This window comes from Pleurodeles waltl, chromosome 1_1 (assembly GCF_031143425.1).
Source record: "Pleurodeles waltl isolate 20211129_DDA chromosome 1_1, aPleWal1.hap1.20221129, whole genome shotgun sequence".
NCBI lineage: Eukaryota > Metazoa > Chordata > Amphibia > Caudata > Salamandridae > Pleurodeles > Pleurodeles waltl.
The window spans coordinates 67566854-68622620 of record NC_090436.1 but is presented as its reverse complement, the minus strand read 5'-3'; the positions used below and the strand labels follow the sequence as shown (position 1 = coordinate 68622620).

Genomic DNA, 1055767 nt, shown 5'->3' with positions numbered 1-1055767 from the left:
ACCTGTAGCATGACCGCACTGTGGTTTTGGTTTCACTCATATAATTAGTATCTTTCACATTTCCACCTTGGTTCTTTATCTCTTTGACAACCTCTAGAGCCTCATTTACAAGCCCTTTGAGCCACCACTGCGTCATTTTTTTAATGCTGTGGTGGCGCTAGCAGTGCACTACACAGCTCCATATTCACACCCTGACACATTGGGCCCAATGCATCAGTTTGTAATGCCTTGCATCACATTATACCTGTACCAGGTATAATATATGCAGAGTAGGCGTTCCCACGGAAAAAGCCACACAGATCTGACACAGTGAAATTTACAACATTTCACTGCGTTATTCTGCGACTTCACTGTGTCAACATTTTACTACCTGCTCAGAGCAGGCGTCAAATTGACACAGGGTTTTTTCATATGGGAGGCTCCTCGCATTGCTGGAGTTGTGTCAGTTTAACAATGCTACTCCAGCAATCCGTGAGTTTAGCGCCAACAGATGCCTCAGAATGTTTGACGCATCTGTGAAAACATGCGCCAAGGAGCTCTGTATTGTAAATACAGCATCGTTAGGGGATGTGCGGGAAGCACAAGAAATCTGACGCATCAATGGCAATGCCTCAGATTCTTATAAATGAGGCCCTTAGTTTTCTCTTTACTAAGGCAACCATTTCTGAATCACTGTCCACCTCTGCTACCACCGAGCTATTTTTATCATCCAACTTTTGCATCTCCTTCATGCTTTTATTTGATTCTTCAACTATATTAGCTATCTTGATAGCTTCTTTCAAAGTCAGGTCACTGGCTGCTCAAAGTCGCTCTTGCATCTTTTTGTTATTATATTGAATGATAAGTTGATCTCTAATCAACTCCTCTGACATGGGCCCAAACTTACACTTCGAAGCCAGCTCTCTCAAACTAGCCACAACTTTATACACAGTTTCATTTGGCTTTTGTGGCTAGGTATAGAATTTATGGCATTGCGTGACAATGTTCACTGTTCTGCACCATCTTGTTCTCGTACTTGTGCTAAATACTTAAAGACATGTTGACCTTCAGTGCCCAGACATCCTATCAATGAGGCTTTCTTTCTGATAGGTGGAAAATTAGTGGCCCTTAAAGCCACTAAATAATTATCAAACGTTTTCACCCAATCTTCCCAGTTAATGGGTGGATTGTCTTGCTGCATCAAGGATGAAGCTGACACCACCATTGATTGATTAATGCGAAATCTGAAAAAGTGCCATGAAAAGTATAATAGCTGGTTTAAAAAAACTGGAGAAAGTGCAGTGGTGGGAGGATGAGGTAGGTGGCACTGTGGGGCTGCTTCCACTCCTTCACAAATGAGCAACTTTCTGAAACACTAGGAATTAAAATTGTATACAACACAATGTGAGCAAGCTATGCATCACCATTTCAATACAGATGAAGAAATAAAGTGGAGGTATGACAATTCTTATTATAACTGCTGCAGTAACTTTTGCTGGAACATCAGGTCTGGTAGGGGCGGCTCCTCTGCAATTTTGAAAGGAGCGTCGTCCCACCTGTTAAGAGCCAGTAGCTGAAAAATAAAACAATATTTTACTATTGTTTTATTTTTCAGCTGCTGGCTCAGCCAGCATGTCAAGGGAGGGGTGGGGCTGGGCTATGGGAGGGGGAGGAGGAGTGGAGTGCACTAACTGCGCATGTCAGTTTGGCTGGTCTTCTTGGGCCAGCCAAACTAACATGCACACTTAGTTTTCTCCAACCCTATATTGCACAGCTGGGTTGGCGAAACCAAACAGGCTCTAGTGCACTGTCTGAGCGGCAGACCAAGCTGCTCAGACCAATCCTGACACTGTTCTCTGGCTAGGTATAGAATGAGAGCAGCACCAGGATTACATGGGGAGCCTGTGCTGGTGTCCCAGGGACTGCTGGAATACCAACACCATCGAGGGAAGAGGACTGAGGCGGCTGGCGGCGGCAGCAGCAAAGATAAGCAAAAACAAAAAAAAAAAAATTATTTCCCACGTCCCCTCAACCCCCTCCTCCCATTGAGATTTGCAGCAGCAGTGGGTTTGATGTGTTTGACTGCTAGACTGCCAGTATTTATATACTGGCAATATTTAAATATGACAGCCCGCAGATCTGTCCCAAATCAGTACAGCAGCGCTGTTACTCGCTTCAGGAACCTGCACTTGACCGCACACGGAAAGCCAGCTCGCTTTGAAGCTGACTCGCACTGTCAGCTCTTGAGGCGTGAGTCGTTGAGGCCGCGCTTCACTGTGACGCTTGTGCAGTCTTTAAGGTCGAGCTATGCCAAATAATATATATGATGAGAGAAAAGAAAAAAAAAAGTAAGAAAAACAGGCCTACCGCACAAGTAAGGTTCAGCGTCGACACAGGATTTGGTTCTTCTCTGGAGAACATCGATGTTCAACTTGCTAATGGGTGCCTGGTTGAACCCGTAATCGACGTCAGAAATGTTGTATTGGGTTCCATAATAAAGATGAAGGAGCAGAAAAAAAGTGACGCAAACTAGTACAGAATGTTTTTTCTATTATGTACTTTCCAGCTCAAAATTTGTTTTGTGCTGGAAATTGACGAAAAGTAGTGCAAAGTAATGCGAGGTGCTGCTTTGCATTACTTTGCGTCAAGGGGGAGTTACATGGGCGTCCCCATGCAACCACCCACCTTTTTTTACTCAAAACCTTATCTACCAAAAGCGTGAGATAGGGTTTAGCATAGTAATTAACGCCTTTTAAAACCAGATGTTAAAAGAAAATATGTAATTTCTCCTTTCTTTTCCTACTTGGCATGCATGCTGCGCTCTGCAGCACACATACAAAGTAGGAACAGTTTTAGAAGTTGTCTAGGCCTAGTATTTTGTACTGGAAGGCTAACCTTCCAGTACAAAACCTATGCCAGACCCTCGCACACATCCTTGCACTAGAGCACAGACGTGTCTGAAATCAGCGCCAGTGCGAGGGAAAGGGGAGGAGCGAGCCATATCTCTGCAGATAGGGTGCCCTGTTGCTCCCTCCTTCTCGCGCAACGCAGGCACCGTTTTTTTTGCTTCTGCGCTGCGTTGCCAGGAAGGATGGTAAATCTGCCCGAAGTCTTCTGTAATAAATGGTTCCTTTATGTACCAGAGATATCAATACTGTGTCTGACAGGCCAGTCCTCAACTGCTCACCCAGTAAACCCAACAACCATTGAACCCTCGTACGTCATAAACCTCCCCTCTTACCTAGTAACATTCTCACTGCTGTGGGATGCTGCACAGTTGCACAATTGCCGAATACACCATATAAGAGGTGGCCATAAGCAAACAGAGTACAACTCAAGCCATCCACCGACCCATTTCTACTGTGGGAAGATGGTCTAAAAAGTGGCACATTACTTTTTCCTTTTTTTGGTGGTCTGACAATCATGTAGAGCAGCAGTCAGACTGCATATTCATCACAGGCTATTGGTCCAGTTCAAGACACTTGTCTCAAGAGCAGTAAACACCTATGCACAAGGTATGCATCAGCTTGTGTCCAGCACATTGATTAGCATGATAATTCAGTGACAAAGTGATTGTTTAATTTAAATATAGGGGGTTTGATTGAAAATCTAGTTACACTGGCAACTATAAAATTATCTGTGACGTGGTGGGTGGTACATTTTCTGCACGACCTCTTTTCCCCACAGCATTAACTTCATTTATCAGGAGTTTATAGAAAGGAAGCAATGGTTCTAAAAGTATTGACCATCTGACACAGGATTTGTATGAATTTTATTGATTTTTTCCAAAGTATGGAACAGCTGAGGGCGTTTCAGCAAGATAAAAGCCTTACTGTACAGTCTGTCCTACCCTTTAGAGTTACACTTGCTGTCCAGATCTCACTGAGGAAAACAAATAAGTGATGGATGGAATGCATTAATTAATCTCAGCTACTGGGAAATGCTCAGGACACATTTCAGTCCCTCATTTGTTGCCTATTATGCCACCTCATAAAGGAACCAACCATATGAGAATCAGCCATGGTACTTCTCCAGTATAATCAGTCTAGCCTGAACTGACAGATGCTGTCTCCTCTGAATGAGATCACAAGCTACTCAGACTGGCTTGGGCCTAATTACATCTCATCAGTGAGGTACAGGCTGGTTCCTGTGAGATGCTGAGCACAGGACCCATGCCTGGGCATACCCATGGCACTGACTGTGTTGTATTGAGGAAAATAAATTATTAGTTGGTGGAATACTTGAATTAACTTCAGCCGCTAGGGATTAATAGAAGCTGCATTCCAACCCATAGTTTTTTGCTTATGCCGCCAACTCAGACAAGACCGGTCCATATGCAAAATAGCCTTGGTTCTCCTCCAATAGGAATAGTCCAGCCTGACCTGCGCAGCCAGTTCCCATCCGAACACAAGCAATCAGAAGCCAGTTTCAACCTCGTTAGGCCTCAACAGTGACAGTTAACCAGAAGAACGGTCACCCACGCCCCCGTCAGCAGTAGACTGGACTACGGCAACGCACTCTACGCGGGAACAACGGACAAGCTCCAGAGAAAACTTCAGCGCATTCAGAACGCCTCAGCACGACTCATCCTTAACCTCCCTTGCCACGAACACATCTCAGCCCACCTCAGAGACCTCCACTGGCTCCCCGTCAACAAAAGGATCATCTTCAAACTCCTGATCCATGCTCACAAGGCTCTCCACGACGCAGGACCTGCCTACCTCAATGAGTGTCTCAACTTCCACATCCCGACGGTAGCTCCGCCAACCTCGCCACCATCCCCCGCGTCCACCGTACCACAGCTGGCGGCAGATCCTTCTCCCACCTCGCTGACAAAACCTGGAACTCCCTCCCCATCAATCTACGTCTGACCCAGGACCTCCTGACCTTCAGGAAGCGTCTCAAGACGTGGCTCACCCCACCAGCGGCTTGAGACCCTACCGGGTAAGAGGCGTGCCTAACAAATTACTGATTGATTGATTGTTACAGACAGCGTGGTATCCACATCCGGGCAAACCTATCTCACTTAGAGCATTGCACTGAGGAAAACAAAAAATGTCAAATCCCTTTACTGAATTTAGTGACACGTACACACATTCACACATGCATGCACACACACAATCATTATCACACACTCACAAACACAGACATGCACAATTATCATCACAATCATGATGTTCCCCCTGCCTCGACGAATAACTTAAATATTGATTGACTGGCAGTGGTTCTTATTGTGGAAAGGATGTTTACTATAATGAGGATTACATGTGTTGCAACATGAGTGCATCCCGTTGCGAGCTGCACACATGAAAAGTGACTCATAGCATAGACTTGGTGTGTCACATGTTGCCTGTTGCTTACGGAAGCATTTTGCTGCATCATGACGAATTGGGTTGGAATATGACACTGATGCCTCTGGTTTTCTGAAAATTACAATTAGTTTAGTTTAGTTTTAGTTTTTATGCATTTATAATGCGCGTAGCTACCCTACGGCATCCCAGCGCTGAAGGTACAGGAAAGTTCCAGAAGAAAACAGGGAGGACAGGCTAGTGACTAAAGAGAATGGTTTTCAAACTCTTCCTGAAAAGAAATTCAGAGGGTTCATGGCGGAGCTCAAGAGGTAGGGCATTCCAGAGATGAGCAGCCTTGATAATAAAGGAGTTTCCACCCCATGATCTATTGACGCGGGGTATATTAATCTGCCGGGCAAAAGAAGATCTGAGGTGTCTCGAAGGAGCGTGAATGGAAACGTGTTTTCTGAGGAAAGATGGACCTTTGTTATGTGTGGCTCTGTGGGTGATGGACATGGATTTAAAATGTATGCGCTGTTTGACCGGCAGCCAATGGAGTGCACAAGAGCCGGCTTGGCAGATAGATGTCTGGGGCAGTTCATAAGGAGCCTAGTTGCCGTGTTGTGTACAATCTGCAGCTTCCTTACTACGTATTCCGGGGAACTAAGATAAAGAGAATTCCCATAATCCAGGTGGGAAAGAACCAGTGCCTGGACCAGGATCCTTCTGGACGAGGCGGGAAGAAGATTGAGAATCTTCCTGAGAGATCTAATAAGACCAAAACAAACAGAGGAAATTTTCTTAGCTTGTAGTTCCATCGTGAGACGGGAGTCCAGTACAAGACCTAGGATTTTTACCTGTCCTTCAGGAGGAGGGAGACTGGTGAAGGCCTCTGAGTAACATGTTAAAGGGGAAGCAGGAGAGCCATTGCCTAAAATGAGTACTTCAGATTTGCCATCATTAAATTTGAGTTTGGATTGAATCATCAAGTCGCCGATATCCCTCATATAGCCAGCTAGATTGACGGAGGGAGAGTTCCCAGTACTGGAGAGGGAAACCACTAATTGAGTATCATCAGCGTAGGTGACCAGTGAAAGATTGTAGGGAGTAACTACTTTAGCCAAGGAGGATAGGTGATATTAAAAAGAGTTGGACTTAAAGAGGAACCCTGAGGGACTCCACAAGTTAGAGGAACGATACCTGAAAGAAAGGAGCGATCCAGAACTTGGAAGGTTCTTCCTGTGAGGAAGGAAGAAAACCAGGAGAGCGCTAGGCCTCCCACGCCTGCCTTGGAGAGTCTGTCGCAGAGAAGAGAGTGGTCAACCGTATCAAAGGCTGCTCTAAGATCCAGAAGAATAATGGCTGCATGTCCTCCCTGGTCTATTAGTTGACGGGCATATTCGGTCACCATTAGAAGCGCAGACTCAGTGCTGTGTTGTGCTCTAAAACCCATTTGAGTGGGATGAAGGAGCATATTACTCTCCAGATAGTTCATCAGTTGTAGATTTACATGTTTCTCCAGTATCTTGGCTAGGATGGGGAGAAGAGCAATGGGTCTGTAGTTATCCAGGACAGAGGGGTCAAGTTTAGGCTTTTTAAGAAGGGGTTTTACAATGGCGTGTTTAAGAGATTGAGGGAAGAGGCCCGAGATAAGGGAATTATTAAGTATTCTAGTGAAAGGGGAGATAATAATGTCTGTGGCTTTTACCAGAATAGCCTGAGGGGCAGGGTCCAAAGGGGAGCCAGATTTAATAGTACTAAGTAATTTAAGGGTTTGCACATCTGTGAGCGGTAAGAACATAGTTAGTGAAGGCCCAGCCGGTAGGGGATTCACTGCCAGCTCATCAGATGACTTCTGGGAGGAGGACAACGAAAAATCAGTATAAATCTTCGTAACCTTGTCCTGGAAATGAGCTGCTAGAGAGTTACTATGTATAACAGAAGCTTCCATTGGAGAGGCCGGCAGAAGAATAATAGTAGGAAGCTCTTTAAAAATCTGGAATATTTCCTTCTGAGAATTGGAGGGGTTCTCTATTCTCCTGCTATAATAGCTAGTTTGAGCTGCCTTAATGTTCTGATGATAATTTCTGATGGCTTGCTTGTAGCTTTCTTTGGCTAGAGAGCTGTAGTCCTTTCTCCAAGTCCTTTCTAATTTTTTTACAGTTTGTTCCAAGTTCTAATAGTGAGGGAGAGTACCATGGCTTAGATTTATGGTAGGGTTTTTTTTTATTCTTAGTTTGGTGGGCAGTACTAGATCCAGAGTGGTAGAGATCCAGCTGTCGAAACGTTCCGGAGTATTCAAGGGAGAATCACCGCGGAACACGGTGGAAGCACAAAGTGCGGTGTGCCAAAGATTGGGTAGCAATTTTGACCAGGTGCGACCCGAGGTGGTTAGCTTAGGCTGGAAGTCTCTTGGAACATCATAGGGGAAGTTAAATGAAAGGAGAATATGATCAGTCCATAATAAAGGCAGTGATGAAGAGATGGCAAAATCTGATATATTGCTGAAAAGAAAGTCTAGGGTATGGCCTTTCACGTGAGTAGGGCCCATGAAAAATTGGGTCATGTCTAACGCATTATAAAGACCTGAGGGCATATTTACGAGCTCCTTGTGCTGCCCTAGTGTAATTTTTTTATGCTAAGGCAGCTTTCAGGAGGCCCCCACCGGACGCCATATTTACAAAGTGGTGCAATGCGTGCATTGTGCCATTTTGTAACCCCTTGGGCCACATTATACCTGCGCCAGGTATAATGTATGCAAAGCGGGTGTTCTCCCATAGGGAGGCCCAGAAAAATGGGGAAGTGAAATGTAAAAGATTTCACTGCATCGTTCCATTATTTTTAACGCCTGCCAAATGTCAGACGTTAAAGTGATGTCCATGCTATTTGCTATGGGCCTAATTTTTGGTGCTAATCCAGCAATGCTCCATATTAGCGTCAAAAATGTTGACGCTATTGTGCTAACGTGCGCCATGGTTCTCTGTATAGTAAATACAGCGCCACCATTGTGACATTAGGGGGCGAAAGGCAACGCAAGGAAAGTGGGGCATCAGAGCTGATGCGCAAATCCTTGTAAATATGTCCTGTGGGTTGTAGAAAGCACTAAATCTAGGGCAAAATCCACCAGCTGAATTTCTTCACTATACAGATAATATGACGAAGAACTTTAGTGGATTTCCCCACCAATTTCACATTTCCTCCAGGAATCAGAGGACTCAGAGTTACAACTCATCTTTAAATGAGGCTTAACATGTCTTGGTGGTTTTAAATTAGTAAATGTCTCTAGCAGCAATGCTAAGAAGGCGACGGCCTATAGTTGGTGTAAACTGGCTGTAGATGCGAGATTCAAAAGTGTTCTCTCTACTAACCAAGTAACCTCTGTAGATTACCGTCCAGGAAAGGACAAGTTCACTTTTGGGGGAAGAAGTGGCTCTCATTTGGATGCTCTGTTGAGTCCTGTAGTTTTAAAGAAGAGGGGCATTGAGCATGATTTGCTGTGAATTTTGAAGCACCATTTTTTAATAGAAAAAGGCCCCAAAAAGTGCAGTCAATGAGAGAATGAAAACGACCTCTTCATATCCCATGGCCTGGTTGATGACCTGGGAATGTTGAGTGGCTCTCTAGGTTGAAGTAGTATTTTAACAGCATCCTCAGCTGACCTTCCTAGCATGTTAGTTGCCAGAAATCTGCATCCTCCCTTCTTACTTCCATTGGTACATTCCCAATTGGAGGTAGTTGGGTGTTTCTCTCTGCTTCAGAGCAGATCTGTGCTGGGCTGAAGTACATGACAGGTCTCCATGCTCCTATAAACACGGCAGACTTCTTGCAGTGCAGCCAATCTCCTCCGAGCTCCTATAAACACATGCAAGGGGACGCTTCCTATAAACCTGCACAGCAGTACACCTCATGGTCCCTGAGGGTGCGCCTAATGGACCTTCTTCAGGCGCTAGTAAAGGCCTGTAACTGGCCCCTCAGGGACCCTACACTGGAACACAGTGCATCTATGGAGGGCTGTGAAATACATGAAGCAGAGGTTGCCTCTGGGCTCTCTGTAAACACCTAGAGCAGAGTTTCCACGTTTCCCCAGTGACCCTATAAACAAACGTGTGTTCTGATGAAGCCGGAGAGCATTGGGGTGTCCAAGAGCGAAATGTATACTTTCCAGCTCGCCTGCTTTTCCCTCCTAATGGAACAAAGAAATTATTTTACCTAAATATTATCAAATTGACGGTGTTACGCAGACGCATGAGATGTCAACATGAGCCCAAATCACTGTAATACCAGGGGTCTGATTTTAAGAAAAGTGGTGCAGCACCCAGTGCAGAGCCACTTTCCTTGCGCCCCTTAGCGCCCCCCCTACCGCCACCATATGTGCGTCATGTTTCAAATATGGCGCACCATGGCGCAGGGTAGGGGGCAATAGCTTCAGAATTCCTGAGGCTATTGATGTACTCTGCAGGAGTAGCATCTAAATTGTGGTGCTACTCTTGCAGAGTACACAGGGGCCCATTGTATTCAATGGTGCGCACCCTTTTAACCCCTGCTCTGAGCAGGCGTTAAACGTCCTGAAAAAAATGGCGCAAGGAAATCTTTTAAATTTCCTTGCAACATTTTTTCGGCCCCTCTAATGGGGGAGCACCCCCCCCTTGCATACATTATGCCTGGCGAAAGCATAATGTGGGGCAAGGGTTTACAAAGCCACGTTAGCGCCGCCTTAGCATAAAAAAAAAGACGCTCTGGCGCCGTTAAGGTGGACTAGGGCCTCTTAAATCAGACCCCTGGTATTTTGGGTGCTTTTCCATGTTTTAATGATCTTGGTGGTAATTAGCGGAGAAAAACATGAGCAAATGTTTCTACTAATTTTGTGCTTTATTGTACTTTGCACTCTGTATTGGGCAGGAATTTACAACCAGTTGTAAGTTACTGGTAGCTGGCTGTGCAAAAAAAGACAGAGCAGATGCAATAGGTTCTTAGCTTGTAATGGGAGAAAGTGCTAGAGTGGTATTGCTATTTCCATCCATTTTAGCCCTTAGGGCTACCCCTCTAGATTCTAGACTTTTCATTGGCCAATGGCCTCGTTCTGTGTGGAGAGCAAGAAGAAAACCTGATTGCTTAGGGTAATGCTGTAGAAGAGAGGTACAAAATACTTACTGGCTCAAAAAATAGGCCGGATGACCTCAATCTCTTACCACTGGCATGGAACTGAAGATCAGCCTAACTCGGTAACCTTTTTTATTTGATTGTATACATGTAGATCAATCCACAAAATGCTAATATTTCACTACACAAAAAAAGTCCAAGTGGCGAAACAGGTGTCAGCTGCCTATTCTTTGACGCTGTGCTACACATTTAAGGACTATGGAGAATGTTGGAGAATAAAATCAATCTTTACTCACCTTTACTTTGGAATACATTATTGGTGAATACATATGGCCATATTTGCAAGAAGCTTGCGCCGCCACTGCGTCCCTTTTTTTGACACAGAGGCGGTGCAATCAGGGCTCCACACTGCCCCATGTTTATAAACGCATTGGGCCAAATGTGTGAGTTTGTAGAGGTTATACCTGTACCAGCGATAATGTATGCAGGGTAGGTGTTCCCAAGTTAACAGCCACGCTGAACTGACGCGGTGAAATTGAAAATTTTTTACTGCGTCACTCTACAACGTGACTGCATCAAAATCCTTATGCCTCTTCAAGCCATGAGTAAGGATTGATGCACGGCTTTTAACATGGGGCCCGCTTCTGTGTTCTGATGCATTGCTGGAGTTGCGTCAGTTTTACTGTGCAACTCCAGCAATGACTCCCTTTAGCGGCAACAGATGCATCAGAATTTCTGACGCATCCATGAAAACTTGCGCCATGTGCAATACAGAGCATCCATGGCGCCATTAGGGCATTTGCGGCAGGCATAAGGAACCTGACGCATCAATGCTGATGCATCAGAGTCTAGTAAATATGGCCAAATTGTTTTGGACATTTAGGGCCAGATGTATCAAGCGTTTTTGCATTCGCAAACGGTGCGAATCGCAAAAATCAGTCGTTTGTGAATGCAAAAATGCCTTTTGCGATGTATCAAAGGCATTCGCAGAGTGAAAATAAGGTTTCGCAAAAATTGCGTTTTTTAGCGAATGCAGTGTGGTTTTGCGTGTCGCAATCTGCGTTTTGCAAATAGCGACATGAAATTCCAAATCGCAATTTGCACCTCGCAAATTGTGAGCTAGAATTGCGACTCTCAAGTAGCGATTCTGTAAATCATGACGCTATTTGCGAAACGCAGATTGTGACACGTAAAACCACATCACAATGCGATGCATCACAAATTCGCAAATTGCGATTATTCGCAGAATGGCGTTTTGCACATGCAATTCACCACGAATTGAAACCAGGTGGTGGTGGTAACCAGGTGCAAACTATAAAAAGAGGCACAGAATGACTCAGCCACTTTTCCACAATGGCTGCACTCTACGTGATGGCGAGAAGAATGACGATCTTGGCAGGTTTGAGGAGAGGGAGGAGGAGACAGGTACGCATTTTTAGGGTGCGCATAACCCTTTTTGACCAGACTGAGGAGGAGATTTATGAGAAGAACAGGTTGAGCTCGGCCATGATATTTGACCTCATAGCTGAGCCTCAACCCATGCCGCAGCGCACAACACGCAGGACCAATAGCATACCCACCCATGTGCAGGTATTATGCTCCCTGCACCTACTTGCCTCAGGAAGCTATCAAGGGGTCATAGCAGCAGCTGGAGGAGTATCACAGAGTACCCTCTCTAGATTTTTCAATGCATTTCTCAATGCCATGCTTAGCAGAATACACCAGCACATCAGATTCCCCCACACCTCACAGGAATTACAGCACACTAAGATCACATTCTACCAGACAGCACAGTTCCCACATGTCCTAGGTGCCATAGTTGCAATCTGTCCACCATCGGCCACAGAGTATGTTTACCGCAACCGTAAAAACCAACATTCAATGAACATACAGGTGATATGCAATGGCTCCATCATTAGGGATCTCGTCGCCAGGTACTAAGGGAGCACACATGATCCATACATATTCCGCCACAGCGGAATTCACACAAGACTGCTAGCTGGGGAATTTGGTGAAGGCTATCTATTAGGTAAATAGCCACTTTACAATGTTGCATTGATGTCGGTGTGGCGTCAGATGGCACAAGTACTCATTTTACTCTCTGTTTCTTCTAGGAGACAGTGCCTACGCAGTGCGAACCTATATGATGATGCCCTACCTGAACCCTGCAACACCAGCAGAGCGGAGGTTCAATTCAGCACACAGGGCAACCCGCAATGTGGTGGAGCGCACTTTCGGGCTGCTGAAGAGCCGCTTCAGGTGCATACATAAGAGTGGAGATGCACTACAGTACAGCCCAGAGATAACATGTAAAATAGTGGCCAAATGTGCGATCTTGCACAATATAGCAACCCCTAGGGGCATACCAGTGGAATTAACGGAGCCAGACTCAGATGAGGATGATGATCCCATAGCACCCCTTCACCCTGCAGACAGGACCAGTGCAGCAGAGGGCAGACAGAGGCGTGCAGACATCACACGCAACCATTTCTGAAGTAAGTAATGAACACACAACCTCAATAATATGTATTCCGGTAGTCAGCATCTTTATTACCTTGACCTCAGGTAACTGATGTGTCAATAGGACATAGCTATGCACTATAGGCAGACATGAGCGATTAACAGTGTCACACTATTAACTTCATTGTATAACTGTATTGCTACATGTGAAGGTAGTCCCCTGTAGCCCTCAATGTCACTTCTTACGTTCACGCATTCCACTTGAGTGTGCAGTTCCCTCGCTGGCACCTCCTGTAGCGGGGTCAAAGGCAGTACTGTGTCTGGCACTCTGACGCCTAGGATCCATCACAGGAACTGTTAGACTGCTGAGGCTAGAGGACTCCTCACTATCCCCAACACCCAGTTCGCTGGTTGTAGTACTGCGTGCTGTCTGCATTGCATCCGGAACGTTGGTTATTTGCACCAATGCCTGTGCAACGTCCCGACTGCAATGTGCCGTCTCTACCTGTGCGGCCACAGCACGCCGTGATATCAAGGCAGTTGAATTTGTGAGCCGATTGACAGACCTGCAGAACCCATTGCACATTCCCATGAATTGGTGATGGCACCTGCAATGGTTGATACGTTCATGCTTCATCTCAGTGCAGAGTTCCTTTATGGCGTTTGTCAACTTCTTAGTGTTTTCAGCAGCTTTTTGCTGGCCCTCATGCAGAGACTCCAATTGCTTGTGCAGTACTCCCATATTGTCATTATGAGACTCCAACTGCCTGTGCACTGCACCCATGTTATGATCAATTGCCACCAACTGCCTGTGCATTAACCTCATGTGTTTGCATTGCAGGCGCTGCACTTTCAGCATGGACGCTTCTAGGCTGCCAAATATTGATGGGCCCTCTCCTTCATCTGTACACTGTCTGCCTGCTTCGTGACGCCTCCTGAGGGGAGTTGACTGACGCTGGGGCAGGGATTGCTGTCTTCCTGTGGATGTAGCTTCTGGGGGTGGTGTGTGGACTACATCCAGCATTTCATCTGAGTCCATGTTCAACTCTGGGAGAGGTAACACCCTTGCCCTGCGCCTAGTTGGTGCAATACTCAATGACTCACTGGTGTTCGAGTCGGACTGTGGCTGTGTTTCAACATTGTATCACTGTGAGCTGTGTGTGTTGTTCCTCTGTGTGGCTGTACACGTACTTGCTATCTATGTGTTATTTGCAGGCTAGGGTTGTGGACTACCACCCATAAGGCATTGGTGCGTTGTATGTAAGATGTGGCTTGGACTACTTATCACATTGCATTGCACTGATAGCTATTTTCTAAGGGGCATTTGTACATGCACATATGGGAATACACATCATTATTGTCCTTACCTTTGCTGGTGCTGGGTGTGCCTGAGGTGTCAATGTCAGTGACAACACTGACAGCTTCTGGGATCAGTGTGGACTCCACCATGTCCTCCAGTGGTGGGTGGGTGGGTGGTCCTCCTCCGGTGCTCCTTGCCTCCTGTAGCCTGCTGGCTACCCTTTCTTTGGCACGGGAACGCAGGTGATACCACCTCTTGCGTATCCCCTCCACAGAGCGCTGCGCAGTACCCACTGCGCATATTTTTGTCTGGATTTCCAACCAGAGTTTCCTTTTCTCACTTTCTGGCCCTGTAGTGAGCTCTTTCCAAACAGTCTGTCATGGTTCCTGACAATCTCTTCAAGTAGCACCTCCAGTTCCTGCTCACTGAATTTGATCTTGCGCTTTCTGTCTCCCTTGTCCTTCTCCTTCCCATCATTGGCCATGGTGCAGTTTGATCCTGGCAGGCTCACTAAGCTGGCTCCCTGGTGCTGGGCTGTATCTCCCTGCCTGCTGCTGTGGGTGTGTCTCCTGGAAACAGCATGGGCTGACTCACTTCCTGGTTGTGATGTCATCAGGCTGTTCTGGTTTGCCGTTTTCGCAATTTGCGATTTTCAGATACCGAATCGCTATTTATTTTGCGATTCGGTATTTGGATCTCGCAAAATTGCGTTAGGGAATTTTAAGAAATCGCTATTTCCGACTCGCAATTTTGATACATCCCATTTTGCATGTCGAAAATAGCGATTTCCTAAAATTTGCTATTTGCGATCTACAAACCGAAATCTTGATACATCTGGCCCTTAGTGCTTTGGTACTTTTTTTTAAGAAGTTTACCATTCTGGGAATTTGTTCTAAGACAGTTACATCTCCATTGGTGGCAGGGTGATTGTACCATGATAGCACCAATTGATGGATAGTCATAACCATAGCAGAACACTATATCCCCTGACTTTGGCCACATATGAATGTGCAAACATCACAGCATAGCCATTTCACTTCAGTTTAACATCAGCCAGGCTCATGTCAAAGCATGGCCTGTGCCACTGGGATTTGTCACATCCATGGGTATTTCTGAAAGAGCTAGTTAAAGAGGTGGAGCTGTGAAGCCTGCCGGGTAGCTTGTAGGATCAGTGCAAAGGTTATGAAGAAGCTGTGGTCAAATGAAGAGAAGGAAGCCCAGCTAGTACACTCCAAAGACATAGAACAATTGAGTTGTCCATTACCAAGAAGACACCAATCTGTAGACCGGTGCTGTGAAGGGAAGGCATTGAGAAAGACTGCTCGTTCTTGGCACAGTCAGCATATCCTCCATGCTCAGCATTGCTAGTGAGGTGGGCAGAATAACCCAACATAGTTCAGAGCAAAGGAGCACAATACAAAAAAAATTGTTACACCATTTAAAACCTACTTTGTAGGATAAAGATATGGATTTATTACCGAAAGTCATAGTTTTGAAGGCAGGGTTCTATCCCATCTGAGCAGCACTTTTTTTGAAATTCTTCAAGGCCTTGCATAAAAGGTTTTCTCACTTTACTAATGTTAAGAAACTAAACATGATTTGGTTGCAGAATAACTATGAACATTGACCTTGGTTGAGTTTAGAAGATGTTTTCAAGTATTCTAGAATATTTCAGAACCAGGATAAGGCTGTGGGGACTGGTGTTTTTGATCCTTTCTCTGTGTTTGAGGATATCTGAATAGACAGCTGGTGGGACACTTGCAATTAGGAATACTATTTTGTGTTGAAATGTCTGCTTTGAAAAGACATAGGTCCTTTGCCCCAGCTGATAAGTGGTTGAGAACAATCCCACTTTCATTTCCAGGAATTCACAACTCTGTAAAAAATATTGAACCTTTGTGTAATTTGTCATGGCTGCCATGTGTTTTGATCTGTGTGAAACTGATGAGGGGAACTTGTGAGTGTATCATGTGGAGTCTGGAGTCTTTTGGGTTTAAGCAACATTGGTTAGTGAAGGTGGTTGAAAGTGTTTTTGACTTGTCGGGCAGAACAGTACCCCTCGATCACAAGAGGGCTGGTGTTCCCACATTCATATTTTTAAGGTGGAAGGAAGCAGGGCCCAATTTTATCAGCCATAAAATCCGACTAGTAAAATTATGAGTGGATCTGGTTGCAAGAACTTCCTAACCATCATTCGCTGACCCTTGCCTGACTCATGCCTACAGCAGAGGAGAGTATAGGGTGCTTCTCTTACCAGCTCAGAGCATCTCCTGCCCCAACACCATTTGCACTACCACCTTCTATCACCTCCCTGGCCCAGGACCCCCAGCTCCCAATTACCACCTGCTTATAGACACTTATAAGTAAGAGCAAATTTTACTTCTCATTCCAAGGATACGACAGCCAAATTAAATATTCGTAGGAGCCCTAAAAAGGCAACCAGACACCTCAGAAATTTTGGACCTTTTTTTCTTAGTACAAAATATACTACCTGACACCAAAAGGGCCACAGTCATGAGTAACTTCCAACACCAAACACTCACACCTCTTTCCAATTTCCAACACCAGATTCAATTAGAGTTGTCACCTCTATGTGCCTTATGGGTTCTAAACAAACATGTTAAACACATAAGAATAGGGCCCATGATGAATGATGGCATGGCACTGCCAGAGGAACCGCCGGGTTACATTAACTTTAGTAGTTTGGACTCTTACAGGCAGAAACTATGACGGGTACAATCAGGTAGTCGGCCTTGTAAGGTGGCTGTTGATCAAGGGTAGAATCTTCACTTTGGGGGTCTGGAGTATCATGTTGTACAGCTGCACGTGTGACCTCTGAGTAAATCCAGGAATGTTCAAGGTAAGTCTAAGAGGACTTGATCAGTCTCAGGTTTTTAGGACTATCAATGGCCAGGTCAACAATTTGTATTTAAATTGTGCAGAAATTGTGGATATCCGGAAATTATGGCATGGATTGGCTTGACCTTCACAATGTTGGATACTTCTGTTGTACTTACATGGTTTAGTGAGACCACCTCTAGCATGTTTCACAACTTTTCCTTTTCAGGGTGTTATGGGTGATCCATACTCAAAATATAAGTCTTCAGCTTTATCTAATATTATTTTAGGCTAGGTCTTCTTTGATGTTGCATCCACTTATTTGTCTGAAGCAACTCCTTATGTGTATGGTGGCTCCTGATGCTTGAGGTTCATGGAATGCCTCTGCTTGTGGATGCTTACCCACCCCTTACAATGTTTCTCCTTCCTCTCATGGATATGGTGCATGTCTCTTGGGGTCGCCTTATGTAGGCAGGGGCTGAAGGGTGGGTGGAGCTGACATGGCTCCATGCCATTAGCAAAGGCTCAAAGCTGAGGTATCACCTTGCTGCTTGGGAGAAGAGCTGGCTAGAAACAGTGGATACACCCTCATAGACTACAACTCACAGATGGAATATTTAGATTTTCTTAACTCACATTCTACGCACACAGTAACAGCAGGCCCAACTGGTATAATAAAAAATTATAGTCCCCTTCTCTGGTTCTAAACATGTGTTACTCAGGTGTTTTCCTTATTTATGATTCTTGGTTTCTCCCAAAAGTCTATCCCTCTTGTCTTCTAATTTTATTCATGATATATGTTGCACTGGATGGTCTTAATATCTTCTTCATTAAATTATGGTGAATTCTATGGGGTAATTGTATCATGCAAAATTAGAACTAAAACATTTGAAATAAATAAAATAAAAAAATCAGGTTATTCCCATAACATTAACTGCCTTGTGACCAATTAAGATTGGATGTCATAACAAAAACTGAAACTTAGCCTTTGGATTTTCCCTAGCTACATCTGGTTGAAACTACAACACATACCAGATATTGATGGATTCACTGTGATTTAGGCACTAGTTTGTAGAATAAAATTCTTATTTTGTGGCTCAAAGCTGTCTCAAAACCTGGATTCAAATAACTCTTGTCCTTTGGTCAACAGCCGCTTCAATGGCCAGGTGCACTTCGAGAAGAAGCTAACTTTGTTCTCTTCTCCAGAGGAAATAATCCATTTCAGCCTGAATAATATACCATAATTTAATTTATTCACTTTGATCTCATTGTCTATTGGATATCACTCAGAGTCCCTTGCTGAAAAACATCCCTGTAATTTTGTTTCCTTGCCTCCACACAAAAGGCTCCATAATCCATGTAGTTTGTCTGGAGCCAGGACAGGGAAGGCAGGATACCTGGGGACTTCGGAGGGAAACCTCTAGAAGCTTAACCCACTTCAAATTCAGAAATGGGTACAAATACTGGACCTCCGACACCAACTCTTCAGTACACTTCTGGACCTGTGGATTCTTTGCCAGGAAGAAGGACAGCTGTGCTGCTGAAAGGACTGCCATTCATCAATCAATCAAGTATTTGTAAAACACAGCTTGTCACCCGCAAGGGTATCCAGGCACTTGAACTAGGTCTCATTTGAAGAGCCAGGTCCTGAGCCTCTTCCTGAATTCGGTCAACTAGGGGGAGGTGCGGAGGGTGTTCCAGGCCTTGGTGGTGAGATGGGAGAAGAAGCGATCTCCGATGCAGCAGCGGCGTGTGCGAGGGATCTGTGCGAGGGCTAAGTGTGCAGAGCAGAAGTTCCTGCTGGGGCAGTGGAAGTGCAGACGCCGGTTCAGGTGGGTGGGTCCTTGGTTGTGGAGGGCTTTGTAGGTGTGGGTCAGGAGCTTGAAATGGCATCTCTTCTGGGCCGGAAGCCAGTAGAGGTCTTTCAGGTGTTGGGTGATGTGGGTTTTCTTTGGCAGGTTGAGGATCAGCCTGGCAGCTGTGTTCTGTATTGATTGGAGCCTTTGCATGAGTTTAGTGATGGTGCCTGCATAGAGTGTGTTGACGTAGTCCAGTCGCTGGTTATGAGGGCATGCGTTACTGTATTTCTTGTTTTGATGGGGAGCCACTTGAAGATTTTGTGGCGCATGTGCAGTGTGTGGAAGCAGGCTGTGGAGACAGCATTGACCTGATGTCTCATGGAGAGTTCACTGCCCAGTATGATGCTGAGGATGCAGGAATGGTCTTTTGGCATGGGGGTGGGCTCCAGTGGACCCGAGGAATCATTCTAGAGGGTGGTTTGTTTGCTGAAGATGAGAACTTGCATCTTGTCTGTGTTAAGCTTTGAGCAGTTGTTCTTCATCCATGCTGAGACGTTCTTTGTGCAGTTGTGGAAGTTCATCTTAGTTGAGGTGGGATCAGCAGAGAGCAATAGGACTGGCTGTGTGTCGTCAGCGTAGGAGATGATGTTGATGTTGTGCGATCTGACAATGTCAGCAAGTGGTGTCATGTAGGTGTTGAAGAGTGTAAGGCTGAGGGACGAGCCCTGGGGAACGCCGCAGATGATGTGAATCGGGGTAGGCAGACTTTCTTGGTGCACCCTGTGAGGAAGGATGCCATCCATCTGAGCGCGTCATTAGTTATTCCACTCTGGCATGGGAGGGTGATGAGTGTGTGGTAGGAAACCGGCCAAAGGCGGTGGAGAGGTCAAGCAGAATAAGGATGATGGATTCTTCTCTATCGAGTAGGGCAAGGATGTTGTCTGTTGCAGCGATCAGAGCTGGTTTGTACTGTAGTTGTTTCTGAATCCTGGTTTGGAAGGGTCTAGTAGGTTGTTTCTCTCCAGCTGTTTGGTGAGTTGAAGGCTTATGGCCTTCTCCAGGACTTTGGTGGGGAATGGGAGCAACAAGATGGGTTGGTAGTTCTGGTCTGTCAGCTGGACTGCTGTCCTGCTGGACTATTGCTTTGCTGGACTGCTGCCTTACTGTGCTGACCTGCTGCCTGCTGCCCTCTTGCGTAGGTGAGAAAGACTGGACCTGCATATGTTGAACACAGGACTCCGAAGTGACTCCAAGGACTAGTTGTCTAGCCTTCTGATTAAAGCATCATGAAGCCAGCACCTGGACTCTGGCATCCTGCCCTGCCAAGTGGTGCCACCCCAGTCCTTGTCTCTTGGAAGGTGGCCTAAAAGTGCTCTGTCAGCCTGTCTGTGGATCAAGCAGAACCAACACATCATTTCTGCTGTGCGTGCACTCCCAAGCAAAAAAGAGCCATCACATCTGCTGTGTGGGTTCTTCCGGTGTAAGGACTCCACATCGACCGCGCAAACCACATCAGAACCATCGCTGTGCAAAGCTTCACCTATCTAGGCCCTCGCATTCCAAATCTCTCATCAATTGCAGACTCAACAATAATGTAGGTTCTTGCATCACAGCCTCACAGAACCAATACATTTCCCTGACTGCGTGACTCATCCTCAATGGTGGACTTCTCATCGCAAGTCTTTGTAGATGGGATCCTCGATAATGATGCGGGACCTCGCATTGCAGACTCGCAAGTCCTTAGAACCAATACATCACCTCTGCTGCGCAACACATCCTCGGCGTGGGACAATACAGTGCTCCGCAACCAGGATTTAAGGTACTCTGCAGCAGGCCTAACTGGGTCCCTGTAGCCGGCCCGCACTCCATCACCGTTGTACTGAAATTGTGACTTTGTCCCAGTCTGGTGCAACCAGAGCACCACAGTTTGCACTTTGTGCTTTTTGGCACAATTTTCACTGAAATCTTTAAGCCTGAACATCCCAGGGTCTACTGGATTTGTGTTCTGGTCCAGTTGTATTTATTAAAAATTGCTCAGTTTTTCTAAACTAGTGTGGGATCCCTTTGTGGTACGTTTTTCACTGTGTTACTGTCTGAAGGTTTGCACAAATACTCTACACATTGCCTCTGATGTAATCCTGACTGCTGTGTGCCAAGCTACCTGAGGGTTGAGCAAAGGTTAATTTAGGGTTTGCTTGTGATTTCACAAGGATTCTGGTTACTGCTTGAGTAAGGCTTCACCACCCTCAGCCAGAAACCCAATTTCTTAGACGCTCCCACCCACACACCATTGTGTATTATCCTTTATCCACAAGTTCAGGTCCGGTTGCCTAGCACCCCTGGACAGGTTCAACCCTTATCCTTTCACAGATGCGAAAGGTGTCTCTTTGATTTAAATTTTCTGGGATACATTTTGTTTTAAATATTAAAATAGACGTCAGGTGCCCTAACACTACTTTTATTCAATTGAGTTGCCCTAGATAGGGTTAAGAGCATACAGTGAGATGTATGTCCCACATCTGAATGGCTTGGCATGTTTCAGCGAATTCCCAAGTGCCCCTAAGGATCAGCCAGCTTTCTTCAGCAAGAATGAAGTATCCCTATAGATTAGGCTCTCTTGGAGTCATGCACCCTTACACACTTGTGCATTTGTTCCAAATATATAATTCACACACATACAAATCAACACTTTGGTTGACTGTGTTCAGGCAATTCCCAGCACCTATTACATTTAAAGGAGTCTGATGTTCCATAGAATGTGATTGAGTGAACCCCCATTGCCACACTTATGCAGGTAGTGCAGAGACGATGTAGGTGGAGTCCAGTGACCCCATGGAGTAAGCGTGACAATAGAGCCCACAAGGGGAACTTCCCCATTTGGACTGAAAAAACAAAAAAACAGGAGGGCCGATGAACTTCAGAGGTACCTCTTTTAGTTGACTGAATCTATAATTAGTCTCAGGAAGGTTAGATGACCCTCGAAAAAACTTCCCATGCCCTCTTCCTTTTAAATGGGTTATTGGATGAGGACTAAGAATGATTTGCCTATGCTTAGTCAAGGGCATTGTGAGCAACAATCAGAGGGCTGAAATGCCACCCAAGCAATCAGCAGTCCATCATTTTGTTGTTTATTTAGTTTTAATGAAAATTCAAAAAGTGAAAAAAACGTGGTTTCTGTGCATTTAAGACACATCCTTATTTAAAATAATGTGATATTATCATTAACACGTCACATCAAAACGCTTGGTGCTAATTTTGCATCTTACAAGTTTTAGGGCTGAAAACCTGCAGCAAGGGGTAGGGCCAGCTCTCAAGTTATATTCACAATCCTTGTCAAAATGAGCCACAAATGCACTAAATAAACCCGTGCTATAAACCTGTGCTTAATTCTCTGGTAGCTTGGAACAAAAGCAGTCAGGCTTAACTTAGAGGCAATGAGTAAAGTATTTATGCGCTACTTAAACAGTAATAAAGTGAAAACATACACAAGAAGAATCTCAATTCAACTGAGAAAAAAGAGAATATTTTAACGAATAAAATTACACCAAAACAACAAAACCCAATATGTACAACTGGAGCAAAAACTGCCAACCGTGGTTATTTGGTAGCACTAAATCGAGCAAAGTCAAAAGTTAAGTCCAACTGGGATGTATTGCAGGTTGGATGCAGGGACCAGGTTCATCCTGGTGGAAAGTTCATCTTCACACTTAGAAACATGTTTGGAGAAAAGTCTTTGTCTACAGGGGGTCGTTGGCTGGTAGAGCTGAAAGTTAAATCCAAAGTCGAGCTTGTCAAAGGTAGGTTGCTGTGGTCTTTGTCCTCTGTTGAAACTTGGCATTGGCAGGAACAAGAGGGTGGTAGTTGTTAATGTGAATAGCTGTTCAAGGATCAGAATTTCATGCTGGTGGGAAACGTAGGGCAATCGTCGAAGGGAAGTGCTCTGTGTCGGTGAAGTCTGTGTCTGGCAACTTCTTGTTAGCAGATGGATGCAGCTTCTGTGCTGGCTTCGGGGCAGTCCAGTTGCGAAGAGACTGGGGAAGGTTGTTGTTAGTGCAAAGAGCCCTGCAGAAGGCATCCAGCCAGATGACTCGACTGGCGATTTATCAGTTTTGGCTGTTGTTTCTGCAGCATCCTGGAATGAGCCCCTGTTTCTTTTGAGAAAAGGGAGGAGTTCATGAAAAGTTTTTAAATGTCCAGTTTTGCAGATTTTAGATAGAGATAATACACTCTAACACCGGCCAAGTTTAAGGACCTGTAGGACACTTCCTAGGGGTTAAGCAGCAGAGATCAGTGGCAGGATCCAGAGAAGTTATAGTTGGAACTAGTCACCAGGAAAAGCAGGAAGTTGCAAAATATGGTTTCTGGAAGCTTGTTGTATGTATCCCTTTAGCTCACATAGGAGGTCAGCCAACTGACCCTTGGGTTCACTTCTAGGGTCCAGGGTTCAAGATAAGAAGGTTCAGTCCTCCTTCAGGTTTCAGACAACAGGATAGTCCTTCCTCTGAGTCTCCACAGGTCCAGGAGTGCTTTGATTTCAGGTTCTGAGAGTGCCACTTTTATACCTAGTGCCAGCCTGCGGGTGACTTCTTAGTCTACCCCTAAAACTGGTTCTGGTCAGTTCTTCCTTTGTCCCTGGGTTTGATTCCAGTCTGTCTAGGGCAGGTATCCGCAGGTGTGACCTTCATTTGCTAGTGATAGGGTAGGAATCTTCTGAAGCCAGGAAGTGGCTGGGTAGAAGCCCCCAGGACATCATGCTCAGGAGAGGAACAAACTTCCCCACTCCCAATACCCTTTTGTCCAGTGTCTGGAAGGAATACGTATCACACCACAGGAGAGTCGAACACAGTGTTATGACCGTGGTCATTGGTAGAAAGGCACATTTGGTTTAGGTCAGAAACATGTAAACTTTCTAAACGTGGCATTTTCAAAATAGTAATTTAAAATCTGACTTTACCATTAAAGAGAGTTTTAAATTACAATTAAAGCGATAGGAAGAAACAGTTTTGTAGCTACTCCCATGATCATTTATTGATCACTTATTGATTGATTTATGAATTGATTGTTTATTAAAAGTAATAAAGTAAACCATTGTTAATCTATGGGAAAGCAAGCCTTGCAGTAGGAAAAAACAACTTTGGGGTTCTTTCACAGCCAGGACAAGTAAATCCTAGATACACATGTTGTACTTTTTAAATATCATGCACCTGACCCTACAAACCAGTGAATCAATTGTCATTTTGCATTTGCCTGAGCCTCAGGAAAGCATCAGTATTCATCCAAGGCACAGAAAATGAATCTTCTGTGCAGCTTCCAGGCACTAAATACGGTACGTGAGCTGAGTTGATGCAGTTGTGAGATCTTTTGATCCTAAAAAATACACTTCAAACTAAAATGACTCTTACCACTTCTTAGGCTAAGCAGTGATGCATACCTACAGGTTATATGACAGCTTTGTGGCACATTTATACTGTCTTCAATACTGGCTTCTGATGTTTACCTTTTGTATTTAGGAGCATAGAGGATGAAGTACTTTTAAGGGTTAAATATAAAAAAACAGATCGAAATCTAATCAGCTGGAACCAACTTAAATAAATACCAGTGGACTCCAGAATGTGATTTGCATTAGTGGAGCTACCCAAAAGAAGAGGTGACCCGTCAGGGATTTTTCCTATCTGAGCACATAGGTAGAAATCATGTAAGCAGGTTTTGAGGATAGGAGGCTTGAGCGTTAAATAATAACTAATGCTTGTGCTTTGAAAATATTCATTTATTTACCTATCTATTTATTAATTTGTGTACCTATGTATTTTAATCTTTGGCAGTTCTCTATAGCCAGGGTCACTGGAATTTTGCGGCATGAGAGCAAGGATTATTCAGCAGGGTTGAATAAATTATGCAGCAAGAAAAGGCAAATTATGCTGCATAGTACGGCACTTTTTTTATAATCTTACTGCATTATTTTGAAGTTTTAACCCATGGTATTACCGTCTGTTTCACCTCATTAGTACCAGTTTAACAACCAAATAGAGAACTAAGCACCTGAAAAGATGACCAATTCACCTTTGCGAAGGGCCTAGTAAATTTTAGTTGGTTTGAGCTAGAAACTATTTTTGTTAAAATCTGCAGATTATTCAGCAGGTGATGAGGGATAGATTATGTGGCAGATGCGACAGATGCACCAACTGTATGATTATGTGAAAAAAGTCAGGACCACAGAATTGCATACAAGACTTGCCCAGGCAAGACTAGAAGTTGTCAGAGTTCTTACTCAAGAGATATTTCTCAGCCCATGGTAGGGCTACAGGGGTTACAGCAGTAACTATAACATTCCATCACACTACATGTCATTAAACAGGTGCCTTCTCACACCCCCAGCACTTACCTATGACTGGTCCTTCAACATGGCAAGCGTTTTGGACCCCTCTCAAAGTGTGTGATGCTCCGTGCCTCGTTCTTCAGCTCTGTCTCTCTCTCTCACCGCTTTCACTGTTGCTCAACTCTATCTTCTGGTATTTTTCATTGCGATTTGTTTTTATCTTGTTTCTGTTTTCTGCCTCTATATTTCTCCTCTTTCTAGTCTTGTCTGTTTGCCTTGTTAAATGCCTCTGGTTTTCTGCCATCTCACTGCTTTTGCGCCTTTATTGATCTATTTTACTCTCTTACTGCCCATTTTCAATCCTCACCACTCCTCTCTATGCCCACTCATACTTGTGACTCTCATCGTTCTCCCTTTTAACTTTTTTTCTCACTTTTACTCATTTCTCTTCATAAGCTGTTATTGCTTTTCTCACAGTTTTTGCTACTCTGGTGCCCATTTCAGTCTTTTCCCCTTTTTTCTGTGTCTTTTTCGCTCTTCTCACTTCTTATGGTCTCCATGTGTACCCCTTACCTTTTCCCAGTCACTGCTGGTGGCGGGCAAAGTGGCAAGGCGGGGGCAGAGGGGAAACAAAAGACAAAAAATAAATAATAAAAAAATAAACTTATCTCGATCCCGCCGCATCGCTGCACCTCCACTCTTCAAGTCTCCACTGCAGGCACATGCTCCAAGCCTGCCCGGCAACCTATCCTAATACTGCTCTCATGCTGCTGGCTACATCACACACAATGGTTCTTCTCTTTGATACTTAAATATTGATAATAAATAACGCACATTGGCAAATAAATGTACAACAGAATGGGCAGCAAAAGGGGGGCTTCTCTCTCATAGAGTTGCAAAAAATAATTTAATCTGATTAGAGACATACAAAATCAGTTCCGTGTTCGACAGAGAAGGGTCCCACTAACTTGAACCCATGACATATAGTGACATTCATAAACCAAACACATAACACAAGACATAACAGGTTTCAGACAAATGGACATAAACAACTCTACAAAAAGGAGGAAACAATGTACATTGCAGCCTCAAAACATGGGGCAATTTAGAGTGCGTCATAGCTCAGTTGACGTTTTGACCCTCTGTGTAATATGGGGTCTAATCAGGACAAAGTAATTAGTGAGGGGACACCATTGAAATGAAATTCACCAAGTGTGTATCTCAAAGTGATAATAGAACTATAAACACAGGGGTGAACTATATACAGCTTCTTTCAAATAGAAACTTATATTACATTAGGCTTAAGCAATCTCCAGACAAATAATCTCCAAAAAGTATGACCAACTCCAGATACAACTTACCCCTGTATCGCTTGGACAGACCGAGTGGGAGATGACTTATCAAGGTTACAACTTACAATAATACTGTCGCTAGGTCTGCGAATTTCAGGTAGTGCTTATTGTGTTTGATGCGCAACATGATACCTAGCAAGCAAACCAGCGGACTTGGGGGGATCTGGACCTCCACGATATCCGATATCAGTTCCATTACCGGGTTCCATTCGCACCGCAGCGGGAGACACTCCCAGACCCTATGGATGAATGATGCACCATTTAAGTTACATCTAGGACATTTGGGTTGTGTCGCAGGAAATGTCCTGCTGAGGCGATGTGGGGTGAGATAAGTCTGGTGCACTTAATGAAATTGTGTGTATTTCAGACGTGCATTTGTTGAACTTGCTCAAGAGCCATGCTGCATTGCCGGGGTGTGAGTGTCATGGACAGGGAATCTTCCCAGCGCTCCCTACTCCATGATGGGGGGGCCCTCCTGCCCTTGTATAATGCTGTGTATAAAGTTGAAATTGCCTTACGGCCCAGACCATAGTTTAGTATACATTGGAGTCCCAGGTGTATTCGTGGGTCCCCCAGTCCCTGAGGCCAGATGCTTGCGATTCCTGCCCTGACTGCCGAGCAACATAAAAAATGGCCAGCTCCTATGTCATACTGAGCACATATATCGGGAAAAGAGAGCAGGGCACCCTCCTGATACAATGCGCCCAATTGGGACAGTCCAGCATCCCGTTACGGCGCTGAGTCATATATTTCTAGGAGCTTGTGTAGGACTAGTAGGTTCCATAGAGGAATCTGGGGTGCATATGTGTGTAGGACAAGTTTGGCATAGATGTAGCATTTCCATGTTTGTTTGGCAATTTTCAAGAGTATATTCCCACCTCCCCTTGGTTTATCCAGAGAAAAAAGCCATCTCAGGAGGTCTGTGTTCCCTTGGAGCGCCTTCACCATTCTACCCTCCTCTGACGCCGCACCTATCAGCCACTTGATTGGCCACTGGAGTCGTGCTGCTGTGAAGTACAGTTCAAGATCAGGGACCCCCAAGCTCCCCTCCAAGCTAGGGTGCTGAAAAACCAAAAAGATGCCCTTTTCTGTGCCTGACCCCATATAAGTCTTGACATTAGCCACGTAAGGCGGCAAAGAAGGATGTCAGCAGAAGCACCGGTATGGTTGTGAAGAAATATAATAATCTTGGGAGGACCAACATCTTAGCAATCAATGCCCTCCCCATGGGTGACAGCGGTAAATGCACCCAAAATTGTAGGGATCGGCTTATGGATGCCAAAACTTTCCCGTGGTTACCATCTAAAAGATTCTTGGCAGTGTGATATACATTCAGTCCTAGATATTGGAAGGTGTCGAAAGCTCATGGTAGGCAGTCAACCGCCAGTAAGTGGCGTTAGGCTTGCTCGACCCTCCAAAGCAGAAATATGCAGGACTTGCCCCAATTAATTTTGAGGCCTGTTAAATTGCCAAAGTGCACAAGTATATCATATAAGTGTGCTAATGTCGAGGCATGGTTTCATATATAAATAGGAACATCATCTACATATAAGGAGACAATATGCCAGGCAGTTCCCACCCCTAGTCTGGCCCTTTCTTGCATAGTATGGCAGCAAGAGGCTCTGTGGCTAAGGCAAACATCACTGGTGACAAAGAGCAACCCTGCTGAGTACCTCGTTCTATAATAAAGGAGCGTGACATACATTGGCCTGTCTGGACCCAAGCCTTTGGATTAGTGTACAATAGCTTAACCCATTGCTGGAAGTTGGAGTCCATACCAAAAGCTTGTAGCACTTGAAGTAGGTAGCTCCAATTAATCATATCAAATGCCTTTTCAAAATCTAAGGTCACCGCAACTGGGATATCGGGTTCCGCTTCTGAGGCATCAACGATATGGCACAGACTTCTGATGTTGAAATGTGTGGCTCTACCCGATATGAAGCCGTTCTGATCCAAATTAATTAAGGTTTGCAGCAGAGGGAGTAGCGTATTAGCAAGGACTTTACTCAGTATTTTATAATCTATATTCAACATGGAGAGTGGCCTGTAAGAACCCACCTCCATAGGGTCTCTGTCTGGTTTTGGTAGTACAATAATTAGGGCTTCTCTGAGTGAAGTGGGGAGAGTGCCGCGTTCGTGTGCCTCCTTATAAACTTCTAAAAGGTGTGGGGCGAGGGCGTCGTTATACATTGCGTAAAATTCGACCGGGAACCCATCAGTGTCCAGTGTCTTACGGTGCACCATCTGTCAGGTAGCTGTCATAATTTCCTCTAATTGAAGGGGTTGTTCCAGTTGTAGATTTAAAGTGAGAAGCGATCTCTCCCAAAGGTAGTCCTGTATGAGCTGTAAGGGCGCATCCCCAGGAGATGAATATAACTCTTCATAGTATTTAGTAAACACATCATTAATATCTATCTGAGTGTTTTTAACATCCCCATTATGGTTCCGGATGGCCCCTATCAGTGTTTTGGGAACCTCCGTCCGCAACAGCCACGCCAGCACCCTGCCAAGTTTGTCACCGTCTGAGTGCCGGCGAGCCATCAAGACTTTATAGTCCAGGTCACTCAACCGTTGGTGGTCCTCCCAGTTTCAGCGACACAATGATGCCAATCTCTATCTGCCCTGAGGTGACGTGACCGATTTCCGCTCTGTAGCGTGGAGAAGTGTCTCCAGCCCCAGCATGGTGCCATTGCTTAAAGTGTTTTGTGCCGTGAATACCCGCTGTACCTGGCAGGGGAGGAAATGATCTATCCCAGTCCGTGTTCTTCATACAATTAAAGTCCCCACCCTGAATCCCTGATACTAGTGGCATTAAGAGTGTGGTAAATGTCAGAGAGTCCAGGACAGTAGCTTGTGGTGTATTTAGTGCATATACAGATATTAAGTAAAATGGGCATCCATCTAGGTTACCCTCAGCTGCCACATAGCGGCCCTCGGCATCAACCAAAACTCTTTCCTTCACAAAAGGGACCTCAGAAGCAACCCAGATAAGGACCCCTTGTGCATAAGCGGAATATCCCGTGCCATATATTTGCCCACCCCATCTTCTACTCACTTTATCTAGTTCACTCTTAGTGAGGTGAGTTTCCTGTAAACAGGCCATATGTATGTGTCGTCGCCTAAGGTGTGCGAAAATTCTATACCTTCTGGCTGGAGTAGCTATGCCCCTAACATTCCATGTAAGCACATTGTAGATAGTAGCCATAAGTATCAGGTAAATGTGTCCATATTCAGTCGGTCACTGATCCCCCCTGTATCGTACCCTCCCCCCAACAACCGCCGTCACTAGCAGGATCTCCAGACAGTGTAAAACAAACCAAAGAACTAAAAAAGTGAAGAACTCCCATTCCCCAGGGCTGAGTGTGAAACAACCTCATGCTACCCTTTAACAAACTAAGTAACAAGTGCACAGCAGATACTTGCATTCCGATCATGCCCTTACGGGAAAGTTCAACAGGGGAGGCGTGTCCAATTAAGAGTATCTTGTGGGTGCAGCGTGAGCTCTCTCGGATTTTACTATGGTGAGCCACCGAGTCTTTTGCTCCCAATGGCTGACATCCAAATCAATGTGAGGTCCCTCGGAAAAGGTACTTTCCTGGCACCTGTTCAAGTGCAGCCAAAAAGGATATTATCCTTATAGATCATCTGCAGAGCGAGGTGTAACCTGTGGGCCCATGTGGGAAAGTACAGTGGAAGAGGATGAACCACCTGTGTCCGCTCGGGTCTGCTCGGTGTGTAGCGATGAGTAGGGATTGGCACTACAAAGTGATGCTTCCTTGACTGCTTGTGCTTGAGCTGCTTCCCTCTGATCTTTACTTGGCTTTGACCTGAGTGTTTTCCTTTTCCGAATCTTAGGCATAAGCCAAAGTATGTTCTCTGTGATCTCTCCCAGGGCTCCTGCTAGGTTTTTAGCGTGTAGCCAAATCCAGACGTCTTCTGGAGAGTGAAAAATATGGTTCTTATCACCATCAGTCACACAGAGCTTTGCTGGGCATATTTCAAATTTACTTTGCGTAGCCGTTGCAGGCCGTTTGGAGCTTTGTCTAGGAGATTGGAGGGCGTTCGTGTCTCATGTGCCTCCATCGGCAGTGTCTTGATGGAACTGGTCTTCCCCATCAGGTGGCAGGAGAAATAGTAGATTATCCAGCCCATCAGTCAGCCCCTTTGGGGAGGGACAACGAGGGGGGAAACAGTGATGCAACACCCCAGGTCTTTAAAGATCGGTAGCGACATCGCCCCCAGCGTGGAAGGAGAGGCTCTCCGATGCACCCCTGGGGCAGCCACCTGGGTCTTCTTGGTGTCTCTTCTACCCCTGGCGGTAGACATTCAGTGGCTCCGGCTTCACTGTCAGTACCGCACCGCACTGCGGCCAACTTACGCCCGGGCCTGCTCGAGCACAGCAGGTAAGTGTGTCTCCAGGCACCGGGGGTGTGGGGGTGAACCGTCAGTGGCCGCTGACTGTTCAGTGGCACTCTCAAGCAAACTGGGAGCCTATGCCTTCTGTCTCTATCCCAGCAACGCAGCTCGGGTCAGTAGAACTTGACAACATACCAACTCCCACCACTTACTCCAAGAGCCTTAGTATTGTCATTGACAATCATCTCACCATGACCATCCAAGTCAATACCTTAACCACCTCCTGTTCCTACACCTTAAATATACTGTAGAACATTTTCAAATTCCTCCCCACCAGCACCTGCAGAACTATTGTCACAGCCCACATCACAAGTGAACTAAACTACTGAACTACTAAGCTGGAATGAACACACAACTGACCAGGCGCCTTTAAACTATACAGATCTCAGCAGCAAGGATCACACTCACCAAAGCACATCGCACACATACCCCATTAGGGATCTCCACTGGCTTCCCATACACAAATGAGCTCTTTTCAAACTCCTCATACACACCTTCAAGAAATTACACAACACCGATTCAGCGTATCTCAGCAACTGCATAACATTCCTCAAACCCATCAGACACCTCTGCTCAGCCTTACTCCTAGATGCAGAAATCCCCAGCATACACAGATCTGAATCCTGTGGACGGGCCTTCTCCTACATCACTCCTAAGGCCTGGAACGAGCTACCACTGCACATCACATTTGCCTCTTTCACATCACATTTGCCCCTTCATTCTTGATTTCCGCAAGAAGCTGAAGACATGGCTTTTCGAATAGGTCCCACCAGCCTAGCCCCAGGCCAGACCGGGTTTACCACTACTTAAGTGCTAGGCTACCCTCCCATATGATAGAGTGCTTTACAAATACACATAACATAACATTCTGACACACATTTGCATCATATTTGATACATTGAGATTGTTAGACTTAGCAGTATTAAAATGTGCCACCCGGTTATGGTATACATTCTACAAGGTAGGAGTCTTTATGGGGTGCTCTTTAGTGGGACCAGGCTCTGTGGTTTAGGGATATCTAAGTGCTGCGCTAAAGTAGTTGGGCCCATATTTATGGGGAAATGACGGAGCACGGCGCTGCACCAAAATTGGCAGTGCTGCGCTCCGTCATTTTCACAATGCAGGGATGTGCTGTATTTAAGTGAATACGGCGCACCCCTGTGCTGTCCCCTGCGCTGGTGCTAAATTTACCTGCCAGCACCAATGCAGGCATCCTTGCACCATCATGCAAGGATGTCAGTTGTTGAGGGGTATGATTGTTTATGTGCAGAAAGGTGTCCCTTCCCGCACATAAACAATCACTAATGGCGCTTTGGCACTTCTGTGTGTGCTGCAGATGCAGCACATAGAGAAGTGCCAAAGCATCATTTTTAAATGATTGTGTATGTGCAGGCAGGAACACCTTCCCGCACATAAACAATCATTTCTGGCTTTTGCTCTTTCTATGCGTGCTGCTCAATGCAGCATGCATAGTAAAAGGCAAAAATGAGGAGGAATAAAAGCATTCCTCCTCATTGTGCCTCGCTAACGCCACCCCTAGGGGTGGCATTAGATTTTGGCGCTGCCTCAGGTTTACGAAATCTTGTAAATCTGAGGCAGTGTCAAAATGAAGTGTGTGTTGCTGTGGCACCCATTGCACACCCCTCTGATGAAGATAACTGTGACGGAGGGGCCCATATTTACAAGGAGGTGTAATACTGCAAAAAGTGGCGTTACACCTCCTTGTAAATACACACGAGAAGCTATCAAATGGGTTTCGGTTTCTAGATGGAGGGAAAACCCCCTCTCGGAAGCCGTGAAATATACATCCTACTCTCTGTGCACTTGCTTTGGTCGGCCAGATCGCTGGCTGGGCATTTTCACATCACTTTTTCTACATTTGTGACAAAGGTCCTTACCTCCCTAGGGTCACTTAAATGTGTCATAGCATGCCTTAATCTCGCCAAAGATTCAAGGACTTAGTACAATAAAAAATGCACACATCTTTCATGTAAATTCTTTAAAATCTATGCAATTGACATTGTCACATAACTGAGTTTCTCCAAAATCTGCATGCTTTTTCTGGGGGGAGTGTGACGGTGCGTGCTGGTACTCCTGAGATTCTTGTGTGGATGTGAAATGGGCATCATCTAAAGCTCTTCAGGGGGCATCAGACTGCTGAATCAGAGTTATCCCTTTTGCACCATCGCCATATTGCATGGTCTTCATTCCTCACAAGCAAACATATAAGAAATCAAACAATCGATCATCGATATGGTGGGTGCAGGATGGCCACAACAGTCACACTTCGAGGTTCAGATTCTAAAAAAACATGAAAATGAGTGCCCATGTTATACTGTATACTGTAGAGTGTGTGTTCATGTCTGTATATCGTTGTGCATATGGGTGTGTATGTGTGCGTGCTTGCAACATCAGGACATACTACGAAATTCTAAGAAGAGGCAGATGTTGTGAAGAATTCAAAAGCTTAATTAGCCCCCATAATTCTATAGTTTCCACCAGCCACTCTAGCCTGAATACATAGACATAAATTATTGCAATATTTCCATTGCAACAATCATAGAGCTACGTACGCCTCAGAGACCTGCAGTATATCATCCTGTCGTGCAATAAGAAAAAACCTGTCCATGCCATAGGCGAATGCATCATGGGCAACACACATCCTTCACCCACTCCTGCCAGACCCAAGGAGTGATGAAAAACCCATTCACACTTTCATGTGATTGATGGCCTGATGAAATACACTCGGCAATCTTGCTTACCGGATGATGCAAATCACCTGCCAGTACTTAATTCAGATGCACCATCCAATTACACAACCCATAAAATCTGCCGTAAACACTGGTCCTACAAACGCTAGAGACACCATAAAATGCTTCTTACCCTCAACCTCTTCACATGTCAACGAGGACCATCAAGTATTAAAACTGCAGACATCACTATACTATCCCGAGCTTAAATTTAAAATTTTGCTAAGGCACACGCACCATCTAAAAATACCATGGCCCATATTTATACTTTTTTTAGTGACATATTTGCGTCACTTTTTGACGCAAATGCGGCGCAAAAAAAAGTATAAATATGGTCCCATATTTACCAAAAGTGCAAGTGCTTCATTCCAATGACATAGTTTACATTTCATAAAAAGAGGTTTTAAAATCCAACAACGAACCTTATAAAAATGAAGACAATCTAATAAAAAATGGACATTAACATTTCGAAACCTTAACCCACACCTGCAAATATTTTCCATGACTAAGAGTGCAGTGAAGTTTTCCGGCCTTTGGTACCGGACATTCAGTGCAGTCCAAAATTTTAATAATAGTAAATGAAGCTGCATGTCTGGGAAAGTGAATATGTATGGGAACACCCTCTGCTTTTCCTAAGATTCCAACATATAGGGGGTAATTTTGACCCTGGCGGTACGGGACCGCCAGGGCTAAAACGACGGAAGCACCGCCAACAGGCGCCACTTTTGCCCCGGCGGTGTTAATACGCCTGGGCAGCGCTGCTTGCAGCGCTGCCCAGGGGATTACGAGTCCCCACCGCCAGCCTTTTTCTGGCGGTTTGCACCGCCAGGAAAAGGCTGGCAGAACGGGGAGTCGTGGGGCCCCTGGGGGCCCCTGCACTGCCCATGCCACTGGCATGGGCAGTGCAGGGGCCCCCTGACAGGGCCCCATGCAGCTTTTCACTGTCTGCTATGCAGACAGTGAAAAGCGCGACGGGTGCAACTGCCCCCGTCGCACGGCCGCAACACCGCCGGCTCCATTTGGAGCCGGCTCCTATGTTGTGGCCGTGATCCCCGCTGGACTGGCGGGCGGAAACCAGGTTTCCGCCCGCCGGCCCAGCGGGGATCTCCAAATGGCCGCAGCGAGGGTGCGGCCCCATTGGCGGCCGCATGGCGGTCAGATCTTGGTGGGCGGCTGATGCCGCCCGTCAAGGTCGTAATGACCCCCATAGTTGCCTGAGGCCTTCCCCCTCACATATTCCACATGCACTCTTCTATAAGCCTCTTTTGGTTCACTTATCGAAAGATGAGAAGCCTCAGACAACTAAACTGTCTCAATGCGAGAATTTCCCTAGTCTGTTTTTGACTTGCCCCGCCCATTTAAGCTCACTCCATACAATTTTGTTGGCACATACCTTCCAGACCTCCGAGGACCAGAGTTTATCCCAAAATCGCAGGGATGATATGTAGGCCAAGTAATTCCAGACCGGCAGATCCCCCTCCAATTGCTGGGATCATGGCACCTTTTGGGAAGTCTAACAATTTCTTCAAACACTTGGCCTTGAACTTCACCCATTTTGCCTCCATGCTTAGGGTCAGTGAATTCAGCCCCATATAAGCATTGAGCAGGTACTATTGCCTTGTAAGCAGTTCAAAGGGGATGCCACGAAGGGCCTCCAATGCTGTTCTTGAAAAGTCATAATCCTTCCATTGTTGAGGCCACCCGCACCTCCATTGACTCTTTATGTAGAGTCCAGTACAATTTCTTAGTAAACAGCATACCTAAATACCTATGTGAGGTTACCGCCTCCTCTCTCCTAGTCCCCAGATACCATTTGAATGGTTTCAAATTGTTTCCAGTGGCTATTATTTTGTGTTTTTTCCATGTTTGTTATCTTCGCAATAACTGCTAAATCTGAGTTTATTATCTTCACAATATCTGCTAAATCGAGTCAATTTACGCTGTAAGCCTATTGGGGTTAAGTCCAAAGTAGCCAAATCATCTGCATAAAAGAGGCATGAAAAGTGCCTACCCCCAATTTTTGGAGAAAAAGAGTTAGTAAATGCAAGGGCTTCTGGGAGGTCAGCAAGAAACAGGGAAAACAGCATAGGTGCCAAAGCACATCCCTGCCTTAGGCCTTTTTCTAAGGGTATTTTTTTTTCTATAGGACCCTGTTTAGTTCAAGTTCTACCAGGGCCCAATTCTGAGAGTGCAATTCCTGAAGGATTGCAAGTAAGCTGGAGGGTATTTTCAGTTGCTGCAACTTGTCCCATAGGATACTTCGATCAACCAAGTCGAAGGCCGAACTAAAGTCGACGAAACAACAGTACAAATTTCCTGAAGTTTCGGTCGCCTTTTGCCCCCTGGCTCACAGGGTGAAACAATGTTCAACCGTAGAGTGCCCTTGCTCGAAGCCACCTTGCTCCAAAGGGATTCTGTCATTGCACTTAATCCAATTCTTCAGAGAAATGAGGACTACCTTTGAGTACAATTTAGCGCCCACATCGTGAAGGCTTATCAACTGAAAATTACTGAGGACATCCGTCTTCCTTTTTTTGTGAATCAGTTTAATTATTGTACCCTTCCAGCTCGGCTGGAATACACCAATCTTTGTAATTTCTACAAAGACTTTAGAAAAGAAGGCTTCCCCTCTGCTTTGGTTAAGTTTAGGGAAGATTTCAGTTTAGCTATAGCCTGTACCGAAAAAGAGTCGAAAAAACCGTCTTTCGTTTGAGGCCAATTATCTCTCACAATTGACACACTCGCCTTATAGATGTTACTTAGGTAGATAACCCAAGCATGTTCTGGGACTATGCACCTTAGGGGGAAGTTCAAATTACTGCACATCCTCTGAACAAAGCTTCCAGGAATTAATCATATCTTTACTCTGGAGGGTACTAATCATACGTTTCTAGTTAGATTGATAAAAAGCCTACTTTTTAGCACTAATCATGGCCCCACACTCCTTCTTCATGATTATGTAACTCTTTCTTCCACTGGAGTTCACCTTAAAGCGCCAAATGCTCCCTGCTTTCCTCAACTTCCTCCTGGCAATTAAGCACTCGTTGTCAAACCACTAGTGTTGTAGGGGCCATGAAGGATTATCCTTTTTAGCCTCCCGGTTACATATCCTGACAAAAGGGGTCAGCTGCTTTAATGCCTCTTTTATAATGACTGAGTACTATTCTAAGATTTTTGACCCTGATACCTCCCCAAGGTTCAAATCATTAACCATGTGGCAATGCATCAATTGGGACATATATATTTCATCAATTCTGGTTGCTAAGCGCTTAGGGCAGGCTACTTCCATCGGTATCAAACATTCTCTTTGGTAGGGAGCTTCAAACAGGGTTGTTTTCAAGCCCCAATGATCACTACCTCTTATTCTTTATACCTGAAAGCTCATGCAGATATCAAAAAACCACGCCTGTATAAACATATGGTCCATTGGGAAGGATTCCTTCCCATACTGAAAGGGTAAGAGGCCCAGGACTGGTTATACGTGATCATGTGCACCCACACATGTGTATCCATGGGAGGACGATTCCTGACATGCGCAGCCCAAGAACTGCGCTTAGGTAGCCTGGAGCAGAAGGGACCATAAGGAATGGGTGGTGACCTGGAGTAGGCCCTGTGAGATAAGTGTACACATGTGAAGGATAGTCAGGATGCTTTACTGTCTTGACGGTAATGACACTTCATTATATAGCAATGGTAAAGGCTGTCCTAGGGCCTCTGTTCCCTAGGGTCCATAGAGTCCAGAGTTGCACCAATGTTCACTGTAACTTGTATGAAAAGACCAATGCAGTAGGTTTCAAAAGCATATTTGGACAGCTGATGGGTCATCCAGGAACGTAATCTTTCTCTGACTTAGCTCAGGATTTACGGACAGTTACTGCTCTGTCCAGCTGCAGGAGCAGAACCTTTCATCAATCAGCCAGCTGTTATTCCGTGCCAGGGTAAAGTGGGGGTCCACAGAAGTCAAAAGGTTGGGAACCACTGATTTAGACCACAAAGATTTAAGACATGATCTTCGCACTTAGAGGGCGCAGTGCTACCACACCGAAACACACGTTCCAGCTGGGTCTAGGCTTGAAAACATATTGAAACCCTTGAGGGGTCATCTCCAAGTTCCCTTAGACTGAGGGTGGGGACATTTGGTAACATGTGGTCTGAGAGGCCCAGCTCCTCCTTCCTGACATTCCTGCCAGGGCCTCTCCCAGAAATTCCTCTAAGGAGCCCCTCCTAGCTGAGGGGCCTGAGGGAAGCAATGGGCTTACAACCTGTACTCAGGACCCCCAAAGTGACTCCATGGGCTAAGTCTCTTGTAACCTACACCTGGACTCTGCAACTGTGAGTCCTACCCTGCCCGTTGGTGCCACCTCATTCCTGGATCCTTGAAAGTGGGCCTGAAGGTGCTCTGCCAGGCTCTCTGCTGTGAAGCACAATCTTGAGCAGAATCGATGTGTTGCTTCTGCCAAGTGGACTCTCCATTTGCAGGGACTCCACAGGGCCCTTGTAGCCCACAGCTACATCGAAACTACTACTTGGTGATACATCCTCGACGCAGCCCCTTTCATCACAAATCCCTAATCGATTGCAGCATGGACTATGATACGAACTCCACATTACAGCTTTGCAGCTCCTCGAAACTAAAGCATTGACCTGACTGCGCAATGCATCCTCAGTGCTGGACTTTGCTTCACAAGCCCCTCATCGACGGATCGTAGATGATGATGCAGGACATCACATTGCAGCTCCACAACTTCTCTAAACTGATTCATCACATTGGCTGAGTGACGCATCTTCGATGCAATAACTCGTAACACTCCACAACCACGATTTAAGGTACTCTTCTTCAGCAGGTCTAACTGGGTCGCTGCAGCTCTGCCTGCGATCCATCTTAGTCAGCCTTGTGACTTTGTCCCGGTCCAGTGCAACAAGATAGCCGCAGCTGGCACTGTGTAAATTTTGTGTAGATTTTGGTGCTATTTTCACTGAAATCTTTTCTACTGATTGGATTTTTGATGTTTTGGTCTTGTTTTATTTGTTAAAAATTACTCAATTTTTCTAATCTTGTGTGGGATCCTTTTTATGTTGTGCTTTCACTTTATACACTGTTTGAAGTAGTGCACAAATACTGTGCCAAGCTACCAGGGAATTTAGCACAGGTTAATGTAGGGTTGCCCTGTGTCTCACCCTAACAAGAATTGTGGTTGCTACTTGAAAAAGGTTTCACCTCGCCACCCACCACCCCCAAACACTAACCCAATTCATTACAAGGAAGGTGTCACCATTTCCCCACTTTTTGAATGTATATCTTGCTTATTTGTTGGTGGTTTATCTGGAGTGTTTACAGTGGATTAAAAGAGATGGTCATGTAGAGATTAAATAATAAGGGAGTCATTATGACCCCGGCGGTCGGTGCAATAGTGGACGTATTACCGCCAACAGGCTGGAGGAACATACCTCGACTATTATGACATTGGCGTTTGGCCAAAGCCAAAGCGCCAAATTAACACACCAACCGCCACAACGGTACAGTCTCCAGCCCGGTGGCTGTCACTAGGCCGCCCATGGCATTTTGACCCCGCCCACCACCATGGTTTCCGTGGTTTCTGTACCACCACAGGAACCATGGTGTTAGGCACTATCAGTGCCAGGGAATTCCTTCCCTGGCACTGAAAGGGGTCTCCCCCGCCCCCTCCCCCTCCCCAGAGTCCTCATCCACCCACCACCTCCCTCTCCCGATCACCCCCACAGATACACACATACACGCACATATATATACACCCATACACACACGCATACACACATTCACCCAGGCATGCATACATTCATACACACTCACAGCAACACTCACGAACATACACATGCAATCACACAACAGAACATGCACATACACACACACACCCACTCATGCACACACGCATTACACACACATGCACGCATTCAAACACAGTCACACACACACCCACACATGCACACAACACCCCCCACTCCCCTCTCCTGTCGGAGAACCCGACTTACCTGCCAGCAGCAGCGTCCTCCAGCAAAACACCACCACACCGTATCATGGGACATGATACAGTAGGCGGTGTTTTGCTGGCGTGGTGCTGCTGCTGGCAGCAGCACCACCTTACCGCCATCCCCAGCCTTCTGGCGGAATTCCAGCTACGGTCATAATTCGATGGACGGTCGTAGCCACGGCGACGGTACCTTGGTGGCCATCACCGTGGCGGTAGATGGCATTCGCCGCCAATGTCATAATGAGGTTCTAAGAGTTTAAAGGTGGTAGCCGTTTTCAGGTGGTGGTGGCCTAAGGAGATAATTTCTCCTTTTGCTTGCTTTTTGTGTCCAGATTTGAGATTTGGGGAACAGTGGTGCACTCAGTGACCACCGCATGTACTTCTGTGTAAAAGGCCGCTTTTTTGGCATAGGTGCACAATCACAAACAAAAACCTGGCCTTTGCCTCACAAAGCTAAAACCTCACTAAACATGCACTTATCCTATCTCCTGCACCCCTCTCCCCTAAAGTACCCTACCTCTCCCAATCATTTTGTAATGCAATTTTACCCCAAGTTGCTCTATACTCAGCCCAACCATAACAGCACTTTAAGATTGTAAACCTGTAAACCACTGAATGAATAACATTTGAAACCAACCTTTATAGCCTGCCCCATCTGGGTTTGCTCCTATGTACCACTGTCTTTCCAGCCTGCCCTGCCCCCAATCCCAACCATGAAATGTGCACAATGAGGATAACTTGTCCTCCACCCGTCACCCAGAAAAGGCCCTAAGTGACTTCTTTTGCCCCCCAGTACCTGCCCTTTATTAGACCTTCAGTGGTGCTTGTAGTGTCTCTTTCACTTGCAGTAAGTAGCGTCCCAAGCCCATGAAGGACAAATGTACTGCATCGTCCCTAAATAATTCTTTATCCTCAAACTTAATTTCCCCAAGCTGTAGTCTACCAATCCAATTTTCTCTGCAAAATAATGTAATCTCTTTATTCAATTTTCATTGCACCTTCTCAATAGGCGCTGGCTGAATAGCCCCATGCCACGCTCTCCTAAGCATGAACACTGTCCATATGATATGGCAACCATGCCACTGAGCTTGAATATCCGTTAAATCCTGCTTCATAAGTTTAATAAGCTTTCTCATTAGTTTGTTCAAGCAAGAAATTAACTCTCGCCACAACATGCCCCCTTTACCATGCCATTGCAAGTGGTATAGTCTGCTGTCAAACCCCAGATGTATACTGAAATTGTCTCTCAGCCCTCTTAATGAAAGAATGCGCCACAATCTAGATATTCAAGGCCTCTGTTTTTGGGCCCACCACTGAACCTGTAATAAACAACACAAAACAATTTTGGTGGGGCAACCAGTTCACAAATCATTACCCATTCCTCTAACATATCTCTGGAAACAAGCTGACACCCATCTGCCCGTTTGCATAATTTGATCTCTGCCCCATCCCTGCTGTCCTGCTTCCGTGGCCAGGCCTGTCCAAAAAGAGTGCATACCGAATTTGGACGCATCCTTCCCTACTGGCCTCAGGGCTTTGCACAGTATGGCCATGAGTTGAAAGACTGTCACTTGTTTCTCATGCCTGTGTACAAAACCCCCCAAATCAACCCCATGACCAACAGCTTGAAGTTGTCAATCTAAATGAACTGGGCAGAGTCTCACCTCTGGGTAGTGATGCAAACGAACCAATACACCCTTATCTTGTTGGTCAGTTTTGGACCTATGCAGCCCCAGTTGCACACCCTGACTTGTGAAATGGACACCCCACCAAGTCATACCTGCACTTCCCTTGTTTCCCAGCAACCCAGACAGCCTAAATGCCCCGAAAAACATCCAGGACATAAATATACTGAATATTAATTTTTCTTCTGCATTGTAGCACACCTCAAGGAGGACACCTATTAGCTTACCCAGCTGCGCTACAGAGATATGTTCCATCTTCTGATCACCCGCTCCTGACTTTCTTGCCCTTCCCTCCAGTATTCTCTTGCCCAGTTCCCCCGCTGAAGGGGAGTATCCCCAAAACAGTTCCCCCATGAAAGAAATATATCCCAATTTCCCGAGAATGGTGACTCTGGACTGCCCCCTCCCAATAAGTGAAAGTATGTATTGGACGACATCCTCTGTTCTTGCTCATGCCTGCTGACTGCATCACGCCCGCAATCCAGAAACTCCGACCATGCCTGTGCATATGCCGATCTGGTGGAGACCGCTAATAATTTCAAAACCAGTTGTAACATCTGTTGTCTCCTATCTTCCACATCTCTATAGGCCTCTGTGTGCTGATGGGGTCTGTCAGTAATGGGGTTTCTGGCTGACTACGGTATGCACCTAAGCCAGGCAGAACCCATCCACTCTAGTCAGGACCAGGGAGGTGCACGACCAAGATAACCCCTGCTCACCCCCTTGGTAGCCTGGCACGAGCAGTCAGGCCTGTCCCAGAGGCAATGTGTAAAGCGATTGCACAACACACACAACACACGTGACACACTATCCGCACCACAAAGGAAACAAAACACCAAGTTGAAAGAAATACCTGCCAATTTCCGAGAATGGTGACTCTGGACTGTCCTCTCCCAATAAATGAGTATGTATTGGGTGACTTCCTCTATTCTTGCCCATGCCTGCTGCCTGCGTTGCGCCCCGCAACACAGAAACTCAGACCATGCCTGTGCATATGTCGATCTGGTGGAGACCACTAATGAATTCAAAACCAGCTGTAACATCCGCTGTCTCCTATTTTCCACAGCTCTATTGGCGTCTGTGTCCTGATGGGATCTGCATCCGTGTCCAGACCATCGAATCTCCTCTACCTTGAATGAAACAAAGCGTCTGCAATATCATTTTCCACACCTGGCAAGCACAAAATGCAACATCATGTCTGAGGCTACCCAGGACAAACACAATTTAAAAACTTGGAGATCCCTAGCAGACTTATGATTAATCACCTGTACCACCGCAATATAGTCAATTCGGAAGATGACTTTCTTATGTGTCAGCTGCAAACCCCACAAAGTCAGTGCTACCACCACTGGCAACAGTTCCAAAAAAGCGATGCTGCTGCCACCGTTTCCCCACTCTGGGCTCCAATCCACAGAGCACCACTTCTCCTTCCAGTAGATGCCAAAGCCACGCCCTTCTGCTGCATCTGTGAAAATCTGCGTATCCCACTCCAGATACTGCCATGTGGACAACGGAATCCCATTAAAGGTTTCCAAAAAGAAATGTCACAACCTCATATCTTCCTTCACTCTGACCGACAAGCAAACATGGCAGAGAGGTAAGTATTTTCCACCTAATCGTCTACAAAAGGCTCGACCTGCTGGGACCTCCCCGCATGTGAACTTCAAGTGGCCGAGCAACATCTGAACCTACTTGACTGTTACCTTCTGCTTGGCAGCATGCCATCAATTAATAACAGCATTGCTATTTTCTTGTCCCTGGGCAGCCGTGCTCTCATGGATACAGAATCTATCTCAATGCCAAGAAATGCCAGTTGATGGGAGGGACCGTCATTTTCTCTGGTGCCGCTATCAGCCATGGTTGCATGGAATCTATCCAGCAAGTCATGGCATTCCATAGACCTTGGCTTACCAACAAGAAGAAGTCATCCAGATAATGTGTGATCTGAGCATGACCCGTAATGTAAGTAAACAGCCACTGCAAGAAGGTGATAAAGCACTCGAACAGTACACAACATATAGAACATACCATGGGTAGGGCCTTGTTCACAAACCAATGCCCTTCTATTTTCAGACTGATAGTTCAAAGTCGGGAGAGTGACCGGCAACAAGCGGAAAGCCGACTTGATGTCACTCTTTGCTATAAATGCCCCCGCTCCAAGCTGTTCCACCATTTGCAATGCCGCATCGACAGACGAGTAAGACACTGCCACAAGGTCATCTGGAATGACGTCATTTATTGAAGAACCCTCCGGAAAAGATAAATGGTGGATTACCCAAAATTGTCCTTTCTCCTTTTTGGGGACTACGCCAATCGGTGAGACAATCAGGTGATCCAATGGCCATTTTGTGAAGGGGACTGCAATTCTTCCTTCCCAAATCTCCTTGTTTAATTTCTTGCTCACTATGTGTATGTGTTTATTAGCACATTTAAAATGTGTCGCCTACCTGCAAGCTCTAGGACCCTGATACCCCAACTCGAAGCCCCTTCGAAAACTGTCCCACAACAATGTAGCATCATCTTCCCTGTAATAGAAGCCCAGCCAGAACAGAAGTCTGTCAATATCAATTGAAGTAGGAGTCCTTTCCTTCCAGTATTGTGACCACCCCGTCCCCCTCTGAAATTGCTGGCCTGACCTGACTGGTGGTTACTAGCCCCGCTCTGCATTGAAGGCCACTGCTCCGACATCCCGCCACTCAAGTTGTTCACCCCAAAGCAGTTGACCAAAGCATGTCTTACTCCACATTTGGAGCATTCATGACGGAACATGCAGCATTGTCTAGCAAGAGCCCCTTTTTTGAAGTCCCAGCAAGCTCCGATTTGGGGTGCGGCATTGCTGGACGGCTGAGACTGAGATTTCACAGCTGACCCCACCCCTCTCCAAGTGGGACGACCTTGAAAGCGCTGGTATACTATAGGCAAACCACTGGCAGCAAAGACAGCTTTGCTGAATTTTGCTGGTCCCATGGATTGCATCCAAAGGTCCATATCAATTTCACCCCACAGTGACTCCAGATCGGCCATAATACATGCCCTGAATTTCTTGTCATACTGGACCCAAGCTTAACCACCATAATTGATGTACACCTTACGTATAACGTCCATATATTTAAACAACTTGATTGACCATTCCCGATACCTCCCGCAATATACGCCGGCATAAATAAGAATTATTGCAATCCAATTTTCAATCGTAACTGGCACCTTAGGCCTCTTAACCAGTTCATACTCTTCCTCTTTTTACCCCTCTTTCGCTCACAACTCTCTGTGAAGTAGGTTGAACATTTCAATGCACTATCCCTTCCAAATCCTCTCCTTCGTGGACATCATTAAATGGGCCCCTAAAGGCTTGTAAGTACCCATGTAGGGCAACTTCTTCACTTTAAGTTCTTTACTCTCCAACAGCTCTTTCTGAACTTGTCCCTCCCGTGTCCCCGCACCTGAGGCCATCGCTACATGTCCCTTATGAAATCTACCCCGTTCCCATCTCCCGCCCCTTGCTCTTCTGTGCCCACTCCAGTGTCCAGCATGTATACATCTTTCCGTAAGCTGGCTTCCTCGCGCACGGCCTCCACACCACCAGACACCTTTACACTATGGGGGTCATTACGATCTTGCCGCCCGCCAAGATCTGACCGCGATGCGGCCGCCAATGCGGCCGCACCCCCGCCGCGGCCATTTGGAGATCCCCGCTGGGCCGGCGGGCGGAAACCTGGTTAACGCCCGCCAGCCCAGCGGGGATCACGGCCGCAACATAGGAGCCGGCTCCAAATGGAGCCGGCGGTGTTGCGGCCGTGCGACGGGTGCAGTTGCACCAGTCGCGCTTTTCACTGTCAGACATAGCAGACAGTGAAAAGCTGCATGGGGCCCTGTCAGGGGCCCGGCGACTCCCCGCTCCGCCAGCCTTTTCCTGGCGGTGCAAACCGACAGAAAAAGGCTGGCGGTCGGGGACTCGTAATCCCCTGCGCAGCGCTGCCCAGGCGGATTATCACCGCCGGGGCAAAAGTGGCGGTATACCGCCGGTCCCGGCGGTGCGACCGCGGCGCTTCCGCCGCGGTCGTAATACGCCTGGAAGCACCGCCAGCCTGTTGGCGGTGCTTCCGTCGTTTTAGCCCTGGCGGTCCCTTACCGCCAGGGTCAAAATGACCCCCTATGTGTCTTCGAGCAAGTGGGCTTACCTGGCGTCAAGGCCGATGCCAGCTCATGAGCCTGTCACTTTGCTGGCTGCCTTTGCTTCGAAGTGATCTCACAGTGGTGGTTTGCAAAACAAGAATGCTTATGCTGCAAAAACATAGGGTATAACAGCAAGAGATGCCCCCCTCCTACCTGCTCCAGATGCCCACCATTGCTCTTCCATATATTGTTCATCCTCCTCTCTTTCTTCTCCTTCCTCTAAACTATCTTCATCATAGTCCAATAAAGTTTCCTCTGTCTCTTCATACTCACCTGCCGGTGAGGAACTCGCACGCGCTTTAACCTGCGCTGTTGGTCCCGGGCATACCAGATTGTTGCCGTCTGTGTTGAGGTGAGAGGCCTCTCATGACTTCCCATGTTGCTCCTGTGGTGCAGGACGCATCGTCCTATGTGCAGTGATGTCAGAGGGTGCCGTGTGCCCTCCATCCCATGGCCACAATGCCACTTGTCCCTTGGCGCATTTCAGCTGGCTACCAAGGGTCTCGTTTTCACTTCCTCCCAGGGCCATGGAGTCGAACTATGCTTCTTCGAATCCACCACGTCCAGAGATGACCCCTCCTGTGCAGACGAGAAATTGTCCAGCGTGCTGGTCAAGTCTACCACCTGGCCATAAGCCCCTTTCACTAAATATCATTGTTCCATGTCTCTCCCTGTGACTCCCTGTCCAGAGACTCTTCCTCTCCTTCAAAACTCTGCCTGACATCACTTGTCCTCTTGCCTACACCTTGTTGGTTGTTTGGGCTCCATATATGGCAACTCTACCTTGTCTTCCTCACTCTGCACCTCCTCTTCGCTCCATTCTAACTGCGCCACGTCAATGGCCAAGGAACCCGTAGTAGCCTGGCCTTGCTGATGCCCTGACACTTTTTCATGCCCTCCCTCCTGACAACCCCCAAAATGCCATTCATTATCTGGCATCCCGCTACATTAGTTACACCACTGCCCCTTGCTTCCTTTCCCGCCTCTGTTCCATCCAAGGTGCCTCATAAGACTCCTGTGAGTCAATGTCATCACTTGTCTCCTCACTTACTTGTCCAACTTCCTCACTTCTGGCGCTGTATGCATTGTCTATTTCCACTGATGCAGATGTAGGCTGGCTTTCAAAAGCCATGTTCCCTGCCTCTTCTCCCAGCCCCCTGGTGCCTACACTCTGACCACCTGTAAGGGCATACTCTTGGCAGCTCTCAAAGAGCTAATGTATGACCTCCCTCCTGCCCCACCCTTTCCTGCTCATGGCGCACGCACTCACAGCAGCGCTGCAAGAAGCCTCCACACGCGTGGACATTCTTCTGCTCAGAAGTTGTCAGTGCTCATTCATCGTGTTGCCGCCAGGCCTCCCTCAGCTGCCAACACTATGCGGCTCATTTTTTTGGGCACCATGCCCTCTCCCTCAACAGATAGCCCCCCTGCGGAACACTACTAGCAACCCGCGGGCTGTCCTCCATGATATACAGTGGCCCGCACACTTACAACTTCCAGCTCCCGACGTGATGTAAGCACCAGCAAGCAAGCCCATACTGCAGCCGCCACTCCACCGACTGCCCTATGTGGTGGCCGACCACCGTCCTGAGCTATGTTGCAGGGCGCTAGATTGAAGTGGCTGCCTCACCACTTGCTGGACCTTATCTTCAGGCCTGGTAAGAACTCTGCAGTAACTACTGGAGTGGAAATATTCTGGAAATATTTTATACACTGTGCAAACACCCGTACCGACCTATTGACAGGAAAACAAAAGCTAGAGCCTATGAACAGCCGCCGTGTCACCAGGTATAAAATGGTGATCAGCCCTAAAATGGCAGGCTCTTTATCTTGACCTTCCCAGGTAGCCCAAAGAGCCCAAAGGAAGCCCATGCAACACAGGACTGCACCATTGCACAATTTCTCCAGGGAGGAGACCTCCCCTCGATCTGGTCCCCCCCTTAAATCCCCATTGTTATTGCAGTGTAGTGTTTTACTGTTTCGGGCTTAGTGTCCTTAAAGCCTTAATGCTTTTTCTCAGATATTTTACTGGATTTTTTCACAATCTCACTGATGTGCCAGACAACATTTAGGGGCTTCTGGAAGGCTCGCCTTCACCTTCTTAACTGCCTTCTGCCCTGTCTTTAGTTTCATGAACTTTTGGCTGGGGTAATTGCCGCCTAGGGCTTTTTGTGTATGAGACATTTTCAATTTTATTTTAATCTATTTTTATCAGTTTCCATGTTGCTGTGATGGTATTTTTTGATCTCAATAAATTGAATTAATTGTTTTTACATTCTCACTGTTGATTCACTGGTGGAATATCAGATAGTGGATGGCTTTGTTTTTCCTTCATTCTTCATCCCCTTTTGCCATGTTCTTGCACACCATTTTGTGAAACCAGTGTGTGTTTGATAGGCCACCATTTTGTCTTTGTTCTCCACAACTTCTTCATTGCCAAGCTACGTGCTCATCCACTGTTTTGTGGAACCAGTGTGGTTATGATAGATGGCCATTGTGTCTATTTTTCCAATTCCTTGTTCATTTCCAAGCCATGTGCTCTTCCACAATTGTGTGAAACCAGTGTGCATCCATTAGGCAGCCATTTTCTCTTTGTCCTCCATGCCTTATGTTTTCTTGCCATCTACTCATCATTGGGAAACCTGTGATATGGCCAATGTGCCTATGTTCTCCATGCCTTTCTTGCTCAGACAAGCAGTTGTCCACCGCTCTGTAAAAGCAGTGTTTGTGTGACACTGTTGATAATTAATCATGTCTGCCACAATTTAAAGCTTTCTGCTGGGAGCACTGTATGATATGGCCCTTTAGGACCTCACAGACATTTTTGCAAATTTTTCCTTTTTATGTTTATTTTTCCTGTTATTGTGTTTGTAGTCTTCTTGTAATCTATGTAGTACTTTGTTAGGATTTGTAATTAATTAAATTGTTTTCTCAGCCTCTTAATAGTTCTGATGGGGACTGCATACACCCTGGATGGTCACCAGGTATTATTTACATTTTTTAGACTTTTTTTGTATTTTCTGCCAAGTTAATTGGCCCCACTGGGACTTAGTTATTATTTTTAATTCGTTTAAATGATTTTTCTTCGCCTCCCACAGAAGGCTCAAATTGGCACTGATGGAACACCAGATATGATATCCAATGTTTTACATTTGTTTAACATTGTCTGTCAAGTTAATTGGGCCTGTGAGGCATTGGTTATATTTTTAATTAATTGAATTGATTTTTGCCAGCCTCCCCTGACATTCTTATGGGTCCTTTGAGCACTGAAGTGACACTAGAAATGTATTATCACTGTGTCTTTAACATAGGCCTCTGTGGGTCGTATAAATGTTTCATCTTATGTCAAACTTATTGTATCATGTCAGCATCAATACAATATTTATTGCTAAAAAACACTCCCTAAAGGTTCCATTGATCTTTCTAAAAGTAGTGCCTGGTCTAGCAATTAGTTTATGCATGGGTGATACTATTATACGTTATGATGACTTCTATTGCATTCATTAGAATGGCCACGTTTGTCTGTATTCCTTCTTATTTTTTATTGTCTACAAGTACAGGAGTCCAAGCCAAGTCTGTGAATTAGCTGTCATCGCAGTCCAGATATGTTTCTGCTAAGTTGCTAACAAATGAGAAATTAAAGAGATGGCAAACTAGAAACAGACGCTTCCACAAAAGAGACATTTCAGGTGGAGATGTATGTGGCCACCACTAGAAAGAGTGCTAGCATCCACTCCTCTTAATTGTTTTGGCCAAGGGGAGCAACACGGTGTACCTGCTGCACCCTTTTCTGGGAAGGAAGACATCAGGACTGCTCCTGAAACAAGGACGTTACTACCACCAAAACTAAAGCTGATGTCTCTCAGTGCTGCAGTGACACCAGTCAGTATTGAGACCAAAGAGTCCAAAATGGAGTGGAATTATCCCAGCAAATCAAAACAGTTTGAAGACGGGATGTTGTGCCTCCTCCTACATTGCAAAAAGAACAGATGATGGACGGAATGCTGAACAATGTTAAACATTCACCCCCAGTCACAGATCAGGGTCTAAATCCATCATTTATTTAGTCACCACACCATTCCAGTTTGGACCCAGCCACATGAAAACCAGCCTTGACCCTGCTCCCCATGGGAACAGTCCTCCCCATGGGAACAGTCCAGCCCAAACTGCCATGCCAGGTCTTCCCTGAACTGGAAAACAAGCATCCTGGGACTGGTTTCAGGGCATCAGCCAGGCTAGTTTGAATCCGGTGGCAATGCGAGCATGGGACCCAAGCCCAGGCTTACCCTTTCCACTTGGGGAAACAAATACACAAAGAACAGATGATGGACGGAATGCTAAATAATATCAAACATTCACCCCCAGTAACAGATCTGGGCCTAAATCCATTGTTTTTTTGCTTGCCACCCCATTCCAGTTTGGACCTAGCCATACTCAAATCAGTGTTGACTCTGCTCCCTATGGAAAAGTCTTGCCCGAACTGCTGGAAAACAAGCATCCTGGGACCGGTTTTGGGGTATTACTCTGTATCAGCCAAGCTAGCTTGGCTTGGTCCCAAAACTGGTCCCAGGATGCTTATTTTCCGGTCCAGCGATGACCTGGTCTGGCGGTTCGGGCAGGACTGTTCCCATAGGATGAAATGAAAAATGTTTATTTGAAAAAAACGCCTTCAAGAATGTCCTAAACTGTATACCTATCACTCCCTGGGAAATTCTAAGAAAAAATATATAGGGAGAGAATATGAATGCAAGCCCAGATTCACTATCAAAATGTTAGTTCGTATTTACTAAGCAACACAATGGACGAAGAGCATGGCCCCACGTGACTTGGTAAAGAAAATGTAACACAACACACCCGCTTGTGCTGGGTTGCATTACGCTGTGCCTTGGAGGCCTTCCATGAGTGGAGCATGGGCATTCCTGTGCATCCACTCATGGATTTTGGTGCATTCCCAGAAATACTAAATATAGTCAACCTGGGAATAGGTAAAAATGCTCACAGCTTCCCCAATGAGGCTTCTTACTTCCTCTTTCTATGTGTGATCGTTCCTGCATCATGCATAGAAAGAGCACATTGGCTTGTAAGATGATTTTTGTGCAGGAAGGTATGCATTGCTGCACAAAAACAATCTTGCCATAATGAAGGCGCCCTTGCACAATGATACAAGGGTGCCTTGGCACTAGGGAATGTATGATGGAACAACAAAAGGCCTTTGCCACGCATGCCTTTACAATATGCATGTGTGGGAATGGCATGGGTGAGTCTAGCATGCGACCCACCACCTGCCCCAAGGCCCAGAAGTAACCCACCCCTAATACTAAAACTACACGACCCCCCACCCCTAAAACAAAACTTCCACCGGATACCTCCCTCCCACCCTGAGCCCTAAACCCTTTCCTGTCCTCCCCCACCCACCCGTAAAAACAAAACTATCCCGATCCCCCACCCCAAAAACCAAACTACCTGCCCCTCCACACCCCACCCCAAAAACAAAACTACCCCAACCCCCACCCTAAAAACAAAACTACAAAGACCCTCCCACCTCCAAAAAACAAACTACCCGACCCCACCCCTAAAAACCAAAGTACCCCGATCCCCCACCCCCAAAAACCAAACTACCCCCACCCCGAAAACCTAACTACCTCGCCCACACCCCAAAAACAAAAGTACCCGACCACCCACCTCCCAAAATAAAACTACGCCGGCCCTCCCACCCTCAAAAAACAAACTACCCCAACTCCCCACCCCCAAAAACCAAAGTACCCCGATCTCCCACCCACAAAAACCAAACTACCCCAACCCCCCTAAAAACAGAACTACCCCAAACCCCCACCCCCTAAAAACAGAATTAACCCAATCCCCCACCCCTAAAAACAGAACTGCCCCGATCCCCCAGCCCCTAAAAACCAGCACTACCCCAATCCCCCACCACCACCCCTAGAAAAAAAAAAACTATCCCAACTCCCCCACCTCTGCCCCAAGCCCTTAATCTACCCCCACTCCTAAAAACTACCCCCCAATCCTGCCCCTGCCCCAGCCCCACTTACCTGACCGCATCCTCTCCTGATGCACTTTACCTTTTTCTCTGTCTTAACCACGCATGTGTGTTGTTCAGCACATGCGTGGTTACGGCAGGGAAAAAGGGAGTCGTTCACACAAGCGTGATTCAACTTGCATTAATATCATAATTGTTGTTCCGGAGTCGTCGTTCTGAACGTTTTCCTGGCTAAGCAGCCACAGGTGCACCGGTGCAGGGAGTGAGCTGAAGAGTGAAATATCTTACTAGACAAGGGAGCATATTTATGGGAGCTACGCGTCATGCTTGCAACACGCAACGTGGTACATGCATGACACAAACCTCTAAGTCTGGAGTAATGCAGTGCTGTGCAGCTCGCTGTATTGCATTACTCTGAGCAAGGGAGGCATTGTATGGGCATTGCATGGGTGCTTCCACACAACTCCTATGGTTTTTGATGCATTCCCAGGCTTACTGAACCTGGCAAACCTGGGAATGCGCCAAAAAGGAGAGGTTTAATCAGAAGAAATGTCTTTATTTCTCCTTGTTACTTCCTCTTTCTATGTGTACTGCACACATAGAAAGAGGAAAAACCCTTTCCTGCATAAAAACAATCTTGTATGAAGCACAGGCACCCTTGCACCGTGGTGCAAGGGTGCATGCATTGGCACTAGCAACCCATTATGCGCCAGCTCAGGGGCAAAGGACAGGAATGCGCATTATGCATTAAATACAGCACATTCGTGCCCTTTCCCAGGCATGAAGTGCATCGCAGCCGGCGACTTGCTGTGCTGCACTATGCCACTTTGCCATAAATTGGGCCCCAGGTATTTTTCAGCTCTCTCTCCCCTTCACGCATTGCAGCACAGCAACTTTGCTTGCTACCCTGCATCTTGGGAACTTCTGATAAATATGCCTCTAGTTTCTTTTGAAAGATTGCATGGAAAAGCAAGAGATAAAGGTTTTTTTTTTTTTGTTGAGTGGAAAAAAACAAGGAACAAGGGGAGGGACATAGAATCAGGTTGAACTAAAAGTAAAAAGCAGTGAAAGTAATCTTGCAAAGGTTTTAGTGAATATTTGTATTTCTTCTTTTGAAAAAGGTCAGTTCTCAGTGGGAATGAGAATCCCTGACATTCAGCTTGAAGTGAAGTCCTGCTAAGACTTGACAATTATTAATTTTGTGTACACAGGGCAGGAATAAGGAAGTGCTATTTATGAGTACAGATGCAGAACGTAGTACTTTGGTAGCCTACACCATAAAGGTATCAGGTTTGTGTTAGGTTGCGGGCAGCGCACCAGTGAGGGAATCTAACAATTGTTGTAGAGTAAGGAGAGTAGTCATATGCACGAAGTATAAGTCTGAGCCATGGAAAATTTGGCAGACAAGGTATGGTGCTAACAATAGAGGTTAGGGGAAGACACACAGATTAACACCACAAGAAGCCAGAGCTATTTAATAGAAGGTACTGCAGGTAACTACTAATCCAGAGGGGGTTTACAGTAGAGCTCCACCTTTCATTTACTCCAGTATACCATTTCTTTAATGTTGACTTAATATCGGAATACCAAGATTATTGTCAGTTGTATCTGTGTGAGAAATTGGGTTATTTGTGTGTGTCAGAGAAATTGAGTTACTATTCGAGTGGAAGAAGAGTAGAAGCCCCACTCAAATAAAAACACAATCCTTGTCAGGGTGAACCACAAATGTCACTAAATAAACCTGTGCTTCCTTCTCTGGTAGCTCGGTACAAACACACTCAGGCTTACCCTAGAAGTAATGTTAAAAGTACTGATGCAGCACTCAAACAGTAATGAAGTGAAAGCAAAACGCAAGAAAAAATCCAATTCATAATAATAGAGTTAATTTTAATAAATAAAAGGACATCAAAATGACAAAATCCTATCAGTAGAAACAGAGTTCTGAATTTTTTTAATGTTTCAGGTGAAATAGAGCCATATAGCACAAACTGTCAAATGTGGTTATCAGGTTGCACTGGACCAGGTCAAAGTCATACATTCAGGTCAACCGAGGGGAGACCAGGTCAGATACAGGAACCAGGTCCGTCTCACTGAAGAGTTTACCTCCTCTGAGTTCAAGTCCAGGCATGGAGCTGGGGCCAAGCTTTGCATTGGCGGTCGATGCGAGGAGATAGTTCTTGTTGTGATGCATCACCGACAGTTGCTGTTTGGTCCAAAGAGTCGGTCATCGCTGGAGCTTTGACAAGGACTGTTGCCATCAGCACTGGACATCGGAGCTAACACAAAGAACAGGTCGTCACTGGAGTTTTGCGTCGGTGGGCATCATGGAGAACGCGAGGAGTCTGTTTATGGTTGCAAAGAGCCCAAAATCTTCTGGCTGTTTACCTGAAGCTCAAGACTTGTAGTTTTGGGGCAGAAAGAGTACTCTCTGATGCCAGCCAAGAGTCCGGGATCTGGCAAGGCACCTCTTGGGGATCAGGGCTCAATTTCAGCAGAGGCAAGAAACAGGATTCAGGATGGTCCAGTCGGCGCTGGTGAGCTAGGCAGCTGCAGGTCAGGCCTCTGGAAGCTTGTTTTATCTCTGTACTTCAAACATGAGGTCAGACAACTGACCCTTGGAGCCACTTCTTGGGAGCTTGGTTTCAAGGCAAGCATGCCCAATCTTTCTTCTTCAGAGAGCAGGGCAGTCCTTCTTCTGAATTTCTTCCACTGGTCCAGGAGTGTTCTGGTGAGAGGTTCTAAAGGTGCCACATTTACACTTGGTATCAGCCTTTGTGTGGGGGAAATCCCTGGCCTACTACTAAACTGGTTCTGGTCAGTTATTCCCCTTCCTTCGAGGTTGGCTCCAAACTGTCTAGAGCATCAAAGATAAGGGCAGACCTAATGTTGGGTTCCTTTGTGTGTGCTGCAGGCAAGGCCCTTTGAAGTGTAATCCTGGCAGGGCACAAGTCCTCCCTAGCCATCCTGTCAGGAAAACCCACTCTCTCTACACACAGGCCCTTTTGTCCCCATGTGGAAGATATACAACACCTGCAACAGGAGAGCCATTCATAGTCATGTGAACCAGGATACTGACAGAAAACCACATTTGGTTTAGGCACTAAAATTCCAACTTTCTATAAAGTGGCATTTTCAGATTAATACCTTAACATCTGACTATACAATTAAAGACCATTTAAAATTACAAAGCAAAAGTGTGGAAGAAGCATTTGTCTCTCTGTTGCCAAACTGAAGTTACCACTTACTAAGTATAACAAGGTAACTCAGTGTTAATCCATGAATCCTTTGGAAAGTCATTCTTTTCGCAATGAAAAAACAACTTAAGAAGTTTGTCACTCTTCTGGTAGGACATGTAAAACTTAAACCCACATGTCCTACTTTTTAAATGCCATGCATCCTTCTCTAAGAGTGGTTAGGGCCTACCTCAGGGGTGATTTCAAAGTACTAAAAAGGAAGACTAAGGCCTTCAGGCCTGGCAAAAGGAGTATTTTGCCAGGTCGAAATGGCAGTTTGAAACTGCACCCTAGGCTGTGGTGACAGAGATGAGAAATGAGAGCTACTTTAGTGGGTGGCACAATGGGTGTTGCAGGAACTAGTGTATGTATGTATATGTAATATGTGATTCATTCACACGTAAGACGAAGTATGCCATATGTATTAATGTGTGACTGTGGATTGTGAAATGTGGGGAGTATGTCCTACAGGTCCATAAGAGAATTTTGCAGCACCCCAGGGCAGCAAAGAATAAGGATGGGTCTTATTCTGTAGGCAGGCATGTCAATGAGTACCATGGGGGTGAAACCAGGTGATTACATTATTTTGTAATTGATGCGGCTCCAAGGAATCCCAGAGGTGACTACCAGGAGTAATGGCTTGGGCAAATTGAGAGCAGATATATCATCAATTTAGATACAAAATCACCAAATGATTTAAACACCAAGGAGAAATTATATTCATTTTTGCAATGAAGATATGCGGCTAAGGCTCGGGTAGAACGCTGATCAGATGAGTATTTTAAGGAGTGGAGGTCAATGGTTTGGGGCTTTGAGTTGATTAGGCTTTAATACTACGAAATGTATGGCTTAGGTAGGTTATTGCACAAAATGTTGTAAGGCTAGATGAGGGATGGGTAGGATCCAGGAAGAAATAGAAATGTGAAGTATAAACATCGATGATAAATGTTCATTGGTGTACGATTTATTCGAATATTCGGATATGCCCACTTGATTATGTTTGTGATACAATCATTACACTGTCCCCACGATATGTGGTAGTGAAGACAAATCAACTCCGACTTTCGTTATTTATTTAGAGTTATTGCCCACTTGGGCGCAATCATGATTGTAATCAAATTAGTACGGTGTCCCCATGATATTCACTAGTGAGGACAAACCAACTCTGACTCGTTTTATTTATTTAGAGTTATTGTTCATTCAAATTTTTGTTTCAGTTCAAATTTCAATTGGTTTAGATGTGACCAGGATCCACTGGTTACTTTATGTTCATTAAATTAAAATAATTAAGAAAATGTATTAGGAACTTATGAAAAAAGATGTATGTCAAAAGTCTTTCTTCACTAATGATGATCATGTGAACGTTATAAAATTCAAACAAAGAGGGCGTAGCACCTATGTGAACAAGGTCATGTGGGTGACCTAAATATGGTATGGTGAACATTGCTCTGAAGGAACAATAAATATTTGTGAGGTGATTTGGTGTCCACGTCTGGTCCTTGGTGGATGATTACAGTAACAAGTGGTGGAAATATAGGGACTCCCTTTCTAGCTTAGGGTGGATGGCATTGTGCTACTCCTATGCTTAAAAACTTTGCTAGAAAAGCAAACATTTGAGGTCATCAAATTTAGAGTGTTGCTGTTGTTGTAGGGTACTCTACGCTAGAGTTGCTCTCCATGTAAACTTGGATAACCCAGAGTTATGTGTCACTCTAAGCCTGAAAGGGTATTGCTTTGACTCATACTGGATGCTCCCTTGTGTCTGAACAAACGTAAACGTTTCTGAAGAGCTATAATGATAGAGAAACATGGTTATGGGGTGCTTTTGCTCATTCCAGGTTAGCTTGGATGGTATCTTACCAATTCAAAGCTGTAGTACTGTGCCTGGAATGGTGAAAGAATGTAGTCGTTTTACAGCTCAGCGTGGATGGCACTGTGCTAATTCTATGCTTAAAGACTTTGCTGTGTAAATGGCAAGAGACTTTGGGGGTTATTCCAACTTTGGAGGAGTGTTAATCCGTCCCAAAAGTGACGGTAAAGTGACGGATATACCACCAGCCGTATTACGAGTTCCATAGGATATAATGGACTCGTAATACGGCTGGTGGTAAATCCGTCACTTTTCCGTCACTTTTGGGACGGATTAACACCTCTTCCAAAGTTGGAATAACCCCCTTTGTTCCTTTCTAGCTTGGCGTGGGTGGCATTGTGCGAATCCTATGCTTAAAAAACCTTGCTAGAAAGGCAGACATTTGAAGTGAGCAAATTTAGAGTGCTGCTGGTCTATACTTAAGCTGCTCTTCACCTAAACTTGGAAACTACCCAGAGTTCTCTCTTATTTTTGCATAATTTATGAGTCACTCCAAACCTGAAAGTGTACTGTTTTGATAGATATATATGTGTGTGCGTATAGATAGATAGATAGATAGATAGATAGATAGATAGATAGATAGATAGATAGATAGATAGATAGATAGATAGATAGATTAAAGAAAATTAGAAATTTACTGTAAAAAACAAAGGTCAAAGTAACGTTATAGTTAGGTGGATATGTCAGTGACAACATTAATGCTTTCAAATACAAAATAACACAGAAAATCACCAGTTAGTAGAGCTAACTATAATTTGTGCCCGCCATGCACTGCTTATGACCTCACATATTACATCACTCATGTCATGTTCTATGACATCATTTATGACATCACTCATAATCTTTTGTCGCACGCAGCATGGGGTAGGCTGCAGGGCCTGGCTTCTCCACTGTTGATCAACCAGATTGAAGAATTCATCTGAATCTTTCTACCAATGGCTACAAGGGCTCAGTTGATATGCATCATAGTTGATGTTGCCATTAGCTTTAAGGTGTGTGAACGTATAACACTAGAGTATTCCTCTTTCCAGGGACTTAAAGCATCATGCATCTTTTTTGTTCCATGTGTTTTCTATTTGCAAGAGAGATAGATGGGATCCTCTGCTGTACCCCTGTCCTCTCATCTCCATTGTATACCTCAGCAACGCGTGTTCCTGCTGTACTCTTGTCCTCTCCCCCCTCTGTGTATACCTGAGCAATCTGAGTTCCTGCTGTACTCCTGTCCTCTACTCTCCCTTGTATACCTGACCAGTTTGTGTGCCTGCTGTACTCCTGTCCTCTCCTCTCCCATGTATACCTGAGCAATCCGTTTTCCTGCTGTACTCCTGTCCTCTCTCCCTCCATGTATACCTGAGCAATCCGTGTTCCTGCTGTACTCCTGTCCTATCCACCTCCGTGTACACCTGAGCAATCCGTGTACCTCCTGTACTCCAGTCCTCTCCTCTCCCCTCCCTTGTATACCTGAGCAATCTGTGTACCTGCTGTACTCCTGTCCTCTCCCCCTCCGTGTATACCTGAGCAATCCGTGTTCAGGCTGTACTCCTGTCCTCTCCCCTTCCGTGTATACCTGAGCAATCTGTGTACCTGCTGTACTCCTGTCCTCTCCCCCTCCGTGTATACCTGAGCAATCCGTGTTCCTGCTGTACTCCTGTCCTCTCCCCCTCCGTGTATACCTGAGCAATCTGTGTTCCTGCTGTACTCTTGTCCTCTCCCCCTCCATGTATACCTGAGCAATCCGTGTGCCTGCAGTACTCCTGTCCTCTCCTCTCCCTTGTATACCTGAGCAATGCTTGTTCCTGCTGTACTCCTGTCCTCCCCCCCTCCGTGTATACATGAGCAATCCGTGTACCTGCTGTACTCCTGTCCTCTACCCCTCCGTGTATACCTGAGCAATCTGTGTACCTGTTGTACTCCTGCCCTCTCCTCTCCCTTGTATATCTGAGCAATCCGTGTACCTACTGTACTCCTGACCTCTCCCCCTCCGTGTATACCTGAGCAATGTGTGATCCTGCTGTACTCCTGTCCTCTCCCCCTCCCTTTTTACCTGAGCAATCCGTGTTCCTGCTGTACTCTTGTCCTCTACCCCTCTGTGTATACCGGAGCAATCCGTGTTCCTGCTGTACTCCTGTCCTCTCATCTCCTGTGTATACCTGAGCAATCCGTGTTCCTACTGTACTCTTGTCCTCTCCCCCTCCGTGTATACCAGAGCAATCCGTGTGCCTGCTGTACTCCTGTCCTCTCCTCTCCCTTGTATAGCTGAGCAATGCGTGTTTCTGCTGTACTCCTGTCCTCTACCCCTCCGTGTATACCTGAGCAATCCGTGTACCTGCTGTACTCCTGTCCTCTCCCTCTCCGTTTATACCTGAGCAATCAGTATACCTGCGGTACTCCTGTCCTCTCCTCTCCCTTGTATACCTGAGCAATCTGTGTTCCTGATATACTCCTGTCCTCTCCCCCTCCGTGTATACCTGAGCAATCTGTGTGCCTGAAGTACTCCTGTCCTCTCCTCTCCAGTGTATTCCTGAGCAATCCGCGTACCTGCTGTACTCCTGACCTCTCCCCCTCCGTGTATGCCTGAGCAATGAGTATTCCTGCTGTACTTCTGTCCTCTCCCCCTCCCTTTTTACCTGAGCAATCCGTGTTCCTGCTGTACTCTTGTCCTCTCCCCCTCCGTGTATAGCTGAGCAATCCGTATTCCTGCTGTAATCCTGTCCTCTCCCCCTCTGTGTATACCTGAGCAATCTGTGTGCCTGCTGTACTCCAGTCCTCTCGTCTCCTGTGTATACTTGAGCAATCCGTGTACCTGCTGAACTCCTGTCCTCTCCCCCCGTGTATACCTGAGCAATCCGTATTCCTGCTGTACTCCTGTCCTCTCCCCCTCTGAGTATACCTGAGCAATCTGTGTGCCTGCTGTACTCCTGTCCTCTCCTCTCCTGTGTATACTTGAGCAATCCGTGTACCTGCTGAACTCCTGTCCTCTCCCCCCGTGTATACCTGAGCAATCTGTGTTCCTGCTGTACTCCTGTTCTCTCCCCCTTCGTGTATACCTGAGCAATCCGTGTACGTGCTGTACTCCTGTCCTCTCCTCTACCTTGTATATCTGAGCAATCCATGTTCCCGATGTACTCCTGTCCTCTCCCCCTCCTTGTATACCTGAGCAATCTATGTGCTGTGTACCTGCTGTACACCTGACCTGTCCCCCTCCCTGTATACCTGAGCAATGCGTGTTCCTGCTGTACTCCTGTCCTCTCCCCCTCTGTGTATACCTGAGCAATCCGTGTACCTGCTGTACACCTGACCTCTCCCCCTCCATGTATACCTGAGCAATGCGTGTTCCTGCTGTACTCCAGTCCTCTCCCCCTCCGTGTATACCTGAGCAATCCGTGTGCCTGCTGTACTCCTGTCCTCTCCTCTCCCGTGTATACCTGACCAATCCGTGTACCTGCTGTACTCCTGTCCTCTCCCCCTCTGTGTATACCTGAGCAATCTGTGTTCCTGTTGTACCGTGTATACCTGAGCAATCCATGTACCTGCTGTACTCCTGTCCTCGCCTCTCCCTTGTATACCTGAGCAATCCGTGTAGCTGCTGTACTCCTGTCCTCTCCCCCTCCGTGTATACCTGAGCAATCCATGTACCTGCTGTACTCCTGTCCTCTCCCCCTCCATGCATACCTGAGCAATCCGTGTTCCTGCTGTACTCTTGTCCTCTCCCCCTCCGTGTATACCTGAGCAATCCATGTACCTCCTGTACTCCTGTCCTCTCCCCCTCCGTGTATACCTGAGCAATCCGTCTGCCTGCTGTACTCCTGTCCTCTCCTCTCCCTTGTATACCTGAGCAATGCGTGTTCCTGCTGCACTCCTGTCCTCTCCCCCTCCATGTATACCTGAGCAATCCGTGTACCTGCTGTACTCCTGTCCTCTCCCCCTCCATGTATACCTGAGCAATCCGTGTACCTGCTATACTCCTGTCCTCTCCTCTCCCTTGTATACCAGAGCAATCCGTGTTCCTGATGTACTCCTGTCCTCTCCCCCTCTGTGTATACCTGAGCAATCTGTGATCCTGCTGTACTCCTGTCCTCTCCCCCTCCGTGTATACCTGAGCAATCCGTGTTCCTGCTGTACTCCTGTCCTCTCCCCCTCCGTGTGTACCTGAGCAATCTGTGTACCTGCTGTACTCCAGTCCTCTCCCCCTCCGTGTATGCCTGAGCAATCCGTGTGCCTGCTGTACTCCTTTCCTCTCTCCCTCCGTGTACACCTGAGCAATCCGTGTACCTGCTGTTCTCCTGTCCTCTCCCCCTCCGTGTATACCTGAGCAATCCGTGTGCCTACTGTACTCCTGTCCTCTCCTCTCCCGTGTATACTTGAGCAATCCGTGTACCTGCTGTACTCCTGTCCTCTTCCCCTCTGTGTATACCTGAGCAATCTGTGTTCCTGTTGTACATCTGTCCTCTCCCCCTCCGTGTATACCTGAGCAATCCATGTACCTGTTGTACTCCTGTCCTCTCCTCTCCCTTGTATACCTGAGCAATCCGTGTACCTGCTGTACTCCTGTCCTCTCCCCCTCCATGTATACCTGAGCAATCTGTGTTCCTGCTGTACTCTTCTCCTCTCCCCCTCCGTGTATACCGGAGAAATCCGTGTGCCTGCTGTACTCCTGTCCTCTCCTCTCCCTTGTATACCTGAGCAATCCGTGTTCCTGCTGCACTCCTGTTCTCTCCCCCTCCGTGTATACCTGAGCAATCCGTGTACCTGCTGTTCTCCTGTCCTCTCCCCCTCCATGTATACCTGAGCAATCCGTGTACCTGCTGCGCTCCTATCCTCTCCTCTCCCTAGTATACCTGAGCAATCCATGTACCTGCTGTACTCCTATCCTCTCCCCCTCTGTCTATACCTGAGCAATCCGTGTGCCTGCTGTACTCCTGTCCGCTCCCCCTCTGTGTATACCTGTGCAATCTGTGTACCTCCTGTACTCCTGTCCTCTCCTCTCCCTTGTTTACCTGAGCAATTTGTGTTCCTGATGTACTCCTGTCCTCTCCCCCTCCGTGTATACCTGAGCAATCTGTGAGCCTCCTGTACTCCTGTCCTCTCCTCTCCCGTGTATACCTGAGCAATCCGTGTACCTGCTGTACTCCTGTCCTTTCCCCCTGTGTATACCTGAGCAATCCGTGAACCTGCTGTACTCCTGTCCTCTCCTCTCCCTTGTATACCTGAGCAATCTGTGTTCCTGATGTACTCCTGTCCTCTCCCCCTCCGTGTGTACCTGAGCAATCCACGTGTCTGCTGTACTCCTGTCCTCTCCTCTCCCGTGTATACCTGAGCAATCCGTGTACCTGCTGTACTCCTGTCCTCTCCCCCTCCATGTATACCTGAGCAATCCCTGTTCCTGCTGTACTCCTGTCCTCTCCCCCTCCGTGTATACCTGAACAATCCGTGTACCTGATGTACTCCTGTCCTCTCCCCCTCCGTGTAAACCTGAGAAATCTGTGTACCTGCTGTACTCCTGTTCTCTCACCCTCTGTGTATACCTGAGCAATCCGTGTGCTTGCTGTACTCCTGTCCTCTCCTCTCCCTTGTATACCTGAGCAATCCGTGTTTCTGATGTACTCCTGACCTCTCCCCCTCCATATATACCTAAACAATGCGTGCTCCTGCTGTACTCTTGTCCTCTCCCCCTCCGTGTATACCTGAGAAATCCGTGTACCTGCTGTACTCCTGTCCTCTCCCCTCCGTGTATACCTGAGCAATCTGTGTGCCTGCTCTACTCCTGTCCTCTCCCCCTCCGTGTATACATGAGCAATCTGTGTACCTGCTGTACTCCTGTCCTCTCCTCTCCTGTGTATACCTGAGCAATCCGTGTACCTGCTGTACTCCTGTCCGCTCCCCCTCCGAGTATACCTGAGCATTCCGTGTACCTGCTGTACTCCTGTCCTCTCCCCCTCCGTGTATACCTGAGCAATACGTGTTCCTGCTGTACTGTTGTCCTTTTCCCCTCCGTGTATACCTTAGCGATCCGTGTGCCTTCTGTACTCCTGTCCTCTCCCCCTCCGTGTATACCTGAGCAATCTGTGTTCCTGCTGTACTCTTGGCCTTTCCCCTCCGTGTATACCTTAGCAATCCGTGTGCCTGCTGTACTCCTGTCCTCTCCCCCTCCGTGTATACCTGAGCAATCTGTGTTCCTGCTGTACTCCTGTCCTCTCCCCCTCCGTGTATACCTGAGCAGTCTGCGTTCCTGATGTACTCCTGTCCTCTCCCCCTCCGTGTATACCTGAGCAATCTGTGTACCTGCTGTACTCCTATCCTCTCCTCTCCCTTGTATACTTGAGCAATCCGTGTTCCTGCTCTAATCCTGTCCTCTACCTCTCCTTGTATACTGCAATCCATGTACCTGCTTTTCTCCTGCTGTACTCTTGTCTTCTCCCCCTCCGTGTATACCTGAGCAATCCGTGTTCCTGTTGTACACCTGTCCTCTCCCCCTCCGTGTATACCTGAGCAATCCGTGTACTTGCTGTACTCCTGGCCTCTCCTCTCCCTTGTATACCTGAGCAATCCGTGTTCCTGCTGTACTCCTATCCTCTCCTCTCCCGTGTATACCTGAGCAATGCGTGTTCCTGCTGTACTCCTGTCCTCTCCTCTCCCGTGTATACCTGAGCAATCCGTGTTCCTGCTGTACTCCTGTCCTCTCCTCTCCCGTGGATACCTGAGCAATCTGTGTTCCTGCTGTACTCCTGTCCTCTCCCCCTCCGTGTATACCTGAGCAATCTGTGTACCTGCTGTACTCCAGTCCTCTCCCCCTCCGTGTATGCCTGAGCAATCCGTGTGCCTGCTGTACTCCTTTCCTCTCTCCCTCCGTGTATACCTGAGCAATCCGTGTACCTGCTGTTCTCCTGTCCTCTCCCCCTCCGTGTATACCTGAGCAATCCGTGTGCCTACTGTACTCCTGTCCTCTCCTCTCCCGTGAATACTTGAGCAATCCGTGTACCTGCTGTACTCCTGTCCTCTTCCCCTCTGTGTATACCTGAGCAATCTGTGTTCCTGTTGTACGTCTGTCCTCTCCCCCTCCGTGTATACCTTAGCAATCCATGTACCTGTTGTACTCCTGTCCTCCCCTCTCCCTTGTATACCTGAGCAATCCGTGTACCTGCTGTACTCCTGTCCTCTCCCCCTCCATGTATACCTGAGCAATCTGTGTTCCTGCTGTACTCTTGTCCTCTCCCCCTCCGTGTATACCGGAGCAATCCGTGTGCCTGCTGTACTCCTGTCCTCTCCTCTCCCTTGTATACCTGAGCAATGCGTGTTCCTGCTGCACTCCTGTCCTCTCCCCCTCCGTGTATACCTGAGCAATCCGTGTTCCTGCTGCACTCCTGTCCTCTCCCCCTCCGTGTATACCTGAGCAATCCGTGTACCTGCTGTTCTCCTGTCCTCTCCCCCTCCATGTATTCCTGAGCAATCCGTGTACCTGCTGCGCTCCTATCCTCTCCTCTCCCTTGTATACCTGAGCAATCCATGTACCTGCTGTACTCCTATCCTCTCCCCCTCCGTCTATACCTGAGCAATCAGTGTGCCTGCTGTACTCCTGTCCGCTCCCCCTCTGTGTATACCTGTGCAATCCGTGTACCTGCTGTACTCCTGTCCTCTCCTCTCCCTTGTTTACCTGAGCAATTTGTGTTTCTGATGTACTCCTGTCCTCTCCCCCTCCGTGTATACCTGAGCAATCTGTGTGCCTCCTGTACTCCTGTCCTCTCCTCTCCTGTGTATACCTGAGCAATCTATGTACCTGCTGTACTCCTGTCCTTTCCCCCTGTGTATACCTGAGCAATCCGTGAACCTGCTGTACTCCTGTCCTCTCCTCTCCCTTGTATACCTGAGCAATCTGTGTTCCTGATGTACTCCTGTCCTCTCCCCCTCCGTGTGTACCTGAGCAATCCATGTGTCTGCTGTACTCCTGTCCTCTCCTCTCCCGTGTATACCTGAGCAATCCGTGTACCTGCTGTACTCCTGTCCTCTCCCCCTCCATGTATACCTGAGCAATCCCTGTTCCTGCTGTACTCCTGTCCTCTCCCCCTCCGTGTATACCTGAGCAATCCCTGTTCCTGCTGTACTCCTGTCCTCTCCCCCTCCGTGTATACCTGAACAATCCGTGTACCTGATGTACTCCTGTCCTCTCCCCCTCAGTGTAAACCTGAGAAATCTGTGTACCTGCTGTACTCCTGTTCTCTCACCCTCTGTGTATACCTGAGCAATCCGTGTGCTTGCTGTACTCCTGTCCTCTCCTCTCCCTTGTATACCTGAGCAATCCGTGTTCCTGATGTACTCCTGACCTCTCCCCCTCCATATATACCTAAACAATGCGTGCTCCTGCTGTACTCTTGTCCTCTCCCCCTCCGTGTATACCTGAGAAATCCGTGTACCTGCTGTACTCCTGTCCTCTCCCCTCCGTGTATACCTGAGCAATCCGTGTGCCTGCTCTACTCCTGTCCTCTCCCCCTCCGTGTATACATGAGCAATCCGTGTACCTGCTGTACTCCTGTCCTCTCCTCTCCTGTGTATACCTGAGCAATCCGTGTACCTGCTGTACTCCTGTCCGCTCCCCCTCCGAGTATACCTGAGCATTCCGTGTACCTGCTGTACTCCTGTCCTCTCCCCCTCCGTGTATACCTGAGCAATACGTGTTCCTGCTGTACTGTTGTCCTTTTCCCCTCCGTGTATACCTTAGCAATCCGTGTGCCTTCTGTACTCCTGTCCTCTCCCCCTCCGTGTATACCTGAGCAATCTGTGTTCCTGCTGTACTCTTGGCCTTTCCCCTCCGTGTATACCTTAGCAATCCGTGTGCCTGCTGTACTCCTGTCCTCTCCCCCTCCGTGTATACCTGAGCAATCTGTGTTCCTGCTGTACTCCTGTCCTCTCCCCCTCCGTGTATACCTGAGCAGTCTGCGTTCCTGATGTACTCCTGTCCTCTCCCCCTCCGTGTATACCTGAGCAATCTGTGTACCTGCTGTACTCCTATCCTCTCCTCTCCCTTGTATACTTGAGCAATCCGTGTTCCTGCTCTAATCCTGTCCTCTACCTCTCCTTGTATACTGCAATCCATGTACCTGCTTTTCTCCTGCTGTACTCTTGTCTTCTCCCCCTCCGTGTATACCTGAGCAATCCGTGTTCCTGTTGTACACCTGTCCTCTCCCCCTCCGTGTATACCTGAGCAATCCGTGTACTTGCTGTACTCCTGGCCTCTCCTCTCCCTTGTATACCTGAGCAATCCGTGTTCCTGCTGTACTCCTATCCTCTCCTCTCCCGTGTATACCTGAGCAATGCGTGTTCCTGCTGTACTCCTGTCCTCTCCTCTCCCGTGTATACCTGAGCAATCCGTGTTCCTGCTGTACTCCTGTCCTCTCCTCTCCCGTGGATACCTGAGCAATCTGTGTTCCTGCTGTACTCCTGTCCTCTCCCCCTCCGTGTATACCTGAGCAATCTGTGTACCTGCTGTACTCCAGTCCTCTCCCCCTCCGTGTATGCCTGAGCAATCCGTGTGCCTGCTGTACTCCTTTCCTCTCTCCCTCCGTGTATACCTGAGCAATCCGTGTACCTGCTGTTCTCCTGTCCTCTCCCCCTCCGTGTATACCTGAGCAATCCGTGTGCCTACTGTACTCCTGTCCTCTCCTCTCCCGTGAATACTTGAGCAATCCGTGTACCTGCTGTACTCCTGTCCTCTTCCCCTCTGTGTATACCTGAGCAATCTGTGTTCCTGTTGTACGTCTGTCCTCTCCCCCTCCGTGTATACCTTAGCAATCCATGTACCTGTTGTACTCCTGTCCTCCCCTCTCCCTTGTATACCTGAGCAATCCGTGTACCTGCTGTACTCCTGTCCTCTCCCCCTCCATGTATACCTGAGCAATCTGTGTTCCTGCTGTACTCTTGTCCTCTCCCCCTCCGTGTATACCGGAGCAATCCGTGTGCCTGCTGTACTCCTGTCCTCTCCTCTCCCTTGTATACCTGAGCAATGCGTGTTCCTGCTGCACTCCTGTCCTCTCCCCCTCCGTGTATACCTGAGCAATCCGTGTTCCTGCTGCACTCCTGTCCTCTCCCCCTCCGTGTATACCTGAGCAATCCGTGTACCTGCTGTTCTCCTGTCCTCTCCCCCTCCATGTATACCTGAGCAATCCGTGTACCTGCTGCGCTCCTATCCTCTCCTCTCCCTTGTATACCTGAGCAATCCATGTACCTGCTGTACTCCTATCCTCTCCCCCTCCGTCTATACCTGAGCAATCAGTGTGCCTGCTGTACTCCTGTCCGCTCCCCCTCTGTGTATACCTGTGCAATCCGTGTACCTGCTGTACTCCTGTCCTCTCCTCTCCCTTGTTTACCTGAGCAATTTGTGTTTCTGATGTACTCCTGTCCTCTCCCCCTCCGTGTATACCTGAGCAATCTGTGTGCCTCCTGTACTCCTGTCCTCTCCTCTCCTGTGTATACCTGAGCAATCTATGTACCTGCTGTACTCCTGTCCTTTCCCCCTGTGTATACCTGAGCAATCCGTGAACCTGCTGTACTCCTGTCCTCTCCTCTCCCTTGTATACCTGAGCAATCTGTGTTCCTGATGTACTCCTGTCCTCTCCCCCTCCGTGTGTACCTGAGCAATCCATGTGTCTGCTGTACTCCTGTCCTCTCCTCTCCCGTGTATACCTGAGCAATCCGTGTACCTGCTGTACTCCTGTCCTCTCCCCCTCCATGTATACCTGAGCAATCCCTGTTCCTGCTGTACTCCTGTCCTCTCCCCCTCCGTGTATACCTGAACAATCCGTGTACGTGATGTACTCCTGTCCTCTCCCCCTCCGTGTAAACCTGAGAAATCCGTGTACCTGCTGTACTCCTGTTCTCTCACCCTCTGTGTATACCTGAGCAATCCGTGTGCTTGCTGTACTCCTGTCCTCTCCTCTCCCTTGTATACCTGAGCAATCCGTGTTCCTGATGTACTCCTGACCTCTCCCCCTCCATATATACCTGAACAATGCGTGCTCCTGCTGTACTCTTGTCCTCTCCCCCTCCGTGTATACCTGAGAAATCCGTGTACCTGCTGTACTCCTGTCCTCTCCCGCTCCGTGTATACCTGAGCAATCCGTGTGCCTGCTCTACTCCTGTCCTCTCCCCCTCCGTGTATACATGAGCAATCCGTGTACCTGCTGTACTCCTGTCCTCTCCTCTCCTGTGTATACCTGAGCAATCCGTGTACCTGCTGTACTCCTGTCCGCTCCCCCTCCAAGTATACCTGAGCATTCCGTGTACCTGCTGTACTCCTGTCCTCTCCCCCTCCGTGTATACCTGAGCAAGACGTGTTCCTGCTGTACTCCTGTCCTTTTCCCCTCCGTGTATACCTTAGCAATCCGTGTGCCTTCTGTACTCCTGTCCTCTCCCCCTCCGTGTATACCTGAGCAATCCGTGTTCCTGCTGTACTCTTGGCCTTTCCCCTCCGTGTATACCTTAGCAATCCGTGTGCCTGCTGTACTCCTGTCCTCTCCCCCTCCGTGTATACCTGAGCAATCTGTGTTCCTGCTGTACTCCTGTCCTCTCCCCCTCCGTGTATACCTGAGCAGTCTGTGTTCCTGATGTACTCCTGTCCTCTCCCCCTCCGTGTATACCTGAGCAATCTGTGTACCTGCTGTACTCCTATCCTCTCCTCTCCCTTGTATACTTGAGCAATCCGTGTTCCTGCTCTAATCCTGTCCTCTACCTCTCCTTGTATACTGCAATCCATGTACCTGCTTTTCTCCTGCTGTACTCTTGTCTTCTCCCCCTCCGTGTATACCTGAGCAATCCGTGTTCCTGTTGTACACCTGTCCTCTCCCCCTCCGTGTATACCTGAGCAATCCGTGTACTTGCTGTACTCCTGGCCTCTCCTCTCCCTTGTATATCTGAGCAATCCGTGTTCCTGTTGTACTCCTGTTCCCTCCTCTCCCGTGTATACCTGACCAATCCGTGTTCCTGTTGTACACCTGTCCTCTCCCCCTCCGTGTATACCTGAGCAATCCGTGTTCCTGCTGTACTCCTGTCCTCTCCTCTCCCGTGTATACATGAGCAATGCGTGTTCCTGCTGTACTCCTGTCCTCTCCTCTCCCGTGTACAGGGAGTGCAGAATTATTAGGCAAATTAGTATTTTGACCACATCATCCTCTTTATGCATGTTGTCTTACTCCAAGCTGTATAGGCTCGAAAGCCTACTACCAATTAAGCATATTAGGTGATGTGCATCTCTGTAATGAGAAGGGGTGTGGTCTAATGACATCAACACCCTATATCAGGTGTGCATAATTATTAGGCAACTTCCTTTCCTTTGGCAAAATGGGTCAAAAGAAGGACTTGACAGGCTCAGAAAAGTCAAAAATAGTGAGATATCTTGCAGAGGAATGCAGCACTCTTAAAATTGCAAAGCTTCTGAAGCGTGATCATCGAACAATCAAGCGTTTCATTCAAAATAGTCAACAGGGTCGCAAGAAGCGTGTGGAAAAACCAAGGCGCAAAATAACTGCCCATGAACTGAGAAAAGTCAAGCGTGCAGCTGCCACGATGCCACTTGCCACCAGTTTGGCCATATTTCAGAGCTGCAACATCACTGGAGTGCCCAAAAGCACAAGGTGTGCAATACTCAGAGACATGGCCAAGGTAAGAAAGGCTGAAAGACGACCACCACTGAACAAGACACACAAGCTGAAACGTCAAGACTGGGCCAAGAAATATCTCAAGACTGATTTTTCTAAGGTTTTATGGACTGATGAAATGAGAGTGAGTCTTGATGGGCCAGATGGATGGGCCCGTGGCTGGATTGGTAAAGGGCAGAGAGCTCCAGTCCGACTCAGACGCCAGCAAGGTGGAGGTGGAGTACTGGTTCGGGCTGGTATCATCAAAGATGAGCTTGTGGGGCCTTTTCGGGTTGAGGATGGAGTCAAGCTCAACTCCCAGTCCTACTGCCAGTTCCTGGAAGACACCTTCTTCAAGCAGTGGTACAGGAAGAAGTCTGCATCCTTCAAGAAAAACATGATTTTCATGCAGGACAATGCTCCATCACACGCGTCCAAGTACTCCACAGCGTGGCTGGCAAGAAAGGGTATAAAAGAAGGAAATCTAATGACATGGCCTCCTTGTTCACCTGATCTGAACCCCATTGAGAACCTGTGGTCCATCATCAAATGTGAGATTTACAAGGAGGGAAAACAGTACACCTCTCTGAACAGTGTCTGGGAGGCTGTGGTTGCTGCTGCACGCAATGTTGATGGTGAACAGATCAAAACACTGACAGAATCCATGGATGGCAGGCTTTTGAGTGTCCTTGCAAAGAAAGGTGGCTATATTGGTCACTGATTTGTTTTTGTTTTGTTTTTGAATGTCAGAAATGTATATTTGTGAATGTTGAGATGTTATATTGGTTTCACTGGTAATGATAAATAATTGAAATGGGTATATATTTTTTTTTGTTAAGTTGCCTAATAATTATGCACAGTGATAGTCACCTGCACACACAGATATCCCCCTAACATAGCTAAAACTAAAAACAAACTAAAAACTACTTCCAAAAATATTCAGCTTTGATATTAATAAGTTTTTTGGGTTCATTGAGAACATGGTTGTTGTTCAATAATAAAATTAATCCTCAAAAATACAACTTGCCTAATAATTCTGCACTCCCTGTATACCTGAGCAATCCGTGTTCCTGCTGTACTCCTGTCCTCTCCTCTCCCGTGTATACCTGAGCAATCCGTGTTCCTGTTGTACAACTGTCCTCTCCCCCTCCGTGTATACCTGAGCAATCCGTGTTCCTGCTGTACTCCTATCCTCTCCTCTCCCATGTATACCTGAGCAATGCGTGTTCCTGCTGTACTCCTGTCCTCTCCTCTCCCGTGTATACCTGAGCAATCCGTGTTCCTGCTGTACTCCTGTCCTCTCCTCTCCCGTGTATACCTGAGCAATCTGTGTTCCTGCTGTATTCCTGTTCTCTCCCCCTCCGTGCATGCCTGAGCAATCTGTGTTCCTGCTGTACTCCTGTCCTCTCCCCCTCCGTGTATACCTGAGCAATCCGTGTACTTGCTGTACTCCTGTCCTCTCCTCTCCCTTGTATACCTGAGCAATCAGTGTTCCTGATGTACTCCTGTCCTCTCCTCCTCCGTGTATACCTGAGCAATCCGTGTACCTGCTCTACTCCTGTCCTCTCCGCCTTGGACTGAGCTCAAGGTAATTTACCCAGTGTTAATCCTCTGAGGTATACTCCACTTTTGACCCCTGCATTTTCACAGGGCGTCATTGTATTCCGAAGCTGGACTGAACTCAATAAACACTGAAGGTAGCATAAATAAACAGACTCGTCGTGTGCCCGCCCCGTGCCTCACTCTGGGCCTGCCGCCCTCAGTCCCTTCCTCTCCGCCGAGAACCTGCTGTCAGTGCTTCATCAGCGTGACGTAGATGCAGAATCCCCTCACCCATTGGTGTATTCGCCACACACATCCTCTGTCCCACCCAAGACCTCTCACCTCTCCCCGGGATATGACTGCCACGCCGAGTTAAATAATGCTGATATATTCAAGTTTGGGTATCAAACCTGCCGTTTATTCCACAAAGGGAGTATAATAAACTGTCAAAGAAAGAAACTATGCAGATATATCGTGTGGATTGTATCTTGAGCCTGTGTCTTGTCTGAACAGCACTCCCAAGGCCGCCTTAAAACTCGTTCCAGTTGTGTGTTTTTGTCACTAGTAAACTATGTTTGAATATATGCATTAGCCACATCACTTTTGCTAATGGTTATGCACGTCATCACGTCATTGCTACTTATGCATAACGTGCACTCAGGGACTGCTTTTGGGAGGTGAGACTGGCCGACTTTGGGGGAGGGATCAATGATCTCAGGGGGCCCTGTGTTTAGCAATAACTTAAGATATGATAGCACCTGCTGCAGAGTTCCTTGTGCATCCAGCTTTCAGGCAGTAATAAAAATGTCAAGATAACGTTTATGATTAATGTTCGTGCTTGAGAGAGAGAGAGGTTAGATGTTTTGTCCCGTGGCAGTTTTAACTCGCCATAAAGTAGCGCAGAAGGTTAACATTCCTGCTGCAAAGAACAGATCTGTATTTTATGTTGCTGGCAGAGTTAGTAGCAAATCCAGCCCATAATATCACCAACAAATGAAATGCATGTGAGAGATGGGGCTATAGAGAGATGAGGGGCACCTTTGAAGGGTGGTAGTGAGGGAATCCGAGGAGGTGGGCATGAGGATCTGGGCGCCAAAAGGGTTTGTCGGGCGCCACTAGCGCTAATACCGGCCCCGTGTGCATACCTTTCTAGTACTGAAATTCATTAGCAAGTGTGTTTATTTTCATAACCCTACCTGTTTGCAATACAAACATGAGACGCAAAAAAACACCCACATTGTAAGTCGCTGTGGCTTTAGGAATCATGGGCATTGCGCGCCTGCTTAGCGTACACATTTCTCCGGGAGTAAAGCCAAATTACATCCAAGTCTTGATTAATGCAGGCGTTTGGGTCAGTCACACTCAATGAGAGTTTCACTATATAGCACCCCCACCTATCCTCAGAAGGATCCCTAAAACATCACAATCAGTCTTGGGCCTTCTATGTCATTGTCAACACAAATGAGCTAAGGAACAATGGAATGGAATGCAACCTGGATACATTTGCCGTTGGAAGTAATTTTGTGACTCTGTCCATCTGTATGTGGCATACCAAAGGGGAAAGGGTGTCAGGAAAGGGGTTCAGAAAGTCTGTGGGAGGTCGGCTTTGGCTCGGATTCTGTAATACCCTCATCTCCCCTCCAAAATAGATGCACAAACATGATATCTCACTCAGACTTGCCGAACAAGGCAAAGTGATCTCTGTCTCCGCCCACATGGAGGACCCATTGTGGGACTGTCAGTGTCTGCCTGGCTGCGACTTCAGAGCCCTGGGAATGGCGTGTCATTGTCTGTCTGAAGGCTCTTCCCATGGCACCCGCACAAAAGATGGCCACTTAACCGTAATCTGACCCAATTCATAATAATTCTCGCCTTCATCACAGCTAGTCTGCGCGTAGCGCCCTGAGCGCAGGAGGCTGGGATTTAGGTCACGAGGCGCCTGGAAGGGCGGAGGCCAGGTCAGAGGCGGACATGGAACACCTGACCCTCCCAGCGTATTCAATGCGAGCAGCAGCTCCCATGGTGGGGAGCCCTGGGGCAGGACCTCTTCGGCACAACTCCTTAACTGGGAGAGCTGGCATGTGTACACCCTTTCACCTCCAGAGGTGCACTTTAAGAGTACCTCGTAGGAAGTGGGGACTTTTGTTACACCGATCACTGTTGTGTGTGTGTATTAGTGTTTCAAAACCAAAGGTCCCTTTGTGTGCATCATTACATTGAAAATAGACAGATGGAATGAATAGTGTGTTTTCTATCCTAGGCATTCCCCAGCTTCAGTTGCATGTGTTAAGAAATACACGAAAATGCTGAACACGCATGATTCATATGACCACGTTTGGTTGATATTATTTCGTGCTCCAGTGTAATAATCAAGTCTGCGAGAATATATTTGCAATGCATTATCTAAATGCTGACTGACTCATTTTTACATTAGCTTGTTATTTATTTCTGTGAGTTTCCAGAAAGCGGATAACTACGTGTTTTACTTTTGTTGATATCAAATACACAGTCTTGTGGAATGAAAACAATTGTAATGGCATCAGGCCACCTTTTGCCATATAAGAGCTCCTAACAACAATGAGATTCTATCACAAATGTTGAGCACAAAAGGTGAAGGGCAAAGGCGAGTCTTCATGTCAGGCAACCCTAGGACCAGTTGTACACCTCATCTCTGGTTCCTATTGGAGGCTACCAGAACAGAAGACATTTAGGGTTTGCATGCTAAGTTAACAGCGTAGCCAGTTTCGTGAGAGGAGAATTGCAGGCCTTGCTAAATTCTTGAACTTAAAATGTATGAGGATTAGGGGTGGGCGGAACTTGCAGAATTACAGAAAAGCTCTACGAGATTCCTTGGAGTTCCCCCAGTGGTCGGAATTCGGACCTACAGGACTGCTCGCCCTGATTTATAGTGCCTGGTGCTTCTTCCGCACTGTAAGAGCAGCACGAACGGCACCAGGTGGCACACCAGAGGGCACTGCTTCTTCCTGCCGCTTGAATAGGGTTTCTACTTTCTACTCAAGCAGCAGCTTTCGCAACGCGAACAGTCGTGATCAGCCCTGACCCCCCGCCCACATTGAACAATTTCGCTGGGAGGCTTTTTAGCAACTCAATATCATGCCAGGGATGCAAATTATCACTTGTACTCCCCAACATAAAGTGTGCAAGCCACACGCAAGGAAAAACTCCACCACACGGTTGTTGGTGGAGTTATGACAGAGTCCACATTCCAAGTAGAACACGGAGTGGGCAAAACTCTGTGAACTCTGTCGATGGAGCAGGATTTACTATCTTTGAAAATGTTAATAGCTTTTATTTTCTTCTTTGCTAGAATTCTAAAATAAGGTTAGCGCTTAGAAGTAGCAGAAAGAGGGTAGGATTGCTGTGCATTAATCACAGCAGTCATATTGGAAGGGTATCTATTATTCACTTTTCTGGTAACTGTTGCTGCTGCCATATCATGTCTTCATCTTGGATTTGTATCCTGTGCACTAGACTAAGATTTTAATTTTAAATTAAATATTTAAAAATGTATCTGTTGTTTTCTAGAGTTTAATGAGTGTGTAATCCTTGAGTAAAGAAGGATTAGTATTCCACTGATTGTCTCTATAACATTTGATTGATCATTCCCTAGAACACATCTTGCTCAGTGGTTTATGTAATGGTTCTGGTACAATTGTTTTTCTGATTTGGGTTGGCACATTGATTAAGTCTTTAGTGCCAATAGGTCTTGAAGATCTACTTCTGTGTTTCTTGAAACATCTAGGAAACGTGTCACAGAGAATAATGTCAATTTTCATACTTTTACCTTCAATATAATCCAGTCCAGCTTCACTGTTAGTCTGTGTCATTTTCTTTACTAATGTTTTCTTCAGTCGCTTTTGCACTTTCTGTGACTTAAACTTTTCTAAAGCCTAGTAAAAAAACTTGCCTGTGCCCTTAAACTTCCATGAAGGATTATGGCTATTCCGGGGGCTGAATTCATCCCCACATTGAGATGTCACAATCTCCAGGTTGTACTTAGGAAGTGCAAACTAGTATCAGCCTAGGCATCTGTTGGTACACGTGTTGAGAAGTAGGATCCGTTGGCTAGGGGAAATATAAAGCCTGTTAAGACTAAAAGAAATCCTCAAGATTGTACACTAGCAAAAAAGTATTAGTGAACTGCTTCCTTTATATTGCACTGGGTTTGCAGTGATACTCAAAGTATGGCAGGGGGCATGTCAACAGCAGCACTGAGCTACTGCTTACTTTTAAGAGCACTAACAATTAGAAAGCTGTTATATAAATGGGCAAGTATTTATTTACCGATTACATGAAGTTAAAGAATGGAAGTACCTAAAGTGTCTTGCTCCAACTATCTTCAAGAACACCTGCATTTAAAAAAACATCTGCTACAAACATACAATTTTGATAAAGGCTCTTCAAAATAAAATAAAAAGTGTTTTTTATTAACATGCAGAAGCGTTGCAACTTTGTAAACCTCCTGGTCAGCATCTGTTGCCCTTCCCGATGCAGCTCCTCCTGCTGCTGCCGCTGTCTCTGCTTTGGACGAACTGAGAGCCTGCCTGACTTTCAGTTCGAGACCCACCTCCACCCACATGCTCATGCCTGTGCCTCATCCCTGGTGGCTTAGTGGCCATCTGCAAGTATCTTCTGTTTCTCTTTACTCCTGCCTTTACTTCTGTTTTTTATGTCTGTTTCTTTTTCTATCTCTTTTCCATTTTTCTTCCTCTTGTCTGTTTTTCTCTCCTATGTTTTTCTCCACGCTGCCCTTGTGACCCCTGCACTCCCACCCTCACCCCACAAAGCGCTTTTCCCACTCTCCCGCCTCCCAGCTGACCTGACCGGACCTCCAGCCTCCCTCCCCTTCTTAACGGCGGCCACAGTGCGACCATGCCACTGGCACCGTCCGCACCTGGACTGCACCCAGCGCCACGGACCCTGGTTCTCTCCACATCCTCTGCATCGACGCCAGCACTCTACTTCATTTAGTTCCAAGGTTATCATAGCGCTGATAGGAATTTGAGAAGGCAGTTATGCGTGAATCTGCCAGAGGTTGGCTGTAGGTACTTCCACTCTTGAATAAAATCAATTTATTAATCCAAGGAGATGTCTTTGTAAAATTGGTGATGAGCACTAAACCTACAAGTTTCAATGGACCGTATCGAGTGACGGGTGGATACACGCTAGTGCTGCCCTTAGCTAATGAGCTGGCATTCTCGTGTTCACATCGTTATGCCAGAATTGCAACTGGAAAGATTTACTTTACAAGAACAAGAGAAAAACTTTGGGTGACATATGTTTTGAATTTATAGTGGAGGCATGTTATACACAAAGCTACCGTTACATGTGCGAGCCGTGATCAAGTCAGCAAGCTGGTGCGACACCGCGTGCAGAGAGCAATGCATTGTGAGCATCAAGCAGCTCATGTTTATCGCGAGCAGAGAACAGCGCGCATTAAACCCAGTGAAAAACAGTTGCGCATTAGAGACAGCGCAGGTAAATTTTGTGCAGGTCAGAAGTAACATACCTGTCAGACTACAATCATATGCAGGAACGACAGAGGGATACCGATAAAAGAGCAAGTGAAGAAGGACTAACTCTGAAATCCTCTGTAAACTTCTCCCAATGAAATGTCACAGTAAGTGAAGAAGGACTAACTCAGAGGCACGTCATAGAAATAATAGCTAAAAAAAAGACAAAAAGACAGTCTCAACTACAGCAATTAGAAAACAGTGACTACTTTTGTTGTATTAGTTTATTTATTTCTAAAAAAAAATACCACTTTGGAATTATTTACAAAAATGTTATAAATCATGTGTTCCCAAACATTAATATTTGTAGAATACTATAGAACATGGATATGCAATCAATTACACCTCCTCCCAAGTTTTTACAGAATCCATGGCATCCAATAAGGTCATGGGAAGATTGGAGAGAAGCTTTTAAAACATATTTGGAAGCTGTAGGAGGTAAAGTATTCAATTCTAAACGGAAATTAGCAATTTTAAGACACAGTTTGGGTGTGGAAGGAAGGAAAGTTTTGAAAACGTTACCTATCCAACTGAACAACGAAAACAATTAGGAAGATGAATTACCAGAACAGAATGAGGCATTGGAGGATGGATATGGGAGATTAATGAAAGCCCGAGAGGACAATTTTGGAGAAAAAAAACTAGCATTGTAGTACAATGTTTTTTTCGAGGGCACAACAGTCTGGGGAAAGTGTGGAACAGTATATATCGGTTTTAAGAATGTTAGCAAGCACATGTACGTTTAAAGAGTTGCAAGATGAAATAGTGAGGGATCAAGTTATTAATAGAACTAATTATATTAAGATGCAAGAAAAACTTTTAGGGTTAAAGAACATGTCACTTGACAAATCTATAATGATAGCTAGGCGTATGGAGAATACTTCCAGGTATGTGAAGGAGTTGAATGTGGAACAGACAAAGGATAATATTAAAACAGACAATATCCCTTTAGTACAGAGAACAGAGAAGCCACCTGATTCACTCAAAGGCAATGTGGTCACCAGACCATCACTTAGAGGACAATCTTCCAAACCCCAGAGTTATCGATGTGGAAGCACTAGGCATTTAGCTGAGTCATATACTTGTTCTGCCATTAAGGCCAGATGTGTTAAGTGTAAGAAAAATTGACATTTTTCTAGGATGTGTAGACAAAGAATGCGCAGCGATAACATGAATGTGAATACTGTACAGGATGCGGCAGGAAGTTTGAGTTCAGGTTTGGACTCAAATTCTTCAGACGGCATTGAAGTAGAAATATTGGTAGTGAATGATAAGAGCCACCAAGACGACTTCGTTGGGAATGTGAAGTGGATTATCATCCCCCTGAGTGTTGGTTAAAGGTGAATGGCAAAGAGATGCACATGTGGGAAGATTCATGTCCTACCTAAACTATCATTAACCAGGAAATGTGGGAAGGAACATTTACTGCTGATTTAGTTACACCTGATGTTCAACTTGAAGGTTCCTCTGGAGTCAGAATAACTTTACTCATAGTTTTCAAGGCCAATTTAGAGAATAAAGAACGAGTGGCTGAAGCTAACGTGTATGTGGAGGAAAATGGGAGAGCACTATAAGTGTGGAAAGAGCAAAGAAATGTAGGCATAGACTTAGATCCTGATCATCCTGACCAAGTACTACTGATGGGGAATAAGGACATTTCAGAAGAAGAAGCGTAGAGTAATAGATTCCCCAACCTCTTTTCAAATCATTTGGGATTTTTGGAAAAATGTGAACATAGATAGTGTTGAAGAAGAATAGCATTCCTAAAGCACACACGTTAGGAATGTGCCTTTGGCATTGAGGGGTCAATTGAAAGAAGAACTAGACCGATTGTGTAATGCGGGGTAATCAAATCTATAGAATCATCTGAGTGGTTAAGTCCAGTGGTTTTGGCAACTAAGGCTAATGGTAAACTCAGAATAGAATGTGTGTTGACTTAAGGGACCTAAATGAATGCATATGAGTAGACAGACATCCTATTCCATGCATAAATTAAATGTTTATGAACATAAGCGATGCTAAGTATTTTTCCTCGTTAGATCTTTCCAGTGTTTATCATCAAGTGAAACTACATGCGGAGTCTTAAATCATTTATCACTCCTGAGGGTGCTTTTCAGTTTGTACACATACCGTTTGGTTTAGCTTCTACGTCTGCAGTGTTCCAGCTTGTAATGCAAAACATTTTGTCAAGTATAACCGATGTTTTGTATTTCCAAGATTATATTTTGGTGTGGGGATCTGACAAAACAAGACACAATGAAGTGTTATATACAGTATTATAAAAACTTGAAAAGGCTGGTTTGACTGTGAGCAAGTATAAGTGTAAGTTTTGTGTGCAGGAAGTGGAATATCTTGGGCATACTTTATCTAGCGAGGGAATTCAGCCTAAGCTAAAATTGGTGGAAGCTATTGAGAAGGCACCTCCACCAACGAATATGGAACAACTTCGATCTTTTTTAGGTTTAGCTGAGCATTATTTGAAATTTGTGGAACGTTTTTCTGACAGAGTGCATGCATTGCGTGTTTTGCTGAAGAAAGGAGTACGTTATGACTGGACTAAAGATTGTCAAACTGCTTTTGAAGATTTCAAAAAAGCCATTATTGAAGCTGTTGTTTTGAAACCTTTTAATCCTCAAAATAAGACGATTGTTGTAACTGATGCAAGAACGTATGGATTGGGGGTAGTATTAATGCAGCGGAGTGGCACTCAAGAGAGGGTAGTTGCTTTTGTGTCACATACTTTAAAGGGAGCAGAGGGAACATACTCTACCATTGAAAAAGAAGCTTTGGCTTGTTGGTGGGGTGTTCAACACTTTAGAATGTATGTTTGGGGCATACCATTTGAACTACAGTCAGATCATAAGTCTTTATTAGATTTGTTTTCCACAAAAGGAGCGGCTAGAGCAACTCCCAGAATTGCTAAGTGGTTATTCCATTTGCAGGAGTATAATTTCAATGTCAACTATGTTCCTGGTACAAAAAACATGAATGCAGATTGTTGTTCACGCTTACCCTTACAGAGTGAATGGAAACCAGAAAATTAGGAGGAATGGTTAGTAGTAAGGAGGTGTCTAAAGGGGCAATTTCACAACTGGAATTGCAACAGGCTGTGTCCAAGGACAGAGTTTTAAAATTGATTATGCCAAACATATTGTATTCAAAAGTCAACAAGGAAGAATGGCTGGAGTTACGTGATTATTCTAAAATATGGTCTGAGTTATCTATAGAGAATTATATTATCAGAAGAAGTGAAAGGTTGGTGGTTCCTAGCAAGTTAAGTTTGAGGCTCATGAGACTTATACATGAAGGGCATGGTGGTATATCTGCCATGAAGAGAAGGGCAAGGATGGATTTCTAGTGGCCAGGTATGGACCGAGAAATAGAAAGGTTTGTGAGGAATTGTTGTGCGTGTGCATACAGTGACAAGTCTCATGTCACAGTTGATACTCCTATTAAAGCTACTAAGTTTCCATCAAGGGCAATGGGACGAGTAGGGATTGACATTTGTGGTCCATTCCATGCTAAGGGGCTTGAAAGCAAGTATGCTGTAGTACTTATAGATTACCGTTCTAAGTGGCCTGAAATAGCGTTTACTAAGGAAATAAGATCTCTAGAAATAATATCAATTTATGATGAAGTGTTTAGAAGGGAAGGCTATCCAGAATGGCTGGTGTCGGATAATGGGACTCAGTTTGGGGCAGATGAGTTTCAGAAATATCTCCAAGATCATGGTATCAACCATCATAAGACAGCTGTATACAATCCACGAGAAAATGGTCTTGTTGAGTGTTTTAATAGGGTGTTAAAGGAATGTGTGCAATTGACCATGGGATTGGAAGTAAACTGCAAAAACGAGGTCATAAACATGTTATGGAGTTATCGCAACACACCTCACACAGCTACTAATGAAACACCGTTTAGTTTATTGAGAGGTATAGAAGCATGCACCAAGATTACACCTGCCTTGATGGAATGAATGCATACCTTGCGTGTAGATGGTGACAAACTTAAGAGGCGAGTAAATGAATATCTGGATAAATATGTGGCCAGAGAGAATAGAAGATTACGGAAAGATGTTCCCAAAATTCAAGAATGGAATTGGGTAAGAACCCGGAGTGATGGTAAATTGGCCAATTTCTCAAAGAGTTGAGAAGGTTAAGGGAAACAATGTCTGGCTGAAAGATGGGAAGAAATGGAATATGAGGACAATGACCAAGTCCGGTAAGGTTGAGTGTACCTGCTGGTACAAGAAATTGGGGAAAAATTAAAGCAGACATGAGAATCCTCAGATACCCATGAGTAGTGTGGGTAAAAGAGTGATAAAAAACAGTCAAATTTGATGACTATGAGATTTAACTACATTAAGGGACATTGGGCATTTTAAGTATTGCCATGCATAATATTCATGCTCCCTTTCCCAGCCAAGGTAACGGAAAAAGCTGTCAACCAGCAACTTACTGAATTCCTCGAGACACACCGTATCCTAGATCCATCTTAGCCTGGATTCAGAAGCAACCACAACACTGAAACCGCACTCTTAGCAGCCACCGATGACATACGCATCATACTGGACCATGGAGGCATGGCCGCACTCATCCTCCTCGACCTCTCCTCCGCATTTGACACCGTCTCCCACTCCACCCTCTGCGACAGACTGCAAGATGCCAGCATCAGAAACAAAGCCCTGAATTGGATCAAGACACCTGCTGCGGAGTGCCCCAAGGATCTTTACTCAGCCCGACGCTTACAAACATCCACATGGCCCCGCTTGCCAAGATCACCAAACAACACGAGCTAAACATAGTCCCCTACACCTACGACACCCAACTGATCCTCTCGATGCCTGAGAACTCTGCTCAAGCCAAGAGGAATTTCCACAACAGGATAAGAGCAGTTGCTGCCTAGATGGGGACCAGCTGCCTCTAGCTTAACTCGGACAAGACAGAGATCCTTGTGATCGGCTCCACCCCCTCTGCCTGGTACGAGCCCTGGTGGCCCACCACTCTGGGTAATGCCCCCATTGACCATACGCGCAACCTGGGCATCATCCTGGACTCCTCTCTATCGAAGAACCGCCAAGTCAACGCCGTCTCTTCATCTTGCTTCCACACCCTCCGACTCCTGTGGAAGATTTTCAAATGGATTCCTCCCAACACGAAGAAGACAGTCACCCATGCACTCATCACTAGCAAACTGGACTACGGCAATGCACTCAAAGCTGGCATCACCAAGAAACTTCAATCAAGACTAGAAAGAGTCCAGAATACAGCAGCCAGACTCATCCTGGACATCCCCGACACAGCAGCATCTCCTCCCACCTCAGAGACCTTAACAGGCTCCCTGTCAACAAGCACATCATATACAAACTCTTGATCCACACCTACAAGGCACTGCACAACACAGGACCAGCATACCTCAACCACCGCCTCACCTTCTACATACCCAACAGATGTCTCTATTCCTCCCAGTTTGCCCTAGCAGCCATCCCCAAGACCTGGAAAAGTACAGCAGAAGAAAGACCTTTCTCCAACTAAGCTGCCCGGACATGGAATGCACTGCCTCTCAAGTTCAGGCATACCCCATCTCTAAAGCAGTTCAGGAAGGACCTCAAGACCTGGCTCTTCGACTGAGCAGCGCCTTGAGACCCTATGGGTGATTAGCCGTGCTCTACAAATCCTGATTGATTGATTGATTGATAATGTCAGTGCATTATGAAGTATGTTTTTTAAAGGTTATGGTTTTCAAACATGAATTTAGAAACATGCTTCCTTCTACCCTGACATCAATGCTAATAGTGATCAAAGAGGCAAGTCCGTTGTCATGTGGATCCCTCTGAGTGGCCTGCGTGTTAATATACATGGACAATGCTGGAAATGGCCTTTTCAGGCAGGGTTTGCCTTGTCATTTTGGCTTCTGACCTCCTGTTTTTGATCCTGTGCTGAATTTCATTTTTGTTGGCTTTAGGACTCTGGTCACGTTATCCCTGCTGACTAGTGCTAAAGTGCAAGTGCTCTCTGTCTAAACGGCATTGGTAATTAGTTTATCCATGATTAGCATATTTGATTTATTAGTACGTCCCTAGTATAGTGCACCATGTGTGCCAGGGCCAGAAATCAAATGCTACTAGTGGGTTTGCAGCACTTATTGCGACACCGTAACCCTGTAACTGCAGCGTCTATGTGGGTGTGTGGGCAGTTTCGACCTGGCACATGCACCCACTTGCCAGCTCCAAACCTTCCCTTTTACAACATGTAAAAGTCACCCCTAAGGTAGGCCCAAGGCAGCCCCATGGACAATGTGCAGTATAAATAAAAAGTAGGACATGTACTGGTGTGTTTTACATGTTATGATAGTAAAATACTGCTAAATTATTTTTTCACTATTGCAAGAACAATCTCTCCAATATAGTGATATGGGGATTGCCTTCAAATATCTTTTCAGTGTAATTTCCCATTGGGAGCAGATGGAGGTATGAAGTTTGGGGTCTTTTAAAAATACATCTTTTGATGAAGTTAGTTTTTAAATTTCAAGTTTGAAAATGCCATTTTTAGAAAGTAGATATTGTCTTGCTTAACCATTCTGTGCCTCTGCCTGGCTGTGGAATACATGTTTGGGTCAGGATGATAGATGGGCTGTTTGTGAATTCACTCTAGAAAGACACACAAAGGAAGCTGAGGTGCGCCCAGCATATCCTGAAGGGTCTTGCTGAGCTAGAGTGGTGGGCGGAGCTGACACTTGCACCTGAATATGGTTGTGCCTGTCCTTACACAAATCAGTCTCCACCTCCCTGGAGTGTGCCTGGGGGCAGGGCAGGAAAGGCAGGGTCTTTGTGCCCTACAAAAGCTGTTCTTTGAAGTTTTCCTACTTCAAAGGCAGAAATTGGTATATGTACTGGACGTCTAATCCTACAAAGTTAGAATACTTCTGGACTGAGGTCATTCTGCCAGGAAGAAGAGCTGAATGCCATAGGAGCGACAGACTCTCTGCCTGTTGCTTTGTTGTGCTGGCCAGTTGCTTGCTGCTTCTGTGCTGGGAATGAAATGACTGGACTTTGCTTTCTACATCCTGCTTTCCAAGGTTTTCCAAGAACTTGAACTGAGCTTGACTCCTGTTAAGAAGACTCAGAGAATATCAAAGACTTCACCTACCAGTGCCTGGGTTCTTCTGCTATGAGTCCTGACTTGCCAAATGGTGCCAGGTCCAGTCCCTGGGCTCTTGGAAGTGTAAGCTGGAAACCTGAAGGAGAAAATCCACACACTGACACACTGTGGCAGAAAAATCAATGCAGCATCTGTCTCAGAGCTGGAGAATAGACACAGGGCATGTCCCGTGGCTGGAGAATTGATGCAGGGACTGTGTACCCGCTGCTCCATCAACACAGCATGTCTGGATTTTCCACACATCGTCCCAGAGGTGTCAGTTCCTCATCGACCCCACACCGCAGTAAAGAATCGAGGCTGCATGTCTGGAAATCAATGCATCGCCTTTCCTGCGAGGAAAAAATTTACGCATCACCTCCACTGCCAGTAAGGAACTGATGCATCGCCTCTCCTGCAAGGAAAGAATCGATGCATCACCCCCCTGCCCAGTAAGGAACCAAAAGATTGCTTTGCTTTTCGATGTCTCAGCCTGCATCATCTTTGTTTTTGACACATCCCAGGCACTTTGTGTTAAAAAGATACAACCGTTGATTCCTTTGGATTAAGATTCATTGAAACCTTTAAAAAGTGATATCTTTACTTGTGCATATTGGATTTGTGTCATTTTGTTCTTGTTTTATTCAGATAAATATTGGCTATTTTTCTAAACTGATGTGGAGTACTTTTGTGGTGTGTCCACTGTGTTACTGTATGTGTGTGTACAATTACTTTAAACATTCCCTCTGAGATAAGCCTGACTGTTCGTGCCAAGCTACCAACAGGGTGAGCAGGGGTTATCTTAGCTGTGTGGCTCTGTTACCCTGACTAGAGTAAGGGTCCCTACTTGGACAGGTGTGCAAGCCACTGCCAACTAGAGATCAAATTTCTAACAGACAACATTATAGCTTATTAAATAAATCACAAGACATTTGGACAGTGCACATCCTGAAGTCACATAGTTTGAGGTCCTATTACATGTCTTAATGAAGAAAAAGGAGGCAAAGTGAAATAGACAAATTGCCTAAGATCACATAGTTTGGTCAGGTTGGAAAGCTGAATTTATCCCAGGTTTTTTTGTTTCACATGGTGCAATTCAGCCACTAGAAGTACATGCTTTGCTTCCCCTATGCCCACCTTACACCCAATTGCCCCTGACCACAAGCCTGCTGGCATCAATGCTGCCCTCGGTCACACTATAGACCAAAGTTTTGGCCTCTGGGAAAATATTTGCGAGTGTCCATGCAGTTAGTTTATTAAAATCAGGCCTATTGGTTTAGAAATTTCTTGTTGTTTGTGGGAATAATAACTCTACGTTACCCAAATAGGCTGGTTGAGCTGCACACATTGGTAAAGGTCAGTACCAATGTTAACGATGATGGCACCTGGATACCACAGCACCTCACCAAGGGTGAGAAGTCCACCTTGCACTATGTAGCATCCGTTTTTAACAGAGGAGCTCGAAGACAGATTGTTTGGAAAGGGCAATGTTTTGACAGTACTTGACACATTAGAAGGGGCTGACTTGCTGGCTGTTGGTGAAGGCATTCTCTTTCTTAAATTACTTCTTGCCAAGCTATAACAAAACACCTTGTTCTGGAAATTGGGTTCTGAAGACCCTCTTTGTGAGAGGGAAGTTAACACAGCCCTCCTCAGTTGTTTTCATGCAGTTTCAGTGTTTCCTGCTTGTGAACATGTAGAACCAGCCCCTCCTTGTCTACTGTTAGAAGGCACTGTGGTGATGGCGTGGGAGAGAGATACCTACCTGAGTAATGTGCCAGTCATCACATGGACCTGTATCCTCTAGTGGGGTGTATATTTTTGAAAGGCTTGTGCCGCTGTTGCAACAGTTTTAGTGATGCAACTGCGGTGCAAACTTTTCAATTATATCTATGAGGCCACGCAAACCCTCTTTGCATGGCTTTAAATGGCCTCATAGATATGGAGTAAGGCAAGGCAGCACAAATTGCTGCATTTAATTACTCTGTGTTAGAGAGGTGTTCCATGGGCTTTGAACTGGGTGTTCCCATGCAACACCCATGGATTTTGACGCATCCCCAGATTTACAAGAGACTGTAAACCCAAGGGTGCACCAAAACCTTACGCCTCCCCAGGGGAGGCGCAACGAGGAGAGATGTCTTCATCCTCTTTTTTCCTCTTTCTATGTGTGCTGCATTCTGCAGCACACATAGAAATGGCAAAAGCCTCCCATGATTGTTTTTGTGCAGGAAGGCCCACACAGAACATACCTTCAGAACAATTGGCAAGCCAATCTAGGAAATGATCACACTGATGCCGACTGATCTGAGATTCTGGAATCTCATGAATCTACATTAAATTGCTTGAAGACTGCTGTTGGTCGCCACAGAAACTACAAACTTCCTTTTTTTATGCAAATTCGGTGCAAAACTAACTCCATATTTATACTTTGGCGCTAGACCTGTCCAGCGCCAAATTTATGGAGTTAAAGTCATTTTTTGGACGTGGAAACTTACTTTGCGTCAATGAGATGCAAAGTAGGCGTTCCTGTGCAAAAAATGACACTAAGGCCTTAGCGCCTTATTTATCCTCCCGTGCAAAAATCATGCACGGGAGGAAGGAGGGGTCAAAAAATAGTGCAAAGCTTGCTTTGCACCATTTTTTAACGCCTGGGTCAGGGCAGGTGTTAGCGGACCTGTGGGCCTATTTCCATGGTGCAACACCATTGAATAAGCCCACAGGTGCCCTCCCCAGGCCCCAAGGACACCCCCACCCGCACCAGAGGACAGCAGAGGATGGGAGACCCCATCCCAGGTAAGTATAGGTAAGTATATTTAGTTTTAAGGTGCAATTGGGCCCCCCCACATGGCACTGTGTGGAATGGCCATGCCCAAGGGGCCCTTGTCCCCTGTACTGGCCATTGGGGTGGTGGACATGACTCCTGTCTTTTCTAAGACAGGAATCATGTGGTATGGATGGGTTTGCATCAGAAAATGACTCTAGGCAGGTTAGAGTATTTTTTTTTTTTTACTCTAACCTGCCTAACGCCATTTTTTGATGCAAAACCCCCTTCTTCCATACCACCAGCCCCACCCGACTAACGTCATGTTTTTTATGCTAGCCTACCCTTTGCACCCGCTTGCACAATTCCATAAATATGGTGCACAGAAATGGTGCAAACCGGTGCTAAACTTTTTGGTGCAAAACTGTTAGTTCAGTTTTGCACCAAAAAGTATAAATCATGGCCTTAGCTACTTGATCAAGGCCTGAGTTCCCACACGTATTATAGGTTCATCTCGATGCCGACTGTACTTCGATTTCTGGCCTTTGACCGATCTTAACAGTATTGTATGTTTGATGAGCCGGCTGTTATCCACTCTGCTGATACCTGTGCATGGACAGTCTATAAGCAAAATAAAGTGGGCTCACACATTCATCAGTAAAGAGACGGTATAAAAAATAAATGCCATCATACTGACGTCGAAAAGTAATCACTGATTTGGGGAATAGTCCCATTTGCTATTTACAATTCTATTTGTAATCACCCCCCAAAAAAAGTGTGCGGAAACCCACTTAACCAGACACCTTGATAATATACCCTTGCGCCTGGAAGTCTTAAACAGGAGCTGCCAAGCGACCCCCTGTCAAGTGCGATACCTTGAAGACAGTCCTATCTTTTTATGCCACAACGCTTTGTGTAATATGATTGAGCTAATACTTACAAAGTTAAAAGTGAAACTACAAGTCCCAGAATGCAATGTTACTTAATAATCTAGGACTGGCTGAATATGTCACGCATGCCAGTGGGTCAAAAACAGCAAATGTCCCTTTTTTATGTCCTCAAAAGACAACTGAACAAGCAGTGAAGGATTGGGCAACGTGTAACTGGCTTAACACCGAGACCAACAGAGGGCGGTATAACCAATGGGATGCTTCTTTTTACTTTAATTCTCTCTAATTGTCGGACGCCTGGCCCAGGGCGCGGGAGAGTGAGCCACCCGCCCTCCCCATCTCTCGCAGGCAGCACTGGCTCTCGGATGCTGCTCTCAGCCGGGCCGGAGGGAGGGGCAGGCCAGAGCCATGCTAAGAGGCTCCTCAGGCCTCATGTTTAATTCAGGCCTCGCCAGGGCTGGCTATTGATTTGTAAATGGACACCCTTGTGTGCTTAGCGGCCTGCGAGCTTTGTTTAAACTGTGCAGAGAAGGCGCGCCTTTGCATGGCCAGTGTTAGAAATCTGTCCTGAAATAAGCAAAGGCTTTTCATGGATAATTCCCTTTAAATTGGAGACAAGCGGGATCCAATTGAAGCGGCCTGTGTGACCGGCCGCGGGGCTTGGCACGTCTCCTGCCGCAGAAGGGGCTTTGACAGCTTGGCATAGCCTGCAGTGGTCCAGCCACCTGCCTCGCAGGGGCAGCACGCCCTTTCTACTGGTTTCTTGGGTGAACACTGGCATAGATACATTGCAGAGTGGGAGGAGCTGTGACCTTGCGGCAGAAGATGCCGATTTTGGTAGCAGGGACCAGGTTCAAATCCCGGCCTCAGAGTTTAATTCCACATCCTGTGATTATGGGAACATCACTTAAACTGCTTGTGCCTGAAATTGTGAAATGCAGTGTAAGAACTGGATTTGTGCAACCCGTTTAATGTGCACAAGCTTGTAGAGTGCCTCCCATTCCCTCAAGTAATGTACAGCGCCTTGTTGCTTCTTAGCTAGGTATGTGCTATATTAATACCAAGACATACAGTGCTTTAATACCACAGTGGGGATTAGGAGCTATGTTTAAAAGACACACACATACAGAGAGCACACCTGCCTTTGATGAGTCAGCTGTTAAGAGAGCACACCTGCCTTTGATGAGCGGCTGTTACAGAGACCACGCCAGACTGTGATGAGCAGCCTGTTACAGAGACCACACCAGACTTTGATGAGCAGCATGTTACAGAGACCACACCAGACTGTGATGAGCAGCCTGTTACAGAGACCACACCAGACTGTGATGAGCAGCCTGTTACAGAGACCACACCAGACTTTGATGAGCTGGCTGTTACAGAGACCACACCAGACTTTGATGAGCCGGCTGTTACAGAGAGCGCATCTGCCTTTGATGAGCGACTGTCACAGAGAGCACACCTACCTTTGAGGAGCGCTTGTTACAGAGAGGTGACCTGCCTTTCATGCGCCGGCTGTTACAGGGAACACTCCTGTCATTAATGAGCTGACTGTTACAGAGAGCACACCCGTCCTTGATGAGCTGGCTGTTACTGAAAGCACACCTGTCTTTCATAAACTGGCTGTTACAGACAGCTAATCTCCAGCGACGGCTCCTCCATTAGGGTGTAGGAGCATTGCCGCTCCCCTTCTCCCACCAGCAGCGGCAGTTGCAAAATATTACAAAGAAAAGGATAATGAATGATGTTTATTATCCATTTCTTTGAAAGGGGAGGAGCCACGGGGATGGCGAGCAGTGAGCACTGCGCATGTATGTTTGGTCGGCTGTCTCGGCCTTCCAAATACACATGCGCACAGGGCTATCTCCAGCCCAGCAACACAGTTGCTGGGCTGGAGAGAGCCTGTACAGGCTCCCAGTCTGCCTGGGAGTGCCTGGCTGGGCGCTCCCAGCCAATCCTGACGCTGCTAAGAGCAGCATCAGGATTGGCCACAGGGCAGGCTGGGAGCCTGTGCCTGCGTGCAACAGAGGAGCGGCATGACGGAGGAGGTACGTTTTTTTCTTAATTTTAATTTTTATTCCCCTCCCCCGTGTGCCACCCCGCCCTTCTCCACCCCGTGAACCGCCACTGCTAATCTCCCTTTGATGACCTGGCTGTTACAGAGAGCACACCTGCCTTTGATGAGCTGGCTGTTACAGAGAGGTAACCTAGCTTCATGAGCGGGCTGTTACAGAGAGCACTCCTATCTTTGAAGAGCATGCTGTTATAGAGAGCTCACTTCGCTTTGATGAACTGGCTGCTACAGACAGCTAATATGCCTTTGATGAGCTGGCTGTTATAGAGAGTTAACCTGCCTTTATGAGTGGGCTGTTACAGAGAGCACACCCGCCTTTGATGAACTGGCTGTTACAGAGAACACATCTAACTTTAATGAGCCGGCTGTTACAGAGAGCACGCCTGCCCTTGATGAGCCGGCTGTTACCGAGACCACATCTACCTTTAATGAACTGGCTGTTACAGAGAGCTCACCTGCCTCTGATGAGCCGGCTGTTACAGAGAGCACACTTGCCTTTGGTGAGCCAGCTGTGATAGAAAGCACATCTATCTTTGATGAGCTGGCTATTACAGAGAGCTAACCTGCCTTTGATGAGCCGGCTGTTACAGAGAGCATACCTGCCTTTGATGAGCCGGCTGTTACAGAGAGCACACCTGCCTTTGATGATCCGACTGTTACAGAGACTACACCCACATTTTATGAGCCGGCTGTTACAGAGAGCACACCAGCCTTTGATGAGCGCCTGTTACAGAGAGCAGACCTACCTCTGATGAGCTGGCTGCTACAGAGACTACACCCACATTTGATGAGCCGGCTGTTACAGAGACCACACCTCCCTCTGATGAGCCAGCTGTTACAGAGAGCACACCTGCCTTTGATGAGCCGGCTGTTACAGAGAGCACACCTGCCTCTGATGACCCGGCTGTTACAGAGAGCACACCTCCCTCTGATGAGCCGGCTGTTACAAAGAGCACACCTGCCTTTGATGAGCCGGCTGTTACAGAGAGCACACCTGCCTTTGATGAGCCGGCTGTTACAGAGAGCACACCTGCCTCTGATGAGCCGGCTGTTACAGAGAGCACACCTCCCTCTGATGAACCGGCTGTTACAGAGAGCACACCTCCCGCTGATGAGCCGCTGTTACAGACAGCACACCTCCCTCTGATGATCCGGCTGTTACAAAGAGCACACCTGCCTTTGATGAGGCGGCTGTTACAGAGAGCACATCTGCCTGTGATGAGCCGGCTGTTACAGAGAGCACACCTGCCTGTGATGAGCCGGCTGTTACAGAGAGCACACCTCCCTCTGATGAGCCGGCTGTTACAGAGAGCACACCTCCCTCTGATGAGCCGGCTGTTACAGAGAGCACACCTGCCTTTGATTAGCCAGCTGTTACAGAGAGCACACCTGCCTTTGATGAGCTGGCTGTTACAGAGAGCATACCTGCCTTTGATGAGCCGGCTGTTACAGAGACCACACCTCCCTCTGATGAGCCGGCTGTTACAGAGAGCACACCTGCCTTTGATGAGCCGGCTGTTACAGAGAGCACACCTGCCTTTGATGAGCCGGCTGTTACAGAGAGCATACCTGCCTTTGATGAGCCGGCTGTTACAGAGACCACACCTCCCTCTGATGAACCGGCTGTTACAGAGAGCACACCTGCCTTTGATGAGCCGGCTGTTACAGAGAGCACACCTCCCTCTGATGAGCCGGCTGTTACAGAGACCACACTTGCCTCTGATGAGCCGGCTGTTACAGAGAGCACACCTCCCTCTGATGAGCCGGCTGTTACAAAGAGCACACCTGCCTTTGATGAGCCAGCTGTTACAGAGAGCACACCTCCCTCTGATGAACCGGCTGTTACAGAGAGCACACCTCCCGCTGATGAGCCGCTGTTACAGAGAGCACACCTCCCTCTGATGATCCGGCTGTTACAAAGAGCACACCTGCCTTTGATGAGCCGGCTGTTACAGAGAGCACACCTGCCTGTGATGAGCCGGCTGTTACAGAGAGCACACCTGCCTGTGATGAGCCGGCTGTTACAGAGAGCACACTTCCCTCTGATAAGCCGGCTGTTACAGAGAGCACACCTCCCTCTGATGAGCCGGCTGTTACAGAGAGCACACCTGCCTTTGATTAGCCAGCTGTTACAGAGAGCACACCTGCCTTTGATGAGCCGGCTGTTACAGAGAGCATACCTGCCTCTGATGAGCCGGCTGTTACAGAGACCACACCTCCCTCTGATGAGCCGGCTGTTACAGAGAGCACACCTGCCTTTGATGAGCCGGCTGTTACAGAGAGCACACCTGCCTTTGATGAGCCGGCTGTTACAGAGAGCATACCTGCCTTTGATGACCCGGCTGTTACAGAGACCACACCTCCCTCTGATGGACCGGCTGTTACAGAGAGCACACCTGCCTTTGATGAGCCGGCTGTTACAGAGAGCACACCTCCCTCTGATGAGCCGGCTGTTACAGAGACCACACTTGCCTCTGATGAGCCGGCTGTTACAGAGAGCACACCTCCCTCTGATGAGCCAGCTGTTACAGAGAGCACACCTGTGTCTGATGAGCCGCTGTTACAGAGAGCACACCTGCCTTTGATGAGCCGGCTGTTACAGAGAGCATACCTGCCTTTGATGAGCCAGCTGTTACAGAGAGCACACCTGCCTTTAACGAGCTGGCTGTTATAGAGAGCACACCTGTGTCTGATGAGCTGGCTGTTACAGAGACCACACCTCCCTCTGATGAGCCGCTGTTACAGAGACCACACCTCCCTCTGATGAGCCGGCTGTTACAGAGAGCACACCTGCCTTTGATGAGCCGGCTGTTACAGAGAGCACACCTGCCTTTGATGAGCCGGCAAGACAGCTCCGCCAGATCATCCTGCCATAGTTAGTGAATTGAGGACAGTGCTTTGAAATGGTAAAAGTAGCATGAAGTGCTATATATAAAAAATGTTAGTGCACTGGGCAAGAGTGACCATGGTATTTTTTGAGAGTTGTGTGATTAGTTACCTTGGAAAGGTTTGGAGCATTGAGGAAATAACGATGACTCAGTTCCAGTTGACCAGTTACAAACGCTTTCTGTGATGTAAGTTGCAATATATGTCCCACAGGCATCAGTGGGCCATTTATTACAGTGAAATAAAAATAGCCACAGAAACCTCGCACCTAATAACCACTTCTAAAGGAAATTGTTTTCTAGTGAATATTTCTCCACATTAATTCATTACAGGTACTGATTCCTGTATGACACAACTGGCTCAACTGCAAACCATTTGTAACTCAACAATTTAAATGACTATCAAAGGTAATAATTCGTTTTTTTTATGTCTGTGCAGTCTCCACAGTGTCAGCTCCACAGGAAATGTACTTATGCAGGTGCCTTTTGAGGAAATATATTACCAACTGATAATTGGAATGAACAGGAAGGTTTGGTACTTTACAATATGTCCCATGTAGTTAAGGGCTGCTGTCCAAGATGAATACCAAACATGTAACTACAACCCTTATTTACTCGCTGACATGGAAAAGTGCATGTAGGTCTCTGCATCGCGTTTACGTGCCTCATAGGAAGTGGATAGTCTGGAAACACAGCATTCAAGCTGAGATGAAATGGTTTGCTTGGAAGAAAGGTTTTGTCCTTCCATCTAGTGCCACCAAGGCCTTGGTCTGGCTGTCAAAAAACACAAAATGCAATGCAAGGAATGTTTGCAAATAGTATAAATCACTGGTAATCACTCAGGTCAGCATTCCACCCTATGCTTTAATGTCCACTGTGTCATTCTTCACTGGGATCCACCTTATACAAATCAGCACTGACCCTTCTGTTCGTGGGAACAGTCCATTGTGAAGAGCTGGCTGAGCAGGGTTTAAAACCAACCTATCTGCCAACTTCTCTGCTTAAGTGACTGAATAGAAGTGTCACTCATGATTTGTTTTCTTGCATCAAAACCAATACCTGGGCAGGAGGTTTAAATGAGGTGGCACCACGCGTTCCTACTTTTGCTTTGTAGCCCCCTCCATGAGACATGCTGTGCTGTGCCTCAGCAGATAAGATAGCTCAGTGTTTTAGCGCCTGTTGAAGAGCTGCGTGTGCAGACTTTGTGAGGCCAATGAGAATCAATCATGTTCATAAATAGCAATGAGATTTTACAACTCAAGTACAAAGCAATAACAGACAATATAATCGCTCAGTTTGCCCTTGACTGCCAATTCAATCCGCAGTAATAGTTAGGGTCCCGCCTCCCACTCCAACTCCCCTGTACCATTCTGCAAGTACATAATTTGCTATAGCAGTAGTTCACTGTTGTGTACACCAGGATCCATGGTAATGTATTTCCACTGACTACTCCACCCATCCATCCCAAAAGGCCACTCAGGGTGGATCCCTCCCACCGCCGTTCCCGGTTAGTTCTTGTGTATGTTCAGTGTGTGCATTGTCCTGGGATTGTGGCCCCCTTACATTCCCCTTTTCCGTTTCAATCTGCATGGCTTCCAGCATGGTTGCCCAAACCTCTAAAATAGCACAACTATTCTTATGGTTTACACTGTATGAAAAAGCCTATTCAATTATTTCATTTTTCTATTTTTAGGATCAAATGCACAACCTCTCCGTCCTTGTTGTAATCTCTCTTTGGGCTTTTAACCACAGCCATATCACACCTGTCACTTTCATTGGTTCGTTGGCTTGCTTTTTAAAATTTGCTTGATTTCATTAGTGAAAGGCATGCATACATCATGCCTTTTCCGGTGTTTAGCCCTCCTTGAGCGCACAGGCCAACTACTGAAAACATACGAGGCTCCATGTTTTCAGCCTGGTTTCTGCACTACTTTATTTGTTTATTTTCCACGCACCGTGATCGCAGTGGGTTTTACATAGCGCAATGACGCTCATTTTTGTTTTTCAATTTATGTGTCAAGAAAAGTCTGGTTAGGAGCTTACAACGCTAATAGGTCTAACTGGAGCAAATGCGAGACCCGTTGCATTGCAAATACTTGTTTTCCTTTGCAACCTAAAAACGTTCCTAATGCAGGAACACTTTTTAATGACCCTCCTTCCACTGTTCCGTGACCCATAATGAACTTAGATTCAACTTCTGGTAGGAAACCTCAGTTATTAGTCTTGTCCTGACCCAGAATGTCATAGTTGTACTACTGACTTGGAGTGATTATTTTTAATCTGCTGTTAACCTTCTGTCCAATTACTGCCCCACTTTGAGCTTACTGTGCAAAGCATCAGTAAAAGGTTCTTTATTTGCCATTGTGCTTTACGTGACACAAATATGCCAAAGCTAATTCTCAGGTAAGTGTTTGTCCCTTAATATCATTCATCCTGGTGAAGACCTCAAAAAATAATTTATGAAGTTGAAACGTCATCAACACTATAAGGTCTGGGCTCATTCATTGTCTGAAATAACCATGTAATCATTGAATTGTATACTCATTCCCATGGTCTTGGCTGTACGTTGTTGTGCACATATATATATATATATTCACTTCCACACACCTTTTCACTGTGTAATCACTTGGGCCGTTGTGCTTCTCTTTTTGATCATGATGTGAATTGCCCTCATCTATTGAATTCCATATTCTTTCTTCAGGCTGGACCTTCATCTTTACACGATTACATTGATTTGCTGCGTAATTTATTTGCTCAAAATGTGTTATGAATATCTTTTTGAAGAAATTAGACCCTAGTGAGGCATGTTTTAGCATGCAACTGCAACCCCTGGCAGGGCAGACATTGTCCTTTATCTTTTGTGAGGTAATAAAATAAATACCATTGCGTGGTAAGGAAAAGGCAAACAAGAAAACGCAAATGCCTGTTACTCGGGGAGTTTAGAAACAGTATAAACTGTGTTAAAAAGTGTTGCACAAAAAACAAGTAGCTCTTCTTTTGTGATGTGTAATACTCAGTTGTCCAAAATCATTAGTATTATTCATCCTGAAAGTTTGTCCCTGGCTCTTTTATGCCCTTTCTTGTTTAGTTGTTATGAATGTTATCACCTGGCGACTGTGTCTAGGTGAAAATTCACTTCACCAACCACAAATGGTTTCTTCTTAGTCTTCTTGCAGCAAGTGGATTAAGGCAAAGTATTATAAAACAAATGTTAAACCAATAGGCACATTTAAACTATAATAACCAGTTCCATCATTCATCTGCAATAATCTGGAAGGTCCTCTATCATTCAAAAGTTACTCAAAGACTATGTGGGTGATTACAACCTCGGCGGTCTGCATGGCAGACCGCCGAGGTTGCGGGCGCCAGAATACCGCCATTGCTGGCGGTATGGCTGGCTCCCTATTTTGACATTTCCACTGGGCCAGCGGACGGTAACAGAGTTACCGTCCGCTGGCCCAGCGGAAAAGTCACATCAACATTGCCGCCGGCTCGCAATTGAGCCGGCGGCAATGCTGATGTGCAGCGGGCGCAGTAGCACCCGTCGTGCATTTCACTGCCCGAAATTCGGGCAGTGAAATGCGCGACGGGGCTCTGCCTGGGGGCCCCTGCACTGCCCATGCCAAGTGCATGGGCAGTGCAGGGGCCCCCAGGGGCCCCTAAGTCCCCTTACCGCCAGCCTCTTCCTGGCGGTGCAAAGCGCCAGAAACAGGCTGGCGGTAGGGGAGTCATAATCCCCAGGGCAGCGCTGCTTGCAGCGCTGCCCTGGCGGATTATCACCGCCGGGGCTAAAATGGCGGTATACCGCCGGGGCTAAAATGGCGGTATACCGCCGGCCCCGGCGGTGCGACCGCGGCGCTACCTCCACGGTCCAAATACGCCGGGAGGCACCGCCAGCCTGTTGGCGGTGCTCCCGTCGTTTTGGCCCTGGCAGTCAAAGACCGCCAGGGTCACAATGACCCCCTATATGCGCGAAACGCAGTCCAGTAAAGACCACTTGTAACTAGCTAACTGGAATTTCAGCTATGAAGATCTTGTCAATTCTCAACAACTCTAATCAATGCATACCTATATCTTAACGCCTCGACCCATCAAACTTTGTGTGTAGCTGACACACAGACTCCAGCATGAGACTGAGAAGGCCAGGCCTAACAAAATTGCACATTTGCCTGCCAGTGGTGGCTGCCACTGAAGAGGGGCAGCGGGACAGGACAGGGTGCGAATGGCCAGTGGGGTGGTTGGGGGTTAAAAACTAAAAATATTTAAAAAAACAAAAAAAACACTTACCTTCGAGGGGAGACACGTTTGTCTCCCGTCTGTCCTCTTCCTCTTCCCGGCTGCACAGGATCCCAGCCAATCACGTCGCTGCTGACAGCAGCGTCGTGATTAGTCTGAATGGCCTGCTCCGCCACTCAGGCTGACAATGGGAGCCTGTGCATGTTCTGTAGCTGGCTGTGCTATACAGTTGGGTAGAGAACATGCAAAATGTGCATGTCTTTTTGGCCAGCTGACCTCGCCCTACAAGGAAAAATAAAATGATAATAATGTAATGTAAGTTATTATAATTTTAATTATCCTTTTTGGGAAAATCAGTGAGGCGACGCTCCTCTGCCTTAGCGGAGGAGCTGCCGTATTTCATGCTCAAGGAAGAGTGCAGGACAACGCCATGTCTACGAAGAAATGCTGCTGCCTTCCCAGGTGCTGGCACACTTTCTGGCTGCTTTGTGCCACGTATAAAACTTTGCACTGTAGTGTAACCGTGTGTGCATGAGTTTAGCATAGGTTTTGTACTGAAAAGATATTCTTTCAAAACAAAACACTATCTTAGACTGACATTAAACCTTTTCTCACTTTATATGTGTGCCATACAGTGTAGGAAATATGAAAATTGGTAAAATTTGTATAAGTTAAAGCTTTTCTCCCATGTTGCGCCTGCCTCAAGCAGGGGTATTTTTTGGTGCAAATCCCTGTCTGTTGCTGTTAGAAGCTATGGCTTTGCATCAAAAACCATTAGTGGTATTTTGGGAAAGTGAATGTACCACCCATATGACGCCCCCTTGACACAAAAAAGTGCAAAATAATGCATAGGCCTACTTTTCATCACTTTTAGATACATTTCCAGCTAAAAATGGGTTGTGCCCTGGAAAGTATTTCCCAAATCAGTAACTTGCATTGGTTTGCACTAATTGTATTAAGTTTGCACCGGCAGGAAGTGTTGATAAATGTGGCCCAGCAGGTGCTCTTGTTATCCAAATTTCACCAGTGTTTTATTTTGTGGAAGAAGCTGTAGATTATATGTTCTGCAAAAAGGATATTTAAGAAACCGAGGTTTGGCAGGAAGAGGTTTCTCAGTTCTTCCTCTGTCCCTCTGAAATTCTTTCCCAATCCATCTTCGATTTACGGCAAAATTGTTAAAGTTCTGGAAAAACTTCAAAACCTACTTTGTTTCCACCTCCACTTTAAGTTACTCAGCAAGCCCCAGGGTCAGCTGTTTACACTAACAAGTGTGCTGTACAAGTGTTGTGTAACAATCACATTAACACAGGGTAGCGTAACAACACATATCATAGCAATTTGCTACTTGCTATAATAGCGGCTCGAAAAATTAAATTTTTGCTGAAAGCAAACGAGCGAGGCAAGAAAATGCTGAAAAATATTGACCGTATTTGCTTCAAAAACCGAATATTTTGGTTTGCCTGCTCTTCCTGCAGCAGGTGATTTGGAAGGTCAATAAAAACTCTCTTTCCTGAAAGGTCGCCTGAAAATCACTTTTCAATAAATGGTGGCGGTCGGTTCCCACAAATAATAAAGACATGCTCCCATGGGATGCCAAGGGATGCTTTATTCTGGTGTACGGAACGCACGCACGCTGGGAGCATCCAGTGATCGGTGCCAGTGGGTGCACCTCCCCCAGCTGCAGCTAGGGGGCGCTGCCCTCCCTCAGCCGGCCCGGCCTGTCACGTGCTCCCGACGCGTGTGCGGGTTTAAAGCGCTCAGTCCCCTCCAGCCCGGGCAGTCAGTGCGAAGCCGGGCTGCCGCGGAGGGAGGTGCTGCCGCTGGCCCAGGAGCCTGGACACGCCTGGGGATAAATAGATCTTCACTGGGGACTGGATCTGTGGTGGGCCTGGGAGAGGCAGGAGGAGCCGCGGGTACAGGGGCCGAGCACGGTGAGTACACTGCCAGTGCACACACCCGTCCGGGAGCCGAGCGCACGGGTGTGCACACCGGCCCGCAGCGGATGCTGTGATGGTGTGCGCACGGAGGATGCTGTCTGTGTGCGCTACGGGGGTGCACTAGGGTGCCCCCTGGTACCCAGGGGATGCTGTGTGCACACACCCGTCCTGAAGCTGAGCCACACGGGTGTGCACGAGGATGCTGTGATAGTGTGCGCACGGGGATGCTGTCTGTGTGCGCCACGGGTGCGCACTAGGGTGCCCCATGGTAGCCAGGGGATGCTGTGTGCACACACCCGTCCTGGAGCTGAGGACACGGGTGTGCACGAGGATGCTGTGATAGTGTGCGCACAGAGGATGCTGTCTGTGTGCGCTACAGGGGTGCACTAGGGTGCCCCCTGGTACCCAGGGAATGTTTTCTACATACACCCGTCCTTGAGCTCAGGGGCACGAGGATGCTGTGATAGCGTGCGCCCGGGGGATGCTGTCTGTGAGCGCCACGAGTGTGCACTAGGGTGCCCTCTGGTACCCAGGGGATGCTGTGTGCACACACCCGTCCTGGAGCTGAGCACAGGAACACTGGTTGTGCACAGGCAGAATGTTGTCAGTTTGTACACAGGATGTTGTGTATGCACACATTGATGAACTGGAGTTGTGTGCACTCCACGGGCGGTAACTGTGTGAACATGTGTGCCCTACGGTTGTGTTCACTGCGAATACTACACGTGAAGCTGATTCGCATACATGGTTGAGGCTGTCAGTTTTGCCAAAGGATCTAGTATTGTTTATGCCCACTTAGTGTGCACATAAAATGCTACATGTATACACAAAGTGTTGAGGTTGGCTCATACGTGAACATATGTGATGTTGAGTGCATTAAAAGAGGATGGTGTATATGTCTAGAAATATGATGCGGCGCTTGCAATCCTGTGCACACACGCATTTGCATGTATGTGCCGTTAATTTACGTACATAGTGGGTGTCGCATGTGGGAGGGGACACCCAGCGCTACACTTTTGCACACAACGGTGTACGCTGACGGTGTACGTGTGGATGATGGTTTCTAGCTGCACACCCAAGGAATTCTGTAGTTTTGTGCACTTTGATTTTGTTGCATGTGTCCGTGGTGAAGTGCTTGAGAGACACTTTTGTGCATAACTGAGGTGATATGTTTACGCACCGAAGTCGCTGCGTGTGCATAAAGTAGTGCACATGCCCACCTAGGTATTGCTGGCTGGTATTTAAGATGCACGTGCCAGGAGCGTGGGGTGGGACTATATTCACATAGGCGGATTTGTCTTTGTGCAATGGTGATGGCTGAACGTAGAGGCGTGCGGCTGTGTGCACAACGACCCCTCGGAATGTTTGTGCACAGAGGACAGGTGGGAGCACAGCCAATGTAGATGGTGTGCACACCGAGTTGACTGCGTTGTGTACAGGTGGGACACCGGTTCCACATGCACACGTGTGAGTATGTTCTTTAGTGCAGACAGTAGACCCTCTCGCCTTAAGGCGCTGTTCTCGTGCACTTTGAGGACAAAAAAGGAGATGATATCCTAGCAGATCGAATTGATTACCTCTTGGTACACGCGGAAGTGGACCTAAAAGTGTTGTGCCCGCGCGCATGTAAGGAGCTGGTGTACACACACTCGAGAACATACGATGATGCCCCAGGTTAGTTCGTTAACTTTGTATATGTAATCGGAAAGGGAAACGCCTGTTGGTACCTGCGTGTATCCAACTAACAGCTCACGGCCTGCCGACCCTGGGAAGGCTCCGTGTTCCATGCAGACCCCGAGGATCCCTGTTCCATGCAGACCCCGGGGAAGCTGTCTGTTCCACGCAAACCCTGGGGAGGCTCCCTGTTCTATGTAGACCCCGTGGAAGCTGTCTGTTCCACGCAAACCCTGGGGAGGCTCCCTGTTCCATGCAGACCCCGGGGAGGCTCCATGTTCTGTGTAGACCCCGGGGAGGATCCCTGGTCCACGCAAACCCTGGGAAGGCTCCCTGTTCGATGCAGACCCTAGGGAGGTCCCCTGTTACATGCAGACCCTGGGGAGGCCCCCTGTTCCATGCAGACCCCGGGGAGGCTGTCTGTTCCATGCAAAACCTGGGAAGGCTCCCTGTTCCATGCAGACCCTGGGGAGGCCCCCTGTTCCACTCAAACCCCGAGGAGGCTCCGAGTTCTATGCAGACTCCGGGGATGCTGTCTGTCTGTTCCACGCAAACCCTGGGGAGGCTCACTGTTCTATGCAGACCCCGGGGAGGCTGTCTGTTCCACGCAAACCCTGGGGAGGCTCCCTGGTCCACGCAAAAACCCTGGGGAGGCTCCCTGTTCCATGCAGACCCTGGGGAGGCTCCCTGTTCCATGCAGACCCTGGGGAGGCTCCCTGTACCATGCAGACCCTGGGGAGGCTCCTGTTCCATGCAGACCCCGAGGAGGCTGTCTGTTCCACGCAAACCCTGGGAAGGCTCCCTGTTCCATGCAGACCCTGGGGAGGCTCCCTGTTCCATGCAGACCCTGGGGAGGCTCCCTGTTCCATGCAGACCCTGGGGAGGCTCCCTGTTCCATGCAGACCCCGGGGAGGCTGTCTGTTCCACGCAAACCCTGGGAAGGCTCCCTGTTCCACGCAAACTCTGGGAAGGCTCCCAGTTCTATGCAGACCCTGGGGAGGCTCCATGTTCTATGCAGACACCGGGAAGCTTTCTGTTCCACTCAAACACTGGGGAGGCTCCGAGTTCCATGCAGACCCCGGGGAAGCTGTCTGGTCCATGCAGACCCTGGGGCTCCCTGTTCCATGCAGACCCCGGGGAAGCTGTCTGGTCCATGCAGACCCAGGTGCTCCCTGTTCCACGCAAACCCTGGGGAAGATCCCAGTTCCACGCAAACCCTGGGAGGCTCTCTGCCCAACGCACACACTGGGGAGTCTGCCTGTTCCATGCAGATTCTGAGGAGGCACCCTGGGGGGACTGACTGTTCCATGCAAGCACTGGGGAGGCTGCCTGTTGCATGCAGACAGTGGTGGAGCTGTCTGTCCCACGAAGACCCTGCGGGGCTGCCTGTTCCACGCAGACCCTGGGGAGGCTGCCTGTTCCATGCAAGCACTGGAGAGGCTGTCTGTTCCATGGGGACCCTGGGGAGGCTGCCTGTCCCATGCGGACCGTGGAGGGGGAGGGTGGGTGCTGCCTGTTCCATGCAGACCATGGAGCTGCCTGTTCCACGCAGACCCTGTGGAGGCTGCCTCTCCCACGCAGACCCTGTGGAGGCTGCCTGTCCCACGCATACCATGGGAAGGCTGCCTGTCCCATGATGACCCTGCTGAGGTTGCCTGTCCCATGAAGAGACACGGGAGGCTGTCTATTCCATGCATACAAGACACAGGGAAAGTTGCCTGTTCCATGTAGACTCTGGAGAGGTTGCTTATTTCATGCATGCCATGTGGAGGCTGCCTATTCTATGCAGACCCTGGGGCAGCCTGTCCCACGCAGATCCTGGGGAGGCTGCCTGTCCCACGCAGACACTGTGGGGGCTGCGTGTCTCATGCCGACCCTGCGGTGCTGCCTGTCCCACGCAAACCCTGTGGAGGCTGCCTGTTCCACGCAGACACTGTGGAGGGTGCCTGTTCCACGCAGGCACTGTAGAGTGTGCCTGTTCCACGCAGGCACTGTGGAGGGTGCCTGTTCCACACAGACAGACCTTCCCCGTGAAGTTTCCATTATAAGGTATTTGTTTAACAAAATCGCAGAGCTTCTTTGCTAGTTTCTTTAACGCCGCCTTAAAGTAAACATAAGAGGTAAGGTTGATCAAATTCAAGAGAGGCCACGAGCCCGGGAGAGGGGTGTAATATCTCTAGAAGATCGGGGGTGCACCCTCCATGGATGCTTCACGGGGGGGTTTTCATGTCACGGCACTGTGTTGCATGAATGCTGGGTTCTCGGTAAGACGCCGGCATCTAGCGCTGTTTTCTTATTGTGTCAATGAGGCGCACTCACGCTGTTTACCAATCATTAATCCCCGTTCCCATCCTGTAAGTATCTGTTCATCAGAGTTCAGACCCCAGTGCTGTCTGATTTGGTTTGCTGTCACTTTGAATGTCCGAGGGTTTGAACAGAGCATCCATCCGGGTTCCGTTTGGATTAAAGCCATTTTAGTGAATTAGGTTCCCTCTGCTTTCTCCTAACTATATTTGTTCTTTCTACTCCCCAATTCGCCCCATGTGATAGTTGCACATCTCCGGTTATTTCTGCCTTTAATTGAACTTTAAACGTCATGTTAAAATGGTTACATGTATAAACTGTGGAGTCTCTCCACAAGTTTAGTTCAAGTTTGCTTTACAGAAAAAAGTGGACTAAGACGACATGTTGTGTAGTTTGTAAAGTGTGCCTTACCCTTTGATTAGACTGCATTTGTGCGCTTAAGTTTACATGACTGTGCGTGCGCGCGCGTGGTGGTGTGCACGTGCCTGCCCCATCCCAGTGTGTGCACGACTGACCAGGTCGAGGGAGCCAATTCATCAATGGGCAAGGAAGGGGAGCCTTTTCAATAGCTTGTCGAATTGTTTAAAAGTGCGGCCATTCTGTTTTCTCGGCGACGCCTCACCCCTCGCCCTCAAAGAGAACATCTCTTTCAATTTCACAGGCCTTTAAAGGGACAATGCCTGGGGGGAGGGAGAGCCCGCGGGGAAGAAGTGAACTTTTATCAGACTGCACAATAACCGAGGGCCTTGCACTATTTAACCAGGTGCCTGATGAATACGTACAGGGCACTTTTTATCTGTCCACCGCATAAATCACGTTGTTTAACAATCTGCCTCCTCTGCAAGACGGGCTGCCTGGTAAATTGGAGCGACATTGCACTATCACTCTGTCCATCTGCCTGGTCCACGGGAGGGACTTTGCACTATTGGCCAAGGGGCCCGAAACTGTGATGGACTTTGCACTTTGATAAGCTGATAAGTAAGAGGGACTTTGCACTGTTTCACAAGCCGCTTGAAAAAATGTAAAGGAGTTTGTACTTTCTATGTGCTCGGTAATAGGACCGTTGCACTGTTTCCGAAGGTGGCCTTAAAAATGGGAAGACCTTTGTATTATCTATCTGCCTGACAAGTAAGACTTTTTGCACCATTTCACAAGTGGTTTGAAAAATTGTGCACTTTGCACTTTCCATATATGTGCCCGATAACAGGGTATTTGCACTATCTCCCAAAATGACCTGGAAAACTTGAAGGAATTTTGTACTTTCCATCTTGTTCTACGCACTATTTCCCAAAATGGCCTGAAAAATTGAAGAACTTTATATTTTCTATTTATCTGCCTGGTTAGTAAGAGGTTCTTCGTGCCATTTCCGAAGTGACCTTAAAATGCGAAGAACTGTGTGTTTTCTCTCTGTGTGCCTGATATGTAACTAAACTGTTTTAGCATTTCAAAATCGAACAGCTTCTAAACACGGACGCGGCCTTCTGTTTTTTAAGCACTGTTTGTTTACTTACATGGACTTTGAAATTCACAACAGGTTAATTTATACCTTCGAGAAATGGTATGTCATCAGCGTGTGTATTTTTCTGATCACCATTTAATAAGCTATCGTGTTTTAAGAAGTTATGGGAAAGTTACACAGTATATCTTGCGTTTTCATCTTTTCTATTTGTTGGCTTTTCTCTCAGTCAGTTTAGTTCTCCAAAACTAAAATGTCAGAAATCTACTTTCTAACATTATTACTATTTTTTTGTTATTCATATTCCCCTGAAGCTGAGTCGACGTGACTTTACACTCTGCATGACCTTTTGTGATTTTTTTTTAATTATATTTTTTTCGAAGAAGTCGAAAATGTGTCTATGATGCTGTTGTGTTGAATAGTGAAGAGATTAGGTACATATCAGCTCTGAAAACTTTGTATCATCAATAAAGGTTGCCAAAGCTAGTGCAGTGATTGGGCTGGTCTTGCTGACGAATCAAGTAGATAAAATCCATTTATGTATTCATGTTACCAAACACGTATAGAATTAATCTCCACTGAAATTCATTTTATGTAAATTACTCTCATACTAATTCCTTGTGAACATTTTAAGTTTCCTGCTGGGTTTCTTTATTTAGCTGGAATGACGAGCCCTACCCCGAAAATATTGCTGCTGATATGAAATTTTATTTTATTTCTGACGAGCCAGTCTTTCTAGATGGTATTTGCTCTAACTGCTGTCAAGGCGCTGCGCTTTTTGGTGAGTTTTGATATTGTTCGTGGAAAGGGTGACCTTTGACACTTACGCTTTCTAGCAGCTCTGAGCAAGCGATACTCAAAAGCCGTTTTTGCACAGATTATGGCTACTTCCCCGGCAGCTGTCCGGTGATCTGAGATGCGCTCACTCTCGCACTTTTTGGGGTTCGGTTTCGAGGCGGTTCGGCGCCTAGAAACTGCTTCCGAAGTTTTGTGCATACGGAAAACTTTTTTTGTGTTTCAATTCGAATGGTAAGGCGGATGTAGGCTCGGACTCGCAGTAAAGGCTTCACTCCGGCCTCCGAAGGGCTTGTTTTGTAGGACACGTCGAATTTCTCGACGTGTCCCACAAACCCCAGTGACTCTGGGGGCGCGCCGCGTGCGTGTGTGGCAGAATGACTCCTGGGGGTCTTTGCTAAATCACGGAGCGCATTCCAGCTTTCGTAAGATTTCTGATGCACAAAGAGCGAGGAAACCTCCGTGTTTGTCCTAAACTTGCACTGTTTAGGTAAAAAAAAAAATCACGAATATTCACTCTGACAAGGAAGAGTGCCTGGCTTGTGTATAATTTATCATGGTCAGCCCAGTAATGGAAACAAATGTTGCTGCTGAATAAATTATCTGCGCTCAGAAGTCGGTGCCGCGTGCACCAGGCCCAGGGTCTGGATGAAACGAGTCTTGGCCAAGTTTTCCGGAGCCGATGTGTGCTAGTGGCATCGGCATGCGTTGTTGCAGAGGGAGAGAGAGAGTGGAAGAGACGGAAAAGCCCCTCAGAAGCTGCCGCGAAGCTCCCTTTGACCTCAGACAGCCCCAAACGAAAAGTTTCTCTTGGGGGCCTGATCGAGGCTCACGGTGTCCAGCCCCGAGCGGAGGCAGCCTCGGCAGGGCACCACCCGGTCCCACTGTCGAGGCTCTTTGTATCCAGCCAGGGGGAGTCAGCCTCCGCAGGGCCCTCAGCCAGTCCCACTTAGGAGGCCCATGTGTTGGCCCCTGTGGACAGCCTCGCAGGGACCCAGCCAGTCCCACTTAGGAGGCCCATGTGTTGGCCCCTGTGGACAGCCTCGCAGGGACCCAGCCAGTCCCACTTAGGAGGCCCATGTGTTGGCCCCTGTGGACATAGCCTCCGCAGGGCACCCAGACAGTCTCACTGTTGAGGCCCATTGTGTCCGGTCCCGTGGAGGCAGCCTTGGCAGGGACCCAGCCAGTCCCACTTAGGAGGCCCATGTGTTGGCCCCTGTGGACACAGCCTCCGCAGGGCACCCAGCCAGTGCCACTGTTGAGGCCCATTGTGTCCGGTCCCGTGGAGGCAGCCTCAACAGGGCCCCCACCCAGCCCCACAGTCGAGCCTCATTGTGTCCAGCCCGGGGGAGGCAGCCTCAGCAGGGACCCAGCCAGTCCCACTTTGGAGGCCCATGTGTTGGCCCCTGTGGAGGCAGCCGAGGCCCATGTGTTGGGCCCTGTGGAGGCAGCCTCGCAGGGCACCCACCCAGTCCCACTGTCGAGGCTCTTTGTGTCCGGCCCTGTGTAGAGGCAGCCCACCCAGCCCCACAGTCGAGGCTCATTGTATCCAGCCAGGGGGAGTCAGCCTCCGCAGGGCCCTCAGCCAGTCCCACTTAGGAGGCCCATGTGTTGGCCCCTGTGGACACAGCCTCCGCAGGGCACCCAGCCAGTGCCACTGTTGAGGCCCATTGTGTCCGGTCCCGTGGAGGCAGCCTCAACAGGGCCCCCACCCAGCCCCACAGTCGAGGCTCATTGTATCCAGCCAGGGGGAGTCAGCCTCCGCAGGGCCCTCAGCCAGTCCCACTTAGGAGGCCCATGTGTTGGCCCCTGTGGACAGCCTCGCAGGGACCCAGCCAGTCCCACTTAGGAGGCCCATGTGTTGGCCCCTGTGGACAGCCTCGCAGGGACCCAGCCAGTCCCACTTAGGAGGCCCATGTGTTGGCCCCTGTGGACAGCCTCGCAGGGACCCAGCCAGTCCCACTTAGGAGGCCAATGTGTTGGCCCCTGTGGACAGCCTCGCAGGGACCCAGCCAGTCCCACTTAGGAGGCCAATGTGTTGGCCCCTGTGGACATAGCCTCCGCAGGGCACCCAGACAGTCCCACTGTTGAGGCCCATTGTGTCCGGTCCCGTGGAGGCAGCCTTGGCAGGGACCCAGCCAGTCCCACTTAGGAGGCCCATGTGTTGGCCCCTGTGGACACAGCCTCCGCAGGGCACCCAGCCAGTGCCACTGTTGAGGCCCATTGTGTCCGGTCCCGTGGAGGCAGCCTCAACAGGGCCCCCACCCAGCCCCACAGTCGAGCCTCATTGTGTCCAGCCCGGGGGAGGCAGCCTCAGCAGGGACCCAGCCAGTCCCACTTTGGAGGCCCATGTGTTGGCCCCTGTGGAGGCAGCCGAGGCCCATGTGTTGGGCCCTGTGGAGGCAGCCTCGCAGGGCACCCACCCAGTCCCACTGTTTCTGGGTGCCGAGGGTGGAAGGCTGTGCACATATGAATGTGCGAAGGTGCAGTTCCTCCCTCATTACAGGTGATCTGGTAATCAGACGTACACTCAGGCCCTTAATGAGAGTGATCTGGTAATCAGACGTACACTGAGGCCCTTAATAAGAGTGATCTGGTAATCAGACGTACACTCAGGCCCTTAATAAGAGTGATCTGGTAATCAGACGTACACTGAGGCCCTTAATAAGAGTGATCTGGTAATCAGACGTACACTGAGGCCCTTAATGAGAGTGATCTGGTAATCAGACGTACACTGAGGCCCTTAATGAGAGTGATCTGGTAATCAGACGTACACTCAGGCCCTTAATGAGAGTGATCTGGTAATCAGACGTACACTCAGGCCCTTAATGAGAGTGATCTGGTAATCAGACGTACACTCAGGCCCTTAATAAGAGTGATCTGGTAATCAGACGTACACTCAGGCCCTTAATGAGAGTGATCTGGTAATCAGACGTACACTGAGGCCCTTAATAAGAGTGATCTGGTAATCAGACGTACACTGAGGCCCTTAATGAGAGTGATCTGGTAATCAGACGTACACTGAGGCCCTTAATGAGAGTGATCTGGTAATCAGACGTACACTGAGGCCCTTAATGAGAGTGATCTGGTAATCAGACGTACACTGAGGCCCTTAATGAGAGTGATCTGGTAATCAGACGTACACTGAGGCCCTTAATGAGAGTGATCTGGTAATCAAACCTAATTAAATCCTATTGCCACACATTTCGCCATTAAGTAGGCCACCCGTAATGAGTGCTTAGTGAGTTCTTATGCATTAATGGAGTGTGAGCACAGCAATGGTATAGCGCCTTTACATGGGACTGTGGAACTCTGGACACCCCGGTCGAGACCACTGTTAGTCTGTAGCCGGCGTGAACTGGTCTAGGCTCAGTGTTGCACAGCACGTAGCTGTGCAGTATAGGTCCTTTCCTCACGCGTGGTTCTGAACCCCGAGAAGTTCTATGGAGGCAGACATTTTCATACTGTATATCGGAATGTAGAACCCCTCTTTCTATTGGTGGATAGTCCTGTAGATGGAGACCTTTCCTCCTGCCCAAAAGATTGCTAGCCCCCTTTGGATGGAGACCATTCCCACTGCCCATTAGATTGATTGGTCCTCTTTAAATAGAAACCATTCCTACTGCCCATTGGATTGGTTGGCCCCCTTTAGATGAAAACCATTCCTACTGCCCATGAGATTGCTTGCCCCCTTTAAATAGAAACAATTCCCACTGCCCATTAAATTGATTGGTCCCCTTTAGATGGAGACCATTCCTACTGCCCATAAGATTGTTTGCCCCCTTTAAATAGAAACCATTCCTACTGCCCATAGGATTGGTTGGCCCCCTTTAGATGGAGACCATTCCTACTGCCCATAAGATTGCTTGCCCCCTTTAAATGGAAACCATTCCTACTGTCCATAGGATTGCTTGCATCCTTTTTAGTTAGACACCTTTCCTACTGCCCACTGGATTGTTTGCCCCCTTTTAAATGGCGACAGTTGCTACTGCCCATTGGACTGCATGTCCACCCTTAGATGGAGATTGTTTCCTATTGCACATTGGACTGTTTTACCCCCTTTAGATGGAGACTGTTCCTACTGCCCACATAATTACTTGCCCCCTTTAATGGAGACCATTCCTACTGCCCATAAGATTACTTGCCCCCATAAATGGAAACCCTTCCTACTGCCCATTGGATTGCTTGGCTCCCTTTAGACGGAAACCATTCCTACTGCCCATAGGATTGCTTGCATCCCTTTTAGTTAGAGACCTTTTCTACTATTCCCCTTTGGATTGCTTTCCCCCTTTCAATGGAAACCGTTCCTACTGCCTAAAAGATTGTTTGGCCTTCTTTAGATGGAAACCGTTCCTACTGCCCCTAGGATTGCTTCCTTTTTTAAATGGAGACCAATCCTACTGCCCATAGGATTGCTTTCCCTCCTTTAGATAGAGACCTTTCCTACTGTCTATTGGATTGTTTGCCCCCTTTTACATGTAGACAGTTGCTACTGCCCATTGGACTGCACGTCCCCCCTTTAGATGGAGATTGTTCTTATTCTCATTGGAATGCGCACTTCCCTTTTCTAAAGTTCAGTGGAGGGAAACTGTTCCAAACTGCCCATTGGAATGCATGCTCTCCTCCTCCAATGGTGGGAAGATCTACAAGCAAAGACTGCCAACTGGAAAGCATAGCGGCTGCACCGAGAATTGAGGGTACCATGCCATTACAAGTATAGAAGCCCCACTGAGAAGTATTGGCAGTGTCCTATTAAAAGCATGGCAGTCGCACTGAGGATTGGAAGTACCTTGCAGGTACAAATATATGGGATGAGCTGGTAATGTCTTTTCGAAAGTATGGACGCTCCAGTGAGAAGTGCTGGTACTGTCCATTTCAAAGGATTACAGAGCGGCAGAAAGTGCGGGTATACATCTATTAAAGGTACAGCAGCCCAGTTGGGAAGTGTTAGTGTTCTCATTTTCTAAGAATATAAGCCCTGTTTTGAAGCGCCAGTACTGATCTGTTCAAAGTAGACAGGCACTGCTGTGAAGCCCTGGCCTGTCCTGTTCAAAGCTTAGAAGCCAGCTGAAAGTTGCAGGTCTTTGGCTGTTAAAAGTAAAAGAGCCCCGATGAAAGTGCTAGTAATGGCTTTTACTAACTACAGTAGGCCAGTTAGGAAGGGTTGGCATTACCCAGTTTATGACAGCGCCTCCCCAGTTGGGGAGGTGCTGCGTTTAGGACCCGGGACCACCGCGGCCCCCGGCCTCATGCGCCCATCCAGCATTGCTGAGGGGTGACTTCCGCCCCGCCCGTCTCATGAGACGGGCGGGGCGGAAGCGTTTGTCGCGGGAATCAGGGGGTGGCGCGCACAATGCTTGTCACTTCCGGCCCGTGCCGCATCCCTGAGGGGGTATTTCACCTTTCTGGTGGATGCGGCACGGGCGGTTGGGCGTGGACTGGTGCATTCACCCACCCTCCCATCCCTTAGATATAGGCTGTAGGTTGAGTGTAGTTTGCGTGACAGAAGATACTAAATGCACCCTAAACAACTGAGGGGTACTCAAATCAGGGTACTGAGGATAACAACAAAGATAACAACGAGGGTAGGATCCTGCAGGCCTGAACCAACTGACGGATGTACACACCAGCTTGGGCGCTAGGGTGCCCAGGTTGTTGGGGTGATGAATTGGGCTCCTGACCACACCGTTGCACCCCCACGGCGGACTGGTGTTGGGGGGGGACCTGGAGCACGAGGAATAAGGTACAGTTAGGTTTTGGAGCTGACCCCCCCCCACCAGGGATACAGGTGAAGTATGGCTCACCTGTGTGGTCCAACGGTGGTTGGGGACGCGGCCGGATCCTTGGTTCAAATATTGACTAATGACTTTGATTTACAGGGTGTGCGTTTTTGTGACCTTTTTGTTTATGAGTTATGATGTGATTCAACTAATCCTGCACAGTGTGTGTAATCTTAATAAAATTCTCCCAATGCTAAAAGACACTAGGACTCTGTCGGTTGGCGTTTGGCGGGTGTTGGGGTGGAGGCCTACTGGGGGCATCCGGGTCCTAAAGCATGGTAGGACTGCTGACAACTTTTGGCACTGTCCTATTCAAAGTATAGCAGCACTGCAGACTGATGCTAGTACTGTCCTATTAAACTAGAAGCAGCCCCACTGAGTACTGCAGAACCTTTCTTGTTCATCATCCCTACCGAGATGTTGGCACTTTCCTCTTTACCATACAGCAGCCCTACTGACAGCTGTTGCTTTAGTCCTGCTGAAAGTACAGCAGCCAGGCTGAGAAGTTATTGCAATGTCCTGTTTAAAATGTTAGATAATTAATGAGAACCATTTGCATTTTCCTGTTCAATGTATGGCACACCTGCTGAAAGTGCTGAAAATACAGCTGCTTTTGAAAGCAGACGGTTCGACAAGTATTGCATAGTGTGGAAAGATGCTGCATAAATGAACAGTTTGTTCCAGTAATTGGATCCCCTATAACAATATGAATTATTAGATTTGGAAAAAGAAACTTAGACAAAATCAATTTCGTATCTGAGCGTACTGTGAATTGACATTGTCAAGAAGACAGTCTCCTTAACTGGTTCTCCTCCTACCTTTCTAGCCAATACCAGTTTGCTCACATGGGCACCTCCAGGTTCCAAAAGACCCCTTTCACCTGCAGAGTCCCCCAGGTTTCACACAGTCTCTTGTCATCTTCAACTTCAAGGTGGTTCCTCTTGGTGCTCTATTCCCGGATAAGAACACTGAGATTCACCAGTATGCTGGTGACACACAGCTCTGCTTCAGATATTCCACAGCTCAAACACAGTCTGCATATCATCGAGAAGATAAAGAAACCAAAGTGGAAAAATACAGTAGTTGGTCACTGCTCTGAATCTGAAAAGGAGGGAGAAAAGGGCAGAAGTGACCAGTAGTGAGCAAGAATTTTTAAAGGACACTGCAACCAACAAATGAAATTGCTTTAAGCCATAATAAGTATACTAAAAGCATACACGAGGTTGAACACTTACGCTAGACCTAAACATTACATTCTGAAAAACCCAAGATGATTTAAAATTACTAACCACTTTAATGAGACCCACTGTATTTGTATATTTGTGGTATCTCTTTTGTTCTTTCACAATCCAGGGTGTTGCAGGGTGCAAATAGAATGCATTACCTTTTACGCAAAGCAATTAATCTGCTGCTTAGTTCACTTTTTAACGTCTTAGGTTTGATCACAGTGTGCTCAAGGATTAAAATGTGTGAGATGATTCTCAAAGGTAGTTATGTGCATGTGAACTAGCACTCAAGAAGTACTACCTTACATAGCGGTTATCTGGTCATGCGAGACTGGGTCAAATTCACAGTTCAGGCTATTCGCAATGGAGTTGCGGCCTTATATAGGGACCAGGTTGATCCTGCTGAAAGAGTTACCTTCCAAAGTCTATTGCAAAACATCCAGTTCACAGTAGAGGCTGGGAGGAGCAGGGTGAACTTCACAGATGGTCACCGCTGGTGCAGATCTTGCATTACCGGTCACCACTGGTGGTCACTATAGCGAGAAAATTAATGTTCACTGGAGCATTGTTTTGATGGTTGGCATGGGCAGAAAGATCTTGGCACAAACAGGCCCATTCACGGTCGCAAAGAGCCAACATTTCATAATGTCTTCCTTTCTTCCAGGATGGAGCTCAAATTATGCCACAAAAGGGCCATGACCTGTAGGGCACCTCTTGGGGATCAGGAACTCACTTCAGCAGAGGCCATATGGACTCGAGCAGTTCCAGTTGCACGTCCAGTCGCAGGTCTAGGCAGCAGGTCAGATAGGCAGCTGCAGGGAGGCCTCGAGCTTGTTGTGTCCCTATAGCTCAAAACGGGAGGTCATTCAGCTGACTCTTGGAGTCACTTCAGCCTGGGATGAGGGGGCAGTTAAAGCTTTGCTTCTCAGCCAGCAGGGCAGACCTCAAGTGTAGTAGGGTAGCAGGGCAATGTTCTGTAATATCCACAGGTCCATAAATCTACTGAAGAGTGAGTCTGAGGGTCCCCTTTTTATACCTGGTGCCCACTATGAAGTGAAAGAAGGCCCTGGAGTTTCCCCCTACAACGTTGTCTGGAATGTCCCTTTTCCCTGCCCAGGTCCCAGTCTGTCTGGGAGCACGATAGGCAAGTCTGAAGTCCTTTGTGTGTGAAATGAGTCAGTACCTTGAAGTGCAAGTGTGGTAGGTCACAGCTTCGCCACCCGTCCTGCCAGAGATGGCCCATTCTGAAAACACCTAGATCCTCTATTGTGATACTGTCTGGGAGGAATACACAAAAATCATCTGACAGCTATACCTAGTCATGTGACCCAGGAAAAAGGCTGCAGGCACCAAGTGGTGAGGACAACAAAATACCTGCTTTCTAAAAGTGACATTTTCACCATTGTGATTTAAAATCCAACTGTACCATTTACAACTCCACACACATACTGCAATGGCATGCCTGAGACTGGGTTAAAGGGCTACTTATGTTGGTGGCACAATAAGTGCTGCAGGCCCACTAGAAGCATTTAATTTAAATGCCCTGGGTACATGTAGTACCAGTTTATTAGGGATTGTCAAGTTAATTAAGTGTGCCAATTGGATGTATGCCAATTTTACCATGTTTAAAGTGAGCACAACCACTTTAACTTTGGTTATCAGTGGTAAAGTGCACAGAGACCTAAAAGCCAACAAAACAGGTTCAGAAAACAGGAGGGGTGAAGGCACAACGTTTGGGGATGACCCTACAGAGAGGGCCATGTCAAACGTACCCCAAATGTGCATTTATGAAGTGGCCTGTGAGTTTTGGTAACATGAGCATCAAATTACCCTCAAGGCCACCATTGCTATCACATCGTTGTTGCCTCTTTCACTTCCAGGTTCTTAGACCCATCATTATGAGTCACAAGTGTGCATAAGTGAATTATATTAAGGATATATTCGTTGCTATTTCAGGGCACCACTTTTGAGAGGGACGTGGAAGGTAGAACATAAAGATTAAGTTATTTGCTGCAGCTCACACAATTCCCTTAAGGATGGAGCTACTACCAGTTACCTGACTGAGGACAGTATTGCTAAGAGTTTTGTGTCTGTGGTAATTGAATCAGGCAGCGGTAAAGCTGTTGGCAGCATTGTGATTTGTTGTGCAGAATTATATCCAGTGAAATAACACAGTAACAATATAAAAATATATAATATGGTGCTAATATCAAACACTCCGCTGTTTACTGCAGGCAAATCAAAATGTTCCTGACAGTTTTTACCACCAAGAAATGTATATGTTGTAGACACACATCTATATGCGTGGTACAGTTGACACCATTTGAGGTGCGGCGTGCGGGGAAATAAAATAAAATAATAGAAAAAAATAAACACTTACCTCAATTCCGCGTTACGCTGCTCCGTTCCTCTGTCGTCGCTCCAGGCTGCAGGCACAGACTCCCAGCCTTCCCCGCGGCCAATCCTGACGCTGATCAGAGCAGCACCAGTATTGACTGGGAGCGCCCCGCCAAGGCGCTCCCAGGCAGACTGGGAGCCTGTGCAGGCTCTCTCCAGCCTGGCACTAAAGCCCTGTGCGCATGTGTGTTTGTCCGGCCCGAGACGGCCAGCCAAACATACATGCGCAGTGAGGGGAGTGCTCTGTGCACTCCCCTCAGGGCTCGTCACCCCCAATGCCCCGGCCCTTTTAATACAAAATGATAATAAACATAGTTTATTATTGTTTTGTATTAAAAGGTTTGCAGCTGCCGCTGCTGGTGGGAGGGCAACGCTCTTCCGCCCTAGCGGAGGAGACACGCCTGGTTAGCACAGCTGACAAATTCCAATACCTCTGACACAAAACGATTTATTAGACTGGTAATACCACTGGAAAATGTTAATACTGCAGACACAAATCTGTTTATTAACCAGGCAATGTTATTGGTAAATGTTAATACCACCCACACAGATCTGTTTATTAGACAGGCAATGTCACTGTAAAATGTTTGCACCGCTGACACAAATCTGTTTATTCAACTGGTAATACCACTGGAAAATGTTAATACCGCCAACACAAATCTGCTTATTAGCCAGGCAATGTTACTGGTAAATGTTAATACCACCCACAATATGTTTATTAGACAGGCAATGTCACTGGAAAATGTTTGCACCGCTGACACAAATCTGCATATTAGACAGACATATCACTGAAAAAGGTAATACCGCTGACACAAATCTGTTTATTAGGCAATACCACTGGGAAACGTTAATACTGCCTACACAAATCTGTTTATTAAACAGGCAATACCACTGGAACATTGGAAAATGTTAATAACGCCTACATAGAACTGTTTATTAGACAGGCAATACCAATGGAAAATGTTAACACTTCCAACACAAAACTGTTTATTAGACAGGCAATACTATTGGAAAATGTTAATACCACCAACATAAATCTGTTTATTAGACAGGCAATGTCACTAGAAAAAGTTAAAGCCACCTTCACAAATCTGTTTATTATACAGGCAATGTCACTAGAACAAGTTAATGCCACCTTCACAAATCTGTTTATTAGACAGACAATGTCACTTGAAAATGTTCGCACTGCCGACTGAAACCTGTTTATTAGACAGGCAACACCACTGGAAAATGTTAATACCGCCGACACAAATCTGTTTATTGGACTGTCAATACCACTGTAAAATGTTAATACCGCCGACACAAATCTGTTTATTGGACTGTCAATACCACTGTAAAATGTTAATACCGCCGACACAAATCTGTTTATTAGACTGTCAATACCACTGTAAAATGTTAATACTGACAACACAAATCTGTTCATTGGACAGTCAGTACTAGTGGAAAATGTTGATATCGCCGCCACAAATCTATTGGACAGTCAATACCACTATAAAATGTTGATACCGCCGCCACAAATCTATTGGACAGGCAATACCACTGTAAAATGTTAATACCACCAATTTAAAACTGTTCATTAGACAACCAATGACACTGGAAAACGCTAGTACTGCTGACACAAATCTCATACTAGACAGGAAGTACCACTGGAAAATGTTAATACCGTCAACATAAAACTGTTTATTAGACAGGCAATACCACTGAAAAATGTTAATATCGCCGACACAAATCTATTGATGTGAGAGCGCCAGTTTTGCCGACGGATTCCAGTACCGATCATATAATCCTGTTTAAATGGCCCAAAGTGCCCCTGCTCCGGAGTTTGCCCTCATCGGGGTGGGTCGGGGGTTGAATGGGGGAGGTCGAGGTTCCGTGACTTATTAACAGTCCCACGGACACAGGCCTGCTTACATGGCCCGAGAGCGCCCCTGCTCAGGAGCGTGGCCTCTCAGTGGGCTCCAGGGCCCTGGGAGGAGCCGTCACGCGTTTATTGACCGTCTTCCCGGAAGGCTGGAGGCCGGAAAGCGAAGGGACCAGCTCCCCCCTGCAGCTGCTCCTCGCAAGGAGGCCCAGAGCGCTCCGAGGAGCAGGGTTTTTCACGGTATCATTTTTACGCTATTAATCAGGATGTCCCGATGACAGGAAGCAGGGATGCGCTTATCCCCCTTGTACGCCGTCATCTTTCTTCCGGCGAGATTACAAAACAACACGGAATGCAGATATAACCACTGGCGGGGTTATCGTTCCTCAACTCATATATTTCATGTCAATCACGGTTCCCCAACCACCCATGTGGTGATAAAATTCCTGATTTGGCCAAGATCACACGGTCTGTGGAAACAGGGATCATAATCCATAGGTCTTGAATGCAAACACAGAAAAAAACAGCATGTGTCAAGAGGAAGCCTGCTTTGTGGGAAGTGTATTGTTTGTAGTGACAGTCTCTATAGAACTTGCAGACGGGTTGGGTTGGGCATGAGAAGTTTTGGGCAGAGCCGTCAAGCAGGACCAAAAAATGGAGGGTTTAAAAATGTATACATTTCCTATTTTAATTCCCCTAGGATTCTTTAGTGGCCGAACAAACATGGCTGAACAGTCTGACACCAAAAAAGTGCATTTGCTTGTTTGGTATAGTTTTTTTCAATATCTTTTGAGAAACTAGTTTTTGAAAAGTGTTTCTACAACCCTCAGAGAGAGGCATCCGTACTCTTCCTCACTCATTGGGTTTGTGGATCATTTGTGGGCACAGAATCCTGTTGGACGAGGCCCTCTTTTTCGCCTGTCATACTTTTCGGGCTCACAAATCCAAACCCTTGCCTGTGGACACGGAGCTCTATGATTGGCTGGCCTCATCTTGAAGAAAAATGTGGCCAATCCCCACTTCACATGGGCCAGAGGCCATGGGCAGCAGCCTTTGCTGTCCAGGATAGGTTGGATGCAGGCTTTGTGGCCAACCCCTGCTGCACAACCCTGAAGGCACCACAGGGCTTCTTGGATGCAGGCAATTGCTGCATGTGGTATATGATCAAAAACCTCAAAAAATCACAGAAAGCAGCACCACCGTTAATCTGAAGTTATGATTAGCTTTGGTTACACCTCCATAAAGTATGTTAAAATCAACACTTTCACAAAGAACACATTCCCTTAAAAAGCACAGCTAAATTGCAGATATGGTTATGAATTAAAACTGAAAAACCACTGAAATTCACAAATTATACTCAGACCGATATCTTTGAATGTGCATAGTGTGACCAGAAGTGTGGCATGTGGCAGCAAACTTATAAGGGCATACCTGAGTTAGAGAGCATTCAGGAGTCTGGATTATTCGGATGGCTTAGAGCCAAAATTCCTGTATGAAATTTGCATTTTCAGTTTGAAAATACAGTGCCTGTAATAGTGTAGACTGAGTCACAGTGGACAGTAGAATTAGGACAGATAAACAAAAGCCATAGAATTAGTATGGCTCTAGACACTGTTATTGACTGAGGAATGGGCAGCCCGGATGGGTCTGAACCTCCTTCCCTAAAAAGGTTACAGTTAGTTACCTAGAGAACCTAACTCAAGAAAATCTTACTAGCAAAGGGACAGATTGCCATGATGTGGGGACCAGGACCCCCCAACACTTCAGCATCTTGGACACCACTACTCAGCCAAGGTAATTTCACCCATTGAATTAGCTGCAAATGAGCAAAAACAGTTCTCACATTAATCCAAATCTTCAAGTTTGAAACATTCAAACTAAATTTGTGCACCCTTAGTGTAACCTGTCCGACCTCCTTCTCATCTAACCTCTACCTTACGATAGGCATGTGAACCACCAACAATAATGGCCTCTCTGGACTCAGGTTCTTAATATCCATGGAAGAAAGGTTGTACCTTCTCAGCATTTGCCCAAGACTTTGCTGAAAGATGCACCCATTGCAGAACCAAGTCTCAGAGTGCAGGGCCTTCAGGAAAACCCAGAACACTTGGACCTTCTTCTAAGTCTTACCAGCAATGGATATCTTCTGGTTCGCCTTAGCAATGCAGCACCTAGACACACAATCCATTGGTAAGGGATAGAATCAAGTCATTTTCCATTCATGAATATGTAAATTAATTGTGTTTCTATTGTTTACATGCCCAACCACAAATGTGTGTGGTATTTATTGAGGACCTGTAGGAAAATGTTTAAATTTCTTCCCTTTTTAGCTCAAAGGCTCATTGTCCAGGCTCTGATACTGTTTCGCCTGTACTATGGGAATGTTTTATTGTTTAGCTCTCCATTCTACGTCTTAAAGAGATTGCAGATGGCACAAAATGCTGCCGCCCGCCTTTTAATGGGTACCCGAGACACCACTGTGCCAAAGCTGCTCTGGTTACCCTTCACTGGCTCCCCATCAAACGGCGTATACATTTTTAAGCTGCCTGCTATGTCCACCGGGCACTTCATAATAGGGGCCGGCCTTTCTTAGGCGAATTAAAACCCCTTATATCCCCCAGAGATCACTTAGATCCTCTTCCTTGATTAATACATTTTGGGCCAATAAGGTAAGATGGGGAGGCAGGTCTTTTGCCTTCAAAGCAGGGCACCTATGGAATTCTCTACCTCTGGAGCTTCGAGTCGAGAACTCGGAACTTCAGTTTCGTAAAAAGCTTAAGACTTTTTACTTCTCCTTACAGTTTGTCAGCTTTGTCTGTTTAACAGCCTTGCATCAGCGCTGGGAGGCCTTTGGGTAGCCATGCGCTCTATAAATCTCTAATTCTAATTCTAGAGGGTTTAAAAGAGCATCTTGACCAGTGGCCACCTTCTCCAAGACACTACTTGGCAGCTTTCCCACCAACCAATCCCCTGTTATTTCTTTTATCAAAGACAGCCTTGTGAAATGCAGTGTCCCAGTTGTAGTCACCCATTTGGTATCCCCTCTTGGGATGGATATATTTCTTCTGTAAGAGCTGATCTAGACCAAATCAAATGTAGTGAATTGTTTTCTGAAGCAGTAACCAAGTTGGATTACTACAAATCAAACTGATTAATGTTTAGCAAGCCCCTCTCAGTCGTTGTGGCCTAATAGCCCCTGCAGATCTCTCCATCTTGTCTTTCTCCAACCTATGCCTGCTCAGGACCATAAACTTCAAACAAAATATACCAGAATAGACATCCCAGTGCAGTCACTAGCTAAATGGACTATGATCATGAGAAATACCATAAAGGGGCCAGCTGAGCTGCTACAAGCTGCGAGCTGACTGAAAACGACAAACTGTTCGTGTATATCACACACTTCTTAATCCATCGCGCTACGCTCAATAACATGATAACTGCACCTTGGTGATCCTCACAGGAAACATTTCCGACACAGGATGAAAACAAAGACAACACATTTCCAACCACACACACACCACGCTGTAGCACGCTACCCATGTAGGCAAGTGCTTCAGCATCCCGCAGAGGCAGAGAAGGGTCTGTTTCAATGCAATACTGTGCTGTAGATTACTTCTTGGAGCAGTAATGGACTATTCTTTTCAGATAGTGAACAGCTCACCCTTGCCTAATACTGTGTTTTTCTCAGCAGTAACTTGTGTTGAGCACACCCTGCAAACTTACTCACCTGTACTAGGCCCCAGCTTTGTCATTTAGTGGTACTGACGTGAATAGGAGATCGATTTCCGAGAATCGTGCATGGGGGACCCATATTTAGAATCTGATTTTCTCGGTCTATGGTTTGCATCTTTGCAAACAGACCAGTCCTCCTCGTCTGCCACGGTGTGACTGGCTCCCATCCCTCCACGCGTGGGCGCCCTCTGCACCCCACAGCCCATCTCCGTGCATGTATATGGGAGGAGAAGAAGGGACCAGACACTCTGGGCCCATGATATTTTAAAAACATTGCCGAGATAAAATACTTTTTAGAAGATAAGCTTAAGGCATGTTGACTGTTGGTCTTCTAGTGTGCGATCAATGCTTTGTTAGTCAGCATTGATTTGCCTTTCTTAAGAAAATGAGTCCTTGTACAATTGATTGAAGTGTTTGAAACTATGATGACAAAAAATAATAATCCGAAGTGAACAAAAGATCTTGGCCAGCTCTGACACTGCCTTCAGGACTCCACTGTAGGCACAGAGCCGGAAGGAGAGCTAAAAACAGCCCGGCAAACACATCCATATCAGTGTCATGTTGCATCAAGGGAGTCAGACTTGCTCCTGTCTGGGACGTGAGCCTGTGGTATATGCTAAGATTCTGTAGGTTAATTTTGCAGGACACTCTTCCAAATAACAAATATATTGGATAAAAAGCCATAAGTTTTACATGACATCAGTCAATCTGGCCCAAAATATTCCTTTGAGGGGTCGTATCGCGTCATATGGGTTTATCCTTTATCCATATGACCTATCGAGCCCTGGTTCGATTACATGTGCTAAGAATCCCTCCCAGTTCCTTCAGATGGACACTTGCTTCCATCTAGACCCACCCTAGGCACTGGTAACACAGGCTTCGATTTGGAAAGAGTCACCCAGAGCTATCCTCGGCACGATGAGGTCTAAACTTCCATGGCAGGATGGGCGGTTCGCTCCACCTAGGACAGGAGAAGGTGCATCTCCAGGGTACATGCACCTATTTTCAAGAAGACACCTTTCTTTTAAGCCTCCATGTGATGGTATCATGTACTTTGCATCAATATACTCCAGCCCTGCTGAGGTCATGTAGGGGAAGCATCACATGTTCCAGAATCACATACCCCAGCCTGGCTATGGTCAGGTGCAGGGAGCATCACGCCCTCCACTTTCACTTGCTCCAGTCTGGCTATGGTCGATATTGGAGCATCACACACTCCAAATTCACATACTCCAGCCCTGCTGTAGTCGGGTGTGGGAAGCATCATACGTTCTAGAATCACATACGCCAACCTGGCTATGGTCAGATGCAGGGAGCATCACGCCCTTCACTTTCTCTTGCTCCAGTCTGGCTATGGTCGATATTGGAGCTTCACGCACTCCAAATTCACATACTCCAGCCCTGCTGTAGTCGGGTGTGGGAAGCATCATACGTTCTAGAATCACATACGCCAACCTGGCTATGGTCAGATGCAGGGAGCATCACGCCCTTCACTTTCTCTTGCTCCAGTCTGGCTATGGTCGATATTGGAGCATCACGCACTCCAAATTCACATACTCCAACCCAGCTGAGATCATGTAGGGGTAGCATCACACGCTCCAGAATCACATACCCCAGCCTGGCTATGGTCAGTTGTAGGGAGCATCACGCCATCCAGTTTCCCTTGCTCCAGTATGGCTATGGTCGATATTGGAGCATCACGCACTCCAAGTTCACATACTCCAGCCCTGCTGAGATCATGTAGGGGAATCATCACATGTTCCAGAATTACATACCCCAGCCTGGCTATAGTCAGGTGGAGGGAGCATCATGCCATCCAGATTCTGATACTCCAACCATGCTGTAGTCGTGTGAGAGAAGCATCAAGCACTCTGGATTCCCATACTCCAGCCTGGGTATGGTCGATATTGGAGCATCACGCACTCCAAATTCACATACTCCAGCCCTGGGAAACATCACACAATTTGAATCCATATACTCCAGCCCTGCTGTGGTTGCAGAAGGGAAGCATTATCCATTCCAGATCCATATACTGCAGCTGGGGTCATGTGAGCAAAGCATCACACAACAGTGGCGTAACAAAGGCCTCCCACAACCCCTGAAGAGTCCCCGATCACCGGCAGGCCCCCTCAGCACAATACCTGGGTGTGAGAGCTCCTGAGTGAGTTTGGAGAGGGGCCCTCCATGCCCTTGCCAGGAGGACCCTCACGTTTTGTTACACCACTGCATCACACACTCCAGATCCCCATGCACCAGCCGTGCTGTGGTCAGAAAATGGGAGCATTACACACTTCAGATCCACATACTCTGCTCTGGTCATGTGAGAGGAGCACCAAACACTCCATATTGCCATACTCCAACTTTGCTGTGGTAGCGTCAGAGGAGCATCAACCACTCAGGATTCCATATTCCAGTTTGGCTATGGTCAGTGCGGAGAGCATAACACGTGCCAAATTCACATACTCCATCCATTTCTGTACTCTCGCTCTGAGGTGAGAAGATGAGGGGAGCATTACACACTCCAGATCCACATACTTCAGCTCTGATGTGGTGTGGGTAGGAAAGCATCACCTACTCTAGATCTCCATACACCAGCCGTGCCGTGGTCACATGAGCGGAGAATCATGCACCCTGTATCCCCATCCTCCACCCTGTTGTGGTAGGGTGTGGGAAGCATCACACAAGACACCAGTCCTGCTGTGGTCATGTGTGTCCCCACAATCCAGTCCTGCTGTGGTCATGTGTATCCCCACAATCCAGTCCTGCTGTGGTCATGTGTGTCCCCACAATCCAGTCCTGCTGTGGTCACAGTCCTGCTGTGGTCATGTGTGTCCCCACAATCCAGTCCTGCTGTGGTCATGTGTGTCCCCACAATCCAGCCCTGCTGTGGTGAAAAGGGGAGCTGTTGTCCATGTATTTTCTGCTGCAGTGGAACCATTCTCCATGAGGGATTAATACTCTGAACCTTCTGATACTTTTCTCTTCAGTGCCTTGAAGCAAATACTTTTATTATACTCCTTGAAGTGCGGTGACGTGTCTTAATGAATGTGAGTCGGTTTGCACCAGTTCTAAATCTACTCCTTTCCCAGGATCCTAGCGTCATTCACTGACTCTGCCTCTTCTCTTGGTAAGTAAAGCGCTTTCACCTGTTCTGCTAACCACTGGCGGGCCCAAGCGCTGGGAGTTTTCTGTGGTTTGGCCTTTCCTAAAACGTGTCCTTTGTCATTAATTTTGCTCACGAAATTAGTAATGTTGAAACTCTGGGCCTAGGCGGTGTAAGTGAGACTTGGCTACTTAGCTTCTAAGCGCTAGTTTACAGGAGGCCTGTTGGGCCAGCATTACCTTGTTCGGCCTGGGCTGGTGCATCAGCTCGAAGGGGTTTGGGGCAGTTTTAGTCTCCTTTTCCAGTGAGATTCGAAGGCACCACAGTGGATAAAAACACTCTATAAATGTGGTAAAACAAGGCATGAATTCGACTATTTTAACATACTTCATTTTAGCCTAACCCATCATAACTTAATTTAGCATAACATAGAATTTACCTAACTAACCTCAAGTAAACCAAACTTAACTTATTTTGTTTTTAATAAAGCGTGATAGTAAAAATCTCCTGTTTCTTTCCCTCCTTAAAGCTGTGTGTCGTCCCTGTGAGTTCCACTTGCTGGCAACCACTGTTTAGCCTTCCCGCTCCAGTACCATGGCATTATAGGCCCTGGCCAGGGAGAGGTTAAGCCCCGTTGATACACCGAGGGTGCAATCCCCAGTCCAGTTAATTTACAAGGGCTTCCCTTCATCGGGATCTTTTGTCCAGTAGATTAAATCCCTTGTATTCATGGCGAGATTACTGCTAATTGGTTCGCCTTGGACAGAAGGCGCGCTCGGGCTACCAGAACAAGGCCGCACTCCCAGAAGTTCACTATAAACTTTGAGGTTTTCCCCTTCCTTGTTCAAAGCCCTCTCGGGCCCCCTCCTCCCGTTTCCTATTAGTCTGATTAATGCAGCAAAATGCTATCATTGAAATCTGCAACCGATTTCAGCCCAGAGACAGAAACAAGAAAGGAGCATAAGTGGGGCTGTGATTACCCGCCCTTGATATATTTAATCACGTCCAATTATGACATTATCAAGTTAAATTAGGAAGCAAAAAGATTATTGCCCTGCTGGCCTCTTTTTATTATTAAATTAGCAGGAGAAGGCCAAGGGAACCGAGAGAGCGGGAAAGGGGGCGGTCTTGGCCCCGCTTTCAAGAAGGAGCGGTCCTGGAACCAACAAGCGACGCGGCTTCCCTCCGGTGTGGAGTGAGTCTGGAGTCTGTTGCTAGTTTGTTGGGTGTTGTGCAGCCTTATGGTTTTTATTGCAAACAGTCAGTCACTGTGGAAAGTCTGCGGGAGGTGGGAGGGGTGCAGCGTATCTGAAGTAGGCCATGGCAAGGAATGGCTAGTCGATACTCGCCCCCGCCACACTAGGCCGCTCATTTATAAACGAAACCCCTAAGCCCCAGTCAGGAAACAATGATTGGCCCTGCACTAGGGAGGAGAGGCTTATCAGATTTGTAGAAGGTGTTGGGTTGATGGGAAGTCAATGCACATCCCACCACCGTAGGCCGACTGATTAGTGTGTGTCCCACCACCGTAGGCTACTTGGTTATTGTGCGTCACACCATTGTAGTCTTCTTGGTTATTTGGTTACTGCACGCCCCACTACCGTAGGCCACTTGGTTATTGTGCCTCACATCACCCTAGGGCGGTTGATTATTGGGCATCACACCACCCTAGGCCACTTGGTTACTGTGCGGCACACCACTGTAGGTTGCTTGATTATTCTGCATCACGCCATCATAGTCGGCTTGGTTATTTGGTTACTGTACGTCCCACACCGTAGGCTGCTTGGTTATTGTGCATCACACCACCTTAGGTCATTTGGTTCTTGTGCGCCATACCACTGTAGGTTGCTTGGTTATCACACAAGTCCCTAAATCCCCACCAGGATGCAGAGATTTACACCTTAAGGTCAATCATATTTGGAGAATATGTTGAAGATATATGGTAATGCAGAGAGTTTTCAGACAACTTTAGTCCACCGGAGTCCATCTAGGCCCAAATCAAGATGACAGAGTACCAGAGGACCCACATTCTACAAACCCATGCAGAAGTGTGGTGCTTCTCGTGCCAGTTACTTAGTGCAGGTAAAAATAGCTTAGCACACGCAGAGTCGATTAGAGAAATCAATGAAGATGTATTGAGGTGTTTTTCCCATTAGCCAGGCCTGCATTCATTCCTTTTGCCCATTAGGAAAGAGCACACTCCCTGTAGCTTCCAAAGCTGGCCCAGGTCTGTGTCTACTCTTCCATCCCACCTTCTCTCTTTGGATAACCTGTGGTTTTTATGGCTCTTTTTGAGAAGTTAACTCTTTTATGGCCACCTACAGCGCTAAAGGAAGTAACTTTTCACTGTCCTAGCTCTACGGTCCTACCCCGCTAATACTTAGAGACCATGCTCATTTTGGGCTGCTCCGAAACATCTTTCTGGACCTCTCTGCCTATGGAATAAGCATGACCACTTCACTAAGTAAGAATTACTGCATGTAGTGAATTACACGTATGCTGAGATCTGTGCTCGGCTGGCAACAATTACAGCTGCATTTCATATACTGCTGGTGGTAACTCATCCAGCAGGACGCATATAGACATACAGATAGAAGCTTAATTCTGCAGGAGTGAGAACTGACCACTGGACATAAAACAATAGCGCCAACCAAGAAGTGTATCTGAATTTCAGGAATAGGTTTAGGGCCCTTCTAGGGCAAACACTTCTCTGTTTCAGTGGAATAACTTATGCTTATTGTTGTATTTTATTGCATTATAGCATTTGTATAGGGCTTCCAACCCCTCTGTTGGACAATGAAGCCCTCATCCACATGCTATCCTGTCTGGGTATGTGGTTGGACGTGTGTCGTCTTTGCTTTGAGCCTGTGTGGGAAGTGGTTCTATGTTGTGCGTGATGGCGGCCAAGGTGCGGGTACCGCGTTATGGGATACAGCGCTTAGAGGTGTGACAGATGGGGAAGTGTAAGGGATACACGCTATGTCTGCACGTGCTACAGAAGCTATACTAACAGAGAACAAAACTATTATTGTTGGTCATGTGGTCTTTAGGGCCTGGTTAAGTGGTTAAGTCACATCACTTATGCAGAAGGTAAAACATGACTCCCATTTTGATGCAATCCTAGTTGAACAATCAATCCTGAGAGGGCCCTGTTACTCCAAGGAGTAATCGTGGACGTCATTTAGGGGTCACCAGGGGTTGCATCTGCGACCCCTGACTTTCTTTTGCGACCCAGGGCCTCAGAGGTGGCAAAATCAGTGCAGAAACACATAGGTAGTTTGTTCTTGGTGCTTACAGACGTGGGCTGGGGCTCCATTATGTTTTCTCTCATTTGTTTTATTACACTAATAGTGAATAATGTTCCATTATTCACTATTAGTGTAATAAAAATGGAGCACAATTAGCTGGAATATGACCTTCCCTGGCAGCTGCGGTAAGTAAAAAAATGCTTTTAAATGAATGTTGTGTGCGTGCCTGTGGGTTAGTGTGTTTACATGGGTGTGTGTGTGTGTATTTGTGAACACGTGTATATGTAAGCATGTGTGTGCTAGTGAAATTGAAGCTCAAAGGGCATGTGACGTCACTTCCGCTACCCCTGGTGAATTGAGGTTCGTGGGAGTAATGACTGTGCAATAAATGTTTTGATGCGCAGTGCAGCTACACCATACCTGTACTCCCTCCTCGTGCGTGCACTATATATCTGCATTTATACATCTTCTGCCCGAGCAATGGACGAGGCAAGCAGAAAGCAGATTGTTACCGTAAGGCCAGTAGAAACAAGGGTGAGTGTACCCAAAACAAGGGATTACATGAATCATCACAAGGTCAGGAAAGATTGTGCAAGTGAGATACCAACAAGAGATGTCGAAGAGCTGCAGAACGTCCGCCTGTCCTCCTAGGACAGGGTTCTGCAAAGTCGGTCCGGAGAGCCGGGTCTATGCCAGATTTTTAGCATATCCACATTTAGAAAAATGTAGATTTCTGAAACATCTTTTTTCTAAATATGGATATGCTAAAAATCTGGCATGGACCCGGCTCTCCAGGACCGACATTGCAGAACTCTGTCCTAGGAGGTCATTTCACAACTTCTTGTTATTCCTCATTTACTGGAAGGACTGACCTCTGCTTCCTGGGCTGGCTTGAAGCTCAGTGCCAGCTGCTTCTATATTCCAGCCCAGTCGGTGGGATAAGGGGCAAGGTGTGGTATACTAGCCAGCCTAGGGTTAAGGGTTAGAATTGTGTAATTTACGGGTGATGCAAGAAAGGGTGAAATGGCTGAAGTTGGGCTGAGGGTTAATGTTTCTGAAGCTGCTTACAGCTTTACTATTTCTAAGTCAAGCTCGAAGCCATTTATTTTGTGAGATAGATTCCATATATTTTCCCTGTAATCTATCTGGCTAGTGATGACTGGTCCTCCAGCCCAGTAGATTTTATGTCCAGGGGCTATCTTCTTCTGCTTTAATGGAGGTTATATACCACATGAAATAAATATCATTTACTGCCGATGATATTGTTACTGTCGCTTCCATATTTAGTCCCAGTAAAAGGGACACAGTAGTAATACTGCAGCTCAAAATAATCTATCTTCCTCAGGAAGAAATTGTAAGAGACTGTAAGGTAAAACGACTGGGCTGCATCCCGCCCTTGTCATGTGTCATGTCAAAAGCAAAGCCCTTTGCTGGAAGAATGTATGACAAAGACATGCAAAGAACAACCCTCTCTGCAACTCCAAATCAGAGAAATAGCAAAGCCCAGCGCCTTGCTCATTCAGGCACAAAGAGACACACTACACAAGCAAAATACACCGAACACACCGCACGCACACATGCACCACACACATGCAACAGCACACACAAACTCATACTGCACACACAGCTGACATACACTACACATATACATCCCACAGACATCCACCACAAAACCACACTCACCCCCACATACAAATATCATATGCACAGCCCACATGCACCACACACCCCACAGACATTCATCACACAACCACACCACACGCCCAGCAAGTGCATGCACACAAACTCTCCCACATACACCACACACATACCCACAGACATCCACCACAAAACCACACCACACACACAAACACGCATACTGTAAGCACAGCCCACATACACCACACACATATATCCCACAGATATCCACCGCAAAACCACACCACACACAGAAACACAAATACTGTACACGCAGCCCACATGCATCACACACCCCACAGATATTCATCACACAACCACACGCACACCAGGTGCATGCACATAAACTCTCCCACAGACACAAACACATAACAAGCATACACACATCTTGCAAGATTAAACACAATGAGGCAGCATGCTATCTTAAAACAAATCCATCAGGATACATTTTACGAAATAGACACTCATTGCTACGCAGAAGAGGCACAATATTTTTGCTTTGCCACATCTTTATGAAAAAAGTGACAATTGTAACAATGTATGTCGCACGTACTAACAGGAATAAAGTGGTGCTACTTAAGATATATCTTGCACGAAATTGTCTTCACCTGCGAAATATAAATTTGAAGAAAAATGCTGAAAACATTTTCAATCTAGGCAGGGTTGGATTATTGTGAAAATGACCCCACTATTCATTAAAATCTATCCCACAATTCAGAGGAAACATGACTGGCGAAACTAAAATAGGAAACTACACAAAGAACAAATCAGGAACTTCACCAAACCTCTCCAGTGGAACAAAACAATTTAGCACACTCTTAACTCACAGGCTATGATCCAGTCAAGGAAGAAGCCTAGAGTCTAGTGAAAAGTTACCCCCTAGTCATCTAAGCTTTCCAGATGGCAGATGTGTGATACACATATTCTGGGAACATGAAATAATGAAGGCCTCCCATCGGGAAGCTCACAGACACACCAGTCTCTGGGGCTGAAGTTGGGCCTCCTGTTCTGAGGCTGCTATCCTGAAGGTAGTCAAACATCAGAAAGTCTAGGTATCTTTCCACATGTGGGTTTCTGGTGACACCTCCTCTCCTGAGGTTGGTATACTGAATGCAGCCATTCATGATAAAGCTTAGGTAGCTTCCCAAATGTGGGTTCATGGTGGAATCTCCTGTCCTGTGGCCGCTTTCCTGAAAGCATTCAAACACGAGAAAGTCTAGGTACCTTCCTACATGTTGGTTGCTGGTGACACCTCCTGTCCTGAGTTTGCTGTGTTAAATGCAGCCATACACGAGAAAGGTTAGGTAGCTTCCCATGCGTAGGTTCCTGGTGGCATCTCCTGTCCTGAGGCTGCTGTCCTGTAGGCAGTCAAACACGAGAAAGTCTACATAGCTTCCCACATGTCAGTTCCTGGTGGCACCTTCTGTCCTGAGGCTGCTATCCTGACTGCAGCGACACACAAGAAAGTCTAGGTAGCTTTCTACACTTGGGTTTCTCGTGGCACCTCTTGTCCTGAGGCTGCTGTCCTGATGGCAGTAAAACGTGAGAAAGTCTAGGTAGTTTTTCTATGCATTAGTACCTGGAGGTACGTCCTATCCTGAGGATGCTATCCTGTTGGCAGTCACACACGGGGAAGTCTAAGTCTTTCTTCACGTTGGTTCCTGGTGGTTCCTTCCGTCCCGAGGGTGCTATCCTGATGGCAGTCACACACAAGGAAGTCTAGGAAGCCTTTCTGTGCATCAGTTCCTGGTGGACCCTCCGGCACTGAGCCAGCTGTCCTGGCAGAGACCAAGGGTTTATAGTGTGATTGGAAACTAGGACTCAATGCAGAACCAACGAGCTTGGCACAGATAGCTCCCCTCCATGTGAGTGGGTAAATAGCACAGAGGGCTGAAGGATCTGTCCCTCAGAGAGGCTATTCTTATGTGTTTAATCATTTGGTCTACTGTTAACCAAGACCTTTTGATGTTACTAAAATGTTATGTATAATACACTTTTCTATAGGGGCTTTAAGCAAGCCTTGTGCATCTGTTGCTTTGTATATTGTGTCATATACATTTTTCTACCCTCAGCAGCATATAGCTTAGGGCAGTGGGTCAGCCATTTCCAGTCACTGGCTAACTTCACTGCGGGCAATGGCATTCACCCCTTTCACACTGAGCACACCCAAACACAAAGTAGTTCCCTTCAGTGTCAAGTATTACTATTACAGTGTGTGTTTTTTTTAAACTTAAAAATATTTTTACTTTCATCTAAAAAAAAAATTGTATCGGTGAGGGCAGGGCAGCTCCCTCAACAATAAAGGCTTACAAAAAAATGACAAAATAAAAGAAGCATTGACAGTGTCAAAAGACTGATAATCAACACCAGGCATATTAGTATTGTCAAGGTAGTCTCTATTTGTGGCAATTTTTTTTTATCTAAATCAACTAAATTCTTCAAGCGTAGTTATCCTTCAGATAAACTTTAAAATCTTGCACTCTGAGAGCTCTTCCATTTTACCAGTTTAGATTATTGTTTCCTTTTCTGAGTTTATCTTCACACTAGACACATTTACTGGAAAGTTATAGATCCATTCAGTAGTCCACTCATTCATTATTGTATTTATCCATGACATGAGCTCCTGCGAAGGTTATTTTCCCAAGAAGGCGGAATAGTCCACAAATAGTAATTGAAAGATTATTAATTCCAGAAAAAACTGGCACCTCGATTATATATCTGAGACATACCCCTCCTATGTAGGCACTCGCCTCTATGCTTCAGAAAACATTTCTCTGCAGCCCCAACATATAACCACACTAAGAGCATCATTTACAAGGCCTCTGCATCACTGTTGCGTCATTTGTTTTGCTGCAGTGGTAGCGCTCCACTGCTCCAAATTTACAAACTGACACATTCGGCCCAATGCGTCAGTTTGTAAACCCTTGCGTTACTTTATACCTGTGCCAGGTATAGTGTATGCAGAGTAGGCGTTCCCATGGGAAAAGCCACGCAGAAATGACAGAGTGAAATTTACAACATTTCACTGCGTCATTATGCGACTCCACTGCATATGAATTTTACCACCGGTTCAGAGCAGGTGTAAAATTGACGCGGGGCTTTTCTCTATGGGGTCCCCCTGACATTGCTAGAGTAGCATCATTTTTTTATGCTAGCCCAGCAAATGCGTGAGTTTAGCGCTAACGGATGAGTCAGAATTTCTGACGCATCTGTGAAAATGTGCATCATGGAGCTCTGTATTGTAAATACAGCTCATCCGTAGCGTCATTAGGGGATCGTAGAGCGGGGCAAGAAATCTGGCTTATGCGTCAGATTCATATAAATGAGGCCCTAGGAGACCCTTCCGTCACCCGTTTCTGAAGAAGGCTTACTTTCACTCCATGGGCATAAATGATGAACGTATGATGAAAGTCGGAGTCGGAGTCGGGCCATTTGTGTAGTAACCTTTGAGCTAGAGCTTACAACTAGTGTGACCAGATATTGAGAACAAAAAAACGGGACATTTTGCAAAAATAGAAGAAGGACTACAATTTTACGTCAACGGAGAACCCCTGAATGACAGCTCTCATCAACTTAAGAACAAGGAAGAGGCACTAGGAAAAGAAATAATAAGTAATTTTGAAAATCAGCATCATACCTGTTAATTACATTGATTACTTATAGCATCTGCTAACTACCACACCTTTAGAACATCAAAAAAAGTGCCTTTCACTGTTTTCAGTCGCTTCCCTCTAAAAACCGGGACATAAGCCAAATTTGCCAAAATCTGCCAGGAAAAGCAAGTGAAAAACCGGGACTGTCCCGACAAATCCGGGACGCATGGACAGCCTACACAACGCAGTTCTAAGCAGCAGGGGCTGAACCTGCTGAGCTACTTGACACAGCGATGGCCATGAGACAGCTCCTGCCTGGGAATCGTTTGGAAATGTTGGCGACTGTTAGGCACATTTAGCCCCACCCAACCTCAGCCTTTGTGAGCTCCGTTCCCACTCCGCCACAGGCTCCGAATTTCACCGGTTCTGGCAGCTCTGCTCTCTGTGGCTGTTGTACCGACGGCGGCCGCGAGAGGGCGTCATTGCAGTGGTACGGACCTGCCTCGTTCCATGCTTTACCTGCGAGCCTCGGGTGCACTTCTGGGAAGTCGAGGCACTTTTAGTAATGCACGCACTGGGCAGGCACTGAACGAACCCTGCCTGTCCTAAGCCGCTTCCCAGCAGGTGATGAGAGGATGTCCCAGGTGCCCTCAGTAGGCTTTTCACGAGGCATTCATCACACGCTCTGTCTGACGATTGTAACATGCTCCGTCTCGGGCGGCAGGGGTGTGCGGAAACCGACATCTGCACAGTTTGTATGACGCCTTGACAGGACTGTGGTGACAAGGGTGTCTGCCGTCTCGTGTACAGGCTTGGTTCTCTGCCCAGACTATGAAGGCCGCGCTGTGTGCGCTGTGTCTCTGCTGTGCCCAGTCTCTGCAGGATGTGCTGTGTTGCTGTGTCTTACATGTCTGCCCTGTGCCGTCTGTGCTGCTGCACTATGCGTGCTGTGTCTTAAACGTCTGTCCTGCGCCCGGTCTCTGCAGGCTGTGCTATGCATGCTGTGTCTTAGACGTTTCTGCTGTTCCCAGTCTCTAGAGGCTGTGTTATTTTGCTGTGTCTTAGATGGCTGTCCTGTGCCAGCCTGAGCAGCTGCACTATGCATTATGTGTCTGAGATGTCTGCCCTGTGCCCAGTCTGTGCAGCTGCACTATGCGTACTGTGTCTTAGATGTCTGCCCTGTGCCCAGTCTGTGCAGCTGCACTATGCATGCTGTGTCTTAGATGTCTGTCCTGCGCCCGGTCGCTGCAGGCTCTGCTATGTATGCTGTGTCTTAGATGTTTCTACTGTTCCCAGTCTTTAGAGGCTGTGCTATGTTTCTGTGTCTTAGATGTCTGTGCTGTGCCAGGTTTCTACAGGCTGTGCTATGTTGCTGTGTCTCAGATGTCTGTCCTGCGCCCAGCCTGAGCAGCTGCACTATGCATGATGTGTCTTAGATGCCTGTCCTGTGCCTGGTCTCATCTGTGCTATGCATGCTGTGTCTTAGATGTCTGTCCTGTGCCCAGTTTCTGCTGGCTGTGCTGTGTTGTTACGTCTTAGATGTCTCTGCTGTGCCCAGTGTCCGCAGGCTGTGTTGCAATGTCTTAGATGTCTGCCCTGTGCCCAGTCTGTGCAGCTGCACTATGCACGCTGTCTTAGATGTCTGTCCTGCGACGCGTCTCTGGAGGATGTGCTATGTTGCTGTGTCTAAGATGTCTGTCCTATTCCCGGTCTATGTTGCTGTGTTTTAGATGCTTTCCCTGTGCCCATGTTTGTGCAGCTGTACTATGCGTGCTGTGTCTTAGATGTCTGTCCTGCGACCGGTCTGTGCAGGCTGTGCTATGTTGCTATGTTTTAGGTGTCTGAGCTGTGCTCAGTCTGTGCAGCTGCACTATACGTGCTGTGTCTTAGATGTCTCTGCTGTGCCCAGTCTCTGCAGGCTGTGCTGTGTTGCTACGTCTTAGATGTCTGTATTTCGTCCGGTTTCTGAAGGCGATGCTATTGTGGCTAGATGTCTGTACTCCACCCAGTCTCCTAAGGCTGCACTACGAATGCTGTGTGTTAGATGCCTGTACTGCATACTACTCATGCTCTGCCTTAGGTGTCTGTTTTGTTGACTGTCTCTGAAGCCTGCATTGTGCATTCTGTGTCTTAGATGTCTATATTGTGCACAGTTTCAGAAGGCTGCTATATGTGTGCTGTGTCTTAGATGTCTGCACCCTGTCCAGTCTATAAGTGGTGCACTGTGCGTTCTATGTCTCAGATGTCTGTACCACATTCAATGTCTGACAGCTGGACCATACATGACGTATCTTAGATGTCTGTTCTGCTTTGACTTTCTGAAGCCTGAGCCATACATGCAGTGTCTTAAATGTCTGTTATGTGTTCAGTGTCTGAATCCTGTGGCATGCGTGCTGTGTTTTACATATCTGTACCGTGGCCAGTCTCAGATGTCTGTACTAGGTCTCTCCCTGATAGTTCAGCTATGCTCCGTCTTTGCTGGTAGTAGCATGTTGTACCTCGGATACCTGAAGCATGTTCTGTCACAGAAGTCTGTACCATGACGTGTCTCATAAGCCTCTAATATACGTTTCCTCTTGTAGTTGTACCATGACTTACCTCTGAATCCTGTAACCTGCTCTGCCTCAGATGTCTGCACGGTGCCTTGTGTCAGATGCCTGTAACATGCTCTGCCTCAGATGTCTGCACGTTGCCTTGTGTCATATGCCTGTAACATGCTCTGTCTCAGAAGTCTGCACCGTGCATTGTCTCAGATGCCTGTTACATGCTCTGTCTCAGAAGTCTGCATCGTGCATTGTCTCAGATGCCTGTCACATGCTCTATCTCAGAAGTCTGCACCGTGCCTCCTCTCAGGTGCCTGTAACATGTTCTAGCTCAGGGAGATGTAACATTGACTGATTCAGATGCCTCTTAATATGCTATGCCTCAAACTGCCCTGTCATACTTTGTAGCAAATACCTGTAACATGCTCTACCTCAGATATCTGCACCGTGCCCTGACTTACATGTCTGTAACATTGACTGCCTTAGATGCCTGTAACATGCTCTGACCCAGATGTCTTCCCTGTGCCTTGTCTTAGACGCCTCTAGCATGTCCTATGTTAGGGGGGTGTAACATTAATTCAAATACCTGTAACATGCTCTACCTCAGATATCTGCACCGTGCCCTGACTCAGATGTCTGTAACATGCACAGTCTCATGTCTTCTCAGATGCCGCTAACGTGTCCTCTATCCGGGGGTGTAACATTGACTGCCTTAGATGCCTGTAACATGCTCTGTCCCAGATGTCTTCCCTGTGTCTTGTCTTAGATGCCTCTAGCATGTCCTGTGTTAGGGGGATGTAACATTAATTCCAATGCCTGTAATATGCTATGCCTCAGATTGCCCTGCCATGTCTTGCCTCAGATGCCTGTAACATGCACTTTCTCGGTGTTTGTAGCGTGCCTTGTCTCGGATGACTCTAACATGTTCTGTCCCAGGGGGATGTAACATTGACTGGGTCAGCTGCCTGCAATGTGCTATGCCTCAGAGGGCCCTACCATGTCTTGTCTCAGATGCCTGTAACATGCTCTGTCTCAGATGTCTTAACCATGCCTTGTCTCAGATGCCTGTAACATGCACTGTCTCGGGTGTCTGTACCGTGCCTTGTCTCAGATGACTCTAACATGTTCCGTCTCAGGGGGATGGAACATTGACTGATCCAGATGGCTGTAATATGCTGTGCCTCAGAAGGCTCTGTCATGTCTTGTCTCAGATGCCTTAACATGCTCTGTCTCAGATGTCTTCACCGTGCCTTGTCTTAGATGCCTGTAATATGCTCTTTCTCAGGTGTCTGTAACATGATCTGCCTCAGATGCCCGTATTATACACTGACTTGGTTGGCTGTGACATGTTTTTTTTTCTCAGATGGTCATACTTATCCCAGTCTGAAAAGGCTGAACTATGCATTGCCTCAGATGTCTGTACTATCCTACATTCCAGGGAACTGCAGCAGAACTTTCATGAGAGCACTACACCAACTCTGTCTGCAGTCACATACTCTGGCTAGGAAGGTTTCAGGGTTCTCATTCTCAAAACATTCTTACACTCTGTGTCCCAGGTAGTGTAACGCAGTGTGCACGATACCCTGAATGTGTGTAAAATGATCACCTCGAATGGTTACTAGTGGTCTCACCACTGCATCTGCAATCATGTCCTACTTGCATTGTAAGCTTCTCTCCGAGTATAGTGTCAGATGACTATAGTAAACTTATATTAAACTCTATTTTTGATGGCTGCAAGTTGTGAAGTGTTAGTGCTTTCCCCCAGTAACAGGCAGGGCTGTAAATTCGTGGGGGGTCTGTTTGAGGTGTATACATCCCCATAAATGTATTATATAGTAAAAGGTTGGGTACAGGTGATCTAAGTCGGTTATGGTGAGATCATTGTCGTGTTTATCGGTATATTTAGAGACACATGCGAAAATCACACACACTCTTGTTTTTGTTGTAAGGATCTTAAACATTGTTATTTGGCAAAATATTGAGTTTTAAGTACCTCAGAATCCACACTCCTCTCCTTCCTACAGCTCCGTGAACCCAACTCTTGCCCTGCTCGTCTTAGAATGTATTTTAACCAGCCTGGTTGTTGGGAAATCTCAAGCTCACGCCCCCCTAATCTTGCTGACCAAGCCACGCCCCTGGCAGTGCTTAATTTGTGCTTGTTTCCGGTGCTGAGCACTGGCCGGCGCTTATTCTTCTATCTCAAGCTTTTGCTGCGAGCAAAAGACACATATGGGGAAGACGGAGGAAGAGAAAAACGAAAAAGCGTCACAATGGGAGAAAGCAGAAAGCTACAAGAGTGAGTTTAAGGGGCAGGGAGTGGCTGTAAATGAATTAAAGGGGCCCGTGATGGCTTCAGGATTACGCTGCCTCAATATTCGGTGCTCGCACATTTAATAGCAGCAGCCGAGTGTTTAGGTCGAGGGCTTGGGGCACCGGCACGTTTTTATTTACAAACTAAGCGTTGGCCCCTGGTAATAGGCAGTGTCTCTTGCCTGTGAAAGCTCCACTGCAGATGTTTAAAGGCCCAGTCCGCTCCCGAGAGTTGTAATAGCCTGTCTCAGAGAGTTACTAGCCTCTTCTGTGAGCCCTTTCTGTCCTGAGTGAAATGGGATGTGTGTCCAGTGTCTACACCCGGCTTCTCTCTTTTGCTCTACATGTCAGGTGTTATTTTCCCTTTCTAACAGGTTGTTGCTCTCCTTTGTCTTTGATGGCTCTAAGCCCCGCCCCCATTCACTCCTGGAGTTTTCCATCACATGAAACTGAAAAAACAAAATAATCGTTTTAAGGCTTGCAGCATTATGTATTTTAATTCGGTTTTTAGATCGTTTATTTTAATTCAAGTCTAATTACCATGCAATAGAAGCAAGTTAATTTGTAAACAATTTATAATAATGTAGCACATAGTAGTTGTTTCCGGGTTACATTTCAAACAACTTTCTTTTTCCCGAGCTTTAAGAATGGAGATTTCCATACTGCTTATACACCTGCATTGCAATTACCTTGATATCCACTGCAAGAAAAAACAAGTTACAGGAGAAAACAGCAGCCAGCTGGAGCGTTCACTTATCGGGTGGCATGTTGGTTCCTGTTGGGCTGGAAATCCATTATCGATACCTTAGTCAATTCTAGTGCATCAGCTATTTGTAGTTTTTTCAAGATTCTATTCATCTACATTTTCAAATTCGCCTTTTCCGACTGTCGCAGTGACAGGCCCAACTCTCCAAGTATCTTTTTCAAAGGTATATTTTTTATACCTGCTCTCAGGTGGTGATGGCACCTCGACCCTTACAGAAAGTTGCCTAAGCATCCTCACTCAATATATGTAATGCCAGACTAGACAAGCTTGCTGTAGGGCTGACTTTACTTCGGTTCTGAGGTATAATTGTCCAATGCTGTTTTCCTTCGTGGTGCTGTTCCTATGGCAAGTCCCCTCTTTTGTGATTAGGGCTCATGGTTAATTTCACTATATCTGAGTGCAATTATTATGCAAGATGTCTTCTATTCCCATTAGTTCCCCTCCCCCTACTATCCTCATCGATTTATTTTTAGGCAGAGGCTAAGTTATTGGTTTTGTCAGAATTGTCTTTCAGTTGGTCTTTCTAAGTTTTTCACAACTACATATTTTTACATATTTTTATTGTGTTTAGTTCTGTTTAGGTCTGGCGAATTGACCTTCAAAAAAAGCATTCTGTATATATATATATATATGTATATATATACATATATATATATGTATATATATATATATATATATATATATATATATATATATGATATTTTTATAGGCTGGCCATAAGGCAGTGGAACGCTGCACATAGTCAAAACAAGCATAAACTCAATGAATAATATGAGACAAAGCTGGGTTGTGGACGATTTATGTAGTAAGATGTTGTGTTCTTTAACGGGGAGTTTCCATCTCTTTATCCAAAATTGGAGCATCGCTGGGGCGGTCCTGAAGCATACAGAGATGTTGTTCAAGATCCTGGGTGCCTAAATCGCAAAGGCCTGTTGTTTTGTGTTTTACACTTCTTAGTCTGCAGTCTAAAGGTGTTCACTACAGGTGTGCTGAGAACCACCAGAAATGGTGAGTGTGTTTGCTTGTCGTGATGGCTTTATGAATGATGCACCTGGTTTTGAAGAGGATGTTGGCTGACAAGGGGAACCAGTGGAGGTCTATCAAGTTTGGAAGATGTGATCATATCTCTTCAGGCCCTGAATAAGATGTGCTGTGGCATGTAGGATGCCTATAATGGATGCCATTCTGCCCCAAGTACGTTTTACTTTGTTCCTTATAGGAGGTGAACTGTTGCCTTAAGAATGTTAGGTAATGCACCTATCCCCAATAAACAATTCCCAAAAAAGACATTGGTTCTTGATTATAAACCAGTCTTCTGTAGGTTGGTGCCATGAAACCCATCACTGCCGTAGTCCTTCAAGAAGTAGCCGTATCTTTAAACCATCTTTAATGAACTATGCAGAGTCAACCACGATGAAACAGGCTAGTGGCACAATTTCACTTTGTAAGAATTGTGGGCTCCACCCTCGTCCAGATCCCAGTTTCATTCTCATGCAACAGACTAATGGAGCAAGTTAAAAAGAATGCTTGCCTTAGAACAGTTGTGGGAATTACAAGAGTTCTACTTCTTGAGGGCACCAGGCCATACCTAAGATACCTTTGGGAAAATGATTCTCGAACACATTTTGGATTTAAGCAGATCTTGCACCACAAGTCCTAGCCATGGTAAATAAGCAGTAGCCACATTCAGGGGTCAGGGCAACCCTACCTTAATTCTGAATTTGTGGGTCTCTGGCAAGATGGCTATATTGAGGTTGTTCATTTGTCCTACGTTTACAGACTTGTCTGAAGGAAATGGACACTCCAACTTTAAGACCCCAGTAAGAATTTGTGAGTTTCATCTGAAGGTACTGGCGCAAGTACAAAGGTTGAACCACTCGGAAGCCTACCAGGAGCCACCACCACAAACCTCAGCTAATCAGTACAGCCCCAACTGTTTAAAATTTATAACATCAAAAACAATGGAAAGAAACTCTTCCAGGGTTCACCGTCCAGCCAGAGAATTCACTCTCCAGTGTCTGGCTTTACTGCATTGCTAGTGAGCTCCCTCAGCAATTTATTTTTCTTAGTTCTCATCTGAGTTTCCTAGTGGATAGCCAAGGTACACTTGTGCATCCATCCCAAGGGATTGTTTCACTCAGCCTTCCTTTCTCAGACTTTTATCTTCATTAAATGTAGGGCGGAAATTGTTGTGTAGGACTTTGTCTGGGGGTAGCAGGCAACGCACACTCATTGTCTTGTGAATTAACAATTCCTGTCTTGTAGATCTACTCGTGTATTATTTATTACAGCTAAGATTTAAGAAGCCCCACTGAAAATTCTTATCTGGTGATCTTAATGTGATATATTAGAAAATATTAAATTGTAATTTGTTTCAGGTCTATTGATCGAGGAATTTTACCGTGGCTAATAATTGTGGCATATTTTATCTACTCATGGTGGAGCTCTTAGGCCTGGCTTGACAGTATGCCCGTCTGCAAAATATATTATTACCAATTCTTTAAAATAAACGTAGAGTGGGCTTTAACTTCTCGCAGATCAGTACTTTTCTCTTACATCATGGTACTGGCAGCGTGGTGTATCGTTGCACCTTTTGTGTAGTCTTTGCATTACAATGCATGAGGTACTATTTAATAGTTCAAAAGTAAATTGAATCAATGCACACTGAGGGCCAGATTTAATGGAAAATGATGGTGTGCAACGTTGCGCCAATTTTGACAGCGTCGTGCACCGTCATTTTCAAAAGGCAGGAATGCGCCGTATTTACTAGACAACGGTGCACCCTGTGTTTCCCCCTGTGCCGGCACTAAATTTGCTGCAGTGAGCCAACACAGCCACCCTTGCACCGTAGTGAAAGGATGCCAACAATTAAGGGGCATATTGTTTTTGTGCAGAAAGGAACAAAAACAATCTTAAATGGTGATTTGCTCTATGTGTGTTGCAGAATGCAGCACACATAGAAAGAGCAAAAAAAGAGGGGAAATGAATGCATTTCTCCTTGTTGCACAATGCTGATGCCACAGCTGGGGTGGCATTAGATTTTGAGGCTGCCTCAGGTTTACAAAAACCCATAGATCTGAGGCAGAGTCAAAATGCTATGGGTGTTGCTGTGGCATGCCCACAGCAACACCCATTGCACGCCCCTTCCACGCAAAGTGCTGCATGTGAAGGGGACGTACTTACAAGGTGGCGCCACCGTAGCGTCACAAAAAGTGGTGCTCTGTTGGCGCTAGGGGCTCTTAAATATGCCCCTAAGTCCTTTATTTCACAGATGCATTGTATACAAAAACAATAATTTATAGTTTTGTTTTTACACTGCAGCTGGTTTCATTTTAATGTTTTAGTCAGGATGCAAAATGAGAACAAGACCTATTGGCGTTTCCACTGATTCTTTGTATTGGTTTCGCGGTGGTCTGAGAGTTTGCTGAACGATAGCATCTGTATCATTCTGTGCCATGTACTGATACCTTTAGATGCAAGAAAGCAGGCCACAGGCAGAATGGGTTCTTGAAAATCATCAGCAAATAGTCTCAAATATTGATACAGTCATGATTGGTATATTTGGAAAAAAGATAAAGAAATTAAGCATTTTGCATACTGCATGAGCTGTATAGGCACAGGCTTAAGGTGCATAGCGGCTACCAGAGATTCAAGGTTTCAAGGCACTCTCATGCATTTACAGGGCATATCTTGGAATGGGTGTTGAAAAGTTACCAAAAGAGAATGCAGATCAAAGAAAATGATGCACATATATAATGCAAGATGTGGATGTAAGGAAAGACGAGCAGACCATGAACAGGGATTTCCGCACTTTTTGAAGGCTCCACACTTATGCAGCAAGCACTTATTTATAGATTTCTGAACAAAATTGCCTTCTCTGTTCATGTCTAATTCCATTAGATGGCACCAGATGCGGGATCTGCTGTGTTTCTACATTCCCTGCATGACATTTAGATCAAACTTAGAAATACATAGTCTCATATCAAGGGCCCTGCTTCAGTTTGTTGACCCTGGCCTCCCAAAACCCTCAGTATGCCTGGAATGCACTGAAAGTCTCTATCTGTATTGGCTCGCTGTGCACTACTCTGTGTCTCACTTAAACAAACTACTCAGGGCCAGTTATTTCCACTTCTTGCCTTGTACTAAAATGTACTGTCGCCTTAGAATCACGCTGTTCTACATGTATTGGTACAGAAATCTAACATAACTTGGTTTGAAATCCATGGATTGAAATATCATAGGCTCTGTTTCTTTATGAACAGAATGCATCTGGCAGACATTATTCACTATGGGGCCTACACCAGGCTCTTCATCTTCCAGTGTCCTGCTTAGTACCAAGCCCATAGTACCAAACTGTTTGACTTCCAACCACTCCTATTTCTACTACAAACAGAGAATTCTCAACTGGAAGGTCTTGCAAAGTGAAGAACAAGGGCCAGATGTAGCAAAGGTTTTTACCCATTCTGTGTCTATGGGAAAAAGTGTTCGTACATATGGCCCCAAGTGATAAAGTTAATATTTCCAACAGTGAGAAAGAACACCTCACTCTCAGTAAGACCTGCTAGATTGGGTCATGCTTCTCAAGTCCTAGCTTGTTTTATCCAGAAAAGACTACAGCATTGGGACAGAGATCCCATCATTGTAGTAACTGGCGTGAGAAATCTGACCGCAGGAATAAGAATACTGAAAAAAACCCTTGTTAGAAAATAGTGACTTGACATGTGATAAAGGCACACAACCAGAAGCTGACATGTCTCAAGAAAAAATATGGTGGTTATGGGTAAAAGTTAGCACCAAAAGTCAGTCAAAGACACTAGGTCAATAGTCTAGCAGAACCCCATACAAAGATGGAGACCCTAGGCAGAAGCGTCCATCTGTAAATGCTTTGAGAGAACATTTAACTAGAATACAAAGAAGGTGCCTTCCTCATCCTAATGTGGAGACCGGTTGTTGTTTCAAGAATAAAACTAGTTGGTTTTCAGGCACACGAATGATTGGTGAAGGACACTATGGGCCATAGGTACGAACACATTTTCCCATTGACACAGAATGGGTAAAACCCTTTGATACATCTGGCCCTATATTTGGAATTATTAGAACTATAATCTGATTTGCCTCATTTTGGAAAGCTTTATCAGTCCAAGAGAAGATTGGAATATGTACATTTCTGAATGCTTATTTCAGTGCTGCTTAGCTATTAATAACTAATCTCCGACTGCAGGGGGCTGGGCTGGTAGGCTGCTGCTGTGTAGAAAGGTAAACATTATTGATCAGGAGCTTACACTTTATCCTTGACACCCAGTGACATTGATTACCCATCACTCTGTGCTTGACAGAGCATGCAAGCTTTGTCAGCCAGAGCCAATATCATCTTCAGACAACCTGCCTCAGATTTACTGCAAGCAGAAGATGACGTGTGGAGTAAAATGTATAGTTAAAAAAAGTAGAATTAAATTACCAACTGAAAACAATAAACACATGAGCTGAACTATGTGGGATCAAGTGGATGATCACACAAATTTTCCGTCCATAAGAAACATCAGGAGGCATATTTATACCTGTTTTGCACCGAATTTACGTCTTTTTTTATGCAAATTTGGTGAAAAACGAACTCTATATATATACTTTGGTGCTAGATCCGTCTAGCGCCAAATTTATGGAGTTAAAGTCATTTTGTGGACGTGGAAATCTACATTGCGTCAATGAGATGCAAAGTAGGCGTTCCCGTGCAAAAAACAACTCTATTGCCTTAGCACTATATTTATCCCCCCTGCTAAAATCACGCACAGGGGGGAGGAGGTGTCAAATAATGGTGCAAAGCTTGCTTTGCACTATTATTTAATGCCTTGGTCAGGGCAGGCATTAGGGGACCTGTGGACCTATTTCCATGGTGCCACCCCAGGCCCTAAAGACACCCTGACCCACACCAGAGGGACAAAGGAGGATGGGGAACCCCATCCCAGGTAAGTATAGGTGAGTACAGGTAAGTATTATTTTTTTTTTAAAGTGCCATTGGGGGCCCTGAAATGCCCCCCCCCCCCCCCCCCCCCCCCCACACATGGTACTGGGACCCTTGACACCTGTGCTGGCCATTGGGGTGGTGGGTATGACTTCTATCTTTTCTAAGACAGGAGTCTTGTTGTATGGGTGGTTTTGCGTCAGAAAATGACGCTAGGCTGGTTAGAGTCTTTTTTTTTACTTTAACCTTCCTAACATCATTTTTTGGTGCAAAACCCCCTTCTTCCATACCTCCAGCCCGGCTAACCTCATTTTTTTTTCAGGCTAGTCTGCCCTTTGCACCGGCTTGCACCATTCCATAAATATGGTGCCTGGATGGTGCTCCGAAATGGTGCAAGCCGGTGCTAACCTTTTTGGTGCAAAACTGCATTGGTGCAGTTTCAGGGCCCAGATGTTTCTGTAGTGCAAATACATACCTGCATGTGGCTCACAAGAAGTAATTTGCAATAATGCATTGGACAATGCTGGGAAAGAACAGCTACTGTGGACTGAGTGCCAAGTTCTGCTTGTAGATTAATGTTGTTGTCAAAGGGCATAGAAATAGAAAACAGACCACAACATCAAGGGTTTGCTGCAGGTCTGACAGAGCACGGTTTAAAAGGCAGCCGCCCTAAAGACATGGATGGCCTGAATTGCCGAATTGCCTGAGCTGGGATTTTTTAAAACCAGGGGTGATACTGGGAGCCCACCTGCTTCTGTTTACTTCAAACGGTAATGCCAAAGGCGGTTTAAACAAGCATGAAAAGAAAAGATATTCATAGCCAAAAATATAATAAAACACACAATTATTTGTTTGTTTCCATAGATATTTCTCATGTGCTATTTTTTAACGCACCACACAACGGAAGTAGAATAAACGTCAATGCCTAACACAGCATAAGAGTGAATGCAAAGTATCCTAACTCGGGGTAGATTCTTCAGAAACTGACCACTTTTTTTTATGACAATAGAGAGAAGGTGTCTGCGCTCATATTTTCAATTTAATTGCTGACGCACATGCTCCAGTATTTGTTTCTGCTTTAACGTCTTTGATGACAATGCTTTTACGCATCAAAGCTTTGATTAAATCATTCCAGCAGTTCTCCTTTTAGACAAAAGATGTTAGAATATTATTATTGTGTTAATATGATTTCTGGAAAAGAGGATTACATTACTGACCACTGCTGAAATTTGAAAAGCTATGGGTAAATCAGTATCTTTATTCTAAGTGCACCGTATTGCGGCTCACTATCAGACAGCGTATTTATTTCAGCAACATATAGCAGCAAATAACCCAACGCGTTTTGGAGCCTCCGTTACTTTCTCACGGGTACAATTCGTTTACAATTCAGTGACATTTGTAAAGCAATCTTGAATGTAATGACAAACATAAATGACGGACAACCACATACTCATATCGTTTCAGAAAGTGTGTTGGCCATATTGGAAAGTTTCTAATTTTATAGAGAGTCAACTAACACAGCAATATATAAAGTGTAAAATACAAAAATACTTAAATTCACTATAACTTCTCTCACAAAATAAATGAATTAAATTTTATATATATATATATATATATATTTTTTTTTTTTTTTTTGCTGGAGGTCACAAGGAGGTAGTTATAGTTAGGACCATGTTTCCATACAAAAAGTACAAAAGGCATTTTTGACTTGCCTGTATCTTTGTATCTGCAACAATGTCTCAATGGGTATAAGTCCTAACCCAATGGTAAAGGACCTCAAAAAATAAAGTTAACACAGGGAAGTATGCATATTCAAATTAATGTTTATGTTATTACTTAGACAGCCAAAAAAAGCAACCACAATTCTCATAGCCAATTTGTGTAAGTGAACACAAGGTGCTTGTAAATATTATGCCGGTGATCGGTGCTAATGAAACACAGAAATTGTATATACAAAATATAGACATATAAATACACAAAACAGCAGATGGGCTAGCATTGTAAAATACAACTTACGTATAGGTGGAAAAGAATGACTTGATACATAATTCATACATTCTTGATTGACAGCAAAAGCCCCATTACCCTATGTAACAACCAACGGTTCGACCCTTATCAAAGTGTCATCATCAGGACAAAAAAGGTGAGAACATAGTGCTGAAAAAGGGAAACAGACAGGATCCATTAGAAAAAGGGAAAACAGAAACATGGTTCAAAGTAGATAGCGCAAAGTGCCTCAGTTAATGATATACCTTCAAAGAATCAACGTAATATATAATCAAAAAAGCTCCAATCAAGAGCTATAAAGTCTAGATAATGGAGAACATCACTGGGGATGCCAGCGTATAGTTAGAAAAGAAGGTCCTATTGAGTTGAGAAAGAGAAAGAAGAATCCATTTTTATTCCCATCACCACTAAATTGATTCAACTTAACTCAGCCGTATGCAGGATGTAAGGGGAAAAAAGATAAAAAAATAAGACAAGGGGCCAAGGTAGAATCACCATGACCCCTTAGCTCTGGTTCTGGGGTCCCAGAAGGACCCCCTAGAGCAAAAAACACGTTAACATTTTTGTTTGCCGCAATTTCACAACGAAGGTGGGCCAGGTCCTGGGGGCTTTGACATTTTGAATGCAGGGGGGCCACCAGCCCTGGGAACCACCACCTCCATGGGATTTTAAACAGATATAATGCAGGGGGTATACCCCCCCTCAGCCTTGGGGACCACCTCCTCCCCAGGGCGCTAAACAACTACAGTGCGGGGAGCTGCACATCCCACCCGCAGCCCAAGGGACCGCCACCACCCCGGAGATAGCTTACGTTGGAGTAGGGGTTGTGTGCCCCCCGCTTGTGGGGCCAATAATGCCCCTGTGGACTGCCCCCTCCAGGGTCACCTCCTGCTATGTCCCGGGGTGCCCACCACAGGACATAGCTGTGTGCTTGGTTGGAGCTTGCAGCTCCCATCAAGCAAGAGTAAACAAAGTCCGCTTTCTGACAGTGGGAGGTGTCAAACAGCTTCCGCTGGCAGAAAGCAGAGTTTTCATCTGTTTCCCTGCAGGCAAATATGCGTGCAGGAAAACAGATGAAAACATTGTTCCTGCAAGCAGGTAGCTGCTACTTAAAGCAGCTCCCTGCTTGTGGAAGCAATGCTGGCTCCCACAAGATGTAGAGAGCCAGCTAGGGCCTCAGGGCTAAGAGGCTCGCCCCTTCGGTCCTGTCACTCTCTCTTTCTCTTCACCATCCCATAATGGAATGGAGAGAGAGAAGGAAAGATTGTCATTGCGATGGCCTCTCCATGCAATGACTTCACAGAGCCAGACTAGCAGCATGTTTGGCCCAAATGTTATAGTTACGTTTGGATGCAGAGCAGAACTTAGTCACTTCTGGCCTAATGGTCAAGGTTTTGTGCTGTCACTCAGTAAGCTGAAGGTTCAAATCCTGCTTGGCAGTGTGTTTGTTTATTTACTAGTGTTTAGACTGTTAAACCTTCCTAGTGATGGAACATTTATGTTTCTTTCCAATCATGTGTGTGGGTTGACTGTCATAGGTATGCCTGGAAGCCTCAAAGTAAGGATTCACCTATGGCCTAAAGGTTAAGGTTACAGACCCTCACACTAAAAGTTGAGGGTTCTACTCTAGTTGTGCCCGTGGTCATTTTCGTTCTTCAATTTCTTTTAAACTTCAAAAGCTTAAGGTTCATACTGAAAGGTGATCTCATTCTTTTTAATTGACAAATACATTTTTCTTTTCAATTTGTCCAGAAATGTCTTTTTCTAAGTACATCATTCATCTAAGCCTAAAAAACTCTCTATCTCTCTCCCTCGCACTCTCTTTATCTCTCTTTCAAACTCTTTCTCCCACTCACACACACTCAGACCTTTGCGCACCCAGTCACAGATCCACTCAGCCATTCACACACCCACTCACAGACCCACTCAGACCCTTGTGCACCCACTCACAGCCACACTTAGACCCTCATGCACCCATCCACAGACCCGCTCAGACACTCAGGCATTCACTCACAGACCCACTCAGACACACACACACACACTCACAGACCCACTGAAAACCTCACACACCCACTCACAGACCCACACATACACTGACACACCTACTCACATACCCAGACACTCTCACAGCCACTCCCACACCCAGATACACCCTGTCACACCTATTCTCACACCCAGAGACACAGGCCGTGGCCAACTCCCACTGCTCACGGCCAAAGGCAATGCACAGCATGTAGTTGGGTCGTTGGGGGGTTGGCCACAGCGTCTGACCACAGCCCAGGCCTTGAGGCCAAAGGCCACGTGTGGCGCAGGTTTGGGTGATCATAGGGATTGGCTGCAGGCCATGCGTCCGTTTATAGGGTCTTGCCACAGGGCCTGGTCGCAGGCTGTGCACAGCACAGGGTTGAGTTATAGGGGTTGGCCACAGGGCCTGGCCGGAGGCTGTGCACAGCATGAGGTTGGGTTGTTATAGAGGTTGGCTGCAGGACCTGCCTGAAGGCTAGGCCCTGCGGCTAACCGCTGCTGCACACGGCCATAGTTTAACGCATAGTTTTACCTTAAAAACAAATAGAAAGTCATTGGAAAAAAAAACAAAGGATACCCAGATTTTATAGTTAGGAGATAAAATTAAAAAAAACATAGCAATTCACTTAAAAAAACAAAGGTTACAGGGATGTTATCGTTAGGATCACATTTTAAATGTACAAAATCATAGAAATGTACCTGTTATACTTACAGTTATTTCAAGTAACTATAACTGGAGCCCTAGGGTAACTATAACTCACGCCTTTGCCATGCACTGCTAAGTATCCCACAAATTACAGCACTCATGACATGACATCTTTGATAACATCATTGATAATGTCACTGTAACATCCGCAGTAAAATTATTGATCAGATAAATGTGCATGGCGGGGGCGCGAGTTATGGTTTTAGCCCAACATAAAAACTTGGGCAAATGTCAAAGTTTTGCCTCCACAACTGTTAACATCTTTTAAAAATTCATTCTAAAATGGAGGTAGTATACACATCTTTAACAATTAAATCTGAACATCTCTTCAACGTGTTCATTAAGCAAATAAAATTCATCTTTGCCTGATTGCTCATCAACGTGATACCCTAATAGAGTTTTAGAGTGATGAACAGTAGGACCAGAGGGTATTATTACGAAACACCTGAATGATGTTTTTTTTTAAGTGATTGAACGCGCATGTAAATTGCAATGGAAACAATTAAACTTCATCCCTCTCTTTCTCCCTATGGCTTAGCTCCATTCAGATTTAAATCCAGTTTTTCCAAGCCAGAGGCGTGGCACAGGCAAATATTGCAGGAAATAAATATTGATTATGGAGTGCTCATTTAGCTCCAGTGAAGGTCAGAAGAGGTGTCATGTGCCCTGCTTGGCTCTGTATGCATATAGTGTCTCTTTGTGGCTGACGAGGCGCACGTAGGCCCCCCCTGCCTGCCACGTCCAGTACCTGCCAGTCGCACCACATTAGTTAGATTGTTATAAGCGAGCCTGCCCCCCAGCATCACCCTCCAGCCTTGAGTACCGCTTACTCGAAGAGGTGGAATCACCTGGACACTAATGATGCATGCGGGGGGGAAGGCCGTAGAAGGAGGAAGCAGAGGACGGAGTCACATCATGTGTTCTGGAACTATGGGAAGAAAACAGTAACTATGGGAAGAAACCAGAGAATAATCACATAATGGATGTCACCAAGAAGATGCCTACAGCCATTCAGCTGTCCAAGTGGAAAACAGTAAACACATAGCGCGTGCTAATGGGGCGCCCTCTTCTGGAGTTTGAGGACCTAATGGTTTCTTTTTATGTGCGGAGTTCTCTGCCTCGACTGCGTAAAGTAACTAATAAGTCATAGTTTCTGAATTAAAAAAACAAAAACGTAAAGTGACACAGAAGCGAAAGTTTACCTTTGTGAATCAGACCCTCAGTGTCTGTTGAAACTGGGGCGGGGGGATGAGATTTCGGTCCCTTTACTGATTGAAGCGATATCTGTGGAGACCACACCTATTCTATTCTTACATCACAAGTTTTGTCTTCAAAACCTGTTGCAACTTGCACACCATTCTCACACCCAGTTACACAGATCTCTCTGTAGCAGTGACAAAATGGCTGCCAGAAAGCTGGTCTCACATTGTGTGTGCCCGGCATGACCTGGTGCCAGATGCTGTCAGAACACCAAAAGTCCACGACTACTCTTTCTCAGTTTCTGCACCTTTAGCCAATGGGTTTTCTTTTTAGCAGATTTTAATAATTTTATTGAACCAAAGGTATAACACGCTGTTGATACACTAGAAGAACAAAGCCATGCTATTGTAAGATTTGTACTCTGTGTTCAAATGGGATCACATCCAACCCGAAGACCCGAAAACTAATGGCACAGTTGCATTGCATCGCCTGAGCAGTTTCTGCTTTCTACGCTGCCATAATCTGTCGGCCTTGAGTGTTTCTGAAAAAAAAAAACTTTTTCTTGATTAGAAAAAGTGTGCTAAGTGAACTGACAATTGACCACTTTCTCCTTCTAACTTCATTTTGTGTTTCTTCAGTGAATATTGAGGGAGATGTGTGAAGTTGAGCCACTATTAAGCTGTTCAGTCCAAAAAGAACTACAGTGAGAGATATAAAGATATATAGGGATGAAATTACGCTATGTGCAATCTCATGCTGTGCTTGCTTGGTCTGCTCTATGTAGCTAAAGCCGATAGGAGACATGCACACAGGTGCGCACGTGCACACACACACACACACGCACACTCTCTTCCTCTCTCTCTCACACACACACACTCACTCAAACACACACAAGGCAAAACATCCAGCATCAACATAAATCAGAACTGATATGTCCTATAGTGGGCTATCAAGTTGCCAAAAAGCATTTGCCACCACGACACACCAAACAAGCAGAAATAGGCCCAGACCATCCCATTACTCTGTAAAAAGGACATGTTAAACACCTTACAAATGCATAAGTAAATGGTAAAGGCCCACTTTTCCCAGAACATGCTCCAAGAGCGCATTGAACATGGCACCACCACCCAACCAGCAGGGAAGTTGCTTAGTCAGTGAGATTCGAGGGATGTGAATTGCAAATTTCCCAACTAAAAAAAGCAGTGGGCTGCAGGGGGAAGGGGTAAATGGCTAATGTTTGTGATGGACTGTTTCCATTGTGATCAGATCAGTTCTGATTTGCATTAGGTTGCCCTCTGTCTAGAGTGGCACAATAAGTGGAAAATTATGGGTTGGAATGCAACCCAGAGAGTTTGGCACTGGTTAGACTATTTGCAGGCATTCACTATGTTCACATACAACACCTTGGCCTTGAGTCCCTGCGATCACTTATTTTAAATATATTTTCTCTGCATGCACTCTTTTTTGTCTCTGCTAAAAGAAACCTTGAAGATAGAGTTGTCAAACCAGTGCATGTAGGCAGGGGTCCATGTTCCAGTCCTCGCCTTTTACAGATCATTTTATCAAGTCACAAATAGCACCATGTATTAAGCCTGAGATGTAAGCAGAAGTGGGTGTGCTCACAAATTAATAGGGTGAGCCGAGCCGGAGCCGAGCCAAAGGTTTGGCTGTAAGAGCCCATGAATTAGCCAAGCCGTGAAAGCATTTGGCATGTATATTAAGCAACAAACATAATGTAATAATGTGAAACAGTCTCTTCTAAATTCCAAAAAGTTTATTTCTTTAATGTGTGGAAGCATTTTACCCTAGTACATCAGATGATATCACTGCATAGACAGACATTTATTAAAAGTGATAGTTTTTTAACATGAACTTAGAAAGGTTTATGGCTCGCCCCCAACAACAATGCATTAGTGAGCTAAGAGGCAAGTCACTAGTCATGTAAACCCTACGTGACCTAGATTCTTATTATAGATGGAGCAGCATTATATTCTATTGTATTGAATATAAGAGGTGCTTGCGCAACGCACATCCTGAACTCAAGTTTTTAAAAGTGCTCTTGCATGATAATAAAGGAAATCAAGACTATGTGATATAAAATATTTGCCTAGTATCACACAGTTTGGACAAGCAGAAAAGCCTGAATTGATTCCAGGTTATCTGGTTTCACATTTTGAAATTCAGCCACAATATGTATACTAGGGGTGGGCGGAAATCATGGAGTTTCACTTCTGCAGAGTTGCATAAAAAACCCAGGATATTCCGCGGGGCTCCCCAAGTGGGTGGAATTAGGCATATTGCTCTGCTTGCACAGATTTTTAGCATCGGGAGCTTCTTCCACACTGAAAAATCAGCTCAAACAGCACCACCTGGCGTACCAGAGGCACTGCTTCTTTCTGTCACTCAAGTAGATTTTCTACTCGAGCAGCAGCTTTCTTAATGCAAACGGTTTCAACCTGCAGCGACCACCCTAATTGAGAAATGGTTGGTGAGCCGCGCAAGAGAAAACTCTGCCATGCCGCGGTTGGTGGAGTTTTACCAAAGCTCCACACACCAAGCGGAATTCAGAGTGGGCAAAACTACGCAAACTCTGCTGGTGGAGCTGAATTTTTCACCCATCCCTAATGTATATGTCTGTCACTCCATTGTTTTACATCAGAAGTCTCTGTTTTAGTAGACCCAGTTCTAGCCCCTCAGTCCCAACTACATCATCAAGAATGCATTTATTTGGGAGTTGTCACATCCCAAATGCCCCCCTAGAAGCTACGCCCCGGCCAATCATATAAGTACTCAGAACATACCATCAAGAGATGACTAAGATTCTGGTCTGCTTTGGAGACCTGGAAATTGTGCCCTGAGGCACCCTTAGATAGCCAACAGGTCTAAGAAGGCATGCTAATGGTAGACTCAACTTCCAATAACCTAATGTATCAATTTAATACGCTATCATACAGTTTGTAAGATATGGAGCTCAGTGGTTATAGATTAATTCAATAGATTACATAACCATATTGGGTGTTCCCATTTGCAATATAAACTATTTAAGACATGTTCAGTTTTCGAGCTGGTATTTACTTTTGCTCAATTTCCATTCTCGTATTCTCATTTAAATTTGAAAAAATAGCCAATAAGTTTCTCACCTTGTTTTTTTTACTATCCTTAAAAAGGAATTAGACCTAAAACCTGTCATACCATCACACCGGAGGCTTCCAAAGCTTTGTCACCATTTGTGGTCATGTTCAGATGAGGTGTTCTATGGTAGATTGATCTCTGGCTGGCTGTTAGATTGGATATTTTACCATCGCATTTCTGCATATGTACATACACATATATAACTATATGCCAAAGATTTCTGAGACCACATTAAGGTGGAATGTAGCATTTCACAAAAACACAAATAAAGCAGTGAACCAATTAATACAATCTAAATCCAGGCATTAGAGATGAACAGTGGCTAAAACATTTGCACCCATTTTAGCCCTAGCTTTTATTAGAAAAATAGGGCCAGATGTACTTAGACATTTCGCAATGGCAAATCCTGCGATTTGCAAAATCACAGGGTTTGTAACTGCAGAATAACTTCTTGTTATGGGAGTCAGAAAAGCCTTTCCATCTCACAAAGTGAGTTAGTGACCCATCCCATTTTGTAGTTAGGAAGCATGGAACAATAATTGTATCTGCAAACCACTGATCAGTAAACATCACCTCCAAGCATATGGTAACATATGTCCCTTGAGATGCCACCTCCTTTGTACACCTGACACTGAGTTCAATAAGACTTGCTCTGTTTTTCACTTAGCATTTCATACCAGCACTTGCTAGGGGGTAACTCACATAAAATTAACAACAATGGTTGAATATTTCACGCAAAAAGGCCCATTCATACCACCAAACATTAAATCAGGTGCAACTATACACCCAATGACTTGCAAAAACTATTTTCACTGTAGCTTTTTGTCGTACGTTAACACTGGGGACTAACCGAACTACATCAGAAATGGGTGAAGTTGCTTGATATTTCAAGGAAAGAAAACCCATGGACTTAAGTTTTTAAAGGGAAACTATTTATGTGCAAATAAGCACATTACCGAAATGCATCACTGTTGTGAATGTATATAGACAACACTAAACTTATAAAACAATACACCAATAATACCATATTACATGTTGTTTCATATATTACTTTCACTGCTTGCACGAAAATGGATGCATGTGTGCCACAAATGTATATTTTTTTATTTTATCATAATTCGCTATGATTTATTATTCGCTTTTAGTGTTTGCTCCTGTCTAACACATACTATTATTATTGTGAGTTACAGGACATGTGTGGCTGATTTCTGTATTTGTCCAGTATAATATTTTTAAGATATTCCTATTTTAAAGAAAACATTATGAATAATACAAACATCAAACCATAATGGATGTGCCACATAGTGAAATGTAAAATAACATATTACTGAACTACATTTACTTGGAGCAGCAGATAAAAAGCTCTGCTTCTGAAACTAACTAAATGACAAAAAATTGCCAGGCACCACATATTGAAGTCATCAGCGCCTTAATGGATTTTCACAGTGCTGAGGACAATGGCTTCACCTTAAGGCCAGTGACTCTACAGTGCAGTTAATGAATTTATAACGACATACAAAAGCATAAATGGTCACATTACATGAGATAAAAAAATCTTTCCAGCACAAACTCCATCAGAAAACACAGACAACCTGGTTGTGTGCCTGCCCAGAAAGCCCGAAGTGCTGCAATTCACTCTGAATAATTCATAACTCACATGCTCCCAATGGAATAGGAAAAACTCAGAGTTAAAAACATATGCTGTGGTAACTTTGATTTAAAAGTGGTAAAAGTTATGATGGATGAAAGTTTGGAACTGCAAAAGATCAGAAGGAACTTCGATCAGCATGCACTCATTCTCAATCATTCTTTTTAAAAGCGTATTGTACATATGTAGCGCAGAGAGTTGTACATTACATGAGGAGTTGGGAGACAATCGTAGATCAGGTACATCGAGTGGAGATCACACGAATACATTTTAAACACATTTAGGTACAGGGAGATTAAGTGATTTTGCCCAGAATCACACTGTGTTGAGTCTAGCGCTGCAGCCAGGATTAAAGCCTTGGTCACAGTGTTCCAGAGGTGGCATCATGCACCGCTAGCCACACCTCCTTCGATAACACTGCAGAGGATGAAATGTACAAATGAAAACAATGTCACTTTCCTGCTTGGTGTATACCATGGCTGTGTAATTATATGTTGCTCAGAAGTCAAAAGGTCTAACTGTAGCTCGACATTAGCTTTTCATGAAATGTGAAGTTGGCCTACTTAGCAGGAACTTGTGTTCATGGGATGGAAATACCAATCATTAACTTTATTAAACAAATGGAGAGATAACATTTTAAATAAACCCATCACAAAGTCAAACCCCGAAATTTAAATAAAACAACGTTGCTACATAACTGAATGATGATTTGAAAAACGATTTTTGTTTACAATTATTGATTCTTCCAAAATATAGCAGTTTACGTTTTGAAAATCGGAATCTTCCACATAATAACACACTTTTCTGTGAATTAGGAGATTTTGAGGATTTCAAGTGTACTTCTCAATTTGATGTTTATGTTCAAAATATGAAATATTGACGCAGCCTAGTGGTGTTGATTGTTTCGGGCAGCGCAAGAATTTGGCTCCATCTGTGAGAATCAGTCGCCCAGTTATAGAAAATAACTTTTCTCCCCCTTATAAATTGTAGGTTGCGTAATAGCAAATAGTTAGATTGGTCTAGTCAAAGGGCTTCAAACCCAACAAATCAAGAAATTCATGCAGACAATACTGATTCAACCATATTCAAACTGATCTCCTCTTATTCAAGTTCAAGTTGTGCAGTGTACACGAAGTAAGAGTTCTTAAAGGTTTTAGAAATAAGATATGGTAAAATTGAGTTATAACATGAATTAATTATTGATAATAGTAGTTGCATGACATGGAAATAAAATCATGAGTCACAAAGGCCAGTATTAATTCTAAGCGGATTAAAAGCACAATAATATACCTGTTTCATTAGAGCTTTAGAGTCAGAAATGTATGGACCTGTTAATGTCTCCATGTTGGTGATCTTGGAAAAAACTATTTTTGAAAAAATGTTGTGGCTGACTATTATCACATTATATATGGAACCGGGTTTAAAAAAATATTGAATCCTTTGGGCAGTTAATGCCAATATTACTCTAGGCTCATATGTGGTGCACTCATGAGATTAAGCGGTTCCTGGATGCTTTAAGTGATGTCTTTATTGCAAGAGGTGGCAGTAATCTAAGATGGTTCAGTTGGTGTTTATTTACAGTACAAATGTATGGTCACCTCTGAAATGACGTCTGTTGGAATGTAACAAGTAAAATCTGCACATAAGTAGCTGGGATGAAACGTTTGATTTGAACAGAGCAAAGAAGGGTAGGTTAATCAAGACCTTTCTATCATTCAGGCTTGTGTGCGTTTTTTAACACTTTGGGGCTCATTACGAGTGTGGCTGTCTATAGACATTACAACCATTACAACCATGAACGATCCCGGCGGTCTGCTGGTGACAGAGGTCCCAATCCGCCAATCTGCAAGCAGCGCTGCCCTGGGGATTGCGACCTCGTTTTCCGCCAGTGGTTTTATGGTGGTGCACCGCCATGAAAAGGCTGACAGAGAACAGGTGCAGGGGGCCACAGGGTGATCCCTACACTGCCTGTGCACTTGGCATGGACAGTTCAGGGGCCCCCCGGCAAGTGCCATCACAATGTTCACTGTCTGCTTTGTAAGTAGTGAGCATAGAGAGGGTGCTGGTGCACCCTGCAGGTGACAGCATTGCACCAGCTCGATTACAAGCCAGAGACAATGCTGTAGCCTGTTTTCCGCTAGGCGAGCGGGCGGAAACTTAAGTTTACGCCTGCCGACCTAGCAGGAAACCCATAATAGCTCCAACAGGTAGGTCGCCGCGTAGGCAACGGCCACCCTGTCAGGAGGATGGCGGACAGAGTTTTCCATCCTCCAAACTCGTAATCAACCCATATGTGTTCTTGTACTTGTCGAACCACAAGTAATAAATGCCTTATATATTACATTTCATGCCTGTTACCAAAATCATCTTTTACTCGGTCATTGGGATCACCTGTGGGCCAATATAAATGCACTTGTTATTGTCTAATAGATAGGTATAATTCCCGTTTTCCCAGTATAAAGGAAAACTGATACAGGTGGTGATTGCAAATGTTTTGAAACCCAATAATACTGAGCTACTGGGTAGGTTTAGAATCTGTAAAACTAGTACTTAAAAATAAATTACCTTTACCCTCTCTAGACTTTTGTTTTCAGCTTGGAATATTCACCTTAGATAAATTAATTTGGCTTGTAACTCTAGATTAGCTGTATGATTGTTATATTAAACTATTTTCTGACCTGGAATCACTTACCTTTTTGCACAGGGTTTAGTGTTTTATATGTTTATTCTTTATTGAAATGTGATGTCACCCTTTGGCAGAAGGTCTTTGGAATTTGCTAATAGCTACAGTATTTATTTATTTCTTAATATCTTAGCAATGCAGTTAATATAATGTTCTATGTATTGTGTGTTTTATTGATTAGATTGTCTGAAATAAACATTTTGAATACATTGCAGCAGCTCACATTAATATGTTTTCGTAGGAGGTAGTGGGGGGTTGTCCAACATAAAAAAGAAATCTTTAACAGGGTTTAAATACAGGACATTATGGTAAAGATAGACATTGTCACATGACACTCAAAACATTTTTCTTATCACTCAAAATCGAGTTCCGCCTCACAATGAATAAGTTTGTAAATCAATTTACATTAACAATATGATTTGATTTGAAGCCTCAAAATGACGTCAAGCTCCATGTTTCAAGCAGTTGTGATTCTGGTTGAGTGGTATCTGGACCTGTAGTCTAGTTGGCCACTAGCTTTGTAATGATTCTGTATAGGGCAGTTTTTGAGAAGTCCAGCTGACTTGTGGGTTGAGCCTCACTACTTACACAATACAATTATTGATTTGAATGTTTTTGGATTCTGTCATCCATCCTGTAATAATGCTACATTTTAGGGACGACTGGAAACCATCCTGTATGTTACATCAGTGAAGATTGAGAGTCCAAATTCAACACAACTACATTTCTTCTACTTTTTAGAAAACTGTTACCCTTGACAAATATGAACTTTTTCTACAATTGATAAGTTTGTTTTCTTGTTAATAACAAAACATTTCAACTATTTTATGTAACGCTAATGAAAATATTTGGCACTGTTATATTAATCTGTCAACTCTCATAACTGACTTCTTCCTGGCACGTCTGCCATGCACCAGCTCCATTAGTGTCCTGTGTACACCATCTCGTGCACTTATCGTGCTATACCCTCCGTCGGGCAGGATATAGAGCACTACCATTAAGAGTTAACTCAGAGTTAATCACATTTGGAACACTAATGAAAGAGATGTTGCTGAAGATGTGTTCTTACTGGCATTGCTCTGTGCCAACCCGCTTTGAGTCAGCCATTTCTTCACGTTATGCTGATTACATAAATGTGTTTCATCACTTGATCGTATTCTTCAACAACCTGGCTGTAGCTTTACATCTGGCTCAAGAGAACTTCTATTTATTACACTATGCTGTAAAATTGCTAACATATAGGTAGTTCAGGATAGTGGGTACAAAATTGTATAGCGCTGAAGACTAAATTATCCACAAATATAACAAAATGGTATAATTTGAATAATTAGTTGTTTTTAGAACAACAAATTTACAAGGAAATTGATACTAATATTTACAATAGTTGTAGTGTTTGGGTAAGCTTTTGCCACCATTAGTAAGGAAAATATTGACCCACTTCCTTTCTTTTTAGAGTCACGTGGTTAAATGGTAATTAAGTGGTCAACATCGAAAAAATATTTTTTTCCAAATATTTAAGGGCATGTGGTCCAAACTTAACTGCTGGCAAAACTGCTGGAAAAAAGGCATCACATTGTTTAGGCCTTGAGGGTCCAAATATGTTTGAAAATATGAAGGTGTGGCCACAAGTTTAAACAAAAAGGAAACATGTATCCATAAATTTGACAAACATAATTTCCCACAAAAATCTCTACAATTAAAAAAATATATCATGTTGGTAAGTGGATTCAAAGAGAAGGCAAATCGGTTGAGGAGTATGACACTTTTACACTCAAATTAGCCTCCACGTGTAAATTTGGAGATGCATTGAATGGACATATTTGAGACCGTTCATGCTACCTTTTCAAAACTACATTGTAAGACAAGAAGTGTGGTTTAAGGATAATCCGACGTTATTTGAGGCGCCAAACAGAACGTTCTTAGGTCTGTGCGGGTGAATAAACTTGCTGGCAATATAGAAACTGTAGGCACCAAATCTAAAATTATTATCAAACCAAAGCACTCACAGGTTTTAAAGTGTTTATTTTGGGTGTGGCAACCTAGGGTACATGACAGACCACAAAGATTGCTATGTAATCAAATTCATGTAAAAACTATGTGGCGAAAGAGTGTAGTAGGCTAAATGTTGGGTGAGCACAAAGGGAACTAACAAAGTGTATGAAGCAACTACTGATGGTGGGGGGATTTTATTGCAAATCACCAAAAAAGTTTATTAAGTCATGGGTGTGTAGTGTGAACATCCCTCTGATTTGGTCTCGTTGAATGTGATCGAGACCTGGATGATGATCGATTCTAGTGCTTGTCTCACTTTCAAATCTGTCAAGAGTTCTGAAAATAAGGGATAGTGACAAGAAAGCTGATGTAAGACCCTATAATTATGGGGTTAATCCTATAAAATGGGTGTTTACTTTGATGTAAAAAAATAATGCTCAGAAGTAACAAAACTGAAGGGAAAGTTTATGTCCCAGTTGTGGGAGATTCTGTTTTGAGTTGTCCTAATGACAAACATGTGTTTATTCTAAATGCCTCTCTTCAAGTTCAAGTCAGCACCTTTCTAGACATGGAAAACAAGTTGGTCAATGAGCTGTCAGAAGTTTTCATTTGGAAAGTAGGTGGTTTAAAGGGATATGCATCACATTGAATGCACTGGTTTAGTTAAAGCTAATTTGAATTATTTATGTGCAAGTGAATCATTCAACAAGACAAAACCAGTGACTGGTTGGCATCTGTTGTAGTAGTGCGAATTGTGAGGATGGTATTAGGCTGTGTGTTGACATTTGAGACAAACAAGTGTTGTTGATGATACATGTCCTATGCCTAACATTGCCAAATGGTAAGTTTGCTGACTGAAGCTAAGTATTTTACCACCATTGAATTCACGTCACTATATCTGCAGGTCAAACTCAGTGAGGAGTCAATGATCTCACTTTGTTTTTTAAGTTCACATTCTGTTGTAATCGCATGACATTTGGTTTATCTTCTGCACCCAAAGTGTTTCAAAGATGAATGACCACGATTTTGGGAACTAATCCTGGGGTAATGTTCTTCTAGCTTGACATTTGCTTTTTGGGACTATCAGATTATTAAAAGAACATGCTCTTATGCTAAAGGTGTGGACATGTAAATTTGGTTATCAGGAAATATATTGACAATGCCATACCATAATGGATAAAGCAGTGTCCCATGGCTGATTTGATCAAAGCCACACAGGACATGTCAAACCCAACTAAATATGAGAAAGTACAAACATTCCATGGAAAGGCTGAATTTTATTGCCTATGTATGCCAGAATTTGTCATTAAGACTTTTTCCATCTGAGTGCTTCATACCAAAGGAATCAAATTTGTTTGGAATGAGGGGTGAGAAAGATATTCAGGACATTAAGAAGGATCTGGGAGCTCATAACCTACAGAGTTGTGTGCCCTGGTTACCTTACTCTATTAGGCAATGATGTCAGTGTGAAAGGGCTAGGGGCAGTGTTGAGACACAGGCATGAAGATGAAGAGGTCACTGTTGCATTTGCATCAAAATTGACCACAGAAAAACAATCATTGGCTATATTTGGGGCCATAAGGAAATATTTTGAAAAAAGGGTTTGGATTCCATATCCTCATGGATTTGCAAGTGGATTGTAGCCTTACAGCATTCACATTTTTCAGCCAAATACATCCCAAGCATTACCAATAGAGTTGCTAATTGTCTTTCTATATTAGGAAGAGATGGATGTGATACTATGCATTGAAAGAGGATGATGTGTGGTGGTTAGAAGATGAGGTTTTGGTCTGTATCATTACTGATGAGTATATTTCAGAAGAGGAATAGTTACAAGAGTTGAGCAAAGATATTGTGTTTTGGGAGATTCACGGGAAATGTTTTGAAAGTAAAGACTGAATGGGTGTTTGTAGTACACAAGGAAAGTCATTCAGTAGAGTCTGATGTGACTTGTCAGTCCTAATGCGTTTAGTTGCAGAGGATTGAGGTTGATACCTCCAAAATGCTTGAGAACATGTTTATTTGAGAAAGACTAGGGAGCGATTGAGATGTAACTCTTGGTTTCCAAGAATAGATTGTCAGATTTAATAAAGAGTGCAAGAATGTGTGGAGTTGTTAGAAATAGGGTCTCTAGTTGACAGTCGGTTTGCACCCTGTCCAAGAAGGGACCCTCACTCTACTCAGGATAAGGGAGATACCCGCTCAGATAACCCCTGCTCACCCCCTTGGTAGCTTGGCACGAGCAGTCAGGCTTATCTCAGAAGCAATGTGTAAAGCATTTGCAGATAACATACAGTAATAAATGAAAACACTATAAAGGACACCACACCAGTTTTAGAAAAATAGCCAATATTTATCTGTGTAAAACAAGACCAAAATGATAAAAATTCTAAATACAGTGTTAAAGATATGAATTTTTCAAAATGTACTCAAAAATACAGTTCCTTGAAGTCAATAGCTCCACCTGGGACTATCGCAGCATCTTGATCAACAAACCAACAGTTCAGGCTGGCCACGGTGTCGCAGGCAGGCTACGATGTCGGGGAGACCAGTAAACAGTACCTTTGGAATTGCAGGGTGTTGTGATCCTCGCAGTGAGTTCCAGAGAGCGGCGTCACTGGTGTCGCGGTGTCGGTTCCAGAGTCGGTGCGGGGGTCGCCGGGCCCTTGAAGTCACACGCATCGCAGATCGAACTCCGGACTGATGAAGTCAGGAGCGCTGGCGTGGATTAAGTTGGGGCTGCGGTGCAAAGCGGGACAATGCGATGTGCGGTGTCCATAGGTCACTGTGCAGGCAGTGGCTCGGTAACGGCATTCAGTGGCATCGGTGAGACCAGGGCTGCGCTGTGAAGTGGGGCAGTGGGGCGGTGGGGCGGTGGGACGTGCGCTGTCACTAGGTCACGGTGCGGGCAGCGTCGTCGTCATTTCTGAATCGCTGTCATCTGTAGGCCGTAGCCGGCGTTGCGGGATGGGTTGGTGCTTTGTGACCCTCACGAGCGGTGTCCACAGACCACTGTGCAGGCAGTGATGCCTGGTGACGACACTGGAGTCGATGGTGCTGGCGTCGGTAGACCAGAGCTGCGGTGCGGGACTGGACGGTACTTCGTGTACCTCACGAGCGGTGTCCACAGGCCACAGTCCAGGCAGCGGTGCCAGTGTCAGCAGGAGCGGTGTCGTCGGGGATGCCCAGGCTGCGGTGTGAGCAGGCGGTGCCAGAGTGCGGGGCCCACAGGTCGCAGTGCGAGCAGCGGCATGGTGAAGTCGCCCGATGACAGCGTCGGTGAGACCAGAGTCGTGGTGCGAAGCGGGGCAGTGTGGCTCTGTGTGGTGTCAGCAGGTCACTGTGCAGGTCAGCGGTGTCGTTGACGGTGTCATGGTGGTTTTTCTCCTTGAACAGCACAAAATACACAGTTCCCAGTGCTATATGAAGAGGAAACTGAAGTCTTTGATACCCCTGAGACAACAGGAGGCAAGCTCTACTCCAAGCACTTGTAGAACTTTCTCAAACAGGACACACAGCAAAGTTCACCCTTTGAACTGTTTTCAGTCAGAAGCAGCAACTGCAGGCCAGACCAGCAAGGCAACACAGCAAAGGGACAGTACTCGTCGTCCTGCTCTTCAGCTCTTCTCCTGGGCAGAGGTTCCTCTTGATTCAGAAAGATTCTAAAAGTCTGGGATTTGGATCCACTACTTATACCCAGTTCTGCCTTTGAAGTAGGCATACTTCAAAGGGAAGTCTTTGTCGTTCATAAGATCCTGCTTTGCCCAGACCTGGCCCCAGACACACTCCACAGGTTCAGAGACTGCATTGTGTGAGGGCAGGCACAGCCCTTTCAGGTGTAAGTGACCACTCCTTCCTCCACTCTAGTCCAGATGGCTCATCAGGCTATGCAGGCTACACCCCAGCTCCCTTTGTGTCACTGTCTAGAGGAGAGGTGTGAACAGCTCAGCTGTCAAACTGACCCAGACGGGGAATCCACAAACAGGCAGAGTCACAGAATGGTTTAAGCAAGAAAATGCCTACTTTTCTAAAAGTGGCATTTTCAAACTCACAATCTAAAAACCAACTTCACTAAAAGATATATTTTTAAATTGTGAGTTCAGAGGCCCCAAACTCCATATTTCTATCTGCCCTCAAAGGGAATCTGCACTTTAAAGTTATTTAAAGGCAGCCCCATGTTAACCTACAAGGGACATAGACCTTGCAACAGTGAAACCGGAATTTGGCAGTATTTGACTGTTAAGAAATGTAGAACACCCCAGTACATGTCCTACCTTTTAAATACACCGCACCATGCTCATGGGGCTACCTAGCCTCCTTCCTTAGGGGTACCTTACATGTACCAAGAGGGAAGGTTTGGGCCTGGTAAGTGGGTACAGTTGCCAGGTCCAATTGGCAGTTTAAAACGGCACACACAGACACTGCAGTGGCAGGTCTGAGCCATGTTACAGGGCTACTAATGTGGGTGGCACAACCAGTGTTGCAGGTCAACTAGCAGCATTTAATTTACAGGCCCTGGGCACCTCTTGTGCACTTACTAGTAAATCAAATATGCCAATCGGGAATAAACCAATCAACAATACAATTTACACAGAGAGCATATGCACTTTAGCACTGATTAGCAGTGGTAAAGTGCCTGAAGTCCTAAAGCCCACAAAAACTGGTCAGAAAAATTAGGAGGAAGGAGGCAAAATGATTGGGGATGACCCTGCAAAAAAGGGCCAGGTGCAACAAAAGTGTAATCAGAGGAACAAGATTAGGAAAGTTAGAACCCCCTCCAGTGGTGAACAGAAAATTGTTAAAAGTTCCATGGCTGAGGCTTCCTACGTTTTTACAGGTTCCTTGTATTGGTAGATATGTGTTCAAGATTGTCTCAATTGTACATATTAATTAAAAGTGGTTAACAAAGGGTTTGTTTTTTGTTTTCTAGAGGATAGTTTCCACAGACAGAGTAATACCAAAGTCATTCTCACAGATAATAGAATCCAAATGACTTCTAAAGAAACAGAAGCTTTCCTTAAATAAAGGCAACGTGTGCATAAGACATACTCTCTCTAAGGCACATGGCAAAGGTGAAAAAACTTAAAAGTTATATAAATAACTAATGAAACTAACCTGCTGTAATTGTAAGCTGAAACATATATATATGCAGGAAAAGGGTGGATGTTATATACTTAGATTTGATGTGGTCATTTGGCATTGTGACAAAAGGCCACTTTTTATGCTATTTGAAAAAGAATATAAAATCATGCACACAACCAAATTGGAAAATTTCTGCCATGAATGGCCATCAATTCAAAGCATTTCAGATTATTTGGCAGGTAATATAGTGGTGGGAAATTATATAGAAAGGAAAAATGAAGAGAACAGCTGGTTAGAAGGGTTTAATATGGAAATGTACCCTATGTGTACTGGAACTCTATGTAGCTTTTGCGGCTTGCCCAAATGACCTCAACCAATTTTAAACAGCATCCATTTTTACCTGTTATTCACTGTATGTTGGCTAGGTGAGGGAAACAATGGCCAAAGAACCCACAAGACAATACATCAAGTGCTATGCACAGTAAGAAAAGCAAGGGGTCCATTAAGCTGTTGTAATAGGGCCAGATTAGTCAAAATGTAGAACGTCATGTTCGATTGTTGGAATTGCAGATAAAAAGGGAGATTTGTGTACTAAAACAAAGCTTAAATATTGGATGCAAATTTAGTTAATTTTTTTTTAATTCTTAAATGAGCAGTTTAACCTGCCATGGTAATTATTTTTTTGATGAAGGATGAGAGAGGACTCAGTATCGTTTAGAAGTGTGTGAGTGGGTGGGTTGCAATCCATATGCATACCCCTTTATCTACAGAGCACATGGATAAAGGGCGAGAAGTATAAACTGCTATCACTGTCATAAGGGTGGAATTTGTCTCAAGCTCTATACCTAACTGCTATTTTCACTCAGTGGTGCCTTCTATTTTTATGTTGTGGCTTGACAGTACGGCTGTTGCCAGACAATTACGCAAGCATCCCTAGAGAGGGGCTTTGGCTCCACCCACATGTTGGGAGCCAGGAGTACGTGTTTTGATTGGTCATAAGTTGTGTGCTTCCTCAAAAAATTGTACTTGCCCTTCATGCATCTGTGATCGTTTTGTTTCTTTATCCAGCAACCTAAGCTTAAACCTTCAGACCCACACACATAACATTGAATGTGATTACAGTGTCCTATATATAAATATAATTTATGTTGTTGTTCTCTGGCAGCAGGATGAGAGGAAGTTGCTCATTAACCTACATGGATTTTTACTTCTGGCGTGATGGTGCAACTGTCACCTGACCTTTCAACCTACAGCAATATTATTCTGCAGTTCTTTGCTTTCTCACAAATGCATTTATATTTCCATGCTTTTTACATGTAATGCTTCACGTTACTATGCAAAATAGCTTGAAAGCCATACCTATTGGCATTGCCAATGCTTGCCCTCCTTACTAGTTTCACAGAGATTATTACAGCATATTTATTATCCACTGAAGTTTGAGAGATGGGAAAAAAGTTAAACTGGGCTAACATTAGGGCCTTCACAGTGAACATGGTGGTCTGGACCTTCATGCCGGCGGTGGTGATAATTGCCGCCAAAGGCATGGCGGTCCAGACCGCCATATTACGAATGTGGCTGAACCACCACGGTTGAAACGCCGCCACCGCCAGGCTCCCGCCACCAGGCAGCCTGGCGGTGGTGGCGTTTCAGATACAACAGGGCTGTGCTGCAAGCTGCGCTGCCCTCCGGATAATGAGTCAAAGTCCACCAGCCTTTCCCTGGCGCTTTACACTGCCAGGGAAAGGCTGGCGGAATGAGTGACGCGAGGCCCCCCCTGGGTGCCCCTGCATTGCCCATGCACTTGGCATGGGCAGTGCAGGGGCATCCAGGCACAGCCCCATCGCGCATTTCACTGCCCGAATTACAGGCAATGAAATGTGTGACAGGTGCTGCTGCACCCGCCGCACTGCCACATTGCGTGTGTGGCATCAATGTTCAGTCCCTTTTTCCAGCTGGGCCGGCGGGCGGAAACACTGTTTCCGCCCGGAGGCCCAGCTGGATGTCCATTATGTGGCCGCAGTGGGGTTCTTCACGCTGGCGGTCTTCTGTCGACCGTCAGCGCAGAGCCGAAATCGTAATGACCACCCTGGTCTTTAAATAAAACCATTTGTTATGGGACTGTCTTATACATGGACTGGCACAGCTAATGAGTACGACATTGACTGGAAGTATTTTGGCTTTGTCAATACATATTTTGGTTTGTCATGGTTTCTCTGGAACTTTTCTGTTGGGAGAGCTGCTACCTCCTCACCGATATAAAGCTATAGTTGGCCAAATTTAAAACTATGTTTGGTCCCAAAAAGCACGTATTTCTAAACTACTCCTAGCCTCTGAATGGAACTACTTTGTGTGTTGATGTCCTACTTTTGAAAGCAAAATGCAGTCACTTCCACTGAAGTTTAAAAAATGGCTCAAGTGGGCCTATGCACTATGTAGTTGTTGGCCAAAGAAAAATGTGAATGACAGTAACAGATCAATGGATGCCCATAAAAGGAAGTCAAATATATATAATTTTAGCAAAATCAAAAAGGTACTGGCTAATACCAAACACACTGTTGTGGTTTTAAATACAGGCCCTTAAGCAAGCCCTGGGCCCTTAGAAAAGCCGACCAAGATTGCAACAGACATTTACAAATGTTTTGTCCTTCTGAGTAAAAGCTATTGACTATTATCTGGTCCCTCTTGTAGTACTCATTTCTGTGGATGGTTATTTTGTCCCTAATAAATCTCAAATGGGTGATTTCATTTGCATGGTGTGTTGGCTGAAATACCTACATAGTACAGAAGGAGACACCTTGGAAAAGAGGCTATTGAGGATGTATTATCTATGGGCTGAGAGGCTTCATGGCCACAACATGTCCTCTGACAATGCTCTTTGGGTAGAGACGCAAAGATCCCACAGTGGCCCCATAGGAACCCTTCATGAGAGTGAGTTCATAGATAGAATGCTCCATTGAGCTTCCTGTCTGTTCCAAATACAGGCCACCAGTGCGCCCACAGAGATGCTAAGTGTGACAGGAGCTCCGCTGTCGTGTCTCAGAATGTGTAGCCCGCACCCTCTGAACCTGGGTACCAAGGCACCCATCAGGGTGATGGTAGTCCGTCACCATCAATGGGAGATCTTCAGGACTTTCTCTTGGAACCCATCTTTTCTTACTAGATCTTTAGAGCACATGCGCTTCCTTAGGGAGTCAATGTGGGTGCGCACTGACACAAACCGGGGCTGTACGCCTGTTTTTTTAACCCTCGCCTGGGACTTCAGAACAGCACCTTTCTTTAATAGCAATGGCAACTCCAGCATAAAAAGTACTACTTAATCCTTTTCGAGACACATTTACATTCATGTTTGCTAATTAGGCATTTTCCTGAAATGGTAGAATAAGTTATTTGACCTGGCATTAGCAGGAGTCAAAATGTGTTGTGGCTGATAGTCGTTGTCATTGCTATAGGGCAGAGGTCTTCAAACTGGGGGGCGGGCCCCCCTTGGGGGGCCTTAAGTGATCCCAGGGGGGGCGCCAAACTCTGGCCAAAATAAATATTATACAGATAACATGCCTTTGTTTTAAGCAGAAGCATGTTATTGCAGTTTTAAAAAGGTAACAGTACTTAACTGCAATGTTTAAATAGGTTTAGACCTATTTAAACATTGCCATCTTTCTAAAATAATTGTGAAAAATTCTGAAGGGGGGCCCAATGATTTTTATTTTTCAACTGGGGGTCGCGGAATTGAAGACCACTGCTATAGGGGATGTACATTCCAAACTTAGGGCCTCATTTTGATGTTGGTGGACGGTGTGGCGTACGGTTGACTCTGTCACAACGGTAACGGATATCCTGTCAACCAAAATCTAAATTACATCAGATATAATGGGATTTAGATTTCAGGGATGGGATATTCATCACCGTTGTGATGGAGGAACAATATCTAAATCAGGCCCTTAACTTTTAAGATACACAGTCGTAAGTTTTATTGTATTTCGGTGACAGTTTGCTTAATCAAAGTGCCTTGGTTTTATGGCTATTAAAAAGGCTGAGGACATGTGTGTTAAAAATATAATTAAATTTGGCACTGCAAATCTTTGGACGATCTGAGTTATACTGCCATAATCATGTTTCGATGCACTAGGAAAGAAAGTCCCCACTTCCAAACTTTGATCTTAAAGTTTTATGTTTTTTTAAGAAAGGTATGTGCAAAGTGTTGCAATTTAGAGGGTTTAGAGAACAAGTTTAGGATTTTTTGTTTGCTCTTTTACCTATTTTAATCTGCCTTAAACTGGTTCTTGTGCTGTAGAGCACGAGCCTAAGAAAGAGAATTTACACCTATATCTGTGCCTTAACGAATGTTAAGTTGTGCATGTTTGTGTAAGGTTAGGACGTTTTAAATGACTGCTTACCCAAACAAAAATATTCCAATAGATGTCACCAATTCCCTTTCATATCTTGCGAATTTTAAAATTATTTTTGCACTTCACCCCGTTTTCATTCAATGTACAGCTGAATAATTTTGGTTTTTCCAAACCTTCTGCAGAAAGCATTTGAATTTCTTGGTGAATGCCTTTCAGTTTACTCCTCCGTGGGTGTTTACTACTCTGACATTTACTTTTTTTTTTACATTTACACACTTCTTATCTGTTCTGATGCTATACTTGTGTAAACTATAAGTGTCAGCTTAAATATTTTTTATACACTCTGCATATGTAACATTGGCGTTTCTGGCGTTGTGCCTCTCATGCAGGTGCAATTTACTCATACAGAAATGATGTCTTTTGTGAAACAAAAAAAAGGTTTCCGAGAGGACCCGATGTCTTTAGTTCAGTCTGAAGTATGATCAGTGATGCTGAAAGTCGGAGACTGAGTGCGGAGGGACAGGCTATCTGCGAGAGCATCCAAGTTGCAAGGAAGTCTAAACAGTGGGCCTATCTGGTCCACCGGGGCATGCACGCACAGTGGGTGGTTAATGAACCTGTATTGTCGCTTGATTGATTGCTGCTGGCCCATGCAGAGTGTGGTAGTCAGTCTCATTCTTCGTGGGCCCCTGGCGACCGGAGCTTTGGTGGCTTCGTGTCCTCACTAAGAGGAAGCGCCCGGTTCCCATGCAGACAATGAAGGCCCATGCTGGGACCAGCTTTGTTAACCGGAATAACACTTGAAAACTGTTCTAAGTTGGAATCTTGTCCAGCAGGGCTGTGTGTCCCTGGGTGGCATCAAGCATTTGTGAGGGCAAGCCTTGTCATGGTGCTGTACAAAATCTCATATGGATATCCCGTTCCTCAGCGTGCCATGATATTTTACGTTGGCCTTCGAGGAGCTGTAGGTCATAGTCGTGTCTAATCTAAGGTGGAGTAACCATGCACAAAGATCCAGGTTCAGAGGTTTATGTCTGGTGTCCAGAAATAGAGCTCCCGCATATTGCAGTGTCTAGGATCGACCAACACAAGAAACGCATCAACACAACTGTCAAAGAGTTTTTTGCCTCTCCAGTGGCAGATTGGCAAGTGAGCTATCTGCTTGCATGACTCTCACCTAAGCAAAACCCTAGATACTGAAATACTGGTGTTTTAGGGGAATGTGGCTAGGCCAAGAGATCATTATGTTTGTGCTGTGAAGTGTTAGTCATCAGCATACTGGGATCAGGGTCACAGCTGGATTTAGAGTTGGGTACCTCCCTTTCTTCTCTTGTAGAGCATGGCACACACACATATACCCAGCTGGTATACGCATACGCGGACTTCTGATGTCATCACCCTGTTATTCCATGGGGTGAGCGTAAAGTAGCCTTTTTCAACACTATATCAAGCCACTTTTATATTTTATGATTAGGAAATGGGTTGTGTCGGTGAGCTTCCCTGGTGCTGATGAATAGACACCAGATAGTACGGCATGCCACAGGGAGTATGTATTCTATGTAAAGTTGTTGATGCTGGCTTTTCAGGCCAATTCTGCCTGAATGGTGATGCTTTCCTGTGAAGTTTCAGTGCTCGCTAGTGGTGAGTTTGAAGATTTTTAACACTGTCTATCCCAGGAGCAGGCTATTTGCAAATTTAGCTTTTTACACTTAACATAATTCGAAATAGTTTGAGATTCAACAAAACCATGCCAAGGCAGGAGTATTACAAAGGGTTTCCAGCACTTGTACCATTCTCTTACTTTGTGCACTGTTTTAAGACTCTAGTGTTTTACTATGTGGCTACTGGTCTTTCAGGACATGACCACCTATAACTTTTGCTACTTTTAGTTGCTAACTATTTGCATCCGTTTTCACTCCGTTGAGTTAGTCGCATTGCAGAGACCTTGGCCCATATTTATACTTTTTTAGAGCCGCAATTGTGTCATTTTTTAACGCAAAAGCGGTGTAAACTTACAAAATACAATTATATTTCGTGCGTTTGTGCTGCTTTTGCGCCAAAAAGTGATGTGCTACTTTTGCAAAATCAGGTCCCACGTGTTTTATGAAAAAATTACTTAAATATATAATGTATCCATGGGGATAGTATCTAGAACATACCTTCCTTTGATGTCATGGGGCGAGAACTATGTGTGATGTATCTTCACTGCTACTGTAGTTTGGTTGAAGTAGTCCATTGTCCGTGTTATTCTCTTACCAAATTAGCCCTCTCGTTGGATAGGTTGACCTCAGAATGACTCCGTCTTGCAAACATTTTCACTTTTAGCAAGTTTGATGTTTTTTTTTTTTTATTTTTTTTTATGCAAGATTTGTTTATTGTATTTTTAACAATAACATCAATAATAACAGAGGTGTGCCTTGAAGGCAATCAAGCAAGGTTACAGAGAGTGTAACAAGAAACAGCCACGAACCCCAGCAGGTGCCTTTGTCTGTTTTTCTTTTGTGCTTTTAAAAAAAAAAATTTACTCATCTGTTTATGACCGTTTAGGCCATCCCCCTCTAAGTTAGCTTGTAATTAGGTAAGATATATTTATAATTGAACACATTCCTTCAATTCCATGATGTCTCTGTTCTCAGATATAATAAAACTGCACTTTTAAGCATTCGTGTTCAAAGAAAAGAAGAATTTAATGTGTTAACGACTCAAGGTATACTTCAGTGTACCTGTAGGCAAAGTTTTTTTTTTATTTAAATAAGTATTGCTGTTCTCTTAGGTGAGGTGACACACATGCACCAATGAAATTGTGATGATTCACTTGCCTGGAGTTGGAACCTTTTAAGAGTTTATTCACATCACCCTTTTTTGTCGAACTGCATTTTAAATTATTTATTTTTAGGATTCAGTTCATATTCTGCTGCTTGACGTTGGCTGGTATTTGTCAGGTTCTAGACGAGATAATTGGTGTGGGAGCTCCAGGTCACAGTTAGTTACAAAGATACTCTCTATTTTATAATGTAAAACTTAATCGGCTTAAATATTCCAAATAACGTTTTTTTTTACTGCAGCCCCAAACAGTGGTGCTCATTATCCATCACAGAGCGTCTTTCTCCTATTGCTTGTTGGTTGGAAAAGCTTGAAAGCAAAGATTGGCAGTTTATGGTCTGGAACCATGCACAATTTTCCTGATATCTATATCAGAGTAATGTGTATGTATAATGCATCTAAATGGAATACTGACATTGTCAGCAGTTATGTTGAGTTTTGGTCTCATAGGTCTCTCTAACCAAATTTTATTGTCTATTTAGTATTTCGCATTTACAGGTTGTAAAGCAGATTGCTTTCCTTGAGGTTGTGATTATGAGACTTGTAAAAAAAAAAAAAAACATTAAATGCCCATAGAACATGAATGACAATGTCCTCCCAGAGGATATTACTTAATAAAATACAAATAAATATTGTCCAGTCTAATTGATTATGCCTGGACCGCCTGACCTGCTGCGGTTCTGTAAAGATCATGGCAGCTGGGTGCCATTTAAACTCTAGACTCCTACAATTACTATCTCTCTAAGGCTCTCCACAGAAACTCTTAGAGGTTTTGATAAGCTTGTATGAGAAAGCTCAATAATTAAAGGTTAATTTTTAACCAAGACACATGTACAAATTGGTATATACTTTCCCCCCCTTAACGATGCTCTAATTATAACACCCTTGTTCTATTCAGCCATTCTTGATATCCCTATCGCATCCTTCCTGGTCTTAGGTGGCTGACTGTTGATGACATGAGCATTGAATGCACGCAAAGATTATGCAGATGGAAAGTCTTCCTACTGAAGGGATTGGGATTAAGGAGGAATGAGAGGGGTTTAGAAAGTGTCATGGGAGGAGTTTAAAAAGGGATATCTCACACACAAAATAATAAGCCAGTTGCATTACTCTGGGGGTGGAGACATGTAACGTAGACTTTTGTAGTAAGTTTACACTTGGAGTTTGTGAATAATGATATTAGTAAATTTACCACAGAGTATAAATTTACTCAGAAGTGTAACCTTTGTGAATCAGGTGTGGAGTATATATTCACTGAACCCTCAACTCTTCCTGCTTTTGAATGGATCTTGCCCATTTCTGTGCACTGATTTATACAGTTTGTTCACTTTCTGCCTAATCGGTGTGTGTATAATGAGAGAGATGCCTGCAGAAGTGCAGATACTCACGAAAAGACAAATGGGCAGTATGACAAACTTACTGCTGCAGCACTCACACATGAAACTGAAACCATTTTTAGGGCTCTGCATTATAGTTGGTGCTTAATTGCATGTTCCTGTATGGCAAGCCTTAGATGGTTTTGAGAAACTGTAATTATGAAGCTGGGGTATTGTAAAGGTGAGTAATTTTACATTTTGGTAAAGTTGCAAAATGTATCAGTTTTGTAAAAGTTAGACTTGCAGACAACATTTCCTGCAAAAATAGTAGCTCAAAAGAGGTTTTTTTTTCTGCAAAGAATTCTTATCATAACAATTTTTGTTAAAAATATTTTTTCTTATGTTTAGGATTTTCTTGCTGGATTTTTTAGCAACTGATTTACAAACATTTTCTAATATAACTTTTTGTACACGTCAACAATATTGCAATTACTTTGTGTCAAGCGAACAAAAGTTAAAACAGAAAAAAACTCAGCCAACTAAATCCAAAATGTAGTACTTTTTAAGGTGGATATTTTTTCATACAACCTTCAAAACTAGAGAAAGGACAATTCACATACCCACAGTTACTCCAGAAATTATGTTGTGTTGTTGAAGAAAGGCATTGCAAACTTTGATGACTTTGACACCTACTGAATGGATCTTTTGTCTTCCATCCCCTGGTTTTTAAAATGTTCTTAAAGGATCATGATATAATGGCACGTACTGTTCACAACAGACGGTTTTCAATTGGGTGCATGATGGTAAAGGGTGGTGATCAACTTAATTTAAGACTACGTTTATGTGTTTGTACAGAATTCCAGTCCGTCAAAAACATGGAGAGCTGCTTTTGGGGGATTAAAAGTGGATTTGGAAAAATCTAAGAGATCTGAAGTACTGGAATCAATACAGAATGTAATGAAGGCTCAGCACAGTGTGTATATAGCTCCACCCGCTCATTATACATTTTTCATCTCACCTACATTATCAGTGATGCTCATGTTAGTGAGCAAACCTATACAGTATGTGCTTTAAATGCTAGAGCAGAGCAAACATTATATCTCCATTGCATTCTTCTTAGACCCTGAGCTGGTGGCACCCAGTTATATATTTGGGGTCAAACATGAAGAATACTGAGATCATGAACCACTCTCTCAGGATAATGAAAAAGTGGATTGCCAGTAGAGTTCTAAAAGTTAACATTTCTAAGATAGTATCTGTGCAGAAGGATCTTCATTTCTGTTCCATTTTTGTTTTTTTATCTGGCAATAGATTATGTTATTTAAACCATAAAACATTTTTCCAAATCTTTAATGTTTTCTCTTGGAGTCTGATTTAAATTGAAAACTGCATGTCAGTAACATTAAGAGACTTGGCTACGGTCACATTTTTGTCTGAAAAAGATTCTATTGCTAGTAATTGAATCATATTGTCCTCATTGGTCTCCCACGTTTAATCTTTGTTTTTCTGAAAACATTTCTAGCCGGGGCCAATCTGAAGTTTGATTACTTCAGCAAGGCTCATCCTAATCCGATTTATCATGGTTAAGGATGAGAGGACAAAGTACTAAACCAGTTCACCTCTCCTTCACTTACCTGGAGATAAATAAAGTATCTTGGTTGACTTCAGTTGGAAGAGATGTTAAGCAACCCTTTATGCAGCGATGCATGACATTCTCTTGCCACCGAGTTCAGAACTGCTTTGTCGTTTTATTTCTATACAATAATTTGCATTGAATTATGCCACCAAATATGTACATTTTGATTTTTTTCATATAAACCTTTTTCTTTGTGTTTTCTTTTTTTAATATGTGTGTGTGTTTTGCTAGGAAATCATAAGTCAAAAATATTAATACAACCAAAACACTGAAGTTCCCCCCTCGATGAGGGGCCAGGCCATACAATGTGGATGAGAGGTCATGACATTGCAGCATTCAAACGTGGTGCATGATGTCAGAGTTCTTTATCCTTGAAGTTATTGTGCCCAGAGGCTACAATTCACAGCTCAAAAGATAACGATGTAAGCAATTTAAAATATGTTAATCTTTTCATCCTAAAATGTCACAGATGTAACAGTTGACACAATGTAAATACTGGTATGGGTTGGTTCTTGTTTGAATGACATATCTGATTTGTTGTCAGAATGATCGCCTTCCTGTACGAGGCGATTTAGAGAGTGTCCCAGCAAAGCTGTTTTTATTTGAATGGTAGGCTTTCATGTCATGGCCGTATCTCCTCACTTCCTCCAAACACTCAATTATAGACTTGCTAAATCTCGGAATTTTCCTATTGTTGAAAATTTGGTCTTCAAATTAAAGATCTTCACAACTTTTAAATTACTCCGGAAAAGTGGCCAGTTGTCCTGTCCCGTGATTCAATATTAGGAAGACCAATGCGCACAGTTTATGTAACAAACTATATTTCAAATTTATGAATAATATCAATGGAAATCTGCAAAATCATAAATATATTATATTTTAAATTTTCAATTCTCTTGATATTTAGGGATATTTGTCATTGACATTGTCTTGACATTTAGGTTACAATTAGATCCATCTGTGACCTTCTAACCTACCAATGTGTTGGTGTGATTTCCTGTCTAAGACATTGCCCTTGAAAATCCTTGCAATTAGTTGCAAGAGGTGTGAGAGTGTTTATTAAAACCACATGTCTGGTATTCATCTGAACCCATCACAGCTGGAGCTCGCTTTCATGTCAATTTCTGAACTCTGGGAATACAATTAGCTTGAAAAAAAGAGTTTTTTTCAGTTGTTCACTTTGATAGCGAGATGTTGTTCCATCTGATTTGGCGTACCAGCATAAGAATCAACTAACGTAACACAACAACAGCTGCAGCTGTAAGTGAAAATGCACAGAGTGGGTGATCAATCTGTCCGTAATGATGCTCCTTACAAAACTCTGAGATACGTTAGATTGGATCAGCTCCACCACCGAAAAAAGTAGATTTTTGGAATAGTCTCCTGCCACAAACAGCTACACTAATAACAACTAAAAGTCTTCTCTTTTTGCTCTGGAGCACATGCGTGGAAACTGGATTGCTTTGCCCCGCCGTTGTTTAGTGCCCAGCACAATTTTTCGGCGCCACATATGATCGGAAAATCGCTTTTCTCAGAGTTTCACGATGTGCCGGGTTTGGTCCCCTTCCATTTGGGCACTGTTCTGTACCCGCCCCTTACCGAGTCACCTCCACCAATGGTTGGCCTCCAGCAGCCAGCACCGGGTTTAGTTTAAGGATTTTTGAGTCTTGCCCAGTCGGCCATCATCATCCTCCTTCTAGGTCCAATGGACGTAATTGTTCTTTTTTGCCTTTTTACGATGTTCCGCTGTACCTTTCCATGCAATTAGGAACCACTCCAGGTACAGCACTCTACTCTGGACCAATTTACAGATACTTGAGATGTTTGGCTGCTTTTCATCCATTTTTTGTGGTGCGCCTTGGACCGGGTGGGAGGCGAGGAGGAGGAGAAACTGAAGAAACAGCGTCACAGTGACGAAGACGGTACTGGAAAAAGAACTGTTTATGTGCTTTGGAAACATAACAAACCAAACATCGACACAGAAAATGGATGGCGTGCTTATTAAGAGCGAAGAAGCTGTTTTATTGCAGCTTTGGGCAGAACCCATGCTATGAGCATCCAGTGGGTTCTGAGATCAAAAGAAGCTATTGAGCCTCCAAACTGGTGTCAAATCAGGTGAAAACTTCATGGCCAACTTCCATGTGTATGCATCAGAGGTGCTGTAATGGGGAAGTTGAACCCTCAGGATGGAAAGATGCTGAGGTTGTGAATGATCCTTAACCCGCTAATTACGGGATGCAAACATTTTCACGCCTTCATTTAAACAGCATGGGGTGACAAAAAAGCTAAAACGGCTGGTGTTAATGGCTGCTGCTAATCAGGTACAGCCGGTTCTTTCAGATTACAAAGTGATATCATCTGGCACTGGGCGTGCAAAGACTGTTTCACTTTTTTGAATGATGTGCCTCATAAATGACCATTTTTTCAATTTAGGTATTTCTATTCAGCAAATTGGACTTACTATTTCACGTAAAGTGGCCTGGTGATGACTGGCTATTAAAGCTGAATGGAATTTGGACACTGAAACAATAAGCAAATGTTAAATAATCAAATTTATAGGTTAAATAGCAGAAAGAGTTAACCTGTAGTTCACAGATTTGATGGTAGATGAGACTAGAAGAACATGTCTGTCACATTGAGGGAGCTTAGACCTAAGTGTTTACATAATTGATAACTTTATTTAATTAGTTTCTGGAGCAAATAGTTCTGAAGAGATGGGAATTATCTGATAAAGGTTTACTATGAAAATACATCAGAGAGAAGGAGGCTGGCAAAACACTGGCTATTGTTAATCATCAGTAGCAAATGAATGCTACACTTGAGAGAGAAATATCTTTTAAAAATCCACTGTCGCCAGCAGCATGGTTTAAGTGGATGGTGGCAGTCAAATCTGTCACATTTAGTTGGATTCAATAATATGGTCAGTTGATCCAGGAAAACCATGGAACTGGGCTTCTTGGAGTTTGTAATATCTATGACCCAGCTGTAAACTACTTGTAGATTGGACTTGCCAGAAAGAGCTGGTGAGAAGACAGAATTCTTTAAACATTGATGAGTCAAAGTATATTTGATGTTGTAGAGGGGTTGAGAAGGAGTGCATGCCTCAATATAGGTAATGCTTAAACAGTAATGCTGTTTATTCCTCAAATTGACTATTAGAGATTTGAGACACTCTAACTAGGTGCTAACTAATAATTTATGCAGATGGTCATTCATTTGGTATGGCAAAATCCTGTAAAGTGAAGCCAGGAAATGAATTACATACTAGGGGCCAGAGAACAATACTGTAGCACTGAGTACCTCCCAACATCATGTAATATCTAAATAGGTTGCTGAAGAAATGTTGTGATCTCCAGATGCTTAGATGTGGACAGGCAGCAGATAATCAATAAGAAAATTAATTTGTCACCAAATGACTAAACACAATAAAAGTCTGACTACTGTGCCAATCTCTGGATGCCTGTATTGTCATATTTTAAAGATATATAAAAAGGATGGCAGTCCTTTTCACATCAACTGCACCAAAAATCCTATAGGTTGATTGCAATGGATTAATTTGCAAAGTTTGGATGAAAGACGATATACTTTATGATCACTCATGTACCCACCTAGTTACTCCAAGTCACTTCCCTCTTCTGTGTAACCAGCTACTGCCACCCTCTAGAATCCATATGTGAGGTCTCATAACTCCCAATATTGCTTAAAGGCTGTATCTTGTATGAAGCAATGTCAAACCGCTCAAGTATCTTTAGTGGTCCATCAAAAATATTTAACATAAAAATACAGTGGAAGAAAACAAATCTCATGGTTATCTGACCTCCAAGGCCCCTCTGTCCTGTTGACAAACAAATACCGAGCAGCAGAAAATGTCAAGATATAAAATAACATGTACTACAGTTCTCATCTTGCTACTTTCAAAAAATTGTATCCGTTTGAAAACAAATTTTGTTTTATGTAATGAGGGTCTGATGATGTATAAAAGCAATTCAATCTTGGTTTTTGTACTTTATCATCATGTCACCCTTTTATCTTTTGACTATAATACACAGTTTCAAGTTGTGTATCCCCTATAAGCAAAAATTCACTTGATTATAATACAAAATGTTAAGTTGTGTATCTTCACTAAACACAAATTCAGATAGAGTGAGATATATAGAGAAGGATAGAAAGGAGAGAGAAGAGGAGAAAGGCAGACTGAGATTATTGCTTTTTTGGACTTGAGAAAAAATAGTAATTTGAACGAGACAACCTCTACTTTCAGAGATTAAAAGGGACATTTTTTATAGTGGTATAAAACCTTTATGAGGTTGTCAGTGTAATGAGTAATCATAGACAAACACTCAGGTTGGGAGACACCTATATTTTAAATAATTAATTTTGCTATCCATAACAAAAGTGTTCCTTTAGGAAGATGGAATGTAAAGTAATTATATTTGTACTTCTCATACTTTTGCAAGCTTCCCTTTCCCATGGACTTATGGTACGCCTCACTGACCAGGTTCAATATGTTTAAAACATGCCTGGTATTCTTGATGTCCATTCTGAGGACCCACAACCAAGAAGTTGTGCAGTGACAACAAAAACTGGTTTGCATACAGTTGGTTCCCTTCAGGACGCAGACTGTCTAAAGGTGGCTGTATTGAATTCTATTTAGAAGAAATCCTGGTGCTCAAGATTCATCCATCCATTTCCATTGTCATATCTACAAAAAGACTACATTCCCAACTGAGGGTGGCCTCATCTAAGGAAAGCCTGTTTAATATATTTCGAGACCTAGAAATTTGTTCTTCAACATTAGCCAATTCTTCTAAGTAAATCATTGTTGATTGAAGACCTACCCCTCTTCTTTGCTGACATGTGTTGGTTTACTTGGAGGTTCCATTTACTCTCTTGGGACAAATCCAGGACAATGAAGGCTCATAATTGGATTAGAAGACAACATTTATCTCACTAGAAACAAATTTTCATTTGTTGAAAACTTAGTTTGTTCAGACAGGGGAAATTCATATAGCTTCCTAATTGGGTGATGTTATCCATCTTGCTTGATGCTTGTTTGAATTTCCAGATTGAGGTGACTTCATGTTCAAAGTAGGTTATTAATTGTGAAACATGGTTTTGTTGCCTGATATTTGGGATTGGACGAAACTTTACTTCATGAAACCATGCTGTTTCATAAGGGAGGCATGTACTCCACCTTTCATGATATATGTGTGCATTCTAGGGTGGATTAAGGATCTGGTTTAGAGTTAGGCAGATGGGTTACTCCTTCACAAACATGACGGATAATCTGTCCGCCTAATTACAATTTTCATAGGATATAATGGAATAGTAATACGGCAGATGGGATATCCATCATGTTTGTGACAAAATAACTCCATCCGCCAAACTCTAAATCAGGCCCTAAGTCTATGAACAATGCATTCATTTGGGATACACATTCTATATCATGGGTCAAACGTTTTGATAACTTACTTTGATCTATTAGATTAGGTCTATGTTGGATCATTAAGCGATGTATTCCAGACTATTTGCACTTCTCTTTTTGGATGAGTTAATAAACATTACATTCTCTTATTTAGTATTCTTGTTTTTCTTGATAGGTATATTTTGGCGTTGCTGAAAAATGATTATAATAAATTAATATTGACACACCCAGTTCCATGATTGTGGATGTAATCTACCCTGTGGGAAATAAACCAACAGGGTTCCCTGAAAACTACCCAATGATATTGGAACAGGGCAGAGAAGGCAAAATACAAAAAAGAAAACAAAAAATCAACTCCAAATAAGTCATTTTTTTCAAACACAATCTGTTATATAATAACACATAAATCAAAAGCATTAATTCACTTGCACTTCTTTTCTGTTATTACAAAATCACAGAAATATAAATAATTCAATATTGAATAATAGTTCTAAAAAGAACCCTTCCCCCCAAAAAAGAAAGGTATTAAAAATAATTAGCATTCATACTTACAGTCGTAGTCGCCAAACATAACAACCTTGCCTCATGCACTGTTGAAACCTCATATTACAACACCCCTAGGACATTAATATCTTACCAAAGATAAGCCAAGGGTATTCACAATAAGTAATTTGGACAACTAGGTTACATTCAAGGTATTTCTTATATGTAACAAAATCAATTGGTTGACCAACTTCATCATTAGATCCTGTTGTTTCAAATACAATAATGTGATTCTGTGCAACACAACAACATAATGCTAATGGAGTCAACAGATTGCAATCTTCTTTGGAGCAATAGTACTAGTCTGAACCAGAGGAGTTGATGTACAGGTGCCAAAGCACGTTTCAGTGCAAGGCGGCAAGGTGACCGTGCACCTTTATCAGGGCACAAGCAAATAAACCAACCCATAGATAAAATCCAATCCAGGGAAGAAGGGGTCTTTGTCTCAGAATTCATTATCAATATATCGCTCAAATGGAGCTTATGATTCCAGAAGCTAAAAAACTAGTGCAGGGAAATTACCCTGGGTGCGGGTCCATCCCACGAATAATGAGCCATGGGCTCAGTAGGGGATAAGGTAAACACCTTATACTGATAACATGCAGGGCCTCACCCAAATAGATCCTAATAATAGAGTGTGCAGGTAATCTTCCTGGTACCACACCGCGGACCAACACGAGGATACTCCAAATAAATTATCTATCCCTCCAATGCAGTATTCTTTGGAATAAATAAACGGGTTCCAACAAATGCTCTCACCTCCCTCAAAAAAGCATGTGACACATCTTTGTATTGGTTGATTAGACAAGTCCAAAGTCCCAACAGGCTCATTGGTGGGAAGCAATCTTCAACATTCTTCATACACTTGCATTCCCTGTGAACTTTATCTACTCTATTGTGGAGGTCAATGATGTAGTGAGGCCTGTGACTAAAAGATATACTCTACCTCTCTACATTGATTCACACAGGTTCTCTTTAGTTGACATTTCAATGGAGTCCACTAGGAAGAATTGGGGCTGGAAAATATACTCAAACATGCATGCCAAAATAGTGTTCATGAAAATGATGATCTTCTGCTGCTTGAATGGAGGATGGCAACGCATTGGGATAGAGGCTCTGCTCCTACAGTCTCATTCCTGATAAAAGCCTGTGGTCTGTAGGGACGCACTGACACATATGCAACATTACTGCTCCTCCCATCTAGACCTAGGGTTGCCGTAGACAATGTCTACATTTTACGATTTAGCTCAGGGGTGGCAACTTACATTCTAGCAAGCTTCTAATTAGTAGGTTGCTTAGTGTTGATTTGTATTCCTATGTCAGTGGCTGAAAATGCTTAAAAACAAAACCATAAAAAAGATGCTTACTACATGTCCGGCTTTTCGCAAATGAAGTGGATCCATGATCTCTGAAGACTTTAGAAATGAAAACTAAACTCTAACTTGGTTGAAGTCTGCAAGCGTTGTTTAAGGGCTCGTTGCACTGAACTTGGATTGAGCTGTGTACGATCGTGACTAGGAGGTGTACTCTGTTTTGCTTGGCGGTAGGTTGTATTTCTTGACAACAGAGGCTTGTAGTTTAGAGAGCTACTCACCTTTACTTGACACGTATTGGCATTGTTTGGAGGTACAATCCTTTTACTTGATGAGACCACTAGGCGATTGGGAGATGTACGCTACCTGGCTGGACATGTCTTTTTACATAAAACTCTGTTGACTTTATTGAAAGTCGATCCATATTTTCACTGGTTATACTCATATGACCTGGAAAGAGAGTCAACATCTTTGGGAAGGCTTAAAGGATTCTCAGTGGATAATTCCCCTGTATTATAAGGAAACATCATTTCCTGCAAGCTTCAGTCACTTGACTTGGATGCATTGTTGCAGCTGATGATAGTGAGACTCCTGGAAGGCCCCACGTGGACCATCCAGTTATGGGTATGGTATGTTTAGATGGAAGCTCGTTCTGTTTCAAGGGGAGTCAGAGAAGGTTGACACTTCTCTGTTGATGTAATTTTTAATGGACATGGAAGGGGGTTAGATTCTTGTTCACACTACTTACCAAGGCCCTGATTTATACTTTTTGACGCAAACCTGCGCTAGTGCAGCTTTGCGTCAAACAGTTTACCGACGGCTAACACCATTCCTTGACACCAGTCGGGCGTCATATTTAAGGAATTACACTAGCAGGCCCTATGGCCTGGTTAGCGTCAAAATAAAATACGCTAACCGGGCGGGGGAGGCTTAGGGAAAACTGGGGGTTGTGCATCAAAGAATGGCGCTAGTCAGGTTAGAGTCAAAAATATTGACTCTAACCTGACTAGCGTCATTTTTTGACGCACAACCCCCATGGACATGACTTCTATCTCAGCAAAGACAGGGGTCATGCCCCCCTGCCCAGTGGCCATTCCTAGGGGACTTATGTCCCCTGGGAATGGCCATTGGGCCCAGTGCGATGTAGGGGGGCCCATGTTAGGCCCCCCATGGCACTTAGATAAAAAAATAGTAATAATTACCTGGACTTACCTTGGATGGGTCCCCCCATCCTTGGGTGTCCTCCAGGGGTGGATGGAGATGGCAGGGGGTGTCCCTGGGTGAAGGGAAGGGCACCTGTGGACTGCTTCCATGGTCAGAGACCATGGAAATTAGCCCACAGGTCCTCTGACGCTGCCCTGACCCAGGCGTTAAGTAATGGCACTAAACAGCCTTAGCCCCATTATTTAAGGCCCTCCTTCTCCCGTGCGTCATTTTTGCACGGGAGGATAAATAAGGCGTAAATGCGTTAGAGTCATTTTTTGCCTGGGAACGCCTACCTTGCATCTCATTGACGTAAGGTAGGTTTCTACGGTAAAAAAATGACGTTAACTCCTATATTTTGACGCTATAAAGGTCTAGCGTCAAAATATAAATATGGAGTTAAGTTTGCACTGACTTTGCGTAAAAAAATGATGTAAATCCGGCACAAACAGAGTATAAATATCTCCCTTAGTTGGTAGATGGAATTAATTTTGCTACGTAGAGCAGTCATTCATGGCAAATATTTGATGTATTCCCAGGCCTAGGCAGTGAGGCTGACTTGAGCATACCATAAAACAGCACAGTTACCATTTTTAAAATATGATATGTAATACATCACGATACATAACAAATTATTATATATAACATAATGTATAAATGTATATCTTAAAATGATGTTGCATGTTTTTATTTTATTTTTCTACTGGTGTGTTCATTGCAAGAGATCTCAGCAGCAGCAGTAATTCATTTTTCAGCAGGTTGTACACCCAGCAGCCATGGCAGGGTCTGCAAGAGATTTCTCACTTCCCACTGTGCGCAAAAGGCGGAAACAAACGTGTGCCTGCTACAAAGCTGGACTTGACTGTGGAGCTGTGGAGAGGGGGTTGTATTAAGGAAGCGTGGGAAGTCTGGCTCGAGGGTCAGCTCTCGTTTCCTACTGGAAATAATTATAGAGCTGCATCCCCCTGAATTAAGCTCTTGTGACCTTTCTGCCGAGGGCAGTCTAGAGTGAGTGCTAGTTTCCTCCATGGGACAATATTGCACTCAGCCTCACGCCCATGCAGGGATGCTTGTGATGTGGAAGGAGGCGGCCAGTCGCTGTCACTGGTCCCTGCAAGACTCCATTATCCATGGACCTTGAGGCCACGGGCCATTTTGGCAGTGGTGCAGACGCGCTACCCGTTTGACTGCGCGGTTGCTAAATTGTTCCGTTTGATTTTTCCAAGACTGTTCATTATAGAACCGCCTCTGTCATGACCTCCCTATAACTATTGTCACCAAATGCAGCCACAAGTCTTTATTTTAATTTTATTTTTTATAGCTCAATGGCTTATAGTCTGTCATAACCAGTTCTCGCCCTAGGCCAGTGGTTCCCAACCTTTTGACTTCTGTGGACCCCCACATTATCATTACTGGAACCCGGGGACCCCCACTGTATCATGATTGGAATCCCGGGACCCCTCCACTGAGTCATTACTGAAAGCTGGGGACCTTATCGTTTAATATTATTTAATTTTTTAAGCAGTTGCGGACCCCCTGAGGAGGCTTCGCGGACCCCCCGGGTCCCCTGACCACAGAATGCAAACCACTGCCCTAGGCATTACATTGCGTAGCATCCATGGGACTCGGTGCACCTTCCCAAACTTGGCCAGGTAGACGCAGTTTGCTCAATTCTCCCATCAGGGTTGTGCTGCCCCCCTGAAAAAACAGATATGAGACAATGAAAGCTAATGACATCATAAGGCTCATCCTGTGATGTTAATACTTTTATCAGTTTTTACCATGTTTTAGAATTCCAAAGACTTACGCGTGGCAATATGCCCAAAAGGTTGATTTTTCAAGTGCATGTTGGCTTCAGTAAATGTTATATACTGAAATCACTGACATATGAAGCCTCATGAAATACAGCAAGGTTGACATTCTTTCCATCCCTTGCATACGCTTTCCATCCCCACAAACACACCATTATGAATCAGGCGGTCACTAGACCGCCAGGCTCGCGGATGGCAGTTGGACTACCGCCAGTGCAGCGTTCTGAGCACCATATTTAGACCCTGGCAGTTGGGCCGCGGTGGGACCACTAGCACCGCCAGCAGCACCAGGATCAGGGATCCCGGCGGTCTGGCGGTAGGTGGTGCTCCTAATCCGCCAGGGCAGCACTGCAAGCAGCGCTACCCTGGGGGTTATGACCTCGTTCTACGCCAGTCATTTCATGGCAGTAGCATCGCCATGAAAAGGCTGGTGGAGAACTGGTACAGGTGGCCCCAGGGGGGCCTTGCATTGCCCATGCGCTTTGCAGACAGTGAACATTGTGAGGGTGCTGGTGCACCCTGCATCCTACAGCATTGCTGCCGGCTCGAAAACGAGCCAGAGACAATGTTGTAGGCTGTTTCCCACTAAACTCAGGTTTCCGCCCGCCGACTAGCGGGGAACTCTTAGTGGGCCCGGCGAGGAGGTAGCCAGTATGGCAGCAGCCTCCCTGTCGGAAGTTCGTCGGATGGTGTATACCGCCCGCCGAACTCATCATCAGACCCTATATGTGCGGCAATGACAATTAAACTTGTTCAATAGATAAATAATTACACATTGAAGGGTGTGCTGAACATTTTCCAAGACCAATGCCCTGAACATTCATGCTTGAACCACTAATCCTACACTACCTACTATGAAAACCTCTCTCCCTAGCAGATATTCTTCAACACTAAGTGAAATATTCAGACAGAAAAACAATCCAGAATTCCTCATTCTGTGAATAAGGATTTTATCTTCCTGGCCTCAGGGTCATCTTTTGTCTATTTAAGTAACAATGGGGTGTTCAAAAGTCTTTTGGCCCAGATTGTCTCTGTTGGATGAATGTTCCTCTTTCCTGCTGGTGTGATCTCTTGTGTAAACAATTGTATTTGTGTTCTAGTGGTCCTTTATGGAAGCTTCCGTTTACTAGGGGGAGATAAGCAGTAATGATTGCTTTTAAAGTGCAGTATATTAGATACACCGGTGGTTCTTTCCATCTTCATATTCTGTGAAAATTCAGAATATATTTAGTTGTTTATCACAATACAACAACATAGTTGTTATCAATGATTGGTCTATGAGAAGGTTTTTCTCTTGAGTTTCAGGAGTAAGCCAGGAATAGTACTAGCTTACTCCTGCATTTCAGGAGTCCTACAAACGTAAGCCACAGCAAAGCATTTGTGAAACAGGCCTTGTTAGGTCGAGCATAGCAGTGGGCAAGCGCTGCTTTTCTGATGTGTTGGTATGTATCTTGGCTTTTAACCACGCCCACCGCACACCCATCACTATCACTCGTTCGTGGGCCTGCCTTTCAAAAATCCTTTGTTTTAGTTGGTAACTGCTTTACTTTACGTTTGTCCCTCCTTAGGGCGGTTTTGTTACCGCCTTGGCCATCTATCCTGTTGCATGGATAATTGCACTTTTGTCAATAACTTTGACTGCAAGCAAACTTCTTTTTCCTTTTGTCTCTCTCTTTGCGCTCACGGCGGCACTTTGAATCGGCTCGCTTATGTCAACTGTGTTATTTTTTATTTTTAGTTTGTGTTGCAAGAAAAGTCCAGTTAGGAATTTACAACGCTAATAGCTCTAACGCGAGCAAACTCGAGACCCATTACATTACAAATGCTTGTATTTTTAAATGTTGTTGTGTTCACACTGCACAATATTTCGCGTATCAGAAATAGTCAATGACACCCTTTCTTCTTCAGGGAGTCATACGTGAAGAAACTGCACTGACTTGTGCAGTAGAGTTAATTTTGTTTAATTTCAAACAACACCTTTTATGAAAACTATAGAAGGGTTGGCCTGAAATTCACAGTTATTTTGCTCGGTCAAGAGAGCATTGACTTGTCAGATGGTAGTTTGAACCTATTTTAAGTTTTGTCCTGCAGCATGAAACATAGAACAAAAAACACAAGGAGATGTAAAGGGTAAACAGTGCAAATATGATTTAATTATGTAAGTACCACATGGTATTGAAGAAGGAGAGGATATTTGTCCCAGGACTTAGTTAATTCCTTTCAACGTATTATCAACCTGACATGCCAGAAACCTGGCTCTAATCCTGGCTTCAGCATTTGCCCCAAAATTGTATAATTTAGGGCATACCTTTATGACCTTGCAGTGTATCAAGTTAAAAATGTATGTAGTGTAAAGCAAAACTGCATTGTGTTAAATAAACTATACTGGATGGCACTACACCAGTTGCATGCCGTCCACTCTCCCCATCAATATATCGCTTCTGAAACCTGGTTTTAACAGGAGGCAATACTCATTATAAACTTCTACGTGCAACACATCATGCGTGAGAAGCTAGGTTCTAGTTTTTCATTAGATCAAGTACCTGAAACAAACGAAAATCCCCAAAAAGTTGGGGATAAGGAAAACAATGGAAAGTGCAGTAAGAGGTGTTTTAAGAGATAGTGTGTATAGAGATGAGACAATTTAATATAGAATGACTAAGAGCCTAGAGATTTCAGGTCAAAAGTATAAAGAAGCATAATTAAAAAGGAGAAAACGATTTCTTCAACATAAGAAATACTACTATGGCAGTTTAGGTCAGATAAGAAATATTTAGGCCCATATTTATACTATTTTTAGCGCCGCACATGCGTCATTTTTTTACGCAAAAGCGGCGTAAACTTGCAAAATACAATTGTAGTTTGTAAGTTTGCGCTGTTTTTTCGTCAAAAAGTGGCGCTAAAAAAGTATAAATATGGGCCTTAATCTCAGAGAATATCAAGATATCAAGAAACTTTAGCAGAAAATGTATCACTTTACTATGAGAAAACTTCTTATGTTAAGGGGCCAAAAGATCATTATAGCACAGTGTCAACCATAAGAAAAATTAAGAACATTACAGTATTTACTTGTTTTGTATACTGCACCACATGAAGAATCATGAGGTCCCTACCCACAGCACAAACTTAAATTTAAAATCAAGATATGCGTATTAACGGTGAGTCTCTATAACCTTAGGTTTCACACCCCACAGTAATCATCTCATTCCAATTCAATTTAGAGACTAATGAGGTATGAAGAGTGGACAGTTAACAAATCAAACATATCATATGTAAGTAAAGATGGATGCTCAAATTAGAATGGCGGTAGACTCACAACTGACGACTGATAGTAGCCAATGGTTGGACGGAGCATAGAAAAAGTAATTATGGAAAATTTTCTTTTGTTGGGTATATATGTGCTAAGACTGTTTATTATCAAAAGGGGGGGAATTCAACTTAGATGAAAGCATCAGGTACAGTATCAACTGAAGTGCTGATCCATTACAAGAAGGCCTAAGTAGTTGGGAAGCTTTGTTTAATTACAGTTTTCATCTTTAGTCTGAAATGCCAGGTCCGCGCCACAAAATAGTTGTTTTAAATTGAAATGTTGCTTTCATTATTTTATTTTACTTTTTCTACTTTTGTAAATTGTTTTTTCCTCTTTAGTTCTAGTTGTCTTTCGCCTCTTTATATTTTTTTGTTTACTCATTAGTTCTGGTTCTTTTTTTTCATTTTATCTTTGGTTTCCTTCCTGCATTTTTTTCTTCTAAATGTCACTTTTTAGGTCTCATCTAAAGATAGCTTTTCCTTTCTGGTGTCGAAAGACCTTTTGTGGATCAAACCAAAACTTATAGTAGACATAAACTTATTTTCTTTTTATCCATTGGACTTCTTGTCACTCTCCTCCTCATTCACAGAATTTACTACTTCTGTTTTTGTTTGTCGCTCCATTGGAGCATAGCTTCTTCAACATCTTTTTTATTGGATGACTTACATCAATTCACTGCTCACATCCGGAGAATTATATTTTTATTTTAGCCTTAGGACTCCATGAGAGTATATGTGTTTTCTTGTTTTCTGCCTTGGAAAATTATTTTCCCCTCAAATATCACATCCCGTCCTGTGAGCTGTGTGTTGTTCCCGCCTCCCCATCTTGTTCATTGGTTGTTTTTTAATACTTCCCTACCCTGCTTTCTGTTTTTTAAATTTAAGTTCTCCTTTGATGCCCCACCCACTCCTCGTTGCTCTCCCATATTCACTTCTCCCCCACCTGTTCCCCTCACCTTTTCGGTCGCCCCCCCATCAGAGTCCTTAAATAATAATATTTATTTTCACTCTTTTGGAGAGCCTGGCAGCTGCCGTTTGCTACTCGGCCACTGCTTTTTTTTAATAAGCTATTTCAGGCACCTTTACATTTTAATGATCTGGCTTAAAAGGGCAGTTGTTGCCAGACAATTAAGTGATCATCACTATAGAGGGGCTTTGACCGCTCCTACATGTTGGGAGCCAGGAGTACATGTTTTGATTGGGCAGAGGCTGTGTGCTTCCACAAAACACTGCTTGCCGTCCAGGCAGCTGTGATAATTTTGTTTATTTATCCAGCTGCCTAAGCATGAACTTTCAGAGTTATAAACATGACATTGGAATGGTATTAAAGCATCCTAGATAACTAGATAATTTGTTTGTTTTTTCTTTGGCAGTAGGACATATGGGAAGAGGGCACTTATTAACTTACTTGGATGTTTACTTCTGACTTGACAGTCACCTTTTAACCTACATCAATATTATTTTACAGTTCTTTGTCTCCACAAAAATACATATCTCTTCCCATGCTATTTATGTGTAATGCTTCATATTACCATGCAATATTCCTTTAAAGCCAGACCTATTGGCCTTCCCCGTGCTTGTTTATTTCATTTGCTGCTCCAAGTGCTGTCTGTCATCTTGCAAACATAAAATGGTTGTTATGTCATGTGCACATGTGCATGGTGATGTGCGCGCATACTTAGATCATCATCATGAACTGACAAATCATCATGATGAACATGTACACATCATTCAATTTTTTTCTTAAATTACTTCTTATTTGTTTATTTCTGTTCCGAATTACTTAGGACCTGATTTAGATCTCGTTGGAGGGGTATACTCTGTCACAAAGTGACGGATATCCCATCAGCCGTATTATGATCTCATTCTATCCTATGGGGATTGTATCACGGAGGACGGGATATCCGTCACATTTGTGACAGAGTATTCCCTCCGCTAAGATCTAAATCAGGCCCTTAACCTCTTACATTTATACTCCTTTTAATTACTCCCTTCTTAAAGTAATCATCTTTCCTTCTTTTCATTGCTCATTCCTTCCATTCTCCTTTACTTCTTTCCTATTTCACATATTTAATTATTTCTTCCCTTGCTCGTATGTTTTTATTCCCTACTTGCTTCCTTTCCTCATCTTTTATTTATCTTGTTGATCCTTCCCTTCTCCTTACTTCTTTTCTTTTTTTATTCTTTTGACCTTCTATTCCGTTCTTCAATCTCTCCATTCTTCTTTCCCCTTTCATCCTCTTTCCTTCTTGCATTGCTTTTGGGTCTTCCTTATTTCTTATACCTTTTCCCAGTATTCATTTTGCCCTTCTGTTTCCTGGCCTCTACTTATATATAACTTACTTCAATACTTATATCGTTCTTGTTTTATTTTTTTGTCTCTCCCTAGCTTTCTTCTTCTCTGCCTTCTTGCCACCTTGTTCCCCTGCTTCATCCTATTGATTACTTTGTTATCATCTTCTTTTCTTCTACGTCTACTTTCATTTTTTTCTTCTTAACTTTCTGTCTTTCATTTGACCTCACTTCCTCTTTGTTTCTCACCTTACTTGAATTTGTTCTTACTTTTCCTTCTCACATCTTTCCAATCTCTTTTCTTTTACTCTTTGCTTTGATCCTTGCTCTATCTTGATTTTCAGTTTCTGTTGCACTTTTACCGTCTCTCATTTTATTATCTCTCGCTCTGGCTTTTGCATTAGAGGTGAAAGCAGCTTTGGTGAAGAGGGACTTTAAAAAGCTAATGTTTCCTTCACAATTTTTTTTTCTCTGTGGGGGTGGGAATGAGGTTTATCACCTCTGTGGAACTGGATCCTGCAGTCTATCCAGAAAGTTTGTTCTGCCAGGAGATTTACAGCCCCGTCTCCTCTGACACTCAGCAGTTCAAATGGTCCACCGGGACCGGAAGTATATAAATCTTGTGAGGTAACTCAGCGAACACAGCTCCTTTTCCCTGCTGGTCCCTTCATACAGCAAGCATGCAGTTCTTAGCATTTCTTTCAAATATCTTTTTTTCTTTTTCCTGAAATCACTCGGGCCTTACACGTCTGGTCATAGGGTCGACTCAGGTCCCTTTGTTCATCCTATAAGGGTGAACTGCAGCCTTGCCTCACTTCCTGCTTTTGAGTGCAGCTCAGTAGGTGAAAGGGCAGAGAGGTGAGGGAATAAAAAAATAATTAAAAAAAAAAAGTACCTGTTCCCGTCGCCGCCTGCCGCCTGACTCCTCTGCTCTTCTTCTGGTGTCCCTGTGTTCACTGGGACACCAGCACAGGCTCCCCGGCAATTCTGGTGCTGCTCTCATGCTAAACATAGCATGAGAGCAGCCTTTGGATTGGTCTGAGTGGCTTGGACTGCCGCTCAGACAGTGCTTTGGAGCCTGTGCAGGAGAAATCTAAGGGTGCATGTGTGTTTGACCAGCACACACATGTTCACTTAGAAGTGCACAGACTCCAATCCCCCTCCCTTCTTCCCCCTCCCATGGCCCAGCCCCGCCCCTCCCTTCACATGCTGCTGGCTGAGCCATGAGCTAAAAAATAAAACAATAATGATATATTGGTTTATCTTTCAGCTCCTGGCTTAGCTAGGTGGACGACGCTCCTTCGCCATTTCGAAGGAGCCACCCCTGTGCAGTGCACACGGGCAGACCCGTGCACAAGAGCCCTGGGCAGGTTGGTGCACAAGAGGACTTAAACGGCACCTTTTGCTGCCTACGGCTCTGGGCTGAATTCAGACCAGGGCCGACCCAGCGAAAGATGCCATTTCAGGCCTCTTGTGCGCAAGTGTGCACATACGAAACATTTAAAAAACAAGGGCTCACCTGGACCCTTGTTGCCAACGGCCTGGCGCTCTGCCTCCCTCTGTCCCCTGCTCCCAGGCATGCCAACAACTCCATTAGCTACGCCAGCGGAGTGGATCTCGCCGCGCACCCCTAGTGCTGGCAGGGTGAGAGATGAGTTCATGCATTAGGTTGCCAGTGGTGAAGGGTTTGAAGGATCTGAAGGTTTGCTCTTCACTCTTGGGTCGAACTCTGTTTGTTGGTAGGATACAGATGAGGGTGATAGGGATGGTGAGGTAGGCAGTCCAGGAGTATGGTGGTTATCAATGGGCTACTGGTGATGTTGAAAAGGCGAGGTCAAGGATATGACCTTTGCAGCGTTTTGGCTGGGTGAAATGTTGAGTATGTCAATCAGTTTGAGGAGGATATCTCGTTTATTTAAGCTTGTGAAGTCTAGGAGGTTGAAGTCACCTCACAGGGTAGTTAGTGTGTGTGCTTTGGATGGATGGAGTGGTGAGGAAGTCTGAGAATTCAGCAGTGGAATCCTTGTTCTGCCCCGGAGGCCTATAAATGAGGTGGAAGTGGCCATCTGATTTACAGAGGTGGGAATTGATATGTCAGTAATTCCATGGAGTTGAGTGTCCCTTGCTTGCCTAGAGTGCAGGACCAGGAGGACATATGGGTGACAAGTAGACCTCCTCCCTTCTTTTGTTCTGCGGTCCATGTGATGGATAGTGTAGACTGTGGGAAGAAGGACATCTAAGGTGTGTGGGGGGGTAAATCATGTTTCTATGATGTAGGGCGCATCAAATTTGTGGTAGGTAACGAGGTGCGTGAGATCTCGGGTACTGCAGAGCAAGTTTTAATTAGCGTGAAAATGGAATTTGTGTTCTGTAGTTTTAAGGTGTATAGTATTGAGAAGGACATGTACAAGGTTGGAGTTATGTGATGAGAGGACGCTACATGAGTGTTCGTGTCATCTTGGCCTCAGTGTAATTGTGGGGATTGCCAGTGAGCAGCACTGGTTGAGGCACATCACTATTCCATAGGTTGTAAGTTTCAGTGGTTCAAGTCCACAACTATTCCTGCCACTGACAGGTCAAACCAGGCAATGCCCTAGTCTGTGGCTGCCCTTGGCTGGGGTGCCCGGGTGGTGGGACGCCCTGGAGAGTTGGCTTGACAAAAAAAAAGGCAGGAAGTGATGTAATTTCATGCAAATGGATAACGGCAAAGTATCTGACACCCAGAGGGCACTGTGATGAGGTGGCTTTTATCTTATCTGTGGAAAACCAATGCAGATAAAGTGCCAATTATCAATTGCTTTCTTCTGAATCCAATTGGCATATGTGATCTCATCTAGCTATGCATGGTATATAGACCACAGATGAAAAGGTGAATAAATAAGAGACAATCCACAAATAAACTAGAAATATTATCTTAATCTAACAGACACCATTAGCCAGCTAATAAAAACATATATATTTACATTAGACAAATATTCAAAGATGCAACCGAAAGGCACTTTATTGAAATGGTACAATAGTGAGAGGGCCCGATATTAGGATGTACAGGTGATGCACCCTCCTGCCAGGTATTAAGAGGCACTATACTGAGAGGGTCTTCTACCAGAGGTACTGAAGGAACACTGTAGCGAAGGGGCACTGTAAGGAGGTACTGGAGCTCTGTTGCAAAGATGGCATTTTAATGAGATGTACTGAAGCAGGGTAGTACTGAGCGATCTGAATATTAATACTAATGACGTGTATTGTGTAGCACATCATAGTGCAGATGTCTCGGTCTTTGACATTGATGTTACTGAAGAGACACTTTAATGAGAGGGCAGTCTGCTGAGAGGCACTGGATGGGCACTGAACTCGGAGGGCACTCTGATGAAAATAGTGAAGAAACAGTGAGAGGTACAAAAGGGATGCTGTTCTGATGGAGCACTCAGTTGAGTCACCGAGGTCTGTAATCACAGTGTGCAATACTGAGAGTCACTGAGGGCTGCACTCACAGTGTGTTATAAAGAATGTCACTGAGGGCTGTATTCGCAGTGTGCTAAACTGACTGTTACTGAGGGCAGCACTCATAGTGTGCAATAATGAGTGTCACTGAGGGCTGCACTCACAGTGTGCAATAATGGGAGTCACTGAGGGCAGCGCTCACAGTGTGCAATAATGAGTGTCACTGAGGGCAACACTCACAGTGTGCAATAATGAGTGTCACTGAGGGCTGCACTCATAGGTTGCAATAATGGGAGTCACTAAGGACTGCACTCCCCGTGTGCTATACTGTGAGTCACTGAGGGCTGTACTCGCCCTTTGCCATGATGAGAGTCACTGAGGGCTGCACTCACACTGTGTTATACAGAATCTCACTGAGGGCTATGTTCGCAGTGTGATAAACTGACTGTTACTGAGGGCAGCACTCCCAGTGTTCTATAATGAGAGTCACTGATGACTGTATTCGCAGTGCGCTACACTGAGTGTTACTGAGGGCTGCACTCCCAGTGTTCTATAATGAGAGTCACTGAGGACTGTATTCGCAGTGTGCTACACTGAGTGTCACTCAGCTCCCCCCAGCTCCCATTCGCCCCCACCTGACCCCTCCCCCCCCTCCTACCTCATATGGCGGCCGCTGCCCGACAGTGGTAGCGACCCTTGACCCAAGGGTAGGTCGCTCCCCCTGCCGCTGCAGCTCCTCCAGGTTCCTGATTTCCTGAGTTCCTGAGACCCACCTCACAGTAAGTACCCTCCCTCCCAGCCCCTCGCTCTGCCCCGCGCTACTCACCCTCTCTCCTGCTTCTTTTCTTCTTTTCTTCTTCTCTGTTCTTCTGTTCTTCCTCCTCGCTCCTCGGCTGTAATCTTCTTCTGTACTCTTCTTTCCCACGTCTTCACTCTACTTCTCTTCTTCCTCATCTTCTTCTGTGGTCTTCTGCCCTCTGTTCTTCGTTTTCTGTATCTTCTTCTGTGTTCTTCTGTGTTCTTCTGTGTTCTTCCGGTCTTCCTTTCTTCTCTCCTTCCGGTCTTCTGATCTTCCTTTCTTCTCTCCTTCCGGTCTTCTGTTCTTCTGTTCTTCTGTTCTTCTGTTCTTCTTGTCTTCTTGTCTTCTTGTCTTCTTGTCTTCTGTTCTTCTTGTCTTCTGACTTCGGCTCTTCTGCCTCCTCCGTCCTCTTCTCCCCGCGCCTGCCCTCCTGCTCCTGCCTCATCCCCCTCCCCCACTCGCATCCCCCTCTCTATCTCCCCTATCTAACCCGTTCACTATCTACCTCCCTCACTCCTCCTATCTACCTATCTCTCTATCTCTCTATCCCACTATCTAACTCCCTCACTCTCCACCTCCTCCTATCTTCCTATCTCTCTATCTATTTCCCTATCTATCGATTTCCCTATCTATCTATTTTCTCTATCTATTTCTCTATCTCTCCCCCCCTCCCTCACCCCCTCTATTACCTATCTTCCTATCCTCTCACTCTACCTCTCACCCTCACCCACCTCTACAACCCCCCCTCCCCTATCTTCTCAACCCTACTCCTATCTTTCTCCCTTATCTCCTAAACCTCCTAACACTCACCCCCCTCCACCCTTAAACCCCCCTCCCCCAGCTCTTCTCACTCTACCTGTCCCCCCCTCCCTCGTGCTTTCCCGCCGCGACCTCCTGCACGCCCCCGCCCCCCAGCTCCCATTCGCTCCCACCTGACCCCTCCCCCCCCTACCTCATATGGCGGCTGCTGCGCGACTGCGCAGCGGGCGCGCCGCTGGCGCGCCGGAGGCGCGCCAGATGCAAGCCCGTCTGCACCCGTCCGCGCCTGTCCCGCGCCCAGCGCCACGACCTCTGGTCCCCACCTCTCCCAAGCCCCGCTGACCCGCTACGACCCCACCACCCTCCACGCCCTCAACCCAGGACGCTCCAACACTTGCTTCCAAGCTCACCCCAAACGCACCCATGGACCCTTCGCCTGCAACTCCTGCAAACGCACCTTCCACCACGCAACAACCACGACCACAAGCCCACGCGCCATCAACCACCTCAAGTGCATCCTAGTCAACGCTCGCTCCGTCCACAAACACGCCGTTGAACTCTGGGACTTCCTGGACTCCATAGCACCGGACGTCGCCTTCATCACGGAGACCTGGATGAACGCCTCCTCGGCCCCTGACATCGCCACTGCCATCCCCGAAGGCTACAAGATCTCCAGAAAAGACCGCACCAACCAGGTAGGAGGAGGTATCGCCATCGTCTTCAAAGACTCCATCAGCGTCACCACCTCCACCGAAGACACCCCTCTCGCCGCTGAACACCTGCATTTTCAGATTCGCACCGATCCGAGGACCACCCTCAGAGGATCCCTCATCTACCGTCCTCCTGGCCCACGCGCCCCTTTCAGCGACGCCATCTACGACTTCATCTCCCCGCACGCCCTCGCCTCGCTGGACTACATCCTCCTAGGTGACCTCAACTTCCATCTGGAACAAAACAACGACCCCAACACCACCACCCTGCTCGACAACCTCGCCAACCTCGTCCTCAAACAACTGGTGAACACCGCCACCCACATCGCCGGACACACGCTTGACCCCATCTTCTCCGCCAGCAAACACGTCTTCTTCAGCCACGCCTCCGCCCTACACTGGACCGACCACAGCTGCGTCCACTTCACATTCCGACGCGAGACCCGCCACCTCCGCACCCAACCCATCCCTCGTCAACAGTGGAACAAGATCCCCGAAGAGCAACTCTTCTCCGCACTCGCCGCCAACCAACCCACCCTCACCACCGACCCCAACGACGCAGCCCTCAACCTCACAAACTGGATCTCCAACTGCGCAGACATCCTTGCTCCCCTCAAACGCACGCATCGACAGACCAACACCAAAAAACCTCTCTGGTTCTCTGACACCCTCAAAGAATCAAAGAAAACTTGTCGCACCCTTGAGAAAGCCTGGCGCAAGGACCGCACCGCTGACAACATGACCGCCCTCAAGAACGCTACCCGCGAACACCACCACCTGATCCGCGCCGCCAAAAGGAACTTTTTCACCGACAGACTGGACAAAAACAGACACAACAGCAGAGAACTCTTCAGCATCGTCAAGGAGTTCTCCAACCCCAGCGCCAACGCCAACGCCGTCACGCCCTCACAGGATCTGTGCGAATCCCTCGCCACTTTCTTCCATCGCAAGATTAGCGACCTCCACGACAGCTTCGGACACCAGACCCAACCAAACACCACCGAACCGGCATCCACGGCCATCACCCTCAACAACTGGTCCCACATCAACACGGAAGAAACCAAATCCATCATGAACTCTATCCACTCCGGCGCCCCTTCGGACCCCTGCCCGCACTTCATCTTTAACAAAGCCGACGACATCATCGCCCCGCACCTCCAGACCGTCATCAACTCTTCTTTTTCCTCTGCTACCTTCCCCGAATGCTGGAAACACGCCGAAGTCAACGCCCTACTAAATAAACCTACGGCTGACCCGAGCGACCTGAAAAACTTCCGCCCCATCTCTCTTCTGCCTTTCCCAGCCAAAGTAATAGAGAAGACCGTCAACAAACAGCTGACCACCTTCCTGGAAGACAACAACCTGCTCGACCCCTCACAAACCGGATTCCGAACCAACCACAGCACTGAAACCGCCCTCATCTCAGTCACTGACGACATCAGAACCCTGATGGACAACGGTGAAACAGTCGCCCTCATTCTGCTCGACCTCTCGGCTGCCTTTGACACCGTCTGTCACCGCACCCTAATCACCCGCCTCCGCTCCACCGGAATCCAAGGCCAGGCCCTGGACTGGATCGCCTCCTTCCTCTCAAACCGTTCCCAAAGAGTTTACCTCCCTCTGTTTCGCTCAGAACCCACCGAGATCATCTGCGCCGTACCCCAAGGCTCATCACTCAGCCCGACACTCTTCAATGTCTACATGAGCCCCCTCTCCAACATCGTACGCAAGCACGACATCATCATCACCTCCTACGCCGACGACACCCAACTTATACTCTCCCTCACCAAGGACCCCGCCAGCGCCAAGACCAACCTACAAGAGGGTATGAAGGACGTCGCAGATTGGATGAGGCTCAGCCGCCTAAAGCTGAACTCTGAAAAAACGGAAGTCCTCATCCTCGGCAACACCCCGTCCGCCTGGGACGACTCCTGGTGGCCCACGGCCCTCGGCACCGCACCGACCCCCACAGACCACGCCCGCAACCTCGGCTTCATCTTGGACCCTCTTCTCACCATGACCAAGCAAGTCAACGCTGTGTCCTCCGCCTGCTTCCTCACCCTCCGCATGCTCCGCAAGATCTTCCGCTGGATCCCCGCCGACACCAGAAAAACCGTGACCCATGCCCTCGTCACGAGCCGCCTGGACTACGGCAACACCCTCTATGCCGGGACCACAGCCAAACTCCAAAATCGCCTGCAACGCATTCAAAACGCCTCGGCCCGCCTCATCCTCGACATACCCCGCAGCAGCCACATCACCGCACACCTGAGACACCTGCACTGGCTCCCAGTCAGCAAAAGGATCACCTTCCGACTTCTCACCCACGCACACAAAGCCCTCCACGACAAGGGACCGGAATACCTCAACAGACGCCTCAGCTTCTACGTCCCCACCCGCCTCCTCCGCTCCTCTGGCCTCGCACTCGCTGCTGTCCCTCGCATCCGCCGCTCCACAGCGGGTGGGAGATCTTTCTCCTTCCTGGCGGCCAAGACCTGGAACTCCCTCCCCACCAGCCTCAGGACCACTCCGCTTTCCGGAGACTCCTAAAGACCTGGCTGTTCGAGCAGCGATAACCCCCCCTTTTTCCCCTAGCGCCTTGAGACCCGCACAGGTGAGTAGAGCGCTTTATAAATGTTAATGATTTGATTTGATTTGATTTGATTTGAGGGCTGCACTCACAGTGTGCAATAATGAGTGTCACTGAGGGCTGCACTTACAGTGTGCAATAATGAGCGTCACTGATGGCTGTACTCACACTGTGGTACTGAGTATCACTGAGGGCTGGACTCACATTGTGTTATAATGAGAGTCACTGAGGGTTGCACTCACAGTGTGCCATACTGGGAAGTGAAGAAGATACTGAGAAAGTACTTTATATAATTATAAAGTGAGATTACTGAGCGGGCAGTGTACTGGGAGACGTGAACGGGCACCATACTGAGTGGGCACTCCTCTGAGAGGTATTAAAGGCACTCCGTACGCATCGTGCCCTCCAACAAGGTGTATGAAGGGGGGGTGGTGATAATGTGACGTCACTGAAGTGAGAGCTACCTAAGTCATTTTCAGAAGGACATTACTGAGAGGTACTCAAAGGATGCAATACTTCGGGAAAGCACTGTACTGAGAAGTACTGAAGAGCACAGTACTGCAAAGAGAGGTACTACATAGTCAAAGAAATAAAAGATATGCTGATTAGGTAGGCATACAGTCATTAATGACACATTAAAATAAAGCCCCATGTGCATGGAAGCGCCTATGGATGAGGGCAAGATGAAAACAATGTGCTACTATGAGCCCTAAATTTAGTAGTAGGATTGGTTGGTTCAAGCTTTTTAGAGTCGAGCACGCAAGCTCTCTGCCCCCGTTTTAATCTCTCTTTAGGCTATTAACCACGCCCATCACTTTTGTTGGTTCGTGGGCATGCCTTTTAAAATTCGCTTCATTTCATTAGTGAAAGGCATGCATGCGTCATGCCTTTTCTGGTGTTTAGCCCTTCTCAAGTGCACCGGCGAACTACTGAAAACATATGAGGCTCGATGTTTTCAGCATGGTTTCTGGACTACTTTTTCTTTTTATTTCCTACACAGCGCAGTCTCGCTGAGCAGGAGTCGAGTGCTTTGCATGACATCGACCCTGTTACATGGATAATTGCATAACTGCCGATAGGTTTGACTGCGAGCAAACTTTTTTTTCCTTTTGTGTCTCTCCTTCGCGCTCATGCTCATGGCGTGGCTCTTTGAATCGTCTCACTTATGTACAACTGTATTACTTTTCATTTTCAATTTATGTGGCAAGAAAAATCCGGATAGGACTTTACTACGCTAATAGCCCTAAGTTGAGCAAATGCGAGACCCATTGTATTGCAAGTGCTTTTTGGGATTGTAGGTTATAGAACAGAACCACTAAAAGGGAGGTCCTCCCCCTATCCGTTTGTGCCCCCGTAGAACCACCCCAGAAACACATACTGCTAGATTCTACCTCCTAAATATGTCAATATTGTAGAGAACATCCAGAGTCAAACTGAAAATATGACCCTGAAAATACCATAAAATGTTAAGGGATGGAACAGAGCTAATTATTTTCCTGTGTTTGAGCAAAAATAAAACAGTCCACCATATGGGTGATTATAACTTATCCTCCTGGCTTTTTATGGCTTAGTTATGGTGGGCGTTTTAAGAAAAAGGTTTGTTTTTGTGTATTGTCTGTTTTAACCTATGTGTGCTCGGGTGACATTTTTCACACCTTTCTGTTCTGCAACACTTAATCAGCTATCCTGGGCTTTTAGCTCTGCTCTCCCAGCCAAAAGACATCAGAAGAATTTGCAATGCAGATGGGTCGCTTAAAGTGCTTTCACTGTTCAACCCCAGGAGCAGAGGTGGGGTGCTGGGAAAAGGGGGAGGGTGGAGGGGAGAAGCCATTAACTCTCCAGTGAAGCACTGTTGAAAACTAAAACTTGCAGAAAATTGGAAAATTGCTGTACAGAGCAGCTCCTCGCTGCAGCAAAGCTACCTAAAATGTGAGGAATCTGCAGGAGGGTGTGCTAATAATTAGGGTCTGCATTTGAGGAATCCCTAAGGGGGGCTGAGAGGCGGGGGCATAGTTTTAGCACTGCAAACCATATGGAAGTCCAGCCAATGAATCAGAGGCCGCAGGGAAGCAGAAGGGCTGGGGGAAAAAAGGCTGTTTGCAAAGGGTTAACGTGACCTTCCTGACAATTATTATGCGTGCATGTATTTTCTTATTTTTATATTTAATATGGAAACATGCACTATCACTGGTCCTTAAGGCAAAGGGGGAATTGCGGTAACTGCTGCAATTAAAGTTGTACATTTCACTTATTTTTAACTCCACTCTTTCCTTTAAACCTGATTTTTTTAATGTGTCCCTTCAAGTACAGTATATATTTCATAGGAAAGTAATTTGCACACAACCGTACATAAGGCGATCGTGAAAATGTGAAACAGGCTATGAGGCTGTTCGTCACTGGAAAATTAGTGGTAACTGAAACAGGCCCGCACGTTCTTTCAAATGCTAATATTTGTGTTCAAAACATCAAATGTGAACGTTTATATATAGAACTGATATTCCATAGATAGACATACCCTTAATAAAGTGAATAAATGCATGAAAATTAAAGACCCCAGTCCAATTGAGCCTACTGCAATTTTAATAGGAGAAACGTCTGTGCAGGTTTATTAGGCAAGGTGATGGATTAATTTACAATCCAAGGGCAGGCAGCCATAATAAAACCTAAGCTGATTGCCTGGCTGTTTAGCCAACAGGTACCAGGAATACACATCACCAGATACCTAATGTTGGTGATTCACCCAGCATCAGGACCACATAGTCCAAGTAAAGGCTCCTGTGTAGGGCACAATGATGTCACGCAAGTCCTCAGTTGATCAGTCTTACATCTGCCCTTAGAAGTAACGGGGCACTGTTGCTTTCACCCCAGGGCTACACCATTAGGACTCCCAGAACAATGGGATAAAATTATCCTTTGGGCTCCATTTTGTGACTACTTTCTTCACTAAGATCCTTTGAGTTGCCCTGTAACTCCACTAGTGATGCAGAAAATTAAACACCAAACATAAAAACATTTCCATTCCTTCAATCATCACAAACACATCGATAAGGGTACATTGTAGGGTTGGTGTCAATGGAACGACAAGCTCCCAAGTGACATGAGTGGAAGGAGAGGAATATCTGGATTCCTCGCAGCCCTGTATGGGGAGGGTGGGAGAGAGGTGTGGACCCTGGGGGGGGGGGGGGATGCTGATTTTGTTTGGAAGTTAAGAGCTCCAGAACGTAGTTCAAAACCTCTGGTTGCATGGGAATGCCCTTGTATAACCAATGGTACAATCCCTTGATGCAAAGTGGTGCATTGATCTACTTTGCATTACTTTAGCCAACATTCCGATCATGGTTGGCACTGGAAACAGAGTCATATCGCAACACTTTATGCTGGTTTCCGTCACTTATATGATGCACACTGGGTGCATATTATTAGTAAATCTGGACCTTTGTTTGTAAATAGTATTTTTTTTTTATAACCAAATTTTATTGTTTTAGAAAAAGGTACAGGTAAAATATACAAGTAACTTACAAACCTTGGTCTATTTGACACCGACTGGACAGTTAATTCTGATCTAACATTTGTGTGTTCGAGACATCTATGAGGAGTCGCCTCACCACAGTTTGCCAGTACAGAGAGGGAGAGAGGAGCATGTGTATACATTTGGTCTGAACCCCTTTAGTTTAGCAGTCCCACCCATTTCCCCCATATTCTCTCATACTTATGAGGGCATCCCCTTGATTCATACACCACTTTTTCTTGGGCTGCACACCAGTCCACCCCCCTTTTCCATTTCTGAAGGGAGGGACCTTTGGCGGTCTTCCAAGCGGCTGCTATATCTCTCTTTGCAACCGCAGTCGCTGTTCCGACCAATGTCTTATCTGTTCTAGATCCCTCCATGTCATTTATCACCCCCAGTAGTATCGTTTTGGGGGTCAGTACCTGTGATGATCCCAAGGCATTGTTCAGCTCGTGATTTATTCCCTCCCAGAACCTCTGAATCACGGGGCAGGACCATATCATATGAAAGAAGTCAGCTTTGTCTTCCTTGCATCGCGGGCATTGACTAGAACCGAGGGCACCCATCTTGTACAGTCTATCTGGAGACAGATATGCTTTGTGTAAGAAATAGAATTGTGTCACCCTCAACCTCGTCGACACCACCAGCGTCCGGGGGGCCATCAGTGCCTCCGTCCAGTCTTCCTCTTCTATTTGTAAATAGTATTTAATTGGAAAACTGAGTAATTAGATTGGAAATTCAGGCACATAGAGGGTCATTCTGACCCTGGTGGGCGGCGGACGCCGCCCGCCTGGCGGGAACTGCCAAATGGCCGCTCCGCGGTCAGAAGACCGCGGAGGCCATTCTGACTTTCCCGCTGGGCCGGCGGGCGCCCGCCGGCCCAGAGGTAAAGGCCCTGCAACACAGAGGTCGGCTCCGAATGGAGCCGGCGGTGTTGCAGGGGTGCGACGGGTGCAGTTGCACCCATCGTGATTTTCACTGTCTGCAATGCAGACAGTGAAAATCTCCCTGGGGCCCTGTTAGGGGGCCCCTGCACTGCCCATGCCAGTGGCATGGGCAGTGCTGGGGCCCCCAGGGGCCCCACAACACCCGTTCCCGCCATCCTGTTCCTGGCGGTAACAACCGCCAGGAACAGGATGGCGGGAAGGGGGTCGGAATCTCCATGGCGGAGCTGCTTGCAGCACCGCCATGGAGGTTCTGCCCAAGCAGGGGAAATCCGGCGGGAAACCGCCGGATTCCATTTTCTGACCGCGGCTTTAACGCCGCGGTCAGAATGGGCAATGAAGCACCGCCAGCCTGTTGGCGGTGCTTCCGTTGCCCCCGGCCCTGGCGGTCTTGTACCGCCAGGGTCGGAATGAGGCCCATAATGGAAAGTTCGGGACCTCAGAAAGTGGGAGCCTCTAGTTGGAGATTTTGGTGCTCTCACTGACAGAACAAGAGTTCATTGGGAGATCTGGTATCTATTTGGATGTACCAAGTCTGTGCTTAGAAGTTTGTAACCAGTTTACAATTGGTAGTTAACAGTCTTAGGGGGTTATTACAACTTTGGAGCAGGTGTTAATCCGTCCCAAAAGTGACGGTAAAGTGACGGATATACCACCAGCCGTATTACGAGTCCATTATATCCTATGGAACTCGTAATACGGCTGGTGGTATATCCGTCACTTTACCGTCACTTTTGGGACGGATTAACACCTCCTCCAAAGTTGTAATATCCCCAATGGTGTCTTATTTAGAGTTTGGAGGTCGAGTTACTCTGGCACAAACGTGACGGATATCCCTTCCGCTGTATTACGATCCCATTATATCCCATGGGAATCGTAATAACAAATGTGACGGATATCCTGTCTGCCGTATTATGATCCCATTATATCCTATGTGAATTGTCTGCGGCGGATGGGATATCCATCATGTTTGAGATGGAGTAACTCATCTACCAAACCTTAAACCAAGCCCTTAGAGTGGAAGTTTGAGAGCTCAGTGCTTTACAAAGATATTTTAAAGTTTGCCAACTCCTGAGTGGGGAACTGGACCATTTACACAGTTCCAGAGACACAGAGGGAAATACAAGTAACAGAGAACAGGTGGGCGTTGTGAAGGAAATATCTGTTGATGTATGTTTACAAACGTATGGGAGGACAATAGACAATAAAAGAAAGGCTTACAAATAGCAGTAAGTGATGTGGTATGGTGTGGTAACAGCAGAAACAAGAAAGGGTCTGGTGCTGCTGCAGTAGGGTGTACGTAGATGGACTAGACTGGCCTGTTTTCTGAAAATCACCATATGATATCTTACAGTATGCTGTCCATGAGGATAACGGTTAAACTCTAGATGCCAGGATTCTGCTTTGGAATTGCAGGTTTGTGTACTAGTCCCCCTCTTTCCTCTCTTCCACTGTGTTAAGTGACCACCATTTTTGAATAATGGACCATATTGACACACTCCTTTTGGGTCTCCAATAGGGTTGCCAGCTGACCGGTTTTCTACCTGCATTGGTATTTTGATGTCCCCCTGGTAAAAAAATAAGCAAAAACACCTAAAGCCTGTATTTTTAGCTCTAATCTGTACATACTTCAAACAGCAAATATAAATAGAACTCACTTTAAAATGTGTTTTAGAGCTGTTGTAATCATCCCTGGTTAATAATTAAATGAAACAAAAGAAAAGAGGTAAGGTTACAAATAAATAAATACAATTTTGTTTAAAGGTCCTATTTATTATCATGCCAGGGCCTTTGCAGACTCTTAACGCAACAACGAGTACCTGGTATTTTTCTCTTGGAAAGGTGGCAACCCTAGTCTTCAAGCAGTAACAATGCTACTTAGTGCCGGTGTAAGTGCGGGCATATATTCTGAGGAATGAGAGCATGGGGGATGAGTGCAGCCTCGTGGGATTTGTAGTTCTTCTGTACAGGACTATTCCATTAAAGCCAGCAGCCTTTATTGTCAGGCAGTTGACAGTCTTCTAATGGCTTCTCTATCAATGTCAAAGTTAGTGTTATCTCAAAGCAGTCTCTGTTGTAATTTAATGATTGGAGCACCAACCTCACACCATCAGGGTAAGGCTGCCTGCCTTCTTAAAAGTTCCTTTGTCTTTAAGATGTCAATATCCCAGGAAAGGGGTGCACATTCCTTTCCCATGGTGCCTCAAAACATGTATTTGTCTCCTGTTTCTCATGCACAGAGCACAAGGTGGCTGTGTGTGAAAGCCTCTTCACACCTAGGCATATCCAGCATTGGTGCTTGCTTGGACACAAATTTCCATTTCCAACACTCTTGACACTCACGCTCTTTGATCTGATCACACACCAATTTATTCCAGAAGTGAGCCAGACACCCTTGATCCTGGAGAACCCCCAACCCCAGAGGATCGTGGGTATTCATTTCAGCTTCAGTCTCCTTCTTGGAGAACTTGGAGGGCAGTATTGCCTAAATATGAAAATAAAACACCTCTCCTTTCTTCCCAAACAGTTTACTGAGCCACCTGCCCAAACTCCCCAGCAGCCCTTTCTCTGAAGTTTCAGGCAGAAATGGACACATGCCCATCTGATCTATTTGAGCTGCTATAGGTGGTAAATAGATCTATCTCGAGCAACATATGATTTGCGGGGGCAATTGGGGAAAAAGCACATCACCACACATATCACTGTAACCTCAGTTAATATCTTCAATTCACTAGTCAAATTGGGGTGCACGAGTAAAAGGGGGTCAATCATCACTCTCCCCATCGGGGGATTACAACTAGTGATATCCTCCTTAGAAATTTCAAAATCTACTACTCAGCACTCCCTCAACAGTAACAAAACTTCCACAGGTCTCTTGGTATGAAGACCGGATGTGAGTATCGGGTTGATTTAATTCAGGCAAAGTGTATACCGGTCCATCGATCCAGTGTAGCCACAACATCTTCTTCAATCTTTGTCAAAAAAACTTATTTTTTTCAACATTGTTTGCAGCCTGTGAAACAAACGCTTGCAGCCAACGTGTTTTGTTCACCTAGAACTTCTTCAGGGCTTAGGTAGACACACATCCATCTATATTACTTGACGGTTATAAGCATTGTTTTTTTGCAATTGTGAGGCCATGCAATGCATCCTAGGACAAATGTGATTAAATATTTGTAAATTTGCCCGCTGCAATAGATTGTTGAGTTCAATATATTTATAAGGTTGTGTTCTGGAAGCTTATCTCTTTTCATAAGGCAAGGGGTGATGGTCCGTGTAAATGGGTGTTGCCTCTGTGTTAGGCATGACATCATCATTGTGGATAAATATTTAGCAATTCAGTCTGTTGAATGTGCTGTGCACACTGACAGTGAGGCAGCTTTCCGGTCCTAATCGGCCAATGTTCAGAGCTGACCTGATCACACAAAGGACAAATCTTCGGAGTTTGGGGCACTGAGTGACTTTGAGATGTAAAATGTTCTGTAAGGTAATGATGAACTAATCGCTGATCTTGCATTTTGCAGTTTTTGAAACAGAATGATCTTCCGCCTAGATTTTGGTGTATTAATGACAACTTTGAAGAGGGGTAGTGTCTTTTAGGCACACGGGCGCTGGGGGTAGGGGTGCAAGGATGCTGCAACACCTCCAAGATTACAATGCTCTAGTTCAGAAGATGAATGAGCATTAAAGATGCCTTTAAATGTTGTTCTATCATCACTTCTGCTGTGCATTCAAAGACAGAGGTCAAATGTCAGGCTATGTTTTCTAGCAAATTGCTGCTTAGTCATATAACATGGAGATTCATGTTTACTTTTCTTTCTCCAACTGAAAAGTTAGAAGATTTTGTAAGGTGAACTATCAGATAATCTTGCATTTAAGTATTTTAATTAGAAACAACTTTTTAACTGTCATTATTTTATTTCTTGAATTGTGTATTTTGGTTGAGGTGAACAGAACAAATTTGAACGTTATTAAAAGTTTGTATGACAACAAGCTGAGCATGTGCTTGAAAGACTTGTGTGCGGGAGGTAGGAGGGCTCTGACGCATGGCGCATCGATGCTAATTGGACTGCCCATTATCCTGTACATACCATGGGTTGATGGAGGGGTCAAAGGTTGAGTTGGAATGCCAGCGGCTCTAGTTTAAATCCTTTCCTCAAATGCTCAACGGCCGATTTCTCGTCTCACACAGGCGGGTTTCTGTGTCACGAGACCGTCTGAAGACAAATTGAGATGAAGGCTCAGAGGGCATTGGTTGCCGTGCTAGCGGAATGCGCGTGGAGCGGCCTGCCCTTAGAAGTTATTGATTTGAGCTCTAGTAATGGGAATCAGAAGAAACCTTCAGAGCCACTGGCTAAATGTCATTTAACACTGTCAGATCTGAGTCAGATTAGCTCCTTGGAACTATATGTCACTATAAGCGCTCTCCCATCCCAGGCCGGCCGGGCGGGGGTAGCGGGGAGGTGGCGATGAGGGAGGGTTGATGAAATGTGTATCTTGTTAGAAGAGTACCTTGAGGCAATATTACGTCTATTATTGTATTAAGTCAAGAAGCCATTTATGCACTGTAAATTAGGTATAAATTGATGCTTCGTGATAGGTGCTGAATAGCCCCCAGTCATAGACTTCAGGCTGCGGAAAAACACAGTTGAAGAAGTTCCAAGGGAACAATTGCTGTTCATTGACCTTGACCGCTAGGTGAGAAAAATGCCTCTACTTAAGTTGTGCTTAGGTTGAGCTAGGCCTTCTCGTGCTCAGGCTCTTTCTCTCTCTCCTCCTCTTCCCCTCTCTGTTTTCCTTCTCAGATGTCATTCTTTTCACTGTAAGTCTCTACCTAGCTCTCTTTATAATTCTCTGCTTGTTCTATTACTTACCCTTTATGCTTCCCTCATCTCTCTTGTTGCCTTACTAATCTGTCTATCTTGTGCACTCTCTTCTTTATCATTACCTTTCTCCTCTCCCAATCTATTTTATTTATTATTTTTTTGTAGGACTTTCTAAGACATTGGCGTAGATGCAAGATGGAGACTTCTATGTATATCAGTGCAGATGCTACAAAAGAAACTCACACGTATGTTCCAATCAAATTCATTCAAAAGTCTGGTCATCAAATTAGGGAGCACTCAAAGAGTGCACACCAAAATAAAAACAAAATGGCAACTCATTCACCACAACACTGATTTCATGTGAACTGTATTCTAAACAATGACCATTGGTTGAAAAACACTTCAAAATACAGACGTTCTTAGTGTAAACATGGTGCAAGTTACAGTGGTGAACAAATAGTACAGTGCAGAAACTAAAGGCCTGATTTAGAGTATGGCCGATGAGTTTACTCTAAATGTGACTGATATCCCGTCAGCCGTATTACGATTCCATTATATCCTATGGAAATCGTAATCAAATGTTTGTGATGGAGTAACCCATCCACCAAACTCTAAATCAGGTGATAAATCTTAGTCGCAAGGACACATATGAATTATAATCCAGACATCACACATTGTGTCCCCTTGTCATCTTTTTGAATCTGACGTCAACTAAACTGGAAGTAGAAACATCTAACTCTGACCTGCCTAATGAATAATGGATTGGAAATTTGACGAGAAAAATCCAATATATCTGGCTCTCAACATATTTCAATATGGTATTCCAGCAGGCCTCTCCCTTCCTCTGTAATCAGAATGGACCATCTGGTACACACAAGGAATGCACGGATAAAGGGAACTGGGAACCATGGAAATTGGCACTATGAAATATCTCTTGAAATGGACTGTCTGGGAGGTGATGTGACTCATTGGCTACCTTGGAACTTGCAAAACTAGGTTTGAATCCCTGCTTTGGCTCAGAATCCTATGATTCTGGGTAAATCACTTAATCACCCTATGCCAAAATAGAAACTGTGGAACATAGTCTGATTCTGATGCAGAGCACTGTAATGCCCTTGGGCCACGTTTGTGCTTTAAAAAACTGAAAAAAGAAAAAAAACTGATGAGACGATTCAAGCAACCATTCTGTGGGATATAATTCAACTACTCTCCCTGCCTAGAGCATAAAACAGACGAACCTATTAGTGCACAAACTCTAGGATTAGCAGCAAACAATACCTGCCTAAAACACCAATAAATCACTCAACCAACACTTCAGAAATACAGTAATGACTCCATCTATTGGGTCCATAGTGGTAAGATGTGGCTACATGGTCAAATCAGATTAGGCTTAGGCGCAGGGTCACAAGACCAATACACCACTATGAGGCATCATGGTGACACAACCCAAACGCCATATCTACCCCATACAGGTTTAGAGGGCAGGTGGTCAAATCCACCACCCACATCACACATCCGCATTGGGTCAAGGGCTTGTCTACAGCCATATCTCCAGTCTGTGGTTAACACACAACTGCAGACAAACTGGATATCAAAGTGCTAAGGCACCAAGTGATTGGCAAATGAACACTATATAAAAACTGCCTCACATAACATAGCCTCTCTTTCTTATTTCTCCATTCTCACTGGAATTCCTGTCACTTTTTCCCATTTCTCATTGACTTCCAATCCATACCAATCCTCGACATCAGAACATACATGCACAACCCTGCAGCAGGAATGTTAGTTGCTGTGTGGGTTTTGCAAGGGTCCAGTTCATTCCATTCACAATTCTGCAAGAATTCTACCAGTTTTGCTAGTATGTAAAGGGTTTTATGGTGCATAAATGAGTATAGTTATACATTGTCACTGTCACCCAGTGGGAGCATCTACGAAAGCCCTTGCAAGGTTGGTTAACCGACCCAAAGGGACATGCAGAGTCATATAATTTCACAGATGGAAATTTGGGATCTCACTGATGAGACCCTAATATGTAGCACCGGCTCCTCTGCTATGGCGGAGAAGCATTGCCCCCCACCAGCAGCAGCAGCTGCAAACTTGAAAAATAAAACAGTAATAAACTATGTTTATTATTGTTTTATTTTTCGAGGGCGGGCCATAGGGATGACAGGCACCAGGGGGAGTGGTAGGCGTACTCCTCTCATTGCGCATGTGTGTTTGGCCAGCTGTCATAGGATGGCCAAACAGACATGTGCACTGAGCTGTCCGCAACCCAGCATCGTGTTGACGGGTTGGAAAGAGCAGGCACAGGCTCCCAATCAGCCTGGGAGCGCGCATCGAGAGAGCTTAGGCCAATCCTGATGCTGCTGTCATGCTGCCAGAAGCATGAGAGCAGCATTAGGATTGGCCGCAGGGAAGGCTCGGAGCCTGTGCCTTCAGCGAGTGACCCAAAAGAGCGGCAAACTGGCGGCAATGTGGCAGGCAAGGTTTTTTTTGTATGTCTCTTTTGTTTTCTACCCATTCCCCCTCCCACCCCGCCACTTTGCACTGACTATAGCTGCCACTGCTCATATGGGGTGGGATCTCCGAATTGTCAGTTCTGATGCATTCACTATTTCTCAGCATGAGTAGAAGGCAGTATTAGCTTAATAATGTCAGAGGCCCAGGGAACAACATATTGTGAGGGCCCCTGTTTGGAACAACTTTGAATTTTATTACCCATTTTCTGCAAATTCAAAACCTATGATAGCAAACAAAATTAAATTGTATCTTAAAGGTTGAGATAGAGATAAGGACAAAAGTAAAACAGCAAAAAAGTTAACTTTCCCAGTGGTTTCTCAGAAGATGGGGACCCAGGGCTATGGCCCTCTTTGCCCACGCCTTAAAGGATGTCTGGCAAAAGAGAGAAGGAGTCCATTAAGCTTTTTTCCTGTTTTATGCCACCCAACCAGTATGACAGACTTGTGGCCAGCAGCGACAGTAATGGACAAAAGAGCAAATTTGAACAAGTGTACCCGCAGTCAGAAAGAAGACAAAGGGGGTGATTCGAAGTCTGGCGGGCGGCGGAGGCCGCCCGCCAGACTTCCCCCTCCAAAATACCGCTCCGCGGTCGGAAGACCGCTGAGGGTATTCTGGGTTTTGCACTGGGCTGGCGGGCGACCGCCAAAAGGCCGCCCGCCAGCCCAGTGCAAAACTACCTTCCCACGAGGACGCCGGCTCCGAATGGAAGGTGCGATGGGTGCAGTGGCACCCGTCGCGAATTTCACTGTCTGCAGTGCAGACAGTGAAATTCTTTGTGGGGCCCTCTTACGGGGCACTGCAGGGGCCCCCAGGGGCCCCACGACAACCCATACCGCCATCCTGTTCCTGGCGGGCTGTCAGAATCCCCATGGCGGCGCAGCGAGCTGCGCCGCCATGGAGGATTCAAATGGGCAGCGGAAAACCGGCGGGAGACCGCCGGTTTTCCACTTCTGACCGCGGTCAAACCGCCGCGGTCAGAATGCCCAGCGGGGCACCGCCAGCCTGTTGGCGGTGCCCCCGTCATTTTAGCCCTGGCGGTCTTGGACCGCCAGGGTTAGAATGACCCCCAAAGTCTTTCTTCAATGTCGATGAATAGGACTCAAACTAAAATTATGCTGACGTCTCTATGAGTGCATGTGCTGCTCTGAAGCAGAATGTCCTGCCTTCCGAAATGGCAGCAATTTGAAATGTTTTAAAGGATTGGCCTACTTTCTGAGGCTTCAGCTAAGGGTCATTCATGTATGTGGAGAAGTATTTAGTTACTCAGCTAGAAGAAAATTTACAAGAGATTCCCTATAAATACTGAACAATGGAATGTCTTGGGGGTAGTTCTGTAATCTTGCAAGGTATTGCCATTATTCTCTTGGTAGTGAACAATACATAGAATTTAAACTCTAGTGCAAAAGAAAATGTTACATGCAGTGGTAAAGCTTTGCTTGCAGAGCCTTGGCTAGTTTCCTATATTTATGGTTACAAACTATAAACCTCAGCAGACCTTCACATAAACAAGCATTTGCAATGTAATTGGTCTCACGTTTGCTCGACATAGAGCTATTAGTGTTGTAAGTTCCTAACTGGACTTTTCTTGCCACATAAATTGAAAATGAAAAGTAAAACAGTTGACATAAGCAAGCCGATTCAAAGCGCCATGGCTGCCATGAGCATGAGTGCGAGGAGAGACAAAAAAAGGAAAAAGAAGTTTGCTTGCACTCAAACGTATGGACAAATGTGCAATTATCTATGTAACAGGGTTGATGGCCAAGGCGGTAACAAAACTGCCCCAAGGACGGACAAACGTAAAGCATTTACCAATGATAACAAAGGATTTTTGATAGGCAAGCCCATGAACGAGTGATAGTGATGGGCGTGTGGTGGGCGTGGCTCAAAGCCCACAGATAGATTACAACAGGCCAGAGTGCTTGCGCGCTCAACCTAAAAAGGCACCGGTAGGGAGTCAGCCTCGTTGTAAGAAGGCCTACTTGCTGCAACAGATGCTGAGTGCTTTTGAGTGCATTTAAAGGAGTATCTGGCACGTGCTAGGAGGTCCATATTAGTTTGCTATATTAACTGGAGGCAAGCAGGACTGGGAAAAGAATTTAGATTCCCAGCTCTGGCTGTCCTGCCTACTCTGGGGCTGCAGAAATTAGGAGCGCTGCCACTGTGAAGGATGTAAAAACGCCAGGGTCAGAGCAGAAGTAGCATACCTAGACCGGAAGGAAGAAGGAGATACTGCCCTATGACAGAGTACTGGAGATGTGAGGGAGTGAGAGCGGTCTGCCCAAAAAGGGCATTTATAAGCACCCCCACAGCCAGACGGTCCTCAGAACAGCCTCAAACTACCACTGGGTAGATATATTTGCATCATGAAACAGTATTGTTGCTAGGCTCACAGAATGCAAGTACAGAATTATTTATGTCATATGAGGACCAGGTTCTCACTAGTAATCCACAAACAGGTCACACTCGTGCAGAAAAACACTCTGAAATCTGCCTCAACAAATAACACAGAAACTAATCACTACCCCTCTCACAATATCCAAGTCCTATAAAAGATGCAAGCATTCCTAGTCACATGCAATTTGAGACTGGGCCAGGGCAGAATTTTAATTCCGCAAGTGAAACTGGAGAATTTTGTGGATTCCACTTTACTCTTGTCATGTGCAGTTTTCGCAAAAAAACGCCATTAGCTGCATGGTAGAATTTGTTTTCCCCATTTGAGCAATGCAGTGGCAACTGGGACAACACGAGCCTTCGGAATGGAATCTGGCAGGTGAGATTTGGCATCACCTATTGCAATTTCTAGTCGCTAACAGTACTTCCCCTGAGATTTTCCTAGCAAGCGGTCACGGTCAGAGGCTTTCTTTCTGAGTCGATTTTCTACTCAAGCAGCAGCAAACTCAACTCGAAAATAGTGTGGTGCCATTCGTATTGATTCTCCAGCATGAAATGAGCTACTGGTGCTAAAATCAGAGCACGAGCAGCGCAACATGCATTATCCGACCGTAGGCGGAATGACGCAGAATCTCGAAGAGCTTTCAGGTACCTTCCCATGATTCAGCTGAGGGAAATTGTGCAAGTTCTGCCTAGACCTATTTGAGAGAACCACAGCCTCTTCAACCAACTGCAGTCCACTTTTCACTCATGCATAGAATGTGGGCAAGACATACCAGCTTATTTCACTGGTTTTCTGCAGGGTTGCACAACAAAGCAAAGTCAGCCCTGGGAAAAAATGTCAAACTAGCCACACTCTGCCGGATACAGCAACTAGAAATGGGCAATAGAGATGTGGTTGGGGTTGGTCGTCCACCCAACTCTAAAAGCAACCCACTAGCCTGCAGCCGACCAGGTAAATGGCAGAGTAGCACAATGGCCCATCCAGCCCTAGTTTTCTCTGAGATATTGTCACTGTAGACAAAAGAACTCATGCTGCTGCCATTCCTAAACAGCTGAAGTTGGATATCTGTTGGCTGACCTTACTTTTAAAGTTAGGCCTCTTTTGGTTCAACTTCCTATGGTTCTTTTGTGGATTCCCTCTGGATCTGCATTCTTTTCAAATTCCATCTTTTCATTTTGAAAGCCATCAGTGACCACAAAATACATTTTACTCATGCACTCAGGATACATCTCTTCATAGGGATCCACAAAAATAAAAAAGTCCGTACCACACCCAAGAAAGTGGCCTGCCTAGGTGACTCGTGGATCCCTTTCACCTTCCTGAAAATAACTAGCTCCTAATATGAAGTGTTGTTGTTCAACAATAAACACCATCAACCACCATCTAATTTTTCTTCTCAATTTTAAGTTGTTCAGTAACTCTTTCCTGCAAGGTCTGTGGGCCTCAGCTGAAATATTTCACATGACACCATCAGGCCAGTTGTCAGCTGATGAGGCCACCCCTGAAGGGTTTCAGACCCCCTGCACCTACCACGACCCACCAAAACCTCAGTCCTCAATGTCATCCCACGAGGTTACCAGCAATTGGGGGAGGGCGGGCGCAGGAAGCAGGAAAAGAGAAGAAGGCAGAGGGCAAAAAACCGAGATCTGCCTCTACAGCCTGCGTCTTGGTTAGTCCAGTAGAGGCCAAGGGTGCGTAAAACACATAGGTAGCTACACAGCACCATCTTGACCAGAGAGTATTTAGGGTGTTGTGTGCATGTTCAGGAAAAAGGGGGTAATCAGAGAAGGTTCAGCAATCCACACGGTAAGATATGCCGGCGAGAGATGCTGCCAAAATGGCAAGAATGGAATTTGGTGACTTAAGTAGGCGTGGGAAGAATATTAATTATGTTGGCGAAATTTAGATTTTCCATAATTTTTTTAAAGCAAAATATTAGCAGCAAAATGTGTTGCAGAGAGACAAATTTACCTCGCATCCAGTATCTTGTGGGACTTTTGGTGAAGTATGTACTCTATTTCACGAGATTAAGCAACACATCGAAAAAAAGAAATTGCAATGGAAGATTAATTTTGTATACATTTCATGATATTTTGTAATAATTTGCAAGAAAAAAATTGAGCTATTTTGCATTCCCCTAGACAGAAGCACTTGCCATGTAACTACTTCTGTACGAGGATTGAGGTGGAAGAGCAGTGAACGTCAACAACCTGAGCAGAAACTACATAATATTTAAAGGCCCAAAGTACACCTATTCCTGTTTGGCTGATCGAGGCTAAAAAGTTGAGCTTGGGTTTGTATCTCAAGCTTCTCTCATGCCCCTGAAGGCTCCCAAAGGTGGACAATGTCCAGTCAAGTGAATTTTAATGCCCATGGATCAAGACCTGGCTAGACTGGCACCTCACATACGCAAGGACGAAGGATATAACACTTCATAGGTTGCTACCTTGATAGAACAAGAGTGAACCCGCTATTCTCGTCTTACCCCTTTGTCCGTGCTCTTCCAAACAAGCTGAATATTTTTTCTTAGGTCCATGAGACCACTGTTATTTCTAGTTGAAAGGAGGAGACAGTCTCCTGCTCTCTAGATTTTCTTCCCAGATGACTTTAACTGTCATTATCAGTATGAAATGAATTTTCAGAATAAAAAAGGAGACGATGTGGTGACAGGAGATGTTCCATGCTTCCATTGTTTCATGTAGGACAACAGCATAGCTCAGGATTGGTAAACTTCATACTGTTCAATACCTAGCCTAACTTTTTGGGATAGAGCTCACAAGTGCTCCGTCCCTGTTGTAATCTCTCTCTGGGCTTTTAACCACACCCATGTCATGCTCCCCACTCATTGGTTCATGGGCTTGCCTTTTCAAATCCACTTGATTTAATTTGTGAAAGGCATGCATACGTCATGCCTTTTCCGGTGCTTAGCCCTCCTCAAGCGCACAGGCCAAGTACTGAAAACATACGAGGCTCAATGTTTTCAGCTTGGTTTCTGCACTACTTTATCTTTTTATTTTCCATGCAGCACGATCATCCTGGGTTTTACATAGCGCGATTGTGCTCTTTTTTTGGTTTTCAATTTATGTGGCCTGAAAAGTCCGGTTAGGAGTTTACAACACTAATAGCTCTAACTCGAGCAAATGCGAGACCCATTGCATTTCAAATGCTTGTTTTTGACCTGGGTGCCTTGAGAAAAACAGCTTTAACATATGTATCCACAGGTTAACTTTCTTTCTAACCTCCTCTGCCTGGCCTCATTCCACTGTCCCTTCCGGTCTCTCCTCCTCTCACCTCTAGCAACAGGCATTTGAGTCTAATAATAGTGGCCAAACAGGCATCATTTCCTCTTACAGAGAACTCCTGAATAAGCATCTCTGAAAGATGGCTGCGGCCAACAAGGTGTGCTGTTTGAGTCTGCTGGGCACTGCAGCTCACACCTGCCCTGCGACAGAGGAGTCTTGGTACATCCAAGAACTTTGGCTTTAGGGCTCTGTAAGAACATTTTTAGGAAAAACTCAAACGCCCTCCTGACACCTTGGGGCTGGTGGCAATGTTTTGTGCTAGTTTCCCTGGGTGTTTGTTCCCTATATGTTGACTTTTACTGTTGCAGAGACATCACCCACAATCTCATACGAAGAAACCTTTGAGGTGTCAGTATTTCCAGACACTGCTGATTGGGGGCGTGTTGGTGAATAATGAATGCACTGTGTAGTTAGGTGTTTGCCGTAGACAACTGATGTGATCTACATGTAATGAGCCTGAATTCTAGCAAGGTCGCTTCATCCGTCCAAGATCGATAAAGAAAATAAATTATATTAAATACAGTGCTTAGAGGCCGCACACAGAGATGCATAATGAGCTGCATGAAAACGTATGTCAACTGTGGCAGCGCTGGCCTTTTGTCCCAGTTTGAGCCGCCTGCCTAGGCGAACGTGGAAGATGGCAGAGCTGCACAGGGGCCTGCCTGGCGGACCAAGCAGGCACACTGGGCGCGGTGGCGGCATCATCTCTCTCAGCGAGGGCCTGTAGGCGGAAGATGTGGAGCCATTAACATTTTAAATTTAGCAGGAAAAGGAGCGAGTGATCTCAGCGCTTGGAGCAACACCCTATGGCCAGCAGATGATAGGCAGCTTCAGACATGGGCACCGCGCGAGGCCCCGCGTGCCCAGGCGTGATTAGAATGTGTAAATATTCCTCTCGCGCTCCAGCCAAAGTCACAGAGGGAGCTGCTGTTCTCAAACTAGATCTCTGCTGTGCTTGTCCTTTTATATACTATCATTTCATGTTATGATACTGTTTGCAGTCATTTCCTCCAGAAAACTGCTCATCATTCGTCTTCCAACGTGTCCTGCTTAAAAAAAATGTTAATCAGACCCCTTGTACCAAAGGACGAAGTGAATCGGTTTCAGTCAAAGAGTTTCGTGAGGGCTTTAGCTATTTGGGGTGATTTACAATCATTTTTGTAAGATTTGGGCTCACCAATTATACATTACATGGAGGTTTGAGGAGGGATGTTGTCACCTGGGGTGATGGTTTGTGTCCGTTTTCGTGAGATATGGGCTCACCTACTTTGTCACGGAGATTTGAAGATGGATGTTGCAATTTTGGGTGATTTGTCTGTGTTTTAGTGAGTTTTGGGCTCACCTGCTTTGTCACGGAGATTTGAAGATGGATGTTGCAATTTTGGGTGATTTGTCTGTGTATTAGATTTGGGCTCATCTATGGTGTCACGGTGATCTCAAGATGGATGTTGTAATTTGGGATGAATTGTCTGTGTTTTAGTGAGATTTGGGCTCACCTACCATGTTACGGAGACTTAAAGATGCAAGTTGTAATTTGGGGTGATTTTCTGTGTATTAGTGAGATTTGGGCTCACTTACTGTGTCACGTAGGTTTAAAGATGGACGTTGTAACTTGGGATGACTTGTCTATTTTTAGTGAGATTTAGGCTCACCTACTGTGTCACGGAGATTTGAAGATGGATGTTGTAATTTGGGGTGATTTTTTCTGTGTTTTAGTGAGAATTTAGCTCATCTATTGTGTCACAGAGATTTGAAGATGGATGTTGTAATTTGGGGTGATTTGTCTGTGTTTTAGTGAGATTTGGGATCACTAACTGTGCCACAGAGATTTGAAGATGGTTGTTGTAATTTGGAGTATTTGTCTGCATTTTAGTAAGATTTGGGCTCACCTACCATGTTACGGAGATTTGAAGATGGACGTTGTAATTTGGGGTGTTTTGTCAGTTTTTAGTGAGATTTAGGCTCACCTACTGTGTCACAGAGATTTGAAGATCAATGTTGTAATTTGGGATGATTTGTCTGTGTTTTATTGAGATTTGGGCTCACCTATTGTGTCACGGAGATTTGAAAATGGAGGTTGTAATTTGGGGTGATTTGTCTGTGTTTTATTGAGATTTGGGCTCACCTATTGTGTCACGGAGATTTGAAAATGGAGGTTGTAATTTGGGGTGATTTGTCTGTGTTTTATTGAGATTTGGGCTCACCTATTGTGTCACGGATATTTGAAAATGGAGGTTGTAATTTGGAGTGATTTGCTAGATATTAGTGAAATTTGGGCTCACCTACTGTGTCACATAGATTTGAAGAGGGGTGTTGTAATTTTGGGTGATTTTCTGTGTTTTAGTGAGATTTGGGCTCACCTATCATGTTACAGAGATTTAAAGATGGATGTTGTCACTTGGGGTGATTTGCTGTGTATTAGTGAGATTCGGGCTCACCTACTATGTTATGGAGATTTGAAGATGGATGTTATAATTTGGGGTGATTTTCTGTGTATTAGTGAGAATTGGGCTCACCTGCTGTGTCACGGATATTTGAAGAGGGATATTGTAATTTGTGGTCCGTTGTGTAACTTATAGTGAGATCAGGGTTCAAAGTTTGTGTCGGGCAGGTGCCTGACTTACCAAGGATGCTTATATGAGGTCATTAATATGGTCCCACTCAATATTCAAACCTTGTGGAGGATGCTCTGTCTGCGCTGATGACAAAGTGCCTTCTTTTGAGTCTGAGAAGTTCTACTATAACGTCTTATTAAGAAAGCTGAGGATCAGGTGTTCGGGCTCAGAAAAGACCAAGAGGACCTCAGAATAGACTAAGAAGTATCTGGGAGGGCCCTGGTCTCAACAGGGGAGCCTCCTGTGCTGGGCAGTGAAAGGATAGGATGTCTATTGACTCTCAAGATGCTTCAAACTCAACGTCTTCAAGAAAGAGCTTGCTCTGTACGCAGAAGGAAGGAAATGGAGGAGGGATAAGGTGTCAAGACCGGAAGACTGTCTGGCAAGCCAGGCTGAAATCTGCTGCGTAGGCACTCCTGCTGTGCTATTTGTGTCTGCTGCAGAAAGGCTTCTCTGTAGGGCATTCAGAATTAACTTTGTCTCATTGATTTTTGGTGTCAACGGAGGGATTGCCATCAGTGCATGCATGTGGTGGAGGGGCGATGTTGTGGTAGAGAGAGACCGTGAGAGCTGCAGGAGAAAGGGGTGGATGGAGTCAGTACAAACTGAAAGTGCAGCTTGGAGCAGGGTATTTGGGGTACCCAGACATTGACTCTGCATCAAAAGAGTTAATGTTACGAGAGGTGGATTTGGCAGAGGACCTGGTAGGTAGTATGTGTATGCTTAAAGGGCTTGACGGAAAAGGGAACCTGATCTATAAAACAAAAAAATAAAAATAAAAAGGCAAATGCTTTGAAGCGCAAGGTAATAGCATCATTTATTATTTTTGTATAGTGATTGTTACCATTGGTACATTTCAAAGTGCTAAACTGTGCCAAATCTGCATTAGTGGCAGGTTGGTGGGGGTGTGGGTGCTACTTTGAAAATACTAAAATAATTCATGTGAATGTGTTATTGTTACCCAAGAGACCAGGACAGATTAATCTGCGACTGTCTTGCGTACTGACTCAGCTCCACTCCTGATGATGAGGGTCCTCCCACAATCCGCGACCCGTGGGATGGCCATGGTGATGTGTTGCCCCCAATTGTTATTGGTAACATGATCCAAAGGTGGGAGGTGGCCAGGTTCACAGCGCCTCCTTTGTCAACACGCAGCACTAGGTTCATGCTTTCGGATGTATGGAGAGCGAAAAAACTGGAGGGGAGACAATAACAATGATGATGATGATGATAATAATAATAATAATAATACGGGTGACAGTAGGAATAATAATGTTAATAATAATAATAATAAAAATTGTGACAATAGCAGTAATGATAATAATACTGCTGACAACAGGAATAATAATGATAATATTATGACTAATGATACTGGTGATAATAATACTACTACCACTACTACTACTACTACTACTACTACTACTAATAATAATAATAATAATTACAATAATAATAATAATAATAACACTGGTGACAAAAGCAATAATTATAATAATACTGCCAACAACAGTAATAATAATGATAATAATATGAATAATGATACTGGCAATAATAATAATAATAATAATAATACCGATGAGAACAGGAATAATAACAATAAGGATAATAATACTGGTGACAACAGGAATAATAATAATAATAATAATAATAATGATAATAATATGGATAATAATAATGATACTGGTGCCAGTAGGAATAATAATAATAACAAAGGTGACAAAAGCAATAATGATAATATTACTGCTGACAACAGGAATAATAGTGATAATAATATTATGAATGATATTAATAATAATAATTGCTGTTACTTCTCTGGACATCCTGTGTCCCTGCACGTACTGACTGCTTCTTTCACTTGTCTCGCTATTAGTATTGACAGCATCGGGGTTGAGGAGGGAATGTGCTACCTAAGGAAGCTTGAATAGCTGCCTTGTGCGCTCGTGCATGTAATGCAAAGCTCATATTTCCAAATGTGTATTGTTCTGTTATTCATAATTGCTTAGTGGACCTAAACCTTACATCCTTCGCAGTGAGGGTGCACATGTATCGTGTTCAGAGGTGGAAGTGTTCTAGTTGCAACTTACTGGCCTCACCGGCCAAACAATTAATAAAGAAAATACCAATAAAATGGGGAAAAAAGCGAATGAATGCTGCAGAAATATTTAAAAAGCATGAATTGCCCTAACGCCGGAGGTGTACGTGGGTAGGTTTTGTTCCAGATGGAAGGGAGCAGAGAAGCGTTTGTTCAGAAGGTTGACGAGAGCCTGCCCGGACTCTCTGACTCCACCGAACATCTGGCGACGAGGACGCACAGCCAGAGAGTCATTAGCCTCCGAGTTCGATTCATAGCCATCCTCTTCTGGGAGGCTGATTGTGTGCACGTGCTCTCGCGTTGTCCCGGGACAATCGCGTGCCGCTGCCGGCTTCCCGGGGTTTGTGGTACCTCTGGTCTCTGGAGTTTTGGCCACTGCCTTTGTTACCCCTGGTCTTGGGAGTCATGGCCACTGATATCACTACCCCGCTCACAGGAGTCATGGCCATTTCCCTCGTTACCTGGTGTCTCAGGAGTTGCAGCCACTGCCTTTGTTACCCATAGTCTCGGGAGTCCTAGCCACTGCCTTTGTTACCCCTGGTCTTGGGAGTCATGGCCACGGCCGTCGTCACTCCTTGCCTGGCAATCATGAGGTCTGCAGAATGAACAGAAAGTGCACATGGCTCCGTTCCCTCAGTAGCAAAGCGAAAGCTCTTGAGAACCTAAGGGTTGGGCAGGTGTCATTCCTGTGATGTCAGCGGGGTCAAAGGGTACATGATGTCAGTTCTGCTGCATTCAGCTACTTTGGCTACTCAAAGTCCCTTCACCCTTTACCAGGAGGTATACCCGTGCATGTACCCTCTCCCGCACGCCACAAGGCCCCACAGCTTGAGGTGTAGGTCAGTCCATGCTGAAGGCAGCTCCCGGGCTGGCAAGAGAAGCAGCAGATGTGACGGGCAGCCATCGTGGGACCGCAGATCACGAGCCGACCTCACAATGGCCGCCTTCCCAGCTGTCGTAGGGTACAAACGGTGGCTCAGAAGAGGGCCTAGAAAGTGATGCAAATGAGGACTTTGATGTGCCATTGTCGCCTTGCCATGAATGCTACATTTTTCAAGCAGGACGGAGCAGCACTGCTCGGGGTTTGGACAAAAGAACAATGAGGCCGCGTTACCCACCGACGCATGAAAGTGTGGAATCACTCCCTTGGCACAGGCGCAGGCTGCCTTCTGCCAGAGATTTGTTGCTTTAAATGGTACAACTGTCGTTTGTGTTGGTGGAAGGGGCGCACTGAGGGAAATAACACCTCGCATCTGTTCAAAGGTGCCAGACGCAGGTTGGGAAGCAGTGGGTGAGAATGAGTACTTGTGCTAAATTACCCAATCGGAGTACGAAATGCTGCACTTCCGGCATGAGGGGACATATGGCAAATGGAGCGAGGGATCCTGCGCGGGAAAACTATCCATCAATTAGCAGCGAGCCAGGAGGACGCACGTGACCTCGAGGGGCGGGACTAGCGGAGGATGCAGGGCTGTCTCTTCTGACGCCATCTCCCTGGCCCCTGTTAATGCCTGCTCTGCGGCAGAGCCTCCATGAAGAGGTTAGATGCGTGGTATGTGTGACCTCCGCGCACCGGGTCCCGGTGTGTCTAACAAGGTCAAATGTGGTGTCTCACAGCTGAGACCAGGACATAAATCATTCCTGGCTTCTCCTGCGCCCTGGGGAGGCAGAAGGCTAAGCACTCGTGGCCCTGAAGCGTCGACTTCCTATTAGAAAGGGCAATTTGTACAGCAGCCAGCCACTGCTACCTGCATGCAGCAAGCCTGCCTATGGATCCGTTCAAACTCTGCAGCTCTCTCTTGTTCATTAATTTACTTCTGTTTACGTGTCCCTTGGCGTGAAGCCGTAAAATGGCAGAACAGAGGTGTAGGAGACCCATGGAGAGTGCGAACAGAGGCCAGAGTAAATTAAACTACAGAAATTGTTGGGGAGGCCTCAGAAAAGTGGTAGTTTAGCTACTAAGTTGTTCAAACAATGATTCTTGCAGTGACCAGTCGGATGGGCTGTCCATAAGTAGGTACCACAGATAGAGATGGTAAGGCGTGAATTGGCCTCTTACTGATGCATTGACTAGACCGCTCCAGTTGAAGAATGGGTAGTTGAGTGGGACGGGAAAGATGCCTGCGGAAACTAACTGAGATAACACGTATCTGATTTTCACAAGTGACATCACGCATCATTTGCTCAGGCTACCCCCTCCACTTTGGAAAGCGACCTAGCAAGCCGCACAAAAATGAGGGGTGGGAATTACCAACACCTCCATGGTGTCTTAATTATATACAGTCATCTTTTACACTTAGACTTGAATAATGTGACATAACACGAAGTCAGATTGAATCAGATCATGTATTACGAGTGGGCATATAGTCATCTCTCAAGGATAAACTACGTGGACACAAGATGTTTGTCAACCTGGCCCGATTAATACAACATGGTCTTGCCTTTTAGGGTATACAGTCTTATTCAACCGGGGGACGGATGACACTATCAGGGAAAACTGACTAATATTCAATATGTTATGTTACATTGGTAGTTTTTTTTTCTGGGCCAGTGAGGGTGTGCAAGGTGTACACACATCTCCAAGGGGTGCAGTTAAATACTCATTTGGCATCTGATGTTCAAAATGGAGGGAAGCAGAGAGCTGTCAATCACACAACTTTATTCCTCTGCGTGTACCTGTGAAGTCCAACATTCTAAACCAAGCTTTCATTACACTCTATCCTAGCGTTTACGTCACACGTCACACTGCTACGGAGCCCATTCCAAGTCAAAATGGTTCCGTCCTAAAACTTGCAAGTCACTAAAACAGCAGAAATAAGTAATTCGTGGGCCCTGCTGAACTGAACACACAGGGCTCAGTGATTTTAAAACACAGGAAATCATGGTCTGAGTGACAGATTGATTATGTCATCTGGAGAGCGGGCCACCAGCCAATGAGGCACTGAGGGCCTGCACACAAGGCACTATGAACTAAAAACAATGTAAACCAGGTCTTGCAGGTATCTTTGTAGAAAGGAGAAGATATCACCATGCCTTGTCCCACTGGGCATGGAACCAGCATCCGTGTTCTGTTCACTCTTCCCTAGAAGCCCATCATCCATGTCTACAAAGAAGGACACATGCTGGCAGTGGATTCCTATTGGACCAGGCCTGGGCACCTGCACTGCCCTAGCGACGAATGAGGAGAATGCTACATTCAGATGACTGTGTCAGGTGTGCCACACTAAATGTTAGAGCGACCCACTATTGAAACATGTGAGAACACAACAGACAGTCCCTCCTGGTGACTTTAGTGCCAAGATAAAGCTTTTTTTACCAGCATATTTCCTTTGCTGAGAGTGAAAATGCACAGGTAACTGAAAGTAGCAAAGTCATTTCCAGTATAATAATGAAGATGAAGGTGGTAAAAGGCCTGATATGCACAAACAGAATGAAACAATGGTAATAACAAAATAAAAAGAAAACAAATATGCATATATTAGTTTAAATGATTCCTACAGAGGAATGCAAAGTCACCATTTTCATAAATGTAAATATATACTTGCAAATGAATGGTAATTTCTCTCTTTGTTAGAATAGGGCATCGCAGTTCCACCCACACTGCAAAGCAAAGCAAAGCAGGGCCCCTTGCTCAACAGTTTGAAGTCACCCTGCACTAAACAAGCCAGTGGGACTCGTAAAATACAGACATAAAACAAGCATTGGCAAATCCAATAGGTACTTATGTGCAAGATCTATCAGCTTTGACAATGTTTTTTTTCTATCCATGTTAGACAACCTGGCAGCTGAAAGCAACAACAAAAAATAGAAAAAAGAAAAAGTGGTAGGTATGCTGTGTTCAAAACTGGACATTGTGTAGCACTTTTTTTCTTTACTTTCAGCTATGTTCTACAGCAGCCATGCCACATATGAGAGAGCTGACTGGCTTTGTCAGTGTTTTCTTTTTTTGGCCATGTGGCGGGACGGGAGAGGCGAGCAAAGTGAGACAGGGTGAGGGTGGCATGGATGGAACAAAATGACAGACAGTGGGAGAAAGGAGGAATGGGCAAGCAATACGAGGGACGGAAGCATGCAAGACCATGAATGTCAGAGGAGTGAGGGAGCAAGCCAGACCTCAGACTGAGGGAGAAGAGTGACAGGACACGCAAGGGTGTGGACCAGGGGAGATAGCCTGCAAACACATGCACTCTTACGGAGTGAAATAAAGAAAGTAAAAAATATGAAACTCCCCGTAAGCATTTGGCTGTTGACAGAATACTGTACTTGGTCCATGCCCCACAGAACATACAAACACAGAAAAGAAAGTGAGTGCAAGGGGCGCAGAGCAATGAAAAGCAAGGCCATGAGAGTGACGTCGAAGTACAGTAAGTACTGGCTGGGCTAAAAGCTCTTTTTAGTTTAAAAAAATATATTTACAAGAGGTCCATGGAATAACTCACTAATGTGTTTTACCACCTTTTAACTCTTAATTCACTTAGGGCCAGGTGTACGTACTTAAGATTCACTAAAAATGCTCGCAATTTGTCCACTGACTTTTAGCGAATCCAATGGTATTTTGGCAATCTACCTATGTACTAAGTGATAAAAATCACAGTAGGTTGCTATTTAACTTATCTTTTAATGAGGTAGGTTGCCAATTGTGACCCACTATAATTCGCAGCCATCCCAAGGATGGTGACCTGCTGGGGGCAGCAGGCCACCCTGTGTGTGATTGCTTTAAATAAAACAATTTTTCTTAAATGCAGCCCATTTTCCTTAAAGGAAAACAGATGTGTTTACAAACAAGGGAAACTTTTGTGAATGGTTTACCACTTCTTTTGAGGTGTCAGTAAAACATTAATGTTTCTTTTGAAACTGCATATCGGTTGCAAAACATTAATAAAAACAATAAGGAATCTCTATTTGGAAGGGAAACCCTTCCCTTCCAAATAGTGATGCTTTATGAGTTCCTAAACCCATTTAGCAATTTAGTGAAACATTGCCAAGTCACCAAGGGGGCTTATACATTCGAAAACCACTTTTTCTTGCTGTATCGCAGGGTTTGTGACAAAAAAATGCAATAACACATCTGGCCCTAAGTGCTTTTTTCTGGGAGGAAATGTGACTTAGACAAATTACATTTATTTTTGTCCTGAATTTGCATCTCAGATCAGATGGCATTTTAGGCAACACGAACAGCAGCAAAAATAAAAAGACCTTTATTATGCAGATTGGTTTACTTTTTATAACAATATTAAACACATTGGGGGTTATTCTAACTTTGGAAGAGGTGTTAATCCGTCCCAAAAGTGACGGAAAAGTGACAGATTTACCACCAGCCCTATTACGAGTCCATTATATCCTATGGAACTCGTAATACGGCTGGTGGTATATCCGTCACTTTCCCGTCACTTTTGGGACGGATTAACACTCCTCCAAAGTTAGAATAACCCCCATTGTATTGGGCTGATGGAAGCTGACCAGATCAGGGTTTGACATTTGTGTGGGCTTGCTTTCAACAAGCAGCTGAGAAAACTGTTTTCAGAATTAGCGGTAAACCCAATCATCTGTCTAGATTTGATAAACAATGGTCCATATTTATACTTTTTTGGTGCCACATGTGCATCATTTTTTGACCAGCGCAAACTTACAAAATGCAATAATATTTTGTAAGTTTGTGCCGCTTTTGTGTAAAAAATGACGCAAATGCAGCGCAAAAAAAGTATAAATATGAGCCCATGTATCAAAACCTTTGCATGTTACCTCATTTGCAGGCCTAGCAGTTTGCCAGAGCTTCCAATCTCTGGTAGGCAACAGAGCCAGACTAGCCATGCTTCAGCCAAGCACTTCCCTCGTGGGCTGGAGTCCTTGGAGCCCGCCTTTTAAGAGCCCAGGGCCGCTCATGGTGCTGTCACTTTCTCCAGCTTCCTGAGGTTATTTGCAGCAGATATGGGGAGGCTTCAAGAGAGGAAACAAGAGTGGAGAAGGAAGAGAGTAAGCAATCAGAGAGGAGAAGAGAGAGGCTAGAAGGAGAGAGAATGGATTGATAGAAAGAGAGAGATTGTGCGAGGAGATGAAGGGAGCGGAGCTGGTTTGGGTTTTGCCAGTGCTGTTTTGATAGGCAGAGCAGCCAATCACACATTGAGGGCCACGTTTTGAAAAGCTGATGCTTTCAATGAGCTTGATGTACGCTGATTGTAGCTGCGGGTGACGTGCCTCCGGTGCCATTACTGTGCGCTGACTGATTGCACTTAGCAAGGTGGCAGCTGCGCGTCTCAGGACGGCGCATGATTTTCTACACCATCCTGAGGCAATCGTGCAAAGAAGGGTCTGATTGCGAGGATTTGCATAACAGATGGAAATGGCTCCAGTTGCTGTAAATGTCTGCGTTTTAGTATCTTAGTTATCATTTAATTCCTTAGTTTGTATTGCCAACAGTGAACATTCTTGCATTGCCTTTTAACCAGACCATAGCCTTTCTCGTACACGTTCAGTTCACAGCACAGGTGATGGAGGGATGCCATATAGTCCCCTGTAGTCTGGGAGATGCTCTCAGCCTCCCTGTCTAGAACATCCATGTGAACCCTCCATGTGTGGTACAGAAACTCCTCTTCAAACTGCTCTTTTCCCACAACACAGCATTCCTTTGAGTCGCGTCCTCAGGTCTCACATATACGCACACACATACACACACACACGTGTTCAGGTCCACACATGTACAGATCAAAAATTGACTTAGTGACCACAAACAACACTGTTCGACATTTTGAGTCAGGGAATGGATAGTAGCCTAAAGCTTTGGAATCAAAGAGCACTTCTTATTGGAAGCCCTCCAGCATCTTAAAATAGAGACTAATCCTCTTGATCAATGCTCCTTCACTTGCAATGTATTGTTTTAATGTGTTTTAAATCCTTTAGAAGTCTTGAGAAAATACTCTCCAGCTCTATGTGGTGTTCTGCTTGCCTGCTATTGAACTGGTTGTTGTTGACAATTCAGTACATTACTTGGGGAGCATTCGCTCACCGACGCGGGTCGCGAGCCTGTTATAGCATGGACCAATTATTGTGAAGCTCTTAAAACACAGGCAGTGGGTTACTCACAGGTGCATTGAGCTCCTGAAGTCAATCAATGATCTAGGCATTGAAGCGATGGCCGATGAGAAACAAACTGATTGAGCTTAAATGAGGTTGGCCACGCTTGGAGTGAACTCTGCTGATTTCTGACTGGCTGGCTATTAGCAGCAGGTATTGATCCCCCGCTCCACGCGCACTCATACCTCCACTTTTTCATTTGGGCTAATGTATGACTAGGTTTACTGCTGACATTTAGAGGCAATTTGGCAGGATCTGCAGTTACCTGACATTTGAAACTGCAGGGCCCTTATCTGTTTCCAAAGGCGTTCCATTATGCAAGCGCGCACCACCGCGTGGGTGCTCTAGTACCGGCCCAGAATGCCAGGTCCCCAGGGCGGCCAGGAGGGCACTGCAATGCTGACTTCTGCCAAGGGGGTTGCCAAGATGGCCGTGCAGAGGTCCAGGTGCTGACTCATGTCTCTGGGGTCACCCGGGAGGCCACGCGGGCTCCTCAGTACTGACTCCTGTCGACGGAGGTAACAAGATGACCTCACAGTAGGGTGACCAGATTTTGAGGAGCAAAAACCGGGACAGGCCAGACATAAAAGAAGAACTAAAGAAATTATGCTCACTTTTATATCTGTCCTGTCCTGTTTTTTTACGTAGCTTTGTGAATGTGTGCCTATACGTACGTGTGTGTGTGTATACGCATACACACACACATATATACACACACACACACACACATCTATAAGACTACATATATAAAATTAGCTATGGCTTGACCTCCCACCCTGCACCCCCAACCCGCCCCCACTCAGTCTCTCTGGTGGGAGCAGACAAGGGACTTTGTTGCCTGATAGTAACAGATAAATTACTTTAATTATTTCATAGTTTGTAGGCCTCTTTAATATATGCTTTCCTTAATAATCTGACCTTTGTCCCAAAAAACAGGCATTTATTTAATAATCTGACCCTTGATCCAAAAACCGGGACATTTATTTAAACTTAAGGGAATCGTCGGGACATCGGGACAGTCCTTTATTTAATAATCTGACCTTTGTCCCAAAAACCGGGACATTTATTTAAAATTAAGGGAATCGTCGGGATATCGGGACAGTCCTCTAAAAACCGGGACTGTCAGGGGAAATCCGGGACGTCTGGTCACCCTATCTCACAGGCACTACAGGTTTCAGTTCCTGTCACTGGAGTCATTCGGGTAGCCATGTGGCCACTCCAAGTGCTGGCTTCTGTTGTTGGGGTTGTCGAGAGGACACTCCAGTGAGAGTCTTGTCGGCGGAGTCACCAAGATGACTGCACAGGCAGTACAGGTTTCGACTCTTGTCACTGGAGTCATCCAGGTGGCCACTTGGCACTCTAGATGCAGGCTTCTGTCGCTGGGGTCACCTGGGGTGGCTGCATGGGCACACCAGGTGCTGTCTCATGTTGCCAGGGTCCCCAGCGTGTCCACAGAAGCAATTCAGTGCCGGCTACTGGTACCGTGTTTACCGACGTGGCTGCGTGGACAGTCCAGCCATTGGCTTTGGTCACTGGGATTACAGACATGGCTGTGTGGGCACTCTAGGTTGCGTGGGCACTCCGGGTGCTGGCTTTGGTCACTGGGATGGCTGCTTGAGTATATGCAATCAGGGGCTGGGGAAATGGATCTGTGTGTACTTCGAAGTCCAGTCATTGTCTCTGTGGTCATACTGTGGAATTTGTAAACATTAACCCAGCATATAATGCAGTATCCCTTGCTGTGGATCAAAAACCAATACCATGAGGATAACATTGAATAATTGGGGTCACACCTCTCCTTGACTCCTGTTAGGTGACCCCCTCCTCCATTCTCTGTAAAGCATCTGTGACAGATGTCACAAACCCATAGTGGCCAAGCCACTGTTTACTTGCTGCTGTTACTACAATTGCAAAGCCCATGTGAGTGGCATTGTACCATGTAACACAATTCAACTACTACTGGGTGTCTACATAACAGTTTATTGGGATTGTCGAACAGTAGATGCCCGGATGAAACTCAGGGAGTATTAGTTTGCATGACAGAACTGTATATAATCCCCCTAGTCTTTGTTTTTTACCCCATCAGGTCTGTCTTCAGTACTTTACTATAAAATGATAGTTACAGCACACAGCCCTCCCTTCATGAAGACAAGCCATCACCCTGATGCCATCACTTCACTGTGCCTCCTAACATTGAACTGTTGACATGAAATAAGGTCAGCAGTAGTGGGGCTTTGAGGGGAGAGGCTCGGGGGTACTCCTGCGATGGGGGGTGAGTGGCTAGGCGAAGCTAAGCCCAGTTAGAGTCAACCTGTCTGAGGCACTGCTCAGGCCAGGAAGGGATCCCAGGGTGGGAGGTTGCAGGGACTAGAGAAGGAGAGCAGGATACAGGAAGAGGGGTACAGGGAGCGCAGAAGAGCCTCAGACCAAGTCTTAGCACAGCACATCCAAGACGCTTCATCGTCCCTTTGGCGTCACTCCCAAATCACAAGTAATGGTTAGTTAAACCCTCATGACTGCTGGATGACTGCAAGAAGCGGCAGCTCCTCTGTTAAGGCGGAGAACGGTCGCCCCCACTGCTTTGTGCAGTTAAGAAAAAGGATGAATAAATGCTAATAACACAACAATAGTATCATTTATTTTTCCTCTGGGAGCCAGGTTAGGGCAGGGTGGGGCTGAGCTGGGCTGGAGGAGGAGTGATGGGTGCACCATAAGTGCACATGACCATTTGATTGGCCGTAGACGGCCGGCCAGTCAGACATGCGCACTTAGCATTTTTCTGTGTGGCTGTATTGCACAACCAGGAGGAGAAAGTGCACTGGGTCCCACTTCCGGTCGGATCACCAAAGCAGGCTGCTCAGACCAATCACAATGCTGCTGTCATGCTGGTGACAGCAGCATCGTGAATGAAAAGGAGTTTTGAAGCATGTGTGCTTCCGGGAATCAGGGGAAGAGAAGAGGACGAAGGAGAGATGGAACTGTCTCTCCCGATGTGAAGGTTTAGTGTTTTTTTATTTAAATTTTTTATACCCCCGCCACCCCCGTTGAGAAGAAGCCACCACTGACTGCAGGTTTCTACAATTTATACTGTTAGTCATGGAGAGCAGTCCATATTCTCTTAAAAGATGTCTATAACATATAACAAGAATGCAGGAGTGAGGAGAAGCAGAAGAATACGATGCAAAATTGTTCACGCACTTTAGTGCATTGCTGTTGATATATCTGATGCCAGGGTCCACAACACCGGCAGGATGCGTGTTTGAGGGTTTCTTTGAGGATGGGTGGGAGACGATGGTGGAGGAAGGCACTGGAATATGGGAGTGGTGTATAGGGGCCTTGGGGGAGTGAGATGGTGTCCAGTGTGTAAGCTAATGAAGTACTCTGGAGGGAGTTGGTTTGGGCTACATAAGGGTGCAGTCCCATGCACTGACAAGAGTTGCTTAGAGCGCTTTATTCTAAACTCAGAGCTAGCAAGCCTGTTGTTTAAATGTTGACGTGTGTAAGTAACAAAAGAGGTTGCATTGGTACCGGTGGTGAAGTAAAGGACGTTTTCTAGGAGTACAACATTGTGGAAAAGTCGATCAACAACTATAACAGTAGCCCCACTTCCAAGGGATTTAGGTGCTGATGAGTACTTTTCACGTGATTGCAAAATGGACCCTGGGGTATCAGGCAGAGGAGATGGATGGACGTCTTGTCCGTGTTGAGCTCAGCAGTGCTTAATTTGAGCCGGTGATTGCTGGTGAGGGCAACTGGCACTCATTTTTGGGGACCAGAACTTTTATTTTCTGCATCAGACATTTGCCAAGAGCAGGGGAGGGAAAAACAGACAAAGCAGAAAGACGGACAAAGGGAAAAACTTCACAAAGGGAGAAAGCAGGAAGCTGTAAAAGTGACATAAAGGGACAGGGAGGGTCTGGCAGTGGATTAAAGAGCCCTTAAGTGAATTTAAGACTAGCAGCCTTGGTATTCAGCCTATTAATCATCTGTGCGCTTCTGAGCAGAGATGTGGGCACCAGCACCCCATCTTTAACAGATTAAGCATTAGAGCTCAGTGAACAGTCTTCATATTTATCCCGTCCACTTAGACCTTCCATTATATGGGAGCAATTAATAATGGCAGATCTATGGTAACCTACACATCCAACTGGACTATAGCACTGTTGTTTTTTAACCCATAGGCCCAGATTTAGGAGGGCGTAGTGCCTCCTTGTGCCACATTAACATACTTTTTTATGACGCTAATGAGACCCAACGAGGTCAAATTTGCCGTGCCATAGTTGCAAAGTGGCGCAATGCATGCATTGCGCCACTTTGTAAGCCCTTGCGCCACATTATGCCTCCTCTAGACATAATGTATGCAAGGGGGCGTTCTCCTGTTAGGGGGACCGCACAAATGGCGCAGTGGAATCTAAGAGATTCCACTGTACCATTTTTAGCAGCTATTTCTAATGCCCTCACAGGGGTTAAAAGGGGGCACACCATTGTTTTAAATGGGCCCCTATGTACTCTGTAGGATTAACACCAAAATGATGGTGCAAATCCTGCACAGTACATCAATAGTGTCAAGAATTTTGACGCTATTGCCCCTACCCTACGCCATGGTGCGCCTTATGTTAGATACGGCGCACTCATGGTGGCGGTAAGGGAGCGCAAGAAAAGTGGCGCTTCATTGGATGCAGCGCCACTTTTCTTAAATTCGGCCTATGGAGGCTTCTTTGTCCAATGCTGTACAGTGCTGTGAAGTGGCCTAGGTGATGGGTGCTAGTATACACAATTCTAATTACATAAATAAATACATAAATAGTCAGATATTGTGATTTCTAATGTGTTAGGTTGTATCTTTTCTAAACCTTCACACCAAGGCCCATGAATGAGGCGCTGACCTATCAGCCAAGCTACCTGGAGCCTCAAAAAGGCTTTTTACACGCCCAGATTTCAATGTCACTCAAAGTACCAGGGATTCTGATAATACTTCATCTTACTTCAGAATCTGGACCAAAGTCAGTGGCTGCCATCTGCCGAAACAGGAAGAAACCCCAGATTGGAACTTCGTATGTAAAGGCTGTGAAATGTGTCCTACAGAGTTTAACTCAGTCACGCCTTCCTGGATATTCAAAGGTAACTTGTCCTAGACTGAGGTATTCTCACATAACAGCTGTCGAAATGTTATTACCTTTCTTGTCCCAGCTGTGACTGGACAAAGCCATTGCTACATTAATGGTGTCACCTCGAGATGCTGTACACTTACCGTGCTATGACATATTGGTGTGCACTGAGTGGCAGGAAAGGCAGAATATTCTTTATCTGTAGATAAAAAACTTCATCTCTTACAAGTGCTGTCTTTAAAGGGCACATTAGCAGAGTAGTTTAGCTTCTGCTGCTTAAAAATGACATCACATGAAAACCCAAGTGATTCCTTCATGGATGCTGCGATGATGGACGCCGCCACTTGGTAAAGAGTCCGGGAAGCGGAGAGTACCATCTGTATGATGGAGCACAAATAGGAATGAGGTAAATTAGCCCAAGACCCATTGCAACCACAAACCTCTGCTGGTATCAGTCCTGCTCCAGTGGTCACTGAGACTCGAAGACTTACCTCGTGTCAGTGAGACGCAATGGCATTAGGTCTCCACAGCTGCGGATGTCGCAGCTCGTGCAAGGCCCGTGTGGAGAGTGTCAGGCTTCGGAACATGTCCCGCACCTGCTGTTGCAGTGACAGACTCAATGGACGGTGACATTCCTGTGGCCATGGGTCGCTCGGATCTTGGCAGTGCGTGAAGGTCGTGGATGGTCTGGGTTTCCTTGGGCTGATGCCAACCTAAATATAACCTGGGACGGGCTATTGGCTTTCAACCTCAATGGGAAGTGCATGTGTCGCCCGGGCAACGCTGGTGGTTATTGAGTTGTTGGGATGACAGATGGTCTGTGCTTGGAAAAAACAGACTTGCAGGCCAAGGGAGGTCTGGAGTAATCATGGCTGAATGGTTGAGTGTCTACTGGTGGATTAACGAAGAAGGAGGTGGAATGAGGAGCAGAGACTCCGCAGGCTTGGTACTCGGCACCCAGACCTTCGATAGCACCGGCCGGGAGCTTCAGAACAAAACTGTGGACCCCGCACTACTACTACTTATTATAATTATTATTATTATTGCTATTAATATCATTACTATTAGTAGTATTATTAGCATACTTATTTGTGTGATAAACAAATTATCATTCTTTTTATTATTATTGTTGTTATTGTTATTATTGTTATTATTAGTAGTAGTGTTGTTATTGTTATTTGTTATTATTTTTAATATTATTGTTATTATTACTATTATTTAGTAGTATCAGTAGTATTAATAACTATTATTATTAACTATTATTGACAATATTATTATTATTACTATTAACTACGATCATTGTTATTATCATTATTATTATTATTATTATTATTATTTTTAGACACTGCACTGCATGTAGATTACCCTATTTTAAAAGCAATGATGTTTCTCTCTGGAATCAAATCCATGCCCTTAAAGTAGAAAACAACCCTGTGGCCAATTCCAGGCCAATCCACCCCCTCTTCCTGCCCCTTCCACCTGCCCTCCCTCCCGCCTCCCCTTCTCTTGCTCCGTGTAACTCTGGTCCCGCCAGACTAGTTTTCACTGCACATGGTGTCCCCCCTACTTTGAAATCTAGGGCCTCTTTTACTAAGTTTTGGTGCAGCAATGCAAGCATTTTTTCTGCACTGCCCTGCGTCAAAACAATAGTGCAGGAATGCCCCTGAGTTGGCTTAGGAATCTGACGCATTCCCAGACTTGTAAATCTGGGGATGCGTCAGATTCCGTTGGATTCCATGGCACAGCAGCACCCATGGAAAGCCCCTTTCACGCAGTGTTATGCGTGAAAGGGGTCCAAATTTACAAGGCCATGAAAAAGCCACCAAGGTGGCTTCGAGTGGCCTTGTAAATATGGGCCGGCACACTGCGCCACCGGAGCCCACTAGGCCCCCCGCCTTCTCCCCCCTCCCCCCCTCAGCGCCTTGAGACCCTCACAGTGGTACAGTAGTGCACTTTACAAATCCCTGATTGATTGATTGATTGAAATGAGGCCCCGATCTTCTTTCCAAGCACTCGTTCAGGGAGGGGAGTGAGACCGCGCTGCTGTCTGCCGGTGACTTGTATGTTGTTTACTGTCATTTGCAGATCACCCGAGGCATTCTGTCCGAAAACAGCCAGCTTCCCTTGTAGTGTAACTGTGTGTTTTCTTTTTACAGACAGACTGCGATTCTTCAGAGGCAAAGGCCCCTTGTCATTTTTTGCATCACCTTAAATACTCTTGTTTCTTTCTGTTCATCACAACGTATTAAATATAGATGTCTTTATCAAACCGAAGCTTCTATTTGTCAAAGCTGCACACAACTTCCCGTTCATTCAGCACGCTGTAGAATACAGATGCAGGCTTCTTTCAGTATTGAAATGCAGTTTTTTTTGCAGTGCCAAGTGAGCGGATTGCAGGGAGAGGGGTGTTGAGGCCCTGGCTGGGTTCTGACTGTGCTATGTTTTGTCTTCTTCCACCAGGTGTCTGCTTGTGTCTGCATCAGCAGCTCCCATTGGTTCAGTGGTGGATGCCATCCGTTAGAGCAGCAATCATAGGCCATGCCAGAGCCTCACCAGTGCTTGTGCGCCTTAGTATTACGGTGGCATGCATGCTCAGTGGGTAGTTGGCACATACGTTTGTAACAAAGGGACCTGAATTACAGACTGCCTGTGCTTCATTAAGACCCCAATTTCAAGTTCTAGAAATCTGTTTTGAGGCCTTCAGGTGGGCAGCTGTCACAAGTGCAGTCTATTGCACCCGTGACGCGCGGTAAGGCAGGTATTCTATTGCCGCCATCTTTATTCTAAGCAAGGATATTCAAATTAGACGGCAAATTGATGCTGTGTTTTACCCAACTCAACATGGGCTGCCTGGCCTGTTGCAATATGTTGTTTGCCAACTTCCATTAGCACTATGTCGAAGTTTCAACAATTCTGGACCTAAGGAGTACTCAGTTCTTCAATTCCCGTTCTACTAGACATCCCCAAAGAGCAATTTCTAGCTTTGTGACTCACGTGCTTCCATTTTTCTTTCCATGTTGTTACTTTTTTCTTGCAGCTCCTTCGTGGTTAAATTCACTAACAAGTTCCTGCTTGAATACGTTCCTGCGCCACCTGGGGTTAAGCGCAACATACGGCTGCAAAACTTAGTCCTGTTGCACCAGAATTTACACTTAGCATCCTTTGACATTTAGGAGCCTCAGATTCCTCGTTGGGGCTTGCCAGTCTCCCAGTGGGCATTAAAAACTGCCCTCTCTCGCCACATAACTTGACCCTACAGAAGCTATCTGCACCCTCTCAGACCTCACAGTCAGCCATCACCTGTGACACTCGACAGGCAGATCAGGTAGACCGCAAAAATCTGCAATGATAGCAGAAAATTTTTTTTTGACACATTTGCCTTAGGCTTCATCATACGTGACCACATCCGGCCCTGATAATAAAGTACTATCTTGGTGGAGTTGACCTCTATGCAGCACAATCTAGAGATCCACATCTTCAGTGGATCACTTGGGTATACCAGCATTCAGTGTGCTCTATGTTGTTCATTCAACTCTCCTCTCTGCTACCACCTCACCGATACTGGTCGCGCCTTGAGTGGCTAAGGTAAATCAGGACACTACAGTTCACCGTGGTCCACCTTCGTCTTCCTCCTGCATTTCGTCCTCCGAGTCGCAGCTGAGCAGATGTCACAGAACCGCAAAGCTGCAGGCACCAGTCAGTGGACCTCAACTTTGAAGTGTGGTGAAGATCTGCATGTGCGGAATGATCGCGTCACCAGGCCAAGGTTCAGGGTGGCTTGAAGTTCTAGATCAGTGTTCCCCAACCCCCGGGCCGCGGACCGGTGCCGATCCGTGGATCAATCGGCACCGGGCCGCCCCACTGTGGCGGGCGGTAAATGTTTGATCATTTTTCCGTGGCCCGCTTGTCACACAATGGGACAAGCGGGCCACGGAAAAATTATCAAACATTTACCGGTCCGCGGCGGTAAAAAGGTTGGACAACACTGTTCTAGATGATAAAGGACGCCCTAGAAGGGTCAATGATGGAGAAGTGAGAGACACTGGAGGGCAAGGTGTGCAAGAGGCAACTGAGAAGTGCTGTATGAAAGGGCAAAACTGGCAGAAGATGGAAAATGTTGGCACAAGACAGGAAAGAGAGCTTGTTACGGCAATGAGTGGGGCAAGGAGAGGTTAGCAGAGAATGGTGAGGCGTGCCACGGGGGGCAGGGATTACGCAACACTGCAAAGGGTTGAAAAGAGTGGCAGAAGCACATCAGGTGTGGTTCAAGAGTGCACATGTCTAACAGGGAGACCTGAAGCATGCCCAGTGTGGCTCAGGAGTGCACATGTCTCATAGGGAGCCCTGTTTGCAATGACCTTAAGGCACTGTTGGTTCTCTGTTGGGTGGAAGGGAAGGCGCGTGGGGGTGGGGGAAGGCTGCGGGTCACACAGAGTTAAGCAGACGTTGATAGAAAAACAGGAAGAAGGCTAATGCGAGACTGCTTTAATTATCCAGCATCCATTATTAATCCCGCGAAATTGCTGGAAGCGAGCTCTGTAATGTGAAGGCTGATGGAGAGTTTCGATAGACAATTTAGCTCTCGTCAGTCTCTTATTAGCTCCCTTGGCTCCAGCCGTCATTGAACTAGAGCCTCATTTTCCTTCATGTCATCTCCTCTCCACTGTCTGTGGCAGGCTTGTGCGCCCCTCCACCGCTCTCTCTACCTTGATGTGGAGCACGCTCCCTCCCCACCCGCCTGGTGCCCAACAGCGGACCAGCCAATGGGGAACAAACAAAATTTCCAGGCATCATCTCTATAGGTCTGCAGGCCTCTATGCGCGCCCCACCCCCCCACGCCACTCATTGTGTGTTTCCTGGTTGTGTACAAGACAAGATCTATCATACACAATTGTAAGGAAGAGAGGGAGGGCCATGGACAGATGAAGTAATAGCAGCAGTCCAATGATGCTCACTCAGAAAAGTACTTAGATGGACTCTGCTGCCTGCAAATTACCCCGCCCGAGATCCTGTTTAGTGGCTGTAATGGAATTTCATCTTTCATAAGTGCACTGATGTGTTCGCAAGGAGGAAGATTCCAGATAAAAGACTTGGAGTCTGATAATAGCCGTCATTCACAAATACATTCTTTTTTTTTCTGAATAGTTGCTCTGACTACGCCAGTTCCGCTGACTATCAATGATCTTGCCAACTTGCCTTCAGTTGGAGGACACATCCTCTGAAGGGGTTTGCTCAAGATGCGGGCTCTGAAGGCCGAATGAAGGAACCCAGTCTCATTTTATTTATTGTTATGCGAAGATCGGCATTAACAAGTGGTCTGATTTAGATGATTATTGTTAAGTCCTAGAGATGGTGCAGCTCCTTCGGTGCTTAATTTGTAAATCAAATAGAAAGAAGTGCCGGGCCATGAGTTTCTGAGAGGAAGGCCTTACCTGCAGCTGAAAAGCATCCAAAGCTTCCTACCTCCTTTACAGGCTGCCTACCAACCTCAAGACAGACATTGACACAGGCAAAGAATAGTCCTACTTTTATGTTCCTTTGTAGTTTATGGAACGGGAGGAAGAGCTACCAGTAGTCTAAGGAGGTGAAAGATCATTGTACTGACTGTCCTCCTTCTACTTCTTTAGGAACAAAAAGCAGAAATATTTTGCTTTTGCCTCTTCTTAGGCAGATATCAGTTCAGAAGTTGCAAAGTTTTTGTGTTCCCAGAAATAGTTTCCGACCGGAAATTACCAGCACAAATACATTCGCCAATGCTCCAATATCAATCTTATCTTATAAGAGCCAAGAATAAACCATTTATTGGAGTCCGCATGCAGTTTGGTCTTCCTCCAGAATGAATCTATGGCCTGCCTCCTACAACAGGGTTGCGGATATCAATAGTGACATACTTGAATATCGAAAACAATTGCCCAAAGACACAAGATCCCTTGCTTCCATACTTAAATGGGCTATTCAGTTGAAATAAATAAGAAAAGGAAAGTCTAAGAAAGTTAGACACAGGAAGTGAAACATGTCTTTCCTTACTCTCTATTTGGGTGCCGAGTCACAGACTCAAGAAAGCACATCTTGTTTTCTTGTAAAATTGTCTACCTCCTCTTGCAAAGCATGTTCCTGAAGGGAGGCAGGCAGAACTGCTGGGAAATTGGAAGACAGCAGGCCAGTGAATCGGAAGAGTGGGTAGTCAGGAAGGAGTTGGTTATCTTAAGTGCCACGTGGCTGCCTCCTTACTAGCCCTGTCTATTTTAAAGACTGTTGCCCAAACTTTTGTGAAACACAACTAATGGAAAAATTGTTTGCTCTGTAAAAGGAGTGACATTTTGCCACATCTCAGAAGTGGCAATGAGATTTGAGGAAAGCTGGTGTCCCAGTTATGACAGCTCCAAAGTTAGTCAATTTCGGTCACCTTACCTTAGCATTGACTGCGGTAAAGCCTGGAACTTAAAATCGGATCGGTACTTCTGGGATTGTGGACTTACTAACACTTTCTTGAACAAATCTTAGGTTGGCTGGGGCATCCATCTACACTCGCAGAACTAGCAGCTGGATAAAGAGGCTGGCTGGATTGGAGCAACATAGAATACAATTGTTTCTTATGACTATCCTATTGCATTGTATATTTATTTAACCACACATGTGCTTAAATAATGATTGTGGTGGCCTTTCTGAAAAATAGGCTTGTGCTTATAGACAGACATTTACGCACAGAAATCATATCAGTATAAGGTAGACAAATACTTGTAGGTATGTACACAAAGAAATCCCCCGACACAAAACAGAGGACCTCTCATAGAGTATGGCAGACAGTCGGCTGGTCTGCTAGAAAAGTAGAGGGATGGTCTTCACTGACTTGGTGGAGGGTCACCAACCATACCTAGAGGTCTCCGCTAGGGAGCCAGCGATCTCTGTGCCTTCAGCAAAGCCACCGCCGTGGTCGCTCCGATGAAGTCACTGTATTTTGGCTGAGATGGTTTCAAGTTTAAAGCACCCACTCAGTAGGGTGACCAAGCGTCCCGGATTTGCAAGGACAGGCCCGGTTTTTCACCAGCTGTCCCAGCAGATTTTGGGAAATTTAGCTTTAGTCCCGGTTTTTAGTGAGGGTCTACTGAAAACGGTGGGAGGTGCCTTTTTATGTTTTTCAAATCCTGAGATAGTTAGAACCTGTTATAAGAAAGCAAATTAATTAACAGGCATAATACTGGCTTTAAGAATTGCATTTTATTTACACTCTTAGTGCCTCGTCTTTAATTCTACACTGATGACTGCTGTCATTCTGTGCGCTCAGATGAAATAAAATTGTAGCCCTTCTTCTATTTTAGTGAACTGTCCTGTTTTTTGTCATTAAAATTCGGGTCACCCTCAGTCGCGGCTCGCAGGTGTTAATGGGGGTGGGGTGGTGGCGGGGGGGAGATAATATAAATAAAATTTAAAGAAAAAAAATAAACTTACCTGTACGCACTGCTGCGCCGCTCACGCTCCTCTGCTGGCTGCAAGCATAGGCTCCCAGCCTGCTCTGCAGCCAATCCTGATGCTGCTCAAAGCAGCGTCAGGATTGGCTGGGAGTGCCCAGCCGGGGTGCTCCCAGGCAGACTGAGAGCCTGTGCAGGCTCTCTCCAGCCCAGCAACAGTGTTGCTGGGCTACTGTTGCTGGGCTGGAGAGAGCCCTGTGCGCGGGGACGACCGGCCAAACACACATGCACTCTGAGGGCGAGTGCTGAGCACTCCCCCTCACACTTGTCACCCCGTGGCCCCACCCCTTTACAAGGAAACAATAACAAAAACTGTTTGTTATCGTTTCCTTGTAAAGGTTTTGCAGCTGCCACTGCTGGTGGAGAGCGACGCTCCTCCACCCTCATGGAGGAGTCGCCTCTGGTCACCCTACTACTCAGCAAAGCTTTTTGTTTTTAGAAAAACAAAAAAGAAATGTCTCTGACATGCTAGAGGTTTTCTCCCAGCACGTGGGGGCCATTTCTTTGGTTTCTTGCATAAGACCGCTAAGCAGACCCGAAGGAATGATTGCCCCCTCAATAGGCCCGGTCGTCAGAAACATGGCACTTCCCTGACTGTAACTAGAGCGAGAAAACAACAAATTTAGCAGAGGGGACACCTGTTGCTTAGTTAAATACGAACCTCATATGCACAACTCTGTATGAGGACCCGTGATTCCTGCTTAGCTATCACCAACACATTTCCTTTAGTCCTTTTCTACTATATTCAGTCTGTGGGGGTCATTATGAGTTTGGCAGACGGAAAATGCCATCCACCTAACTCTCGTGGTCAGGTTACCGCCAGTGCTGTCCCCTTCCCACAGGCCCCATAAGTGTTTCCCACTGGGGCAGCGAGCGGAATCAGAGTTCCTGCCCAAAGAGATCATAATTGAGCTGGTGCCAATGGTGTAGTGAGTAGGGTGCACCAGCACCCGTCACAATTTTCACTGTCTGCAAAGCAGAGAGATCGCGACAGGGCTGGCCAGGGGGGACTGGCATCCCATGCCAAGTGCAAGGGCAGTGCAGGAGGCCCCCTCGGGCACCCTGCACCCCGTCTCCACCAGCCTTTACATAACGGGGCTACCGCCATGTAATCGCCAGCAGAGAAGGGACTCGAGCTGTCCTGGTGAATTAGGACCGCCAGCACAGCCAGACCGCCGAAAAGCTGTGATCTGGCAGCGTGATCGCCACGGTCATAATATGGCTGCCAGACCACCACATTGGCGGTGGTCCAACGGCCACCACGACCCTGGCGGTCTCAAGACTGCCAGGGTCGTAATGATGTCCTGCTCAGTCAACTATGCACTCTCCAAAGAAGTTGCAAAGCAACATGTTAATTTGTATAAAGAAGGAAAAAGTGGATACATATGTATACATCACTTATATGATTGACTTGAAAGGAGTTAAAGGGTGATCCATGGGTTCTTTCTGTTCTGTTTGCATTGCATTCCTCTTAAAGGGCGCTGCGATGCGGAAGAGGTAGTGACCCAGAGCAGTGTGCACCATCACATTTCTAACCACAACTGTTGCCCGGTCCTGCCACATTGTATAGTGGCAGAAAGGGGCTTATCTGTGACAAGTTTATATCAAGAAGCAGGCCGTAAAAACACTGTGAGTTCCCTCTGTCGGAGTCATACATTTAAAAAATGAATGATGCGTGCTTGCACACCCCTGAGGCATATTTGTAGAGCGCACATTCACTCCTAAAAGGGTTTCTTAGCACTATTACACCAGAATAGATGTGTTTTTACTCAGGTCAATATTGCTTAATTCATGAAACTTTGGTGGAGAAAAAACAGAGCAGACTCTTTGAAACTTGACCTTCAAGGTGCATGTTTGGTGCATTAGCCCACTCAGCCACCGGAGCCAGCTGAAACATATTTGTTTGTTTGTACTTGGACGATATAAGTTATTATTATCCGACTTTGCTGCCTTACAATATTTTAACTAGAGGTAGTAAACATATTAAAGTTGGACCAAGTTTACACATTTTTCGCTGCTCACAAAGATGACAGTTTCCCAACTGCACTTGCATGAAATGTTTTCTGCGCATGAAAAAGAGCTTTTATTAGAGTTTCTTTTTTAGAGTTTGTAAGAAACTTCCCCCTTTAAAAATGGTCTATTTGCTACGTTTCGGTTAGCAAAATCATTTTAGCTGATGTTTTCTCCTGGTATCTGGCTTTATTTAAGTGGGTCGGAAGATTGCAAAATTTATTAAACAAATCACAAATCTGCAGAGTGCAAATCTCTGCACCTTTCCTATCTCTTAATTTTGACTTGTCTTCAAGTAATAAAAATATATTTCTGAAGCAGGGATATGACCCAGAGCTATCTAACCAGATAAAGAAAAATTCAGTAATGTAAAAGTACACCCTGTCCTTATTCCTCCTGCAGATGATGAAAGCTGTGGACTCAAGGCAAATGTATAAGGCATGTAATTAATGTATGACTTAGCTCCTGTCACCAGTGTGTGTTTTCACAACTGTACAGGTGACACTGATTTCAATAGGGCTGTGAGCATAATGCAAGATTTTTAGAGTTCAAGATTATGCTTCACAGAAAGTTCCCCTTAATTGGAATTCTAATAGATTTGGAAAGTTTTTTACTTATATCAAATCGTTTTTTTGCTACAAAGTCTTTCACTTCAAGATTCAGATAAACAGGGATATTTTACGCGGAGACCCTTGCACTGTTGAGCCAATGAAGATATGAGAACTATTGAAGATGGCTTCTCTGGGCATGGCATATTCACAGGTAACTTATATGTGTTTGGGATTTTGCCCTCTAGGTGGGACTGGCCTGCATCGCAGATGAAGTAGCGGGGTTGATGGCGATATTTCATCCAGCAGTGGCAGTAGTCTGTCGAGGCGCAACAGCAGCCATGACACTTACCGCTTCTGTTTATGGTCTATCCTCCCCTGCACCCCATGCTTTTAACCATTGACGAATGCAAGGTACATACCCAAACATATGTGTAAGAGAAAAAACATTGAACATAGAAGAACCGGAGGACACCACTGGCTTTCAGACCCTAATCTCTGACTGTTTCCCTGCTTAGTGGTTGACACAACCAGGGTAGAACACATGCTTGGCATCCTACACGTTTTATTCGCACTTTCTATCCTCCTGAAGATACCCAAGGGGAAGGATTTAAGACTCTGTCAGTGTTTGGTAGAAGATCAGCGCGAGGGAGGGAAAAAGTATGCATTTCTTTCACCTAAGAACTTTAGGTTTTGCTGTTCTGTACATGTGGAACTGTTTAAGCGAAAATAGAAACTTTCTCAATGCGGCAATATCTCAATTTGCACCATAAATTTACAAAATTATCTATTGTATCTTTTCTCATGTCTGTCAATTGTTGCAACACATTTTTGCTCAAATCAGCTCTCCCATGAGGTAGTTACTTGTTCAGCATACGTGTAAATAAAACAAGACATTACACTAGCTAAGGGTGGCCAGGTAATTACCATACAGAAAAGATTACAGTACTGGCATGGTCAAACCCCCTTTCTGTTCAAACATTCACTCGACCGTCGATTCACAAAGTGGCGCGTACTGTTATCCAAAGACATGCGTAGCACATGTCGGGGGGTAGATTTGAGCTACACGCTTGATTCCAACACAAGAGTAACTAGGGGGGTCTGTACACACCTGTTACCCCAGGGTAATTCTCATATGGTACTTCCACCATTGTTCAGCTTCTATCACAAGAGCTCATAGCCTGAGCTCAGCTCACATGTAGACATGTGGAAGTAATCTCAGCAACAGTGAATGGCCCTCGCCTTCCAGCCAGGGATGCTGAGAAACATACATCATTTTTGACAAGAGCGATTTTGGGGCAGTAAAGGACGTAGTCATCATCCTACAGCTGGACTATGGGAAATCCCTCGCTGGATACAAGTCTTAGACTCTACTGTTACACACAAAGTGCTGCCTGCAGGTGTGTCTGAGGGAATTGCGTTCTTGCAGTAGGTACGAGCTCGGCGCACCTTCAGGATTGACCGTAATGTCATTCATACCTTGAGTTCATATCTTTAGGCTCATAGTCCCAAAGCTGACCCGAAACTTTATGCCCCTACCATGGATAATTATTATAGAGCTGGCTGGTACCCAACATCTCTGTTCTACACTGTGTCCATCCAATCATTATATTAAACCCACCCAGAAACCAGTGCCTGCAGAGCCCTCGAGCTCCGGGCCCTGAGCATTTGGTAGCCATTACTAGCCGGAAGATGACCTCTCTGTTCGGATTTAAAGAGGCTTTAACAGCCCACCTGCTTAGATTTCCAATTGGAAACACAATGTATCCCCTCTGGTTTCACACAAGAGCTGTTACAGAGAAGTTTATCTAAAAATAATTTCAGTTTCCTGTTTGCACAATAGTTCTGGCTGCACAATTTAAGAGGTTTTGTGCAGGCACTTAGAAACACAACATGGTTTGCAAGAACCTGATATTTTAGAGGGAAATCATGCTATATATTTGCTTAAGAGCAGTTCACTGGCTAATTTAGTGATCCTCCAGAGATAGCATCCCTACAAACCTTGCTTGTGTCCCCCTCTGGAGCCACATCAGTGAGGTCAGTTGAGTCTACTGTGTTAGAGGTGGCAGAGCGATAGACCAGTTAGATCTAGTGGTCTACATCAACACGAGAAATCAACCAAACTTGGCATCTCTTGAAAGAAACCTGGACAAGCCTCTTTGCAGTCTTGTAGATGCCTCAATAATGAGCTCTCCTTTATTTTCTTCCATGGAAGGCAACATTTTCTCCTTGGACCAGACATGAATGCATACTAAACTATCAAGAGCTGACCCGGTGCGAGAAGACTTCATTGAAAAGGTTTGACTTTGAAAGCTCTAGTGCTATGAAGGGGCCCTCTGCCTCAGGCCAGTGCTTTACAAACAAATAAAAAACAATGGGCCTGATTTAGAGTTTGGGGGGGGGTTACTCTGTCGCAAACCTGACAGATATCCCATCTGCCGTATTTCGATGTCCATAGGCTATAGTGGAATTGTAATGTGGCCGACATGATATCCGTGACGTTTTGTGAAGGAGTAACCCCCTTCTCCAAACTCTAAGTCAGGCCCTATATGTGTAAGCCCATCAACCTTTCTTACATTTGACTCCCCAACGTGGCAGTGGTTGGTTTGTAGCCCTCATGGCTTGCCTGATGTGTTCGGAATTTTGGTTTGTGGTTCTACGTTTTTACTTGCTCGGAATCTGCACTTGATGCTTGAGGTGGATAGCGGACACTCGTTGACAGAGGTCCGGAGACATCACTCCTTTCCGGCTGGTTCCTCAGCCTTCTCAGTTTTTAGACAGTTCCGAGAGGGGCGTGTTACTCCCTCCTCCTCCAGGCATACAGAGGTGATTCCAGCGCATGCCTTTTGTGTAAACACAATGAGAATGACAGGGGGTGTTTGGGGTGTTACACCCCCTCCCCCAGTAAATGTATTTTCTGGTAAATAGTTGGGTACAGATGATTTCAGTCAGGTATGGTGGGTACCTGTCGGATTGACTGGGGTGAAAGACACGATGATCAAAGAACCTCGCAAGCAACCGTGTTGCAATTTAGAGACCTCCATTCACACATCAATGGGGACATCAAAAGAAAGGACAGTCAGAGTGAATCTCAGCCCGAAAAGATCACTTTGGGACATTTATTAGGAAAAGCTGGTAGAGCACAAGATTCTACCCAAGAGATGCGGGTACCCACAGGCTCAGATAAGCCAACAAAAAAAAGTACCTTGAATTTGATTTTGGCTTCTAGCCAATTAAGAGATGTAAGTCAAGGCAACAGTGTATCTCATTTTCTTAACCTAACAATATATGTTCTAATGAGTGGTTCTTAGACTTTTGACTTCTGTTGACCCCTACTTTATCATTACTGGAGCCCGGGGACCCCCAATGAATCTTTATTGGAATGCCGGGAACCCCCCACTGAGTCATAAGTGAAAGCTGGGGACCTAATCTGTTAATATTATTTAATTTTCTAAGCGGTCGTGGACCTCCTGAGGAGGATTTGGGGACCTCCATGGGTCCCCGGACCACAGGTTGGGAACCACTGTTCTAATGTATTTGCATTTGCTTACTTCGATGCTCGAACTCAGAGCCCTGAATGCATGTATCTATACTAATTTGTACCTAAGGAAAGAGGCTACCGACTCCATCGATTGGTTATGAGGAATTGGGAGCTAAGTTTTCTAGGATGTGTACGTTGAAATAGACAGTTCTGATGTTCACCTAAAGTCCTTAAGTTGGATAAGCACGGTTAAGCAATGCTGTGTACGTGGAAAAAATGGTCAATATTCAAGCAGGAAAAGATATTAAATGGAAAATAATCTCATTTCATGCCCAACATTAGAATATCCTGCTCAGGTGTATTCACAGCAACCGGCAATAATAGAGACCTTTTGTTGTGAGAGTTTGACAGACCACGTTACAAGACTCTTAAATAAATACAATAATTGAGTGTCATGACTCCAGCATCTACCAGAGGACAGTATCTATTTTATTAATTCTGCCTTTCACTGGTGCCTTCTATTCCACACACAATAGCTCGCTGATGGCAAAATTGGCCTGGTGTCGCCACTGGAGCAATCAGCGACAGAGAAGACCTTGAATCCCGCTCCATCAACGCAGACTTTCTCGTTTACCCAATCACGTATGTCTGGGCAGGATGTGACCTGACGGATGGTGCTGTGGCGTGCCAGCTCTGGGATGCTGTGCTTAAATATTTCAGAAAGCCAAGCTCATGACAGGCATGACAAATTGCAGAAGCGCCTGCGGTGGACTGAACAAGCGCGTCAGTTCCATCCGCCAGATTCTGGGGCCACCCTTTAATTATTTCACGTCACTTCGCAGATCAGCGCCTCTTACCTCCTGATGGCGAGATGGGTGCAGACACGTCTCCTGCTGTCTTCGCCTTCGCCGCCATCAATAAGCAAGATGGCACCTGATATGCGGCTACTACCACAGGGCCTGTTGTGATTCCAGCATCACTTATGATCAACTCAGTATGAGGTAGTTGAGGGATGGAGTAAAAATATGCAGGAATGTGTGCGGTTGTAGAATAACCAATTACATGTCCACGGTTGTTACTGAAGAAAAGTGTACTTTCATCACACAGGCATGGACAGGGTGCGTAACTTGCACAAAAAACGCTGGAAATCAGCCAGGGAGGGATGTTTTTGGAGCTTGTTGGCAGGGCATAATCAGCTTTTCGTTGTCTGTAGCTCAGTAGATGACTCCTTTGACATTTCAGATCCTTTCTTCTAGCGGGTGGTTGGTGAAAGTCATTCCACATCACAAACTCTCATGGTCAGCCAATGTCAGGTGATAGCTTATTATTCACAGTTCCAGACTTACCTGTTATTATGTGTTTGACAATAGTGCTGGCAGAAAGAGAATTGTAATACTCAATGCTAGTATTTAGGAGGTCCCCATAAGATACACTTTGCACTTTCTTGTTTTTTATCACATTTTTCAACGTTTCAACATGGCGGGTTAGTTTCTCTCGCGGTAGTGTGTTTGCAGCTCGGGCACCGCCCCTACTCACTTTCAGTGGCTGGATTTGTTTATCCCTCGGATTTCTACTACTAAGATTGCAGTTTCCCTTGCAAAGAATTTGTTGAAAAGTTACAAAATATTACAAAGGTCTTCAAATTAGGGGATGTCCTTTCACACTGGAGCAATGCCTTGGCTGCAGTTAGCAATGTTTGAGTGTAGGTCAGTAGAGCAGTCTAAATGGTGTCATATTCTGTATAAAGTAAAGGTCTTTCTCTGGAATACGCCCCAAACAAACACATGTATGCGCTGTTAATTGGCTGCTTTATATCTTTCAACAGACCTCCTGCTTTGCACCTGTAGTTTGCAACATATTGCTTGCTGGAACAGTTTCCGTCTTTTGCCACTGGCGGCAGTGTGGTACTCCATAGGGATGGGAAAAAGCGGTGACAATCTACTCCATAAACTCTATGGTGTCTCAGCTTAGATTCTTAGAAAGTTGTCTATCATAGAGCTCACATGATTCTCACTGTGCTGTCCATTCAGGACAAGACTCTGAAGTGGCTGCAAGGAAACATTACCGTGCTCAACCAACATAAATTAAAAGAATAAATACAAGAGCAATCTGACAACAAACCTGTTGTGGAGTTTATGGAACACCCCCAGTGATCCCAGACTTCTTGGTCTGCCAACAGGTATTGACACACTTACTTTCTAGATGAGATCTGAGTGACACCATTTTGACTTGCAACATGTAATTTTATAGTGACACAACAGTCAGGCACTACAATTCATCAGGTTCTGCTTACAAGAACCACAACAGAACCACAACATTCCTCAGTAAGTATTGGCAAAGCCAATAGGTCTTGCCTTGTTCTCCTATTGGCTTTCTCAATGAGTTTTGCTGCATGCATAATTTTGCTGACTTGTACATGTAACACCACACATAGGCATGCCTATGGAATGACTTGTCGCCATGTTCTCAAATGGGAGCAGTGGGTGGGCTCTGAGCCCACTCTGTATTTTTGGTCGGTCCACAGAAGCCTTCCTCAACTAGACCGCTAAAAGCTGCTTGGTAGGCGCGGCCTAAAACAAGTATAGTTATACAGATCTGGAATGATAGATGGATTCTGCTTACAATCTGACATGCGCATTCTGTTTGCGTATAACCATAACTCATTGTTGTTATCTTGCACAGGGCATCACGCTCCTGGTGTATGGGTCACATCAATGATGACAGCGGTAATCACATCAAGAGTGCTCCTGGAACAGTGATGCGGGACAGACATGACCTTCCGCGGTCCCTAGTGTGCTAAAAATATGCTCAGACATGCACACTGCATACAGATGGCGAGATACAGTCACCTAGAACAAACTACGACGCGTGCAAATAATGGGGGCTAGGATGTGCCCTCTCCTTCTGTGCTGTATCAATATTAGGCTTGGGCGAAATTTAAATTATGCTAGCGCAATTTGCATAATTTCTAATATTTTGTATTACGAAATTCCTAAAATGTTGCTATAATGCGACATTGCATGATTGCACTGCTGTTTGAGGCAAAATGATATTGCAGGCGTACAGGAACAAAGTGAACAACCATGACTTGAGGGGCTATTGTTAATGACAATTGTGTTTTTCACACTACTTTTTTTTTTTTTACTTGGAATGTATCCTTTCATCAAACATTGCCATGAGAAGGCACTAAAATATAGTGCTAAATGATGGATTTCTATTTTGTGTAATCGTATAAAATTTCTCAAAATGTTTCCAAAATTTCACGCAATTATGGGAAAGCAAATTATTTTTCACGCCTGTACTCAGTATCATTTACAATAGCGGCAACAAAGGGACTGATTACGACCTTGGCGGATGGGCTACTCCATCACAAAAGTGACGGACATGCCGTTCGCCGTATTACAAGTTCCATTATATCCTATGGAACTTGTAAAACGGCGGGTGGGAAATCCATTTATGATGGAGTAGCCCATCCGCCAAGGTCGTAATCAGGCTCAAAGTGTCTAGTTGTGTATGCCTCACTTAAAACTGGTGTTCACTCTGTTTTCAAGTGCCTTCGGTTTTGCCACATGCAGACTACAAGGCACAGTGACGTAAAGTGGTCCACCCCGAGTATGTTCAAGTGGAGAATCTAACATAAGAACCAAGAGCCCCTGGTTGTAGTGTTCACAACTGTACTAGTTAACCTGCTCTGACTTCTGAGGCAGCTTTTATTTGGTGCTTTGCCGAGGAGACTACATTGTTGCTAAAGTGCAGCTAACAATGCCATGTTGTATTTTAAGTTATGTTGTTATGGTATGATATGTTATGTTCAGGGCAACTGGTATTAACGTGGTAATGAACGAACCAAATATGCAGGGAAGTTAACAAGAATATATAGCAAGAAAAGGATAACTATATGCTAGAATGCAGCACAATCTGTGACAGTACATTTCATTATTTTTTTTAATTTTAACAACTGTTAATATGATGGTAGCAAATGTATACCCCATTAGTATCAGTTTAAGAGCAGAATGCAGCAATCAGCTACTAAAAAGTAACCAGTTCTCCTTTGCAAAGAGTCTGTACTTTGCCTACCCACATTTTTTGTAGTTTTAATAGACTTTTGATCTGCTTGAACAGATTACAGACATGAGACACATCACATGTTCATGTGTCACAAAACTACATACGCGTAAAAACAAAAAAAGGACCACGACAGTTGCCAAGGCAGAATAGAATGAACAAGTTTATAATGCACATCTGTTTGCAACATAGTCAAATAAGTGACCCGAGATCTGTTCGAACTTGTCCTTGGCATCTGGCGGTTTCCAGTAGTTTCCCTTCATTGCACCCTGTCTACAACCAGTAGACAAGAGACTTGAAAAGTGGCAAGCAATAAACTCAGCTTCTTGGGAATGTCTCTGCTGCCATCTGTAGTTATTCAACTTTGCATCCCTTAAGGACATCATCTTCCAATCATGCTCAGAGTAATACTCAGTGGGAAAGGATTAGCCTTGATTCCTTGCACAGGACACACCAAGGACTGTATGGATTAATTTGTGTCTCTGTTGCATCAACCACCAGCAGGCGCAGAACCTATCCAGTTTTCCTACTGGACTTAGAAAAAGTAGGGATTGGGCCTTCCTTGAAAAAAGCATTTTAGTTTTTTTATTTTATTTGCCGAAACATAACAAAAAGGAAAATTACTAAAAGCCTCCAAAACTGACATTGTTTTCAATAAAAGATTGCTCATCTAGGTGACAGCCACTACCTAAAACATAATAATATATAAGATATGGGCAATATTTACTAAGATTTTGCACTGGCACTAGCATGGCACAGAGATGGAAAGCACTGCAAGATGGCAGATGCGATTTGTAATCTGATGCAAAAGTAATTTTTGCTTTCTTCACAACACAAAATCACTTTTGCTCCAGTTGTGTTAATGGGGACTGATCACCACATACACGCATAGGATTTGACGCCAAGCTCAATTTACTAAGATAGCCAAACCAGGTTCTACACCTATCGGAACAGACACAAACTAGAGGGAATTTGTTGATTCGCACAGCACAGACTCCCCTCCGGAACATGGTGCCAGGCTGTGCATCACACAAGGCTGCCTGTCTGTGTGCCTGTTCAGCAGATGACACTATACTTTTCTTTCTTTTCGCTCAACAAACAGTGCCCATTTTAATGCTGCGCTGTGTGAAATCTTAGTAAAGCTGGGCCTATTGTTGGACTTGAGACGTACGATCCTATTTGGGACGAGACTGAGGCTCAGGTACAAATGCATATGTTCTCATGCATGTTACTCATTAAGCAAATGTCACCAACAAACAACATAGACTTAAAAAGAAGAAATTAGGTGATATGATGTGATAAACACACAACAATATCTGATTGGATGGTGGTGTTGACCAATGAACTGTGTGTATGGGACTTTAGTGCCCGAGATGCCTGCTAGAAGGCGTGAACAAGTTGCTTACGCATCTCTTAGTGAGGAAACATTCTCTTTCCCCCCAATAATCAGTTAGTATAGAATTAGAGCTACTGTCTATATGGAGGTTTGTACATGATGATGTGGGAACAATGTGTTAGTCCACTATTAGGAAAGTAGCTGCTATGTTGGATGTAAGTGGGATGTTGTGTCTAACATGGACTGTTGGTTGTGTTTATGTTCATTCAGTGTGGACTCTAACACATTTGTCTGCGCTACTTAAAAAATACATGTATAGGATAGATGCTTAGAATCACTTTACACTAGGAACCGAAGGGGCTTCATTCAGACCTTAGGCATTAGATGATAATATTGCCCATTGGTCCAAAGATATGGTTACTTTAAGATATAGGAGGTGCAATCGTGAGGCGTGGTGTGGTACCAATGTCTTACATCTGAATTTATTACCTTCAGGTCACAGGATGATGTAGGACTTTTGAGACTCCAGCAGAAGGCATAGAACCTGTGCATAAATAGGTGAAACATACATTTATATATTGCACAGTGGTTCAGGAGAACTTAGCGGTGACTGTGACAAAATGCTATTGACTATAGAGGTGATGAGTGTGACATTACTAGGCATTAATGCTCGGTGCGCTGAATGTTACTCAGTAAAATCCAGGTCATGATCATGAGCCGCTCGACGCAAGATGTCAGAAATGGCTGGGTACTGGAGGAGATACTTTTTTGAAAGTGGACATAGAGACTGCAAACCTTATAACTTGCAATTTTGAGGTTTTGAGGGTCAGGGATAACAATTTTGTGAGTCATGAGGTATTAAGACAGTGTGGAGGTTGAGATTATTATATTATATTACATTATAGTATATTATACTATATTATATCATATCATATTATATTATATCATACTCCATATTAAAATACGTTCTATAATACTGAAATGCTGTGAAGTGTTAGTAACTAGTATAAGGGCCCCTATTACACTGATGACATCCATTAGTTGACTACAATAAGATGCCTGTTTGTGGTATATTATGTTAAAGTTTTAAAGTATATTATGACATTTTGTGTAATGTTGTGTTGCGTTACAATGTCTTGTGTAATGTGTTATTATGTGATATAAGATGGAATTGGTATAGTGCTAAAACCACTCTGGCGCATCCACGTGCCTTTATCTTTTGAGTTTTTGCCTTGTCGGAACATTTGGTCTTGGGGTGTAGCTGCATCGCTATTCTCACGGTCTGCTTTACCTTCGCCCGCAGCCTGAAGAAGGATTATCACACGCAAGAAGGATCCGGATGGCGGTCTCGGGGCTCTTCTGAACATCTGGATCGGTGGGGAGGTAAGACAAATTTTGGTTCCTTCTTAACTCTCAGTAATTAATGTTTCTGACTTCTCTGCGGCGGTGAGCTTTGTAGGTGTGGAAAACAGATGTGGCCCGCTCACATCAAAGCAAAATTGACTTTGTGACAGGCCGGGTCACTTCCGCCTCACCTGTTTCTGTTTTCTTTGAACTGGAGATGGAATTGTTAGAGGAGATGGCTACAGTGATGTAAAGGGGTTGCTAAATGTTCCAGTGTGTAGCCCCCTGATTGGGCCTCTGCGAAAGTTTGGAAGAAGAGATGTTGGAGACCCTTGGTCAAGTTGTCCTCACACGCTTTGGTTGTCTTCTGTTGATTTCGCTTGTGAAGTGTGCATTGCATTAGGTGCTCCCGAAGGAGTGGTGTCTGGGTTTCATGACATGTAGATCACTGTTAATACAAATACATTTTTCCTTAATGCACCATTAGAGGCTGGACGGTTGCAATGGACCATACTGCTTTCATCTGCTAGCAAATAGGTCCTGTGGCGGTGTGGTATCAGAACATCTGTCAGAATAACATCTGACATAAATATTTCCTAACAAACATTAAGTCCGACATATGTTCTACACAAACATCAACCCATTGGAATTAATAGTAGACAATCTACACCAATGGGAGGATAGTTTTGTAAATGATATTTACAACACAATATGTACGCCATACCATATTCCTGTGGATGAGCATTCCTTGGGAGGGGATCCTGTTGAGGTTGCTTGATCAGGTGTGGACACAAGTTTTTTCCTTTTCTGAAAATGGATTAGTCCTTGAGGTGTAGGTCCTGATTTATGAAGTTGGTGGGGCTTATGTTATTGTGGTTCCTGGTGTTTGAGGTTGTTTGCTTTGAGAGCTATTTTTCTGTTCTGCGTGTCGTACTTAATTCATCCTATCACAGAGCCACTGGTGCGTGTTCTTTCAAAGTGTTACAACCTTAGAAAATCAGAAACTCTGACAGGCTCATTCTATTGCTTGTCTAATTTATTTGTTCATTTGTCTGCGCCATACTGTTTTGTTATTGGTGGGAATGTTACCCAACATAACCAGCATCTCCAGGTGTGTACAGCATCTGCAGGTGTGTACACATCTCCAGGTGCGTACAGCATCTCCAGCTGTGTACACATCTCCAGATGCGTACAGCATCCACAGGTGCGAACAGCGTCCGCAGGTGTGTACAGCATCTCCAGGTCTGTACAGCATCCGCATGTGCGAACAGCATCTGCAGGTGTGTACAGCAACTCCAGCTGTGTGCACATCTCCAGATGCGTACAGCATCCACAGGCGTGTACAGCATCTCCAGGTGTGTACACATCTCCAGGTGCGTACAGCATCTCCAGGTGTGTACAGCATCTCCAGGTGTGTACACATCTCCAGGTGCGTACAGCATCTCCAGGTGTGTACACCATCTCCAGTTGTGTACAGCATCCGCAGGTGTGTATAATTTTGTACCCAGGTCCCTATTTCCTCCTGTTGCAGAATGCCAGGCAGGGGTGGCACAATTGCTAAAAAATATATTTTCATATAGCTTTTTTGCTGTGTCTAAGCACTGTAATGTTACTAAATAGATCGGCCTCGGTAACATGGATGTGTAGATGGCTCAGCTGGCGTTGCCAGGATAGCGACGTGTGATCGCCCGTGCCCACACTAAAGATCTAAAGACAGAATGAAAAATATATATTTTTAGGAGGGGCACCAGTCCGTTGACATGAAGGTGCAAGTTAGGAGGGGTATTTTTGACTACTCCTCTTGGTGAGTGACATATTTCCAGTGCCTAATTTGTAAATAAAAACGTGGTGGTGCCCAAAGCTCTCCTCTGAAACACACGGTTGTTACAATTAAATGTGCAAGCACAGCGCACTCGGGCATCTGCAATCCATTTACAGCCACTCCCTGCCCCTTCAGCTCACACTTTCAGCTTTCTGCTTTCTTCCTTTGTGACTCTTTTTAGTTTTTCTCTTCCTCTGTTTTTCCCATAAGAGTCTTTTGCTCACAATAAATGCTTGAAGCAGAAAAATAAAGTGCTGGTGCCCCGTAACGGAAACCACCGGCTCAAATTAAGCACTACATATCTCTTATGTCTGGAAATTCTGACCCATCTGAAAGGAGTGCTTTCGCTCATTGTGCGCTCCTCCGTGGACTCTACCAGGATTTTGTAACCTTCAATAACCTTTGATTCTCTCAATTATCTTTCTCCGGGTGAAAGCAATATAACCACTAGACTTTTGAAACCTCTTTATTGGTCTGATCAGTGCTGTTTAAAATCACTGTCCTGATCTTCTGAAGTAAGGAACTGACCACTAATACTGCTAACTGCAGGATGCGATGAAAAAAAAGCATTTTTTAAATCTTGAATTTTCTGTGTTGTCGAGGTTGTTCATCCTTGCAGGGATGCACTATGGGGGGAGCCCCTGCTCAGCTTTAGCCCTACCCATCTAACCCTCCGGCACAGAGGCCCATGTCTGGCTAGCTCCATCACCTGCTAGTGATGAAGGCAGGCGGTACTAGGTGCTGAACACCTTCACGGGTGGACTTGGCCTATCAAGTACATTTGTGCCTCTTTTGAGCTGGTGGTTGCAGGTGGGGCCCACCGGCACTGAGTTTTGAGGACTAGCACTTATTTTTCCTTATCCGACTTGGATCGAGAGCAATAGAGGGAGAACAGAAACAGAGAAAAGGATGAGGGAGAGAAAGACAGAAAAACAGTGACTAAGGGAGAAAGCAGGGATGAAAAGTAACCTGCAAGAGTGAGATTAAAAGAGTGAGTGTCTGCTGGTGGATTAAAGAGGCGTGAGGTGGAATCGAGCTTACGCAGCCTTAGTACTCAGCACCCTGAACTTCGATAGCACCTACGGAGGACTTCTGAACAAGACTTTGGACCCCAACACGTCTTCTTTTACAAATTAAGCCCTGAAGCGAGTGTGCAATATATCTGAGGTATTGGCTGCAAGTCCACAGAACATTGTATCTGCTGTAGGGTAGGCCAAGAACGTAACTTTACTTACTCAGTCTGCCTAGAACAGCAGCTTGAGTTTCTTTCTTCCTTCTCCACGAGCCTAAACCAGTCTGGCCGTAGCTAGATGCTAATTAACTTAGTTAATGAGCTAATATAGTGAGTGTGCCCATAACAGTATCAATGCCACCCACAGCTGAATTACAGCACCTCTTCATCGATGTTGCATGTATATTTATATTGTAATGGCATAAACCAATTATCTGTGTAATTCTGTTAATTTCCCTGACTACTGTAGAATTAGGAAGCTGTACCTAGTTTTCAGGTCAGGGCTGTCAGAACAAACTGTGTTGTCCCAGGCTTGGTTCATATTTTGCACTCTGTTTTGTCCTACTCCAGATCTGCGGTGAACATAGCATAACATAACATAACATAACACATATCATACCATACAGTAACATAACATAGCACAGCATAACATAGCATAACATAGCATAACATAAAATATCATAGAATAGCATAGCATACCATAACATACTGTAACATACCATAACATACAATCACATACCATAACATAGCATACTATAAATAGCATAACACAACGTAACACAATATGTAACATAACATACCATACAGTAACATAACATAATATAGCATAGCACAGCATAACATAACATACAGTAGCATAGCATATTGTAACATAACATAGCATAACATAGACTAACATAGCATACCATAACATAACATGTTGTAACATAACATAGCATCACATACCATAACATAGCATACTACAACATAGAAAAACATAACGTGACATAATAGGTATCATACCATACCATACTATACAGTAACATAGCATAGCACAACACAACATAACATACCATAGTATAGTATACTGTAACATAACATAGCATACCGTAACATAGCGTAGCATAACATAGCATAGGATAACATAACAGACCATCACATTCCATAACATAGCATAGAACAGCATAACATAACATGCCAAGACATAACACATTATAACATACCATACCCGACTGTACCATACCATATGTACCATAAAATAGCATAACATAACAACATAACGTAGCATAGCATACGTAACATAACATATCATAACATACCATAGTATAGCAATGTATAGCATACCATAGTACAGCATAGCATAACATAACATAGCTTAACATGACATGATCTGACAGGACGTACTTGTAAAGAACATGATCCCCTGGGGATGCTTTGATTCTGAGCATCAGTTGTTTCCTGAAGACCCCCTGTGGTTTCCAGAAAGATCCCTGCAACAATTGCTACCGCTCTGGCTCCATGACTGTCGCGGAGCCACAGGTTTGAGGGGAGGATGCTGTATGCCGCCATGACAGCAGTAAGCGGACCCATCACTTCTGTAACATTACTGGCTGATAGGCTTAGAACCTCCCACAATGGAGCGCGGTTCCCACGGAGACACACAGCAGGCCATTAGTGGACTCAGGCGCTGGCGTTTTGGCAAACAGGTTCACAGTCCCAGCACGGCCGCTGTTCGGTGTGGATTTAAATTGAATTCACTCAGTTTCACCTGAATTAGACCTCCTGCGGCTCTGAGACTGTCCGAGCGTTGTGGGGACAGGAATGTGAGAACAGTTCTGCACAGACCCTGGACCCACCGATGAAGGGCACACTCTGTTATTTATCACATGCACCAAGCAGTGCTTAATTTGTAAAAAAAAAAAAAAAAATGGCAGTGCTTAATCTGTAAAAAATCAGTGCCAGGGTTCTCGTCAGAAGGCCACCGCAGCTTGCGCCACGTATTGTCACTGTCAGCGCTTCAAACGGACAAAACTACACAACTCCTACCCATCACATGAGTTTGACCATCCAAGCTGTTTGAGGCCCACAAAGCTATGAGAATGACTTGGTGGGGGCATGTGTTAGTTGTTTATACTCTGTATTGAATTAGTAAACAACTGTTCTTCTGCTCATCGTTAAATTACAAAAACAGCGCCACCATGTGGCAGCTGTCAAGCCCTGGAGTTGGAAATTGAGTGCCGGTGCCGAGCACCAGAAACCACCTGGTCAAATTAAGCACTGGCACCAAGGCCTGTCCAAGGCCGTCAAAACATGGCTGCCTGTATATCTGTTAAGCAGCCCCAAGTCATGCAGCTGGCGTTAGCCAGTTGTGTCATTTTAACCTGCAGCTCTTTATTGATTGTTTGGTGATGTATGAGTCCATACCTGCAGTGTTTAAAAATAAAAAAATACAAAAAGAGTGGATTGGGGCCACTTGGCTAACAGGGAGGTACAGCACTGAATTTACCTCTGCATGGGCGGTTGGATGGTTTCTACCTCTCAGCAAGGAGATGCTATCACGCAACTAAAAGATACAATGGACACTGAGGAAAGATTTACTTTAAAATAATTTTTTTATGCTCTTCATAACACAGACTTAAATGCAAATAAATACAGGTGCTCATATTACTCACGTAATGCGACCAAATCGAAATGATGAAAAGCAGAGTTGGCTTCATTGGGACTCATGACCTACACATCACAGAGGCTAACACTTAACCGACAGAGTCATCTACTGGTTGCATCTTTATTTAGTTATCTATTTATGCATTTTTATAAAGTGTTCCTCAGCTGGAGGATTGAGTTGCTGCTGTATTGTCCCTGAATAGGTTTGTGCCCAGACAGGTCTTCCTAGCATCTTGCTTGCACCACATAAAATACACACACACTCTTTAAACCTGTTTGACTAAGTATATTTACCCATGGTTCTAATTATGTATCGTATGTACATATATGTGTGCATATGTGTGTGTATTCATGTGTGTTTGTATGTTTGTGTATGTATATATATATATATATATACATATATATATATATATATATATATATGTATGTGTATATGTCGTTTCTGTGCTTGGCATGTTCGTGGGTCATTGCATGGCTCCTGGGTGGGTTGTTATACTAGATATCTATGAATCCCTGCTCTCATCTTATCACACTTATCTACCCATCATCATATGTCATGTCTCTATCAAACTATCCTCCATTCCCACTCTGACTCATCCCAAATCCTTTCTACTACTTTCATCTCCTAAATAACTCTGCCTAAGCTCTTCCCTCCTCTTCCACATCTAACTCACCAAACCTCACTCTACTACCATGACCTACCACACAACCCTACTAAATTCTCCAGCATTTATCTCGCCCTGCTACTATGCTCTCCCTAACCCTTCCACAGACTCTTCCCTCCTCCATCCACCCTTTACTCATCCCAAGCCTTTGGGTTGAGTAAATGAGGGATATACTCCCAATTAACACTTCTGGATTTCTTTCCTCCTCCACCCCTCCATTACTCCTGTCAATCTAACTAACAAACTCTCATATCCGCAGCTCAAATTAACTCATAATAATAGTAAAACTGTACTCATATTTCCCGATACTAATCCATCACTAATTCTTGTTGGGTTCCAGAGTAGCGTGCTACTCGCCGAAAAGTGCTTCGACGCCTCGTCAGGGGTAGTAAGCGCTATATAAATACTATTACAATACAATACAATACAATAAATAACTTGAGGGAGAAGCGATAGAGCTCAGGTGCTTGTTAAGTGTTTAGTTTTAAATTCAGTTTGAACTTTATCCTGATTTCCAAGGGGAGACACTGTGGCCATCCCTTTGAAAAGGGTGAAATATTGTCTTATATTTTTGTGCCAAATGTGAGTTATGTCGCTGGACGGTGAACAGCTAGCTCTGAGTGGAGTTAAAGACAACATTGGGGTGTCTGTCATGATAGAGTTCCCATAATGCACCGTGGCAGACGTCACTGAGTTGGAGAAATGGTTTGAGATTCCTAATGGCTGGCTGCATGGCTCTGGGTTCAACCCGTCAAGTCATGTGCAGTTGAGAATTGACCCATATGTCCAAATACTTGAACCCATTGGCCAGAGAGGAGATCGAGCCAACGATGTGAAGTTCTGCAAGCGGTCTGCTACATTGTGAGTCTTGAGTTCGTTGTACTAGAAAGAATAGTGGATTCTCTTGACCACTTCCGGTTTTGTTGGCTTGAGAGGCATTTTTTCATTGTAGAAAAGCCTGGATTGGAGGGATCATTAAAAAGATGTGTCTGTCACGTGCATGTGGGTGTCTGCTTCCTCCATCCAGATTCCAAGCGGTTCCTGAAACAGACAGAACCTCAGAGGTACTGGAATCCACTCTGGGGAACCCTATACAGTATGTGGCATTTACTCTGTTACCTCCTGTATGCAGCAGTACATGCTCGGTGGTACATTGTATGTCAGGGTGTACTCTGTTACGCACCTGTACATGCTCCGCGATACATTGTATGTCAGGGTGTACTATGTTACACACCTGTACATGCTCCTCGATACATTGTATGTCAGGGTGTACTCTGTTACCTCCTGAAAGTACCTGTACATGCTCGGTGGTACATTGCATGTCAGGGTGCACTCTGTGACCTCCTGTATGCACTAGTACATGCTCGGTGGTACATTGCATGTCAGGGTGCACTCTGGGACACACTATATGCATTAGTACATGCTCTGTGATACATTGTTTGTCAGGGTGTACTCTGTAACCTCCTGTATGTACTAGTACATGCCCGGTGTTACATTGCATTTCAGGGTGCACTCTGTGACCTCCTGTATGCACTAGTACATGCTCGGTGGTACATTGCATGTCAGGCTGCACTCTGTGACCTCCTGTATGCACTAGTACATGCTCGGTGGTACATTGTATGTCAGGGTGTATGCACTCTGTGACCTCCTGTATGCACTAGTACATGCTCGGTGGTACATTGTATGTCAGGGTGCACTAGTACATGCTCGGTGGTACATTGCATGTCAGGGTGCACTAGTACATGCTCGGTGGTACATTATATGTCAGGGTGTAATCTGGGACTCACTATATGCATTAGTACATGCTCGGTGGTACATTATATGTCAGGGTGCACTAGTACATGCTCGGTGGTACATTGCATGTCAAGGTGCACTAGTACATGCTCGGTGGTACATTATATGTCAGGGTGTACTCTGGGACTCACTATATGCATTAGTACATTCTCTTTGATACATTGTATGTCAGGGTGCACGCTGTTACCTCCTGTATGCACTAGTACATGCTCGGTTGTACATTATATGTCAGGGTGTACTCTGGGACTCACTATATGCATTAGTACATGCTCTGTGATACATTGTATGTTAGGGTGCACGCTGTTACCTCCTGTATGCACTAGTACATGCTCGGTGGTACATTATATGTCAGGGTGTATGCACTCTGTGACATCCTGTATGCACTAGTACATGCTCGGTGGTACATTATATGTCAGGGTGTACTCTGGGACTCACTATATGCATTAGTACATGCTCTGTGATACATTGTATGTCAGGGCGCACGCTGTTACCTCCTGTATGCACTAGTACATGCTCGGTGGTACATTATATGTCAGGGTGTATGCACTCTGTGACCTCCTGTATGCACTAGTACATGCTCGGTGGTACATTGTATGTCAGGGTGCACTCTGTGATCTTCTGTATGCACTAGGACATGCTCGGTGGTACATTGCATGTCAGGGTGCACTCTGTGACCTCCTGTATGCACTAGTCCATACTTGTGGTACATTGCGTGTCAGGGTGCACTCTGTGACCCGCTGTATGCACTAGTACATGCTCGGTGGTACATTGTATTTCAGGGTGTACTCTGGGACTCACTATATGCATTAGTACATGCTCTGTGATACATTGTATGTCAGGGTGCACGCTGTTACCTCCTGTATGCACTAGTACATGCTCGGTGGTACATTGCATGTCAGGGTGTATGCACTCTGTGACCCGCTATGTGCACTAGTGGCTGCTTGCTGACACACACTATGCCAAGTTGTCTTCTCTGACTGCTGTTCGCCCACTGATGCACGCTGTCTGATACATTAACTGTCATGTCTTTCCTGTATCCCATTGTATGAACCGGTACATGTCCAAGGATACATTTTTTTCTGTGACAATATTTATCCCCAGTGTATGTTCTCTGATAATTTTTGGTCCAGTTGTTTTCTATGGCTCTCTGTGTGACCTTGTCCAGGCTCAGTGATACGTGGTATTTCAGGCTGTGTTTTTATTACTCATTATAACAAGCTTTCATTGAACTTATCGTCGCACGAAGTCCAGGACCGAATATCCATCTGTGACTCATCTGTTAGGCTCTGTAAGGATGCTCTCTGTAGTCCATTGATACCACAGTGTATCAATAGGTACACCTGTCCTCGGGTGTACTCAGTGACACAGTGTATCTATCTTACGATTTGAGACCGGTCATCCACTGTACGTCAGAATGTGCTCTGTGACACATGACATGTGAGGAAATACACTTCAACAGCCTGCAAGGATGTGCGTAACCTCCGTGGTACATAATAATATTGTATATGATCTGTTTCAAGTCTGCATGTGCTCTGTGACCCACTGCTTGTCAGAAACATGTCAGGAAGTCCTCTGTAATAAATGTTATGCCTCAAAGTGCTCTAAGACCAACAGCATTCATGGATGTACCCTGCACTCTATTGCATGCCATGATATGTTTGTGATATGTTTGATGCCTGCATGTACTCTGTGACCCACTGTATGTCAGGGTGTGTTCTGTGACACATGGAGTGTCAGGAAGTCCTCTGTAATAAATGTTATGCTTCAAAGTGTTCCAAAACCTACAGCATTCCAGGATATACCCTGAACTCTGTTGTATATCATGATATTTTTTGTGATATATTTGACGTCTGCATGTGCTCTGTGACCCACTGCTTGTCAGACACGTCAGGAAGTCCTCTGTAATAAATTATATGCCTCTAAGTGTTCTAAAACCAACAGCATTCCAGGATATACCCTGAACTCCGTTGTATATCATGATGTGTTTTGTGATATATTTGACGTCTGCATGTGCTCTGTGACCCATTGTATGTCAGGATGTGCTCTGTGACAGATTGAGGGTCAGGAAGTCCTCTGTAATAAATGTAATGCCTCAAAGTGCTCTAAGAGCAACAGCATTCCAGGATGTACCCTGCACTCTATTGTATGTCATGATATGTGTTGATGTCTGCATGTGCTCTGTGACCCATTGTATATCAGGATGTGCTCTGTGACAGATGGAGGCTCAGGAAATCCTCTGTAATAAATTATGACTCAAAGTGCTCTAAGACCAACAGCATTCCAGGATTTACCCTGCACTGTATTGCATGTCATGATATGAGTTGACGTCTGCTTGTCCATTGTATGTCAGGATGCGCTCTGTGACAGATGGAGGCTCAGGAAATCCTCTGTAATAAATGTTATGACTCAAAGTGTTCTAAAACCAACAGAATTTCAGGATGTACCATGCACTCTATTGCATGTGTTGACGTCTGCTTGTCCATTGTGTGTCAGGATGTGCTCTGTGACACATGGAGGATCAGGAAGTCATCTGTAATAAATGTTATGCCTCAAAGTGCTCTAAAAACAACAGCTTTCCAGGATGTACCCTGCACTCTATTGCATGTCATGATATGTGTTGATGTCTGTATGTGCTCTGCGACCCATTGTCAGGATGTACTTTGTGACAGATGGAGGCTCATGAAATCCTCTGTGATAAATGATTACTCAAAGTGCTCTAAGACCAACAGTATTCCAGGATGTGCCATGCACTCTATTGCATGTCATGATATGTGTTGATGTCTGCATGTGCTCTGTGACCCATTGTATGTCAGGATGTACTCTGTGACAGATGGAGGCTCAGGAAATCCTCTGTAATAAATGATGACTCAAAGTGCTCTAAGACCAACAGCATTCCAGGATGTACCATGCACTCTATTGCATGTCATGATATGAGTTGACGTCTGCTTGTCCATTGTGTGTCAGGATGCGCTCTGTGACACATGGAGGGTCAGGAAGTCATCTGTAATAAATGTTATGCCTCAAAGTGCTCTGAAACCAACAGCAAGCCAAGATCTATTTTATTGCATATCGTGGCATGTTCTGTGACATGCTCAATGTCTGAATGTTTTCTGTGTCCTATTGACATGTAGGTTCTCTGTGCATGTCAGGGTGTGCTATGTGACCCACTTCATGTCACAAGATGTTTTGTGACTCAGGATGTGCCCTGTAGCCCATTAAATACTGGAATATTTTCAGTTACCTATTGTGTGTCAGGAACTTGTCGGAGAACCATTACTGTCTGTAAACTTTTCAAGTTCTTTTGACGGCGGGTTGCTGTAATTTAAGAAAAGGTCACCTGAATAGACAGCGCATAAATACATAAATTAATCACACTTCAGCAACACATAAGCATGTTTTTTTTCCGAGACTGACACAAAATGCCACCAGGCGTGCATTGGAAGCCATGGGAAGTATGCACAACAATCAGGGCACTGGCGCGCGCTTCCTGAGCTTCTGGTGTATAAACCCTAACATTTGAATAATGGTATGAAAATGCCTGATTAGCCCGCGTGCGCTGTCGCTTCTCCGAGGCGTTCTCCCTGGTTAGGATGCCTTCAAAGTGTTCTGCGTGGTGTGCGCACATAATCATGTTGTTGGTGGTGCAAGTAAGCAAAGGCCGAGAACTCTCTCCTTTTGTGAGTGGCAGGTCAGGGTCAAAGGAAGACCAGCTTCACGGACAAGTGATGGAGATTTGGGAAAATTGTGGATCGAATCTTTGTCTTCCTTCCACCATCCTGTATCTGGAATCATGGACATGGGCCACCTTTTCATCCAAAGGAGGACGGGCATTCTCTGTTGGGGGTCATCAGCTGCAGAACACCTTAGCCATCAAATCTCCAGGAAACATCTCTAATCCAGACAGGTTCAGGGTCCTGTAATTCTCACCCCTACACATATAGACATCAGCTTCCCCAGCAGAGAGGGCGGCACTAACCGGACATTTATTTACAAGTTTCATGGTTCAGATATTCAAGCAATCAATTGATTTTATTGTAAATTGTGTGAGTAGGTGTCTGGGTGGCTGAAGCGATTAGTTCAGAGCCATTTGACTGTAGGTAGGAGCTCATGGCCTTCCGCAGGTAGCTAGACAACATGGAATCATAAAATGGGGGTTCACCAAGATTTGGGTGCAAAATGTAAACAATTTGTTTTAATCCCACCTTGATTGACTCACCTTCTTATCACTGTAGTTTCTGTAAATGGACATCATATAGTGCCACGAAGCTGTAGGACTAGGGCATCAGGAGCTATAGAAAGAAATACACTATGTTCAATGTGGTAAAAGTCTGCAGCCATACTATGGTCGAGGGAGGCCGTCACTTTTGGTGGTCTCCCTACAGTGGTAAATGACTATCTGAGCGTGGATTAACAGAGCACAGTTGGGGCGCATTTTTGGGGTCAACAATTTCACCTCATTGGAGGGTTTTTATCTCTAGTAGGGTAACCACTTCTTTCCGGGTCATTACTGATACTGCTTCATGGGCTAAATCTTTGTGCGACTTAATGCTTTCTGGGTGTTGTAGCCTTGGTCTGCTTCCAATGAATTAATCATTTTAGCACACCTGAAAATAATAATTTGTGGGTGAAAAGGTGAGGACTGAAGACAGTGTCCGTAATGACCTGGAATGAGGTGGTCACCCTAATCAAGAAAAACTTAATCTCAACTTAATTTCCTTCTGGGACACTACCTTGTCCTATGTATGTATCAATTTAAATTGGGCCCTTCGGTGCAACCTTGGGCCCGTGATTGGCCGCAAGGTTGGATGATCACAGTTCCACATTGGTGCTTTAATATTTGAAATGCAGGTTAGTATACCTACCAATCATTTGTAAAGTACAGCTGAGATTACTCTCTATGGATGAACCTTGTGAGACACCGAGGGTCCTCCGATGTCATTGCCCAGTGGAGGGCCCAAAATCAGTCTTAATGGAGTTGTGAGGGCTTGAAATTCTAGGTAGGACAACCCTTTCAGAACACTTTTCAAGACTTTCTTGCATGGTCATTTGCTGAAGGGTTTGAGAGCTGAGGAAGTACATGGAAATGACACAAACATGGATATTTCTTACCTATGGTTATGGTTTTAAGCTGAGTACCTTGCTTGCTTTTTTCCAACCATTTATCCTGCGTAGATGATCAGTCAATCAATCCGATATTTGTATAGCGCAGTTTATTACCCGGGGGTCTCAAGGCGCTGTTGGGGGGACACGGATCAATCGAATAGCCAGGTCTTGAGGTCCTTCCTGAACTGAGCCAGCGAGGAAGACAGCCTTAATCAGATGGAGTAACAGGTCTTCATTTTTTTTCTTCCAGCTCAAGTTGTATTTCAAAATCAGGGACTCTGAGTTCTCCCATGGTTCTTATTCTTGGCTTTGACGTCTCAGCAGCTGTGAGTGGGTTGATCACTCTCCCTTCAAACACAGATAGGAAGAACATCTCACAATGGTCTCAGATCATGCTTGATTGTGGGTTACGGCTTGGGGAAGGTTAGGACTAAGGTTACCACAAGGCTCAGGACTAGGATTAGGATTAGCGATGGAGTTATGGATAAAATCCTACCAAACAATTTACTGAGTCTACACAATGCGGTTAAACGTGAGCACGGATGGTCGCTCTCTCATAGTAACAAGGCCAGGGTATGGATGTTCAGGTGGGTAAGGCTGTGATGCCAGGGGCAAAGAACAAAGTATACAACATGGATGTTTGTGTTTTGGTGGAAAATGGTGTGGGTGGTATAAATCCTCAGGCACATTCGCCTCTTCCCTCGAAAGAGACTAAGGGCCAGATGTACCAAAGGATTTTACCCATTCTGTGTCTATGGGAAAAAGCCCTAAGACACTGCACAGCAGGTCAGCTCAGGTGATGCTCCTGGACAACGCTTGAGGCCCCACATGGCCTTCAGCACCTGGTTCAAGCACTTCCTGCACACAGGCGCTGTTAGGACTCTTCTGCAGCTAAACAACGTTTTATACCGTTTCATTAGGAGGGACAACATTCAACATTGCTCTGAGGATAAGAGTGGCTGTGGGGGTGTGGTGTCCAGAGCTGAGCTCCATGATCTGGTGATAATGGGGGGTAGGTGTTGTTTCCGTACAAACTACAGTATATGTCACACTTATGAGCCACTTTAGGTCAGGGGATGGGCAACATTTGCATAATGTTCTTTTGCGTATTTATGCAATTTTTTGGAAACAATTATGAAAAACCATGCATGATTATGCAAAATGCAAATATGGTATTTAGCATTTCATTTTAGCATGACATGAGCCCGTTTTGGACATAAAGACAGATTCCACACTAAATAAATACTACCAAAACGCACAAGTACTGGGAATGATGGCTGCTAGCATTCTGGTTATGTACGTTGTTCTCAAGCTCCCATGCTATAATTCTGCCGCAAACACAGCATAATTGTGTGATGTGGCGTAATTTCAGTATTTTTGCACAACCGGAAATACCAGAAGTTATGTGACTTATGCTGGTATCATTGAAATTCCATTTGGACCTGTTTATAAGCCATGCCCCAAATGCATATGCTTTTATTCAAGACAAAACACAGTGAACCATGAGGGACATCCCACACTCATCGAGGCACTGGGGAGCATCATACGCTCTCACTCAGCGGCACTGAATATTGACTGAAAACCACAAACTGCCCTTTCATGCCTGAACCCCATTCTCTGCCTGTCACTGGGTTTCCATTTCAGACCTGCCAACCTTGAAGAGTTTCCCACCATGTGATTGAGGATGTGGGTCCGTGGATAAGGCAGGGCCTGATCAACACATTGGAGGGAGTGGGGCCATGAACAGGGGCAGAACTTAAAGACCATCAATCCCTCAGCAGCCTCTCCTGCCTCCCCCAAATTACAAAAACAAAGGCTTCTGAAGAACTTACCATGACCAGGGGATGATTCAAAGCCAATAACGGACCTCAAAAGTGATAATGGATCTCAGCAGTCCAGAGTCACCACAAATGGACCGAACACCTACTCTGTAAAGGGGATTCCAGTTCACCTGGGGGCACATGAACGTACCATTTTTCCTGTCGTAAACAGCCTTATTTGCAGAATCGGACCGTTTGCAACAGGAAAAATCCATTTTGGTATGTACAGAGCCTATTTTGCGATTCGGTAATCTATTTACCGAATCGCAAAATAGATTTGGGAGTCGCAGTTAGGAAGGGGCGTTCCCTTCCTAATTGCGAGTCGCAGTGCGATGTGGGGTTGTTTTGTGACTGTGAATGTGGTCACAAAACAATAGCAGTTAGCACCAGTTTCAAACTGGTGCTAACCCATTCGCAAACGGGACCCTTTCCCCATTGTGAATGGCAGCAAAAATATTTTTTCAGAGGAGGCAGTGGTCCCACGGACCACTGCCTGCTCTGAAAAAATGAAAAGAAAACTTTTCATTTTTGTTTTTGAAATGCATCTCGTTTTCTTTTAAGGAAAATGGGCTGCAATTAAAAAAAAAAACGACTTTATTTAAAAGCAGTCACAGACATGGTGGTCTGCTGTCTCCATCCCTGTGAGGTCGGCCATTCCCAATGGGGTCGCAAACTGCGACCTACCTCATGAATATTCATGAGGTAGGTCATTTGCAACCCCAATGGGAATCGCAAACAGTGTAAAGTATGCTGTTGAACATCCGGTTTTGCGAGTCGCAAAACCAACTCTTTGTACATGTGGCCCCTTGTGTTTACCTGGTGATATTGTCTCTTCACATGATGACCATGTGAAAAGCACCTGTATCGTCTGACACATGGTGGAATCATGCATGTTAGCATGTTGGCCATTTCCCTCATCACTATGGCCTGGTCCAGCCTCCTCCATGCTAAATGTTAGCTAACACCCCTGAGACGTGAGACAAATTCTTGGAAATACAGGAAGTGACGCGAATCGTGTAAGGGGGAAGATGAGGCAAGGAAATAAAAGAGTAGAGAAAGTGGGAACGAGTCAGATAAGAGAATTATAGACAGAGGTGAAGATGGCGGTGACAGGAAGGGAAAGGAAGATCTGTTAAAAGGAAAGGAGGTGACTCTGGAGTCCGAAAGGAAGATCAAGTATAGAGAAGGATGTGTCCATGAAAGGAAAGAGAGGGCGTGAGAGGGATTCCTCGCGCCTGCAATACCTGCAGCAGTCATTCATGCCCAGTGGTCTTTAGGGTGAATTTTGGACTTGGCCATGGGGTGTCGGCTCAGCTCAAAACCTATCGAAGGCCCTTCACCTCCTCTTTCAAGCACAGAAGTGTCAAGAGTGCACAGCTCCTTGGTTTCCAGCCCCACCGGCTCTCTGCTTCAGTTTCCCATCACATGCACTGCTTGCTGTGTAGGAGTCCTCTCGAGTGACCCTGACACTATGAACGGTGATGCTCCCCAAAATCAGCCACTTTCATTATTTCCAAGCATGTCACCTTTGCTTAAAACCTTACTTAACTTGCTGTTCTCTCTTAAAAACCCTTAGCCAAAGGATGGACAGATGTTTACTTTGGCAATTAAGAGAAGCCACATTTGTGGATAGCAGAATGTGCTCAGCGAATACACATTTTAAGGGAAGGGCCCTGAAAGGGGCTCCTGTTCCCAGCAGCTTTTTTTCCTTGCAGTTTAGGCAACCCTTCCGTTTTATTTTCCTGCATTGGCTATTCATTATAAAACATCTTCAGGAATATTCACTTACATAGTTTGTATTGTTGCAATGGGTTAAACGAGTTAATTTGCCCAAGCCTTGAAGGGGGCACAGCATTACCAACATCTAACATACCCATCACAGTGCACATGCTAAAAACCCTTGCTTTGGACAAGCTAAGCATGGTCATGGTTTGTTTTTCCAGCAGATATGAGTTGGGCTAACACTCATATCCAGTGGATTTAATGTGATGCTTCACAAAAGGTGACAGATTCCAGGTAGAAGAAATGGGCATAACAAAGGCCCCCACAGCCCCCGCGATGAGGAGGGGCCTCCGAGCTCCAGGGGCCCCCTTCTCACAGTACCTGGCCTGGGTGAGTCAGGAGGGGGCCCCCTCCATGCTTTTTGCGGGGGAGCCCCTCCAGTTTTGTTACACACTGGTAGAAGGTCACCCATGTCTCCCGTGAGTAAATGTAGCCTGAGTACCACCGGCGAAACAAAGGGCCCTGCACCCAGCTTGACAGCTCCTGACTGGGTAGGGAAGGGGGGCTCTCCATGTACTTTGCAGAGGGGCCCCATCAACTTTTGTTACGCCACCGCTGGGTACCCCGACCCCAATCCACCCCCGCCCCCCCCCCCCCCCCCCCGCGCCCCCTTGCAGGCGCTATATCTCAAACATCAGAAACATGAAAGCTGATCCTTGTGGGATTTGATTAGGGATCTGTAAAGTAAACTGATTTTAACACCGTTTGTGGAGTTTTTCACTTTGACACAGTTTCTTTAAAATCGTGGCTTTTAACAGTTACGTTGCACCTATCACTGTGCAGCATTGATAAAATTGTTCCGGCTCGAAAGTACCTTGCCGAAAACTGATTTTCCAGCCGAGTTAAATTGTACTAGAACATTGTGGCCAAATATAGACTTGCAGAAAAAAATCCTGCAAACTATTTCCAGCGTGGTTGAGTTCTGTTAGTCAAAATTACCTTGCTGTGCTGAAAACCCTTTGTTTGAATATAGGAAACTTTGTAAAGTTTGAGCACTTCGAAAAGGAGGGATTTAGCAAACTTTTAACTGCATAAAATTGAAATGAATAGAATAGGTTTTAATCCCTCAGGGGGCGAGCCAGAATCCTCATCCATGAGGTGCTTCCTTTCGTCTGCAGCCCACTAAGCCTGAGTCAGATGCACTGCTTGGTAGAGAAGTCTGATCACCTTCTCACAAGCCTCAGGGTCTGTGCAGTACACTTCAGAACACCACCAGAGACGTTTTAAGGCATGGGCAAAGTGGGCTCTGGCCCAGGGCCCCATCTTTTCAGCAGGCCCCCTGACAGAGCTCTATTCCCTGATGACCTTGAATATTTCTTGAACAGGTTGTTTCAGATCCCGTTTTTAAAATATAGGGGCATATTTACAAGAAAGTGCCACATCGGGCCTGATGCACAACTTTTCTTGCATCCCCCTGAACCCCCTAGAGCAGAGGTCTTCAAACTGGGGGGCGGGCCCCCCTAGGGGGGCCTCAAGTGTTCACAGGGGGGGCGCCAGACTCTTGCCAGAAGAAGCATTAAACACATAACAGGCCTTTGTTTTAAGCAGAAGCATGTTTTTGCATCTTTAAAAAGGTAACAGTACCTAACTGCAATGTTTAAATAGGTCTAGACATATTTAAACATTGCCATCTTTATACAATAATTGTGCAAAATTCTGAGGAGGGGGCGCAAAGATTTTTATTTTTCAGCTGGGGGGGGCGCGGCATTAAAATGTTTGGAGACCTCTGCCCTAGAGACACCATGGTTGCACTGTATTTACAAAACAGAGCACCATGGCGGTCGCTACTACAACAGTGTCTACATTTTTTATGCTATTGTGGCGTTTTGCTGCATACGCCAATTTTTTGGGCCCTACTGCAGGAAAGCACAGGGAGGCCAATAGGCAGGCGTTAAAAACGACAGAAAAAGGCGCAGTGAAATCTTGTAAATTCACTGCGCCATTTTTTCAGGCCTCCCTGCGAGGAAGTGCCCCCATTGCATATATTATGCCAGGTGAAGGCATAATGTAGCACAAGGAGTGGCAAAATTATTCACTTGGTAAATATGGTGCGGGGAATGGCCTACCTAGCACAGTCTTAGTGTAAAAAAAAATAATAACATTAAGGCGACGCTGTGAGGAGCCAGGGGCTTGTCAATCTGCCCCACAGTTTTTAATGTGGGTGATGTGAGAGAGTCTATTACATTTTGCAGAGAAATGTATTTATGATACATGCAACATCCATAAAAAAGTTTTTAGACCAAAAAAAAAGACATCACATATGAGAAATAGGAGAATGTCACAGAGCTTATTTGCAGTAATATCAGTGAGCTGCTGTTGTGTTACAATAGTGAAAACACAACTGTAAAGACATTTAGTGCCCAATTCACAAGGGGAAATGTATGCTTTTGTGTACGTTTATGATTTTTGGCAATTTGCAAAGCATTTTTTTGAGTAGTAAGTTTACCACTGCTTATCTTTATATGTGTGGAGTCTCAGCTAGAAGTGCAGAGACTTCAAAGTCGTAAAAATACTACTCGTAAAATTCCTTTGTGAATTGAATTTTTTTTTCAACTTACACAAAAGTGAAAGTTTACCCTAGTGAATCAGGCCCTTAGAATTTGGAGGAGTGTGCCTGTGCACTGTAAATGACCTGGCAAAAGAGGGTATGGTCATAAATTCAAAGCTGTTTCGAACAGGGCCCCCCAAAATACTTTTGGCCCAGGGCCCCCAAAATCATTAAGATGTCCCTGAACACCACAACTCTACATACACGCACCTTATGACCACAGACCATGAGCTGACCGAAGCTGGTTATTTGTGCTTTTCAGTTTGATGACTTAGCATGATTCTGGTGGCGGCCAAATAGGGATGGTCCTCAATTCAGGTCCGAGCTGTGTTAATGATCTTGTGGAAGATTTGGTGGAAGATGCTTAACTTCCATTCCTCCTCATTGCCCACCAGCAGCTGGGAAATATTAAAGTGTCTTTGGACAATGTGGGAGGATTTCTGTAACACAGCAAGAATTGCTGATTTCTAAGTACCTGAAGGAGAGGTTGCTGGCATACTGTCCAGCTCGGTCTCTGTGCTCTAGTATGGCGAGCCTACTTAGAGTCCAACGCTTCAAAAAACAGCGTTGTGGAGGTTCCTCTTTTTCAGTTTTGGCAGCTAAAGCTTGGAACCAATTACCTATGCACCTAAGGCTGATCTGCTCTCATGCTAGGTTCAGGAAAGAATTGAAGACCTTTCGGTTTAGGCAGACTTGTACAGTCTAGGGTGGCTGCTTGTTTCTCTCGGTCTTACCTGGAGCGACGGGACACTCTTCGAGTAGCTGTGCGCTTTATAAGCTTCTGTTATTCATTCATTCATTTCTGAAGAGGTGCAGCTTGTCTCCTTTACCCTTATGCTCTGAGACATCTTGCTAACTTCTTCAGAGGACTTTGCTGTTTAAATATTTTGTGAGTAGACCAATTCTTTAGACAAACCAGAGAACCACTAGTCAGTGAGTAGAAAGACTACATCAGCTCACGCTCTGTTGTTCTTTGGTAATGGAAGTGGTACGGAACTACGGTTTGCCACCTCTATTCACCCACCTCATGAAGGGTGACCTGACTTTTAATAAATTGTCACTGGCTTCTCAGAGAGTTTTGATATCACTAAATTAAAAAGGTTTCTCTTCTCTTACTGCCTGGTTATTGTGATAACCTTCTGTACCAGAGTTCCCAAAAGAGCGGCGGATGCTGCTCACAAAATAGTGCATGTTAAGCCTACGTCCCGTGCTTAGAATTCTCCGCTGTAGAATCATGTTTGTAGCAGCCACAACATAGGCCCTTGGACATGTGACTTCTAATGCCTGCCCCCCCTCCCTCCTTATACAGCGACTGTACACTATCAGAGAAGGATAGGAAGAGGCCAGATTTTAGACAGGGAATAAGGGGTTGGAGTTAGGGTGACCAGATGTCCCGGATTTCCCCGGACAGTCACGGTTTTTAGAGGACTGTCATGGGGTCCCGACACTTCTCTTAGTTCTTAACAAATGCCCCGGTGTTTGGGACAAAGGTCAGATTATTAAATAAACGTCCCGGTTTTTGGGACAAAGGTCAGATCATCTAGGGAAGCATAAGTTAAAGAGGCCTACAAAGTATGAAATAATTAAAGTATTTTATCTGTTACTGTCAGGCAACACAGTCTCCTGTGTGCTCCCGGTAGACAGACGGAGTGGGGACCAGAGAGAGGTGGGTGGGGGCAGGTTGGGGGTGCAGGGTGGGATGTCAAGCCATAGCTAATTATATATGTGTAGTCTTGTAAATGTGTGTATGTATGTGTGTATATATATATATGAAAACGGGACAGGCCAGATATAAAAGTCCTTCTTTTATGTCTCACCTGTCCCAGTTTTTGCTCCTCAAAATCTGGTCACCCTAGTTGGAGGTGTGTTACCACAATAGGGATCTTCAACAGGGCACAAGGTAGGACAGGATATGGCTGTCACATGGGGCGGGTTGGAGCTTTTGTCGATAATGGGGCAGAACATGGTCTGGGAATGGGCGTGGCAGCGAAGGGTTATGACAAGAAATAAGGTTAGAGCGGGGAAGTGGTAGAAGCCTGGATATGACACAGGTGAGACCCATGCAGGTTCTTGAGATGCGCCTGCTGGACGGAGCCAGATCGCCCACTTGGAGAAACACACAGCATCCTCACTGGCCTTGAATGTAGCTCACACTTGATTAAAGAATGAACAAATTTTTATTTCAAGAATGAAAGTGAGCTTGGGCTGCTGTGTATTCAGCTAGGAGGCGGTTTCATTAGTTTCTAACTGTTAATAGATTGTTACTCGGGTGGAAGCAGCATCACTTTACTCAGATGTCTGTTCCCCTTGGCGCCCAGCACTTGCTGTCGAGCTGTCCAATTGGATTTGATGCTTGGCCTTGATTGGCAGGCGGGCTCCCGTTTGTTTCCCTTCCTGTCTCAGCTTTCATATTTGGTTAATGTAAGGTTAGCGCCGGTAGGTTCCGCCGTCCCAGGCGTTCGCCTGCATTTTGCACCCACTCAGAATTCTTGTTGCAGACAGTGGGTTTTTAATTTGTTTCCAGAGGGTTTCTGATTGTATTAGCTGTGCTCTGGCTGATAAACCTGATTCTCGGGCGCTGGGGTTTGATTCGGTGCCAAGACTAGGGGGCGTCTTAGGGTAGTTTTTTTTCCCACTGTTTGACATCTTCTGAGGCATTAAAATAAATAGCGTGGCAAGTTGTATGAGAGTTTTTGTTACACTTTTCTTACATGCCAATGGGAAAAATATAAAAAGGTGAATCCCTGCTCCATTCTAAGTAATGATTTGCAATATATTTGCACAAAGATAAACATGCAAGACAGTGACCGACTAAATAAATAAAAAATATAATTAAGGATACCAAATGAGCTACCGCTAGGAGTTGACCTGCAAAGGTAATTTTTTCCACCCCATTGATTACAGTGTAATAAGAAATATGTAGGAGTCCAAGTCTTCTCCGTTTGTAATAATAGGCAAAGTTAATTAAGCTGAGCCAACGTGTGGGTATATAGCAGTGGGTGATAACTCCTGTCCCCCTTTCGAAATGAGCACACATCCTAAGTGGAAAAAAGTTTTAAAGTTAGTCTTAGCATTATATTTTGTGCTGAAACACTAGGCTTCCACGACAAATCCTTTGCCAGACAGCACACACCATTGCACTAAGGCGTAAAGGTGTGTCTGTGGTGCTAGGCAGCCTGATACTGTGCCAGAGCTCGAGAGCAGCACGTTAGTAGATATGGCACTGTCCTCCTCTCGCCCTCTCATGCTACGCCACTCAGCAACTTCAGTTGCCACACTGCGTACCATAATGTATTAGTAAATCCACCCCTTGGAGTTGGCTCATGCCGTGGAGTGAGGTAAACAGGCAGTGGTGGTTCAAACCACTGATCCATTAGCACTGCCTTCCGAAGTCATGGGGCGCGCAGTAATCACCCCCAGAAGGGAGGGGTAATGTCTCACACTTAACTCACCAGCCCCTACAGAAGTTGGGGGTCCAGGCTTCCCCTGCAACAACAGTGACAAATCCGTCGGTGAATGTGCAGGCGCACCGCCGGTGACCCCACCCACCCGCACAGAGGAGGGGGGCGTTTGCCTCCGCTGTGGGCGGACCCTCAAGAATTCTTCGGACCTTCTGTTTTGCTCCCATAGGGCCCCCATAGGGCCACACTAACCTTTTTCCCCATCATGATAGAGCTCTGTTAACACAACCCACACAGTCCAATCAGGGGTGTGGCCTGGTCAGTAAGATTGGGGTGGGGTGAGCTTCAGATTTCTCAACAATCCTGCTGGCCCATATTGTTGAACTACATGATATGACAAGCTGGCGCAGAAGAGGGGCAGCGGAAAGGGAGAGGAATGCATATTGGTAGGTGCAGTAAGTGGGAGAAAGCACATTATTTTGTGAAATAAGCAAGATTTTTGAAGTCTTTTCAAACAGAGGGAGAGAGTTTGTGTGCGTTTGTGTCTGTGTGTGTACAATTCCTGGTGAAATCCAACATGACACCTCACCACACCTGACTAAAAGTGTCTGTACCCAACTATTTATCTCAAGATACATTGGTTAGGGGGCTGTAACACCCCATACACCCCCCCCTGAAGCTACGCCCCTGAGTCCACTTTGCCTCTTCTTTGGCATAAGTAGTATGGCCTTAGCACAGTGACAATGGTGTCCAGGGACTGACTGCCCTACAGGGCACCTTGGTGTGCCCGAATGGTTGGTCTGCGGGGTCAATGCGTAGGCTGTTTTTTGGCTGTTTGTCGGCTTCTTTTGTGGTCTGTTGGACCGGTTTCTACAGTTGATTTCCCAGATATTACCACAAACATTACCTGCAGAAAGTACAAATGCATTCTCCCACACCTTGCAAAACAACTAATCAACATATTTTTACAAGGTCAAAACTGCCCCAGTTTTCAGATGTGGGCCACTGTTTTAGCTTTTTAATTAGCTAATGGGGGCCACTTTTATTTTGATACCTGGGCTATGGATGTTTTTTGTCATCGGTGGTGTTGTCTCGTTTGCATTAGTCACATCTACTTTACAAAATGTGTACTTGCACAATATATATCGCCAAATGGATGGCAGAACCACCTGCTGCCTATTGTCTAGTATGAAAATTCACCATTACTAGGTGAATGTGCCATCACCCACTGCACTGAACTCCAGTAACCAGTCCTCTGACCTGCAAGTTAGAAGGCAATGTTTGCAGACATGAATGTGACAAATGTATATCATTGATTGAGTGTAATTCTTTTGCGAAAGTGTAATATCTCCCAATTAAAGCTCTTGGAGTCTGCAGTGGAGTTATGGCGCTTTATAATATCAGCCATTAACATAAACATCACATGAGACACGAGATGTGCTGTTTCTACCCCGCCAGACCGCAAATTAGTCAGTAGCAGCCCTGCTTTCAAAGTAGGGATGTTGTGTGTGACGGTATCAGCAATACAAACAGAAAAATATTAGTTTTAATATCTGCTCTTGTCTTGACCAAGTTGTGTGATCCTGGGCACAATCAGTCATAGAATATAGTAGCAGTACAGAACAGGCCGAAAAGCCCATTCCCATCTGATTGATAAACTCTCGCCGATTCTGTGCAGGTGAAATTCACATTTCTGGGCCACAAACAGATATCTGAGGCAGACTGGAGAGAGCCTGGAGCGGTCCTGGCTCGCTCGAGAAACGGTATAAATAGCGCCATTCATGCAGGAGCCAGCGGGCTTGGCGCTTTCCAAGCATACCAGGGTCGGCTGCGGGACTCGGTTAGCAGCGCGAGGGCGCCGGATATCCACTGCGCTAATCAATTTCAACGCTGAGATGAGCTCTCAGGCCAGTTGGAAGGAACTAAGTCATAAATCTTAGCGTTGCTGGAAGGAAGCTGCCCTACCCCTCAATGAACAGAGGAAAGTTCGACTAGTTTCAAGGCGCTCTGCCAGGTCCCCTCCATGAATGGGCAGTGCCAGGAGGCCCTTCAGTTGTGGCGTTTCCCTTGAGGGTCTCGAGCGAGCTGGTGTGGGGAATAGGGGGACTACCAGTGCTTAAGTTGTAAATACAAACATGCCAGTGCCCAAAGCTCTCCTCAGAAACGCTCAGTTGCTGCAATTAAATGTACGAGCACAGAATACTGAGGCACCGTAATCCTGAAGCTATGTCGGGCCTCTTTAATCCATTTACAGCCCCTCCCTGCCCCCTCAGCTCACTCTTGCAGCTTTCTACTTTCTTCCTTTGTGACGCTTTTTTGTTTTTCTCTTCCTCCGTCTTTCCCATATGTGTCTTTTGTTTGCAGTTAATGCTTGAGGCAGAAAAAAAAGGGCCGGTCCTCAAAACTAAGTGCCGGTGCCCTGTACTGGAAACCACTGGTTCAAATTAAGCACCGGGGGACTACAGATGGCTGTCTCTTGCCTAGATGTTGCAATCTCAGATTCCATTCGGGGACGGCTGCAGCCCTGCCAGTTGCAGAGGGATGTTCAAATTGTTTGCAGCATGGGGGCATGACACTTGTATGCCTACGTCAGTTTCGAATGCAAGCCCATCAATGTCAAATGTTTGCCTACGCCCATGCAATCTTCAGGTCTCTGTCCATGTCTATTGCTGGCCGGTGTTGATGTTAAATGCCGGCTGGTCCCAGACCCAGCTCTCCCCGTGCTGCTGCATCACGCTTGCACCTGTCTTGTCCTTGCTTTTTCCCCTGCTTTTTGTGTTCCTTCTCCATGCTTTTGCCTTGTTCTCACTGCTTTGTCCTTGCTCCCCCCCTGTTTTTGAACAGTCTTCCCAATCAACTCCAGACCATCACCTTACTTCTGGAATTCTGCAGGGCCCTTGAAACCTGGCTGTTCGAATGAGCCTCTGTGACCTGCAAGCGGTTGGATACCCTGTCGGGTGATTAGCTGCGCTTTACAAATCATGTTTGATTCATTGTTTGAAGCCCACCGCAATGCAATCTTCAGGTCTGCGTCCATGTCAGCTGTAGGACTAAATTATTGTCAAATGCAGGCCCAACTCCGTGTGATCTGCAGGTCTACTTCTATGTAAGTTTCAGGCCTTTGTCAATGTCAAATGCAATTCCACCTCTACGCAACTGCAGGTCCACATCCATGTGACCTGCAGATTTACCGCAATGATAAATGCAAGCCCATCTCCATACAATCTTCAGGTCTCCGCCCGTCAGCTGCTGGCCAGTGGCAATGTCAAATGCAAGCCCACCTCCATGCAGTCTGCAGGTGTACCTCCATGTCAGCTGCTGATCCGCGTCAATAACAACTGCAGGCCCCCCTTAATATTATCTTCATGTCTATGTCCATCTGAGCTGCAGGCGTGCATCAGTGACAAATGCACCTATCCTGGCACATAGCAGTGCATCTTCATGCCAGGCCTATGTTAATGTGGAATGCAACGCATATTCAATGCATAATATATAGGTGTCATATCACAGCCTATATCCTTGTCAGTTGCATGTGCACATGAAATAAGTGCATCCCATCACATCCTCTCATTTGCCTTTTCACATACACATTGTTACCTTCTTCCACAGTGCCAGCGGTTACATTGTCTTAAGTAACAATGTCCTTTACTATTTTACATGCATTTCAACTCTGTGCTGTGGGGTGTGGTTGGAGTGGAGTTAGGGTTAGGATTATGAGCTCAGTTTAGCATTACAGGTTGTAGCTAACAAGGATGAGCTTGGTGTTGAGGTTTGGGTTGTAGTTAGGGTTTGGGTTAAGGTTCAGTTTGCAGTGGTCAGAGGTAGGAGTATAGATTGGATTTAGAGGTTTGGGTTATGAGCTCAGTTTAGCATTACAGGTTGTAGCTAACGAAGGGTTTAGCTTGGGGTTGAGGTTTGGGTTGTAGTTAGGGTTTGGGTCAAGGTTCAGTTTGCAGTGGTCAGAGGTAGGAGTATAGATTGGATTTAGAGGTTTGGGTTATGAGCTCAGTTTAGCATTACAGGTTGTAGCTAACGATGGGTTTAGCTTGGGGTTGAGGTTTGGGTTGTAGTTAGGGTTTGGGTCAAGGCTCGGTTTGCAGTGGTCAGAGGTAGGAGTACAGACTGGATTTAGAGGTCAGGATTATGAGTTTAGTTTAGCATTACAGGTTGTAGCTAACGACGGGTTTAGCTTGGGGTTGAGGTTTGGGTTGTAGTTAGGGTTTGGGTCAAGGCTCGGTTTGCAGTGGTCAGAGGTAGGAGTACAGACTGGATTTAGAGGTCAGGATTATGAGTTTAGTTTAGCATTACAGGTTGTAGCTAACAACGGGTTTAGCTTGGGGTTGAGGTTTGGATTGTAGTTGGGTTTGGGTTACGGTTCGGTTTGCAGTGGTCAGAGGTCGGAGTACCGACTGGATTTAGAGTAAGGGTTAGGGTTTGTACTAGTGTTAGGGTTTGGGTACTGGTTGGGATTAGAGTCAGGGTTACAGTTGTGGTTTTGGTTGGTGTTTGAGTCAGGTTTAGATTTAAGGTTTGGGTTCACTGATACAAAGATCAGGTCCAGCCTCTGTTACACGCTTTTTGAAGATTTAATAGTGTGTGGTTGTACAATGGACCTGGCGATGTCAATGGTGCTGCAATGCTAGGGTGGTAAAATACATTGGCCCAGATTTAAGAAAAGTGGCGCTTAATTACATGAAGCTCCACTTTTCTTGTGCCCCATTGCTCCCCTCTAAAACTTAAACTTCACACTTGTATAGCGCACTACTCACCCGTTAGGGTCTTGAAGCACTGTATGCATGCCACTGCGGAAGCCCCCCTGGCCTTTCCCTGTGAGGTGCCCACTCCTTGGCAACCCCCAGGGTGAAGCAAGGCATCCAAGCACTGTCAGGGCCATTGTGGAGATTAAGCAAGCTACTGCCCAGAGTTACAGAGTGGGACCCATTAATTAGATTAGGCACCGAGGCAAGAATTATCTGGTCCAAGGGAATTGTGCCCTAGACCCGCCGAGGTGGGAATTGAACCCTGCTCCAAGGCCAGATCTCTGCATGAGGTTCTGCTGCTCTAACCATTATGCCACACTTCTCCACTAATGCCACCATGGTGCATGTTAGGATCAATAGCGTCAAAATTTCGGACACTTTTGCAGTAGTTTGCATGATTAATCCTGCAGAGTACATAGAGGCGCATTATAAACAATGGTGTGCCTCACTTTAACACCTGCACTGAGCAGGCATTAAAAATTATGAGAAAATGGCGCAGTGAAATCTCATAGGTTACACTGTGTCATTTTTCTGGGCTTCCTAACGGAGGAACGCCCCCCCTTGCATACATTATGCCTCACACAGGCATAATGTGGCGCAAGGGTTTACAAAGTGGTGCAATGCGTGGATTGCACCACTTTGTAAATTTGGCGTGGCGCTTTTGCCAACCTAACGCCACATTATCGTAAAAAAAAGGACACCAATGTGGCGCTAGGCCTTTCTTAAATTTGGGCCAATATTTTTAGTGGTGATGCAGTGATATAATAACTTGTTGTGTTGAAAGTCAGTGGTTGCGTATACCGTAATACACACTCACAAATCGCAGCCCTTTGTCCATTTCAGTGGCAAGCCCACACGATGGTCCAATTCGATGTGATGCGCAGGCGAGTAGAAGAATTAAAAATGTGCATTTCTTCCGCAGACTTGTATTCCACTGTAGGGACAGCCACATTCTAAATCAGAACACATGGCAGTGGTAAGAGGGAGTAAAATTGGGGATACACTTTTCTATAGCAGGGGTAGTGCAAGGAACAATCTACCAAAAGGAGAGGTGGAGACTAAAATGCAAATGAGTCCAAAATGGCGCAGAGAGAGTGGAGTAAAGCGAGTGTAAAGCTGGAGACCCAGCAGGGTCCCTTTGTCGCTAGTGTGCCAGGCGCTGTGCAGAGTGGACTGTAGGACTGATGTCACGGTTGGTATGGAACAGGCTTCGTGACACTACATCATGTACAGAGTAGGAGGCCCCCGGCAGTCTGCCGCTCCCATCTAATTGGTGCTTTGTATGTAAAACACTCTGGCTGTTGTGTGAGTGCCCATGTTTATTTGACAGCTGTCTAAAAGTCCAGCAAGTGCCATTCATTACTGTAGGAAGGAATGTGTTTGGTGTTTGTCTCAGGCAGTGAGGAATGCTGTCAGCAGGGCCCATGCCTTGGCTCTGTCTCCGTGAATGAATGGACTTGTTCATCCGTGTTCAGTCTCTCCTACATGTATACAGATCATGTGGGACCAGTACACTAGTAGGTCATGCCCTGCCAGGACTGACTCCTCGCAAGGCAACACAAAACAAAATTTTGAGACCGTGACCTGTTAGCCCTCTATCTGTTTTGCTGTTTGAATGAAAAGTAAGCATTGGCAAAGCGAGCAGGTTGGTTGTTTGCATTTTGGCTTTGTCAGTGCTTGTTTTGGTTTGTTTTTTTGTGGTGGTTGTTTTTTGCAACATTGTTGTTGGGGGAGCTGCCAATGATATAAAAAAGAAACAATTGGCTAAAACTAAAAACATTTGGTGGCTCAAAGAGCACATGTTGCTGCAGTAGGAAACTACTTTGAGAGTGGATGTGAGAGGGCAGAATGATGTCACTCATGGTGAAGTTAGCAAGTGGCTGAAGTAGGCTAGCCCAAAGCCCCAAACTTTCTGGTGTAGTGGGTGAAAGAAAAATGTGAATGATACAGCAACAGGTCAATGGATGCTGGCTGAAAGCCCCTAGAAGTAAATATATAATATATATAATGCAGTTGCGGCTCGCATCTTTAATGAAGAGGGGGCGGCGCGCACACGGGGAGAGGTGCGGGGGGCAGCGTGCAGGAGCGGGTCAAAAAATTAATTAAAATAAAATAAGAACTTACCTGTTCCTCGAAGCACCTCTCCTTCGTCTCCTCAGGCTGCAGGCAGGCACGGGCTCCCAGCCTGCCCTGCGTCAATCTTGATGCTGCCGGGCTGGAGAGAGCCTACAGCGCATGTGTGTTTGGCTGGCCCGAGACAGCCGGCCAACCACACATGCGCTCTGAGGGGAGTGCACAGTGCACTCCCCTTGGTGCTCGTCACCCCTTTGGCCCCGCCCCTTCCACCACGAAGGAATAATAAACCTAGTTTATTATCCCTTCATGGTGAAAGGTTTGCAGCTTTTGCTGCTGGCGGGAGGCGACGCTCCTCCGCCCTAATGGAAGAGCCATCCCTGATATAATGTTAGTGAAATGAAAGGTTTTCACTAACTAAAGCCAGAACCAAAGCACCTTATATGCCCAGGGGTGGCTCGTTCGCAATGGCGGAGGAGCATCGCCACACTGGCTGAGCCAGCAACTAAAAAATAAAACTATTGTTTACTATTGTTTTATTTTTCAGCTGCTGACTCAACCAGCATGTGCAGGGAGGGGCGGGGCTGAGCCGTGGGAGGTGGGAGGAGGGAGAGGGCAGGGAGACTGGAGTGCAAGTTATGACATGCGCACTTAGGTTTCTCCAACCCGAGAAACTGCACAGACTCCCATTCACTGTCTAAGCGTCAGACCAAGCCGTTCATACCAATCCCGATGCTGCTCTCATGCTAGGCATAGCATGGGAGCAGCACCAGGATTGCATGGGGAGTTTGTGGTGGTGTCCCAGGGACTAATGGGACACCAGCACCATCGGAAGAGGAGTGAGATTGCCGGCAGTGGGGGGTATCAGGAAAAGGTACATTTTTTTTTTTTTAATTATTATTTTATTTGAGAAAACCTGAAAACAGGATTCTAGGAGGTCTGCAGGGAAGGAGGTTTGGCAGGGAGAAGGAATAGTAACCATGCAAGTCTTCACAATGAACCCCCTGATGTTGTAGAAAGGATAATGAGGCAATGGTGCAAATATGGAAAGAGCCGTGGGAATGAAAAGCAGAGAAAACAACATGAAATGCAAGCCTTTACTTGTGGGCCTGTGGTAGACAGCGTTTGTAGGATTTGCCGGTAAAATCAAAACATGGCTCCCCATCTGGGAGATGAGGGTTGAGGTCTCCCTGCTCACCCTCCCTAGTCCTCTTTAAGTAGTAGTGAGGTGTGAGTGGAATTTCCCATATACCTGTGATTTCCCTAACTAATCCGGCCGCGCAAGGCATGACCTGTGATGGTGGATATTGGTTGACTGTATGCATTTAACAAACTGGATTTTTGAAGCACTTCTCCACCTCTCCCCAGTTCCATGGTTCCTTGAGCCAGCCAATCAGTCCGCCAGATACCTGTGCATAAAGGCGCATGATGATGATGATGTCACTCAGGATGCAGGACGGTGAGTGTGGTTCCTAGAAAAGGGTTGATCTGCAGACTATAGACAAAATGACCCTGTGCCATCTCATAGTATCTTCCTAGGTGTGTGATAGCTTTGACAAAGACATACACTTAGGCATATGTCCCTAGTGGAGCATAGTCATGATGTCACTTGGGATACAGGGCCAATGAAATAGGTTGGAAGATAAAAAGAGGCCAATAATCTCCACAGAAGCCATGTATGAAGCTAGACATTGTCTCTTTTGTTCGCAGTCAGTTGTTGGCAGGTCCTGCCTGAGGCTTCATCACACTGCCTTCCAGTTTTGATATGATGAAACAAGGTGTTGAGCCATCCTTTAGTATAAATCCAAAATGCAGAGCACCAGTGGGTTTCTCCTGATGCCCAGGAGGACAACCCTTGCTTCATTTTACCCTTAAAGAAGCCACATGATGATGTGATGAAATACATTCAAGTGCCTCTAAGGCAAAACGTTTGTGTTGTGCCACACCAGCTTGCTACATAACATGCTTTATTCATAGATCATCCAGGGTCCACTTTCACTGGTGCTCTTTCGGTGAATCCATTATCTAATGTGCCCTGTTGCAAACTATCAACCAGAAGGCCAGGGTATTAATATGATATATAGAAGAGATGGTGTGTAATCACCCAGATGTGTGTAATAAAGGCATCAGGTCAACTATAGGGGCACATTCACCCGTCAGATGCCAGGCTGCCCTGCTTGATGTATGTGGAGCTGTCTAAGCCCAGGTTGGGCAGACAGGAGACCTGAAGTGTAAACACAAATATTCAGCAAGTTCAGAGTTAGCCTTCTTGTTTACATAAACTCCATCGGATGCTGCTAATCTCTCAATAGATGTGATGGACAGAGTCCTGCAAGGTGGCTGCCGTACACTGAAAGTGGCACTTACATGTACCACACAGCACTGAATGTGCACGTTTGCGAAATGCTGACAGTTTGGGGGAAATGGTACCTGGAGAGAAACAGAGCGACAAGCCCCAGGATCACACAGTTTGTTTGAGTGGGGGAGCCGGGCCATTTCTAAAACTACCAGATTAACCACGAAACCAAATGGAAATGCACTTCTGTGAGCAGAAGCAGCTAGACAAAGTCTGAGTGACTGAACGATGAATTGGCTGAGCAAGTGATTTGTGCATCATTGGTTGATTAGTGATTAGCTGGTCGATTGTTTCATTTGTTGAGTGATTGGTTAGTTCATTGATTATCTTGAGTGACTGGATACTAATCCCTAAAGCGGTCATCTAAGGAGAATTAGAATCACCCAAAGAGACTTGACATCAGCGGCGGCCGCCGCATGACTCAAGGGGAGGGGTGTGGGGGCAGCAGAGATGAGGTAAAAATTAAAATAAAAACCCCTTACCTTGACTCCGTCCCTGCAGCCTCCTGCAACCTCGCGCTCCTCTTTGTTCTGGTGCCCCAGCATTCACCGCTGGGACAGCATCACAGGCTCCCCAGCAATCCTGGTGCTGCTTTCATGCAAAACCTAGCATAAAAGCAGTGTCAGGATTGGTCTGAGCGGCAATGACTGCCGCTCAGACACAGCCCTGGGATCTGTGCAGTTTCTCCAGCCCGGCTGTTAAACACAGCCGGGCTGGAGAAACCTAAGTGCGCATGCGTGTTTGGCCGACCTTAGACGGCTGGCCAAACACACATGCGCACGTAGGTGCACTCTCCCCTCCTCCTCACTCCCACCTCCCATGGCTCCGCCCCACTCTGCACTGCTGCACTATCATTTTATTTTTCTGCTTCTGGATCAGCCAGTGGGGAAATGCTCCTGCTTGACATGAAACATTGCAAGGGACAGAGCAGAAATCAGAAAGGCAGAACTTTTTGCCACTTCTACAAGCCAGAAAACTGCTGCCCCAGCTGCAATGACAACGACCAACTATTGAGACACAACCTTTTCAAAATACAGATTTGACTAAATTATTTTATTTCATGGCATGTGCCTTATGAAGCACACTGTGTGAGAAGTGGCTTCTTGGCTCTGGAATATGTGTTCAGGGCGTCAAAGAGCTACTCAACATAATAAAAAAATCTGTGCAAGAGGTTGAGGTGGCGGCAGTCATGTCTGAGGACCACAACTTGTTCTTCATCATCAGACTTTGGCCCAAAGAATGAGAGAAAAGGGTAGAAATAGCTTAAATAAAGGAAAAAAGAAATATACAAAATCAGTGACAAAGCAGGGATTGGGGGTTAACAATGACCTGCAAAAGTGAGATAAAGCTGTAGGAGGTGCAGGGCAGTGAAAGGAAAAGGCATGAGGTGGAATCAGGGTGTTTGTCAACCCCAGCATTTGCAGTGCCGGAGGCGGCTTGGAAAAAACATTGGCTTTTGCACTCATCTTTCTCTTTGTTATACATTAGACGCTATGCCCCTGAAAGCTCAGTGAGTTAATGCACATGTGGCTGATGCCTAGTAAACATGTGTCAATGAGACAGGTCATATGGAAAGTTGGTTTTATAGTTAGGAAAACTGGGACACCTAGCCCGACCCCCCAAAAAAACAAAACGTTTCATATAATGTTTATAACTTTCATGGGGGAAACAGTGCATTAATGTATATGATTTTTACTATTCCATGGAAATAAGTTTCATATAATGTTTAAAACTGTCATGGGGGAAAAAGTGCATTAATGTATATGGTTTTCACTATTCCATGCGGTGGGTGAAGGAGCATACGTCACTGATACACACACACACACACACAGCCCCTCGCAGACACACATACATATATATATATATATATATATATATATATATATCTAGAGAGAGAGAGAGGGGGAGAGAGAGTGTGCGTGTGTGTGTGTCTGCGAGGGTGTGTGTGTGCAAGGGTGTGTGTGTGAGTGTGTGTGAGAGAGTGTGTGTGTGCGCGTGTGTGTGTGCGAATGTAGCCGACCCTCACAGCGAGGGTAAACCCTGTCAGACCCAGACAAACACCACCCTTGTGAGGGCCAGTTCCCATAGTGTGTTTAGATAGTTTTGAGTGAATGCATCAAAAATCTAAAAGTGCAGTTATATTTGCCCCAATCTGGTTAAATAACCTACCCGACTATCAAAGCACGTGTGGAGTTAGAACAGTAGAAACCCACTTCCTCGTGGTCCATCGTCGGTGTATGTGTGTGTGAAGGCCTCAGCCGTACTCTGCAAGTAGAATAACATCTAGTGTTCTATCAGTGAAGGCAGTTTCAAGAACATTATGTCAGTGGTCACGACAATAAGCCCTTCAGCCTCTTGGGCGTCTGGCTCTATCTTTTCAAGAGCCCTTGAGTTGTCTGAACAGCTCGGCCAGTTCACAGAACACGATGACTTTCATCACAGAGAGGTCCCCTTCTGTGCCCCGAGTTCTCCTTAAAATGTTTTGCTTTGTGTTTTGGAAACAAATTGATTGAAATCCACTTAATTCTGGAGTTTCCCCCTGTCACGTAGGGCCTTTTTGTGCATAATGGTGGCTTTCTTCTGCAAGTTCTAGCCAGTAGCGTGGTTGCTCGGCATCCACTCATGTCTTGCTGCCATCCCCCCAGCTCCCTGTCCTCAGCCACCCCATGGACCAGCTCAGCGAATATCTAGTTTGCATGGCAAAATCACAGACTGAACCACCTTCAGGCACTTGTGTGAATCTAGTGCTTTTGAAAATTGCTGGATTATAGCACAGTGACTGCGAATGTTAATTTTCTCTTCAGCTCTCCTTTCTGGTTGTGTCTCTGTCTATGTATTATTTTGGGTGGTGTGTTTTGTGCGTGTGGCGTTTTAGCACGGACCTAGCGCTGAGAGGCAACGGGTCTTTGTAAATGGTAATGGGCCGATACTACTGAGTTGGGTTTATAAACTAAAGTTCTATGGGCTCCCACGTTTTTCAGACACTTGCACGAGGACGTAGGATTGCATTGAATCAAACAATTCCTGGGACTAGCCATCTCTTCCTCCTCATTAATCCTGCATCTCTAAGCATCATTGCCCCCTGTTCACATCGTCCTCCAGCTTGCAGAGGTGAATGTATAGGTCCCTGCTGACAATTAATGCCATCTGGGGATTCAGTGGTAGTTCTGCGCCAGGCAGACACCGTCCTACATAGAATCAGACTGAAACTTTTAACATATTGAACATAGACAACCAACAGCTTTACCCAATGGTAATAATGTATTAAAATACTCGCTACATCCATATGTGACGATGAAAGGATCTGTGCCAAACCGTGAATCCACATATCCTGGCACAAGATTGTGGATTCGGGTAGCTAGGGCACTTGGATGCAGAGGATCACATCCCATAACATTTTGGGTGTTCTTGTTTAGCTGGGCGAGCGACTCAAGGACAGTTGGGGATGTTGAAGGCCATTACTTTCAACTAGTAAGCTACTTGCTTAGTCATCCAAAAAAAGAGGCCTTTGCAGGTCTGTGCATCTAGCACAAGGGCAGCTCATGTGGGGTAGCACTTTGTGATTTACAAAATTCTCACGGGAGCATAGTGTGCCATACTCAGTAGACATCCACAAAGCTCGATTCAGCAGAGTTTCAGGCCAATGGCTTTATCACACTAGCTCCTCCTGCCCCTGTCTGTGCTCCTGCAGCGCTATGGAAGCATCCTTCTAGTTAAACCATCTGGAATGACAAAGGAAAACTTTAGCATCACAACACCGTATAAATAGTGCCACAGTGACATCTGTTGGGTGATGGCCTTTGAACCATGGATGGTCCCTACCTCATGGCACTGTAGGACCTCACAGCAGCCTTGTGTATGGTGGAGCATGGGAGTCTTCTCAACTATTTGTCCATTAACATGAGAATAAGTGCCAAAGGCTTAAAGTTTTCCCTTCAAATCTTTTCAAGAGACCTTGGTGGTTAAGATTTAGACCTTCAGGTCTCTTGTCTGGTTTGTAAAGTACTCCCTTGCCTATGTCATTCAGTCTGAGCTACTGTGATAACCGTAACTAACACGCAACAGCATCAGTTCACAACTGTGAACTGTTCCCGGAGAGCTGGAAACACGCCAAGATCAACGCCCTCCTCAGAAAACCCAATGCCGACCCAAAGGACCTCAAGAACTTCCGGCCTATCTCCCTGCTCCCCTTCCCGGTAAAAGTCATCAAGAAGGCCGTCAACAGCAAACTAACCCTCTTCCTAGAGGAGAACCGCACCCTGGACCCTTCACAATCCGGATTCCGCGGCAACCACAGCACCAAAACCGACCTCATCGCCGCCACTGACGACATCAGAACCATACTGGACAGCGGCGAAACCACGGCCCTCATCCTCCTGGACCTCTCGGCCGTCTGCCATCCCACTCTACGCTCACGCCTCAGCAATGCTGGAATCCGCGACAGAGCCCTGGACTGGGTCACCTCCTTTCTCACCAGCAGAACCCAGAGAGTCCGCCTCCCCCCATTCTGCTCAGAGGCCACCGAAATCATCTGCGGCATACCCCAGGGTTTGTCCCTCAGCCCAACCCTCTTCAACGTCTGCATGGCCCTGCTCGCTAACATCGCCCGATCCCACAACCTCAACATCATCTATAATGCTGACGACACCCAGCTGATCCTCTCCCTCACCAAGGACTAAGACCTACCTCCACGAAGTAATGAAGGCCATCGCCGAATGGATGAAGACCAGCTGCCTCAAACTCAATTCGGACAAGACGGAAGTCCTTATCTTCGGCTCCAACCCCTCCGCATGGGATGACTCCTGGTGGCCTGCCACTAACAGAACCGCTCCGACTCCCACCGACCACTCACGCAACCTAGGGTTCATCATGGACCCCTCACTATCCGTGACCCAGCAAGTCAACGCCATCTCCTCCTCCTGCTTCAACATCCTCCGCATGCTCCGAAAGATCTACAAATGGAGACCCACTGAAACCAGAAGAACAGTCACCCAAGCCCTCGGAAGCAGCAAACTGGACTACGGCAAGGCCCTCTACGCAGGAACCACGGCAAAACTCCAGAAGACGCTGCAACGCATCCAGAACGCCTCCGCATGCCTCATCCTGGACATCCCCCGCCACTGCCACATCACAGACCACCTGAAAAACCTTCACTGGCTCCCAGTCAACAAGAGAATCACCTTTAAACTCTTCACCCACGTTTACAAAGCACTGCACAACACCAGACCAGAATACCTTGACAAACGACTCTCCTTCTACACCCCGACCTGGCATCTCCGCTCCCCTGACCTCACCCTCGCAACCGTACCACGTGTCCGCAGAACTACAACCGGTGGTAGATCATTTTCAAACCTCGCCGCCAAAACGTGGAACACTCTTCCCACCCACCTGCGCCAGACCAAAGACCTCCTTACCTTCAGGAAATTTCTCAAGACCTGGCTGTTCGAGCAGTAGCAGCACCTTCAACCTCCTACCTTCTCCCCCTCCCCTCCTCAGCGCCTTGAGACCCTCACGAGTGAGTAGTGCGCTTTACAAATCCCTGATTGATTGATTGATTGCATCACGAGGGTGATTGAAAATTCAAGTACTTGCTTCTCTTACTTGTTTTGATTTGGTCAGATCATTGGCAAGGAAAGCATTGATAGGGGACGGCGTCAGAATGTTTCCACCCTTATTTGGTGACTTTCTTGAGATTGCCACCCTCTGCATTGGGACGACAATTGTTGTAGTATTATGAAATGCTCCAGGGATGCAATAGACATTTGTACTAGTGTTTTTCACACCCTGGGCAACATCAGTATTACTCAAGGAGCCGCAGATGCTTGTTTCACTCCTTGTTTAATACAAATTGTGTATATGCTCGTTTTGTGCTTATGTGATCTCGAAGCGGAGTTTCCTAATTTGCATGGGAGAAGTAGCCCCATGCAAATGGAGATACACATTTGCCTCTGTATTTGCTCCATATGACCGTTGCAGAGTCTGGAACACAAACTTTCAGGAGAGGCACTGACTGTGCACCACATAGGAATTGATGCACTATCAGTGTAACCTACCAGGTCCTGACCCATCGCATTGACACCAGCGCCAACCAAACTAAGGAACCACTCACCATCACCAGAGAGTTCACCTGCCCATCAGCCACTGAAAATGCTATCCCCCCCTCGCTAGAACTCTGCAGGTCTCTCGCCGACCACTTACACAACAAGATAGCAACCATCTACAAGAACTTCAATGCCCAACCCTCTAGCCCCCGCACCCGAGATCGACCACCACTGCAGACTACCCACTCAACACACAAACCACAGCCACCCTTATGAACTCCATCCACTCGGGAGCACCTACAGACCCATGCCCCCACAGAGTCTTTAAACTAGGAAAAGACGAGATCAGTCCCCAACTCACCTCCAACATCAACGCCTCACTAACCTCCCCCACCTTCCATGATGCCTGGAAACACATGGAGGATAGACCCCTCCTCAAGAAATCTTCAGCAAATCCCAGCAAACTCCAGAACTACCGCCCCATCTCACTGCTCCCATTCCCTCCCAAGGTACTGGAAAAAGCCATTAACCTACAACTCATTGACCACCTGGGAAGATGAAACTTGCTAGACCCCTCTCAATCAGGTTTTAGAAACAATCACAGCACAGAGACAGCTCTGATCGCCGCAAACAAAGACATCTGCACCCTACTTAACAAAGGAGAGTCTGCCACCCTGATCATACTCAACCTCTCCACCACCTTCAACACGTTCTCCCACCACACTCTCATCAATCACCTACGCCAGATTGGAATAACAGACGATGCACTCAGATGGATGCCATCCTTTCTCACAGGATGCACCCAGAAAGTTCACCCCACTCTTCACATCGCAAACCAAGCACACCATATGCAGCATACCCCAAGGCTCCTCACTCAGCCCCACACTCTTTAACATCTACGTGACCCCACTCACTGACCTCGTCAGAACTCACATTAACATCATCTCCTACGCCAACAGTCAGCTAGTCCTATCGCCTCCCGCCGACCCCTCCGCAACGAAGGTCAACTTCCACAACTGCATGAAGGACCAGACTGATCCTCAACCTACCCAAGAGAACTCACGCCTCCCAGCACCTTAGAGAACTCCACTGGTTCCCGGTCCAGAAGAAATGCCAATACCCATGCTTACAAAGCCCTCCGCGACCAGGGACCTGCCTACCTGAACCACCGCTGCACTGCTACACTTCCACCACCCCTCTAGGAACCTCTACTCTGCACACCCTGCCCCCGCACAGATCCCCCACATACGCCACTGACACACTGGAGGACGCTTATTCTCCCACCTCGCCGCCACAACCTGGAACACCCTCAACCCCTCACCATCGCTGACTGACTTCAGAAGGGGGTTAAAGACCTGGCTGTTGGAATGAGATTGACAGCAGAGCGCCTGGATACCCTCGCTGGTGTTAAGCCACGCTCTAAAATATGACTTGATTGATTGATTAACCATTTGGAGGGTAAGGATGGTCCTAGGAACCCTTCAGGTTCCTTTGTACAGATAGATGCACTCACAAACTGCTCCTGCCCCTCCTCCTCTTTCAAGTGATGACAGTGACTTTGTATTCAAAGATGAACCTCCAGTATGTCTTTTACTAATTATCTGTCCCAAGCGCAGGTGTAAGTTCGCACATGCATTGGAGGCAAAGCATGTGTTCAATAATCTGGTCATATTCACCTATAGAAAATACCATGACTTTGCACCCAATAGGGCCACTGGTCCATGGTATCCATTGCCCTTTGGATAATTTTCTAAATCTACAACAGTTACTCAATCCTGTGGTCCTCCTGTCTGTAAGGTATCTGTGTCCACCTGATTCCTGCTAAAGAAGTCTAAATCATTTTCCAGAGACCTTCTGTCCATTAAAGACTTCTATAGAACAGCCATCAGAGCTACTTTGCATACTTCCCTCATCCCCACGGTTACTCTACAGACGTTTCTACTTCAATCCATTTTTAGGGTCGAGCGTGCAAGCGTGCAAGCGCTCTGGTCCCTGTTTTTGTACTCTCTCTGTGGGCTTTTAACGACGCCCATGTCACGCCCATCAGTTTCATTGGTTGGTGGGCTTGCCTTTTAAAATTTGCTTGATTTAATTTGTGAAAGGCATGCATACCTCATGCCTTTTAGCCCTCCTCGACAGCACTGGTCAACTACTGAAAACATACGTGGTTCCATGTTTTCCGAATGGCTTCTGGACTACTTTTTATTTTTATTTCCTGCACAGCGTGATCTCGCTGGGCAGTAGTCGAGCGCTTTGCATGTCATCGACCCTGTTACATAGATAATTGCATAACTGCTGATACGTTTGACTGCAAGCGAATTTCTGTTTCCTTTTGTGTGCTCCTTCACGCTCAGGGCGTGGCGCTATAAAGTGGCTCGCCTATGTAAAACTGCATTACTTTTCATTTTCAATTTATGTGGCAAGAAAAGTCCGGTTAGTGCTTTGTACAAGTCAAACAAATGCGAGACCCATTGCATTTCAAATGCTTGTTGTCGTTACTGTTGCCATCCTCACATTCTTTTACAGTGGGTTGGACCAACAAATAATGAAAATGTAACTCCTCTGATGTGGGTACATCTTTACTGTTTCACGTAGGCCATCGCGACCTCCATCCAATTGGAATATTGGGAATTGGTGTATACAGAAGGGTGATGAATGCGGGGGTCTCAGAGGTGGGCGAGGTCTTGGTGCGTGCATCTTTGGCCCTTCTATATGCACAGAAAGCATGTTCACCAGGTGGTCTGTGCATTTTCTAGGAGCTAGAGCAGAAGTTGCCAGGATAAGTGAGTAACTTTCCCTTGGCGCAGTATTTAGAAGTTCAGGGCATTTGGAGCTTGTGTTGATCTTAAGTCAGAGGTTTCGGGCTTAGCTTTAGAGATCAGGTGTCTCCAGAGCCCAGGTGTCTCCAGAGCCCAGGTGGGTTCGAAGACTGGAGGCCTGTGACATCAGTCCTCCCAGGGCCGCCATTTTGGCATCTCCAGAGCTGGCTGTGGGCAGTGGGATGGGTTTCCCACAATTAATTTATTAGCCTGTTCTGCCCGGAGGGCCAGGAGACAAACACCGTTTTCAATCACTTTGACTTACTCCGCGAGGTCAGCAGCAGTTATTTCTGCCGATAAACACAGTAATGGCGCCCGCTGACGTGCCCGGCAGATTAAAGCGCCAGTTATTGTCACTGTGTCCCTTCGTGACAGAAGCGCCTGGCGAGCTTGAGTTTTATGTCTCGGGTTTAACTGAGCAGTTTAAATGTAGAGCGGAAGATAAGCGGTTATTTATTCTCCGGTGAAAAGGGCTTGCGGTATTTAAAGGGCGCACTAATTTGCTTTAGATACTAGAAAGAAGGTGATAGTTTATTATTATTATTTTTTAATTTCTAATAATCTTTTTTAAAACACCAGGCAAGCCTGGACACCATATGTCTCGTCACTGCAGGGACTCGATCAGGGGCGAACTAATGAGGACGACAAAATAGATCTATTGGGTGAAGCTGTGATCCCTCTGCCCCGGGGCACAGACAGGCAGCCCAGCATGTTGTGTCCAGCGCGCAAATTCTGTGGCCTGTTGGAATCTATCCGTGGGCTTTGAGCCACGCCCACCGCACGCCCTCCACTATCACTCGTTCGTGGGCTTGCCTTTCAGAAATCCTTTGTTATCATTGGTTAAATGCTTTACGTTTTTCCCTCCTTGGGGCAGTTTTGTTACCACTTGGCCATCGACCCTGTTGCACGGATAATGAAGATTACCGGTAAGTAACTGAACATTTGCCGATAAATTTTACTGCGAGTGGATTTTTTTTTTCTTTTTGCGTCTCTCCTTCACGCTCATGGCGGCCGTGTCACTTTGAATCGGCTCGCTTATGCCAATTGTTGTATCATTTTCAATTTTTGTGGCAAGAAAAGTCCAGTTAGGAGTTTACAACGCTAGTTGCTCTAACTCGCGCAAACGCAAGACCCATTGCTTCGCAAATGCTTGTTAAGAATGCAAGGTGGCCAGGACGTATAATACATGCGCTTTCAGTGCCAATTCAAATAAGGGACAGTTTGATACCAACATCGGGATGGGTTTAAATGTGGCCTATGTCTGTGTGGCTTTGCAAGGACCATGAGAAAGTGAGACGGGTGCTTCATGTTGAGGGCAGCTCTCAGTGCCTTAATGCCCCCACCATATAACTGCCTTTGCCACTCACTAAATTCCGTGGAGGTGCCTGGAGAGTCACACGTGTGCAATGGATTGGAAGCCTGAACTAGTGCACAGTGGTGGCCCAGCGAACAGACACCATACAGGGGCATCTTGTGTGCCAACCAAGTCGTTTTCTGTCAAGCTCCCTCCCTCTCATAGAGCAAGCATGACATAGTCAATGGTGCTCCTTGGGGGTGAATGTAGCCCCTTATGTGCCGGGGTGTCCGAAGTCAAGTAAAATTACAGCATTTTAATTCCCAGGTGATTAAAACAGATTTTTCTGCGCTGCTTATGCCAAGCAGAACAATAACCTGGAAGAACCCTGCAAGAGGGCGGAGGGGGTTGAGCTTCTTTCCCACTGACAGTTCCCTGGTCCTCATTCCTCACTTAATGGACGATCATCATGCCTTTTGTCAGAGTTGGGTCCTGAGTTAAAGACTGAGGTTACCAGCACCAGATGCTATCTGAATATCTGCTGTGCTTTATAAATCATATAACAACTTAGCAGTCCAGCAGAGGAACATAAAAAGGCACTGCCCCAAAACAAGTCCACCCATCCATGAGTTTATCCAACAGTCTCTCAAAGGTTGGCTCATTAGGGCTGCTCAATCAGTGCCGGTCACTTGCAAGGACTGCCGGGAGAGGACCTCAGACTGAGCAGTTCCCCGATCTCACAGCCCATGCAGTCTTCCCAGCATGGCTTCACCTCTCACAAACACCGGTGAATGGCAATGGAGAACCCCACTTTTTCAATCCATTGCGTTTGCAATGAATAAATTGAGCAAGCAGTGGCCTTGTCTCCCTGCTTCACTCTTGCCCTCACTCACCACGTTCACGAGCAGTTCCTCATGCCAGGGTCGCCGCGATTGGTGGTGGTGGCCACCTTCTCAGATCCGGGTCACCAAGCGTCATTAGCTCAATAGGCCTTCTGTCAGCTGATGAATGCTACTTAATAAAATAAACAGGCTAAGAAAATTGTAACTGTAATTCATTTATTACAGAGTTCCGGCTTGAAGCTCTCGGTGAACAGAAACAATTAGACCATGGCCTCGCCGCCTGCCTTCTAGGGTCTTTCTCTGCCTACCTACCACCCACGCATACGTGTGCTGCATTTGTGCACATTTAAGGTGGTATCTTTTGCAAATTGCAGGTCTTTATCTAGAGAGCTAGCACTATCTCCATTAAGGGGAAAAATGAGCATGTGCTTAATTTTTATACTGACAATTAGTGGATTATAAGTTGTTTTTCCACACCGACACTGACATCTTTGTTGTCGATGGTTTGAAGCTGACGCACTTCCGCTCCCATCAGTCACTGTGTCCTGCTGCACGCGGGAGACTCCTGTGAGCACTCCTGCCCCCGTTCACTTACCCCTCTTTTTCATGCTGTGCATGGGGGACACCATGATGGATCCCCACTTCTCAAGTCTTCCCCTTCCCTGATTGTCGTCCTCTTCGGCAGAGTGAAGTTGTCCAACGCCATCACCTTTCTGCTTCCCTCTTGGGGTGATCTGGGTCTTCTCTGCTGCTTTCTGATCAAGTTCTTGCTCGAAGGCCTGTTGAAGATCTGTCCTTCTTCCTCTGCTGCCCAGTGAACCTCGCCGCGTGGGATGCTTTATGAATGGGCCACCAAAATGCCCACTGTGAGGTCATTGTTTTGACTACCGAACTGCTAAAAGGGTATGCAGTGGCATCCTTTGTTATGAGACTGTCAGGTGAGGAAGAGGAACTGGGCAATTTGAGCAGCCATCTAACCAAATAATAAACAAGGAATGAGGATTTGGCAAACCCACCTGTATAAGATCTGCAAGAGATCAACTGGAGGACAGCAGTTTGTGGTGGGCAGAGATCACGGTGGTGGCATCGATGAGTGCTGTCTCCATGAAATGCTTTCAGCAAGAGTCTGGATGGAGGAACTATTAGTGACTGGCTGGACTGTTCCCATGGGTAACAGGGTCAAGACTGATTTGCATATGACTGGGTCCAAACTGTAATGGCATGGTGAGCAAAAAAACTGATGGATTAAACCCAGATCTGTGACTGGGGGTGAATGTTTGATTTGTTCTAAATTCCGTCCATCTACTGTTCTTTTTGCGTTTGTCGCCCCAAGTGGGAAGGGTATGCCCAGATGTGGGTTCCGTGCCCACTACGCCACCAGATTCAAGCTAACCTGGCTGAAGAGGGGTGATACCCCGAAACCGCTCCCAGGATGCTTGTTTCTGGTTCAGGGAGGACCTGGTCTGGCAGTTGAGGTTGGACTGTTCCCATGGGGAACAGGTTCAAGACTGATTTGCATATGACTGGGTCCAAACTGGAATGGCATGGTGAGCAAAAAAACTGATGGATTAAACCCAGATCTGTGACTGGGGGTGAATGTTTGATTTGTTCTACATTCCGTCCATCAACTGTTCTTTTTGCAACTAGCTTTTCCTGACAACAATACTTGTAGGGGCCGAGAGCAGGATGGGTGATTGGAGTCTTGGCGAAGTAGGGTTGAGGGATCAGCTGATAGCTGTTTTAGTAAACAAAACACAAACTTAGCCAAACAAAACACAAACTTGCAAACTACACAACGGGGGTCATTCCGACCCTGGCGGTCCATGACCGCCAGGGCCGGGGACCACGGAAGTACCGCCAACAGGCTGGTGGTGCTTCCAGGGCCATTCTGACCGCGGCGTCAGAAAAGGGGAACCGGCGGTTTCCCGCCGGTTTTCCCCTGGCCCAGGGAATCCTCCATGGCGGCGCTGCTTGCAGCACCGCCATGGGGATTCCGACCCCCTTCCCGCCACCCTGTTTCTGGCGGTTCTTACCGCCAGGAACAGGATGGCGGGAACGGGTGTCGTGGGGCCCCTGGGGGCCCCTGCACTGCCCATGCCACTGGCATGGGCAGTGCAGGGGCCCCCTAACAGCTGCACCCGTCGCACCCCTGCAACTCCGCCGGCTCCATTCGGAGCCGGCTTCCTCGTTGCAGGGCCTTTCCCGCTGGGCCGGCTCGCCCGCCGGCCCAGCGGGAAAGCCAGAATGGCATCCGCGGTCTCCTGACCGCGGAGCGGCCATTTGGCGATGACCGCATGGCAGACGGCGACCGCCGCCCGCCGCGGTCAGAATGACCGCCAAAGTCCCCTCCGCTCTGTAAACAATGCAGACTAATCGTAAAGGGTACAGTAGCAAAGTCAAGCAAAACATAAACTACAGTAAGTCCCCTATGCACCCTACCCAATGTGGACTAATCGTGTAAAGGGTGCGGTAGCAAAGTGAAACAAAACATAAAATACACAAAGTCCTCTACGCCCCTTAAGAAATGTGGACTAATCGTGTAAAGGGTAAGGCTGCAAAGTCAAACAAAGCATAAACTACACAAAGTCCCCCACGCTTCTGTAAGCAATGCAAACTAATGGTGTCTTGAGTCCGGAGCATGCAGTGGATGCGTGACGTAGATACCACACCTACTGGTGTGGTTCTTCTCTTCGCTGAGACACCCAGAGGCAGGACAGAAACCAGAAGCTTGACTGCGGGGCAGTGGCCGCCCACCTCTCTCAGGTTAACTCCCTTGAGGTATAATGTACATATGTACGCGTCACACTAACATATTGTGAACCTAGCTACGTAGCAGCGGGGCGCTGGTGCGGGGCGTGGTATCGATTATGATACTCATAAAGTTCAGAGGACGGGGTTCACGGTGAAGGGGGCTATGCAAACAATTTATATAGGGTAAAAAGGAATTCCATGGTCAGGTCCAGATTTCTAGCTGCCCCCTGGCTGGAAGGTAAGAGGTGCTGGAAGGAAGTAACTATCAGTGCCACACTGATGATCTGCTGATCACCCCTCCTCGTGTGCACCCCCTCTCCACAAGCACGTCCCTTGCAGCTCCTTAATGAGCGCCATGTTTTTGATTACTGTTAATTGTTGAGTCATTTATCCTGTCCCTCCAGTGCCCCCTCCCCATCCCCCACTCTCCTTGTGTGATTTTCTCTATTGTTTCCTGGGGAATGCTAATCTCTTTTAATTGGGGGTCTGCAGGCCCTGTGTGTCTGCAGCTGGCATGTGTGGAGACCCTTCTTCTGCATTTGTGGGATCTCGGTCCCATGCCTGGTAGCAGTGGGGGGGGCAACAATTAAAACATTTATCCCTACATTCCATTCCCCTAATCCTTCTCCCATACCCTTTGCTGTCCTGCATTTTCCTACCCTTGACTGGTTAATACCAAACCATGTCACTGTTGTGGTGAGAAAAACAAACTATTCAGAGCCCACTTCATTAATGTGCAGCACAAATGAAACACCACCCAGGATAACCAAAGCCCTCTCGGCCCTTTATCAAGGACTCCCACATCCCCCAGAATCGAAGAAAAGCATGAACTTGAGATATGCAAATTCACATTCAGGTATGTACCACAGAAAGCAAGGGATGGCTTGAAAGTATGAGCGTTTCCGCTTTTTAATTTAAGGCCAATTTTTGCACTTGTACACCGTGGTACTCGACATTTTGTTTAGCTTTGCTTGAAAAAAAGCTTAGCTTATTTCTTAAATATTTATTCGGGCCCACTGCCCCTCGGATGTTGCTCCTAACCTCTTATTAATGCCAGTGGGACCCCTATATCATCTGATCTGCCTCCACGTGGCTGTCAATTGCATTATTTGCAATTTAGCTGTGTGTGTCTTCATTGCATTATATGTCTCTATTACATATGCACCCGTTTTAAATATTGTACATGAACACTTTTTTTTAATCAGCGATCATATATTTCTGTATAGTTCAAGCTATAGTATATGTGGTTACATTTTGGATATTAAGGACATAGGGCCTCATTACGAGAGGCCCGGTGGTGGATATATCACTTATCGGCCCGATAAATACCGATACTGCTGGGATAGGCTTTCACCGGGGCAGATACATTTCTCCACTAGCAAGATTCCCCCCTCCCAACAGAGGTTAACATGCAGGTTTTATTGCTTTCTGCACCAAAACCTGAATGTTCACCAGGCATTTTTCACCTCTTACATTTCAGCAGGATTGACCGTCTGATACCCCCCATTGCGCGTCCCGGAGCACTTTGGTATTACAGAAGGGACCGCAGGCGCTTGTGAGGCCCCATCTGTAATACAGATAGCACTAGAGTGCATTTAGTGCCAGCGCTATCATCAGAGAATGTTCCCTCATTTGCATGGGGACGTGGCCCCATGCAAATGAGGCAATCTCTTTTCTTCTGCACCCGTGCCGTATAATAGATGCGGGTGAAAAGTCACAGAAGCCACCAGAAGGTGCATTGTCAGTGTCCCCCCTGATGGCAGCCCTCTGGAGCGGGTGAAAGGGGACCTATGGACATCCCCTTGCAGGCGGGGGATCCCTCTCCCCTCCTTAAAGTGCAGGCGGCTTGCCGCGTGCACAGGGAAACACAAGGCGTCTGCTTCAAAGCTGCTCCGTATTTCACTTGAATGGGCTGCCCCCAGTCTAGTGCGGGTTTGTGGCTGTCATGGAGGTAGCGCATTCATGCTAATACAGCACATTCTCCTTTTTGCCCAAAGTGCACCTATTGAAAGATGTGCCTGGCGTACATAGGGAAAATGTGCTGCATTTTATAATACGGCCCCTCGTACTTACTGAGTGTGGTAAACTCCAAGTTCCTACAGAAACAGGTGTTGGGCAGCAATCTCAATATTTTGGTCCACTTGTAATTAGGGAAATTCATGTGCTTTTTTCTTGTCTGTGTCTGTAAACCACCATATTGGTGTCATAAAGACCAGGACACTTTTCATGGGCATTTTCACACTTTATAGAATCCATTCATTCATTAAATTATTCATTTGTTTAAACATCAGAGTAAACACATGTCCTAGGGGGTGCTGGCCTGATCTCTTGTTCAATTTGCCGTGTGTGACACCAGGTTTGCTTCTTCTTGACATGGTTTTCTATTCACAGCCAGTGTGTGCCTGCCTCACCTTGAGATCCATCGCTCCAGCATTTATTCATGGGAACTTGTCTTGCCCATAGTGCCAGCTTTTGGGCTGTGCAACCAGACCTGCTGCCCCATGTGGCATGCTTGAGGGGGCACCCTTTGCATGACAGGCTGCAAAGGGTGCCCCTTTTCAGGAGATAACAACAATGGCATGATAGGATTACTGTGGTGGTTAAGACACTTGATGGAGAGATCTGTGACATGTCAAGCAGTTTTGACTTATGATAATGCAATAGAGAGGGTTACTCTTCCTGCTGCAAAGCAAAACGGATAACATGCAGATCACAGATTTGTAAATTATGTGGATAGCTCAGTGGGTTGCTGCTTTTATCACAGAGATCAGTTTGTTACTTGGAGTTTCTAAGTTTCTATCCTTCTAGTATAGCACATTATGAAGTAGCTTCAAAAGGCTGCACATAATTTGCAAGCGTAAGCTTGGAACCTTATTGTATTGTTTTTTTTCCTGAACTTTTCATTTCTTTAAGATTACTAAAAAGGGTTATTTTAGGTAGTAATGGAATTGTATTAGCCTGACACCCACAATCATTGTATTACATTTAAAATTCTGACTTTTTGTGGTGGATTACTAACACTTTGCAGCTGGTTTGCTTCCCAAAAAGTAAGCAAACCTGGTGCAAAGTTTTGTTTTTGGGGTTTACTTTACAGCACAAAGCCTGAATTGTGTTGGAAAGACGCGTTAGAGTAAAACATAGTAGATGTGCTACTTTGCTCAATGAGGTGTACCATGGGTGGTTCATGGACCCACACCATGGGGTTTGATGCTAAAACCTATCTACTAACTTTGGTAGAAACAGATTTGCATCCCAGAATTTCAGCTCTTTAAGGCAAGTGTAAAATTGGTGAAAAGATTTATTTTCTCCAAACTTTTCCAACTTTGTATGTGTGCTAAACCTTACAGCACACTTACAGACTGGTAAAGTGTTAAACTTTGTCAAAGCATAGGATTGTGTAACCAGAAGGGTACACCTCGGGTAGGAAACCTATGCTTGACATCACACACACACACACACACACTCACACACACACCCTTGCACTATGGTGCAAGGGAGTTTGAATTGGCACAAAGCAGTCTAAGGGACGCCAGCATTAGAGGAGAGAGCAAGAGCACCACATCTTAGTAAATATGGTGATGTTGTGATCTTAGTACATATGGTGCTAGTCTCCTTTCTCCTTTTCACACAGTACCATGCAGCATCTTTGTTGACTTCATTGCATGAAGACGTAGTAAATCTGCCCCTTTGTTCCCCCAGACCAAGCACTCTTAACATATAGGTGGTCATTCTAAGATTGGCGGGCGGCGGTCGCCGCCCGCCAAACTTACGCCGCCAATTGGCCGCTCCGCGGTCAAAAGACCGCGGGGGCCATTCAGACTTTCCCGCTGGGCCGGCGGGCGCCCGCCAAGGGAGCGCCGGCCGGCCCAGCGGGAAAGGCCCTGCAACACAGAAGCCGGCTCCGAATGGAGCCGGCGGTGTTGCAGGGGTGCGACGGGTGCAGTTGCACCCGTCGCGATTTTCACTGTCTGCTATGCAGACAGTGAAAATCATGCTGGGGCCCTGTTAGGGGACCCCTGCACTGCCCATGCCAGTGGCATGGGCAGTGCAGGGGCCCCCAGGGGCCCCACGACACCCGTTCCCGCCATCCTGTTCCTGGTGGTAAAAACCACCAGAAACAGGCTGGCGGGAAGGGGGTCGGAATCCCCAAGGCGGCGCTGCTTGCAGCGCCGCCATGGAGGTTCAGCCCAGCCAGGGGAAATCCGACGGGAAACCGCCGGATCCCCTTTTCTGATCGCGGCTTTACCGCTGTGGTCAGAATGGGCAGGAAAGCACCGCCAGCCTGTTGGCGGTGCTTTCCGTCGTTCACGGCCCTGGCGGGTTTTACCGCCAGGGTCGGAATGACCCCCATAATGCCTGCCAGTATGAGTGATATGTGTCTCCTACCCCTTCTGGTCCTCCTTGTCTTAAGTAACATTTCCTATACATTGATTTACGTGATTGCACTATTCATTGTCTCTGTATAATATGTTTTCAATGTAAAGTGGTCCAACACTGGACATTGGGATGTGTAGTGCTATAAAATGAATACACTTGAGAGAGGGGCTAAGGAGAGATGAGGGGAGCCATTGGAGGCTGATGGTGAGGGAAACTGAGAAGGAAGAGGTCATTGTGGGGGGGGGGGAGCGCCAACAATGATATGTCGCCATGGGATCAACCCCTAGTTGTGTATTGTGACCAAATTCACAGAAATGCATGTATAACAGCAAATCATGATTTGTGCTTTTATGAAATCTAGTTGTACAAATGAGGGCAGATCTGCATGCTGTTAATAGCATGTGAAGCAAAATGCCCCACAGTGCGATATCTTGCGCCCCCCCCAAAATAATGTGGCAAAGGCGGGATTTGTTTTACTATTGGGTTTGTTAGAATTCCCAAAGCAACGGTGCCTTGCTGGGGTTTCCTGTTTGAAAACATTAAATCAAGCCCATTCTCATTATTAAGATGACGCATTACCACCTCAACCTAGCTAAAGTTGTGAAAATGAAAAATCAAACTGCCCACTTGATCTACCAAACGAATCCGAGGCCTGACACTGCCCCCTTCTTGAACTAACTCCCAGCACCTACAGAATACGGTGTAGGACCCTATACACAATACTGAAGACACACAAAAATGAAGTGTTGCTCTCAGGAAGCCCAGCCAATCTCATTGATCCACCCATCTGAACATCAGGTTTCGGCAACACACGCTTAGGTCTTCAGCAGGTTCTTTTCTGTATTCCATGACCTTAAGAGCTAAGAAGAATTTCCAGCTTTTCACATTGGGAGAAACTCCAGGCCAGCCTTGTCTGAAAGCTCTTTGACTCCAAACGTCCCCATCAGTTCCGCTTCCCAAAACAATTAAAGAATCCTTTTTTTTCTACTTCCTTGCTTACACCCTTTCCTAATGCTTCACATGCATGTTTCAAGAACACTTGAGCATACTGTCATATATAAATGAAATGAGTAACAGAGAAGATTCCTTGGTCGCTCTCACCCCTGTTGTGCAGGGCAGAGGGCTGTTATAGACGACTGTAATTAGTGGTGCCAGAAATACAATTCCAAAGAGAGACTGTAAAATGCAAGTGTGTTGGATTTCTGAGAATTATGAATATTTATTTTTATATACTTAATGAGAAGGCAAATAAATAAAATGAATTGCCACATAAAAGCCTTAACATTAGGAAAGCAAGAAGTCCTCCCATATGATGTGTTTGTTCCCTTGTACATTACCAACTTGGCAAGGATGAATGCTCGGATGGCGTGCTATTGAAGTATCAGACCCACAAAAGGTGATGAAAGCAATACTTGCAATAGGTCTAACCACTGGCAATCACTCAGTGTGGCATTCCAATTCATCATCCTTTCGCCCACCATGCCACCTCAGTTTGGATCCAGCCATCTGCAAATCAGTCTTGACCCTGCTCTGTTAGGAACATTCCAGCCTGAACTGCCAGGCCACATTCTACCCGAACTCTACCCGAACTCTACCCTACCCGAACTGAACCATTCTCGCCCTGATCGCGGCTCATCAGTCGGGTGTAGCTTTGCTCCAGTGTTTCTGTTTTTGTTACACTTGACGCCACTGAAGTAGGCCAGTCCTACAAGCCTACCCTTGTTTGTGCCTATAGTATAAGTCAAGAAATTAAAACACTTGTGTGTGCACCCCTGCATACTTCCTCATGCACATCTGCACACACATTTAAGGTCATTAAGGACTTTTGGTTTCTGTGCTACTACAGATATGGGGTTTGGTGTTCTATGTCTGATGCTCTTCACTGGTGGTCTTTGCACCTGTGCCTTTATACTGCCCTTAAACAGAGCTCTGTTTCATTGTCCCTTTAAAAAATGTCGCCAGGTTACATTTTACAAAGCTGCTAAAGTTAAAAGAAAACATTGTATGCAAAGTTGGAAAGGAGTTCTGCATGTATTCTACACCTTCCTAAGAGCTCTGACTGCTGAGTGAGGTTTGTGAGGTACATCACCTGAAATGGGTACAACTCTGACCTAGGGTGATATAGTAGCATACCCCCTAGGTTGTCCCCAAGACCCTCACACATTGCCCACTGTCAATGTATGGGAATGGCTATGCCCAGGGTACCAAACATCCTGGCACCAGTTCTAAAAGAATGTAAAGCTCGGGTCTCAGAGACCCAACTTTTCAAGTGATCCCATTCAACTAGGCTTATGGTGTTGAGTCGCATTACAAACTTTCACAGACACATTTTTCTCTCATTTTGCTCATTGTTGGGCACAGTTGGCTGTTTCCAGAGGGACAAATTACAGAGACTTAGCACAGACATTCTGAAAGCAACGCTAAACCCTTGCAGTGAACCGTGGAGACGCGGGGCCACCTTTATCCTTCACATTTTTTGCTTTCTTTGCTCTCTTTTGTAATTCTCTACCAATACTGGTGCTGCCTCTTACAGCCTGCCTTCTTTTCCTTTGATCCTATATTGTTTTTCTATTTTCCTGCCCATTTTTCCTTTGTCCCACTAGAAGCTCTCTCCCGTTTGCATTCTCTTTGTTCCTTGTACCATATTAAAGACGGTAGCTCTTTTCTTTAAATTGTAGGAATCCGCGAGCGCAGCCGCTCGAAGGCGGGTTGGACGTATTACGCCAGCACAAAAAGCCTTTGATCATTTCAGCAAATTAGGGCAGGTAGGGTTTTTTCCCCTGGCTGAAGGGTCACCTCTCATCCGCAGCACTAGTATTGCCATCTAATGCTGCGATGGAGGCGGGGAAGCCGTCCAGGAAGCACTTCACTTTCTGGTGAGGAAAACTGAAGGAAAATGGACCACTGCCTGCTCTGACAAAATGAAACGAAAACGTTTTATTTTTTGTTTTTGTAATGCATCTCGTTTTCCTTTAAGGAAAATGGGCTGCATTGCAAAAAAAAAAAAACTGCTTTATTAAAAAGCAGTCACAGACATGGTGGTCTGCTGTCCGCAGCAGGCCACCATCCCTGTGGGGGCCGCCATTCGCAAGGGGGTCGCAAATTGCGACCCACCTCATGATTATTCATGAGGTGGGCCTTTGCGACCCCCTTGCTAATTGCAGATGGTGTCAGGGACACCATCCTACATTCGGATTTGTGACTCGCAAATTGCGAGTCGCTCTTACTCGCAATTTGCGGGTCGCAAATCTGAAAGTTGCTACATGTGGCCCTAGGAGCCTAAAAGAGCAAGGATACTGTGGAACAGTTTTTTAAATAAAGGTTAATGAAGAAATGAGCACATGTTGAGGCAGGAAAGGCCAGAGGAACCAAACAGGCTGAGACTGGAGAGGGAAGAGGTCATATGGAACCGGGTGATGGAGGGTAATGTTGAACACAGTCAGAGCTTAATTTGTAAAACTATAAGTTCCAATGCCCGGGGTATTTCCAAGTCACACTATGCTGCAAGGGTGGCTTGACCCAGCAGTTTTTTAAACTATATTGAAAACTTTTTCTCTCTTATAAACTCTGCTCAAAAACAGACAGCGCCACTATGTGGTGGACTGTCATAGTGAGTGCCAAAGTTTTGAAAAAAGTAGCAGTGTTAACACTGGCACAAATTAACCATTAAAAAAAGTTTGTCTGTCTTCATCCCACACCAAGATGCTATCTGCTCTAAACAAAAGAAAACACAATAATGGAATCAGTGTTCAAACATTTCCAGTATGGACTGTGCTTAAACAAATAAATGTTAGATTTTGACCTTGGACAGGTTCCAGTTCAGGAATTCTTTCTGGTGACTCCTAAACAGTGAGTGATGGTTGTTTGAAGAACCGAAGCACATTGTACAGCTCTAAAAAGATGAAAAACGATCGGTGTGATCTAAGTCCCTATAAGATCCTTTCTGCACCAGAGAAAGATCCATCAAAGCAGCAACCAGCGCCCGCCCGCGACGGGATTTGCAGATGAAGCGCCTTCTTTTGGTCTCCCTTCTGTTTCATCCTTTAATTAAATAAAGTGCTTTCTTGAACACCGCCCCTGCTATTTTTTATCTGTAAGAGGAAGAACTTTTTCTCCCATCTTAACCCATGACGTGTGTCTGTGGGCCTGGAGATGCTCTGCCAAGTCCATTGTCTTCCCTAATAGAGCAGCATTACGCATTCGGCTGATAGCGGGCAATCGGGCAGCTTCCTGACCTTCCTTAAATGGGAGCTCTTTGCAGCCATCAATCACTGCCGCTGCAAGATGATGGCCTTCCATTTATTCCTCTTTCAGGACTAAAAGCACGTTAAGTGTAGTATCTGGCAGCCGAGCATTCTTCTTTGGCCTTAGGCTAGCACTGTGTGCTTGCTCTTGCCATCTTACCGCCTCCCGTAAATCCCCTCCAAGAAATCTCCCTCCTATCGACTGTAGGTCCGCTGTCATCTTACGCGTAGGAGTAGTGTAGCCGTGTGGCTTGACACAACAGCTTCAAACATGCCACGCAAGCATGTAGAGATGATGGATGTTGACTAACAAATCGCCAGCGGTAGCAGAAGTGAGATCCTGTATCCTTTTGATGCAATGGTATCACAAGGTTAGACCATGCTCCCAAATTTAGCCTTCCAACAGCCTCTTCTTTGTTTCTGGGGAGTTAGAGAAGAGGGAAGAAGTAGGATCTGTATAAAATACATATAGTTCTCAAAGCCATTTTTACCTGATCTTCAAGCAACTGCGTACGTGGCACCTCCCGGGACCAGGGTAGCCAGGCAGTGCTGATGGCATCAACGGCTGTCATTGTGCCGATGTCCAAACAGTCGCAAGAGCTGGAAATACTTAGAACAAACTGTATGAAAATGAGTGGATTTTCACACAGAGTTCTCAGAGGAGAAATTGGCCATCTATATTAGGATGGTAATCTGACTGACTAGATAGATTGTGAGATGTTATGTAAAACCCAAACAAATGGTCTGTTCTGTTTTATAGCTAGAGCTTAAGAATCACAAAGTAATCAGTTTCCCAGTTCTTAATGATAACTTTAAGACAACTACGTGTAGGTAAATGGGCACCATTGCTCTGGTCTGTCCTCCAATGGAAGCTGTGGATTATGCTCATTACGAGTCTGGCGGGTGACGGAGGCCGCCCGCCAATCTCGTACCGCCATCTGCCTGCCAGTGTGGCCAGAATCCCGCTGGCCCTAGTACAAGTTTTTTGCTGGGCCGGCGGGCCAACAGGCCAACAGGAAACAGGACCTTAACATTGATACCAGCTCGTAATTGAGCCGGAGGCAATGTGGTGGTCTGCCACGCTTTCCACTACCAGTAATTTGGGCCATAGTTCCGCCACCGCGAGCCTGGCGGTCTTAAGACCAACAGATTTGTAATGAAATCCTATATGTTCACTTCAACTGGATGAGGGCCCAAAGATCTTTCTCTATCTGGAGAATCAATTCATGGATCTTTTAGTCATTTTCACATTGGCCTCCATGCTGAATAATGCCTACATTGTGTGACCTTTATTAGCGTTTTCCTGAGATCCTTGAAGCTGCGGAGAACACCTCTCACTAGGAAAGCTGAATGTGAATGCATTTCCTTCTCACCTGGATACTACATACTGGCTCTGGGATAGACCCAGAGGACTAGCTCTAGAATCCCTGAAAAGTTGGGACTTAAAAGACTAAGGGCCTGTTTTAGATCTCGGCGAATGGGTGACTCCGTCACTGCGGTGGCGAATAGCCCGTCCTCCAAAATCTAAATCCCATAGCATATAATGGGATTTGGATTTTCGGCGGAAGGGCTATCCATCACTGTTGTGACGGAGTAACCCATCCTTCGAAACCTAAAATAGGGCCTAAGTCGCAGAGTAAAATCTTTGATAGGGACGAACCTGGTTGGGGTATCAAACCCGCACTCTATCACAGTCGGCCTAAAATTGCGTCTTAGTCCTGGTCTACAACAACCACAGATTATTGCCACTTAGTGCTTTTTTGTCACTTCTTTTACTTACAATTTAAAAAAATATATATATTGACTGTTCCCCTAAATGAATTTTTGTCATTTTGGTGCTGTTTTGTTTAATAAACTCTACTCTTTGGATTTTTATTGCTTCGAATTTTGACTTGATTACTCTTTTGGCACTGCATCAATACTTTACACATTTCCCTAAGTTAAGCCTGTTAGCTCTGTGCTATTGCTCCAAGGGGTTGAACTTGGGTTAATTTAGTGACTTTAGGGGTTCACTATGACAAGGATCATTATTATTCCTTAAAGTGGGCAGCCACCCATCCCAGGGATGATTACCAACTTCAAGGTTGGATTTAAAGCACATATAACAGCCAGTTGCTGAAAGCTTAGATTTGAGACTCCCACCATAGGAGCAAAACAGAGCACCCCTTGGTACACTATGCAGTTACACAATTGTAAAGCAAAGTGTAAATGTCTGGAATGCAGGTGGTGCACCACTAAGTCCCCGGCCGACAAATAAACCTTTAAGCTGGAATTGAAAACCTATCATAAACAGCTTAAGATAAACCAGGGAAACTACTTTTTTGTTAACATTGATGATGCACAGTGTTCATCTAAAGAAGTATACAAAACCCTGAATAGTTCTATAAAGCCCAGGGCATGTGCCTAATCCATTCCTGAATCCCAAAATATATGTGATTTTCCAGTAGATTCTTTTGAGGAGAAGATTAGTCTTATCTATAAGAACTTTGCATTCAGTAGACTATGACATTAATCATGCCCCTCCTAAATGTCACCAATACTCTAAGCAACTTCGACCTTTGCTCTTTGGAGCAGGTTCAAAGGATGTTAGCACTAGCCAAATCCGGGTCTCCTCTTGATCTTGTCCCCGCAGGATTCTGGCTAGGCTAAACTTGGCAAATGCCCCTATGTTAAGGGAGCTATTTAATCTCTCGCTAACCACAGCTAAGCTCCCAGCAAGATGGAAATGTGCACAAGTTCGGCCCAACCTTAAGAAACCTCCAGCCAAGCCAGAGGTTCCCTCCAGCTATCACCCCATCTCTTTGTTACTACTACTTTCCAAACTTCTAGAAGGATATGTTATCTCCCAACTGCTGTCTTTCCTTCAAGAGTGCAAAATCCTACATAACTCACAGTCTGGTTTCAGAGCATCCCACAGTACAGAGACAGCTCTAGTGGCAGTCTCAGATTACGTCAGACTATCTCTAGATGCAGGGACTGCAACTATGCTGGTCATATTAGATCTATCCGCAGTATTTGGCACGGTCTCTCATTCGCCGGCATATACAGTAATGCTCGGCTTTGGCTCAGGGATTTTTTGAACAATCGAACACAGAACTTCCTGAGGTCAAAAACCTGAAAAGTAAATAAAGGAGTCCCACAAGGTTCATGCCTGAGCCTGATGCTATTTAATGTCTACATTACGCCACTTGCACAAATAGTGAGATCTTACGGATTTGAGATCATATCCTATTGGGATGATACACAATTGCATGTCTCCTCCGGATCTGATCCTAGAAAAACACAACCTCAGTTATCCCTTTGCATGTGTGAAGTTGCGACATGGATGATCTTACTCTTTGGCAAGGCATCTTAAATATGGTGATCCGACTGATGGCCATCTGAGCTTGGCCTTACCCTCTCCCCAAAACAGGTTGTAAAAACCTGGGGGGTCAAAACTGATCAATCTTTATCAATGAAAGCCCAGGTGGATTCAATCTGTGGTACCTGCTATGCCACCATGAAACTTCTAAGGAAGACCTTCCCATGGCTTCCCCCCAGATATAGAATGTCGTTCGTCCAGACTCTTGTTACTAGTCACCTGGACTGTGATAACACACTTCTGGGAGCAGGAAATGATACCTTGATATCAAATCTCGAAGTAGTTCAGAATACTGCTGCCTGCCTAATTTGCAACCTCCACTGGTTGCCCATTAAGAAACTCATTTTCTTTCAGATATGCTGCCTGACACTGAAAGCCTTAACCAGGGCTTTGTCTACCTATTTACACTCTAGGCTATGTTAATTTTTTAGATCTTCCAACGTGTCCTACCTAAAAATTCCTTGTATTCATACGGCCAGATTTGGTGGTGGGTCTTTCTCCTACCTGACTCCATTTTATTGGAATAAGCTCCCTTTGCCTGTTCGACAATGTTATGATCATGCAAAGTTTTAAAAGATGCTAAAAACTTGGCTGTTTACTACTGATCGTTGACGTTTTGACTACTTGTGTGCTAATTTGCTGTTCCTGGTGCTCAGCTACTCCTTAAGGAGTGAGTCGTCCGCGATAGCAAGTGACCATAACATAACATACCAGTCAGGTGCTGGCCCATGGCAGAACACAGCAGTGTGATGGACACCTAGGTTGGCTCGGGACACTCTTCAGCCAGTCACATCCAAAGTTTATGGGACTTATGCTCATGGTATGCTGGGCTGAAGCCACAGCGTATATGGGTGGTGAGAAGGGGTCTTCATCTAGTACAAATGCCACTTGGTGCAAGGCGGCAAGCTCAAGAGGCAGAGTCCCTGCTGCTGGGATTCTCCTTGCCTGCAGATTATCAGTTTTGCTTTAACTTTAACCCCTGGTGTAGGGTCTCTGGAATACCCCTATGAACTTACAAAAAGCTTCTCAACAATGCCCCTATATTCACAGAAGAACCACCTCAACCTGTGGCATGTGTGGCAAATATGGCATGCGTTACATGTCCCTAGGCAGATTCAGACAGGATGATACATGACAGCTTTCAACATCTCAGGGCTGCACAACATGATCCAGCCCTGGGACCAGTGTTAGACCAATGGGCCACCACACAAAGAGCTAAAACATACACCCGGAATGGGTCTTGCTTTTTGGCAAACAACATAATATGGCACAGAAAGTGAAGCTCTGATAAAGTAGACGAGGAAAACACAGCTAAGGAAGATGTAGAATGGACAGTGGAAGATGTAGAATGGACAGTGGAAGATGTAGAATGGACAATGGAAGACGCACAATTGACAGTGGCAGATGCACAATGGTGGCACTCTGCAAACTGCAGTCCCTGTTTCTACACTGGGCAGTTCACACACATGAACGTCAATTTACCAAAATGCCAGGGGTAGCGGAAGTGACATCACATGCCATTTGACCTTTACTTTTACTCATATACATGCTGACACACACACGCACTTTACGCATTCACACATACACACTCTCCCAGATAAACAGACTCATCCGCAAGCACGCACACAACATACATTTAAACGTATGTTTCCTTACCTCAGATGCCAGTGAGGGTCATATTACAAATGATTGTACTCCGTTCTTTATTACGCTGATAGTGAATAATATATTATTCACTATTAGTGTAATAAAACACTGACAGAAAACAAGGAAAATGGATCTTCAATCGAGGTCTGCAAGAACGAGCTGCCCCTGTACCCCTGGTACTGATTTTGCCATCTCTGAGACCAGGGGTCGCAAAAGAAGTGCCAGGGGTCACAAGGGACAAGGCAGGGGTTGCAGCTGCGACCCCTGGTGACCCCTAAATGATGTCCATGTTCACACATCCCAGAAACACTGCTGTTGAAGATGCACTATTTGCACTTGGTTGGTGGAAATCATTTAGAAAAGATTTGGATGCAGATATTGACAGATGCATCCATTACTTCAGACACAACAAACAATTCAGACTGAAAGGGCCACACCTGGGTAAGCCTGCTTCTCCTGGACCTTGGAATGCAATTTACATAGACTATATGGAACCCCCTTCCCACTACAAAGAAAGGGAGTTCATTTATTCTTCTGGTAGTGAACTCATTTTCAGGATGGCCAGAAGCTTTTCCAACGAGGAATAGCAGAGCACTCACAACATGCTGAGCGATATTTTCTTTTCTTTTGGTATACCATATTCTGTTTCCACAGACAATGTACTAAATTGTGTGTGGGATGTAATCAGCCAAATGAGCTTGTATTTCAATATTGGGATTCCACATTCCCTACCGACCTCAGAGTGTTGGGAATGTGGCGATGAATGTATGATCAGCTGTTCTGGTCATCCCCTTTCCAGCATCACGGTTTCCAGGGCCATATTTCATCACACGCAAGCTGTCCCCTGCTGTGTATCAAATAGGCATCCTTGAAATAAACCAGAAACGCTGGATCCACACTAGATGGATGAAACCTGTAAAAACAAGGAACAAACACAAATTGACCAGTGTGGTCCCCTATAGCGGAAATAGTAGTACATCCCGTTGTTGGTGCAATAGTGCAATGGAACTTTTACAAACACAATTTACATATTGATATTCCAAAAAGCAGAGGGATGTTTTTCTTGATTGTAAATATTGTAGAAGTTCTTTTAGATGACACCTGGCAGTGCATGATAAAATAAAAGAAGACTACACCTACCGCTAATACAGGGAGTGCAGAATTATTAGGCAAGTTGTATTTTTGAGGATTAATTTTATTATTGAACAACAACCATGTTCTCAATGAACCCAAAAAACTCAATAATATCAAAGCTGAATATTTTTGGAAGTAGTTTTTAGTTTGTTTTTAGTTTTAGCTATGTTAGGGGGATATCTGTGTGTGCAGGTGACTATCACTGTGCATAATTATTAGGCAACTTAACAAAAAAAAATATATACCCATTTCAATTATTTATTATTACCAGTGAAACCAATATAACATCTCAACATTCACAAATATACATTTCTGACATTCAAAAACAAAACAAAAACAAATCAGTGACCAATATAGCCACCTTTCTTTGCAAGGACACTCAAAAGCCTGCCATCCATGGATTCTGTCAGTGTTTTGATCTGTTCACCATCAACATTGCGTGCAGCAGCAACCACAGCCTCCCAGACACTGTTCAGAGAGGTGTACTGTTTTCCCTCCTTGTAAATCTCACATTTGATGATGGACCACAGGTTCTCAATGGGGTTCAGATCAGGTGAACAAGGAGGCCATGTCATTAGATTTCCTTCTTTTATACCCTTTCTTGCCAGCCACGCTGTGGAGTACTTGGACGCGTGTGATGGAGCATTGTCCTGCATGAAAATCATGTTTTTCTTGAAGGATGCAGACTTCTTCCTGTACCACTGCTTGAAGAAGGTGTCTTCCAGGAACTGGCAGTAGGACTGGGAGTTGAGCTTGACTCCATCCTCAACCCGAAAAGGCCCCACAAGCTCATCTTTGATGATACCAGCCCAAACCAGTACTCCACCTCCACCTTGCTGGCGTCTGAGTCGGACTGGAGCTCTCTGCCCTTTACCAATCCAGCCACGGGCCCATCCATCTGGCCCATCAAGACTCACTCTCATTTCATCAGTCCATAAAACCTTAGAAAAATCAGTCTTGAGATATTTCTTGGCCCAGTCTTGACGTTTCAGCTTGTGTGTCTTGTTCAGTGGTGGTCGTCTTTCAGCCTTTCTTACCTTGGCCATGTCTCTGAGTATTGCACACCTTGTGCTTTTGGGCACTCCAGTGATGTTGCAGCTCTGAAATATGGCCAAACTGGTGGCAAGTGGCATCGTGGCAGCTGCACGCTTGACTTTTCTCAGTTCATGGGCAGTTATTTTGCGCCTTGGTTTTTCCACATGCTTCTTGCGACCCTGTTGACTATTTTGAATGAAACGCTTGATTGTTCGATGATCACGCTTCAGAAGCTTTGCAATTTTAAGAGTGCTGCATCCCTCTGCAAGATATCTCACTATTTTTGACTTTTCTGAGCCTGTCAAGTCCTTCTTTTGACCCATTTTGCCAAAGGAAAGGAAGTTGCCTAATAATTATGCACACCTGATATAGGGTGTTGATGTCATTAGACCACACCCCTTCTCATTACAGAGATGCACATCACCTAATATGCTTAATTGGTAGTAGGCTTTCGAGCCTATACAGCTTGGAGTAAGACAACATGCATAAAGAGGATGATGTGGTCAAAATACTCATTTGCCTAATAATTCTGCACTCCCTGTATAGTTGGATATTTTCTCTCTCTGCGAAATTGTATTTTTGTGTGCCAGGCTTTTTTTTATATTTTTCTGTATACTTCAGATTTTTTTGGCCAGAATAGAAGGTCCTTCTCTATTATCAAAGGAAGGGTTTTCAGAAGATCCCCCTTCATCTTTGCTCCTATTAATGGAAAAAAAGGAATTCTTGCTTCTGTATTATTTTGTGTTGATTGTCAAGATACTCCAAATATACAACTAGGAAATACAAATAGATGACCTAACATAACTATGAGCTTGATATATTTCCAAATAATGACCGGAATGGCAAAAGGGTTCCTGGGACACACAAAAAAAGTATCCTCGGGCCACCAATAGAGTAAGGGTAGGGAGCAATTTTGAATAAGTATGGTTTGAGGTATGGTTCAATGCTTCAGAAACACCACATAGTGGTAGGAAGGCATAGATGAGGGAGTAACAGCTGATGTAGCTACACACTTCACACAGGGCACAACCTCTACGGTTCCACTCATTCAGGAGAAAATTGGGAAGACGTGCAGTATTTATGAATTGATATGGCCTAAGGATGGAATACCTGTGCATAATCTCGATGAAAAATGTGTTTTTGCGGTTTGTAAATTCATATGTGCATGTAAGAATATTCTTCTCTGATTGGACTATTCCAAAATATTGTGAACATATGAGGGAATTGTGGGAACATGAGTTTGACACTTTGCTAGCTACAGGGGGAAGCAGAAAGATAAGAAAAAGAGAGAAAAAGCAAATAAAAGTCACAAAAGTAGAGAACACTGTGGGATATACACTGGCATAGATATAGCTGGAGTTAATGATAGAATAAAGAGGCTGGCTTCATGCAGCAAATCTTAAATGATACAGACTGACGGTAGACCTCAACTGCATAGTCACTCAGCACCACGTGGGCAGCCATCCAGTAGCAGATGCAGGGGGCATTACTGGGTAACCTTCTTCCTTTACTGAATAGGAGCCAATCCATTGGAGGGGGGACAGACAAAGAATTATTGTGGACCCCCAAACATTTAGAGGAATCCTGCCTTGCATTCCCTCCAGCAACTCAACAAATGGGGGAAAACGGGTTGGCTATATTACAAAATCAAAGCTGGGCACCAGAACCTGTTGCTGTGTCACGTCTGAGGCATATGGGTTCATGGAACAAAACACATAAGTGTGCCTGGAAAAATATTGGTGCTGCTCCCGCAGAGTACATAGGGGCCCATTGTATTCAACCATGTGCCCCTTTTTAACACGTTCTGAGCAGGTGTTAAAAGTGCTGAAAAAATGACGCAAGGAATTTCCTTGCGCCATTTTCCAACCCCTCTCCCCCGTGGGGGAACGCCCCCTTTGCATACATTATGCCTGGTGCAGGCATAATGTAGCGCAAGGGGTTACAAAGTGGCGCAATGCATGCATTGCGCCACTTTGTAAATATGGCATTGTGATTTTGGCCTTCTAACGCCACGTTAGCGTAAAAAGATGATGCTAATGTGGCGTTAGAATGACACTAGGGACTCTTAAATATGCCTCTATCTGTGTTAAAAAAGAGATCTCTGGTTGTGTGTCTGTTCAGTTGATTAATATGACGTGTGGGGATACCTCGGTTGTGATATCACCAAGCTTCCCGAAACAAGTAGCCAGGATAAACAATACCATATATTCAACGGGTCATCAGATGGGAGGCCTAGATGGCTATCAGACACCCTTGTGGGCTGCAGGTGCAAGTGACATCTTGTGCAGATTGGGACACACCTCACCACAGCAGAGCATATCATGAATGAAGGGTACACCGACGACAAGGGACATGCTGAATTAGTGACTGTGGTCAGGGACAGCATCTTTGGTCCTATGGAAAAGGTTTTATGGAAGAAGGCAAGCAGCACAAGGTAGAATGTACTCTCATTGTACATGCCTGGGAAGCCTTTGATCATGTTAGGATGCTGTGGAGGAAAGCTGAAAAGCTCATGGCTCAGTTCCACAATCTCAACCCCATATGTTTGATGCCTCTTGAAAAAGCAATTTATGTTTTGCCTTCTATGATGTTACAGTCATGTTGAGCATCTATACAATTAGGCTAGGATGATCCAGGAATAGAGAGGAGTGTTGAATAACGTTTACATGGCATACAGGAACGAGAACAATGGTTATTGTTTGGAGAATACTTGTCTTTCCTACAAGAACTAGATATGTATTGTGTTTATTGCATCAGTTGCTTTCCTTTATTCATGAGCGGCTTTGCAAATGCTTTTAATGCTTCAGGAGTATACTAAGTACTTCATTGAGTGCAGTGTGCATTCTGATTTACTCTAGGAGACCATGTCAAACAAAGCCAGAGAAGCTGAGTGGCAGCTCTGTGCACAAGGTGATTTGTTGCAGGACCTTTGTACTGAGTGATTCAAATGTTCTGAAAAATAAAAAAAATAAAAAGAAACAAAGAATGAGATGTTGGTAGCACAAGTAGCAGTGGTTTATGTTTATGCTTGCATCTGTAAAAAATATTTTAATTAACACCGAATTCACTGCATGTATTTGTTATAGGCGATGGGTTAATTTCACTTATATTCTTACAAAATAACAAAGTAGGATACAAGTAAGAGTGAAGTCACCCCAAAGCAAAACCAAGAATGTGTCATTAAGATTAAAGAAGTGTGCAGCAACTGTACCCCCTGCAAGCAGCCTGCAAACTTAAGTGTGTTTTCACCTGCACACGTGCCTGGCCTTACAAACAGAAATAACACAAGGGCTCCTCACAGCAGAGTGGTCATGGCTGAATCACTGCAGAGCACAAGAAGCAGAAGGACAGAGGAACAGGTGCACCTGATCCCCTGGGAGGGTGAGTCACTGGCTCATGAGGTGCTGTAAAGGTGAACACCAGACCAGAACTAATGAAGATGAGGCAAGGCCTGCCTGTGCCTGTAGAAAAGAATACATCACTTCCCAGGGTGCATGGACCTTATCCATGCTCTGAGCCCTCAGCTGAAAGAAGCAAAGGAGACATCACTCCATCACTCTATTCTGGGCCCTGTTTCCTGGAACCTCAACTTTTATGTCTTCAGAGACTAACACATGTTCACTGTAACTACCTGTTGCCCACGATTGCAGCTGCTATGACTGCCCCAAGCAGTCCTACCTGGATACAAATGAGTACAAAGTGTAGTAGTAAAGAGCTCCTATGTTCAGAAGATCAGGTGAAGAACCACTCAAGAAAACGGATTGGTACCTTGATGCATGGACAGAATCCATCTCAAGATGGTTACACAGCTTTTGTTTGTCTATCACAGCACATCTGTGTCTCTTAAAGAGGCAATATTAGAAGTGACTATGATTAGCGAGGGTGGTTTATATCATTTACGGGCAATCAGATATAAAGCTGAAGGTTGGTTAAAGACTTTTGTAGCACAACAAAAGAAAAAGCGAGCACGTTAGACCAGGATAGTAATTCTACTGTGTTTTGTTCAATAGGAATATGGTTGGGCTCAGTAATATGTGGTCTCCTCCAGTGCTTAATTTGTAAAATAAGTGCCAGGGCCCTCATCAGGAGGCCACAGCAGGTTGAACCACCCATTGCAATTGCCAGCGCTACCAATGACAGCACCAACACAACTTGTAACCATCACACTCCTACAAGTGTGACGATTCAGAATATTCCAGGCCCCCAAAGCTCTAAGAATGACTTGGATGACAGGCTTTAGTTGCTTTTGATGTATTTTGAATTTATAAACAACTGTTGTTCTACTCATCTCTAAATCACACAAACAGCGCCACCATGTGTCAGCTGTCATAAGTGCTGGTGTTGACAATTAAGTGCTAGTGCCGAGCACCAGAAACCACCAGCTCAAATTAAGCACCGGTCTCCTCTCACTGTGTCATTTCACTGTCTTACCATGCCACCCAGCGTGGGACCATCACTTGCTCAGCTCATTAAAGACACCCCGGACGTCGGACTGGATTGAAAAAGATGAGACCACAGACAGTTCGAAGAGGTGTTCAGCTATCTCAGGGTCAACATTCCTTCTGGGAGGAGACTGTTCATGACAACATGGCAAACAACTCCAGCCAACCTATCTTGTGTGAACGAATTACCTTCAAGCGCACCTATAAGGTTTGGCCTCTATATCTCCTGCGACCTTCTCACGTGGCAGAGGCCCAAACTGAACTGAACCCTAATTACACTTCTGTGTGTAAAGCATAAAATGCGACAAGTCCATGCTTCAGTAAACATTGAGCACCTCAGTGTGTCCTACTCGCCAGTTCCAGAGTGATTGTGTGTCCCTGTACGAACTGCAGTATTTCTTATCAGTAATATATGTTGTGATAAACTGCTTGTGGTGACATGTCTCTTCCTTCCAGTGGAGGGAATTACAACATTACATTGTTACTGGTCTCAACTTCTTGACCCTTGTGGGATGCTCAGCCCCTACCCCCTGCTGTGTAAGGTGTAGCGGGAGGCTGCCCAGAGGAGACAGAGAGTGTGTAGGGTGTGATAGGCTGCCCGGAGGAGACACAGAAGGTGTAGTCTGGGGCTGCCCGGAGGAGACACAGAGGGTGTAGTCTGGGGCTGCCCGGAGGAGACACAGAAGGTGTAGTCTGGGGCTGACCAGAGGAGACACAGAGGATGTAGTCTGGGGCTGCCCGGAGGAGACACAGAAGGTGTAGTCTGGGGCTGCCCGGAGGAGACACAGAAGGTGTAGTCTGGGGCTGCCCGGAGGAGACACAGAAGGTGTAGTCTGGGGCTGCCCAGAGGACACAGAGATTGGGTATTCTGAGACAGGCTGCCCAGGTGAGACAGAGGGCCAGATTTAGCGTGTGGCGCATGGGGTTACTCCATCACAACCATGGTGGATATTCCATCCACCCTTTTACAATTCCATTATATCCTATGGGAATCATAACACAGTGGACGGGATATCCGGCACATTTATGACGGAGTAACCTGTTCGCCAACCTCTAAATCAGGCCCAGAGAGTCCTCCAGACTACTGAGAGCCTCCTCACCTGCACATTGTCCGAATCCCTTCAACTCTCCACCTTCCTGGTCTCTGTGATGCTTCAGTGAGCTCGAAGACAGCGCCTCGAGGAGCTTCTGGGGTGGCGCTCACTGACACACGGTGTGCCTCGCAGAACCTCAAGCCTAGTGCTTGCTTTACGAGCAAAGGCACCACAGCTGCAAGTGCAAGTGAGTGAAGCACTTCATATTGACAGATTAGAGCTCCAGCTTTTATTCCTAGCAAGTGGCAGTTGGACCTAAAGTCGTGTGCCAGTTTAAGGATGGCATATGCCCTCACTCATCAATGCAGGATAATCAGCTGCCTCATGTGTGCAGCCTCCACTACACTCTAGAATTAGCTTTATATGCATAGGTTCAGCTCTGTTTTCCATATATTTGTATAGTGCAGCTCTACCCCTGCCCACTGCAAGTCCCAAAATAAAGACTCACATGCCCGGGTGCACATACTTCATGTAAGCTTTCATGCCACACTTTCATGCCAGAACAAATGTATCTTCCCGGGTGTGGCTTTGTATGCCAAGCACAGGCTCATTAGTCAATATATTATCAAGCATACACATGTACTGCCACCTCATGCCAGGACAACTTGATATGCCTACTTTCAGCCTCGTATGTCCTCTTAATGGCTCATTTAGCCGTGCCTGATCACCCTATGCCCACACTTTGCCAAGGCTTAGCTGCATAATCCAGTTTTCAGACTCATAAATCTATGTCCTTCGTCACCATTTTATGCCAGGACCGGGTAGAATGTTCAGCTTCTGCCAGACATGTCCATGCAGTGCCTGATGTGGCCATGCACCACAATAAGAAGCCAAATCCTGCTTCCTGTGGCCTACCCAGTGCTTAATTTGTAAATAAAAACGTGCCGGTGCCCAAAGCCCTCCTCTTAAACATGGGACTGCTGCAATTAAATGTGTGAACATGGAATACTGAGGCGGCGTAATCCTGAAGCCATCTCGGGCCTCTTCAATCCATTTACAGCAACTCCGTGCCCCTTCAGCTCACTCTTGAACTTTCTGCTTTCTTCCATTGTGACGCTTTTTCGTTTTTTCCTTCCGACGTTTTTCCCATAGGTGTCTTTTACTCACAGCAAATGCTTGAGGCAGAAGAATAAGCACCGGCCCTCAAAAATAAATGCCTGTCCTCAGCACTGGAAACAACAAGCCCAAATTAAGCACTGGTCCTACCTCATCCCTGTACACCCTTTCGCAACCTCAACTTCATGCCAATATGTGGTTTGGTATGTCAGCAAGAAGGCATCATATATCATTGTATGACAACTTTACACCTGGGACAGCTACAGATATCCAGGTACAGGATGTACAACATCTGTAGAGATACCACTGTCATAGGCTAGGCCGTTCCATCACTTGGCAGGTATGGTCATCATTTATAGGTATTACTGTCATATGTTAGGAACAGCTTGACATACGAGTGTTCATCGATCACGCGCCCAAGATCAGTCTCACATGTGCATGTACAGTTTCAGATGTGCATGTCTTGGGTAGGCTATCTCAGAGTACCTGTTGACCCTCCAAGTGTATAAATATGATGGGATCACGTGCGGTAGTTTGTTCAAGACCCATGAGGTGCGATCACATGAAGAACCAGATTTAAACACTGAGCACGCCTCATGCAACGTCATGCCTCGTTTATTTTAAAAGTTGTTTCTTCGCTCCAGCACATGTGGCTTTAGGAAAGTTTACAAAAAACTAGGTATTGACAATATATTCGAGTCTGCTGAGGTTTAGTCGGAGGTCATTTGAGAAACCATGCCTTATTTCAGACAGAAGTGGAAAATGAAGATTGTTTACTGTTGTTTCCTAAAGGGGAAAGCAGGGGGTCGAGTCCTGAGAACCACATATAGGGAGTTTTAAAAGGCCGATGGCGTTCCAGTGAAAGGCCAGGGCAGAGTTTCGAAACTTTCAAATCTCAGTGACTTTACCCACTCGCTGCTGCTGAGGAAAAAACAACCCCAGCTCCCACCCGGGACCTGCTCCATTGCATGCTGCCACAGAACAGAGGCTGACACACTGCCAGGAGCGTAACACAGGCCCCTGCAGCCCCTGTAGCTCAGTGGGGCTCAATCCTTCATTTTTATTTATTAGGGTCGAGCCTGGGTTGCATGCGCTCGCGCATGTGTATCGGAGCGAGACGCTTTAGGGTTTCGAAAAGGGCTCGGAGCCCTGTCGACGTCACATCAGTGTGTTTGATTGGTTCGTGGGCTTGCCTAGTAAAATCTGCTTGCTTTCATTAGTGGAAGGCATGCCCACGTCATGCCTTTTCCGGTGGCTGGCCCTCCTCGAGCGCAGCGACCAAGTACAGAAAACATGCGAGGCTCGCTGTTTTCTGTCCAGCTTGTGGACTACTTTTTCTCTCATTTACGAGCGCGATTTTGCTTGGCAGAAGTTGATCGCTTTACATAGTTAATTGCACTTTTTCGGGTTTCGTACATAAATGCACTTTTGCCGATAGGTGTAAAGTCGGGTTAGGAGTTAACAACGCTATCAGCTCTAACATGAGCAAACGCGAGACCCGTTGCATTGCAAATGCTTGTTTACTTTAGTTTTCTATAGCGCTACTTCACCAAGTGTTATTAAAGCACTTTACAATGCAACAACATTTACATATTACTGCAGCTTAATATGTGTGCAAGTACTGTAGATTTCATGAGTATAGTCAATGTTACAATTAGGGGTGAATATTAGTGATGAGAGGAACATTTAGGGAGGCAGTGGCATAACAATAGCACCCCGCTTTCTGCGGTGAAGGGGGGGGCTGAGCTCCAGGGTGCCACCACCAGCACTGTGAACGGGCAGTGGGCCCCTGGCCTGAGACCTCCTAACTCGGTCGGGAGTGTGGGGGGCCCTCCATGTATTTTGCAGGGGGGGGGCAAATTTGGTTATGCCACTGAAGGGAGGGTAGATGGCTCTGCTGAGGGAAGGGGGAGAGATTAGAAAGGAGAAGATAGTTATGTTAAATGTTTGACAGGAAGTGTTTTTTTTCAATAGAAAAGTCTTAAATTGCTTCCTGGAGACAAGGATGTCGGGTGCCAATCTTAATTTGTTGGATGAGGAGTTGCAAAATGTGGGACACTGTTTTTGAACCAAAGGTGATTTGAATTTCGGAGGTTCCAGCAGGAGGGGGGTTTTGCTACAGGACTGACTCATTCCATCTGATACTTTCAGTAGCTCTGAGTGGTAGTCATTTAGGGGACCCCCATTCAGCCCATGGCCAATGAATATCTGTGAGATATGGGAGACTCAGGGCCTTCATCACATTCTGTGAGGGGGACACAGCATTTTTTGTTACTTACCTGCACCCCAGTCCATCACAACAACAGGTTCAATTGGCGCAAGGCTTACTACTGCCCACATCTGGGCGCAAGTTTCCTGTTCGGACCTGCAAAACTCAGAATATACTGAATTTGTGTTGCTATTTCTCCTTCTGCTTCCTATCCCTTCTCTTCGAGTTTTCCATCTCTCTCCTCTGGTTGCTGCTTAGCGCTTCGATGCTACGGCCGGAATGCGCTTTATAAATACAAATACATCAATTTCACCAAGTTTTATCGGCAAAAAATATGTGGATAAAAGCTGAGCTGTTAGTGTACAAGTTGTAATCCCGATTCAGACACAAACTCCCATCGGTGCTCTAATCAGATTACTGGCCCTGTCGGAGGGAGGGGGAATGTGGGTAAAACGCCATCAACAGAAACAGCTGTAAATGCACAGCATCTGTCCACGGTGCAAGGATGAAGGAACGAGTGGTCAGGTTCTGTACAAGCTGCAGGTTGGCCTTAGTTTCCCCGTTGTTTGTCTTATATAAATATACAGTAAGTGCTGGAAGGCTTCACACGCGTCCCTTGGTTTATGAGTCAACCGTGTTAAGCATTTTGGGCAATGTGTTTCTAGAGACACGTGGAAAAAACACTTCGGCGGGAATGTCACACAGGAGAACGTTAAAGGCACTCGATCAAAGGCATGTAAACAGGGCCTGAAAACAGAAAAGGCACAAGCCTGCCAAAGAAAACAAATCTATCTCAGAGAAACACAACACACATGGTAACATCCCACATGCCAGGGGAATCTTGTTCTGCCAATTTTACAGAAATCCGCTCCAAACCGCATTTAAAAATATCTATTTATAGTAAAGTGCATTGATTGAACACAGTGCAGGCCACTTAGACGTAAGTGAGGCCACCTAGTTAGTCTTGGGTTAAAATCCACATCAATTGTCAATTGTCTTTGTAAGCTGCATTACCATCAAACAGGAAGCTATTAGTGTGGCAATTGGAAAACCCCAACTAAGGCTGTAAGGTAGAGACCGCTGCTCAAGGTGGGGGGGGCAGAGCCCTATGGGGGGTCCCCAGTCAGGCCTATTGCTTATCTATGAGATACAGGAGTCTCATGGGCTTATCATCACATTCTGCAGGGACCACATCATTTTGCATTATGCCACTGCCTCCAATGCAGGACAACCAGGCAGGTGCTTGACAGTATTATGCCTACGGATGGTGAATCTGTTGCATGTTGGCGATGGAATACTGACATGGCCCAAGCTAGACAAGGAGATGGTCAGACTGTGGAACTTGATTGGCGTGCCTTTGCTTGTTGTAAATTTGGTGTATAGATGGACGCAATTCTGCATTTCAACAGCCACGAATGAACGGCGTCATAGGAAATTTATGACTCAAGCATATCGACTGGGATGGGATCATATTGATTCAGCTACATTGATTTGAAAAGCACTGATGGAAGGAAACATTGGCTAGCAAATATGTTAAATCAACTAGATGTTCCTACCAAACTACCTGCACATCCTGGTGACACTGAGTCTATACTTGATATCCACAAGGAAGAGAAGCAAAGTGAGAAACAGCAGAGTGAATGACTGCACAACAGGAGAAGATACATGGGCCCATATTTATACTATTTTAGCGCCGCGTTTGGGCCACTTTTTTACGCAAAAGTGGCACAAACGTACAAAATACAATTGTATTTTGTAAGTTTGCACCTCTTTTGCGTCAAAAAATGACGAAAAACGCGACTCTAAAAAAGTATAAATATGGGCCATGTTGAGCTACCAAGTAGGCAGAGAAGGAGAACTAAAGGTAAAAATAGGAAGTGGTGAAGGTAGGTTATACGAAACAAGGAGAAAGGAGCACAGTAGGTGGAAGGAGAGGAAAGAGCAAACGTCTTAGTGACGGTCTCCCGGTAAGCGTCTGACACCCCCTCAAAAAGCAGCAATGAAAGAAAAGCAGAGCACAGTCACAATACCAACATTTCTGCAGAGTTAAAACTTTGGAAGTGGAAGACAATCCCCCCAAAAGGATCACAACAATATCTGGCAAAAAATACTAGAACCCAAAAGAAAACGAGGACTTTCTCATTTGCAATGTAACTGGGGAACGGAAAGGTCTTCACCAAATCCCACCTGTTAACTGTTACTCATTTGGCAAAGTCTCTTTGGATGAGAACAGGACCTGAAAATGGGCACTGGCCAGGCCTTGGGCAAGTCAATGAAGGAAGAACTTGCGACTCGTCTTTGTGTAAACTCAGATCCTTTGATTGATCCATAACCTAAAGTAAAGTCGATATTTGGCTGTATTAAGATACTCTGGGAGAAATGGACCCAACATGCTACTGAGTGCTCTAGTTGTTCTTACCCAGGCACGGAGATGCTGGAAGGATCTGACAAAGTACGAGAGGTGTTCGTTTCTGCTTGGTTTTCCAGCAGGAGACCATACTGAGTTGTAATGTATATCTTATTAATTGTGATACATGGACAATTCCAGGGTCCAACTCCTGGGAACAGCAAACACTGGCACAAATGGAACAGATAATTACAAGATGTCAATGGTGTAAACATATCGGGATACACCATAGTGCTCAGAGACATCAAGATAATCTGGAAAATCAGGTGGAGAGAGGAGAAAGTAAGAGCAAGCTTGTATGGAAGCGAACTGGCAGGCGGGCAGAAAGGAATTTCATAACAAAATTATTTGAAGGAGCAGTTCAAGTTCCTTACGTTGTTTAGGCCTACCCCTGAAGCAGGTATTGTGTAGGTGGTGAAGTTCTCTTCAAGCCTTGGACCTTTGGGAAGTTGTTCCAGCCACTTTAAGCAATCTGCCACCAAACTTGGCAAGCGCCATGTGGGACGATGAGTCAGTGCTGGAGCGCACAGCTTCCTAAAAACTCAGGACTTGATTTAGAGTTCGCTGGATGTTTTACTTCTTCCTAAACATGATGATCCCATCTGTCGTACTACAAGTGGCATTGGATATAATGCGGTTATATTATAGTGGACGGGATATCCAGCATGTTTGTGACAAAGTAATCTGTCCACCAAGCTCTAAATGAAGCCCTTAGTTTCTAAGAGGCGGAGATGACCTCAGATCAGCTCTCTAGATATAGAACCATCACCATTGAATAACTGTGTAGTTCAAGGGGGAGGATATGTTTGAGCTTATCTGAGTTCTCATTATGTTAACAAGCTTATTGTTTAAGCATTGAAGCAAATGACATTTAAGTAGGACATTCATTGTGAGATCTTAACACAACTTGGAAAAGGTGACAATGTGTTTGTGCATGGAAGTACACACCTCCCCACCCAAGAATTTAGAGAAGAGACTGCCAAACTCATATTGTAACTTTATCCCAACAGCAACGAAGCACACATGACCAGCGATCTATAACTATTCCCTTTTGTCCCATACGAACCACCTTTGGTAAAGGTCTCCGTGGCAACGCATATACCTTTTTCAAGCCATTTGGCGTTCAAAAACACAACTCAGTGTGAACACTGGCATAGCAGATGTGCCCAATATCCATAATACAGCCCTGCCAAGTTTCCCGGGTCCATGCGTGATGTGCTGCTCCAGTCCCGGTTTTTTATTAGAATTCTGGGACTTGTAGTCCTGTTCATTCTAGGGCAGTGGTTCCCAACCTTTTGACTTCTGTGGACCCTCATTTTATCAATACTGGAGCCCGGGGACCCCCACTGAGTCATTATTGGAATCCGGGGACCCCCACTGAGTCATTACTGATAGTTGGAACCCAATATTATTCAATTTTCTAAGCAGTGGCGGACCCCCTGAGGAGGCTTCCCGGACCCCCAGGGGTCCCCGGCCCACAGGTTGGGAACCACTGTTCTAGGGTACAACAGGCAGCTATGATAATATTTCACCTGAGGACGCCATGTTGTAATATTGCTACCGAAATCCCAATGATCCCCGGCTGCAACACATTAACACCCACACCCGACCCTTCCAATTGAGGAGAACTCTGCTTTCGCCCGGCTGTCGCTTTTCAAACCGGTGAGACCTCCTGTGCAGTGGACGGCATCGCCGCTTCTGAATGCTCCGCCTGGGGTGCATCAGAGAGGCTCTGAAAATGGCAGCCATGTGACGCCCGGAGCCGTCAGCACGTGACACGAACCAGGAGGACTGCAACACAATTTTAGAAAAATTAATGGTTTCGTGGATGAACAAACACGGTGATTTTTTTTTGTTGGGTCCGTGTTCGTTCTAGAAGTACACCCCGAGGTTTTCTATCTCATTTAAAGAGGTAATCTGGTGGCTGCATACATCTGCAGCTCAGACATTTCACAAGGCACACAGCATAATTGCATTTGCGTGGGAATAAAACGGTCCTACAGCGATGGCTGCCCACACACAGAGAACTGTATAATCCGGAAGAAGGCACAGAATGCCCTTCTGGAAGAAAAGCAAAGGTCAAAGTTTAATCAGGATGCCAACCTTCCGAAGTCAGTCTAAGGAGAAGTAATGCTCAGTTGGGTGCCCCCAAAGTCGCCTCTCTGTATTGCGGAGCGGCAGTCCCAACACCTCATTTCAGCTTGTTTGACAGCATAGAAGAGTCTAAAGCCTTATATGTGCACCCCGAAACAGAAATGTCCTAATATTTTTGGACTGAGGCAAAGAGAACCCCTAAACAGAATCAGTCCCCTGCGACCATCAGTGAAATAAATTGATTGGGAATATAGTCTGAATTTTTAAATAGTGCCCACCCATCAACCAAACTCTCCTGGCTGTTTACATTATAAGGGTTAGAAGTACCCATTGAAAGGTACTCGTTTTATTCACGTATATACCTGTTTACTGGCCAGTGAACATAAAGGGCGCTGTCATTTTCCCTGGTATTCCATGACGTCATACTCCAGTGGAATACTCATGTTATCCCTTTTTGTGCACGTGGGGGGATACTGAGGGTGAGCACACAGAGCTCACACCTGAAGGGGTGGAGGGCTGACGTCAGCATATATACTGAAACACACAAGTGATCACTGGCCCATCATAGCTGTTTCTTTTAAAATAAATAGATCCAGTGCTTAATTTGTGCTTGATGTTTCCGGTACGGTCACCAGCACTTATTTTTGAGGGCCGGCACTTATTTTTCTGCCTTAACTGCAAGCAAAAGACACATGTGGGAAAGACGGAGGAAGAGAAAAACGAAAAAGAGTCACAATGGGGGAAAGTAGAAAGCTGCAAGAGTGAGCTGGTGAGGCAGGAAGTGGCTGTAAATGGATTAAAGAGACCCGAGAGGGCTCCAGGATTACGCTGCCTCAGTATTCCGTGCTTGCATTTTTAATTACAGCAGCTGCATGCTTAGGAGGAGGGTTTTGGGCACTGGCATGTTTTTATTTACAAATTAAGCACTGAATAGATCCTTTTACGTATTGGATGGTAAAGAACACCAAAACAAACATAGCGCCTGAGCACCTGCCGGGTCCAAGCACAGGAATAGTGCTTGCGTAGTACGGCGCTATAACTCCTGTGATATGAGTGAATACCAGGCACTATTGGATCCCAGGTTTCTAATTGAGGGTACTGCACTATATTTAGGAATCACAGGAGACAGGACGATAGTGCCCAACGAGCTACAATATATTCAAACTGATATTATACACTTGGCTTTGGCCATGGATTCTGAGCAGTGCTGTGCCAAGGTTGGACATATTGCGCTTGAATCACAAATGGCTGAAAATCTGCAAAGATCAGATAAAAATAAATGGCATCCAAAACAGAAAGTCTGCAACCTAAAATGAAGTGTCCTCCCACACACCTTCAAGGGAATTCTCAAGCCGACCTCGCCTTCGCAACCGTCCCACGTGTCCGCAGAACCGCAGCCGGTGGCAGATCATTCTTGCACCTCGCCACCAAGATGTGGAACACTCTTCCCACCCACCTGCGTCAGACCAGAGAGCTCCTTACCTTCAGGAAACTTCTCAAGACCTGGCTGTTCGAGCAGTAGCAGCACCCCTCCCCCCACTTTAGCGCCTTGAGACCCTCACGGGTGAGTAGTGTGCTTTACAAATTCCTGATTGATTGAAATGGGCTGCTTCCTAGAATCAAAGTGATTTGAGGTCCAGTTAATGGGGCTACCAGTCGTACGCTATTCAGTGTCTACAGATCGAGCCACCAATCAGGGAGTACCAGTAAGAGGCAACCTAGGCCTTAGTTCAAAGTTAATACAAGGAGACAACTTGAAGAAAGGTGCGGCAGGTTAGGTTGCCTCTTCTTGTGTCTGGTACCCAAAGTCAGCTCATCAATTTATGTTGTTTCTTGATTGATAACTGGAATTTAGAGCTAAAAACTTGACTGCTAGAGCCCACTCCCTCCCCCATTCTAATACTGTTTTTTTGATGCTTGGTGTAGCTTGCAATCAAAACTTCATAATTTTTTTCTCACAAAATGTATCTACCCAAATTTGTGTCTCTTTTCCCGGCATCCTGGGGATTCTAAAGTTACCCAGGCTTTATAGATTTCCCTGGAGGGAGCCAAGAAAATAGCCAAAATATAGCGACATTTTCTTTTTTGTGGGAAAAGAAAGCATATTTGTTCTAACAATAGATTCAACAAGAGGTTTGCCTGGCTAGGATCACCATATTTCCATATTTTTAGTAACAAGCAGAGCTGTAACAATAAACTGTTTTTTGGCAATAATGTTTGATTTTTTCTAAGAGGTGGCCCATTTTTCTTAGTTGTTTGTAGTTTCAACCTACTTGCAGTTGGTATTGAAACAGGTCTGATACTCATAGGTGATCCCAGAAAGCTATACATTTCTGAAAACTAGACAGCATTTTGAATTCAGCAAGGGGTCATTTGTTTAGATCCCTCAAAAAGTTCCCAAAGAAACAAACTATTGAAATGAAAAAAAAATGAGCAGGAAAAAAGGCAATTAGTGATAACATTTTCTTCTGTAGTTGATGTAACAATGACTGAAAGCAATATACTGTTTTGTTCCATAGACCCTTTGTGGATGGGCCTAGTGCCTGGGGCATAAAAATGCCCCTAAACGTGACCTACAGACATCACAATTCACCCAGCAAAATCAAAGATGTGGATCTTGTGCACTAGCTCAGCCGCCATCTAGGGAAACTACAAAACCCAGATGACTTCTGTGGAGCTCATGAGGGCTTTTTTACTCAAAAAGTTATAAAAAATCTCAAACTTTGGCTAAAACACTTTTTTCCTCACACCTCTGGGATACACAAACTTCCTAGTGCCCAACATTCACACACATCTCCCAATAAAATGTGTATCTAGCCTAGCACCAGCAGTAAGGAAGGGCCTAATATGCTACAAGGACTGATCCAATTTTCCACTGAAAACAGATCCTTTTTTGCAGTCTGGGTGGCAGTGGAATTCGGGCCCTTGCTCAGCTGTCACGGAGGGAAATCTACCAAACCAAGATGTTTTTTGAAAACTAGACACCTTGGGGGTGAGGGAGATGTGACCTGGGTGGAATTTACAACCTTTTCTTACCCAGAAGCCCTTTGAAATCTCAAACTTTGGCAAAAACACTTATACTTGTCATATTCATGTGAGGAGAAAGTCCAGTAATCTCTAGGTATCCGCAAATGTATGCATCCCCACCATTCAATCGATGATAATGGTACCCCACGTGTGAGTGTGGACGCAGCACCTGCAATAGGAAAATACTCAAAACGCAACATGGACAGACATATTTTTCCATTCAAAACTCATACTTTTTCTGTAATGTGGGTAGTTGTGGGTCTTGGGCCTGGGATTGGCCACTCTCCAGGAAATCCTTCTAACCAAGAGCCATCTATTTTTACAATAAAAGCATCTATCTTTCCTTCCAGTAAGCTTTAACAATCTTGTTTCACTTGTCTAGGAAGTTACCAACTGACTGCATTTTGCCTGTACTGTCTCATGTTTTTATAGTAAGGCTGACTTAAAGCCACAAAGTCCAAAAGTTGTGGTACATACAATCTGTATTACCTTATTTTGATATCTAACATAAACCGTCACAGTATACGGGTATGTTTGCAACTAGTTAGGCGTAGCAACCTATTTGATCGTGTAGGGAAAAATTGTTATATATGATGCTAAATAATATGTACAACAGCTGTCTGTACATAATCTGGAAGTCCACGCTTGTTTCACTGTATGGCCACTAAACTCATTGGACACTTTCAATATCCTGACTAGGTGATTTTCGAGGTTCGACATCTATTCTCAATTCCACCCCGGATCTTTCCCTCTGCTTGTGAATGTTGACTGGTTCTATGTAAAAATAAAGAAAATCTGTCACACACCCCCATCACCTAGAAACCTTTGCCCCATTATTTAACTGTGTCTTTATTCATCCACCTTTTTCTTTTGGGGGACCGCCCCCCCTCCCACTGCACCCACCTTTCGGTTCGCCCCCACCTACCTGTGTAGACGGTGCATTCACTCTCATCCCCAGACTTCGTGGTTATGGTTTTATGGATTTCTTTACTATGGGGTAGAGGATTTCTCATAATCTCCTGCTGATGTATGAGAGCGCCTTTACAGTCTGTGGTCACAGAGATGAGACAGCTGTGTGCCCTACTGAGCATGGCCGGCATAAACAAGCACTGCTCGGGCCCTCTACGAGTAAACCTTATTTCCACATGAGCAGTTCCCAGTTACACATTGAAGAGCCATATTGCAAGTCTACGTGTCACCCTTGGAAGCCTAGAATGTACAATGTTTTTCTACTCAATGCTTTAGGGACTGGGAAGTCTAGAAATGTGTGTTCTTGACTGTTGGCCCATGTGCAGGATGTGAGGCCATAGCTGGGAGAATAAAGACTCGGAAGTGACGTCATCTCTGTGGGACACTCTATGTCCCATGTCAGGAGAAGTTTTTATTGAGGTATTTGCAGGAGATGGTGTTGGGGTGAGGGACGCAGGGTGGTGATCTGGATTTGGGAGTGGGGCAGGAGGTTGAAAAGGTACATTGTATATAGTGGCATCATAGCACTATGTAAAGACCCAGGTAAATAAGAACTCATGAGCGTGCTGCAGATGTTTATAGGTAAATCAGTGCGGCATCACGCTTGTCACCCCCCTGAGCAGTGACTGTGCGCTCACAGCTCAGTGGCGAGGAGTCTGGGACGGACCTGGGTCTCTGTATCATGCGTTCCCGGCCCTTTCATGTAGGATGAGGCTCTCAGCCGTCTGAGGAGGAGGCGCGTGATGCTGGGGATCCCATCTGGATCCCATCACCCTCCAATGTGATGCAGGCAGCAGCAGCCTGTCAAAGTATTCCACTTTTCCTATTAACCCGGCCACATTACTGAATAGTCAAGCTGTGAATCATTTTTCTGGGTATTACAGAGGTCGCTGCCGCGTGTGTGTGTGTCATGCACGTGCAAAACACACGACGCACACATAAATGCACACTTAAACACAGAGGTCCACACGCACGAGCACGCACACTCAAACACATATAGACACATCCCTGACCCTACAAACAAAACACATAGACCCACAGATAGTCAGGAACACTCAACCATATCCACTTACACAACCACATCCCCGTGAGCATGACACAAGGGCCAAAATTCACACATGTGCCAAATACACAGACAAGCCACATACACACAAACAGGGCACACGCATGGATACCAACTAACATGTTTTCAGACAAGCAAATTAATACACGAATGCATGCACACACAGAGACATGCACACATTCACGCAACCATGCACATACACAACAAAACAAGAGCGTGGGCACACACAGGAAAACACATGCGTATATATTTACAAATGCAGCACACACACACGACAAATGCATCATTTTCACGGACACGTGCAGGACAAGACTCAGGATGCAAAAGAGGGACACACAGAAACATCGAGAATGTTCACTCACATGCATTCAACGAAACGCACATATACTGCTTGCCACACGGACAGAGTTTACGACAATAGACTTTTTTTAAAACGTCTCCAACTTTGAAACTGCACGATATTGGCGAATATTAAAATGGGGGAGAAAAATCCCACAGAATCTTTGTTTCATTGGAGTAAAACCCCAAAAATTCTCCAGCAAAAAAGGTTCAGTGGAAAAAATACATAATTTCTTAAAGGTCAGTTTTGCCCAAGTTACAGATGTAAATTTCACAGCTTTACCCCTCCCCACTGATGACGTTTTAACTCCGCAACCCCTTCATTATTAGATCTGGGGCTACTAACCTTTTGGGTTTATCAGAAGGTGCTGTGGAAACTTCTAGGCGGGCTCGTCCGGAATGAGTTTAAAGAAGACGCTGTCGAAGGACGGAACTCTGCGAGGAGTCAACTAGCGCCACGAATCCTGGCGGTCTAGGCGCACGCCTAGTAATAGGAACACTTCGATTCAGATAAAGTGATGTTAAAATGAGCACTTTAGGACAAAAGCAACCTCATGACTCCATATCACAGTAGCCCCCCCTCCCGCAGGCCTGGACTTTCATTTCACAGGACGTCCGATGCGATTCTCTGTGTTCCACGATGGGTTATAGGCGTTTTTATGAATGTCATAATTCTTGATGCAAACACTATAGGTTTTTGAGGAGATATCTATGGGTTTGATCAGGAAGTTGCAGCATTCTCCTTAGTTAGTGAAGAATTTTGTGTGAGCTTGAGAGTGAGCAAATCTATGAGTGAAAGTTTGAGTGAGTTTGTGACTGACCGCATGTGTGAATGAAAGTTTGAGTGACCGCATGTATGAATGAAAGTTTGAGTGGGTTTGTGAGTGACCCCATGTATGAATGAAAGTTTGAGTGGGTTTGTGAGTGACCCAATGTATGAATGAAAGTTTGAGTGGGTTTGTGAGTGACCCCAGGTATAAAAGTTTGAGTGGGTTTGTGAGTGACCCCATGTATAAATGAAAGTTTGAGTGTCCGCATGTATGAATGAAAGTTTGAGTGGGTTTGTGAGTGACCCCATGTATGAATGAAAGTTTGAGTGGGTTTGTGAGTGACCACATGTATGAATGAAAGTTTGAGGTACTGCATGTGTGAATGAAAGTTTGAGTGAGTTTGTGAGTGACCGCATGTGTGAATGAAAGTTTGAGTGAGTTTGTGAGTGGCCCTATGTATGAATGAAAGTTTGAGTGAGTTTGTGAGTGACTGCATGTGTGAATGAAAGTTAGAGTGAGTTTGTGAGTGACCGCATGTGTGAATGAAAGTTAGAGTGATTTGGACCATTAACAAAGTTTGCACTTTTGAATCAATCCTGTTTCGCCATAGTTTCATCTGCTCTCCAGAAAGAAGCCATTCATTAGGGGTGTGACTATCATTAGTGCAGCAGGTTCAGTGGCACCACAGCCCACGGAAGTGACTAGCCAACTGCACAGCACTTATTGCTCTCGTGTGCCACCCACGTGGATGTCAATGCCCTATTATCAGGGCCACTAGAAGTATGTGACAGGGGAGGGCCAAATTATGCAGCAGGGTTGAGTAAACTATGCGGCAAACAAAAGCAAATTAGGCGTCACAATGTTGCACATTTTGTGATAGTATTACTTCGTTATTATGTCATTTTCAAATCTGTTACATTGTTTGGGCATTGCTGGACCTTGTTAGTACCAGTTAAACACACAAATATAGCAATGTAGCAACAAAAATATAACTTGCAAAGGCCCTCCCACTGCGGGAAATGCATGTGCTGCATTTTTTTGTAACTTTTTAAGGGTTTGAGCTAGAAACAATTTTTTTGTTTGGATCTGCAGATTATGCAGCAGATGATGGATTATGTGGCAAATGCGGCAAATCTGCAATTATGCGAAAATCGCTGCAGCCACACAATCGCATAATTCTAGTGGCCCTGACTAATAATAGCCACGGCTAGTGGAAAAGACATCATGCACCTTTTGTCCCCCAATGAGATCACAGAGTTGACCCGTTGGCCAACCCTTAGTCCCCACAACTCCCATATTTCTATGGTAAGTAAAGTGGTAAATTCAGTTTCTGCTGCTGGCTTTTCGATCGCTGAGATCACAGGCAGAAAGATCAGGGGTACCCATGTACAAGCGAGATATGCCAAATGCTAAATCTGGTTCCCCCTAAGTCTCATCATAGGAGCCCATGGCACCCTTGCTTAACTCTGTGGACACTAGAGGGCAGCATTGCCAGGAATCCCGCTCACTCCAAGTGGCAAGGGATGACATCATCACAAGATGGCCCCTGACCTCCCTCAATTACCACCAGCTCTGGAGGCCTGGCCCCTACTCATCTGCTTCTTCTTGTTAATCAAGCCCTCCACAAGGTAGAAACCACCACAGAGCAAGTACAACTTGTCTGAACTACTGAAGGCCCAGCAGCCTTAACCCCTGCTCCAGCAGAAGCCGCAAAAGGAGCGTCGTTACTCGCCCACAGAGGCCCCCTGCTGTGCTTTATTTTCTTTTCATTTCCTTTCAGGGTTTGTTCAACTACCCATGAAGCTAGCCATTTAATTTTTTTCGACTGCGCGCCACGCTGCCTAGACGCGCCATGCTGCGCATTGCTATATTTTGAAAAGCAAGAGAAACACAGAAGAGCGCGTTTGATGTGTCAGTGGAACTGTCTGAATTGAGTTCAGATGGTGGTGTTTGGCATGAAAGGCAGGTTGTTTCTACGATACATGAAAACACACAATAAACCTATTCAAGCCAAATAGAAAAAAAAGAGGAAAAAAAGCTTTTGAAAAAAACCCACAACAAACCCTTCAAAAACTTGCACATAGAACTTCAGTAGGTGATGTCTTGAATCCATCTCAGCCATACTGAACACAAAGCATTGGCTGTGACAAGGGAGAAGCACGCTATGAAATAGAACCATAAATATAGATGGTATTTGTAGCATTAATCACCACAGAAATTCCACAGCAGTAGGTGATTATTGCAGGATGCTTTCATTGTTCTAATGTTTCTCCCTGTATCAATCAATTCATAACCTCTCAGTGGGATACACAGACATCTCCTTATTTTTTCAACTTTTCTTTTGCAAAGGCATTTTTATGTATAGATTGCTTGGATTGTTTTTAATTGATGATTTGATGTTAACCACAGCCGCCCACCAATCTGTAGCCAACAGGCCAGAGTATGGGAGTTTGAAAATCACATAAAGGCCATTTACAACATAAAAAGACGGTGCAAGAATACACAGGTGCCCGCAGATCAGCACCAGTGTGGTGATCTCTCAGCAAAAAGAATCTGTGCAGAATTTAGAAAAGCCCAACAAAAATGAATCTCATATACTAGAGCCACCAGTCACAATAGATAGCATTAAAACTTCAATATCTTTAACTGGGCTTAATTATAATGACTGTCTCTGAAGGAAATGTGAAATGGGTCATAGCCTCTAATAAAATAATAATTTACATGACATTTCACAAATAGATTATTGCAAAAGACAAAAGAACATGGTACAACATGCGCAAAAGTGATAGAATGTACAGAGTTAGCACTTCATAGTACTGGTTTGGGATAGCCAAACATTTATTGCGAGATTTAGAAAAAATGTCAGTCCTGAAGAAGGCAGTGAGGCATAAGTAGCCACATGCTGACTCTTCACGAGAGAAATCTGCTTTTAATCCTACTAATAATTGGCTATCCCTCTTCACTCAAGCATCAGTCCTACACTTTGCTCTCATTCTGTTATCTTGCAGTTACCACTTGACCACTTTTACACCAACTGGACCACCTTCCCTCCATAAACCTGATCTCTAAAAAAAAACCATTTCAATGTGATTTATCTCTATTTCTCTCCAACCACCGAGCTCACACCGTAACTGATCCCGCAAAATCACCCCACCACTTTGAGCAAAACTTATCTCATAACACTCCCCCAAAACTTGACTCCTCTGGGGACCACATCTAATCAGAAATCATTACCACATTTGGTGTCAATACCATTCATTCTCCTGCAACAGCTCCTTTGCAGGCTTTTATAGCTCCAGCCTGTACCGAAGGTATTGAAGCACTTTGAATCAGCGCCATCCTAGATATTAAATGTTGAAAAAAAAAAAATCAGGCCCAGGGAGATTAAGTGGTTCGCCCATATCATTGAGACAAGGCCAACATTTAACCCGGTTTCCATGTGCCAAGTTTAACATCTCTAGCCACTAGGCCACGACTCCCCACAGGCTTCTTTCCACTAAGATAAGTACTCTTTCCAGATCTCATCGTATTCCACTATTTCAGTACTTTTGCTATGGTCAAATTCGTAAAGTACTGGGGACAAAAAGCCCCCAGAAGATGACTTGAAGCTGATATAAGCAGCCCCCCCAATGCATAATTGATCTACATTTTCAATGAAGAAATTGCAGTTGAATGTTTCCGTCCTTTGCCACATGGTTTGGTCTGTAGTGGCCACTGACAAAGTATCATAAGGCAACTGAATGATAGTGAACTTCATTCAAGGTGCCTAGGTCTGGATAAATGTGGATGATGGATTCATAATGAAAGCGACTGGTTAATAGTGCCAGGATGCTGTGAGTATTGTTGCTGATGTCTACACGTGTCTGGCACAAAGCACGTGCTCCACGATGCATCCCATCCACACGAATACTGGTGAGATGAACCATGATTTAGATCCACAATATGGCTGTTCCGAGGACATGTAGGGAATGCTAGAGGGCACTGTCCTTAAAAGGCAATGGATCATAAGATGTTTGTTGTAGTAGGGCGACAAGAAGGGGCGCCTTTCTTGAACACGTGGCTTTGGGAGTGAAAAACACTGAGATTATAACTGCACTGCTGAGACAGGTATAGAGTGGGGGGGGGCAGATCTTCTACTGACCCTTCCCCACACTAGTGAAAGTTTCAAAATTGTTGTGTCTTCCTCTCAGCTCAGCCCTGCTCAGGTTTTCACCCTCTCCTGGTCTCCGTCGGCTGAACTCTCTGTCTCTCTGGTTTCCTTATTCCATACTCTCTTTGTTGTACCTACAATTTCAGAGAAGGATATTTGTTAGTTTCTGGAATTACCATCTCACACAGTTTCCCTCACATTACCAATATTTAGGTACATTTAGGAACTTGTGTGTGGATCGCCGTGTCCTCACTAAAAACAACCTGGAACAATAACTTAAGATTTATGTGAATTGAGGGACATTTGCAGGTGATGGATTAACATCAAATCATGAATTTATTTCCACCAGCCCATATCTGCCCCTACAGCCACCGACCTCTTCCATCTGTTAAGCCACATTGCACATTCTACCCTCTGGTCCACACTGGTCCTTCCTCTCGCCCGGCTTCATCAGAAGTTCCCAATTCTAGCCTGAACCATAAATCCATAAACCAGCGAGCATCCTCTACCCCATCTTACTAACCCAATCCTGTGGTCACTAAGCCAGCCCACATCCTCCATTCCATAAGCCAGCACGCGTCCTTTCCTTTGACCACCAGCCTGCATCCGTCTTCCACTCACCAGTCCAAATCTCCCATCAGTGAGACAACCCCATCCTCCCTTCCATAGGCAACTGCACATCCTCTCCTGAATCTAGCAGCCTACATGATCATTCCACCCATCAATCCAAATCTTCCATCAGTCTCCCACCCTGCATCTCGTTCCATAAACTGGTTAACATTCTCTCCTCCATCTACCAGCCTGCATCATCCTTCCATCAACCAATCCAGATCTTCCATCAATGAGCCACTGTGCATCCTCCCACCAGCTAACATTTTACCTTGAACCACAAGTGTGGCTTGAACTGTGGCTGCTGTCTGAACAATCACCAAATGCAGCAGGAATGTTACCTGCACCAAATTGAAGAAACACACAACTCCGTGACCAGTCGCCCAGGACACAGCACACAATCTTCAGCGTGCAATGGAGCTTTGAAACCACATTCCTTATTTAAATGCAAATCCAACAACAGAGTTTTATTTTTTCCCCTTCTACCTAAAGCTGTTTTCACTTAATTTGCTTAGAAACAGCAGACAAGGTAAAGGAATTAAATTATACATAGGTCTTTGAAAGAAGGAATTAAATTGTATGGAGAAACGACATCAGTGAGAAAAATAATGAGAGCTTTATTGTCACAAAGATAGCAGTGATCCTGAGAGCTATATTGGGTTCATTAGGCATTGCAATTTTGTAAGTTTATTGGGTAATTATTCTGAAATAAGAATTTGGAATAAAACTTTATCTTGAATTTTGAAATATGACTTTTGGAATGTTCCCTGCATTGTGAACATGCATGAACTCATGCCTTGAGTGACCCGGCTGCATGTGAAATTGGTATCCTGATTTTTTTTGGCCCTGCCAGCGCACTAATCTAGCATGTGTGCTGAGGCCTAGACTTGTCCAGAGTGATCCCAAGGTCCACAACATGCACTGTGACCTGGCGGGATGCACCACGTGTGCCCTCTTTACTGACATGGAATATGTTCCTAACGCCATCAAGCATTCTGAAATGGCATAGAAATCCTATGAGGACCTTTTAGAAGAGGACTGTTGATTGGTCCTTTCTGAGCGCTACCATTTGGTGGATGGTAGGGTAGAGGGGATGTTTTAGCAGATTCTGTTAACAGTAAAGAAGCATCTAAGTAGGGTTTGTACTTTTGTCTTTCCCTGTTTTCTACGTCAGGAATGCCAATGACAGCCATATGCAGAATATTCTTACTTTATAGTGCCTATGTTTCAGGATACTCCCGCTTGGAGCAAGCGTCTTCACTACACGCTGTGAGAGGCATCTCCTTGCAGAAAGGTTTGAGGGCTTTCTCAGGATTGCAGTGAGAAAAGTGCATTTAAAGAAGGACAACCACAAACCAGCTCCAGAACTTTGGATAGTGGATCAACATCTCTGTTCTGAAAATGAAGATAAAAGTGACATCCACACCATCCTACTTTGTTCTTGTTCCAAGAGAGACCTGTGCAAAGTATATGAAGAGATGCTGTGGTCCAGCACTGATGTCTGTATAACAGGCAGTATCCTGGGGATGACATCACCTGAAGTCTGCACAGGTAGCTGGAGAAGCTGTGGGTCTGCCTAGCAGCTAGAAGCCTGCCTACCTGCTCCAAAGTGGAAGGAGAGTGCATAGCCCTGCAGGAGGAGAGGTTCCTGCATGTTCTGAGTGCATGGAGCACCCAGAAGATGCTGACTTGTGTACAGGAAGGTGCCTAGTGCCAGCCCAAGCTGAGAAAGGCATCAGTAGTTATATGGCAAACTCTATGAAGTAACAACAACCCCAAAACTAGCAAAATGCCACCCAAAAGATTAGCCGAGTCTTGCAGGACCTGTTCTGCTGATGGGCTGTGGACCAAGATGTCTTCTTTGTCATAGTGGAGGACCCCTGATGCTCAGGATGCTGCAACTGCTGAACACTGACCCTGGCATGTTGTGCTGTTTCTTCTCCCTGTGATCCAGGAGGCTGGGCCACCACTGCAACCCTGTTCACACTGATGGGTATGCTGCCCTGGTGACTGTGCGGTCGCACTGCGACCAACACAACACTGAATTAGGTTTGCGCAGGCAGGTAACATACGGAGCTGCGGGTTGAGAGACTGAGGGGCTACGTCTTGCATTAGAAAAGCATTGAAAGGCACAGTGAGCGCAAGATCGTTGGCAAGATATAAACTGAACTGGCCGATGGGGTCCGCATTGAGAGACTGCTCACCTCAAACCAAGTAGTGAATGTGCACCTGAGCCTATTTTTGTCCTGAATTAAGATGGGAGCTGCAGCCACTGTGTTAGATCCCTGTAACGGGGCTGGAACTGCCACGATTGACTCAAGACGCTGTGGTGGGTGTGGGACCTTTAAACATTGTCCTTTTGCTGATAGCCTTCTAGAACCCAGCAGCTGAACCCATTACTGTGTGTAGTATTTCATGTTGCAGTGATATTAAAGTAAGTCTCTTTTTCTTTAGAGAAGCAGTGGACTGGACAGTATGTTACTGTGTCTTTTGATTTAGTTCTGAGTCTCTGCAGAAAACAGTATCTCCCTGAGATGCCTTTAACTGCTTGCCCTCACTACCCTGAGAGTCAATTGCACAGAGCTACAGTAGGGTGGACCCCATCTACCACGGTTGGGGCCTAGTACACATTTCTGCACGTTGGTCACCCCAAACACAGCCTAACAATGACTTAGCACCTGATTTAGAGTTTGGCTGGCAGGTACCTTGTCACAAATGTGAAGGATATCCCGAACTCATTATTGCGAGGGCATTAGAATGTAATGGACTATAGTAAGTCGGATGGGATATCTGTCAAGTTTGTAATGGAGTTCCCCTCTGTCAAACTCTAAATCAGGCCCTTACTCTGTACTCTTCTTCAAATATTTAACACAGTTGAGCTCATGGACCAATTGATGGTTCAAATTGGTACAATAAAGCATGTTTTAGGAGACTCAGGCTGGTTTAGATATCTTACAAATCTGAGGTAAGAGATAAAAATACACAAACTCTGAAGAACAGCTTTAATTCTTAACACCCAGATACTGCAGTTTCTTGTTTACATTCTCCCCATAGCGATCTCTCATTTAATGTTCAGGAGAGTGGTAGCATGTGTTAGTGTCAAAACAAATAATTTGACTGTGATTTCAGAGTTTATAATTCAAATCAAAACTAAACTTCAGGGAAAGCCAACACACATAAATAGAATGTTCATATTGTTGTAATTCCTAACATGTTGTCTAGGATAAACACAGAATGTGTGAAAATACTCATCTTTGAATGTCTATCAATCTGGATTTAATGTAATTTCTTATAGAGCACACCATTCACCGAAAGGCTTCTCGGAGCTCATGGACAGTAGCAAATGGCAAGCAAAGAACCAATAGAATGCCCGTACATTTACACAAAATTAGCAAAACGCAAAAGAAAATTTTACCTCAAAATTTTGCCTTTAGCCCACCTTGGAGTGCAGTGGGCATAAGTTTTAATGTGTGCAAATTGGGTGGATGCAAGGTTAGAATGGTCTGAATATTCTTTGGTTGGCATTTGAGATTTCCAGTAAGGACAAAGGCAGACACATCAATGTTCAGGAACTTGACAGAATTGTTTCCAGCCAGGATATTAAGGGGTGCTGAATGAAACGACTTTTAGCAGGTGGAAACAGCTTTCGATTATTAGGCATTACTCGCTGGTGTATATGACATAGTACTTTTTCGTTGAGATGACTATCTGTGCCTCTTGTTTTTCAATATTTGACTAAAGATCTCCACACTTGTAACAGTTAGTCTATCTCTTGTAGCACAGTCCTGACATAATTAACATGTGTCTGATATTTATTGTTATACATGGTGAACAGACTCCAGGTAATCTATATTCTGACACTGTCTAACTTGCAGTTTGCCCCATCCTTTCTCATTGTTGATGCTGAGTCCAATTCACAAGGGATGACCTTGTATAAGAGACCATTTGAATGAGATGCTTTTACTAATTTTACCCTGTTGGATGATGCTCATGATCTAATTGGATTTATACCACAGACCAAGCCTGGAATTTAAGAATGCAGAACTTCTGAAAACCTATGTACTTAATATCACATCTTCGACAAGTATCGATTTCCCTCTTGATATAATCTGTTCTTAGTAAAATCTTTGGCAGCTAGAAAAATCAACAAAAAACAAATTAATGGGATTTGAACTCTTGGTGCATATTGATGATATAATAGCCTTGAAAAAGTCCTCTCAAAGGAGAAACATATCTTGGGGACAAATCTCAAACATTTAATACTACAACGACACAAGAAGAAGTTCGCTTTGATTTTATTCTTTCCGTCACTTGTTTAACATATAGATATTGGCCATATCTACAGATATTGGCTACATCTAACATATAGATATAGCCCAGGATCATATTGAAAGACTCAAACAAGAGGCCAGAGGAGCCTGGGCTACTCTGAGTACTAAAGGCGTTCTCTTGGTGTGGGTTTAATATGGTCCTATTTCTTCAAGTTGAAGATCCAATCCTGCAGTCTTAATTTATATATGTTGAGTTTTCACAGGAGTATGAACATTTTGGGCAGGTCTTTTTTTAACTACATTGTAATAACCTAATACTTATATTTGGACTAGAGATCTGCATTATGTATTATGTTCCCAAGAGTAGTATGGCTTTTAATTCAAGTTGGAGGATGGGTAGATTTATAAAAGGTGTGCATGTCTAAACAAATATTGGCAAAAGCCCATAGATCTGTCATTGGCAAGTCAGGAATATTTTATTTCGGCAAACATATGCAACAAGAATTCAAAGTGTGAAAACATTGACAAATAAAGATACTGGTGTCTCCTGTGTCTTTTATATTAAGAAGGTGAAGCTCTTTTATTTAGCACGTGAAAAAAAGTAAACAGTAGCCAGTTGTTATGGTTCCATAATATCTCCATCAGGCTATCGGCTGTTACTATTATGGGAGTCATTACAACCCTGGGGGTCTTTGACCGCCAGGGCTGTTTTGACGGAAGCACCGCCAACAGGCTGGTGGTGCTTCCTTGGGAATTACGACCACGGCGGAAGCGCCACGGTCGCACCGGCGGTTTCCCACCACTTTTGTCCCGGCGGTTTAAATCCTCCAGGGCTGCCCAGGGGATTACGAGTCCCCCTCCAGGTTGAACCGACATGAAAAGGCTGGCGGTAAGGGGAGTCGCGAGGCCCCTTGGGGCCCCTGCACTGCCCATGCCACTGGCATGGGTAGTGCAGGGGCCCCCTGCCACGGCCCCATGCAGCTTTTCAGTGACAAGTGCGACGGGTGCAACTGTACCCGTTGCACAGCCGCAACACCGCCGGCTCCATCTGGAGCCGGCTCCTGTGTTGCGACCGAGATCCCCGCTGAGCCAGCGGACAGAAAACAGATTTCTCATAATAGACCCTGCGGGAGTGCGGCCGCATTGGTGGCCCGCCAAGGTTGTAATTAGGGCCATTGTGTCCTAAATGTAATTCACAAAACTATCACCCCATTGGAGATAATAATAGAAAATCTACTTCCAATGGATCAATATTTTTGCAAATGGCATTTAGGACACAATATTTATGTCAGACAGTATTTCTTTAGGTGATATTCTGGTATACAACAGTTGGGACATGTAGAGCATCTGTGCACATCGATATAGAAAACTAAACACGAGTAGCCTGTTTGTATGTTGAGAACATCACTGACAATTTTAAAGGGCTGATTATCAGGAGTATTTATGAACATGGGACTTAGTACAACAGTCGTACCCTTTTACGCACTCATAAATGCACTTGTGAATCGCCCTGAAACGCCTACCTCCCTATTAGTAAAAGTGCAAAAACAGCACAGTCCTTCCTATTTTTATTAATTCTATATGAATATTTCTTGAATAATCCTACTTTATTCCTAAATTAGACATTTTGGATCCAAATCAGAAAAAATAGGAGTACCTAGAGGAGTACCATAGGAGTGCAAATTTACACTCTCTAAAATGCCTATTTGAAAAGGCCTCAAAATATTAAAGAGAAAATCTCACATAGAGATGAAAACGTTAGCCCTAGCTTTTGTCTGAATCAATCTTTTTTCAAAAACTTAGAAGATACCAAGTGACAAGGAATAAAAAGATCTTGTCAAAACTTAAGTACTGAAAGTCTAGCTCTTTGCAAAGATACTTTGTGTTAAGATTGATTCATTCATACCATAGGAGAAACTGATGAAGTCATTTCTTCTCTCCGCGCCATCTGCTGAGGCGAGTAAGTCCTTGGTTTCCTGATACCAAACTTGCAACCTTTGCTTACATTTTGTTATGATAACAATCACACACAATATACCACTAAGTGGACAAACTAACTGCAGTCATTCACACTTTGGTCTCTAGAATAGCTAGTGAGAAGCACAGAAACATGACCACCTCTTGCAGTGGGACAGGGCCTGTGGCTAGGGATAAAATGCACACGTTGTTAGGTGTTTAAGGTAAATTAGGCCATGACCAGGACATAGCAATGAACTAGGATCCTAAATCTGTGGCAAAATCAGTATGAAAGTTTGCCTCGCCTGTTTTGAACATCTGGGGCCCTAAGAACCAGCTATTCTACCTTAGTTCTCTGTCAGATATAGCAAGACACATACTGAAATTCACTGAAAACCATGCAGAGTGCAGCCCTGGTACTCTTGTGAGCATCCTCTGACCACACAATCAGACTACCTATACTGATATAGGATGAAACAGAAGACCACACATTTCAGGAGTGGAATCAGTTAGGATCCATCTTCCCGTAGACCAGCCACCCCTGTTGCCCTTATTTTATACTCCCTAGACCAGCGTGATGTTGGCTTGGCCTCTCCAAATTGCTCCTTGGCTTCTCCAAATTGCAGTGATATCATGAGTCCCGCAATTCAATTCACATGCTAAGGATGAGATGGAAGTATAGATCTGAAAAGACTGGAAGCCAGCCTCTCTCGACCAATCTAAAACCAGTGCTTAATTTGTGCTTGTTGTTTCCGGTGCTGAGCACCGGCACTTATTTTTGAGGGCCGGGGCTTATTCTTTTGTCTCAAGCATTTGCTGCGAGCAAAAGACACATATGGGAAAGACGGAAGAAGGGGAAAACGAAAAAGCGTCACAAAGGGAGTGTGCTGAAGGGGCAGGGAGTGGCTGTAAACGGATTGAAGAGGCCCGAGATGGCTTCAGGATTACGCCGCCTCAGTATTCCGTGTTCCCACATTTAATTGCAGTAGCCGCGTGTTTAAGAAGAGGGCTTTGGGCACCGACACATTTATATTTACAGATTAAGCACTGTCTAAAACACTATTGACTCAAAGACCAGACATGCTTGCTCTAGAGCAACCCAAAGGCAATGTGCTCCTGTGCAACACTGCCTCAGAATCATGGCTCCTGCTTCGATTTGAAGGCAGATGAGCAATACGAAGCAGGCAGGAGTGGGCTTCACCAGAGAGCTGGAGAGATGCATCAAGGACACACTGCTTCAGTAAGTCACAGAAAAGCACTTGTGAACTGTGTGAAGAGGGCGTAACAAAGAGCTGTTGACTTGAAGCAGTCGGTGACTGGCAATGTTTAATAGAAAGTCTAAAGAAAAAGTGCTTGAGCAATTCATGCACCTTAATACACATATAACATGTGTTTGATGTGCTAAGGGCTTTGAGATAGTGGGATGGTTGAAAGCAGACCTGTATTCTTCTGTCATGTCCGCGAGACTCATCGGAAACACACCTTTAGACCAATTTAAGCACACCGCAGAAGTAATTGAATAGAAACAATTGAGAAATAACAGCCAGACGCTCAAAGTAATTTTGTGATTACAAATCCTGTGATTTGCAAAACAGCTTTTTTATTTACTAAACCTATTTTGTGAGATAGAAAAGGTTTTCTGACTCACAAAATGAGTTTTTAGATTTGTTCCAAGTCGCAGTTACTGGGGGGCATGAAAACGACGCCCCCTGCTAGTGGCTAATCATGGTTGTATACATTCATTATTTGCAGTCACAAACCATTAATTAGTTGGGAGCTTAGTTGTAATGCATATTACAGGACAACATGATTATTACTGGCTCAAGAGAGGGTTTGAATAACACTAAGGTGAGAACATTGGGTGCGATTTAGATTTTCGCGGACAGGTTATTCCATCACAACGGTGAGGGATATCCTATCTGCTGAAATATAAATACAATAGTAAATAATGGGATTTAGATTTTGGAGGATGGGATATCCATCACCGTTGTGACAGAGTAACTCGTCCGCTGAAATCTACTTCAGGCCCATAATTTGAACACACAAAGGTGACTAAAATGCATTTAAAAAAAGTTAAAGACTGGAAAGAAAACAACTTTAGCAAAGAAAAATGTTGGCCTGCCACTGAACTGCACATCTTTTTAGGCAAATATGCACATGTGTTAAAGCAAGCGAGCCAGTGGCTGAAGTGGGCTGACCCATTGCCCCATTCTGCAGACTTTGGTAGGTGGGGACAAAATGTGAATGGTAGCAGAACTGACCAATGGATGAAAAGGGCTAATCCGACGCCATTTATTTCTGTATTTTTAATTGAAATTTGTTTAATCAAAACAGGCTGATGAGACAGATAGAGCTCTCCAAGTCAGATGTAAAAAATAGTAGTAACCCACTCACCAAAGATAATGCAACACAGTTATTTTCATGTAACTCCCCTCCCTAAAATAATACCATGATAAACTCACAATTTTTCCAATAATAGGCTCCATAAAACTCAATATTCCTAGGGTCTGAGTTACTATGCCACTATTATGCGCAAGGGAAGGCACTTCCAAGTTCCATTTTTTGGGGCAGAGCAGCAATTTCGGCTTCACCACAGACCCTCTACCTCAATCGTCAGTCAATATTTACCACGAAGGCCGATCCGTGTTGCACAATATTGTCCAAATGCCAAATCATTCACAATGTGAAAGGGTCAACCCCATGAACAGTCATAACACAAGAATTATTTTGGAAATATTTTAGCATTCATCCGTATATCACATTTTTTGGATGATCAACATGAGAAGTGGATTTGTGAAAATGGGATTGAGCAATTCCCCGTGGTGCAAGGCCTGTGGACCACACCAAATGATTAAATTCAGAAGTGAAGTAACTGAACAGGGGGGGGACCACTGTAACCCGGGCTGAGAAACTTCCTCCCATCGGAGCAGAGGCTGGTGTAGAACTATAAGCTGTACTTGTCACCAGTGCTGCTCCAAGGAAATACCTGGCAGCATTTGGGTTCCAGAAGCAACCACGCGCGGGCATTGAATAGAGAAAAACTGGGAAAGCAACCAGCTATACGGTGGTATTTTTAATATCTTTCGTCTTGGGACAATTTTTTATTGTTTCTGTTCACTGTGCAGTTCATCATTTAAAATGTGTTGGCCGCCATATTGAAGATCCTTGTGTTGAATGATCAATGCTTATTAACCCAACAGTAAGGTGGACCTTTAAGAGACCACAATAACTGAAACTTAGACAAATAAAAGCAGGGTTAGATTGAGAACCAGAATGCCTTATTGTATTTATAGACCTCATAAAATGATGGTTTATTTTATAGACATTCTTTTGGTTTTAATTACGGATATCAGTTTATACTGTTTGACTGAATTTATTCCAAATTATCTAGTAACAGAGTTGAGAGGCTTAGTTCAAGGCCAGAGCATGACTGACTGATGAGCAAAGAGAGAGTATTGGATGCACAGCATGGTCCCTTGTAGTATTTAAGGAGTATTGGTCAGTGCTCAATGAAGAAGATGCAATATTAATTCTGCATGATGACTGAAGGGCATTGGGGAGCCTGCACCAACCTAAGCCTTAGGAGTCTCAGACCTCGTGCATTCTCAGGTTGACGAAAACACGAGGGCGATAGGTGAATTGTTTACAAGTACTCCGTCAGTGGCAGTCGCTTGGGGCTACATTCCAGTCCATCATTTTTCACCTGTTATGCTAGTCCAGCAATGTGTACATCAGCCCAGGTCCTAACAGGTTCCGATGTGATAATAATTAAATTCAATTCAATTTTTATTGACATGATTTGGAACTCCAAAGAGGTCCACATCGAAAATAACTCAAAATCTTATAATAAGTTAACACAGTTCCTAAAATAAGATAAAACTTCAAGCCATCCATTCTTATGATAATAATTCAAGAATGTAAAGTCCTCCTTGAATCTCTTGTTGATGCTGTACTTGCACCTTTCCTCTGTTCATCACAATTTTTGCAACACAGTCTGTGGCTTCGGTGCTTTCGCAGTCCAAGTTGTACATGGAGCACCAAGCAGTGGACACTCAGGGCCTGTGTGTAAATAAATGCAAGGCATACATTGCTCTTCTTATGGCTTAGGGATGCTATGGGTTGTAGTGTGACTTTACTCATTACTATGAGACTGAGTTCTGTTTTATAAAACTTTCACCCATATTTATACTTTTTTAGCGCCGCATTTGCCCCACTTTTTGATGCAAAAACGGCGCTAACTTACAAAGTACAATTGTATTTTGCAAGTTTGCGCTGCTTTTGCGTAAAAAAATTACGCAAATGCGGTGCTAAAAAAGTATAAATATGGGCCTTTGTTTCTGAGGCAACCATTGAATTGACCGGGTAATTTTGTCTCACTTGTTAAATGCCTCTGCTAAGAATTCCACCTTGAAGCACTTTAGGGAATTGAGGTTTTGCTTGTAAAAACCACATGTCCACGCCTTTCTCATTTACACTGCCCTTTGCCTACTGCAACACCACCCTCCAAAAAAGAATTACAACCCATCAATAGTCACTGCAGTGGGTCACATTGGCCCCCCAGTTCAACCAATCAGGATTCTGTATTTGAATGTTGGCATTCTGCTACTAAAACTACTACTAACACTAATAGTTATGGCTTGCTGGGCAGGATCACACTGTTGCTATAGCAATGCTAAGCAAGAGTTGCCAGCTTCTATACAAATGATTGACAGATAGGGCAACAATGGTTGATTGATGGATGAATGAAGGATAAATGTAAATACTTTGTGACTAATAACTAATATTTTTTCCAAACCAATGTAAATAATTTGCTTATTAATGTCAGCTTCAGATATCCACATGTGGAATGTGTGGGTAAATGTAATCCAAACGTCAGGAGTAAACATCTATGAGGTCTTAGGAGGTTCTGGTGATGGCAGAAAGGCAGCCAAGTAGAACACCATCACTCACCTGAGTAGTGCAAGTCATACTTTCCAGTAAGGCCTTTTTGCAGAGTAGCACACCGTTACTCTTTACCTGACACGTGGATAAATGACTGTGTTGTAATGTGTAAAGATTGGGCTTAGACAAATAATGCAGACTTGGATTTGGACCAACAAGCATTTTAACTCAACAGCTATCTATCACCACTGACAAGAATCCTGCAGGGCAGAGCCAGATTCCTACCTCTACTGAGGAAGCATGTCCAGATCTCACTCTCACCTCAGGAACTCCACCACAGGAGCTCCACTTGTGTGCATGTATGTATGCTTGTATGAAAGTGGCATTTGTATGATGCAAACCAAGCTAACAGTTGCTGTACATTGTTAAAGGCAATGGGTATTTGGAGGGGCCTGGTACAGAGTTGTGCGTATGGCTTTAGCGCTTTACTGAATTAAGGTTGGGTTAAGATGGACCTGATGTATACAGAGATGTTGTTCCAGATTCTGTATGCATACAAGAGAATGCCTGCTGCTTTGTTTTCCTTTTTTTTACACTCCTTTGCCTCCAGTCCGATGAGCTTTTGGCTGCAGTTGTGCCTAGAACGGATGGAGATGGTGGGTTTGTCCACCAAATAAGCGAGGGCTTTGCTTGCACTTGCACTGTAGATGATGAAGCAGATTTTGAGGATGGTGCAGGTCAGCAAATGAAGCCAGTGGAGTTCCATCGCCTTGAGGGTGATGTGGCCATAATCTTCCGACCCAGGATGAGTCATGCTAAGGCATGTAGCATGTCTGTAAGGAGAGCCACTCTGGAGACTGCGAGGTCACTACCTGAATGCAAGAGTCCAAGAGCTTGAACATCAGTTCTGAAGTCAGTTTTGGGGAGAAACAGTTTCACTTTTTAGTAGAGCGACCTGGTTACAAGTCATCTTGTTCCGAGAGCGGGAGGTTGGTGTTCAGGGTGAAACTAAGTAAGTGGCACTGGGCAAAAGTTGGAGTTTTAATCCATCTTTGTTAATGACATTAAGAAAGATTTGGACTGGTAGTTGCTCCCCCTCACATCATGTTTAAGATCAATTGTGTCCTCTTCAAGATAGATCAATCAATCAATAAAAATTTATAGAGTGCAGCTGATCACCCGCAAGGGTGTCCAGACACATCTAAACACCTCTCTCCCTGGGAGATCAAACTGAATATCTTGCATCACTGTGACATGTGCACTCTTGAGGATTCCACAAACAAGATGAAGAAGCTCAAAAGAGAAGCATTCTCATGCCACGCACCATGGCACCGTCACGCCTAAACTCCAGCAAAAAACACGAAGACCCAACGCTTCAAAGAACTCCTCGTCAAATAGCAGCAAGGTGAGGTGAAAACCCTTGGTACATTCATTTTATGCCCCACTTCTCACAAAGAGTCATCAGTTTTCTCATTTTTGAGCCTGATCTCCGACACTTATATCTCACCTCTACCACCCCTCTAACTTCATCCAATGGCAGACCAGGAAATCCTGAAATGGCTCAACGGGGATCAGCCATATAGAGAAACCTGCATCCCTGGAAGGTTGGCAAGAGTTAAGAAACTATTGAGGTGGCACAGTGAATGCGTTGTATGTATGCGTAGCGTGGGATGATCTCACTAATTGCGCGCTGCTTTCAGGGGATATGTGACAATATAATTGGAGGAAGCTCTTGAGAGCGCGCAGAAATCAATAGGCACCAGTTAAAATTCACTTTTGAAGATAAAGCCTATTTGTAAATGACAGTCATTTGTCCAATGTTGACAGCAAGCGCTGTTGATTGCAAATTGCCTCAATGCTGCCATTTGCGTCGGAGGAGAAGGAGACGTTTCCCCACTCCCCTGCCCCGGCGAGGTGAAACGCATCCGTGGGAGTATTGCATGTGATGTTCTGTTTGTCCCTTCTCATCACTTTTGGTTGTTCCAGGCATATCTTATTCTTGCTAAATGTGTCATGCAGAGATCCCTATCATCTCAGCGTTGAGGCAGGTCAGTCACTAGTGCGAGGAACTGAGGAATACTGCATCAAAGACAGGCACCTCAAGCATCACCTTCCCTCTTCTTGTTCTAACAGAGCTAAATATTAAAAGCAGAACAGGCAGAAATATGTTGGCAAAGACCGTGGCCTGCGAGACATCACCATCAAAACGGGTACCTCTTTTCCAGGTGTTCTTAATTCCTATAAAATGTGTGTCCTCTTTTCACTGCCCTTTGACTTTTAAAAAAGTAGTTTTCTCATATCCAGATGTGAGGTTTATCGCGCCAAATTCTCAATACCTTGGCTCAAAGTTTGGTACGACTAAAGGGGGGTGAGCGGGTCCAGGGTAAAACTTGCAAACATATTTCACAAATAGAGGAAAGATTGGATGGACCATTTCACCAGTAGAGAAACTCAAATCAAAACAAGAACCAATCCCAAAAAATCCTAGAAGAGGATGAGAGGGGTTAGTACTGAATGCAGGTCAGTGCAATTGAGACATCCCTGTGTGCCAAATATTTAAAGAGAAATGGGGAGAATGTTGGTACTTTTCTGCTGGCAGCAGGTGTTCTGTTTTCAAATTGCCATAATATTTTTCAGAAAGTACTAGAGCAATTCCGACCATACATATTCCATACAACAAATGTTTTTCAACCAAGACACAGTAAAGACAATTGATCAGTCAGCTGACTTTTTGGATAGAGAGGTCAAAACTATTGGGGGATGCAAGAGCTCTGCAGATGAGAGATAGGTGATGTGAGCAAGCCTGGGTACCAATGTTACTGTCCTCTTTCTGATGCTGCTTCCTATTCTCCAAACTTTGGGATCTGCATCAGCTACAAAAGTGGGCAGAGTTGAACCTTTATTTATAGGCATCTGCTGCCCTATGGATATGACTGTTCAGTGTCACTTTGGTAGGAATGGCTGATAAGGGATGGCACCTCCAACCCATCTTTGAGGCATTTGTGCCAGTGGTGCACTCAGAAGGACACAATCTGAATTTACTCCTCACTGTAGTAGCTCAACCTATGGTTTCCTCCAGGAAGGAAACCAATCCACATTTTCAAATGACAACACGTCCTCAAATGGAAGGCAAACACATAATGAATACAGCACGGGTGCAATGTGGATGCATCCTCTGAATAGCAGATAACTGCTGTAAACATGTAAGGTGAGACCCTAGTCATGAAGAGGGAGGAGCAGACACACATATAGATCCTACAGTAAACACGTACATTGAGACAGTAGTTTTTCAAGCTTGGCAGAATGCGCACACACCAATACTGAAGCAAATTTACAATGAGACCTACATTTCCACAGCACAACCAAAAGCCCTCATAAAACATCCGAGGTACAAATGTATGGTGAGACCCTAGTTCTTAACTTGTGATAGAATGCTAACATGCGTATCCTGGGGTACAAATGTATGGTAAGACCCTACTTCTTAACTTGTGATAGAATGCTAACATGCGTATCCTGAGGTACAAATGTATGGTGAGACCCTAGTTCTTGACTTGTGATAGAATGCTAACATCCATATCTTGAGGCACAAATGTATGGTGAGACCCAAGTTCTTATCTTGTGATAGAATGCTAACATGCGTATCCTGAGCCGCAAATGTATGGTGAGACCCTAGATCTTATCTTGTGATAGAATGCTAACATGTGTATCCTGAGGCACAAGTGTGTGGTGAGACCCTAGTTCTTAACTTGTGAAAGAATGCTAACATGCGCATCCTCAGGCACAAATGTACGGTGAGACCCTAGTTCTTATCCTGAGGCGCAAATGTATGGTGAAACCCTAGTTCTTAACTTGTGATAGAATACTAACATGCGTATCCTGAAGAACAAATGTATGTTGAGACCCTAGTTCTTAACTTGTGATAGAATGCTAACATGCGTATCCTGAAGAACAAATGTATGGTGAGACCCTAGTTCTTGACTTGTGATAGAATGCTAACATCTGTATCTTGAACGCAAATGTATGGTGAGACCCTGATAGAATGCTAACATGCGTATCCTGAGGCGCAAATGTATGGTGAGACCCTATTTCTTATCTTGTGATAGAATGCTAACATGTGTATCCTGAGGCACAAATGTGTGGTGAGACCCTAGTTCTTAACTTGTGAAAGAATGCTAACATGCGTATCCTGAGACACAAATGTACGGTGAGACCCTAGTTCTTATCCTGAGGCGCAAATGTATGGTGAGACCCTAGTTCTTAACTTGTGATAGAATGCTAACATGTGTATCCTGAGGCACAAATGTGTGGTGAGACCCTAGTTCTTAACTTGTGAAAGAATGCTAACATGCGTATCCTGAGACACAAATGTACGGTGAGACCCTAGTTCTTATCCTGAGGCGCAAATGTATGGTGAGACCCTAGTTCTTACCTTGTGATAGAATGCTAACATGTGTATCCTGAGGCACAAATGTATGGTGAGACCCCAGTTCTTAACTTGTGCAAGAATACTAACATGCAAATCCTGAGGCACAAATGTATGGTCAGACCCTAGTTCTTATCTTGTGATAGAATGCTAGCATGCGTATCCTGAGGCACACATCTAAGGTGAGACCCTAGTTCTTAACTTGTGATATAATGCTAACACGCGTATCCTGAGGCACAAATGTATGATGAAACCCTAGTTCTTACTTTGTGATAGAATGCTGACATGTATATCCTGAGGCACAAGTGTATGGTGAGACCTTAGTTCTTACCTTGTGATAGAATGCTAACATGTGTATCCTGAGGCACAAATGTATGGTGAGACCCCAGTTCTTAACTTGTGCAAGAATACTAACATGCAAATCCTGAGGCACAAATGTATGGTGAGACCCTAGTTCTTATCTTGTGATAGAATGCTAGCATGCGTATCCTGAGGCACACATCTAAGGTGAGACCCTAGTTCTTAACTTGTGATAGAATGCTAACTTGCGTATCCTGAGGCACAAATGTATGGTGAGACCCTAGTTCTTATCTTGTGATAGAATGCTAACATGCGTATCCTGAGGCACACATCTAAGGTGAGACCCTAGTTCTTAACTTGTGATATAATGCTAACACGCGTATCCTGAGGCACAAATGTATGATGAAACCCTAGTTCTTACTTTGTGATAGAATGCTGACATGTATATCCTGAGGCACAAGTGTATGGTGAGACCTTAGCTCTTAACTCGTGATAGAATGCTAACTTGCGTATCCTGAGGCACAAATGTATGGCGAGACCCTAGTTCCTATGGTAGGACAGAGTGTTAACATAGAAATCCTGATGTAAACGTGTACAGTGAGCCCTAATTCCTATAGTCGGGCAGAGTGCTAACATACATATGTTAACCTATGTGCATTTCTATAGCACACAACGCACCCCTGAGCGTATCCTAGCACGGAAGCAGGAGTTGCATGGCCCAAGCAAGCATCGGGGCTAGGTAGAGAGAACCAGGTCTTCAGTTTCTAGCGGAATTCCAGAACTGAGGAGGAGGCTCGGATTGCAGGGGCAGGTCGGCTTTAGGAGTGAGGTAGAAGGCAAGGCCCCTGGGTCTGGTTCTGCATATGCGAGTAGGAGCCCAGCTGGTTAGTGGAACGTTATGCGGTTGTTGAGGTTACGCAGGGCAAATGTTGTGAAAGGCTTTGTGGGTGAGGAGTTTGAAGAGTGCTCATTTGTGGATTGGGAGCCGGCGGGGCTTATTGAGGAGTGGGGAGGTGTGAGTGCAGAGTTGGGGGTCTGAGGGCAAGTCTGGCAGCTGAGTTTTGTGTGGTCTGTTATGTTTTGGTGAGATGAGAGCTGATTCCAGCATAGAGTGCGTTGCCGTTGTCCAGCTTGCTCGTGATGAGGTCTTGGGCGACGGTTCCGCTCCGGTCCTGTTGGGCCACAGATCCTGCAGAAAACATGTACTATGAGATGAGAGAGTTCTGAGAGCGGAACATCGGAGCACCTGTATTCAGATTCTGAGGTACACTTGTACAGTGAGACTTCTTATGAGTTCTTATAGCTCATCAGAGTTACAACATTTAGATCTTGGGGCAAACTTGCTGTAAGGCCTGAGTTCTTACGGCAGTATGAAATACAAATGGATCCTGAGGTAAAAATGTATGGAAGGATTAACTTCTTATTGTGAGACTGAATGCCCGAGTAGAGACCCGAAAGTACACCCGAAGACCCAAGTTCTTACGGCAGGACAGAGTACCAACATAACTATGATGGGGTAAACCTATCCAGCGAGATCCTAGTTTTTGTAGTGGGACAGAATGCCCTCAAGCATATTTCAAGGTAAACTTGTACAATGGAATCTGACTTCCAAAATGGGACAGAGGGCCCACATATAGGGTCAGATGTAGCAAACATTTGCGAGTCGCAAATTGCCCGAATTGCTATTTGCGACCTCACAAAATCCGAAATGGGATGCAACAATCCCATTTCCGAAGTGCAATTAGCGATGCGAGCCATTACCGACTCTCAAAATTTGCAACCTGATTTTGCCACCCGCAAATAGGAAATTGCAAATTGCGAGTCGCAAACCATATGCAAAAGCCAGTCGCAAATTGCGACTAGTCGCAAAAAGCCCGTTTTGCACATCCAGATTACCACTGATTCAGAGCAGCTGGTAACCAGAACCAAAGTATAAAAGGAGACCCAGAAGGCATCTGGGTTACTCAAAATGTCTGAACTGTACGTGATAGCATGGAGGAGGAGAGTCCAGGCCGCCCAGCAGAGGAGGAGGAGGCAGAGACAGGAGCGGATATACAGAACCAGGCAGACACTTTTCCAACAAACTAAGAAGGAGATTTATGGCAAATATAGACTGAGCAGTGCAGCAATTTTAGAATTAACTGAACTACTTAATCCTCAGCTTGAACGACAGACAATGCCATCCCTACACATGTTCAAGTGCTATGCTCACTGCACCTCTTGGCCTCGGGTAGCTATCAGGGGGTGATTGCCGTAGCAGGGGGGTATCCCAAAGTGCACTCTCCCGATTCTTCAGATCACTCCTAGCTGCCATACTCACACACATGTCCAGATATATATACCTACCCGGGAATGAGGCAGAAATTAACAGCACCAAGTTGGACTTTTACAGAATTGCCAACTTCCCTTATGTAATAGGGTGTGTGGACGGGACACATATACAAATCTGCCCTCCCGCAAATCTGGAATATGTGTTCCGCAATAGGAAATGTACCCACTCACTAAACATCCAGGTGGTATGTGATGCACATAACGTCATTACTGACATTGTAGCTAAATTTCCAGGGAGTACACATGACTCATACATATTCAGGCACAGTGGGATACACCAACGCCTAGAACGTGGGGAGTTTGGAGACAGATATCTACTAGGTGTTGCTGAATACACCCTGGAGCCTTTCATACAGGTCACTGTGGAAACCATTCATGCCCTGCTAAAATTGATTATTTTTTGCAAACAGGTGACAGTGCATATGCCCTGAGACCATGGATACTTACCCCGTACCTAACACCTGGCAATGAGAACGAGAGGCGATATAACACTGCCTATCGGCAGACCAGAACTGTCATCGAGAGGACATTTGGCTTGTTAAAGGCAAGATTCAGGTGCCTCCACAAAAGTGGAGGTGCACTCCAGTATGCCCCAGTAACAGCATTCAAGATTGTCGCCTCCTTTTCAATCCTACACAACATTGCCACTAGATGTGGGCTACATCTCACCCCTGAAGACACAGACACAGAGGATGAGGAGCAAGAGCTACCACACCGACAGCCTGGGGATAGAAGCATCGCAAATTAGGGCAGACAGAGAGGGAACCACATTGCAACCCACTACTTTAGCAGGTACGTGGCAATTGTCACGTCACTCACTGATGTCAGACACACATAGCCCAGTTGTGTAGTGAAACAAACAAAACCTTTTTATGACTAAACTATATGGGAAAAGAAAAGTGCTGTCTGTCACAGTCTGTAATTGTCCAAATGTAAAGAAGACACATTAGAAGTCATGTGCCTCATGAACAGTGTTGTATGGTGGCTCACACTCTCCTCCTTGAGCACCCAGCATGGCTCATCCCTGGTGGGTCCCCTGACCCCCGCCGTGCACTACCACTCCGTAGCGCACGGGACTCACTGGCAGACACACTACTGATTGTAGACCCCTCCTTACTGTCCTGAGGGGTCTCCCCTGTGCCCCTTGCAACCTGCCTACTTTCCATCAGTTCCACCGCATGGCTGATGCGGCCAAGTCCTCGCGCCACATCGCCAGCAAAGTGCGCAAGTTCCACCTCTAGGCTTACTGTCCATCTAGAGAGGCCTGTAGTATTGGTGGCAAGACCCCCAATGGATGCAGCCAGGCTGTCAAATCGTGCCGCTGTGTGGCGCTCCCTGCGCCTTGCATGTCCTCGGTCTGCCACTAGTTCAGTCACCAGTTGGCGGATGGCCTGTGTGAGATCCCCCAAATGATCGTTCATCCTGGTGAACTGAGTGTTCACATCCGCCAGCCCATTGGTCATGCTGCTCTGCATCCTGTTGAGGGTTCTTGTTATTGTCCTTAATTGTCTATTTTGCAGGCGCTGACCATGGATGAGGGATGCCTCCATGCCCACCCAGACTGCTTCCCCTACCTCCTCCTGTGGCACCGACTGCACTCTGCGCCGGCGTCTGCGCATTCGTCCAGCTGCTGGCTCTGATTGCCTCTCTGTGGGGCTGGGCCCTGGGGTTGTGTCAGCTGCCCCCATGTCCTGTGGTTGTTCCTCTATGGACCCTGGTGGTGTCCTGCTGGGCCCAGCAATTTCATCAGCAGCCTCCTGCAGTGTCTCTGGCCCATGCTCTCCTCCCTGCCTGGTGTCGCTGCTGGGGGTGTCTTGTGGGAGACCTGTGGGACATAGGGGATACACTGTCAGTCTCTCACATCTGTTTTATGCCTCATAATAAACATTTGCCTATATTCTGACTACTGTACTACATTTCCCATAATGCACTATTCTAGAGGTTGCTAGACTGGAATGGCGCTAGTCTGGTGGTGCCTGCTGCTGTGTACTGGGAGAGTCTGTATACTGCATTTGTGGGTGTCAAAGCATATCTCATGGTACTCACTTTTGGATGTCCCTGGCGCTGAACTGTCCACTTCTCCCATGCCAATGACGCCCTCTGGCTCCAGGGTCTGCTCGACCATTGCTTCCATGGCTGTGGGTGGTGGGACGGTGGATGGGCCTCCTCCGGTGCCCCTCATCTCTCTCAGCCGCTCTGCCACCCTCTCCTTCGCCCTAGAGCGCAGGTCATACCACCGTTTCCTAATTTCCTCCAGGATGCAGTGGCTCACCCCTATGGCATTCCTGGATCTGCTGCCATATCATTTTCTTTTGAGTGTCTGGGACACTCATGGCTGCCTTCCCAAATAGTTTGTGGTGGTGCAGGCAGCATTCTTCAGTCAGCACCTCCAGCTCTTTATCTGAAAACGTCACCTTCCTTCTCCTGCCGGCACTGCCTGTCTCCTCCATTGTAGCAGCAGCTCCTCTCTCCTGGGTGTGGCACAGCAGTTTGGAAAGGGTGTGGTCCTCCCTCCTCCCAGGTGTATTTGATGACTTCCTGGTTCTGATATCATCACCGAGAGCCAGGAACTGGGTTTCCAAACTGTTGTGCAGCACCTGCAGGCAATTTGCGAGTCAGTCGCAATTTCCGACACCCTTCTCGCAAATTGCGACCTCGCTAAAAGCAAAGGTCGCAAATTGCGGTGCGACACCTATGCGACTCGCAAATTGGTATCGCAATCATTTCTTGAATTTGATTTTGCGAGTCGGAAATAGCGATTCGCATTGAGTTGCTATTTCCGATTCGCAAATTTTAACCTACCTACACCTGGCCCATAGATCCAGAGGTAAACTTGTGCAGTGAGATCTGAGTTCTTACAGGAGAACGAGCGGCCAAGTACAGATCCTGTACAGTGGGACCTGAGCTCTTACAGGAGTACAGAGCGCCCACGTACAGAACCTGGGATCTGAGTTCATACAGGGGGGCAGAGCGCCCACATACAGATCCTGAGATCTGAGTTTACACAGTGGGACAGAGCACCCACGTACAGATCCTGAGGTCTGAGTTAATACAGCGGGACAGAGCGCTCACGTACAGACCGCCCACGTACAGATCCTGAGATCTGAGTTCATGCAGCGGGACAGAGCGCCCACGTACAGATCCTGAGATCTGAGTTCATACAGGGGCACAGAGCGCCCACGTACAGATCCTGAGATCTGAGTTCATACAGGGGTAAAGAGCGCCCACGTACAGATCCTGAGATCTGAGTTCATACAGAGGGACAGAGCGCCCACATACAGATCCTGAGATCTGAGTTCATACAGCGGGACAGAGCACCCACGTACAGATCCTAAGGTCTGAGTTCATACAGCGGGACAGAGCGCTCATGTACAGAGCACCCACGTACAGATCCTGAGATCTGAGTTCATATAGGGGCACAGAGCGCCCACGTACAGATCCTGAGATCTGAGTTCATACAGGGGCACAGAGCGCCCACGTACAGATCCTGAGATCTGAGTTCATACAGGGGCACAGAGCCCCCACGTACAGAGTGCCCATGTACAGATCCTGAGATCTGAGTTCATACAGCGGGACAGAGCACCCACGTACAGATCCTGAGGTCTGAGTTCATACAGCGGGACAGAGCACCCACGTACAGATCCTGAGATCTGAGTTCATACAGGGGTACAGAGCGCCCACGTACAGAACCTGAGATCTGAGTTCATACAGGGGGACAGAGCGCCCACGTACAGATCCTGAGATCTGAGTTCATACAGGGGCACAGAGCGCCCACGTACAGATCCTGAGATCCGAGTTCATACAGGGGCACAGAGCGCCCACGTACAGATCCTGAGATCTGAGTTCATACAGGGGTACAGAGCGCCCACGTACAGATCCTGAGATCTGAGTTCATACAGGGGGACAGAGCACCCACATACAGATCCTGAGATCTGAGTTCATACAGCGGGACAGAGCACCCACGTACAGATCCTGAGGTATGAGTTCATACAGCGGGACAGAGCGCTCACGTACAGAGCGCCCACGTACAGATCCTGAGATCTGAGTTCATACAGGGGCACAGAGCGCCCACGTACAGATCCTGAGATCTGGGTTCATACAGGGGCACAGAGCGCCCACGTACAGATCCTGAGATCTGAGTTCATACAGGGGCCCAGAGCGCCCACGTACAGATCCTGAGATCTGAGTTCATACTGGGGGACAGAGCGCCCACGTACAGATCCTGAGATCTGAGTTCATACAGGGGGACAGAGCGCCCACGTATAGATCCTGAGGTAAACTTATGCAGTGAGGCCTGAGTACTTACAGGGGGGCAAGGCGCCCACGAACCGATCTTGAGATAAACTTGTACAATGAACCCTCATTTCTTCTAAATTGATCCTGAAATAATCACTCAAGTTAAGTTTATATAGTAAATTGCTATTTGGTCACTGTAGCTAAGAGATGTGGCTTTAATGTTTGTGACAAATCACATTTACCCATATTTGTTTGTATAAACTTTAGCTACTGTCAGCTACTGTTTTCCTTCTATCAGCTGGGAAGCCTGTACTTGCCTGCATCCTTCTTTGTGCTAGCCTGTTATTATTTCTTTCATGCTCCTTACTTGTTTTTTCATATTTTAATTCTTCTGTACTTTTGTTGGTTTCACCATGAGTGTTGCCTTGCTTTGATTTCCCAGTGGTCGCTTGATGGATTGGAGTACACCAGGCCACAATTGTATCTTGCTTTACTCTGCTCCACTTTGCTGATGGGCCCTCAACATGCTCTGTCCTCAGGTGCAACATGTTTAGTGTTTGTTTGAGCTACCAACCACTTACATGCTCGTTCATGCCCAGCACCATCTTAGAGGAGGGTGTGCGCTGCCCATGTGTAGCTAACAAAGCTGACATTTGACTAAGGACATTTTTTAAAAAGTTTATTTATCCCATTTTATTCTCTTCCTTGTATCTCCTGGAGAGCCCAGTCCCTCCAGCCATCCTACTTTCTGTTAGTCTATTATTTTAGCTTTGTTACAGCTGATCACTGTTTTACTATTTCACTCTCCTTTACTTTGGTTGGTTGGACCATTTATGTTGCCTTACTGTGCTTTCCTGGGATCCGCTTGATGGCAACTCCAGACCATAATCTCTCTTCTGGATTTCCGCAGGGCCCTCAAGACCTGGTTGTTCAAATGAGCCTCCGCGAACTGCTAGTGCCTAGATGCCCTATTGGGTGATTAGCCGTGCTTTACAAACCCAGATTGAGTGATTGATTGACGTAATCGCTCCAGTCTTGACGTGTTTATGGAATGCCCTCATGGAGGCAGGCATGATGGCTAAAACATGGGAAAAGGCTTTAGCTTTACCACTGGGGAAGAAACCTATAACTGACCCCAAAATTCTGGCCGATTGTAGGCCCATCTCACTTGTTCCCTTTGCCTCTAAGGTTACAGACAGCACAGGCAACCAAAAAGTCACAGACATGGGCCATCTCTCAATGCCCTTAGTTGTCGGACTTTCAGAGGCTTCGCTGTTGGATGCTCCAAAGCTCTACTAAATGTTGACCCACTCAGGTCTGTAGCCTACTGCTAAAGTCTTAATCTGTCAGATTATATGGGGAGTAATCTCTACTTTAACATGCAATGTGAATCCTGTCTGAGCATGGTGGCTTCTTTGTTGACCCTCAGTTCCTTAATGCTCTGTACAGACAAAACAGAGCTTCCCCTCTTTGAGGTCTCCCTGACCAGACCCCGCTTAGTGGTCAGGTAATCATGAGTTGAGTGGGTTCTTCTAATCAGAGGGGGAAGTTGTGGCTTTCATGTAGACGTGCACTCAGGACCTCCATCCCATGTATTCATTAATGGCCCACCAGCATTAGAAGCAAGAGGTGATCCTAATATACGTGCCAAGAGCTTTGTCCAAGCATCTGCAACCAAATATGTTTCCTTCTCAGTATTTATCTTTTCTGAAGCACGTTAGAGTTTTTGAAATATTGATGAAGGGCATAAAACTGAGGAAATAAGTTTTCTCGTTTTTGTCAGTGAAAAAAGAAGGAATTCTTCACCCTGCAGCGTGTATTTAGTTTATGATATATATTTATTGATCTTTTGGAATAAATGGCTTTCACACCTCCAGTTCAGGCATGGGATTCTTCATTTGGTGAGAGGTTGACTGCTGTTACAATGTTTGATGGCCTGGTGTATTAAGAGTGACATGTCTGTGTTTCTTTTCACTCTATTTGACTTACTATTTCAGATTCTGAGGGGGTGCTGCCACGATTGAACGAATTTACAGAGTCAATATTTAGGATTTTAAGTTATTAAAGGTTGTTAAATCGATGGACACTCGTGGGCTTGGTGTTAAAAAAAATCAACATGAAAATAAGCAACTGGAAATAGAAGTCACACTGAATGATTCTTTGAGATGGAATTGTGGGGGCGAGAGTCTGCGGGTGTTGGAAGCAAAGAAGTGGTTTGGCGCTGCGATTGATGTCTGTGGATCCAACAGACCTTTATTTTAACAGTAGTGTCTACGCCTGGCAAGATTTTGTTATTAAGAGCAAATCACTTTATTGTCTTTTTCTTTTTAGTTGATTACCTGTCAAAATGTAGACACCCAAGTGAGCTGGACTGCAGTTGTGGCACAGGAAAGGGGGGGGTGACGTGGCGCATGGTGGGGGTGGGGACAAAACAAAGGTAAACATTACATTAAAAAAATAAAACTTACCTGACTCCACGCTGCCCGCCGCTCTTCTGGCTCTACTTGTAGGCACAGGCTCCCAGCCTGCCCTGTGGCCAATCCTAACGCTGCTCTCATGCTGCTGGAAGCATAAAAGCAGTGTTAGGATTGGCCAGAGCGCCCTGGCTTTGCGCTCCCAGGCAGAGTGGGACCCTGGGCCTACTGTCTCCAACCCTTCAACACAGTGCTGTGTTGGAGAGAGCTCAGTGCGCATGTGTGTTTGGATGGCCCGAGACAGCCGGCCAAACACACATGCTCACTGAGGAGAGTACACACCACTCCCCCTCCGTCCCTGTCATCCCCCATGGCCCTGCCCCTTTAAAAATAGAACAATAATAAACATTGTTTATTATTGTTTTCTTTTTAAAGATTTGGAGCTGCTGCTGCTGGCAGGTGGGGGGGCGACGCTCCTCCACCACAGCGGAGAGCCACGGCTGCCAGTCTCCTCATGTTTCAATATTATCAAATCTCTGAACATAATGTTCCCTAAATTCCTGTTGATGCTCGTAAAACAGTTACTCATTCCTTGATCCCGTCTTGGTTAGTCCATTTGTAATTGCCTATACCTCAATATCAACTAAAGTTCTCTAACTAAACTCCAAACTGTACAAAACGATGCCGCTCGGTTCATTCTTGACATTCCCAATCATCATTTGGTTTTTCAGAAGGTCAAAAAATTGCATTAGCTCCCAGTGAGAAAGAGGATTTCGTATAATGTCCTTTGTACTGTACATAAGGCCCTCTATAACCCAAGCCCCCAATTCTTCAAGGATATGTTTCACTGGTACTCATGCAGTATGATGCTGTTCTCAGCTTTGAAAAATGTTGTGGTGGTGGCAAAAATTTTCAGTGTTAGTCATTTGCAGCTCCCAGGAGGGAAATGGGGCGGGCGGGGCGGTGCAGCAAGTGTCGGGGGATAGGGGAAAGAACGTACCTTTCTCGCCACGCCGTACAATTACCGTGCTCCTCTAGCTGCCAGAAATTGCAGGCACAGGCTCCCAGTCTGCCCTGCTGCCAATCCTTACGCTGCTTTCATGCATGAAAACAGAATTAGGATTGGACAGAGCGCCTGGGCTGGCGCTCCGAGGCAGAGTGGTAGTCTCTGCCCACTGTCTCCAACGCGGCAACACAGTTCTGGTTTGGAGAGAGCCTAGTGCGCATGTGTGTTTGGCTAGCCCGAGATGGCCGGCCAAAAATACATGTGCACTGAGGGAAGTGCTGTGCACTCCTACTAGGTCCCTGTCACGCCCTATGGCCCTGCCCTTTTTACAACATAGTTTATTATGGTTTTGGTGTAAAGGTTTTGTAGCTGCTGCTGCTGGAGGGGGGGCGACGGTCCTAGCAGAGGAGCCGCCCCTTGTGCTAGATGGAGGGCAATTCTCCTTCTTATGCCACAGCTAAACTGTGGAAAGCTGTGGAATACTCTCCCTCCTCACATCACAGAATTCAATAAACATCTCTTTGGGAGAAATGTTAAAACCTGGTGTTTTACCCTCTAATCTGGTTCTGGCTTTCTCCGGTTTTCTGTTCTACTACTCTTTGGCTGTGTTTCTGTGTCTAGCGCCTTGACGCCTTAGGATATTTGTGTGCTTTGCACATTGTTTTTCATTTCATTTCGTCACAAGCAACCTTCTGTCATTATAAAGTGTTGAGTAAAAATCACAAAAGATGGAATACATTACTGGATAGTGAAAATAACCTTAGAAACTTGCTCGAACAGGGCAGAAAAAGAAGCAGTTTGTATACCTGGTGCAGGGATGAGATCTGCAAGAGTGGGTGGGGGCACTGGACATAGGGCTTTGCATGAAGAGGTGATTGTTCATTAGGGAAGTCCAGAGGAGTCGGACGGGGAGGGCTTTGAGTGCTCCTAGAAGCTAACTCTTACTATAAGAGGGTTGTCCACTGGGCTGGTGAAGGGCAGAATGGGGCTCATTATGCAAAGGATAGGCCAGTGCTGAGTGGAGAAAGGTGAAGAAAGTTATTACAGCGGTTGTCTTGTTTATTGATTCAAAATGTAAGGCGCTAACTCACTAGCAGCACCCAAACTCCGAAAATTAAGAGACGATCTGCATAAAATCAGTGCTTAATTTGTAAATAGAAACGTGCCGGTGCCCAAAGCTCTTCTCTGAAATGCGCGGCTGCTGCATTCAAATGTATAAACACAGGGTACTGATGCAGCGTAATCCTGAAGCCATCTCGGGCCTCTTTAATCTATTTACAGCCACTCCCTGCCCCTTCAGCTCGCTTTTGCAGCTTTGTGGTTCCTCCCTTTGTGACGCTTTTTCGTTTTTCTCTGTCTGTGTCTGTCCCATATGTGTCTTTTGCTCACACAAAAATAAGTGCCGGCCCTCAAAAATAAGTGCCAGTGCCCCGCACCGGAAACCACCTGCTCACATTAAGCACTGCATAAAATACACAAAATATAATGAGCTCCACTGCAGGCAGCAATCGGGAAAACCAAAGGACAGGCCTATGCTTCCACACTTTCACGCAAATAATTTATGTTACAGTATTGACTACTGAAATATCGTGCAACAAGAATATTGTGGCAAAAATACCCACAACCAAAATATTGTGGCAATAAGTGCATACTACTGAGGATAGTTTTAATATTTTAAGTCAACATATAGGTGCCTTGAAGATATATATATTGTCAGGGTACACATATGTGGAGTTAAGTACAGTAACTCTATACTTACCTGTACTTACCTTGTCGATGTTTTCGTTGTCAATATTTTTGCTACAATGTTTTTTGTAGCACGATATTTAAAATTCGACATTCCAGCACCATACCAAATAAATTCACACAACACTTACATGCTGTGTTTCCAGTGCACAAAAAATCTGTATGGTGATGCCTCCACCTGGCTATTGGTGCCCTCTTACTATAATTATTGGCGCAGGGAACCCCCACTGTCATCAGGTATCACACCTTAGGGCAGTGGTCATCAAACTATTTAATGCCGCGCCCCACAGTGAAAAAAAAAAAGCATTGTGCCCCCCTCAAAAAATTTCACAATACATTTATTAAACTTGCAATGTTTAAATATGTCTACACTTTAATAAACATTACAGTTAAGTTCTGTTACCGATTCAAAATTGCAATCAAATACATGATTGCCACACGTATTATTCTGGTCAAGCAGGCCTTACTAACGTGTAAAAGTATACACAGAGTGATTATTGGAAATGTGGGTGAGGGGTTTGAAGAGTTTTTAAAGTCCCCTCCATTTGACACCTTCTGCCAGACAGGAAATAAATGACAATAGATGTCAGTGATGGCCCATTACAGAGAGCTAACTGCTGCTCACTAAAACAAAACACTGTTATCAGTATAATGCTTCTTTTGGCCGAGCCTGCCCTTCCCCCCACCCCTCCCCATCACTTGAGGCCCCCCTAAGGGGGTCCCGCCCCCCCAGTTTGAAGAACCCTGCCTCAGGGGCTGCCTTTTTCCATTACCCACTGAGTCTCTTAAACAGTCCATTTTTTACTTGTGATTCTCAGGTTTGGCCATTTCTAGAGTATTGGTGATGATCCTGTTATCTCCTTAGAGATTAAAACATTGATCACAACTGTGGACCCTTATCTATATTGTTTACTAGCCAAGAATGTGCCGTGCTTTTAAATACACACTTTTGATCAGCATTGTCACATACATTTATCACCGATGAAAAAACACCGAGCACTTTTTTCAGTCACACCCACCGCACCATTATGCAATGTTTTTATAAAGCAAAATGTTTTTGTTTATTGTTTGGAATAAGTAACTATTTGGTTGGATGCACTGATGCATTTATATATGATGGGGCCATTGTTTTGCTTTACAGTGTTTATCCAAGGTCCCTGACGACTCTCCGGTTCCCTTTGTTATGTAGTATCCTAATATAACTGGCTGACATCTTGGAGGACTCTAATAAAGAGCATCCCTGCATGTCCCAGTCTGCCTTCACCATCCAACTTAACATTTGACAATCTGAAGCACTGTGAGCTATAGACAATACCAGCTTGTAACAGGATGACCTCTCATGCAGACCATTCTGTAGATCAGTGATTCCCAACCTTTTGACTTCTGTGGACCCCCACTTACTAGAACTCGGGGACCCCCACTGAATCATTTTTGGAATCCGGGGACCCTCCCACTGAGTCATTACTGAAAGATGGGGACCACATATGTTAATAATATTTAATTTTCTAAGCAGCCGCGGACCCCTTGAGGAGGCTTCGTGGACCCCCAGGGGTCCTTGGACCATAGGTTGGGAACCACTGCTGTAGATCTCTCTCCTTTGTCTCGTGTCCCCTCCAAGGTTATGTAGAAAGGCAGGAAGCACGGTCATAGGTTGATGATTTGACTGACACTTACAAAAACCTCCTAGGAGACCTGCAGCCAACTTATGTAAATGCCAGGCCTCTGTCTCTTATCCTTTCTTGCCACCATGCTTTAAATCCTGTGGTCAAACACAGGATCTGAGCATATCTCCGCTCACTCGCGTTCAACATCAAGATGCTGCCACAATAGACCACACTACAAGTCCAACATGCTTCATACCGAGTGCTCTCATATAATGCAGCGTGATATCTGTCAGTGATGCACATTGGTGCGTCGCAAGACGTCTGAAGCGCTATATAATTGCTGTTACAGTTTACCTTGTATTTGTGACCACCATATTAGCTCCTTGTGAAAGGAGCAAAGAACCACGCGTGTCTCAGGTAGAGTGGAAAGTAAAAAGTATTTTGTTGATGAAGAACTGTTCTTGAAGCATGAATCATTGAGTCAAAGGGCCTCCGTACAACCTGTCCGTGGAGCATAATGTCCTAGTGAGGCGAGATTAATCTAGTTGCCCCATAGGTAGTGAGATGTTTGTTGTGGTGGATCTCAAAGGGCAACAGGAACTTGTGGGCCTCTCAAGGTTGGCGCCATTTTAGAATGCGTAGTATAGCAGAGGTGGGTCTGTGATCTCCAGATCCTTCAAGATCCTGGTGTGGGGATGATCTTACTTCGGTTGAGGAGGATACAGCAGGAGACTGTCCTATCTGGATTGTTGGCCCTGGCCTCTCCATGGGCACCTCGATTTGATGCCACATTCAGCCACTGGTGGCGTTCCTTCATATATACTATTCTCCTGCTTAAGGATTAGCAATTGACGCATGGCATAGACAGTCTTCACGCTTATATGCCTTTTTAATAAAGGAAATGGATAGTGGGATTTGTAGTCTTAGATTTCCTCGAGGAAACTGATTGGACTTAACCTGCCAGAGAGCAGTAGTTGGTGAACGAAAACCCCAGGAGTGGATTATGTGGTTCTTGATGGCTCCTCTCATCTTCTGTCTTACCGTTCAAGAACTAGCAAACATGCAATGCCTCCACCCCTCCGTGGCCCAGGCACTTATTTTGTGGTGCTCACATGCCACTGTTTTCAGTCTGTCACAATGTAATGACACCTGCTGCCCAAGAACCCCTTTGGAACAGAGTGCTAAAGCTCGAAGTTGATCCATCTTCAGGGAAATATAGATATTTACCCACTGATCTGTGGCTCTGAATGGCTAATAGGGCTGGGGAGGGGTCAGTCACGTGGCAGCATAGATGAGGCACAGCACATCTTGGGCGACATCTTCAAGCAATCCTGTCTCTGTGGAAAGTGCACATGGCCACAAAACACATGAACGTTTAAGGCTTCTCGCATGACATGGGGCCAAAGATGGCTTATGCATCAGATGGACGGGCAGGTGCTTGCCCCAGTCCTGCTGAGGGACATAGCTATCAATAGTGCAACAGGTGCAGTGGCACCGTGGCCCAGAGGTTTGGTGGGTCCAGTGAACCCTGATTGCTGCTATATTTTACAACCCATACCGCAGTTAGGGGGCCATTTTCCTTGCTTGCATTGCCAGGGACACCACATCAGGAGGGTGTTTGGGGTGTTGCATCCCCTAATAAATGTATTCTGTAGGAAATAGTTGGGTAGGGGAGATTTAAGTCGAGTATGATGAGGTTTTGGATTTCACGTGCAGACAAAACACACACACGCACACACTTCTCTCTGTTTTAAAGGTATTAAAAGTGAAATGTTACAAAATATTGAGTTCAGAAGTACCTCTAACAATCAGCATTCCTCTCCCTTCCTACTGTTCCTTAAGGCCCCCTCCTGCCCTGCTTGTCATATAATGTATTTTTACTGGGGCCATTGGAATTATGCGCTTGCGTAGTCGCACCGATTTTCACATAATTATAGATTTGCCGTATTTGCCACATATCATCTGCCACATAAGATGCAGAATTAAAAAAAATGTTTCTGGCTTAAATGGTGCGAAAGTTACTAAGAATGCAAGGGCATGTGTTGCCATGCAGTGGAAGGCCGATTGCTATATTTTGATGTTAAAATGGGGGGGGGGGGGAGGGGGAAGTGCAACTAATGCGCAGACAGTGTGTTACCGAGTTTAAAAATTAAGAAAAAATGAAGTGATAATATTACAACATGTGCCTTGTTATGCGGGATAATTTTGCCTTGTCTTGCCACATAATTTACTCAACCCTGCCACATGATGTGGCTTTTTTCCTGACTCACAATTCCGGTGGCCCTGATTTTAACCAGCCTGATTGTTGAGAAATCTGAAGTCCACGCCCCCCCAATTTTACTGACCAAGCTACGCCCCTGGTTGGAGGGGGGCATTTTCCTTACTTACTCTCTGGTCCTCGGGGACCCTTGTTGCTCCACTGGCCCTGCCTACTCATCCCTTGCGTTGTCTTGACGACGGAGAGGAGTGTGCCCCGTCCTGCTCTCCCCGGTCCGGGACCTGCCGACCTCTCCCTCCTCCAGTGGCCACGTGGGGCCTGCCAGGAGGCTCCTTCGGGGCTGTCAGGAGCAGGGCTGCACTAAATCACCGGGAGCCGTTTAAGGATATATTGAGGAACTTTCACTGATCTTCGTTTTTTTAGCAGCGGCTGTAATTTTTCTTGTGGTGTTACACGGCCCCCTGAGTGCCAATAAAGCAGAACCGCAGACTGACGGGAGGGCTCCGACCTCTCATCAGATATTGTTGAGCAATGTTTACTCAAGCCTTATTCTTTCATTAGCTGAGGTTTGGCAACTTTTCCCGCCCTCCTCGGTGGGAATAGTGTTTGGCACTGTGGAGAGGTCTCTGCCCCGCTGAAGACAGGCGCGCGAGCCATGATGAAAGAAGGCATGAGCGCACATCTGGTTGTCATGACACTAACATCTCACCATGTCTGGTCTGCTACAGGTCCTGCCCTGCGACTGGGCCAGAGAGGCAGGGAGCATTCTCCTCAGGGGACATCTTAAGGATTTTAGGGACCCTGCGCCAAACATACTCTGGGGCTCCTTGTCAGAACAGCTTTGAATTTATGATCCAATTTCCGCTCCTTCATGCCCCCTTTGGCCGAGTCACTGACAGTGAACAGGCACACTTGTCCAAATTCTAAGGGGCATATTTATACTCCGTTTGCGCCGAATTAGCGTCGTTTTTTTCGACGCAAATTCGGCGCAAAACTAACGCCATATTTATACTTTGGCGTTAGACGCGTCTAGCGCCAAAGTATGAGTAAAGAGCGTCATTTTTTTGCGTGAACGCCTTCCTTGCGTTAATGAGATGCAAGGAAGGCGTTCCCGTCTAAAAAAATGATGGCGACGCAAATGCGTCGTATTTATACTCCCGGGCAAAAATCACGCCCGGGAGGTGGCGGGTCAAAAAACCCCGCATTTGCGCCCCTATTTAACGCCTGGGTCAGGGTAGGCGTTAAGGGGCCTGTGGGCTCAAAATGAGCCCACAGGTGCCCTCCCCTGCCCCCAGGGACCCCCCCTGCCACCCCTGCCCACCCCAGGAGGACACCCAAGGATGGAGGGACCCACCCCAGGGACATTCAGGTAAGTTCAGGTAAGTATAATTTTTTATATTTTTTAATTTTTTTTGTGTGGCATAGGGGGGCCTTATTTGTGCCCCCCTGCATGCCACTATGCCCAATGACCATGCCCAGGGGACATAAGTCCCCTGGGCATGGCCATTGGGCAAGGGGGCATGACTCCTGTCTTTACTAAGACAGGAGTCATTTAAATGGCGTCTGGGCGTCGAAAATAATGGCGCAAATCGGGTTGAGGCGATTTTTTTGCCTCAACATGACTTGCCCCATTTTAAGACGCCCTAACGCCATTTTCCCCCTACGCCGGCGCTGCCTGGTCTACGTGGTTTTTTTCCACGCACACCAGGCAGCGCCGGTCTGCTTGCGCCGGCTAACGCCATTCCATAAATACGGCACCCGCATGGCGCTTCAGAATGGCGTTAGACGGCGCTAAATTTTTTGACGCTAAACTGCGTTAGCGCAGTTTAGCGTCAAAAAGTATAAATATGGGCCTAAATGTGTTTACATCTAATATTCAGGGATAGTGACATGTTCTTTTAATTTTGCAACATAGCAGCAGCTCCGTCCAATATCTCATGTGTGACATTCTCTGTTTTTAACTAACAAAAAAACTGTTTTATGGATGCTGCATTAAACATAAACATTTCTCTGCAAAATAGTTGTAATAGATTCACATTACCCACATTAAAAATAAATTCAAGGATAACGGTATTTTAGGCAGGGCTGGTTAAGAATTACTCAAATCCAGAGCCCACTTTGCCCATGGCTCAAAACATCTCTGTTCTCGCTCATCATCTTGTCACTCAGCTCTGTGATTGGGTGATGCTCAGGGAGGGTTTGGGAGATGCTTAACTCTGGCCAATGGCAGGTTCTCCTGTTTGAGTCTCATGTCACAGACATCTGTCCCACTCTGGCCAAAGTGGTTGGTCTTGCTGTGAGGCATCGTGGATGTGAGGACAGCCAGGAAAGCTTGGACCCAACAAGGCATGTTACTCTGATGTCACACAAACCCACCCCACTCCCAACAAAATGGAAGCTTTTAAATCCATGGGATGGTGGGCCTGGCTAAACTTCACAGGAGGCAAGACATCCAGTATTGCTCTCGTGGCCAGAGTTGCGGCCTAATGTTGTCAAACTAGACACCTATGATTGTGACTTTTGGAGGCAGGCAAGCCTTTGATATAAACTAGTAATTGAAGTTTTTTTCTTGCCTTTGGTATACATCAGTATATTTAAGCCACACCCTTAACACAAACTTAATATCATCAGTAACAAATCATGACTCCGCAGCATTAAAGCAGTGCACGCAATGTGTTCATGAATCTACTGTGGACACCGCTGTGCAATCTACTGGACACTGGATTAGATCTCAGCTGGTTTATATTCCTGGCACTGATTATCATCCAACTGAGGTCAATTAAAGTAGTTTTGCTCAATGAGGTAGATCTAATACCTTGTGTAATTGGAGTGTACAAAGCTTAAGACCATGGCAACAAGTTCTAAACAAATTGGCGTATACCACTCTCCTGTGAAGCCCCCTCCTGGAGTCTGGAGCAGCTCGTGTACATTGAAAGGCCTTTTTGTTATGTGTTATGTCATGTGATATGTGATTGGGCATGTGTGTAGTTTTTAATCCTCAAGGTGCTTATACCAAGAGACAAATCTCCAGCTTCTCGCTAACTCAAGAAGTGAGGAGGCGGCTCAGATGTGTAGAGGGAGGTCGTTCCATGACTTGGGTGTGGTGGAATGTCCGGTCAGTGGGCATACATGTTAGACAAAAAGGGGGGATGTCAGTGGATCCCAGAGAAACATGCCTTGTACCACTTCATTACATTTGGTCCTGGATCCTGGAGGTCCCTGTTCTTTATCTCAATGTGGGGGAACCGTTTAGCCTCTTCTAGACATCCCTGTTTTCTGACGAAGTACAAGTAGATGGGATGTCTTGTTTTGTAAATAGTCAAATAAGCTGATTCATGGAAGTGTATTCTGAGCAAGATCGCTGGCCTGGCACTGGAGTGATGAGCGATGAAAAGTGCCTAAAGCTAGTTGAGATAAAATTTACCATAAGGTGTAAACGAAAGGCAGTGCGGCCTCCCATCATAGTGATAACTTGGAGTAAAATGGTGCCTACTAAGTCTTCAGATTTTCATTTAGCATCATGTCTTCTAGCTTGTGTTGGGTACCAACTCACAGTTACCTTGTTCAGATTTCAAACTTATGTCTTCTCCGTGATGTGGAGTTAAACGATGCTGCAGGAATAATCAAACAATGGCTTAGTCTCACGTTAGGCCAATGAGGGTGAGCTGATTTGTGTTTTGGAGGCACACGCGTCTGTCTACCCTCGTGCCATAGTAGCAGTGCTTAATTTGTGCTTGCTGTTTCCGGTGTGGAGCACCTGCACTTATTTTTGAGGGCCGGGGTTTATTCTTCGGTCTCAAGCATTTGCTGCGATCAAAAGACACATATGGGAAAGTCGGAGGAAGTAAAACACGAAATAGCGTCACAAAGGGAGAAAGTAGAAAGCTGCAGGAGTGAGCTGAAGGGGCAGAGAGTGGCCGTAAATTAATTGAAGAGGCCCGAGATGGCTTCAGGATTACGCCGCCTCAGTATTCCGTGTTCCAACATTTAATTGCAGCAGCCACATGTTTAAGAGGAGGGCTTTGGGCACCGGCACCTTTTTATTTACAAATTAAGCACTGTATAGTAGTGAGGTGGAGGTGAGTGGTGCAGGGGAGAAGTTGTCACATACTTTGAGGGCAGGGTAACCCAGGCTCATTCTAGGGTGATGAGTGGGTGATGAGCGCTATTTCATTAGTAATTTGGTGACTTCAAGTATGATCTGAGGTATTTCTTTGAGGTAATTTGAAAATAATGTCCCCTTTTTGGGGGTAAATCCTGCCCTATTAGTAATTTATTGACTGATCTCAATATGGCATTGATGACAAGCCAGGCAGTTGGCAGTACTGATGACAATGAGGTATTCTCAGCATCACTCAGCCCCAGTGGCCAATGCGCTATTTCTTCCTTCATCAAAGTAGCATGGCCGACTCAGGCAAACATCGGCCAGTGTTTTGCGTTGAGTTTGACCTTGACTATTTGCTCTCAACCCCTTATGAGATCTCACAAGGTGAGTGCCTTCCAGGGTTGGTCGCCCATTGGCAGCTGATGAAATATTGTCAGGGTGAATTCTATTAGGCGCCCTCCTCCAATTCTTCATCCCTCTGCGGGGTGTGCGGCATGCGCGTATTATGATTTTTTAATGGCGCTTTTCTGCCACGCTGAGATTGTCTAACAGGCAGCAGGCGTGTCATAGCTCACCTTCTCCGGAGTCATTTATCGAGAACCGCTGAGCGTAGCGCTTCACCAGGCGCATTTTCACTAAGTGAGAGCGCGTGCCTTTCTGATGAATGGCTTCTAATGTACTCAAAGACGCTTTGGAATGGGGGGTTGGACGACATGGGCTGTACTTAGGATGTAAGACGGAGCGACATGTGAATGGCAGTGTGATTCTATGCATGACCTGCCCCATAACATCCATCAGAGCTGTGCAAACCTCAGTTTACGGATTAACTCATGCACTCTAAATTGATACGTTTTGCATCCATTCCAATTCCGTACAGCCCAAAGTCATCTTGAACATGTGACTCTCGTGTCCCTGCCTGCATCAACATGCCCCCGCGACCCATGCGGCAACATCCTTTTCTAACACATACTTCTACTAACATATATGCCAACAACTCATATACACATGACACATACACACTGCACGCGTTTATGCACAGATTATACATACACACTACATACGTACAGCACACATACACACCAAACATTTGAAATATGCACGTACACACTAGCAGTCATACACACACCTAAACAAACAGCCATGACACAAATGCTCTCACTCACTCACACACACGAACCATTATCTAGTTTGAAATGATGACAACAGAAAATTAGCTTCTCCAGTCCTCGGTGGTAGTTTGTATTCCAGTGAACCCTGCTTTCTCCTTGTTCTCACTTAAAACCACTATGAGTGATTGCCTGGCATCTCCGTGGTGTGTACACCATCATGGGAAACAATGGCACTCTAAAGGAGTAAAATGCAGATGTTTTCAATACTTAATTTGTAAATAAAAACGTGCCGGTGCCCAGAGCTCTCCTCTGCAACGTGCGGCTGCTGCAATTAAATGTGGGAGCACAGAATACTGAGGTAGTGTAATCCTGGTGCCATTTCGGGCCTCTTTAATCCATTTACAGCCACTTCCTGCCCCTTCCGCTCACTCTTGCAACTTTCTGCTTTCTCCACTTGTGACACTTTTTCGTTTTTCTCTTAATGCGTCTTTCCCATATGTGTCTTTAGCTCACAGTAAATGCTTGAGGCAGAAAAATAAGTGCCGGTGCCCCGCACCGGAAACCACTGGCTCAAATTAAACACTGGATGTTTTACCCTCCTTGTCACTCACCACAAGTTTTTTTTGTTAGAGCTACCTGTAAAAGTAAGGGGGAATATGGTTCCTCTATGAAGCCTCTAACTGAATCGAAATGTAAGAGAGGCTTTTTGGTGTAAATCAGTTTAACTTCTACATTTCTCTTTTTCGCATGTCTTGGTGACATGCTTCATTCGCGATGTGTCTCGTTTCTGCCTGTGTTCCACTAGATATATGAGTACAATTGTTTATTTGTTTGCAAATTATATTTTTAATTTGAGAGTTTTATATAGCTTTGCGTGTACCTTTCGCTTTCTTCAGAGTCACTATCAATCTAATAAAGCGCCTACGATGTGAAAACGATTTGAGATTGTGCGCATCTATAATAATGTTTCATATGATTTCAGATTTTCACGAGGCCGATCCTCTTGCTCTGACTCTACCCGCCTCTACTCCCAGAAACTGAAATGTTTCTTGCACAGTCCTTCCTCTACTCGGACAGCTGCCTGTGCCTTGAGGCCTCCACGCTTGCCCTTAGAAGCGCTAGATCTCTGTGGCCGCCCCACGCCCTGCATACAATGTGGGCCGGCAGCGCGGCGCTATGTGATGTGGCGCCCTCTCCGGCCAGGAACCATTGAGGACTCTGAAATGCTTGGCCTCTTTTTGGCTGACAATAGATACTTTGAGGTACTTTGAGGTTCTGACACCTGGCCTTCCTTCTTCAGGGTCGAGGGGCCTGCGTGATCGGGTGCCAGGACATGTGCACTTGTTTCTAGAATGAATGCAGCAGGTACAGTGACACCCACAGCTCTCCCAATATCCGCATAATTTGCTGTCACCCTCAGCCTCTGATTGAAAGTTGTAAAGCACACGGTGCCCTGTAATAGATGTCCATGATGGAGGCCACCCCTGGCCGGTGTGGCACAGCATGGGCACATATCCTTTGGAACCAGTGACTGGTCTTATGGTGTTCAGTAGGTTGGGGGGGGAGGGGGGCAGCAAGTCTGCCTGTGCTGGTGAAGATAGCCTTCTGTGCATCCCTCACCCTCCTGTACCCAGGTCCTCAGGGGCACCGGGTGCAGAGTCCATGTGGGACCAGATGCCAGAATTAATGACATCGACTTTCTACAGCTTTCGGACTTTGCTTTACCCACAAATTGTGATTGGCCCGAGCATTTGTGCATCCTTTATATTTTCTATTTATAGTGAATACATATCTGCCAGTATCCATTTAGCACATGTTGTTAATACTGGTCAAGTCACTACCAAGCACAACAAAAGTCTGTTGTCTCTCATGTCTGTGACCTTCTTCAGACACATGATTCATCTGTAGGAGTTGAGGGCCAGATGTAGCAAAGGGTTTTACCCATTCTGTGTCTATGGGAAGATGTGTTCGTACATATGGCTCTAAATCACTTCCTAGATAGATGAAGCTTCCTATCTACACATCTCAAGAAGAACCTACTGATTATTGAAGCTTTAAGAATATACATGCTACCGCCACCTCTTTACAAACATTGTGTTGAACTAACCATACCTGGTGAAGGCTCAAGAAGGAAATACGTGAGCCAAAACGCTACAAAGTGTCTGACAATATTTTATAATCTGAGTTAGCACTCAGAAATCAGCACAGGCACTCTTTTGCATTTATATTTGTATAAATAGTTCAAGGATGCACAATTGCTGGGGCGAAAGCCGTCTACATGACTTTGTGAAGCTGAGCCCCCTTACCTTGGTAGGGTTTCGGCACAGCCCAATGTGATTTTTCTTTAGTTATTTCAGCAATCATGGAAGGCCATTGATTGTTTTACTGTTTACTGGCTATGAGACACCAGAGCGGGTCTTTGATATCAATGGAAAACCTCACACTTCTTTGTAAGGATGTCTTACCTCACCTTAACCCTAGCTTTTCATGGACTAGCACTTGGGCAAAATTATAGGCCACAGATAGTCCTGTAAACCACCTGTACCCCTATGGATGGAATGCTACCGCCTTCCTCCAAGTAAAGTCTGTGTATAATGATGGAATCCTTTGCTGCCATCATGGGACATGTCTGGGACATGCACGCAGGTGTGTGTGGTTTCTCACACGTGTGCCTTGTAGAGTGAATGGTGGAGTAGAGTCCACAGGACTCCACTTATTCAGGTGTCTCAAGATGGTTGGTGTTTTAGTGTGAGGGTGCCAGGGACCATGCCAGGGCCTGTGCACAGAAAATTGCCTGCCCACCTTCCAAAGCCATTTACCAACCTCGGTGTGTGATGGAAGTTAGGCTACTGGGCCGGTTGAAGGAGCTGCAGTTCCCATGGCAACATTTAACTGACCGGTCCACCATTTCCTGCCTGTACCTGCGTTCCTTGGGAGACGCTCTCATCTCAAGCCATTTCACGTAACTACCTGGACTCAGGTTGGCAATGGAGCTGTCCCCCTTGCCCCCGAGTTCTAGTTGATGCTGCAGGGACTACGACCCCCAAACGTGGAGAGGTCCCCCCAAGATTTGAAAAGTGCATATCACCTTCAAAAGAAGATAACTATAAGCCTCTCTGACTTGTGTATTGTTCAACCTTGACTATAGGCATCCACGGAGAATATACTCACACCCAATATTGAAGAGTTGAGCATCTGTGGGTTGCTACTTTCCCTCGGAGCGGCCAAAAGCCAAGAAAGACTTTGGAACTGCTTTGCTGCTGACCTATAAGGAGAACAACATCTTCCGGGCTGTTTGTGAATTTGGACCGTGACTGCAAGGGTGAGTGATTGAGCTGACGACAAGAGCGGAGCCCCCCTGATGGGAAGGGCCTGTGGGGGACAGACAGCTAGACAGAGAGCCCAAGACTGTCATGGAGTGGCAAGGTCTCCTCAGCTTTCTGCTCCATCAAAAAGTAACCAAGCAGGACAACATCAGTGTCTAGGGAAGCCACCAGACTGCAAATGGCTGAGTCTAATCCATGAAACGGTTCGTGTGCTCACAGGGTGTCTTTACCCACCTCTAAAATCGTCCTCTGAGATGAGTAGAAATCCTTTGCTGTGGATAATATCCGATGGACTGAAGGAGGTTGTTGTGATTCCAGATTCATGTGCATTATAGCTTGAGTCCTAGCATTTCTCGAAATATTGTGGTTTAAACCCAGGGGAGCTCCCTACGTAAAGTAATGCCTCCAAGTGGCTAAAGGACAGTGGCTGTTTTCAGTGCTCACTGACCTATGGGTGGACCACTGTACTGGTAACTGGACACCGAGCCACCATCATCAGACACACAACACTCAGGAAAGTTTGTTTTACTTGATACGTATTAAGTTGGCACTTCGTTCTTTTGGTGGCGGGCTCCGTTGGGCATTTCCTGGGACTTCATAGCAGGAGTATTGACTTCATAGGAGATGGACTGGCCACAAACCAGAACACAAATTGAAACTCTCATCGAAATTAAGTCACAGTTATCAAAACCTCTACAATTGTTGCTTTGGATTTTGATATACATCTTTGATATCTGCAAATTTAGCTACTATGTTTCAGGACCCAAATTCTACTACAAAGTAGATCTCAGGTTCCCTGAACCCTTTTCCACACTCTGACTTCTTTTCTATTTTGATTCTTTTGTACTTTGTAGGTAAATGTGTCTATGACTGAAGCTCCAGCTCAGAATGCACTTCTTGTATTCAGTGTTTATTGCAATTTTAGATATAGAGTATTATCCTTATGTTCTTCTCTTTTAAGTAAAGAGATGGATAGACAAGAATGTATTCTGAGTGTCTAATCCATAATCCCCATAGTTTCATCCTTGAGTAAACCTTGGATGCTTGACTTCACTACTCCATGAAAGTGACACGTGAAAGTGGAGTATTCAGTCACCCAGCTGGAATGCAACAATAATGTGGTATAGATCCTAAATTGTTACATTTGAGACCATGTAACCCCTGACTGACCTACAACCTAAGGAAAAGGTGTCACAGGAATGATGGATTTGGACAATGGGTACCTTTGGTCTTTGAAAGAGATACTCTAGTTTTCCTTCTCTTTCTTTAATTTAACTCCTGTTCACCTTTAATCCTATGAGTTGTTACTCCAATAATTTCTCAAGCAATTACCCTCATCATAAATGCACCTGTTGGATCCGGACATGGGAATAATTTGGGTGTGGATTGCTTAAAACATGTGCATGGCCAATGTGTAGACACATGAGGAAAAAAAATAAGTTTGGTAAAAGTAGGTATAGGAACATACAGACATAGAAAGACATGAACATCAGATGACTTGGACACCAGGAGGTATTGACTCAAGAAGACACGGAGACCGGGGATGCGAGGGGATGCTGGCAGAAGGAAGCACATGAAGGCACTAGTCAGGTAAAGACCCTGATGAGATACTGGGAAGACATTGTGGAGACACTGGATAGGTCCTGGTGAGATATAACACTTGGGCCCTGATTTATACTTTTTTTGCGCCACATTAGCGTCATGTTTTGACACAAAAGCAGCGCAGTTTTACAAAATACAATTGTATTTTGTAAGTTTACGCCGCTTTTGTTTAAAAAAATTACGCTAATGCGGCACAAAAAAAATATAAATCAGGGCCTTGGTGCATACAAAGTCTAGAAGACTGCAAGATACACAGACATGGCAGGACATAAGCAGTGGGAGATATAGCTACCAGGAAGTGATGAAGCAACCAGACTACAGGGAAACAATGGCAGTAATGATCATTGGAACATAAGATGACACTGGAAGTTATAAGTAGACAATGTGGGGAAAACAAGAGCAATGCATTGCACCAAATAGAATCTGGTAGGAAAGACATTATTCAAGGAAAACAACTCCAAGAAGACCATCAGTGCTACAATGCTATAACAATTTTAGAAATATGCTGCACAAATACAAAATATAATATAAACAATTACAGCAACACTTTCCACACGTTAGTTGTACATACTTTCTTTACTCATATTCATTGGCCTTAGAGGCATCAACAGAGTAAATGCATACCTAGTATAAAGGGCTGATTTTTTTGTTCACAGTCCCTGAATTCTCCTTGGAGGCATTCTAATGGGAAGATCCCAAGCCTTGTCACCACATTTGCAAAGGACTGTTGTGAAGTAATGCTTGAAATGGAAACAGTTTGCTCTGGAATAACATAAATTGGCCACAACAGTGAAAGGTCATGAGAGGTGGCTTCATGAGGAGTGGAGCCAATGGCCTCCTGCATGTGTATTATTTTTGGCAAATTCTGCCCCAAGGGGAGGAGCCATCTGGGCAAATGTGATGGTTTAGCTGTTATAGGGAGCTTAATTGGTCACAAAGGACTCCCCAGCCCCATCTTGGTGCATCTCCTATTCCTCTTCCTGTCTGCCTCCTCATCCTCCTACTCCCTATCCTCTCCGCTCTCCTCTCCTCCAGTGCTGTCCTGGCTCTCACCTGGTCCTACTAATGCTCCAGGTAATATTGTGGGCCCTTTTCCTCCCCGCCCTTCTTCTGGCCCTCCCCTCCCTCCTGATACTGCATCTCCTCATCCAGGTGTTCCTCCTTCTTTAGCCCTCCTCATTCTCCCTGTTCTCTTCTAAGATCTGGTCTTGACGTGTTCTCCAGGTCTGTTCTTCTTGGTCCTGATACCCCACATCATGCTTCTCCTGGTTTTCTTGGTCCTGGTTCTTCTTGTTATCTTGGTCGTGGCCATTCTGGTCTTAATTCTCCTTCACATCATGCTGCTTTTCCTGATGCTTCTTTTTCTGCTCCATGTCCTCTGGAGACAAGTTCTCCTGGAGCTGGCCTTCCTAGCCTTAATATTCTTGGTCCGCATGGCCCTCCTAGTTCTGTTCATCATGGTATGCCTGGTCCCCCTGGCTCTGACAGTTCACCTAGTCCTGGCTCTTGTGATCCCCCTCCTGTTTGTGGTTTTCTCAGCACTCCTGGTGTTGGCACTGTTCTTGTTCCAGGTCCTGCTGTGTCTGGTTATCGTTTCATCTCTTGCTTCTTCTGCATCACTTCATCCTAAACCTACTGATGCCAGTCTTCCCCAAGCTGGTCCTCATGGTCTTGGTCCTCATGGTCATATTCCTACTTGCCATGGTCCACCTGGTCTTCCTCTGGCTCCTTCCACAGTCTTGGTCTGCCTGGTCTTTGTCCTTCTGCCTCTGGTCCCCTAACTCTTGTCATCCAAGTCTTCCTGGTTTTGGTCCTCTTGGTTACAGGCCCCCTTGCCCATGATATTCCTGGCCTTGGTGTTCTTGACTGATCGTATTCTCAAAGGTACTGGCGTTCACATCCATGTTCTGTTTTTCTTGGCCCTAGCCCTCCTGGTTCTCCTGAAGATCCTGGTTTTTATGTTAGACATTGTTCCTTTGCCATCCATTCTCCTACTCTTCCAAGTCCTCCTCCTGTCCCTCCAGTTCAACCGATATAGGCTCCAAGCTTTTCACTCAGGTATTTGCTTTCTTTTCCTGACAGCTTCTGTCTTTAATACTTTGGAGAGGGGGCTGAACGAGAAATAAAGAGAACCAATTATTGGTCGGTTTCAACACTCATTTTTTTTAACTTGCCATCTGATAGGACCCACCCACTGAAAACTTTCTGCAGAGGAATATGTGTATCATGCATTTTCCAAGAGTCATATTTATGCTGCCTCTAGTTAATGGTTTGAAGCATCATAAGAAAGCACAAAGGGTTAATATGCCTGCTTCAGAGCATAACCTCTAATGAGTGGGACTTAATTTGTGCTTCTTTTTGAGATAGCTCATTTGGTTAAAGGTCTAGTTGAAGAGATCATTGTGTTATCTGCAGGCTACAAGTTATCATCCTGGTAAAATGGCTCAATGAGTTATCTGCCTGCTTCTAACAGGTCAGCGTAACCTGTATGCCATAGGTTTGAAACCTTGCAGGTTCTTACTCAAACTTTTGTTATTCTAAGATTGATACAAAAAAGCATCTCTTCGGTAGAGCAAATCATGTACTATTAACAGTTTAAAAAGTACATTTGATTTCTGTGTGCTATGCACACACACATAGATATACCTGACATTTGTGCAGACCATGCAAAATACCTCTTACATACAGTCTGATGACAAGAGTGTCTACAGAAACTTTCAGATCTCCATTTATCTCTGGACAGGTTATGGAGTGGCATGCTGAGTGTATCTTAGAGCCCCTGATGGGCAAGGCATTTGGCGCCAGCTGTACCCACTATGAACTCCAGCTGCTCCACGGCAGTACGCAACTCAGACAAATTGATCATCTGCTAATTGAGGGGCAAATACATTTGCATTTGAGATTCTAGTGGCAAATAAAGGAAAACAAATGTGTCATCAAAATGTATATGATTTAGACTAGATAGTTAAATGTGTTCATCTTAATAGTAATACCATCCCTGGATAATATGCACATAAAAGTATCATTTTAAGCTTTTCGTCAATTGTTTTTTCAATCTTGCACAAATATGTTTCAACTTTAAATGTGAAATTTCTAAGAAATGACATATACAATATATACCATAAAATTAATAAGACAGAAACGTAAATTGTTGTAAACTACTCCTCTAAATCAAAATAAAATTTGATGGAACAATTATACTCATTGGAATCAATTACATTTTGAAACGAATGTGTCACATGTTGTATTGAAGCTGATGGATATGAAAATAAATATTGCACATCCTGAAATTAATATTACACACATTGGTGTTGGCTCCCAGTAAACTGAAAATGCGTAGGTCATATTGTCATGATCATCCATCATTTTCATTTCAATGTATGGCATATTCTTTTGAAGACGAGGTCTTTTTAATTGAAAGGTGTTTTATTTATTTCACAGTACGCTACTTCCCATAACGTTTGTCATCTAAATTTCATCACAGGTTATGATAATTTTAATATGTTGCATTAATTTCAATCTGTCATTAACCTATCATATTCGTTTAAATGTTTGTGATATTCGTTCTTAGAACTCATATTTACATGTGTGTTCTGTTTAACTGAGCGTGCTTTATCTCAATGTATGTTACATTCTTGTGTTATATTCATTACGTAACATATCATATTCATTTCGATGCATTCTGTATTCATTCTTGGTAATTTTCATTGCACAATGTGTCATGTGAATTTCAGAAAGTGACACACTTATTTCAATTTATATCAGTGTGCATCCTATTCAATTCAGTGTATGTGCCATTAATATTTGATGTAATCGGTTTCATAAAGGAGATACATCTTAAGTGGACAACTTATTTCCAGAATGTATTCACTCCCTTAATTTTGTGTGTTTGGATTGAATATCGTATACATTCTGGTGTGTTGCACATTTACTTTTGATACAATTAAATATGTACTCAGATGTCCATACTTTCCAGTTCAAGGTACTTTAAGAGGGTTCACAATCAGAGAACTTCAGTTTTGAAATGAATGGCCTGATAAACAGAAAAATGGAAATTACATTGGTAATTTGTCAGATATTGACTTTCAAAGAAATCGAGGGGCTAAAGTGAGAATTTGAATGGGATTTGCAGATTGGCGTCATACAATAATTATTCACTTCCTAGATCATAATTTGCCTTACCTGTCACACTGGAGATTTGTTTCTAATCTAAAATTTTGATTACTTTTTCTCAGGGGATTCAATATCTTGTGGGCGGACTCGCGGCTGATCCTCGGACCTTGTTTTGCGACTGCTGGAGGCCTTGCATTCAGCCCTTCTCTTCCAGAGGTAGGCTCCTAAAAGAACTTTTCCACATTGTTGCTGTTTAGTGTTTGCAGACAGCATGGAATTCAGATTTCAGCCCTTAGGCCCATAAGCAGTGTATTTTGTAACTAAATTGCCTTTAATGCTTTAATTTACCTAATTTTTGTTTAGTTTTCATTTCCTTATTTTCACGCCATAAGTGCCAGTACAGTAGTAAGTCTGTGTTTCGTGCCATTTTTTGTTTCTATTAATATTAATTTTATTTGCAAAGCTGATTGTCATCAGTGTAGAAGGGCAAATCTTGGCATAATTCTATTTAGATGCAAATATAAGTGACCACTTTGTTTTAAAAGAGAGCAAAAACGCTTTTCATTTTTACATGTGAAGATAAAGGTGACTAGACAGTTTTTCAAGAAAGAATATCAATAATAAATTTCATTTTTCCAAATTCAAAATTTAAACCACCTGAACAGAACTTCTCCATTTACTATACAATAGCACAGTACCAAAAAACTGTACTACTGCAATGAAACAAACAAGTTACCTATAGTATCAAGCAGAAAAATAATCCAATAAGAAACTGGTTCCGAAAATTACAGTTAATACCCTTACTATCCTAGATGACAATTTCTTCATGAAAAGAGGTATTCCAATAGAAAAACAGGTAAACTATTAAAAAAGGTGGTGACTAACAATTATACCTATAGCATCATGTGATATCTGTCCTTTGGTTGCGTTGCATTCAAAATACTATTCTATTTCACATTTCATTGCTCTTTGCTTGAACAGTCCTTCCATGATCACTGGTATGACTGGTCTGATTGACTACAGTTAAACATATTTGTTGATAAGATGTTTTTCATGACAAGAAATTGTAACAGCCTTTGAAAGTCTGTTATGAAGGCAATGTCAGAGTTTAAAATACTTTTCTTGTGCAGGAGAAACTCTGTGGCAAGGATTGGCAAATAACATTTGAGACAACACCGCAAATAAAGTAATCATTATTACAGAAGGCATCAACCCTGAAGGGTATAGATGTTGACTAGTGGTTAATTTGCTTAATCTGAAACTCCAAGGCATGGTGGAACCATGTAATGCTTTCCCCTGCCAGGCAATATTTGCGTTTGTCCCAAGGACGTTCATACGTCTGCTCATGTTGTACCTTTAAAACTGATTATAAAAATTACAACAATTGTGAGAGGTAGGGCTAAAGAGTCAAAACTAATGATAGTTGTGATGCAGGTGGTTAAGGCCATATATCAAGAGCTGTGCTTTCGAAGTCACAATTTTAAAAGAAAAACACAAGTGACACGAAACGCAAGTTCATTGGTTTTGATATGACACATTTACATTGTTATAATAATGTCTTAGTATGTAGTGTTTCAAGTTATTGAGCCCTATTGTGGATTCCAGGAAGGTTTGTGCATGTACTTCAGCAGTGCGTAACATCACCCGACTAGAACGAAAGAAGGTTGGTTATGGGGCTTTACTCCTCAAACACATTCATTCTTGAACTGATCTGAGTTTTTGCTTGTCCCATGATGAATTTCAAGGATATGGGAGGCTTCCAGAAGATGGTTACTAGAGATAGACCCCCCTTTCCACCAGTCTTGAAAAGGTTCCCCATACATAACAAGATGTTGTTTAATGGCTACAGACACTAACCCATTAAGACCACAGAAGGTAACTTGACTGCTGAAGTGACAATACCTAAACAATGAACTTTCAAGACAATTGTTTTATTCTTCAGTCTGTTGTAAGATTACATTTTGCTTTGCTTTTATTGGTGTTAGGGTTGAAACATATTAAAATATATTTGTTTTCAAAACAAGCTGATTTTGTAGTTCCTTGCCCATGAATATTAATTTACATTGGTGGTATTCAAAATGTTTTATGCTAAATCCCCAGTGGATAAAAGATGTTTAGGACCGTAGATTGGCATTTTAATATCTCGGAAATAGTATGTAAAGCTGAGGTGATCATTACAGGTCCAAGAGAAATGCAACTGAGACATGTTTTCAATGTGTCCATATAAGATACATTTACATATACTGACTCCGTGTGAAACTCATATATATAATCGGTGGTCTTTACAGAAAGCTTGCATAGATGGGCCTTTCTAGAGCTAAGCTGGTCATCCTTAATGTATTTGTTCAATACTGTGAACAATTTAAAATGTTATAGTGGGTTTGATGGCATTTCTTCTAGGAAATGTAGACAGACAATGCAAATGTACCAAATATTGCAATTAGGAGTCACAATATCTCGAAAAATAAATCCAAAAACAAACTTTTTCCACATGCCTTGACAAAATATTGTTATTTTTCATACACACTTTTGTAGTGGCTGCAAAATCAGTCTTCCTTGCACAGCTTTGCTTTCCCAACACCTTTTCACACCCACCTGCACAGGGTCAACCCAAATTAAAGTACTTTGATCTATACCACCAAAGTGGTATTTCACTGTCTTCCCCATGGGCTCCATCATTAATTTCTAAATCCCATTGTGCTGATGAAGGATTCAAAGAAGTCAGAATTGAAGCCGAAACATTATGTTACCAACATTTTGAAGGTGACAGGCTTTCACAGACTCTAGTCAGTTCTTAATACTTTATTCGGTTACTAAAAACCAAAAAAGCAAGCAATATTTAAAGAGAAAGAAGAACAATAAATACATTAAAATAGCAATATTCATAAAAATTCACCAATGAATATTAAAATAATGAACAAGAAGGCAAAAACCAGTCATTTACTTCAAGCACCACTTCCTAAACCTAAGAGCACCTGACAAGAAACTAGCCACCTTAAAACAAACTGAGGGGCCAGTCAGCTTTTGTAAGTATAGCAGAGTAGGTTTAACGTGGTAAATTCCCATCCGTCTAAGTAAAGGTGTAATATAGCGCTCTCGCAAATCGTCATAGTGGCCGCAACGTGCATGGTGTCTTGAGGCAGAAACTGTGACATAGACAAGGCCCCACAGTATGTTTCCCCTGGGGTTCCGCTAAGTTCCAATGCAAAAGATTCAATCTAAAACGGGTTAATAGAAAGCAATGGTGTTGTTACCGTTATTAGAGATGGTCCCATAGGTAAACCGCTTGTCAGAAGGGAGCGGGCCCTAGCTTGGTAATTCCACTGCTTCTCCATCCGCTTTGGCTCTAAGAAAAAAGATTTTTAATACAACACTCTCAGGTTATATTTATCTGATATTGTGTAATGAGACATGAAGATAATCAGCAGGGACTCTTTTTTTCTTTTTCATAGTTTTTGTTGATATTTGGTGGTTCAACACTTTAGCAGCAGTCTGTTTGTAATATGTCAAAGTGGAATGTAGAAGAATTTACTGTTTTGTGTATGTAGTTGTAAAATCTATATTCACTCACACTCACCAAGTAGTTACGTAAGCAGTAACTTCTCAGATCCAGCTCTTCCTATGCACAGTGGGAACTTTAGTAAGTTTCTTTGTTGTTTGTTAGATTTCAGGAATTCACAGGGCACTGAATGAAAATTTGAGAAGTAAAAAATGCAATCAGTGATATAGTAAACTAAAACACTGTAAACTTTGCACTTGTATAGCGCACTACTCACCTGTTAGGGTCTCAAGGTGCTGTACACATACCACTGTGGAACACCTCCTGGCTTTTCCCTGTAAGGTGCCCACTCCTGGACAGCCCCAGGGTGAAGCCAGGCATCCAAGTGCTGTGACGGCCGTTGTGGAGATTAAGCAAGTTATTGCCCAGAGTTACAGAGTGGGACCAATCACTTAAATTAGGCACAAAGGCAAGAATTATCTGGTCCAAGGGAATTCAGCTCAAGACCTGCTGAGGTGGGAATTGTACCCTGGTCCCGGGCCAGATCTTTGCATCAGAGTCTGCTGCTCTAACCATTGTGCCACACTTCTCCATATAGTGTGGACTTGTAGTGTTGAAGATAGAGTTATATATAGGCAGTATAGCACACTTTGGGTATTATGTAGAGATTGGCAGAGTGGGACATCTGCAAGAAGGTGGAGAGTGTCTCATCCATTGTATTTAGAGTGTATCATCGGGGTACTCTCAATGCAGCACACGGGACAGCCCACACATTTTGGCAGATGTCCCGCATTTCCCCAACTCCAAGGAAGACCTTCAGTACACTTCGTATAGGGTTTGTAAGGATGGTTAATTTGTGTACAGGAGAGGTGTGTAGTGTGCAGTGTGTAGGCCACATGCAAGTCACGGTGTCTCAAAGTATTCCTTTATCTTTCTGATGTCGATAAAGAGCATACGAGTATGTTGATGCTTACCAGACGACTCCATGTCACTAGGACACCTGGTTTACTTTTCTGTGTTGTCAATGCATTCTGGGAGATGCATTTTTGGTTCTATTCAAATAACCAATGGGACAAACACACCTGAAAAAAGTTCAGGACAGGAAAAGTGATGTCTCAGTGGCTTGGAGTCAAATGCAGGATAATTTGCACACAAGAAAAAGTTGATTTGACAAAGATCTTCATGCAGCACCTTCTAGGCTGTGCAAATAATTTAATGTTAATTAGCTTCCCAGCCCCAGATGAAAGTCAGTCCCAGTCTGCTTTGACAGGATTCCAACTCATCTTCTTTAAGTCCATGCGGAGGTCTGAGGTGAGCATTACATTTCTGAGCCAACTTAGCATCATGTGACACTAGACTCGAAATAAGAGCATTGGACACCACATAAGCTCTATAAGTGAATTTCAGAAGCCTTAAGCAGCTAAATATTGGGGCACATTTGTGAGCGCCTTGTACCACTTAAGCATCACCTTAGCGTCATTTTTTTTACGATAAGGCAGCACTAAGGTGGCCATTTCACCACGCCATATTTACAAAGTGGTGCAATGCATGCGTTGCCCCACTTTGCGACCCCTTGCACCACATTATGCCTGCATCAGGCATAATGTATGCCAGGGGGTTGTTCCCCCATTAGGAGGCCCGAAAAAATGGCGCAGTGAAATTGAAAAGATTTCACTGCGCAATTTTTTCTTTTAATTTTTAACGCCTGCTCAGAGCAGGCGTTGAAATGACGCACAAATTTAAATTCAATGGGCCTCCTTGCACTTTGCTACACTAACGTTAAAATGTTTGAAGTTAGTGTAGCAAAGCACCACAATAGGATCAAAAAGTTTGATGCTATTGTTCTAACTACCGCCATGGTGTGCCATCTCTTAAATATGGCGCTCACATGGTGGCGTCAGGGGGGTGCAGGGAGGAGCAAGAAAAGTGGCGTTGCATTGGATGCGGCGCTACTTTTCTTAAATTCGGCCCACTGTCTTTCTCCAGTGTTCTCCCTCAACAGGGTTGGATATTATCCAGCCGCTTAATGCCGAGAAGCAGTTGGGTTCATCAATGATCCTCCTTGCTTGCATGCTCACCATTTTGGTGAAATGAGTTTGCTCGGCTGACTGATTTTAGATATTATCCCCCACATCTGCATGCAGTCCTGAAGGCGGTTCTTCGGAGTGTGCGCCAGGTGTCGCGCGGCGTATCCACTTAATGGCGTTCTGGCACATTGAGCCGGAGCCAGAACTCCTTCGTGTCTCCTAATTTCCCGTTAAGTAGACGATGCGCTATCTTTCCTCCGGTTGGATCTGTACCAATGACCGGAGCACTCCTGGGGACATTTGTATTCGTCTGATTAAAACTGGCCCAGAGCTGCTGATGCACCTTCGTTGTTGGGTGGAAAGGGTATCTTGATGGCTCTACGCTGTGAGGACCATCTTCAGTTTCAGGCCATTTCAAAACCTCAGCAGGGGGCCACCACTTTTTGTGATCCATCAGTCATTTGTCTGAAAAAAGAGAGAGAGAGAGAGAGAGAGAGAGAGAGAGAGAGAGAGAGAGAGAGAGAGAGAGAGAGAGAGAGAGAGAGAGAGAGAGAGAGAGAGATGGTGAACCAGAGAGAGACCGAGAGATGGAGAGAAATATTGTGTTACTTTTGCCACAATTTGTATATTATTTCTTCTGTCCACGCTTAGTTTCTAAACCAACCACTTATGTCTTTTTAGTTTTTCTATTACCTTTTGACCCAATTTAATATGCTTGAACAAAAATCCAGACAGAAGATATATTTTAACTCCTGAACACAATTTATTTACGACTCTGCAAGTAAAAACAATACTTATGCTCTCACAACATATATGGCTAAAAGTAAGAACTCTTTATAAAATAACAGCACAGGCTCAGATAAAGAAATCAAACTTTTTCCAGAGTCCTGGCATTGGTAATGGTCACTTCATTTGTCAGGTTACCCAAGAGACACTTTCTGTCCTTTGCGGTATAATCTGTTCCCCTGCAGATGGCATTATCAGCACTCCATTGGGTGTGTGAGTTATGGTTTGCTTGGCTGGTGTGCGAGTTATGTATTGCAGAGTTTACAATAAATGGAATTTTTCAGGGTTTAGGGTTCGATTTTAAAACATAACCATAACTGTACTTTGATTTTGTTTTTTAAGTGAATTTTAAAGATATGTTTAAACATACATCAAGATAATTAAAAGCAAAAGAAATTGCAATTGGACTTTATCCATGTTTTTTTCAGCAACATTATTGAAGTTTTGTGATGAAATAATGCATTTATTTTGTTGTGCCCATGGTGTTGGGTTTGAGAAGCAAGGGTTGGCTTGAGTGCCCTTTGACCATATCTGCCACACTACCTTCATGTGGGCCCATATACCTCTCAAATCTGTCCCCCATACTGGGCAAGCCCCAACATCTGCCAACCCGCTGCTGCGCACATAAATATTTAAATGTCTGTTGCACCAAACAATTTATTGGAGAAGCATAACACTGCATGACTATCAGTATGGACCCTCGAGAGGGATACTGTTCATTAACACAAATACATGTTTTAATAGGAACTTATTTGCATTCACACTAGTGATGGTTTGATAAGTTTGACCCATTTGGGCTTTATTTTGTTTACCTTGACTAGTGGTTAAAAACAACCGTAGTCATTTACCCCAATATTCGCTTCCTGGTATGCTCCATGAATCTGTGCATTTCATGTGTATATGCTTTTTATATGTGTGATTTTGAATGAAAAATCAAGGTGGTGTTTTCTGACATTGAATTTGGCTTAAAACAGAAATTTAAACATTGAAAAAAGTATAAAATCAAAAAATATGGAAATGGGTTTTTAGAATTTTAGTGAAGGAAGCACCACAATTCTGATCACTTATGGGGGGATTATACTTTAAAAGGTCACAGGATACGATGCCAAATCTCATTGCAGTTGCTGTACCTTTTGTTAAGCCTTTTGTGGTGGTACAGTCTACTACACCCCGAAATCAGTAATATTTTCTGTGATTTATTTCTTTTTTCGGTTACTAAGGCCTACCCAATGCACCAAAGTTAATAAAGTCATTATGGCCCTCACAAGTAATGATAATAACAGTTAATCCTCTGTAGGTTCGATTACTGGATGATACAGCACAGTTTCTGCAATGAACATTGTTCCTCGAGGGTCCTTTATTTTGTTTTAATTCTCGCTTCTTGTGTTTTTCCCAACTCGCCTGTGTTCCTGTTCTCTGCAAACAATGTTTTCGAACCGTGCTGTGCCCTTCGGGCGTTGTACGAGAACAACCTGCGCTGAAGATCAATACCAATCAAAAAAATAAATTAAGAGACCACAATTCAGAGAAACTCCACAGGAAGAGTTCCAAGGAAAGCTGTTTACTTACTTGACCCTGTGAACGATGCTGCAGGATCCGTGTGTATCTAGCAGCCATGCTGGCGTGAAATTATTTTAACACCCACCTAGCCCAAAAAAATATATGTCAACCAAAAGTGGTTTTGTTTCTGCAATCAGCATATTTTTTAGATGGCTCTCACTTGGAGTCCAGTAACTGAGAAGAGCTCAAAGAACCTGCAGAAGCCAGACAGAGCTTCTAGTTACAAAGTGATCTGGTTACAAAGTGATCTAGTTACAAAGTGATCTGGTAACAAAGTGATCTGGTTACAAAGTGATCTGTGTGTGGAAGAGGTGTATTCATTTGTTCCTAGGAGATGCAGTTAAGTTACATCTGTTAGTTTGTTTTCACCCCACTGCGCAGGGGTTGATATGAGGATATAGAAAACCTTCTCACAGACTCTGGTGATTTTTTTTAACACTTTGGGGTCATGCATAGGTGGTTGAGTTTAACAGTTGTGTGTGTCACTCTTCATGTGGTCTCATATGAAGTGGATGGTTTCATGGTGGTTAGACAACACGTAGGTATTCCATCAAAGCTAGTAGGTCTGCAGTATTTCTGATGCATGGAGTAGAAAATGTCAGTGGTGGTAAACATATAGAGCAGATGAGTTTGTACTTGAGTGTTATGGGTAGCTTCAGTATCGATATAAGAAAATACATCATTTTGTAATAGCCCACCTAATTTTGTTTCTGTTTGGTTTGGCTATTATTCATCAGTGTCATCACAAATGTGCTTTTTCCCTAAACTTTTAAATTAGTCATTCCCAGCTGGCTTTTTTATCTCTCCAGTAAAGCCATGGTAAATTGGCACAGGAAGTGCATTAGTGACATGAGGTTACATGTCACTTCTGGGTATTTATAGAACCCACACATATGAATAAATGTTTAGCTCCAGAGAACCAAATTTCGCTGTGGGTAGGCTGCAGCGTCAGAACCACTACAGTGAAACTTGTCAAGTAAAAATGATTTTGCCATGCAAGAAATCTACTTTTATATAACAGTTAAGTCAACCCTAAGTGTACCTTGCAAGCCCTTTGAGCTTGGTGCTCAATATAAAAAAGTGAGACACACTATTAAGGAAACAAGTGATTCCCCACTGTGAACGCCTAAAAAATGATGTCCGTTACTGTGTAGGTTAATTTGCATTTTCTATGAGCAAGATGATTGTGAATAAAATAAAAATGTATTATCTCAACTTGGGAAGTTGCTAGATAAAAGATTTACAGTTCTTTTCTACATATGATTAAAAATATAATTCAGTTATGAAAGATGTTTTGTTTCTGTAGTAGGAAAAAGTTTACTTTGTGCTGGCTGAGAGGAAACGGGTTTAGAAAGTGTTTGCCCAGTACACTAGAACATACATTCCAGAATACATTTCAGTGACTGGCCTCCTGGAATCAGTGGAATTTCCTTTGGGAGCAAGAAGGCTTAAGTAGTTTCAACAGTGACCATTTAGCAGGGATTATGCATCTGCCAGTGAGACAGGAACCAATGACAATACGAAACCAATAGCAATACAAATGACTACCAAGCGCTTCCAATTGAAGTGTAGGTCCCAACTGCGGGTCTCAGGAACTGAAGTGCTTAATTTCAGAGACAATCTAGACTTTCTGTTTCTACCCCCAGCAGAAGGGAATACCAATTTTAGAACAGGCAAAAAGTAGGAGACCTCGTCTATATATTTGAGTGTCTAATGGGGATACAAAGCTCCTGCTGAGGGAGGTTTTACCTGGCATTGAGGGACAGAAGAAAAAAAGATATCCTGATGTGAAATATGTGGGTGCGCTGTTATTTTGGGGGACAGGCTGCTCCGTCACATTTGTAGCAGAGTACACTGGCTATCAAACTATAAATCCTCACCTTAGTCGTTTTTTGACCTTAGAGGACCACTCATAAGGCTACTCAAAGGAAGGTGCAACTTCAGTGTGCCTACTTTCTGACTTTCTACTATTCTGAAATGTTGCCATAAATCAAAAGGCTTCAGCATGACCTTACAGTGAAGGTATCCAGCCTTTTAGAGCCTGTAAGCCTTTTAGAGCTCTTCCCAGGTACAACAACCGGTGCATGGCTTTGTGGGCCATTGTTGCCTGGGTGTGAATCGATTCTAGTGTCTTAGGGCCAAAACTAGTGTAGGCTGGTATTTTAAAGTAGCTGAAGAATATCAAGTTCATATGATGTTACATCGGCCGAGGATAAAATCCTGAAGGCCAGGATTGAAAAGGTGCTGAGCATGCATTTATTTTGCTTATTAATGTAAGTGTGCCCTATCACTGTAACGTTATACACAGAAACGCACAGGGAAGTGGGTGGGAAATTCTATTTACCCAGTGAGTATGCTGATTTAGGAGGTGAGAAGAAGTGTAAGACTTTGAGGAAACATTGGGAAACTGGGACACAGTGATAGACTTTTTTAAGCCTTAGGGACTTTTAGAAGGAACTCTCTTTTTCATATTTTGGGGCTTGTCTCTTTGGTATTTTAAGATGGAAAAGTGTTCTTTATTGTTGGTTGGTTGCCAAGCAACCTGGCCTTCATTTGCAAAGCTGGTTGTCTGGCCTACAACCTTGTCCTCATGCCTGTGCTGGATTGGGAACCTGGTTGTTAGGAAGAGCAATGCACAATGCACTGGGTGCTGCATAGGCCGTGACTTCAGCAGAGAGGATTATGGGTAACAACATGAATGATATAGACGGAAGGAGAGGGATTGTAGTGGACAGGGTACACATTATTCCTCAGTAGCGAAGTGCGTGACAGCACATTACTATCTAATGGGTTTGAGAGCACGAGGACTCACATTGTCAAGGTACAAGGACTATGAGATTTAAAAAAAGGGATATTCGGGCGTGGGTGGAGTGAATATAGGTAATGTGAAAGCTGAATCCGCTTGGGCAGTACTATTTATCTAGCATCAAGGCTGGATTAGTGCAATGCAAGGATATCTTGTCACTCATGGTGAGATGTCTTTTTGCTTTAGAAGCAAATTTGGCATCCTGATGCTGGTGGCAACTCATGTGGATTCACAGTTTTGACTTGTGGCAGCAGTAGCCCTTGCATTTCTCAAAACCCTTTCCTCCACTGTTCATTAACAGGTTAAAAACGTTTATAAATGAGAAGGGAACACCTGCTCTGTCTCATTGAACCCTTTCCCTCCTATCAGTCTGCTTGTAAGTTCTGTAGAACTTTTATATAAATTGCAGTTTGTGAATATATAGCAAGCCACATATCTTTCTTGTCCTTCTTGGTAACCACAGCAGGAGTTACTGTCACACACCTCACCTCAACCGACCTACCCGGCCTGGTCCTTTTGGGTCCAGAAGGCCGCTTTTAGAAAGGACTAATGAAGCAATTTATTGATTCATTAATTCACTGTACAGAGTAATGTGAAAAATAATGGGGAAAACCCAAAGGTCTTCTGCTGAAAAGCAAACAACCTCCAAATGCATGGCACATTTGGCTTTGTTGTGCTGTTTTCCACACTACGGTGTTCCAGTAGTGGCACCACAATCCTGGACCTGCCTCCCAATCCACCTCAGCGCCTCTCCCTCCATCCAGGACTTCAGAAAGACTCAAGACCTGGCTGTCCAACTATGACCCTCGTAGCAAACCCAACACTTGGATATCCTCACGGATGATGAGTGCGCTCTACAAATCCTACTGATTGATTGATTGAATGAGAAACCAGTACTGGGGGCTGTGGAACTTCTCAATATGGCTGATGGCCAGGACCAAACATTTATTACAAATAGGGGGATTTCCAATTGTCCTGCTAGGATACGAGGGTCTGGTACACATTGTCAGTCAACAATGAGGCTAAAGGAGCCTTGCAAGCTGCTAGGTCAAGCAAGGACCAAGACGAGTGCTTCATGAATGCATGAAAAAATGAATACCAAAAGTTGTAAACTGGTTTGCCTCAAGGTACATTTTTATCTGGAAGAGTGGCTGGCCTGATTATTCAACAAATGGCTTGGAGCAATTCACAATACCAGTTCAACCAACAGACTATGGATGAATCAAAGCAACAGCATTTAGAACACAGACAGTACCCAATAAAAATAGTTTCCATTACTCAATGCACTGGGCCGCGGGAGGAACAAACCCCAAGCATTTCGTTGCTTCCAAGGCAGGTATCCAGGAATATGACAGCTCGCGAGATAGATTACCCAACTGAGATGTCGTTGTGAGCCAAGAAGAGCTGAGAAGGATTATGCTGTCTTGTTCTCTATGAAACCAGCCAGCGGCTCCTTCTTTTAAAGAGCCGGCCACTTGGGGCAGTCTTGATCTGATCTAATATGGATCTTTATATGTTTTATCCTGCACCCTGGTGGCTCAGAAGAAATGGTGCCAGCAACAACAATGTGTTGAGTTTCATCTCAGAGGCATATGCCATCTTGGGGCAGCTCATGATTTGATCTAATGACTTCAAACTCTTGTGATGCTGGCTACATGGGGGCCCAGATGGCAAAAAAGTGAAATGGACCTTATTATTAACAGTGGCGGCTTCTCTGCTATGGCAGAGGAGCGTAGCCCCCGCTAGCAGCAGCCACTGCAAATCTTTAACAAGGAAAGGATAATAAACTATGTTTATTATCCTTCTATTGTTAAAGGAGCGGGCCCATGGGGGACGACAGGATGAGGGGAGTGCACTGTGCACTCCCCTCAGTGCGCATGTGTGTTAGGCCGGCCAAACTCACATGCGCACTGTGTTCTCTCCAGCCGGACACTGTGTTGGAGAGAAAAGGCACAGGCTCCTAGTCTGTCTGGGAGCGCCATCGTGGGCGCTCCAGCCAATGCTAACGCGGTTTTGAGCAGCGTCAGGATTGGCTTATGCCTATCTCGAAAGTAGGGTATGATTGAAAACATGGTAAGGATGGCGTTGCATCATGATTGCAGAAAGGAGGCCTCAAGAAGTTACAAAGAGAAGGCTTTGTAGTTGAGTTCCTTACTGATCTGATCCAGCAGAGACATTCTTTAGAGAAGGGGCAGAAAAAATGTAGTTGCAGGCATGCTGCCCGCCCGCCATTTCCTTTTTTACCGCTGGCGAGTTCTAGACTGCTTCAGATTGAGGAGGCAGGACGCCTGACCTTCAGAAACTAGACTTCCTGGAGTATGCACTTTGTCTCGTCTTTCCACCCTAAGCCCGAAGGCACGCCGACTCCCATCCTCAATGTAGGCATCGACTACGGGTCTTCGTAGAGCTCAAACCTATCCAGAGAGCAACGGAGCGCTGAACATCATGGGTGGTGCAGCGTACCGCGGAGCATCCACATCCAAGGAAAGTTATCATTATTTTGACGAACAACATAATATCAAGTTGTTGGCGGTGATCCATTAGTGTGAGTCGGTGCAGAAGTGTGCCGGGAAGATAAAGCGTGGAGGCGCACTCCTGCCTCGCTTCCCTTGACAAGAGGTATTGTCTTTGCAGGTAAGAAGAGCGAGCAAGCTATTTTGGTTCTCTCTCGTCAGCCTGCTATTATATTCCCCCACTCACATTCATCAGAGGATCCAACATAGAAGTAGACAGTTCCTGCATTATCATTTGTCTTCTAAAATGGAGCATCTTATCTTCTCAAAGTGCTACATTCTCTCTGAGGGAAGTCATTTTTCAAACCACACATTCATCGCAGTAGATGTTTCAGATGGTCTCTCTCCAGACGGCAAGAAAGAGCTGACCCAGCGCCTCACGCCCAACCACAGAGTGCTCTTGGTCTACTCAGGGGCTTCTTCTCGGTTTCCTTCAGGGCTAGTACCTCAAATTACCCTATAGAAGCAAATATATTGTGCCAGAGTGGCTTAATAGCATGGCAAACATAGCCCACTCAATTGTTGACCTTGCAAGGAATCAAGCGTTGACCTGCAAATTACACAAACAGCTCAGCCACATCTGCATTAGTCTACTGAGCTGTCTTACTGGCTCAGTGAATGCATTTGAAAGGTTTTTCCATGTGTTCTTCCTGGAGAAGTAGTCTGAAACTCAACATCTTGATTTCTACATAACAGTATGATATGCTACAGCCTTATATTTGAACATAGCAGGATCTCAGCTGTGAAAAGCAAACAAAAACACATGATTTCTGGTCATGTCAACTAGTTAAAAAAAGATGTGCTGCATTAAACATGATTTTCATTCCTTCTTACCCTGCAGTGAATATTGACATGGTGCCACGATATCACTTCTGAGCCCCTCGCCATTTCCGACTGCCCCCTAGTATGACAATGCCCTTTCATAATTTGTACTAACACAACCACACACCACAACCCTGCAGAGTAGAGCACAGCAAACCAAAAAGTAGTCACGTGTGCCAAGTCGCAGTCTGCTGTGAGCAACAGTACAAATCTGCAGGAAAGGGGTCGCTTGGAGGAAAATTAAAAAAATAACATAACTAACCTGCTAAGAAAATAGCAACCACACAGGCAAAGACGGAAAAGCAAAAAACTAATTCACAGCCCCAGAAAAGCAGCAAACAAATTCACAACCTCAGAAGACAAGTCACAAACTATGGTTAATACAAACAAAAGTAAGCAAGCCATGTCCCATCGTGCGGCAAATTACCACGCAAAGCAGTAACATCAGAAGCCAACCACAACCTGCAACAAGCATTGGCAAAGCCAGTAAGTCTTGCCTTGAGACCTATTGGCTTTGTCAGTGCTTTTTGTTCATGCCTTATGATGCTGATGATGTACGGCAATGTCTGAGAACGTATGCATGCGTGTCATCACACACATATGCACACATATGCCTTCAAAATTACACGAGGGCTTTTTCTTATTTAATTTACCAATCCGAATTTGATCTGTAAATTGACAAAAAAAAGTGTAGCAAAGTTGAACATAAAAAAAAAAAAAATAGGACTTCTAGGCGGGCTTGCTATAGAGGAACGAGTGGGGGCACGAAGCAACGGGATGTAGAATTGAGAAAGCAACAGACGGAAAACATGTGAGACAGGACACACAGAGCAAGAGAGAAGCAGCCGAGGCAGAGAACAGGAAAAACACACAAACTATCCTGAGGTGCACATAAGATTTAAAGCATCAGTTATTTTAAAAAACATATTCCTCTTAAACATTGATTTTAACATCAGAACTAAAAGTCCAATGTGCACTCTATCTTGAAGTGGACGTCCACATAATTTACAGCTTTTGCTTGTTATTCGTATTTTTATAACGTTCTAATTACAGTTATAATTACTCCGTCCAAGATATCAAGTTTGAGTTCCATTGGATCACATGTACTACATCTCCCAGAATGCATTGTGTTGTTAATTAAAATGCATGCACTAGGTTACTGTGTGTGTGCGCCTTGGTGGCATGGCCTACTCTGGTGACCTTACTTACATGCCATGCTGTGACCTCACACCACTGAAAGGCCTTAATAAATGTTCTGTAACAGCGGGAACCGATAGAACTGTACACATGGTTTGACGCAGTGCACAAGAGGCCATTTTGAACTACAAAACTGAGTGGGAGTAATCAGAAATGGTTAAATCTGTCACTCCAACTCCTAACAGGATTTGAATCAGAGCAAAGATGTGACAAGCTGTGGGAGAATTTACTCATCAGCAAACCACGCCCACGAAAGGCCAGTGCAGATGGGGTAAGAGTTCACTAACCCACCACCACTCAGACATAAACACCCCCCCCTGGCAGCCCTGCCACTGTGAAGTCGGAGTCCAACAAAACTGCAGGGAATATTGCATGGTTTCAGACAGCCACTACATTTTGAAAACTACGCATTGCAAGTTAATTCTCATATTAACAGCAATGTTCACAATAAAATTCAGTGAGTGTCTCTCGTGAGCATTGTGCAGCAATAACACTTGATGTGGCAAGGTATGAGAAAAAAATGATTCCAGGCGCGTGCAGTGGGTTCATCCTTCAACATAAACAAAGGAGGAGTGTTTGGAAATCAAGGGGCGGCTCCTTCACAATGGTGAAGGAGTGTCACCCCCCTAGCTAAGAGCCAGCAGCTGAAAAATAAAACAATATTATACTATTGTTTTATTTTTCAGTTGCTGGCTCCGCCACCAGGTGTAGGGAGGGGCAGGGCTGGTCCATGGGCAGGGAGTGGAGGGGGAGTGGAGTCAGTGCACTAAGTGCAAATGTCAGTTTGGCCGGCCATCTCAGCCCGTCCAAACTGACATGCGCACTTAGGTTTCTCCAACCGGTTGGAGAAACTGCACAGACATCAGTGCACTGTCTGAGCGACAGAACAAGCCGATCAGACCAATCCTGGTGCTGCGCTCATGCTAGGCATAGCGTGAGTGCAGCACCAGGATTGCATGGGGGAGCCTGTGCTGGTGTCCCAGGGACTGCTGGGACACCAGGAGAGAAGAAGAGCAATGCAGCAGGTCACGTCGTTGGAAAGGTACGTTTTTTTTTTATTATTATTTTTTAATTTCCCCCATGCACACCCCGCACCCCTCCTTGAGATTTGCAGCTCCCGCCGCTGGTGGAAATGGGAAAGTAGGTGGATTGGGACCATCTTTCAATGTCAGGTCAGTCTCGCAGCTCAGCGTGCAATGTGAAGCCAATAGGCCAGTCTGTGTTTCACCAACTGAGGAGAGTTACAGAGAGTAAACCAGCACCATCAGCCTTTGCTGCCCTGCTAAAAATAAAACAAAATGCAACAAACATTTTAGATGTAACCCTGCTTTTGTTTCCAGAGCTTAGAAACCTACACTGAATGCAAAGGCATACTCGAAGAGCTGTAGTGCCTTGCAGTCAACTATGTGGGTACGTTTTAACTTTGTATAAACATAACTTTGCTCCATGTCTCAAACTGCCTTTTTTTAAAGCACTACACGTTATCTGACATGCACATTAAATTATCTAGGGCCATATGTACGAACACTTTTTCCCATAGACACAGAATGGGGGAAAACCTTTGCTACATCTGGCCCCTAGTGCCTTAGACTAAATAGCCGTGTGCATGTTTATCAAAAGGAGAATATCCATCGCCTTTATTGCTTTTGGGTGAGGAGATCTGGGGTGGAGGAGGTGCTGAGTAAATCATCTGCACATGTATGTTAATACATGCATGCCCACACTTAAGTCAGGCACAATGTAACATGCAAATAAACTTTAACCAACAAGAGCAATGAAGCACCTTTCCAAGGAGCATGGGGGGGGGAGAACAAAATAAGCAATAGCGACAGGAGTTAGGAGTTGGAAGGGGAGAGCGAAGCAAGGACGCAGGGGGTGCAAACGACAGCTATGGGAGGATGGTGGGTGCAATCAGCAGGCAATAAACAATGAAGAAGAAGCAACAGCAAGCAACAAAAAAAGCTATAGAGGGCGCAGGGTGAGTGGGAGGGGGAAGAAATAGTACCTACATCACATCGGGAGCAGCGGGCGGACATGGATTAAGTTGAATGGATCTGTGCTTGCTCCGTGCTCCACAGAAATGCCCCGAAATGATGTTTCACCCACACTGTCCAATCAATGAGTCTGTAAATAAGAGTGACGTTGAAGTGCACAAATTGTAAGCATGGGCGGGCTCCAAGCCTTTTTCTGTATACAGTAGCGTCTCGCCAGCCAGACGCATGCACTAGCACATGCTCTTGCAGGTTCAACCCTAAAAACCATGTGAGCATAAACACAATGCAGGAGGTAGGATCCCAACCTGCAGCACACAGAAAGGCAAAGATGCAGGTCACAGCCTGTGATGAAGCAAAAAGGCCTGTAACCCTGTAGGCCAGCTCAAAGTCTGCAAGCACCTGTAAACACCACGTAATAGATTGATGAGGTAAGGTCACAGCAAGCAGTGCAAAAAAACACACCTTTAGGGGGCCTATTCACAAATGTATTTTGGAGTACACAAGGAAGTACTGCTGTAGTACTCTTTTGTGTAATTGTATATGTTTGTGTGAATTGTTCCCGAAAAGTAAAAAAAAAAAAAGGAATAAAATAGGAATATTCAGGTAACATTTATACACATGTAGTGCCAATAAAAAGTACTGTGCCCATTGCAAATTTACTACTAGGACATTCCACATCTGATTAACACCCCATTCACAAAGTCTTGTAAGAGTATGCAAAAGAGTACTGCTGAAGTATTGCATCTTGTACTCAGAAATGATTTTAAATGCATGATTACAGCTACAAACAAAACACATTTGCCACAGTGTGGGCCACAGAGTGCATTAGACAGCCAAACAAAAATACATCCTGCAGGCAGATCACATTCTGTGGCCAATAACAATGCAACCATAAAAGGCATCACAAACCCTGCAAACAAAAATATGAACTATGCCTGCTAACTTTCAAGCAGCAAATAAAAAACCTGAAAACACAAACTCCGAGCTCAGAGCATTGCCTGAAGCAAACAATATACAAGCCTATCTGCTGCGGCATGTTTAACTTCAAGCAAGACCATAGCCTACAGCAAAACACATAACCACAGCCCTCAAGGAAACCTGTAAACAAAAGCAGAACCAAAGGCCAGGTCACAGCCACATCGAACACAAAAAAGTTCCACAATGGAGAAGGATGCTCTAAGAAACGCAACCCATAGTTCAACATGCTTGTCATTTTTGGGAGAAAAAGTAACTAAACAGAATTAGGATACTGGAAATATATTAACCAGGCCACGATATCTGGCCAGCATTTTGTTGCTTAATTGTAGGAATAACAATTTCTTACTTCACCAACCTCCTATATTTCAGTGCTCTGTTGTTAATGGATAGATGTGTTCTCTACAACCCCTGTATATACATGTATACATACTTAGGCTCACAATTACCTACTTCTGTCTATTTCTACTAATATATTACTATTGGCTGCTATAATTTCAAACTGTGTGCAGTACTTAAATCCTATAGGACCTTTGTGTTTTTTTTTTTTCTACCTGACCCTTAAGCTCACAGCTCATAGCTGATCACAGCCAGTGCTGTGTTATCTGGCATCAAGATCCTGAGAACTGGGGCTAAACTTTGCTGAAAATGAATGACAGCAACCAGGGGCGGCTTGCCACCCCGCCCGCAGCTGCAAAACCTTTACTATAAAATGATAATAAACTAAGTTTATAATCATTTTATAGTAAAAGGGATGGGGCCATGGGGCTGTGACGGGGACAAGGGGACGTGTACAGCACTCCCCCTCCGTGCCGCAAGTATGTTTGGCAAGCCGTCTCGGACAGGTCAAACACACATGCGCACTAGACTCTCTCCAACCCAGTAACGTTGGCACTGCGCTGCTGGGTTGGAGACAGCAGGCAGAGACTTCCACTGCCTCGGAGTGCCCTGGCTGGGCGCTCCATCCAATCCTAATGCCACTTTCATGCTGCCAGCAGCATTAAAGCAGCTCTAGGACTGGATGCAGGGCAGGTTGGGAGCCTGTGTCTGCAGTCCAGTTGAGGAGCGGATCGGAGCGGCGAGGGTCAGCGTGGCATGGCGCAAAAGATACGTTTTATTTTTTACTATCATATATATGTATATATATATATATATATATTTTTTTTTTAGTTCTTTTTTCGTTGTACCTTCCCCGTCACGCGCCACGCCGCCCTGCCCCTTTTCTCTACCATGAGCTGCCACTGACAGCAACAGATCCAGTAGCTTTGTCTGGGCATAGACGGATGTATAACTGAGTTTCACTGTTGGGCTCACCCACTCTCAAAGCCAGGATGATCCATGGCTTGCAGGCAGGGTCGTTCAACAATTTCACCGCTCAATGCTGACATCTACGACTCCGTGTTGGTCAGAAGTTCAAATGTCAGCAAGGCCAAAAAACCTATGAAGGTGGATAACTTGAGTGCCATTACACTTGATAAAACTTATAGATGCTCTTTTCAGTGATCATTAATGCCAACATTGTGGCATGAAGCAGTACAGTATATCAATCAATCAATCTAGATTTATAAAGCGCAGCTAATCCCGCTAGCAGGTCCTGGTGCCTCATTAGGACAGCCTGGTCTTGGGACCTTTCTGAATTCTGGATAAGAGGTGATGATCCGGAGTTGCATGGGGAGGCTGTTCCAGGTCTTTGCAGCAATGTTGAGAAGGAGCGACCTTCACTTCTTTTTCGTTAGATGGGGGGAATATGGACGAGTGATAGGGAGGCAGAGCGTAGTCTTCTCAACGGTTGGTGGACGTTCAGGCGATGGTTAACGTATGCTGGTCCTTGGTTGCGAAGATCCTTGTGTATGTGGGTCAGCAGCTTGGATCAGCATCTCTTCTGTACGGCGAGCCAGTGGAGGTGCCTGAGGTGGGGTGTGATGTGGGTTCGTCGGGGACGGTCGAGGATGAGTCTGGCTGTAGCACTCTGTATAATTTCAAGCCTCTGTAGGAAGTGTGTGGTGATTCCTACGTAGGAAGCGTTGCCGTGATGAGGGCTTGTGTCACTGTGCAGGGAAAGCAACTCAAAGATCTTACAATGCATGCACACAGTGAGGAAGCAGGTGAAGGAGACAGCGCTGATCTGCGATTTCATAGTGAATTTGTTGTAAATGATGATTCTGAGGTTTCTGGCGTGGTTGGAGGGGGAGTCCATCAGTCCTAGGTCTGATGGCTACCAGGCGTCATTCCATGTGTTGGTGCCGAAGATCAGTACTTCTGTCTTGTCTGTGTTCAATTGCAGGCAGTTGTTCTTCATCCAGTCGGTGACGCTTGTCATGCATCTGCGGAACTTGGTTCTTGTGGTGTTTGGGTCCTCGGTGAGTGAGAGGATGAGTTGGATATCATCTGAGTAGGAAATTATGTTGAGACCGTGTGACCTGATAATGTTGGCCAGTGGGGTCACGAATGCGTTGAAGAGCATGGGGCTGGGGGATGAGCCCTAGGGGACACCGCAGGCAATATCCTTGGGTTCAGAGGTGAAAGGTGGGAGATGGATGCTCTAGGTTCTTCCAGTGAGGAAGGAGGCGAGCCATCTGAGTGTGTCTCCTTGGAATATAAGGCAATGATAGTTCTATTCATGAACGTGTGGGACCTTGTTACAATGTTCTTCCACCCATGTCAGGCTAGTCTGACGATCCAGCTTAGAAAGTTTTTCCTAATATCTAATATGAAGTTATCATATGACCATCTTGTGGTATCACATCTTCTATGAGTCGGGTCTCTTGCCCCGGCTGGTGAGATCTGTGTTTGGCCCTCTAGTGAGTGGACTGGTTTGAGTCCTAGTTGGTCATCTCAAAGTTGCGTCCTTCAGAGTTTAAAAAAATTAGTTCCACTTAGTTGGGTATTTGGGTTGTTACTTCAACAGATCCCGCCGATAAGTGTGCTGTATAAATAAATGTTGTCTTATGTGATGGCTATCACGCACTGAATAAAGGACATGGTTCCTTCCTGGCACCTCTGCCCCCTGGGCTGTCACCAGGAGAGGGCACTCAGGGCTCTTTGCCGTTGGCTCCATGGAGTTTGGGACCCAGCTCTCCTGTTGCATGCAACATGTACTTAAATAATACAACAAAATGCCTGGACTGTTCCTTCCTAATGCACTAAGGCAGCAGCACATCTACCTGAAGCCAGAAAATTTGATTTCTCTTTCCCTAGAATACGTGTTTTCCTAATTATGCGCAACTTCTTTGATCAGTAGACCAAGAGATGCCCCACAGAAGTCTGCCCCTGGCCCACCAAACCTTCTGACATCCCTGCTGCTCCCCTAGCCTCTTTTTCATAACTTTTCTCCAACTATTTTCAAGTTTGAAAATTTGTTGTGCCAGTAATTTTATTCTGATTTTTCCACCCCACTACATGGTGGAATTCTCCAGAAAGACTTTTTTGTAGTTGCTGTTTTGTGACAAAATATACCAAAATACTGCATTTTGGTCCAGTCCCTCAACTTCCAAATCCTATATTTCAGTCCACAGCCTGCATTTTGGACCAAACTCTATATTTTAAAGGCCTGGGTTGTATCCCAACGCGTATATTTTTTAGCTGATCATTCTTGTTGTTTTAAAATTGATGGTTTGATTGTTGCATTTTGGGGCAAATTCTGAATTCGGGACTAAACACTCCATTTTGGCCTAAATTCTAAGAGGTTTTACCTTTTTGATCAAATCCTTACCTGCCACAATTTGCCTTTTGGGTCAAAAGTTACAGTCTGAGCAAGGCCTTCCTGTTAGTCAAAAGGCAGGCACTTTCACCAAATAAACCCAGTTTTCAAATTTTCCCTTTGGTTTGCTAAACCAGAATTAAACTTTTCTCGTTGGGTTATATTACACATTAGTGCAAACATTGCGTTCTGTACCAACCCCTCCTGTAGATGCCAACTTTCCCAGGTCCATGCATGATGTGCCGCTCCAGTCCATGTTTTCTTCTGTGCATTCTGGGACTTGTAGTCCTGTTTTATAATGGAATAAACAAGACTACAAGTCGCAGAATTAAAAGAAAAACCTGGACTGGAGCCACACATTCCGCATGGGCCGGGGAAAGTTGTCTGGGCTGCCCTTCTTTTGGGCCTTCTTGGCTAAGCCATGCATCCTGAACTATAAGTTTCGTTCTGAACCGAACCTTGCATTTTGAGTCGAACCATTCATCCTGGTCACAGCCTCCATTTTTGGGCAAACCATGCATTTTGGGTCGTAATTTACTTTGTAATGTAAAGGCCAAACCTTTCGTGTTAAATGTAATCCTACATTTGGGGCCAAACCAGGCATTCTGGTCCGAACTCTTTAGTTTGGGGTTTTGTACCCGCTTAGGTTCTGGTGGCAAAGGGGGTCGGGTGGACGGATTAGGCCCTCCGAGGCGGCTCTTCTGAGGTAAAAGTTTCAGATGGCGCCAGAAAAACGGTTAAGTCGCTTCTTTTGGTGATAATTCATCGATAATAAAGGCTCCCGCCCCCGCGCCCCCTTTCCTCCCCACTGTCAGGTCGCCTTTAATTTTGTCACGGTAAATTTGAAGGTAAATTGGCGGATTAGTGACGCCTCCGGTCACAAAACCCGAGGAGAGCGGCGCGGGGCTTGGGCTGCCGCTGACATGTTTTTAAATGACATTTAAATTGTGATTTATTTTCATCTTCTTCAAAGGATATTTTAAGGGAAGGGGCCTTTGAAAGCGGCAGCCGCTTTTAAGCGAGACTTTGGTGTCTGGACGATTAGGAGCACAGGCAGGCGCGCAGGATTTCATTTTACCAGGGGAGGGGCCCTTCAGCGAGGAGAGGGGTGCAGAAGTCTGTACGAGCCATAGGACCCTCGTGGGCCGTGTCTGAGGAGCGACGTCTCGGTATCTTCATCTGCACTGAGGGGCTCCCCCTTTGAGGGTAGTGCTCAAACTGAGTACTCGGGCTGTCAGTTCGTTTGTACTGGGGTTCTATCCTAACTACATTCAGGAGTCTGTCTCATTTCTTCTAAGGTCTTTCAGAATGAGGACTCAGGAGATCTATGCATTTCAAACTGTGAACTCAGGGGGTCTGTGCTTTTCAGACTGAACTCAGGGGGTCTGTGCTTTTCAAACTGTCCACTTAGGGGGTCTGTGCTTTTCAAACTGTGAACACAGAGAGTCTGTGCTTTTCAAACTGTGCACTCAGGGGGTCTGTGCTTTTCAAACTGTGCATACAGGAAGTCTGTGCATTTCAAACTGTGCACACAGGGAGTCTGTGCTTTTCAAACTGTGAACTCAGGGTGTCTGCACGCAGGGAGTCTGTACTTTTTAAACTGTGCACACAGGGAGTCTGTGCTTTTTAAACTGTGCACACAGGTAGTCTGTGCTTTTCAGACTGTGCACTTAGGGGGTCTGTGCCTTTCAAACTGTGCACACAGGGGGTCTGTGGTTTTCAAACTGTGCACACAGGGAGTCTGTGCTTTTCAAACTGTGAACTCATGGGGTCTGTGCTTTTCAAACTGTGCAAACAGGGAGTCTGTGCTTTTCAAACTGTGCACAAAGGGAGTTTGTGCTTTTCAAACTGTGCACACAGGGAGTCTGTGCTTTTCAAACTGTGCACACAGGGAGTCTGCTTTTCAAACTGTGCACACAGGGAGTCTGTGCTTTTCAAACTGTGAACTCATGGGGTCTGTGCTTTTCAAACTGTGCACTCAGGGAGTGTTGCTTTTAGACTGGAGGTGAATTTCAAACTGTGCACTGAGGGTGTCTGTGACTTCTAGAGGGGGGTGCTTTTCAAACTGTGTACTGGGGGTGGTTTTCAAATTTCGTACTCAGGGGGGTCAGTTTGTTTGCAGAGGGAGTTCTCTGCTAACTGCATTCAGGAGTCTGTTCACCTTCTTATATGGGCTTTCAGACTGTGAGCTGTTGGTGTCTGTTGTCTTTTCTCTTTTGAGTGTCTTCAAACGGCAGTCTCTTGGGTATGCAAACTGCACATACAAAGGGCCATATGTACGAACACATTTTCCCATAGACACAGAATGGGTAAAACCCTTTGCTACATCTGGCCCAAAGTGTCTGTTCCTTCCTATGAGGGTCCGCAGACCGCACACTGGAATCATCTCTTCCTTCTGTACTTATGATAGACCTCAAACTTCAAACTTAGAGAATCTGTTCCTTTGGATTGAGGGCGGTTTCAAACTGCACGCTCAGGGCTCTGTGGCTTCTGTAAGGAGGACCTCCAGACTTCCAACTCAGGGTCTCCAGTCCTTCTGTGCTGAGGGTGGCCTTCAAACTCTGCATGCTGGGGATGTGTTCTTGCTAGCCCAGGGGTCCACTTCAAACTGCGGACTCAGGACGCCTGTTCCTTTGGGCTGAGAGTGGACTTCCAAGTCCGCACTATGCAGTCTGCTGTTCCATCTGCACTGATGGGCTTCAAATGTCACGCTTAGGGGGTCTGTTGTTCATATCTTCTGAGGGTCTTCAAAATGCACACTCAGGAATTTGTTTAGTCTCCACTGAGGATCTTCAAACTGCCTGAAGTGATAGTTCCTTCTGTACCGAGGGTCTGTAAACTTTACATTTGTGGAATCTGTCGCTGTTGTGCTGAGGCATGGAGGTCTTCAAACTGCAGGAAGATGGTCTCCTTTTCAAATGAGGGTGGTCCTCAAACTACCCTTTTGTTAGGTTGGTTCCTTCTGGGCAGTCTTCAAACTGCACACTCGGGCAGTTAGTGCCTTCCGTTTCTATGTATGTGTTTTTCTTTTTATATTTTTATTTAAAAATAAATTTGGGAGCTATAGTCTACTGGGATGGGTGGTAGTTGGATTCAATGATCTCCCATCATGCCCCAGTGTTCTTGTATTATTAAGTTAAAGGAAAGTCTGAATAGCTCAGTTTTTCAGAGGTTTCCTGATGTCTTGTGGTTGGGTTCTGATTTCAGACACTGGTTCAAGTCATTTCACCTTCGTGGTCCTTGGATTCCCAAGGATTGACCTTCATGTTTTATCCTCTTGAAGGTTCTCCAGATGGGCAGACGAGGTTCAGAGACTTGCAGAATGTGTATTGAGGTCCCACCTTCTGTACCCATTATGAGACTCTGCCAAAGTCTACTTTGAGGATTGTGCAAATTTCTCGATTATGATCCTGGCTTCAAATGGGAGTCAGTGTAGAGCTTTCAGTGCAGGATTTCCATGCTTGTGGAGGTTTTGGCACAGTGGCAGTCTGGGTTTGGACCCTGGTGATGAGGTCCATGCGAAGACCAGTAAAAATGATGATGCAGTTGCCCCGGTGTGCCATTTTCAAGCTCTGGTCCGCTCCACTATGTGGCCAGATTGGAATACTGCCAGGATCCTGTGGAGTAGTGCGAATTGAAAATTAGTGCCCTAAACTACCAGGGAGGGGGATAGGTGTTCTGAGCCTAGTTTATTCTTTGTTATCCTTTACTGTACAGGCCTCCTAATAATGTATTCTATGCTGCATCACACCCAAGCCATCGGAACTATCAGGGGCGGCTCCTCGGCTATGGCAGAGGAGCATCGCCCCCACCAGCAGCAGCTGCAAACCTTTAACTATAAAACGATAATAAACAACTTTGCTCAGTCTCGGGCAGGCCAAACACACATGCGCACTGGGCTCTCTCCAACCCAGCAACGCAGGCACTGGTTTGCCGGGTTGGAGACAGCAGGCGGAGACTTACAGTCTGCCATGGAGCACCCGGGCTGGGCGCTCCGTCCAGTCCTAACGCTGCTTTCATGTTGCCAGCTGCATGAAAGCAGCATTAGGATTGGACGCTGGGCAGGCTGGGAGCCTGTGTCTGCAGTCCAGTCGAGGAAAGGCGTGGAGCAAACAGGTAAGTTTTACTTTCATTATATATGTATTTCTTTTATGTTGTGTTCCCACCATAAGTCGCCCGGCCCCTTTTCCCCCCTGTGAGCCGCTACTGGGAATTATACATTTTTGCAAAGGTTGACTTTTCCCCTTGCTCTTGCTTATTGCTGTATTTGAGTGTTAAACCGGTACTAATGAAGGGAAACACTTGCCCAGACAGTAAACCTGTGTAAAAAGGAAGTAATACTATCACTATGGCATTATTCCTCATGATTTGTCTTTCTTGCTGCATAATTTGGTCACCCCCGCCTCCAAAGTTTAGTGGCCCGAGTACCCCATAAACTTTACCTGTCGCTTTACAAGCTATTTTCCATTCTGTTTCCAGATTTTTAAAAACAAGGAAGATTAAATTGGATCTGTTACTGAATTTACTGAAAAGGCTTTATTGAGACAAATCACTAAACAACTCTAATAAATCAAATCTGCCGACTTTGACTAAATCCTGAAGCCCCTAGCTGCACAAACTACAACTGCTGCTCTAAACGCTTTGGGAATTAGGTATTTTCTCTGGTTCAGTTGGGGTTCGACGGCCTCATAAAATTCGCCCTTGAAGCTGCGAGAAGTTGGGAAGGCTTATAGTTCACACAGTTTGCACAATTTCCTAATTTTAGTCATTTTATTTTTTGGGATTTTTTTATATTAGGAATTCTGCTAACAACTGCTTTTTTTCCGGACACTAATTTTAGTGATTTTTTTTACAATTCACTTTCTTTATGAAGATTGACAGTAAAACCTTTTGCTATCTTGTACTCTCGTAGTCTAAATGAACAATATGTTGGTGTTGCCTTGTTCTTTTCGACTGTGCAATATTAGTTTGAAAACAATTAACAATAAAGTTTTTTTAAAAAAGTTTTTTAACCCTTCAACCAAATACCTGTATCTGGAGGTCAGTACTGAACATGCCATGAACTTTTCTTGGATGCCCAGGTGGTTAGGCACGGAGAAACCCTTCTTGGTGTTTACAAATTAATTAGTCCTGGGAACATGAGCATTCTCAACCATTTGTTAAAAACTAGAAAGTAATGCAGCAGATCTATCTAGAATAGCACTAGGTTTACTTACAAAATTAAGATTTTAAAATTAGCAGTGGCTAAAAATATGACCAATATGGATTTACAAAACTCTGATCTCAAAATCAAAAACATGAGAAATTGTCAGTAGATATATTTACAACAGAGCTAAGACTCTAGAGAGTTCACGCCTCCATCTTGTATAAATAGTGATCAGGTGATGTGCACACAGTCAGTAAAGGTTTCAGCCTCCACTGCAGGCACGTTGCAGATTTAAGCTGTTAGTGAGTTACTTATCTCTGAGGCCAAAAGCGATGAGTACTATAGTGACCCTGAGGACCAAGGTGTGTGACATGGCTTGATCAGGAAGCTTGTACGCCATGCATCACTACTTCTAAAAGGGTTAGCGTACTCGCGACCGATGCACAGTCGGCATGCATTTTCCTCACTAGACATTATATTGTCATGGATTTACAATCTCACGCATCATGGATGGAGATTTCAGTTTACTGATATTGAGCTGTTGGATCGGCAATTACACAACATAAAGATTGTACTGGTGATCGACCTATTTAGTATTATAATTAAGAATTTTTATGATATTCTGAGTTTTCAGCCCTGAGGAAGTCAGTGGGGTCCTCCCCAAGACGAAACACGTGTTGGCTGTTCGGCTGTTTCATAAGGATATTGAGAATATGATATCTGGTTATGGCAGAGTGATACTGTCATACACTGGAGAACAGAATGTGCAATTAAGTGAAATAAATCACAAAGACTGATGAACCACACTGAAGATCTAATACGTTTCTCTTCTTTTTTCGTGGATGGGCTCTATTTGGAAATCATGATATTTGGCTAAGTCAATGTTTATTTTATTCTCCCTTACAGGTTCTAAAGAATTTGTTTGTACCAAGATTTGTTATTAATTAAGTTTACTTTAGCGAGTGGCTCATATGTCAATACTTCTAAAAGGCAACTGAAGAAGACCTTGGTGGCAGATAATGGACTTTTGTAATAAGTGTCTTGTAGCTTGTCCAGCTCTCTACTGTTGAATATGTTGCTACTGTTGCCACCTAAGCTCCTTCCTTGCATTACATCTACACCTTTAATAATTCACATAGCACACAGCGCCACTGAATTTTGAATTGCTTGTTCTTTTATATAAAAAATAACAATTGTCATTATCAGTCAAATTAATTCATATCAGACTGGAGAAAGTGTGGAATTGTGTTCTGCTGGAATTCGAAAGAGTTAAACACAGTGTACAGCCTACAACGAAACACTCAGATGTATCCGTCCATCTCACTATGGAGATGTCTTGATTGTCAAATTAGTTGCCCTAAATGCATGGTGACATTGACCATGCCAATGCTGCTCTACTCACCAGTGATTTATCACATAAGGCCACTGATTGAGAAGTAAGTTATTAATTAGTGTACATTTAGGGTCTATCAACAAGTGCTTCCTGCGTAAGGTGATATAAAAACAGTGTTGTGAACCGCCGAATAACCGCAAAATGTTCTACTATTTTGGCACCAGCAGAAGGCAAGTCTCGACGCCGAAACGTGTTGAAGCCATCAGCATAGCACAAGGCAGGATCCAGTCTAATGAAATTATGTTTACTTAGCAGATGCTTTAGCGGAGCAAAGTTTGTAGTTATAGAAGCCCCAATGGTGCAACCAAAGAGGATGAGGGAACTTGTAACCGTGTTCTCTCAGCCTCACACCAGCCCAATAAAAAAGAGTTCATTCGTGGTGCGCTTATTCTCACTTCCAGCATAAAAGCGTTTAACAGGGCGCGCCAGCCTCATTGGCCCACATCGCATGGAGCTGGTTGAAACCACTGCCCCCACTCATGACAGCCGGGGTTCTCTTCGTCAGACTCCAGTAGCATTTACTGCTATTTAGCCATCAAGTTTTATGTGCGTCCCCTCTGAGAAATGTGCTCCGAGCTGCTATTCCACATAAACAGCAGTCTGTTAAATAATGGAAAGGCTAGGTGACCGTTAAAAGTTCATTTCACAGCTGAGCTACTGGTCTCCTATCTGCACCTCTCCTGCACAGAACAAAAAACATAAAGGAAAAAGAAGGAACAGGCTTCTTTTCTGCATGTCACGTGCACGTGGTGTGTGGCTTTCTGGGTAATAATAAAGGAGGTCGGTATGTGAGAGACAGAGTCACTGACCAAGCCATAAAGCTGGGTGTTTTACTGCCCTCAAGGAATCTTCCAACATCAGGTCTGCATCCCTTGGAGAGGAAGACCACAGATCTGGTACACATTTCCCTGATTCGGGGTTCAAGTTTGTTGCATACATCGAAATCCTCTAAAAAACGTATTTTGTTCCCACGGTCTTCTCATCCTGCCCCTTACACTCCCAACACTTGCTCTTGTACCTCTTAAACAGAGAGTGCAGCCTCCATCCCAGACCTGTGCAGATAACACCATGCCACCTCAGTTTGGACCCAACTATATGCAAATCAATCTTGACCCTGCTCCAAGGGGAATAGCCCAGCCCGAACTGCCAGGCCAGGTCCTTCCTGGACCGGAACAGAAGCAACTCAAGACTGCTTCTACCCTTGTTATTGGTTCATCAGCCTGGTATAGCTTGGTTCCAGTGAGAGAGGGCCCATGGGACCAATCTCTGGGGATACCTGTCCCACTTAAGGTGACACATTAAAGTCTACAAAAGAGTGATGGATGGAATGCATGAATTAATCTCTGGACCTGGGCTGTTGTATTCCTGTTCACAAGAGACCTGGCTTGGCAATTCGGGATAGAATGTCCAAATTGAGGTGACATGGAGTGCAAATAAAAAAATAAACTGAGGTGACATGGTGTGCACATTAACAAACTGAGGTGACATGATGTGCAAATTAACAAACTGAGGTGGCATGATGTGCAAATTAACAATGGACTGGGATGCGCCCAAGTAATTACTAGTGGCTGAGGTTAATTCAAGAATTCCATCCATCACTTTTTGTTTACTTTAGTAGAGGAATCCAAGGATTTGTCAGGGAATCCTCTCAAAGACACTACCCTCTAAGGCCCTTGCACAGGAATTTACCTCAAATCCCTCTAGAGAGAACACCCCTCTTCCATGGAAGCCACAAAAAAAAAACATGCAACTTGTAATGCTGTACATTGAAACCCCACCACCATAATTCGCTGCAGAGAAATAGACCTCTGAGTGTTCAAGCCAACACATGGCCTAGATCTCCACCTTGCAAGGATTAGATCCCTATGTCCATCCAGAGGACCTCCGGCCTAGTATCAACACACCAGTCACTCCAGCAGACCCTGGTGATGTCTTGACTAGGCTGGGTGCAGTGTTTTGAAAAGCAGCAGGCTTTGGACATCAGGTTCCACTGATTGAAAGAGCGTGGGGAAGGATGTGTTTTTCAGGACAGAGGTATCACCTAGCTTTGGCCCATAAGTATACCAATCACTGAGAGAGGAATATGTGGATCACCAACAATAAACGGGGAAATGTTTCTGCATGATATCTTCAGTGACGTTTCTATGTAAGGACATACAAACCACACACATTTTACAATGAAAATAACATAGGACTCTAGTTTCTTTCAGTTTCCGCTACAAGTGTCCTGAAAGCAGATAATCGAATAACTTGGGCCCATACGTTGCTTATTAATGCTCCTTTATTTCTGTTATAGTCTATTTACAAACGCTCTTAATTTTGAAGTTAAGGTAATTTATTTGCCTAATAATCATGTTTTGGTCAAATATGGAGCCAGGTCTTTTTTGTAATTCCTAGGTTCTATTACTGCAGATATTCATACTTTCTAGCTGTGAGTTAAGCACAGTTTTATGGCAGACTGATTCCATTGTCTCAAGTTTCTATTGTGAAGAAAATACCTGGAAGTCTCCAGAAATATCGGTTCAGTAATCGTCAAGGTGGCTCACTGAGTTTATTGCTCGCTGCTAACTTTTGCAGTGAGCTGAAAGTTACAAGTTCTAACCCTGAAAATGCCGACCAGCCATCTCTTTTTCTGCTCATTAAATGAGTAATGAAAACATCTGCTTTTAGAGTGCTTAGAAAGTACTAAGTGCAGCACGAAGCTCTGTATGAAAATACCTTATTATTTTGAACTACGATTGTTTGAAGTCAGCTACTAGTACTGGAGGACTTTTTCATACTCTGCTGTTGAAATGATGAAATGATGTCCCTCTGCCTCTAGCGGTGGGCTAGAGTTATCTCCGTAATAGGTATAACGCTTTTGCCACACCGAAGTCTACTCAATGCATTGAAGGGTTGGGGGATGGGTGTAGATGTGAAGGGACAAACAAAGGAGGAAAGAGGAAACGAGGGAACAAGTCTGAGTGTGGTTTGATTCTCCTCCCCCAATATTCCTTGTGTCACAATCAATAGAGTCGATAGAGTGATAGTGCCTTGTGAGTCACAAGCTTTATGCTTCTTACAGGAGAACATCATTAGAGATTAAAAAAAAGAGGTTTTTTTCTCCATTATTTAGCTGCCATCGCTCTAAAAGGTGACCCCCTGCTCATTCTCACTTACATGTTGGGACATTTATCCTATGCAATAGTCTGTGGATGGTGTTGGAACGTTTACCACTTTGTGAGGTGCCTGAAGAGTGTCGCAAAGAGTGTTAAAACAATTTTCTCAGTATTCCCCGTCTGTCCTCTGGCACATGTTGTTGGCTACTTTCATGCCATTTCCCCTTAGAGATTCATTCACCTATAGGCCTTCAGCTGAAGAGGTATCTAGAGGATGCTTGTTTCTCTAAGTAATTGGGCTTCTATGATGACATGTGCCATCAGTCACTGGCCGTGATACCTTGGACTCAATCAGGTGATGCTAGGAGTAGCGTCTGCTGCCCCTGGACTTTGGCTCTCTTGGCATTGCCAAGGATTCTATCCTGTCATGAAGGCAGTGGTAGGAACAGAAAATAAATGAATGAATGAACCCTGTCTACTATCTTTCCAGCCCTTGCTGTCCTCCTACTCTCGCAGAAGATATCAGAAGTCTAGTGAGGGGCTATGAGTGGAACAAGAGGTCAAACCTGTGATGTCAACAAGCAAAAACTGACCCAGTGGTGCTTGATGTTACTTGATGCCTCTCTGTATTCAGTGACTTGATGTCCATACTTGTTATACATGATGCAGCCAATAGTGGTGACGTGGAAATTCTGAGGGGGTGCCACTGTCTGGAGGACTTTTGGCCTGCCACTGTAGTCCTCCCTAAGTCTTGCTGATCTTGGATGACATGGTGTGCCGGACTATGGCTATTGGAGTTTGGAAAGGACTACCATATGCCAGAAATAGTGGGTGCCTGACAGCCTAGACCTTCTAGGAGCCTTCCTCCTTCATATACTCTCCCAAAGACTGCTTGAAAAAGGGGGAACAGCTTCCTGTCAGTCATTCATGGGCGAAAGGTGATCTTTTATGTCCATTCGCTGCCTATTTTTGTTGACAATAGATTTTGAGAGTTCCACTGTCCCTATTCCCTGAGCTCTGCGCCCCTGGCTTTTCTCCCCGCCACCCCGCCTGGCCGCTCGGCCCTAGAGAACAAAGAGGGCCCTGTGCACCAAGCACCCAAGACAGGCCACCATTGTAGGCAGAAAGCCACGGTTACGGATTCCAGCTTTTCTACTATACATGCCCTAGATCGGAAAAAAATTGAGAATTGTCATGAAATGACAGCAGTGGTGTCAGGGGACAGAAATCTAATGGCCCTCAGTACAACGCCTGACCATGTCAGAAGTGCCAGCGGGGGATACCAGGCATTTAAAGTCACATCCAAAGACCCCACTGGATTACCTCTTCGCGGGGCTGTTCATGGTCAAATGTCCCTCAGTGTGGAACCACAGGTGGAGGGGGGCAGAGGGTGCAGGGCAGAGCCAGGGCCTGTATTCTTCCCGCCCCATCACCCTCTAGGCCCATAAACCGATTCTTACCCCCTACTCAAAGCAGGTACTGAATATCTGCGTTAAATTCCTTGGAATTGGGATAAAGCTGCACAAAATGTAATCCCTGGACCAGCAGGCTAGTCCTGATTCTGGGGAATTTCACTTAACGTTTTCCAAGTTTAAATCATTATTTCATTGATCAGAGATTCCGGTCGAGCCCAGGTATCTCATAGATTAAATAATGTGCAACATGTGATGACGGCCCTAGTGCTTAGAAAGCCTACAATGGAGTGAGTTTCTGACTTACTGCGCTTCTTCAGATCTACATAAAATGCTCATCCTTCCACGCTAGGCTCTTTGTGGGATACTGCCAAGCTAAGACCTGATTCTCAAAACTATTGGCTGGAAAGTTAAAACTTTATACACAGTCATCTTACCCCAGCGACTTGCATAGCTTTACGACTTTCCTGGAATTTGCAGTCTTCCAAGAGTTTGGAAACTCTGACTGTTGCAGGTTTTTAAGAATACTCACGGTCGTGAACACGCACAAAGAGAACACGCACACAATGTTGGGGAAAGTTCACATTGCCGAATGTGAGAATGAAATGCGAAAACTAATTTGTACTTTGAAACTATTTTTTAAATTTCTTCCACGGTGAAACGATTTAACTTATACAGACCTAGCTTCCTAGGTAATCCCACTATGAGGAGTACATTTCAGACCCTATCCAGATCGGGAATATGGCTGCCAAATATGTTGAATATACACAGACTTTCAAGTATCATGCTACTGTTTGAGCAAAAAGCATTGGCAAAGCCAATAGGTATGGTTTTCATTTTGAGTCCTGTCTGAAAGATTTTTAGAACTTACTGAAGTGAACGAACAAAAAAGACAATTGCTTTTTGAATTCAATGAATCTATGAGACAAGAACTGAATTTGTGATAATGATTTATAGTACGTTTTGCGTGTAATGTAGTCCTTCCTACTTTCCAATGCAAGTACTCCTTTCAGCCAATAGCAAGAAATGAGAGGCAGAGCCAAAGTCCACTATACACATTTTGTAACATATTGGTAACAGTAGGTGAGTAGACAGCTTTTCTGTCAAGCCAGACCTAAAAACGTGGCTTTTGTTTTCCAGAACTATACATCACTGACCTTCCTATGAGCAACCTATCTCCACGTGTGCCTAGTCTGTGATCTAAGATCTGAAGCCTCATGTTGGTGGTGGTCGGGTGGGAGAGGAATTTCTGGAATGTGCCTTTCGTTTAAGCCCACTCCATTCCTCTTCCTTTTTTCTCACTTTGTCTCTCCTCAGAGGGTCTTTGTTTTGGGTCCTGGCCTTTCGCATGCCATTGTAGTGGTCCAAGTAGCATCCTCCTCACGTGATCCTACATCCTGCAGGTTTGGGGAGGAAGCCCAGGCATAATTGGTTCCAAAAGCCTAGCTACCGGAGCAGCTGTGTATTTGTTAAATCAATAGTGCATAGTGTTCACAATCTACTAGGACACTTGGGACAGTAATATTTACACTTCTATTCTTCTTAACAAACAAAAAATTGGGATGCATCTCAAGTGGCTGCCAGTGGCTGAGGTTAATTCCATTTAGCACTTTGTTTTTGATGCCCTGAGTATGACAAGTATGCCCAGACATGGGTCCCAAGCTCACTGTGCCACTGGAACCTATCCCTACCTGGTTGATGAGCCCCAATAAGGGTGAAATCGGTCCTGGGTTTCTTGTGTTCCGGTTCAGGGAGGACCAGACCTGGTGGTTGGGCTCAACTGCTCTCTTTGGAGCAGGGTCAAGACTGGTTTGCATATGACTGGGTCCAAACCGCGGTGGCATGGTGGGCGAATAAACGATGGATTGTGTTGCGGCCTGAGTGACCGCTAGTGACTCGGATTAATTCAAGCATTCCCCCTGTCACTTTGATTTTGATGTTCTTATCCGCTCAAGGGCATGAGTCTCATCATTTTTGTTTGGCTGGTGCCAGACCCCTATTCAGGAGGTCACAGGTCAGACCGGTGCTCCTGGGCCTTATTTGTGCTAGTTGAGCTGATTTGTCGCTGCTGTTCTTATATGATTCTGCAAACTGGATGCAGTACAACCATTTCAGCACTTGTCCCTCAAGGTAGGGTGAGAAGCCATACGTTTCTCAGGTAAACAGCGTCAGGTGCATGAACACAGAACGCAACAATCAACCACATACACAATCATTTCAGTGTTCAGCGCAGTGCTTGTCTTTTAACAATGGAACATATTTTAGATTCACACAACAGAGCTAGATACTCCTTTCAAGACCTGGCTGTTCGAGCAGTAGCACCACCTGCCACCCCCTCACTCCTTCCTCTTCAGCGCCTTGAGACCCTCACGGGTGAGTAGTGCGCTTTACAAATTCCTGATTGATTGAGATACTACACAGTTCAAGTTAGTGTACAAGGCTGTAATCATGGTTAGGATTCTCCTTTGTGGTGCCACACCCTCTGAGTTGTGCTAATCCCAGCCGGGTGACTCCTGATTTATGCTTTTCCTACAATAGTTGGAGTGAAAGCATTATTCAGGCTAAGGTGCAATAATAATGTCCCGAACAAGTCAAATGGATGCACGGTTCATGCTTTCTTTAGGGTCCTTACCCCAGATGGTGCAGAGGAGGATGATACAATAATCCTTCCATGCTCCTCAGAGTTACTAAGGCAATTGTAGCCCCGATGAGGCCTGCAGGAGTCACCATGGCAGTTGCAGTTCCGATCGGGGCCGATACAAGTACAAATGTTAGAAGTAGTTCCCACCAGGAATGAGTCTTGAGAGACCAGTTGGACCTTCTGCAGGGTGGGTCATTCATAGATTTCTTTCAAGTGTCACTTTTCTTTAATGCCCCTCAATCTCTGGGAGAAACTGATGCTTTCTAAATGGAGAGTCGCTTGTTAAGCAGGGCCAGAAAGACACTTTGACTCTTTGACTCTCTCAGGAGGTAGCCAAGCTTCTAGGCACTTATGGAGATCCTTGGATTCTTCAGCAGAAAGTGTAGACTTCAGATGATGTCCCCTCACTTCTGGGAGACAGGCTGTGAGGCAGGAATCAGTCCTGCCATTAGCATCTCTGAAGTAGAAATCAGGGATAGACAAACGGGCAGGCCTCCCCCCTCACATCCACTGTTAACCAAATTGCAGGGCTCAGGAAGGACTAATCCTCAGTCCTTTGCTCACAAAAGTCATCAAATAATTTCTGAATGTAACCCTATGTGCATCCTACTCATTTCAGCTTGTGGATCTCTACCCTCATGTCACAGGAATGCAGGCAATACACGTCCACTGTCTGGGGAAGCTCTCCTTGTCCTCCATGTTGTGATATGCCAGAGGCATCCAGAATGGATCCTACTGGTTTCAGTACTCAGGCTCACTCACTCGCAAATGTGCTACATTCGCTGCAAATGCACTCGACATACAAAGGATGCCAGTGAGAGATTCTGGGCACATATATGAAAGCAGAACTTTGCACAAGAGGGGCTGTAGGTCTTGTCACACTGTCAATCTGAAAAATATGGTATGGTGCACCACCACTTTTATGTGCTATACCCAGGACACTGACGGTAGTCCTGTGGTCACTATGGAAGCACACCTAGTGCATTCCTCCCGGTCACTAGGTATGTTCAGGACCGTACATAGTCAGGGACAGGACAAAGCCTTTTCACACATGCTCAAATTGGCCACTATTCAGAGCGGGGAAGGGGAATGTGCCCGCACACCACTCAGGGGTCCTTCCAATTGCAACCGTCAGCTAGAGGTTTTGTCCCCTCTCCTGCAGCCTGATTCTTGCCACGATGTTCTAGTCCTGGGGGTAGCCTGGCTGTTCGCTGGGTTCAGCTGTTACCTTATCCACTAACACGGCTTATGATGCCACGCATGATGCTTTGAGGTGAGTGTGGGCATCCACACGTCTTTCAGGCTGTGGACCAAGTTGAAGCACATCTTTCTTGGGACCAGCAAATGGCTCAAATCCTCTTTTCTGTCGCTTCTCTAATGCTAAGCAGAAAGACAAATCCAGTTGTCCCTTCTTTGGTACGATGGCGACCCCGAATGGACCAATGTTAAAGAAATTGAACGTTTCCTTGCGTTGTTAAATCCCTCGTTCGGCGCTGTATTTCTGTTGCTCAATTTTCTGCACTGTTGTTTTGTGACTTATCAACACTTCTTTCGAAATCCCCATAGAGCGTTACTGTAATTTACTGTAATTTTGTAATACAACATCTGTCAGGGGTTTATTTAGTTTCATCCATGCCTATTTCTGAGGAGCATCTCTGCTCAGCTCTGCTCCTTGACTGCTGGGGCTGTTTGAGTTCTTTACCTATCTGTGATGGAAAGGCTGGAATGGTTGGAGTCTGAGAATTTGACTGACGGCTGATTTGCGACACCTATCCCATCTATCTAGCATTCACAAGCCTCTAATTACAAGACTTGTAGCCTTGCTCATTATGATTTTCGCCAATTCGCTGTCTCCAGGGAGTCATTTTCTTTCTTCTCTAGATGTGGAAACAAGCATTGAAGACCATTCTCCTGAGAAGGCCCAAGGGGAGAGTGGAGCCACAATTTATCCTGTTATGCTGATACAAAGCCAGCCTGGTAGATCAGATCCTGGCATCTCTGTAGCTCTCGAACTGCAAGTGTGGTCCTGGACGACGTGGCTGTGGCCTTTACCTGAAAGTAGGTATTTAAAAGAGCAGAGTCATGGGATCTCGTGCCTCTCCTGCCTCTCAGTAGTCTCTTTCCTGGATGGACTCCTGTGATTATATAAAGAAGTGATATTGCCACTCCATATGAATTCATTTGGAATTCTTATGAAAAGCCTAGCTGCATCTTGGCTGTGTGACCTCTAAGGGGTCGTGTGACCTCTAAGAGGTAACACAACCAAGCTGCAGCCTGACTTTTGTAATTGGCTGTAATTCGGCTGTTAATACCGGTGGCTTCAAAGTAGTTCAGACTCAGATGTGCTGAGCTCTCCTGCCTTGAAGCACCCATAAAGATTTTTTTTTTTCCAATTTCACTCTGTTTAAAGCCTTTTTTATGCAAACACTATATCAAACGACTCCTTTTACCAGGGAAGAAGCAAAAGTTGGCAGGCGTTTTTATGATGGCAGAAATGGGCTGGATCCGCGCGATGTTCAGGGAGGGGAAGAGAAAATGGGCCGCGCACAGGGCAAAACATGGCTGCTGTAATGCAGCTCTCTTGAATTAAAAGGATCAGGATTATTAGCTGAGAAGTGAGTTCTTCCAGAGGCCAGGGCAGATGCATGTGGTGGGAGAGACTTGCTTATTAAGCTTAGGTGGTGCTGAACCAAAGCAGGTTGGCGGAAGCCGTGTGTAGATGGCATGTGTAGCAGGTTTCTGTGACTGCTTCCTTGACCTCCCACATACCTCCTGCACTGCTGAACCACCAAAAAAGTAAGTGTTTCAGGGAGCGCAGGGTTAGTGGCACTTTATCACTTCCCGCCCTTGGAGCTATAAGGGAACTCTGCGAACACGGATCTGCATAAGAAATAAGAGAGCCGCGGGCGTGCAGCATCAGCGCAAGCTGCCCAGACGCAGTGGTCATGGGTCGGTGGTAAGCTAGTCAACACTCTGGACCCTTTGTTAGACTTATCCTAGTCTACACTGCTCCAAGGGGGGAGTGTTTGTGGGTGTGTGTGTGCACGCGTATGTGTGTGTAAGCTGGTCAACTCTCTGGACTCTTTGTTAGACTTATCCTAGTCTACACTACTCCAAGGGGGAATTGTTTGTGTGTGTGTGTGTGTGTGTGTGTGTGTGCACGCGTATGTGTGTGTAAACTAGTCAAATCTCTGGACCCTTTGTTAGATTTATCATAGTCTACACTGCACAAAGGGGGAAGTGTTTGTGTGTGTGTGCCCACGTGTAGGTGTGTGTAAACTAGTCAGATCTCTGGACCCTTTGTTAGATTAACCATAGTCTACACTGCTCCAAGGGGGGAGGGTGTGTGTGTATGTGTGCATATGTGTGCACACATATGTGTGTGTAAGCTAGTCAACCCTCTGAACCCTTTGTTAGATTTACCAAAGTCCACACCACTTCCAGAGGGAAGTGTGTGTGTGTGTGTGTGCATGTGCACTTGTGTGTAAGCTAGTCAACACTGTACCCTTTGTTAGATTTATAGTCTACACTGCTCCAAGAGGTGTGTGTGTGTGAGAGAGAGAGAGAGAAAGAGTTGGTCAACATTCGAGACCCATGATAGATGTACTCATAGTCTGTATTTCTCCAGATGTGTGAGTATATATGATTTGTGTGCAAAATACCTTCTGTTGTGTGCAGTGGAACCACACTCACTCGAGCACTGGTGTGTGCATCTGTTAGGCTAATCAATTTCATAGTGCCCTGCTTTGCAGATTCCTAGGTTAGGAATATCTTTGTAGAAGTGTTTACCATATACCCAGAGCACTTGCATTGACTGGTTTGTGATGATCCACGAGGCAGAACAGATGCTCGCCCAGGCCACCGAGCCCCACACCATATTTGCAGCATCGGATCAGAGCATACATTTTTTATGTTTTTTCATCAGGAGGACGTTGTAAATGCCGTTGTAAACCTATGCCCCTCTGTTGCTCTGCTGCTTGAGGTGGTTGGCTCCATTTGTCTCTCAAAATATATTGCTTTCTCGTGCCTGCGTGGAGTGGAGACATCTTCACATCCTTCTGTGTCCCCGCCACACACGGCACCCAGCCGGCATCCTTCTGGAAGGCCTGATTAGCCCACACATTGACACAAGGGGCCTTGGGGGCCACCGTGAGTGTGCCACGTGTGCCATTGTGTGCCTATTATCATTGTCAGAGCAGATGGCAAGCTCTTGGACTGCTGCCATCCCTGCCAGGGATAATTTATGTGGCTGTCCTCAGGACAGGTAGGGGTTCCTTTGAAGTGTTGAAAAGTAATGGGCTCCGCGCAGACAACCAATCATGCAGCTAATAGCAATGTGTTGTGTGGGCTGACACTCAAGAACTCAATGCCTTCCCCACACAACACACATAACGGAGCCCGAGTCACAATCTGCGCTCCTTGGAAGGGCGTGTGAATCTGATGCGGTGAGTTTAGTGGTACACGCCTTTAAATAACATCTTTTGTAGTCCTGATTAAAGCTGGAGGGTGGCACAGATGCCCCCATTAGTGCCTCCTAAGGCGCCACTAAACCTCCTCTGTGGGCTCTGCCGGAGCAGGCAACCCACCCTAGCAATGGGGCGTTACACAGCTCATCTGGTTCAAGAAAACACGTGCTGCAAATATGTGTGTGACCCAGTGCTTAGTTTGTGAATAAAAACGTGCCGGTGCCCAAAGCCCTCCTCTTAGCGGCTTTTGCTTTAAGTATGCGAGCATGGAATACTGAGGCAGCGTAATCCTGAATCCATCTGGGGCCCCTTCAATCTATTTAAAGCCACTCCCTGCTCCTTCAGATCACTCTTGCAGCTTTCTGCTTTCTCCCTTTCTGACGCTTTTTCGTTTTTCCCTTCCTCCGTCTTTCCCATGTGTGTCTTTTGCTCGCAGCAAATGCTTGGGACAGAAGAATAAGAGCCGGCCCTCAAAACTAAGTGCCACTGCTCAGCACCGGAAACAATAGCCACAAATTAAGCACTGGTGTGACATTTAGGTCCCAGGTGATAGTGGAATGGTCACAGCTGGTTGTTTTTACAGCGCTTGAGTGCCACAGGCACGAGGAACGAGGCACTATGTATAAATTGTTATGCACACAAAAAGCAATCTTGGTACGGTGCCTTTGTGCAGTTAATAACGACCTAAGCAATTCACCATGCCCTTGTGGATCACCTCAGCCCCAAGGTGGGCCTGATTGTAGGGTTAAAAAACAATATTTAAATGTGGTAGAATTTAAATATGATGGTGGAATTAAAAAAATGCCAGGTGAAAGCAAGTCGGACTCTTTGCTTGATGCACACTTCTGTTTCGTATAAGTGAGCCTACCAATATTGGAAAGTTGAATAAAAAGGACATACATAATTCATACAAGTACTCAGAAAGTTTAATAACAGTGTATTTATTTGTACGGTAGGTGGATTTATGGGAAATCTTGAAGAAAGCAAAATGAAGAAATAACTTTATGAGAAAATGGTTTATGATGAAAAAAATGCATTTTACAGTTAGGGGGAATCCAATATGAACATTTCCTGATATCAGCTCCGGTCCTTACCTTTGCCCCAAACGAACCATAACCAGGAACACAACCCTGCCCTTGTTCATGGGCGGAGGCTAAGCCTAGCCTTATCTGTAAACATAATCCTAAACATAGCCCTAAATAACTTTAAACATAACCCTACACTTTAGCTGAACCCTAAAACAGACCCCAACACAATCCTAACCCTAGCTCTGATCCTGTCTACCTAACCCAAAGCTAAACCATAACTATTACCAATACTGCCAACTTTCATCTAACATCAGTTGAATCATTAATAACAAGAATATGTTTTCAGAGTTTAATGGATTTTGTTTGCAACTTTTGTCAGTTAATTAAAAAAAATATTTCCTACATTTTATTTTCCTCTTGATAAGTTTCTTTAAATATATTAATTCATGTACACATAACACCGCACTACCTCTGCATAGTTAGCCATTGTTGTTCACCCATCCCATGAGAAAAACAGAGTATGATATTGGTGGCAACACCGGTGTAAGGTTGAGGGACTTTTCATCACTAGGCGATTCATGTTATTCCATTCTTGTCGTGCGGCAGTGCATTTATCTTGAGCAATGTGCCAGAATTCCTTCCTACCATCATTTGCAAAATTACGAATATCTGTCAGATTACCGCAGGTACGTCTGTTGTGCACTGAGACATCCTTAAGCTTCTCCAAGGTGTTGAAATGCATGATAAATAGGGTGAAAGGTGGAGCCCTGGAATGTATGCCTATTCGTTTTACTTCATTTAAAGTTCCATTTAGCATCAATTGTCTGCGGATTCTGATCTAGGCATTAGAGCCCCGTACAATGTTTCTAAAATCTTTACCTATTTATTCACTCAATTTTGTGGCTTCTTCATACATTTTGAAACCTGGTGTCTAGCATGTGGGGCTCATGGAGAGGTGGCCAGGCACCATTAGTTGCCATTATTTGTTGGCAAACACCTGTTTTAATCAGTGGCCAATCTTTACTTGCCACTGAAAAGTCACTGGGTGACTGTAGGTGCTCTGGTCTGGGGAGATGGGACGTCAGGCTGACTGCACTGCAGAAGGTGTGTTTGGTTGCACCATCTTGATAGCCTCCTTGGTTCTGAGTCAGTTCTTCAGTAAGGAGCCCTGCAAACAGCTGCTGTATAAAGGGTCACGTGACAGTGGGCAGAGACTGCTCAGCAGACAGATTCACCACTTGGGGGTCTGTGTACCTGCATCTATTGTTCGTGTAGTAACTCTTCTCGGTCTCTGGTGAATGGTCTCTAGTAAACCTCTAGTTGATTACTCCCGCCCCACTGTTGGCTCTAGAGTTAAGGACCACAACCAGGCAGCATGCAAGCAAGCAGCACCATAGAAACAGCTAAGCTTCGGGCATGTTGTCAGCCATTAGCAGACACTCTCATGCTTCAAAACATAGAATACTGAGGCACCTGACACGGACACCACCAACATCTGGCCTTGCAGGGTTGAAAGCTGCCCTGGAGTTTAATAACAGTGTATTTATTTGTACGGTAGGTGGATTTATGGGAAATCTTGAAGAAAGCAAAATGAAGAAATAACTTTATGAGAAAATGGTTTATGATGAAAAAAATGCATTTTACAGTTAGGGGGAATCCAATATGAACATTTCCTGATATCAGCTCCGGTCCTTACCTTTGCCCCAAACGAACCATAACCAGGAACACAACCCTGCCCTTGTTCATGGGCGGAGGCTAAGCCTAGCCTTATCTGTAAACATAATCCTAAACATAGCCCTAAATAACTTTAAACATAACCCTACACTTTAGCTGAACCCTAAAACAGACCCCAACACAATCCTAACCCTAGCTCTGATCCTGTCTACCTAACCCAAAGCTAAACCATAACTATTACCAATACTGCCAACTTTCATCTAACATCAGTTGAATCATTAATAACAAGAATATGTTTTCAGAGTTTAATGGATTTTGTTTGCAACTTTTGTCAGTTAATTAAAAAAAATATTTCCTACATTTTATTTTCCTCTTGATAAGTTTCTTTAAATATATTAATTCATGTACACATAACACCGCACTACCTCTGCATAGTTAGCCATTGTTGTTCACCCATCCCATGAGAAAAACAGAGTATGATATTGGTGGCAACACCGGTGTAAGGTTGAGGGACTTTTCATCACTAGGCGATTCATGTTATTCCATTCTTGTCGTGCGGCAGTGCATTTATCTTGAGCAATGTGCCAGAATTCCTTCCTACCATCATTTGCAAAATTACGAATATCTGTCAGATTACCGCAGGTACGTCTGTTGTGCACTGAGACATCCTTAAGCTTCTCCAAGGTGTTGAAATGCATGATAAATAGGGTGAAAGGTGGAGCCCTGGAATGTATGCCTATTCGTTTTACTTCATTTAAAGTTCCATTTAGCATCAATTGTCTGCGGATTCTGATCTAGGCATTAGAGCCCCGTACAATGTTTCTAAAATCTTTACCTATTTATTCACTCAATTTTGTGGCTTCTTCATACATTTTGAAACCTGGTGTCTAGCATGTGGGGCTCATGGAGAGGTGGCCAGGCACCATTAGTTGCCATTATTTGTTGGCAAACACCTGTTTTAATCAGTGGCCAATCTTTACTTGCCACTGAAAAGTCACTGGGTGACTGTAGGTGCTCTGGTCTGGGGAGATGGGACGTCAGGCTGACTGCACTGCAGAAGGTGTGTTTGGTTGCACCATCTTGATAGCCTCCTTGGTTCTGAGTCAGTTCTTCAGTAAGGAGCCCTGCAAACAGCTGCTGTATAAAGGGTCACGTGACAGTGGGCAGAGACTGCTCAGCAGACAGATTCACCACTTGGGGGTCTGTGTACCTGCATCTATTGTTCGTGTAGTAACTCTTCTCGGTCTCTGGTGAATGGTCTCTAGTAAACCTCTAGTTGATTACTCCCGCCCCACTGTTGGCTCTAGAGTTAAGGACCACAACCAGGCAGCATGCAAGCAAGCAGCACCATAGAAACAGCTAAGCTTCGGGCATGTTGTCAGCCATTAGCAGACACTCTCATGCTTCAAAACATAGAATACTGAGGCACCTGACACGGACACCACCAACATCTGGCCTTGCAGGGTTGAAAGCTGCCCTGGAGTGGCATGCACATATTAGTTGGGTGCATACATGTATCAAAGCTAGGGCACCCACACACATCAAGATGGTCACGGGGAAAGGCAACGTGGCACTCTGGGTCAGGAAGAACTAGTCTACGGCTAGTGCTGGAGTAGAGCTCTAGCCAGGCTAGGGCTCCAGAGTATATTCCAAGATCCTTTGTATGAAGTGTCATTTCCAGTCAGGTTGATTGCACTGTTCAGAAGATTTGGTAACTACCAGTCCCACTGTAGGCATCTCTGAGGGCCAGATGTGTATTAAAGGCACACAGACCACACGTCGCCAGTGGGGGTGCTGTGCCTCTTGGGAGATGAAGGATGCTCAGGTTCCTCCATCCTGGTCACAATTTATGAACTTTTCAGGAAGGTTCTCTGAGCAGCAAGATTTGAGACTGAAAGGAAACAGAAAGAGGGTTGGTGATTGCTGAGGTTGTTGTTAATTAGTGCAGGGATACCCGTAACATTTTTTGATACTTGAAGTTCTGTTTCACTAGACACACTCGAAACCAAATAAACCTTTCATAGTGATTGAAATAACCCACTTTACCACAAGTATCACACTGAAGATGGTAGTCAGTATTCCTGAAATAATTAATTACAGCCATCAGTCGGCTGTCCCTTAGTAGTGTACATAGGTAGAATGCTCCCTCAAAAACACATTTCAGGCATATCATTTTGGGATTCTCATTGCCCAAAAAGCAATCTATAGCTCTGCTGCATGGTGCTGGAGTTGTAGTCTGGGTGGTCATTCGAAGAATGGGCCTCCTAGACATGTAAAAATAAATATAGGAACAGTCTGAAATAAATAGCAGGATGGGAGTGGTGAGCACCTTTAGTCTGAATGGCTTGTACCCCAAGATTAGAAAGAATTTGGTAGCGAAACACCCGCATGATGGGGTTATTTATCTAATAACTTTGAAATCCAAGGAAATCCATCCATATTTCCATGGGAAGGTCCCATCTTGTCTTCCAGTGGCAAAGACTTGGAATAACGCAGCATCTTGGGGTTGTTCCTTTCGGCACCCATGTGAGGGTTCAAACAAGGACACACATGACCATTCAATGCCCAGCAAGTCACAAAACAGATCCTTTCAGTGGTTGTTTTGTGCTGCTCGCTGGGCAGTGTGCTAGCAGCTAATGAAGTCCACTAGATGTTCTCAGGCCTATCTCATTGAGTTGATCCACGATTGCTCTCATCCAATGGTCGAGTCATTGAAAAAGGCCGATGGAATCCAGTGCCTTCTAGACTTCTAGCTAAAAGAGACCAGTTAGTTGTCTTGGCATGGGTGTACTTCGAGTGGGGAGGGGGGGTGTTTGGGGTGTTACACCCCCCTAATAAATGTATTTTTTGAAAAATAGTTGGGTATGGGTGCTTTCAGTTGGGCATTGTGAGATGTCAGTCATATTTCACCAGGAATTTTTACATACACAGACAAAAATGAGCTCACACTCCATCTTTGTTGTTAAAGGCCTCACGTATATTGGCTGTTTTACAAAATATTGTGTTTTCTCCCTTAGTTGTCTTACTAATCTGTCCCATCCTCTCCCATTTCACTGCTCCTTTGGCCCCTCTCATGCACTCTGCTTGTTGTATAAGGTATTTATACATTATATAGCAGCCTGATCGCTGGAAAATATGAGGCTAACCCTCACTCCCTTACACCCCCCAATCTTACTGACCAAGCTGGGTCACTGTGTCTTGGGATATTTTCAGGATCTCACCTGGTTGTTTTATAATGGATTGAACTGCTTCCAGTGCTTGCAACCTGTATCTAAGGTGTTAACAGTGGTCCTCTCAGGTGGTACTTAATGCCTGGTAGATGACGCAGAAAACACCATGGCTGTTCAGAGCATGATTCACTAACCTCAGCAAAGTGGTATGTCTATGCTGAAATCTAAAAAGCATAATTCAAAACTAGAAGAGTCCATCTGGGTCAGGAATATTTGTTTCTCTAATACACCCAGCACAGCACCGTTTTGTCGGTACCTCTTGCCCAGTACGCGGGCGCTAAACAAATGAGCCATCTTAGCTTTGCGATTTTGTCCTCAGTTTATATTGCTTGTTTATGACAGATGTGCAGTCTTGGAATTCTTGCATTCTTGAAATTGTGCTGACTGCCTAATTGTGGACTTTATTCTGTCTTTGGGGAGCAATGGGCCAGATGTAGGAAGCCAGTTTGCATTTCCTAATGGCCCGACTCGCTATTTCGGGTCATTAAGAAATGCAAAATGGGATTTTCTTATATACAAAGCCCTTTAAGGAAGCACAGATAGGGATTTCCTATTTGTGGTTCCTATTCTGATGTACCATGTATTTCCTAAATGCAAAACCGTCCCTTTTACTCAAATGCAACAGGATTTCTTAATAGCGATTCCTACTTTGTAAGGACTCCGATTGAATGCCCTCTCAGGGACGTGGTATGCTGGGGTCTGCAGACCACTATGCCTATTATTTAATTTTATTAAAGTACATTTTTTAATGCAGCCCCTTAAAGGAAACAGATCTGCATTTAAGAAACAATGTATATTTTAAAAAAGTTTGGACCACTGCCTATTCCTAAATTAGTTTTTTCAATTCACAGTTCCCTTTGGGACATTTTCCCCTTTGCGAATGGGTTATCACCTCTTTGGGGAAGTCAGTAGTTTGTGACCGAAACTGCGTTCATCAACCATTGATGCATAAAATTCCAAATTGCAGTTTGAAAGGGACACTCTAAACGCAGCACTTCCAAAGTGTGATTCAGAAAGCCTTTCTAAACTTATTTTTCAAGTCAGTAACCTGTTACCGAATTGCTAAATGGGGTTAGTACATTTAACAAGACATTTAGTGGTCAGAAGCCTGTGATTTAGTGAACAGCAGGCTTTGCAACAGCTCAGTGGCTTTTTACATCTAGTCTTTAGTTCTTTATATACAGCTCATTGCTTATACTTGTGCCTAGGCCTTCTTTTTTGTCTGGTAAAGCAGATGAGACTCTTAAAGACAACACAATTTTCTGAGGACTGCAGGATTCTGGTAAGTGGCAGAGCTGGGATTTAAACTAATGGCGCCTGGATCTGTAGTTAGTAAATTAGAGTGTAGATTCAGGGACTGCACCTACCATTATAGGAATAAAATAAACCCCACCAGTCATATTCCAGATCAGTGTGCATGCCACCCGAGACGTCCTCTCTATTAATGCACAACCACTTCTAACCAGTTCAAAAGAACAGCCACAGCCCTCATTACCATAACATTTACTGGGTGGGTCAAACTCTGGTGTGCCATTTTGCGGTAGGAGATCCAAACTGGAAGCAAATCTCAATAAAAGGAATACAGAGGATAAATGATAGTGGCATGCATTAAAGGGGCATTGGTATTAATGAAGGCACTCTGGCATCTCATACAGTTAACATATTTCATGGGAGACTGGAAGAGGATACTGGAGGAAATGGAAACAGGACAGTGGTACAGCAGGGGATCTCCTGTGTTGCGTGCATTCACTGAAGTCAGACTCTTTCAATGTGAAGTTTAAAGCTGGAGTGCCCAGCTCTGGCCTGCAAGAGGCAAGATCAATTCCAGAATAGTAGGGTACCTACATGGTAAAAAGCATAAACAATTAAAGCGAATGGGAATCATTTATGTAGTCAGGGGTAATCTTGATCACCTGGCATCTATCCTGTTCTCATGACCCAGAAACATATGTTCTTTTAATGAGAATCTCCACTTTTAGGTCTTGCTCGACAATGGAGCCATCACCAGACATTATACAGTCGATAAAGAAAGAACTTAAAGGAGCACTGTTGAGAGGGGTTTTGGCTCTATCCATTTGTTGATTGTCTCGAGTACAGATTTTGTTTGGACAGAGTCTGTGTGCTTCCACAGAAAAAATAGTGCTTGTTTTGCACTGTTTGCCTCCTGGGTAGCTTATACTAAAAGAATCAGCACTGAACTGGTTATGGTGACAAGCCATTGATCAAGGCCAGAGATCTGTTTGTTATTGAAAGTTACAACAAAGGGAGTTGTCCTGACCTAATCACAATGAAAAGCATATGTTAAAGGTAAATCGTCCTTAAAGGGATGATTGTCAGTAATTATGTTGAAGTTTGTAGACAGGTGCTTTGTTACAGGGTATCTCACAGGCCATAGCAGTAAAGGGGTTTGGTGTTGGTCTCCCCTGTGACAAACCATTGCGGGACAAGGTGTACCTTTTGGAAATCCTTGTTATACTCTTTTAGGAATGGTTGTATATTATTTTACCAACCGATTTTGTACATATTTGGAATTTTATGACAACTGAGATGGGGGATTTGGCTCCACTCAAATGTTGATTCTCTTAAGTACAGATTATGATTGGACAGAGGTTGTGTGCTCCCAGTGGAAAAGCGTGCTTGTGTTGCAATATTTACCTTGTGTGAAAACGTATGATCAATACAGAGAGACTGGGTTGGTTATAGTGACAAGCTCTGCCTGACATGTTTATTATGAAGATGACAAAAGCTACAAGCTATCAGCCTTCTTCTGCTTTTCCAAGTGTAATTAAAGTTCTGCTGCTCACCATGAGAGCAGGGGCAGTGGGCTTTCCCATTTCTTCCATTGGCACTCTTGCCTGGTCACATATGCACATTTACCTATACCTAAAAATGAGGGTGATTAAGGGTCTGATTAGAACCTTGGCGGATGGGATACTCCATCACAAACGTGAAGGATATCCCGCCCGCCATTTTACAAGTTCCTTAGGATATGATGGAACTTGTAATATGGTGGACGGGATATCTGTAACGTTTGTGACGAAGTATTCCTTCCGCCAAGGTCGTAATCAGGCCCTAAGTGTGTAGGCTAGTGGCCAGTCCTGTAGTTTTAGATTTTTTTTTTCCTTTTATAGGTCTCCCTTCATTTCTGTCCTTTGTATTTAGGGTCGAGCGTGCAAGCGCTCTGACCTATTGTAATCCCTCTATGGGCTTTTAACCACACCCACTCCTGCTATTCATTCTTTATTGTGCTTGTCTTAAATGCTTTATCTTCATTGGTGCATTTTGTGAAATGTCCCTCCTCTGTATGCTGAGTTTCCTCTCAGGCGATTTCACTAAGTGAATATTTTTTTGGGCCATCACACTATATCACGCTTTCTCCTGTTACAGCTTGTGATGGCCCCTCCTCCGGTTTCAATTTGCCTTTCATCCCAGCCGTGATCCTTTCTAGACATTCACTCAGGGAGTCAATAACTCTTGCGTTTGCGCACACGCTCATGGCAGCCGTGGTGCTTTGAAAGGACTTGCTTATGTCAACTGTTTTACTTTTCATTTTCAATTTGTGTGGTATGAAAAGTCCAGTTTGGAATTTACAACGCTAATAGCTCTAACTCGAGCAAATGCGAGACCACTTGCATTGCAAATGCTTGTTGTAGGAAGTTGGCTCTGTATGTGCTTTTTCAAAGTGAGGAATAGCATGCACAGAGTCCAAGGGTTCCCCTTAGAGGTAAAATAGTGGTAAAAATAGATAATACTAATGCTCTATTTTGTGGTAGTGTGGTCGAGCAGTAGGCTTATCCAAGGAGTAGTGTTAAGCATTTGTTGTACATACACATAGACAATAAATGAGGTACACACACTCAGAGACAAATCCAGCCAATAGGTTTTTATATAGAAAAATATCTTTTCTTAGTTTATTTTAAGAACCACAGGTTCAAATTCTACATGTAATATCTCATTCGAAAGGTATTGCAGGTAAGTACTTTAGGAACTTCAAATCATCAAAATCGCATGTATACTTTTCAAGTTATTGACAAATAGCTGTTTTAAAAGTGGACACTTAGTGCAATTTTCACAGTTCCTAGGGGAGGTAAGTTTTGATTAGTTTTACCAGGTAAGTAAGACACTTACAGGGTTCAGTTCTTGGTCCAAGGTAGCCCACCGTTGGGGGTTCAGAGCAACCCCAAAGTCACCACACCAGCAGCTCAGGGCCGGTCAGGTGCAGAGTTCAAAGCGGTGCCCAAAACACATAGGCTAGAATGGAGAGAAGGGGGTGCCCCGGTTCCGGTCTGCTTGCAGGTAAGTACCCGCGTCTTCGGAGGGCAGACCAGGGGGGTTTTGTAGGGCACCGGGGGGGACACGAGTCCACACAGAAATTTCACCCTCAGCGGCGCGGGGGCGGCCGGGTGCAGTGTAGAAACAAGCGTCGGGTTCGCAATGTTAGTCTATGAGAGATCTCGGGATCTCTTCAGCGCTGCAGGCAGGCAAGGGGGGGGTTCCTCGGGGAAACCTCCACTTGGGCAAGGGAGAGGGACTCCTGGGGGTCACTTCTCCAGTGAAAGTCCGGTCCTTCAGGTCCTGGGGGCTGCGGGTGCAGGGTCTCTCCCAGGCGTCGGGACTTTAGGTTCAAAGAGTCGCGGTCAGGGGAAGCCTCGGGATTCCCTCTGCAGGCGGCGCTGTGGGGGCTCAGGGGGGACAGGTTTTGGTACTCACAGTATCAGAGTAGTCCTGGGGTCCCTCCTGAGGTGTTGGATCGCCACCAGCCGAGTCGGGGTCGCCGGGTGCAGTGTTGCAAGTCTCACGCTTCTTGCGGGGAGCTTGCAGGGTTCTTTAAAGCTGCTGGAAACAAAGTTGCAGCTTTTCTTGGAGCAGGTCCGCTGTCCTCGGGAGTTTCTTGTCTTTTCGAAGCAGGGGCAGTCCTCAGAGGATGTCGAGGTCGCTGGTCCCTTCGGAAGGCGTCGCTGGAGCAGGATCTTTGGAAGGCAGGAGACAGGCCGGTGAGTTTCTGGAGCCAAGGCAGTTGTCGTCTTCTGGTCTTCCGCTGCAGGGGTTTTCAGCTGGGCAGTCCTTCTTCTTGTTGCAGGAATCTAATTTTCTAGGGTTCAGGGTAGCCCTTAAATACTAAATTTAAGGGCGTGTTTAGGTCTGGGGGGTTAGTAGCCAATGGCTACTAGCCCTGAGGGTGGGTACACCCTCTTTGTGCCTCCTCCCAAGGGGAGGGGGTCACAATCCTAACCCTATTGGGGGAATCCTCCATCTGCAAGATGGAGGATTTCTAAAAGTTAGAGTCACTTCAGCTCAGGACACCTTAGGGGCTGTCCTGACTGGTCAGTGACTCCTCCTTGTTTTTCTCATTATTTTCTCCGGCCTTGCCGCCAAAAGTGGGGCCTGGCCGGAGGGGGCGGGCAACTCCACTAGCTGGAGTGTCCTGCTGGGTTGGCACAAAGGAGGTGAGCCTTTGAGGCTCACCGCCAGGTGTGACAATTCCTGCCTGGGAGAGGTGTTAGCATCTCCACCCAGTGCAGGCTTTGTTACTGGCCTCAGAGTGACAAAGGCACTCTCCCCATGGGGCCAGCAACATGTCTCGGTTTGTGGCAGGCTGCTAAAACTAGTCAGCCTACACAGATAGTCGGTTAAGTTTCAGGGGGCACCTCTAAGGTGCCCTCTGTGGTGTATTTTACAATAAAATGTACACTGGCATCAGTGTGCATTTATTGTGCTGAGAAGTTTGATACCAAACTTCCCAGTTTTCAGTGTAGCCATTATGGTGCTGTGGAGTTCGTGTTTGACAGACTCCCAGACCATATACTCTTATGGCTACCCTGCACTTACAATGTCTAAGGTTTTGTTTAGACACTGTAGGGGTACCATGCTCATGCACTGGTACCCTCACCTATGGTATAGTGCACCCTGCCTTAGGGCTGTAAGGCCTGCTAGAGGGGTGTCTTACCTATACTGCATAGGCAGTGAGAGGCTGGCATGGCACCCTGAGGGGAGTGCCATGTCGACTTACTCGTTTTGTCCTCACTAGCACACACAAGCTGGTAAGCAGTGTGTCTGTGCTGAGTGAGAGGTCTCCAGGGTGGCATAAGACATGCTGCAGCCCTTAGAGACCTTCCTTGGCATCAGGGCCCTTGGTACTAGAAGTACCAGTTACAAGGGACTTATCTGGATGCCAGGGTCTGCCAATTGTGGATACAAAAGTACAGGTTAGGGAAAGAACACTGGTGCTGGGGCCTGGTTAGCAGGCCTCAGCACACTTTCAATTGTAAACATAGCATCAGCAAAGGCAAAAAGTCAGGGGGCAACCATGCCAAGGAGGCATTTCCTTACACAACCCCCCCCCAAACGAAAGAGGATGAGACTAACCTTTCCCAAGAGAGTCTTCATTTTCTAAGTGGAAGAACCTGGAAAGGCCATCTGCATTGGCATGGGCAGTCCCAGGTCTGTGTTCCACTATAAAGTCCATTCCCTGTAGGGAGATGGACCACCTCAACAGTTTAGGATTTTCACCTTTCATTTGCATCAGCCATTTGAGAGGTCTGTGGTCAGTTTGAACTAGGAAGTGAGTCCCAAAGAGGTATGGTCTCAGCTTCTTCAGGGACCAGACCACAGCAAAGGCCTCCCTCTCAATGGCACTCCAACGCTGCTCCCTGGGGAGTAGTCTCCTGCTAATGAAAGCAACAGGCTGGTCAAGGCCATCATCATTTGTTTGGGACAAAACTGCCCCTATCCCATGTTCAGAGGCATCAGTCTGCACAATGAACTGCTTAGAATAATCTGGAGCTTTGAGAACTGGTGCTGAGCACATTGCCTGTTTCAGGGTGTCAAAGGCCTGTTGGCAGTCCACAGTCCAGTTCACTTTCTTGGGCATTTTCTTGGAGGTGAGCTCAGTGAGGGCTGTCACAATGGATCCATATCCCTTCACAAACCTCCTGTAGTACCCAGTCAAGCCAAGGAATGCCCTGACTTGAGTCTGGGTTTTTGGAGCTACCCAGTCCAGAATAGTCTGGATCTTGGGTTGGAGTGGCTGAACTTGGCCTCCACCTACAAGGTGTCCCAAGTAAACCACAGTTCCCTGCCCTATCTGGCATTTGGATGCCTTGATAGAGAGGCCTGCAGATTGCAGAGCCTTCAAAACCTTCCTCAGGTGGACCAGGTGATCCTGCCAGGTGGAGCTAAAGACAGCAATATCATCAAGATAAGCTGTGCTAAAGGACTCCAAGCCAGCAAGGACTTGATTCACCAACCTTTGGAAGGTGGCAGGGGCATTCTTTAAACCAAAGGGCATAACAGTAAACTGATAATGCCCATCAGGTGTGGAGAATGCTGTCTTTTCTTTTGCTCCAGGTGCCATTTTTATTTGCCAGTACCCTGCTGTCAAGTCAAAGGTACTTAGAAATTTGGCAGCACCTAATTTATCAATGAGCTCATCAGCTCTTGGAATTGGATGAGCATCTGTCTTGGTGACAGAATTGAGCCCTCTGTAGTCCACACAAAACCTCATCTCTTTCTTTCCATCTGTGGTGTGAGGTTTGGGGACTAAGACCACTGGGCTAGCCCAGGGGCTGTCAGAGCGCTCAATGACTCCCAATTCCAGCATCTTGTGGACTTCCACCTTGATGCTTTCCTTAACATGGTCAGACTGTCTAAAGATTTTGTTCTTGACAGGCATGCTGTCTCCTGTGTCCACATCATGGGTACACAGGTGTGTCTGACCAGGGGTTAAGGAGAAGAGTTCAGGAAACTGTTGTAGGACTCTCCTACAATCAGCTTGCTGTTGGCCAGAGAGGGTGTCTGAGTAGATCACTCCATCTACTGTACCATCTTTTGGGTCTGATGACAGAAGATCAGGGAGAGGTTCACTCTCTGCCTCCTGATCCTCATCTGTTACCATCAACAGATTGACATCAGCCCTGTCGTGGAAGAGCTTAAGGCGGTTTACATGGATCACCCTTTTGGGGCTCCTGCTTGTGCCCAGGTCCACCAAGTAGGTGACCTGACTCTTCCTCTCTAGTACTGGGTAAGGGCCACTCCATTTGTCCTGGAGTGCCCTGGGAGCCACAGGCTCCAGAACCCAGACTTTCTGCCCTGGTTGGAACTCAACCAGTGCAGCCTTTTGGTCATACCAAAACTTCTGGAGCTGTTGGCTGGCCTCAAGGTTTTTGGTTGCCTTTTCCATGTACTCTGCCATTCTAGAGCGAAGGCCAAGTACATAGTCCACTATGTCCTGTTTAGGCTCATGGAGAGGTCTCTCCCAGCCTTCTTTAACAAGGGCAAGTGGTCCCCTTACAGGATGACCAAACAGAAGTTCAAAGGGTGAGAACCCTACTCCCTTCTGCGGTACCTCCCTGTAAGCGAAAAGCAGACATGGCAGGAGGACATCCCATCTCCTTTTGAGTTTTTCTGGGAGCCCCATGATCATGCCTTTTAATGTCTTGTTGAATCTCTCAACTAAGCCATTAGTTTGTGGATGGTAAGGTGTAGTGAATTTATAAGTCACTCCACACTCATTCCACATGTGCTTTAGGTATGCTGACATGAAGTTGGTACCTCTGTCAGACACCACCTCCTTAGGGAAACCCACTCTGGTAAAGATACCAATGAGGGCCTTGGCTACTGCAGGGGCAGTAGTCGACCTAAGGGGAATAGCTTCAGGATACCTGGTAGCATGATCCACTACTACCAGGATATACATATTTCCTGAGGCTGTGGGAGGTTCCAGTGGACCAACTATGTCCACACCCACTCTTTCAAAGGGCACCCCCACCACTGGAAGTGGAATGAGGGGGGCCTTTGGGTGCCCACCTGTCTTACCACTGGCTTGACAGGTGGGGCAGGAGAGGCAAAACTCCTTAACCATGTTGGACATATTGGGCCAGTAGAAGTGGTTGACTAACCTCTCCCACGTCTTGGTTTGTCCCAAATGTCCAGCAAGGGGAATGTCATGGGCCAATGTTAGGATGAACTCTCTGAACAGCTGAGGCACTACCACTCTCCTAGTGGCACCAGGTTTGGGGTCTCTGGCCTCAGTGTACAGGAGCCCATCTTCCCAATAGACCCTATGTGTTCCATTTTTCTTGCCTTTGGACTCTTCAGCAGCTTGCTGCCTAAGGCCTTCAAGAGAGGGACAGGTTTCTTGTCCCTTACACAGCTCTTCCCTTGAGGGTCCCCCTGGGCCTAAGAGCTCAACCTGATAAGGTTCAAGTTCCAAAGGCTCAGTTCCCTCAGAGGGCAGAACTTCTTCCTGAGAAGAGAGGTTCCCTTTCTTTTGCTGTGTTGCAGTTGGTTTCCCAACTGACTTTCCTGTTCTCTTGGTAGGCTGGGCCATTTTTCCAGACTCCAGCTCTACTTTTTCACCCTGTGCCTTGCATTGTGCTCTTGTTTTCACACACACCAGTTCAGGGATACCCAGCATGGCTGCATGGGTTTTTAGCTCTACCTCAGCCCATGCTGAGGACTCCAGGTCATTTCCAAGCAGACAGTCCACTGGGATATTTGAGGAGACCACCACCTGTTTCAGGCCATTGACCCCTCCCCATTCTAAAGTAACCATTGCCATGGGATGTACTTTTCTCTGATTGTCAGCGTTGGTGACTGTGTAAGTTTTTCCAGTCAGGTATTGGCCAGGGGAAACCAGTTTCTCTGTCACCATGGTGACACTGGCACCTGTATCCCTCAGGCCCTCTATTCTAGTCCCATTAATTAAGAGTTGCTGTCTGTATTTTTGCATGTTAGGCGGCCAGACAGCTAGTGTGGCTAAATCCACCCCACCCTCAGAAACTAGAGTAGCTTCAGTGTGGACCCTGATTTGCTCTGGGCACACTGTTGATCCCACTTGGAGACTAGCCATACCAGTGTTACCTGGATGGGAGTTTGGAGTGGAACCTTTCTTGGGACAGGCCTTGTCTCCAGTTTGGTGTCCATGCTGTTTACAGCTATGACACCAGGCCTTTTTGGGATCAAAGTTTTTACCCTTGTACCCATTGTTTTGTGAAGAGGCTCTGGGCCCACCCTCCTGTGCAGGTTTTTGGGGGCCTGTAGAAGACTCTTTACTATTTTTAGTTTTGGTTGTCTCATCACCCTTCTGCTGGGGAGTCTTTGTGACCCCTTTCTTTTGGTCACCCCCTGTTGAAGTCTTGGACACCCTTGTCTTGACCCAATGGTCCGCCTTCTTTCCCAATTCTTGGGGAGAAATTGGTCCTAGGTCTACCAGATGCTGATGCAGTTTATCATTGAAACAATTACTTAACAGGTGTTCTTTCACAAATAAATTGTACAGCCCATCATAATTACTTACACCACTGCCTTGAATCCAACCATCTAGTGTTTTCACTGAGTAGTCAACAAAGTCAACCCAGGTCTGGCTCGAGGATTTTTGAGCCCCCCTGAACCTAATCCTGTACTCCTCAGTGGAGAATCCAAAGCCCTCAATCAGGGTACCCTTCATGAGGTCATAAGATTCTGCATCTTGTCCAGAGAGTGTGAGGAGTCTATCCCTACACTTTCCTGTGAACATTTCCCAAAGGAGAGCACCCCAGTGAGATCTGTTCACTTTTCTGGTTACACAAGCCCTCTCAAAAGCTGTGAACCATTTGGTGATGTCATCACCATCTTCATATTTAGTTACAATCCCTTTGGGGATTTTCAACATGTCAGGAGAATCTCTGACCCTATTTATGTTGCTGCCACCATTGATGGGTCCTAGGCCCATCTCTTGTCTTTCCCTCTCTATGGCTAGGATCTGTCTTTCCAAAGCCAATCTTTTGGCCATCCTGGCTAACTGGATGTCCTCTTCACTGGAGTTATCCTCAGTGATTTCAGAGTTGTTGGTCCCTCCTGTGAGGGAACCAGCATCTCTGACTATTATTTGTGGAGTCAGGGCTTGAGAAGCCCTGCTCTCCCTAAGTAGGACTGGAGGGGGGGAATTTCCCTCCAAGTCACTATCTTCATCCTCTGAGTTGCCATCCTCAGAGGGGTTGGCCTTTTCAAACTCTGCCAAAAGCTCCTGGAGCTGTACTTTGGTAGGTTTGGGGCCCATTGCTATTTTCTTTAGTTTACAGAGTGACCTTAGCTCTCTCATCTGTAGATGGAGGTAAGGTGTGGTGTCGAGTTCCACCACATTCACATCTGTGCTAGACATTTTGCTTCTAAAAGTTGGAATACTTTTTAAGAATCTACAACCGGTTCTAGAATCTAATTCAAACTTTTACAAACTTTTAAACTCTAAAAGAAATGCTAAACAGGATCTAACACAAGGCCCTAGCAGGTCTTTTAAGAATTTAGAAAACTTTTCAAATTGCAAAAATCAATTTCTAATGACAATTTTGGAATTTGTCGTGTGATCAGGTATTGGCTGAGTAGTCCAGCAAATGCAAAGTCTTGTACCCCACCGCTGATCCACCAATGTAGGAAGTTGGCTCTGTATGTGCTTTTTCAAAGTGAGGAATAGCATGCACAGAGTCCAAGGGTTCCCCTTAGAGGTAAAATAGTGGTAAAAATAGATAATACTAATGCTCTATTTTGTGGTAGTGTGGTCGAGCAGTAGGCTTATCCAAGGAGTAGTGTTAAGCATTTGTTGTACATACACATAGACAATAAATGAGGTACACACACTCAGAGACAAATCCAGCCAATAGGTTTTTATATAGAAAAATATCTTTTCTTAGTTTATTTTAAGAACCACAGGTTCAAATTCTACATGTAATATCTCATTCGAAAGGTATTGCAGGTAAGTACTTTAGGAACTTCAAATCATCAAAATCGCATGTATACTTTTCAAGTTATTGACAAATAGCTGTTTTAAAAGTGGACACTTAGTGCAATTTTCACAGTTCCTAGGGGAGGTAAGTTTTGATTAGTTTTACCAGGTAAGTAAGACACTTACAGGGTTCAGTTCTTGGTCCAAGGTAGCCCACCGTTGGGGGTTCAGAGCAACCCCAAAGTCACCACACCAGCAGCTCAGGGCCGGTCAGGTGCAGAGTTCAAAGCGGTGCCCAAAACACATAGGCTAGAATGGAGAGAAGGGGGTGCCCCGGTTCCGGTCTGCTTGCAGGTAAGTACCCGCGTCTTCGGAGGGCAGACCAGGGGGGTTTTGTAGGGCACCGGGGGGGACACGAGTCCACACAGAAATTTCACCCTCAGCGGCGCGGGGGCGGCCGGGTGCAGTGTAGAAACAAGCGTCGGGTTCGCAATGTTAGTCTATGAGAGATCTCGGGATCTCTTCAGCGCTGCAGGCAGGCAAGGGGGGGGTTCCTCGGGGAAACCTCCACTTGGGCAAGGGAGAGGGACTCCTGGGGGTCACTTCTCCAGTGAAAGTCCGGTCCTTCAGGTCCTGGGGGCTGCGGGTGCAGGGTCTCTCCCAGGCGTCGGGACTTTAGGTTCAAAGAGTCGCGGTCAGGGGAAGCCTCGGGATTCCCTCTGCAGGCGGCGCTGTGGGGGCTCAGGGGGGACAGGTTTTGGTACTCACAGTATCAGAGTAGTCCTGGGGTCCCTCCTGAGGTGTTGGATCGCCACCAGCCGAGTCGGGGTCGCCGGGTGCAGTGTTGCAAGTCTCACGCTTCTTGCGGGGAGCTTGCAGGGTTCTTTAAAGCTGCTGGAAACAAAGTTGCAGCTTTTCTTGGAGCAGGTCCGCTGTCCTCGGGAGTTTCTTGTCTTTTCGAAGCAGGGGCAGTCCTCAGAGGATGTCGAGGTCGCTGGTCCCTTCGGAAGGCGTCGCTGGAGCAGGATCTTTGGAAGGCAGGAGACAGGCCGGTGAGTTTCTGGAGCCAAGGCAGTTGTCGTCTTCTGGTCTTCCGCTGCAGGGGTTTTCAGCTGGGCAGTCCTTCTTCTTGTTGCAGGAATCTAATTTTCTAGGGTTCAGGGTAGCCCTTAAATACTAAATTTAAGGGCGTGTTTAGGTCTGGGGGGTTAGTAGCCAATGGCTACTAGCCCTGAGGGTGGGTACACCCTCTTTGTGCCTCCTCCCAAGGGGAGGGGGTCACAATCCTAACCCTATTGGGGGAATCCTCCATCTGCAAGATGGAGGATTTCTAAAAGTTAGAGTCACTTCAGCTCAGGACACCTTAGGGGCTGTCCTGACTGGTCAGTGACTCCTCCTTGTTTTTCTCATTATTTTCTCCGGCCTTGCCGCCAAAAGTGGGGCCTGGCCGGAGGGGGCGGGCAACTCCACTAGCTGGAGTGTCCTGCTGGGTTGGCACAAAGGAGGTGAGCCTTTGAGGCTCACCGCCAGGTGTGACAATTCCTGCCTGGGAGAGGTGTTAGCATCTCCACCCAGTGCAGGCTTTGTTACTGGCCTCAGAGTGACAAAGGCACTCTCCCCATGGGGCCAGCAACATGTCTCGGTTTGTGGCAGGCTGCTAAAACTAGTCAGCCTACACAGATAGTCGGTTAAGTTTCAGGGGGCACCTCTAAGGTGCCCTCTGTGGTGTATTTTACAATAAAATGTACACTGGCATCAGTGTGCATTTATTGTGCTGAGAAGTTTGATACCAAACTTCCCAGTTTTCAGTGTAGCCATTATGGTGCTGTGGAGTTCGTGTTTGACAGACTCCCAGACCATATACTCTTATGGCTACCCTGCACTTACAATGTCTAAGGTTTTGTTTAGACACTGTAGGGGTACCATGCTCATGCACTGGTACCCTCACCTATGGTATAGTGCACCCTGCCTTAGGGCTGTAAGGCCTGCTAGAGGGGTGTCTTACCTATACTGCATAGGCAGTGAGAGGCTGGCATGGCACCCTGAGGGGAGTGCCATGTCGACTTACTCGTTTTGTCCTCACTAGCACACACAAGCTGGTAAGCAGTGTGTCTGTGCTGAGTGAGAGGTCTCCAGGGTGGCATAAGACATGCTGCAGCCCTTAGAGACCTTCCTTGGCATCAGGGCCCTTGGTACTAGAAGTACCAGTTACAAGGGACTTATCTGGATGCCAGGGTCTGCCAATTGTGGATACAAAAGTACAGGTTAGGGAAAGAACACTGGTGCTGGGGCCTGGTTAGCAGGCCTCAGCACACTTTCAATTGTAAACATAGCATCAGCAAAGGCAAAAAGTCAGGGGGCAACCATGCCAAGGAGGCATTTCCTTACACTTGTTTTAAGAGCAGCTCTCCAGATTGTCTTACTGGGCCGCTCCCTTGCCATCCACTTCATCTTCAGTGTGCTGCATCCCATGTGGTATCTATTTCTATCTTGGCCAGCCACCTTGGCATTTTATTGTCCATAGTGATTCACTGTTTAACTCTTCCTGTTTAGAAGCATTATGTTGGCCACCTTGTAGCAGTGCACTGGTTATATACATTATACACATTAGCTTCTGAAAAATGCCGCCTAGTACACTGTTTACTGGGCACCTGGAATTGATATTGTGCTTAGAGCATAATTGTTTTTAACACTCCATGATGGCCAAATCGTTCCTTCTAAACATGGAAGTTGTTTTGGGACTTTAAAACAACAATACACTGCAAGATGGGCATCGCCTGTTCTGTTTAATTTTTATATTATCTTTCTATTGCAAGATTATGTCTGCCAAGTTTTGGTAGCAACACATTTTCCCACTTTTATTTGTTTATCTTCCAAATGCGTGTTTACTTAGTGTCTGTTTTGTTGAAGACAGGTAGTTGAGTGAATGCAAAAATGAGTCTGTGAGTGGCCGAAAGGTTGTATGTGCGCACTCATTAGCCACAGAGTGCATGTGTGATGGCCTGTTGTATACCTAAACCCATCAGTGACTCAAGAGGCAACTGGAGTTATATACAGGTGGAAATGGCCCCTTTTGCAGGGTTATACCCAAACGTTTTGCCTTCTTCCTCCTATTTTTTCTGATTTGTTTTTGCTAGTTTATTATCTCTATGCACTTTACCACTGCTAATCAGTGCTAAAGTGCAAGTGCTCCCTATGTAAATTGTATTGGTGATTGGTTTATCCATGATTGGCATATTTGATTTACTAACAAGTCTCTAGTAAAGTGCACTAGAGGTGCCCAGGGCCTGTGAATCAAATGCTACTAGTGGGCCTGCAGCACTGGTTGTGCCACCCACATGAGTAGCCTGGTAACCATGGCTCAGACCTGCAACTGCAGTGTCTGTGTGTGCAGTTTTAAACTGCCAATTCGACCTGGCAAGTGTACCCACTTGCCAGGGCCAAACCTTTCCCTTTTTATACATGTAAGGCACCCCTAAGATAGGCCCCAGGTAGCCCCATGTGCAGGGTGCAGTGTATGTCAAAGGTGGGAAATGTACTGATGTGTTTCACATGTCCTAACAGTGAAATACTGCCAAATTAGTTTTTCACTGTTGCAAGGCCTATCTCTCTCATAGGTTAACATGGGGGCTGCCTTTAAATATCCTTAAAGTGCAGTTTCCCTTTGAGAGCAGATGGAAATATGGAGTTTGGGGTCTCTGGACTCACATTTTAAAAATACATCTTTTAGTGAAGTTGGTTTTAGATTGTTAGTTTGAAAATGCCACTTTTAGAAAGTGGGCATTTTCTTGTTAAACCATTCTGTGCCTCTGCCTGCTTGTGTATTCCACATCTGGGTTAGACTGACAGTTGGGCTGTTGTGAATTCCCTCTAGACAGTGACATAAAGGGAGCTGTGGCGTAGCCTGAATATCCTGATGGGCCATTTGTGCTAGAGTAGAGGGAGGAGTGGTCACTTACACCTGAAAGGGCTGTGCCTGCCCTCCCACAATGCAGTCTCTGACCCTGTGAAGTGTGTCTGGGTCCAGACCTGGGCATGGCAGGATCTTGTGAACAACAGAGACTTTCCTTTGAAGTATGCCTACTTCAAAGGCAGAAAGGAGTATAATTAGTGGACCCAAAACCCCAGACTTTTAGAATCGTTCTGGATCAAGAGGAACCTCTGCCAAGGAGAAGAGCTGAAGAGCCTGAGGAGGAGTACTGCCCCTTTGCTGTGTGTGCTTTGCTGGGCTGGCCTGCAGTTGCTGATTCTGCCTTAAAAGAGAGCAAAGGGTGACCTTTACGCTGTATCCTGCTTGAGAGAGTTCTCCAAGGGCTTGGAGTAGAGCTTGCCTCCTGTTAGAAGTCTCAGGGATACCAAAGACTTCAGTTTCATCCGCCTGCACCACTAGGAACTATGTGCTCTGTGCTGTTCAAGAAGAAAAACCATTGCCACGCCGCCAATGACGCTGCTGGCCTGCACCGTGACCTGCCGATGCTGCACGGAGCCACACCACCCCGCTTCACACCGCAACCCTGGTCTCACTGACTCTGTCATCTGACTCTGCCACTGATCTGCTGCTTGCCCTGTGACCTGTGGGCCCCGCACTACAGCATTGTGTTGCTCTCACCGCAGCCTTGGCATCCCCGACGACGACGCTCCTGCTGACACCAGTGTCGCTGCCTGCACCATGGCCTGTGGACACCACTCGTGAGGTGCACGAAGCACCATCCCATCCCGTACCGCAGCCCTGGTCCACAGACGCCAGCATCATTGACTCCAGAGTCGTCACCAGGCGTCCCTGACTGCTCCGCGACCCATGAATGCCACACGGAGCTCGTCCCGAGCCGCACCACCGACTTGGGCCTACCAATGATAGCGCTTCAGCAACAACGACACTGCTGCCTGTACTGTGACACAACACGTTGCACTGCCCCATTTCACACCACAGCCCTGGTCTCACTGACACCACTGGATGCCGTCACTTAGCCGCTGCCTGCACTGTGACCTGTGGGCACTGCACGTCGCAATGTCCTGCTTCGCACCCCAGCCCCAACACTATCCACGCAAACGCTCCTGACTTCATCAGCCCGGAGTTCGATCTGCAACGCGTGTGACTTCAAGGGCCCAATGACCCCTGCACGGACCTCCGGAACCGACACCACGACACCAGCGACGCCGCTCTCCGGACCTCATCGCGAGGATCACGATGCCCTGCATTTCCAAGGTACTGTTGCGGGTCCTCCAGACACTGTAGCTGGCCTGGGACTCCGCGGCCGGCCTAAACTGTTGGATTTGTTGTTCGTGATGCCGTGATAGCCCCAGACGGAGCTATCGACTTCAAGGAACTGTATCTTTGAGTTAATTCTTACAAAACTCATATCTTTGTTATTGTATGTTGGATTTTTCTTGTTTTGGTCTTCTTTTACACATATAAATATTGGCTATTTTTCTAAAACTGGTGTGGTGTCCGTTTGTAGTGTTTTCACTGTATTACTGTGTGTGTTATGTGTAAATGCTTTACGCATTGCTTCTGAGATATGCCTGACTGCTCATACCAAGCTACCAAGGGGGTAAGCAGGGATTATCTGAGCAGGTATCACCCTTATCTTGACTAGAGTGAGGGTCCCTTCTTGGACAGGGTACAAACTGTCTGCCAACTAGAGACCCCATTTCTAACATATACCAATGCTTTTTCTGGATGTCAACGTGTAGTAACAGCAACAGAAATGAATCAAAACTTCAAGACGGCATCTTTCTGGCAACGCCATATTTTGCAAAGCATTGATCCTGCTGCTAGAGAAATGGGTCATCTTACCTGCCATTTGCTTATGCTTATCACTGTATGTATCAGCATTACTACATAGATAGTGCAAACCTAGCTGGGCAGCAGCAGAGTGCTGTATATTAATGAAGATTTAGGCACTTTTTATTGAACAGTTGCATTACACATAGTTACAATATATCATTATTAATATATTTGCCATTTAAACACAGGTAGATTCATAGATTTGCCCATATTCACAAGATTTCAGTCAAATCGTGAAGGAATTGGAACCCAGGTCCCCTGGCATCAAAGGTAGTTTATACCTTTAGACTTGGCTATCACTGTCCATAGATTTCCCTATTATAGTCCAATTCAGATGCCTTTGGGCATGTTTCGGAAGGGTTGTTTTGTAGCCAAAACTCCTTCCTTTTCCCACAGCATCCGAAAGATCATTTTATTCCATTCCATTCAGTTACATTGTTTGTCCTTCGCCCACGCACACGACCAAAACAGAATTATATTTATATACTGAATTGTCAGTCATTTTTCTATAAATGTTTGCCTTATGATTTGAGGATGGTCTTGTTATTGATAGATGTTACACAAGAGAGTGATGTTGAGGTCATGTCCTTAAACTCGATGACCAGGGGCATAGTTTTAGGGAGGTGTTTATGATGTTACACCCCCCTAATAAATGTATTTGGGCACAGATGCCTTCAGTCTGGTATGTGGAGGTAACTGCAGGGGCGGCTCCTTCGTACTGACGAAGGAGCATCGCCCCCCCTGGCTAAGCCAGGGAGATGAAAGATAGAACAATATTTCATTATCATTTTATTTTTCACCAGTTGGCTCAGCCACCAGCATCTGAAGGGAGGGGCGGGCTGGGCTGCGGAGTGCACCTAAGTGCGCATGTTTGTTTGGCCGGCCGTCTCAAGCTTGCACCTAGACTTTTTACATACATTCACACACACACACACTCTCTCTCTCCCTCTCATCTCTTAAAAAAAGTTGCTTATTTTACAAAATATTTTGTTTAAAGTACTGCAAATAAACCACACTGCTCTATCTTTCCACTGCCCCTAAGCCCCCCCTTATGTCGTGCTTCTCCGATAATGTATTTTACCATGATATATATACCCGCATGATGTTGGTAAATCTGGAGCTCCCACCCCTGCAATCTTACTGAGCAAGCTACGCCCCTGTTGAGGACACATTTCATACAAGACAGAAGTGCCCAGTAGGCCACTGTGTTTTGAGGACAGACGCAATCAGCTTTCCGCAGCCCGTTTACTTAGTGCGCACATTCTACCCTGGTCAAACACAAACCATTATTATCGGTACGCAGCCGGCGACTTGGCCGTCCCCGCCATTAGTGACATTGACTGAGGATTCCCTTAGGGAGGCTAGTGATTATTCAACGCAAATGTAAACTATCTGCTCACTGAGTGGGTGGACATGATACGATCAGGGAATTAGCAGAAGAGCCCTGTACAATGCCACAGGATTAACATGTCTGTGGACAGCATTGTCCTTCATCTTTGGATAAGAGCAACTTAGTGGTTGGGTAAGAGATCAAATAACTTGGGAAATGGGATGGTGGGACCTAGCGATGCACACCTCAACGTAGAGATGGAAGGAGGCAGTGAAATCGGGTGACCAGATTTTGTGAAGCAAAAACCAAAACAGGACATACATAAAAGTAGGACTAGAGTCTTTAAACTTACTTCTGTGTCTGGCCTGTCTAAATATGTGTCTGTTAGATTTAAATTTACACGCACAAAACCACAGAAAATCAGCTCTTAGAGTTATTTCAAGTATAACTTGCTCCCTACGGTAACTATATCTCGCCCCCCCGCCATGCACAGTTTTCTCGTCCATAATTTTACTGCAGATGTTACAGTGATATTATCATTGATGTTAGCGAAAATGTCATTAGTGATATAATATCTGGGGTAATTATCAGTGAACGCCAAGAGCACGGGTTATAGATACCATAGGGTCCCCTCCCCTTTGTTGCAGTGGCCATGCCCCGGGAAGGTGGTGGTCCCTGGGTCCTGAAGGGCAAGTGAGGGAGGGGTCCGTGCAGCCCCCCCCTCCTATTTGATTACTAAGCCCCAGGGAGGTAGTGGTGCCTGGGGCTCTTGTGAGCCAAAGGAGGGGGGGGGGGTCCACATGGCCCCCTCTTATATTTAATGTAAGCCCCAGGGAGTTGGTGGTCCCTGGGCACGTTTAAGTGGACAGACAGTGGGGGTGAATACAGCCAGAGTAATTACCATTGGCTGAGATTGATTCAAGCATTCCATCTATCATTGTTTGTATTCTGTAGTGTTATGATGGTCAGTCATACTGAATACCGGGCCCTGCTCAGTGGTGAAAGCAAGTCTGTAATTTTCCAAAATGTAAAACGAAAAATAGGTTTTCCTTGCCCTTTTCAAAAGACTGATGTTGGAGGCATAAATCATCCAGAAAGTATTAAAATCGCCTTCGCAGCCAGAGCTTCCTGGGGCTGTGGGAGCCTCTGGTGTGCACAGACTGATACTCAGTTCATTTCATAAACATTCATATTCGTGGACATGAGTCCCGTACTGCAGCACAAACTGATTGTCTGCTTCCGCTCCAGCCGGTGGCGATCACTGTTTCTGACTCTCTGTGGCTCCCTTCCCTTCGATGGCTGGAGGCTGGGCGCTGTCTGGTGCCCCCGGGGGACATTGAGAGCCCAGCATTCGCATATCCAGGCAGTCTCTGCCAGGCCCTCTGGGTCCATTCATGACCGTGCAGTGCAACTAGGATGTCTGATGACTACTACCAGCTAAGCCACGGTCAAACTCGGGGGTAGCTAATATATGGGACGTGAGAAAGTGGATGAGCAGACAAGAGTATCCATCCGTCCATTCATCCATTCATCCGTCTGTCTTTTTTTTATTTATGCATGCATGCCGATAGACCCAATTCAGGCAGGAGACTCCTGATTTTTGGTAGCAAAAATGGCTTTAATTTGGCTGCCTCTCATCTGAAATGGGGGAAATACATTCTCCTGATTCTTTATTAAAAAGAATCAGGAGAATGTATTTTACCCCTTCAAAAAGGTAGACATGTATGCAAACCTGCCAGCTCACACAGTGCCACCGCTTGGCACACGCTATTGACTCCCCTCCCACGACCTCCCGGTGAGGAACCAATATCATACAGTGGCAGGAAAACAAGGTGAAAACGCTGTAAACAATGATTTTCAGCTCGTTTTTGGAGGCCAATAACTGCTGTTGTCTATTAATGGATGTGAAAAGCCCCAGGACATCGGCGGCAGCTTGTTTTGTTGTGAGGAGGGAGGGTTTAGTGCCCGGGTGGGGGTGAAAGTGGCCCTTAGGTGCTTCTCAGCAAGAGGCCACGCCCCCTCTAAGGCACCGCCCCTCCTCACACTGAGGTTTTTGGTGAAGTTGGCAGGTCTGTGTATGAGTATCCATCTGCGTATAGTTTTATCTCTGTCTCTCGTTGTGTCTCTGAGATCCGCCGGTCTCTACTTGGGCAAGTCTCTTTTGTTCTATGCATTCTTGATCTCTTGTGAGGAGGTACAGGGGATCCTGAACCCAGCAGCTTACCATAGTTGCGTTCTGATAGGAAAAATGACTTTGTACGGGCCTTTGGCATTATGGCAAGTATATTGTATTGTAATTGCATTTATATAACGCTCGCTACCGCTGAAGCGCTTTATTCAGGCTGGTGATTGTGGCCTCTAGCACCATCAGCATTAGCAAGCCTTTTCCATGTCAGTTCTCTGTGTTGCCATTACATATGTCTGAAAAAATGGGCAGTAGAGGAAAACGAGCATTTGCAATGCAACGGGTCTCGCCTTTGCTCGAGTTCGAGCTATTAGCGTTGTAAACTCTTAACCGGACTTTTCTTGCCACACAAATAGAAAGAAAAATAACGAGCGCGATCGTGCTATGTAAAACGAAGCACGATCTCGCTGAATTTGAAAAACAAAAAAAACGAGCGTGATCACGCTACGTAAAACCCAGCATGACCAGGCTGCGTGGAAAATAAAAAGATAAAGTAGTGCAGAAACCAGGCTGAAAACATGGAACCTCGTGTTGTTTTCAGTAGTTGGCCGGTGCGCTCGAGGAGGGCTAACCACCGGAAAAGGCATGACGAATGCATGCCTTTCAGTAATGAAATCAAGCGAATTTTAAAAGGCAAGCCCACGAACCAATGAAAGTGATGGCTGTGATGTATTGCATAAAACGTCTGTATATACATATGGCCTAGCACTGTGCATAGCATACTTATAGGATAGCTTCATGAATATCACCTAATGTAACATTCTTTTGCTGAGGAACCACTCCTCGGATTTCCCAGTTCAACATTTGTGAGGCAAGTAAAAGTGGCATTCTCTCCTGCAGCATTTACCCTGGCGAGAAACGGCCTTTACAACGTGGGCTGAGTCATGCGTGCCGTTTCCCCACAAGCGGAACAACACTTGCGTGAACCATGACTCTGCTTTAAGGCAGCGGGCGGTCTAGCTGTGCGGATGGGCGGATCAGGAACAGGAAGTATCGGGAGAGTTAAGTGGGGGGCTGGGGCTGTTTTTTGGGGGGGGGTTTGTTTTTAGAAATGGGGGTGGTTTTAGGGATCTGGGTGGGGGTTAGGGATAGTTTTTTGGCAGTAGGCATAGTTTTAGGGCTCTGGGCGGGTGGTAAGGGGCAGTTATAAGGGGTGGGGGTCAGTTTAAGGGCTCAGGGTAGAGAGGCTGGGGTTGGGGTAGTTTCTAGCAGGGGCTGGGTTTTAGGCCTCAGGGTGGGGGGAGATGAAGGGGTACTTTAAGGGCAGGGTGGAGTCGAGTTTAGGGTTCAGGGCCGGGGCGGTCAGGGTAGTTTTAAGGGCAGGAGCTGGATTTTAGGGATCAAAGTGGGGGGAAGGGTCAGTTTTAAGGGGTGGGGGTCAGTTTTAGGGCTCATGGTTGGGGGCTGGGGTCAGGGTAGTTTTTAGCATGGGGCAGGGTTTAAGGCCTCGGGTGAGGAGAGGGGAAGGGGTAGTTGTAAGGGCAGGGGCATGGTGGATTGCAGGGCTGGGGTATCGGGTATTAGAGCGCGGGGGAATTTGCCACGCATATACCTTTAGCAATCCTACTTTTACAAGGAAATTTGTTGTAAAGGCATGCGTGGTAAACACGTGGTCCTGGTTCAGACCACGTTGTATAGGCATGCGTGGTTCAGGGATGTGTGATTGTGTCATACACCCACTCTGGCTTGTCTTGTGCCGCATGCAAAGCAGCACTTGGAAGTGGTACGAAGCACGGTGTACTTTCCTATTGTCCTAAAATGATTGTACTGCTGAATATCGACATTACGAATATTGACATTCAAGAATATCGAGGACAGAATTTTGAGGGACAGGATTTCGAAAGATAGGTGGATACAGGAAAATATAGATTTACGCTTAGCCCCATATCTAAGTACCTGGAAGATGTGTATATATACTGTATAGGCACATATATGATGAGGTAGCTATAGAAAATCTAGACTTCCTAATCATATTTTTTTTTATATTTTGTCCTCGATACTTGGTACCCTCGATAGTCTTACTTTGATATCTACTATACACACCCCCAAAATGACTTTAAAACTTTAAGAATGAGTGCTCCTTTTCTCGTGATGTATATTACTTGGGCGCCTTCTCTCCTGGGATAAAATAAATTACACCTGTGGTGAAGATATCTTTAAGGAATGAGATTCCTAGTATGTGTCAGTGTTGGTTAAAGCAATGGTGGACTGTTCACTGGAGAAATTGGTTAACATGGCAGAAATTTCCGGACAGTCTATGTAAAAAGCAATAACTCCGAAATCCAGAGTGTCTGTTTTGCCTCTTCCCAATGCGTGCTTTCTGTAAAGCGCATGCTCTTAGATCATGGAAAGCCATTGGAGGTAGGTGACCCTTCAAGAGGTCCTGGGGCATCTTCAAAGACAGAGGCAGACAGCTAGGAGACCTGTGGTTTCAGAGACTAATCCCACCATACCATTCCTTAAGTGGCCTATCCTAAGAGATGCCTTCATGGGCGCGGTCCAGGAAAGTATGTGGGATGGCAAATGTGAGCTACTGCGCCTGCCACGCCCTGCACTCCTGCATGTCGAGAGTAAAGGTGGAATTACATCCCATTTGATAGAAAATGAAGTTAGAAACTCAGTGCTGGATCTGGAACATTCTTGGCCATAAACCGAGGGGATTTTCTGTTCTTTATCTGGTCTGATCAACATTTACCAACTAATAATATTTGATGGGAAGTCAGCCACACAGTGCATTTCCTCTGTGATCTGTCTGATGGCTTGACATCTAACAACACTTGGGAGAGTATGTGGATGGAGAGGTGGTTAAATTATGAGTTGATTTCCTTTTTATGTTATTTTAATCACGTAATTCACGTGTCAGTGGTCCATCATCTGACAACTGCATGAAATATAGTAACCTGGCAACATGAAATTGGGTTAGGATGACTTGACATCTAGAAGCATCTAGGTCATTATGTGAATATTGCTCTACGTCTGTTGACATTTTGTCAGTGAACCACGAAGTGCACAAAACTTGACATCTAGAAATGTTTCGCAGTAAGCCAATATCTTAAGACTGCCGGACATTTGATGACATTTAGCAGCATCCCGTTGTCTAAAGTTTGTTAGCCACTGTTCAAGATTGCTTGACACCAAGTAACCTTTGGCAGAAAAACATCCCATGAAGATGGATTGATGTGAGTGAGATTTAGTAGAAGTCTATCTTGTGAAGATTGCTGGTCACCTAGTGACCTTTGGGGTGGTATTAAGACTTCTTTATATCTCATGACATTTCACAGCAGGGCACCATGCAAAAAATGGATTTTTTTTGTAATCTAATGATGTTGGCCAAAATTCTTAATACCTAATATATTTATCAGTAGGCAGTCTGGTCATTGTTTGACAATTGGGACCATTTTTAGTTAGGCACTTGTGTCAAAATTGCTTGACATGAAATTACGTTTGGCACTAGGTCACCAACCAAAACTGACAAATTAAAACCCATCAGGAAAAAAATGCCACAAGTCATAATTTGTTATTAAACTGATATCACAGGAGAAAACTTATTCGGCCTTCAGAAATAAATACAAAAAAATCGTGTTCTAAAACTGCAGACTCTATTTCCTAAGTCAAGAGGTGCCTACAAGTGATGCAGTAAAGTATATTGTGCCTTAGAAGGCTTGTTCTTCGGACTCTGGTGCCTCCAATTGAGGATGACTCCAGGCAGATCTGGCAAAATCATCCGATGTCTGTGCTGGAACTGCTGGGAAAATATACAGGTGATCCTACAAAGAGGGAAATCTTTTTAGATTTTGTGCGTGTGTTCAATTAAAAATGGCACCCATCAGCGATTACTATTGCATATACTAGGGTGACCAGAGACCCCAATTTGCCAGGATGATCGCAGTGTTTTAGTGATTTATGCCACCAGATTTGTGTAAATATACCTACTGCATGTTCAGGTTCTGACAGTGGGTTGAGTAAATGCAGGGTAAAACTCTATATTCATCGTCACCCATCCCTGAAAGAATTCGTCCAGCCACCCCTTACCGTCTAACTATTCATTCATGGACCTATGCAACCCTGTCTCCCATCTCCATCCATCCATTCAATGATTGGACACGGGTCGATATTGAAAAATGTGTTGCAGAAAAGCACTATATTTTGCAATTATTTTTCATCGTGTTCTTGGGAAGGGTACCCTGCCAACAATCACTTCCTCGGGCGGGCTGATGTGACAAGATTTGCTTCATTTGGCCCCCAGCCCCGTCTGGTAGTTTGCATCACGTGATGTTGTGTTAAACCATGTCTCGGTGCACTATAGCGCATTGTGGCCGCCGGGACAGCGGCCCGAGTCCTTGAACGCGCCAGAAGGCTGTCGCCAAACGCGGTGGCGTTCCGGTTCAGGAAACTTCGCGTCATTAATTACAGGCCCCCATGCCCCCCACCCGCTTCCAGTAATCCGCTCGTCTCTTGTAAACCCGCCAGACCGTAATCGCTCGGCTGACATTCCGTGGTTGGAGAAGATTAGAGCCCCTTTCAAGTGAAAGCTGTTTGACCCCGCAGGTGAGGCCTTCGGGAGCAGGTATGAGGGGGCGGGGGATGTCTGTCTGTCATCCTGCCCCCCGTGTTTTAAAGTAACAAAGTGAGATTTAATTCTGACAAGAGCAGCTAATGCCTAGGGCTTACGGTTTATTAGGGGAGCCCCGTCACCGCCGAGTCAGGTACAGGCGAGGGGGCTTCTCACAGCCCCGGGCGCTCTCCAAACTGAAATTCAAGATTCACAGACATGTCACTGTTGGCATGTGCAGGAGACGCGAGCCAGGCGACTGACAGGTGCTTAATTTTCTGGGGGGTTGGAGGGGGGCGGAGGGGGTTAAAACGACACTATCTCATTGCCAAATCTGCGCCTTCGTTCTTTATCTCCAGTTTGTTTTAATAATTTTCATCTTGTCTTCTTTCTTGAGGTCCCTATCAAAGCAGCACGAACATAGGGGCCTGATTTCCAGCTCTGTTTGCCGTTAAACATATTTGTTTGGAATAAAAAGGCAATATTGTGTATTCTCCTTCCCTGGTCCATCAATGCAAATATATTACAAGCTCGGTGAAAATATGTTTTTAATGTCAAAAAATCAAATAATTAATTTTTTTATTTTACACAGCACCTGCTTCTGCAGATTCTTTCTCTTATCAAACACGTCAGATCAACCTTGGAAGTATGAAGGGCCGAGTTTCCCTGCTATGACGCTATACCTCGGCATACAGTTTACACACTGTTCTCTGCGTTTTGACAATCCGGACATGTTAACCCCCAGAGCTGTCGAACTCGCTTTTTGTTTTGACCTGTATGTAGTGCATTTCACTACAAAACTGATGAAATGATTATCCAACCGCGTTACAATTTTATCAGTCCCAGAATGATGAATGTCAGAGACAGTCCTGCCAGAATCAAAACCTAGTTTATGTAGTGGCAACCCAGAGAACGGTCCCTTGAAACTTAATGACACTGATAACAATTCTGCCTTTTTCATTTTTTGGGGTGTATATGGAGGGGGGAGTTCAGTAAGGTGGAGGGGCTCAAGACATGTACAAGATCAGAAAGTTGTGTGTATTCCTAAACGTTATGCATTGCCATTCCAATCCACCCTCCAAAGACACAAAGGGCCTGATTTAGAGTTTGTCGGGTTATTCCGTCACAAACTTGACGGATGTCCTGCCTGCCGTATTAAGATGTCCATAGGATATAATGGAATTGTAATAGGGTGGACATGTCAATCCGTCACAAAAATGACGGATATCCTGTCCGCCGTATTACAACCTCCATAAGCTATAATGGGATCGTAATATGGCAGTCAGGATGTCAGTCATGTTTGGGACAGAGTAACCCCCTCGGCCAAACTCTAAATCAGTCCCATGGTTGCTCTTGTCAAAGGTATGAGTAATTGTACTTCCAAGGTGTCCAGTATTACCACAGTGATGTCACCATGGATGCTGTACCCTCATTCCTAAACCGAGCCTCCCACCATCCAGTGGCAGCCAATGCAATTTAAAAGTAGTGGGACAGATGGAAAGGGCAGGGGGAGTGCATGGGGGAGCATGCACGGGGGTGCAGGGGTTTTTAATAATAAAAACAACACCTGGTGCAGCCAGCCGCCTCACGCTCCTCTGCTTCCTAGTCCCAGCAGTCCATGGGACAGCTCCAGAGACTCCCTGTGCAATGTCCATGCTGCTCTCATGCTATTACCAAGCATGAGAGCGGTGCAGGCATTGGCTTGAGCGGGCTGGTTTACTCCTTGCTCAGGCACAGGGAGTTTGTGCTGTTTCTCCAACCCAGCTGTCTAATACAGCTGGTTTGGAGAAATCTAAGTGCGCATGTCGGTTTGGCAAACCTAGGTCTCCCGGCCCCCCTCGCACATGCTGGCTCAGAGCTACCAGCTGAAAAATAAAACAATAATCAAATAATGTTTTATTTTTCAGCTACTGGCTCTCAGCCAGTGGGGCGACGCTCCTCCGCCACTGCGGAGGAGCCGTGGCTGCCACCACCCCAGCACCAGCTGCATGTCTCCTGCCCTCCTCTGTGCCGCATCACCATGGCTGACTTTAGTAAATGGAAATGACTGAAACTCTAAGCTATGGCATAGAGTTTCAGTCATTCTCGCGGGGTGCCCTTATCACCCTGGCTGCGTTCACATTACCTCTGAGGATGCACAGGGAATGTGGCACCATCCATAATAACCTTTTGTATGTAATGCTCAAACCTTACTGTAGTGTGCTCTAGGAGTAGCGCCTGCTAGCACCCTCTTGTTTCAAGGAGGTGTAGGTGAAAGGGTGTCTGCGCCAAATTAATTTCCAGGCGATGAAATAAAAATGATGTTCCAGTGCTAATATCTGTCAGCATTACTCCTATGTTTTGAATGTTCCGCGTTTAATTCCATGATGCGTGGATTCCAATGGACAGTCCAGGGGATTTTTGCGTACCCCTTAAATACAATTATCTAGGCAATAATAGGACATCTACGATGTATTGATTTCAACTTGTTAAAAAATGCATGCAACTCACACTCAATCCATTGCATCCGATAAGGTAGCTCAGTGGCTCAATGTGCCTAATGCAGAGGCCTTTTGTCTAGGGTCAAGTTTAGATCATAGCTCGGGCAAGTTGTATACTTCTATAATTTAATAGATGAAATGAGTATCATGTCTGTTGGTCAACAGTAGTCGTGTTACTGTGTTTATATAGTGCCAGAAGCCTCTGGAGGAGCTATTGTGCACGATGTAAGTACACATTGTAATATTTGACTGTATGAATGCTGTTATCTCTTTGAGTGTGATACCTACAACATGTGCACAATTCCGCAGTGTCCACCTCTCCCCTGTCCCGGCCAGTTAGTTCTGGCTTCCGTTAGCCGAGCATTGATGCTATAGATCACTTTGTCTAATACATAACAAGCATTTGCAATGCAATGGGTCTCGCGTTTGCTCGAGTTAGACCTATTAGCACTGTAAATTCCTAACTGGACTTTTCTTGCCACATACATTGAAAATTAAAATTAAAACAGTTGACATAAGCAAGCCGATTCACAGCACCATGGCCGCCATGAGCATGAGCGCAAAGCAGCAACATAAAAAGAAAAAGAAGTTTGCTCGCAGTCAAACGTATCGGCAAAAGTGCAGTTATCCATGTAACAGGGTCGATGGCCAAGGCGGTAACAAAACCGACCCAAGGAGGGACAAACATAAAGCATTTATCAATGAGAACAAATGATTTGTGAAAGGCAAGCTCACGAACGAGTGAAAGTGATGGGCGTGTGGAGGGCGTGGTTAAAAGCTAACAGAGAGATTCGAACAGGCCAGAGCACTTGCGAGCTTGACCTAAAATGTAGTTTGTCAGTCTCCCCAGCTTTCTTGGCAAATAAATCCAAAGTTTACATTCCTACAAAAATACGCAGTGGATCTGTTGTTGCGGTAGAAAAATGCAGCTGCTATCAGGGTTCAGGGGGCCCATTGGGGCTCTGGGCCCAGGTACCACTGCACCTGTTGCACAATAGGTAGCTAACAATCTCCCCACCCCCTGGCCAAAGTCCAGGTTCAAATGTTTGGTTGGGGCGTGGGCTAAGCAAAGGGCCTTTCTCGAGACATATGATTTATAAATCCATAACAATTTTCACAGGGATTATAAATTCTGTTTTTTATCCAACCATAGCCACACAATAGCAGCTCCTCCGTCTGATTTCCTCCTCAACAGCTAATTAATCTCCAATTAGTTTCTATGCATGCAAATGTATTTAAATAATGAATGCAACAAATGTACTTTCATTATTACCCTTAGTTTTATTAGCATTTGCTCCATTGATGGTAAACAACACGAACATTATATTGCAATCAGCGCCCATTGTTATGCGAATACAGCAAAGGGCAGCTGAAAAACAATCTCATTTCTACAGAAAAAACACGTGAATCGTTTAATCTAACTGCCTGGATAATATATGTCAACCTTTGTCTATTCATTTAGCTGTAGACACAGGAAGTGGAGGATGCAGGCCGGCATTTAATTTACTGCTTTGAATGAGTATTGCTCTATTTGCAAAACACATTCTTTTGATGTCACCTCTACCCGAATAAACACGTAGCATTGTGGAAGAGGCGGAGACTTGGGGTGTAAGAGGAGTACGCGTGTGTTTGTAAAAAGGTGTATTGTTTTTAGATAAAATTCGATTTTTTGAGGGTTATTTTAACGCAGAAATTGGTGAGTAATTCAAAGACTAAAGAAGAGGCGTATTGTTGTGTCTTGACATACCTAGAAACATTTCACTAAGATACTGACATCTAATAAAAGGCCTGCAGAAAAAGCAATCAAGCCCATTGTAAAGTGTATACCCAAGGACGAACCAATCAGGAGGCTGCACGTAAAATATACAGAGAGTATGGTCAGGCATTTACAAACAGCCTTGTTTTACCTTGCATAGATGTACACACATCTGCATCACCTTAACACGAGAAAACATGATTAATCACTCGCTTTTAAATTCCTGTTAAGATCCTATACTAATCTAAGAACCCAGCTAAAATCCTCTATGCCAACCTTTTATTCCTAAACAAGAACTGCAGATGGTTTTTCAGAATTTACTAATTTCACCTATAGATTTTGGTAATGCTCCTCACTGGCTTGTCCAAATGGCACCTGGTTCCTCTTAAAACAGCAGGGGCATCTTCAGGTTTTGGGGGCCCTGGGCCAAGCATGTTTGGCGACCCGTTCGGAACATTTTGGAATTTATGAACCAATTTCAACTCTTTCGTGCCCTCTTTGGCCCAGTCTCTGACACTGAATAGACACACGTTCAAGTTCTAAATGTGTTTACACCTAATATTCAGGGATAGTGGGGTGTGTTTTGTGTGTTTTTAATATCTAACACAGCAGCATCCCACTAATATTTCTGCAAAAAATCTGTGTGGCTCCATTCCATTTCTCCCATGCGAGGCCCTGTTTTGACCCCAAAGAAACTTTTTTTAATGGATGTTGCTTGTAACAAAAGCACAACATTTCTCTGCAAAATGTCCCTAATAGACCCTCACAAATCACTCACATTAAAATAAAACAAAGGGAAACGGTACTTAAAACAATCTGTTGAAGAATTATTTAAGGTTATCAGGGGAAGACTCTACAGAACAGAGCTGGCGCTGCCGGTGCCCCCCTGAGAGGCGGAGCCCCGGGCCAGAGCCCGCGGTGCCTTGAAACGTGTGTGTCAACCAGCGCTTCGCGCTGTAGCTCTCCCGGAATCTGGTGCAGTAGACGACCGGTGACCGGGCCCTGGCTCCAAGGCTGGCTTCATCGGAAAAGCAGCTTCGCGTATTGACGTACCCGGAAACACTTCACTAAGTTACTGACGTCTGATAACGTCAAGGGTGATGCGCCGTATGAGACTGTAGGCGTCACGTGCAGCACGTTCAGGGTGATGCACCCGTATGAGACTGTAGGCGTCACGTGCAGGGGGATGCACCCACATGAGACTGTAGGCCTCACGTGCCGGGTGATGCACCCACATGAGACTGTAGGCATCACGTGCAGGGTGATGCACCCGTATGAGACTGTAGGCGTCACGTGCAGCACGTTCAGGGTGATGCCCCCGTATGAGACTGTAGGCGTCACGTGCAGGGGGATGCACCCACATGAGACTGTAGGCCTCACGTGCCGGGTGATGCACCCACATGAGACTGTAGGCATCACGTGCAGGGTGATGCACCCGTATGAGACTGTAGGCGTCACGTGCAGCACGTTCAGGGTGATGCCCCCGTATGAGACTGTAAGCGTCACGTGCAGGGGGATGCACCCACATGAGACTGTAGGCATCACGTGCAGCACGTTCAGGGTGATGCACCCGTATGAGACTGTAAGCGTCACGTGCAGGGTGATGCACCCGTATGAGACTGTAGGCGTCACGTGCAGCACGTTCAGGGTGATGCACCCACATGAGACTGTAGGCCTCACGTGCCGGGTGATGCACCCACATGAGACTGTAGGCATCACGTGCAGGGTGATGCACCCGTATGAGACTGTAGGCCTCACGTGCCGGGTGATGCACCCGTATGAGACTGTAGGCGTCACGTGCCGGGGGATGCACCCACATGAGACTGTAGGCCTCACGTGCCGGGTGATGCACCCGTATGAGACTGTAGGCATCACATGCAGCACGTGCAGGGTGATGCACCCGTATGAGACTGTAAGCGTCACGTGCAGGGTGATGCACCCGTATGAGACTGTAGGCCTCACGTGTCGGGTCATGCACCCGTATGAGACTGTAGGCGTCACGTGCCGGGTGATGCACCCGTATGAGACTGTAGGCGTCACGTGCAGGGGGATGCACCCACATGAGACTGTAGGCGTCACGTGCCGGGGGATGCACCCACATGAGACTGTAGGCCTCACGTGCCGGGTGATGCACCCGTATGAGACTGTAGGCATCACATGCAGCACGTGCAGGGTGATGCACCCGTATGAGACTGTAAGCGTCACGTGCAGGGTGATGCACCCGTATGAGACTGTAGGCCTCACGTGTCGGGTCATGCACCCGTATGAGACTGTAAGCGTCACGTGCAGGGTGATGCACCCACATGAGACTGTAGGCCTCACGTGTCGGGTCATGCACCCGTATGAGACTGTAGGCCTCACGTACCGGGTGATGCACCCGTATGAGACTGTAGGCGTCACGTGCAGCACGTTCAGGGTGATGCACCCATATGAGACTGTAAGCGTCACGTGCAGGGTGATGCACCCACATGAGACTGTAGGCCTCACGTGCCGGGTGATGCACCCGTATGAGACTGTAGGCGTCACGTGCAGCACGTTCAGGGTGATGCACCCGTATGAGACTGTAAGCGTCACGTGCAGGGTGATGCACCCGTATGAGACTGTAAGCGTCACGTGCAGGGTGATGCACCCACATGAGACTGTAGGCCTCACGTGCCGGGCCATGCACCCGTATGAGACTGTAGGCCTCACGTGCCGGGTGATGCACCCACATGAGACTGTAGGCCTCACGTGTCGGGTCATGCACCCGTATGAGACTGTAAGCGTCACGTGCAGGGTGATGCACCCACATGAGACTGTAGGCCTCACGTGTCGGGTCATGCACCCGTATGAGACTGTAGGCCTCACGTGCCGGGTGATGCACCCGTATGAGACTGTAGGCGTCACGTGCAGCACGTTCAGGGTGATGCACCCGTATGAGACTGTAAGCGTCACGTGCAGGGTGATGCACCCACATGAGACTGTAGGCCTCACGTGCCGGGTGATGCACCCGTATGAGACTGTAGGCGTCACGTGCAGCACGTTCAGGGTGATGCACCCGTATGAGACTGTAAGCGTCACGTGCAGGGGGATGCACCCACATGAGACTGTAGGCCTCACGTGCCGGGTGATGCACCCACATGAGACTGTAGGCCTCACGTGCCAGGTGATGCACCGTATGAGACTGTAAGCGTCACGTGCAGGGTGATGCACCCGTATGAGACTGTAGGCGTCACGTGCAGGGTGATGCACCCACATGAGACTGTAGGCCTCACGTGCCGGGTGATGCACCGTATGAGACTGTAGGAATCACATGCAGCACGTGCAGGGTGATGCACCCGTATGAGACTGTAGGCGTCACGTGCAGCACGTTCAGGGTGATGCACCCGTATGAGACTGTAGGCGTCACGTGCAGGGTGATGCACCCACATGAGACTGTAGGCCTCACGTGCCGGGTGATGCACCCGTATGAGACTGTAAGCGTCACGTGCAGGGTGATGCACCCGTATGAGACTGTAAGCGTCACATGCAGGGTGATGCACCCGTATGAGACTGTAAGCGTCACGTGCAGGGTGATGCACCCACATGAGACTGTAGGCCTCACGTGCCGGGTGATGCACCCACATGAGACTGTAGGCCCCACGTGCCGGGTCATGCACCCGTATGAGACTGTAGGCCTCACGTGCCGGGTCATGCACCCGTATGAGACTGTAGGCGTCACGTGCAGCACGTTCAGGGTGATGCACCCGTATGAGACTGTAAGCGTCACGTGCAGGGTGATGCACCCACATGAGACTGTAAGCGTCACGTGCAGGGGGATGCACCCGTATGAGACTGTAAGCGTCACGTGCAGGGTGATGCACCCGTATGAGACTGTAAGCGTCACGTGCAGGGTGATGCACCCACATGAGACTGTAAGCGTCACGTGCAGGGTGATGCACCCACATGAGACTGTAGGCCTCACGTGCCGGGTCATGCACCCGTATGAGACTGTAGGCCTCACGTGCCGGGTGATGCACCCGTATGAGACTGTAGGCCTCACGTGCCGGGTGATGCACCCACATGAGACTGTAGGCCTCACGTGCCGGGTGATGCACCCGTATGAGACTGTAGGCATCACATGCAGCACGTGCAGGGTGATACACTCGCATGAGACTGTAGGCCTCACGTGCCGGGTCATGCACCCGTATGAGACTGTAGGCCTCACGTGCCGGGTGATGCACCCGCATGAGACTGTAGGCATCACATGCAGCACGTGCAGGGTGATACACTCGCATGACACTGTAGGCGTCACGTGCAGGATGATACACCCACATGAGACTGTAGGCATCACGTGCAGGGTGATAGACCCGTATGAGACTGTGGGCATCACGTGCAGGGCGACACGCCCATAGGAGACTATAAGCGTCACGTGCAGGGTGATTCACCCGCATGAGACTGTAGGCATCACATGCAGCACGTGCAGGGTGATACACTCGCATGACACTGTAGGCATCACGTGCAGGGTGATAGACCCACATGAGACTGTAGGCATCACGTGCAGGGTGATAGACCCGTATGAGACTGTGGGCATCACGTGCAGGGCGATACGCCCATAGGAGACTATAAGCGTCACGTGCAGGGTGATACACCCGCATGAGACTGTAGGCATCACGTGCAGGGTGATAGACCCACATGAGACTGTGGGCATCACGTGCAGGGCGATACGCCCATAGGAGACTATAAGCGTCACGTGCAGGGTGATACACCCGCATGAGACTGTAGGCATCACATGCAGCACGTGCAGGGTGATACACTCGCATGACACTGTAGGCATCCCGTGCAGGGTGATAGACCCACATGAGACTGTAGGCATCACGTGCAGGGTGATACGCCCGTATGAGACTGTAAGCATCACGTGCAGGGTGATACGCCCGTATGAGACTGTAAGCATCACGTGCAGGGTGATGCGCCCGTAGGAGACTGTAGGCCTCACGTGCCGGGTGATGCACCCACATGAGACTGTAGGCCTCACGTGCCGGGTGATGCACCCGTATGAGACTGTAGGCATCACATGCAGCACGTGCAGGGTGATGCACCCGTGTGAGACTGTAAGCGTCACGTGCAGGGTGATGCACCCGTATGAGACTGTAGGCCTCACGTGTCGGGTCATGCACCCGTATGAGACTGTAAGCGTCACGTGCAGGGTGATGCACCCACATGAGACTGTAGGCCTCACGTGTCGGGTCATGCACCCGTATGAGACTGTAGGCCTCACGTACCGGGTGATGCACCCGTATGAGACTGTAGGCGTCACGTGCAGAACGTTCAGGGTGATGCACCCATATGAGACTGTAAGCGTCACGTGCAGGGTGATGCACCCACATGAGACTGTAGGCCTCACGTGCCGGGTGATGCACCCGTATGAGACTGTAGGCGTCACGTGCAGCACGTTCAGGGTGATGCACCCGTATGAGACTGTAAGCGTCACGTGCAGGGTGATGCACCCGTATGAGACTGTAAGCGTCACGTGCAGGGTGATGCACCCACATGAGACTGTAGGCCTCACGTGCCGGGCCATGCACCCGTATGAGACTGTAGGCCTCACGTGCCGGGTGATGCACCCACATGAGACTGTAGGCCTCACGTGTCGGGTCATGCACCCGTATGAGACTGTAAGCGTCACGTGCAGGGTGATGCACCCACATGAGACTGTAGGCCTCACGTGTCGGGTCATGCACCCGTATGAGACTGTAGGCCTCACGTGCCGGGTGATGCACCCGTATGAGACTGTAGGCGTCACGTGCAGCACGTTCAGGGTGATGCACCCGTATGAGACTGTAAGCGTCACGTGCAGGGTGATGCACCCACATGAGACTGTAGGCCTCACGTGCCGGGTGATGCACCCGTATGAGACTGTAGGCGTCACGTGCAGCACGTTCAGGGTGATGCACCCGTATGAGACTGTAAGCGTCACGTGCAGGGGGATGCACCCACATGAGACTGTAGGCCTCACGTGCCGGGTGATGCACCCACATGAGACTGTAGGCCTCACGTGCCAGGTGATGCACCGTATGAGACTGTAAGCGTCACGTGCAGGGTGATGCACCCGTATGAGACTGTAGGCGTCACGTGCAGGGTGATGCACCCACATGAGACTGTAGGCCTCACGTGCCGGGTGATGCACCGTATGAGACTGTAGGAATCACATGCAGCACGTGCAGGGTGATGCACCCGTATGAGACTGTAGGCGTCACGTGCAGCACGTTCAGGGTGATGCACCCGTATGAGACTGTAGGCGTCACGTGCAGGGTGATGCACCCACATGAGACTGTAGGCCTCACGTGCCGGGTGATGCACCCGTATGAGACTGTAAGCGTCACGTGCAGGGTGATGCACCCGTATGAGACTGTAAGCGTCACATGCAGGGTGATGCACCCGTATGAGACTGTAAGCGTCACGTGCAGGGTGATGCACCCACATGAGACTGTAGGCCTCACGTGCCGGGTGATGCACCCACATGAGACTGTAGGCCCCACGTGCCGGGTCATGCACCCGTATGAGACTGTAGGCCTCACGTGCCGGGTCATGCACCCGTATGAGACTGTAGGCGTCACGTGCAGCACGTTCAGGGTGATGCACCCGTATGAGACTGTAAGCGTCACGTGCAGGGTGATGCACCCACATGAGACTGTAAGCGTCACGTGCAGGGGGATGCACCCGTATGAGACTGTAAGCGTCACGTGCAGGGTGATGCACCCGTATGAGACTGTAAGCGTCACGTGCAGGGTGATGCACCCACATGAGACTGTAAGCGTCACGTGCAGGGTGATGCACCCACATGAGACTGTAGGCCTCACGTGCCGGGTCATGCACCCGTATGAGACTGTAGGCCTCACGTGCCGGGTGATGCACCCGTATGAGACTGTAGGCCTCACGTGCCGGGTGATGCACCCACATGAGACTGTAGGCCTCACGTGCCGGGTGATGCACCCGTATGAGACTGTAGGCATCACATGCAGCACGTGCAGGGTGATACACTCGCATGAGACTGTAGGCCTCACGTGCCGGGTCATGCACCCGTATGAGACTGTAGGCCTCACGTGCCGGGTGATGCACCCGCATGAGACTGTAGGCATCACATGCAGCACGTGCAGGGTGATACACTCGCATGACACTGTAGGCGTCACGTGCAGGATGATACACCCACATGAGACTGTAGGCATCACGTGCAGGGTGATAGACCCGTATGAGACTGTGGGCATCACGTGCAGGGCGACACGCCCATAGGAGACTATAAGCGTCACGTGCAGGGTGATTCACCCGCATGAGACTGTAGGCATCACATGCAGCACGTGCAGGGTGATACACTCGCATGACACTGTAGGCATCACGTGCAGGGTGATAGACCCACATGAGACTGTAGGCATCACGTGCAGGGTGATAGACCCGTATGAGACTGTGGGCATCACGTGCAGGGCGATACGCCCATAGGAGACTATAAGCGTCACGTGCAGGGTGATACACCCGCATGAGACTGTAGGCATCACGTGCAGGGTGATAGACCCACATGAGACTGTGGGCATCACGTGCAGGGCGATACGCCCATAGGAGACTATAAGCGTCACGTGCAGGGTGATACACCCGCATGAGACTGTAGGCATCACATGCAGCACGTGCAGGGTGATACACTCGCATGACACTGTAGGCATCCCGTGCAGGGTGATAGACCCACATGAGACTGTAGGCATCACGTGCAGGGTGATACGCCCGTATGAGACTGTAAGCATCACGTGCAGGGTGATACGCCCGTATGAGACTGTAAGCATCAAGTGCAGGGTGATGCGCCCGTAGGAGACTGTAGGCCTCACGTGCCGGGTGATGCACCCACATGAGACTGTAGGCCTCACGTGCCGGGTGATGCACCCGTATGAGACTGTAGGCATCACATGCAGCACGTGCAGGGTGATACACTCGCATGACACTGTAGGCGTCACGTGCAGGATGATACACCCACATGAGACTGTAGCCATCACGTGCAGGGTGATAGACCCGTATGAGACTGTGGGCATCACGTGCAGGGCGATACGCCCATAGGAGACTATAAGCGTCACGTGCAGGGTGATACACCCGCATGAGACTGTAGGCATCACATGCAGCACGTGCAGGGTGATACACTCGCATGACACTGTAGGCATCACGTGCAGGGTGATAGACCCACATGAGACTGTAGGCATCACGTGCAGGGTGATACGCCCGTATGAGACTGTAAGCATCACGTGCAGGGTGATACGCCCGTATGAGACTGTAAGCATCACGTGCAGGGTGATGCGCCCCTAGGAGACTGTAAGCCGCACATGCAGCACGTACAAGGGGATGCACCCATATTAGACTGTAGGCATCAGGTGCAGGGTGATACACTCGCATTACACTGTAGGCATCACACGAAGGGTAATGCACCTGGGCAAACCCGAATGTCGGTCACAAACCTACATATCACCGTCTGAAACTGAATCCTACAGAGAGATCTTTTCTGGGGATGCACAGAAGGTTTGGAATTCTCAATCAGTGTACATCAGAGAGGTTCATCAATCTCAGCCTTGAAGAGGGACCTCAGAGAGCATCTCCTTAAAGCCCTTACATGAGCTGCATCCATTTCCTGAATCCCAAGCCTTGCTGAATGCCCCTCCCCCATTTGCCATTATGAAATCTGTATTGCAAGGAGGCACCAAGTCACCACAAATCCGTCATCCAGCTTTTTATTAAGTCGGTAAACAAGCCGGCTGTTGTGTTTTAAGCTTCCTCTTTATAAACAGTTAGCTAAGGTACGTTTAATGAACTGGTTCCTCCTCCCAAAAACTCCATTTACATCAGTTTTCTCATCTGGGTTTGCCGAATTATCAGTGAGCGCACTTTCTGCGCTGGGCCACATATCTGCCCCCTGGCAAGTATCCTGTAAATCCTGGTGATAATGTGCAGTGCCTTATCTCACTGTGCCATTTTGTAAAGCACTAGTCTCCTCCACTCTGAGTCCAGGGTTTTTATGCACTCTATCAAGACCTGCAATAAGTAACTAAATAAATAAAAAAGTAAATACTTATAAGCTGAACTTTGACAAACTACTCAGGAGCTAGATGCGTCTGGTCCATAGTTTTATATCTTGAATAATCACTCAAAATCTATTTTAGTGCCCCAGCAGGCACAGTGCTTTCAGATGCTAGGGTCACCTAATCTTCTTGGTGGCCTCGGGCTGGTGTATCATGGTGGAGACCACCAGCCCTTCATGGTGATGGCTGACCTTGCATCGACCATCACCTTTGCTGGACTTAGCTATGCATTCATGATTTCAGTAAGAGAATATGCTGCTTCCCATGGCCCCTGACTGAATGTTGGTGTTATATTTATCATTACCTTATAATTGTTTACTCTGCGGTGAAAAGCGGTTTAAGATCATCTGATAATTGTTTACTCTGGTGAAAAGCAGTTTAAGGTCATCTGATAATTGTTTACTCTGTGGTGAAAACCGGTTTAAACTCATTTGATAAGTGTTTACTCTGGTGAAAAGTGTTTAAGATCATCTGATAATTGTTTACTCTGGTAAAAAGCGGTATTGTTTACTCTGGTGAAAAGCGGTATAAGATCACCTGATAATTGTTTACTCAGTGGTGGAAAGGAGGAAAAGATAATTCGATAACTCTTTACTCAATGGTGAAAAGCGGTATAAGATTATCTAATAATTGTTTATTCTGGTCAAAAGCGGTATTGTTTACTCTGGTGAAAAGCGGTATAAGATCACCTGATAATTGTTTTCTCTGTGGTGATAAACTGTATAAGATCACCATATAATTGTTTACTCTGTGGTGAAAAGTGGTATAAGATCATCTGATAATTGTTTACTCTGTGGTTAGAAGTGGTGGGAGATCATCTGATAATTGTCTTCTCAGTGGTTAGAAGTGGTATAAGATCATCTGATAATTGTCTTCTCAGTGGTTAGAAGTGGTATAAGATCATCTGATAATTGTTTACTCTGTGGTTAGAAGTGGTGGGAGATCATCTGATAATTGTTTACTCAGTGGTTAGAAGTTGTATAAGATCATCTGATAATTGTTTACTCGGTAATGAAAAGCAGTCTAAGACTACTTTGTTGCCTGTTGTCTACAAACAGAAATGCTATCACTGCTCACCTAATTATAAGAGAAGGTTTGATGACTATGCAACTTAGGAAATCCACGCCTCAGGGAGGGCATGTTTTTCACGATGCCTAGGTAGTGATCAGAGCCACCCTACTGTAAGACAGAGCCCTAATGAACACATGTTGGGTACAGTAAGCATGGAAGGGCTTCATTTTGCACAAATGAAAAGCTGTGATCGGCAGTACTCCCACGATCCGTTAAAGGAGAGTCCGGGGAGTGATGCACAATACCTCTGAAGAGCCAAAGAGCAGCGGCGGCCTCTGCAAATTTCAAGGGTAGGGCATGGCAGGGAGAGGGAGCAGACCCGGGGGTGGGGAGGGATGAGATGGGAATAAAAAATTTTAAAAAATCAAGAAAACGTACCTCTTTCTGTCGCCGCCGTCTCCTGCCGCCTCACTCATCGTTCCTCTCCTTCTGGTGTCCCAGCATTCACTGGGACACCAGCACAGGCTCCCCAGCAATCAAGGTACTGCTTTTATGCTAAACCTAGCATGAAAGCAGCACCAGGATTGGTCTGAGCAGTTTGGACTGCTGATCAGATACTGCCCTGGGGTCTGTGCAGTTTCTCCAGCCCAGCTGTGTAGAACAGCCATGCTGGAGAAACCTAAGTGCCATGTTTATTTGGCTGGCCCGAGACAGCCGGCCAAACACACATGCGCACTTAGGTGCACTGTCTCCTCCTCCCACCTCCCGTTGCCCAGCCCACCCTGCCCCTCCCTGAACACACAGCTGGCTGAGCCAGGAGCTGAAAGATAGAATCATAATTACATTTAGCTTTATCTTCTGCTCCTGGCTTAGCGGGAGTGGGGGGGAAACGCTCATTCACTATTGCGAGGAGCCGCCCTTCCCAAAGAGACCTCACTAAACAAATGCCTGTTCTACAATACCTGTTGTTGGTGCTTGTTAGAAATGCTGGGATGAGCAGAGAGAACTGTTTATTTTTAGAATGGATGGCCTCTACAAAGATTGTTTTAGGAAAAAGTAGCAAACATGGAACATGAAGTGTTAAGGAAGGGGCAGTGGAAAGACACCTTATCTCAACAAAGCACAGTGTCTGGCTGGTGCATATCACAGTGAATGTAGCAACAGGGGATAGCGCTTAGTCGCCCTCAAGGGAATATGGCATTTTGATCACATTTCAGCTCTGCCCCTTATCCTAATTTTAATGGAACAGCCTAACTTCCATTAGTTTATACAGGAGTACATGTATTGCACCACGCACTGCTCTGAAGTCTACTGAAAATTTTAGGTGAAATGTTTTTTTGTCTCATTTTAAGAATGACGCTTGTGATACTTATATATTTTTTTATCTTGTTTTATGCCAAAATTCTTAAGGTTTTAAATAACTAAAACAATCAAATATATTACTTATTTATAACTTCTAAAAATCGCTTCATTAATAATTCGAAACGACAAAGTTAGGTTTAGTTGTCATAACTAGCAAACTACTACGGTTTCTCTGGAACATCAAGACAGAGTCAAATTGTGCTCATCATTTTCAGAATTTGTCTCCCTGCTTGAGCTGCTACAGAGATCTATTTTTATTAAGCTTTATTTAGCATGAGCCCGGCTTGAGGCATCAGAGCGATGGACATTGGTTATAATGTAAAAATGTATAAACCCCTATTTGTGCAACAATATACATGTTACGATGAGCATCGCACCCGCCATCAAAATTCAGCAGCTCATACCTGCCGGAATCTAACAGAGGAAATTCACCTGATATTTACCTAGACCTGTGGATTTTGGTGTAGTAAGTAGCAAAATCGCTTGTGTTTCCCCAGTAAAGACTAACAAGCATTTGCAATGCAATGCGTATCGCGTTTGCTCGAGTTAGAGCTATTAGTGTTGTAAATTCCTAACTTGACTTTTCTTGCCACATTAATTGAAAATAAAAAGTAAAACAGTTGACCTAAGCGAGCGGATTTAAAGCGCCATGAGCATGAGCGCTAAGGAGAGACACAAATGGAAAAAGAAGTTTGCTTGCAGTGAAACGAATCGGAAAACGTGCAATTATCCATGTAACATTGTCGATGGCCAATGCAGTAAGAAAACTGCCCCAAGGAGGGACAAACGTAAAGCATTAACCAATGATAGCAAAGGATTTTGGAAAAGCAAGCCCCTGAACGAGTGATAATGATGGGAGTGCAGTGGGCGTGGTTAAAAGCCCACAGTTTCAATACAAAAGGCCAGAACGCTTGCGCGCTTGACCTTAAAACACTGTTTATCAGCTTGGATAACTTCTGGACCACCTCGTCAAGGGCCCTTTTAATCAAGCCCCTACTGTTTAAAAGTAACAAAATATAGAGTTGTTAGAAGTCATATGCAATGTCAAACAACTTCACATGGTTGGGAAAAATGTATCATTGGCAACTGAGAGTGAGGTGGGAGGAGAATTAGTGAGTGAGGCAGAAAAAGCAAAGGATTAATGCTTTTCTAATGAGTAACAAGGTACAAGTATTTCTATTACTGAATAACAGTGCGGGTATTTCTATTACGGAGTAACAAGGTGCGGGTATTTCTGTTACTACCTGTGGATATCTGATTGATGCACTGGCGACTGAGAAGGACGTAAAGGGGTGGGGATTTGAGGGAAACATGGGGGTAATAGAACAGACAGAAAAGAAGGGAGCGGGGGGCTCTAGTTCTGAGGTCACGGAGGGGCCCCATCTTACAGGTGGGTTTCACTCTTCAGGTATCAGAGTGCCTTGTGGATCCGCAATCATTGGGAAAGGGATGACAGGACTTGAACTTTAATATAATTTAATTTCATGTCATTTCACTTGTTTTTATAGCCGAGAGTCCACTCTCGCGTGGGGAAATGACAAGTATCCCATATGATGTCATAAAATGAGAAAACAATGAGGTGAACTTCAACTGAAAGTTGTGATTTTCTTAATTAAGAGGTGCGTTGCGTGTAGATGTATGTCAGGGGCGTGGCTACCTTTGATGCAGCAGGTGCAGTGACACTGGGCCTAGTCACTGAAGTGTCTGTTGAACCCTGACAATACTGTAGTTTTCTACATCCTACAGAAGTCAAAAGGCCAATTTCTTGGCTTGCACAGGGCCCACTGCTCCATTGCTAAGGCTGCTAAACCTGCTATGCAGCACTAGAAAAGCTGACAGACATCTTTGCACATTCAACATATGCTAGACTGCCTCAAAATGTTCACTCAGTTGTTGACCGAACTGTGCGCCCTGTCCAAGGGTGTAAGTACAGCCGTGAAATGGTGGGTTAATGCAGCAACCCCGTACGGCTCACTCCGCGGGATTTTTTGTCTCGTAGTGCCAGAGTATTGTAATAATGGTCAGACAAGCTTCCCTGACATGACTTGTGTGCCGGAGGCTTGAACACTAGGAATCTGCTGCATACGAATGAGTGGATCAGGGAAACCTTTGGATCCAATAAATCTCAGCGCATGCAATCTGTTCACCTGGCGTGGAGACTCTATGTTGCACGCAGAGCACCTATGTTGATCCAGGTTATCGGGAGTCAGACTGTCTTGGGCCTTCTATGGACAAGCTGATGGATTCCTGGGGTACTCTACCTACTGACTGATTAAAAGGATTGACTGGAAACGTGGGAACTGTGTTTCCTTGATTCTCCTGTGATGACACTGCAAAGTTAAGATTTTTCCATTCAACCCCTTAGGTACTCACATTCTTGAATATATTCCTGCTATCTGATCTGTAAGGAGAACAGTATCACTGAGATTAAGTAGTGTGGTTAACTTTTTAACAGAGTCAATATTCTTTGTAAATATGTAAGTGAAAACGAAAAATCTGACTAATTCGCAGACCTCTAGAGCAAAGATAGACCTTATGGTCTATAAGTTAGAGGAAAACTGCAGTCTTGAGAATGTCATTTGCCATCAATGATCCGTGTAACTCCAATGATTGACCACTGTACAACGTGCTGAAGAAGAATGTGTACGCTTTAAAATGTGTCCTATTGAAGTTAGCCTTGCCCTAGCAACGTATCTCACCTTAAACCCCATCCTGCTGTAGCCATGGTCACCGTGAGCCCCGCTCTAGAAACGCACCTATCCGCAAACCTAACCCGACCTAGTCAGTAACATTAAGAGACCTGCTGTACAAACCCATCTCACCCTGAACCCGGCTGCAGAGTCGTACCTCACCGTAACCCTATCGTTGTTGGCAATGGACACAGTGAACCTTGCTATAGAGATGTATCTCACCATGAGCCCTTTCCTCTTCCAGCCATCAACACAATGAACCCTGCTGGGGAGACGTATCTCACCATGAGCCCTATCCTCGCCTAGCCATTGACGCAATGAACCCTGCTGTGGACACATATCTCACCATGACCAAATCCTCTCCTAGTCTTCGACAGAACGGTACAATGAGCCCTGCAGTAGAGACTTATCTCACCATGAGCTGTATCCCCTCCTAGCCATCAATTCAATTAACCCTGCTGTGGAGACATAGCTCACCATGAGCCAAATCCTCTCCTAGCCGTCCACACAATGAGCCCTACTGTGGAGACATATCTCACCATAAGCCCTATCCTATTGCAGCCATTGACGCAATGAACCCTGCATATCTCACCATGAGCCAAATCCTCTCCTAGCCACCAACACAATGACCCCTGCTGTGGAGACATATCTCATCATGAGCCCTATCCTCTCCTAGCCATCAATTCAATTAACCCTGCTGTGGAGACATATCTCACCATAAGCCCTATCCTCTTCCAGCCAACAACACAATGAACCCTGCTGGGGAGACGTATCTCACCATGAGCCCTATCCTCTCCTAGCCATTGACGCATTGAGCCCTGCTGTAAAGACATATGTCACCATAAGTCCCTTCCTTAAGTAACCATTGACCCAGTGTCCCCTGCGCTCAAGACGTGCTTCACCCCATGACATATCCCCACATACCGATGGACACAGTAACCCTTGCTTTAGAGTCCTATCCCACCACATGACCTATCCTCACGTGCCAATAGACATAGTAGGTCATGCTGAAGACTTGTATCACACAAAGCGCTCTATCCTTGTGTTGTAATGGTCATAACGCCCCATCCTCTAGAGATGAATCTCACACTAAGCGCTAGGCTCACTTAGCAAAGGGCACGCCGAGCCCTGCTGCAGTGCAATTCACGCTTCTGCATTAAAATATGCCTCTGCAAATGGACGTACCCAGGGGAAAATATTTATGCTTGTCCATAATGATTTGGCAATGCTCGCCTGCTACATAACGGACACACCCAGTAGTGCTAAGCTTGTGTATTGACGTCTTACAAGTTCCAGTGCACAGCAGCATCATAAAATGTGACCTAGGGCTGGCGGGATGCAGGTGTTCGAAGCAAGCAGCCCAGGTCTCTCCACGCTTTCTCTGGATTCAAGCCATATCCAGGAAGCACTTGAACATTCCTATACAGTGATCACTGGCTGGGCTGTACTCATTGGCTTAGGCTCACTTGAATAAATGGAAGGCAGAGATTTCATGCTTGCATGAAGGTCAGATCTTAGACCTGCTGTCTCGCAACTGACCTGGGACAGCAGCCAGGTGTCGCCATTGGTCCTGGTGTCCAACGCAATCTGCATGGAACGTCTGGGGTCGAAGCGAGGCACTGCTCTATATCGCTCGGCTATAGTTCAAGCTGCCATTGTTTCCTGACATACACTACCTGTGACAATGCAAATGAGGCAGCACACCACAATCAACAACTCTACAAAGAGAGCAGTCCACTGCAGTCAACCACTCTGCAAATGGAGCAATTACCTGTTATCATAAATACTACACAATGAGTAGTGTACCATACCTGGAATAATTACAGACGTAAATGACAACTTTACCTCTCATGTGCAACCTTCAAGTGGCCCAACTTAGAAAAAAAACATCAACGGTGGGCGGTGTGAACTTGGGGCATCAAATAATTCACCCCACGCAAGTATTCACGGCATTGTGCATGGACACAGCAAAGTGGGGGCCCCAAGTGGTACTGCCATTCAGTCAACATCCTTAAGAAAATGTGGTAGCACGTCTACCTAGAGTTTTCTCAGCGCATGATCAAGGTTAGGCGGTGACAGCAACGCCCAGGCATTACCCATCATTAACACTGTAAATGATCTCTGTATATCATCACTGGTGGCTGCCACTGAACGGGGTGGCTAGGTGGGGATTAAAAACAAATGTAGCGTGAAAAAAAAAAAAAACACTTACCTGGTCAGGTCAGTAGATGCGTTTGTCTCCTCCGTCCTCCTTTTCGTCCGGAAGCGCACAGGCTTCCAGACTTCCCTCAACCAATCACGATGCTGCTTTCACCAGCATGACTGCAGCACCGTAATTGGTGTCAGAGGCCAGCATAGACGCTCACAGAGGGAGTGGCAGCATGTGGACTTTCTCCTCCCGGCTGGAGGAATGCAAAGTGCGCATGTCTGTTTGGCCGGCCCAACAAGGCCGGCCAAACAGACATGTGCACTTAAGGTGCACATACCCCCACTCCTCCCTCCAGCCCCACCCGCCCTATCCTGGCTTAGCAAAAAATAAAATGATACATACGCTCTGTTATTATCATTTAATTTTTCTCCTGCTGAAAGCAGCTGGGCAAAGCTCCTCCGCCTCAGCGCAGGAGCCACCCCTGTATATCATTATCGTCAATATGTGAACATTTGAAAGAAACCTAAAGTTCAGTAGTTCTACCAAGGCATATCTCAAATCCTGTAGGGTTTATAACAAATAATATGAGTATAATTGCTTCTAATGCTTTTTTTTCTCGATTATTTTGGTTCACAAATTCGGTATTTGGGCTCCAGTTTACCTAGTAACAAAAAGTATAACTTCTTCATCATCAAGTGAGACATTCTTGGGACCTAATGCCATTGGTACCCGGTGGCAAGCATTTATGGTACCACAGTTATAGCGACCCATAATTATAAGAAGCTGGTACGCGTAACATAACAACAGCCTTATCCTCCTTCAGGAGCACACCAATGCAGTTATCGTACTATGGCCCAATGTTCTCATTCCATAGTCAATTTTTGTGCTCAGATTAGCTTCTCAAAACAAGAGGCTAGCTTGGTAACTTAGAAACGAGGGAGCACGAGACATTTCCCTTCCTACCACCTCATTCCCACCTCAACCACCAATCATGAGGAACCTGTGAAATCTAGTGCATTGGGGACTAAAATATTTTCCCTGCTATTACTAGGAAATGGTGTAGTTGAAATATTGTTTGGCTTCTATATTAGGATATTTGAGTTCAATACATTTAAGAAAATAAAAAGATACCCAATATCTCATGAAGCGTAAGCGTATGTACATTAGGGGTGCCATCAGAAGTTGCTGCCTGTGTTTTTAAACTACCTTACTCTAAAAAAACCTACATGGTCACCTATGATTGGACAGCCCAGTTATATATGGTTCTGAAGTCCTAGACGGTAACGTTAGTGCATTACATCCTATGAAAAGTGTTCTGCCACAATAATCTGTTGATCATATGTCCTCACCCGACACAAATCGGCGACCATTTTCCCGCCGTTGGTTGCTTCATTGTTGCTTGAATGACTAGGGCCTCAGAGTGCTTGTGTGAATTTCTATATTTCTTGTACTATAATTGTATGCATTTACTTGTGTTATTTCCTTACTGAACATCCATATCTGCTGTACATGTGATTCGACCAGTGTTACACAGCTCTGGGCGACAAATGCAAAAAGAACAAGTGACGGATGGAATGCTGAACAATGTCAAACCTTCACCCACAGTACAGGGATCTGTGCCTAAATCCATTGTTTTTCTGCCTTATGCCACCTCCTTTGGGCCTAGCCCTCAGCTGCTTAACCATCTACCGAGAAGAGTCAGGGAAGCTTAGGAAACACTGTGGCTCAGACTGAACTCCCCACACCCTGATCTGTAGGAAACCCAGGTAGTCTATGCTTTGCTTCTGCTAGGTGGCTCCTATAACTGTTGTATGTGAGCAACGTCTGACAGTCTCAAACTGACCCAGTTTCCGATCTGCCAAGATTGTGTCCTTAAAAATCAACTAATTCCAAACATTTCAGCCTAAATCTAGGGGCCAGATATATGAAGCCTTTTTGTGTTTTCAAAAGACTAATTTAGAGGATTGGGCCATTTACAGCCCTAAAAAGGCTTTTTATAATGTATGATATCCAAATTACAATACCGAAGCCAAATACTGATTCAGTATTTGTAAGGGGCTTGTTTAGCGTGTTACTTCCAAATACCAGAATGGTATGTTTTGCAACTGAAATCCAATCACAATACATCAATATTTTACTGACTACAAACATAGTGGTAACTCATTTGGAAACGGGTAGGGATGCCCGAAGGGACCCCTTTCAGTTTTGTTAATGTTAACAAAAACATTTGTTAACATTAGGCAGGGGTCCAGTGGCCCCCGCTAGCAACAGGCCAACCTCCTGCCATGCTGTGGCCAGCACTGAAGGACATCCAGTTGTCTGGGCCAGCCAGCCCGTGTATTAAATAAGGGACAGCATGCTCGATGGCACATGCCCCGCACTCCTGTTATGATTCTCCGGGGACTCGATGTAATGATTAACCTATAGGAATGATTCATAGCTGTGCCGTAGCACGCTATGCACCCACAGGGATTGGTCAATATTGCTGATCCTTTTAGTGCACTAGTGTGCCGGGGCGCAAGTGCAAAATCAATCAATCAATCAGTACTTGTAGAGTGCAGCTTATCACCCATAGGCTCTCAAGGCGCTGTGGTGAGTGTGCTCCTTGAAGACACAGTCCTGAACTGTTCCACCTCTCCCTGTAAGGCGCTATTGTGAAGGTGCTAGTGCGAGGCTGGTATTTTGCTGCCTAACTCTGTTATCGCATCTATAAATATACAATGCAGCAACTAGCATTGCACCTAAAACAAGACAGGACTATTGGCTTTGTCAGTGGTTATTAGCTGCATAAGATAAAGGAGTAAACACATTGACTTTGCTGCATATAACATTGAAAATGTTTCAATTCTGAAATAATGAGACTGTCATTAGGACCGCTTAATCAAACTCTTTGTAAAATATTTACTTTTGTTTATTGTGGGGGGTCTGAAGGCTGCTAATACTTGGCAGCAGGAGCCCATGCAGCGGTTTTACCAGCATAGTCCTGTTACATTTGAAGACTGAGCTCTGCCCTCCATCCCACCTGCTTTTTCAGATCACTGTCAGGTATTCATATCTTCTAATTAGCTCCTTACCGTGGCTGCATACATAATCAATGAGCCTCTTTGAAGTCACATCAAAAAAGATTTTTTGTCAGGGTGTGGTAAAAAAAGGAGACCCCCTGATTTTTAGACGAGGCCCCCTTAAAGCCCTGGTTACGGGGTGTATTTACTCGTGATATTTAACAGGGAAGGACGCCCCTTAGCTCTTGTTAATTTTTTTTAATTTAAGCACCTATTTTTGTGTTTAATAATAATTACTGTTTATTAACTCCTGTTGCTCAGGATCGAGGAAAAAGTTCAAAAAATTCATTATCAGGTCAAGGGTCACATAATGTCACTTACCATCATGACGCAGAGGCGCAAAGGACTATACTTCCTCTGTGGAGAGTGAATGTATGATTGGCTTGGCGTAAGGCTTGAAGTGTGATGATGCAGTGCCCACCTCCTTATTGCAAACTTTAATGCTCACTAGGCTGTAAATGAGCCCAAACTATTTATGTTTCATGAATTGTCACTTCCTTAGAAGCATGAACGAGCAGACCTCAATCACTGGATGATTAATTTATGTGTTATTTTAAAAAGTGAGATTATTAAGTACTGTCTCTTTAAAACACGTCACTTCAAATTTTTGAATACGATTGGGCTTTAAATACAAAATGTTGCCACATTTTCCTCCAAGATTGCACATCGCCATATACATGTGAGACAATGCGTGCTCAGACGCACGTGCATGCGCGCGCACTCAACCTCCCCCACCCACAAACACACACACCACCCCCACGCGCACACATACATACACACACCACCCCTACACATAAATTTACATTCAAACACACCATCCCTACACATAAATACAGATACACGCACACCACCCCCACACGCACCCACACACCACCCGCACACACAAATACACATAGGCACACACACCACCCCCACACACAAATACTCATACACCCCCCCGCACATTCAAACACACCAGCTCCACGCATAAATAAATACATTTAGACGCACACCACCCCCCCACAAATTCACATACACCCCCACACCACCCCCACACACAGACACTTATTTTAAAAGGATTGTTCTATTGACTCAATATTCAGGATGGGTATTGTATCGAGCCAGGAGCATGCATCTTCATTTTATAAATCGTATCACATGAACCATTTTGCTTCTAATTAGGTATTTGAAGAAGTTTCAGTGATTAATAGGCAACCTCGTTAATAGCCGTATATATTTTTCTAGGGTCCTTGCTATGATTTGCTTTGAGCTAAATAAGCACATTTTATAATTGTTTAAATAGGAGAAGTCGCGCACAGAAGGAAATGAGGCTTGCACGTCGCCGACAGAACCCGTTCCATCAAACTCTGTCAAAAACGGGCCTAAATCTTGGTCCCTCATGACCGATCAGGTACCACATAGTGAAGCGAAAAGAACAATTTTCTTTCCTCTGTCCCACATCACTATCATCAACAGAAAGCATCTAGAATGTTCTTTCGTTTGACGTTGTCCGCTTGGATTTTGAGACATTTTGTGACATCATTTAGGGGACCGCCCCTTTAAGGTAAGCGCTGCTATGTCCATGCGGCCTGTGACATCATTCACCGGACAGGCCCTTTAAAGTCAGTGATTCTCTGTCTATGTGGCCTGTGATATCATTCATCGGACCTCCCCTTTAAAGTCAGTGGTGTCCATGTGGCCTGTGACATCATTCATCGGATGATGACATCATTCATCGGGTGGCCTCTTTAAAGTCAGTGGCTGTTTGTCCATGTGGCCTGAGACATCATTCATCAGACCACCCCTTTAAAGTCAGTGGTGTTCATGTGGCCGAAGACATCATGCCTCAGATGGCCCCTTTAAAGTCAGTCGCTGTTTGTCCTTGTGACCTGTGACATCATTCATCGGATGGCCCATTTAAAGTCAGTGCCTTGCTGTCCATATGGCCTGTGATATTATTCATCGGACCGCCCCTTTAAAGTCAGTGGCTGTTTGTCCATGTGGCCTGTGATATCATTCATTGCATGGCCCCTTTAAAGTCAGTGGTGTCCAGTTGGCCTGTGACATCATTCATCGGATGGCCCCTTTAAAGTCAGTGACTCTTTGTCTGCGTGGCCTGTGACATCATTCATCGGATGGCCCCTTTAAAGTCAGTGGCTCTCTGTCCGCGTGGCCTGTGTGTAGTGCCAGGATGCGCTGCCTGTGTTGACTACTATACTAAGTACAGTGCGTGGGGCCCCGAGATGCAGATGCTGTAACTGCAAAACGGACCCTTCCCTCTGCTAGCTCCCAGTAAAAAGTCAGGTAGATAAAGGCATTTCACAAAGGAAATTAAACCAAAACACATTGTGAACTCCAAAAAGCCAGAAAATCCCAGTTATGAACCTCGAAGCCAACTTTCACTGAAAAAGAATTTAGCACAACACGTTTCGGTCTAAACTCCCAGAGCATCCTTCCCCCTCAGACTATGCAGATACCTGCCCGAAGCTCCTACTTTTTGTCGGAAATCCATCACTTTCTAATGTTTACTTTTCATCTACATGTTAAAGCATGGAGATTTTGAGGTAGACCCTAAAGTCTTCTACTAACACACTGTAGATTTTCCCGGCTTGAAACTGTGTTCCTTCTTGCTAACAAACTTTGATGTGTGCTCTTGTACAGTGCCAGGCTTGACGCTCCCATACTGTGGTCTGTGTGCTTCTACACAATGGTGTGTGGTCCTCACAACGTGTGTTTTCTGCCTTTCTGCATTATAGGCTGTGGTGCTCCCACACGGTGGTGTGGTGTGGTGTGGTGTGCTGTTCTCTACTGTGCAGTGTGGCCTCACAAACAGTTTTCTGCCCTGCTACACTGGACTGTGTGGTGCTCCTCATATTACACAATGGTGTGTGCTCCTCACATTGTTTTCTTTTGTACTACACTGGAGTGTGTGGTGGTCACAGACAGCGGTCTGCGCTATTCTACACTGTGGAGTGCGCGCCTCACAAACAGTGGTTTCCGTTCTACACTGTGATGTGTGAAATTCACAACCTGAGACTTGTACAGTTCTGCACACCGATATGTGATGTTCTTAAACAGTTTTGTGTTGAACACAGATAGTATATGGAGGATGAGCGGCACAGCTCTACTGTGTGTACACACAGTGAGATGTGTGTTGAGCACAAAAGGTGGTGCAGGATGCTTACAAACTCAATTTTTTCATTATAAATCACATTTTCACCACTAGTGTTGCCATTAAGCACTGTTTGGTATCGATCTAGTTTATGGCAATCTTCTTTATGTGAGTGATTGGGGGAGTGTATGTGGTCTGTACGGAAAGAGTGGGTGTCACATGAAAACCCATGAAAACCAGAAAGATGGTCTGGTCTTTTCACTACAGACTTAGCTGTGCAGAAACATGTAGGTTACACAGAAGACTGTAAGGTTAGTCCCACCCTGGTCTATCTATGATTGGGTGCCTGGTTGGTGACAGCCTTTTAACTGTACTACCTTGGCAGAGGCCTGTAACCCTCCCCCCCTTAAATCCATGGATTGCCTCATAACAAGAGCCTGCCTTTCATCTAGGTGCGTGTGATGAGCCTGGTTTAACGTGAACTGGGCACTCCTGAAGAAGGGTTGGGAGTTTGATATGTGGTTTTGGTTTCATGGACTGCACATCATTTTCTGCTAGCGCCAAGAAGCACTTTAATTTTGGTGGAGCTCGAAAGATGTTACAGAACATAATAAAATCTATTCTGCTAACTATTTCTTCTTAGGCACATTAGCAACACCTTTACTCAGACTCTGTCTCCAATGTATTTACCATTTGTTCTCCACCACTCATTCCAGGACAGTGCGCACAGTTTATTCACCAACAGCTGGGTCACTGGGATTATGGAGCAGAAGAGGGTCAAATTATGTGGCAGGGTTGAGCAAATTATGCTGCGAGAAAAGACAAATTGTGCCGCATAATGCTTTACATTGTCATTTTTAGGTCGAGCGTTAGCATGCGACCTCTTGTATACTTTATAGTATACTTCTTCTGTGGGCTTCCGGCTATTTCATTTGTTAGTTTCAGTGTCATTTAAAAATCCTTGCTTGCTAGTGGCCAGTCATGCCTCTTTGTCCCTCCTTCTTCTGTGTGGGAGCAGTGACCAACTACTGTATATTCACGCTTTGTCCTATTTAGCTGGTCTGTAGGGAACTTTCTTTTACTTTGTTTCCGGCTTCTTTCCAGGGAAGCTTCCCTTTTCATTTGCAGAGCATTCTTCCTCTGACCTTAGCTGTAAACAAGGCTATAAATCAGGCTGTTAACTTGGTCACATTTGGTCTTTTCTGAGCTCTCTCCGCCCTCTGTCAGCTGCCTGGCTCTCCCCCTTCCTTGGATTGGATTTTCTTTACCAAGTGTGTGTGCCTGTGTGCTGAGAGCAAGGGCGGAGGATCGCTTGTAATTGCTTATAGCCTGTGCACCCAGCTCTACCAGGGCTCCGCAACCCTTATAGACAGTGCCCAAATCTGCTCCATACTGGGATCCCACTCGCAGCTTCATCAGTGCACCTCAGATCACACACTCCAAGCCCACAGCCATGCCGGCACCAGGAACCCCACACAACCTGTCTGCCAGAGCACCTCAGTTCTTGCAGTCAGTACACTCTGCTGCTCCAGTACTGGGACATCGGGCGCAGCACCATCAGTGCACCTCAGTTCACACACTCCAAGCTCCCAGCAGTGCCAGTGCCTGGAACCCCACACACACTGTCTGCCAGAGCACCTCAGTTCTTGCAGTCAGTACACTCTGCTGCTCCAGTACTAGGACCTCGGACGCAGCTCCATCAGTGTACCTCAGTTCACCCACTCCAAGCCCTCCGCTGTGCCAGAACCCCACACATGCTGTCTGCCAGAGCACCTCAGTTCTTACAGTCAGTACACTCTTCTGTTCCATTACTAGGACCTTGGGCGCAGCTCCATCAGTGCACCTCAGTTCTACCCGTGCGAGGTTACTTCCTTCCTATACTGGGACCCCGCTCACATACAGTTCCATTACAGCAGCTCAATTCTAATATTTAGTCCCACTGTCAAGCCAATACTGGACCCAAAAGAGCAAAACACAGCTCAGCCAGCGCACCTCAAGTCTCACATCTAACGGCACTGTTGATGGAACCCCCACAGCTCCGCCAGAATCCATCAGTTCTAACAATCAGTCCACATTACTTCTCAGTACTGAGGCTCGCACATGTCCTTCAGGACTCCTCGCTTCTGTGGTTCAGAGGCAATGCCACTCCCATGCTGGGCCCCACTCGCAGCTTCACCTGGGCACCGCCAGGTAACTCTCGGCAACACTGGCACGCCAATACTATGTTCCACACACAGCTCCATTAACATACCTCACTTCTGACCTTGTGCACCCGTTACTATTCCAGTACTGCAGCCCGATACAACGCTGTCAGTGCACCTCAACCCTAAGCTGCAGCGCCCCATTATTCCACGACCAGGAATTACACAGCGCTCCGTTCCTCATTCCTCACCCGCTGCCTTTCTGTTATTCCAGCACTGGGCCGGGACACAACTCTGTCTTTATCCCCAATCCTGATCTGAAGCGCCCCAATATTGATGTATTGGGGTTCACACATGACTTTGCTAATGCACCTCCTGCTGTTTTGCAGCGCCCCCTGCTGTTCCACAATCTGACTTCTGTTTGAGGACATGGGAGTGCCAATTAAATCTATTCTTAGCTGCCATCTTTATTTGGGAACGCCTGTTTCACCTATCTCACTCCGTTCTTTCCTTTACGCTGTTTACTCTCAATGTTTTCTTTCTCCCCCACTTTTCTCTTTTCAGCTCTTAAAATCCACACATTAACAGTTTTGCTCTTTCTTTCAACTGTTTATTTCTACTCCCCTCCCTTGTTTTTATTTCCCTCTTCCTCTTGCTATCTCCTCTTTCAAACTCACAAAAACGTGTGTATTTCTTTCCTTGTTTCGTTCCTCTCTTTTTTCTTCACCAGGCGTTCATTCTTTTACTATTTTTTTCTTTTCACTTCATTCTTTCTTTGTTTTTTTATTAGCTCTTTCCTTTGACTCATTATGCGTCCTTTCACTTGTTTTAGATCTTTCTTCCTTCCTTTCTCTGGTGTTTTTCTTATCTTTATCTTTCAATTCACGTTTCACTATAAATTCCTCTGTTTCCCATCTGTACGTGGAAGGCACAAGTTACTTGTGGACCGAAGTGTCAAAGTGGTTTTCTCTGGTTCTATCGCTGCTTTTTTCTCTCACCAGCTCTTTTTTCTGTAATGTTCATTTTGCTCTTTCTTGTCACACTTCTTTTATTATTTTTTCTCTTTCTCTTTCATTTGCTAGCTTCCTTCCCTTTTTTCTTGTCTCACACCTTTGCTCTATTTCTTCTCTTGGTTGTGTTTTCATCTTCTCGTTCTTTCTTTACCTTCTTTCTTTTATTTCTTTGCAACCCCTTCTCTTTCTTCCTTTTGTCTGTTGAATTCCTTTCACATCTCTTTCTCTGCCCCATCTGCTGTCTCTCCTGAGGCCTAGTTATCAATGAAGCAACAGGTGCTACTGAAATTGCAGTCAACCATTTTCCTTTCTTACTCCAGGGCCCATGACACCGTTACTACACCACTTGTCCTCTCCATCTTTACTCCCGACTACCTCTTTCCTTTCACCCTCCAATCCCTCCCAAATTATATTATTGTTATGGTGTTTTGAGCATTACTCTCTAATGCCAAACGTTTATTTCTGAGAAAGGTTTATATGATAATTGTATGTGTTTTAATATAGAGGAAGAAGGCAGATGGAAGTTCTTTAGTTAAATGCTGGGCTACTGGAATTATGTGGCAGGAAAAGACTAAATTACAAGGTAGGGTTGACCAATTTATTCAGCAAGAAAAGTCCAGTTATTAATTTACAATGCCAATAGCGCTAGCTAATGAAAATGCGAGACCTATTGCATTGCAAAAGCTTGTTAAACTTGGTGAAACTCTCCCAGCATTCTTTGCACCTCATTAGTAGCAGTATAATTACCAAATACATCAATAAGCAACAGAAAAGTGACCAATCAAGCTTTGCAAAGGGCCTTCCACTGCCTGGCATCGCATGTTCGTGGCGTTTTAATAAATTTTGAACCATTTAAGCGAGAAACCATTTTAAAATTAAAATCTGCAGATTATGCGGCAGATGATAGATTATGTGGTAAATGTGCCAAATGTATAAATATGCAAACCTCGCCACGGCTGCACAATTGCATAATTCCAGTGGCCCTGACTATAGGTCTGTGAATGTTTTTACAATGTTGCCATAGCCATCAACTTGCCCAATGTCCTGAGGGTGATTTAGATATAGGTCTGGTTTGCCAGGCAGCAGTGCTATGAACGGTGCGACGTGTACTTTAAATATTTTTCATGGTAAGGGTTGGACCACAAGCCCCAGCATGCTTATATTAGGGAACATGCTGAAGGTCAAGTTTATTTCATTGGGCTAGTTGTCAGCTTTATTTTACTTCTGAGTATCCCCTTTGCCAGTTCTAGCAGCGGTCTTAAAAGTGAATGCCCTCTTTCCCACATTACCTTTACAAATTTGAAAGCAACAGCTGTACACCCATGTATCACATCTGCACATCCGTGTATCCATGACTGACTTGTCCTAAGAAAAGCCCTGTCACTCTTGGGCCCCTGTTTACATCTGTTGACAGCGTAACCTCAGGACGCCGATGATTGCCCTTGGCTTATTAGCCATCCAAAAGTGAACCATGCAACTCAACATGATGTGACATTTGGCTTTCTGTTTGTTTTTGAATTTTGTAATTAAAAAAAAAAATTTATAAATGGCCTCATACTGCCTCCAGGGAGCATATACCCAAACTCTCCCTCGTGCTAACCTACCTGAGCAATTTAGTCAGGAATCAGTACACTCACCTCCGGGAGTAGAACTCTCGTACTGTCGCTGGCTTTGGCGGTATACCCATCGCGCACAGCTTGAATTTTTAGCCATTTCTCAAACGGGACCCACAAAAGAGCTTTACCTTCACCTCCCCTTGACTTCTTGTCCAATTCATGAACATATTTTGCTGATCTCCACAACTTGTACCTTGTGGGGAGATTTGTCTGGGACTACTTCCTGCATATTTGCCTTCTTGCCAGCATAGTTAAGTAGAAAAGTAGGTTAGCGTAATGCGGGGTGATCTTATCGCGTCCACTCCTTTTGCCCTGCAAACCATAGAATGTCAAAGTTGGACTTACTTCTGTAGTCCGTCCCAAGATTTCTGATATCATCTTGCCCACTCTGCCGAAACTGTGCTAATCTCGGACAGACGTAAAACACATGTACATCATCCGCATTCGGACTTTCACATCTCTTGCACTTGGTTTCCTTATTTTTGCAGAACATCACAAGCAGCTGCTGTGAGGTCCAATAGACTCCATGGAGAGCGAACAAGCAATTTCTTCTAAGTGAAGCAAATTTAAAGATGTTCAAGGATACTTGCCATAATTCCTCTAACTCCTCCTTTGATAAGTATCCTTCCCAGACACGATACAGTGGACTCATGCTTCCCCGGCTGATACCTGGTGATACCAGTTGGAGACATCCTTCTTTTTTAGCTGACCTCCACTGGGCTTGGCTCATATCTAGTCCAGTCTTGGGTCTTAAACCATGCATGATAGTAGCTGAACCTTGATATGGCTTCATTCGTAAGCTCTTTCCAGCTGTCGCTGGGCAGCACCTTACCTCCCTCCATTACCTGGCCCCATCTACTTATCCCGCTGTCTCTTACGGGAGCAGCAAGGTTGTCAGTCATACACTCTGGCGTACCTGGGGAATCCCACAGTGGAGACATCTTACTATAATACAGGATACCTAATAACGTTCTGAATTAGCACCACAACTGAGTACCATCAGTTTGTTTTGATGTTAGTCTGGCAGGTGTCTATTTTTGCACTTTGCATCTCATTGCCTGGATTCTTACCTGCTACCTCCCCACAATTCTTCCAGGTTCTTACAAATCACTCAAAAGCAGATCATTCCTTTGTACCTGAAGAGAATGACTAAATACACTCTAAGAATTATCTGGCATCCCAATCTGTACCTAATGTCTTCACACCAGGGTTGCAGGTTCTAACGCGAGGAAGATGAACGTGAAGGGACCACCTTCTATTAGAAGTTACAAGTACATTCAAAATCATTGCTCCGAAAGCTCAGGGTCATCAACAAGAACTACCATAGCGTAAGTGCAATGAGAGGGCGTAAGACTACGACAACTCCACCACGCCCAACAGTTGCAAGAAGCAGAAAGAGAACACAGATAGTTACAGTGCTTAACGTGTCAGGGGGTGGTCGGTGGAAGAACCTTCGTTCATCATCAGACTTTAACTCTAAGCAAGAGAGAAAGACTGGGGACAAATTGAAACAAAGAAAGACTGTGACAAATGGAGAAAGCAGAAATTGAAACAAGCATTTGCAATGCAATGGGTCTCGCATTTGCTCGAGGTAGAGATATTAGCGTTGTAAATTCCCAACTGGAATTTTCTTGCCATATAAATTGAAAATAAAAAGTAAAAGAGTTGACCTAAGCGAGTCGATTCAAAGCACCACCGTGAGCGCGAAGGAGAGACAAAAGGAAAAAGAAGTTTGCTCGCGGGTCAAAATCATCGGCAATTATCCATGTAACAGGGTCGATGGCCAAGGCGGTAACAAAACCACCCTATTAAGGGACAAACGTAAGGCAGTTACCAACGAAAAAAGGGATTTTTGAAAGGCAGGCCCATGAACGAGTGATAGTGATGGGTGTGGGGTGGGCGTGGTTAGAAGCCCAGATACATACCAACACGCCGGAAAAGCAGAAGTGTCGTTGTGGTGAAAGAAAGTGACATGAGATGGAGTCTTACACAGCCTTGCTGTGCAGCAAGACTGCCGGAGAGCTCCTAAGACAAACTTTATACTCCAACACTTATTTTTTACAATTTAAGCACTGCGTAGAGTGGCTGTGAAATTCGTATGTGCCACGATTGTCATTATGTCTATGTATGTAAATAATTCATTTGAAATTACGAATATATGTTGAAAGGATAATTTCCTAATCGTCATTATCAGAGAGTTGAGGAATCTGAGCTCAGTGAATACAACTGTTCTTTAAAAATAGAGATTGGCCTGGGGCATTTATGTGAACGTGCTACGTGGAAGTGTTGGGGGACTGTCAGGACATCTGCATGTCAATGTGACTGGCACCACAGGGTTAACATGTATCCATGTTCTCTTCTATTTACTGCACTCTAAATTCACCTCTGGGACCTAGAAAGCCAGAGTGCCCGAGGATGTCTTTAGAAGGATCATTTGATAGCTCTTGGGCAAAATTCTGGCCAGACATGGTATATTAGTGGTGAAGTCGAGTAGGGATCATTGGGGAGCCAAACAGACTTGCGAGAATCATGCACACTGGCTTGTGGTAGAGTCTTTACTTCCTCTCCTCATTCTCCTGCTCATCAGAAACTAGTTCCCTATTAGTAACTACTTAGCTACAAGGGGGATGGAGGGATGTTTCTGTCTTCTACAGAGCCCTCACGCAGCTCCTCTGGTGCATAGGAAGTGAGAGCTCAGTGAATCCTGTAGGAAGCAGCTAGTAAACTTCTCTTGGTGCGTGTCCATGCTCCAGCGGCGTAGAAGGTGCAGATGTTGTCTCCCGCCATTGCGTTCTGTGGTCTTGTTGTTCCACTATGGCATGGATAGATCTTGTTGACGACAAACCTTTTTATGTGAAGGCAATATTAGACCTGTAATATGTCAATAACATACCCATTTTTTCAGCTCAAAGTAGCAAAATAAAGTATACTGCTTTGGTGGTAGCATGGCACATTTCTACAGCTTAAATTGCTCTTTAGTGCTGTGTTGGCCTTGTCTGAACTGGTGCGAGCAGTAGATTGTGTGCATAGTTTCTTGTCCAGTTAGGTGCCAGTCAGATATTGCACTGTTGGTTGTCTTGTCCAATTTGGTATTGTCCAGAGTCTCAAAGACTGGCTCTACCTCTAAAAGAGATTGGCACTAATGAGTGGGGCCTCGTGGGAGGGAAAAGGGTCGGAGCGGCGCGCGGCAGAGGGACACGATGAAAAAAAATATATAATTTTAAAAACATACCTTTTTGTGCCGCACCGTGCCTCGTCGTTCCCATCCGCCTCTCAAGTGGACTGCATGCACAGGTGCCCACCCTGCCCAGCGTCCAATCCTAACTCTGCTTTCATGCTGCTGGCAGCATGAAAGGAGCGTTAGGATTGGACGGAGCACCCAGCCTGGGCGCTCTGTGGCAGAGTGGAAGTCTCTGCCTGCTGTCTTCAACCCAGAAACGCAGTGCCTGTGTTGCTGGGTTGGAGAGAGCCCAGTGCGCATGTGTGTTTTGCCAGCCTGAAACGGCCAACCAAACATATATGCCCGTAACAGCCCCATGGCCCCGCCCCTTTTACTATAAAACATAGTTTATTATCCTTTTATAGTAAAAGTTTTGCAGCTGGGGGTGACGCTCCTCCGCAATAGCGGAGGAGACGCCCCTGGCACTAATACGTTTTAATTACTGACCCGATGCATCGTTGTGTAGTAGGAGGTATTTACACATTTTGCAGCTGGGTCAGCTCCATGTCAATGACAGACCATGAAAAATGAACACCAATTGTTTTTTGAGGGATTTAACTCATAGTTGTTCCGAGTCCATACAGGAAAATGTGACCTCAGGAGGGTCTTTAGTGTTGGAGGCAATAGAGTAAGGAGAAGTCTAGGTATGTCCTGATCGTGTGTTTTTTTGCAACTAAAAAATAATATCCCTATATTAATTCACTTACCAAGAATTTAGGCCCATATTTATACTTTTTTAGCGCTGCATGTGAGTCGTTTTTTTACGCAAAATCGGCGCAAACTTACAACATTTTTATTTTGTAAGTTTGCGCCGATTTTGCGTAAAAAAACGACGCACATGCGGCGCTAAAAAAGTATAAATATGGGCCTTAGTCTCACTGGATAAAAGCCAAGAGAAGAACAGCATTTGGAAAGTTTGGGGTGTCTTATAAAAGTTAAGAAAATGCAAAACTTGAGATCTGTACTTGTGCCAGACACTTGTGAATCTTCTATTGTTTTTTTGTACCAGGATTCGATTAGCCGTCATATCAAATGATTGTTTATTGATACTGTCCTACATTTGTTGCGCCAGAATGGATGCTCCTACTCACATACAATTTACCCCAGTACTGTAGATAAATATAGGTGCAGCACTCTGTTACCCAAACCCTGTCTTTTGTCTGTGGCACAGGAAAACATAGGATGAGCAAATACATTTATTATTAAAAATGTAGAATTTTTAGTATCTCCACCACTCGCAAGGCCTGCGAGGCCTGCGCCATTAACCACTGAAATTTTAGATGTTGCTTCGAAATCAGCCTCTATAAATTTGAGATGAGTATTTCAAGAAGTTACAGATGTCTTGTAAACAGTATAATTCAAACCAGTCATAGGTTTAATAAGATTATTGGGATCCAATCAATGTAATGAGGAAAAAGCTTTCTGGGGTTGGGATCCGCCCCTGGTTGCAGACCAGATGTACAATCAAGGCAAACGTCAGTATATCAAACAGTAGATGCTTAATTATGTCTCTAGTAATGATGCATGAAATAAATAATAACAACAAAGTTGGCTGCTCGTTTGGCAAACTGCTCCAGTGGCCATTTTGAATTGTGATTTGCTGCATGAGCGTGTTATCCTTCCAAGGGACTTGGCAAAGACCTTTTTGTGAAGCAATCGCATGAAGTTACTCATCTCAGACTTGAGCCTGGAGGCATGATTCTTTTCCCTCCACCAGATCTCCTTTACTCCTTTGAAGCCCCTCGGTGTAGTTTGCATGGTGAACCAACTCTCTTTCTATTGCCATCGGTAGATGTTGATCCGATGGCGTAAACTCATGAAATAACTTTTTTTGCACGAGCTCATTCATTTGTGACGTGAATTGGGAGCAAAACTAATATTTTGTACAATGTAATGCAACAAATGCTGTTTCTAGGCCACTGATCATGTACATACTGTGGTGCACATATATTTAATACTCAGTGGCGTAATGCAAATTGATGCCCCCCCACTCCATAGAGTCTGATGAGGGGATCCTGAGTCTCTCATGTATCATAGATATTCTTTGGCGTTGGGCTGAATGTGGGACCCCTAAGGGACTTGGGGCTTGCCTACACTGCATGGCTGCAGGGACCTGTGTTACACCGCTGTTACTACTCAGTGCTACTTGTGGTGTTTTCCCAAACTCCTTGAATTGAAGCTAGAAGGAGAGGTGTGGTATTTTCCCAAAGTTCCCAGAGTTTAAATTTGTGTGAGTTGGAGAGAAGAACACATGGTTGCTACCGAAAGGAACCCACTAAAACTTCCTGAGGAAGGTAAAAAAAACAGAAAATGTCAAGTGTAAGTTGGAAAATTATGTAATAAACCGTAAATAAGAAAAACACATTGAAATTTCCTCAGTGCATAGTTTGTGTCTGTTTTGTAACATTTTTTGTTGTAACTCTCCAAAGAACTCTCTAAAGACTCCTTTTAATTTGATTTCTTTGCATTAGCACTGTGTGTTGCCTTGATCAAATATTGAAGCGAGGCATCTTCCTAGCGTCACGTTCTCGTGCCGCTTGGTTTTAGTGATCAGCACACATGATGCACCATAGAACCTCACCCGCGTCACCTTCTAAAGGTAAACGTCATGCAATCTGCTAAGTGACCGATTGAACCGCAAAGGATTGTGGGAATTTTAAAGACAGCAGCCCACAGAATTTAGGAGAACCATGAGCTACAGAGTTTGAAGTATGATCTGCTGCCAGAATTCTGGGTAGAATGGTCAGCTCCTCTACCCACTGGAGGACAATATTCCATCTGAAAGGTAGAGAACAGTCAGAACTAACAAAAGAAATCAAAGAATTTGTGTACAGTTCTACTCTTATTGTGCATTTTGCTGAAAATTTCTTTCAGATTGTGCACAGCATAAGTCCACACAACTATTTAAATACATACATCTCATAAAAATACCACAATTTAAATTCCAAAGCAAGGGACCTTGGTAGAGCATTTATCCTGGAAAGTCGTTTTCAATATTATGTTTTCCTTCAAAGACCTTTCCTTTGATAGTCTTTCCACTTTTTTTATGTAACCTTTTCACTGGAGAGGTGCGGGACCCCCATAGCCACCTGTAGGCCCAGGCTCCCCTGACTTTACTCCCATGATCACACCCCTTCTGTTTATACTGTCCTCTGACCCCAGACTTGTTACGGACTTTGGTCTTGATTTAGATCTCAGTGGATGAGTTACTCTGTCACAACGGTGACGGATATCCCGCCCGCCGAAGTATGAATCCCATAGGGTATAGTAAGATTTATATTTCAGTGGTAAGGATATCCATCACCGTTGTGATGAGTGACTCCTCTGCCGAGATCTAAATCAGGCACTTTGTTAGGTTTCATGGCTGTTCGTTTTGGTAACTTTTCATCGATGATATTCGTTTATGCTCGTAAAATTGTGTCAAAAGACGAATCATCTTTACTTGCATCGCCCTGAAATTCTTATATGATCCCAAGGACTCTTCAGTCCCTTATCCATGAACACAGCTGAATGACATCATGAATAAAAAGCAGGCGTGAGCCCCCAGGGAAGCATTCATGCAGCCCCTCACCCACTTTACTCTTGGCTTCCTCGCATCTGTTGAGTCTGAGGCAGGGAGCCAGGTCCTCTGCTTTCTTGTCAGCTAAAGCCTTGAAGTCACTACCCTGACTCAGTACACCTCTACCTACATCTTACAATTAGGAAAAGTGCTACAAAACACATCTATTCCCATCAGTACAATTGATCTGTTTTTATTTTTTTTCATGAGCTCAGCGCCACAACACAGATGTGTGTCCATTTCTATTTGCGATTCTCTAATTGCAACTTTTTGCGAGTCGCAGTTAGAGACTCGCAAATAGAAATGTACAAATATGCCTCAGACACATTTAGCGATTCCCAATGGGGTCCCAAATGATCCACCTCATTAATATTTATGAGGTAGGTCGCAATTTGCGACCCCTTTTGTGAATGGCCACAATCACAGTGATGGTGGCCTGCTGGGGGCAGCAGACCACCATGTCTGTGATTGCTTTGAAATAAAGCAATCTTTTGTTTTTTTAAATGCAGCTAGTTTTTCTTGAAGGAAACCCGGATGTGTTTAAAAAAGAAATATGAAAAGTTTTTGTTTAATTTTTTAAGCACGTACCACTGCCTGCTCTTAAAACATGTTTTCCCTACCATTCTCAAAGGAGGAGGGGTCCCCTGGGATCGCTTCCCATTTGCAAATGGGTTATTACCAACTTCAATGTTTTGCGACCGCATCCATGGTCGCAAAACATTCGTACATGGCTCTGCGACTCCCTATTAGGAAGGAACGCCCTTGGTACACCCCTTCCTAACAGCGACTCGCAATCCCTATTTTACGAGTCAGTGACGAGTTACCAACTCACAAAATAAGGATGGTACATGGCCAGAAGCCTTTAACCGGTCACGAACGGCCTGATGGGCCTTTTGCGACCGGTGAAACAGCTTCATACATCTGGACCTTTATCCCAAGAAACAATGTTGTTTATAAGTATTTAAATCAATCAGTCACTGTAATTAGACAATATGAGTTTAAAAAACTAACCCAGCCCCCCCTTGCTCCTTAGCACAGTGGTCAGTAGCCCATTCTCAGTAGTAAATCCAGAGCCAGGGTTTCCAGGTGACCTCACAATGTGTCGCTTGGGATTGTATGCGGTCAGGCACACAGTTATAAGACTACACAGTGACGTCAGCCTAAAAAGCAGGACTGGGATGCATTTTACATCCTGGATTCTTCTAATTTATATAGATCTCCTGTTCCTGCTGATGGGTTTGTCTGGGTGTTGCTTAGGGGAAGCGCTGGATGTCTTTTCAGTTAATGAACCATGTTGGGCACCTGTAATTTGTAGCCAGCCCACTCCCTAAATCATAATAAACCTTGACTCTGAATGTTAAAAGATGAGATTTTTTCTAAATAAATTATAGTGATTTGTGTTATTGCTTTGATGTCTGCCAGATTTTCCAATCCAAAAAACAATTTTAAGCATATTTACTGCATAGGTTCCCACAACATTTCAGAGCGTGGTTTACACTTTCCAAGAGGAAGTGAGATTTGAGCAAGACAGGAAACATAGCTTATATTTTCATGGTAGCAGCAGAGCTCCAAAATAAAAGGTGGTATTTTCGTTCAATTTGTAAGAAACAGAAAATATAAATGCATACCTGGAACCATTGCTGTTGCACAGGGTCTACAGATTTCAGCAAACCTTCCTGTGTTGTCATTTCCTGTTTCAAAGGTTTAAGAGCTTTATACAGTTCTTATAAAAAATAAGTTTTGTTAATACATTTTATATAAAAAAGAGAAAACGTTGATCTCTACTCGGAGCTAATGTTTACCAAAGCGTATTGGAGATGGATACTTACCTTAAATACCAGGGCACATAAACACCTGGGACTATAAAACAAAGGGCCTGTTTTAGGTTTTGGCGGCCGGGTTATTCCGTCACAACGGTGATGGATATGCCTTCTGTTGAAAGATAAATCCAATTATTTCCTATGGGATTTATATTTTATCTGTTGAAAGATAAATCCAATTATTTCCTATGGGATTTATATTTTATCTGTTGAAATATAAATCCAATTATTTCCTATGGGATTTATATTTTAGCAGAATGGATATCTGTCAATTGTGTCGGAATAACCCATCCACCATAATCTAAATCAGGCCCAAAGTTCCTTAAGGGTAGAAGCGGTGGATGCAAACCAGGACATATCTTTCATTTCAGGATAACTAGCAATCAATGTTCTGCCCCATCTTGGCAGCAGCCATGCATGTTTATCCAAAGATAAGTCAGACACACTCATATTTCCATCCTAATCATCATTTTTGGGAAACAGCACATAAGGGGCGTGTTGTGTATGCGTCAGCGGCTTATCCATAAATGGTGTATTTTTTCTATGCGTTTCCCCATTGTACGCCTTTGCCTTTAAAATTCTTATTGAGTAGGACGTTTCTCCGAATGTTATCTGTAAAAGGTTCCAATTTATTGGAGGAAATTGATACACGGTTTAGTTAAATTGGAAACCTCTGTCTGCAGAACATCTGGTAGCGTTCTCAAACTTGTAATAAAACAAGTCTACTTCTGAGTCGCTTTTTGTTTTATTTGTTGGATTCTGAAAAGAAATGCACTCAGACTGTCCCACGGAACTAGTCCGAAGAGTTCCGGCCTTTGAAGCCAACAGTGCATTGTCCGATCAAGACCCATTGTTTCCTCAGGTCCGGAACTGTACGTGCACGCCATGTCTTATGTGATGGCCGACGCGAGGACTTCGTGACCACATTCAACCTATGCAGGCGCCATTTGTCAGTGGAATAGGACCTTAATAGGCTTCTCTGCACCTTGGTGCATCTCTCTGGATGGTTCTGGGCAATACTAGTAACATTACAGAAATAAGAGCATCATTCCAGTCCATCACCAGGTTTAATTTTATTTAGGTCTACAATAATTAAATACCTTGCCTTTGTTTCAGTGATGTGACGTATAATGCTATATAATATTTTGCAGTCAAATTCCATAACATTATGACAACAATCTTTGAAATAACTTGATAAAGACCTATAAATTCTAAGCACTGAATCTAATGACTATTTTTAGACTACTTTGTACCTGACACCGCAGAGGACACTGTAAACTGCTTACGAATGCCTGATCCACCAAGGCCAATCCTAGTTTCTCGGCGATTAGCTACTGCCCAACATCTACCAAACTACCAGACACCCTGCCTGTCTTCACAGCCTAACAATTATGTAGATCGCTCCATCCCTCCAGTTTATTTATGTAATATATTTGTCAAATTAGTGGGTGCCTCTCAGCCCGTTCTGAGCATTTTTTTCGGATGTCCATTGAGGTACACAAGTACAGACAGAATGGACCAAGGAAGTCTACAGTGTATTTATTTCAAGGGTGATGGGTGACCAGTGTGAATGTTAAGTCTTTCAAGGAGGCCACCTTCTGATCTAAGCAAGGTGAGTTAGAGATGTCTTGGTGTTGGCAGATGAAAGTTCAGCTGACCTTGCCCTTGCCTGGTTGCACACTGAGGGGAGAGGCTTGATTTTAAACCCCTGACCAACCTGAAGGTGGTTCAGTACAAGAGATTAGCACTGAATTAAATTAAAATGGTCACCCCAAAAATCATGTGAGCCTAACTGCCTCAAACCAACTTCAAAAAAGATTTGAAAAGACACTCTGCGGAGGAGATGCATGACTTTAAATCCAAGACACCTGGGTTTTCATTCTTCCTTCTCCCCTGGACTGCATGTTGGATTCCCGAAGAGATCCGCGTAACTCAATGTGCCCCAGGATCAGCTCTGTCACACAAATAGGCTCCAGGCTAGCATAGAGAACACTGAATATATATTTTACATTGTTCATAAATAATGACATTCATCAGCCTCAAGTGTCTCGACCCCCACCTTGCTTACTCCAGCCCCTTCTCCCTGTAGGAGTCCACTCTGCTTCAGGTTATCGCTGTTAATAGTTGGCTCTGGGTGAAACGCACGTGTACTTTTTGCAAAATGTCTGATATTATGCTTAACACATTTTGCCGCTATCTCGAGACACTTACCTGCATGAGTGTATCGCGCACAAAAAGTCACCGGAGACACCAATAGGAGACTGGTTCGAGGAGGAAACATCGAATTCACGGAAAAAATGTCCACCCGCGAGACATTTCCTACTCAAACCAGAAATCACCATTTTGCAAAATAGCGAAAATGTGGCATATTTCCTTTGACACGAATTTTGGATTTATACAGAATAACACCAGTGAAACAAAAATGTTGCACAAGCCTGCTTATAATGCCAATGTGACCCTATGACCTTATGATGTGCATATGTGTATAGGAAGGTGTACTGAACTGTGATGCCAAATTCTGTATGTCATTTGGCAATATAATATAATTTCAAATTAAAATAATAATAAAAATTACAACAATAATAATAACGACAACAGTAATTATTATTATTGTTATTCTTGTTATTTTTATTATTACTACTATTACTATTTAGTTTTTTTAATAAGGAGAAAATAATTTGGCAATATAATAACATTTGGCAATACAATAACAATAATATTAATAATACTGATCATTATGATCATTATTATTAACGTTATTATAATTATCATTACTCTTATTAATAATGGTATTACTGTTATTATTAATGCTACTATTATTATTTTTTTTTTTTTTATTGTTACTAATATTGCTATGTAGTTCTTCTACTAAGAAGCAAATAATGTTACAAAATAATATTTGACATTACAATAATAATATTAATAATACTGATTGTTATTATTATTAGTAGTAATATTATTATGATCGTTATGCGTATTAATATTAATGTTATCATTTTATTATTATTACTAATAATAATGATAATACTATCATTATTAATGTTCGTATCGTTATTATTAATGGCATTGTTATTATTATTATTATTAGTACTAATATTACCATGCAGTTCTTTTAATGAGGAGAAAATTATTTGGCAATAATTTATCAATTTAATATCATATAGTAACATAATAACAATACTGTCAATAGTGGTAATGATGATGATATTAACTCTTCTTCTTTCTTCTTCTAATTAATATTATGTTGTTACTACTATTATTATTATGATAATTGTGATACATATTATTAGTACAAGCATTATAGTTTTAGTATCAGTATTGTTTTGTTGGTAGGTAGATGGCTGGTGACAGGGGGTGGAGCTTGAGTAAATTAGCACCCAGGGATACTTAAACAGATACAAGTTGCAGAGTTTTAGGAGGCCGCTGTAAAGGTATTTTCAAGCCTAATTTAAGTGACGTTATTATGTGATCCTCCCCATTCAGGTACATTGCCCTAGTACCATGACTCAGTGCGCATGAGTCATGCTCGAGCACCCTGGGGTTTTGAGAGAAAGCACGTCTAATTGGTCGGTTCACCAACAGAGTGCAGCTCAGCAAATCCATTGAGAGTGTGAAGAGGAGGGGGCGGGAGGAAGCCATCTGACTGAATCCCACTAACCAATCTTTTCTTTCTCCCACACAGATGGCCTACACTGTCACGCCGGCCTGCTGCGTGGTGCTCGCTGCAGTGGTTGTGGTGTACGCTCAGAGGCATAGCCAGCAGGGTAAGTTGAAGCTCACACCAGGTTGACAGTTCCTACAGAAATGTGTTGTGCAATGTAACAACCGAGCAATGTGATGGGTGGTCTTTTTTTTTGGTTTATGAGATGTTGTGTGGCGGCTTGCCAAATGGATTCAAGGTGGACGCGCCATCAGAAAAACAGTGTCAACAGCTGATGTAGAAGCGTGGGTCCAGGTTCAACTGTTCCTTTACCAAGGTGATGAGAAAGAGTTGGGGTGCGGATGGTCTTGAAGGTCTGTGATTGGTGGACACACAAAGATGTAGGGGCGGACTTACATATCAGCAGACGGGTTACTCCATCACAACGGTGAGGGATATCCCGGCCACCAGAATATAAACCCCAATACTCCCTATGGAATTATATTCCAGAAGATGGAATATCTGTAACGGTTGTGATGGAGTAACCCATCCGCCAATATCTAAATTAGGCCCATGGTTGCTTATTTTATCAGCGAGATCTATCTTTTAACTCAATTGGATAGTGGGCCAATCCATGCAACAGTAAAAATAGCTCCTTTGGAGTGACGGAGACCAGTAAAACAAAGTTATCTTTGACCATAGTGCCGTAACTCTCTCTCATGGTGCACTATGTAGCGAACAGGAGGCGTATCACTGATTCTCTTTTGACAACATTTGTTCATCCGCATTATATCCAGTATATCACATAAAATATTTGTGAAGTATTTATCATATGTACATATGAGGTGTGTAGTGTCTTTGCTTTGTTGTCGCTCACCAGCCACAATAACTACAAAATTGTTACTGTATTTAATCACTCTCAGGTAATTGTAGTCAAATATGGTTTGTTGGTGTGTTTGTTGGCGAAATACTATTTGGACCCACAAATCACTACATAATTACATTTTATATAAACAAATGTAGAGGTAATTCAGCCTCAGGCCACAATTATTAAAGGTAGAAGAAATAAACTCTAGATATGAGGTATGTTAGCGGAGTAGTTATTTTTAAGTATAATGCTATAAATATATTATAGCATAAATATTGACCACCAATATATCAACACGATACGCGTATATGTAGTTGGATGTAGGTTTACTGTCCCTAATGCCCCCTACTCATACTCTGACAACAGCAGCAGGCCAGGGATGGTTTTAAGGCTGGGAGGGGGTTGGATTTCCAATGTTAGCCCCATTCACTGACCTGAAATAAGAAACACATCCCTCAATGTCTCTGGGCAGACACTGTTAGCGTAAAGCAACAGCCGGAAGGGAGGAGTCAGGTTTTAAGAAGGGATAAATGCTTTAATTGTGATAACCACTCTTACCCTATCACAGGCAACCCACAGGTGGAGGAGAGGAGACAGTAATACATGAGTCCAGTGGGAATGAGAGGAGAGGAACAGGATGAAACTATGAGAGGGATGTAATATGTAAACATCCTTCCCAGTCAGACGCCTAGCTGTGGGTGTGCCAAGAGCCACCGCAGAGGGTCAGCTTGGCATCATGTTGTCAGGCATGCTCGTAATAATGGTTTTGTAGAAGATGCCAATATTTTTGGTGTGGGCCGGTAAGGGCAGCAAGAGGGATTCCACCATGGTGGGGGTGGGGCAGAAGGATTTCTTAAGGATGAGATCTGTGGCAGCATGTACTGTGCCATTAGGAGGCAGCATGGGATGTTGGAGGCCACAGAACAGATTGTTGCCCCCATCCAGATGTTGAGTATGAGGCCTTGAGCAGCAGTTCTGAAGAACATTTACCAGGGCAAGCGGTTGCACATTCTGCAGTAGAGAGCTCTCCCAAGGGCAGGCTGGCCCACTGTCACATCCCAAGAACTAAAAGACTGATGTGCAAAGCATCCATAGTAAAGAGGTGAAAGGAACTCCCAGTGACTGAATGATTTCCTCACTGAGATTATGGCAGAGACTATGATAAGTGTAAAGGATCCTGATTTTATGGCAACGAGTAATGTCCCAATTACTTATTTTGTATAATACATGTCCCTCTTGGTATCAGCAATCTCTGGACCTCTCACTTCTATAGATGAAATGTGACTCCTCAGTAAGTGTTCACGTCCTCAACTCAGCACCTCATTGTTAGGTCGAGCACGCAAGCGCTCTGACCTGTTGTAACTATTGTGGGCTTTTAACCACGCCCACCTCACACCCATCACTTTCACTCGTTCACGGGCTTGCCTTTCAAAAATCCTTTGTTATCATTGGTAAATGCTTTACATTTGTCCCTCCTTAGGGCGGTTTTGTTACCGCCTTGCAGAGTGACCCTGTTACATGGATAATCGCCCGGTTGCCGATATGTTTGACTGCGAGCGAACTTCTTTTTCTTTATGTGGATCTCCGTGCGGCCATGGTGTTTTGAATCGTCTCGCTTATGTCAACTGTTTTACTTTTCATTTTCAATTTAAGTGACAAGTAAAGTCCAGTTAGGAATTTTCAACGCTAATAGCTCTAACTCGAGCAAACGCGAGACCCATTGGATTGCAAATGCTTGTTCTTTTCCTATGTCGTATACCTCTGTGTCACCCGCCTCACTACCTCATTTATTTGAATCCAGCTCTTTCTCTACCTCTATCGCTTTTTTCTCCCATTGCCTTCTCGTCCACAACTCTCTTTTCACCTCCGTCTCTTTTTCAATGCGCTCTTCCCACTTCATCTCTACCTCTCTTTCTCTCCATCACAACTCTCTCTACCGCCCATTCTTTCCCCCTGTGTATCAACGCCACCTCTCTTTTCTAACTCAGCTCCCTAGTTTACCTCTCTTTTTCTACCTTGCCTGCCTCTCTATTTAACCTGTTTTCTCTTTAACCCATTTGCTCCTTTCTATTATTCATCCCTCTCCCTATCTTTCTCTTTGCCCCCTTCTCTTTTCAGCTGACCTCTTATTCTATATTTTATCTCACTTTCCACCTCTCCTTTCCTCACTGCTGTCCCTACTTTGCATCTCTAAATGTTTCTCTTATGATCTTATCTTTCTCTTTCTCTTAATTCACCACTCTTTCTGCCTTTCTACACTCTTCATAACGATCATCTTGTTTCTCTATTCTGCATTTCTATATTTCTTTCTCTGTCTTTTAGATCTCTCTGCCTTAATCCCAGACCCTGTCTATCTCTGATGTCCGCTTCTCTGCCTACCTCTTCCCCTTTCTACTGGTCTCTTTCTTTCTGGCTCCGTCACCTTTATCTCTGTTTCCCTCAACTATTTCTCTTCCTCAGCCCCACCTCTGCCTAGCTTCTTCCTCGACTTCGCCTCTCATGATACCATCCTCTTCCTCTCTGCTTTACACTGTTGTCTTTGCCTCTATTCTCCTGTTTCCTGCACTCCCCTGTTTCTCTTATTCAGCTGTTCAGATATCACCATCTCACAAGACAACTGTGCACATAGAGGAGAAGGGGGCAATCCTCACCACTGTGTAATGTGTAGTACACTATAGCGCAGAGGTCTCCAAACTTTTTAATGCCGCGCCCCCCCAGCTGAAAAATAAAAATCATTGGGCCCCCTCCTCAGAATTTTGCAAAATTATTGTATAAATATGGCAATGTTTAAATATGTCTAGACCTATTTAAACATTGCAGTTAAGTACTGTTATCTTTTTAAAGATGCAATAACATGCTTCTGCTTAAAACAAAGGCCTGTTATGTGTGTAATGCTTCTTTTGGGCAAAGTCTGGCGCCCCCCTGGGATCACTTGAGGCTCCCCTAGGGGGGGCCGCCACCCAGTTTGAAGACCTCTGCATAGCGCTTGGATGCCCTAAGATAGCTATGCAATGTATAGGTGCCTAATACAAAATAATACAATACTTGATGGGATGGTGAAAATCCTCAGAGCAGTGCTTTGATTTTATATGTTGCAGCAAGAATGCCAATTGAGAATTGTGATTTATTTGTGATTAAAATAGCCAGCAATTGAAGAAATATATGAAGTGCTCTATGTAAATGTCTCATTTTAGTGTTATGTATGCGTCCATCCAACAGCAACCGGATCACCCTTTTAAATTACCTCGCTTTCACAATGAGGAGGTACAGGCTGATGAGAGATTTATTTCCGTTTAAAATATTGCTGAAAAAAATTGCCCATATAACTGGCTTTAGCAACGTTCTTGCAAGTTTTCTTTTGTAGTAATTTTCTGGCAGGCGCCTTGAAGCCTGAAGTTTTGCCCGTTTTTGAGGGTCCCAGTGCCCGAAAGTTTTAACTATAATTCAATGAAGGTTAGCATCATGATGGAAAGAATTAGCTGAAAATGGATAATACATTCTGTGTTATTCCCAACAGGGGTCCACTAGACATATTTTTGCCGGGGCCCCACACATCCTTGTGGGGGGCCCTGTCTCTATCTAAAACAGGCAATGTGCGGATAGCTTGCACCCCTGTTTATCAGACAGTGTGGATCAGACTGTCCATAAAAAGTGTGCAGCTGGTGCAGCAAACAGCATGTAGAGGTGACTGACAGTCTATCAGGAGCAAGCATCACGAGGTCTGTGTGGAGCAGGCAGCATAGAGAGCAGGCAGGCCATCTCAGTGGAACAAGCTGTGTGTGTGGAGCAAGCCCCTGTGTCTGGAACAGGAGCACCAGCTGCAGGCATCCAGTGTGCAGCAAAGCACCAGCTGCAGGCATCCAGTGTGCAGCAAAGCACCAGCTGCAGGCTTCCAGTGTGCAGCAAAGCACCAGCTGCAGGCATCCAGTGTGCAGCAAAGCGCCAGCTGCAGGCATCCAGTGTGCAGTAAAGCGCCAGCTGCAGGCACCCAGTGTGCAGCAAAGCGCCAGCTGCAGGCATCCAGTGTGCAGCAAAGCGCCAGCTGCAGGCATCCAGTGTGCAGCAAAGCGCCAGCTGCAGGCATCCAGTGTGCAGTAAAGCGCCAGCTGCAGGCATCCAGTGTGCAGCAAAGCACCAGCTGCAGGCTTCCAGTGTGCAGCAAAGCACCAGCTGCAGGCATCCAGTGTGCAGCAAAGCGCCAGCTGCAGGCTTCCAGTGTGCAGCAAAGCACCAGCTGCAGGCATCCAGTGTGCAGCAAAGCGCCAGCTGCAGGCATCCAGTGTGCAGTAAAGCGCCAGCTGCAGGCACCCAGTGTGCAGCAAAGCGCCAGCTGCAGGCATCCAGTGTGCAGCAAAGCGCCAGCTGCAGGCATCCAGTGTGCAGCAAAGCGCCAGCTGCAGGCATCCAGTGTGCAGCAAAGCGCCAGCTGCAGGCATCCAGTGTGCAGCAAAGCGCCAGCTGCAGGCTTCCAGTGTGCAGCAAAGCGCCAGCTGCAGGCATCCAGTGTGCAGCAAAGCGCCAGCTGCAGGCACCCAGTGTGCAGCAAAGCGCCAGCTGCAGGCACCCAGTGTGCAGCAAAGCGCCAGCTGCAGGCACCCAGTGTGCAGCAAAGCGCCAGCTGCAGGCACCCAGTGTGCAGCAAAGCGCCAGCTGCAGGCACCCAGTGTGCAGCAAAGCGCCAGCTGCAGGCACCCAGTGTGCAGCAAAGCGCCAGCTGCAGGCACCCAGTGTGCAGCAAAGCGCCAGCTGCAGGCATCCAGTGTGCAGTAAAGCGCCAGCTGCAGGCACCCAGTGTGCAGCAAAGCGCCAGCTGCAGGCATCCAGTGTGCAGTAAAGCGCCAGCTGCAGGCACCCAGTGTGCAGCAAAGCGCCAGCTGCAGGCACCCAGTGTGCAGCAAAGCGCCAGCTGCAGGCACCCAGTGTGCAGCAAAGCGCCAGCTGCAGGCATCCAGTGTGCAGCAAAGCGCCAGCTGCAGGCATCCAGTGTGCAGCAAAGCACCAGCTGCAGGCATCCAGTGTGCAGCAAAGCACCAGCTGCAGGCACCCAGTGTGCAGCAAATAACACCTGCAATAGGATCTCTGGGTGGGACATGGAGGCTGCAGGGCAGTGCCGGCTGGTGTCCCTTGAATATGGCGGGGCACACATAGGAACTGTTTTCCACCCCCGGTATTTACTTAGCGCGAACTCACAGTAAGGGAGCGCTTAATGTGAGCACTAGTTACATTTACAGATGTAAATGTGTAGCAGTCACATGCTTCTAATGGCATTGTGACATCACAAAGTTCACATTTTTTATGTCACAATGCCATTATAAGCGTGTGGCTGTTACACATGTCTATTGTTCCCCCCCCCAGTATTTACCTAGCGCAAACTCGATCTCTCACAGTATGGGAGCGCTTATCATAAGCACTAGTTACATTTACTTTACGCAGGACTCGAACTTTTTTAAAAAATCACCTTCCCTTATCTTGTTTCCACACTGCGGGCCGACTCTTTTAAATCCCCTGCGCTGTCTGTCTGCTGCACTGAAGAGCTCTGTATGTTATGCATGAGGAACAAGCACCACACACCGCAGCCAATGAAAGCAGTGCTCTCATGCTGTTTGTAGCAGTTAACAGCATAAGAGCACTGCAAAGATTGGATGGGACAGAGACCGATGTCTGGTTCCACATCTCACTGACACCGATGACTGGGAAAGCCTGAACTGCGCACATCAGGCTGGCCACAAGCAAAATACTCGCCAACCTGCCATGCGCAGTTCAGATACACCGTCCCCGCTGGTCATGGCATGTAAACCACGCCTCCAGCAGTACACCTCCTGTCTGCCAGCATAGAGTGTGTAGTATATTTGCTGGTAGGCAGAGGAGAGGGGTCAACAACCCTTTGCCTTTATGCAGAAACCACCCCTGTTGTATGGTGAATCTGTAGGGTGACCTGATTTTGAGGAGCAAAAACCGGGACAGGTCAGACATAAAAGAAGGACTAAAGACATAACTCTCACTTTTATATCTGGCCTGACCTGTTTTTTTGCGTAGCTATGAGAATGTGTGCCTAGACACACACACACACATTTACAAGACTACATATATAAAATTAGCTATGGCTTGACCTCCCACCCTGCCCCCCTAATACGCCCCCACCCATCTCTCTCTGCTCCCCACTCCGTCTCTCTGCAGGGAGCAGACACTGTGTTGCCTGACAGTAACAGATAAAATACTTTAATTATTTCATACTTTGTAGGCGTCTTTAACTTATGCTTCCAAGATGATATGACCTTTGTCCCAAAAAGCGGGATATTTATTTAAAATTAAGAGAAGCGTCGGGACACCGGGATAGTCCTCTAAAATCCGGGACTATCCGGGGAAATCCGAGACGTCTGGTCACCCTATTAGAGTGGAGATGATTCGCAGTGGCATTCATGAACGCTGAATGAGTACTACAGCAGTATTACTACACATGCTAAACAACAGGTGGGAGTAAGTGAAATAGTGCTGCTGGAGTAGTACCGCACATGCTCGCAAGGGAATCCCCCGATCGCCTGACTCCCCATTACTAAAAGTGCTTCTGGTTTGACTCTCTGATGCCATTTCACCACCATTTTAGATGTTTTGTGGTCAATTCACAAAGTTATTTAGGAAAAGTTCAGGCGTCTGAGTTCTGGCGCTCAGAGGTGCCTTTGTGACTAAACCCCAGATTATGGATGAGATTTGGGGTTTTCTTGAGAAGCCGCCTGCATGAGGAGCAGGCAGTCAGTGTGAAACAACATGAGGAGCAGGCAGTCGGTGTGAAGCAAGCAAAATGTGAGAAGCGTAGGGCGAGAATGCAGCATGAGAAGCAGGCAGTCGGTCTGAAGCAGCTTGTGGAGGAGGCAGTCAGTGTGAAGCAGCATGAGGAGCAGACAGTCAGTGTGAAGCAGGATGTGTAGCGGGCAGCCAGTGTCAACATGTAGAGCAGGCAGCTAGTGAGAAGCAGCTTGTGGAGCAGGCAGCCAGTGTGAAGCATCTTGTGCAGCAGGCAGCCAGTGTGAAACAACATGTGGAGCAGGCAGTCAGTGTGAAGCAGCTTGTACAGCAGGCAGCCAGTGTGAAGCAGCATGTGGAGCAGGCAGCCAGTGTGAAACAACATGTAGAGCAGGCAGCTAGTGAGAAGCAGCTTGTGGAGCAGGCAGCCAGTGTGAAGCATCTTGTGCAGCAGGCAGCCAGTGTGAAGCGTCTTGTGCAGCAGGCAGCCAGTGTGAAGCAGCTTGTGGAGCGGGCAGTCACAGTCAAGCCACCAGAGAGCAAGCAACATGTGGAGCAGGCAGTCAGTGTGGAGAATGCATAATGCTGGCAGAATCTGGAGCAGCCATCAATCCGGATCACACAAAGTGGTCAGTTGCATTCAAGAAAGAGCCAGTCAGTGACCCCGAAGGCCCCAATGAAGCCAGAGTCTACGCTGAATGCAGTGACTCTCTTTACCGGCCTATAAACACAGAGGTCACTGGTAGCTCCGTGTGTTCGGTCATGGCTGCTTGTTCCATGAAGTTATATGATGCCTGGTTCTCGTAGATAGAGGGAGAGGCACAGAACAGGGGTCGCAGCCCCGCCTCCAGCCCCGGATTTAAAATTGACCTGTCCCGCTGTGAGCGAGGACCCGGGAGATGAGCTGTATGTGACAGCCCGGGGATAGGAGCTGTATGTGACAGGCCGGGGAGATGAGCTGTATGTGACAGCCCGGGGAGATGAGCTGTATGAGACAGCCCGGGGATATGAGCTGTATGTGACAGGCCGGGGATAGGAGCTGTATGTGACAGCCCAGGCATAGGAGGTGGGATAGGAGCTGTATTTGACAGGCCGGGGATAGGAGCTGTATGAGAAAGCCCAGGGATATGAGCTGAATGTGACAGGCCGGTGATAGGAGCTGTATGTGACAGCCCGGGGATAGGAGATGTATGTGACAGCCCGGGGATAGGAGGTGGGATAGGAGCTGTATGTGACAGCCCGGGGATAGGAGCTGTATGTAACAGGCCGGGGATAGGAGCTGTATGTGACAGCCCGGGGAGATGAGCTGTATGTGACAGGCCGGGGATAGAAGCTGTATGTGACAGGCCGGGGATAGGAGCTGTATGAGACAGCCCGGGGATAGGAGTTGTATGAGACAGCCCGGGGATAGGAGCTGTATGTGACAGTCGTGCAGAGTTTGGGACGGAAACGGGTCACTCTGAAATCAGGGAGGCCGGAGGGGTGTACGGCATGGGGGGAGCTTCTAATAAGTGACTCATACTTCAGCATGCCTCTTTGTTCCTCTCACTCCCTCTCATGGACGTCAACTCGCCAAAGTGCCAGGGGCAGCGGAAGTGACATCACACGCCATTTCATCTCTACTTTTACTAACACGTACATGCTTACACAAACACATATTCACACACTCTCTTTTACATAAACACTCTCACCAGCAAGCACGCACACAACATACACTTAAAAGTGCTTTTTACTTACCTCAGCTTCCACGGAGGGTCATATTCCAGCTAACTGAGCTCCATTTTTATTACACTAATAGTGAATGAAATATTATTCACTATTAGTGTAATAAAAAACTGATTGAAAACGAGGAAACGGAGCCCCAAGCAACGTCCATAAGGACAAGCTGCCCCTGACTTCCTGGCACTGATTTTGCCACCTGAGGCCAGGGGTCACAAGGGGCAAGCTGGGGGTCTGAGCTGCGACCCCTGGCAACCCCTAAATGACGTCCACGCTCCCTCTGCACATCCCTGTCTACTCCTGGAGAAACCAACTTCAGGCAGCAGGTTAAAAATATTCCAATAACCCTGTTTCTTTGAATTTTTCAGAAATGTGTCATTCAGCAGGTTCATGATTCTAACCCGACGATTATTTCTGAAAGTGGTCCACGTTTCCCCGCCTAAGTGCAAGGGGTATGTCCATGTGCCCTAAATGCAAGGGGTGTGTCCATGTGCCCCAAGTGCAAGGGGCATGTCATGTGCCTAAGTGCAAGAGGTATGACCATGTGCCCTAAGTGCACGGGGTATGTCCATGTGCCCTAAGTGCAAGGGGTATGTGCCTACGTGCAAGGGGTATGTCCATGTGCCCTAAGGGCAAGAGGTATGACCATGTGCCCTAAGTGCAAGGGGTATGTCCATGTGCCCTAAGTGCAAGGGGTATGTGCATGTGCCCTAAGTGCAAGGGGTATGTCCATGTGTCCTAAGTGCAAGGGGTATGTCCATGTGCCAAAGGGCAAGGGGGATGTCCATGTGCCTAAGGGCAAGGGGTATGTGCCCTAAGTGTAAGGGGTATGTCCATGTGCCCTAAGTGCAAGGGGTATGTGCATGTGCCTAAGTGCAAGGAGTATGTGCATGTGCCCTAAGTGCAAGGGGCATGTCCATGTGCCCTAAGGGCAAGAGGTATGACCATGTGCACTAAGGGCAAGAGGTATGTCCATGTGCCCTAAGTGCAAGCGGTATGTCCATGTGCCCTAAGTGCAAGGGGTATGTGCATGTGCCTAAGTGCAAGGGGTATGTGCATGTGCCCTAAGTGCAAGGGGTATGTCCATGTGCCCTAAGTGCAAGGGGTATGTCCATGTGCCCTAAGTGCAAGGGGTATGTCCAGGTGCCCTAAGTGCAAGGAGTATGTGCATGTGCCCTAAGTGCAAGGGGCATGTCCATGTGCCCTAAGGGCAAGAGGTATGACCATGTGCACTAAGGGCAAGAGGTATGACCATGTGCCCTAAGTGCAAGGGGTATGTCCATGTGCCCTAAGTGCAAGGGGCATGTCCATGTGCCCTAAGGGCAAGAGGTATGTCCATGTGCCCTAAGTGCAAGAGGTATGTCCATGTGCCATAAGTGCAAAGGGTATGTCCATGTGCCCTAAGTGCAAGGGGTATGTGCATGTGCCCTAAGTGCAAGGGGTATGTACATGTGCCCTAAGTGCAAAGGGTATGCCAATGTGCCTGAGGACAAGAGGTATGTCCATGTACTCTGAGTGCAAGGGCTTTGCCCATGTGCCCTAAGTGCAAGGGATATGTCCAGGTGCCCTAAGTGCAACGGGTATGTCCAGATGCCCTACGTGCAAGGGATATGTCCATGGGCCCTACGTACAACGGGTATGCCCATGTGCCCTACGTGCAAGGGATATGTCCATGGGCCCTACGTACAACGGGTATGTCCAGGCGCCCTACGTGCAAGGGAGATGTCCATGGGCCCCACGTACAACGGGTATGTCCAGGCGCCCTAAGTACAACGGGTATGTCCAGGCGCCCTACGTGCAAGGGAGATGTCCATGGGCCCTACGTACAACGGGTATGTCCAGGCGCCCTAAGTACAACGGGTATGTCCAGGCGCCCTACGTGCAAGGGAGATGTCCAGGCGCCCTAAGTGCAACGGGTATGTCCAGGTGCCCTACGTGCAAGGGATATGTCCATGGGCCCTACGTACAACGGGTATGTCCAGGCGCCCTAAGTACAACGGGTATGTCCAGGCACCCTACGTGCAAGGGAGATGTCCATGGGCCGTACGTACAACAGGTAGGTCCTTTAGTTCTCGGTCCCACCAGGTTCATCTTTATTTAATCCTGACCAGGATCGGTGCAAAGATTATAACCATGTGCCTGATGGAAGCATTGGTGTAGCCAATGTGTCATGGGCACTGGTGCAGGGAAGTAAATGAGTCCAGAAGCTGCTGTCAGGGATGAGCGGGCATCTGGGCCCCGGTATCACTGCACCTGCTGCACCAACGAACAATGGATGGTGCGCTCCACAAGCACATAAAGGAAGAACAATAATTAAGTGCTGCCTCTAGGTGGCACCCCAGTGCTGCTGCTTGATGTCACATTATGCATGTGAACAGGGAGAGCGCCAGTACAGCTGTCAGCCGATGGCTCAGGGCATCCTTTCAGAACACCATGGCCTATATTTGTGACTTTCACTTAGATGCATCGTGGGCACATTTATCTTCTGTATTCTTTCTCAAATTCTGAAATGCGCCCTTCCTGGAGCAACATTGGACACCCCTCACATAGTCATGCGCCTTCTTTACTCAGTGGGACTGGGACGTCTGTACAGTAATCCAGGGACGCTGGGATAGCTGCTGCCTCTTAAGAAATCTTGCACAGCCCTCTAATAAGGCTCATTTCCGCCGCTTCACCTTGAGCCCGACATTGGCTGTCAGCCGGAGACAGCATTATTTCAGGCTCAGTGCCCCCTCCCAGGAGACAGCCTTTACTCGGCTCACGTTTGTGTCACACACAGCTCTAAGTGCCTCCTCTATTTGTGTTTTTTTTTCATCCCTCTTATTCGACCTAAAAAGGGAAGGAAAGGGCTTCATTTGGACAGATGCTATCTGTGGTGTCGAATAACAGCTCTGAGATGGGTTCAAAGCCAACCGCCCCTGGTATCGTCTTCCAAGCGCTATCAACCTGACTCGAATAAGAGCAAATGCAAAAACAAGGAGATGAGTGGAATGCTTGAATTAATCTGAGCCACTGGCGATCACTCGGGCCCGCATCCTAATCCATCGTTTTTTTTTGCCCATCATGCCACCCTAGTTTGGACCCAGCCATATGTAAATCAGTCGTGACCCTGCTCCCCATGGGAACAGTGCAGCCCGAACCACCAGGCATTGTCTATATCAGACATGCCATGCTGGGGTTCTGGATGACATGGGACTGTGGTGTGTGTGTTGAAAGTGGCCTGTAGACTGTAGTGAGAGTGTCCCAAGGGCTGTTGAGGTGCCTGGATAACATTCAGATTATGGCATGTGTGGTGAAGGTGACCCACGCCGTGTCCATGCTGAAGTGCCTAGATGATGTGGGGTTGCAGCATGTGTGGGGGTGGTGGCAAGTATGGTGAAGGTGGCCCGTGCATACTCATTGCTGAGGTGCCTGTATGACGTGAGATTGTGGTGAGGGTGTCCCATGGACTTTTCATGCTGAGGTGCCTGGATGACATTAGGTTATGGCATGTGTGGTGAAGGTGGCATAAGGACAATAAATGCTGAGGTGCCTGCATGATATGGGGTTGTAGTGTGTGCGGTGAAGGTGGCTTGTGGACTATCCACGCTGAGCTGAATGGATGATGAGGGGTTGCGGCATGTGTGGTGAAGGTGACCCTTGGACACTTCATGCTGAGGTGCCTGGATGAGGTCAGGTTATGGTGTTTGTGGTGAAGATGGCCCGTGGACTTTCCCTGCTGGGGTGCCTGAATGATGCGGGCTGCAGCATGTGTGTTGAAGATTACTTATGGAGCGTCCATGCTGAGGTGCCTGGGTGATATGGGTTTGTGGTCAGTGTACCCTATAGACTCTTAATGCTGATGTGCCTGGATGAGGTCAGGTTATGGTGTTTGGGGTGAAGGTGGACCGTGGACTCTCTATGCTGAGGTGCCTGGATGATGTGGGGATGCAGCATGTGTGGTGAAGGTGACCCATGGATTGTCCATGCTGAGGTGCCTAGATGATGTGCAGTTGTGGCACGTGTAGGGGGTTGCAGTAAGTGTGGTGATGGTGGCCCATGGATTCTCATTGCTGAGGTGCCTGGATGATGTGAGATTGTGGTGAGGGTGTCACATGGACTCTTAATGCTGAGGTGCCTGGATGACATTAGGTTATGGTATTTATGGTGAAGGTGGCACATGGTCCATGAAGTTTCCATTCTGAATTGCCTGGATGATGTGAGGTTAAGGTGAGGGTGTCTCATGGACTCTTCATGCTGAGGTGCCTGGTTGATGTTAGGTTATGGCATGAGTGAGGAAGGTGGTTGGTGAACAATCCATACTGATGTGCCTGGATGATGTGTGGCTGTAGCATGTGTGTGAGGTGGCTAGTGGACTATCCATGCTGAGGTGCCTGGATGATGTGGGGTTGCGGGCATGTGTAGTGAAGGTGGTGCGTAGGCTATCCATGGTGAGGTGCCTGGATGATGCAGGGCTGTAGTGTGTTTGGTGAAAGTGACCTGTGTACTCTCCATGCTGAGGTGCCTGGATTATGTGGGGTTGTGGTGAGAGTGTCCCACGGACTCTTCATGATGAGGTGCCTGGATCAGGTTAGGTTATGGCATTTGTGGTGAAGGTGGCCCGTGGACTCTCCATGCTGAGGTGCCTATATGATGTGAGGTTGTGGTGAGGGTGTCCCATGGACTTTTCATGCTGTGGTACCTGGATGATATCAGGTTATGGCATGTGTGGTGAAGGTGGCATATGGACAATATATGCTGAGGTGCCTGGATGATGTGGGGTTGTAGTGTGTGTGGTGAAGGTGGCTTGTGGACTATCCATGCTGGGCTGAATGGATGATGCGGGGTTGTGGCATGTGTAGTGAAGGTGTCCCATCTACTGTTCATGCTAAGGTGTCCGGATGATGTGGGGTTGTGGCATGTGTGGTAAAGGTGACCCAGGGAGGGTCCATGCTGAGGTGCCTGGATGATGTGGGGTTTTGGTGAGAGTGTCCCATGGACTGTTAATGCTGAGGTGCCTGGATGAGGTCAGGTTATGGCGTTTGTGGTGAAGGTGGCCCGTGGACTCTCCCTGCTGAGGTGCCTGGATGATGCAAGGCTGCAGCATGTGTGGTGAAGGTGACTTATAAAGTGTCCATGCTGAGGTGCCTGGATGATGTGTAGTTGTGGTGATTGTGTCCTGTAGACTCTTCATGCTCAGATGACTGGATGAGGTCAGTTTATGGCATTTGTGGTGAAGATGGCCTGTGAACTCTCCATGCTGAGGTACCTGGATGATGTGGGGTTGCAGCATGTGTGGTGAAGGTGATCCATGGAGTGTCCATGCTGAGGTGCCAAGATGATGTGCAGTTGCGGCACGTGTGGGGGGTTGTGGCAAGTGTGGTGAAGGTGGCCCATGGATTCTCATTGCTGAGGTGCCTGGATGATGTGAGATTGTGGTGAGGGTGTCCCACGGACTCCTCATGCTGAGGTTGTCCCATGGACTCTTCATGCTGAGGTGCCTGGATGACATTAGGTTATGGCATGTGTGGTCGTGTTGCACATGGACAATCCATTCAGAGATGCCTGTATGATGTGGGGTTGTAGTGTGTGTGATGAAGGTGGTTTGTGGAATATCCATACTGAGGTGAATGGATGATGTGGGGTTACGGCATGTGTAGTGAAGGTAGCCCATGGACTCTACATGCTGAGGTGCCAGGATGATGTGGGGTTTCAGCATGTGTGGTTAAGGTAACCCATGGAGTGTCCATGTTGAGGTGCCTAGTTGATGTGGAGTTGCAGCATGTGTGGGCCCGTGGACTCTCATTGCTGAGGTTCCTGGATGATGTGAGGTTGTGGTGAGGGTGTCCCATGGACTGTTCATGCTGAGGTGGCTGGATGGCATTAGGTTATGGCATGTGTGTTGACGGTGGCACATTGACAATCCACGCAGAGATGCCTTGATGATGTGGGTTTGCAGCATGTGTGGTGAAGGTGATCCATTATGTGTCTCTGCTGAGGTGCCTGGATGATGTGGGGTTGTGGTGAGTGTGTCCCACCGACTCTTCATGCGGCGGTGCCTCGATGACGTTAGGTCATGGAGTGTGTGATGAAGGTGGCCTGTGGACCAACCATGCTGAGATGCCTGTATGATAAGATCATGTGTGGTGAGGGTGTCCCATGTACTCTTTATGCTGAGGTGCCAGCTGATGTGGGGTTGTGGCACGTGTTGTGAAGGTGGGCTCTGGAGTCTGCATGGAATCAAAGTGGGTCACTTTTTCTCCCAGGCTGTGTAGTCTATACCAATCAAGTATTCACATTCCTGAATTCTAACTTCAGCACCCACCACACTGAATCCTACCTCAAGTGTCTCATTCAGTTCCATACTCCCACAACCCTTCCTATTGGACTACCTATATAGCACTTTAATTTTCTTATACTGATCACATTTTTCTAATCTGTTTTATCAAATGATGTCACACCAGGTGCGGCTCGTCCACTAGGGCAGAAGAGCATCACCACCTCCCCGCCAGCAGCAGCAGCTACAAGCCTTTTACTATAAAGCGATAATAAAATATAGTAAAAGGGGCGGGGCCACGGGCTATGATGGGGATGGAGGGAAGTGCACAGCACTCCCTCTCAGAACACATCTATGTCTGGCCAGCCAAACACAGATGCATACTGGGCATTGTGTTGCCGGGTTGGAGAGAGCGGGCGCTCTGGCCAATCTGATCGCTGCTGTCATGCTGCCAGCAGCATGGCATCAGCGTTCAGACTGGCCGCAGGGTAGGCTGGGAGCCTGTGCTGTGCCTGCAGCATAGGAACGGTGCGGTGGCGGTGGCGGGAAAGGTAAGTGTTTTTTTTTACTTAATTAGCCCCACCCCACCCCCGCACGCACTGCCCGTCTCTTCAAAGTGCCACGAGCTGCTCCTGCGTCATACGAAGGTAAATGAGCAGGTGGAATCTTGATTCAACCAACACTTCTGTTTTTTGTAGTTTTCCACTTTTTATGAACCGAATTGCGGATGCCATCGAATGTCAGTAGAGACATTGATGGTCACAGACATCCATTATAAATATGACAGTCGCAAAAATAATCTATCACCCACCGCTTCTTCACCACTGAGAACCTTAAAAGTTGTTGTCCCGTTCCTTTGTTTTTACATTATTTGTGACATTAAAGTCAAAGTCAGTAAAGTAGGTAACTCACCCGTTTATTTTGTCAGTAGTGCAACATCTTGCAGTGGTGTTGTAAGCTCGCTTTATGTATTTGTGACTTTCTTCCAATCTTGTATAAAGTTTTGACTAGTTGTTTAAGATGTTTGAAGCCCGGTGTGTGCTGGAGTCCAATTGCCAAGACAAACTGACTAATTTCTGAGCTTATAGATACAGGATTGGGAATGGATTTGCTTTTTACACATTTAGTTTAATTCTCAGTTATTGTAACCAATTCGTTTGTTTCAAAGTGAGAGTACAATTGTTTGACTGCAGATTCCAATAGCATTTGTTTCCACAAAAAGTATGTTGTGTAGTGGCGCTATCTTAAAGCGGCTTCTGCCTGATGCGGGAGGGAGTCACTTCTGTCGCTATCCTGGCTTCCTTATGAGAGTTTAGAGGAGCTAAGCAGCTTGTGATAAGAGAAGGTAAATAAGTTTCTGTAGACATGAGTAGAACTTAAGGAGTTGGATGGTAGACAGTGAAGCTACACTATGTTATATCATGTCATGTCATGTTATGTTATGCTTTGTTAAGTCGATTTGTAGATCACAACTTATCACCAGTGAGAGTATCTAGGCACTGGAGCAGGAGCGTAGGCTGAGCGAAGCCCCCAGTTAAACAGCCAGGTCTTTGTGGAAGTTGATCAGAGGGGTGGGTGGGGGTCCTGATGTGTTCCAGGTCTTGGTGGCAATGTAGGAGGATTGACCTCCCGTTTTGCTTCTGCAAGTGAGAGGAATATGTTTGAGGTGGAGAGAGGCTGAGCGTAGTTATCTGGATGGGTTGTAGAAGTGAAGGCGGAGGTTGAGGTGTGGAGGACTTTGCAGGCGTGGATGAGTAGCTTGAATTTGCAGCATTTATGAATGGGTAGCCAGTGTAGTTCTCTGAGGTGGGGAGTGATGTGTGCGCTGCGGGGGAATGTCTAGGATGGGTCTGGGAGACCTGGAGTCTTTGGGTGAGTTGGTTGGAGATGCCGGCGTAGAGTGTACTGCCGTAGTCCAGCCTGGTGGTTATGAGGGCCTGGGTGACCATGCATCTGGTGTTGGTTAGGAGCCACTTCAAGATACTGTGGAGAATTTTTAGTTTAGTTTTAGCCACTTGATGATATTGTGGAGAATTTGAGGAAGCAGAAAGAGGTTATGGCGTTCAACTGTTTGGCCATCGTGAGTTTTTCATCCAGGATGATGCTGATGTTTTAGGTGTTGTCTGTGGGGGTAGGCGTGGGTCCCAATTCTGCTGGCTATGAGCAGGAGTCGCATGGAGAGCCCTTGTTTATGAAGATCAGGGCTTCTGTTTTGTCCGTTTTGAGTTTTAGGCATGTCATGCAGGTTGTGAAGTTGGGCCTAGTGGTGTTGTTATCTTCTGTGAGGGTTAGGATGAGCTGAGAGTCATCAGCGTAGGAGACAATGTTGATTCTGTGAGCTCTAATGACATGTGCCAAGATGCCATGTATAAGTTGAAAGGGGTCGGGCTGAAGGAAGATCCTTGAGGTAGTCCGCGGACGAGGTTCTTGGTTTCGGAGTTGCACTGTAGAATTCTGACTTGCTAGGTTCTATCAGAGAGGAAGGAGGTGATCCGTCTCAGGGCAACTACTTGTATTCTGGAGTTGTGGAGTTTTGAGGCGATGGTGCTGTGGGATATGGTGTTGAAAGCTGCAGAGAGGTCGAGGAGGATAAGAGCAGCAGTTTCCTCTTTGCCCATGAAGGTCCGGATGTGGTCAGTTTCTGTGATGAAGGCAGTTTTTGTGCGTGGTTGCTGCGGAACCCTGACTGAGTCCTTCCGGTTCTGCGAGGCTTTTTTCGGGAGAGCGTTGACCACAGCTTGTTTCCAGTTGCCTGGGAAGGTTGCGCGATTGATGGAGGCGTTGATGACGTTAGTGAGGTAGGCGCTAATCTAGGTTCCTCCCGAGTTGTAGATATGGTGTAGGCAGGGATCTGTGGGTGCTCCCGATGGATAATTTTCATAATTTTGGCGGCGATTTATTCAGCGATAGGGCTCCAATCCGTTAGCTGATGGTCGTGCTTGGTGGTGGTGGGCAGTAATCCAATGGGGTCTTCTGAAGTGTGTTTTGGGGTTCGAAATTACTGTATAACTTGAGTACCTGCCACACTTGGCCTATTAAACCATCCCTCCTTGTGGTTGTGCTGCGTCTGAGCCGTGCTCGCAAGGCTGGAACACACAGTGTTGGCTGGCTCGTCCAGTGTGGCTGTTGGGGCAGATGTTGCTGAGCGCTTCTGATCCACCCACATTGCACAAAAAGATCCAGGCCAGAAGCAGAGCTCACAGGATTAGGGGAAGGATTTCCTTTCTGTCAGACTTCGACCAGCTACAAAGAGGAGCGAATTTTAACCAGCTGTCATAAGTCGCAGCCCAAGGGGAGAAACTGCTATTTTAAATAAAGGAAGCACGATCCGTAATTAGAGCAACAAGTTGTTTGTTTTACTTCTGAAACTTCCATTCCAGTTTGGAGCTGCCAAGAAATGTGAAAATAAATGAATGAGATAAGCGGGACTGAAACGCAATACCTTAACAAAAGCTTTGTGCCCAAAGAGACAAGGGGGGCCAGATAGACTCAGTCGAAAGGCCATGGAAAGGCCCACGGCTCATTTACATAATTTATTCATCCCAGCATTCCTGTTTCATTTTCAACCTTTCTCTTACCTGGTGATTGAGTTGGGTGTCAGTTTTTAAGGCGATGGCACGTCATTTCCTGTTTATAAGGAGATTTGGATTCGGTTTCAAGCAGGCAGGATACCTTGGAGAGCTTTGTCTCCACTCTCTTGTTCCACTCACTCCATCGGTGAATTGCTCACCTGCCTCCTCTTCCTGTCTCCACAGGTCCACTCCTGCCCCTTTCCCCCTCCCACTATATCAGGAATTTCTAGCGCCATTGGGGTTACAAGCAATGGCGGCCGCCGCATAACGCAAGGGGAGAGGCGGGAGAGTAGGTAACGCATACGAGGTAAAAAATGTTTTAAAAAAATAAATAACTTACCTTGCCTCTGTCCCTGCACCCACCTACCGCCTCGTGCTCCTGTTCTTCTGGTGTCCCAGCATTCACTGCTGGGACACCAGCACAGGCTCCCCAGCAATCCTGGCACTGCTTTCATGCAAAACCTAGCATGAAAGCAGAACCAGGATTGGTCCGAGCGGCAGTGACTGCCGCTCAGACACAGCCCTTAGGTCTGTGCAGTTTCTCCAGCCCGGCTGTTCAACACACGTGCGCATGTATGTTTGGCCGGCCGGCCCTTCCTCCCCTCCACTCCCACCTTCCGTGGCGCAGACCCGCCCCTCCGGCACTGCTGGCTATGCCAGAAGCAGAAAAATAAAACAATTTATTGTTTTATATGTCTGCTTCTGGCACAACCAGTGGGGCGACGCTCCTTCACCAAAGCAAAGGAGTCGTCCCTGATTACTAGTACTGTGGAAACACTGCAGGTCCTTTAATTCCTGAAAACAGCTACCAAGTCCTAATATAAATATGAGTGGAAAGAATAACATAGAACAAGGTGCATCAATGTCACTTGATAAAACCTTTATTGCACCCACCATTATGATCTCACCTGAGGCTAAAACTGCAATGTGTATTATGTATGCATATAAATGTACCTTTTACAGATAATTTACAAAGGTAGACCACATGCAGGGGCCTAAAAGGCTTTTGATATATTTATATTGGTACCCAGGAGAGACCTTCTGACTTTTTGAGCAATATAAAAAATAAACTAGATATCATCCCAAATGGAAAAGTGAAAAGAACATTTGTTACTTTGCTAACGTAAATCACATGCACATTTCCAGTATTCAGTAGCTGACCTCATGAATGAATTAAATTGACAGTTTAATAGAAGGGTTATACTGTCTTGGTGCATTTTAAAAGGGCAGTTTTTTCAACAAGTACATATTCTCCCTTGAATGTTTCTACAATGCTTGGTTGCTTAAAGCGTGAGAAATGAAAGTTGTCTTTAAATTGCAACCTTATCTGTCTTCAACACCCCTCAGTCCCTTTGGAAATGCTGATAACTGTTTCACACCTTGTCTTTTATAAAGAGGGTGTCTGGCAAGGCATCCAGTCAGTTACTAATGTGAAAGGTCCAGGCCCAACCACTTTATCATAAAATAGCTCTCATAACTGGAATTATGCAGTTCTGCAGCCACTGTGTTTTTCACATAATTATGGGTTTGCTGTTTAATCTGCAGATTAAAAAAAAAATGTTGCTCGCTCAAATTGATCAACATTTACTAAAATCGCGACAACGTGTTCCTGCGCAGAGGAAGGCCCTTCGCAAAGGTTTGCTAGTCATCTTTCAGTTGTTCGTTTTATTTGATTGTTAAACTAGTACTAATGAGGTGTAATCTTAGCACATTGTTACCATGTAAAAAAATACTAATGAATGAAGCAATACTATCACAAAATGCGCCACATAATTTGTTTTTTTCTTGCCACATAATTTAGTCAACCCTGTCGCATAATTTGGTCCTCCCCTGCCGCATAATGCCACCAGCCCTGCTTTTATGACCTAATGCCTGTGTCAGCCAATCCCATCCTCCTCGTCTGGTGCATAAAATAGGTTGCTTTTGAGGCAACTTTCTTTCTGAATGTGGCTCTCTGGAAGACAATGTTTATTATTTCCTTTATATTTTTTCATTTCCAGCTGCTTTGGAAAAAAATCAATTGAAAAAGCAACTCTATCGTAAAAAGTACATAGCATTTTTTACCGTTAAGAAAGCATGCCGAAGGAGAGGTCTGTTTTTGCAGCTGAATGGGTTCTGATAGAGTGGGAGCTGCACGCTTCACGGCGCTCTGCTGTTTCAGACCCTGGGAGCAGAGGCTGCTGGGAAGGGGACATTGCTGAGTAACCGAGCTCCACGGGGTTGTGGGAGTCGTGCCTACCAGGTCGGCAAACAGAAAGTGCCCGTTCCATTCCGATTGTCTCCTTGGGCTCCTGTTAACCTTTCTGCACAGGAGCACACGGTGTTTTGCTGCGCGCTGAGACTGCACAACAAAGTCCAGTATAGCTTCGGAACGGCAAAGATTAGTGCCGTGTAGGAAGGGCTTTAAGCAGGATGAAACAATGGGCGGGGGTCTCTAAGAGGGGTGTGGCCTATGTAATTAAGGGTATGGCCTGAACATGTAAACTAAGTGGCAAATTTACAAGGCCCTAGCGCCTCTTAGTACAACACTAGCATCATTTATTTTTTACACTAAATGTGGCGTTAAGGAGGCCATTCTCCTTCCCCATATTTACAAAGTGCTGCAATGCGTGCATTGCGCTACTTTTTAACTACTTGCGCCACATTATGCCTGCGCCAGGCTTAATGTATGCAAGGGGGGAGTTCCCACGCAGGGAGGCCCATAAAAATGGCACAGTGAAATTTACATTTCACTGCGCCATTTTTTAGCATCATTTTTAACATCTGCCTAAGGCAGGCATTAAAATAACGCGCCCATTACTTTCAGTGGGCCTCCCTTTACTTTTCAGAATTAGCGCTAAAATTTGGGCCACTAATCCCGCAAAAATCTTTGACGCTTTTGTTCCAAAGTGCGCCATGGTGAGCTGTATTGTAAGTACGGTGCACACATGGTATTGTTAGGTGGGTGCGGGGGGTGCAAGAAAATTGGCGCATCAAAGCTGATGCACGACTTTCTTGTAAATTTGGCCTTAAGTTTCTGTGATTTCCATAGGTTGCCACGCTACCAATATTTTGGTTCCGCTCTGAGCTTTCTCTTATTGGATCCAGGCATACAGCGCAACTGACAGACTTCTAAAACCAGTCAGGACTATTGGCTTTATCAAACGACTTTGTTGTAAATAATTAATGTTGAAAAGGTTTCAGTTCTTAAATTCTGAGACTGAATTAAACATTACTGAGCCCTGTGGAGGTGGTAGTGGTCTTCCGAGTGCTTCAATTACTCCTGTTACTTTCACACTATGTGAAATACGTACGCCCTTTTTCTCTCCACATCTCGTGCATGTGCATATCTTACATCACACCTCTTCTCTTGCCTCTTCAGCAGCCTCTTTTCACTCTCCAGCATGCACTTCACGCATCTCCTTCGCTTCATCTGCCCCCAAACACGCAACGCACCCACTCACCTGTACGCATTGCGTCTCAATTTACTTTTGCCTTGTCAGTATTTTAACAACTGTGCACCTCTTTCAAACACGATTGCATTGAATCACAATTGGACTAGGGGACCATTGCTCTGCAGAGAGGCCAAGTATTGGATGACCAAGTATTCTGAACAACTCTTTGAACCCTTGCAGGCACTGTGAGAAACGCATACTACCCTCACCCTCCAGAACTCTCAATTATAAATACCTGGAGGCAACTCAACTCAAAGTCTGCATTACACAAAAGTAATATGTGACACACAAAAAGTACAGAATACATAGCACTCCGGGGAATGGAGAACTAAGTGAAACAATTGAAATACAAACTAGAAGTAAAGCACTGACACGGATCTCTTTAACGTTTTTACATTCATTCTTCACAGAAATAGTGTTTATGCAGAGCCACGATTGAATTCCCATTTTTAAACACTTCTGGGTCTACAACCCGGAGGGACCCGGCCCACTTAAAGCCCTGAGCATAGAGATCATTGCAGTGCCTTGGCTGACAGCATTTGAGAATTACAGGGTTGAGAAAAATGATGGTCTTACTGAAGCTCTTACCTGGAAATCAAGGCCACTAGAATTATGCGGCAGTGGAGGAACAAATTATGCAGCACAGCTGACTAAATTATGCAGCAAGAAAAGGAACATTTTGCAACACATTTTGTGATAGCATTACCTTATTTAGTCCCTTTTACACATCAACGCTATCTGTACAAAGGTTTCAACTTATTATTACCATTTTAACAACCAAATACAGCGAAAAGCAATGGAAAGGTGACCAATCAACCTTTGCGAAGGGCCTTCCGCTGCCCGGCAACACGTTGCAGCGTTTTAGAAACGTTTGATCCATTTGAGATAGATTTTTTTTTTAAAAATCTGTCGATTATGGATTATGTGGTAAACGCTGCAAATGTGGCAAAACACCACAGATGCAAAATCACATAATTCCACTGGCCTTGCAGGTAAGAGAGCTCAGTATTTGGCACACCTGATGAAGATCTTTGCATAGCCTATAAGCAGGGCCACTGCAATTATGCAGCAGGGTTGGACAAAATTATGTGGCGGGGTTCACTGAATTAAGCAGCAAGAAAAGTCAAATTATGTGGAGTAGTTCAGCATATTTTAGGCAGTATTGATTATTCTGTCATCTTCAGGTCTGGTTTGAGAGTGCAGATGTCATTTCTTTTAAGTAGACATAGAGGGGACTTTGGCTCTGCCCAGCGGAGTATTGCCATTGGGTGTTTGGTGTATCATGGTACATCCTCTGGGGTGCCTCTATTGCAAGGTGCGAGAGACTCTCTTATATGTTGCAAATGTACACATCACAAAATGTATTCTTTGTCTTGTACATGCACTGTATACAGAAAGCAATCATTTCTTTGTTTCGATATTTTTTAATTGCAGCATGCTTTTTACAATATTTTAGTCATGTCTCAAAATACATGCCAGATCAATTGGTTTCCTCAATGCTTTTAACACGTCTTAACACAGGAATACAACGAGTGTTGTGCATAGTTCTCACGCTGCCCTTTGCCTGACCAAGGTCATCAAATCATTTTTTCCCTTAGCATGTTGGTACTTTCAGGACTTCTTGAGAATAGCAAAACTCTAACTACCACAGGACGGATGGACATTCAAACCACCACCGGACAGCTTCAGTTGCACCTCTCTTCTTGGTGAGGCAAGGACTGCAAGAAACTCCATTACACCTCTGGCCCACCCTGACTTTCATCCTTCTGAAGTTGATATTATGAGCAATGTTGGCTTGAGTGATAAAAAGGCCAGATGCTAAGTGCCAAGAAACTCAATGCATAGGAATTCACTTGGATTAAAAATGTAAAAGTGGCCTGCACACCTTTGGGAATATTTCCTTGAGATGTTTATCCAGTTTTCTTCCCCTTGGCCAATTTCTCACTTCAGTGGTTTTCAACGAATGTGTTTTGAGCTGCGAAGGTGACACCAGTACCCTGAATAAGAGGCACAAGGGCAGGTATATTTGCCCCCACTTGCTCCCCACAGCTTGTCATCTTAAAAAGTGTCCCCACTATTTGAGATTTTTTATATTTAAAGCTCTGCTTTATTAGGTCTGGCCTAAAGTAAGCCCTGGCCGCCTTCTGAGCAGCCTGATGTAATGAAAAAAATCATAAATAAAAAATGCATACAACTATGCTTACATAGAGGGGCTGTGAGTCAGCAATTTTCATCCATTGGTCTGTTCAGCTGTCAATCACATTTTGCTTCCTCCCACTAACAGAATAAAGCAAGAGCAATGAATCAGACCACTTGAGACATTAGTTCTCTTGTGCCCTAATCATATCTTCATGTGATGTGAACCAACTTTAAAAAAGTCCTAAGTAAATTTGCATGCTAAGAAAGCAGCAAAAATGTTATATTATAACTGTATGCCATGCATATTCTTTCACGTGCATTATTATTTTAGGCCTATTCCTCTCATGTTTAGGCGGCAGTATTTTTTGCTATTCAAAATGTCAGTAACATGTAACAAATTCTACAAAAAATGTCAGCAATTGAAACAGAAGTCTTGTGCCCAGTTCTTTAAATGAGGCATCATTAAGGGGGAATCTAAAGAGGAATATTTAGGTGGGGGAATGTGCATATTTGAGGGAAATGCATATTTCTTGTGAAACCTCAGAGCTATTTAATTAGAATCGAAGGAAATAAACATTTGCAAGAACAAGACGACTGTATTTAATGTGGTAACGCAGGCAGAGTTATCACTTTAAAGTGAGACACATGAGAATGGAACAAGCAGGAGGACGCAGAGAGTGCTATAGTTGTAAAGTAGTTCCTCTGTTCAATGCAAGCCCTGGAGGGGAGGCGAAAGGATATCCTCAAACAGCCAGTAGCATTAGGTGAGAGATGGATACTTCACTGAGCTGACCCAAAATGTTATTGACAAAGTCCCCAACCAATTGCTAAAAGAGGCTGGTCGAAGAAAGCCAATGGTAGAAAGGGGTGGCCCAAAGCCCCCTCTATGTATATTGTTAGCAATACTTCTGTCTGACAGCGTTACAGCCAAAACCAAGGCCTAAAACAGGCACATGGTGGAGAAAATCTGCTGAGCGAAAACAGAAACAGATGAATTTAAAAAAATGAATGGAAGTACAGGAGAGAACGAGTTATCATTGGGAGCGGACTCCCCGAACGAAGAGCTAATGATGTGAGACTGAGACGGGAGACTCGGGAGTCAGATTATGAAATATTCAATTCAATTAGTCAAGCGCTGCTTTATTCATCTTCGGCTTTAAAGCTTACTACACATCCAGTGCTCTTTGTTATGCTTTATTCATCTCTGCCTGTAAAGCTTACTACACATCCAGTGCTCTTTGTTATGCTTTATTCATCTCTGCCTGTGAAGCTTACTACATATTCAGTTGTCTTTGTTATGCTTTATTCATCTTTGGCTTTAAAGATTACTACATATTCATTTAACTTTGTTACTCACAGTATTAAAAATGTACGGCTTAGTGATGAGACTGGTAATATCGCTTTTGCTCATTCTTAGCGGGGGGAGGGGCTAGAGGTGACACGGCAGAGATGTTCAGAGGGAGAGAATATACAATAAGGTAGGCATTCTAGAATGTTTGTTTGATGACGTCAAGTTGGGTTTTGAGAACTATTGTGACGTCATTCTTCGACTAGCCTTTTTAAGCTTTGTGAATTATTTAATCAACGCTTCCTAAGGAGTACCAGTGACCAGCACAGATCATAATGGTTTTTTAGTTGGTAGGTTTGTTTCCCAAGCAAACAAAGTTGAAATGCACGTGCAGCTCGGTCAGGTGCTGTGTTGCCGGGCACAGGTTTGAGGTCCCACGCTTTGTAATCACAAGTCTCACGTGGCGTTGCCCTGTTTATTGAAGCTGAAGCTTGGATGACATCATACACCTCTAATAGCGAACATTTTTTTTTATATAAAGCGCTTCATAGCACACTGCTATGGTTTCAACACGCGTTGCTATTACACAATGCAATGGTGCTCAATTTACCGACCTTGCAAGGATGAAGGCTGAACTGACTGTTGGGATTTGAACTTGTGACCTGCAGATCAGGCCTCAAGTCAGCAGAGTGTTTAATTCACTGAGTCATTTTGCTAGCTTCCTCGAACAAAAAGGGAACTTCGCTAATTTGCAAACTACTCCCATCCTGCCTTCTCTTAACCCCCCCCCCCCATCACTGCCACCCCCATATACAACTCTGCCTGACCTGCAAAAGTGTAACCTAAGGTGGTGAAACACACACCCAGTATGTGGAAGTAGAACATGTGAGTGGTATGTGTACAGCAGTGTTTCCCAAGCTGTGGGTCACGACCCACTGGTGGGTCTGAGCCGATTTGGGTGGGTTGCGAAATTCTTTAAATTTTGTACTTGTCTTGTCTGCCGTGGTTCAAAGACAGAAGCCAAATATCAGGCTATGTCTTCTGACAAAGTTCTCTTTTTTTGAACATGGGGATTTGTGTTTACAAATGTTCTCACTTTTCAGTCAGAGAAAGAAAAGTAAACTTAATTATGTGACAATCTTGCTGGGATACAGGAGTTTGAAAGGCTGTAGGATGCCATGTTTCTTGTAACAGAGAGCAAAATGTAAGTACCTGCAAATAAACTGCACACATTCAGCAATTAGGAAAGCAAAAATGAAGCCCATTTTCTTGTACTTCTGAAGTGTGATGGAAACAAAGATTTTAATTGGGTCAAAGCAAGTGAATACATTTTACTTGGCAGTTCACACATTATATATATTCACTGAAATCCAATTCTGATTTCTACACATTATCATTTGTGTCAATTATAGTTTTGTCAGTAAAACTGTATGTCTGTGCAAATTTTGTGCCCATTTCAATGACAAATGTGCTGTCTGTAAATTACAGTGCGCTGCTTCACCATGCTTGAGTTGCCTTAAAAAATAGCCCACCTGATGTCCATTACGATGGGTCGTGAACGTTTGTCATACTAAAAAGTGGATTGTGGTTCTAAAAAGTTTGGAAACCACTGATGTACAGGAAACAGCTCAGGCCCCCGGTTGTGGATGAGCGCCGACCACCTCTCTCTGTCCAAGAAGGACATGGAGGTGGTCAGAGAAAGAGAGAGATTGCATCACATTCTAGGACACCATTACCAACACTGGAATCTATCACTCAGTCTATCACTCACGCTCCAGGCACATGACTTGTCACCAGCTTGGCACACGGTGTCCTCTTTTCATGTGCCGATCAATACGAAAATGAAAACGTAACTGTCATGTGATCCAGAGGTACCAAGGGCCCCCATGTGACACCTTTGGCCGGTAGTGACCTTAGTTTGGAATACCAAGCACTCGGGAATCTTTCAGTATGCTTGGTGTTTCAGCTAAAAGCTTGACTACAAGTCCCAGAATGCAATTTGCTTTGCTGGATGAAACCACTGGACATTTTATATAGCGTGCCCTGGTAGCTAGGCGAGTTGCAGTAAATAAAGCACACTTTGGCGGCAGGTCACAACACCATACATGCCATCATTTTAGAGCAGGCAAGTGGGAGATTTAAAAAAAAATAGGAGAATGTATTTTTCCTATTGACATATTGAAGTAGGAGCAATCCGCCTGAATTGGGTCTCTTGATACGTATGGGGACAGACAATCAGCATTTCATTTTTGGCAGCTTAGTAACAGCACAAACAAAAACAGAGTTTTAAATTCTGGCAAACAAAAACTGTGTTCTAAACTCTGTTTTTGTTTGTGCTGTGTAGGACTGCAAAAAATAAAAATTTTGAGGCCTTTCACATGCACTAATCTCCCCTTCCAAGATTTATGGACAACACTTTAATGTTTGATGTCAGAGGCAATTCTTGGAGGGGGAGATTGTAGTGTACTTGTCAGGTATCAACATTTTATTTTTAGCAGTTTCTGCATGCAGGAATCGAGAGCCGGGGGACTAGCCTTGAAATCTGTAGTCTCCTGCCTAAATAGGGAAGGGTTGGCATGTGTACAACACTATGAGGAAACAGTGCCCGCCCCACTCGCCACGTGGTCAGGCGTAAACACAGAGAAGCTGTAGTGCAGAATTTCCTGGGAGACCCAATTGCTGTCTATAAACGCCATTTATGTGATCGATCTCCCACGTGATTGGTTATCTTGAATTGATCATTGTTTATTTTCCTCTTCCTGAGATAAATGCAGCGCATGTTAATAAACCGCGTGAAGCTTCATGGGCGCCATCATTGATTCCCCGCTATGATCTCTGCATTAGGGGTAGGCAGGCGCGCGACATCCTCATTATTGGTGCTTGACAGCAGATTTTTAACCCTCGATGTTCCTGACATTAGTGTTCAATTCCAGACCAGCCAACCTGAAAATAAAAATCACTGTGTGAGAAGGGGGCGTGGCTGTGGACGGGGTGGGGTTTTATGCTGAGCTACCTTTGAGGCACGTCTGCCCCTATGCCTTGCGCCCACTGGTCTCCTTCCCCCTCCTCTGAATCCCCCCTCCCCCCAAATGCTTGCTGGGGTGTAGTCAATGTCCTCGTGTGTTTTCACACCTCTTAACGGACATCAGCTGTATACAGCCTTCAAATAGGACCTGGAAATCCACACTTTTCAGTGGTTTCCAGCTCTTCTTGCCTGCAACCGTGTGATTTTGCCTCTTCACCGGATGACCGTGTGAAGGCAGCCGAAATCGTGTGACACACAGTGGCACCGTATGCATTAGCAGGTCTGCGAATCACCAGCAGACCAGTAGTCTAAGTGAAAGAGTAAAATCCTGTCCTCTTGTCCAATTTCACATTATCAACAATCGCCAACAATAGGGGTTCTGCAATGTCCCTTTGTTTGATGACGTCTGGTTGGTCTGTAAAACCCATTATGATGTAATGCTGTAAATTGCTCTCTTAAATGCACCCATCTGTCAGAAATCACAGAAGTTTGTGTACTCACTCCCAATGCTAATGTAACCTGCTGGTTGCAAGTGAGGGGGAGTCCATCTGTTTAATTTATTATGGATGGTTTATGAGACACAAACAGTGCGTTCAGTGTGTCTTACATTACACATTTAAGATCGCAATGTGCATACATTTGTGCCACATATTGTTGCAGAGATGAATATGCTGGATATGTAATAAGGCAGTAGAGTCAGCTCTGTTCTAGTGACCAGATATAAGATCATAGCCACCAAAATCACAATTACAGTCTGGTAGCTTTGCATCCTGCTGGAGAGAAAAGAACGCCTTGAATTTGAGGTGACTTCTTGGTTAAAGGTAACTGATAGAGACTATCCATGCATTCACAGAAGACAAAAGTTGAACCTCAAGTGTCAAGGAGGCGCAATTACATGGATCATTAAAAAAAGTGTAATGATTTGCTCCGTCTAAGCAGTTCCTGCAGGGGGCGCCATATCTTAGGTGAATGCTCAGAGAAGAAAAGACATTTGCTTTTAAGGCAATCGTTTTTTTCTCAGCGAGCGACAGTCCCCAGATGGGTAAGTTTCAACTCAATGGTACTCATTTTGTAGACCTCAGAAGGATGAAAGGCTGAGTGGACCTGCCAGGATTTGAACTTATGGCAACAAGGTCAAACACAGGTTTGCTCTATTGGATGCATTAGTCTACTGACCAGCATAACCCTGATTAGCATCTAATGGAGCACGAATCCTTTTTTGGTAGTCCAGTAAGAAAAGTGCCATAGTTAAGGTGCGAGGGTGCAAACAATGAAACCGTGCAATAGGGTCATTTGGAGGTAGGAAAGGTTGACAGATTCTGAGAAGTTTGAGTTTGAGAAAAGGTCCTCTGGATAGACTCTGAATGTAAGTTTCAAGCTTGAGTTACCTTAAGGATTTAGCAGAATCAACAATTTGTGCCTGAAAACTCAGGACATCCGTCACTGTTGTGACAAAGTAACCTGTCTGCCGACTTTTAAACCAGGCCATTATTTTTAAATGTCAGCCCTTTAGTCATTTGTGAATGTTGGCTAAGCAAGAGGATAGGATTGGATGTTCAACACTTGCACACACTCTAAGGAGAATTGGTAGGGAGCGATCCTTTTCATTAAAAAATGTTCAGGGTACGATCAAGAATATCTAACACAGAGGTTTCAGGCCTGTGTCCTGGACGAAAACCTGTCTGAAAGTCAGTTAAAAAGTTATTTTCTTTCAAGGTAGGTAGTCAGCTGAGAGCGACACACTTGCCATATTTTTCATAGGAAAGGGAAGTCAAGGGAAGTGATAAACATTTTCAAGGCAGTTTGGGTCAGCAGTTGTGTTTTTTAATCAGTTGCTTACCCATGTACAGTTTTCATCTGGTCAGGAAAAAACGTGCAGTATGGACAAATGAACTGATCATCTCAGCACAGCTCAGTGTTACAGTTCAGTGATTTTATTTGGCCAGATTTTGCAGAATTGGGTCAGCTGCATAGTAGGAAGGTTTGGCTCGATTTACAGTCTCCTCAAGAGACCCCTCAGTAACTAGTTCAAGGTTTGACCATGGTATATTACATTTCTTAGTGAAGGTTATGTGAACACTAAGGGGGTCATTTTGACCTCGGCGTTTTTTTTCCAAGACCGCCGAGGGACCGCCGTACGGAAGACCGCCAGTGTTGGCGGTTTGCCGCTCTGCCTATTATGACCGTTGGCAGCTCTCCGTCCTTTTACGGACGGAGAGCCGCCAACAGCCATACTGGCGGGTGGCCGGGAAGTGGAGGTTGCTCCACCTCCACCGCCACGGCAACAGAACCCCGCCCACGAATCACGTCCTGTGATTCTTCGTGGCGGTGCTCTGTTGGCGGTGTGGTGTCGGCAGAGCAGCCCCCATGGCTCCCGTCCCCTTCTGGAGGATCGTCGGACCAGGTAAGTCGATTGTCCGTGAGGGGAGGGGGGTGGGGGGGTGTTGTGTGCGTGCATGGGGGTGTGCGTGTGTGCATGTAGAGGGGGTGTGTGAGTGCGTGTATGCTTGCGGGGGTGTTGTGTGTTTGGGAATGAGTGCGTGTATGTCTGTAGGTATGTCTGTATGGATGTGTGCGTGTCTGTGTGTAAGGATGTTTGCATGTTTCTTGGTGTGTGTGCATGTATGTTGTATGTGTGGTGGTGGTGCCTGCGTGCGTGTCGTGTGTGTATGAGTGATGTTATGTTGGGGGTCGGGGAGGGAGGTCCTGCCACCTTTGGGGAGTGGCAGGGGTGGTGGGGGGTGTAGGGGAGGGAGTCAGGGTGGGGGGTGCGGGAGACCCCTATCAGTGCCAGGGAAAGAGTTCCCTGGCACTGATAGTGCTTACCGCCATGGATTTCATGGAGGTTTCAAACCCCATGAAATCCATGGTGGTCAGCCGGGTCCAAATACCGCTGGCGGTATAGTGACGGCCGTCGGGCTGGAGTCACTGGTCTCCAGCCCAGCGGGCGGAACGGAGAACCGGCGGCTGACCATGGCGGTAACCGCCATGGTCATAATTCCACAAAGTAAGAGCGCCAGCCTGTTGGCAGTCTTACCGCTGCTTCTCCGCCTTCCGCCCGGGTCATAATGACCCCCTAAGTGACATTGATGAACAGAATTCCTGTCTGGTTTGGTCGATTTTGTTGTGGAAAAACGCTGCAAAAGCATCACAAGATCTGCTATGATTTCCATCGTGGTCACTGAGATGGGGGATTGTTTAAGAATGTGAACAAGCTTTCTTAGTCAGTTTTGGCTCCACTAAGGTGGTCAATGCAATAATTAGCTTTGGCCGGGATGAAAGTGTCTCGTAGGCTGTCTTTTGTTTTTAAAGAATCCCTGCTGAAAACGCCGGTTAACCTCGTTGGGCCTGATTACAACTTTGGAGGAGGTGTTAATCCGTCCCAAAAGTGACGGTAAAGTGACGGATATACCACCAGCCGTATTACGAGTCCATTATATCCTATGGAACTCGTAATAGGGCTGGTGGTATATCAGTCACATTTGGGACGGATTAACACCTCCTCCAAAGTTGTAATCAGGCCCATATTCTTAAAACTAACAGAGTTCTGTGTTGCAGATTTGTTCAGCTTTTTATTTTTTAGTGTAGGGGGTGCTGCCTGGTCAACAGAGGTCAATGCGATGTCATTATAAAGAGAGAGGCTTGAGGCTGTGTGATCAGTCTGAGACATGGTCCTGTTAGCTCTTGAGGACCCTGCACCACCCGAAGAAGTCTGCAGCTTTTCGATGCAGGAGATCTCTGGCTCAGACTTGGACCAGAGCCTGTTTGGCATACTCAGAGAGGGTTGCAAAGGGCATCCCTGCTGGAGGAAGCCTGCCTGGAGGAGAAGCCCAGATACATGGGCCTGGCAGAGGTGGTGCCCAGAAGAAGGAGACTAAACCAGTCGTTCCCAACATGTGGTCCGGGGACCCCTGGGGGTCCGTGAAGCCTCCTCACGGGGTCCACGACTTCCTAGAAAATTAATTAAGAATACCAGATAAGGCTCTCAGATTTCAGTACTGACTCAGTGGGGGGTCCCAGGATTCCAATAATGATTCAGTGGGGGTCCCCGGGATCCAGTAATGATAACGTGGGGGTCATCAGAAGTGATAAGGTTGGGAACCACTGGACTAAACATTACAGAAGCCAACTTACTCCTACTTGTATCGTCTGCACTTCTGGGAGCTGAGGACAATCCCCACCACCGTAGTGAAGCTGGTGCTGGATTACTAGAAGGATTTTGCAGGTCTCCATTATGAGGCCCAAGTGGGTCATCCTGCATTCTGGAGGCCAGGGGCATGCTGCAACGCGAAGAATGTATGACTTTATTCTTTTCCAAGACCTAGTGTGCATCTGTGGTTCCGAGAAGTTTCCACCACCACTGTTGATGGTCAACTCTGCAACCTTTGCAAGCGCTGGAAGGCACACCCTTCCCCGCCTCCACTGGCCACATTTGTCATCTGACGAAGATCCTGGAGATTATAATGCTGTGAATTTGCCAGTTTGCCTATAGATGCACTCATTTGTATGGTGGGTCTTTGTCGGGCCTACACAGGAGACTGCAACTGCTTGTGCAGAATGACCACAACATTTTCAACCTCACCACTAATGGTAAAACTGGGAATGCACCAAAATCCAGAGGTGGATGCATGGGAACACCCACCCTCCGCCCGTGAAACACATCCCGGCTGCAGAGTAACGCAAGGCAGCGATCTGTGCTGCCTTGTGTTTTTAACAAGCCATGCAGAGCCATGCAAGGTGGCTTTGCGTGGCTTGATCAATCTCACTTAGGTTTTGCACCACTATCCACTCCTTTGTGTGCCGCAAGGGTGACGCAACACTACGATAAATCTGGCCCACAGTATCTAAATGTATCTGTCAGCTAGTAAGTTTACTAATAATCACTAATATATGCTTTCACTTTTACTGTCCTGGACCCTGCAGCGTTCTCTTTCCAGAGCCAGCACACTCTGTGAAATCACAGATGGACAACCTGTGACATCACCGTCAAATCACAAATAATCATAGCTGTGACGTTATCAGAATTAAATGAGCCACATTCCCCTAAGCTTATAGCACAGAAAAGTGTTCTTTCTTTAAGATCACGTCAGGACTGTGACGTCATAAACATAAACAATTGTATAAAGATTTGCCCTTATGGCATTCCCATGCTGGTGCAAAAAGTCCTCATTATACCATCATACTGCACCTTTCGCATTGTGTTCTGCTCATGACATTGCAAACAGCCTTCCACATGGCACTGTGTACAGCTTCATCACAGACAGCTTTCCTATGATATCATGTACTGCCTATGACATCACTAGCAACATTCCACAGGACATTGTGTACTACTGCATCAGAAAAAGCCTTCCTTATGACATCACATGCTCTCTATGACATCACTAGCAGCCTTCCACATGGCATCAGGCACTGCTGTACCAAAAGCAGCTTTCCCTATGACATCACATACTATCTATGACATCACCAGCAGCCTTCCACACGGCATCATGTACTTTTGTATCACAAACAACCTAGCCTATGACATCAGGTACTGCCTAACGCATCACAAGCAGCCTTCCATACGGCATTGTGTACTGCTGTATCACAAGCAGCCTTCCCTGTGACATCACACACTATCTGTGACATCACCAGCAGCCTTCCACACAGCATCGTGTACTGCTGTATCACAAGCAGCCTTCCCTATGACATCACGTACTGTCTATGACATCACAAGCAGCCTTCTATACAGCACCATGTACTGCTCTATCACAAGCAGCCTTCCCCATGACATCACATACTGTCTATGACATCACAAGCAGCCTTCCACACGGCATTGTGTACTGCTGTATCACAAGCAGCCTTCCCTATGGCATCACGTACTACCTATGACATCACAAGTAGCCTTCTATACAGCACCATGTGCTGGTGCATCACAAGCAGCCTTCCCTATGACATAATATACTGCTTATCACATTAAAAAAGTCTTTATTGCAGCATCATGTACTGTTGTATCGCAAACTACCTAGCGTAAGACATCTGTTCTTCCGGTCTTCTGTTCTTCTGTTCTTCCGGTCTTCTGTTCTTCTGTTCTTCCGGTCTTCTGTTCTTCTGTCTTCTGTTCTTCTGTCTTCTATCTTCTGTCTTCGGCTCCTCTGCCCCCTCCGTCTTCTTCTCCGCGCCTGCCCTCCTGCTCCTGCCTCATCCCCTCCCTCACTCGCCTCCCCCTCTCTATCACCCCTATCTAACCCATTCGCTATCTACCTCCCTCTCTCCTCCTATCCACCTATCTCTCTATCTCTCTATCTCACTATCTAACTCCCTCACTCTCCACCTCCTCCTATCTACCTATCTCTCTATCTATCTATTTCTCTATCTATCGATTTCTCTATCTATCCATTTTCTCTATCTATTTCTCTATCTCTCCCCCCTTCCCGCCACCCCCTCTATTACCTATTCTTCCTATCCTCTCACTCTACCTCTCACCCTCACCCACCTCTACAACCCCCCACTCCCCTATCTTCACAAACCCTACTCCTATCTCTCTTCCTAATCTCCCAAACCTCCTAACACTCTCCCCCCTTCACCCTTAAACCCTCCTCCCCCAGCTCTTCTCACTCTACCTGTCCCCCCCTCCCTCGCGCTTTCCCGCCGCAACCTCCTGCTCGCCCCCGTCCCCCCAGCTCCCATTCGCCCCCAGCTGACCCCTCCTACCTCATATGGCGGCCGCTGCGCGACAGTGGTAGCGACCCTTGACCCAAGGGTAGGTCGCTCCCCCTGCCGCTGCAGCTCCTCCAGCTCCTCCAGGTTCCTGAGTTCCTGAGACCCACCTCACAGTAAGTACCCCCCACCTCTCAGCCCCTCGCCCTGCCCTGCGCTACTCACCCTCTCTCCTGCTCCTGCTTCTTTTCTTCTTTTCTTCTTCTCTGTTCTTCCTCCTTGCTCCTCGCCTGTAATCTTCTTCTGTACTCTTCTTCTCCCCGTCTTCTCTCTTCTTCTGTGTGCTTCTCTGCCTCTCCTGTCGCCTCGCTTCTTCTTCATCTTCTTCTGAGGTCTTCTGCCTGTCTTCTGCCTTCTGTTCTTCGTATCTTCATCTGTGATCTTCTGCTCTTCTGTGAACTTCTGCTCTTCTGAGTTCTTCTGGACTCCTGTTCTTCTGTTCTTCTGTTCTTCTGTTCTTCTGTTCTTCCGGTCTTCTGTTCTTCTGTCTTCTGTTCTTCTGTCTTCTATCTTCTGTCTTCGGCTCCTCTGCCCCCTCCGTCTTCTTCTCCCCGCGCCTGCCCTCCTGCTCCTGCCTCATCCCCCTCCCTCACTCGCCTCCCCCTCTCTATCACCCCTATCTAACCCATTCGCTATCTACCTCCCTCTCTCCTCCTATCCACCTATCTCTCTATCTCTCTATCTCACTATCTAACTCCCTCACTCTCCACCTCCTCCTATCTACCTATCTCTCTATCTATCTATTTCTCTATCTATCGATTTCTCTATCTATCCATTTTCTCTATCTATTTCTCTATCTCTCCCCCCTTCCCGCCACCCCCTCTATTACCTATTCTTCCTATCTTCTCACTCTACCTCTCACCCTCACCCACCTCTACAACCCCCCCTCCCCTATCTTCACAACCCTACTCCTATCTCTCTTCCTAATCTCCCAAACCTCCTAACACTCTCCCCCCTCCACCCTTAAACCCCCTCACCCAGCTCTTCTCACTCTACCTGTCCCCCCCCTCCCTCGCGCTTTCCCGCCGCAACCTCCTGCTCGCCCCCACCCCCCCAGCTCCCATTCGCCCCCAGCTGACCCCTCCCCCCCTCCTACCTCATATGGCGGCCGCTGCGCGACAGTGGTAGCGACCCTTGACCCAAGGGTAGGTCGCTCCCCCTGCCGCTGTAGCTCCTCCAGCTCCTCCAGGTTCCTGAGTTCCTGAGACCCACCTCACAGTAAGTACCCCCCACCTCCCAGCCCCTCGTCCTGCCCCGCGCTACTCACCCTCTCTCCTGCTTCTTTTCTTCTTTTCTTCTTCTCTGTTCTTCCTCCTCGCTCCTCGCCTGTAATCTTCTTCTGTACTCTTCTTCTCCCCGTCTTCTCTCTTCTTCTGTGTGCTTCTCTGCCTCTCCTGTCGCCTCGCTTCTTCTTCATCTTCTTCTGAGGTCTTCTGCCTGTCTTCTGCCTTCTGTTCTTCGTATCTTCATCTGTGATCTTCTGCTCTTCTGTGAACTTCTGCTCTTCTGAGTTCTTCTGGACTCCTGTTCTTCTGTTCTCCTGTTCTTCTGTTCTTCTGTTCTTCCGGTCTTCTGTTCTTCTGTCTTCTGTTCTTCTGTCTTCTGTTCTTCTGTCTTCGGCTCCTCTGCCCCCTCCGTCTTCTTCTCCCCGCGCCTGCCCTCCTGCTCCTGCCTCATCCCCCTCCCTCACTCGCCTCCCCCTCTCTATCACCCCTATCTAACCCATTCGCTATCTACCTCCCTCTCTCCTCCTATCCACCTATCTCTCTATCTCTCTATCTCACTATCTAACTCCCTCACTCTCCACCTCCTCCTATCTACCTATCTCTCTATCTATCTATTTCTCTATCTATCCATTTTCTCTATCTATTTCTCTATCTCTCCCCCCTTCCCGCCACCCCCTCTATTACCTATTCTTCCTATCCTCTCACTCTACCTCTCACCCTCACCCACCTCTACAACCCCCCCTCCCCTATCTTCACAACCCTACTCCTATCTCTCTTCCTCATCTCCCAAACCTCCTAACACTCTCCCCCCTCCACCCTTAAACCCTCCTCCCCCAGCTCTTCTCACTCTACCTGTCCCCCCCTCCCTCGCGCTTTCCCGCCGCGACCTCCTGCTCGCCCCCGCCCCCCCAGCTCCCATTCGCCCCCAGCTGACCCCTCCCCCCCTCCTACCTCATATGGCGGCCGCTGCGCGACTGCGCAGCGGGCGCGCCGGAGGCGCACCAGAGGCAAGCCCGTCTGCGCCCATCCGCGACTGGCCCGCGCTCAGCGCCAAGACCCCTGGTCCCCAGCTCTCCCAAACCCCGCTGATCCGCTACGACCCTCCTCGCCCTCAACCCAGGACGCTCCAACACCTGCTTCCAAGCTCACCCCAAACGCACCCATGGACCCTTCGCCTACAACTCCTGCAAACGCATCTTCCACCACGCAACTACCACGACCACAAGCCCACGCGCCATCAACCACCTCAAGTGCATCCTGGTCAACGCTCGATCCGTCCACAAGCACGCCGTTGAACTCTGGGACCTCCTGGACTCCACAGCACCGGACGTCGCCTTCATCACGGAGACCTGGATGAACGCCTCCTCTGCTCCAGACATCGCCACCGCCATCCCCGAAGGCTACAAGATCTCCAGAAAAGACCGCACCTACCAAGTAGGAGGAGGTATCGCCATCGTCTTCAAAGACTCCATCTGCGTCACCACCTCCACCGAAGACACCCCTCTCGCCGCTGAACACCTGCATTTTCAGATTCGCACCGACCCGAGGACCACCCTCAGAGGATCCCTCGTCTACCGTCCTCCTGGACCGCGCACCCCCTTCAGCGACGCCATCGCCGACTTCATCTCCCTGCACGCCCTCGCCTCACCGGACTACATCCTCCTAGGCGACCTCAACTTCCATCTGGAACAAAACAACGACCCCAACACCACCACCCTGCTCGACAACCTCGCCAACCTCGGCCTCAAACAACTGGTGAACACCGCTACCCACATCGCCGGACACACGCTTGACCCTATCTTCTCCGCCAGCAAACACGTCTACTTCAGCCACACCTCCGCTCTACACTGGACCGACCACAGCTGTGTCCACTTCACATTCCGACGCGAGACCCGCCACCTCCGCACTCAACCCATCCCTCGTCGACAGTGGAACAAGATCCCCGAAGAGCAACTCTTCTCAGCACTCGCCGCCAACCAACCCACCCTCACCACCGACCCCAACGACGCAGCCCTCAGCCTCACAAACTGGATCTCCAACTGCGCAGACAACCTTGCTCCCCTCAAACACACGCATCGACAGACCAACACCAAAAAACCTCTCTGGTTCTCTGACACCCTCAAAGAATCAAAGAAAACTTGTCACGCCCTCGAGAAGGCCTGGCGCAAGGACCACTCTGCTGACAACATGACCGCCCTCAAGAACGCTACCCGCGAACACCACCGCCTGATCCGCGCTGCTAAAAAGAACTTTTTCACCGACAGACTGGACAAAAACAGCCACAACAGCAAAGAACTCTTCAGCATCGTCAAGGAGTTCTCCAACCCCAACGCCAATGCCAACGCCGTCACGCCCTCACAGGATTTGTGCGAATCCCTCACCACTTTCTTCCATCGCAAGATCAGCGACCTCCACGATAGCTTCGGACACCAGAACCAACATAACACCACCGAACCCGCATCCCCTGCCATTACCCTCAACAACTGGACCCACATCAACACTGAAGAAACCAAATCCATCATGAACTCTATCCACTCCGGCGCCCCTTCGGACCCCTGCCCTCACTTCATCTTTAACAAAGCCGACAACATCATCGCCCCGCACCTCCAGACCGTCATCAACTCTTCTTTTTCTTCGGCTACCTTCCCCGAATGCTGGAAACACGCCGAAGTCAACGCCCTACTAAAGAAACCTACGGCTGACCCGAGCGACCTGAAAAACTTCCGCCCCATCTCTCTTCTGCCTTTCCCAGCCAAGGTAATAGAGAAGACCGTCAACAAACAGTTGACCACCTTCCTGGAAAACAACAACCTGCTCTACCCTTCACAAACCGGATTCCGAACCAACCACAGCACTGAAACCACCCTCATCTCAGTCACTGATGACATCAGAACCCTGATGGACAACGGTGAAACAGTCGCCCTCATCCTCCTCGACCTCTCGGCTGCCTTCAACACCGTCTGTCACCGCACCCTAATCACCCGCCTCCGCTCCACCGGGATCCAAGGCCAGGCCCTGGACTGGATCGCCTCCTTCCTCTCAAACCGTTCCCAAAGAGTTTACCTCCCTCCGTTCCGCTCAGAACCCACCGAGATCATCTGCGGCGTACCTCAAGGCTCATCGCTCAGCCCGACACTCTTCAATGTCTACATGAGCCCCCTCGCCAACATCGTTCGCAAGCACGACATCATCATCACCTCCTACGCCGACGACACCCAACTTATACTCTCCCTCACCAAGGACCCCGCCAGCGCCAAGACCAACCTACAAGAGGGTATGAAGGACGTCGCAGATTGGATGAGGCTCAGCCGCCTAAAGCTGAACTCTGAAAAAACGGAAGTCCTCATCCTCGGCAACACCCCGTCCGCCTGGGACGACTCCTGGTGGCCCACGGCCCTCGGCACCGCACCGACCCCCACAGACCACGCCCGCAACCTCGGCTTCATCTTGGACCCTCTTCTCACCATGACCAAGCAAGTCAACCCCATGTCCTCCGCCTGCTTCCTCACCCTCCGCATGCTCTGCAAGATCTTCCGCTGGATCCCCGCCGACACTAGAAAGACCGTGACCCACGCCCTCGTCACGAGCCGCCTGGACTACGGCAACACCCTCTATGCCGGGACCACAGCCAAACTCCAAAATCGCCTGCAACGCATTCAAAACGCATCGGCACGCCTCATCCTCGACGTACCCCGCAACAGCCACATCTCCGCACACCTGAGACACCTGCATTGGCTCCCAGTCAGCAAAAGGATCACCTTTCGACTTCTCACCCACGCACACAAAGCCCTCCACAACAAGGGACCGGAATACCTCAACCAACGCCTCAGCTTCTACGTCCCCACCCGCCTCCTCCGTTCCTCTGGTCTCGCACTCGCTGCCGTCCCTCGCATCCGCCGCTCCACGGCGGGTGGGAGATCTTTTTCCTTCCTGGCGGCCAAGACCTGGAACTCCCTCCCCACCAGCCTCAGGACCACCCAGGACCACTCCGCTTTCCGGAGACTCCTAAAAACCTGGCTATTCGAGCAGCAGTAACCCCCCCTTTCCCCTAGCGCCTTGAGACCCGCACGGGTGAGTAGCGCGCTTTATAAATGTTAATGATTTGATATACTGCCTATCGCATTAAAAACAGTCTTCCTCGTGGCATCATGTACTGTTGTATCACAAACAACCTAGTCTCTAGTCTATGAACTCACATACTGTCTATGACATCACCAGCAGCCTTTCACACGGCATCGTGTACTGCTGTATCACAAGCAGCTTTCCCTATGACATCACATACTATCTATGACATCACAAGCAGCCTTCTATACAGCACCATGTACGGCTGTATCACAAACAACCTAGCCTATGACATCACATACTGTCTATGACATCACCAGCAGCCTTCCACACGGCATCGTGTACTGCTGTATCACAAGCAGCCTTTCCTATGGAATCATGTACAAGCAGCTTTCGCTATAAAATTACCTAGTGCCTTTGCCATTACACACCCCTCCCTATGAAATGATACTCTGTATATTGCATTAAAACAGCTCTCCGTATGGCACGATATTCTGACGCTAGTGTCATGCGCAACCTTCCCGACGGCTGGGCATACTTCCTATGACATTACAAACACTCCTCTCCACGGACTATGGACTCACAATGACATCACAAACACTCCTCTTTACTGACTATGGACTGACAATGACATCACAAACACTCCTCTCCACGGACTATGGACTGACAATGACATCACAAACACTCCTCTCCACGGCCTATGGACTGACAATGACATCACAAACACTCCTCTTTACTGACTATGGACTGACAATGACATCACAAACACTCCTCTCCACGGCCTATGGACTGACAATGACATCACAAACACTACACTCCTCTCCACGGCCTATGGACTGACAATGACATCACAAACACTCCTCTCCACGGACTATGGACTGACAATGACATCACAAACACTCCTCTCCACGGCCTATGGACTGACAATGACATCACAAACACTCCTCTTTACTGACTTTGGACTGACAATGACATCACAAACACTCCTCTCCACGGCCTATGGACTGACAATGACATCACAAACACTACACTCCTCTCCACGGCCTATGGACTGACAATGACATCACAAACACTCCTCTCCACGGACTATGGACTCACAATGACATCACAAACACTCCTCTTTACTGACTATGGACTGACAATGACATCACAAACACTACACTCCTCTCCACGGCCTATGGACTGACAATGACATCACAAACACTCCTCTTTACTGACTTTGGACTGACAATGACATCACAAACACTCCTCTCCACGGCCTATGGACTGACAATGACATCACAAACACTACACTCCTCTCCACGGCCTATGGACTGACAATGACATCACAAACACTACACTCCTCTCCACGGCCTATGGACTGACAATGACATCACAAACAATCTGTCCCATGGCATAACGTACTGCCTTTGACATTTCAAACAGCCCTTCCTACCATATCACACTGCACAACAATGTCCCCTACAGCACCTCACAAACAATGCTCCTTTTAACGACAGAGCACGACTACGGCATGACAAACTGCACTGCCAACGTCATAACATATGTGTGCGGAATGTGACACATAGCCATCCATATACACGCCTCGTGCTACCTTGGAAAGTCCCTTGCCATGGGAAGCCATTTGCCTGTGACATCACAAGAGTGGCATGGGCATGACACAGACATGCTCTATGACATCACAAACAGCTGTTTGACATAACATGCTGTCTGCTAAATACTTATAGGACCTCCTCACAACTTCAAGGCCCATCTGTGACCTCACAAACCTTATTACTGGCACACCCCCTGCGACTTCAAGTAACACCTGACATCACAAACAGCCTATCCAATCATTTAATGCCCTGCTGTGACATCATAAAGAGTCATTAGAATACGAGGCGACCATATAGCTAGCACTTAAAGAGACATCCAGGCAGCATGAATGTTTCTTTAGAACCGAATCTCGTTTTTTGCCTACTGGTGGCCTTTTGCTGGTCGGAAGGATAGAAAGGGTAATATGCTGACTTTGTCCACATTTGATGGGCTTGACATCACTGCTTTTTTTTTTTATGAAAAATGATGGTGTGGAAATATGGGCACTGCAGGCTGTTACATTCTCGGACATGTAGCGTCACTTTTAAAACTGTCAGTGCAAGCTCGAAATATCCAGCATGAAGTTGTGTTGGCCAAAGACTCCAGGACCAGCTGAAGGTGTCAGATATGACCATTCAACACACACGAGATGATGGGAGGAATGCTTGCAAATAGTCTAAATCCCTGGCAATCGCTCTGAGAAGCATTGCTCCGCCGAGAGGGGCATAGTGGGTGAAAAAATGATGGCTTGGAATGGTATTGCAACCTATTGCCAGTAGTTAGACCATTTAGAAGCATTGTGTCAAGGGCCGGCTTTAGGGTGGTGCGAGCGGTGCAGCCGCACCGGGTGCTGACCTGGATTGGGGGGCGCTGACCTTAGGTGGGAGCTGTGTTTAGCAATCACTTTCGAAACTTGCAACTTAAAAGCACCTGCTGAAAAGTTCTTTGTGCCTCCAGCATTCCGGAAACAAAATGTCAAGATACCTCTTGTAACTAACTTCCTGCTAAGAGAGAGAGACGGAAGTTTTGTCCAGGGGCAGCTTTGACTCGCCATAAAGTAGCGCAGAGGGTTAATATGCCTGCTGCATAGAACAGAACTATATTTTATGTGGATTGCTGAGTGGATTTGTAAAGCCAGCTACTACAAGCGCTTTAAAACAAATGAATGTATGTGAAAGGGGGGCTGTGGAGAGATGAGGGACACTTTTGCTGGGTGGTAGTGAGGGAATTCGAGGAGGCGGTGGGGGGCGCTATAAATGACTGTCGCACATGGTACCACCAGCGCTAGAGCCGGCCCTGATCACTTCCATTACCTTTAGTATGTCAGCCGTGACTCAAGGGTGCCTGTGTTGGCGCTAAGCAGACATAAAGGACGCCAGCACAAGGAAAGAACATGAATGTGCCGTGTAATGTTAAATATGACACATTCATCACGCAGCAAATTGGCTTGCTGCGTTGCGTCAACGTATGATGAATCTGGTCGAGAGTTCTTATTTTGGGGCAAGTCTATTCTTGGTAAGCATCGCTTTTAGTCGAGCAGTGGAGAGCACGTCAGTTCCTGCTTTACATCTGTATGCCTTGAATCTTTCAACGACTGTACAATATTCTGCAAATTACACAAAAACTGGCCTTCCAACCAGGCGCGTGGCGACCCAGGCGAAATAATATTTTCCGGTAAATTCGCTACCTGCCAATATAGTAAATTGATAATGTTACGCGTTCAATCGTTGAATAATTCTGCAATTAGGAGTTTAATTCATTGTCCAAGTGATTTAATACTCCGGACAGAGGATTCTTCGTCAATCTTTATGCTGCGCTGTGCTCAGGTCTTGGCAGCCCTCAGCAGTATGTATCATTCCACGAAGAACAATAAAACGGAAACTGTTTCACAGGGAGTTTGATGCGCGGCCCAGGGGCGTCTGACTGACGCTGCTGGTGCCTGGCTGCGTGCTCAGAATTATACATCACGGCTGCCGGCCGGGCGAGGCGCCATTTTGGAATATACCATTCATCCATCACATTCCACAGACATGGCACCTTGTGGGTCTGTGGCAACCGCGCCTAGTGTGTGTGGTTGGGAGAGTGAATGTTTACGGGGCCAGCTCCCCTCAAGCACTTTTATGTTTCTGCATCTTAGTCCGGGCCACAGAAAACAAGTTCAGAAAGTTCAAAGGTGACAGAATTAGGCAGTGTTTGCAGGTGTATAAGTATGAGAACACCTTACCCCACCGTGATAGATGTTCACTAGTTCCCACTAGGACACATCACCAGCATCCTTCCACACATCATGTACTGTTGTATCACAAACAACCTAGCCTATGACATCACATACTGTCTATGACATCACCAGCAGCCTTCCTCATAGCATGACGTACTGTCTATGACATCACAAGCAGCCTTTCCTATGACATCATATACTGCCTATCGCATTAAAAAAATAGTCTTCCTAGCGGCATCATGTACTGTTGTTTCACAAACAACCTAGCCTATGACATCACATGATGTCTATGACATCACCAGCAGCCTTCCACACGGCATCGTGTACTGCTGTATCACAAGCAGCCTTCCCCATGACATCACCAGCAGCCTTCCACACGGCATCGTTTACTGCTGCATCACAGGCAGCCTTCACTATGACATTATGTACTGCATATCGCATTAAAAGTAGGCTTCCTCGCGGCATCATGTACTGTTGTAACACAAACAACCTAGTCTATGACATCACACACTGTCTATGACATCACCGGCATCCTTTTCCGTGGATTGCACCAAAATACTCTGCATCACCTGCAAGCCCTGCCCTGAGTACAGGTAGAAACGCTTTCCTTCACCACACCAAGGAGCATTGACCTGTCCAGATAAACTTCTGTTGATGAAAAACAGCTTCATTCCGTGGACCTGTGTAGGAGTTCTGGAAACTTCATAACCCCCCAGTAATCACCTACGCATCACGCCTGCTCCAACAATTTGCCCAAAACCTCATTATCCTTTCCAATTTACACAGAGTAAGACAATTTTGCTCCAGCATCCTTCTGTGTTGAGACTGTCCTTCCCCCACACTGGTGCGCCCGCAGCCTCCGTCCACACTTGGACCACTGGTAGCAAAACATGCGGAACAATCGTGTGTATATCCGGTGCCACTGGAAATATGCGGCAGAGGAGGACCACATTATGCAACAGTGTTGACTAAATTAGGCGGCAAGAACATGCAAGTAATGTGGCATAATGCCGCACCATTTGTGGGAGTATCGCCTCACTGTTTGGTCAGTTTTACCCAGGTTAACACTGTATGGGCACGAGTTTTACAAAATGTTTTACAAAAAAACAAGCACTGACAAACCTAAGAGGGTGGCAGCCAATGCCTGTCCTGTTTGTTTTGTCCATGATTCTTTATACTTCAGTGTGGTGTTGAGTTTTGCTTTCTGGTGGTGAGCAGTCGGGCCTGGTTGTCCTGTGGGAGATAAGCACTGGAGAATGTCAATGCAGGTTTTACATTCAGAGTGGCAGATACACAAACCCTGTCTGTGGCTGTCATATCGTGAGGCCCAAGCCATTCATAAATATTGAATAATTGGATATCAGACAGTGGTCGCTCTGCTTTTAGCCACTGCGTATTCATGATAAAAAGGCAGAACAACCCAAGTTACTTGAATTCTTATAGCATTTCCAACCTTTATTATGGCACTGCAGCTTGTTTCTAATCTGTGTGTGGGTGTGCACACGTGTGTGTGTGTCAGTGCTTAATTTGTAAATAAAGAGGTGCCGGTGCTCAAAGCCCTTAAACACGAGGCTGCTGTAATTAAATGTGGCAGCACGGAATACTGAGGCAGCGTAAACCTGAAGCCATCTTGGGCCTCTTAAATCCATTTACGGCCACCCATGCCCCTTCAGCTCATCCTGCACCTTTCTACTTTCTCCCTTTATGATGCTTTTTTGTTTTTCCTTCTTCCGTCTTTCCCATACTGTCTTTTGCTCGCAGCAAATGCTTGAGGCAGAAGAATAAGCCCCGGCCCTCACAAATAAGTGCCGGTGCTCAGCACAGGAAACAACAAGCACAAATTAAGCACTGGTGTGTGTGTGTGTATGTAACCCACGGTGTGTATGGTGGTGATAAACTGTAACAAAATCAGGCAAACACCACTCATGTGATGACCACTGCTCTATGTGAACTGGTCCAATGCTGTGTTTATGTACTTTAAAATGTTTTAACTAAGTCAAAGTGCAGAAACATTTACTTTTGACACCTATATAACTTGCCCCACTATCAAGGTGCCCCTGGTGTTTGTGTGTGTTTGTGTGAATGAGAGGTGTGTTTGTGTGAATAGGGGGGATCATGTGTGGGCATCCGCTTGCTGACATAAACTGAGCCAGTGAGAATGTTGAAATTAAAGTTAGTCTGTTAGAGGCGTACTACTTCGCAGATTATCCATTGGGAGTGAAATGCTCCATGACCCAGCAAGGCAACGCCATCTCCTCCTCCTGCTTCAACACCCTCCGCATGCTCCGAAAGATCTACAAATGGATACCCACCAAAACCAGAAGAATAGTCACCCAAGCCCTGGTAATCATCAGCCTGGACTACGGCAATGCCCTCTATGCAGGAACCATGGCCCAACTCCATAAGAGGCTGCAACGCATCCAGAACGCCTCCGCACGCCTCATCCTGGACATCCCCCGCCACTGCCACATCACAGACCACCTGAAAAACCTTCACAGGCTCCCAGTCAACAAGCGAATCACCTTCTAACTCCTCACCCACGCTCATAAAGCACTGCACAACACCGGACCAGAATACCTCAACAGACGACTCTCCTTCTACACCCTGACCCGGCATCTCCGCTCCGCGACCTCGCAACCGTCCCACGCGTCCGCAGCGCTACAACCGGTGGTAGATCATTCTCGCACCTCGCCCCCAAAATGTGGAACACTCTTCCCACCCACCTGCGTCTGGATTGACGATGTTGTCAGGTTGGAGGAGCCATGCTCCTCAGGATGTTGCAAGCCTTGCCAAGCTTAAGGTGGCCTTGGGTATCAACCAGAGTGTATGGCCTCAACCTAGGTTGCCTCGTTGGCTGTGGTAATTGAGCTCGTATGCTCTTGGGCCTAGCAGGGCTAGGATTCGCTTGTGTTTGGGTTGGGCTTTGTGTTGGGCTTGTGTTTGGGTGTGTGGGTGTGTGAAGGGTGCCCGTTCGGCTCTAGAATCGGATGATCTTGGACTACCTGGAGGAATGTTGTCACGTTGAGTTATGCTATGCTTGGATCTAGCAAAAACTGATATGAAGAGCTACATATAACATTTATTTTTAGGAACATCCATGATTTAGTGATTGACAACAATATGGAAGAGGGCAGAGGTCATTAATATACTTCTTAATTTCAGAACTGTTTGCTTGTCACGTTATTTAGTGAACCAGACATTGCATTCTTGGATTTGCAGTTTGCTTTTTCTGGTAGAGGTATGTGGTTTCCAGGCCTGAAAGTAGAGTATTTGTTGATTAAAAACACTAGGTTGTCTAAAGAGATGAGGACATTGGTGCACTTCGTGGATACCAGTCACCCGGTGGGGGGCACAGCCACTAACCCCCCCTAGCCTGACCCCCAGACACCAGATGACAGTCAGAGGAGATATGATTTTTGTTGCCTTCTTCTGGTGCCTGCTGCAGTCATTGTTTGCATGTCTCCATCTGTCCAGCCGCTGCTATGATTGTTAATGACTCTGTTCTGGCGCTTGCAGCAGGAGCCGGCTTTCTGCCCTGCTGTTTTACAATGACTCACTCTTGGAGCCCCACCAAGCAGCGAAGAGACCTCATCTCCCGCCCGCCTGCCCGTGGCGAGAGGGGGTTTTACAGGACACTTCTTGGTATAACAACCAGTCAGACTGCCTGCTGAGGGTCTTATGTACTGTATCTGTGTCCTGCTGCCGGAAAAAGTGTTTCCGGAGCAGGGTGCAGGCCGTTGGCCTGGTCTGTGCCATGGACAAAGCCTGCACTTAGAGCATGGTACTCACAAAAAATTCCCCAGGGGCCAAAAAGTTTGGTCTGTGGTGTGACTGAAGGTCAAAGTGATTGCAGCAGGGTGGTGTTTTGGGGGCCAGGATGGGAGATGAGGGGTAAGGTGGGTGTAGGGGAAGCAAAGCATGTACATCTAATGGCTGAATTGCACAATGTGAAACCAAAAAACCTGGGATGAATCTCGGCTTCCCCACCTGACCAAATTGCGTGATCCTAGGCATCATGGTAATTCCCTCCTTTTTGTTCATTGTCACATATAAGAGGAGCTCTAAGAACAAGGCTTCAGGATTTGTGCTTTACAAAACCTTCTCTTGATTTAATAAACTATAATGTTACTCATGTATAATAGCAACTCAGGCCACCCAAAGTGTGCACATAATAACTGACTTGCCTCTTAACTGTTGGCATTGTTGTCTGTGTGGGGGTGGAGAATGAATGTTTCTAAATTCATGTTTGAAAAGCATTACTTAAAAAAAAATACTTCAATGCACCAGTGTTAAAGTGAAACACTTCTGCATATTATTGAAGGGAAACAGCCATTACAAAGCGCTTGTTACCCCAAATAGCTTTTACCACGCATGCGTTACAACGCATGCGTCATTACCACAAATAGCCTGTACCATGGCATATCATTACAATGAATTATCGTGCAAAGGTATGCATGACGAGGGCTATGTGTGGTAATGGAGGTAAAGGCTATTGGCGTCGTTAGAGGAAACGGAGAGATCCGTTTCCTCTGAACGACCTGCGCCGCTCCTCGGAAGAGCTGCCTCTTCGTCTTGGAGAGGGAGGTAAGAGGGAATGGACCTGGTTGGGGGGAGGGGGGTTTGGATGAGGGTACTATTTTAGGGCTTTGGCAGGGGGTGGGTACAGTTTTAGGGAGGGGGGATGATTTTAGGGCTTGGAGAGGGGGGTATGGTTTTAGGGCGGGGGAACAGTTTTGGGGCGGGGGTCGGTCTTAGAGCTCAGGGCAGGGGTAGGTGGGTACTGTTTTAGGGTTCAGGGCAGGGATATGGGTATTTTTTAGAAGGACTGTGGGAGGTGTCAGGCTGGGGTCTGGTTTGAGGGCTTAGGGCAGGGGGGTTGGGTAGTTTTTAGAAGGGCTGAGGGCCGGGGTGGGTGTCACACTGGGGTCTGGTTTGAGGGCTTAGGGCAGGGGGTTGGGTAGTGTTTAGAAGGGCTGGGGGCTGGAGGCTCGTGCCGGAGGCCGCATTCAAGACTCAGGGCATGTGTCAGGGAAAATCTTTACCATGCATATGCCTTTATCATACATGCTTTTACAAGGTATTTCATTGTAAAGGCACGCGTGGTAAAGGTTATGCGCGGAAATGGCATTCTCATTGTAACATTAATGAAATGCACTTTTGGAATTTTCGAAAGACTTCCTCATATTTTTACAACTTTGCTACAAGCTATTTTTAAAAATTAAAGTGTTAATAAAGTTAAGGGGTGCAGAGCACCCTAGTTGCTTCCTTTCTCTCACTTCAATTAATTCTTAAATAAATGGTATCTGGTTTGTGTAACATCTTTTTAATGTTAGTGCTGAGTGGAGTAAACAGCAGCCCAGGGCTCCTGTTGACCAGGGGACCGCATGCGTCCCCCGGACCATTCTTTGAGTTTCACTGACTAAGAGTCATTGCGGATGCGTGTGTGTGGGGGTGTGCATGTGTGTGTGGGGGGTGCAGTGGGGTGGTGCATAGAGCATGGTTCTCTTTATAGGTGGAAACTCACACCACGATCCAGCCAAATCATGTATCCATGATGAATGGTGGCTCTGGCCTATGTAGTGTGCGATCAGCGTACAATATATATGAATTGTAAGACATCTGTGAAGCGCACAGAGTCTGTGCACTATCTGACCCTTTGTACAGAAAATTGGAAGCGTGCAATCTGCAACATCCATGCAGTTACCGATGTATGTGTTACCTGTGTTGAGTACGGTGTCTGAGCAGTCTATTGCACATAGGCAGTCAACAGGGTTTCTGCATCGAATTGTATGTAGGAATTAACATGACATTTTTGCACCACTGCTTAACATCTAGGTAGGATAGGGCATATCTGCACAGAAGGGCATTGGTATGTGTAGCATGTGGTTCGTGTCTGAGTAGTACATGGTATTTGCACATTGTTCGACACCTGTGCAGATGATGGGATCTATACAGCACATTGCATCTGTTCATGGTAAGGCACATGGCCAGCAAATAGAGCATGTAGCATGTAGCATCTGAGTAGTGTTTGGTGTCTGCATGGTATGTGCGTAGTGCACTGTCTGCAAAGATGCGGTGTCTCTAAAGCACTGCCTCTCTCCTGCCATTTTTAACTTCTAGCAAATGTATTTTAATTTGCTTCAATTTAAGTAATGCAGAGAAAGGTCATGCTGTGTTATTTCCCAGTACACCATTCGGCAAGTGTGGAATTCTCTATGTATATGTACATGGTATTTCTATAGCACAAACTTAGCCAATAGGCAGTGGAGCATCACACAGAGGTGCCAGGTGTGAGTTTGGTTCTCACAGAGAGTCCACATGTTAGCTTCTCCATCACAGAGATACAATGTGTGAGCTTCCGGGTCATAAAGATAAAATGTATGAGCTTCCGGGTCACAGAGATAAAATGTATGAGCTTCCTTTTAACAGAGAAATCATGCTTATGTTTCCAGCCTAGAGGGGTGCCGTGTGCGACCTCCCGGGACATAGAGATGCCATGTGCTATTTCCCAGCTCACACTGATGCAGTTTGTCAGCACTCACATCCTAGAGAAGTCATGCACCAGCGCCCACCTCTAAAGGATGCCTCACATGAGACCCCAAATCACAGGGATGCCCTGTGTGGGCAGCCAGCTCACAGAAAAGCCCTTTGTGAGGTCCCAGCTCACAGACGCCTTTCATGAGCTCCCATTATACAGAAAGTTATGTGTGGGCATCCTCAATCTCGGGCCCTTGACTTTCTGTGTAACGAGGGAAGCAGACAGTGGCTTCTCAGGGAGATTTGGTGGGGGGCTTCTAAGCTCTAGGCAGGCCCTCGGCTTTCCCATACAATTGCAGGCTTGAGGTGATGTCTGCTCACCTGCGGCAGACTGGCTGTTATGCAGACACCAGCCCTGATCACACAGCAGTTCTTCCGGTACACTGCGGAGCATGGCTTTCTTTGGTCAAGAAGAACTTGGAACTGGAAATAAGTAGGGTGATTTTAGCCTCATTTGTATACTTATTTTGCACACATGGGATTTTGATCCACTGTCTAAAGTCTCAGAACCAGTTTGTGTTGGTTCTCTTTTAGATGTCATTTTTTAGCTCTTTCTCAGACACAGCCTTTGCGCAAGGCAGTGGGTCTGGCAACAAGTAGAAATGATGCTGGTTTCAATTAGGAATATCCAAAACAAGGACACAATGGAGTGTGAGATCTTGGCATCTAGCTGCCATTGGGCTTCCCGAAGCAGTAACCAGGGACACGAATCAGAGCAGGCCCTAATTAGAAACCTTCTTGCCTTGAACAATAGAAACTGCAGTCCCACCCTTTAGCCCTACCATCCACCAAATGACAGTGTTTGGAGTGAACTTATCAGTACCCCTTTGCTAACAAGAACCTCATTGAATTTCTAAGGGTAGTCCTGTGTCCATCCTTCTTGACTCCAGGGTCCGGATCTTCACCCTCTGTCACAGGAATGCAGGTGATGCACTTCCTCTGCCTGTGAAAGCTGTATCCACCCTCCATCGTGTGTCATGCTAAACCAAAGGCCATCCTAAATGGATCCCACTAGTCTACGTACTCAGAATCTCACCACACAAAGTTTCCGATTACCATACATGTATTGCACATCCTCTGCACATACAAGCACTCGATTCACAAACACTGAATGTCAGCACAAGGATACGGGGTTCACACTAAGTGGAACTTTACATGAGTAGGGTCAGTAGATCATCCTCTGATCTGACACGAAAAAAGGTTGTCATTACTAATGATTCACAATACTCGGTACGCTTCCACCATTGTTTTACATGACAAACACCGGGCATGGACAGTACACCTATGTCAGCTATGAGAACAAGCTTGGGGTGCCCCTATCGATCACAAAACAGGTTCTAGATATGGATTATCATGGACAGCTGTAGGCATCTCTGCACATGCTTGAGAACTGTAGTTTTAGGATATCAGTTGCACTTGCAGTCGGGCACTGAAGGCAGGGGTATGTACCTGTTTACCAGTCAGGAGACATCACCATCCCAACAAAGTCCCAAATATGTCATAGGTGACCTTACCTGTCACAGACATGTTATAGTCCAGCTTCCAGGTCCCAACAATACTATGTGTAAGGTCTGAGAACTCTGACACAGCCCTTGAGGCCACTCTGATGCCATCTGCAAACTCAGAGTGGTCGGAAATACCATGGATGATCCTGCAAGACAGAGAGATGCAATTTTGAACTTTCAGGTCACTGAGATACCAGGGAGTGAATCTACAGATCAGAGTCCAGTAGAATTGTCCAAAGACAGAACTCTTGCCTTGTACAAATACCTTCCGGTCACTTGGATTTTTTGAATACATGAGCTGTCATCTGTTGCACATGTTTTCACATACATGTGATTGCTGAGCACAGAGCACTTTACTTCGTAAAACTTATCTATTTTGACTGTTGATAGACAGTGCTGCTTAGATTGTGCTAAATCATTGATATGTAGTAAATGTATTTAAAACATGAATGTGCGAAGCTTATGCAAACTAGTTTCCTATAAAATCTTTACTTTATTAAGTGTTTGACCACTGTAACCACTGTTACATTTATTTCAAGATTTCCGTGGTCCTCTGATGGTACATTTAAGTCACCCTATTTGTTTAAGGATCTGCCGGGTCATGATACACACATACCATGGGCATTCCATGGCCAGTGGCAGCTGCCACTGAACGGGGGTGGCGGGACATGATTGGGCAAGGAGGGGGTTAAAAAAAAAAACGTTTAAAAAAAAAACACTTACCTTCTTGGGGAGACGCGTTTGTCTCCCCTCCATCCTTGTCCTCTTCCCGACTGCACACAGACTCCCAGACAATCACGACATCACCAGATGACAGCAGCGTCGTGATTGGTCTGAGCGGCATGCTTCACAACTTAGACTGGGAGTGGGAGCCTGTGCATGTTCTCCACTCGGCTGTGCAATACAGGCAGGTAGAGAAAATGCAAAGTGTACATGTCTGTTTAGCCGGACTAACACAGGCGGGCAACCAGACATTCGCACTTTGTGGTGCTCTACGCCTCCTCCGGCCCTCCTCCACCCTACTCCTACCCTGCCATGCCACTTACTCCCAGGAAAAATAAAATTATAATAACATTGTGTTATTATCATTTTATTTTTCCTTTTTCTACAATCCAGTGGGGCGACGATCCTCCGCCTTAGCTTGTCCTTCAGGTCACAAAGATGCCACACTTGACCTTTCAAAATACAAGAATTCCATGGCCAAGCATCCTGCATACGCAGACAACATATGTAAGAGCACCTCTGCAGAATGTAAACAGGTCCCTTAAATTCTCCCCACCTGTATTGCAACAACCATTATTAAGCAATCGATCAAACTTGCCTTGGCTGCACAAGAGCCCCTGCACCTGAGCAGAACCCGATCACACATGCCATCACTGGGTAGCTTCTTTCCAATATAGATGGCATATATGAGCTAAACGGGCAGAGCACTGCCTGCTACTACCGTTGGACATGGCTTCATGGAGGACAGGTCTGTGCGAGCACGGCTGGACCCACCAACACTGACATGGTAGGATGTCTCTGGGTACTGCCACGTAGGAGGACATATCTGGACCGCTCACCACCGCCAGGGAAGGAATGCTTCTTAAAACAGCCTGCTGCTGTTGTAGGCCTTCTTGATGCTGCCACCACCAACAGGCACTTGTGCATGGCAGCCTGTGATTGGGTCTGGTCTCAGCATCCCTTTTCCAGATAGGTTTCTCATTCTACAAACAAAGCCACCAATATATCCACTCGAGCATGACTCCCTTCTAAGGAAGCAAACACGCCATCTAACCTGGGAGGTCTGCGACACAGGACAGCAGAGAGGTTTCTACCTCTGTATACTTGTTCAGTGGTGTACTGTGGCACAGTTTAACTTCATGGCTATGTCCAGCTTGTCTTACCTGGTGGCATGGTGAACAAATAATACTTTTGTGTTCTCTTGGTATGATTAAAAAATGCCACCCATACCCAGTGACAGCCTTGTGGTTCAAGGTACCTAGGAGCAGTTGTGATCAATGTTCTAATTGAACAGTTGTGTCAAGGTCTGCAAAACCTTTTGGTTCATGGCCTAGAAGAGTGTAAAATCCTGGATGAAGGAATAAGGTAATCAAGTTATACTTTAATCAGAAGAAAACCTGTCTGTACAAATAAGGGACCAGCCTCTATCTGCTGTTTCCTTCATTCTAGAATGCAAGAATCTTATGAGATAAGAGTGTAACCTTCCAGACAAGGAACAAGTGAAGTGCTAGGCCGCTAACTGAGGTTACACCAGCGAGCAGTTGTGGTTCACAGTTTTGTATCATCGGTGTGGTTCACAGTTCGTGAGAGCTGCTGTGCTACCCAGTCAATGAGCGATGCTATGGTTCACAGTCTGTGGCAACTGTTGTAGTTCACTGTATGGGACATTTGGTGTGATTTAAGGTCATATATATCAAAATGTCACGCAACTCAGAGCAGCACGACACTTTGCTGCGCTGCGTGAAACGGAGAGGGTAGGAATGTGCCACATTTAACATCATATGGTGCATTCCTTTTCTGCGCTGGTGCACTATGTGCTGCCTAGCGTCAATTAGGTCACCCCTGCACCATGGTGCAAGGGTGTGTGTATTTCAGGCAGGATTGTTTTTATGCAGAAAGGGGCACCTTCCAGTGCAAAAATAAATCTTTGAGGCTCTTTCCTCTTCCTACGTGTGTTGCATTTCTCCTCAGTACGCCTCCCTAGGGGAGGCAAAGCATCTTAGCTCGTTCCCAGGTCTAACACTCGTGGTAAATCTAGGCATACATCAAAATCCATGGGTGGTTAGGTGGGAACACCCATGCTCAACCTATGGAACGCCTCTCGGGTGCAGAGTAACACAAGGAAGTGATTTGTGCTGCTTTGCGTTACTCCAGATTTACCAAGCACCGCAGGACCACGCAAGATGACCTTGTGTGACTTGGTAAATCTGATCTAAGTTTTGTGTTGCCCTTGAGTTACCTTTTGTGTTGCAAGAGCCACGCAGAACTTTGAAAAATAAGGCCCTCAATGTCTCAAAGTAATGGTTTGTGCTCTGTGTTGGAAGAATTGTTGTGCTTTATGGACCAGGAGAGCTGCTATGGTTTGTGGTATGAGTGTGTTGTGATGGTTCACCTGTGTATTAGTCGTGCAGAAAGTGTTCTGTGATTGTCCGGGAGATGATGTGTGTTGTTAGTATTGAACCGATTCCACACCAAGCCTAGCTAGCAAGTTACTTTTTTGATAGGAAGTGTAGGCACTCCGCAGAAAAATACCACACGCCACATTCTTGGCAAGCGTGTTGTCGGACGAGGAAAGGTGTAACTAAAAGTGACGGTGTGTCGATGACGTGCGGAATCATTTTCTAGCCATTTTCGTAGTTGCAGACAGATCACCAGATTTTGATTCCACAGACGTAGCTAGCAGTCCAAAATGTATCTTTATAACACCAAGATAGAAGAAATTGCTTTGACTAAATGATGAGCCATGGATCAAATTCAAGATGGCTGCCCAAATGCACAATATTCCGCTTTGTACTCCCAAATCTCCACAGGGAAAGGGCAAATCTTACATGCTACCTCGCTGTATCAGGGACATGGTAACCTATCAAAAAGTGGCCTCAACTTCTAAAAAGGACACAAACAATTCTCCCTCCTCTGCCGCTGGGAACAAAACACTAGCCCATTTGCACACTTCGGGGTATGCACCAGAAAGAGCTACCAGATGTCAGTTCACAAAAAAAAAATAGAAGAAACAAAGTACTTTTACACTCCTGGCTATAAGGATACCCAAAGATAAATGCCTGATGAAAATGCAAATAATGTACATCAGCAACTGGGCAGGGGGAGTGAATTTGCTGATTCTAAAGCCCTCTCTGGACTGCTAAATTTGATTCGTGTTGCTTCTCATAGGACCTTTCAACCAGCTCTTGTTGTAATCAGCTCCATATCCATGTACTGTTGTTGTATGAATATGCAATGCCAGTCCCACATAGAGACCTCATACAGTATGTTCTGCATGTGCAAATCACTCGCATTCCCCCATCACCAGCTTGGTACCCGAAGGAACACAGACCACCTTGTTGTGCGCTCTATCGGGTGGCTTGTGGTTACCAGAGGCCTAACGGATGTTGACTCAGCCAACCACAGGCAGTCCTCTTTGGGTACAGTGTTTTTACATATGTGTAACCTTTGGCTTACCACTTCTGGCCCCAATGAATGACTGTGAGTGCAGTGGTAGGTCCTGTGGCTTGCACAACTCAAGGCCACAGACCTCAGGGTAGGCACCTGGGCTGTAGTATACTTGGGTGTTCTGTCTACAGAGCTGGCAGTCACACACTGTCCCCTTCTGCCATAGCATAGCACTCTCAATGACTGCTTTAATTTACATCAAAAAGTTAATTTTCTCCACAGGGTTGTTTTATTTGGGCCTGCTGGTAGTCTATTTTTTTCCACAAATCTATGAGCCAGGGTATACACAGAAAGTCTGAAAGACTGTAAACTCCAAATATATGTGTTTGAAGAGAGAAGGCGGGGGGCATGGGGATTTTAGCAGTCAATTAAACCTTCTGAGTGCCCAAACCACAGTAGGCCTCAGTGGGCTCTGTAGTGATAACAGAGGCAACTCTGCTCATGGGATTTGTCTGCCTGGCCAGATGCCATACCCAGATTGACTATATGTGCTTGATTGCCCTCTTGTGGTGAAGAACAGCCGTATATGTAGTACACACACACAAATATATATCTATATATATCTATATATATATATATATATATATATATATATATATATATATATATATATATATATATATAGATATATATATATATAGATATATATTTATATATCTATCTATATATATATAGATATATATAGATATATATATATACCATGCGTGGTAAGGATACAAAAACTGACCTGGTGCTAAAGGCAGTGCTGCAAAGGGATTGCGTGGTAAAGACTAGGGGTGGGCATAACAAGCATAATTTTGGGTAGGGTTATCACGCAAAATTACTGAATGGTCTATTCAGGTAAAAATTCTGAAATTCAGCTTAGTGTAATTTTGAGTTGATTTTTGGTTGATTGCATTCAAAACACTGTAACTCGGGTTCAGATTTGTAGTTTTGCACTCAACAATTACCCAAACGGTCTGCTCGAGTACAATAATTCTACCTAAAATGCGACCTGCATTAAAAGAATACCCGTACGTTACATGTCACGTTAAAATTACGCTTCAAAATTACACGATGTGGAAAATAGCATAATCTCTGTAATTTTGTTTAATTTTGTTACAAGAAATTACTAAAATTACATCAATTACTCTAACATAATCAACATTTTGCCCAAGTCTAGAAAAAGCAGCATTGTAAAAGCTATGTCTCATGACCAGCACCTGCGCATATCTTGTAGACATGCTCATCATCTCTGGTGGACCTCGGCACACCCACAGTCGGGACGGCAACAGACTGTAGACTAACAAGTGTAAAATGAAAAAATAAGACAACAAGCCTTTTCCATCCGTACTCCAGGGATGTAGTATAACAGTCTCCATATCCATCAGGACAGCCCCACCGCTGCTCCAATTAGGGAAGGCTCACCACTTCCTCACAGTGTATTAACCATCCTCAACCCAGGTCCACCTCCTCTAATTCATTGACTTTGTGCTTGTCTTTGACCTTGTACAGCGCTCCACTGCCTTTTGGATGGGTTTGCCTTATAGAAATACCCTTTACATACTTAAACACATACATATAAGATAAAACTGCAGACCAAGGAATTTGCCCAAAAACTGAAATACTAGGCCGGTTTGCAATCCCAAAATGACCTGGTTGCCGTCAGTGGCCATTTAGAGTATTCTGAAATTGAAATGCATTTAATGCAAACCCCCTGAATTCCAATGTCAAAGTGCTTCAGCTGGAATTTAGCGAGGTTGACATCTACGTAGTTGAGTCGGGGAGTGTAAAGTAGGAGGTATGATCTTCCTCTTTGGCAGGAAAAGACTGTGTGAATGCTGCACCCTGCGCCTTCCCGTAGTAGGGGTCAGGCCTGAAGCTCCTCACCACTCAGGAGAAAGCTTGCTCAGCCTTGTAAGGTGCCTTCACGCTTGTATTATAGATGGCACCTGTCGTTACCCTGCGTCATGCGCAGCCAGGTAGCACACTCCTAGACCCAACTAGCGGGTCGGACCACGCACATCTCTTTGTAGCGTTTAATTTTCCCTGGCTCCACACTAAGATATTTATGATCACTTTGAGGAGTTTGATCTCGGCCTGCTGCCTATTATTAATTTATCGTGAGTGATTCATCAGAAGCCAGGCTCCAAGGCGCGAGGCTGAGGAGACAAGAGGGCCAGGCGGTGCTGTTGGCTACGCAACTGGGAGGATTCATGAAATCCGAGCGCTGCGTGTCCGTGCCCTGGTGGAGACGTCTCTGATCATCCTCATGCTCCAAGGTGGTTACCTTCTGAGGACACTATGGTAGTCCTGGCCAATACCCTGTGGTGTTTGTATGAGATTAAAATAAATGCCTTCATCATGCATGCCCTTATAAACACTTCTCTTACCATGCAATGCCTTTATGATGCTAAGTCCCCCTGAGGAGGTTCTGGATGAGGTAGGATATCTGAGCATCTTTGAAATGTGGGTGAGTACACCTGGTTAAATGGATGCAGATGTACTATTTAGAGTTAACATTGGCGAGATATGTGCTTTTAGAATTTAACATAGGTTGTTTAGGTGATGACATCTCTTCTGCCGCAGCAGGGTTCCTAGTAGACTAAAGAACCAACACACACAGAAGTTAGTGTGGCAGTTTGAGAAGTATTGCCAAATTAAAAACAAGCACAAGAGAAAGTGTTGCCTCTTCATTGGTGTGTGTTTCCGTTTTGGGTTTAAAGACCAGAACAGGTTGAGATTTGTCTTTTAGTCTTTCGTAGAGTGGAACTGAAAAGAAGAAAGTCACCAATATCACAAAGCGTGAGGTTAATGTACAAAATAATTAGGTTTTTTAGCAAAGGTTGGTACTGAACACAAACCAATGTCAGCATCTTCTCTATCACTGCTCCTAGTAGATAAATTACCCTCTCAGCACTGCCAAAAGTTCCCACAGGCATACTGTGTCCTCAGGACATTGACATGTTCAGATGTATAATCAGTGATAACATTGAAGGGTATTATGCACTTGTTCCATCTAGAGCAATGGTTCCCAATTCGTCCGGGGACCCCTGGGGGCCTGTGAATCCTCCTCAGGGGGTCCGTGACTGCTTTGAAAATTAAATAATTTTAACGGATTAGGTCCCCAGCTTTCAGTAATGACTCAGTGGGAGGTCCCCGGAATCCCATAATAATTCAGTGGGGGTCCCCAGGCTCCAGTACTGACAAAGTGGGGGTCCAAAGAAGTCAAAAGGTTGGGAACCACTGCCCTAGAGAGATAGGCATATTAAAGATCATAGCAAGACTTCTCACCACTGGAACTGTACAGCTGGATCCCAGTGGCAAAGATGTGTCCCGTAAAATCAGAGAGAACACTCACCAGTTGAATCGATGTCACTTCCTCTCCATCCATCTGCCCTTGTCTCATTACATGGGCCTACATCACCACTGCAACGTCAACTTATTTATACTATGCAAATTACTTTCACCTGGACTCCATCACATTGTTCTAGTCTCATCGCTGGTTTATAACCCTAAACTTAACACTAACCCTAGCTAAACGCTGAACCCTGACTCTTGAACCAGACTACACTCCTAGACTTAACTATTGCCAGCACCCTTATGCTTAAACAAATGCACCTCTAATCACAACTTGAATCTTCACGCTAATGCTGCCAGTGACCCAGACCCCAACCCATACCCTTGACTCCGAACAAATTTCTTCTTTTACCCTTATATGGGCCCTTCCAGTAGCTCTAACCTTTGTCCTTACACCATCTTAGGTAGTTTTCCCAGTTTTGCTCTCCTCAGCTCTAACTCTGACATTAAGAGACCCCGAGGACCATATAATGGCAACAGTCATGTCTGTTGTCCTCATTTCGTCCTGATGATGACCTGTTAAATTGTGGGAGATCGAAACACTGTCGACATTTACTGGCACAAAAAGGAAATCTATTGGGCAATGATATCCCATAACACCTTTGGACTTTATTAGACACATGCACAATAATTATTAACTGGTTTATTTTTCTCGCTCTTGCGTTCATGTGTTTCACTTTGCGCCATTAGCTTGACTTTCACGAGCTCTGCGTGTTCTCTTTGCACCTTCAGCACTTTTTTCAATTTGTATGTGATGCTGCTTTTAATTACATATGAAGTTGACTAAATACCATACCTTTGATTTTGTGTGTCTGGCTATATGTATACCTCTTCTCCGTCATAATTTAGTTGGCTATAAAATACATTTTTTCAGTATTCTAAAAATGTATTTGATTGGTTTCTCTCCCACCAAAATGTGGCACACAGCCACTGTGCCACCTGACTTGTCCTTTGCCTCTGCACCCTTCCCTGTAATAAGGTATATCCACAGAGGCAAAGTTTGTCATTATTTGCATAATTCCATGCCCCAGTGCAAAAGAGGGAACGCCCATTTAGAATGCGCTGAATTGCGTCTGACATTAAGTTTATTATAGAACGGGCTGCATATGTTTCAATGGACCTTTCTGTAATACCAAAGTGTACTGGGGGCTTTGAAAGCTGGCACACACCCCTTCCTCCTTCGCAGCATTTAGTGTAATACGCAGGGGTGGCTCCTCCACTATGGCGGAGAAGCGCCACGCCCCCGTCAGCAGCAGGAGTGGCAAAGCTTTAAAAATAAAACAATTAAAAACCGTGTTTATTATTGTTTTATTTTTAAAGGGGCAGGGCCTTGGGGGGTGACAGCCATGGAGGGGAGTGCACAGAGCACTCCCCTCAGTGCGCATGCATGTTTGGCTGGCTGACTCGGGACGGCCAAACACACATGCGCACAGGGGACTCTCCAACCCGGCACTGTGTTGTCGGGTTGGAGACAACAAGCTGAGGCTCCCAGTCTGCACTCTGAGCAGCATAATGATTGCTCGGGAGCCTGTGCCCTGGAGTGTGGCGGAGAGAGGCGGTGCAGCGGTGAGCTCCAGGTAAGGTTTTTTTTTTTATATTTTTTTTTTTTTGTGTTATTCCCCCCGCCCCATCACGTTCCCAGTCGCCAGCTGCAACTGGTAGTACGGCCACTGTATGTCACAGGCGTGTCTTGCGAGAATCCGCGCAGAGCAACCATTTTGATATGTTTGCACTCAAAATAGTTGCGTGAGCCCATCAAAACGAACAGTGATGTACATAATTAGAAAAGACTGCATCACTCTGAAAAGTTAGGCAGCTCCCGTTTCCCTGCAATCTGATTGGCTTCCATGTTGTGAAACTTTGACCGCAGCGTGGTACTAATAATATTACCAGGAGCGGGGCAAAACAAACAACAAAAAACACGGTTGCATATGTTAAAATTACTGCAGATGTAAAATATTATTGCAGGCAATAAAAACGGTAATTGTGCATTTGAAAGTCAATTAGGGCGCACATAAAAACACGCGACCGCACGTTCCGCGCGCGGGAGGGGTGCGCGCGCCCCCGCGCGAGGACGGCCGGGTGGGACGCCAGGGCTCCTTCCCGCCGGCGCTTTGAAAGGCGTCCAGTGTTTGTGCAATGCGCCGCGAGGACATTAAAAGGATTGTTGAAAAAGCTTAAATAATTATCAGGGGGGGGAATGTCTGTGTTTGTGCGCCATTGATGGGCCCAGCATGTGTGTGCTTATTGGAGCCACATGCGGCGGTGGCTGGAGTTTCCATCCGTGGTGCTGAGGAGGGGACTGGCAGGGGGTGTGCTGAGCTGCCCGACGCTGGAGGGTCGGAGCAGTGCTTAATTTGTAAATAAGAGTGTGCCGGTGCCCAATGCTCTCCATCTCCCGGAGGATAATTGCAGCTGGCGGGGGGGAGAGGCCTAAGTACGGAAGAGGAGAGAAGGAGAGAGGCAGAAGTTGGATGGATGGAAAGCGAGGGAGACCAGACGAGGAGTAGAAGTGTATTGGCTTGTTTGACATTTTTGCCAGGGCTTCTTTGTAGTGCTTAATTTGTAAATAAAAACGTGCCAGTGCCCAAAGGTCTCTGAAACACGCGGCCGCTGCAGTTAAATGTGCGTGCACCGAATACTGAGGCAGGGTAATCCTGAAGTTATCTCGGGCCTCTTTAATCCATTTACAGCCACTTCCTGTCCCTTCAGCTCACTCTTGCGGCTTTCTGCTTTCTCCCTTTGTGATGCTTTTTCGTTTTTTCTTACTCCGTCTTACCCATATGTGTCTTTTGCTCGCAGTAAATGCTTGAGGCACAAAAATAACTACCGGCCCTCAAAAACAAGTGCCTGTGACCCGCACCGGAAATCACCAGCTCAATTTAAGCACTGGGACGAAGAAAGGGACTTGGGTCAGGAGCAGCGCCAGCTTCTGCCTCTCGGGTGAGCTGCATGGAAGGGACTGTGGAGGAGCAGAAAGGGTTGTGAACCCAGGGATGGAGAATACACATAAATCTCCCCTTATAAATATTAATGGTCAGTAGAGGGTTTGACTTTGCCCACAAAGTTGGGTACACTTAAGAACGGCGTGTGTTCCTTCAGTTCTGTGTAGGACAGGGCATCTTGTAACTGGGAAACAGTTGAAAACCACAAGGCAGGGACTGGAACAAAGTTTGAGGCTTGGGAAGATGGCGGCATCCAGCTCTGCATGGAGTCCATCATTGTGGGGAGAGTGCTGGGTCAATAAGGACCTGCTAGCGACTAGGCAGCGGGGCACGAGGGTGAACAATATGGCAAGGAAACATAGCAGTGGTGGGGCTGGCGACCTGACCTGATGAGACGTGTGCTGTCAAGCAGCGGAAGTCCACCAGTGCTTAATTTGTAAATAAAAACGAGCCGGTGCACAAAGTCCTCCTCAAACACGCGGCTGCTGCAATTAAATGTGCGAGCACGGAATAATGAGGCAGCGTAATCCTGAAGCCATCTCGGGTTTATTTAATCCATTTACAGCCACTCCATGCCCCTTCAGCTCACTCCTGCAGCTTTCTGCTTTCTCCCTTGTGACGCTTTTTCGTTATTCTCTTCCTCCGTCTTTCCCATATGTGTTTTTAGCTCGCAGCAAATGCTTGAGGCAGAAGACTAAGCACCGCCCTAAAAAATAAGTGCTGGTGCTCAGCACCGGAAACAACAAGCACAAAGTAAGCACCAGTGGCCCCTGACGACAGTCCAGTGTTTCCTGCTGCCACATAGTGTTTCCTGCTGCCACACAGTGTTGACAAAACTGCCCTTTCTGTAAACAGCAATTCTCAAAGTTCACAAAGTTTTTTTTTTAAAGAATATATGAATTTCCGAGACAACAGGATATGCAACTTCACATTCTTCCGTTCAAAACCAAAAAGTTGCGGAAACGTAACACGAAGCATCAGAGGTTGGTCCCGTGTCATAAGACCATGGTGAGCAGCAGTGTAACAATGGAGTGTATTCTATCAGAGAAGAACAATCAATCAATCAATCAATAACAGAACAAAACAAATGCCTGTAACAGATGCAGGAGGTGATTGTTTTGTGAGAGTAAATGTGGAAGCTGGACAGTAATCGGTGTATATAGTGATATGGCTGACTAAATGTGCCTGGTCGTCCACATTCAGCGTCAGTACCAATGGACGTGATTTGTACGCTCTAACCTGAATCACTGCTGAGTTTGTGTAGTAAGCCACATCCGTTCATGTTCCTTTGTTTTCAGACAGTCACTCTGTTTCTGTGTAATACTCTCCTATTTGTTTGTCCATTGAGGGCACTAGACTGTCAGCAGGTCGATGCAAGGATTTTCAGAGCTATAGGGAAAACAACATTTTTTTTGTTTGGGTTCTCGCTTTTCTCTAGCCAAAAGGCCTCTTTTTAGACCATTACTTGAACACTAGTAGTTTCTTTTAGCTTCCTTCCTTATTCCTAGGTCACATGTTTTGACTGTCAGTTGATTTCCCAATTTAACTTCAGGTCTTTCTATCTCTGTCAGGCAGTGCTTAATTTGTGCTTGTTTCCAGTGCAGAGCGCCTGCACCTATTTTTGACGGGCAGGCACTCATTTTTCTGCCTCAAGCATTTGCTGCGAGCAAAAGACAAATATGTGAAAGACAGAGGAAGAGAATAACGAAAAAGCGTCACAAAGGGAGAAAGCAGAAAGCTGCAGGAGTGAGCTGAAGGGGCAGGGAGTGTCTGTAAATGGATTGAAGAGGCCCGAGATGGCTTCAGGATTACGCTGCCTCAGTATTCCATGTTCACACATTTATTTGCAGAAGCTGCGTGTTTAAGAGAGGTCTTCGGGCACCGGCACGTTTTTATTTACAAATTAGGCACTGCTGTCATGGAATTCCCTGGCATGGTGCAGCACAGATCCTAGATTTGTAATTGCTAGCTGTCTGTGGCCCTCGCATGTTGAGCCAAGCAAGGCGGTGGGAAGCCAGATGTAAAAAAGAAAATTGTCAGAGGTGAAACCACCTTACACTGATATGGACTGTCAGCCAAGACCAGACACCCACAAAAGTAGGATAATCAAAAAATGTTGCATGCTAAATATTGCAGCATATCTTTTAAATATTTGAGGATTGGACCAGATAGAAATAGGTACCTTAAGGGTAGCGCCCAGAGTACTTGACTCCTTGCCACTCCTGAACATCAGTGTAGTTTTTTTTGGGGTGGGTTTTAATGACATCCTCAAACCCAGAGGAAAAGTGGGGTTCACCTTGTGTTGGCATAGAAAATCGAAGTGGACTCTTTTTAGGGGGGCTTAGAGCTTTGAGGGACTGCACATTTGAGATGCTATTTGCTGTACTGAATATGAAAACAAAAGTTAGTAAAATCCATTTGATGATACAGAGCAGAAAGAACGAACAAGATATGAAAATACCCCAAAAATGTTTTTTTCCATCGGTACTGTAAGGTCAGCTCAGCAAAAAAATTTTTTTTTAGAGGTGATAATCACTGCCAGATTCAGCATTTAGGCACGTGCTGTAGATAGAGTTCATCTGAGGTTGTGGGTCATTCTTTGTCTGATAGGTCTTGGACCGAAAGTATTTTTAGAGGAGATAATTTGTGCAAATTTACCAACAATGTGACCCGTGGGAGCGAACACAGCAGAGGCTGGAGGTTTGAAGTTAAACTCTGGCAAGAAGTCTTCAAGAGCACAAGTACTTGATTACACAGTGCTGGTAATGCAGCTGAAGGATTGACCCACAGTACTCCTGCACTCATTTTCTTCGGTGTTATCAGGATTCTGTAGCTTTAACAGAGTCCATCGTGTCCTAAAGAGTGATATTTCACTAAAACTCATTCAGGACTTGAGTGCAAGCCTAGTGTCTGTGACTGGCCCTAAATCTATCCACAGTCTCTGTTCCCCTGTTTTGTCAGAGGCAGAAGCGACTGCTGCCAGGAAGGGCTGAGAGGGCAGCGTGCAGGGCGGAATAAAAAAAACAAACTTGCCTGCCACCTCGGTACTCTGCCGCTCCCGCCACCTCAGTAAAATCTTCTCCTCTTCCTCTGCTTCCTTCCCACCCAATCCCACCACTCCTCTCATGCTGTTACCCAGCATGAGAGAAGCACTGGGACTGGCCTGAGTGGGCTGAAATGCCGCTGAGGGAGGAGTGGGAGACTTCGCTTGGTCTCCACCTGGCTGTGCAACACAGCCCGGCGGAGAGTTGTAAGTGCGCATGTCAGTTTGGCCAGCCTTGGATGGCCAGTCTAACTGACATGCACACTTAGAAGTGCACATACAACTCCTCCCTGTGCTGAAACGGAGGATGCCGTCCCACGCTAAGAAAGCGGAGAGATAAAGTAATAATAAAACACTTTTATTATCACTTGTTTTTTCTGCTTTCAACAGTGGGGAGACGCCCCTCCGCCATAGCAGTGTATGTAACTAGGAGTGGGCAAAGTTGCAGTATTTCTGGGGGTGTTCTGGGGGTTGTTTGCCATATTCTAGAAATTGTGCATATTACTTTTCAACTTTGAGCAATTTTTGACTAGCCACGTTTGTAAGGAAAATTGTGAACTTTGCAGCATTACGCAGTAAAGAGAAAACATGCTCAGAAAAAGCCTTCATGTTTTATCCATGGTGTGTGTGTTTGATTTGAGTCAAAATTGTCTCATAGTGTGTTACAAGGTACAGAAAAAGGTTTGCACTTGCAATTGTGAATTTAAACTGGGGCAAATTACAAAGTTTGCAAAGGATAAAACTGTGCAACTTCATAAAGAATCTGTTTAATAAAAGAGAGACTTTGCACGCCCTACACTTAGCAGTCTTGCACCCATGTATTGCCTGGTACCGTATAAGTAAAAAGTCTGTGGATCGATGGATCACAAGAGGTGGTCCTGGGTATCAGTCTCTGCCTCATGTTTGATCTTGATTGGGCCTTTGAGTAATGCTAGGCACTGTGAGCGGGCCCTTCTAGCAGCATGATGATGTGAGGCAATCGTGCTATGAAGATACCTTGGTACCTGTCCTTGGTGACCTCTGAATATGAGACAGATGCTTTGATACATCATATGAGCCTCTACTGACAGGCAGCACAGTCTGAGCCCAGCTTCAGAAAGACTGTCCTTCCAAACCTGCAGCCAGCGTTCTCTAACCATGACCGGTGCAGTGAGCGGAGACGTGGTTGGACATGAGGACAGGGTTTGCAGACGCTTTGTGGCTATTTTTCATGCCAGAAGTATGTTCACTACTTTTAGTGTAATGTGAGAGGAGTTGACTCTAGACACTGATGGTCGTCAACGGAATCGACTGTGCCACAGAGATCCACTCCCAGATCTGGTCACCCTTTCTTGGCACCGACCCTGCTGTCTTAAAGGGAACCGCTCTGTAGCCGCAGACTGCACCCAGAGGTCCTTCCCTCCTCTCCTCCCCCCATTCCCTATCCTCCTCCCCCAACTCCCTATCCTCCTCCATCCCCCACTCCCTACCCCCTCCTGCATGGTCCATTTGCTTTGTCTGCACTCTTGTTGGAGCACCTCCACTGGTCCTCTCACCCGCCTAAAGGTACCTTTCCCACCTGTTCTCCATAGACCTCCGGGTCCACAGTAAAGAAGACAACCTTCTTGAGGCTCCGCAACGTGCACCAAGACACTGGATGAGTCAGTTCCCTCTTCCTCCCCCTCCTTATCTTATTTTTCTATTTTTTCCTCTCGTTCACTCCTTCTATAACTCCCCGATGTTCGATCTCCCACTATTTAAATCATTTAAACCAGTGGTTGACTTCTTTGGACCCTGGGGACCCTTCACTGAATTATTATTGGAATCCAGGGACCCCATCACTGAGTCATTACTGAAAGCTGGGGACCTAATCTGTTAATATTATTTAATTTTCTAAGCAGTCGCGGACCCCCCGAGGATAGTTCAAGGACCCCCAGGGTTCCCCCGGACCACAGGTTGGAAACCACTGATTTAAACAATGTCACCCTCACACACAGAGTGAATGTTAGCCTTTTCTTTGTTTATTTTCCATGGTGCATCACCCTCGTTTGTAATGTGGATTTGTTTTCTTGCAAGGTCCTTATCTGAGGTTCTTGTACGTGCCCACGCCATTGGACTGGAATGGTATTGGAGATCACTTGTAGTTGTATTTCTCTGAGAACTATAAATAAGGAATTAAAGAAAACAAGAAATCCACTATATCCCCGTTGCCGGAGCCACCCGACATGTCGGAAGCCCAGACACAGTCCCTTTATATTGTAAATTGAACCAGTCAGCAATGGTCTTATAGAAACTCTGTGAGGGAGCAGGTTGGTGTTGTCCGTGGATTTTACAGTTTTTGAATGGTCCTGTGGAGCTCTCGGAACATATTCTGTGTTGTGTTCATCTTGGCATACCTGAACAGTAGTTTGCTGATTGTGTTTGTTCGGAGATAGCTTTTTCCGCAATGTTTATATGTGACTAAGCCCACAGCTCTTGCTCCATTTCATTTCTTACGGTCTAATATTTGCTTTGAAGCTTTGACCTCCTTTGAGGATCAGCCTGATGTGTGGGACTGAAAATAACCTTTATTTGTGGGGGTTGATGCATTAGGAGCCTTACAGCAGATTTCTTTGAAGATTCGTATTTGACATCAAGAAGGTGGATTCGGCGTGTTGTCGCCGAATTGCTGTATGAGGAGATTGCTAGATGCCGATAGCAATTTTCAATTCTTCCATTTTAAAAGCCCCAATAAAAGTCATGTTCATATGCAAGACTGAGGGGGGGGTGTAAAAATGAGGAAAATCTCAAATAATGGGAAACATTGTTAGATTTAAAAGGGTCAGTGTTTTTGAGCCCCAGTGACCTCGATAAGTTGCTGAAATGCGAGATATGTGGTTTCTAAATGTGATGAATGGCATCAAAAGTAAAAAAAAAACTAAAACTGTGACTGAAACAGACTTACTATAAAGACTTAGGATGTCCTACAAATAGTCAGTGAAACAATGTTTCATGGAACCAACATGTTCAAAATGTTGTACCTAATGTTATGAGAGATCAAAGCTGTCCATGTCAGGAACCAAATATGCGGCGGCCATCTTGTTCCAATCACTGTTTAATTAACTTTACCAAAGCACATCTGAGTGGACCCTTTTGAAGATGTGCAATATTTCTGTGTACTGCAGTTGATGCACGAGAACCCTCTCCAACATGCCCTGGCTGAGAACCCAATCTACCATCTCAATCAAATGGCATTCTCTTTTGTAAGAGGGGCCCGCGAGTCAGGTGGTCAACAAAGCAAATTCCAAGTCTCCTTTGAAGTAATTTTTTTGTCAACCAGCAGTTGTGGTTCTTCAGAGAATGCACGTAGCATCAGCTCACATCCATCAGGCTTCTTATAATGCCGCAGAATGTCTGCTCCCTGATAGGACAATCCTCCTCATTGATTCAATGAGCGTTCTGGTTCCGCTCCACGCGGAACCAAAGTAGCATAACTCTCCTGATTCTGGTCACATCCTCTCAGCTGCTAGCAGTTACCCATGTTCATTTCCAGTGCCTTGACACTGCCCGGCAGGAGCAGAATTGCCTGGAGTCGCAGTAATCGAAGGCCAACGTCTGATGACTGGATGAAAAAAAAAATAGTGCCATCGAGTCGTGTCACATAAGTGATTCTGCAGAAGCATTAAGTGGAAAGGAAAGAGCTCCGAGCTGATTGGACTGATATCTTTCAGATTTCAAGAGAATGGAGAAAGCTGATAAGTAAAGTTAATCCCCTGATGCGGAGTAATGGACGGTGTCTGCAGTGGAATTATTTTAGGGTTGTGCGGTCTGAAAATCTATCATATATATATATATTGAGGACGTAAACTGGAGGCTCAGTAGATACGTTTTATGTGACTGGTGACGAATTTGCACAGGATGTTGCCGGGAGGGAGGGGGGCTTCCGCTCAACACTTTTATGGGCATTAAATGTCCCACAAATCAGTATCACAGAATCCAGTCATTTTTTTTCATTTTGAACCCTGTCCCTTTTTCCGGGCGAGCGCAAAGCGCTCCGTCCCGTGTTGTTATCTCTCTTTTGGCTTCAAACCACGCCCATGACACGTCAGTGTCTTTTATGGGTTCGTGGGCTTACCTTTTAAAACCTGCTTGCTTTCATTAGTGGAAGGCATGCATACGTCATGCCTTTTCTGGTGGTGAGTCCTCCTCGAGCGCAGCGACCAAGTACTGAAAACATGCGAGGCTCGCTGTTTTCCGTCAGGTTTCTGGGCTACTTTTTCTCTTTTCCCGCAGCGCGATCTCTCTGGGCAGAAGTTGAGGGCTTTGCATGACATCGACCCTGTTACATAGTTAATTGCACTTTTGCTGGTTACGTAGATAATTGCACTTTTGCTGGTTACATGGATAATTGCACTTTTGCCGATAGGTTTCACTACGAGTGAACTTTTATTTCCCTTTCTGTGTCTGCTTTGCACTGATGACGGCCGTCAGCTCGCTTATGTGAAACTTTTACTTTTCAGTTCATATGGCAAGAAACGTCCAGTTAGTTATGTGAAACTGTTTTATTTTCATTTTCAATGTATGTGGCAAGAAAATTCAGTTTAGGAGTTTGCAAAGCTCATTGCTCGAGCTCAAGCAAACGCGAAAACGGTTGCGTTGCAAATGCTTGTTTTTGCAGCATTTACGGCTGAAGGTAGACACTTGATATCCGCCATCTTTCTCCCGCCTTCCTCTTCTGTGATGCACTTGGAGTGGAAGAAAGGCATTTGTTACTTTAACTGACAGGTCCAAGAGCCACTTGCAGGGCGGAGTAGTAGTTCCAGGCCACAGGAAGCCAGATTGTGAAAGCGCAGATAGACGCATCACTGAGGGGAGTGCAGGGGTGTGTGGTGACCCCGAACAGCCTCGACGAGGCAGGTGCCTTCGGGTGTCCGTAAAGCCACAGGGCTGAAGGCTGATTCCCAAATCTGTGAGCGTGGCGCAAAGTGGAGCAACTGGGAACCAGCAGAGAGGTTGCGCTTGGTGCGCAGAGGAACAGGCACCAACCAGAGTGTGGGCTGGTGTGGTCGATCGGGACCACATGGCTAGGGGGAAGGCTCTGTGGGTTCCTGCCTTTCCCCCGCCCTTCCCTCCACGGGCACACCATAGCTCAGTCCCTTCTCGCTCCATAAAAGTGTCCGGGAGCCGCTCCAGGCCTCTCCCGCTCTTGGTTGCGGGGCCTTGCTTGGCAGGCTGTTTCCCTACACCTCGCCCTAGCATCCTTTATGTACATTGGCAGTGGGGAGGGTTGGCTTTGAAGCTTTTTGTTATGAGTTTATTTTATTGCATGTTCTGTTACTTCCTCTCAGTGGATCCTGTTTCTCTTCCGCATTCTCAGAGCTTCAAAGTACCAAGCGCTGTTCTTAAAATTCCATACAATTTAGGGCCTGGAGTGTTTATGAGCGGTGAGGTGGCTTCTAAAGCTGGCCTGGTATGTGGCAACATCTCTCGACGGCGCGTGCTGTCACTCGCCAGGTGTGTTCTTGAGCACAGCATGGGAGGCGTGGGTGTCTGCGGCCGGGAGTGACCAATATTGGTCCGTGGGGGCCGAGACCTGCCATATTTTCAACACAACCATATTGCATGTAAATGTTGCTCATGTTCATGTCTTGTAAAGCCAGCATGGTAAGCTGACATGTATGAATGCAGAGGAGTAAATCCATCAGCAGCAGGGAGCTGCAAAACTTTTTATAGTAAAAACATAATAAACTAGTTTATTATGGTTTCACTCTAAAAGTGGGCGGGGCCACAGGTGTGACGGGGACAGAGGGAGGGTGCACAGCACTTCACCTCAATGCATATGTGTGTTTGGCCGGCTGGCTTTGGCCAGTCAAACTTAAATGCGCAGAAGGGTCTCTCCTACCCGGCACTGTGTTGCTGGTTTGGAGATAGGAGGCAGAGGCTCCCAGTCTGCCTGGGAGCGCCGTGGCTGGCCGCTCCCAGCCAATCCTAACGCTGCTCTGAGTGGTGTCAGGATTGGCCGCAGGGCAGGCTGGGAGCCTGTGCCTGCAACGACAGAGGAGAGTAGAGCGGATGGAGCGGCACGGGAGAAGGTACATTCTAATTTTATTTTGCGCCCACCCTTCCTGCTATGCGCTGCTCCTTTTCCCTCCTGTGAGCCACACCTGAAAACCACCTCTCTTAGGTTGCTTATGTGCCCCCAGGCCTCTGCTAGGTTGCGGAATAGCACATAGATAAGAGGGGCACAGTTCAGTGACGTATCGAAGCTGGAGCCTCCCCCCCCGCAAAGTACATGAAGGGGCTCCACTGCCGGACTTACTCAGGAGCTCTCAGGCCCAGGCACTGTGTGGAGGGGGGCCCCGGGAGCTGGGGGCCCTCCCGCACCACGTAGGCTGTGGGGGCCTTTGTTACGCCACTGGAACAGTTAGGAATCTATCCAGCATCCTGTCCATCAGTGTGGCAATGTCTCCGTTCTAGGAGCTCCTTAAATAAGCTGTATGAGCCCACATTTAGTGATGAGAGATTCATCAGCGTGACCCTGACTGCATGGATGGTACCCTTTACCTCCCTATGTCCATGTTATTTTAATTTTAATTCATTGACTTACAGAACCAAAAGAAGCAAGCATAGGGTCCCTTACATGTGCTGTGGGATGATGCACGGCGCCTTAGCTGTGTACTGATGCAATTTTTCTATGCCCAATAATTCACATTTTTATACATTCTGTCATAGTCACTTTCTGCTGCATGGTCCTGATTTCCGGGTCAAGTGCACCCGCCTTGCTTCCTAAGGATGGTCTCTCCTGAAGGTAGTCAGGAGTCCAGACACCCACAGTGGAGCGCTAGATGCTTGGCGTGCTAGATGGAGTACGTCTCATTCTTGTGCTCTGTGCAATGTGAGCTTTCCCTCAAGTCATTATTACTGTGACTTGCAGGTGGGTCTAGGCATGTACCTGCTCAGGAGAGGTGTGTGTGACTGGTGTCCATATGCCACCTTTGCTGTGACTGAGCATCCTGCAGAAGCGGGCACGCCTACCTCCATGGGGTACCAATTCTGTGCATGGATGAGAATTGGGTTTTGCAATCCAGGTATCATATGTTCTATGGAGGTGATCGTAGATGCTGACTTTGTAGTAGCTGTTTTGTGTAGGAGGAGGCAGTTACAATTGCTGGTCATGTGGTGCCCTTTCTTTGCATTCAGGTTGCATGGCTTCTGCCACTCTGTAACCATTGGCTGTGCTGGGCACGAGTCTCTTCTAGGGCCCATGTCAATCCTCATCCCCCCAGATGCTTGCACTGGCTGCCTGATAAGCACCAGGCCAGGGCCCTGAACACGTTTGTCAACAGGATCACGTAAGTCAGCACATGAGGTTATTCTTAAAAACGTCCACGTCACAATGGTTAGTGCCTTAAGTCTACAGCTGGTGCACACCACAGAGGACCTGGTTTGCAGAATGTAAAACATTGATCCCCCTGCACTGGGTGTCTCCCCCTAATTCCAGTTAATTCATAACTCACTGCTCTAGCTGGGGAACTCACTCAAGTGCACGAGGAAATGTATGACCTGCCTTGTTCCTTTGAACGTGTCATCTTCTGCTGCACACGCGTGATGCCATATGTAATTTTAATACAATGCTTGTTCATCTAGATGGTTTCCAGCTATAAAAAGGATTTATTGCACTGTTTTGTCAATCAGTCCTACATTAAAGATATGGTGTTGGGTCCAAAAGGACAGTCATCGGTCTCTCACCTCATTTGAACCCAGCTTTAGAATCAGCACATACACACACTTTGTGAATGTGTGTGGTGACCCATGGGATGTACACAGAAGAATCATTATTCACCTGTTTCGCAGCCCTACAGCTACGTCATATTGAGAATCTATCCTGTCTATCACTAGTTATTGGAAAATTGAGGGGTGAGATAGGCAGTCCTGGGGTACACAAGGGAAAGTCAGACATGTGCCTTTGTCCTCAATATTGTTACGCGTAACACAACTTCTCACACCAACCACACGGTGGGGGTGCTTCCCTCAAATTGAAAATGTATGGATCTTGGAATAATGTGTGCAGATGTTCTAAGGAGGTGAGTAACATTTTTCTTTTAGATGAATCTAACTGAGGGGTTTCATTCAACCTGCTCTGTATCAGTGGGGGACATTCGAGGCACTATATCTAAGATGATGCATGTGCATTTGGCACAGTTGTGGGTCACTGGTTAAGTTGCAGACTCAACTTTCCACGTTGACTTCATTTTTGGGATACTGTGCAAATGAATTCCTGTCCCAGTAGCGAATGGCCGAAAGCTTGCACATGAAACCGAAGAGATGTTACTTTACAAAGCTGTCTTTGTGCAGTCGGGTCGCTTGTCTGCCGTGTGTCAGTGGTTCTCATTTTGCTGCCCACCCTCTGCATGCCTTTGAACCCCAGAGCTTGGAGTATTATTTTAAGAGTGACACCTACTCGATCTGCGTACTGGAAGTAGGCAGTGGGGATATTTGGGCTGGATGCGAGCCCAGAGTTAAATCACTGTATCCCTCCGCGCAAGAGGTCTCCCACCAAAGTGGAAAAAGTAATGGAGAAATCACAAACCCTCCTTCAAAAAGCAATCACTAAAACATCCTACCTTGGGGGCTTAATGGAAATATTTCCTTAATGCCCCTGCCTCCTTCCTTGGGATATGTGCAATTTAAGAGGTGCTGCTCCGCGCGCAGGCTTTGCAGACGCATAGATGGTCCCCGGCCAGGGCTTTGGTTACAGTGAGGTCGAGCTGTGTCGACAGACACTTCATCTCAAACTCCCACTTCATCTTAAAGTCCCGGAACTTTTTTAAATGTCTTGGAAATGGAGAAAGTGTTAAAGTGTCCAAAAATATGGAATTGGAACCCGTTTCATTTTCAGTTTTTATTTCGAGTACTAGTAACCGTAATATTGTGCTCAACCGTTGCAGAATGTTTCTAGTATTAGAAAAAGGCATGTTATTCTATGTTATGTTACAATTTTTTGTTACATAGCACACACTAATTTCAATGGAATCTTTTGAGTATAATTGGTCTGGTACTGTGCTGGCCACAAAAAAGGGTGCTCCCATAAGGATTAGCCTCAGTGTGTCTGGACCTAGTGTATACATATTGGCCATTTTTATTCACTTTCGTTGGTTTTTTAGGGTCGAGCCTGCGTTGCGTGCGCTAGCGCATGCGTCTCGCATGCGAGACGCTGCTGTGTTCAGTGAAGGGCTTGGAGCCCGCCTGTCGCTCACCATTTGTTGGTTTGCGTGGCACTCTTCTTTACAGCCTCTTAATTCGTCAAGGCAGGTCTGGCATCATTGCCGTTCCTCTGTGTGGAGCAGGAAGCAAACACTAATTGATTTCAAGTTAATTAGTGCCCATCCGCTGCTCCCGATGTGATGGAGGCACTATTTTGTTCTAACTTCTAGTGCCCCGCAAACAGAAGACTTGCGACTGGCAAAACCGTGCCAGGCAGGAGAAACAGAATTTCAACGTTTTTTATTTTTTAAAGCTAACTTTATTGTATTTCAAGTCGTCTTTTCTCAGTTTCCACTCAAGTTTTTTTGGTTTTGCTCGTGGGCGCTGTTGTCAAAAGATAATTAACTTGTTCGAAATATGCGAGCCCCATTGCATTGCAAATACTTGTTGTCTATGTTGGCTCTCATCTTCTACTCCCTGACATTTCTGAAATTTGGTTGTGCCGTATTGTTAAGAAGTTCTCCATGGAGCGGGGTTTGGCGCAGTGAGTATTGGTCTCTCATCCTATTTCCAGCAAGTGCTATGGGGCAGTGATGGTGAGGGACACCATGCCATTGGCACAGTCATTTGGATGTTATCTGAGTGCTTGTATTTTTTCGGGTTTGCTGTAGTTTCTCTCACTTGTGGTGTCAGGGGTTGATTGTTATCTGAGTGCTTGTATTTTTTCGTGTTTGCTGTAGTTTCTCTCACTTGGGGGGTCAGGGGTTGATTGTTATCTGAGTGCTTGTATTTTTTCGTGTTTGCTGTAGTTTCTCTCACTTGGGGGGTCAGGGGTTGATTGTTATCTGAGTGCTTGTATTTTTTCGTGTTTGCTGTAGTTTCTCTCACTTGTGGTGTCAGGGGTTGATTGTTGTCTGAGTGCTTGTATTTTTTCGGGTTTGCTGTTGTTTCTTTCACTTGTGGTTTCAGGGGTGCCAGGGGTTGATTGTTATCTGAGTGCTTGTATTTTTTCGTGTTTGTTGTTGTTTCTCTCACTTGTGGTGTCAGGGGTTGATTGTTATCTGAGTGCTTGTATTTTTTCGGGCTTGCTGTTGTTTCTTTCACTTGTGGTTTCAGGGGTGTCAGGGGTTGATTGTTATCTGAGTGCTTGTATTTTTTCGTGTTTGCTGTAGTTTCTCTCACTTGTGGTGTCAGGGGTTGATTATCCTGGTCTTGGCAATGGGGTTTTTCTCCCATGACACCATTATGGCCTACCACCACTGGTGTGGGTGTGCCATGTGAGTGTCTTGCCTTTTCTCCTCCCTTTGATAAAGATGGTGATGACACCATCAGTCAAACTGGGCTTTTAGAGTACTCGGGTATGGGCGTGGGAGATTAGTCTCAAAAGGGAGAGATGCACATGCTCAGCTGATGGTGTCCTCACTTCAATAATATCCCTTCTATACTTGTAGTCGTGGCTAGTTTGCTGATTGGTGTGGTACATTTGCATGTTGTCTAATGTAGCAGAGTGTGAGTGGTGCGCGTGTGTTGTAGAATGAGGCATAGTGTTATATGATACAGTGTAAGGTGGTGTAAGGTGTTCTTTCAGTGAGGAGGTTGTTTGGGGCTTAGATCTTGTTGGTCTAGGCAGTGAAGTGTCATCTCTGGTCTTGGTTCAGCTTACTGGTAAGTACATCAGACCAGTGTGGGAGCACTGGGCATCATGCTTTGACACTCCAGGGCACGTCTGAACTCACAGTGCTATCTGCCGCCCTCTCAGCAGAGCCCGGTAGCTTAGATCTTTTCCGGTATTCTGGGGATATTGACTTTATTCCTTAAAGGAAGTCAGGTTAGGTTTCTGTTTGTAGTCCTCTCCGTTCTGTAGACTAGTGACTGATGCTTCTTCTCATAAAAATGGGAACCACAGATATTGCGGAGGAGTCAGATCACATCAACTTCCAGGGATCGTGTTCTAGTCCAGTTGGCTAATCAAGTTCAAAGTTTGCACCACACTTTTAGGTCTAGTGAATCAAAGTTACATGCATTTTCCTGGTGGTCGGCAATAGCTCCCTGGAACCTTTGAAGGATGAAAGTGCAAACTTTACTCTTGTAGATTGTAGGTGGACAGTTTCTACCAGCAGCTCAAAGCCCAGGATAGGGGATTGACGGGGAGCTCATGCTTATCTACACAAGGTTTTTCCTTCATTATGTTTTTCGCTGCAGTGATTGTTCCGATTTTGCTCTTTGACAGGATCACGCCTTGCCTTGGTGGAACTAGATCAGTTTCATCCCAGTTCTACAAAGGACTGTTTCTTTGGGTGATGATTTGGACATAGCTGGCCAACAAATTCCAGAGGGAAAGATTAAATATGAAACAGAGCATGAGGTCCAATATTGAGGGAGGAGATAGCTTATTTTCGCTACCACTAAATCTTTGGTGCAACCTTAAACTTTAGTGGTTGCACACCCACATGAAGAGGACTCCAATATGAGGATGGTTCCTCACATGTACTCAAGCCTGCTCAGATACACTCCACTCAGAATAGGACGAATTAGTTTGCCCACTCGGGACCAACAACACAGTATTACCAACGAGACCGAGCAGAAGATCTCCCCACTGGGATTCTCGAAAAAGGCCTGAATTCCAGTACTGTACCCTGCACCCACCAACCATTGCTGATGTCATACCCTGGTACTGGGACAGTAGTCACCTGCGTTAAAAGGAGTATCTCGTCATGTGGACCCTAAAACATCAGTCTGATGTAGGATTCTGCTGACAGCACCTTGAAGTAAAACATGTAGAGCTCTGGTTAAGAGACCCCTGAGAAGGGTCCTCTAAACTAGAGCACACACTGTGCCCCCCAGAATGTGAAAATGTGGAGCGGCTTGCCTGGCAGAACCGCGCAAAGGGTCATTTGACACTTTAGTATTTTATTCTCTCCTTTTCAGGGTCTTGAAACGCCCTGAAGTTACCAGAAGCCAGCATGCAGCCACTTTGTGAAACTCCATATGAAATAATATTTTATTTTAAAATAAGTGCTGCTTGCAACATTTTTGTTGTCTCTAAGCGCTGTAATATTATTTAATTTAATACTACTGAGTTTACCTCCCTTGAAAGGCTGGGAAGCTGAACTGGCTTTCCAGACATTCCTAGCCATGACCACGACAGTGGCGTAACATTAGCCCCCGCAGCCCACCCGGTGCGGGAGGGCCAGGAGCTCTAGCCTCCCCACCTCCAGCAGAGTGGACTGACAGTCACGCACCACGCACTGACCGGCACTGTGCACTACTGAGAGTCCCTGACTGGGTCCACAGGGGGCCTCCATGTACTTTGCAGGTGGGTCCCCTCAAGTTTCCTTTCGCAACTTGACCACAAGTGGAAATATGGAAGAGTTGAATTTTCCGCCACCCATGATGAGCCATGGATCGTTTTGCCAAACTATAGCACGCAATTCATGTTAACAATGCCCTTCCTATGCCATTCGCTACTGAGTAATCTCAATCATGGATGAGTTGGTTAATTATGCATTTAACAATTACTGTTTTCTACAGCTTCAGGCCTGGTTTTTATTACGTACCAATCAACAGCCAGACGTTCCTGCCTTAATGCATGAACCTAAATAAGGGCTAGTCGGGAACAGTAGCTGCTACCCATGCCCTGCACTTGGGAACACCTGGCACTATGCCTGCTACCCCTGGTCTCAGGGGTGATAAAGGCAGAAAAGTTTCTTAGAGACCGGTTCACTTTCTGTCTATTGCACTCCTTCCTCTTCCCCTGACCACTGAGTAGCAAATAGGCGACGACGGAGTGGCTGTGTCCTTGACGCATGGTCAGGGGAGTGTGACATTGCATACTTTTTCTCACGAAAGTTTGGGAAATTCCTTGGAAATTTCGCAAAAAGATGCGTTACCCATAAGATGACTATGCCGGTATCTCGCGTTATGTTTGTTTACCTGAACGGCCGACTTGCGTAAAACAGTCCCGCGAAATAATTCGAGCAGAAAGTGGCTCTGAGCGAGACATTCTCTGTGCAAAATATTCACCTGCCGGTATCGTGCAAAACCTTTTAACAAAAGGTGTACTCCAGCGTAAAAACACGTTATGAGAAATCTCGTAATTTCGTGAATTTGGTGTAACTTGAAATTCTGGAATTTTGCAAGTTTTGCTGGCGAAATTTGACCTAGGCCAACACAAGGTCTATCTTTTGATGTCATAAATGGTAAAAGAGTGGGTCATTTTACTTCCACTACAGCTGGCATGTTGGTGAAAGGGCGACCATGCACACAAAATATGTAACTTCATAGTTTAGGTCCCAGCAGCACCTTTCTGACAGCAGCATCTCAGCAGAGCACATGGCTTGATCATGAAGGTGTCAACTAACACTTGAAGGCGTGTTGAAGCACAAATTACCCGCTGCTGTAATTAAGGTATCTCATTACCAACATAGAGTGAAACTGTCTGCTGAGAGACGACAGGGGCATCTCCGGTGCCACCGCCAATCTATTAGCGAGCATGTCAGCAGTCAAGGGAAAGTGGCTTAAAAAAGACACATTTAGCAAGGCAGCAGCTTATATTATTACTTATCTGTAGGGACAGGAGATCACTGATGGTTGCAGCTGTGCCAGAAATGGAGTGCGCTCCATCTAGATTGAGGCCCCTACTTACTAAGACTTTGCGTCAGGTTTTCATTACAAAAGTAATGCAAACTTGGCAGAAAGGGTTGGGGTGGGAGTTACTACCCAACACAAACCAGGATTTGTCCTTGGTAAATCCCCAGTTACTTAAAGTTGTGCTATGCACTAGTTTGAGGTATTTTGTGTCAAGGCCTGTTCCACGGGTAGTGCATGGGTGTTCCCATGCAACCAGTGGCGTCGGCAACTTTGAGAGAAGCGGGGAGGGCAAATGGGTGGAAATAAAATAAAAAATAACTTACCTTCCTTGCTGCCACCTGGAAGACGACACGTCCTCCTGCTCCGGCCCTCTTCTGCTCTCCTCGAGGCGCCAGTCAACTCCCTTAATCAATCCTGGTGCTGCTCTCATGCTGTTAACGAGCATGACAGAAGCGCCAGTATTGGATAGAGTGGGCTCTCTCAGCGCTCCTAAGAGTCCTGGAGGCCTGTGCTTTCTCTAGCCCTGCTGTCTAAGACGCTGGGTTATAGAGGTTTAAAATGCGCACGTCTGGCTGGCCGTCGCAAGACAGCCGGCCAAAGAGACATGCGCACTTAAATCTTAAAGTGCCCTGCCCATCACTGCTCTCTGCTGCTGCCAGTCAGCAGCAGCCCCACCCATGTGATGCTCGACTTGGGACGGGGTAATTGTATCATAAAATAGTATTACATTAATTTTATAACAATTTTATTTTTAATCTCTGGCGGCAATTTAGTTAGTGGGGCGATGCTCCTTCGCCTTAACGGAGGCGCTGCCCCTGCATGCAACCAGGAAGGGGTTTTGACTCAAATCCCTATCTATTAACATTCACAGACAGAGATTTGCAACAAAACCTTACGCCTCCTAAAGGCAGGCATAGGTAATATAAATATTTCCATTTCTCCTTATTTTTCCAGCTTTGCATGTCTGCTGCATTGTGCAGGACACAAAGTAGGAAAATTCTCAAAGGATAGTTTCCTAATGAGAGTGTCCCCTTCCAGTGCCAAATCTGTACTTTGGAGAGCGAATATATCCTCCAGCTATGACGCAAGGGTGTGTGCATTGGCGCACCAGCCAAAAGTTCAGCAGCGGTGGGGGAAATAAAAAATGGGCCATATCTCTGTAGATATTTCAGGCTTTTTCTCCCTCCCTTTGACGCAAGGCAGCGCAAAAGCTTTGATTGGTGCACTGCATTGTGGGAATATCAGGAAATTTCGCCCATAATGTTCGTAATGAACACCATGTGAATACTATAACAATCTGACATGAGACTGTCTTTTCTTGAGGTATTGGCCATCCCTTCTGTAGTGCGGCTTCTGGGAATAAAAAGTATCAGAATGATGGGAGGAAAAAAATAGCTGCGCCATCTCCTCAAGGAACCACTCTGCGGCTTTTATCTTTTCTGCAAAAAGCCAATGGGGAGGTGACGGAAATGGAAAACCATTATAGCGCCAAAAGCTGAAGAATGGATTACAGAAATCACACTGTGCTGTGAAAAAGTTATTTTCTTCAATAGTAAGTGAATGTTTATGAAAATCAATCATGCACTTGTAATGAGTTATATTAAGAGTAATGGTTCCCCTTCCACCCACAGAATGTTGATATTGCCTTGGCGCGCGTGGGTTTTAAAAAAAATCTCCTTCTCTAATGTTTATAGAGGTTTTCAGACCGTCCACCGCTTTGAAAGCAGTTTTAGATATATTTTCTAATGTTTGACTTTATTAGTATGTGTGCTCAGTGTATGTGTTTTATTTTATAATTTCTCCTATCGTGATGCCATATTTGATATCATCTTAATAAAATATTGTTAACAAATGAACTAAACAAGTAAACAAATAATGCTTCATAAATAAATAATAGGTACATAATTAAATATGCATATAACTAAATAACCAAATCCGCCAGTTGTTTGGGTCTCTGTGCATGACAGTTCACATCCTGACTTTCTGAAGAAAAAAAACTGAGCTTTTCAAGCTATTATTTCTAAGAAACTTTGAAAGTGCGAACATGAAAAACACAAAATAACACTTGTAAAAAGAAACTTGTTAAAAGTTATAGAATGTACCTATGAATATCAAGAGGCTGGTTTTGGATTTTTGCTTGAGGTTTGAGTGTGACATTGGTTTTGAAAATGTTTGAGGCCACATGGAAAAGCATACCTGTGATTTCCTGTTTGTCAACAAGGATTTCTCCATTGTCACAAAGCCTCGTGGTATATGTATGATATTACATGTCTACAATGAGTATTCATTGGCAGTATCATGTTCAAACTAATGTACTTACAAAACACAGGCAACTGCACCGAAGCAAACTTTGGCTCATTCTTAATTTTACACATATGATATCACAATTATAAATATGTTAATATAGTGTGTTGTGTTTCTCGCAGCAGAATCCGTGATAACGTATTGAGTGTGATAATGTAGTGAGTCACATGTCAGATGGGAACACTTAGCTATTGGGCTCTGAGAAGGAGTCCATATCTTAGAGAACTGCAGATAGTTGCACATTGTCTTCTTCTTGAGGAAAGTCCCAGGTTTTATTGGCACCCAGGGTTTATGTGTGTTGTACAGTGATGGTCACCTAATGGTCAAGTTTAAGCTTCATTTTCCTGAGGAAAATTTCAGATTTTAGGCTTCTCTTGGCTTTCTGTTGGGGTGGTGGCCTAGACTGTATTTCCACATTGGGGTCCTCTTGAGGAGATGGTGAGGTTTCAGCTACACATTTTCTTCTTGTTGAAGAGATGGCATCATTTACGCTAATTATAACTGAGGGGTAAGCAACAAACTGACTGAATAACATCAAACTAGGTTATACCTTGCTAACAGGACTCTAACCGCCCTTACGAATGGCCAAAGTTTGCGTTATCTTCTAGAATGTCAGTCTCTCTGAAGTAACTGAAAAGAGACAGGCGGCACTCTTCAATGTTCCCATAGAAATGTTGGCTTCCTATTAAGAAAGTCAAGTTTAATGAGCACAGTGCCATTTTGTTGAGTCCAGCGCTATGGTTTACCTACAAGTAGGTTTCCTTTTTGCAAGGTGGTTATGTTTAACATGCACTCTGGAGTTCTAGTGTGGATATGGCCTTGTTTAAGCTGTAAGTTCACTTCCCCTTTAAGAGGTGACCAATTTTAGGGCACTTATGTGACTCATACAACCTTCATTTGTACCACCCTGAAGTAGTCATCTAAGTATGCAACTTAGGGCCTGATATAGAGTTTGGTAGATGGTTACTCTGTCACAAACATGACGGATATCCCATCCGCTGTATTACGATGTCCGTAGGATATAATGGTAGACAGGATGTCCGTCATGTTTGTAAGAGAGTAACCCCATCCTCCAACTCCTATTTCGGGCCCTTAGATGCAGAAGCTAGCCGTATGGCATCTCAACCTCAGTTCAAGTTAATCTTTCAGTGGCGGTAAGGTTATAATTGATCAAACTATAGGTCAGAAGAAACGGAGCACACTTCCTGTAAGTCACAGGAAGTGAAGCTGTAATAGGGATCTCTTGGACTGGTTTGTCAGAGACCTTATAATAAAACGTATCCTTAGCCCTCCACACAGAGGATCTCATAGGCAGATGACTCCTTCCTCCTTGCAATGACGAATTACGGACAGTGGAAAGCGCGGCAGGGCCTGCTGCACCCGCCGCACCGCCACCTTGACGCTGGCTGGATTACAAGCCGGCGTCAATGTTAAGGCCCTGTTTCCCTCTGGGCTGGCGGACAGAAACGCTGTTTTCTCCCGCCAGCCCAGCGGGAAACGTGTAATAGGGCCGGCAGTGTTCTGGCTGCACTGGCGGTCAGATTGAGGTTTGAGGTTGGCGGGCAGCCTCCCCTGCCGGCCAAACTCGTAATGAGGGCCTATATGTGGGTGACATGGTAGAAAGACTTCCACCTGGCGCCTAACTGTCGCCTTTCCATCTGCTATCAATGCGACATGGGAGGACTCATGAGCACCATCACAGCACCATGGTGGTATTGTGCTCCTGCATACATGCTTTCCACTCTCTGCACTGTCTAGGTTCAGCAGCCCCTAGTGTTGATTGTTCTGCTGAAGCCTTATATTTGCTCAAGATCATAACGCCATCTGCACTAGGGCCGCGCCGGAACTCAGCCACATACACACCAGCGTTAACTGCCATGGAGACACCATATGCACGGGGTGCATGCACATGGTAGCACCACGGAGGGCAGCACTGCAGAGATACACCAGCAACCCAAACACATAAATCCGGATTAAAACCCATAAATGGAGGAGCAAACAAGCCTTTTCCTCTCCAGTAGCTATCGCATGTCGCTGGAGGTTGGTGGCTGCCCCCAGGATTTCATAACTTCTCTTTCTGCCTGTGTTTTTGTTGTCAATACCTGAGCTCCTGTGCAGTGATCCGCTGTTACTGTGGTTTCCAGTTCCTGACTGTTTGGTGTATCTGCCAGCCCGTTCTGGTTTGCTGACAAAATGTTCCTAACACATGTCTATTCTCGTTATCCTTGCTGTTCTTGAGTGAAAACTGATATTTTTGCTCCTGTGTGATGATTGCCAGTGGTGAGTTTAACCACCAGTTGTGGTGACTGTGGCGTGGTGAGCTTCACGCATGGCTCGTGTGTCTGTAAGGTTTAACTGGGCTTGGCCATTTTAGGATTGATTAAAGGCTGCACCGTTTATTCACATTTCACTGGGGTCTGCTGATTTACATGTAACTGAGGTCAGGGTAGACTTACATATAACTGAGAGCCGGGGGGGCTTACATGTAACTAGGAGCAGGGTAGGTTTGCCTGTAACTGAGTTCAGAACAGATTTGAATTTAACTGAGTACAGGACAGACTTGCATGTAACTGAGGGCAGGACAGATGTATATGTAACTGAAGTCAGGAGAGGTTTATTTGTATCTGAGGACAGGGGAGGCATGTAACTGAGGGCAGGGCACATGTTCATGTAACTGAAGGCAGGACAGGTTTATGTGTACCTGAGGACAGGGCAGGCTTATGTGTTATTAGGGGCAGTACAGGCGTACATGTAACTGAAGGCACAACAGATTTACTTGTAACTTAAGGATTCACATGTACCTGAGGACATGGCAAACTCACGTGTAACTGAGGGCAGGGCAAGCGTCCATGTAACGGAGGGCAAGGCAGGTTTACATGTGACTGGGTTGAGTTCAGATTTACATCTGAGCTCTGTGAAGATTTACCTGTGGCTGAGATCTGCACAGATTTACTTGTGATTGCTGTCTGGGCAAAATCATTTAACCCTGATCTTGTGTCAGTTTTACACAAGACCAAGGGATATACCTATTTATGTTTCACTGAGATATGAGGAGTCGCAACGTGTTTTCTTCTACGTTTCAGTAATTTTCATGGGGGCAAACAAGTGCTTAATTTGTGTTGGTGTTTTCTGGCGCTTGGCACCTTCACTTATTTTTGAGCGTCGGCAGTTATTTTTCTGCCTCCAGCATTTACTGCAAGCAAAAGACACATATGGGAAAGATGGAGGAAGAGAAAAATAAAAAAGTGTCACAAAGGGAGAAAGCAGAAATCGCCAAAAGTGAGCTGAGAGGGCAGAGAGTGGCTGTAAATGGATTGAGGAGGCCCGAGATGGCTTCAGGATTAGGCTGCCTCAGTATTCTGTGCTCGCACATTCAATTGCAGCTGCCGCATGTTTCAAGGAGAGTTTTGGGCACCAGCACGTTTTTATTTACAAATTAAGCAATGCTCAAACAAGCATTGACAATTCAACAGAATAGAAATAAAGCAATACCCCTAAGTATAGTCACTCTTGGTCACAGATTCGTAGTAATAATATAAAGCATTGGGTTTAAACTTTTGACTTTTCATACTCAGACTGAGACAGAAATTAGGCCCAGGCACCAACATAGAAGGACCTCCCATTAGTAAATTAGATGACTTAAAAGGTGTCCCATGTTTGCAAACTTGTGCAGTTTTTAAGTTGTAAAGACATGCTTTTTAAGTTTTTTGCAAGGTATGGAAGACTGCATGGATTTCAACTTGCTGCAGGCATTGTTTGTTTTAATATCAGAGAAATCAATAGTATTAAAAAACAGGGCCACCACATGAAAAAACAGACCCACAAACAGCCTATAAAACCAGCATAAATGGAAATGCCCTGCTACCCTGATTTTTCAGTTTTGCTCTTCTTACTATGCAGTCAGATGGGGGCCTGGCTATGGTTGTGACGAGAATGCCATGGGAGGTGAGCTTGTCTGTAAGACAAGCCGGGATATTGGTCATGATGGCTTTGTAAATGATGCATCTGGTTTTGAAGAGGGTGCTGGCCGGCAAAAGGAGCCAATGGAATTCCATCAGGATGGGGGCCTGGATGAGACATTCTGCAAATGTATGATGCCTTTATAGGGTGTCATTGGGGAGTCAGGTAGGCCATGGAGCAGGGCATTTCCACCATTCAGATGCAAGAGTTGGGTGTACCGCCACCCAGATGCCAGAGTTGGGTGTACCGCCACCCAGATGCAAGAGTTGAGCGCTTGATCAGCAGATCTGTAGTCATTTTCCAAAAGAAATGCTTTCACTTTCTTTAGAAGAGAGAGCTGGTACCAAGCTGCCTTTCTTTTTTTCGGCACTGTGTTCCTTGAGGGTGAGAAGGTGTCTAGGGTATATCCAAATGACTCAGCATTTGGTGAAAGTTGGGATTTGAAACCCTCAATGTTCATGTCATTGATCCAGGTTTGATGACTAAAGAAAGGGTTCCCTAAAGAAAAAACTGATATCAGAGTGTGACAGAGAAAATACTACAAAAAGGAAGGAAAACAACCCACCTCCAACACACTGCTCTAAAAAAAAAAAGAATCAAATATATGGGATAATGACACAAAATCTTTTTTCTTCAGAAGGAATCAACCTTTTATCTTGATTTTCACATTCATGATCACAGTCCAAGTTTTAAGACATAATAACGTCTCCACGTGCTTTGAACCAGAGAACCGTCACCCTCACACGCTAAAAAGACCACTCACAAAACTCACAAACTTCATACATACTACTCATACCGACACATCTTCCAGTAACATATTAAGACTGTCTTATGCCATACCCCAGTGACACGTACCAAACACAGATACAAAGGAAGCAAATAAATAATCTCATGAGAACATTGCCATATAGGGATGAATCCTTATACATTTGCAAAAGCCTTTTGGCCTGACTAACATTTACAGGCCTTTGTAGAGCATATCTTCATAGAATGGATAAACTGATTATTTATATCTTATACACTTGATAATCATCATTTTCATCTTGATGCAGCATGTTCCTTTTTCGTGTCTCACGGACACTCTGCATACTGTATGCCACATGAAAACTTCAGACGCAATGTATTTTGTATATCACATGGAAGCAGAGATCGCCATGGAGTTCATCATATAGAAGCTATGGATGGCACGGCGAGTATATATCACTAGGGAGCTACGTGCACCATAGATGAAGTTCATCATGTAGAAGCAAGGGATGCCACTGTGTCATGTGGAGGCTAGTGATGCCATGGTTGGTATATATCACGCAGGAGGTATGTGCACCATGGATGGAGTTCATCATGGGGAAGCAAAGGGTGCCATGGATGTTGTGTACATGTGGAGGCTGGGGATGCCATGGGTTGTATATATCACGAAGGGGCTACGTGCACCAAGGATGTTGTACATCATGTGGAAGGTATAAGTACCTGTTAAAAATGGGGGTCTCTAGTTGGCAGTCAGTTTGAACCCTGTCCAAGCAGGGGCCCTCACTGTAGTCAAGATAAGGGAGATACCCGCTCAGATAACCCCTGCTCACCCTTTTGGTAGCTTGGCACGAGAAGTCAGGCTTATCTCAGAAGCAATGTGTAAAACATTTGCACAAAACACAGTAATAAGTGAAAACACTACAAAAGGACACCACACCAGTGTTACAAAAATAGCCAATATTTATCTGTGTAAAACAAGACCAAAACTACAACAATCTGACATACAGTAATAAAGATATGAATTTTACAAGTTTTAACTTAAAAAAACAATTCCTTGAAATCGATAGCTCCACCTGGGGCTATCACGGCATTGTGATCAACAAAACCAACAGTTCAGACCAGCCGCGGCATCCCGGGCCAACTACCGTTTTGGGAAGACCCACAAGCAGTACCTTGGATTTGTAGGGCGTTGTGATCCTTGCGGTGAGCTCTAGAGAGTGGTGTCGCTGTCGTCGTGGTACTGGTTCTGGAGTCGGTACAGGAGTCATCATGCCCTTGAATTCACACATATTGCGGATCGAACTCTGGGCTGATGAAGTTGGAGCGTGGATGGTGTTGGGGGCTGCGGTGCGAAGTGGGTCGATGTGACGTGCGGTGCCCACACGTCACTGTGTAGGCAGTGGCTTGATGACGGCGTCCAGCGGCGTCAGTGAGACCAGGGCTGCGGTGTGAAGCGAGGTGGTGCGACGTGAAGTGTCTCCAGGTCCCGGTGCAAACAGCGTCGCCGTCGTTCCTGAAGCGATGTCATCGGTAGGCCCAAGTCAGTGGTGCGGCGCGGAACAGCTCTGGGCGACATCTACGGGTCGCGGAGCAGACAGGGACGTCTTGACGAAACTGGAGTCGATGGTGCTGGCGTCGGTGGACCAGGACTGCGGTGCGGGACGGGACAGTGCGTCGGGCTCCTCACGAGCAGTCTCCACAGGCCATATTGCACTCAGCGGCATCGATGTCAGCAGGAGCGTCATCGTCAGGGATGCCCAGGCTGTGGTATAAGCAGATGATGCCTCAGTGCGGGGCCCACAGGTTGCGGTGCGAGCAGCGGCTCAGTGAAGTTGAGCAAAGCTCGGCAGTGCGGCTCTGTGCGGCATCGGCAGGTCATGATGCGGGCTAGCGGCTTTGTTGATGGTTGCAGATCAAACTCTGGGCTGATTAATTCAGGAGCACTGGTGTGGATGGCTACACCCCAGACCCCTTTGTGTCACTGTCTAGAGGGAATTCACAGCATCCCAACTGTAAAACTGACCCAGACTGGGAATCCACAAACAGGCAGTCACAGAATGGTTTAAGCAAGAAAATGCCTACTTTCTAAAAGTGCCATTTTCAAACTAACAATCTAAAAAACAACTTTACTAAAAGATGCATTTGTAAATTGTGAGTTGAGAGACCCAAACTCCATATTTCTGTCTGCTCTTAAATGGAATCTGCACTTTAATAATATTTAAAGGCAGCCTCCATGTTAACCTGTGAGAGTGACAGAGCGCCTCTCCAATTGGGGAGGTGCGGCGTTTAGGACCCGGGGCCACCGCGGCCCCGGTCCCGTTCGCCAACCCAGCTTTGCTGGCCAGGTGACTTCTGCCCTGCCCGTCTCGTGAGACAGGTGGGGCGGAAGCAGTCAAAGAAAAAGAGAAATCTGGGGGGCACGTGGGAGGCGCATCACTCCTGGCCGCGCCCCATCCCTGGGGGGGGGGGGTATTTAAGTACGCCCCTAGTAGGCTTCAGCCTTTCTCGTGGATCTGGCACGGGCAGCTGGATACGGACCGTTGCATTCTCCCACCCTCCCATCCTTTAGATATAAGCTTTAAAAATGGGGGTAGTATGGCGTGACAGGCGATACTAAAAGCACCCTAAGCAACTGAGGGGTAACCCAAACAGTGTACTCTGGATAACAACGAAGTTAGGATCCTGCATTCCTAAACCAACCGACGGATGTACACACCAGCATGGGGGCTAGGGTGCCCAGATCGCTGGGGTGGCCATGGGGCTCCCGCTCCTGAACACCCGGTTGCATCCCCATGGCTGATTGGTGTTTGGAGGGGGTGGAACCTGGAGCACAACGGCAAGGTACGGTGAGGTGTTGGAACCACCCTTCCCCAGGGATACAGGTGAGGTACGGCTCCCCTGTGTGGTACAATGGTGGGTTTGGGACGCGGGCGGATCCTTGGTTGGGTGTCAAAAATTGAGTAATGATTTTGATTTACAAGTTATGCATTTTTCCTTTGTTTACGAGTTATGATATGATTTAATAATCTTGCACAGTGTGTATTAAATGAGTGTAATCTTTTAATAAATTCTCCCAATGCCAAAGACAGTCAGACTTCATCGGTTTATGTTTGGCGGGTGTTGGGGAAGGGGCCTACTGGGGGCATCCGGGTCCTAAAATAAGCCTTGCACAGTAAAAAGCGAATTTGGCAGTATTGCACTGCCAGGACATGTAAAACACATCAATCCATGTCCCACCTTTAACATACATTGCACTCTGCCCATGGGGCTACCTAGGGCCTACCTTTTGGGTGCCTTACAAGTATAACAAGCATTTACAATGCAACGGGTCTCGCGTTTGCTCATGTTAGAGCTGATCGCGTTGTAAACTCCTAACCCGACTTTTCACCTATCGGGCAAAAGTGCATTTATGTACGTAACCCGAAAAAGTGAAATTAACTATGTAAAGCGCTCGACTTCTGCCAAGCGAGATCGCGCTCGTAAAAAATGAGAGAAAAAGAAGTCCACGAGCCCGATGGAAAACATCGAGCCTCGCATGTTTTCTGTACTTGGTCGCTGCGCTCGAGGAGGGCTAGCCACCGGAAAAGGCATGACGTATGCGTGTCTTCGACTAATGAAAGCAAGCAGATTTTATTAAGCAAGCCCACGAACCAATAAAAAACACTGACATTAAGTTGACAGGGCTCCGAGCCCTTTTCTATATACTAAAGCGTCTTGCTGCGATACGCATGCGCGAGCGCATGCAACGCAGGCTCGACCCTAGAAAGGGAAGGCTTAGGGTTGGCAAGTGGGTACACTTGCCAAGTCGAACTGGCAGATTAAAACTGCACACACAGACACTGCAGTGGCACGTCTGAGCCATGGTTACCAGGCTACATATGTGGGTGGCACAACCAGTGCTGCAAGCCCACTAGCAGCATTTGATTTACAGGCCCTGGGCACCTCTAGTGCACTTTACTAGGGACTTACCACCAAACCAAATATGCCAATCATGAATGTACCATTCAACCGTACAATTTAGATAGGGGGCATGTGCACTTTAGCACTGGTTAGCAGTGGTAAAGTGCGGAGAGACAATAACCAGCAAAAACAGAGTCCTAGTACACCCTAGAAACAGGAAGTCAGAGGGCAGAAAGTCAGGGGAGACACGCCAAAAGCTGTCAGGTCTAACAGCACAGTTGATGCAGTGTATTATGTGGTAGCTACACGCACCAAGGATGTTCTATATCACGTGGAAGGTATAGGCTCCGTGGATGCAGTGTATCAAGTGGAACTACGGAGGCCACGGTTGCTGTATGCGACAAGGAAGCTATGGGAACCATAGATGCAGTGTATTACTTGGACGCTACGGACGCCATAGATGATACATATCATATGGAGAGTGCGAACATCATGGATGCAGTATGTCACGTGGAGACCAAAATAAGGACAACATACCCATGTGATCTGCCTTCATCAAGGATGAAATTGAACCAAAGATTCTCCATGACCTACAGATATATTCTGATCTTTCAGTGCCATGGTAAGTTTGTTTCTGTCGCTTGCCCTGACTTCTAGGAGCTTCGTCTTGTGGTGTCATTTGATAAAAATGTGGAGTTGCGTGTTCTTTGAACTTGATGACATCACTTGAAGTGATACTATAGGACCCCTGGTCCTGTTATTGATTCATTGCATTTCTTTTAACATGCATTGAAATCTGGCAGCTTTGGCGTGTTTTTAGAGTCGAGCCTGCGTGCATGCGCTCGCGCATGCGTATCGCAGCGAGACGCTTTAGTTATTAGAAAAGGGCTCGGAGCCCTGTCGACGTCACATCAGTGTGTTTGATTGGTTCGTGGGCTTGCCTAGTAAAATCTGCTTGCTTTCATTAGTCCAAGGCATGCACACGTCATGCCTTTTCCGGTGGTTAGCCCTCCTCGAGCGCAGCGACCAAGTACAGAAAACATGCGAGGCTCGCTGTTTTCTGTCATATCGTGGGCTACTTTTTCTCTATTTTCCTAGCGCGATTTCGCTTGGCAGAAGTCGAGCGCTTTACACAGTTAATTTCACTTTTTCGGGTTACGTACATAAAAGCACTTTTGCCGCTAGATGAAAAGTCGGGTTAGGAGTTTACAACGCGATCAGCTCGAACATGAGCAAACGCGAGACCCGTTGCATTGCAAATGCTTGTTTTTGTTGTGATTGAGGATACAGGATTGTTAAATTGCGAGATTTTGCTTTTGTACATATCAGAACATTCTTTGTAAACCGTTAGATTATTGCAACAGATTTTTGAAGCAATTGTGGGACAAAATGTTGCAAAAATAATTATTAGATTTTTTCCGCATTTTCTTTCTAACAAAATAACTTCAGTAAGTGCAGAAGTTTTTTTTTAATTATTACAATTGTACAAAATTAGTTTTTGTGGGAGAATGTACCATCAAAAATGATTTATGTCAGAAAGTTCCGCAAAATGCACAATAAAACAACAAAACAAAACCCTAGTTGTGGAATTTAAATTCTGGCCACTCCTAGGTACACTAGATAGTTCAAAGGGGTTGTAAAGCATTTCAGAGAGGTCGCGACCTTCAGACTATGAGTGCAAATGTTTATGTCTTTGCCTCCCCAAGTGGCGGACTACACTCCCTCCTCAGTGGGTCTATGCAGCCAGTTTCAAACGCCAGCCTGTACCTGCCACTGTTAAAATCAGAGTTTTGCCGTCTTTAATAGAGGCCTCGCGAGCCACGCGCATGCGCCTTCGGTCCTCAATAATCATTATTAAACACAAATGATGCCGCTGGGCTGGCTGGCATGGATGCACAGGGTGTTATGTGTCAGCAGGTAATGAGCATTAAAAGACCCATAATGAGGCGGACATTGAGCGGGAGAACCGCCAAACAATTTGGTTGTGATGCGGATTGGAACCGGACGATGTCATTAGACGCGGCATGGCCCATTGATCTCCCTGCATGGAGGTCTGCGAGACACCCCAGAGTGATGGATGCCCGTGGCAGTCATGTCTCCCGTTGGACTTATAAACCCAAGGCAGCCTGCTTATTAGACAGGGACAGAAAATTAAATCCCCTCCTGCAGTTCATGGCACAGCATCCTATTTACGAAGGTGAACCTTTGACCCCAGTGAGCTGCAAGGCCCACACGCTACCAAGAACCTGTAAATGCTGAGTTGCTTGTGTAGTTCCTAGTGGTGCAGTTTAGCTTGTTTCTAAACTTTCTGAAGATGTGCAGATAGGAGGCAAATCACGCACGTAGTGATGATGTCATTTGCACAAGATCAAAAACGTGATCAAGAAGTAAAGCCAGAAGGGGGGTCTCCTGGCTCCACAGTCTTGGCCACATTTCAGCCTATGTGACTGGCAGGTTCCCCCAGTCCCAATCAGTGCTTAATTTGTGCTTGTTGTTTCCGGTGCTGAGCACCGGCACTTATTTTTGAGGGCCGGGGCTTATTCTTTAGCCTCAAGCATTTGCTGCGAGCAAAAGACACATAAGGGAAAGACAGAGGAAGGAAAAAACGAAAAAGCTTCACAAAGGGAGAAAGTAGAAAGCTGCAAGAGTGAGCTGAAGGGGAAGGGAGTGGCTTTATATGGATTGAAGAGGCCCGAGATGGCTGCAGGATTACGCTGCCTCAGTATTCTGTGTTCGCACATTTAATTGCAGCAGCCGCATGTTTAAGAGGAGGCTTTGGGCACCGGCACCTTCTTATTTACAAATTAAGCACTGGTCCCAATCAAACATAGGTATGAATGTTAAATCTCCACCTACATAAGCCTTTGTTTAAGTAGCTAATGTCGGAAGAACAAGGTTGTATCTGGAAAATGGGGAATACTTACTACAAATTGAGAGGGGTAGCAACATTTACGGAGGGGACTGGGCTGGGACAGGCTACTACATACAGCCACCAACAGAAGAGTAACCCTATTGTTATCTACAAACTGCCCTTCTAAATTTACTACAGTGGTAGCTGTTCTCCATCCAGCCTAGAAGTAAGTCGGGCACCCAACATGGTCACTCACAGGTACCCCGGTGCACTCCCATAGAAAACAATGGCGGCGGCAGGCTTCCACGTTTTGCTTTTAATTAGCTCTCATCTTTCACCAAAAGCAGTGCAAGTGTACAAGAAGAACGAACAATGCATTTTGGTGTTTTGCCTTCAGCTTATATATGAATTATATAATTATGAAATAATTGTTTTTTAATTTACTAATAAACAGGTTTAATAAAGAAATTAAACTATAGTTTTACTTTTTTATTTAAAACCCCGATAATGAAAATTAACCACTGGACATAATCTGTCAATAAAATGTAATACATAATTAATGAAGAAATAGAAAATAAAAGAATATTGCTGTGGGTAGGATTTTTTCACATCATTCTTTAAGAATCATTATTAAATGAAATATATTACAGTTAATCAATTGCCTAATATACCCATTTAATTTAGTGAGCTGGTGTGTTTGAACATTTTTATTTCAATAGTTATGGATTTATAATAAACATTATATATTATTTTACATTTCCATTGTAAAGTATTTTATATAACGTATATCACTTCTAAGAATATTTTTCTCTACACTTTCCCAAAGGGAGAACTCCAACACGGTGGCAGAGAGCGCTACCTACATGTGACGAGTTACCAGTAGTAACTTTACACTCATAGATCCTGTGGCGCCAAGGTTTAGAGACATGCACATTTACCCCTAAGTGTACATTTACATGATAAACAGTAAAAAGTGTAGCTTTACAGTTCTGTATTAGATTTCCATGTAACTCTACACAATTAGATGTAACGTTGAGAATCAGGCCCATTATATGTCCATAGCACCGGCCATTGAGATTTAAAGAGGTGTGCCTTCCTGAGACCGAGTATGCACAATGAAGACATGGTGGGGAGATACACTTGTGTCAGATGACTGATGAATGAGTCAATGCATCTGTATAGCGCCTCCTACAGCGGTATCTGCCTGGCGAAGCTGGTCTTCAGAGCCTTCATTGAGGGAGGACCATCCCTGGCCAGGATAACAAAAGGTTCTTCAGTTCAGTCTGTACTTAGCATGACTTTTCCTTAATTCCACCTGAAGGTTGTTCAAGGTTAATAGTCAGCGGTGGCCCCCGCAAATGTCAATGGGATGGCGGGGATAGGGTAAACAACGAAAAAATAAATAAAAAAAAAAACACTTTCCTTTCCCGCTGCCCCGGACTCCTGCCGCCTCGCTCGTCGCTCCTCTTCCTGTGGTGTCCCAGCATTCACTGGGACACCAGCACCGGCTCCCCAGCAATCCTGATGCTGCTTTCATGTTAATCCTAGTATGAAAGCAGTGCCAGGATTGGTCTGAGCGGCTCCGACTGCTGCTCAGACACAGACCTGGGGTCTGACCTAAGTGCGCGTGTGTTTTTGACCGGCCCTAAGAGATAGTAACCTATTGTTTTATTTTTCATCTCCTGGCTCTTGGGAAGGGGTGGCAATGCTCCTCCGCCATTGTGGAGGAGCCGCCCCTGTTAATAGTGCCTGGACTCTGAAGAGCAGTCTATCTAAAGCCAGCATAGTGGAGGAGCAACAATTCTAGGGCAGCTCTTATCAGATTTATCTTCGATTCTTTTTGCAGAAACAAAAAGTTGGCATGAGCATGCATCCGGGTGAATGAGGCCATTAGATAACGTAGCATCTGTAGTGCAACTTCACCATAAGGAGACTCATGGCACTATATCACAGATGTTTATTGTTACCAAACTCGGTGGCACTCATTTTGTTGGGCTCAAGAGAATGATAGTATGTGGGTGCACAATCATTCAAACTTGTGGCAGTGGCATTCAGCACTCACCCCATCAGTGGTTGAAGGGTCAGGATACCCTCACAGGTGATAGTGTGCCATCAGTCCCATCTAAACATATGTAAAGTTGTCACTTGGTGTAAAAAGCACACATTTTGATATTGACTGTAATTTCCTCATTAGTATTTTGGGGCGGTAGTCTGGTTAAAAAATCCTCGTGGTATTCGAATGCAGTTGAGAATACCATACCCACCTTGCATAGAGGACCTTGAGGGGTGCTATGATACGTGGTACGTATTTTAAGGATGTGTAAAACTGTATCAACATAAAGGCCTATCCGCAGTTCACTGGTGGGGTCAGTGCAACCGAGATAAGCAGATCAGATAGCACGATTAGTGAATCCATTGTAGAGATCTCTGTGCAGTCTGAAGGTTACCGGTTTGAATCTTCCCGCTTCAGTGAGTACCCTGGACTTGGGAAATGGTTCGGCAAGAGCATTACGGGCCACATGTACAAAGCTTTTTTCTTGTGCGCAAATGGCCCAATTTGCAGACTCGGGCTGTTAGTGCACAGTAAAAAGCATTTTGGTATGTACAAATGCTCTTTTGCGATTCAGTAATCTATTTACCAAGTCGCAAAATAGGTTTGCGAGTGGCAATTAGAAGGAGCATGCCAAGGGCGTCCCTTCCTAATTGCGAGTTGCAGTGAAATGTATGTTTGTTTTGCGACCTTGAATGCAGTCACAAAACATTTGCAGTTACCACCAGCTTCAAGTTGGTGGCAGTCGCGCCTTGCGTGATGGTGAACGGGCAGGGCAGCACGCGGGGGGGATTAAAGAGGGGAGCGAGGGAGGGAATTAAATAAAAACATTAAAAAAAATTACCTGTGCCGCCGCATTTTGAACCGCGCTGCTCCTCTGCCTGCAGGCACATGCTCCCGGCCTGCCCTGGGCCAATCTTAGGATTGGCTGGGAGCGCCCAGTGAGGGGGTCTGGCTTGAGAGAGGCTACTGCACAAGCATGTTTGGCTGGCTCGAGACGGCCGGCCATACATAAATGCGCAGTGTCACTGCTGGTGGGGGGCGACGATCCTCCTCCCTTAGGGAGGAGCCGCCCCTGGTTGGTGGTAACCCATTCACAAACAGGGAGGGGTCCCTAAGGAAGCACTTCCCCTTTGCTAATGGGGGTGCAAAACCCAGATCACTGCCTTGCCTTCAAAAATGAAACGAAAACTTTTTGGTTTTCTTTTTGTAATGCATCTGTTTTCCTTTTAGGAAAATGGGCTACATTACAAAAAAAAGACTGCTTTATTTAAAAGCAATCACAGACATGGTGGTCTGCTGTCCCCAGCAGGCAACCATCACTTTGATTGTAGCCATTCACCATGGGTTTCAAATTATGACCTGCCTCATGAATATTGATGAGGCAGGTCCCTTTGTGACCCACTGCGAATCGTTGTGTTGAAGATACTGTTATACAATTAGTATTGCGACTCACAATTTGCGAATCTCAAACATTTGTGAATTGCTAGTCGCAATTCCAAATGGTCATACATCTTGACGTATATGAGTTTTATCATTTCTATATCATCTAGACCTAAACCGAGGGCCACTGAAATCTGCGGCATGAGAGGGCCAAAATATGCATCAGGATTGAGTGAATTATGCAGCAAGAACAGGCAGATTATGCAGCATAATGCAGCATTTTTTGTAATAGCATTAGTTCATTATTTTGTCATTTTAAAACTTGGTAACACTCTCTGGACATTGGTTGCAGCTCATTGGTACCATTTTAGCATCCAAATATAGCAGTAAGCAACAAAAAGGTTACCAGTCCAGCTTTAAAGAGCGTCTTCCCCTGCACAGCACATGTGGAGCTGTATTTTCAGCAACTTTTAAACTGTTGGACCTTGAAAAACCGTGTTGTTGAAAACTGCAGATTATATGGCAGATGATGGGTTCTGTAGCAAATGTGGCAAATCTAGCTACCTGATGGTGAAAGACCCAAACAACTTACAGGATATGTTTTTTTGTTTTTTTAGCCACACCTTTCACTCCGCCCACAAGCTGACACCGCCCCATATCAAGCAGCATCACAGTTCCCGCACTTTTTTTCAATGCACTTCGACCACCGGTGCACACCTCCTAATGCGTATCCAAGGAGCGGGGAGGTTTCATTGTTGTTGTCCTCCCACCTACACACAGTGATCGCAGGGGATGTATACCCTTCTTGTGTACATTCCTTCATCGGCCTGTCTGCTGAGCCTGAGCCTGCCAGGTCAAACCTGCTGATGTTGTTTCTAATGTGAGATGACTGGCGCCCTGAGAGACCTGACTGAGATACCCAAGTGCTCTGCCACTGGTGCTGATCCTTTCAAACCTGCTTGCATCACTCCTGCAGGTCAGAAGGAGACATGAAGGCATTTCTGTTCTCCAGATATGGAGCTTTCCAGCAAATACCTGGGGGCTGCACAGAAGACACTCCACCCCCACCCCCTATGTCAAGCTCACCATCTTACATGCCGCTCAGGCTGGACATGTTATATTTCATCCTACACACATTGTATTGTTGATGCATGGTATAGTTCATGCCGCCCTCTCAGGTTGATTTTCCAACATGCTAATAGTAGCAGAAGTGACGTTACGCACCCTTCGACCCTCCACATCATCACCAGGTGGTGCCTTCATCCTACCCTCACCTGCTCATGAGTCACCTGTTTGCTGCTGAGAGCCCAGAGGCAGAACACTCATAGAACATGTGGCTCACATAACACATGTCCACTTGCTTTTCCACCCCAGAACCTGAGACCAGAGGTAGCGAAGGCAGTGTCAAGAGTACCGAGCAGGCCACTTGTAGATGGTGCCACACGCATCTACTCCAGGATTCCATCCATGGTGCTACATGATTACCAGCAGCAACACAAGCAATACCTGCAAATGACCAGCATGCGTAGCTTAGGTCAATCGAATCTACCAACAGGACAGCTAAGGAAGGGGGACTTCTATTTCTGAGAGTAGCCTTATTCCTCTAGTGAGAGTTGTTGTGAATGCTATGAAACAAAAACCTGCAGTGCACTCCTCTTTACCAGCAATGAAGGCAGATGATTCTCTTTTAGAGGTCTCAAACATGCAGCACACGCCCCTTCACCTGCAATAAAGGTGGACGAGTCTCTTTTAGAGGTCTCGTACCTGCAGTGCATATCCCTCTACCTTCAACGAAGGCAGGTGAACCTCTCTTTTAGAGGTCTCAGGTCTCCACTGCTTTCCCCTTTACCTGCAGCAAAGGAGGATGAGTGTCTTTTAGATGTCTGGTACCTGCAGTGAAAAGCCCTGCAACGAAGGCTGCTGAGTCTCTTGTGGAGGCCTCGTACCTGCTGTGCACACAACTCCCTGCAAGGAAGGCTGTTGAGTCTCTTGTAGAGGCCTTGTACCTGCTGTGCACACACCTCCCTGCAAAGAATGCTGTTGATTCTCTTGTGGAGGCCTCGTACCTGCAATGCAAAGCCCTGCGACAAAGGCTGCTGAGACTCTTGTGGAGGACCCAGACCTGCATTGCAAAGTCCATACCTTTGACGAAGGCTGCTGAGTCACTTGTGGAGGCCTCGTACCTACAGTGCAAAGCCCTGCACCTGCAACGAAGGCTGCTGAGTCTCTTGTGGAAACCTTGTAGCTGCAAAGCAAAGCCCTGCACCTGCAACAAAGCCTGCTGAGTCTCTTGTGGAGGCCCCAGGCCTGCACTGCAAAGCCCATACCTTCAACAAAGGCTGCTGAGTCATTTGTGGAGGCCTCGTACCTGCAGTGGAAAGACCTGCACCTGCAGCAAAGGCTACTGAGTCTCTTCTGGAGGCCTCCTACCTGCAGTGCAAAGCCCTGCACCTGCAAAGAAGGCTGTTGAGTCTCCTGTAGAGTCCTCGTACCTGCAATGCAAAGCCCTGTACCTACAACGAAGGTTGCTGAGTCTCTTGTGGAGGCCTTGTACCTGTAGTGCAAAGCCCTGCACCTGCAACAAAGACTGCTGAATCACTTGTGGAGACTTTGTACATGCAGTGCAAAGCCCTGCACCTGCAGTGAAGTCTGCTGAGTTTCTTGTGGAGTCCCTGTACCTGCAGTGTAAATCCTTGTACCTTCACTGCTGAGTCTCTTGTTGAGGTCTCGTGCCTGCAGTGCAAAGCCTTGTACCTTCAACCAAGGATGTGGAGTCTCTTGTGGAGGCCCTGTACCCGGAATGCAAAGCCCTGTACTTGCAACAAACACTGCTGAGTTTTTGGGGAGGCCTTGTACCTGCAATGCAAAGCCCTGTACCTAAAACAAAGGCTGCTGAGTCTCTTGTGGAGGCCTCCTACCTGCAGTGTAGAGCCCTGGGCACTCACTGCTGAGTCTCTTGTTGAGGTCTCGTACCTTCAACGAAGGCTGCTACGTCTCTTGTGGTGGCCTCATTCCTGCAATGCAAAGCCCTGTACCAGCAACGAAGGCTTCTGAGTCTCTTGTGGAGACCCCTTACCTGAAATGCACAGCCCTGTACCTTCATCCAAGGATGCTGAGTCTCTTTTGGAGGCCTCGTACCTGCAATGCAAAGCCCTGTACCTGCACCAAAGGCTGCTGAGTCTCTTGTGGCGGCCTCATACCTGCGGTGCAAAGCCTTGTACCTTCATTGCTGAGTCTCTTGTTGCGGTCTCGTACCTTCAACGAAAGGCTGTGAGTCTCTTGTGGAAGCCTCATACCTTCAACGAAGGCATCTGAGTCTCTTTGGTATGCCTTTTGCCTGCAATGCAAAGCCCTGTACCTTAAACGAAGGCTGCTTAGTCTCTTCTGGAGGCCTTGTACCTGCAATGCAAAGACCTGTGCCTTCAACAAAGGCTGCTGTGTCTCTTGTGGAGGCTTTTTTACTGCAGCACAAAGTCCATACCTGCAACAAAGGTTGCTGAGTCTCTTGTGGAAGCCCCTTACCTGCAATGCAAAGCCCTGTACCTTCAACGAAGGCTGCCGAGTCTCTTGTGGAGGCGTCATACATGCAATGCAAAGCCCTGTACCTGCAATAAAGGCTGCTGAGTGTCTTGTGGAGGCCTGGTACCTGCAGTGGAAAGCCCTGTACCTGCATCAAAGGCTGCCGAGCCTCTTGTGGAGGCCTCGTACCTGCAGTGCAAAGCCCTGTACCTGCAACAAAAGCTCCTGAGTCTCTTGTGGAGGCCTCGTACCTGCAATGCAAAGCTCTGTACGTGCAACAAAGGCTGCTGAGTCTCTTGTGGAGGCCCCTTACTTGCAATGCAAAGCCCTGTATTTTCAACAATGGCTGCTGAGTCTCTTGTGGAGGCCCCTTACTTGCACTGCAACGCCCTGCACTTTCAACAATGGCTGCTGAGTCTCTTGTGGAGGCTTCGTACCTGCAATGCACAGCCCCATACCTGCAGCAAAGGTTGCTGAGTCTCTTGTGGAGGCCTCGTACTTGCAGTCCAAAGCCCTGTACATTCATTGCTGAGTCTCCTGTTGGGGTCTCGTACCTTCAACGGTGGCTGTTGAGTCTCTTCAGGAGGTCTCCTACCTTCAATGAAGGTACTGAGTCTCTTGTGGAGGCCTCATGCATACAATACTCACCTTTGTAGCGGCACTGAAGTACTGTTCATAGATGGTACTTGAACCCTCTAGTGCTCTGACACCACCAGTTATTAAAGGCGCTATAATAAATGAACACTGGCTTGGCTTGTGACCCAAAATGCCACCCTCCGCTCCCTGGCAACGGAAGAATGCCTTGGATCTGAGGAGGAGGGCAGTGGAGCAGGAATGTTCTTCACAAATGGCTCCAACAGAGGGCTTTTGTGCCCCAGGGAAGGTACGAGTACGTCCTATGATGCTGTGGGTGGGCCTCCTGCACCCAGCGCCCCCCACCAGCCCGCACCCGGCCCCATATCCAGGGGCATTACAATAATTTAAAAAGAGAGCGGAACGCTTCCCAGCTCCGCGCGTTTGATCTCGTAATCGAGGCGAAGAGAGTCTGCCATTTTGTGGGTCACTTTTACAAGAGCGAGGCCTTTGGTGAAGGGAATTGAAAAGACGGTGTCCTGGCATTCAAGGGGCGGTGTGTGTGTCCTGCACCCCGGCACCCCCCTCCAGCCCCTCCCGGATAGACGCTTTCCTTCATAGCTTGCATAGATTTGCATTGATTTGGTCTCCAGGGGATAATCTCCCTTTCTCTGCCTCCTTTCGTTGGCAGCCCTTTCATTTCCCGCCTTTTCCTGCGCACCGTGTTCTCTTGCTCAGTTGTGCCTCTAGGGGTTGTTTGTCATGACCTCATTGTCCGCCTCTCGCTTTGACTGGCCTTTTGTCGGTCCCGGGAAAATCACAAGAGTTTGGGATATTCCTCAGTCATCAAAGTGTCGGTGCCCGCCATCGACTCATCCCTCCCCCGTCATCCATCTTCATTCAGCCATCCCCACTAAAGGCCAGGCCTCGTTCATTCCTCGCCATTTTAATGGCTTTGATTATGAAAGGATATTCATTAGTTGTGTGACATAAAGATTAACGCCAGTATGAAGTTAAGGAAAAAAAAAACTTACAGACATCAGCAAAGTTGGAAATGTTAAGTATTTAAAAAACATAATTAGGGATTTTTTTCTCACCGAATTAAATATTGCTTATGAAACGTGTGAACGTATTTTTTCTGAACGTTGTGACATTTTGTTTAGCAATTTATATTGTTAAGCTTTTAAATTACACTTTAATTGATAAGTTTTTCTTAAGCTCAAACAGCTAAATAACTTTTACAACATTTACAAATGTGGTTCTTACGTTATTTAACATGTTTAGTACATTGATAAGGTATTAGGTAAAACCCGCTTTTTGCAAAAATGATTAAGAATTATTTGCGTAAAACTTTTTTGCATGCTTCAGTTCAAAGAAAATGAAACTAGTAGAGCTACAATAAGCAACACTTCTGAAAACTCTGAAAGATCAGCAAATTGCAAGGTTTCAATGATACATAATTTCATCTTTGGAGAAAAAGAAAAGAGTTGAATTTGTATTCATGCAGTAACGAAGTAGGAGTATTTCTCTCATTGTGTTGAGTGTGCTACACAACATTGTAACGTGCGACAGTTGTTCAAGTATTTTATATGGGAAGCACAGACGCAACATACAAATTGGAAACAACAATACTGCTTGTCTGCCTGGAAGTTGCAGGATACTTTGCCTGCTGTTGTATCGCGACAGACGATGGGAGGGCACAGGGTATATTCTGCAATGTGCAGCATTTTAGTTGTGCCCACACTACTCGGACTTTCTCATTTGAGACCTCTTCACGGGACAGGCCCACTGTTGTATTGTATTGCAACATTGATATAGCGCTTACCAACCCCACGTTGGACGACATGGAAAAACTTCCGACACAGGATCAAAAAAACACCTTTCCTACCACTCATGACGTACCATGCGGCCCATGTCGGCAAGTGCTTCAGTGGCTCACATGGGGTAGTAGGCTCTATGCAAATGTTGCACTACTATACATCTGAGCCATTTACAGCTACAGGATATGTTCACCAGTGGGGCATTGTGAGTTGGAAAACAGTGTCTGCTGCAAATCATGGCCTGGCCTGCAAATTAGTCAACAGCTTTACAATAATGAACATGACTTGATCGGCACAGGGGTATACAGTTTCTAATCCAATTCATCTGTGGACCAATATGTTGAACTGAAGGCCACCTTCTATATATGTCTCTTGATGGTGACAGGTGTGAATTGTGGCAGAATTTACTTAGCCTCCGCACATGGCTCCGCTCGCCAAAATGGTCAGACACCACGGACTCAACATCGTCTCCTACGCCAATGACACCCACCTGATACTTTCTCTCACCAATGACCCATCAAGAACAACTTCCACAACGGAATGAGAGCCGTCGCCGCCTGGATGAAAGCCAGCTGCCTCAAGCTCAACTCAGACAAGACTGAGATCCTTGTGCTTGGCTTCACCCCCCTCCGCCTGGGATGACACCTGGTGGTAGCAGCCTTAGGAGACGTTCCACCGACCATGCAGGCAACCTGGGCATCATCTACGACTCCGCACTATCCATAACCCGCCAAGTCAACACCGTCTCGACCTACTGCTTTCACATTCTCCGGCTCCTGCTGAAGATTTTCAAGTGGATCCCCCCCTCGAGACAAGGACGCACTTGTCAGCAGCAAATTGGACTACAGCAACACTCTCTATGCCAGAATCACAAAGAAGTTACAAGCAAGACTCCAGAGAATCTAGAACGTAGTATCCAGGCTCATCCTGGACAGCCCCTGCCACAGTCACATCTGCACCCACCTTAGAGACCTGCACTGGCTCCCTATCAACGAACACATCACCTCCAAGCTACAGACACACTCCCACAAGGCTCTGCACAATATGGGACCGGCCTACACTAACCTCCGCCTGAGATTCTACACCTCACTCTCGGGCTATATTAAGCACATAGAAGCAACCAACATATACCTACTTGGGGTAAAGATGCCCAGTAGTTGGTGTGTTATGATTGCGGTAAATGTCCCTGTTTGCATTGTGCCCTATTCCAGTTATGCCTCCCAAACCTAGAGGGATCCAGACACGTGTGAAAGAACCAGCCTGGCGCACCCAAGCAGACTACCCTGGTGCAGGGGCGAAGCTTGGTCAGTAAGATTGGGGGAGTGTGAGCTTCAGATTTTCAAACAATAATGTTGGCATATAATGTTAAAATACATTACACAACAAGCAGGGTGCATGAGGGGGCCTAAGGGACAGTGAAAAGGGAGAGGAATGCGGATTGGTAGGAGTACTAAGTGCAAGAAAACGCAATATTTTGTAAAAAAAACAACATTTTTGAAGACTTTTAAAACAGAGTGAGAGTGTGTGGGTGCGTTTTTAACTGTGCATGTAAAAATTCCTAGTGAAATCCGACAGACAGCTCACCATACTATACTAAAAGTACCGGTACCCAACTATTTATCAGAAAATACATTTATTAGTGGGGGTGTAACACCCCAAACACCCGCCCCAGCTGAAGCACCGCCTGATGACAGCACCTCCTGCACAGATAGAGACCCTGTCTCACTGGTGCAGTATCTTTCCCGTTTAATAGATACTAATAATTACTCCACTTAATGACAATTAAAGCAAACCTAATGTTAAAGGAACTGTAACAAACGACTGTCCAACCGCCGTACGGACATCCATGGCCCGGCTCCAGGCGCCGGCTGAAGACGGGTGATGCTATCTGCTGGGCGGTGAGACAAGATGGCCCATTTGGGAATTTGCTCCAGAGATCCAATATGAGGTAATTCTCCATAAATTGTAACGTCGTCAAATTCGCAGGGCTTGCCGAAGCAGCTTAATGAAAGCCCTTCCTTTTACACACACATTCCTCAATCAGCCAAGAGACAATTAGGCACCAGAGTGCAGTTTAACTACAAGATTAAGCATATGTTAAACTCCAGCCAGAAATAATTTGTCCTTTTGATAGCCTGCTCGACGCACTTGTGTGGAGGCATTGCATTGCGCCCTCAGCTATGATTGGCTGCGCCTCATAATGACATAGCCACACCTGTTTGCACACAAACCAGCCTTTGATTGGGTATCCACCTTTAGACCTATTAAAAATCATTTAAATTAGTGCACTGAAAGAGATGTCAATTAAGCAGTGCTTTCAGTGGGTGCGTCCCTAAAAGGGGCGTGGCCTAAAAGCTTGACTAGTAATCTGTGCCAAGAGGCGTGGCCTATGTAATTAAGGGCATGGCTTACAAAAAATTTAAATTAAAATCCTGTGCTTCACAAAGCATGCCACTTGTCCAGTATTCCCGTGCCTGTCTGTGAGTTTTCTGTTATTACATCCAGACATATAAAACGACAATGTATATGTGCCAAAAAACAAAACAAACCTATTGGCTTTTCCAATGCTTGTTAGTAGTATCAAATAAAAGGGTAACAACAATGGTTTTGTTATGATTATTATGAACTGAAAATGTACTGAAAATGTTTCAGTTCTGAAAATATGAGGTTATGAACTAAACATTATTAAGGTCTGCGGATGGGGTAGTGCCATTGAAAATGCCTCACTCATTCTAATTCACACCACTTTTCTCTGCAGTTGTTCATTCTTCTAAATGCACCATTTTTCACCCCATGTTTTTTCTGAAATTCTCCCTTCCTCTTCTGCACAATCGTTCATTCTGTCCTTCTGCACATGCTCCATTTCCTCTCCTCCACTGCAATCTCCTCTTCACACAATTCACCTACTCACCCGTAAACACTGTATTTTTCTTTTTTTACTGTGGAGGTGTCAATGTTTCAACAGCTGTGTACGTCCTTCACACACGTTCCTTGTGAATCACAATTACAATTGACATTCATATGTTCCCATTCTTCTGTGCACTATGCAGAGGCCAAGGATTGCATGCGCATGTAGTCCGAACCAGTGCTGGAAATGGAAGAAATGAGACCATAAATTGGGGGTCAAGGTGTGGCAGCAGAATGTGGGTATATTTATGAGGGACATAGTCCAACAGCTAAATTATTGTTTTTTTTTTTAGCTCTGCTGCGAATATATTTCCAACCCACAATTAAATCTGTTGTGGCTTACTTATTTGGTGAAAAAACACTGCATTTTAAAATATCTTATAAGGTTAATGCACATGGGTGCTCTGCAGCATGCACTGCTTCTTTCCCTGTCAAAGACAACTGCCCACAACCTCCCTCAAACACCTGGAGGTGACTCTCATGGTATGCACTACACAAGAGTTCAATCTTGCATTGTAAAAAAAACCTGTCGTATTTTAACACCTGGAAAAAGCAAATACTCTTAGGGAACGCAAATGAAGTAAAGCTTGAAATACAAACACGGACTGCATTGCTGACATGGATTACCTTATTAGTTTCCACAGTCACTGTTAAGAAATCGATCAGTGTTATTACCTATGAAATTTAGGCCATGAATAAAGGGGCCAAAACGGTACTGCTTCAAAGACAGTTTTTATTTACCACCGGGTCTGTGATCTTGCAGGAATCAGCTCACTCAAATGCCTGAGGTTGTAATCTACACTTTAGTAGGCTGGTACAGATTCAGTTTTTTCGGGCTCCTGTTGACAAAACCTTATCAACAGTATTCCCTCCCATGATGTGCGTTCTGCAGATCCGCAACGCCCTCTATTGGTAGGACAGCAGTACTGTTTTGGAAAACTGAAAAGTACATGAGCGCGCCTTTGCCAGCGTAGCTTTAGGTGTACGGTACAGTATCCTCATGGAGCCACAAGGCAGCAGACTCTTCTTTGCTACTGACAAGGATTAAGGCCCTTGTTTAGAGTTCCGCAGACGGGTTACTCCGTTACGAACGTGACTGATATCCTGGCCTCCTGTGGATACGATGCACTTAGTAAAAGGGAAAGACAGGTTATCCGCACTTTGTGATGTAGTAAACCATCCACCAAACTCTAAATCAGGCCCTAACTTTGGAGCAGTGACAAGTCCACTGTTGGTGTGTGCTTCTCACATGTTCCTGATAGATTTGTTTTTTGTTTTCTTGTCCAAGGGCCAAAGCTGATGGAGTTCTTCTCCTTGATGTTCTCGTTTCAGTGCCACAAAATATTTTTCACACTTTTGTGGGAATTAATTATATTAGAAGTTCCATTCCGATTTAATAAATGTACATTATTTCACAGGTCGTCCCACGTGATTGTAATGCACACAGATATTGCTGCTTCCTCTGTATTGATTTGGGGGTCTCTAGGTATCGTATGGTAGCTGTAGTGAGGCTTTTCACTGTATTCGTTCCGCCCCTCCCCATTTTTGGCTACAGCGCCTACTTAAAGCTAATGAGCGAGACCCAAAATCAGGACCTATTCAATTGCCTCTCTCTGTGCTGAGACTATGAACAAGAGTGCCAGGTGAGGAAAGGATTTAATGCAGCACGGAAACCCTGTGCATGACAGTGACGTCTTGTGTAGCACCATTGAGGGAACCTCCTTTTATCGCTGAGAATTGCCACTGGTGAGATGAACCCACTCCTAACACTAAGTACGTCACCTTGGCATCTGATGCTCCAGAACACCTCTTGGTCCTATCCCAGGAAATTTAAATAAGGCAGATTGATTCGGTCACAGGGAGAGGCCAATGAAGAGGGTGAATGAAGGAGTCTTTTGTTGACTACCAACTTTATCCTAATTTAGGGGGACTGTAACCCTGAGGGAAAGGGTTCAGCCAACTATATACACACCTTTCAACCAGAAGAATTCTGGTTCAGATGTGTTTTTAATGCATAGTTTAGCCAAATTCCTGGTGAGCTGTACAACCCTAGAGGTTTCCAACTTCATCCAGGTTTTGGAGATCCAGACATCTCCGTGTGAAAATAGATTATTCCATAACCAAAATATTTCCACGGATGTGAGCTATCATCCTTGGCTTTATATATGATGTTAAATTAAGGGGGGTGGTTTTTGTGTACTGTCACTGCACTTCCTACACAATCAGCTCTCTTGAAAGCATATGATGTATGGTAGCATAAGCCCTGGTTCGGTTCCATTGTCACTGGGACACCCAACATCATGTCTTCAGTTTCACTTGACAGCCTTATAGTCTGCTACGTTAGTCCAAAGGTGCTCATTGAAGTGATTCAATGCAGCAGATTTCCCAGAATTCATGAGATTGGGAAATAAAATCCCATGATTTGTACCCATTTTGTCATAGAAAACCCTTTCACTGTACGCACCAATTGAAATACCTCACCCACTGCACTCACGGCTTGTAATTCCTCTTCCATTGTACACATTACTTGAAACATGTCTCAGCTGTACACATCACTTGTAAGGCCTCATTCACTCTACACATCACTTGTAAGGCCTCATTCACTCTACACATCACTTGTAAGGCCTCATTCACTCTACACATCACTTGTCAGACTCGTCCGCTGCACTCATCACTTGTAAAGCCTGATCCACTGTACACATCACTTGTAAGGCCTCATTCACTCCACACATCACTTGGAAAGCTTCATCCACTGTACACATCAGTTGTCAGACTCGTCCGCTGCACTCATCACTTCTGAGGCCTCATCCATTGTCCACATCACTTGTCACAGACATCACTTGTAAGGTCTCATCTCCTCTACACATTACTTCCAAGGCGTCATCTCCTTTACACATCACTTGTAAGGTCTCATCCGTTGTACACATCGCTTCTCAGACTCGTCCGCTGCACTCATCACTTGTGAGGCCTCATCCACTGCACACATCACTTGTGAGGCCTCATCCACTGTACACATCACTTGTCAAAGATATCACTTGTAAGCCTTATCGCCTGTACACATCGCATGAAAGGTCTCATCCACTGTACACATCACTTGTAACACTCGTCAGCTGCACTTATCGCTTGTGAGGCCTCATCCACCGTACACATCACTTGTTGCAGATATCACTTGTAAGACCGTATCGCCTGTACACATCACATGAAAGGCCTCACCCACTGTACACATCATTGTAAGACTATCTGCCCTGTACACACCTCATTCGCTGCCTACACTGCACACAAGCCTGACTACCTATACACATCTTTAAAGACCACAGGGACATGCATAGATGCTGTATGGAGACAAGTTCTAGGCGGTTGTCAGGAGAAGTTCCACCAGCCCATAGGGGCCTACCAAGGAGACTGAAAAGTACCGTCATTTCCTTCCCCTTGATAGAGAAACAGAAGCAAGTGTCCTTGTGCAGAACAGTGAGAGACAATTCACACCCTCTGATGGGAAGGCGTTATCTGTCCTCCCGTTCAGCTTGGTCACGGTTCTAAAACACCAAGACTATTTTAAGTGAAAATTGTAAAAAGCCATAAAAGCCATTCCGGCTGTAATGAATCTAAGCCTGCAATTGGCATGAAATAAAGGGGCAGACGTGCGGGGAAGCCGGGGCGCACGAGCCGCTTTGTGTGAGCCCCAGGCCGCGCCCCTCTCTCGCACGTGCCCCTGATTAAGGACCCCTTGACAGGCCGGCACCCTCGCTCCGCCGCCCATTCTCTTCGCCTTTTAATTGGATCCGCTGGAAAATGTGTGTTTAACAACCTGGTTTTACGGGCGCCTTAAAGTGGCTGAATAATGCCCCCCATTGGAAAGCAAACAGGCTATGGAGGCGCCGCCCCCTAAACCGCGCGACGCGGAGCATGCGCCGTCTGTGCCGCTCTTGTTCTGCAGTCGGGGGCGGTGATGGCTGCTGGAGTCTGTTCTCGGAGTGGCTCTGGGTCAGCGATTAGGGGTGCTGTTGTCTCTGAGATTCATCTCTCCCTGCTACTGCCTGCTGCCAGCTTGGCTGTTTTGGGGAGGTTAGGGGTGGTGCTGTCTCCAAGATACATCTCTTGTAGCTTCTGCCTGTTACCAGCTTGGATGTTATTCGGAGATTAGGGATGGTGCTGTCTCTAAAATGCATCTCTGTGACGTCTGTCTGTTGCCAGCTTGGCTGTTTTGGGGAGATTAGGGGTGGTGCTGTCTCTAAGGTGCATCTCTGTGACGTCTGTCTGTTACCAGCTTGGGTACTGTTGGGTGATTAGCTGCTGGTGCTTTCTGTAAGACTCATCACTTGCTGCTTCTGCCTCTTACCACCATGGCTTTGTTGAGCGATTCGTGGTGGTGCTCTCTCTAACACATCTCTTGTGGCTTCTACCTTTTACCTGTTTGGATGTTGTTAAATGATTAGGGGTGGTACTGTCTCTAAGTCACCTCTCTTGCTGCTTCTGCCTGTTACCAGCTTGGATGTCATTCGGAGATTAGGGGAGGTGGTGTCTCTAGGACTTATATCTCCATGTTTCTGTCTGTTACCAGCTTGGCTGCTGTTGAGTGATTAGGGGTGGTTCTGTCTCTAAGATGCATCTCTGTGGCTTCTACCTGTTACCAGCTTGGCTGCTGTTGAGTGATTAGGGGTGGTTCTGTCTCTAAGATGCATCTCTGTGGCTTCTACCTGTTACCAGCTTGGATGTTGTTGAGTGATTAGGGGGTGGTGCTGTCTCTACAATGGATCTCTTGCTACTTCTGCCTGTTATCCACTTAACCCTGATGGAACGGTTAAAGATGTTGTTCGATCTAAGATCCCTCTCTCGTGGCTTCCGCCTTCTGCCAGCTCAGCCCTTGTTGGGCGACTAGTTGCTGGTGTTGGTACTAAGGTCCCTCTCTTGTGGCTTGTGGTTGGAGGTGACCTTGGCCTAGGCTTCCTCTCTTGTGGCTTCTGTCTTTCTTGCTCATGACTGCTGGTGATCAGCAAGGGATGCTGTTTGATGTTTCTTCTAAAAGTCCTGTTATTTTAGGGCCTTCCAGATTCAAGAGCTAGGCAGCACACTCAGATAATAAATACTTATTTGTTTGATTACTCAAATACATCATAAAAATCCTTTAGGGCTTAGATCCATACAGAATGTATGAGCCCAGCCCCAGAAGAAGTTAAACAAGCATTTGCAATGCAACGGGTCTCGCGTTTGCTCATGTTAGAGCTGATCGCGTTGTAAACTCCTAACCCGACTTTTCATCTATCGGCAAAAGTGCTTTTATGTAGGTAACCCAAAAAAGTGAAATTAAATGTGCAAAGCGCTCGACTTCTGCCAAGCGAAATCGCGTGGAAAATAGAGAAAAAAGGAGTCCACGATCAGACAGAAAACAGCGAGCCTCGTATGTTTTCTGTACTTGGTCACTGGGCTCGAGGAGGGCTAGCCACCGGAAAAGGCATGACTTGTGCGTGTCTTCGACTAATGAAAGCAAGCAGATTTTACTAGGCAAGCCCATGAACCAATGAAGGACACTGACGTGACGTCGACAGGGCTCCGAGCCCTTTTCTAGTAACTAAAGTGTCTCGCTGCGGTACGCATGCGCAAGCGCATGCAACGCAGGCTCGACCCTAAAAATGTCTCTTATTGTAATTTGACATGCTTAAAGTGCATAATTTGCCATTAGAATGCACTGTGGCGCTTTCAGTGGTCCACAGATGGCTTTACAAACGGTTTGATGTAGGAAGAATAGGAATACATCACATACAAACAAACATAAGTTCCCAAATCCCAATACAAACATTTTAGGCTAGATAGTTGTAAAGCAATGTAAGTAGTGAAAGGCTTAATACATGACATGTTAAAAAAGACAGACTGTGGGATCAATAGAAAAGGCAGGTCATATTTAGGACAAACAAACACGTATTACTTTGGAAACATATACACATGCTGCATTGTTAAGTTACCTGTGCTGAAACACATAAGAGGCCCAAGCCACATTAGAATGAGAGTTTTTCTTTAAAGCTGCACCAACTGTTGCTTTCAAAATGTTCACTTAGCATGAACAGGGTGGAACAGAAGGGTGTATTCTTCCTTAGCACAGGGGTCCTAAAAACCACAAGTCATTCATATTGTGTTAAGGGGAACTGTGTAAAGGGTCAGATAAGTATTTGCAAGGGAGGGCTACCATGAGCAGCACGCAACATATAATCTCTTGTTGTGCAGAAAGATAGATATGGTGAATGACGTCAGTGTAACTCGCCCACCCATGAGGCCAACAAGTACAAGTGCTTCTTTCCAGAGGCACCTCATTACCTTATCTGTACTGCTTGTAGTTGCTTACGTAAATGTTGAACTCTTGACCACAGTTTTTTGTGGTTTTTACAGTATAAATGCTACTGGTGTTTGAACCAGAACTTTGAACTTCAGTCATGGCCTCTATGTGAGACTGCCTGTTGTTCCCAGCTGAAAATCGATTAAACTTATATTATTGTGTCAAAATGATTTGTTTTATTTTATTAATAGATTTCCCTCTAACAGGTTCCTATCACAGGAGTTTGGTTCAGTTTTTGGTAGGTTGTCATTTAAAAGAGCGAGTGTGTCTCTGTTCAGTGAAAAGGCCTGATTTAGATTTTGATGGACGGGTCACTCCGTCACAACGGTGTCGGATGTTCCATCCGCTGAAATGTAAATCTCATAGGCAATAATGCGATTTATATTTCAGTGGACGGGATATCCAATACCGTTGTGATGGATTAGCCCATCCGCCGAAATCTAAATCAGGCTCAGTGTGTCAGCAATGATGGTCCGTGAGTTTCTGATGGGTGAGACTGAGACCTCTGCTAATTAACTGATGCACCTGCCTGACTGATACGTGTGTACACTGCTTGGTGGTATCAGGTGCATCAACTTCATTGTATGCTCTAGAGTCACTCAGATGTGGTATCGATGGAGTCCATATAACTATCCTTTTTGTAACCAGTTACTTTAGGTTGGGGCATTATACAATCAGGCATACAGGATCTTGTACTAGCCTCATCGTGGAGTGAATGTAAGCACAACCATTGTTCGACCAGTCATACAATATGTCTTGAGTATTCTATGCAAGTGTCTCAAAGATCCACTCATTTTAATGGGCAATACACGACCACCTGTAGTGCACACTTGTGGAGTCTAATCAAATATAGCAGAGAGTGACCTTTGAGGATTATACAACCGGCCATTGAATATGTTCTGAAGGTTTGTCCAGGAATCCAGACGTTCCCAAAGAGTGAGAAAACAGAACATGTACATAGTGTTTACAGTCTGCCTACAAATAGTGGTGGTATGGCCCATCGAATTCAGAGAGTATTAAGGAAACGACAGACCCTGTACATACATGGGAACCCTCCCCAGATCCATGATTGTGCAATGCATATGAAGATGAAACAAAAAGTTCACTAGATTTGACCGTATCATTGAATTCCTGGGGTGGAACTAGGATAAAGGAAACAAGTGACTTACGTTGGTTGGCGTAGTCCCTTCTGTTTCTGCCTCAGTTCCTTGGTGACATATCATCTTACTAATGAGTGGTCGTTCTAGTATCTTAGCCTTGTCCCAAAGATGTTTGCTTTTAAGTAATAGAAATCGTGAGAAGAAGGAGTCTTTGCAGTGATACACTCTGGCTTTCAGAGTTCAGCGAAGACCATGTGAAGTTTCATTATGGGGATCTTGGCCTTCACCGAAAGTGTTGCTCAAACAGTTAATAAACACATTTCATTTGAAAGTAAGCCTTTAACAGATTTTGTAGAGTAGCCGGCAGCGCAGGCTGAAGCTCAAATTGGAGCACAGAGAAGTTTTGCTGGCAAGTAGTTGGACCCGGGATGATGGGCGGACTGGTCCAGCATCTCTCAGGGACATAATGCCATCATTTGAACCCTTTTGTAGCAGTGTGTAGCAATTGGGAACCAGCTTAAGATGTCTGTTATCTCCAGACATTATACTACAGTCTCAGTATATGGCTTTCATAGTCAGCCTAGAAACAGCTCAGCATGCCATTATTTCATCCTCCTAGTCATGGAAGCTAGTTAGCTCTGGCAATCATGCCTTGGCAAAGGGTCTTGAGAGTGCTCTAGAAGTCCACGCTTTTTACAGTGTTTCACATCTGTGATGGAAGAGAAAGGCTTCGCTGCTTGCAAGGAGAAGGAGGATCTCTGTTTAAGATTAATCAAGATTATTATGATTGGTTGATGGCTTGCTAGCAGTGGGCTAGTCTTTATATGTCAAGATCACCTGGAGGGTTCCAGTTTTAGGATGATCTAAGTATTTTCAGCGTACTTGTAGCAACTCACACTTTAGGATCCGAACAATGATTGTTCCTTGACGTACACCTGCTTTGGTTTTGAGAGGCATTTATGTGAATTGTGAGAGAAAGAAGATGTTTGATCTGTTAGAGGTTAAGGAGATTTGGCCAATAATGCTTCCCTAGAAGCCAAGTTCCTGCAGATTCTCTCGAACTGAGATACTGTGAAATATGTTATTAGAAGGCAACAAAGTAAAATTGCAGAAATTATGTTCCTGTCCATGGTGCCAAGGTTATGCCAGATGGATTTTGTGCCTTTACCACAGTGGGATCCAGCATATTGATCTGTGAGAAGGTTGGTTTCTGCAAGGAGGTTGCACATTTGATTAAATGCTGATTTCCAATCAGTTTTATAAGGAATGGGCCATTCAAGATTGGCCTGTAGCTGGTTGGGTCTGCCAACATGGAGCTGCTCTTCTTCATAAGTAGTCATATTAAAAAATATCCTCTGAGGGGAAGGTGACTGATGATAGGGATTTGTTAACAATGCTCATCTCTGGAATTGAAGCGACTATCCATCCTTGAATATCCATGAAAGTTTGTTGTGGGAGGGCCCTGATGGTGACCTCACAGATCAACTACTCTTGACCAGATTGTTGAATTCTGAGGCTGAGCGTTACCTCAATAAAACAAATGGCAACTGTTTGATGGTTAGTGTAGTACTTCTTGTCTTGGCTTCTGGGTGGTGGTGTGTACTGTTGCCAGATAATGTTTTTTGCATTCGAGCTTTGACCACATAGTGGTCTACTCTTGAGTTACAGAAATCTTGAAACTCAAGAATCTTTGTGGCAGTGAATTCCAGGTAGTGGAATCTGGTATGTACCCCTTGGAGTTTCTTGGTGGGTGTTGTGTTGTTGGTTGTCTGGTTTGAGAAATAGGCTTTTTTTATAAAGTATTTGTAGATCTTACTGTGCCAATGCAGGCTGATTTTGTCAAGAATTTCAAGGATCTACAGCTGCTTCAATCTTAGAGTTGAGCAGCATCAACAACTCCCCATCACTAAGCATTTTTGGCAAGCATGACATTTAATTCAATTGTTTATGGTGTGTTGTTTATAGAGGCATGAGTTTGTCAAAGGTTTAGGAACGTCGGTTGTGCAGCTGATTGAGATATTGTATTTTAGACCACAATAAAAGATCTCAGAGTTAAGCATTGGGTTCTGATTGTTTGAGTTTTCTCAGAGTCCAACATAAATGTCTCCTGCACAATTAGGGTTGAAAACAAAATGGACTGTAGCTCACCTACAATTGTCTAAAGAACAAAAGACCATACTTTGCACACATGACTTTTATATTAAGGGGCCATCTGGTGAATGGTGTCATAATATGACTCAAAACTCAAACAGGCATCAGCAAAAAAGGAACATTCTGGAATGCTTATTGTTGGTAATTGTTAGTGATGCAGGACTGAGTAATGAGAATGTATTCATTTATTTTCACTGGATGGCCCCTTTAATGTACAGTATGGAATGTTGAAGACTTTGCAGAAGTGATGAGTATTTAGATGTCACCCAAACGTTTGAGACTTGGGTAGTGATTGAGGATATGTAATAATTTGTTTTAGCTCTTGGTGTGCTTTCAGTAAAGTGCTTCACCTTTATTTAACTCTCCCTAACTTTAGGATTAGCATCAAACTGAATCAAGAATTTCAGATCGTAAACAAAGCAAAGCGGCTGATGAGAATTCAACATCTGGCAAAGTTTTCAGGATAACTGATTGACTCCTATTGAGTTTGATCACAAGAACTTTAGGTTTTACAGTATCTAGGTAACAACAACTTTGGTTGTGCTAAAGCATCAAGTTGCAACTGGTAGGTATCAATGACTAGAAATTAATTTTAGTTGTCCTCAATCATTTGCTCCATGGTGGGGGCTAAAAAAGTTCACTTGGTCGCTCGCTCAACTGAGGGATATTCCAGGACCCGACTGCATATACCTCAGGTCACACTTAGAGGTACGTCATCATAGTCAAAATGGCACTGCCGCACGTGGTCTGATGAACTTTTTGCCACGTACACAGCCTTCTTCCCACTGCCAGCGGCTCATTATGCATGCCGTCTGTATTTGGTGAATCGATATAGAAATACATTAGGATTACATTTTTAATGTCCAGCAACGCTTCTCCCTGGAGCGCATCTTTCCCCGGCTGCCATTTCCGGTCCTGTCTCCATTCTGGGACACTTTGGTAGGGATAATTGCACATTACACCGCGTTATGTTACTAAATATTACATGATGCTGTGTTATTATTGTAAAATCACAGATGAAATAGAATGAAAGCAAATCTCCGCTGCCTGTCCATTGTCATGTGGCTAGCATTGTTAGCGTGTGCGAAGGCCAAATGCCTGTTTTTTCCTAAAGGGACTTGCAGGCTGATAGCTCCAGGGGGCTTCTTTTTTAATTTTATTCTCTGATTCTAAGAGAAGAAAAGCACTTGTTTTTCATGAATTGCAATAAGGAGTTTTTTCCCCTGTCATGCCGCACAGCAAAAGCAGGGGCGGGAATATAGACGTATGATTTTTTTGGGGAGTGCAGCAAGGTCACTGTGGCTTAGACTAAGCATTTACAGGATGCCTAAGAGAAAGCGGGCAGTTTTTAATGCTGCGCTGTGTGAGCGCGTGTTGGAACTGTTCCGCGTGCAGCTGACTTGCAACAGCTCAGGAGAACCGCTTGAATGTCTGCCTACCTTTAGCCGTCAGTCTCAAATGTGATGAATGTGCTTTGCAGAAATCTGATTTAAAAAGAATGTAACAAAGGAATCCTAATGAATAGGGATGCGTGCAAGACCTTAAATCTCTTTGTCTGAGAGAGCTGGGAGCAGGGAGATTCAGATATCTTTAGGCATTAACTACTAAAAATGAGAGGTTCATGTTACAGCAAATACAGCTAATCTGTAGTTCTTAGTGAATCATGATGTCCCTTCCCTCCTTTAAAAATGGTAATAAATAGCAAGTTATGCTCTGCACATCTGCACTGATAGTTTGTGCTGTGACATTTTTGCATGTGTATTTGTTTTAACGAATGTATACAACTAAAACCACAATGGAAAGGGTTAAGTTTTTGGTGAAAAGCACAGTCACACTGAAGATATACCTCTTAGGAGATTTGCTTCTATGTGTAAAATAAGTGTCACATGCAGTTTGTGAGGCAGCAAAAAGTGTTTTTCTCAAGTACTGCTTGCTATACTGTGGTAAACTCGCATCTGACCTTTGCAATGTAGGAATAATTGTGTATTTATTACTACAGTTGCTCTACATAATGAGTATTTGGGATATATTTATTTTTAGGGCCTTGGAATAAATATGTACATATACATAGCTTCATATTCTGCAAAATTCTATTACCCAGCCTGAAGGTACATGGAATTCCTTCAGACTGGGTAAGGCTGAGACTTGGCAGGATTCCAACTTGTGGCCTGTGAATCACCCCATGGATCAGTGAATCACTAAACTCACTGGCATATCTTGAAAAGGACACACAGCACTTGCTAGATGATGAGACAGACTGTAGAGCAGGAGGACAATACATGGAACTGCTATCACCTGATGATCAGTAGAATCAGCACCGGTAACAGGATATCCAAAGGAATGTAACCAGAGAAATGAAATAATATGACCATTAGGGTTGAGAGATTTGGGGCGCGGGGGCGACAGGTGGGTACCAATGACTTAGAGCAAAAGTAAGAGGACAAGTGGCACTGGAGAGTGGATTCAGGCATGTTGAAGGCTTGTAAACCTGCAGGAGGTGTGAGTTAGGAAAGGGGGTACAAGACCCCATGTAAAAAGTGTTAGAAATGTCAAGGGAACAACATGAGTGTATTTGGCTTCTTTCAGGAGATAGGAGATGCTTACCGTAGCATAATAGAGATAATTGGGAGCAGCTAGACAATTCTTAATTTGTAAAAAAAAAAAAAGTACAGAGGCCCACACTTTACTCAGAAGTCTGCGGCCAGTGGTGTTGTATGTCAGCGTACCGAGAGCCAAGGCTACATAGTCTTGATTCCACCAGGTTTGGGGATAAAAGAGGATAGAGAGTAAGCAGAAATGTTTGGTAGGGGCTGTGGCGTAAATTTACAGGAGCCTATGTAGCGTAAACCTAGCTGGGGAGAAACAAAGCTTTGAACTTTGAACCGTGAACCCTCAGGAGGGTTGGAGCAGTTCTACAATCAATGGGGACATTGTTCCAGATTCTAAGTACATAAATATTGAAGGGGTGCCTTTTGGTTTTTCCCTTCTTGTATTTCTTCATCTGAAGTCTATGGATGCCCATTCTCCTGGCATGGAACGTCCCACTTGACGTGGGGTCATTTCTTGGCCAGGTATGAAGGGATGTTGTTTCTGTGGGTCTTGCATGTGATGCAGTTGATTCTAAAGATGTTGTGGGCCTGGAGTATTGGGTTACAGCGGCCAGACCTCTTAAAAATCTTAAACATACGACTTGCAGCATGCACGATGCCTTTCAGGTTTGGGAGCAGGTGTTAATATATGGCCCAAAAATGGTTGAATTCATGTGGGAGGTGCATGCTAGCCCAGAGTGCTATGTAATTAGGTAATCAAGTGCTTAGCAGGGTAGTGTGGTTTGGAGGCAGATATTGAGACGTACGGCTGAGCTTAGACTAGATAATTTTAGGGCACGTAGAGAAGTACTCGTCGACTCCCTCCCTGCTCTCTCAGCCTCTTCCCTTCCCTCACTGAACGCAACTCTTCCTACATTGCTTTTGCATCCAAGTCCCCTAGACTCCCAGCCCCATCTTTTCCACTCCTCCCAAACATCACTTCAAAAGCCCTCTCTCTCCTCCCACCTCTAGCGAACTCAACCAGAACAAGCTTCATCAACCCATATTCCGAGAAGTGTCATCATATCTCACTACTTCTTCCCCACTTGTGTCATCCCTTCCCCCTCGCTTCCTCCGATTCCACCAGAGCGATGTCACACTCACCATCCTGTCCAGTATGCCCTCAACAGAACCCGCTCCCTGCCCCAGTGACACTGCCCTCATCTCCTCTTTGCCCAGATCCATTAGAAATAATCAAGCCCACTCAACTCTATTCAAAGTAATCTATGCCCCAGTCTTGAATCTAGTCTTACCCTCAGACCTGGGACTAGCACTCCATTAAAGGTGCTTTCCATGCCCACCCCACTTAGACACTCTAGCATAGATTTAATTCATAAAACTCAGAAATAATTTGTCCTCTTGAAGCAGGCCTCCTTTCTACCTGCCTCATCCATCCAAACTGGGCTATGAATGTCAATTTGCCACACTCTTGTCATCCTACCTCCTATTGCGCAAACACTCCTCCGGCTCCCACAACTTCCTCGTTGACCAAATGGGCTCCCTTCACTGAGAAGTGAAACTTTTATCCAGTTCCATGTTGTTTTTGACCAGAGCCATAAAGTCACTCAAAATTAAACTCATATCCCACCTTGATCTCTCAGCTCTCCTCCCATTACTCTGATAGAATCCCGTTTTCAACCCAGTACAACATTTTTCCCAAAAATGGCTCAACACACTATTGCCAACTGTGACATCCAGGGTTGGACTGGGTATCGGGTGTTTCGGTGGGCTAGGTCACTGTGACCTGCAAATTCGCAAGAGAATGGTCCTCCTTTGAACTACTAATTGAATTCAAACTGAGAAACACTCTCTTGATCATGAGTCCATCTTCTCACTTCAGAGAGTCTATCTCTGTTCTTACAATCAAGAAAATAGCTTTACTCCTCCCTCCCTACTTCTCCCAAGTAATAAACTCCTCCATCAGACGAGGTGTAGTGCCTGTAAGCCTTACAAATTGCCGTAACCCCCTTTCTTAAGAAAACAGATGCATATCCTGCTAACTTGAAAAACATCCTCCCGATCTACAAGCCCTTGTTTCATCCAAAAGGGCTGCAATGCTATGTAGCAAGAGTTTAACAAATACATAAAGGGAAACAACCCCTTTGATGACCACCAGTTAGGCTTTAGATCCGGCTGCCGCACTGTGACTACAATACTAACAAGCATTTGCAATGCAATAGGTCTCGCATATTTCGAACAAGTTAATTGTCATCTTTTGACAACAGCGCCCACGAGCAAAAACAACTGAGAAAAGACTATTTAGCAAAATAAAATAAAGTTAGCTTTAGTAAATAAAACTTTGCAATTTAGTGCCTGCGAGGCACGTTTTGGCAAAGTCACAAGCCTTCTATTTGCTGGTCACTCGAAGTTAAAAACAACAAATAGTAGCAGCGAACGGTCACTAATTAATTTGCGTTAATTAGTGCCTGATCCCTGCTCCACACAGAGAAATGGAAGTGATGCCTGGCTTGCCGTGACAAATTACGAGGCTGTAAAGCAGAGTGCCACGCAAACCAACAAATGGTAAGCGACAGGCCGGCTCCGAGCCCTGTACTGAACACAGCAGTCTCTTGCAAGTGAGACGCATGCGCTAGCGCACGCAACGCAGGCTCGACCCCCAAAAAATAGTGAATGACGCCCTATGCTTCAAGGACAACAGAGAAACCTATCTTCTCATTCTCCCAGGCTGCTCCTCCGCACCTCTATGGATCAAGCATTTAATTGCTGCAGATGACTTAAACATTTTAAATCTGTAGTCCTCTCTAAATTAGACTTGTTACTAACTGGCATCCCCAGAATACCACTACCCCAGTGACGATATCCCTCAATTCTGCAGCCGACTTAGTCACCGGCACGAGAAGATCGGATCACGTCACCTCTATCCTGACTACACTCAGCTAACTCCCTATTGAGGCCAGGAGCACCTAGAAGATGGTGTGCATAATTCACAGAACTGTACACTGTTTCTCTCATTATTAAGTAACTTGTGAGGGCTTCCTCCTGGTTCCCCCGGGAATGTTAACATTTGTCTTTTTTATGATGTTCTTTATTGACGTTTTGAGCTCACTCAAGGCTTTATGTTCTACTGTTTATTGTGCATTTAATTTGCCCTTGGACTCAATGTTATTGTTATTGTTCGGTTTATCACCTATGTAAACTACACTGATACCCTTCTGGGTCTGGTTCACATTATATAAGACTGCAAATAAATAAATAAAACTAGCACAAGAGGGTGAAGTGGTCGGGGGCAAGTAGGAGCTACATAGATGCATTAAGCCGTTTGCAGGTGGCCGTGGATGCATGGCGCTGTGGGTGGGTTTGGTGGCAGCAGGACGCAGCGCAGAGAGGTGAAAGGTGGATTGGGGAGAACATGTCACCACACCAAGGTCTAGGTCATGCAGATGCCACATCAAGGATAGCAATCTGCATGGTTGAGTAATGGGGTTGCAGACCAGTGCAGAGGCACTTGAGGGTAGACGTGGGGCACATGGCAGAGTCATGAGCAATTTGAGGAAAGGGAGGCTGTGTGTGACCCTGCAGAGAGATTCAAGGGCAGGTGTGTGGGCTGCACAAGTCAGAATTGTGTGGCAACAAGTGATGGGACTTATGGAAGATCCGGGCACCTACTGGTATGGTGTGGTGTTTACGTTGTATTGTAAAGGCATGCATGTACTCTTTCTACGCATGACACGGTGCTGAGGCGTGGAGATGCTTTACCAATGGGTAGCAGGTTACTATAAAATTAGAGGAGTTTTGTCATGCAAATTAAGTTATAACCTGTCATGCTTTTTAGGGTCGAGCCTGCGTCGCATGCGCTTGCGCATGCTTTTCGCTTGCGAGATGCTTTAGTAGTTAGAAAAGGGCTCGGAGCCCTGTCCATGTCACGTCAGTGTCTTTCATTGGTTCATGGGCTTGCCTGTTAAAATCTGTTTGCTTTCATTAGTGGAAGGCATGAATATGTCATGCCCTTTCCGGTGGTTAGCCCTCCGCGAGCGCAGCGACCAAGTACTGAAAACAGGCGAGGCTCGCTGTTTTCCGTCCGGTTTGTGGACTATTTTTTATCTTTTTTCACAGAGCGATCTCGCTTTGCAGAAGTCTAGCGCTTTCCATGACATCGACCCTGTTACATAGTCAACTGTACTTTTGCCAGTATGTAGATAATTGCACTTTTGCCGATAGGTTTCACTATGAGTGAACTATAGCAGCACGGTCGCGCTCTTTATTACCATTTAATGTTGCAAGAAAAGTCCGGTTGGGAGTTTACAACTGCTAATAGCTCTAACTTGGAGAAATGCGAGACGTTGCATTGCAAATGCTTGTTAACAATTGCGTCTGGTCCTTGCTCGCACATTTGGTTGCAGAATATCTTATAAAAATGCCCAATGTGCCAAATATAACTCATTGTGGGAGAGTAATAAGAGGATTGCAATTCCTGTTCAGCTCTTTGTGTTTCTCTTTTGAGTCTACGAAGTGGGCGGGGCCTGTGGGAAAGAGATTCCAGGGCGAGGCCTTGTCCGTCTGCGTTATCCCTTTCTTGTTACCATGCCCTGCAGTAAGTTAGACTTTTCATTCAGTCCTACTTTTCTAGAACTACATCTGCAGAGCAACGCCTGCCGGATGCTCCACGGAGGCGCCTTAGCAGGGCGGAAGTAAATATGCAGATGCCACCGGAAGAGCAAGCAGTGCTGGGCCTGCTGATCCAAGCTCCGCGTGCTGCGCGGTCCATCATCTGTCATCAGCCGCGTGACCTATCAGGGACAGGCTCTGCCTAGAATCTGGCTTGCATTTCAGTTCCATGAGCATGGTTACTCAGCGTTTTTTGTTATTGATCAGACAATGTAATATGATATCTCCGTCATTTATTGTACTAGAGGTTTTATAAAATAGACCTAAATACCGATGCAGTTGACGGATTTTAAAGGTGTGTAGCTTCTGTTTGCTAGTTGTCGTACGTGAGTTAACGCACGAGGCCGGAGGGACAGAACTAGTCTGTCTTCTATGTTTAGGCGCCTCATGACGCCACGACCAATCTGTAACGAGGACGGTCGTGACGTCAGGGGGCGGCGCGGCGGAGAGGCAGAGGCGCGAACAAAGCGCGGTGTTGCGGCCGGCCGGCTGCTCGTGGGCCTTATTTCTTGTGGCAAGAATAAAAGATATTAACATGAAATTTGTCTCCATCGCATCCTTCATACCTGCCACTACAAATGGCGACGAGGATCACAGCTTCTACCAAGGCCCACGAGTGTAGCCCACCTTACCTGGTGTTTCGGGAGGCCAGTGGAAAGCGCTGATATCCCTTCACTGGGGACTACATGCAACCCCTAAGGCGCTGATGCTGCGGTCTCCACACGATTGACTTTGACGACTCCTACCGTTCTGCGCAGCCCAGTAGCCTCCCGCTTTCCGGCCATGTCGCAGACAGGTCATATCTGCGTGCCTCCTCTCTTCTTGGACTCTCCTGGTAAGCCATGCATGAAGTGGAAAGGATGGCTGCGCGCATTTGAGAACTATATTATCTCAATTGATGGTCAGGGGTATAGCCCCGAACGGAAAAAGTCTTTGTTATTCGGACTGTTGGGGAAGGCTGGACAAGAGGTTTTCGATAGCCTGCCGGTATATGTGAATCCCCATGGAGCCACAGCTCCGCTGAATGAGTACCAGGAGGCTGCACGGCGGCTTGAGTTGCAGTATGCAGAGGAGTGCAACATCATGGTGGGGCGCCATAAATTCGCACTGCGGAAACAAGAGGAAGGAGAGACTATCGAAGAGTATATTGCATGTCTACGTGTTCTAGCTCAAGATTGTGAATTTGCAGTGATGACTGATACGTACATTAGAGACCAGGTGGTGTTCTACTGCCATTCAAAGAAAGTGCAGGAACGTTTGCTTTCATGCAGGAATCCTTCGCTGAAGGACGTAATTGCCATTGCAAAGGCAGTGGAACGCTCCATGGTATCTTCCAAGGAACTGGCGAACACTAGTCAGGCTTCAAATGTGTTCTATGTACAGGACAGCCGTAAACATGTGCCCGGAAATTCAGAAAGGGCAGCGAGTGATAGAGGGGGAGGCAGGAGGCAGCTCGTCTGTTATAGATGTGGGTCAAAAGATCACTTAGCGGATAGCAGGGCCTGCCCTGCCGTGCGCAAAAGCTGTTCTAAATGCAGGAAGTTGGGCCACTTTGCGGCAGTATGCAAAGCAAAAAAATATAATACGGGCATGAAAGTGAGCTCGGTAAGCGAGAATGATATTGATGCGGACATGGTGTTGTCCATTGATGGTGAAGACGGTAGAGTGAAGGGTCCCATTGGCTCCGTCATGATTGGTGTGATAAAATTGCCATTTACGGCTGATTCTGGTTCCCCCCTTACCCTGATCTCTGATAGGACATTTGATTCGAAGTGGCAAGATGTACGACTGCACGAGACGGATGTGAGTCCAAAGGCCTTCGGGGAACACGACATAGTGATGAAAGGTTACTTCTGGGACTTCCTCACCTTTCGAGGGCGCACTGTGAGAACAAAGATATATGTGGCTGAAAATGGGAGGAGCCTTGTGGGATGGAAGGACCTGGCGAAGCTAGGTGTGATGCTAGTCCCTGGGGCAGAAGATCCCATAGTTCTGAGAGATGACTGGGTCAATTATGTGCAGCCTGATGATTTACATGATGGATTAGCTGAGGTCCTCGAAATGTTTGACTCCGTTTTTGAAAACAAGGTAGGGTGTGTAAGAGGATTTGTGCATGCTATACGGTTAAAAAAGGGTGCCCTACCAATAAAACACAAAGTCAGAACGATTCCTCTTTCAGTAAGGGGGGAGCTTAAGGCTGTTCTTGATAAGCTGAAAAGGGAAGGAGTAATAGAGGAAGCTAGTGCATCAGAATGGGTGTCCGCAATCGTGGTGTCCAAGAAGAAGAGGACAGGGGACATTCGGTTGTGTGTAGACCTGCGGTCACTGAACAGAAATATCCTGGTGAACTGCCATCCTCTGCCCAACATTCAGGAGATATTGTCGGCCACAGCAGGATCGAAGTTTTTCACCCTGATAGACCTGAAGTCTGCATACCACCAGGTATGTCTCACGGAGGAATCCAAGGAACTTACCACCTTTATTACCCCGTTTGGAGCATACAGGTACATCCGTCTTCCATTCGGCCTTGCATCGGCCTCGGGCGTCTTTCAAAGCTAATGGACCACCTCTTCTGCGATATGAAGGGGGTTGAAGCATTTCAGGACGACATTCTGATACACACGGAAGACGAGAAGGGGCACTTAGAACTGCTGCGCAGAGTGTTGGGGGTGCTACAAAAAAGGGGGATGACAGTCTCCAAAGACAAGTGCAAATTCATGAAAGACAAGATAGAATACTTAGGGCACGTGCTTACCCCAAATGGTATCGCGCCGAAAGATGATTTAGTGAGGGCCATACGAGATGCCCCTTGCCCAGGAGACAAAGACGCCTTGCGATCGTTCCTGGGACTCAGCGAATACTATTCCAAGTTCATGCAAGGATACGCAACCACTGTGGAGCCTCTAAGGAAACTGCTACGGAAGAACGAAAAGTATACGTGGACACAGGAACAAAGCGCTGCCTTCGAATCCGTCAAACAGGCAATCGCCGCGGCCCCAGTATTACGACCGTACAACAAGGACCTCCGGAATGTAATCACGGTTGACGCTAGTGCCAAGGGAATCGGTGCAGTATTTTGCCAATTCCAAGGGAAGAAGGAGAACACTGTTGCATTCATATCGCGGTCATTGAGCGAAGCAGAGAAGCACTACAGCACCATCGAGCGGGAGACGCTCGCGTGCGTCTGGGCCGTGGAGAAACTGAGAAATTATTTGTGGGGCAGGGAGTTCGAATTAGTCACCGACCACAAACCCTTGATATACATGATGGACGGTGAAGGACGTGGCAATGGCAAAGCCAGCTCTAGGCTCCTACGTCTACTGTCTAAGTTGCAAGAATATCACTTCACCGTCAGACACATCAAAGGGGGCCTCAACTGCAGGGCGGATTGCCTATCTCGCATACCGATCCCGGATGAGGAGAATGATTCCCTGGACGACACGGAGTGCGTTGTGGCATTGGTTGACGCAACAGCCATGTGCGAGGGATCCATATCAGAGGAAGAATGGTTGACGGCTCAGGAGAAGGACGGGACTATGCGGAGGGTGATGGACCACATGAAGGCTCATTGGCCCCCTATCCGGAACTTGCACGGGGCACTCAGAAGTTTCCAACAGATTAGTCCTGAACTCACCATCGAAGGCGGCTTTGTGAAGAGACACGAGCTGTTTGTACCTCCGGAAAGTTTAAGAGACAAGATAATCAGGATTGCCCATAAAGGCCATCCGGGCAATACCGCTACAAAGAATCTCCTCAAGCAGTACTACTGGTGGCCAGGGATGTGCAGCGATGTCAGCAGATTCATTGATCGGTGTGGACCGTGCTTAAGGGCCGATAAGCACTGGAAGACGACAAAAGGAGAGTTGCAGCTGGTGGACATACCTGCCGGCCCGTGGAACAAGATTGCCATTGATTTTGCGGGCCCATTTACAAGGCTACCTGACGAGTGTAGGCATCTCATCGTCCTTACGGATTACTTCTCCAAATGGATTCACTACAAGTTCATCAGGGAAGTTACCACTGAACGAGTGATCAAGGCATTGACGAAAATTTTCGCGATTGAGGGACAGCCGAAGATCATGGTGTCGGACAACGGCACCCAGCTAGTGTCCAGGCGGATGACGGATTTTCTGTCCAGGTTGGGGATTAAGCAGGAGAAAACCCCACTGTACAGCCCGAAGAGCAATGGGCAGGTTGAGCGTATGAATAGATTCCTCAAAGAGGGCGTGCAACAGGCGATCGCTTCCAACATGAATGTGAAAGCGTTTCTGGCGGACAAAGTGAACACTTTCCATAACACGCCCAGTGAGGTTACTGGACACACTCCATTTTATTTGATGAGAGGGAGAAGATGCATGAGTGAGCTTACCCCCAAATTCAATAAGTGGTATGACATGAACCGGGAAATTGAGGCAGAATCTGATGAGAGATTGAGAGTCAAAGCAAGAATAGTGGCCAAACAGGAAAACAATAAGAGGTACGCTGACATGGTGAATAGAGCCAAAACTAAAAATATAGCGCAAGGGGATTGGGTATTGGTGAAGAAACCCAACAGGGTGATGAAGGGGGAGTCTGTGTTTCAAACCCCGGTGCGTGTGCAAGGAGTGACAAGAGGGGCAGTCTGTCTGGAAGGAGCGGGGTGGCGGAGCAAGGACGACATAGTTAGGCTCAAGGCTGGGCAAGAGAAAATCATCATGAAAGATGTCCGTGTGGATGGGGCCGAAGGCACGGATGATGTTGACGAGTGGCAAACTCACGAAGCCAGGGATGTAGTCATTGATGAGGAGGAATGTGTGAATACGCCTTCCAGTCCAGGAATGAGTGGACAGGGGAGTGCGGAGCGATGCGAGAAGGCATGGCGTGGCTTGACGGCTGCCTCAGGACAGAATGGTTGCAGGCCCGAATCTGTGGAGAGCGACAGTCACAATGTAATGGGGTCAAGCCTAGAGGATGCGTGCGCCGTCAAGGCGAATTCACTTCAGTATGTTACTCCGAGCAGGCCAATTAGGCGTATCCGAGCACCCAAGAGGTTCGAAGATTTTGTTATGAGGTGAAGTTCCTTAAGTTTCTTGTTCTGTTGAAAAAAGGGAGATGTCGTACGTGAGTTAACGCACGAGGCCGGAGGGACAGAACTAGTCTGTCTTCTATGTTTAGGCGCCTCATGACGCCACGACCAATCTGTAACGAGGACGGTCGTGACGTCAGGGGGCGGCGCGGCGGAGAGGCAGAGGCGCGAACAAAGCGCGGTGTTGCGGCCGGCCGGCTGCTCGTGGGCCTTATTTCTTGTGGCAAGAATAAAAGATATTAACATGAAATTTGTCTCCATCGCATCCTTCATACCTGCCACTACACTAGTGCACACAGAGCTCAGTTATCCCTGTCTTGACTCCCTTTGCTCACACATCTGTTTTTGTCCCTTTCGTGTGTGCTTCATTCAGCTGGAAACACTTGCACAGCTCTAGGGGAAGGAGTCTGCCGGGCTGCCATGTAAGTGACCAGCAGGCTTGGGGGTCTGAGGTGTAAGGATAAAGAGACATTCAAGAACTCACCTGAAGAGTGCGCTGAATTTAATTTAAGAGTAATGGAAGAATACATGGATATACACGGGTCGCTAGATACATACGGAACGGAAGCATTATGCCCTAGGTGAATGTATGATAGAACCACGCATGCCTGAACCACGGGGTTGGAACAACAACCACGTTGTTACCACAAAAGCCTTTACCACGCATGCCTTTACAATGATTTTTTGTTGTAAAAGCTTGCCTAGTAAAGGCATGTGTGGGAATGGCACGTGTGGTTCTAACATGTGACCCCCTCACCTGCCCTAAGGCTCAGAAGTACCCCACCCCTAATACTAAAACTACCCCGACCCCCACCCCTAAAACAAATCTACCCCAGATACCTGCCACCCACCCTGAGCCCCAACCCCTTCCCGACCTCCCCCACCTGCCCTAAAAATAACTGACCCCCCACCCCGCCCCTAAAAATAAAAGTACCCCGATCTCCACGCCCCCACCCCTAAAATCCAAAATATCCCAATCCCCCACCCCTGCCCATAAAAACATAAAGGTACCCCGATCACCCACACCCAAAAACCAAACTACCCCAATCCCCCACCCCCAAAAACCAAACTACCCGATCCCCCACCCCCAAAAACCAAACAACACGACCTCCCACCCCTGCTCCTAAAAACCTAACTACCCCGATTCCCCCACCCCCAAAAACAAAACTATCCCACCCCTCTACCACCACCCCCAAAAACAAAACTACCCTGACCCCCCAACCCGCCCCAAAAAATAAAACTACCCTGATCCCTCCTCCCCCAAAAACCTAACTACTCCGATCCCCCCACCCCCCAAAAACCAAACTACCCCGATCCCCCACACCCAAAAACCTAACAACCCCGACCCCCCAAGCCCAAAAACCAAACTACCCCAATCCCCCACCCCCAAAAAAGAAACTATCCTGATTCCCCACCCCCAAAAACAAAAGTACCCCGACCCCTCACCCCAAAACAAAACTACCCTCACCCCCAACCCCTGCCCCTAAAAACAGAACTACCCCGATCCCCTGCCCCTGCCCTTAAAAAGAGAACTGCCCCGATCCCCCCACCCCTAAGAAACCAAACTACCCCGACCCACCCCCGCCCAAGCCCTTAATCCACCCCACCCCTAAAAACTACTCCCAACCCTGCCCCAGCCCAACTTACTTGACTGCGTCCTCTCCTGATGCACCCTCCCTTTTTCTCTGCCTTAACCACGCATGTGCGTGGTTAAGGAAAAATATTGTACAATTTAGAATCTAGAGAATTCTTGATCAGTTGAGTGAGGATGGATGGATAGATTCAGTGAATGAATGATGGAAGGATGAATGGATGGAGGGATCGATGGTTTCATTGAATGAATGATGGATGGATGCATTCATTATAAGTTGGATGGATGGAGTGATGGATGGATCGATTCATTGAAAGATGGATGGATGATGATGAATGGATGAATGGTTTCTGTGAATGATGGATGAATGGATGGATGATTTGATGGACTCACAGTATAGATAAACTTATTAAGAATCATGAACACCGGCGTTATTCTAAGCATGTTGTTTAGGGGAAAAATAGTCTTTGTGTCATCATTATTTGGCACAAGGTTAAATGCAGTGACAGGCAGGGAGTTATATTCCTTCTGGTTACTGACATGCTCATTTCACAGATTTCACCACTGAAAGGATGTGAGGGTTGATTTTAGCACTAAAATAAAGTGCAATTTGATTGGTCTAATTTCTTCTGCTTGTTATAGTAACGGTGGAGGGCATAACAACATCAGCCCTGGAACATAAGGATGGGTGCACTGTAAGCATGTAAATGCTTTGTTAAATGAATAAGCGCACTGGCCAGAAAGCTACATTGTTGCGAAGATAAGTGCCTGCCAGAAGGAAAATACCAATGTCTTTTTTATGTATTTATTGCTTTTTTGTAATTAAGGGTTGTATGTCCTATTATTAGAGAGTCATTTATTCATATTTTCCCATAATTGAGGATATTTCCGAAAAACACAAAATTGCCTACACAGGTATTTAGAAATGTACAGATATGATTGGCTTCTTGCTTTTTGTTTTGTGGCTAATTATATTTTGGCCTATTTGCTGAACTTCTGTTTAAACAGTACTATTGGTCCGTCGGTTATCATCTGTGCACCCACATTTTTTCGTCTTCAGTGGTAAGATCAAACGTTATTTGTATATGGTTTTATTGGGTGCAGTGGTTTTGCTGAGATGACCAATCCACTTGACTTGACTTTAATGAATGGGTCACCAAACGAATGTATAGATTATATGGATAGACTGAAGGATGAAGAAATGAATAAAATATTTAAAATAACTCAATGAATGGACAAATTAAAAAGCCTATGTATTCATACACAATCAACTTGAGTAAAAATATGTCTTGTTGCGTAGACCAGTGTCAATGTCACGTTTGATCTGAGCCTAGAATAGTTCAGGGATAAATGTCTCAGATACTAGAGATAGATGGCTTCACAAAGTCTTGAGAAGGATATGTTCTGCCTCCTGTACTGGAGCTGTCTGATGTATCCTTCATTGTTTTATGATTTCAGAGTCTCGCATGCAGTATGAGAGGATAGGCTCTGACATCACCATGAAGTGTGGAACGTTGGACTGGGATGCTGCAGTGACTTGGACGGCCAATGGGACCGACATTGATAAGTCCCATCTCAATGGGTCCAGCCTCCTTATCCGGGCCGCCGACTTGTCGCACAATGGGATCTACTCCTGCTTCGACAGCAGCACGTGGCAGCTCCGGTACCAGGTCACCCTCAAAATGGGATGTGAGTAACACAACATTCAGGACTTCTTTGGTATTCATTCATTCTGTGACATTTCCACCTGCAGGGAAAAGAGAACATTACCTCTGCTACCTCTCTTTGTGTTATATAATGACTTATACTCCTGGCTGCTAGAAATATGCGATTTTGTTGCCATAGCGCTTTCCATATAATTATTAAATTGCCCCACTTGCCGCATACACCATTCTCTGCTGCATAATCGGCATTTTGTTACACACAAAACAATTGTAGCTCAAACAGTTCAAAAGTTATTAAAAATGAAGAGACACGTGTTACCACACAGTGGAAGGTGCTTCCCAGAGGTTGACTCATCACTTTTCTGTTGCTTATTGCCATATTTAGGTGACAAACTGGTATTAATGAGGTGGAATATTTGCCCATACAGTGTTAAGATGTGTAAATGTCGCTAAATAATGAGGTAATACTATCACAAAATGGGCCACATTATGCCGCATAATTTGGCTTTTCTTGCTGCATACTTTAATCAACCATGCCACATACCTTGGTCCTCCCTTGCTGTGTATTTCCAGTGGCCCTGCCTATGCTCTGTCTCTTGTACAACAACATGGCTTCCAAATCTTATCTCTTATATGGAAAAACATTCTCCACCCTCTCACAGAACTTTCCCATCTCCTTTTGTGTTAACTCAACTTGGGCAACCATAACCATCTATTTATTTATATTATTGATTAGTTAATCACAACCATGGCATAGCAGCGAATCAAACATTTGCTTATTGCACTACCTTAAATTCTTTAAAAAAAATTATATTCACAGTGTGATTGGAAATGATCTGCCCAAATCTACTTCAGTTGTGGTTCACTGAGTAACTTTGTGCATGTTCACAACCTTGTGAGCTTGTGGCTGTTTAAGAATTCCGATCTAGACCTTTCCCATCCTGAAAATGGTCCAGGTTTTACCCCACCAAAGAAAAATTACTCCCCTTCTGGAGTGGGAAGGGGAATGGATCATTTCCAAACTTGGAAGGGGGGCATGGGTATGGGTTTCTCCACGGTGAAAAATGTTTCCCAGTGGAATTGTTCAAAAATAATTGCACCTTCGGTAAATTGCATCCCAGGGAACATGTCACACAACATGTCCAACAGGACAGCTAGAAAACTGGTAGTAACACCTTTTTCTCGTCTGCTACTAGGAATGTTTGTGATTTCCCAGAAATAAATCTGCTCGTAGAAGTACTTCATGTGCAGGGTTTCCACATTGTTCTGTGAACTGGACCTTTCAAAGTTAAAAGTTACTTCATGTACTGTCCCCCAATACGGGTGCTTGTATATTCTCTCCAATGTGCTGATTTTATGTCATGCAAATGTTTCAGCTGAAGCGAACAGATTCATCAACACTTTCTGTTGGAATAAAGTCACCAAAACTGAAGTAAACTTTCACAAAATATTTATTTGGGATTTACCTTCCCGTGCAAATCTTGTTTTGTGTTGAAAACTTGTTCAAAAGTAACGCAGTGTCACTGTGTGCTACTTTGCATCAAGGGGGTGTCCCATGGGTGATGCACAGGTGTTCCCATGCATCCACTCACGGTTTTTGACCCATAGCCATTTCTACTAACATTACAAGACTGGGATTTACACTGAAAATTACACCTCTTTGAAGTAGGAGTAAAGAAGGAACGTTTACAACTTTGCACCTGTGCTGTACTGTGCAGCTCACAAAGTGGGAAAAGTGGGAAAGTACGTCTAAGCCAGGCTTCTCCAACGGTAGCTCGTGAGTTGCGGGTAGCTCTCCAGCTACCTATCAGTAGCTCTCCTGTATGCAGTCCAGCCTAACAAATTAGAAGCTTTTGTTTGGCTGAATTAATATATACATACATAAATTGAAAAGAGTGTATTCGAGATGAAAATGTGTGTTTTTCAGAACTCATAAGCAAAAGTTTGGCAAAAAATTGTGAATTTCCAAAATATATTTAAATCTTCTATTGTGTGATAAATCATATGACTTCGGAAAGACTTATTACTAACATTATTACCTTGGTACCAGGAGTATTACAGCTATGACTGTTATGTATTACCTATGCAAACCAATTCCAAATTGGCAAAGCCTTTTTACTTACTACTGACAACTCTCTCTCCACAATAACCCCTGCAATAGACCTCCTGCATTGCTTCTTGCTGTTTTATTCACTCTCTCTCCTAGTACTGGGAAGCCTTGGGGTAGTCATGCACTCTACAGGGAGTGCAGAATTATTAGGCAAATGAGTATTTTTACCACATCATCCTCTTTATGCATGTTGTCTTACTCCAAGCTGTATAGGCTCGAAAGCCTACTACCAATTAAGCATATTAGGTGATGTGCATCTCTGTAATGAGAAGGAGTGTGGTCTAATGACATCAACACCCTATATCAGGTGTGCATAATTATTAGGCAACTTCCTTTCCTTTGGCAAAATGGGTCAAAAGAAGGACTTGACAGGCTCAGAAAAGTAAAAAATAGTGAGATATCTTGCAGAGGGATGCAGCACTCTTAAAATTGCAAAGCTTCTGAAGCGTGATCATCGAACAATCAAGCGTTTCATTCAAAATAGTCAACAGGGTCGCAAGAAGCGTGTGGAAAAACCAAGGCGCAAAATAACTGCCCATGAACTGAGAAAAGTCAAGCGTGCAGCTGCCACGATGCCACTTGCCACCAGTTTGGCCATATTTCAGAGCTGCAACATCACTGGAGTGCCCAAAAGCACAAGGTGTGCAATACTCAGAGACATGGCCAAGGTAAGAAAGGCTGAAAGACGACCACCACTGAACAAGACACAAGCTGAAACGTCAAGACTGGGCCAAGAAATATCTCAAGACTGATTTTTCTAAGGTTTTATGGACTGATGAAATGAGAGTGAGTCTTGATGGGCCAGATGGATGGGCCCGTGGCTGGAATGGTAAAGGGCAGAGAGCTCCAGTCCGACTCAGACGCCAGCAAGGTGGAGGTGGAGTACTGGTTTGGGCTGGTATCATCAAAGATGAGCTTGTGGGGCCTTTTCGGGTTGAGGATGGGGTCAAGCTCAACTCCCAGTCCTACTGCCAGTTCCTGGAAGACACCTGGAAGACACCTTCTTCAAGCAGTGGTACAGGAAGAATTCTGCATCCTTCAAGAAAAACATGCAGGACAATGTTCCATCACACGCGTCCAAGTACTCCACAGCGTGGCTGGCAAGAAAGGGTATAAAAGAAGGAAATCTAATGACATGGCCTCCTTGTTCACCTGATCTGAACCCCATTGAGAACCTGTGGTCCATCATCAAATGTGAGATTTACAAGGAGGGAAAACAGTACACCTCTCTGAACAGTGTCTGGGAGGCTGTGGTTGCTGCTGCACGCAATGTTGATGGTGAACAGATCAAAACACTGACAGAATCCATGGATGGCAGGCTTTTGAGTGTCCTTGCAAAGAAAGGTGGCTATATTGGTCACTGATTTGTTTTTGTTTTGTTTTTGAATGTCAGAAATGTATATTTGTGAATGTTGAGATGTTATATTGGTTTCACTGGTAATAAAAAATAATTGAAATGGGTATATATTTGTTTTTTGTTAAGTTGCCTAATAATTATGCACAGTAATAGTCACCTGCACACACAGATATCCCCCTAACATAGCTAAAAATAAAAACAAACTAAAAACTACTTCCAAAAATATTCAGCTTTGATATTAATGAGGTTTTTGGGTTCATTGAGAACATGGTTGTTGTTCAATAATAAAATTAATCCTCAAAAATACAACTTGCCTAATAATTCTGCACTCCCTGTATAAATACATAAACATAAACCCTGCCTAATGCACTGACATGTTTACTGTGGATAAACTTGCATACGGTGGCTACTAATGTAGTCTTGTCTGATGCTGTCTCTATTACAACACTAATAGTATTAGTAGCTCAGGAAGATTCTCATTGAACATAATTAGCTCTTATTACAGAAGAGGTTTCTAAGTGTAGTATTTTGTATTAGAGTAGTAATCTTCCAGTACAAAACCTATGTTAGACTCAAGCAGACGCCTTTGCACTATGATGCAAAGTGGGAGTGTTGGGGTGGTGTTTAATAAAAGATGTCAGTCAATCAGTCATAAAACACAAGATTGCCTTTATTTAGCAATATTTAAAAAAGCACAGTACAGCCTTAATATTGGCCTGGGTACATTGATAACATAAAACAAGAGTGCTGGCTAATACGGCACAAAGTTCCTGATGCGTATTATGCAGGACTGCAGGTGTGAACTATGGGTTAATGATTGTGTTATGCACTTTAGTGTAAAAATATGTAATTTCTTACTATTCAAATGCCAGATAGTGTGGTGAATGTATGAAGGTGTTAGCTCCTTTACCACTTTCATATACCTGCAGGGTGCGGTGAATCTGAGACATGGAGAAGGGGAGATGGAAGCGTAAAATGGGAAAGGCGCAGGAAAGGAAACTGAAGAGAAAGTGTAACTTTACTTTTTGTGTACATTGATATATTTTCAGCTTAATCAAGCTGTAAACAAAACAAAAACCCTTCTTTTATTGTCTCGATTCGAATCCTTGCACAACGTTGGAGATACGGCCTTTTTAAAAGGCCCGAATCCATGCCACGAAGAAATTAAATGCTGAGCAAAGGACTTTTTAATTTGTGAAGATTTGATTTAAAAAATCAAATCAAAAAAGGTCTAGAACTTATGCGAGGGCCACACTGAACATTTTTGATAAACATAAACCTTTCGGCCTAGTGAACACAGCAGATTGTACGATATTACTGTTTTGAGGAACTTAAAAGGCAATTGACAGTCTAGTCTTTGGAACAAGTTTCCAGGGAGATGATGTAACTTCCTGGTATGTGCCCGAGTACTTCCTGTGCAGCCGTGAGTCTGATGTCTAATTTGTGAGTAATGGATGCCCTGATGTGTTGTAATTTCCTACCCATACTACTTACAAAATGGCGCCTATTGTCACCCTTTTGTCTGCTCATGTGTTGTGGTGACAGTGCTGCAAGGTGTGTTATTTAAAACACTTCCAAAGAGTAGCATTTTGGTCACGAAACAAGCCAACAGTGAAACTCAGAATGAGACACTGCTGACAGTGGGTAAAAGTGTGGCGTGTGACCAGGGGCAGCAGGGCGCAAAGAAAGTGTTCGCTGGTAATGAAAGTTGGTTGATGGATAAGAAGTCCTAGAGAAACACTCAAAGTTGAGAAACACCCAATGTTGCAAGACAGAGCTACTGGAAAGCCAGAGGAGCTAGGGACATCAAAGGAGAAAGAAATACAATTAGCTACTTAAAAAAAGACCTGACAAACATGGACCTAAAGCCACTGGAGACACTTAGAGAACAGAATAACGTACAATATAAGCAGGAGGGATTTTGTTAATTCCAGGAGCAAGGATTGTAGTATATACTATGAAAAATGGCAGGTGGAGTACAGCAATTTGAGGTCTATGGGACAGTATCCCTGATATCTCCACAACAACATCAACAAAGTATCAGTGCATCTAGCAGATTATCAGCTCCAGGAGTATACAAAGATTTCTGATCCTAAATACAGCATCATAGTCCCTTGAGCTGATGTTTACTAAGGCGCAAATGCATTGCTTCCCTCATTCTGTTGGTAGGACTGATATGCATGAGAAGTTCCATGAACTTCAGTTGGGCTGGAGTGAGAGTCTGAAAAAGTAGCGCTGGAGCACCTTTAGAGAACGGTAAGGGGACCAATCACTCGTCCGTGCAGAGCGCACCCGGGCTTTCTACTGTCCACCGCAGACTATGGGAACGGATCTGCTAGGCCCATGCTGAATGGATCTGTGAAGCATTGATTATGCATCTATCATCAGTGACAGAAGGAAGATTCCACAGATGTCATTCTTAAAACTTATTCCCTCATTATGAGTCAATAAATCAATCAATCAAGGATTTATAAAGCGCTGCAAATCACCCGTGCAGATGTCAAGGCGCTGGGTCATTTTCAGTGACCATGTAAGTTACCGGACTCACTGAAACTATGAGATCCACTGTTTTTTTCTGCACATCTATTTATTATCACAATAAAGCATAAACCAGGACTCCATCCTCTACTTTTTAGAAACCCCTAAATATTGACCTTCTCCTTCTCTTTTTGAATTATATCTGGTCTTCCTTCTTCCCAGTAGTGAGTTTCATTTTGATTAAAGCAGCCAAAATCTCTGTGTGAAATTCCACATTTTTAAGAAGCCCTCAGGGTCCCACTTGCACTCGCCTGGATGTTCCCAACAACTGAATATATTGATGCCAACTGCATTGGTAACTTGTAGGGTGGAAAAAAAATCCAAGCCCTTTTCCAGCCATCTTCTAATGAATACGTAAATATCTGTAAAAACTGACTTTTTCCAAAGAGCAGTATTCGCCTTTTACAGGCCGGCTTGGTTTTTTCAGCTTCTGATGCTGGACTGGAGCAGGTTATACTCATTATCTGGGTCAGAGATCCCTTGAGAGCCTACTAACTGACAGGTCATATAGCTCAGTCCAGATAGGTCAAATCATCTCACTGATCAACGTGTCCCCATGTTGTCAAGGGAAGGCAGTGACTCCATGCCAGCCTTCATGCATGCTGATCTCTGACAGCTTGCCATCCCCACAGACATCTCCTGCCGCAGCCCTGTCATTCCACACTTCTGTGATCCCCAGTAGCTGCCCAGCTCCTCACTAATAATGTATGCGCAGCCGGTTGCTTGGTTGAGAAGATGGAAGAGCATTAGCAAGCGGATCCGAGACCCCGACACAGTCTTGTGTGGAACATTTTGGGGTGCCCAGGATATCTAGGATCCCTGAGGGGCAGATAAAGTTGAGTTGAGTTAAGGATCAGGCACTCCAGAATAAACAAGCATTTGCAATGCTGTAGGTCTCGCATTTCCTCGAGTTAGAGCTATTAGCGTTGTAAACACTTAACCGGACTTTTCTTGCCACATAAATTGAAAATGAAAAGTAATACAGTTTCACATAAGTGAGCCAAATCAAAGCGTAACACCATGAGCGTGAAGGAGACACACAAAAGGAAAAAGAAGTTCGCTCGCAGTCAGACGTATCGGCAAAAGTGCAATTAGCTGTATAACAGGGTCGATGCCCGAGGTGGTAATCAAACCCCCCCAAGGAGGGACGAACGTAAAGTATTTACCAACGAAGTCAAAGGATTTGCAAAGGGCAAGTCATGAATGAGTGATAGTGATGGGCGTGAGGTGGGTGTTGTTAAACGCCCAAATAGATAACAACACTTCAGAAAAGCAGCACTTGTGCGCTGCTATACTTGACCTAAAAAGGGTGAAAGATGTTTGCTTGTTTATTGCACTATTGTAAATAGACAATATCCTTTAGAGGTTGCATATTTGAGTCACAAGTGTACATTATATGGAAGGCCCCCAAGTGCTATGAGCAGAGTTTTCATGCCACATTTAATGTACATTTGGAACAAACCTGAAGATAATTTGGTGTCTGAGGTATTCCATTTTGATGGGAAATGACCACCCAGACGTCTTGTGATCCTTATATAGTATCAAAACATAAGGGGCATTTGGATGTATTTCCAGAGGTGAAAACTTTTACATATGCATAAATGAATTTCCATTGCATCCAGACATCGTGATCCATTCCCTTACCGACAGGTCTGTCATGCTAGGGTCTTTGCCTCATGTAGGATATGGTACACATTGTCTCTGTGCCTAGTTTGTAAAACAGTGTACGTGCCAGGGCCCTTCTCAGGAGGCCATTGCAGCTTGCACCACCCATTACCCCTACCAGCGCTGCCAGTGACAATACTAACACAACTTCTAACCATGACACTCTTACACGTGTGACAGGTCAGCCCACAAAGCTATAAAAAAGGTGTGCGTGGCAGACATAATTTATAATATATGTGGAATTATTGAACTCTGTTCTATGGTCCTCCTCATAAAATGAGACAAACAGCGCCACCATGTGGTGACTGTCATAAGTACTGTTGTTGAGAATTATGTACTGCGTTCTAGAAACCACCGCTTCAAATTAAGCACTGACTTTACTGCAAAAAACAATAATTAGAAACTTACATCAGTGTAGGTGTAGCTAACTCTCTTTTAACACTTAGCTCTGGAATCACATCTTGTGCAATTTGCCATGGACTGCCTTTGAACAAGCTTTGTATTTCACAAGTTGGTGTTAACCTAATTATTTGAAAGAATAGGAATCGTACTTCTTTATAAATCTCAACATGCCTAATATCCACTGTGCTCTACATCCACCATTCCACTAGTAAGTAATCTTGCAAGTGAATGTCCAGCAGCATGCAACAGGGTGGTTACAGGCAGGTTCTGACAGCGAGTACTGAGATAACCATATGGATGGTGGAGGCATGGTTAGCGTTAAAGACTTGCATTTCACGGGCACATGGCCTACTGGCTAGTGGAGGTCAAAGGGCTAATAGAATGCTTGTACAAGCAGAAGTTCATGTGCATTCCGCCATGTAGGATAGTCCGGCAAGAAGCCAAAGTCCTGTACAGCACAGTACACAGCACCTTTCCTGACCTCAGATCTCCTCCAAATCTGTCTGGGAGTATAAGGAGGTCCACTAAATACCAGCCCCTTCCCTGATGTATGTCAAAGCATGCTCTCCCATCAGGAGTAAGAATGGAGAGAACATTATTTGTAAAGGATGTCCTTGTAGTATGCTTTGGTGAGTGCTAGAAATTGAGTACTCAGAGGTCAGTACCTCCTTATTATACTTTTATCCCCTTATCGTGGACAAGGGCCAATACAATGACCTAGAGTGGCGATGAGGGAGTGGCCTACATACCTGGGTGGCATGGCACTAGATATAAGATGGAGTAGACATATAGTCACTCCAGAGACCTGGCTACAGCCTGTTTAAAGCATCAGGTTATCAATTATGTAGCAGTGATGTGGGAGTTTGGAGCATACTGGTTAAGGCCAGCATTCCTCTAAACCTGCCTTGTTTACAGCAGTGACATTAGCCATTAGTTTTCTGTAGTAATACATCTTCAGTCTGTACTGAATGCACAGTCCATCATTGCTGGGATTTGCAGTGCAGATGAGAAGCACTATGAGGCAAGTTTGTTTGGAAGTCATGCAATGCAGCTCAGCAACCAACATTTCTATGTTCTGTCGCATGAAAGAGAGAGAGCAGGACAGCACCATATCTACTAAGAAATGGTGCTGCTTCCCTCTTCCCAAGTTCTTGCGCACTTTCTGGCTGCTTTGAACCATACACACACACCTTTGCACCATGGTGCAAAGGTGTGTGCATAATGTCTAGCACAGTTTTTGTTCTGGAATCTGCCACTCACTTGCCCCTCTCCAATGGTGCCCAACTGTTTTTCTTTCCTAACCTTTGATACCCTACTTCCCTGACACCCCCTGTGTGGTATGCCTGTGTGTTTGCAAGGTGAGTGTTGTGCCTATGTGAGTTCGAGATGAGTGGTGTGCCTCTCTGAGTGTGGGGCACGATGTGTGCCAGTGTGCATTCATGGGTATGGCTGTATGAGTGTAGGGTGAGTGTTGTGGCTGTGTGAGTGCCTGGTGAGTGTTTTGTGCGTGTGAGCGAAGGGTGAGCGTAGTGGCTAAATGAGTGCAGGGAGAGTGTTGTGGCTGTCTGACTGTTGAGTCAGTGGTGTGCCTATGTGAGCGACTAACGAGTGGTGTGCTTGTGTGAGTGCAGGAAGAGGGGTGCACATGTGTGACTGTAGGAAGAGGGGTGTGTATGTGTGAGTACAGAGTGAGAGGTGCCCTTGCGAGTGCTGCTTCAATGGTCTCCCTATGAGAGTGTGAGGTGGGGGGCGTGCCTGAGTGAGTGCAGTGTGAGCAGTGAGCTTGTGTGAGTGCAGAATGACAGTTATGCCTGTGTGAGCGGAGAGTGTGAGTTGTGCTTTGGTGAGTGCAGGATGAGCAGTGTACCTGTGTGAGTGCTTGGTGAGCAGTGTCCACAGGCAAATGCATGTTAAGAGGTGTGCCTGTGTTAATACAGGTTGGCCTGTGTGAATTAGTGGTGGGTGGAATTTGCAGAGTTTCACTCTGTGGAATTCTGCAGTGTTACATAAAAACTCAGCGAGATTCCAGAGAGTACCGTATAGTGCTGAGTATTCAGCTCGAATGGCACCATGTGTTGCGTGAAAGCACACATTCATTCAAGTTGATTTTGCTACCATTCAAGTTGAAAATCTACTTGAGCAGCAATAAATCTACTCGAGTGGCAGCCCTCTGACTGTGACCGTCCACAGCCATCCATGTTATAAAATCTAACTAGGGGATGCAAAATCTTGCACTCCAGCACACATTTTGGAGTCTCTTTGGAGAAAAATTCCATGGTGGAGTTTGTCCGGATATCTACATTAAAGGGCAATGTGGAGTCACCAAAATTCTACAGGTAGAATGAAACATTCCGCCCAACCCTCGTGTGAATGTGTGAATGCAGTTGAATAGTGGGCCTGTGTGAGTACAGGGTACGAGTTGTGTCTGTTTGAGTGCAGGTATCTATCGTGGCCCTGTGCGCTTCGAATGAGAGCTGTTACCTTGTGAGTGGTGTGCACTTGAGCAGGCCGAGTGGGTGGTGTGCCCATATGAGTGCTGAGTTAGAGGTGTGCCCAGGTGAGTCAAGGGTTAGTGGTGTGCCTGTATGAGTTCAGGGTGCGAGATTCTCTGTGTGAGTGCTGTGTCTGCATGAGTGCACAGTAAATGATGTGCAGAGGATATAAACCAGACCTACCGGCTTTACCAATGATTTTTCCCTATGCCACTATCTGTTACCCTTTGGATCTCTTTTGAAGATGACTATTGCCTGCATACAGTTTCTATACTTGCTATAAAGATAAAGTTGCAGAGTTTTTTTTATGGTTTTTGCGCATTTTTGCAAAAGTTCAAAACCCTCTTCATTTAACTCTAACAAGAAAGTGGAGTCAAAAAGGTCAGTCCCCTTTGGGGACATACCAGTAAGAACATTACTATTGATTTGTGGTCCTGCCTTCTCTTTCACTGCAAGCAGAAGGGAATACAAAATCCTGGTGCCAATGATAAGAAGCAGAAGATGGGATGGATGATCACACATGTTTGTGTTGACCATAATCTTGCACAGCAAGGCAGCACAACAACTGAGAGACCACGGTAATAGGCTGCCTCGCGCGGCTCTTGTAGCTCAGCGGGCCATCTGGGAGCACCGCTTAAAAGCATGACCCTTCCCGATGAGCGACGCTTTAGATGATTGGCTGGCTCTGAGTTGGTAACACGCGTATCGGATTGACTGCGGCGTAGGGCCGGCTGCATGCGATGAAATGCATTTAGACTCAGCAGAAGAGGACACAAGTTACTTTTCCAGAAAAATGTGTGTCTACCATCCATTCCTCTGTCTTCAAAGAGCCTAATGGCCTCACTGTTCCCTCCAGTCTCCATATACTAACTACAAAACACCTGACTATGACTGTGTCAAAGAAGGCCAGCAGAAGCCATCTTAACCATGGCTTCTTTACTGACCAATTACGTTAACACAATTATTTTGTCTTTGCAAACATGACCACCCTTTCCATCACCATTAAAACTACCTCTCTGGGGAGCATGTAAAAGTTATCCAGTTCTGTGGTGTATGCTGTTCAAATCATCTAGGGCTACATGTATGAAGTTTTGAATTACCGATTTCCTAATTGCGATTACCTGCAATCACTATTTCAAATGTATGAAACCCCCTTAGGTTTCATTTGCAATTGGTAGAGGGTCGCAAATCGACCTACCTCATGAATATTAATGAGGTAGGTCGCAATTTGCAACCCATTAGGAATCGCAGCCATCACAAGAATGGTAGCCTGCTGGGGTCAGCAGACCGCCACGTCTGTGATTGCTTTTAAGTAAAGCAATCTTTTTTTTCTTCTAAATGCGTTTAAAAAGAAAAAAATTAAACTTGAAAATTTCATTTTTTTTAGGAGTAGGCAGTGGTCCGTGGGACCACTGTCTACTCTTAAAAAATATTTATTCAGCCATTCTCAAAGGGGAAGGAGTTCAGTATGGACCCCTCCTCATTTGCGAATGGGTTACCACCAACTTTCTATTGGTGGAAAACTGTGCATGTTTCGCGATGGCATTTCAGTACCAGAACACTCATACATACCATTCCCATTAGATATTATCAAAGGACGCCCTCAACATGCCCCTTACTAATAGCATATCGCAAACCCCAAATTTCCAGTCGGTAACAAGCTTTGTACATCCCAAAATGCACTTTTTCTGTAGCAAATAGCCCGATTCTGTGAATTGCTTTGGACATCTAGCGCCTAGTTGCCTATATTTCAATGCTTTTTTCAATCCCTCCTTATCTGTCTGGTTCTGTGGTTGCAGCTTCATCAGTTTTTGACAACAATAGGGCGAGACTGCACAGTCCGGCTTGTTTGCTCGTATTTTCTTGGATATTTCAGCTGACCTCCAGCTCTAATGAATCACGTGGCTGCTGCTGGAGGTCACACCTGGGGTGCAGCCTCCCTCTGTGTGCTTTATGGACTACACCATGGCAATGGATCATTTGCTGGTGCAAAGGCTGTCAGGGCACCCTGGCTCTGACGACACAAGCCCAATGGATCATTGTCAAGCCCTCCACAACCTTCTACTGAACTCATTAGTTTATCAAGGTTGTGTTCAAAGCCTGGGAGTGACAGGATAATCATGAATAATCTCCTCTGAGGATCAAAAAGTTTTTCTTACAGGCAAACAAAATTATATATTCGTGGTTTTGAATTATTTCTTCTTGCTAAGTATTACTTCTTGTTTATTACCTTCTTTCAAATACTATTTAGAGGATGTCAGCAACTTCTTGGCATTTCTCTTCGAACACTTAACCTGATACATCACTTCAATGTTTAAAGTAGTCTAAACTATCCTCCAGGCTTTGATTATCATTGTCACACTTTAGGTTTTACAGTTTTCTGCAATTCAACATTTAGTTTACTGCCTGTGACCAAACCTGAAGACAGTATTCCAATTGTGGTCTTACATAAATCTTGAAAAATAGAGTTATTATTTTTCGTTTATATTAATTTCATCTCCCAGTGATAATAGTTGTGCAATATTGATGTTGGATTTCTCTGCCTCCTGTTGGATTTCATTTTGTGATGCCATAGTTCGTCACTCCATTGTATGCCATTGCTTTGAATTATTACATGGAACTGCACTTTTATTGCGTAGCGCACACCACATTGTCTGCTATATTGACTTGCTTTGAATCCGACTTTGACGCCTCGTCAGGGGTAGTAAGCGCTATATAAATACTATTACAATACTATATAAATACTATTACAATACTATATAAATACTATTACAATACTATATAAATACTATTACAATACAATACAATACAATCCTAGTCCGTCGTATAGTGCGCTATTGCATTCTATGCACTTCAGTTTCTTAATATGTTTTCTCATCGCACTTCTGCGTTGTCTGATATTCAGTTCCATTGCCTGGTATTTTATTTCTGTTTCTTCTATTTGCTTGCATTATTTGCTATGGCACAATCAATTGCTGCTCCATACAAATGTGCGCTGTTATCCTGCTTTTAGGTGCCTTGACCTTTTTTGAGTTGCAAGTCCTGGCGTTGCATTGCGCTTTGAGCAATGACTGTGCAGCTGATGGAAACCCGGAAGTAAGGCACGGACAGTCATCATGTGCCGGCTGCAAAGAGCAGGACTGGGGAATAGGCACAGCTTTGTTTGGTGAACGTGGGAGCAGCGTGTACCCACCCTGGCACATTTATACTCTCAGAGTCAATATTTAAGCCTAGAAACAAAATCTTCAGCAGCAGTCGCCACAAATCTCATGGGGTTGGACGGGGGAAGGGCAGAGTGAGGGACGGGGGGATGCTCAGACATAACCCTGGGGTCTATCAAGGGTTCCCGCCCGGCTGTTCAACACAGCCAAGCTGGAGAAACCTAAGTGCGCATGTGTATCTGGCCGGCCTGGGATGGCCGGCCAAACACACATGCGCACTTAGATGCACACTCAATCCCCTCCCCCCGTGGCCCAGCCCCGCCCCGCTGGGCGCAGCCCCGCCCCTCCCTGCACATGGTGCTGGCTGAGCCAGGAGCTGAAAGATAAAACGATAATTAAATATCTTTTTATCTTTGAGCTCCTAGTTTAGCCAGGGGGCGACGCTCTTTCGCCTTTGAGAAGGAGCCCCCCCGGAAATCTTTAACTATATACCTGTCAATCAGCATCTTCTTTTTATTTTGCATAATTTTACCTCCAACCAGGATTGTCCTCTCTTAAATCTAAGACGACACAGGGTTCTCTTTACCACCTGCTTCATTTTTGCCCCTAAAGTCAATGCAGTGGCGAAGGGCATGAACATGCTCTGGTCTCGGTGACTTCAGAAGCGGACTGCCAGCATGTGCCCTAACCATTAAGGTAGGGTGGCATCAAACCCCTGTAGAGCTCCACAGACAACCAGTGGGTCCCAGGATTAGATGTAAGGTCCTGTGTGCCATCCATGGACACACTAGGCAGGAGCCCAGCTTACCTACCCAATCTCAAACTCGCTGCATCCTAACCAGAGATCCTCACTTAATGTGATCATAGCTCTTCTCAACCAGGTAAAGAGACTTTACCACACAACTATCAGGCACCGTCACTCCAAGCTAACCTCTTTTAGTGAAGATTCATTATGTAACATTAGTCAAGCGTTCTGAAGTAAATGAAATGCAGCACGCAGCGCTATTTAAAACTCTGACTGAAATCAGTCACGATATAAGAAGACATGAATGCTGCTTTTGGATTTGAGGTATTTAAGATAGTATGGTGTAACTCCAAGGAATTGATAAGTATTTTACAGTGGACATAGTTTTATGGAAACAGCAGCATTTACAACGCAAGGCGCTGTATACAGAAGGTAGAGTGTCTGCTATGTCCTGCTACGCAGATACCAGAACATGATGGGAAAGGAGGTATTAACATGCAGATGAGACAATGGCCTCTGCACAAATGTCTTTACACATACATTAAACATAGGTATGGCTGCATGACCAATATCAGCGCGTGCACCTGACCAAGCGTAAAGTCCTAGTGGAACAAGCGCGTGCGTGGCGTGAGCGAGGAGGGAACTCTGCTTTATCATAAACTTCTTTAAGTAGTAGGCTCCTCTGTTAAAAATTAGAGTGTATATCGTTTTTTCTGTTTTACTATTTATCGAGTATTCTTTTTATGTGCTTTTATGGCCACTATTTGCCGAATAAAGGTTTTGAATCGAGTCGCAAATGGTTATCATTCAGTTGTAACTACTTTTCACCTGGCAAGGTTTCACGATGAGATGGCCTTCTTTGAGTGGTGCCCTTCTCTCCGAGTCTGTTCTGAAGCTGTCTCGTGGGCCTCACTGAAGACATACATGTGATGCCGTTCGCCATGTGGCTTGGGCCTCTGACTCAGCTTCGGGGCCTTTAACAATAGTTATTGCCCCTGCCGGCAGCCTAAAATGATCAATTATGATTACCACACTAGTAGCAACAGTGAGGAGGTACAAGTTAGCATCCATTACAATAACAATAAGGGAACAACACCCCACACTCCATCAGTCTCCAGCAAATAGTGACAGAACCTTCTTTGCTCTTGTGCAAGCCGCTCTTGCACCTTTCCAGGAAACATATTCTTTGCGCAACTCACAGTTACAGTGTTACAATGGGAATATCTGGGATCTCAAGTTTGTCATGCGAGAAGCAGTGCTTCCGTGAGGTTCAAGTTCAGCTCTGAATTCATGGTGAATAGCAGTGACTGATAAATTGTCATTCGGGTGGGCTGTAGATACCTGCTGTGTATTGCTTAGTACACACAAGAGAATACATTGATCCCTCAATCCATCATTATCATACAAAACATGGAGTCAAATTATGCTTCTTATAGCATCATTTTCAAATGAAATTGGCTAAGAGAGACATAGGGGGTCATTCTGACCCTGGCGGCCGGTGGCCGCCAGGGCCACCGACCACGGGAGCACCGCCAACAGGCTGGCGGTGCTCCCACGAGCATTCTGACCGCGGCGGTTCAGCCGCGGTCAGAAGCGGAAAGTCGGCGGTCTCCCGCCGACTTTCCGCTGCTCGGGGGAATCCTCCATGGCGGCGGAGCGCGCTCCGCCGCCATGAGGATTCAGACACCCCCTACCGCCATCCTGTTCATGGCGGGAAACCCGCCATGAACAGGATGGCGGTAGGGGTTGCCGCGGGGCCCCTGGGGGCCCCTGCAGTGCCCATGCCCCGTAAGAGGGCCCCAAAAAGTATTTCAGTGTCTGCTTTGCAGACACTGAAATACGCGACGGGTGCAACTGCACCCGTCGCACCCCTGCAACTACGCCGGTTCAATTCTTTTGGAGAGCGCCCGCCGGCCCAGAGGAAATGTGTGAATGGCCGCCGCAGTCTTTTGACCGCGGTGCGGTCATTTGGTGGCGGGACTATGGCGGACGGCCTCCGCCATCCGCCATAGTCAGAATCAGGCCCATAGTTTCTACAGGTATGTCTGATGAGGTACTCATGAAATATTCCAATACGCCAGGTCAATACCTGGACTTTTCCCAGATCCCAGATGTTGTAGGGACCAGTAATCAATATCAGAGGTGAAATGACATGTGCTACCTATTGAACTACGTGGCCGGGGACTGAGTGCATCATGGAAGGCCGCGCCTTCTGGGTATCATATCCAAGCTTCAAGGGGCAGGTCTTGGGGGGGTGATGTGAAGGTTGAGCCAACTACAGCATAGCAATGTCCTTACGATCACAAAAAAGATGAATGCCAAATCAGGGTTGGCACTGAAAAAGGAGGACATTTATAGTAGGCACCTTGAAACTGTAGAGCACCAGCAGAGAGAAACAAGAACCAGAGATAGTCTGACATCTCTGGCACATATAGTTAAAAAGTTGTGGTCAACAATAGTTTTTTAGCTGCATCAATATTTTCAGCTTGTGAACTGGTTCAGGTACTGTTCTCTGGTCGAGGACTTCGTCTGCCGTTCGCTGACTAATTCAGAAAACGTTGAATAGAAATCAATGTGTCAATGCTATGCTGTGGGTGTTCAGCACCATGGATAGCTCTGTCCAGGGTACAGACACATTTAAACACTGAAGTCTGTAGAGGTGCCCTGAGATTACTTAGAGAAGTTCTTGATGTTGCTCCCAGGAAGTAGACCTTTGGAACTCACTGCAATCCCTCCCTTTGGGATCTCAACTCCTTGTGTGATAATATTGTTATTTTGGGGGCGATATTGTACTAGAATATTGAATTATATATATATTCACCCAAAAACATTGTTACCAGATTATGGGCTACCAGAATATTGGGAAAGTTGGTATATATAGGAAAGTATAGTTTTGCTGCCCTTAACTCTTCATATATGTCCCTTGATGACACATGTGTCTGCGTGGTGGATATGAATTTAGGAATAGTAAATCATTGCTTATCAATATATACCTAAATTCAAGATATTCCAAGTGCTCAATATTTTTGCCAGAATATTTTTGCATCGTGAGATTTAAAGTTTGATTTGATATTTCCAACTTTCAGGAGTAAGCCCAAGTTATCTTGATTTCCACCTGTGTCAGTATGTTTTACTATGCCCCTGTGGCACATGGTCTACTGAAACTTTTACCTGGAAATCTATTTGTGGTAAAAGACAATACAACCGACTAAGTCTCATATCTCACAAATGGAAAAGGCTATATAACAATACTGTGAGTTGAGTTTGAAAAATTAAAATGATAAGAAGAAAACTAGTATTTCTTCCTTCTATGGTTACGATGTGATAAGCAATATATTCTGGGTATCATTCAAGGTAACCAGAAGTGGTCAGCAGTTTTGGTCATTGACGGAGCCAGCTTTGCCAAAGGAGGGCGTCAAGTCTGTGTCTACCAAGGATGAAATCACAGGTTGGGCCCTACTTTCCATGGGGCGAACAGGGAATTTCACAGTCCAGTCAGCAAGCAGCTGGGTCCATGATCACTGTAAAACCTTCAAGAGTCAATGGGGGACTCCTAAGTATGGCTCAAGCACAGTTCTTCCTGCCCAGCCCAGAGCCTTATGATGGGCCTTCGCTCAAACTCAGGGTCAAGACTTTACAACAGAAAGGTTGGGAGCGGGTCAGTGACAGCAAAGACAGGCTGGTGCAGGAAGCATGATGTCCAGGTTCAGCCACCCCATCCCACCTGCTCTCTCTGGTCAGGGTCTGTAGGGCAAGTGGGTACTTTGGGTCAGCTCTGCTATCTTGGCAAGGCTGGCACCCATGAGTTAAAGACAGCAGCCAACTGCAGGCCACGGTATCACATCACTGTGCACCACCCGCTGTAGTGCTATATGTGAGGGTTTATGTGTGTCAATGAGCTGTTTTATTCCCTATGTGTGCCAAAGTGTTAAATATGTGTCCGTAAACCATACCCAAATAAAAACTATTGACTTTGCCAATGCTTAGTAGAGTAAATCTTGGAGTGGAAACAGAGCTGCAAGCATTAATGGAAGAACGTGTGAAAGGAGTGTGGCATGAAGCGGCCTAATCAGGACGCCTCATCCATTTAAAACAAGCATTGACATTGTCAAAATATATAGTTTTTGTACAGCACACAGGCACAGAGATAGGCAACATTTCACTACACACCAACACGTACAGCAAGCGCAGAGACCAGCAAACTTACAGTTTTAGCAAAGTTCAACAAACATAGACTCGTGCATAGACACAGGACAACGGTCACTAATCTGCATATGCACCAGGAGTCAATGGGGCAGATTTACCATCCTTCCCTGCAACGCAGCAGCCAAAAGGTCAGCGCTGCGTTGCGCGAGAAGGAGGGAGCATGAGACCGTCCTATCTGAAGAGATATGGCTCTCTCCTCCCCTTTCCCTAGTGCCGGTGCTGATTTCAGCTGCTGTGCGCCATGCACACACCTTCACGCCTTAGTGCAAGGCTGTGCGCGAGGGTCTAACATAGGTTTTGTACTGGAAGGGTACAGTTCTATACTAGGCCTAGGCAACTTCAAAAACTTTTCCTACTTTGTATGTGTGCTGCCCAGTGCAGCACACATACAAAGTAGAAAAAGAAAGGAGAAATGACAACATTTCTCCTTTTAATGCCTGCTTTTTAAAAGGCGTTAATTTTTTATGCAAAACCGTCTCTCATTTTTGGTAGATAGGGTTTTGCGTCAAAAAGGATGGGTGGTTGCATGGGAACACCCATGGAACCACCCCGTAATGCAAAGCAGCACCTTGCGCTACTTGGTGTTACTTTTTGTCAAGTTTTGCGCTCGAAAGTAAATAATAGAAAAAATATTTTGTACTGGTTTGCGCCACTTTCATGATGCAAACCCTGTGCAAATGTTGGTAGCTCTGCCTCAAAGTGCTATGTGCATTAGCAGAGCACATGACCACGTAGACCCAGTAGTGGTGAAGTGCAGCAGGTGAGCACAGGGTAATGTACACCCTGGGAGCACCAGGTGTTGTGCACCAGGACGGTGCTAGTGATTGCACCTTGGAGGAGTACTGGCTGATCTGTAGTAAGCAGGGGTGGTTCCTCCTAAACAGCAGAGAAGCGTTGCCCCGTCTGCTGCGCGCACAGTAGGCAAACAGAAATAAATAAAATAGTGTAATAATGCCTTTTTATTTTGCCACCAGCCCGTGCTGTGTACAGCGCGAATGTGAGGGCAGGGCTGAATCCTGCGATTGCAGGGTGACTGCTGCCCCTTTCAGTGCGCATGTCGGGTTGGCCAGCTGTCTTGCTACAGCCAGACTGACATGCGCACTGTAGACCCAGCAATCCCGAGGCTGTCAAACAGCTGGAGATTTGCCCGGACAGGCCCCCTGCCTCAAAATGAGCGTTGAGTTAGCCTGCTCCCACCAGTCCTGGAGCTGCTCTCATGCTGAAAACAGCATGATAGCAGCTCCAGGATTGGATGGATTTGCGTTCCACTGATCAGGAAGGAAGTCCTTCCATTCCTGCTGGTGGATGCCGGGGGAGAAGTGCTGCACCTGGGGGAGCTGCAAATATGGGGAGTTTGGTGCCATCGCGCCCCACTATATTTTAGTCCTGCAGGCCGCCACTGGTGGTAGGAGAGCACTGTTTACTGTGCCTCAGGGGAGCACTGAATGACGTGCTCGAGGGTGCACCGTGTGATGTGCATCGAGGGTGCACCGTGTGATGTGCATCGAGGGTGCACCGTGTGATGTGCCTCGAAGGTGCACTGGGTGACGCTGTGGATTGCGGACAGCAAAATTGTGTATCCTGTAATTGACAGGTTTATTTCTATTGTGGAAAATGCAGTAATACAGTTCTCACTAAGCAAAAATCTATTGCTTAAAGAGCCAGAAGGCTGAAGTTTTCGGATATGATGTGAAGAACGTTGTAGTTGCCCATGTTAATGGATGGATGAAAATGTTTGAAAATATGTTTCATTTTGACAATTTGACACGTTTTCTTTTTCATGCTTTAAAAGTGTGATTTTCTTTATGTGCTGTGCTCTGAACAAAAACTGAGTAAACCAACATTTTACACATGCTCTTTCAGAATATTTCAAAGCCATTGTTTACGTTTCCCTTCAGACACAAAGAACTCCCTGCAATAAATTAATGTAACGGGCTGGGCCAAAAAGTTGGAACACAAATCCTCATTCATGTGGTTGTCAGTCAGTGTACTCTCTTACGCCCACGATTTCTGCGAAGATGGGATTTATTTTCTACCAGCACCACATTAATAAAAAATAACAAATGCCATAGAAAGGATACAGAGAAGAGGCTAAACTCCATTCCTTATGCACGGCATTGTCAGCTCAACTAGTGGCAGGTCCAGCAGTTCCAGTTCTCTGCTGGGAGCGCTCATTTCTCCCTTCAAACTATCTCGCTTATGTGTTGTGTTTGAAATTCTCCACAGTGCAGCACCACGTATAGTAAAAGGGAGCAAAGCGGTGTCACGCCACTTTCTTCTCCTTAAATGTATGCTGGTTGCCATTAAATAGAATACCTTCCAGTTACCAGAAGAAAACATTAGATGGGAGAGTACAAGATTTGTGGAAAGAGTTATGAAGTCAGGCAAAATGATATTTTACCCTTTGGGGGCTCCCTTTACCAACAAGAGAAAGTTTGAGACCATTTGTTTAAATATGGTACCCTCTGGTGACCATTCACGGAGGCTCACCGAGGCAGCGACCAATGCGTTCTGCATCACGAGCCCCACAGGAGTACTCACTTGAACCCACATTTAACGTGTTTTACGGCCATGACAGAACAGACAGCGTGAAGCATGAAACACAGCAAAAGGCAGGATCGCCACCATGCTTGGAGAATAAATCCAGCTGTTTATCTGCTGCTGTGGACCAGCCAAAACCTCGTAGGAAAACGAATTCTTGCGAACGAAACTGTCAGGATTCTTTCGTAACATAGCAATTAGCCTTCTGTTAGCTCCAGTAACCAATTTGAAACTATTTTGACAGCTTTCGCACGTTTTTTAACAGATGTCTTTATGCGCTTGCGGGTTTAGATTTATGCTGCAGAAGGGGAAAATCCTAATAGTTTTACCAGCCATGGCTTAAAAATGCAGGTCAGTGAATAACCGGGCAGGTGGCTACCCTACCTGTGGGTGGCATGGGGCAGGTACAGGGGTGCACGAGGGGCCGTGGGGTGCTCCCCTCTCTGCCACCCACCGCAGGCTACACTGGTAGCCCTTATCTGGAGTGACGTGTTTCCCTGAGGCGCGGACTTTCATGTTATTAGATGAAACCTCGCCATTACTCATAAGTGACAGGGCAGACAGTAATCCTGCAGGCCCCCCGCACGTGAACAAAGAGCGCGCGGCCCATCAGCACCGCTTCAGAAGAGAGAACTACGGTGTCCCAGAGGTGACCTTGCAAAGAAGCCTTTATAGGAAGTTAAACTGCTGCCCTTCCTCTTGGATGCTAGGGGCATCAGCCTCAGGTGATCGAATAGCAGAAGCAAAAAAGACATGCATTTGCAATGCAATGGGTCTCGCATTTGTTCGAGTTAGAGCTATTAGCGTTGTAAAATTCTAACCGGACTTTTCTTGCGACATAAATTGAAAATTAAAAGTAAACAAGTTTCACATAAGCGAGCCGCTTCACAGCGCCATGGCCGCCATGAACATCAGCATGAAGAGACACACAAAAGGAAAAAGAAGTTCGCTCGCAATCAAACTTATCGGCAAAAGTGCAATTAGGCGTGTAACAGGGGCGATAGCCAAGGCGGTAACAAAACCTCCCCAAGGAGTGACATACGTAAACTATTTACCAATGTCATCAAAGGAATTTTGATGGGCAAGCCCAAGAGTGAGTTGTACTGATGGGCGTGCAGTGGGCGTGATTAAAAGCCCAGATACATACCAAGACGTCAGAAAAGCAGCATTTGCGCGCTGTTATGCTTGACCTAAGGCTGGACTGGGAACAGTGGCGGCTCCTCCGTATGGGTGGAGGAGCGTCGTCCCTCCCCGCCAGCAGCGCCAGCTGCAAAACATTTTAAAGAAAACGATAATAAACAGGGGGTGACATGCACTGAGGACGAGTGCTCAGCACTCCCCCACTGAGCACCTGTGTGTTCTTCTGGCGGTCTCAGGCCGGCCAAACATACATGCGCAGTAGGCTGTCGCCAGCCCGGCAACTCTGTTGCTGGGCTGGATAGAGCCTGCATAGGCTCCCAGTCTGCCTGGGAGCCCCCTTGCTGGACGCTCCCAACTAATTTGGACGCTGCTTTGGGCAGCGTCAGGATTGGCCGCAGGGAAGACTGGGAGCCTGTGTCTGCAGCAGCGACAAGGGACAGAGGAGCATGGCATGGGCCGCGCCAATGAGGTAAGTGTTTTTTTTCCCACTCCTCCCCACCCCCACCCCTTTCTCGTCCCGCCCGCCGCTAGTGACTGGGAACCTACAGCAGCCCTGGCTAACTCTGTCAGATCAGCCCCCGTACAGTGCTTAGAGAGCAAGCCTGACCACTACGATGAGGATTTTTTGTTTGGGTCCTCCCCCCAAGAAAATTTGGGCAAAACTGACAGATTCTGTAAGACATGTTTCATTATACATTCAATCGTATTAGCTTTTGAAGCACGGTAAGTAATGAGGTTACAGTGCGCCAGGATTCAACAATCTTTATTGATCGGTTTTCAATGATTTCCCTCACGATCCTCATCCAACAGGGCCTCTCATCTCTCCGTAGCTCCTATCCCACATGTATTTCATTAGTTTTAAAGCGCCTCTCATACCAGGGTGGGGAGTTGGAACACTTTACATAACACAGAAATACAGAGACAATGAATAATACTTATGTAAATCATTGTATAGGAAATGTTACATAAGACAAAGGGAAGTACAAGGTATAGGATTCATGTCATCCATACTGGCAGGTGGTTTTGTAAGAGTACTTGGTCTAGAGGAGCACAAACTCAGGATTCAGAATGGTACACAGTGGTTAGGATTGGCTTTACTAATAATAATTTATTTCTACCCACACAAACCCCTGTTTAGCAAAACTTGGTTAATGAAAGACTCATAAAAAACATAACTTTCTAGCCTGTACTATGCAGTTTGCATGCTGCTCTTTGATGACACCTCATAGCTCACTGTGCTAGATTATGATTGTAATTTATAAACTGAACAGTAACAAAAGTGTCTCTGACAAAAGCAGTGACCCAGTGAGATATGCACATAAAATACTGTTCTGTGATATGAATGGTACATGTCCTTTGCAGCAGGCATATTAACCCTCTGCGCTACCTTAGATGAGTCAAAACTGCCACTAGACAAAACTCCATCCCTTTCCAGCAGGAACATTAATCACCAGAGTTATCTCAACACTTTTATTGCTACCTGAAAACTACTGGATATACAAGGTACTCTGCAGCAGGCTCTTTCACAACTGCTGCACTGCTACAAAAATTATCCCAAGTAACAAACCTGACCCCCACCCTTTCAGCCTTCTGGGAAAACTTCTGATGCCCGGTAAGGCCACTCCAGCCTTGAGCAAATGTACAGCCTCGCACGTCCAAGAGGCGTCTTTTGCTCGGATTAATTAGAATGAGATGTAAAATGTGTTAACTACGCCAAGGTAAAAAATATAATGGAATGAGAAAGAATGAGAAGGGCAAAGATAATTAAAGATGTTTATTGGTAGAATTAGTAGTAAGGGAGAGGTATAATGTAATTGGGGAGGGGGTCATGGGAGTAAACTTTAAAACAGTCAGGTATAGAATGAGGTGAAGGGGAATACATGGCGTGTATTGACCCTTATGACTTTGTATATGTTACAGTATATTATGTAATGTGTATTTGTGAAGCACTCTATCACCCAGAAGGGTATCCAGGCACTGAGCAGGTGTGTGTGCCCTGCACTGCCTATGGGAGGTTGATTAATTGAAATTCTAGGTTTTCAGCTTCTGGAATTCAAGAAGAGACCAGGAGGCTCTGATGTGGAGTGGGAGGTCCTTCCATGCTTTAGGAGCGATGTAAGAGAACACCCATCCTCCTGGTCCGGCTCTGTGTAGGCGCAGAATGGTTGCGAGGAGGAGTCCTGCAGAGCGGAGGAGTCCGGATGGCTGGTGGAAGGAGATGCAACTGTTGAGTTAGGTGGCGCCTGAGTTGTGGAGTGCCTTGAATGTGTGTGTGAAGAGTCTGAATTGAGTGTGTCTGTGTATTGGAAGCCAGTGTAGTTCCCTGAGGTGTGGTGTGATGTGAGTTCTGTTTGGGAGGTTGAGGATGAGTCAGGCTGCCGAGTCCCCGGTAGTCTGTAGTCTTCTAGGGAGTTGCTTGGTGATCCCGGTGTAAAGAGTTTATAGAGAAAAGCTGGAAAGAATGCTCAGAAATACAATGGAAAAGAGGAAAAGGGAGAAAAAAGGAAGAAATTGGTGTTTGTGCGTTTTATCCTAAACCTGAAACTCAAAATGAACTGGATGCCAAAAATCAAACTAAATACTTTTAAAGTCATGCAGAAATCAGAGATGTTCTTTCCAGATTTGGTATGAACTGTTCCTTCAAGCACTGATGATATGAAAACCCAAATACAGCGATGGTGTGTTCACCGCTGTCCGCTCTAAGAACACACATTGGCAGTCCAAATTTGTGGTACATGCACTGCACCCCCTGTATCTTCTAGTAAATTTCACCAGGCAGACCTGCTGCTGTTTACCCTGGGAAATGCCCAGTAACTAAAGGAACATGTAGATTTAGTGTGGCATACCACCACAACCATTTTTGGGTATTACTCATAACTGGATGCTACTTATTGCAGCTGATGAATTCCAATGCCTGCAATGTACAAATTTATCCGGTGCAGGATATATCTGACCCAGGCCACCCATAAAAGGCTCCCTATTATTCAGCAGTGGGTTCCTGAGAGTAAAAAACTTTGGTCCCCGGCGCTTATGTTTTATGCGAATTGATCTCTCAGAAACAGTTTTAGGTCTCCATAGTCTGAAGTACAGAAGAAGACTGACCATGAAATGTGCCTTCTTAGTTATCAGACTGGTCCACTGGCTTTTTAGCCAGCTGGGATTGGAATTCTGGGACCTGTAGTTTCACATTTCCCAACACAAGTGTCAGCCTACAAATCTCATCATGTTTCTGGTTAAAGTCCAGAAGGAAAAGTACATCCTCTGTGTGTGCTCCGACGTTATGAAATATTCCCTCTGTCGTGATCTGCTTCATCCCAAGGTGTCTTCTTTTTGAAACAGCAGTAAAAGTTCTGCTTTCTCATTACTATATTCGATGAGCACTCTGGAAATCGGTCTTCGTGCCTAAAAGGGCTGAGGGCTGCAGTTTGGGGCGCTACATGTCAACCAAACATCAGCACACAGCAGCATTACAAACATAGTTTAAGTAGTCATTTGGTATTTAAAAATGTAAGTATACAAATGAGCTCAGGCATCAGTTTTTAGTCCTCGTGAGGAGTATTTTTCAGTGGATAAACAGTCCAGCTCTACTCACCGCCAGCTATGAGCAGGGTGAGCTGGGCATAAGATCTGCACCCTGGGGAGGACTCATCTGCCACGGTTCTCTGAGCTAAAATGGAAACTCTCTGCTCTGCATAGCGATGTGATGCTTATTGGCGAGTACACACAACTCTGATGGTATTCAGGGCACGCGATGTGACAAGTACATTTCTGCTGCCTGTAAACACATGCTGCCGGAGCGGGCGTCTGATGTGAGGCATCTTGGCATTAGCTGGGCCTCAGGTGGTGTGGACTGAGCAAATGAGATGCTTAAGGGGTCTTCACCCCAGTTCTTTGGTCCCTTCTCCTCACCACACTACCGAGGGTACCAAGGGATATGCGATAGATGAGTGGAATGTGTGTCGAGCATCTTCTGCGCCGGGTACGCCATCAACCCCATCCGCTTTTGTAGGTTGGACGGTGCCAGTGGGCAGTGCCAGGCGTGACATAAAACCTTTAAAATGTTATGCTTCCTTTGATTTTAATTGGAGACACTGGCCTTCAAACATCTGTTTATAAATGCCACCGCAAAAGAGTAGCATTGTAGAACTGTGGGTTGGGGTTAAAATGCAACAAGACGGCTCGGACGGAAGCAAAGAAGGAAGGGATGCCTGGATGGATGGATTAAAGAGGATAGTTGGATGTAGGGATGCAGGAAGGGATGATGGAGAGAAAGATGGAAGGATAAATAGAAGTTTGGATGGATGACGAGAAAGATGATGGCCGACTGGAGAAAAGGATGACGGGTTGATGAAGGCGAGAATGGGTGGAAGGAGTGACACACGGATGCATGTGAGAAGGAACAAAGGATGGAGGGAGTGCGGGTGAATGGATCATCATATTGACTGAGAATGCAGTTGGAAAAGGCACAAGTTGTTTTTAGGATTTCCTTGGGAAACAGCAAAATTTGTTCTGGTCTCAATCACCACACTCACTTGTGCAGTGTAATTCGGGATACGGTTCAAAGTAGGGATATTTTATTTTTCTGCCTATTCGATAGTCATTATTTTATTGCAAAGCAGCCCCTCAGTTCATAGCTTTATTGTACACCTCGCATGACTCTTGGGTCTCAGTTACCAGTGCCTCTGAAATTCCGACACCTGTGCAATTGGTAAGAACTGCCTCGAATTTCTCGCATTCTGAAGAGTGCGCTCGGCAAAGGTTCATTAGGAGTTACCAAGGTCCCTTAATCCCTCACTTTTTGATGTCTCTCTTCTTACACACGGTCTGTTCACAGACCCACGGTTACTTTCGCTCTGTGTTACCCGACCGATAGTTGGCCTAACTTCGATACAGCTTTCTCATACTATTTTTCTAGTTGGACATTAGTTATCTCATCTCCAGTTTAGCCTTGAAAAAGTCATTGTGTGACGAAACACGTGTTGGCTGTGCTTCGATGCATATAATTTCCAAATGCTATCACTATACATGGCCTGTAATTATTCCAACTATTAAAAATCTTTCTGGAACACAAAGACGAGTACTGTACTATTCACCAACGGACCTCTCACATCGGACTTTGCATTTGTGTTTGTAACCATATATGTTTTGAGTGCTGTGGTCTTATCTGTTTTTCTGTACATTATGTATACTTGTATACATTAAATTGTTTGCCTTAGGGTAGTAGGGCATCTGACCACTTGTACCACTTTGAGCAAATTTTACTGATATACCAGATTGGACACCACGAGAAAAAGCAGTTTCTGCCATTACTACTGTTAGACACTTGGTAAGATCCACTGTTTGGATTTTTCTCCTGATCAGTTTCAGTGGCTCAAAACTGCTGAAAGTTACCAAGTGATAAAGACCTGTTAAGTACCAAGATATGTTGATTTTGGTGCGATAAACACAAAAATCTGAATGTTATGCTCTATTTTGAGATCAACACTTGTAACTGATGCCTTAGTGTTTACAAGTTCGAAACAGATCTTCACTTTGTTTTATAGAATTCCTCGTCTCTGAGGTTTCAGCCTGGAGCCTTGAGCTATACTGGTCTCCTTCCACCCATTCACTTTCTGAAAACCTGCAGCATCCAACATGTCTCTTACACCACTCAGTCAGGAGTACGATCACACCCGACTAAATGCAGTCACTCCAGAGGGACCTCCTGCTTTAATTTTTCTTCCATCCAAGGAAGTTCTAAACTTTGCCACCTGCCTTCTGTTCACATTTCCTTGTGCCAACTGGGCCTCCTCTTTCCGACACAACACTATGCATGTCGGCTCACAGCACTATGCATGTTGGCTCACAACACTATGCATGTCGGCTCACAACACTCTGCATGTCGGCTCACAACACTATGCATGTCGTCTCACAACACTCTGCATGTCGGCTCACAACACTATGCATGTCGGCTCACAACACTATGCATGTCGGCTCACAACACTTTGCATGTCGGCTCACAACACTATGCATGTTGGCTCACAACACTATGCATGTTGGCTCACATTACAATATAATGTTCTCTTGAAACTCTTCACTCCAGTGTTGGAATGGGTCCATATGTAGTGCCCGTTCCCCTCATCCCTGCACGTACTCGCCTTGTCACTCTCAAACCCTCCTAGGTAGAGGTCTCTCGCACTCCCAGCACCCCTTGACTTGCATACTCTCCCTTAGATTCGGGGTACTTGCCTCAGTGTCTGTAGGACTGCTAAGGCCTCCTTAGGAAAACATTGAAAGTCCTCAGGTGCCCTTTTTTACATTACAGGCAGAGACAGCATCTGCCTTAACCTCTATGTATTCTTCTGACTTATTGGAATTTGTTGTCATTATAAGTGGAATACCCCTCTCTAAGTGATTCCCCCCTACTGCTTTTAATGCATGTGTTGTGATGGAGGTAGCATCCGTCACACCCTTTTCTGTCCCCACCATTGCATAAAATATGTTTTTGTCCTCAATAATAAATTGTCCTGCTAGCACTTCAGGTTATCAACATGATCTCCATCCCCGGTCAGGCGCCCACCACTTTTGTTACCATGGTGACTGAGTGGCTCTGCCCATCACAGTGGTGACTACAAGCTGTTTGGTTCTTTTAGGCAATTACGTAGCTGATAGATTTTGACAAGAGGAGAAGAAAATTGTTTGGAAGACTGTCAGAAGGAAATTTTTTAAGCAGATGGCTTTTTTTCTTCCTTCTGTCCCACTAGCCCCTTGTGGTTGGGAGGGGGGTATTGGATGGTGAGTGATAGCATTCTGGTGCCAAGTAAATTAAACAAGAACTTTAGTGAATGATTAAAATTCAGCACAAGTCGGTCCTCTGGGCGAGGACGTGATGTGGCTATGTGGCCTGCATTTCTCTTTTAACTCTGCCTTTGGTGACTACGGTCCGCCAAGGACTGGATACACTTTCTTTCTCTGTCACTCATTGGCTACTTCTATCTACCGATGTCTGCATATATCTCAGTCGTGGTTGGTGGAGGGGCAAAGTGGCGGGGCAGGAGATGGAAAAAAAAAAAGAAACTTACCCCGAACCCCGCTACATCGCTGCACCGCCGCTCTTCAGGTCTCAACTGCAGGCAGGCACAGGCTCCCAGCATGCCCTGCGGCCAATCCTATTGCAGCTCTCATGCTGCCACATGAGAGCAGTGTCAGGATTGGCATGAGTACCCTGGCTTAGTGCTCCCAGCAGACTGGGAGCCTGTGTCTTTTGTCTCCAACTCAGCAGTGAAGCTCGTGTTGGAGACAGCTCAGTGCGCATGTGTGTTTGGCCATCCTGAGAGGGCCAGGCAAACACATATTCACTCTGAGGGGAGTGCACACCACTCCCCCTCCCTGCCAGTCATCCCCTACGGCTCACCCCTATAAATATAAAATCATAATAAGCATTATTTATTATTGTTTTATTCTTAAAGTTTTGCAGCTGCTGCCTTTGGCAGGAGGGGCTATGCTCGTCTGCCATAGCGGAGGAGCTGCCGCTGATAGATCTGCTTTCTCTGTCACACATTGGCTACTTCTGTCTGCTGACGCCTGAATATATCTGTTTTCTCTGTCACTCATTGGCTACCTATGCCTGCCGAGGCCTCCTTGTACCTGCTTTCTCTGCCACTCATTGGCTTCTTATGTCTGCCGAGGCCAGCATATACCTCTTTTCTCTGTCACTCCTTGGATACTTATGTCTGCCGAGGCCTGCATATACCTGCTTTCTCTGTCACTCATTGCCACTTATGTCTGCCGAGTACTGCATGTACGTACCTGCTTTCTCTGTCACTCATTGGCTTCTTATGTCTGCCGAGGCCTACATATACCTACTTTCGCTATTACTCGACTACTTCTATCTGCCGAGACCTCCATATACCTACTTTCTCTGTCACTCATTCACTACTTTTATCTGCTGAGGCCTGCGTATATCTGCTTTCTCTGTCAGTCATTGGCCACTTATGTCTGTCGAGCCCTGCATGTACGTACTTACTTTCTCTGTCACTCATTGGCTTCTTAAGTCTGCCGAGGCCTACATATACCTACTTTCTCTATCACTCGACTACTTCTATCTGCCAAGACCTGCATATACCTACTTTCTCTGTCACTCATTGGCTACTTTTATCTGCTGAGGCCTGCGTATATCTACTTTCTCTGTCACTAATTGGCTTCTTACGTCTGCGAGGCCTACATACACATGCTTTCTCTGCCACTCATTGGCTACTTATGTCTGCCAAGGCCTACATATACCTACTTTCTCTATCACTGATTGGCTACTTTTATCTGCCGAGGCCTGGTATATTTGCTTTCTCAGTCAGTCATTGGCCACTTATGTCTGCTGATCCATGCATGTACGTACCTGCTTTCTCTGTCACTAATTGGCTTCTTATATCTGCCGGGGCCTACATATACATGCTTTCTCTTTCTCTCATTGGCTACTTATGCCTGTCGAGGCCTGCATATACCTACTTTCTCCATCACTCATTGGCTACTTTTATCTGCCGAGGCCTGCGTATACCTGCTATCGTTGTCACTCATTGGCTACTTTTATCTGCCAAGGGCTGCATTTCTTTGGTTTTACTACCTAGTACGTGGTTCCCTTCTGCATAGGCCTACATTTATTTTGCTGTTCTGTCTCCAATTGATGGCTTCTATCTGAATATTCCCAGGCCTACTTGCGATACACAAGCAAGTGACAAATCATCCTCGGGGATGGAACAAAATGAGGAGCCTTCGAGAGCACAAAAAATAAAGGGCCCATAGATGGGTTACTTACACTCTATGTGCGACTTAAGGATTAAACTAACTTTGTGACGTATATTGTGTTGTTTTTGGTCGAGCGCAAGCGCTTTGACTTGTCAGAATTGTGGGGTTTAACCACACCCACCACACGCCCATCACTTTCACTTGTTCGTGGGCTTGCCTTTCAAAAATCCTTTATCATAATTGGTAAATGCTTTCAGTTTGTCCCTCCTTGGGGAGGTTTTGTTGCCGCCTTGCAGACTGCCCCTGTTACATGGATAATTGCCCAATTGCAAACATATTTGACTGCGAGCAAGCTTCTTTTTCTTTTTGTGTCTCTCCTTCGTGCTCATGGCGGCCGTGGCGCTTTGAATCAGCTCACTTATGCCAGCCATTTTACTTTTCTTTTTCAATTTATGTTGCAAGAAAAGTCCAGTTTGAAATTTACAGAGCTAATAACTCTAACTCGAACAAATGCGAGACCCATTGCGTTGCAAATGCTTCTTTTTTCTTGCATTCTACCTAGTTGTGACCTTGATGTCCGGGTATTGTCGACTTTCGTCTGTCAGTGATATTGGGAAATGGAGAACACTGCAATGCCTTTTACTGTACTGTTATGTCTTAGTTATGCCCGCTACAAACACCAATAAAATGGTTTGTGAAAAATGTTCAATAATTGACAGTAGTGCTATGGCCACATCTGTACCGAGATATTTAAAATCTGTGGCAGACATGGATGTAGCACAATGTCCGACACAGATAATGCTTCCAGGCACCTAGCTGATTACTCAATCAATCAATCAAACAGGTTTTATATAGCGCGGCTAATCACCTGTTAGGGTATCCAGGCGATTTACCTGCAGTCATCCAGAGTCCAAGGAACTGAGATTCTCACCTCTTTCCAATCAGATAACTTTGCAGCCTCAGGAGAGGCAGATGTTTTTCCAGGGCCTGGGCTAGCAAACTGATGTGGGGCCCTTCATAGGACATGGACCTGTTTCAGAGTTTTAGATAAAGTTTAGAAGAAGCACAGCAGATCCAGCATCTGGCACCATCTACAGTTTTTTTGCCACATTAGGTGCCTCTTAAATAAAGAATGTGGCAATTTTGCTTTCAGGTCTATAAATAATATATGTTGCAGCAAAAGTAGGCCCTCAGAAAGCCTGGATCATTGTGGATAAGTTTCTCTGTACCGCCCCACCCTTCTGACCAGCCTGCAGAGTCTTGCACACCCGCTAGTAGAAAGCGCCACACAGCTGCATAGATTGTTCATGAGTGCCATCTTCTGGATGAGGCGAGTAAGCGCTAGACAAGTGCTCTCTTTGTGGCTGCGCTCAAGAAGCACAAACACGTCTGCCGCAGTTGAGGATTAGCCAGGATGCCTAGCAGCACTTGGCAGTGGAGCTTCCCTTCGCACACCATCTGGGCTCACTGCACCTGCTTTTATGTGTTTTTTGGAACGACTGTGAAGATGTAGAGATATTTTTAGCTGTGCAGACAATACAGGATTTGTGTCACCTTAGAATGAAGAGCGCTGTGGCAATCAAGCACTGAGAGGTTTTTGTCAGGCCATATATAATATATTGTACTGCAGCATTTATATAGTTCCTACCACCCCTATCTGGGGCACTGAAGCCCAGACCTACATGACTAGCACACTACACCGTGTAGGGTGTGTGGTTGTAAGGATGTTGTCTTTGCTTTGATCGTATATAGGAAGTGTTCCCATGTCATGCGTGATGACCACCGAGATGCGGTTATCGTGTTATGGGACGCAGAACATTGCAGTGAGGTGGATGATGACGCATGAGACACAGGCTCGCAGTTTTAGGGTTTTCAATATGCCGGTCAGTTTGACCAGCTCTGCAGGTCCTTTTATGGTATTTTATATGATATAGGGGGTTATTACAACTTTGGAGGAGGTGTTAATCCGTCCCAAAAGTGACGGTAAAGTGACGGATATAACACCAGCCGTATTACGAGTCCATTATATCCTATGGAACTCGTAATACGGCTGGTGGTATATCCGTCACATTTGGGACGGATTAACACCTCCTCCAAAGTTGTAATAACCACCTTAGTCTCCTTAGCTGCATACTGCACTGGGTTCTACAAACTGAGATGGTGTGTATGGTTGCGGCTGTGGCCTGGCATGATTGGAGGGAGAGAGAATTGGAGGGATCTGTAGGGATGAGCATTTATTACCAATGTGGGATGTTGCAACCATTGCCTTGTCTCATAACAATTGATCGTAGAGGATGTCCACTGTGCCTCTTTTTTACTTTTCAGTTGCATTTCTGCCTCTTGAGTTTATCCTCATCCTTGGTGCTTCAGGACTCTAAAGCTCCCACAACCACTGAGCTGTTTTCTTTCATCTGAACCTTTTCCTCTCGTTGTTGAGCTGTGCGATTGCCATGCCATCCACATAAGCCAATGAAAGGAAGGGCATATTCATCCCGTCCTGGCCCTTTAACAATATTACTTTGGATTCTGGGATTTGTAGTTCACTTTCCCATTGTGTGTATTAGCCAATAAATTCGAGCAGGCAGAAGGAACTCTGGCTGAAAACTAGGACTGGCTGATGGCACCCTTGAGGACACCTTTCTTCTTGGCAGCAGTACAGATGGCGCAGGTGTTTTCAGAATTTTAGAGGCTGCAGCATGTGTTTCCTCTGTATTCACTAAAAATGCTAGATATGATTGGCAGGATACAGGCATGAGTGTCCGCGGGGTGCGCAAGGGAGGGCGTTTGACCACTCCCCCTAGATTTAGGTACAGCCCGGTATGCAGGCTCAGAGTGGAGCATAGCACTACGTCTGCCGTAGTGTTACGTTGCCTGCACTAGTACGGCTGATGACGTTAAAATCATGCTCCCCTGAAAAAATTCTGTAGACACACATAGATATAGGCTCCACATTGAAATATATAATAGATATTAATATTCACTCTTGTTTGACCCATAGAGTGAGCACTTCACTGTTTATACAAATAGACTCTCACATTGATTAATTAACTGGTGATTGATTTATTAATTGATTTTTATTGATACAGCGCACGATTTTCTGGGAGCTGCATGTCCTGGCATATAGTAAGGTTGTTCGTATGCCTTTCCAATCACCCTCTACATTGTTGGTTTGTCCTGATGACATCTTCTAGAAGTCACATAAACAGGAAGAATGTTTCAGAGCTGGACTTTTTATTGGAGGGCCTGGAGGAGTGGATAGTCAGGAAATCCACACAATTAGTTAGATAAAATAGACACTGGAGAAACACAGAGACTCGATTAGGGAAACAGAAAGACTGAGTCATAGTAACACCAAAAGCGGTGGAATGATTCCTCAGCAAAGGCACTGTGACAAAACTGAGAGACACAGACACTGACTGAGAGGGAGAGACACTGGTACAAAGACTGAGAGAGACAGACACTGGAACAAAGACTAAGAGACACAGACACTGGTGGAAAGGCTGAGAGACAGACACTGGTGCAAAGGCTGAGAGAAAAACACTGGCACAAAGACTGAGAGACACAGACACTGGAACAAAGACTGAGAGACAGACACTGGAACAAAGACTGAGAAACAGACACTGGTGCAAAGAATGAGAAAGACACTAGTACTAAGAGTGAGGGACACAGACACTAGAACAAAGACTGAAAGAGACAGACACTTGTACAAAGACTGAGAGACAGACACTGGTATAAAGGCTGAGAGACACAGACACTGGACAAAGACTGAGAGACAGAGACACTAGTGCAAGGAGTGAGAGACACAAACACTGGACAAAGACTGAGAGACAGAGACACTAGTGCAAGGAGTGAGAGACACAGACACTGGTACAAAGACTGAGAGACAGAGACACTGGTGCAAGGAGTGAGAGACACAGATACTGGTATAAGGAGTGAGAGACAAAGGGCCGGATTTGAAGTTTGGCGGACGGGTTACTCCGTCACGAACGTGACTGATATCTTTGTCCGCTGTATTGCAATTCCCATAGGGTATAATGGGATCGTAATATGGTGGACGGGATATCCGTCACATCTGGGACAGAGTAACCCCATCCACCAAACTCTAAACCAGGCCAAAGAGACTGGAACAGAGAAGCATAGAGAGGAGGCCAGGATAATACTGTACGCAGTGCAGTGATTCATCAACACAGACACTGGAACAAAGAGTGAGGGACTCAGAAACTAGTGCAAATATTGAGATGCCTATTCATGTTCAAAGCAAGCATCAGTTCCTCACGTTTCGGCTCAATGGCACACTAGGGGTCTGAGGCACCATTTTTTCGCCAAGTCCAATATGATTTCTAATTCTGGCAACATGCGCCAAACAATGGCCGACACGTTTCGGCGTGACACCTTTTGCTGGGCCACAAACAGCGGCAGCACATGTATCCGTAGCCCAGTAGTCCTTCTTCCATATCAATCTACTTGAAACATTAGAACAGCAACATAATATACTGGCAGTGGGTTATGGGGTCCGCTTCACTCGGATATAAAGACCGTAACAAGGCATATTAGTTTTTAATACAGGTCTCAGTCTCAGTTATGATCCAATTCAAATCCGAAGGGTTTTCAAAGTTCATGTACTGTTAAACTGCAGTTTTTCCAAATACATTGTGAGACTATTTCCACTTGCTATTACATGTGATATAATTTTCCTCAAAAACATAATCTCCCATTAAATAGTGTGGCATTTACATTAACGCCTCCCTTTGAAACCCAGCCATCATTATCACTGGTAAACTACACAAATCATTCATTAACTATGAATATAGTCAGTGCATTGGCACTTCAATTATACATTATGTATCTAAAGAAAATTATTTCTTCAGTAACATTGCACATGAATTATTGCACATAATTTCCACCATATGTTAAAGTCATTTAAAAGCAAACAGTCACCAATTTAATAAAGTGCTATTACTTCAAGTTGTTCCTATCTTTGTTCTTCCTGGACCTCATGATGAAAGTGCCAGTCCTAAAATGCAAATACATACAATAAGGTGTGATGCTAAAGTGCTCCAGTGCCTGGATGTGCTTCAAAGTTATTTTAAAGTGCTACTGTGCTAGTTCATATGCGCATTGGGCTATCATGGTGTTATTACCCACACTATAAGATAGATGAAGTGCATATTTGCAGACTGCTAAATTGCCATTCCTATTGTCACCTGTATATTATTAAAAAATGTTTTATCCAAGTTTAATCCATTGCAGTTTCATACTTCATATTCAAATATGATTCTTATGCATAGTGCTACCAATTATCAACCCCTGTTGTTTGGAATGAGGATCAGTCTATTTAAGATACTCACTCCCCGTTGTTCTTTAAAAACTCACTCACCGCACTCCCCGCCGCTCTCCCTAACTACCCTTCAGCTTTCATCTATCTATCTATCTATCTATCTATCTATCTATCTATCTATCTATCTATCTATCTATCTATCTATCTATATACATATACATATAACTCAATATCAAGCTTCATTAATATGAAAATTCTTTGACGCATTTTCTTCCACATAGGATTTCCATTCAAGATCCAAGTTGCTATCTCTATTGTACTGTCTAAATTTGATTATGCCCTAGGCCTCTATCATGGATGACCTCTATCAACCATGAAAAGACTACCACAAATTCAGAACTGTGCTGCCAGACTACTCCCACATGTAAAGCAACAAGCCCGCTTCTGTCCGGCCTTAAGGGCCCTATATTGCTCACCGGTTGCCATAATATCTACTTTCAAGCTGCTTTGTATCACCCACAAAGCAATACTTGGAACAGGACCACTTTTCTCCAGAAATAAAGTCACAAAATACATGCAACAAAGAAACCTACACTCCTGATTGGTGCCTTGTCATGGGTGTTGATTCACCAAAATGTCAGGGGTAGCGGAAGTGACATCATACACCCTTTGGCCTTAATGGTGGCACTGGAAGTGATGTTCCATGACATTAACCCTCATGGCTGCACAGTAATGGCACACACTCTTACCCTAATTCACTCATTCCCGCTCTCTTGCACACTCTTACTCTGACATACCCAGTAGCGTAGCAAAACTTAAGGGGGGAACCCTGCAAAACACATGAAGGCCCCCCCCCCCCAACTTACTAAAGAGCTCTCAGGTCAGAGCACTGTGCCGAGGGGGACCCCTGGAGCTTGGAGGTGCGGGCCTTTGTTACGCCACTGGACACACCTTTACATTCTCTCTCACTCACTCACCTTCATACACATGAACTATTCCACGTACTAACATACATGCTCACACATACACATACTCTCTCACCCCCACATGCATGCATATAAAATATACTGAAAAGTATTTTAACTCACTTACCTAAAATACCAGTGGATGTTCGGTTGCAGATCATGATGTTCCAGTTTTTCATTACAGTAATAGTGAATGATAGATTATGAATCACTATTAATGTAATAAAAAATGAGCAGAAAAGTAGGCTGGAGCCTGATGCTGGTAATGCGAGCCACCACTTTGATCTTGGCACTAATTTTGCCACCTCTGAGGCCAGGGGGTCGCAAAGGCAGTGCTGGGGTCACAAAGGGCACCCCAGGGGTTGCAGCTACAACCCCTAAATTACATCCATGTGCCTTGCCTCAAAATCTCAGCATACAAGAAAGAAAACATGGGGGAACATTTTTCTCTGTTCAAGTATTTGATTACATGCTTATTGAGCTCTATTTATTATAATCACTCATATCACAACATATAGATATGGAATATATTTCTTAAAAATCATCAATATTTATATCCAAATAATTAAAGAATAAAAACAAATACGTACAATAATTAAATAATAAAAATATATAACTCCAAATAATTAATGGAAAAAACCCAAGCAAAAATATGGGTATGTATCCCTCTGTATATGTAAGAGAAGTTTTTTGTGTCTTTGCAAAGACCGAAGTGCATCACAGCGGTCACCATGTGAGGACCTGAAAAAGAATGGAATAATAAACAAAGAAGGAAAAAGTACTTCCACACCTCGTCAGGGGTAGTAAGCACCATGTACATGCAATTATAATTGACTTCAAGGAACTATACAACGTCTTGAAGTGCCGGCATCTTTTGTGACGTTATCAAGTCACAATTACATTGACATTGTTTGGAACCCCTCCGCCTCGAGACCCACTTCGAGGACCTACGACCAAAGATGAACATGGGCTTTCTTGTGGATAATATCTTTAATATATTATATACATTTATGTATAAATACTTTAATAAAAATATGTCTTAAGGTTTAATGGGTGGTTGGGGGGGGTGGCTCAGACACATCAAATGTTATTAAAATCTAGGCCTGTTTCTGTGACAACTGAAAAATACCCCAAATTCACAGAACTTTATAACTGCGAAGTTTTGCATATTTACGGATATTTTTTCAGCAGGAGACTAGCAGTCCCCTTTGCTTGTGCCTCACATGAGGTTTGAAGATGAAGTGTCCCCCCCCACATTCAGTTTTCACGCAAGGAACAGCAAAATTAATTTCGCAACTTTCTACAAAATTTAAAGTAATTTTCTAAACAAAATTTTTCAATGTAGTATTCCCCTACTAAATCACTACAAATAGTGTACAACACATTTCCTGACACACTTCAAATGTTAAGTGAACACTTTTTATTTATTGATTGCTTCAAATAAGTGAGACTTTTGGACATGTGCTGCAAATATATCCCTTGTTAATGCACTGGAGCAAGAGCAAACGTATCTCAATATTTTTCATACATAGCAGAAAGATTGGCTGCTTCTCTGCCCTGAAATTGTGTTGTTTTACAATTAATACAATTTTGCTTTTACATCAAAGTGTCCTTACAAGATCATTTATTGCAAGGCTGTACTTGGAGCTCTGATGAGAAAAACAGTATTTATTGGTAAATACAATTTTATTAGGTTCTGCTGAATGGGAATGGTTTTCTGTCTTAAGAAAAGTTAGTATATTCTTTAGAGTATTGTTCCATTTTATATCAATGAGGACAAAATAACTGAGGTTCGTATGCAAAATATTCCACTTGCAGAATGTTGTGGAAAATGCTCCATATTTTGCCTTTTGCCACCATGCTCATAAGGGCCTGATTTTGAGATGGGCGAAGGGGTTACTCTGTCACAAACATTCGCCGTATTATTATCCCATTGTAGCCTATGGAGATCGTAACATGGTGGACGTGATATCCGTCACAAACTGGCCACCAACCTCTAAATCAGATTCCTAACATGATCGTCAATTCACCAAAGGCCAGGGGAAGCGGAAGTGACATCACACACGATTTGACCTTTACGTTCAGTCACGCACACATCCTTACACATACATACACCATCACATATACAAACACTCTCAGATAAATGTGCTCTCGTGTGCACACATGCTCACGACACACATTTAAAAGCATTTGTTACTTACCTCAGCTGTCAGGAAGGTTCACATTCCAGCTAATTGGACTCCATTTTTTAATATAATAATTGATCACTATTATTGTAATAAAAACATTGAAAAAAACAAGGGGATTGGAGCCCCAAACGATGTCCTTAAGGGCGAGCAGCCCCATTGATCCTGGCACTGATGTTGCCACCTCTGAGGCCAGGGGTCGCAAGAGGCAAGCCAGGGGTCGCTGCTGCGACCGCCGGTGATCCCTAAATGACGTCCATGGACCCCAAGTCACTAATGTCACGTCATTTGATCCATTTAGATCCCCCATTGCCGCATAATTCTGGTGGCTATGGTGAGTTTGCCTGGAAATCACGATTTTCGAGTTTCTGGAAGAGCAATTCTATATGATACATGGGTGTTAAACAGGTACATACGTGTGTGTTTTTCTTCACACGTCTTAATTAGCAACAGTTTCCACATACTCAGTGGTTGTAATTGGAGGCCCTGCTCTGCTCTATATCTCATTCCAGATCTGGGTCCCTTCAGACTCAAACAACCCCCCCAACCCTTTCCTGTTGTGGTCTCGTGGGGGCGTGGGGGGGGCTTGGTCAGGTCTCAGCACAGGGTGTCATCCACATGTCTACGCTCCTTCGTGGCTGCACGGACTACACACGGTACGTCCGAGGTATTTGGAGTAATTAGCTGGATCGCTGTCATTTCCTGCACTCTGTTTGTGTTGGAGCCCCGTGGCCCCCGGGGTGAAGGCAGCCTGCGCTTCGACCAATCATCACCTCTCACACCCCTGGTAACGCTCACTTCTCTCTCCCTTCCCTCCACTGAAATCATTTCACGGTGATGTCGTATCGCTGGAAAAGGAGTCTGTTAGTGCTCTCCTGAGAGACAGCTGCCGGATGCGGTCGCCGTGCTAAGAGACAGCGCCTGGTGCTCTTCCAAGAGAGTCCTGAGGCGCTGTGCTGAGAGACAGCTTCTTCAATGCCTGCTGAGAGATGGCTGTTTGACACTCTAATGAGAGACAGCTGCCTGACGCTCTCGCCGTTGACAGTGCCTGCTGGTTTTCCAAGAGAGTCCTGGGGCGCTGTGCTGAGACATCTTCTTCCATGCCTGCTGAGAGATGGCTGTTTGACACTCTAATGAGAGACAGCTGCCTGACGCTCTCGCCGTTGACAGTGCCCGGTGCTCTTCCAAGAGAGTCCCGGGGCGCTGTGCTGAGACATCTTCTTCCATGCCTGCTGAGAGATGGCTGTTTGACACTCTAATGAGAGACAGCTGCCTGACGCTCTCGCCGTTGACAGTGCCTGGTGCTCTTCCAAGAGAGTCCTGGGGCGCTGCGCTGAGACAGCTCCTCCCATGCCTGCTGAGAGATGGCTGTTTGACACTCCAGTGAGAGACAGCTGCCTGCCGAGCGAGTGTTTCTTCTGACAGCTGACCTTGCAGTCCCTGTGCTCCAACACTGCCTGGAAATCAGAGCTTTAATCCTAACATGCAAGTGACCCCACACAACCCTTCACCTGCTGCGCCACACAAGCTGACTTCATACAACATGACTGACCCACTGTAGCTCCATCAGCCTTCAGATATCAAATGTGGGACAGTTGTGCGGAGGTGCCATTGCTTAGTTTGTAAAAAAAAAAAAAATGTGACAGGGCCCTCGTCAGGAGGTCACTGCAACTTGCACCACCCAGTGCCCCTACCAGGGCTGTCAATGACAAAACCAACCCAACTATCACCCATTCCACCCTACAAGTGTGACAATTAGACTATACCGCACCTCCCGAGCTATAAGAATGGCTTGTGCGGCAGGTTTTAGTCATTTCTAGTGTATATTGAATTTATAAACAACTGCTGGTGCGTTCATCTCTATTATAGAAAAACAGCGCCATCATGTGTCGACACAATATCCCCAGATGTCGCCTTCCTTACGGAAACCTGGCTAAACACCTCCACGGCACTGGACATCGCCATCCCTGATGGCTACAAAATCATCCGCAAGGACCGCACAAACAGACCTGGAGGAGGCATCGCCATCGTCCACAAAGAGCCCCTGCGCCTCTCCACCAACACCGAAGACACAACGTCCAACATGGAACTCCTCCACTTCCAGATGGAACCAACCGAAACACCACACTGCGAGGCACCCTCATCTACAGGCCGCCTGGCCCTCACGCCCCACTCTGCGACATCATCGCTGACCTCGCCACGACCCACACGCTCGCTTCCAAAGACTACATCCTCCTCGGGGACCTCAACTTCCACCTGGAGAACCCCAACAACAACAACTCCACTACGCTGCTCGAAAATCTCGCCAACCTTGGACTCAAGCAACTCATCACTTCACCCACCCACTCCTCCAGACACACACTCGACCCCATCTTCACCATCAGCAACCACATTTCCATCAGTCACACCTCCGAACGCCAATGGACTGACCACCGCTGCATCCACTTCACCTTCAGCAAACCACCCCACCAACACCTCGCTCACCGACCCCCCCGCAGGAGCTGGAACAAGATCACTAAGGACCAGTTACTCACCAGCCTCAACAATACACCCCGAGATGACCTTGACGCGAACACAGCTGCCCTAGACCTCAACAACTGGATCTAAGACTGCGGCAACACCTTAGCCCCATCAACAAACCCTCCAACAGACGCACAGCAACGAAAAGGCAATTGGTTCACCCCGCCGTCAAGGAATCCAAAGAAAACTGCAGATGCCGCAAAAGAAAATAGTGCACCGACAGGACCCCCACCAACCACAAAGCCTTAAAAAAAGCCACAAACACCCACCACCAACTCATTACGACCACAAAGAAGAACGCCTTCCAGGAACGCATCAACAACAACGCAAACAACAGCAAACAGCTCTTTGCGATTATCAGCGAAGTAAAAGACCTACCTGTTATATCCAATGCTCGTACGTCCAAAATCCTTTTGCAGGATATATGGAATAACAATGTGGTCGGTTTTTGCAAAGAGGTGTATCCTTGACAGATCAGTGTTGTCTGTCCATCACATAAACAGACATAGTACTTTATTCACAACCCAAGTCTGAATATATTTAGGCACCAGAGGATTATCTAGTCTGAAGCCTTTCACTAATTTCCATACTAAGGGATGAGACCCAATTGGCTTATCTGCAAGGGGAAAATGTCCCTCTAAAATTGCCGACCTCAAGGAATTGTGTACTTTACCTAGCTCTGCCAACTGAGCCAAAAAAAGTAAGACATGTGCAATGTTGGACTCCACAGGATTCAAATGTCATTTCACATACCAACTGCTCCAGGAAGACCATGCCGACTTATATCATTTGTGGGTCACTGATGACCAAGCCTGTGCCATAAAAGGCACAGAGGCTGTTTTTGAAAGCCCTGGCAACCTCCATTGCTCTCGATATTGGTGTCAGGAGTCCCTCCCTGATCATTGGAGGAATTTCTCCCTCCTGGTCCTTGTAAGATATCCTGAACGTCTGGAGTACTACCGAACAGTCGACTGACTTTTTGAGGAGAAGAGGAAACGAAGCCCGGAATTTCCAAAGTGGTGTCGCTAAGATTAATTCCGCTTGCTGACACCTGATCTGAGTCGCCACCTCTAGTGTTCATTATGAAAGGAGGAAAAAGCATAGTTTAGACCCTTGCTCCAATCCTGAAGAAAAACTTCCATTGCAGAGGCTTCTGGATCTGGTCTTCAACTGAGAAAATTGAAGGACTTGCGCATTCAATCTTGAGGCAAACCGATCCCTGATTGGCCAGCCTAATTTTTCGCAAACAAGGTGGAATACCTTGGGATGAAGCATCCAGTTGCTGCTGTACGACAGGAACCCACAATTGCAGTCTGCCACTGTGTTGGCCGTGCCCGGAAGGTGAACTGTTGATACTGAAATCTCCTTCTCCTGCTAGAGTTCTGGATCTCGTGCCCCCCAGTTTGTTCACATACAGTACTGCTGAGATGTTGTCCATTCTCACTGAATTCTCACTTGCTCGATCCTTCACCAAGCTGCGAATCACGAAGGAGCCCGCCAGAAACTCCAGACAATTGATATGAAGTTGAGGTTCCTCCTCGGACCAACATCCTCCAGTTGAGATATTCCCACATCTGGCACCCCAGTATCTGGATATGCAAATATGGGATTTGCTGTCTACCTAGGAAACCACAGAGCCTTCTGTTTTGATTATCAAATGTGCACTCTATGGGTGAGGCCTTACCTGGCACCTTGCGTTAGCTGCTTCAGTTTGTGCCAGCAAAGGACCGACGTTCTCGCTGGCATTACTTACATCCTCCTGCAGAGGACAAAACCTTTCCCCAGCTTTGATTGTATTCTTTTTAAGACTTGAACCTTTCCCCGGCCGGCTTTCCAATCTGCAGAGGGTAGAACCTTTTCCTGGGTTTCCTTCCATTCTCGATCAGAGGACAGAACCTTTTCCTCACTTCCCTTCCATTCTTGTGCACAGGATAGAACCTTTTCCTGGCCTCCCTCCCTTCCTCTTGTGGAGGATAGAACCCATGCTGGGCCTCTACTTCTATCCTCCGGAATAGGAGAGAATTTTTCCCTGTTCTCCATTGTTTTCTCCTGCAGAGGGCAGAACCTTTCCCTGGCCTACCTTCTATTGTCCTTCAGTCGGGAGAACATTTCGTGGCCTCCCTGTCGTGCAGAGGGCAGAACCTTTCCCAGGGCTCCCTTCTATTGTTCAGCAGAGGGCAGAACCTTTCCCTAGCCTCCCTTCTATTCTTGTGCAGAGGGCTGAGCCTTGCCCAGGCCTCCCTTCTATTGTCCTGCAGAGGGCAGAACCTTTCTCTGGCCTCCCTTTTCTTCTCCTGCAGAAGGCAGAACCCTTCCCTGGCCTCCCCTCTATTCTCCTACAGAGGGCAGAACCTTTCCCTGGCCTCCCTTCTATTCTCCTGCAGAGGGCAGAACATTTCCCAGGACTCCCTTCTATACTCTTGCAGAGGGCAGAACCTTTCCCTAACCTCTCTTCTATTCTCCTGCAGAGGGCAGAACCTTTCCCTGGCCTCCCTTCTATTCTCCTGCAGAGGGCTGAGCCTTGCCCAGGCCTCAATTCTATCCTCCTGAACAGGGCAGAACCTTTCCCAGGCCTCTCTTCCATTCTCATATTTGTGACAGAAGGCATGCATGTAGCGATAATGTGATACTTTCTTTAAGAAGGGATCTTATGACTCACATCTCTACGCGTTTTGGCTATTAATCTATTAATCAAGTAATCCTTTTCATCAGTCCAACCATTCATTCACTAAGCTATATCAGTGCAGATGCCCGGTTACTAAGCAATCAATCATTTAACAAGTCGCTCATTCATTTGTCAACTTAATCACTGACGATGTCTTTCATCTATTCGCTGTCGCTCATTGATTAATGACCCCTTCACTGGGTCACCCATTCAGAAAACAAATCTCATTTAATCATTTTAGATCAATCCATTGAGTGGACGTTTTTATTCTTCCACCAGCCGCTGGCGCGTGCATTATGATCCTGGCTTGTCGATTTATAAATAATCCTTTATCGGCTTTGCTGTTCACAAAGTTCACGTTTCTTGTCACGGAAAACAGGTAAAATGAAAATGAATGTGCCCATTAATCCATTCAATATGCAGTTCATCACATGCGCCCCTGTATCCGTGCAATCGTGTAGGCGCTTTTAATCAATTCTTTCAGCCGTGTTTATCCTTCGTTCCAATCATCTCTGAATTCAGGAAACCCATCGACGCCTTCTTTCCCAGATTTATTGTTTCACCAATCTCCTCACTCGTTCATGTCACGGTCATTATGTCACGATTCCCAATGATTCACGTATTCACATGTTCATCCATACATTCATTCATGTGCAATGCATGGATTGGAAGCCTGGCAGTGGATCAATTTGTCCTCAGTCTTCTACGTCGATGCAAAGGTATTCTAATCCGCTGGCCATTCCTTACCTGTTTTAGCCACATTTCCAAAGTAATCTTCAGGTTATTTTATTTTTATGAAACTGTAAACATGGCATCGAATGAATTCACTTCCTGTGAGTTATTTCCACTCCATAAACTATCAGCCCTTGTACAACCTCTCTTTGTCTAGTGCCAGTGTCTATCAGTGCCATGCGCTCCTGCCACACAGGGTTGTACAGAACGGGCCCTGTGGTTTATTACAGACATCCTGTGGATGGGATCTGGTCCCCACCATTAGGACAGATTATCATTACTTCAGAGCCCTCTGGCAAAAGGAGAGATTTAACCACTGGTTTTTCGCAACCAACAGTTTTGAGACTGTCTTGAGAGCTTCACCACTTCATGTCATGGCTTCATATCAAAGCTACATGTCTTACGTTGTTTAACTGGTGAGCTGAGGCCTCACCCTAACCCTGTTAAAAACAATGACCTGATAGCTTTCTGAGGCGAAAAGAATGGTAAACCAATCAGAAAGAATCGAGAATCCTGCCTCGCCAATCAGAGAAAAGAGTGTATCATCAGTCAGAAAGAACCCGTGCAGCACCAATCAGAAGCAAGTCTGCATCACCAGTCAAAGACAATCCTAAATCACCAATCAGAGACAAGCCTGCATCACCAGAGATAAGCTGCAAAACCAGTCAAAGATTAAAATAATTCCTGCACCAGCAGTCATAGATAATGCTTTATCTCCTCTAAGGCACAATAATGATGCGTACGTGAGAAGGAATCTTGCATCACCAATCTGAGGCAAGACTGTATCAGAGGTAAGATGCATCATCGGTGACCAATTGGAGTCAAGCTTGCACGTCAATCAGAGATCATCGTTCATCTTGTTTCAGGTACAACACAACTCCTATGTCATCAATCTTTTTTTAAGTTTAAAGAGAAAGTTTATTGAAAAATAATACAAAAAAATATAAATACATTTGATAACAGGAATGAAATAATACAATATCAGTTCAGTTTCATGAGAAACACGTCTTTAAAGAGCACACTAAATATATTAATACTTTAAAACATAAGTATATATGCATATGTTAAAAATATTACGAGAGAGAGTTAAATATAAGTAAGTACAATAAGATAGGAAAAGAAACTCAATTGCATGAAGAATAAGCCAAAGAGTTTAGGTAATTTGTCATAGGTGACCATAACATGCCTCTTTTAATAGCAAGGGACACGTGGAAAACATACGCTCTATCCAGCCTATGATTATAACATACACCATACCACCAAGCCTGAAAGGATAATTGAGACAAACCCTTCCAATTTTTCGTAATTGATTGAAAAGCGACAGCCAAATATCAATCCAAGATTACAATAGAATTTTTTGGAAAACACTACATCATCAATATGAGGCAAGATTTTACCACTAATGAGACAGTTCCCATGCAGCACCGATGGGAAGCAATCTTGCATCACCAATCAGAGGCAAGCCTACATCACCTATCAGAGATAAGCTTCGTCATCATCAGTGACCAATTAAAATGCATTTTACACCATAAATAAGTGGTTATTGTGCACTTCCTTTCAGGTACAACACTGCTGCATGGATTAGAAATAATCCCGCATCACCAAACTGAGACGAGACTGTATCACTAATCAGACAGTTCCCATGCAGCACCAATGGGAAGAAACCGTGCACCACCAATCAGAGACAAGCCTACATCACCAATCAGAGATGAGCTGCATCACCAGTTATCAGGTCTTGACATTTTAATAGGCATTTTAAATGCAGTCCCTTCAGTGTAGGGTAGGATATGGGGGCGAGGCATGCACCCCTTGAGTCCCATAACACCTTCTCTGGCACAGCAGTATTTTCTGTTGGCATCCAGGAGAGGGCAGGCCCAGAAACAAGCCCCTGTGGCATCCAAAGAAACATGCAATTCAAACACAGGTGACCGAAGAACACCGTGTTGCACAGACCTGACTTCCTAGTTAAAGAATTTCTCTAGAAAAAAGAACAACAAGTATTGCCTTTTCAGCAGGGGTCCTCTGTTTACACTTTCACTGTTTTCTATTTTACTGTGTGATACTGTTAACATAATTAGTTCTTCCAAAAGAATTATTCAGATTAAGTACCATTTTTGCACTGTGAAGCTTCTCTGGGTAAAATACAACTTGTTGACTGCAGTGGGCGTGCTAAACTACGTAATTTATTTTTGCGGAATTTCACGAACTTCCATGCAAATGTTTCAGACTTACGCTTTCAGAGTGAAACGTTGTTTGCTGCCGTGTCGCATAGATTTATGCAAGGATGCTCCTCGCATTGAAAAGTCATGCAGGATAGTGACAGGACTCTGGATTGAGCAGAAGATAACCTTCTGAGACAAACCTTCTGTGCCAACAACCTTCTGCGACAGGTATCTCTCAAGATCTTTATTCAGATAGTGTGATGCCAAATTTTGCATGAAATTTTATAATGTTTCAGAATTCTAGGTATTATTAAAAATGTGCCTCGCCAAGTGCATAAGGACACAGTCAGGATCCCAAACCCTCTAAAATGGTCTGGCAGTCAGAAGTCTTTCCTAAGCTAGAGCTAGGACCAAACTTCAGACTACAGTGCAAAGTGGGAAAAGTGTGTCAAAAACATGGCCCTGCACAACTACCAGAAAGAAGTTGGCTCTGCTGCCCAGGGATGCACTGGGCCTGTTCATCACCTGCCCTAAGTCCTGCCCCAAAGGGCGAGACTTCCTGCCAGGTACGTTAGCGGACAGTGCGATCGTCAAGTTGTCTCTACTACAGAATTTCCCTGCTACCACTTAGGGCGAACAGTAGCACTGAGTGGTTAGTAGTGGGGAAAACTCCTTCTGCTAGGCAGCTAATTACCTGCGGCCTGAAGTATTACCCTTCTTAGGCGCTATATACAGTGCTGAGAGAAGTCAAGCTTTGCCTAGAACACCGTGGCCCATATTTATCTTAGTGTTGCGTCTCCATTGGGGCGCAAGGGCAACGCAACAGTAAGGTCAGATTTATTAACCCACGCAAGTCCACCTTGTGTGGCCTTGTCTGGCTTGATAAATCTGTAGCAATGCAAGGCAGAGCGAATCGCTGCTTTGTGTTAGTCTGCCCAATGGAGACATTCCATGAGTGTTCCTATGCATCCATCCCTGGATTTCGGTGCATTCCTAGATTTACCATTAGTGGTAGACCCGGGAATATCTCTATTCCTCCTCGTTTTTTTCCTCTTTGTATGAGCCCTGCATTCTGCAGCACCCATGGAAAGAGGAAAATGCCTCTCAGGATTGCTTTTGTGCAGGAAGTCCCTTCCTGCACAGAACAATCCTGCTCACAATGCAGGCACCCTTGCACGATCGTGCAAGGATGCATTGGTGCTAGGCAGAAAAGTGCGCCAGAGAAGGGAAATGACACAAATGCACTGTATAATGTTAAATACGGGGCATTTCTGCCCTTTCACGCAGAGCAGCAAGGTGGTTTGCTGTATTTCACTGTGTGATAAAATGATAAATACGTCCCCTGTAAACTTCATGAAACTTTGAATACCACTAGTTTGCTTGCATGTCTACTCCTGGAAATCTTTGTGAATTTGCTGAAGCTCAGAACTCGACTCTAATCTTAGCAAGAAACCTGCAATGAGTAGATTTCTGAATTTTAAAGACATTCTTGTGAGTGGCCTTTTAATTTTCTTCATTGGGATCAGTGAATTGGAGCTAAGGGATGACGTCATCAGCATGGGGCAGCGCATTTCTATTTGATAGGGATGATGGGGATCAGAGACTGATAAGTACCTTCCGCAAAGACACACACACTCTTTCCAGCTCAACTTTTTGTTGCCACTGCGATGACAGCTCTTTGAGTAGAGTAAAAACAATCGCTTTGTCGTGATGTTTATTCATGTGTTCCTAATGTTGAACAAAAGGCGAAAAAATGTGCTTCTCATGGGAACAAAAGTTAGAAGTTACAGTCTCGTGTAAAAAAATAAAAATAAATTCTTCCGACAAAGAGCTTTAAGAAAGCCCCTAAATTAGGGAAAGAAGGGGGTGGAGTGAAATGACTAACAGGTTTTAAAAACCCTTCGATCCTGGGATTGGTTTGGAGTTTGAAAGCTTGTTCAGGGAGCGCCAGTCTCCTCTTTCTGGCAGGGATGGGTGTCTGGCATGGCGTGTCCTTTTTCCGAGCATCGCTGCAGGAACAAATTCTCGAGGATTAGGGATTCAGCGTCCCGGTGTGAAAGATATTAGAGGATTATCGGTTCAAAATGCTGTTTTAGCTGAAAGAGCTCAAGTTAATTCGGATCTGATTGTCCACAGATGTAGTCAATCAAAGCCCCCCTTTCATCTCAGCTAATGATTGTCATTTTAGCACAAGGCAAACATAGCCAGCCTCCTCTCAGTGCAGCGGAGCTGGGAGGATCCCTGGTCATGCGCCACAGTCATCCCTGGCTTCCCAAGCCCGCTCCACCCCTGGCCAACAGGCCCTGAAGCCCCCAGGGTGCTTGGCAGTCACATTCTGGTTCCCTATTTTCACTGGTTGTGTCGTGTAAATTAGGGCACCCGAAAAATTTACTCCTAGAAAAATTAGAAGGCCCATTCCCTAAGCCTCCAGTTGGATCTGGGCGCTCGGTCCAGTTCACAAAGCATTTGGGGCACATGTGTTGTCACTGTGACTGCAATTTCTACTCTCGCTGTGAAAGCGCAACAAGCCTAGTGGAGTTTCCACTATAATTTTATCACCAGGGAGGGAAAAATCAGAACTTTGTGTGTATTCACAAATATTTTACATGGGTATACTTACCCTAAAAACCCACATAAAAGTAATCGTGAAAAGTCAATATACTCCTGAAAAAGTGAAGCGTGTTTCCAAGGGGGAGAGGGAATAATGCACCTGAACATCGCAGGGACAAGTATCAATTATTTTCACAGTGGAGAAAAAAGAAAGAAACAAAGACGTGCAAACACACATCATAAGTTTTTATTTTTTAAATGAGTGACTGTGTACGCATCAGTGTTCATTGACGTATGTCTTCCCTTTTCAGGTCTTTTCTGCAGGCAGGCTTGGCTGTCTGCTGTCGAAGACCTATTGTGGACACTACCAAAACTTACAGGGAGCTTAAGGTCCGCTCTTTGCTTGTCATTGGTTAGATTGCTTGTCAGACTCATTTGCTTGCTTCTTATTTGACGGTTTTTCTTCCTGTTCTTGTGTTTGTCCCTCCCCTGCTGTACAGTTTCTTTTCTCTGTTTCTCATTGGATGACTTCCATCCTTCCATTGCTCACATTCAGGGAACTACTTTTTTATTTCTTTTGTCTTTAGCCCTCCATGGAGTTCATGTGTTTTCTTGCTCTCCCTCATGTCTGATGCTTCCCCCTGCCCGTCCTGCCCAAGCACTCACCATGTCACCCTCATCCGACGCTTCCCCCAACCTCCTGGGCTCGTTCAGCTTTTTTTTGTTTTTGTTATTTAATCACTGGCTGCTCCATTGTACCTCTTGCTCCCTGTTGCTTCTCAGCAACTTTTACTTTCTGAATCAAAACACTTCCCCAGTCGCTTTTCCTTCATTTTTCATGTTTTTTTTGAGGATCTGGCAGCTACAGTGCTTCGTAACATTTTGTTTTCCATTGCTTCGCTCATGTGTATTTTTTGTTGGCATGGCCGGAGTTTGCGGAGTTATGTGTAATGACCAAAAAACGTTGGCACGCTACGCAGAATTCTGCAAGCAGCGGAGTGTGTACACACAGCACAAGAGGGCGCTGCTTCTTTTCTGCCGCTTGAGTAGATTTTCTACTCGAGCAGCAGCTTCCTCAACACAAGCAGAAGATTTTTCAACGCGGACGGTAGCAACCATCCGCGACCGCTCACATGTAGTAATCTCGCTGGGAGGTGGTCTGGAGTAAGATTTTTCTCGCTCGCCAACGTTAAGTTGGTGAGCGCAAACAAGGAAAAATACTCCACTATGTGGAGTTTTTCAGAGCTGTGCGCTCTAAGCGGAGCGCGGAGTGGGGAAAAACTCTGTAAACTCAGCAAGTGGAGCGGAGTTCACCACCCAACCCTAATTTTTTGGTATGCTTGAGGGTAGGTGGTGGACAAGCCCAAACAAACCTTAATGTCACACTGTCAGTTCAAGACAGAAATCTTTCAGAGATGCTGAGTCAGGTACATTCATGGCCCTTAAGAAGGTCTTATACATTATGGGGGTTATAACAACTTTTGAGGAGGTGTTAATCCGTCCCAAATGTGACGGATATACCACCAGCCGTATTACGAGTTCCATAGGATATAATGGACTAGTAATATGGCTGGTGGTATATCCGTCACTTTACCGTTACTTTTGGGACGGATTAACACCTCCTCCAAAGTTGTAATAACCCCCTAAATGTATTAACATAACATAAAATACTATCCCAACACGTACCACTTAACATCCCGTAGCACATTAATCTTTGTCTGACAGAGCATCCTAAACTAATCCTGTCTTTAAATTATAAGATTATTTGCCCAGGATCAATGTAGCAAACACAAAGCCAAGTTGTCTCATAGAAGGATGAAAGGCTAAGTTGGGCCTGATGGGGTTCAAAGGTTTGACACACAATTTGCTTACAGATTTTTCTCAACACGTTCTCAAACTAACTCTCATATTTTACCAGTAGTCTTCCCAGAGTCCGGAAGAGTAAGCTTACAGACTCATGAACACATAGGTAGAGTCATGATATGTCTGGGTAACTTAGAGGTGTCCATCATTGGTCCAGGAGGGCCGGATCCATCCCGGAATTTACACATGGGACATTCATATGGAATGCAGTTTAATGGAGCTCAGTTACATAAACAACGATTAGCTTGAAAATGTGCATAAAAATTCTGCAATATAAAACATGGGTCTAGCCCTCCGGGTCCACTTTGGACACCACTAGTTTACATGTTAGGTTAGGTTACTTTATGTTATGTTAGGCTATGTTATGTTTTTATTTTAGGCTATTTTATGTTTATGTGATGTGCATTCTCCAGTAGTGTTTCACATATCCATCATAGATGTAAGACACCAACACAAAGATTGAATGAGCAGCCTACATCAAGTTTAACCAGCCCTGGTAAAACCTGCCACCTGTGGCACAATGCTCGGCCATTAGCCTCATTTCGGATCTAACTTTGTGCATTTCGGGGACACTTGAGACCCACAGCAGAGAGAGACAGTTGAGAGACAGGAACATTAAAGTCCCGGATCCCGGCGCACTACGCTGCGTGACCGCTTGCTCTGCGGCAGTTCTGTGGCTGACAGCTTTCAGGCGACATCTTGCCGCCCCCCTGTTGCCATGGAGTCCGCAAGATATGAATAAACATTATGTCTCGCCACTCTCAGCATATCTTGAGGGTATCACTCTTGTACCCAGCGCTCGAGTTTAGCAGGCCTCACGCAGAAGGTATGTGTCTCGAAGCATGTTCCTGTCGGAGAGAGCTGCACAAGGGCTGGCAGGTGCTCGTAATGACTATTTATTTACCTCTTTGTTTCTAGTTTAAAAAAATAAAAAATAACCAGGTGAAATTGTGAAAAGTATTCAACTTTGGCAATTCAGGAAATGACTAAACACTCCAGAGCACTTTGATTCTTGGAGCATTTTCCAGCCGCATTCTTAAGTTAAAACGTTATTTTGCATGAAGTTGTTTTTCACAATAATAAACTTTGCTGAGTTATGCTTCCGCGAAACGTACTTCTAATGGATTTTTAACTCATTTTTTAATGCACCGTTTACTTGGTGAGAAATCTCACAGAGTAAAGGTGGGCCGAATACTCTAACTACAGTCCTCAGTATGTTAGGATGCAGTTTGCTGTGGTCACTGAGGGAGGTAAGTCCACGTGGTCCAAAATACAATATACAATGAATCCTGGTGGCCAGGTTTAAAGGCCACCAGGCCAACGATGGCTTGTGTAGAGCCTTAGTGGTCACTGGTTGCCCCCGTGACGAGTTCCCTCCCATCTGTAAGAGTTCCAAGAATGGTACCAAAGATCCTAGCACCACAGCAGAGACCACATCACATGCACATCCAAGGTGAAGGTAAAGTTGAGAGAAATACACTTAAACTATTGGAAGCCGACACACTGGACATATACATTGTATGTTGGCATGGGGCGTAATGGTGGGAAGTGCCCCACTCATTCTCCCTCATGGTCCCAACTTTTTAGAAGTTACTTTCTTCCCATCCAACCACATACTGAAGAGGTCTACAGATGCGATAATGAACATGTGCCCATTCCTAAAACTTTCCATGGCCCCATGGGTATGTTTTTCCAGGCACTCCCTAGGACGGTCATGGACACATATCTCTATTTATGCATGTTATTCTGTCCACAAGTCACACACTGTTCAACAGCCCCTTTTATTAGTTTATGTGTAATTGCCCATCAGTAAACCTCCCCAGTGCTTAATTGGTAAATAAAAAGGTGCCGGTGCCCAAAACCCTCCTCCTAAACACGCGGCTACTGCAATTAAATGTGCGAGCACGGAATACTGAGGCAGGGGAATCCTGAAGCCATCTCGGGCCTCTTTAATCCATTTACAGCCACTCCCTGCCCCTTCAGCTCACTCTTGCAGCTGTCTAATTTCTCCCTTTGTGACGGTTTTTCGTTTTTCCCTTCCTCCGTCTGTCCCATATGTGTCTTTTGCTCGCAGCAAATGCTGGAGGCAGAAGAATAAGCCCCGGCCCTCAAAAATAGATGCCGGTGCTCAGCACCGGAAACAACAAGCACAAATTAAGCACTGAACCTCCCCCACACTTGCTCTAGTGTTGCCAAACCCATGAACTTCCTGGGCCATAGCAATAAAGCTCCACCTCTGGGTAGGAAGACAAATCTCAACTCTCATTATACATAACTCTGACAATGGGGAATGATGCACCACTTGTCCTTGGCGTCTGCATCCTATCCTTGTTTACCTTAACCTTATTCAAAGCATGATCAGCCTCCTACACCTTTATCCACTTTTTGCATGTTAAATATATATCCATCACCAAGATAACTGCTCTCTCATGCTGGCCATTGGCATTCGCCACGTCTTTCTTTAGCAGACAGATCAGTGATGCAGAACAAGCATTTTCTGATCAGGCTTCACTGCCTCTGTCCTCTTACTGCATGTTAAACACATCTCCATCAGCAGGACAACTGCTCTCTCATGCAGGTCATTGGCATCCACCACTTCTTTCTCTATTGGACAGTTTAGTAATTCGCCACAGCACTTCCCATCTCCTCGTTGCCTCTATTGTAATTTAAAGATAGGATTGCAGAAAGTAGTTAAATGTTAAAAAACATAGAATAGGATAATGTGTGTTAGCAAAATATAAAACTGTAAACTTTGCACTTGTATAGCGAACTACTCACCCGTTAGGGCCTCAAGGCGCTGTATGCATACTGCTGTGGAACCCCTCCTGGCTTTTCCCTGTGAGGCGGCGGGTGAGGCCAAGCATCCAAGTGCTGTGAGGGCCGTTGTGGAGATTAAGCAAGCTATTGCCCAGAGTTACAGAGTGGGACCCATTAATTAGATTAGGCACCAAGGCAACAATTATCTGGTCCAAGGGAATTGAGCCCAAGACCTGCAAATATGAGTGTGTACCCTCAATTGGACAGAGCGAAGCGGATGTGTGGGTACCGCCATGGCATAAGAGTATTCAGAAGAGACACAGTGCACTGGTTTTACTGGCATTAGGCATAGGCAGAAAGAGAAATAAGGTGTGCACATCACATAAGGTTCTTATAGCATAGGGAAAGAAAGAGGAATTGTAGGGTCTCTGCATAATATCAAGCTATGGTCCTTATGTGTCATTCAAAGTGTGGGAAGATGAGGGTGTGAGGAGCAGAGGGAGAGAGTGGAAGATGGGATAGGCGAAGAAGAGGACAGGCGAAGAAGATGCCAGATGCACTCAAGAGGATGGAGGGACGATGCAGCCCAAAGGCTTGCCTTAGAGTTTAGAAGACTCTTACTCCATCACATATTCTGTCCACTTTTTTACAAGTGCATCGGGATATAATGCACTCGTAATAGGGTGGGTGGACTATCCATCATGTTTGTGACTGAGTACCAGTTCAACAAACTCTAAATCACGGCCTTCATTTTGAGGGATAGTGTGATGTTAAGCTTTATCCCCAGACAGTGGGGCATGTTTAGCATCAGGCTTCTGAAAATGATGCAAGCAGATCTGAAAGTTCAATGGTCTTGGAGAGAGAGTGATTTTGAGATCCGCTAGGGTGATGTGGCCATTTTTCCTAGATCCTGTGATCATTCTGCCACTGTACAGGTTACTGCTTTTATAGAGTGGCCTGTCCAGGACACCCAGATGTTTCCTAAACTCTTACATCACTTTGGGAGTTGTGGGCCTTTTCAATGTATGTCTCTTTGCAGATCTTCACTATTAATCATCCTGCATTCTCATTCTTCACATATGGGGTTAGTTACTACTACTTTCAGAGAGAGGTCTGAATTTGGGTAGAGTAAGGCGATCAAAGATCTTCTCAAGACTCCCACTCACTTCCAAGAGTGGGTGGGGCTGCCTGGATGAGTGGTTGCTGAGTTCCTTGTACATGTCCAATCCTGAAGAAATTTAGCATCCTTTAGTGACCACTTACATCATGATTTCCAGGTCTCAATTGTTCATCTTATTGGAAATCTCTCTTATTTGGTGCCTGGACATTTTTGGCAAAGCATGAACAATAACATGTTGGTTAAATGTGTTTGAACCAGCTTGCCAGAGCAGAGCTGCTTTGAAAGTTGTGCAGTGTGTGTGAACGTGTTTTGTTTTTGTGGTGGTGGGAAGGACGCTATGCTAAGAGTTGTTACCGGTATATTGCAAAGAAGACAATAGCAGCTTGCCTCCAACTTTCCCTTCTCGAAGAAAGTGAAGCAGTTTTACCCGGAAGATGACTTTAGAACATACAACTCCTACCATCTCCTATATGGATGGAAGCAACAGCTTGCTCTGTGGTCTCTTCAGCCTCAGCCTAGCGGAAATGAAAGGTGTTCTAAAGGGAGAGGAACTGCTCATCAAGGCCTTCATCTTCAAGACGAGCCACATCATCTATAAAGCCCTCAACAAGAGCCCAACTTCTTCAAGACGAGCCACATCATCTATAAAGCCCTCAACAAGAAGATCCCAACGTCTTCAAGACGAGCCACATCATCTATAAAGCCCTCAAGAAACAAGAAGATCCCAACGTCTTCAAGACGAGCCACATCATCTATAAAGCCCTCAACAACAAGATCCCAACTTGCCTGGTAAACCAACAAACCACATGTGGAGGACAACAGCAGATCGGGAGCCTGGATATCGCTACACGGAAGTCAAAACACTGCAAAAAGGTAACCACTAGAAGACAAGTCTCCGCAGTTCATTCTCCCAGGATCTGGAACAGGATCCCAATTGGCTTCAGATCAGCATCAACTCTCCTACAATTCAGAAAAAGCTGAAGACAAACCTCGTCAAGTAGCACTGCGTCTGACCCGACAGTCTACCTTTGACCTTCAACCAGTAATTGTACCTTTCTGGTGGCCACGCCCTCTGTTCAGTGTTCCAGTGCTCTAGAGCTAAGGTGATGCTCTAAGCATGCCAACACCAACTCACATACATGCAACGCTTTAATAGATCTCAGTTTTTTAAAAAAATAGGGGATTCTACTGAGAATTACAGTGTTTTCGAATTGCAATCTCCAGTTTTGTATTAGAGATCTTAACTTCTTTGCTCTCTGTATCCCAATGATTTTTGGCTTCACATCTCAAGATTTTCTGGGATATTATTTCAGAGTGTTCATATTTGGCGTTTTGGAATTTCTGAGATGGAACTTTAACAAAAGACTGTTTGGCTTCATGACTCATGGGTTAAGGTTTGGAGCCCCTATTGGATTCTGACAAGGAATCTGAAAGTTTCAGTCTTGAGAACTAATATTTTTTTACTAGGAACTAAGCAGTTTCTTATTTGTAATCTGACAGCATTTACAAGAATTTGATTCCCAGTTGTCTGACTTATAGTCTACGTTTTAGGCTATCAATTTTATAGTTTTACCTGAAATATAAGGGATGTTGTTAGTGGCGGGTTGGATGCTCCCAGCTAATTTCTGCAGTTTACACTTTTTTCCAATATCACTGACAGTTCCATCTATAAGTATTGCTTCATGTTTTGTAGATATATTTAGGTGTAATTGAAAGTTTTAACTTAAATGGTAAAGTTTTGTAATGATGTTTCAGAATGAATGAATTAATTAGTTTTTTCATCCTGGTGAGGGCTACATCTTAAAGGACACTGAATTAAACCCTATAGGATCTATAGCCCTGCACACTGTCATTGTGATCTGTGCAGGAAGGCTCTGAAGGGTGAAGTGGTTGTATACAAGATATCTATGAGGAACACGCATCAGCACTGATGCTGCCTTGCATATGCTAGATTTTACCTTAAGAGATACTAACAAAGAGAATTGTGAGTCCCTATGTTAAAGTGACCGCAAGCCAGCAGATCAGCGACACTAAAACCTTTAATGCAGCGAGCCAATCAGGAATGAGCTGGGTTGACCTCGTGGTCAATCCATCCTTGGTTATGGCCCAAGAATGGGAAGGTATGACCCTTAAAGTCTTTCACTGTGCCTGTATTTGTTGACGCGGAAGCCTTGTCTTTTATATCATGAAACTTAAAGAAAGATGGCTTTCTGTGTCTAGGAACAGCTTGTCCCTTGCAGCCGCTGAGACACGGCGAGTAATTTTGCACGCGTGAACACAGCTTAGTCTTAACCTAATGCACAAAGCCAACAGAAAGGAAAGGTGAGATTTTATCTTTCTAAAATGGCTGCTGTGGAGTCCGCCAGGCTCCGGCACTCTGGAGGCTAGGGCCTGGAATGGATTTCATGGCGGGAATGCTTAACCAGCTCAGTTACAATATTTGCCTTTAACACAGAATACACATGTTTAGGGATCAGCATTTACTAGCTGGATGCTATGCCTCTGAAACCTTTCCCGCCCTCATAATTCGATTTCTGGTCTCTGGCGACCTGCGCTTCTAGGGTTCCTAATTGTTTAAGGGCGGTATGTGGACCTTTCCACGCCTGTGGCCCAGGGCCTGACTCTTTGCAACATGTCTGTCTGTTAGAAGGAATTTTCCAGCAGGATCATCCGTAGATCCTGCTGAGGGGCAGGCGGGACCCCCTGCTGCAAAGCTCCGGCTTGGACTTCGAGGTAAAATGATACTTTTCAACACCCTACACAGGGCGCCATTTTGACAGCCGCTCTGAGTCCTATCATGCTTTCAAATCAGGACCACTGACTGGGCCAATCAACCTCAATGATGGGGGAAAAGAAATAAAGCGGGAAAGTCATGCATTGCAATGTGCAGTTAAAGAGTGCATTCTTGAGTTTTGTGCTCGTCACAACTACATGACGAGGGCGAGCTCCAAACTGAGGGCAGAGGCATCTGTGATTCCCACAGAAACATTATTCTCAGTTTTCATTTTGGATCAGTGGGCGTAAAAGTGTACATTTTATAGTGGATGTCGCCTCAAGAACAACCTTTTTTGCCCAGATACCTATAACCAAGGTATGATAAACAACGCTTTTATGATTTTACATTCCCATTACGATCCACATAAAAACAAGCATTTGCAATGCAATGGGTCTCGCGTTTGCTTGAGTTAGAGCTATTAGCGTTGTAAACTCCTAACTGGACTTTTCTTGCCACACAAACTGTAAATAAAAGGTAAAACAGTTGACATAAGCGAGCTGATTCAAAGCGCCACAGCCGTCATGAGCGTGTGCGTGAAGGAGAGACACAAAAGGAAAAAGAAGTTCACTCACAGTCAAAGTTATTGGCAAAAGTGCAATTATCCGTGTAACTGGGTCGATGGCTAAGGTGGTAACAAAACCACCCCAAGGAGGTACAAACGTAAAGCGTTTACCAATGATAACAAAGGATTTTTGAAAGGCAAGCCCATGAACGAGTGATAGTGATGGGCGTGTGGTGGGCGTGGTTAAATGTCCAGATACATACCAACACGTTGCAAAAGCAGCACTTGCATGCTGCTACGCTCAACCTAAAACTGAGAAAATGTTAATAGCGACAAGTTCACCTCTATGGTAGTTTTGTTGCTGTCTTAAATTTAGCATTAGAGGGTGGAAAGGGGATGTGTCTGGCAAGAGGACTCTTAAAATGCTGGGAACACATGAAAAAGTATAATCTTAAGGGTATTCACCAGTGTTTTGCATGACCATTTCCAGCCTGGAAACACTTGAAGTTGCCATACAAAATGCAAGAAACCAGCCTGGTAAAATGAAGGGGTATTATAAATTGGATGTGGGATTAAGGGAGGGAAGGGCTTTTTTATTGAAAAAAGAAAAAATGAAATGCTCAAAGGTACAATTATGCCATACTGGGTGATTAGTGGATAATCCTGGCTATGAGTAGATGAGGGGGCAAGCTCCTGTACGTATTCTGTTCGCATAGATTAAGCAGGAGAACACCCTGGGGTTTTAGTAAATGCCATAAAAGTCATAAATCTACCTTAAGATACAGGATAAGATAAACTGTAGGAATAGGCTTCAGCTCTTTCCACTGTGTCCATACTCTGCTCATGCTTGAGCCTAGACCTTGGAATAAAAGCCCTTATATACATCTGCCAGGTGCCCGAGGGTTTTTAAATTTACACTGTATTTTTTTACTCCTACAGGTGAAGCGTTTTTGGCATCTAAAAGAGATTTTAATTTGATATCAAGTATTTTTTTTGGCTCAACATAAGCCTCTTGGCTCTTGCTAATAAGCATAAAAGAGAGATCCATAGTTACCTGAAGTTGCTTCACCTGGTCATGGGGCAGATGCTGCAGAGCCCCCTTTAAGGCGGGATGCCAATGACTCAAGAGCAGTCCTACATATTTATATCAAGTATGGTATTTTGGAAATATAGCTCTCGTTAGGCGCATCCGAGTGCTGAAGAAGACAGCGGGCATAGGACAGAGAGTAACGAAAGAATGGAGTCCACTGGCCTATGACGCGTCCATAGCTGAGGGAGGAGCTTGGATGATGTAGGCGCCTCCGCTCAAGTATCCCTACTTCACCACCAGCATCAGCAGGTCCTAGAAGTCAGATAGACCTAGGTGGCCGTCCAGTGTTATCACTGGTTGCACATTGTCTTGTACTCGCTGTACCCTCTCCTTACCGTATCGCGGCATCAGTCTCTGCGTGCGCTGCGCCCCTCACAGAACAGCTCTCAGTTGATGCTCTAGTTCAGTCTCTGCTCCTGGTACTTCATCTCGTGCTTGCTGCATCATCTCCAAAGAATAACTCTCATCAGTTGCTGTACTTCTTACTCACTCTCTGTACTTGCTGCGCTCTCCACAGACCAGCCCTTCAATCTCTGCACCATCTCTGGACCATATCCATGCGTCAGCCTCATATACTCGCTGAGCCCTCAGCAGGCAGTAGCTACATCAGATGCTGTACCCGCTGCTGCCTGTTGCACCCTCTTTGGACATCACTCATCAGCAGTCTCCATACTCACTGCAACCTGGGCGGACAATACTTACATCAGTGGCTCTCGCTTCTGCCTTTTACACCCTATATGGGCAGCATCTCAGCAGCAGTCTCCATACTCACCACATCCTCAGAGGACAATGCCTAAATCAGAGGCTCTCGCTTCTGCCTGTTGCACCCTCTTTTGACATCACTCAGCAGCAGTCTCCGTACTCACTGCATCCTCAGCAGGCAATTCCTATATCAGTTACACAAGCTTCTTCCTGCTCCACCCTCTTTAGACAGCATCGCACCAGCAATCTCCATACTCACTGCATCCTCAGCGGACAATGCCTACATCAGCTGCTGTACTCACTTCTGCCTTTTGCACCCTCTTTGGACATCACTCAGCAGCAGTCTCCATACTCACTGCATCCTCAGCGGACCATGCCTGCATCAGAGGCTCTCGCTTCTGCCTGTTGCACCCTCTTTGGACATCACTCAGCAGCAGTCTCCGTACTCACTGCATCCTCAGCGGACCATGCCTGCATCAGAGGCTCTCGCTTCTGCCTGTTGCACCCTCTTTGGACATCACTCATCAGCAGTCTCTGTACTCACTGCATCCTCAGCGGACATGACTTACATCAGTGGCTCTCGCTTCTGCCTGTTGCAACCTCTATTTGGGCATCACTCAGCAGCAGTCTCTGTACTCACTGCATCCTCAGCGGACCATGCCTGCATCAGTGGCTCTCGCTTCTGCCTGCTCCGCTCTCTTGGTGCACACGTCTCCGCCTCAGTTCCTATACGTGCTTGGCCCTGTCCGTTCTTGTTCCATCACCTCTCGGTGGTGTCTGATATCAGCTGCGTCTTCCAGAGCCTGCATTGACCTCAATCATGGGGAGCTATATTTTTTCTCAGGCAATCAATTCTTGCTGATTGCCCTCGGATTTTTATATGCTGGAGTGACATTGTCTGAAGTACCTTCAACCTATTGTACTGGGAGCCAAGGCGGCTCCAAGAATAAGGCCATACTAGGCATCACCTAGGCCGTTACCGACAGGAGGCTGCTAGATTGCTCAATAAAAGTCCTGTTATTATCTAGGATGGCTGGTGGAATATTGCTTTGACTATCCTAGTGAACGCCATTGCACCAGACTTGATCACTATCACAGTGAACGTCATTGCACCACCCTTGATCACTATCCAGACTTGATCACTGTCACAGTCAACGTCATTGCACCAGACTTTATCACTATCATAGTGAATGTCATTGCACCAGCCTTGATCACTATCATAGTGAATGTCATTGCACCAGTCTTGAGACTTTATCACTATCATAGTTAACGTCATTGCACCAGACTTTATTACTATCACAGTGAATGTCATTGCACCAGCCTTGATCACTATCATAGTGAATGTCATTGCACCAGCCTTGAGACTTTATCACTATCACAGTGAACGTCATTGCACCACCCTTGATCACTATCCAGACTTGATCACTGTCACAGTCAACGTCATTGCACCAGACTTTATCACTATCACAGTGAATGTCATTGCACCAGCCTTGATCACTATCATAGTGAATGTCATTGCACCAGCCTTGAGACTTTATCACTATCATAGTGAACGTCATTGCACCAGACTTTATTACTATCACAGTGAGCGTCATTGCATCAGACCTGATCACTATTGCAGCAAATGTCATTTCACAAACCTTGATCACTATTGTAGTGAGTGTCATTGTACCAGCTGTGATGACTGTTCTAATTATATAATTGCATCAGCCTTGATCACAGCCACCTCTTCATATGGTAAGGCCCATTGTCACCACAAGTCCCCGTCAATGTATGTGTGTGTATGTGTGGTGTATATGTGTGTGTGGTGTATGTGTGGGGTGTGTGTATGTGGAGTGTGTTTGTGTGTATGTGTGTGTATTTGTATGTGTGAATTTGAGTACTGTAAAAATGGGGCTGGCAGTTACTCAGTACTTGGCCCCGTGCTGCACACTTCGGAGGTCATGCATGTGTCTCTTAGCCGGTCAGGCGACATCTCTGTTGAATTCTTACCCAAGAAAACACTCAGCCTACTCCTCATCAAAGAGGCTTCCATTGGTTGTTTAGTATGGATGTGCAAAGTTTAAAAGTTTGGGAACTTTGATGCAAGTAGGACTTTTACACCAGAAGTGGGATTTTGCAAACATTTTGTATGAAAGTGTAATTTGTCGAACTTTCTTTCATGGGTGTTGAGGTATGTACTTAAGTCCAAAATGCATGCACTTTACCAGTACAACACTGTACTAGACAATGTATGCATAGTCTCGATTTAGCGAAGTGAGATTGAGTCACACAAACCCATGAGAAAATCCTACCTATATACTATCAATCCTGAAACTCTGCAAGATACTTGAAGGCCAACAGTGAGGAACTATGGGAAACTTCCTTTTGTGATAATGTGTGGTTGCAGCTCCTTGTGCAAGCAGCAGAATGTCTGGCGCAGCAGTTACATTAACCTTGTGTCCGGCCACACAAGGGCATACAACATCGGGCCTGCCTACCTCAACCACAACCTCTCCTTCTACACACCCTCCAGGCAACTCCACTCTTCTCAACTGGCCCTCGCCACCATCCCCATGTCCCCAGGATCAGGAAGAACGCGCCTGAGGGAACATCCTTCTCCTACCTCACCGCGCAGGCCTGGAACACGATGCCGCTCCACCTGAGGTAGTGCCCCTCAGTGGCTCAGCTCAGGAAGGTCCGGCTCTTTGACTGACCCATGTCCCCCAGGTAGCGCCTTGAGACCCCCACAGGTGATAAGCTGTGCTTTATGAATGCTGATTGATTGATTGCCAGCTTGTGTCCATGTAAGGGATTCGTGGGGATGCCCAATCTGTGAAGGCTTCTCTGCAGATGCTGCACACCTTGGCAGATACCGAGAACAGCTGTTCATAGCTGTAGCTCAAGGACTGAAGCAATGTTCCTGTGATGGCAAAAGCACTGATGACTAATGCTCTGGTACACTTCTGTGATGCTTTCATTGGTGAGGCACAGAGCATCTCTCTGGCCAGCCAATATGTACACCCTGCACCTGATCCCACCTCCCCTCCTCTTCTTCTTCCTTTGTGCCTGCTCAGTTGTGGAGCTACAGTAAACATTTAGAGATTGAAGAATGTACGAGTGTTTTTAGTAATACTCCTGTAGGACTACTTCAGGTACTCTTACATGCCTCTAGGATTTGACCCCTAACATCAAAAATGGGATTCAAATGGGAATGTACACATATGCAAATAATATAACTAGAAAGGCCTCTTTGCACTTTTTTACTAATAGGGAGTTGGCAATGTTGGATCAATTCACAAAAACACTTAGGAGTATGCAAAGTGGCACTCCTGCAGTGCTGCTTCACGTACTCATACATTTTTGTGAGTCTGTCCCTTACAAACTAGGTAAAGAGCCTATACTCCTCTTAGTGAAAACTAAAGCAAAACAGTGCTTTTTTAGGGGAAATTAGTAGGAATAAGGGTCACAAGTGGAGTGAAAGTACCGAGGGCTTCACAGTTGATTAACATTTAGATAGATAGATAGATAGATAGATAGATAGATAGATAGATAGATAGATAGATAGATAGATAAAAAAAATTATATCACAAATTCATTACATTATTTTTACATCATTAATCAATTATTTCAGCTAAATAATCCATTGTCAATTTATAATTACACAGTGATAATTTTCTAAAATTCAATACATTCAATTTGTAATTTATATTTACGTTCGATTTGCTTAAATGCAGCTTTTAAATAAACTCTTCCATATTGATAAAAGACAACAAACTGAGTTTTTAGTTTGACGTAAAATAGAGCCTTGAATAATACATGTGGACATGATATGTGACGTAAAATAGAGCCTTGAATAATACATGTGGACATGATATGTGACGTAAAATAGAGCCTTAAATAATACATGTGTACATGATATGTTTGGGTCCAAGTATTGGATTCTATAAAAAAAAAAGTCTTAATTTAATACAGATATTTCTGCTTTTCCATTTAGTAGACAATTCTGGAAGGATATTTTACTTACACGCTAATTGTGCAGGAACCCAAATTAATTAGCTCATCTATCACCCATCTTTAAACGTTTTAGGGCATTCCGGGTCAGTTCTAGTGGAAGACAGAACCAGGCAGCCACATTGAGTCCCACCAGAAGGAGCCATCTGAAGCCTCTTTGAGGCAGCTGTGTCCTCGTTACTGCATCAGTGGGTTTGTGAAGCTGGCAACAGTCCACTGCATGGAAGTTCCCTGTACAGACACATGGTGCTAGCCAACCAATACTGCGAGCATTGCTTGATGTTCACGTTCACTGAAGTGGAAACACACAGATCAGATAAAGGCTTGCAGCTCAGTGAGATGGACACAACTCCCTGTACCTTCCCATAGGCCCTAGTCCATCCAGCATTCCCCGCTGCTGTCCACATTCAGATCTGCTGGTACCAAGTGATATTTGATGCACTTTTTAGTGCAGGCACCTAGCTCCCAGGGGCAGCGGGGCGCTCTACGGAGAAGCCAGATATGTGCCAGAGGAGAAGTTGCAAGGGATGCGGAACATTTACAGACCATTCTTGGGAACTACTCCTATGAAGTGTGGAAGAGTTATGTTACATCACTCAAGAGCAGAGGATGTGTTCTCTGGTGGGAAGAAATGTCAGCCATGAGAGTTCTCTTGTAAGGCAGAAGTGATGGTCTGGGATGCGGGAGGCGGGAGTCCTTCCTCAGTCTTGGATCACTTTAGGAGAAGGGTTGATTCAGTGTGTAGTCTTCGCACTTCTTTGGATTCCAGGCCTGGCCGACAAGGTACCGCAAGGTATGCAGGTGATGCTAGGTTTTTGTGTCAGTGAGGTGGTCCGAGTTCTTCAAAATGAAGGCCTTGTGCATTGTGCACTAAGCTTGGCAGTGATTTTAAGATGGAAGAGCCATGATCAAGGTATCACTCATTGGTGATAAATGAAGTTGCCAGAAGTATCGTTTTTGGGGACGCAGGACGGTCTAAGAGAATGAAGTTAATTTTACACGCCTTCCTCATTAACCACGTTCAAAACGTTTAGCTAGAATGCTCAAACTTGCGTCCCACTTGGCTTGGGCTTGTGAAAAGCTTTAGTGGCACGTGAAATATTGGCTGCCACCAATTAACTTTTATGGAATGGGAGGTCCTGTTTTACCAGTGGTGTGGGGGAAGATGTTGACTGGTGGCTTTAGCAATATTACCCAGGTTGCTCGGTAATGGGCGACCACCTAAGTGCAGGCCATTGCGGATACTGTCTCCACCCTGACCTGAAATGTACTGTTCCTGTGCCCTGAACAGTATTTCAATGGAGGCATAGCAAGACTACAACACCCAGAATGCATTATGTTATCACACAAAGGTCCTGAACTGAAAGCTTGATTGGTTACCATAAATGGCTAAGATCTCATGCACATCTTGTAGAAGCTCCCTGACCTGTGGTTTCACCCAGATTGAGCCTCGGTAATTGAAGACTCAAGGCATCCTGCCCCTATTTCCAAATAATGAACAGCTCCAGAGGCAGATATGGATGAAGATGGTGGCCGCCAGGTGCATTTTCTCCAGTTACTTCCCAGTTACAAACGGTTAATTTGTGTGGGGCCCTGATCGTCGCACGTTTTTCCAGTGTGCACAGATTTTAAGGTTTGCAGGAAAACATCTGTGTGGGGCTTTATTCCATCACCGCATGATAAAACCATAACCTTTTACAAACAGGCGTATAGGGCAACACTCTGCAGTGACATTGCGACTGCACGTTATTCCTCATTTATTTACACAAAATTAGGTGACCATATCCAGCTGTAACTTTATTGCAGCTGCATGGTATGTTCTCCTTATTTTTTGCGGATCACAAAATAAGCCCATTAGTTTCTAGATCTGTCTTTCTCTGGTTCGATAATTACACTTCCGTGGCTCTCTCTGGCCTTTTTCAACTCACTTCCTTTTTAATGAGATTTTTTCCTGCGTTTCCCGCCTTTTCTGTGAAGAATTACTTGCCTTCTTCACAGGCTTTTGACAACAATTCTTATTTTGTGACACTGTGCTAGAATATGCTCATAATTCATGTGCAGTGTTATTTACGTCCACCTGTTGTAACTGAAGATGAGGGGGTTCTGGAGCCCCGAAAACAGCGCTCCGCAAGAGTCCGCGAGTCACCGTGAGTCCTGCGGGCTTGCTTCATTGTCACTGAAATCCACACCAGAGCTCGCGGAGGGCTTTCGGGCACGTGGCCAGCCAGGCTGAGATCATTCCGCTCTCATATGGATACCAGCGCGGGAGATCGGCTGTGGTCAGGAGCGGAGGTAATGGCCGCACTGTAGACACGTACAACCGCAGCAGGCCTCCTGTTTTATGATGCAGGCCGGTAATATAATAGCGTGTAGTGCTGTTCGTGTGCTTTAAAATGCTGATAAAAATATATTAAACACACATGTAAAAGAATGTACAAATGTATGCTGGAACAATGATTTGGCCTTCAGACTTCTGCCAGGCAGAAACCTGGAAATTGATGACAGATCAAGATCACCAGGCCCATCTACTCTAGCCTATTTGAAGATCTCTTGCAGGCCGAAGCAAAATGTAGGGGTTGACCGCCCTTCATCAGAAGCCCTCAGTTTCTGCCTCAAGTCTTATTGAATTTGCATCTTCCCCATTTCTCAGCTCTGCGGAAAGAAAAGTCTGAACATTTTTTCAAGAGAAAACTCGAATGAACCTTGATTCTTCTAGCAAATCAGCAGTGGTATTAAATAACTCGAAATTTATTTTAAAATAAGTATTAAGATGTGGTGTACAGACTACTGTGTCTTAGATTATGCAGGTGGGGGTGATACTTTAGTTAGAAACTTTGACCTGAAAGTAGTTCCCTTGTGTGATCCAGACAGAGAATAGAAGACGGAGATAGAAGCCATTGTGTTTAGAGGTGTCCCCCATACACAGTGTAAGGTCTTGGTCAGGGCTTAATTTGTAAATAAAAAGGTGCCAGTGCCCAAAGCCCTCCTCTTAAACACGCGGCTGTTGCAATTAAATGTGGGAACACGGAATACTGAGGCAGCGTAATCCTAAATCCATCTCGGGCCCCTTCAATCCATTGAAAGCCACTCCCTGCCCCTTCAGCTCACATCTGCAGCTTTCTACTCTCTCCCTTTGTGACGCTAAATTTGTGACTACTCGTCATGTGATGTCATCAGCAGCCTTTGATACGATATCACAGGCCGCTCCATCTTCCTGTCTTCAGTAGAGATTGTGGACAGAGTTCTGGGCATGATTTTCTGAATCTTTCCTGGCTGAATTCAGTTCACCTGACAAAGTGCACTCAGACGTGAATGGAGAAGGGGTACCTTGAGGGAATGATTGACTCAATCATTTCCCATACATATTTCACTTCACCTTCTATAGATATTTCTCTTTATTCGGATTTTAAACGTGTTGTGTCACTATAAAACATTGTGCTCACACGCTGCCTCTTTGAAATTCCTGATGTTTCAAGATGCTGAGCTTTAAGAAGGGCCATTCCAAAGTTCTGGTGGTCAGAGGTCCCACATCAGTCTTTCTTGTCTCCTTCTGGACACTGTTGAAATTCCCTTCTCCAAAGCCACTATTTTTGCAGAATGTTTTAAAGGTCTTTCCTTCCTAATCTTCTATTTTTAGGGCCAGGTCACAAAACATTTTTGATTAGCTCTATTTCTTGTTCTTGGTTGTAGGTTAAGGAAATGCTTGCTACAAACACCTTGTACCACCGTATTATGAAAACAAGATTATGGCTGTGGTAATATGTGATCAGGACATGTGTGCACATTGCAGTGTGGAATTTTGTTGCGGCGGTGATGTGTTGTGCTATTTGTTTTGTGCTATTGGTTTTGTTCTGCTTTATTGCAATGTGTTTTTTGCTATGTGCTGCAGTTGTTATGTTTTGAGTGTTTTGTTGTGATGTGCCTTGCTATGCTTTAAATGTATTTTTATGTTGCTTTGTGTATGTTACTGCTTCTATTTTGTTGTGAAGTTTGGATACACCAACAAATGCTGCTGCATTTGCACTGAAAGTTCCAACAAGCAACCATTTACCACTGTCTAAGGTGGCAATACTCCATCTTTTCAAGTACTTAAGACACCAGTCAGCCCAAGACTCCGGCAGAGATTGAGGCCCTCATTAAGACTTCAGCCGTCCTTTGATAGGACCGCCGAAGCAGCTGCAAGCAAAAGACCGCCAGTGATGGAGGTTTTTTGGCTGCCATATTAGGAGTCTTCTTCTGGGCGAGCGGGCGAAAACGCTGTTTTCGCCCGCTGGCCCAGCAGAACACTCACCACAACATTGACGCAAGCTTGTAATTGTGCCAGTGGCAATGTTGTGGTGCGTCGGGTGCAGCAGCACCCGTCGCACATTTCACTGCCCGTAATTCGGGCAGTGACATGCGCAATGGGGCTGTGCATGGGGGCCCCACGACACACCCATTCCACCAGCCTTTCTATGGCAGTGTTTACCACCATGGAAAGACCGGCGGATGGGGACTCATAATCCTTGCAGCACTGCCCTGGAGGATTACAACCGCCGGGACCGCCAAGTTGCAGGCTGGCTGCAGCCTGGCGGTGTCAGCGGTATGACTGTGGTGGCTCCGCAAGGGTCATAATGGGTCAGTCGGACTGCCCTCTCTGCAGAGGTCTGACCGCCATCACGAGGTTCAAGACCGCCAGCTTCGTAATTAGGCCCTGAGAGGTAATTTAGCACTCACAGTATTCACCTTATGTGATTAAAAGTCTGAGCTTAACTTAGTGTCCCCAATGCCCACTTGATGTTATAGGTCCCTTGTTGTTTGCTGTGCTCTAGATTATTTTTATTTTTCCCAAGTGTCAGCTATAGTTACTTTTTTTTTAGCTTGCAATGTACTGTGTCTATTTTACTTTTGTTTTTTTAAAATTTCTTATATTTGAAAGGACTCATTGGTACATCAATTGATCGTACAGTTCTCTTTTACCCTGGAGGCAGATTGCATTTCAAAAAGTCTTAAAAATTCAAAGACTCCTTCCATCTGTTTTCTGCCCGGAAACACTGAGACCATTTTCTCAAATGATTGTCCTTCTCTTGTCTTCTCTCTTATTTACTCAGGTTGTCTTGTTGGCTCGTAGTGTATTTTTATATCTATGGTTGATGGAATAAAGTATTTTCCCACACTCCAATTGGGAGAAGTGCCTGGATCTTTTAAAGTACCCCTTCTCCCAACCGACGAAGTAGAACCCAACTTGGGCAGCTTGTCGCGGAACCGCCAGAACCTCCGCGCAGCTGCATCAGGCCAGTTCGTACTGCGAAGTAGAACATATTATTGGCAAGAGCTTGAGTGACAAATTCACCGCCTAGGGAGAGCGAAGTGGGTTACATAATTTTTAATAATTCCGAAACGTCTGAAGTCAGTTGAAAGAAATGCGGGTTGACGGCGAGATGCCTTTCTTATTCCTGGTTAGGGAGCGGTGAAGAGAGAACAAAGTTCTCCTTTACTACTGCTTTGGGTATACCCATACAGCATGTTCCATGTGGGAAGCGGGCTGCGGGGCGCGCCAAGTTTTAGCGGCCTGGAGCTCCATGGAGCTTTTCAAATCTCCATGTGCCTGCCAATGACACTGTGTGGGTTGGAGGGGAAGAACTAAAGAACATGCGACAATATGGAAACCTGGGAAAAATTACCTGTAACCAGTGCAATAAGTGTTCTTGGCCAACTATAACTGATTGTAGGAGTTGTGGCCACATATCTATTTTGTGGATAATGATCTGGGAGAGTGCCTTGTTGCAACCACAACTCTTTAACTTACTTTAAGATTGAAACTGCTGAGCTTTGAGGTGAGGCAGCCGGGTATGTGTATTTTTTCAACTTCTGCCTCCTTTGTTTGATTTCCACCAGACATGTCCTGATCTCCTAATGCTGCCAGGTTGCATATCAGGGGGTCCCAATTCTGCTGATAGAAGGGGAGAGTCCCTCAGTTGCCCCATTTTCCTTGATGGTAAATATAACCATCTCCTTATGTGTAGACTGCCTGATTGGTGACAATCTATAAATTGCCTTTTGGATCCATCCGCTAGCCGTGGGCAAGGAGTGACGCCTACTGCTGCCATAAGTAGAACCAATGGAGTCCCTCAAGGGGCCTCTGTGTAACTAACCATGTGCAGGCGGTGATGGTGTAATGGTGAAAGGGGTCCCTTTTAGAGGCATCCCCAGTGCACTTAGGAAGCTCCCCTTTAGAGGGCACAGAAATACCCTTCTCGTCTTTGCAGGTGATCCCTTTCCCAAGAACCCTTGCAAACTGACAGTGGCAAGACCAGGAATTGTGCCTAAAAGCTGGAAGCTGAAAAGTTCCCACTATCTCAGCAAAGTCCCAGACTTTGGGCCTGTAAATGCACAGAACCACAAGCGACCAGAGGATATGATGCTTGGCAGAAATGGCAATTTCTAATTGTGCATATTAGTCATCAAATAGCTCCTCTAAATAGAGTAATCAGTGGTCCTCAAGGGCCGCCTTGATCACAAGCGAGAACCTGGGGAGGCCATTTGGTGACCAAGAAGTCTCCATGAGTCTCCTAGTGGGACCAGCCAACCAGATGCCTGGAAGGAAAGAACACTGTTAGTGGGTTCTTTCTAAGCTGAGCTGGCCTGGCACATATCACAGACGCCCATGCCATCATAAGCTCAGTATATAACAGGATTGTTCAATCTGTCTTTACTTCAAAGGTGCATTTGAGATGCATAACTAAACAATTGACACAAGAGTCGCTAACAGAGGGGTGTTACTGTGAACTGAATGTAGTAAATTGCTTGCAGTATTTTTTATAGCGCTTCAGACACGCTCGTGGGACTCTGAAGCGCGTTAGCAGTCGGGCTTCACGCCACACTATGGGGAGTGCCTGGTTAGCAGCGTTGCATTTGTTGTGATCCGACGTGGGAGTCGCTTTGGTGTTGTGCGAGAGTGAACAGATGCTCACACCTTGTCTTGGGGCGCAGTGCACAGCAGTGTGATAGAGGGGGCAGTGTGAGAGACAGGCGTGCGAATTATGATTGTAATTAGCTGGCAGGTGTGATTTACTCTGCAGGTCCCTTGTTATGTTTCATGGTTTGCTTTGTCGTTCTGTTTGCATCCTATGCTGTCTGCAGCAGTAGGGTCGACCACTCAGAAAGGGTTTGTGAGTCTGGGAGGAGGACAGGCGTGTGTTTGAATGGGAAAAAGGCTGGGATGAATCTGGAAGGTCTGTGCTATATGTCAGTGGTTCCCAGCCGTTTGACTTCTGTGCACCCCCACTTTATCAGTACGGGAACCCGGGACCCCCACTGAATCATTATTGGAATCCGGGGACCCCCGGTGAGTAATTATTGAAAGCTAGGGACCTAATCTGTTAATATTATTACATTTTCTAAGCAGTCGCGGACCCCCTGAGGAGGCTTCGCAGACCCCCAGGGGTTCCCGGACTACAGGTTGGGAACCACTGCTATAGGTAGTCTAGGTGATGGGTTGTGGGATGAATGAAATCTAAACGCAGCTGCACAGAACCAACCCAGCATGAGTGGCAGTGCAGTGCTGTGTGCGTGCAGAGCAAAAAGTGGCAGGCAGAGAAGGCCTAGCTATCCATATGGCAACTTGCGCAAGGCAGAGATGCAGTTAAATGCGTAAAACGATGCCAGTTGGACAGATACGTAGCAGGTAGTAGTCATGTACATTCTTAAGGGCACGAGTACTGCCACCTGATGTGCAGATACCCCTCCTGAGCGAGGAAGGAAGCATGTGAGCAGTAAAGATTGGCAGAAGAAGCTGAAAGTGCACAACTTTCAGAGCCACAGATGTTTCCTGCCACTGATAGGCCGAGAGAGGTGAAAAGTTTGAGGCGGGGTCCAAGGGCCTCACTCATACCCCCGAAGGTTCCCAGGGGCAGATGAGCACCAGTTGAATGAGCCCCATCTGGTCATGGCTCAAATCCAACCCAGACTGGCATATATGAGGGTGAGAGATGAAGATCTTGGGAGACTACTGCCCCCAACCCCCTACGACCCTTCTGCCCTCCATGCCAGCCCCAGGTCATAGATCCTTGCTGTTTCTAGTTAACATCAGGAAGCATCCTGCTTCCTTCTAGAATTTGCATCCAGACAACTTCCACTTTTAATATTAATGGAAATGACATTCCAATGAAAAAAGATAGTGTGCCTTGGTAGCTCTCATTTTGTTCAATCCTTATCACAACTTTCCTCCGACTCGTTAACATTAGCATGTACTCTAACAGTTATCTCCAGACTCTTGAGTAACTTTCTTCTACGGGGCAAACCTACTGGCTACACATATATACTGCTGTGTGTAGCACTTTCCGGCACATTTGTGTAACTAGTGTGACTAACTTTCAGGTCCCCGTGGCTCGGGACCCTCTGTCTTCCGTCCTGGCCGCTCTATCTGCAGATGGCTGATGCCGCCGCCATCTTCTCTGTGGCTCCTCAGCTCCGTCGTGGTTCGCCGGGCACCTTCCCGCCTCCCTTCGGGACCACAAGTGCCTCCAACGGAGCCCAGAGTGTGTCCTGCGGTCCCCACAAGAACTGCGGTCCCTCACACTGTTTGAGCAGATCCTGGCCTGGATCTGACGACGGAGCTCCGTGATAGTGCTCCTAGCCCTCTGCCATCTTGGCTCCGCCCCCTCAAGTTTTGTATTCTGAAGGTTACTTTCATGGTCCCCAGGTCACTTTTATTGGTATCTCGTTGGCACTGCCATGCTGTGCCCACCCAGCCACCACAGATCAGAATCTTGGAATGTTGGGGGCTCCATTGAAGACAGTGGAGTAGCTCCGGGCTTATAATGGCTGGTACAGGCCCAGAGCTCCAGCACTCCAATGTTTATCTTCATGTTTATCTCTTTTTTTAACTTAGAACATTCCACCCTTAGGGGGTGGAATGTGACAATAGCCTTTAAGCCCTTCTACCTTGTCCTATACCGGTTGTTAAAGGCACTCTCTCTCGTTATAGGCCCCGGTTTTTAAAAACCATTGCAGCCCTGGACAGCGGGTTATTATAAAACCATGTTACATACACTCTAGCAACCAAGTAGCACTTGATAGGAAAGAGACTCTGGAAATCACAATTCTTTATGTGTGACATCACAACTCGTTGCCATGGAAATGACAGTCAACATCATAAAACTCGGATTAGGATTCTTGGGGAGACTAGCACTAGGAGGGGATCGAATTCGGAAATGATTGCATCTTATTTTCATAGGAATTATACTTTACGAATCAGATAAAATCACCCAGAGCACGCGTCTAAACGTATCTTGTCCTCTGCCAGCTCACACCCTCTGGCAGTCAACCTCTCCACGTGGAAGAAAAGAACAGTGTGGTGCTTTCTGTTGTCAGCTGGCAGCAGGCATCCTTCCCCTGCGACCTGCGTCTGGAGCCCGCACAGAAGGAACAGATGCCTGCCCGGGGCCATGATTCTGCACGGAATATTTGGGGGTGCGGAACCATACGTAAGTCATAGCAGAAGATGTCAAGAGCTCAAGGGTCCAGGGTGGAAAAAAATAGAAGAATAACAAAGAGGCTTTCTGTTGTTATTTCTTGTTTTTTCGAAATGTTGGTGTATGTGCCTTGTAAGGCGTGTTAAAAAATGTTAGTGCATTGGAATCTCTTTGAGGAATGATGCTTTGAAGGATAAATGTGGCTGCTGACCTGAGGCTTTCGCACTGAATCCATCATGTCCATGTATGGCCAAGTGGCACGTGCCGTGGCCAAGAAAGGATGCTGATTTCCAGGGATGAGGGCAGCTTGTGGAACCTCTCGCCATTCCCTAACTAGGTGCAGAGGACATTTCCAGCTACAATACCCATACAGGGGGCTCCGAGAAAAGGTAGATGTTCACACGGGGAGGGTCCTGCGAGCCCACACTCCCTCTAACCGACTTTTAAAGGGACCCTGTATCTCACTAAATGCCATTTAGCTCTTTTCTCCTATGTAGCTGTTTGAAAACGCAAAAGAGTTCCAATATCTGTAAATTGCAATTGGAGAGGCACAGACAAAATTCATATAGGAAGCAGTCATCCAAGTAAGGTGTTCCAACAAAATCTTTATTTTCCGCAATACAGTAGCCAACGCGTTTCGTTCACCACCTGTGAACTTCCACAGGGCTGTAAAGCAAACATACATTAAATATATATGAATCTCATTTACTGCATCAAAAATCATCATAATTCCAACACATAATAAAACAATCCAGAGGTAACATCTAAGGCATTGAACACAATCATGCCAATAGAAAACAGTGTCGAATTTCATCATTATACCGTTAAAAACATATACATGTGTACCTTCCCCCATAATCATACTTACTGCTAAAAACATGAATATACACAGTCAAAAAATATACAAATGAAAAGCGAAAGGAAAGGATTAGACCATAACCGCCCTTTTAATAATGCTAAAATAGCAATCTCTATTACAACCAAGACCTGGGTATAGGTAAATACTATGGCCATTCTGTAATAAGGCATGTTTGCTTAGATATGTTTTCTGCTACAATACCCATAATAGGGGGTTCTGAGGAAAAGTAGATGTTCACATAGGGAGGATCCTGCGAACACAAACTCCCTCTAACTGACTTTTAAAGGGACCCTGCATCTTACTAAATGCAATTCAGCTCTTTTCTCCTAGAGGTAGCTGTTTAAAAACACAGCATCAGGTTAACTTCATGGAAATGCTAAAATATTTTCTGTACCTCTGGCTGAGCCTTCTGTCTGTAGGGTTCAGAAAGCTGGGTCCATCTCCCCACAGCTGCTGCCCGCGAGCCGCCTTGTATTAACAGGTTTTGTGACTGAGATCTCATTTGCTCTATTTTATTAAATCAAATGTAGAAATAAAGCCACTTCTGAACTCACAAGTTAAGCTTAGTTTAACTGTGATTTTAAAGTGTGTGCAAGCAATCCCTTGCTAGCCCACCTGCTGGCAAGAGTAGTTAGATATTGAAACAAATGTTCGCTAAAACTGAATTGCTAACACTATAGATGCATTGAGAACCTATATTGCACGATCATCTGGATGTCATTGGGAGATGGGTTCTGTAAGTCCAAAGGAGATGTCTTCCTCATCTGGTGCAATATCGAGGGGGGTACAGTGCTTCATTTGTGCTTGTTGTTTTCGGTGCGGAGCACCAGCACTTATTTTTTAGGGCCGGCGCTTCTTTTTCTGCCTCAAGCGTTTGCTGCGAGCAAAAGACACAGATGAGAAAGACGGGGTAAGAGAAAATCGAAAAAGAGTCACAAAGGGATAAAAGCAGAAAGCTGCAAGAGTGAGCTGAAGGGGCAGGGAGTGGCTGTAAATGGATTCAAGAGGCCCGAGATGGCTTCAGGGTTACGCTGCCTCAGTATTCTGTCCTCGCACATTTAATTGCAGCAGCCACATGTTTCAGAGAAGAGGTTTGCGCACCGGCACATTTTTATTTACAAATTAAGCACTGGGGAAATATATCAATCTCCCCTACCCTTACCCGTGGGGGACATCATGTCCATCAAAAGAGACACCCACACCTGCCTTTAGCTGCATAGAGACATCACGCCCATCACAGGAAGGGACAAACACTCCAGGACTCACCTGTGGGGTGGAGAGTAGACAGCTACAAATGCCTTTACCTTCAGGAGCCCATCACGCCCATCACAGGAAGGGACAACCACTCCGGACTCACCTGTGGGATGGAGAGGAGACAGATACATGTGCCTTTACCTTCAGTAGCACATCACGTCCATCACAGAAAAGGGCAACCACTCCGCGCTCACCTGTAGGTGGGAAGCTTAGGTAACAGAGGGGACCGTCTCTTCAACCCTCAACTGTAGGAAGACATTAACTATTCTCTTCAGAGAAGACAATCACTACAACACTCACCTGCAGACATCATCTTATCCATCAGAGGAGACAACTACTTCAAACCTGCTGTGACACCTCACTCATGAGAGGAGTTGCCCATTACAGCCTTCACCTGTAGGACAAGATGTTTTCTTTTTGGGGAGATGGCATATACCCTTCCACGTAGAAAGATGCCAGCTCAATCAAGGGTGATGCAAGGAGTTGATGGATCAAATGCTCGCACCCCTCCATGGGGTGAAGAAGAAACTAAATATGAGAAAGTGAGGACAGTGATCTCCAAAACAGGTTCTGCAGCAGGCTTGTGTGCCAGGGAGTCCATGGGCAATGGTTCAGGTGCTCTGTCCAGGCATGAGATGTCTAAGACCCCTGTAGAGGAGTGTTACCTCCCCTGATATTAGATTAGCTTTCTGAATAAAGTGCATTTCTCATGGACAGGGTGGAAGGTGGAGGTGCCCTTCACAATTTCATAAAACTTTAGAATTTGTGTGATTAATAAGCAGTATATTGAAAATCATTTCAGAAAGTGCAAACTTGGCAAAGCTTTTAAAAAGTAACAGGGAGTGATAAGATCAACAGGCCAAACTGACAGCTGGGACAAGTTCTAACTCCCACTGAGGACTGTGGGTGGTGATACCATCACCAGTAGGCATCCACCCACTGTCATACCCAGCCACTGGAAGGCCACTCTCATGAGGCTATGCTCTTTCACCGTCTGCTGCTCAGGACAGCTCTGAGTGTAGTAGTTAAAGCGCCTTCTGTTGACAGCCAACCTTCGGTGCACCGTCATCGCCGTCCTCAGGCCAGAAGATCCACCCTTTTTGGTCGGCATAACTAACAGCAGCAAATGTTCTGTTGCTTTGTGCTAGCCATTAAAAGATTCTGCAGGGGGGAAGTGAATTAAAACTTTATTTCGGGCAAAATCGGCAAAATCCACCTGCCTTTGTGAAGACCTATGTTTTCTCTCTTCCCCCTGGCTTTTTCTGGCGACGTGTAAACTTTTACTCTTTTTTTAGGTCGAGCGTGCAAACTCTCTGACATGTTGTACTCTGTCTGCGGGTTTTTAATCACACCCACCGCACACCCGTCACTATCACTCGTTCTTGGGCTTACCTTTAAAAAAATCCTTTGGTATCATTGGTAAATGCTTTACATTTACCCCTCCTTGGGACGGTTTTGGGACCCTGTAACATGGATAATTGTACGTTTGCCGATACGTTTGACTGCCAGTGAACTTTTTTTTCCTTTTGTGTCTCTCCTTCGCGCTCATGGCGGCCGTGGTGCTTTGAATTGATTTGTTTAAGTCAACTGTTTTACTTTTCATTTTCAATTTATGTGGCAAGAAACGTCCAGTTAGGAATTTACAATGCTAATAGCTCTAACTCGAGCAAACGTGAGACCCATTGCATTGCACATGCTTGGTTTTTTTACAGCACCCAATTGTCACGGTCCCTATTTGGGGCATCCTCAAACAAAAAGGATACACTTTTTTTACGGGAGGTAATAGCAAAGGCCTTATAGTCGCCAGGACAAAATGGCGGCTCTGACAGCGGGATTTATTCTACTGCATGTAGAGCACGACCTCTGTAATGCTGCGAAACTGCAAGAGCGCAGAAAAATCCCTGGGCCGCTCCGCTTTAATTTAACAGGTGAATAGAGGTGATTCTGTTTTAATTAAACATCTGGATTTGTTGGCAGCTGCCCTGGATTATTTAATTACCTTTGGCTCTCTCAGAGGCCTCGAGGAGCTCTTCCGGCCCTTTAAGTCAGAGAGTGCCTTGATCACCTGGTCTGCCTCTTAACCCTTCGCTGCTTCCTCAGCTCACTCTGAGGCACTGAGCACAAAATAAGGGCAAAAGCAAATGTGCACACCAGAAGTATCTAGAACATTGCAAGAACGATTTGCTTCCTATCATCGCTTAGAACATTCTATGTGGTAAGGTAGCTAAATCGGTTTACATATCCCTTCAAGCGCTACTGGTCATGGATTTACCGTCTTGCAGGGCCATTTTGGACTTACATCCTTCTGAAGTCGAAAACATCAGTATCGGTTCCCTAAGTAATAGTGCTACCTACTAACAAGGCACCGATAGACAGTGCGCTAATCAATAGTTACAACCATTGATGTTCTTATTGGAAATTCACTTCTCTACTCGATGTACAATTGGCTGTTGACACCCCGCCCATCCCGCGCACACACATATAGTGAAACTTTTCCATTTTGTCAGCCCATCAACCCACGTCATTCGAGTGACTACAGTCTAGGCCTAGATCTGCAAATGTTATAGCGACTTGGAAAGTTGATGTTTACATTCTACGGCATAGATCTCTACAACACACCTTAGTGAAGCGGATCCTGGGGTTCAGGGAAACCTTTCTAGATTACTTACTAGTAATCTTGATTACTCTGATTCCACATTCCTCTTCTCAGCACTTACTTCTGCAGTGGTGAGGCCCCGTCTCACGCATCAACCACATCTCCCAGAGTCCCTCTTTTATTTTCATGACTAAAGCCTCCACTCCCTTTATAGTAAGAGGAACAAAAGCGTGACCAATTCTTATGATCTCTATGCCCCAATCTCTTGACAAATCACAGGGTGGGAGCGAATGTAAGTATTAGGATGCTAAATTTAGGTTTGGTGAAATGAAGATTACCAGTAAGTAATCTAGACGTTATTTCCTCATCCCCGTTCCTCGTTCCTTTTGTTACGTCTGCATCCATGCAGAAGTAGGAACAACTCAGTCTTATGAAATATGAAACACCTGGGAGCAGATTTACTAATATTTAGTGCAACGCAGCAAGACAACTTGCCGCACTGCTTCAAATAAAGACCGCCGGAAGTAAGATATGGCGCATTCCTGCTTTCCCTCTGTGTTGGTGCATTTGTGGATCCCAGGCGCTAATGCAGGCACCTTGGCACCATGGTGCCAGGATGCCTCTACTACAGCCATATATGTTACTCCAGATTTACCATGCCACCCAGAGCCGTGCAAGGTGACTCTGCTTGACTTAGTAAATCTTATTGAAATGACTTTGTTACCCTTGCGTCACCTTGCGTGATGCAAGGGCAATGCAAGCCTGTGACAAATCTGGCCCCAGGGGTCATGCTATGAAAACAAATTTTACTATCACCATTTTCATGTCCTTTTCTTTTTTTAACCATGCTTCATTCATTTTGTAAGACGAAACAGAATATGTGAACATCAACATGTAAGCATAATACACTTTCCAGCATCAGATAAATGCAGAATTGAAACGTCTATTCGTCTGGACAACATACACACATGCTTTTAATGGAGACTGTGGGATTTATAACTTTGTTTCCCTCAACAATTTGAGGCAACAACCTCATAATACACAACTTATGATCATAACAAACTTGGGGACCTTGATGTTAAAGTGTGTATCCATGTGCAATTCCCACCCCACCCCGGCCTCAATCCAGTTTTCCCTTTGTGACCTCAGAGTAGCCCTATACCCACAATCCTTTCACCAGGGCTTTAAGTAGGATGAAAAAACTAGGGAGTCTCTCAAAGGGGCGTGGTCGATGTAATTAAGGGCGTGGCTTCAAAACATCTAAGCCAAACATCTGTGCTTAGCACAATGTGCCACCCGACTGTTATTCAGCTGCTTCTTTCTGTCGTTGCATCCAGATATGTATTACAACTGAAATTACACCTACAACAAGCCAGGGCTGTCGGCTTTGTCAATGGTTGTTAGTTGCATATGGTAACCAAGTACAACAATGGCTTCATTGTATAAAGTATTGAAAATGCTTCAGTTCTGAAATGAGACTGTGAAAGAACTATAACGAGTCTCTTTGAAGTTACATCAAAGGGGGTGAGGCGTGGCTCCTGCCGCAGAGTTCAGATTTCTGTCTTCACCCTGAGCGTGAGGGCAAAAATGGAGAGCTCGATAGGGACCCTTCTCAGCACCGGCTTTTCAGAACTTCCGGTGCACCGGCAGGACCCGGCCCACTTAAAGCCCTGCCTTTCACCCTAAATACAGAGACTACAAAAAAAGTTCTCAAACTCTCTACTTAGAGGGAATATTGGTAACAAGCTGCTTGCTCTATGTGCAAGGTCATAGCTTCGCGGGGGGAGGGTGTCTGAGGTGTAACACACCCCTAATAAATGTTTTCTCTACCTAGTAGTTGGGTACAGGTGTTTTCAGTCAGGTATGGTGAGGTGGCTGTCAGATTTCACCTAAGAGTTTTACATGCACACACAGATAAAAAATACACACACACACACACTCCTCTCTGTTTTGAAGTTCTTAAAACTGTTGATAATTTTACAACATAATAACATATCATATTTTAAGTAACCCTAACAATTGGCACTGCTATCCCTTCCACTGCCCCTTGCTCTTCTTCTCAAAAAATGTATTTTATCACAATATGCCAGCATGATTGCTGGTAGATTTGAAGCTCTCCCCTCCCCCAATCTTACTGCCCAAGCTATGCCCCTGTCTATATGTCCCCTTGTCCTCATTCATAGTTATTGTGGTAATTAACAAACTATTTCCTGGTTTAAATCCTCATAAGTTCCAAATGCTTTAGAAGTTTTTAGAAATAGCTGGGTACTGACAAACTTTTATTGGTTATCAGTGAGGTGTACCCCTCAGCTCTACTCGTTTTGGAATATCAGAAGGCCTATTCATGTACGATGTGTGTTTATATTGAAAAACCTAATCAAAATAGCAATGACCTTGTAGTAAATAAGGTTTGAATATTTTTAAAGACCTCGATCTTTTATATTGGGCATCAGTCAAGACCTTTTGATTTTACTAAACATGATATGTGTGACATATTTATTCACAGGGTCTTTCAGTCATCCCTTTTCATCCATCGGCCTGCTAATTTGTCATTTAAATTTCCTTCCAGCCAACACAGCATACAGCGTTGGGCACTGGGGGATTGGTTAACATTCTGGTGAGTGACATCATTCTGCCCTTTCACAAGGAACACATCACCCACAAAGTAATTCTCTTCAGTGTCAGGGACTAACATGTTTTGAGACAAAAAAGACGTTTGCTTTTAGATAATGATTTTTTTCTTACGATTCAGGGTCCGCTTCTCCAACAATAAAGTTTAGCAAAACACAACACAAAACAATCATTGACAAACCCAAAATGCTGTCAGCCAACACCAGACCTATTGACTTTGTAAATGCTTTTTATCTACTGCCACAAAGTTCTTTCGTGACCTCAGCACTTACTGACAAAGTCTTGGACCGCCTTTAAAATACTATTACCATAGTGGATTGTGGTTAGGAGGGGGGGGGGGGGGGGTGGACCAAGCAGAGAGCAGCCACAAAAAATACACAGAAAAAAATATGCAGTTTGCAAGGAGCCATCTGGTCATCCTAATAAAGGGATATAAGGTAGACGGATTTATGGAACATGTTCACATTCTTCAAAACGCTGGATGGGGAAATTAAATTTTATCTGTGCTGGGCTCTTAAGTTGAGATCCGCTGTTTACTGCGCAGATATTACTTCCCGCAGAGAGGAACAGATGATAACATTCTTGGCAGGCTCCGCTGCTCTGAACATGACAAACGGCCATGCGCCTGGCTCCCTGGAGAGCGCCACGATGCGCTTTCCAAGTTTTCTGGACGGTTTGGTTTGTTTTATTGATTTTTGGGGGGCTAAATGCTGCTTCTTAGGTTCCTCCCATGTAGGGTGACCGGATTGCTGTGCCATAGACAAAGAAGAAGGACTTCAACCTCACTGAACCATGCGGCACAGAAGAAGGACTTACATGACGGCATCCTGTTACATCAATGGCATCTCAAACGTTTTAATCCCCTCCCCCGCCCCTCACCCATGTAAAATTATTTCACCTGGCCCCACAGAATAAGAGACATAGGGCCAGATGTAGCAAAGGGTTTTACCCATTCTGTGTCTATGGGAAAATGTGTTCGTACATATGGCCCATATTCTCGCCCAATAATTTAATAGCAACTTCAGCTCTTAACATATTTCTCAATTCAAATATTGCAGCCGATTAGTTACCCCTTTAAAATGCATTAATATCCACGATTGCCAACATGCTATTGGCATTTCAGGCTTCCCAACACAGTAGCACTAGTCTCCCATCTACGTCCAGAATTAATTCGGGACCACCCACGAAGTCCTGTCCCACAGTTTGAATATCTGTGCCTTAGTTAGAGAAGCATTGACAAAGCCAATAGGTCTGGCTTGCACGTTGAGTCCTAAATAAAATACTTTTTAAAAGCTGCTGCAGTAAGAAAAGACAAAAAAACTGTTTTCTGCATATGATGTATCAGTGAGATTATGAATTTAACATACCATGATTCAGAATATGTATCTATATGGTATTTCTATCAGTGGCGGCCGACGCAGATCTCAAGGGGATAAACGGGGGAGGGACGGGGGGGGGACTAAAAAAATAATTTAAAAAAACTTACCTTTTCCCGTCGCCACCTGCTGTTTTGCTCCTCTGCTCTTTTTCTGGTGTCCCAGCATTCACTGGGACACCAACACAGACTTCCCAGGAATCCTGGCACTGCTCTCATGCTAAACCTAGCATGAAAGCAGTGCTAGGATTGGTCTGAGTGGCTTGTTCTGCCACTCAAACACTATGAGGGAGTCTGTGGAGTTTCTCCAGCCCGGCTGTGTAGCACAGCCGGGTTGGAGAAACCAGTGTGTGCATGTGTGTTTGCTCGGCCTGAGACAGTGGGCCAAACACACATGCGCACTTAGTGCACGGATTCCACTCCCCCCTCCCTTGGCCCAACCTCGCCTGTCCCTGCAGATGGCTGAGCCAGCAGCTGAAAGATAAAACAATAATGAAATAACGTTTTATCTTTCATCTCTTGGTGTACCCCGGGGGGAAGGGGGAGGGCTTACGCTCTGCCATTGCAAAGGAGCCACCCCTCGTTTCTATATAGTGCAAAACTTGCAAAAGGGCAGCAATATGCTTTTTAAAAGTCAAATAGTCCCTCATGCATCACTATGCCAGAGCTCTGAGGGGGTGGGGGCGATACACCAATCTGTCAATAGTATGAGATGAGAGGGAACTATCCCTCTGGACAAGGCCAAACTCACTATTTAAGAAATAGATCTAGCATAGGACCTTAATGAGTTTCTGATGTCCCAAAATCAGCATTTTTGGCAATAAATCTGGGGATATGAACATCAAAATTGACTCATAGACACAGTACCATCTTTGTAACTTCAGATGCTCATTAAGGAATGCTGCTAAAGAGTCCTGCCGGGATATGGTTTCCTTCAACATCCGAGTGAGGCAGTGTTTTTAAGATATCCCTGTCTTCTCAGCTGTTCCAGTCATGGGAGAGAGAGAGGATGATGGAAGATCGCTCTTTTATTGCAGTACATTTCCTTAGTAAACCAGGACATGCGCATTATTTACATCAGGACAGACTGGACATCAGGACATGAGGGCAGACTGTTTAGAATTGGGAATAACCTGCCAAATTGCCACGTGATCACCCTAGCCCTCTGGATTAACACTTGGGGACGATCCGGGATGTTACCTGGTTTTCGAGTGGGCCGGTTAAAAATGAGAATGACTTCAAATTTGTGCTGAAAATTCTAGAGATATTGACTTCTTTTTTAAACATTTGGAGGTTTTCTGAAGCTCTCAAGTGAAATGTAACGATTTGACCCAAATTGTAGGGGTGCTGTGGCTTGGAAAAAGTCACCTCCTCCAATTTGAGGACCAAATCTGGCTGTACCTAGCTGTTGTAATTTTGTTAGTTCTGACAGGTCTGAGACGTATTTTTAGATCTTTCTGCAAGTTTCAGTTAGTTTTGTACTGTTGAATGAATGAGGACAGTAGTCCAAGATCCTGAGACTTGGAGAAAACTATTGCCTGGCAAGCATGACAGCTTTTGTCTGTTGTAAATTTGTTAGATGTGTAGGATTTGAAAATGTCTTAAGGATTTTTTTCTGTGAGTGCACAGTCTTCGACAATGTAGGCCTTTGCCTTGGGGAAACATACCTTTGCCACTGCACCCCACTAGTTGACTGTGTCTGTATTTTATACTGATGTCAAGCATATGAGTCTTTCAAGAAACTTCTTGCCAGTGCGTAATTTGTAAATAAAAACGTGCGGGTGCCCAAAGCCCTCCTCTTATACAGACGGCTGCTGCATTTAAATGTGTGAACACGGAATACTGAGACGGCGTAATCCTGAAGCCATCTCGGGCCTCTTTAATCCATTTAAATCCACTCCCTACCCTTTCAGCTCACTCTTGCAGCTTTCTGCTTTCTCCCATTGTGACGCTTTTTTCGTTTTTCTCTTCCTCTGTCTTTTCCATTTGTGTCAAAAATAAGTGCTGGTGCCCCGCACTGGAAACAACAAGCACAAATTAAGCACTGCGTCTTGCCCTCCTGTAAGTGCTTCATTTGAGCCATTGTTTTCTGGTGCTCGCCACCGGCACTTATGACAGTCTTCTACTTGGTGGTGCTGTTTGTCTAATTTGGAGATGAGCACAAAAACAGTTCTTTAATTATGCAACATGCATTAATAATTACTAATACCGGCGGGCGAAGCCATTCTCGCAGCTTCAATGGGCTTGAATAGTCAGAATTTTCACTCTTGCACGAGTATAATTGTTACTAGCTGTGTTGGTACGGTTATTGGCAGTGCTGACTGCGGCAATGGGTCACACAAGCTGCAGTGACCTCCTGAAGAGGGCCCTGGTACTTATTTTATTGTAAATTAAGCACTGCTTCCTGTAGGTCACTTTCCAGTTCTCAAGAGCAGGTGGGCAGTGTCACAAATTTCTTAATCATAGAGTTGAGACTTTTACCCTCCTCCCTCAGTTTTTGTCTTGCAACCTTTGCACGTGTCCCTTCACCTCCCCTATCAGCAAGTTTTGCCATTTGAGCTGGAACTTTTTGTTGGAATTGTTTTAACTGTAGAGATCCTGAGAAGAGTTAGTCGAAACTTTACTTGACACAGTTGCCAGCATGTTTTCAAACTTTTGCAAAAGTCAGTCCGGCTCAGTCCGGACACCAGAGCCGGGGCTCAGTCGCCACAAACTCGATCACTGCTTCGAAAGAATATTGCCAGAATAGACACAGTACCTGGAGCGGGGAAAGACTGAATTTTGAAAAAGTCTGATAACAGGTTGGAGATTGTGTTGGTATTGCCACAATTATACAAATTGGGCATTACTTTATCGGATGTGGGCAGTACTCTGGTCGACTGAATTAGTGGACATTAACTGGATACATGAAGCCCTGATGAAGTTGTGATTATGACGAAACACGTGTTGGCTAAAGCTGGGAGGCAAAGAATAATAAATCTACATGGATTTTCAAGATTGAAATCCAACAACTGAAAAATTATATCTATACTTGGGCGTGTGCTTGAGACTCTGGAAGTGTTCTTTAAAGAGGAGTGTTTTTCTGGTAATTTTATTCAGGTGGGGAAGATATTGGGAGTGTTGTGAGATTTTTATTGAATGATTTGTGACTGGTTCCTTTTGTTGACTTCAGAGGGAGTCTGCTCACAGTTTTTGGGCTGACTAGAAGAAGTCTGTTCTTATGGTGAGTATGAATGTGGTTCCCAGTTGCAAGTTGGTCAGTCTTAAGGCCCTGAGAAGCACTTTCTGATGATTCTGGAAACTTTGTTACTTGATTTCTGTTTTAAAGTCTAGCAGAGAGGGTTTTTACACAACTCTATTTTCTTCTCACTATAACATGGTGACTCTTGCAGCATGTTATAGTGTGGCTGTGTTTGCCTATTTTAATTGTGTTATTCACTGAGATGTAGAGTAGCATTAAGGATGCTTTGGAAAACTTATCTTCTCAAGTTCAACTTAAGTGTGTTCCAAAGTTATGAGACCATGACCTAATGACTCTTTGATGACTCTTTCAGACTCATTTACAAAGGAAAGCATGACAGTGGTTGTTGCATTATTTTGGGATTTCTAATATCATTTCTTAACGTTGTGTGATTGCTTGGTGCTCTTCAATTCACAGTAAAGGTGCAATTTTCGGGGTCTTTGACTGGGAGAAGTTCATCCTTCACTATTGTGGGTGCCTGTTGTTATTTTGCTGACGGGTGGAATACGAGGTGTATTTTAAGATCCAGACTGAGGAGGTCGGTGTTCCCAAATGTTCTGGCTTTGACTTGCAGAGTCGGACACCCAGGCCAGAAACACTGCATTTGCTTGCTGCAGTTTTGTTACCAGTGCCTCACCAAATACCCTGATTGAAGATATTGTGGCAGAAAACATTTTAGAGGTACAATATGTAGGTTATGTTCTTTGCCAGCAGTTTGTTTGCTGAGGTCTCGATTTTTACCTTTCACACATTTTGCAAAGCGTTTCAGTTTAGCTTCATCTGAGCAAGGTGTTTCTATTTTTAGGATAAAGTCTACCACGCAGGGAGATAACTTTACGCGAACTCAGCCAAGCAAGAACACTTTTTTTGTTTTTAAATTCCTTTGTAGCAAATGTTTAGTTTTTTTCTTTGCAATTTTACCTATTCCACAGATTTTCTCATACAAATGGCAACAGGGAAAATGTTCAAGTCGTCAAGTTTTTCGTAGAACTTTAGAAAGGTTTAACAAAAAACTGTCTGAAACTTTGCACACACTTAATATGCAGCCACCCCCCCAGAAGTGTTCAGAGCTTCCAGATGTATTACAATTTATTATTGTGTTTCTCATTCTTGATTTTTCACCCTGGCCTATTAACATCTACAGTAGCAATTCATATACAACCATTGCAACAAAAAATGATAAAGGTTCCTGGAAATATTTCTCTTTTGTTATTAATTTGGTTTGAAATTAGTTTCACTGATCACAAATTGTCTGGTGACAAATGTGTGATGTTGAGACAGCCTTGTAATTTGAGGTGATATAACTTTGCATTCTGGCAGTTACTTTTTTTATGCTGATGGGAAGGGCAGCTCTGTAAGTACCAAAAGTGAGTGATTATGACTCGTAGCCTGTTCTGAGCTCTGGTTTACGGGACTGTGACATCAGGATGTGGAGGTGTTCACAAAGGGAGAGGGACAGGGCGTAGATGAAAAGTGACACTGCACACTGGTGCAAAAAAAAAGGAAGACACAAAAAAATTGAGCACATGACCCACTGATGTGTGCATATGAAGAACGCAAGCTTCCTCCCCTCCTCACAATGATGGAGCCTGGTCTGGCGCAAGGGTTTTTGGAACCACAGAAAAATACTATTTTGACATCTGGGTGTCCCATTTTCCCAAGAACAAGACCATTAAGGACATTTATTGCAAAGAGGTGCTCCTGTGTGCCCATTTGTGAGGGCACCGGAATGCAGATGACTCCTTCGACTGAGGACTACTTGTTGAACGGCTGCTCATGTGATAGGTGAAGAGAACTGCAAGATCCCATCCCTGCAGAGGGCTCCATCAGTGAGACCTTCACAATCTCAGTAGTAGTTGACACTACACTCCACGCTCCTCAAATTAAAGACTCTTGTCAGTGTATATAGGGAGTGTAACGCAGTGTATAGCAAGCATTTCCAATGCAACGGGTCTCGCGTTAGCTCGAGTTAGAACTATTTGCATTTTAAACTCTTAACAGTACTTTTCTTGACACCTAAAGTGAAAAGTAAAACAGTTTCACATAAGCGAGCCTACGGCCACCACGAAGTGTGATGGAGACGCACAAAAGGAAACAGAAGTTCGCTCGCAGTGAAACGTATTGGCAAAAGTGCAATTGCACATGTGACCGGCAAAAGTGCAATTAGCCATGTAACAAGGTCAATGTCATGCAAAGCGCTCGACTACTGCCCAGTGAGATCACGCTGCCTGCAAAATAAAGAGAAAAAGTAGCCCAAAAACCATACGGAAAACATGGAGCCTCATCTGTTTTCAGTAGTTGGCTGGTGCGGTCGAGGAGGGCTAAACTTTGGAAAAGGCATGACGTATGCATGCCTTCCACTAATGAAATGAAGCGAATTGTGAAGGACCAGCCCACGAACCAACCAAACTCATAGGGGTGGTTAAAAGCCCATAGAGAGATTACACCAGGGACAGAGCGCTTTGCACTCGACCCTAAAAACATACATTCCAAATTTCCAGGAATGCTCTCTCTAAGGTAGCAACCTTGGTGCAAACTGGAGGCCTGGACTAGACATGACAATTCTACTCAGCACACAGGCTCTCGGTAAGTCCCTAAAATTTTTATAACATTGGGGCTTGAGAACAGCAGGTAAACTATATTCCGATTAATATGTCCCATTATGGAAATCACTTTTCATAGCGAATGGAGGCGTCTGGCTGTTCAGAGATAGAGCATCAATATTGCTCCTGGTTTAAAGCTTGCTCCTTTGATGGACATAGAGTCAGCCTCTGGAAGCCCCAGGAAAAATGCCATCTTGGCATTTGGGCGCCCCCTCAACCCAGAGGTCATTTGTTGCACTCTGACATCATCTTGAGGCCTTTCTTGGTAGTGCAATAAGTCAACTCTTTGCAAAGGTCTTTAGGCAGCAACAGGCCATGTACAAAATGATGGATGGAGGGACACGTTCATTTTACCAAACTCATCTCTAGCAAGCAAACATATTACAGTACAGAAATCCACATTGTCCGTGGCAGGCTCCTCCTAGAAGTAGGGTAACGATGAAGCAGATTTCATAGTTTTTGTAAAGTGGTCCTGAATGAGGAGAACACTAACTCTGAATGAATGATTGATGCATTGAGGCTTTTGGACAGAGGGGTGAGAGGTGATGCTGCTGGTATTGATACATCATGCCTGCTGGGATGGAGAGCCAGTGCATGTCGAAAGACTAACATACGGGTTTTGATTATAATGTATTTTACAGACACCCTCGTGTACACGTGCATGGCACAATGTGCACAAAAAAAGATTTGTTTCTGTTTTTTAAAGTCCTTTGGCAGAATATTGATGTAAATCCTGTAGTGAAGCAGAAGATGGATATAAGTCACCTTTTACAAGCAAACACAAATGACAAAACTTGATGACATTGAATTATACAAATGGGGCCGGTTTCACCAAACTTTCTTCTGTGAGTAGGTGTGACTTACTACTGGAAGTTCAAGAGTAAGTCAGGAGTATGTCTCAACTATTGACGGGAACATGCTCGTGAACCAGCCTTATGCAATGTAGGTACATTCTGAGACAAAAATGAGTCTCGGAAATGGGGGGCAGGCAGAAGTGCAAGGAATAACAGAGGAGTGGGGGAGGATGGCGAGTGCTAAAAAAAAAAAAGAAACCTCTGACCTTCCAGGCGCTAAAGGCACTGTGCGCTAGGACACCTCTGTCGTACACCATTGTCTCTGTGGCTGGTGGGGTGCCGTATATAATACAGGAACGCCCCCATTTACCGCCCCCCCTCCCCGGAGAAGCTAATCCGAGAGTGTGCTCAGCTGCAGCGGACCACCCAAGTGGGATTCCTGCCTGGGGGAGCAGGGTGCAAAGTTGGGGGTCCTCAGCGGCACTCCTTCCCCCAACTTTTTGTGATGTTTTGTCCTGCAGGTCCCTCCGCCTCGCCTTTGTTTTACAAACAGTGAGTTCACACAGAGAGCTCTGCCCATCAGTCTCTTCTGTGGGCCACACACCGCAGCCGGGGACTCCTCAAACGCACAAATAAAGCCTCTTGTAAGAGGGAAGGCCGGCCGCCGTGCAGGGGCGGTAAACAGATAGCAGGGCTCGTAAATATGGCGCGGGCCAGAGGCCTCGGCGACCCGGGGACCGCCGAAGTACGTATATTTTTACGACGCGGCGCACACTGTCAGTGTTTTATTTTGCTCATAAAAGGCAATTAGGTAATTAAACCGAGAAAACTAACACAGATGGGTCTTGGTTTACAACTTTGCAAACAGTTTTATACCCGAGGGCCTTTTTATGCCTGCAAGGCGAGCAGCGGGCTGGTGGAGGCCCCTCGCGTTGTAGACTTGGCGTTCAAAATGCACGCGTAGCGCCTCTGGTGCACGCTGGGGCCTCCAGGCACAGTAAGGTGCAGGTGCTAATATTATGTCCAAAATGACAGTATTCAGTCATCGACCTCAGGAGGATGGAAGGGTGAGCAGGCCTGCCAGCATTCAAACATGTGACTGCAACTGCACACGTCTCTGGAGCAGGTCAGCAATCTATAGTAATATTTTATACAAATAATGGGGGTGTTTTTCACGGGCAGAGAATGAACTCTAAGGTGAAAAACATATGTTATTCACATTCTAACCATGTTTAATATTAAATGATGAATGATTCCCAAATGATCTGCCCTTGCTTTCAAAAGCTACGGAGGGGCAGACGAGTAATGGGCGAGACATTCATAACACGGACTCCCCTCCTTGTCCCAAATATTACTACAAACCTGTTTTCCTGGCATGCACAGCAGGAGCTCCCTTAGCCTTCCCACCGCCTCCTTATCAGAAGATGTGTTCTCCGCTCTCCTTCCGAGATCCGAGAAGAGCCTGACAGCCTCTGGGAGATCCCCGATAACAAAGGAACAGAAGTGGGAAGCAACTTTTGTTTGGAGGCCTTCTTGGCTCAATACTGAATTTTATCCAGTGCTTAATTTGTAAATAAAGAGGTGCCGGTGCTCGAAGCCCTTCTCTTAAACACGAGGCTGCTGTAATTAAATCTGTCATCACTGAATACTGAGGCAGCGTAATAATGAAGCCATCTCGGGCCTCTTCAATCCATTTACGGCCACCCCCGCCCCTTCAGCTCATCCTACTTTCTCCCTTTATGACCCTTTTTAGTTTTTCCTTCCTCGTCTTTCCCATATTTGTCTTTTGCTCGCAGCAAATGCTTGAGGCAGAAGAATAAGCGCCGGCCCTCAAAAATAAGTGCCGGTGCTCCGCACCGGAAACAACAAGCACAAATTAAGCACTGATTTTATCCCAAAAGGGATTGATGCTTAAACTTAACACAAGTTATTGCCTCTGGTAGACAATATAGGAAACAGCTACTTAAAAATAATGAAAATAAAAGAACAACGAGTCAAAATCATTGCCTGAACATCATTTAAATCTGGTTTAAGATTGGTTCAATTTTTTTATATTTTTTTTATTAACAAGCTCAAACAATTGTTGCATATCGTTGATAATTGACCACAATTAGCATAACAATTCTCAGTTTTTCATAGAAAGATGTATTTTCTTTGGTAGGTAAGATCAAAACACAGAGGGGCATACTTTTGAAAAGTGGCGCTGCACACAGTGAAGCGCCACTTTTCTTGCGCCCCTTAGCGCCCCCTACCGCCACCATGTGTGCGCCATATTTAAAATGCGGTGCACCATGGCACAGGTTAGGGGGCAATAGCGTCATTTTTTTTGTTGCTATTGATGTACTCTGCAGGAATAGTGCCAACATTTTTGTGCTACTCCTGCAGAGAACATAGGGGCCCATTGTATTCAATCGCACGCCCCCTTTTAACGTCTGCTCTGAGCAGGCGTTAAAAGCGCCAAAAAAAATGACGCAAGGAAATCTCTTCCTTGCACCATGTTTTCGGCCCGCTAACTGGAGAATGCCAACTTTGCATACATTATGCATACGTGCTACATAATGTAGCGCAAAGGGTTCCAAAGTTGCTCAATGCATGCATTGCGCCACTTTATAAACATGGCGCAGCATTTTTCGTCTTCTAACACCACATTAGCATAAAAAAATGACGCTAATGTGGCGCTGGAATTGCACGAGTGGCTCTTAAATATCCCCCCACATTCTTAGCTAAACCATAAGGGCAAGAGAGGGCTGCGGGCTCAACTTATTCTCAAGAAACCTGCAAACCGCTGTCCCCTCAACCATTCTCCCACTCTTCCTCTCTCTACACACACCAGCTGCCCCATATCTTATCCTTTTTTTAGGGGACTCAGTACTCCAGAAGACCACCTTCTCAGCCCATGTGCAGCAGTCCAGGTCAGACTTTCATGCCCCAACATGTGGGGATTGCCTTCCCCCAAGCTCTTTCTATATTCCGTTTAGCTACAACTGCACCCAGGGTCAGCCATGCACGCTTGTATTTCGGTCAATTGTCCTCTCCACTGATGTTTAAGAGGAGTAATTTCGGGTCCAATGGAACTCTGCACCCAAACACCCGGGTCATAACCCCGCCACTCCCTCCCAGTAGTGCTGGATTTCCAGACATGACCAAAGGATGTGGTAAAAGGTCCCCTCTAGTCCACATTGTCTCAAACATAACGAGGATGGTTCAGTTTCAAATGGAGTAACTTATATTGTCTACCAGACTCAAGATCACATATGAAGTTTAAATATCAATTCCTTTTGGGATAAAATCCAGTAGTGAGCCAAGGGGAAGCTGTTCACCCTACGGGGCAGTGCAGAGGTCTTCACATACACACATCCTGCGATCAGGAGGTGATACTCCTCCGCACACAACTACATGGATTAATCACCAATGAACTTTTGGATTTAAGGGGGAGTGCATTGTCAATTCCTCTGTAAAACAACTTTTCTTTCCCAGTGTTGCTGCATCCTTGCAGGGAATCACCAGACTAAGAACCTGGTATTCACGCCGGTGGCTCTCAGCGAGAGCTATGGGTAACAGTTACATTGTGGAGAGCCCATGAGCAGTCAGTTTACCAAAGTGCCAGTGGTTGAAGAAGGGACATCCAAAACCTCTTGATCTCATGTGAGATCACGGTGTTGAGCTCTGGGCCCACATATTAACACTTACCGACCTCTTATTTGCTAATGAGACTAGTGGAAGGGCAAGGGGGGGCAATATCTGTCTGGTCAAGGCCTCATGACCCCAGGTGTCAGGGTTACCAGCTCCACGGGTACTGCTTTCAAGCATTCTACAACTGTGATGTTCCGTGAGGTCATGGATTGGTGCTGGATGGAGACATTTTGGTCTGGTAGGGAAGTCAGGATTGCAAAATTCAAGGAGTTGCACTTGTTAGAACCTTGTCGTTTGCTCCTTGTGGACAAGAGCACCTATGGAATGTCACGGTGAACCTAAAGAAAGAATGGCTGGTTGGTAGATCCCTCCATTACATGTTTGGTAAGTGTGTATTATAAGATACCCTTCAGGATATTGGCACCCGAAACTGCAGCGTGATGGTACTGTTAAGAGCTACACAGCAGCCCATCACTCCAGGGAAGTGCATAGGGTTACTAGCATGCAAATTCTGAGCTAGAGACCATGCAGATGAGTGGAAAGGGCAACACCAAGAGTAGGGCTAAGGCAGAGTTATACAATTCTGCTACTGTGGCCTTTTCTGCATAATTATGGATATGCTGCATTTTCCAAATAAGATGTGATCTGCTGCATAATTTACAGTTTTCACCGAATACTACTTTACCTGAAGTGAATCAAACGTTACTTAAAGAAAGCATTGTTTTGTGCAATTGCACAACCTGTGTGAAGGTTAACTGGTGAGCTTTCAGTTGTAGATTGCTGCATTGAGGTGTTAACGAGGTGCAACATTGACCAGACATTATTAGTAGGTGTTTAAAAGACACAGTAATGAAATAATGCTGTCACTGCATGTTACTGTTCTGCATTATGCTGCATAATTTACCTTTTCTTGCCACATATTTTTGTCAACCCCACCACATAATTTTACTCTCTAATGCCTCATTAGTCATGTGGCCGTGGGATAGGGAAAGCTTTTACCTCAGCCACAAAAGAGGGAAACTTGGCTCTTCACAAAGGCCAACAAAGATTCCCAAGTTTACTTAAGGAGATTTTTTGACTGACTGCCCCAACGCAGAAGGTGATTTCCTGCAGCCGGATGTACAAGAAACACAAAACTATTGGGAGGTGTTCAGTAAACAGCTGTAGACACTCGCTAAGGGAACAGTATTGACTGCTGATTGGGGGCTTCCTTTAGATGTGAGTGGAAGAAGGCAAACAGGTATCTCTCAGCAGTGTTGCATCAGCAACACCCACCCACCGGATATCCTGCCCCTTACAAAGCATGACTTCTGGAAGCTCAAAACAACAGTCATGGCTTCCCAGTGCCAGTGATCCACCGCTGGTACTTGGTGCTCTGAGTGAGGATAGGAACATTTTCTGCTATGGTGCATGTGTGCTAACATTGCTGCCCATTTTTAAGTCGAGCGCGCAAGCGCTTTGACAAGTTGTAAGAATTGTGGGCTTTTAACCACGCCCATCACTTTCACTCGTTTGTGGGCTTGTCTTTCAAAAATCCTTTGTCATCATTGGTAAATGCTTTACATTTGTCCCTCCTTGGGGCGGTATTGTTACCGCCTTGGCCATCGACCCCGTTACATGGATAATTGCACGTTTACGGATATGTTTGACTGCGAGCGAACTTCTTTTTCTTTTTGTGTCACTCCTTCGTGCTCATGCTTATGGCGGCCGTGGTGCTTTGAATCGACTCGCTTATGTCAACTGTTTTACTTTTCATTTTCAATTTAATTGGCAAGAAATAGGAATTTATAATGCTAATAGCTCTAACTCGAGCAAATGCGAGACCCATTGCATTGCAAATGCTTGTTATAAGCTTGCCAAGCTTCAGCTTGCAAAGAAAGAAACTTGTAAAAGGTGGTGAGATACTCTGCCTACACGTCATCAAAAGTTCTGATTTAAAAATAAGAATTAATTTGCTAATGCATTTCTTAGATAGGTAGTGACAGGATAGGAAAGTTCAGGAATGCTGAAACATTGAACTTCTTATTGTCAATAGAAGGTGAGCCATTTCTTGTAAAAAGTACCGTTTTCAGTTTCTTCCTAAGAAAGGAGAGCTCTTCTTTGAGGCTAGTGTCAGCACTGAAAGCAGAGTTTCCCACAGAGGGATGCTCAGGGTTTGTTGCTTTCCGAACATGACCAATTTGGAGGCAGAAGAGACATCAGATATTTCAGGCAGAAGAGACATCAGACATATCAGGCAGAAGAGACATCAGATATTTCAGGCAGAAGAGACATCAGACATTTCAGGCAGAAGAAACATCAGATATTTCAGGCAGATGAGACATCAGATATTTCAGGCATAAGAGACATCGTATATTTCAGGCAAAAGAAACATCAGACATTTCAGGCATAAGAGACATCAGACATTTCAGGCAGAGGAGACATCAGATATTTCAGGCATAAGAGACATCAGATATTTCAGGTGGAGGAGGTAGGCCTTTGCTGGGAAAAGATCAGGTTCCTTCCCAGATGTTTTTTGGCTGACATCACATTAATTGCACAGCTTTGAAGGTGAGGGCTGTCACTCCAAAGTGACCCACCAGCAGGCCTCTCCCCACCCCAACAGCCTAGTGTAGGTGATTGTCTGCATTCTTCCATCCACAATATTTTCACAGTCAGTCCTTGTGCACTTGACCTCTTCCTGCCTCCTAAGTGTGTGAAGATGACAACACATGGATTTCCCCTCTGTAGTGTCCAGTTACTGTCCCAATATTGTTGCAGCTGGAGCTTCTCCGGCCAGGGCCTTCAGAGACTTGGAGTGCAGAAGACATCTTTCCTCTCCAGGAAGGAGTGATGCAGGATTGGGTCATCACCTTTTCATTGTGGTTCCCTGTCCACCATGGAAGAGCAGAAAACCAAGTGACAGGAAAAGTGTTCGTTGCTTTACATTTCCTTCAGCGTAATTTTATTTTGCTCACTGTTGTCCAGTGTTATTGGTCCAGTGCATCATGTTGTCTCTTTCACTGTGAGTTGATTCATTTCCTGTAGCTGGTTTGGGGTGGTTCTACTGTCAGATGTCCTTGCCAGGCCGCTCCAGACACAGCCTCTGTGTAGTCATACCCCTGACAGCGGGGTAGTCTCCGGCGTGGAGTGCCCACAACAGAGGCACAAAAAGGTGCAGTTTTGCACCGATTGGCATCTGCCAACTGAAAGTGTGATCAAGGATGCCAAAAGTCCTCACCTAAGGACCCCACTTCACCTTGCACAACAGAATTTATAGATGCACCCTCACCCCTACCATTTACCAAAAGGTGGTGCTCCATGAAGTGTTATGAAAGTGTTCACTGAATGCAGACAGTAATACACTTCCACTGTCTAGGTAAGCTGCACTCACCCTCCATCTTGTGCCATGTCAAATCAGAGATGTCCAAAATGGATTCCACTTTGCTTGGCAATTTTTACTGTGAGCCAAACTTCTGAAGAAATCCGCTCCAGCATTTGCACAATCTCCTTTCAAAGTTTGCGCCCAGCTATTATTTTAAGCTTTCAACAAGTGAACTGATCAGCTGTCCTTGCTGAAGCCCTGGCCCAGTGGTAACTTAGCACCATACGGACTGTTCACGAGAACAGAGCGCATTTGAAAAGTACCAAATTTAGCACCATCCTCTCATGCAGCTAATGTTACTTCTGCCTGGAGTCGTGCATTCATAAAATGCATGCTGTCTCGGAACGTGTCTTCTTTATTCATAAAAAATCTGGCATTAAAAGCTGATCTCTACATAAAATATCTGATTGTTGTCTCGTTTTACCTTTCAAATGAACCTATTCTCCCTTTGACGTTCTTCGCATGCCTTCTTTTCTATGCACAACCTTCTCTAAATCACTTGCATCTTTGCCCTAATATCTATTAATATGTTTGTGCAATTTCTGCTTAAATCATTTCAAAGATCACAATCTCTCCTTTTTTGAAAGTCACACCCCTGCAACCCAACAATGCTTAACCTTATGCACTTGCACCCCCCCTCTCAGCCCTCACTAATGATAACACATAATTCCTATTCATTGTATCTATCACAAAGAACATGGGACGCATGCATGGGTTGCTTTGCTTGAGTGCCCCCAACTAATCCCAACAACCAATAGCACTGGACTAAAAGCATTAACCTTAGGTTCCGTTCCAGCGTGAAGCCGGTCGTAAAGCGCTTCAGCTCTTTGTTAGGGGTAGTTAGCACTATATAAATGCAATTCCAATATTGAGCCAGAACGTGCTAGGGCTATCCCACGAAAGTCCAAGAGGGATGGATCAATGCCTGATTTCCAAGATAACCACCAGGTAGTAAACAAACAGACTTTTTATTTTTATTTTTGGTTTGTTCATGAACTTTAGTGAAGTACCTGATTTTCACCTTCCATAAAATTTGCATGTATGTCTGATTTCTTTAACCCTTGTGAAATTGTTCTTCACACAGTGATTTCAAATGGTTGAATGTCAGAACCACGCATGGCTTAACAACGTGGTTGGACCCACGACCGAATCTTTACCACGCATGCCTTTACCACACATGCCTATACAACAAATTTAGTTGTACAAACATGCTTAGTAAAGGTATATGTGGTAACGCCATGCGTGGTTGTGTGATACAACCCCCATGACTCCCTCGCCTCCGCCCTACACCCTAAAACCTACCCTGTCCTAAAAACTAGCCCACCCTGTCCTAAAAACTACCCCGACCCCCTGTCCTAAACCCTAAAACCTACCCTGCCCTGTCCTAAAACCTACCCCGTCTAAAAAAAATACCCTGACTCCCCACCCCTGCTCTAAATCCTAAAACCTACCCTGTCCTAAAAATGCACCCACCCTGTCCTAAAAAGTACCCCAACCCCACCCCTCCCTGAACCCTAAAACCTACCTGTCTTAAAAACTACTGCACCCTGTCCTAAAAACTACCCTGACCCCTGCCCTAAACCCTACCCTGCCCTGCCCTAAAAACTACCCTGACCACCCACCCCTGCCCTAAATCCTAAAACATACTGTGACCCCCGCCCTGTCCTAAAAACTACCCTGACCCTGACCCCCGCCCTAATCCCTAAAACCTACCCTGTCCTAAAAACTACATCACCCTGTTAAAAAAACTACCCCACCCCTGCCCTAAAACCTACCCTGCCCCGTCCTAAAAACTACCCTGACCCTCACCTCAGCCCTAAACCCTAAAACCTACCCACCCTGTCCTAAAAACTACCCCACCCTGTCCCAAAAACTACCCGACCCCCCACCCTGAACCTTAAAACCTACCCCGCCCAGCCCTAAAAACTAACCCGACCCCCGCCCTGAACCCTAAAACCTACCCTGTCCTAAATACAACCGTTCCCTGCCTAAAAAATACCCGACCCCCGCCTGACCCTAAAACGTACCTCGCCCTGTCCTAAAAACTACCCTGACCCCCACCCTGTCCTAAAAAACTACCCTGACCCCAGCCCTAAACCCTAAAACCTACCCTGTCCTGAAAACTACCCCACCCTGTCCTAAAAACTACCCCACCCATGCCCTAAACACAAAAACCTTCTCTGCCCTGTCCTAAAAACTACCCTGGCCCCCACCCCAGCCCTAAACCCTAAAACCTACCCACCCTGTCCTAAAAATTACCCAACTCCCCTGCTCTGAACCCTAAAAACCTACCCCGCCCTGCCCTAACAACTAACCCGACCCCCCACCCTGAACCCTAAAACCAACTCTGTCCTAAAAACTACCCTGCCCTGCCTAAAAAATACCCCAAACCCCCCACCCTAAAACCTACCCCACCCTGTCCTGAAAACTACCCAAACCCCCGCCCTAAACCCTAAAACCTACCCCTTCCTAAATACTATCCCACCCTTTCCTGAAAACAACCCCAACCCTCCGTCCTGAACCCTAAAACCTACCATGTCCTAAAAACTACCCCGTCCTGTCCTAAAAATTACCCCAAACCCCCACCCTAAACCCTAAAACCTACCCCGCCCTGACCTAAAAACTACCCCGACCCCCACCCTAAACCCTACGCTGTCCTAAAAACTACCCCACCCTCTCCTAATAACAACCTAAACCCTAAAACCTACACTGCCCTGTCCTTAAAACTACCTAACCCGCCCCCGTCCTGAATCCTAAAACCTGCCCCAACCTGTCCTAAAAACTACTCCGACCCCCTCGACCCCGCCATGAACTCTGAAACCTACCCCGCCCTGTCTTTAATAATCCCCCCACCCCAGCCCCACTTGCCCGCCCACCACTTTCCTCTCTCAGCTGTTCCTGCGGCGTGCCTGAACCATGCATATGCATGGTGCCTTAATCACGAATTTGCGTGGTTCACGCACATGCGTGGTTCAGGCAAGCGTGGTAACGCTTGCATGGCTATGCTACTCGTTGCTCCGGCTGCGTAGAAAAGGACGTTTCCCATTTCAAATTGTCTTGAATCAAACCCACTCGATCTAGAAAGTATGTGCACATTTTTTACTGCAAATGTTCCTGTTGTTTATCTTTTCTATGGTGCAGAGGAACAGAAAGTGTTGTCTTTGAAGTTATCATGTAGCGCTATTTTGTTAGCATCAGACAGGGAACTATAGGGCACACTTTTGTCAAAGGTTACCATTTTCACACAGATGTGATCAACGGGAGGTATTAGCAAAGTTGTAAAGTATTCTATAGACCTTTGTGTAGGTTCCAGAAATAAAAGATTACAACTTCCCAGACCTCTACTGAGTATGTCACTGGCTTCCTTTTACAACTGTTGTATGCATGTTTATTTTATTTGGATATTCTGAGAATCTGGCAAAGGCACCCAGCACTTCTGGACCTAGTTGGGCACACATGTTTTTTACTGCAACACAGTCTAAATAACTGTGCATACAGCGGTTGTTCCTCTGTGGGGGCCTGATGAGCGCCCCCCCCCCACACTGCTATGCAGAAAGCGTAAAAAATAGAATGGTAGTAAAATGATTTGTATTACCATCTTATTTTTTATGCCTTCTGCCAGCAAATGGAGTGCGAGGGCGGGGCCAGTGCGTCACTGCTGCCAGTGTTTGGCAGCAGTGAGAAGTGGACACTTAAGTTTGAAGTGCGCATGTTAGTTTGGCTGGCTACCGTGCCACAGCCAAACCAACAATACAAACCTCTCCAACCCAGCTGTCTTGGACAGCTGGTTTGGAGAGCGGGCACAGACATACAGTGCCTTTTGGAGCGTGGAGCCAGCCCACTCCAGCCAATCAAGAGGCTTTTTTCATGCTGTTTAACAGCATGAAACCAGCGTTTTGATTGGCTGAAAGAGTTGACTGTGGACTTCGTGCTCGGAGGACGTGCTGCAGAACAACGGGTACGTGGTGCAGAACATTGAGCAAGGTAAATGACATCGAGTAAGGTAAGTGATTTTTTTAATGTATATATTAGTGTGAATGTATAGTTATAGTAGTATGTTATAAGTAGTTATAGTAGTGTAGTTTTTTGAGTATATGTTTGCGCCCCTCCAATGTAATTTGCCACCATCCGCCACTGTGTGCATAGGACTCTAGTAAACCCCTACAATACATTTTACCTTGCAATTAGATTTTAGCTGTCCTTCCGTGATAATGTGTACCATAGGAGCAAAGAGATTCGCACCTTTGTACTTACCTACTAATTGTATCTACCTTGAATAATACCAACACAACAATGTAATCATTCATTCTTTGCCAAATTCCCCCACTGTCCTTTCACACAAGGGTCATCATAGCCTCTTTTTTAGATCCTACAAAGTACAGCATGCTTTTGCTAGCAGCAAAATAGCAACAACTTTTTACATGAAAAAAATGGGGAATAACAGTAAAAATGAGCAAAATCCTGAATTGTGCCCCCAGTCCTTCTCTTCAGTAGTATTGGGGGATAACGCATAAGTAGTTTTGTCTGCTTGCCGACCACAGCAACAATGTCCCGCTGACCAGCTCGTGATTTACTCCAAAGTGAGAAGTTAGTTTTTGATCAGCTGGACAGCATGAGGACACCAGGATAGAATCTGTAGGTTCAGGAAGCGTGAATGTGCCCACTGTATGTGTAACTCTTGCAAGACCTATGTTGCAGAGCTGCTGAGCTAATCAAATGTTTTTATGTAACACTCACACTTACCCCACAGGGTATCTTGTTGCAATGTACTAGAAGTTTACTTTTATCCAACTCAATTGTGCTCTTTTAGCAATCTGGGGAGGAAGAAAGGTTGAAACCGAGGCGCACATCACAACTCATGTCTTGTGCCATGCAGAAAACATCAATCAAAACACAAAACATACATTTCGAAATGGCACATGAAAAACAGACAGAGCGACAAGAGCTAAAAAAGGCGGTAGCCAAAATGTGTTACCAACAGAAGTACAGCACCTTTTACTTTTCCCGAATGACAGTGTTTTCTTTGTTTAGAAGACGGGGTCTCCAACCTTTTCTGTAGTAAAAACTACTTAAGTTGATGAAAATCATCCAGAGCTACGAATTTTATTAGAATTTTAAAACTGACCACATCAGACAAGTTTACGTTTTTGTTTTAAATATAAACTTTTCAGTTTTTGTAGGCTGGGCTGTACACAGGAGAGCTATTTATGGGTAGCTCGAGAGCTACTAGTATCTCACGAGCTACTCGTTGGAGACATCGTCATGTTTAGATAATGGGTGTGAAATAAATGTGACCAAATAACACAATAACAGATGCTATTTAGCACGAATGTACGAGTGAGCACTTATTCACCCACTCATTTCTACAGTCACAAGGTCAGATTCGAGTCTGTGACTTCACGCTGCTCATACGGGCTTTGCATCCAAGCTAGCGCCGATCGGGTGGCACTGAAGCAGAAATGATGTAAGAACCTCATGCAGTCAAATTAACACGGGGTGGCATTTACCGGGTGTGGTAATAGCACATCACCCCGAGTTCCACACCTCAGAGTGCAAATTTGGAACGTTGCAGTGTTTCTCACACAAATGACTTCCGGTTTCACCTTCCAAAAATTGTACAGGGGAAAAAGTGTGTTTTTTATCACTAGTGGTAATCTCGATTTGTGCCTTTGTAATGGTGGTCTTAGTTTGCAATGTACGGGAGGGGCATAGCTCAAGCGCCTGTAGCACTGGGGGGGGCTGGAGGGAAGGAGACCCCTGATGACCCCCAACCCCAACAATTCAAAGGGGCCCCATTCAGCTCAAGGCCAATGAATATCTGTGAGATATGGGGGAGTCGGTGCCCCTTATCACACTCTTCAGGGGAGCCCTATCATTTTGCATTACACCTCTGATGTATGCTTGAGGGGAGTTACCTCCAAGAGTCTCTTTGCGTTTACATAGGTGTTTGTGTGTCTGTTCCTATGTGTATTTTTCTGTGTTTGTGTGTTTATGTGTTCTGTATATTCGCACCCGGCTGCAGTGGGCATGAATGTGCAAAAGTGGAAACTACAGTCTATTTTTCTCCATTCAGTTACTTATCTGTGCTCTGAAGGTGACAGGTCTTCTTGTGAACAGAGGTCAGTATCTTTCTCTGTTCAGTTATTCATCTGTGCTCTGAAGGTGACAGGTCTTCTTGTGAACAGAAGTCAGTATCTTTCTCTGTTCAGTGATTCATCTGTGCTCTGAAGGTGACGTGTCTTCTTGTGAACAGAGGTCAGTATCTTTCTCCATTCAGTGACTCAGCTGTGGTGTGAAGGTGACAGGACTTCTTGTGAACAGAAGTCAGTATCTTTCTCCATCCAATGACTCAGCTGTGCTCTGAAGGTGACAGGTCTTCTTGTGAACAGAGGTCGGTATATTTCTCCATTCAGTGACTTAGCTGTGGTGTGAAAGTGACAGGTCTTCTTGTGAACAGAGGTCTATATATTTCTCCATTCTGTGACTCAGCTGTGCCTGAAGGTCATAGGTCCTCTTGTGAACAGAGTCCAGTGTCTTTCCCCATACAGAGACTCAGCTGTGCTCTGAAAGCTGGCAGGTCGTCTTGTGAACAGAGGTCAGGTGACTCAGCTGTGCTCTGAAGGTGACAGGTCTTCTTGTGAACAGAAGTCAGTATCTTTCTCCATCCAATGACTCAGTTGTGCTCTGAAGGCAACAGGTCTTCTTGTGAACAGAGGCCAGTATCTTTCTCCTTTCAGTGACTCATCTGTGCTCTGAAGGTGACAGGTCGTCTTGTGAACAGAGGTCAGGTGACTCAGCTGTGCTCTGAAGGCGACAGGCCTTCTTGTGAACAGAGGTCGGTATATTTCTCCATTCAGTGACTCAGCTGTGGTGTGAAAGTGACAGGTCTTCTTGTGAACAGAAGTCAGTATATTTCTCTGTTCAGTGATTCATCTGTGCTCTGAAGGTGACAGGTCTTCTTGTGAACAGAGACCAGTACCTTTCTCCATTCAGTGACTCATCTGTGCTCTGAAGGTGACAGGTCTTCTTGTGAACAGAGGTCAGTTTGTGTACCAAACCCACATCCCTGTAAAAGCGCGCGATTTGGAAACACCCTTGGATTTTCCTTTGGCTGAGCTGCTGTGGTCTCTGGTCTACTTGCAGCAGGGTTTACGTCACTCACCGGAAAACATCAAACTATAACCTAAAATGTAAAGATTCCCCAATGTATGTGATATATTATCTCTTATGATTATTAGGAAACGCATTCTAGGTTAACAAATGTGAAATATAGTGAACATCGATTGTGCTGCATGGGTTGCGCGTGACGCTATGAAAGTCGCCCTAGGCCACAAGACTCTGAAATTTAGCCTGAGACAAAAAAAACTCAGGTCCAAACTCTTAAACACCTGATGGCCTTAAGAACATCAAATGAAAACCATTAAGGACTGCAGGTGCTGAAGACAGTGAAATCCTTTCCATCTTGTAAGGTCCTCTAACATGGTGTTTATTTAAAAAAAACCCTACTCTTCTAAAATTCACTTTATTCTCAAAAAGTACTCCTATTGACTAAAATTGCATCGCTGGCTTTTTCACGACACCTTCTTTTTGAGTGTATTTAGATAGAGGTAGGTTTTATTCAGTAGGCCGCGCTTGCGCGAGCCCTCTGGCATGCATCGCGGACAATGGACTGAGAGTCGCATGCTGTTCAGTCCCCGGACTAATACAGTATTGCTATAGTGATGCTGAGGCATTAATAAGGCCGGTTGGCTGGAATTTTCAATACGGTGAACCTGCTGGGCCTTTAAGCTGCAGACACAATTAAGGAATTTCCAATTTTCTGCCAATGTGAAATAGGCTTCTACTGATGACATAGAAGGAAATGTCCTGCAGAGCCTTGGAGGGAAGGTTTGGGAATTTCACTTGATGATCTCATTGTGATCATTAACCTTTTAACATTATGTTTTATGTGGGTTGCCCAAAGGTGGCCATTTTTCTCTGTCTCAAGATTCTCTGACCCATCCCCTCTTTCAAGCTAGGCTTTTGCTAGAGAGCTTTTCTATGCCACCAGCATCAACAGAGGAATTAGCCTCCCAATGGGAGGCAGGCCTAGCAGAGGCATGGACACCTCTTGGGTTGGTATGCCGGGTCATGGGCTGCACAGTTGGATCTGACTGCGCCTTTGAGATCAGCCAAGGCTTCTTGCCAGACTCTAAATTCCCCAGTCTACAAAGATCATCCCTTGCAGTTCCTGCAATAGCATTCTTTCCCTTTCACTGTTAGATCTAAGGTACGCACAGCTATTTCCCTGCTATCCGTAAGATTTAGGGGTAGAGCCGAGCAACAGGTAGGAAACGCCAATCTAAGACGACCCACCCGCATCTCACTCATGGGGAGAGAGCAGTATTTTCAAAGGATGGTTTATTGTTGCTTATTTTCATTTTTGCAGTTGCCCTTTGTGATGTTCTGCTGCTATTCACTGGGCTCCACCATTGGTAGATATCCTTCCGTGCTTTGCCCACAGATCAGTAAACCAGACTGAAGGTGTATCTGCAAAAGAGGAACTTGATAGATCATCATTCACGTGACAGGCCACCTTCAGGCTATTGTGCAGTAGTTCATAATGTAAAAATAGGTGAAAGTACATGCAGCAATCCTCAAAAAACCAAATCCACAATACAAGACATTGAGAATGTGCGGTGTGACCAAGTTTCACCTGGGTGCAATTTGTTAGTACCATGTTCAAACTCTTGGTCGTCTAGCACATCAGAAATCTATGCCAACAGATCTTACCTGGTATGCTTCTGATGGTGGACATATATTTATATGACATTGTTAGGCAATGAAGAAAGTATGAAACCTGTATCCATTCAAAACTATATGTAACAAATCCCAGGTGACCGACAATAGGCAGTGACGTAGCAAGGGTGTCATGGACCCCAGTGCAAGCAGTGAAAATAGGTCCTCTGACCCATGGTTCGGTGGTGAAATACAGCAATATACAGGGTTCAAAGGGCAAATCAAGCCTCTGGGCCCCTGTGCCACTGCTCCTGCTGCACCATTGATAACTAGACCCCATACAGTAGGTACCTTGACAGGAGGCTGGAGACCGATACGTGTAGCGATTGCATGATTATTTTTTTTTTTTTAGGTTTTATATAGTGCCAACTCAACCCAAAGGTATTGGAGCACTTTACATGAGCACCACTTATGTTACACAAGGACAAATTGATTTTGAGTAGGCAGAGGAAGATTAAATGATTTGCCCAGACTCACAGGATGTTGAGCCGAGACTCGAACCTGGTTCCCCAGCTCCAGAGTCAGCAGTCTGGCCATTGCGCCTCATCCTCTCCTCTCCTGAATATTAAGGGGAAGGTAAAAACGGAAGACCCATTTGTATTAAGAGAGGGATAGAGACACTTACATGACGAGGAAAGCAGATAGGGCTAGCTAGTGCATGAATGTGATCGAGGAAGCCATGCTTATCACAAGAATGGAAGAAAGAGATGGTGGCGTGCGTCAAAGAAACTAAAAGATGTGGGCACCGCAGATATCAAGGCTTGGGAAGAGATGGGACATTCACGATGGAATGGGATGAGGTAGGCCCAAGTGCATGAGCTGGCAGGTAAAAGACCAGCAGGTGCACCAAGGGATGCAAACGTGTTCAATCAAGTTCAGGAAAGGAGAGGGAACCAGGTCCATTTGGTGAAGGCAATACGAGCTGAAGATACTCCTGGGTGACAAGGAAGTGTAGGGTCAACCGCATCCGTAGCAGAAACCGTAAACTGTAATGGAAAGCAAAAGAGGTGAAGCCATGAAGGGAAACCAGGAGCTGTGCAAATCCATTAGAGGGAAGGAAAGAAAACAGTACAAAATAAATGGACGGGACGTGGGTGGGTAAGTGACTTGGTACATCTGATACCATTTCCACCTGGAAGGGATTGTAGGCACTATGGGACATATTTCCAAGCCTCTTACGCCACATTTGTGCCATTTTTTTTTTTACACTAATGTGGCATTAGGTAGGCATTTCCGACTCTCTATATTTACAAAGTGGCGAAAGGCTTGCATTGCCCCACTGTGAAACCCCTTGTTCCACATTGTGCCTGCGCCAGGCATAATATATGCAAGGGGCTGTTCCGGCGCTGAGAGGACCGAAAAAAATGGTGCAGTGAAATTTACAGGATTTCACTGTGCCATTTTTTGCGTCATTTTTAATGCTTGCTCAGAGCAGGCGTTAAAATGACGCATCCATTATGTTCAGTCGGCCGCCTTGCACTTTGCTGCACTAGCGCCAACATTTTTGACTGTAGTGTAGCAAAGCGCCACAATAGCATCACATTTTGATGCTTTGTGCTAACAAACCCCATGCTGCACCGTATTGTAAATACGGCGCAATGATGGTGTTGTTAGGTGATAATATGGGTGCGCAAGAAAAGTAGTGCATCCTCTATGATGCGCCACTTTCTTGTAAATATGCCCCTAAATGTGTTCTTCACAGGCTTGGATTCTGGCTACACGTCTGAGGTCAAAGACTGGACCCCAAAAAACTCCTTGACTCTTGTGAAGAGGTTGTTGGATTGGTCATAGTTTACCTTTTGAGTGAAAACACAAGTATTACAGGCACTTAATATTGCTATTATTTAAAAATGAATACCTATGTAGTGAAACCCTTAAAATTCTAATTATTATATTGATTTATGTCAGCTGTTATGAGAAGGAAGGTTGTCTCAGGGTGTAGCCATCCTACATACAATGTTATTGGGCGATACCAACCAAGGCATAGCTAGAGAGACATCACCGCACAGTGATTTGGAGGTGGCTAGGAAATGGCATAGCTGTGGCTGAGGGATGTCAGGAGGGAATGACCAATTGGTGAAAGTGGTATGTTCAGAAAATAATGAAATGAGCACTTGTTTATGGTAATGACAATGACCAAAACAGGGTTGGTGGAATTTACTAAGCACAGATAACATGACTTTTGAGGGATGTTAACCATGCATTGCTGTGAAAAGATGTAATCAGGCAAGTGTCAGGCAACTGTTGAGGATGTCATTGCTGAGCGAACAGCACACATGAAGCAGTTTTTAAAATATGTATGTATTTATATGGTATTTATATAGTTCAAACCTAGCCTAAATGCAGCAGAGAGTTTCATATGGTCAAAGGCAAGCTTAAAGTCAATGCATAATAAAAGAGGAAGTTGAGTTGATGCATTGTGATGTACTGTTCTTTAAAGAAGAGTGTCTTTAACTCTTTCCTACATTGGAGCAGAGTTGGGGTGACATGATGGATACAGAGACGTTGCTCCAGATCCCGTGAAAAGACCTGTTGTCTTGTATTTTTTCTCATGTTTGCACTTCTTATTCTGCAGTCTGATGGTTTCCTGGCTGTAGGTTGTCTGCATGATAAGCCGGGGTGCTGGTTGCGATGGCTTTGTAAATGATGCAGCTGTTTTTGAAAATTGTAGGGGCTGTCAAAGGGAGCCAGTGGCGTTCCATCAGGATGGGGTGAAATGATCATGTTTCTACAGGCCCTGGACAAAATTTGCTGTGGTGTGTAGGATGTTCCTAAGGAGTGCAGGTGTGTGGTGTGGGAGGCCAGGGAGTAGGGCACAACACCCATCCAAATGCAAGAGTATAACATCTTTAACAGCAGTTCTGAAGTTACTTTCTTTTGGAAGAAACAATTTGACATTATTTAGAAGAGAGAGCCGGTACCAGACCTGGTATTTATTTTTTTGGCATGTGTTCCTTGAGGGAGATGTTAATGTCCAGGGTGAACCCAAGTGATTTGTCATTAGAGATGATATTCAAATCCATTATGGTTCATGTCATTGAGCCTGGTTTTTAATATATTTTGTTTGTTGTTCTTGGCAAAAAATAGGGATTCTGTCTTGGTTGAGTTGAGCTTCAGGTAGGCACTGGGCTTTCAGGCATGGATGTTGTACAAGCAGTGTCTGAAGTGTTGGATGTCTGAAGCAGAGGAGACTTTCAAGCAGTCATGTGTATCATTGACACAGTGATGAACCTTGATGCTGTTTTTGGTGATTAGACCACCAAGTTGCTCCATTGTAAGGATGGGGATGACAGGAGGCAGTATGGAACCCTGAAGGACTCTCCGTGTGATATGGATCTTTTTTTAAATGGATTTGTCCCTGTGCACAAACTGGTGTGGGTTGGAAAGGTAGGAGGACAACCAGTGTAGGGCATTTCTGGTAAATTTCATTTGCCATGCAAGTGTGAGCATGATTGTGGGATGCTTGATTGTGTTGAGGCAGCTGGAGGTCCAGCAGTATCAGGTGATGCAATCTTCACCTGTATCAGGTGATGTAATCTTCACCTGTGGTCAAGAAGGCATTGTCTACGGATTCTAAGGTGGCCGTCTCCATGCTGCTGCACGATCTGAGACCAGCCTGAGAGTGTGGTAAATATTTAAACAAAAAAAAGATCAGGTACAACCGTCAGTTGTTTTGGAAGTAAATATGTGACATATTGCATCAGCAATTGGCTAAGGATGGTTAGGGATGCTATTAAGTAAAAGGAGAGGTTTCTGTGATCTTCCTTTAAAAAAGTTTGTAACAATCACTTGATTGGTATTACTGTAGTGAATGTTGGCCCACCAGCCAAATCTTGGGATTAGAGAGTGTTCAATAAAATCCATGCAGTGACTGGGAAAAGGTATCAGGTCATTGTGGAAACTGACATTTGCTTCTTACCAGTAAAACCCACCTATGTTTAGGTGACACACTCAGAGACTGGTTAATGGATTGCTGAGTGATCTAAAGGTAAGCAAAAGAAGCTATTGGATCAACAAGAGAAGGTGAACAAGAGAAGATCACTTTATGCAGTAGATAATTATAAAGGAGGCACATACTGCCCTGAACAGAGACACAATCCTAAGGAGTCTGGTGATTACCAAACCCTCTCCTGTAATGTAATTCATAGTCTTAGAATGTACTCATGCTATGGTCAAGCAGACTGTGAAACACCGACAATGATACAACATGATAATGTACTGAGCAAGGCACCCAACCGTACCCAAGAAGCATCCCTCATCAAACGGCAGCACTAAATGTTTCCCAGAACTGTGCGGTGAGGCGCCAAGCCAAGTTCCAAACCATACTAGCCGCCCTTAAATGCTCTGAAATTACTTTATGAATCCGGAACCCTCCAATCCTAGTTTTGTTTACACGCGTGTGATTGATATGTCTATTTACATGCCGGATCAGGCAATATCTGTTGAAAGACTCCGACGTCAGAGGCGTAATGCGTACCAGATTGTGAGCAAGAACAGTAAATAGAGAACAGGATTGTGGTTATTGTTTGGAGAGTTGCTCTCAAGTTTTACATATGCGAATCTACTAATTGAAGTCTTGATTGGCACCCAGGCATCCCATGGGTGTCTCTACCATTTAAATAATATTAATAATAATAGTAATACTAATAATAACAATAATGATAATAATAATTCTCAGAAGCAGCCTCCTTTCTGGTGCTCAAGGCAAGGCAGATGGCGGGTGGAGATGAACTGTTACCATTCCGCGATCCCTAGATTTAGCGACAGCTCAGAGGTATAAATCTATTGCAAGCAGCAGCAACTGGAGATGGAACCCGTAGTGTCGCCTGGTTGCCAGGAGCGGCCGGAGCCAAGGAAACGTAGTGGGGCAGGGGGGAAGAGGGCGGGGGGCCAATAAGTAAAGAATAAAAAGCGTACCTGCCTCTCGTCATTTGCTGCAGGTCGCACGTCGCTCTTGTGGTGTGTGTGAGCACAGGCTAAGGCTCCCAGACTCCCCTACGGCCAATCTTGACGCTGCTCTCATGCAGTTAATACCCATGAGAGTAGCATCAGAATTGGATGGAGCGGGTTGGTTTTGCACTCCCATGGGGACATGGAGCCTGTGCCTGCTATTGTTCTCCACCCAGCAATGCAGCTGGGTTGGAGAGTTGTCAATGTATATGTCGGTTTGACCATCCGAAGATGGCCGGCCAAACTGACATGCGCACTGGCAGCAGTGCCCACCACTCCTCCTGGTCCTGCACCATTTTTTTTTTTTTTACGGCCCACAACCCCAAGACTCGGTTCCTAATGAAAAATGAAATGATAATAAACATGTCATTATCATTTTACTTGTAGATTACCACTGCTGGCAGGGGGGTGATGCTCCTCCGCCTTTATGGAAATTCAGAGGTTAAGGGTCAAAATTCGGATGTCACCCCCTAGCTCTTTGCCATTTAAATTCCAGGAAAAAGCCAGTAGAGAAATAGAAAGGGCCTAGGGAGCAATATAGAGAAGGCTTTCCCAGCCCAGGTCCAATCTTCTGCCTCTAATAGGGGGCTTTTGTCCAAGATATTCTCTTCCACCAATTGCCAAGTTTATAAATCCAGGCTAATATTTAATATCTAGCTTGTTTATTGACAATGTCTCCAGCTATTTCAGTCTCCTAATTACTTTGTATGCTCCTTGCGTGTAGGTATCATGTGAGTTTGAAGAGCACTGTAGGCAGTCTGGTCACTGGCCTGCACTCTTGCCTACACAATAGCCCCAACCGCTTGGGTTTGCAAGTATTTCTAAACAGTCTAAGGAATCCCCATCCTGCAATGACCGCTCTATACCCCTTGGGTATTCCATTGGTGTGATATTACACCACCGCTGGGTAATACTGTGTATGAGTAAAATGATCTACAGTTGGAAGGGATCCTTTGGTGAATACACTGCACACCATAAATCCAGACATGTGCCCATGTTAATTAGAATTAGATTTAAACTCACAAATGGCTTTGTGAATTAGGCCCAGGGTCGTTATCAAGCAACTAAATAGCAAACAATGGTGAATTTATTACAATGTGTGTTGTGCATTACTGCAATTTGTGTGTCCCTTTACTGTTGCATTCATTTGCACACATAAATTAACATATACATCAACAACTCTGGGCATAGACCATACAGAGATGTTGATGGAATAAAAGGCCTCCAATCAGATGTCAGTTCTTGCCACACAGTCATGGTGTTCATGATTGCCTTTGCACCATGCTTCCAATGACGGTGGTGCCTTTTGGAGACAGACCCCACAAAATGTATTTTCAATGTCTCAGATAGACCCCCAGGTTGATATCTGCATTTTGACGCCTGTAACTTAAAGCTTGCTTATGGAATATTGACTGAAATTAGTCTACCGAAAGGATCAGGGATACGGCCAGCGTTGAGCTTGGGAGATCATTGACTCCTCGTTTACCTCCTTGTCTTCAGGGGAATGTCGGGTTTAACACTTCTACAATGGAGAGCGGTAAAGATTCCTTGTACCCGGTACGTGCCATTGTACCACTGGATTTGCTGTTTGTCAGTCTGCACAAGCACACCCTCCTCAGAAGAACTCCTTGACTTTATAGAAACAGACTCACCACTACGCACCCTCTCAGGTACCGCTCAACAAAAAAGAGCAGCTGACCACAACCCGGGGCTTCTTAAAACTCTTGGACTCCAACCAGACGGCTGGAACCACCAACAACAGAAAATAGCATCACCGCGGATGAGAGAGAGAAGAAGACATCACTCTGGTCACAACCTCAATGCCAATCTTGGTCACAGGCACAGCAGATAAAATACAGAGTTTGGTGGAGAGATTCCCTTTAGAGAAATTAAGATCGCAGTAGGGCAGGATGATGCCTGCTGATAACCAGATGTCAGGGATCCCAAGGTCTAACGGGGCACCTCAACAAGGAGGCCACCCAAGGCTGAACTTTGCCCGGGATGCTTATCTTCCCATTCAGAAGTGACTTAGCCAGGGCCGTAGCAAGGAGTTTCGAAATTCCATGGAAAGTAGGATTTTGTTACCTGGATCACCCTACATAGTGATTTTTTTTGTTGGTAATTCTCTGGGAACCATAGATGGGGCCTATAGCTAAACCTCACCTTCCCGGAGCACCAGTCGTGGGCGCAGACTTTAAACAAGGGTTGGACCGGATTCTTTTTTGGGGGAAAGGATTAAAACTAATTGTCACATGGCTGGACCCTTTTCTGAAATGGCACAGCTGAGCGAAACCAACGCAAAGGAATGCCACCCTGAGGAATCCACAGGGATTCAAGAATTCCCATTTATCAGTTTTGCACAATGGAGGGCAACGATTGCAGGAGAGTTCAGTACTGGCGCGTTACCGGAGTAGAGAAAAAACCTGTTACCAGATTATCCATTCCTGAAGCACAAGAGCAGTGAATGCCATATAACCAATGGTGTGGCTAAAAAACATTGGGTTACTACAGAAGAGGCTGGCATCCTTAGAACAAGTGTGCATGTGTCCAGGATTGTTTACGATCCGCTGTGAATGCATTTATTGTTCGGAGTTCTCATTGTAAACATAACTGCATATCTCTCCATCCATGTGGACTGAACACGTATCCAGGTGTTCTGTGTACACCCCCATAACTTTTTATCAAATTTTTTACTTTGTGTTGTGTTTACTGAGCATTAACGTAAACTCTCGCAAAATGCAAAGTGGCAATATGTAATGCAAAGAAGTGTATATGACACACCAATCAATTTTCGCACAAAAAAACTTTTTGCATCAAAAGTGCTAGCGCAGTGCCAAATTTCATTTTGTTGTATAGTGCCTAACCCTTGATAAACTATGCAAAGGGAACATAACATTATGGAAACAGTGGGTCAGATGTACAAAGCATTTTTCCAGTCACAAACCGCCCATCGGGCCATTACTGAGCAGAAAAATGCTTTTTGCCATGTACCGAAGACAAAATGTGACTCCGTAACTTGTTACCTATTCGCATGTTGCTTTTGCAATTCGGCATTAGGAAGGGGTGTGTTTAGGGCATCCCTTCCTAATACCGAATCGCACTGATATGTATGAATGTATTGCAACTGGAATGCAGTCGCAAAACATTCACACTTTACCAACTCCGTGCAGGAGGTGGTAACCAATTCACAAAGGATAAGGGGTTCCTATGGGACCCCTTTGCCTTTGTGAATGGGGGCACCAATATTTTTAAGAGCAGGCAGTGGTCCCACGGACCACTGCCTACTCATAAACAATGAAAAGAAAACTTTTCATTTTTGTTTTTGTAATGCATCCTGTTTTCCTTTAAGGAAAACTGGCTGCATTACCAAAACAAATCTTTATTTAAAAAGCAATCACAGACATTGTGGTCTGCTGACCCCAGCAGTCCACCATCCTTGTGTTTGTGGCCAGTCCCAAAGGGCTGCAAATTGGCACCTGCCTCTTTAATATTAATGAGGCAGGTCCCTTGCCTGCCATCTGGGAATCGCAAACAGAGTCTGAAACACTGTAGTACATTGCAGTTTCTGATTTCCTAAGAGCAAATCGCAAAATGTTGCTATTAGGAAATTGCACCCAGTGCCCTTAGAATTTCATGCAAAGCCTCATTAACTCAACTTATGCAAAGCTGCAGAACCTAGGTTGCTGTGAAATTATTGTTCTAGCTGAAAAGTGGAGCAAACTATGCACAAAAGGAGACGCGTTTGATTTCCGAAGCACAATAAGCATCATTTTCACAAATGTACACATTGGAGCCCGCCGATGCGGGCTATACCACTTGTTAAAGGCACTGAATCTCAAGTTATAATACACAAGGGAGAGGGCCTTTAAGAAGTAGGGCTATAAGGCTATTAGAACATTCCTCCCACTGAAGGTAGAATGTGCTAAATTAAAAAGGAAGACACAGAAAGACAAACATTGGGATGTTCGAGCAGAAGGCTTCTACCAGCCATTTAAAGCCTGGAGCCACTTAATTGTCTGCAGTGGAGCTCCCAACATTTTAATGTTCTAATTGACATTATTTAGCATTGTGCAGTTGTCTTCCTTAGTTATTTGTACTGGAGAACCTATCTTCAAGCACATATTTCATGCAAGACTGCACTTCCTGGCCTTTGTGCCGGGCAGCAATGCTAAATCATGCTCAGCTTTGTACAAGGCATTTCAGTACCAGGGTGGCAGTGTTGATATCATCTGCATGTGACACGCAGTAGATATGACACAGCACAATTTTTTGCTGTTCCCGCAATGCAGCGCTTCAGATTGCCATACCACATTGCATTTTGTGAACCTTGGTAATTCTTCGTCTGAAGTCTGTTCATTTCCCTCCTTTAGGTCTTGCCTAGGAAGCTGCGTTGGTTGTCAAACGTCGTTTTGCTAGCAAAGCCAGTACTTATAGTGGACTTTGGGTCAGACCATTCTCTATCATTGGTGGTTCCTTGTTATTTTTATTTACTTCTTATTCTACGACTTTCATTACTCTTCTTGTGTTTGTCACTGCCCTGGAGAATAGTGGCTTTGCAGTCCTTTTGAATTAATTACCTTTATCCTCCTACTGCCAACATTTAGGAACTACTTTTTTTCTTTTTGTGTTTGCTTTTTCAACCGTATTACTTCTCACTCACATCATTAGCACTCTCTATTGTAATCCCCAGCCTGTCTATTGCTTCCTCCGCTATCCCTCATTCCACTATTTTTTTTTGTGTCTGCCATCTTGGAATGGAAACTTTAAATAAAATGGCCACCACAGCATCATGATGACTAAATGCACGTGCATGGTGATGCGCCTCATCCCTGGTGTCTAGTGGGCTTCTGGTAGTTTATATAGTTTTTTATTGTGCCTTGTTCTTATTGTGCCTGTTTCGCCGTATTTCTCTGCCCTTTTTGTGCCTTTTTGCCCCGCCGCTGCGGCCCTGCGGCCCTGCCCCCCTGGTACCCCCATTCGCTTTCCCCTCACGCCTCCCAGCTGCTCCTCCCTCCCACCTCCCCCTCTTAATGGCGGTCGCTGCGCGACGCGGGTGAGTGACCCCTGACATGTTTGGCTGGAGCTCGCTCCCACGCGCCAGCAGCACCACCTAGCTGCACCGTGTCCCTGACCCACGCTGCCGATCACGTGTTTGAAGCCCTCCTCCACCCGTACGCACCCGACTGCGCCTCATCCCTGGTGTCTAGTGGACTTCTGGTAAGCGTTACTAGACTTGTGCATTGTCCTAGTGTGTCTGTTTCCATCACTTGTATTGTGCCCTGTGTTTACTGTTTATATAGTTTTTTATTGTGCCTTGTTCTTATTGTGCCTGTTTCGCCATATTTCTTTGCCCATTTTGTGCCTTATTGCCCCGCCCCTGCGTCCCTGAGTCCCCGCCCCCCTCGCGCCCCCATTCGCTTTCCCCTCCCGCCTCCTGCCTCCCAGCTGCTCCTCCCTCCCACCTCCCCCTCTTAATGGCGGTCGCTGCACAACCGTGCCAGAGGCAAGCCCGTCTGCGCCCGTCTGCGCCTGTCCGCGCCTGGACCACGCCCAGCGCCAGTCCCCTTGGCCCCCCTTGCCAAGACCCCACCAGACACTACTCCTCACATACACTCCACTCCCTCAACCCAGGACCACGCCCCGCCTGCACCCAAACCAGCCCCACACACACACACACAGGGTCCCTTCACCTGCTACGTCTGCCTATTCTCCTGCTCCACCTCTCACACCCACAACACCCACACGCCCCACACCAACCCCAGCGCCCCCAACAACAAACACAACAACCTCAACGCAACTAACTCCCGCACGGCCACCGCACCCACCAACCGGCCCCACCACAAAAAAAACCACAACCTGAACACACCCCACGTCAACACCACCACGACCCACGGCAACACCACGAGCACCCACACCAACACTATCGCTCAACACAACAACAACACCCCCCACAACCATCTCAACTGCTTGCTCCTAAACACCCGCTCCCTACACAAACATGCCATAGGACTCTGGGACCTCCTCACATCACACTCACCTGACATCGTCTTCCTCACGGAAACCTGGACAAACCACTCATCTGAGCCAGACATAGCTACAGCCACCCCTGAGGGCTACAAACTCCAACGCAAAGACCGCCTTAACAAACCAGGAGATGGCATCGCCATCCTGCACAAAGACACCATTAAGGTCACCACCAACACCCACGACACCCTCAACAACGCAGAACACATGCACTTTCTAATCCACATAAACAACAACACCACCCTCAGAGGTACACTCGTATACAGACCACCAGGGCCACGCCCCCCCTTCTGTGACACCATCGCTGACACCATCAGCCCACACGCCCTCATCTCCATAGACTACATCCTCCTCTCCGATTTCAACTTTCACCTGGAGAACCCCCACAACCACAACTCCTCTTCCCTCCTAGACAACCTCCCCAACCTCGGACTCAAGCACCTGGTCACAGCACCCACTCACTCAGCAGGACACACACTTGATGTAATCTTCACTTCGAACCAACACATAACCTACACCCACACCACCGAACTCCACTGGACCGACCACCACTGCGTCCACTTCTCCTTCGCCAAACCCCCCACACACCACCACCCCCTACTGCATGTGGGACAAGATCCCCACAGAACGCCTGAATTCCCAACTGGCACGGAACCCCCCCCAACACCAACGACCCCAACACTTTGGCACATAACCTCACAAAATGGATCACCACCTGCGCAGATTCACTCGCCCCCCTCAGAAAAAACATTACCACCCGCAACAACAAGAACGCCCCATGGTTCACTGCTGAACTCCAAGACTCCAAGCGCAAATGCCACAAAGCGGAGAAAGCCTGGCGACAAGGACCCTCCACCACAAACTTCTCCACCCTCAAAACCTCCACTCGCAACCACCACCAACTCATGCGCACCACCAAAAGAGCACACTACAAGGAACGCATAGACAACTACTCCCAAAACAGCAAAGAACTCTTTACCGTCATCAAAGAGCTCTCCAAACCCAAATCCAGCAACCTAGACCCCATGCACACACAAACCCTCTGCAACTCCCTCTCAAACCACTTCCACCGCAAAATCCTGGACATACACAACAGCTTCATACCACACACACCCACCACACACACACACCCCACCCGTGCAACACAGACCCCCTTCACACCCACTCCAGCCTACTTACCACCTGGGCCCCAACCACCAACCAAGAAACAGAAAAAACAATGAATTCCATCCACTCTGGATCACCCTCCGACCCCTGCCCCCATCGTATCTACAACAAAGCCAGCCCAACCATCGCCCCAAAACTTCAAGACATAATCAACAGCTCATTCGACACCGCCACCTTCCCGGACCCCTGGAGGCACGCGGAAGTCACCGCACTCCTAAAAAAAACAAAGCTGACCCAGACGACCTCTCCAACTACCGCCCCATCTCTCTCCTCCCTTTCCCTGCCAAGGTCGCTGAGAAACTAGTGAACGCCCGTCTATTCCACTTCCTGGAGGAAAACCACACACTCGACCCCTCCCAATCTGGGTTCCGCAAGAACCATAGCACGGAAACCGCCCCCATCACATGCACTGACGACATCAGAACCAAAGTCGAGAAGGGCGAGACCGTTGCACTCATACTCCTGGACCTCTCTGCAGCCTTTGACACTGTCTGCCACCAAACACTCCGTACACGCCTCCACAACTCTGGGATTCAACACAAAGCCCTAGACTGGCTCACTTCCTTCCACACCGATAGAACCCAAAAAGTCCACCTCCCAACCTTCCAATCCACTGCCACCAAAATCATCTGTGGAGTCCCCCAAGGATCCTCCCTCAGCCCCACACTCTTCAACATTTACATGATCCCACTAGCCAACATCCTCCAACCACACGGAATCACCATCCTCTCCTATGCAGACGACACCCAACTCATCATCTCCCTCACCCGCAACCCCACTACCGCCAAAACCAACCTTCATGCTGCACTCCTTGACACCTCCACCTGGATGACAGCTAACACCCTCAAGCTCAACTCCAACAAAACCGAGATCATCATTTTCGATCCCCACAAAACCATATGGGACCCACTGCCCTAGGCCCCACACCTACCCCCGCAAACCACGCACGCAACCTTGGCATCATCCTGGACCCCTCCCTCACAATGACCCAGCAAATCAACGCCATGACCTCCTCCTGTTTCAACACACTGCACATCCTGAAAAAGACCTTCAAATGGATTCCCACAGAGACCAGAAAGACCGTCACTCATGCACTAATCAGCAGCAGGCTAGACTACGGTAACGCCCTCTACGCCGGCACCACACTCAAACTCTAGTGCAAACTCCAGAGAATCCAGAACACAGCCGCGCACCTCATCATGGACCTCCCCCGCCAGGAACACATCTCACCACACCTCAGATCCTTCACTTGCTCCCCATAGACAAAATGATCACCTTCAAAATCCTCATCCACGCACACAAATCCCTCCACAACACTGGCCCAACCTACCTCAACAAAAGAGTAAACTTCCACACTCCCAACCACCACCTCCGATCAGCCGACCTCGCACTCGCCACAGTCCCCCGCATCCAACACACTGCCACAGGAGGCAGATCCTTTTCCTATCTCGCCCCAAAGGCCTGGAACTCTCTCCCCACCAACCTCCGCAAGACCCAAGACCTGCTCTTCAGAAAAAACCTCAAGACCTGGCTATTCGAACAGTGATCTTCCCCCCCCTTCCCCCACCAGCGCCTTGAGACCCTCACGGGTGAGTAGCGCGCTCTATATATTTTTTTGATTGATTGATTGATTGATGCCTTCCTGTACATCAATAGGTTGGGGACAGCAGATTTACCTATTTTCTGTCTTTGTTGATGATATATTTTTATCATTGGAAACAATCAGTAGTAAAACCAGAAGGTCTGGTGATGTTTTTTAAATGTGAGCTCTATTCACTTTACCAATGCTTGGCTTTGTAGAACTCCTAGGGGGCTACCTTTATGATTCCAGTAGCCTCTCCCTTTCACCCACATATCTACTACAGCATTGGTGCTTTTTAGGGTCAAGCGCTTGCAAGCACTCTGGCCTGCTGTAATCTCTCTGTGGGCTGTTAACCGTGCCCATGTCACGCCCATCAGTTTGGTTGGTTCACGGGCTTGCCTTTTAAAATTGGCTTTATTTCATTAGTGAAAGGCCTGCAGTGTTTAGCCCTTCTTGAGAACACCGGTAAACTACTGAAAACATACAAGGCTCTTGTGTTTCCGAATGGCTTCTGCACTATTTCTTTTTATTTCCTGTGCAGCGCGATCTGGCTGGGCAGTAGTCGAACGCTTTGCAAGACATCGACCTTGTTACAGGGATAATTCGACTTTTGCCGGTTACATAGATAATTGCACTTTTTCCGATACATTTGACTGCGAGCGAACTTCTAATTCCTTTTCTGTGTCTCCTTCACGCTCATGGTGACCGTCGGCTTGCTTATGTGAAACTGTTTTACTTTTCATTATAATAGCTCTAACTCGAGAAAATGCGAGACCCACTGCATTGCAAATGCCTGTTTTCATTGTAACTTTTGTTTGCAGACTCTCATCCACTTTTACCCAAAAAAGCATTTAAAACAAACCTCTGAAGAATGATTTGACTCAGCATGTGTGTTCCAAATGTCTTTGGTGGCGCCAACCGTGAGAGACAAAGGATGTTCATAATTGTTTCTGACTTTTGTTATTCTATTAAATTCATGCTGTTGAGAGGGTGTTTTATAGTGTACCATACCCGTCAGTAGCAGCTGCAGCTACCTCAGGTTTTGCACTTGTGTACTGGTGACTGCCATTCACCTGGGTTCAGGGGTCACAAAGGCTCCGGAAGTGTAAGCCAGAGAGGCCGAGGATGTGTCATCTCATTAAAGTCCATGAGGCCACGCCCCCATGGTACTCAGCCTCTGAATCCAAAAGCGTAGGTTCTCTAGATGGGCTGGCTGCATGGAAGGAGGGACTGTAGGTGGGCCACAATTAGAGTTTGCCTGTTAACCTTTAAATGTTTACACATTTTACGCGTCAAAAAGGTTGCAAAGTTTAGCAACTTTTTACCAGTGGACGGATTTTTTTCAAAAAGGTATTTGTTGTATAATTTTCTCAGCAAAAAAATATTTGTGTTAGTATTCCCCCTAAACGTTTTGGAAACGTATTAAGTTTCGAAGAAGTTTGCCCCCCCCTGGGAACCCTCTTAATCTAGGAAGTGAAAGTTCTTTGGGTTTACTGTACAAAGGATGCTGTGAGCCTGGTGCATCAGAACTGGTGACATTTAGGAAGATGGGTGTGGCATTGTGGAAACTAGACCAGTCTTGGCAGTAGTGAGCACTTATGAGAAATACGTGCCGGATCCAGGACTTTCCAACCTCACTGTGACATATCCTACATTACTGGCTCTCTGTCTAGTTAAGGCAATTATCATATGCTATTATTTTATGCAGTCCTAATATATTATGGGTATGTTATGTTACACAATTTTTAGGTAGTGTAAGTTTGCCAGTTACTATGCCCCTTAATGATCTGGTAAAGAACCTATCATTGTTGTGGCTTTGCCCCCGAGAGGAGGGTTTTGCGGGTCAAATCTGGGGGCAATGCCCCTGCCCAGTGAGTAAAGTGTTAGGCCCATATTTATGGGCATCTGGCGTAGGGCAGCGCCGTAAGACTTCATACTGCGCTGCCCTTTGCCAATGTGAAAGGGCAGGATACGGTGCAATCCTGTTTTTTCACCCAGCTTTGCTTTGCCTTACTCCATATCTATGAGGCCATGAAAAGCCACTTTGCGGGGCCTCATAGATGTGGCTGAGAGACTTGCGCCGACGGATTGTCAAAAAAAGTGACGCTCCCGCAGCGCAAGCCTCTCGGAAATATGCCCCTTTGTGTTGTGGGTGCAAGATGCTCCCTCTGGTGGGGTGCCACGAGAAGAGAGTCTTGCGACCTGCTGTCCTAACCCATGTCCAGTCGGTATAGCGTGGAGTTGCCTCTCCTGGGTCCAGCCCTGTTCCTTCCGTTGTTGGGTACCCCAGGGGCATCCTTCAGAAGCTAATGACAGCCAATGGCAATTGATGGAGCCCAGCCCAGCATCTCTGCCTCCTGCTTCCCATTAATTGGACTAATGTACAATCTGTGGCATGTGTCGTGCCTCCGTGAATCCTTCCATCTTTGCCTCAGCGGGCACTGCCAGCGCCCATGGCGGGGGCTGCGCGTTACTGGGACACAAGGGGCTGATTGAAGCCGAGCTCCGCAGCAGACAGCTGTGCCCCTTCCCTGCCAGACATTCTTCTCAATGGCCCTCTTAACAAAGTTGGCACTGCCAGGGGGCGGTGGGGAAGCCTGCTTCCGAGCAGAGTGCCAGACCGGAGTGTGCCAGGGCTGCATGCTCATCTCGATGCCAGCTTCGTTTCCAGGGGAAGTGTCGGTGCGTCTGTGTGGGGAGTGATGGGGGGGGGGTCTGGAAGAGAGGCTAGCCTTGTCTTGGCAGAATCTGCAACCGGAGGCCTATGGTTTTGTTACAGTGTGAAAACGAGTTGCAAGACCTCCTTCTATCAGCGCCCAGCATGTGAATGTTCACTTTTTAAGTTTCATTACCCAACTCTCAAAACTTTTTCCAGGACTAGTTTTCTCTCATTGTGATCCTTTTACATTTGAAGGTCTGGTTCGCAAAGCTGTTTCTGTGAGTGTAAGTGGTTCAGTGCTGTAGTAACTGTAAATTACTCCTGAGTCTCTGAACCTGGGTCAACCAGGCCCAGATTTACAAAGATGTCACGCAACGCAGAGCAGCAATTGAGGTTCACGCGCCGCATTTCATGAATGAGAAAGAGCAGCAACGCATCATATCTGCCAGGATGTGGCGCTATTCCGCACTCTTCCTGCATTCGTGTACTTTAAGCTGCCATACGCCAACGCAGACACCTTTGCGCCATAGTGCAAGGGTTTCTCCGTTGTGGTAAGGATAGGGTTTGTGCATGTAAGGGCGTCCTTCTGGTTCAAAACAGGATTTGGGTCAAAACCCTTGGGAAGTTGCATGAATACGCCCATAAACCACCTATGGAACGCCCCTTTAGTGCAATGTAACATAAGGGGGCGCACTGCACAGGTTTCCATTACTTTTGGTTACAACCCAACACAATTCGCATTGGATTGTAAATCCCAAACTAACACTTTTTTAATGCTAGACCCACACAAAGTCTTTATAAATATCAGGTCCAATTTGTGGACCATGGAATCTAAAATTGAAAGCGAGATCACCTCCTTCCATAGTAGGCAAATGAATTAGTGGATTGCATTTCCAGTCACTGTACACAATATGTACAACTTTCGTAGGTAATGTGGTTGCAGACATTACAGAGGCTTAGTTTGTCACCATTTGACAAGCCAGTGCACCCTGAAGCCCAGTTTGGGACACACGGCACTAAGTTCTTCACTCACTCACTTCATGCCTGTATTCAGAAGTGTTGGGGGCCTTGACAGGATGAGTCCTCAGCTCCTTGCATGTTGGCCTATGTCATTATCCTTGTCTGTCCATCCTTACAGAACTGCAGACTCTGCTCACAATTCTCTTCCTTCCACATGTATGTTTTCATACCACATTGTTAGGACGAGGGCGCAAGCGTTTTGACCTGTTGTAAGTATTGTGGGCTTTTAACCACACCCAGTGCACGCCCATCACATTCACTCGTTCCTGGGCTTGCCTTTCAAAAATCCTTTGTTATCATTGGTAAATGCTTCACGTTTGTCCCGTATAGTAAAAACATAATAAACAGAGTTTTGCTGCTGCTGGCGGGGGTGACGCTACTCTGCCATAGCGGAGGAGCCGCCCCTGCACTGTAGTAGGCTCTTTACTCGCTAATACTTATGCACCGACAGTTGAATATTCCATAGATGACAGTAACAGCAGTTGCAGAGCAAGAGTAAAGGTTTGTTGAATAAAAAATGCAATCGATTTGTGCGCCAGGTAGGGCTACGCTATCGGTGTGTTATACTGGGAGCTTCCAACCCATCCCTGCTGTGGCAGGGCCCACACACTGCTCTAGAACACACTGCTCTAGAACACACTGCTCTAGCACACGCTGCTCTAGAACACACTGCTCTAGCACACGCCGCTCTAGAACACACTGCTCTAGCACACGCTGCTCTAGCGCACACTGCTCTAGCACACGCTGCTCTAGAACACACTGCTCTAGCGCACACTGCTCTAGAACACGCTGCTCTAGAACGCACTGCTCTAGAACGCACTGCTCTAGCGTACACTGCTCTAGAACACACTGCTCTAGAATGCACTGCTCTAGCACACGCTGCTCTAGAACACACTGCTCTAGAACACACTGCTCTAGCAATGCAGGTCAGGTATGACTTACACCACACACTACTCTATCACACACTGCTCTTGCACACACTGCTCTTGCACACACTGCTCTAGCACACACTGCTCTAGAACACACTGCTCTAGCAATGCAGGTCAGGTATGACTTACACCACACACTACTCTATCACACACTGCTCTTGCACACACTGCTCTAGCACACACTGCTCTAGAGCACACTGCTCTAGAACACACTGCTCTAGCAATGCAGGTCAGGTACGACTTACACCACACACTATTCTAGCACACATTGCTCTTGCACACGCTGCTCTAGAACACACTACTCTAGCAGTGCAGGTCAGGTATGACTGGCTTACACCGCACACAACTCTAGAATACACTGCTCTAGCAATGCAAGTCAGGTATGACTTACACCACACACTACTCTAGCACACACTGCTCTTGCACACACTACTCTAGAACACACTGCTGTAGTGCACACTGCTCTAGAACACACTGCTCTAGCAATGCAGGCCAGGTATGACTTACACCTCACACTACTCTAGCACACACTGCTCTTGCACACACTGCTCTAGCACACACTGCTCTAGCACAGACTGCTCTTGCACACACTGCTCTAGCACACACTGCTCTAGAACACACTGCTCTAGCAGAGACTGCTCAAGCACACACTGCTCTAGAACACACTGCTCTACCAAAGACTGCTCAAGCACACACTGCTCTAGCACACACTGCTCCAGCACACACTGCTCTAGAACACCCTCCTCTAGCACACACTGCTCAAGCACACACTGCTGTAGCAATGCAGGTCAGGTATGACGTAGACTATGTCATCACTTCTCACAGATGGGATCCCCACTTAGCTACCACAAGATACCCTAATCCCGGCCCACCAGCTGTTTTAGATTCTCACACAAATACACGGATACACTTGAATCTAGATTTCGTTTAAGGGAACAGAGGTTCCCAACTTATAGTGAAATAGAAAATACACTGGGAACAAAACAATAATGCCCAGGTGATCATAAAATCACAGTTAAATTCACATTTATTATACAATATTAAATTCGGAATAAATGTTCAGGGGAAGCCCTTGTAGGGCAAACTAAACTTGTATTGAAACAAGCACAGGCAGAAAATCACATGACGCAATAAACAATTCCAAGTCAGAGCTCAACAAACACTGCTACACCCATTGTCAAATTACAATCAAAATCCGGTGTCAGAATGCTTATAGTCGACACCGTTTCGGTCCTATGTACATCAAAGGATCATCATGACAACCCATTGCTTGCCCGTGATGAAGGTACGTAATTCAACCAAAACATGTCAAATAACATGGAGCAAGCCCTGCATAGGTGGTGAGAGCAACAAATAGGAGAATAAATGGCCCTACAACTAACACTTAAATCTACAGCACTCACTACTGCTCCCTGCTCTCGCTACCACAGTACCGGGACTCACAGGCAGCTCCACCAATGCAGTCCAATGTCAATATTATTCTCCCACTTCTCCACTAGAGGCCCACACAAAAGCCTTCCTCCATACCCCCAATGGTGTCATAACACCACTGCTTTGGTGTTGACACCCACAGTTCATCAGTGTTCACCATTCTGAAGTCTCCTCCTCTCCTGTCCCCTAATGCTCTGATACCAGCTTCACCACTGAGTGCACACACAGCTCTACCAATGCACCTCAGTCCCACTGTCGCAGTGCATAGAGCAGTGCTTAATTTGTAAATAAAAAGGTGCCGGTGCCCAAAGCCCTACTCTTAAACACGCGGCTGCTGCAATTAACTGTGCAAACACAGATTACCGCGGCAGCGTAATCCCAAAGCCATCTCGGACCTCTTCAATCCATTTAAAGCCACTTCCTGCCCCTTCAACTGAAACTTGCAGCTTTCTGCTTTCTGTCATTGTGGCGCCTTTTCGTTTTTTCTCTTCCTCTGTCTTTCCCATGTGTCTTTTGCACACAGTAAATGCTTGAGGCAAGAGACTAAGCACCGGCCCTCAAAAATAAGTACCGGTGCTCAGCACCGGAAACAACAAGCACAAATTAAGCAGTGGCTTAAAGCGACCTACTGCTCCCACCCCGCTTTCTCCCCCTCCATCTCTTCTGTAACACTCGCTCTGCTGTGCTTTGAAGCACTAAGGATTTTTTAATCGACAAAAATAAATAATTCATTAATTCATTCCATGAAATGGTTGATATCTGGATTGCCAGAAGGGGGCTCCTGGTTCAGAATGCGCAGCCCAGAGGATGACAGGCATTCCCCTGTCTTAAAAATACATCAATATTTTATGAATAACAAATATGCCTCTCTGCTACATGCTTCATCTGTGTCACAACAGTGTGTTTCACTTTAGTTCCCATCACTCATGCAGTAACAATGAAGCTGCCACAAAGACGTGCAATAAAAGAGATGCACGTCTGTGTAGCTCAGACAGTAATTTTTCACTCTCGCTGTTCTTTTCACAAATATTCCTCCGTCCTCCACTGCCCTGCGCTCTTCTGTTTCCAAGAGCCCTTGGTGGTTTGAGTTGAGATGGCACACTGCCTTTAGTCAATGCCATCTGAACGATTTTTGGGGTCCAGGAAGACGCATATTTTGGGGACCCCTAACTGCAACAAGTTTACATTTATCGCCCATTTTCAGCAATGTCAAGTCTTCATGATGCCAAAGAATACTGTATTATCCATTAAACGTTCAGAAAAGGGGGTAAGAAAAAGCATAGCTGATTGGTGAAGCTGACCAGTTTCCAGCAGCAGAATAGCACCGAAAGAATGCTTAAACAAGCACTGGTTAAACCAGTTGTCTTGACACCAAGATATACATGTGTTTGACTTGCAACTACATTAATGACGTGGCTATTCAGGCCCATATTTATACTTTTTTTGTGCTGCATTTGCGTCATTTTTTGACGCAAAAGTGCCACAAATTTACAAAATACAATTATATTATGTAAGTTAGCGTTACTTTTGCGTAAAAAAATGACGCAAATGCGGTGCAAAAAAAGTATAAATATAGTCCTCAGTGTATAACCAGTCTGTTCTTCCCAGTGGAGGAAAGACGCAGTAGGCGTGACGTGGTGAATGGCTTGTGAACTAGTGCATAACATTAAGTTAAGACATATTTCTGTAGTGCTTGAAATTGTCATATATTTGTAGTCACACGTAACTCCCTGTACAACAGTGGTTCCCAACCTTTTGACTTCTGTGGACCCCTACTTTAGAATGACTGGAGCCTGGGGACCCCCACTGAATCTTTATTGGAATCTGGGGACCCCCTACTGCGTCATCCCTGAAAGGTGGACCCTAATCTGTTAATATTATTTAGTTTTGTAAGCAGTCGCAGACCCCCTGAGGAGGCTTTGCAGACCCCCAGGAGTCCCCAGACCACAGGTTGGGAACCACTGTTCTTGGGGCCAGAGAAAGTCAAAGCACTGCTCCAAGGATGCCACCATTCCATATGGGAAATTTTGCATCACCCCTCCCCTCCTATGTGTAAACATTTTTGGATAAACAGTGACCTCCAATATAGCTGAATAATCAATATGGGAGAGATGAGGGACAGAAGAGGAACAGAGAAGTAAAGCGGGTGATAAAGTGAGAGAGGTGATTTAGAGAGATTCATGGGTGATAGAGTAAAGTTAGTTAGAGAGTTGGTGAGGTGGGGCAATTATAAGGTTAAGTTAAAAAGGTAAGGAGGCAGGAAAACAGGAGCGGGGAAGTAGAAAGAGAAGGGAGAGAGAGAGAGAAAAACAGGGAGAGGAATACATGAGATTCGAGAGGTAAAGGCTTGGGGTACTCCAGGGGGTGCAGCAGAGAGACAGGTTAGGTGGAAGGAGATGTGAATTAGAAAGAGGTAGGGGAGAGAAATGAAGAGGCGGGCAGGTAGAGGGGTCAGGTATTGAAAAGCATAGACACATGCACGGTAAAGAGAGTGCAACGAGGCGGAGACAGGAGCAGAATGAGAAGAGGTGTAGAAGGAGAGCTCAGGTAATGAGAGTAGAGAGGCAGAGGAAGAGAGGACTCGGGAAGTAGAAGGATGAACGGCGTGGCCCGTCCTTTAGGGCGGAAGGGCCACGCCCCCCCACCTTCTGCCCCTCATGAAGAGTGTCTGTCAGGCTGAAGAAAGGTCAGCCTGACAGACACTCTTCATGTTCAGGTCAGGCAGCCAGGAACTTTGCTGGGCTGAGGAGGTCACAGCTCCTATGGGCGTGACCTCCTCGACTCAGCAAAGGTGCCTCGAGGCCCTCCCCTGGGTGACGAGGAAAGCGTCACCCATTGACTTCGACCTGGGCGCTTCAGGTTCAAGCCCTGAAGCGCCCAGGGCGAGTGTCAATCAGTGACACCTCGTCACAGAGTGGGGTGGGGTCAGCAGTCTCACTGACCCCATCCCACTCTGTGACGAGGCTGGGACTGCTGCCTTCCCTCATTGGCTGACCGAGGGAAGGCAGCAGTCCCAACCCTCCTGGGACCTCGAGGCTGAAGGTAAGTGTGTGTGTGATGTTTTAAAATGAATGTTTGGTGCGTGCGTGCATGTTTGAATGTTATGAGTGTTGTTAATGGATGTGCGTGTGTGAAAGAATGTGTGTGTGTGATCTTTTAAAATTAATGTTTGGTGCGTGCGTGCATGTTTGAATGCTATGAGTGTTAATGGATGTGCGTGCGTGTGTGTGTGTGTGTGTGTGAAAGAATGCATGTGTGTTCCCACCCGCCCCCTCCCTCCTAAAGCTGCCGGCCGCCACTGAGGATGAAACGTAGAGAGGTGAAGTAGAGACACTAGGGTGACAGTGAAAAGTGGAGCAAAGGAAGAAAAGTGAGGTGGATTTAGAGGAACAGAGAGACTTAGGGGGGGTGAGTTATAGAGGTAGCTGTTAGGTAAAGAGAGACAGACAGTAACAGAAATGCGAGGTACAGAGATGTATAAAGAGAGAGGTGGAGAGTAAGAGGTGATGTTGAGAGGGTGATTTGGAGAAGATGCAGAGAGCGACGAGGGAGACGCAGCGATAGAGAAAAAGAGGATGAGGTAGAGAAAGAGGTAGCAGAAAATGGGTGAGATAGGAAGAGAGCTGAGTAAGAGGGGACAAAGATAGAAAGAGGAAGGGGAGGTGATGTGGCATGCAAATGTAAACTCAGAGAAAGAGAGAGCGAGGCAGAGAGAGAGTTGGGTTAGAGAGATCAGGGAGGGAGAAATGTTTGAATTAGACATAAGAAAGAGACGAGGTGAGGCAGAGGGTTGTGAGGTAGAGAGAGGGCTTGGGAATTCATCAAGTGATGTGTAGAGGGGTGGAAAGAGACAAGGAGGTGTAATTCTCTCTGGTGCAATCTACTGAACTTATTCCGAATAACACGCAGTTTTACGCACCCCTAGTTAGAGGATGTAGAGTTGAATTTGTTATCACCTTTAAGCTTTCACGGTGTTTGGGGATTAATGTTGCTTTCGCAGAAGATGTTATGATTTTCTGAGGAAGATATTTTGTTGCATAACTTGGGGCCTGATTTAGGTCTTGGCGGATGGAATAGTCTGTCTCAAATGTGACGGATATCCTGTCCACGGCATTACGAGCCCCATAGGATATAATGGAATCGTAATATAACGGACGAGATATCTGTCACGTTTGTGGGGGGGGGGGTAGTCCCCTCCACCAAGAGCTAAATCAGGCCCATAGTTTTTCTGCAAATGCATCATGGAGATGTTCCTGAGAGTTTGTCTTTGACCATGTCAAGTGATCCTGTTGAATCACAGAATGGCCGCAGATCCCCTGGGCCTAGAATATATATATTTTTAAATTTCAAACTTACTTTGAAAACTAAATAATTTATGGAATGGGATTCTTTTACTATCTGGTCACACCATCACATTCTGTTACATTGTCTCCTTAAAAACATTATGACTCCTCAGGTACAAGATCCTGAAGTCACAGATGTATAGACAACATATGGGATGTCTACTCTGTAAATAAACACTGTGGCATCAGCATGTCATTTGTTACTAACTTAGCCGCTTTAGAAGTGCTTTACACGCGTGATGAGACAGATAGATGATTGCCCTACTGAACCCCAACAGTGCACTAAAATCACATTAGCATAAACTTCTCCTTAACAGTTAATGACTGAAGACTTTTTAGGAGAAAGAGATTTGGAGAGCTTGTCATCAGTTTCATTTTCTTCTCAATGACCTCCTTGTCAATTTGCTTGCTGGCTCTGGTAGCAGGTTTTCTGATGTTAGAACGCAACTGTAATAAATGGTTTCAGGTGAGTAGTGATGTCATTTACTGCTAGATGACCTTGTCTGCTGGATCCGACAGTGAGCATTGTGATATCACAACTCAACAGTAGTAAATGGTTATAGTAGAGTAGTGATGTCATTCTGCCCAATGACCTCCTTGTCGCAGTGCCTGCTGCCTCTGGTAGCAGGCCTTCTGGTGTCAGAACTTCTGTAGTAAAGGATTACAGTAGAGTAGTGATGTCATTTTCTGCTCAATGGCCATTCTGGAGTTAAAGCTCATCTGTAGTTAGTGGTTACAATTGAGCAGCTTGTCGCACACACTGCTCATTTACCTTCTTGTTACAGTGTTTGTTGGCTCTAATGGTGGACATTCTGATGTCACAACTCTACTGTAGGTAGGAGTTACAGTAGAGTAGCGATCATTTTCTGCTAATGTATCTCCTTGTCGCAGTGCCTGCTCGCTCTTCTAGCAGGAAAATAACAACTCAACTGTAGTAAATGGTTACAGTAGAGTAGTGATGTCATTTTCTGCTCAATTACCTGCTTGTCGCAGTATCTGCTGACTCTTCTAGCAGGCATTCTGATGTCAGAACTAAACTGTAATAAATGGTTACAGTAGAGTAGTGATGTCATTTTCTGTTCAATGACCTGTTTGTCACAGTCCTTTTTGGCTCTGTTAGCAGCAGTCCTGATGTCACAACTCAACAGTAGTAAATGGTTACAGTAGAGTAGTGATGTCATTTACTACTCAATTACCTCCTTGTCTCAGTGTCTGCTGGCTCCTCTAGCAAGCATGGTGATGTCACAACTTAACAGTAGTAGATGTATACACATGAGTAGTGATGTAATTTTCTGTTCAATTATCTCCTTGTCACATTATTAGCTGTCTCTGGTAGAAGGCATTCTGACGTCACAAGTCAACAGTAGTAAATGGTTTCAGTAGAGTAGTGATGTCATGTTCTGCTCAGTGACCGCCTTGTCGCAGTGCCCCCTAGCTGTAGTAGTAGGTATTCTGGTGTCAGAATTCATTAAGCTGAAGTTGTTCCTCTTTTTGTCTTTCAGATCCACCCAAGGAGCCGGTGCTGATGTGTCGATCCAATAACTACCCCAAGTCTTTCTACTGCAGCTGGCACATGCCGTATCCCACCTACATTCCCAACAGCTTCAACATCAGCGTCTCGTAAGTTCCGTGGCCGCGTCCAGTATGTGGCATCATGTCGGCTTGTGCGGGTCTGCATTGTTAGGAGTCATACATCTCCTGCGGGGCAGGTCGCGACAAGTCACAGACATGCAAACTCCTTACCTCCATGTACCCCTGGGGTTCCAAAAAAAACTGAGAAACTCCCTTCTCCTTACTAGACTCACAGAATCGGTGAAACGTAGCCCAACACACTTCTTAAATCCTGAGATTTGGGAACCCTCTGCTAAGGTCATGGAGAACTCTGCAAAAGTGGGGAACATTTGTTAGGAGAAACAAGGAGGGTTCTCCCTACGAGTATTTTTCGTAGGATTCTTGTATGTTTCCTCCTGGGTTCTGAAGGTTTTCTTCCATGAAGGCTTCGGAATCCTTAGATGAACAGTAGGGCATGTCCACGCTAGGATTTCATGTGTACAGCATGTAAGAGTCCCTGTAGAAAAAATCTAGGCCCATATTTATACTTTTTTTGCGCCGCATTTGCGTCACTTTTTGACGCAAAAGCGGCGCAAACGTACAAAATAAAATTATATTTTGTAAGTTTGCGCCGCTTTTGCGTCAAAATACAATTATATTTTGTACGTTTGCGCCACTTTTGCATCAAAAAGCGACGCAAATGCGGTGCTAAAAAAGTATAAATATGACCCTTAGTGTTGGTGGGAAGGAGCGTAGAACCTGAAAGCGACCACCAGGAAATCTACAGGTACCTTGTGATTTAGAGTAGCATCTGGCAGAAAACGAGCACGTGACCACTGCATTCTTTGCATTTCCCATGAGACGTTTGCATCTTCATAAGCATGTGGGGCGGGGGGGGGGGAAGGGGATATTTACTTAGTTATGTCCATATTCCCTTGCCTCCTAGGGATGTTAGCGAATTAAGTAACCAGCCACCGTCTCGTAATTACCTCCAGCTATCTTATCCCCATCTTTTGTTAGTACCCTGGTCTGCACAGATGTTGAAAGTATATTAACACTTAACGTGGCAGTCTGCAGTGATTAGAAGGTTGGGTGTTCCAGTCCTAGCAAGGCAGGCTCAGCCTTCTAGCCTTCTGTGGTTAGTAAGGAGAGGACCATACCTACTGTGATAGGGAAGTCTGCTATTTACAGTACGTACAAATATCAGAAGTGTGGTGGGGAGTGCATTATTGTGCAGTGCTTAATTTGTAAATAAAAACGTGCCCGTGCTCAAACCCTCACCTTAAACACGCGGGTGCTTTAATTAAATGTGCGAGCACGGAATACGGAGGCACCGTAATCCTGAAGCCATCTCGGCCCACTTCAATCCATTTACAGCCACTCCCTGCCCCTTCAGGTCACTCTTGCAGCTTTCTACTTTCTCTCTTTGTGACGCTTTTTCATTTTTCTCTTCCTCCGTCTTTCCCATGTGTGTCTTTTGCTCACAGTAAGTGCGTGAGGCAGAAAAATAAGTGCCGTCCCTGAAAAATAAGTGCCAGTGCTCCGCACCGGAAACAACAAGCACAAATTAAGCATTGTTATTATGGATCTCGAAGGAAACCACCTTTTCCCAACTTCGGCCGCTGCAGGTTACCCTTTGTTAGTGCCATGTTTCTCTCTCCTTGCTAACCTCTGATACATGTAAAGTGGAAAGAGGTGCAGGGGAATTTTGTTATTTTATGCGAAATCTCTGACATGAGTCTTCCCCATAAAGTTCCATCCCCAAAAACATGTTGAGTGAAACCTCACCTGTAATATATAGATAGTCACAAAACCAACCCTGCATGATATACCTCCAGGCAGCCTTCACTCTTATAAAAGGTATTCCTTGATGATGGAAGAAAGTTAGAATATGCCCTGGAGCCTTCCCCCTCCATTTCATACCCTTAGCTCACTCGTTTCCTGATGAACTTGGGAAGGTCTTTCTGACCAACCTTGCCTTCAAACTCTGCAACAGTTGTGGTCATTGCACCAGCATAAGGATATGGAAATCCAGGGGGCATAAGATGTAAATCACAGGGTGTACAAAGTGACCCAAATCAATGAACCCGTGAAAGGAGATTAACAAAAAAAACAAAGAAACATCTGGTTCACAGCAGCTGGTAGGAGGAGGGAGGCGAAGAGCATGACATATGTAAGGATGTGGTGATTGTTCAGAGGGTGGGCACAGAGGACACCCATCTGCTGATGGATTGATGATGGGTTTGGTTTAAGGACTCCCCTGCACACTGAATTGTAACAACCGGAAAGACAGAAATAGAGCCAGGTTTACAATTATTCCACCAGGAACACATTGAGAAATGTCTGGGGTATCTCAGAGTTACCCCAGAAACCCTTTAACCTTGTTACCAAAGATTGACACTGAAGCAGGTCTAGAAATGCCTTGCTCATATCTGAAATGCTTATTTAATCATGAAATTGCTGCTGAGCAAAATTTGTAATTCTTCTAAGATGAATATGTTTAGATCTGCTTTCTTCGTGTTCAAACTGAGCCCAGAGCAAACCTATGTGAATGTGTTGTAGATTTCACATGCGCATGACATATCCCACTTTGATATCAAGCAAAACTGTGTAACTTTGATTCTTGAAGTTTGTACTTCAGTAATTAGTGAGAGGCAAACACAATCTTCTGTTTCCATTGTGGGGTCGTAGTATGGTCGTGCATCACTCTTGAGTGGTTTCAGTGTAGTATTAAATGGAATAAAAATGACACAAAATCTAAAGCTGAAGCTAAACTAAAATAGCTGGCCAACCTCTGGGTACCTAAGATGGGACAAATGCATCTGCACTGGGAATGCTGTAGTGTCTGGGAAGCAGTAAAGTATTTATGTAAGCATTTCAGTGTGAATTTCACACAAGTCCCTTCCATTTTTTAGGGTATGTTCAGCTAATATGACAACCCTGAAATGAAGTTGTTCAACGATCTTAGGAGACAAAACCTATGTTAAAAAACAATAGGGCTGTTTCATGGAAGTATTTTTGAGTATGGGAAACCGTACTAAAGGAGTACTGTTTTCATACTGTTACGAATCGTTGGATTAGGTCCTGAAACGTCCAATTCCCTACAAGTAAACATGCAAAGAGGGCGCCTTCATTTCCACTTGTACTAAATGTATACGAATATCCCCTGAATATTTCAGTTTTCTTTCCATTTTAGATGTTTAGGAGCTAATTCCCAGACACATGAGTGCATAAAGGAGTATTACATGAGAAGCACTTTACATGCTCCAGGATGCCTTTGTGAATAAATTCAATTGTTATCTTCTTAAAGTTTAGGCATTTACATGTTAGCATTTTATTAGTTTACATTTTTTAAAATTATATTTAATGTCCTTCACCAGCCTGAGGAATGCAATACTCCTCTTGTATTATCTAAATCCCAGCGGCTGTTGTGTAATAAAGTTTGAAACTACTATTCCGCGTAGTACAACAGTCTTTATCTCTGCTTGCCTCCACAGGCATGGTTCCAAGCTTCTGGCCTGTGAGAGGGACACCTTCCCAAAGAACAGGTGTCACATCAAGTACAGCCACCTGTTCTCCACGCTGAAGTACCGGGTAACCGTGGTGGTCACAAACGCTCTTGGGAGGAACTCGGCTTCCATCAGTTTTGAGGAGTTCTCCATTGGTAAGTAACTTTCTTCTTTATGTTTGAAAGTGTGTGGAATAGACTGGGCTAGGCAATCTAGCAGGAAACTGTGTGACTGTTAACACATACATGTAGACTTGGGTTTCAAATATGTACCTGTTGAGGTTGTATGCTGCCAGTAGCATCATACAACCTCAACCTTGTGGGACCCTTGGCTTCTGCAGACCTTGAGGTTTGAGAAGTCACCCACCACTTCCGCGGTCCTTTAGTCTAAAGTGCAAACAAAACTTTGGGAAGTGAAGGTGATACTTTTCAAGCCAGCATCTTATCTGATGTATTGTGGGATGGTGGTTCAAAAGGTAACAAAGGTGTATGAAGTTTGTGGTATTGTGTGATGGTTTTAGTTTAAGTAACACTTTGGTCTGAGGAGGTCTGTCTACATAGGAGGTGTATTGGTTTAGTTATGTTTTATTTGGCATCCGTGGGTATGAACAGATGGTAAACTGTATCAAACATTAAGTGTTTAGTCCCACCACCGATCAATGCACAACTAACCGTGCAATACAAAATGTTGTTCCGCACTGCATGTTGCACACGGCTTCTTGAGAACTCATGTTTACCTAAACCTATAACTTATATATAACTATTCTGTTCACCAGCCAGTCGGTTGCAGTTTCTAACTGACCATGGGATAGATCAACTTGAGAGAATATAGCTGGCATCAGCTGAACTTCAAGCTGGTCCTCAAGGCCGTACTCAATGTGTGAAGATCTTTGGTGATGTTACTATGGTTGGCAAGTTCTCCTCTGCTGGTGGCTTCTTGGCGCTGTTTGGAAGGCGGCGATGAGTTACCTATGGTGAAAACCCATGTTTCCAAGTGTTTTTTAAAAGATAATATATTTGTCTTTGAATATTAGAACCTGGCGAGGATCATTCCAGAAATGCACTGAGAGAACTGGAATGGCACGGCCAACCAGGTAAACTCTCCAAAACCAAGTAATCAGATATAGGTTTCTGTTACTGAAGGAAGCTCACATGTTCCAATGTAGCACTGGAAGTGATGGGTGGAGGCTTCCAGAGGAAAGGATGCAGTCTTACCAGTGGCCTTCCTTCACATAGGAGGAGTCTGATCCTAAAAGTGACAATGACTTTTGCTAAACTTCCTCTGTGAAGTGGTGGAAACATACCATGCTCCTGTACTTTGAAGATACAGTGAGATGTCCTTCACAGTGACTCTGTTCTTCCTTCACAAAATCTCAAACTCAATGTCGCTTTTAACAAGTGACCTGAGGAAGTTCTTCGTGTTCGGTACCATCTCTTCCAGGCCCTGACAAAGGGCCAGACCGGCTTTCTTTTTAGGCCTGGCCTTAAGACAGCCCTAATTTACTGGCCAGTTTATGTAATAAAGAATATATAGATTTTGGGTCTGCCATCTTCATCCATTGATCTCTTCAGCTTTCAGTCACATTTTGGTTTTGCACAGTATGTAGCATGGGGCACAAATGCCTCAGCTAACCTTAACCACTGACTCCCTTGTCCTGGGGGTGATGGAATTTTACCTGATTTTCTGCATATCTGCCTTTAGTGCCAGGGCTAAAGGAATAATCTTTTTTATTTGTTTTTGCTTTTCATTCTGTTTCTAGTAACCCTGGTGAATTCAGGCAACAGCAGTTGAAAAACAATAGGATCTATTGTGTATGATAAACTCAAAGGAGTTGTTCTTGCATCAGGCATATGTTTGACCTACTTGTTTGTAGAAGATGGGTAGTGCTCCCCCAGCCTGTCTAAGATGTGGGGGTGCGTGGGGCATGCTTTGCATGGGACATGTTTCTGTATACTGCCTGGGATTGTCCTATGATATCCCACTATTGGGCCACAATACACAATCAGTTGAAGGGTGTTGTAGGCCATGCCTCTGCACTGGATTAAAAGTTGCACTGTTGGGGATAATGGAGGGGTGGGATGATGATTGAGGCTCCCAGTCTTTTGTGGGCTTGGTTTGTTGCTTGACAAGTCGGATATTGCAAGAAATGGAGGAGCACAATCCCACCCTCTGTTTTTATGGTTTGTAGCCTCAATAAATATGCACAAATATGGTTTAGATGGAAGGAGTCTAAAGGAAGAAAAAGTCCTCCATTTGGGAGGTTTACCTGGATGTTAGAGCATCATTTTTATCGGGAGACTGAGGGGATTGCTGGGTGGTAGGAAATTTGTGCCAGTGCGGTGATCCCATATAGAAATGAGAGGAAAGTGTGATTTTTTAACTACATTTGAGGTTTACAGGGGATTCTTGATAACTTTAAAATATCTACACAAACCACAACTCCCTTGATTCCCCCGGGTGTCTAGTTTTCAGAAATGTCAAAGGTTAGCAGGTTTGCTGCCGAACCCAGGATGAAAAACGCAGGTTGGTTTGTGATAGATAATTTTGATGTCTCCACAATACATTTTGGGCCATTTCCTATTGCAGGCAGTAGACCTACCCACACCAGTGAGGTACTATTTTTACCGGGAGACTTGAGGGAATGCTGGGTGGAAGGAAGTTTGTAGCTCCCCAGATTCGAAAACTTTCCATCACAGAAATGTGAGGAAAATGTGTTTTTTAGGCAAATTTTGAGGTTTGCAAGGGGCCCTGGGTAACAGAACCTGGTGAAAACCACACAAGTGATCCAATCCTGGATTCCCTGTGGGTGTCTAGTTAAAAAAGGTACAGGTTTGCTAGGTTTCCCTGGGTACCGGCTGAGCTAGGGCCCAAAATCCACAGCTAGGCACATTGCAAAAATAAGGTGAGTTTTCAGTAGAAAAATTTGATGTGTCTATGTTGTGTTTTGGGCCGTTTCCTGTCACGGGCACTAGGCATACTCACAAGTGAGCCACCATTTTTATTGGGAGACTAGAGGTAATGCTTGGGTGGGAGGATGTTTGTGGCTCTTCTCAGATTCCAGAACTTTCCATCACAGAAATGTGAGGAAAATTTGTTTTTAACACACATTTTAAAGTTTGCAAGGGATTCTGGATATTAAAACCTGGTGAGAGCCATACAAGTCACCCATCCTGGATTCCCCTGGGTGTCTAGATTTAAAAAATTTACAGGATTGCTAGGTTTCCCTAGGTGCCAGCTGAGCTAGGGTCCAAAATCCACCTCTAGGCAGTTCTAAAAAAAAGTGTCAGTTTTCAGTGGAAAAATGCTATGTGCCCATGTTGCGTTTTGGACCGTTTCCTGTTGTGGGAACTAAGCCTACTCACACAAGTGAGCAATGGGGGCAATGCTGTGTGGAAGAGAAGTTTGTGGCTTTCCACAGATTCTAGAACTTTCCATCACAGAAAATGTGTTTTTAGACAAATTTTAAGTTTTGTGAGGGATTCTGGGTAACCAAACCGGATGAGAGCCACCCAAGTCACTCCATGCCAGATTCCCCTGGGTGTCTAGTTTTAAAAAATGTGCAGGTTTGCTTGGTTTCCCTAGCTGCTGGCTGAGCTAGGGCCCAAACTCCACAGCTAGACGCATTGCAAATAAAGGGTCTGTTTCGGGTGGAAAAATGTGATGCATCATATTGCGTTTTGGACCGTATCCTGTTGTGGGCACTAGGCCTATCCACACAAAGGAGGTACCATTTTTTATCAGGAGACTTGAAGGAATACAGGATAGTAGAACAAGCGTTATTGCCAATTGTCTTTCTCTGCATTTACACCTTCCAAATGTAAGACTGTGTAAAAAAGAAGTCATTTTGAGAAATGCTCTCTAATTCAAATGCTAGTATGGGTACCCCCAAAATCAGAGATGTTCAAATAACCAATGCTTCTAAACTCCATGTCTCGTGCCCATTTCTGGAAATACATAGGTTTCCTTGATACCTATTTTTTACTCTTTATATTTTACCAAATTAATTGCTGTATACCCGGTACACAATGAAAAACCATTGCATGGTGCAGCTCGGTTATTGGCTCAGGGTAACTGGGATTCTTGGTGAACCAACAAGTCCTATATATCCCCACAACCAGAAAGGTCCAGCAAATTTAATGGTGTATTGCTTTCGAAAACCTGCCTTAGTTAGAAGTTACAGATCAAAATGTAGATACAAATTGCTTTTTTTTGTTCAACTCAATTTCCATATATTTTCATTTCAACTATTACTTTCTATAGGAATACCAAGTAGGATCTACACAAATGACACTTTGCTGAATTCAGAACTTTGTCTACTTTCCAGAAATGTATACCTTTCCAGTATTCACCACTGGTATTACACCCATTTCTACCACTAACTGGAAGGACGTTGAAAGCACAAAAATAGGAAAAATGAGCTATGTTCAAGTGAAATGCCAAAACTTTGTTGAAAAATGTGGTTTTGTGGCTCAAGTCTGGCTGTTCCTGAAAGCTGGGAAGATGGTGATTTTAGCTCCACAAACGCTTTGTTGATGCCATTTGCAGAGAAAAAAACGACGCTGTCTTCTGCAGCACTTTTTTCTCATTTTTCCAAAACAACAAAACAAAATGTAGCTGTGTTTTGGCTAATTTCTTGCTCCCCTCCAGGGGAATCCATAAACCCTAGATACCTTTAGAATCCCAAGGATGCTTGGAAAAAAGGACACAAATTTGGCATGGATAGCTTATGTGAACAAAAGGTTATGGAGGCCTAAACTCAAACTACCCCAAATAGTAAAAAAAAATAAAAGGCTAGGTTGGGGGTCGGGGCTCGGTAGGTGGAGGCATAGCAGCAATGGGGTTAACAATGCAAATAAACATCTTTATAAAAAACAACTAAAATGCTTCTATACCTGCAATCTTACCTGCTAGGAAGCACTAATATCTTTCCATTGAAATTAAATGCTATGATTAATTATTTTAATCTTTTTATTGCAAGTGATTGTGTGCCACTTTTAGGCAGCATTGTTTTGTTATTCTTCTTATGTTGGTAGCATATGTCTACAACACAAATTTTAAAAGTAAACATCACTCAGAACTATAAACACTAGCAATGCTTGTCCTAAATTATCTAAAGATTAGGCACCAACTGTTAGATGAAGAACCTAGAAGATCTAGGACAAGAATTTTCATGCGAGGAGCCTTGGTAGTCTTTGAGGTTGAAAAGGTACCAGGGAGCCTTGCCTCCACACTGGCAAAGTGGAAAATAATGGATCATACGATGGGGGATTAGCAGGAAAACAAACATCACCAAGACCAGTATGTCTCGTCTTTTGGACCTATTGGTTTTGCTAGTGGTTTTTAGTGATTCCATGATTCCCAGATGCTATGCAGCATTTCTAAAGAAGAATAAAAAAAAAACAATGATGTGGCGTCCCGTGTCACATCGTAGGTGTGCGTATCATGCATGTGCGCATCTACAAAATGACATAGGCTTTTTTTTCTTTTGCCAATCTGAATTGAATTAGTAAATAAAAAGAAAAATCATGCATTTCTTTTTAAGTGGGTGGTGGGAGCAATATGCGGGCAGAAGCAACATGGTGGAAGGGGCAGAAGCAGCACAGGGGCATGGGTGGAGGAAGCAACCTGGCGAGGGGTGGTGGGAAAGCTACACCAGACAGGAGAGTGAGAGATTCATGGAGCATGGGGTAAAACAAGGAAATAGGACTAGAGTGAGAAAGCAGTGTGGAGCTGGGGGGGAGAAGCATATGGGCGAGAAAGCACTACTGAGGGTAGAAGTACACAGGCGAAAATCAGCAAGATGGAGCACGGAGGGGAGAAAAGAAGCATATCAGGAAAAAAGCTGAAAAACACATGCACTCATGGAGTGATCAGGACAAATTTGCGCAGTGGAAGGACCAAAACACATGCACTCAAGGAGTGATCAAGATGAAAGATAAAGGGAGTTCTGTAAAAGTGAGCAGTAGAAGGACCCAAGTGAATTGGCAGGGCTCCAAGGGAGGGACAAACAAAAGATGGGCAAGGCAAGCCATTGTATTAGAAGCAAGTACCGTACAAAGCGAGACAGGACACTAGGGATATTAGGAGCCAGCTTTACAAGATCCCTGGCCCGCAGGGTTTGGTGAGCCATTTGTACGTAGCAAAAGACAGGTGGGTCTGACTTAGAAAATAATGCTATTAGAAGCCAGTGATGCAAGGAGCTTTGCTAGCAGGATCTGACATGTCAGCTGGATCTGAGAGGAGCCAAGCGGTTAGACTGAAAGACCAGCGGTATAGGGAGCCGATAGCACAAGACACCACTCCTGCAGGGTCCGAAATGCTGTCTGTACTTACTCAGAGCTAGGTGAGCTAGACTAGAGAAATAGAGACACTAAGGGCCAGATGTAGCAACCGTTTTGCATGGCGCAAACTGCGAAATTCGCAGTTTGCGCCATGCAAAACGGGCATTGCGATGCACATTCCCATTTTGCGAGTCGGTACCGACTCGCAAAATGGGAATGCAACTCGCAAATAGGAAGGGGTGTTCCCTTCCTATTTTCGATTCGCACTGCGATGCAGAATTGCTTTGTGACCGCAAACGCGGTCGCAAAGCAATTCACAGTTAGCACCCATGTGAAGTGGGTGCTAACTCATTCGCAAAAGGGAAGGGGTCCCTATGGGACCCCTTCCCCTTTGTGAATGTCGCCAAAATTATTTTTTCAGAGCAGGCAGTGGTCCAATGGACCACTGCCTACTCTGAAAAAATGAAACCAAATGGTTTAATTTTTTCTTTTGTATTGCAACTCGTTTTCCTTTAAGGAAAATGTACTGCAATACAAAAAAAAATGCTTTATTAAAAAAGCAGTCAAAGACGTGGAGTTCTGCTGTCTCCAGCAGGCCACCATCCCTGTGAGTGCAGGGAATCGCAAGGGGGTCGCAAATTGCGACCCACCTCATTAATATTAATCGACCCCCTTTCGATTCACAGATGGTATCATTGACACCATTCTGCATATGATTTTGTGACTCGCAAACTGCGAGTCGCAAAATCATATCTACCTACATCTGGCCCCAGGAGCCAGCGCTTTAAGGCCCCGCACCAGCAAGGTCCAGCTGGACTTTGGAAGAGCCAGATGGGTCAGAGGGGCCGGTGCTTCAAGGCACCTTGCGAGCAAGATCCACCATGTCAGCTGTAGTCAGTATGAACGAGTCCAGGTGGGTTAGACAGAAGATTATCAACGAGTATAGCCTGGGCTTCAAGGCGCCTGGCCAGTACTGCTCGACATCCAGTCAGTGCGACCCAGGTGGGTTGGGCTGGAAGCCTGGAGTCAGCAAACAACAGAGTCCTTAATGGGCTTGGGAGACACCGGCAGAGCTTGCAGATTCGTTCCCTGAATGTAAATAACAGGCTAAGTCCACATGTCTGTTTATAAACATGTCACTTGCCTTTGTTTGCTCGCCGTCTCTTTCCATTTGAAATGCATCCAAATTTTTGAGTTTACAAGGCGCATATTTGGAAGAATACCACCCGCCCTTTGAGCATCTCTGCACAGCTTACAGACCTTGTGTGACCAAAGGAGGGTGTAGACGTGTGTGTGTGTGTGCTAACCTGCGTGTGCACAGACAGGCATGCATGTTCATAGATGGGCGTGTTGGTTTGTGAACATGTGTGCACTGCGTTGTGTTGTAGCATTTGATTCCTCTGAATGCATGTGTGTGCGCTTTTATATGTGTGTGTGTGCCCATGGTATGTGATGGTTGGTGTGTGTGATTGTGAATAGGTACACGTATGTGGGGAGGGGCCACAACGAAATGTGGCAGTTAATGTGTTAATACTGAATTAGCATTGTATGCCTCACTTGCAAGTTAAAAAAAAACAGAATAGAAGTGACCGAGTTTAGGGTAAACGTCCTGAAATTTATTGGGTGAAAAAAACCTCATAATTATTGGGACGTTCATATTTTAAAGTGTTAAGCACCAAAATCTGTATTTATTTCCAATTTTATTTGGGACAAACTCTTAATTGGGATTTATTTAGTGCACTCGAGTAAAAAAGTGTTGGGAGACAGTAGCAAATCAAAGTTTCTAACCAAAGTGCACTTTTGAGAATTGTTCATGGAATTTTGTGAAGAGTTATGAGACAAAAAATTGCAATTTCACCAGCCTTCAGTGCTCCGAAGGTCCCTTCTATCTCCCAGCATGGATTGCTCATCCTGATGTGCTTGCTTGTATTCCATGTGTACATTGATATTCTATTCTTCCTGGGTTTTTTTTTGACAGCCCTTGTCTATATTTTATAGCAACTGTCATTTCCCTGTTTCTGGTGATGCCCCCGTTTCTTAGGGCCAGATGTAGCAAGCCGTTTGCATGACGCAAACTGCGAAAATCGCAGTTTGCGCCATGCAAACGGCCTAACGCGATGCACATTCACAAATTGCAAGTCGGTACCGACTCGCAATTTGTGAATGCGACTCGCAAATAGGAAGGGGTGTTCCCTTCCTATTTGCGACTCGCATCGCAATTCAGAATTGCTTTGTGACCGCGAATGCAGTCGCAAAGCAACTCGCAGGTACCACCAGTGTCACACTGGTGGTACCTCATTCCTTCCCCTTTGTGAATGTCGACCAAGATATTTTTTCAGAGGAGGCAGTGGTCCCATGGACCACTGCCTGCTCTGAAAAAACGAAACCAAATGGTTTCGGAAGTTTTTTCATTTTGCAACTCGTTTTACTTTAAGGAAAACGGGCTGCAAAATGAAAAAAAAACAGCTTTATTTAAAAAGCAGTCACAGACATGGAGGTCTGCTGACTACAGCAGGCCACCATCCCTGTGAGTGCAGGGACTCGCTATGGGGTCGCAAAATGCGACCCACCTCATGAATATTGATGAGGTGGGTCTTTGCGACCCCATAGCGAGTCGCAGAAGGTGTCTGAGACACCGTTCTGCATCCGAGATTGAGTCAGACAGACTCACAATTTCCGAGTTGCAATCTCGGAGTTTCCTACATGTGGCCCTTAGTGTTTATTGATACATATCTCTGTTTTCAGTGATGTTACAGTGCTTCCCTTCTCACCCTGGTGGCAAGTGCAGGGTGCAACAGCAGGGAGACTCCACTGTCCTAGACTTGGTCCAAGTATTACAGAAATACAGAAACATGGGGTGGATTTGTAGTCTACAAAGCCTTGTCAAAGCTGGGGTGACAAGAGCCTTCAGAATTGGCTTTAGCACATATTTTCTCCAGTTGTGGGGGGCACTGTTGAGAAGATGGGGTCAATTTAAAGGTGTATTGCCTTCAATCCAGCACTGAAAATATATTTTCAGATGTTCACCCAAAGATGGGAGGGAACAAGCATCTAGTGGTCTAAAGGACTTCCCAGGTCTCTTAGTTCATGACAAGTCTCTGCTCCTTACAAAGTTGGAGCCCAAAGATGACGATCGGGATGTGGATTGGACCACGCATGGCTCAGAATCCCTCTTCAGGGGAAAGGTATCTCCAGGCTCACCAGGAAGTGAAACAAACTCTTTAAGGTCAGACTGTGTTCTCATGGAGGTTTCTTCACCAGCCGTTCAGAAGCTAGACTAGTGTAAAACTGCTCTAGGGTCTGTTATGTGATACCCTATGGCTGCTTCGAGCACAGGGAGCTCGGATTGGCTATGTCACTGGGTACTAATTTGGTATGGATGTTATCTGCCTGCCTATAAGTTATCCTTCTTGCAACGCAAGTTCTTTCTGTGCATTACACATAGGTCCATCCCCACAGCACGTGTTCTTCGGATGTGAGGGGGTCTAGTCATTGGACGCCGCACAGATTTAGCAGATCTCCCAGAGGAAGAGGTGAAAACGCCCGTGCCTCTGCCTGCCAATCTTAAAGCAGACTGTACCAGTGCACATCTATGCTACCGTACTCCAAACGTACAGTTCCATTTAATGTGCATAAAAATGTGCTTATTGAGTGGTTTGTAAAGAAGTGGCATTTGCACAAGGGTAAGCCGTTCTCCCTGCCTTGCAGTGCATAGGTATCACCAGGCGAGGCGCAGCGGGGAGACGCTGTCCCTAGGATAGGGCTCGGACCCCTCCCAAGCCTTGTTCTGTATTAATGCGCTGCTCGTGTTCCTCTCTGAAGCGGGCCAATGGGAAGATCTCTGCTTCGTTAAACGATTCGACAGATGGGGTTTGAATCCCTCCTGCAGGGCGGGACATGCTAATTATTTTTGGGCCCTCTGTCTGTGTGTTTGAAAAAAGAATACATTATTTCACTAATTTTGCACAAGGGTAAATTATGAAGAGAATAGTTTGCATTAAATATGCAGCATCCTGCTCGGGTTTCATTTGTTCTAATTATTCTCTATTTGCTGTAATAGGCCTTACAAGCAGGCCTCAGCCGCATAATATGAGGGAAGGCGCCGGGGCACCCCGTTCAGGTGTCACCAGTGGAGCACACTGGAGCACCCAGAGCACCTGGTACGGTTTTGAAGGTGTGGCCTGGCTGGTGGCGGGTAATTCAGTTGTGGCGCTTTCCTGAACTAGCATCAAAAATGTTGATGCTCATCCAACAAAGCTCAGGGAGGCCCATTCAAAACAGCCTAGCGTCACCGTAACGCCTGCCCTTGAGCAGGAATTAAAAGAAATGATGGTAGAATGACGCAGTGAAATCTTATAGATGAGCCATTCCTGCGGGTCTCCTAGCGGGGGAACGGTCCCTCTCATACATTATACCTGGTGCAGGTATAATGTGGCGCAAAGGTTTACAAACTGGCGCAATGGTCCCATTGCACCAGTTTGTAAATATGGCGCAGGTGGAGGACCGTTCTGCACCACCGTAGTGAAAAGAAAATGACGCTACAGCAGCTCATGAGCCCCTATAAATTTCAGCTGTTTACACGTATATATCCTCATAGCACTAGGCTACCTGTCACACAAAGTTAAATTTTGCATTTTGGGTAACATTGGAAAGTCCTTTGACGGTGCCCAATTTGACACTCGCCACAATAGGTGGTCGTTGTTTTCCAGGAAGGCTCCAAAGTTCTGGAACTCGCTTCACCTAGCTATTAAACACGCACCCCTATTGTCTTTAACAAAAGCTAGATATTGTTCTGTTTTATTAGGTGGTGCGCAAACCAGAGAAGGGAGACCCAGCTTGATTTTGAGCGCCAAGTTAGTCATACAGTTTCTGCCAGTAGTTGACTCACAAAGCAAAACATTTTTTTCCAAATATATTCCTAGACCCATAATGCACGCCATCCATTTAGAATAGACTCAAGATGCAAAACTGTTGCTACTAGTAAGTAACTAGTTTCTTAACAGACTAAACTCAACGCTCTTCAGCTCACCTGCTTTCCTTCTGGTGCAGTAAGAACAAGCCTACAGATGTCCCTTCCCTGCATCCTTTGACAGGACCAGTGCTTAAGAATCTCTGGTCTCACAGTGGACTGCCAGAGTGGCCACTAAGGAGTAGTCTGGCACTATCTAAAATTCCTCCCCCATCCTTGGGGCTGTGATTCAAGCAAAGGTCCATGGCTCTCAAAAGCTGAAGCATCAACATTTGTATGTGATCCCTTCAGAGGCCTTGCGAGCTACCACTGGAGATGCCGGGATCTCAAGCAACTATGTCAACATAGCTGTGCCTAGAAACCTAGAATTTAACAGCAGAAGAGGAAAGACATACCCATCAGGAATAGCGTGGATATTTTCAGCTCTCCAGGCAAGGAAAACTGTGTCTCTCTTGAGCATTCCTTATACCTTTTAAAACAAGCATTGGTGAATCCAACAGGTCTCACCTTTGGGACATATTGGCTTTGCCAATGTCTTTTAGCCATGTTGTAGAGCACCGGCAAAATGCAGAGCAGCATTGTGGAAATCTTAAAAAAGGAGCACTCACACAGCTGTGTTATTTTGTATGGGCACAAATGCTGATTTATGCATCAGCACTTAAAATAATGGTAACACTAATTTTTTTTTTTACTAACCCAGCCAAGATGGATGGTTAATTAAAAAAAGGAAACATGAGTAGCCCAAAAATACTTTTAAGCCAACCAGGCAAGCAACAACTTGCTGCATGGTAATCTGCAAAAATAAAAATGAAAAAAGACTGTTGAGGGATGCGGGGCATCAACTGAGAGGGAGGGAGAAAGGGGGAAACAGAGGAGTGTACAGGGGAGGGGAAAAACAGCATTCTAGGCCAGTGTTTTTTAACCTTGTGACTTCTGTGAACCCCAGCTGAATCATTACTGGAATCCGAGGACCCCATTGAGTCATTATTGGAAGCTGGTTACCCCTTGCCTAAGGAATTTCTATGATTTGAACATCAACAAAATGCACAAAATACAAAAACAAGTGCACAACAAACAAATGCTTAAATATTGAAATATTCAGTTTAATTCACAATCAAACACAGAAATAGTTTTCACATTTTCAATTTTGCTTCTTTATTTGTATATACTTTATTAATCTTGGTGTATTTATTTTAATATTATTTAATTTTGTAATAAAGTCGCAGACCCCCTGATTAGGCCTTGTGGACCCTGAAGGGTCCTCAGACCACAGGTTAATAATCACTGCTGACCTCTGGTCAGGGTTAGCATTGCTCCCCCTGGTGCAGCACCACCTGTTGCTGCCCTTCATCCTCTGAGCCTGCCTGGCTCAGTTTGTTCGATGCCATCTTCCTCCCCAGGCACCCGCCTGCGCCTCATCCCTGGTGGCCAGTGGTGGCCTTCTGTCTCTCTGCTGCCTTTTTTGCCCTTCCTTTTTCTTTATTTTTGCTTTTTGCTCTTTTTTGCCTTTCTTTTCCTTTCTTTTCTTTTTGTGCCTTTTTTCACTCTTTTTTCCTGGTTTTTGCCCTTTTCTCGCCTCCTTCAGCGATCCCCACTCTCCCAAGCCGCTGCTGCCCCTGTGGCACCACCCCCCCAACTCATTATTTCCCACCCTCCCACCTCCCAGCTGAGCAACCCCTCCCACTTCTCTCCCTTTCTTAATGGCGTCTGTGCCGCGGCGCTCCAAAGGCACACCAAAGGCAAGCCCGTCAGCTCCTGGACTGCGCCCAGCACTACAAACCCTGGTTCCTGCACCATCCATCGTTATGGCGCAAGCACCCTGCATGCCCTCAACTCCAGAGGCTTTATCGCCTGCCATCGCGCCTCACCCAAGGACACTCAGCCCGTTCTCCTGCCACACCTGCACCTTCACCTGTCCATGCATACTAAACCCCCCTTCTCGGTGGACCAACCGGACACCTCAGATGTATACTACTCAACACCCGCCCCCTCATCAAGCACATGGTAGAAGTTTGGGACCTCCTTGACTCCACCGCCCTGACATCGCCTTCTTCACTGAGACCTGGATCACCACCTCCTCAGCACCAGATATCCCCACTGCCATCCTTGACGGCTACAAAATCATACATCAAGACCGCGTCAACCAAGGAGGTGTCGCTATTATACACAAAAACTCATTCCACCTCACGACCAGTATCAATGTCCAGACCTCTGTCGCTGAACACCAGCACTTTCAGGTCCAGACAAATCCAAACGCCACCCTCCACAGCACCCTCTTCTACAGACCCCCTGGACCTCCCCGCCCTTCAGCAAATCCCTGGCCGATTTCATTGCCCCTCATGCTTTCACCTCAAAGGACTACATACTCCTCGGCAACCTCAACTTCCACCTCGACAACCACAGCGACCCGAACACCTCAACCCTCATGGACAACCTCGCCACCCTCGGACTCAAGCAATTGGTCAACCTCCCTACACACTCAGCAGGACATACCCTAGACCCCATCTTTCCTGACTGAAACCACATCATCTTCTCACACACCTCTGAACTCCACTGGACCAATCACCACTGCGTCCACTTTGCCTTCACCAAGACAGTCGAACAGCACCATGCACACCGCTCCCCTCGGAACTGGACCAAAGTCACCAAAGCTCAGCTCACCACTGCTCTAAGCCACTCCCCACCACCTGACACCACAGACACCAATGCCTCAGCCCACAACCTCCACCAATGGATAACTGACTGCACCAACACCCTAGACCCCCAAAAGAAAACCACCTGCAATCAACACCACAAGAGACCCAGCAGGTGCTCCACCGACCTCCAAGAATCCAAGAGCGCATGCAGACGACTCAAGAGAAAGTGGAGAAGCAGTAAAAGCCCAACAGACCACAAAGCCTTCAAAGACGCCACCACATCACACCATCGGCTCATCAGAGCAGCTAGAAACATTCCCAATAAGGAGAGAATCAATACCAAGACAGACAACAGCAAGGAACTCTTTACCATAGTCAACGAATTCACAAAACCCGGAACAGACACCACCAACATCCCGTCCTCCCAAGACCTCTGCAATAACCTCGCCACTTTCTTCCACCGTCAAATACAGGACTTCAGCTAGGGATTCGCAAGCAAGGGCCAGCCCCCTGTACCCACCAGCACCACCACGGAGTCCAGCCACCAACCAATTGTGAACCACTGGACCCTCCACACCCTGGAAGACACCCTGAAGCTTATGAACACCGTCCACTCTGGGACACCCTCGGACTCATGCCCCCACCACATCTTTAATCAAGCTGGCACCACCATTGCACCCGAACTATGCCACACCAAAACTGATCCACTGAGACTGCCACCTTCCCAGACACCTGGAAACATGTAGAGATAAATCCCCCTTACTGAAGAAACCCTCCGCCGACCCAACGGAACTGAAAAACTACAGTCCGATCTCTCTGCTCTCTTTTCCAGCCAACGTAATTGAAAAAGCGATCAACGCACAGCTCACCAACTTCATCGAGACCAATCACATCCTTGACCCCTTCCAATCTGGATTTGGGAGCAACCACAGCACCATAACCACACACCTAGCAGCCACGGATGACATCCGCTCTCTACTGGACCACGTGAAACAGCAACCCTAATCCTCCTCAACCTCTCCGCCACCTTCGACACCGTCTCCCACATCACCATGTGCAACGCCGGCATTTGCGGCAAAGCTCTGGAGTGGATCCCCTCCTTCCAAACCGACCTAAACCAGAGAGTCAGACTCCCACCTTTCACCTCGATGCTGACAAAAACCAGATGTGGAGTCACCCAGGGATCCCCACGGAACTGCCCCTTCTCCTACCGACCACGCACGCAACTTTGGCACCATTCTCGACTCGTCACTGTCCATGACCCGCCAAGTCAACACTGCCTCATCCGCATGCTTCCACACTCTCTGCCTACTCCAGAAGATCTTCAAGTGCATACCTGTTGATGCAAGAAGGACAGTCACTCACACACATGTCAGCGGTATACTCGACTACGGCAGTACACTCTATCCCGGAAACAACAAGAAACTCCAAATTAAACTTCAGAGAATGCAGAACGCAACATCCAGACTGATTCTGGACATCCCCTGCCACAGCCACATCTTTGCCCACCTGAGAGACCTAGCTCCCCGTCAACAAACGCATCACTTTCAAGCTCCTGACACACGCCCTTCTTAACATCAAGGCCCTTCTTAACATCAGACCTTCCTACCTCAACCATTGCCTCTCCTTCTACACACCCTCCAGGCAACTCCGTTCTGCTCAACTGGCCCTTGCCACAATCCCCAGGATCCGGAAGAACACAGCTGGAGGAAGATTCAGATCCTAACTCGCCACGCTGGCATGGAACACGGTGGCGCTCCACCTCCGCCTGTTCCCCTCACCCACTCAGTTCAGGAAAGACCTCAAGACGTGGCTCTTCGACTGACCTGCGTCTCCGAGCTAGTGCCTTGAGACCCCCTGGGTGATAAGTCACGCTTCATAAATGCTGATTGATTGATTGTTTGCTCTAGGGAGAAGCACATGAGCGAAGCAATTGGGGGTGAAGCATACAAACAAGAGAGAGCAACACAGAGTGTAGACAAGACAGGAGACGAGAAATTGACAATGGAGACAGCTAGGAAACACACCCACACTCATGAATTGCTTAACCCAAAAGAAAAATATATTTCTCAAAAAGGAAGCAGTTATAGGACCCAAGATAAAAGGCAATGGTCCATGGGAGGGGCAAACGCAGAAGAGGAATCAGGTCCACACAAGGCAATGAATAAAAAGCAAGTTAATGAGCGACCATAAAGCAAACCAATGCATGCAGAGGGTGTTCTCTAAGCTCACAATATGGGCTTTTCACAACCAGGCAGCTTGCACTGTCTGGTATGCTCCATAAAAAGGGATTTGCATTGGTGAACCCCAATCTATACATAATATCTGAGATGTTATCCTGGTTTCAGCTCTGCTGTCACAGTCTGTAATTCTTGCCAGAGTGAAACCACTTGTATGAAACTAAACATTTAGCACAACCAGGAGAGAGGGCATGGAGGGATTAAAACTTGAACGAAATGCAAACATATTCAGGAGACCTAGAATGGTAGCCGAAACGAGAAGCAGGGAACTAAAATAGCAGCAGCGATATATTTTGTAAAGAACAAAAAATGGCAAATGGCACCTTACAGCATGCAGAACATTAGGACCACTGACAGATTATCTGAACCAAACATAGCATGTGGACAGAATATTGTATCAAAATTATCAAAGACCAAAATATCAAGAAGGTAAGTGCAAATAGGTGTGTAAAGTTTTATTCTTAACTTCACATCTATGTACCTTGAGGATAAGTATTGCCATGGCAGATATATTTGCAGATATATATAGTAAAACTAAAACTTTGCTTACCTATAGAAACTCACCTTCACAATATTTTTGTCCTCAATATTCTTGACAATATTTAGACCCATAATATTTTTGGGTCTGCAATTCTGTGTAAACACCAGTTGTATTTATATAGTGGGCTTGGGCAGGTTCTAGGCAAGGTATGTAACTATTTCCCAGTTGACTAAGACTCGCTTCATAGCAATCAGGGGTCTGAAGAGGTCTTGCCCGGATGGAAACTTGTGACAGGCCTGTTGCAGTGTTTTCAGGGGTGAGCTGTCATCCCACTGAGCAAGCCTACCAGATATTAGGAGATTATAGTAGTTTTCAAGTAGATGACAAAATGAAAATGCTTTAATGAGCTTCACATTTCTTTTACATTTGGGCTCTTTGTGACCAGAAAAAAACATTTTCTTCCTGATTGCTTCTAAAGCTTTATTTCAGGTGGTGTAATGCTACAACCAATTTATTTTCTCCTTTGTAGGGACTACACCAGTGTCGCCTGTAGGAGATAACCTGCTGGTGTTTGCAGTAATGTTGACACTGGGAGCATTTACAGTTTCTACTTTAATTCAGTTTTATATGAAGCAGTTATTGCTTTTCTGCCCTTGGGGACATCTTGTGAGAATAGTTTATGATGACAGTGGGACCTGACATGTTGCTCGCGTTCATGGAAAATGGACATTTCTTTGTTCACCACTTTTTATTTTATTTCCACATAACAAAACCCTGTAAAATAAATGTTAACAGCATTCTGGTCCAGAAGGCTGCTGCACAATCCCCCTTAAGCAGCTGATTTAGAAAGGATGCCTCAAAACTGAATGTGAGATGTTTGGTGCCCTTTCAATGGCTCACACTCTTCTTTGTAGTTTATTGCTAATTTTAGATCTCTTGGCCTGGCAGCAAATTGCAGCTGCTATGAAAATAGAGAAGTGAAGGCTTGTTGGGAAAAGATGGTGGAATAGTGGTGAGGAGGGATGGGAGGGAGCAACAGGTGGGGAGGGGGGTAGTTGAAAGAAGCAAACAAGGAGGATACCCGGAAACACATACACCTTCATGGAGTAGTAAAGTAGTTCCATAAATGAGCAGAGGAAGCATAGACACGAGCCAAAGAGATAGTAAAGAGGCTTTGTGCCATGCAGAGGCAAACACAAGATGAACATGCTAAAATAAGGAAAGCTATCAATTAGGAAGCAGTAACTTAGAGTCAGGGGCGGCCCCTCCGGAGGAGTGTAGCCCTGCTAAAAAAATGCACCCAAAAATGCCCCCAGAACTGAAAAATAAAATGGTAGTAAAGGTTATTTATTACCATTATATTTTTCAGCACCTCCTCCTGAATAGAGTGCCAAGCCGGGGCAATTGCCTCTGAGTGACAGCAGCAAGGAGGTGTACACTTTAATTTAAAGTGCGCATGTCCCTTTGGCCGGCTGTCTTTCGACGGCCAGCCTGACATGAACACTTTAACTTCTGTAACCCAGATGTCTTAAGACAGCTGGGTTAGAGAAAGCACAGGCCTCCATTGCTCTTGTGAGCGCTGAGAGAGGCCACTCCCTCCAATCCTAACGCTTCTTTCATGCTGGTTATCAGCATGAAAGCAGCACCAGGATTTGTTAGTGCTGTTTCCTGGTTCTTATACTGGAGCTTCCAGGAGTATGACGAGAGGAAGACGCCGTGAGGAGAGGAAGACCTCATCAGGTAAGTGCCTTTTTAAAAAAAATATATCTATTATTGTACCCCCTCCCTGCCCCACTACCCACCGTAAATACAAGCCAGCCACCACTGCTAAGAGTGACAGGAAAGCCAATAGTAAGAAATGGGCGAGCTGCAAGCCCCTGTGAGTTCTTGGTAAGCCAACAATATGTCTTTCACAAACATTCAGCTGGACCTAAAAATCAGACCTTTTGTTTTACTTTGCCACTGCCACTAGGGGGCAACTTCAGCCTGCTGTCATACTTTGCCTTACAGAAGCTGAAGCCCTGTGTACACTGCCCAGGCCCAATCACACAAGTGGTGCAACATTTTTATCAGCACAAGTGGGTCAAAGCAGGGTGGTAGGAATTTTGTGGATTCCTGCGGTTTCTGGAAGTTTCCATCACAGAAATTGATGGAAAATGTGTGATTTCAGGCAATGTTTAAAGTTTGCAGGGCATTGTGGGAAAAGAAACTCATGCAAGTGGGATCCATGCAAGTCACTCGTCCCTGGAATTCCCTAGGTGTCTTATTTTCAAACGTGTACTTGTTTGCTAGCTGTCCATGGGTGCTGGCTGAGCTAGGGTCTAAAAACTACAGCCACCCACTTTGCAAAAAATTGGTTTGTTTTACCTGGAAAAAATGGATGTATCCTTGTTGCATTTTTGGCCATTTCCTGTCGCAGGCACTAGGCCTACCCACACAAGTGAGGTACCATTTTCATCAGAAGATGTAGAAGAGTGCTAGGTGGAATGACGTTTGTGGCTTTGTGCAGATTCCAGAACTTTTCATCAAAGAAATTTGAGGAAAATGTGTTTTTTTAGTCAAAGTTTGAGGTTTGCAAGGGATTCTGGATAATTCAGCCTGGTAACAGCCACACAAGTCACCCCATCCTGGATTCCCTTAGGTGTCTAGTTCTCAAAAATATACAGGCTTGCTAGATTTCCGTAGGTGACAGCTGAGGTAGGGCCCAGAAACCACAACTACCCACTTTGCAAAAAACAGGTCAGTTTTGCGTAGAAAATTTGATGAATCCATGTTGAATTTTGGGCCGTTTCCTGTTGCTGGCACTAGTCCTACCCACACAAATGAGGTGCCATTTTGATCAGAAGACTTAGGAGAATGCTAGGTGCAAGGAAGTGTGTTGCTCTGTGCAGATTCCAGAACTTCCCACCAATGTGAGGAAGAGGAAAATGTGTTTTTTAGTCAAAGCTTGAGGTTTGTAAGGGATTCTGGATAAACCAACCTGGTGTGGGCCACACAAGTCACCCCTTCTTAGACTCCCCTAGATGTTTAGTTTTTAAAAATATACATGTTTGCTAGGATTACCTAGGTACCAACTGAGGTAGGACCCAAAAACCACAGCTACCCAATTTACAAACAAACTGGTCAGTTTTGTGTGGAAACATTTCATGTATCCATGTTGTGTTTTGGGCCATTTCCTGTTGCGGTCACCAGGCCTACCCACACAAGTGAGGTATTATTTTTATTGGGAGACTTAGGGGAACACAGAATAGTAGAACAAGTGTTGTTACCAATTGTATTTCTCTGCACTTGCAACTTCTAAATGCAAGGCAGTGTGTAATTCATGTGCTAGTATGGGTACTCACAAATTCAGAGATGTGCAAATAATCCCTGCCTGTAAACTCCATATCTTGTGCCCATTTTGGAAATACATTGGTTTCCTTGATACCTAATTTTCACTATTTATATTTTACCATATGAATTGATGTATACTTGGTACACACTGAAAAAATAATTGCAAGGTACAGCCCTGTTATTGGCTCTTGGTACCTCGGGTTCTTGGGGAACCTACAAGCCCTATATATCCATTTAACCAGAACGGTCCAGAGGACGTAGCAGTAAATTGCTTTTGAAAATTTGCCATACTTAGAAAAAGTTGCAGATGAAATCATAGACAAAAATTGCTGTTTTTTTCAACTCAATATTTTTTTATTTCAACTGTTACTTTCTATAGGGAAATCTTGATAGATCCACACAAATGACCCCTTGCTGAATTCAGAATTTTACCTACTCTACTCTTCAGAAATATACAGCTTTCCGGGATCTACCATTGGTTTCACACCCATTTGTGCCACTAACTGAAAGTAGATTGAAAGCACAAAAATAGGAAAAATGGACTATGTCCCAGTAAAATGCCAAAACTGTGTTGAAAAATGTGTTTGTCTGATTCAAGTCTGCATTTTACTGAAAGCTTGGACGATGGTGATTTTAGCAACACAAACCATTTGTTGATGTCATTTGCAAGGAAAAAAACTGATGCTTTCTTCTGCTGCGTTTTTCCCATTTTTCCCCCAAAAACACAACATTTAGCTATATTTTGTCAATTTTCTCAGTCCCCTCCAGGGAAATCCACAAACCCTGGGTACCATTAGAATCCCCAGGTGGTTGGAAAAGAGACACACATTTGGTGAGGCTAGCTTATGTGGACAAAAGTTATGGGTACCTAAGAGTGGACTACCCCAAATAGCCAAAACAAAAGACTTAGCAAGGGGGTTAGGGGCTGGTAGGCCTTGCAGCGAAGGGGTTAAAACCAATATTTTCAAATTATTGGGCTATTAAACACTGTAAAAGTGAGTCCATTATGTTCCCTGGCCATAAGTGTTCAGCTAAATGGCCTTCAGCTATCAGTTGTCTCTCCACCTCCACCTTTGTGGATGATCACAAAATCCGACTGATATTCAGTTCTCCATCTTCTTCTGAGCGATGGAACACAGTGCTTAGTGGTACAGCTGCATCCTTTGTATGCGGCCTGTATTGTGACTATTGATTTGGTAAATGTCCTAAGCATCCACCTATCTCATTCCCTTTCGATGTTTTGCAGCTCACTTGTGCATTGTAAGTGCTGTAATAACAGCTGTTAAAAGGTACCTAGTTATTGGTTGATCAGTTTATCAACCTCAAGAGCATTGGCCTAAAGAACCCAAGGAGATTTGTTTTTGCTTGTGTTCCAGTTTGACCTGCTGGTTCCCAAGTGATGGCCTTGAGCGTGCTTAACTCGCTGAGCAACATATGCAACCGATTGTCCTCAGATTACTTTTCCACATAATTTCCTATATATTGTACTCCTGTTTTAGCCTTACCATCCTGCTGTGCCACTTTCCCTGTGATAACTGAAACATACTGTGTGCCCCTGCTTCATTGATTTTACAATTTACTCCTCTGTGTATGTCTCGGTGCTATTCTCTGTCTTTACCAATATCTTTCTTTGCACAGTTTTGTTAGGATTGATTAAATCCCTGAAAGGCTCACTGGCCCTTTCATTTCCACCGCCTCCATCAAGTACCTTAGATGGTCCCATAATGGCTCCCTTTATTTCCATCTCAAGTTTTTCCACAGTGTTCAAACTGGCATCTCCTACCCGGTCCTCCATAACAAAACCCATCACCTTCGTAAAATCGACACTTTATCTTAGCATCGCCTTAAGAGGCCATCACTGTTTTCTTCTCCATTTTGGTGCAGTCAGCTCGAACTTTCTTTTGAGCCTCATAGATTGTTTTTTTTGTAAAATACTTGTAAGCATCATTTGGTTTTTGAAACCTGGATGTGTTCTAAGTGATTGGACTGGAAGCCAGCAAAGCCCGGTGAAGATAGCTCTATAAAGGTCCAGTATTACGGCTGGCAGGTGGCTCTGTTGCAATCTGAAGATTCCAGTACCCCAAATCCCCTACCAGCTATTAAACCCCTTCGAGAAACAACTCTTTTTCTTAAAAAATATTTTATTCTGATTTACATCTAATTTTTCGATCTTCCCCCTGGTGTCTCGTGAAGGCTCGTTGTTTTGTAATGTTGACAACATTTCAATGTTGCCCACTTCCTGTTAAGAGTATGGAGTAGTGTTGAGTTGGGCTTGAATACATAGGAGAGTTAACTTTGATGAGTCTACAATCATAACACAAGTACTTCACTACTTTGCAAACTAAGAGCATCAAAGACCAGATGCAAATAAATGTATATCTTATCAAAATAGTGCACACTGTAGTTGTAAATGTAATAAAAAAAAACTACAACTGACGTGAAATGTGGTAGTACAAAATAAGTCTGTTTTATGCTGACGTTACATTATAATGAATAAATGAATGAATGACGGGTCTTGTAATGTACACAGTTGCTCCTAGACGGACTGCTAAATGTCTATTGGAAGACTCATGTGAACCACTTTGAAATACGTTTACAGAGGTTCTGCTGTACCTAGAACATGTTCAAATATAAGTGTGAGAAATGCAGGTGAAAACTTGAATATCCAATAAAAATAGCACACAATAAAAATAATAGAACCATTTATAGAAAATTTGGAGGAAAAAATGCTAACGCGGATAATTATTATACAGTGACTAGTATCATCTAATTTTACAGGCCATGTTAATTCTCAAATATGAACTCCACTCTATAAAGTGCATGTATTATTTTTCAACATGTTTCGACCACCTTCAAGCCTTCATTTTTTCGTCTTAGTCAGGTTATATTGCTTTCAATTTACTTTATGTTTTCATAGTCACAATTTCTTACAAAATGTATGTGATTTAGTAAATCTTTATTGACATACAAATCCTTACCCATACCAGTTCAGTCAGAAGCAATTCGGTCTTAACACTGTTCTTTTGAATATTTAGAGTGTAATTGTTATATTCTCATAAGTGATGCAACTTCACTTGTTACTGAATTTTGTACATTAATGCACTTAAATATTTTACTTAGATAATAGAACTGAGCCAATATCACATGAAGTTTAGCAGAGCTTCAAGCAAACTTGTAAACATATCCCTTTGTTGCCTGGAATTAGACAAACAGCCATGTCAATTATAATCAGGGCCACTAAAATTATGCAATTGTGCAGCCACAGCAATTTTCACATAATTATCGATTTGCCACATCTTCCATAACCTTCTATATAATCTGCAGATTTTAACCAACAAAATTGTTTCTAGCTCAAACGGTTCAAACTTTACTAAACATGCAGTTACACGTGTTGCCGCGCAGTGCAAGGCCCTTTGCAAAGCTGGGCTGGCCAGCTTTCTGTTACTTATCGCTATATTTGGGTGTTAACCTGGTCCTAGTGAGGTGCGACCAATACCCATACAGTGTTACCAAGTTTAAAAAGGACGCAATAATGAAGTAATACTATTACTAAATGTGCCACATAGTGCCACATAATCTGCTTTTTCTTGCTGCATAGTTTACTCAACTCTGCCACATAATTTAGCCCTCTACTGACGCATAATTCCAAGTGCCTTGATTATAATTTAATTTTCTTTCATTGTTAATTAACTGTTTTGATGAGAAAAAATCAACACTATATTTTCCAGAAATTGAAAAAGTGAGACCCTCTGAGAACCCGCTTGACAGGTACACAGATAGTTCTGAACTCTCGGATCCTACAGTCACTGGCCCCTTCACTTATTTTCAGTTCATTTTAATTCAGAAAATGTATTAGGAATATCTGTGTATAACTATTGTATAGGGTGTTTGGATCAACCTACTTAGATGGACCCTTTAATTTGAAGACCCAGTCAGCCCTGACCTCTGATGATGGGCATTGCAGACATTACACTACCCTTCGCTCATGGTATTCCAGCATTCAGAGCCCTTTTTGTTATTTTCCAAGAATTGTGAATATCCTCTTGTCTTCAATGACTGTATCCAGTGCCCACACCTGCTTCCACAAAGCCCCACACCGGGCGCCAACACACCAGGTAAAGTGAATGGGTGCAGTGTTTAATCCTGTGTTTTCTTCACCTGCCAAGAAATAAAGATGCCCGTGCCCAGGGACCTCTAGGCTCCTTCAATTACACGTCCAGTTACTTGTTGGTTCATGATCTGAGATTCTTTCTTTTCAAGAAATCTAATTGAGTATTGGAATTCACCAGGAAGCAGTGAGTCTGTTGCTCGCTTCCAAAGCCATCCCTGTGTTTGTATGATAAGAGCTGATTAGAGAAATGTGAAAATATCTGAAATCCTGGGTCATTAATTTTAAAGAGGATTGGACAGTGGGTGAAGTGAACAAGTTGTTACACTAGCAAAATCTGACCAGAAGCAAACTTTGAGTTCTCACCCTAAGGAAAAGTAGGGAGCCAAGAAAAGCGAGAGTCAGGAAGTTCCTGGGGAGTGTATCATCATAGGAGTGAGTGGGTACCCATAAGAATATCCTGCCACTTTTTGAAGAAGCAAGGAATCTTGGGAATATTTTATGATCTAAAATGAAGGCTATTGTAAGCATGGGTCTTAAATCCAGGATTTGTAAAGTGCATAAAATCTCTTGAGGGTCTCAAGGTGCTGAAGTGTAGGCAAGGAGGTGATTAAGTGAATTGCCCAGAATCACAAGATTTTTAGCCAGCGCAGAGCCTCGAACCTGGTTCACCCAACTCTGAAGTCGGCATCTCAGGCCGTTACACCACACACTCTCCCTCTTATAAATTGCCTAGGCCTTGTCTGACGAAGCAGGGATTTAAACAGTAACACTATAGGCTACAGGGTGTCAACGGAGGGATACAGTACACAAATGCTAGCACTAACAAGGTTATTTTTACAATTGTGTTTTTTTGTGTGTGAATACAACAAGATGGCTGTCGTCTAATCTACTTATGACCAGAGACAGACAGACATCCATCCATCCACTCCCACCCCAACTACCACGCACACCCTAGAAGGGGCATCATCAGGCTTGAGTAGAGACCACAGAAAGAGAAAATAAGATACAAGGAAAAGCAACTTCATCACCCTCAAGAGCCAACAATCTCTTACTTGACTCAACAGCCCTTCCTCGCTCATCCACACTGAACGAGCCCTCCAGCCTCACACCCTTAGGCCAAACAATACCCGTGTATTAAGCAGCGCAACAAGCAACACGTGTCAGGCTCTCCAGTATTTATTGCATGTGCACTAAAGAGCCCAAGTCCAATCATAATTCCATAACCTCTTTGTGCCCATTAATGGTGTGAAGATTTGTAGGGCCATATTTACAAGGCCCGTGGTGCTACAAGATACAGAACATTTCTGTCCTCTCCCCCTGCACTGGCTCAGAAACGGCTGAAATGCGCCAGCTCAGGCTCACCTGCACCATGTAGCAAGGGTGCCTGCATTTATGGGGATGATTGTTTTTGTGCTGGAAGGGACACTTTCCTGCAGAAAAACTATCAATGGAGGTGTTTTCCGCCTTCTATGAGTGCAGCAGAATGGGAGAAATAAAGCTATTTCTCCCCATTGCATCACTCTTACGCCATCCCTGGGGTGGCGTAGGCTTTTCACACGTTCTCAGGTTTACAAAACCTTGTAAACCTGGTAATGCATTAAAATCCATGGATGTTACATGGGAACACCCACACAACAACCATGGAAACGCCTCCTTGATGCAAAGTAAGGCAACGCAGAGACTTGTGCTGCATTGCCTTACTCCATATCTACAAGGCCATTTAAAGCCACGTAGAGAGGCTTTGCGCGGTCTTGTAGATATGGGTCAGTTGCTGGTGCGTCACTAAAAATGACGCACCTGTGGCGCAGACTGCTTGTAAATAGGGGCCCTAGGGGCATATTTACATGGAACTGGTGCAGCGCGGAACTGCGCCAAAATAGGCAGCGCTGCGCAGCATCAGTTCTGAAATGCAGGTATGCACCATATTTACAAAAATACGATGACCCCTGTGTTTCCCCTAGTGATGGCACTAAATTTAGCTGCCAGTGCCAGTGCAGGCATCCTTGCACCATAGTGTAAGGGTGTCTGCGTTGAAGGGAATGATTGTTTATGTGGTGGAAGGTGTCCCTTCCTGCACTTAAACAATCTGTAATGGCGGTTTGGCACTTCTATGCGTGCTGCAGAATACAGTACACATAGAAGTTGCAAATCGTCATTACTGAATCATTGTTTATGTGCAGGAAGGGACACCTTCCTGCACATAAACTATAATGATGGCCTTTCACTCTTTCTATGTGTGCTGCAGGATGCAGCACACATAGAAAAAGCAAAAAGGAGGAGAAATAAAAGTATTCCTCCTCGTGCCATGCTAACACCACCCCTGGGGTGGCATTTGTTTTTGGCGCTGCCTCAGATTTACGATTCCTTGTAAATCTGGGGCAGTGTCAAAAGCAATGGGTGCTGCGGTGAAACACCCACAGCAAAAACCATTGCACGCCCCTCTGCTGCAGAAAACTGCATCGGAGGGGCTCATATTTACAAGGCGGTGCTAAACCACAAAAAGTGGTTTAGCGACGCCTTGTAAATATGGTGCAGTGCACCGCACCACTGGAGCGTCACTAAAAGTTTGCGCTACCCAAACGTCATTTTTTTACACTAAGGAGACTTAAGGAGGCCCCCACCGTGCATCATATTTACAAAGTGCCAGAATGCATGCATTGCGCCACTTTGTAATCCCTTGCGCTACATTATACCTGCACCAGGTATAATGTATGCAAGGGGGCATTCCTACGCAGAGAGGCCCAAAAAATGGCGCAGTAAAATTTACAAGATTTCAGTGCGCCATTTTTCCGTAATTTTTAACACCTGCTCAGGGCGGGCGTTAAGGTGATGCTCCCATAATAACCTATAGGCCTCCCTGTGCTTTGCTGGACCAGCTCTATAATTGATGGCGCTAATCCAGCAAAGCGCCACAATAGTGTCATACATTATGATGCTACTGCGCTAACGTGCTCCATGATGCGCAAATACAGTGCTACCATGGTGAAGTTAGGGGGGTGCAGGGCAGTGCAAAAAAAGGGGCGCCTCAGAGCTGAGGCACCACTTTCTTGTAAATATGCCCCTTAGTGTTTAAGGCAAAATAGAATGGTGCCTGGTGAGTGCTCCCCACACAATGAAAAATAGCTATTTTTTTATTTATTTTTTTGGCTTCCTCGTTTGCTGTAATGTGGCTCCACTGGTAAATGGTGCATTGTGGAAGCACTGATGCTGTTTGTGCTCTAATAACACCCTTGTCTACTTCTATTCTGGACGCTTCCTGCAATAACCTTCCTGAGTGCCTTCTGTGCGTTGCTTGTTGAAGCCTCTATTAAGTATACCTTCTGTATTCACAATGCTTGTAGCTGGTTTGATATTGTATGTGTACACCCAGCCATCCCTTACTCCAGTGTTTAATTTGAGCCGGTGGTTTCCGGTGCAGGGCACCAGCACTTATTTTTGAGGGCCCGCACTTATTTTTCTGCCTTAAGCATTTACTGCCAGCAAAAGACACATATGGGAAAGACGAAGGAAGAGATAAACTAAAAAGTTTCACAAAGGAAGAAAGCTGCAAGAGTGAGCTGAAGGGGCAGGAAGCGGCTGTAAATGGATTAGAGAGGCCCGAGAAGCTTCAGGATTTCAGTATTCTGTGCTCTCACATTTAATTGCAGCAGCCGCGTGTTTCAGAGGAGAGCTTTGGGCACCGGCACATTTTTATTTACAAATTAAGCACTGCCATACTCCCTGCCTCCCAAGTCCTGCCAGCCTGCTTGGCTTTCTTCCACCCTGCGATGCAAAGAAAATGTTCCCAGGACCTATGGTATATTTAAAATGGAGTTAGAAGCCAACTTCTGGAGTGTATGTAATGAGAAAATTCGCAAAACGTTGTCACTTAAAAAAAAAATAAACACACACACTCTAGTGACTACACTAGACGTCGTAACACAAGCTCTTTCGCGTGTGAATCAGACATTCCCCCAGCGTGCCCAGCCCCAACGTCCAGTTATCTATCCTGCAACAGCAACACAGAATTGTGAATTGTTGCTTTTCAAATGCCAGATAACTTGTTCGTAACTGGCAGGCTAGGAAGGATGAGGAAAACATTTGCGGATCCAGGTCTGTGTAGAAATAAATAAAAAAACGCTTCCATGAAAGTTATCACTACATCACAGCGCCCCCTGCAGCTGAGCATAGTGGAATTTTGCCCAAGACTACCGGCGTGAACAGTTTGAAAGGAAACTCCGCAGTATTGTCAGTTTTCTGTGATTCATCCTTGAAATGTCGTCGTATCGTCATGTTAGTTACGTCCCATTGGCACCCCAATCCCCCGGGGCTGAGTTTGCCTTACATTAATGCTACATACATGCATACTGTGTCAGCTGAAGGGACAGATCTGTGCTTGGTTCATCAATCAAGCTGACATTGTTGTCAGAAGTTGCTCAAAATAAATCTCGTCGAGGACATAGGGCTGTCAATTAAAACATTTATGCATGACGCAGTGCAATTTTGCATCCGCATTTTCACTAGGCTGACTAGATTTGGAATCCCAAAATCCAGGACATTTCGCGAAAATAAAAGAAGGACTACAATTTTACAGTAAACGAGCGGCACAGAATGACATCGCTCATCAACCTAGAATCACAGAGGACGCAATAAGAAAATAAATAAAATGTGATTTTTAACCCCAGTAAGATACATTTTAATTAAATTGCTTTCTTATAACAGCTGCTAAGTATCCTTGGTTTGTAACACATACAAACATGCCTGCTTCTGTTTTCAGTCAACTCTCTTCAAAAACCCGGGTCACAAACCAAATTTGCCTAAAAACTGGGACTGTCCTGGCAAATCCGGGACCCCTGGTCACCCTAATTTTCATCAGCTAGCTGCTGGTTAAAACATTGGCATTTGCACTCACGGCAAAGACCTAAAAGTGCTATTTTTAGGTCTGGCCTTAGCGCATGCACTGTCTTTGAGAGACATTTTGTTAGATGACAGGAGTATAGAGCCCGACCCTTGCTTACCATTGGTTGTCTTCATCGCCACTCATTTCCTGGCTTCTCTTTGGTCCGAGCTTCACGTCCTCTTTGTGTGTTTGTCCCTCCCCTGCAGCTTACCACAATTACTGCAGGGGAGAGAAAAACAGTGTGTGTCAGGTTCAAAGGTACTTTTTTTATTTCATTCTATGCCCCCCGTCATCGTGCTCGCTCCGTTGTCGTTGCTTGCCCCTCGTCTCCAGCATTGTTGCTGTTTTATTGTCCTTCCCGATCTCCTCACCCATTGAGATTAAAGAGGGGTAATATACATATTTTATAAATATAATTTGTGCCGTCTCTAGGGTTACAGTGATATATCCCCTGCTGCTACCGGCTAGATAAGCTGGCATTCCTGGTCCTTCCCCGTGGGGAATAAGACTATTCAAGTAGTGTTTGGGTTCTTGAGGCAGGTTGGATAATGTGAGGCATCTGTGAAGGAGGCACTTGATTTTAAACGTATTTCTTGCGTTGAGAGACAGCACACGACGCCCAGCACCTGGGCCACTGGCTGTCATTCTTGGCCAGGCCTGTGCCCTGCCGACACATTCTGCTGTGTTTTTAGGTGGCCTGGTTTACGAAGGAGAGGGAGGTGGCGTTGCTTTCCATATCAGTGAAGGCATCAAACTATGTGGCACGCAGTTTGGGGACGTAATGGGGCAGGCATAGGCCCCCTCTTATGACCACATTAGTTGATGTGTTCATGCAATGGAAATGTAAGAATCACATCCACTAGATGAAACCCGTTGTCAAAATTGGCAGATGCTAAAAAGTAAATAATAGCTGCTTTGGCTGATGGTAACCGCTCAGAGACAAGCGCTTGGATGTACTAACGCGGCTCTCATCAGCTCTCTGGCTGGAAACACTTAGGAGTCTTTACACATTCATGAACACTGGATTCCATTAGGATTGCATTGGACGTGCGCGCCGTTCACAGTAATACTCCATCGGTTTATCATGATTAATGTTATCGAGATGAAAGCTGATAGGGATTGCGCTCTCTTCTTTTTGTTCGCTTTATAGTTTGGGCCGCCTGGCTTTCCCGGCCTCTCATTGCACATGGACCGTTTCCTGCTGTTTGGGGGCAATCTCTGGTTATCACCCCTGGGTGCACTCCACTAAACCATGCATGCGTAGAGCCACTCTCTCATTTCTCATGCCGCATGCGCACCAAAGGAGTTAGGATGTCAAGGACAGTTTGATTCCCTGCCTGCTCTTCAAACATAGACCCTTTGCAGCCTCCAGGCTTATTATTTGTTGCCCACTTCTCTTGATGTCATACTCCTGTTTTGTTGTCTCCACCATTTCTTCTGGGAGTCAATTACATTGACAACCTCCCAGCACCACAAAACAGTAGGTACTTGTGACTCATTGAAGGCGGCATGAAAAGTGATGGATCCAATACTTGAATTAATCTCATCCGCTAGTAATTACTGAGGGTCGCATTCTAGTTCATCCTTTTTTCGGCTCACCTGTCGCATGAAAAAACAGGGAACAATCATAAGCAATTTACTATGTTGTAACTGTTCCACCTTCAATGTTGCAATCAAAGTACGTGTTATACACAAAACGGAGAGAGAGGTACAAAGATAACCAGACAATGTCCCAATATACTATAAAGTAATGCACAATCTGGAAGTCAGAGATAGGAACCACCTTGAGGTTGCAATATGAATTACCTTGATTTAGGCTCGAACAGGGATCACAGATGCTGCACCCTGTACTAAAAGCTCCACCAGTACACACATTTGGAGTTGGATATAATCCTAGGAACTCCTTGAAACCTTCAAAATGCTCTGGACAAATCTATGGTTTTTTAAGATATGGTGTGATGGAAAAATGGAATGTTAGCCTCATGCAACACTGTGGATCCTGGCAAGGATATTTACATTATGTTAGATAGCTCTAAAGAGTGAGACTTGAACTGCTTTAGCCTCATACAGATGGCTATCAGCACCCCACACTATACTGGAATATCCGTCTACGAACAAAACCTGTGAAAGATGGGGCAGGGAAGTAATTGGTGAATCTTTGATGGCCTATCAGCAGTCTAAACCTTCTCCGCTGGTCTCATGGGACAGGCATTGACCCCATACTTTCATGAGTTTCTGTGTCAATTGTTCGTGTCCCACCATACTCATTGGTTCCCTATACTATTCATCCCTGGTTTCTCAATACATACAATCTGATATCTCTGCCAATGCAGGGTCATCCAGTGTAGCCTGAAAAGATCACGCAGTATAATCATGTGCGCTGAAATAAGAAATCTCTACACACACACACAGATCTCCTCGCCTTGAATACCGCAGAACAGTAATCGGATAACAACAGACATGGCCAGAGCAGGTGAAAAAGTCTCCCCCTCGTTAGCCACATCTCTGTGAGGTTGTATTATAGCTCATATAAAATCTTCTGCCGTTGTTTGGAGCAGTTCAGCGGGATTCATGATACTCCCAAAAGCAATAGTGGGGATAAGGGTCATCCCTGTCTGGTGTCCCATTGAATATGAAAAGAAAGGGACTTGCCAGAAATCCACTACGGTAAACCCTATCGACTGATTCTTCATAGAGCCATCTGACGTTTTTCAAAAACGCTTGTCTGATACACACCCTATCCAATATTTAAAAGAGATATTCCCATTCCACACAGTCAAATGCCTTCTCAGCGTGTAAGTTGACTGGCTATTTTCTGGTCAGTGCCATTTCATTCTTGACACAATAAATGGGAAAAGTTTTGCATAATGAAACCAGAGGGCCTGCCAAGAATGAACCCGCCCACCTGAAATGGGTCGGTCATTTAAGAGAATGTCTCTCTTTAATCTATTGGCCAAAACCTTGGTGAGGATGTTAATATCGTGAGTCCTAAAGAGGTAGTAGCTCGGCCAACATAGGGCATTCTTCCCTGGTAATAATCACCCTACTGGGCACAGAACCTAAAGATCTACTCATGCTTGCTCCCCTAAACATGTTATTCAGTACCCCTTCGAGCAAATATAATTAATCCTGTAGAAGTCTATCAGGGACCCATCCTCTCTGAATGGCCATCCAGTGGACATCTCCTCTATTACCTCACCTGTAATAAAATCTTCTAACTTACCTGTCACACCTTTCCTGAATAATGAGGGGCTTGCACCTGGCTGTTGGGGATCATTTGTATCACAAGCATATCTCACCTTCTCATCCCAGTCTGTATCAGATGCAGTGAGGGATATGTGAGATTCCTGAATAAGAGCAATGTCTGGGTGTTTAAATGGCTTGTACATTAGAGCCTTTTGGCATTTGATGTAATACATAAGGATGTTGGTATTGAGGGATGGGACCACTAGGTCCATTTAGTTCGTTACAAGAGATGCCATCTGTAGCAACCAATGGAGAAGGTAGAGTGACCAAGCGCACAACCTAAAGGGGAGATGCAGATTTAGGTGCTTAAGTGAACTAGGAGGGCAGCCTGTGGATAAAAGCCTGTTTGTAAATGCAGTGGTACAACCCCCCCCATATGATTGGTCTTCTGGAAAAACAGAGCCCTGGTTCCAGTCTCAGCTATACAGATTTAGATTTAATTCCAATGCCAGCCAAATGAATCTTGGGGAGAATGTGTCACCTATGTAATGCATTAATTTTGCAGATATGGGCTCGGACAGTTTGTAATGGGGTGCATTTTAGGGCACATGTTCGTCTTTGACAACTGCTGAAAAGCCTTCAAGCCATCACACTGGAACACCAGCAGCCATCACTTTTCATACAACTGTTGCAGTAAACAATGGTTTGTCTAAAGTGCTCTTCTATTACACAAGTTCCACATTGATCAAATACCTGCTTCTTTTGTTTCTAGTGAAACCAGACCCTCCAGAGAACGTCGTTGCCAAACCTGTGATCAACAACCCGCGGAGACTAGAAGTGACGTGGCAGAATCCCGCCTCCTGGCCTGACCCGGACTCCTTTCCGCTCAAGTTCTTCCTGAGGTATCGCCCGCTCATCCTTGACCAATGGCAACATGTGAGTGGTGTCTCTTGTACCTTCATTGGCTGAATTAATGGTGTCAAACACTCACCAATCTCCCAGGTAGAAGCTGAGAGATTGTTAGGTGGATGAGGGAACTCTGCTTCATAACACGTGTGTCAGGCACGGCTTCTTCAGCTTCCAAGTACTGCCTGCTTTTCAAAGATATTTTTCTTAGTTTCACCCAATTGCTGCTTCATTAACACTATCTTATGTAATTGTATATCAAATATGAGCTTCTCTAGACACTTATGGAGTTTTATATCAAATATGTGTTTCCTTAGACACTTATGTGGTTGTATATCAAATATGTGCTCCCTTAGACACTTGTGTAGTTTTATATCAAAGATCTGTTTCCTTAGGCACTTATGGAGTTTTATATCAAATTTGTGTTTCCTTAGACACTTATGTAGTTTTATATTAAAGACCTATTTCCTTAGACACTTATGAAGCTTTATATCAAATATGTGTTTCCTTAGACACTTATGTAGTTTTATATCAAATATGTGTTTCCTTAGACCCTTATGGAGTTTTATATCAAATATGTGTTTCCTTAGACACTTATGGAGTTTTATCTCAAATATGTGCTTCCTTAGACACTTGTGTAGTTTTATATCAAAGATCTGTTTCCTTAGACACTTATGTAGTTTTATATCGAATATGTTTCCTTAGACACTTATGGAGTTTTATATCATATATGTGCTTCCTTAGACACTTGTGTAGTTTTATATCAAAGATCTGTTTCCTTAGACACTTATGGAGTTTTATATCAAATATATGTTTCCTTAGACACTTGTGTAGTTTTATATCAAAGATCTGTTTCCTTAGACACTTATGTAGTTTTATATCAAATATGTGTTTCCTTAAACACTTATGTAGTTTCATATCAACTATGTGCTTCCTTAGACACTTGTGTAGTTTTATATCAAAGATCTGTTTCCTTAGACACTTAAGTAGTTTTATATCAAATATGTGCTTCTTTAGATACAATGGCTTCGTCCCTCAATCATTATGAGCCTAGTAAATATAAACACTAATTATTTTGGATTTTTTGATCTAATTACACCCTCATTCATACCACCCTCACAACATATTACAACACCTGTGTTCCATGAATAGACAAGGAGGGTGAAAGAATAAAAAATACACTGAAGAGACTTTAATTCACTATGGGTAGGTGGATGGTCTTTTTTGAGACATTGAGAGCAATATCAAATGAAAATTTCATCATGGCATCCGAAACTGTCCATAGTGTAGAATTTGGATTTGCGATACGCTACATTGGAAATTTAAACAAGGAGAATGATAATTACGGTTAGTTCTAAAATGTACTTGGTGTATTCTAGATTTAAAATGTAAACATAGAGATTGCATGTACTGGGTACCATCAAATCTGACTCAGGGTATCCCACACCAGGCATCTACACACTGTGACTTAGGATTGTGGGTACCATAGGATTGTATTCATGCTGTCTCAGTCTGGAAATGTGAGCAGGTAGTCTGCTGATTTTGCTTTCGATAGAGTCTGACTTGCAATATTCCACAAAGGAAATTTACACTACGAGATTTGAAACTTTGTCTAGTGTATAATTTGACTTGCAATATATCAAGTGTCCAATTTGGATCAAGAGATTGGAAAATGTGGGAAGTGCAACTTTAACTTGTGATACTGCAGTTAAGAAATAAATAACTGGACACTGAGAACTGTGGGTCCTAAAGGACTTATCCACAATTTAAACATGGCGAATGGAAACTGTGGCAAGTGTGGGATTTTTTCTTCTCAACACCTTGTTAGAACAATTTTGGTGCATATTTGTTTTTCTTCAGCTCACATCATCTTGAAGTCCATGTAGGAGAAGCTTCCTTTAACCAGTGTCTTTGTTATGAAATGTGATTTGAGGGGGCTAATGGTTCGAGCTGACCTTAAAGCTTTTGTTTGGCACTTTCTCCGTAGTTTTTCCTGGCAGTAAAGTTGGTCAAGGGAACTCAGGGCTTGGTGCACATCAATTAATGTCTCCCGCTTTCTGGTCCACCACGCGGCTGGGGATGCTGCAAGATGCTTGGCAGAGGTATCAGCAGAGGAGGAAGCATTGCTGGTGCTATTAATGTAACTCAGAAGCTCACAAAGAACAGAATTTAAGTGAACCTTGGACTTTGGTTCACCATAATGTCAGGGGTAGTGGGAGTGATGTTGTGTATCCTTTAACCCCCTTGGGCGCTCAGTCCAGGGTTACATTCTCAGCGTCCTCGTATATGTTAGTGAGGTGTTAGAGGAAGAGCATTGGGGGAAAACTGGACACATGACCCTTGAGTCCAGGGTTGGCTACAGCTGTGGCGGGGGCTCCGAAGGGTATGACTAAAGTAGGAGATGCTGCCCCAGGCTAACTTCATTTGAGGTCCATGGATATAACACACTCATCGAATTGTAATAAGAAGTTCATGGACTATTTGACTTGCAAGTCTTTGGTCTTAGTGCAACTCTTGCATCCATGTTGTTCCTCCAGAATGTATCAGAATTTACAGTCTAAACATTGTGCATTTGAAACCCACTATGAAGAGCATGTGAGTTTAAATAATGCCCATGTAGGTGTTTACCTTATGTTCTGGTGCAATACCAGTGGCAAACCTAATGTGTGCACCTTGCTGAAGGGTGAGAAGATGGTTCTAAATGAATCTGCCATTTGTCAAGAGGGAATGCATAGTGGTATACTAGTCATTACGAGGGTAACATTTAGGGAAACATGACAATCGATGGCAAATATAAGAGGCCAAGTTAGCACCATCCTTCTAGCCTTTGTGCTCTTACAGTAATTTTTATATTACAGCTACTGGTTCCTCACCCACACTTCGTGCAGTGTTTTCCCTCACCACCAGATGATTGGTCATGTGTACACATATAGGTATAATATTCTAGAGGACATATCATAGCAAAATGCATGAGGTCATAGGGTGGTTGGACATAACCCATCCTTTGAGGCAGCTATGAAGACTGAAGAGCAATGTCTTAAAATGCTCTCTGGTGTCTCTTATTTTCACCATTTCTGCTTCTTCAATAGCTTGTTGTGAACCAAGCCATGGAGAGTCAAAAATAAGAAACTTACCAATCGTGGCCAAGAACTGAAGTCTGACACATTACTCCACACGCCAGGCCATCCTGAGTCTAATTTCAGAATTCATGTACTAGGATGTTTCAGTCTCTTGGGAGAGCCTTAATGCTCTGATTTATGAAGGGCTTTATCATGGACTTAAACTGTCTTAAGACTTACTTAAGTCAGGGAAAGGAGTTTGTAAATCAGGCAAATAAAGAGGGAGATTGTTTTAGAAGCTCGGATTATATGTATTTGAAGAATAAAACGTAATTCTCATTCTTTTCAGTAAAAATATTATCTTCTAATTTTCAGACATCTATATCTTGATTCTGCCTATAGTTAGAGCACGTGAAGACACATACCTTTAATTTTATTATCCCCTTTTCCATCACTTACCCATGGTGGTGTAGTTCTGCCTTGGAGAGCTGTGCCACTGATGTTGCTGTTTTGAATAGACCTTAGAGTACTTTCCTTTTGTGGACCTTACTCGGGTTCCTGTGGCTCGCACACTCCCCACTACATTGCTGAGGCTAGTGTTACTCACCTTTTTTGAGGTTCAGAGAAAAGGATGTTTCAGGGACTAAAAGTGACCAATAATCCCTTTACTTGGAATCCTGAAACATGATCTGAAGGATAAGGTTAAGAGCCCTTTCTCACATGATGAAGATGATCAACTTGCCATTTAATTCAGTGACTCTCAAGGGCATCCTTTCCTGTCCTAGAAGGACCTGGTAATTCTTCAAGTACTGGATTTGCACAAGCCAGATCAGCAGGGCATCTGGTCACATAGAAAAGTATAAATGGAAACACCTCACTTTCATCTTTAGCCCTTCGCCACATCCCCCTTTTTTTCCCTCCTGCTTACAAATAAGTCGGGAAGAAAATTTGGGGACAAAAAGCAAAAATAGAAGTCAAGTTAGTAAAAAGATATTTGCTATTGCATTGCATGAGTTGGGAGCACCAGTTCCCAAATATCTTTTGCTTGCAAGATGGATGCCATGGCTTGACTCTTATTTTTAAAATGTCACCCTCTGCGGTAGAAAGGACTACACCACGGCCATCGTAAAAGGGTTGCGTGACTTTAATCTATATGGATGGTCTTTGTAATTGCTTGTGACGTGCCTGCTGTGACTTGCTCCAGAGGTGATGCGCATTAAATTCCACTTTGTCCGTTCCATCTGAAGACCTACCCACGAGTAACCGTTGCAATTATCTCTCCCAGTCACATTACGCTGTAATGCGATTACTGTAATTCATGCTGCTCCCCAATAAACGTCGTCTATATATAGCCATTTGGTGTAGATGTGTCCACATGTCATCATCAGATCTCAGCGGCAGCATGGTTGTACTTTCTGTTTTACCGCCCTAATAGTACGCCATGACAATGCACATGGTAAGGCAATGGCACAATCAGATAATGCAATATATAATATAAAGAATCAATTATAAAGCTAAGCGAAACAACGGTTGATTAATTTTGCACCAATACTTGGTCATAGAAATTACAGTCAGAGTTTGTAATGAGTAAGGCGTGTTGTAATATGGGACTAAAGTTTGTAATTATAGTTGCAGGAAAATTGGATTGTGAGAAAGGAAGATGAGTACTGATGTCAATGTTATGGGTAAACTTTAGCGAAAGCTACCTGAAGGCCTGGGGTGATGTTCAAGCTCTTGGATTGGCGCACGTATCTGACAGCTGTTATGACAATGTATTTCTAGATAGAACAGTGGCTCTTCAGTGCCTTGAAGGTTAGGGTTTTCTGGTTGATTGAAAATGTCAGACTGAATGAGGATTGAAGTCTTAATGGACTTTAAAAAACTGATGTGATGGTAAATTGAAATTTTCAAGATTTATTGGGAGGAAGGTGAAACATTTCATCATTACATCTGCATGGACAATAACAGATCACCAGATGCAGGCAAGATGAAAAAACTTTTTGTCAGTCAGAAATCCCTTATGGAGCACTTATTGGATTTTTATGTAGACAAATGATTTTTGCCATATTTTTAATTGTGCCTGAGCTATTGCGAAAAATGCTGGTAATGAACTAGATTCTGTTGCTTAGAGGCTGTTCTCTCATTCTCTGGAGAGTAGATGTACTTCTGGAAACTGCCTGCTGCCAGCGAGGCGAGGCTAGGTTCCAGTAGAGTTATTCAAACACAAAAGGCAACAAAATATTTGTGTGATTATAGCAGATCGCTCAGCAGGGGCCAGAGACACTAGAAGATATTGGTGCACTGTAAATATAGAAACTGGCAAAGATGACCAGCACGAAAAGGTGAAACGCAGAGCAGGTAGGACAATATTAAACTGTGGCTCCATCATTTTAAAAAGTGGAATCTGACGAGTAATGTGTTGAAATATATTACTGTTGTGTGAATGAATCTGGACACACTCCCAGCAACATGTTTTCTGCTTGGTTTGAGCAAGGATCTATTTGAAAACATGTAGAGAAAAGCTTGTATGAAGGATACGTATTAACAAGCATTTGCAATGCAATGGGTCTCATGTTTGCTTGAGTTAGAGTTATTATCGTTGTAAATTCCTAACTGGACCTTTCTTGCCACATAAATTGAAAATGAAAAGTAAAACTGTTGACATAAGCGAGCGGATTCAAAGCTCCACGGCCGCCATGAACGTGAAGGAGGGACACAAAAGGAAAAAGAAGTTCGCTTGCAGTCAAATGAATGGGCAATCGTGCAATTATCCATGTAACAGGGTCGTCCCCAAGGCAGTAACAAAACCGCCTCAAGGAGGGACAAACGTGAAAGCATTTACCAATGATAACAAAGGATTCTTGAAAGGCAAGCCCAGTATCGAGTGATAATGATGGGCGTGCAGTGGGCGTGGTTAAAAGCCCACAGAGAGATTACAACAGGCCAAAGCTCTAGCGCTCGACCTAAAATTTTTATTCTAAATCATCACTATTTAGTTATGTGAGAAAACGGATAAGGAATTGGAGAACTAAATGTAGATGCTGTGGGTAGAAATGTTGATTTACTTGTGATTCTACCCTGAAAAAGTCAATAACAAAGAAATCCAAAGTCATTCAAGGTGGTCTCTAGTTGTTCTGTCTTGACCAAACAACAAAGTAAGTTAATTCAGCTAGAAGGTCTGGGTGGGTGAGAAGTGCCATAGACAAGGACGTGCATGGCATCAAGCAGCAGAGGTTTCTGGAGGACAGATGTTGGCAAATGGATAGAGCTTAATGCACAGTGAGAAGGAGATACAGAAGGGCGTTCCAGAGAAAGCCCTGGATTGTAGTCTAGGTTAAAGGGTGATAGAGAATGCTGTCACTCTCCCAGGAGAGGCTCTGGGTCTGGCTAGCATCTTCGAGGAAGAAGCGCACCTCTAGGCGTGTACAGAACAGAGTGGCTGTTCGATTTAAAGTAAAGGGACTGAAAGGTGTAGGGAAGGATGAAGATTAGCCGGGGCAGTATGTGGAAAATCCTTAATCCGAAAAGTTTAGATTATTTAAATATGCAAATTGTATTAATCAGTGCCGAATGAATTACTGGAGTTATTAAGGCACTCTAATCAAGAACAGAATAACACCAAGGCATGCATTGTCTGACTTGTACCATTTATGGTGCACCATTGGAAAGGCCTATAGATCCCTTGCATTTAGGCAGCTTTTCTCCACTAATTGAAAGTAAAATGAATCAATGCTATTGCGGACACGTCATTTTTTCTTACAGTAACAAATGTGCCGTGCAATAGCTCGACAGCCACAAAGGAGCATTGATGTTATTATAATATGTATTGATGCAACAAGTCAAGGAGTTAGTCAGTGTTTGGAGTAGCTAATCTCCTTGTCATTAGTTGCAAGAGCCACGCCCTCGTTCTTTCAGCGCACGGTCTGCTGGGCCTACCCACAACACGCCACATGGGGCAGATACAAGTCTGCAAGATGAAGAATGCCTGTAGAGCTTGCTGTACATTTAAGAGGAAGACAACATAATTCCTATTCCTATTCACAAGTTTTATAGAGCACATGGCGACCCGAACCTCGGGCTTCCCGGCACTAATAATACAGGTGGGAGTGAGTGAACAAAAGAACTAAAAACTTAAGAGAAGAGATATGTTTTCAATTTTTTCCTAAAAGTCATAAAATTATCCTCCATTCTAATGCTGAGATGAGGAGCGTTCCAGAGCTTGGGTGGAAGGTAAATTAAAGATCGTCCTCCTCTCGTAGCTCTAGTGGTTCCAGGGATGAGGAGCAGCTCAAGGTTATTGGACCTCAGGTCTCTGTTGGCATGATAGGCAGTCCCTAATTCCTGAAGAACCACATGACCCGAGTTGTGCTTTGTCCGATGTACCATACATAGGCCCTCACCCGCCAAGTTGTAACCACTGCGCGGCCGCCAATGCGGCCCCACTTACGCAGTGGCCATTTCAACATCCCGCTGGGCCAGCGGGCGGAAACCGAGTTTCCGCCCGCCGGCCCAGGGGGGATGTCAGCTGCAACACGGGAGCCGGCTCCAAATGGAGCCGGCGGTGTTGCGGCGGTGCGACGGGCGCAGTTGCACCCATCGCGCTTTTCACTGTCTGCTATGCAGACAGTGAAAAGCTCCATGGGGCCGTGGCAGGGGCAGTGTGTAAGGAAATGCCTCCTTGGCATGGTTACCCCCTGACTTTTTGCCTTTGCTGATGCTAAGTTTTGATTTGAAAGTGTGCTGAGGCCTGCTAACCAGGCACCAGCACCAGTGTTCTTTCCCTAACCTGTACTTTTGTTTCCACAATTGGCACACCCTGGCATCCAGGTAAGTCCCTTGTAACTGGTACCCCTGGTACCAAGGGCCCTGATGCCAGGGAAGGTCTCTAAGGGCTGCAGCATATCTTATGCCACCCTGGGGACCCCTCACTCAGCACAGACACACTGCTTGCCAGCTCGTGTGTGCTAGTGGGGATAAAAAGACTAAGTCGACATGGCACTCCCCTCAGGGTGCCATGCCAACCTCACACTGCCTACAGGTATAGATAAGTCACCCCTCTAGCAGGCCTTACAGCCCTAAGGCAGGGTGCACTATACCATAGGTGAGGGCATAAGTGCATGAGCACTATGCCCCTACAGTGTCTAAGAAAAACCTTAGACTTTGTAAGTGCAGGGTAGCCATAAGAGTATATGGTCTGGGAGTCTGTCCTGCACGAACTCCACAGCACCATAATGGCTACACTGAAAACTGTAAAGTTTGGTATCAAACTTCTTAGCACAATAAATGCACACTGATGCCAGTGTGCTTTTTATTGTAACCTACACCCCAGAGGGCACCTTAGAGGTGCCCCCTGAAACCTTAACCGACTACCCTTGTAGGCTGACTGGTTTTAGCAGCCTGCCACACTCCAGACACGTTGCTGACCACATGGGGAGAGTGCCTTTGTCACTCTGTGGCTAGTAACAAAGCCTGTACTGGGTGGAGATGCTTATCACCTCCCCCTGCAGGAACTGTAACACCTGGCGGTGAGCCTCAAAGGCTCTCCCCCTTTGTTACAGCACCCCAGGGCATTCCAGCTAGTGGAGTTGCCTGCCCCCTCCGCCACGGCCCCACTATTGGCGGCAAGGCCGAAGGAGATAATGAGAAAAACAAGGAGGAGTCAGGATAGCCCCTAAGGCATCCTGAGCTGAGGTGACTCTGACTTTTAGAAATCCTCCATCTTGCAGATGGAGGATTCCCCCAATAGGGACAGGAATGTGCCCCTCAGGGAGGAGGCACAAAGAGGGTGTAGCCACCCTCATGGCTAGTAGCCATTGGCTACTAACCCCCCAGACCTAAACACCCACCCAAATTCTGTATTTAGGGGCTCCCCAGAACCTAGGAACTCAGATTCCTGCAACCTAAGAAGAAGAGGACTGCTGAGCTGAAAAACCCTGCAGAGAAGACGGAGACACCAACTGCTTTGGCCCCAGCTCTACCGGCCTGTCTCCCCACTTCTAAAGACACTGCTCCAGTGACGCTTTCCACAGGGACCAGCGACCTCTGAAGCCTCAGAGGACTGCCCTGCATCTAGAAGGACCAAGAACTCCAGAGGACAGCGGCTCTGTTGACCAAGGACTGCAACTTTGCAACAAAGAAGCAACTTTGAAACAACTTGCGTTTCCCGCCGGAAGCGTGAGAGTTGGCACTCTGCACCCGACGCCCCCGGCTTGACTTGTGGAGAACAACCACTTCAGGGAGGACTCCCCGGCGACTACGAGACCGTGAGTAGCCAGAGTTGACCCCCCTGAGCCTCCACAGCGACGCCTGCAGAGGGAATCCCGAGGCTCCCCCTGACCGCGACTGCCTGCTTCAAAGACCCGACGCCTGGTAAAGACTCTGCATCCGCAGCCCCCAGGACCTGAAGGATCCGACCTCCAGTGCAGGAGCGACCCCCAGGTGGCCCTCTCCCTTGCCCAGGTGGTGGCTACCACGAGGAGCCCCCCCCCCCTTGCCTGCCTGCATCGCTGAAGAGACCCCTTGGTCTCCCATTGATTCCTATTGAAAACCCGACGCTTGTTTGCACACTGCACCCGGCCGCCCCCGTGCCGCTGAGGGTGTACTTTCTGTGTGGACTTGTGTCCCCCCCGGTACCCTACAAAACCCCCCTGGTCTGCCCTCCGAAGACGCGGGTACTTACCTGCTGGCAGACTGGAACCGGGGCACCCCCTTCTCCATTGAAGCCTAAGTGTTTTGGGCACCACTTTGACCTCTGCACCTGACCGGCCCTGAGCTGCTGGTGTGGTAACTTTGGGGTTGCAAAAACTAACAAACACTTACCTCCCCCAGGAACTGTTGAAAATTGCACTGTCTAGTTTTAAAATAGCTATATGTCATTTATGTGAAAACTGTATATGCTATTTTGCTAATTCAAAGTTCCTAAAGTACCTACCTGAAATACCTTTCATTTGAAGTATTACTTGTAAATTTTGAACCTGTGGTTCTTAAAATAAACTAAGAAAATATATTTTTCTATACAAAAACCTATTGGCCTGGAATTGTCTCTGAGTGTGTGTTCCTCATTTATTGCCTGTGTGTGTGTACAACAAATGCTTAACACTACTCCTTTGATAAGCCTACTACTCGACCACACTACCACAAAATAGAGCATTAGAATTATCTCTTTTTGCCACTATCTTACCTCTAAGGGGAACCCTTAGACTCTGTGCATACTATTCCTTACTTTGAAATAGTGCATACAGAGCCAACTTCCTACACAGTGCAGGATGCAGGGGCCCCCAGGGGCCCCGTGATTCCCCTTTCCGCCAGCCTTTTCATGGCGGTTCCTACCGCCATGAAAAGGCTGGCGGGAGGGGGACTTGTAATCCCCTGGGCAGCGCTGCTGGAGGATTAAATCCGCCGGGACCAACGAGGTGGTAAATCGCCTGGACCAACGAGGCGGTAAACCGCTGGGACCAACGAGGCGGTAAACCGCTGGGACCAACGAGGCGGTAAACCGCCGGTCCCGGCGGTGCGACCTCGGCGCTTCCGCCGTGGTCGTAATACATAGGATTGCACCGCCAGCCTGTTGGCGGTGCAATCCGACGAAACAGCCCTGGCGGTCTTTGACCGCCAGGGTTGTAATGAGGGTCATAGTGCCTTATGTTGTACCTTACAACCTACAGGCAATCACTGAAGAGTTTTAAGTGACAGACTTCCAGATTGTGTTCTAGGAGTACCTAGCAGTATCCAGGCTGCAGCGTTCTGAACAACCTGAAGTCTTTTAACCACTGACGTCGGACTGCCTAGATGAAGCGAATTCCCATAGTCTAGGCACGACAGGAGCAACCCTTGAATCACGATTATCCGTTCTAATGGCAGCTGTTATCCCTCCCCGCCCCTCCTTTAGAAGGCAATGATAGGAAGGGCTGCTGAACATCCTGTGCTGGCAGGGGCTGATTGCTACAGGTGCCGACCTAGGACATATGGCGACCCTGATACAACGAAATGCAGGAATGTAGCTACAAGGCATTAGAGCGCTGTGTAACCAGGGTGTGTCTATGGCATCCACTCAAAGACCTTCAAGGCTAGGAGATGCTTCAAGGCTAGGAGTGTGTCACCTCACTGGTGCACATGTATGTTAGATCAGTGGACATTCACTACTGTGAACTTTGTTTCAGAGTGATAACGGATGAGTTCCTTGGAGACCTGGGTCTTGAATGTCTTTCTGATTTAAAACACTTCCCTTCTTTAAGAACCAGAAACTCAACCTAGTGAACTTTACAGCTCAACCAGCAGACTTATTTATATCAGTTCAATGTTCTTTTATTTGGTAAGTTTGATACATTATGGCCCTGGTGTGAATAAAGGAAGTAAATTGTAAAGAACACCACTTTCGAAAGCCCCGGAAGTGTTGTTGCAGTAGGAGGTGTGGCCTATCTTGGAACTGGGGTTGCAGAGTTGAGTTCTGGCCCCCGCTCAACATCCTTTGATTTTGGCCAATTCACTTAATCTTTATGTGCCCCAAAAAAGCTGTGTAATGTAGTCTGGTTCATGTAAAGTGCTTTAATGCCCTTCAACTAAGTTTCTGCTGTATGAAAATAATATATATATATATATATATATATATATATATATTATTTTCAGAAGAAGGAGAAGCGTGCACGTCTGTTTGCAATCGTGCACGCATGCCAGACACTTGCTACTTTTTTGATCCGGATACCTGCACACCTTTAGGCATTTGGAATTAACGAATACAATCAAACCACCCAACATCCTGCTTCAATGCCTATGATTTGGCATCACCTATTAGGTGAAGGTGGCTTGAACTAGAACAATGCAGATCTGTGGATGACCGTAGGATGCTCTAGAACTTCCTCCACCCTCTGTTCTTTTGTAGACCTTTAAAAAATATTGCTTAAAGCTCAGACAATGACATACAGCTGGAATCCATCTGTATGTATGGGCTTTCATGCACACGAGTGGGTGTTGCAGACCATACATCATGGAACACTTGGCCTTGTTCTGGAAGTTCTGAAGAATGCTTCTTGGCATCAGTTGTAGGGCAGCCGCGTTCTGGAACACCGCCTGGTGGGACAGTGTCTGGCTCGGCAGGCTCTTGCAATGCGTGGTGGGACAGCGTAAATGAGAAGTTAATGAACTGTCCACTTGTTAACACAGAAAATTCTTTGTAAAATTCTATAGCTTACATTTATCTGGTTATGCATGTATTTTAGGAGTTTAGTGGACTTCTCCTTGTCACTTTTGGTTACTTCAGTGCACCAATACGCATGTGTATGTACCTACAGAGTGACAATGAAATATCAACCAAGCATAAAGGACAATGTTGTACGCATCATGCCAAACATTGGATAACAGAGTAACAACTAAGGTAGATTGTGTGTGCTCCTGGCTAGCATTAATAAACATTTGCCATGCAATGGGTCTGGCATTTGCTCCAGTTAGAGCTATTAGCTTTCTAAATTCCTAACTGGACTTTTCCTGCCACATAAATTGAAAATGAAAAGTAAAATAGTTGACAGAAGTGAGCCATTCAAAGCAATACTGCCACCATGAGCACAAGAGTTATTGGCTCCCTGCGTGAATGTCTAGAAAGGAGGAGGGGCCATCACACGCTGTAACAGGAGGAAGCGTGACGTAGTGTGATGCCCGACAAAAATGTTCGCTTAGTTAAATCACTTGGGACGGAACTCAGCATACAGAGGAGGGACATTTCACAAAATGCACCAATAAAAATGAAGCATTTCAGAAAAGCACAACAAAGAATGAATAGCATGAGTGGGCGTGGATAAAAGCCCACAGAGGTATCACAACAGACTAGAGTGCTTGCGTGCTTGACCCTAAAAAGGACAAACTTTCAGAGCCCGTGTGCTACACCCCATAGTGTGCCCGTATCAAGCCTCACCTGGGTGTACGGCGGGCCACTGGACCTGTACTAGTTAATCATTTTATATTTGTATTGCTTTGACAACCGAACAGTAGGTTCACAGCACTCAAGAGAAAAAGAGGAGTGCCACGAAACGCAGGGTGACACTATGAAAATTCAATTCCACCCAGGCCAAAAGTTTCACATAAGATATGGGTCTTCAAGTGTTTGAGATCTTCTATCATCAGTTTCCTGACATAGAGACTGAGCTCCAAGAGGCAGATCCTTGAAACTGAAGACATCTTCTCCCAGACTGCTTCCATGTTGATAGGAGAAGCAACAATAGTACTGGAAATCAAGCCTTTGACATCTTGTCTGGTGGGTGGGTCCCTGAGTCAAGTTGATGAAGGGCAATGGAGAGAATGAGGCAAGTTTCAATGGTTCAGATGAAGGCAGTGTGGATGGGTTCTATTAAGTCATGATTTATTGTGGCCTAAATGCTGTTATTGCCCCATTGGCAGTAGATATTCTATGAGAAACTGCTATGAGGCAATATTTTTGCAAAAAATATTTAGGACTTGAAATTGTTGTCAGATGACATGTAGGTCACAATATTCTGGTACGATACCACAAGACCGACTCTTGCAGCTGGCAAACTGTGACAGCCAGACGTGGGTGCAATTTGATGATTGGCCCATCCTCAAGTCTCATCGTATAAGCAGCTCTACGAATATTGCCTTAGTTCTGGTGCATTTTACTCTCCATTCATAAATGGCTATGATCCAGGGGTCTTCGGTGGAACATGTCTTGGTTAATCACAAGCAGTGTGACTTTTGCACAGGGTTGCCAAGGTGCTGTGTGTCCCGGGTATCACAGTGGCCCTGCCACCACATTATAATAGAAGGAATGAGAGCTCGAGCTGGTGATGACCGCTAAAAGGCAGGATGTGGAATTAATATGCCCTCATGCAGTATTCATGCATGGCTCCACTATCGACTGAAAATGCATTACCTCGTCGCCGCCATGGTTGTTCTTGTTGGTTTTTTTTATTTATTTTGTGACATGTTCAAGCCTTATTTAGTGCAGACATCACAGAAGGCAAAGAAAACTCAATTAGTCAAGCAGAGTATTAGGGATATTAATAGGATAACCGCATGGCTCCGGGCCAATGGATTCAGGCTGATCCAGCACTCGTTTTACCTACTTTCTTCAGAGGATGAGCTTGTAGTCAGGGTGCAGTGTGTAGTCAACAATTGACGTAAGAGTTCTTTCTGGTGGACCGAACAACAAACTCAGGAGTTTAGGAGTTGGCGGTGAACTCCCACTCTGCTTAGAGTGCGGATTTCTGAAAAAATCCACGTAGCAGAGCTTTTTCCTCACTCGCCAACGTTAAATAGGCGAATGAGAAAAATCTTACTCCAGACCACATACTGGCAAAATTTCTCAATTCGGACAGTCATGTGTGGTCGCTATCGCTACTGTTCGTGTTGAGGAAGCTGCCGCTCAAGTAGAAAATCTACTCGAGCGGCAGAAAAGAAGCAGCGCCCTCTTGCACTGCACCTAGTGCCATTCATGCTAACTTTACAGCACGGGACAAACACCCAGCAGTAAGAATCAGCACGAATGGTGTGATCTAACACACTCGAGTGCTTTGCTGAACTCCACATAGGGTGACTGAGTTTTTTGGTCACTTTGCGGAGTTCTGCATAGTGTAACTCCACAAACTCCACCCAGGCCTACACACAATTCAGTCATGTCACGCTGGTTAGTCTTGAATGTAGTCACGTAACCGCTGTACTCCAGCATGGGAAACTGCAGGTTTGTCAAATAACATCGTGAATTATTGCAAGTTATTTTAGGTTCTCTTTTGGGAATTGGGGTGTTTTACCATACCACTTAGCAGGGTGTTGCCATGGAATCTGTTAGGTTCTTATGAGGCTGTCAGTAGGCTTTGGGGTGGAAATATGCAGATGTCCTCTTTGGAGAACTGCTGGGTTCTGTGTGGCATGATGATCTGCAGGGATCTAACCAAGTTTGAAGATGGTTCTAGCAACTGGAGAATCCTAATAATGGAACTACGGTGTGCAGGCATTTTTGTGGTCTGCAGGGTTCTAGCATGAACATCCGATGGCGTTGATAGCATGGAAGCTGCAAGGTTTGGGTATGACTTTTGGTTTAAGTACTGCAAGAAAATGTATATGATAAAAATGAGGTCATCTTCAGGGTTGCAGTCTAGGAATATACAGGCCTGTAGCATTGCTATCTGTTGTGGTCCAGAATTAAAAGCAGCGGGGTTCTAGAGTGGGTGTCTTCAACAAAGGGGGGGTTGACCGCATGCATGTGTCTGAAGAGAGATGATCAAAGCACCTAGATTAATGGTGTGTGTTTGAAGGTGCACAACATCTGAGCATCAGTACAGGAGGGGACCAGTCTCTGGGTTGGGGTTCAATGGCTACCACACAAAGTGGCCTCAAAGCAGAAGAAACTATGTTGTGATGACAGAAAAAGCCAGAGGAATGTTGTGATGCATTCATACAACCAGCCAAGACATGGTTGTCTAATTTCCTCTAATGAGCCTTCAGCTGCTGCATTGTACAGGCAGCGCAGCTCTGATTGTTCTGACCCTGCTGCATGTGCCGACGTCATCCATGCTAAATGCTAGAAAGGACAAAACATGCCTGGTCTGGGATTGCGCAGGACAAATCAAACAAATATCTACATCAGTGGTTCTCAACCTGTGGTCCAAGGACCCCTGGGGGTCCGCGAAGCCTCCTCAGGGTGTCCGTGACTGCTTAGAAAATTAACTAATATTAACAGATTATTAAGGTGTATATAAATAAAATGGCTAAATGTAAAATTGAACATTTTAAAACGTACTGTAAATGTCAAAGAATTTGAAATCGGAGGCTAAAAATTTAATTAGTATCTTCAGATTGATTTGTGGTAGCAATGACTCAAACAGAATATAGTATGGATGGTGTGCGGCTTCAGCTGAATTTAGAAAAGCTCCAACCTTCCTATCAAAAAAATGTTTTAATTTTTTTATGTGTTTGCAATTTGAATAAAATGTGTTATCTTTTTATGTACGTGTTAGTTGGGATGCTTGTTTTGTATTTTTTTAGTATTGTTTTGCAGTTCAAATCATCGACAATATTTCAGCCGGGGTCCCTGGGTCCCCGGGTTCCAGTAATGGTACAGTGAGGGTCCACAGAAGTCAAAAAGTTGGGAACCACTGATCTACATTCCATCATAGAAAATATTGTGGCCTAAAATTTACAAAAATACTGCTCCACTGGGAAGGATGTTCTAATATTATTTCTAATGGGATGATATATTTGTAAACAATATTTAGAACATGATAGCTTTGTATTTATTTGTAGAACGTGATGTTCTTGTAAACAATATATTTGCCATTATCGTCTGGTTCCATAGCATGACCTTTCTTCTGGAACCATGTTGACAGTGCCAGCAGCAGATAGATGCAGGCAACTCACTGGCTAAGGAGATGACCAATGTGATCTTCCAAATTCACATTTCCAAGCATTAGGAGATGCCTCAACTCCACCTCCTGGGAGCAGTAATGCTGGCCAGACTGTGGAAGAGCAGCTTGAATGCAAAGCAGCTGTGCTTCAGAAGCTGAAGATCAGAGGTCAAGGTTGGTGACCTCACCTTGTTGACTCATGTAAAGGTTTTTGGCCAAAGTCTTCTGAAAAACAACTTTTTCCAGGAAACTCAATAAAAAATCATGGGGTTTGGACTAAATTCAAATTAAGACTGTGGTCAACGAAGTGTTACTGCAACTTCTTATCATTTGACTATTACTAAGCTAAATCTGGTGCAGTCTTAGATTTGGCTTAATTGAGTTAAGACTATTGGAAAGCGAGTCACCTGAGCCCGCCAATGCCTAAGAGCAAGCGTCTGTGATATGGTTAGGAGCATGTAGGCAGAATACTTTTTTGTGAGGGAGGCATTCTACTTATGTGAATTTATATTCCAATTTGACATTATAATGTATTCCTAATCTCAATTTAAATTTCAGATTTATCCTGTGTTCATAAAAGTTGTATTTCCAATGTCCTAGTCAGTTCTGGAAACCATCATATTAAAAAGGAGATCAAACAAGTGAGTGGCATTCAGAAAAAGGCAGAAGGGAAAATTAAATGTTTAGAGCATTTAAGACGAGAAGAAAGACCGAACAAGCTCGATATGTGTAGTCTTCAAAAATAGCAGATGAGGCAAGACATGACACACTTGATAAATATTTAAAAGAAAGTCATAACACAAGCTCACAAACTAAGAAAATAAGAAAATAAGAACATAGGTGTAGATTCTTAGAAGTATTTCCAAATATCTTAGGCATCACAGCTGCATATAATACATTTCCGCAGGCACTGTTGTGGGACATTCACCCCCTTGCACTTTGTGAAGCTATGAACCTGATCTACTTTAAACTTCTTGACCTGGATGCACTTTTTTTCACAACAAAGCTTTTGCAAACTCCTTTTTCTCAAATGTTTTTTCTGTGTCGATTTTCTCTCCAAAAATGTGTCTTTCTCTCGTAACTACTTATTAAAGCTCTTTTCCAGCTATTTTTTTCTCTTTGCAAACTTCATGAAATTCCTGAAATTGACAAAGATTTTAAAAATAACTACATGGAGAAAAGCTGAGTAGGTGAAGTTTGACACCTTTGCCAACCCAAAGTCAGTTGCTTGTCGCTTCAGGCCTTCAAAACAGACCTTTGTTGACTAATGGGTCCTTTGGTACAGAGATGGGTCTTGCACAGGTTTGGGCACATTTCATTGGTTAAAAGTAATGAGCAGCTATTGGCCAATAGAGCAATTTTCTGGTACCCAGACACCACACCCCGCATAACGTCACATTGTTTTCTGTTTGGCTAAATGGCAAAAAAAAAATAATGATGAATTAACAAAACAGTTTATTACACACTTCACCAAGCAGCAAAAAATATTGATCACGATAAAGCAAGTTTCTTATTACAAAAACATTGTGACAAAAACGTACCAATGGAAAAGAAAATGCGATCTGAAGCTCACAATATAGAAGGAAAACTACCTTAATTTATAGTGTGGAGAATACATATATATTTATTGTATTTTTAACCCGATCGCGCCTCGTGGAAAAAAAAAACATTTCCCAGCCTGATTACTGTTGCGCAGAAGGCGTGGCGTAAGGAGTCATAGGGTCCCTCCCAATGCTCCTGTGTGTCCGTTCTGCATAATGATGTCGTGCCAGGCACTCGTGGCCTCGCGTGCCCACCCCTCCAAAACCCTACTGCAGTTTTCAGCCAAATGAAAACTTTTCTGTTAAGTCTCAGCAGAGAGGCCATACTTTGACTGGACACGCAGTCAGAACTGTAGGGCCTGCCGCCTTTCTTTTTTTCTACAAATAAGTAGTGCAATTATCCGGTGCAATTTCCAAGCGCTAAATCATGCACTCAAGGGGCGTCTAGGCGCTGCCAGCAATACATCAGACAAGATACTGTCGCCTTCCTAACGAAGCTTAATTTCGCACATGGCATTTACGCTCCTTTGCAAATACGGTGTAAATATTACAAACTTTAATACCACATGGCGGGCTTTTAGCAGCAGTAAACAAGGCCCTCACCGCGAAGAGGAGGAGTCTGCTGAGAGCATCCTTGGACGTTTAAGATAGTGCCCTGTTACAGGCAGGGCGCGCGCCACTGCAGCTAACTGTGCTCTGATAGCTGCAATCAGGCCCCCTTCCGCGCTATCTGTTCTCCTCTGGCAAGGCCGCGCGCTCCGTCTCCTAACCATGGCATAAAATATTAAATATTTAGGACATCCTTTTCAGTTTTGTATTTGCTTTTAAGTTTGTAATTCAAGCCAGGCTGGGCTGGCTGCCTCTCCCCTCCGCGCTGCAGCCCGGTCCAGGCCTAATGCGTTCAGATGTTCTCCTAATGGACGGCCGGGGCTGGGACCGGGTCCTGTTTCATAATGGATTGCTAATAGCCTGTTTCTGGTTTCACAGGCTCCTCTGGTTTAAATGAAAACAGCAGCAGAAGCAACAGCAACACGCCCGCCCTCCACCCCTCCACCAGTGCAGGGAAGACAAAGAGCCCTCCACGGCACACAAGGTTACTTGACACATCCCTGCCAGCTTCAAAGGGCCTACCTGTCACGTGTTGGGACCAAGGATGCTGGGCGTGCGTGTGCCACACACATCAAACGTGCACCCGCGCAAAGCAGAGGCCTGCACAAAATCACAAGCCAGACGTCGTGTCTGTGCGCGCGCACGCACACCTTTCAATACACCCGCGCACTTAGTGCACGCCGAGCTTGCACACAACACCCACCAAAAACACAAGCAGACCGGAAAAAAAGCACAACTAAGTAAAAACAACAAGTTTACAACAAGTAAAAAAAATGCAAAACACATGCACAAGCCACGCGAGCTAAGAACACACACAAACACAAACAGGAAAAAAAACAAAAAACTGGAACACTCTGACACAAACCGAGAAAGTATATGGGCATGGATCATATACGCTGAAACACCATTTGGGCAATAACAAAACAGGCACCCTAATAAACTGTACACAATAGCAATGCATTCACATAGTTTGCTCATATTAAACACAAGCCACTTACACACAGCAGACACAAACTACAACACCCACCGCCAGAAATACCAACATAGCAGTGCATTAACCACTTTCTAAGAAGAAATCTGACTGCAAACGTTCAGCGAAAAACACGTGGCTGAAGAAACACAAAGAGAGTACCACAAAAAAAGATAAAACTGTCCAACATAAAGATGCAAACTAAAAAACCCCACCATAGAACAAGCATGCAAGGACACACTTAGAAACCACAAGCACATAACAACAAGATACAAATAAAATTACCTAGTTACAAAACACTTACAGAATAAGAAGGTCTGGAACACACTGGGATACTAAAAAAATATATTGACCACTTATTTACAATTGAAGTGTTTTTTCCAGTGTAAGCTAGTTTTTATTCCCCACTTTTAAGTATTAATTTTGTTATCCTCGGAAGGTTTAAAGAGTGAGTTGACCCTTCCATTTCTGAGCCTTTGACCTTCCTGTGAAGCACAGATCCCTGCCACAAGTGCTTAACTTGCTAAGCTATTATATTATTTTAGCATTCAAACACAAACCACACATTCCCAGAAATATAGTATACCACAAACCTCTTGGAACCGATTTTCAATAGCATTTATTAGTTTCTGTTTGTACTAATTGTATATGAATATTGCTTAAATAGTCCAGTTTTAATGGCTGTTGCCGCTAAATACTAATATATTTTAACAGCAAACTCCCCAAATGGTAAACACACAAACACTAATAAATACCAAAGCAAACCACACACAAATAACAGATATAACGAAATAAGTCTAAATGCAAAAAATATGACACACAAAAAAAAAAAATCTATACAGTTACAGCAAACATACAAACATCTAGAAATTAGGTACATAGTAGATATTCTTGTTAAAACAGAAAAAGAAACATAGGAAGCGCCCACAAAGCCCAAGTACAAAATATGCACATGCATGCTCCAAATATGCCAATACATAAAATCACAAATGCACAAACCAACACAGAAAAGGACAGCACAAACTATACATTTTCATTCACATTCCAAAAGCTCTAAATTGGAACAAAAGCAGCACAAAGTAAAATACAAAATAGGCATGTAGGTCAACACATCATGCACACACAAATCACACACAAACACTAAGCCACTCAGCACTGATACGTTGAATCTCACATTTCATATTTGCCACCCATGGCCAGGGCTTCCTTGTCGCCCAGCAGCACGTTGCATTCTGGGGCTTGCTATCCCACAAGTCCCAGCGTGCATAAAGACATGAGGCCACTCCAGTGCTTAATTTGAGCACGTGGCTGCAGGTGTGGGCCACCAGCACTCCTTGTTTGGAGACCGTGACTTATTTTCCATCATCAGACTTTGACCCAGAGCAAGAGACAGAATCAGAAAAAGGAAAAAGGGGGAGGAACTGAAATACGAGGCAACAATGACAAAGGGAGACAGCAGGGACAAGTGGGATAAGGAGACTGGTGATGGAGAGACTTAAGATGGACTCAGGCTAGGGTGACCAGACGTCCTGGTTTTCCCCGGACACTCCTGGTTTTGGTGAACTGTCCCGGTGTCGCGACACATATCATCATTTTAAATAAATGTCCCGGTTTTTGGGACAAAGGTCAGGTAATTGCAATTGTGAGGAGAATTGGAAGGTATGCTCTCCTTACATGGGCTCCTCATAAGACTGAAAAAATAAGCAATTTATTCTGTTTCTGTCAGGCAGTTCAGGGGGAGTTTGGCTACAAGCTCCCAGCAGAGGGGCGCAAAGGTGGGGAGAAGAGCAGGGGGCATAGGGTGGAGGTCCTGCCCTGGATAGTGTTAAGTAAATGTAGCCTAGTAAACAGTCGTGGCTCGAAGTACACAGAAGGGGTGGCGCGGGAGGGTGGGGATAAAAATTAAATAAGAAAAAAAATATATTAAAAAAAAATTACACTTGCCTTGCTCGCCGCCTCCATACTGCTCCTCCGTCCTCGAGTGCAGGGACAGGCTCACAGCCTGCCCTGCAGCCAATCGGGACGCTTCTCAAAGCAGCATCAGGATTGGCTGGGAGCGCCCAGCCAGGGCGCTTTCAGGCGGACTGGGAGCCTGTGCAGTCTCTCTTCAGCCCAGTAACTGCGTTGCTGGGCTGGAGAGAGCCTACTGCGCATGTGTGTTTGGCAGGCTCGAGACGGCTGGCCAAACACACATGCGCTCTGAGGGGGAGTGCTGTGCACTCCCCCTCACTGCCCGTCATCCCCCGTAGCCCCGCCCCTTTACAAGGAAATGATAATAAACTCAGTTTATTATTATTCCTTGTAAAGGTTTTGCAGCTGCCGCTGCTGGCGGGGCGGCGATGCTCCTCCGCCCTAATGGAGGAGCCGCCTCTGCTTGTAAATGTATGCCTGTGTGTGTGTATGTATATATACATATATATATATCATACATTTACAAGCCTACTGTGTGTGTGTGTGTATATCTATCTATCTATCTATCTATCTATCTATCTATCTATCTATCTATCTATCTATCTATCTATCTATCTATCTATCCATCCATCCATCCATCCATCCATTCATCCATCCATCCATCCATCCATCCATCCATCCATCCATCCATCCATCCATCTATCTATATATATACACTTTTTTCCTTTCTTTTTTCAAGGCTACGCAAAAACAGGAAAGACCAGATATAGAACTAAGACTAGAGGCTTAAGTCCCACAATTATTTCTGGCATGTCGGTGGCGCGAGGGGGGGAATAAAAATTACATTAAAAAAAAAACACTTACCTTGCTCGCCGCCTCCACACCACTCCTTCCTCCGAGTGCAGGCACAGGCTCCCATCCCGCCCTGTGGCCAATCCTGACGCTGCTCAAAGCAGCCACAGGATTGGTTGGGATTGCCCAGCCAGGGCGCTCCCTGACAGACTGGGAGCCTGTGCACTCCCCCTCACTGCATATCACCCCCGTGATATATATATAATTTTTTTCTTTCTTTTTTCAAGGCTATGCAAAAATAGGACAGACCAGATATAGAAGTAAGACTAAAGGATTAAGTCCTACTTTTATTTCTGACATGTCCCTGTTTTTGGTTCTCAGAATCTGGTCACCCTAACTCAGACAGTCTTGGACTTCAGCAACCCCGTCAACCCTGTGATGTCGGGGCTCCTAAGTAAAAAAACATGTACATTTTTAAAGCACTAGGCAGCTATCACTTACAAAATGGCAATTTCTGTGTTTTAAAGGCTAGAATATCCCTCCAAATGGTGGGTGCTGGCAATGCTTTTGCAAGGGGCTTCCTGACATCTTTAGGCACCTGATTGGCCCGCAGCAGGGACGGTCAGGCCAGAGATCTTTGTTTATAGTTTCCGGTATCAAAGTGCACTTCCTCTAAGAGGCACCTTGCGTGCCCCCTCGGAGGTGGGAAGTGACAGAGTGAACACCACGTGCGAGCACCTTGGGCGGGAAGGTGGTGTCAGATGAAGGTGCAGGAGCAGAGTGAATGAAAGGGGGGAGGATGAGGGTGCCCTGGCGGCTGGCCAAGAGCCATTCTATGTCAAATGAAGGGTTTGATCATTCGCTAGCAGTGAAGGCCCTAAACTTAAACAGGTGTTGGGAGTAAGGCCCTGGGAGTCTGGTTAGACTCTTTCACACCTATTATTGTCTGAGCATGGGCGGTGGAGGGAGAGACAAGACTGACAGCGAGGGGCAGGGGAGGGGGAGATGAATAGGAGAGAGGCCAGGAGAAGAATACAAGAGACAGACAGAGGGATAGAGGCAATGCTTAATTTGTAAATAAAAATGTGCCGGTGCCCAAAAGGTGTCCTCTGAAATACGTGGCTGATGCATTTAAAATGTTCGAGGACAGACTACTGAGGCAGCATAATCCTGAAGCCATCTCGGGCCTCTTTATTCCATTTACAGCCACTCCGTGTCCCTTTAGTTCACTCTTGCAGCTTTCTGCTTTCTCCCTTTGTGACACTTTTTCGTTTTTCTATTCCTCCGTCTTTTTCATACGTGTCTTTTGCTCGCAGTAAATGCTTGAGGCAGAAAAGTAAGTGCCGGCTCTCAAAAATAAGTGCCGGTGTCCTGCACAGGAAACCACTGCCTCAAATTACGCACTGATAGAGGAGAGTGTAAAGGAATGGAAGAATCAGCGCGAGGCATGAAAACAAGAGGAGAGAAATGGGTAGTGAGAGATGGGTGGGAAGGAAGAAGTAATATAAAAAACAGAGGTGGGAGAAGTGGAATGAAAGGTAATTTAACAAAAGAGATGAGAATATTAAAGAAACAAAAATGATAAAGGAGGGGAATTGAAGAAACAAGGAGCAATGAATGGGAGGGACAGATGAATAGAAGACATAAAAAGAAGAATTGGAAAGCAGGAGAAGAAGGAAAGAACCAGATGGATGGGGAAAGTACAGACGAGTGAAACTGTGACAGAGAGAGGTGAGTAAAGAAGAGGGAAACACATCACTACCATGTTTCCCAAGTCCATGCAAGATGTGCTGCTCCAGTCCAGTTTTTTTCCCTTTGAATTCTGGGGCTTGTAGTCCTGAGTTATAGAGGCATAAGGCCAAAACTGCAGTATAATCTGTTAAAAGTCAAAAAAAAGTTTGTAAAGAAGGCAGATTTCACTCACAGAATTGTAGTCCATCCCAGTTATTTCCATATTAGGGGTAGATACGCGCCAGTTACTGGGTTTAATCATACTTCCTGTTTGCAGAAGCCACATTTAGGTCAGGGGTGGAGTGGATTAGAGTCAAGGACGGGAATGGAAGAGAAATAAAGGCATGGAAGAGAGGTGCATAGACAAGAAAGACAGACACTAATGGAAGAGAGAAAACAAGAGTGCAAGAGACCTGTAATGAGGGATAAATTACAGAAAGGGACACAGTCCAAGGTCACTAGATAAAGAGGCCTGAGGGGAAGGAGGGAGAGTAGCAGTGGAGAGGTGGGAGAGCCCGGGGTCTGTGAGACAGGGAGGGGATGCACAGGAAATGCCAGGCAGGAGCTAGAAATACAGACCTGGGTAGTGGAACTCGAGAGCGAACAACAAAGCAGCTGTATAGAGGCATCCAGGGAGTGGGGTGACAAGCAGAAATTTAGAGAGAGGAGATAATGAGACATGGCATGTGAGAACAAGCATTTGCAATGCAACGGGTCTCGCATTTCTCCGCGTTGGAGCTATTAGCAGTTGTAAACTCCCAACTGGACTTTTCTTGCCTCATTAAATGGAAAAAAAGAGCGCGATCACGCTGCTACAGTTCACTCGTAGTGAAACCTATCGGCAAAAGTGCAATTATATACTTAACCGGCAAAAGTTCAATTAACTATGTAACAGGGTCGATGTCATGCAATGCGCTCGACTTCTGCCAAGCAAGATCGCGCTGCAAAAAAAGAAGTCCACAAACCGGACGGAAAACAGCGAGTCTCGTATGTTTTCAGTACTTGGTCGCTGCGCTCGAGGAGGGCTAACCACCGGAAAAGGCATGACAGAGGGATGTCTTCCACTAATGAAAGCAAGCAGATTTGAAAAGGCAAGCCCACAAACCAATGAAAGACATGGACGGGGCTCCGAGCCCTTTTCTAACTACTACAGCATCTCGCAAGCGATACGCATGCGCATGCACATGCTAGCGCAGACTCGACCCTAATAATGTGAGGTGGAGATGAAAGGACATGAAATAATGTGTGAGCAGGAGTGATGGAATGGGAGACGAAGTGAGAGAGAGGGATAGAAATAAAGTACGGAAAGTAATGGAAGAAAGAGTGAAGGGAAAAGAGAAAAGAAGAGAGGAAGTGGGAGAGTATGAGAGAAGGACATGGGGAGGAATACAAGAGCAAGAGATGAGAGATAAAATAATGGGGATTAAAAAATAGACGTGGTGGTATGTCAGAGCGAATGAATGAGGTGATGGAGAGAGAGCGGGGGGCAGATATGGAAGGAATGTGTGGGAGACAGTTCCAGACCATCACCATGGGTCGCTGGCATTCACAGTCTCTGTGCAGATAGGAGTGCATGGCTTCTGCCTGGCAGTCTTTAGCAATTACTTGTCTGCAGACATTACAAGCCTGTGCCATCTTTTATTAGGACATTGGAATGTTGGGAGCTCCATTGAAAACAATGGAATGTTCCAGGCTTCTAATGGCCGGTAGAAGCCCGGAGCATCAACATTTTCAGTCCCCTCGGGCTCCGTGAGGCCTTTGTTTGACTAATTAGAACATTTTGCCCTCTAGTGGTGGAATGTTCTAATAGCCTTATAGCCCACCGTAGCTGGGCTATATCGGCCACTAAAGGTCCGCTGCCTTCTGCTTGGGCCTTTAACACTGGAGCGAGCCTTTAAAGGCCGGTGCGCTATAAGGCTGTATGTATGGGATGTTGTTGTAGGCTCAACCAATATGCTTTGAATGCTGACACTTACCAGTGTTGGTTGCATTCTAGGTTGAGGGAGTGTGAAGCAGGAACATGAAGGGAGGCCGGCTATCAGTCTGTCCATCTTCTTGTGCTGGGACAGATTATGGGATGGCTGATAACAGCTGTAATCTCTCATACTTTTATAAAGGGCCCTACATCAAGCCTATGATTGTGGCCAGGCAACTATCAGTTGTTAATGCCCTCGGCATAGCTGCGAGCAATAAGGTTTAATTAGAGCAGGATGGAAGAAGGTTGGAGTCCCTGGACAGTCATAATGCTTAGAACTGAGGCTTGTGCTGATGTCCTCTCCTTCGAAGCTCTCTGCACCAGGTTAGGTGGCGTCCAAACTCTCACTTAACCCCCCTTCTCACCATCGATGAGTTCTCTACCTCACCCTTGTTTGCAGCAGGAGACAGATGCTACCGGCTCCGATGTCAGCTGTCGCTTAGTGGGACACCTACCGCCAGAGAGAGCGACTAGAGTATGGTGAAGGTTTGTTCATTCATTCTTCTGACCACATGCATGGCCAAGTGGAGCAGCGCAGTGCAGCGCAGTGCAGCGTGTCACCTTGCTGCACTTCATTGAAGGGAAAGGGCAGGAACGCGCCATATTTATCCCAATACTGCACATTCCTGTCCTTTACCCAGTGCGGGGGCACAATGGGCTGCAAAGCGCCAACACAGGCACCCTTGCACGATGGTGCAAGGGTGCCTTCATTGTAAGGAGGATTGTTTTGGTGCAGAAAGGGGCACATTCCTGCACAAAAACAATACCCTAAGGCCTTTTCCTCTTCCAGGGCGTGCTGCAGAACGCAGCACACACAGAAACGGGCAGTAACAAGGAGAAATGAAGATATTGCTCCTCGTTACGCCTCACCTGGGGAGGCGTAGGTTTTTGGAGCATTCCCTGCCTACCACTGCTGGTAAATCTGGGAATGTATCAAAATCCATCTCTTGTTTTTCTAGTCACTCTTTGACACACACATAAAGTTTGACAGGATATCCTCATACACCTCCAAGGCGTCAAGCTTCATCATTGGATGACCCCACACACTCCAAAACCACACTTTGGTGGAGAGCGGGCTTACAGCCGGGAGTCAGGGAGGCATTTTTCTAACCAAGGATCCATAAAATAAATTTAAAAACGATGGCATAACCCAGTATGGATTTTACTTCGCAGGGTACCACTTGGTGTTAAAAACTGGGTGTGGAGAATAGAGGGGTGTAGTCACACTCTCACCTCTTCCTCCCTCCATCGTCAAGAGGAGGAGCTGAGAGCAGAAGGTGGATTGAGAGGAGTGCACCTTGGTGTAAGTGTGACTACAGGGGTTTCTTGGGCCCTAATCCAGGGAGTTTACATGACGCTTAGTTTAAGTGACGAGAGAACCTGAGAGCAACGCTAGTAGCAAGTATTCATTCAGTTCTCTTAGTATGTGCAAGTGGTGTATACTTCTGTAGGACTCCACACATGTCCTGATGGAGCCGCCTTGGCAGAAACATGTCAACACTTTAGCAGGGTTTGGGGGTTCTTATTCCCATATGCTCGACACCCTGTTTTTAAAACCCAGTGGTACCTTGCGAATGATGAAGCATGGCACCTGACAGGTGTGTGAGGACATCCTGGCAAACTTTATGTGTGTGTCAAAAAGTGACTATATAGCCAAACAGAAAACCATAAGAAACTGTGAAACCTAGTCAAACTCGGGTGGCCTTGTTTGTGAAATAAGATTGCATTGGAGAATGGCTCTCCCATGAAGCTCTGAGTCCTGCCATGAGTGCCCCATAGTGAGTTTTGGGATCATTTCTGGTCTCAGTGCACCTGTTGGTTATATGTGTACAGAGAGGGCACATTTTGACATCAGAGCAATAGCTGGGCCCAAGTGCACCCTTATTTACTGAGCATGACTACTGTCAGCTCACCAGACAGTAAAGGACTGACAGTGGTGGCAGCAACTGATGCTGCCTGCAGGACAGGCCTGTATACTGTCGCCTGCACAAGGAAAGTTACCATCTGGTCCTCCTATTTAAACTGGTCTGCGAGTTCCCTGCAGCCAAGTTATTTGCTTTACCCATGTATGGCATGGCTGATAGATGTATTTTTACTCTGTGTGTAATAGCAAGAAAATGCCCTGCATGAACCAGGAAATGCTGCCATAATGAATGCAACATATATCTGGACATGGGTATGCATTATTACTCAAAAAATAAATGAAGTATGTTGGAAATGCACTCATTTTGTGCTAAAGTATCAGCTTTTCTTTGAGTAAATATGACATTTTTCTACTTGATCCATCATGCCATTTTGTTAATATACTCTCAGTTGGACAGATTCACACTGACATTTGAGAGTATTTAAATCAGTACCACAGGAGTACTACTACAGGTACTAATAAAAATACTTTCTGAATCAGCACAGTGTGAGTACGTAAAGTATTACTACCGGAGTACTGCTTATTAAATGGTTTTGTGAATCAGTCCAGTGTGAAGACGTGAAGTAGTTGTACAGGAGTATGGCTTAATAAATGCCTTTGTAAGTGGGCCTCATGTGAGTATGTGAAGTAATACTCCTGCTGTAATACTTCAGGTACCCATAAATGCCTTAGTGAATTGAGCCAGTGTGAGCACGTGAAGTATGGCAGCTTCATAAATCCCTTTGTAAATCGGCCCAGTATGAGCATGGGAAGGAGTACCACCGCCGTACTGCTTATTACATGCCTTTATAAATCAGTGTGAGTATGTGAGAAGTACTGCTTATTACATGCCTTTATAAATCAGTGTGAGTATGTGAAGAGTACTCCTTAATAAATGCCTTTCTGAATCGAGCTCATGTGAGTATGTGAAGTAATCTTCCTGTTGTACTTCTTTGTGTATGCATAAATGGCTTTGTGAATTGGTCCAGTGTGAGTATGTGAAGTAATAGTACTGGAGTACTGCTCAGTAAAAGTCTTTGTAAATTGACCTCATGTGAATATTTGAAGTAATCCTCCTTTTGTAGTACCTCACAGGCTCATACATGCCTCTGTGAATCGGCTCAGTGTGAGCAGGTGAGGTAGGAGAACAGGATCACTGCTTCATAAAATGCCTCTGCGAACCATCGGCGTCATTTAGGGGTCACCAGGGGTCGCAGCTGTGACCCCTGGCACCGCTTTATGACCACTAGCCTCAGAGGTGGCAAAATCAGCACCTGGAACTCAGTGTCAGGTCATTCTAATGGACCTCGGTTGGGGCTCCACTTTTCTGATTTATGTCAATTGTTTTACTACACAAATAGTGATAATACTATTCACAATTTGTGTAATAAAAATTGTGTAGTAAAAAATGGCAGCATGAGAGCTGCGTTGGGATTGGCCTGAGCACCCAGGCTCTGCACTCCCAGGCAGATTGGGAGCCTGGGCCTGCTGTCTCCAACCCGGCAACACAGTGCCTGGTTGGAGAGTGCTCAGTGCGCATGTGTGTTTGGTCGTCCTGAGACTGACGGCCAAACAAACATGTGCACTGAGGGGACTGAACACCACTCCGCCTTCATCCCTGTCATCCCCCATGGCCCTGGCCCTTTAAAAATAAAACAATAATAAACATCGTATTTCATCATTTTACTTTAAAAGTTTTGCAGCTGCTGCTGCTGGCGGGGGACGACGCTCCACCATAGCGGAGGAGCCGCTGCTGTCCTGACTATACTCCTACCATAACTACTACTGATATTACTTTCTCATATTAACAATAATAACACTACTGCTGCCCCTACTCTTACTGCTACATTACTACCACTGTTAGTAGGGATAATACTTTCTGTTGCTGCTACTGCTGCTGGTATGGACCCTACATCTATAGCTCCACCACACTGAAGCAGACATGCCTGAAATCCAAGGATTACCGCGGGTACCGCTTATCACTGAGGGCCACCGGTGGGTTCCAGCTAACCCGCCCCACATGGGCCGACGCTTTGCAGCATGTTTTGCCCAGGGGCTGGTTCTTATTTTGGAGATGGAGGCCCCCAGGAGAAGGTGCTGCTAGCCTCATAAACCTGAACCACACAGAGCCGCCTGCACCCACCTGCTTCCTTTCCAGGACTCCCTATAAAAGGGAGAACAGACCTTTATTTTGTATTTTTATTTGACCAATTTAGAATTTCTTGGGACCAGAACACAGTATGGCACATGAATGTGGTAATTTGAGTGCAATGATCTGCAGGGGGCGCGCTAGGGTGGGGGAGGGGGAATACAATATAGTACTTAGAAGAAATACCATGGAGTCCCCTAGAAGAAGCCCCATGAAAGTGACAACGAGTGTAAAACAAACAGCAGGGGGCGCTCAAGGGTTGCAAGTGGAATAATACACTATAGTACATTAGAAGAAGCCCCACGAAAGTGGTTACTCATGAACTATGACCTGCAGGTGGCACCCAGGGGAGGCGAGTAGTCAGTGCTTAATTTGAGCCGATGGTTGGAGGTGGGGTCCACCTGCACTTATTTTGGGGACCAGCACTTATTTTTCTTCTTCAGACATTTTTCCGAGAGGATGAGAGCGGAAAACACACAATCGAGAAAAGATGGAGGAAGAAAAAGGCGAAAAAGCCACCGCAAAGGGAGAAAGCAGGAACCTGCAAGAGTGAGATAAAGGGGCAGGGACTGTCTTGATAGTGAAATAAAGAGGCCTGAGGTGAATCCAAGACCCTGCAGCCTTTGTATTCAGTGAGCTGACATTTAATTGCTCTTGCCATTGCTTCTGAGAAGTCCTTTGGGCACCGGCACTCATTTATTTACAAATTAACCACTGCGAGTAGGCTAATGCAATATAGTACATTATACGCAGCGCCAGTGAAGTGGTGATGTGCGTACAGCAAAGAGCAGGTGGCAGGCTGGGGGATAAGTGGCATAAAGTAATATAGTCCGGGAAACTGAATTCACGTGATTTTGCGGCCATTTTTTCTGCATCATTATGGATTTGTTGCATTCGCCTCATAATCCATCATTTGATGCGTAATCTGCAAATTTGAACAAAAACAATTTGTTTCTAGGTGAGATGAATGAAAAGTTACTCGAAATGCAGCAACAAATATTGCCGCACAGGGGAAGGCCCTTCACAAAGTTGGTTATTGCTGTATTTGGATGTCTAGCTGATAGGATTGTGAGGAAGCCTTTGCCCAGATACCATTAACATGTGCAAACATGACAAACTAACAAGCTAATATTGTTACAAAATGTGCTGCTTTATGCCGCATAATTTGCCTTTTCTTAGCACATTGTTTAGTCAGACCAGGTACATAATTTGGTCCTCCCATGCTGCATAAATCTAGTGCTCCTGAATACAGTACATTAGAAGATGGGCCAGTAAAGATGTAACGTGACATCAGTACAACAACTAGCAAGGGGCGCTCATGCGCGGCTAGTGGGATAATACAATATAATCAGGACCACTGGATTTATGCGATTGTGCAGCAGTGGCGATTTTCGCATAATTATATATCTGCCGCATGTGGCACATAATCCATCATCTGTCGCATAATCTGCAGAATTTAACCAAAAAATTATTTCTAGCTCAGACGTTTCAAAAGTTACTAGAAACGCGACAACATGTGTTGCCGCATAGTGGAAGGCCCGTTGCAAAACTGGAGTGGTCAGCTTTCTGTTGCTTTTTGCAATATTTTGATGTTAAACTGGCACTAATAAGGTGCAACCAAAGCTCAAAGAGTGTTACCAATTTTTAAAATGATAAAACAATGAAGTAATGCTATTACACAATGTGCCACTTCATGCCGCATAATTTGCCTTTTCCTGCCGCATAACTTACTGAACCCTGCTGCATGATTCGGACCTCTCCCGCCGCAGAATTCCAGTGTCCCTGAATGCAGTACCGTGGAAGACCGAGAGTTTCAAGGTGACCGTGTCCAGTCTTGTGCACTAAGGTGTGGGTAGTGGCGGGGCGCCCCGAAGGATTGGATGGAGATGGTGGGTTTAGGGTCAGGGGGCGCTCAATCCAGAGGAGGGGTTCCAGGCGCGAGCGGCGCGGGGTGTCTGTGAAGCTTTCTACCCACCCCGGCCCCTGGAAGCCAGTGAAAGGACTGATGGGCCACTCGCATTCACACTTCCCTTGGTATTTCTGTCCGCCCCCCTCCGTGCTGCCCGTCTACTGCCCTTTATTTCATTCCGGTCCTGCCAGCACTGTTCTTTCTTTTCATCTTTTCTCGTCATTCCATTTTTTTCCCCTTCCTCTTGTCCCTCCCTTCTCTATTTCCTGTTTTTACTTTGTCTATTTTTTCCTTCTTTTTCTCCCTCCCTTTGTTTCTCGGTTGCCCCTTCCTCCCTGCTTTAATTCCTCCTCCCTTCTTCTCGTCTCTTATTCCTTCCTTCTCCCCCACGCCCCCACACACAGGTTTGAACTCTGTTCTTTTTTAATAACACATGTACCCCGTCCCCTCTTCCGCGGTCCTGGGATTTCCCCCGCATCTGCCAGGGGCCATCTGGATGTCAGGCCACACCGATTATCAGCCTCGCATAACTAGCCGCTCCTGCCAGGAGAGTGTTATTGATGAAGTCTCAGGCAGGGCTGACCTGACACCAGCACTCTCACCCTTCACCCGGCGTCAGCAGCAGCGTGCTGTCAAACGTGCTGTGGGAGTAATGGCGGAGAGGGGAGGGGCTTAGCACTCCACCTTCTATGCAGGAAACAGAGGCCCAGGTTTACAAACACGTGTGGGTTCTATTACTTTTTTAACACAAACCCATACAGCCCTTAGCGCCTTCCTGCGTCAAATTAGCATCATTTTTTACTCTAATGTGGCATTATTTACAATGTGTTGCAATGCATGCATTGTGCCACTTTGCACCCCCTTGCACCACATTATGCCTGAGCCAGGCATAAGGTATGCAAGGGGGGTGTTCCGGCTCTAGGAGGCCCGCAAAAATGTAGCAGTGAAATCGTCAACATTTCACTGCGCCATTGTTGCTGTCATTTTTAATGCCTGCTCAAAGCTGGTGTTAAAATGAGGCACCCATAGAAACCTATTGGCCTCCTTTCACTTTCCTGCACAGGTGTCAACATTTTTGACTCTAGTGCAGCAAAGCGCCACAATAGGGTCAAAGATGTTGACGCTATTGGCCTAACGACCGCCATGGTGCACCGTATTGTAAATACAGCGCAATTATGATGTCAGGTGCGCCAGTTTCTTTTAAATATGCCCCAGAGTGTTGTGGTGGGATTTACAATTCAACGCACTCAATGTAACGAAAGCTGCGCAATGCGATACCTTGCTTTACTCTGCTTCAAGGGGGCGTTCCATGGGTGGTGCATGGCTGTTCCCGTGCAGCCACCCATGGGTTTTGACACAAATCCTTACCTCAAAGAAATATGGACGGGTTTATGCCAAAATCCTGCACCTCCTCAAGATAGGCATAAGGAAGAGAAGGGCTTACATTCCTCCTTGTTTTGACCTCTTTCTGTGTGTGCTGCATCCTACAGTACGCATACAAAGTTGGAAATGCTGAAAGCTTGTTTTTAGGGTCGAGCGCAAAGCGCTCTGTCCCTGGTGTAATCTCTCTATGGGCTTTTAACCATGCCAATGAGTTTGGTTGGTTCGTGGGCTTGCCTTCTACAATTCGCTTCATTTCATTAGTGGAAGGCATGCACAAGTCCTGCCTTTTCCAATGTTTAGCCCTCCTCGAGCGCACCGGCCAACTACTGAAAACATAGGAGGCTCCATGTTTTCCCTATGATTTCTGGACTCATTTTTCTCTTTATTTCACAGGCAGCGTGATCTCGCTGGACAGTAGTCGAGCGCTTTGCATGACATCGACCTTGTTACATGGCTAATTGCACTTTTGCCGGTTGCGTGGATAATTGCACTTTTGCCGGTTGCGTGGATAATTGCACTTTTGCCGGTTGCGTGGATAATTGCACTTTTCCAGATACGTTTCACTGCGAGAGAACTTCTTTTTCCTTTTGTGTGTCTTCATCACGCTTCACGGTGGCCGTGGGCTCACTTATGTGAAATTGTTTTACTTTTCAGTTTATGTGGCAAGAAAAGTCCGGTTAGGAGTTGAAAACGCAAATAGCTCTAACTCAAGCAAACGCGAGACCCGTTGCATTGCAAACACTTGTTTGTCCTGGAAGGGATTCCTTCCCCGTCACACATTGTAGACACCCTTGCACCGTTGCACAAAGGTTAACTATAATTTTCACTGTGGTTAAATCGAGCCTTAAAGGCGATTGTTAAAATTCGACCGCTATTATATGCAATAATAGTTCAGTCAAACTGTTGTGTGGAATGCAAACTAAACATTTGTTGTATTGCGCACATGCTTCTTTGAGACCATTGAGGTTTCTCTGGAAAGTGAAATTTATGTTAAAACGACAGTCTTTTTCCAAATAAGCAAACAAAAGCCCAGGCCTGGCTCATGGTTGGAGCACAAGAACGATGGTCTCGTGGTCCAGGTGTCTGTCTGGAGCCAGCCAGGACACTAGATTTGGAATCCTGACTTCCCCACTTGGACTCATTGAGTGATCCTGGCCAAATCCAATGTTCACGCTGACACATCCTGCAAAACTGCGAGAAATATATCTGAGTAGGGAATGCTTCAATAAAACACATGCCCTATCCAGTACTTTCGAAAGCCATGCTTCAAAGCACACCCTGATTCAGTCTGTTGAAACCTTCAGTCATCCATGGACGTTTCAATTCTGCAAGGTATTTGTGAATTTTCAAAACTTCATTTAGCTTTGTTCTGATGAGCAGCACTCTAAAACGCCATTTAGGTTTTAGCCAGCCCAGGCATCCATTCATCCATCCATCCATACATTTGTTTATCCCCTCGCCCCCCCCGTAGTCTGGAGTCAGCATCAACAGGAGAGGAAAGCTAGATCTCCTGACACACTACTTTCCTGTTTGAGGCCCGTGGTCTCTGCCATGTGGGAAGGTGTCCCCCTACAGGACAAAAGTGGAACTGCATCCGCCAACACTTTTCGCCAGAGCGAGGGGTGCTGCAGGTTCTGTACAATGGTCTGTGGCCAACTAGAAGAGCAAACCTGCTGCATGCAACACCCAGGGCCATGTATGTAACAGATTCTCGTTCGATCGCGCTGTTAGAGAAGAGTTTGTGGAGCTCATCCTCTTGTATACCCTCGTATACCCTCGTTCTGTGATTGGTGCTGAGGACGTGGTGCAGGATTTTGTCTAGTTTGTAGAACAGTAATTCTCTTTTTGCATCGTACTTGTCCGTTGAGGGGTCTGGCGGTGTCAGTGAAAGGGTTTACACAGTGTTTTATGCCCTGCTAGAGGTCTTCGACCCTTTTGGATGCTTCTCTGCTGATGCGCTGCCTGTCTTCCAGTGCTTAATTTGAGCCGGTGGTTGCCAATGGGGGGGGGGGGGGGGGGGGGGGGGGGGTGCGCCGGTTCTTATTGTTGGGGGCCGGCACGTATGTTTTTTTCATCAGGCATTCACTGCGAGTTAAAGGCACATATCGGAAAGACGGAAGAAGAGAAAGACAGAAAAGCGTCACAAGGGTGAAAGCAGAAAGTTGCAAGAGTGATCTGAAGGGGCAGGAAGTGGCTGTAAATAGATTAAAGAGGCCCGAGATGGCTTCAGGATTCCGTGCTGGAATATTTTATTGCAGCAGCCGCGTTTTTCAGAATAGAGCTTTGGGCACCGGCACGTTTTTATTTACAAATTAAGCACTGCTGTCTTCACACGTCACACTTTCCAATGTGCCATATATTCTCGTTTTCCCATTTATTTTGTGTGGAGAGATTGCGAGTCACCACTGGAGCAGTACAAATGGGCACCCTGGAGTCCTGTGTGACGAGAAGGGACATTGGGAGACAGCACGTGTGCCCTGCAGCAGCACCCTAGGCTGTCAGATGTTAGGTTACGGTGATCACCCAGCTGACTCTGCAAGGTTGAGGTCTATGTCTGTGTGTGTGCGCGCGCGTGAGAGCGCGAGAGAGAGGTGTTGGCGTGCATGTGCTGTGAATCACGTGGTACACGTACGACTGTGACGTTTGTGGAAGTCGGAGGAGTGTGGCGCGTGTTTGTGTGTGAATAGCTCAACTGGGGGGTATAGAGTTTTGTGCATGAGTATGAGGGGAATTTACCTCGTGGCCACACCCTTTTTTACCCACTTCTGGCGTGAGACGAATGTAATTGAGGATCCCATTCTGAGCTATTTTTTAATTTTATTAATCTTATATAAATTAAAACACTGTCTGGAATATGTGCTTTCTCCTCCACATTCATGATGTCATTCAGATAAAGGAGCATTTTAACATTTTGCATTCCACATGCATGTGACAGGCTGTAGCCAAGGCTGAGTTGCTTGTGCATTTCAAAAAGCTTGTTTGGGGGAAAAAAAACTGTTAAGTTGGTATAAACAGACGCTTGTTAAACTTTGGTGGCTGGGGCTTGAAGTAAGAGTGCAAAGTGCAACAAACAGGAGGCTTCTCGGTTTAGCTTCTTAATAATTAGCTATATCACACTTAAAATGGCTGGCTGGATTTTCTTGGCTCCAGTTTTTTAATTGCACATTTCCTGAATAAAGGATGTGGGAATTCTTGGAGGAGTCACTTTAGCTACAAATGTTTTGCCAACATGCTTGGTGTTTTCTATGAGAATGTATTGCAATCTCTTGTAGCGTGTGAACGAACATCAGAATTGTTGTACAATATGTCACAGGTCAGTTTTGTGTGCTGTTTCAGATGTCGAAAGGGGCTTCCACTCCGGTTAGTCCACATAACTTCTGTCATCCGCACAAGTTATCTGGACATCTGGACACCACGGTTCCAGTGCTGGAAAACCAACACAACTTTATTCTGCGGGACTTGTAGGTTTTGTCAGTTTCATAGGACTGGAGTAACAGGTTGCAGTGAATTGCTAAAAAAAAGCCCAGGCCTGGACACATGACGGTTGTCACACCTGAAGGACAATAGGGCGGCGCCCAGGGCGTCATAGCATGTGTCCTAGCCATGCCCCTGACTAAGTCCATCTTCTAGAGGAAGGTGTTTGTGCACCTCAGACCTCCACAGAGGCCAATGGGCCCAAGTGGCACCCCCTGCTGACCCTGGGCCCATCCTTCACAGGCGCCGGGGGTGGCAAGGTCCTTTCCGTGAAGGTGTAGGGCTCACAGGGGGTGTAAGAGTGCTTGGGAAGGGTCAGTGCACTGCAGAAAACCCAGCTTCAAGGAGACTTCCCTTTAGCCCAGATTTTTTCCAGTTTGCAATGCTAATGGCCCAGCTATTGATTCCACATTAATCTCAGCCGCGCTTCCAGAAGAACGAGTGACTTTTAGCAGGCACAGAGAGCAAAGTGATAGAGGGATCCAACCCCTCCTCTTCCCCCAGGACTCCTTCCCCCTTTCGTCACCCCGCTTCTCCTGCCCTCTTCTCCACCAGCCCTTCTTGTCACGTCACAGCTCCTGTTTTGTCCATGGATGCCGGTTCAAGGCATGAAAGCTTCCTTCTGCCATGGGCCGTGCGAAGTGTCCCTCTGTCGCTCACTTTCCGTCGCCCTAAACCTCTAGCCACAGTGGCCCCCTTCTTCTGCGCACCATGTTTGCCACAAGAACTGAACGGGGGGCCGCTGTGGATTTTAAACTACCTGACAGGCAGAAACAGGCTCAGCATGTGCAGCCGGGGTGGATCCCTCAGCAAAACAAACATTTGCAATGCAATGTGTCTTGCGTTTGCTCGAATTACAGCTATTAGCGTTGTAAACTCCTAAACGGACTTTTCTTGCAACATAAACTGAAAATGAAAAGTAATACAATTTCACATAAGGGAGCTGATTTAAAGCGCCACACCATGAGCGTGAAGGTGACTAATCAGAACAAAAATACCGGTCCGGTTTTGCCTTTGCATAGTATTAAAAAAAACATGAGCACAAGTGCACTGTGTAAAAACTGTAATTCGCAAATGAGCTCTAGGATTAACAATAGATTTAAACTGGTAGTCCTGAAAAGCACTCGATTAGTGCCCAGCCAGATTGCGCTGCCTATGAGATGAAGAGAAAACGTAGTCCAGAAACCATATGGAAAACATGAAGCCTCCTATGTTTTCTGTAGTTGTCCAGTGCTCTCAAGGAGGACTAAACAATGGAAAAAGCATGACTTACGCATGCCTTTCACTAATGAAATCAAGCGAATTTTAAAAGGCAAACCTGCAAACCAACGAAAGTGATGGCCGTGACATGGGCGTGGTTAAAAGCCCAAAGAGAGATTACAACAGGGACAGAGTGCTTGCTTTCAATTCAAACCTAAAAATACAGGGAGCGTATTCCCTCTGACTGTTAATTAACATTAGAATCCCTTTAATTTTGCTCTGACACTATGAGTGATACCCACCATTGGCTGGAAATGACTAAATTGTGTATCATAAATTATATGCTACAATGTATTTCATCCTATACATTGACTACCACTATATTGTCAAGGTAAGTAGATCTGGAGTTAGGAATAGTAATTCCATACTTATCTCAGGGATGCTGCTCGATGCAATATTTTTGTAGGTCGATAACATAGACCTCAATCAGTTCTTAATTTGAGCCGGGGGTTTCCAGATTTTTGAGGACCAGCACTTAGTTTTGTGGATCGGGCATTTAACATGAGCAAAAGACATATTTGGGAAAGACGGAGGAAGGGAAAAACGAAAAAGTGTCACAAAGAGAGAAAGCAGAAAGCTGCAGAGTGAGTTGAAGGGGCAGGGAGGGGCTGTAAATGGATTAAAGGGGCCCGAGATGGCTTCAGGATTACGCTGCCTCAGTATTCTGTGCCCGCACATTTACTTGCAGCAGCCGGGTGTTTCAGAGGAGGGCTTTGGGCACCGGCACGTTTTTATTTACAAATTAAGCTCTGGCCTCGACATAGTGACAGAACATCCCCACCTTGTAATGTGAAGCCCACATTACACTACCAACTCCTCCTTAGCTTTCCTTAGATGGTGATTAGTCAATGCTGTGTATACAACCGTATAGTAAGAGAAGTACTAGCTCCTATGCTATAATGAATTCTATAAGTATTCCGATGTTTTTCTTGATTAGACATCTGATGCTATAGCCCAGCCTCCATTTAAAGTATCAAATATCCTTCAAATTCACATGAAACTTTGGATGGTCTAGCTCTGAAGAATGCCTAAATATATTCTGCAAACAGGCTGAAACGTGTTGACGTGTTATCTGTTTATGTAGGCCATGGGCTCATGTACCCCCTAAATTATATAACCCAAACATAGGCTAACTGAATACTGGGTTTTAAGGTAAAAGTGAGTGCACTCAATATGTCTGATATGTAGACTGTCTTCTAGAAAGCATTGCTGTCCCTCAGTCCTGTTGTGATATTAGGGCCTGACTTAGAGTTGGATGGTAATAGACAGTATTTCAGTTTATGAAGGAAGTTGTTACTCTGGAGGAAAATCCACCAGCAGAATTTACACCAGCAGACAGTGTCGGTAGTCGAGAAAAGTTGTGACTTCTCTTTTGGTGATAGCACTTCCTCTAAAAAGCACAAAATGGAGATTTTTAACACCCACATCGAAATGAAGCATTCTAACACCAATCTTTCACACTATTAAGAAGGTTTCTGGTTTGGGATGTCCTGCAACGGTAGTTTAATCTGAAAAAGATAGTTTTGTCACTTAGATTTTTTGGTACCCCCGTGGGGCTTCATCAGAATGCAGGAGGGCGCCAAGAGAGATCTGGGATGGATGGATGCCTGACATCATTCCTGCAGTGATGGGAAATTCGTGTTCCAGTCCTCGGCTGGAATATTTCCCAAATGCATGTGTTGCCATAAATCTAATGCCGGTGTCAGGGCTAAGAGCACTGGAAGCTGACGCTGCCATACCTGGTCCCATGTCCAGTTAATGAATACTGGTGGAGCAGCCGCTTCCCAAAGGCAGGCCTTGGGAGTGCGCAATGTGGAGCAGTGCACACTGACGTGCACAAGGCACTATGGAGCACGGCACAAGGTAATGTGGAGCATTGCACACTGTCGTGCTCCAGGTAGTGTGGAGCAGTGCACACTGACGTGCACAAGGTAACGTCGGGCAGTGCACACTGACGTGCACAAGGCACTGTGGAGCACGGCACAAGGTAATGTGGAGCATTGCACACTGATGTGCACAAGGTAATGTGGAGCATTGCACACTGTTGTGCACAAGGCACTGTGGAGCACGGCACAAGGTAATGTGGAGCATTGCACACTGTCGTGCACCAGGTAGTGTGGAGCAGTGCACACTGACGTGCACAAGGTAACGTGGAGCAGTGCACACTGTTGTGCACTAGGTAACATGGAGCAGTGCACACTGACGTGCACAAGGTAACGTGGAGCAGTGCACACTGATGTGCACAAGGCAATGTGGAGCAGTGCACACTGTCGTGCACTAGGTAACATGGAGCAGTGCACACTGAGGTGCAAAAGGTAATGTGGAGCATTGCACAAGGCACTGTGGAGCACGGCACAAGGTAATGTGGAGCATTGCAAACTTTCGTGCACCAGGTAACATGAAGCATTGCACACTGTTGTGCATTAGGTAACATGGAGCAGTGCACACTGACGTGCACAAGGTAACACGGAGCAGTGCACACTGTCGTCACAAGGCACTGTGGAGCACAGCACAAGGTAATGTGGAGCATTGCACACTGTCGTACACAAGGTATTACGGAGCAGTGCAGACTGTTGTGCACTAGGTTATATGGAGCATTGCACACTGTTGTGCACAAGATAACGTGGAGCAGTGCACACTGTCGTGCACAAGGTAACGTGGCGCATTGCACACTGTTGTGCACAAGGTAACGTGGAGCAGTGCACACTGTCGTGTACAAGGCAATGTGGAGCACTGCACAAGGCAATGTGGAGAACTGCACAAGGTAATGTGGAGCATTGCACACTGTTGTGCACAAGGTAATGTGGAGAATTGCACAAGGCAATGTGTAGCACTGCACAAGATAATGTGGAGCATTGCACACTGTTGTGCACAAGGTAATGTGGAGCATTGCACACTGACGTGCACAAGGAGACCTAGAGCAGTGCACACTGTTGTGCACAAGGGAATGTGGAGCAGTGCACAAGGTAATGTGGAGCATTGCACACTGTCGTACACAAGGTAATGTGGAGCATTGCACAAAGCAATGTGGAGCACTGCCCAAGGCAATGTGGAACACTGCACAAGGTAATGTGGAGCATTCCACACTGTCATGCACAAGGTAACGTGGAGCAGTGCACAAGGGAATGTGGAGCACTGCACAAGGTAATGTGGAGCATTGCACACTGTTGTGCACAAGATACTGTGGAGCATTGCACAAGGCAATGTGGAGCATTGCATATTGTGGTGCACAAGGTACTGTGGAGCAGTGCACACTGTCATGCACAAGGCATTATGAAGCATTGCACGCTGATGTGCACACGGTAATGTGGAGCATTGCACACTATCGTGCGTATGGTACCATGGAGCATTGCACACTGTCGTGCACGAGATAACATGGAGCAGTGCACACTGTTGTGCACAAAGTGACGTGGAGCACTGCACACTGTCATGCAAATTGTAACATGGAGCGTTTCACACTGTTGTGCACAAGGTAACGTGGATCATTGCACACTGTCGTGCACAAGGAAACGTGGAGCTGTGCACAAGGTAACGTGGAGCAGTGCACCCTGTTGTGCACAAGTATCGTGGAGCATTGCACACAGCTGCCTAGAGGGCATCACTCATACCTTGGGAGGAGATGTGGACAAGCCAAGCTAGTTCTGAGCTTCTCTGGGGCAGAAAGGATGGGTCTGGCTCAGTCCTGGTCCAATGGGGTCTTGAGAACCAAAATAGAGCAGAGTCAAGTATCCTAGCATGGCCCCCTTCCCTCTGTAATGCAGTTTTAAAAGACAAGTCATTAGAAGGATGGCAATAAATAGGTGCTTTCTTGCTGTGGATGTCTACAGCTGGGTGAGCTGCAGGTCGCTTGTCTCACTGAGCGGGAAGTCAGAGTTCTGTCTTTTTTGGCTCTTCTTTATTAGGTCGAGCACGCAAAGCGCTTTGACCTGTAGTAAGCATTGTGGGCTTTTAACCACGCCCACTGCACGCCCATTACTTTCACTCATTCTTGGGCTGGCTTTTCCAAAATCCTTTGTTATCATTGGTAAATGCTTTACATTTGTCCCTCCTTGGGGCGGTTTTGTTACCGCCTTGCAGACTGCCCGTGTTACATGGATAATTGCACGGTTGCCAATACGTTTAACTGCAAATAAACTTCTTTTTGTGTGTCTCCTTCGCATTCATGCCCATGACGGCTGTGGCATTTTGAATCCGCTCGCTTATGTCAACTGTTTTACTTTTCATTTTCAATTTAAGTGGCAAGAAAAGTCCAGTTAGGAATTTACAACGCTAATAGCTCTAACTCGAGCAAACACAAGACCTATTGCATTGCAAATGCTTGTAGTATTTACTGCTTGTTAAGTCCGGGGAACATAAACATAGGGGGTCATACCGACCCCGGCGGGCGGCGGGCGCCGCCCGCCGGGCGGAAACCGCCCAAACACCGCACTGCGGTCAAATGACCGCGGCGGTGATTCCAACTTTCCCGCTGGGCCGGCTGGCGATCTCAAGACGATCGCCCGCCGGCCCAGCGGGAAAGCCCCTGCAAAGAGGAAGCCGGCTCCGAATGGAGCAGGCGGATTTGCAGGGGTGCGACGGGTGCAGTGGCACCCGTTGCGATTTACAGTGTCTGCAAAGCAGACACTGAAAATCATTATGGGGCCCTGTTAGGGGGCCCCACGACACCCGTTCCCGCCAGCCTCTTCCTAGCGGTGTAAACCACCAGGAACAGGCTGGCGGGAAGGGGGTCGGAATCCCCATTGCGGCGCTGCTTGCATGGGGATTCCCTGGGCCAGGGGAAAACCGGCGGGAAACCGCCGGTTCCCCTTTTCTGACTGCGGCTTTACCGCCGCGGTCAGAATTGCCCAGGAAGCACCGCCAGCCTGTTGGCGGTGCTTCCGTCTACCGCGGCCCTGGCGGTTTAAAACCGCCAGTGTCGGAATGAGGGCCTTAGTCTCCATTCTTCCTTTAGGTATAAATTTATTTTTTCAAGAAAAACACTGATATTTTATATATGTTGTGTTAGATTAAATTAATACATATGTTTCTAATTATTGAACATATTATACTATAAGAGGTCGTGCATTAACTGAACACCTTTAGTGGTACAAAGGGAATGAGGAGGGGGTTTTCATCCCCTGACTGCACTGCAGTGTGTAAGCAGGAAACTTGCTACTTGACCTGCCATTGGGGCAATCAAGACCTTCAATGAGATGGGTAGGTTAGCAGTGGGTCTGCAGTGGGTGTGTACTGTAGTAGTCATTGCAGGGGCGGCACAATGGTTTATTTGGGTTGATGCGATGTATTGCACTTCACAGGATAGAAGGAAATAAGCAGTGCTTAATTTTAGCCAGTGGTTTCCAGTGCGGGGCACTTATTTTTCTCCCTCAAGCATTTACTGCGAGCAAAAGACACATATGTGAAAGATGGAGGAAGAGAAATACGGAAAAGCGTCACAAAGAGAGAAAGCAGAAAGCTGAAAGGGTGATCTGAAGGGGCATGAAGTGCCTGCAAATGGATTAAAAAGGCCCGAGATGGCTTCAGGATTACGCTGCCTGAGTACTTTACGCTCGCGCATTTAATTGCAGCAGCCGCTCATTTCAGAGGAGAGCTTTGGGCACCGCATATTTTTATTTACAAATTAGGCACTGGAAATAGGTACTTAGCCCATTGTCAGCCTCTTCCCTTCAGCATCACAGCTGACCCAGCACTTTCTTCCTTATATCATAGAGAGGGCATATTTGCTTCAAACCCACACTAGCATCATCTTTGAAAAAGGAAGTCTGTATCTTTGTGTGCGCGCCTGCGCGTGCACGCACATGCGCCTACAGTTTTCTTGCAGAACACCTTGTTAATTATATCGGGATTGAGCAAAGTACTGCAGCTTCTGTGCCTGCTGTGTGTCTGATCCTTGCTAGGCCTTTTCAGATATTCCTGGGCTGAGCATTTCGGTCCTTAAAACCCTCTCGAATTGAAATTCCACCGTAAGGAGAAGCGCGGTGGAGGTGAACAAGCCACTGGATGAGGTAAGTAGAGCTGTGGAATCAGGCTGGCACGTCTTCTCCGCTTCAGAAGGTCAATGAAAGCCCTTACAATCACGAGTGCGGCTCAGGCGAGATGATTGTCCCGCTCGCGGTGTTACCCTCCGGCGCGGCGGTATTTACGCACCTTGTCTATTAAAGGCGTAACGCGTAAAAGGCATCTCGACATTTCACAGCAGCTCAGGTCACCTTCTGAGCCAGAAGGAGTGCAAAAGGAAGGCGCTGCGGAAAATGAGTAGAGGTCACGTTATCACACATTGTCGCCACGTTGCAGTCATCAAGAGTTGAGCCACATTAGCATAACAAAAATAATGCTAAAGTGGCGCAAGGTGGCACCTGGCCCTTGCAAATCTGGCCCTAAATGTGCTCCATTATGCCACATAGTTGTCCTTTTCATGGCGTATAATTTAGTCAACTCTGCAACATAATTTGGTCGCCCCCTGTCGCCCTGGAAATAACTCAATGTCCGCAGCACTGATTTATTTACATTTTTATACTTCATTCCGTCTGGTATACGTGGGTGTTTTGAGGCAAAAATAGTTAATCAAAACAAAATGAGAAGAAAATGCCAGCATGCCTAGCATTACTGGCATTGGTAATAGTCAGAAAATGGAGGCAAATGCCATGGCCGCCATGAGCATGAGTGCAAAGGAGAGACGCAAAAGTAAAAAGAAGTTTGCTCGCAGTCAAACGGATTGGTAAAAGTGCAATTATCCATGTAACAGTATCGATGGCAAATGCGGTAACAAAACCGCCTCAAGGAGGGACAAATGCAAAGCATTTACCAATGATACCAAAGGATTTTTGAAAGGCAAGCCAATGAACAAGTGATAGTGATGGGCGTGCGGTGGGCGTGGTTAAAAGTCCACAGATTGATTACTACAGGCCAGACCGTATGCGCACCCGACTTAAAAAGGACTTTGAGCTGCACTTCTTGCATAGGTTTGAAAATATGTAGACCAGATATGTACTTGAAGCCTTCTTTCCCCTTAAGCATCACAAACAGGTCCTCGGCAACCAGAGAACAATTACTATTGGTCATTACTTAATTTGTAACCAAATAAGTGCCAGGGCCCTTGTCAGGAGCCCACTGCAGTTTGCAATACTTATTGCCAAGGTAAGCACTGCCAATGACAATTCAGACTTTTTATACATAAAACATGAGTAATACCTGCTGAACAACCTATTGTTTATGCTTTGGGTGGCAGGTACTAGTCATGTTTAAATTATATAGAATTATTAAACAACTGGTGTCTTCATCACAAAGTTAGACAAACATTGCCACCATGTGGCTGGCTGTCAATTGCTGGTGCTGCCAACTAAGTGCTGGTGCCGAGCACCGGAAACCACTTGCTCAAATTAAGCACTGCTATTTGTTGAGAAGATGGGTCGCAGTGGCCTTCAAAACACCAAGTGCTTCAGCAAAGAGAAGATGGACCAAGTCAATGAGTTCCATATGGATAGGACTGAGACATCTCGTCCACCAAGGCACCATCTTTGATTGCAGGAACAGTGACATCTCTAGCCCTGACGCTCAGTAGGTGCACGGACGTTGATTGGCACCTGTCAGTTTAGAAGTGTCAGTGACCACCGACTGCCACTGAGGCATGCAGTTGCACGCTGAAGAACACGCTTTGATTCTGACATATCTTAATCTAAATAATTTTCCACCTGAAGGTTATGTTACATAATGGTGCCTGGGTAGTTATACATTCACCTCACCAATATGGGTCCTTGGGAGAGTTGGACCCTGAGAAAGAGAGTAAACACTGGCAGAGAGATGATTGCACTCTACTAGTGGGCAAATTGAAGAAGAGACGGGGATGTGGTAATGCGCGCATGCCCGGAGACACTAAGTCACGTGGTTTCTACATATGCGGGTCCCACATATGCCCAATCCAGACTGCCCTGTGTGGAAGGGGGAGTAATTGCAAGTAGAGGAGGGAGTCTTCACGCAGACCCAACAACAGCAGCATTTCTTGCTCCATGGGACTGGCGCTCCCAAAGGATATGGTGCTATCCGGGGTATCTGACTGGCTTATGCATTCAAGAGTCCCAAAAGCAACAATACTCGTGATCACCAGAGGAGTCGAAACTCTAAGGAAAGAGACGTGTCAGAAGAAAGTCCATATTCACACAAAAATAAAGCGCCCTGTGGAGTAATCCCACTGCCTGCATGGAAATCAAACACTTGGCCATCGCTTGTGTCCTCCTGACCTCATCAGTTCCTAGTCATGGGCACCAACATGGTCTTCCAGAAGTGGGCGGCTGCAGCTCCTGAGGCTTGACGTGCAATCTTTAGAAACTTGCAGTGATGCTTGTGTCTTGTTTACACACATCCCTTCTCCTCATGTGTTCTCTTCTCAGTGTTGCCTCATCGATGGTGCCCTCTTTGCTGGTCCCCTTTGCATGCCGACATGGCCACAAACGCACACCTTCTGCCTGTGAAACTGTAGGGTTCTAAGCCTGCTGAGTTTTCGCTTTGACACCCTGATGTGGTGGCATCAAATAAAAAACACATCACGCCAACTCTGTGATTTTATTTAGTGACCAGACCGAAGGTAGAGTGCCCTTACTCCTCCTCTTGTACCTTTCTTTGGTGCTTGTGTGGCGTGATAAGTTGAATAAGAACATGCTCCGGTTTGATGCCTTGTGGGTCTTGGTGTGCTGAACTCCTTGATACTTTGTGTGTGGTGTCAACTTTTGTGCATGCGCGCACGCACACCTGGTATCATGTGTATCCAACCCTGGGATGTTGTACTTGTACGCAGGGCCGGCTTTAGGGCAGTGCGACCGGTGCTGCCGCACCTGGTGCTGACGTTGGTGATGGAGTTGAGTTTAAAATTAACTATTGGTTTGAAAGCATTTTATATTGATTGTGGATCTAGGAGCTTCCAGGCAACAATAAAAAAAGTCAAAATATCTCTGGTATTAATGTTCCTACTGGTGAGAAAGCAGAATTGTGTCTAGTAGCAGTTTTGACTCATCATAAAATAGCACAGAGGGTTAATGTGCCTGCTGCAAAGAACGTATACCACGCAGATCACAGAACTGAGTGAACTATGAGTAGCGCTACAAAAAATGTAAATGTATGCCAGAGAGAGGCTATGGAGAGATGATGTGCACCGCTGGAGAGTGGTAGTGAGGGAATACATGGAGAAGGAGGTCATGGGGGGGAGCGCCAAAAGCACTGTTGCACTGGGCGCCACCAGGGCTAAAGCTGGTCCGGCTTGGACAAGAGAATTAAGGCTGACTTTGGTCATGGGCGAACTTGGAACTGACCACACAGAGGCAGGAGATGATTTGCTTAAGATTGCTGGATGAATGGCCTGGTCAGTTATACTTCAGGCATTTCCTTGTGTCTCCTGGGGGTTGTTTGGGGGGTTAGAGTTACTGGGGACCTGTTTTAGAAGGTCCAGAGCTGCTGATGGCACTTCTGTCACTCTCTCCATCTCCCGGCGGATAATTGCAGCTGTCCGGGGGGGGGAATGAAAGAGGAGAGAAGGAGAGAGGCAGAAGTTGGATGGATGGAAAGAGAGAGGGAGACCAGATGAGGAGTATAAGTGTATAGGCTTGTTTGACATTTTTGCCAGGGCTTCTTTGTAGTGCTTAATTTGTAAATAAAAACGTGCCGGTGCACAAAGCTCTCCTCTAAAACACGCGGCCGCTGCAATTAAATGTGCGAGCACAGAATACTGAGGCAGTGTTAACAGCCACTCGTGCCCCTTTGGCTCACTCTTGCAGCTTGCTGCTTTCTCCCTTTGTGGCGCTTTTTCATTTTTCTCTTTTTCCGTCTTTCCCATATGTGACTTTTGCTCACAGTAAATGCTTGAGGCAGAAAAAATAAGTGACGGGAAACCACCGGCTCAAATTAAGCACTGCTTCTTTGGTACCCTAATGGCTGATTAAGTATCTTTCCCTCATCGACCATCTCTGAAGTGATCACGTCCCAGCTTTTATGAGAAAACCTAACTACCGTCCCCATCCATGAGCTACAGGTCATTCAAGGTGAGATAATGGCAGCCCCGAGCCCCGTATTTCACAATGTCCGGGTTAAAGGGCAAAACCACAAATTCAGGAGGAGAGTCTCGAGTCTCTGAAGAGGGAAGATTGGTACAGTCTGGATATGATTAAACACAGTATCATCCTTGAAGACCACTGACACAGAACCAGTGGTCGGCATGTTTATGGATGAGTACTCCCAGAAACAGAGAGTACATTTTGAGCTGTAGAAGGACAATAGAAACTGTTTTCATCCTAAAAAGAGTGCTGGATTCAGGCTCCACCTGCATGTGAGATGGTGGAGGACCAAGCTGTATTAAAGTACAGATGGCTTTGGGATGCGCAAGGCTGATTCTAGTACTGAGAAGGAATGGGAAAACTGATGGACCACGAAGACTGAGTAAGGCAAGAGCAGGGAAGAAATGTCTAGGGGAGGTATGGATGGTTGTTTTTATGGCACTCAAATATCTCCTTAAATCCATACATTATTATAATATTCATATGCGAGGCCCTTATTTGGTCTTTGGAGGGTTCTAGTGATGAAACGTGTCGCTAGTTTTAACATTGCATTTTCTCATTAAGTCTTGCGGACTTGCACACATTTTAGAGATGCTTCCTGCAGGCTGCAGGACCTTCTGCCAATCGCAGGATGTGAGTCAATGTAGCCACGGTGTAGGTTGGAAGAACACTCACTGCGAGTATAAGACCTGGAGAGCATGGATTCCGGGCAAGGTTTGGAGTGGAGATTTTCCCACAATGCAATGCTAAATAGCCACAGATGTCCGCCACATGCACAAGTGAAAAACACCACACGCTTGGTGCCGGTGAGAGATGTGATGACAAGGGCTGTAGTGTGCAGGCAGTGAAAGGAGATATTAAAAAGGGCCAGCGCTGGCTCCAGCCAGGCTCCCACTGCTGCACTCAGCAGCCATTTTGAATCTGGCTAGAGGCCCGTGTGGGACAATGGGAATATGAAACGAGTAAATAAAGCTATAAATTACGGAAAAAGGAATAAAAACCAACCCATAGTTCAGTTCTCCCTCTGAGTCCATGCATGATTCTGAATATTCTTAACATGAGGGAATACAATGTTTTAGCCAGACACAGGAGTGTCAGAAGACACAGTGGACAGCGAGTGTGACCGAAACAGAAAGTTACAATAACACGTATGACATAAGAAACGACACAGAAGTTGGTTATTTTTGGCATATTTGATATACCATGTAGTGGGCAGGCTGAAATGATATATATAGACAGTTTACTCACTTCTGAAAATGCTAGCAATAGATTTTCTGGAGGATAGGGTTGTGTGCAGATTTGCTGCATGGTCTGGCTTGAACCGTGACCGGTCAGCCTGTTTTTCTTGGCTTTTTTTGTACTATTGTATTGTGATATTCGTTCAGAAGCGGGTACCTGACATTTCCTTCGCAAGCCTAAAGGTGCTTCTGAAATGGATTTGAAAAAGTTTTAAAATCTGATGAGTCCCTCTCCCACCCTCCCTTGACTCAAATGTCACACTAATTTCCTGGAGTGAATGAGTGATGCTGGCTAGTCAGCATCCCCCATGTTTCCACTGAATGATACCGAATGTGTCAATATTCAGTCAGGGTGCCTGGATCGTTGTAGGGAAGAGGGATTGAGTGAGCCCCTCCCCATCTCCAGAAAACAACTTATGAATTCACAGTTCTTTGAAGAGCATTGTTGACCCAAATTGGTCTTCTTATTCTGCTGAAGAAATAGTGTTCTGATCCATAACGGGTGGCCAGTTACCCGTAAAAGTGGTAGAGGTGCAGAGAGAAATGAATACCCACGACGGGTACCAACATGCACTGTAGACAAAAAAAAAATGTGGTTGCTGCAGTTTGGGTGAACTTCTCATCTGGCCCATGAACTATGGTTTCATTTGTGTATCATATGCATAGGAATGAAGCACCCTCTTTCCACTTCTAGGGTTACAACAGAATTCACCAGGGGAAATGTGAAGACGTGAAAGGGTATCTGTGAGAGCCGAAAATGGATAGACACCACGTGCTGTTTGGGTGGGTTGAAAGAGAAAATGTTTGAGTCCAGCATGTTGGGATTGGTTGTGCAGTGAGTGGTCAAACCATTCAACAAGGAAGTGGGTACAGTTTATACCTAATTGTGAGAACATTGTGAAGGACTGTGGAGGTTCAAGGGCGGGTAAAATCTCACAGAGTAAAGTGCAAGTATAGTGTAGTACAGAAGAAAGTGTACCATTTGTACCTCGTATTACATTGGAAAACACAAACACTTTTTGGCTCCTTTAATCAGTGTCCTTCTCCCTCAGCCTCGCTTCAAAAGGCACACAATGTAACTTTTGATAAAAAAAATCATTAATCAAAAAATAAGATATTGTTGGGCCACATCTGTGACACTTTCGCAAGGGCAAAGTGAATTAACATTGTTTTGCTCCATTTGTGATGCATTCAACTTATTACTTGGACACAGAAGATGTTATCGGATTATTCATACCTGTCAAGAATGTGTCTGGCTCCATCTGTTTGAAGGTTGGGGGAGGGATGTTTGAGAGATGGTATCTGCTGCTTGAGAGAAGGGATGCGGCTCGGGATCTAAGCTCTGTCTGGGTGTTTGATGTTTCATTTCTCTCTACATTGTTTTCCTTCTAGGCTGCACTTTGCATGTGAAAATTGAAAAAAAACACAGTAGCAGGGAGAATAAATCTTGTGCATGAGAAGTAGTCACTGTACCAGCATGTAGGATGCATTGCTTGCACTACAAGCTTTTTGCCCCCTCCTAGTGTAAATAATATGATGGTATTATAAATTGCTCAGGGTATTAGGCGCTATAGAAATACAACTTAAAATTACAACTATAATAAATGTACCGTATCAGGGGTTGTCAGCATACCGAGGAGCTCTACAAAAAGTCATTTCGTACATTGACAGGTTGAGTTTTTTGTGATGTCACTGCACTGTGAGGCAAAATGATACCATCTTTTTAATAGTATGTTCATAATATATCCCTATATGGCCTTATTCACAAAGATATTTGCACCTTGGGGTATTTCTATTTTTTGAGAAAATAACCAATTTTCTTGAAATTCAACAAAGTATACCAGGAGTATTCATGTGTCAAAATTGCACACATTTGGTTTTGTATCAATTATATGTTTCTGAATCACTAAATATTATTCATAAATGCATTTACTCCTACATGTTTTCGACACAGGGGACCATTTCCCCTGTGAAAACCCCTGCACCTTACCTCTACCAATCGTAGGGATGTTTCTATCCTTTTTCCACCCAAAACACAAATTTGCCTGTGTGCTTGACTGGAGTAAATGTCTGACCGCTTTCTCAGTGGGAATGTAACTGAAAGAAGCTTGCTATTCCCCTCAAATGTGCAAGATTTTTGGTGTTCACAAATTTACCCTTACCCTAAAATGTGTGCTCTCTATCAAAATTATTTGAACTGATGGTATCTATCTATCTATCTATCTATCTATCTATCTATCTATCTATCTATCTATCTATCTATATATATATATATATATATATATATATATATAGATATATATAGTTAATATATCCCCTGGGGTATTGTTAATATCATTCCTGTGTATGTCTTGTCTAGGCATTCTCATATTCTTGTATTTCACATGTCCTTAGAAATGCTTAAACTGAAACATGAAAGAGATCATAGTTAGCAATAAAATATTATGCTTCATGAAACTGTCAGGATCAAAAATGCCTGCTGCGGACACTATGTCAGTCTTCTATTTGCAATTAGAGTCAATCTTAGAAGACTGAGGCACTGCCAAAACAGTCCAACTCCTTCTATCGAGCTCCACTGGACTCCATTGGACTTTAATTTCTGGAATAAACAAAATGCTAAATCATGCGGCTGGAGCAGGGGTGGTCCCCTGCACATGGCGGACTTCATGGTGGTTGAAATATTAGCTCTGCCCGGCTGCCAATTTGTGGTACAGCTAGAGCGCTGTATTGGAGGCAGGGAGCAGATTTGGCGTGCGTTGGTGGTGGAGTCTGTTTGCTATCAAGGAACCTAGAATTAGTTTTATCACATAGGAAATGCAGAAATTGGAGGAAGGTCAGAAACATCTGGCTGGCAGTAACCAGAAGCATAGCATGGAGACGCACCTCAGCGCGGACCCCCTTGGCGCCTATTGCCTTTGACATTGGTGCAGCCGTGAGGGGAGAGAAATGGTGTTGACAGGAGAGGGTGGGCACGACGGTAGTAATGTGCGGGCAAGGAGCAGAACAAGGAGGCAGGTTTCAGGCCTAAATGAAAAGCAGCCGTGCACGCACATTGGACCGCTAAAGATGGGGGTAAGGCGCAAAGGTGGGCCTTGCCTTGGCGGCCTTGTACCGTGCACAATGGCTGCCTGTTCACGCTGTAGCTGAACCATGTTCATTAGAGCCAGTTTCTATTATATCCTGGGGGTGGGAGCGACGATTGGTGGGGGGTGGTGGGGGTGGGGGGGGGGGGTCAACCCAATGGTTTAGGACGGTCTGTTTCTGATCAGGGCCTCCAAGTAAGGGACGGTTTAGGATTCCCTGGGAAACAAACCTGGCTTATTCCTTTTTTGATAATGTACTCAAGGCGTGAAACTTTTAGAAAAATAACAGGTCGCTGGGCATGGCAAGTAACCCTATATTCCTCGTGGTTTTCTCTATTTAAAAAAAGCATTAACATTTGGTTATTTAAAAGGATGCAATTACATGTTAATAATTGTGAGGTATGGCCATTAACTGGCTACCAGCTGTAGCTGATGTGTTTCAAATGCACTTAGTGAAATTAAAAGGTTTATAGATTCAGAAAATCACATTTTCCTTAATTAACAAAATGTTGACCTTTATTAAAAGAAATGATGATTAATTTCCGCTTTCAGAAAAAGGCACTCCTATTTATACCTCTTCTTAGACGTAATAAGTAAAAATGTAAATGTAATTATGTATTACCAAACTAGTTGAACAGGTTACCAATTAGTTGAACCAATTAGTTGAACAGGCATGATACATGGTGTGGTCGACCTGATTTTCTTCTGGCTTTTTCCAAGATGCGCATACGTCTCTGCGTCAAGCGCGCTAGCCCACCGAGCTAGGCACTTAACACAACCTGTCAGTGCAGAAGCAACTCCCCCTCTGCCATGTAGCACGTGAGAGCAGTCTGATGACAGCAAACTTGCTATTGACTACATTTTTACCACCTTGGAGTGCACCACGATCAACAATTACACTTGGATAACTGGAGCGAGAGAGGGAGACCCCACCTTATGGCCCCATCTCTACAGACCCCGCTATATCTATATCCCCAAACCCCGCAGTCCCAACTCTCCAAACCTAAAGACACCCAAACCCACATCTAATCCACACCTGATGGCTCCCAAGGACACAATACTGCCACCTCTCGAGGGCTAGTGGTCCTGCATCTAAACATCTAACCATTCCACATTTACTTCAAAGATAATGCTTCTACCCTGAGGCAAGGTCCCATCTCTGCAGATCTCACATGCCCACAAGTCTAGATCTCACAGAGCAAAATGAATCTCTCACTCATTCTCATTATCTTTGCTTCTGTTTCTCTATCTCACTCTTTTTGTGTATTTCAATATTCTCAGAACTGGCATTAGCAATAGTGTCAGCACCAGTGTCCATCCTGGTGTCACAGCTATTGTGAGAACCGGTATTAGTACAAGAGTCAGCATCGGTGTCCGTGCTGGTGGCACAACTATGTCAGAACCAGTATTAATACCTGTGTCAGCACCAGTGTTCGTCCTGGTGTTACAACTATTGTCAGAACCTGTATTAGTACCAGTGTCAGCATCGGTGTCTGTCCTGGTATGACAGCTATTGTGAGAGCTGGTATTACTGTCAGTGTAAGCATCATGTCTGTCCTGGTGTTACAACTATTGTGAGAACCTTTATTAGTACCAGTGTCAGCATTGATGTCCGTCGTGGTATGACAGCTATTGTAAGAGCCGACATTAGTGCTAGTGTCAGCACTGTTGTCATTGCCAGTGTCAGCACCATGGGCAGTCCTGTTGTCACAACTATTGTCAGAACTGGAATAAGTACCATTGTCAGCACTGGTGTTCCTCCTGGTATCACAGCTATTGTGGGAACCAGTACTAGTGCCAGTGTCAGCACCTGTGTCAGAACCAGTGCTAATCCTGGTGTCACAAGTATTGTCACAACCAGTATTAGTGCCAGTGTCTGGACCAGTGTCGTTACCAATGTCAATACCAGTGTCACCACTGGTGTCCATCCTGGTGTCACAGCTATTGTGCGAACCGGTATTAGGGCCAAACTCAGCACCATTTTCAAACTAGTGTCAGCATCAGTGTCCGTCTTAGTGTCACAACTATTATCAGAACCTGTATCAGGACCAGTGTCCGTCCTGGTGTCACAACTTTTTTCAGAACCTGAATCAGTACCAGTGTCAGCACCAGCACCGTCCTGGTGCCACAACTGTGTCAGAACTGGTATTAGTGCCAGTGTCAGCACCAATGTCACTACCAGTGTGAGCACCGGTGTCCATCCTGTTGTCACAACTATTGTCAGACCCGGTATTAGTACCAGTGTAAGCATCAGAGTCCGTCCTGGTATGACAGCTATTGTGCGAGCTGGTATTAGTGTAAGTGTCAGCACAGTTGTCGGTGCCATTGTCAGCACCGGTGTCCGCCCTGGTGACACATCTATGCCAGAACCAATATTAGTACTAGTGTCAGCACCAGTGTCTGTTCTGGCATCACAACTGTCAGAACCTGTATTAGTACCAGTGTAAGCGCTGATATCACGGCTATTGTGAGAAGTGGTATTAGTGTGTGTCAGCACCATTGTCAGTACCAGTGTCAGTGTCCTGGTGTCACAGCTATTGGCAGAATCAGTATTAGTACCAGTGTCAGCAGAGGTATTAGTACCAGTGTCAGTACTGGTGTCAGTGCTAGTGTCAGCACTGGTGTCCGTCCTGGTGGCACAACTATGTCAGGGCTGGTGTTAGTATCAGTGTCAGCACCAGAATCCATCCTGGTGTCACAACTATTGTCATAACCTGTATTAGTACCAGTGTCATAATCGGTGTCCATCCTGGTGTCACAGCCATTGTGAGAACTGGTATTAGTACCAGTGTCAGCAGAGGTATCAGTGCCAGTGTCAACGCCGTTGTCCGTCCTGGTGTCAAAAATATTGGCAGAACTGGTATTAGTACCAGTGTCAGCATTGATGTCCGTCGTGGTATGACAGCTATTGTAAGAGCCGACATTAGTGCTAGTGTCAGCACTGTCGTCATTGTCAGTGTCAGCACCAGAGGCAGTCCTGTTGTCACAACTATTGTCAGAACCGGAATTAGTACCATTGTCAGCACTGGTGTTCCTCCTGGTATCACAGCTATTGTGGGAACCAGTATTAGTGCCAGTGTCAGCACTTGTGTCAGAACCAGTGCTCATCCTGGTGTCACAAGTATTGTCACAACCAGTATTCGTACCAGTGTCTGGACCAGTGTCCTTACCAATGTCAATACCAGTGTCAGCACTGGTGTCCATCCTGGTGTCACAGCTATTGTGAGAACCGGTATTAGGGCCAAACTCAGCACCATTTTCAAACTAGTGTCAGCATCAGTGTCCGTCTTAGTGTCACAACTATTGTCAGAACCTGTATCAGCACCAGTGTCCGTCCTGGTGTCACAACTTTTGTCAGAACCTGTATCAGTACCAGTGTCAGCACCAGCACCCTCCTGGTGCCACAACTGTTGTCAGAACTGGTATTAGTGCCAGTGTCAGCACCAATGTCACTACCAGTGTGAGCACCGGTGTCCATCCTGTTGTCACAACTATTGTCAGACCCGGTATTAGTACCAGTGTAAGCATCAGAGTCCGTCCTGGTATGACAGCTATTGTGCGAGCTGGTATTAGTGTAAGTGTCAGCACAGTTGTCGGTGCCATTGTCAGCACCGGTGTCCGCCCTGGTGACACATCTATGCCAGAACCAATATTAGTACTAGTGTCAGCACCAGTGTCTGTTCTGGCATCACAACTGTCAGAAACTGTATTAGTACCAGTGTAAGCGCTGATATTACGGCTATTGTGAGAAGTGGTATTAGTGTGTGTCAGCACCATTGTCAGTACCAGTGTCAGTGTCCTGGTGTCACAGCTATTGGCAGAATCAGTATTAGTACCAGTGTCAGCAGAGGTATTAGTACCAGTGTCAGTACTGATGTCAGTGCTAGTGTCAGCACTGGTGTCCGAGCTGATGTCACAGTTATTGGCAGAATCAGTATTACTACTAGTGTCAGCAGAGGTATTAGTACCAGTGTCAGTACTGGTGTCAGTGCTAGTGTCAGCACTGGTGTCCATCCTGGTGTCACAGCATTTGGCAGAATCAGTATTACTACCAGTGTCAGCAGAGGTATCAGTACGAGTGTCAGTATTGGTGTCAGTGCTAGTGTCAGCACTGGTGTGGGTCCTGGTGTCACAACTATGCTAGATCCGGTATTAGTACCAATGTCAGCAGAGGTGTCAGTAATGGTGTCACATGTGTTTAGGTAGGGTGACCAGACGTCCCAGATTTCCCCGGACAGTCCCGGTTTTTAGAGGTCTGTCCGGGTGTCCTAACACTTCTCTTAATTTTAAATAAATGTCCCGGGTTTTGGGAGAAAGGTCAGATGATCTAGGGAAGCATAAGTTAAAGAGGCCTACAAAGTATGAAATAATTATAGTAATTTATCTGTTACTGTCAGGCAACACAGTCTCCTGTGTGCTCCCAGCAGAGAGACTGAGTGGGGAGCAGAGAGCCGTGGGTGGGGGCAGGTTGTGGGTGCATGGTGGGAAGTCTAGCCATAGCTTATTTTATGTGTGCAGTCTTGTAAGTGTGTGTGTGCGTGTGTGTGTGTAAATATATACACACACACGTATAGGCACACATTCACAAAGCCACACAAAAAACGGGACAGGCCAGATATAAAAGTGACAGTAATGTATTTAGTCCTTCTTTTATGTCTGACCTATCCCGGTTTTTGCTCCTCAAAATCTGGTCACCCTATATTTAGGGCTGCCATTACTTATATCCATCCTAATGACAGTACCAGTGTCAGTACTGGCGTCAGTACCAGTATCAGTACTGGCGTCTTCCACTCCACCCTTGAACGTAGGCTGTGAGACATCCGTAGACTAAGAAGGGGGTCTCTCCGAAGAGCTGCTCCCTCTCGGGGGAGGGGGGGGGGGCACTGCTAACGAGTTGCACGTGGTGAATAGTGAAAGGACAACACGGCAGATCAGACGCGAGGATTTGTGGCAGGGAGCTGGGAGAGCACACATTCTTACACACAGTTCATCCATTGTGATGCTTTCCTGGTTCCAGGTGACCCCCCCCCAGGTTGGTGCTGTCTGTTCCCAGAGGTGCTGCAGCGCTGGGAAAGTTATGTTTGCAGATGAATAGTATTAGGTCCGCTTACTCTCCCATCGCCCCTCGGCCGCCATTTCATCTCCGGCGCCTGTGCTTTCCCGGAAGTCACCGGGGTTTGCTTCTCTGCGCTCTCTGGGGCATATTTATACTCCGTTTGCGCCGAATTTGCGTCGTTTTTTCGACGCAAATTCGCCGGAAACTAACTCCATATTTATACTTTGGCGTTAGACGCGTCTAGCGCCAAAGTTCATGGAGTTTGCGTCATTTTTTGGCGTGAACACCTTCCTTGTGTTAATGAGATGCAAGGTAGGCGTTCCCGTCTTAAAAAATGACTCCCAGGCATGTGCGTGGTATTTATACTCCCGGGCAAAAATGACGCCCGGGAGTGGGCGGGGCAAAAAACCCCGCATTTGCGCCTCTTTTTAACGCCTGGGTCAGGGCAGGCGTTAAGGGACCTGTGGGCTCAGAATGAGCCCAGAGGTGCCCTCCCCTGCCCCCAGGGACACCCCCTGCCACCCTTGCCCACCCCAGGAGGACACCCAAGGATGGAGGGACCCATCCCAGGGAAGAAAAGGTAAGTTGTGGTAAGTATTTTTTTTAATTTTTTTTTGTGGCATAGGGGGGGCCTGATTTGTGCCCCCCTACATGCCACTATGCCCAATGACCATGCCCAGGGGACATAAGTCCCCTGGGCATGGCCATTGGGCAAGGGGGCATGACTCCTGTCTTTGCTAAGACAGGAGTCATGTTAATGGCGTCTGGGCGCCCAAAAAAAATGGCGCAAATCGGGTTAAGACGATTTTTTTGCCTCAGCCTGACTTGCCCCATTTTTGGACGCCCAAACGCCATTTTTCCCTACGCCGGCGCTGCCTGGTGTACGTCCTTTTTTTTCACGCACAGCAGGCAGCGCCGAGCGGCTAACGCCGGCTAACGCCATTCAATAAATACGGCGCCCGCATGGCGCTTCAGAATGGCGTTAGCCGGCGCTAATTTTTTTGGCGCAAAACTGCGTTAGCGCAGTTTTGCGTCAAAAAGTATAAATATGGCCCTCTGTCTCCTGCTCTTTCTCCCTCTCTCTTCAGTCTCCATCTCTTCATGGTCTCTTTTCCTCTGGTTTCTAACCTGTCTCTCTCGCTGCCTTTTCTTCTCCCTTTGGAATCTCTTCCTCTCTCTGCGGATTCCTCACAGCCCCCCTCACCCCTCTCTCACTATCCTTACCTGGCTACCAGCTCCCTCTGTCTTCAGTTTACTTGCCTGTCTCTGTCATCGACTTCCATAGCTTTCTGTCCCTCTCCATACCCGTCTCTCACTCTGTTGGCGATCGATAACGCCCTCTCCTTCCACGGTGCCCTCCCCACTCTCTACCTCTGCCTTTAGTCTCCATGTCCCTCGCGCTCCCTCTTTCTCTCTCTCCTCTCTTGCTCTCTCTCAATCACTCTCTCTCGCTGTCTCTCTCTTTCTCGTGCTCACTCTCTATCTCGCTCCATATCTCTGCGTCCAGTCGCACGTGCTCTCTCTCTCCCTTTCATTACCACACATAACTTCACAGGAAGTGACATTAGAAGAAGTGGCATCTGACCTTAACACCGAATTACCTGATTTAACAAATAAGATCTTGCTTTGGGGTTGTGTCAAAAACGTGGCACAACCCTAAAGCAATATCTGGGCCTCAATTTCAACATTTATTTTTTTAAATCTCTGCCACAAACAAATTGACTCAAGGAGAAACTTGGCAATACTTGGCAGAGGTTCTGCTTAATTGGTTTCACAAACTGAAGTTTAAAAAATCTTATGGGGTTGAGGCACCTGCTGGAGAGAGCTTGGTATGCCCCTTAAATCTCAGGGATTAATAAGGGTAAAATAACTCTGGTGGTTAACACAGTTGCTGGGGAGGTGTGTGTTGTGTCTAGTCCAGTGCTTAATTTGTAAATAACAACGTGCATGCCCAAAGCCCTCCTCTGAAGCACGCGGCTGCTGTATTTAAATGTTCGAGCATGGAATATAGAGGCAGCGTAATCTTGAAGCCATCTCGGGCCTCTTCAATCCATTTGAAGCCACTCCCTGCCCATTCAGCTCACTCTTGCAGCTTTCTCCCATAGTGACGCTTTTTTTTTTTGTCTTCCTCTGTCTTTCCCATATGTGTCTTTTTGCTTGCAGTAAATGTCTGAGGCAGAAGACTAAGCGCCGGCCCTCAAAACCAAGTGCCGGTGCTCAGCACCGGAAACAACAAGCACAAATTAAGCACTGGTCTAGTCTGTTTTCAATCAAAGCAGCACAGACGTATTTCCTGCAAAGCACATCATACCCAACTTTTACTTTATGTAGAAGGTAAGTGGGCTACTGCGTGGGCTACTGCTTTTAACATGGAGATCCTTTTGTTATCTGCAGTTCATAATTTGTAATCCTTCTAATTTACCACAGTGACCTCTGAAGGACATTTTGCTCCTATGCCTTGTAACCCTCATACTATGTAACACATCCTGTATATAGATTTATACTTTTATGATTTATAGTGATATTTAAATTGCTATTTGTGTAAATACAGGAATGGACCATCATATCTGACATCCTTCCTGTGCGTGCAAATCTCTTAATTAGCAGGACTGTCCAAAGTCAAAATCATTCCCCTCTTAAGTACTTGTGCAGCGACCACGAACCGTGTGCCTTTGTTTACCCTCCATTGCAGCCATGTGTGAGGCTCCAGGTAGCGCCAGCGAGAACAAAAGGAGGCCTGATGGCCACTTAACTACAGCCTTTGTTTTGGCCCCAGCACGAATTTAAAGTAAAAAAGCCCCCTCAACGCTTGCACGTTGCTGCTCAGAAGGCACATACAACGGCTCTAAGAGCCAAGCCAGACCCTTGGCTCAGCTATAGCTCGGCTCTCCCTGTTAATTAACTGGCTCGCCCAACTCTAGTTTAAAGGCCCCTCGCGCCACAGTCCGGCTTGCTGCCTGTCTGCTTCCTGTCCTTTTTAGGTTGAGCAAGCAAGTGCTCTGGCCTTTTGTAATCTCTCTGTGGGCTTTGAACCACGCCCACCGCACACCCATCACTATCACTCGTTCACAGGCTTGCCTTTCAAAAATCCTTTATTATCGTTGGTAAATGCTTTACGTTTGTCCCTCCTTGGGGCAGTTTTGTTACCCCCTTGGCCATCGACCCTATTACATAGACAATTGCACGTTTGTCGATACGTTTAACTGCGAGCAAACTTCTTTTTCCTTTTGTGTGTCCCCCTCGCGCTCACGCTTATGGAGACCGCAGCTCTTTGAATCGGCTCGCTTACGTGAACCGTTTTACTTTTCATTGTCAATTTAAGTGGCAAGAGCACTCCATTTAGGAACTTACTACGCTGATAGCTCTAACTCGAGCAAAGGCGAGACCCATTACATTGCAAATGCTTGTCTTCAGTTCTTAAGCCTATTGCCCTAGAGCAGAGGTCTTCCAACTGTGGGGTGTGCCCCACACCCCTGGGTTCTGTGACTGCATTCTCAGTGAGACACAAATGCATGTGCAACTACTTATAAGTGAAGATGGTCTGGAAGAGCGACTTTGTTTGTTAGGTGGTTTCGCAGGCTATCTTCATTTATATGCAGTGGTTAAAGTGGATAAAAAGAGTGGAACTGTAATCTTGAATGCCCTGGAGACACAGTCAATGTGAGTAGTGTGGCTGAGTCAAAGATGTGGCTAAAAAGAACAAAATATTGAGGAACTATTATTTTTTTTTTTTCAGGCATATGCAAAACACACACACACTCCCCTCTCCCCACCCTCACACTTCAAACGAACAATGAATGCAAGTTAAGGAAATAATTGGAAATGTGCTCTTCTACGTTACGAAATCTCAGTTAGCTAAAGCGTTTAGTGCAGGTATCTGTGTAAGCTGTAAGAGTAACATAATTGAATCCTGTTGAGAATAGTGAGTTGTGCATTTGTAGCGTATTTATAGTGCTATGATATCCCAGTCTGTGGCAACAAGCGCTTTGTGCATGTAATTTATTATTTATATTTATATATATATTTTACCAATAAGTAATCAGACTATACCTAGAGGATTTTTTATATGTGTCCATTAAAAGGATGCACTACAGAGCTCAGCTGGTAACACCCTTACATTACCACTCAAGAAGAGCATATCCAACAAGGTGAAGATCCAAGTGACTCCATCAGTTAAAGTTGATACTAGCTTTCAAGAAGCCTTTTTGCTTGGTACTTAACCAATTGCACTGGGTTGAGTGGTATGAGGGGAAAACTAAACCCAGGGCCACTGGAATTATGTGGCAGGGGAGGGCCAAATTATGTGGCAGAGGTAACTAAATTGCGCAGCAAGTAAAGCCAAAGTTTGCAGCTAAATGCAGCACATTTTGTGATTGTATTACTTCATTCGTTTTTCATTTTTACATTTGCAAAAAATGTCTGGACATATGTTTAATCTCATTAGGACCATTTTAACACCCAAATATAGCAATAAGTAACAGCAAAGTAACCTGTGAAGCTTTGTGAAGGGCCTTTTACTGCAAGGCAAAACATGTTGCTGTGGTTTTAGTATGTTGTCATCCGTTTGAGCTAGAAATTCTTTTTTTTTGTTAAAATCTGCAGATTATGCCGCAGATGATGGATTATGTGGCAAATATGGCAAATCCATAATTATGCAGAAAACACACTAGCTGCAAAATAACATAATTGCGGTGACCGCGACTACATCCCAACTATGGCTATTTTACTGTAATTCCTTGCTTGCTTGAGGGGACAGTGGAGAATTGTTTTGCCAGTGATGCTTTGGGCCTCGGAGCAATGGGCCATGGGAGGGCTATATTGAAGCAGAGGAAACAACCTAGTTTGAGAGTCAGAGAGATGGCAGTGAGGGCGATAGGCAAGATGGAAGCCCTTGTTTTCTGCAAAGGGCAGAGGAAACAGCCCACTTTGCAAGGCAGTAGCTATCATTAGTGAAGCAGGTGCCACCACACTGGATCACAATGGTGACTGCCTTTTCTATTAAAAGAAAAAAGGTATGGGGGTTTGTTTTCCTTGGTAGCATTAGTGCTGTGAGCACATTCACTGAAAAAAGGGGGCACACATGGAAGCTTATTTGTTTCTGAAAGGGAGGAGGTGTGGCGTAACAGCCAAAGCTTTTGACTTTGGTACCAAGCCCCAACATCTGTTTGAGGAATAAATAAGGGCGTGTGAGGCAGAATGCATCAGGCAGACCATGTGTGAAGCAGACATTTTGGGTTGAAGCAGTGGTGTAAGGAAACTTGAGGGGGCGCGCCCTCAAAGTACATGGAGGGGTATCCTTCCACCAATGCTTAATTTGTAAATAAAAATATGCCGGTGCCCAAAGCCCTCCTCTTAAACACGCAGCTGCTGCAATTAAATGTGCAAACATGGAATACTGAGGCGGTGTAATCCTGAAGCCATCTCAGGCCTCTTTAATCCATTTAAAGTCCCTTCCTGCCCCTTCCGCTCACTCTTGCAGCTTTCTGCTTTCTCCCTTTGTGACGCCTTTTCATTTTTCTCTTCCCCCGTCTTTCCCATATGTGTCCTTTGCTCGCAGCAAATGCTTGAGGCAGAAGAATAAGTCCCGGCCCTCAAAAATAAGTGCCGGTGCTCAGCACCGGAAACAACAAGCACAAATTAAGCACTGCCATCCACCCCCAGACCTAGTTAGAAGCTCTCATGCCAGGGGCCTGCCGCTCATGCATAGTGCTGCTGGCTTGGCTGAGGGGCCTATGGAGCTCAGCGCCCCCCCTTGCACCACAGGGGCGTGAGGGGCTAATATTACTTTACTGGGTGATGGTGTTAGACAGACACTCCGAGGAAGAGAGTCAGCGGCAAGCTGTGTGTGGAAGCGGACGTAGCAGGCATGGCTTGGTGGATCGCACAACGTATGGTGTCAGTTACAGGGTACAATGATACAGCAGACAGTGTGATGAAGAGAGTACGTCAGTGTGGTGAAGAGGAGTACCCTCACACCAGGTCTGAAGTGGAGGTTTTGCGTGCTCACGTGTTACACGTGATTCACCCGACTTCTGTTTCTCCACTCAGCCCCTCCCCGAGAGGTGACATCCAGTTCTGGGCACTTCACGCTTATTCCCTGACTGCATCTTCAGTTCTTCTAATCTTCATGTCTGGTTCTCCTCCTGATCTCTGGTACTGCCCATGCTAGCAGCCCTGCCAAATTTCCTAGGTCCAAGCACGATGTGCTGCTCCAGTCCAGGTTTTTGTCTTTGAATTCTGGGACTTGCAGTTGTATTTACTCCATTATAAAACAGGACTGCAAGTCCCAGAATTCAAATTTAAAAAACCTGGACTGGAGTAGCACATCACGCATGGACCTGGGATACTTGGCAGCTATGGCTAAGCAGCATCTTTTGGTTCCTATTGTGTGTCAAGTCTTATTCCATTCACACCTGGCAGGCTCTCTGCCAGTGGCGGCCTCTCTGCTATGGCAGAGGAGCGTCGCCACCCTGCTGAAAGAAGGAATCAGGGTAGCAGAAAAATAAAATGATAATAAAAGCATTTTAATTATCATTGTATTTTTCCTCTTAGGTAGGGTGGGGCGGGGCCTGCATTCTCTGTGTCACAGGTGTGGGGTGAAGGAGTGGCAGGTGCACTCCAAATGCGCATGTCAGTTTGGCCGGCTGTCTGAGGGTGGCAAAACTGACATGCGCACTTTGAACTCTCCACCCAGCTGTGTTTCACAGCCAGGTGGAGACCAAGTGCGGGCTCTCACTCCCTCCCTGAGCGGCATTTCAACCTGCTTAGACCAATCCCGGTGGGACTTCTTTCAGGCTATGTAACAGCCTGAAAGAAGCATCTGTATTGGGTGGGGAGGGCATGAATGCAGCTACACCGAGGCGGCGGGAGTGGCAAAGGGAAGGTGGCACGGTGGGTAAGTGTTTTTTTTTAATGAATTTTTTACTATTTGCCACCCCCACTCTGCACGCTGCCCCACCAGCCCTTTCTGCCAGCACCCACCCCTGCTCTCTGCTCGACTAGCACTTCTGCCACTCTTGTTAGTTTCAAAGCGTTGACGGGGAGAGACTAGCGGTGAACGAACCAACAAATTAACAGGGTGCGCTGAGCCAGAGTCCAGATGAGTGTCTGGCTTGTGTCTAACAGCAGAAGCCGACCCATGAAAATATTTGGTATGTAAATTATGCAGCAAACATCGTATAAAAATATGATGAAGTTGCTTAAAAATGTTTTTTTTAAAGCGGATTTCTTTCAAACATAGAAGGATTTTACCCTAGTAAAGTAAATTATATCACTACATTGAGAAGCATTTATTAAAATTGATAGTTTTTAAACATGAACTTATAAACATTTATACTCCTGTCCTTAGTGAACGAAGAGGCAAGTCGTATCCCGCCCTGGATATCTATTACTTGTACAGCTCGTCTTTTCCTGAAGCGTCCTTCGGTTTCTTGTGCCTAAGAATATATAAGGTGGCAACTGACCAGGTCTGTGGGATGCCACCTGAGCAAATGTGTGGCTGAACCAGTGATTTCTGAAAAGTCATGCAGCCTCACCAGAGGTGGGGTCAAGGGACATGCCTTGTCCAAGACAGTCTCCCAGTCGCCATCCAGACCTCTGCACTCTGCATCCCTCACCTTCTTGTTGTAACCACGTCCTCTACGTACAGTCTCACTGTGGTTTCTTCCACGCCCTTGCCCCCTTCACTGATAGGCCCTCCCACCACACCGCGTGACCTCAGGGGCACACCCTTGCAACCGGCTTTAGAAGTGCACTCAGATCTCACCCATTCAATTCTCAGTCATGTCAACGCTTACATGTGTGTCTCAATACTCTGTGCTCTTCCTCTCCCACTCACTCACCCGGCCCTCACCTGGCAGCCCACCTCAGCCTGATGCCTCCAAAAGTGCATAACCTGTAACAAGGAATACGCCTACCATGTCAGTGTGTACAGCCCAGTTCCTTGTCTGCCCTCATCCCCCGTTGCCCTTGTGTACTCAGATAGACCTAAGGGCTCCCTTTCTTCTACATGCATGAGCTCAGGGCCCGTTTAGGGTGATGCGATCGGTGCAACCGCACCTGGTGCTGTCTTTTGTGGGGGAGCTGTGTTCAGAATTAACTATTGGTTTAAAAGCATGTGAACTTCCCTGTGTGTCCAGCAGTTTTCAGGCAACAATAAAAATATCAAGATAACTTTGATGATTAATGCTCCTACTGGTGTCTAGTGGCAGCTTTGACTCCTCATAAAGTAGCGCAGAGGGTTAATGTGCCTGCTGCAAAGAACGTGTATCACACAGGTCACAGAACTGAGTGTGAGTGAACTACGTGTAGCGCTATAAAAAATGCAATGTATGTCAGAGAGACGCTATGGAGAGATCAGGTGCACTGTTGGTGGCTGGTAGTGAGGGAATTCATAGAGGAGGTCATTGGGGTGCCAAAAAAATACTGTCGCACTGGGTCCCACCAGCACTAAATCCGGCCTTGTGTGATTGGGGCATGAGGGCATGTGTTGGTAGGAGTGTCCTGTGAATAGCCTGGGAAGACACCACACAGGAGCTGTAGAAGCCTAGGCTGTAAGTAGGGCCAACCTGAATCAAGAACTTTTTATATCCTGTTCATCCGAAGAAGCTTCCTACGACTCAACAGTGGCAGAACCTACTATGTACAATGCCTTACATCTAAGTAAACACATACACATACTATGCAAAGTAAAAATTTACCCTGTCATCCTCATACTACAAACGTTCAAGCAGCAGGTGCATTAACCAACCATACTATACCTCCAGAATGATATATTGGGAGAAGAAACATAACAAAGGGGATTTAATTGTTGAAAGACAGACATGGACAGCCTGTGTACAACGAGAAAAGCTGTAAGAGTTTGAATGTGGATTTTCTGGAAACCTTTCTGTTGAGTTTAAGTCAATTTTTAAAAAGAAATGTATTATAAGGAACACATCTGAACACAGCCTAGCCCCTTGCATAATTTAGTGCAAAAGACTTTCAATCTAGATTTTTGTATAATGCAATATTTGTTTATGTATGATTAATTAGCTAGTTAGTTGTGTTTTAATCACTTTAGCTCCATCCCAAATTAAGCTGTTTTTAAGGTGTTTAATAGCATCCCCATGACACCCCCTTAAACATTCTGAACCAGCGGTGAACAGAGCTGCTTATTAGCGGTTCACTTGGTAACACAGTCAAGATGCATGCAGAGAGTTTGAGTTTTTAAATTGGAGCAGTAAAAAAGGAAGACAGACACACTGGTTTGAAATAAACACAGGGGACTGCATGCAAATCAGTACAAAAATAGCCAATGCAAGAAAAAATAGCACTTCAATAAACAAAAAAACAAGGTTTGATTGGGCAAATAGACAGTACATGCCAATGTAGGAGTAAAATGCAAGAAGGCACCGAGAGGCAACAATTCAGCAAAGGAGTATAGTACATGATTAGAGAGTATGGGTGGCCCATGGACGCATATCTTTCTTTGCATTCTGGGACTTGTAGTTTCGATTTCCCTGTACTAAAAAAATTACTTCATAAACCAGAATGCAGAGAAAAACTCCACACCTGACTAGGGGTAGCTTGGCACTCAATGGGGCAGACTGACTACTGTCACTGGTTAATGCCACAATATGTCATGTCATGTTACTGCTTCTTAGCTGCTATCCCATAGTTAGTGAGTTACCTTCAGCCAGCCCTGAGTTTTTATCCAGCAGCGCTTTGCATTCTGGGAATTGTGGGTGACAGTGCATGTTTGCAGAGTGTGGTCTGGGGACCGGCCAGAAATGTTGCAGGTGTGTCCCAAGGGCATAGCCACGGGCCATTGGTCGAATCAGTCCTCTCCCCATCTTCTCAAATGTCCAGCACTCTAAGAAGCAGTGGTTGTGGTAGGTGGTCACTGGTTACTATGGTTATTAAACAGGTTACCTGCGTAACACAGAGGCAAGAAGCATGTGCCCCACTTAGATCTGATGAAATGACAGAAAAAACTCAACAAGCGATTTGTGTGAAATAAGTTATCATTTTCTCCTTCAAGTCCCACTGCAGTCTGCCCTGTTTCTATTTGTTACTTCCCATTTCATAGTCTCCACCCTAAATAATGCACCGTTTCTGAGGCAGGCCCAAACCTCCTGTCAGTGGCAGACACAGACTAGTGTTTCTCTTCATATTTACTAAAGGTCGTTAGCTAGGGTACCAAAGAGTCTCTGAGCCAGAACAAAAGGAGATCATTTCATTCCACCCTGCTGCAGGTGGGGCAAATAGATTCTGGGCTCCATGTAGAAATAAATTAAAGAAAGAGCGTAATGTCTACACTTCAAGCTACTTATCAATATTAATGTGTAGAGCCTGACCCGTGAAGCCAGTGCCATGGGCTCCTACCACATCCCTTGGGTTAAGGCGTCACTTGTCCTGACTGAACCAGGCGGAGGGTGAATCCCAGCAACCCCTCCATTCCCCCCCACACACCTTTGTTGGGGGTCCAGTAAACACATGAGGAAGGTGGAGGCAAGTTTCTCCCTCAATCTTCAAACCAGACTTCTTTCCCAAAGGTAAATAACCTTATAGCAGGAGCTCATCTGTATCCATGAGGTGGAAAACTGTGCTGCCCTGAAGGTGGCTGAGGGCCTGGGTCACTGTTTGCAATCAGAGATCATGATATACATTAAGGCGAGAGGTAATACAGCTGATTAAGGTGAGGATAGATGCGCTCAGTGGCACCTGAAACAGTGCTTAATTTGAGCCAGTGGTTTCTGGTGCTCGGAACCCGCACTTAAATGTGAGCACCGGCACTTATGACCGTCTACCACATGGTGGTGCTGTCTGCCTAATTAGGGATGAACACAACAACAGCAGTTTATCAATTGAATATACATTAACAATGACTAATAGCTGCCACCCAAGGCATTTTTAAAGCTTTGGAGGCTTGGAGAAGTCTGAATTGCCACACTTATAGGAGTGAGATGGTTAGTAGTGGTAGTTGGTACTGTTATTGGCATCAGCTGCAGTGGCGTCCTGCCCAGGACCCTGGCATTTATGTATTTTTTCACAGATTAAGCACTGACCTGGACGTTTCCTATTCACTATGAGGAGTTGATGTGCTTGAGTTGTCACTTTGGAATTTCCGGGCACTGCTGCTCGCAGTGACCCCTGAATCACCGGACGTCACTTCCGGAATAACGCCACCGCGAGAAGCCGCGTGGCTGAGGGCGGAGGGCTGCCTCGTACATTATATATTTATGACTAAAAGTTGTCTTCGAAACCGAGCAAAAATCAGATTTCAACAAATATCTCCCACTCAGTATGTCTCGACAATCTGTCAAGTACAAACGCCTTATGTTGGCAATATGATAAGTTGCTCTGAACCATATGGCTGTCAAGATGGCAAAAATGAGCTATTTATGAAACTGGTAAACTTGGAAGTCGGCGCTCTCTTCCTTGAGTCCAGTGCTTCGATGATGAGTGCTGCAGCAAGCCTCCATCTCCATTAATAATACTCACCACTGATAAAGCGCGTACTACAAACTGAATCCTCTCTAGGCACTTCAGTGATTGGTGTTTTCAGGGCTCAGTTTCTTGACAATCATTTTATTAATATAGGAATTATTATTCCACATCTTTGGGAGGAGAATCAATAACACGCACCTTCTTTTTGTAGCGCCCTGAAAACATAGGACTTGAAGTGTAAATGAATGAGGTGAGCTCAGGGGTTGGACAGGAACAAATGGCTTCAAAAGCAAGTTACATAATATTTTAGCAGCCTGTATGTTCAGTGTAGTTATTGAAATAGGTGTGCCCAGTAAGCCTTACAGTCCGTGCAACTTGTGATACGCTGATTGTGTATTTGTATCAATTTAGCACGTTAGCACGTTTTTGTACCCCGCCGACCCTTATGCACCTTTTTCTTTAGTTTTCTTTATTAAAACATTGCTTTTGAAATACATGTACCATTCATGAGCTATTGCTTAAATACTACATATTAGGGACTGTTGTTTCTTGAAAACATTACTAACTTACCCAGGGGGCTATAGATCTCAGGGTTACTGTTGCGAAATGTAGCTGGGTTCAAGATAAGGCAAATGTGGCTGGGCCTACATAGGGTCCATTGCTCAGGGCTCTTTGTTTTTTTTTTGTTTGTTTTCTTTTAGCAGCCCAGTAGAAAGTATACCAACTTTCAATATATTTCTCTGGTTCTTTGCAAACATTCTTTTGAACTCTAGCTCCTCTGTAAATCACTCCAGTGCCCAGCCACCCTGTAAACTGTAAAAAAACTTCATACTTGTATAGCACACTACTCACCCGTTAGGGTCTCAAGGCGCTGTACACATACCGCTGTGGAACCCCTCCTGGCTTTTCCCTGTGAGGTGCCCACTCCTGGGCAACCTCCAAGGTGAAGCCAGGCATCCCAGCGCTGTTGTGGAGATTAAGCAAGCTATTGCCCAGAGTTACAGAGTGGGACCCATGAATTAGATTAGGCACCAATGCAAGAATTATCAGGTCCGAGGAAATTGAGCCCAAGACCTGCCGAGGTGGGAATTGAACCCTGGTCCTGGGCCAGATTTCTGCATCAGGGTCTGCCGCTCTAACCATTGAGCCACACTTCTCCACCCTAAGTTCAGCAACACTCATATTCCAACATGCATAGGTAAATGATGCTCTTTAGTCTAGAAGATATCCTGGTCCTCATTATTGATGCATATCAGAAGAGTTAGTGGGGCCTTAGGGCCCAAACGTTTGTGGGGCCTCTCTCAAAAAGCAGCTCGTAATTAGGAATATATAATTAAGAACTTGAAAACACAGTATTTTGCATCCCCTAGTGGTGTTGCCATGTTGGCTGCTTTTTTCAAGGAACTGGCCACGCTTCTTTATTTTTACATTTAAAGCATGATGTAATGTTAGCCCAAAAATGTGTAGGTCCTGAGACAAAGCGTCCCAGTGGCCAACCTCTTTGTGACGGCCCTGCTGTCATATACTTCTGTCACTTCCACCCAGACCCCTTGGCCGCCTCCTGTTTCATAGTCCTGCCATCTAGGTGGCCTCTGAAACACCTCCATGTTATGAGCGTGGGGGTCAACGACGAGTCGCTTGCAGCCCCTTCACTGAGGTCTGGTCCTCCGCCCACTTCTGAGAGACTGAAGAGTTCTGGGGAGGACATTTCCCAATTAGAGGATATTTGTAAGAAGAGGCATTTGAGTCAGTCTCTCTAGTTCTGCCAATCTCTCTAGCTGAGTCAATCTATTTAGCTGAGTCAATCTCTATAGTTAACTCAGTCTCTCTAGCTGAGTCAAACTCTCTAGTTGAGCGAGTTTCTCTATATGAGTCAATTTCTCTAGCTGGGTCAATCTCTCTAGCTCAGCCAATCACTATCTAAGTCAATCTCTCTAGCAGAGTCATTCTCTGTAGTTGTGTCAGTCTCTCTAGCTGAGTCAATTTCTCTAGGTGAGTCAATCTCTATAGCTGATTGCGTCTATCTAGCTGAGTCAATCTCTCTATCTGAGTCAATCTGTATCGCTGAGTCAGTCTCTCTAGTTGAGTCAATCTCTCTAGGTGAGGTTGTGTATTACATAGGTGATAGCTCTTCATCTGATAGTAGCCTAGGGGCCTATGAGGAAGCTGTGTGGATGGACAGTAGCCTCCCTGGTTGAGGTTGCTGTGGGGAAGATTGTAAACCCTTATTTGGATACAGGGAAATGGGAATACTGCGGCCTCATTTTGAATATTCACACAGTAAGACACAAAACTCCATACTTAAAGAAGCTGTTGGAGGTGAAGGTATTTTATGCATGTATGTGCATGGTATTTAACTAGTGTGAACCTAGACCTAAGGCGGTGGAGCCCTGCACAATGAATCTAGACCGAAGGCAGTATAGTGATGGACAGTGAACCTAGACCTGAGGTGACCGAGCACTGTATAGTGAGCCAATACCAAAGGTACCAGAGCACTCTACAGTGAACCTAGCCCTAAGGCACCAGAGCACTGTACAGTGAACCTAGCCCTAAGGCGGCAGAGCACTGTACAATGAACCTAGCCCTAAGGCACCAGAGCACTGTACAGTGAACCTAGTCCTAAGGCACCAGAGCACTGTACAGTGAACCTAGCCCTAAGGCGGCAGAGCACTGTACAGTGAACCTAGCCCTAAGGCGGCAGAGCACTGTATAGCGAGCCTAGCCCTAAGGCGGCAGAGCACTGTACAATGAACCTAGCCCTAAGGCACCAGAGCACTGTACAGTGAACCTAGCCCTAAGGTGGCAGAGCACTGTATAGTGAGCCTATACCAAAGGTACCAGGGCACTCTACAGTGAACCTAGCCCTAAGGCGGCAGAGCACTGTACAATGAACCTAGCCCTAAGGCGGCAGAGCACTGTACAGTGAACCTAGCCCTAAGGCGGCAGAGCACCGTATAGTGAGCCTATACCAAAGGTACCAGGGCACTCTACAGTGAACCTAGCCCTAAGGCGGCAGAGCACTGTACAATGAACCTAGCCCTAAGGCGGCAGAGCACTGTACAATGAACCTAGCCCTAAGGCGGCAGAGCACTGTACAGTGAGCCTATATCAAAGGTACCAGGGCACTCTACAGTGAACCTAGCCCTAAGGCACCAGAGCACTGTACAGTAAACCTAGCCCTAAGGCGGCAGAGCACTGTACAATGAACCTAGCCCTAAGGCACCAGAGCACTGTACAGTGAACCTAGCCCTAAGGTGGCAGAGCACTGTACAGTGAACCTAGCCCTAAGGTGGCAGAGCACTGTACAGCGAACCTAGCCCTAAGGCACCAGAGCACTGTACAATGAACCTAGCCCTAAGGCACCAGAGCACTGTACAGTGAACCTAGACCTAAGGCACCAGAGCACTGTACAATGAACCTAGCCGTAAGGCACCAGAGCACTCTACAGTGAACCTAGCCCTAAGGTGGCAGAGCACTGTACCGTGAACCTAGCCCTAAGGCGGCAGAGCACTGTACAGCGAACCTAGCCCTAAGGCACCAGAGCACTGTACAATGAACCTAGCCCTAAGGCGGCAGAGCACTGTACAGCGAACCTAGTCCTAAGGTGGCAGAGCACTCTACAATGAACCTAGCCCTAAGGCACCAGAGCACTGTACAACGAACCTAGACCTAAGGCACCAGAGCACTGTACAATGAACCAGACCTAAGGCACCAGAGCACTGTACAATGAACCGAGCGCTAAGGCACCAGAGCACTGTACAATGAACCGAGCGCTAAGGCGGCAGAGCACTGTACAATGAACCAGACCTAAGGCACCAGAGCACTGTACAATGAACCGAGCGCTAATGCACCAGAGCACTGTACAATGAACCGAGCGCTAAGGCACCAGAGCACTGTACAATGAACCGAGACCAAAGGTGGCAGAGTACTGTACAGCAAACCTAGCCCTAAGGCGGCAGAGCACTGTACAATGAACCGAGCGCTAAGGCACCAGAGCACTGTACAATGAACCTAGCCCTAAGGCACCAGAGCACTGTACAATGAACCTAGCCCTAAGGCACCAGAGCACTGTACAGCAAACCTAGCCCTAAGGCGGCAGAGCACTCTACAATGAACCTAGCCCTAAGGCACCAGAGCACTGTACAACAAACCTAGACCTAAGGCACCAGAGCACTGTACAATGAACCAGACCTAAGGCACCAGAGCACTGTACAATGAACCGAGCGCTAAGGCACCAGAGCACTGTACAATGAACCGAGCGCTAAGGCGGCAGAGCACTGTACAATGAACCTAGCCCTAAGGCACCACAGCACTGTACAATGAACCTAGCCCTAAGGCACCAGAGCACTGTACAGCAAACCTAGCCCTAAGGCGGCAGAGCACTCTACAATGAACCTAGCCCTAAGGCACCAGAGCACTGTACAACGAACCTAGACCTAAGGCACCAGAGCACTGTACAATGAACCAGACCTAAGGCACCAGAGCACTGTACAATGAACCGAGCGCTAAGGCACCAGAGCACTGTACAATGAACCGAGCGCTAAGGCGGCAGAGCACTGTACAATGAACCAGACCTAAGGCACCAGAGCACTGTACAATGAACCGAGCGCTAAGGCACCAGAGCACTGTACAATGAACCGAGCGCTAAGGCACCAGAGCACTGTACAATGAACCGAGACCAAAGGTGGCAGAGCACTGTACAATGAACCGAGACCAAAGGTGGCAGAGTACTGTACAGCAAACCTAGCCCTAAGGCGGCAGAGCACTGTACAATTAACTTATACCAAAGGTACCAGAGCACTCTACAGAGAACCTAGCCCTAAGGCACCAGAGCACTACACAATGAATCTAGCCTGAGGAATAACTAACAAGTGCAGAATTACACATATGTGTAATAGCAAAGATGGACATGAGTAAATATACACATGTATATGTACATTTGTGAATATGGCCAGTATTTAATATAGTTAATTAAAGCTGCGTAAATATTTCATTTATAATACATTTTACAGACATTCATAAAAACCTGCTAAAACACCTAGAACCTCTCACTTTTACAACATTTTAAATCTTCCTACTTTATTCAGTAATCTGCGTCCTTCAACAGCTGCTGACCCTCAATACTAGCCACCTTAAAGGGGCTCATCCTACCTAGACCTGTCCAGCACAGCAGAACTCCATTGCTCACACTGTTTCATAACAACAGCGGTAGTCCTATGTCAATACCGGGCAGCCTTAAAAGTTTCATTACCTCTCTAGAGTCCCTGACATGTATCATGAATATGATGTATGCATGATGCATAAATATGCATCATATTCATGTACCATGCATTTATGTTCATCAGGGGAGTATCGTCGCTAATTGAGGATGCTTTTGTGGAAGATAACCCCAATCCCCCATCCCTTGTACTATACTGTGCTTCGAATTTGGAAAGCCTCCATATCTGAGTATCTTGTAAGAGAAGCCATCGATCTGCCCTGTCAAAGATGCTGCAACAAAGAACACTTGTTTAGGATTCTTTAGTGAAAAAGAGTCATGTCCAAGCTGAGGACTCTATGGGGAAGAAGGTAACTTCCGCAGGGGAAGATACTAGAGGAGAAGGAGTATATCACCCTTATAATCGGTGCCTGAAATGCAAGAGGGTTATTTCCAAGTTGAGGATAGTGACGGGGAAGAAGGGACCCCCTCCCCTCAGCTGATGATGGTATAGATGAAGAAGGTAACTTCAACAGGAAAGGATGCTGTAGGGGAGGAATATAACCTGATCAGTTAAGGGTGCATTAGGGTTATAAAGTAGCCTCCCCAGGACACGATGCTATAGAGAAAGAAGGTAACCTCTTCAGGTGAGGATGCTATAAGGGAATTATTTAACCTTCCCAGGAGAAGATGATATACGGGAATAAGGTAACCTTGTCAGGTAAGGATGCTATAGGAGAATAAATTAACCTCCCCAGGAGATGACACAATAGAGGAAGAAAGTAACCGCCTCAGGTGAGGATGCTATAGGGGAATAAGGTAACCTCCCCAGGTGATGATGCTATAGAGGAATAGGGTGACCTCATTAGGTGAGAATACTATAGGGAAATAAGGTAACCTCCCAGGAAATGATGCTCTAGGGGAATAATTTGACCTTGTCAGGTGAGAAGGTACCTTCCCAGGAGTTGATGCTCTAGAGGACTAAGGTAACCTCCTTAGGTGAGAATGCTATAGGGAAATAAGGTAATCTCCCCAGGAGATTATGCTATAGGGGAATAATGTGACCTTGTCAGGTGAGAATGCTTTAGAAGAATAAGGTACCTCCCCAGGAGATGATGCTATAGAGGAAGAAGGTAACCTCTTAAGGTGAGGATGCTATAGGGGAATAAGGTAACCTCCCCAGGAGATGATGCTGTAAAAGAATAATGTAACCTCTTCAGGTGAGGATGCTATAGGGCAAGATGCCTTCCACAGTTATTAATGAGTATAGAATGGAAGAAGGCTATCTCCAAGAGGAGGATGCTATCAGAGAAAATGTTATCGTCCCTATTTTGAAATGCTGTTAGGAAACAAGGTAACCTTCTCAGGTGAGGATGCTATTGGGAAATACCCTTCAACCCTCATTAAGGATGGTTTAGTGAAAGAGGGCCATGTCCAAGCTGATGATGCTATAGGGGAATAATGTAACCTGACCAGTTGGGAATGCTGTACATGAAGAAGACTTGCGCTGTCATTAAGGATGCTGTCACGAAAGAAGGCCAGAAGATTACCTCCTCAGGTGACTACGCGGCGGGGAGGAAGGTAACCTGGTCATTTTAGGATACAATAGGACTGTGGTCTTTACAATGTTCAGTGCTGCTGTCCACCCTCACCCTCGTGGGAAGAAAAAAATATTTTCACAATTATTCTCTAGAATTGGGAGCTTTAAACATGTTTAATAGTTCAAACATTGCAGCTATGTGTCAGCCATCCCTTTTTAAAAGGACGGTCAAGTACATGATTGCCAACATTCTATGGACAACCTTGTCTCCCTAAAGTGTAAAAGTAACCACTGAGGGATCCTATATAAGTATTGGAGGGGTAGTGACCATGGGGATTATTTAAAGATGTCCCGCCTCCTTTGACATCCATTCACAGCAATGATATGAGTGTCACAATATATTACTGATGGCCCATTACAGAGTGGCTCGTGGCCACGCTTTCTCCTCAAAAAACAGCAATCTTTTCAGCACGATGCTTCTCTTAGCCAGTGAGTGGCCTATCCCCATCCCCCAATTCTGGACCCTCCAGAGGTATTTGCGGGGCAGGGCTCGGGGCGTTCAGTTTGAAGATCTTTGCTACAGGTAAATAAAGTAACTTTCCCATTGGAAGATCCTATAGGAGAAAAAGGTAACCTCCCCACCTGAGGATGCTGTAGGAGAAGAAGATAACCTCCCCAGCTGAGGATGCTGTAGGGGAAGAAGGTAACCTCAAGAAGGTAACCTCCCCAGATGAGGATGCTGTAGGGGAAGAAGGTAACCTCCCCAGATGAGGATGATGTAGGAGAAGAAAGTAACCTCCCTAGTTGGAGATGCTGTAGGGGAAGAAGATAACCTTCCCACATGAGGACGCTGTAGGGGAAGAAGGTTTCTTCTCCAGTTGAGGATGCTGTAGGGGAAGAAGGTTACTTCTCCAGTGGAGGATGCTGTAGGGGAAGAAGGTTACTTCTCCAGTTGAGGATGCTGTAGGGGAAGAAGGTTACTTCTCCAGTGGAGGATGCTGTAGGGGAAGAAGGTTACTTCTCCAGTTGGGGATGCTGTAGTGGAAGGAGGTTACCTCCCCAGATGGGGATGCTGTAGCGAATAAGGTTACTGCCCCAGCTGAGGATGCTGAGGGGAAGAAGGTAACCTCCCCAGCTGAGGATACTGTAGGAGAAGAAGGTAACCTCCCTAGCTGGAGATGCTGTAGGGGAAGAGGGTTCCTTCTCCAGTTGGGGATGCTGTAGTGGAAGGAGGTTACCTCCCCAGATGAGGATGCTGTAGCGAATAAGGTTACCGCCCCAGGTGAGGATGCTGTAGGGGAAGAAGGTTACCTCCCCAGGTAAGGATGCTCTAGGGGAAGGGGCTGACCTCCCTAGTTGGTGATTCTCTAAGGGAAGAGGAAAACCTCCAAGGTTGAGGATGCTGTAGGAGAAGAAGGCAACCTCCTAGTTAAGGATGTTGTAGTGGAAGTAGGTTACCTCCCCAGTTGGGATGCAATAAGGGAAAAATGTGTGTGCCCTTCCTCGTTCAGGATGCTGTAGTGGAATAAGGTTACCTCCCCAGTTGAGGATGTTGTAAGGGCAGATGTTTCCACCACCAGTTGCGGGTCCTTTTGAAAAAAAAAAACATGTAAGGAGATGTGCTTGCATTAATCTCAGCCACGATAATTTATCTGGGACTTGACGAAGCTCAGGCATGACATCCATCCAGGTCTTTCAGTGGGGCCAGTGTTAACAATCTGAAAGGTGCAGATCACCTCTATATACCGTGACCTGAGCCTCCTCGTGGTCCCTCTGCACTCATTCCTGTCCCACCTGACCCTTCTGTCTTTTCAAATCTCCATCCTAGGAGTTCTTGGTGCTGAGTTTGCAGTCGCTTCTTGGGGGCTCAACAGTTCCCCCCTCGCTGTCCTCTCGAAGGTCTGCCAAAGGCCACTGCCGCTTAATTGCTTTTGCCAGACAATAGCCCAGATTCTTCCAGCTCTCTTCTGAGAAATAAAGCAAATAACTGCATCCAAGGGCATGTCCTGTCCTTCGGACACTCGCTCCATCACACAGTTCCCTGAAGTCACCGGCATAATGACACGCGCATGGCTTTTATCCTGCCCATCAGCATGATTTCTTCTTCCATCTGCTGTCAGTGCCCATTACTTCATTTTTTTGCCTCAGTTTTCCAATCTCATTCTATTCTTTGTGAACAATAGCCTTCATACATCTGAAGTTACCCCTTCTATGTTCTCTGAGTTTTGTATCATCATTTCATCTGCAGATGTAGCTGCAGACCTTGTACGCATCACCTCCTATAGCCTCTTATTTCTTCCCTCTGCTTCCACTCCCTTCCCCATCCCAGCCAAAGGCTATGTACAGGGCAACAGGTACTAGGACATTCTGCTGCTGCAAAGCATCTTCCATGACTGTGGCTTCTCCACTCATAATCCACCAACTACTGCATAATTTGAAGATTTAAAAAAAAAACACTGGGGCATATTTATGGAGTATTGGAGTAGGGCATGGCCACAAGTCTTCTCGCTGCGCTGCCCTATGCCAATGTGAAAGGGCAGGAAGGCACCATATTTATGAAATATGGTGCATTCCTGCGCCAGATGTAGCATGCGATTTTGCAGTCGCAAAAGATGAAAATCGCTGTTTACGACCGCAAAATGGCCTTGTACAATGTACCATCTTTATTTTGCGAGTCTGTATCCAGTTACTGACTCGCAAAATAGGGATTGCGACTCGCAATTAGGAAGAGGCCTCCCTTCCTAATTGCAACTCTCAGGGGCATGTAGGATTGTTTTGTGACAGTGAATGCGTTCTCAAAACAATCGCAGCTAAAACCAATTTAAAATTTGTGTTAACCCATTCGCAAATGGAAGTGGTCCCCGAGGGACCCCTTTGTGAATGGTTGCAAATGTTTTTTCAGAGCTGGCAATGGTCCCATGGACCACTGCCTACTTTGAAAAAATGAAAAGAAAACTTTTCATTTTTATTTTTGAAATGCATCCTGTTTTCCTTTAAGAAAAATGGGCTGCATGTCATAAAGAAAAACTCCTTTATTGAAAAGCAGTCACAGAGTTGGTGGTCTGCCGACCCCCGTAGGTCACCATCCCTGTGAGTGTGGCCATTCCCAAAAGGGTCACAAATTTCGACCTGCCTTGTGAATATTCATGAGGCACGTCCCTTGCGACACATTTGGGAATTGCAAACAGTGTGGTTAGCACTGTTGTACATTTTGTTTTGTGACTTGCAATTTGCAATTCGCAAACGGATCACAAATTTCGAGTCGCAAAACAAAGGGTTGTATATCTAGCCCCATGCCCTTTCCCCCTGTGCTGGTGCACAATTGGCTGCCTAGTGCCAACGCAGGCATCCTTGTACCATGGTGCAAGGGTGCTTGCATTGCATGCATGATTGTTTTTGTGCAGGAAGGAACTCTTTCCTGGACAAAAATAATCCCCAGACGTGCTTTCCTCTTTCCATGTGTGCTGCAGAATGCAGTACACATGAAAAGAGGAAAAAACGAGGAGGAATGAAAATGATTCTCCTTGTTATTCCTCCTCTGAGGAGGAGCAACGACTTGGAGCCTCCCTAAGTTTACATGAGTAAGTAAATCTGAGGTAGTGTCAAAATGCATGGGTGTTGCATGGGGAATCCCTCTGCAACGCCCATGGAATGCCTTCCTGGTGCAAAGTAAGGCAACGCAGCGACTTGGGCTGCTTTTGCCTGACTCTGTATCTATGAGGCCATGAAAAGCCATGCAGAGTGGCGTTGCGTGGCCTGATAGATATGGTTGAAAGGCTTGCGCCGTGGGATGGGAGCATAAAAAAAGTGACGCCCCAGCAGCGCAAGCCTTGCGTCAAAATGCCCCATTGTTTTTAGTTCAAACGGATCAAAAGTTACTCAAAAGTGCCGCACGTGGTTACCAGATCACCTTTCACCTCACCCGGTTACCAGATCACCTTTCACCACGCGTGGTTACCAGATCACCTGTCAGTTGCTAAATGTTGTACTCAGGTGTTACACTGGTACTACTGAGGTGAAAGTTTTGCTCATACAATATTAACGTACGTTAAGATGACAGGACAGCAAGTAGTAGTCAGCCGCCTGGGGTTTTGTCATGCAGAGGATGCTGTACATCTGGAACTATTGTGGCTGGGGTTATTCCTTCTGCAGACAACTCTTTAACATCTAAATCTGAGAACCCTTCCCCCCTACTTTCTGAACTGGACTGACTGATTGCCCCCTGCACAGTACTTCCTAAAACAGTAAACGATGAGTGTCAATTTACAGGGTCTCCATCTACTGCCTATTTATCGAGTACTAAGTTAATATCTACGCCTCTCAAAATCAATATTATATCTTGGAATGTTGCAGGTATTAAGTTAAAGTTGGGTGACCCGGAATGGGTAAGCCTTGTTAATAAACAAGATATCTGTCTTTTTCAGGAAACTTGGACTGCAGAACAGATATCCATTCAAGGCTTTACAACCTATTTTTCTGCTGCCCAACCTGCTTCTGGTGGCTTTGGAAGACAGATAGGAGGGTTAATGATTTTATTGAACAACAAGCTAGAATGTGACCACTCTATGATAAAGTTTAATTCCTATGATCTGCTGGGTGTGCAACTCACATTCCGACCTGGATTTAAGATGATAGTTCTGAATACTTATGCTAGATCCGTTCCCCGTGGGTCAGAATCAATTATTCTCACCCAGCTGACGGATTATATAGAGCTTTTGGACTCTTCAGATTTTCTGATTATAGCTGGTGACTTTAATTGCTCTTTTTTGTTGGATAATACCATCAGCAATCTGACTACTGAGGAGGACGAATATTGGGGTATTCCTCAATCCAAGGAAATGGCGTCTCTGCCAGCTTCCCGTGTTGCATCTCAATTGTCTTCCCTTTGTCTGAAATATGGCCTGAGAGAATGCAATGGCCGCACTAAATCAGATTCGGAGCGAGCTATTACTTTCAAGCGAGGGCTTTCCTTCAGTACTATTGATTATATTCTGGTGGATATTAGGCTGTGGTCAAGTTTACTGGACATGGAAATATTACCTCGCCTGGACAGTGATCATAATCCCTTGTGCCTCGTACTGACCAACCATACATTTCTTAGAGTCCAGCACACAACGATCACTAACGTCCCACTCCCTTACCTGAATCATAGACGCTCTCGGGTCTGTTGGCCGAAGGTCGAATCTAACCCGTACTTGACTAGGGAAATATATTCATCATTTTTAAAGCTTTTTGTAGATTACGAGGAACAAGAAGTCTCTGATATTCCTATTATGGTTATCCACAATAAATTGGTGGATTCCCTACAGGGTATCTTTTATAGGGAAATCCCTTCTAAACCGAGACCTGTTGACATCCCTCGTAGGGATTGGTACAATCAGGATTGTGTGCGAGCAAGATCTAATTTAAACGAGCCTGTTAAAAACTCTACCCAAGAGGTTATTAAAGAGGCCAGACGTAGGTATGTCAATGCCCTGAAACAAGCAAAAAAAGACTGGGATAATGAGATATGGCAGAAGCTGCTTGAAGCAGTTAAACATCAAGATGATAGTTCCTTTTGGCGGCTGCTGACCTCCAGCTCGAAAAGGGGTAATGATGATATTGGCATGTATATTCAGCCCAAAAGATGGGTGTCCTATTTTTCTGGAATTTATGTTCTGCCTGCACGCAAGCTCTGGAGGTCCCTGGATATGATGAGTGTTGGGCTGTTACCAAGACTCCAACTGAGAGCATTGTTTTTACCTTAGCCGAAACAACAGCTGCAATTAATTCTCTGAGGCCAGCTAAAGCCCCTGGTCCAGATAAAATTCCAGGGGACCTGTTTAAATCAGAACCAAAGATATGGGCATGGTACATTAACTTATTGTCTAATGCCATAGCAGCTGGTAGCCCTATTCCAGATTCTTGGCGTGGTGCAGAAATAATTCCGATTCACAAAAAGGGTGATGTAGGTTCACCTGCAAATTATCGACCAATCAGCCTTATCGATATCCTTCAGAAGACGTTTGCTAAGCAAGTCTTGGATAGGCTTACTGATTGGATTCAGGATAATCAAATTCTATCCCCCTTACAGGCCGGCTTTCGGCCTAAAACTAACACCATGGACCAAGTATTTAGGCTGTCCTTACTATTTTGGAAGTATGTCACCCTATCTAAGCAAAAACTTTATGTTGCTTTTGTAGATCTAAGATCTGCGTTCAACTTTGTCCCAAGAGAGAAACTATGGGGAGTATTAAACAAAGTCGGTATCCCAGGAAACTTAGTGCATTTAATTCAAAGGTTACATGAAAAAACATTTGCACAAGTTAGATGGGGCAATGGGGGGGAACTCACCGACAAAATAGATATTAGGAGAGGAGTGCGCCAGGGCTGTGTTCTTGCCCCAACTTTATTCACATTGTTTATTAACAAGGTGGTGCAAGTCGTTACCAACTGCCAAAATGATGCTCCATCCTTGAATAACCACAAAATTCCAATTTTGCTATTTGCCGATGATTCCCTCCTGATCTCCAGAACTCCTATTGGTCTCCAGGTACTTGTGGATAAGTTTAGTTCATTTTGTGGTGACTATGGACTTGAACTTAATCATAGCAAAACTAAACTTATGACCCTGGGCTGTGGCCCCACTAAGAGATATTCAATTTTCTATAATGGAACCCCCCTAGGCATGGTAAGCTCCATAGATTATTTGGGGGTGAGAATTAGCAACAATCTGCATTGGGGGGCCCAAATCGATAAAAGTTTAGCTCTTTTGGCCCAGAGATCTGGGGCTATTCTACGCTTCCACAAGTCTACCTCTGTGAGAGTGATTACTCCAACCATTAAAATCTACCGAGCTAAGGCACAGAGTGCTGCGGTCTATGGGGCAGAAATCTGGGGGTCCTCGAACACTGGCAAGTTGGCAGTGGGTGAAAACAACTTTGTAAGGTCAACTTTGGCTTGTCCTCGTAATACCCCACTGCTGCCAATGTTCTGGGACCTTGGCCTGCCATGCATCTCAGATGTAATTGCCCTACGACCATTGCTTTTCTGGGTCCGTGTATGGACTACCCCTGAGCTATACACATATAAGGAGTCTATTCAAGACATTCTAGATAGACCAAATGTTCTTACCATTCCTTGGTTCAATCACATCTCAAAATGGTTTTACAGATTGGGTCTTAGTGAGTTTTGGAGCCATCCAGAAAGTATAAGGAAGGGTCAGAAGAACTATTTGAAAACTGTTTACTGGATATATGTCAGGAAAACCACCTGATGTGCTCAACACACGGTAGATTGACCTCGCAATTTTTTGATTTTAAATGGTATCCGTATCTGGAACCATTTATGGATACAATTCTTGATCCATTAAGTAAGAGTTTATACATTCAGTTCAGATATGGTTGCCTGCCTCTTAAATCTTATGGTAGTACACGGAGTCTGACTATAAGTTCTGATCCCTCTCCTAGTTGTAATCACACTTCTGAATCTATTGTACATTTTATGTTTATTTGCCCTGCATATATGATTGCGCGACGGAAGTGGTTACGACCTGTGTGTAGAAATATGGGGATAAGACACTGTATGGCTGCCCTGAGGATCATGATGAGGGATACTTCCCTCTCTCTATCTTGTGTGGTTAGCAAGTATATTGTAGCTGCTTGGCATATACGTATCAGTTCCCTGGGGAAAAATGATGATGAGGAACAAATTTTAAATGGGGAAAAAAAAAAAAAACAAGGAAAGTGTTTTAGCTGCTAAATTTTAACTATGCACCGAAGACTGAAATAAAACCCTATGTTTAATTTAAATGATAGATATTAGGGGGTCAGGTGCATTCTTGATGGAATGTAATTTTAGGTGTTTTAAGGCTGAACATATACTATTCTATTTTATCCTTATTCCTTTTTTAACTAAACTTCTTTTTCTTTTTTATTCAATTGTTGGTTGTTTGCTTTTATTGTTGAAAGTAACCGAATAAAGCTATGTGAACTCGACAGGACAGCAAAGTAATGCCTCAGAATATGCTGCATTATGGCAAACATTTTGCCTTATTTTACTGCATAGTTTAGTCCACCTTGCCACATAATTTGGTCCTCCATAGGTTCCTTGGCCCTGCCTCCCCAGTTTTGCTAGTTACCTACCTGCCAGCTTTATTATTGTATCCAAGGTGCTCCCCCCCATGGCATTGCCTTTATGCCCACTCCCTCGCCCCTCTGTAACTTTATTAGTACAGTTCAACTGAACAGACTATTGTATTACTTATCTAACATGATCTGTAGTAGTGCAGTAATAATCATGTCACACTCTTTTCAATATACTCTACCACTATATAGTACACTCTAACATATTTACCAAGCACCAACTTGCGGCACCCTAGCGTAATTTTATTTATGTTAAGGAGGCCTTTCTCCCATGCTATATTTGTAAAATGGCGCAATGCTTGCTGAGCCAGGCATAATGTATGCAAGGGGGACATTCCCACGCAGGGAGGCCCGAAGAAATGGCGCAGTGAAATTCACAACATTTCACTGCGCCATTTTTTCCATCACATTCCATCAGAGCAGGTGTTAAAATGACACACCCATTTTAATCAGTGAGCCTCCCTGTGCTTTGCTGCACTAGTGTCAAAATCTTTGACGCTAGTGCAGCTAAGCGCCACAATAGCGTCAAAAAAATGTTGACACTATTGTCCTAACAACTGCCATGGTGCGCCGTATTGTAAATATGGTGCAACCGTGGTGCCGTTAGGTGGGGCGGGGGCAGGACCGATGTGCCACTTTCTTGTAAATATGCCCCTAGATCCTTGGCTAAACGCCATAGATTTTATACACACCAGAAGTAAATCATCCCCTAGCATCCAAGTACTGGAAGGCTATATATTTCATTCAATCTTTGATTCAAGCCTCCTTGTCACAAAGGATTGTCAGTCTCTTAGACCTACACACTTCACCAGCCTTTCCAGAGCCATATGTTCTATACTCCTCTTATCATTCAGTCTTGGTCTGACCCCTAGTGGCTAGTAAGAGACTTGTCGGAAAGTTTGTATTTCTTAAAGGTCAGAGGCACAGAGACTACAGCCAATCGCGACAGTACACTCAAAAAAGAAGTAACAACTGTCAAAGTAAGTATGAAAAATATTACATAAAACACTACAGCCATTGTTATTTACTGGAGATGTTGATAATGTCCAGTGACAACTCCTGATTTTCATAACCCTCAAGCAACTGTTCGGGGGATTCGCTTTGGCCAAGGTGTTGGTTGGAGGACCAAGGTAATCGATTAGTTGAGTTAATGTTTGGAGGACAGAGGTGACCCAGTATCTCTGAGGCAGGGGAGACCTTGCACATTAACTGCAGTGATGGTTAGACGACAGAGGTGATCCAGCATGATCGAGTCAAGGGAGACCCCAGGCCCATATTTATACTTTTTTAGCGCTGCATTTATGTCATTTTTTTGAAGAAAAATGACGCAAATGCAGCACAAAAATAGTATAAATATGGGCCTTGTTCGTTAGCCAAATTGATAGTTTTACTAACGAGATGATCCAGCCTCACCAGGCAAGGGAGACCTTGTGCATTAACCAAGGTGATGGTTGGAGGATCGAGATGATCCAGGATCAATGAGGCAAGGAACACCTTGTGCATTAGCTGTGTTAGTGGTTAGAGGACCGAGGTGATCCAGGATCACCGAGGCAAGGGAGACCTTACTCATTACCTAAGTTGGTTGGCGGACCGAGGTGATCCAGTATAACCAAGGGAAGGGAGATCTTGCACATTGTCCTAATTGGTTGGAGGACTGAGGTGATCCAGGATCACAGGCTGAAGGGAGACCCTGTGCATTAGCGTAAGTGATGGTTGGATGGCCAAGGTGATATAGGATCACCGCGGCAAGGGAGATGTTGAACATTAGCAGAGTTGATGACTGGCAGAGCGAGGTGATTCAGCATCACAGAGTAAAGGGAGATCCTACGCATTGGACGAGGTGATGGTTGGAGAGCCAAGGTGATCCATTATCACCAAGGCAAGAGAGACATTGAGTATTACAGAGTGGGTCGTTGGAGGGCCTCGGTGATCCAGCATCGCTGAGTCAAGGGAGACCCTGTGCATTAGCCAAGGGGATGGTTGGAGGACCGAGATGATCCAGTATCATCGAAGCGAGGGAGAGCTTGAGCATTAGCGGAGTTTATACTAATAGCAAATCCCATTTGTTTTAATCTGTCTGGGCCGCAGAAGGCACTTAGGATATGCACATTAATCTTAGCCCAGTGATGTCATTCAGTGCACCCTCTGGCTAATGCACTGCTTCATTATCAAGAATAACAAGGTTGTCTCCTAAGACTCAGTGATGTGGTTAGTGACGTGTGCAGCTCTGCTGTTAAAGATTGAGATTGATGGACGGGGGTCCTTAACCTGAGGCAATCGGGGTGTGGGTGAAGATCGGTTATGGATGTTAATATGGCTGGCCTAAGTGCTGTTTTATAAAGTGGAATAAAATGCACTAGTGTTAAACACGTGTTCTGAGATCCTATACTTGCGAAGAATTGATTTCCATCTGTAGATGATCTCGACTTTGTATCGCCTTGGGCTATTCCATGTCTTACAGAATAAAGGCAAAGTTTTAGACCAAGAAGTAGAAAGGTAGCTCAGGACCTTGAATCTTGTGATAATGAAGAACACATCATCTTGGAAATTCATTTATAAGGTAGCAGCTGAGAAAACCTCACAATAAGGAAAAAACGTGTTTAAATTCAGCTATGATGAACCCAGAAATTTAAATTTAAATTTACGAAAACTACAAGTAAAGTATCTGCAATGGTCGACGGTCCATATTCTGGGCAAAACACCCTAGAGTCTGGTCTGTTTTTCAAATACAATAATGAACATTATGACACCCTTCACCCACAAAATAAATGGTTTCTAAATCATGACAGTATCCCGGCAGAATTCCTAAATTTTACTAAAAAAGTTAGCAAGGACGAACACCACCTGAAAATGATTTAAGTAACTCCTTCCATTATTTTTGTTTTTTTTGTTATGACTCAAAATTAAAATATTTTTTATGTTAAAAGTTTATAATTGCCCCTTTTTTTCTTTTCGTTCCCGTTTTGCTTTGGTTTCAGTTTCACATAATTCTATGGGATTTACAGATGTGGAAGAGTGAATTTGGGATAAAGATGTTGGGAGATGATGCACGAGGAGGAAATGGAGTCTGAGGTGAAGGTTTAAGGCGAAACATAACATAGGAAAGCCTGTTAGAGAAGGAAAGGACAATAAATAAAGATGGTGCAGAAAAGGGGGAGGCAAAAGGAGGTAAGAGAAGGAGATAAAGAAATGAGAAGGGAGGTGAGGAGAAGAGCAGAGGAGAGTCATTGTGAGGAGAAGAGACACGCTGTAAAAAAGATGAAAGTGAATAATGGCGCTGCATTCCTTCAAGAACTATAACTTTCAGGAAGAGATTTTGCCACCCAGATCCAGGCAACAAATACAAAGGTCTGGCGACCCCTGACACCCCCTAAAACTCAAAATACAGGCCAATGTTCCTTGGAATAACTGTCCTTTACTGTTTGCTTTTTTGCGGGAGGGGGTGGGTTGCCCTTGTCAGATGGAGTTGAGGAGATAGTAAAGGCTTCTTTGCATTGCACCGAGCATCCACCCCTCTCCCACTCCCGACTATTTGAAAAATTAGGCTAAACCATTCCATAGGAAATTAATGTTTCTAATAGGGACCCATTAAAGTACATGATGATAGAAACATGTTCAAGGAAGCTGACAGAGTGTAGTCATAGGCCAAAAACTAAGAGCCTCATTAAGATGTTGGCAGATGGAATAACCCCTCACAAATGTGACGGATACCCCGTCTGCCTTATTACGATCCCCATAGGATATAATGGGATCGTAATACGGCAGATGGGCTATCCGTCGTGTTTGTGACAGAGTATTCCTCTCCGCCAACATTTAAGTCAGAAGCTTAGCCTCAAAGGGGCCGTAGCCATTGTGCAGGAGAACGCTGTACCGACGAAGGAGATTCCCATTGGACGAATAAAAGAGGATGGCGTTCAGTTCCAGGTTAAAGGCAGTGTCCAATGAAGGAGCCACGTACCTCAATAACCGCAGCAGTCGTTCTTGCCATAGAAGCGTTCCGGGGGGTTGTGCATTAGCGGAATCCAGAGCAGGATGAATGGACCATGAGTGACGGCAGTAGTCACTCCGTGTGATAAAGTTCTTCTAAGTTTGAGCAGGTCACAGCCGATGTCCAGTGTAGTCTTGGTGCCCTCAGTTTGACGCCAGCAGTAGCTGTGACGAAGGTGCTCGAGGGCTGTGAAAAGTGAATGGGCACGAGAAGACACAGCTAGAAGTGGAAGCACACTGTGAGACCCTCAGATTGAGGGGAGACCATCAGATTGAGGTGAGACCCTCAGATTGAAGTGCCAGCCTATCTTGCCCACGTTACTGCCAGAAAGCCGCAGAGTGGTCGCTGGTACAAGCTGAGCGGCCATCGGTCGGGCTCCTTGGGTCATTCTGATACTCCTTTGGTTCATCTTCTCAATGTCATTAAGGTGAGGTAGCAGGATATTCAAACCACAGTGCTTGGAGAGAGGACCTTATTTAACCTGGTCCACAGGAGTGAAGACGATGCAACCATGTTAGGCCCTCATTTAGAGTTTGGTGGGTGGTCCGCCTTCCACCAGATATAATTACTGTCCACCACATTTAGAGATCTCCACCTTCCTGTTGGTGATCTCTGTGCCTTTAAAGTTTTCTGTGCGCCCGCCATGTTTCATGCAGCCGATCAGCAAACATTTTTAATTTACAAAAACAAAGTACTTCCAAAGCGTGAGTTTGTTTGTCATTTATTTATTTTTGTATTCGGAACAGCCAGGCTTCCTTTCCCTGGTGGTCCCAAAGAACAGAAAAAAATACCTCCCTAAGTAGAACGGACAGACTGAGGGTCTTAACTGGAAGCCAGAAGTATACTTGGCAGTCACTGTAAGGTTTCTCCTGACGGAAACTTGACAGTCTGCCTGACTCTAGAGTAGGTAGGCAGGCCTTTAGTTTGGCAGACAGGGAGTATTCAGAAAAATAAAATCCCCCTGCCTCCCACTTTGAAATATATGACTGAATGAATGAAGTATTTGTAAAGCACAACTGTCGCTCCAAGGAGCATCCTGGCGTTCTGCTAAAAAGCTACTACAAATCCAGAAAGGTAAGCAGATGGCCCTAGATTAGCAAATGACACCGTACATCTGAAGCTTGAAATAACCAAGTTTTTAGTTCCTTTTTAAACTTTACCTCAGTTTCAATGAAACGCATGCCGTGAGGAAGGCGGCTCCATGCTTTAGATCCTAGGGCCTGATTTATACTTTTTTTATCACTGCATTTGCGTCATTTTTTGATGTTAAAGCGGCACAATCTTACAAAATTCAATTATATTTTGTACGTTTTCTCCTCTTTTGCGTCAAACAATGACGCAAATGCAGCGCTAAAAAAGTATAAATAAGGCCCCTAGTACTGAAAAAGACTTTCCGCCCTGAGATTTTAGTCGGAAGGGAGGAAATTTCAAATGATTCTCTGAGGATGGTCTAAGAGAACACTGAGGCAAATCATGACAGAGCCGATCATCAAGGTATTCGGGTCCTGTATGTTTCGATGCCCTGTAAAAGAGCAGGAGTACTTTAAACAGAATCCTTTTATGGCTCCGGAGCCAGTGCGAAGTATGAAGAGCGGCTAATGCAGAGCTCTGCCTGGGGAGTTGTAAAACCAGTCTAGCTGCTGCATCCCGTACCATCTGCAGTTTATGAATGAGGCGTTTGGTACAGCCAGCTTCAAGGCTATTACAGTGGCCTAGTATTGAGGAAAAGATGGCTAAGGCAACCGTTTTCCTGGCCGCTAAAGGTAAAAAATAAAAACATTTTTTCAAAGCTTTATGAGGATAAAACGCATACCTGCAACAGCCAAGGCTTGGGGCATGAAGGAAAGGTCAGTTTTTTGCAACGCGTACAGTGGATCAGGGAGAAGAGGCCATACTTGGGCACCACTCTGCAGGGGAAAACAATTAGATTTTCCAAATAAAAGTATTTCTTGTTTTTTTCAGTGTCACATCTTGCATCTACCAAAAAAAAAGCAGCTAAGCAATTCTGAAAATTGATTTCTGAGTTTGATGAGTTTTTGTCCAAATAAATAATTAATTGAGTGTCATCAGCATATGACATAATATCAACTCTATAAGAGGCAATTCATGACATAAGTGGGGTCATATAAATGTTAAACAAGGCGGGGCTTGAAGAAGAGCCCTGAGGCACGCCTATCATAACCCTTATTTCTGGAGGAAAAAGTTGTCCAATGATACTGATTGTCTTCTCTTGGTCAGAAAAGATTTTAACCAATCTAAAGCACTAGCAGATATTCCGACATTCCGGATCCGTTGCAGTAAGATGGCATGTGAGATGGTGTCAAGGGCAGCGGATAGGTGCCACAGGATCAGTATAGTTGTCCCTACTTGAGTGAATGAGTCAAGCATGTGATCCCAACCATTTCAAGAAGGGCAAGCAGGAATTGCTTTCCCAAAGAAAGTTTCCTTCCCTTCCCTTCTCTTTCCGTCTTTCCATTTTGATTTAGTTCCTTACAACTCTTTTTCCTTTTCTGCTCTATTTTCCTTCCGTCATTTTTTTCCTTCTTGGCATTTATTTCCACGCTCTTACTCCATTTGCTTCACTTACATTTTAATTGCAATTTTCAACATTCATCTTTCTCTCTGTAACCATGTGTGATTCTTTTGCCACCTATTGGTCCCCGCCCCAGGGCTGTGTATTTCTGTTATTTCTGTTATTTATTAATTTCTGCTCCTGTCTTGTGAACGAGGAGTCACAGTTCAAAAATATTAGAATCCAGAAAAACTAATTTAATCCACCCACTGGCACCGGGCTCCATCTGGTAAGGTAGGTGTTTGCCCTTGCTCTGGCACTTTTGTGGTGGGGTACCCTGTCTGTGAAACTCTAAACGAGGGTGAAAATCCCAACCCAGATTCATTTTTGCACCACCAGTAGTCGTGATAGGTCACTCTGCCTGAGATTACAAGGTGAGCACCATGATCAATTTGGTTCAGGGCTTGAAAGAGATTTAGGGCCAGATGTAGGAAACGTTTGCGAGTCGCAAGTGGCCTGAATCGCAATTTCCGACTCGCTAATTTTTTCCTACCTACATCTGGCCCTTAATAAACTTTGAAAACAATGTCCTGGACTGAAACCACACACCTTCTTTTTTAGATGAGCTCGGTACCCACAGGGTGCCTGGCACTGTTCATCCAGGAAACACTGTGCGCCTATTGGGCAGCCACTCACAAGGGTTTCTAACGCTTTCTGACCCCCAGTTGGAGGATAAGCACATGTTATCATGAAGGGGTTCTTTAGTCGTGAAAAGCACAGTTGACACAGAGTTATTTTCTGGCTAAGCACGCATGGTACGTCTAAGAAGATTCAAGTTGGTGCTTACCCAATTGGCACCATATGTACATAGCTGGTGCAGGGGTTCTTCATAAAATGGACCAGGATAGGACTAGCTTAAGGAGAAGTAAATTAATTAACACCAACTGGCCATTCAACTAATGAGTGATGGTGGAGAGGTACTATGAGAGAGAAAGAGAGAGTTGTGTGTGACTATATAAATATAACCATGTATGTATACGTAGGTTTCTCTACTGAATGGAATTTGCTACAGGCCAGTGAATAGCCTGCAGAAATACAGTGAGCATCGGAGAATTATGCATGAGTATTCAAAAATGTGAGACTGTGCAACTGTGAAGGAAATAGAGTAGGGTTTCCTTTTGTTAAGCTAGCGCTGGAGGAGCTTGAAGCTTTGCCGAATATGGATCAGGTATCACTCACCTATTTATCATACTTCACTCGTGTCACTTCATGCATCTACTGATTGTAACTGTCTGCCATTTTTAGGTTTTTGCTGCACAGCGCATGCACTGTGCTTGTGAAATCTATTGCATTCAATATAAATCTTAAAAGGGGCTTGCATCCCGCCCCCTTGCTTTTTATTGGTTCCTGTTCTTGCCACTTACTTTTCCTCTGTTTCTATTGGCCGTAGCATACTATTTCCTGTTGTTACTCGTGTGTTTGCTCTTATCAGTGTCCTGTGGCCCAAGTACTGTTTTCGTCCACTTTTGTGGACCTTTTTTAATGTTTGTCCTGCACAGTGCTTCCGCTTGCATTTGTTTACTTAATCTCCCCGTGGCCGCACACATTGCTCCTCACTTTAACACGCACGCTTGAAATGTGTGCAACCATGGGGAGATTAGGTAACCAAGCGCAGCGCTTGCCCTGTGCTTATTTTTATGTTTAGGCTGCCGTGCTTGCTACGCCTCACAGATTGCCTTTAACATATTAACTTTAACAAGTATGCTTGAAGTGCGTGCAGCTATGGGGAGATTAGGTAAACAAGCATAGCGCTTGTGCTGTGCTTATTTTTATGTTTAGCTTGCACAACATTTGTGCTGTGCTAGTGTACATAAGATATCCGTGGCTGTATGCATTTCAAGCATGCTTGTGTTTTTTCACGAAGAATCTGAGCCACCACTGTTTCCTCGCACAATGAAGGATGAGACTCTATCACAATACATTCTTCATTCCACAGCATGAAACGGGGGGCACTCTATCCTTAGCCACTAGGTAAAATGCATGTTTTAAATCTGGATTGTTAATTCATTTTGTTTGGGGATTCCAACATAGCACACGTTTTCCGGCATAGCATAGTCCTTTGTTGATGTCAGCGACACACCTCACTTTAATAATCACATGGACACAAATAATCCAACATGGCGAATGGCAAACAAAACGAGATACACAAGACATATGTCACGGTTAACTAATGCTTGGCATTGTTTTCATTTGTACCACTGTGATACCAATGGTCTACGGCGTTCAGTCTGGGTTGTACTATGGCACTGGATTGCTCTGGATTTTACCTTCACTCGCTGGCTATTAATTTTTCAGATGAGCACTGTCACCATCAGTTTACGGCACTTTACCTAGGTATTACTGCAGCATTGAGTTTTGCTTTCATTCGTCTCCTGTTCACTCGTCGGAAAAGCACTGTCACTCTGCTCAAGCACATTACATGCCGCCGATTGTTTAAAGTTTTCACTATACGCCAGGGCTCCTACTTGCTGCGCCATGGAGTTTGAGGGGCATATGTCCGAGAATGGCCCCTGAGGGTTGCCCATTCCTTTCTCTTCACCTAGAAGCGGTGTCGCCTGTGACCCCTTCCAAGGAGAAGGTATTCATTATTCAGCAGCTCCATGGATGGTACAGGGTTTGGCTCTCAAAACATGTCACCTTTTACTTTAAAAGATCTCTTAAGACAGTTTATGAAACACTGGGTAAACTTTTGCACCCCATTCTTTTTAATGCGTCTGTGTCACCTGATCACAGTAGCCAATGGTTTAAATGTAAAATGGCTGATACCTTATGAGTTTAGAGAAATATCACTGACTAGGTCTAGACGTAGGCAGTGCTTTAAATGAGCCAATACTCACCTCTTTATAGTTTCAGTTATGTATATTGCCCAACTGTTCACCAAGTTACAACTTAAAACAAAAACAGCTTATTATTAATCACACAGGCGAAACCTAATGCATTTACCAATGCTTGTTGTATAGAGTTTTGTGTCTTCACTGGTATACGATCGTCTCAGTGGAACAATAGTGTCTGCAGGTGGAACAGTACATTATATTTTCAAAAAAAGTGCCAGGGTGATTCTTGCTGCTCAGGAAGAATTTCGGGGTGATCAGTCAAGCAGGGGCCGAGAAAAAGGGGGGACAAAAAAGTTGCTTTTCCCTTGTTAATTCCAATAGGACCTTTAGACTCGGCTACAGCCCGAACCACTGGGTGGAATTACACCAAATTTGGCATAGAGCTAGCTTTCAGTACGCAGATTACGCTTTAGCTTATTTGGTGTAAATCTGTTCAGTAGTTTTTAAGACATTTAAGGAAATCCAAATTTGTATATCTTTGGTCACAAAGCCTTTGCGAATAATAATGCGCTCGTGCAGGGAAATGCACTGCTCTGATTGGCTGCCAACACTTCAACAAGGAAGTGCTGGCAGTTACCTTGGGACCCCACAAATTACAGCATTCATGACATCTCTGATAACATCACTGATAATATCAATGTAATATTTGCAGTAAATAAAATTATGAAAAACCTGTGCATGGTGAGGGCACGAGTTATAGTTACCTTAGGGCACGAGTTATAGTTACTTCAGATAACTAACCATAACATGTGAATTTCTATGGTTTTGAATGTTTAAGATGTCAGCCTAACTATTTTTCTCAGTATATATATATATATATATACACACACACACACACACACACATATACATACATACACCGGGAGGCGAGGATAAAGTTGAGAAAGAGATACAGTAAGCGAGAAGGAATGAGAGAGAAGGGAGGTGAGAGAGTAAATGAAAAAGAGACTGAATAAATGAGAGAGAGGACAGTGTGAAAGAAAACACACAGTATGAGGCTCTTTTGTAGATAAGCACTGAATGAAATACAAACAGAACATAGAAAGAAAAAATCAATATGTTGTGCCAATAATGCACAGAGCATTAGCTGAGAGAGGCGAACAGGGGAGAGGGCACTAAAGAAAGTGAGTGAGAAAACGAGAAAGCTAGATAGAGAAAAGGAGAGACAATGAGTGAGAAATGGTGAAAGAGTGAGAGCGGGAAGGGGCGAGTGTCCTAGAGAGAGATCTATACTCTGGGAGTAAGAAGGGGCGGAGCTAATGAAGACAATCGCTCGTCCCAGTAGAAAGGATACAGTTCTGGAAGAAGACACTTCTGGGCACTAAAGCCCAGATTTAAGAGCCCCTTCCGCCACCTTGACACCACGCTGAAGCTAAGGTGGCCTTTTCCCCACGCCACTTTGTAACCCTTTGCGCTACATTATGCCTGCGCCAGGCATAATGTATGCAAGGGGGTGTTACCCCGTTAGGGGGACCAAAAAAATGGCGCAAAGAAATCTAAGAGATTTCTTTACGTCATTGTTTTTGACACTTTTATCGCCTGCTAAGAGCAGGCGTTAAAAGTGGGTTCACTATTGTTTACAATGGGCCCCTATGTACTGTTCAGGGTTAGTGCCAAAATGTTGGCACTAACTCTGAACAGTATATCAGTAGCATCAAAAATGTTGACTCTATTGCCCCCTACCCTGCGCCATGGTATGCCGTGTCTTAGATACGGCGCACACATGGTGGCAGTAGCGAGGCGCTAAGGGGCGCAAGGACTGGGTGCAGTGTCACTTGTCTTAAAACTGTAATAAATACATGGGCACACAAAGTGTTGAGATAGGGAAACTGTAAGCCATATAATATTAATAACTTGTTTTTTAATAGCACGTAATTCACAGTCTGGCTGCTTCTTGGCGCTGTAAATAAAAGTTGTTATTAATATCGAAACTCCTGTTAATCGTAGTCACACAACAAACAAATCATTGGGTTTCTGCAGAAGTTCAAGTAGAGTTGGGCGCTAAAACATCAGTTTAGTCTCAGTTCCACAGGCACTCTCACGATGTGTGCCTAAAACCTGTGAGAAGTAACCATTAGAACCCATATCATGTCCTAGGAGGTCAAGAAATGAGCGCGAGAAGGTTCAGCAGTAAAACGAAGAACTGTGGTAAATGACGTGTCTAACTTAGGCTGACACTGCCACCTACTGGTGATGAATGTATTTCTGGCTGATCAATTATAGTAAGAACCAAGCATTGGCAGTGACAAAAGGTCCGGTTTTAAATACATGTTTAATAGTAATGTGAAGCATTACAAGTAAATAGCATGTGCATGGATATTTATGTGCATAAGCAAAGGACTGTAGAATAATATTGGTGTAGATTAAAAGGCCAGGTAAAAGTTGCATTATCAATCCATATCAAAACATCCATGTAGGTTAATTACTATCCTCCTCCCACCTGTGCTGCTGCCAGAGAAAAACAACATACATTATCTAGTGGTCTAAGCCCTTCATGGCATTACACACTAGATGTGTGCCCCTGAAAGTTCAACCTCAGGCAGCTGGATAAAATGATCACAGCTGTGTGAAGGGCAAGCACTTTTTTGTGGGAGCACTCAACTTCTGTCCAATCAAAACACGTACTCCAGGCTGCAAACATGTGGGCGGAGCAGAAGACCCTCTCTAGTGATGCTCCTGTCAAGTCAGATAATAAAAACAGACATCCTGCTATTTTTTTGCTTAGATTAGTGATTCCCAAACTGTGGTCCGGGGACCGCGAAGCCTCCTGAGGGGCCCCACAACTCCTTAGAAAATTAAATAATATTAACAGATTATTAAAGTGTATATAAATAAAGTGGCTACATGTACACTTGAAATTATAAAAAATGTACTGTAAATGACAAGGAGTTTGAAATTGGAGGCTATGCTAGCCATCTTTCCTAAGACAGGAGTCATGTTTTTGGGATGTGCGCAAGGAAATGGCACTAGTCTGGTTAGAGGCATTTTTTTGCCTTTAACCAGGCTAGCGTCATTTTTTGACGCACATCCCCCTCCTTCCCTACCGTCACCTCCACCCGGTTAGTCGCTATTTTTAAGACGCTAGTCCAAGTTTAGCGCTGGCTTGCGCCATTCCTTTAATATGGTGCCCAGCTGGCGCCATACTTTTTGCCCCAAAACTGCATTTGCGCAGTTTTGCAGCAAAAAGTATAAATCTGGGCCTATGTTTTGGTGGAATACTTTGACTTTGTTGAAGCCCTGTTAGAGACAAGCATGTACTCTAAGGAAGTCATATGTATGTGTCTGTGTGAGTAATTACACAAATAACTTAAATTACACTTGCTAGTTTACTTTTTTCAGTTTAACTTTTTATAGCATGACTCATCCCAATGTACTCTGCCAGAGCACTTTGCACCACACACAATGTGCAAAGACAATAAATCATACAAATGTGTCAACTCAATGTACAGGAAATGTAACATAAGACATTGAGGGATGCAAAGTGTAGAAGTCACATATTGTCCTGATTGGCAGATATCATATTTTAAGAGTGCATGGTCCGGAACAAAACAGGTTTTGAAAGGTAACCCTGTGTTGATGGGTTGTCTGCACTAATAATCTTTATTAAAAACCCATAGAATCCCTTTTATAGCAACCTTAGAATAACAACAGATTGAGAAAAAACACCAGTGTTCTAGGCCCGTGCTTTGCAATTTGCACACAGCTTTTTAATTCCGGTTCATAGCTCCCTGTGCTGTGTTAGAAGGATGCAATTAATGAACTGCAAGTAACAGAAGGTCCCCTGTGTCCAGAGCAGTGACCCTTTTACCTGTCTACATAAAATACAAATCTGTGATCTGCATGTTACAAGCTGTGATTTGCAGCAGACACGTTAACCTTCCAGGCTACTTTGTGTCTAAACTGTGACTAGACAAAACACAGATCTCTCCAGCAGGTGCACTGACAACCAGAGCTGTCTTAAAGTAATCATTATCCTCTGAAATTTGCCTCGCACTGATGCTGCAGCAGCTCCTGTAATCCGTAAAATATTTCAAAATGCAGCGCCTCTCTCTGAGCAATGACGTAAGCTGCAACAAATGTAATGTCACATTGGTCCTTGTAGCCAATTGTTTTGCATTGGAAATTTGTTTTAATAAATGTATAGGTTGACTGTCATACTCTGCTTTCCATGGCTCCGCCCCTCATGACTTCACCCCCTTTCTACTGTCTCACCTTGGCCTCCAATATAGGGGTTCCTGGAGTAATTCTGTTCTATTTCCTGCCCTGCTTCTAATATCTATTAACTCACAGCCAGAGAGACGCTGCAGCTCTGACAATAATTGAAGCCTGTGAGATCTGTAAAGTCCCACCCGAGAGATAGAGCTGTAGCGCCTGGTGTTGCAGCCTGTATGACCTGTGGAAGCAAATCACGGGGGTGCAGCTGAGCTGTTAGTAATCTGAAGATGTAAGATCTGTAAAAACATCCTGAAGGATAGAGCTGTTTGTATACAAGTGCATCATGAATGAGAGAGCTGTACTGTCAGTGACCAGTGCTTGTAAGATCACAAAAGCTCATTCTGTGAAATAGAGCTGTGCTGTCAGTGAGCCTCTAAGATCCACGGAAGCAAATTCTGTGAGACAGAGCTGTGTAGGGTCCGCAGAAGCACATGCTTTGGGATAGAGCTGTGCTGTCAGTGGTAGTGATCAAATCCTGTAAGAACCAAGGAAGCACATTCTGTGGGATAGTATTGTGTCAGTGATCTCAGCCTGTAAGACTCACTCAGAAGCATGTGCTGTGGGATAGAGCTGTGCTGTCAGTGAGCAGAGCCTGTAAGTAACACGGAAGCACATTCTGTCAGTGATCTCAGCCTGTAAGACTCACACAGAAGCATGTGCTGTGGGATATAGCTGTGCTGTCAATGAGCAGAGCCTGTAAGTACCACGGAAGCACATTCTGTGGGATAGTATTGTGTCAGTGATCTCAGCCTGTAAGACTCACTCAGAAGCATGTGCTGTGGGATAGAGCTGTGCTGTCAGTGAGCAGAGCCTGTAAGTAACACGGAAGCACATTCTGTCAGTGATCTCAGCCTGTAAGACTCACACAGAAGCATGTGCTGTGGGATATAGCTGTGCTGTGAATGAGCAGAGCCTGTAAGTACCACGGAAGCACATTCTGTGGGATAGTATTGTGTCAGTGATCTCAGCCTGTAAGACTCACTCAGAAGCATGTGCTGTGGGATAGAGCTGTGCTGTCTGTGAGCAGAGCCTGTAAGTACCACGGAAGCATATTCTGTGGGATAGTATTGTGTCAGTGATCTCAGCCTGTAAGACTCGCACAGAAGCACATGCTGTGGGATAGACCTGTGCTCTCAGTGAAATGATCATGTAAACCTCTAAAAGCACCACTGTGGGATAGGGCTGTGGTGACAGTGATCTAAGCCTTTAAGATCACAGAAGTGCATTCTGTGGGACAGAGCTGTACTGTCAGTGATCATAGCCTGCAAGATCACAGAAGCAGATTATGTGGGATAGAGCTGTGCTGTCAGTGATCTCAGCCTGTATGATTTACAAAGAAAGAAATTCTATAGGATAGAGCTTTGCTGTCAGTGAAATGATCGTGAAATACCTCTAAAAGAACCACTGAGGGAGAGAGCTGTGGTGTCAGTGATCTAAGCCTGTAAGATCACACAAGCACATACTGGGATAGAGCTGTGCTGCCAGTGAGCAGAGCCTGGAAGATCCCAGGAGCACATTCTATGAGATAGAGCTATGCTGTCAGTCATCAGAGCCTGTGTCACAGAAGCACATTCTTTGGGATGGAACTGTGCTGTCAGTAATAGTGATCAAATCCTGTATAACCACAGAAGCACATTCTGTGAGATAGAGCTGTGCTGTCAGTGAACAGAGCCTCTGAGATCACAGAAGCACATTCTGTGGGATAGAGCTGTACTGTCAGTAAACAGAGCCTGTAAGATCACAGAAGCACATTCTGTGGGATAGAGCTGTGCTGCCAGTGATCTCAGTCTGTATGATTTACAAAGAAAGACATTCTGTGGGATAGAGCTGTGCTGTCAGTGAAATGATCATGAAAGACCTCTAAAAGAACCACTGAGGGAGAGGGCTGTGGTGTCAGTGATCTAAGCCTGTAAGATCACAGAAGCAGATTCGGTGAGATAGAGCTGTGATGTCAATCATCAGAGCCTGTGTCACAGAAGCACATTCTGTGAGATAGAGCTGTGCTGTCAGTGAACAGAGCCTCTGAGATCACAGAAGCACATTCTGTGGGATAGAGCTGTACTGTCAGTAAACAGAGCCTGTAAGATCACAGAAGCACATTCTGTGGGATAGAGCTGTGCTGCCAGTGATCTCAGTCTGTATGATTTACAAAGAAAGACATTCTGTGGGATAGAGCTGTGCTGTCAGTGAAATGATCATGAAAGACCTCTAAAAGAACCACTGAGGGAGAGGGCTGTGGTGTCAGTGATCTAAGCCTGTAAGATCACAGAAGCAGATTCGGTGAGATAGAGCTGTGATGTCAATCATCAGAGCCTGTGTCACAGAAGCACATTCTTTGGAATGGAACTGTGCTGTCAGAAATAGTGATCAAATCCTGTAAAAACCACATAAGCACATTCTGTGGGATAGAGCTGTGCTGTCAGTGAACAGAGCCTTTAAGATCACAGAAGTACATTCTGTGGGATAGAGCTGTGCTGTCAGTTAGCAGAACCTGTAAGATCACAAAAGCACATTCTGTGGGATAGAGCTGGGCTGTCAGTGAGTAGAGCCTGTAAGATCACAGAAGCACAGTCTGTGGGATACAGCTGAACATGACGATCTGTTGAGACACATTCTCATCCTCTGACACCCGTAGAAACACCGCATTAGGGATGGAGCTGTGCTGTCAGAGATCTAAGCCTGTAAGACCTGCAGAAGCATATCCTGGAAGTTTGAGCTCTGGGCCCATTGACCTTACCTTTGCAGATAGGGGAAGCAGAACATGAGGGGTAGCCTGCAAGATCTTCACAAGTACCTCTCAGGGGAGATGTTCGCTCTGTTGAAGCACCTCCAAGGGTTTGAGAGGAGTTAGAGCTGTTCTGTCAAGGACCTCAGCCTGTGAAAACTGTAGAGGCATCTCTGGGAAGCAGGAGGTATAGAGCTGTGCTGTCGATGGCCTGAGCCTGTAAGATCTCTACAAGCACCTCAGGAGGGGTAGGTGGTGTGGGTTTTAAGGGGATGGGGTGGGCTATTGAATACCTCAGCCTGTGAGATTAGTAGAGGCACCTCTGTAGGGCGGTGGGGGGGGGGGGGAGTGTAGAGCTGTGCTGTGAAATACTTCTGCTGTGAAATCGTTCTGGGTAGGCGGGTGAGGTTTTAAGGGGCTTGGAGGGGTGCTGTCGGTGACCTCAGCTGTGAGATCTGCAGATGCACCTCTGGGGGTGTGGGGAGGGGGGGGGCTGGGGCGGAAGGGTGCTGTCACTCAGGCAGATCTAAAGAGAGCAGCTTCTCTCGTGGCTGCTGCGATTAATCGCAATTTGCAGAGACAGGGAGGGTCACGTGGCAGACATATGGGAAGCGAGTGAGAACATTAGACAAATATTAGGCAACGCTGTAATAAACAAATAACGCACAAGATAGAACACATCCGGAGGACTGTGCTGGCGCTGGGGTTTAGCCATGTTTAATAGGATGCCTTGAGCGTCACCAGCTGCTCGTGTTTATGCAGTAATGAACTGACAGAGGTTAAAAAGAGACCAGAGACTTCCTGCTCCGCGAACTCGGGAGTGTAAACGTGTAAAGTGCACCCCGAGAACCGACAATCCAGTTGATGTGCCAGAGATGCTGCTGTCTGCACACACCAGGCGCTATAGCCCTACCAGGGGCCCGGGTAGCCAGGTGTGACGTCAGTTTCCAGATTCTGCAATAATAGGCCTTAGTTTTCTTGAGAAACCCTGTGTGGCGCTATGAGACCGTCGCCTCTGTTCATCTGGGCGCTTGGGAAAGAAGTCAGAAGAGCCCTGCAATATCTTCGATATTAGTAAGAACATTGATTTTTAAATCGGTCTTACCAGTTTCCTCTACATTGAAAGTCCTTCTCAACGTCAAGCTCTTTAGAAAGCACCATTGAGTGCAGGATTTGTGTTTTGGGGCTTAGCACTCAAACTTCGTAGATTCCTGAATTTAGCCTTTTAAGTTTTGATCTGTACTTTCTCAGTTTCCAATCCAGCGCTGACGGACATGGGTCTTTGGTCCGTGAGCGCCACCTGACGGCCACTTCGTGTATACTTCCCGTGCACCGCGACATCTGCCTGATTACACAGTTCACTTTCATTGACTAATGGCGACACATCCTTCCTTGAGATGGAAGGTGACACGGGCCCGGGAGAGGAGCCGGATCTGCTAGCAGCGAAACGTTTAGGCGCCAAAACACGGATCGGCTGTCTGTGACTGAAAGGCGCCCTGAGGAGGGACGGCGGAGCGGCACCGGGCGGCTGACAAGCAGTTGGCGTTGCTTTCTAATGGATAATGTTGTAGAATGAATGTTACGCTGTAATTAGAAGTGCCGCACTGAGTGGCGGGGAACCCTATCACAATAAATACATTTTGGTACCCTTTTATAGGTTTAGACATATCCTAACAATCCTCTAAGTAGCAGATTCACCTGTTAAATCTCGGCAAATGATCCGAGGCTTAGAGGCCCCGCCCTCCCTGGTCTGGCAGGCCTCTTCACAATAACCCTCCCGGACAAGAGGGATGCAAGGACTGGTAAAGCCAACAGGAATGCTTTATCAATAGTGATAAGCGTGTTTGAGTTTTGTATCAAAATGTGGTTGCATTGTATCCGGTATTAGAGCGTGTATCCTTGGAAGGCACTGGTATTTGGTTTTAGTCTCAGCAGAGGGGACAATAATGGTTGGGCATAAAGTATAATACGTATTTCAGCGTTTTGAACAGGCGTGAAACTCAGGACTGGGTGTGTGATAATGCCTGTTCCTGGTACACGTCTCCAAAGTGCCTGTTATGGCCTCTGCAAATATGAGCAAATATCAATCTGTTCTTTTTTTGCATTAGCTGTGCACCAAGGAACTAAAGTCATTCTGAGCCATACCTAATATGCAATCCCAGCCCAGAGACAAAGTTCCAACTTCTCTTCAAAGCTACAGGCCTATGTTCAAAACACCCTGCGCCAGCCAGCTCCTGGGCAAGGGTTTTCAGAGACCATATACTTTGCCACAAGGCTATTTCCAGGCCATTTGTTGCACACTAGTGCCATCCGATGGCCTGGTGTGATTAAATCGCAAGACATGCTGCCCACAGACGCCTAATTGTACAACGTGCTCCTGACCAATCCACGCAAAAAGTTCCTGTAAAGTAAGATCTCACAGCACCCTCCCTGGCCGCTCCTGAAGGGAGGTAGTTTGTGATATTGCCAAACTTGCAAAACCCAGATAGATAGATAATACCTTACTTCACAATTAATTAAAGTCAATACAGTATGGGACCCCTTAACTCCTTCGCTGGCTAAGCCTCCCCACTTGCTAAGCCTTTTTTTGGCTATTTGGGGTAGTTCGCACTTAGGCCCCATAACTTTTTGTCCACATAAGCTATCCACGCCAAATTTGCATCCTTTTGTTTCCAGCATCAAGGTACCCAGGGTTTGTGGATTCCCCTGGAGGGAACTGAGAAATTAGGAAGAATACAGCTAAGTTTGGTTTTTTGGGGGGAAAAAAGTGCTGCAGAAGAAAGCATCTGTTTTTTCCCTGTAAATGGCATCATTGAAGGGTTTGCAGTGCTATAATCACCATCTTCTCATCTTTCAGGAACAGGCAGACCAGAATCAGAAAACAAAAATTTTCAACACAGTTTTGGCATGTTAGTGGGACATACCCATTTTTCCTATTTTTTTGTGCTTTCAACGTCCTTCCAGTTAGTAACAGAAATGGGTGTTTAACCAATGGTGGATGCCAGGAAGCTATACATTTCTGAAAGGTAGACAAAAATTCTGAATTCAGCTAGAGGTTATTGGAGTAGAAGCTTTAAGGTTTTCCTAAAGAAAGTAACAGTTGAAATACAAAAATATTGAAATAGAGTTGAAAAAAACCCCAGGCATTTCCATCTATATTTTCACCTGTAACTTTTTACAGCTATGGCAGCTAAGCAATATACTATTACGTTCGCTGGACCCTTCTGGTTGCGGGAATAGTTTGCCAAGAAGTCAAGGTACGAGCCAATAAATGAGCAAGCAGCACCTTGACATGGGTTTTAATTGTGTATCGGGTATACAGTAATTAATTTGGTAAAATATAAAGAATGAAAAATAGGTGTCAAGGAAACTTATGTATTTCCGAAATGGGCATAAGATGTGGAGTTTAGAAGCAGTGGTTATTTCCATATCTCTGAATTTGTGGGTACCGATACTAGCTTGTAAATGAGAGGGAATTTCTCAAAATTACTTCTTTGTTACGCACTGTCTTAAATTTGGAAGGCACAAATGCAGATAAAGACAATTGTTCTGCTATTCTGTGTTCCCCCAATTCTCCCAATAAAAATGGTACCTAATTTGTGTGGGTAGGCCTAGTGCCCGCAACAGGAAACAGCCCAAAACATAGCATGGGCACATCACATGTTTCCATTGAAAATAGACCCTTTTTTTTGCAATGTGCCTACTTGTGGATTTTGGGCTCTAGCTCAGCCGGCAGCTAGGGAAACCTAGCAAACCTATACATTTTAGAAAACTAGATACCTAGTGAAACCAGGATGGGGTGACTTGTGTGGCTCCTACCACATTTTCCTATCCAAAATCCTTTGCAAAACTGATCCGGTTTTTGCAAAGTGGGCTGCGGTTTTTGGGCCCTACCTCAGCTGGCACCTAGGGAAACCTACCAAACCTATATATTTTTGGAAACTAGACACCTAGGGAAATTCAGGATGAGGTGACTTGTGTGGCTCTCACCTGGTTGTTTTACCTAGAATCCCTTGCAAACCACAAACTTTGACTTTAAAAACATATTCTCACATTTCTGCGATGGAAATTTCTGAAGTCTGCACAGAGCCACAAACTTCCTTCTACCCAGCATTCTTCTATGTCTACTGATGAAAATGGTACCTCACTTGTGTGGGTAGGCCTAGTGCCAGTGACAGGAAACAGCCCAAAACGCAACATGGATACATAAAAAAGTTTCCACGCAAAACTGACCTGTTTTTTGCAAAGTGGGTAGCTGTGGTTTTTGGGCCTTATCTCAGCTGACACCTAGGAAAACCTAGCAAACCTGTGTATGTTTGAAAAGTAGACACCCAGGAGAATTCAGGATGGGGTGACTTGTGTAGCTCTCACCAGGTTATGTTACCCCGAATCCCTTGCATACCTCAAAAGTTGTCTACAAAATACATTTTGCCCACATTTGTGTGGTGGAAAGTTCTGGAATCAGAGGGGAGCCACAAATGTCTTACCACCCAGCGTTTTCCTCGGTGTCCCAATAAAAGTGATACCTCACTTGTGTAGGTGGGCCAAGTGCCTGCGAAAGAGAGGGGGCAAAAACATGTAGCAAATGAGGGGGCACCAAAAGGGCAGGTTTTTTTCATACATTTTCAGGCTGACTCTGCTTTGGGCATCTATAAAAGTGGGGCAGAATGTTTATTGGTACAGATGGGGCAATCCTAGGTGTTAGGAATTTTGTGGATTAATGCAGATTCAGGAAGTTTTCATCACAGAAATGTAGGGAAAATGCATGATTTCAGGCAAAGTTCAAGGTTTGCAGGGCATTGTGGGTAAGAAAATGGAGTGGGGTTCATGTGAAGCACACCACGCTAGACTCCCCCAGAAGTTTAGTTTTCAGAAGTGGCTGGGTCTGATAGGTTTTTTCAGGTGGCAGTGTGCCCAAGTCCAAAAAGTGCAGCCGCTCACCATTGCAAGTGGGACGATATTGGGAGTTAGCCAAGCTCTCTTGGCCCATATGTAAAATCAAAACCCAAAAGAGTCCACTGTCCTTTTGCATGCCATTGAGATGAGGTGCTTTAGTCTGCAGTGGGGGGCAGAAAGACTGCTACCCCCTTCATGTGGAGTGGGTGGGGGCACAACCATGCCCATGGTGTTAGACAGCCCCCACCCCTCTATTTATTTTGTAATTCTCTGGCATCTAGTGGGCTGTCTGCCCTCCTGGGGGAGCAGATCAAGGGTAATAACCCCATATGCCCCCCAGGGGTGAAAAAATAATACTTTGTCCTCATTTATTTGGGATATGCACTGGCCATGACCCCACCCCTCTTTAAAAAATAATCTTCCCTGGTGTCCAGTGGGCTTTCTGCCCCCGACCACATGATGGGGGCAGATCAGGGGTAATAATCCCCATCTGCCCTCCTCCAGGGCAGGCAGAAAGACTGTGGCCTTTTTGGGGGTGGGGGGAGATGGGAGCATTGTCATGCCCATTCTGGCCAGTCCCCACCCCATCACTAACAAAAAACATAGTCTCTGGTGTCTAGTGGGCTTTCAGCACTACTTGGGGGGAAGATCGGGGGCAATAACCCCCACCTGCCTCCCGGACGGGCAGAAAGACTGTGCCCATTTGTGTTTGGGAAGGGTGGAGGCACTGTCATGCCTATTTTTGTCAGCCCCCTACTCCTACATATTAAAAAAAAATCCCTGGTGCCTAGTGGGCTTTGTGCCCCCTCCCCCTGGGGGGAAAGATCGGGGATTCTGCCTCCATCTGCCCCCTCAGGGGGCAGAAAGACTTTGGTCCCCATTAATATTGGGTGAGGGCATGGCCATGCCCATGGTGGGCATCCCCCACCCCTCTTTTATTAAAAGAAAATCCTGGTGTCTAGTGGACTTCCTGCCCGGGGTGGGGGTGAAATCAGGGGCTATTGCCCCCATTTACCCCATGGTGGGTCAGAACAACTGTGCCAAATTTGGGGAGGGTTGGGGGCAGCCCCTTCCCACACATGTATAAAAAATAAATTCCTGGCTCCTAGTGGGATTTCTGCCCCCTGGAGAGGACAGATCGGGTGCTGTTGCCCCTGTCTGCCACCCAGGGGCGGCAGAAAGACTGAAAATGTGTATAAAAAACTGGGGCAGCAAAAGCTCTTGCCAAAGGGGCCTCTCCCCCCTCCATGGTGTCTAGTGGAGTAGATCTCTGCTTGGGGATCACCCTCCTTGGGCGATCCCCAAGTAGGGATCCACTTGGGGAGATTCTCCCCTTTCCAACGATACCTCTCCCATCTGGATCAGTTCTCGGGGGCTGAGAGAGCCCCACGAGCACCGATGCAGAGAAAGTGTAACAAGCCGATTGGTTCATTTCACTTTCGTTTTTAGAGAAATGACATCAGTGCACTGCACGAGCTGATCGTCATTTCTTTAAAAACCAAAAAGAGCGTTGGGAGGTGGGGAAGCTGTTCCTCATTTCCCAAGGCTGTTTTTAGCAGAAGGGAATCCCTTTGATGCCCTCACCAGAGTGATTTCCTGGCTTGTGTACGAGGACGACTGGGGACTTTGTGACGCATGCAAGCAGGGTGATGTTGGACGGCCCCCAGTCGTCTGGTGCACAGAAAGGGTTAAAGGGCAGGAGCAACACCAATATATAGAAATAAAGCACATATATAAAACATTAGCTGAAAACATAGTAAAAGAAGTGGCACATTAAAAATCAAATGCATTGGAAGGACGATAATAGTAAACGGGCTGTTCTTCCACAAACTAAAAGGCTCCCCTTGCCTCCTTCAGTTACTGTTATAGGCCAAACGAGGCACGGCTAATTAGCAAGTCTTTAGAGCACTGAGAAGTTAGTCATTGTGAGATAGTGACATTTGGCACAGGGATGGAACACTCACTTTATCACCCAATTATTCACATTTATTGTTGATTATTTAAAATCATGCTATTGTTTTCCAAAACATAATAAAACTAATAAAGTAATTACATTTAAAAGCCCTGTTCCCAATTCATGTATAAAAATAGTCAATGTAGCAAAATAACACTCCTATTAAAACACTAAAGCCACATTTTTCCATCCTCTGTACTTCCAAGATGTTGCATAGCTTCTTTCTTAAATGTAACTCAATTCTCTGTCGTTTGGACATTTGCATCTTTCATTGCTAATCTCAAACATTCCTTCACTTGGTTACATCCCTGTTTAATAAAAAATAGTCCTGAGGCATTTTCATCTTTACAGTAAAGGTATTGGGGAAACACATAGGGGGTTATTCTAACTTTGGAGGAGGTGTTAATCCGTCCCAAAAGTGACGGAAAAGTGACGGATTTACCACCAGCCGTATTACGAGTCCATTATATCCTATGGAACTCGTAATACGGCTGGTGGTATATCCGTCACTTTACCGTCACTTTTGGGACGGATTAACACTCCTCCAAAGTTAGAATAACCCCCATAATGTGGTAAGTGGCAAAAGATAGAACTATGGCCCATATTTATACGTTTTTAGCGCCGCATTTGCATCTTTTTTTTACGTAAAAGCGGCGCAAACTTGTAAAATACAATTATATTTTGTAAGTTTGTGCCTCTTTTGCATCAAAAAATGATGTAAATACGGCACTAACAAAGTATGAATATGGGCCTATGTTTGTAAGCTGACCTTTCGTATTGAAATTCCATTACTGGGATACTTAAAAAGCATATATGCATAAACTGATGTCTTGCTGTTTTAGAAAAAGGGTCTACAAGATAGTCTGGAGGACAATATTCGAGGTGACTCCTTGTCATGTAATCTGAATGGTTCTGTCTTCTGAGTATCTCAGTGTTGTCTAAAAAATAGATAGAGCTTTACCTTGCTTCTTGGCCACCATTTTTAAGTTCCCCACAGCTGTAGAAGAGGTACAAAGTGGTTGCAGATGTAACATATTTGGTGCATTATTAAAATAAATTGACCTATGAGCATGTCTTGATTGACTCCGTGAGAGAGCGTGCCGAATGAAATCATTAATGGAGTGGTCCTTGGCGTAGCATGTGGTATTGCTGCTAACTAAATAATAAAGCTTATGTTATAATGATGGTTGTGGCAAATTGAATTCTAGTCTCATGTGTGTGGGTGGCTAGTAGAACTGGTTGAAGGAAAATGTAGAGGAATAAATTACATTGTGTTCTGTCCACCAAAGGGCCACTTTCCTTGGGAAAGTGGACAGGCCATAATCAATGCAGGTGAGTAATTTTGTTTGAATGACTGAAAGTTGAGTAGTGATGGAAGGTATTTCCAGATTACTGTAGAGGCGGCTGATAACATATGCTACTAAAGCAGATTTGGTCTTTACATACTCCCAATGTTCTTGGGGTGATCCTTGGTCTTCAATCCTTGCTCCAAAATAACAGTATTTCCTTTGCCTCTATATCATGGTGTCACCCATGTGCTATCTATTCAACTTACAATTCTTACTTCTAAAATCTAGCACTGCTGATTTGTTTGAGATGATTGTTCATTTATTAATAGCATTAAAACTATAGGGGGCGCTTAGGGATTTCTCAAAGCCAGTAGCCGCATGGTTTAAAATAATTGTGTTCTCTGCGTTTTGCTCAGACTGGAGGGTGAGTGTGCCTATTTTTGGAGGCTGAATCCCTTGAGTCTTAATGGCTTCAGGCAGATCTGCTATATGGAGGTGAAAAAGCTGAGTAGCCAACGAGCAGCCTTGTTTCAATCCTCTATTGGTCTGGTTAATCCTTGAAGAGTGACCAGTATGTGCTAGTTTGACCTGTTCCCAAATATTCCAAAACAGAGACTGAATGACCCTCAGCAGCGAAGGAGGAATTCCCTATCCTTCTAATTTTGATCACAATATGGATCAATCTAATCCACCGAGCCTATTCGGTAATCTGTAACACAAACAAAGAAACTGGATTTTTTAGGTCAAGTGCACAATGGTTTCACCTGTTGTAAGTCTTTTGGGCTTTTAACCACAGCCATCTCACACCCATCACTTTCACTCGTTCGTGGGCTTGCCTTTCAGAAATCCTTTATAATCATTGATAAAAGCTTTAAGTTTGTCCCGCCTTAGGGCGGTTTTGTTACCGCCTTGGACATTGACCCTGTTACATGGAAAATTGCACAATTGCTGATATGTTTGATTGAGTGAACTTCTTTTTCCTTTTGTGTGTCTCCTTCGTGCCCCTGCTCATGGCGTCTGTGGCACTATGAATCGGCACGCTTATGTCAACAGTTTTAGTTTTCATTTTCAATTTATGTGGCAAGAAAAGTCTGGTCAGGAGTTTACAACGCTAATAGCTCTAACTAGAGCAAATGCGAGACTCATTGCATTGCAAATGCTTGTTTTACCTTCAGTGCCTCATGTATTAGCATTGACAGGCCCAAGATGTTGTCAGTTGTATTATTGGTGCATCTAAAACCAGTCTGTGTCACTAGTATTAATTTTTAGACTGAGGCAAGGATTCTAGCTCCTTCAGCAAAGTTTTTGCAGAGTGCTTAGATTCCACTTCGAGCCAGATTATCATTCTACAGTTTGTTGGAAACGTGAGCTTGGCTTTTTCTTTATATATGGGATGTCAGCTCTCCTTTCGTCAGTGACACATCCGTCTAGCAGGGCTCATCGGTGGGGTGATTTCCACAAAGGTGAATTTACTAAAAAGCTAGGGCAAGTGCAAGTCACGTCACATACTCTGCACATATGGTGATATCAAACCGGCTCTTTATTCAAATTCAGTGTTCAGTCCCTCTTTTTCAATCTCTTCATTCGCTCTTTTAAATTCCATCCATGTTCTTAGTCTTTCAAGGTTAATATGTATGTTTGCTTATCATGTTCAAATTTATAGTCACTCTTTTGAGTCTGATCTGCTTGCTTGCATGTTCAGTTCAGTTTTTTGCTCACTCTGGTCATGTTAATCTGTGTGCTAGCTTAATTATGTTCAATTTTACACTCCCTCTTTCATGTTTAGTCTGTGTGCTTGCTTGTTCAGTTCAGTTTTATAATCTTTCTGCTATCTTAATTATGTTCAATTGTACTCACACTCTTTCATGTTTAGTCTGTGTGCTTGCCTGTTCAGTTCAGTTTTTTGCTCACTGTCATGTTTAATCTTTGTGCATGCCTAATTATGTTTAATTTTATGCTTGTTCTTTCAAATTTAATCTGCGTCCTTGAATGCACAATTCAGTTGTATGCTCACTCTTTCAGGTTTAGTCTGTGTGCTCGTTTAATCATGTCCAGTTTTATGCTCACTCTGTCATGTTTAACCTTTTGTGTCTGCTCAACTATGTCCAAACGTGTTCTCGCCTTTTTCAAGTTTAGTCTGTGATCTTGCTTAATGATATTCAATTTTATGCTAGGAATCCCAGTTTTAATCTGTATGCTTGCTCAATTAGGCTCAATTGTATGTTCGGAGTCTGAAGTTTAATCTGTGCTTTCTCATGAATTCAATATTTTAGTCACTCTTTCAGTTTAAATCTGTCTGCTCTCTCGTTTGTGTTTACTGTTTTTGCTTGTATTTTCAGTTTGCATCTGTAATGCTATCCCATTTGAAACCAAATCCGAAGTCCTTCACTCGGTTACCTCATTCTCTTAAATTAAGGGGCATATTTACAAGAAAGTGCCATATCGGTCTCGATGCGCCACTTTTCTTGCGTCGCCCCTACCTCACCTAATGACACCATAGCTGCATCATATTTACAATACAGCGCACCATGGCGATCGTTAGGGCAACAGCATCAACATTTTTGACGCTATTGCGGTGCTTTGATGCTTTTGCGTAAACATTTTTTACACTAGTGCAGCAAAGCAAAGGGAGGCCCATTGATTAAAATGGGTGTGTCATTTTAACGCCAGATGGAAAAAATGGTGTAAGTGGCACAGTGAAATATAGTAAATTTCACTGCACCATTTTTTCGGACCCCTTGCTTCGGAACGCCCCCTTTGCATAAATTTTGCCTGGCGCAGGCTTAATGTGGTACAAGGGTTTACAAAGTGGCGCAATGCAAGCATTACGCCACTTTATGAATACGGCACAGGAGAAAGGCCTCCTTAATGCTGCCTTAGTGCAAAAAACAATGATGCTAGGGCGGGGGGACAGGGTGCTAGCAACTTGTAAATATGCCCCTTAATCTGAATATTTCGGATGCTTATTTAAGTTTCTCCTATATATTCACACATTCACGTTTAACATGAGTGCTGGCTCATTTAAATTCCGACCCTATGCACTGCCATTTAAGTAGAAGCCTAATGCTTGTTCATTCATCTTCATGCTGTGTTCTCACTTGTCCAAGCTGAATCTGTAAACTCGCTCATTCATATCCAATCTACAAGTTCACTGATTAAAACATATGAATTGCCCCCTCGCTCTTCATTTTCAGTTTCGTGGTGGCCTGCTCAAGTTCCATATGTCCACTTGCTCATTTATGTTGAATCTGTAGAATTGTTTGTGACTATAGGTATAACCTGTGGGCTCAATCTTCCACGTTCACTGTGTATCTTTGGTCATTCGGCATCCCCACTTACTAAAATGCGTTCTGTACGTCTGTTCCGTAAGCACGAGCATGTCCCCCGCTATTATAAATAAATTCTGTATTTTAAATGATGAGGCTCTCTGTCATCTGTGTTGCCAAAAAAAACTGAGATGCCAGGTGAAGTAGTGGTAAGTTTGTACTAATGTGGAGGCGAAGGCTGTGTAAAGGATCCTTTCGAGATTGTAACAGTGTACCTTGTGAACCTTTGCGTATTCTGCTCTAACGGCAGCACAAGCAATTAGACGTCAATGTGCTCAGTGACACGAGTTGTTTCATTCAGCAGTGACAGATTCTATATTAACTTATTAACTAACCCTGGACAGCGCCCTCTTCCTTTGTCTAGCAGCGAAGAGAACAGGTGTGAGGTGTGTACCTTGAATATCGACCCCAGAATATGAATGGGACACAATATCCAGGACAAAATACTATAGTCTATCTAGATCCACATTAAGGTACAAGTAAGCGCTACATATATGCTCAAGGAACATAGATGTGGCATGAGGAACAGTAAATCGGTACTTCCCTATATGCAGGGCCGGCGCTAGGCATGGGCATCATGGGCAGCTGCCCAGGGTCCCGCATTCAGCCCACTAGCATGAGACCTCACATCAGTGTCTCCCCTGACCTCTGCCTCGCGCCTATGCTCCAGCGCTACGAGGCCCAGGGGAGGGGCATTTCTGTCCTGGGCTTCGCAGGCATGTGTAGCACTGCCAGGTATAGGGGGAAAACCCTTCCAAACAACAAGCAACTCTCACTCTTTCAGCCCTTGGTAAGCTGTGAAACAGATGCTTGTCAGTGTCCGAGAGGGGGCGTTGCTGCATAGGAGGAGTCCTGCGCCTTGCAGGTTCAGGATCACCTTCAACTACTGGGATGCACATTGAGTAGCCACCTTTCCAAGAGAAAAACCCAGGCCATTTGTTGCTTTTTCAGGAGTCTGCAAAGGCAGGGAGACAATAGTAAGCAGGACTTAAAAGAAAATTGTATGTATGCCTTTGTGACAAGACGTTTTTGTCTTTGTTTACTTTAATTATTACTCAGGGATTGAACTCATCTGCATAATGCATTTAAATGTGTTTTCTCTTTATATTATTTGCTGTTTTGATTATGTACAGATAAGGGCTAAAAATAATAGCTTTAGGTGAGCTGCTTATTTTTCTACCAGCCAACCAGGAGACATGAAACAGAACAGGACAAAAAACTAGCCAAGCGGCAACCCTAGATGAGAACAGCCTTGAATGAGTGAATTAAACCCATTTTTGCAGTTTTCTAGAGCGCAAACTAGACCCTAAGGCATTGGAGCGCTTTACATGAGAACCTCTTTCATTACACAAAGATGCATGCTCTTTTTAGGCACAGGGATGTTAAGTGAGTTGCCCAGAATCACAGGCTGTTGAGCACACACCAAGGCTGGAACCTGGTTCCCCAGTAACAGAGTCAGCAGCTCTTGCCATAATGCCACATTCTGATAAGACGTAGGGCAGCAGGCAGAAGCCACCTGAAAGCTCTGCTCTTTATGGAATAGTGGTTCAAGCTGGACATCGAGCTGACCCAAGGCAAGGGAATACGTCAATGGTGTCTATTTCTCACATTAAGCCTGTTTCAAAGTGTTGCTGTTTTGCCAGATCAGTGGACAAGGCACAGAGATAGTATTATTGGCCCAGGATCAAACACGTTGTTAAATTAGTAGACACAGGACTGCAGTACACTCCTACTTGGTACAAAGGCTATATATTTACCATTATACCTCATTGAGGTCGCTATAAGACAGGGCACCTATCTCCTCTGAGGAAATATTTAGTACATTTTTTAAAATTGTAATTCTCAGTGACAAGCAGTTTTTACAATGAATCAAAATACTCCCAATCTTGCCAAAAAGGGAACAGCAGAGCAATAAGCAGGGCCACTGGAATTATGTGGCAGGGGAGGGTCAAATTATGCGGCTGGGATGAGTACATTATGCACCAAGAAAAAGCAAATTATGCATCGTAATTCATCACATTTTATGATAGTATTACTTCACTATGTTGTCATTTTTTTACCTTTTTAACTCTGCCTGGGCATTAGTTGTACCTCAGAAAAATAACCAGTCTACCTTTGCAGAGGGTCTTCGACTGCACAGCAACACGTGTCACCGTTTGTTAAAACTTACAAATTATGCAGCAGATGATGGATTGTGTGGCGAATGCTGCAAATCTATAATTATGTGAAAAATGCAGCAGCTGCACAATCACATAATTCCAGTGGCCCCGGCAATAAATTCAGAAAAGTGGTCGCCCAAGAGCACACAGTTTGGCCAAGTGGGTGGGCAGGATTAAAAAATGTGTCTCCTGGTTCTGTATCTCCAACTAGTCCACTAGACCACAACTGGGGTGTCAGTGGTTCTGTTGTCAAGGTGAAGGGGCTGCCTCTTCCAGGGCATCGCCACTCTGTTATCGGCCCTGCTCATCTTTAGTACATGGTGTTTATTTTCATCATAAAAGGGAGGTTAGATGTCAAATATTCTAGTTCCATTGTTAAAACGTACCGGTTGGACCATGTCCAGTGGCAGTGAGTACTTACTGGACAGTATGCATGGTAGATATTGATATTTACCACTGGTGTTTTAAAGCTTAAGACTATTTCATTCTACTTGAATACCAAAGTTCATTATCTAAGCATGTTGTTTAAAATTTGCAATTGCGAGCAGTCAAGGCTTACTCCAGGAGGTGGAAAATGGATTAGAACTCAAATATAATATGAGGTATAATCATGCATGATAAACACACTCTCCAGCTGAGTTATCTTTTAATATGACCAAGTTTAGAGGGGGGTTTTAGAATAAAACACCAACAATCTGCTATGTGACTCTTAGTTACTCTGCACCCGAATAAACATCTTCTGAAGTTTCTGCACACAAAATGTGTCTCCGAACGGGCAGTGTTTCTTCCAAGGAGCAAATTGTCATGTGAAGTGATAATGGAAAATTGGCTGCTCCACTTGGCTCTTGCAGCAATGGCTGGGGAACATAGCTGTGAGGCCCAGGGAAGGGGACTCTCCCTTCCTGGGTCTTGCAGCATCAGACCATGGATGTGAAGCCCAGGGCAGTGGGGCCACATCCCATGGGTCTTGAAGCACTATCATAGCTATGAGGCCAGGGGATGGGACAACGCTCCCATGGGCCTTACAGCTGTGGATCATGGTGGGGTGGTCCATGGAAGGTAACACCTTTCACATGGGCATGCAGTGCTACACGATTGTTGTCTGTCAAATGGTAGAGGGCTCCCCTATCCTGGGTACCTCTCCTAGGCCCTGCAGCACTAAACCATGGTTTTGAAGCCTAGGCGAGTGGAGGCCCCTACCCTATGCCTCATAGCCGTGCCAAAGCATTGCCAGGCCATGGGAAGGGCCCATTTCCTCTAGGCCTTGAAGTTATGCTTATATGCTGCAAGGCCTGCAGGTTAGTGGGCTCTCCCCCCTAATCATCTCAGTGCTACATCATGTCTGAGAGGCCCAGGGGGAGAAGAGGGCCACTTCCTGTGGGCCCCTCCCCGGGGCCCAATTGAAGCTGTCATATCTCTGTGTCATGGCTCTGTGCATGGGTCGATGTCAAGGTCCACGTCATGTGATGAACTTTTCTGTGAGTGATTTCACACTGTTTGCAAATTAGAGGGGCCTAATACATTCCCTTTCTGCATTGCCATAGCCATCGGTCAGGGGCATAGCCATCAGTACCACAGCAGGTGCAGTGGCACTGAGCCCAGGGGAATTAAGTGCTCAATGTTTCCAATTTTTGCCTTTATTATACTGTGCAGACAAAAGCGAGGAGGTGCTTTTACTTTGCACCAGCATCTCTGCCACCATTGCTGTGCTACTTGCCTCTCTTCCATGGGCATTCCAACCATGTTTCTGAGCTAGGAAGCCTGGGAGAGACCCTCCGCTGGGCATTTCAGCCGGCCGTGGTTGGAGACTCAGGGGAGGAGGCACCAGTCCATGATCTTAGCAGAGCAGGAGCATGGCTGTGAGGCACAGTGGGGCCTGTCTCAGTGGTGTAGCTATCAGTAGCGGCAGATGCAGTGGCAGTAGGTCTCATTGATGTTCTTTATCCAATACACCCATATTATGGTTTTGTTTTACTATCCGGCATAATTTTCTGGCATCAAGGCACATGCTTAAATTACTATGCCACTGGACCCATCTCCCATGCACCGCACAGCCATGACCCAGAGCTTCTAAGGTCAGGAATGTTCCATGCTCCCCTAGGCCTACCAGCCATGGTCCAGAACTGAGAAACCCAAGGGAGGAAGCCTGCTGCTCTGGGCCTTGCAGCACTGGCTCATGTTTGCAAGGCCCAGAGCAAGAAGCCTTTCTGAAGAGTGTAGCTATAATTAGAACATTGGAATGCTGGGGGCTCCATTGAAAACAATGGAGTGCTGCGGGCTTTTACTGGCCGGTGAAAGCCCGCAGCGCCAACATTCCAATGTTCGCTTTGTTCACAGCAACAGCTGTGAACAAAGCCTCACGGAGCCCGAGGGGATTTTAATCCCCTCGGGCTCCGTGAACATTTTTTTTTTTAATAGAACATTCTGCCCTGTGTGGCAGAATGTTCTAATAGCCTTAGAACCCGCCGTAGCGGGCTCTACCGGCTATTAAAGTCCCTCTCCCTTGTTAAATGCCCTCTCCTTCGGCTCGGGCATTTAACGCGGGGAGCGGGCCTTTAATAGCCGGTAGAGCCCGCTACGGCGGGTTCTAAGGCTATAATAGGGCAGCAAGTGCAGTGGGCCGTGGCTTTATGTCAGTCTCGACCCTTCTCCAGGCGGAACAGTCAAGACTGAATTGCCAGGCCAGGTCACCCCTGAATCAGAACACAAGCAACCCAGGACAGGTGTCGCCCCAGTTAGGGATCATCAGCCAGATATAGATGGTTCCAGTGCCACAGTGTGCACGGACCCACGTCTGGCCATACCAATCCCACTTAGAGCAACTCACTACAATATACAAAAAGGGTCAACCAGGGGAGCCTTGAACTTGAGGACCTCTGCTTACAACATTTGTCTTTTTATTTTGTTCACTTCCAATTTGAGAGAGTTTACTTAGCGAATTAGGCACAGATATTTTATTCTATATTGTCATATCCCTAGAAGTTCTATTTAGATTTTCTGCTTTTTTGCTTTCTTTTAAACATAAAATACTAACCATGACAGTAAAATGCCGACCAGACACAACCCTAGAGGCGCAGCTCTCTTCCGTGGGCTTTGCAGCCATAGTTCCGCATGGTAAGGCCCAAGCAATGGGCCAGTTAGTGGGCCTGGCTCGCAGCATTATTTAATTGCATTTGAACATGTGCTTTCCTGCTTTTGTTCAAAATTAGGAGAAATCAAATAAGAGGAGATGTATCTCAAATCTGTTAACTGAATCTGCATCATGCTTATTTACAAAATGAAATGCACTCTGGGACCATGTAAGTGTATACTAATTATCAGTATCAGAACATTTAAAGGCTTCAGAAGACATTGATAGGGGTGGCGTAGCCATGGCTCAAAGCAGATGACATTAAATCCTTTTAGCCTGCATATGATTGTATTCTGTTAGTTTCTGGTGTTTTTCAAACACTGGAGTGATGCCCTTAATAGAGGTCAAGCTATTTCCAACTGTTTTACTTGCTTTCATATCTTTTTTGCACATACTCTATCTTGCACTGGGTATCTGGGAAACCATCTTGGACTTTTAATCCATACCGGTTCCCTTAAGGCCACTGTACATGCTGCAGCACATCTCACTAGGGCATGAAGAAATATAACCAGATTATAACACCATGATGGAACTCCACAGGCCCTCCTTGCTAGCCCACACCATCTTCAAGCTCGGCTACATTATTTGCAAAGCTATCACAATGCGTTAACAGTCTAGAAACCAGCTACCTCCCCATCACTCCGTGACTATATGCTTGCCATTGACTCAGTAGAGTGCTCCACTGCCTTTGGCTAGGATTGCACTACACAACTGACACCCCTGCCTCTTGGATGACAAGCTCGCCACCTACAGTGGCTCTCCACACAGCCGCAGTAAGGACACCTTCAGACAGAAAAAGACAACGATGTGCTATAAAAAAAGAAAAAACAAGAAAAAGGCCTTTCCCATCTATGAACGAAGGATCTGGGATGTTATTCCCATATCCATCCGGACAGCCCTGAGTCAGCTCCAATTTAGGAAACAGCAATACACAACTTTGAAAAAACAACTAAATCATGATGGAGTCATGGTCCACAAACCATCTACTCCCTTGTCACATGTTAACTGCCTCATTGACCCTGTAAAGCGCTTTGCAGCCTTTCGGCTAGGTTTGTGCTATATAAATACCGCATACACATCTACATATCTAATGCACTAATCTGCAAACAAATTGTTAACATTTGCTAGAACTATCTTTCGGAGGCCGAGGCCAAACCTTTCTATCCAGTGTGACTGATATAATGTATTTCCAGTAAACTGAAATTTAAAATACATGTGCTTATTTCATTAGTGCTAATATTTATGTTTTTGTTTTACCGATACCCGCACCAAGAAAGTTGCTTCTTGCGAAGTCGCTCAACAATAGTCAACTGATGGAACTTCCTATGAGGTCAATTTCTGCCGGGGGCCCCAAAAGTGCTAGAACCGGCCCTGCCTGTCTGCACTCTCTTTTCAATACTTTGTCCGTTGATATTTTGTCCTCAATATTCTGGTGGTCGATAATTAGTAGCACAATCAATCAGTGTGAGCTCACTATTGCATTAGATCAGCTCTAGGACTAAGTTGTTTGGCGTTTTCTTGGGTGGATCCTTCATAACACTTGTATGGATGGCTGTTGTATGACAGTTGCTTCAAGCCTATCGCTTGTCGTGCGATATACCCTCAAACTGTTAGCTCAGTTCCCACGCTGAATTATATCAGACCCTATACATTGTGCTTTCCCTCACAGTAGTTGTTTATGTATTATTTGTTACTGCACAATGTTGATTGATGTATGATTAGCCACTGTGCTAAGTTGTTTGATCTGTTTCTAGCATTTGTTTTTTGTACCAGCTGCTGTATGATGTTGTTTGTCTCTTGCTTAGCACTTGTATGATTCATAAGCTGCACTTGCGTGATCATTCACTATGAGAATTTGTGTCCCATGCCTTGCTCTTTTTGTATGAATAGCCACTCCATAATGTTGTTTATCCTATGTCTAGCTTTTGTATGATGTTGCGGAGCCTATGATCGCCATTTTTGAACGATCAGCCACTGTGACATGCCATTTGGCCCATGCTAATCACTTGTATGATTGGCTGGCTGCCCCCTGTCTAGCACTGAATGTTGTATTTAAACAGGAATTGGAATGGTCTTTGTGGACTAACAGGGGTCAGCTGGGGATTGTTTGCCGTCAACGTAGACGAACAAGGCAACCTTCTGTTTTCTGTCATCTCGGGGCGTCTCACTGAAGAAGGAGCTGGACAGGAACTTGGCCTAAGACGCTGCCAGCCCTAGTACGATGATCAAGACCCCGCCGCCCCACTCTATCCGTCAATCCCCTCTTGCTCCATAAATATGTTCAACTGTCTGTTATACTCATTAATAGTCTTTGCCTTGGTGACTTGACTTGGCAGCCACCTCCCCACCTGTGCCGCAAAGATCCATACACTTTGTCCGAAGGATCCTGCTCCAGCTTCTCTCCCGACTCTCGTCCAGCTGGTTTTGTGCAGCCACTCCCCATACTTTTCACTGTCAGCATCACATGTCGATCACAGTCGGTCCCCAACCTCAACACCGCTGTATCGCTATTCTTACATATTTAGTTCAATTACTCCTTTTATGGTTTCTCAATGTCTTAATCTCACAAGGTGCAGTTGCACTATATAAAAATGCATAATAATAATATAATAATTATGGCAACAACAATAACAATAATAATAATAATAATAGGAGTATTATTATTAATAATGTTAGACTTTTCATCCTTGGCGTGGTCTCCCTTAACTGTTTTCCTCTGTTCCCCAGGTTGTTGATGTGTGCTGGACTCTGATTTTACTGTTTTTTGTTACTCTGGGCACTTTACCACTGCTAACCCGTGCTAAAGTGCAAGTGCTCCTTTACAAAATGTGTATGTAATTGGCTTATCCATGATTGGCATATTTGATTTATTACTAAGTCCCTAGTAAGGTGCACTAGAGGTGCCAGGGCCTGTAAATCAAATGCTACTAGTGGACCTGCAGCACTGGTTGTGCCACCCACATAAGTAGCTCTGTAATTATGTCTCAGACCTGCCACTGCAGTGTCTGTGTGTGCAGTTTTAACTGTAAATTCGACTTGGCAAGTGTACCAACTTGCCAGGCCTAAACCTTCCCTTTTCTTACATGTCAGACACCCCTAAGGTAGACCTTAGGTAGCCCTAAGGGCAGGGTGCCGTGTAGGGTTAAGGTAGGACATATAGTAATGTGTTTTATATGTCCTGACAGTGAAATATTGCTAAATTCGTTTTTCACAGTTGCAAGGCCTGTCCCACGCATAGGTTAACATCGGGGCTACCTTTAAATCTGAATAAAGTGTAGTCTCTGAGCTCACAATTTAAAAATACATCTTTTAGTAAAGTTGATTTTAAGATTGTGTGTTTGAAAATGCCACTTTTAGAAAGTGAGCATTTTCTTGCTTATACCATTTCTGTGACTCTGCCTGTTTGTGGATTCCCTGTCTGGGTCAGTTTGACAGTTGGGCTGGTTGCACCTCACACTAGACAGTGACACAAAGGGAGCTGGGGTGTAGCCTGCATATCCTGATGAGCCATCTGTGCTAGGGGGGAGGGGAGGAGTGGTCACTCGCACCTGAAAGGGCTGTGCCTGCCCTCACACAATGCAGTCTCCAACCCACCTGGTGAGTGTCTGGGGCCTGGCCTGGGCAAGGCAGGATTTCACATTCAAAAGAGAATTTACTTTGAAGTAGGCGTACTTCAAAGGAGAAACTGGGTATAAGAAGGGCACCCAAAACCACAGACTAGAGAAACCGTTCTGGAAACAAGAGGAACCTCTTCCTGGAGAAGAGCTGAAGAGCTGAGGAAGAAGAGCTACTCTGCCTGTAACTGTGCTTTGTGGAGCTATCCTGCAGTTGCTGATTCTGCCAGAGTAAGAGGGCAAAGACTGGACTTTGTGTGCCTTCCATCTTGAGAAGAAGTCTCCAAGGGCTTGATTTAGAGCTTGCCTCCTGTTGTTTGAAGTCTCAGGGACAGCAAAGACTTCTCTCTGCCAGCACCTGGAGTCTCTGGAGAGACTCCTACTCTGTCCTGTGGTGCCCATCCAGTTCCTGGGACCCTGAAAGGAGAAGCTGGCAGCCTAAGAGGAGGAAATCCACGCACAGAACGCCGGGCAGGGAAAAGATTGACGTAACTCTGATCTGCAGCTGAAGAAATGACGCACCACCGGCTCCAGAGCTGAAAATCGACACTCACTGGAAACGCGACCGAAGAATCGACGCACGGAGCAGGAGAAACGGCACGCAGCATCGCTGACGGAGGCTGGGAGATCGCAACACAGCGCTGCGTGGTTTTCAGATCATCGTGCGGCTGGATTTCCGACGCAAGTACCGCTGGGCGTGTAAAAACAACGCAAGGCCTGCCCGGACCTGAGAGTGCTGACTGGATCAACGCATCGCTCCCCTGTGGCGAGAAGAAATGACGAGCCCGACCCGACGAAAGGAGAAACGACGCAAGGTTCCGCTCGTGAGTGGAATCGACGCATCGCAAGCCCTTTTTGACGCACACTGGCCCGTGCGGGGTTATTTTTGACGCACCCAAGGTACATTTTCACGCTAACAGTGTTAGTGTGTGTCTTAAACTACATAAAGGCTCTTTTTGCTTTTTAATTGATGACTTGTGTATTGTAGATTTTTGTCATTTTGGTCTTATTTTGTTTAGATAAATATTTCCTTTTTTTCTAAACCGGTGTTGTGTCATTTTGTAGTGCTTTCATTAAGTTACTGTGTGTGTTGGTACAAATACTTTACACCTAGTACTCTGAAGTTAAGCCTACTGCTCTGCCAAGCTACCAAGGGGGTAAGGAGGGGTTAGCTGAGGGTTATTCTCTTTTACCCTGACTAGAGTGAAGGTCCTTGCTTGAACAGGGGGTAACCTGACTGTCAATCAAAGACCCCATTTCTAACAAATAATACTAACAACAACAACAATAATAATAATAATAATAATAATAATAATAATAATAATAATAATAATAATATTAATGCCACCATCTTATGATTACAATGGCTAAGTTATGGTCCTATGTACAAGATAAGGTGCACATATGAAAATAGCTATGCATAGCAAGCAATATGCCTATATGACAAGGTACGGAGGAATAGGAGCCAAAAATAAAAATAAAATGTTTAAGGTTACACAGCTCCACGGGTATCTGTTCCTTGCAAAGTCCCAGGTTTCGGCGACAAGACGACACACGCAAAGAAAGAGACCCCAAAGAGGGATTAAAGCTTTTTCTTGTACTTCTTTTCGAGGTTGAATAGGACAGTGTTACGTGGGACAATTTCATTTATAAAACTTCACACTCATGAGTAGAGGCCATCACCATCTGCAGTTTGGAATTTTCAACAGAAAAGCACATTTCTTAGTTCCCTGCAGATAGGATTACTTATGTTTCTGCAGATTTTGGACATTTTACTCATTATGGAAAGTATCTGCAAATTTCCAATCACTGCTTGAATTTCCTGGCCTAATGAAGGCTTGTTGAATTATTTGCAAGTAGGCATGAGCATAACCAAGGAGGCACCATTATAGTGGCAACTAGTACAATAAACTAGCCATACTGCAGGCACTGAGTGAGGTACTCTTTCATTTTAACATCAGCTCAGCTGAGTTTCAGACAGGGATGATCAATGAGCACCTATAGTGGTGAGGCGTCATTCCCATGGGCTCTAAAGCATTGTTAGAAACGGGGTCTCTAGTTGGCAGAGGTATGCACCCTGCCCAAGTAGGGACCACAATCCCAGTCAGGGTACATCAGATATACAAACTAAAGTAACCTGTGCTCTCCCTCTGGTGGCTTGGCACAGAGCAATCGACCTTAACTTAAGAGGCAATGTGTAAAGTATTTGTGCAACACTTTAATTGCAGTAATACAGTGAAAACACCTCAAAAATACTCCACACCAGTTTAGAAAACTAGATAATAATTTTATAAATAAAACAAGAGCAAAATGACAAAAATCCAACAAGTAGTTTACAAGTTACGAATATTTAAATTATGAAGGTAAATACAGTGCTAACAGAAAACGAGCGTCTTAGAGCTAGTTACGATCAAGCTAGACTAGGGTAAACTGACGAAGATCCCAGCAAGGGATTGGTAAAGTTTCCAACTGAAACAGTGATCAACAGTCACCAAAACAAAAGAGGTCAACAGGTCCCTCGAGATGTTTCCGCCGCTCGTGAGTGTACACAGGCTGGCCACAGAGACCTCACGAGTCTTGTTACTCACAGTACCTTCATTGTGAGGGATGCTGTGAGGTTGACGGCCGCATGGCCGGGGCTCACGATGGTGCGGTCTCCTCCTCCTGTTGGGGTGGTTTCCTCTCAGGGGTGTAGGCGGTACACATCGTTGCCCAGGCAACACTCAGAACAAGGAATGCAGTGATCGTGTACGTCATGCTGCTCCTTATCAGAGCTGAGCTGCAGCTCAGAAATGCAGACACAATGATTCTTGGTTGATGCACCATGCTGACATGGGCGTATCGGGAAAAATGGCTGCAAACACGGCAAGCTCCGGCTACACCCAGCACAGACGTGTGCGTAAGTAGAAGAGCAGCTGCAGACATGCCAAGCTCAGTCAGCTCCCAGCACAGGTGTGTGCATTTGTATACAGGTGCAGACATGGTGACCTCAATTGGCCTGCAGCCACGAAGCGCTGATCGGTGTAAGCTTTAACTGCATGACCCTGTGTAGAGGTCGAGGACAGGACATGGTACCTGACACAGGGGGTGGACTCACGACTGCAGAGTCCAACAGATGTTGCAAAAACAAAGGCTTTGATTGGCCCTGAGACTTCAAGAACACGGGACAAGTTAACAAGCCCTTGGAGAACTTGGGTTCAAGGATGTAGAGAACAGGTCCAGTCCTTCGTACTCCCAGGCAAGACACAGCAGGGCAACACAGCAGAGCAGGTAGCAAAGTGGCAGTCCCTCTTACAGCACTGCAATCAGCAGGCACCAGGCCAACACAGCAACGAGGTTAGGTGGCAGTCTCTCCTGGGCAGCACAGCAGCTCTTCCTCCTAGCAAAATGTCCTCGGTTCCAGTAGAGTTCTGATTTAGGGTCCCGGTTTTATACCCAGTTAAGCCTTTGGTGTGAGGGAGACTTCAAAGAGAGGCTTTTGAAGTACACAAGGTCTCTGCCCTTCCTTCCCTGGCACCAGACACTCTATAGGGGGTTATAAAGCTCTTTGTGTTGGGAGGGGCACAGCCTTATTTAGGTGCAAGTGTCAGCTCTCCCTTCCATCAGCCCATCAGCCTGTTGATGGGCCATCAGGAGGCAAATGTCACACCCCAGCTCCCTTTGTGTGTGACTGTCTAGAGGGAATGCACAAATCCCCGCTGTCACCCACCCATGTATTCAGAGACTGGCAGAGGCACAGAACGGTAAAAGTAAGAAAATGCCAACTTTCTAAGTGGCATTTTCCGACTCACAACTTAAAATACAACTTCACCATGTGATTTGAAAGTGTGAGTCCAGAAACCTCATACTCCAAATCTCTATCTTTTCTCAATTGGAAATTACACTTAAAAAATATTTTATGGCGATCCCAATGTTAATCTATGGCAGAGATAGGCTTTGCAGTAGTGAAAAACAGATATAGCAAGCAGTTTTTTACTACCAGGACATGTAAAACTCAAAAGTACATGTCCTACCTTTCAAATACACTACTGCCTAGGGCCTACCTTAGGGGTGACTTTAATGTAATAAAAGGGAAGGTTTGGGCTTGACAAAGAGGTTAACTTGTCAGGTCAAAATGGCAGTTTAAAACTGCACCCTCAGTCTCTTCAATGGCAGGCCTGAGACATGTTTAAAGGGCTACTGTAGTGGGTGGCACAATCAGTGCTGCAGGCCATGAGTAGCATTTAATTTACAGGCCCTGTGCACATGTAGTGCACTTTACTAGGAACTTACAAGTACATTAAATATGCCTATCGTGGATAAGCCAATGTTACCATGTTTAGAGTACAGAGCACCTGCACTTTAGCACTGGTCAGCAGTGGTAAAGTGCCCAGAGTCCTAAAGCCAACAAACTGAATTCATCAAAAAGTGGAGCGAAAAGACAAACTTCTGAGGATGGCCCTGCAGAGAGGGCCAGGTCCAACAGGCATGCACAGAAACAGTAGGGGAGCACCACTGGGGTATGGTGAGTCCATTAACCCCAGAGCTGCTTCAGTGCGTGCACTCATGCGTGTCGCGCCCCTAGGCACCTGAATAGTAAGCCTTTGCAGGGAAGCCACCCAGCCCTGTTCACTCGGAAACCCAGTGAATCCCATCCCCTACATCTGAGCGCAGCACGTGTTAAGGAGGAGGCAAAGAGGGGGCGGCTGGGAAGAGGTGGGTATTGTGCTGGCGTCAGGACACAGTAGGGCTGCAGAGACGTGTGTATAGTTGGTAGATGTGTGTGAGAGACCGAGACATAAAGGCCCTTTCCTAAACGTTAGGAGATACAGTAAGTGCAGTTTGATGTGTTTTTCTCATTATGCTTGCCACTGTCTACAATAGATTGACATGAATTTCAATATGAGTTCCACAAATGTTACTCTTTATTCCACAAATACATGTGAACATATTTCAGCAGGTTCTCCCATTTTTTCTGTAGATTGTGATCTCCTGTACTCATGAGAACAATTGTAATAAGTCACGTGTTCCTTGGAGATAACATTCCTAGCCCATGCCCTCAAAATTTAAATCTGTCTTGTGCTCGGCCCCTGCTCCAAACTACCCACCAATCAATGATATGATGTTTTTTGATCCTCAAACTCGCTTGAAAACCGTCTCAGATTCTGCACATCAAAAATACAATTTCTAGTTAATGTTCACTCCGGTCCCCTGCGCCCTTTCAATTGAAGATTCCACTCCCATGTCAAATCTGTCCTCGGAGGGAGTGACCTGAGGAGTCTGGGCCCAGGTGTATTCCAAGTCAGGCAGTGCAGCTCTGCACGAACATCTGACTGGGCACCATAGTTAGAAAGTGTCTGGCACCAATGATGGCATACGCTGCACCTGTGCTATAAAAGCCATTTCAGTGCTAGACTTCAGGTTGGGGCAAAAGTGAGCCCCATGGGTCTCTTGCATGTGATTTGTACTTGAGGTACATCTTCTAATACAATTTTCTTATTCGAGGAGAAACAACCAAGGGTAAGCCGCATAAAATGCGTGATTTTGCTGAAATGCACCTTATGCTTGTGGATGTTCCACGATAATCCGCGTACCCATTGCTTGCACCCGCGTGGCACTATAATTTCTGCCACATCACCCTAGTTTAGCCAACCTGGGTTTACATTGAATCGGGGGGCGGGCGTTGTACTGTTTCCTTCCTGTTACACCGGATTTTCACATTTTTCTCGGGTTTGGCACTCCTTGACACAAATAATTTTTGGTGCTGAACTCCCATTGATTTTTGACACAAAATAGGTTGTGCTTGATAAGTTGATCAGCACCACCTTGCGTCAAAGCACTTTAGCGCTAAGTTGCTAAGTCTTTCCTGCTGTGATTAGACATACTAGTCTTTTTTCAACAAACTATGTTTCTGCATTGACTATGCTGTAATGTGATGTAAGTTGCATTTGTAGAGCTTTGCCTTTCACCCGTGAGGGTGTCCAGGCGCTGATGCTGCTGGAACCTTTCCTGAAATGAGAACGTTCAGCACTCTTTGTGCCACATCTTTACATCAGTTCAGATTAACAATCTCTCCATCCTTATCCCTTGGCAGGTCGAGCTCTCCGATGGGACATCGCACACCATCACCGACGCCTACGCTGGCAAGGAGTACATAATCCAAGTGGCTGCCAAAGATTCTGAGATTGGGACCTGGAGTGACTGGAGTGTAGCAGCTCACGCCACGCCTTGGATGGAGGAGCCTAAGCATCTCACCACCGAAGCGCAGATAGCAGGTGAGGCAGCTGCAGATGGGAGCCAGGCCAGTCCTGTCAGTCTTAGGTTTAAAATCAGTCTTCAGAGAACATACCTGGTGACCTCTCTTTAAGTACCTCTTGGCCAGATGTCCTGCCAAGGGTCAGAATTCATTGGCTCATCTGGACTAGGGCTTCACATTTCTTATCCATGCACGTGGATCGTGTCCAGAGGAGGCCTGTGACCGTTCAGCCTCTTTGTCGTCCGAAGTGTTCATCTGTAGAACTGACGTCCACTCAAGATCAGAGGGAATCTCTTTCTGTTCTGTGCTCAACTCACCTCCTTGCCGAAGGGTTAACAGGTAGCCAGATTATCAGGAGAAATGTCAAGCTGACTGGACCAGTGGCCCCCTCTGATCCATGGCAGCCAGTGAAAGGAGTTGGCAACCCTCTTGCAAACCTTCCAAGGGTGCAATTCTGGATAGTCTTTGTGGAATTGAGATCAGTCCCTCGTTTTAGGTCGAAAATTAATCTAAAGAAGGCATGCCTTGAGCGTAGAAGTGAATTTATAGAGGAAACAGGTGACCCTACAACTGGTTGAACTGAGCCAGCATGTTGCACACTGAGGAAGAGTAAGGTGGAGAAAACCATAGTGTCACCCAAACATTGAAACTTCTGAATGGACTACTCCAGGAGCCGACCGTGCTTTCCTGCAGCCACATTCACCTTCTCCCAGGAAGAGGTGTGTTTTACCATCAGACGCACCTCCTCTTCCGCATTGACATATCGACATAAACAGATCTGCTGGAGCTGCACAGGAACCTCTGCTGCCCTTTCCTTGCTTCCCCTTAAACAAAGACCCTCATTCCATGTGATAAGAATTTTCCATTAGTCAAGTTGATTAGAGCTGTCTGTCTCTGATTTTTTGTCATTATAAATGTCAATAGACGTCACATGTTTACTGATAAATGTCTCCCTTTTGTGGCCCTCACCCAGAGTAAGAAAGGGTTGGGAGAGTACCTCTAGGCTTTTATATGATTTAGTTGATCCCTCTTGATGTTTGAGAAGGTCTGAGCTGTGTAAGGATCAGCAAAAATATACATTTAAAAGAATAAAGAATGGAAGGTCCAAGACATGGAGATAACAGTCTTACAAATGTTAACTTATACAGTTAAAAAGTTGAGGAAAGTACAGTACTGCAAAATGATAACAAGTACAGCAGTTTCCAATAAAAAAGTAGGTCCAATCATAAATATGGAAGTCAGTGGGATCCAAAAGATTCTATTGACCTTTTCAGTGAGTCTAGGCTGAACGTTTAGAAGGCTGATTCGTGAGTGAACGAAGTTGGCCATTTCCTTGGAGCTCAGTCCTTTGTGCGGTAGCTGGCCCAAGGATGTATCCACTGCTGTGCACCACAAGTCAGAGGTCTGGTGAAGAGTCTTGTTGGAAAGAAAAAAATAGACACAGTGGCAAAGGCTGATGTGATGTTACCCGATGTGAGGGCCAGCTTCCTCCTTTGGTTCTCCTTGTGCAGGATTTACATAACTCGAATCTATTCTGCTAAGTGCAGACGTGAGGAGGGCAGTTCAAAGTTCGATGGACACGGATAAGACTACTGAACCTCAATGGCATAAACTCTAGCAGGGATGGAAAAACTCAGAGGCCAATGGCTTCACTACTCTTTGGAAGTGTCTGAAACTTCATCCTTCCTGACTTCAGTAGCGCTGTATGGGAGGTTGGAGATTCACCATACCAAATTCATCAGGGAATGGGTGCCCCACCCAGCAGTATTCTCCAAATTGGTAGCCTTAGGCCATCGTCCCAGTTCAGGGCTTGGTCAGCTTGCCAGTCCTAGGACCAAGGCTTTGACAAGACAGGATCTTAGTTTCCCTCCTTGCAAATTGTTAAAGCTCTTTTTAACTCCTAGATTCCACATCTGCCATCAACCAGGACATCTTACGTCATCAAATCATTTAGAGGCAACTCACTAAACAACAGATATTGGACTAAGTCACAACTGTGGGGACCTCAGATTTGGAATTTAAGACCTCCGTCCAGGGAGGATGGTGTTGCAAGTGATTAAAGTTCTTCTGCTCTTGTCCAGTGAGTAAGGATTCAGTTCATCCCCAGCAATTAATTGTATGAGGATTGTAAGCATTGGTGGAGTTTTCAGTAGGGAATGTCCTCAAACTTGTCAATGCACGCTTGAAGCAAGAACTACCCTTTCCCTCATCTGAATTACACCCTAAGCCCACCAGTATGGTCACCCCCAAATAGGAAAGCATTGAATGTGAGATAGCGTAGCTCACGTGCTAGCGTTTGATTAAAATCTAAAATGCTAGGTCAAAGGTAGTGTCAGCATACATTTTCAGCACCTACACATGCCTTCCTGCTGACCTGCATGTAGGGATGACTGGTCAAGGAGGTCACCAGGATAGCTGCACTAGCATCTAGAAAACATGTATTTGTAACTGCCTCAGTCAGCAGTATGTAAAGCTTTAATCTCACAATGGCCCATGAGCATCTTTCCACAGTGTTTTGTAGTGTCAGCCCACAAAGGCAAGTGGAGGGAAATGTGAACCTTTTCTACAGGCTCAGTTTGAAGGCAAAGGTAACTGGTACCAACATTTCTTCACATGCAAGGGTGAGAATTTAGGGATGCAACTTTTTAAAGTATATCCCTATCAGCTTAATGTGCTCTGCCACGATGCACTTGTTTTACCTTTATGAATGTAACTAAGAAAAAGGCAGAACTCAGTGCACGGAATACATAGGCCTTAATGACGAGTGCCCCAGAAATATCCCTATTATTGCCCGAATTCATGAGATTTTGGGGAGTAACGTGGGAGTTGGTGTTTCCATGCCTGCGTTTCCTGCATTTTTTCCTCAAAGATTTTGGCTGGTATTAGCAGCCTAAATCTCTGTGTGAAAAACAAAAACTTGTTATTATTAGGCAAAGTGTTTGACTTTAAAGTCCAATGCTGCTTTCCCTAAGGCATGTTGTTGTAACGACATGCGTAGTAAAGGAATGCGTGGTAAGGACGCATCTAATGTAATGACCGTGTTATAAGTGCAGCGCGTGTTCAGCCCTTGCGGTAAAGGCTGTTTCCCCTGGAGAGGTATAGACAGGGCCACTGATATTAAAGAACTGTGTGGCTTCAGCAATTTTTGAATAGTAATAGATTTGCCACATTTGCCACATAATTCATCATCTGTCACATAACCTACAGATTTTAACAAAAAAAGTTTGTTTCTAGCTCGGACAGTTTAAAAGTTATTAAGCATGCAGCAGCATGTGCTCCGTTCAGTGAAAGCTCCCTTTTAAAGCTGAACTGGTCACCTTTCTTTTGTTTGTGGCTATTTTTGGGTGTTAAACTGGTACTAATGAGCTGCAACCCAGTACCAAGTTTAAAAATGACTAAATAATTAAGTAATACTATTACAAAATGTGCTACATTATGCCACATAATTTGTCTTATCTTGCTGCATAATTCGCTCAACCCTGCCGCATAATTTGGCCCTCTCCTGCCACATAATTGCAGTGGCCCTGGCCATAGATATATGTGCCACCTCTGGTCACAGGTCTAAAGCATCATAAAATAGAACATGGGTTTAATGTTCCCTGGCCAGAGCATATAACTTAATTCATATGTAACAGAATTGTGCTTTATGTAAGATAGCTCAGTGGGATGATGGGTTTGTTGCAGAGATCCCTGCAATACCTTTAGGACTACTGCGGCCAATTCAAATAGACGAATGCAGCCTGCAAGCCACACGTTTGAATCCGTGCAGCTTTTAACTAAATCGCTCAATATTAAATTCTAAGATTGATAAATGGTTTCCGTTGGGTAGTATTAAACATTTATTTCTACATGCCGAAAAATGTAGATTGGATTGTTTGCTAGGCAAATGGTTACGTACCTGACATTCTCACCGCGCATGCATACACGTACTTACTAATGAGCTACATACATAACATTTTTTAAATCGAATATTTGTTATTGTTATGTGTTGTCTGCTCTGTTGCTCTGAGTCTCGTTTCGCACTCTGCGTAAGTGCACTGCTCTAGCTTTCAGAGACAGCCCATTTCACCTGAAAGGCTGCGCCTCGGGCGTGCATGTCTTTTGAGAGAGCTTCATTTTGCTCTGCAAGAGAGAGACAGACTTGTGACCTGCTGAAGGGCTCTGGCGCGAGCAGGCCCTCTCCTCACAGAGCAGCGCGCGCACAGGGTAAGGGAGACATTTCACGCCCTGTAATTGAGGCTTCTGCTGAGACACCTTGACCTCTGACCCCCCCCCCCCCCCCCCGCCTCTCTGCCAGTGGAAAGCGATGCCTGTAATAAAACAATAATAGGCCTCTCTGCCTCCTGGATGTGAGTGTATTTACTGCCCTCCCTGTGGGGGCAGGCAGGGCCGTGACCTCTATTACCAGGATCAGAGGGCGGCGCTCCTGTCCGCCCTGCAGGGAAGAGTGCAGGGACCCTCTGCCCCCAGCTCAGCCAGAGCGGCAGGAAGGCGTCCCTGGGGGGATCTGCTCCAGCTGAACAACTGCTTGTAGACAGAAATGAGATGTATAAGTATTGAAGTGTCCTCTCTCCTCCAACTCACACACTCACTCTGACGCCCTCGGGGCCCTCTTCTTGCCAATATAAAAACTCAAAATAATAAATAAACAAGCGGAGCCTTCAAAGGCCGAAACAGAAATTCAACTGTTAGGCAAGGGACATGTCCTTGGCATAAGGGGGATGGTGGGCTGCATAGTGGGGCAGAGTAAGCGACCTTGAGCGTCCCGCCTGGATGCGCTGGATGTCCCTGAAGCAAACTGGGCTGGATGACACTCTGCATGCGGTAAACGAGCTGCGTAGAGACAGTGAGCATCTGTTACATGTACAGCATCCATTTTAGGACATCTTCATTCCTCACTCCTCATCCCTACTTCTAATCCCTGCTTCTCTTCCATCATCTCTACTTCTCTTCCATCATCCCTGCTTCTCTTCCATCATCCCTACTTCTCATCCATCATACATCATCCTTACTTCTCATCCATCATACATCATGCCTACTTCTCATTCATCATCCCTACTTATCTTCCATCATCCCTGCTTCTCATCCTCACTATTCATCCATCGTCCCTACTTCTCATCCATCACCCCTGTTTCTCATCATCATACATCATCCCTACTTCTCATCCAGCATCCTTACTTCTCTTCCATCATCCCTGCTTCTCACCCCTCATCTCTGCTTCTCATCCCTACTTCTCATCCATCTTCCATCATTCCTACTTCTCATGCCTCAGCCATCATCCCTCTTCCTCATGCATCATTCCTACTCCTCATTCCTCATCCCTCAGTCATACAACACATTTTCAGTTTTGTGAAACACACCTTCACACTTCAGCCAATCAGAGTTAGGAGAGCTGCATTCTATTTCACTGAAAAACAGCCTTCTCATTGCGTGTGCTGGGTGAAGTGTGTGTGTGTGTGGGGGGGGGGGGGGGGGGGAATGGGGGAATGCAACTGTGTTTCCAGTGAATTCAAAGCTGTACAACATTTAATTTTATTTAACTGTTTTTCTGTTTACTCTGCTGGTTTGGGAAATACAAGGAGCCCACAGCTTGGGCCATAAATCAGCTCTTGGAGAAAGGGTTATACAGTTCAACCATACGGCATCCATTTTAGGACATCCTCATTCCTCACACCTCATCTCTACTTCTCATCCCTGCTTCTCATCCCTGCTGCTCTTCCATCATCCCTGCTTCTCATCCATCATACATCATCCTTACTTCTCATCCATCATCCCTACTTCTCATCCATCATCCCTGCTTCTCTTCCATTATCCCTACTTCTCATCCATCATCCCTACTTCTCTTCCATCATCCCTGCTTCTCTTCCATTATCCCTACTTCTCATCCATCAAATATCATCCCTACTTCTCATCTATCATCCATCATACATCATCCCTACTTCTCATCGATCATCCCTGCTTCTCATCCATCATACATCATCCCTACTTCTCATCCATCATCCCTGCTTCTCTTCCATCATCCCTACTTCTCATCCATCATCCTTACTTCTCTTCCATCATCCCTACTTCTCATCCCTACGTCTCATCCCTGCTTCCCATCCATCATCCCTACTTCTCATCCCTGCGTCTCATCCCTGCTTCCCATCCATCATTCCTACTTCTCATCCCTGCTTCTCATCCATCATCCATCATCCCTTCTTCTCATCCATCATCCCTGCTTCTCTTCCATCATCCCTGCTTCTCATCCGTCATCCCTACTTCTCATCCATCATCCCTACTTCTCATCCATCATACATCATCCCTACTTCTCCTCCATCATCCCTGCTTCTCATCCATCATCCCTGCTTCTCATCCATCATCCCTGCTTCTCTTCCATCATCTTTACTTCTCATCCTTCATCCCTACTTCTCATCCATCATACATCATCCCTACTTCTCATCCATCATCCCTGCTTCTTATCCATCATACATCATCCCTGCTTCTCATCCATCATACATCAGCCCTACTTCTCATCCATCATCCCTGCTTCCCTTCCATCATCCCTACTTCTCATCCATCATCTACCATCCCTACTTCTCATCCATCACCCCTGCTTCTCTTCCATCATCCCTACTTCTCATCCCTCATTTTTGCTTCTCATCCCTACTTCTCATACATCTTCTCACATTCCTACTTCTCATGCCTCAGCCATCCTCCCTACTCCTCATCCATCATCCCTACTCCTCATTCCTCATCCCTCAATCATACCAAAGTAAGGATGATGGAAGAGAAGCAGGGATGATGGATTAGAAATAGGGATGATGTATGATGGATGAGAAGCAGGGATGATGGAGGAGAAGTAGGGATGATGTGTGATGGGTGAGAAGCAGGGATGATGGATGAGAAGCAGGGATGATGGATGAGAAGTAGGGATGGTGGAAGAGAGCAGGGATGATAGATGAGAAGTAGGGATGATATATGATGGATGAGAAGCAGGGATGATGGAGAAGTAGGGATGATGTATGATGGATGAGAAGTAGGGATGATGGATGAGAAGCAGGGATGAAACGCAGGGATGAGAAGTAGGGATGATGGAAGAGAAGTAAGGATGATGGATGAGAAGTAGGGATGATGTTTGATGGATGAGAAGTAGGGATGATGGATGAGAAGCAGGGATGCGAAGTAGGGATGAGGAGTGAAGAATGAGAATGCCCTAAAATGGATGCTGTATACATGATGGGCAAAAGGTGTCCTCCTAAACCTGGCTTTAGAAACACACTTCCTTGCTAGTATGAAGGATTGCGATAAAAGGAAGCGCACCACCCCTGAGCGAGCAATGGGACGCATTTCCCAAAGGCCTTTAATTCAGCCCAGCCCATGTGGTGATTTCAAGACTGACATCATGGTCACAGCCCACCCTTGTTCACATACGTACCGGGTGGTTCACCTACCACTAGTGTGGCCTGGCAGCCCACTGGATTGCAGGCTGGAGTGCATTTTCTTGATTGACAGGTGGTATGATTGTTGTGTGTTTTAGGTAGGAAGTGATTGACACTGCGTGCGTGTGTGTGTGTCTGTACTACAGAGCCCACTGGTGGCAGACAAGAGTACCTAATAACAGCACAGCCCCGGGGACCAACAATTCTAATGGCAACTTCTTCAGCAGTGCAATCTTCCCCACCTACATATGGTAAATGGAAGCCCCAATGGCTCCCACACCTCTGGGGAGCGGTCAGGGATGATGCAGTCCCACCTTCAATGACAGCGAGGAGCCCTCCTAGACACCCTCCCTTGCTTTCCTTACTTGTATCCCTAACTAGGCTTGTTCAAGATTGTCCCACAAAAGTTGAATAGTGCCACAAGTTTTTTTTAGCATGTTTTAAAACCACTTGATTATGGAAGATAATCACATAGCAATAAAATGATTTTAATATGATAGGATGGTAATATATGGATAAGGGAGGAAGCCGGGATTAATACTCATGCCTCATCGTTAGGGTTGACAATATAACCTCTGAAACCCCTTCTAATGCTATATAATCTTGTGTCTCACAAAGTAGTTTGATTATTATTGGTAATGATTTATATCAGTCTATTTCAGTAGACTGGCACCTAGTGTTGTCTACCAGCTCACCATATATTTATTATCAATAGGAGGCATATTATTTTCCCAGCATACCTTGCTTCCTCTGACTCTCTGCTCAGCATTGCGGATGGTTGTATTCCCCCTCTATAAAGCTGAAAGGTGAAACCCCTTTCTACTGTGGAGTGCAAACAATGTAAATTGCTACAAAATGAACTTCTTTCCCAGTCTCTAGAGCATCCACTCTGCATCCCAGTACTACTAAAGGTGTATTCTTTCCAGGCTTGCGTTGTACACAGTCTAACTTGTTATGAGTAGTCTACCTTTGCCATGAGACTAAGGCACAGTAAATGGACAGAATAAAGAAGACATTATTTCAGTTTTTCTCCTGATATAACTTCTTGTATTTTTCCACCACAGAAACTTCAACCACCACCACTACCACAACGACAACTATCACCACCGTATATCTACAGCCGCCGACCACCAAGATCTGTGAGACGGAGTCAGTAGTGGGCGACAGTGCCGTGGCAGTCTCTTGGGTGACTGCTTTGTTACTGGGGTCTGTGAGCATCCTATTTATTTAGTAAGTATAACAGCTAGGCTGGTCTATCATTTGCAGGATGCAGGTCGGTGCATCTGTTTGCCTGGGTGTATCTGTACAAGCGAGTGTGTTTGTACAAATGAAGATATCTGTGGTGAGTGTGTATGCATAGGAGAGTGCATTGGCACAGATTATTTTTTACATGTGGCTGTGTTTGTGCAAGGGAGTGTCTATGTGCAGTTAAATGTGTCTGAGTGTGTATTTGCAGACGATTTGATGAGTGCAGCTGGATGTGTCTTTTTAGGTGTGTTCTGATGTAGCAGGATGTATGTGCATAGCTGACTGTGTATATGTGTTCAAATGACTCTTTTCTGTTGAGGTTGGTATGTCTTCGTGTGAACATGTCTATCAGGGTGAGTTTGCCCTGCTTTTCATTCTCCTGTGTCTGATCTTCTGTTCCTTCAGGTGCTGGTTCTCCTGGCCAGGGCCCTCCCTCTCCTTCTCCTCCTTCTCCTGGTACAAGTCCTTCTCATTATCTTGGCCTACTTCATAGTACTCCTCCTGCTCATCCTTCTCAGGATCCCTGATCTATTCATGAGCCTTTCAGCTCCCCCTGGCCCTCCTCTTCCTCGTTCTCCACTAGTCCTCTTTTCATGGTATTCCAGGTCCCAGTTCTCCTGGTCTTCTTGGTCTTTTTCCACTTCTTTCCTTTTCTTTCCTCTTCTTTCTTCTTTCCTTCTGATTTTGTTCCTCCTCCAAGTCCTGGCCTTGCTCCTGTTCCTTCTTATTCTGTTTCTCCTGGTCTTGGTCCTCCTGGTCCAGTTCCCACTTTTCAATGTGACCGCATCCCTCCCGGTCTAATTTTTTTCTGGCCCCCCGCCCTGTTCCCCTTGGCTCAGGTCCTCCAGCTTCTGGTTTTTCTGGTCTTGGCCCTCCAGGCCCTGGTCCTTCTAACTAAGCTTTCCTGGACTTGGTATTTCTTTTGAGGTGGGTATATTCGTGCTCGAGTGTGTCTACCTGATGAGTTTTTGTTTGGTGTATGGATAGTGTTGCTGCCCAAACTAGAACAATATCCAGAAAACTGTGATTCTTATAGCCACATGTCACTCGTCAGTGTAGATACCAAGATCGTAGTGCTTGTTCTTGCTCCTGCCTGGCTTGTTGCTGAGTAAACCTATACACCCTGACCAGTCATGGCAGGAATAAAAGGCCAATCTCAGGGTGTTATTTCTTTTGTTGGATATGCACACGGTGGACAGTTCTCAGTCAGCTGTTGTCAGCCTGGATACACCAAAGGCTTTTGATATGCTAGCGTTTAAGTAGTTGGCACTAGCCTTGGCCAACTTCGGTGTACACAAATTGATTCTCAAATGGTTTGGATTGCTGTATGCCTCTCCATCAGTTTGAGTTAAGTTCATTTGGGTATATTTTGTGCCAACGGAGATATGTATGTGAACACACAGGACTTTCCTTCTATCACCCATGGTAATTTCTCCGGCAGCAAGGCTGTTTGCTTGCATTGACAGGCACAGACTCCCTCTTTATAGCACTGACAGCAGCTTTCCCCAAAAGCTCCCGTTAGATAGCAGCCGATGATATTGATATCCTTTTATTAAACAAGGTTTTAGTCATGATTCTGCATGTAAATAGGTTCTTCTGTATGCTGGAGACAGCCTAGTGATGCCTTATTTTGAAGCCTATTACCAGAGAGCAGTATTTTTGCTTGTGGTGGACTGTCTGATGTGCTTCACAACAACCGGTGACCCAAATGTGGTGACTGGGAGATAGACATTTATTGTCTGTCCTGATGTTATCTGTTATATCTTTGGTGTGCCTGCCAGGTCTCGTGAGCATGACCACTGGGGGTAGACCACTGATGATTTAGACAATAACTGTATAGCAGACAGCCTGTTGTACAACAATGTGATCTTCATGAAAGAAAATGTCATCAGGGATTATGATTGGAAGTGACTCGCCAACTGTGTGTGGATGGATGCCCCAATACCTCTGATACTTTAACTACCTGTTTAAGGCCCAGAGAATGGGATTCCTACAATTTGCATCCCTTGCTTATCTGGCCATCAGGCATGAGTAGGGCTTCCAAAACTACCCAAGAAAAATAGAGTGAGTATGACCATGCAAGCACTGGAGGAGGGGTGAAAATCTATCTCTGTATTGTATTCTGCACCCGACTGCATGCTTCAGTGGCTATCTGCAAAGTCTGAGGCAAACAGGAGCAGACCTTGATAAATTAAGTCAAACAGCTGGTGCTAATCTTAATGCTGAGTATTTCCATATGCTGATGTGGGGATTTGTATCATTTCTCAAAAGGTCAGATATATATGTAAATTGTAGGAGGAAATCTGAGATGTAGATATTTCCAACTATAGTCTTTTTAAATAAGCTTTTGTTTTAGATTTTTGACAATAAATTAAAAAAAATTAAATTATTTTAACCATTACATTTGGCCCATAGTCCATAAAACCCATAAGCTTCACTTGATCTTTGCATTGTCACAAAACAATTTTTTTACATTGAGCTCTGCAATGGTCCTGGTCATTTCCAATTGTCTTATACCCTTTATTTTGTGACGGCTGTCATTGCCTAGTCTCCATCTTGTGGTATTAGTTGTCCCCTTTTTGTTTCTATATCAAGGCAGCCTATTGGCTGGTGGGTCTGTTAATCATGTGAACATTCCCAACTATATTTAAAATGCATATTAATCACACACTCTTACAGTTGTCCAAATGTGGTGAAATTACTTTGTGGAGAAATTTAAAATAAATAGATATGTTCTTCAGTGCTCAAAAGCTGAAAGAATATAGGCCAATGACTGCTCCTCTCTGTAGCAGCAGAATACGCTGTGAATTAATTAGAACGCCTCATAAGGCTTTCATTAGGTACCCACGGGTGCCAGGGAGGCCTGGGGCCATTAAAGTGGGTAACACTCGTCAGTAGATCTAGAACATCTGCTGGTTGCAAGAAAATGAACTACCTGTGAAGAAATGATGCTGCAGGCTTGCCTTCTTTATGAAGTCTGAAGGTACAGTGAGAAAGATTTCAATGAGAAAACTCCCAGCACAGGATAACATTAGCTACAGTGAGATTTCAATATATGCACAGCCCAACACTAAATAATCGAGGTGGACAGAGAAGACATTATTGCTGTTTCCCAGTAGTGAGGGTCTGTTATGGTCCGTAGTGGCCCTGAACTAGAGATGCACTCTGTATTGAATCTATAAATCTCCTCATGTCTCTACTGAAAGTTATAGATGTTATATTAATGAAAGTAATTTGCCTGGTTTGCTTGGTTTCTGGGGGCATGATTCACAAAGGCAGACTTACACTTTTGTGTAAGCTCAATATTTTTTTGGTAATCACAGACTACGAGTTTAATTTTACTAATAATAATTTTACGACTGTGGAAAATCTCTAGGCCCATCCTATCTTTTTATGAGCGTAGCTGTCTGCCCCAACAGGGAAGAAAAGCTACACCCTTTTGATAGACTTTGTACCTTTCTGAAATTGTAATTGTAAATTGTATTTATATAGCACTTACTACCAGTGTCGAGGCATTAGATGATTTTGTTGTTTGTCTTGGTGTCCTTTTTGAAGCTAATGTCCTTCTCTGAATCTCTTATATCTCCTGCACAGATTCCTTCTTTGCATTCCTGTGGAAGAACAAAATGACAACACATTTCATCATCTGTTCCTATTTTGCACATGTTAAGGAGGAGTTTATTGCATTTTTCACCGTGATTTCGTTTTAAGAACAAACAGACAAAGCCACCAAAACATGGAGCTTTGGCATCCCTGTGGTCTGCTAAAATAAATGAAAGTACAGAAAAAAATTCGACGTATGACGCAGATACGCAAACATAAAAAAAAGACTCTCTGCCAAAGGGAGGGAAGTGATACTGAAAACACGAGCCAAAAAAAGGGTGACACTGCGCAGCATGGAGGAGACAGGAATTGGCAAGGGAACAGCTTGTCTTTTCAAGAAGCCCTGAAGAAGGCCGAGGATTCTCACCAGCTGATGACACGAAACAGGATCATACAGCTACACCGCCATGCCAAAGACGCTGCCTAACTTGTTTACCCACAGTGCTGTTCCTCCTACATCCTCGAAGAAAAAACTCTGAACTGATCAGCCAACACAGACACCAACGTCAACATATGAATGCGATGGGCTCGGATGCTTAGCGCGAGCTGAGGCTGATCTATGCGCCCCTCACCTTCTCGCAGGGATTCATAGCTTCCATGTGGCGACTTTTTTAATTTTTTATTTACAGTTCTGAGACCTGACAGAATGTATGATTTCTGTTCTTCCATTTTTTTGCTCGGAGAACTGACTTGTGCACTTGGTGCTTTCTGAATGTTTTCCAAGAAGTATTTTTTTTTGTATATCGGCCTTACAGCTCACTGCACCACAAAAAGCGACGGCGTAAACAAAATGTGACTCTTTTTCTGTGAAGGCGATTGTCTTTTGGGGGCGGAGGGGGTAGTATTTCCCAAGAAATTACTATATAGTTTTGGTTTATTTTTCGATCGTGGGGGAGGGGTGAATTAAAAGAGAAAAAAATCAAACATTACTTGTGTAATATGCTATGGCCCGCTGTTGGCAGGAGTTACTACTGTGATACAGATTTGTGGCCAAATGTCTTTGGTTTTAAAAATCAGTGTTGTCCAAAGCATTGCATTGCAGCGTGCACTTCTTATTCAGCTTCATCTCAAATTTCTTTCAGGATGATCCACACATAGGCCCATATTTATACTTTTTTTTGCGCCGCATTTGCGTCATTTTTTTACGCAAAAGCGGCGCAAACTTGCAAAATACAATTGTAGTTTGTAAGTTTGCGCCGTTTTTTTTTGTCAAAAAAGTATAAATATTGGCCATAGTTTCAACCTTGTTTCGCACTGCACTGTCAGAGCTTCAGAGTTCCCCTTTCCTGCCTGAAAAGAAGGAAACCAACGGGCATATTTATACTTGTTTTGCACCAAATTTGCATATTTTTTTTTAACGCAAATTCGGTGCAAAACTAACTCCATATTTATACTTTGGTGCTAGACCCGTCTAGCGCCAAAGTTATGGAGTTAAAGACATTTTTTGGACATAGAAACCTACCTTGGGTCAATGAGGTTCCAGTGCAAAAAATGACTCTATGGCCTTAGTGTCATTTTTATCCCCCCATGCTAAAATCACACACGGGGGAAGGATGGGGTCAAATAATGGCTCAAAGCTTGCTTTGCACCATTATTTAACGCCTGGGTCAGGGCAGGCGTTAGGGGAGCTGGGGCCTATTTCCGTGGTGGAAAACCATGGAATAACCCACAGGTGCCCTCCCCATGACCCAGGGACACCCCCACCTACACCAGAGGGACATCAGAGGATGGGGGACCCCATACCAGGTAGGTATAGGTAAGTACAGGTAAACATTTTATAATTTTTTTTAAAGTGCCATTGGGGGCCCTGAAATGGGCCCTCCTACAAGGCACTGGGTGCAATGGCCATGCCCAAGGGGACCCTGGTCCCCTGTGCTGGCCATTGGGGTGTTGGGCATGACTCCTGTCTTTTCTAAGACAGGAATCATGTGGTATGGATGGTTTTGCATCAGAAAATGACGCTAGGCTGGTTAGAGTCATTTTTTTTTACTCTAACCCGCCTAACGTATCAATGTTTGGTGCAAAACCCCCTTCTCTCATACCGCCACCCCCATCCAGCTAACGTCATTTTTTTTTTACGCTAGCCTACCCGTTGGGCCCGCTTGCACCATTCCATAAATATGGTGCCCGGCTGGTGCTCAGGAATCGTGCAAGCCGGTGCAAAACTTTTTTGATGCAAAGCTGCGCTAGTGCAGTTTTGCACCAAAACGTATGAGTATGCCCCCAAAAGTCTTCCTTGTGAGAGCAGACCAGGAGAGGTTATTGCTCATGCTTGTATTCAACATAAGTGTAGTAATGCTAATGTGCTTTCTCGAGTTGAGGTGTTGACTTGAGCTCCAGGAGATGTACACAAGGGGGCATATTTATCAAAGGTTTTGCATCACACTTCTGCCACACAAGGGATGCAGGGAGTGGCCCTGCATCCCTTGTTACTGCTGGAGTAATCCAAGGCAGCGCAAGTGACACATATACCCATAGATTCTGGTACATTCCCAGATTTAACATGAGTGGTAGACCTGGGAGTGCATTAAAATGCTACGCATTCCCAGGGGAGGTGTAACAATGAGAAATATCTGTATTGCTCCTTGTTTTTATCCATTTCTACGTGCACTGCATTCTACAGCACACATAGAAAGAGGAAAAAGCCTCAAAGGGTTGTTTTTGTGCAGGAAGGTGTCTTGCTGCAATGTGTTGCATCACATTTTGATATGTCTGCCCCAGGCCCTGGGCCTGTCACAAAGAGTTTCATGGAGTTGTAAACATACACAGAGTTGGTCACCTTTATTGTTTAACCAGGAGTACTGGTATGACTCTTGAATGTGTTCTTTTATTGCTTAATGTCAGTGCCTCAAAAGTGGTCCAATGGTGTTAAAATTAATAGATCAATTATCTTGACATACTTGTGTGTATCCAGTGTAGGGACAGCATCCCAGATCCCCAACTAATACAGTTATCACATGACCAGTATGGCATCATTCAGATGTGCGCATGACATGAGCGGGGAAGATTATTCCAACAATACAGCGTGGAACCCAGTGTCACTTGGCCAAACATATGAAGGGCTTACACTTAACTTTCTCTCTTCATAATGCAGTTCTCGATACTTCTGTACCTTAAGAGGTGCCCCTCTTTAAAAACTCCATGATGGTGAGTGAATTATATTATGGACCTGGTTCAAGGGTCGAGAAAAGATCTTGGTTCTCGAACCCTGATTCGGACACTGGGCGGAGTATGTTCAAAGTTACCTTCTCACACTTTCATGCAATCTCACAATTCGGCTGCCAATAGCTAAGCTTGCTTGGGTCTAACTAAGGCCTCACATGCTTCTCACTGGCTTACCATTGTCTCCTCTCTAACACAATTATTGGTAATTGATGTAATTCAATCTGGAGTTTATATTTAAAGATTGGAACTTCTGAAAGGACAGCAGAATTAACTCAACATGTTTACCAGCTCCAAGACTAACCCACATGATACTGACCCTTCTAGACATCCATTCCCACCACCCTATAACATCTTCCTCTAGGGTCACTATAGACCAGACCACCTAGATCTGAGGTGCTCATTCTTTGTATGTTGTGTAAATTGCACATGCAGAATGCACAACTGGATTGCACTCCCAAATTTACAGTAAAGTCGCAGAAGGACAGGCCTTTCCGGTACTGCAGGAATACTGAGAATTGTGTGAAAACTCAGAGCCTTAACCCATTCACTGCACTATCTGGTTTATATATACATATCATCACTATTATAGTTTTGGATTAAAGGACTTGTCAACATTGTTTTACATTGTAGCTAACCCTCTGTGTGCCACACCATGCAAATCCATCCTGCACGGCCTGCAAATGCCAACTTTCAAGTAGAGAAGTTTAATTGTTGTTGCAAAATATGAAGCCACCCTACTTGCTGACTTATTGTTCCTCAGATGGTGCTTTCAGCTTGCTGAGCACCAACCTGTGCCATCACACCCTCCTGTCCCCTGTTGTAAGCAAGAATGGTTGAGTCCTCAGTTGATCTCATCTTAAACCAAACCCACTGAAGAGGTGCACACTTCTGTGAAGTCATTAAAGGGTGACAGTGAGGGAGTGGTTCAGGGCTGAGACAGCTACAGACTCACTATTCTGGATCTGGGATGGGAGAGTAGTCTGCCTGCTTGTTCTTCTCTTGTTTGCTTTTTTAGGATGTCTGAAAACCTGAGAGCCTTATTCTAAAGCACTGTAGTCTCTTGGGTCTGCTCAACAAGTTACTGTGTGATAACACGTCGGCCATCATGATATTGTGTAATAATTCAATGCCTGCCTCAAGACACGAGTATAACATGAGGCGCGATTGGCTGAGGCAAGGTGTTTTGCAATGGACTTCGCTGGTTTGGGAATTGAAACATAGCAGATCAAAGTAGATTATTCCCAGAAGTCATGTATTTTGCATATTAGTGAATCAGCTTCACAAGTAACACAGTCCTAAAATGGTTTTCTCATGTGTTCTCCCTATGCCTCCCCTTTTCTAGGATTGTCAAATACCAAACTTTGGAACAAATTACTTTTGCTTACACAGGGAGACTGTCTCTATTTCAGTGTACTATTTGTCTTATTATAAATAAAAAATGTAGTTATATGAACATATATTCCTTTAATTTCCCCCTTCCCTCTACGATCATATTTTGTAAAATGGTTCTAAATACACATTCTTCCTTCCAAATTCAGTATTTAATACCGTACGTCCTAGTATTAAAAAGAAAGAAACAAAAAAATACAATCTTAACATACTGTATTTGAATTTTTTATAGATGTATATAAAAATGAAGAGGTTCATTAAATGTGTTCATTTCATGACACAAAACCTGTTGTTTGAATTATTTTGTTTTTGTTAAAATAATGGTATTCTAGGCTGTGAGGGTGTGTGTGCAGCATTGGGGGTTCACGCTTTGCATGTATATGCAGTACAAGACTCCTCCTTGATGATTCTAGAGCAGTGATTCCCAACCTTTTGATTTCTGAGGACCCCCACTTTGTAAATACTGGAACCCAGGCACCCCCACTGAACCATTATTGGAATCCGGGGACCCCCACCAATGAGTCATTTCTGAAATCTGGGGACCTAATCTGTTAATATTATTACATTTTCTAAGCAGTCATGGACCCCTAAGGAGGCTTCGCGGAGCCCCAGGGCTCCCCGGACCACAGGTTGGGAACCACTGTTTTAGAGGGAAGCCTAACAAAATGTGGACCCTTCACTCAAAATCGTGGCAAATTGCTCGAAATAGATCAATTTGAAACATTGCAGACTGCTGATGGTGGGTAGGCAATTGGTCCAAAAAAGCTTCGAATCACAATCGACCTTGATACGAGACAGTCTCCAACCCCAGTAACTGATTAGTTGCTACAGGGACTATCAGACCCTATTTGGGGGGGCCACAGGACAGACAGTGGTGGTTGAGGCGTTTATCACTGGTGCCCTGGGGTCCTTCCTACTATGGAATTGTAAACAGAGCCAAATATGCGCTTTTCACACCTCTCAGGTTAGCTTCTTCAGGTAGCTCACTACAGGAGCTGCAGTGGAAGACTGGGGGGCCTTCTCAATTTGAGTCAACACTTGTTTCGTACTCTGAAGGCACTTAGGCCCAGATTTAAAAGAAAATGATGGAGCGCGACGCTGTGCTACATTTGGCAGCACTGCGCTCTGTTATTTTCAAAATGCAGGGATGCACCGTATTTAATTGAATACGGCGCACCCCTGTGTTTCCCCCTGCAGCAGTTCTAATTTTGCTGCCGAGCACCAACGGAGCCACCCTTGCGCCATGGTGCAAGGATGGCTGTGTTGCAGGGCAGATTGTTTTTGTGCAGGAAGGGACACCTTCCTGGACAATCTTCAATGGTGATTTGCTTTTTCTATGTGTGCAGCAGAAGGCAGCACACATAGAAAGAGCAAAAAAAATTAGAAATGAAAGCATTTCTCCTCGTTGCGCCCTGATAACGTCACCCCTGGGTGGTGTTAGATTTTGGTGCTGTCTCAGGTTTATGAAAACTCGTAAATCTGGGGCAGCATCAAAATGCACAGGGTGTTGCTGTGGTAAGGCGGCCTTTTCACACAAATTGCTGCGTGTGAAGGGGTCATATTTGCAAGGTGGCGCTAAGCCACAAAAAATGGCTTCACACCACCTTGTAAATACGGCAAAGTGCATGGTGCCACCGGAGCGTTTCTAAAAGTGATGCTCTGGTCCGACAGGGCCTTTTAAATCTGGCTTTTAGCTTCTCCTGTGTGTTCCGCCCACAAGGAACAGGCTGCCTTCTCAACCTGGACAGTCTCTCCTCCTGCAGTGTTACACTTATGCAGGATCCCCTCTGTCGTCAGAAAGGCTTCTAGGAACTAGATAGACCCTCAAGTCCTCTAGATGAAAGTGCAGACTTGCTGTCAGGCAAACACCAGCCCTGGTCACAGAGCAGCTCTTTAGGTATTCTACAGAGCACTCACTCTCTTCATGAGCACATGAAACTGGAAGTAAGTGGTGGTTTGTGTGACTCTTTTTTGCCCATTTTCCAGACAGAGGATGTGGGCCCACTGGTTCTCTTTTCCAGGATACATCTCAGGCTGCTCTCGAGTTAGAGTCTCCAAACTGTAGAATCCATAACTTGGGCACAGAAGTGTGGTGTTTCTGCACCTGGCTTCCATTAGCGTCTCTGAAACAGTAATCAAAGACAGACCGTAGGACAAGCCTGACCTAGCAAATACATGATAGGACCTCCATGATGGATTGGTTAAGTAAAAACCCTTCCTCAGGGATTCTGGGAAGAAAAAACTACAGAGTGCAAGAATATGGCCCTCAAGGTGAGGAATGCCTCCAGCCTAGCTGACAAGCGAGGTGAAGAATGGCCCTGTGCTGCTCCCCAGGGTGCAGATAAGTGTTTAGGACATGCTGCTTTTTAGCACGGGATGCCAGGGAGGCAGTGGAGTGAGCTACGGGTCGTGCTGCTAACCGTGACGTGACAGTGCTATAATATCAAGTCAGTAATCTAAATCGTCAACACTCACATCTCTTCGAAGGTCACAAAGGATCAAATTAAACTGGTGTTCACATGTATGTGGGGTAGAACATGGGCGCCAACTTAGGTAGGACTTAAATGCCCTTAACACATTGTGTTCAAAGAGTTTTCATGAACCAGAAGGAGCGCCATCTTTGAATAGTACAGTACTCCTATTGAATCAAGAAAAAGTGACCAAAGTTGTAATAGTTGTTACTGCCATTAATTCATTACATAATCAACCCACATGTTTTACCCAATTATATGGTCTTAGTCCTCACCCATACTTGAACATTTTTTAAACGACACCCAAATTATTCAATTTCATTAGTCCCGAATCATGTTGTAATACACTCAGTGAGCCTACATAGACTACTCAGTAAAAGCGTCAGCTTTGAATATCACAGTGCCCCATCCAATTCAAAAAGAGCAACTCAGAGTTACTGTCTCATACTGAGGGCATAGTCAACCCACCCGACATTACAATTATTAGTCAAAGCCCTCTACCATACTCAATTGACCAATTTATTAACCGGCTCGAAATACTATGGCCCATATTTATACTTTTTGCCTCAAGATTACGCTAACGCAGTTTTGCAGCAAAAAAGATAAGCGTCGGCTTGCGCCATTCCGCAGCGCCAGCCGGGCGCCATATTTAAGGAATGTTGCAAGCCAGGGCTAAGCCTGGACTAACGTTAAAAAGAAGACGTTAGCCAGGTAGGGGTGGCGGTAGAGGAGATGGAGGTTGAGCGTCAACCAATGCCTCTAACCAGCCTATCGTCATTTCCTGACGCACAACAATCCATATCACATGACTTATAAAAGACAGGAGTCATGCCCACCACCCCAATGGCCAGCAAAGGGGACCAGTGTCCCCTGGGCATGACCATTGCACCCAGTGCCATGCAGGGGGCCCCTTCTTAGGGCCCCCAATGTCACTTTTAAAAATTATTACTAAATACTTACCCATACTTAACCTACTTACCTGGGATGGGGTCCCCCATCCTCTGGTGTGGGTGGGTGTTCCTGGGGTCGGCACCTGTGGGCCCATTCCATGGCCTTTAGACATGGAAATGGGTCCACAGGCCCTCTAACGCCTGGTCAGACCCAGGCATTAAATAATGGCGCTAAGCAAGCTTAACACCATTATTTGGGTCCGCCTCCCACCCATGCATCATAGTAGCAGACAAGTTAGTAACATGGAGGATGTGGGGGCGGGTATTGGGCAGGGAAAATCAGCATGAGAGAGAGCAACACACTAGGGACAGGCAACACAGAAAGTGGGGCAGGTATTTGACGAGGGAGAGGTTATTCAGGGAGAAATTTGGCAACTCTCATGGAGTGCTTAGTGAAAAAGAAAAAAAGTAATTTCCTAAATATGAGCAGTAAAAGATTCAAGTAATCAGACAGAATGATGATAATGATACTGTTCTCCAGGGGAAGACCAACACAAGAAGAGGAAGGCAAGCCATCAAATAAGCAAGCAAATGCGAGTGATAATAAAGCCAACCAACGGTAAGCGAAGAGTGGGCTCTACGTCCACTGGGAGGATGTGCTACGGTCCTCAAACTAAATTCTGTCTAGTATGGGAGACATAAAAATCTGTACTGATCTTTTTGTGCTAAACATGAAGGATTGACCAGCAGTCAAAATACCAATGTGAACAGAATTAATGGGAAAAATGTATTTTATAATTTTGTGAATGTGTCATTCTCAATACAACAGAAGAGAAAATGACCAAATCCAAGAATCTGTTATTGTTGAAATCTTGGTTGTCAAAAAACTATCTCATCAGAAAAGCATTAAAACTGAGGCCCATATTTAAAAAAAAGTGGCGCATCAGAGCTGGTGCGGCACGTTCTCTTCGCCCCCCCCTACCGTCACCTAATGACACCATGGTTTTGCCGTATTTATAATACGGCACACCTTAGCTTTACACAATAGCATCAAAATATTTGATGCTATTGTGGCACTTTGCTACACTAGTGTCAAACATTTTGATGCTAGTGCAGCAAAGTGCAAGGAGGCCCATAGGTTTCAATGGGAGCATCATTTTAACGCTTTCTCTGAGCTGGCATTAACAATGACACTCAGATTGACACAGCCAAATCTGTTAAATTTCACTGCTCCATTTGTGCTGGCCTCGTAGCACCAGAATGCCCCTTTGCGTACATTATGCCTAGTGCAAGCATAATGAGGTGCACAGGATTACAAAGAAGCACAATGTATGCATTGAGCCACTTTGTAAATATGGTGCCTGGAAAAAGCCACTTTAGTGACACCTTAGCATCAAAAAACTGATACTGTGGCTGCGCTAAGGTGGTGCTAGGGGCTCTTAAATTTGCCCCTGAGTGTTTAATTTTTGTCACCAAGAAAATATACTCCCTGATGTATCTTTCTCTCCCTACTGCCTTGGACCGCTAAATACCAACTTCGCTCAAAAAAGTATCTGCCGTAGGAAATGCTAACTTCCTTTTAAGCAATATGTGTAATTTCACCTCTCAACTGATTCTGTCCAACAGCAACATTGGATCAATCCTAATGGTTGCTCTTTCTTCCTTCTTTCCTTTGTTCCCGTTTTTCTGCTTGATAATTACATGATCCAGCAATTTTGGAAATCCATTTACATAAATATGCCACTCTGGAACTTGTCATTGATTCTAAGGGCGTCGATGACCCCATCAGTTAATGGATCAGACTACTCTCAAATCTCATTATTCCCTTCCCCCATCCACAAGAACTTGGCCAACCAAAAAGACCAACAAGATGGGGTTGGCACATCAAGAACATAAGCACTGGAGAGACTGGCCTGGGGCCGTCTTCTCGTTTCACTGGGGCTGTGCCCTACCCAGCCCAGGCCATACCGGTTCCTGCGAAAATGCTTAGATGGAAAAAGGCAGCACCCAAGACCGAAGCTTCAACTTAGGATCCACAGTCACCAAACTTTTCTTGATCTTACAAAATGTAGCCCTTCACATGCGGCTGGTGCATTTTGGATCCATCAGATTTAATATCAAATTTTGCATGAGAAACCTCAACTCACAAACCTGAGCAATACCACAACTGTGGAAATCCACAAGGAACCAATAGACTGCAAACTATCCACTCTCTTCACACGCAGTTCTCAGAAGCTCAAAAAGGGGGAACATGCTTCTTTCATCTTTCTAAGCTATTTTCGCCTGATAGCAAAGGTGTCATGACTCCCACAAACACATGGTCGAGGTTAGTGGCTATATGCCAATCTCCATGTGCAGCCCTCTCGAACTGAATTAACCATCTAAACATCTAGCTTAAACTGCTCACTTAGACCCATATTTATGGGTGGCTAGCATCGCCTTAGTGTCATTTATTTTGGCGCTAAAATGGCGCTAACCTAACTCCATATTTATATTTTGATGCTAGGCCCGTCTAGCGTCAAAATATTGGCGTTAGGGCCATCTTCAGGATGTGCGAACCCATCGTGTGTCAATGAGATGCAAGGTAGGCGTTCTCATCCTAAACACAATGCTAACCCTCTACTGCCATATTTACCTACTGATCCTGAAACGACACGCAAAGAGGACACGGACCTAAATAATGGCGCTAAGCCCGCTTAGCGTCATTATTTAACACCTGGGTCAGACCAGGCGTTAGAGTGTGGGTAGGCCCATTTCCATGGTGGAACACCATGGAATGGGAACAAAGATGCCCACCCCAAGCTCCAGCAACACCACCACCCACTCAACAGGGACACTACAAGAGGAGGGAGCCCATCCCAGGTAAGTTGCAAGTAAGTGTATGTGTGTTGTACCATTGGGGGCCCCTTACATGAGGCCTCCTGCCTGACACTGGGTATGCTGAGCTTGCCCGGGGGACACTGATCCTCTGTCGTGGGCATTGGGGTGGTGGGCATGACTCCTGTCTATACTTAGAAAGGAGTCATTTTTGGGCTGCTTGTGCATCAAAAAATGATGCTAGGCTGATTAGCAGCAGAAACATTGCCTCTAACCAGCCTAATTTCATTTCTGACCCACTAGCGCCATTCCCCCTAATTCCATCCCCACTGGCTAGCATTTTTTTTTACTCTAGCCATTCCTAAGTGCCATCATGCATCATTACATAAACATGCTGCATTGATCGCTTTACTGATTGGCGTTAGCTCGCATTAAGAAAAATGACGCACAAATGCGTTAGCACAGTTGTGCGCCATTTTTCATAAATATGGGCCTTAGTATTCTGGAAACCGTAAAGTCCTACCAGAGACCCCCACTGGCTCAACCAATACTGGCCATCATTAAAACAACCTGTAGAACCCTAGATATAATAGTGCCCTAACTACTCATACAGTGAAGCTAGATGATCAAACAACGGTTATGGAAAAATCAACCCTTTCAATCTTCGTCAAAAGGATGCAAGCGATGGAGTAAGTGCCTAAGGCATCACTGAAAAAAACAATATATTTATAACAAACCATGCAATTGTTCAGCAAAACTAGCAAATCTGGAGAAGTTTCTGAGATGATATACTCAATACTCACAGACTATTCAAGAGAACTTCTAAATAACAGCTCAATTACTACCAAATAAATAACTGGAAATAAGGAAGCTGAGCTAGGACGTACAAGACCAGCCTCACGGGATACAGCCTACATGTGGCCCTAGAGCCACAGGGACCAAGCCAGGATCTGGTTAAGACTATCACCCATATATATTTAAGTGAAGCAGGTCTAGAGACTAAAAGAGGCTCCAAAAAGAGGGAAAAAAACATAGTCACAGATATACTTTTAGAAGCAGAAAAAAAACACCAGCCACGTTATGCTCTTAAATCCATATCTGAGGTAGTCAAGTCTTATTTTCACCATGAGACAAAGCAAGCAGGTGAGAGACCCAAAACCTAAGTGCTGGCACGTGCAATGTGCAGGGTAGTAAGGCATTATTAAGGGGCATATTTACAAGCCCCTGGCGCCACCGAGCGTAACTTTTTGTGACGCTCCGGTTGCGCTATGCATCGCACCGTATTTACATGCCAGCGTTAAGCCCCTTCTTGTGGCTTAACACCACCTTGTAAATCTGGCCCCTTAACATGCAGCACTTTGCGTGGAAAGGGGGTGCAGTGGGTGTTGGTGTGGGCATTCCACAGCAACACCCATTGCATTTTGATGCTGCCCCAGATCAACCAAACTTTGCAAATCAGAGGCAGCGCCAAAAACTTCCACCACCCCAGGTATGGTGTTAGCATGGCGCAACGAGGAGAAATGTTTTCATTTCTCCTCGTTTTTTGCTCTTTCTGTGTGTGCTGCATTCTGCACAGACAGAGAGAGCAAATTGCCATTGAAGATTGTTTTTGTGCAGGAAGGTCTCCTCCACAACGCAGTCATCCTTGCACCATGGAGCAAGGGTGGCTGTATTTGCGCTCAGCAGCAAATTTAGCGCAGGCGCAGGGGAAAACAAAGGGGTGCGAGCATTCTTGTTAATAATACGGCACATCCCTGCATTTCTAAAGTGACGCATGTGGCACTGCCAATTTTGGTGCAGCGCTGCGCTGCCTCACTTTTTTGTAAGTATGCACCATAGTGTTACTATATGACAAATACTGTCTAAAGCATACTGATGTGAAATGAGTCCCGCCTTTCCCAGGAGACACCTCATCCTCGCCTCATATTCCACCTCCCAATAAATCTAGTCCACTACTAAATGCAAAAAAAACAAAGCATGAAAGAAGTGACTATTATTGAACAAAGAGCCAAATAAAAGGAGACCCAGGAAACACAGACCGACAATAATGTACTAACATCAACAAGAGTAGAAATTGACTGTAGACCACTACCAACGCTTGCAGAAAATGTACCTGAAATTGCATCCCAAGCACAAATGGTCAAACAAATGGAGGCCATTCAATTGGTGACAAGTTTAGCAAAGCTAACTGTCTTTCTACCTTAGAGTGACCCCGCAACGTCCATGGCAGAAAATCTACTGAAGGCTAACATCAGTCATTCCAACTGGGTAACCTAACCCCACTGGTTTGTTGGAGCTAGCAGGTCTATTTTTAACACCTACGGTACCCACTGTTTAAGACAGACTAGCAGCCCTACGCACACAAAGTCAAGAGTAGAAGAAAAATAGGACACAGAGGCCCATATTTATACTTTTTTAGCGCCACATTTGTGCCGCTTTTTAACGCAAAAGCGGCTCAAACTTTCAAAATCCAATTGTATTTTGTAAGTTTGCGCCGCTTTTGCGTTAAAAAGCAGTGCGAATGCGGCGCTAAAAAAGTATAAATATGGGCCAGAGTGTCTTGCGTTCCCATGCATCTGTGTAAGCACTGGGAGAGTGCAGCCCTTCCTCTGACTGCAGAAAAGTGAACCAGCTTTATTGTAATCAGGTGTCCCCAGTGCTGAGGCATGACAGAGGCTTACTCTCAGCTCTAGGAAGGCAACCAAAGATTCATTATCCCATGGTATTTGATCGGACACATCCTTGTGTGTCAGCCTCTGTAAAGGTTTGTCCACTTGGAGAAAGTTGGGCATCCATTGGAGACAGTCGCTCACCATTCCCAAAAACATCCTGACTAGTCTCTGGGTGGTTGTCAGATTCATTTGAAGAATCAATGAGATTCTTTCTTATGACACCTTCCTCGCACCTTTCTCAAAGTGATGTTCGAGATACAGAACTTCTTTCTGACAATACAGCAACTTACTCTGGGGCACTTTATGTTCATTCTCAGCCAAGTGGTTCAACAATGCAATGGTGTCTCTTTTGCAAGCTTCTAATATATATATATATATATATGTGTTCGATGGCATGTGTAGCTGCAGATACACATGCTTTGCACATCCCGCCATCTAGTGCTGGGCTCGGAGTGTTACAAGTTGTTTTTCTTCGAAGAAGTCTTTTCGAGTCACGAGATCGAGGGACTCCTCCCCTTTCGGCTCCATTGCGCATGGGCGTCGACTCCATCTTAGATTGTTTTCCCCGCAGAGGGTGAGGTAGGAGTTGTGTATTATAGTAATAGTGCCCATGCAATGGAGTGAATATGTATGTACATAATGTAGTTTAAAGTGATATATTTACAAATTTGCATATGTTCAATATCAACTTCGAAACGGCTACAGGCTCCCGGGGAGGCGGGTGGGCGCATGTGAATCTGCAGCGACTCATGCCACGAACAGATGTACACTGGGTAAGTGACATTTTCCGTTCGATGGCATGTGTAGCTGCAGATACACATGATTTGCATAGACTAGTAAGCAGTTATCTCCCCAAAAGCGGAGGTTCAGCCTGTAGGAGTTGAAGTTGTTTGAAACAAAGTTCGTAGTACAGCTTGTCCTACTGTGGCTTGTTGTGCTGTTAACACATCCACGCAGTAGTGTTTGGTAAATGTATGTGGCGTAGACCATGTGGCTGCCTTACATATTTCAGTCATTGGAATATTTCCTAGAAAGGCCATGGTAGCACCTTTCTTTCTAGTCGAGTGTGCCTTTGGTGTAATAGGCAGTTCTCTTTTTGCTTTGAGATAGCAAGTTTGAATGCATTTAACTATCCATCTAGCAATGCCTTGTTTGGAAATCGGATTTCCTGCATGAGGTTTTTGGAAAGCAACAAATAATTATTTTGTTTTCCGAATTTGTTTTGTTCTGTTAATGTAGTACATTAACGCTCTTTTGATGTCTAATGTATGTAGTGCTCTTTCAGCTACAGAATCTGGCTGTGGAAAGAACACTGGTAATTCTACTGTTTGATTCAAGTGGAACGGTGATATGACTTTCGGTAAAAATTTAGGATTTGTCCGTAGAACTACTTTATGCTTGTGTATTTGAATAAATGGTTCTTGTATGGTAAATGCTTGAATCTCACTTACTCTTCTTAGAGATGTGATGGCAATTAGAAATGCAACTTTCCAAGTATTGCATTTCACAAGAGTGCATGGGCTCAAAAGGTGGACCCATGAGTCGTGTTAAGACAATGTTGAGGTTCCATGAAGGAACTGGTGGTGTTCTTGGTGGTATAATTCTCTTTAGGCCTTCCAGAAACGCTTTTATGACTGGTATCCTAAATAGTGAAGTTGAGTGCGTAATTTGCAGGTAAGCTGAAATTGCGGTCAGATGTATCTTAATGGAAGAAAAAGCTAGCTTTGACTTTTGCAAATGTAGTAAGTATCTTACGATGTCTTTGGCAGATGCGTGTAAGGGTTGAATTTGATTATTATGGCAGTAATAAACAAATCTTTTCCACTTATTTGCATAGCAATGTCTAGTGGTAGGTTTCCTAGCTTGTTTTATGACTTCCATACATTCCTGTGTAAGGTCTAAGTGTCCGAACTCTAGGACTTCAGGAGCCAAATTGCTAGATTCAGCGATGCTGGATTTGGGTGTCTGATCTGTTGTTTGTGTTGAGTTAACAGATCTGGTCTGTTTGGTAGTTTGACATGAGGCACTACACTAGTAGTGTTGTGTACCAAGGTTGTCTTGCCCAAGTTGGTGCTATTAGTATGAGTCTGAGTTTGTTTTGACTCAACTTGTTTACCAGATATGGAAGGAGTGGGAGAGAGGGAAAAGCGTATGCAAATATCCCTGACCAACTCATCCATAATGCATTGCCCTGAGACTGATCTTGTGGGTACCTGGATGCGAAGTTTTGGCATTTTGTGTTTTCCTTTGTTGCAAATAAATCTATTTGTGGTGTTCCCCAACTTTGGAAGTAAGTGTTCAGTATTTGGGGGTGAATCTCCCATTCGTGGATCTGTTGGTGATCCTGAGAGAGATTGTCTGCTAACTGATTCTGAATCCCTGGAATAAACTGTGCTTAGATTGTTTTTTTTCCGCCATCGGGTTCGGACGTGTTCCTTTTCGCTCCGTGTTTCGGGTCGGAAAGTTAGTTAGAATCTCGGAAAAATCGTCGGTATTGTTTGCGTTCGTTATCGGGTTAGTTACAACAGATCGACACCGACTTTGGAAGAGCTCCGGTGGCACTTCGTTTTTTTTTTCCATCCCCCGTCGGGGCCTGGCCGGCCCGGCCACGTGTCTCTTCAAGGCTGATGGAACGGACCCCATTCCGCTTCTGCCCAAAATGTCACAACAAGTATCCATATACAGATCAGCATCTGGTCTGTAACTTGTGTTTGTCTCCAGAGCACAAGGAGGATACTTGTGAAGCCTGTCGAGCGATTCGGTCGAGAAAGACATTAAGAGACCGAAGAGCGAGAAGACTGCAGATGGCGTCGGCGCCAACAGGACAAGGGCGTTTCGAGGAGGAAGAAGAAACCTTCTCCATTCAGGAGTCGGACACAGACGAGCTTGATCCCGAAGAAACGCCGAAAACCGTGAGTAAGACGTTGAAACATAAAACTCACGAGAAGACCACAAAAGCCCAGGGGACGCCACCGCCAACAGGCCATGGCTTAACCCGAAAAATAGGTGACCGCTCATCGGCACTGAAAAAGGGCACGCTTGTGTCGAAGTCATCCGACTCCGGTCGAGATACCGGCACGCAGCAATCTCGGGGCCGAGACAGCGGCTCCGAGCAAGTTCGGCACCGAGACAGTGGCACCGAAATGGGTCGGCACCGAGACACCACGATGCCGAAAATAAAGAAGGTTTCGTCTGAGCCCAAAAAGGCTACCGAAAAGGTTTCGATTCTGAAACACCCAGCCTCGGAACCGAAAACAGGTTCCTACACAGAGGAACAGGGGTTGTCCTCCCAAATGCAAGGACATAAGTTCGGACAAGAACTTGAATCAATGGAGCCAGATTACACTCAAAGGAGGCTCCACATTCAAAAGGACACAGGGAAGATAAGCACTCTTCCCCCAATTTAAATGAAAAGAAGACTTGCCTTTCAAGAAAAGGACAAGCAGCCACAGGCATGGTTGCGTACGTCTGGATTCAAGCCGGAAATACAACAAGCCATGCTGAATATGCCTTTTAATGAACAGCAGTTGTTTGGGCCGGAGGTGGACACTGCTATTGAGAAACTTAAAAAAGACACTGATACGGCAAAAGCCATGGGCGCACTCTACTCCCCACAGAGCAGAGGCACATTTCGCAAGACACCATTTAAGGGGGGGGTTTCGAGGTCAACCCACAGAAGCCACAACCTCACAAGCAAGGCCCACTTATCAAAGCCAATATCAGCGGGGAAGTTTTCGAGGGAAATATAGAGGGGGACATTTCCAAAAGAATAGAGGGAAGTTCCAAAGTCCCAAAACTCCTCAAAACAAGCAGTGACTTCCACGTCACAAATCCCCAACACATAACACCTGTGGGGGGGAGACTAACCAAGTTTTACAAACATTGGGAGGAAATAACAACAGAAACTTGGGTCCTAGCAATTATCCAGCATGGTTATTGCATAGAATTTCTCAAATTCCCTCCAAACGTCCCACCGAAAACACACAATATGTCAAAAGAACACATGGATCTTCTAGGACTAGAGGTCCAAGCGTTGCTACAAAAAGGAGCAATAGAATTAGTACCAATTCAACAGAAAGGAACAGGAGTTTACTCTTTGTACTTTCTCATACCCAAAAAGGACAACACTCTAAGACCTATATTAGATCTCAGAACATTAAATACCTACATCAAATCAGATCACTTTCACATGGTGACATTACAGGACGTAATCCCACTGCTCAAACAACAAGACTACATGACAACACTAGACCTAAAGGATGCATATTTCTATATACCAATAGATCCTTCATACAGAAAGTACTTAAGGTTTGTATTCCAAGGGGTACATTACCAATTCAAGGTGTTGCCATTCGGAATAACAACTGCGCCAAGAGTTTTTACAAAATGCCTGGCAGTGGTAGCTGCACATATCTGAAGGCAGCAAATACATGTGTTCCCGTACCTAGACGATTGGCTAATCAAAACCAACACGCTAGAACGGTGTTCACAACACACAAAGTATGTCATAGAAACCCTCCACAAACTAGGTTTCTCAATCAACTACACAAAGTCACACCTTCAGCCGTGTCAAACACAGCAATACTTAGGGGCGACAATCAACACAGCAAAAGGGATTGCCACTCCAAGTCCACAAAGGGTACAGGCATTTCACAATGTAATACAGGCCATGTATCTAAAACAAAGAATACAAGTCAAAATAGTGATGAAACTCCTAGGCATGATGTCCTCATGCATAGCCATTGTCCCAAACGCAAGGTTGCACATGCGGCCCTTACAACAGTGCCTAGCATCACAATGGTCACAGGCACAGGGTCAACTTCTAGATCTAGTGTTGATAGACCGCCAAACATACACCTCGCTTCAATGGTGGAACAATATAAATTTAAACCAAGGGCGGCCTTTCCAAGACCCAGTGCCACAATATGTAATAACGACAGATGCCTCCATGATAGGGTGGGGAGCACACCTCAATCAACACAGCATCCAGGGACAATGGGACACTCAGCAAAAACAGTTTCACATAAATCACTTAGAACTACTGGCAGTATTTCTAGCGTTAAAGGCATTTCAACCCATAGTAAGCCACAAACCCATTCTTGTCAAAACAGACAACATGACAACAATGTATTACCTAAACAAACAGGGAGGCACACACTCAACACAGTTGTGTCTCATGGCACAGAGAATATGGCATTGGGCGATTCACAACCACATTCGCCTAATAGCACAGTTTATTCCAGGGATTCAGAATCAGTTAGCAGACAATCTCTCTCGGGATCACCAACAGATCCACGAATGGGAGATTCACCCCCAAATACTGAACACTTACTTCCAAAGTTGGGGAACACCACAAATAGATCTATTTGCAACAAAGGAAAACGCAAAATGCCAAAACTTCGCATCCAGGTACCCACAAGATCAGTCTCAGGGCAATGCGTTATGGATGAGTTGGTCAGGGATATTTGCATACGCTTTTCCCCCTCTCCCACTCCTTCCATATCTGGTAAACAAGTTGAGTCAAAACAAACTCAGACTCATACTAATAGCACCAACTAGGGCAAGACAACCTTGGTACACAACACTACTAGACCTCTCAGTATTGCCTCATGTCAAACTACCAAACAGACCAGATCTGTTAACTCAACACAAACAACAGATCAGACACCCAAATCCAGCATCGCTGAATCTAGCAATTTGGCTCCTGAAGTCCTAGAGTTCGGACACTTAGACCTTACACAGGAATGTATGGAAGTCATAAAACAAGCTAGGAAACCTACCACTAGACATTGCTATACAAATAAGTGGATAAGATTTGTTTATTACTGCCATAATAATCAAATTCAACCCTTACACGCATCTGCCAAAGACATCGTAAGATACTTACTACATTTGCAAAAGTCAAAGCTAGCTTTTTCTTCCATTAAGATACATCTGACCGCAATTTCAGCTTACCTGCAAATTACGCACTCAACTTCACTATTTAGGATACCAGTCATAAAAGCGTTTCTGGAAGGCCTAAAGAGAATTATACCACCAAGAACACCACCAGTTCCTTCATGGAACCTCAACATTGTCTTAACACGACTCATGGGTCCACCTTTTGAGCCCATGCACTCTTGTGAAATGCAATACTTAACATGGAAAGTTGCATTTCTAATTGCCATCACATCTCTAAGAAGAGTAAGTGAGATTCAAGCATTTACCATACAAGAACCATTTATTCAAATACACAAGCATAAAGTAGTTCTACGGACAAATCCTAAATTTTTACCGAAAGTCATATCACCGTTCCACTTGAATCAAACAGTAGAATTACCAGTGTTCTTTCCACAGCCAGATTCTGTAGCTGAAAGAGCACTACATACATTAGACATCAAAAGAGCGTTAATGTACTACATTAACAGAACAAAACAAATTCGGAAAACAAAACAATTATTTGTTGCTTTCCAAAAACCTCATGCAGGAAATCCGATTTCCAAACAAGGCATTGCTAGATGGATAGTTAAATGCATTCAAACTTGCTATCTCAAAGCAAAAAGAGAACTGCCTATTACAACAAAGGCACACTCGACTAGAAAGAAAGGTGCTACCATGGCCTTTCTAGGAAATATTCCAATGACTGAAATATGTAAGGCAGCCACATGGTCTACGCCACATACATTTACCAAACACTACTGCGTGGATGTGTTAACAGCAAAACAAGCCACAGTAGGCCAAGCAGTATTACGAACTTTGTTTCAAACAACTTCAACTCCTACAGGCTGAACCACCGCTTTTGGGGAGATAACTGCTTACTAGTCTATGCAAAGCATGTGTATCTGCAGCTACACATGCCATCGAACGGAAAATGTCACTTACCCAGTGTACATCTGTTCGTGGCATGAGTCGCTGCAGATTCACATGCGCCCACCCGCCTCCCCGGGAGCCTGTAGCCGTTTAGAAGTTGATCTTGAACATTTGCAAATTTGTAAATATATCACTTTAAACTACATTATGTACATACATATTCACTCCATTGCATGGGCACTATTACTATAATACACAACTCCTACCTCACCATCTGCGGGGAAAACAATCTAAGATGGAGTCGACGCCCATGCGCAATGGAGCCGAAAGGGGAGGAGTCCCTCGATCTCGTGACTCGAAAAGACTTCTTCGAAGAAAAACAACTTGTAACACTCCGAGCCCAACACTAGATGGCGGGATGTGCAAAGCATGTGAATCTGCAGCGACTCATGCCACGAACAGATGTACACTGGGTAAGTGACATTTTCCATATATATATATATATATATATATATATATATATATATATTAGATTAGGACAGACTTACAGGGCATGATCAAACTCTCAGAAATCTTTTGGAGAATCTGATTACATTGAGGGATTTTCTGCATGCCCTTGTGAGATTCGGCACCATGCCAAAACATTGTTCTGGAACTGAAAAGCAAATAGATACCAGCTGGCCCCATGCAAAGAGACAGCGAAAAAGCCTTGTCACAAATCGATGACAGTGAACCACTCCGCCTCACATGGAATCTGAAACATAAATCACAGCAGGATTCGGTACCATTGGACAACACAGAACAATAATAGCATTGATCCTTCTCAAGTCTTGCACTATGCAGTCCTTGACACTAGGTTTCTGCAAGCCCATAATGGGTGAATTATATGGACTCCCCATTATTTCCTTCAAAATGCCTTATTGATCATTGACTGACTCACAGGGGTAATCCCAGTAATTGTTTTGGGGTCAGATTGTACTGTGGGGGTCTTTGGTACTCAACAATGCACTTTACATTTATGTGAACTAGTTCAACTCCTTTTATGAGACCAATCTCTTTTCCTGAGAAATCCCAGACCTCAGGCTTCACTGTATCCTCAAATTCCGGTGGCAAATCTTCAGATGTTATCACTGGGCACAAGAGGAGTAGATTTGGAACCTCCACTGTTGTAACAGTAGAGCGGGTAGCACTAGTATCGATTAGAAATGATATGAGTGACCCTTCACCTCACCTTCTATAAATGGACCACTCTGGTCTACCTCTAAAACTGCACCAAGTATGCAATCTTTCTCCCTGCTTAGACACCTTCATTGTGACTGGTCAGAAGTGTTTTCTTCAAATGCATCAAACACAGGAACTGCTGGACTGTATTCCCACTTCCAGTGGCCTAACGTGTTGCAATAATCACAAGGATTTGATGTTTTCAAAGTAATCACATCAATTCCAGAACTCGGGTCAGTTGGGACACAACAACCTCTACCCGGTTACAGGAATCCTTTCCACCCTGTAGCACAGGAGCTCCCTCCTGATACGCTCCCTGCATAGAACCAACATTCCCTCTAAAATGTTGCCTCTGACTCCCTCTCTGTGCTGCTTTCATAAGTACCACCATCAACTTCCCCTTCAATCATTTCTGCTTCATTTCCAATTCATCACTAAAATATTTTGCACATCTCAGGATCTCATCAACTGATTCATTCTGCCAACAAATCAAATGCTGTTGAATTACCAAGCTAATCTCAGGTCTCAATCCTGTCACAAACTCTCTTTAGTTTTGAGAGTCTCCATTTTGTTATGCTGCTTAAACACCTGAAACAATCTCTCATAATAGGCATGCACGTAATCTTTAGGCTCGTATGTTTTGCTGTCAATCTTAATCCAATCAATGTCTTTTGCTGGTATTTTTCCTTTCAAAAAGGTCATCACCTGTTGATACTTTTTCATCACCAACAGTGAAGGGGCAGATTTCTCACAGGTTCTCTCTCTGGCCACTCGGCAGTCACTTTACATTCTGCCCACAGGTCTCTTGGTACTACAATGTCAAAGAAAGTGTTCACATCCACCCACAAAACTTGTGAAATCTTCACAATCGCTTGACCTATTTATACCATTTCACTGGCATTCCTCTCAATCTCGGAAAATCATTTGTGAATTAGATCACTTCTACACCAAGGTACATGAACATAACTTCCACCAAAAACTTCCCTCAATGAAAAAATTGATACATCCCCCCCTCTGTCCTTTGAAGAGAGAGGCAGCTCTCCTTTCGGTTTCTTTTGTTCTTTCTTTTTCTTCCATCTGCTTTCTAACTTGTCTACCTCACTTAATTTTCATATCCTACCAATTATCTCTTTGATTCCTGATGTTCTCATGCTGCAAATATCTCTCTCATCAAAACACACACAATAACATTTGGAATCACTGTAACTCTCTTCACCTGAACTTTCTGGGTTTCCTTTCTTTTCGTCCTTCTTCTTTCCTTTCCTTTCTTTCTTTTCCTCAGATTCTTCACTCGTTAATGCAGGGTACAATCCAGTTCCCTCTATCATGTCAGCCCTCCGTCACTTCTGTTCTGCATCCCGTCTAGCATCTGCACAACTGTGCACTGCTCTTCGAACTTTTCTCTGAGCTTGACACAGCCTAAGATCCTTGGATTGAATTAAGTTATCAGTGTAGTTATATGTGGTAGAGATGTGATTTTTATGTGGCACAGTCCACTCTTAAGGAGTGCCACACACATGCAAATGAGGCCCTTTTGCAGCACAGAAGAGCAAACTGCCTGAACCTTTGAGGGTGTTGTTCTCTTACTCCCTCTGTGGGTATCACACAGGAGGCGTTCTCTGATAGGCCCTTTCTTTTCTCAGTGGCTGTGCTCTTTCAAGAGATAGAGGTAATGGAAGCTGTTGTAATATGTATACATGAGGTGAAGCATGAACAGGAAGGTGTCAATTACCCACACAATCTTGCTGGCTTAAGCCCACACTGTTGAGTACACTGGACAGGGAAGGGATATTTTGCATTTTTATTGCAAAGCTCCTCGTTCCAATTGCTTGTGGACCGATTATGCTGGTGTCTCGCTGGTCACCCACCAGTGGCACATCCCTCTCACAGCACTGTCCCCGGAAGCCTCCGCAGAGCATCTCCAGCTATGTGTCTTTGGAATACATTGAAGAATTGGAAACATACACAGAACAAGACCATGCATTCACTCGGAAGATCTTTGAGCATCTTTATACTGCAATATTCAAAAAATCACATTGGGCCAGATTTACAAGGCCTTAGCGTCTCCTTGCCACATTAGCGTCACTTTTGTGTTACGCTAATGCGGCTCAATGAGGCAAAAATTGCCACGCCATATTTACAAGGTGCGAAATGCATTAATTGCGCTACTTTGCAACCACCTGTACCACATTATGCCTGCGCCAGGCATAATGTGTGCAAAGGGGGGCGTTCCAGGATTGGGAATCTACAATATTTGATTGCACCATTTTTGGCGTCATTTTTAAAAGTACACACTCATTGTAATCAATGAGCCTCCTTGCACTTTGCTCCACTAGTGTCAACATTTTTGATGCTAGTGGAGCAAAGTGCCATAATAGCATCAAAGATGTTGACGCTATTGTCCTAATGTGCTCCATGGTGCGCCATATTGTAAATACGGCACAACCATAGTGGCATTAGGTGCGGTAGGGGCATGCAAGAAAGGTGGCGCATCGGGACCGATGCGCCACTTTCTTGTAAATCTAGCACCTTGTTTAACTTTAACTAGAAGCGTTGAAAAAAGTATTTTCCTTCCTCCCTATCAAGACTCCGTCTTTCCCTTTCTGTCTATCCCAAAAGGCCTTCTTTCTTTCTTTCTCTTTCCCTCCCTCCTCACTTCTTCTATTCTTTCTTTCTTTCTCTTTGTTTTCTTTTTCCATTTCTTTCTTTCTTTTTTCCTTGGTTTCTTCTATTGCATTTTTCTCTATTTCATTCTTTCCTCTTTCTTTCCTAACCCTTTACTGGCACCTCCTTCATGGCATCCTTTGCCATCTAGCATTCCGTGGTAACTGTGCTGTTGTCTTTTCCAAGCTTCTCTGAATTTGACGTTGAACATGCTTACCAATAGGTCATTTTTTCCTTTCTCTTTCCATTCTGACCTTGCTTTTCTGCAGGTCTCATTTGAAGACTATTTTCATGTGCTTTTGATATACTCTGATTTTCCTTCAACTGCACTGATCCTTATCGTTTTGAGTATTTTTTTTGTTTACTTTAAATAATGTAGGAAGGAGTGATAAAGTTACACTACATTTCCTTCCATTTTTCGACAAGAATAGTTTGAAGTTTTTGGTGGGTCGATTTTAGATGCAAATTTATGAGGGATGGCTAGTGGCAAGTAAGCGATGAGTTATTACTTTCTGACTTTCCTTAATGAATTATTTTTTTGGGATGAGTTGCTGTGTCACTTCTTGTCACTTCTTGAATAACCAGCTGAAAAGTCACCTATGGTCTTGCGAAAGGAGTATGTCAGATATTACCGGATTTGTGATTCCTCCCATCTAGATCCTTCCCGCCTGTGGAACTAGCCTCTGTGGTCCTTCTGCTTTCAATTCTTAGGGATTCCAAGAGGGTACGCAACCATCCACAACACTGGCGACCCTCACTGTTTTGAACAGGTGCAGCACCAAGGCTGGGATGGCACAGCCCCTAGAGCCAGATGGCTTTTTTTTTGTGACTGGCAATTTGCGATTGTAGGAGGCTGGCCTGGCTTGTAGTGGGTACCAGAGGTACTTACACCTTGTGCCAGGTCCAGTTATCCCTTATTAGTGTAGAAGAGGTGTTTCTAGCAGCTTAGGCTGATAGAAGGTAGCTATGGCAAAGCAGCCTAGGCTGAACTAGGAGACATGTAAAGCTCCTACTATACCACTGGTGTCATATGCACAATATCATAAGAAAACACTGTAGGAAAGTACCATCTTGCCTGGCATGTTACCCCCATATTTCACTGTATATATGTTGTTTTAGTGTAAGTGTCACTGGGACCCTGTCAGCCAGGGCCCCAGTGCTCATAAGTGTGCCCTGTATGTGTTCCCTGTGTGATGACTAACTGTCTCACTGAGGCTCTGCTAACCAGAACCTCAATGGTTATGCTCTCTCTGCTTTCTAAATTGTCACTAACAGGCTAGTGACCAATTTCACCAATTCACATTGGCATACTGGAACACCCTTATAATTCCCTAGTATATGGTACTGAGGTACCCAGGGTATTGGTGTTCCAGAAGATCCCTATGGGCTGCAGCATTTCTTTTGCCACCCATAGGGAGCTCTGACAATTCTTACACAGACCTGCCACTGCAGGCTGAGTGAAATAACGTCCACGTTATTTCACAGCCATTTACCACTGCACTTAAGTAACTTATAAGTCACCTATATGTCTAACCTTTACCTGGTAAAGGTTGGGTGCTATGATACTTAGTGTGTGGGCATCCTGGCACTAGCCAAGGTGCCCCCACATCGTTCAGGGCAAATTCCCCGGACTTTGTGAGTGCGGGAACACCATTTCACCCGTGCACTATACATAGGTCACTACCTATGTATAGCGTCACAATGGTAACTCCGAACATGGCCATGTAACATGTCTAAGATCATGGAATTGCCATCCCAATGCCATCCTGGCATTGGGGAGACAATTCCATGATCCCCCGAGTCTCTAGCACAGATCCGGGTACTGCCAAACTGCCTTTCCCGGGGTTTCACTGCAGCTGCTGCTGCTGCCAACCCCTCAGACAGGTTTCTGCCCTCCTGGGGTCCAGCCAGGCTTGGCCCAGGAAGGCAGAACAAAGGACTTCCTCAGAGAGAGGGTGTTACACCCTCTCCCTTTGGAAAAAGGTGTCAGGGCTGGGGAGGAGTAGCCTCCCCCAGCCTCTGGAAATGCTTTGATGGGCACAGATGGTGCCCATCTCTGCATAAGCCAGTCTACACCGGTTCAGGGATCCCCCAGCCCTGCTCTGTCGCGAAACTGGACAAAGGAAAGGGGAGTGACCACTCCCCTGACCTGCACCTCCCAGGGGAGGTGCCCAGAGCTCCTCCAGTGTGCTCCAGACCTCTGCCATCTTGGAAACAGAGGTGCTGCTGGCACACTGGACTGCTCTAAGTGGCCAGTGCCAGCAGGTGACGTCAGAGGCTCATTCTGATAGGCTCTTACCTCTCTTGGTAGCTAATCCTCCTTCCTTGGTAGCCAAACCTCCTTTTCTGGCTATTTAGGGTCTCTGCTTTGGGGAATTCTTCAGATAACGAATGCAAGAGCTCACCAGAGTTCCGCTGCATCTCCCTCTTCACTTTCTACCAAAGGATCGACCGCTGACTGCTCAGGACCCCTGCAAAACCGCAACAAAGTAGCAAGACGAGTACCAGCAACATTGTAGCACTTCATCCTGCCGGCTTTCTCGACTGTTTCCAGGTGGTGCATGCTCTTGGGGTAGCCTGCCTTCACCCTGCACCAGGAGCTCTGAAGAAATCTCCTGTGGGTAGACGGAATCTTCCCCCTACTAACGCAGGCACCAAAAGACTGCATCTCTGGTCCTCTGAGTCCCCTCTCATCCTGACGAGCGTGGTCCCTGGAACTCAGCAACTCTGTCCAAGTGACTCCCACAGTCCAGTGACTCTTCAGTCCAAGTTTGGTGAAGGTAAGTCCTTGCCTCCCCACGCTAGACTGCATTGCTTGGTACCGCGTGATTTGCAGCTGCTCCGGCTCCTGTGCACTATTCCAGGATTTCCTTCATGCACAGCCAAGCCTGGGTCCCCGCACTCACAAAGTCTGGGGAATTTGCCATGAACGATGTGGGGGCACCTTGGCTAGTGCCAGGGTGCCCACACACTAAGTAACTTTGCACCCAACCTTCACCAGGTGAAGGTTAGACATATAGGTGACTTATAAGTTACTTAAGTAACTTAAGCCTGCATCAGGCATAATGTATGCAAGGGGGAGATTCCCGCACTGGGAGGTCCAAAACAAATGGCGCAGTAAAATTTACAAGATTTCACTGCGCTATTTTTTCCATCATTTTTAACGCCTTCTCAGGGCAGGCATTAAAGTGACACGCCCATTATAATCTATGGTCCTCCCTGTGCTTTGCTGGACTAGCATCAAAATGTTTGACACTAGTGCATCAAATCCCGAAAACAGCAGCAAAAATGTGTACGCTGTTGTGGTAAAGACCACCATGGTGCGCTGTATTATAAATACAGTGCAACCATGTTGTCATTAGGGAGGGCAAGGGGGACACAAGAAAATTGGCCCATCAGGACCGATAAGCCACTTTCTTGTAAATCTGCCCTTGTTTCTCAGAACAATGTTAGCAGCAGAGACACTATTAAATGAAAAAAGTTCTGACAACCATTTTTCCTAGCGCATACCTATGATCCTGCCTTGAAAAGATGCGGCACATGCTGCAGGTGTTACCCCCAAGAGGGCTGAGTGTGATCCACACTAACAGTGGACATAGAAAGTGCAATGAACGAGCCACTGTGTGGACTTTCTTCCCACCATCTCATATACTGAGCTCTTGTTCACCCAGCTTTATTGAGCGCTCTTCTGAGTCCAAGTCACAGTGTGTGGTTCCTCTGGAGAGAACTAAAGGGGTGTGGACATCTGTGACTAAATTTTTACTCTACTGCTGATTTAAATATCCAGCTGCTCTCTCTGCCCACCAATGACCTCCACTTAGTTATCCGTGTCTTCTGCCACACCAATACTGTCACCCGCCTGTCCTCATAAAAGATGGAAATAAAATGGGTCCATGACAGAACTAGCCTAACTAAACCTCGACTGTGAGACAATAGGGACGGCGGACAAGGCCTATAAGGGTACGAATGTGACCTCATATCTCTGCTGCCCTTCCCTTTGCCTCAGCTGTGCATGCAGTGTACATCTCCACCACTGGTGGACACAAGAAAGACAGGTTAGGGCTTATTTACAAGCTCCGTGGCACAGTGCAACAAGCGACCTTGCTGTGCTGCCCTGTGCCACAAGGAAAAGGCAGAAATGTGCCCTATTTACAAGATACAGGACATTTCTGTCCTCTCCCCCTGAGCTGGTGCCCATTGGGCAACCTAGTGCCGACAGAGGTACCCTTGCACCATGGTGCAAGGATGCCTGCGTTGTAGACAGGATTGTTGCTGCGCGGGAAGGGGCACCTTCCTGCACAAAAATAATCCATGGAGGCTTTTTCCTTTTTCTATGTGTGCTGCACAATGCAGCACTCATAAAAAGAGGAAAAAACGAGGAGGAATAAAGATATTTATCTTAGTTGCGCCTCCCCTGGAGAGGCATAATATTTTCACGCATTCTCAGGTTTACAATGCCTTGTAAATCTGGGAATAAGTCAAAACCCATGGGCGTTGCATGGGAAAAGCCACCGCAAAGCCCATGAAAACGTCTCCTTGATGCAGTGTAAGGCAAAGCAGCGACTTGTGCTGTGTTGCCTTGCACCATATCTACAAGGCTATGAAAAGCCACACAAAGTGGCATTGCGTGGCCTTGTAGATATGGGCCTGCACAATGCGCCGCTGGTGTGTCACAAAAAGTGACACACCGGTAGCTCACGAAGCTTGTAAATTAACCCCTAAGATTTCACAGGGTGGTCACTGTTGCTATTCCTTTAGAAAATAAATACTCACGTCTTGGACACCAGGTTGTCATTTCCAGTAAAATGTGGAAATTCCTTCCAGTGCAGCACAGTATCATGGGAAGCATTTTTATTTTTTGTAAATTATTAAAATAAGCCTCTGAATAAGCGCAGCTTGTATTGGCAAGCAGCGCTGATGGAAGGGCATAGGACCACCCACGCTCTTAGATGCTGGAGGAACAGACACCATGGTACCACCAGCTGTGTCCTGTTGGTAACCAACGCATTTTATTGCATACAAAACAGTAGTAGCAGTATATTGTAACACATGGACGGGCTGTGGGCCAAACCAGACCATCAGAGGAACACTACACGGCTGAGTTTCATGAGCCACCCAGGCCCTCTATAAAACCACAGGTTGTGCGTTACATCAAACTTCACGCAAGGCTTCAAAGGGGTCTGCTATTGTCAGAGTGCTCATTAACACAACTTTCACCCGCCTGTAAAGACTATTCATGCACATGGGTTCCTGGCTTCAACATAATTGGCTGACTCCACAAAAGTGTAAGTCTGGAGTAAAGTTTCCTTGCAGGTCTATATGTTACAGGGTCAGAAGCCAGGGCAGTATGAGATACAGGTTTCAGCCCTGTTGGGTTCCATCAGTGAAATGCAGTCAGAGTCCTTGTGGCACAGTGGGCTTTGAGCTTCAACCTTTAGCATACATCTGCCTCCCAGGGGAACAGAAAAGACCTCTGACCTCATAGGGTAAGCTTACAGGACCTTCTCTCCAGTACAGCCCTGACTCACTTTCTCATCCAATATCATCCAATATGTACATTTTCAAATAGTATCCCTGTCCTGTCTCCTCCAGTGCAGTCCTTGTTACATGAGACTGGCCTGAGACTTGTTAGATCACAATGCTGTCACTATTGCAGTCTCCTGCTGGACACGTTCTAGTGTTTCCTTCAGCCACTCTGGTGAGGGCTGGCTTCCACGCTCACCCCACACCCATCCCTCACAGGCATCATCAGTCAGGTGACCCTGCCAACAAAAGGGTCCAGGCGCATGTGTCCTGGGCCAGTTAAGTAACTGGCCATGTGGTCTGTGTCGTTATTTAATATTAATATAGCATGTGGGCCTACGACATAAAAACCATCAGGTGTGCATTATTATTAAAGAGTGCACTATATTTCCTGTGTCCAGGGCCATCCAGCTCTGGCTCAGATGTACACCTAAGTTAGGAGGTTTCAGGAAGGGTCTACCAGTTTTTCTCATACTCTCCAAATTGTCTCACTGTGACATGTAATTCACAATGCTGTTGATTCTACCGACCCAGAGCTGGACTTCTTCTAAAATAATATTGTCACTAAATTCTAACATTTGAAAGGTTTGAGCTACCTCTTTTTTCATAAAGTTATATGGATTTGAGAACAAAACTATTCAAATTTGAAGTCTAATCTAACATATCTCCTATAATTTGTTAGCTGCTGTGTCTACTTTATAACCACTCTACTGGGAAGACTGTGTCAACATTATATTTGACGACCTTTCTAACCAGGGTTCTACTTTTGACCTGCCTTTCTCGGTTTAAGTGTTATCACGAAGGCTTTAAACACACACTAGTTTTATTTACCTCTGTCCTTTCCATTTCACTCTCAAGGAGGGGCCTACCCAGCTGTGCAGGGGGTGGTCTGATGCCACCCCCGACACATTATCACCTGCAGTGCTTTAAGTGGGTTGGGTTCCTCCCAGTCTCAGATCCAGTAGTAATTAAAGGCTAACATTGAAACCAGTGCTGAATTTGTAAATAAAAACGTACCGGTGCCCAAAGCCCTTGTCTCAAACTCACGGCTGCTGCAATTAAATGTGAGAGGACGGAATACTGAGGCAGCGTAATCCTGAAGCCATCTCGGGCCTCTTCAATCCATTTACAGCCACTCCCTTTCCCTTCAGCTCACTCTTGCAGCTTTCTCACATTGTGACGCTTTTTTATTTATCTTTTTCTGCCGTCTTTCCCATATGTGTCTTTTGCTCGCAGTGAATACTTGAGGCAGAAAAATAAGCGCCGGCCCTCCAAAACAAGTGCCGGTGATCTGCACCGGAAACAACAAGCACAAAATAGGAACTGATTGAAACAGGTCCCTATCAAGCGCTATTATAATGTCCTTAACGTTACAGACAAAAATAGGGTCCGTTTTCAAAACAATGACTGTAAAACTCATAAAGAGATTTATTTTCTGTTTATATTTCACATGTTTTACTTAATTTTCCATTCCCTAAGAGTGTTTTTTATTTGTAGGATGTTGTTTCAGTTTTTTTTTTTTTGTGAAGCATGTTACTCTTGTGTAGTCAATACTTTGAAGTGTGTTGCATCCATGTGTTTATACTGGACTACAACTCAGACTTCTGGAGTTGAGGATCAAGAAAGTGCTAGTTTCTCACAGTGCCTGTGAGTGGACCAAAAAGATGTCCAGAATACAAAGTCATCCAGTGCGTGGCCTCTCTGCAGAGTGCACAGAGCAATGGTCCTGTATTCCAGTTGCAACTGGTATTCTATTCAAATATGTGTGAAGGAGACAAACAGTGGTCAACATTTTGACAAGGTGTAAGTAGAAGAAAATGAAGTACTTTGGGCATATTTACAAGAAAGTGGCACATCGTAGATGTTGCACCACTTTTCTTGCGCCCCCCCTACCGGCACCTAACAACACCATGGTTGTACTGTATTTCCAAGATGTTGCACCATGGCGGTTGTTAGCACAACCATGTCAAACTTTTGGACGCTATTGTAGCTCTTTTCTACACTAGCGTCAAAGATTTTGACGCTAGTGCAGCAAAGCACAGGGAGGCCCGTGAATATAATGGGTGCGTCATTTTAGCACCTGCTCTGAGCAGGTGTTTAAAATGGCAGAAAAAATTACGCAGTGAAATGTTGTAAATTTCACTGCGCCATTTTTTTAGGCCTCCCTGCACCGGAAAGCCCCCTTGCATACATCATGCCTGGCGCAGGCATAATATGGCGCAAAGGGTTACAAAGTGGCGCAATGCAAGCATTGCACCACTTTCTAAATATGGCGCAGCATTAAAGCCATCTTAGGGATGCCTTCGCATTAAAAAAATGATGCTGTGGCAGTGCTAAGGTGGCATCAGGGGCTTGTAAATATGCCCCTCAGAGGTAAGTGGGTCGTTGTTTGTGTGGGGGTGGTGAAGTGAAGGAAAGGAGGAGTAGACTGCAGAGGAATGTACGTGGTATGAAGGGAAGAAGGGGACCTCTACTTCTTCCACAGACGCCAATAATGTTTAATTTACAGTCTCCTTATTTATGAATTGAAACATTCTCAATATTATTTCCATCACAATCATTGTTGTTACTCATTTATCTTAAACAGCTAACAACAATTGACAAAGCCAATAGCCCTAGCTTGTTTTAGGTGTATGTCCGTTGTTGTGTTATGTGTCTGGATGCAATAACAGAAAGCACAAAGAAACAGCAAAATACCAGTTTAGCGGCACACTAAGGGAAGCACAGATTTTTTTCGTTTACATGGTTAAGCGCACCCTTAATTACGTAGGCAAAGCCCCTTTTAAAGACCCCCTCATTTTCTTTTATCCCACTGTAATGCCCTGATCACTTGGATGGAATATTCAATGAGCTGTTGATTGAGATGGTTCTAGAAAGTTGTGTCGTAACTTAAGGCACCCTACTCAGACTTCTAACCTTTGTGGGGATTGGCAGAGACAGAATACTTATGCGTTGTCTCTGCACAGGTTAATTTTGGTGTCCCACACACAAGCTAAGTCTGACTAACATTTTATCTATGTGTACTGACTATAGCCTTTCAGTGTGAGAAAAAGACTGAGCATGTGGAATTAGAAGAAGAGTATGCTTGTATTCATTCTACCTGCCTGCAAGAGAAGGCTTTGTGGACATGCGCCCCACGGGTGATGTTAGCATAGTGCAACAATGAGAAATACTTTTATGTTTCCTCGTTGATGCCTTTTCCATATATGCTGCACTCTGCAACACACATAGAAAGAGCAAAACTCCCTGAATGATTGTTTATGTGCTGGTGCACCTAAACAATCAAGAAATAATGACAATTTGCTGCGTCTATGTGTGCCTCATTCTGCAGCACACATCAAAGTGCCAAGTCGCCATTGTAGATTGTTTATGTGTAGAAAGGAACACCTTGGACAGCAGTGTAAGAAGCCATATGGGCCTAAAGGACCACACTGAATTTGGTAGTAAGTGATTCTGCTTTTCTTGCAAAGATAGACAACCTGCAACCTAGGTGGTACCTGTAACATTGTTTGGAGGCAATATTGTTGCTATTGATTGCTTAATCCTAATGGAGAATGTAAAATAATATCAATGGACGTAAAAGGAAAAATATGATTTCAGGTGTGAGGTGAAGGAAGAGTCATGGAGTGTGGATGACATCATTTGGGAGCTAAACCCTAGCAAAATTCGCCCTGCACCCCTGGCAAGGGTTAGAAGTGGGGCGTATCCACAAGGTACGGTGCAGTTCTGTCCTCTCCTCCTGCTCTGGCGCAGAAATTGATGTCAAGCGCCAGTGCAGGCACCCTTGCACCATGGTGCAAGTGTGCCTGCATTGTGGGTATGATTGGTTTTGTGTAGGCAGGGGCACATTCCTGCACAGAAACAATCACAAGAGGTGTTTTGCTTTTTGTCTGTGTGCTGCAGAATGCAGCACACATAGAGGAAGAAACAGGGAGAAATAAAGATGTTTCTCCCCTTTGCGTCACTCTTATGCCACCCCTGAGGTGGCGTAGGAATCTGATGCATCCACAGACTCGTGAATCTAGGAATGAGTCACATTCGTTCGGGTTCCATGGGTGCTGCGTGGGAACACCCTTAGCAACACCCACGGAACGCATCATTCATGCAGTGTTATGTGTGAAAGGGGTCCATATTTACAAGGCCATGAAAAGCCACGCAAGGTGGCTTTGTGTGGCCTTGTAAATATGGGCCGGCACACTACACCACCGGACAGTAAACAAAATGAGGCTCTGGTGGCGCAGTGTGCCGCTAGGGCCTTGTAAATGATACCCTAAGGGGCAGAGTTATGGAATGTGGAGCTGCATTGAGTGCGCGCCACTTTCCCTGTGTCCCTTAGCACCCCCCTACGGCCACCATGTGTGCGCCATATTTAAAATACGGCGCACCAATGCGCAGGGTAGGGGGCAATAACATAATTTCTCATGGCGCTATAGATGTACTCTGCAGGAGAAGCATCAAAATATTGGCGCTACTCCTGCAGAGTACATAAGGGCCCATTATAAATAATGGAAGCCCCCTTTTAACACCTGCTTTTGAGCAGGCGTTAAAAGTGCCCAAAAAAATCTGTTAGATTTCCTTACGCCATTTTTCCTGCTCCCCAAATGGGTGAACTCCCCCTTTGCATACATTATGCCTGGCACAGACATAATGTAGCGCAAAGGGTTAAAGAGTGGCGCAATGCATGCATTGCGCCACTCTGTAAATAAGTCGCAGGGATTTCGGCCTCATTGGGCCACATTAACATGGGCATTATAAATATGCCTCTAAGTTTGTTATACCACATTCCATTTTCAATGTGATTGGGTTTGGTTGGAGGGTAACTGGTAAAGGATGTGGGTAAAGGTGTTGTAGTCATACAGACAGATCAAGCAGAAGACAATACAATTTAGGAAACCCAGCAGGAGCATAAAATGTCCTTACATTATTCACTATTTGTAAGTCATTAGGAAAAATATATTGTGGTATAGGTCAGAGAAGAGCACCCATCACCTGCTTCAAAACCTTGGAAAATGTATGATGTACCATGGCATAAAGACTTCCCATTGGAGCTTGATACCCCACTGAGCAACAAAGTGGAGGTCTGACAACACTTTCAAGAGTGGTGAAATGGCAATATTGAATCCATAGCAGTCCCTGTTGCAGCCAATAAGATGAGGATGGTGTCTATGTTAAGACAATAGGATGTATTTCCTGGACAAAGTTAAAGGATGCATTCTAGGCCTTCCTCTGCGACTAATAAGTGCTTGCGGTCCTTGCAATGGCTATGCAGTGCCTTGGTGCCAATGCTTGAGTCATGGTGTTCTTCCATTTTACTTCCTGTATGAGGGGCATATTTTTAAACCCTAGTGCCTCCTTCCACCACATTAACGCCATTTTTTAATGCTAAAATCCTCGCGCTGCATTTACTAAGTGGCACAATGCATGCATTGCGCCACTTTGTAACCCTTTGCACTACATTATGCCACCACCAGCCATAATGTATGCAAAGGGTGCATTCCCTCATTAGGGGGGGGCCAAAAAACGGCACAAAGAAATCCAGCAGATTTCCTTGTGTCATTTTGTGCTGCACTTTTAACGCCTGCTCATAGCAGGCGTTAAAAGGGGGCTTCCATTATTTATAATGGGCTCCTATGTACTCTGCAGGAGTACCGCCAATATTTTGGTGCTACTGCTACATAGAACATCAATAGCATCATGAAAAATTACGCTATTGCCCCCTACCCTGCGCCATGGAGCGCCGTATGTTAAATAATACGGCGCACACATGTTAGCGGTAGGGGTAGCGGTAAAGGGTGCAAGAAAAGTGGCACTGCACACAGTCTACCTTCACTTTTCTTAAATATGCCCTTGAATCTGTTTGTTGATTAAATGGAACTTTTATAAGACAAAACAAAAAAAAAAACATTTCTCACCCCAAAAATATTCATTTGTGGTGTCCACAAGCCCATTAAGCACATTTTATTTTGTAAGCAATTAAAAAAAAAAAAAACACATGCTTTGAGCAGTAGCATTTTTGGTGCTAATTCCACACCTCTGTTAGGCCCAACTGCTAGTTGTGAACGGGATTTTAATTTGCACCCTGATTTGCTAGTTGCAAATTTACCAGGCGGTAAAACAGTGCTCAGTAACCGCGGAATCAACACAAAAAGCATGTGGTAAACCCACTCTGCACAACTCGGAATGAGGGGCCAAGGCTCAAGTGACAATAAACAAACAAAGCTATATTTGAATGGATCTACTATACAGTAGTGCCATGGACATCGATTCACCAAAAGGCCAGAGGTAGCGAAAGTGACATCGTACACCCTTTGACCTTGATGATGTCACAGGACCTTAACCCTTAACCCTCATGACATCACAGTACATGCACTCACTCTCATCCCGACTCACTCATTTGCACTCTCTTGCTGACTCTTACTCCCACCAATACGTTGTCACTCACTCATTTTCACACAAACACACACACACACAATCCCACATACAAACATACAGCTCACACATACTCATGCTCTGTCACTCATATTCTCTCTCACACACATGCACAAACACAACATAAACTGAAAAGCATTTTAAATTACTTACCTAAGATGAAAGTGAAGGTTCCATTCCAGCTCCTGGTGCTCCACCTTTTTTTATTACACAAATGGTGAAAGATAGGTTAATAATCACTATTGTTGTAATAAAAATGAGCATAAAAGGATGCTGGAGCCTGACACTGGTAATGCAAGCCACTTTGCACTTATTATTCCAACCCTGGGCTAGGGGTAGCAAAGGCAGTGCCAGGGGTCACAAAGGGCAAGCCAGGGGTTGCAGCTGCGACCCCTGGCGACCCCTTAATGACCTCCATGTATAGTGCATTGACGGGGGAGGAATAGAACAGGTTGTGGACACTACATCACCACCTTCTGATACTGCTTATACAAGTTACACTACTATAAGTGGCACATGGGCTGCCACGAGCCAGCTTGGTCGACGCCCCAAGGTCATGATGTGACAGTTCTTGGTAGCATAATTGAATGGAAAATAAGTACACAGAGATGTAACTTCATGTGACAAAGATGAACTTAAGGGGGAAAATATTCCATCATTCTTAGTTGCTTAAGTCAAGCGAGTTTAGCTCGCTATAGTAGAACAACAAATGTCACTGAGTAGCATTTGTATGTAGGTGAAATTGAGGATAAAAATACATTCTATCTATTTTAAGCTTCAAAATGTTGATATATTAAGGAGAAGTGCATTCCATGAAGAAAATGGTTTGAATGTTGATAGCTTTTTGAAAGAGAAATAGATATGTATCTTTTAATTCATCTGGACACCATTGTCACCACCAAACCCAGCTATCCCCGTTCTGCCTTTCCAGACTTGGGCCTCATTGTGCGTTTGGCGGACGGGATAACTCGTCTGCGGAACTTCAGATGGGGAGGTCGCCGCCATGCTGGCTACCTCCCCCCAGGACCCATTACGACTTTCCCGCTGGGCTGATGGGCAGCAGGAAAGTGGCGGCAACATTGTTGCTGGCTTGTAATCGAGCCAGCGGCAATGCTGCCATCGCAGGGGGTACCAGCACCCTTGCAATGCTCACTGTCTGCACTCTCCATGTAGTCCCCATGTCCCCCTGTGGCCCCCTGAACCTGTTATCTGCTAGCCTTTTCATGGCAGCGATACCGCCATGAAAAGGCTGATGGAGAACTAGGTCGTAATCTGCAGGGCAGCGCTGCATGCAGCACCGCCCTGGCTGATTCCAACCGCCGTCATTGTCAGCCCGTTGGGATCACTGATCTCGGCGGGGATCCTACCACCAGGTACGTAATGTGGTGGTCGGACCGTCACAGCAGCAAGACCGCCAGCCTCGTAAAAAGGCCCTCAGTCACTGGCAAAATAGCGCATCTCATAAGCAGGTCCCTAGCTATAGTAAAAAAAATATGTAAAATTTGCAAAACTGGCTTTTCAGAATCTTGTGAAGTTTATTTAAAACTCAGCCAACTTTTTTACATTGACATTTTTTTAAAAACTGTGGGTGAAAAATACCACAAAAATAGGGTTTGACAGGAGAAATTGTCCCTTGGAAGCCTTTCTGGGGACATTTCACAAGAGGAATCAATAGTTTTTTCAACTCAAGTCTTTAGCAGGGACTGCTCGCAGTATTCCAGGTTCCGTTTGGAACCGCTGATTTTGTGATTCAATGATGGCAGGTGTAAATGTATTGTGCGGCACCGAAACCTGGTCACACACTAAAGATGCTGGTGCCAAAGACCCTGGCTTCACAGGCCACTGGAAACCTATCCCTAGGTCCTAAGGAGTGGCGCAGATGAGTGAAGTGTTGGGAACTATGCAGAACGATGTATGCTGAGGAGGTCCTTCCTTAAGACAGCTTTATTGTGCCACTGAGCAGTGGTGCAAACACTACAAAAGGCCTAAAAGATATCAGGGCAGATGTAAAATCCTCTTGCGCCACTTTAGGGCTGCCTTAGCGTCTCTTTATTTACACTAAGTTGCCGCTAGGGTAGCCTTTTTACCGCGCCATATCAACAAAGTGGCGCAATGCTAGGATTGCGCCACTTTGTAACCCTTTGCGGCACATTATGCATGTGCCATACATAATGTATGCAAAGGGGGCGTTCCACACAGGGAGGTCCGCAAAAATGGTGCAATGGAGTCTACAAGATTTAATTGCGTCATTTTTGGCGTAATTTTTAACACCTGCTGAAAACAGGCGTTAAAAGGACGCACCCATTGGAATAAATGGGCCTCCTTGCACTTTGCTCCACTAGCAAATTTTTTTGATCCTAGTGGAGCAAAGCGTCACAATAGCATCAAAAATGTTGACGCTATTGTTACTAATACAGCCATAGTGCACCGTATCCTAAATATGGCGCACACATGGTGGTAGTAGAGTGGTGCAGGGGGACGCATGAAAAGTAGCGTTGCATTCAATGAAGCGCCACTTTTTTAAATTCGGGCTATCCTTTCATCGATGGTGAGTGTCCCAGCAGGCACAGTGGTAGACCAGCTGATTCATGTTACCTCCTGAGGCTGTTTACATTGGTATTGACTACAATTGTCCATATGCACCACTGGAGCCCGAAGAAACAATTGATCAACTGAAATACATGTACATGGATGATTTTGGTAACACTGCTGGCATACACAGAGTTCCACTAAAATATCTGAAGTGCTCCAGGAAGTTTTTTCACAACCCTCACTGTATCCATATAGGTCACGTGATCTCAACAAGCTCAAAAACAAAACTGCTAAAACGTGATAGCTCCTTTACATAGCAGGCCTTCACACAGTCAACAGACTGCTGATATTTTACACCACATGGCTGTACCATCAAAGACTCCCAGCTGGCAAACCAAAAAAAGAAAAAAAATGTTGGATTAAAAAATTAGCTACTTGTTTATTTGTAGGCTCAACGCATTTTACGGTGGGCAATGTCATTTCAAGTCAGTGATATTGCAATTATGGCACAGCTGGGTTGTAACATAAATACAAATAATTAATATGCATCGTATATAAGCAGACAATCTACATGTGCAAAACACAGAGATTAGTACTGCAAAGCCCAGAAGGAAGAAGCAGCATTAGACTCTCTCTAGAGATATGCACAGGGCTTGGAGGAAACAGTGACCTCTTCTGCTTTGTCAGGAGATGAGTATGATTGAGGTCTGTGTTTTTTTAAACGAAAGTGCTGGACTAGAAGCTACTCTGCATCAAGGACACGTTCAAGGGTGGAACATGAGTATATCCATGAAAACACACATGGCATTCAATGCGAAAGGCTTTCTGCTAACAATTGTAGAAAGGGTTTTCTACCAAACAATAATGGCACTTTGAAGCAAGCAAAAAAAGGAAAATGTTTTTTTATCTCTCCTATCTTTTGCAGCCAATGGACCACTGTTTTAGGGGCGAGGTCAAAGTGCTCTGTCCCGTGTTGTTATCTCTCTTTGGGCTTCAAACCACGCCCATGTCACGTCAGTCTCTTTCAGTGGTTCGTGGGCTTGCCTTTTAAAATCTGCTTGCTTTCATTAGTGAAAGGCATGCATACCTCATGCTGTTTCCAGTGTTTAGCCCTCCTAGAGCGCAGCGACCAAGTACTGAAAAGATACGAGGCTTGCTGTTTTCCTTCTGGTTTCTGGACTACTTTTTCTGTTTTTTCACAGTGCAATCTCGCTGGGCAGAAGTCAAGCGCTTTGTATGACATCGACCCTGTTACATAGTTAACTGCCCTTTTGCAGGTTACACTGATAGTTGCACTTTTGGCGGTTACAACTATAATTGCACTTTTGCCGATAGGTTTCACTACGAGCAAACTTTTATTTCCCTTTGTGTGTCTGCTCTGCGTTGATGGCGGCCGTCAGCTTGCTTATGTGAAACTTTTACATTCAGTTTATATGAGAAGAAAAGTCCAGTTAGTTATGTGAAACTGTTTTACTTTTCAATTTCAGTGGCAAGAAAAGTCTGGTTAGGAGTTTACAATGCTAATTGGTCTAGCTCGAGCAAACGCGAGACCAATTGCATTGCAAATGCTTGTTTAAATCTGCATGAGCACACTCTATGTCCATGAACTCTAATAACAACAACCTAAGATCTTTTCTACTCATGTCCTGCAAGACTTTAGGTTCAGTAGCATAAGAACCTTTTCCCATCCTTAAACATAAACTTTTAATATATTTAACCAAGGAGAAAGATTGGCACAATCCAGAAGCCAGCAATCCCTAATTAATTCTCTCTTTAACTTAGCTGCTGGTTTAGACCAAACAGCGTGCATTAAAAGTGGGTGGGCTATAAAAATGACGTCCTCAGTAAACTGCATATCCAATTCTGCAACTTTATGTTATGAGACAGAACTTCTGATGGAACAAAATGTGCTCTAGACACAGTCCTGTCACACGCAGAACATAAGTTTATCAGTCGTTGTATTGGCCAAAATGCAAGTTATGACCTTTGGCAAACTAGAGAACACAGAATTGCTAACCTAAGAACATCAGATTGTCAAAAAGTCATTGACAGTAAGTTCTTGTGAATCTGAGTAAATTGTCAAATAATTTGGGCATTCCAACTTAAATAAAAAGAAAATTTAGATCAGCATAGCAAATATTCTTGGGAGATTTGAATAAGAAAATATGGAGAGAGCTCGCCTCTGCCACTCTGCCAGTCTTTAGGGCATGCATGTATATATGCATGTATATGGGATTTCTATATCACATTTTTACCCAGAAGGTAGTGGAGCACTGTAGATGGTCAGAGAGAAACATAAAGGCCCATATTTACAAGCGGCCTGCGCTGCCAGTGCGTCACTTTTTGTGACGCACGGGAAGCACAGGCTGCTGACCCATAGCTACAAGGCCACACAAAGCCACTTTGCATGGCTTTTCATGGTTTTGTAGATATGAAGTAAGGCAACACAGCATAAGTCGCTATGTTGCCTTACTTTGTATCAGGGAGGCTTTTCCATGGGTGTTGTGTGGCTGTTCCCATGCCACATCCATGGATGTTGACGCATTCCCAGAACTGTAAGGTTTTGTTAACCTGGGAATGCGTCAAAAGACTATGCCATCCCAGGGGTGGCATAAACGTGACATAACAGAGAGAAATATCTTGAGTTAATATCTTTATTTCTCCCCGTTGTTTCCTCTTTCTATGGGCCAGATTTAAGAAAAGTGGTGCTACAATAAATGTAGCACCACTTTTCTTGCTGCCCCTTGCGCCCCCCTATACGGCTCACCATGGCGCAGGGTAGGGGGAAATAGCGTCAGAATTTCTGACGCTATTGATGTACTATTCGGGGTTAGCACCATCATTTTGGCACCAACCCTGAACAGTACATAGAGGCCGATTGAAAACAATGGCATGCCCCCTTTTAACGCCTGCTTTGAGCAGGCGTCAAAAGTGCTGAAAAAAATGATGCAAAGAAATCTCTGCAACTTCTTTGCACCATTTTTTCGGCCCCCCTAACGGGGAGCTCCCCCTTTGCATACATTGTGCATGGTGCATGCATAATGCAATGCAAAGCGTTACAAAGTGGCGTATGGCATGCATTGCGCCACTTTGTAAATTTGGCGTGGGGAAAAGGCCAAGGATTAAGGCTAAGGTGGCACTAAAGTTACGCTAGGCCCTCTTAAATCAACACCTATGTGTGCTGTAGAAAGGAGGGAACTGCCTCCATTGATTGTTTTTGTGCAGGAAGGTGTACCTTCCTGCACAAAAACAATCATTCCCACAACGCAGACACCCTTGCACTATGGTGCAAGAGTGGCTGTGCTGGTGCATGGCACACTTTGTGCACCAGCGCAGGGTGAGAGGAAAGAAATGCACAGTATCTTGTAGACACTTGCTGCACTGCTCTGCACCACAGGCCTTGTAAATATGGCCCAAAGTCAGTGAGTGAGAAAAGATAGAGCTGCTTTGAGGATGGTCAATGCACGAGATGTAGTGTTTTTAAAGGAAAGAGTCTTCAACTCTTTCCTGAATTGGAGTAGTGTTGGGCCACATATAATACAATTAATTCCAAATATTTTATAAGGAGCTGTGTTATGGGTACCACAAAGTAAACTCTCCATGGAGACATTAGAATCTAGTATCCTACAAAGCTTCCTGTGACTCAAAGATTCCAGCACTGTGGGGCTCATCTGAGCTGAATTCAGTCTACGCTCTGTTTTGTGTCTTTGTCCTAGTCCTTGTGTTCTTTTTCAAAGCCTCTGGAGCTCCTGAGAAATATGAACTTAGCTTGGCCTTTGCAGAATGAAAAGCTCAAGTGGGTTGAACCACTGCATTGTGAATTACTTTGTTTTTTATACATTTGCAAACACAAAGGCATATGCATTCTTCAGCAGTGCCTTTTTGAATAAAGAGTGGGTTGTTTTACAAGCATCAGTGTCCGATTGACTTTCTTTAATACATTTTTATTAACATTTTGCAAGTTACTTGCACATTTTAACACACTCGTGGAGCTCAACTACTCCAATCTAATAAGAGAAATGGGGACGGGCTGGAAAGGGATAGGAGGGGTGAGGCTCATTGGAAAGTGATGTCACGTTGGCTCTCATTGTACCAATGAGGCTGCTGGATTTGGGCGGCAGCATCACCTGAATTGTGGGGAAATGAGTTTGATCCCACACCATATGAGAAGTGTCAGCCTAGTCTGTTTCCAGCCAGCTAGCAGCACCTCACTTATGCCTAAGAGCAAAGGTGGTTTGTGGCAACCAGGCGCATGACATTGTGACTTCTCAGGGAAATCGTGGTGGATCATATCTCATCCTTTTCTCTCAGTAACATTCGTCTCACACATGCAAAGACAAACAGAAGAATGGAATGGTTTGATAATATTTATTGATCCATTGCATCTTAGATAAAATAATGTGAACTGCAATAATTAGGATGATAAAACATACTAGAAGCAGAATGGTGACAAGAAAAGTGAAACACAAGAAAAGTCCTTTAGGACCCCCCATCCACCCCCCCCCCAGGAAGACATCATCCCCCATACCTGAGTGTGCAGTAGTGCAGAAACCTGTTGTCTATTGAGACACCATCCCCATATAGGTCAGGGAACCAGCGGTTCCAGCAAGCAACTGTAGTGAAGTCAAACAACATGCAGTAGCATTCATCTGGCTGGAACCTCCCTCGAACATGCAGGGGACAGAGAGATTTTTATAGCAAAACAGCTAGTGTTCTGAGAAAAGTGTCCCCATGTGAAAATGCATATGTTTCTGTTAAATGATAGAGACGCAGTGTAGAACTTTATGCCGGCAACCCTATCTTGTTACAGCCTTGAATAAAGCTCAGAGTGAAAGAATGTCGTGCTAAGACATGTAAGTGCTTTTTTAAGTGACAGGACAGCAAGATAAAGGAAAAATAAAAAATCACCACAATATAGGGGGTCATTCCAAGCTTGGAGGGCGGCGGGAGCCACCCGCCAAGCGGGAACCGCCAGAAGACCGTACCGCGGTCAAAAGACCGCGGCGGTCATTCTGGTTTTCCCACTGGGCTGGCGGGCGACCGCCAAAAGGCCGCCCGCCAGCCCAGTGGGAAACACCCTTCTACGAGGAAGCCGGCTCCGAATGGAGCCGGCGGAGTGGAAGGTGTGCGACAGGTGCAGTAGCACCCGTCGCGAATTTCAGTGTCTGCTAAGCAGACACTGAAATTCAAAGTGGGGCCCTCTTACGGGGGCCCCTGCAGTGCCCATGCCATTGGCATGGGCACTGCAGGGGCCCCCAGGGGCCCCACGACACCCCTCACCGCCATCCTGTTCCTGGCGGTCGAAACCGCCAGGAACAGGATGGCGGTGAAGGGGTCGGAATCCCCCATGGCGGCGCAGCAAGCTGCACCGCCATGGGGGATTCCTCAGGGCAGCGGAAAACCGGCGGGACACCGCGGTTTTCCGTTTCTGACCGCGGCCATACCGCCGCGGTCAGAATGCCCTTAGGAGCACCGCCAGCCTGTTGGCGGTGCTCCCGCCGACCCCGGCCCTGGCGGTCAAGGACCGCCGGGGTCGGAATCACCCCCATAATGCCATCAGCTGGGCCAAACGAGAGCTATACATCCCAACCTATATATGAGAGCTCAGGGCATTATTAGACATGGTTCTTTGAATCTACAGGTGGGCTGAAGTATGCACAACAAGCAAAGATATTAGGCAAGGAGAAAATATGCCATTCATATATCACCGAGCCTTCTAGTTAAGTTATATCACTCCCACAAAGTATATACAAAAGGTGCATAGCACAACACCTTGAAGTAAGCAGAGCATACAGTAAAGGAAGGATAATTAGCTCAGCTCAGGCAGAGCTGTTGCAAGGGCATGAAAAAAAAGAATAATACTTTGTAGAGGTTAATGGAGTTAGACAGTGACAGATATCCACTTATACACATTAGAGAAGGGGGTATATGCAAAGCGAGAAGAGAAAGGAGGGTAGCAAATGTTGTCAAATCGAGGCGACGACTGTGGGAGGGGTGTTGAGTGGACACTGCAACAATTTATGACAGATCTTACCACTAGACTCCTTTCAGTTACATCAGGGTGATCAGGGTGGATGTCTACCTGTGAACCACAAGCCTGGTCGAAGACTGAGAGTCCTTCTTCCACTTTTGTGTATGATCTATGCATAAGAGGCCATTTTATATAAATCATTCAACCATTCGTTCATCATGAATACTTGTGCAGTCCTCTAATGACACATCTCCAGTGCAAATGCTGGGCTACACAATGTTGGCGCACCAGTTCACAAGAGCGTGAGACTGAGCATCCTGCAGAAGATCCAGATTTAGCAGGAGCACCATTGCTGTTGTCAGTAGGTGTTAGACTTTTCATCCTTGGCGTGGTCTACCTTAACTTTTTGCCTCTGTTTCCCAGGTTGTTGGTGTGTGCTGGACTCTGATTTAGCTGTTTTTGTTACTCTGGGCACTTTACCACTGCTAACCAGTGCTAAAGTGCAAGTGCTCCTTTACAAAATGTGTATGTAATTGGCTGATCCATGATTGGCATATTTGATTTATTAGTAAGCCCCTAGTACAGTGCACTAGAGGTGCCCAGGGCCTGTAAATCAAATGCTACTAGTGGGCCTGCAGCACTGATTGTGCCACCCACATAAGTAGCTCTGTAATCATGCCTCAGACCTGCCACTGCAGTGTCTGTGTGTGCAGTTTTACCTGTAAATTTGACTTGGCAAGTGTACCCATTTGCCAGGCCTAAGCCTTCCCTTTTCTTACATGTAAGGCACCCCTGAGGTAGGTCCTAGGTAGCCCCAAGGGCAGGGTGCAGTGTATGGTTAAGGTAGGACATTCAGTAATGTGTTTTATATGTCCTGACAGTGAAATACTGCTAAATTCGTTTTTCACTGTTGCAAGGCCTGTCCCTCTCATAGGTTAACATGGGGGCTATCTTTAAATCTGATTACAGTGTAGATTCCCTTTGGGAGCGGATGGACATGTGGAGTTTGGGGTCTCTGAGCTCACAATTTAAAAATACATCTTTTAGTAAAGTTGATTTTAAGATTGTGTGTTTGAAAATGCCACTTTTAGAAAGTGAGCATTTTCTTGCTTATACCATTTCTGTGACTCTGCCTGTTTGTGGATTCCCTGTCTGGGTCAGTTTGACAGTTGGGCTGGATGCACCTCACACTAGACAGTGACACAAAGGGAGCTGGGGTGTAGTCTGCATTTCCTGATTAGCCATCTGTGCTGGGAGGGAGGGGAGGAGTGGTCACTCACACCTGAAAGGGCTGTGCCAGCCCTCACACAATGCAGCCTCCAACCCCCTAGTGAGTGTCGGGGGCCTGGTCTGGGCAAGGCAGGATTTCACATTCAAGAGAGACTTTACTTTGAAGTAGGCCTACTTCAAAGGAGTGATTGGGTATAAGAAGGGCACCCAAAACCACAGACTTTAGAACACTTCTGGAAACCAAGAGGAACCTCTGCCTGGAGAAGAGCTGAAGAGCTGCAGAAGAAGAGCTGCCCTGCCTGTGACTGTGCTTTGTGGAGCTATCCTGTAGTTGCTGCCAGAGTAAGAGGGCAAAGACTGGACTTTGTGTGCCTTCCATCTTGTGAAGATCTCTAAGGGCTTGATTTAGAGCTTGCCTTCTGTTGTTTGAAGTCTCAGGGACAGCAAAGACTTCTCTCTGCCAGCACCTGGAGCCTCTGTCCTACTCTGCCCTGTGGTGACCATCCAGTTCCTGGGACCCTGAAAGGAGAAGCAGGGGTTAGCTGAGGGTGATTCTCTTTTACCCTGACTAGAGTGAGGGTCCTTGCTTGGACAGGGGATAACCTGACTGCCAACCAAAGACACCATTTCTAACAGCAGGCACTTTATTCTCCGCGTGCATCACTACGCTGCAATGTTTCACACAGTGTGCTGTTATGGACAGGACAGTCAACCTCGGCCATAGTCTGACGAAGGATAACTGAAAATTAAAAAAATGGATAACCATAGAAATTAAAAAAGATTGACAAGGTAAACCATTGGCCTACCAGGCCTAACAGTGAAGTTCACATGTTAAGTCTGTCATAGAGCACAATACAGTCAAGGGCTGGCCTATTGCTCATTGCTGTGTGATGTCATGGGCAGATGCAAAATGTGAATGAGAGTAAAATAGAGCAAGGTAAGACGATCTCCATTATGTATTAATTTTTATATGTAATTTTCCCATATTATTTGATGCTGATGAAATAGCTGAAGTTGCCTCTTGGACAAAATTACCAAATTAGAAAATGGAAATGATAGTGCTGAAATATTAAGTGCCAGAGTCACTAGAATCACCACATTGGACGGGGTGGCTCTGCTGTAAACTAAGCAGCCCCAAAAGTGATGCCTCACAGACCTAAAGACCCCATTATGCACAACAATTATCACACGTTTTTAAATACCTTATTGTATATGAATATTGGAGCAGTCAGGTTTATCTAAAGAGTCAATGTGTAAAGTATTTGTGCTAGACAACACCCAGTAACACAAAGAAAACACCACAAATAGACTCCACACCACATTAGAAAAATAGACAATACGTTTAGAAATATATCAAGACCAAACAACAAAAATCCAATAAGTAGACGTCAAGTTATGAATTTTTAAAGAAAGAGTCCTAGAGCTTAAAAGCAATAATGGGGGTTATCTGGTCACATTGGACTCGGGCAAAGTCAACAGTTCGGGCTGACCACGATAGAGAGCAGGCCAGAGACAAGAGCTACACAGGCATGGTGAACAGAGTACATTGATCCTGGTCACTACAGCAAAATGCATGGTGTAGACGAGTGATGTGTTGATGCTGGGCCCACAGATAAGGTGATACGTCGATTGTCTTCATGAAGTGGTGGTGATGCATCAGTTCCGAAGACGAAGTGCCAAGCTGAGATGTGTTGGTCCAAAGTGCGATTCACCAGGTTTCTCCATGTAGCTGAGGGGATGCGTCAATCTCTCCAAGCTGCTGCGATGGTGATGCATGGTTCTGAGCCTCAGACTCTCAAGGTGGTGAGTTGGTTCCGAGAGCACTGCACGGGCTCTGCTCCTTCATTAGGGTTGATGCATCAGTTCTGTTCCAAGCAGTCTGGAAATGCGTTGATTTCTCTGGTGCAAGTATCTGGGTCCACTTCCAGTGAACCAGGCATAGGAGCAAGGGGTAGAGACTTTGATATCCCTAAGGCTCAAACAACAGGAGACAAGCCAGTCAGCACTTGGAGATCATTTGGGGTACAAGGCAGAGTCCAGATCTCCCTCAGCAGGGTCACAGAGCAGCAGGCAGTAGGGCAGCACAGCAGAAAAGCAGTCCTTCCAGGTCAGCAGGCCTGCAGAGTAACAGTCCTTGATGCAGCACAGCATCTGTTCTGACAGAGTCAAGTTGTATATCCAGAAGCGTCTGATTTGAAGGTGCCAGTGGCAGAGAAAGTTGCAGCCGCCATTTTAGGTAACGGGACATGGTCCCTGGGGCTGAAAAATAAAATGTAAAGTAGCACAAGGGGTCAGGGTGGAAGTACCTTGACACCAGGGCTATGATATAGGGGCCTTTGAGGGTGAAATTATGATCTTAAAATAATTTTTTTCACGATGCAAGATATTCAGAATACGTTGCAATGCTTTGTGTGGACCCTGTGTAATGTTGCAATGAATTCACAAATAACGCTGAAAAAACTAAAAAGAAAGAACAATCATAAACTCATTCATACATTAAATCATTCACTCATAGAAGCACTCATACACTCATGCACCTACCCACAGACCCACTCAGAGGCATACACCCACTTTCAGACCCACTCACAAATTTATGCACCCACTCACTGACCAACTCAGACACTCATGCATCCACTCACAGACCCACTTAGAGACCCTCCCATACCTATTTTGACACCCAGAGAGAAAGATCCTTTGGATGTGTGTGGTTCGGTGGTTATGAGGGTTGGCCAACCCTTGCACGGCTGAAGGCCATGTAGGTGCAGAGGTTGGGTTGTTATAGGGGGTTGGCTACAGGGCCTGACTCCAGGCCAGGCCCTGCGGCCATCTTCCGCCAAAGGCTGTGCGCAATGGCCAGATTAACGTACAGGAATTAACATTATATTACGTTTAAAAAAAACATAGAAATTCAGTGAAGAAACCAAAGGTTCCAGGGTCAGTATAGACGGAAAATGGAATTAAAAATACCATAGAAATTCTGTTAAAAACCCAAATGTCTCAGGGACATAATGGTTAGGTTCTGGATTTACTCATAGAAAGCCTTAGAAATTCAGAAGTTATAGTTAGAGTTTTTTCAAGTATCTATAATTCGCACTCTAAGGTAACTATAACTCACGCCCTCGCCATGCACTGCTAATTACCCCAGATATTACAGCACCCATGACAACTTCCCCAGGGGCATTGGGGGATTGAATAAGGAGGGGGGTGCATGGAGCTCCCCTTCTAGGTCTTCTTAAGTCCCGGGGACCACCACCTCCCCGGCACTATGAAGCAAAAATGTGCGGTGGCGGGGGTGCTGGCAAATAGCTCTTGCTTGCTGGGAGTGGAGGTTTCCTCTGTTTCCCTGCTCAAGACATGCAAACAGGGAAACAGAGGAAGCAATTGTTCTCACAGACAGGGAGCTGCATGTTTAGCAGCTACCTGTCTGTGACAGCAATGCAAGTTCCTGCAGGAGGCGGGGAGCCAATTGGGACCGCTGGAGCCTTCTGGATCCCCCCGCAGTCCCATTACAAACTGGGTACCCTGGAGGGAACCCAGGAGAGATGGCTGGGGCCAGGGGCTGGGGTACCCAGGGCCGAGATCGGCCCAGGAATTGGGTCTGCGTAGCCCCACTACTCCAATTAATGCTGGTGGGCTCCAGGGGATGGGGTCTCTGGGGCTGAAATCAGCAAGGGGAGGGGTGCCGCGCACCCCACCTCCCCCATTGAATAAAGGTGGGCCCCAGGGATGGGGTCACTTGGCCAAAATCGGCTGTGGGGGCACAAGGTCCCCACATCCATAGTTCTCCCCTTAAATTTCTAAGAGTATGCAAATGTGCAAATCAACTGGAAGCTGCACCCACTTGGCCATGCATTGTCTACCTTAGTAGTATTCATATGTCTTCTCCCCTTTTGCCATGATGATGGATAGCTTCCCAAAGGGCCCCCCAGTTCATTTCCCGCTGATTTTGATGGCACATTCTTGATGCTGAGGAATATGAGGAGATCTCCACAAAACAAAAAATCACTTAACTTCATATAGATAAGAGGAAGGACTCTGGTTTAGTGGATAATTAGTTCTTTGTAGTCTCATTGGCCTCTCTATTGGAGGATTCATCTTATCACAGAATACTGGAGAAATATGCACAAGGAACACTCACATTGCCAAATGCACACAAGGTCACTTGTGACATTTCCTTGTGCTTCATTACACAGCTGTAGTGTAAAATCCATACTGGACATTTACCCAAGTAGGCAGAAAGAACTCCACTTGGGTAGATATTCTATGCAAAGCTGTGGACTCTTGTTGGATAAAAGGGCAGTCAGGTTCCTTTGTGGCAGAGTCACTTACACTACTACTGACACACCCACACAGACACTCAAACACCCACTCACAGACCCACTTACACACTCACACACCCACTCACAGACCCACTCAGATTCTCATGCACCCACTCACAGACCCACGTAAAGACTCACGCACCCACTCACACACCTACTCAGAGACTCACGCACCCACTCACAGACCCACTCAGAGACTCACACACCCACTCACAGACCCACTCAAATGCTCACAGACCCACACAGACACTCACAGACCCACTCAAAGAGACACTCTCACACCCACTGTCACAACCAGACACTCTCTCACACCAACTCTCCCAACCAGACACTTTCACACCCACTCTCACATCCACATAGACCCTCTCACACCCACTCTCACACCTTTTCTCACACCTAGCGAGACAGGCCCTGCGTCCAACTCCCACCGGACACAGCTAAAGCCTGTGCGCAGCACGGGGTTGGGTGGTTAGAGGAGTTGGCCACAGGGATTGGCTGTAGGCCAGGCCCTGCGGCCAGACTTGCCACGCACGGCTGAAAAAAATGAAGGCTACAGGAACGTTATGCTTCGGAAATAGAATTTTTAAAAAAACTATAGAAATGAACTTAAAAAAACAAAGGTCACAGGGATGTTATAGTTAGGTTCTGAATTTACACGCACAAAACCAAAGAAATTCAGCAGTTATATTAAGAGTTATTTCAAGTAACTATAACTAGCGCCTTAAAGTTACTATAACTCGCGCCCCACCATCCACTGCTAATTATCCCAGATATTGCAGCACTCATGACAACTTTTATAACGTCAAGAAAAATATCAATGAAACATTAGATGTCAAATATTGAAGAAAAAACAGTGCAGAAGAACTTACAAAGAATAACCATAATTTTAGCTTATGACTTATATATATATATTCCTCTTTGGCAGGAGGCGTCCTGACCTCCCCCCTCACACTACCCAGTAATTACTAGTCATAAGCTAAAATTATGGTTATTCTTTGTTCTTCAGAACTGTGAGTTTCGTGGCTATGAAGTAGATGTTTTCACATACTGCACAGCACTTAACTCACTGAGCCTACCAGGCTTAATGGAGAAAGCACATAAAGCTGATTCTACTGTTACACGTCACACTTCTATTCCATGAGAAGCTCATTCTAAGAAAGACCTCTTAGTCAACAAGGCAGCACAATCAGGATAAAATGTTGTTTGTAGTTCTGGAAAAAATGCATTATGGTGGCAAACTCCTGAGTGTATAAGGCACATTTGCACTATTGGTCAAACAGGTGACAGAGCGAAGTACTGTGGGGAGCTAGTAAAAATATATTTAGATTAGAAAGACAACTCATACCCTATTAGGAAGCAGAAGTCTTTCTAAATTCAGGTCAAGAGGGCACTGCACCTGGGGACAATGTGAAAGAACATGTACTACCCATTGGCCTGGCAGCATTCAATCATTTCTGAACTGGTAGAGGTTGATAATAATTATTTTGCAAAAAAGAACTACTTACGTGGCCCATAGAAAGTAAAGAAATTGCCTGTGAGACAGCTAGTAAAAAGTCCTTTTGGAATCAGTTCCAGGAGCTTTCTACTGCCTCTCTGAACTTTTAATAGGTTTTCTGTGAGATGATATGTAGGTCTACTTGTACTTACAAGCCCATCACTGGTACCTTGTGAGAATAGGTGGGCTGTTGGGGGAGGGGTGGCGAGGAGAGAACCATCTGCAGACCATGTGGTGTCACATCACTCCAGTCCATACCATGTGATTCTTGATTCTGCATCAGGGTCAACAGATGAACAAAATAATGTACAGCTAGGGCGCATTCAGAGGTCACTCTTTTCTCTGAGAGGTGAGTAGCAAAGGTTAAGGTGGAAAAAGTATCAAACATGGGGGCATATTTACAAGCCCCTACTGCCACCAGAGCATCGATTTTTGTGCCGTTCCGGGGGCGCTGTCCACTGCGCAGTATTTACAAGGAAGCGTTTAGCCACTTTTTGTGACTTATTGCGACTTTGTACATGGCCCCTTCAAATGCAGCACTTTGTGTGGAAGGAGCATGCAATGGGTGTTGCTGTGGGTGTGCCACAGAAACACCCATTGCATTTTTACGCTGCCCCAGATTTACAAGAAATCATAAATCTGTGGCAGCTCCAAAATCTAATGCCACCCCAGGGGTGGCGTTAGCATGGCGTAAATAGAAATGCTTTTATTTCTTCTCGTTTTTTGCTCTTTCTATGTGTGCTGCATTCTGCACACATAGAACAAGCAAATCACCATTGAAGATTGTTTTTGTGCAAGAAGGTATCCCTTCCTGCACAAAAACAATCTCCCCCGCAACACAGCCATCCTTGCACCATGGTCTAAGGGTGGCTGCATTGGGGCTAGGCAGCTAATTTAGTGCCGGCACAGGGGGAAACACAGGGATGTGCCATATTTTGGGGCATATGGCACATTCCTGCATTTCAGAACTGACGCAGCACGGCGCTGCCAATTTTGGCCCTTTTTCTCCCTCCTCTGGAGCTTCCTCTGACTCTACATCTTGGGCCTCAGCCCATGCTGTCAGGGATTTGATCAGGATTTGCTTCCTGAGATCAGTGGTTGCAGGCAACCCTCTTTCAATACACAACCCCCTAAGCTGGACTACTGTCAGTGTGGGTAGGCTAGCCAGATCAAGCTCCATGGTTCCCTTGTTTTGTGTCAACAAAAACTTTTTGCAAAAATTGGAAACAATAATTTAGAAAAATTAAAAAAAATCAATAATAGAAATTAATCCAAATTAAAAATTTTAAAAAAATTAAAAATTATTATTATTTATTTATTTATTTAAACAATTTTTGCACTAAGACAATTTAAAGGAATTTTAATTTGTTTTACTTAAAACTGTAACGTGATACTGAACACAAGTACAGGATCCCACTGCTGCCACCAAAAATGTTGGAAAATGGGTTATTGGTAAGGGCAGGTAGGTACCTACACCTAGCAACAAGCCACCAACCTCCACTTAGGTACAGTTAGGTCTCAGTAAATTAATCCCAGCTCAACCCTTGGTAGCTTGGCAACGAGCGTCAAGGCTTAACTTAGGAGACAGTGTGTAAAGCATTCAAATATCACAAAACAGTAATTAAGTAAAACACAGGAAACAGTTTAAAAATCCAAAACCAATTTATAAACATAGTTTATATTTTTATCTTTAAAATGACACAAAAACGTATAAAATCCGATAAAGGGAACCGGAGATATGAATTTTTAAAGAATTATTATTTTTCTAGCGCTTAGAAATAAAAAGCGCCAATCGGGTCATCTGGTTGAACCTCGACCGGAGCCAAGTCAAAGTTTCAGGCCGACCGCGATGGAGCCCTGCTCGGCTACAAGTCGCGGGAGGCCTCGGTTAAAAAGTTACCTTCTGACTTAGTCTTTATTTTGAAGATTTTCTTCAGCGGGACGAACCTGCCAGTCGAATCCGACCTCCTGGAGCCCTTGTCCGGATACGCGATGCTGGATTCCTCGGTGGAGATTTTTACCTTCGGACTTAGTCGTTTTTTCGAGGTGAAAATCCTTCGACCGGGGTAAACCTGGATCTTGATCCGACGTCCGTGGAGCCCTTCTCGGATACGATGGCTGGGAGGTCCCGGTCAACTTTTTACCTTCGGGCTTAGTCTCTTTTTCGGAGATTTTTCTTTACCGGGACGAACCACCAAGTCAGGCCGGGTCGCGGTTGAGGCAAGCCGGCTAGAATTTCTGCGGCGGGTCGGTCCCTCTCTGGAGCTTTTTTACAAAAATTCTCAAATCTTCTCCAAACTTCTGGGGCTTCACCCAGATGTTCTTTTAAGGTTCTTTTGGTATCCACAGCTCACCCCAAGGGTCCAGAAGTTCTGAGATGGTCCTTGGGGGGTGCGGACTTCAACTCCCAGAATGCACCTGGCGCAAACTCCTTTTTGGCCACTGGACAGTGGTCAGCTGGTCACTTTTCAGGAGTTGGTGCAGGGGGACTCTGGATAGCAATTTTTCACCTGTAGCAAACAGGGAGTCCCTCCTTGAACCAGTTGAAGCCAGGCAAAGTCCTTCTTGTGGTGAAGCCCAAGTGTGCAGCTGGTGCAGTCCTTCTGAGTGCAGGTTCCAGGTGCACGCCAGGGGTCCAGCAGGGCAGTCCTTCTTCTCCTTTAGTTCTTTTCTTCTTAAAATCTGGCGGGGATCTGAGGTGTGGGGGCAGGTCTGCCAGTTTTATCCTTGCTCCTGGGTGAAAAGCAGGGGGGTCCTGGTTCTCCAATCAGGTACAGGGTCGTCCCCCTGTGATGACTACTTCCTGGGAAGTGTGGCAAAAATCCATCCCAAAAGGCAACATTCTCTAAAAATCCAACATGGCTGAATCTGATTTTTGGAGGTTACATCTGTCTGAGCCCACCCACTGGTGTGGCTAAAAATCATAAACACACCCCTCTCCTGCCCTCTCCTAATCTAATCAAGTGGGCACCTAGTTGTCTGGGGTTGCAGGATGTGGGGGTGTTGCTGGTTGCTCCAAATGTCCTTCTCTGCCTTTGCAGACCAGTTTGGCAGCCCTCCCCCTTCCTGCCTCACCATCTGCTGAGGGGAGATTCTCTCCCACAAGCACATTCCTTTGTGTGAAGCCAGGCCACTTCACACCTCATCAAGGCAGCTTGACTAAGCTGCTGCAGGCTGGCCAATCAGAGCACAGCAGCAAAAACAATGCAGGGCTGAAATTGGCAACTTTTTAGGTAAAGTCTAAAACTCTTTACCTGAACAAGTTATATTAAATCCCACAACTGGAAGTTGTGGGATTTATTACAACAATTAATTTGATACCAAATTCTTGGTATGCAACATTTAAGGAGACTTTAAAATTTAAAATAAAGTCTCCCCATTCTAGCCTATGAAGGCCATTTACTTCAATGAGGGAAAAACGAATTTGGCTGTTTTTACCTCACCAGGGTTTATAAATCTATTTTTATAAAGTCCCTGCTTATAGTTACATGGCACCCAGCCCTAGGGGCACATAGGGCACACCTTAAGGGGGACTTATATGTAAAAATAAGGTAGTTTAAGACTTTGGAACTACTTTTAATTCCAAAGTCGAATTTGCATATAACTTTAATTTAAAAGCAGCCAGCAAGGCAGGCCTGCCTTTAAAATGACACTGGGCACCTCAGCAGTGCGCCTAGGTGTGCACCACCTATGCTGTGGTCCCTAAACCTACATGCCCTATCATATACTAGGGACTTATAGGTAGGTTAACTTAGCCAATTATAATTAGCCTAATTTGCATATCCATTTTACACAGAGCACTGGCCCCGGGACTGGTAAGCAGTACCCAGGGCACAGCCAAGAGTCAGTAACCACCAGTACCTGTCCAAAACGTGTGGGGGTGATCAGGGCAAAAAAGGAGGACTTTCCTACAGTAGATATGCCCCAGGGTCTGATTAGAGGGATAGGAGGCAGGAAGTATGCACAAAGATCATGGGGCAGATTTATCAACATTTTGGGCTGTGTTTGCATCACAAAGGTGAAGCAAACCAGCACAAAATCTTTTGGGTGATTTACTTTCCAGCATGAAGCATCAGGTTGAAGGAAATGTTTGGCCACTTCCTTTGATGCAATAGTCAAAATACCTGTGATGTCACTTCCACTGCTTTTATAAGTTTCGTATAATGATTCCACAGGATCAAAAACTGTCTGCAAGAGGTAGTGGTATCTCTTCCAATGAACTCTTGACAAAAAAAGGATCTAATCTTAAGAATTTGTGACATAGTTCATAGGTTTGTTGAAGTCATTTACGATCGAAGTAACATCCTTGTTGCTATTTTTTGTCCTTTCTGATCAGTTGGAAATTTTCCATCCTGAAGGTCAGCAGTGTTTGAAAGGGCATTAAATATAAGCACTGGCCTTTGGCAAGTGAATCACATTTAAAGCTGAAACATAGTTTCCTATGTTATCAGCCGCTAATTGAAATTATTGAGACCCAGGTTCTGAAAACTCTTCTTAGAGCCTTTACAGGGACCTCTTGTGGATCACTGACAGAATATAAGAAACAAACGTATTGTGCGGACAGAATATCATGTCAAAAATATTGAAGACCAAAATATCAAGAAGGTAAGTGCAAGTAGGTAAGTATAGATTTACTATTTTTAAACTACAAATTGACGTACCTTGAAGTGATATATTTATATATTGTCAAGGTACATATATGTAGCAGTTATTTATAGTAAAACTTTGTTTATCTATAGAAACTTATCTTGTCCCACCATGATTTTGTTACTGATATTCTGTATAAATACCCACCTTGCACCACAAGAGTACAACAACTAAGTTATCCAACTGAATGTATACTCTGAACACTTCTTTACCCTCATAATATGTTTCTGTTAACCTTAAGAAACAACTACGATCCAAGAGCTTCGTTCATCTTTAGGTTGATCTCACTGCCACCAGCTGTTAAAAAAATCTTGGAATACAAGCTTAGCTACCAGTAGGATGCTATCAGGACATGATATTCTTCACAACTTCCATCACAGTTTGTGCCACCCACAGTGAAACCAAATGTGCCTTTTCTCAGTTCTGAGGACTGTTAAATGTCCTGGAATGATGACCCTGTCAGTGTACCAGGCCTGTCAGACGTATCAGTGACATTTGACAATGATGATTTTAAGATATTACTTACTAGGCTTCAGGACATAGGCATGGATAATCTTGTCATGGGATGGTGTATGTGGATCAATTGTCAAGGGTGGATCCAAAAGAGGCATATATTTTCTTCCAGAATGACTATCTTCTGAGGCGCAGCCTTGTTCCCCAGCCTCTTCAGCATCAATTTGGAGTCATGGCGTCAGGAAGATAAAGACAGATGATGGAAGATGGAAGATGATGGGTCAAGGTATATACCATGCTGCTCAAAGAAGGGATTGTGGCCACAGGACTACAGAGGACAGGAGCTGGCTCTTTGCAGAGGCAAGACGAAAGACATGAGGCAAGCAAGAGTACAAGATAACGAGGTTTAATCGAGGTAAGGGATGTGCGAACATATGGCGAAGTGTCTCTAAGCAGTTTAGGGAAAGCCCTTTGGAATGATAACAGGAGATTTTTCTTAACAACAGTAAACAGCAAAGTGCTATTATACAGACTGTTGTAGTCAGTGCAAGGTGGATTAAGACTAACAGCAACACTGAGACAGGTGAGACTCCAAGCAAGTGGGATCAACAACTGAAGTCTTTCTCTTACTTGATAAGAACAGAGGTAAAGCCAGCCGCCACATTGTTAATGGATATGGTACTTCAACAGACAGTGGCCCAAATGTGGAATGGAACAGAAAACAAGAGTAACCATAATACAGGATAGATAAAGATCAATGCAAGAAACCAGACCATACAAAAGAAGAGGTGCTAGAGACTGAAGACAAATATTATACCAACACAAGCTTATAGGACAATAGAGATGGCAATGAGTCGGGGAGAACATCAAGAAAATAAATTATTCACAGGACTTCAGGAATCAAGAACAGAATTCTGAGATCAAGAGCAGGCTGTGCCAAACAGACACTGGGACACGTATTGACCTGTTGGCACTGGAAAACTGGAGCTAGGATGCAGAATAAGGAATCTGAAGAATGTACCCAACAGGGACTGCAACAATTGATGTCCTGCTAGAACATGGAATTAATACAGGAATTGAGAACAGGGTTAACCAGATACCAGACTCAAGGATGCAAAGGTACCGCTGCCAACGTTGCAAACACATAGTCAGAAGCCCAACAGGGAAAAGCACACTGCTGCTCATTACAGCCACAAGAAAGTAAGGCAATGCAGAAAGTAGCAGCAGGAAACACAGTTCTTCTCAGGGCTTTCAAAGATTTACCAAAACAGGCCACTACAGAAGAAAACAGGACCTCGTGGTAATGAATGTTAAAACCTGAATTCTAAATGTAGGAGCCAGTCCTTAATCCGTACTTGCAGCTCACAGCCACACAGGGTGATTGCGACACAGAACAGGTGTAATCTATATGCAGCACAGGCATGTGAGAGCAGTGAAAGTTCCTCCTCCAGCTCTCTGCCTGATGGAGTGCATGGAGGTTCCAGAAAGCAACTAGTGGACAGAACAACTCTCTGTAAGAAACATTGGTTGGATCTTGTTTTGGAATGGCAGATATTCAGAGGTAATATATTGATGCTTCTGAAAAAAAGGTTGTTGACCATATATGTTTGAAACAGTCAAGGCAACTGCTGAAAAGAAAATCTCTGAAAACTGTTAAAAAACTTAAAATATGCATAGAATTAGCTTGCATGCTATGATGCATTGACTTAAAATGAAAAAGTGGACTATATTAAATCTGGAAGACTCTAAGGCCCAGATTTAGGAGCCCCTAGCACCTCCATGCACTACATTAGCATCATTGTTTTACGCTAATGTGGCCCAACAAGGCCAAAATCGCCTCACCAGATTTACAAAGTGGTGCAATGCATGCATTGCGCCCCTTTGAACCCCTTGTGCCATATTATGCCTGTGCCAGGCATAATGTGTACAAGGGGGTGTTACCGCATTAACGGGACCGCAAAAATGGCACAGTGGAATCGAAGAGATTCCACTGTGTCATTTTTTGCGGCTACTTTTAACGCCTGCACCGAGCAGGTGCTAAAAGTGGGCACACCATTGCTTTCAAAGGGCCCCTTTGTATTGCGCAGGTTTAGCGCCAAAATCTTTGTGCTAATCCTACCCAGTACATCAATAACATCAACATTTTTGACATTACTGCCTCTACCCTGCACCATGGTGTACCGTATATTAAATAGGCACACACATGGTGCTGGTAGGGGGGAACTAAGAGGCATAAGAAAAGTGGCGCTACATTGGATGCATTGCCACCTTTCCTTAATATGGCCCTAAATACTACAATACACCGGAGGTCAATGCTGGAACCCTGAATTAATTTGATGTGAATTACTATAGCCTTAGAACCCGCCGTAGCGGGCTCTACCGGCTATTAAAGGCCCGCTCCCCACGTTAAATGCCCGCGCCGAAGGCGAGGCATTTAAAAAGGGAGAGGGACTTTAATAGCCGGTAGAGCCCGCTACGGCGGGTTCTAAGGCTATTAGAACATTCTGCCACACAGGGCAGAATGTTCTATTAAAAAAAAAAATGTTCACGGAGCCCGAGGGGATTAAAATCCCCTCGGGCTCCGTGAGGCTTTGTTCACAGCTGTTGCTGTGAACAAAGCGAACATTGGAATGTTGGCGCTGCGGGCTTTTACCGGCCAGTAAAAGCCCGCAGCACTCCATTGTTTTCAATGGAGCCCCCAGCATTCCAATGTTCTAATTCAATTTCCAGAATATGCTCGGTTTTCATTGACAAGCACTTGAATACGATAAATGCTAAAGCTGCCTTGCTTCGGAGCAACCACATCTTCTCTAGAAATATACTTAGGCATTTGAGTTTGTAGATGATTTATGGACCCACAACTTGAAAATGATTGACCATCAACAGTTGGATATTTACGATCCAGACTTCTTGAGGTCTGTGGACATGCACTATCACATAATGCGACAAACTGGGTGCACAGTGTCATTGTAAGTAGTACAACTGATGGTAATACCCTGTGTACACTACTTTCAGTTGTACAATATTTTCCTGTTAGAAGTATATAGATCTCATAGCCCTAGCCATGCCACATGTGCTTTCAGACACAGTATATACATATAAAGATGTCCTGAATGTACGAGGAAACCATCAATTGTGGCCAGCTTCCATGTTCAAAGTCCACAATTGTGGCCATGGCGTGCTAGCAATAAGTGTGAGGTACAGTCACTCATTTATCACCAGCCATAACTACATTACACTTGTGGCATAGCTTGTGTGCTTTCTCTTTAGGTACTTCACAAAAAATTTGGTTTTGGCCATGCCCTGCACCAGGAACCTCTATCCAATATACACTTGGGACAGCCAGGCACTCTAGATTGTTGCCATACTTTGTCATGCACTGTGCATTTCTTCATGCCTATACCAAGTTCCCAACCCTGCAATATCTTCATGGTTGGACTGGGAACATGACTGGAACAATGCCCATGGAACCCTCACAGTAGAATGACCCTAACACGTAACTACTTGTACAAGGCCATGATGTGTTTACTCAAATCCTTATGGCTACTTTTGCTTACATCCTCACCACAAAACATCCAAACTAATACTTTGCTCTCTTGCTAAGAGTTTTGTATCCTCTCCACTGATGTAGAAGTCTGTTTACAAGATGTGCTGGAAATATTGGGTGGTCTCTGGAATGGGGTCTTGTAATGCTCAAAAAGGCAAAGCATACTATTGAGACCTGAGCCAACCAATTAATTGCATATATTTGCATACAATAACCACTGGTAACACAGACAGGTGAAATGAAAGGCTGGTGTCGTCAAGTACCCTGACTCAGATATAAGTGATGAGAGAGACTTCCCAGCCAGAGGTCCACAGTATAGTGCACAAGAGATTGCACTCTGTCACCATAACACTCCCTGAATGACCTTTTGGTGATGATGACAGGCTGAATGTGGCACGGTGACAGCTGTGGATGCTCTAGGTCTCTCTCAGTGATGCTAGATAGAGGTGACAGATTGCTAGGGTCAGAGGCAGTGATGGCCGGGTCTTTGCTGTGGTTTCGAAGCTATCAGGCTTTAAATACATTTAGAGGAGCACAGATTATGAGATGAGAGTTACAGCACAAACCCTTCCCCTCAGTTTCATGATTAGGCAGTCATTGTAAACAGAGGGTCCTTGTATGGTAGTGCAAGAGGAGCCAATTTCCCAATGAATTAATAATGTGATTTTCCATAGTATCTCTACTCAGAACACACAATATATTCCAAATTATTTTTAATACCAAAGCCTAATAACAAAAATTGTCACAAGGAATTAAAATAACAATTATTTTTTATTTTTAAATTAATTTAAAAAGTGTACCCTAAAACAATTGATTTAAAACATATAAAAAAGTAACAAAATCATATTAATTACACTTGTCCCAAAGAACCCAAAAAATAATATACAGTTACCCTAATACTAAGAAACACCACACCCTATTCCCCATTAAGCCACTTAACCCATGACAATACTTGAAAAATACCTTAACATGCATGAACCATAATACCTAAAACCATAACACAGAAATCAAATAGTATTATTTAAATAAATAAAAAAATTAAAAAAATTGCAATAAAAAGTCTTTAAAACAAAAGAAGTCATTCGGGGATAAATGGTAATAAAAAAACACTTGCCACCCAAACCCTCAAAATAACTCACATCCCTCAAAACACACATTTGCCTCACTGAATTTAACTATAGGCATACAAATTACAATATCAGTACAAACTCTAATCAATAGAACAATGTTTTAGAATATTGTATTTATAACATTGATAATATTGACAAAGAGAAAAATCTATACAGTTACTGCTGATATTATTTCCCACAATATATTTGCAGTCACAATATATTTACCATGATATTGTGGTCCAACAATAGTCCCAACTCTGAGGCCATACCAAAATTAGAGGACATATCTAGGCATTCTTGCCTTCTTGATATTTCTTTTTCTCGTGTTTATCACCAGAGGAGCAGAGGAGGTATTTTAGCCTCTCTACCAAACCTTAAAACTAAGGATCATGATAGGTTGTTACCAATGGCCAGAAAACAGAGCAACCCATATAAGCCTGCATCATAACACTGATTAGAACATTGGAATGTTGGGAGCTGCATTGGAGACAATGGAGTGCTCCGGGCTTCTAATGGCTGGTAAAAGCCCAGAGCGACAACATTCCAATGTTCTTTGTTCACAGCAACAGCTGTGAACAAAGGCCTTACGGAAATCCCCTCAGGCTCCGTGAGGACCCTTTAGTGGCGGAATGTCCTTATAGCCTCATAGCCCTTCGTAGCTGGGCTATGCCAGCAATTAAAGTCCTGGTCCCTTGTTAAAGGCCCTCGCCTTCAGCTCGGGCCTTTAACGTTGGAGTGGGCCTTTAATGGTAGGTTTAGCCCGCTACAGCGGGCTCTAAGCCTATATACACAAAGCATTTTCTGGGAATAGGGATGTCTTACTTCAGCTTTAGGTTTGACTTACTCAGGAATTTGCAAGAGTAAAATCTATTAGTAAGCATGCCTGAATCTTAGAAAGTCGAAGTCTGGAATTAGACACAGGAAGTGTTTCAAGAGTGTGACCTGGAAACTCAGAAGTGATTCACATCTAAGACGGGAGTAAAACACACCAATTGACAGAAAAAGCTTTTTGAGTCGGTTGTTGAGTTTCTTCCACTAATTGTGAGCCACCAGACACCAGAGCTGCAGCCTATGTGCATCACACTCTGTCCCAAAAGAGTTTTGTGCCGTTGTGGGGAGGTGGGGGATGGTAGAAGTGAGGATTGGGAGAGTTCATGTAAGGGCCATTTTCAGACATTGAAATCAACATGAATGCGAAAAAAGATTTTGTTTTCCCTCCACTGCTAATCAATGTTTTTCTGTCTAATTTCCTTTATTATCAGATATGATGGCCCAGGATATTGATGGCACCCCCCTCCTTTAAGGCATCTTCTATATTATAAAGACATACTTAATGGTTATCAACCACCGCATGTTAACCATATTTTCCTAAAAAAGCTAAATTGTGCACTATTAATTGTCTTTGATGCTATGAAGCACAGCCTTCAGCTTTCAAACCTCCTTTGGCCTCTCACCCTTTGATTTTGCTTCAAGAAACAATTTACATCTCTTGCTTCTCCCACTCTGGCAAAGTGAGGCTGATTGTGAATGACTGAAGCCAGGCTCTGTGAGTGTTTAGGACTCACTCTGCAAACAGGAGATAACCCCAAAGGCATGTTTGGCTTCTTTAAAGATGGAGTCTATTGAAAAATACAGACTGGTCTTGCAAATCTACTTTTATAGACAGTGCCTCATGTATCACAGAACATGATAACAGGTTTTGAATTGATCAAAATTGAGCCTCTGGTCTCATAATAGAATATACGGTTTAGATTATATTAAAGAGATAGTCGTGAAGACAATGTCTCCCTTAATGATTTGTTTCTTTTCTGTAGTCTGATATCAAGGAAACAGAGTCCTTTTTTACCCCTGGAGTTGTTGTTCCAGCCTTCCAGTGGCGAAGATTAGATTGTGTGATCTACCATATCCCGTCAATGAAGAGAAAGAGTGACATCCAGTCAGGATTCATGATGGATATCCTGTACTGGAACTGATGACCAGACTGTACCATCACTGGACCTGGAACAACGGCATGTGAATGTTGGGGTTCTGCAACAGAACATTTTTCATTCCCATAAAACGCATGTTTTTTATTTACTTTATTAAAAGAGTTTTACTGTAAAGAAGATCCGTCATAATCCTTGCCTCAGTGTCCTTAATAGAATCCAAAACTCTTGTCACATTAGTGAGGTGGTTTTTAAACTGTGAAGCTCTATAGCTCTCCTGGCAGCATAGCAGGGACATGGTGTCCTCTCCTCTGCATGAGAGAGGAATGGGCTGTGGTGGGGACATTTGTATCAGTAATATTGGCAATGCCAATAGGTCTTGCCTACCTTTACATGTAAGCATTACTGACTGGTGTTGCAAATGCAAGCTTATAGTAGTCTGTTAAGATGGATGAGGATCTTTCGCTGTTCGACTGCAATTTTTGTAGTAACCGTTGAATGACTCAGAAAGGCAGCAAATTTGTGTTGTTTGAACCTGGCTCTATTTACTACGCTACCTTCAGAGCAGGCAGACTGTTGAACCTATTTATGGCGAAAACATCCTTTTAGGTGGGTCAAACACAGAAAGGTGGAGAAAGCAACAAATAGGAACAAGGCAGCAGAGATTGACAGGCACGCCATCCAATTTGGAGCAAGGATTGTCTGTGTGAACTATGGTGTACAATGCTATCTCCTGGCAGGCAGCTGGAGCAAGAACTCAACTAATGCCATCTTGTGTTTGCCATCTAAGGAGATGACAGAGATCAACAATGTAATAGACCTTAAAGAGAAAAACAGATACAGAAGCCAAGAAATACACCTCAAAGTCATTAATGCTGTTTTTAGGGTCGAGCCTGCGAGTGCATGTGCTAGCACAAGCGCCTCGCTTGTGAGACTGTTGTGTTCCATAAAGGGCTTGGAGCCCGCCTGTTGTGTTCCATAAAGAGCTTGGAGCTCGCCTGTTGCTCACCATTGGTTGGTTTGGGTGGCACTCTTCTTTACAGCCTCGTAATTCGTCAAGGCATGTCTAGCATCATTTCCGTTCCCCTGTCTGGATCAGGGATCAAGCACTAATTATTTTTAACTTAATTAGTGTCTGTCCGCTGCTCCCGACGTGATCGATGTGCTATTTTGTTCTAACTTCCAGTGCCCCGGAAGCAGAAGGCTTGTTTACAAGTGCGATGGATGCTTCGGACGTAGGTGCCGCAGGCCTCCCATCGCTTTCAAGTAAGCGTCTCGGGACAAACATACATTGACACTCATTTCTAGTGCAAAAGGTCATTTATTTAGGACAGGATTTAACATAAACAACAACACTTTGAACTGTATGAAATCCCTTCTCGCCCAACTTTCAACTTAAAAGCTTCCTCATGCCCTTCCTTCTTTTCTAATAGCTTTCTTCCAATCCCCTCCCCTAGACACTCCCCTCTTCCTTCCATGCCCTCCTTGTTTGTAAACAAACCTCCCCCCATTCTGATCCTTCACCTCATTTTTCCCCCTGGAAGGGGGGAACAAGCCCGCATCTGGCTCTCCCCCCTCCCCCATTTCCTGCCACCCAGAAAAACCCATGTGGCGTTTTTCTGCCCCACCCGGCAAATCTTCGTTTGCCCCCTGAATTCTACTCATTTTGTAATCCACAGGTTCTCCCCGCATAACTTCTCTAGCATCGGCCTCAAACCCATCCAATAATACGCATTTCCCAATTGCGATAAATGTACTCCATCATCTCTGAACAATGTCCCCTCATGTTCCGTAATATCCTCGTGCCTCCGCACCTTAATCCCTTGTGCCCAGCAAAATCCCCTCATTGCCTTATTCAACTTTTTCCGAGCCCGCTCAATGGCTCCATGATTGATTGCCCCTCTCCATACCCGCCTGGGTATAAACTCTGTCCATACCAGACATGTCCCCGCACAGGTTTTGCTTCAATAGCACCAAATCTTTTTACATAAATTGTATCAATGTGGGCCCTGATTGCCTCACCAAATCATTTTCTCCCAAGTGTATCAGCAACAAATCCGGGCATCCCCACTGCAGCAAATTCCCTGTAATATATGGTAGTACACTCCCCCACCTCATTCCGCTCTTCCCCACCAACGCACTTCTTGGTGTCTGCTGGGCAGTCCCATTGATCTGCCGTATATCTGTTTCTCAGCGAATTTTGCCGCCCAATGTACGAATGAATGGCCGACCAGCCAAGTCACTGTCTTATCGTTCCTCTGTCCGGCCACACACCCTGTAAAGAAAAAACACTATAACAACTGTGATGTACTTCTAAACCCCCCCCACCCCTGGGTTTCATCATGGCCTAACATAGCGCTCGCAGCATCTGGATTTCCATCTACCTATTGCTTTAATCTTAGCCCAATCCCATCCTAAATGAGCTGCTGCTGTTGCTGCCCCGATCCTAAAGGAGTGCGTTCCAAAATCCCCTGCTTGCCGACCAGTCCTATCCAAAGCCGTCCTCAAAACCTGCAGGAACTGATAACTAGTGTTTTTTTTTTTTTTTTCTGAAGCATGCACAACACCCCTGCTTCCCCCGCCTGTCCCCACTTTTGTTTGAAAACCATCCCCTCCTTCACTGGGCATGCTAGATCATCACCTCCTTTCTCCACCCATACCCACTTCCCTTTCCCTAACTGGTCCGTCTTGGACTTCCTGAGCCATATGCCCAATCTCCCTTGATGCATGCCGATCTCCCTCTCCTTCACACCGCAGTCCTTGCCTATACCCAACAATTCAGATACCCTAAAAACCCCGAAAAACATCCACACCATACGCCACCTGAAGAGTCCTGCTTCGTGTTCATCTGTGCCACATACTGGCAAAACATGCAAAAGTTTTTTTTTTTTTTTTTTTTTTATTATCCCACAGGTAATGGGCTCTCTTGCCTTACTTCCCTCCCCGGCCCTAAACCTGCCCCATCCTTTCAAAAAATGTTCAAGTAAATCATTCCGTGCTGGATCCGTACCGAAGAAAAGCTTCCCATAAAATGAGACACCTGTTAATTTCCCGCCTATCGTGGCCGGGGATAGCCCCTCCTTGATCAAATACAGCACAAAGCGTAAGGCCCGTGCTTCCAACGCTCAGACCCGAGCCCAGAAATTGCCCTCAAACTCTTCAAAAGATTGAAAGTCCAACCATGCCAGCCTGTAACTTTGCCGCGTAGAGACTGCCAAAGACATCTCCACCAACCCCGAGATCATCCTGCCCCCCACTCCCAAATGTCTGCCGGGAACGTAATGTTGGACTGCTCCGCTCCTGGCGCCAGGTCGCGAAACGCCGCCACTGCGAACGAGATAGGGAGTCTATAATCTCATTGTATACCCCTGGTATGTGTGCAGCTTTAAAGATAACATTGAGAGATAAACATTGCAACATAAATTGACGCAAAAAAACCAAAACTCTTAAATCCCTGGCTCTCTGTCTGTTTACCAATTCCTCTACTGTCATATTGTCCACCTGGAAAGCTACCGTCCTGTTGGCCAGTTCCCATCCCCAGACTGCCAGTGCCACCAACAAAGGAAAAAACTCCAGAAACGCAATACTCCTCCCTTGTTGCAACCACTGCCGTGGCCATGTCTCTGCGCACCACCTACCGTCCCAGTAAATGCCAAAACCCGACGCGCCTGCTGCGTCTGAAAATATTTGAACTTGCCATACTGTGTCCGCATCTCAAAAACATTGGTACCCCATTAAATTTCTTCAGGAACAACTCCCATACCTTTATGTCCTCCCTCAGACCCAAAGAAACTCATCCTATGGTGAGGTAACACCGCCCCTGACATGGACAGTCCGAGTCTTCCACAAAAATACGTCTTCCCCTCCCTACTCTACAAGCACGGTTGAGATAACCTAGTAGTTTTTGTGTAGTCCGTAACTCCCTTTTGTGCCGAGTTCGCACAGATGCTAGGCATTCTAGTATTTCCTTCACTTTTGACGCTGGCAATCTTGCCACCATTAGCTCCGCATCTAGCTCAATGCCCAAAAAAGGTCATGATTGACAGCGGGCCCTCTGTCTTTTCCGGTGCCAATGGCACTCCTGTCTGCTGCATTAGACTCTGGAAAGGCTGCCAAAGCCCGTCCACATGCCCCATATGCCGCTTCCCCTACAAACAGAAAATCATCCATATAGTGTGTCACTGCTTCGTGGACGCTTGTTTTCACAACAAACCCACTGCAGAAAAGGTACTGAAAGTTTCAAATAGCACGCATGATATCGCGCAAACCATAGGTAGAACCCTGTCCACATATATGGCTCCATCTAACTGCATGCCTAGCAGGTCGAAATCTGCTGGATGAATTGGTAACAGACGGAAAGCAGACTGTATATCGCATTTCGCCATCTCCGCTTTTAAACCGCACCTCAATACTAATTTTACTGCATCCTCCACAGACGCATAAATTACCTTGGTATCTTCCTGTGCGATACAATCATTTACCAACGCCCCCTCAAGCCATGACAGATGATGTATAAGCCGGAATTCGCCTGGCGCTTTCTTAGGTACTACCCCTAGTTGGGATATCATCAATTGATCCGATGGCCAGTTGAGGAATGGACCTGCTATTCTCCCAAGTGTCACCTCTTTATCTATTTTGTCGCGTATTACTTGCGGCTGCTCTTTTGCAGACCGCAAATTGTCTGCCCATCGCCTCTGCCGAGGACCTTGATAACCTACCCTACAACCTTCTCGAAAACCCCATTCCAATTGTCTGGCCCTATTCTTGTCCGGGTACCTGTGCTGCCACGGCAACAAAAAACTTCTAACCTAACTGGTGTAGGCCCCTTTTGACGCAGGAGCACCTTGTGAGCCTCTTCCTCTTGTCGCCCTCCATTGCTCTGCTGGGCTGTTGAGGGAGAAACATTGTATGACTGGATGACGACCCCCGCACTTGGAGCAGTCATGTTTGACCTACACTGAGCCCTTGAACAGCAACCCTTGTTGAAGTTCCAACAAGCCCCTGTGTTACCCACCTGCGTTTTTTTTTTTTTTTTTTTTTTGGTATTTCCCGCCCCTCCCAAGGCGGGGCGCGCCTGAAAGGGCTTATATGTTGCCGGCAAACCGCTCGCCGTATGAGTGGATGCCGCTGCCTGTGCTGACGCCATCCATTGCCTCCATCGCTCCGGATCCCCGTCCCCCATGGTTTCTCGGGGTTGATGCTCACCCGGGCCCTAAATTTCTCATCATAGTTTTGCCATGCAAAACCCCCCAAAATACATCTGGGCCTTTCTAATGATATCCATGTACTTGAATGGCGCTATGGCCCGGTCTGGGTATTTTTCGCAGCATATACTAGCAAAAATCAAAAAGTGCGGACATCCAGTTGTCCATGCGCGTCACCTTGCTAGCTACACCCCGTCACCCCAGACTGACCACCATCTCCCCTTACCTCCAATTGGTTCATCCACGTAACGCGGTGGTTGCCTTGTCATTCCGCCCCATGGCCTTGCTGGCCTCACACTTGACGGCCCTTCGGCCATGACGTCGTCCTGGAAAAGAAAAACAGAGGCAAGGGGTTGCGCCGCACTTGCGCCCCGCTCCCCCCCCCCTTTCTTCACCCCGATCACATTCTCATCACGCAATTCTCCATCCTCCCAATCTCCTTCCTCTTCGTCATAGACCAATTCCAACTCATCTTCCTCTTCCCAACCTCCTTTGTTTTCCCTATACCCTTGAGATTTGGTCGCCGGTGATTCTGTTGTACTTTGCCCCACATGGCGTCCGCCAACCTGCTGCTGTCCCCGTTCCCACGGTGTAGAGAAGGCCGCCGTAGACCCCTCTATTGCTTCGTTCCAACGCGCTTGGGCCGTGTTGCGCCCCGTTGGTACCCCTTTTACCTTGCCAACCTCTGACGTTGACATTGTGCTGCCTTTCCCCACATGGCCGCCTGAACCACTGGGGCTTCCCAAGCCAACCTGTCCTTCGGCCGCACCAGCCTCTTGAACCCTACCTTCTCCTGCCTGCGGTACCCAGACCCAGCTTCCTGCTCCAGCCCCTGCTGCCTGTACCCCCTTCCAGTCTGTGACTTCTCGTGCCGCCTCCCCATCTCCTCCCTGTCCCTGCATAATTTTGCCCACCTGGCCTCCGTTTTCGCCACGGCCCTGCGCTGCTCGCGAATTCTAGCTTCCAGGTCCCATGTGGACGGGCCTGCGCAGCCCGTTCCTGTGTCACCTGTACCCGGGTCCTGTGTGCCCTGCGACTCCCCCCCGAACATTAGTGGGCTAAATGTGTTAGGGAACTCTGGCCGTACCTCTGTAGCCTGTTCTTGCCTCACTGGGACTTCATCCTTGTCCCCTTCAGAAACCTGTGAGTCGCATGTTGCGATTGCCGCCGCTACGCTGCTTGATGCGGCCCGCGTAGGACGTGTCATGCCCACCCAGGCCTGATCTAATACCCCTGGCCTAAGCAAGTCCGCCCGTCAGGCCTCCCCCAGGACCCGGAGCGCCGCCCTGGCCGCCTCTGCATCATGACTGTTGGCCATGTCCCCCACTACACTGCCCTTGGCCCTTCCTTATTGAAAAAACCTAAAGAATGTATATATATATATGTTTTTTTTTTTTTTTTTTTTAGGGGCCCCCAATGCTGTGACTCTAGTCCCTGTGGTGTGGCCCGTGTGTCCGTTACCTATATACATCTGCTGTGGGCTGCCGCGCCTCAGGCTCCCAGAAAATATACGTATATATATATATATATACATATACATATATATTTTTATTATTTTTTTTTTTTTTTTTTTTTTTTTTAAAGGGCCCGCCCAGGCGCTGTGTTCCATGAGGGCCCTAGTGGCCTGGCCCTATTTAGGAACTTTGCGCCGCGTTTCTGACGCGCGCGCGTGTCGTTGTGGGCCCCCGGCGTCTAAGCGCCGGTAATTATACCTAATCTGGCCGGGGGGGGGGGCCTTAAAACCCCCGGCGTTGCCCGAGGCCGTCTCGTGGCCTGGAGCGCGTCCTCTCGTGCACCGCGTTGATGTCCGCGGTCACTTGAAAACAGGCCTTCACGCCTGTATCTACAAAATTATTTGTCTCCCTGCCTGAGCAGGGAGCGCCCCCGCGTCCTCAGAGGGCGCGCACCGGGGCGCGGCTGCGGCCCGCGCCGACCGCAAAAAACCTTGCACGCCGCCTCCGTGCCTTCCCTTGCACGGCCAGGGAAAAACCCCTGGCGTGCACACACTCCCGTCTCCCACCGAGGCCCCCCAAGGGGAAGGTGAAAGAGCCCGGGTGCCCTCCCCGATTCCCCCCGACACGCCTGACTAACCTGGCCTGGGCCCCGCCGCGAAATCCTCCCTACCAAAACTTCCTCCCTGTAATGGTCGGCCTGGAAAGAGGCCGACCCCACCCCTCTACCCCCTTTTAACCCATCCCTAACGCCCACCCCCACTTACCTGTCCGCCAATCCTGGCGCACCCGCGCCACTTCCTGTCGTCCCGAAAAGACCCGCGGAGAGACTAGAGCGAGTCTCTCTCTCCGCGGGCCCCCCCATTCTCTCTTCAGATCTCCAAAAAGTAGAGCTACCCCTTTTAAACGCAGAAGGCCATGCACACTTGTGCAACGCCTCTTGCGTCATCTTCTTCCTGCCACGAGTCACAGATAATTCTAAGATGTTTACTCAGCTGCGCTGTCTCGCAAAGTGAGCGATAGTTCTGTTGATGGGCTGTATTTACATTATACACAGGCAGAGGAATTTCGAACCAGATACACGACCTCAAGTCTGAAAGAAAAAAGCCAAAAATAAAGCGGTAAAATTCAGCTTTTGATTCAGTTGTGAAATTGACTTCAATCTGAACTCACGTTTAATCACAGATGTTGAGGGGTTTGCAGTCAGTTTCTACCACATTAACTATCTCCTCAAGAGAGTTTGTCACCGCGCTTAGAATATCTTTTTCGTTTCTTCATGAATATTTTTCCACTTTGTTGGACTAAAGTGAAAATTATATTCAACTTTTCAATACTTTCAAAAATGACAATTTTTTTAAATAAAATGTCGCAGCAACGTGGACCCCCCTGAGGTTTACACAGTTGGGCTCAACAGGGGTAGGTAGATAAGAGGAAGTCTGAGATCCGTTGTCTATTGAGTCTATTCTTTCCTTGTCTGAGGCTCTGTGATGCCCCAGAGATAGTTTTTCAAAACACCTTGGTGTCTTTATAAACTAGAACGCGCAAAACAGTGTGTCAAGGTTCAGTTCCGTCTTCGTTTCACTGTCTTTCAACAAACGCTGTTACCTACATCTTGGAATAAATGTCAAGTTTTACATATTAATTTTGTCTGTCGCCTGATGTCTATCCTAGCAGCACGGATCGATGCACAAATATGTTCTAAATTCATCCATGAACTTTTATATGTCTCAGAGAACGCCAGCCGAGCTTCACAGAGAAGTCACGAGGGATAGAAACGAAACAGCGATACAAACACGAATAATCAAAGAAAATGACTACGCATGTTCAGAAGGAAATCAATTACCTGGTAGCCAAATAAAAGTTTCCAGTATTACATTGAAGTTGTCTCCCTATTTTGTGAAGATTTCTTGTTGCCCAGAGCCTTAGAAAAGAGTTTGGAAAACACTAAAAGGACTAACTGCATCAGGTCTATGAGTCAATACTTTGGCCCATATTTATACTTTTTTTGCGCCACTTTTATGTCACTTTTTGACGCAAAAGAGGCGCAAACGTACAAAATACAATTTAGGGGCATATTTATACTTTTTTGTGCAAAACTGCACTAATGCAGTTTTGCATCAAAAAGTTTTGCACCGGCTTGCACCATTCTTGAGCACCAGCCAGGCACTATATTTATGGAATGGTGCAAGCCGGCGCAAAGGGTAGGCTAGCGTAAAAAAAATTACGTTAGCTGGGTGGGGGTGGCGGTATGGGAGAAGGGGCTTTTGCACCAAAAAATGACATTAAGCAGGTTAGAGTAAAAAAAATGGCCCTGATTTATACTTATTGACGCAAAACTGCGCTAACGCAGTTTTGCATTAAAAAGGTTAGTGCTGACTAGCGCCAATTTTTAACGCCACTCGAGCGACATATTTATACTTTGACGCCGGGTGGCGAAATAAAATGTTTCAAGTCATTTTTTCTCAAGTTAACCATTACGCCTTGTCGTAAGGCAAAATGATGTTAATGGAGGAAAAATGACTCTAATCCGGTTTATGACATGTACACATGTCGCAAAACGGAAATGCACCATTTTCGCCTGCAATAGTGTCAAAAACAGATGCTAACGGAGCAAACAGTACAAAGGAGCCAGGAAAGACCCCAGGGTGTCCCCATTTAACCAGGAACCAGCCAGGAGGACACAGACAAGACCCAGGGGAGGGAGAAGAAAAAGAAGAAGTGTCATTTCAACGTAGAGGAGCATGAAATACTGGTGAGAGAGGTGACGGAGCACCAACATCAACTCTTCATCATCTCTAAATTGCCCATTGGAAGGAGAGAGGCAATCTGGCAGCAGATTGTGGATAAGATCAACAGTGTGGCAGAGGTCGGGAGAACTGTGACTGAGTGCAAGAAACACTGGCGTGTCTACAAGTGAAGGACAAAGGAAAAAATAGCACGGAACAGGAAGGCAGCACTGCAGATCGGAGGTGGGAGTCCAGCACCACAAGAGGACTTGGATGAGATGGAGGAGATGGTTGCAGCAGTCATCTCAGAGGAAATCGTCACAGGGATACAAGGACAGGACAGTGCAGAATACCAGGAAACACTACAAATGCAGGGTAAGTTGCATGGGGGAAATATATGCTTAACTGTCAAGTGCAAGAAGGGGGAGGCACATAGGACTCACACAATGTATGTCAAAGGAGCGCAGAGGGATACAATGCACATTAAGCAAGATGCACCATGCCAACGTAAGCTTACCCATGTACCTATGCCTTGGGAGTCCCATGCACAATTGACACAGACACAACCTGGACATATTAAGAAAACCAGGCCTAAATACCTACATGTACAAATGCAGCACATGGGATGGATGGTATGTATAATCAATGTGCCACTGGTTGTGACATCACAATATCCAGTGCATGTAGTCACATCAACACAACTACCACGACCAAGACATCATAGACCAGGGAGTCAGTCAACACAATTCCTGGGGTTACTACATAGTGGTGTCCCTTGCTGTAACATTTTGCACTGCCTTGCTTCATTGCCGACGCATGTGTGCTGCATCTCACAGCACACTAGTCATTGCAACTATCCCAACAGTACTCAGGCATGTGCTAGTGGCACCACCACACCACACTTAGACAACACATCCACATGAGGCAGCCATCCCAACATCACGCAGTCAGGGTATCCCCTGGGTGCAGGGAACAATTAACTCAACAGACGCTGGGGGAATAGCAGGCTGGACTGGTATCATTGGTAACATGCCACTACCCAGACCAACTAAACTGAAGTAGTGTTGAACCACACATCTTGATTCTGAACTGAAATGTGCCACTACAGAAAATATGTACCACATATAGCAAACAGTAGATCACAACAGTCACAGGCTGAGCCAACAACTATTTTGACAAAACCATGTCAGACACATGGGAATGGAGAAATAAACACACACATACAACACATGGGGTACGGCTGTCACATAATGGCAGTTAATTCCACATTAACGGGCGGGAGATGGTGCATGGGCAAGCACAGTGTTGGTAAGACTGCCAGTGCAGTGTACCCATTGCACTTGGCAGTATGAGTCACACGTTGGGATGGCGGCGGGTAATATGTCTGCACATGGTAGCTCTGTGGGACACTTACCAGACAATATAGATGGGTCAAATAGAGTCAGTGCCAGTTGTGGCCTGCATTGGGTGTAATAGGACATGCTGCCCTCAGCCCTGCAAATCAGGCAGTGGAAATGGCAATGGGCCACGGTATGGGACACCCTGCACTGCCCATGCCAAATGCATGGGCTGTGCAGGGGACCCCAGGGGCACACCACACCACTTCACCAACAACCATTTCATGGAGGTTACACCTCCATGCAAAGGCTGGAGGAAATGTGGAAACATACCTGGAGGGTAGTGTTGAACGTATCACTGGTCTGGTGTCACAGGACAGATGTCATAGCCAGTCTCTCAGCTGCTGGTAACCTGCCATGTCGAGGCCATTGGCCCATGGGACATTACACATTGACAACAGTTGCCACTACCACCTGTGCTGTAGGGGCGGAACAATTACACAGTGGCAGTCAGGTGCCCCTTGGACTGATGCACATTCAATATGAACTTGCCTCAGGCCCTGACCTAAATACAACTCCTGGGAATTGGCAATGTCCATAGACACATTTACCATCAGGCACTGTCACATACAGAATGATGTACACAGCAGAAATTTCATACACATACTGCCCCTCCCTAGGTTCAACCCTTTGCTTTTGTCATATGAGCTGTACTGTCACCATGCTGCACTCATGTCTCATAGTACAAGGAGGGCTGCAATGAGGGGGAGGACCTAGGTGTTTAGTAAGGTAAACAACCTACACAGACAGGAGTTGAAACTGTACTCTGCCAGGTCAATGAGTGCTATGCAAAGTAGCACACAAACACAAATGACAACATGAGGAGAAATCAATGGCAACAAGAGCACAGTGACCTGACTATGCCATCCCTGGGGTGGTGCAAGGTCTCAGCACAGCATGGGTGTATGTGAAACATGTAAGACTGGGACAGGGGAAAATTGCCCTGTGTGGTGCTGTGGAATGAGCACAGCAACACACATTGCAAGGCCTCACCATGCAAATGGATGCCAAGGGAGGGTAGAACAAGATAAGAGAGCATCAGACACAATAACGATAGACAACACACTTAGAAGATATGACCCAGCCGATAATGGCAACTGGGCTTCCATTCATGTGACATGCAGGTGGGGCACAGGGCTGTAGACTCCAGCTAGGGTGTACTGGAACAATCCTTTGGAACTAATTGGCGCATCATAGGCCCCTAGCATCACTGGAGTGTCACTTTCAGTGATGCTCCTGTGGCGCTAAGCACTGCGCTGTATTGACAAGGTAGCGTTAAGCCACTTTTTGTGTCATTATGTCACATTGTAAATACGTAGCCTCCTGATCATGACTGTGGGTGGAAGATGGTGCAATGGATGTTGCTGTGGGCGTGCCACAGCAACACACATTAAATTTAGATGCTGCCTCAGATTAATGGAATATTGTAAACTTGAGGTAGGGCCAAACCTATTACGCCTGCCCCAGGGGTGGCATTAGCAGGGTGCAACAAGGAGAAATCCTTAATTTCTGCTTTCCCAATGTGTGCTGCATTCTGCAGCATGCATAGGAAGAGCAAAATGCCAGAAATGATTGTTTATGAGTGTGAATGTGCACCTTCATGCACATAAACGATCACATGTAAATGACAATTTGGCTCCTCTGAGAGTGCTGCATTCTCCAGCTCATACAGAAGTGCCAAAGCGCCATTGTTTCTTAATGTGCAGGAAGAGACACCTTCACACACATAAACAGTCACACCCCTCAACGCATACATCCTTGCACGATGGTGCAAGGATCCCTGCGATGACGCTGGCGGCTGAATCTTCCAGCAGCATGGAGGACAACACAGGGGTGGCCGTATTTACTTACATACGGTGCATCCTTGTGTCACCAAAATGAAGCAGTGCAGCGCTGATTATTTTTGCACAGCACCGTGCTGCACCACATTTACAGCAACAGGGGCCTATTATGACAATGAGCCTCAAATATCAAGTCAGTGACGTGACTTGTCAACTGCCACAACACAGATAGACTGATTTTACACCATCTCATTGCACAGGGTTATGGCTCTCCTGCGGATCTGCCTGTCCTGGAGTACCCTGATGACCTGGATGACCAGCTGGCAACTATCAGCCAAGAGACCCTCCAAGAAGTCCTTGTAAACCTGCAGACACCACCTCCAGTCGCAAGGGGGAGTACTGAAGTAGCAGACATCCCACAGGCCCCACTTAGCACTCCAATAGTACAACCTGCCAGCACTGACACAGCAGAGGACTCCGAAGACCCAGGCACCAGCTTTGAGAGGACAGTGGTAGGAGTCCAGCGTGAGCTGGCCAAGGAGGTGTGGGTGGGGATGCAAACGATGGAAGCCAGCCTTGAGGGGATGCGGTCGTGCATGGTCATGGCAACAGAACAGACTGCAGCCAACCGACCGCCACACACTCCCCAATGCGTGGGGTCAAGGAGTGTCTAAGGGACATAGCTACTGCCATGAGGGAGAGGCCACAACAACTGCCCTCCCAAACTGGCAGCAGTGTGCCTGAGGACAATAAGGACTCCATTCACCGGGAATTGGTCTCCCTCAGGGCAGACATGGCTGCCTACCACAGGGATGTTGCAGCTATACTTAAAAACCAGAAGCTCCTCATTGCTGCAGTGGTGCCATATGTAGTGCCACAGATGGCAGCTGCTGGGAATTGGGAGTCCACATCTCCAATCACTGAAGTGTGTGTGGCCCCTCTGTCTCCCCACTACCACCATCAAGGGTAGAGGAGGCACCACACACATCGGAGGATAAAGATGTGGAACAGACGATCTTCACCCAATGGAGCTCCCAGTAGCACCAGCCCATGTCACATGGGCAGTGTTTTCCTTAGTCCTGTACTTGACATCATGCCAGTGTTAGCACTCTGACAGATATGCACTCCTCCTCAACACACTGTTGACCTTTCTGCTATGGACTGCTATTGTCCCTAACTTTCCATTTGGCAATCTATGTTCTCCTGCACTGAAAGACACTTTACCCAAACATGTCTCAAACATGTCCCATGACATGTCCCTCAACCCTAGACTTGTGTTGTGTCCCAATTGGATGGATTCCACAAATGGGGTCACAGACCTGGACATTGTATATACTTAGCACTGTTACATTTGTAAATAAACACCACCTACACAACCAGCATGTTTATGTGTTTTGTGACAATTCTAATATGCCTAGTGTTTGTGATTTGTGTAGCATGTCTCAAGTCATAGAGTGTCAGTACAAGAGTGCATGAATATGTGGGCAGATATCTATGCACATCGTACCTACATGTTGTACGTCAATGTTGGCCTCATCCCCTACAAGCAATTTACTGATAATGTGATACATGTTAAACACATGTATGCTACACCCACTACATACTGCAAGAATGGGTGTGAAACAGTAATCGGGCAATATCATCAGCTGGGAGTGCCAGTAGAACACATTGGTGTGAAACAGAGGGACTCAAACTCATCAATTATTGCCACTGGTCAGTTTAGCAGGATAGGAATGATATGTAGGCTGTTGTAAAATGTCCCACAGTGCCCAACATTCCAAAACAAAACCCATACAATGTCAGCTGAATTCCCACGCCGATCCTGTCCTATACATGGTCAACATAGTCAGCTTGAGTGGTGGGAACACTAGATGGCAGGTGCACAGGTAAGTAGATGTGTTGTAGCTGCCAATGTGCCAGCGCAGTCATAAGGAGGTGTTGAACATGTCAAGAGAGGGATTTGGATGCAAGACGGTGTCCCCAGGACAACACACAATTTGCACTGTACATCCATGGGAAGATCCTGAGACACAAGCATATGACACATGAAGTAAGGGAGTACTCAATAATATTTATAATGATAATAAAATAAAGAAAAAAAATCCTATCCTAATCTAACCTATCCTAACTATACATAACCCACAACAGACCCTAACTACTCTATGCTACACTTACCTAACACATTTAACGACACACTCTAAACATTCACCCACGTCCCCTTATATCACAGGACACATGCGAGACCACATACACAAAACTACACATTTACTAACTATGACTAAACAAATATATATATATATTTTTGTTGTTGTTTTTTTTGTTTTTTTTATAAACATATAAAAGCCCCAACATCACCCCCACCCACCCACATACATAGTAAAACATGAAAAGTAGAAAACCCACCTCCAAACCTACTTATTCTAACTAACCCACTAACCTATTCTAACCTATAACTAACCCCCTAATGCCCACAAAAAAACCTAGAAAAAAGAGGAGGGAGGGGAGTTAACTTGGGAGGAGTGACATAATGCCATTCAGAGGTTGGCCCTTTTCAGTCTTTTCTTAATGTTCTTGAGGGCCTTGGTATTCTTGGCCACCTCCTTTTCCACGGAGTCCAACTTTTGGAGGACCTGTTGTACATCCCTCTGTAAATCTGTTGTGGCACTCATAACCATGGCAGCAGATGTGGTTGGCTGTGTGATGGTACTAGAGGGTGCAGAAGCTGAAGCAATATTTATGTTGGCAGCTGTGGGCCCCTGCACAGCTGTAGTGCTTGGTCCAGCCTGTGTGGGCAGTGTGGGTCCCCCTTGGCTGAATGCCCGCCACTCACCAGTGGATCGTTCTGAGCGATAGCGGCATGCCATCCTCTCAAACCCAGATTCCACTGCCAATATGTGCCTATAGCACACTGCCTTCTTCTGAAAGGCTCTGAGTTAGTCTTATTCATGTTGGCAGCTGTTAAAACGAGACAGGCAACCATCAGTGTCAACATTGTGTGGAGTATGTACAGTAAATTAGCTTACTATCTACATCGAATTGCACATGCAATCCTACTCACAATCCAGATGATACAATGGCCCAGATGGATGAAACAACTACCCTGCCTTAGCACCATTTCTTTTATGACATAGCCAGCCACATCAAGATTATGTAACAAACAAAATTAGATCTGCTGAGACTTTGTACCATATGTGACAATGCTTAGGCAGCGTCAATTCACATTGATCAGCGCCCCTATTCCTCTTCATATGTGTCAAATTTTCTAACATACATCACCTGAAACTTGTTTCTGTTCTTGGGAGTATGGGATGCTGTTGTTAACCATAAGGGTTCAGTGTTGATAGGTACACATGCACGCCCGATCAATATTACTATCACCTGCACTGTGAGCATCACATCTACCTACAAATTTGTTGTTCCCACCCCCTGTGCCTTAGGGGGTATGGTCATGCAGATCAACTTCTCAACTGTCCAGGTCATCCACCAATGCATGCCCTCTCATACATGGAGCCAGGGAGTGGACTATGAGTTAGGTGATGACAAAAATGAATCTGGTATCCATAGGTCTATCACTTCTAAATTCTTGTGTCCAGGTGTAGACACCCATCAATACCTGATCAACCAATACCATTCCTCACACACCCATAACCATGCCAGTAGACGAGTGGACTTGACCTGCATGCACGCCTATTAGATTCCATATAAGTGTCCGTTAGTGCACAACTCAATTAGTGGCACCATGCTGGGGGACAAATGCCCACACAATCCTACATGTACATTACAATACAGGGATGCACCAATTTGTCTACAAAATAGTTCATCACTGTGTTGTAGGAATGACGGTGTGTTCCAGTGCCATTATATAGGAACAGATCTAAGTCACATATGGAGCTACATGTGGCTTGTCATCACCTTGTTTACACAATGCTGGCCATTTAGCGCCAGTAGCCTCTCAAGCTATGACTCTCTGCAAGTGCATGGGGAACCACTTAAATGTGACACAGTGTCACCATCCAGCCTACTTTGATTTCTGATCATTTTACAGCTCATCACTTCTAGCATTGGGTGCAAAACACGAGATAAAATCACACTTACTGGATACATCTGGGTCCTCAAATCTTGCCGTTTCGCCTATGGTGTGGGGGCAGGTCCACCTGAAATATATGGATGGAAAACCATGGTTAGTATCACATCACTATCACTACTAATGGACAACATATGGCAGTATGTACTATTTCAGAAGAGTGAGGTAATTATCTAGGTTGTGGACAGTGCAATAGACATACCACTGCAAACTCACAATGAGACTGAAACTGGTGAATGAGAGCCATACATCTGCACTCTTACACTGCGCCTGAGGCTCATGTAGTGCTACACCCTGCAACAACCATGTGTGGCCAATCTGTAGGAGATGGAACTCCATGGAATGAGGGGAAGTTGGGTGACAGATAAATGACACAACCCTTGTACTCTGCAAGACAACTGATCCAGGTATTCTGGCTTGTCCTGCAAGGCACACAGAGGCGCGTTGTGTAGGACAAATGGCTAACTAGTTAGGGGCATATTTATACTCTGTTTCCACCGAATTTGCGTCTTTTTTTAAACTCTAATTCGATGCAAAACTAACTCCATATTTATACTTTGGCGCTAGACCCGTCTAGCGCAAAATTCATGAAGTTAAGTAATTTGTTGGACATGGAAACCTACCTTGCCTTAATGAGATGGAAGGTAGGCGTTCCCGTGCAAAAAATGACTCTATGGCCTTAATGCCATATTTATACTCTCATGCAAAAATGGTGCACGGGAGGAAGGAGGGGTCAAAAAATGTTGCAAAGCTTGCTTTGACCCATTTGTTAACGCCTGGGTCAGGGCAGTCGTTAGGGGACCTGTGGGCCTATTTCCATGGTGCAACACCATGGAATAAGCCCACAGGTGCCCTCCCCAGGCCCCAGGGACGCCCCTACTCACACCAGAGGGACAGCGGAGGATGGGGGACCCCATCCCAGGTAAGTACAGGTAAGCAGTGGCGTAGCGTGGGTTGTCAGCACCCGGGGCAAGGCAAGTAATTTGCGCCCCCTAACCTGTGGATTTTAGCACTCGCGAGTGCGAGCGCGCCCCCCCCAGATGTTGCGCCTAGTGTGGCCGGCCCCCCCTGCACCCCCCCACGCTACGCCACTGCAGGTAAGTATTTAATTTTTTTTTTTAAAGTGCCATAGGGTGCCCTGAAATGAGCCCCCATACATGGCACAGGGTACAATGGCCATGCCCAAGGGGACCCTGGTTCCCTGTGCTGGCCATGGGGGGGTGGGCATGACTCCTATCTTTTCTAAGTCATGTGGTATGGATGGTTTTGCGTCAGAAAATTACTCTAGGCAGGTTAGAGTCATTTTTTTTACTCTAACCTGCCTAATGTCATTTTTCGGTGCAAAACCCCGTTCTTCCATACCGCCAGCCCCACCCGACTAACGTCATTTTCTTTTTACACTAGCCTACCCTTTGCACCGGCTTGCACCATTCCATAAATAAGGTGCCCCGCTGGTGTACAAAAATGGTGCAAGCCGGTGCTAAACGTTTTGGTGCAAAACTGCGTTAGTGCAGTTTTGCACCAAAAGTATAAATCAGGGCCTAAGTCTGCAATTTTCAAGCATTGAGTAATCCATGACTAATGTGTCACAGTTGGGTGATGGCATCAAATGGCCCATTGCCAGTGCCCCCTAAGGCGGGTATGCCCCCTTTGTAAATATAATGGCAGGGATGATGTATGTGAAAATCTGACGTTATTGCACCATACATGGATTGTCGTACTTTCGTATCACAATCCACTTATAAATGGTATGCTCGCAGTGTCTTGGCTTATCATACATGACACAATGCTGGGGCACAGATGTTGCTATGGCCTCTGAAATGTGTGACTTAATGATGGATGTGCATGACTCTCTTAACATCTGACTTGCATTGGTAAAATGGTAGGATATGTGAAGCTCATGTCTATACTGGCACAGTGACACTTCATTCTGGTTGCATGCAACCTGTCGACAAGCATTGCATGCAGCGCAACAACACATCTGCTACTGTCATTCAAGTGCAGTGAACAGTAATTAGTTAGCAAATGGGGTACTCACCAACAGGGCCACCAATCACCACACCAAGATGATCCAGAAGATCCTCCTCCCTGGCCACAAGATCAGCCCAGCGATGCTTCAGCTGATGGTTATTGTGACTGCTGTTGTACAACCTCTTCAGGTGTTGGAGCACCTTGCCCCACTGCAGCCGCCTCGCCTCCATATGGTAGCCCTGGATCACACAGCCACCCATCTCTAGCATCAATGGGAGGTAGTGGGCTACCAGCCAAATAAAGCCTCCCAGCTCCTCCTCCCCCATTCTGGTCTGCCTCCCCCTGCCAGACATTGCACTGGGGTACAGTTTGAAAAAATGTAAAATGTAGTATTAAGAAACAGAAATAATTAAAGGAAACTTAACACCCAAAAATTCACTAACCCAACTAATCCACCTATAGAACTAACCCGGACAGGCACCCCACAGCACAGGTACAAAGTAGAATATACTAGACACACAAGTTCACAGACACTGGGACTAATAACAAATGCAACAGAAAACAGGAGGTACAACCACAAGATACAATAAAAAGCAAGAAGACAACACCAACTCCAAAACACAACCACACAGTCAAAAGAGGCACAGACTGTAAAGTGAAAGTGAAAGTACACCCACTGTACCATACATGTAAAAAGAATTTCCTATTACATCACTTCCTGTGCCCTTGTGTCACGTTTTCTGTTATGCATAATTTTTTTTGACGCATCTGATATTTGCATGAGTATTTCTGACGCATTACTTACTTGCATCTATTTATATTGACGCATTACCCTTATGCCTCGATTTAACAGTAAATCAGCATTGCGATAAGTGCAAAGGTGGAAAATACTCTAAGAGCCCATGGGTCATGTACTTTGCATTTGCGGATATTTTCTACGTATTTGCGTCATTTTTTAAATTCTATTCCTGATTGCGTGATTTTGACATTTGTTAATGTATGCACCCTGTATCAACATACAAATTGTATCTGCTGGGCTGCGGTATGGCATTTTGTGTATGGCCACATGTGGTAGTCCATTGTACAATGTGATTTGTGTGTGATTGGTTTGTTCCACCAATGTGTGTGTACAGAATCAACCGCATGCAAATGTATACACGTCATGCATATGTCTGTATGTGTGACAACAGTGTATCCACATATGTATGGCAGTCAGTACTATGCAAGAGTCATGGTATGTGATTGTGAATTGTGTTCACTTATGTGCTGTGTGTAGTTGCCTTACAGAGCATCACATTTCATACAACATTCACAGCCCAGGCATTGTTGATGGTGGCTGATGAATGCAATCTGGCAAATGTTACCCAACAAATGTCTCCATATGTTTGTCTTGAGTATATGGATGACTTGTGTGTAGACTACACATATGTCTGACATGTGTACATCTTTGCTACATACTGTGATTGACACACTCTGCCTACATTCCAACCATATCATGTAGTGAACACAATAGACAGTTGAAAATCATAACATTTTGCTTTGTAATTACAATTACTTTGTGGTGGACCTGCAGCCCTAGCTGCCTATGTTCTCACTCATTCTGATGTGCATTCCATAGACATGTCCGTGCAAAGTGTGAGGTCATGTGTACCCTGTGACATGACTGGGCTCCATGGCAGTGCCAGGAGTGACCTCCAGGGATGTACTGTGCATGCTCCATATCTCCCATTGCTTGTCAAACCTGGGCTAATCATGTTGAGCATTGTCACCAATGATGCCCCCACCTTGTCACGCATGCTCCATGCAGCCATTGCAATGCTCACAGTGGTCTGTTCAACATATTTTGACATCCACTGCCTCATGTATGGGCCCCATGTATGAGCAAATGTTTAGACATGTTGTTGGTGTGTGTGATGAACTATTGTTATACAAGTTGGCAACGTGGATGTAATTAATACGTTGTGGTCCATAAACTGTGTCCTTCAGTTGTCACATTCAAGTGATGAGGCTAATTGTGATGTGTGTGATGGTAGCAGTTCACTCTTGCACTTCACATGTGATGTTGCTACAGTACTCTTCAGATTTGTATTTGTGACATGCTCCCTGAGGTTAGACTCATAGTCCTAAGGTATATTTTTAAGAGATTGAAGACACCAAAGCCACATTGTGTGAATGAGTGAGATGTTTCTTGACAAAATGTACAAGGTGAGTTACGTGATGATTATGTGAAGAAGTTCTGTACAATGTGCAGTCTGTGGTGTATCTTAGCAGCTGTGTTGTGGTCTTCCCCCTCATTTTCTTCTCCACCATCCTCTTCCTCCTCCTCAGGCAGGTCATCAACCTTCTCACATAATGGTACGTTTAGCCGTACACATATGTTGTCCAGGATAGCACAAGTCAATATGATCTTGCAGACCATTTGTGGGCATTTAGGAGGCTGCCTCCTGTGATGTCCAGGCACCTGAATCTGGACTTCAGGATGCCAAATGCCCTCTCCACAATGGTCGATGTCCTCTGATGTCCCTCATTATATGCACGCTCTGCTGCCGTGCTTGGGTTGTGAAATAGGGTCATTATCTATGGCTGTATGCCATAACCTAGATCCACTGCAAAAGAATACAGGAGTAATTTGTTGTTAGGACTTACAACAGGTAAATCATGTAGCATGGCAGTTGATATTGGGAGCTGGTTGTGGCTCATATGTATTTGTGTTTTGGTGTGAGTTCCTATCCTTGTGTGATCTTTCCTCAGCACTAGGTTTTTGGACATGACAATCTTGTGTTTGGGTCAAGGACCTGGAACATTTGATTTGGATTTCACACTGATAGTCATTATGTATGAACCATGCGTTGTGTAGTGCACCTTTGTATCAGTGTGCTATCACTAGAGGGGACATGACACATACTACAAACACAATGGGGTCAGATGTGGTGGCAACATGGTAGCACTACAGTGCCTGGACATCCCATTCCTTTTGCCATGTGTCTTTGCAGATGTGGTGTGACACTTAGGGCCTATGAAATTGGTTAGTGTGAACGCACTACATGTCTCATAAATTGGCTTCTGTGTCCTGCAACATTTCAACTATTAAAGAATGCCCCATGTGTGACATGTTACTTGGCAACCCTTTGTTGTCCCCTGTGCCAGTTGCACATGTGTAGCCATGCACCAACGCTACCTACCCTACACCAGGGTACTTGGCTATCTGCCTTGTGGAGGTGGATGTATCTGTGCAGGGCGGTACACCGCCCTGGACGTATGCTTTTTTGATGGGCAATTGGCTCTTTCTGCGTGTGCAGCCGTGTGCAGCATGCATTTGTGCCACATTCATCTCATTTCATAGCAGAGTCTACTTCCTTTTTGCAGCCTCCATACTGCACGCACCCCATGGGTGGTATTTGTTATTGGCACTTCCTCAGGTTGTAGGGGACAGCTTCATGTGAGTCTGCACCATCATGCTATGTATCCTGTGGTGACAGTCCTGTAGCGAGAAACATTGCACAACCCTTCCATGCTACATAAAGCATGGGAGGGTGGCCAATTTACAATGTGGCTTCAAGTAATGATCAAATGGTCATCTGCCAAGATGCACATACAGTGCAGGCCATGACTATGGAACTGTGTGCTAGTGCATTGTTCCCTTGGTGTTCCTGAGTAGCAGCTAATGTTTGTGTCAGCCATTAGGTGTCCAAAGGTGTGTATCCCATTCTCACAGGATGATCAACATAACTAGCAGTAGCTCAGCTACTTAGCAAATGTGTCCCTCGGCACAGTGTATGTGAGGTCAGTGATGTCCTGTTGTCTCCTACTGAGTCCCACTATGACATCCATGATCTGCACTGTCTGTGTCTCTGACCCCTGTTAGGCTATTTCTTGGATCTGGTACATACATGATGGTGTTGTGAGTCAGTGAGTGTTGCATGTGAGGTTGCACTACAGTAACTGTGGTTCCACTTCTCACACATCTGGCACATGGTATGTGATGGGCATGGATCTTGTATTCCTATTTGTGTGAGCCAATGTGTCAGGCAGATGTCTGTGCACACTACATGTAAGTTAGGGATGTGTTGATGAGATGCAGTTGATATAGGCACATGTTGTGTAGTGTTTGTTATTTGTTCTGGCAGTGTTTTGCATGGCATGACTTGAGACATCTGTGCCTATTTGGAAGTTACATGACATGGGCATGGTGCATGCCTTTGACATGTCTGTGCTATTGTTTGTTTGGTGTAGTGTGTGTGATGTGTACGTAGTGGGCAACCTGAAGACACTTGTGGTGGTCAGTGTAGTTCTGTTGTTTTCCAAGGGTACATGTCTGCACCTGTCCTTCCTGTGGTGTGCCTGTCAAGTTGTGGGTGTGTTACGTACATTGGGTGTATGTATTAGTGTTATGCACTGATTGTGCTGTACTGCAGCATGGTGCATATGTGTTATCACCTGCACATGTGTAACCCTGGCCACATGTTACTGTAGTGGTGTATGTTTTGTGTGTCCGACAGGGTTGGGGTGTTGTGTGTACATTACTAGATTTGTAGACTTACCCAAAAGTAGGCCATTTCCAAATTGTCCATCCTGGAATTGTTCATTGACCGTACTGTGCTGAAATATGTAGGCATCATGGACACTCCCAGGATAGTTGGCCAAAATGTTTATGAATAATCTGCGGTGGTCCACTAAGGCCTGCACATTAATGGAATGTGTGTGCTTGCAATTCCGGTATAAGTGCTCTGTTGCTGCAGGTGGTATGAGCTGGACATGGGTGCAATCAATTGCACCTAGCACATGAGGGAAGCCATGGATTTGATAGAACCCCTGTTTGTTCTCCTGCTACTTTTGCTGGGTGTTGGGGAATCGAAACTGTTGAGAAAATGTAAGAATATTTGCAGATTAAACTCGATACCCTTTTTCTCTGGGTTATTATAGTCTAATCAGTTGACCTTGCAGAATTGAAAATAAAAAAAAGAGAGCACAATGTTTAAACATGCTTGCTAAAAACAGACATCTTTAATGAATCTGGTCAGTCTTTCCTTTAGTAAAATGGAAAAAACACCTACCAGGCTTTAACTTGAAATGTTGAAATAAATAAATATATATATATATATATATATATATGATTTTGCCTATGTTGGGGAATCTGAGATGATGGCGTCTAACACCTTTGGCAGGAATGCAGAGAACACGGCTGTGAGACACCACTGACCAGTGCACCCGTTGTTTGGATTGAGCCACTTGCCAGCATGTGCAGGACAGCGAGCAGCTTTGTAATAGGTGGTATGTTGTGTGGGGTCTGCAGGATGGCTACAATTTGTGGCTCAATGTGGTGCAGAAGGTGTAGTATGGCTTGCCGGTTGAGTCTGTAAGTCCGAATTATGTCCATGTCCCTGAGACCAAGGAGGGTTGTCCTGGTTCTGAAGACCCTCTCCTGCCTTCTGTGTTGCCTTTGTGGGTCGCGTTGTCGTGCTGGTGATTGCTGGAGTTGTTGCTGTCCTCTGCGCTGTCTTGCAAAATGTATCAGTATCACCTCCATCGTCTCCTGTGGGTTGTAATGTTGCTTCTGTGTGTTTTCCTTAAGTTATGGTGTATTTGCCTAATTTTAACGCCTGCCCTGACCCAGGCGTTAAATTTTGACGCAAATCGATGTTAACTCCTCCCACCCGTGCGTTTTGTTTGACCGGGTGATTAAATATGGCACAAGGGTGTTTGAGTAATTGTTTTGGACGGGAACGCCTACCCTGCATCTCATTGATGCAAGGAGGTTTCACGCATCTGAAAAATGATGTTAACACCAATATTTTGTGGCTAGACGGGTCTAGCGTCAAAATATAAATATAGCGTTGGGTTTGTGCTGAATTAGCGTAAAAAAAATGACGCTAATTCAGCGCAAACAGAGTATAAATATGCCTCAATGACTTTAACCAGCCTAGCGTCATTTTCTGATGCAAAACCATTCATACCACTCGACTCCTGTCCTTGAAAATATAGGAGTCATGCCCACCACCCAAATGGCCAGCACAGGGTCCCCTGGCCATGGCCATTGCACCCAGTGCCATGTAGGGGGGCCCATTTCAGGGCCTCCAATGGCACATTAAAAAAAAATACTTACCTGTACTTACCTATACTTATCTGGGATGGGGTTCCCCCAACCTCCGCTGTCCCTCTGGTGTGGGGGGGAGTGTCCCTGGGCCTGAGGAGGGCACCGGTATGCTTATTCCATGGTGTCCCACCATGAAAATAGGCCCACAGGTCCCCTAATGCCTGCCCCGACCCAGGCATTAAATAAAGGTGCAAAGCAAGCTTTGCACCATTATTTGACCCCTCCTCCCCACGTGCGTGATTTTAGCACAGGGGATAAATATGGCGCTAAGGCCATAGAGTCATTTTTTGCAACGGAACGCCTACCTTGCATCTCATTGACGCAAGGTAGGTTTCCACATCCAAAAAATGTCTTTAACTCCATAACTTTGGCTCTAGATGGGTCTAGCGCCAAAGTATAAATATGGAGTTAGCACCGAATTGGCGTAAAAAATGTGATGCAAATTCAGCGCAAAACAATTATAAATATGCCCCTATATTTTGTAAGCTTGCACCACTTTGTGTAAAAAAATTACGCCAATGTGGCGCAAAAATTATAAATATGGGCCTTTATGCATAGGGTTCATTTGCTCTGATATCAGGGAGTAAAACTAACATAGAGAGTTTCATTGAGAAACAAACAGCAATGTTGCTATGCAGATAAGATCCAGCAGGTGGCACTAGAGACAGGAGAGTAACACAGGCAACGGCAGCCCCTTCGGCACAGGGGGGGCATGACCATTTAGGAGCTCCCCAACCCTTCAGAAGACCCCCTTTATGCCCAAGGCCAATGAATCTGTGAGATAAGGGAGACTCGGGTTCCCCTCAATACATTCTGCAGGGGGAGCATCATTTTGCGTTACAACAATGACTATAAATTAGAGTTAGAGAGATGTATAAAGATATACAGTGACAGTAAAATCAGATAACTGGGTTTATTGCAAGTATCTTCTAGGTACGCAGCCTTAAAACAACTGCTCTTGTTCAAAAACATACATTCCAACCTTCTATATTTCACATGACACACAACAATGTACTATTCTGTTATACTGAACTTCTTATTTAAGATCCTAACACATCTTCACCCCATAACAATAACCAAAATAATTAAACAATGACACAAAACTAAATAGCAATAACATTTCTATACTTATATATGTGCTTTCTATAGTGCATTCATTTCTGAATCTTATACTTTCATATTGTAATCACAAAATCTTATAGGTACACTTTTAATCCTACTTAATTTTCTTAGTGCTATACATTTTTCTCCTTCTTCACATTTCATCTTCAGTTCATTACCATTCCTGTGTTCTTCCTTGTGTACAATTGAAACCTAGTCTTTATTCCAACATTTTCCATCTTTTAAAATTACATGTTTTTTTCACTTTTGTCATTTTTACAGGATTTTTAAAACAACATTTATTATTCCCACTGATTGGTTCCTTTATTCTCACCAAATACCCTTATTTGTCATCTAGTTCTTGCAAATGCACTTTTTTGTACTTATCCTGTGCCATTTTCCTTTCTCCCACTGCCTCCAAAATCTCCTTCGACGGATATGTTTTATTCATCAATGCCGTATTCATTTTGGACCCTGGTACTCTTCCTTTCAGTAACACAAATGGTGACACCTTAGTATCAGCATTGGGAGTGGTAGGTACTGCCCACAAGATTTTTTTTACTTCTTGTTTCCAAGGAAGATTATTCACATCTGCTAGTTGCAATTTGTCTTTTATTACTCGATTGAACTTTTCCACAATGCCATTACTCCTAGGATGATACAAAGATGTAGTGATATGTTTGATCCCAAACTCACTCATAAAATTCTTGAATTCACCTGATACAAATTGAGGATCATTGTCAGACAATTTCATCAGGAATTCCCTCTCTCATTAACATACTTTCCAGCACAACTATGAATGTATTTGCATTTACATTATTCACAAATTCCACTTCTGGCCAGTGTTAATAGTAGTCGGTTACTGCTATGTCATATTTTTCTTGACAACTACTTACTCTCACAGGTCCAACAATGTCCACAGCCAATTTAGACCACGCTTTTTCAGGTACTGGTGCAGCAGTCACACAAATTGGTACTGTCACTTGTCCCTTATCACTGGCAATACAATACATACATTGCCTCACATACCTCTCAACATCCCTATCTAAACCTGGCCACCAGTATGTGTCCCTCACTTGCCTCTTCATTGCACTCAGTGATTTGTGATCTTCATGTGCTAGTCCAATCACCTTTCCTCACAACTCAGGTACAACCAAAACTCCTGATCTATGAAGCACATTTTTTACCATAGACAACTTGGGCACACGTCTGTGCACATCCAAACTGGCATCTGACAACTTTCTTTCGGCTAACCACTTTTCACATTACTTCATTAAGGACTATGGCCCTCATTATGACATTGGCAGTAAAAACAGAATTTCGCCGCAGTGACTGCCGCCAACATACCGCCGTGGAGGCAAACATCCTTCTGCCAGATTATGGCACATACACACAAAACCGACAGAAAACAGCCACAAACACAAATCCGCCAAACCTACTGAACGTGATAAACTGATGGAACTACCACCCATATCATTACACCACCAAAACAACGCCCTCCAAATAATGACCCACAAATCACCACAGCGGACATTCAACAACGGTAAACTATTGGCAATGAACACCGCTGTGGCGGATGTGGCCACCCAAAAACAAAACAAGACAACATTGGCCAGAACAAAAAACCCACACCTGACACAAATACACACACCCCACACACCTACCAACAGCACTATAAAACACACACCACATCACCCACAAACCTCTGCAAACAAGACAAGATGGCTACACTTAGTGAGGACGATCCAAAAGAGAACTGCACACACATCACAACTGCCAATTCAGCCGACACGCACCACGCACCACACACCACACACCCCACAACATCACACATCACCCCTGCACAACCTATGTACAACACACAACACCCATGTCCCCACAAAAGCACCCCCGTTTCACTGATGAGGAGTTGCGGGTCATGGTTGAGTAAATAGTCAGGGTAGAGCCACAGCTGTTTGGAGCACAGGTAGAGCAGATATCCATTGCCAGGAAGATGGAGCTATGGCGGAGGATCGTGGACAGGGTGAACGCCATGGGACAGCATCCACAAACAAGGGACAACATAACGAAGAGGTGGAATGACCTACAGGGGAAGGTGTGTTCCATAGCAGCAAGGCACCAGCTCGCTATCCAGAGGACTGGCGGTGGACCCCCACCTACTCTCCCACAGCTGACAGCATGGGAGGAGCAAGTCCTGGCAATACTGCATCCTGAGGGACTCACTGGAGTTGCCGGAGGACTGGACACTTGTGAGTCCACATTTACTACCTATCACCCCCCCATACCTGCATGCCATCTCGACCGCCACCCCTCCCATCACCCCACTCCATCCCACACAGTGTATCAACACAATCAACAAGCCTAAATGCCATACCCTGCATGCCATACCTACTGCATGCACATCCCTTCCAGCCCTGCATGTACACCCACCTCCTATGCATGCGCACCATGGAGAACTAACAATCCCACAGTCCATCACCACACACTACCAAAGGAGGCAGGGCAACAGCAATAACATAGGGGAAGCTAGGGTTGCAAAATATGTCACAGACATGTAGCATAATACACCACTTACATCCCCACAGGTGCCCCAGCCAATATCAGCGTCAAGGAGGTGCCACGGCTACCCAGTCCCCCACCAGAAAATGCCCCCACTGATGACAGTAACTCTTGAGTTCTGGATCTGGGTGAACTCCCTAGCCCATCAGGGACCACTGGTCAGTCGGCTACCCCAGCCCTCACCCAGTCCACCACAAAGCCTCCCCCCTCAGTATCCAACACCACAGCAGCCACCCAACATCCCCAGACCTCTGTCCCCACGACACTTCAATCAGCAGTGTTCCCACCTGTACAGCGACCCCAGTCCACACTTCACAGGCAAGACAATGAGGGTCCAGGCGTCAGTGGGCACACCGTTCAGGGGACACCATTCAGGGGGCCAGGGACGATCAGAAGACAGCTGTGCGCCAGGGGGAGGACAGGCCCAGGGAACCGACTGCCCAGGAGGCACTCACAAATGTCCTCTAGGTATCTCAACAATCCCAGGACAAGATGGGTCAGGTGATAAACATCATGCAGGAGAACCAGCGGCTGCAGGGGGAATACCACCAGGAGACCGAATAAGAATTGCAGGCCCTGAACACTACCATGGTCTCCATTGCAGGGGTGCTGGGTGACATGGCCAACATCATGAGGGACTACACAGCACACCAGCGGGCCCCTTCCACTACCCAGTGTACTGACCAGCCCTCCACATCTGCTGCAGCTAGTGGACAGGAGGCCCTGCCACAGGACCCACAGGCCACCAGCACCCCTCCCCCTGCAGAAGATGAACCACCCTGCAAATGGTCCCTGCAACACCAGAGACACTTGCCAAGACAAAGACCACCACCAGGAAATGAGGCCCTCCTGAATGCCCCCCTTGTGTTCCACTGTGTCACCTTGTCCACTTTGAACTGCCATTGCTCCCCTTCCTATGGCCCCTCGGACACTGGACCTGTGCTACAGACTGACCCACTACACTGGACTATTCCCATCATCACCCCACTCTAATGCACTTCCCACTGTATACCAATTTCCAATAAACACCCTTGGACATAACTTGAGTAATAGTGCTTTATCTACAGGTAATGTCCAATGTATAGAACTGCTATGAACTGCATGATCCTGTGTAAATGTCCAGTAACATGTTGACCCATCCTACAAATGTGTCTCAGCAGTCTGTATACATCACAGCCGTACACAGCAACATCTGCAATAAGGCATAGGTGACAGTCAGGTGGGATGCAAAGGTAATGACTTGCATTATGCTACAGTCACACTGCACAACACCAAAAACTAGAACTGTTTAGTTCAACAGTCTTACCTGAGTGTCATTGGAAGTACTGCAGGATCATATCTGACCTGTTGTCCACTTCCCCCTCCTCTTCCTCCTCCTCACGGTCCTCAGTGTTTACTGCTGCCACAGGTGCATTGTCCTCCTCATGCAGATAGGGCACATGCTGTCTGACGGCCAAAGTGTGCAACATGCAGAACACAACAACAATTCTGCAGACCTTCTCAGGGGAGAAGCACAGGGATCCAACTGTCAGATGGAGGCACCTGAACCTAGCCTTCAGGAGCCCAAATGTCCTTACGACAATCCTCCTGGTACGCCCATGAGCATCATTTTACCTATTATCAGCCTCTGTTCTCGGATTCCTAACAGGGGTCAGAAGCCAGGACAGGTTTGGGTAGCCAGAATCAGCTGCAAGAAGTAAGGGACACACATTAGCCCTGCACAATGGCATGGGCTATGACCCCTGAGGGCATACACTGACATACATTGGGTGTGGACTCAGGCTCACCTATTAGCCATACTCTGTGCCTGTGTAGTTGTGCCATCAACTATTTCTCAGGACAAAGGCATCATGCACCGACCTAGGATACTTGGCAGTGACGTGGGAGATGTACTGGTCAGCAAAGCACACCATCTGGATATTGAGTGAGTGGAAACTCTTCCGATTCCTGTACACTTGTTCATTGGCCCTGCGGGGGACTAAGGCAAAATCCCAAGGAGTCCCCAGCCAAAACCAAGGACAAGGAAGCCCCAGCCAAAACTGAGCCCAAGGAGCCCCATCCCGACCCAGAGGCCAAGGAGCCCCCTCCAGGGCCAGTGGGCAAGAAGCCCCCTCCAAGGCCAGTGGGCAAGGAGCACCCTCCAGAATCAGTGGGCAAGGAGCCCCCTCCCAATGATATGCCCCCCACCCTGAGATGCCTGCCCATTACCAACATGATGCTCCTGAACGGTAGAGTCCCGACGTTGTCAGGAGTCAAGTTGGGGCTTGGACTTTGCCCTGTGGGCATTTATGACTTTGGACTGGCCTTTGTATGTATATATGCAGTAGTGTATGTTTTTGCATTTTGAATATTCATCCCACAAGAATACAGTGCTTGGGACAGAGGTTTGTGTCCTAGCTTTCTCTGCTTGTGGGTTCTGTTACCGTCATTTACTCTGCAGCTGGTTCTGGCTGTGTGTTGTGCGTGTGTGTGTGTCACTCTCCCCACCCTCTCTCCCTCCCTTATGTGCTGGGCGGCTGTACTCACCGCCATCGTCTTCGTCGGCGCTGGTGCTCCAGGACAGCCATGGCGTGGCACAGCATCGGGAAGACTTGCAGTTCGGGTTCCATGGCGGCCACCGACTCCTGTGCGTCCCTGGAGGTGATTGTCTTCTTTTATATGGTATGTTTCCGCCAGGGTTTTTGTGTCATTGCTACCGCCCCGAAATCCTGGTGGTGTGCTATGTCATAATATGGTGAGTGGATCCTTGTCTTCCACCTGCCTGTAGGTAGCTACCGCTGTGTTCAGTGGTCGTACGGCACTGGCGGTTGGTGTGGTACATTGTCTATCTATGGGAGGGATCACAGCCATGGTAATTAATTGGCAGTCATTACCGCCGGCCTGGCAATTGTACTACCGCCATCGCCGGCGTGGCAGTCACCTGGCTGCCAAGGTCATAATGAGGGCCTATATCTTTTTTTCTAAAGCTTTAATCCATTTCTTCTCTGATGTGGCATTTTTAGTTACATTGGACACTTCATTGACCGTTATCTGTTTGCATTCTCCATTGTCCTCCTCTTCAATGTGTTGGTCTTCTAAAGGCAACCGAGATAAGCAATCTGTCAATATATTTTTCACTTCAAGAATGTACTGTAATTGGTAACGAAAACCGTGGAGTCTGTATTGCCATTTAACAATTTTAGGAGTAGACCTGGCAGCTCCTTTGGTGGTGAACATGTCCACCAAGGGTTTGTGATCGACACGGATAATAAACTCAGAACCCTACAAATACTGGTGGAAATGATCTGCACCCCCACCAACATGCCAAAGCTTCTCGCTCCACCACACAATATAAAGATTCAGCACCTCTCAGACCATGACTGGCAAATGCCATACTTCTTCCCTTTCACTTCTTTTTTGTAATAGCACAGTGTGAGAAAGTAGCCCCTTTCTACCATTGTTACCCCCACTTTTGGCCTGTTTGTGAGTGTGTTTTTACTGTGTCAGTGGGATCCTACTAGCCAGGACCCCAGTGCTCATAGATAAAAAACTATAGGGGTCATTGTGACCCCCGCGGGCGGCGGAAGCCGCCCGCCTGGCGGGAACCGCCAGAAGACCGTACCGCGGTCAAAAGACCGCGGAGGTCATTCTGACTTTCCCGCTGGGCTGGCGGGGGACCGCCAAAAGGCCGCCCGCCCAGCGGGAAAGCCCCAGCAACGAGGATGCCGGCTCCGAATGGAGCCGGCGGAGTTGCTGGTGTGCGACGGGTGCAGTTTCACCCGTCGCGATTTTCAGTGTCTGCTATGCAGACACTGAAAATCTTTGAGGGGCCCTGTTAGGGGGCCCCTGCAGTGCCCATGCCATTGGCATGGTGTAGGAAAGTACCATCTTGCCTGGCATGTTACCCCCATTTTTTCACTGTATATATGTTGTTTTAGTTGTATGTGTCACTGGGACCCTGTTCACCAGGTCCCCAGTGCTCATAAGTGTGCCTGAATGTGTTACCTGTGTTGTGACTAACTGTCTCACTGAGGCTCTGCTAATCAGAACCTCAGTGGTTATGCTCTCTCATTTCTTTCAAATTGTCACTGACAGGCTAGTGACCAATTTTACCAATTTACATTGGCTTACTGGAACACCCTTATAATTCCCTAGTATATGGTACTGAGGTACCCAGGGTATTGGGGTTCCAGGAGATCCCTATGGGCTGCAGCATTTCTTTTGCCACCCATAGGGAGCTCTGACAATTCTTACACAGGCCTGCCACTGCAGCCTGAGTGAAATAACGTCCACGTTATTTCACAGCCATTTTACACTGCACTTAAGTAACTTATAAGTCACCTATATGACTAACCTTTACCTAGTAAAGGTTAGGTGCAAAGTTACTTAGTGTGAGGGCACCCTGGCACTAGCCAAGGTGCCCCCACATTGTTCAGGGCCAATTCCCTGGACTTTGTGAGTGCGGGGACACCATTACACGCGTGCACTACATATAGGTCACTACCTATATGTAGCTTCACAATGGTAACTCCGAATATGGCCATGTAACATGTCTATGATCATGGAATTGCCCCCTCTATGCCATCCTGGCATAGTTGGCACAATCCCATGATCCCAGTGGTCTGTAGCACAGACCCTGGTACTGCCAAACTACCGTTCCTGGGGTTTCACTGCAGCTGCTGCTGCTGCCAACCCCTCAGACAGGCATCTGCCCTCCTGGGGTCCAGCCAGGCCTGGCCCAGGATGGCAGAACAAAGAACTTCCTCTGAGAGAGGGTGTTACACCCTCTCCCTTTGGAAAATGGTGTGAAGGCAGGGGAGGAGTAGCCTCCCCCAGCCTCTGGAAATGCTTTCTTGGGCACAGATGTGCCCAATTCTGCATAAGCCAGTCTACACCGGTTCAGGGGACCCCTTAGCCCTGCTCTGGCGCGAAACTGGACAAAGGAAAGGGGAGTGACCACTCCCCTGACCTGCACCTCCCCTGGGAAGTGTCCAGAGCTCCTCCAGTGTGCTCCAGACCTCTGCCATCTTGGAAACAGAGGTGCTGCTGGCACACTGGACTGCTCTGAGTGGCCAGTGCCACCAGGTGACGTCAGAGACTCCTTCTGATAGGCTCCTTCAGGTGTTAGTAGCCTATCCTCTCTCCTAGGTAGCCAAACCCTCTTTTCTGGCTATTTAGGGTCTCTGTCTCTGGGGAAATTTTAGATAACGAATGCAAGAGCTCATCCGAGTTCCTCTGCATCTCTCTCTTCACCTTCTGCCAAGGAATCGACTGCTGACCGCGCTGGAAGCCTGCAAAACTGCAACATAGTAACAAAGACGACTACTGCAACTCTGTAACGCTGATCCTGCCGCCTTCTCGACTGTTTTCCTGGTGGTGCATGCTGTGGGGGTAGTCTGCCTCCTCTCTGCACTAGAAGCTCTGAAGAAATCTCCCGTGGGTCGACGGAATCTTCCCCCTGCAACCGCAGGCACCAAAAAGCTGCATTACCGGTCCCTTGGGTCTCCTCTCAGCACGACGAGCGAGGTCCCTCGAATCCAGCAAGTCTATCCAAGTGGCCCCCACAGTCCAGTGACTCTTCAGTCCAAGTTTGGTGGAGGTAAGTCCTTGCCTCACCTCGCTAGACTGCATTGCTGGAAACCGCGACTTTTGCAGCTACTCCGGCCTCCGTGCACTTCGGGCGGAAATCCTTTGTGCACAGTCCAGCCTGGGTCCACGGCACTCTAACCTGCATTGCACGACCTCCTAAGTTGTTCTCCGGGGACGTGGGACTTCTTTGTGCGACTTCGGGTGAGCACCGTTTCACGCATCCTCGTAGTGCCTGTTTCTGGCACTTCTCCGGGTGCTACCTGCTGCTAAGAGGGCTCCTTGTCTTGGTCGACGTCCCCTCTAGCTCCTGGTCAAATTTGCGACCTCCTGGTCCACAGCAGCGTCCAAAAACACTAACCGCACGATTTGCAGCTAGCAAGGCTTGTTGGCATTCTTTCGGCGGGAAAACACTTTTGCACGACTCTCCACGGCAAGAGGGATCCGTCCACCAAAGGGGAAGTCTCTAGCCCTTTTCGTTCCTGCAGAAACCTCCGCTTCTTCTGTCCAGTAGAAGCTTCTTTGCACCCGCAGCTGGCATTTCCTGGGCATCTGCCCATCTCCGACTTGCTTGTGACTTTTGGACTTGGTCCCCTTGTTCCACAGGTACCCTCGATTGGAAATCCATCGTTGTTGCATTGTTGGTTTGTGTCTTTCCTGCATTATTCCTCTAACACGACTTCTTTGTCCTTAGGGGAACTTTAGTGCACTTTGCACTCACTTTTCAGGGTCTTGGGGAGGGTTATTTTTCTAACTCTCACTATTTTCTAATAGTCCCAGCGACCCTCTACAAGGTCACATAGGTTTGGGGTCCATTCGTGTTTCGCATTCCACTTTTGGAGTATATGGTTTGTGTTGCCCCTATCCCTATGTGTCCCCATTGCATCCTATTGTAACTATACATTGTTTGCACTGTTTTCTAGGACTATACTGCATATTTTTGGTATTGTGTACATATATCTTGTGTATATTTCCTATCCTCTCACTGAGGGTACACTCTAAGATACTTTGGCATATTGTCATAAAAATAAAGTACCTTTATTTTTAGTATAACTGTGTATTGTGTTTTCTTATGATATTGTGCATATGGCACTAAGTGGTACTGTAGTAGCTTCACACGTCTCCTAGTTCAGCCTAAGCTGCTCTGCTAAGCTACCATTATCTATCAGCCTAAGCTGCTAGACACCCTATACACTAATAAGGGATAACTGGGCCTGGTGCAAGGTGCAAGTACCCCTTGGTACTCACTACAAGCCAGTCCAGCCTCCTACATTGGTTGTGCAGCGGTGGGATAAGTGCTTTGAGACTACTTACCACTCTTGTCATTGTACTTTTCATAAGAGAAAAATATACAAAACAAGTTCAGTGTGTGTACACATAGCTAAAAAGTTTTGCATTTCCTCTTTTCACTCTTTTCTAAAGTGCTGAAAAGTACTTCTAAACTTTCAAAAAGTTCTTAAAAGTTTAAAAAGTTTTTTTTCTGTCTTTCTAAAAAGTTCTGAAAACTTTTTTTTCTTTTTCTATCACTTTAACTCTCTCTAAAAATGTCTGGCACAGGCCAAAATGTTGATCTGTCCAAACTTGCATATGACCACCTTAGCTGGAAAGGAGCAAGGAGTCTCTGTGTGTAGAGAGGTTTGAGTGTAGGGAAGAATCCTTCCTTGGAATTGTTACTTAACATGCTTAGAGAACAGGATAAGGCTAAAAGTGCCCCATCTGTTGAAAAAGTAGCTAATGGTTCCCAATCTGATCCAGGGACTCCCCCAGGAAAAGATTCAGGAAAGAAACTTCCTAGCCTGCCCATTACTAGACAGTCTAGCATAGTTGGTAATGATGAAGAGCCACACCATACAAATAGTGTTGTCTCACATCATAGCAAAAGCATTTATTCTCACTACAGTGGTACTGATGTTTCTGTTAGCCAAGCTGTTAGGGTGCCCTCTGTAAGGGACAGGTCTCCTTCTGTTCATTCCCATCATACCTCTGTATCTAGGAATGTCCCTCCCACCAACCCTGATGACAGATTGTTAGAGTGGGAACTCAATAAGTTGAGGGTGGAACAAACCAGACTGAAGCTTGAAAAGCAACAGCTGGATTTGGATAGACAGTCATTAGAATTAGAGAAGGAAAGACAGAAGTTGGGTTTAGAAACCCATGGTGGCAGCAGCAGTATTCCCCATAGTCATCCTGCAAAAGAGCATGATTCCAGGAATCTGCACAAGATAGTTCCCCCTTATAAGGAGGGGGATGACATTAACAAGTGGTTTGCTGCACTTGAGAGGGCCTGTGTTGTACAGGATGTCCCTCAAAGGCAGCGGGCTGCTATCCTATGGCTATCATTTAGTGGAAAAGGTAGGGATAGGCTCCTTACTGTGAAAGAAAGTGATGCCAATAATTTTACAGTTCTTAAGAATGCACTCCTGGATGGTTATGGCTTAACCACTGAACAATACAGGATAAAGTTCAGAGAGACCAAAAAGGAGTCTTCACAAGACTGGGTTGATTTCATTGACCATTCAGTGAAGGCCTTGGAGGGGTGGTTACATGGCAGTAAAGTTACTGATTATGACAGCCTGTATAACTTGATCCTGAGAGAGCATATTCTTAATAATTGTGTGTCTGATTTGTTGCACCAGTACTTGGTGGACTCTGATCTGACCTCTCCCCAAGAATTGGGAAAGAAGGCAGACAAATGGGTCAGAACAAGGGTGAACAGAAAAGTTCACACAGGGGGTGACAAAGATGGCAACAAAAAGAAGGATGGTAAGTCTTCTGACAAGGGTGGGGACAAATCTAAAAATGAGTCTTCATCAGGCCCACAAAAACACTCTGGTGGGGGTGGTGGGCCCAAATCCTCCTTTAATCAAAACAAAGAAAATAAACCATGGTGCTATTTATGTAAAGTAAAAGGCCATTGGACAACAGATCCCAGTTGTCCAAAGAAAAGCACCAAGCCTCCTACCACTAAAACCCCTACTGCTACACCTAGTGTCCCTACTAATAGCAGTGGTGGTGGGAGCAAGCCTACTAATAGCCAATCCAAGGGAGTAGCTGGGCTCACTATTGGTAACTTAGTTGGGGTTGGTCTGGTTAGGGAGACCACAGAGGCTATATTAGTCTCTGAGGGGGCTATTGATTTAGCCACCTTAGTTGCTTGTCCCCTTAATATGGATAAGTACAAGCAGCTACCCCTAATAAATGGTGCTGAGGTTCAGGCCTACAGGGACACTGGTGCCAGTGTGACTATGGTCATAGAGAAACTGGTCCACCCTGAACAACACCTACTTGGTCACCAGTACCAAGTAACCGATGCTCACAACAACACACTTAGCCACCCCATGGCTGTTGTAAATCTCAACTGCGGGGGGGTTACTGGTCCAAAGAAAGTTGTGGTAGCCACAGATTTACCTGTAGACTGTCTACTAGGAAATGATTTGGAGACATCAGCTTGGTCAGATGTGGAGTTGGAGGCCCATGCAGCAATGCTGGGCATCCCAGGGCATATTTTTGCTTTAACCAGGGCTCAGGCCAAAAAGCAAAAAGGACAGGGAAGCTTGGATCCTGGAACAATGGACCAAGTGCTCTCTAAAGCTAGGACTAGTAGAAGCAAACCACTTCCTACTATTCCTCCCTCTACAGTGGATTCTACTTCTGAGGAAGAAGAATTTCCACCCTGTGCAGAACCTACATCAGAGGAGCTGGAAGCAGACACTGCTGAGCTTTTGGGTGAAGGGGGGCCTGCCAGGGAGGAGCTGAGTGTGGCACAGCAGACCTGTCTCAGACTAGAGAGTCTAAGACAGCAAGCTGTCAAACAGGCTAATGGGGATGTCAGTGACTCTCACAGAGTTTACTGGGAGGACAACCTCTTGTACACTGAAGCAAGGGATCCTAAACCTGGGACTGCCAGGAGATTAGTGATTCCTCAGGAGTACAGAAAGTTCCTCCTAACTCTTGCCCACGACATTCCCCTAGCTGGACATCTGGGGCAAATGAAAACTTGGGACAGGCTTGTTCCCCTGTTTCATTGGCCTAGGATGTCTGAGGACACAAAGGAATTTTGTAAGTCCTGTGAAACCTGTCAAGCCAGTGGCAAGACAGGTGGCACTCCAAAGGCACCCCTTATCCCACTGCCTGTGGTTGGGGTTCCCTTTGAAAGGGTAGGGGTTGACATAGTTGGCCCCCTTGACCCTCCTACTGCTTCAGGCAATAGGTTTATCTTGGTGGTAGTGGACCATGCCACAAGATATCCTGAAGCAATTCCTTTAAGGACCACTACAGCACCTGCAGTGGCAAAGGCCCTCCTGGGAATATTTTCTAGGGTGGGCTTCCCAAAGGAAGTAGTATCAGACAGGGGAAGCAATTTCATGTCTGCACTTAAAGGCCATGTGGAAGGAGTGTGGTGTAACTTACAAGTTCACTACACCCTATCATCCACAAACAAATGGACTGGTGGAGAGATTTAATAAAACTCTCAAAGGCATGATTATGGGTCTCCCTGAAAAACTCCGCAGGAGATGGGATATCCTGTTACCATGCCTCCTTTTTGCCTACAGGGAGGTACCCCAGAAAGGAGTGGGCTTCAGCCCCTTTGAACTTCTTTTTGGTCACCCTGTTAGGGGTCCACTAACACTTGTCAAGGAGGGTTGGGAACAACCTTTAAAAGCTCCAAAACAAGATATAGTGGATTATGTACTTGGCCTCAGATCAAGGATGGCTGAGTATATGAAAAAGGCCAGTAAAAACATTCAGGCCAGCCAAGAGCTCCAGAAGCAATGGCATGATCAGAAGGCTGTTTTGGTTCAGTACAAACCAGGGCAGAAAGTGTGGGTCTTGGAGCCTGTGGCCCCAAGAGCACTCCAAGATAAATGGAGTGGACCCCACACAATTGTTGAGAAAAAGGGTGAAGTCACCTATTTAGTTGACTTAGGCACTGCCAGGAGTCCCCTTAGGGTGCTCCATGTCAACCGCCTGAAACCCTACTATGACAGGGCTGATCTCACCCTGCTCATGGCAACTGATGAGGGACAGGAAGAAGACAGTGATCCTCTACCTGATCTCTTCTCTTCCACAGAACAAGATGCTCTTGTGGAAGGTGTAGTTTTGGCAGATTGTCTTACTGCTGAGCACAAAGACCATTGCATAAATCTCCTAGATCAATTCTCTGAACTCTTCTCTACTGTGCCAGGTACCACTTCTTGGTGTGAGCACACTATAGATACTGGAGACAGTTTGCCTGTCAAAAGTAAGATCTATAGGCAGCCTGACCATGTCAGGGACTGCATAAAGCAAGAGGTGCAGAAAATGTTAGAACTAGGAGTGGTTGAGCACTCTGAAAGTCCATGGGCTTCTCCTGTGGTACTTGTACCAAAACCCCATTCCAAAGATGGAAGGAAGGAAATGCGGTTTTGTTTAGACTATAGATGTCTCAACCTGGTAACCAAAACTGATGCTCACCCTATACCCAGGGCAGATGAGCTCATAGATACACTGGCATCTGCCAAGTATCTAAGCACTTTTGATTTGACTGCAGGGTATTGGCAGATCAAATTGTCAGAAGATGCTAAACCTAAAACTGCATTTTCAACCATTGGAGGCCATTACCAATTTACAGTAATGCCTTTTGGTTTGAAAAATGCACCTGCCACTTTTCAAAGGTTGGTGAACACAGTCCTGCAAGGGCTGGAGGCTTTCAGTGCAGCATATTTGGACGATATAGCTGTATTTAGCTCCAGCTGGGATGATCACCTGGTCCACCTATGGAAAGTTTTGGAGGCCCTGCAAAAGGCAGGCCTCACTATCAAGGCTTCAAAGTGCCAGATAGGGCAGGGTAAGGTGGTTTATCTGGGACACCTTGTTGGTGGGGAACAGATTGCACCACTACAGGGGAAAATCCAAACAATTATTGATTGGATTCCCCCTACCACTCAGACTCAGGTGAGAGCCTTCCTAGGCCTCACTGGGTATTACAGGAGGTTCATTAAGAACTATTTCTCCATTGCAGCCCCTCTTAATGACCTCACATCCAAGAAAATGCCTAAAAAGGTATTGTGGACAGCAAACTGTCAGAAAGCTTTTGAGGAGCTGAAGCAGGCCATGTGCTCTGCACCTGTCATGAAAAGCCCTTGTTACTCTAAAAAATTCTATGTCCAAACTGATGCATCTGAATTAGGAGTAGGGGCAGTCCTATCACAACTTAATTCTGAGGGCCAGGATCAACCTGTTGCTTTTATTAGTAGGAGGTTGACCCCTAGAGAAAAGCGTTGGTCTGCCATAGAGAGGGAGGACTTTGCTGTGGTCTGGGCTCTGAAGAAGTTGAGGCCATACCTGTTTGGCACTCACTTCATTGTTCAGACAGACCACAAACCTCTACTTTGGCTAAAACAAATGAAAGGTGAAAATCCTAAATTGTTGAGGTGGTCCATATCCCTACAGGGAATGGACTATACAGTGGAACATAGACCTGGGAGTAGCCACTCCAATGCAGATGGACTCTCCAGATATTTCCACTTAGACAATGAAGACTCATCAGGTCATGGCTAGTCTTATTGTCCTTCGTTTGGGGGGGGGGGTTGTGTAGGAAAGTACCATCTTGCCTGGCATGTTACCCCCATTTTTTCACTGTATATATGTTGTTTTAGTTGTATGTGTCACTGGGACCCTGTTCACCAGGGCCCCAGTACTCATAAGTGTGCCTGAATGTGTTACCTGTGTTGTGACTAACTGTCTCACTGAGGCTCTGCTAATCAGAACCTCAGTGGTTATGCTCTCTCATTTCTTTCAAATTGTCACTGACAGGCTAGTGACCAATTTTACCAATTTACATTGGCTTACTGGAACACCCTTATAATTCCCTAGTATATGGTACTGAGGTACCCAGGGTATTGAGGTTCCAGGAGATCCCTATGGGCTGCAGCATTTCTTTTGCCACCCATAGGGAGCTCTGACAATTCTTACACAGGCCTGCCACTGCAGCCTGAGTGAAATAACGTCCACATTATTTCACAGCCATTTTACACTGCGCTTAAGTAACTTATAAGTCACCTATATGTCTAACCTTTACCTGGTAAAGGTTAGGTGCAAAGTTACTTAGTGTGAGGGCACCCTGGCACTAGCCAAGGTGTCCCCACATTGTTCAGGGCCAATTCCCCGGACTTTGTGAGTGCGGGGACACCATTACACGCGTGCACTACATATAGGTCACTACCTATATGTAGCTTCACAATGGTAACTCCGAATATGGCCATGTAACATGTCTATGATCATGGAATTGCCCCCTCTATGCCATCCTGGCATAGTTGGCACACTCCCATGATCCCAGTGGTCTGTAGCACAGACCCTGGTACTGCCAAACTACCTTTCCTGGGGTTTCACTGCAGCTGCTGCTGCTGCCAACCCCTTAGACAGGCATCTGCCCTCCTGGGGTCCAGCCAGGCCTGGCTCAGGATGGCAGAACAAAGAACTTCCTCTGAGAGAGGGTGTTACACCCTCTCCCTTTGGAAAATGGTGTGAAGGCAGGGGAGGAGTAGCCTCCCCCAGCCTCTGGAAATGCTTTCTTGGGCACAGATGTGCCCAATTCTGCATAAGCCAGTCTACACCGGTTCAGGGGACCCCTTAGCCCTGCTCTGGCGCGAAACTGGACAAAGGAAAGGGGAGTGACCACTCCCCTGACCTGCACCTCCCCTGGGAAGTGTCCAGAGCTACTCCAGTGTGCTCCAGACCTCTGCCATCTTGGAAACAGAGGTGCTGCTGGCACACTGGACTGCTCTGAGTGGCCAGTGCCACCAGGTGACGTCAGAGACTCCTTCTGATAGGCTCCTTCAGGTGTTAGTAGCCTATCCTCTCTCCTAGGTAGCCAAACCCTCTTTTCTGGCTATTTAGGGTCTCTGTCTCTGGGGAAACTTTAGATAACGAATGCAAGAGCTCATCCGAGTTCCTCTGCATCTCTCTCTTCACCTTCTGCCAAGGAATCGACTGCTGACCGCGCTGGAAGCCTGCAAAACTGCAACATAGTAGCAAAGACGACTACTGCAACTCTGTAACGCTGATCCTGCCGCCTTCTCGACTGTTTTCCTGGTGGTGCATGCTGTGGGGGTAGTCTGCCTCCTCTCTGCACTAGAAGCTCCGAAGAAATCTCCCGTGGGTCGACGGAATCTTCCCCCTGCAACCGCAGGCACTTAAAAGCTGCATTACCGGTCCCTTGGGTCTCCTCTCAGCACGACGAGCGAGGTCCCTCGAATCCAGCAAGTCTGTCCAAGTGGCCCCGTAGTCCAGTGACTCTTCAGTCCAAGTTTGGTGGAGGTAAGTCCTTGCCTCACCTCGCTATACTGCATTGCTGGAAACCGCGACTTTTGCAGCTACTCCGGCCTCCGTGCACTTCCGGCGGAAATCCTTTGTGCACAGTCCAGCCTGGGTCCACGGCACTCTAACCTGCATTGCACGACCTCCTAAGTTGTTCTCCGGCGACGTGGGACTTCTTTGTGCGACTTCGGGTGAGCACCGTTTCACGCATCCTCGTAGTGCCTGTTTCTGGCACTTCTCCGGGTGCTGCCTGCTGCTAAGAGGGCTCCTTGTCTTGCTCGACGTCCCCTCTACCTCCTGGTCCAATTTGCGACCTCCTGGTCCCTCCTGGGCCACATCAGCGTCCAAAAACGCTAACCGCACGATTTGCAGCTAGCAAGGCTTGTTGGCGTTCTTTCGGCGGGAAAACACTTCTGCACGACTCTCCACGGCGAGAGGGATCCATCCACCAAAGGGGAAGTCTCTAGCCCTTTTCGTTCCTGCAGAAACCTCAGCTTCTTCTGTCCAGTAGAAGCTTCTTTGCACCCGCAGCTGGCATTTCCTGGGCATCTGCCCATCTCTGACTTGCTTGTGACTTTTCGACTTGGTCCCCTTGTTCCACAGGTACCCTAGATTGGAAATCCATCGTTGTTGCATTGTTGGTTTGTGTCTTTCCTGCATTATTCCTCTAACACGACTTCTTTGTCCTTAGGGGAACTTTAGTGCACTTTGCACTCACTTTTCAGGGTCTTGGGGAGGGTTATTTTTCTAACTCTCACTATTTTCTAATAGTCCCAGCGACCCTCTACAAGGTCACATAGGTTTGGGGTCCATTCGTGGTTCGCATTCCACTTTTGGAGTATATGGTTTGTGTTGCTCCTATCCCTATGTGTCCCCATTGCATCCTATTGTAACTATACATTATTTGCACTGTTTTCTAAGACTATACTGCATATTTTTGGTATTGTGTACATATATCTTGTGTATATTTCCTATCCTCTCACTGAGGGTACACTCTAAGATACTTTGGCATATTGTCATAAAAATAAAGTACCTTTATTTTTAGTATAACTGTGTATTGTGTTTTCGTATGATATTGTGCATATGGCTCTAAGTGGTACTGTAGTAGCTTCACACGTCTCCTAGTTCAGCCTAAGCTGCTCTGCTAAGCTACCATTATCTATCAGCCTCAGCTGCTAGACACCCTATACACTAATAAGGGATAACTGGGCCTGGTGCAAGGTGCAAGTACCCCTTGGTACTCACTACAAGCCAGTCCAGCCTCCTACACATGGGCACTGCAGGGGCCCCCAGGGGCCCCACGACACCCGTTCCCACCAGCAAGGTTCTGGCGGTCAAAACCGCCAGAACCAGGCTGGCGGGAAGGGGGTCGGAATCCCCATGGCGGCGCTGCCTGCAGCGCCGCCATGGAGGATTCCTCAGGCTAGGGGAAAACCGGCGGGAAACCACCGGTTTCCCTTTTCTGACCGCGGCTTTACCGCTGCGGTCAGAATTGGCCTGGATGCACCGCCAGCCTGTTGGCGGTGCATCTGCGGTCCCCGGCCGCCAGGGTCGAAATGACCCCCTATATGTCAGTGTTTTTTGCCTGTCTCACTGGGATCCTGCTAGCCAGGACCCCAGTGTTCAAAGTTTGTGGCCTAATGTGTATGCCTGTGTAGTGCCTAACTGTGTCACTGAGGCTCTGCTAACCAGAACGTCAGAGCTTATGCTCTCTCTTCTTTTAAATTTGTCACTGTAGGCCAATGACTTCATTTACCAATTCCAATTGGTACACTGGACCCCCCTTATAAGTCCCTAGTATATGGTACCCAGGTACCCAGGGCATTGGGGTTCCAGGAGATCCATATGAGCTGCAGCATTTCTTTTGCCACCCATAGGGAGCTCAGACAAACCCTTACACAGGACTGCCACTGCAGCCTGCGTGAAATAGTGCACACACTATTTCACAACCATTTTCACTGCACTTAAGTAACTTATAAGTCACCTATATGTCTAACCTTCACTTGCTGAAGGTTAGGTGCAAAGTTACTAAGTGTGAGGGCACCCTTGCACTAGCAAAGGTGCCCCCACATAGTTCAGGGCCATTTCCCCGGACTTTTGGCTGCTGCAAAATCTCAAAAACGAGGTGTAGTGTGTCCTAAGGAAACTTGCAGTACTTTACTCCTGCTTTTCTGGGCTCTGGGGTGGGGTAATTTACTTACCTTTACTGTATTCTTAATCTCCCAGCGATTCTGCACACACTACACTTGTCTAGGGGGGAATTTGTGATTCACATTCCACTTTTTTAGTATATGGTTTGTGTTTCCCCTAGACCTATTTTCTCCCATTGCATTATATAGGATTTCCTACTGTTTGCATTGTTCTATGACTATTTACTTGTCTAATTTTGGTGTCTAGTGTATATATTGTGTATAATACTTACCTCCAGAAGGAGTATTGTCTTTAAGGTATTTTTGGTACTGTGTCACCCAAATAAATACCTTTATTTTTGGCAACACTGAGTATTGTCTTTACTTGTGTATAAGTACTGTGTAACTATAAGTGGTATTTCATGAGCTTTGCATGTCTCCTAGTTCAGCCTAAGCTGCTCTGCTATAGCTACCTCTATCAGCCTAAGCTGCTAGAATACTACTACTTCACTAATAAGGGATAACTGGACCTGGTATAAGGTGTAAGTACCCAAGGTACCCACTACACACCAGGCCAGCCTCCTACACACAGCACCTAAACCATACTGACTGGCATCAGTGACTACAATGCTGGTGTCTTTGGTATCGAACGGTTTGAGAGGAATGGCCTTGGAAACACAATTTTTTATAACCACAAACTCTTTGTCACATTCATCACTCCATTTAAATCTTTCACCTTTATTTAGCAATAATTGCATGTTATATGTTCTCTTAGCACATCTAGGAATGAATCTTGAGTAATATTCCATCTACCCCATAAACAAATGTAACTGGTCTTTGCTCTGTGGTACTGGTACTTTATTTATGGCTTTCACTAAATTCCCTTTAGGTTCTATTTCACGTGCTGACAACTTGTGATCAAGATAAATTACACTTTCCACAGCAACTTTACATTTGTCAGCTTTTAATGTCATACCTTTATCTTCAAGAATAGACAGAACACAAGCTAATTTCCTTACATGACTTAGCTTGTCCCCAGCATGCATTAATAAATCATCTCAAAAGCAAACCACTCCTTCTTCTCTTTTAAACGAAGATTCCAAAAGTCTTTGATAAGCAGCTGAAGCTGAAGATAATTCACAAGGCATTTGTTTGCAACAAAATGCTCCTTCTGGTATAAAAAGCAGGTACAGGGGTGCGATCTCCGATCTAACACAACTTGATGGTGTGCAGACGCCATCTTCAATGTGGTAAAATATTTAGCTCCTTTTATAAGTGAAAGCACTTATGTATTGTTTGGTAAAGGATGTCTGCTGACCCAAATCCTGTCATTTAAATCCCTTAGGTCTACACACATGCAGAATGAACCATTAGGCTTCCTTGCTAAAACAATAGGCAATAACCATTCTGAGACCTCTATTTGTTCAATTATATCTTGCTCTTGGAGTTTACTTAACTCTTTACGTAGCTGTTCTTTCAATGTGAGAGTAACATTCCTCACTTTGTGTGCCACGGGCTCTTCTCCCCGTTTAAGTTGAATCATGTGTTTACATCCTTTAAGTTTACATTTGTTTGTAAACACTTTAGGAAAACTAATTTCCCACTTGGACATTTGCATTGCCCAGACATCCATGCACTCAATTTTTAACAGTACATGGTCAACATTGTTTGGATCCAAAATTATTTGCAGGTTCCTTTGCTCCAACCATCCCAACAGTGAGGTACCATATTTAGCCACATAAACAGTAGCTGGTGATTTGTTCCCCTGGAAAGAAAAAAGGATATAAAATTCACCAATTACTTCAGTGGTTTTACCTCCATGCACCAATGATTTTATACTAGATTTTCTCAAATCAATGCTTTTATTATTTAAAAAAAAAAAACAATTAGTCATTCCAATTAGTGCAAATGGTGACACTGAATCCACCATCATATTTACTTCAGTGTTACCCACACTTATACAACAGTAGGTCCTTTAATTTCAGGTATGTTCATCAAATAAACTCTGCAATCAATATTGTCATCACACATTCAGTGTACTCTTCGATGTGCAACACACAGCTTTCATCACTAGACTAGGATGTGTTACCAGTATTTTCTTCATGGTCATCTACTGCACTCACAGTTTTCACCTTCGCTCATTCTTTTGACTTACATACTTTTGTAAAATGACCCTTCTTTTTACAACACAAACAATTTTTATCATTAGCCGGACAGGTTTGAGAATTTCCTAATTTGTAAGACTACCACACCTTAAGCACATCAATTGAACTTTTTTTGTCATTTTCTGCATTTTACTATGCCTTATTCCACTTTCACCTAATAACTTTGCAACCACTTCTTTGTTTTCTGGTGATATTGACATTTGAGCTAAGTAAGCAGCAGTACTTTCTATACTAGATGCTACATCTATTGTTTTATTCAATGTCAGATTAGGCGTAGTAAGTAACACTTCCTGGACTTTCTTGTTGTTGGTATGTCCAACTACTTGGTCACAAAATTAACTCATCTTCAAACTCTTTATATTCACAAGTTCCAGCCAGAATTCTTAATGCCCTCACTTATGTTCCTATAGGTTCACCTGCTAAATGATGCTTCCTATAAAACCTGTGTGTTTCCAAACTTACATGTTGTAACACCATATATTTTTTCTTATTCATGAATACGTCTCCCTCAATGGCTTCTGTATATGCTTCAAGGCTTTCCTTCCATTGTTCCTAGTCAATACCAGAATGCTCAGGAATGGGAACAAAAGGAAGTGGAGGTACAATATTTTGTTGCATGACTGTAAGCCTACTTACACATATATAGTAGATAGTGTGGGGCATATTTATATTTGTTTTGCGCTACATTTACGTTATTTTTTTACACAAATTTGGTGCAAAACTAACTCCATATTTATACTTTGGTGCTAGACCTGTCTAGCGCCAAAGTTATGGAGCTAATGTCATTTTCTGGATGTGAAAACCTACCTTGCGTCTATGAGATGCAAGGTCGGCGTTCCAGTGCAAAAAATCACGATATGGCCTTAGCGCCATATTTATGCCCTGTGCTAAATTCTAGCACAGGGGGATTGGGGCCTTAGATAATGGAGCTATGATTGCTTAGCACCATTATCTAACACCTGGGTATGGGCTGGTGTCAGAGACCATGGAAAGAGCCCCCAGGTGCCCTTCCCTGGCCCCAAGGACACCCCCACCCACACCAGAGGGACACCACAGGATGGGAGACCCATCCAAGGAAAGTCCCAGTAAGTATTTTTTTTCTTTTCTTTTTTTCCCGCTTGGGGGCCCTGCATGGCGCTGGCCCCAATGGCCATTCGTTCCGTGGGCATGGCCATTGGAGTGGTGGGCAATGCTCCTGTCTTTACTAAAACAGAAGCCATGTCCATGGGGGTTGTGTGCCAGGAAATGGCGCTACACTGCTTAGAGGCATTTTATTGCCTCTAAACAGTGTAGCACCATTATTTGGTGCACAAGCTCTGGTTTCCCCCACACCTCCCCCACCACGTTAGTGTCCTTTACAAGGACGCTAACAGGGCATTAGCGCTGGCTAGCACCATTCCATAAATATGGCACCCGGCCGGCGTCCAGAAATGGCGCTATACTTTTACACACAAAACTGCGCTAACTCAGTTGTATATTCAGTAATACGCACTCTGCACATTCATGGAGTGGAAACTCTTCCGATTCCTGAACACCTGTTCATTCTGGCGGGGGGGCAAAAATGCAGTATGTGTTCCGTCAATTGCACCTATTATATTGGGGATATGTCCCATTGCATAGAATCCGGCCTTCACAGTGGCCAAATCCTCATCCTGGGGTAAAGCAATGTAGCTGCACATGTGTTTTATTAGTAAAGACAACACTCTTGTTAGCACGTTTGAGAACATTGGCTGTGACATTCCTGCTGCCAAGCCCACTGTCACTTGGAAAGAACCAGTTGCCAGGAAATGCAGCACTGATAGCACTTGCACAAGAGGGGAGATCCCAGTGGGATGACGGATAGCAGATATCAGGTCAGGCTCCAATTGGGCACACAGCTCTGTGATTGTGGCCCTGTCCAGTCTAAGATGAATATTATGTGTAGCCAAGTACATCAGGGGTATGTCTCCATCTCCTATTCATCCGCAGTGGTAGGTATCTAAGGGACACAAGAGTGAGTAGGCTGTCACAAACTGAACAATGGAGCCACAACAGCAGTCCGCAATGTGCAAACATGTTATGGGACAGTGTAATTAATGAAGTATGTGCCTATTTATCCAGTGACGCAGCAATAATCAGTAGGCCCCCTGAAATGGCATCCAGGTGGAAGTGAGGTAATGCCGCTGACGTTGTGCGTTGTGGCGGTAGGTGGTTGTAAACCGCCGTGCAATTCATCATTGGTTAATATTGGGCCCTATGGGGTACAGTGGCCAATGGTGATCTACGCCAGCGGTGACGGTATGCACCGCCGCGGACGTGACCGTCATTTTCTATCTGATTCCTCACTTGTTTCCTGACCTTCCATAGGAGAGGACCTACACTGCATGTGCTGCTGTCACCTGTGTCTGGAACCTACCATGGCCCGTGTGACCGGGGAAAGGGCCCCAGCCTTCACTTCTGAGGAGTTGGAGCGACTGGTGGATGGGGTCCTACCCCAGTACGGACTGCCTCCAGACCAATAGGTGAGTACACCTTGGGCACGATGCATGTAGCATGAATGCATGGAGGTGTGTGTGAAGGTCTCGTGTGAGGGGGGTGGGTGGATGTCCTCTTGGCTGTGTACATGTTGTGGGCTGGGCTATGTGTGTGCCAATGGTGATGGAAACAGGTATGGTGGGCCATTTGTGTGACAGGCTGGACTGTTTGTCTAATGGTCTTCTCCTGTCTGTATTTCCTCTGCAGGTCAGTGCCCATCAAAAGACGGGAGTAAGGTGTGCAATCACCAAGGACGTGCGGACCCTGGGGGTCTATGGCAAGCAGAGCACCCACTGTCGCAAACGGTGGGAGGACCTGAGATGCTAGGAATGAAAGACCGCGGAGGCCCAGCTGGGGATGGCCTCCCAACAAGGAAGGGGTGCCCGTTAGACCCCGATCCCCCCCTGATGGCCCGCATACTGGCGGTGGCCTACCCTGAGCTGGATGGGCACTTGAAGGCATCACAGCAGCCACAAGGAGGTGAGTACAGTGGCTATCATTACAACTTCCGTCTGGTGGGGTGGTATCCGGTGGTGGTTATGTGTCCTTGGGTGCCCCTAGATCAGGCCAGACATAGCAGCATAGGTCCCCTGGTGGCTAAGGGTTTGAATGGGGAACACTGCTTACCTAGCTTGTTATTATTCACTTCTGGGCAGGGCTGTGAGGGTCCCAGGTGTGCTGCAGTTGACGGTGTGTGCCCCTCCTCATTCATTGGTGACTAGCCATTTTACTGGTAGTCTCATGCATAATTCGTAGGCCTGTTCCCTGTGTGTGAGGGTGCTGTGTACGCCAACGGTGGTGTTGGTGCAGTCATTGACCCAGTGTATCCTTTGTCTTTCTCCCCCCTTTCTTGTTTTTTTTCATCGTGTCCTTATATGCATTAGCATCATCTGGCAGAGGAGCAGAGGCACCGGCGACAGAGGAAGCTGCATCCTAGAGGCAGAGTCCACCGACGCTGAGGGCACCAGTGGGACGGAGGGCGAGGGGAGCACCACGGCGGAGACTGGAGGGCACAATACAGACTCTGATACCTCCTCCGATGGGAGCTACCTGGTGGTGATGGACACCTCTGTGACCACCCCAGCTACAGGTACAGCTACCAGCCCCCCATACCAGCACCAACTTCCCAGTAGCCCCTCAGCGAGATGCCCGTGTCAGCTCACCCAGGAGGGTGGGCATATCCTTCGCCCCAGGCAGCTCCGTCCCTGCCCCAGTGAGCCCTGCTGCCCCGAGTGAGGAGGCTATTGACCTCCTGAGATCCATCTCTGTAGGGAAAACAAGCATTGTGAATGCCATCCAGGGGCTGGCAGCCCAGATGTAGCAATCTAATGCATTCCTGCAGGGTATTCACGGTGGATTGGGGGCCCAACAGAGATCGATTCAGGCGCTTGCCTCCTCTCTGATGGCAGCCATTGTCCCTGTTTCTACTGTCCCCCCTCCAACTTCCACTTCCTAGTCCCATTCTCCTCACCCCCAACCCATCCCAAGCACACAGCCAGACAAGCATGCACACAAGACAACACCCAAGAGTGTCACAGGCAAACACAAGCACCACACTTCATCCCACAGGCACTCACACAAACACCATTCAGTTGCAGACACGACAATATCCACTATCTCCACTGTCTCCCCTCCTCCTCTTCCTCCACCACTCACCCAGTTGCGTCTACACTCACACCTGCATGCACTACATCAATATCCACTACCAGCATCATCACCACACCAAGCAGAACACACACCTCACTGGCAGACACCTCCACAACATCCATGCACGCGTCCCCTGTGTCCTCTCCCACTGTGTCTGTCCCCCCTCCTAAAGTACACAAATGTAAGCACTCAGACACCCAACAGCCATCCACCTCACAACAGCATACATCCCATGCACCTGCACCGAAATCTAGCAAACACCTCCAGCAACCACTAACTCATCCTCCACTCCCATTACTCCTCCCTCCTCCCGCCCCAACGTACCTAAAAAGATTTTCCTTTCCACGATTAACCTCTTCCCTACCCCTCCCACCCCGTCCTGCACATATGGGCAGGGTAGCAAGGACCCAGCCCAGCACCTCAGCCAAACAGTCCACTGGCCCAGTGGTAGCACCACCTACTCGTGGTGGTAGGGATTCCAGGCCATCAATACTGAAGGGGAAGAAGCCTGCACCAGCTGCTAAGAAGGGGAAGGAGCCTGCACCAGCTGGAAAGAAGTGGAAGGAGCCTGCACCACCTGCTAAGAAGGGGAGGGAGCCTACACCAGCTGGAAAGAAGGGGAAGGAGCCTGCACCAGCAGGCAGAGGGGGGAAGAGCCCACCCACCAGTGTCAGGAAGGGTAAGAGATCCCCAACCCATGAGCATGAGGAGAGCAGGCAATCTACGGCAGCGGAAGCTGCCAGCCAAACACCGCCACCACCACCAGCTGTCACAGGGCCCCCACCGCCAGCCGTGGATGTGCAGCCATCAGAGGGTGCATGGGCTGAGCAGGAGCCTCCCCAACCACCACCACAGTGCAGCCATCAGAGGGTGCAGGGGCTGAGCAGGAGTCTCCCACAACCACCACCACAGTGCAGCCATCACCGCCGTCGGACACCATGTAGTCGGGCCTTCAAGGGCTTCTGTGCAGCCTGCCCCCACCAGAACCAGTGGGAAAGTCACCCACTCCAGAGACTGAGGCCTTGCACTCCCCAGGACAGAGCAATGGGCATTGAGCCCCATCCAGAACCAGTGGGAAAGTCACCCACTCCAGAGACTGTGGCCTTGCACTCCCCACGTCAGAGTAATGGGCATGGAGCCCCCTCTAGAACCAGTGGGAAAGTCACCCATTCCAGAGACTGGGGCCTTGCACTCCCTTGGACAGAGCAATGGGCATGGAGCCCGCTCCAGAAGCAGTGGGCAAGTCACCCACTCCAGAGACTGTGGCCTTGCACTCCCCAGGACAGAGCAAGGGGCATGGAGCCCCATCCAAAACCAGTGCGCTTGTTCCCGCATCCGGCTGAGGTGCCCCACCTCCCCCTGAGGTGCCTGCCTATTTGACAACTGATGCCCCTGCAGTGTTCTATCCAGATTGGTGCAGGATTCGAGTGGGGCCTTTGACTGTGCCCTGTGGCCATGTGGGCCCATTGAACTATGAACTGGGCAGTGTCCCTTTTTTATACAAGTGTACAGATCTGTTTCATGGCCAAATCGGATTGTTGATTTTATTGTTGGACTGATTACAATCATTTTCGTAAATTCCTGTTGCCTTGCATTATTCTGCAGATTTTTGTGGTCAAATTGTTTTTGTAATGCATCTGGTTGTGTGTATGGCGTGTGTGTGTGGGGTGTGTGTTGTGTGTGTGTGTGTGTGTCACTCTTGTTTTCCTCCCTCCCTACCCTGTGTGCTAGGCGGCTGTACTCACCGTCGTCGTCTTCACCGGCGTTGGTGTTCCAGGTGGAGCATAACGTAGAAGATCATCGGAAAGACTTGCAGTTCGGGTTCCATGGCGGCGGGGTTCTCCCCTGTGTCCCCAATGGTGAGTCCTTTCACTTCTGTGATGTGATTCCGCCAGGCTTTTGATGGCACTGGTACTGCTCCTGAAAAGGAGGTGGTTTGCAGGGTCAGAATATGGTGGGCGGAACTTTGTCTTCCGCCTGGCTGTAGGTGGCTACCGCAGTGGTGACTGTTGTTTCCGCCCTGGCGGTCGGTGTGGTTTATTGGCTGTCAATCGGAGATATCACCGCCATGATCATAATTTGGTGGTACTTACCGCTAGCCTGTTGGTGGTATTACCACCACTTTATCACTGACTGCCAGAGTTGTAATGAGGGCCATAGTGTGACATCATTCAATGTACAGCTCCGCTAAGGTAGATCTGGAAAGACTGTTGAGAGGGGGGCTGTTCAAGTTCACTCAGTAGGTCAACAAATATTCTGTGAAGCAGAAGGGAAATCTTTTTTAGATCGAGCGTGCAAGCACTCTGACCCTGTTGTAAGTTTTGTGGGCTTTTAACCACGCCCACTGCACGCCCATCACTATCACTTGTTCATGGGCTTGCCTGTCAAAAATCCTTTGTTAGCATTGGTAAATTCTTTATCTTTGTCCCTAAATAGGTCAGTTTTGTTACCGCCTTGGCCATCGACCCTGTTCCGTGGGTACTTGCACGTTTTCCGATACGTTTGACTGCAAGCAAACTTCTTTTTCCTTTTGTGTCTCTCCTTCGCGCTCATGCTCATGGCAGCCATGGGGCTTTGAATCAGGTCGCTTATGTCAACTGTTTTCATTTTCATTTTCAATTTATGTAGCAAGAAAAGTCCAGTTAGGAATTAACAACGGTAATAGCTTTAACTCAAGCAAACGCGAGACCCATTGCATTGCAAATGCTTGTTTTCTTATGTGAGGGATCAATAAATGGAGGTTTCATTTGCCCTTACTAGACAAAGCACCAAAGAGAAGGCAGGTTTAAGGATTCAGACATTTAAAGATCCTGAAAAAAGAAGCAGTCCACCGCCCGCCTAGGTTTTTTAGAAAGATCTGAGGACAGATTGGTTTATACCAATTTCGAACATGGAACGTGAGGTCCTCCTTCTCCTTAAGTAAAGGTGTGGATAATTCCACACATTACAGAGTGCACCGACATCCTTCACTTTCAGTACTATCAGGAATGTACTCCAGGCCCAGGACCAAACAAGTCACCGCATAATTTCTTGACCTGTCTCTACTGTTGGCCAAACATGCCATGACAATGTGCTGGTAGCCTTCCCTGCTCCCTACATTGTCTGTTCGGTGAACAGATTTGATTAAAGATTAAATGGGCACATTGTTTCGCGAAAAGAGGTGACTACATGGGCACTGGCCGAAAGCATAGTATTACACAGGGAGCCTATGGAGATGACCAAAGGTGCAATATCGGGATACCCAGCGTTCTCAGAGAACGTTAAAAATGGCTACATGCCCCCTTAATAGAGACGGACTGACCGTATATCTCAATGTGGGATTATATACTAAGCTTAACCGGTGTACCTCCTTGTGACGAAGAAAGTGCTTGAAATATACAATTATTTCTGGATACTTCCTAGACCCCCTAGAACTATTCTGACACATAATCAATCTCCTGTCTACTGAATACGACTATTTTCAGCAAGGCCTGGGAGGGGTGGGGAGTAATTAATGTTTGTTCAATCCCTCTTTTCTTTCAGTTAGGTCCTTACTATACTAATACAGAATCGAACATCACAACATCTATGAATAATCGTGTCTACACACCTACATGGGTTAATGCTGACTGTGTGTAACTGCTGACAACAGTACTATACAGTAAATGCTACTCATCTCTTCTCTTGAATGTGATCAGTCACACATTTCTACTACTGCATTATCCTACCTTTGCTGAAATGAATCATTCCACATCTGTATATGTTCACATCTGAGGGGCATATTTCCATTGACGTTAATGTGGCCCAACGAGGCCAAAATCCTTGCGCCATATTTACAGAGTGGCGCAAAGCATGCATTGCCCCACTCTGTAACCCTTTGCACCACATTATGCCTGCGCCAGGCATAATGTATGGAAAGGGGGCGTTCCCCCATTAGGGGAGCCGGAAAAATGTCATAAGGAAGTCAAGAGCAGGCATTAAAAGGGGGCTTCCATTCTTTAGAATGGGGCCCTATGCACTCTCCAGGAGTAGTGCCAATATTTTGGCGCTACTCCTGCAGAGTACATGAATAGCGTCATGAGAAATTACGCTATTGCCCCCTACCCTGCGCCACGGTGCACCGTATTTTAAATATGGAGCGCACATGGTGGCAGTAGTGGGGTGCTAAGGGGTGCAAGGAAAGTGTTCCTGCACTCGGCACTCCATAAATTAGCCCATAACTGTATGGAAGCTAATGCTGATTATACACAAATATTGTTTGCTAATAAAATAAAAAAAATGTTAACTTACCTCTGCTCCCATGGCGCCTCTCCTCCGTTTCTTCAGGCTGTAGGCCCAGGCTCCCAGCCTGTCCGGAGGCCAATCTGACGCTGCTCAGAGCAGCCAGGGCACTCCCAGGCAGACTGGGAGCCTGTACCTGCTCTATCCAGCCCAGCAACACAGTGCCGGGCTGGATAGAGCACACTGCGCATGTGTGTTTGGCTGGCCTGAGACAGGTGGCCAAACACACATGCGCTCTGAGGGGAGTGCACAGTGCACTCCCCTCAGGCCTCGGCATCCCCAATGCCCCGCCCGCATAACAACGAAAGGATAATAAACATAAGGGCATATTTATACTCTGTGCCGGATTTGGCTCATTTTTTTTCTCTCAAATCCGGCACAAATTTAACTCCATATTTATATTTTGACGCTAGGCCTGTCTAGCAGCAAAGTATAGGCGTTAACCTAATTTTTCTACCATGGAAACCTACCTTGCGTCAATGAGATGCAAGGTAGGCGTTCCCGGGCAAAAAAATTACTCTAAAGCATTTGCGCCTTATTTAAGGTGCCTTATCCCATGCAAAAATGATGCATGGGACGAGTAGGGCCTTAAATAACGTCGCTAAGCCTGTTTAGCGCCATTATTTAACGCCTGGGTCAGGGCAGGCATTAGGGGACCTGTGGGCTCATTTCCATGGTCGGAGACCATGGAAGCAGTCCACAGGTGCCCTTCCCTGCACCCAGGGACACCCCCTGCCACATCCACCCACCCCTGGAGGACACCCAAGGATGTGGGGACCCATCCAAGGTAGGTCCAGGTACGTTTTTCAATTTTTTTGTTCTAAGAGCAATAGGGGGGCCTAACTTGGGCCCCGTACATGGCACTGTGCCCAATGGTTATGCCCAGGGGACAGAAGTCCCATGGGCATGTCCATGAGAGTTGTTCGTCAGAAAATTACGCTAGTCAGGTTAGAGTCAATATTTTTGATGCTAACCTGACTAGCGTTATTCTTTTACGCACAACCCCCAGTCTTCCCTATGCCTCCCCTGCCTGGTTAGCATCATTCATTTTGACGCTGACTGGGCCTTAGCACCGGCTTGCGTCATTCCTTACATGTGACGCCTGGATGGCGTCTAGGAATGGCGTTAGCAGGTGGTGAACTTGTGCAGGTTTGCATCAAAAAGTGTAAATCTGGGCCTTAGTTTATTATCCTTTCATTGTTCAAGGATTTGCAGCGCTTGCTGCTGGCGGGGGCGACAGCCGCCACTGCAGTGCTATGACTGGTGACAACATTAGA

General features: G+C 45.4%; 1 protein-coding gene across 1 annotated transcript; it reads left to right on the top strand.

Annotated features, from left to right (window-relative positions):
- The first annotated feature begins 98018 nt into the window (after positions 1-98018).
- Positions 98019-937311, top strand: CNTFR (ciliary neurotrophic factor receptor). Its single transcript, XM_069214363.1, has 11 exons — positions 98019-98174; positions 251989-252068; positions 383346-383439; positions 498461-498542; positions 629447-629677; positions 760779-760896; positions 764325-764491; positions 797225-797388; positions 923853-924033; positions 932497-932662; positions 936275-937311. Coding segments are annotated over exons 4-11 (1110 nt in total). The 5' UTR covers positions 98019-98174; positions 251989-252068; positions 383346-383439; the 3' UTR covers positions 936276-937311.
- The last annotated feature ends 118456 nt before the right edge of the window (positions 937312-1055767 follow it).

Bases quoted from the DNA above. Each gene is read 5' to 3' on its own strand.
- CNTFR (XM_069214363.1), top strand. From the start codon at position 498,461: ATGGCCTACACTGTCACGCCGGCCTGCTGCGTGGTGCTCGCTGCAGTG. The intron at 629,678-760,778 runs GTGAGTAACACA...TTTGTCTTTCAG, and splicing joins GGTCACCCTCAAAATGGGAT to ATCCACCCAAGGAGCCGGTG. The intron at 797,389-923,852 runs GTGAGTGGTGTC...ATCCCTTGGCAG, and splicing joins TCCTTGACCAATGGCAACAT to GTCGAGCTCTCCGATGGGAC.